General features: G+C 42.7%; 1 protein-coding gene and 2 long non-coding RNA genes across 7 annotated transcripts; 2 read left to right on the top strand and 1 right to left on the bottom strand.

The window, feature by feature from the left end:
* Positions 1-263417: 263417 nt before the first annotated feature.
* On the bottom strand, positions 263418-1119216 carry GRIN2D (glutamate ionotropic receptor NMDA type subunit 2D). Of its 5 annotated transcripts, XM_056544763.1 has the most exons (17): positions 1118708-1119216; positions 1118263-1118627; positions 1017037-1017093; positions 985348-985427; positions 768987-769168; positions 698535-698978; positions 676969-677561; positions 615257-615371; positions 598268-598479; positions 564565-564733; positions 542640-542793; positions 481400-481525; positions 394646-394875; positions 338538-338698; positions 336377-336564; positions 304900-305132; positions 263418-267088 (listed from the first exon to the last, which is right to left on the bottom strand). In XM_056544763.1, exons 6-17 carry the CDS (start codon positions 698955-698957, stop codon positions 265595-265597), a joined length of 4098 nt encoding a protein of 1365 aa, XP_056400738.1. In that variant the 5' UTR covers positions 698958-698978; positions 768987-769168; positions 985348-985427; positions 1017037-1017093; positions 1118263-1118627; positions 1118708-1119216; the 3' UTR covers positions 263418-265594. The 5 variants fall into 5 exon arrangements, with proteins under 5 accessions (XP_056400738.1, XP_056400741.1, XP_056400737.1 ...); XM_056544766.1 differs by lacking the exon at positions 985348-985427; XM_056544762.1 differs by lacking the exon at positions 1017037-1017093.
* LOC130294622 (uncharacterized) lies at positions 697338-698612 on the top strand. The gene is made up of 3 exons (XR_008848556.1): positions 697338-697613; positions 698128-698268; positions 698508-698612. It is a non-coding gene; the product is annotated as an uncharacterized LOC130294622 (long non-coding RNA).
* Positions 1032891-1084216, top strand: LOC130294621 (uncharacterized). Its single transcript, XR_008848555.1, has 4 exons — positions 1032891-1032951; positions 1039596-1039642; positions 1072363-1072488; positions 1084067-1084216. It is a non-coding gene; the product is annotated as an uncharacterized LOC130294621 (long non-coding RNA).
* Positions 1119217-1153433: the final 34217 nt, after the last annotated feature.

The raw sequence follows: 1153433 nt of genomic DNA, 5'->3' as shown, positions 1-1153433 counted from the left end.
TACATATGTGGTATGCACTTATGAGGGCAGAAAAATGCGCTGCAGTACGGCAAAAAAAAAAACAACTTTTGGAGTAAAACACCAGCTGTTTTTTTTTCTTTCTTTCTTTATAAAATTACAATTTCATTTTCTTTGCATACTATCAATGTTACTATGCATTTGTCAAGTCCCCTATACATTTCTCAAGTCCGGTTCCAATGCCCTGTCCGACCCACATCACCCACATACTCTTACCACTAATTATAATAATACTTCTTCTCTCCTCCCCCTTCTGTATCCCATCCCTAAATAAACCACCACATAACTGTACAAAACAGAACACAACAAAATAAAATATTATTAACTCCTGCTCCCTCACCCCTGTCCACCCATCCACTCCCAATTTCAACTTACTGTCTGGGCTCTGCCACATCATTCCTTTTTCTTCCTCTCATTTATTTATTCACCCTCTCTCCTATTCTTTACTATTAGAGATGAGCGAACTTTTCAAAAATTCTATTCGGCCAGTTCGCCGGCTTTTCCGAAAAAGTTTGTTTCGATCCAAATTTTTTCGTGGTGAATCTATATTAAAAAAGGCAATTTCTAGCCTACATACAGCCTCTATAGGGGTATAGAACACTTTGCTGTGTTCTAAAATGCATATGGAGTGTGCTGGGGTAGTGGAATAATACTGTTATTCAGAATAACATGCAGATTGCTTTTAGAAATACTGCTGCACAGCAGCACTATGACAGAGCTTGGTGGTGGCATCAGTGTCAGGAGACCATATAGTGACTGAATGACAGCGTGGAGGTGTTGGCAGCTTGAGGAGACCATTTAGTGGCTGAATGGCACAGCATGGAGGTGTTGGCAACATGAGGACACCATATAGTGGCTGAATGACACAGTGTGGACGTGTTGGCAGCATAAGAAGACCATATAGTGGCTGAATGACACAGCGTGGAGGTGTTGGCAGCGTGAGGAGATCATATAGTGGATGAATGGCACAGCCCAGAGTTGCCAGCAGCATGAGTAGGCACTAGGCCTTCACAATCCCTAAGATTAAAAGATGAATTAAGAAATTTAAACCAAAGATTTTGGATAGCTGGTGCTACATATGAGAAAATTTTAAATTCCCACACCCAAGCCCAACAGCGGCATCAGTAAACCATATATTGCCTGAATGACACAGCCTGGAGTTGGCTGATGCACGAGTACACAGCAGGACTGCACAATTCCCCCCAAAAAACAACACAATTTTAGAAATTTTTGAAAAAGATTTTGAATAGCGGTTGCTACCTATAAGAAGATTTGAAATTCCCAGACCCAGGCCTGGCAGCGCCATCATTTTTTTATTTGAAAATTAAAACATACTTTGAATGTCCCGGACCCCATTGTGTGGGTACAAAGGACCAAATCCAACAAGCCCCCACAGCAACATCAGCAAAGCATATATTGCCTGAATTACACAGCCTGGAGTTGGCTGATTCACGAGTACACAGCAGGGCTTCACAATTCCCCCCAAAAAACACCACAATTTTATACATTTTTGAAAAAGATTTTGGATAGCGGGTGCTACCTATGAGAAAATTTGAAATTCCCAGACACAGGCCCCACAGTGGCATCAGGTAAACCATATATTGTCTGAATGAAACAGCCTGGAGTTGGCTGATGCACGAGTTCACAGCAGGGCTTCACAATCCCCCCCAAAAAACACAATTTTAGAAACTTTTGAAAAAGATTTTGGATAGCGTGTGCTACCTATGAGAGCATTTGAAATTCCCAGACCCAGCAGTGCCATAATTTTTTTATTTGAAAATGTAAACATACTTTGAATGTCCCGGACCCCATCGTGTGGGTACGAAGGACCAAATCCAACAAGCCCCCACAGCAACATCAGTAATGTATATATTGTCTGAATGACACAGCCTGGAGTTGGCTGATGCACGAGTACACAGCAGGGCTTCACAACCCCCCCAAAAAAAACACAATTTTTGAAATTTTTGAAAAAGATTTTGGATAGCGTGTGCTACCTATGAGAAAATTTGAAATTCCCAGACCTAGGCCCAGCAGCGCCATCATTTTTTGATTTGAAATTTAAAACAAACTTTCAGTGTCCCGGACCCCAGCGTGTGGGTACAAAGAACGAAATCCAACAAGCCCCAACAGGGCTCATGTGGCCGTGAGATGTAGGCGTAACGTCTCCATTGCCCTGACCGGTCATTGTTTCTAAGACTTTTCGCCAAGGCAAACCATGTGAAGAACAGCATGACACTGCTGTGACCTGCAGACATGGTATGCTGAAGGGCCACTGAGACTTGTCCGGGCAGTGGAGGCTTAAGACACAGTGGAGGATGTGGAGGCGGAGTAGCACACTGTCACAGGACCAACGGGCTGACAGAGTGTAGCAGGAAGCAGCATTGAGTACACACGAGGGCTTCAGAATCCCAAAGAAAAAACAACCATTTACAAAAAAAAAAAAAAAAATTAAGAATATTTAGGACAGCGGGTGCTACCAATATATTGCCTGGATGACACAGCCTGGAGTTGGCTAATGCATGAGTACACACCAGGGCTTCACAATCCCCCAAAAAACACAACAATTGTAGAAATTTATGAAGAAGACTTTTGGATAGCGGGTGCAAACCCATGAGAAAATTTTAAATTCCCAGACCCAGGCCCAGCAGCGCCATCAGTAAACCATATATTGCCTGAATGACACAGGCTGGAGTTGGCTGATGCATGAGTACGCACCAAAGCTTCACAATCCATAATAAAAAGACAAACATTTTTGACAAAAAATTTTACGAAAATTTAGGAAAGCGGGTGCTCTCTATATATTATCAGAATGACGCAGCCTGGAGTTGGCTGCAGCATGAGGAGACCATTGAAATGTCAGATTTTTTAAATTTGAAATTTAAATAAAAATTTGTGTCCCGGTTCCCGCTGTGTGGGTACAAAGGACCTAATCTCACAAGCACCCAAAGGGCTCATGTGGCTCATGTAGGCGCAACGTCTCCATAGCCCTTTCTGGACATTTTTGTTTTTTTGTACCTATGTTTAAGAACAAGCGCATATCCAAGAGTCCAGAAGACTCTATAATGCAGGACAGTGGACCACAAAAAGACATTCTTCTCTAAAATAATTTGTTTATGAAATTAAGAAGCAGAGTTCATCCCTCTCCGTATTATTTTTGAAAATTTTACTTAGAAAATCACACGCAACAAGCGTACAATGGCATAATAGTTATTATTCTTTAAAATTCAAGTTTATTACCCAAGAGTGTTTAATAACCCCATACATTGCACCATAAATGTTGAAATTTAAATTAAGCATGTATATATGTATTTCAAAAATCCTAAAATTAAAGGCCCAAGCCTAGAAGCATCATGAAGTCAGGTAGTTCCTGAAAGACACAGGAGCAGTCAGGAGTAGGCATCAGAAGTTCCCATAGAGGCTTTAATAACCCTTTACATTGCACGATCAATCATGAGATCGAGCAATAACAGGTGTGATATGCCCTCAGATGTCAGGGGCTGCACGCGCGCTACACTGAACAGACCAGCGTGTGTCTATCTTTCACCGGCAGGTATGGGTAACCCGCTGAACCCCGTTCGCGATAGGATTGGAATTATTTGCCCGGAAAGAAGAATCCCAACTAAGTGCGGGTCATAAGCTCGGGTTCATTTAGTCCCTGCCCTTTGTACACACCGCATGTCTCTACTACCGATTGGATGGTTTAGTGAGGTCCTCGTATCGGCCCCGGCAGGGTAGGAGAAGGCCCTGGCAGAGCGCCAAGAATTTAAAGATCATTGTTGAAATTTGCATTAAACATGTATTAGCTACTGCTAAACTTCCAAAAATGAAAGGCCCAAGGCCAGAAGCGTCAGTAAGGAAAGTAGTTCCTGAAAGACACAGGATGAGTCAGGAGCAGGAATTCACAGTAGCCAAGAGGGTTTCATAACCCTTGACATTTAAAGATCAATGTTGACATTTGCATTAAGCATGTATTTAGCTATTGCTAAACATCCAAAAATTAAAGGCATCAGGGAGGCAGGTAGTTCCTGAAAGACACAGAATGAGTCAGGAACAGTCATTCACAGTACCCAAGAGGGTTTCATAACCCCTTACATTTAAAGATCAATGTTGAAATTTGCATTAAGCATGTATTTAGCTAATGCTAAACATCCAAAAATTAAAGGCCCAAGGCCTGAGGCATCAAGGAGGCAAGTAGTTCCTGAAAGACACATGATGAGTCAGAAGCAGGCATTCGCAGTACCCAAGGGGGTTTCATAACCCCTTACAGTTAAAGATCAATGTTGACATTTGCATTAAGCATGTATTTAGCTACCGCTAAACTTCCAAAAATTAAAGGCCCAAGGCCAGAAGCATCAGTGAGGCAAGTAGTTCCTGAAAGACACAGGATGAGCCAGGAGCAGGCAATCGCAGTACCAAAGAAGGTTTCATAACCCTAATTGATAACCCAAGAGGGTTTCATAACCAACCATAATTCGGAAATGTTGGTGTAGCAGCATGGTCAATCTACTCTGAGGCATCTGGCATTGGTGGCTGGAAATCCTGGCTGATCCATCCCTGATTCATCTTGACAAACGTCAGTCTCTCCACATTTTTAGTGGACAGATGAGTTCGCCTTGGGGTGACTATGGCCCCGGCTGCACTAAACACCCGCTCTGATGGACCACTACTGGCCGGGCAGGACAGCTTTTCCAGGGCAAACTCTGCTAGTTGCGGCCATAAATCAAGTTTGGCTGCCCAGAAGTCCAGCGGATCTTCAATGGTTGTCGGCATGGTCATGTCAAGGTATGCCACCACCTGCTGGTTCAAATCCTTCTCCATGTCTACCTGCTGCTGATGAGTTGCTTCACTATGCGGGTGAAGAAAGGTACTCATCAGCGACTGTAGACTCAGGCTGCTGCTGATTGAGCTGGCACTGCTCCTGCCACCCCTCCCCTCCCCAGCAGCCATGGAAGTGGAAGGTGAGCGCAGAGGACCCCCCGAGTCAGACCTGTGAGTGGATGGACCATGTGGCCGATTCTCTCTGTAGTAGGTCAGCTTGTCCTTCCTCTCAATGGGTGTAAAAAAGGCCCCCATTCTTGGACAGTAGCTAGGATCTAATAAGGTGGAGATCTAGAAGTCATCCCGCTGACGAATTTTGACAATTCGGGGGTCACTACGCAAGCAACTGATCATGCATAATGCCATTTGCGCCAGTGACTAGGAGGGACTACCTGCCTCCATCTCCACTGCATACTGCCACAGTGTGTCTGGGTCCTCTGTCTCGCCTTCCTCATAACCCTCCAGCTCCTCTGGCTGCTCCTGCTCCTCCTCTCCTGTCCGATGACTAGAAACACCGGACATCTCATCCAACCTAAACTGTGCCCCACTCTGCCCCTCATCGTCCTCCTCCTCCAGTTCAGCCCCCACAGGGCTCATGTAGCCTTGAGATGTAGGCGCAACGTCTCCATTGCCGTGACCAGTCATGGTTTCAATCATTTGTTGTGGGAAATGTAGGAGTGGAATTACGTCGTTCATGGCGTAATCCAGGCAACTTACAAATAATGTGGCTTCCTCAAAGGGCCTCAGCAATCGGCAGGTGTCACGTATGAGCTGCCACTGGTTCACGTTGAAGTTACACAGGGGAGTACTCCTATGTACTTGGATCATCAAGAAATCGGTGATGGCTTTTCTTCGTTCGTATAGTCTGTCCAACATATGGAGGGTGGAATTCCAACGTGTGGCAACGTCACAAATAAGACTATGTTGTGGGATACTGTTCTGGCGCTGCAGCTCAAGGAAGGTGTGCTTGGCTGTGTACGAGTGGCTGAAGTGCATGCACAGTTTCCTTGCCATTTTCAGGATGTTTTGCAAATGGGGTGAAGACTTGAGGAAGTGCTTGACAATCAGATTCAACATGTGTGCCATGCAGGGCGCATGTTTCACACTTCCTTGTTGCAGAACGGACACAATGTTCTTCCCATTGTCGGTAACCATGGTTCCCATTTCCAGATTTCGTTGAGTAAGCCATACTCGGATTTCTTTACGAATGAACTTTAGCAGTTCCTCCCCTGTGTGACTCCGTTCGCCAAGGCAAACCATGTGAAGAACAGCTTGACACCGCCGTGCCCTACACATGTGGTACGATGAAGGGCCACCTAGATTTGGACGTGAAGTGGAGGCCGAGGACATGGTGGAGGATGAGAAGGTGGCGTTGCACACTGTAACAGGACCAACTGCCTGAGAGCGAGAGCGTGAAGGAGGAAGCGGTGTGACCTGTCCAAGTTGCTGTTGTGGCTGTGCAGGAACCACATTTACCCAGTGGGCCGTAAAAGACAAGTATTGTCCCTGCCCGTAGTAACAGCTCCACACATCGGCGCTGCCGTGCACTTTTGAACACACCGACAGGCTCAAGGACTGGCCCACCTTCTCTTGTACAAACTTATGCAGGGCTGGTACTGCCTTCTTCGCAAAGAAATTATGGCTTGGGACTCTCCACCTCGGCTCAGCACAAGCCATTAATTCTCTGAAAGGTGCAGAGTCCACCACTTGAAAAGGGAGGGACTGCAACACCAGCAACTTGGACAGGAGCACATTCAACTTCTGTGCCGTTGGATGAGTAGGCGCATACCGTTGTCTCTTGGACATGGCTTCGCCGATGGATTGTTGGCGGAATGGCTGACTAAAAGCGGGAGAAGCAGCAGCATCTGGAGTGACAGAAGGAGGGTTTGACACACAGCTCCCTTCGGCTGAGGTGGTGGAGCCTTGGCTGGATGAAGGAGGGAGCGGATGGCCACTGGGTGATGCAGCAGGCTGGACCCCTACATCGGAGCCACGGTTCTCCCAGGCCGCTTTATGGTGGCGAAGCATGTGTGGTGTGTGTCGACGCAGGGCCGTGGTGCCGACATTGGGACCCTGGCCACGCTTCACCTTCTGCCGACAGATCTTGCATGTGGCTACGTGAACCTCCTGCCTTATGAAAAACTTCCACACGGCCGAGTAGCTGATTTTCCCACCCGTAGTCCGCTCTAATTGACTGCTACTTGCGCGGTCTCCAGGAACCCCTGTTCCACTACCTCCCGGAAAGGTAGGTTGCCGCGAAGCAGGTGGTCTCCCCCGGGCACGTTTGGCTCCTGAATTTCCACTCCTGCCACCACACTGACTGCCAACCGTGCTACCGCCTTGCTGCCTCAAGGGCAACCTGCAACTCTTTTCTCCTGATGATGATGAAGCCCCTTCTGCACCCGGCTCCCATTTGTGATCGGTTTCATCATCATCAACAGGTGTGTGCACGTCACAGATGTCCTCCTCAGGTTCCCCAACAGTGTCTGCTTCAGGACCCTGAACCCTTGCAACACCACCTCCCACGTCACTCTCCGCATCACTACTTGGCCGCCTAGCGTAGCAAGCGGCGCATGTCTCCTCCCCTTCTTGGCTGGTAAGTAGCTGCTGACTGTCCTCTATTAGATCGTCCTCAGTAAATAGGGGAGCTGAAACCACAGCACAAGATACTTCTTTAGGAGAGGGAACAGCATAGGACAAAGGCAATGGGAGGACAGGGAGTGCTCCCGGGCCATGACAACTGAGGGTTGTGTCTGAGGAACCCACCGACTGTTGACTGGGGTGTCAGATGTCACTTGTGATGATGTGGATGAGCGTGTTAACCAATCAACGACGGCAGATGGGTTGCTGGTCGAGATACGACCGCTGGCTGATAACGGGAGCTCAGGCCTCTCGCTGCGACTCCTGCTGCCACTCGCCCCAAGTCTGCTGCCAACTCTGCCCGAAGTATTTAGACCTCTGCCACTCCTCTGTGCACGTCCTGGCACTTCTCTGCCTGACATACTTAGTGCGTTTATGAGGGTATTACAAAACTACAACTCCCAACTGCAACAGCTGATGGTACGCAACTACAACTCCCAGCATGCCGAGACAACTGTTTGGGCATGCTGGGAGTTGTAGTTTTGCAGGATCTGAAGGGCCACAGTTTAGAGACCATTGCACAGTGATCTCCAAACTGTGGCCCTCCAGATGTTTCCAGGTTCGGGGAACTGTACTTTACCCCCCCCCCCCACCCCCAATCTGCTACTGGTCCGTCACTTCTGAGTGACCAATAGCAGGGATAGGAGGGGTGGCACCCCTGCCATCTCACTCCTATCCCTTCAGGGGGATCATGAGTGTCTAGGACAACTTATTTATAATAGAAAAAGACCCTGATTTTGCTTCTACAGCAGTCTCAAAACCTCCAGTAAAAGTCCTTCATACAACTGATTACAAATGTGGTACATGTAACTGGTGTAAATATTTTCATGTAGGCAAGGAGGTATATTCAAATGGAGTTACATACCGTTTGAATATTTTCATTAACTGTAGGACTACTTATGTGATTTCTGTCCACGTGGTCATTTTTACATTGGCAAGACCATTAGATCCCTGTTTATCAGAGTCTGTGAACATTTTCTGTCTGTGTGTACAGGCATTGGAGCTCCTGTCTTGTACAACACATCCGGGGTCTCATAATGGCAATCCTGACATGTTGAAATTTGCAGAGTCAACAGGCTCAGACAGACAGAGGGTGTTGCTATGCTGCAAGTCCCAATGGATCTTAAAAACTAAGGCTACTTTCACACTATGGTTCATAAATCCGTTATAAAACATCCATTATATTCAATTCTATACTGATTTAACAGACGTTATATATCGGATGAATAAAACGATTATAACAGATGAATAGATTTCTAACGTCCATTAATTAAACGGATAAATGTTTATCCGTTATTATCCGTTAATACCGTATTATTAACATCCGTTATATTCACCTTTGTTTGACCTCTCCCTACCTGCACACCTTGCAACAGCTGAAGCTCCTCCTCCTACCTGAAGGGGATGGTATAAAAGGATGCCACAATGATCCTGCTGTAGTCTGCATTTCAGCATTGAGAGGGAGAATACTATCGGTTGCTTTGCTTGCTATCAGACTGTCGGGGGGGGGGGGGGTGCAGGAGGGTGCACAACTCTGCCTACTCTGCCTCCTGGAGTGGGGGGGGGGTGCAGGAGGGTGCACTACTCTGCCTCCTGGAGGGTGGGGTGCAGGAGGGTGCACTACTCTGACTCCTGGAGGGGGGGGGGTGTAGGAGGGTGCACTACTCTGTCTCCTGGAGGGGGGTGCAGGAGGGTGCACTACTCTGCCTCCTGGAGGGGGGGTGTGGGTGCAGGAGGGTCCACTACTCTGCCTCCTGGAGGGGGGGGTGCAAGAGGGTGCACTGCTCTGGTTCTTGGGCTGTTAATAGAGCGTTGTTGAAGTGTTATCAGGGATGCTATCAGGCAGATGGTGGCGGATGAATACGGATACCCAGAACAGACTCCTACTGCTGCCTCCTGCTGTCTGACCAGGAAGTAGAGGGGGTGTGACAGGGGATGTGAGCACTACTCAACTTTCCCATGTGACTTCAGGAGTGTGAAATCTCTACTGAGCATGCTCAGTAGCACAAACGGACGTTAAATTAACGGACAATAACGGGTGTATTTTGTAACGTCCGTTATGCCATAGGCTTCAATGTTAATAATTAACGGACGTTCAATGATCCGTTAATTATAAACGGAAAAAAATACTGCATGTCCGTTCTATTCTGCCGTTATAACTAACGGACGTTAGTTTAACGGATCAAAAAAGGTACAAACGGAAGATTAAAAAATCCCATAGACTTTAATGGGAATTATTAAAGGAAGTTTAAGGATCCATTATAAAAGACTTTATAACGGAATTTCATAACGGATCTTTAAACGGAAGAACTTTATAGTGTGAAAGCAGCCTAACACGCAGGACCGAATAGGTCTGAATGAAAGGATAAATATGAGCATCTTTGTTTAGAAAAATTTAGGTTGTATAGATTTGTTTAGAAAAACATAGGTTGTTTTTAAAATATGATTGTTAGCTTTTATGTGGTTTATTGTAAACCTTATTGATGCACATCATGATGTGGGTGTATTTAACCCCCGATGTGAATGCGTGTCAACAGGTGGAGTCTGATGAAGTGCATTTGCGTGAAACGGCTGTAATTCCAGTTGTTTCCTGAAAGTCTTCACTGTATCGTCCTTGTTTGCAACTACTCTTTATGGATTTTTAAAGAAAGTTTAATAAAGCTACTTGTTTTATCAAGACACGGTAGGTGAGTGCCATAAACTGTTTCTCTCACTATGGATTTTATCAACAACTTGCTTTATTGAATTTGCTCTATCCAGAATTTTAAAGAAGTTTAAAGAAACTTTAAAATACGGTAGTGTCAGCTAAATACTAAGTATGATTTTTTAATACACGTTCTCTATCAGGCTTCAGTAGACATATTCTGGAAGTACATGCCAGCGATACACATCATATTCAAATTATGGGCATAGGACATTTTCCCCCGAGATTGCTCCTGTGCGTTTTTTTAAGAGGGAGGCTTTTTAGATTCTGCTCCTGGATTAACACTATCCAAAATTATTTAATTACTGCAATGAATTGCCATTTATCTCAAAGGGAAATTATATGTGTGCTACACAGACTTGCAATATTGGATTTCATTCACACTAGGATATGCATTTTACTGTTTAGTACTACTATATAGGATTAAGACCTTATGTTAGTGCTATTGATGTTGGTCATATAATGATGCATCTTTCTGGGACTTTTTTTCGCTGTTTTTTTTTACAAAAAATATGGAGAAAAACTGTTCCAGGTTAAACCCCCCCAAAGGACGAGGGGGCACTCCCTCCGTCTGGAGAAGAAAAGGTTTAGTCTAAAGGGGCGGCACGCCTTCTTTACCGTGAGGACTGTGAATTTATGGAACGGTCTACCTCAGGAACTGGTCACAGCAGGAACAATTAACAGCTTTAAAGCAGGGTTAGATACATTCCTGGAACAAAATAACATTAATGCTTATGCAGAATTATAAAACTACATCCCTTTCCCTTATCCCCTTACATCCTTCCCTTCAATCCCCTGGTTGGACTTGATGGACATATGTCTTTTTTCAACCATACTAACTATGTAACTATGTAACTATGTAATGATTTAATGTTTTTGGACAAAGTGATTACATGGGAATGTTCGTAATGGATTAATGCCCAGGATTGCTAAATTGTCATCCCAGGAAATGAGATCATGACTAATAGCCGGATGGGAGGACGAGTTTTTCCGATCTTATGTTTGCATATGCCCAAAAATAAAAATTACTACAAATCCTTTCATTCGATGCCATGACGGTTAAAAACGCCTCAGCATTTCTGTGATTTTACATTCACTATGGGTGTTGTATTTTCAGAATTCTAAGATGGACTATTAAAGCTTGAAGTTTTAACTTTTTTCAATCTTTTTGGGTGCTGGAATTTATCTTTCTGGATTATTGTTAGCACTATCATTTAAGTGCCATTGCTGATTATATTGTTCTGTTTGAATTGTTTCAACTACTGTTTTTTGTGGGGAAAAAATCAATAAAAAAAATCTGTTGAATAAAAAAGACATTTATTGCAAGAAAAATAATAACAGCTATATGTTGCAATATTTTCTTATTTCTGTAATAGCAGTTCTTGATCCCTGCAGGTCCTTGAATTGCTAAGCTGGTTTCTGGTGGTAAGTTATAGCCTGTTATCTTTAAAGTAAACTCCTCTTTAGTTAAATCTCATGGGAGAATTCTTTAGGTTTAAGGACTGTGCAACATTTGTCCTTTTCCTTTCAGTCTTACACACAAAGCTTCTAAAAATCTCTAGAGCTGCAGGGTGGATGAAATTTTCACTTGTGATGGAAACATTTGAGTTGACTTCCAATATATACTGTAAGTCAATCTTTACTCTTTTCTATAGTTTTGTGTTGTGTTTCTTTCCATGAGTAATTATATTAAAAACAATTTATCGGAAATAAAAATATGAAGAGGTCTTTATGCCTCTGAAAGTTGTTTGGAAAGCATTACCATAACCAGAGCTTACTGAAATTTCAAATGTCTGCTTCTGACCCCAAACATGCTGTAAACAAATGCATCATATAGGTAGAGCATTTCCATATTTCCCTATTGACTTCAGCTAACATCTGTTGCCATAAGGATTTTGTAGACTTTTTGGGAAAATACTACGTTTAAATGTACCCTAAGAGAAAAGTGGATCATCAAGGCTCCTGCTTGACATTCAAAAAAGCTTGGTCTTCTCCTTATGGGCAAACTATGCTTCTAATGTAAGCACAACTGACACACTCTCTCGGTCGGTAACAGAATGACTCTTCTTCTCCTATACCTTTATGAACCCTTGTGGTTGGCCTTGGCCCCAGTAGCCCTAAAGACTATGTAGCCAGTGGTGAGAGTTTCCTCATCATGAGAGCTGTAACCTGAATGTGGCAATGTGTGACTGAATTTTAATATTATATCACAAAGCTTATTTGCTCCTGGACTGCAGCCAGCAGCCTTAAATGGGCAGTTTCTCACTCTGTATACCACTGTATACAGTGTGACGCCTGTATACACACTAGCAACAAGGTATAATGGGATACATTTATAGCGCACAGTTTACCATACTTTTGCAGTTCTTTTCAGTCTGACCACAGTGCTCTCTGCTGACGGCCCTGTCTGTATCAGGAAATGCCAGAGCAGGAGCAAATCCCAATAGCAAGCCTCTCCTGCTCTGGACAGTCCCTTACAAGGACTGCGGGGTACCCCTTTCAGTACAGACGCTCCCTGTTTCCTCTGTAGTATCTTTTGCCATCAGTTTTAAAAAAAGCTGGTGCTTGTCATAGTTAAACTAAGGATTCAAATGGTTTCATCTTTAAAAAATAGTAAAGATATTCCTGGTATACATTTTTTTTCTCTAAAGTTGCCCTCCAGATGTACCTGACTTCCTTATTGCTTACATTGTTTAATAGGTCATAATATAGAGTTAAGATAATGTGCCTGCAGCTTTTAATTCTAGTGAACCATTAGCTTTGTCCAGTATCCATTGATATTTTATCTTATTCAGGAATCTGTAATTCAAAAGAGGCTTCTTGACTGCAACAATAAAAATATATTTCCATTACTACTGAGTTACTAGGAAACTCATTCTTAACCTCAAATGCCTAGAACAAAAATAATACATTTCTGGGCAGATTACATTTTGAAAATGTAACAGGGGGATTGTGCAGCTCGACTAGGTCGAAAATTAGATAACCGAGGTTAACTGTATAGCAGCTAATACCCAAGGTGCTTGGCTACAAACATAGTGTAAAAAATAAGGTAACAGTCCTCAAGTGATCTAGTGAGAGGGGGGGAGGGGGGGGGTTGTGCAAAGAGGAGGAGGGAAAGGGGAGGGGAAATGGGAAGAGGTGGGAATCAGATTATAGAGGTGAGCAAAAAAGAGAGATTAGACCATAGAGTAAAAATTATATGAATTTAATGAAAAAATTAGATAAAATACGAAAAGGGTAGATGTGAGCTGGAGGGGGGTAACACAGGGCCCTTGCGATTCCCATTCAAAAATGAAAACATTAGATATTATAAATAGGATAAATTCAATATAAATAAATAAAATGTGCAAAAAATATGCAAAAATAAAACGTAAATTCTGAATCCCCAGAAGGTGCATGTAATGTCCTATAGATCAAAGTTCATGGATATGCATAGACATTCAGGTGCAAAAACTGTCAACACAGATATACGGTGTAATATGAGGCACAGTAATATGTGGCTGGACTGGTCATGTAGAAAATACTGTTCTAATATGTTACATATGCGATAAATAAGTGCAGAAGGTATGTATCCTGTAAAAGAAGGGCACAGCAATATGGTGTATCGATATGTACAGTCCTGTAGGTAAAAATATATTCTGCAGGTTCCTGTTATGCAGTTATGTCCATAGGATCCTGTGAAGAAATAGCGGTGGGACTATGTCCCTCTCACCCTGTCCAGCTGGGCAACAGCCTGGTGCGATGTCTTCTTTGCTCGCACTGCTGCCGAAACTTCCAGCTGTGCGGGGCGGCCGCTTGTCAGGCAGACCGTCTCACCCAGCGAGCGCACAGGAGCAGGGGCGTGTTCACAGTGGTGAGTGGGTTCGGCGTCCTCGTTGGTCCGGCTCCAATCCTGTGTGGTGCTGAGCGCGCTCAGGAGAAAGAAAAAAAGTTCTAAGTTTGAATGCTGACCAACAAAAAGGCCCTACCAAGTGGAATTGAAAAAACTACAAGTTCCCCTCCACCCTTTCTTTTTGCATACAAAGGAAGCTGTAGACAAGGTCACGCAGCAAGTCCTTTGTTTCACCAGATTCCTCATGTTAGCTCCCTCTTCTGGTCAACAGTGGGAAATATGACAAGTTATTTTTAAATATTTCATCATTTGTGACCAATACATTTTTTTAATAAATATTTCCAAAAATATTTTAAAAAAAGTGAAATTTGTATTTAACCTCTAAAAACAAAAATAACATTTGGTGACACAGTCCCTTTAATGCTAGTGCTTAAAAGGAGAAATAAGCTATTTTTTGACATTACAGTCAACACTAATCCACACTTGCAACTCACCGTCTCAAGGTGGGTCGTATTGGTAATGTTTTACTTTACTATTTCCTATCTATTCCTTGTAGAAGAGAAAAATAGAATGGCCCCCTTAGCCAACACCCATTTGTTTGTATGCTAAATTTGAAGATGCTAGGACTGTTAGGGTTGGAGCAGTGAATATGTGGCCATAGCTGCATTGTGTCCACATCTTTTATAGTGCATTTTTCTGCCCTCTTTGTTCCACAACAAATGGTCTGCTGGTAATACTAGTCTGTAGACAGTATAATACACACCTTGCAGTCCATTCCTAATAGCCTGCGAGAGAGTGCAATTTTGGGTTTAGTACACAGCGACTGTGTGGTGCAGGACCGTTGTGTACTGCTGGTGTTGTGCTTAAATATGTTTAAGTGTACTGTAGCGCATCTTTCTGCCCATATAAGTGCATTCAGCATACGTACATCTAAGTAGTGTACTACTTTGTACCTTATAATCTGTCATGGGCCTTGTTAAAGGCCAGGAAAAAGTAATGACCGGCTGGTGTTTTACCTCAATACATTTTTAAGCATACTGTAGCACATTTTTCTGCCCTCTTTGTTCCACAACAAATGGTCTGCTGGTTATATTAGTCTGTTGACGGTATAATACACACCCAGCAGTCCATTCCTAATAGTGTGTGAGAGAGTTCAATTTTTGGTTTAGTACACAGTGACTGTGTGCTTCAGCACTGTTGTGTACTGCTGGTGTCATGCAAAAATATGTTTTTTAAGCGCACTGTAGTGGATTGTTGTGCCCACATAAGTACCTGTACCTGTTAATCTGTCAAGGGCCTAGATACTGTGAAAGGACAGCCAAGAGTACACACGTGCTGATGTTCTAGACAAATTCTGTTTTAAGCGTAGTGAAGCTTATTGCACTCCTTTCATATAGGCACTAAGTATGCCAGGCAGAGAAGTGCCAGGACGTGCACAGAGGAGTGGCAGAGGCCTAAATTCATCAGGCAGAGGGCTCAACAGACTTGGGGCGAGTGGCAGCAGGAGTTGCAGCGAGATGCCTGAGCTCACGGTATCAGCTAGCGGTTATTTCACGACCAACAACCCATCTGCCATCATCAATTGGTTAACACGGTCATCCACTTCATCACAAGTGACATCTGATACCCCCAGTCTACAATTGGTGGATTCCTCAGACACAATCCTCAGTTGGCATGACCCGGGAGCAGTCCCTGTCCTCCCAATGCCTCTGTCTTATGCTGTTCCCACCCCTAAAGAAGTATCTTATGCTGTGGGTTCAGCTCCGCTATTCAGTGAAGAAGATCTAATAGAGGACAGTCAGCAGCTACTGCCCAGCCAAGAAGTGGAGGAGACATCCGCCGCTTCCTCCAATAGGTGGGCAAATAGGGATGAGGGGACGTGGGAGGGTCCTGAAGCAGACAATGTTGAGGAACCTGAGGAGGACATCAGTGACATGCAGACACTTGTTGTTGATGATGAAGCCGATCACAATTGGGAGCCAGGTGCAGAAGGGGCTTCATCATCATCAGGAGAAGAGTGTTGCAGGTTGCCCATGAGGCTGCAGCTGAGTCAGCAAGGTGGTAGTGTGGTCAACAGTCAGCATGGTGGCATAATTGGAAATTCTTGAGCCAAACGTGCCCAGGGAAGACCACCTACCTTCCTGGAAGGTAGTGGAACAGGGGTTCCTGGAGGCAGTAGCAGACAATTAGTGCCGACTGTTGGTATGAAAATCAGCTACTCAGTGGTGTGGCAGTTTTTCATCAAGCATCCGGAGGAGGTTAACACAGCTACATGCAAGATGTGTCGGCAGAAAGTGAAGCATGGTAAGGGTCCCAATGTTGGCACCATGGCCCTGCGTCAACATATGCTTCGCCACCATAAATCGGCTTGGAAGAACTGTGGCTCCGATGTAGTCGTCCAGCCTGCTGCATCAACCAGTGGCATGCCGCTCCCTCTTTCAGCCAGCCAAGGCTCCACCACCTCAGCTGAAGAGAGCTGTGTGTCATACACTCCTGTCATTCCGGTGCTCCTTCTCCTCCTACTTTTAGTCAGCCATTGCGGTAACAATCCATCTGCAAAGCCACGTCCAAGAGACAACAGCATGCGTCCACTATCCAAAGGCGCAGAAGCTGAATGTGCTCCTGTTCAAGTTGTTGGTGCGGAATTCCCTCCCATTTCAAGTCATAGTGTCATGAGCGACTGGGGGACAGGGAGAGTGAGCCCTAACTTACCCTAAAAAGACTCTCCCTGCTTACTTGCCCATCCATCCTAAACGATGAATCGACAACTGGGTGGCGGTCCCTTCCTGCGCTAAAGTGCAGTGGTGTAAAAACACATAACATACATAGTTGGTCACAGGCTAGAAATGGAAAACAACTAGACAACCAGATATACCAGACAGAACCCAAACACCAACAGGCAGAATATAGTGAATTAACAAACAGTTCATAAACTGGATATCAGATAAACGGCAGACATGATAAAATGAACAAGACTAGGCATGATAGGAGTATACAGCAGAATCCAGGAAATGAAGGGGATAAACAGAAGAACTGAGAGCCAAAACACTAAACTGAACAGGTAAGTTACTAAGAACTATCACAAGCAGGTACAAGTACTAAGATCAGATCAACCAAATAGGATATTAATATAGGACACTGTTCACACTGGGACACTAAACATACAAACTGGACATCCCATCCCACTATAGAAGTAGCCTATAATAATAAAACCAAATAGGCTACTGGCCACCGGACACCCTCCACCGTGTGGACAAAAAGCTGACCCAGTAGGAGACGGAAATAAAATACATGAAACACTAGACTAGAACCGGATAAGTCTGAACAGACTCCAGAACATGAATATAACATACAGGGCACAGATAACAAGCAAGACACAGTGTGGACACAGACTAAGCTGAACAGACATAATCCTAAAACCGACTAATGTAACACAGACTAAAATACAAGGAGCATGCTATATAACCCAGATAAAATGACAAGATTAATACAAGGTAAATGCTCAAGCAGACATAGTCAGAATATAGCACAAACAGACATAGTATTATTGCACTCAATAACGAGCCCCAGAATGCAGGAGAACTCTGGCTAAATTACTCCACCCGAGTTCTCATTCGTTCAAAGCATTAACTATTCCCTATCCAGGTAGAGTAGCAAACTGCTCTGAACAAACTAGTGTGTGAATAGCCACCTAAACAGAAAAATACGGAAACAAATAAACAGACATTACAGTACCCTCCCCTTTAAAGAGTGGCCATCAGACCCTCTAAAAAACACTAAACAAGCAGAAAAACATACCAGATTTTTTTTTTTACAACAAATACCTGGGCGCCCAGGTGGCTCCATGATTGCAACCTGGATGTAGATGCTAGGCTCAAAAATGGAGGAACGCCATACTGCAACAGACAGGCCTAAGAGGTCCTTGCATCTGGTGCACTTGAAAACAGAATCAGGAACATGGAAAGTGGCACCAGAGTAAGTGGTTTGGCTGGTTATTCTGTCAGGGACCAACTGGGGGACAGGGAGTGTAGCCTTTAATAATAAAACCAAATAGGCTACTGGCCAGCGGACACACTCTACCGTGTGAACAAAAAGCTGACCCTGTAGGAAACGGAAATATAATACATGAAACCCTAGACTAGAACCGGATGAGTCTTAATAGACTCCAGTACAGGTATATAACTGTCACACACTGTGCTCCAGCCGCAAGCACCGGCCATGAGCGCAGTGTCCCCGTGTCCCTGACAACTGGCGGGGCCGGGTTTCACATCACGGGACGCACCTGCATGCGAATCCCCGCCCCTAACTCACCTCATCCCGCTCCTGCAGCTCTCTCACTCTCTCAGCTGCGGCGCGTGCGTCCCTGACCCTTAGGGCTCATGCACGCCGGAGCTTTGAAATTTAAAGGGCCAGTACGCCCATAATTAGTGAAAGCACTTGACAGCACATTATAAGTTGTTGCACCTCCTACAGCCTCCTGCTGGATCTTCAGTGCCTATTGCCTGAGAGAAAGCATTCCCTATTGCCTGTTTTGCCATACCCGTTTATCCAGACCTTCCTGCTAAGTTTTTTTTACTACGAACCTTTGCCGTCTGCCTTGAGCTTCTGCTATGTTGACTACGCTACAGCCTCCTCCTTCGGTACCTCGCCTTGCCCAGTTGCCTGTGTGGTTGAGCGGTGTCGGGGGTAGTGACCTGGGTGTCACCTGCCGCAACAAGCCCATTCTGCCTAGCGGCAGGCTCTGGTGAAGACCAGTGGCACCTTAGACTCCGCTCCCCGATACGGTTCGAATCATCAGCCACACAGGTAGAGGATCCACATCCAGTTCTGTTACATAAAGATCTGGCCATGGATCCAAAGGGGGTTCCTCTGCCTGACAACACGGATCTTGCATTTATTGTGGCGCTCCAGTCACAGCAGTTGGCCCAGCAAGCACAGCAGCTTAACCAGCTATCCACCATGATGCATCAGTTGCTATCTGCCCAGCAGTACCCGCCACAGCCACAGCCTCGTCCAACTCCACTACAACCTCCCGCTGCTGCAGTCTCCTCCGGAACAAAACTCCATTTGTCACTTCCAGAGAAGTTTGAGGGGGATCCTTAGTCCTGTCGTGGTTTCATGACGCAGTGCTTCATGCACATTGAACTCATGGCGGACCAGTTCTCCACGGAACGAGCAAAGGTAGCCTTCGTCATCAGTCTCCTATCTGGTACGGCCTTGGCCTGGGCAACTCCGCTGTGGGATCGCAGTGATGCTATCACTACCATTCTCCAAGCATTCCTGATGGAATTTCACACAGTTTTTGAAGAACCTGCCCTAGCTTACTCCACTGAGACTGCTTTGCTGAGTCATTCCCAGGGCAACTTCACTCTGGGAGAGTATGCCATTCAGTTCCGGACCCTGGCGTCGGAGTTGTCTTGGAATAATGAAGGTCTCTGCACTACTTTCAAAAGAGGATTATCAAGTCAAATTAAGGATGTCCTCACTGCCCGGGATTTGCCATCTAACCTGAATAGACTTATACAATTGGCTTCCCGGATTGATATCCGTTTCTCTGAGCAACGAGAGGAATTGCGACAAGAAAGGGAATCTGCACGACCTCGGTGCTTTCCTCGTCTGGCACCAGTTTTCCAGCAACCACCACACCCTTCTATGTTGCCTCCCGCAGTGGATGCTATGCAAGTGGATCAGTGTCGCCTGGCTCAGCAGGAAAGAACTCGCGACAAACCAAACATGTATGCCTATACTGCACCAGAGCAGACCACATCCTTAAGGATTGTCCTCTGCGTCAACAGTCACAGGGAAATGCTCGCTCCTAGGGTTCGTGGGAGAGGCCTCCCTATGTTTGAGTTCCACCTCTCCACGCTTAAATCTGACGGTCCAGATTCTTCTACCTTCTAAAGAGATCCTCTCCGTTCTGGCTTTCCTGGACTCTGGCTCAGCAGGAAACTTTATTGATGCCTCCCTAGTCCATAGGTATCATCTGCCGATGTCCCGCCTCTTAAAACCACTGTATATCTCTACGGTCAATGGAGAAAGACTGGACTTTACTGTGCTATATCGCACAGAACCATTATCTATGCAAGTCAGAGTCTCCCATAGGGAGAACTTGTCTTTCTACGTTCTCCCACATTGTGCTTCTCCTCTATTACTTGGCCTGCCATGGTTGCAACTCCATACTCAGCAGCTTGATTGGAAAACTGGAGAAGTTCTTCGCTGGGGCCCGTACTGCAACCACCACTGTATACATATACGTGTGACCAAGTTGAAATCTTCGTCTAGTCCTCTGCCAGGTTTACCTTTGTTCATCCAGGACTTTGCTGATCCCAAATTCTTTTCACATATCCCTCTTTAAACCCGTCATCTATAACTGCTTCTCTAAAAATGACGTTTCTCCTACTCCCATCTTGGGTTCTTCGGATTCTTTTTTGTAGATTGGGAGGGCTTCGGGCCAGAGGAGAGGTATTGGGAACTACAGGATAATATCCTAGATCAGGATCTTCTCAAAAGGTTCTCAAAAGCCGTAAAAGAGGGGGAGACAAAAGGGGGTACTGTTAAACACTGCACTCTGGCCAAAAGCACCGGCCGTGAGCACAGTGTCCCCTACCGCTGGCAGGGTCCGAATTCGCATCGCGGGACGTGCCCGCATGCGAATTCCGGCCGTCACTCACCTCGTCCAGCTCCTGCAGCTCTCTCACTCTCTCAGCTCCGGAGCGTGCGTCCCCGTCCCTTAGGGCGCAAGCCCACCGGAGCTTTGAAATTTAAAGGGAAAGTACGCCCATAATTAGTAAAAGCACCTGACAGCATATTATAAGTTGTTGCCCCTCCCACACACCCCTGCCGGATCTTCAGTGCCTATTGCCTGAGAGAAAGCATTCCCTATTGCCTATTTTGCCATACCTGTGTATCCAGACCTTCCTGCTATGTTTTTTGACTATGAACCTTTGCCACCTGCCTTGACCTTCTGCTAAGTTGACTACGCTACAGCCTCCTCCTTCGATACCTCACCTTGCCCAGTTACCTGTGTGGTCTAGCCGTGTCGGGAATTGCGACCTGGGTGTCGCCTGCCGCAGCAAGCCCATCCTGCCTTGCGGCGGGCTCTGGTGAAGACCAGCGGCACCTTAGAGTCCACTCCCCAAAACGGTCCGAGTCATCAGTCCCACAGGTAGAGGATCCACATCCAGTTCTGTTACAATAACATACAGGGCACAGGTAACAAGCAAGACATAGTGTGAACACAGACAAAGCTGAACAGACATAATCCTAAAACCGACTAATGTACAACAGACTAAAATACAAGGAGCATGCTATATAACCATGGCTAAAAACCTAAATAAAATGACAACATAAATACAAGGTAAATGCTAAAGCAGACATAGTCAGAACATAGCATAAACAGACATAGTAGTATTGCACTCAATATCCAGCCCCAGAATGCAGGAAAACTCTGGCTAAATAACTCCACCCGAGTTCTCAATCATTCAGAGCATTAACAATTCCATATCCAGGTAGAATAGCAAACTGCTCTGAACAAACTAGTGTGTGAATACACACCTAAACAGAAAAATACAAGAACAAATAAACAGCCATTACAGGTAGACTCTGCACCTTTCAGAGAACTGATGGCTTGTGTCGAGCCGAGGAGGAGAGTGCCAAGCCGTCATTTCTTTGCGAAGAAGGCAGTACCAGCACAACATAATTTTGTGGAAGAGAGGGTTGGCCAGTCTTTGAGCCGGTCAGTGTTTACCAAAGTACACAACAGCACCGACATCTGGAGCTGTAACTATGGTCAGGAACAATACATGTCCTTTATGGCCCACTGGGTAAATGGGGTTCCTGCACAGCCCCAACACCAACTTGGACAGGTCACACTGCTTCCTCCTCCACGCTCTCAGGCCATTGGTCCTGTGACAGTGTGTGACTCCACCTCCTCATCCTCTGCAGCGTCAGAACGGTATCCCCCAACATAGTCTTATTTGCGACGTTGCCACACGTTCTAATTCCACCCTCCATATATTGGACCGAATATATGAACAGAGAAAAGCAATCACCGATTTCTTGTTGATCCAAGCGGATAGGGGGACTCCCCTGCTTAACTTCCTTTTCAACTAGTGGCAGCTCATCTGGGACACCTGCTGTTTGCTCAGGCCCTTTGAGGAAGCCACATTATTAGTCAATAAGCAAACGTGCTTTCTGCTCTTTTGTTCTATTGTTTTTAATATGTTCTATTGTCACTTACTTGTCTAGTAGTAGCGACGATGTGTTCACGTGCCAGCAATTGTATACTGATTGCTATGGTGACGAGTCCTGCTGATCTATTTTAGCCGCGTCTACACCACATCACAACCAGTGAGCAGGAAGAAGCGTGTAACGTGATGTTTCTCTGTATGACTGTACCTGCTTGTCACTCCACCGTCCCCATCAATAAAGAAGCCGTGGATCACAGTGAGTTGCAGTCCGTTCCATCTCTACTGTTGGCTTATTGTCTGTGTATAATCATTGGGACTGAGCACCGCTTCACAGGCCGCAGGGGAGTAGCAGTAGCAGCGCATCAACTGGGGATTTAAGACTCAACAGGAAGCCATCACAGGTGGTAGTGCCAGCTATACCCCTTTGTGTGTTTTTTTGGACTTGTTGCTCTTTGCAGCTTCAACACACCACCGGACTGTATAGCTATTGGCTTGCCCACCATGTACATGGAGGAAGAACTCCCACAAGATGCCGAGACCGCGTTGAACATGGGTTGCACAGACACAGGTACAATCCTTATGTCGGTGGACAGTAAAGATGAATTGCACTTATTGGGGGACATGTATCAAAGATTTTACCCCTGTTTTGTGTGTATTTTTCCGCGCAAAATTTTGCTCAAGCCCTTTTTTTGCACATTTTTTGCGCACGTTTTGGTAGAGCATGTCCTCCAGATGTGGCCTAATCAGGGTACCTTGGAGTGACATCTATAGTACACATGGATTTATTAACTGCATACTTTTCCTTTACACCTAAAATTTTGCCGCAAGAGCTGTTTTTTTTTGCGCAAATATAAGCCATCTTGGACTTAACATAGAAAGGTGCTCTAAATCATCGATTCTATTTTCCAAAGAGTGGATTGAGGAGATAACTATATTTACCCGCAATTTATGAAGCTCATTGCGCTTGATTGATAAATTTAGAGCTTCTGCACATAATTTAGAATCCGGGAAAAGGGGTAAAATGCTTCTACCATACACAAATAATGATACATGTCCCCCATTGAGTACCAGAAAACTAGAGGCCCGAGTCATATCTTTAGCAGAGAAAGAGATGAGACTCTTCTGGTCTATCAACTCCCTACGTTCATACAATGAATGTGATGAGTTCCCCGGGGCTTGCGTTCATTTATAGAGCAATTCTGTAGAAATGGAGGGAGGCCCACCAACATAACTCCCTTAACCTGATGAGCATTATTCTAAAACGCAATGAGGCTGAGTATGAGATCACGGCTGCTTAGCAAAGCGAAAACCGAACTGCGCATATGCCTGTCTGATGAGCCGTTAACTAATTTCTATTAAGGATAGAAAAAGGGACAAATTTATCCGTGACAAGACAGATTACAAGACTGGAAAGGTGTTTGATTGGAGAAGCAAGAAACAGCAAAGGAGACGCACACGCTATTCTCATAAGAAGTCACAGGAGTTCAGGACCACTGACTCTGACTCCAGATTCTCCGACAACCAGGGCACAACTTCCACTCCTCAATCCACTAACATCCAGAATCCCCTTTAGGAGGAGGATCAGGCGGGGCCACTGCAAGAAGAACAGGGCCAAATCATGGAGGGTACAAGAGGAAGCAGGTATTCTGGAAGCAGTAGGAGCTGTTGGTAAGAAGTAATGTCATCAATTTGTCTAAGACTGAATTACCACCTAATTGTCTTACTGTGTTGTCCTATGGACTTAATTTCTGCCTTACTGAGACTTTTGATTTTACGGACTTTCCAGTGGACTTCGTTAAGTCTATCCGTAAACGTAATCTGCACAAACACTTCTCTGAACAAGAGACTTATGTTCCAGTTCCAGTTAAAAGGCCTGGAGAGATACCAGCTGAGGTGGCCCCCCTGGGTTTTTGTGTTGTCACAAACCTTACCCAGGACGTAGGTGAGGGCGTTAACATTTTGTGTGGCCTAATTGATGATATCCTCGATAGTATACCTGAAGTTACACCAAAAGTTCAACCCTTTGTAGGGGTAATCCATCTATGTTTTGTCCCCCCCCCATACCCCTCGTGGGTCACTGGAAATAGTTACCAATTTCGTCACCAGTGAAATCAGGTCTCTTATTTACCCAGAAGCTATCAGCAATCTGACACCTAAAGAGCATAAGGCCTTTAAATGGTTAAAACTCAAAAGGATCTTGTGTTCCGTAAAGCGGATAAGGGGGGCAACATCATGATGATGACACAGGAGCAATATATTGAGGAGGCCCATCATCAGCTCCACAATGTTAAAGTGTACACTGTACTAGCTACAGATCCGACTTGGTATTTAGGGCATTTACAGTCATTCCTATGTAAATATGTGGAACGGGGAGTCAACTCAATAAATACAGCAAATAAGCTTTTACCCAAGTTTCCCAAGAGGAGGGGGTCCGGGTGTTGAGGGACTCTCTCGACGACAATGGTAAACCTCAGGAGGTAATTGACTTCATAGGGGAGGCCACACAGTTTATTCTGTCTCACAATGCCTTTAAGTTCCAGGACAAATGGTACTGCAATGGGGACCCCAGTAGCATGTTCGTTTGCAAATTTATTTTTGGCAGCATTTGAAAAAAGGTATATTTTCTCAGCAAATCCATTTGCTGCTTCAGATAGTTAAATTTCTCCGCTATATTGATGACATATTCATTATTTGGTCGGGGTCCCCATTGCAGTTCACACAGTTTGTGGAATATCTAAAGAATGACCTTAAGATGAATATGAGGTTTACATCAGTGTTTGGTGGGCAGGCTCTTGAGTTTCTTGATGTGAGGGTGGAGATAGTGGATTACCACCGGTTTCAGATAGAAAACAGCAACTAATGCATTGCTCCATCATAAAAGTTATCACCCTCCTCAGGTAAAGAAGGCTGTCCCATATGGAAAATGTATCCATCTTAGACAGCTGAACAATGATGACATGAATTTTGAAAGAGAGGTGGAAGAATTAACTATTCAGTTAATCGAGAGGGGTTATCGCCCGGGAGAAGTTAAGTTAGCGTTGGAGAAAGCTAAGGGGAAGCAGCAACACCAGCTCCTTACACATAAGATAAATCCTGTTAACGAGAAGCGGTTCATCTTCTCTTTTCAGCATTCATCCATGAACATGGCTATCCAATCTGCAATACGTCGTCAGTGGCATCTCATAGAGAATGATGTTGACCTCAAAGAGGTGGCACTCAGGCTGCCTTTGTTCTCCTATAAATAAATAGAGGAGTGGCTTCGGCAAGAACGCCGGTTCACATGGCGCGGGACACAGATGCCAAAGGTAAGTAAAAGCAATAATGGTTTATTATCCAAGAATGCAACGCATTTCACTGCTACGGCAGCTTCATTAGGCATGTTCTCCTATAGGCGTACATGCACACTAGGTAACCAGTTGAGCTGTACAAGTTTAGTTGAGGACAATGAGAATTGGTTAGAGAAAATGCCCCCTAGAGGTAATTTAATTGTAGGCATTGTTCGATGTGTAAATTAAATGATGAATTAAAAGGATACTCCGTTGGTAAACGTGTTTTTCCCTTTTTGACTTACCCTATTTGCTTTTTTTCATTTCTATTCTTGTTGTTTAAGCTACTCTATTTTCGTTTTGTTGTCTTTTTATCCCCCACTTTGTTTTCCTATGTTTGCTTCTATTTCCTGTTTCTTGCTGTGCTGAAAACTACAAATCCCAGCATGCCACATGCCTTGCTGGTTTGGGATGGCTCCTTTTTTTTTGTTTGTTCCGCCCTTTACCCACCCTACTATATTCCCGGGTTGGCCCCTTATACACAGCACTCTAACATAAATCTAACATAAATCAGCCCTGTCATACACACACAAAAGGGACTACAACTCCTAGCATGTGTCATTCAGGAGTCTTCAGTATAACAACGGCATGCTGCCTCTGTAGTCTCCTGGGGGTTTTAGTTCACCACACCTCTGTAGGGCATACACCAGTGTTTCCCAACCAGGGTGCCTCCAGGTGTTGCAAAACTATAACTCCGAGCATGCCCTGACAGCCTTTGGGCATGCTAGTAGTTGTAGTTTTGCAGCAGCTGGAGGCACACTGGTTGGGAAACACTGGTGTAACATGATGTGTATGCTGAATAGGCTAGAACAGTGTTTCCCAACTAGTGTGCCTCCAGCTGTTGCAAATCTACAACTCCCAGCATGCCCAAAGTCTGTCAGGGCATGCTAGGAGTTGTAGTTTTACAACAGCTGGAGGCACACTGGTTTGTAAACACTAGCATCCACACAGATAACAGGGACTACAACTCCCAGCATGTGTCATTCAAGAGTCCCCTCCTCCCCCTTCACATATAGAGATCATTCCCAGTATGAGATTTATTCCCCTGCAGTCCATACATCCCCAGCCCATGCACCTTCTCATCCTCCCCTTCAGATAACACTTATCTTCTCTGTGTTCCTTCTCCTGTGCAGACCTACATCTTCAGAAGACAGAGCAGGGGGAGGGGAGGTGAGGAGCTGTGTACTCTGGATTCTCATGCAGACCTCGGGAGGGGGGGAGATGAGGGGGTGGCTTATTTCTCTCATGCAGACAGAGAAAAAAAAAAGCTATGACATCTTGTTCACAGCAGACTCAGAACATGGCTGCTGTGGACAACAGTAAAAGAAAACACTATGAACTACAGAACGTCCTGCCCAACAAACAGGTAAGCAAAACACACACCTGCTGCCAAAACATATAACACATGTATATTGCAAAAAAAAAAAAAAAAATTAAAAAGAAGATGCCATATAGTCAAAACAATTAACCACCGGAGTACCCCTTTACAGTTCTGTAATGTAGGTGGAGTTAATTGGAAGATATCCCACTTTATCACCTGTAGCATTCAGCGGCAAAGGCCATATTCGAATTCTCGATATTTCGCGAATATATGGACGAATATTCATCATACATTCGCAAAATTCGCATATGCGAAAATTTGCTTATGTGAAAATTCACATATGTGAAAATTTGTGAACTTTATAGCAAGTATATCAGTGTAACTTGATAGAAGCAGTAGAAGTACAAGTCATACAAGTATCATCTATGTGCAGTGGTCTCCAAACTGTAGCCGTCCAGCTGTTGCAAAACTGCAATTCCCAGCATGTCCAAACAGCTGTCGGCATGCTGGGAGTTGTAGTTGCGTACCTCCAGCTGTTGCATAACTACATCTCCCAGTACAGCTGGAGGCACACTGGTTGAAAAATACTGAGTCAGGTAACAGAACCTAACTGAAGGTTTTCCAACTCCCAGAATGCACTGACAGACCATACATGCTGGGAGTTGTAGTTTTGCAACAGCTGTAGGCACACTGGTGGGTAACGTCTGAGTTAGCAAACAGACTCTAGCTCATTGATTCCAACCCATGTGCCTCCAGCTGTAGCAAAACTACAACTTTAAGCATGCACTGACTGCCTGGGCATGCTGGGAATTGTACTTGTGCAACATCTGGAGGGCTACAGTTTGGAGACCACTATATAGTCGACCACGGTTTTAGGTCCGGTTGGAAAAGTACATACGTGGGAAAAATGAGCTGACCGGAGCGAACGTTTCACTCCGGTCGGCTCATTAAAAGGAATTACCATACGTCGCATACGGCTGGGATACGGGAGCGCATGGTTTCAGCTCTCCCCAGCCGTATGCGCTCCTGTATGGATAAAAACGTGGTGTGAACCCACCCATAGCGAAGGGATGGGATACTTTCCTATTGGTTGCTGGGTATGTTGCTTATCTCCGACAACTGTATTTGCATCATTCTCATTGGCCCACAAGCTAAAAGAAGGGAGGGATCAATATTCGCGAATAATCGCCCGGCGGTCTCACACAGTAGTATTAGAACCTTCTTTAGACCACACAAGCTGAAAGCAGAAAAGGATGATCACTGTGATGTGTACTGTGGAAAAAAAAAGCGAATATTAGTAATTTCAAATATATAGTGCTATATTAGCAAATATTCGCGAAATCGTGAATATGCAATATTCACGAATAAAATTTGAATTGTGAATATTCGCGAGCAACACTAATCACCTGCAAAATGAAGTTTGTAGTTTATGTTATCCTATGTTCATGTGGGTCTTTCTATATAGGGAAGACAATTCACTGTTTATATGTTAGGATACAGGAACATATACATTCAATCAGAAAAAGCCAGGGCTGCCCTCGTCAGATTGAACATGTTAGCAAGATTCATGCAGGTAATACAGATGTGTTTTCATTCTCAGGATTGGAGATCGTTATAAGATGTTACTTCAAAAAGAATCGGCCTGAATCCTGAGAACCAACACCCTGGGAGTTTCTGGACTCAATGATAAGAATGATATGAGTGTTTTCTTGTGAATTACATTGCATTATGTGCTTTCTGCTCTTTTGTTCTATATTTTTAATATGTTCTATTGTCACTTACTTGTCTAGTAACAGCCTCGATGTGCGCACGTGCTGGAATTTGTATACTGTTTGCTGTGGTGCCGACTCCTGCTAGCTACCATAAATCTTAAAGGGGTATTTCAGGCCAAAACTTTTTTTATATATATATATATCAACTGGCTCCGGAAAGTTAAACAGATTTGTAAATTACTTCTATTAGAAAATCTTAATCCTTCCAATAGTTATTAGCTTCTGAAGTTGAGTTGCTGTTTTCTGTCTAACTGCTTTCTGATGACTCAAGTCCCAGGAGCTGTGCAGCTCCTATGGGAATATTTTCCCATCATGCACAGCTCCCGGGACGTGACATCATCATTGAGCAGTTAGACAGAAAACTTCAGAAGCTAATAACTAATGGAAGATTAAGATTTTTTAATAGAAGTAATTTACAAATCTGTTTAACTTTCCGGAGGCAGTTGATATATATATAAAAAAAATGTGCCTGGAATACCCCTTTAAGTTTAAATTTTAAAATTGCATCTTTAAATCTTAGGGATTGTGAGGCCCTATGGTGTCCTCATGCTGCCTCAAGCTGCAGGCTGTGTCATTCAGCCACTATATGGTTTACTGATGATGCTGGGCCTTGGACATTAGCTAAACATTTTTAATGTAGCACTAGCTACCATAAATCTTCAATTTACATTTTTAAATTCATCTTTTAATCTTAGGGATTGTGAGGCCCTATGGGCTTCTCATGCTGCCGCAAGCTGCAGGCTGTGTCGTTCAGCCACTATATAGTCTCCTCTTGCTGCCACCAATTAATGAATCATAACTAATTAAATGAGACATTCACACTTTCACAGCCAGGGGGGCGCTGAGAGGCAGGGGCTGGAATCTCGCCTGGCGGAGGACCGCCAGCTCGATTTTAAAATACAAGTACAAGCTTTTTCACTGAAGCCACTTCTAGCTTTATGTGTCCACTTATCCAATGGCACAGAAGCTGAATGTGCTCCTGGGGGTGCGTTGAGAAGCAGGGACTGGAAAAGGTGGTGGCTCACCTCGCGGCACACTGCCAGCTTGATGCTCACCAAAATGGGTAATCAAAAATTTTTAATAAATTACAATTAAATTAATTAAAAATTACATAAAAAAATCGGCCACATCCAGACACTCTGTAGCAGTGATTCTAATAGCGATGCTTGTAATCTGCATGTCATACTGAATAACAGTATTATTTTACCAACACAGCATACTCCCTATGCGTGCTAGGACAAAGCAAAGTGTTCTACACCCTTATTGAGCCTCTTACAAAATGAATTACAAAACTTACAAAATGAATTTATAAAAAAAATATAAAAAAATAAAAAAAAATTATATGCATTTCCCTAATTTTTTTTTAATCTAAATTCAATTGGAACTCGAATAGTACATGAGGCCCACTTTGGCAAATGTAAAAAAAATGTATATGTGTGCTTTTAATGCATACTATATGTTATCAATACAACACTTATCCTTATCTGAATTGTATAAAAGGGTTAATGTCATGCCTGATATGTGTAATAGATTGTTCTCTTTATACAATAACAACAACAAAAACAACACAGTCTTGTTCAAATAACCCCTAAGTGGACAGCATCGTACTTCCTAAGTACTTTCTACATCAGGCTGCATTTATCTCTACTTACTCAGCCACTTGTATCTTGAAGCTTGCCATTTGCTTCAGAGATCAATAAAATCTTGTTTATTTCTCACCAAGTCAGGCTCCAGGCTGTTGTATTATTTATCAGTTTATACGTATAAAAAAAAAATGCTGCCAGGGACTTACAGAACTGAAAGCCCCATATTAAACAATCGGTGGTTCTCTTTTCTTCTTCTCTATTATCTCTTCTCAGCTGTCATAGAGCCTGACTATGCTTTGATCATTTTTTTTTATTTTCTTTATAGAAGTCACATAGCAAATAGTAGTTGGAACCAGTGCTTTTTTTTTTTTTTATTAAGTCGTGAACTCGGCAAAACACAATGCAGCTATCACTGATGTGATTAATTCCAGGGTATGGTTACAAATGTCTACACCACTGATGTTATTAATGTTTTTTTCTTTTTATTAAAGTTCTGTATTTTTGTAATAAAGTCCATTCACACCAGACACTAAAACAACTTCTTTATACAATTACAGTATTATCATATACCACCAGGTGATTCACAGTAAAATAGTAAAAACAAGTTAACAAACACATAAATAAATAAAAAATAAAAGCACATAAGCAAATTTTTAATATTATTTGGTCTTTAAAACCAACATTATCAGCAAGACATTACACAAAAAGATTGGTAGTGGCCATAATAGTCTAAGATAAGGTGTTAAGGAGGGATAATGAGGAACAATCATGGGACCAAGTTTCAAACAAGGTAAGACACCTAAGTTGAATAGAAAGAAAACATTTTGGAGATCTGATTTGACTTGACTTGAATATGAAGAACATTTTTCATTAAGACAGATGTTAAATGGGCACTGTCATTTGTAAAAATATTTTATATGATGTAGATAGTATCATCATATGTATATTTTTAATATACACATGCCTTTGTGTATATTTTTGAAGTAAACAAATGTTTCATAATTCTTATTGCTAGAGATCCCTCCACTGTCCAGAACACTATTTTGTCCCTGCAACTTTTGCCTGTGTGTCTCGGCCGGCAGCTGTGCTGGGACAAAATACAGGAAGTATGGGTGGAACAAGCATGACTCTGTGGATGCTGCTGGCTTGTCAATTACCCTGCTTTGTGAGCCAGGGGTGTGTCTCAGAGCCTCAGTTGTCAGTTCTGAGAAGTGAGGGAGAAAGTTCCCACATGAGATACTGTATGAGGGAAAACAAGGGAACGCCTCTCATTCCTCAGTGAAATGCATGCAGTGTGAGCAACATAAGCAAGGGAATTCAAAGCCATAAAAGAATAAAAACCAGGATTTAAGCACACAAAGAGGATCAGCACCCGATAAAGAGTAAGCCTCTTTATTTTATTTTTATTTTTTTTATCTTGTAGGCCAGGCAGCCAGAGGAAACCAGAACATTCTTATTCTCTGCAATTACGATGTAAGGAACTCCTCAGTATTCTATAAGAAGAAAATCTAAAAATCTATGTAACAGTCCTAAAACCTTAAAGGAGTAGTCCAGTGGTGATTCAGTGGTTTACAACTTATCCCCTATCTTAAGGATAGGGGATAAGTTGCAGATCGCGGGGGGTCCGACCCCTGGGGCCCCCCGCGATCTCCTGTACGGAGCCCCGACAGCCCGCGGGAAGGAGGCGTGTCGACCTCCGCACGAGGCGGCGGCCGACACGCCCCCTCAATACAACTCTATGGCAGAGCCGAAGCGCTGCCTTCGGCAATCTCCGGCTCTGCCATTGAGATGTATTGAGGGGGCGTGTCGGCCGCCGCCTCGTGCGGGGGTCGACACCCGCTATCTTGGCGGAGAGCCGGGGCCCCGTACAGAGAGATCGCAGGGGGCCCCAGAGGTCGGACCCCCCGCGATCTCAAACTTATCCCCTATCCTTAGGATAGGGGATAAGTTTTTCACCACTGGACTACCCCTTTAATATTTCACAGTTGTGAGCAGGGAGGGAGTCATGAGCAGGGAGGGATGAATGCTGAGGTACAAGAGTTTTACATTTAAAGGGGTTATCCACCATAAGGGGATTATAGTAGTGATGAGCGGCATTGCCCATATTCGAATTCTCGATATTTCGCGTATATATAGACGAATATTTGTCCTATATTTGTAAATTTTGCGTATTCGTTATATTTGCATATGCGAATATTCACATATTCGGATATTCGAGGAAGAAAACAGTGAGGAGGTGTGCAACTTTACTATTGGTTGCTAGGGATGTTGTTGATAACCTCTGACAAGTGTATTTGCATCATTTTAGTTGGCCCACAAGTGAAAAGAAGGAATATTTGAATATTAAAATATGCGAATATGCGCATATGTGGAAAAAAGTGAATATTTGTAATTTCGAATATATAGCGAATATATTCGCAATAAAAATTTGAAATTCGAATATTTGCACCCAACACTAGATTTTAGTATGACCTGACAGTAATGGACATGCTTACAAAGGATTTTTGCTTGTCTTGGGGCTAAATGGCTGTTTTCTGATATTACCATAATGCTGTGGCTATCCTTTTGTGAACTGGGTATTTCCAGTTGGAGTTTGTTCTCTTATACTACACATCCCATAATACCTTGTTTGTAAGGTCACTTTTCTCCCTCCCACACATCAGCCACCTCACCCATTGAAACACAAATGAGTTACATTCCATTCAACAGCCTACAGCTTCTGTAAAATGACCTCTCTCCCACCCAGCGGTCCCTCCACCCATTGAACTAGACAGGCTCCCTTTGCATTCCTAACTAGTGATGAAATGTCTCGGCCGCACTGCAATCTGGGAAACCCTAGACATGAGTAATTTTGTATGCTGTTAAAAATAAATATTGGGGCAAAAATCACTGAAGAATTGTGAGGCCACCGTCACACACAAGTAGAGACACTATATTATGAACTACACACAACTTTACAGCCCCTGTAGCATAGTCAAAAAGCACATCCTGGAATACCCCTTTAAAGTGTTAACTTTGTAATATCATTAGGTATGCAAGTATATGAAGAATGTAAAGTGGTGTCACTCTAATATCACCTTCAAATTATTTGCTAATCCTAAAAAGTTCACATACTTTTATCACATCACACATATGATATTTGATCATTTTTCTAAATAATTAAATTACCATGTATAATATTTTTGACTCACTTGGATAATTTGGCTCTCTAGTTTTACTTTTAAGACTTGTGTGAAAATCTGATATAATTTTAGGCAAACTTTGCTGAAATACAGAAATTTTTGAGTGGCAAAAAATCTCTGTACACCCTTGAAATTTCATGATAAATTCTTGAGATTTAAAAAATTTACCGTATATACTTGAGTATAAGCTGACCCGAATATAAGCCGAGGCCCCTAATTTCACCCCAAAAACCCAGGAAAAGTTATTGACTCGACTATAAGCCTAGGGTGGGAAATACATCATCCCCCCATGTCATCATCCAGACCCCCGTCATCATCCCCCCCTCTTCATCATCACCACCTGTCAATCCCTTCATCAGTGGTCTTCAACCTGCAGACCTCCAGATGTTGCAAAACTACAACTCCCAGCATGCCCGGACAGCCATCGGCTGTCAAGGCAACGTCACTAGTCCGGGGCAAGCCCGGAGCGCGAAGAAGAGGGCCCCCCGGGTGAAAATGGACAGCCCGGAACGACTAACCCTCCCCCCGGATGGTCCCTGCAGCTTAGATGGCCCGGACCAGCTCACCCTTCCTTCCCATCGAGGGGAGGTAAGTAGAAAACTAAAGGGGGTGTCTGGATGATAACAAAGGCCGCAGTGGTCTTCAACCTGCGGACCTCCAGAAGTTTCAAAACTACAACTCCCAGCATGCCCGGACAGCCATTGGCTGTCCGGGCATGCTGGGAGTTGTAGTTTTGCAATATCTGGAGGTCCGCAGGTTGAAGACCACTGAGAAGGGATTGACAGGCGGAGAGTTCACTCGAGTATAAGCCGAGGGGGGCGTTTTCAGCACGAAAAATTGTGCTGAAAAACTCTGCTTATACTCGAGTACATACGGTACTATAAATGTTTGTGAATCCCAACTTTCAACTCTGTTGTTTGCCCTTCCTTTATGGTCATTTTGTAGTCGAGAAAACTATGTTTCCAGGAGGCAGGCACAATCAGTATTTAACAAAGGCAGTGGTCTCAAACTGGTGGCCCTCCAGATGTTGCAAAACTTCAATTCCCAGCATTTCCTGCAGCAAATGGCTGTCTGGGCATGTCCAGGCATGCTGGGAGGTGAAGTTTTGCAACATCTGGAGGGCCACCAGTTTGAGACCCCTGAACTAAGGTAAGGACTGAGGTTTATGTAAGGATTCCAATCACACTCACTCTAGACCCATATTTTACTTCTCAAATATTTACACATTTAAACAAATGCTTTGAAAATACAAATCTTTGGGGCTGCCTGCTTGCCCCCTGCTCATCCGTCTAGTGTCATGCAGCATATCTTGTGCGGTGCTGATAACCATGTTTGACCTCATTTAAAACAGAAAGTAAATCTGCTTGTCTTTTGGTGACTTTTACACAATACAATACAATACAATATAGATGTGAGAAGCTTAAGGAACCTGGCTCAGAAGACGCTTTAGATACTATTGTGTTTCGGTAAAATACTCACTGTCTCTCAACATCTAATATGGTGACCGTGTCCTTGCTTTTAAGTGATTATTCCATTAAAGTGCTTATTCTATACACTAAAAGTCTGCCGCTGCTATAGAATCATTAGAAACAGAGCTTTCAGCTGCTAGAGCATTGCATTAGATCCAATTATGAGATGCTGGGGAAATCATTATTTCAGGATATGGAGTATTTTTTTTTTTCTAAAAGGCTTACTAAAATTTGAAGCTGGGATGGAAATGGATTATCAGCTTTTAGAAGCATTCTATATATTACTATTAAAATATGGTAACCTTTAAAGACGTCATGCTTCTTTCCAAAATATTTTATTCCTAGCTTAGAAAATTCAGGACTCTATTTTAAACCAACAGCATTTTTCGCACATCAGAAAAATTGACAAATCTAAATTAAGTAATTCTTAGGAAACTATTAAGGAGGGATGTAATAAACATGTCCATCTATATAAATAGCTTAAATTGAACATCATAGACATATGTCCTATTTCCAATTATACTATGTATCAACAGTCAAAGAAGCAAGAAATTAAAAAGATTAAATAAAAAAAAATCATGAAAACTAATGGTTATATGAGCAATAGGGCTTCCCCTATTTCCTAATGAGACAGTGGGGGAGATACTCAAAAACTATTTCTTTCTTTTTTCTCCTCACATTTTCAGAGGTCTCTAGTACTGCTAAATATCAAAATATGTGAGAGTACATTTTTGTGCCACTTTATTTATTTATTTTTTTGCGGAACAAATTGCCAAATATTGTGCCAAATTCTTTTTCCCGTCATATTGGATTTTTTGGCACCAAAATTGCCGAGTTTGGTGCCAAAATTGCTTATTTCCGTGCCAAATTTTACATTCTGGAAAATTCTGCTGGACACATCTCATGTAATATTCCATGATTACTATTGCCCAGACAATCAATAACTGTACAAATAAAACATTTCTAGGGCTTAAACGTGAGTTCAGGTGCAGTGACCATGAAATAAAAAAAAAGGAAATTTTTTTTAATAACATTTTCCAATAATCATTATTTATTTTTCAATAATTGATTTAATAACACAATTTCCCACAAAAATTATGAAAGAAAACAAAAACAAAAGAAAACTACAACCATTTCTGTGATTTCTACACTAGCAATAAGCTGGTGTGAAAATTTTTATGTAAAATGGACTCTCACTCTCATGGACTCTAAATGTGTTATTTAAACAACTATTGAAAAATAAATAATTATTCTTGGAAAATGTTATTAAAAAATACATTTTGCTTTTGTTTTGTTTTCATGGTCGCTGCACCTGAACTCACATCTAAGCCCTAGAAATGTTTTATTTGTACAGTTATCGCTTGTCTGGGCAATAGAAATCATGGCATATTACATGAGATGTGTCCAGCAGAATTTTCCAGAATGTAAGATTTTCAGGGTTTTCAAATTGGATAATAGAAGACCCCCCCCCCCCCCCAGGAAAGGCATGTGTTTTTTTTTAATTCATTTAAACAAATTTAAACACCAAAAATATGTAAATACAGATTGCTTTTCTCCTATTACCCCCATTATGTCATTTAAAATATGCCTATACCAAGCGAAAGTATACAGACACATAAAATGATACATTATTAGTAGGGATGAGCAAATCGAATCTGACAAATCCGAATTAGTTACGAAGCTCATGAAAAATTTGATTAGCAACGAATCCGAATATCACCGCAATTCGATAAAACAAATCGCTTTATTAAACTTGATTTAGTGCGGTCCAGGCTCCAGGGCATATAAAACGGTGTCTCCACATGGGGCAAGGAACTCTGGGAAGGTGGGTAGGCGGGATCACCCTGAATCACATGCAGCATGCAGCCTATCAGCAGCCAGCCAGCCCTGTGATGTCACAGCCCTGTATAATTGGCAGCCATCTTGCAGCCAGCCATTTCAGCATTTTAGTTCAGAGAGAGCAGTGTGTGTGTTAAACAGAAAAACAGCTTTACAGCAGTGATTCACCACAAGCCCAAATCACTGAAGAAAAGGACCAACAGGGGAGAGAGAGAGAACTTATGGGTGTACTACACGGCAACTCTGTACTGCTGAAGTGGGGTGTACAACAACTCTAAAGCTAATAGGGGCCAGTAAGGGCAAGCACTATTAGCCAAAGTCACCTGCTAGTAGTGCATAATAATACTGTACTGGGCTGTACTACACAGTGACTCTGTGGGGCAGCATTAGTGTGTACTACAACTCTAAAGCTAATAGGAGCATGTTAGGGCACTAATAGGAGCCATAGTCACCTGATTTCAATGCCTAATACAGGTTGCGGAGCGTATTGTCCTGTGCGTACATAGGTGGTGTACATTTTTTTTCCCTGTCAAACTAATTTGGCACTAGTTACTGTGAAAGGCCAGTCAAAAACACTTGTTTTTGTAGCCTTATACAGTTTTAAGCGGAGCTTATTGTCCACCTCTCATAAATGTGAACTGTACGTACACCTACATGGTGTACATTTTTTTTCCTATTAACCCATTAACGACCATGGAGTCTATGCTCGTCCATGTGCCATGTCCATGTGCCGTTAACAGGGTGTCACGATTCGGCTGGTTGGAGGTGGATCCTCTGTGCCAGAGAGGGATTGGCGTGGACCGTGTTGGTGGACCGGTTCTAAGTTGCTACTGGTATTCACCAGAGCCCGCCGCAAAGCGGGATGGTCTTGCAGCGGCGGTAGCAACCAGGTCGTATCCACCAGCAACGGCTCAACCTCTCTGACTGCTGAAGATAAGCGCGGTACAAGGGAGTAGACAAGAGCAAGGTCGGACGTAGCAGAAGGTCAGGGCAGGCAGCAAGGATCGTAGTCAGGGGCAACGGCAGGAGGTCTGGAACACAGGCTAGGAACACACAAGGGAACGCTTTCACTGGCACAATGGCAACAAGATCCGGCGAGGGAGTGCAGGGGAAGTGAGGTATAAGTAGAGAGTGCACAGTTGATTACACTGATTAGGCCTGCTGCGCCAATCAGTGGCGCAGTGGCCCTTTAAATTGCAGAGACCCGGCGCGCGCGCGCCCTAAGGAGCGGGGCCGCGCACGCCGGGACAACACAGACGGGGAACGGGTCAGGTACGGGAGCCGGGATGCGCATCGCGAGCGGGCGCCTCCCGCGTCGCGAATCGCATCCCGGCTGGGAGTGATATTGCAGCCCACCCGGTCAGCAGGTCTGACCGGGGCGCTGCGAATGAGAGGACGCTGCGAGCGCTCCGGGGAGGAGCGGGGACCCGGAGTGCTCGGCGTAACACAGGGTATGACGCGGGCCGGCGATAATAGCAGACATGTGGCAATCTCCGTGGCTGGCTATTAACCTGTCTAAAGGGGCCTTTATCCCATCCCTGGTGGCCCAATGGGTTGGAACGCCCACCCGCAGTGCGATCGCGCGCGCGCGCGTGGGGGGGTGTTACCTCTATTCCTGTGCCGGACCAAGACTAGGCTTTATCAATCGAGCGCAGAACACACAGATCAATGTGGTTCTATGGAACCACATTGATCTATATGAGGAATCAAATGATTCCTCCTAAAAGTCCCTTAAGGGGACTAAAAGTACAAAAACAAAAGTTTAAAAAAGTTTAAAGTTTAAAAACACACACATTAACCCCTTCCTTATTAAAGTTTAAATCACCCCCTTTTCCTAAATTCCATATAAAAAATATATAAACATAATAAAAATAAACATATGTGATATCGCCGCGTGTGTAAATGTCCAAACTAGAAAAATATATCATGAAGTAAACCGCGCGGTCAATGGCGTACACGCAAAAGAATTCCAAAATCCAAAATAGCATATTTTGGTCACTTTTTATGCCATAAGAAAAGTAATAAAAAGCAATCAAAAATGGTACCAATTAAAACTTCAGATCACGGTGCAAAAAATGAACCATCATACCACCCTGTACGTGGAAAAATAAAAAAGTTATAGATGTCAAAAGAGGACATTTTAAATGTATTAATTTTCGTCCATGTAGTTTAGTTTTTTTTCCAAAAGTACGACAAATCTTAATCCTTCCAATAGTTATTAGCTTCTGAAGTTTTCTGTCTAACTGCTCAATGATGATGTCACGTCCCGGGAGCTGTGCATGATGGGAGAATATCCCCATAGGAACTGCACAGCTCCCGGGACGTGAGTCATCAGAGAGCAGTTAGACAGAAAACAACAACTCAACTTCAGAAGCTAATAACTATTGGAAGAATTAAGATTTTTTAATAGAAGTAATTTACAAATCTGTTTAACTTTCCAGAGCCAGTTGATATATAAAAAAAGTTTTGACCTGGAATACCCCTTTAACCCCTTAAGGACGCAGGGTTTTTCCATTTTTGCATTTTCATTTTTTCCTCATCACCTTCTAAAAATCATAAAACTTTCAATTTTGCACATAAAATTCCATATGATGGCTTATTTTTGCGCCACCAATTCTACTTTGCCGTGACATTAGTCATTTTACCCAAAAATCCACGGCGAAATGGAAAAAAAAAATCATTGTGCAGCAAAATTTAAGAAAAAATGTCATTTTGTAACTTTTGGGGGCTTCCGTTTCTACGCAGTGCATTTTTCTGTAAAAATAAATTATCTTTATTCTGTAGGTCCATACGGTTAAAATTATACCCTACTTATATAGGTTGGATATTGTCGTACTTCGGAAATAAATCATAACTACATTCAGGAAAATGTATACGTTAAAAATTCTCATTTTCTAACTCACTATAACTTTTTGATTTCTCTGCGTACGGGCCGGTATGAGGACTCATTTTTTGCGCCGTGTTCTAAAGTTTTTATTGGTACCATTTTTGTATTGATCAGACTTTTTGATCGCTTTTTATTAATTTTTTCATGATATAAAAAGTGACCAAAAATTTTTGGGACATTGGAATTTTTTTGCGCGTACGCCATTGACCGTGCGGTTTAATTAACGATATATTTTTATATTTCGCACATTTCCGTACCACATATGTATATTTTTATTTACACAGTTTTTTTTATGGGAAAAGGGGGGTGATTCAAACTTTTATTAGTTAAATTACCTTTTTTAACTTTTTTTTCACTTTTTTTTGCAGTGTTATAGCTCCCATAGGCTATAACACTGCATACACTGATCTCTTACCCTGATCCCTGCAAAGCCATAGCTTTGCATGGATCAGCGAGATAGGGTCTCGATTGCTCAAACCTGTAGCTCAGGCTTGGAGCAATCAAATGCTGATCGGTCGCAAAGGAGTAAGGTAAAGGGGTCTCCGCTCGCGTCCTAGCTGATCGGGACATCGCGATTTTATCGCGATAGTCCCGATCAGCCTGACTGAGCTGCCGGGAAGCGTTTACTTTCATTTTTAGACATTAGACACGGCGATCAACTTTGATCGCCGCGTCTAAAGGCTTAACAGCGCGCGGCACAACGATCGGTGCTGCACGCTATTAAACCAGGGTCCCGGCTATCGTTAGCAGCCGGGACCGACCCGGTGTTTAGACCGAGGGGTGTACAGGGGTGCGAGGGGTGTACAGGTACGCCCTTCGTCCTGAAGGAGTTTAAGGGGTACTCCACCCGTAGACATCTTATCCCCTATCCAAAGGATAGGGGATAAGATGTCTGATCGTGGGGGTCCCACCGCATTCTACCATGCGGCACCCACCTGTAACGGCTTCCGGAACAGCTGGAGGCCTTCAGGCTAATACCATCCTGACCATGGGGATGTAAGATCGTGACGTCACGACTCCCCCCCCATGTGACCTCACACCTGCCCCCGCAATGCAAGTCTAAGGCAGGGGGCGTGAAAGCTGTCATGCCCCCTCCCATAGACTTGCATTAAGGGGGCGGGGTGTGATGTCACACAGGGGCGGAGTCGTGATGTCCCCGTGGTCGGGATGGTATTAGCCTGAAGGCCTCCAGCGGTTCCGGAAGCCGTTACAGGTGGGTGCCGCATGGTAGAATGCGGGGGTCCCCAGCGGTGGGACCCCCGCGATCACACATCTTATCCCCTATCCTTTAGATAGGGGGATAGGGGATAAGATGTCTAGGGGTGGAGTACCCCTTTAAGGGGTTCAACTAATTTGGACCTAATTACTGTCAAAGACCATCCAAAGCTACACACTTATTTTTGTTGCCTGATACAGTTTGTGGCGGAGCGTATTGTCCTCCTCTCATAAGTGTAAACTGTAGGTACACCAATGTGATGTCCTTTATATTTTTCTTGTTAAACTAATTTGGGCCTAGTTACTGTGAAAGGTCAGCCAAAGCTACACATTTGTTTCTGTAGTCTAATACAGTTTTAGCATAGTGGAGCGTATTGCCCTCCCCTTAAGGTAAACTGTCATGAGGGCCTAGTTACTCTGAAAGGACAGCCAAAACTACAAACCTGCTTTTGTAGCCAAATACAGTTTTAAGCTTAGTGGAGCATATTGTTCTCCTCTTGTAAGTGTAACATATACGCACTCGGACGGTGTATAAGTTTGTCAGGCAGAGAAGTGCCAGGACGTGGACAGAGACCTAAATTCATCAGGCACAGGCAAAGGTCGCAGCAGACTAGGGGCGAGTGGCAGCAGGAGTCACAGCAAGAGGTGGTATCAGCTAGCGGTCGTGTCTTGATCAGAAACCCATCTGTCATCATTGATTGGTTAACTCGGTCATCCACTTCATCACAAGTGAAATCTGACACCCCAGTCAACAGTCGGGGGGTTCCTCAGACACAACTTTCAGTGCAATCCCAGTCCTCCAATTGCCTCTATCCTATGCTGTTCCCTCCCCCACAGAAGTATCATATGCGGTGGGTTCAGCTCCACTATTTAGTGAGGACGATCTACTAGAGGACAGTCAGCAGCTACTGCCCAGCCAAGAAGTGGAGGAGACATCTGCCACTTCCTATGCTAGGTGGGCAAGTAGTGATGAGGAGAGTGGCATGGGAGCTGGTGTTGCGAGCGTTCAGGCTCCTGAAGCAGACACTGTTGAGGAACCTGAGGAGGACATCAGTGACGTTCAGACACAACTCGATGATGATGAAGACGATCACACTTGGGAGCTGGGTGCAGAACGGGCTTCATCATCATCAGGAGAAGAGGATTGCAGGTTGCTCGTGAGGCAACAGCTGAGCCAGCAAGGTGGTAGCATGGTTGACAGTTAGCATGGAGGCAAAAGTGGGAAGTCTGGAGCCAAACTTTCCCGGGGTAGACTACCTGCTTTATGGCAGCCTACCTTGCCAGGAGGTAGTGGAACAGGGGTTCCTGGAGTTGGCGGCAGTAGCAGTCAGTCTGTGTGGACTGTTGTGGGGAAAATCAGCTACTTGGCGTTGTGGCACTTTTTCATCAAGCATTCCGAGGATATTAACATGGCCACATGCAAGATGTGTTGGCAGAAGGTGAAGCATGGCCAGGGTCCCATGTTGGCACCACGGCTCTGCAGCATCACCATAAAGCAGCCTGAAAGATCCATGGCTCCGATGCGGTGGTCCAGCCTGCTGCATCACCCAGTGACACGCTGGTCCCTGTTTCAGCCAGCCAAGGCTCCACCACCTCAGCCAAAGGGAGCTGTCAGTCATGCCTCCAGCAATCCATCAGCGAAGCCATGTCCAAGAGACAAAAGTATGCGCCCACTTATCCAACAGCGCAGAAGTTGAATGTGCTCCTGTCCAAGTTGCTGGTGCTGCAGTCCCTCCCTTTTCAAGTGGTGGACTCTGCACCTTTCAGAGAACTAATGGCCTGAGCCGAGGTGGAGAGTCCCAAACCGTCATTTCTTTGCGAAAAAGGCAGTAACAGCCCTTCACAATAATGTGGAACAGAAGGTGGGCCAGTCTTTGAGCCTGTCGGTGGGTACCAAAGTGCACAGTAGTGCCGGCGTGTGGAGCTGTTTCTACAGTCAGGGACAATCCATGTTCTTTATGACTCAGTGAGTGAATGTGGTTCCTGCACAGCCCCAACAGCAGCTTGGACAGGTCACGCCGCCTCCGCCTCCACACTCTTAGGCCGTTGGTCCTGTGATAGAGTGCGACTCCACCTCCTCATCCTCCACTGTGTCCTCAGCCTCCACTTCACAGATAAGTCTCAGTGCCCCTTCAGCATACCATGTGTGCAGGGCACGGCAGTGTCACGCTGTTCTTCACATGGTTTGCCTTGGCGAACGGAGTCACACAGGGGAGGAACTGCTAAAAGTGATTCATCAAGAAATTGAATCATGGCTTGCTCCATGAAAACTGGAAATGGGAACCATGGTGACAGACAACAGGAAGAACATCTTGTCTGTGCTGCATCAAGGAAGCCTAAGTCATGCATCCTGCATGGCACACGTGTTCAATCTGGTTGTCAAGCAGTTCCTGAAGTGTTCTCCCATTTGAAAGACATCCTAAAAATAGGAAGGAAACTTTGCATGCCCTACAGCCACTCATACAAAGCAAAGCACACCCTCTTTGAGCTGCAGCATCAGAACAGTATCCCCAACATAGTCTAATTTGTGATTTTGCCACACGTTGGTATTCCACTCTCCACATGTTGGACTGACTATACGAACAGAAAAAAGTCATTAACGATTTCTTGATGATCCAAGCAGATAGGGGGACTTTACTGTGTAACTTTAATGTCAACCAGTGTCAGCTCATACGTGACACCTGCAGTTTACTCAGGCCCTTTGAGGAAGCCACATTATTAGTCAATAAGCAAATGTGTTTTCTGCTGTTTTGTTCTATCGTTTTTAATATGTTCTATTGTCACTTACTTTTCTAGTAGTGGCTCCGATGTGCGCACGTGCCGGCATTTGTATACTGGTTGCCGTGGTGCCGACTCCTGCTGGCGTATTTGAGCCGCGTCACAACCAATGAGCCGGAATAAGAGTGTAACGCGAAACGTTGCTCTGTTTGACTGTACCTGCTTGTCACACCCGTCCCCATCAATAAAGAAGTCGTGGATTACTGTTTGCTTATTGTCTGTGTATCATCTTTGGGACTGAGCACCACTTCACAGGCCACAGGGGAGTAGCAGTAGCAGTGCATTTAAGGTACAACAGCAAGTGATCACAGGTGGTAGTGCCAGCTTTACCTCTTTTTGTGTTTTTTTGGACTTATGTTCTTTGCAGCTGGAGCACACCACCGGACTATGACTTTAACCCCTTAAGGACCAGGGTTTTTCCCGATTTTGCACTTTCATTTTTTCCTCCTAACCTTTAAAAAAATCATAAATCTTTAAATTTTGCACCTAAAAATCCATATGATGGCTTATGTTTTGCGCCACCAATTCTACTTTGTAATGACATTAGTCCTTTGGCCCAAAAATCTACTGTGAAAGGGAAAAAAAATAATTTTGAGACAAAATTGAAAAAAAAACAACAACGCCATTTTGTAAATTTGGGGGCTTCTGTTTCTACGCAGTACATTTTTCGGTAAAAATGACACATACTCTTTATTCTGTAGGTCTATACGATTAAAATTATACCCTACTTATGTAGGTTTGATTTTGTCGTACTTCTGAAAAAAAATCATAACTACATGCAGGAAAATGTATTCCTTTAAAATTGTCATCTTCTGACCCCTATAACTTTTTTATTTTATCACATATGGGGCAGTATGAGGGCTCATTTTTTGCGTCGTGATCTGAAGTTTTTAGAGGTACCATTGTTGTATTGATCAGACTTGTTGATCGCTTTTTATCCATTTTTTCATGATGTAAAAAGTGACCAAAAACTATTCTGGACTTCTGGATACGCCATTGACTGTGCGGTTTAATTAATTACATATTTTTATAATTCGGACATTTCCGCACACGGCGATACCACATATGTTTATTTTTATTTTTATTTACACTTTTTTTTTGTTTTAAATTGGAAAGGGGGGGGGGGTGATTCAAACTGTTATTAGGGGAGGGGTTAAATGATGTTTTTTAACTTTTTTTTTGCAGCGTTATAGCTCCCATAGGGGGCTATAACATTGCACACACTGATCTTTTACATTGATCGCTGGTTTTTCATAGGAAACCAGTGATCAATGATTCTGCCACTTGACTGCTCATGCCTGGATCTCAGGCACTGAGCAGTCATTCGACGATCAGACACCAGGAGGCAAGGTAGGAGACCCTCCTCGTGTCCCTGAGCTAACCGGCAGTGATTTACTTTCACTTTAGGCCGGGCCCTACCCGCGTTATAGAACGCCCGTGGCCCCGCATTATAGAAAGGGAAAAAACTCAGGACGTACCGGTACATCCTTGGTCCTTAAGAGGTTAATGTCAACCAGTGGCAGCTCATACGTGACACCTGCCGTTTGCTCAGGTTCTTTGAGGAAGCTACATTATTAGTCAGTCTCTAGGATTATGGGATGAACAACATCATTCCACTGCTTCATTTCCTACAACATGTGTTGGAAACAATGGCTGGTCAGGGCTCTGGAGACGTGGCACCTACATCTCACCGCCACATGAGTCCAGTGGGGGCTGAACTGGAAGAGGAGGGGGAGGGGGACAATGGAGCACAGGCAATATTTCACAAACTGGGTGTTTTTTATAGTCATCTGACAGGAGAGAAGGAGCAGGAGCATTCTGTGGAGCTACACAGTGATGAGGAAGACAAGACAGAGGACCCAAACACACTGTAGCCATGTGGTCTCCTCATGCTGCTGGCACATTAAATAAAACTTTTTATGTTAATTTATTTAAAATCTTAATTTTAAATTTAAAAAAATATCTTTAATCTTTTCAATTGTAAGGCCCTATGGTCTCGTCAGGCTGCTGCCACCTCCAGCCTGGGTCATTCTGCCACTATATGGTCTCCCCATGCTGCTGACACCTCCAGGCTGTGTTATTCTACCACCATATGGTCTCCTCATGCTGTTGGCACATTAACCCCTTAAGGACTATGGGTTTTTCCGTTTTTGCACTTTCGTTTTTACCTTTTAAAAATCATAACCCTTTAAATTTTCCACCTTAAAATCCATCTTATGGCTTATTTTTTGCGTCGCCAATTCTACTTTGCAGTGACATTAGTCATTTTACCCAAAAATGCACAGCGAAACGAAAAAAAAATCATTGTGCGACAAAATCGGAAAAAAAACGCCATTTTGTAATTTTGGGGGCTTCCGTTTCTACGCAGTGCATATTTCGGTAAAAATTACACCTTGTCATTATTCTGTAGGTCCATACGGTTAAAATTATACCCTACTTATATAGGTTTGATTTTGTCGCACTTCTGGAAAAAATCATAACTACATGCAGGAAAATGTATACGTTTAAAAATGTCATCTTCTGACCCCTATAACTTTTTTATTTTTCCACGTCCAGGGCGTTATGAGGACTCATTTTTTGCGCCGCGATCTGAAGTTTTTATCGGTATGATTTTTGTTTTGATCGAACTTTTTGATCACTTTTTATTCATTTTTTAATGGTATAAAAAGTGACCAAAATACGCTTTTTTGGACTTTGGAATTTTTTTGCGCGTACGCCATTGACCGTGCGGTTTGATTAATGATATATTTTTATAGTTCAGACATTTACGCACGCGGTGATACCACATATGTTTATTTATTTATTTTTTTACACTGTTTTATTTTTTTTATGGGAAAAGGGGGGTGATTCAAACTTTTATTAGGGAAGGGGTTAAATGACCTTTATTAACACTTTTTTTTTACATTTCTTTTGCAGTGTTATAGGTCCAATAGGGACCTATAACACTGCACACACTGATCTCTCATCCTGATCACAGGCGTGTATTAACACGCCTGTGATCAGTGTTATCGGCGCATGATTGCTCCTGCCTGGATCTCAGGCACGGAGCAGTCATTCGTCGATCGGACACCGAGGAGGCAGGTAAGGGCCCTCCCGGTGTCCGGTCAGCTGTTCCGGACGCCGCGATTTCACCACGATGGTCCCGAACAGCCCGACTGAGCAGCCGGGTCACTTTCAGTTTCGCTTTAGAAGCAGCGGTCAGCTTTGACCGCCGCTTCTAAAGGGTTAATACCACACATCGCCGCGATCGGCGATGTGTGGTATTAGCCGCGACGCTATCCCGCTTCATATCCCGTAAATATACGTCCTGCGTCGTTAAGGGGTTAAATTAAACTTTTAAAATGTTAATCTATTTAAAATCTTCAATTTAATAAAAAAAAATATCTTTAATCTTTTCAATTGTGAGCCGCTATGTTCTCATCGGTCTGCTGCCTCCTCTAGGCTCTGTCATTGTGCCCCAAAGTGATCTCTCTGTTACATTAAGTTTTGTGGTCATACAGTATTAGTTCAAAGTAAACGCTTTGGGCACCCGGGACATTAAACTTGTGAATCTAATCAAAATCTTCAATTTAAATAAAAAAAAAATCAAAAAAATTTCAATTGTGAGGCCCTATGGTTGTCATCATATATTACCTGTTAATTTACCACAAGAATCCAATGAAACAGGTTGGAGTGATAACAATAAAACATAACTGATTAAAGGAAAACTGTCAGCTTGCTCCCGCCGCATTAACCAGCTGTACTGGCTGATCAGTACGGTGCGGGGGACGCTGATCAGTTTGATACTTACTGTGTCCGGATCCGCCTGGCCATTCGGCCGATATCTTTGTTGTTCCCTATATGCTAATTAAGTACCAACTGGCACCGGCGGCATTGACTGGCACTCTGACGTCACTGCCCCGGCCACAGCGCCGCCCAGCTCATCAATATTCCTCCCCTCCCTCCGCCTCTTCCTCTTCATTACAGAGTGGGGAGAAGAGGGAGAAGCGAGAGAGGGGGAGGGGAGGAATATTGATGAGCTAGGAGGTGCTGTGGCCGGCGGTGGTGACGTCAGAGTATTAGTTAACGCCGTCTGTACCGGTTAGCACTAAATTAGCATATAGGGAAAAACCAAGATATCAGCCGAACGGCCGGGCGGATCCGGGCAAAGAAAGCATCAAACTGATCAGCGTCCCCCGCCAGTACCGCTGGTTAGTGCGGGGGGAAGCAAGTTGACAGTTTTCCTTTAAATGAAACATTCGCAGTTTCACAGTTAGGGGGTGGAGGGGCGCTGAGAGGCAGGGGCGGGTACAGGTGGTAGCTCACCTCGTGACGGTCCGCCATCTCGATTTTTAGATACAAGTATGAGCTTCTTCACTGCAGCAACTTATAGCAGTATGTGCACACTTATACAATGGCGCAGACGCTGAATGTGCTCCTGTCCAAGTTGCTGGGGCTTCAGTCCCTCCTTTTTGAAGTGGACACTCAGTCATGAGCATGGGGGGGTGTTGAGAGGCAGGGGCTGGGACAGGCGGTAGCTGGTGGCGGACCACCAGCTCCATTTTAACCACGTACGCTCCAGTTTCCTAGTCCTTAAAGCATACCTATCATAGTTCCAAAGAAAAAAAAAAGCGATATGTTACCCGGTACCTGATCCTGATCGTGTACATATATGTTTTATGTCTCTAGGATCTTTATTTCCAGAGATATAAGCATTTATCTGTTGCTCAGTTACTTTTTCATTGTTCTGGCTGAGGGGAGCGTGTCTGTCTCCCTTACTGTGTCTGCTCTGAGTCTATGGAGCGAGCATGAGCTGTCAGCCAACTCTAATATGTAACCCTTTCCTCTCTGGTTTCATGCTGTACATGTTACACAGAGGAAGATGCTTGGAGCTTGCCTGCAGTATTCCTAAAACATTATGGTGAGTTCATAACAGGATAAAATGCATAAATATAAGAATAGATCTTTATAAAATTAGTGCAAGGAATTTATAGATAAAAGTACAGTGGGGGAGATTTATCAAAACCTGTGCAGAGGAAAACTTGCCCAGTTGCCCATAGCAACCTATCAGCTTGCTTCTTTCATTTTTATGAAGGCCTGTGAAAAATGAAAAAAGCAATCTGATTGGTTGCTATGGGCAACTGGGCAAGTTTTCCTATGCACAGGTTTTGATAAATCTCCCCCAGTATTTTTATGAATAAGTTTTCTATCAGTTTTTTCTTTTCCCAGTAAAGTTGGATGCTAATGAACATGGCAGGATATTGTCATGTATCAAAAGAGGCATGGACTCAAGGGACAGGGACATAATACTCCCCCTTTATAAAGCATTGGTACGGCCTCACCTGGAATATGCTGTTCAGTTTTGGGCACCTGTCCATAAAAGGGACACTGCGGAGTTGGAAAGGGTGCAGAGACGCGCGACTAAACTAATATGGGGCATGGAACATCTTAGCTATGAGGAGCGATTAAAGGAGTTACAATTGTTTAGTCTTGAGAAGAGACGTTTAAGGGGGGATATGATAAACGTATATAAGTATATTAATGGCCCATACAAAAAATATGGAGAAAAACTGTTCCAGGTTAAACCCCCCCAAAGGACGAGGGGGCACTCCCTCCGTCTGGAGAAGAAAAAGTTTAGTCTCAAGGGGCGACACGCCTTCTTTACCGTGAGGACTGTGAATTTATGGAACGGTCTACCTCAGGAACTGGTCACAGCAGGAACAATTAACAGCTTTAAAACAGGATTAGATACATTCATGGAACAAAATAACATTAATGCTTATGAAGAAATATAAAATCCCATCCCTTCCCCAATATCGCGCCACACCCCTACCCCTTAATTCCCTGGTTGAACTTGATGGACATATGTCTTTTTTCGACCGTACTAACTATGTATGTAACTATAGCTGTCACTGGCTAGCACCGGAGTTCCCCCACAATAGGGACAGGCACCCGAGTTCCCCCACAATAGGGACAGGCACCCGAGGTCCCCCACAATAGGGACAGGCATCCAAGTTTCCCCACAAAAGGGACAGGCACCCGAGTTCCCCTACAATAGGCACAGGCACCCAAATTCCCCCACAATAGGGACAGGCACCCGAGTTCCCCCAAAATAGGGACAGGCACCCGAGTTCCCCCAAAATAGGGACAGGCACCCGAGTTCCCCAACAATAGGGACAGGCACCCGAGTTCTGCCACAATAGGGACAGGCATCCGAGTTCCCCCACAGCCGCTACAGGCACCCGAGTTCCCCCACAGCCACTACAGGCACCGGAGTTCCCCCACAGCCACTACAGGCACCGGAGTTCCCCCATAGCCGGTACAGGCACCGGAGTTCCCCCACAGCTGCTACAGGCACCGGAGTTCCCCCACAGCCGCTACAGGCACTCGAGTTCCCCCACAGCCGCTACAGGCACCAGAGTTCCCCCACATACGCTACAGGCATCAGAGTTCCCCCGCAGTAGGTAGAAACATCGGAGTTCCCCCACAGTAGCACAGTTTACCCACATTAGCATAGTTTCCCCCACATTAGGTTGCAGTTCCCCCATATCAGGTTGCAGTTACCCCACATTAGCATAGTTTCCCCCACATTATCATAGTTTCCCCCACATTAGGTTGCAGTTCCCCCACATTAGGTTGCAGTTCCCCCACATCAGGTTGCAGTTCCCCCTCATCAGGTTGCAGTTCCCCCACATTAGGTTGCAGTTCCCCCACATCAGGTTGCAGTTCCCCCACATTAGAATAGTTTCCACCACATTAGGTTGCAGTTCCCCCAACCCCCTAACACACACAGACACACACATACATACAGACAGACACACACATACATACACACACACACACATACACATAAATAGATACATACATACATACATGCATACACACACAGTCACAGTCATACACATACACAAACATACTTACCTGTCCTGCACGGCGCTTCATCTCTCTGGTGGCCTGAGGGGCACACGGGGGTTTGGGGGGGTAAGCAGAAGGGTGACGATGTGACATGGTCGGGTGCAGCAGAAAACTGGGCGGGTGCGTGTTATGGGATCAGGCGCAGCTGAGTACCGAGGGGTGGGGGGGTAATGGGACACAAGATCGGGCGCAGCTGAGAACTGTGGGGGGATGTGATGGGACATAGGGTCTGATCGGGCGCAGCTGAGAACGGAGGGAGGGGGTGGGGTGTTATGGGACACAGGATCGGGCACAGCTGAGTGGGGGTACCTGCCTGTATCCCACACTGCCTGTGTGTGTGCGCGCTCCCTGCTCTCGTTTACAGGCAGTGCGTGCCCGCGCATAAGCTGTATGAAATCTCCTATACTGGATGCCGGCGCGCTTTACGGATAGTATCTGGTATGCTGCAAAATCAACACTAGTCTGTCTGGCTAAAGACAGACGACCCCTAGTGGTGGCTATTTTTAGATTTTATTTCTGGGAAAAATTGTTATTTTTTTAAATACATTTATATTGCAAAAAGCTATCATATGATTAGTTCTGTAACATATAAAAAGTTTTCAACAAATGGCGGTGATTGGCGGTGAACAGAGGTGGCGGTGGGTGGCGATGCGGTTCTCTGGTGCGGCAATCCTACGGAAGCTGGTGAGTTTTTGCCTAGCAATATCTGGAGGGCTACAGTTTGGAGATCACCGCACAGTGATCTCTAAACTGTAGCCCTCCAGATGTTGCAAATCTACAACTCCCAGCATGTCCAGACAGCTGTTTGCTGTTTAGGAATGCTGGGATTTGTAGTTTTGCAACATCTGGAGGGCCACAGTTTGGAGATCACTGTGCGGTAATTTCTAAACCTCTAAATCTTGCAAAACTACAACTCCCAACATGCACAAACAGCAAACGGCTGTCTCTCCATGTTGGCGATCAGTACATGCTGCCCTTCGGCGAACAATACATGCTGGGAGTTGGAGTTTTGCAACAGCTGGAGGCACACTGGTTTGAAAATGCTGAGTTAGGTAACAGAAATTAACTGAAGGTTTTCCAACCAGTGTGCCTTCAGCTGTTGAAAAAGTACAACTCCCAGCATGCACAGTCTGTCAGTGGTAGTTTTGCAACAGCTGGAGGTTTGCCCCCCCCCCCCTTTCGCCATGTGAAATGTACATGTGAAAGTACATTCACACAGGCGGGTTTACAGTGAGTCACCTGCTTAAAGTTTGAGCTGCGGCAAATTCTCCACCGCAGCGCAAACTCCTAGCGGGAAACTCACTGTAAACCCCTGCCTGTGTGAAGGTACCCTAAAAACACTACACTACATTACACTACTCTAACACAAAATAAAGGGTAAAACACTACATATACACCCCCTTACCACTGCCCCCCCCCCAATAAAGATGAAAAAATGTATTGTACGGCAGTGTTTCCAAAACGGAGCCTCCAGTTGTTGCAAAACAACATCTCCCAGCATTTCCGGACAGCAACTGACTGTCCAGTCATGCTGGGAGTTTAGCAACAGCTGGAGGCACCCTGTTTGGGAATCACTGGCATAGAATACCCCTATGTCCACCCCTATGCCATCCCTAATTTAGTCCTCAAATGCACATGGCACTCTATCAATTTAGAGCCCTGTCGTATTTCAAGGAAACAGTTTAGAGCCACATATGGGGTATTTCCATACTCAGGAGCAATTACGTTACAAATTTTGGGGGCTTTTACCCCTTATGAAAAGGAAAAGGTGGGGTCTACACCAGCATGTTAGTGTAAAAAAAAAATTACACTAACATGCTGGTGTTGCCTCATACTTTTTATTTTAACAAAAGGTTAAAGGAAAAAAAGACCCCCAAATTTTTAATTCTCCTTCTCTTCTGAGCATTGTAGTGCGCCAGCAGAGCACTTGACGTCCACATGGGGTATTTTCATACTCAGTAGAAATGGGGTTACAAATTTGTGGGGCATTTTCTCCTATTACCCCTTGTTAAAAAAAATGAAATTGGGAAAAAAAAACTGCAATTTAGTGAAAAAAATAATAAACTTTTTCTTGTACACATCCGACTTTAATGAAAAGTCGTCAAACACCTGTGTGGTATTAAGGCTCACTGTACCCCTTGTTAGTTCCCAAAATAGTATGCCATGTGGGTTTAAAATTTTTTGCTGTTCTGGCACCATACGGGCTTCCTAAATGCGACATGCCCCCCAAAAAAACATTTTAGCAAAATTTGCTTTCCAAAAGCCAAATATGATTCCTTCTCTTCTGAGCATTATAGTGCGCCTGCAGTGCACTTGACGTCCACACATTGGGTATTTCCATACTCAGAAGATATGGGTTTACAAATTTTGGGGGCATTTTCTCCTATTACATCTTGTAAAAATGTAAAATTTGGGTAAAAACCAGCATTTTAGTTAAAAAAAGTTTTAATTTACACATCTGACTTTAAAGAAAAGTCATCAAACACCTGTGGGGTATTAATGCTCACTGTTTCCCCTTTTACGTTCCTTGAGAAGTTTTGTTTCCAAAATAATATGCCATGTGGGGCTTTTTTATTGCTGTTCTGGCACCATAGGGGCTTTCCTAAATGCGACATGCCCCCAAAAACAATTTCATAAAAATTTGCTTACTAATGCCAAAAGTGACTCCTTCTCTTCTGAGCATTGCAGTGCGCCCGCAGTGCACTTGATGTCCACACGTGGGGTATTTCCATATTCAGAAGAGAAGGGGTTACGAATTTTGGGGGACATTTCTCCTATTACCCCTTATAAAAATGTAGAATTTGGGGAAAAAACTGAACTTTAGTGAAAAAATGATTCATTTACACATTTACTCATTTACTCATTAACGAAAAGTCTCACCTGTGGGGTGTTAAGGCTCACTGTACCCCTTGTTACATTCCTTGAGGGGTGTAGTTTCCAAAATAGTATGCCATGTAGTTTTTTAAAGTTTTTTTTTTTTTTTTTTTGCTGTTCTGGCACCATAACCATTTCCATTTCTGGCACCATAACCATTTCAGAAAAACTCACGCATCAAAATCCCATTGTCACGCCTTCCCTTCTGAGCCCTCTAGTGCACCCACAGAGCACTTAACATCCACATATTAGGTATTTCCTTACTCGAGATAAATTGGGTTACAAATATTAGGGTGATTTCTCTCCTTTTACCCCTTGTAAAAATGCAAAAACTGGGTCTACAAGAACATTCGAGTGTAAAAAATGAAGATTTTGAATTTTCTCCTTCACTTTGATGCTATTCCTGTGTAAGCACACGTTCTGAATGTCATTTTGAATACTTTAAGGGGTGCATTTTATATAATGGGGTCATACATGGGGTATTTCAAATATGAAGGCCCTTTAAACCCACTTCAAAACTGAACTGGTCCCTGAAAAATTCCGATTTTGAAAATTTTTAGAAAAATTGGAAAATTGCTACTGAACTTTGAAGCCCTCTGATAAGTAAAACATGTCAACTTTATGATGCAAACATAAAGTAGACATATTGTATATGTGAATCAATATATCAATTATTTGGGATGTCCATTTTCCTTATAAGCAGAGAGTTTCAAAGTAAAAAAAAATGCAAAATGTTCTAATTTTTCATAAAATTTTGGATTATTTTTTTACCAAGAAGTATCAACGAAAATTTACCACTAACATAAAGTACAATATGTCACAAAGAAATATTCTTGGAATCAGAATGAAAAGTAAAAGCATCCCAGAGTTATTAATACTTAAAGTGACAGTGGTCAGATGTGCAAAAAATGCTCGGGTCCTTAAGGTGAAAATGGTCTGAGTTCTTAAGGGGTTAAGATACAAGTACAAGCTTTTCACTGCAGCAATTTATACATCTCAGCAATTATACATTATTGGAGCTTGAATTACCGTGGCTGCTGGCACTAGACTTGTCCTCCAATGGGTCCTCAATAGAGATGAGCGAATCAAATCAGACTAATCAAATTTTTTGAAAATTCACTCCTCTTTAGTCATCATATATTACCTCTGGAATTACCATGAGAATCCAATGAAACAGGTTGGAGTGATAACAATGAACCATAAGTGATTAAATAAAACATTCACAGTTTTACAGTCGGGGGGGGGGGGGGGGGCGATGTGGTGCTGAGAGGCAGGAGCTGGAACAGGTTGTAGCTCGCCTCGTGGCAGACTACCAGCTCGATGCTCACCAGAATGGGTCCTCAAAAAAGGATTTCAAAATATTCAAAAAAATTTAAATTTAATTAAATAAAAATGAAATTAAGAAATCTCGTTAATCACTTCAATTGTGATGCCATATTGTCTTCCAACCCTGCCGCCACATCCAGACGCTCTGCATCAGTGATTCTAATAATGCCTGTTATCTGCATGTCATACTGAATAACAATATTATTTAACTAAAACAGCACACTCCACATTCGTGCTACGACAAGACAAAGTGTTCTAGCCCGGAAATAGACGTTTTTAATAGTGATTCACCACAAATAGATTCGGTCATCTCTAATTATTAGGTTTGGTATGACCTAGTCAACCATGTGGTCAAATGAAGCAATGTTTCCTCACACATAAGAAATAAATATTAGATACTGTAAAATTGTGCCAATACAAACTACAACTTCCTTAACACAAGCAAGCCTTCATACATTTATTGACAAAAAAATATGTTATAGTGCTTGAAATGTAGCAATAAAGAAATTCAAATATTCCTGTAGGCTTGAAAATGTAAAATCAGACAGTCTTTAAGGGCTAAGGTGATTTATTTTGGTACTGAAAAAAAAAACGTAAAAATTGAAATTGAGGGGTAAGTTGGAATTGGCATATAACTGTCTTGAATATGATGATATGCTACTTATATATTTAATAAAATGTGAAACTCTCCTCCGAATAAATGTGGGAAATAAAGAGGACCTGCAGTCAGCCTAAATAATTTTGAGTTCTTTGATATATGCTATAGACTCTGGTGCTCTAATTTCAACAGTTCCCCACCCATCTCTCATTCTAAAGATAACAGGATTTTACTGTTTAGTTGACTATATTTACTTTTCACTGAATTGTCAGATGGTTGGGGAACTTTTTTGCATAATGAAAAGTGAATGCTAGGCACAGGGGATGTGAATATGTTCAAACTATAAGTTCAAGCTATCTAGTTTAGGTCTATATTAACAAATAGTTGGTGTACTTTGGGAAAAAAATATGCACCAAAATGTGGGGCCATTTTTCTGCACATGAATTGCATTTTTTACCATGGTCTATCCCTATCTATGTTACAACACTTTTGCAACAAGCCACACCTTCTTGTCAGAGATGGAGGCACAGATAACTGTTCTTTTTTGGGCAATATATAATTGTGTCTCAGTTGCTATGTGCCAACATTTTTGACTAAAATTTGTGGCTCAACTGTTGTTGTAAGTGTGGGCCAAAGTGTTCATCTGTTCAACAAATAAAGTTAAAAATATGCATATTTGTATGAATTTAATCCCCAAACATAGATTCCCTTAAGCGTATATTTGCTGAAATAATTATCAAGTGTGCTTACGATTAGAAAGTTCATTAGTGTAGCAGATATTGGAAATGCATTAATGTACTGTAATAAAAATTAATTCTCTCATACAAGTGATGACATCACTACAGTCGGTCCTTAGGACTTGGCCTCATTAATTTAATAAAGGAATAATCAATGTCTATTCTGACTCATTTTTTTAATAAAAAGTCATTGCACAAAATTGAATTTTCAGAGATGTCAGAGACTTAAATTATTCTTATCCTTTATTATTCATGCTGAATAGAAAATTAGAGTAATAACATTTACTAATACAGAAGATGAACGGAGATCTAGATTTAACTTTGCTTTTTTTGCCTTTCGAAGTGGCTGATTTATGATATAATATTTCCAGCTGTCAAAAGATAATTGTCAAACAAATTCACCAATAATATAACTTGCTCAGTAAACAATAAATATTTAATTTATGAGAATTTCTTAGGTTTTTTTCTCATTATTATTTCAACCTCTAATTGGATTTTCACCAAATGTCCATGGGAATTATACTTGTAGCAGTCATAAACACTTGTTATTATAACAACTATAATACATACATGATATACATGTGTGTATATATATCTACATACACACACACACATATATATCTGTATATATATAAAACTCAACGTGTGTGTGTATGTATGTATGTGTGTATGTTCCAGCATCACGTCCAAACGGCTAAAGATATTAACATGAAACTTCGCACACATGTTACTTATATGTCACCAACAAACATAGGATAGGTGATTTAACCATTACTCACCCCCATTTGCCAGGGGCGGGGCTTATGTTTAAAGTCCTATACAAGTCAACGGGAAATATATGTTACTGCATAACTTCCAAATGGCTGGAGATATTACCATTATACTTGGTCACATGTTACTTATATGTCAACAACAAACATAGGATAGGTGATTTAACCCTTACTCACCCCCATTTGCCGGGGGCGGGGTTTATGTTTAAAGTCCCATACAAGTCTATGGGAAATATATGTTACTGCATAACTTCCAAATGGCTGGAGATATTTCGATACTACTTGGTCACATGTTACTTATATGTCCACTTAAAATATAGGATAGTTAATTTAACCCTTAACTATCCCCATTTGTGAGGGTCAGGGTTTTTGTGTAAAGTCCCATGCAAATCAATGGGAAATCTATCTTCAACCATAACTTCCGTACGGCTAAAGATATTTCAATACCTGGTATACATTATGGGTCGGAATATGAGGTCAAGATAGGAGGACGGGATATGAGGACGAGATAGGAGGTCGGGATAGGAGGACGGGATATGAGGACGGGACAGGAGGACGGGATAGGAGGACGAGATAGGAGGACGGGATAGGAGGACGGGATAGGAGGACGAGATAGGAGGTCGAGATAGGAGGTCGAGATAGGAGGACAGGATAGGAGGATGGGATAGGAGGATTGGAGGACTGGATAGGAGGACGGGATAGGAGGTCGGAATAGGAGGACGGGATAGGAGGTCAGGATAGGAGGTCGAGACAGGAGGTTGGGATAGATGGACTGGATAGGAGGACGGGATAGGAGGTCGGGATAGGAGGTCAAGATAGGAGGTAGAGATAGGAGCACGGGATATGAGGACGGGATAGGAGGTCAGGATAGGAGGTTCGAGATAGGAGGTTGGGATTAGATGGATTGGATAGGAGGACAGGATAGAAGGTCGGGATAGGAGGTCGGGTTCAGAGGTCGGGATAGGAGGTCGAGATAGGAGGTCGAGATAGGAAGACGGGATAGGATGGGATAGGAGGTCGGGATAGGAGGTCGAGATAGGAGGTGGAGATAGGAGGAAGGGATAGGAGGTCGGGATAGGAGGACAAGATAGGAGGACAGGATAGGAGGACGGGATAGGAGGCTGTTATATGAGGACGGGATGTGAGGACGGGATATAAGGTCGAGATATGATGACAGGATAGGAGGTCGGGATGTGAGGACAAGATATGGGGTTGGGATATGACAACAATATATGAGGACGGGATATGAAGTCAAAAGCTTCCTCCTTTGTTTATTTTCTTGATATGTGAGTCAGACCGCACATCGAGTATCGTGCTCATCTCTGGGCACCTGTATATAAGAACATGGATGAAATGGAGAAGGTGGAGAGGAGGGCGATAAAGATAATTAACAGTATGGGACCTAGACAAGGTTATCAGGCTTTAACACAATTTAGTAAGACACTATACATAAATTCCCTACATTTTTCTTATTTTTTTTTACACATGCTCTGATCTGTCCAGTTTTCCTCAGCTCAAATCCACCACATTTTCTGTGGAAACCTTAGTAAATATGTTGGGTTTTCCCAGTAAAGTGGAGAGTTGAGTTGTTGTTTTTTTTGTTTGTTTCTGGTTCACAACCCGACAAAACATGTCGGGTTTACAATAGTAAATCGGGGCCAATATTTCCAGGTGTATAGTACTTTGTTGAGACAAAACCAGGTTGGTTTATAGATTTCTGACTAAAATGAGAAATATTTCTTAAGGCAAGTAAAGGGTAGCAAGCCATTGATATTGCTGCAGAAGAGCCTATTAGCTGGCCAAAACTGATACAAAACAGAAACAATACATAGCACATAAGTATACATTCTGTACCAGCCACATTCAACGTTTCAATCATATAGTAGTAAAAACTAACCACAAGAACAAGGAGCTATGATCTGAGGTTAGTTTGGAGCAAACGCCTAGAAGATGTGGTGGGAAAATCAACAATAGGTGCCTTTAAGCATGGCTGGGATAAACATATGTTAATGCTGAGATAACAATAAAAAGGAAATAACGTAAAATTGGACTAGATAGATCAGATGACCTTTTTTGCAATCAGTTGTTTATTATTGTGACATAGCACTTGTTTTTTTTTCTATTTCTTATGCAGAATGTTTATTGTTACCAATGCATTCATAAGAACAGATTGGTGGAGTCAGTTCTTTATTAAAGTGTAATTTTTCTGTAATGTAGATAATAACATGCTATGTATATTTGTAATATACATTGCTTAAAAATTTGTCTATTATTGGATATTTTTTTAAATGCTGTCCCTGCAGTTATTGCCTGTGTGTCTCTGTGGGAAGACCAAATACAGGAAGTGTGAGTGGACAAGCAGGGTTGTGTGCAGGCTCCTGGCTTGTCAATCATCCTGCTGTGGGAGTCAGGGGCATGTCATAGAGCCTCACTGCATAGAACCCTGCCCTGCTTCTGCTCAGTGCAGAGTCCTGCTTGTCCTCAGTGTACAGAGCCCTGCTTGTCCTCAATGTACAGAGTCCTGCTTGTCCTCAGTGTACAGAGTCCTGCTTCTGCTCAGTGCAGAGTCCTGCTTGTCCTCAGTGTACAGAGCCCTGCTTGTCCTCAATGTACAGAGTCCTGCTTGTCCTCAGTGTACAGAGTCCTGCTTGTCCTCAATGTACAGAGCGCTGCTTGTCCTCAGTGTACAGAGCGCTGCTTGTCCTCAGTGTATAGAGCCCTGCTTGTCCTCAGTGTACAGAGCCCTGCTTGTCCTCACTGCACAGAACCCTGTTTGTCCACCTACACTTCCTGTATTTTGCCCCTGCACAGAGGCACAGCTGCAGGGAGAAGTTAGGATTTTTCACCCAAACATATACACAAACTTTTTCCAAATACAATAACATACAAAAGTGCTTTTGTATAAACATTTTCTGTAGATATTAAACATCCGCAAATTCAAGGAAAGTGGGACACAGCTTATCAAACAGGAAATAGATCTCCAATGGTACAATAGAGTGTAAGACATAGCATTATTTAATCTCCGTTATGAAACACTGTATAAGGAAATCAGGTGGCTGACTCCCAACATTTTGCCTTGACAAGTCAACACAGAAAATAAGCAAAAGAACCATAAACATACAAAGAAAAATGGGGAAAGAAGAGGGACAAAGGAGTAGAGAAATTAAGAAACAAGAAGGAAAAAGGGAAGGAACCGGACTAAGCTCTGCTATTGGAGCATCTATTTATGCAATGTTGTCTGTAACAAACATAGATTGTACCCAAGGATTCCATAATGCTTCTATAGAAGGTATTTTGTCTGTGTTAAGTGCAACAGCTCGTTTACAATGATAAGAGTGGTTAAGAAGGCTGACTAACTCCATACAGGATGGAACTGTCTGACTCTTCCATTGTCGAGTAATAATCAGTTTTGCAAGAATGAGGATTTTGCATGTGACCAGGAGAGTGGGTGGAGGGAATTGATGTATACCAATAAGAAGCAATGCTGTGGATGGAGTCAATTCTAGTATTAGATACTTTCTGTGCTGTGGATTCTACCTCATTCCAGTAAGCGTGTAAGCTAGGACATGACAATAAAGTGTGTAATAGAGTACCGCTGTGTCCGCAAGAACGCCAACATAATGGTGATGAAGAAGGGAATATAAAATGTAATCTCGATAGAGTAAGGTACCAATGTAATCTCGTTTTAATTGTAGCCTCTAAATGGGAGATGCAAGGTAGAGCTTTCCGTGCCCATCTAAAAGAACGTACCCATTCGCTGTGAGGAATTATAGAGGCCAACTCCGCCTCCCAAGCTTTATATTGAGCGTAGGAAGATAAAGAAGCCTTAGATTCTAAAATATCATACATGGGCCTAAGACCTTTCTTTTGATAGCAAATGAGTTGGAAAGCTTCAGCACTGTAAAACCACTTAATATGAGTTTTAGTCTGAAGTAAGTGTTTGATTTGTAGGAATTTATGGAAGTCTTGTCGAGGAATAGAGAATAATTCCCCGATCCTTTCAAATGCACAAATACATTGTCGCTATATAATTGGTGAATGAATTGTAGGCCGTTAGAGAACCAATGTGAAATGTTTAAATCTGGAATAGCTACGGTTAGTAACTGCAAGGGCGTATCATGCGGGAATGTAGATCTAGAAGAACCTGCTATGTAATGGAGGGCAGACCAACATTTAAGGCCTGTCGAGGTCAAAGGCGTCAATCCAGACGGAAATGTAAGATGCCACGAGTGTAAAAAAGAAAAGAGAATGTAGGGAAACCGGTCTGCAACAGTATTGTTCTAGTTGAATCCAAGGAGTGGTGAGGTCGGGGTTTCTATAGGTCCTGATTTGAGAAGTAAGTGTCGCTATGTAGTATTTGTGAAGATCTAGTACTCCCAACCCCCCCCCCCCCCATCTCTATGTCTCATAAGTAAGTTGAAGGATACCCTACATCTTGTGTTCTTCCAAATAAAGGCAGAGAGTAAGGATTGCGCTCGTTTAACCCCTTAATGACAATGGGCGTAAATGTACATCATGGTGACGTGGTACTTAGCGCACCATGATGTACATTTACGCGCCGCCATGATCGCGAGCACCGGAGCGGTGCTCGCGTCATGCCCGGCAGGTCCCGGCTGCTATCCGCAGCCAGGGACCCGCCGGTAATGGCAGACTTCCGCGATCGCGCGGATGTCCACCATTAACCCCTCAGATGCCGTGATCAATACAGATCACGGCATCTGTGGCAGATATTTGGTATCGCCACATGTATAAAAGTCTGAACTATTAAAATATATTGTTAATCATCCCGTACAGTGTACTGCGTAAACGTAAAAAAAAAATTAAAAGTCCAAAATTGCTGCTTTTTTGTCACATTTTATTCCCCCAAAAATTTATAGAAAATGTATAAAAAGTAAAACCTAAGCAAAAGTGGTACTGATAAAAATTAAAGATCATGGCGCAAAAAATGAGCCCTCATATCGCCCCATATACGTAAAAATGAGAAAGTTATAGGTGGTCAAAATATGGCAATTTCTAACATACTAATTTAGTTAAAATGGTTTGGGATTTTTTTTAAGCGGTACAATTATAGAAAAGCATATAATCATGGGCATCATTTCAATCGTATTGACCCACAGAATCAAGAAAACATGTAATTTTTACCGGAAAGTGTACAGCATGAAAACAAAACCTTCCAAAATTTGCTAATTTGCGGTTTTCTTTTCAATTTTCCCACATAAATAATATTTGTTTGGTTGCGCCGTACATTTTATGGTAAAATAAGTGATGGAATTAAAAAGTACAATTGGTGACGCAAAAAACAAGCCCTCATATGGGTCTGTGGATGTAAATATAAGAGAGTTATGATTTTTAGAAGGCGAGGAGGAAAAAACGAAAATGCAAAAACAAGATTGGTCTGGTCCTTAAGGCCAAAATGGGCCTGGTCCTTAAGGGGTTAAAAAGGGAGAGAGGTTTCTCGATAGGCAAAGTATGGTACAGATATAGTAATTTTGGAAGCACCAACATCTTGAAGGAGGCAATACCTCCCAGTCAGGATATTTTGAATTTTCCCAAGCTTTCTAACTGTCTCTGAAAGTCAGTGAGGAATGAAATGTAGTTTAGTGCATATAACTTGGAGTACGTTGAGGGAATTTTAACACCTAAATAAGTGACATTATTTGACTGCCAATCAAAGGGAAAGCGAGTTTAAAGTTTTTCAATTAGTTGTGTGTCTAGGTGAATAGGTCAAATTTGAGACTTCATTGTATTAAGTTTATAGTATGATACTTCACTAAATCGGTTTCACAGCTTCAAGGCACCCACCAGGGAATGCTCCGGGTCAGTCATTCTTAGAAATACTTCATCAGCGTAAAAGGAAATAAGATGACTTCTAGGACTGACTTGAACACCACGGACCTGCGTGCTAGATCGGAAGGATTCTGCCAAGGGTTCCATGCATAGCACAAAGATGAGGGGAGAGAGAGGGCATCCCTGTTGGGTGCCATTGGGTATGGAAAACCTAGAGGATAATGTGCCATTAGTATACACCCTAGCTCCTGGGGCAGAGTACAACACTTTGATCGCCTCCAAAATGTGTCCCCCAAATCCCATTTTACTTAGCACCGAGAAGGCAAAGGGCCAATATATGCGATCAAATGCCTTCTCGGCATCAAGGGATAAAAGCACAAATGGGGTTCCCTCTGATTCTAGATGATGCAATAAATTCACCACCCTTCTAGTGTTTTCATGAGCCTGACGATTTTTTATGAAACCTACTTGATCGGGAAAAATAAGGTGGGTCATCAAAGGTGTTATTCTATTCGCTATGAGTTTGGCATAAAGTTTAATGTCTAAGTTTAAGAGAGAGATAGGTCTAAAATTGCTCGGTCTATCTGATGGTTTTCCCAGCTTTGGTAGAGTGACAATAAGGGCTTCTTGGTTTTCTCTGGGAAAGGAGCCTAATCTTGCTGCCTCTCTAAAGTATCTGCATAAGTGAGGGGATAAAATGGAGGAAAAGGTTCGAAAGTAGTTAGCTGTCAGGCCATCAGAGCCGGGGGTCTTGCTAAGGGGACTATTTTTTATTGCCATAGACACTTCGTGTACTGTTAAAGGTTAATTAAGTGGAGCCAGTTAAGAGGGTGATAAACTAGAAAGAGAAATTTCATTTAAAAAGGATGTTATGGCACTGTCGGTAGGTTGTATGGTGTCAGAGTCTGTAGAGAGATTATATAATGAACTGTAGTATTCCATGAAACTATCAGCTATTTCCTGAGGGTGATAATGTTTTCGGGATGTGTTTGGGTGCAGTATGAATGGGATTCTAGATTTTGCGTGCTTTGCCTTAAGACGTGAAGCATGAAGCTTGCCCGCCTTGTTGTCAAAGGCATAAAACTGAGATTTCAATTTGTGTAGACGTGTAGCATAATCATCAAAGAAGTATTCGTGTATCCTCTGTCTAATGGTCTTTAACCATGAAGCAAGCTCTAAAGAAGGGTTAGATTTGTTCAGCTCCTCCACCTCTTTTTGTTCAGCTAGTAAGGCACTTAACGTTTTGTTACGCTCTCTTTTAAGCACATGGCCCAGTTTTATGAAGGAGCCATGAATAAAAGCTTTATGAGCATTCCATAGTGTTATGTCGCTAATATCCCCATTGGGGTTGGTTGAAAAATATATGAGGAGGTCTGCTTCAATCTCAGCTTTATATTTTGGATGTCTAAGGAGGAATTCATTGCAACATCAAAGATAGGAACGTGGAGCGGTCAGTCCCTCCTCCAGCTCCAAGGTAGCATTAAAGGGGTTCTCCGGTGCTTACACATCTTATCCCCTATCCAAAGGATAGGGGATAAGATGCCTGATCGCGGGAGTCCCGCTGCTGGGGACCCCCGTGATCTTGCATGCGGCACCCCGTTTGTAATCAGTCCCCGGAGCGTGTTCACTCCGGGTCTGATTACGGGCGACCACAGGGCGGGCGGCGTGTGACGTCATGCCTGTGCCCCCGTGTGACGTCATGCTCCGCCCCTCAATGCAAGCCTATGGGAGGGGGCATGACAGCTATCACACCCCCTCCCGTAGGCTTGCATTGAGGGGCGGAGCATGACGTCACATGGGGGCACAGGCGTGACGTCACACACCGCCCGCCTTGTGGTCACCTGTAATCAGACTCCCGCGATCAGGCATCTTATCGCCTATCCTTTGGATAGGGGATAAGATGTGTAAGCACCGGAGAACCCCTTTAAAGGGTTCGATAGTGGAGGACCAAACAAGATCAAGTAGGAACCTGTTCATCAATGTCAGATCTATTCTAGAGTACCCGTTAGTCACTGCGGAATCAAATGTGAAATATTTCTTATAGGCGTGCATGATACGCTGTGCATCATACATTTCTTCCTGATGAAGAAGATGGTTTAAAGAAATCGGGCGACGTCTAGAGTTATCAGAAACATCTACATTAATATCAGGAACTGTATTGAAGTCACCCATGAGGATGAGAAGTCCTTGTTTACGTTTGTTAATGACCTGAAATACTCTCCTGATGAAACGGAGCTATCTAGTATTTGGGGCATAAAGTGAGACTAGAGTATATGTAGTGTTATTAAGGGAGCAAACTAACAAAACGCATCTACCCAAAGGGTCAATAATGTCTTTGTGTAACTGGAAAGCTACAGAATTTCTGATAGCTATCAGTACACCTCTAGATTTACGAGTAAAGTGAGATTGATATATGTAAGGGAAATCCCTATGCTTAATGCGAAAAGCATCAGTTTGAAGCAAATGGGTTTCCTGTACACACAAAATGTCACGTCTAAACTTTTAACCTCACACCAAATGTAAGAACGTTTTTGTGGTAAGTTTAAGCCATCGGCGTTAAGAGATACTTCCTTCAGTACCATAGTGATGGGAGAACATGTTGATGATGAGACTCATTGTACCATCACTCAGCAAATTAGGAGTGTGTCTTGGGACAGGTCGGCACCTAAGGAAAGGGAGAGAGAAATAGCAGAGAAAGAGAGAGGAGAAAAACATATAAAAACCACAACAAGAACTGGTAGCTCTGAAAAAATACAAGGAGCAATCATGGGACAAGAAATCACTGGCATAACAAGGGGGTAAAGATTTGATTACCTTGAAAAGCAGAGATCCGACAACCATTAAAAAAGCAGGTTCAACGGTGATTCTTGCGCTGTTTCCCAGCTATAGTCCAATCAGAAGACACTTTCGGTGGGGAAGATATGTTAGTGGAGGATCTAGAAATGTCCACTGGGATGCCCCAGGCTTTAAGCGTCTCAACTCCCTTTGTCAGAGAGCGAATCACGTGGACAGCTTCACCTCTTTGAACAATCAAACGAGTAGGGTAGCCCCATTTGTATAGGATCTTTTTATCATGTAGAGCTGATGTAATGGGGACCAGGCTTCTCCTGAGTTGTAGTGTGGCTCCAGATAGATCTGTACAAAAAGAAATCATACAGAATCTCTCGGGGAAAGCTTCTTTGTTGCGAGCTCTGTTACGCCGAGCGCTCCGGGTCCCCGCTCCTCCCCGGAGCGCTCGCTTCACTCCCTCCGCTGCAGCGCTCCGGTCACGTCCTCTGACCCGGGGCGCTGCGATCCTGCTGCCAGCCGGGATGCGATTCGCGATGCGGGTAGCGCCCGCTCGCGATGCGCACCCCGGCTCCCCTACCTGACTCGCTCCCCGTCTGTTCTGTCCCGGCGCGCGCGGCCCCGCTCCCTAGGGCGCGCGCGCGCCGGGTCTCTGCGATTTAAAGGGCCACTGCGCCGCTGATTGGCGCAGTGGTTCCAATTAGGGTTTTCACCTGTGCACCTCCCTATATTACCTCACTTCCCTTGCACTCCCTTGCCGGATCTTGTTGCCTTAGTGCCAGTGAAAGCGTTCCTTGTGTGTTCCTTGCCTGTGTTTCCAGACCTTCTGCCGTTGCCCCTGACTACGATCCTTGCTGCCTGCCCCGACCTTCTGCTACGTCCGACCTTGCTTCTGCCTACTCCCTTGTACCGCGCCTATCTTCAGCAGCCAGAGAGGTGAGCCGTTGCTAGTGGATACGACCTGGTCACTACCGCCGCAGCAAGACCATCCCGCTTTGCGGCGGGCTCTGGTGAAAACCAGTAGTGGCTTAGAACCGGTCCACTAGCACGGTCCACGCCAATCCCTCTCTGGCACAGAGGGTCCACTACCTGCCAGCCGGCATCGTGACAGTAGATCCGGCCATGGATCCCGCTGAAGTTCCTCTGCCAGTTGTCGCTGACCTCACCACGGTGGTCGCCCAGCAGTCACAACAGATAGCGCAACAAGGCCACCAGCTGTCTCAACTGACCGTTATGCTACAACAGTTACTACCACAGCTTCAGCAATCATCTCCTCCGCCAGCTCCTGCACCTCCTCCGCAGCGAGTGGCCGCTCCTGGGATACGCTTATCCTTGCCGGATAAATTTGATGGGGACTCTAAGTTTTGCCGTGGCTTTCTTTCCCAATGTTCCCTGCATCTGGAGATGATGTCGGACCTGTTTCCCACTGAAAGGTCTAAGGTGGCTTTCGTAGTCAGTCTTCTGTCCGGAAAAGCCCTGTCATGGGCCACACCGCTCTGGGACCGCAATGACCCCGTCACTGCCTCTGTACACTCCTTCTTCTCGGAAATCCGAAGTGTCTTTGAGGAACCTGCCCGAGCCTCTTCTGCTGAGACTGCCCTGTTGAACCTGGTCCAGGGTAATTCTTCCGTTGGCGAGTATGCCGTACAATTCCGTACACTTGCTTCAGAATTGTCCTGGAATAATGAGGCCCTCTGCGCGACCTTCAAAAAAGGCCTATCCAGCAACATTAAAGATGTTCTGGCCGCACGAGAAATTCCTGCTAATCTACATGAACTTATTCACCTTGCCACTCGCATTGACATGCGTTTTTCTGAAAGGCGTCAGGAACTCCGCCAAGATATGGACTCTGTTCGCACGAGGCGTTTCGTCTCCTCGGCTCCTCTCTCCTCTGGTCCCCTGCAATCTGTTCCTGTGCCTCCCGCCGTGGAGGCTATGCAGGTCGACCGGTCTCGCCTGACACCTCAAGAGAGGACACGACGCCGTATGGAGAACCTCTGCCTGTACTGTGCTAGTACCGAACACTTCCTGAGGGATTGTCCTATCCGTCCTCCCCGCCTGGAAAGACGTACGCTGACTCCGCACAAAGGTGAGACAGTCCTTGATGTCTACTCTGCTTCTCCACGTCTTACTGTGCCTGTGCGGATGTCTGCCTCTGCCTTCTCCTTCTCTACAGTGGCCTTCTTGGACTCTGGATCTGCAGGAAATTTTATTTTGGCCTCTCTCGTCAACAGGTTCAACATCCCAGTGACCAGTCTCGCCAGACCCCTCTACATCAATTGTGTAAATAATGAAAGATTGGACTGTACCATACGTTTCCGCACGGAGCCCCTTCTTATGAGCATCGGATCTCATCATGAGAGGATTGAACTTTTGGTCCTCCCCAATTGCACCTCGGAGATTCTCCTTGGACTTCCCTGGCTTCAACTTCATTCCCCAACCCTGGATTGGTCCACTGGGGAGATCAAGAGTTGGGGGTCCTCTTGTTCCAAGAACTGTCTAAAACCGGTTCCCAGTAACCCTTGCCGTAACTCTGTGGTTCCTCCAGTAACCGGTCTCCCTAAGGCCTATATGGACTTCGCGGATGTTTTCTGCAAAAAACAAGCTGAGACTCTACCTCCTCACAGGCCTTATGATTGCCCTATCGACCTCCTCCCGGGTACTACTCCACCCCGGGGCAGAATTTATCCTCTCTCTGCCCCAGAGACTCTTGCCATGTCCGAATACGTCCAGGAGAATCTAAAAAAGGGCTTTATCCGTAAATCCTCCTCTCCTGCCGGAGCCGGATTTTTCTTTGTGTCCAAAAAAGATGGCTCCCTACGTCCTTGCATTGACTACCGCGGTCTTAATAAAATCACGGTTAAGAACCGCTACCCCTTACCCCTCATCTCTGAACTCTTTGATCGCCTCCAAGGTGCCCACATCTTCACTAAATTAGACTTAAGAGGTGCCTATAACCTCATCCGCATCAGAGAGGGGGACGAGTGGAAAACGGCATTTAACACCAGAGATGGACACTTTGAGTATCTGGTCATGCCCTTTGGACTGTGCAATGCCCCTGCCGTCTTCCAAGACTTTGTCAATGAAATTTTTCGTGATCTGTTATACTCCTGTGTTGTGGTATATCTGGACGATATCCTAATTTTTTCTGCCAATCTAGAAGAACACCGCCAGCATGTCCGTATGGTTCTTCAGAGACTTCGTGACAACCAACTCTATGCCAAAATTGAGAAATGTCTGTTTGAATGCCAATCTCTTCCTTTTCTAGGATATTTGGTCTCTGGCCAGGGACTACAGATGGATCCAGACAAACTCTCTGCCGTCTTAAATTGGCCACGCCCCTCCGGACTCCGTGCTATCCAACGCTTTTTGGGGTTCGCCAATTATTACAGGCAATTTATTCCACATTTTTCTACCATTGTGGCTCCTATCGTGGCTTTAACCAAAAAAAATGCTGATCCCAAGTCCTGGCCTCCTCAAGCAGAAGACTCCTTTAAACGACTCAAGTCTGCCTTTTCTTCGGCTCCCGTGCTCTCCAGACCTGACCCTTCCAAACCCTTCCTATTGGAGGTTGATGCCTCCTCAGTAGGAGCTGGAGCTGTTCTTCTACAAAAAAATTCTTCCGGGCATGCTGTCACTTGTGGTTTTTTCTCTAGGACCTTCTCTCCAGCGGAGAGGAACTACTCCATCGGGGATCGAGAGCTTCTAGCCATTAAATTAGCACTTGAGGAATGGAGGCATCTGCTGGAGGGATCAAGATTTCCTGTTATTATCTACACCGACCACAAGAACCTCTCCTACCTCCAGTCGGCCCAACGGCTGAATCCTCGCCAGGCCCGGTGGTCTCTGTTCTTTGCCCGATTTAATTTTGAGATTCACTTTCGTCCTGCCGATAAGAACATTAGGGCCGATGCTCTCTCTCGTTCCTCGGATGCCTCAGAAGTTGATCTCCCTCCGCAACACATCATTCCACCTGACTGCCTGATCTCCACTTCTCCTGCCTCCATCAGGCAGACTCCTCCAGGAAAGACCTTTGTTTCTCCACGCCAACGCCTCGGAATCCTCAAATGGGGTCATTCCTCCCATCTCGCAGGTCATGCGGGCATCAAGAAATCTGTGCAACTCATCTCCCGCTTCTATTGGTGGCCGACTCTGGAGACGGATGTTGGGGACTTTGTGCGAGCCTGCACTATCTGTGCCCGGGATAAGACTCCTCGCCAGAAGCCCGCTGGTTTTCTTCACCCTCTGCCTGTCCCCGAACAGCCTTGGTCTCTGATTGGTATGGATTTTATTACTGATTTACCCCCTTCCCGTGGCAACACCGTTATTTGGGTGGTCGTTGATCGATTCTCCAAAATGGCACATTTCATCCCTCTTCCTGGTCTTCCTTCTGCGCCTCAGTTGGCTAAACAATTTTTTGTACACATTTTTCGTCTTCACGGGTTGCCTACGCAGATTGTCTCGGATAGAGGGGTCCAATTCGTGTCTAAATTCTGGAGAGCTCTCTGTAAACAACTCAAGATTAAATTAAATTTTTCCTCTGCATATCATCCCCAGTCCAATGGACAAGTAGAAAGAATTAACCAGATCCTGGGTGATTATTTGCGACATTTTGTTTCCTCCCGCCAGGATGACTGGGCAGATCTCCTTCCATGGGCCGAATTCTCGTATAACTTCAGGGTCTCTGAATCTTCCTCCAAATCCCCATTTTTCGTGGTGTACGGCCGTCACCCTCTTCCCCCCCTCCCTACCCCCTTGCCCTCTGGTCTGCCCGCTGTGGATGAAATTTCTCGTGACCTTTCCATTATATGGAGAGAGACCCAAAATTCTCTCTTACAGGCTTCTTCACGCATGAAGAGGTTCGCGGATAAGAAAAGAAGAGCTCCCCCCGTTTTTTCCCCTGGAGACAAGGTATGGCTCTCCGCTAAATATGTCCGCTTCCGTGTCCCTAGCTACAAGTTGGGACCACGCTATCTTGGTCCTTTCAAAATTTTGTGTCAAATTAATCCTGTCTCTTATAAACTTCTTCTTCCTCCTTCTCTTCGTATCCCTAATGCCTTTCACGTCTCTCTTCTCAAACCACTCATCCTCAACCGTTTTTCTCCCAAATCTGTTCCTCCCACTCCTGTTTCCGGCTCCTCGGACGTCTTCTCGGTCAAGGAAATTTTGGCTGCCAAAAAGGTCAGAGGGAAAAATTTTTTTTTAGTGGACTGGGAGGGTTGTGGTCCTGAAGAGAGATCCTGGGAACCTGAGGACAACATCCTTGACAAAAGTCTGCTCCTCAGGTTCTCAGGCTCCAAGAAGAGGGGGAGACCCAAGGGGGGGGGTACTGTTACGCCGAGCGCTCCGGGTCCCCGCTCCTCCCCGGAGCGCTCGCTTCACTCCCTCCGCTGCAGCGCTCCGGTCACGTCCTCTGACCCGGGGCGCTGCGATCCTGCTGCCAGCCGGGATGCGATTCGCGATGCGGGTAGCGCCCGCTCGCGATGCGCACCCCGGCTCCCCTACCTGACTCGCTCCCCGTCTGTTCTGTCCCGGCGCGCGCGGCCCCGCTCCCTAGGGCGCGCGCGCGCCGGGTCTCTGCGATTTAAAGGGCCACTGCGCCGCTGATTGGCGCAGTGGTTCCAATTAGGGTTTTCACCTGTGCACCTCCCTATATTACCTCACTTCCCTTGCACTCCCTTGCCGGATCTTGTTGCCTTAGTGCCAGTGAAAGCGTTCCTTGTGTGTTCCTTGCCTGTGTTTCCAGACCTTCTGCCGTTGCCCCTGACTACGATCCTTGCTGCCTGCCCCGACCTTCTGCTACGTCCGACCTTGCTTCTGCCTACTCCCTTGTACCGCGCCTATCTTCAGCAGCCAGAGAGGTGAGCCGTTGCTAGTGGATACGACCTGGTCACTACCGCCGCAGCAAGACCATCCCGCTTTGCGGCGGGCTCTGGTGAAAACCAGTAGTGGCTTAGAACCGGTCCACTAGCACGGTCCACGCCAATCCCTCTCTGGCACAGAGGGTCCACTACCTGCCAGCCGGCATCGTGACAAGCTCTCTTCATTAGGGCTTCTTTCACATGGAAAAAGTGAACTCTGGCAAGTACATCTCGAGGAACATTATCATCCAAGTGCTTCGGTAGTGGTACTCTGTGGACCCTATCAAGTAAAAGGTCCTTAGAGGAGCATTGTGGCAGTAAGAAACCCATGAGGTCCCCCACAAAGTAACCGTTTCTGGAATTCCTCTCAGTTTGATGTTATTGCAGCGAGATCTGTCTTCTAGATCTGCTACTTTCTCTCAAAGATTTGCAACATCAGTTTCTAAGTCATAATGTGCATCAATGAGGTTGTTGTGAGAGGATGCAAATTCAGCCATCTTGGATTCGGCATGTTCCACTCTCGTTTCTACCTCAGATAAAGTTTGACAAATAGGTGCGAGATTTTATGTCATTTTGGCAGAAATGGAGGACTCCAACACTAAAAGCATATTTTTGAGGGCAACCTCAGTTACTGGAATATCAGCGACAGGTATATAAGTAATAAGTTCTGCCCTTGGGGGAGAAGACAGAGAATTCGCTGTTGAAAATTCTTCTCCATGATCCCTGTTCCTTCTGGGACGTTGTATTAGAGGAATTCTATGGAAGACCAGATCTGATAGACCCTAACTCCACAAAAATGTCTCTTGGAGACCTGTCAGGCGATGGTGGCAGGTAGGTACCACGCCTCTGGTTGAGTAAAGGAGGTGAAACCCTTGCAATTCCATTCCCATGTGGGTATGACATTAGTTGAGGTTGGGATGAGGAAAACCTGGTGGTATGGCCCCCATAGGGTGCAGAATAAAAACATTTTTGGGGTTTAGATGTATTTTTGTTTTGGCGTCTGGAAGTCATCTTGAGACTGCGAAGTCACCACCAAGACACAGAGAAGCAGTGGTTGGGTAGATTATACAGTGGTAGGAGCGGTCTAGCACCTTTATAGTAGTAAACACAACCTCTGCAGAAAGAGAATGGAGTCCTTTTATTGCAAATGCTAGGTCTTCAATGCAAGTAATTTTGTATGGAAGCAGATATATTTGCTACCACTGAGCCACAGGCAAATAGTTGGAAATATAGCCCAAACTGGTTTTCTTAATAGATAGCAGGAGTGTGAGTCCCAGAAGGATGATCCCTCTATTTATCTGGATAGCAGGGAATTGTATTGCATCAGGTCACAGAGAAGCAGTGGCTGAATAGAGTGTGCAATGGTAGAAGCAGTCCTGCACCACTATAGTAGTAAGCACAACCTCTGCAGAGAGAGAGTGAAGTCCTTTTCTTGCAATGTTAGGTCTTCAATGCAAGTAGCTTTGTAAGGAAGCTAAAATATTTGCTATCACTGAGCCTCAAACAAGTAGTTGGATATATAGCCCAAACTGGTTGTCTTAATAGATAGCAGAGGTGTGAGTCTCAGAATGATGAACCCTCCAATTATCTGGATAGCAAGGGGCTATAATGCACGAGACCCAGTCCTCAAAATGGTGGCTATGACCAGCATATGATATAGGTGCAACTCTTGTAGTTGTATTATAGAGGGACAGAACCTTGACCGAGTGTCCCTCTGCATTGGCAGTTAGCAGAGGGGATACAGGGGATCTGAATAGGAGGTATAGACTTCAGGGGCAATGAGAGCTCACAGCTCCGGTAACTCACTGCACAGTAGGTGGAGAGACATAGGGCCCAACCTCACAGCGAAGTCCCACAGATCCCAGGCAGGTAATAAGCCTGTATGCAGCCGTGAACAAGTGAAGCAAGGTCTCCCCCGGACTCTCGCCGCGGGTCTCCACTGTTAGTCTGTGCTGCAGGCAGGAGAATGGAGCCGACTCAGAGCTCTGGCTGGTGCGATCCTGAGCTCATAAGATGGCGCCCAAAGTTCAGAGCCCCACAGTGAAGTGGCAATGGAGCTCCAAATGCTCAGTAAGAGTCAGTGAAACTTCTCCCAGCAGGTTCTACAGAGGTTCCCCAGTTACAAGGGGCACAAAGAACCCAAAATTAATCAATGGGAATGTTGCTGGATGTCACTAACTGCAGGGTCCCTGAGGAGAGAACTAAGTAGACATCTTCTCTCCTCGGCAGCAGGCCGGCCCCCCCAATATACACATTTTAACCAAAAGTTTTTGCAAATGACAGGTATATTTTAACCCCTTAAGGGCCAGGCCATTTTTCACTGTAGGATCAGAGCGTTTTTTGCACATCTGACCACTTTCACTTTAAGCATTAATAACTCTGGGATGCTTTTACCTTTCATTTTGATTCCGAGATTATTTTTTCGTGACATATACTACTTAATGTTAGTGTTATAACCAAAGTTATGGCACAGTATAATGTATACTATAATTAGGGATCTATGATTCCTATATACCATTATTACATATGGCCCTGCTATACACTCCTTATACTAAGAATATGTACAAAAGAATGGGATGGAGTAATACATTGATAAAAATATTATGACTTTATTAATAATTCAATACAGAAATTTAGGTGCACTACTGTGGTAGATGTATACAATGACATTGGCTAATCCCTCAACACTGATGTTAAAATTGAGACATTCGCCAGTGTATCCTTATATTAAGGACACACCAGAGCCCGCACACCAACGCCAAGGTTTCTCAGATGGCACGGGACCTAACGCTAACCTACCTGTGAGTGAAAAGCAAAAACCAGGGGCCAGTGGGCAATTACAGCAGCACTAGGCCGACATGCAGCCTGCTCCCAGTTCCCTTCAGCGTGACTGAGCACACATACAATGGGAGGAGGGAGAGAGGCTACAAGCCCCACCCAAGTTGGCTGATATAGGTGCATGGCCTCACAGGTGCAACCCTAATGCTGCCTGGAAAATGTTCAAGGCGCATTAACATATGGAGTTTACACACCTCCAAGTATAAACTTTCAAACAACAACAAAAAACGTGGTCTCAAATGGCTGGAGGTGCTCAACCCCAAATGCGTTTGTGCATTTACACTGGGGGAGCAGATCCTGCCCTTGTAGTCCGTTGCTAGGGGCGTTCCCCAGCATAAAAATGCATACAATGGAGGATGCCTGCAGTGGACTACAAGTGCCACAATAGAATCCTACACCAGATACATTATAAAAACAAGAAAAAACATCATAGAAGGGAAAAGCCAACTTGTGGTGGAAAGAGGGTGTCACTCCAGGAGGTCCACAATGTAAACTACAGTATTAGACACATTTCATAAGTGGCACTACTTCTCATTCTATTGCACAATCCCATAGAGGATATACCTCAACAACTATAAAGTGCTTAGAGACAGTATACATACCAATAAATAAAATCAAAGTGCAAATAGGAGAGGGACCGCTGGAGATACGCCACCCCAACGTACGTTTCGGGTTGTCCTTCGTCCTGGGGACGAAGTGGTAACGAAGTGTTAGTGGTAAAATTTTGTCGATACTTGCATCATTTCTTGGTGAAAAATTCCAAAATTTGATATAAAAATTGAAAATGTAGAATTTTTCTAACTTTGAAGCTCTCTGCTTGTAAGGAAAATAGACATTCCAAATAAATTATATATTGATTCACAAATACAATATGTCTACTTTATGTTTGCATCATAAAGTTGACATGTTTTTACTTTTGGAAGACATCAGAGGGTTTCAAAGTTCAGCAGAAATTTTCCAATTTTTCACCAAATTTTCAAAATTAGAATTTTTCATGGACCAGTTCAGGTTTCAAGTGGATTTGAAGGGCTTTCTTATTAGAAATACAACACAAATGACCCCATTATAAAAACTGCACCCCTCAAAGTATTCAAAATGACATTCAGTAAGTGTGTCAAACCTTTAGGTGTTTCACAGGAATAGCAGCAAAGTGAAGGAGAAAATTCAAAATCTTCATTTGTTACACTCGCATGTTCTTGTAGACCCAGTTGTTGAATTTTTACAAGGGGTAAAAGGAGAAAAATCCTCTCAAAATTTGTAAACCAATTTCTCTCGAGTAAGGAAATACCTCATATGTGTATGTCAAGTGTTTGGCGGGCACATTAGAGGGCTCAGAAGGGAAGGAGCGACAGTGGGATTTTGGAGAGTGAGTTTTTCTGAAATGATTTTTGGGGGGCATGTCACATTTAGGAAGCCCCTATGGTGCCAGAACAGCAGAAACCCCCCCACATGGAATACCATTTTGGAAACTACACCCCTCAAGGCACGTAACAAGGGGTCCAATGAGCCTTAATACCCCACAGGTGTTTGACGACTTTTCGTTAAAGTCGGATGTGTAAATGAAAAAATAATTTTTTTCACTAAAGTGCAGTTTTTTTCCCCAAATTTACCATTTTTATAAAGGGTAATGGGAGAAAATGCCCCACAAAATTTGTAACCCCATCTCTTCTGAGTATGGAAATACCCCATGTTAGGACGTAAAATGCTCTGTGGGCGAACTACAATGCTCAAAAGAGGAGTCACATTTGGCTTTTGGAAAGCAAATTTTGCTGAAATGGTTTTGCCCCCCATGTCGCATTTAGGAAGCCCCTATGGTGCCAGAACAGCAAAAAATACCCACATGGCATATTATTTTGGAAACTACACCTCTCAAGGAACATAACAAGGGGTACAGTGAGCCTTAACACCTCACAGGTATTTCCCAACTTTTTGTTAAAGTTGGATGTGTAAATGAAAAAAAAAATGTCACTAAAATGCATTTTTTTCCCCAAATTTTACATTTTTACAAGGGGTAATAGGAGAAAATTACCCCCAAAATTTGTAACCCCATTTCTTCTGAGTATGGAAATACCCAATGTGTGGACGCCAAGTGCTCTGTGGTCGAATTACAATGCTCAGAAGAGGAGGAGCGCCATTGAGCTTTTGAAGAGTGAATTTGTTTGGAATGGAAGTCAGGGGCCATGTGCGTTTACAAAGCCTCCCGTGCTGTCAGAACAGTGGACCCCCCACATGTGACCCCATTTTGGAAACTACACCCCTCACCGAATTTAATAAGGGGTGCAGTGAGCATTTACACCCTACTGGCATTTGACAGATCTTTGGAACAGTGGGCTGAGCAAATGAAAAAAAATGTTTTTCATTTTCACAGACCACTGTTCCAAAAATCTGTCAGACACCTGTGGGGCGTAAATGCTCACTGTACCCCTTATTACATTACGTGAGGGGTGTAGTTTCCAAAATGAGGTCACATGTTGGGGGGTCCATTGTTCTGGCACTATGGGGGCTTTGTAAACACACATGGCCTTCAATTCCGGACACATTTTCTCTTCAAAATCCCAATGGCGCCCCTTCTCTTCTGAGCATTGTGTGCCAGCAGAGCACTTTACATCAACATATGGGGTATGTTCTTAATTTTGGTGGGCATTTTTCCTATTTTTCCTTGTGAAAATGAAAAATTTAGGGTAACACCAGCATTTTAGTGAAAAAAAATATTTTTTTTCACTTTCCCATCCAACTTTAACGAAAATTTATCAAACAACTTTGGGGTATTAGGCTCACTATACCCCTTGTTACATTCCGTGAGGGGTGGAGTTTCCAAAGTGGGGTCACATGTCGGTATTTATTTTTTTGCGTTTATGTCAGAACCGCTGTAAAATTAGCCACCCCTTTGCAAATTACCAATTTAGGCCTCAAATGTACATAGTGCGCTCTCACTCTTGAGCCTTGTTGTGCGTCCGCAGATCATTTTACGCCCACATATGGGGCATTTCTGTACTCAGGAGAAATTGTGTTACAAATTTTGGGGATCTCTTTTTCCTTTTACCTCTTGTGAAAATAAAAAGTAAAGGGCAACACCAGCATGTTAGTGTAAAACATTTTTTTTTTTACACTAACAGGCTGGTGTACACCCCAACTTTTCCTTTTCATAAGGGGTAAAAGGAGAAAAAGCCAACCAAAATGTATAGTGTAATTTCTCCCGAGTACGGAAATACCCCATCTGTGGCACTAAACTGTTTCCTTGAAATACGACAGGGCTCCGAAGTGAGAGAGTGCCATGCACATGTGAGGACTAAATTAGGGATTGCATAGGGGTGGACATATCGGTATTCTACGCCAGTGATTCCCCGACAGGGTGCTTCCAGCTGTTGCTCTACTCCCAGCATGCCTGGACAGTCAGTGGCTGTCCAGAAATGCTGGGAGTTGTTGTTTTGCAACAGCTGGAGGCTCCGTTTTGGAAACACTGGCGTACAAGAGGTTTTTAATTTTTATTGGGGGGACAGTGTAAGGGGTGTATATGTAGTGTTTTACCCTTTATTTTGTGTTAGTGTAGTGTAGTGTAGTGTTTTTAGGGTACATTCGCACTGGCGGAGGTTAACAGTGAGTTCCCTGCTAGGAGTTTGCGCTGCGGCGAAAAATTTGCCGCAGTTCATTCTTGAAGCAGAAAACTTACTGTAAACCTGACTGTGTGAATGTACCCTGTACATTCACATGGGGGGGCAAACCTCCAGCAGTTTCAAAACTACTACTCCCAGCATGTACTGACAGACCGTGCATGCTGGGAGTTGTACTTTTGCAACAGCTGGAGGCACACTGGTTGGAAAACCTTCAGTTAGGTTCTGTTATCTAACTCAATATTTTCCAACCAGTGTGCCTCCAGCTGTTGCAAAACTACAACTCCCAGCATGCACGGTCTGTCAGTACATGATGGGAGTTGTAGTTTTGAAACTGCTGGAGGTTTGCCCCCCCATGTGAATGTACAGGGTACATTCACACAGTCAGGTTTACAGTAAGTGTTCTGCTTCAAGAATGAAATGCGGCAAATTTTTCGCCGAAGGGCATGCTGGGAGATGTAATTATGCAACAGCTGGAGGGATCGCAACTACAACTCCCAGCATGCTGGGATTTGCAGTTTTGCAACATCTGGAGAGCTACAGTATATAGACCACTGCAAACTGTGGACCTCCAGATGTTGCAAAACTACAAATCCCAGCATGCCCAGACAGCAAACAGTTGTGTGGACATGCGAGGAGTTGTAGTTTTGCAAGATCTGGAGGGCTATAGTTCAGAGACTACCATATAGTGGTCTCAAACTGTAGCCCTCCAGCTCTTGCAAAACAACAAATCCCAGCATGCCCAAACAGCTGTCTGGGCATGCTGGGAGTTGTAGTTGTGCAACATCTGGAGTGCTACAGTATAGAGACCACTGTATAGTGGTCTCAGACTGTAGCCCTCCAGATGTTGCTAGGCAACTTACCGGCTTCCGTCGGATCCAGGGAGCCTGCTGCACGACATCGCCGCCCGCCGATCTCCAACACCAATCGTCGCCCGCAGCCTCGCCCGCAGGGTAAGTGGACTCCGGCGCCGGTCCCCTTCGGTTCCCTGTTCTGCCCCGCCTATTGTAGGTGGGCAGGACGGGGAAATCAAAAGTTAACCCCCCCCGCCCCCGATCTGCTATTGGTGGTCACGTCTAGACCACCAATAGCAGGGATAGGAGGGGTGGCACCCTTGCCGCCTCACTCCTATCCCTTCAGGGGGATCGTGGGTGTCTTGGACAACCGCGATCCCCCTTACATTTCGGGTCACCATAAACCCGTATGACCCGGAATCGCACAAATCGCAAGTAGGGGGTCTGATGACCCCCCTGGGCATTTGCGCGGAGTGACTGCTGATCGGTATCAGCAGTCACCCCGGTCCAGTCCCTTCCCGGCGTGCGGCGGGGACCGAAATTCCCATGGGCGTACAGGTACGCCCTTGGTCCTTAAGTACCAGGGAGCAAAGGCGTACCTTGGTCCTTAAGGGGTTAAAGGGAATGTCCGGTGTACCATTGTTATCTTTTCATGCTGTGAGATATATTCCTTGTTATTAGTATGTAAATTGGGTTTACATGCAAGGGGTATTGCCAAGCACAAAAGTAACTTCTTTTATTATTGTGTCCACTTTCAAAAGCACCGGGCACAGAGGCCATGAATAAAAGATATGATGGCTAACTCTTGGCTCTTGCTGTGCTGGAGATTGCTCCCTGGACACTTGAACCTTGAACTCCTATCTTCCCACTGGAAAGAGAAGATTAGAAAAGGTATACTCGGAACCATGATAACTAGGCCTATCTAGCCAAGGCCTTCTTTACACCCATATTTTTATGCTGAAATGTCCACTTTTAACTATAATTGACTGACTAAGGGCATTATTCAAGTGGCAAATAGGTGTATGGAAATAGCCACTGATTTCCATGTGAAAACCATGCAATGTTATTATCTCAAATACTCCATTTTACTTATATGAGAGACGGGGAACAGGTCTACAGATAAGCATACTGAAGTTCAGTGACATGTCTAGAGATGAACAAATCCAAGTTTGTTCAGAACTTTGCCAAAAGTTTGGTCCGGCTAGAACTCAAACATTGAACCTGCTAATATAACATCAGCTACATGTCAGAAAGGAGAAGGAAGAATCCCATCATGCATTTCAAACAAATCTTCCTGTAAAGAAAGAAGTATAGGGGTGATGTCAGAGCCACTATAAAAGCCTATACACATAGCTTTAGAGATAGCAGCTGTTAGGTAAAGAAGATTTCTGTTGGGGAAAGTAACATACAACATAGATTGGAATAGTACCACATAGATATAATTATTGTAGTAAAGCAGCAGATAGATTTCGGCATCTGTTCTGTCAGTGTAAATTGTTTTAACTAAACGTTAAATGTCTTAGTGTTTTGTCTAACTTTTGTTTACTTTTCATGGCACCAATACTGTTGCTGTGTCCCAAAAAAGGAACCATTTTTTACAGTTTGTAAAAAGTCACTGCTTCTTCACTTTCCAGGCACACAACCTGTTTTGCCCTCTCAAAAAGGGAAACTTTTTGGACCACTTAGAAACAGCAATTGCTTCTTTTGATACCTAAGAGTATGTATAAATACTGGCAGCCATCTACTGTATCTCCAAAAAGGGATACTTTTTGTATATTCATTTTAAAAAGCATAAACCACTGTGTACTGTCATAAAATTGCTGAGATCAACATAGATTCCTAGGTGTCCTAACAATGTTATACAGGGCATTTAGGGCTCTTAGACAGTGTTATACACACCAAGCTGGTACAGATTAGGACAAACTTGTTCGGTCAGAAAAGGAGAATCGGCCGAACCAAGCTTTTGAAAAGTTTGCACGTCACTTTTTCCTTAAAAATGTACACTAAACTTCCACACACACGTGGTAAAGCTTCCACATACACACACTGTATATATGATCGGATATAAGTTGTTGCTTTAGGAGCAGTACAGATCGGTGAACCATTTTGTATCATATCTATACAATATGGATAAAGTATGACACCTGTATTCTGGAGAAGATGCTGACAAACACAGGGGCATTCCTTCCTTCCTGTAACACGTTCAGACAAACCATTGCTGCTTTCTCAAAGTGTCTCTGACAGGTTTGCTTATCCTTACGTCTTGTTTTCTGTCTGTGTTTCCTGTAATACTCAGCTTTAATTTCTAGTATTCCATTCCACAAGGCTATTTACACAAGCTTGGACATATTAGCATTTTATACCCTCCATTAGGCTGAAATGCAGGGCTGGAAGGGTCATTATTACCATAAATTGTAAGCATCTATATCACTGATTTCCCTTTGGACTTCCCATTTGATCATTAAGAAATGTTACTACTAAATATAATATCTAGACAGAAGATCAATGAATGAGATGCAATACAAATATGGTATTAAACAGAATGGATGCTACGTGAATCCATTGAGAATATTTCTAACTGACTGTTGTTATTCTCTAGTTCAGCATACTTGGTGTAAAGCATGTCAATCACCATCCTGCTTATTTACCGCCACACAAGTGACTTCTAATCTGAGGTGCAAATGGGTTTTTGTAGCACCTTCAAATGAGTTTCACTGGCTCAGACATTATGTCCTACACATGGAACTTGCAACTTGATATTTAATTTATACCTTTCAAGGAACTGGGATGAATGACTTCATTATTTTACCCCGTACCTTGCTTACATATAGTGTTTCATTGGGGAATCTTTTTTTTATGTTTTCACCTAAACACTTATTTATATTTTTGTCTTTCCTAACACAAAAGAATCAAACATAATATGTAACATAAGCAGAGATATTTAAATATAATGAAAATTCACAACAATACAATATTATTACCCTTACCTTTTAATTACAATGAAGGTAGTAGTGTTATATGAATACAGTCCAGAAGTCACAGTAGTCAGCACTCCAACCCCTTACATGCAGAGCTAACCAGACAATGAGCAATCTCCAACATTCATGCACAAGGAATGATGGTCAGCAAAGCATGCACCTGCCACGGTGCACAAAGCCCAGGAAACAAGTCAGTGCAATCACTTTTTAAAGAAGAATGAATGGACTGCACTCACTGGATTCAGGTACAAAATAGGTGCTGTTCTTTATTTTCAATGGTGCAGTAAAAACATCACTTGCAATGGGACGCACAAGATGTTACGGATGCCATGAGTCAAATTATTCATGGGTGACAGCTGTTGCACGTGCGCATGCACGCTTCATCAGACCCTACCTTCTTCTCTGTACGTCACCATTAAATACTCTCACCTGGTGACGAACTCGGAAGAAGGTTCAAATGTTAACAATAAAACATCTCTTAAAAAAAACATAATACAGAATAAAAAATAACTACATATCCAATACATGCAATGCGCTTATATTATTTACAAGAAGACACTGAAATCCAATCTTTCATTTAAACCTAGCTTCCCCTGTGCATTCGTCCTAATGATCCAGTGGGCTTCTGCTTGGAGAAGGTTCTTCCTGAAATCACACCCCTCTCTCTTAAACACCCTTTGTATACCTTGAAACATGAGGTTACTGCAATCTCCTCATACACATAGGCTAACGGCTAGTCTTACATTATTACCCCACCATCTGCACTGGAACCAGGGGTACTGAAAAAGTAGAGTACTGGCAGGCTGGAATCTTTAAAAATGGGGTGGAGTCTGGTAGCATGGGGCCAATTAGGGCCATAAAAGCGACTACTGCTTGGTTTGTGCCCTACTGGTTATGGAAAAAAGGTGGGGGGATTTTTCCTAAATACATAATAAATTAAAAGTGTAATCCACCCTATTTTACCATAACTAGCCAGGTAGAAAACCAAACAGTAGCACCCTTACTTTACCAGGATAGCAAGGGCCCTTTATTTTGGCTGTTGCCAGTTGAATACCAGCCTATTACCAACCCAGGTGGTACATTTTTGATGGTCTGGGCCTGCTGATACCTGGCTCTTCCTGTGGTAATGAAGTGGTTAATGTTAGCAGCTTACAGGTACATTACAGGTAATGGATGCTGTGTACACTGTCTAGATGGTTTCCACTATTAAGCTAAAAAGTAAATAAAAAAGGTTAGTAATAAATAACTAAATAAATATAAATACAAACATTACTTAACTCTCTAACATTGTCTTTGCTTACTGCCACAGTGTTTCCCATGTAGAAGTTTCTAGTGCATATCCTAAAATTTTCTGCTTCGGCTTGGAAAACACTGTAGTAGTTGGCAACAAGCCAACTTTTATTACATCAGGATTATCTTGCTGTGTAGTGCAGGGTAAGATTCATAGGGTCAGGCACAGTGCACCCCACCCGAGGAATCGATTGCAGTAAGCCGGAGATTCATAAAGCATCCCCAGCTTACTGTATGTAAGCAAGTATGGCCTAAACAAACTACATAAGGCTCATGTTTGTGCCAAACTTAGTTTTCTGCAATGTTCTCACCAAATGTGGGTTTGCTGAGTTCAGTTCATCAACTTTCTTGGGATTGGTGCCATACTTGGTTTTGTTGGCTCAACACTAGAAGAGACCCTAAATTTCTTTCTTAGGAGCTGTTACTTTATTATTTTGACTTTTTACTCTTTACTAATTACTCATTTTCCCATCCAGTGATATAATGGTATCATTGTGATACTATAAAAAAAAATATACATATATATGTATATATATATATATATATAAATATATATATATATATATATATATATATACATATATAGAAAAAGTCCGAGTTGAGCAGCACCTCAGTGTCTAGGGTGTAGTCTAGTGCAGGGCAGCAGATATGGCCCAGGTCTGGGGCCCACGAATATCCACACACAAAAAAAAAAAAAGGGTTCGCTGCAGCACACAAAAGTAAATTTCCAAGTGATTTATTTCATTCCAATGGCTACTATGTTTCAGCCACCCATTTGGCCTTTCTCAAAGGCCACATGGGTGGCTGAAACGTAGTAACCATTGGAATGGAATAAATCACTTGGAAATTTACTTTTGTGTGCTGCAGCAAACCCTTTTTTTTGTGTGTGTATATATATATATATATATATATATATATATATATATGTATATATATATATACATATACATATAGATAGATATGTATATATATATATATATATATATATATATATATATTTATTTATATCGTATATACTCAAGTATTAGCCGACCCAAATATAAGCCGAGGCCCCTACTTTCACCCCCAAAACCTGGGAAAACTTATTGACTTGAGTATAAGCATAGGGGGGGGAAATACATCACCCCCCCTGTCATCATCCAGACCCCCCCTGTCAACCCCCCGTCATCATCCAGACCCCAGTCATCATCACCCCCTGTCAAACCCCTCTTGTCATCATCACCCCCAGTCTATATCCCCCCTGTCATCATCCAGACCGCACCCTCTATCATCATATAGGTCCCCTTGTTGTCTACTCACCTCCCCAGTTCTTTTGATCCTGTTGCTAAGTAGCTGCAGGGACCATCCGCATTCCGGTGGGGAGGGTGAGTTGGTCAGGGCCGTCCATCTTCATTGGGAGGCCTTCTTTTCCGCTCCAGGCCGGCACCAGTCTAGTGACGCTGCATTGACGCCGCCTCGCTGGGACGCCCGTGCGCAGGAATGCACCTGACGTTACAGACATCTTCTCCGCATGGACGTCCCTGTGCTGCAGCGTCAATGCAGCGTCACTAGTCGGATGGTCCCTGCTGCGAAGATGGACGGCCCGGCCAAACCCTACCCCCCCCCCCCCCCCTACGGTATAAAAAAAAAATGTCACTCGAGTATAAGCCGAGGGGGGCATTTTCAGCACGAAAAATTGTGCTGAAAAACTCTGCTTATACTCGAGTATCTACGGTATATATCATAATTATGAGACTGTTATCACTGAGGACCACAGAAGCCCAACCTATGACAATAAAGCTGTTTTAGATTCAAGTTATGGATGTCTTTGTTGCACAACCTCTTTGAGTTATATGTCGAGTTGACCGAATGTTTTAAAAGTTCGGTTTGGTGGGCTTGTGAACTTTCTAAAAAGTAGTAACCAGCAGACAGCAGAAATTGGTGGCCTAGGGATAGTTGTAGTAGCCAGTGGACATCAGGCAGTGGTCTACTGATGGAAGTTGTAGTAACCAGCAGACAGAAGGCAATGATGAACTGGAGGGAGTTGTAATAACCAGGGGACAGAAGGCAGTGGTGTACTGTTGGGAGTTGTAGAAGACAGCAGGCATCAAGCAGTAGCAGACTGGCATAGTAGCCAGCAGACAGCAGGCAGTGCTGGACCGGTTGGAGTTTAGTAGGCAGCAGACAGCAGGCATTGGTGGACAGATGGTAGGTGTAGTAGCCAGCGGACAGCAGGCAGTTGTGGACTGGTTGGAGTTATACTAGCCAGCCGATCGCAGATAGTAGTTGTAATAGCCAGCAAGGGTGGTGGTAGTGCTATTTAATCAATGGGATCTGGCACAGGAGTTTTACATTCCTCACTGATCCGTGCCTGAATAATTATAACAAACAACACCCATGGCAAAATGTGCAAGTTCTGGCCAATGGTCTAATCTGATGACCTAGAAATTCAGACACCAGGCTATTGGTGTCTGTCAGAAAAAGTGCACAACTTATGGTATGTATCAACTTGGTTGTTCAGGCAGTGATGTACAACCTTCTGGTAGTGAATTATGTCAGGATGAATACTGACATCTTCTCCAACATGTCACTGCTGCTACTCCCGATTATTGCAGGGTTAGTGTTGGTTGAATGAGTGGAATGTTGACCAAATGGGGATTATAGAGTAGCTGCCCTTTCAGCAGATATTTGATGCTGGAAGGCTGTGGCAAGCTAGCTGCATAGTTGTCACGATGCCGGCTGGCAGGAGGTGGATCCTCTGTGCCAGAGAGGGATTGGCGTGGACCGTGCTAGTGGACCGGTTCTAAGTCACTACTGGTTTTCACCAGAGCCCGCCGCAAAGCGGGATGGTCTTGCTGCGGCGGTAGTGACCAGGTCGTATCCACTAGCAACGGCTCAACCTCTCTGGCTGCTGAAGATAGGCGCGGTACAAGGGAGTAGACAGAAGCAAGGTCGGACGTAGCAGAAGGTCGGGGGCAGGCGGCAAGATTCGTAGTCAGGGTGGATAGCAGAAGTTCTGGTACACAGGCTATGGACACACAAACGCTTTCACTGGCACAAGGCAACAAGATCCGGCAAGGGAGTGCATGGGAGGAGGTCAGATATAGTCAGGGAGCAGGTGGAAGCCAATTAAGCTAATTGGGCCAGGCACCAGTCATTGGTGCACTGGCCCTTTAAGTCTCAGGGAGCTGGCGCGCGCGCGCCCTAGAGAGCGGAGCCGCGCGCGCCAGCACATGACAGCAGGGGACGGGAACGGGTAAGTGACCTGGGATGCGATTCGCGAGCGGGCGCGTCCCGCTGTGCGAATCGCATCCCCGACGGCCATGACAGTGCAGCGCTCCCGGTCAGCGGGACCGACCGGGGCGCTGCGGAGAGAGAGGCGCCGTACGCGCTCCGGGGAGGAGCGGGGACCCGGAGCGCTAGGCGTAACAGTACCCCCCCCTTAGGTCTCCCCTTCTCTTTGTCCGGTAACTGCCTCCCCTGGGATGAGGACACCGGGAAAGGATGGAGGGATTCCTCAATGGCAGGCAGTACAGCAGGAGTGGGAATGGGGAGGGAGGGCAGAGGGCGAGGCCTGGCACGGGGCAGTGTGACACCAGGACGAGGGCCATGAGGAGGCACCGAGGCTTGCCTGACTGGACTGGGAGGGGGGGAGAGGCACTTCTTAAGGCGGGCAGAGTCCATAACGACCTTAGGGAGACCGGATACAGGAGGAACCACAGGGTCACGGCAGGGAGTACTGGGAACCGGTTTAAGGCAGTCCTTGAAGCAAGAGGTACCCCAGCTCTTGATCTCCCCTGTGGACCAATCCAGGGTTGGGGAATGATGTTGAAGCCAGGGTAGTCCAAGGAGAATTTCAGAAGTGCAATTGGAGAGGACCAAAAACTCAATTTTCTCATGATGAGGTCCGATGCACATTAGGAGGGGCTTCGTGCGGAAACGCACGGTGCAATCCAACCTGGCTCCGTTGACCGCGGAAATGTGGAGTGGCTTGACAAGACGGGTCACCGGGATGCGGAATTTATTCACCAAGGACTCCCGAATAAAATTCCCAGAGGCACCAGAGTCCAGGCAGGCCACGGCTGAGAGGGAAGAGCTGGCTGAAGAAGAAATCCGTACAGGCATCGTGAGACGTGGAGAAGCCGACTTAGCATCAAGAGACGCCACACCCACGAGAGCTGGGTGCGAGCGTGCGTTTCCCAGACGTGGAGGACGGATAGGGCAATCCACCAAAAAATGTTCGGTACTGGCACAGTACAGACAAAGATTCTCTTCCTTACGGCGATTCCTCTCTTCCAGGGTCAGGCGAGACCGATCCACTTGCATGGCCTCCTCGGCGGGAGGCCTAGGCGCAGATTGCAATGGAGACTGTGGGAGAGGTGTCCAGAGATCTAAGTCTTTTTCCTGGCGGAGCTCTTGATGCCTCTCAGAAAAACGCATGTCAATGCGAGTGGCTAGATGAATGAGTTCATGCAGGTTAGCAGGAGTATCTCGTGCGGCCAGAACATCTTTAATGTTGCTGGATAGGCCTTTTTTAAAGGTCGCGCAGAGGGCCTCATTTTTCCAGGAAAGTTCAGAAGCAAGAGTACGGAATTGTATGGCGTACTCGCCAGCGGAAGAATTACCCTGGACCAGGTTCAGCAGGGCAGTCTCAGCAGAAGAGGCTCGGGCAGGTTCCTCAAAGACACTTCGAATTTCCGAGAAGAAGGAGTGTACAGAGGCAGTGACGGGGTCATTGCGGTCCCAGAGCGGTGTGGCCCATGACAGGGCTTTTCCAGACAGAAGGCTGACTACGAAAGCCACCTTAGACCTTTCAGTAGAAAACTGATCCGACATCATCTCCAAGTGCAGGGAACATTGCGAAAGAAAGCCACGGCAAAACTTAGAGTCCCCATTAAATTTGTCCAGCAAGGACAGGCGGAGGCTAGGAGTGGCCACTCGCTGCGGAAGAGGTGCAGGAGCTGGCGGAGGAGATGGTTGCTGCTGCTGTAGCTGAGACTGAATCTGCTGTAGCTGCGACTGGAGTTGCTGTGTCATGGTGGTCAAGTACGACAGCTGGTGATCTTGTTGGGCAATCTGTCGGGCTTGCTGGGCGACCAGTGTGGGGAGGTCGGCGACAACAGGCAGAGGAACTTCAGCGGGATCCATGGCCGGATCTACTGTCACGATGCCGGCTGGCAGGAGGAGTCTCAGGGAGCTGGCGCGCGCGCGCCCTAGAGAGCGGAGCCGCGCGCGCCAGCACATGACAGCAGGGGACGGGAACGGGTAAGTGACCTGGGATGCGATTCGCTAGCGGGCGCGTCCCGCTGTGCGAATCGCATCCCCGACGGCCATGACAGTGCAGCGCTCCCGGTCAGCGGGACCGACCGGGGCGCTGCGGAGAGAGAGGCGCCGTACGCGCTCCGGGGAGGAGCGGGGACCCGGAGCGCTAGGCGTAACAATAGTTTTTCCTTATAAAAAAAAAATCCAATGTATCCTTCTTCCAAAAGGTATAAAAAATCCTTCCTTATTGGCTTTGTACCGAGGGTCTAAGAGTGTAGATATACAATACGCATCTTTTTCCTTTAAGCATTTAATATATCTGCCACTCTGCAAGCAAGAGAGTTTACTGCTCACTATCCTTGCCAGCTTTTCCAAGGTCCTCTGTCCCATACTGCCAAATTTGTCATCATGGTTCTTATAATCATCATCACCATCTCTGTCACCTTTTGTAGGCTCCTTTTCCCCTATCCCTTTGACAGATTCCATCTCCAAATTCTCCTCAGGTCCCACTTTCTCATCCAACTAGTCCTCAAGAAGAACATTCATACGGCCATCCAGATGTAAACCTTCCTCCATACCTTGCTCAATAATCACCACAACCCTTTTCTTTAGAAAGAATATCAGTGACATAACAATCTTGTTGCCTTTTTGAAAAGCCTGAGCACGCAACAGATTTCTATAATTAGCCAATGTCATATAACCTAGTCGCAGGGCAGAAACAACTTTTGTGCTGTTATTGACGACCACGTTTTCCATCCTCAGACTATTAAAGAGTCAGTGTGAAACTTCCTGCTGCAGACAGGGCTCAACTCCTCCACTGTGTGGCTTAGCAGATGTAATAAAGCAGATTTTGACTGGCAAATAATGAGAGCTAGGCTGACCTCATTAGTTACCTAAAAGCCCTTTATTAAATTTCCCCTCATCCAGAAAGAGCCAAGAACGATTTAACCAGTCTACAAGGGTCTTATTGTCCTTTTAAACCATAAATTTTATTGTACATATATTCAATTTACATACATTTAAAACCAGTAAAAATAGGAAGAAAATCTATATATGAATATCCAATCATATACATGGTAAACTTGTTGCATTGATCTATATATGCCTCTTTTTCGTTGTTATTATATTTTCTGCGTATAATCATTTACCATTGGCACTTTTGTGTATAATTGTCCTTTGAAACCACACAACCCCTGAAACACAGTGACACATTTTGCTTGCTGACACCCCTAGGCACCTGGCTTCTTCTTTTACCTGTACTGGTTCTGGTAATGCCACTAACACGCTTACTGACAAAGGACCTTCAGGGGTGCTCTATCCTTTATCTCGCTCCTTGTCCAACAATTGCTTTACTAGACATTTTTTTTAATTGAAAAAATATTTTAGGATTTTATGTTTTTGGGCTGATTTGTGACTCACCTGTTAGTCAAGTGGCAGAGAAAATGCCAGTCAACTTTCACTCTCAATGCTTATAATGTGTATTTAAAGGTAAACTCTGCTAGATTATGGGTTTTATTAAACCCATAAAATACACTACTCATGGTGTACGATTTCTATTTATGTTCACCATGAATTCTTTTAATGCATACACAAAAATATAGAACCCCCACCCCTTCATTCAATCATATCCTTTCCCTTCACCTCCTTGGTTGAACTTGATGGACATGTGTCTGTTTTCAACCGTATTTACTATGTAACTATGCAGTCAAGTGCCAAATGCCATGTGTTCCTCATTTCCTTTACTATAATAGCCAAGTCTGGCAACTCTTGTTTGGCGAGCTGTTTTTATCCTAAAGTTCTAAAAGAGACTGGATTTTATCAAAACTTGGCTTCCTCATTTCTAGTTGTTTGCGTGAAAATAATATTTACCATGTATTCTATTTACTGTGTTGGTTATCTAGATTGCTAAGTCTACTTGCTGACAAATGCCACATGGATCCTTTTTGGTCTTATAGTGATATTGCAATCTGATGCTGCCCTAAGACATCCTGTATCATAGTATACAGATGGTATGTAATGTGTGCTTCATATGGTATGGTATTCATTATCACAGGTAGACGTAACATCATTTTAACAGCTTGTAGTGCCCTGTACCTCATCCCAGTTATTGTGTGGCTGAGGAGTAATCTTTATAAGAGTCTAAGCTCATATTTCAGTATGAGTTAAACTTGTATAACATGCTTTTTTCTTTGTCACATTTCTATCTCTGTAAACATTGTGGTTATTATTATTAATAACATTTTTGCTCTTTACTAGTTGATTATATGAAAGGGTACATGGAACATTGGTCACATTTGTCTCCCAAGGCAAACGCTCTCTTCCCAGGGGACTGTACCCAAATCGGGGACCAAGGACTTCCTATTTTGTGCAAACACTCATTTACTAAAGTTGCAAAGACTCACAGGTTCACAACATCATGGACTTTGCTCTGAACAACTCCACCTGTCCACCTTAGAGGAACCAGAAGCCTTTCACAGTGTCTTAGAAAGCATTTGGAATATTATACTATGTGGTAATGTCTGCGTTGTATATATTCTATATGTGTGTGTGCACATGCACATCTAAGGAACTGCTAGAGTGGCTCACTTTTCTAAATGTAATATTTTCCCACTAGTTTATGAACCTACGTTCCTTCATTTCCCTTCGGCAATGATGCTCGGGTTATGCACTGTAAAAGTAAATAAGAAAATGCACAATAACCAAAGAGCATGTAATTGAAAATACAACTGTTCCTTGAAGATCAAGGCTTTCCTTTTTATGTCTCTAACATCACTTTGCAATGTCATAAAGTCAATTCGGAAACCAAAGGACTGAAGTGATGAGCGCAGATGAAATTATTTATTTCCCCCCCAAGTTCAAAGTTAATTACATTTTTCATCAGACTTACAAATTTTGGAACTAATGTAATGTTTAATTTCTATGTAAATTAACTTTTTGGAAAGTTGAGGCTGATCAGATGTACTGAACTTTCTGTCTTTAAGTGGATAAATACAACATCTAAAAGCCCTCTGTCATCTTTAAAGCATGCCCTTTGGGCTGCACGCACTGCTGTGAAACAAGTAGTGGCTTGATAGATTGTGGTGCTTTATGCTAGCAATTACATTTGTAGCTTGGTTTTTCTGTAACATAAAAGCCTAGCTTCCATATTTTTGTCACAAATGACAGACCCACTTATAAATATATTTGTAAAGGAATTAAGTGTTATTTATTACCTAAAGTTACATGGAAAAATTAAAAGCTTCCGGAGATTACTAAAATGTTATTAATGATGAATGAGAAACTTTATTTGATGGAAAATTAGAACAATGTGACTATAATTATACCCAGAAGACGAAAGCTAATGATTGTTTGTGAAGGAGAAATATTATTCTGATCAATAAACATTTGTTTTACTTTTTGTTTCCATTTCCTTAGTTAAATAGGTGAATGGCATGCTTTAACTACAGCCAAGCTAGCCTGTTTTCCTCTTTCTCATTTGGTATCACAGATTTACATTGAACATGTCAGACTACCTGGTTTTTAGGAAAACATTGCTTAACCAACATTCCTTTGAATAAGGTTGAGAGGCGGCATAACTCTAGAAAACAGAATCCTGAAGGTTACACAGTCATTCCCTCAAAAAGTCACAAAATGCTATTAACCCATTAAGGACTCAGCGTTTTTCCGTTTTTGCATTTTCCTTTTCTCCTTATCATCTTCTAAAAAATCATAACACTTTCAATTTTGCACATTAAATTCTGCGAAACTGAAAAAATTAATTGCACCACAAAATTTAAGAAAAAATGCAATTTTGTAACTTTTGGGGGCTTCCGTTTCTACGCAGTGCATTTTTCGGTAAAAATGGCACCTCATCTTTATTCTGTATGTCCCTTAAAATGATACCCTACTTATTTAGGTTTGATTTTGTCGTACTTCTGGAAAAAAAGATCATAACTACATGCAGGAAAATTTATACGTTAAAATATCTCATCTTCTGACCTCTATAATTTTTTTATTTTTTCACGTACGGGCCGTTATGAGGGCTCGTTTTGTCTTTGTATTGATCATACTTTTTATTCATTTTTTCATTATATAAAAAGTGACCAAAAATATGCTATGGAATTTGGAATTTTTTTTGCGCGTACGCCATTGACCATGCTGTTTAATTAACAATATATTTTTACCACATATGTTTGCGATACCACATATGTTTATTGTTATTTACACAGTTTTTTTATGGGAAAAGGGGAGTGATTCAAACTTTTATTAGGGAAGGGGTTAAATCACCTATTAACTTTTATTTTTTACTTTCTTTTTGCAGTGTTACAGCTCCCATGGGGGGCTATAACACTGCACACACTGATCTTTTAAAATGATCACTGCAAAGCCATAGCTTTGCATTGATCAGTGTTATAGGCGGTCAATTGCTCAAGCCTGAATCTCAGGCTTGGAGCAATCAATCGCCGATTGGACGCAACGGAGACAGGTGAGGGGAACTCCGCTCACGTGCTAGCTGATGGGGATTTTATCGCGATGGTCCCGATCAGACCGACTGAGCTGTCGGGAAGCTTTTACTTTCATTTTAGACACGGCAATCTAAAGGGTTAATAGCGTGCGGCACAACGATCGGTGTCACGCGCTATTAACCCAGGGTCTCGGCTATCATTAGCCACCGGGATGGACCCGGTATGACGTGCCCTGCATCCTTAAGAGGTTAAAGGGGCATTTCAGTTTAAAAAAAAATATAAAAAATTTGGATATGTGCCTCTGATGCAAAGTAAATTTCATGGTGTTACATGTGTTGGGCGGATCAACACCTTTTTTGTCTTTTTATCCCCCTCGGTCCAGCAGTCCTCTGGAGCCCTCTTGCCTCAAGCCTTTCCTGGGATCCTGTTTGGCTCGAGACAACATCTGATCACAGGGTGCTTTGCTCTTTCTCTTCTGGAGACCGGTTCCCGGGAAAGGCTCAAGACAAAAACAGTCATCAAGACAAAACCAGTCATCGAGAGTCCAGAGGAATGCTGACCCCCCCCCATTGATCCACCCCATAACAGTACTGAAAAGTTAAAAAAGCTGGAATACTCCTTTAACTAATATTCTAAATTAATTTGTACTAATTCAACCAAAAACCACTGTGTTAGATTTCCAACTTAAGACCATATTTGTACAATATTTACAAATGGTAATTTTAGCTGCTAAAAAAAGCAGGCTGTGTGTGTGCAACGATTGTTTTACTATTGAGATCAATAGAATTCCAATGAGAAAGGATAGGGCCGAGCTTTGATACATTTTTTAGCAGTAAAAATGCAAGGCCGTCTTACAACCCCATATTTGGAAAAATAAAAAAGTAACAGGGGTCAGAACAGGGCAAATTGCATAATTTTCTTTCTTTATTTCTTTAAGAAAGGTAAAATTTGCAAAATAAGAAAACATTTATATCAGATATCATGTAATCATATTAACCAACAGATAAAAGATAATGTTTCAGTTTTACTGAGAAGTGCACTGTGTAGAAACAATTTGCATAATTGCCTTTCATTTTACCTTACAAATAATTGTTCTTTGTGTTCGCTGTAGATTTTGTGGTACAAATAATATGGCCTTGTTAGGGGAAAATTTTAAGAAATAATAATAAAAAAAAAAAAAGGGAAAATGTAAAAATGTTAAATGGCTGAGTTCTCAAGGGGTTAATGGTTAAAGGTTTGCCTTTCATAAATGCTTCTTATTCATATTTCTCTACAATCAAACACTTTTTAATCTAACACTTTGTAGCAATATATCCTGGGCCAGAACAAACTGTTTCCTTTCAGTAATAAACCTCTGGTCATCCTGAAATTGAGAAATCTTTTTTGCAAACCCCTTGGTGAGTGATTACAATCTTCATTTGACTATAGTAAGTTTACAGTTTAAAACAGTTTCACTTCTCTTTCAGATAATCTTGTCCTCCAAGGCTTTTGTGCCCACCGCCTGTCACTCATCTTTAAGATTGCTCTATGCTAAATATTTCTCAAATTCAGGCCAACCAGAACATGCTGAATAGAAACCAAAGTATATTTGAATTTGTTACATTTTATGGCATTAGTTTTAACTTGAACAGAGAAGATATAATAATCTGTAGGGGATACATTGTGTAAAATTAAAGCAGAACCAAAATTGAGACAAATGGGAGCCTAGGTCCAGACATTCCTTAACAAGATGGACCAAAAGTTATTTCCATTCAAGCATAGATTCAAAAAGGCAAAGGGAATACATTTCTTAAGCATAAGCAAGATTTTGACATTGGATGGATATTTCACCAGGGCAATCATAGCATGAAGAATAGGATGTGAAAGATAACAACTAATTTGGAAATATTTAACTATAGGCTCAGATTCTAGCCATTGTACATGAAAACCTCACTATTTTGATGCAAGATCAGGTCTTAGCTATTTGTCGAAGGAGTTCAAGCGATGTAGAGAAAAAATTATCTGCAAACCTCTTTGTGTCTGACAATAAGAAGTGATCCTCTAGGCTTCTGGTTGCGATGATGGTGTAGACGCAGCCTAGGGAGCTCCGCTACACCGCTCTGAAAACTATCGCTGCCCCGCCGCGATACCTGATTAAAAGGAGAGAAGAGCGAGAAATCCATGCTCTACGGCGGAGCATCACAGCCCTCCTCTCCTTCCCAGAGGGGCCTTATGGAAGGGGCCTTATGGAAGAGTGCACAGTGCTCTCTGCTGACACCTCAGTCCAAGTCAGGAACTGTCCAGAGCAGCATAGGTTTGCTATGGGGATTCCCACCTGCTCTGGACAGTTCCTGATACCGGCATCAGGTGTCAGCAGAGAGCACTGTGGAAAAGACAAAAAAGAAATTCAAAAAGAAAAGAATTTCCTACTGGAAGGACACAAATGTTTTTATAGAAGTAATTTACAAATCTGTTTATCTTTCAGGCACCAGTTGATTAAAAAAAAAAAATGTTTTCCACCAGAGTACCCATGTAAGGGTGGTGGGGCTCCCTGAGACTATCTTGGACACCCAGCTTGCCATGCTGTGTTCAGTGGACATTCCTAAAGCGCTTGGGATGGATGGCGGGTACCTTGTAGAGAGTAGACATGTGCATTTTGTTTCGGAACGAATCGCAAAAATAACAAAAAGTGTGATTTTCGTTACTTTCGGACGATCCCGAAAAACGAAAATGAAATATCGAATATTTCCGAAAACACCTCAATAACAAATGCTAATCTGACGATATTCGTAAGGTGCTGAACATAAAATATCAGGTCTTTCCGAAAACACCGTATTAATGAATGCCAATCTGACAATATTCGTTAAGGTCCGAATGCCGATTAACATATGCATTCGATAATTGCGAATTTTGACTCTTGTTCACCAATAATGCAGTCTGTAAATAACGAACGCATTCGTTACTTACGAACGCATTTGTTACTTACGAACGCATTCGTTACTTTAGAATGTATTCGTTACTTACGTATGCATTCGTTATTTACGGAATGCATTCGTTATTAGTTAACGAAATCGAAACTAAGAAATAATTTTCTCCGTTTATTTGATTGGTCCCTTTACAGAGTTTTTGGTCACATGACACTAGTCAGCCAATCGGGGTGTCCTTCTACATCCTGTGTTTTTCACAGACATTGAGGAACTTTTCTTTATTCCTGTGAAAGTTTTACTGGTGTTAACAGTGACTCACAGTGCTTGTAGAGATGGACAGCTCCCCTGAGGAAGACTTCCCCAGTGACACAGAGACAGCTAGAGGACAAGATGATACCAAGAAGCCAAAGGTAACAGCTGCCATTTTTTACAAGAGGACATCAGCAAGGCCTGCTGCCAAGTCTTCCAGTTGCCATACTTCTAGGCAACCAAACAGGGACATCTGCAATGTGGAGACGGAGACTCTAGCAGAAAATGAGACAGTCATTACTGATGCTGAGGTGGCCCTAAATGTCCATCAAGAAGGCTCTGACACAGAAATAGACAACATCATGCATGTCAGTCCAGCCCTTGCAGATGTGAACATTGGCATTGTAGAAGAGGAGGTACCATGGTCCAGTATTGCACCAGATAAACCTTTTTCGCCACTACTATTCGTACATGACATTGATGATGACTATCAAGAATCTCCATCACCACCATCCTCCTCTGGCTCCATAGTTGTGGATACACCCTCCCATGCAAAGACTGCCACTGTCACCAGTACAAGGACTTTAGCTACTGCTTCCAAGAGCGGTCCCCTTCCAGAAAAACCTTCCCCAGATTAGATTTGCGGTTACCACTGATACTGGGTTGTGCTACCCAGTGTCAGTGGTAACTGCAAATCTAAGGTATGGGAGCATTTTATAACAGTTGGGGATGGTCGCTTGGCCAAATGTAAGCTATGTGATAAGGAAGTAAGTTGTGGCGAAGTCTTGGGGCATCTCACCAATGCAGGAATGAATAACCATCTGAGGACACACCACAAGCCAGTGTTGATGAGAGAAGAATGTGGTTTGGCAGCTCCACCAAGTAAAAAAAAAGGGAAGTAGTAGTGCTAGTTCCAGTGCTACTATGAGTTCAGCCTCAGATAACCTGGAAAAGGGGCAAGGGCTGAAGCGGTTGTTCATCCCAGTAAAGGAAACCAGTCCACCATAGAACAGTTTACTGGTTTTCATCCCAGGGGGATTTCCCGCCAACAGTCCCGCAAGATTACCCGCCTTATAGGTGAGCTCATAGCCATTGGGGGGCTCCATTTAACATGGTGGAAAGGGAACCTTTTAAACGCCTTCTAAAGGCACTTGCACCCCAATATATTGTGCCATCACGTACCACATTCAGCAGAAGTATAGTACCTGCTTTGTATAAATCGTGTGTGGATCTGCTAAAAGAGGAGCTGGGCAAAGCTGCTGGACAGACTGTACATCCAACCCCTGACCTGTGGAGTGCTCCCAGTGGCCAGCATGCTTTCCTACACTGGTGGCAGCCCATTGTCACTGAAATTGCCCAAACCAAATCAGGTCCAAGAAGCACAGGTGCTGGTGCTGAGAATACAAATCAGGGCCACCGCTCATTCCTCCTCCATGCGGAGGTATTGGATGAGCAGCACAGCTCACAAAACATTACCAGAGCACTTTAAAAAAATGGTAGAAGAAGGGCTTGGGCTACATGGAGATACACATCCGAAGATGGGTTTCGGGGTGACTGACGGTGCAGCCAACATGATAAAGGCATTGCGTGATGGCAACTTTGTGGGTGTGCGATGCTCTGCACATGTCCTCCATCTTGTGATGAAGGCCGGTTTGGAAGACACCTCAGAGAGCAACACAAAGCTCACAGGAGTTCTGGGTTCATGCAGAAAAATTGCAGGGAATTTTCACCAGAGTGTTAAAGACAGCCACTTACTCAGACGGGAGCAGAGTAAGGCAGGTGTTCCTCAACACAGACTGAAACAGGATGTTAGCTCCCGGTGGAATTCCACATTAGAAATGCTGGAAAGAATCCTAGAGCAGCAGAAACCCATACATGCAATGTCCCATGAAAATTATATTGGCATCACCAGAGCATTTGGCAGGGAGGAGTGGACCTTAGTTGCTCAGGTGGTGGCTGTACTTAGCCCCTTTCTTGCGGTCACAGAAAACTTAAGCCAGGAGAAGGCAAGTTTGGCGCAAGTCCTCCCTCTCTTTACTCATCTGTTAAACAAAATGGATGCCTTCCTGAATAACAGAGAGAAGTTGACTGGAGGCTATATAGTTGATGATGTTACCACACTGGTAAGGAGACTCCAGGTCCAACCACAGCATAGGATTAAAGAGCTGACAGACACTTGCCCAGAGCTAATGCTAGCCACCACGTGTGACCCCCGGATTAAGGGCAAAATGGCTCTCCAAGCAAATGCCCTAACAAGCTGGAGGGACAAATTAATGACCAAGGTGTGTGACAGACAGAGACTATTAGATGTGGGACAAGAGAGGGGTGATGAGGAGGCAGAAGCAGAGGAAGATGAGCCTGCAGAAATCTCAGCAACCATCAGCAACACTGCTGCAACCTCCTCAAGAACTGCAGACGTTTGGGCAGAGACATTGCAGAGCCTGGTTGGACAAACCAGACAACCCTCTCGGATACCAAGAGACAAGGTGGCAGACATGGTCAAAATTTATGTGTCTGAACCACATATATTACTCACTGCCGATGCCATGAAATATTGGGACAAAAGGAGGGCTATTTGACCTGCTCTAAGCATGGTGGCCCAGGAGCTCCTATCCTGCCCCCCAGCCTCTGTGCAAAGTGAGCGGGTATTTTCTGTCACAGGAACATTCTATGCCCACAGCGTTCTCAACTGGCCCCTCAGCTCATGGAGCAGATGACTCTTTAAAAGTCAATTTGCCAAAGTTAGGTTACCCAGCCCTAAACTTTGAAACAAGTTAAAAAGTTGAAGTTACCTCTTCAGTTAAAGTTGAACACTGCAGTTACCATTGAGTTCAAGTTTCGTTAACAAGTTGGAATGTTTTCCAGTTACTACCAGTTGTTTAAAAGTGAAGCAAGTGACAAGCTTAACAGCCCCTTCAAACAGGTGAGTGGTCTGTCAATCATCCCCTTCCCTCCTAATATCCCATTATTAATTTTAGTTTAATTTATACCTTTCCATCTTTCTTTCAGGATTTAGGAATCCTATTGATGGACCTTAAAGTGGGTGAAAAAAAAAGGAGTTTCTTTCAGCAAATCACTGGTGAGTAGCTTAAAATGTCATCAATTTTCTTTATAACAGTTGTGCTTCACAGTGCCTCTGCCACTAGAGGGACCCCTAGTAAATGAATGGAGCAAATATTCCAGAGGCATAATGGTCTATTCACCCGTACATTATTTTTTGCAGATATTGAAATCTGCAAAATAATATGCAGTACATCAAATCTGCGCAGAATAATGTACGTGCCAATAGAAAATATAAGTCAGTGTATTATTATTTTTTTTTTTTTTTTGTTTCTCTCCAGTCTGACCACAGGGCTCTCTCTGCTGACACCTTTGTACATGTCAGCCAGGAACTGTCCAGATTAGAATAAAATTTTCATAGCAAAGTTCCTGCTGCTCTGGACAGTTCCTAATACAGACAAAGGTGTCAGCAGAGAGCACTGTGGACAAGGGGGCAGATTTATCAAAACCTGCCCAGAGGAAAAGTTGCCCATAGCAACCAGTCAGATCGCTTCTTTCATTTAGCACAGGCCTTGTTAAAAAATGAAAGAAGCAAGCTGATTGGTTGCTATGGGCAACTGGGCAACTTCTCCTCTGGACAGGTTTTGATAAATCTCCCCCAAAATGTGGACAACACAAAAAAAAAAAAAAGGAAATAAAAATAATGTAATATTAGTAATAATTTAGACACCACACAGGATAAAGAAAAAATCTTTTTTTTTTCTTGAATTGCCAAGGCCTTCAATGCTGCTGTAGTAATAATAACATATCTTAAACAGAACAACAACTGAAACATATCAACAAGGCGAACTAATTTAGTCCCGTATATTTCAGTTTTTTTTGAGTATTGCTGGTGCTGCTGCTTATGGGGTCAGGCAACCTCTGAGAGCTGGCAATAGAAGACATAGCGTCCACCCTCAAATCATGCATCGCCTGTATCTATTGGCTATGGTGGGACAACATGGCCTGAAATTCTCCCATTTGTTTGGTCAACAGGGCTTGGAACTCTTGTTTTTGCGACCGGTGGAGTTCAAGCATGGTGCGATTCATCCGGCGCAATTCACGTGACATGTTCCTGTTCTCCTTGGCCAGCCTTTGTATTTCTTTAACAAGCTGCATGTTAGTATCCCTTGGTACAGAGCCAGGAGCTAGGGTTGGGGAGAGTGGTTGGTGTTGTTCACCTGGGGACACCTCCTCCTCCACATCTATCTCAGCCGGTGCTGAGGACAGGACAGGTGATTGGGGCAAGTTTTGATGGCGGACCATCCTCCCTGCAGATGGACCTGGTTGATCTGAAAAAAAAATAATAATAATAATTAATTAGTAATGTTTTGACTGAAGCAGTAAGAAAGTTTACATTACAGTGTGTCTCATTACTTTGATTAGCTGCCATCATAAGTTGTTAAAGCTTAAATAAATAAACTACAATATGGTGAAAAAGTGATGAGTTTATTTCATCATAGGTAAAGAAGAAGATACCGAAATATTATATTATTAACCTCTGAGGAAATAAACTCATCACTATTTCAGCATTTTGGAGTGTTGTGGGTCTGGAGGTGCTGCATTCTCTTGATTGTTTGATATCTATATATCTATTTATGTATGCATATATATGAATTATATATATATATATATATATATATATATATATATATATATAGTAAATTTGAGTAGCCGTTGTCACGATGCCGGCTGGCAGGTAGTGGATCCTCTGTGCCAGAGAGGGATTGGCGTGGACCGTGCTAGTGGATCGGTTCTAAGTCACTACTGGTTTTCACCAGAGCCCGCCGCAAAGCGGGATGGACTTGCTGCGGCGGTAGTGACCAGGTCGTATCCACTAGCAACGGCTCAACCTCTCTGACTGCTGAAGATAAGCGCGGTACAAGGGAGTAGACAGAAGCAAGGTCGGACGTAGCAGAAGGTCGGGGCAGGCAGCAAGGATCGTAGTCAGGGGCAACGGCAGGAGGTCTGGAACACAGGCTAGGAACACACAAGGAAACGCTTTCACTGGCACGATGGCAACAAGATCCGGCAAGGGAGTGCAGGGGAAGTGAGGTGATATAGGGAAGTGCACAGGTGAACACACTGATTGGAATCACTGCGCCAATCAGCGGCGCAGTGGCCCTTTAAATCGCAAAGACCCGGCGCGCGCGCGCCCTAGGGAGCGGGGCCGCGCGCGCCGGGACAGGATCGAGGGAGAGCGAGTCAGGTACGGGAGCCGGGGTGCGCATCGCGAGCGGGCGCTACCCGCATCGCGGATCGCATCCCGGCTGGAAGCGGAATCGCAGCGCCCCGGGTCAGTGGATCTGACCGGAGCGCTGCAGTGGGGAGAGTGTAGCGAGCGCTCCGGGGAGGAGCGGGGACCCGGAGCGCTCGGCGTAACAGTACCCCCCCCCTTGGGTCTCCCCCTCTTCTTAGAGCCTGAGAACCTGAGGAGCAGACTTTTGTCTAGGATGTTGTCCTCAGGTTCCCAGGATCTCTCTTCTGGACCACAACCCTCCCAATCCACTAAAAAAAAGGTTTTCCCTCTGACCTTTTTAGATGCTAGGATCTCTTTGACGGAGAAGATGTCCGAGGAGCCGGAAACAGGAGTGGGAGGAACAGATTTGGGAGACAAACGGTTGATGATGAGTGGTTTAAGAAGAGAAACGTGAAAGGCATTAGGAATACGAAGAGAAGGAGGAAGAAGAAGTTTGTAAGAGACAGGATTAATCTGACACAAAATTTTGAAAGGACCAAGATAGCGTGGTCCCAACTTGTAGCTAGGGACACGGAAGCAGACATATTTAGCGGAGAGCCATACCTTGTCTCCAGGGGAAAAAATGGGAGGAGCTCTTCTTTTCTTATCCGCGAACTTCTTCATGCGTGATGAAGCCTGTAAGAGAGAATTTTGGGTCTCTCTCCATATGATGGAAAGGTCACGAGAAATTTCATCCACAGCGGGCAGACCAGAGGGCAAGGGGGTAGGGAGGGAGGGAAGAGGGTGACGGCCGTACACCACGAAAAATGGGGATTTGGAGGAAGATTCAGAGACTCGGAAGTTATACGAGAATTCGGCCCATGGAAGGAGATCTGCCCAGTCATCCTGGCGGGAGGAAACAAAATGTCGTAAATAATCACCCAAGACCTGGTTAATTCTTTCTACTTGTCCATTGGATTGGGGATGATATGCAGAAGAAAAATTTAATTTAATCTTGAGTTGTTTACAGAGAGCCCTCCAGAATTTAGACACGAATTGGACGCCTCTATCCGAGACTATCTGTGTGGGCAACCCGTGAAGACGAAAAATGTGTACAAAAAATTGTTTAGCCAACTGAGGCGCTGAAGGAAGACCAGGAAGAGGGATGAAATGTGCCATTTTGGAGAATCGATCAACGACCACCCAAATAACAGTGTTGCCACGGGAAGGGGGTAAATCAGTAATAAAATCCATACCAATCAGAGACCAAGGCTGTTCGGGGACAGGCAGGGGATGAAGAAAACCAGCGGGCTTCTGGCGAGGAGTCTTATCCCGGGCACAGACAGTGCAGGCTCGTACAAAGTCCACAACATCCGTCTCCAGAGTCGGCCACCAATAGAAGCGGGAGATGAGTTGCACAGATTTCTTGATGCCCACATGACCTGCGAGATGGGAGGAGTGACCCCATTTGAGGATTCCGAGGCGTTGGCGTGGAGAAACAAAGGTCTTTCCTGGAGGAGTTTGCCTGATGGAGGCTGGAGAAGTGGAAATCAGGCAGTCAGGAGGAATGATGTGTTGCGGAGAGAGTTCAACTTCCGAGGCATCCGAGGAACGAGAGAGAGCATCGGCCCTAATGTTCTTATCGGCAGGCCGAAAGTGAATTTCAAAATTAAATCGGGCAAAGAACAGAGACCACCGGGCCTGGCGAGGATTCAGCCGTTGGGCAGACTGGAGGTAGGAGAGGTTCTTGTGATCGGTGTAAATAATAACTGGAAATCTTGATCCCTCCATTCTTGATGCCTCCATTCCTCAAGTGCTAATTTGATGGCTAGAAGCTCTCGATCCCCGATGGAGTAGTTCCTCTCTGCCGGAGAGAAGGTCCTAGAAAAAAAACCACAAGTGACAGCATGCCCGGAAGAATTTTTTTGTAGAAGAACAGCTCCAGCTCCCACTGAAGAGGCATCAACCTCCAATAGGAAGGGTTTGGAAGGGTCAGGTCTGGAGAGCACGGGAGCCGAAGAAAAGGCAGACTTGAGTCGTTTAAAGGCGTCTTCCGCTTGAGGAGGCCAAGACTTGGGATCGGCATTTTTTTTGGTTAAAGCCACGATAGGAGCCACAACGGTAGAAAAATGTGGAATAAATTGCCTGTAATAATTGGCGAACCCCAAAAAGCGTTGGATAGCACGGAGTCCGGAGGGGCGTGGCCAATCTAAGACGGCAGAGAGTTTGTCTGGATCCATTTGTAGTCCCTGGCCAGAGACCAAGTATCCTAGAAAAGGAAGAGATTGGCATTCAAACAGACATTTCTCAATTTTGGCATAGAGTTGATTGTCACGAAGTCTCTGAAGAACCATACGGACATGCTGGCGGTGTTCTTCTAGATTGGCAGAAAAAATTAGGATATCGTCCAGATATACAACAACACAGGAGTATAAAAGATCACGAAAAATTTCATTAACAAAGTCTTGGAAGACGGCAGGGGCGTTGCACAGGCCAAAGGGCATGACCAGATACTCAAAGTGTCCATCTCTGGTGTTAAATGCCGTTTTCCATTCATCCCCCTCTCTGATGCGGATGAGATTATAAGCACCTCTTAAGTCCAGTTTAGTAAAGATGTGGGCACCTTGGAGGCGATCAAAGAGTTCAGAGATGAGGGGTAGGGGGTAGCGGTTCTTAACCGTGATTTTATTAAGACCGCGGTAGTCAATGCAAGGACGTAGGGAGCCATCTTTTTTGGACACAAAGAAAAATCCGGCTCCGGCAGGAGAGGAGGATTTACGGATAAAGCCCTTTTTTAAATTTTCCTGGACGTATTCAGACATGGCAAGAGTCTCTGGGGCGGACAGAGGATAAATTCTGCCCCGGGGTGGAGTAGTGCCCGGGAGGAGGTCAATAGGACAATCATAAGGCCTGTGAGGAGGTAGAGTCTCAGCTTGTTTTTTGCAGAAAACATCCGCAAAGTCCATATAGGCCTTAGGGAGACCGGTTACTGGAGGAACCACAGAGTCACGGCAAGGGTTACTGGGAACCGGTTTTAGACAGTCCTTGGAACAAGAGGGCCCCCAACTCTTGATCTCCCCAGTGGACCAATCCAGGGTTGGGGAATGAAGTTGAAGCCAGGGAAGTCCAAGGAGAATTTCAGAAGTGCAATTGGGGAGGACCAAAAGTTCAATCCTCTCGTGATGAGATCCGATACACATTAGAAGGGGCTCCGTGCGGAAACGTATGGTACAGTCCAATCTTTCATTGTTTACACAATTGATGTAAAGGGGTCTGGCGAGACTGGTCACTGGGATGTTGAACCTGTTGACGAGAGAGGCCAAAATAAAATTTCCTGCAGATCCAGAGTCCAAGAAGGCCATAGTAGAGAAGGAGAAGGCAGAGGCAGACATCCGCACAGGCACAGTAAGACGTGGAGAAGCAGAGTAGACATCAAGGACTGTCTCACCTTTGTGCGGAGTCATCGTACGTTTTTCCAGGCGGGGAGGACGGATAGGACAATCCCTCAGGAAGTGTTCGGTACTAGCACAGTACAGGCAGAGATTCTCCATGCGGCGTCGTGTCCTCTCTTGAGGTGTCAGGCGAGACCGGTCGACCTGCATAGCCTCCACGGCGGGAGGCACAGGAACGGATTGCAGGGGACCAGAGGAGAGAGGAGCCGAGGAGAAGAAACGCCTCGTGCGAACAGAGTCCATATCTTGGCGGAGCTCCTGACGCCTTTCGGAAAAGCGCATGTCAATGCGAGTGGCTAGGTGAATGAGTTCATGTAGATTAGCAGGGATTTCTCGTGCGGCCAGAACATCTTTAATGTTGCTGGATAGGCCTTTTTTAAAGGTCGCGCAGAGGGCCTCATTATTCCAGGATAATTCTGAAGCAAGAGTACGGAATTGTACGGCATACTCGCCAACGGAAGAATTACCCTGGACCAGGTTCAACAGGGCAGTCTCAGCAGAAGAGGCTCGGGCAGGTTCCTCAAAGACACTTCGGATTTCCGAGAAGAAGGAGTGTACAGAGGCAGTGACGGGGTCATTGCGGTCCCAGAGCGGTGTGGCCCATGACAGAGCTTTTCCAGACAGAAGGCTGACTACGAAAGCCACCTTAGACCTTTCAGTGGGAAACTGGTCCGACATCATCTCCAGGTGCAGGGAACATTGGGAAAGAAAGCCACGGCAAAACTTAGAGTCCCCATCAAATTTATCCGGCAAGGATAGGCGTAGACCAGAGGCGGCCACTCGCTGCGGAGGAGGTGCAGGAGCTGGCGGAGGAGATGATTGCTGAAGCTGTGGTAGTAACTGCTGTAGCATAACGGTCAGTTGAGACAGCTGTTGGCCTTGTTGCGCTATCTGTTGTGACTGCTGGGCGACCACCGTGGTGAGGTCAGCGACAACTGGCAGAGGAACTTCAGCGGGATCCATGGCCGGATCTACTGTCACGATGCCGGCTGGCAGGTAGTGGATCCTCTGTGCCAGAGAGGGATTGGCGTGGACCGTGCTAGTGGATCGGTTCTAAGTCACTACTGGTTTTCACCAGAGCCCGCCGCAAAGCGGGATGGACTTGCTGCGGCGGTAGTGACCAGGTCGTATCCACTAGCAACGGCTCAACCTCTCTGACTGCTGAAGATAGGCGCGGTACAAGGGAGTAGACAGAAGCAAGGTCGGACGTAGCAGAAGGTCGGGGCAGGCAGCAAGGATCGTAGTCAGGGGCAACGGCAGGAGGTCTGGAACACAGGCTAGGAACACACAAGGAAACGCTTTCACTGGCACGATGGCAACAAGATCCGGCAAGGGAGTGCAGGGGAAGTGAGGTGATATAGGGAAGTGCACAGGTGAACACACTGATTGGAATCACTGCGCCAATCAGCGGCGCAGTGGCCCTTTAAATCGCAAAGACCCGGCGCGCGCGCGCCCTAGGGAGCGGGACCGCGCGCGCCGGGACAGGACCGAGGGAGAGCGAGTCAGGTACGGGAGCCGGGGTGCGCATCGCGAGCGGGCGCTACCCGCATCGCGGATCGCATCCCGGCTGGAAGCGGAATCGCAGCGCCCCGGGTCAGTGGATCTGACCGGAGCGCTGCAGTGGGGAGAGTGTAGCGAGCGCTCCGGGGAGGAGCGGGGACCCGGAGCGCTCGGCGTAACAGCCGTATTAGTCCAGTGATGCAGATGCAAATCATAAAATGTTGCAGTATCTTGTAATACCTTTTTTATTGGACTAACAGCATTTTGTAGAGACAAGCTTTCTCCCTTTATCAAGTCCAAAGCAAATCTGAGCTCCCAAGTAGAAGACACAGGTTACATCTCACAAATATGCAGGGGTTAAGACAATAGATGTCGAGAATTCACACTAAGATGGGCCATAAATTGTCCTGCTATAGGAACATAGATTAAGGATGAGAAAAAGGGGGAGGGAGGGGGGAGCAGGGGAGAGACTGGGAATTTAGCAGGACATAGTGAGATGTAAAAGAGAACACAGTGCAGGTTATAAGAGAATCCAGTATATAGTACAGGTTATAAGAAATTTTGAAAATGAGATAAGAAGCTCAAATCAACATGAAGTCCCCTGTTTTTCGAGTCAAAAAACAGTATCATTTTGGCTTCAAATGTCTTTCTCTCTTGTGTGTTTTTGAAGTTCCCTCTCAGTATCTTGATTGTAAGGTCATGTATGGAGTGGCCTGTTTGGGTAAAATGGTGTCCAACTGGGGTGCAGTAGTCATTTTCTTTATGGTGGTTGATGGAATGTCTGTGTAGATTCATCCTTTTGTTGAGTTTCCGGCTGGTTTCACCAATGTAGCATCCCATGTCACACTTGGTGCATTGTATTATGTAGACCACATTTGGGGATGTGCAGGAGTATAGTCCCCTAATGTTATATGTCTTGTTGTTGTGGGTGGCTTCTATCTTGGTGCAGATATGTTGACAGAGTTTACAGCGAGGTTTGTTGCAGGGTTTTGTCGCATTCTCTGTGTCTGTTCTTTCTGTAGGTAAATTTCGACTGACCAGCTTTTGTTTTAAATTGTGTGGTTGTCTGAAGGCAAAGATGGGAGGTTCAGGGAAGATTTCTTTTAGCATCTCATCTTCCGCCAATATCGGCTGTAGGTCCTTGATAATTTTTCGTTTTTCTTCAAGGGCCGGATTGTATATGGCTACCAGTGGTACGCGTGGTGATGGTTGTATCTCTCTGTATTGTAGCAGGTGTTCCCGTGGTGTTTGAAGGGTGGAGTGTATTTTCCTATTGATTGTCCTAGGTTTGTATCCTTTTTGTTTGATTTTCTCAGACAGTGTTTGTAGTTCACAGGAAGTTCACACTTTCTGTAGAGAAGTCCATTTTGAGTTTGATAGATGGATTGAATGTGTTAAAGGCATCATGAAACTTTCTGAGTTTTTCTTTTCCTTCTGTCCAAATGATGAAAAGATCATCAATGTAACGGTAGTGTCTGTAGGGTTTGTGAAGTTGTGTGTCTAGAAATCGTTGTTCAAGGTCAGCCATGAATAGGTTGGCATATTGTGGTGCCATCCTGGTCCCCATTGCAGTGCCCATCATTTGTAGATATATGTCACTGTTGAAGCTGAAGTAGTTGTGTGTTAGGATGAATTCTATTAGTTTAGTGATGACTCCATGGCTGTATTTCCGATTGTGGGTTTGGGATGAGAGGAACAGGGAGCAGGCATCAATTCCATCTCTGTGAGGGATGTTGCTGTATAAGGATTCTACATCCATTGTTACTAATATGGAGTTTGCAGGCAAGTTTGTAATCTGATTGAGTTTGTTAAGAAAGTCAGTGGTGTCCTGTATGAAGCTGCTGGTGTTTTTGACAAAGGGCTTTAATAGGTTTTCTACTAAGCCAGAGATCTGTTCTGTTAATGTGTCCATACCAGTTATTATTGGTCTGCCTGGGTTCCTAGATTTGTGGATTTTTGGAAGCATGTAGAATGTCTCTGTTATGGGATTTGTGGGTATGAGTGTCTCTAATCCTTTCTGTGACTCTTTTGGGAAGGATTCAATCAATTTCTTCAATTCCAGAGTGTATTCTTTGGTGGGGTCTTCTGTCAGTTTCTTGTAGTATGTAGTGTCTGACAATTGTCTGTTTCCCTCTTTTATGTAATCCTCAGTGTTCATTATCACCACTGCTCCTCCCTTGTCTGCTGGTTTGATTGTTATGGTTTGATTATTCTTTAAGTTTTTGATGGCGTCTGTTTCTAGTTTTGAGAGATTGTACTTGGTTTTATAATGGTGTTTTTTGACCAGGGATGCTGTTCTTAATCTGAAACTTGGAATGTAGCTGTCCAGTTTGCTGCTGCATCCTGGTGATGGAGTAAAATCAGAATTATTTTTCTTGATATTGTAATCCAGGGTTGTTGTAGTACTGTCCTCTTTCTTATGGAAGTACTCTTTTAGTCGCAGTCTCCTAAAGAATACTTCCAAGTCTGAGTATAGTTTGATGCCATCCAGTTTAGTGCTTGGACGGAATGAAAGTCCTTTAGAGAGAACAGATCTCTCAGAGTTGGATAGATCATAATCTGAAATATTTATAATCCCTGTGTTGTCTGTATGGTTGTCAGGAGTAGTGGTCATATTGTTGTCAGGAGTAGTGCTCATATTGTTATCAGAAGTACAGCCATGGAGTCATCACTAAACTAATAGAATTCATCCTAACACACAACTACTTCAGCTTCAACAGTGACATATATCTACAAATGATGGGCACTGCAATGGGGACCAGGATGGCACCACAATATGCCAACCTATTCATGGCTGACCTTGAACAACGATTTCTAGACACACAACTTCACAAACCCTACAGATACTACCGTTACATTGATGATATTTTCATCATTTGGACAGAAGGAAAAGAAAAACTCAGAAAGTTTCATGATGCCTTTAACACATTCAATCCATCTATCAAACTCAAAATGGACTTCTCTACAGAAAGTGTGAACTTCCTGGACACTACTGTCACAATAAACAGGAACACACTACAAACATCTGTATACAGAAAACCCACAGACTGTTCCAGCTATCTACATAAATCCAGTTTCCATCCATCACACACAAAGAAAGGCATCATATACAGCCAAGCTACCAGGTATCATCGCATCTGCTCCGACCCTGATGACAGAGACCTGCACCTACAAACACTGTCTGAGAAATTCAAACAAAAAGGATACAAACCTAGGACAATCAATAGGAAAATACACTCCGCCCTTCAAACACCACGGGAACACCTGCTACAATACAGAGAGATACAACCATCACCACGCGTACCACTGGTAGCCACATACAATCTGGCCCTTGAAGAAATACGAAAAATTATCAAGGACCTACAGCCGATATTGGCGGAAGATGAGATGCTAAAAGAAATCTTCCCTGAACCTCCCATCTTGGCGTTCAGACAACCATACAATTTAAAACAAAAGCTGGTCAGCCGAAAATTACCTACAGAAAGAACAGACATAGAGAATGGCACCAAACCCTGCAACAAACCTCGCTGTAAACTCTGCCAACATATCTGCACCAAGATGGAAGCCAGCCACAACAACAAGACATATAACATTAGGGGACTATACTCCTGCACATCCCCAAATGTGGTCTACATGATAAAATGCACATGGGACTCTACATTGGTGAAACCAGCCGGAAACTCAACGAAAGGATGAATCTACACAGACATTCCATCAACCACCATAAAGAAAATGACTACTGCACCCCAGTTGTACATCATTTTACCCAAACAGGCCACTCCATACATGACCTTACAATTAGAGATGAGCGAACTTTTCAAAAATTTGATTCGGCCGATTCGCCGAATTTTACCAAAAAGTTTGTTTCGATCCTAATTTATTTGCAGCAAATCAATGTTAAAAAAGGCTATTTCTAGCCTACATACAGCCTCTATAGGGGTATAGAATACTTTGCTGTGTCCTAAAACGCATATGGAGTGTGCTGGGGTAGGGAAATACCATATATACTCGAGTATAAGCCGACCCGAATATAAGCCGAGGCCCCTAATTTCACCCCAAAATCCCAGGAATTATTGACTCGAGTATAAGCCTAGGGTGGGAAATACATCATCCCCCCCCAGTCATCATCCAGACCCCCGTCATTAACATCCTCATCATTATCACCCTGTCATCATCCAGACCCTCATCATCATCACCCTGTCATCATCCCCTTGTCATCATCCCACACCCCCCCTTCATCATGCCCTTGCCATCATGCCCTTGTCATCATCCCCTTGTCATCATCCCACACCCCCCCTTCATCATGCCCTTGTCATCATTCCCTTGTCATCATCCCCACCCCCTTCATCATCCCCTTGTCATCATCCCACACCCCCCTTCATCATCCCCTTGTCATCATCCTCTTGTCATCATCCCCTTGTCATCATCCCCACCCCCCTTCATCATCCCCTTGTCATCATCCTCTTGTCATCATCCTCTTGTGAACTATCTGTCCTCAGTGGTCTTCAACCTGCGGACCTCCAGAGGTTTCAAAACTACAACTCCCAGCAAGCCCGGGCAGCCATCGGCTGTCCGGGCTTGCTGGGAATTGTAGTTTTGAAACCTCTGGATGTCCGCAGGTTGAAGACCACTGCGGCCTTCGACATCTTCCAGCCCCCTCTCACCCCCTTTAGTTCTGTACAGTACTCGCCTCCACTCGGCGCTGGTCCGGCACTGCAGGACTGTCCGGTGGGGAGGTCGTCCGGTGGGATAGTGGTTCCGGGCTGCTATCTTCACCGGGGGCGCCTCTTCTCCGCGCTTCGGGCCCAGAATAGAGGCGTTGCCTTGACGATGACGCAGAAGGACGTTGGTAATGAACGTACCTCTGCGCCGTCGTCAAGGCAACGTGACTATTCTGGGGCCGGGCCCGAAGCGCTTAGAAGAGGCCTCCTTGGTGAAGATAGCAGCCCGGAACCACTATCCCACCGGACGACCTCCTTACCGGACAGTCCTGCAGCACCGGACCAGCGCCGAGCGGAGGCGAGTACTGTACAGAACTAAAGGGGGTGAGAGGGGGCTGGATGATGTCGAAGGCCGCAGTGGTCTTCAACCTGCGGACCTCCAGAGGTTTCAAAACTACAACTCCCAGCAAGCCCGGACAGCCGATGGCTGCCCGGGCTTGCTGGGAGTTGTAGTTTTGAAACCTCTGGAGGTCCGCAGGTTGAAAACCACTGCGGGTGGAGAGTTCACTCGAGTATAAGCCGAGGGGGGTGTTTTCAGCACGAAAAATTGTGCTTGAAAACTCGGCTTATACTCGAGTATATACGGTAATACTGTTATTCAGAATAGCATGCAGATTACCGGCTTCGCTATTAGAATCACTGCCGCACAGCAGCACAATGACAGAGCCTGGTGGTGGCATCAGTGTCAGGAGACCATATAGTGACTGAATGACATAGCGTGGACATGTTGGCAGCAAGAGGAGACCATTTAGTGGCTGAATGGCACAGCGTGGAATTGGCTGATGCACTAGTACACTACACACCAGGACTTCACAATTCCCCATCCCCCCAAAAAAAAACAAAAAAAAAAAACAACACAATATATGACATTTTTGACAAAGATTTCTCAATGGTGGCACCCGCTATCCAAAAATTTGAAATTTCCAGAACCAGGCCCCACCCCTGTGGCATCAGTAACCCATATATTGCCTGCATGACACAGTCTGGAGTTGGCTGATGCAAGAGCACACACCAGGGCTTCACAATCCCCCCCCCCCCCCAAAAAAAAAAAAAAAAAAACAACACAATATATGACATTTTTGTCAAAGATTTCTCATTGGTAGCACCTGCTATCCAAAAATTTGAAATTTCAAGACCCAGACCCCACCTCTGCGGCATCAGGAATCCATATATTGTCTGAAGGACACAGCCTGGAGTTGGCTGATGCACCAGTACACACCCGGGCTTCACAATCCCCTCCAAAAAACAACAACATTTTTGAATTTTTTTTAAGAAATACCTTTGTGTAAGAACAAGCACAAGCAGTTCACAAGACTCTTTAATGCAGGACGGTGGACCACCCAAAGACATTCTTCTCAAAAATAATAAACCACACAATGTTTGAAATTTTTTTACAAAAACTAATTCAATATATGTGTAAGCGCATCTGTCTCCAAAAGATCAGATCACCAAAGGACTTTTTTCGCTCAAAATGATGAAGCAGAGTTAATCCCTGTCCGTATTTTTTTTTTAAATTTTCATAAAAAAGTCACACGCAACAAGCGTTCCGTTGTGTAACGATTAGCATTCTGGAAAATTCTATTTTATTACTGATAAAATAAAAAAAAAAAACACTACCCAAGAGTGTTTAATTACCCCATACATTGCACCAGGAGCAGTCAAGAGTAGGCCTCAGCAGTACCCAAGAGGCTTTAATAACCCCCTACATTTGCACGATCAATTGCAAGATCGAGCAATACCAGGTGTATTATGCCCTCTGATTTCCGGGGCCGCAGGCGCGCTCCACTGAACGGATTAGCGTGTCTCTATCTTTCATCGACCGGTGCTGGTAACCCGCTAACTCCCGGAAAGGTAAGCTGCCGCAAAGCAGGTGGTCTCCCCCGGGCACGTTTGGCTCCAGAATTTCCACTACTGCCACACCACGCTGACTGCCAACCGTGCTACCGCCTTGCTGACTCAAGGGCAACCTGCAACTCTCTTCTCCCGATGATGAACCCCCTTCTCCTGAGATCGAGCAATAACAGGTGTGTTATGCCCTCAGATGTCCGGGGCCACAGGCACGCTCCACTGAACGGATTAGGGTGTGTCTATCTTTTTTTGTAGCACCCGCAATCCAAAAATGTTTAATTCCCAGACCCAGGCCCCACCTCTGCGGCATCAGGAACCCATTTATTGCCTGAAGGAAAAAGCCTGGAGTTGGCTGATGCACCAGTACACACAGGGCTTCACAATCCGCCCCAAAGTCAACAAAATTGTATAATTTTTTTTTAATTTACAACTTTGTGTAAGCACAAGCGCATATCCAACATTTCAGAAGACTCTATAAGGCAGGACGGTGGACTACCCAAAGACTTTCTTCTCAAAAATAATGAACCACACAATTGTTAAATTTTTTAAAAAAATATTGAAATTCCTATACCCAGGCCCCACCTCAGCTGCATCAGTAACCCATAGATTGCCTGAAAGACACAGCCTGGAGTTGGCTGATGCACGAGTACACACCCGGGCTTCACAATCCACCCCAAAAAAACGCAATTTTTTTTTAAATTGTCTGACAATTTGTAAAACAAGCGCATATACAGCAGTTCAGAAGACTCTATAATGCAGGACGGTGGACCACCCAAAGACATTCTTCTGTAATATAATAAACCACACAATATGTTCAATTTTAAATAATTGAAATTCCAAGACCAAGGCCCCACCTCTGCTGCATCAGTAACCCATATATTGCCTAACGGACACAGACTGGAGTTGACTGATGCACGAGTACACACTACACACCCGTCACCTGGGCTTCACAATCCACCCCAAAAAAACGCAAAATTTTATTGAAATTGTCGGACAAAATACCTTTTTTTTTTTTTAAAACAAGCGCATGTACACTATTTCAGAAGACTCTATAATGCAGGATGGTGGACCACCCAAAGACATTCTTCTCATAAGTAATAAACCACACAATGTTTGAAATTTGGTTAAAAAAATGATTACGTGTGTAAGTGCATCTGTCTCCAAAAAAAATCAGATGGCAAAAGGATTCTATTCGCCAAAAATGATTAAGCAGAGTTAATCCCTCTCAATCTATATATTTTTTTTTTATTAAAAAATCACACGCAACAAGCGTTTCCTTGTGTAACGGTTAGCATTCTGCAAAATTCAATTTTATTACTGATAAAATTACCAGTAAATTTAACAATAACACTACCCAAGAGTGTTTAATTACCCCATACATTGCGCCAGGAGCAGTCAGGAGTAGGCCTCAGCAGTACCCAAGAGGCTTTAATAACCCCTTACCTTGCCTGATCAATTGCAAGATCGAGCAATAACAGGTGTTTTATGGCCTCAGATGTCCTGGGCCGCACTAGCGCACCACTGAACGGATAAGCGTCTGTCTAATTTCAAGGACAGGTGCGTGTTGCACGCTGAAACCAGTTCGTGATAGGGATCTGTGATTGCAATTATTTAATCTTAAAACGAGGAATTACCAGTAAGTGAGGGTCATAAGCTGGCGTTTATTAAGTCCCTGCCCTTTGTACACACCGCCCATCGCTATAAGCGATTGGATTAGTTAATGAGTTGGTTAGTGAGGTCCTCGGATCGGCCCAGGCAGAGCGCCGAGAATTTAACGATCATTGTTGAAATTTGCATTAAGCATGTATTTAGCTACTGCTAAACATCCAAAAATTTAAGGCCCAAGACCAGAGGCACCAGGGAGGCAAGTAGTTCCTGAAAGACACAGAATGAGTCTGGAGCATGCATTTGCAGTACCCAAGAGGTTTTCATAATCCCTTACATTTCAAGATCAATGTTTACATTTGCATTAAGGATGTATTTAGCTACTGCTAAACTTCAAAAAATTATAGGCCTAAGGCCAGAAGCTTCAGTTTTACCCATATTAGGAGCATACTTGTCCCCCAGATTAGGCAGCATAGATGTCACCCAGATTAGGAGCATGGTTATCCCCCAGAGTATGCAGCATAGATGTCACCCAGATTAGGCAGCATAGATGTTCCCCAGATTAGGAGCATACTTGTCCCCCAGATTAGGCAGCATAGATGTCCCCCAGATTAGGCAGCATAGTTGTCCCCCAATCAGCGCGGGCCGGTCAGAGCCAATCAAAGGGCCGTATGTGTCAAGCGGGCCGTACAATCCCCAGGTCTGCCCCAGAGGGTTTCATAACCAACCACAATAGAGAAAATGTTGTTGTAGGAGCATGGTCAATCTACTCAGACCCATCTGTCATTGGTGGCTGGAAATCCTGGCTGATCCATCCCTGATTCATCTTGACAAACGTCAGTCTCTCCACATTTTTAGTGGACAGACGAGTTCGCCTTTGGGTGACTATGGCCCCGGCCGCAGTAAACACCCGCTCTGATGGCACACTACTGGCCGGGCAGAACAGCTTTTCCAGGGCAAACTCCGCTAGTTGCGGCCATAAATAGAGTTTGGCTGCCCAGAAGTCCAGCGGATCTTCAACAGTTGTTGGCAGGGTCATGTCGAGGTAAGCCAACACCTGCTGGTTCAGGTCCTGCTCCATGTCCACCTGCTGCTGATGAGTAGCTTCACTATGCGGCTGAAGGAAGCTACTCATCAGCGACTGTAGACTCAGGCTGCTGCTGATTGAGCCGGTACTGCTCCTGCCACCCCTCCCCAGCAGCCGTGGCATTGGAAGGTGAGCGCAGAGAGCCCCCCGAGTCAGACCTGCGAGTGGATGGACCATGTGGCCATTAGGCATTGGCCAACCGACTATGTAGAAGCTCCCTGAAGTAGGTCAGTTTGTCCTCCCTCTCAGTGGGTGTAAAAAAGGCCCCCATTCTGGGCCGGTAGCGAGGGTCTAATAAGGTGGAGATCCAGAAGTCATTGCGCTGACGAATTTTGACAATTCGGGGGTCACTACGCAAGCAACTCAGCATGCATCGTGCCATTTGTGACAGTGACTCACTGGGACTACCTGCCTCCATCTCCACTGCATACTGCCACGGTGTGTCTGGGTCCTCTGTCTTGCCTCCCTTGTAATAACCCTCCAGCTCCTCTGGCTGCTCCTGCTCCTCCCCTCCTGTCCAATGACCAGAAACACCAGCCATCTCATCCACCGTAAACTGTGCTGCGCTCTGCCCCTCATCATCCTCTTCCAGTTCATCCCCCACAGGACTCATGTAGCCTTCTGATGTAGGCGCAACATCTCCATTGCTGTTACCAGCCATGTTTTCAATCATTTTTTGGAGTAAATGTAGGAGTGGAATTACGTCGTTCACGTATGAGCTGTCACTCGTTCACATTGAAGTTACACAGGGGAGTACTCCTATCTGCTTGTATCATCAAAAAATCTGTGATGGCTTTTCTTTGTTCGTATAGTCTGTCCAACATATGGAGGGTGGAATTCCAACGTGTGGCAATGTCACAAATGAGACTATGTTGTGGGATACCGTTCTGATGCTGCAGCTCAAGAAAAGTGTGCTTGGCGGTGTACGAGTGGCTGAAGTGCATGCACAGTTTCCTTGCCATTGTCAGGACGTCTTGCAAATGGGGTGAAGATTTGATGAACTTCTTGACAACCAGATTCAACACGTGTGCCATGCAGGGCGAATGGCTCACACTTCCTTGTCGCAGTGCGGCCACAATGTTCTTCCCATTGTCGGTCACCATGGTTCCCATTTCCAGATTTCGTGGAGTAAGCCATACTCGGATTTCTTCCCTAATGAACTTCAGCAGTTCCTCCCCTGTGTGACTCCGTTCGCCAAGGCAAACCATGTGAAGGACGGCTTGACACCGCTGTGCCCTACACACGTGGTACAATGAAGGGCCACCGAGATTTGGACGTGCAGTGGAGGCCGAGGACACGGGGGAGGAGGAGGAGGCGCACACTGTAAAAGGACCAACTGCCTGGGAGCGAGAGCGTGGAGGAGGAAGCGGTGTGACCTGTCCAAGTTGCTGTTGTGGCTGTGCAGGAACAACATTTAATCAGTGGGCTGTAAAAGACATGTATTGTCCCTGCCCGTAGTTACAGCTCCACACGTCGGCGCTGCCGTGCACTTTTGAATACACCAACAGGCTCAAGGACTGGCCCACCTTCTCTTGTACAAACTTATGCAGGGCTGGTACTGCCTTCTTTGCAAAGAAATGACGGCTTGGGACTCTCCACCTTGGCTCTGCACAAGCCATCAATTCCCTGAGAGTCCACCAGTTGGAAAGGGAGGGACTGCAACACCAGCAACTTGGACAGGAGCACATTCAACTTCTGCGCCGTTGGATGAGTGGGCGCATACTATTGTCTTTTGGACATGGCTTCGCTGATCGATTGTTGGCGGAATGGCTGACTACGAGCGGAGGAAGCAGGAGCTCAAGAAGGAGGGTTTGACACAATGCTCCCTTCGGCTGAGGTGGTGGAGCCTTGGCTGGATGACGGAGGGAGCGGATGGCCACTGGGTGATGCAGCAGGCTTAACCACTACCTCGGAGCCACGGTTATCCCAGGACGCTTTATGGTGGCGAATCATGTGTTGATGCAGGGCCGTGGTGCCGAGATTGCCGAGTATTTGTACACAGGAAAAACTTATTTTTTTTCTTTAATGCACTGCCAGGTGTATAACGTGTGGTATAACACTTAATTTAGCACAGAGAGAGAAAAAAAGGTGGTATATGGTACGCTATTTGCTTGAATTTAGGCCCTTTGCAATGATAAGGCCACTGTTAAGCGTATTTTTACGCAGGAAAACCTTTTTTTCTTTAATACACTCGCAGGTGTATAACGTGTGGTATAACACTTAATTTAGAGCAGAGACAGAAAAAAAGGTAGTATATGGTACGCTATTTGCTTGTATTTAGGCCCTTTGTAATGATAAGGCCACTGAAAAAGTGTATTTGTACTCAGGAAAAACTTATTTTTTCTTTAATACACCGGCAGGTGTATAACGTGTGGTATAACACTGAATTTAGCACAGAGACAGAAAAAAAGGTGGTATATGGTAAGATATTTACTTGTATGTAGGCCCTTTGCAATTATAAGGCCACTGAAAAAGCGTATTTTTACTTAGGAAAACCTTTTTTTTTCTTTAATACACCAGCAGGTGTATAACGTGTGGTATAACACTGAATTTAGCACAGAGACAGAAAAAAACGGTAGCATATGGTACGCTATTTGCTTGTATTTAGGCCCTTTGCAATGATAAGGCCACTGAAAAAGCGTATTTGTACTTAGGAAAAACTTTTTTTTCTTTAATACACCAGCAGGTGTATAACGTGTGGTATAACACTGAATTTAGCACAGAGACAGAAAAAAACGGTAGTATATGGTACGCTATTTGCTTGTATTTAGGCCCTTTTCAATGATAAGGCCACTGAAAAAGCGTATTTGTTCTCAGGAAAAAAGAATTTTCCTTTAATACACCGGCAGGTGTATAACGTGTGGTATAACATTGAATTTAGCACAGAGACAGAAAAACAGGTGGTATATGGTACTCTATTTGCTTGTATTTAGGCCCTTTGCAATGATAAGGCCACTGTTAAGCGTATTTGTACTCAGGAAAAGTAAATTTTTCTTTAATACACCAGCAGGTGTATAACGTGTGGTATAACACTGAATTTAGCACAGAGACAGAGTAACAGGTGAAAAATGGTAAAAAGGCACTAAAGTCCACACTAATATGACTTATTTCTGAACAGCAGCAGGACCAACAGTGCAGCACCACTAAAAAAAAAAATCCAGGGATTAATCTGTAAATTGCACTCTGTCACACAATTCTGAGCAGCAGAAGATTTGTGAAGCAAAAAAAACTCAATTGGGCTGAAAAATGAGGAGATAAGATGCTTCAGAAAGTTCAGGCAGCTTGGAGATCTGTATGAGGCAGCTGACAGCTATCTGCCCCTCTCTGCTGCAATGCTCAATAATGTGAATAGGAGGTTTAGCTATCAATGATCCTTCTCAATGTAACAGCACAGCACTCTTCACTCCTGCCTTTCCCTAATGCTGATGTGACTAGCAGTTGCAGTGTAACGCTGTGGTATGAGCTATTCACACACACGCAGTCCCGTCCTCTCCATCTGAGTGCATAGATGAAATGAAGAGAGGCAAGATGGCTGCCGATTATATAGGGGCTGTGATATCACAGGGGTCAGTGAACACTGATAGGCTGCATCTCACATGTGGTTCAGGGTCATCCCGCCTACCTTCATTCCCGCCGCTGTTTCCCGCCCTCCCATAATCCCCTGCCCCATGTACTCACATGTGGATCCGCCATCTTAGCTCTACAATAGTTTGGAATGCTGTAAAATGGAGCTTAATGAAGCGATTCGTGTGATAGAATCGCGGCGATATTCGTATTCGTTGCAAATCAAATTTTTTATTAAATTCGTAACGAATTCGGGTTCGTCAATTTTGATTCGCTCATCTTTACTTATAATTAAGTTGCGGTTGCGGACTTCAATACGTTGGCCACACAGTTCAGACTGTGCGGTCACGTATGAATAAACACCACTCAAATATCACCAATGGATTTATGTTACATAGTCTATCCCATCATTTTTTATTCAAACACCAAAAATGTGTTGATGAATTAAAGTTATTTATACTTGAGACAACACCACTTAATTCTCCTAGTCGCATACAGAAGCTAAATAATAGGGAAGCTTTTTGGATATTTACGCTGTCGACTTTGGTTCCGGATGGTTTGAATGAAACCCTTGAAAATTCTCGTTAGGATTTGAAGATATAAATAAATAAATAAATATATATTTTTAACCTTGTACTAATAACTTTTGTTATTAATAAATGTTTTAGTTATAAAAAATTATAGTTTTTTTTTGTATTTTGTCATATAAATATATAATTTTTTTTACATATTTTTTATACAATATCTTTCCTATGAAATTCTTGTGGTCTTGTCTACTGATGTAATAACTTTATATATATATATATATATATATATATATATATATATATATATATATATATGTATATATATATATATATATATATATATATATATATATATATATATATTCGTATGGATTATTATGTGGATTTTATAAGTTAAAATGTATGTGTATGTTCTGGAGATATTGTAAAGGGTTAAAGCTTTTCTCTCAAGGGGTTAAGCATTTTCCTTATAAAATCTACACACCTTGTTGTAACCCTTATGCCTGATGAAGCGGAACCTTCGTGGGAAGCGTTGCATCGTGGGAATTTTACCTGATCTCCAGCTCCTTCTTGATTTCTGCCTGTTTGGAGGGAATTTTATTGTATCTGTGTTTAAAGATGTATGGTAGATTGTGCTACCATAAACATACATAGGTAAAATCCTAGGCCCAGCAGCATCACTAAACCATGTAGTTGCTAAATGACACAGACTGGAGCTGGCTGCAGCATCAGTAAACAATATATTGGATGAATAGCACAGCCTGGAGGTGGCTGAAACATGCGGAGACCATATAGTGGCTGAATGACACAGCCTGGAGGTGGCAGCAGCAGCATCAGTAGTCCTGAAAGTGATCCGGTGACAGAGTAGTCCAGTGGGTGTCAATACCAGTACCCGGTGACGAAGGTGGGTGAAAAAAGGTCTGATGCGGAGGAATGTTTGTAACTGGAGAGCAGTGGCTTAAATCTGTTTGGCACTATCCATGTTTGTGAAGTGTTGGTGTGGCACCATGGTCAATCTACTCTCATGCATCAGGCATTGGTGGTTGGAAATCCTGGCTGATCCATGCCTGATTCATCTTCGCAAAGGTCAGGGGACAGACGAGTTCTCCTTGGCGTGACTATGGCCCCCACCGCACTAAACACCCACTCTGAGGGTACACTACTGGCCGGGCAGGACAGCTTTTCCAGGGCAAACTCTGCTAGCTGAAACAAATCAAGTTTGGCTGCCCAGAAGTCCAGCGGATCTTCAAGGTGTGTTGGCATGGGCATGTCAAGGTATGACAACACCTGCAGGTTCAGGTCCTACTCCAGGTGTACCTGCTGCTGAAGAGTTGCTTCACTATGCGGGTGAAGAAAGCTACTCATCAGCAACTGTAGACGCAGGCTGCTGCCGATGGAGCTGGTACTGCTCCTGCTACCCCACCCCTCCCCAGCAGCCATGGCAGTGAGAGGTGAGTGTAGGGGGCCCCCCTGATTCAGACCTGCGAGAGGATGGGCGATGGCGCTGATAGGCATCGGCCAACTGACTACATAGGATGCCTCTGTAGTAGGTCCCTTTGTCCTCCCTCTTAGTTGGTTTAAAAAAATCCCCTATTTTGTGGCGGTAGAAAAAGTCCAATAAGGTGGGGATCCAGAAGTTATCCTGCTGCCAAATGGTGACAATTCTGCTGTCACTTTGTAAGCAAGTGAGCATGCATCGTGCCATTTGTGCAAGAACTCAGAGGGACTTCCTGCCTCCACCTCCACTGCATACTGCCACGGTGTGTCTGGGTCCTCTGTCTCTCCTTCCTCATCACCCTCCAGCTTCTCGGGCTGTTCCTGCTCCTCCTCTCCTGTCAGATTACTGGAAAAACTGCCCATTTGGCGAAACCTAAACTGTGCTCCGATGGGCCCTCCTCCTCCTCCAGTTCAGCCCCCACAGGGCTCATGTGGCGGTGAGATGAAGGCACCACGTCTCCAGTGCCCTTACCAGCCATCGTTTTCAACACGTGTTGTAAGAAATGAAGCAATGGAAAGACGTCGTTCATCCCGTAATCCTGGTGACTTACTAATAATGTGGCTTCCTCAAAGGGCCTGAACAAACAGCAGGTGTCACGTTTGAGCTGCCACTGGTTCACATTGAGGTTACACAGGGGAGTCCCCCTATCCGCTTGGATCATCAAGAAATCGGTGATGGGTTTTCTCTGTTCATACAGTCGATTCAACATATGGAGGGTGGAATTCCAACGTGTAGCAACGTCAAACTTTGTTGGGACATACCATTCTGACACTGCAGCTCAAGGAGGGTGTGCTTTGCGATTTACGAGTGGCTGCATGCAAAGTTTCCTTCCCATTGTTAGGATGTCTTGCAAATGGTGGAACACTTCAGGAACTGTTTCATAAACCAAATTGAACACATGTGCCATGCAGGGCGCATGACTCAGCCTTCCCAGTCGCAGCACAGACAAGATGTTCTTCCCGTTATCAGTCACCATGGTTCCCATTTCCAGTTTTCGTGGAGTAAGCCATGCTCTGATTTCTTTATGAATGACTTTTAGCAGTTCCTCCCCTATGTGACTCAGTTCGCCAAGCCAAACCATGTGAAGAACAGCATGACACATAGTATGCTAAAGGGCCGCTGAGACTTGTCTGGGCAGTGGAGACTGAGGACACGGTGGAGGATGAGGAGGCGGAGTCGCACATTGTCACAGGGCCAACGGCCTGAGAGCGTGGAGTAGAAAGCAGAGGGACCAGTCCAAGTTGGTGTTGTGGCTGTACTGGAACCACATTTACCCAGTGAGCCGTAAAGGACATGTATTGTCCCTGACCACAGTTACAGCTCCAGACGTCAGCGCTGCCATGCACTTTGGTACACACCGACAGGCTCAAGGACTGGAATACCTTCTCTTCCACAAAATTGTGCAGGGCTGGTACTGCCTTCTTCGCAAAGAAATGACTGCTTGGCACTTTCCACCTCGGCTCGGCACAAGCCATCAGTTCTCTAAAAGGTACAGCTTCTACCACTTGAAAAGGGAGGGACTGCAGCACCTGCAACTTGGGCAGGAGCACATTCAGCTGCTGCTCAATTGGATGAGTGGGCGCATACTGTTGTCTCTTGGACATGACTTTGCCGATGGATTGTTGGCAGCATGGCTGACTAAAAGTAGGAGGAGCAGGAGCATCTGGAGCGACAGAAGGAGGGTATGACACACAGTTCCCTTCGGCTGAGGTGGTGGAGCCTTGGCTGGCTGAAAGAGGGAGGGGAATACCACTGGGTTATGCAGCAGGCTAGATAACTACATCAGAGCCACGGTTCTCCCAGACGCTTTATGGTGGTAAAGCATATGTCGATGCAGGGCTGTTTTGCCAACATTGGGACCCTTGCCACGCTTCACCTTCTGCCGAAATATCTTGCATGTGGCTATCGAACCTCCTCTGGATGCTTGATGAAGAACTGCCACACGGCCAAGTAGCTGATTTTTCCACCAACAGTCCACACTAATTGACTGCTACTGCCACTGTCTCCAGGAACCCCTGTTCCACTACCTCCTGGGAAGGTAGGCTGCCACGAAGCAGGTCTCCCCCAGCATGTTTGGCTCCAGAATTTCCACTTTTGCCACCATGCTGACTGCCAACCACGCTACCACCTTGCTGGCTCAGCTGCTGCCTCACGGGCAACCTGCAACCCTCTTCTCCTGATGATGATGAAGCCCCTTCTGCACCCGGCTCCCAATTGTGACCGGCTTCATCATCAACAAGTGTCTGCAAGTCACTGATGTCCTCCTCAGGTTCCTTACAGTGTCTGCTTCTGGACCCTGAACCCTGGAAACACCACCTCCCACGCCATTCTTCTCATCACTATTTGCTGCCTAGTGGAGGAAGCGGCGGATGTCTCCTCCACTTGTTGGCTGGGTAGTAGCTGCTGACTGTCCTCTATTAGATCATCCTCAGTGAATAGTGGTGCTGAACCCACAGCATAACATACTTCTGTAGGAGATGGAACAGCATAGGACAGAGGCAATGGGAGGACAGGGACTGCTCCCGTACCATGCCAACTGAGGGTTGTGTCTGACGAGCCCATCGACTGTTGACTGGGGGTATCAGATGTCACTTGGGATTAAGTGGATGACCGTATTAACCAATTGATGGCAGATGGGTTGCCGGTCGAGCCACGATCGCTAGCTGATACCGGGAGCTCAGGCCTCTTGCTGCGACTCCTGCTGCCACTCGCCCCTAGTCTGCTGTGACCTCTGCCTGATGAATTTAGGCCTCTGCCACTTCTCTGTGCACGTCCTGGCACTTCTCTGTGTGACATACTTAGTGCATATAAGAGGGGAGTACAATATGCTTCACTTCACTTAAAACAGTATTTGTCTAGAACAGCAGCAGGTGTGTACTTTTGCCTGGACTTTCACAGTATCTAGGCCCTTGACTGATTAACAGGTACAAAATAGTAGGGTACTTAGAAGTACATATGTGGTATGCACTTTTGAGGGCAGAAAAATGCACTACAGTAAACTAAAAAAAAGTATCTGAGTAAAAACACCAGCCAGTGAGAACTTTTGCCTGGACTTTGACAGTATCTAGGCCCTTATCAGATTAACAGATACAAAATAGTACACTACTTAGATGTACAAATGTGGTATGCACTTAAGGGGGCATAAAAATATGCTAAAGTACACTCAAAAAAGTATCTGAGTAAAAACACAAGCCGGTGAGTATTTTTGCCTGGACTTTCACAGTATCTAACCCTTGACAGATTAACAGATACAAAATAGTACACTACTTAGATGTACATTTGTGGTATGCACTTAAGGGGGCAGAAAAATGTGCTATAGTACACTCAAAAAAGTATCTGAGTAAAAACACCAGCCGGTGAGTACTTTTGCCTGGACTTTCACAGTATCTAGGCCCTTGACAGATTAACAAGTAAAAAACAGTACACCACTTAGATGTTGGTATGTAGTCTGCACTCATGAGGGCAGAAAAATGCGCTACAGTGCGCTTTATAAATCGTATTTTAGTGAAACACCAGCTGGTTATTACTTTTGGCTGTCCTTTCACAGTATGCAGGCCCTTGACAGATTAACAGGTACAAAAAAGTACACTACTTAGACGTAGGTATGTGGTATGCACTTATGAGGGCAGAAAAATAAGCTACTGTACAGTTCAAAAATTATTTGAGTAAAACGCCAGCCGGTAATTATTCTGTTATAATAAAGAACAGAGATATTGTTCAGACCGAACCACTGTTGTTAAAGTGTAGCACTTCTAAAACCAATATCTTTTAAGCAATGTAAAAATTTGAGAGATCAAATACAGGAATCTTTTATAGCATAAACCTTTACTTCAAGTTGGTAATTTTATTGCTAAGTGGTAAAATATAGATGTGGTCAGTGCAGATAGCTTTTATTGTTTCATTGCACAACGTACAATGAATATAAATATGAATGGGGGGGATGTGACATCACGAGGATGCCACGGTCGCCCATACCAAGTTTTCTGAACATAATGTTTAGAACGCCAGGTGCCGCACGGAGGTCGCAAGGGGTCCTAGAAGCCGAACCACTGTGATCATACATCTTATCCCCTATCCCTTGGATAGGGCATGAGATGTCGAGAGGCCAAGTACCCCTTTAAATACCTAAAAGGTGTATGAATTTAAGAGTATTGTAAACCTTGATAATGGAAATGCAACTTTATGGAAAACACGTTCACGATGACCTATCCTAAAGGTGAAACAATGCTTTATTTCTAGGCACTTTTTATTGTGATCATATCACTATAGTGTCTTCTATAAATTTGCTACCTGGTGTCACTTTTTTATTTTTTATTTTAAACCTGCCACTGCTGTTTTTGAGCCAAATCCAGAAGTGGATCCAGCAGAGAGGAGTATAAGTCCTATCTTTATATTTCCTATTCCTTTCAATTACACATCAGTCTCTGGCTCAAAATCTTCAGTGGCAGCTTTCCAAGAAAACAGCTGTATGTGACACCTGCCTCAATCCTAGGTAAAATTTTGGGGTAATGTCACAGAAATGCTTGTCTTCTTTCCAGACAGAATTAAAAAAAATAATGTCACAATAGAGTCTGTATTTATTCCTAATCAGAATTCTATTGTGATGAAAATAGAAATGCGTAATTGATGATGTCTAAGTAGTATGTTTTTTTTTTTTTCTTTTTTGATGATTTCGTATTCTCTATCTTTTTCTTGGTAATTGTTCTATTGTACAATAGAAAAAAAAATTGGTTTCTTACTGTGAAGAAATTATCTTCTATAACAAAGGTCTGTAAAAATCTTGCGTTCTCATTTTCTTCCTATCTTATGTTCATTTTTACATCCCTTGTTCATGGTGGTTTTAAGTGAAGGTATAATGTTAAGAACCTTTTGAAATTAAGTTCATATAAGAGGACTTGTGAAATAACGTGAGATAGAAGGTTTATATGTAGATTAGACTTATAATTTTTTTAATAAACCGAACAGTCTTTTAATTACGTAGCCCTTCTGCTAATTTAGCAGGTTGCCTTAAAGGAGATAATGCCCCTCTTCCAGTACGGAGATCAAAGTAAACTAGAACTCTTACTCATCTTTTACTGACTCATGATAGAAGCTGCTCTCTTGGGCACAGTTCCCTTGGCAAATTTCCGTCATTAACCATAAAAAGAAGAAAGGTTAAAATTATATAGGACAAACATTAAACTGCATATTAAATAACTCAAAGTGCATTAATTGTTTGATAATTTGCCTTTGCTTGTTAAAGGGAACACAATTTAATTGAATTTGCATAAAAAATGTATCTAAATATTTTCAGATTTCTTTACTGATTTTATTTACTATTACACAAAGAACATACCGTACTTTTAATGTGGGCCAATGTTATGGATATGAACATGACATACATTTTATTTGCTATATTTGTGTTTTTTTCTGCCCATAACTTCATAAATGTATTACTTAACAGATTAAATGACACTTTTTTTTTTAACACTGGAATAGTTTATTTCAATTGAACTTCCTGGGTTTTGTTAAAGAGTATATATCCTGACATGCTTGACTGCTTCAAGGAGGTGTGTTTTTATGGACAGGAAATGACCTTGAGTGTAGAATCTGGGAGGGGCATCTTTTTTGCTAAAAGAGTGATTAGGAGAGGTAATGTCGGGCACATGCATGACTAGGCACTGTTCACACCATGAACAAGTAGACAGCTGTGTCTTGAACCATGCCTAAAGCAGAAACACTAGTTATGCTCAGCCTGAAATAGGTATGCAATCCAATAAGACAATAAATTAGTTCTTTAGTCAAGTTCTGTGGTGCATAAAGAGAAGGGCAGGCAGAAGCAAGAGGGCAGGGGCGTCTGGACGACCCTGCCCTCTTGCTTCTAGCTGCCCTTGTCTGTATGCACAGTAGAATTTGAATGAAGACCCTTTTGGTGAGTGCTGTCTCTGTCATTTATTGTCTTTTTAGATAAAAGACTTTGCTGATTGTTCTAGATGTAGTCTTCCAGGTTACAGGGCCATTGGACACCAAAGGCCGATATATCAATTAGAACAGTTGAAACTTTCATCTACATTTTTCATTTAAGATCCTGTAATGCTAAGTATAAATCTGTATTATATATGTACATCATTTTTATATTTGTTTAGATGAAAGCACTCATGTGAAATGTACTTAGTACTGCATAGATAATTGTCTAGTTAGTATAATAAGTGTTTAGTTAGAATATTTTTTATTATCTAATTAAACATTATTATCTTTTGCTGCATTCCGATTGTGATTGTCAATATTGTTTGTTAACTGTTAGGATATAACTCTACCAGAATTCCTCATATTAATAGGTTGGTCTTTGGGGGTGCTTATGAATGCATTTGGGCTCTAGTAATTCCATTAGTTGTTGTCTAATGTATCTGTAGTTTTATGAGTATATTGTATTCTCTAAACCACATGGTGAGCAGCCATTTTAATTATTTACTAAGGCCTATGCTTTGGCAGCCATATTAAGTCTACCCTGACCACCTAGTTTGGTTGGTCTGTGAACTGTATGTAACATAATGCAAGCAATCATTTGCTATCCTGGGGTCATATGATCTTGCTGCTAAGTGCCAAGTATGCCTGGCTACTCTGATGTCATAACAGTGTTACTTCCTCATTCTATCATAAATTCAGGTGCCAAAACACCATGTCAGATTTCTTATTTTATTTTTCAGAGGCCTTTTCAAAAAGGAAAGAATCAATCTGATTGGTTGCTATGGGCAATTCAGCAACTTTTCCTCTGGACAGGTTTCTATAAATTTCCCCCAATGTGTTCTTCAGCTCTTCTGCAATAATAGCTCTGTTGCCAGGCTAACACAAACCAAGGCTGGCAAATGTAGGATGAGCCACTGTTTCCTCAAAGTTTGGCGCAAGTTCACTGAGCTCAGCTTGGTCATCTACAGAGAACATGTTGACAAGTTATAATACTGTGAAATATTGTTTTCATGCACAGGACACACACCCAGAAGTATTTTTATTTTACTGTTGTCTCTGACCTTTCTCAGCATTACATGTGGCAAAATGAACTATGTCATAGGTCACATGGTCTCCAGGGGTCTCCAATCTCTTTCACCTTGTTATCCACCCATCCACAGCAGAATAGCTATGCTTGGAACCCCCCAGCAATGACAGACATCAATACTGATGAGTTATGATGGCCAGCGGAGCTCTGCTCACATGCTCCCGGCTGTCCACTGTGCTCTTCTCCTCTATGCATACTACTAATCAGTATTTGCATTCAAAAGATTGCAATACATAGTCCCCTGCACTAGGTATATCCTGCACTAACAAAATGGTAAAAAAAAATAAAAAAAAAAGCCCAGAAGAAAGAAGAGAGCTTTGGGATCCAGGTATCATAAAAAAAATAAAAATAAAAAGCTGGGGATCTGTCACCAGTGTAACCTGTTGGTACGGACAGGTAGTGCAGGTGACACTGATAACAATGATACTTACCTGGTCCTACTGTGGTTCTTCTGCAACTTGAAACATGGGCAGTGCTATGTGACGTCACCACTGCTGTTCTCTGCTGGGTCACTAGCACACAGGAGTGGGGACATCACTAAGCTCCGCCCACGTTCCAAGCCTCGGAACAGTAGATACGGCAGACAATTGTGGAAGAACCACAGTATTGAACAAGACCATTAAGTATCTTTTTCATCAGTGTCACCTGCACTACCTGTCTGTACTGAACGGTTAATGCAGGTGACACGGATGAGAAATTTCCTTTAAACCTCCATTTCACCATGCATTCTGGCAACACTAAAAATGAACTCTGAAATTCCTCACTCAGAAGTTCTCATTATTATTTCCACGCTGTCCCAGGGTCTTTAGTCTCACATCTAGTTAGCCAGCATGTAACACTTGGGAAAGTCACATTAGCTCATTATTCTGTAGCTGTTGTTCTGATTCCAAACCTGTAGTCTCCACCTGTGTTCAAAGTGTGAGTGCCTCTGGAGTGACAAACTTCACAGTTATGCGTTCTTCCTCCACTGCAACAACTCTGGAACTCCATGATCCCAGCACAAACTGTAGGCTGGATAGTTGTGGAATGAAAAGAGGCGCTGCATGATTCCTAATTAACACAATAAAATCCTGCTGACTTATTGTACTTACAAGATAAAAGCCCATAAAAGCACAGATAGAATCTCAGTTGGCACACAGCCGCTTTACTCATTTTGACTTCATCCAGATGACAGATATATGTAAATACATATAAATACACACTTAATGCATTACATTCTCAATTTCACAGTGTATTCATCTATTAGTTTTGCTATTGCTGAAAACATAGGAGCCAACCGTTGCAAATAAAATCACATAGGGGGGTATTTATCAAAGGATTTATGTTTTTTTTTTCATGTAACTTTGGTGCAATACGTTGTTGCAGTGTCTTTTTGCGCCAAAGTTTGGCGCATCTTCTCCACTGTCATTTTTACAACTTTCTCAAAATCACATGGTCCTGTGTGTGAGTTTAACTTTAGTCAGTAATTCATCATTTGCGCCAATCGATCTTTGGCGCAATTTTGGCACAAATCCCGTTTTTTTTGGAGCAAATCCCAGCCAAGAAATTTTGCACATGAAAAACACACTTACCAATGTCAGAAAATGTAAAGGCGTCAAAATACATTAAAAACATTTTTTTGGTGAAAGCAGCGACGCCTCCAGGGCTGCTCAATACTATCCTGCGACATAGTTGTCTCTGAGGGACCTTTACCGTCCATTGAGCCAGCATTGGACATGGCCACACAGGTTCAGGAAAGGTAAGCACTAAAGCAGTGGTCTCCAACCTACGGACCTCCAGATGTTGCAAATCTACAACTCTCAGCATGGCTGGACAACCGACGGCTGTCTGAGCATGCTGGAAATTGTAGTTTTTAAACATCTGGAGGTCCGCAGGTTGAAGACCACTGTACTAAAGTAAAAAGAAAAAACTACCAAAGTTGAAAATAAAATCCATTTCACATGGTGGCTATAAACCCCACAAAAGAAAATAACTCATGTCGCTTGCTGATATACTGCAGGAGGGACTCCGAAATGGCTGCTCTACAGGGTAAAATACGCTTTCCTTTGTGGTGGTAAGTTCTGTGTAAAAGGCGCTGTGAACAGCTGATTTCAACATTTGAGCCAAAATTACTAACAACTTGCACCAAATGATGAATTTGGTGCATGTCCAAAAAAACCAAAGTGAAAAAAAAAGGTAAAAAGAAACTGTCAACGGGCAAAATTGATAAATACCCCCCATAATCTTTACTGACAATGCTCAGGTGACATACAACCTGCAAATCATAGGGAAGCAAAATTGAAAAAAAAAAAAGTATATTGATAGAAGTGTACCAAATTCCCCTTACACCCATGGCAAGAGGCTGTATCAGCACCTCCCCACCTTTCTCCACAAGCAGTGATGCCCTGCCTCTCTCTCTCCTCCCCCCCAAGAAAAAATAACTTATGTCAAGCAGTAAAATGTATACAGATAAATCAAGTGACTCACCATTGACATCATCCCTGATCGCAGTCATCCTCTTTCATTTTCTTCTCCGGCTCAGAACGACATGACGTCTTTTTTCCAGCCAAAACCTCAAGCATCTGCAGGACAAACATTCTACACTCCGTATTTTTCAGTGCCCTCCTTACCTCTATTTAATCTCCTCATCTATAGCCCCCCAAACTGAAATAATGACCCCCTTGGTGTACTGCACAGTTAACATGGGTGCTTCATTAGGTCCCCAGTAAATAGGTATGTCCCCCGCAGTAGGCTCCCCCATAGGTAGGTATGTCGCACAGTGGTTAGATAGTTTCTTTACTGAGAAGTCGCCCCATAGGCATGTCCTCAGGTAGGTAGCACTCGCCAATAGGTAAATATATTCTTAACTAAACCCTAAAGAAATCACAGCAAAGTTAGATGGTCCAGATAGTGAAATGATGCTGAGGATTTATTCCACCATGCTTGAGAAAGGCACTGAATCTGCCAAAACATTGCATTTTATATTGGTGAAATAAATCCTCAGGATCATTTCACTGTTTGGACCATCTAAGGGTAGGTTCACACTACGTTTTATCCCATACGGGAGCGCATACGGCAGGGGGGAGCTAAAACCTCGCGCTCACGTATGCCTTCGTATGCGCTCCCGTATGTAATTCATTTCAATGAGCCGGCCGGAGTGAAACGTTCAGTCCGGTCGGCTCATTTTTGCGCCCTATGCGCTTTTACAACCGGACCAAAAACTGTGGTCAACCACGGTTTGAGGTCCGGTTGTAAAAGCGCATGCGGCGCAAAAATGAGCTGACCGGACCGAACTTTTCACTCCGGCCGGCTCATTGAAATGAATTACATACGGGAGCGCATACGAAGGCATACGGGAGCGCGAGGTTTTAGCTCCCCCCTGCCGTATGCGCTCCCGTATGGTAGAAAACGTAGTGTGAACCCAGCCTAACAGACATTTTTGTCATGTGTGTCGGAAAGTGTCTAGTGCTTGCTCTTTTCACATGCTTACATCCTTAGTAAGGTAAACCAATCCCTCACCAGTAAGTAAATATGTTGAAGGGTAGGTAGCCAGGTAGGTATATAGCTAACTGGGCAGGTACATAGCCAGGAAGGTAGGTAGCCAGGTAGGTAGTTATCTAGGTAAATAAGTAGGTAAATAGACAGGTGAATAAGTAGGTAGCAATGTAGGTAGGGAGGTAGCCAGGTAGCTAGATAGGTAGGTAAGAAGCTATGTAAGGAGCTACATAGGTAGGTATCCAGGTAAGTAAGTAGTTAGGTAGCTAGGTAAGTAGGTAGCTATGTAGGTAGGTAGGTAGGTAACCAGGAAGCTAGGTAGATAACTAATTAGGTAGGCTTGTAGCTATGTAGGTAAATAGCCATGTAGGTAGTCAAACCTCTACCCAACCAACCAACCCCCCCAAAGATGCCAGAATGAAAGTGTATGGGTGGGAGGAGGGACACCCACTCCTCAAGTCCCACACAGCAATCTCCTCTTCAAGCTTACACTTAGAGGAAGCTTTCAACTGTATGTGTATGTGAATTCGGCGCTCGCTCAGCTGGGGATTCTCCATTAATATGTAAGTGTGGGCCTGTCTCCTCTCAGCCTCAGACCGTTCAGCAGTGGGGGACCAATGCTGTGGTGGCCCTCGTCCTCCACCTCGCCCATGGTGTGCTCCTCTGGCGGGTTCTTGGTTCACCAAAGCATAGATGCACCACTCCAGAATTGTTCCGTTAACCCCTTGGGGACCGAGCCCATTTTGACCCTAAGGACCAGAGCATTTTTTTTGCAATTCTGACCACTGTCACTTTAAGCATTAATAAATCTGGGATGGGATGCTTGTACTTATAAATTTGATTCAGAGATTGTTTTTTCATGATATATTCTATTTTATCTTAGCGGTAAATTTTCATCAATACTTGCATCATTTCTTGGTGAAAAATTCCAAAATGTCATGAAAAATTAGAAAATGTAGCATTTTTATAAATTTGAAGCTTTCTGCTTGTAAGGCACATAGACATACCAAATAAATGATATATTGATTCACATATACAATATGTCTACTTTATGTTTGCATCATAAAGTTGACATGTTTTTATTTTTTGAAGACATCAGAGGACTTCAAGATTGAGGGTCATCCTGCCTACCCGCCTTTTCAGAGTTCCTTGCCCCATGTCCTCACATGTGGATCCTCCATTTTAGATGCCCTGGAGCCTGGACCACACTAAATGGAGTTTAATGCCGTTAATCTTGCAATCGAATCGCGGCACTATTTGGATTTGTTGCAAAGCGAGTTTTCCTGAAATTCGTAACAAATTCGGATTTGTCAGATCTGATTCGCTCATCCCTAGTTGTAAGGTGCAAAAATAATTTTTAACTCCAAAAACAATGACTGTGCTGAAACGGGCTGTGGGTCAGGAATCATCCCTTGGTTGAAAGACATAATAGAAGTAAAGAGGTATTTTTGCACTTTTTATTATTGATTTATAAATTATGTGTAAAGGAAAAATGATATACTGAATATAAATGCCTTTTGTTTACATGGCTAGGGGACCAATTAAAGCCAATTCTTCTGGTGGGCCTAGGAACCCCAGTTTAACACTGACAATACCTTAATATATACAGTAGTTATTGTACACAAAATGACAACAGGTTAGATGCTTATCTAAGGACGAACAACATGGGGATTATAAGTAATTTAACAGTAAATGATGTATGGTTGATCTAAGAAACGTTAACTTTGATGGATGTGCCTTTTTTCAATCTATGATACTATACAGCTCATAGACAAAAGCAGTTCTCTCTTTACTTTAGACTGCAACAATCTAAGGGTTGCTCTGTTAGATAGAGATATGTGATATACACCTAATGTATCATATTAAGCACACAAATAGTAGAACATAAATTTTGAGAGAGAGAGAAAAAAAATAGTTAAATTACCAATTTAAGAACATTTTTCAATGAATAAAACAGCATTTTCTGGGAACGCTGCCGGCCTTAAATCTCAACTCATTTAACAGCAGTTGTTATCAACACATTGTGGCAAGACATTTTGCTAACTGTTGCTGGAAGATATTGCCTATTCTGTCAGCCTTTTCACGCAGTATAGTTTTATATTTTGTTCCCCACAAGGGGTAATGGCATGACACAATATTTAATATTATTCAACAGCCTTGTTGCTCTTTTCAATCCAGGCAACTTGCTTAAAAGATATTATGAAATATTTAATCTGAGTTATATTTTGCGTTGCTTATATTTTAGAATCCATCAGTGGCAATGCTAAATCAGAATTGTATGTAGTCCTTATTGTAAAAAAAAATTGCATCCATGGTAGGATACTATGTCTGTTCCTGCAAGAGAATAGGACAAAACTCTAGTACCTTACATCACCACTAAGGCCGTATAGACCCCTCCCATTCTTCTCCAGTTAAAATAAAAATGGACTTTAAAAAAATAAGGGATGCAAACGGACATTATCCATTTGGATCCATTTGGATCCGTTATTGTTCAACTAATGAACCCAAAACATTTTTGGGTTCTGAGCATGCTCAGAAGTAAAAACGGACTTCATAGACTTCAATGTTAAATTTACTGTATCCGATTTTTCTTCAGTTTTTTTGACAGAAGAAAAAATACTGCATTTGCCGTTTTTTCTGCCATCAAAAAATCTGAAATGAGTGAATACGGGTATAAACGGATGTAAACGGATTGTAAAAAAATCCCATTGACATGAATGGAATTTTTTTTTAAACTGTTTTTAATCCATTTACAGCTTGCAAAAATGGAACCGAAATGGGGATAAAAAACCGGAACAGACTGCCGTGTGAACGTACCCTAAAAAGATGGTTATTGTAGGAGGAGCAGCAGTAAACAATGAAGAAGCTGCTGTCCTCCCACAAGTGTTGCAGCCTTTTCTAATGAGCTCATTGATGGTAAGTTCTGGCTGTTGGACCCTCGGAGCCATCTTTTGTGTTTTTGCTGTTCCTGTGCAGAGTCAGTCAGCAGAGAAGTTTGGGCTATGATGAAGAGAAATATATGTTGCAATATTGAAGTAGTGGAGGATATTGTCCCTCCCTCTTTCAGCTTCCTAATGAACAACTGCACTCCAACTATCCCACCCAACCCATTTTGAGCCCGCACTCTCCTCAGAAATTAAAAAATATTAAAAACATACTATGCCGCACCATGAATATCTTACTCTGGAGGCTTTTTTGTTTAATTTTGAGCCCGCATTTTGTGACATTGGTGGGCGGAGTCTTGCATCGCTGCACTGAGGCCAGAGTTTGCATCAGAAAGAAAGACAGCACAGCACGAACAGACACATAAACAATAGTGAAGCCACAAAAAAAATATATATCTCAGTACGTTACCCACCCCAAAACGTGCGTGAAGCTGTATTACTATGGATTTTATAATTTATATTTTTTTTTTAAGGAAAGATCTTAGTGCCACATATGGGTTATTTATGTAATCTGTTAAAATTCTTACACAATTATTTTGTGCCTTATTCTATTTTAACACAACATTCCAGCATGTATGTGTCCTAAAATTAAGAAGGTGTGCAGTGTGTATTTTCAGCCTTAAAATTAATAGTTACAGTATTAGTTATTTAATAAATTTTTTCTATGATTAATATTAACATTAATGTAGTAGCGTCGTTTCATAATGCAGAACAAGAACAGCTTTTAAAGTGGGTGTTAATTTCCTTTTCTGCAGACGTATGCACTTTCTGTAAGCCAGGTTGGACCTGGAATACATATGAAACTTTTAAAGGGGTACTTCGGTGCTTAGACATCTTATCCCCTATCCAAAGGATAGGGGATAAGATGCCTGATCGTGGGAGTCCCGCCGCTGGGGACCCCCGGGATCATGCACGCGGCACGCCGTTTGTAATCAGTCCCCGGAGCGTGTTTGCTCCGGGACTGATTACCGGCGACTACAGGGCGAGCGGCGTGTGACGCCCCGCCCCCGCGCGATGTCACGCTCCGCCCCTCAATGCAAGCCTACGGGAGGGGGTGTGACAGCTATCACGCCCCCTCCCGTAGGCTTGCATTGAGGGGCGGAGTGTGACATCACACGGGGGCGGGGCGTGACGTCACATGCCACCCGCCCTGTAGTCGCTGGTAATCAGTCCTGAAGCGAACACGCTCCGGGGACTGATTAAAAACGGGGTGCTGTGTGCAAGATCCCGGGGGTCCCCAGCGGCAGTCCTTTGGATATGGGATAAGATGTCTAAGCACCGGAGTAAATGGAGATGCAACTTTTTTTCTTCATAAATAGTGACAATCGCATTTGATAAATACATGACCACTGCAAAGTAAAAAAAAATAAAAAATACTACGTGAGCAGATTTCAGAAATGTGCTTTAGAATAAGCAAAAATCAAAAAGTCGCAACATGTATAGAAAAGTTGCACGTGCTTTTTTACGCAAAAAAATTAATCTACTATGGAGCTTGAGAAATCTCCTTCTAAGGCTTTTCTCTGCATTTCAACCTGATCTGGTGACTGTGGGTTAGTATTATTGCAAGATTGAAGGATTGATATCCTGAAATCCCACAGAAAAATGATAAGGTATCATGTATGTAGCTATTTACTGCATATAATGTTGATTCGGTTCTTTGGTGTTCAAGCCATTCTGTATAGTATTTTATCGCATCCAGTAAAAACAGCTTCTGGTCTGGCTTACCAGGATATGTATTCCATATTACCAGTTTTTTTTTTTTTGCCCTAACACTCCTTATATTGGATGACTCTAAAACCAACAAAAGGGTTCTCAGAATGATAAAAGTAACATGTATACAAGTAACTATGTCATCCTTGCACATTAAAAATCATGAAAGAGTAAAAATCTGCCTTTATGGATGATATTAAATCTATGGTTAATGAGATGATACAGTCCACTGTCAGAGTTAAAGGGCTACTCCGGCCGTGAGACATTTTATCCCCTATCCACGCCCCTCCTATAGACTTGCATAGCGGGAGTGACGTCACACGGGGCGGAGTCGTGACATCACGACACTCCGGCCCCGTGGTTGCCACCCGGCTTATTGTGAGCTGGCACCGCAGCGTGCAGCTCAAACAGATGGGTGGTGAATTCAAGATTGCGGGGTCCCCAGATGTCTCAGGGCCGGAGTACCCCTTTAAGTCAAGAATGATTATCTGACCATGGAGAGAGGGAGAAGAAATACTTATTCCTTGAGATGATACTATAGAACTGTTGAATGCCATAAGGCTGGGATTCCACATGTTTCTTCTTTCCTGGGTTTTTTTCACAGAAAAAAAATGCCAGAAAAAGACGCCAATGCAATTCCCTGCGTCTGACGTTTTTTCTGGCATTTTTGCATTTGAGTGGAAATTGCATTTTTGGCCCCTTTGGCATTTTTTTTTTAATTTGTTGGGTGCCAAAAAAAAAAAAAAAAAAAAGGAATGGGGAAAAAAGGGATGCAGTAGGGATGGGAAAAAATGTATTTAAAATTAATTTTTAATAAAGTGCGTGTGTGTGTTTCCCTTTTTTCTCTCTACTTTTAGCATTTTTTAGGTAGTACTACTACTCCCAGCATGGAACAGACTGTTTCATTATGGGAGTAGTAGTAGTACCTGTACTAATAGACATATCACCCAATGCGATCGTCCATAATATAGCAGAGATGTGGAGCGGCTCTATACAGCGCTCACATCTCTGCACTATACTCCGGCCGCCCAGTGCCGCCCAGTGATTCATATTTTCTGCCCAGAGTTGGGTTTAGCTGGATGGTTGCGCACAATCCCCACTCTCAGAGGGAAGTGTGAATGAGTGATGTGAATTCTATTCACATCACTGGCCGGCTGGAGTAGATAGCAGAGATGTGGAGCGCAGGAGAAAGCCGCTACGCATCTCTGCAATAGATAGGACGATTTCATCGAGTGTCAGGAGTGAAACCCACTGTGATCTATCCTTAAAAGGGTACTCCCACCCTAGACATCTTATCCCCTATACAAAGGATAGGGGATAAGATGTCTGATCTCGGGGGTCCAGTCGCTGGGGACCCCAGCAGTATTGCATGCGGCACCCACCTGTTTTTTGTCCGGAAGCGCTGGAGGGTCTGAGTCGCCCCCATGTGACGTCACGCCCGTCCCCTCAATGGAAGTCTATGGGAGGGGGCATGAAAAAAGGTATTTTTTAGGGGGGTTTAACCCCTTCCCGACCTATGACATACCTGTACGTCATGGGTGGCAAGGTGTTCCCGACCCATGACATACAGGTACGTCATGAACATTTTTGCAGCTACTCGCGGCATCCTGCAGCTCCCGGTAAGATGGTGGCTATCACTGATAGCCAGCCATCTTACCATGCGACCACGGGGGGTTTCATCCCCCACCCCCCCCACCCCCCCCAGTGATCGCTGCTATCAGCTGGTCAAATCTGACTAGCTGATAGCAGCGTTTCGCTATGAAAATACTTGGCAGCGCGGTGTGTGAGTCCCGATCACGGGGATCGGGACACACACCGCTCTGCTAAGTGTCCCTGACCCATCCCCCAGCGTCACTTACCGGCCATGCGGTGTCCCGAGCGGTCTCGGCACGAGCGACGTCCTCCATGCGGTCCCGGCGGCGATGCGTCCCGGAGGTGAGTTTCCGGCAGCAGTGCGGCATCTTCATTGGCAGCAGTGAGATCGCCGTAAAGCGATCTCACTGCTGCCTCTGGGAGTTTCAAAACTGCAACTCCCAGCATGCCCAGACAGCCTTTGGCTTTCTGGGCATGCTGGGAGTTGTAGTTTTGCAACATCTGGAGGTCCACAGTTTGGAGACCACTGTATAATGGTCTCCAATCTGTGCTCTTCCAGATGTTGCAAAACTACAAATCTCAGCATGCTCAGTCTGTCCAGGCATGCTGGGAGTTGTAGTTCTCTAACATCTGGAAGAGCACAGATTGGAGACCATTATACAGTGGTCTCCAAACTGTGGACCTCTAGATGTTGCAAAACTACAACTCCCAGCATGCCCAGACTGCCCAAGCATGCTGGAAGTTGTAGTTCGGCAACATCTGATCCTTCAGATATTGCCGAACTACAACTTCCAGCATGCCTGGGCAGTCTGGGCATGCTGGGAGTTGTAGTTTTGCAACAACCTGAGGCACACTAGTTGGGAAACATTGTCCGTTTCCTACCTCAGTGCCTCCAGCTGTTGCAATTGTTGCAAAACTATAACTCCCAGCATGCACTGACAGACCATGCATGCTGGGAGTTGTAGTTTTGCAACAGCTGGAGGCACACTGGTTTGGAAACACTAAGTTTGGTTGCAAAACACTTGAAAGTTTATTACTTAACTTAGTGTTTCAAAACCAGTGTTCCTCCAGCTGTTGCAAAACTACAACTCCCATCATGCACGGACAGCCAAAGGGCATGCTCGGAGTTTGCAACAGCTGGATGTTTGCCCCCTCCCCCCAATGTGAATGTACAGGGTACACTCACATGGGCGGAGGTTTACAGTGAGTGCTGCAAGTTTGAGATGGCGCAAATTTTGCGCTACAGCTCAAACTTCCAGCGGCAAACTTGCTGTGAACCTCTACCCATGTGACTGTACCCTAAAAACACTACACTACACTAACACTAACCTAAAATAAAAAGTTAAAAACACTACATATACACATATCCTTACACAGCCCCCCTCCCCAAAAAAATGAAAAACGTCTGGTACGCTACTGTTTCAAAAACGGAGCCTCCAGCTGTTGCAAAATAATAACTCCCAGTATTGCCAGACAGCCATTGACTGTCCAGGCATGCTGGGAGTTTTGCAACAGCTGGAGGCACCCTGTTTGGGAATCATTGGCATAGAATACCCCTATGTCCACCCCTATGCAAATCCCTAATTCAGGCCTCAAATGCGCATGGCACTCTCTCACTTTGGAGCCCTGTCGTATTTCAGGGCAACAGTTTTGGGACACATATGGGGTATCGCCGTACTCGGGAGAAATTGCCTTACACATTTTGGGGGGCTTTTTCTTCTTTAACCCCTTATGAAAAGGTGAAGTTGGGGTCTACACCAGCATGTTAGCGTAAAAAAATAAATTTTTTACACTGACATGCTGGTGTTGCCCCATACTTTTCATTTTCACAAGAGGTAAAAGGGAAAAAATACCCTCTAAATTTGTAATGCAATTTCTACCGACTACGGAGATACCCCATATGTGGGCGCAAAGTGCTCTGGGGGCGCACAACAAGGCCCAGATGGGAGAGTGCACAATGTACATTTGAGGCGATTTGCACAGGGGTGGCTGATTGTTACAGCAGTTCTGACAAACGCAAAACAATAAATATCCATATGTGACCCCATTTTGGAAACTACACCCCTCACGGAATGTAATAAGGGGTGCAGTGAGCATTTACACCCCACTGGTGTATGACAGATTTTTGGAACAGTGGTCTGTGAAAATGAAAAATAAAATTTTTGATTTGCACAGTCCACTGTTTCAAATATCTGTCAAACGCCAGTGGGGTGTAAATGCTCACTGCACCCCTTATTAAATTCCATGAGGGGTATAGTTTCCAAAATGGGGTCACATGTGGGGGGGTCCACTGTTCTGGCACCATAGGGGCTTCCTAAATGGGACATGCCCCCCAAAAACCCTTTCAGAAAAACTCACTCTCCAAAATCCCATTGTCGCTCCTTCCCTTCTGAGCCCTCTACTGCGCCCGCTGAACACTTTACATACGCATATGAGGTATTTCCTTACTCGAGAGAAATTGGGTTACAAATTTTAGGGTGATTTCTCTCCTTTTACCCCTTGTAAAAATTCAAAAACTGGGTCTACAAGAAAATGCGACTGTAAAAAATGAAGATTTAGAATTTTCTCCTTCACTTTGCTGCTATTCCTGTGAAACACCTTAAGGGTTAAAACACTTACTGAATGTCATTTTGAATACTTTGGGGGGTGCAGTTTTTATAATGGGGTCATTTATGGGGTATTTCTAATATGAAGACCCTTAAAATCCACTTCCAACCTGAACCACCTGGGCCCTGAAAAATTCCGATTTTGAAAATCTTGAGAAAAATTGGAAAATTGCTGCGGAACTTTGAAGCCCTCTGGTGTCTTTCAAAAGTAAAAACTTGTCAATTTTTTTATGCAAACACAAAGTAGACATATTGTATATGTGAATTAATATGTAATTTATTTGGAATATCCATTTTCCTTTCAAGCAGAGACTTTCAAAGTTAGAAAAATGCAAAATTTTCAAAATGTTCATGAAATTTTTTGATTTTTTTACCAAGAAAGGATGCAAATATCAGTGAAATTTTACAAATAACATAAAGTAGAATATGTCACGAAAAAACAATCTCGGAATCAGAATGATAAGTAAAAGCATTCCAGAGTTATTAATGTTTAAAGTGACAGTGGTCAGATTTTCAAAAAAAAGCCCAGGTCATGAAGGTGAAAATGGGCTGGGTCATGAAGGGGTTAAAGCATTATAAATGCAGCGATAGACTTTGTCAGAGTCAGGGTCAGGGATTAGAGAAAGTTTAGATGGTGATAGTCGCTCTTTAACTGCAGGTACTACTACTCCCAAAAAGGAGCACACACCCTATTTAAAAATTATTAAAAATTTCGTTATAAAAAGATACATTTTGTTAAATACAATTTTTTTCATCACTACTGTATTTTTTTGTACCCTACAAAATTTTATTAAAAAAGGTATCTCCATCGCTTTTTTGGATCCAAAAAAGAATAAAAACTGCCTGCAAACATGCCAAAGTTGAAACCCACATGGTGTTTTCCTTGGCATTTTTTTTTACTCCCATAGACTTCTATGGATGAAAAACCCCATGATTTCAGAGAATAAACACCATTATGGACATTTATCAACAGGTTTAGTCAGGTTTTCTTTACTATAATTGTCGCAAAATTGTCGCAACTGCGACTACACGATTTTTCGTGCAACATTTTGACTGGAAAGCGAGAAAAGCAAGTTTTCCTAAAATTTACTATGCAGTAATAATTTTAAAATGGACTACGGGTAGTCACGTATTTATTAACTGCGACAGTCGCAACTGCGCAAAAAAAAGTCGCAACAGCGTTAAAAATTGACTAAATTTACTCCAGCTCAAACATGGAGCAGAAAAAGCTACTACCAAAGTAAAAAAGGAAAAATTGCTTACGTGAAAGAAAATTATCAACAGGCTGAGACCAGTTGATAAATACTTCGCACATAAGCAAAAAAAAAGTAAGGAAAAAATTATTAAAAAAAAGAATACATAAGCAAACATTGATAAATGTCCCTCCATATGCTCAACATGCTGCGATTTTGCAAAATCGCCAAGGGGCTGAAAAAGAGTGAAAAAACGCCAAAAGGATATAAATAACAAACAAACCGAAAAACGCAAAGTGGAAAGAGAATTTTGCATTTTTTCATTGATTTACAGCTAACATCTGGCCACAGCGTTTCTTGGACAAAAAAACACCATGCAGCAGAATTGGCGTTTTTCTTGGCATCCATCCCCCCCCCCCCTCCCCAAAAAAAAAAAAAAGTGGAATTCCAGCCTTAAGCAAATATAATAGGTAAAAAAAAGTCAAGAGCCATTCAAGACTCTATGTTTAAAGGGGTACTCCAGTGGTCAACATGTTTTTCCGTTTTTGACTTACCCTATTTGTTTTGTTTAATTTCTATTCTTGTTGTTTAGCCTACTCTATTTCCGTTCTTTGTTGTCTTTTTATCCCCCACTTTGTTTTCCTATCTTAGCTTCTATTTCCTGTTTCTTGCTGTGCTGAAAACTACAAATCTCAGCATGCCACATGCCTTGCTGGTTTGGGGCAGCTCCTTTTTTTTTTTGTTTGTTTGTTCCGCCCTTTACCCACCCTACAGTTTTCCCGGGTTGGCCCCCTTATACACAGCACACTAGTATAAATCAGCCTTGGATGGGATACACTGTCATACACACACAAAAGGGACTACAACTCCCAGCATATGTCATTCAGGAGTCTTCAGTCTGTGGTATAACACCAGCATGCTGCCTCTGTAGTCTCCTGGGGGTTGTAGTTCACCACACCTCTGTAGGGCATGCACCAGTGTTTACCAACCAGGGTGCCTCCAGGTGTTGCAAAACTACAACTCCCAGCATGCCCTGACAGCTTTTGGCCATGCTAGGAGTTGTAGTTTTGCAACAGCTGGAGGCACACTGGTTGGGAAACACTGGTGTAACATGGTGTGTATGCTGAATAGGCTAGAACAGTTTTTTACAACCAGTGTGCCTCCAGCTGTTGCAAATCTACAACTCCCAGCATGCCCAAAGTCTGTCAGGGCATGCTGGGAGTTGTAGTTTTGCAACAGCTGGAAGCACACTGATTTGTAAACACTAGCATACACACACACACAACAGGGACTACAACTCCCAGCATGTGTCATTCAGGAGTCCCCCCTCCCCCTTCACATATAGAGATCATTCCCAGTATGAGACTTATTCCCCTGCAGTCCATACATCCCCAGCCCGTGCACCCTGTCATCCTCCCCTTCAGATAACACTTATCTTCTCTGTGTTCCTTTTCCTGTGCAGACCTGCGTCCTTAGAATACAGAGCAGGGGGGAGGGGAGGAGCTGTGTACTCAGCTGGATGAGATGAGGGGGCGTGGCTTATTTTTCTCATGCAGACAGAGGGGGAAAAAAAAAGCTGTGACATCTTGTCCACAACAGACTCAGAACTGTGGACAACAGTAAAAGAAAACCCTCCGAACTACAGAACTTCCTGCCCAACAAACAGGTAAGAAAAACACATACATGCTGCCAAAACACATACCACATGTATATTGCAAAAAAAAAAAAAAACTTATAAAGAAGATGCCATATAGTAAAAAAATAAAAATAACCACCGGAGTACCCCTTTAAGTGTGTAGATAAAAAGGCATAGAAGAGTGTGCACAACATATAAAAACATCCTTAAAACAAACAAATATTGGTGGAAAAAACTTTTTTTTTCCTAAAGCTCTGTTGAATAAGAGGCAGAGGTCTGGGACACAGTCCAGGAGGTTGAAAAGTCAGAAGCAAAATTTTCAAGGAAGATATCATTCCTCTTTGAAAGTTTGACACAACTCAGAGATCACAAAGCATAGATCATAGGTTATGAGAAAAAGACTGGAGTGATCTCTGTCTTAGACCCAATGTTTTTTCCAGCTTGTGTGGTAAAAAAATTCTCTTTTATGGCTGAAACATGAAAAAACAAGGAACCAAATCTTAGGAAGTTTACCATTCTTTAAACTTAATTATTTATTTAAGCTATAGGATGTGTGCATACGTCCCAGCACCCGACATGTTCGCACGCTGGGACGTATGCATACGTCCTAGGGATCTCCTGCACTGCCGCGGGCAGCGCAGGAGATTGGCAGCGGGACCCAGCTGTCAATCATAGCCAAGAACCCGCCGCAGCTCCGGTCCCAGCAGCATTAACCCCATAGATGCCGTGATCAATCCTGATAACGGCATCTATGGTGTTGACAGGGGGAGCGTGCTCCCTCTGTTCATCAACAGCGATGCAGTGATACCATCGCTGGTCACCATAGGTTGCTATGGCAGCAGGAGATCAGATGATGACCTCCTGTCTGCCAGCTACGGAAGCCTGTTAGATCCAGCCACAGTCTGTAGTGTCTGCAGCAGATAAGGTTAAAGTGTTCTACAGTACAAATGTTTTGCAGCATAGCGTAACCTGTAAAAAGTGAAAAATGTATGAAGTGTAATTTTTTTTTTAAATAGCCCTTTCCCAATAAAACCCTGTATTGTAATCAAAAAAGATCAAACACACAAATTGTATACATAATAGGTATTGCCGTGTCCATAATGATGTGTACTATAAAACTATTATGTAAATTATCCTGCACGGTGAACGCCATAAAAAACAACAACAAATAAGCGCAAAATTCATAAATGTTGGTACAAATAGCAGAATAAAAATGAACAAAAGTTAGCGCGTATTGCAAAAATGATACCAATAAAAAGTACAGCTCATCCCACAAAAAAAGCCCCCACTCAATGGCGTAGGACAAAAAATTAAAAAGTTACAGCTGTTGGAAGATGAATGGCAGAAAAAGAACTTTGCTCAGAAAAGGAAAAAGAGCATGCAAAGCTATATAAAATGGGTATTGCAATAATGGTACTGACTAGAGATGAGCGAACTTACAGTAAATTTGATTCGTCACAAACTTCTCGGCTCGGCAGTTGATGACTTTTCCTGCATAAATTAGTTCAGCTTTCAGGTGCTCCCGTGGGCTGGAAAAGGTGGATACAGACCTAGGAGACTCTTTCTTAGGACTGTATCCACCTTTTCCAGCCCACCGGAGCACCGGAAAGCTGAACTAATTTATGCAGGAAAAGTCAGCAACCGCCGAGCCGAGAAGTTCGTGACAAATCGAATTTACTGTAAGTTCGCTCATCTCTAGTATCGACCCACAGAATAAATATTAAATCACTTTTACCGCACAGTGTACACTATAAAAAATAAAATGCCAGACATTTTCCAGTTTTTCACAATATTTTGCATGTTTCATCAAAAATGCACCACTTATATAAGGTACAATATGTCATGAAAAAACAGTCTCAGAATTGAATGGCTCAGAAAAAGCATTCTAAAGTTATTTTCATTTAAAGAGACCAAGTCAAATAAAAATAAAAAAGAGCCTGGTCATTCAGGTAAAAAATGGGTCTGTCCTTAAGGGGTTAAATATACAGTATTCTGCTAGCTTAAGCGGGAAAAAAGTGAAGATAGCTGTAGAAACTACTTTCCTCACCAACATTGCAGGTTAGGTTCCATGGCTAGCTCTGTGCCATCAACTTTTTTGGCCAATTGGCTATGCTCATGGAAAGGCAACTAATTAAAAAACAAGACTTTCAGAAGACAAGCTGTAAAAAGGTAGAAAGTGCATTTAAAGGACAAAAGATTAATAATCAGGTGAAAAGAGATAAAGACAAGATCAGACACCAGGCAGCTATAAGAAGGAAGGGAAAGTTAGGACTTTGTTCTTTAACCCCTTAAGGTCCAAGACCATTTTCACCTTAAGGACCAGAGCATTTTTTTTTTTGCAAACCTGACCACTGTCACTTTAAGCATTAAGAACTCTGGAATGCTTTTTCAACTTTAACCTAGTGGTACATTTTTGGTGTTACTTGTATCCTTTCTTGGTGGAAATTTTGAAAATGTTTTTTAAATTTTAAATTCTCTGCTAATAAGGAAATTAGACATATCAAATAAATTATAGATTCATTCACATATACAATATGTTTACTTTATATATGCATAATAAATTTGATATGTTTTTACTTTTGGAAGACATCAGTAAGCTTCAAAGTTCAGCAGCAATTTTCCAATTTTTCACAAGATTTTCAAAATCGTAATTTTTCAGGGACCAGTTCAGTTAAGTAGATTTTAAGGGGGTCTTCATATTAAAAATACCCCATAAATGACCCCATTATAAAAACTACACCCCTCAAAGTATTCAAAATGACATTCAGTAAGTGTGTTAACCCATGAGGTGTTTCACAGGAATAGCAGCAAGGTGAAGGAGAAAATTCAAAATCCTCATTTTCTACACTCGCATGTTCTTGTAGGCCCAGTTTTTGAAATTTTACAAGGGATAAAAGGAGAAAAAAAATTGTAACCCAATTTCTCTTGAGTAAGAAAATACCTCATATGTGGATGAGTGTACAATACAAGGCTCAAAAGGGAAGGAGCGACAATGGGATTTTGGAAAGTGAGTTTTTCTGAAATGGTTTTTGGGGGGGCATGTCACATTTAGGAAGCCCCTATGGTGCCATTACAGCAAAAAGAAACAAACATGGCAACTATTTTGGAAATGACACCCCACAAGGAACGTAACAAGGGGTCCAGTGAGCCTTAACACCCTACAGGTGTTTGACGACTTTTTGTTAAAGTCGGATGTGTAAATGATTTTTTTTTTTTACTAAAATGCTGGTTTTGCCCCAAATTTTACATTTTTACAAGCGGTAATAGGAGAAAATTCCCCCCAAAATTTGTAACCCAATCTCTTCTGAGCATGGAAATACCCCATATGTGGATGTCAAGTGCTCTGCGGGCGCACTACAATGCTCAGAAGAAAAGAAGTCACATTTGGCTTTTGGAAAGAAAATTTTGTTGAGTTGGTTTTTGGGGGGCATTTCGAATTTAGGAAGCCTCTATGGTGCAAGAACAGCAAAAAAAGACACATCACATACTATTTTGGAAACTATACCCCTCATGGAATGTAACAAGGGGTACAGTGAGCCTTAACACCCCACAGGTGTTTGACAAATTTCTGCTAAAGTTGGACATGAAAATGAAAAATTAGATTTTTTTCACTAAAATGCTGGTGTTACCCCAAATTTTTCATTTTCACAAAGGGTAATAGGAGAAAAAGCCTCCCAAAATTTGTAACCCCATTTCTTCTGAGTATGGAAATGCTCCATATGTGGATTTAAAGTGCTCTGCAGGCAAACTACAATGCTCAGAAGAGAAGAAGCACCATTGAGCTTTTGGAAAGAGAATTTGGTTTGTAATAGAAGTCGGGGGCCATGTGAGTTTACAAAGCCCCCTGTGATGTCAGAACAGTGGACCCCCCCAACCTGTGACCCCATTTTGGAAACTACACCCCTCACAGAATTTAATAAGGGGTCAATGAGCATGTACGCCCCACTGGCGTTTGACAGATCTTTGGAACAATGGGCTGTGCAAATGAAAAATTAAATTACGCGAGGGGTGTAGTTTCCAAAATGTGGTCGCATGTGGATATTTATTGTTTTGCATTTATGTCAGAACCGCTGTTAAATCAGCCATCCTTGTGCAAATCACCAATTTAGACCTCAAATTTACATGGTGCGCTCTCACTCCTGAGCCCTGTTGTGCGCCCTCAGAGCATTTCACATCCACATATGGGGAGAAAATTGCGTTACAAATTTTGGGGGGCTTTTTTTTTCCCTTTTACCACATGTGAAAATTAAGTTTGGGGCAAAACCAGCATGTTAGTGTAAAAATGTTTTTCTTTTTTACACTAACATGCTGATGTAGACCCCAACTTTACCTTTTCATAAGGGGTAAAAGGAGAAAAAGCCCCCCAAAATTTGGAACACTATTTCTCCCGAGTATGAAAATACCCCATATGTGGCCCTAAACTGTTGCCTTGAAATACGACAGGGCTCCAAAGCGAGAGAGCGCCATGCGCATTTGAGACCTAAATTGGGGATTTGCATCCGCCACATAAATATCCTACGGCAGTGTTTCCCAAACAGGGTGTTTCTACAACTGTTGCAAAACTCCGAGCATGCCTTGACAGTCAGCGGCTGTCTGGCAATACTGGGCATTGTTGTTTTTTAACAGCTGAAGGCTCCGTTTTGGAAACAGTGCTGTACAAGACGTTTTTTTTTTATTGGGGGGTGGGGGGACTCTGTAAGGGTGTATGTATATGTAGTGTTTTACTTTTTATTTTGTGTAGCGTAGTGTAGTGTTTTTAGGATACATTCACATGGGTGGGGGTTTACAGTGATTTTCTTGCTTGGAGTTTGAGTTGCGGCGGAAAATTTGCCACATCTCAAACTTGCAGCAGAAAACTCGCTGTAAACCAACCTGTGTGAATGTACCCTCTACTTTCACATGTGGGGGGGGGGGGGGGGGGCAAACCTCCAGCTTTTGCAAAACTACAACTCCCAGCATGCACTGACAGACCATACATGCTGGGAGTTGTAGTTATGCAACAGCTGGAGGCACATTGGTTGTGAAACACTGAGAGTTTGTTACTTTACTCAGTGTTTTTCAACCAGTGTGCCTCCAGCTGTTGCAAAACTACAACTGTCAGTCCCAGCGTGTACATTCTCTCAGTGCATGCTGAGAGTTGTATTTTTGAAACAGCTGGACCCACACTAGTTGCGAAACACTGAGTTAGGACACAAACTCTGTTTCACAACCAATGTGTCTCCAGCTGTTTCAAAACTGCAACAATCAGCATGCATTGACAGGCGAAGGGCATGCTGAGAGTTGTAGTTTTGCAACAGCTGGAGGCACACTGCTACAACTCCCAGCATGCCCTTTGATAGTCTGTGCATCTTGGAAGTTGTAGTTATGCAACAGCTGGATGCATACTTTTTCATAGAAAAAATATGCCTCCAGCTGGTGCATAACTACAACCCCCCAGCATGCACAGACTACCAAATGGCATGCTGGGAGTTGCAGTTGGAATTCCAGCTGTTGCAAAACTACAACTCCCAGCATGCCCTTTGGCTGTGCATGCTCTGTGTTGTTGCTAAGCAACAGCAGGAGGTGAACAGGCTTCACCTCCTGCTGTATCCTGCGACTGCGGCTGCTGCTGCCACCGCTCCTGCTGCTCCTTTCGCCACTGCCACACCAGAGGGGACCCCAGACCAGGGAGAGGCAAGAGACCCCCGCTGGCCCGATCACCGCCATGATCGCCACCTCGAACACCGCCCAACAGGGTCGTGATTGGTCAGTCATTCCGACAGATTAATCGTGCGATCATGAGGTGGCACCCGTGCCACCTCACTACTGCTGGGTAAGGGTGAATGGAGCTGTCTCCGACACTGGATCATCAGAGACCCGATTTATCTGAAATCACCGCAAATCGCCGGTCTGAATTGACCAGCGATTTGCGGCGATTGCCGACATGGGGGGGTGTCAGGACCCCCCAGTGGTTTGTACGGGGTGCCTGCTGATAGATATCAGCAGGCATCCCGGTCCGGTCCCCGCTCGGCACACGGCAGGGACCAAAATTCCCACGAGCGTACAGGTACGACCTTTGTCCTTAAGTACCAGGACGTCAGGGCGTACCTGTACACCCTATGTCCTTAAGGGGTTAAAGGGAACCAAGCAGAAGATTTCAACATATATAATACTTGACAATGCGTTATATATTGTCAAATATCCATCCTCACAATCCCTGGGGGACATTTTTGCCCCCCAGGGATGTTGAGGATATAAAGTTATAAAGTCCCTTCTGGCCGCCCCGTAAGTAGTCCACTGGGTGGGAAGTTATACTTACCGGGTCCCGTAGCTCCAACCATGGTTTCACTCCCTCAGCTTGATTGACCTGCGTCATTTCTCTAGTCTCTAAGCAGATGGAGCAGAGTGGTGATGCAAGCCAATCAAGCTAAGGGGGCGGGACCACGGCTGGAGCAATAGGACCCGATAAGCATAACTCCCCGCCCAAGGGACAAATTACGGGGCGGCCGGAGGGGACTTTAAAACTTCATATCCTCACCATCCCTGAAGGCAAAAATGTCCTCCGAGCATGGTGAGGATAAAAAATGTACCATATATAACACGTTGTCAAGTGTTAAATTTGCTAAAAACTGCTGCTTGGTTCCTTTTAACCTCTTAATGACCAGTGACATGTATACACATTAATGTCCTGTTAAAAGTGTATGGTGTGGGCTCCTGACTCAAGCCTGTGCCATAGCAGGTGGCCCCCAGTTTATTCATGTAGCTGTGGGCCGCTGCTAATATCCAAAATGCGGCGACTGCCGTGTCTGTCTATTTACCCCCTTAGATCGCCACTGTCAAAGCTGACAGAGACATCTAAGGAGACATTTAAACCATAAAAAACACACAAAATAGCCAGCAAAACTACCTGATACACGGGTGCACGCTGCTGTGGCAAATACAGAGTATACAAAAAAAGGAAGGTTGCAGAAACACACTTGGTCAAACAATTGAAGCTTTTAGTGCACTTCAAAACGTGCCCCCCCCATCCACCCCGTGGAGGTGGCCTCATAACAGATGGGTCCCTAACATACATTATGAGTCTAAAACTCATAACACTCACCTCTGCTGTGCATATAGCCTCTGACTGGGTGACATGCTGGATCCATTATCAATTAAAATACCTCCTGTGAAATAGGAAAGGAGTGCACAGAGGGTGACATTCCCCCTAAGTTGCACAAAAGAAAAAAAAAAAACACCACGTGGTGGATGGATGAGACACGTTTGATCAAAAAGTGCGCTAAGAGCCTCCATTTTTTGACCATGTGTGCTGCTGCACCCTTCCTTTTCTTTTTTGTATACTCTACATTTAAACCATCCCTGATGGTTTAGTGGAGTGGATCCCCCCCCCCCCCCACAGTGCAATCGCAGAGGACACAATCCATTGCTGAGGTAGCCAGAGGGCCAAATTCTCCCTCCCTGTGGTCCGTGGCTCTGTGATTGATAAACCCTAAAATAAAATGTAATAAAGATTAAACCCACATACACTAACCCCTTCCATATCAAAAGTTTAAAGCACCATCCTTTTCCCATTTTCCTCATAAAAAATACGTAAACATAATAAAAATAAACATATTTGGTATTGCTGCATGTGTAATTGTCTAAACTAGGGATGAGCGAATTTTTTAGAAATTCAATTCGGCCAATTCCCAGGATTTTCCCCCAAAATTTGTTTCGTTCCGAATTTATTTGTGGCGAATTGCTATTAAAGACGGCTATTTCTGGCCTACAAAGAGCCTCAATAGGGGTGTAGAACACTTTGCCTTGTCCTAACAAGCATAGGGAGTATGCTGTGTTAGTGAAATAATACTGTTATTCAGTATGACTTGCAGATTACAGGCATCACTATTAGAATGACTGCCGCAGAGCATTTGGATGTGGCAGCAGGGAGACCATATGGTGTCAAAATTTAAGAGAATAAATAGATTTTTTATGTAATTTTTATTTAATTTAATTTGAATTTATTTACATTTTTTGTGAGGATCGAGCTGGCGGTCTGCCGTGAGGCGACCTACATTCTTGTGGTAATTCCACAGCTAATATATGATGTCGAAGACCATAGGACCTCAGTCTTGAAAAGATTACATCGATTTTTTTTAAATTTAAATTTAAGATTTCGAAATGTAAATTTAATATTACACTCCAATTGTTAATGTCCCGGGCCCAAAGCGTTTACTTTGAATAAATAATGTGGTTACAAAAGACCACATCTAACAAGGAGTTACATGTCACATGGCCGCACAATGGCAGAGCCTGGAGGTGGCAGTATGAGATGATCATATACTGGCTGAATGACACAGCATGGCGGTGGAAGCAGCATGAGGAGACCATGAAGTGGCTTAATGACATAGCGTGGAGCTGGCGGCAGCATGAGGAGAACATATAGTGGCTAAATGACACAGCGTGGAGGAGTTGGCAGCATGAGTAGACCATATAGTGGCTGAATGACACAGCTTAGAGTTGGCGGCAGTATGAGGAGAACATATAGTGGCTGAATGAAACAATGTGGATGTGGCGGCAGCATGAGGAGACCATAATGTGGGTGAATGACACAGCCTGGAGTTTGCGGCAGCATGAGGAGAACATATAGTGACTGAATGACACAGCGTGGAGCTGGCGGCAGCATGAGGAGAACATATAGTGGCTAAATGACACAGCGTGGAGGAGTTGGCAGCATGAGTAGACCATATAGTGGCTGAATGACACAGCTTAGAGTTGGCGGCAGTATGAGGAGAACATAAAGTGGCTAAATTACACAATGTGGAGGTGGCAGCAGCATGAAGAGACCACGTAGTGGCTGAATGACACAGCCTGAAGTTTGCAGCAGCATGAGGAAAACATATAGTGGCTGAATGACACAGCATGGAGTTTGCAGCATCATGAGGAGAACATATAGTGGCTGAATGACACACCCTGGAGGTAGCAGCAGATTGAGGAGAACATATTGTGGCAGTATGAGACAGCTTGGAGCTGGCATCAGCATGAGGAGAACATATGGTGGCAGAATGAGACAGCCTGGAGGTGGCAGCAGCAGCATCAGGAGTCCTGAAAGTGACCCGGTGACAGAGTGGTGTGGTGGTTGGCAATACCAGTACCCAGTGATGAAGGCGGGTGAAAAAAGGAGAACTTGGCATCAGATGTGTGGCAGCAGGTGGATGGCAGTATCAGAATAGTAGCTCTTTAGTAGGTCTTTTTTTTGTAAAAGTGTTACTGTGCACAAGTTATATGCATAACGTAAAACTTAACTTTTAATAATATGCTTAGGATAAAATATATGGCTCCAAATTTTTTCTTTTTTTTTTTTTATCAAACCAAAGGAAAGGTGTGCAAAAAACACCATGTGCCACCTACACCACCAAGTATTGATGTGATGCAAAGATGTCTAAAAGGGGGAAGGGAACAATATATGGTCCATTGTAACAGGTGGAGGTAAACACTTCACCTATAAGGCTCTACTCTCGCATTATTAATACCCTTCTTGTGTTACTTGCCCTAAAAAGGGCTGCCCCACACAGGAACCTCTCCCTAGATGGAAATAGGGATTGGGTTTTTAGGTGGAAATAGGGATTGGTTCCTGTGTGGGGCCGCCCTTTTTAAGACGAGTAACACTTTACTCGAAAAGGTGGAAGGGAACAATGTATTGTCCATTGTAGCAGATGAGTGTAAAAACTTCCCCTGTAACGCCCTACTCTCGCCCAATTAATTCCCTTCTTGCCAAGTGTTACTCACCCTTAAAAGGGTGGCTCTACACAGGCAACTCTCTCTTTTTTCCACCTAAAAACCCTGGGAAATGGCAGTGTTTGTAAGGCGTTTGCAAAGAAGGTAATTATTGATGACAGACTAGGGCCTTACAGGGGAAGATTTTACCCTCACCTGTTACAATGGATCAAACGTTGTCCCCTTCCACCTTTTAGAGGTGTTTGCGTTACATCAATACTTGGTGGTGTAGGTGGCACATGGTGTTTTTTGCACACCTTTCCTTTTGTTTGATTTAAAAAAAATACTTATATTTTATCCTAAGAAAAGTTAAGTATTAGCTAATGCATATCCTCAATATTTACTTGTGGTCTGATGCGGAGGAATGTCTGTAACTAGGGAGCAGCACCTTAAACATATTTTGCACTATCCATATTTGTGAAGTGTTGGTGTGTCACCATGGTCAATCTACTCTGATGCATCAGGCATTGGTGAGTGGAAATCCTGGCTGATCCATGCCTGATTCATCTTCACAAAGGTCAGTCTCTTCACATTTTTTGTGGACAGACAAGTTCTCCTTGGGGTTACTATGGCCCCCACCACACTAAACACCCACTCTGATGGCACACTACTGGCCGGGCAGGACAGCTTTTCCAGGGCTAACTCTGCTAGTTGTGGCCACAAATCAAGTTTGGCTACCCAGAAATCCAGCAGATCTTCAAGGAGTGTTGGCATGGGCATGTATGGCATGGGTATGCCACCACCTGCTGGTTAAGGTCCTGCTACAGGTCTACCTGCTGCTGATGAGTTGCTTCATTAAGTGGGTGAAGAAATATACTCATCAGTGACTGTAGACTCAGGCTGCTGTTGATGGAGCTGGTACTGCTCCTGCCACCCCACCCCTCCACAGCAGCCATGGCAGTGGAAGGTGAGCGCAGAGGGCCACACAAATTAGACCTGCGAGAGAATGGACAATGGCGCTGATACGTATGATGTCTCTGTAGTAGGCCAGTTTTTCCTCCCTCTCAGTGGGTGTAAAAAAGGCCCCTATTTTGTGCCGGTAGCAAGGGTCCAATAAGGGGGAGAGCCAGAATTCATCCCGCAGACGAATTGTGAAAATTCAGCATGAGCATGCATCGTGCCATTTGTGCAAGTGACTCGTAGGGACTCCCTGCCTCCATCTCCCCTGCATACTGCCACGGTGTGGCTGGGTTCTCTGTCTCACCTTCCTCATAACCCTCTAGCTCCTCTAGCTGCTCCGGCTCCTCCTCTCCTGTCAGATGACTAGAAAAACCACCAATCTCGCTAAACCTAAACTGTGCTCCACTTGCCCCTCCCCCTCCTCCTCCAGTTCAGCCCCCACAAGGCCCATGTGGCCGTGAGATGTTTGCACAATGTCTCCATTGCCCTGACCAGCCATTGTTTCCAACACGTGTTGTAGTAGATGAAGCAGTGGAATGACGTTGTTCATACCGTAATCCTGGCGACTGACTAATAATGTGGCTTCCTCAAAGGGCCTGAGCAAACGGAAGGTGTTACACATGAGCTGCCACTGATTGACATTGAAGTTACACAAGGGAGTTCCCCGATTCGTTTGGATCATCAAGAAATCGGTGATGGCTTTTCTCTGTTCGTATAGTCTGTCCAACATATGGAGGGTGGAATTCCAACGTGTGGAAAGTTGAAAATCAGACTATGTTGAGGGATGCCGTTCTCATGCTGCAGCTCAAGGAGGGTGGGCTTTGTGGTGTACGAGTGGCTGAAGTGCATGTAAAGTGTCCTTCCCATTGATAGGATGTCTTGCAGATCGGGGTAACACTTCAGGAACTGCGTGACAACCAGATTGAACACGTGTGCCATGCAGGGCACATGTCTCAGGCTTCCTTTTCGCAGGTCAGACAAGATGTTCTTCCCTTTCATCATGGTTCCCAATTCCAGTTTTCGTGGAGTAAGCCATGATTCAATTTCTTGATGAATGACTTTTAGCAGTTCCTCCCCTGTGTGACTCCATTCGCCAAGGAAAACCATGTGAAGAACAGCATGACACCGCCGTGCCCTGCACACATGTTATGCTGGAGGGGCACTGAGACTTGTCCGTTCAGTGGAGGTTGAGGACACGGTGGAGGATGAGGAGGCGGAGTCGCATACTGTCACAGGACCAAGCGACTGAGAGCGTGGAGGCAGAAGCGGCGTGACCTGTCAAAGTCGCTGTTGTTGTGGTTGGGCAGGAACCGCATTCAGCCAGTGGGCTGTGAAGGACATGTATTGTCCCTGACTGTAGTCACAGCTCCACACATCAGCACTGCCATGCACTTTGGTACACATTGACAATGTCAAGGACTGGCCCACCTTATGTTCCACAAAATTGTGAAGGGCAGCTTGGCACTCTCCACCTCGGCTCAGCACAAGCCATCAGTTCTCTGAAAGGGGCAGAGTACACCACTTGAAAAGGGAGGAACTTCAGCACCAGCAACTTGGACAGAAGCACATTCAGCTTTGCGCCGTTGGATGAGTTGGCTCATACTGTTGTCTTTTGGACATGGCTTTGCCAATGGATTGCTAGCGGAATGACTGACTCGAAATAGGAGGAGCAGCAGAATCTGGATCGACAGAAGATGGGTACGACACACAGCTTCCTTTGGCTGAGGTGATGAAGCCTTGGCTGGCTGAAACAGGGTGCCACTGGGTGATCCAACAGGCTGGACTATCCCATCAGAGCCACGGTTCTCCCAGGCCGCTTTATGGTGACGCTGCATATGTTGACTCAGGGCCATGGTGCCAACATTGGGACCCTGGCCACGCTTCACCTTCTACCGACACATCTTGCATGTGGCCAGGTTAACCTCCTCCGGATGCTTGATGAAAAACTGCCACACCACCTAGTAGCTGATTTTCCCACCAACAGTCCGCACTGATTGACTGCTACTGCCGCCCACTCCAGGAACCCTTGTGTCACTACCTCTCGGGAAGGTAGGCTGCTGCGAAGAATGTGGTCTACCCCGGGCACGATTGGCTCCAGACTTTCCACTTCTGCCACCATGCTGACTGCCAACCATGCTACCACCTTGCTGGCTCAGCTACTGCCTCACGGGCAACCTGCAACCCTCTTCTCCTGATGATGATGAAGCCCCTTCTGCACCTGGCTCCCAAATGCGATCCGCTTCATCATCATTGAGTTGTGTCTGCACGTCACTGATGTCCTCTTCAGGTTCCTCAACAGTGTCTGCTTCAGGAGTCTGAATGCTGGCAACAGCACCTCCCACACCACTCTCCTCATCACTACTTGCCCGCCTAGCATAGAAAGCGGCGGATGTCTCCTCCAATTCTTGGCTGGGCAGTAGCTGCTGACTGTCCTCTAGATCGTCCTCCATAAATAGTGGAGCTGAACCCACAGCATAAGATACTTATGTAAGGGAGGCAACAGCATAGGACAGAGGCAATGGGAGGACAGGGACTGCTCCCGGGCCATGCCAACTGAGGGTTATGTCTGAGGAACCCACCGAGTTGAGTTAGGGGTCAGATGTCACTTGTGATGAAGTGGATGACGGTTAACCAATCGATGATGGTAGATGGGTTGCTGGTCGAGACACGACCGCTAACTGATACCGGGAGCTTAGGCCTCTCGCTGGGACTCCTGCTGCCGCTCACTACTAGTCTGCTGCGACCTCTGCCTTATGAATTTAGGCCTCTGCCACTCCTCTGTGAACCTGAAATTATAGAGAGAGTCACTCCCTGTGGGGTATCACACCTGCAGGATGGAAAAGCCATAGAGAAGGGATGCAGATGGTCCCTTACCGACTCTGGTTGTGTACCGACATGCACAACAATGGAAAGCACGTAGTGAGATATAGTAAAGGCAGCCCGTCTGCAGCCTTCCTAATATTCTTGGATTTGAGAGTAAGGCTTCAATCGTAACAGGAGTTTTGTGGCGCTGAATGGGACCAAGCAGATACCAGGTGCAATGGTGTGGATATAACCTGTTTATTAACCAGAAGGCAATACGTTTCATTGAGTGAAGCGCGTTGCATTCTGGTTAATAAACAGGTTATCTCCACATCCCGTTCAGCGCCACGAAACTCCTATTACGATTAAAGCCTTACTCTCACTCCTCTGTGTACGTCCTGGCACTACTCTGCCTGACATACTTAGTGCGTATATGAGGGGAGTACAATACGCTCCACTACGTTGTGTACAACACCAGCCGGTAAATACTTTTGCATGGCCTTTCACAGTATCTAGGCCCTTGAGACTTTAACAGGAACAAAATAGTACACCACTTAGATGTACGTATGTGGTATGCACTTATGAGTGCAGGACTATGTGCTACAGTGCACTTAAAGCATTTGTGTACAACACCAGCCGGTGAGTACTTTTGCCAGTGTTATTATTGGGCTTCCATTCTGGAACAACTTCAGTATTGGTGGAGTGGCGATGCAACTAAACATTGGGTGGAAATTGAGAGCACCTTTCTTCCCCCTGGAAGTATTCTGAAAGATACTTTATGGAGAGGTTATTTGGAAGGGGGGGGAGCTGTGCTCTCTTGGCCACCCACTGTTGAGGCGGCATTGCGAGTCTGGAGCTTGGAGGAGGCTGCAGGATTTATATTTCCTCTACCCCTCGAGGGGCTGCCACTGAGTGTCATACAGTTTCAAATTAAAGAATCAAATTTCTCCAAATGGTTAGCACATGGAATTTGCACTTATGCAAACATTCAGGACACCCAGGGATCGCTTCCTTTTGCGGATATAGTATCTAAATTTAATTTACCTAATACTGAGTTATATTAATACTTGCAGCTTAGACATTTTGTAGCTTCTATCCCACGGGGCAGTGCCTCAGGGCCATCAGATGTGAGTTTTAAGTTTTTTTCTACAGTTCCCATGAAGAAGGGAGTTGCCAAAATATATAAAGCAATAACCGCAAAGGCAATTAACTTGACCTTGTGCCAGAAGTGGGAGCAGGAATTGGGGAAAAACTTCACCCGAGAACAGTGGGAGGCGGTATATTCATGCGTGCCCAAAGTATCTCATTGCACATCCCACTTTGAGGTACACCAGAAGGTGGTATATCGCTGGTATCTTACTCCATATAGAATGGCGCGACATTTTCCGGGGCACTCTAACCAGTGTTGGCGTTGTGGTAAAGAGGTAGGGAGTTGTGATCAGCTTAGCCCACTATGGCTACATGTTCAAGGATTAATAACGCGAGTACTAGGCTACTCCCCTCACTGGGGCCCAGAGACTGCTTTGTTATTCATGGGGTTAGAGGTTCTGCCAATTCAAGATAGAACAGTTATGATTCATGTATGTACAGTGGTCAACCAGAGTATTGCAGCAAGATGGAGATCCCCGGAGGTCCTGAGTTTGCCGGAGGTGGTAAACTTAGTCCAATTGAATTGTAAGCTAGAATATTCAATAGCTGCCACTACCTTCTCACTAACTCTGTTTCTGCTAAATTGGTCTAATTGGCTGGAGTTCAAGCCACTATAGTGGTGTTTTACTTATATTCATAGGTACGGTTTCGGAGTTAGCCTAGTGTCCTTTGTTTAAAGTTAAAAAAGAAACTGGAATTTCATACCAATCGGTGAAAGATGAGTTATTTTCCTTTTTCCTTTCTTTTTTTGTTTGTCTTTCCTTGTTTCTGTGTGTTAAAAAAAAAAAGATTAAAAAAAAAGACCTGTGGTTTTCAATCAGGGTGCCTACAGCTGTTGCATTAGTTGCAGTTGATCTCTCTCCACCAAGCAATCGCTCCACCCATTGAAGCAGACAGGCTCCCTGTATGCACACGCCTTTGCGTCCTGGTACTTAAGGACGAAGGGCGTATGCATACGCCCGTGGGAATTTCGGTCCCCGTCGCGTGCCGGGCAGGGACCGGACCGGGGTGACTGCTGATATCGATCAGCAGGCACCCGCGCAAATGCCCAGGGAGTCACCAGGCCCCCCCATGTCGACGATCGGCGCAAATCGCAAGGGAATTCACACTTGCGATTTGTGCAGATTCCGGGTCATACGGGTCTATGATGACCCGGTGACCCGGAATATAAGGGGGACCGCGGTTGTCTAAGACACCTACAATCCCCCTGAAGGTATAGGAGTGAGGTGGCAGGGGTGCCACCCCTCCTATCCCTGCTATTGGTCGTCAGAAGCGACGACCAATAGCAGATCGGGAGCAGGGGGTTAACTTTCGTTTTCCCCGTCCTGTCCACCCACAATAGGCGCGGGCAGAAAGGGGAACCGAAGGGGGCCGGGCACGGAAGATCCACTTACCCGTCCGGAGGCAGCGGGTGACGGTGATCGGCAGGCGGCATGTCGTGCGGAGGAAGAGGACAGCTCCCTGGATCCTACGGAAGCGGGTAAGTTGCTAGCAACATCTGCAGGGCTACAGTCTGACACCACTATATAGTAGCCCTCCAGATGTTGCCCTCCAGATGTTGCAAAACTACAACTCCCAGCATGCCCAGACAGCTGTTTGTGCATGCTGGAATATGTAGTTTTGCAACAGCTGGAGGGTTACAGTTTGAAACCACTATACAGTGGTCTCTAAACTGTATCCCTCCAGATCTTGCAAAACTACAACTCCTAGCATGCCCAAACAGCTGTTTGCTGTCTGGGCATGTTGGGATTTGTAGTTTTGCAACATCTGGAGGTCCACAGTTTGGAGCTCACTGTGCAGTGGTCTATAAACTGTAGGCCTCCAGATATTGCAAAACTGCAAATCCCAGCATGCCCAAACAGCTGTCTCAGCATGCTGGGAGTTGTAGTTGCGTATCTCAGGCTGTTGCATAACTACATCTCCCAGCATGCCCTTCGGCGATCAGTACATGCTGGGAGTTGTAGCTTTGCAACAGCTGGAGGCACGCTGGTTAAAAAATACTGCGTTAGGTAACAGAACCTAACTGAAGGTTTTCCAACCAGTGTGCCTCCAGCTGTTGCAAAAGTACAACTCCCAGCATGCACGGTCTGTCAGTACATGCTGGGAGTTGTAGTTTTGCAACAGCTGGAGGCACACTGGTTGGAAAATACTGAGTTAGGTAACATAACCTAACTGAAGGTTTTCCAACCAGTGTGCCTCCAGCTGTTGCAAAAGTACAACTCCCAGCATGAACGGTCTGTCAGTACATGCTGGGAGTTGTAGTTTTGGAACAGCTGGAGGTTTGCCCCCCCATGTGAACGTACAGGGTACATTCACACAGGCAGGTTTACAGTAAGTTTCCTGCTTCAAGTTTGGGCTGTGGCAAATTTTTTGCCGCAGCGCAAACTCCTAGCGGGAAACTCCCCGTAACACGCCAGTGTAAATGTACCCTAAATACACTACACTACACTAACACAAAATAAAGGGTAAAACACTACATATACACCCCCTTACACTGCCCCCCCCCCCCAATAAAAATGAAAAACACATTGTACAGCAGTGTTTCCAAAACAGAGCCTCCAGCTGTTGCAAAACAACAACTCCCAGCATTTCTGGACAGGCACTGACTGTCCAGGCATGCTGGGAGTTTAGCAACAGCTGGAGGCACCCTGTTTGGGAATCACTGGCGTAGAATATCCCTATGTCCACCCCTATGCAATCCCTAATTTAGTCCTCAAATGCGCATGGCACTCTCTCATTTCAGAGCCCTGTCGTATTTCAAGGAAACAGTTTAGGGCCACATATGGGGTATTTCTGTAATCGGGAGAAATTGCACTACAAATTTTGGGGGGCTTTTTCTCCTTTTACCCCTTATGAAAAGGAAAAGTTGGGGGCTACACCAGCCTGTTAGTGTAAAAAAATAAAAATGTTTACACTAACATGCTGGTGTTGCCCCATACTTTTTATTTTCACAAGCAGTAAAAGGAAAAAAAAGACCCCAAAATTTATAACTCAATTTCTCCTGAGTACGGAAATACCCCATATGTGGGCGTAAAATGTTCTGCGGGTGCACAACAAGGCTCAGGAGTGAGAGCGCACCATGTACATTTGAGGCCTAAATTGGTGATTTGCACAGGGGTGGCTGATTTTACAGCGGTTCTGACATAAACGCAAAAACATAAATACCCACATATGACCCCGTTTTGGAAACTACACCCCTCACGGAACGTCACAAGGGGTATAGTGAGCCTTAACACCCCACAGGTGTTTGACGAATTTTCATTAAATTTGGATGGGAAAATGAAAAAAAAAATGTAATTTTTCATTTGCACAGCCCACTGTTCCAAAGATCTGTCAAACGCCAGTGGGGTGTAAATACTCAATGCACCCCTTATTAAATTCTGTGAGGGGTGTAGTTTCCAAAATGGGGTCACATGTGGGGGGGTCCATTGTTTTGGCACCACGGGGGGGGGGGGGGGGTGCTTTGTAAACGCACATGGCCCCTGACTACCATTCCAAACGAATTATCTTTCCAAAAGCTCAATGGTGCTCCTTCTCTTCTGAGCATTGTAGTTCGCCCGCAGAGCATTTTACGTCCTAACATGGGGTATTTCCATACTCAGAAGAGACGGGGTTACAAATTTTGGGGCACATTTTCTCCCATTACCCTTTGTAAAAATGGTAAATTTGGGGAAAAAACTGCACTTCAGTGAAAAAAAAAAATTTCATGTACACATCAGATTTTAATGAAAAGTCGTCAAACACCTGCATGGTGTTAAGGCTCACTGGACCCCTTGTTACGTGCCTTGAGGGGTGGAGTTTCAAAAATGGTATGCCATGTGGGGTTTTCTACTGTTCTGGCACCATAGGGGCTTTCTAAATGTGACATGTCCCCCAAAAACCATTTCAGAAAAATTCACTCTCCAAAATTCCATTGTTGCTCCTTCCCTTCTGAGCCCTCTACTGCACCTGCCGAACACTTGACATATACATATGAGGTATTTCCTTACTCAAGAGAAATTCGGTTACAATTTTTTTTCTCCTATTACCACAAAAACTGGGTCTACAAGAACATGCGAGTGTAAAAAATTAAGATTTTGAATTTTCTCCTTCACTTTGCTGCTATTCCTGTGGAACACCTAAAGGGTTCACAAACTTACTGAATGTCATTTTGGATACTTTAAGGGGTGCAGTTTTTATAATTGGGTCATTTGCGGGGTATTTCTAATTTGAAGGTCCTTCTAATCCACTTCAAAACTGAACTGGTCCCTGAAGAATTCCGATTTTGAAACTTTTGTGAAAAATTGGAAAATTGCTGCTGAACTTTGAAGCCCTCTGATGTTTTCCAAAAGTAAAAACATGTGAATTTTATGATGGAAACATAAAGTAGACATATTGGCCAGCATTTATCATTGTAGTGTAAGTGAAGCATTTTTCTACACCTTTTTTGTGTGTGCCGGTAATGTGTAGGAGCACCAAATGTATTACATGGTCACAGACCATTTGATACATTTTGTGCAGGTCACATTTTCTGAAATTTCTCTCTTCACATACACCAAAAAGCTAAGCTAAGTCTGGGATGGTGTAGTTTTAGAGACTTTTCAGTGTCTTTGCGCCTTTTGTGTGCCATTTTTGCAAAAAGGCGCAGTTCATAAAACCCTTCCATATCATGTGTATTGCCAAAATCAGTGGATTGCAACTCAAAATGAGCAGAAAAGTGTAAACCAAAAGGCTCAAAAAAGGTGGAAATAAACCCTGCTTGTGCCTTTTTTGCACCTTTTGTAGATACAAATAACAGTCTAAAGAAAATTATAAATGTCGGTCATTGTATTTGTGAATCAATATATAATTTATTTGGAATGTCTATTTTCCTCACAAGCAGAGAGCTTCTAAGTGAGAAAAATGCAACATTTTCAAATTTTTCATAACATTTTTGAATTTTTCACCAAGAAATGATGTATAGACGAAAATTTACCACTACCATAAAGTAGAATATGTCACGAAAAAACTATCTCGGTATCAAATTTATGAGTAAAAGCATCCCTGAGTTATTAATGCTTAAAATGACAGTGGTCAGATTTGCAAAAAAGGCTCCCGTCCTTAGGGTCATAATGGGCTCCGTCCCCAATGGGTTAAGGGGTTAGACCTCACTGAAACTTACTTCAAAGGAGTAGGGAAAGTGTCTCTTTTTGTTTCAGAGAAGAGGCAAATGAGATCAAGATCTAGTTTTGTCCCAGGGTCCAGGAAAATGTTAATTGCAGATACATGAAAGCTCTAAAAAAACAACAAGTTACAATTCTTAATGTTTACCACAAAATAAAGATGACGGACCTCACCAGACTAATCCATCATGCTCATGGTCAACCAAATTGCCAAACCAGTGTTCATACACAAAAGAGATCGCAGGCCAAGGCAACAGAAATGGAAAACTTTGTTTTGCACAAAAAGAGCTGCTGTTTATTGGTTCCCCAAATAAAATGTTTCGCTAAATGTTAGCCTTGAACAAGCATACATGTTACATGTATGCATGTATATATACATTTATGTTTGATATAGGCTAACATCTAGCCGAAATGTTGCATTTGGGGAACCAATAAACAACAGCTCTTTTTTACACAGAATTTTCCATTTCTGGTGTTGTGGCCTGGGATCTCCTTAATGTTTAGCATAGTTATATGAACATTTTAGAAAAATGTATTGCACATTGTGGTAAACACCATCTCTGGGCTTAGAGTAGGTAAAAAAAGGAAACAAAATATACAAAGTGTATAACCAATCCTCAAGGATTCTACCCCAAAAGGTACATAATGATGTTTAAATAAAATATAATAGCATAGGATGCTTTAGTTAACAGTTTTATTCAATATATAAAATGGTATAAATAAAATAGTATATTGCACTATATATCCTCTGGCACAAAATATAACAAGTATGAAGAAAACCACTGGGCCCTAGTGGTGACACACCCCCTATATATAAAAATCAAAAATGGTGAAAAAATTATATAAAATAATGTCCAGCACTCTGGTGATCTTATTAAGTATGTGAGGTCTAATTAAGAAATTCCGGTCTGAAAGATTATTGAAAATCTGTGAAAATTATTATACGTCCTTTGCTGAGCAATGTTACAGTCTTTGAATAAGATATTGTAGCAAATAGTGTACCATTACTGTTGTAACTTGTAGCTGGTAAATACAGTTACTTAGTTGAGCTCAAACAGATAGTACTGCTGGTGGTATAGCTCACCCGCTCCTGTGGGACTCTACGTACGATGTCCTCTATGTATACCACGTGCGGAGGCGTTGGTAGAAGGTTTCTCTGCTGGCAGAGCGGATACCTTTGTGGGTGCACTTGGCAGAGCGTCTCCCCTGACCTCCGCGCTGTTGTTACAAAACGGGTACCACTGAATGGTATGGCGTCCCTCGTGGTGTTATGAGTGGAGTCCTGGGCAAGTGAGCTGATGGATCTCTTACAGCAGGTTCTCGGCTCAGATCGTGGCAAGCATAGAGAAAGTCCGGAACGGATTCAAAGCTGAAATTTTGCTGGTCTCAGTCTTTTCCAGGTACTGGTGCCAGATTCACACTTTGTGTATGAGTGCGATAATGTAAAAATGTCCTAGACGCGTTTCAGGGTTCTATTGCAGGAAACGCACGACCCTTTCTTCAGTAGGGATTAAAAGCAAATATATATCACAGCTTTTCCTATGGGTCATTTTTATATGGTGGTGCACATTTGGATATAATTACATATGGGTCAAAACTAATAACTGGCTTGGACTACATACCCCCTATGAGGATAGTATCCTATTTCAAGTTATCTATGGCCCAATTCACATTGGGACATAGCGTTTCTTGTGCCTTAATTCACATTCTAAAATAAGATATTTCATTAAATAATATTAATTGCTAAAATAGGGAGAGAGCAGCTTAGCAACAAAATATACATAGACAGATTATAATGTATATACACGCAACTAAAATAAAAATAATTGTCAGCTGTAGCTAAATTTACATGTATAACGTCAGTACATCGATATAGTTAGATGTAAGTAGTATAAAAGATTATCAAATACATACTAAAATAAAATAAAATACACTTATGAGAGAATATATGAAAATGAAAATGGTAATAGTAATGGTAGTAATAGGAATTGAAGACAAAAATCAAAAAATTATACAATGTAAATAAGAATAAAAAAGAATGAATGAAAATAAAATAAGATGAAAAATAAATAGAAATAGAAATGAAAATAAAAATAAAAATATAATTAAGAATGAAAAAATATAAACATATTAAAATAAAAATAAAAGTAAAATAAAAAAATATATATATATAGATAAAAATAAAAAATAAAAATATAAAAATATAAGACCTCTTTCTATCTTGTGTATTAAATTGGAGACGGAGACCAGGATCTTGTGAGACTGAGGGAGGTTGAATCGTCTCCAGTTGGCGCCTTCGATATAATATACAAAGGCGTGCACTGGCCACAAGGCAAACCCCCTCAAAGGAAACCAAATAATTCTAAGCTTGAGTTCAAACCGTACGGTTCCAGGGTGCCAAACTCAAATTTTTTTTTTTACTTTCAGCTTTAGACATCTGAATCATGTTACTCCCACCTCTCCAATTTGGCTTGACAGTCTTGAAACCTGTATACACTAAACTTGATGGGTCTTTTTTATGAAATTTGGTGAAGTGTACTGATAACGGATGTTTTAGGTCTCCTTTCTTTATATTGTTAATATGTTCGGCAATTCTCATTTTCAATGGTCTTTTTGTTCTGCCCACATATTGCTTGTTACAACTGCATTTTAATATATACAATACGCCTTTTGTGGTGCAAGTGATAAATTCATCTATTTTCCATTTAAAACTAATGCTTGTGGATATGATTTCAGAAGTCCACAAGGGTCCTGTGGTATTTTTACAATTATTGCATTGCCTGCAACGGAAAAAACCCTTTGTGCACAATCATGTTTCGTTTTCCTTTTGTTTTATGGGAGGTTTGATAGATGGTGCTACAAGTAACCCTAGATTGGGTGCCTTTTTGTAGACTATTACTAGATGTTTTGATAGAAGGGTTCCTATTGTTTTGTCCTCTTTAATAATTTCCCAATGTCTAGATATGATTTTTTCTACTTTTTTGTAATGTCCATTTAAGGGTAGAATTATTTTTGTATTTGGAGCAGAGTTACTATCTTTCTGTGATTGTGACTCAAAGAATGTTTTTCTGTCCATTTGTTTGACTTTTTCTAGGGAAGTTTCTAGTGTTTTATCTGAATAACCCTTTCCCTCAACTGTGTTGTCAATTGCTGTGCCTTCTCAAGAAATGTGATGTCTTCTGTGCAATTGCGTTTCAAGCGACGGTATTGCCCCGTTGGTACATTCAGTAACCAGCGAGGCAAATGACAACTTATATAATTGATATAGCTGTCTTTTGCAGTAGGTTTTTTGAAGGTGCTGCAGAGCAAAGACTCCCCTGATGCCCTAATCTCCAGATGTAGAAAATCAATATGGGTACTACTAACAGTGGATGTGAAAGACAAGTTATGATCATTGGTGTTCAAACTGTGAATAAAAGATAACAAATCATCATAAGGTCCATCCCAAATTAAAAAAAAATTTCATCTATATACCTCCTCCAGAGCACTAGGTTATCGTGCCCATAGCGGTACCCGTGATCTGTAAATAAAAATCACCCTCAAAGTAAAAATAATTGTGAGTTAAAATAAATGAGATTGCCCATGTAATGAAGTCCACCTGTTCTGTTTTAATATCACCTTTTTCTAAAAAATCTTCTGACTGAATCTATACATTGATTATGTCTAATTATAGTGTATAGTGAAGACACATCTAGGGTGGCCATGAGATGTTGATTGGTCCAATGGAAGGTTTCCACCATGACCACTACCTGGGTTGTGTCTTTCAAACATGATTTAGTTTTCTGTACAAAGGGTTTTAGAAAATGGTCTACGTACTGGGATAGGCTCGAAGTCAAAGAGCCTATCCCAGACACGATTGGTCTACCTGGTGGGTGTTCTAAGTTTTTATGTGTTTTAGGTAGACATTAGAACACGGGCAATCTACATTGTGTGCCCAAAATAATTGTAAACTCATTAGTGGAAATAACTCCCTTCACCAGTGCTGAATTACATAAATCATGTAGTTGTGCAGAATAAATTTCTGTGGGATCTTTATCTAATTTTTGATATGTGGGATGGTCATTCAGTTGTCTTACACATTCTCTGTTGTAGTCCCACGAGGGACGCAATACCATCCAGCGGTACCCACTTTGTAACAACAGCACGGAGGTCAGGGGAGACGCTCTGCCAAGCGTACCCACAAAGGTATCCGCTCTGCCAGCAGAAATACCTTCTACCAACGCCTCCGCACGTGGTATACATAGAGGACATCGTACGCAGAGTCCCACAGGAGCGGGTGAGCTATACCACCAGCAGTACTATCTGTTTGAGCTCAACTAAGTAACTGTATTTACCAGCTACAAGTTACAACAGTAATGATACATTATTTGCTACAATATCTTTTGCGAAGACTGTAACATTGCTCAGCATAGGACGTATAATAATTTTCACAGATTTTCAATAATCTTTCAGATCGGAATTTCTTAATTAGACCTCACATACTTAATAAGATCACCAGAGTGCTGGACATTATTTAATATTATTTTTTCACCATTTTTGATTTTTATATATAGGGGATGTGTCACCACTAGGGCCCAGTGGTTTTCTTCATCCTTGTTATAGTTTGTGCCAAAGGATATATAGTGCATATATACTATTTTATTTATACCATTTTATATATTGAATACAACTGTTAACTAAAGCATCATATGCTATTATATTTTAGTTAAACATCATTATGTACCTTTTGGGGTAGAATCCATGAGGATTGGTTATACACTTTGTATATTATTTTTCTTAGTTTCGGCCGTTGGGTTTCGGCATATAACCAATTATATCCTCGGATTGTGGTTTGTGAGCTGCACACATTGCTGTATAAAAAAAGGAAACAACCTGAATAAACATTGTAACAAGATGATCTTGCTGATAATATCACATGCTTATGCGGTTCATGGAAGTAGGTAGAGTTGGTTGTGCATGCCTACAGATGAACAGTATGTGATGTGAAGTGGAATTATCTGTCTTAAAATACTACTGTGAGGTTGTAGTACTCTTATGATAAAAAGTTTTAGTGGAGGAATGGAGAAGGAAAGACATATCAACACTCCCATTCTAAAGAAAGTAAGATTAATAAAGTTATAATTTAAAATACACTATGAGGCAGTGCAGTGGCCTGACATCTAGAAAGCCACACTTTCCATGGGTCTTTACTGTAGCTCACAAATAGAGAAACAGAACATGGCCGCACATCAACAACTTGTACTATGATATAGTTAACTCAGCATAATTTCAAAAACTAACAGGTTGTTAGTGTACCTTTTGTTCAAACACCATGCTAATGGCACTGTTGAGAAGCAATTAGGTCATACCAAGTTTTGGATGTGCGGCCATGTTCTGATTCTCTATTTGTGGGTCTGTACTGTAGACATATGAGGAGTTTTAATCTTTGGGGGTCCAGGTGGTGAGATGCTCACTGATCAGTAAAACAAAGGGACAGAAGCACTTAGTTGGTTAGCTCTCCACTTCTCCATAGAGAATCTAGCATGCAGTATTAGTATTCTATAGACTTTCTATGAATCCATATACATCAAGCAGAAGCAATCAGGAATTAAGGGGACACAGCACTCTGGAACTGCGCACGTCAGAGCTTTTGTTGTATCAGCACCCAGACTTACACTAAATAAAACTTTAAGACATTGTCATTTTGACGTGCTTAAAAGTTTTTTTTTTCCCACAGCTCATAAACATGAAGTTTAATAAAACTGCCATAGCTCTCATAAGAGAATCACTCACAATGATCAATATGTGTAAAAGTATGAAGATTAGAAATAGAAAAAAGAAAGCAGGGATGTACTTCATGCGATCCTGTTCAAATGCTCAGGGTCTCACCTAGATCCATATCCCTAGGTATTGGACTTTTGGAGTACCTTCGCCCTCATCATGGCATGTTTGCTCTTCAACAGGCTAACAGACATCTCTGTGTTTTCCAATAAATATAATTAAGTACAGATATATTCCAAAGCACATTTAAATGGAATGCATGTGCAATGATTTATTCTCATTTTTATATATGAACATTTACCGTATATACTCGAGTATAAGCCGACCCGAATATAAGCCGAGGCCCCTAATTTCACCCCAGAAACCCAGGAAAAGTTATTGACTCAACTATAAGCCTAGGGTGGGAAATACATCAACCCCCTGTTATCATCCAGACCCCCGTCATTAACACCCTCATCATCATCACCCTGTCATTATCCCCCTTCATCATCATCGCCTGTCATCATCCCCCCTTCATCATTACCCTGTCGTCATCCCCCCTTCATCATCATCCCCCCGTCATCATCCCCCTGTCATCATCCCACACCCCCCTTCATCATCACCGCTTGTCATCATCCCCCTGTCATCATCCCACACCACCCCTTCATCATCACCGCCTGTCATCATCCCCCTGTCATCATCCCACACACCCCCCTTTATCATCACCACTTGTTGATGTCTGATTTAACAGTGGTCTTCAACCTGTGGACCTCCAGATGTTCCAAAACTACAACTCCCAGCATGCCCTGACAGCCATCGGCTGTCCGGGCATGCTGGGAGTTGTAGTTTTGAAACATCTGGAGGTCCGCAGTTTGAAGACCACTGCCCGGGCCTTCGTCATTATCCAGACCCCCCCCCCCCGTTAGGTTTGTACTCACCTCCGCTCGGCGGGATGTTAGCGTGACCTGGTCCGGGCCATCTGTGCTGCAGGGACCGTCCGGTGGGGAGGGATAGTCGTTCCGGGTTGTCCATCTTCACCGGGGGGGGTCTCTTCTCCGCGCTTCGCGCCCGGCCCCGGAATAGTGACGTTGCCTTGACAACGACGCACAGGGACGTTCATGAGCAACGTCCCTGTGCGTTGTCGTCAAAGCAACGTCATTATTCCAGGGCCGGGCCCGAAGCTTGGAGAAGAGGCTCCCCCGGTGAAGATGGACAGCCCGGAACGACTATCCCTCCCCACCGGACGATCCCTGCAGCACAGATGGCCCGGACCAGCTCACCGTAACGTCCCGCCAAGCGGAGGTGAGTACTGAACTAAAGGGGGAGGGGGTCTGGATGATGACGAAGGCCTGGGCAGTGGTCTTCAACCTGCAGACCTCCAGATGTTTCCAAACTACAACTCCCTGGATCCCTGGACAGCCGATGGCTTTGTAGTTGTAGTTTTGAAACATCTGGAGGTCCGCAGGTTGAAGACCACTGCCCGGGCCTTCGTCATTATCCAGACCCCCCCCCCGTTAGGTTTGTACTCACCTCCGCTCGGCGGGATGTTAGCGTGACCTGGTCCGGGCCATCTGTGCTGCAGGGACCGTCCGGTGGGGAGGGATAGTTGTTCCGGGTTGTCCATCTTCACCGGGGGGGGTCTCTTCACCGGGGGGGGTCTCTCGGATAGTTCACTCGAGTAGAAGCTGAGGGGGGTGTTTTCAGCACGAAAAATTGTGCTGAAAAACTCGGCTTATAATCAAGTTTATACGGTACTCTGCCCAACTTGTAGACATGACATTTGTATGCAATTTTATTTAATAAACAAATATTTAACTTGGGAAACTCAATGTCAGTCTCGTTCTCTGAAGCTTTTTTTCTATCCTTATGCTTCATATCTCTGATGTGTGATGTGTTGTGTAATAGTATATCAAAATATAATATAGTATGTGAAAGATGTCAAACTAAATCTGATAGCAGGGGATAACATACAGATTAGCAGATTTTTGCAATCATAGTACCTTCATATTCTCATAGCATTAGATGATATACCTGCTCTTTGGTCCATAACCTCAATAGAAAATGCAAGTAGAAAACAATATGCCAAGAGATAGTGTTTCCTATCCTTTGCTTTTTTTCCTGCCTTACCATTGCCATGGGTGGCTTGGACACAACAAAGACTAATGGTACATTCTCATATTGCGCTTGTAAAAGATTATTCTGCACTGTGTCATGACTATAGTAGAATTTAAATTATACATAAACAAGTTCATTCCAAAATGTTTGGACATTCGTTTTAACATTTAAGAATATCTAACATTGGTCCAGTCAGTACTACAGTGCAGACTACAATTGATCATGGTCAATCCCCTATTTTAAAGTTATTGCAGATATACTAAAACAACATACTGATGCATTTATTGATAGCAAACAGGTGCATATGCTGGCATGCATATAGGCTAGATGAGAATCCAACATGCCTGGGATTATTTGATGTATTAACCCCTTAAGGACCAAGGACGTACCGGTACGTCCTTGGTCCTGCTCTTCTGATATAACGCGGGGTTACACAGTGAAGCCGGGACCCGCCTCTAATAGCGCGCAGCGCCGATCGCGGTGCCGCGTGCTATTAACCCTTTAGCCGCGCGCTCAGAGCTGAGCCGCGCGGCTAAAAGCGAAAGTGAAAGTTCCCGGCTAGCTCAGTCGGGCTGTTCGGGATAGTCGCGGCTAATCGCGGCATCCCGAACAGCTGACAGGACAGCGGGAGGGCCCCTTCGTGCCTCCTCGCTGTCCGATCGCTGAATGACTGCTCACTGCCTGAGATCCAGGCATGAGCAGTCATGCGGCAGAATCGTTGATCACTGGTTTCTTATGAGAAACCAGTGATCAGCATAGGAGATCAGTGTGTGCAGTGTTATAGGTCCCTATGGGACCTATAACACTGCAAAAAAAAAGTGAAAAAAAAAAGTGAATAAAGATCATTTAACTCCTCCCCTATTAAAAGTTTGAATCACCCCCCTTTTCCAATAAAAAAAAAAAAACACAGTGTAAATAAAAATAAAAATAAACATATATGGTATCACCGCGTGCGGAAATGTCCGAATTATAAAAATATATCATTAATTAAACCGCTCAGTCAATGGCGTGCGCGCAAAAAAATTCCAAAGTCCAAAATAGTGCATTTTTGGTCACTTTTTATATAATTTAAAAATGAATAAAAAGCGATCAATAAGTCCTATCAATGCAAAAATGGTACTGTTAAAAACTTCAGATCACGGCGCAAAAAATGAGCCCTCATACCGCCCCATACACGGAAAAATAAAAAAGTTATAGGGGTCAGAAGATGACAATTTTAAACGTATTAATTTCCCTGCATGTAGTTATGATTTTTTCCAGAAGTCCGACAAAATCAAACCTATATAAGTAGGGTATCATTTTAATCGTATGGACCTACAGAATAAATATCAGGTGTCATTTTTACCGAAAAATGTACTACGTAGAAACGGAAGCCCCCAAAAGTTACAAAACAGCGGGGTTTTTTTTTTTCAATTTTGTCGCACAATGATTTTTTTTCCCGTTTCATTGTAGATTTTTGGGCAAAATGACTGATGTCATTACAAAGTAGAATTGGTGACGGAAAAAATAAGCCATCATATGGATTTTTAGGTGCAAAATTGAAAGAGTTATGATTTTTTAAAGGCAAGGAGCAAAAAACGAAAATGCAAAAACGGAAAAAAACCCCGGTCCTTAAGGGGTTAATAATACCCCAATGGATGGTTGGGAAAAACATTATACACATGTCCTAATAAAAAGGGTAATTATAGAGATACTTTACATATGAGGATGTATGCATGTAACTACTTCAATCGGAAATGGTCATGAATAAAGTTCATGGAGAACGGACACGCACATGAAGACCATGCACATGGAAAGGCAATTTTATTTTTCCCTGGAATATCTTTAAAAGAAGGATCCATCAACAAATATTAAATTCAGACCAAAAGTAGAGGATATAATGGAGAGGTTATAAAGTCCAAAGTTGGTGGCCAATTTGGTAGCCAAAAACAGGCAGCAGAATACACGAGCCATTTGTTCCCATGAGTACCTGTCAGGATAATGTACTTAGAAATACTTTACTTTGATGTTGTTTGTTTTGTTGCTTTTTTGCATTAGAATTTTCTACTAATCTCCTTGTATTTAATGGCTCCACTTCATTCAATATTCAGTCCCTTAGTAGCTATTACCTTGACATGACAAGACAGATTATAGGTAAAACAAACATAAGGATACCTGGTATTTTTGGATTAGAATGAACAATTGAAATGCTAAGATTCTGCACCTGCTATATTGTCTGAAATACTTTGATGATGGCTGGCATGACTATAGAAACAACATCATACATGGAGCTTGCTCTAGGCAAATATTCCTCCCTTCCTCGATTATCTCCATATTCTGAAGCAGGGCTTTGAAGCATTGTATGGCTGTTTTCTCAGAAAAAGGACACATTTGTGGGTTTTCATTTAACAGAGTAATATGAAGTGCACTGGAGTTTTTTCTTCTTCCCAAATAGCAGCATACTCTGAGTATGGCATTTTGCTAGTGTTTTAACTATATACTTTTCAAAAGATGTTCAATGTGACATTAAACAAAAAATGCCACTAAAATGCCCAAAGATAAACATGTCACATTTAGAAAGGAAAGGTTGGCATTTTAAAAATATGGTTTTAAGGCATGTTTAATATCAGAAAAGAACACTCTATCCCTATCAGTGGGGTAAAAATAAATTTGGGGGCCCCTCTGCGAGACCTTCTGAGGAGGTCCCTAAGTTCCTCCCCCACAAGGTATGCCACACCCATGCCAATGTACCCCACTCATACTGATATGCACCAACCATAGGCATTTTCTATTGACGTAGATCATTTATAAGTAATACTTACATTTGTTTTTTAAATGACATTGTAGTGTACAACATATAGCGTAGATAAAATAATACAATTATCTATGTTTTACAACCTAAGTAAATAGACAAGTGAGGACTGCCACACACTGCACCCTCTGAATATAAAACGGCCACACACTGCAACCTCTGAATATAATACAGCCACACACTGCACCCTCTGAATGTACTACCACACACTGCAACCTCTGAATATAATACAGCCACACACTGCACCCTCTGAATGTACTACCACACACTGCACCCTCTGAATATAATACTGCCAGAACACTGCACCCTCTGAATATAATACGGCCACACACTGCACAATCTGAATATAATACTGCCACACACTGCACCCTCTGAATATAATATGGCCACACACTGCACCCTCTAAATATAATACTGCCGTACACTGCACCCTCTAAATATAATACTGCCAGAACACTGCACCCTCTGAATATAATACAGCCACACACTACACCCTCTGAATATAATACTGTCAGACACTGCACCCTCTGAATATATTACAGCCAAAAACTGCACCCTCTGAATATAATACTATCACCTACTGCTAACTTTGGAGATAAAACTTACACACATTGGAACTCTATCTTCCATCGTGACACGAATCTCAGTGCACCAGCATCATTTAATGTGGCCTCAGAATATAATACTACTATATATAATATTATATATTATATAATACAGTGGTCCCTCAACATACGATGGTAATTCGTTCCAAACGACCCATCGTTTGTCGAATCCATCGTATGTTGAGGGATCCGTGCAATGTAAAGTATAGGCATCTGTACTCACCTGTCCCCGTCGCTCCGGACCAGGTCCTCACCGCTCCCGCTGCTGTCCCAGGGGCTCCCGATGCTGTCCCGCTGCTCCGGTGTCTTCTTCGCGATCCTCCGGCTTCTTCCGCATCTTCGGCAGGGTCCAGGCCTCGCTTTCCGGTGACGTTATTACGCTGCTGCGCCGGCGCGGCGTGCGTAGTGACGTAATAACGACGCCAGAAAGCAAGGCCCGGACCCTGGAGAAGATGCGCAAGACACCGGAGGATCGCGAAGTGGACCCGGAGCAGCGGGGATAGGTAAGTGAACCTGCTTGGGCACATTACACTGCTATACGACAGCAGCTTAAGCATTTTGCGCTGTCGGATAGCAGTTAATGCGATGGCCCCGACATATAAAAGCATCGTATGTCGATGCTGACATCGACATACGATGGCCTCTGAGAGGCCATCGTATGTCGATTTTATCATATGTCGGGGCCATCGTAGGTCGGGGGGTTACTGTACTACCACACACTGCTATCTCTGCATTTAGAACTAACACACACTGGCACTCTGTTTTCATGTCTCGGGGGTTCGGTAAGCTCCTCTGAGCTACCGCAGATTTTTACTTTCACTTTAGATGCCGTGATCGGTATTGATCACGGCTTCTAAAGGGTCAAATGAGGGGCAGTGGTAGGATCGCTGCTGCATGCCATAAGTAGTGAATGTCTGGCTACTGATGGCAGCTGACACTTACTGCCCTGCGCGGGCATCGGGGAGTACAGGTATGCCCTGCGTCCTCAAGTTCCAGGGAACGAGGGTGTACCTGTACTCCTGCGTCCTTAAGAGGTTAAAGGGGTATTCCAGGCCAAAACTTTTTATATATATATATATATATATATATATATATATATATATATATATATATATATCAACTGGCTCTGGAAAGTTAAACAGATTTGTAAATTACTTCTATTAAAAAATCTTAATCCTTCCAATAGTTATTAGCTTCTGAAGTTGAGCTGCTCAATGATGATGTCACATCTCGGAAGCTGTGCAGTTCCTGTGGGGATATTCTCCCATCATGCACAGCTCCCGGGACGTGACATCATCATTGAGCAGTTATACAGAAAACTTCAGAAGCTAATAACTATTGGAAGGATTAAGATTTTTTAATAGAAGTAATTTACAAATCTGTTTAACTTTCCGGAGCCAGTTGATATATATAAAACTGTTTTGCCTGGAATACCTCTTTAACACACATACATTAACCCCTTCCATATTAAAAGTTTAAATCAACACCCTTTTTCCACAGCGAACGGCATAAAAGTTAAAAAATTCAAATCCCCAGAATTGTTTTTTTTTATCACTTAATACACCATATTTTTTTTTTTAAAGCAATCAAAATATCCAATCAATACTACAATGATACAGATAAAAATAAAAACAGATCACGGCACAAAAAATTAGCCCTCATAGAGTCCAGTAACCAAAAAATAAAAAATTTATAGTGGTCAGAAATTAAAATTAGTAAAACAGGAGGCAAACTATAGAAATTGGTTATTGTTTTAAAAAAACTACCGTATTTATCGGGGTATACCACGCACCGGCCTATAACACGCACCCTCATTTTACCAAGGATATTTGGGTAAAAAAAGTTTTTTACCCAAATATCCATGGTAAAATGAGGGTGCGTGTGTGCGCGTGTATACCCCGATATACCCCCAGGAAAGGCAGGGGGAGAGAGGCCGTCGCTGCCCGCTTCTCTCCCCCTGCCTTTCCTGGGGTCTAGAGCGCTGCTGTCGGCCCTTCTCACCCACTGGCTATCGGCGCCGCTGCCCGTTCTGTCCCCCTGACTATCGGTGCCGACGCCCCATTGCCAGCGCCAATAGCCAGGGGGAGAGAAGCAGCGCCGACAGCCAGGGGGAGAGAAGGGGCAGCGGCACCCATTGCCTGCGCCGCTGCCCCGTTGCCTCTCCCCATCCCCGATGGCATAATTACCTGAGTCGGGTCCGCGCTGCTGCAGGCCTCCGGCGTGCGTCCCCTGCGTCGTTGCTATGCACGGCGCGGCGCACTGACGTCATGCGCCGTGCCGTTCAGTGCATAGCAACGACGCCGGGGACGCACGCCGGAGGCCTGCAGCAGCGCGGACCCGACTCAGGTAATTATGCCACCGGGGATGGGGGGAGGCAACGGAGCAGCAGCGCCGGCAATGGGTGCCGCTGCCCCTTCTCTCCCCCTGGCTGTCGGCGCCGCTTCTCTCCCCTGGCTATCGGCGCCGGCAATGGGGCGCCGGCACCGATAGTCAGGGGGACAGAACGGGCAGTGGCGCCGATAGCCAGGGGGTGAGAAGGGCCGACAGCAGCGCTCTAGACCCCAGGAAAGGCAGGGGGAGAGAAGCGGGCAGCGACGGCCTCTCTCCCCCTGCCTTTCCTGGGGGTGTATCAGCGTATAACACGCACACAGACTTTAGGCTAAAAATTTTTGCCTAAAAAGTGCGTGTTACAAGCCGATAAATACGGTCATTAACAAAATAGCTTTTTTTTTCCAAGTTTACCTCACAAATATGTTTCTTTCCGTTTTGGAGCGTATGTTATGGAAAAATGAAAGAAGATGTTGGTTTTGCAAAAAATAAGCCATTATATGTGTGTGTAGATAAAAAAATAAGAGTTATGGCTATTAAAGGGCGAGGAGGATAAAACAAAAGTACAACAATGAAAATTGGCCTGGTCCTTAAAGGGGTACTCTGGCGCTAAGACATCTTATCCCCTATCCAAAGAATAAGGGGATAAGATGCCTGATCGCGGGGGTCCCGCTGCTGGGGACCCCCGTGATCTTCCACGCTGCACCCCGTTAGAATCAGCCCCTGGAAATCATGTGACTATATGACTGACAATTCTCATTAAGAAAAAATTAATAAAAAAAACAACACTCTTCAGTCAGGGCCAATGAATGCCTATTTTTTTAGTCAGCTGACTGGTAGCAAGTCATTAATAAAGTTGGGTTTGAAAAACAGTGGTTTGGCTTCTTCTCAAGGACTAGATATACTAGAAATAGATGTATGTGTAGTTATAGTGTGAACAGCAGAGATAAGAATGAATGTGCAGGGAGTTTATTTTAGTATTGTGTGTGTGGTTAGTTATGTGGTGTGGGTCTAATTGGGATCAGAGTGTAACTCAGTAACACAGAACTGGATACACTGTATAGATGTGTGGGAATATGTGATATGTGTGCTGTTATAACTGTAATGGGTTCAGAATGTAATTAAGTATACAGAAACTGGATACACTGTATAGACTAATGGTGTGATGGATGTGTCTGTTAGCAAAAGGAATCAATGTCTATGTCCAAGGTATAACAAAATGTATTGATAAAATATAAAGTAACAATTTAATGGAAATCCAGGATCCTTGCACTTCCCGTATATAAATAGTTATAAAACAAATTTAAAACATAGTATCACACAGACAGCTCTTTGACACCCTTAGTAATAGAAATGAGATATAGGGCAGTGGAAGTTGGTATGAGCGCCTACAGTGCACTTGCAGGCGCTGGAGTACCCAAATTTACAGCCCACTGTTGGGGTGGAAAAACTGCCCTACAGATGGAAAAGCTCTTAAGTCTCTTCGACAAGTTGAGTTTAGTCCCTCCGGGTGAAATTAAATGACCACAGCAGGGGGTCTGATGGTTAACTACAGAGAGGTGACCGTGGAACAATGTAGCGCGACGGCTTTGACAAGTGTGGTAGGATCGGCATGGTGGCCGTAGGAAGCGGGTACAGGAGCGGCACTGTGGCCGACAGATGGAAGCACGGCACTGCGGCCGACAGATGGAGACACGGCACGGCGGCCGATAGATGAAAGCATGGCACGGCGGCCTTCAGACAGAAATACGGCACGGCAGCCGTTCGGTACACTGTACCGTTTACCCTCGGATGTGGCAGTCCTTGTGCCTCCTGGCTGTGACTGCGATCTCCTTCTGAGCTGCCGGCGGGTCACGGAGTCTGCAGGAGTTGGGTAAGCGGTGTTGAGGTGATGTGTCCTGATGTGGAAGTCCTGATGTTGAAGTCCTGGGTGCTTCCTAAGTGTACGCTTATGTTTCCACAGTTCTCTCAGTGTGCTGTGTGCTGTGGTACAGCTGAGGTGATTGTCCTTGTGGTGTAGCACAGAGGGGTTGGTGACAAAGTGCTGCTGGTAATGTAGATTAATGGTGATGGAGACCAGATGCGTTTCGGTCCGTCTAGGACCTTCCTCAGTGATCTATCTGGATACAATGGGTGTGGGTGCTATATATGTGCAAAATTGGTGGGAAAATAAAGTTTCAAACAAGACCCGGTTCGGACTGATTGGACATAGACAGATGTGTGGTGGGAAGAACCGAAGTGGAATTGGAATGGGCTAATTATGTGGATCTAAAATCTAGTGTGGTAATCATTGCCATTAGAGTTTTATAGTAATAGATGTGTGGATGTATATATGTGTATACATAGTGTTGAATGTGGTAATCAGTGACGTTGGGATTGTCACGATGCCGGCTGGCAGGAGGTGGATCCTCTGTGCCAGAGAGGGATGGCGAGGACCGTGCTAGTGGACCGGTTCTAAGACACTACTGGTTTTCACCAGAGCCCGCCGCAAAGCGGGATGGTCTTGCTGCGGCGGTAGTGACCAGGTCGTATCCACTAGCAACGGCACCTCTCTGGCTGCTGAAGATAGGCGAGGTACAAGGGAGTAGGCAGAAGCAAAGTCGGACGTAGCAGAAGGTCGGGGGCAGGCGGCAAGGTTCGTAGTCAGGGGAGATAGCAATAGTTCTGGTACACAGGGTATAAACACACAAAGAACGCTTTCACTGGCACTAAGGCAACAAGATCCGGCAAGGGAGTGCATGGGAGGAGACTAGATATAAGCAGGGAACAGGTGGGAACCAATTAAGCTAATTGGGCCAGGCACCAATCATTGGTGCACTGGCCCTTTAAGTCTCAGGGAGCTGGCGCGCGCGCGCCCTAGAGAGCGGAGCCGCGCGCGCCAGCACATGACCGCAGGAGACGGGAACGGGTAAGTGACCTGGGATGCGACTCGCAAGCGGGCGCGTCCCGCTGTGCGAATCGCATCCCCAACGGCCATGGCAGAGCAGCGCTCCCGGTCAGCGCTGACCGGGGAGCTGCAGGAAGAAGGGCGCCGTGAGCGCTCCGGGGAGGAGCGGGGACCCGGAGCGCTAGGCGTAACAGTACCCCCCCCCTTAGGTCTCCCCTTCTCTTTATCGGGAAACTGCCTCCCCTGGGATGAGGACACCGGGAAAGGATGGGGGGATTCCTCAACGGCAGGCAGAACCGCAGGAGTAGGAATGGGGAGAGAGGGCAGAGGGCGGGACCTGGCACGGGGCAGTGTGACACCAGGACGAGGGCCATGAGGGGACACAGAAGCTTGCCTGATGGAACTGGGAGGGGGGGAGGGGCATTTCCTGTGGCAGGCAGAGTCCTTAATGACCTTAGGGGGACCAGATACAGGAGGAACCACAGAGTTACGGCAAGGGTTACTGGGAACCGGTTTTAGACAGTTCTTGGAACAAGAGGACCCCCAACTCTTGATCTCCCCAGTGGACCAATCCAGGGTTGGGGAATGAAGTTGAAGCCAGGGAAGTCCAAGGAGAATTTCCGAGGTGCAATTGGGGAGGACCAAAAGTTCAATCCTCTCGTGGTGAGATCCGATGCTCATAAGAAGGGGCTCCGTGCGGAAACGTATGGTACAGTCCACCCTGGCTCCGTTGACCGCGGAAATGTGGAGTGGCTTGACAAGACGGGTCACCGGAATCCGGAATTTATTCACAAAGGAGTCCCGAATAAAGTTCCCAGAAGCTCCAGAGTCCAGGCAGGCCACGGCTGAGAGGGGAGAGCTGGCTGAAGTGGAAATCCGAACAGGTACCGTGAGACGTGGAGAAGCCGACTTGGCATCAAGAGACGCCACACCCACGAGAGCTGAGTGCGAGCGTGCGTTTCCCAGACGTGGAGGACGGATTGGGCAATCCACCAGAAAATGTTCAGTACTGGCACAGTACAAACAAAGATTCTCTTCCTTACGGCGATTCCTCTCTTCCAGGGTCAGGCGAGACCGATCCACTTGCATGGCCTCCTCGGCGGGAGGCCTAGGCGCAGATTGCAGTGGAGACTGTGGGAGAGGTGTCCAGAGATCTAAGTCCTTTTCCTGGCGGAGCTCTTGATGCCTCTCAGAAAAACGCATGTCAATGCGAGTGGCTAGATGAATGAGTTCATGCAGGTTAGCAGGAGTCTCTCGTGCGGCCAGAACATCCTTAATGTTGCTGGATAGGCCTTTTTTAAAGGTCGCGCAGAGAGCCTCATTATTCCAGGATAGTTCAGAAGCAAGAGTACGGAATTGTATGGCGTACTCGCCAACGGAGGAATTACCCTGGACCAGGTTCAGCAGGGCAGTCTCAGCAGAAGAGGCTCGGGCAGGTTCCTCAAAGACACTTCGAATTTCCGAGAAGAAGGAGTGTACAGAGGCAGTGACAGGGTCATCGCGGTCCCAGAGCGGTGTGGCCCATGACAGGGCTTTTCCAGACAGAAGGCTGACTACGAAAGCCACCTTAGACCTTTCAGTAGGAAACTGATCCGACATCATCTCCAGATGCAGGGAACATTGGGAAAGGAAGCCACGGCAAAACTTAGAGTCCCCATTAAATTTGTCCGGCAAAGACAGGCGGAGGCTAGGAGTGGCCACTCGCTGCGGAAGAGGTGCAGGAGCTGGCGGAGGAGATGGTTGCTGCTGCTGTAGCTGAGACTGAATCTGCTGTAGCTGCGACTGGAGTTGCTGAGTCATGGTGGTCAAGTACGACAGCTGGTGATCTTGTTGGGCAATCTGTCGGGCTTGCTGGGCGACCAGTGTGGGGAGGTCGGCGACAACAGGCAGAGGAACTTCAGCGGGATCCATGGCCGGATCTACTGTCACGATGCCGGCTGGCAGGAGGTGGATCCTCTGTGCCAGAGAGGGATGGCGAGGACCGTGCTAGTGGACCGGTTCTAAGACACTACTGGTTTTCACCAGAGCCCGCCGCAAAGCGGGATGGTCTTGCTGCGGCGGTAGTGACCAGGTCGTATCCACTAGCAACGGCACCTCTCTGGCTGCTGAAGATAGGCGAGGTACAAGGGAGTAGGCAGAAGCAAAGTCGGACGTAGCAGAAGGTCGGGGGCAGGCGGCAAGGTTCGTAGTCAGGGGAGATAGCAATAGTTCTGGTACACAGGGTATAAACACACAAAGAACGCTTTCACTGGCACTAAGGCAACAAGATCCGGCAAGGGAGTGCATGGGAGGAGACTAGATATAAGCAGGGAACAGGTGGGAACCAATTAAGCTAATTGGGCCAGGCACCAATCATTGGTGCACTGGCCCTTTAAGTCTCAGGGAGCTGGCGCGCGCGCGCCCTAGAGAGCGGAGCCGCGCGCGCCAGCACATGACCGCAGGAGACGGGAACGGGTAAGTGACCTGGGATGCGACTCGCAAGCGGGCGCGTCCCGCTGTGCGAATCGCATCCCCAACGGCCATGGCAGAGCAGCGCTCCCGGTCAGCGCTGACCGGGGAGCTGCAGGAAGAAGGGCGCCGTGAGCGCTCCGGGGAGGAGCGGGGACCCGGAGCGCTAGGCGTAACAGGGATATTGTGGGGGTAAATTTGGATGTATGTATATAAGATATAAGGGGCAGTAGAGATATGTAGGGACAAGATGGGAAATGGTGCAATATTGCATTTCCATTTGATGGGAGTAGAATCTACAGTTGACAGGAACGGGATAAAGATTGAATAAAAAATTGGATAAAAAATTGGTGCAATATTGACATGGGTAAGTATGTATAAAAATAAAAAATATAAAATATGATAATGATTTGATACTATGATTATTTGGTCATAATTGTAGTACTCGCTGTATGACAAGAGTAAGGATATGAGTAAAGGCATGAATAAAAGTAGTAGATAAAAAATAATAAAAAATAATGGTGAATAGTAAATAATCAATAGTAAAAAATAAAATATAAAATAAAATAGAATGGAATAAAATTACATAAAAATAAATAGGTGGGGGGGGGCGTGGCTTGGCACGCTGGAGGACAGCAGGGATCCCTGAGCGCTCCTGCCTGGGCTGACGACTTCTGGGCTAATTAACAGTGTTATGGGCGGCAGACACCGTAATAAAAAGAAGAACAGACCTGCTAAAGCATCAGGGGACCTCCCGCAACCGATCTCCTCCTTCTTCCCCGCGCAGAAACAGAGTGCCAGGACCTTCGCTGCTCCGAGATCCACCGGAGAACTAATGGCCGCAACCCGAAGTGCGCAGCGTTCTCCTGCCGGAGAACGCCGCGCACATAACACAAGCTCCGGTCCTCCTGACATCCTCGTCGGAGGGAGTGACTGCAGGAAGGAGTGGACGGGGAAAGGCTGCTGACCACCAGGGACCACAGGTACCGAGGGGGACTGAAATCCCCAGCAAGCCCCCTAACCGTATGGCGGTTGTAATGGCGCCGCGGTCACATGGCCCTCCTGCTCCCCCTGAACAAGCGCCTGCATCACAGTCTCGCCAGCTAGGGATCCCCGGACAGCCTACTGTTCCCCAGACAGCTTTAGGGCCCAGCGGTCGAACCTTCTCCCACCTTGCTGATGAGAGGATTGCCTCCTCTTCTCTTTCAAGCCCCAGAAGCTCCATTACAACTACTGTAGACCCCCACTCGAATCCTGCTGAGTCAGGGGCCATCAGCACCACTGTACACCCCAATACCATCCCTGGGAAAAGGGACTATGCAAAGGCAGCTTCATTGCAAAGTATTAATTCACCACCTGGGACCCAGGGAGACATTATCCAGTTAGCCATTCATCCAGAGCCGGGGAATTCTCCTAGCTCGCATACCCACCTTCATAATACCTCACCTGTGCCAGGTCCACCGGCTAGGAATGTGCTAGATTGGGCATCAGAAATGGACTGTACTGACGCCAGATCAGACAGGGGCTCCTGTGATTCTTCAGATGACACGGACACTCCGGATTACTGGGGTGCAAGCCCACCTGCAAAAAAAAATTGTTCAAAACCCCGCGAAAATTGCCCACTCATTGATCCAGTAGATCCAGTAGATCCTCTTCAGACGACTCCCAAACCAATGTACAATGCACTCCTAAAGTTAAGGTCTCCCACCGATCAGATCCTGCAGATGGCTAACGCCTCTCCTCTGCACAAGTCCATATGGCGCAGTCGTTGCCTACCCCAGAGATGGCAGTTAACGCTTTGATAGACCACCCGGAATTACAGGCCCTGCTTGCATTGTTGCCGACTAAAGCCAATATGCATTCATTAGCCTCTGATTTGAGATCCGCATGGCGAAAGGACTTACAACCTGTCAAAGCTGACATTTCTCTACTTCAAAACCAGGTCCATAAACTAGAGGACTTTCAGGCTAATATCTCCACGACAATTAAAGCACTGCAATACTCTACTAAGCAGCTATCCTTACAACAGGCCGCTACAATTGACCATCTGGATGATATTGACAATCGGAACCGCAGAAACAACATAAGAATTAAGGGATTACCGGAATCTGTTTCACCGCAAGACCTCTCAGGTACTCTTCAAAGACTATTTAATGAGATGCTTCAAAAGCCGCCTGATAACCCCATCGAACTGGAAAGGGCGCATCGCGCTCTTAAGGCTAAAGACCCTGACCCCAGCAGACCTCGAGACGTCATATGTCGGGCCCATCACTACGTGCAGAAAGACAAAATAATGAGGAGAGCCCGTACCAGGAGGAGAGCCCGTTAAAAATCTCACTTACAACGGATCGAATGTTCAGCTGTATCCAGATCTCTCCATCCGTACATTGCGCCTCCGGGCGGCTCTGAGACCCTTGCTTAAAATACTGCAAAATGCGAAGATCCTATGTCGCTGGGGATACCCATTTGCTTTAATCGCTAGACATGGCTCTACCACCGCGACCCCACGAGTGCCGGATGACCTGCGCAACTTCCTCCATACCTTCAAACTTCCACCGGTGGCTCTCCCGGACTGGGATGCCCTCTTTCACCCTCCTGCTCCATTGGCCCCCTCACGTGGGTCTCCTACCCAGCGGGGGACAGCGACTCCGACTTCACTGATGCCACAGAGACAGAAACGGCAGACTTGATCCAGAGTCCTGTCTAATATGGACCTTACCTTCTTTAGGTCCTAAGGGGTGGCCCGGTCAGTGTGCCTAGTGCAGCCGGGCCTTCCCCTAGACTTTCTTGGTCTCCACAATGCTAATGTATTTCTGATAATGTTTTTGTTTGCTTGAATTGTTGTTTCTATACACACTAAGAGACAGTATTAGTAGCTTGTGGATACGTTTCTTACAAGACTCCTGTTTATTCACTGTTTTTGCTCCTTCCCTACACACTCACATACTTCTGCCCCCCATGTACAACTACTTATAGGGTCTCACACCCACCACGCAATTAATAGCCCACCCAATCACAGCACTCGCTCTGATCCTTTTTCATTCGTTTTCATTAGATCTCAACGAGTCCTGGCCATGGGCTAACTTAGAGTTGCTATGCTACCCCTAGCCTCCCGTGCCTTCTACGTAGCCTCACTTAGGTTAGTAGTCAGGCTGGTTCTGACTTCACTTCTGGCCCTTATGGCCACCACCTTTAGTACCCTTGCTGGCGTGTCTGTGCGTCAGCTGTTTCTGTCTACTCCGACTCTCACATATCCCTCTCTCTCTTTTATCCTATTTAGGTCTACAGCCTCTCTGATCATGCACCATGGCGGAACGGACTTCTGGAGGAACCGTGAGCATCTGAGTGAGTTTATCATTCCCCCCACCTTCCATAATGGCAGCTGATCTTAAAGTAGCTTCACTGAACATACAGGGTTTCAATACCCCTGAAAAAAGGGCACAAACATTATATTCCTTCCACAAACAGAGGGTGAGGATCCTAGCCCTGCAGGAGACCCATTTTAAGAAGGGGCACGTCCCTGCCCTAAATACGTGTTACTTTTCACAATGGTACCACAGCGTTAATTCTGAGTCCAGAACCAAGGGGGTGTCGATTGCGTTCCACAGGTCTCTCCCTGCCACTGTTACCTCTACGCTTATAAACCCTAATGCAAGATACCTCTTTGTAAACTGCACAATAGCTAACCAAACTCTCACCATAGCCTCAATCTATGCATCCAATCATTCACAAATTCCCTTCCTGATAAACACGCTTACTAAATTGTCTAAATTTGCGACGGGACACATACTCCTGTGCGGTGACCTGAACGTCCCACTTTTACCCTCTAATGACACCTCCACAGGCCGCTCGACTATCTCCCACAGTAAACTGAGAGCACTTCGCCAGAAACTGCATGCCCTTCAGTTGAGCGATGTGTGGAGATCTCTCCATCCTCAGGACCGGGACTTCACATTCTACTCCCACCCCCGCCAGTCTTATAGTAGAATTGACTACATATTTTATCCCCATCACCTTCTGCCTACAGTCTCCTACGCATCCATAGGGATAGTAACCATGTCCGACCATGCCCCGATTTTTTGTACCCTCTCACTCCCCTCACTACGCAAGCCCCATGCTTCATGGAAACTAAACGAATCGTTATTATTAGACGGACTATGTATGCAAGACCTCCGTGACTCAAGTGCTCATTTTGAGCGGGATCACGAGTCGGACACCACGGCTCCCACTATGAAATGGGACGCGTTAAAATGTATTCTGCGAGAGGTTTTAGTGAAGCATGGGTTTCATCTAAAAAAAAGAGGCGGCAGACAAATTTCATTCGCTTACACAATCTCTCCACAGATTAGAGACTCAACACAAACGATCACAAGAACTCATAAAAGTTAGACACGAGCTGTTAGGAGTGATGAATGTGCAATATCGGTATTATAGACAGTTGACCGGCAAGGTTTTCTATGAGTGGAGCAACAAATCTGGACGCCTACTTGCAACTGCTCTCAAAGCCAAGCGCTCCTCTACGTATATACAAGCCATACTCACAGAAGCAGCCTCCACTTCCTTCCTCACTCCTTACATCTTGGCCACATTCCACAGATATAACTCTGACCTTTATAACCTACCCAAGCCCTCAGCACTTACGGCGGCACCGCTCGGTTCCATGCCCCCCCTTGAGACATACATAGAATCCAATGCACTGCCCAGACTATCACAATACACCATTCAGTCCCTGGAAGCCCCATTTACGTCAGGAGAATTGGAAGCGGCGATTTCCGCATTGCCGTCTGGAAAGAGCCCTGGCCCAGATGGCTACACGGGGAAATTTTATAAAATACTAAAGAAGGAGCTATTGTCCCCTCTCTTGCTGGCCTTTAATGCAATAGCCCCGAGTTCTCCCCTGCCCCCCTCTTTTATGAGAGCCTACGTGACGGTAATACCCAAGGAGGGAAAAGACCCCCTCCTCTGCCCAAACTATAGACCAATTTCCCTGATAAATGTGGATGCTAAATTATTTGCCAAATTGATAGCTAATAGACTTGCCTTACATATGGATTCCCTTGTTCACCCTGATCAGGTTGGTTTCATCCGCGGACGGGAAGCATGTGACAATACGCTCAGGGCTTTCTCATCCATACATTATGCACGTAGCCGCAATATTCCGATGCTCTTACTCTCACTGGACGCTGAAAAAGCGTTTGATTGGGTGGACTGGGAATTCTTATTGGCCACTCTGTCTCAGATTGGCGTGGGCGGGGTGATGCTGGAACATATTCTGGCACTATACACTAATCCGACAGCTCAGCTTCGCATAAACGGCCAACTCTCAGCCCCCTTTGGAATTTGTAATGGCACAAGGCAGGGATGCCCACTCTCCCCACTGCTATATGTACTGTGCATGGAGCACCTCCTTAATGATATCCGGTCGAATCCAGACATACGGGGCCTGCAGACACCACTGTGCCATTACAAATGCTCGGCCTTCGCTGATGACTTACTGTTGTTCATTTCTACCCCTCATATGTCACTCCCCTCGCTCATGTCCACCCTGTGTAAGTTTTCCTCTTATTGTAACTATAAGCTCAACCCCACTAAATGTGAGGCTCTGAACATCAACATCCCTCACCAAGTGATAGAAGCGCTGAAATCGGCTTATCCCTTTAAGTGGCAGTCGCACTCCATTACCTACCTGGGGGTTCAGGTCCCCGCGAACTTAGTAGATGCGTACTGTCTAAACTTCCCTCCGCTGCTATAGGCGCTGCGCGCGGACTTGGCCAGGTGGGAGCGTAGGGACTTCTCGTGGCTTGGCAGGATAAATGTGTTCAAATTGAACGTGCTCCCACGCTTGTTATATCTATTTTCGGGCATACCCATTTTCCTGCTGCGCTCCTTTTTCAGGGAGGTCGCTGGGCTCCAGACTGGCTTTGTCTGGGCGGGACGTCATCCTCGCTTAGCTGGACATGTGCTGCATAGACGTAAAAAAGAGGGGGGACTTGCCCTTCCAGATTTCTTGTCGTACTACTTAGCCACCGTGCTGTCGAGAGTCCTCGATGGCATACACCATAGATCAAGGAAACAATAGGTTGCCCTTGAACAACTGTCCTCAGACTGGGACGTTAGGACATGTGTGTGGTTACCTAGACGGTTAATTCCTAGAAAGGTACCTGCTAATACGCCCCCAATTACAGCGTTGGTGATTAGAGCACTCAAGGCATACCAATCTCACTCTACACTTGCAGCTCCCTCAGATCCCCTGACCCCACTCTTTAACAACCCGGCCTTCCCCCCAGCAGTTAAATCATCCACCTTCCACCATATCTTTTCATAAAGATGAAGCGCCCAGGTTCCGAGACCTCTTAGACACATCAGGCCTAAAACCCCTTCCGGACCTACTGAGAGGCGATACCTTGTCGTTCATGCAGAGCTTCCACTACGCACAACTTAAACACTTCTACAAGACATACCATGACCAGCTTCATCTACACAGGAACTTGTCGCACTTTGAACGAGTATGCACTTCCTCCTCACCAGTTGGAAGACCTGTAAGCACCCTATATGCTCTCCTCTTAGATGCCTCTACAGCGGACACACCGGCCTTTTGCTCGGCCTGGGAACGTGAACTCCAATGTACTATTTCAGAGGGGGAGTGGAAGAGGGCTTTCTCATGGTGCCACGGGACTTCCACATCGTGCAAAGCACACAAAACAAACTAGAAAATACTGACACAATGGTATTGGGTGCCCTCCCTGATTGCTCAAATGTACCCCAACGTGTCGGACGTGTGCTGGCGGTGAGGGGCACCTGGAGGCACCATGTCTCATATCTGGCTAACCTGCCCGACCATCTGTCCTTTTTGGACACAGATCTTAGGCATAATATCCAAACTGACCTCCACCACACTTTCCCTCTCCCCTAAAATGGCCCTTTTGTCTATATTACCGGACTCTGTCCCAAAAACCTCAGCCCGACTGTTGCATTACCTGCTATTAGCAGCTAGGACTGTGATTCCTAGACTGTGGAGGTCAGCGACACCCCCTTCGGTATCATCCTGGCTCCGTGAAGTGTCCCATATACACAAAATGGAGGAGCTAATAGCGGACTCTAGGAATCAATCTGTTAAATTTCTATCAGTATGGGGACCCTGGATAGACTTTATGTCCTCTAATGCCTTTGAAACCTTTTACCTAAATGAATAGTCAGCCCTGTCTGCTTTCCTCGCCCGGCCTCCCCCCCCCCCCCCCCCGACTATGCTGCCATGCTCAGAATGCCCGGGGAAACCAGAGCCCATTCTGCATCATGAGGTAGTTATGTCTTTGTTATACAGACCTTATCCTTGTTACCCTTTATTTCCCTCTCCTATTCTCTCAGCTTCCCCCCTTTCCGTCCTGTTAACCTACATACTTATCGGTTTATTCATATGGGTGTCAGTTATGATATGCCGCTGTTACCCCGGCTGATGGATACAGATGCCACTCTCATTGGCTCTCCTATTTTCCCTACCTGCTATCTCCAGAAGCCATGGTCTTAAGATATTTCTTTGCATTGACCCCAGACATTTGCCTTCAGACATTTCTGTGTGGGTAATGAGATGTCACGTACGGGTGTCATTTGGAGACTCACACAGGTAAGATCAGCCTGTCTTGCACAGTGGACATATGCTCTGTTTGACATAGTGTTATGGTTCTATACACCCTGTTTGCATTGTACCACGTTACCCTATAGAGTGTTGTTATGTATTTCTTTACTTGAAAACTCCAATAAACATATACTTTGGAAAAAAAATAGATAGGTGAGGAATGGTGTATTACACCCTGTGTGATGAATTGACTATAATAGGTGCATATATATGGACAACAGAATGGGACAAAGAAAAAGAAAATAGAATGGGTGGGAAGAATAGGATGAAGTAAATGAGAGACGTAAAATGAAGAAAGAATCTGATATAAGGGTAAGGATAAAAATAGAGGGTAAGGATAGAAATAAATAAAAATGAATTAAAAATTTGAAATAAAAATATAAAATAGATAAAAATGATAAAAATGAAATAAAAATATAAATATATAAGTGATTATAAAAAATAAGAAATAAGTTAATAAAAGCACGTGGACATGATGTGTGTGGATAAAAACTAGTAAAGAGGATAATGAATAGTAATTAAAGGAAGCCAAAGATCTCCATCTCTGAGTTTAAATCGTAGGGTGCTATTGATTGAAATTCGTAAATGTTGCGGCTTACTATGTGGGACATCTTTGTAATATGGTTCCCGCCTCTCCAGTCTTTTGTTACAGTGTGGATAGCTGAGAAAGTTATGCCCGATGAGTCTTGGTTGTGGTGTTCTTTGAAATGTGAGGATAACGAATGGTTCATGAACCCTGTTTTGATGTTGTATATGTGTTCCTTAATTCTTGTTTTTAGACTTCTTTTGGTTCGTCCTATGTATTGTTTGTTACATGGACACGTAATGATATAAATAACGGAGGTGCTGTCACATGTTAATAATTAGTCTATTTTATGTTGGTAGGAATTGACTGTAGAGGTAACTATTTCGGTTCTCTTCTGAAATTTGGTTTGCTTGCAGTTCGTGCATCTTCCACATCTGAAGAAGCCTTGGAGTGACAACCAGGTCTGGGACATCTCTTTTTTCTTGTCTAAAATAGGTTGTTTTGTGGTTGATGCAATTTTTAGACCTAAGTTTGGTGCCTTGGTGTAAATTATCTTTGCTTTTTCTGTCAAAACACGGGAAAACATCTTCCACTATTTTACTGCATACCCAAGGTACATAAAAATCCTCTAGAACCACCTGGAAGACCTATTGTATCCAACATCCAATCCCTCACTTCAAACTTATCACAGTATGTGGACCAATTTCTTCAGCCTTATGTTAGAAATATAGCTTCATATTTAAAAGACACAACCGACACGATAAAACTGGTGGAGAATTTACAAGGGGAAGAAGGATGGACCCAGGTGACCTTGGATGTGAGTTCATTATATACATGTATAAACCATGAACAAGGCACAAAGGCTGCTTTTAACAGTTTATCCGGGAAAGAAGATATGTCACCACTACAAATCAACTTTTTAACGGAGAGTATTATGTTTATTTTAACCCACAACTATTTTTACTTTAATAATCAATTTAATCGCCAGAAGGTCGGGACCGCGATGGGGACCAGATTTGCTCCAAGTTATGCAAACCTATTTATGGGAGAATGGGAGTCCACATTCCTTTCCCCATTCCTGGGTGCAGATCTGGTCCTCTGGAAGAGATATATAGATGGCATTTTAATTGTGTGGAGAGGCTCCAGTGAAGACCTTCAAACCTTTTTAACACACATCAATTTTAATGATTCTAACCTCATTTTTACCCCTGTTATTAGTACATCTTGCGTGGAATTTTTAGATTAAAAAATATCCGTCAACAGAAACAAATTGGAATGCAGAACCTATAAGAAACCGACTGCAAAAAATTCATACATCCTGTTTGAGAGCTGTCACTTACCAAGATGGTTGATTAATGTACCCCAAGGTCAATTCAGAAGACTGAAACGTAACTGTACCAATGAAGAAACATTCAAAGAAGAAGCCATGGCCTTGACAAAAGATTTCAAACAGAAGAACTATCCAGTAAAACCGATCTCAGCAGCCCTAGAAAAAATTCGGAAACAAGACAAAATAAATCATAATTAAGGAGGAAGAAACACAACCAAGGAAAATTATTCTACCTTATAATAATCAATACAAAAAGATTGAACACATTATAAATAAATACTGGCCACTGCTGAGACAAGACAAAATACTAGTTACTATCTTGACAGAAAAAGCAAAGATAATTTACACCAAGGCACCAAACTTAGGTCTAAAAATTGCACCAACCACAAAACAACCTATTTTAGACAAGAAAAAAGAGATGTCCCAGACCTGGTTGTCACTCCAAGGCTTCTTCAGATGTGGAAGATGCACGAACTGCAAGCAAACCAAATTTCAGAAGAGAACCGAAACAGTTACCTCTACAGTCAATTCCTACCAACATAAAATAGACTAGTTATTAACATGTGACAGCACCTCCGTTATTTATATCATTACGTGTCCATGTAACAAACAATACATAGGACAAACCAAAAGAAGTCTAAAAACAAGAATTAGGGAACACATATACAACATCAAAACAGGGTTCATGAACAATTCGTTATCCTCACATTTCAAAGAACACCACAACCAAGACCCATCGGGCATAACTTTCTCAGCTATCCAAACTGTAACAAAAGACTGGAGAGGCGGGAACCATATTACAAAGATGTCCCGCATAGAAAGCCGCAACATTTACGAATTTCAATCAATAGCACCCTATGGTTTAAACTCAGAGATGGAGATTTTTGGCTTCCTTTAATTACTATTCATTATCCTCTTTACTAGTTTTTTATCCACACACATCATATCCACGTGCTTTTATTAACTTATTTCTTATTTTTTATAATCACTTATATATTTATATTTTTATTAAATTTTTATCTATTTTATATTTTCACTTCATATTTTTATTTCATTTTTATCTATTTTTATCCTTTACCCTCTATTTTTATCCTTACCCTTATATCAGATTCTTTCCTCATTTTACATCTCTCATTTACTTCATCCTATTCTTCCCACCCATTCCATTTTGTTTTGCTTTGTCCCATTCTGTTGTCCATATATATGCACCTATTATAGTCAATCCATCACACAGGGTGTAATATACCATTCCTCTCCTATCTATTTTTATGTAATTTTATTTTATTCCATTCTATTTTATTTTATATTTTATTTTTTACTATTTTTTACTATTATTTACTATTCACCATTATTTTTTATTTTTTATTATTTTTTATCTACTACTTTTATTCATGCCTTTACCCATATCCTTACTCTTGTCATACAGCGAGTACTACAATTATGACCAAATAATCATAGTAGCAAATCATTATCATATTTTATATTTTTTATTTTTATCCATTTTTATCCATACTTACCCATGTCAATATTGCACCAATTTTTTATCCAATTTTTTATCCAATCTTTATCCCGTTCCTGTCAACTGTAGATTCTACTCCCATCAAATGGAAATGCAATATTGCACCATTTCCCACCCTGTCCCTACATATCTCTACTGACCCTTATATCTTATATACATACATCCAAATTTACCCCCACAATATCCCAACGTCACTGATTACCATATCCAACACTATATATACACATATATACATCCACACATCTATTACCATAAAACTCTAATGCAATGATTACCACACTACATTTTAGATCCACATAATTAGCCCATTCCAATTCCATTTTGGTTCTTCCCACCACACATCTGTCTATGTCCAAGCAGTCCAAAGCAGGTCTTGTTTGAAACTTTATTTTCACGCCAATTTTGCACATATACAGCACCCACACCCATTGTATCCAGATAGATCACTGAGGAAGGTCCTAGACGGACCGAAACGCGTTTATTTATCTACATCCCATTTATCTACATTACCAGCAGCACTTTGTCACCAACCCCTCTCTGCTACACCACAAGGACAATCACCTCCACTGTACCACAGCACACAGCACACTGAGAGAACCGTGAAAACAAGAGCGCACACTTAGGAAGCACCCAGGACTTCAACATCAGGACTTCCACATCAGGACACATCACCTCAACACCGCTTACCCGACTCCTGCAGACTCCGTGACCCGCCGGCAGCTCAGAAGGAGATCCCGGTCATCGCAGTCACAGCCAGGAGGCACAAGGACTGCCACATCCGAGGGTAAGCAGTACAGTGTACCGAACAGCCGCCGTGCCGTATTTCTATCCATAGGCCGCTGTGCCTTATTTCTGTCTGAAGGCCGCCGTGCTTCCATCTGTCGGCCGCCGTGCCGTGTTTTCATCTGTCGGCCGCAGTGCCGTGCTTCCATCTGTCGGCCACAGTGCCGCTCCTGTACCCGCTTCCTACGGCCGCCATGCCGATCCTACCACACTTGTCAAAGCTGTCGCGCTACATTGTTCCACGGTCACCTCTCTGTAGTTAACCATCGGACCCCCTGCTGTGGTCATTTAATTTCACCCGGAGGACTAAACCCAACTTGTCTAAGAGACTTAAGAGCTTTTCCATCTGTAGGGCAGTTTTTCCACCCCAACAGTGGGCTGTAAATTTGGGTACTCCAGCGCCTGCAAGTGCATTGTAGGCGCTCATACCAACTCCCACTGCCCTATATCTCATTTCTATTACTAAGGGTGTCAAAGAGCTGTCTGTGTGATACTATGTTTTAAATTTGTTTTATAACTATTTATATACGAGAAGTGCAAGGATCCTGGATTTCCATTAAATTGTTACTTTATATTTTATGAATAAATTTTGTTATACCTTGGACATAGACATTGATTCCTTTTGCTAACAGACACATCCATCACACCATTTGTCTATACAGTGTATCCAGTTTCTGTATACTTAGTTACATTCTGACCCCATTACAGTTATAACAGCACACATATCACATATTCCCACACATCTATTCTATACAGTGTATCCAGTTCTGTGTTACTGAGTTACACTCTGATCCCAATTAGACCCACACCACATAACTAAGCACACACACAATACTAAAATAAACTCCCTACACATTCATTCTTATCTCTGCTGTTCACACTATAACTACACATACATCTATTTCTAGTATATCTAGTCCTTGAGAAGAAGCCAAACCACTGTTTTTGATACCCAAAGATTATCCTGAGTGTTAAGAGGATACCACTCCTTGGCTAAATTCTCGGTCAGATTTGTTGTGGTAGATAGAGTACCTCCATATTGTAATTGTCTTTTTTCTTACCTCATTAATAAAGTTAATGAATACTGTGAAGTCTTTGACAAGCAGGGTTTATTTCCTTTTAATGCCTGAAGTTAAAGGTTGTATTTGGTTTTGTGTTGAATAATAAAGACAAGAAAAGCCCTGTTTTAACTATGCTTCTGTGTCACTGTCCCTGACTACTGCTTTGCCGTTATTTCCCTGGCTCTACAGTGCTAATCTCCCATAATACTGAAACATAATATAATCACATTACAGTACCTCTGTGGGCTATTGCAGAGAACTAAAATGGCTTACTACAATGACAATGATAAATATGCATAGACATTAACACATGCACACACCAGACAGACTTGCACAAATCACAGTTACCCTCAGCATGCACTGTCGGGTGCCATTGAGGCAGAAGCCATTTAAACCCATCCAACCAGGAAAATAACCCACTGTGTAGATAATAAATACAGACATAATCATTGTGGCCTGCGGTCAACATGAGCACTGCAGGATCAAGGATCAGTACCGGCTGCTGCACTGCCAACCTGTCTGCGTATAAAGGAAGATGTATTCCTCCTTCTGTTGCAGGTTTTACTGAGATGAGTTTTCTTTGTAAAGTATTTTGTCCTAATCCTGTTTTGGAGGACACATAGCAATATGTTAATGCAAGTGCCACTTCAAACAGAGCCGGAACACAGACAACTGGTGGGAAAAACAGCAAATTATATATTCATTCAGATCTTCAATATTCACCACAGAGGGCTTGTGGCCATTCTGTCCTATTATCTGTGAGCACATTTTATTTTTTGCTTGTTTAATTCCACACCTGCAGAGTGCTGCCAGCATTGGGTTAACACGTGATTCACAGTTTGTTAATACAAATAGCACATTACCCCAATGAAATGCTTATGTTTGAACATTCTAAAGGTTTGAAGTTATTATAAAAGTTGACACTCGCATAATGAGACTTCAAGAGGTTGAAGACTCCAACCATCTTTATGTTAAGTTGAAAAAGTACCTCTTATGTGATTCATCTATATTAAAGATGCTTGGCTTTGTCTGTGGGGTAGAAAAGTAAAAGTACAAAAAAATTAAAATAAAACCTTTTTAATATTCACAACATAGAATCTCATATATTGAAGCTGAGTACTTCATTCCCTCCTATCTTCCAATTCATGCTCAAACTTCAAGACAATGCAAATGCCAATGTTCACATTGTCTACTTCAGTTTTGGCTATTAGCACTCACTTAATATTGACAAAAATACTATGGAGGAGATTTATCAAAGTTGTCTTTGTCCCACATCAATATAGACCAAACTACAGAGGGTTAGGCTTGTCCATTGTGCGCCTAGTTTATCAAAAGGCGCATGGCTCTTGATAAATTCTGTGCACGGACTTTGGGATCTATGCTTTAGACTGTATTTAAACCTGCTTCAGCATGGTCTTAAATTTCGGCGTACTTTCAGCCAATGCGACTTGTTGCCCAAAAGTCGCTTTTGATAAATTCAACACTAATGCATTTTTCTGTCTAAAATAGACTAGAATGCATCATGTTCCAAAAATCCTCTAAAGCAAAAGTCGCAAAAAAGTTGCACATATTTAGACTGCGACTTTCTGTGTAACAAAATTAAACAGGAAAAACCAGTCTGAATCCTTTGATAAATCTCCCCCTTTGGGTTTACCCAGCCTAACTTTTTGCACGCATTTGTATTTAGTTTAACGTGAATTTGTCACCCAAAAATGCGTTATTAAACCTATGGACTGTTACATAGAATGCAATAAAATGATTCAGATGAGACCTCTGAAAGATGTGTCTATGTCTTTAATTTGCTGACATTTGCAGTTTAATAGGCATTCAAGAGTCAAAGATGTGTGGCCTAGTACCTGCTGTGAACCAATATCGTTGTAATTAACTTGGCTCGAGATTGGACTTGTCTTGACTATATGCAGGACTTGACTAGTTTCAGTGACAGCAGACATAGACTTGAAACTTACTGGAATGACTGTATCTTTTCGGTTCTTCCAGATGCTGATCACTTGCACTGAGACATCTGTACTGGCTAGTTTTCAGTAAAGGAAGAGAGAGAATTGTAATGGCCACCCCTTTATATAGTGGGGGGCTGGACTAAAGCCCATTGGTGAAGCTGCGGTCATAAGTTAATATGGTGCTCTCTGGGAGAACATGTGACAACAAATCATGTGACTGCATAACATAACATGTGACAGACTTACACAGGTCCTTGAATCCTCCCACAGGTCCTTTGTACTACCTATACATAAGGATGCTGTCTAGGCATTAAAGTGATATGCACAACATTCTGGAAACAACAAGGAGAGACCCTGTAGGGGAGCCCCAAGGTCACTGAGGGTCTCAACCTGAAAGTGCCTAAAGGTAGTACACGACCATGTACTGTACTGGGACATCACAAACCCCCCTACTAAACATAAGTTATCCTCGACATAGGTGCTGTCAGAGTTGAGGGCCGAAGTGGCCATGGGGCCAGATGCAGTTCTGAGACATTTAGTACAAATGTCCATATCAGGCTGGTGAAATAATGAATAACATTAGTGTCTTTGTATAAATTGTCCATACACGCTCTGATTTGTGGTTGAACGGGATTAGAGATGACATTCAATTTGTGCATATAAGTTTACTTTACTTGTAAGGACCTTTGACTAATATAACAACTGGGCTATGCATTTTACAGGTAATTATACACAACATGACATTTTGACTATGTATATGATATTCTGTACATGACTAGACTATATACTAGACATTGTATACATGACTAGACTTATGACTATTAATTACACATTGGTGGATTGGGTTGTCTGAGCCTCTCTGCCCAATGCCTTGGCTACTGGGTCCCTTGGCATTTAAAACACATCTCCCCAGAACACTATATTTAAGTTTATTCTAGACATATTTATGCTAGACAATGAATACAGATAACACTTTGACATTCATGTTACCTTGTATTGACTATGTGCATTTAGGTGAGTATCAGGAGTACTTTCTGGCCAGGAAAGTATCCTGCACACGAACGTAATGATACATTACATTATAAACATTTGACATATGACTGTTAATAGACAGTGTAATGTGAGTGATACAGTACTACTGTACATGACTGAGGTAAACTTGACTTGTGTGTACATAACTATGTGTACATTTATTGTGTCTTAGTCTTTGTATCTAGCGGGTATTTGCCCTTTCGTGGACCGTTGGGACCTACACAGCACCATTTCTTGAGATTCAGGAAAAGCAAACTCTTCAGGAGCTCTTTCAGGAGCTGGATTTGTGACTGGTTCCCCCTTTCAGCAGCCGAAATAGGTTGTGATTCTTGACTGACAGGACTGGAGCTTGGAATTGGGAGTTGTGTCATACTCCCTCTCAGGTTTGACTTTGACTGGTGGTGAGGGAGGTATCAGGAGCACAGGCCGATCCTCCTTGTGACACAACTTGATGCAATTGCGATGAACTACTTGCGGTTCGTACCCTGACTTCTGGATTGCATACACATCTGAGTCAGGATAGGGTACTGCGGTCACCGTATAGGGCTCCGTTTCCCAGATGGAGTCCAGTTTGTGGGTTCTTGGAAATTTCCGCAGCCAGACCTTGTCACCTATCTGGAGAGGTTTGGCGGAGACATGACGGTTGTAATCTTGCCTCTGTTGACCCTCACCCATCTTTCTGTTGACAATTTCTTTTGCTTCCTTGATCCTTTTCTGATGGTTGGAGACCCATTCCATGGAAGCTTGTGGAGAATTATTGAGGGGAGCTTGGAGTCCAAACACCCTATCTTTTGGTACCTCGCCCTGTCGTCCCATCATCAAATAGAATGGAGTGTATCCCATGTAACAGTGTATGGTATTGTTAAAAATCTCCAATAGTTCTGGAAACAATCGGGGCCACTCTTCTTGCCTGGACACAGACACTGCTCGCAGCATGTGGATGAAGACTTGGTTGATTCTCTCACCGAGCCCGTTCCCTTAAGGGTAATAAGCAGTCGTCTTGAGTTTCTTGCAGGCAAGAAACTGACATAACTCTTGGAAGAGTTGGGCTTCAAAGGCCGTTCCTCGGTGCGTGAGGACAGACTCTGGACATCAGATGATCCACCTTTTTCAGAGCATAGGAATACCTGGACCGGGTAGGAGACAACTTGACATGGTCTAGCGCGACCAACTGGTTAGGCCTTTCACTCGATGGAATGGAGGGGTGCTCTGGCGTCCTTGCGGCCATTCTGGGTGACGTTGCAGACTGCACACTCACTGCACCATTTCTCAATGTTGCTTTGCATTCCAAGTAGAAACATCGTTGGACAGTAGCTTCGGTCTTGTGGACCCCAAAGTGTCCCGACTGATCATGGTAGGCATTGAGGACCATCGCCGCATCTCTTCGGGGGACTAGGATCTGATGAAGTAGTCTACCTGACACTGGATCCAAAGAGTTCTGGTACAACAGTCCCTTGTGCACGAACAGTCGCTTCCTTTGTCGCCACAGATGCTTCAGTTCGTAGTCGCTCTGAACCCGGCATAGACAGTTGGCACCTTTTTCATTAGAAGGTAGTCCAACGGATCCCCCATGACTTGACTTTCGTCTTGCAGAGTCTTCCAGGTGTACAAATCTTTCTGAAAAGTGGTGGATAAAATCCAGGAAAACAGGAATTACCATACGGCGCTTTTACTCCTTGGACAGATGCAGGCAACAGTCCATATGACAGGTTAGTTCTTTATTGTGCAATAAAGCACAATAAAGAACTAACCTGTCATATGGACTGTTGCCTGCATCTGTCCAAGGAGTAAAAGCGCCGTATGGTAATTCCTGTTTTCCTGGATTTTATCCACCACTTTTCATTGCCCATCCAGCGACCGAGAGGAACCTGGAAAGGAAACCGTGGCTGCTGACCTCCATTTCTTCCTGCAAGTCTATATGCCTGCTGAGGTGTTGTGCTCTTAGCACAACACGATGTGGTAAGCCTTCAATTTTTGTGCACATTGAAGCCACTCTGCTATACCGCCCACACTAGGAGCGCACCTTGTTGTTTTTTGTCTCTTTTCACATACAAGTCTTTCTGGACCTTCTTGGACCTAGATTCGCCTTCTTCGAGGGTGGTCGCAACATTCTCGCTCACGAATCTCTGGTAGAATGGAGGAATATCCACGTCTTCCCACTCATCTTCGACAGGTGGTTCTTCACCAGGGGTCATTCGAGACAGTACATTGGCATTGACATTCGACTTTCCACTTCTGTAGTTGATGGTAAAGTCATAATTGGCCAACCTTGAAGCCCAACGCTGTTCAATGGCACCCAGTTTTGTGGTGTTCAGGTGGGCCAGTGGATCCATATACACAGTGAATGGTGTGGCAGCCAAGTAATCTTTAAATTTCTCAGTCACAGCTCACATGAGAGCCAGGAGTTCCAGCTTGAATGAGCTATAATTGGCATTGTTCTTCTCTGCTCCTTGCAGATTACAACTAGCATCACTCGCTCTTGTCCTTATTGGACTTGGAATAGGACCGCCCCTAATCCTTCGAAGCTGGCATCCATGTATAGCCGTAACTGCCGGCTGAGTGTAGTCTGGATATACCAGGATGGGTGGTTCTGTCAACAGGTGTTTCAGGGCTTGGAATGCTGTATCTTGCTCCTTGGTCCAGTCCACAGGTAGCTTCCCACTGTAGTTCTCCTTTGCTGTACCCCACAGGAGGGCTTGCAAAACCCCATGGATATCGCATGAGAGGTCAGTGGTAACATTATAATAAGAAATATACCAAGTAACCGTAAATATCAATAAAAATATTGAAAAGTTGAAAAAAATGGCAATGCTAATATTAAATGTTGTATTTGAAGAAAGATAAATTATTGAGATTGTAATAACAAGGTAGTAGTTAATTCAATATATATACCGAATGGGAAGCGGGTTTCCATGCATAGTATGCAAAAAGCTTCCCATCTTAATATTGCCTTGCTCCAATCACCTCCTCTCAGGGGAGGAAAAACTTTTTCGATCTCTATTACTTTAATTCGGGGAATATTGCATGAATGTTTGTCCACCATATGTTTTGTAAATCCTGACATGGACCGTGAATTAATTCTGAAATTGGGTATGTGTAAGTGTTCTTGTATGCAAGTTTTTAATATTCTGGTAGTACACCTGATATATTGTATGTTGCATTCCTCACAAATAATGGTATATATTACATGGTGTGTTTGGCAATTTATGAAATTTTTTATATAATATTTTTGACCTGTTTTGCAAGGTATGAATGTAGAGGTATTGGACATATATTTGCATGTACGGCATCTTGTATGGCTGCATTTAGCTCCCTCTACTAGAGAGCCATGTATCCCCATAGTGTGAGGTAGCAAAGTCACTAGGGGATAATTGACTTTGCAAAGATCGTCCTTTCCGAGGGACTATTCCAATTCCTTTTTCAATAATGTGTGTCCTTCCATACTAGGAGGAGGTCGTCCAGATGTCTCCCGTACCAACCCACCAGATGGCAAAATGGGTTGATCAGGGAGAACAGGACCACCTCCTCCCAGTGTGCCATGTACAAATTTGCTAAAGATGGAGAAAATTTTGAGCCCATAGGGCACCCAGTAATCTGTAAGTAATAGGTATTATTGAAACTGAAAAAATTGTGTTGTAGTAAAAACCGTAACACCTGTATCATATATTCCTGTAAATCAAAACTGTATAAGCTATACTTCTTTAAATGATAGGATACAGCTACTATTGCATTGTCATGAGGAATGCATGTATAAAGTGCCACAATATCACAGGCCATGCAACTTTGATCTTCCGACCACGTCATAGATTCCACAGCTTGTAATAACGATTTAGTGTCCTGAATATAACCTGACGTTCAGGATACCAATGGTTGCAAAAGTCCATCGGGCCAGGCACTAAGTCTCTCCAAAAGCGAATCAATACCAGCTACAATTGGCCTCAAAGGGGGAGGAAATATGTTCTTATGTAGCTTTGGTAGAGCATGAAAAATGGGACATTTAGGATAATCAGGTAAAAGATATTGTTACACCGAGCGCTCCGGGTCCCCGCTCCTCCCCGAAGCGCTCGCAGCGTTCTTTTATTCGCAGTGCTCCGGTCAGACCTGCTGACCGGGTGCGCTGCGATATTGCTCCCAGCCGGGATGCGATTCGCGATGTGGGACGCGCCCGCTCGCGATGCGCATCTCGGTCCCCGTACCTGACCCGTTCCCCATCTGTGTTGTCCCTGTGCGCGCGGCCCCGCTCCTTAGGGCGCGCACGCGCCGGGTCTCTGCAATTTAAAGGGCCAGTGCACCAATGATGGTGCCTGGCCCAATCTCCCTGATTAGTTTCCACCTGTGCACTCCCTACTTATACCTCACTTCCCCTGCACTCCCTTGCCGGATCTTGTTGCCCTTGTGCCAGAGAAAGCCTTTCCTTGAGTGTTCCTAGCCTGTGTTCCAGACCTCCTGCCGTTGCCCCTGACTACGATCCTTGCTGCCTGCCCTGACCTTCTGCTACGTCCGACCTTGCTCTTGCCTTATCCCTTGTACCATGCCTATCTCAGCAGTCAGAGAGGTTGAGCTGTTGCCGGTGGATACGACCTGGTTGCTACCGTCGCTGCAAGACCATCCCGCTTTGCGGCGGGCTCTGGTGAAAACCAGTAGCAACTTAGAACCGGTCCACCGACACGGTCCACGCCAATCCCTCTCTGACACAGAGGATCCACCTCCAGCCTGCCGAATCGTGACAGATATTCTGACTGTTTGATTGTAATAATGGATACCAACTCCTTCTCCTAAAATATTCTTTAATTTATTTTTCACAATTTCAGTAGGATTCTCCTTAAGTATTCTTTACGTTGTCTTATCATTCAACATTTTGATGACGAGATTCTCATATAGAGTAGCATCCATCATGGCTTCTGAGCCACCTTTGTCTGATTGTTGTATCACAAGTGACTTGTTATGTGTTAATTCATAAATAGCCTGTTTTTGTTGTCAAGTTAAATTATGTTTATGTCCATGTCTTTGTGTTTCCAGTTTTTTAAGATCTTCATCTAAACTAGTCTGGAATAAATCCATTCCTTCGGATCGTGGGTAGAAGTCTGGGTTTCTAGTAGCAAATGTATTATAAGTATTATCAATTTTTTTCATTCTGAGTTACATTTTCCTGAAGATCTGTGAGAATTTGAATTGCCAAATGTTCATGAAATTTCCACTAAAAGAAACCTCAAAAAACGCATCCAAGAACACATCAGAGGTGCAAACAATTCACTCAATGTGAATGCATCCAACATGTCTCTCCATTTTCGTGATGTTCATGATGGTAAAGTTTCTTGAATACTTATTTTTGCCATCAAAAAGGTCCGCAAACAAGTCAGAGAAGGGAATTGGCTGAGGGCACTCAGGGATGGGGAGACATTGTGGATATACCAATTTGATTGCTTTCAGCCAAAAGGAATGAATAATTGTGCTGATTTATTTTTTCACTATAAAAATACTGCTATTTTTCTTTATCTTTGTCTCCTTTGTGTTTTTCCCAATATTTTTATTATTGAGTTTGTTTCATATTTTAGTGTTAGTTTCGATGATGCGTTTTTTTTCAGTGGACATTTTAATCTCTATGTAAGAGGTGTGTAAGTGCTCAGTTAAGGACCACAAGGGGTTAACACCCCAACAGGTGTTGGCCATCAATATGCACTCCTGCCCTCTGACCATAAATATGTCGCAATTATGTGCATGCTACAGGTTTCTTTAAAGAGTCATAGACTCGAAACGTGTCAACCGTTCATGTTGACTGTCTGTTCACCTTGTTCCTGTTGGTTTAAAGCTGCAATAAACCTGGAGTTTTAAAGTGTGCTTGACGCCCCATTTCCTTTTTCAGATTTGTAAATTACTTCTATTAAATAATCTTAATCATTTCAGGACTTATGAGCTGTTATATACTAAAGAGGAAGTTTAGTTGTTCTTCTCTGTCTGACCACAGTCCTCTCTGCTGACACCTCTGTTTGGTTGTTGCGGTGTGATCATTTTCCTCAGTTGCTCACAGACCGGAAGAGCCCCTGTTGTTTATTCACTCTTTTTTTTTTTTTTTTTTTGTCCCTTTCGATGTGGACAAAATTCAACTCTTGTGCATAAAAAAAAAAAAAAACAACATTAGACAAAATAGCAAATAGCTGACGGAAAACAGAAGAGGACAAAAAAAATAAAAAAACAAAAAAGTAAAAAACCTACACTCTTAGTAAATGAGGCCCATTGTATTCATATTTTAAACATAAATGTGCCCTATGTAAGCCTTTGGGAAAGTGGCTGTATGTGCACAGTATATGTAAAAATATGTAAAAAAAAAATGGTCATCTTCAGGTCAAAAATGTCATGTTTCACACCAAAATTTTGGCACAAAAAAATTTACCATCAGATTTCAGTGTTTTACATGAGAATGATCCAAGGTTTACACTAGTTATGCTAGTTTTACAAATGCTGGCGTGGTTATGTAAATTTCATGTTTCACATGATATTTTCAAAGGGGTAAAAATCCATTTTCAAATATTTCACACCAGCTCTTTGCTAGTGTTGAAATCACAGAAATGGTTGTTGTTTTTATTTATGTATTTTTTTTAAATTATTATTATAATGTTTTTGTTGTTGGGGGGGGGGGGTGTGAGAGTGTTATTGAAATAAATTATTGAAAAATAAATATTAATTAAAATTTTTTTATTAAATATATATTTTTGCATGGGCACTGCACCTGCACTGGCATTTAACCCATATTCTATCCACAGAGTTATTGCTTGTCTAGGTACTAGAATACTAGTAATGGAATCTTACATGAGATACTTCTGCCCGAATTTACAGGATTTACAATTTGGTGACAAAATTGCAGATTTCGATTCCATAGAAAAAATTAAAAAAAATGACACCAAACTCTGCAATTTTGGCTGCACAAAAGACAAAAAAAATAACAGTAGTTTTTTAATATCACTCCCACTGTCACCTAAAATGTTGCCATTTTTAACATATTGTGTAGACAAACAAATACTTTCCCATAGACTTACATAAAGCACATTAATGTAAAAAAAAAGAAAGGGCACAACATTTCTGTGCTTTACTGTGGGATTTTTTTTTTTTTTTTTACAATCAAATACACCTGAAAATACACAGTGTAAATCTAGCCTAAGGGCAAACCCATTTTTTTTTGGCTTTCTGTCTTGCTTGACTTGCTCACTGGATCCCTGATCAGGGCATTTGTGGGAAGGGGTAAAATGATTTCTGAGTTAAAGGTTCTTGCATTCAATGATTGACTATGGAAACAAAATATAGAGAAAAATGTAATGTTTTTTCCAGCAAACATTTCAATGCAAAAATAATGCTCTGCAAAGTATATTGAATATAACATTGAACAGTTCAAATGAACAAAAGCAATACCAGAAAAAGAGATTGTTACTAAGGTTAATCCTTGACAGCACAGTAATATTCATTTTCGCTTACATTGATAAAGGGTGGGAACATCTATGTATTTGTGTAAGAGTGGATTGTTTTATATACTGGAGTTTCTTTTAAGGACTGAGGACAGCGTATTAATAAACCAATTTCCAGGGCTTGACATTTGCTTTACAAAATACAAGAATGTTCATGCATTAATAGCATTTCTATGTACCAACTAGCATTTTCATGAATAAGAATAAAGAATAGTTAAAGAAAGGCTATAAATTATTTAAACATATCAATACTAAATAACGTACCACTGACAAAGAGAATTGAAAACCCACGCTAGGGAAATCAGCAATCCTGTAATGAGGCCACATAGCATGTTCATGTGTTATGTATGGCATAAGTGTATTGCTAACATTGTGTAATGATTTAAAATATTCCCTTCCCCAAGAAATAGTCAATCTACAGAGAAATAAGCTCACGCAGAGAATGCAGGAAGTTATTGCTCTTCATAATAACAATTAAATATGTTGTATTTAGTCACAATTATTTTTAATATTTAGGAACTACCGTATTTTTTCGCCGTATAAGACGCACTTTTTCTTCCCAAAAACTGGGGGGAAAAGTTGGTGTGTTTTACACTGCAAATACACATTAAAACCTGTCCTATTGCTGCGGTCCCAGCGGCTAATACAGGACATCACCGATCGCGGTGATGCCCTGTATTGACCCTTCAGATGCGGCGATCAAAGCTGACAGCCGCTTCTGAAGCGAAAGTGACAATAACCCAGCTGCTCAGGCGGTCTGTTCGGGACCGCCGCGGTGAAATATCCAGGGCAGCGGTGACGGTGTCCGGAGCGGCGGGGACACGTGAGTATTACCTCCTCCAGTGGTCTTCAACCTGCGGACCTCCTGATGTTGCAAAACTACAACTCCTGGCTGTTGGCTGTCCAGGCATGCTGGGAGTTGTAGTTTTGCAACAACTGGAGGTCCGCAGGTTGAAGGTTCAGAATCTTTTTTTTCTAGATTTTCACCCTTTAAAATTGGGTGCATTTTATATGCCAGAGCGTCTTATATGGTGAAAAATATGGTAGCTGAACTCTTGAGCCAGTGTGGTCATGTTCTACAAAGTGAATTGGAGCTTGTGTCCTCCGACAGTGTGGTAACCTTTAGCCTAGTGCTTCTTGGAGGAAAAGTCACAACAGGCAACTTGGGACAGTCACCAATATCTGTAATACTTGTTGATATTTATTGCTACTTTTTACATATGCCATCTTAAGGGGTACGCCGGTGAAAACCTTTTTTCTTTTAAATCAACTGGCTCCGGAAAGTTAAACAGATTTTTACATTACTTCTATTAAAAAATCTTAATCCTTCCTGTACTTATAGCTGCTGAATACTACAGAGACATTTTTTTTCTTTTTGGAATGCTCTCTGATGACATCACGAGCACAGTGCTCTCTGCTGACGTTATAATAATAATAATAACAATAATAATAACTCTTTATTTATTTATTGTTGTCCTTAGTGGGATTTGAACCCAAGGCCCCAGCACTGCAAGAATGCAGTGCTAATCTGCTATGCACGGTTGCTAAAGTGGACAGAGATGTCAGCAGAGAGCACTGTGCTCTTGATGTCATCAGTGTTCCAAAAAGAAAGGAACTTCCTCTGTAGCATTCAGCAGCTAATAAGTACTGGAAGGATGAAGATTTTTTAATAGAAGCAATTTTCAAATATGTTTAACTTTCTGGCACCAGTTGATTTAAAAGAAAAAAGGTTTTCACCGGAGTACCCCTTTAAAGAGGAACTCTAGTACACAACACCTATCTGATTGTAGGAATGAGATGGGGTGTTGGGGTGCTACCTGCCAAGCACCCCAGTGTTCTAAACATATGTGTTTAGAACACCGGCTCTTCTCTTCCTTGCAGCAGCTGTGGTCAACTCGCCCCCTCCATGCATCTCTATGGGAGAGCCAGAAATGCGCTAAATGCGTATGCCTATTCTTAACATACCTATATATGGACAATATTTTACTATAGCAACGCTGAATGCATATGCAGACATACACTACATAGGTGTTCATTATAATAACTTTAACCTGGAGATGAACGTATGCGTTCCACTGAAGGAGGAAAAAAGTAACATTAATGTATAACATAACGCTAAATGCATATACAAAAGTAGTATTACAATCTTACTAAGAAGCACCCAAATGTCTTACATCCAGAGGTATAAGGATACATACTTATACTAGTAGAAACCAATTGCATTATACATAACATGAGAGTAATATTGGTATACACTCAAAAATATTGCGTATAGGGATCTAACAGTAAATATAGAGACTAGTGGAAAGTTCTAATGTAGATTGCATCACATACTTCATCAGGAAATCACACTTGACCAGAACTTACTCCATAATAGACAACCCATGGGGCGAAGAGGTTAGTCGCTATAATAATGATGTATTATTAGCAAAAATTAGATACAGTGACATAGTTAACATCTAAAGGAATTGAGCAAACAAAGTACTGCAAAGCACCGCTAAATATAATAAACAGAAAACATGTCATTAAATGTATTGATAAAGAAGAGCAACAGTGATATTATTAGGATACAGGAGAACAGATGCGAACAATAACTTTGGATATTTCATTAATACCATTGGGAACCAGGGTGTTGAGTTTAAAAATCCAGAAAATTTCACAGCACTTGAGTTGTTCAAATCTATTGTAAACATTATTTGAGATAAAATCAAATGGCATAATCCAAACATGTTCCGTGGCATCAGGATGGATCATAGCATAATGCTGTAAGAGCCATGGAGCATGAATTTCTTCATATTAACCCTATGCTGATTAACATAGTAATGTAGGGGCTGGGTGGTGCATCCCACATATTGGAATGGACAATACAGACATTGAATCAGATATATAACACAACTAATTTGACAAATCAGTCCCCTGTTTTGAGGGGACATCCAAATGGGTCTCTGTGGATTATCCTTAATCCTCTGCCTCTTAATCTTTTTTAGAGCTAGCAAGCTTTTTATGTAGCAGCTCTCCTATAAGTAAATTTAGGTTGAGGTGGAAGGATTTGTTTTAAAAAAGCATCTTCTCGTAGAATATACCAATTAGGGATGAGCAAATCGAATCTGAAAAATCCAAATCCCTTACTAATTTCATGAAACATTTTATTTGCAATGAATGCGGATATCGCAATTATTTGATCACGCAAATCACTTCAATGAACTCAATTTAGTACAGTCCAGGCTCCAGGGCATCTAAAATGGAGGATCCACATGTGAAGACATGGGGCAAGGAATCCTGGGAAAGCGGGAAAAAGGGTCAGCGGGATGACCCTGAATCACATGCAGTATGCAGCTTATCAGCAGCCAGCCACCCCTGTGATGTCACAGCCCTATATAATCGGCAGCCATCTTGCAGCCAGTGACTTCAGCCTTTTATTGCAGAGATAGGGACAAAGAGCAGTGTGTGTTGCACATAAAAACATTTTTACAGCAGCAATTCACCTCCCAGTCACATCAGCGTTCTATTGCAGAGAGAGAGAGAGGGGGGGACAGAGAGCAATGTGTGTTGCACAGAAAATCATTTTTACAACAGCGAATCACCTCCCAGTCACATCAGCGTTCTATTGCAGAGAGCGACAGAGAGCAGTGTGTTGCACAGAAAAGTTTTTTTTACAGAAGCAATTCACCTCAAACCCAAATCCAGCCTAGAAGCGCTGATAGGGAAAGGAGTGAGACTGAGAGAGAAAGTGCAATTTTGTGTACAACAACATAGGTGTGTACAACAACTAAAAAGCTAATAGTAGCCAGCCAGTTAGGGTGAGCAGAGCACTAAAAGCATATTGTCCTCTATTAAGTGTAACCTGTGCATACATGATAAATGGTGTACCATTTTGTTCCTGTTGAAGTCTTAAGGGCGTAGATACTGTGAAAGGCAAGCCAAAAGTACACACCTGCTGGTGTTATAGACAAATAATGTTTTAAGCGTACTGGAGGGTATTGTACTCCCCTCATATACGCACTAATTATGTCAGGCAGAGAAGTGCCAGGACATGCACAGAGGAGTGCCAGAGGCCTAAATTCATCTGGCAGAGGTCGCAGCAGACTAGGGGTGAGTGGCAGCAGGAGTCGCAGTGAGAGGCCTGAGCTCCGAGTATCAGCTAGCGGTCGTGTCTCGACCAGCAACCCATCTGCTGTCATGGATTGGTTAACACAGTCATCCCCTTCATCACAAGTGACATTTGACAGCCCCAGTCAACAGTCGGTAGGTTCCTCAGACACAACCTTCAGTTGGCATGGCCCGGGAGCAGTCCCTGTCCTCCCATTGCCTCTGTCCTATGCTGTTCCCTCCCCCACAGAAGTATCTTATGCTGATGGTTCAGCTCCACTATTTACTGAGGATGACATACTAGAGGACAGTCAGCAACTACTGCCCAGCCAAGAATGGAAGAGACATCCGCCAATTTCTCCACTATGTGGGCAATTAGTGATGAGGAGAGTGGCATGGGAGGTGGTGTTGCAAGCGTTCAGGCTCCTGAAGCAGACACTGTTGAGGAACCTGAGGAGGACATCAGTGACGTGCAGACACAACTCGATGATGATGAAGCCGATCACACTTGGGAGCTGGGTGCAGAAAAGGCTTCATCATCATCAGGAGAAGAGGGTTGCAGGTTACCCGTGAGGCAGTAGCTGAGACAGCAAGGTTGTAGCATGGGTAGCAGTCGCATGGTTGCAGAAGTGGAAAGTCTGGAGAAATGTGCCCGAGGTAGAAATGTGCTTCCCGGCAGCCTACCTTCTCGGGAGGTAGTGGAGCAGGGGTTCCTGGAGTTGGCAGCAGTAGCAGTAAATCATTGCAGACTGTTGGTGGGAAAATCAGCTACTCGGCGGTGTGGCAATCTTTAATCAAGCATCTGGAGGATGTTAACCTGGCCACATGCAAGATGTGTCGGCAGAATGTGAAGCGAGGCCCAGGTCCCAATGTTTGCACCACAGCCCTGCATCTACATATGCAGCATCACCATGAAGCAGCCTGGGAGTACTGTGGCTCCGATGTGGTGGTCCAGCCTGCTGCATTACCCAGTGGCACGCCGCTCCCCATTTCAGCCAGCCAAGGCTCCACCACCTTAGCCGAAGGGCGCTGTGTATCATACCCATCTTCTGTCGCTTCCGATGCTCCTCCTACTTTGAGTCAGTCATTCCGCCAGCGATCCATCAGAGAAGCCATGTCCAAGAGACAACAGTATGCACCCACTCATTCAACGGAAGAGTGGGTGCAGAAGCTGAATGTCCTCTTGTCCAAGTTGCTGGTGCTACAGTCCCTCTCTTTTCAAGTGGTGCACTCTGCACCTTTCAGAGAACTGATGGCTTGTGCCGAGCCAAGGTGGAGAGTCCAAAGCTGTCGTTCCTTTGCAAAGAAGGCAGTACCAGACCTGCACAATTTTGTGAAACAGAAGGTGGGCCAGTCCGCCTGTCGGTGTGTACCCAAGTGCACGGCAGCTCCGACATCTGGAGCTGTAACTATGGCCAGGGACAATACATGCCCTTTACGGCCCTGTGGGTAAATGTGGTTCCTGCACAGCCACAACAGCAACTTGGACAGGTCACGCAGCTTCCGCCTCTACGCTTTCAGACCGTTGGTCCTGTGACAGTGTGCGACTCCGCCTCCTCATCCTCCACCGTGTCCTCAGCCTCCACTGCACGGACAAGTCTCCTTCAGCATACCATGTGTGCAGGGCAAGGCTGTGTCACATGGTTTGCTTTGGCGGATGAAGTCACACAGGGGAGGAACTGCTAAAAGTCATTCATGAAGAAATCGAATCATGGCTTACGCCATGAAAACTGGAAATGGTTACCATGGTGACCGACAGTGGGAAGAACATCTTGTCTGCGCTGCGACAAGGAAGCCTGAGACATGCGCCCTGCATGGCACACATATTCAATCTGGTTGTCAAGCGGTTCCTGAAGTGTTGCCCCCATCTGCAAGACATCCTAGCAATGGGAAGTAAACTTTGCATGCACTTCAGCCACTCGTACACCGCAAAGCACACCCTCCTGGAGCTGCAGCGTTAGAACGGTATCCCCCCAACATAGTCTGATTTGCGACGTTTCCACACGTTGGAATTCCTCCCTCCATATGTCAGACCAACTATACAAACAGAAAAAAGCCATCACTGATTCCTTGATAATCCAAGTGGATAGGGGGACAATTAAACCAGTGGCAGCTCATACGTGACACCTGCCGTCTGCTCAGGCCCTTTGAGTAAGCCACATTATTAGTCATTTGCCAGGATTATGGGATGAATGACGTCATTCCACTGCTTCATCTACTACAATGCGTGTTGGAAATAATGGCTGGTCAGGGCACTGGAAACATGGCGCCTACATCTCATGACCACATGAGCCCTGTGGGGGCTGAACTGTAGGAGGAGGAGGGGCAGAGGCATAGTGGAGCACAGTTTACATTTTGTGAGATGGGCAGTTTTTCTAGTCATCTGACAGGAGAGGAGGAGCTGGAGCAGCTAGAGGAGCTAGAGGGTTATGAGGGAGGCGAGACAGAGGACCCAGACACGCCATGGCAGTATGCAGTGGAGATGGAGGCAGGGAGTCCCTCTGAGTCCCTTGCACAAATGGCACGATGCATGCTCAGTTGCTTGCTTAGTGACCGCCGAATTGTCACCATTCGGCAGCGGGAAGACTTCTGGCTCTCCATCTCATTGGACCCTCACTACTGGCACAAAATGGGGGCCTTTTTTACACCCATTGAGAGGGAGGACAAACTGACCTACTACTGAGACATTTTATGCAGTCAGTTGGCCGATGCCTTTTTGTGCCATCGTCCATCCGCTTGCAGTTCTGACTCGGGGGCCCTCTGCGCTCACCTTCCACTGCCATGGCTGCTGGGAGAGGGATGGGGTGGCAGGAGCAGTACAAGCTCCATCAGCAGCCTGAGTCTACAGTCGCTGATGAGTAGCTTTCTTCACCCGCATAGTGAAGCATCAGGTACACCTAGAGCAGGACCTGAACCAGCAGGTGGTGAATACATTGACATGACCCTGCCAACACACCTTGAAGATCCACTGGACTTCTGGGCAGCAAAACTTGATTCGTGGCCGCAACTAGCAGAGTTTGCCCTGGAAAAGCTGTCCTGCCCGGCCAGTAGTGTGCCATCAGAGCGGTGATTTATAGTAACCCCAAGGAGAACTCATCTATCCATGAAAAATGTGAAGAGCCTGACCTTTGTGAAGAGGAATCAGGCATGGATCAGCCAGGATTTCCACCCACCAATGCCTGATGCATCAGAGTAGATTGAACATGGTGCCACTTCAACATTTCACAAATATCGATAGTGCTAAACATATTTATAGGGGTTATCCTGGAAAAATATTATATATATATATATATATATATATATATATATATATATATACAGCAACAGAAGAATGTAGCAGCACACTGCCAGCACAAGGAAATAGGTGAAACATGAATATGCAGTTAAAACATGGAGAGCTATACAGCTATGGTGTAATAGATGCAAATGTGAAACTATGAAATAGTGAGGCACTTAGCTTGCAAATTTGTCTCCGCCGGTGGTCAAATAGCTTGGACCGTCCCACCGCGATAAGGTAGCCTCATTGGGACGGACCCTACACTATGAATATGCCTCTGTGTGAACAGTTCAGTAAGCATGGCAGGGTCTGGAACATCCAAGACACCTTATATACACACCTGATAGAGGTGGGTGGGGTGCAAGGCCAACATGGAGGTGGCCACTCCCCCGTATGTGCAATTCAGACAAAGAATAAGTCAGCCAGCACTTTAGTTGATACCAAACTATTATATGGACCTGGCCTACAGGTGCACGCTACTAGGCTAGATATACAGCAACAGAAGAATGCAGCAGCACACTGCCAGCACAAAGATATAGATGAAACATGAATATGCAGTTAAAACATATATATACTGGCTCCAGAAAATTAAACAGATTTGTAAATTACTTCTATTAAAAAGTCTTATTCCTTTCAGTACTTATGACCTGCTGAAGTTGAGTTGTTCTTTTCTAAGTGCTCTCTGATGACACGTGTCCCGGGAACTTCCAGCACCAGAATCCGTCTTTCTCTTCTGGACAAGTTTGACGGGGACTCTAAGTTGTGCCGTGGCTTCCTGACCCAGTGTTCTCTGCACTTGGAGCTGTTGGCTGACCAATTTCCTACTGAACGGTCAAAGGTGGCATTTGTGGTCAGCTTACTCTCTGTAAAGGCATTGTCTTGGGCCACTCCGCTTTGGGACCGCAACGATCCTGCCACCGCTTCAGACCAGACCTTCTTTTCAAAAGTACGCTCTGTCTTTGAGGAACCAGCCCGGGTTTCTTCAGCCGAGACGGCTTTGTTGAACCTAGTCCAAGGAAACTCTACTGTGGGTGATTACGCCATTCAGTTTCGGACTCTTACCTCAGAATTAGCCTGGAATAATGAGGCTCTCTGCGCGACCTTCAAGAAAGGTTTATCCAGCCACATCAAAGATGTTCTGGTCGCACGAGAGATACCCTCAACCCTGTCTGAACTAATTCCTTTGGCCATCCGCATTGACATGCGTTTTTCAGAAAGGCGACAGGAGCTATGCCAAGAAAAGGATCTTGTTCACACCAGGCGGTGTCCCCGCCTAACTCCTCTCTTGAGGACCTTTGCCTTTACTGTGCGAGCTCTGAGCATTTCCTTAAGGACTGTCCTTTTCGTCCTCCGCGTCTGGGAAGATGCACGCACCTAGTAAACGTAGGAGAGGCGTTACTAGGTGTGGATTCAACCTCTCCACGCCTGACTATTCCAGTACAGATTTCTTTGCCTGCTAAAACTGCCTTTTCTGCCGTGGCCTTTCTGGACTCTGGTTCAACAGGAAATTTCATTGAGGCCTCATTAGTCAACAGATTCAACATCCCTGTGACCCGTTTCGACAAGCCTCTCTTCATTTCCTCTGTGAGCGGACAGAATCTGGACTGTACCGTGCGCTATCGCACAGAACCCTTGCGCATGAACGTTGGTGTCCTCCATCATGAGGAAATTTAATTTTTTGTGCTTTCCAACTGTACTTCTGAAGTTCTACCTTGCTTGCCTTGGCTCCAGCGCCACTCACCTACGCTCGACTGGTCTTCTGGGGACATTAGAAGTTGGGGTCCTACTTGTTACAAGCGATGCCTTAAGACTTTACCCATCAGTCAAGTAACCATCGCTTTGCCTCTGCCAGGCCTGCCTAAGGCCTACCAGGACTTTTCCAATGTTTTTTGTAAAAAGCAAGCCGAGGTCTTACCACCACACAGACCCTTTGACTGCCCTATTGACATGCTTCCTGGTACTTCTCCGCCTCGTGGCAGGATTTATCCTCTCTCTGCCCCAGAGACCCAAGCCATGTCCAAGTATGTTCAAGAAAATCTAAAAAAAGGATTTATCAGAAAATCTTCTTCTCCTGCTGGAGCAGGGTTCTTTTTCGTTGCTAAGAAAGATGGATCCCTATGTCCATGCATCAATTACCGCGGTCTAAATAAAATTACAGTTAAGAACCGTTATCCACTCCCCCTTATCTCTGAATTGTTTGACCGTCTGTGGGGAGCAAAAATTTTCACCAAACTTCATCTAAGAGGGGCTTATAATCTCATCCGTATACGTGAAGGAAACGAGTGGAAGACTGCATTCAACACCCGTGACGGACATTTGGAATATCTTGTCATGCCTTTTTGCCTTTGTAATGCCCCTGCAGTCTTCCAAGACTTTGTCAATGAGATTTTTCGTGATATGCTGTCAGGAATAGCTCTGCTATGCCTGTTTAGTCTGGACTGGTTTTCCCTTAAGTTTTCCTTCAGTTAAGATGGTGGATTGTGTCTCAGCTGGGTGCCATCTTACTTCCTGTCTGATATATAAACCCCTCAGGCCTGTTGCTCAGTGCTTGAGTATTGTGTCTGTGTTCCTGCCTGTACAGTCCTATAGCCTGGAACTTGCTCTCTGGTCTGTTCCTCCACTTGCGGTTTACCCTGCTAACCTTGTGTACCTGCTGACGGATTATCAAGTCTCCTCCTGATACCTCGCCTGGATCTCTGCTTATCTTCCTGCTACTCCTGTGCAAGTCTCCTGCATTTTGGCCTAGACTCTGCCATTGGTCTCCAGCAGTATCCACCAGTACCGTGACAGGATACTCAAGCCTAAAATGGAGTCCGCTGGGACTGGGAGTTCGGAGGTTCGCATTAAGTAGCTGTAGACTACTCTGGCTAATATGCACATCGAGATGCAGGTGTTAAAAAAACAAATATGATGCCTTTGAAGGACAGACTTCTCACAACGTCCACATTTATGGACAGACAATTCAAGAGCTACATGGGACGGTGCAGACATTATCTGACCGGATAGCCCACTTGGAGGCTCAAGCTTCTGTACCATCTATTTCCGTGCCTGTTATGAGTCCTAAGTTGCCGCCATTCAGATTTGGCGGAGACCGCAACAAATTCCGGGGATTCCTCAATCAATGTAATGTAGGCTATACTTTGATGCAAATTCAACCCAGTTTCCTACTGACCGGTCTAAAGTCCTGTGTATCATTATGCTGCTGACACATAAAGCCATTGCCTGGGCTAGTCCACTGATTGAGACCCAAGACCCCCGGCTGAACAACCTTGAAGATTTCATCGACGCCATGAGTCAAAAGTTTGATGACCCTGATCGAGGTGCTACGGCTGAAGCAGCACTACTAGCATTGTACCAAGGCAGACGCCCTGTCACTGAGTATGCGATGGAATTCAAGAGGTGGGCTATCAACACTGATTGGAATGACGCAGCGAAAATGTCTTTTTTTAGGACTCTCCAGCACATTAAAAGATGAACTTGCCCGTGCAGAGGCCCCTTTAGGCTTAGACGCCTTTATTAACCATTGTATTAGGATTGACACCTGTCTGAATGACGACAAGAGAAATGGGCTACCTTGAATTTTGATACTAAGCCGTACCCTTCTTTCCCCGACACTATCTCTAAGGAACCGCAAGGAAAGATTCAAAGGGAATCGGGAAGTGAGCCGATGCAAGTAGATTCCATACTAAGGCGTGAAAGCGTTGACAGAAGAGAGCATAGACTCCGGGAAAGTTTATGCTTCTACTGCGGAAAATCTGATCACTTTCTTATCAACGGCCCTAGCCGTGCTCGGAGATTGGTGGCAGCCATTACGGATCCTGACTTTGTGGACGGGGAATCAATTGTTTCTGAAACAGAATTATCAGAGAAAACAGCTATCCATTCCATCTCATCGGTGGCCCCTCATATTAAGAAAGAAAATAAAGATTCCTACTGCCTTCTTCCTATTAAGTTTCTGACTAATTCTCAGTGGATTTCTACCTCTGCTATGGTGGACTCTCGGTCTAGTGGCAATTTCATGGACCTTTCTTTTGCCCAAAATCATGGGGTCAGATTTAACAAAAAGCTCTCACCCATGGTAATGGACAACGTAGATGGATCTACACTGAGCTCTGGGCCTGTGGATCAAGAGACGGAACCACTTGAGATCATTATAACACCCCAGCACCGTGAAGTCCTCTCATTCCTGTTGATCGCGTCTCCACATTTCCCTGTTATTTTAGGCCTACCATGGTTGCAAGCACAGAATCCTGTCATAAACTGGGAAACTAAAGAAATAAGTTTCGTTGGGGAGAAGGGTCTTTCGACAGAGCACTCTGAACAAGATTCTAAAGAACCAGTTGAAGATAATAAAATGGTAGAATTACCCTCTGTATATAAGGATTATGCAGACGTGTGCGAGAAACAAAATGCAGACAAGCTTCCTCCACATCGATCTTATGACTGCCCCATAGAATTGCTTCCTGGTTCCCCTATACCCTTTGGACACATTTACCCTTTGGCAGGCCCACAAGGACTACATAGAAGAAAATCTGGCTAAGGGGTTCATCCGCCCATCCTCCTCACCTGCAGGGGCTCCCATATTCTTTGTCAAAAAGGACGGTTCTCTAAGACCTTGCATTGATAACAGGGAACTTAACAAAGTTACAATCAAGAACCGCTACCCTCTACCATTGATTCTGGAGCTCTTGGAGAGAGTACGACATGCAAAAGTGTTCACAAAGTTAGACCTGCATGGCGCTTATAACTTGGTCCGCATAAGATCCGGAGATGAATGGAAAACAGCATTTAGGTCACGTTATGGACATTTTGAATATCTTGTTATGCCATTTGGTCTTTGCAACGCCCCTGCTACCTTCCAACATCTCATCAATGATATCTTCAGAGACCTTTTGGATCAGTTTGTAGTTATCTATTTGGATGATATCTTAATTTTCTCCAACTCTATGGAAGAACATCAGAGACATGTGAAACTGATTCTGGACCGTTTAAGGGAGAAACAACTCTACATTAAAATTGAAAAATGTGAATTTCATCAGAATGAAATCCAATTTCTGGGTTATATAATTTCACCCTGTGGTCTACACATGGACTCTAGCAAGATTAAAGCAATAGTAGACTGGCCTACCCCCAAAAACATAAAAGATGTTCAACGTTTCATAGGTTTTGCCAATTTCTATAGACGTTTTATTAGGAATTTCTCGGAGATCATTGCTCCAATTACGCAGTTGACTAAGAAAAGAAATGCCTTTGACTGGTCTTCTCAAGCTCAAGAATCCTTTTGTCTCCTAAAGTCTAAGTCCACTACAGCCCCAGTGTTAATTCATCCCGACCCAGAATGTGCCTTCATTGTGGAAGTAGAAGCTTCAGACTGGGCTATAGGGGCTATTCTGTCACAGGGAACAGGAGACAAGGGTTTATTGCATCCCTGTGCCTTTTTCTCCCGACGTTTATCACCCGCTGAGAAGAACTATGATGTGGGGAATAAAGAACTGTTGGCCATTATTGCAGCCATCAAGGAATGGAGGCATCATCTCCAAGGAACCTCACAGCAAATAATTGTTCTAACTGATCACCGTAACATGGGATTTGTTAGATCTGCCAAGTGTCTATCTCCTTGCCAAGTTCGTTGGAGTCTCTTTCTCAACCAATTCAACTTTGTAATCTCATACTGGCCTGGTTCCCGAAATGGCAAAGCGGATGCTCTATCTAGAATTTTTTCCAATGATTTTACTTCTATTATTCCACCCAAAACTATTGTTTCTGAGTCCAACTTTGTGGGAGTAATCCATAATAAGGACTTGCTGGAAGAGAGGCCTTGCTGGAAGAGAGGCCTATAACACAGATTCCTTGCTGTCTCAACCACCTGATGAGGTGCATTTAACGCTTAAGAACAAGACGTGGATCCACGGGCAGCAGCTATATATACCTGAAACAGTAAGATTGAAAATTCTTGATAGTGAGGTTAACTTATCAACCGCCTTTCACCCACAATCTAATGGACAAACTGAGTGCACAAATCAGACCCTGGAACAGTACTTGAGATGCTATATCTGTCATTTACAAGATGATTGGGTCGATCTGCTCCCAGTAGCTGAGTTTTCCTATAATAACTCCCAAAAGGCCTCCACTAAGCAAACTCCTTTTTTTGCGAATTTGGGATATCACCCAAATATTCTACCCAAATTCCCTGCTGTTTCACCTATGCCTGCAGTTGCGGAAAGGATCTCTAAGTTACAGCAAAATTTGGAACTAATCAAAACAACATTAGAGAAGGCTCAAGAAAATTACAAGAAGGCGGCAGATGAATTTCGCAGGCCAGCACCAATGTTTAAGGTAGGAGATAAAGTATGTCTCTCCACCAGAAATTTGAAACTTAAGGTGCCTTCTCCAAAACTGGGACAGAAGTTTATTGGGCTCTATAAGATTATCCGAATTATTAGTCCAGTAGCTGTTCGGCTCCAACTCCCACGATCCATGAAGATGCATCCTGTTTTTCATATGCTTCTGTTAAAACCTGTTGTGCTCAACCTTTTTCCGGAATGTATTCCTTCTCCTCCTGATGCAGTGGAGGTAGATGGGAAAGAACAGTTTATTGTAGAAGAAATCTTGGACTCTAGAATTTTCAGGAACCAACTACAGTACCTCGTTAAGTGGCAAGGTTATGGGCCTGAAGAAAATTATTGGGAACCTGTGAGTAATATTAATGCTTCCCGACTGATCAAACAGTTTCATCAAAGACATCCTGGGAGGCCGTTGCAGGTCACGTCCAGAGGCTGCTGTTGAGGTGGGAGTAATGTCAGGAATAGCTCTGCTATGCCTGTTTAGTCTGGACTAGTTTTCCCTTAAGTTTTCCCTCAGTCAAGATGGTGGATTGTGTCTCAGCTGGGTGCCATCTTACTTCCTGTCTGATATATAAACCCCTCAGGCCTGTTGCTCAGTGCTTGAGTATTGTGTCTGTGTTCCTGCCTGTACAGTCCTCTAGCCTGGAACTTGCTCTCTGGTCTGTTCCTCCACTTGCGGTTTACTCTGCTAACCTTGTGTACCTGCTGACGGATTATCAAGTCTCCTCCTGATACCTCACCTGGATCTCTGCTTATCTTCCTGCTACTCCTGTGCAAGTCTCCTGCACTTTGGCCTAGTCTCTGCCATTGGTCTCCAGCAGTATCCACCAGTACCGTGACACATGCTCTCTGGATGATATTCTTATTTTTTCTTCCAACTCAGAGGAACATCGCCTCCATGTCCGTCAGGTGTTACAGCGCCTACGCAAATCTCCTCTCTATGCTAAGATTGAAAAATGTCTCTTTGAACATAGCAGTCTACCTTTCCTGGGTTACATAGTGTCCAGCCAAGGCCTTCAAATGGACCCTGACAAGCTTACTGCGGTCCTGGATTGGCCACGCCCCTCTGGTCTGCGAGCTATCCAACGCTTCCTCGGATTAGCTAACTACTATCGTCAATTTATTCCCCACTTCTCCAACATCGTTGCACCTATTGTAACATTGACCAAGAAAGACGCGGACCCGAGGTCCTGGCCACCATTGGCTGAGGAGGCCTTTAACCTTCTCAAGGCTGCCTTCGCTTCTGCACCTGTTCTGTCCTGGCCTGATCCCTCGAAGCCTTTTATCCTCGAAGTGGACGCTTCTTCTGTCGGCGCCGGTGACGTTTTAACAAAAAAAAAACGCTACTGGAAAAAATCACACTTGCGGTTTTTTCTCCAAGACTTTCTCTCCTGCAGAAAAAAATTATTCGATTGGAGATCGTGAACTTTTAGCCATTAAATTGGCACTTGAGGAGTGGAGACATCTTTTGGAGGGCTCCCTGCATCCCATCATCATTTTCACGGATCATAAAAATTTATCGTATCTCCAGACTGCCCAGCGATTAAATCCTCGCCAAGCTAGATGGACATTGTTTTTTGCTAGCTTTAATTTTGAAATTTATTTTCGTCCAGTCGACAAGAACATCAGGGCTGACGCACTATCACGTTCCACCAATGTCTCCGAATCTGAAGCCCCTCCACAGCACATCATACCTCCTGAGTGTCTCATCTCCTCCGCTCCAACTACTCTTGCGCAAGTTCCTCCAGGGAAGACCTTTGTACCTCCACGCCTTCGCCTCAAAATTCTTAAATGGGGTCACTCTTCTCTTCTGGCCAGTCATGCTGGTGTCAAGAAGTCGGTGCAGTTGATTTCTAGACACTATTGGTGACCTTCCTTGGAGAGGGATGTGACTGATTTCGTTCGGGCTTGTACAACCTGTACCCGTGACAAGACTCCATGCCAGAAGCCGGCAGGTCTCCTCCTTCCTTTACCTATTCCTGACCAGCCATGGTCCCATATTGCTATGGACTTCATCACCGATCTGCCACCATCCCACAATAATACAGTCATCTGGGTGGTCGTTGATCGTTTTTCTAAAATGGCTCATTTTGTTCCTCTGTCGGGTCTTCCTTCTGCGCCACAATTGGCGAAACATTTTTTCTTCATATTTTTCGCTTCCACAGGCTTCCCACGCACATTGTCTCAGACAGAGGCGTCCAATTTGTTTCAAAGTTTTGGAGGGCACTCTGCAGTCAATTAAAAATCAAACAAAATTTTTCTTCTGCTTACCACTCTCAATCCAACGGTCAAGTGGAGAGAGTAAATCAGATACTTGGTGTCTACCTGCGACATTTTGTCTCCTCTCGTCAAGATGATTGGGTGGACCTCCTGCCCTGGGCTGAATTTTCGTACAATTTTAAAAACTCTGAGTCTTCTTCCAAGTCCCCATTTTTGTGGTGTACGGCCGTCACCCGCTTCCCCCCTCCCCATCCCCACTTCCTCTGGGGTTCCTGTCGTGGATGAATTGACACAAGATTTTTTCTTCCATCTGGCGTGAGACTCAAAAGTCACTTCTACTGGCCTCATCTCAAATTTATTTATTTATATAGTGCCTACAGATTCCGCAGCGCTTACAATTATGGGGTACAAACAAAGACAAGTATCAGACATAATATTACACAATAACTATTCAAACAAGAGATGTGGGGATATATTGAGGATATGTTGAGGCCAATTAGAGAATGTTATAGGCCTGTCTTAAGAGATGGGTTTTTGGGCCACGTTTGAAACTATGGATGTTGTTGTTAAGTCTGAGGGACTGAGGAATAGCATTCCAGAGAACCGGTGCAGCACGAGTGAAGTCTTGGAGACGGGAGTGAGAAGTTCGGATTATAAAAGATGTTAGTGTGAGATCATTAGCAGATCGGAGAGAATGTGTAGGATGGTAGACAGAGATGAGAGAGGAGCTGTAGGGAGGTGCAGCATTGTGGAGAGCTTCGTGTGTGAGACTGAGGATTTTTTACTATATTCTGGACTGAATTGGTAACCAGTGTAGTGACTGGCACAGGGAGGAGGCATTGGTGTAGCGGCTGGAGAGGAAGATGAGTCTGGCTGCCGCATTAAGGATGGACTGGAGAGGAAAGAGTTTGGAGAAAGGAAGGCCTATTAGTAAACAGTTACAGTAGTCGAGGCGGGAGTGAATCAAAGCAATAATGAGAGTTTTAGCAGTTTCAGTAGTGAGAAACAGGCAGATTCTGGAAATGTTTTTGAGATGCAGGTGACAAGAACGTGAAAGAGACTGAATATGGGGAGTGAAAGACAGATCAGAGTCAAGTATAACTCCAAGACAGCGAGCCTGCTGCCCGGGAGTTATGGTAGTACCACATACCGAGATGGAAATGTCAGGGTAAGGTACAGTACCAGTTGATGGAGAAAAAACAAGAAGTTCTGTTTTAGAAAGATTTAGTTTCAGATATAAAGAGGACATGATGTCTGAGACAGCAGAGAGACAGTCACTGGTATTCTGTAGGAGTGCAGGGGTGATGTTGGAGGAAGAGGTATAGAGTATTGTGTCATCAGCATAGAGGTGGTACTGGAAACCAAATCTACTGATTGTTTTTCCAATGGGGGATGTGTAGAGTGAAAGAGTAGAGGACCCAGGACTGATCCCTGGGGAACCCCGACAGCAAGGGGAAGAGGAGAATAAGTAGAGCCAGAAAACGACACGCTAAAGGAGCGTTATTAAAGTCGCCCATTCAAAGGGCCTGCGCCCCAGGGAACGAGGCAGCATATACAGCAGCCTGGTGGATTACAGATAGATCTCCAGGGGGGGGGGGGGGGACATGAACGCCAAGAATGACATGAGGGACACAATCTATATGACAGGATAGGAAAATAAACCTGCCCTCCGGGTCCACCTGTGAGTGTCGGACCTCCCACCACAGGGACTTATGCACAAGGATCGACACTCCCCTAAAATGTGATGTGTGGCATGAATGTATAGACCATTGCACCCAAGGGCGAGACAGCCAACGGGTAGAGTCTGGCACTAGGTGCGTCTCCTGCAGGCAAACAAGTAAAGGGCTGTACTTTTGTGGCATATACCAGGGAGCGTTTACAGGGACAATCAAGACCATGACAGGCACTTCATGGTGGCCATAAGGGCAATAGGAGGGAGGAACTGAAAGGAGAGTAAGAAGCATTAGTACGGTCTACGAGAAAGAAAAGGCAGAGAGACGAGGAAGGACAGAAAGAGGTAGAGGGAGGGCAGATGAAAAGAAAAGAGCAGAGCCGAGAACACCAACGTACTGACAAGACAAACATGGAGACCAGACACAGACGAGAGGACAAAACAAGAAACAACCAAAACAGTGTGGCTATAACCATCAACCTATGGTCAATGGAGATATAGTATACGGGAGGGGAGTCCGTATGATAACCCAATAGGAGAAACATGACTCCCACAGGAGCTAACCCCAGGCGGCAAACTAGGCCCAGCAGTAGGAAACCACCAGGTTGTATGGACTGCACAAAGGAGGGCATGGGATACCTTAAGAACTAAAGGGGTACGAAAAACCAGCAACGGTGCATATAACACGTGCAACATAGGTGACCCGGCTGTAAGGCACACAGTGGTGGACATCAGCTAGCAAATCCTAGCAAACCAAACATGCAGAGGGGAGGGGGGAGGGAAGGGAGGGAGGGAAGGAGGGAAAGGGAGGGGAGGGACAGGGGAAAAATCAGCATAAGAACGGAGCAACCACATATAGATGCCAACATTGAAGTTCAATAGCAGGTCTTGTAACATAAGTCCGGTACCCTAAAGCTGTCCATAGCAGAGGGTGCATACAAGAGCCGGGGAGTGCAAGAGGGAAGGGAGGGGAGAGGGAGGAGAGGAGGTAGGATGGGCACTCGCTGGTAAGTATCCAGGGGGGGGGGGGAGAGGGGGAAAGGGGAAGAAAGGGACAGGGAGAGAAATCAGCGTAATAATGGAGAAATCACATATAGATGTCAATAGTGAAGTACAATAGCAGTTCTTGAAGCATAAGTCTAGTACCCTAAAGCTGACCATAACAGGGGGCGCATACAGAATCCAGGGAGGGCAAGAGGGAAGGGGGAAGAGGGAGGGGGAGGTAGGATGGGTACTCGCAGGTAAGCATCCAGCCCGACAGCGACCATCAAAGCCCCAGAGATGTAGACCTGGAATGAGGACAAGCTGGGTGAGGCCACATACAGTCACAGAGTCCGGCATGCTGCAACAGTGGCTAGTTCACAGCTGGAGGTGAGTATACGGGTGAGGGGGAAGTGAGGGGCAACGGAGAAGTCCAGGCATGGATGGGACCGGAACACAGCACAGTTCACCATGCAGAGGTGGCATAGATCACACTGTAGACAAGCTGGGACGAGGCAAACATGCAGGTGCAAGTCTTGTATGCAGCAACAGAGGTCCATGCACAGCTAGAGGTGCCTAGTGAGGTGTGCCAGGACGGGGGGGGGGGGACAGGGAAGGTCACAGGGGGGCATCCAGAGTGACACAGGGACAGGTCCATGGGGGGGGGGGGGGGAGAGGGAAGCCAGGGGGAGGTAGGGAGATGCCGGACATCACCTGGTACAGGTACGGGCGATCAACAGTCTGGTGGCAGAGGTGTCTCCACCAGGGATCGGCAGGGGGAGATGATAAAGGGAAAGCCATGGGTGATGGCGGCAACCAGTGGGGAGTGGGGCAGTGCAAAGTACTCAAGACACCTTAGGGAGACGGCAGTCCCCAGCACAGCCATCACAGAACGTCCACCGGACAACAATGGAAGAAGTGCGGTGCAGCACCCTCAGCATCTGGCGTTGCGCCTCCGCGAGGCCCACTCATCAGCCTCCTGAGGCGAGAGCACGGTCGCCGTTCACAACACGTAGTCGGGCCGGATAAACCATCAAGTACGGCACCTCCATGTCACAAAGCTTGCGTTTCACCGCCTGGAAAGTGGCTCTCTTCTTTTGCAGATCTGGAGAAAAGTCCGGGAAGATAGAGACAGGGGAGCCGTTGTAGGTAATCTCAGGCAGTCTCCGCAAAAGCCGCAGGGCCAGGTCCCGATCACTGCAGTTGGGTGCGGCGAGGCCCCCGGGGGAGAGGACGAGTTGGCACACGATGGGCCCTCTACACTGCATAAGCCGCCGAGAAAGGAGCGTCCGGCAGGAGCTCCCGCAACCAGTTCTCCACAAAGAGCCCCGGATCCTGACCTTCCGCACGTTCAGGTAAGCCCACGATCTGGAGGTTGTTCCTCCTCAGCCTGTTTTCTAAATCGTCGGCTTTTTCTTTCCACTGCGAGGCAGTGCGCTCCAAGGCCTCCACGGAGGCAGGCAGCGGCGCCACAGTGTCTTCCACCGAAGAGACTCGATCCTCCACGTGTCGCACTCTGTCCCGGAGATTGTGGAGGTCCTGGCGTAAGAGTCAAATGTCTACTTTAACCTCCTCCAGCATATTAGTTAGCGACGTTTTGCAGGCAGTAATGGCGGTCAGAAGCTGGGCTGACACATCTCCAAGAGTCAGCTCCTGCGCGGCAGCAGTGGCAGTCGACTCAGGCGAGCTTCGTGCGCCAGCTTGTGAGGGACGAGAGGGGCCAGCACCATCTTGGAACACAGCGCAGGCATAGCTTTGGAGTTTAACAGCCGCCGCCTCACCACTTTTATTCGCCGGCATTATGGATCCCAGTGATCCAGTGCGGTTCCGGAGCCTCTGGGGTAAGATAAGGGAGTCCAGGATTAGTACAGAATACAGTTAGTCACGGACTCTCAGAGGAGCTACAGCAGCATGCGTCTGCTCAGCTCGGCGCCCAGGCCACACCCCCCCTAGTTCTTTTTAACCCCTTAAGGACCACAGGTTTTTCCACTTTTGCACTTTCTTTTTTTCCTCCTCACCTTTAAAAAAATAAAATAAAATAACCCTTCCAATGTTGCACCTAAAAATCCATATGATGGCTTATTTTTTGTGCCACCAATTCTACTTTGCAGTGACATCAGTCATTATACCCAAATATCTACGGCGAAACGGGGAAAAAAAACATTTTGCGATGAAATTGAAGAAAAAACACCATTTTGTAACTTTTGGGGGCTTCCGTTTCTACGCAGTACATTTTTCATTAGGAATGACACCTTATCTTTATTCTGTAGGTCCATACGATTAAAATGATACCCTATTTATATATAGGTTTGATTTTGTCATACTTCTTGAAAAAATCATGACTACATGCAAGAAAATTTATACGTTTAAAATTGTTATCTTCAGACCTCATTACTTTTTTATTTTACTGCTTACGGGGCGGTATGAGGGCTTATTTTTTGCGCCGTGATCGGTTCAACGGTTCAATTTTTGTATTGATGAGACTTTTTGATTGCTTTTTATTAATTATATCATGATGTAAAAAGTGACCAAAAATGTGTTATTTTGGACTTTGGAATTTTTTTGATTGTACGCTAGAGATGAGTGAACTTTTCAAGAATTCGTTTCGGCCGATTTGCCGAATTTTCTGATAAAGTATGTTTCGTTCCGATTTTTTTCGGTGCAAATCTATATTTAAAAAGGCTATTTCTATCCTACATACAGCCTCTATAGGGGTATAGAACACTTTGCTGTGTTTTAAAACGCATATGGAGTGTGCTGGGTTAGTGAAATAATACTGTTATTCAGAATAACATGCAGATTACCGGCATCGCTTTTAGAATCACTGCCACACAGCAGCACAATGACAGAGCCTGGTGGTGGCATCAGTGTCAGGAGACCATATAGTGGCTGAATGGCACAGCGTGGAGGTGTTGGCAGCATGAGGAGACCATATAGTGGCTGAATGGCACAGCGTGGAGGTGTTGGCAGCATGAGGACACCATATAGTGGCTGAATGACACAGCATGGACATGTTTTCAGCATGAGGAGACCATATAGTGGCTGAATGACACAGCATGGAGGTGTTGGCAGCATGAGGAGACCATATAGTGGATGAATGGCACAGCCCAGAGTTGCCAGCAGCATGAGTAGGCACTAGGCCTTCACAATCCCTAAGATTAAAAGATGAATTAAGAAATTTAAACCGAAGATTTTGAATAGCGGGTGCTACCTATGAGAAAATTTGAAATTCCCAGACCTAGGCCCAACAGCAGCATCAGTAACCCATATATTGCCTGAATGACACAGCCTAGAGTTGGCTGGTGCACAAATACACAGCAGGGCTTCACAATCCCCCCCAAAAAACACCACAATTTTAGAAATTTTTGAAAAAGATTTTGGATAGCGGGTGCTACCTATGAGAAAATTAGAAATTCCCAGACCCAGGCCCCACACCGGCATCAGTAACCCATATATTGCCTGAATAACACAGCCTGGAGTTGACTGATGCACGAGTACACACCAGGGCTTCACAATCCCCCCAAAAAACACCGCAATTTTAGAAATTTTTGAAAAAGATTTTGGATAGCGGGTGCTACCTATGAGAAAATGTGAAATTTCCAGACCCAGGCCCCAAAGCGGCATCAGTAACCCATATATTGCCTGAATGACACAGACTGGAGTTGGCTGATGCACAAGTTCACACCAGGACTTCACAATCCCCCCCAAAAAACACCACAATTTTAGAAATTTTTGAAAAAGATTTTGGATAGCGGGTGCTACCTATGAGAAAATTTTAAATTACCAGACCCAGGCCCCACAGCAGCATCAGTAACCCATATATTGCCTGAATGACACAACCTGGAGTTGGCTGATGCACGAGTACACACCACGCTTCACAAACCCCCCCAAAAAAACACTACAATTTTCAAAATTTTTGAAAAAGATTTTGGGTAGCGGGTGCTAACTATGAGAAAATTTGATATTACCAGACCCAGGCCCTACAGCGGCATCAGTAACCCATATATTGCCTGAATGACACAGCCTGGAGTTGGCTGATGCACGAGTACACACCACGCTTCACAATCCCCCCCAAAAAACACCACAATTTTAGAAATTTTTGGAAACGATTTTGGATAGCGGGTGCTACCTATGACAAAATTTGAATTTACCAGACCCAGGCCCAACGCCATCATTTTTTTATTTTAAAATGTAAACAAACTTTGAGTGTCCTGGACCCCATTGTGTGGGTACGAAGGACCAAATCCAACAAGCCCCCACAGGGCTCATGTGGCCGTGAGATTAAGGTGCAACGTCTCCATTGCCCAGACCGGCCATTGTTTCCAAGACTTCTCGCCAAGGCAAACCATGTGAAGAACAACGTGACACCGCCGTGACCTGCACACATGGTATGCTGAAGGGCCACTGAGACTTGTCCGGGCAGTGGAGGCTTAAGACACAGTGGAGGATGTGGAGGCGGAGTAGCACACTGTCGCAGGACCAACAGGCTGACAGACGGTAGCAGGAAGCAGCATTGAGTACACACCAGGGCTACAGAATTCCAAAGAAAAAACTAATATTTTAAAAATAATTTTAAGAATATTTAGGACAGTGTGTGCTACCTATATATTGCCTGAATGACACAGCCCGGAGTTGGCTGAGTACACACTAGGGCTTCGCAATCCCTCCAAAAAAATACAACAATTGTGCTACCTATGAGAAAATTTTAAATTCCCAGACCCAGGCCCAACATCACCATCACCACCATCAGTAAACCATATATTGCCTGAATGACACAGGCTGGAGTTGGCTGATGCATGAGTACGCACCAAAGTTTCACAATCCCTAATAAAAAAGACAAAATTTTTGACGAAAAATTTTAGCGAAAATTTAGGACAGCGAGTGCTCTCTATATATTACCAGAATGACGCAGCCTGGAGTTGGCTGCAGCATGAGGAGACCATTGAAATGTATGATTTTTTTATTTTAAATTTAAATCGAAATTTGTGTCCCGGACCCACCCGTCTGTGTACAAAGTACCTAATCTCACAAGCACCCACAGGGCTCATGTGGCTGTAAGATGTAGGCGCAACATCTCCATAGCCCTGACTGGCCATTTTAGTTTTTTGTACCTTTGTTTAAGAACAAACACATATCCAAGGTCCAGAAGACTCTATAATGCAGGATGGTGGACCACCAAAAGACATTCTTCTATAAAAAAAAAAAAAAATTATGAAATAAAGAAGCAGAGTTCATCCCTCTGCGTATTTTTTTGTGTGAAAATTTTACTTAAAAAATCACACGCAACAATCGTTCAATGGTGTAATAGTTATTATTGTGGAAAATTCAAGTTTATTACTGTGATAATTATCAGAAAATTTGAAGAAAAAAAAAAACACTACCCAAGAATGTTTAAAAACCCCATACATTGCACCATAAATGTTGAAATTTAAATTAAGCATGTGTGTATGTATTTCAAAAATCCTAAAATTAAAGGCCCAAGCCCAGAAGCATCATGAAGTCAAGTAGTTCTTGAAAGACACAGAAGCAGTCAGGAGTAGACATCAGCAGTACCCAAGAGGCTTTAATAATCCCTTACATTGCACGATCACTCGCGAGATCGAGCAATAACAGGTGTGTTATGCCCTCAGATGTCCGGGGCTGCACGCGCGCTACACTGAACGGACCAGCGTGTGTCTATCTTTCACCGACAGGTGCGGGTAACCCGCTGAACCCCGTTCGCGATAGGGATCAGGGATTGCAATTATTTGCCAGAAAAGAAGAATCACAACTAAGCGCGGGTCATAAGCTCGGGTTCATTAAGTCCCTGCCCTTTGTATACACCTCTACTCTCTACTACCGATTGGATGGTTTAGTGAGGTCCTCAGATCGGCCCCGGCGGGGTAGGAGAAGGCCCTAGCAGAGCGCTGAGAATTTAAAGATCATAGTTGAAATTTGCATTAAGCATGTATTAGCTACTGCTAAACTTCCAAAAATTGAAGGCCCAAGGCCTGAGGCATCAGGGAGGCAATTATTTCCTGAAAGACACAGAATGAGTCAGGAGCAGTCATTTGCAGTACCCAAGAGGGTTTCATAACCAACCCCTTACATTTAAAGATCAATGTTGAAATTTGCATTAAGCATGTATTTAGCTACTGCAAAACATCCAAAAATTGAAGGCCCAAGGCCTGAGGCATCGGGGAGGCAAGTAGTTCCTGAAAGACACAGAATGAGTCAGGAGCAGTCATTCGCAGTACCCAAGAGGGTTTCATAACCATCCCCTTACATTTAAAGATCAATGTTGACATTTGCATTAAGCATATATTTAGCTACTGCTAAACATCCAAAAATTAAAGGCCCAAGGTCAAAAGCATCAGTGAGGCAAGTAGTTCCTGAAAGTCACAGGATGAGCCAGGAGCAGGCAATCACAGTAACCAAGAGGGTTTCATAACCAACCCCTTACATTTAAAGATGAATGTTGAAATTTGCATTAAGCATGAATTTAGCTACTGCTAAACATCCAAAAATTAAAGGCCCAAGGCCTGAGGGCAGGGAGGCAAGTATTTCCTGAAAGACACAGAATGAGAATGGAGCAGGCATTCGCAGTACCCAAGAGGGTTTCATAACACTAATTGATAACCCAAGAGGGTTTCATAACAAACCATAATTGGGAAATGTTGGTGTAGCAGCATGGTCAATCTACTCTGAGGCATCTGGCATTTTTGGCTGGAAATCCTGGATGATCCATCCCTGATTCATCTTGACAAACGTCAGTCTCTCCACATTTTTAGTGGACAGACAAGTTCCCCTTGGGGTGACTATGGCCCGGCCGCACTAAACACCCGCTCTGATGGCACACTACTGGCCGGGCAGGACAGCTTTTCCAGGGCAAACTCTGCTAGTTGTGGCTATAAATCAAGTTTGGCTGCCCAGAAGTCCAGAGGATCTTCAATGGTTGTATGAATGGCCATGTCAAGATATGCCACCACCTGCTGGTTCAGGTCCTGCTCCTTGTCTACCTGCTGCTGATGAGTTGCTTCACTATGCGGGTGAAGAAAGCTACTCATCAGCGACTGTAGAATCAGGCTGCTGCTGATTGAGCTGTACTGCTCCTGCCACCCCTCCCCTCCCCAGCAGCCATGGCAGTGGAAGGTGAACGCAGAGGGCCCCCCAAGTCAGACCTGTGAGTGGATGGACCATGTGGCCAATAGGCATCAGCCAACTGACTACGTAGAATCTCTCTGTAGTAGGTCAATTCGTCCTCCCTCTCAGTGGGTGTAAAAAAGGCCCACATTTTGGGACGGTAGCAAGGGTCTAATAAGGTGGAGATCCAGAAGTCATCCCGCTGACGAATTATGACAATTCGGGGGTCACTACACAAGCAACTGAGCATGCATCGTGCCATTTGTGCCAGTGACTCGGAGGGACTACCTGCCTCCATCTCCACTGCATACTGCCACTGTGTCTGGGTCCTCTGTCTCAACTTCCTCATAACCCTCCAACTCCTCTGGCTGCTCCTGCTCCTCCTTTCCTGTCCGAAGACTAGTAACACCGGCCATCTCATCCAACCTAAACTGTGCTCCGCTCTGCCCCTCATCATCCGCCTCCTCCAGTTTAGCCCCCACAGGGCTCATGTAGCCTTGAGATGTATTCGCAACGTCTTCATTGCCGTTACCAGCCATGGTTTCAATCATTTGTTGTAGGAAATGTAGGAGTGGAATTACGTAGTTCATGGCGTAATCCAGGTGACTCACAAATAATGTGGCTTCCTCAAAGGGCCTCAGCAAACGGCAGGTGTCACGCATGAGCTGCCACTGGTTCACATTGAAGTTACACAGGGGAGTACTCCTATCTGCTTGGATCATCAAGAAATCGGTGATGGCTTTTCTTTGTTCGTATAGTCTGTCCAACATATGGAGGGTGGAATTGCAACGTGTGGCAACGTCACAAATAAGACTATGTTGTGGGATACCGTTCTGACGCTGCAGCTCAAGGAAGGTGTGCTTGGCGGTGTACGAGTGGCTGAAGTGCATGCTCAGTTTCCTTGCCATTTTCAGGTTGTTTTGCAAATGGGGTGAAGACTTGAGGAAGTGCTTGACAACCAGATTCAACACGTGTGCCATGCAGGGCGCATGTTTCACACTTTCTTGTCGCAGCGTGGACAAGATGTTCTTCCCATTGTCAGTTACCATAGTTCCCATTTTCAGATTTCGTGGAGTAAGCCATACTCGGATTTTTTTACGAATGAACTTTAGCAGTTCCTCCCCTGTGTGACTCCGTTCGCCAAGGCAAACCATGTGAAGAACAGCTTGACACCGCCATGCCCTACAGACATGGTACGATGAAGGGCCACCGAGATTTGGACGTGCAGTGGAGGCCAAGGACATGGTGGAGGATGAGGAGGCGGCGTCGCTTGCTGTAACGGGACCAACTGCCTGGGAGTGAGAGGGTGGAGGAGGAAGCAGTGTGACCTGTCAAAGTTGCTGTTGTGGCTGTGCAGGAACCACATTTACCCAGTGGGCCGTAAAAGACAAGTATTGTCCCTGCCCGTAGTTACAGCTCCACATGTCGGCGCTGCCGTGCACTTTTGAACACACCGACAGGCTCATGGACTGGCCCACCTTCTCTTGTACAAACTTATGCAGGGCTGGTACTGCCTTCTTCGCAAAGAAATTACCGCTTGGGACTCTCCACCTTGGCTCAGCACAAGCCATCAATTCTCTGATAGGTGCAGAGTTCACCGTTTGAAAAGGGAGGGACTGCAACACCAGCAACTTGGACAGGAGCACATTCAACTTCTGCTCCGTTGGATGAGTGGGCGCATACTGTTGTCTCTTGGACATGGCTTCGCCGATGGATTGTTGGCGGAATGGCTGACTAAAAGCGGGAGAAGCAGGAGTGACAGAAGGAGGGTTTGACACACAGCTCCCTTCAGCTGAGGTGGTGGAGCCTTGGCTGGATGAAGGAGGGAGCGGATGGCCACTGGGTGATGCAGCAGGCTGGACCACTACATCGGAGCCACGGTTCTCCCAGGCCGCTTTATGGTGGCGAAGCATGTGTTGACGCAGGGCCGTGGTGCCGACATTGGGACCCTGGCCACGCTTCACCTTCTGCAGACAGATCTTGCATATGGCTACGTGAACCTCCTCCGGATGCCTTATGAAAAACTTCCACACCGCCGAGTAGCTGATTTTCCCACCCGCAGTCCGCACTAATTGACTGCTACTGGCGCCGTCTCCAGGAACCCCTGTTCCACTACCCACCCGGAAAGGTAGGCTGCCGCGAAGCAGGTGGTCTCCCCCGGGCACATTTGACTCCTGAATTTCCACTACTGCCACCACGCTGACTGCCAACCGTGCTACTGCCTTGCTGCCTCAAGGACAACCTGCAACTCTCTTCTCCTGATGATGATGAAGCCCCTTCTGCATTCGGCTCCCAATTGCGATCGGCTTCATCATCATCAACAGTTGTGTGCACGTCACTGATGTCCTCCTCAGGTTCCCTAACAGTGTCTGCTTCAGGACCCTGAACAATTGCAACACCGCCTCCCACATCACTCTCTCCGCATCACTACTTGGCCGCCTAGCGGAGCAAGCGGCGCATGTCTCCTCACCTTCTTGGCTGTCCAGTAGCTGCTGACTGTCCTCTATTAGATCGTCCTCAGTACAAGATACTTCTCTAGGAGAGGGAACAGCATAGGACAAAGGCAATGGGAGGACACGGACTGCTCCCGGGCCATGCCAACTGAGGGTTGGGTCTGAGGAACCCATCGACTGTTGACTGGAGGTATCAGATGTCACTTGTGATGATGTGGATGAGCGTGTTAACCAATCGACGACGGCAGATGGGTTGCTGGTGGAGACACGACCGCTGGCTGATAACGGGAGCTCAGGCCTCTCGCTGCGACTCCTGCTGCCACTCGCCCCAAGTCTGCTGCCAACTCTGCCTGAAGTATTTAGGCCTCTGCCACTCCTCTGTGCACGTCCTGGCATTCCTCTGCCTGACATACTTAGTGCATTTATGAGGGTATTACAATACGTTACACTACTCTTTAAACAGTATTTGTCTAGAACAGCAGCAGGTGATTACTTACGGCTGTCCTTTCAGGCCCTTGACAGATTAACAGGTACTAGATGGTACAATACTTGGATGTACCTATGCGGTCTGCACTGATGAGGGCAGTAATATGCCTAACTATACGCAGAAAAAACTCTGTATTTTTGTAAAACACCAGCCGGTGGATACTATTGTTTGGACTTTGATGGTAAGGAGCACCTTGACAGATTAACAGGTAGTAAATGGTACAATACTTGGATGTACATATGCGGTATGCACTGATGAAGGCAGTAATATGCCTAACTGTACGCAGAAAAAACTCTGTATTTTTGTAAAACACCAGGAATTGTATGGAGCACCTTGACAGATTAACAGGTAGTAAATGGTACAATACTTGGATGTACCTATGCAGTATGCACTGATGAGGGCAGTAATATGCCTAACTATACGCAGAAAAAAATCTGTATTTTTGTAAAACACCAGCCGGTGGATACTATTGTTTGGACTTTGATGGTTTGGAGCACCTTGACAGATTTACAGGTACTAAATGGTACAATACTTGGATGTACGTATGCGGTACGCACTGATGAGGGTAATAATATGCCTAACTATTTGCAGAAAAAATCTGTATTTGTGTAAAACACCAGCCGGTGGATACTATTGTTTGGACTTTGACGGTATGGAGCATCTTGACAGCTTAACAGGTACTAAATGGTACAATACTTGGATGTACCTATGCGGTATGCACTGATGAGGGCAGTTATATATGCGTAACTAAACGCAGAAAAAAACTATAAAAAAAAAACAGCTGGTGAATAGTATTTTTTGGACTTGCACAGTATGTAGCCAGCCCCTTGACAGATTTACAGGTACAAAATGGTACAAATGCACTACAGTCCACTGAAAAATCACGTATTGCTTAACAGCAGCAGGACCCAACAGTGCAGCACCACAAAAAAAAACAAAAAAAAACTGGGATTAAACCCTAAATTGTCACACAATTCTGAGCAGCAGAAGATTTGTGGAGCAAAAAAAAATAAACTCAATTGGGCTGAAAAATTAGGAGATAAGATGCTTCAGAAAGTTCAGGCAGCTTGGAGATCTGTATGAGGCAGCTGACAGCTATCTGCCCCTCTCTGCTGCAATGCTCAATAACGTGAATAGGAGGTTTAGCTATCAATGATCCTTCTCAGTGTAACAGCAAAGCACTCTGCACTCCTGCCTTTCCCTAATGCTGATGTGACTAGCAGTTGCAGTGTAACGCTGTGGTATGAGCTATTCACGCACACGCAGTCCCGTCCTCTCCATCTGAGTGCATAGATGTCATGAAGAGAGGCAAGATGGCCGCCGATTATATAGGGGCTGTGACATTACAGGGGTCAGTGAACATTGATAGGCTGCATCTCACATGTGATTCAGGGTCAGCCCGCCTACCTTCATTCTCGCCGCTGTTTTCCGCCCTCCCATAATCCCCTGCCCCATGTCCTCACATGTGGATCCGCCATCTTAGGTCTCCAATAGCCTGGAACGCTGTAAAATGGAGTTTAATGAAGCAATTTGTGCAATCGAATCGCGGCGATATTCACATTCGTTGCAAATCAAATTTTTCATGATATTTGGAACTAATTTGAGTTTGTCAACTTAGATTCGCTCATCTCTAGTGTACACCATTGACATTTGCGGTTTAATTAATGATATATTTTTATAGTTCGGACATTTAGACACACGGCGATACCACATATTTTTATATTTATTTTTATTTACATGTTTTTTTTTATGGGAAAAGGGGGGTGATTTAGACTTTTATTAGGGAAAGGGTTAAATGGCATTTATTAACTTTTTTTTACACTTTTTTTGCAATGTTATAGCTCCCATAGGTTGCTATAACACTGCACACACTGGGGGGGATTCATCATTATGTGTCTATTGTAGACACAGTTCTATCCATTTACACTTCTTGTCTATTATATACTCTTGCTCAGAATTTACTAAGGCTGTACACGTCCTTTGATAAATCTTGTGCAAATATAGAAACTTCCCCCCTCGCTCTACCATACACTCCTTCTCTACCTCACAGGAAAAGTGGACGTAGGGATTTTGTTCTATTGCTTTGAGGTTAGATTCCATTGAGGTTTTTTATGCATCATAAAAAACGCCAGAAAAACTGTCCCAACTTTTTCCTGCGTTTTGTCAGTTTTTCTTGTGTTTTTTTTTCTTGCATTTTTGCGTGTGTGGAAACCAAAAAATGTACTAAACTTTTTTTTTCTTTTAAATTTAGATACGTTTATGCGGAGAACTATGTCAGATTTTGTGGATTGCGATGATGAACACCTTTTTTTTTAAATGTCAATAAAAGGGTTAACGAGGGCTGTGGGGGGAGTGTTTTTTTAAATAAAATGTTTTTTTCATTGTGTTGTGTTTTTTGTAATAGAATTTTCAGGCTTAGTAGTTCTTTTAGACAGAATCCATCCCTAAGTCGGGGCTTAGCATTAGCCCCAAAACAGCTAGTGCTAACCTCCAATTATTACCCCGGTATTATCCACCATAGGGTTTCCAGGAAGAGCCAGTACCAACAGGCCCGGAGCATCAAAAATGGCGCTCCTGGGCCTAGGCAGTAACAGGCTGGCGTTATTTAGGCTGGGGAGGGCCAGTAACAATGGTCATTGTCCACCCTGGTAATGTCAAGCTGTTGCTGCTTGGTTGGTTGGTCTGGCTAATACTGAAAAAATTAGGGAACCACACTTTTTTTATTTATAAAAAAAAAAAAAAAAAAAAAACGCATATGGTTCCCCCTATTTTCAGTATCAGCCAGATACCAACCAAGCAGCAACAGCCTGACGTTACCAGGGTGGCGAGGACCATTGTTACTGGCCCTCCCCAGCCTAAATAACACCAGCCTGTTACCGCCTATGCCCAGGAGCGCCATTTTTGACGCTCCGGGCCTGTTGGTATCGGCTCTTCCCGGCACCCCTGTGGCGGTGAGTACCGGGGTAATAATTGGGGGTTAGCGCTAGCTGTTTTTTGTACTAAGCCCTTAGTAATGGATTCTGCCTATAAGACAGCTTCCACTACTAAGCCTGAAAATTCAATTATAAAAAAACATAGCACATTGAGATAAAAAATGTTTATTTAAAAAAAACACTCCCCCACAGCCCTCGTTAAACATTTTATTGAAATAAAAATAAAAACGCTGGTCATCGTCGCAGTCCACCGAATCTGACGTAGTCCTCCTCATTCACGTATCTGAAATGAAAAGAAAAGAAAAACAAGAAATATGGGTTAGTAAATTTTTTGTGCTCTCCCCTGGGAAGAGCGCACATAATGCAGAGTGTTCCTAAACAGGGAGCCTCCAATTGTTGCTAAACTACAACTCCCATCATGGGGGGCTGAAGTTAAGCAACAGCTGGAGGCACACTGGTTGCAAAACACTGATAGTTTGTTACTTAACTCATTGTTTACCAACCCGTGCGACTCCAGCTGTTGCAAACCTACAACTCCCAGCATGTACGGTTTGTCAGTGCATGCTGGGAGTTATAGTTTTGCAACAGCTGGAGGCACACAGGTAGGGAAACACTGAGTTAGAAAACAGACAATGTTTCCCAACTAGTGTTCGTCAAGTTGTTGCAAAACTACAACTCCCGGCATGCCCAGGGAGTTTTGCAACAACTGGAGGAGAACAGTTTAGGGAGACCACTGTGTAGTGGTCTCCAAACTGTAGCCCTCCAGATGTTGCAAAACTACAACTCTCAGCATGCCCAGACTGCGAAGGCATGCTGGGAATTGTTGTTTGGCAACATCTGAAGGGCCAGATGTTACAGAACTAAAACTCCCAGCATGCCTGGACTGTCTGGGCATGCTGGGAGTTGTAGTTTTGCAACATTTGGAAGAGCACAGAATACAGTGGTCTCCAAACTGCGGCCCTCCAGATGTTGCAAAACTACAACTCCCAGCATGCCCATTTCCTTCCCCCTCTCCTCTCCACCCCCCCCCCCCCCCTTAGCTCTCCTGGCAGGGTGCACCACTCACCCCTGCTGTTCCTGACCTTCCTGCTCGCTCGTTCCTCATGCTTCACTGAACTGGTATGCTTGGGACCAGTCCTGACACCTGACATAATAGATGTCAGCGCAGCTCCGCTGTCCGACAAATTCCACCCACGCCATTACCCCCCCCCCTCCCGCACGGGCGTCACGTCACGTATCAGAGACAAATTGTCTCCAGGAACAAGTTAACCCCTTCGGAGTCCAGCAGGTCAGTGGGGACACGATTGGGTGTGTATACAATTATTATTGCACATTGTTTCTGTGAGCTCCATCTGCAGACCGAGCTCACAGAAGCAGTGAGTGACACCGACTGTCGGACGCACGGCAGGGTGTCCTGGCAGAATGTCCTCCCTCATGCCACCCCCCTTAGTGCGCTACAGATGCAATGTGAATAACAGCAGATCTCCAGAATGATCTGCTGCGATCCGCATTAAAATTAAAAAGCCGGTGGTACATGCGGCTACATCGCGCTGCCACCAGCTTCTATATACACATAATTCATAATCCCCGCCGGGAGAGGGGAGCTATTGGCCAATCAGAGCTCCCCTCTCCTGGCGGCGGGGATTATGAATTATGACAGTGTATATAGATGCCGGTGACAGCGCGATGTAGCCGCATGTACCGCCGACTTTTACATTTAATAAATGCGGATTGCAGCGGGTCACTGCAGAATGACCTGCTGCGATCTGCACCTCAGCCCCTGGACTACAACTCCCATCATGGGCAGAGTCTGCCCATGATGGGAGTTGCAGTCCTTACTGTGTGAAAATACACACTTTGGTACGTGTCCTCCAAGGTGGTGTATATTTGCGCAAAAAAATTAGACTTGCATTCTTTTTGTGCGTCCAAAAAAAAACGCAGTTAGTAAATCGATGTCTACAGGAAAAATAGCTCTACGGTACACCCGAAGGGGGAAATCTTTAGAAAAAGTTCCACCAAAAAAGAACGCAGAAGATATCATTGCGCAAGATTTTGCGCAAGAAAATACACTTAAAATTACTCTATATAGGTTGATGAATCCCCCCCACTGACCTTATACACTGTTCACTGCAAAGCCATAGCTTTGCATTGGTCAGTGTTATTGGCGGTCGATTGCTCAAGCCTGCATCTCAGGCTTGGAGCAATCACACGCCGAAGGAAGGTAAGAGGACCTCCACTCGTGTCCCAGCTGATCGGGACACTGCATTTTCACTGCAGTGGTCCTGATAAGCCCCACTGAGCAGCCGGGAAGGTTTCACTTTCGTTTTAGACGCAGCGTTCAACTTTGAACGCCGCGTCTAAAGGGTTAATAGTGCGCGGCACCACAATCGCTGCTGCGCGCTATTAGCCCCTGGTCCCGGCTTCAGCTACATGCCGGGACCGACCCGTGACCCTGCATTATATTTTGGGAGCCGGCCAAGGACATAAATATATATCCTTGGTTGTTAAGGGGTTAAAGAGCGCTTAAGTTTCCAACAGTACGTACATGTTTTGGCATGTTTTGGTATGAAAGTATATAAATTGTGCAAAAATAAAACGGCGTACACGCACAGTTTCCAGGTATATGAGGGGAAAAATAGCAAGCTTGACCCCCCTGAATGTCCCGCCTCACTTAATGTACCTGTGAAAATAGTCTGGCACCTAATACATACACTTTTGGACAAGGGGTATCACTTGTATATTGACAACTTCTATACAAGTATGCCCCTTCTCCTTACTTTTGCATGCAGACGAACAGTCGCCTGTGGCACCATAAAGAGGAACCAAAAAGAGCTCCCCAAACCCTCAATCCAACAGAAACTGAGGCGTGGGGAAACAAGGGGCCTCTGCAGTTAGGGATTACTGTTCATAAAATTTTGGGACGAGAGGGATGTTTGCCTTTTGCAAACAGACAAAACAGACATGGTCGCACGTCTACATTTTGTATATTGATCTAATTGCTAGTGATGTCACGAACACAACATTTTCGGTTCGCGAACGGCGAGCGCAAACTTTCACGTACCGGGCGAACCGCCATTGACTTCAATGGGCAGGCGAATTTTAAAACCCACAGGGACTCTTTCTGGCCACAATAGTGATTTAAAAGTTGTTTCAAGGGGACTAACATCTGGACTGTGGCGTGCCGGAGGGGGATCCATGGCAAAACTCCCATGGAAAATTACATAGTTGATGCAGAGTCTGGTTTTAATCCATAAAGGGCATACATCACCTATTATTCCTAAATGGTTTGGAATAACGTGCTTTAGCCCCATTAGGCAGCACATAGAGCCCCCTTTAAGGCATCACATAGTTAGATCCCCTTTTAGGCAGCACATAGATTCCCCCATATTAGGCAGCACATAGTTAGATCCCCCCTTTAGGCAGCACATAGGTAGAGCCTCCCTTTAGGCAGCACATAGAGCCTCCCTTTAGGCAGCACATAGAGCCCCCTTTAGGCAGCACATAGTTAGATCCCCCCTTTAGGCATCACATAGTTAGATCCCCCCTTTAGGCAGCACATAGATTCCCCCATGTTAGGCAGCACATAGTTAGAGCCCCCCTTTAGGCAGCACATAGAGCCCCCCTTTAGGCAGCACATAGATTCCCCCATATTAGGCAGCACATAGTTAGAGCCTCCCTTTAGGCAGCACATATTTAGATCCCCCTTTAGGCTGCACATAGATTCCCCCATATTAGGCAACACATAGTTAGAGCCCCCCTTTAGGCAGCTCTGGTTTTATTTCACAGCCAAAAATTTTTTTTTTTTTTTTGAACAACTGTCACACCAAATGTGATTTGCACTAGTGTGACAATGAGCAAAAAAAGTGCTTTAGGAGTAAACTGGACCCTGAATACACCACCTTGCAGCAACCTAGCTATCGCTTTCCCTATACAGCAGGAGCAGCTTCTCTGTCCCTCCACTTTCTAAGCCTGCAGCATGCCGAATGAAGGTAAAATGGCGTCCATGCAGGAGGTAGGAGGGTCTGGAAGGGAGGGACTGCTGCTGATTGGCTGTAATGTGTCTGCTGACTCTGACTCACAGGGTCAAAGTTTACCGCAATGTTAAAGCATAGGGGGTGAATCAAACTTCACATATGTCCGCCTGGCGATGTGAACGCGAACATGCTAAGTTCGCCGGGAACTGTTCGCCGGCGAACAATTTGCGACATCTCTACTAATTGCTTCTCAGCATAAATTCAAAAACTAACAGGTTGTTAGTATACATTTTGATCAAAAGGTACAAGCCCACTTGCCACATCAAGGCCACCTATTTCGAGTGGGTCCTTAACGTCCCTAGCATAAAATGGCGTAACACTGGGCGGCGACCAACCACCCTGCCACAACACCAGTGCCCACAGGGGGGAGGACCCACTGGCAGAGCAGCCCCAATGTCACTCAACCCAGTCCCTGGGCTGCACCTCCCCACAGACACCACACAGCACCACACCAGTGTGAACAAGGTGTAAATGCTCACTTACCATGTGCTCCCTGGGAGGCTGCTAGACTGAGACTGGTAGGCTGCCAGAAATGAAAGGGCCCTGTGTAGCTATCTGCTACTTATATAGGGTTTGGCTCAGGGAGTGGGGCAGAGTGCAGACCAAGTGAAAGTAACAAAATAAGGAGGGGATAGAAAACAAAATATGAATTCAAGTAGAGAAAACAGACATGGTCGCACATCTACATTTTGTGTAAAGTAGACATCTGAAAATATACATTTTATAAACTATTTGCAAAGTAAGTATAAATATATGCAACCTCTTAGTGTTAAAATAGCAGAACATTTTTTTTATTTCATGTATTTTTGCATTATTAAAAAAAACTACAAATGATATGGCTTACTTTTATTATGTACATGTAGTACAATTTGTGACAAAAAACAATGTCAGAATTGTCATGATTTTCAAAACATTACAAGAGTTGTTCTCTAATATAGTCATACATCCCTGATTTGTAAAATCAGGCTGGGTTTACTTGTATTGGTCCTTAAGGTGTTAAAGAAGAAGTTACAGGTCGGTGAGAGACAGAAATCTTGCTTGTTTGTAGGTGACCAAATACTTAATTTCCAACATAATTTGCATATAAATTCTTTAAAAATAAGACAATGTGATTTTATGGATTTTTTTTCTCATTATGTCTCTCATAGTTGAGGTATACCTATGATGAAAATTACAGGAATCTCTCATCTTTTTAAGTGGGGTAAATTGCACAATTGGTGGCTGACTAAATACTTTTTTCCCCACAGTACATACTGATATTGTTATTTATTATAAAAATCCTATAGATGTTAAGCTTACCTTTCCAGGATTGCTGCTTTATTAAAAAAAAGTATTCTGTGCAAACGAAAAGTCGTAGAGTGGACTTGAGGTACTCCAAAATAAAAAGAAAGCATACTCACTTGCCAATCTGCTGCTGTTCCTATAGCTTCTAGTTTCCACTGCTCCCTTCTTCTTGTGGCGCTCTTGTGGTGCGATTGCCAGTCAACCAATCACTGATCATGGGCATTTCTTTCAGGAACCAGTTGGCATAAGAAGTGTGGGGGGGGCGGGTGGCACAGGGGTCAGACTTGAGCAGCTAGGACCAGGAGCCATCGGAAAGGCAGCTGCAGGAAATGGGTGTGTCAAGTTGATTAAAATGATTCTGACTGCCGATCAATGTATATATATATTAAAGGGGTATTCCAGGCAAAAACGTTTTTATATATATCAACTGGCTCCAGAAAGTTAAACAGATTTGTAAATTACTTCTATTAAAAAATCTTAATCCTTTCAGTACTTATGAGCTTCTGAAGTTAAGGTTGTTCTTTTCTGTCTAAATCCTCTCTGATGACACCTGTCTCGGGAAACGCCCAGTTTAGAAGAGGTTTGCTATGGGATATTTGCTTCTAAACTGGGCGTTTCCCGAGACAGGTGTCATCAGAGAGGATTTAGACAGAAAAGAACAACCTTAACTTCAGAAGCTCATAGGTACTGAAAGGATTAAGATTTTTTAATAGAAGTAATTTACAAATCTGTTTAACTTTCTGGAGCCAGTTGATACATAAAAAAAAAAGTTTTTGCCTGGAATACCCCTTTAATACTTATATATTTAAATGTCATTTCTAATGCAGAAAAAATATATCGGTTACCTACTTTTAAACTATGCACCATGTTCCTGAGCTTGCAATCTGCTCGTGACTAAGAAACCTTGGAATGATGCCAGAAGGCCCAAGATGAGACATTGGAAGTCAAAACATTTGGGGAAGATGCAGATTGTATAAGAAGAAGATTGTATAAGAAGAACTGTAATTTTCCAGTATTAGAGCGAGAGGGCTGAATAAATAAACTTTAGCCAAGAAAGAAATAACATACAAAATATGCTAATATATAAAGAGATAAAGCTCAAATAACCAATCAAAATGTAACATGCAGATTTTTTATGTCATAACTAACCCTCCTCTTTTTCGAATGTAAAAACCAAATGTACTTCCTGAATTAAATAGAGCTCCTTGGGCAGCTCTTTTGTGAGTATGCTGAGTAAGGAGATATTATACCAACATCCTGTCTGGTGTGAATATCTTGCGCCGGCCCTCAGCATATGCAGCAGCGGTCACTCATATTTTAATGCCTCACCTCAAGCAATCCCTTACAGGGGCAAGTAAATATGCTTTCTTTTTTAATTTAAAAAAGCACATGAAGTCCCAGAAAACCCCATAGTTTGTGAAGTTCTGCTAGTAGTTCCTACTATGTGCACTCTTCAAAGAGCACTACCAGAACTTTGGCTGCCTTAAAGAACACATATCATGCAGGAAAACATATCCCCATACATAGATTAGAGGATACATTTTAGATTGCAGGGTTTACTTTTGACCACTGGAATTTTTTTAAAATGTGTGAACATAACCTTGTGCTTACTGACAGTAATATATATATATATATATATATATATATATATATATATATATATATATATATATACATATATATATATTTTTTTTAAGCATCCTTTTAGTGTACATATAGGGGGAGCTTTATCAAAACCTGTGTAGAGGAAGAGTGGGGCAGTTGCCCATTGCAACCAATTAGATTGCTTCTTTCATTTTTCAGAGGCCTCTTTAAAAAGGAAAGTGATCTGATTGTTTGCTATGGACAACTGTACCACTTTTTCTCTGCACAGATTCAGTATAAACCGCATTCAATTTATTCCATATTTTTTAATCTATAGAGTCTTTCCTGTGTAAGCATACATACAGAGATAACTGTCAGTTGATGAATAGGACCGCTCACTAGACTCCCAAACCCAGAATCAGCAGGATTTTACAATTTCTACTTCTTTTTTCTGAAATCTATCTATCTATCTATCTATCTATATATATATATATATATATATATATATATATATATCTGCTTAGCTCCTCCTGCCCTACAACATGATGCCTTCAGACCAGACAGTATGTTTAAGGCAATAGCTTCTTTTCAACATAACCTAGTAGAGTTACCTACAGTCCCATACAAACCTACAAATGCCTTATAGAAAAACAAAAGGAATAAAGGGGTTTTTATGTCCATCATACCAGATATCAAAAACACTCTTAAAGGGGTACTCCATTGGAAAACATTTTCTTTTAAATCAACTGGTGCCAAAAAGTTAAACAGATTTGTAAATTCTTTCTATTAAAAAATCCCAATCCTTCAAGTACTTATCAGCTGCTGTATAGTACACAGGAAGTTCTTTTCTTTTTGAAGTTCTTTTCTGTCAGACCAATGTGCTCTCTGCTGACACCTCTGTCAATTTTAGGAACTGTCCAGAGTAGGAGCAAATCCTTAAAGCAAACCTCTCTTGCTCGTGACAATTCCTAACATAGACAGAGGTGTCAGCAGAGAGCACTCTGGTCAGACAGAAAATAACTATACCACTTCCTCTTGACCATACAGCAGCTCATAAGTACTGGAAGGATTAAAGGGGTACTCTGGTGCTTAAACATCTTATCCCCTATCCAAAGGATGGGGGATAAGATGCCTGATTGCGGGAGTCCCGCCGCTGGGGCCCCCTGGGATCATGCACGCGGCACCCTGTTTGTAATCAGACCCCGGAGCGTGTTCGCTCCGGGTCTGATTACCGGCGACCGCAGGGCAGGCGGCATTTGACTTCACGACTACGCCCCGTGTGCGTCACACTCCGCTCCTCAATAGCTATCACGCCCCCTCCCGTAGGCTTGCAATGAGGGGCGGAGCATGACGTCACACGGGGGCGGAGGCGTGACGTCACACGCCGCCCGCCCTGCGGTCGACCATAATGAGACCCAGAGTGAACACGCTCCGGGTCTGATTACAAACGAGGTGCCGCGTGCATGATCCAGGGGGTCCCCAGCGGCGGGACTCCCGCGATCAGGCATCTTATCCCCTATCCTTTGGATAGGGGATAAGAAGTTTAAGCACCGGAGTATCCCTTTAAGATTTTTAAATAGAAGTAAATTACAAATCTGTTTAACTTTCCGCCACCAGGTGATTATAAAAAAATAGTTTTCCACTGGAGTACCCCTTTATTAAGCCCCAGCCACATAGTCAGGGAAGTTGATCTGCAATCTATTGCAATACCAGCACTTGTGGTCAGGCAGAAAGGAAATTCAAAAAGAAAATAACTTCCCGTGGAGCATACAGCAGCTGATAAGTACTGGAAGGATTGGGATTTTGTAATAGAGGTAATTTACAAATCTGTTTAACTTTCTTGCACCAGTTGATTTAAAAGATAATGTTTTCCAGTGGAGTACCCCTTTCTTCAAATGATGAGGTTAGTATTGTATCACATATTCTATATTCTGCCTTGGGGTCTTTAATGCATCTTGGGTGTAAAAACCGAAGGGCAGAATATTGAATATTTGATACCGCAGTATTTGAAGGGATTCAGTGGTAATTGTTTCAGAAGTTTAAAGGTAGGCAGATAATGTAACAGAGCAGCAGGAAATGCTAGTAGAATGTTTGGGTGTATAGGGAGAGGTATTAGCATTGCATCCCTGTTCTGCCTCTGGTCGGCACTCAGCTTCCAATCAGCAGCTTCAGCGGCCACAAGCACATTTTTCTGGCTTCATGGCTCCCATTACTGAGCGTTGAGTGTGACCACCTAGTTTGTTATTAGGCTGTGGTGGTCATGTGAACAGTTACACGTCACTGCTGGAATAACACCTAAGTGCCGGCCGCATGCAGAAGGGGAATCAACATGAAAAGAGAGGAGGATAACCCCTTTAACCCCTTAAGGACCGAGACCATTTTTAACCTTAAGGACCAGGCCAATTTTATTTTTGCGTTTTGGTTTTTTCTCCTCGCCTTCTAAAATCCATAACTCTTGTATATTTCCATCTACAGACCCATATAAGGGCTTTTTTTTTTTTGCGTGACCAATTGTACTTTGTAATGAAACCTCTCATTTTACCATAAAATGTATGGCGAACCCAAAAAAACTTTTTTTTTAGGGAGGAAATTTAAAAGAAAACCACAATTTTGCACATTTTGGAGGGTTTTGTTTTCACACTGTACATTTTATGGTAACAATGACGTGTTCTTTATTCTGTGGGTCAATATGATTAAATTGAGACCCATGGCTAGATACTTTCATATTTTTGTACCGCTTAAAAAAAAATCTCAAACTTTTTGTACAAAATCAGTAATCTAAAATCGCCCTATTTTGACCACTTATAACTTTTTCATTTTTCCGTATATAGGGTGGTATGAGGGCTCATATTTTGCGCCATCATATGTAATTTTTATTGATACCACATTTGCATATATAGAAAACTTTTAGATCATTTTTTATAAAAAAATGTTTTATAAAATGTGACAAAAAAGCTGCATTTTTGGACTTTTTTTTTTTTACACCATTCACCATATGTGATCATTAACATTATATTTTGATAGTTCGGACACTTACGCACACGGCGATACCAAATATGTTTATGAAAAAAATTACGCTTTTTGGGTACAAAATGGGAAAAACTAACAATTTTTATTGGGGGAGGGGATTCTTCACTTTTTTTTAACTTTTTATCTTTACAACTTTTTTTTTTTTAACACTTTTTATGTCTCCATAGGGTACTATCTAAAGCGATCATTTGATTGCTAATACTGTTCAGTGCTATGCATAGGACATAGCACTGATCAGTATTATTGGTGAGGGAGACGGCCGGAGCCAGGTGAGGGGATCTCCGGCCTGTCGGATCATCCATTTAAAGTACCGCACTGCCGCAGATGCCATGATCTGTATTGATCACGACATCTGAGGGGTTAATGGCGGACATCCGTGCAATTGTGGATGTCGCCCATTACGGGCGTGAACCTGCCGTGTATGACGCGAGCACCGTTCCGATGCTCGTGGTCATACACAGGACGTAAATGTTCATCCTGGTGCACGAAGTACCGCCAAACCAGGACGTACATTTACGTCCGTGGTCGTTAAGGGGTTAAAGGATGAAATTCTGATCATACTAGTTTTAGCATTGCTCATTTTTTGTATAGACCTAAATAGTGCAATATTGTAGACAGACACATAACTGCACAATACCAGCAAATAGCAGCAAACACATTTGATTTCCAGACTGCAAATGATCGGAACATCCAAGTGTGTGATTAAGAGAATTCTCCTGTGTTAATGTAGGTAAAGAATCATCTTCTATTAACAGGAAGGTGATGATGAAATGTATAATGGAAAATTTTATAGCATAATGGAATCTGTATTTTATATTACTGATGCTTTCATTGTGACATATTGCATGTAGTGGATGATTTACAGAGGATCTAAATGGACATTGCCAAATCCTTGCATGACCTTCAAAGCCGAGCATGCTGCTTGTTTTCATTGGGAAGTGATGCTGTTAGGAATTAACTGCTCAAATGACAGATTAGGAAAGAATAGAAGCATTTGGGTACATAGAGGTACACCTGACAGACAAGAAGTCTGTCGCCACATCTGATTTGATTTAACTTCACGGTGGTGCACTTAGGCAGACAACACACTGGACTGTGATGAACCTTCCCAAAATAAATGATGCAACTCTAAAAATAAAAAGCCGGATAACACACTCATTTATTTTATAGTGCTTTTATTGATCCATTTATTGTCTAAGATTTTTCTTAAAAAGTGACCCCGCTCCTCCATTTATTATATAAATAAATTAAAATGCCACAGCAATCAGTTCCATGGTATTGCTAATAGTTGGACACTTAAATGACCTGAAAATTCCCACCCAATATATTGCAGTACCATATGACTACTATTCATAGGGTTTACTTGTCAAATTATACTTGGTGGATGTAGTAAAAGTTCCATTGGCTGGATAAGAGAGATATAATCTACAGATTTTGTGTATATGTTATACTTTGAAATGTATTATGCCCTATCCTTAGGATAGGGAATACGTTTTCATATCCCGGTGTACTCCTTTAAATTACAATATATAGTACTGTCCCTTAAAATGGAACCAGTCAAGCTTATGAATATAGCTAATGTGAATTTGTGATTAAAACTGTGACTAATTTAATGTTTTGCACATGAAATGGAGACTTTAGATGGTCACTAACCTGTCAACAAACCTTACATAACCAATAGTACAAGTGGACATGAGAAACTTTGTATATCTTATTAGATAAAATGTCTTACCATTTACCAGGGTCCCCCCTCCCTTTCAATTATTGAATCTGAAAAACACTGCTTAAAGTCCATCTTAGACTGCAAGCTCACTGAGGGATCAGTTACATGCAGCCCCTAAAAAGGTATAAAGAGGGGATAGGAAGGAGAAGGGAGTTGCAGAGTGAGAAAGAAAGAAACAGAAAGAGAGACAGACAGAGAGAGAGACCTAGAGCAAAGCCCTAGTTAGTCTATTATCTTGTTCATCTGCTTAATTCTCGGATTATTGTACTGCTATATAATGTCTTTCATACCGGCTGCTGTGAGCAATGTATGCAAGATAGCATAGGAGCTAGTCTCTACCCACTAGCTAAGGAGCACCGAAAATTATATATGTAGCCTGAAATTAAAAAGCTGGTAAAAATGCCATACATAGGTTATATAATGGCCTTAAATATTGTGCTATACTTTATATACACACATATTTCAGTTTAACCTGAAAAGTTTGCTGAAAAGTTAGTGACCATATAGGTGAGGCTGATAATAAATAAAAAGAACATATAGCTTTCCACTAAAAGAAAGAAAACTATGTTTATGCATGTCACTGTGTCATTTTAGTGAGTAAAAAAGAAATGTTTTTCATAGATTTTTACTGTACTTCTAAGGGCTAAGCAAGATCTTCTTCTGTGCTGACCAGGCCAAAAAGACCAAAACAAAATTGGTCTACTAACGATGTTTTCCTAGTCAGAAATTAACATATTCTGTATCCATGTAAATGGAATGGCACTTTTGGATAAGGGCTCTATGGTCACAAGGATTTAACATACATCAGGATCACAGACACTGTTCAAACCACCAACTGCTCTTGCTGAAGAAAATACTACATTTTGCAATTGTTCTTTCCAGCAAAGCAGAGAAACAAGCAATTTGGGCTCGCTCTTGACTTTGCCTTATAGTGGCCAGTCATAATATATTTCTATATATCATATAAAAATAAGATTTAAGGATAAAAGATGGCTATTATGATATACTTTGCAGACTTGTTTTGCCTATAGCAACCAATTTCTGCTGACATTTTTTTCATTTCAGATACTGTTCATACTGTGCATCCTGCCCCACTAATCCTCTAGTGTTCGTACATGCTTTATCTTTAGGTAGTTTCTTTTGAAAGCTTATGTATGGTAGAGAAAATATATTAATTGTATAGATGGGCCTAACTTGATTTTCTTTTATTTAATACCCATCCATAATGTTTAAGCCTGATCTAGAACATAATGGCAATACCATGTTACAATTCACACTTTTGGTTTGGCTGAATCATTCTCTTCATTCCCAATCCAAACATGAACAACATACATAAACAATTAACATTAATAAGCACATAGTGTTAATACATCTACATAAACATGATTTCATACACAGACACTGAACAGTCAGTCCTACAACTTAAAGTGAAGAGTGGGAAAGAGGAATAGAATGACAAGCCATCCATATGCTTCTCTTCGGTGTTATTGAGGCACATTTGAAAAGCAGATTCGTTTTGCCCTTAATATTGTATAAACTCTGTGACACCTCCTGGTGCTCATTGTGGCAACGCGCTTCAGTACTGAGTTCATTAGAAAGAAAAGAACATGAAAAACCAAAAACAGTTTCAAGAAGTTCCTGAGCATTTTCATGGCAATGTGAGGAAAACGTCCACAGATGTGTACAGAGTTGGCACCTTGGGGGGACAATTGATGTGACGTTCTCCATTCACAGCAATGTATCTCTTATTAAAATGCACTGAATTATTATACACAGCATTAGAAACGCAGCTTGGCTTCAGTAGATAAAAAATACTATTTAAAAAGGAACTTAGAGGACACCTTGTACATTTAAACCCACATTGTAGCCAACACTACATCTTTCTAGCATGAATTTTTTCAACTCTTCTTCGAACATCTACAGAAGGCCAGTGGATTTGACAGATAGAGAATATAAATGTTACAATAAAAGTACATTGACGGAAACAGCACATAACAGGGGCAACAAGCACTTGGGAATAAAAATGAGGCTGAGATATCCACAGAGATATATCTGTACAGAATATACATGGCAGATGACTCTGATGGAGAAACTTTAATATATATTTTCCTTTATCAAGTGGGAATTCTTCCTAAAAGTGGAAATAGAACTTTTTTTTCTTTTTTTTTTTATACATGAAAAAGAGAAAGTGTCAAACTCAACTTGATACGTTCTAAAACTACATTCACATCAAAAGGGATTCATTTGTTCCCAGTGTTAGGTATCTCTTTAAAGACATCAGTCAAGTAATATGCAAAGCTATCCTGTATTCTGCATTGATGGGTTTATGTCAAAGCATCCACTAGGATAAATACCTGCATAAAACTGCTATAGGCTTAAAGCAAATTCAAACAAAATGGACCCACCCAAAGCAAATGAATTCCTGTATTCATTAAAAGACAGATGCTAGAAAAAATGTGCAGTTTAGAGTGTTCATAAGAAGCAGTTTTCACCTGATTCGCAAGACTTTCAGCACCCTCTGCAACACATTAACTAATTAAGACCATTGCCTACAGATGGAGGTGAGCTGTGTTTAACTGTTTCTTGTGCACTGTGTTAACTCACTGAGTAAGAATAACTATGTAGGCTCACCGGCAGTCCTGCGAAGACATACAGATAAGTATTCATTATTATATCGCAATGAGTTGACAAACCCAGCTTTACTACATCTGTCTCTTACTAATGTTCATTTATGGATCTGAAACCAACATCACACACACACACACACTTAACCAAATCTTATTTAATTTTATGTAGGAATTTACAAATACAAAAAAATGGATAGGCTTACTATTTATAACTTTTTTTTTTTTTTTTTTTTTTAAAGAACTGTCCTAATTGCACAAAATGCCTTAAAATGACAAACTGTGATATATGTGTATTTCTGTAGAGGGTAATAAAAAAAAAAAAGAAAAAGAATGGTGCAAAAGTAAAGGAAAAACAGAGCTAATATTTTAATAAATAGTACCATACTTGTCTTTGGATTGAGTGTGGTATTGCAGCTCAGTTCCATTGAAGTGAATGGAGGCCAGTTTTAATACTACACACAACCTGAGTACAGGTATAGTTTTGTTTTTGAAAGAAATTAGTTCTGTTTGTCAGTTTCTGGCTAACCCCTATAAAGTAACATGAGTGGTAAGTGGCCAGTGATGGAAAATCAAAGCAAAACTGGCTTAGCTGCCCAAAGCAACCAATAACAGCACACCCTGCAACTTCTTTCTACAGGACTACATCAAGGACTCAGTTTGTACAAAGCCACATGATCTGAATGACCTGAGACAAAGCATCACTGAAACAGTGGAATCCATATCCGAAGATATGCTTGCACACATCTTGGCCAAACTGGACTACCATGTAGACATCTGCCATTTCTCTTCATGTTAATAGCTTTGTTTTACATTCTCTCAGTTATTATTACCGAGACTATAATTTTACCCTATATTTTTTCCTTATATTTTTGCATATGTAGACTCTATCAGCCTCAGATAGGCTTTTCCCAGTGAATAGAGGCAGTCTGTGACCCTAGCCCTCTGCATATCTTGCATATCCTAGGCATATCAGAATATGACTTCTTAGTTATCTTTCTTGGCACTTTGCACCCGAGCTTTTGCCCTAACAACCACCCCACAACTATATCTAGCGTATTGGTATATACTGTAGAAGCATCACTGAGATTAAGCTGGCATTAGATTTTTTACTCCAAAATGTTATGATTTCATATATAAAGATTTTTTTTAGCAACATCACTTGCCATACTCATCCTTTACACATCTAAACTTTTGGTCCATCCATTGTTAGAAGTCAGGAAGTTAAAAATCAGACATCTGGTTCTTCTAGTGAACAGTAGAGTGAAATGTTTCAGCTACTTTTATTAGGATCACAACAGCCATAGAATAGTATTTGAAATTCAGTCATCTAGTAAAGGTGTTACAAAGGACTACAGATATTTTTGGAGTTCTGATAGCTCCCAATATGGTGGGTGTAAGATGGCAAGTTTTATGCCAAGCCTGTAGGAGCAATATCTGAAAGTGAAAGAGATAAGGAGAATATATCTGACGTTTGAAAAATCTTCCAGTAGAACTATTAACTTCGTTGTAAGTCTATTATTTCTAATGAAGTGAACTACTTTTAAGAAGGGACATTTCAGCTACATTTCATTTTGAATAGGTATCTCTCTGCCTCATATTTCTGTTTCTTCTACTTGAGATGATACATTTTATCATGTAACTAGAGAGGAAAGAAAATTTTCACATTTCATGTTCAGAAAGTTTTTGAGCTGTTAGTGAAGTGGAAATGTCTCTGTCTGACTCCTTGTTCAATCTCGATGCACTAAACCAAAAGACCTATGGGATTTAGATATTAATAATTCAAGCCAATAAGCTTATTATCTCATTCTTATCTCTTATTTTTTATCGTATTGCACATAATTCAAAAAGAATCTTATGGGGACATCAATGATCCTTTTCTTAGAAATGAATACAGTCATTACAGTTGGTAAGTTGTGGGTGGCTGCAGACATCCTGCATTACAGCCACTGTTGAAGAAATGTAACATGACATGGTTCAAAGGAATTGGAAACAGTGAAATAAAAGGCTGTGCTAAGTCTACCAGAACCACTTTTTGCAACAGGTCACAGCGTTTGGCTAATGAAGTTCTGATTGGGAAGATTTCCCTTTGTGACTTCTGCATGAGCTAATAGAATATGTGGTTACACAACAAAATGTTGTATGCTAAAATGAGGGCTACATCATTACAACATTGTACATGCTTTTCAAAAGGTCCTAGGGGTAAATGCAAAAAAGTTGTGTTTACTGCACTTTCACCTCAGTTTTCATCCTCACATCTTTTCATTCTTAGAAATGATCAAGTAACCAAACAATTGGATCAATTATCCTACCTGCAACAATGATCTCTGACCTATAATGCTTGCAAAATCAATAAAAGGACTTCAATTTCAGCCCATTACTTAGTTTTTATTATGCTACCCTAAAACTATTTCTAGGCATAAGAACCTCATTAAATTGATATGAGCCAAAACAAAGTTACAAAGCTAGAAAAACAATTATCTATGCCTTAAGATGTGATCAGTGTAGAAATAGAGTTAAAGGGGTACTCTGTTGCCCGTTCCTTTGGAACATTTGTTTCCGAACGCTTGGAGCAGGTAGCGGGGGTCGTGACATCACACCGCGCCCCCTCAATGCAAGTCTATGGGAGGGGTGTGGTGACCACCACGCCCCCTCCCATAGATTTGCATTAAGGAGGCATGGTGAGACATCATGAGGGGCGTGGTCGTGACATCACAATCCCCGACGCCGGCACCCAGCATTTTAAACGATCAGACATCTTATCTTATAAGATGTCTAGGGGCAGAGTACCCTTTTTATGAAGCAATTTGTTGGGGAAACATATATAATCTTTTAGTTATTCTCTCTAGTTAATTACTCTTTTCTTCCTTCTCCTAGGTGCCCATACATATTGGGTCAAAGTTGTTTAAAATGGTAATTTTTGCAAGTTGTTGTTGTCGGTTGTGTTTAGAATTTTGAAATATATTTTATCCACAATTTTTAGAAAAGAATATTCTCATAAAAAAACAACATAAAATATGAATAGCTGTGTACTGTATATGAAACGATCATTCACCAGACAATTGTTTGTCCAAAAATTGTTCAACCTACTTCTAATGTGTATGGCCACCTTTATTTGGAAGTCTTTCTTCTGAATAACTGAAAATAGCCAACATTACACCTATTACAGCTTCACTAGAGTTTGCCTATTATATGTTTTACTCTACAGAGGCAACTCTATTAGACAATGTAGCAAAACAGGGACAAGCAAAGCATTGAAAACCACTCAATGCCTGAAGGCTCAAGGGCTCACGTGAGCCCCAACCATGGCATTTACCGATTTATGAATGTTATCAGTTCCTCTGAACAGAAAGTGTTTTATTTTGGCCGGTTTAGCCTGATCCTGTATTGTTTTAATTAGATTCCTCTTCTTCCAGTCTGCCACTTACTGTGGTGCACAATGAGAGGCAGAATTAATGTCAGGCATTAAATTCATTATCACACCTGAGAATCAGAAGACATTCATTACTGTAGACATACTTATGTACTGGTGCATGAGCCCTGAATTTAACATACATTTTACATAAAAGTAGCACAGAAAAGGCTCTCAATCCTATTTCATTCAATTATAGCCTGTGTGGACTCTTTCATATAGCAGGCATCTAAGAAAAATTTCTATTGTGGCAGCTGGGCCACTGAATAATATTGACTCATAAAAGAACAGATATCTGTGTTTGTTGATTCCAACTACACTACTCAAAAAAAAAATAAAGGGAACACTAAGAAAACACATCCTAGATCTGAATGAATGAACTAATCGTATGACATACTTTCGTCTTTACATAGTTGAATGTGCTGACAACAAAATTACACAAAAATTATCAATGGACATCAAATTTATCAACCCATGGAGATCTGGATACGGAGTCACACTGAAAATCAAAGTGGAAAACCACACTACAGGCTGATCCAACTTTGATGTAATGTCCTTAAAACAAGTCAAAATGAGGCTCAGTAGTGTGTGTGTGGCCTCCACGTGCCCGTATGACCTCCCTACAATGCCTGGGCATGCTCCTGATGAGGTAGCGGATGGTATCTAAGGGATCTCCTCCCAGACCTGGACTAAAGCATTCGCCAACTTCTGGACAGACTGTGGTGCATTGGTGGATGGAGTGAGACATGATGTCCCAAATGTGCTCAATCGGATTCAGATCTGGGGAATAGGCGGGCCAGTCCATAGCATCAATGCCTTCATCTTGTAGGAACTGCTGACACACTCCAGCCACATGAGGTTTAGCATTGTCTTGCACTAGGAACCCAGGCCCAACCGCACCAGCATATGGTCTCACAAGGTGTCTGAGGATCTCATCTCTGTACCTAATGGCAGTCGGGTTACCTCTGGCAAGCACATGGAGGGCTGTGTCGCCCCCCAAAGAAATGCAACTCCACACCATTTCTGACCCACTGCCAAACCGGTCATGCTGGAGGATGTTGCAGGCAGCAGAATGTTCTCCACTGTGTCTCCGGTCACATCTGTCAAATGTGCTCAGTGTGAACCTGCTTTCATTTGTGAAGAACACAGGGCACCAGTGGCAAATTTGCCAATCTTTGTGTTCTCTGGCAAGTGCCCAACGTCCTGCATGGTGTTGAGCTGTAAGCACAACCCCCACCTGTGGACATCGGGCCCTCATACCAACCTTATGGAGTCTGTTTCTGACCGGTTGAGTGGACACATGCACATTTGTGGCCTGCTGGAGGTCATTTTGCAGGGCTCTGGTAGTGCTTCTCCTTGCACAAAGGCAGAGGTAGCGGTCCTGCTGCTGGGTTGTTGCCCTCAGACGGCCTCTTCCACATCTTCTGATGCACTGGCCTGTCTCCTGGTTGGGCCTTCATGCTATGGACGCTATGCTAACAAAGGAACACTTCCAAATGGGATCTCTGGATCAAGCAAGGTGCATAGGACTTTTCACCTTGCTTGATCCTGAGATCCCATTTGGAGGTGTTCCTTTGTCTGCTGTGCATTACCTAAGGAGCGGCTGCTGGGTCTCGTCTGTCTTGACTTATACACACTGTCACCATTGTTGTACTTGGTATAGTACAACCACCGTTGGTGAGCACCAGTCACTCTGGTTTATTAATATCTTGCATTTACATTATTACACTACAGAGCGCTTTTCTTTTGTTTTAGTTGGATACTACACTGATAGACACAGCAAACCTTCTTGCCACAGCTCGCATTGATGTGCCATCCTGGATGAGCTGCACTACCTGAGTCACTTGTGTGGGTTGTAGACTCCGTCTCATGCTACCACTAGAGTGAAAGCACCGCCAGCATTCAAAAGTGACTAAAACATCAGCCAGGAAGCATAGGAACTGAGAAGTAGTTTGTGGTCACCACCTGCAGAGCCACTCCATTATTGGGTGTGTCTTACTAATTGCTAATCATTTTCACCTGTTGTCTGTTCCATTTGCACAACAGCATGTGAAATTGATTGTCAAACAGTGTTGCTTCCTGAGTGAACAGTGTGATTTCACACAAGTGTGATTGACTTGGAGTTACATTGTGTTGTTTAAAGGGGTACTCAGGTGAAAAACTTTTTTTTTTTTTTAAATCAACTGGTGCCAGAAAGTTAAACAGATTTGTAAATTACTTCTATTAAAAAATCTTAATCCTTCCTGTACTTATTAGCTGCTGAATACTATAGAGGAAATTATTTTCTTTTTGAAACACAGAGCTGTCTGCTGACATCATGAGAACAGTGCTCTCTGCTGACATCTCTGTCCATTTTAGGAACTGCCCAGAACAGCATATGTTTGCTATGGGAATTTCCTTTTACTCTGGCAGTTCCTAAAATGGACAGATATGTCAGCAGAGAGCACTGTGCTCGTGATGTCAGCAGACAGCTCTGTGTTTCAAACGAAAAAGAATTTCCACTGTAGTAGTCAGCAGCTAATAAGTACAGGAAGGATTAATATTTTTTGATAGAAGTAATTTACAAATCTAGATAGGACAAAGAAAGAACGGAGCACTGACCGGATTAGCAGGTGTCTTTTATTCCATCCTCCACGAATACATGGCGTGCGGGGGAGCAGAGGTGGGCTGAGTCTCCAGCACACCTCTGCTCCCCCGCACGCCATGTATTCGTGGAAGATGGAATAAAAGACACCTGCTAATCCGGTCAGTGCTCCGTTCCTTCTTTGTCCTATCTAAGTTTGTGTACTGCTAAGTACTTTTTACGTTGAGCACTACTTCACCGGGACAGTGTCACAATATAGCTGTGGGGTGAACGCTGTGATAATGCTGCATCAGCCAGGTTCTGCGCAGAAAGGTGCAGGGTTCACTCCTTCTCTTTTGAATTGAAATAATTTACAAATCTGTTTAACTTTCTGCCACCAGTTGCTTTAAAAAAAAAAAAAAAGTTTTTCACCGAAGTACCCCTTTAAGTGTTTCCTTAATTTTTTTTGAGCAGTGTACTATTATTCTTGGCAATACGGTTTATTTTAACTTATTTCATAGTTTTCTGTCTTAAGTTAATCAGTCACATATCAATTACTTTCTGTATTGGTGACCACTTAACTTATAAAAGAACTAGGCACAAACTGTTACTGTGTGGTCACCTGCAGTTTGTAGCTAGACTGGTATCTCAGTTATGCTGCTATGACCAATACAAGCTTTGGTTCTGACCTAGGGCACCAGAAGATCTCCAGATGACATTATTTAAGTAAGTAAAATGTTTGGGGAAGATATGCATGTAGAACTATCTATCTATGTACAATATGTATCCAAAAAGATATGGCAAGTAAATATAGCTCTGTTTTCAATGCAATTATTAATGGGTATTCTGGCTTTATACATCCTATCCCCTATCCAAAGGATAGGGAATAAGATGTATGATCGCAGGGGTCCCACCACTTGGGACCCCCGCGATCTTGGGGTAGCCCCCGGCATTCTGTGCCGGGCGCTGCCTCTGAGAAGGGGGGATGTGATGTCACAGCAATGCCCCCTAGTGCTGCCACACCACACCCCTCCATTCATGTCTATGGGAGGGGGCGTGATGGCCATCACGCCCCCTCCCATAGACATGAAAGGAGGGTATGGCATGAAATCACTAGGGGGCGTGGCACCCATCTTGGAGGCAGTGCCCGGCACAGAATGCCAGGGCCTGCACCTATCCAGAGGATAGGGGATAACATTTCTAAAACAGGAATACCTCTTTAATCTATTATATGTTTAGATTTAACAAAATCTTTAGACAGTTGAAGCACTTTCCCTTCCACAGGACTGAATGGTCCATTATATTACTCATGGTTAAAATTCTGAAAAACTACTGTCTTGCTGGACTATTTATCCTGTCATAGATTCTTTCAGGCACTCTGGTTTCCTCAGCGGATAACTATACTTATAAGAGCATCTGTGTAGGAAAAAATATAACATAGTGTTGCTATACTGTATAAATAATAATTAGCTAAATGAAAATATCAATCATTTATTCTCTCTTCATTTAACAAAAGTTAGTCCAGAGTTGTCCAAAAAACTTAGATCTTTAAGTGTGCTAAGATTTGGGACATTTGTTATTTTACGCCAAGAAAGTAAATAGGCACAAAAATGGGCTGTGGTCAAGCTTAAGAATGTGGATTAAACCATGCCCATATGTGTTAGTCAAGGGCTGCACAATCTTGCCGATAATACAGCAGATTTCCTATCATACAGTCTTTGGCCACAACATAGACATGGAAACTCACCCTTAAAAGCGATACTTCGTGGAATGATATTTTTTTTATTTTTAAATCAAGTGGTGCCAGAAAGATAAACAGATTTGTAAATTACTTCTATTTAAAAATCTTAATCCTTCCAGTACTTCTGTATACAACAGAGGGAGTTCTTTTCTTTTTGAATTTCTTTTCTATCTGACAACTTTATTCTCTGCTGACACCTCTGCCCATGTCAGCAACTTTCCAGAGCAAAATAGGTTTGCTATGGGGATTTGCTCCTACTCTGGACAGTTCCTGACATGGACAGAGGTGTCAGTAGAGAGAACTGTGGACAGACAGAAAAGAAATTCAAAAAGAAAAGAACTTTCTCTGGAATTACTGAAAGGATTAAGATTTTTAAATAGAAATAATTTACAAATCTGTTTAACTTTCTGGCACCAGTTGATTTAAAGGGAAAAAAAATCACTGGAGTACCCCTTTAAAATGAGCTACAAATTAGATGCCACCTACCCACATAAATTGCATTGTTGCTAAATACTTTATTATTAATGATTGTTTGTAAATGCAGCTACTTCCCTTTGATTTCAAACTCAATGGCCCAGATTTACTAAAAATGTTAACTTTTTAGACAAAATACTGACTTAAACAGTCTTTAAATGTGCCAGATGTATGAAAATGTATCAGGCTATGTGACATATCTGAAGACTGTTTCCAAGTTTAGACCAACTATGACTTACTTTAACCCCTTAACGACCACGGATGTATATTTACGTCCGTGGCCGGCTCCCACAATATAACGCGGGGTCACGCATGGAACTGAAGCCGGAACCCGGGGCTAATAGCATGCGGTAGCAATCGCGGTGCCGTGCGCTATTAACGATTTAGACGAATGTAAAAGCTTGTGCTTCACATCCTCATAAGATCTCGGGTGTCAGTGAATAAAAAATATTGTTCACATCCAGAGAAATGTAATCCATACAGAACTAATGTTTCCAACCTGTAGTACATTATTTGTTGCCTAACTCTTCAGCATACAATGATTTTGCTTTATTTTTATTAAACCAGAAACTCTTGAAATGTTAAAATAGGATGGCTACTGTTCGAACCATGATAAGCAGCTTTTACACGCTTTTACACTAGCAAAATGAACTTTACAGACACGTGGCACAGAGCTGAGAGGCAGGACCTCTACCCACAAACCAGTATTGACTCTGGTAAATATGACCCTTTATGTAGTACAGAGAAATAATTAAAGGGGTACTCCGCCCACAGGCATCTTATCCCCCGAGATCAGACATATTATCCTCTATCCTTTAGTCTGTGGGCTTAGTACCCCTTTAATTCCGTTATAGGCTTGCTCCATGAAATCAATGCTGCATAATATGAAATGTGTTACTGTATAACTGAAATAAAATTAAGGTAATGAAAATGATGATGATACTGTCCTTTTAAATTTCTGCAGTAGCAGGACAATGTAAAGAGTTTTCCATCCCTGAATGAATGAAATATTGATACACTATAAATAAAGAAAATATTATTGGTATAACCTGTAATGTGCAATACCCTACTCAGCCATACTGAATATTTAATAGACCAATGTGAGAGGAATAGATTTGGCCTTTTTGGTTGCCCCTTAACTGTCCTAGATAAACAAAAAAAACAAAAAAGATATACCGGTAACAGTTTTTTTTTTTTTTTCCCCAAGGAAGAAAGTTCTCTCCTGTAAAAGCTAGAATCAGATCCATATGTGAAGATAGAACATGTTTGATATGTCTCTATCCGATTGGACCTATTCCCAGTATCACAAACAGTTAAAGTATGTCTCAGCAGGAGCTCTTAATTTGTGGTGAGACATAATAAAGCACCCATATATGTCTATCGGGCCATATCAAAGTTCTAAATCTGGATGTAGACAGATGTTTCCTCTGATGGATTTTTATGGAGAAAAATAATTGCTTCTAATGGAAAATAACTCCTGTAGCACTTCTATTTTCCTTCAAATCAATGTGTAATCCCTAAGGAGCCTTAACCCCTTAACGACGCAGGACGTATATTTACGTCCTGCGCCGGCTCCCGCGATATGAAGCGGGATCGCGCCGCGATCCTGCATCATATCGCTTCGGTCCCGGCGCTCATCAACGGCCGGGACCCGCGGCTAATACCACACATCGCCGATCGCGGCGATGTGCGGTATTAACCCTTTAGAAGCGGCGGTCAAAGCTGACCGCCGCTTCTAAAGTGAAAGTGAAAGTATCCCGGCTGCTCTGTCGGGCTGTTCGGGACCGCCGCAGTGAAATCGCGGCGTCCCGAACAGCTGATCGGACACCGGGAGGGCCCTTACCTGCCTCCTCGGTGTCCGATCGACGAATGACTGCTCCGTTCCTGAGATCCAGACAGGAGCAGTCAAGCCCCGATAATGCTGATCACAGGCGTGTTAATACACGCCAGTGATCAGCATAGGAGATCAGTGTGTGCAGTGTTATAGGTCCCTATGGGACCTATAACACTGCAAAAAAAAAGTTAAAAAAAAGTGTTAATAAAGGTCATTTAACCCCTTCCCTAATAAAAGTTTGAATCACCCCCCTTTTCCCATAATAAAAATAAAACAGTGTAAAAAAAATGAAAAATAAACATATGTGGTATCGCCGCGTGCGTAAATGTCCGAACTATAAAAATATATAATTAATTAAACCGCACGGTCAATGGCGTATGCGCAAAAAAATTCCAAAGTCCAAAAAAGCGTATTTTGGTCACTTTTTATACCATTAAAAAAATGAATAAAAAGTGATCAAAAAGTCCGATCAAAACAAAAATCATACCGATAAAAACTTCAAATCACGGCGCAAAAAATGAGTCCTCATAACGCCCTGTACGTGGGAAAATAAAAAAGTTATAGGGGTCAGAAGATGACATTTTTAAACGTATAAATTTTCATGCATGTAGTTATGATTTTTTCCAGAGGTGTGACAAAATCAAACCTATATAAGTAGGGTATCATTTTAACCGCATGGACCTACAGAATAATGATAAGGTGTAATTTTTACCGAAATATGCACTGCGTAGAAACGGAAGCCCCCAAAAGTTACAAAATGGCGTTTTTTTTTCAATTTTGTCGCACAATGAATTTTTTTTCCGTTTCGCCATGCGTTTTTGGGTAAAATGACTAATTTCACTGCAAAGTAGAATTGGCGACACAAAAAATAAGCCATAATATGGATTTTTAGGTGGAAAATTGAAAGGGTTATGATTTTTAAAAGGTAAGGAGGAAAAAACGAAAGTGCAAAAATGGAAAAACCCTGAGTCCTTAAGGGGTTAAAGGGGTACTCCAGTGGAAAACATTTTTTATTTTTTTTTTTATCAACTGGTGCCAGAAAGTTAAACAGATTTGTAAATTACTTCTATTAAAAATTCTTAATCCTTCCAGTACTTATGGAACTTATGGACAGAGGTGTCAGCAGAGAGCACTGTGGTCATACTGAAAAGAACTCCAGAAAGAAATATAACTTCTTGTACAGCAGCTGATAAGTACTGCAAGGATTAAGATTTTTAAATAGAAGTAATTTACAAATCTCAGATCTTGAAATAAAAAGGAGTAGTAGAAAAGGTCGGCAGACTCACCAAAGACTTCTTTTCCAGGGTAATTTCTTTATTTCATACTCACATATAAAAGATAGATACAAATGGTGGGAGAGGGATCACAGTGGGGGGTATTCACTGTCTGGCGACAGACTCTGTTTCGCTCGGTATTCGAGCTTCTTCTGGCCTGAAGAAGGCCAGAAGAAGCTCGAATACCGAGCGAAACAGAGTCTGTCGCCAGACAGTGAATACCCCCCACTGTGATCCCTCTCCCACCATTTGTATCTATCTTTTATATGTGAGTATGAAATAAAGAAATTACCCTGGAAAAGAAGTCTTTGGTGAGTCTGCCGACCTTTTCTACTACTCCTTTTTATTTCAAGATCTGTGATTTACTACTGATAGTCAGAGCACCACCAACACTTCGGGGAACACTCCAACACGTCCCCTAGTCCAAATACGTGAGAATATCAGCAGCAGTGCCGGACATTACACTCTCTGTTTGAACATAATTTACAAATCTGTTTAACTTTCTGGCACCAGTTGATAAAATAGTTTTCCCCTTCTTGTGGAGATTCTAGCTTGGTATATAATATACTTCTACAAGAAGGGAAAGTCACCCATCGTCATATAATGCCCATTCATGTTTAAGGCTCTTTAATGCTGCATTCACATTACGTTTGCTTCCTACAGCTGGGAAATGTGAAAACCAGGCACTCCCACATCCCAGCCGGACCTGTGCAGCTTCTCATTCACTTTAATGAGCCGACCGGAATCAGATCACTCTGAGCTGCTCATTTTTGGCCCGCATCCGGTTTTGTGACCGGACCGTGGTATACTGCGGTTTTAAGTCCGGTCACAAAACCAGATACGGACCAAAAATTAGCCAGATCTGGCAGATCGAAGCAAACGTAATGTGAATACAGCCTGAGGGTCGAACATTGATTTGAATAAAAGCTACCTCAAGAAGGTGTCAATGTAGAGTCCCTTTCCTTCTGTGTACTTTAACATGGAGCATTGTAGGGCTTATAAGACTCCATATGCCAGATGGAGACAAACTACCTCCCTTGTCCTAAAATAGTGTTGAAAATAGAACCCATAAGGCTTTACAGATTTCCTATTTATTGTAATTTGTTCTGTTCTAAGCCTATTTTGTATATCTATTTTGTGAGTCTTAAGAAACTCATTACTGGTGCATGAACCTAAAGGTTAAAGGGGTACTCCACTGGAAAAAAATTTTTTTAAATAAACTGGTGCCAGAATTTGTAAATTACTTCGATTAAAAAATCTTAACCCTTCCAGTACTTATCAGCTGCTGTATGATCCACAGGAAGATCTTTTCTTTTTGAATTTCCTTTCTGTCTGACCACAGTGCTCTCTGCTGACACCTCTGTCCATATCAGGAACTGTCCAGAGCAGGAGCAAATCCCCATAGCATACCTATCCTGCTCTGGACAGTTCCTAAAATGGACAGAGAAGTCAGCAGAGAGCACTGTGGTCAGATAGAAAGGAAGTTCAAAAAGAAAAGAATCATACAGCAGCTGATAAGTACTGGAAGAATTAAGATTTTTTTTAAATAGAAGTTATTTCCAAATCTGTTTAACTTACTGGCACCAGTAGATTTAATTTTTTTTTTTCAGTGGAGTACCCCTTTAAGGTTAAATTCAAAATTTCAACTAGTCTATTACTTCCCTAGACTTACCAGACTTTAAATACAGCAAGACCCAAATGGGGTTATCTAAATTTTCAAAAGATTACTTTCTTACGAAAACAGTGCCACACCTGTACGGTAGTTTGGGGTGTTACAACTCAGCTCCATTCCCCTCAATAGAGCTGGGCTGCAACACTACACATAAGCTGAGGACAAGAATTGTGCTGTTTCTGGTAGAGAGAAACTAAGATCCTGGATAATCCCTTTACATATAAAGGGCCTTCGTATATTCAGTCACTAATCCTAAAACATTCTACTTTACTAGATAATCCCTTTATTTAGCCTTAAATGATCCAAAACCTTTCATATTCACACACTCAGACATAAACTGTATATGATTGGTAATGTTACATTGCATGCTGTGCACCGTATAAGATAGATGTGAATGGTTTAGAGACTTCATTACATTATTGTTTTCCAATATTCCCATAAGACTTCCCTAGACCTCACATCTGTTGAGCATATTGTGGCACATCCATAGATTTGTTTCAGAACTGACATCTGATTAGCAATTTGTGGCACTTAGGGGTCACAGTGCTAAAAAGGGTAGTTAGAGCGTATATACATACATATATATATATAGCCATACAGCAGCATATTGTTTAGGATATCATTTTGCAATTTGATTGGTGCAAAATGACCAGTAGTATCCATTCACTAGCTATGGAAATCATACATATAGTGAACTGGAACATTTACACTGTATGTTTATATAGCCCATGCTGTATATCATGTAGAAGAGTGAAACATGCAAACAGTGTAAATGTATGGTTTCTCTTTTACAAAATATGTGCAAGAGCTATGCATTGTGCAGGCTCAGCGTTTTAACTTTAGTGCATGGGTGGGCAAATTCAATACCCCAGAAATTGTACCCAGCTTGGGTAATATAATAGATCAGCAAGAGAACTGGAATAAGCACTACAATCAAAAGACAGAATGTAGAATTTACCTGAAAAGGCCAATGACTCATCGCTACAAGAGTAGGCCACTTTGTTTTTTTTTTCTTGTATTAAAAATGGACCGTGGCAGAAAAAATATGAATTAGGAACTGGGACTTACTTCTTAAATACTAGACATCTATCTCATGACCATTGCCAGTTTATATGAAAACAAACCTTTCACAAAATATCAAAATAAATGGTATGTATTGTAAATCGTACTTCAACAACAAGAAACTTAGGGGTACTAAATTTTTTTGCCATTTTTTTATATATGTATATATCACAGTTTTGTCTCCAAAATTAAAAAAAAAAGTTTAAAAAATTCTTACAACTAATATGTATTATTTGATACAGCTGACAATTTACATTAAAAATTCAGTTTTGAAGCTAAGAAGCACATTGCAGCCAAAGGCTTTCATTGTTTTGGCTGGGGGGGGGGGGGGTATCTAGGAATACTATAGCTAAATAATTATATAAGTATACTAATTTTTACCTAGTCACAATTATTTATATATCTATTGCAGTGTGCTTGAAAGTGTTACAAATGTCTAAATAAGCCCTTAACTTTTCTTCAAACAGAAAAGCAGAAGAGGACAGTCTAATAAAGTTGTGTCCATTAATCGATTCCTTGATTTGTCTCCATCTCTGACACGTCTACATACCAAATCATCTATACCATTGTCCCTGTTTTGTTAAGTAACTAAATTGCTGATGTTAGACTTTGTGACCTCCAATTTAATCTCCTTAAAATATTGGTTGAATCTCCCATCCTTTATTATTCTCAACAACAATGCCTTCCATGATTGATTGCAAATCGGTCATTCTGCTGGTCCAGCCAGTAGGTAATAGGTGTAAGCTCTTCTCAAAACATTAACCAGTTAATGCAAAGCTGCAACAGTATGACTGCATAACAGAAAACAAAATCCTTGGTATAGGTAAAAATCTGGATATTAAGATTTATAGTCTAATAATATGTCCCATGTAAGACAAAAGTTTTTTCACGACTACAGCTGAGTTTATATTAAGTTTTGGTTTCAACTCATGTGGAACAAAAGTTTCCCATTACTAAACATTGGTGGCCTTGAAATAAGTTTGTGTTCTACTGGTCATACCTCAGATTCCAAACTAGAGAAATGTGCAGATCCCCTTCTTTTATAAAGGGTTCCGCTTTGACTTGATCTAGGTTGACATTCTGGGGAGAAGATGTGTCTATGACACCGCAAATGGCATCTGCTTAGGTCCTCCAAACTACGGGAGGTGGGATGTATAGGGGTTAAGTCACAAGAGTGATGATGATGGTGGAGAAAAGAGCAATGGCCTCCACGTAAGTGATCCCAGTCCAATCTTCTTTCGAGCTTTTCATCAGAACAGCTGAAATATCTTGGCTCCTTATGGCAGTGAGGCTGTAGCATTTCTAAGCTATTACAATAACAAGAACCATGGCAAGTATTTGGAAGGTACTCCTTGCTTAACTGTCGATATTTGCCTAATTTATCCACAGACCAATATCTCATGGGTTTACGAGGTGCAGATGTTGTTTGTCTGTCTCTAGATGGGTATGTGCAGAAATAATTTGGTGAGTACCAACAGTTATGTCCCATTTCAGATTTTACACATGGGGGCTCTCTCTCGCACACATCCGAATCAGAATCTGAAAGGTCAGCAAATTTACTTTGATTGGCATTCATAACCAGAGGGTGAGAATGGCTCCTGCACATATGAGAACGTTTAGACTGTTTATGGAGCAAGGGCTGGGACTCCACGTCCATCTCTTCTCGTCTATGGTGGCAATCTCTTCCGCAACTTCGTTCATCTTCATATGTAAACCTTGTATGGCCTGTATAATGTGAACCATCACATACCTCCACACTGGCTTTATTTGGGCGATTTGTGCTCGCATTTGGGCCACCACCACTATAAACTTCACATTCCATCTCACATGTTCTCTTTCCTTGATAACTACTTCCCATGTGATCAAATTTTTTAACTGCTGTTTCAGGTGTACGACTCCCCCTTGCTCCACCACCTGATTTTGGAGTCCGTTCCTTTCCTCCTTGGTAATTTTCATAAAGTCCTCTTGAAATTTTTGACTGCCACCCAGGTGGCTCAGGAGCATCTTTTTCACGCACAATTGCAAAATAAGATGGTGGATTTTCTAGGAAGTGTTCCCTTTGAGTTGGTGGTGACATTTGACATGGAGATAATTTTTTGTCTTTACTGTATGCCTGCCCTGATTCTACTAAATGATCTGAAAGACCTTCAGGCTCAATAGGTCCATAATATCTGTGAAAGCCATCTGAAAATGTGTTCTTATGGGAATGACGAGGAGCAGCCACTTTGCTATTAGGATCATGGACAGTGCGGGTAGGAGTATACATATCTTTATAACAGTTGGGACTTCTGGCATGGCGCCATCTTTCTACTATGCGCCTTTCTCGTGGCAAAAAGTTGGAACATGGTAAAGGAGCAGATGGCGGTGGAGGTGGTGGCACAGAATTTGAAAGAGCTGGTATTCTTTGTGGTGGATAACAATGATTTAAGGTAGGAAGTTGTTGGTCTATGGCCTTTGGAACTTCTCCACTGCAACAGCTGTACATGCCCTAAAGGTAAAATAAAAATGCATAGTCATTTATAAGCTTATGAAAATGGCATATTGAAAACAAACCGGCGAGGAAGTATACCTCAGTAAAAATAGCTTTAACATATTTTTTTATTATTAATTTTATGATTTTTAGCTTCTCTTCATTGTACTATCTATCTACCGTATGTTTTAGAGGGCTACTGCTTAATTTAAAATACACCCTGAATACAATCTATACAACAATGCATTTCTCTTGCTACTTTGTATTCTTCTGCTAATTCATCTTAAACCATTTAGTGACATAAGCAGAATAAAAATAGCATGAAAGCAGCTTGTGTTATTGACATGATATTGATGTGCTGTATAGATGGATGTGCTTTTCTTGCTTAAAATTCAATGCTGCATGCCTTTTTCAAATTTTGTTCCAATACCTTGAATATTTATACAGAGAAATAGCTGCCATACCATGAAAAAATATATCCCCCTATTACGAGGTCTTCATTGTTGTTTATTTAATGTATTTATTATTTTTTCACATTAAAATGCAGCATTACATAAAGGGAACCTGATCAAGCACATACGTAATATTCCATCCAAGAAACAATCAGTGTCAGACTAAATTTTCTTACGCTCACTATTAAGACCATTATGACCTTAATCAAAATCATGGTTGCTTACTTAATAAGACTTACTCTGGGGGGCCTAACTTAGGGGTCTGATCCTAGGGAAGGGGGGGGGGGGTCAGAGTCCAATCACTAGGACCCCTTGTGATCTCCTTTGATTAGCTGAGCAGGCCATTACACAAGCATGTCTCCAAAGGTGAGGGCAAAAGCGCTCCAGGAACTTTTAAGCAGACAGGCCCTGTACAGGAGACCACGAGAGGTCTCAGACACTTATTCCCTATCCTGTGCATAGGGGATGCGATAAGACCATAATGCCCCTTTAATGAATGATTATCAAGATCATGCTCCTTTATATACGTCACATCTCTTTTTATATGTCACACCTCCTTTCTTTCACTCTGTGCATCATATTTTGGTTTCAGTTATTTACTGATTAATTGCCTAGCTCTAATAGCAAGATATATATATATATATATATATATATATATATATATATATATATATACATATATATATATATATATAAAAAGCAAAATCATCGGTAGTTGCAGTATCTTGTAATACCTGCAACTACCGATGATTTTGCTTTTTGCATCACTGGGCTAATACGGCTACTCCTAACTAATATATATATATATATATATATATATATATATATATATATATATATATATATATATATATATACGGCCTTCATTCCTTGTGGTATACTTTCTACAAGTGCTGGTAACATTTCTCAAAAATGTTGGTCCTTTTGGAAATGATATCATCACACACATTGCAGATTTGTCAGCTGCACATCCTTCTCCTGTGGAGGCCATTGGAAATCAGTTTGAGGTAATGGGAGCTTGAGATGTAGTGGTTGACACATTAAACCATTCTGATTTGAGATGTAGTCGGTGCCAGCAGACAACCCTCTTAACTTTAAATTTCAAGATACGTTTAAAACTTCTTAATGGAGGAGTAATACAGATCACTGAGGTTAATGTTTTGCTCAAATTGCTTTGTATTGTGAAAGCTTTCTGGGATCAGTAGTTCCACAGTGAGTTGTTCTATGTACTGCTCAGCTTTCTTTCCAAGAAAATGTCTACAATGCAGTGTATAGGTTTATCAGTCACTTAGACCCACCTCTATGCTGCTGTCTCCTGATTGGTCTGAGATCTGTATGCAAGCCATGATTGGCTAACCTGTGGCCATGTGACCTTGCTGAGAGCTGCAATCCATTCTTTTTCAAAATTCAAAAGCATACAATCGCATCATCCACTGTCCCCAAAACAGTAATAATGCCCCACTTATTGTCCTGCAGAGTTAAAGTGGGTAGGAATGTAGGTCCCCATTAGGTAAATATGTTCTAAATATAAATATAAATCTAAGTATGTCTCACCACAGCTAGGTAATTCTCCAATTATGTAGGCATATCTGTAGGCAGGTAGTTCCCCACTATGCAGCTACCCCCCCCCCCCCCCATTAAGCAGATATTTCTCCATTAGGCAGTTAGCCTCCAGTAGGCAGGTAGTTCCTCCCAGTAGACATCTCGGAAGGCAGGTAGCCCTCAATAGGCAGGTAGCCCCAAGTAGACAGGTTGTCCCCCATTAGCTCAGCCCCCAAGTAGACATGCATCAACCACATTAGACAGGCAGGTCTCCTCATTACCTTTACATGCTAAAATAATAACAACAAAAATCTCCTCTCCTGCACAGAGCAACAGTCTTCCTCCTCCGCTCTGGTGTAGGCCTAAGGAATATGTATGCCATCTTCAATTTTAAAAGGGTTTTAATATTCTTCTTACTTTTTAACCCCCTTTTTTTAAATATATCACTCAGTATCTAATCTTGACCATGTAAATCCAGTTTTTATGTGTCTAACTCCTTAATTTTTTTGTTACACTTTTAATTTAGTAAAAACAAAAGGAAAAATAGCCAGCACAACAACCTAATACACAGGTGCCCGTTGCTGTGGCAAATACAAAATGTACAAAAAAGAAAGTTGCAACAGCACTCTAGGTCAAAAAATGGAGGCTCTTAGTGCACTTTTTGATCAAAATGTGTCCCCCCATCCACCACGCGGAGGTGGTCTCATATCGGATGGGACCCTAACATGATAACTCACCTCTGCTGTGCATATAGCCTCTGACTGCTTTTACTTTGTAAATTGGGGGATGTGGCACCCTCTTTAGCCGTGCACCCCACCCCTCTCAGACTGGAGGTGGTTTAGTCAATGGCTGATCCAACATGTCACACAGTCAGAGGCTATATGCACAGCAGAGGTGAGTTATCAAGTTAGGGTCCCATCCGATATGAGGCCACCTCCGCGTGGTGGATGGGGGGACACATTTTGATCAAAAAGTGCACTAAGAGCCTCCATTTTTTGACCTAGAGTGCTGTTGCAACTTTCTTTTTTGTGCACTTTTAATTTAGCTCACTAGTCTGAATTCCTCTCAAAGTGGCCCTGCGTGGCCTAACTGTGCAGGTCTCCGCCCCCTCCCTCAATTTGCTGTCTGCTTACATCTCCCATAGCATTGGCAAAACTACAACTCCCAGCTTGTCCTCACTGACAGTAGTGGGACACAAGCTGACAGTGGGATGATTTTTCCTCCAGCTGTGAGCCCTGAGCTCACACCTGTCAATCAAGGAAGTGTGTCCATGACATAGGTGATGATGCATGGAAACAGCAGGACTAGTATGCTTCCAAGCAGGCAGGGGGGGGGGAGTTGTTTGACTGGCTTTTTCAGTTTGACAATTTAGGGGGGGTTGGTTTATGGACAGTGCATGTTATGGTAAAAATGATACATTCTCTTTATTCTGTAGGTCATTGCAATTAAAATGATACCAAATTTATCTATTTTTTATATTATTGTACTACTTTAAAAAAATGCTAACTTTTAAAAATGTGATTTTTTTAAACAAAATTGGTATGCATAAAATTTTCCTTTTCTTACCCATATAACTTTTTTTTATTTTTCCATATACAGGAATGTATGTGAGCCAACTTTTTGGCACCGTGATCTTCAGTTTTTTTTGGCACCATTTTTGTTTTGATAGGAGATTTTGATTGCTTTTTATTAATTTTTTTCTGATATACAATATGATTAAAAATCTATATTTTTGGTGTTTGTTATTTTTTATGTTTATGCCATTTACTGTACGGGATCATAAATATTATATTTTAATGGAATGGATATTTACACACTCGTCAACACTTTGTTTATATAGCGCCCTTGGTTCCGGTGCACTTTACATATGATAAAAGTAACAGTACATAAGACTAACATGGAACCGTTGAGCATTGCAGAGTTACTTGCCAACTGACACAGAGAGGGAGAGGACCCTGCCCGCAAAGGCTAACAATCTACAAGGAAAAACTACGCCATTCACACCTACTATCTCTGTCCATGATTCTACTTGCTGCTGGCAAAATCTCCCCTAACCCTGGGCCCCCTCACCAAATCCCACCCTCCTGACTCTGAACAACAACCACGATATGGCACAACCCCTCTAAACTAATACGCATCCGCCCTCGCTCTGTTCACAACAAGCTCACATTCCTCCATGACCTCTTTATTACCCACAAACTAGCCTTTCTAGGCGTCACAGAAACCTGGCTTATGTCCTCCCCTGCTGCACTTTCCTATGGTGGCCTTCAATTCAATACACCCCCCCCCCCCCCCCCCCGCCCTGGTAAGAAATGTGTTGGTGGTGTTGGCCTGTTGCTATCAGAGAACTGCTCTTTCACCCAAACTCCATTTCTCCCTTCTCTTGCTTTCCCTTCTTTTAAAGAATACTCTGTGTGCATCTAGTCCCCCTCAAATCTCCAGGTGGCTGTCATCTACAGACCCCCAGGCCCTGCAGCATCCTTCATTGACCACTTCACCACCTGCCTCTTACAGATCCTCTCCTTAGATATCCCCATTATTATCATAAGCGACATCAACATCCTCATCAACACATCCCAGTCTACTACCTATAAATTTCTATCACTGACCTCCTCTTTTGGCTTCTCACAGTGATCCTCCAGTACCACTCACAAAAAGGGTCACCAGCTTGATCTAATCTTCAGCCGCCTCTGCTCCATATCGAAAATCTCAAACACACCACTCCCCGTATCAGACCATAACCTTTTGACATTCTCTTTTCTCTTCTCTCCTTCTATCTCCCCAGTCCATAACCCTTCCCACCCTCATAGAAACCTCAAACATCTCAACATTAACACACTGACTCTCTTCTACGACTCCCCACAATATCTTCTCTCTACGCCGCTGACACAGCCACCAAATGCTATAAAACTACAGTCAATTCAGCCCTCGACCTAGTGGCCCCATCACACAAAACAGAACTCAACATATCAATAGGCAGCCCTGGCACACAGATGTGAATAAACACTTTAGGCAAGCCTCCAGGGCTGCAGAGCGTCATTGGAAGAAAACCCACTGCACAGAAGACTTTACAGCATACAAACAAGTACTCCTCTCCTTCAAGTCTGCACTCAATTCTGCTAAGCAGAACTACTTCTCTACCATCATATCCTCTCTTTCCCACAACCCCAGCAACTCTTTAACACCTTTAACTAACTCCTCCGTCCACCACTACCCCACCCATGTCTCTTGTCTCAGCAGACGACTTTGCTACATACTTCATCATCAGGGAAAGCTTTACTTTACAGCCCCCACAACCAATCCACACTCCAGCCCAGTGCTCCTCCACAATGATTCACTTCTTTTGACCCATCTTCTCTGTTCAGCTACCACCAGCTACCATCTCGCTTCTTCCCTTTGCTTTAAACTCCTTGAACAACATGTTTATCTTCAACTGTCTTCCCACCTCTCATCCAACTCACTCTTTGACTACATGCAATCTGACTTCCAACCCCACCATTCTACTGAAACCACCCTAACCAAAGTGGCCAATGATCTGTTGACCATAAAAGCCAACCGCCAATACTCTTTTCTCCTTCTCCTTGACCTCTTCTCTGCCTTTGACACAGTAGACCACTCTCTCTTGTTACAGTCTCTCTCCTTCCTAGGCATCACAAACTTGGTCCTCTCCTGGATCTCCTCATACCTCACTAACTGCACATTCAGCATTTCCCACTCTCATGCTTCCTCCTCACCTCGCCCACTCTCTGTAGGAGTCCCCCAAGGCTCTCTCCTGGGGCCCCTACTGTTCTCTATCTACACCCTCAGCCTTGGACAGATTATAGAAGCCCATGGCTTCAAATGCCACCTCTATGCTAATGACACTCAAATCCATCTCTCTGGCCCTGATGTCTCCTCTCTACTATCTAGAATAACAGCTCTTTCAGCTCTGTCAGCTCTTTCTTTATTTTTTCCTCCCACTTTATCAAACTCAACATGGAGAAAACTGAATTAATGATTTTTCCCCCACCCTGCTCCAACCCCCCACCCGGTCTATCAATCACAGTCAATGGTTCTACCCTATCTCCAGCTACCCAAGTCCGCTGCCTTGTAGTCACTTTTGACTCAGCACTGTCTTTCAAACCCCACATTCAAACCCTTAGCACTGTCTGTTGCCTTCAGCTCAAAAACGTCTCTCAAATCCGCCCATTCCTCAATTTTGACTCAACTAAACAAATGGTACATGACCTCACCATCTCCCGCTTGGACTTCTGCTGCCTTCCATCTAAAACACTTGCTCCCCTCCAATCTATCCTAAACTCTACTACTTGAATGTACCACCTCTTACCTCGCTTCTCCTCTACTTCTCCCCTGTCCCAATCCCTTTACTGGCTACCTGTCGCCCAACATATTCAATTTAAACTCTTCACCAATTTAAACTCTTGACATATAAGGCCATCCACAACCTGTCCCCTCAATACATCTCTGACCTGACCTCCCTATACCACCCTGCATGCAATCTCCGACATCCGCCTATGCTCCTTCCTGGTTCGCACTTCACATTACTGTCTCCAAGACTTTTCCTGAGCTTCCCCCGTATACTGGAACTCACCCTCCATCAAGACCTTTAAAAGCAACCTGAAGACCCATCTATTCAAGCAAGCCTACAGCCTTCAATGATCCTGCTGCCACTGCACCAATAATGGCTACTTTATCATAGCTGACAGATGACTTGCTGCAATATGTTCATTTTTTTATGTTTTTTTTTTGTAAAATGGAAAATAAAGGGTGATTTTGTATTTTATTATGGGAGGGGAGGGGTTTTTATAAATTTTTTGAGAATTTTTTTATATGCAATCACTATATTGCGTTCACTGTATAATGCTATGCCCATGGCAAATTAGTACACAGTGTGATTGACAATCCACTGATATAGCCTAGCAAAGCCAGACTGCATCAGTGAGTCTGCAATCAATGGCAGGAGGTAAGTAAGGGGACCCCCCCTATGCCATTTTCGCTTATTGTACCCCAGCGATCACGTAGGGTACAATAAGCCCCACTAAGCTGACCGGGATTGTTTACTTTGACTTTAGACACCGTGATCAGCATTGATCACAGCATCTTAAGGGTTAATGACAGGTGCAGCGGCTCTAAGTACCTGGCTACTGACGGTAACCGACACTGCTCTGAAGCGAGTGCAGCTCCTGCAGGTATTGATATGCCTAGGTGCGTTAAGGCCCAGGGGACAAGGGTGTACCTGTAAGTGGCAAACCAGGAAGTCAGATGGGCATTCTTTACTTCGGCCATCCACTGGTGTTATAGAGTAATGCTCTCATGTATTCCAGTATTCAAAATAATTTTGAAAAGTGTAAAATTGCCAGCTGGTAACACTATCATCATACTGTTTATTTATCAAAATCCCTTTACTTTGCTTTAACAAATTAAAATTCCTTTGATGAGGTTTAAAGGAAAGAACTTCAAGAAACCTTATAATGAATGAATCAGCTCTGAGACCGAAGAAGGGGCTTTGACTGTCACAAAACTCATAACCTGTGCATGATTCAGTATAAACTTCATGCATTCTGTAGCGATCACAAAATTTATGAGGGATAGTTAGCATTGTTGTCTTAAGAAAGTGTGTTTTGAAGTAATTTATCTTTGCTTTGGGTTTGCTTAAATGCTACCAACATATTTATCATACTGACGGCACCAGACACTTGTGTGTCAGTGAGGCCAGGTTGGCCCAGAGGGGATGTGTGTGTGTGTGTGGGGGGGGGGGGGGGGGGGGGAGTGTTTTGATGCACATTTCATGTGCGGAATATAAGCAAGAACAAAGCTCTAAAGGCAATGATAAATGTCCCCCATGGTCATTTATGTCTCACAGATAAAGAGGAAATCTGAGTGCATTTCTGAGTTTGAAACCACACAACCAAGTTGCATTGGGGTTGCGCTGCAGTAAGGGTAACAACACGGTTGTATTGTGGTTGTATTGTGGTTGTATTGTGGTTGGCTGTATGCCGGAAAGTACTTCTCAAATGCTGCTGTAAACATAAATTTTTTCAGTACTTGCATGATTTAGCAATTCCACTCTAATAGGTTGTGTTCACCTGTTGCTGTTAATTTGATAATTATAATTAATAACTAAATGACTAAAATCACAGTAAAAATGGCATGTTTTACTGCAAGTATTCTAAGTAGGCAAATCGTTGTAAAATGCACCAATCTGCAGCAATTGTGGTCATTGCAGCAAAAACGCATGTGGTACTTAGCTGAGGTACCTCTAAGTATCCGCAACATATAAACAAAGCCTAATATGGAATTTACTCATTAGTTTAATATGCTAAAATATTGCCTCAACCACACAGTTAGGCCAAAATAATAAAATTGTGGTCAAGATCTATAACCTGTTAAGGACCAAGAGGGGAATTTATCATTGTATATAGAGTTTTTTTGGTGTATTTTTTAACACAAAAATTTGCAAAGGAGTTTTTTTGTGAATTTGTTTGCGCAAAATCTGATTGAATTTTTTATAGCCACATCTACGGTTAAGTTTACCATAGAGCACTTTCTACTGTAGAATCGAATTTATTAACTGCGTTTTTTTTACGCAAAAAAAATGGCGCAAAAGCACTTTTCCTGCACAAATATACACCACCTCGGAGGACACGTACCAAAGTGTCTATTTTGGGACAGTAAGGACTGCTACTCCTATCATGGACAGACTCTGCCCATGATGTGAGTTATAGTTCAGGGGCTGAGGTGCAGATCTCACCGGGTCATTATCCAGAGACCCGCTGCTTTACACGTTTAAGTTAACAAGCCGGTGGTACATGCGGCTACATCACGCTGCTGCTGGCTCCTGTATACACTGTCATAATTCATAATCCCCACCGCTGGGAGATGGTCAATAGCTATTCACCAATCAGAGCTCCTGTGTTCCGGCAGCGGGGATTATGAATCATGGCAGTGTATATAGAAGCCGGCGGGCAGCGCAATGTAGCCGCATGTTCTGCCAATTTGCATAGTTAATAAATGTGGATCACAGCGGATCTCCAGAGAATGATCTTCTGTTATCCGCATTTAAGTTAACAAGCCGGCGGTACATGAGCCTACATCGCTCTGCCGCCGGCTCCTGTATACACTGTCATAGTTCATAATCCTGCCGCTGGAACACGGGAGCTCTGATTGGTGAATAGCTCAGAGCTCCCCTCGCCTGCGTACGGCAGGGTGCGCAGTGTAGCTGCATGTACCGCCGGCTTGTTAACTTAAATGCGGATCACAGCGTGTCTCTGCAGAATGACCCAGTGCGAATTGCGCTTCAGCCCCTGGACTACAACTCCCATCATGGACAGAGTATGTCCATGATGGGAGTAGTAGTCCTAAAAGTCCCACAGCCGGGGATGTGCAAGTGCCATCCCTCAGCAGCGTTGTGGTACTACAACTACTCCCATCATGGGACAGACTCTATCCCATGATAGGAGTAGTAGTCCAAGGGCAGAGGAACAGATCTCTATTCACATTATGCGTTCTGCATAATGGGAACAGAGCCGTGTGTTCCCAAACAGGGAGACCCCAGCTGTTGCTTAACTACAGCCCCCCATGGTGGGAGTTGTAGTTTAGCAACAATTGGAGGCTCCCTGTTTAGGAACATGCTGCATTATGTGCGCTCTTCCCAGGGGAGAGCGCAAAAAATGTACTAACCCATATTTCTTGTTTTTTTTCTTTTCTTCTCATTTCAGATACGTGAATGTGGAGGACTACGTTAGATTCTGGGGACTGCGATGATGACCAGCGTTTTTTTTTACTTCAATAAAATGGTTAATGAGGGCGGTGGGGGAGCATTTTTTTAATTAAAATTTAGTGTCATGTTTTTTATTATTGAATTTTCAGGGTTAGTAGTGGAAGCTGTCTTATACACGGAATCCATTACCAACCTGGGGCTTACCGTTAGCCCCAAAATCAGCTAGCGGCATAGCATTATGCAGTGAATGTGATCTAATGATTGCATATAAAAGTCCCCTATGGGGGCTTTAAAAACATACAATAAAAAATAAAAAAAAGTTTCTAAACATACAGACTCACTGTGCTAGTTAATGGGGTCTTGTTAAATATGGAAATAATTCTGAAAGTAATGCTCCATTCTGCAACATCTGATAAAAAAATGAAATATATATATATATATATATATATATATATATATATATATTGTTGTTGTTGGAATCAGAGCTATACAGGTGTACAGTAGGGTAAGGGTTCTATTACAGACCTTATTATGGCCAAATGCATGCAGCCTGATACTATGGGAAGATGGACATAAACAATATGCAGTACAAATTCAGTTTCCACAGTAATTTCCCAACAGGAAAGTAAGGAGAAAACAAAAGGTCTACAAATAAATAAATCCTAGATAGGGCTGTACTATTTTGTGTGGTATTTTTAGAATTACTTGTACAATTGCCTTATCCTGTACACAACGTATATGGAGACATGTAGAATTCAGCTTCCCCCCCCTGGATCTATTAGATTGGTTGCAATATTTGTGGTGCACTTAAATGCATATTTCAGTGTCCCTAAAAATGTTAAATAATGCTAGGTCCGTAAGGGAAAGAAGAGAAAACAATATATTTGCTCATTTCTGGTCCCACACAGGTCTTGCTACAGTTTCCATTTGGCTCCTTCTGTACTCCCAATGCTCTTGTCTTCTTTCTGCTACTGAGCCAAGAGGTTAAAGCAGGACTGAGCGTTCAGCCAATCAATGATTGGGACTGGACATCGCTGCAGTCAGTGATTGGTTGACAGACATGTCTCACTCCGATTTCTTTTATTGGAAGCAAGAAGAAGATCCATATATTACAGAACGAAAAGGCTTCAAACGGACGCTATGGGGGAGTGGAGGTATTTTTCCTTTATATATATATTTTTTGTGACATTGGAATATCTCTTTATATTATGGCTTTGTCAAAGCTGAAGCACAGGCATGGGCAAAGTCCTTTAAGTGAGGGTGGGCTAGCACTCCTCTGTGTTCTCTCAAGTCTGATAGCTCTGATAGAGCACAGAGGATGACTATCAGACAGGAGATAGCACAAAAGTGTACTATCAGACAGGAGAGAGCACAGAGGAGTGCTATCAGACAGGAGAGAGCACAGAGGAGAACTATCAGACAGGAGAGAGCACAGAGGAGAACTATCAGACAGGAGAGAGCACAGAGGAGTGCTATCAGACAGGAGAGAGCACAGAGGAGAACTATCAGACAGGAGAGAGCACAGAGGAGAACTATAAGACAGGAGAGAGCACGGAGGAGTAGTATCAGACAGTATAGAGCACAGAGGAGTGCTATTAGACAGGAGAGAGCACAGAGGAGTACTATCAGACAGGAGAGAGCACAGAGGAGTACTATCAGACAGGAGAGAGCACAGAGGAGAACTATTAGACAGTATAGAGCACAGAGGAGTGTTAAGCCACCCTCACTTACTGGACTTTGTCCATGCCTGTGCTTCAGCTTGGACAAAGCCATGATTTTATAAATCAAGATTCCTATAAAAGGAAATAACATTTTCTTATAAATCATATTAGAAAGGTTAATGTTTTGCCAAGATGTACAACATTTTTGTATCTGACAGTGCCCATTTAAGCTCACTGTTGCTGAACAGTACTGGTTATACACAACTTTTTTTCAAGTTAAATCTAAAAGCATGATATTTACTTAACAAAAAAATCAATGGATCAATCAGATTTTTTTTTTTTTTTTACTTTTCAGAGACCTTTAAAAAAAAAAAATAGGAGCAATCTGATTGGTTGCTATGTGTAGCTGGTCGACTTTTACTCTGCCAGGTTTTGATAAATCTCTTGATAAATCTCCCCAAATTAGTATAAAAGCAAAAGAGCCATGGAGGAACCAAACAAAACCAAAATGATTGCTCTATTTTACCTATTAGGGTTGACAAGGCAAGTTTTAGAGACAATGTAAAGTTCATTGCTTTATTATGTGCCCCACTTGGTTTAGACCTGTACCACTGCTTACATGTTCATTGTACCTGATGACATTATGGATGGATTGCCTCTATATCATGTTACGGCAGTTTAGTTTTGCCTTGCAGCACCGGGGTCATGGGTTCAAATCCAGCATCAAACCAGACCCCCCCTCCCCCCACACATACTCCCAAAAAAGGTTATTTTGCCACTTAGATTGCTAGCCTGATTGGGGGAAAGGGATCAATGTAGGACTTGACCATATGTAAAGTTCTGTAGAATATGTTGGTGCTATGTAAATATATAAAAAATATATCTTTTTGTTGTTTTGTTTTTAAAGTTGTGCAATCTGGGGTCATATGGGTTGACCTTTAAGTAAGTATTGTTTAGCAATACTTTTTCTTTTACCTATCGAGTTATATTCTATGCATTACCATTTTTAACATTTATGCTCATCAACATATCTATAGTACTTTTTGGCCTAAAAATACCACTAATAGAGAAGTGGGTTGGCGGGTACAGTGACAGCCATTATGGTGTATCTATTTTAATGTTCTGTCTTTATGAGCCTTTAAATCAATACCTAACACCATTGACCCAGGGACAAGACCCTGGGTTACTAATACCCTTCTTACTCCCACCCCCTAAAACTTAACTTTTAACTTTTATTCAAGTAACAGTAATAATAGTGATATGGTGATCAACTGAATTAAAATAGACCTCCTTGTGTGTATATAACTATATAATTGGTGAACTATGAGCTGGTTGCTTCCTAGTAGTTAGTCACAGCCAGTGATCTGCAGTATCACTGGTTAATGAGACACAAGGGAGGTTTTGATAAAAACTGAATGTGCCCCCTCTACTATTTATGGACTGGGGAGTTGACAACACAGGTTGATGCCCATTTCCCTCCTGAAGACGTTGCTACTGCAACGAAACATGTAGAGGGGGCACATTCAGTTTTTATCAAAACCTCCCTTGTGTCTCATTAACCAGTGATACTGCAGATCACTGGCTGTGACTAACTACTAGGAGGCAACCAGCTCATAGTTCACCAATTATATAGTTATATACACACAAGGAGGTCTATTTTAATTCAGTTGATCACCATATCACTATTATTACTGTTACTTGAATAAAAGTTAAGTTTTAGGGGGTGGGATTAAGAAGGGTATTAGTGACCCAGGGTCTTGTCCCTGGGTCAATGGTGTTATGTTTAATTGACCCTAACCCATTCCGGGGTAAATAATTGTTGTTTAAATCAATACATTGTACATGTTCTATAATCACATTGCAATTCTTCAGCTGGCCATTTTAATTCTATTTCATAAATAGCATTACATTTTCTCTACATTTCTCAAATTTTTGTGAAAACAAAGTCTGCTAAGGGTTAAAGCTGTTAGATCACTGCCAGGCTTCTACATAATGATTATACAGTATTTCCTGGATGTATTTGAATCCTTTCTCTGTCTCCTTTATCTGATCTGTTTTATTCTCTTTCTAGAATGATATGTTATGTCTTTCGGTTTGTCCTTGTTTTAGGTCATTAATTTTTGACAAAACAGTAACAAGGCGAGGCAAACTGGAAGGAGGGGGATTCGATTAAGAGAGATTGAGGTAGTACATAATGCCAGGAATCACCTAAGAAACCATGGTGCGGTAAAAAGACACGTTTTTCAGGCAGCTGTTAATGCGGCTGGCATGTTAATTACATACAAGATCTGATGTCAATGGAGACTATGGAGTGAATGTGTAGAAGAGGAGGATAGATTTGTGATAAGTAAATGCAGGGTTATATGTATATAGGTAAAACAAAAACAGAAGAAAGCAAGTAAATTATAACCAAAAATAACTAAATTGTAGTTATTATGAACAACCCTTGGAAGCTTTTGGTTGAAACCTTAAGATTCTGTCAAGATTTCAAATATTGTGAGCAGGCTTTAAAATATTTACATAATTGAAAAAGTAATACACTGTTCAACAGAAAATATATCAAAAGAAAATGTTGTTGCCATCCATGTGCATGCAACATAATGTCAAATCATGATGTAAACCACAAATAGCAGTCAACATCTGCTGGGTATGGTGCAGACCCGGCTCCTATAATGATTTTGGGGAGTAACAACAGGCAGGGCCGGCCATGCCATGGGACCCAGTAGGACCATTGGTCCCAGCCAGCACTTTTCAGGGATGGCGCTTTGCTGCCTGAGATTTTTTTCCCCATATTATCACATCATGGTCTAGGACCATGATGTGGTAATAATAAGACACCAAAAAAATGGGTTCTACGACTTCCACTGGTTTTCATGGTCTGGCCAGTCCTGCATCATGCCGGTTCCCCCGCAGCTCACCATTCTAAATGCCCAGGCTGCAGCGGCTGCTGAAAACGCAGCGCGGTGGCCTCTTTAAATCAATGAGTGCTTGTGATAGGCCGGCTCTGGATGATGAGTGACGCCCCTGACGTTGCGCGGGGGGCCTGCCCCAGCCTTATAATCTGTAGTCCGAGCCAGGGGTTAATGAATTGGAAAAGGGGGGGGGGTTAATGAAATGGCACCGTGGGGGGTTAATGAATTGGCAAAGGGAGGGGGGTTAATGAAATGGCTAAGGTGATTGGGGGTTAATTAAATGGCACAGGGGGATTGGGGAGTAATTAAAATGGCACAGCACAGAGGGATTTGAGGGGGATAATTGAAATGGCACAGGGGTGGGGGAATTGTAAATGAAATGGCATAGGGGGGTAATTAACATTTCACAGGGGGATAAGTGGGACCACCAATTCCCAATCCCCCCTCTGATTCCCCCTGTTCAATTTCTCCCCCCTCCTTTATAATACTTTACTACTCATATTATATATGTTTCTACTACTCCTGTCTGTGTTGTTCACTGATCACTGTCCCTCACAGAGGTCTTCTGCTAACACCTGCTATTTCTAAAATGACTGCTGAAGCTTTTGCATAGGATTATATAGTGGCTCTGACATCAGTCCTTTACTGCCTCCTGATTGGCTGGGGGAGCTGGTACCTCAGGTAATGTAACCCTTCCTCTCCTTTTAGCAAAGTTCAAAAATATCCTGAGTTTCTCAGCACCTATCAGCAGGAGGCAGCTGGCAAGACATTTGTCATTATTGTCATAGGATATGGCATATATTCTAGACCATGTTGCTTTATTTCCTGTCACAAAACAAGTTATGATTTATTCTACAATCTAAGAATACTGCAGATCTATGAATTGTTCCTGTGACTATAATAACATAGAAAAAGAATTGTGCTGCACACTAAAGATTCACATAACGAAATAAATCACCTCAAAAAGTCTCTATATGGTCAGTGGGAACTGAATACTTGTGTTTCTCCAGTAAAACTTATGGCTACACATACCTCATTGAAAATTTATTAAACAAGGGGATAGTCATAAATATGAGTTTGTAAGGGAAAGTAAATTTAAAACCATGTATGAAAAATCATACTACTACTGTTTAAATATATTCACAAGGCGGAACAGAATATAACAGTATACAAATCAGGACAACGCAGAAAGTCAAGAAGCATGCAAGCTTAAGTGACTATAACTTGCAATGGTGCATTACGCGTATGTCCTAGCTATATGGTAGTTATGGACATATGCGTACGTCCGTGGGAATTTCGGTCCCTGCTGGGCAGGGACAAGATGGGGGTGACTGCCTATATCTATCAGCAGGCACCCCGTGCAAATGCCCAGGGGAGTCATCAGACCCCCACATGTCGCCGATCACCGCAAATCGCCGGTGAATTCGCACCGGCGATTTGCGCGATTCCGGGTCATACGGGTCTCTGGTGACCCAGAAAATAAGGGGGATTGGGGTTGTCCAAGACACCCACGATCCCCCTGGAGGGATAGGAGTGAGGAGGCAGGGCTGCCACCCCTCCTATCCCTGCTAATGGTCATGAAGAAGTGCCGACCAATTGCAGATCGGGGGCGGGAGGGTTAACTTTCGGTTTCCCCATTCTGCCCACCCACCTGGGCAGTGCAGAACGGGGAAATCGAAGGGGACCGGCGCCAGAGTCCACTTACCCATCGACAACAGCAGCGGGTGGCGATCGTCGGCAGAAGAGGACGGCGATGCGGCTCCCTGGATCCTACGGAAGCCGGTGATTTGCCTAGCAAAATCTGGAGTGCTACAGTTTAAGACCACTATACAGTGGTCTCTAAACTGTAGCCTCCAGATGTTGCAAAACTACAACTCCCAGAATGCCCAGACAACTGTTTGCTGTTTGGGCATGCTGGGATTTGTAGTTTTGCAACAGCTGAAGGGCTACATTTTAGAGATCACTGTGCAGTGGTCTCTAAACTGTAACTCTCCAAATGTTGCAAAACTGCGAATCGTAGCGCGCCCAAACAGCAAACAGCTGTCTCGGCATGCTGGGAGTTGCAGTAGCGTACCTCCAGCTGTTGCATAACTGCATTTCCCAGCATGTCCTTTGGCGATCAGTACATGCTGGGAGTTGTAGTTTTGCAACAGCTGGAGGCACGCTAGTTGGAAAATACTGAGTTAGGTATCAGAACCTAACTAAAGGTTTTCCAACCAGTGTGCCTCCAGCTATTGCAAAAGTACAACTCCCAGCATGCACGGTCTGTCAGTACATGCTGGAAGTTGTAGTTTTGAAACAGTGTTCTGTGTTCTGCGGGTACACTACAATGCTCAGAAGAGGAGCACCATTGGGCTTTTGGAGAGAAAATGTGTCTGGAATTGAAGGCCACGTGTGTTTACAAAGCCCCCATAGTGCAAGAACAATGGACCCCCCACACATGTGACCCCATTTTGGAAACGACACCCCTCATGTAATTTAATAAGGGGTACAGTGAGCATTTATGGCAAACAGGTGTCTGACAGAATTTTGGAAGAGTGGTCCATAAAAATGAAAAATTAAATTTTTCATTTGCACGGACCACTGTTCCAAAGATCTGTCAAATGCCAGTGGGGTGTAAATACTCACTGCACCCCTTTTTAAATTCTGTGAGGGGTGTAGTTTCCAAAATCGGGTCACATGTTGGGGGGGTCTAATGTTCTGGCACCACGGGGGGCTTTGTAAATGCACATGGCCCCCCGACTTCCAATCCAAACAAATTATCTTTCCAAAGGCACTCCTCCTCTTCTAAGCATTGTAGTGCGCCATCAGAGCACTTGACGTCCACACATGGGGTATTTCCACACTCAGAAGAGATGGGGTTACAAATTTTGCAGGGCATTTTCTCCCATTACCCTTTGTAAAAATTGTAAATTTGGGAAAAAAACTGCACTTTAGTGGAAAAAATTTTTTTTTTCATTTACACATCCGACTTTAACGAAAAGTCGTTAAACACATGTGGGGTGTTAAGGGTCACTGGACCCCTTGTTATGTGCCTTAAGGGGTGTAGTTTCCAAAATAGTTTGCCATGTGGGGGGGGGGGTTCTGCTGTTCTGGCACCATAGGGGCTTCCTCAATGTGACATGCCCCCCAAAAACCATTTCAGATAAACTCACTCTCCAAAATCCCATAGTCGCTCCTTCCCTTCTGAGCCCTCTACTGCGCCCGCAGAGCACTTTACATCCACATATGAGGTATTTCCTTGCTCGAGAGAAATTGGTTTACAATTTTGAGAGGATTTTTTTTTTCTCCTTGTAAAAATTCAAAAACTGGGTCTACAAGAACTTGCGAGTGTAAACAATGAAGATTTTGAATTTTCTCCTTCACTTTGCTGCTATTCCTGTAAAACACCTAAAGGGTTAACACACTTACTGAATGTCGTTTTGAATACTGTGAGGGGTTAAGTTTTTATAATGGGGTCATTTATATGGTATTTCTAATAAGAGAGCCCTTCAAATCCACTTCAAACTTGAACAGGTCCAAGAAAAATTTTGTAAAAAATTTGAAAATTGCTGCTGAACTTTGAAGCCCTCTGATGTCTTCCAAAAGTAAAAACATGGCAACTTTATGATGCAAACATAAAGTAGACATATTTATGGACATTTATCAACGGGTTTAGTCAGGTTTTTTTACTATAATTGTCGCAAAATTGTCGCAACTGCGACTACGCGATTTTTCGTGCAACATTTTGACTGGAAAGCGAGAAAAGCAAGTTTTCCAAAAATTAACTACGTAGTAATAATTTAAAAATGGTCTACGGGTAGTCAGGTATTTATTAACTGCAACAGTCGCAACTGCGCAAAAAAAATTCGCAACAGGGTTAAAAATTGACTAAATGTACTCCAGCTCAAACATGGAGCAGAAAAAGCTACTACCAAAGTAAAAAAGGAAATATTGCTTACGTGAAAGAAAATTATCAACAGGCTGAAAGCAATTGATAAATAAGTCACACATTAGCAAAAAAAAAGCAAGGAAAAAATTACTAAAAAAAAAGAATACATAAGCAAACATTGATAAATGTCCCTCATTGTATTTGTGAATCAAACTATAATTTATTTGGAATGTCTATTTTCCTTACAAGTAGTGATGAACGGCATAGGCCATATTTGAATTTGCGATATTTCGCAAATATATGGACGAATATTCGTCATATATTCACGAAATTCGCATATTCATTATATTCTTTTTTTTGCGCACATGCGAAAATATATGCACATATTCGAGAATATTGAGCCCTCCCTTCTTTAATGGTATAGGGAACTGTGACTAGTGCATTCACTCTGTGATTTTTTTTGCCCAAAGAAACCAATAGGCCCATTGTGGTCTATGGGGATCTCATGGCATGCAAAACAGTAAGCTAAGCAAGACCGTCTCAGCAGCACAGTGGATGGGAGACCACCACGGGTTCGAGTCCTGGGGTGGGACAGAGTTTTACAGTGTTGTGGCTTAACTTTACTTTCCTGGAAACGCTGCTTAGTTGCCCATAGCAACCAATCAGATTGCTTCTTTCATTTTTCACAAGGCCTCTGCAAAATGAAAGAAGCGATCTGATTGGTTGCTATGGGCAACTCAGAAACTTTTCCTGGAAAAGTTTCTGAGTTGCCCATAGCAACCAGACTACTTCCTTCATATTTCAGAGGCCTTTTCAAAAATAACGGAAGCAATATGGTTGATTGCTATGGGCAACTGCACAACTCTTCCTCTACACTGATTTTGCTGAATCTCCCCCATAGAGGGAGATTTATCAAAACCTGTCCAGAGGAAAAGTTTCTGAGTTGCCCATAGCAACCAATCAGATCGCTTCTTTCATTTTTCAGAGGCCTTTTAAAAAATGAAGGAAGCAATCTGATTAGTTGCTATGGGCAACTGCACAACTCTTCCTCTACACTGGTTTTCCGCATATGCGCATATTCGCGAATATTGAGTCCTCCCTTCTTTAACCCCTTAACGACAAAGGACGTAAATGTACGTCCTGGTGATGCGGTACTTAACGCACCAGGACATACATTTACGCCCTAAGCATAACCGCGGGCATCGGAACGATGCCCGGATCATGCGCGGCAGGTCCCGGCTGTTGATCGCAGCCAGGGACCCGCCGGTAATGGCGGACAACCGCGATCCCGCGGATGTCCGCCATTAACCCCTCAGATGCCGTGATCAATACAGATTACGGCATCTGCAGCATCGCGGTCACTTAATTGGATGATCGGATCGCCCGCAGCACTGCCGCAGCGATCCGATCATCCTACACGGCAGCCGGAGGTCCCCTCACCTGCCTCCGCTGTCTTCCGGGAGTCTTCTGCTCTGATCTGCCTTCCCACAGAGCAGAGCAGAAGATGACCGATAACCCTGATCAGTGCTATGTCCTATACATAGCACTGAACAGGATTAGCAATCGAATGATTGCTTTAAATAGTCCCCTATGGGGACTATTAAAGTTTAAAAATAAAAGTAAAAAAAAGTAAAAAAAATTGAGTAAAAAAAAAGTGAAAAACCCCCTCCCCCAATAAAAACGTAAATTGCCCCATTTTCCCTATTTTACCCCCAGAAAGTGTTAAAAACATTTTTAGATACATATTTGGTATCACCCCAAGCATAAATATCTGAGCTATTAAAATAAAATGTTAATGATACCGTACGGCGAACGGCGTGAACTTTTGGTTGCGCCATACATTTTATGGTAAAGTGAGTGATGGCATTACAACGGACAAATGGTTGCGCAAAAAACAAGCCCTCATACTAGTCTGTGAAAATATAAAAGAGTTCTGATTTTTTCAAGGCGAGGAGGAAAAAATAAAAACGGAGCCTCCAGCTGTTGCAAAACCACAACTCCAAGTATTGCCGGACAGCCATAGACTGTCCTGGCAGGCTGGGAGTCTTGCAACAGCTGGAGGCACCCTGTTTGGGAAACACTGCTGTAGAGTTTTGGTGAGACAAGCCCCATGCTTGAAACCGGGTCCGCTCCTATTGCAAATTCCTTATTCAGGCCTCAAATGGTGCTCTCTCACTTCAGAGCCCTGTCATATTTCAAGGCAACAGTTTTGGGCCACATATGGGGTATTTCCGTACTCTGGAGAAATTGCGTTACAAATTTTGGGGGTATTTTTCTCCTTTTACCCCTTATGAAAAGGTAAAGTTGGGGGCTACACCAGCATGTTAGTGTAAAAAAATCAAAAAATTTTACACTAACCTCTTAAGGACCCAGGATGTATTGGTACATCTTGGGTCCCGGTCCTGCGATATAACGTGGGGTCACACGGTGACCCCGCATCATATCGCAGCGGGCCCGGCAGCATAGTGAAGCCGGGACCTGCCTCTAATAGCGCGCGGCACTGATCGCTGTGCAGCGCGCTATTAACAGTATAGCCGCGGCTAAAAACGAAAGTTAAAGTTGCCGGTTAGCTCAGGGAGCTCTTCGGGATTGCCGCGGTATAATTGTGGCATCCTGAACAGCTGTAGCACAGGAGGAGGTCTTCTTACCTTCTCCTGTGCTGTCCGATCACCGAATGAATGCTTCAAGCCTGAGATCCAGGCTTGAGCATTCAATCGCCGAAAACACTGATTGATCCATTCCTATGGAGATGCATCAATCAGTGTTAAAGATCAGTAGATGCAATGTTATAGCCCCCTATAGGAGCTATAATATTGCATAAGAAAAGTGTAAAAAAATCATTAACCCTTTCAATTATCCCTTCCCCTAATAAAAGTTTGAATCACCCGGCATTTCCAAGAATAAAAAAAACACAGTGTAAATAATAATAAAAATAAACATATGTGGTATCACCACGTGCGGAAATGTCCGAATTATAACAATATACCACTTTTTAAATCACTCGTTCAATGGCGTACACGCTAAAAAATTCCAAAGTCCAAAATAGCGCATTTTTGATCACTTTTTATACCACAAAGAAGTGAATAAAAAGTGATCAAAAAGTCTGATCTGAACAAAAATGGTACTGCAAAAAATGTCAGATGACGGCGCAAAAAAGTAGCCCTCATAGCGCCCTGAACACAGAAAAATAAAAAGTTATAGGGGTCAGAAGATGCCCATTTTAAACGCATACATTTTCCTGCATGTATTCATGATTTTTTTTCTGAAGTGATACAAAATCAAACCTATACAAGTAGGGTATCATTTTAACCGTATGGACCTACAGAATAAAGATAAGGTATCATTTTTGCCGAAAAATGTACTGCGTAAAAATGGAAGCCCCCAAAACTTACAAAATTGTGTTTTTTCATCAATTTTGTCGCACATTGATTTTTTTTTCCCGTTTCACTGTAGATTTTTGGGTAAAATGACTAATGTCATTACAAAGTAGAATTAGTGATGCAAAAAAATAAGCCAACATATAGAATTTTAGGTGAAAATTTTTAAGAGTTATGATTTTTTAAAGTTAAGGAGGAAAAATTGAAAATGAAAAACAGAAAAAGCCCGGGTCCTTAGGGGGCTAACATGCTGGTGTTGCCCCATAATTTTCATTTTCACAATTGGTAAATGGAGAAAAAGGCCCCCAAAATTTCTAACGCAATTTCTACAGAAATACCCCATATGTGGATGTAAAATATTCTGCGGAAGAACTACATGGCTCAGGAGTGAGAGCGTGCCATGTACAATTGAGGCCTACCCATACAAAAATACATGGTAAATAAATCACAGAATAAACTATGTAAATTGCATCTACAATAATGAGAATATTAACTGTGTAACAGCACAGTACCCCTTTAACAACCCAGAGGTCTTTGACAAATTTTCAATAAAGTTGGACATGATAATTAAAAAAATTTTTCCTGAAATGCTGGTGTTACCCCAAATTTTTCATTTTCTCAAGCGGTAATATTAGAATAGCCCCCCAAAATTTGTAACCCCATTTTTTCTGAGTATGTAAATACCCCATATGTGGATGTAAAGTGCTCTGCGGGAGAACTACAATGCTCAGAGGAGAAGGGGCGCCATTGGGCTTTTTGATAGAGAATTAGGCTGGAATTGAAGGCTATGTGTATTTACAAAGCCCCTATGGTGCCAGAACAGTGGACTCCCTCCACATGTGACAACATTTTGGAAACTACACCCCTCCCGGAATATAACAAGGGGTGCAGTGAGCATTTACGCCCCACAGGTGTCTGACAGATTTTTTGAACAGTCGTCCGTAAAAACGAAAAATGGAATTTTTCATTTGCACAGCCCACTGTTCCAAAGCTCTGTCAAATGCCAGTGGGGTGTAAATGCTCATTGCACCCCTTATTAAATTCTGTGAGGGGTGTAGTTTCCAAAATAGTATGCCATGTGTGTGTTTTTTTTTTTTTTTTTTTTTACTGTTCTGGCATCATGGGGGCTTCCTAAATGCGATATGCCCCCAAAAACTGCACCTTAGTGATTTTTTTTTCCATTTACACATCCGACTTTAACGAAATGTCGTCAAACACCTGTGGGGTGTTAAGGCTCAATAAACCCCTTGTTACTTGCCTTGAGGGGTGTAGTTTCCATAATAGTATGCCATGTGTTTATTTATTTATTTATTTTTGCTGTTTTGGCACCATAGGGGCTTCCTAAATGTGACGATTTGAGGGCAAAAACCATTTCAGAAAAATTCACTCTCCAAAATCCCATTGTTGCTCCTTCCCTTCTGAGCCCTCTACTGCACCCGCCAAACACTTGACATACACATATGAGGTATTTTCTTGCTCGAGAGAAATTGGGTTACGAATTTTGGGGGGCTTTTTCTCCTATTACCCCTTGTAAAAATTCAAAAACTGGGTCTACAAGAACTTACGAGTGTAAAAAATGAAGATTTTGAATTTTCTCCTTCACATTGCTGCTATTCCTGTGAAACACCTAAAGGGTTAACAAACTTTCTGAATGTCATTTTGAATACTTTGAGGGTTGCTGTTACGCCGAGCGCTCCGGGTCCCCGCTCCTCCCCGGAGCGCTCGCAGCGTTCTCTCATTCGCAGCGCCCCGGTCAGACCTGCTGACCGGGTGCGCTGCGATATTACTCCCAGCCGGGATGCGATTCGCGATGCGGGACGCGCCCGCTCGTGATGCGCATCTCGGCTCCCGTACCTGACCCGTTCCCCGTCTGTGTTGTCCCGGCGTGCGCGGCCCCGCTCCTTAGGGCGCGCGCGCGCCGGGTCTCTGCCATTTAAAGGGCCGCTGCGCCACTGATTGGCGCAGCAGACCTAATCAGTATTCTCACCTGTGCACTCCCTACTTATACCTCACTTCCCCTGCACTCCCTCGCCGGATCTTGTTGCCATTGTGCCAGTGAAAGCGTTCCCTTGTGTGTTCCTAGCCTGTGTTCCAGACCTCCTGCCGTTGCTCCTGACTACGATCCTTGCTGCCTGCCCTGACCTTCTGCTACGTCCGACCTTGCTCTTGTCTACTCCCTTGTACCGCGCCTATCTTCAGCAGTCAGAGAGGTTGAGCCGTTGCTGGTGGATACGACCTGGTTGCTACCGCCGCTGCAAGACCATCCCGCTTTGCGGCGGGCTCTGGTGAATACCAGTAGCAACTTAGAACCGGTCCACCAGCACGGTCCACGCCAATCCCTCTCTGGCACAGAGGATCCACATCCTGCCAGCCGAATCGTGACAGTAGATCTGGCCATGGATCCCGCTGAAGTCCCACTGCCAGTTGTCGCCGACCTCACCACGGTGGTCGCCCAGCAGTCGCAACAGATAGCGCAACAAGGTCACCAGCTGTCTCAACTGACCGTAATGCTACAACAGCTATTACCACAGCTCCAGCAACAATCTCCTCCGCCAGCTCCTGCACCTCCTCCGCAGCGAGTGGCCGCTTCCGGCTTACGATTATCCTTGCCGGATAAATTTGATGGGGACTCTAAGTTTTGCCGTGGCTTCCTTTCGCAATGTTCCCTGCACTTGGAGATGATGTCGGACCAATTTCCAACTGAAAGGTCTAAGGTGTCTTTCGTAGTCAGCCTTCTGTCTGGGAAAGCTCTGTCATGGGCCACACCACTCTGGGACCGCAATGACCCTGTCACTGCCTCTGTACACTCCTTCTTCACGGAGATCCGAAGTGTCTTTGAGGAACCTGCCCGAGCCTCTTCTGCTGAGACTGCCCTGCTGAACCTGGTCCAGGGTAATTCTTCTGTTGGCGAGTACGCCATCCAATTCCGTACTCTTGCCTCCGAATTATCCTGGAATAATGAGGCCCTCTGCGCGACCTTTAAAAAAGGCCTATCCAGCAACATTAAAGATGTGCTGGCCGCACGAGAAATTCCTGCTAACCTGCATGAACTTATTCATCTTGCCACCCGCATTGACATGCGTTTTTTCGAAAGGCGTCAGGAGCTCCGCCAGGATATGGACTTTGTTCGCACGAGGCGGTTTCTCTCCCCGGCTCCTCTCTCCTCTGGTCCTCTGCAATCCGTTCCTGTGCCTCCCGCCGTGGAGGCTATGCAAGTTGACCGGTCTCGCTTGACACCTCAAGAGAGGACACGACGCTGCATGGAGAACCTATGCCTGTACTGTGCCGGTACCGAACACTTCTTGAAAGATTGTCCTATCCGTCCTCCCCGCCTGGAAAGACGTATGCTGACTCCGCACAAAGATGAGACAGTTCTTGATGTCTACTCTGCTTCTCCACGCCTTACTGTGCCTGTGCGGATATCTTCCTCTACCTTCTCCTTCTCTGCTACGGCCTTCTTGGATTCCGGATCTGCAGGAAATTTTATTTTGGCCTCTCTCATCAACAGGTTCAACATCCCGGTGACCAGTCTCGCCAGACCCCTCTACATCAATTCTGTTAACAATGAAAGATTGGACTGTACCGTGCGTTACCGCACGGAACCTCTCCTAATGTGCATCGGACCTCATCACGAAAAAATTGAATTTTTGGTCCTCTCCAACTGCACTTCTGAAATTCTTCTTGGATTACCGTGGCTTCAACGCCATTCCCCAACCCTTGATTGGTCCACAGGAGAAATCAAGAACTGGGGTACTTCTTGTCACAAGGACTGTCTTACATCAGTTCCCAGTACTCCTTACCGTGACCCTGTGGTTCCCCCTGTATCCGGTCTTCCTAAGGCTTATATGGACTATTCTGACGTTTTTTGCAAAAAGCAAACTGAGGCTTTGCTGTCCTCACAGGCCTTATGACTGTCCTATTGACCTCCTCCCGGGTACTACCCCACCCCGGGGCAGAATCTATCCTCTGTCTGCTCCAGAGACTCTTGCCATGTCGGATTACATCCAGGAGAATTTAAAAAAGGGGTTTATCCGCAAGTCCTCCTCTCCTGCCGGAGCTGGATTTTTTTTGTGTCCAAAAAAGATGGCTCCCTACGTCCTTGTATTGATTACCGCGGACTTAATAAAATCACGGTAAAAAACCGCTACCCCTTACCTTTTATCTCGGAACTCTTTGATCGCTTACAAGGTGCCCACATCTTTACCAAACTGGACTTAAGAGGTGCTTATAATCTCATCCGCATCAGGGAGGGGGACGAATGGAAGACTGCATTTAACACCAGAGATGGACACTTTGAGTATCTGGTCATGCCCTTTGGCCTGTGCAACGCCCCTGCCGTCTTCCAAGACTTTGTTAATGAAATTTTTTGTGATCTCTTATATTCCTGTGTTGTGGTTTATCTGGACGATATTCTGATTTTTTCTGCCAACTTAGAAGAACACCGCCAGCATGTCCGCATGGTTCTTCAGAGACTTCGGGACAATCAACTTTATGCCAAAATGGAGAAATGTCTCTTTGAATGTCAATCTCTTCCTTTCCTAGGATACTTGGTCTCTGGCCAGGGACTACAAATGGACCCAGATAAACTCTCTGCCGTCCTAGATTGGCAACGCCCCTCCGGACTCCGTGCTATCCAACGTTTTTTGGGGTTTGCCAATTATTACAGACAATTTATTCCACACTTTTCCACTATTGTGGCTCCTATCGTGGCTTTAACCAAGAAAAATGCCAATCCCAAGTCCTGGTCTCCACAAGCGGAAGACGCATTTAAACATCTCAAGTCTGCCTTTTCTTCTGCTCCCGTGCTCTCCAGACCTGACCCATCTAAACCCTTCCTATTGGAGGTAGATGCCTCCTCAGTGGGAGCTGGAGCTGTCCTTCTACAAAAAAATTCTTCCGGGCATGCTGTTACTTGTGGGTTTTTTTCTAGGACCTTCTCTCCAGCGGAGAGAAATTACTCCATCGGGGATCGAGAACTACTGGCCATTAAATTGGCGCTTGAGGAATGGAGGCATCTGCTGGAGGGATCAAAATTTCCAGTTATCATATACACTGATCACAAGAATCTCTCCTATCTCCAGTCTGCCCAACGACTGAACCCTCGCCAGGCCAGGTGGTCGTTGTTCTTTGCCCGTTTTAACTTTGAAATTCATTTTCGTCCTGCTGACAAGAACATTAGGGCCGATGCCCTCTCTCGTTCTTCTGATGCCTCTGAAGTAGAGGTCTCTCCGCAACACATCATTCCTCCGGACTGTCTGATCTCCACTTCTCCAGCCTCCATCAGGCAAACTCCTCCAGGGAAGACCTTCGTTTCTCCACGCCAGCGTCTCGGGATTCTCAAATGGGGACACTCCTCCCACCTCGCAGGCCATGCGGGCATCAAACAATCCTTGCAACTCATCTCTCGTTTTTATTGGTGGCCGACTCTGGAGACGGATGTTGTTGATTTTGTGCGGGCCTGTACTGTCTGTGCCCGGGATAAGACTCCTCGCCAGAAGCCTGCTGGCCTCCTTCATCCTCTGCCCGTTCCCGAACAACCTTGGTCACAGATTGGTATGGACTTTATTACAGACTTGCCCTTATCCCGTGGCAACACAGTTGTTTGGGTGGTCGTTGATTGATTTTCCAAGATGGCACATTTTATTCCTCTTCCTGGTCTTCCTTCAGCGCCTCAGTTGGCAAAGCAATTTTTTGTACACATTTTTCGCCTTCACGGTTTGCCCACGCATATCGTCTCAGATAGAGGCGTCCAATTCGTGTCTAAATTCTGAAGGGCCCTCTGTAAACAGCTCAAGATCAAATTAAACTTCTCTTCTTCTTATCATCCCCAATCCAATGGGCAAGTAGAAAGAGTTAATCAGGTCCTGGGTGACTATTTACGGCATTTTGTTTCCTCCCGCCAGGATGACTGGGCAGATCTTCTACCATGGGCCGAATTCTCATACAACTTCAGAGTCTCCGAATCTTCTGCTAAATCCCCATTTTTCGTGGTGTACGGCCGTCACCCTCTTCCTCCCCTCCCTACTCCCTTGCCCTCTGGTTTGCCCGCTGTGGATGAAGTGACTCGTGATCTTTCCACCATATGGAAAGAGACCCAAAATTCTCTTTTACAGGCTTCATCCCAGATGAAAAGATTTGCTGATAAAAAAAAGAAGAACTCCCCCCATTTTTGCTCCCGGAGACAAGGTATAGCTCTCCGCTAAATATGTCCGCTTTCGTGTCCCCAGTTATAAACTGGGACCACGCTATCTTGGTCCTTTCAAAATCAAGTGCCAGATCAACCCTGTCTCTTACAAACTCCTTCTTCCTCCTTCTCTCCGTATTCCCAATGCCTTCCATGTCTCTCTCCTTAAACCACTCATCCTTAACCGCTTCTCTCCCAAAGTTGTTTCTCCCACTCCAGTTTCCGGATCTTCTGACGTCTTTTCTGTGAAGGAGATTCTAGGATCCAAGACGGTCAGAGGTAAAAGATTCTTCTTGGTCGACTGGGAGAATTGCGGCCCTGAGGAGGGATCCTGGGAACCTGAGGACAACATCCTGGACAAAAGTCTTATCCTCAGGTTCTCAGGCTCCAAAAAGAGGGGGAGACCCAAGGGGGGGGTACTGTTACGCCGAGCGCTCCGGGTCCCAGCTCCTCCCCGGAGCGCTCGCAGCGTTCTCTCATTCGCAGCGCCCCGGTCAGACCTGCTGACCGGGTGCGCTGCGATATTACTCCCAGCCGGGATGCCATTCGCGATGCGGGACGCGTCCGCTCGCGATGCGCATCTCGGCTCCCGTACCTGACCCGTTCCCCGTCTGTGTTGTCCCGGCGCGCGCGGCCCCGCTCCTTAGGGAGTGCGCGCGCCGGGTCTCTGCCATTTAAAGGGCCGCTGCGCCACTGATTGGCGCAGCAGGCCTAATCAGTATTCTCACCTGTGCACTCCCTACTTATACCTCACTTCCCCTGCACTCCCTCGCCGGATCTTGTTGCCATTGTGCCAGTGAAAGCGTTCCCTTGTGTGTTCCTAGCCTGTGTTCCAGACCTCCTGCCGTTGCCCCTGACTACGATCCTTGCTGCCTGCCCTGACCTTCTGCTACCTGCCTGCCCTGACCTTCTGCTACGTCCGACCTTGCTCTTGTCTACTCCCTTGTACCGCGCCTATCTTCAGCAGTCAGAGAGGTTGAGCCGTTGCTGGTGGATACGACCTGGTTGCTACCGCCGCTGCAAGACCATCCCGCTTTGCGGCGGGCTCTGGTGAATACCAGTAGCAACTTAGAACCGGTCCACCAGCACGGTCCACCCCAATCCCTTTCTGGCACAGAGGATCCACATCCTGCCAGACGAATCGTGACAGTTGCAGTTTTTATAATGGGGTCATTTATGGGGTATTTCTAATATGAAGGCCCTTCAAATCCACTTCAAAACTGAACTGGTCCCTGAAAAATTCAGACTTTGTGAAAATATAAAGTAGACATATTATATTTGTGAATCAATGTATAATTTATTTGGGATGTCCATTTTTCTTATAAGCAGAGAGCTTCAAAGTTAGAAAAATGCTTAATTTTCAATTTTGTCATCACATTTTGGAATTTTTCACCAAGAAATCATGCAAGTATCGACAAAAAATTACCACTAACATAAGGTAGAATATGTCACGAAAAAACAATCTCGGAATCAGAAAAAAAAGTAAAAGGATCTCAGAGTTATTAATGCTTAGTGGTCACTTTACCATGTACTTACCATGTTTTTATTGAACACACCATGTAAACATTAACCTGTAGACTAATGACTAGAGATGAACGAATCGAAGCTGCCGAACCAGAATTTGTTACAAATTTCAGGAAATATTCAATTCACAACGAATATGAATAGCGCCGCGATTCTATCGCGCAAATCGCTTCATTAAACTTCATTTTACAGCGTTCCAGGCTCCAGGGCATCTAAAATGCAGATCCACATGTCAGTACATGGGGCAAGTGACGCTGGGAAGGCGGGAAGGGAAGTAGGCAGTATGACCCTGAATCACATGCAGGATGCAGCCTATCAGCAGCCAGTCACCCCTGTGATGTCACAGCCCTTTATAATTGGCAGCCATATTGCAGCCAGCCACTTCATTCATCACACTGCAGAGAGATAGGACGCAGAGCCTGTGTGTGTGTTACAGCAGAGAAAAGCACATTCCAGAAGCGTTTAACATCCTCCAAGTCACATCAGCGTTCTCATGGATGGAGAGCATTGTTTTTTTTCACTGAAAAGGATTTTTACTGCAGATGCAGGCATTAACCTCCCGGTCACTTTCTTCAGCATTGTATTACAGAGAGGGGCAGATAGCTGGGTGTTGCCTCATACATTTCAACAAGCTGCCTCAACTTCATAAACCTTAGCAGAGGAGGTAGGAATAATTTTTTCAGTAATTCATCAATTCAGGGTCTTTGTTCAACAAATAATCATCTACTGGTTATAATAGTCTGTAGATGGTATAATAACCAGTATTCCATTCCTAATAGTCTGTGACAGAGTGCAATTTTGTGTATAGTACACAGCTTTTTTTGGCTGCAGCACTGCTGTGTACTGCTGGTGTTTTACAAAAATATATATTTTTAAGGGTACTGTAGCGCATTTTTCTTCCCTCATAATTGCATACCACAAACCTACATCTAAGTAGTGTACAATTTTGTACCTGTTAATCTATCAAGGGCCTACATACTTTGAAAGTACAGGCAAAAGTACTCATTGGCTGGTTTTGTTCTCGGATACTTTTTTAAGTGTACTGTAGAGCATTTTTCTGCTCTCATAAGTGCATACCGCATACCTACATCTAAGTAGTGTATTATTTTGTTCCTGTTAATCTGTCAAGGGCCTGGGTACTGTGAAAGGCCAGCCAAAAGTGCACACCTGCTGCTGTTCTAGACAAATACTGTTTTAAGCATAGTGAAGCGTATTGTACTCCCCTCATATATGCACTAAGCATGTCAGGCAGAGAAGTACCAGGACATGCATGAAGGAGTGGCAGAGGCCTAAATCCTTGCAGCAGACTAGGGGTGAGTGTTAGCAGGAGTCACAGTGAGAGGCCTGAGCTCCCGTTATCAGCTAGTGGTGTGTCTCGACCAGCAACCTATCTGCCATCGTCAATTGGTTAACACGGTCATCCACTTCATCACAAGTGACATCTGACACCCCCAGTCAATAGTCGGTGGGTTCCTCAGACACAACCCTCAGTTGGCATGGCCCGGGAGCAGTCCCTGTCCTCCCATTTCCTCTGCCCTATGCTGTTCCCTCTCCTACAGAAGTATATTATGCTGTGGGTTCAGCTCCACTATTCACTGAGGACGATCTAATAGAGGACAGTCAGCAGCTACTGCCCAGCCAAGAAGTGGAGGAGACATCCGCCGCTTCCTCCACTAGACGGGCAAGTAGTGATGAGGAGAGTGACGTGGGAGGTAGTGGAACAGGGGTTCCTGGAGAAGGCGGCAGTAGCAGTCAATTAGTGTGGACTGCGGGTGCGAAAATCAGCTACTCGGCGTTGTAGAAGTTTTTCATAAGGCATCCAGAGGAGGTTCACGTAGCCACATCCAAGATATGTCTGCAGAAGGGGAAGCGTGGCCAGGGTCCCAATGTTGGCACCACGGCCCTGTGTCAACATATGCTTCACCACCATAAAGCGGCCTGGGAGAACCGTGGCTCCGAAGAAGTGGTCCAGCCTGCTGCATCACCCAGTGGTACGCCGCTCCCTCTTTCAGCCAGCCAGGCTCCACCACCTCAGCCGATGGGAGCTGTGTGTCATACCCTCTTTCTATCGCTCCAGATGCTCCTGCTCCTCTCACTTTTAGTCAGTCATTCCGCCAACAATCCATCTGCGAAGCCATGTCCAAGAGACAACAGTATGCGCCCACTCATCCAACAGCGCAGAAGCTGAATGTGCTCCTGTTCAAGTTGCTGGTGCTGCAGTCCCTCCCTTTTCAAGTGGTGGACTCTGCACCTTTCAGAGAACTGATGGTTTGTGCCGAGCCGAGGTGGAAAGTGCCAAGCCGTCATTTCTTTGCGAAGAAGGCAGTACCAGCCCATTTTGTGGAAGAGAAGGTGGTCCAGTCCTTGAGCCTGTCTGTATGTATAAAAGTGCACAGCAGCATCGACGTCTAGAGCTGTATCTACGGTCAGGGACACTACATGTCCTTTATGGCTCACTGGGTGAATGTGGTTCCTGCACAGCCACAACCCCAACTTGGACAGGTCACGCCGCTTCCTCCTCCACGCTGTCAGTCTGTTGGTCCTGTGATGAATCAGGCATGGATCAGCCAGGATTTCCCTCACCAATGCCAGAGGCATCAGAGTAGATTGACCATGGTGCTACACCAACACTTCACAAATATGGACATTGCCAAACAGATTTAAGGCACTGTTCCCCATTTACGAACATTCCAGCCACCTTCATCACCGGTTATGGCAATTGCCATCCACCGCACCACTCTGTCACCGGGTCACTTTCAGGACTCCTGATGCTGCTGCTGCTGCTGCCACCTCAAGGCTGTTTCATTCAGCCACTATTTTGTCTCCTTATGCTTCTGCAAATTCCAGGCTGTGCCACTCATCCACTATATGGTCTCCTCATGCTTCGGCCACCTCCTGGCTGTACATTAACACACTAAATGGGCTCCTTATGCTTTCCTCACCTCCAGGCTGTGTCATTCAGCCAATATATTGTTTTCTGATGCTGCTGGGACTGTCTTGGATATTACCTACAATTTTATTTATGGTAGCACTAGCAAACATACATGCTTAATAGAGATTTCAACATTGATCTTTTAATGTTAGGTGTTGTGAAGCCCTCTTATGTACACATCCTGCTGCCTGATCCACGCTGTGTGTTTCTGAAACTACTTGGCTTACTGATGCTGTTGGGCCTGTGCCTACATTTTTTTTTCACTAGCTAACATACATATTCTATACAGATTTCAATATTCACCTTTTACTGTTAGGGGTTGTGAAGCCAATATTTTAAACTCATGCTGATGCCTGCTTCAGGCTGTGTGTTTCAGGAACTACTGTGCTTAGTGATGCTGCTGAGCTTTGTCTTTAAATTCTTTGATGATAGCACAAGGTAACATACCTGTTCAATAGAGATTTCAACATTGATCTTTCAATCTAAGGGGTTATGAAACCCTCTTGAGTACTGCTGCTGTCTGCTCCTGACTGTGTGCCTCAGGAAGTACTTGGCTCACTGATGCTCCTGGGCTTGGGCCTTACATTTTTGGATGTTAGCACTAGCTTACATACATGCTTAATAGAGATTTCAACATTGATCTTTCAATCTTAGAGGTTATGAAACCCTCTTGGGTAGTCCTGCTGCTGACTTCTCCTGTTTGTGTCATTCAGCAACTACATGGTTTAGTGATGGGGCTTAAATTTTTGGATGGTAGCACTAGCTAACATGCATCTTCAAGAGAGATTTCAACATTCACCTTTTAATATTAGGGGTTGTGAACCCCTCTTGTGTACTCATGCTGCTGCCTGCTCCTGTCTGTAGTTGAAAGTACATAAAAAAAATAAAAATAAAAATTTAGGGGGAGCGGTCAAAGTAAACTTCACCAATTCAGCAATTTTATCTTCCAAAAAAAAGAACACTTACACTTGGCGAGGGTTTTTTGACAAACCACTCAAACACAGAAGACACCTATATTGCAGTTTTCCAAAATCTTATGATGGTCCTTATCCGCTACAATCTATTTTGGTCAGTGTCCAGCCACTCTGAATGGGACAAAATAAAAAAAAAAATGCAAAAATTGGAGAGCGGACAGGATCGATATTAAAGTGCAAGACGTGCAGTAATTTTCCTTTCCACTTACTTCACTGAGAGGGGTTTCTCCATCCTTAACCCCGCTCAGTCCTGAAAGCCTTCAAGCAAACACCTTAGTATCGACATGCCAGGTCGAGCTTCGGGAGTAGCCAGAATTTCTCCAGAGAAAACCGCAAACCACCGGTTCTTTTAAATCAAGGAAACGATTTATTCCAATGAAACATACATTTTAAAATGGTGTACTAGTACATATTAATTCGACGCATTGCAGGGATTATTCCCTGCTGCCTCAGAAAGCACCCGCTTATGCATATGCATAAGTGGGGATGATCCGATGGAGACTAGGGAGAGGCATGGAAAGAGTGCAAAGACCGCTGGGAAGACAACATCTCCGTCCCCAAGATCGCAGCTGTAATGAAGTGAATAGGGGACGGCCGTCAGGACTACTGGACTTCCGGTAAGTGTAATATCTACGAAACGGCTGCAGATAGGTACATATAAGTAATTGACTGAAATGTATAACTTTTGTATGGGGGATATCTGGGCAGGAATTTTTATGCACTACAGATGTCCTTTAAGGCTATCTGTCCACCAGCTGAAGCTCAACAGAAGATGGATGTTGCAATAGGACAACGACCCAAAGCATAGAAGTAAATCAACAACAGAATGGCTTAAACAGAAGAAAATACGCCTTCTGGATTGACCCAGTCATAGTCCTAACCTCAACCCGATTGAGATGCTGTGGCATGACCTCAAGAAAGCAATTCACACCAGACATCCCAAGAATATTGCTGAACTGAAACTGTTCTGTAAAGAGGAATGGTCAAGAATTATTCTTACAACTGACTGTTGTGCACATATGATCTGCAACTACAGGAAACGTTTGGTTGAAGTTATAGCTGCCATAGGAGGTTCAACCAGTTATTAAATTCAAGGGTTCAGATACTTTTTCCACCTGCACTGTGAATGTTTACATGGTGTGTTCAATAAAAACATGGTAACATGTCCCAAAACATGTCCCAAAAGGCGACTTCCTCAGGGGGAAGTCTCTGTGGCCCTGTCCTTACCCTGATCATTACATCTGGTCTAGTCCTCCATCTTTTGCACGTTTGTTTCATACATAGTGTTATCTGCAAGTATCACAGGCTTTGTTAGTGGTTATCATAGTTGCCTATTGCTGTTTACACATTATTGATTATGCTGCTATATAGCTTGTACTTCTATTACTCATAACGGTGTTATATGTATGGTGTGACTAATTATTCAACATAGTAGGACGGGTGCCTGTTACTAGGAGAGGGGGTTCATGGCCCCTCCCTAGATGAGTGCTTGGGCTTACATTTAGCTCATTATTTTAAATGGTTTTAACACTGTTTTCTTCTTCCCTTTGTTTTGTATGAATATATATTTGGTATTATAATAATAAAATTGGTATATATTTTCTTTATTTTGTGTGTTGGTGTGCTGATGCTATTTCAGTGTGTTCCCCTTTTTCTAATTCCATCCTCATATCTTGTCCTCAGGTGGGACTGATTTGTGATGAAGATATTGTAAGCTGAAAATAGAAGGGGACATGGCTTTGTTGGACTGGGCGTGATTTGCAAGCCAGAGTGATACACAAAAAGGGTAGATAATAAAAGGGGTGGGGCTTAAAATGTGGGCATGGCTTTGTGAGATGGGGTGTGGCTCGCAAGCCGGACTGCCACATTCACCAGAAGATGTAGAGCGGAGCTTGTGGAGTAAGGTACTGGAAGTCCCATGAAACAAAAACCCATGTTAATTCAAATCTCATATATTTTTTATTTGACATATAAATAATATGTGTACCAGGTATTATTGAAATATCTCCAGCCGTACAGAAGTTATGTGGGAACATATATTTCCCATAGACTTGCATGGGACTTTAAACAAAAAGCCCGACTCTGGCAAATGGGGGTGAGTAAGGGTTAAGTTACCTATCCTATGTTTGTTGTTGACATATAACAAGTTTCATGTTAATATCTTTAGCCGTTTGGCCATGATACTGGAACATACACAAACACGCATACATACACACATACATTAAGTTATATATATATATATATATATATATATATATATATATATATATATATAGATAGATTGTTTCATATCCATTCAGGCCAATGTCCGTCATTAAACCTTGATTTTCCATCTAAAATGCAGAAAATCAAGTGCTGGTAGCACAGTGGTGCTTATTGAGACAACCATCAGCTTAAAGGATGTTGGGAGGGCCCTTACCTGCCTCCTTGCTGTCTGATCGGCGCTTCAAAGCTCAAAAGGAAGCTATGGCAGGCTGGAGCAATGGAGTGCCGAGAATACTGATCAATGCTGTTCTATGAAAGAGCATTGTTCAGTGTTTGCAATCTAAAGACTGCACATAATAGTCCACTATGCGGTTAAAAACATGTGAACAAATATGTTAATAAATGTGAATTAACCCCTTTCCTAATAAAAGTTTGAATTACCCCCCTTTTACCACACGATCAATGGTGTGTATACGTAAAAAAATACCAAAGTCCAGAATTGCGTGTTTTTGGTCACTTCATATACCATAAAAAAATCATAGAAAGCAAACAAAAGGTCCCATCAAAACATAAATGGTAACAATAAAAAAAAAGCACGGCGCAAAACATGAGCCATCATATATCCTTATTTATGGAAAAATAAAATTGCAGTCAGAAAAGGACAATTTCAAGTATACTAATTTAGAAAATTAAAGAAAAATTAAAAAAAACCTATATGACTTGGTATCATTGTAATCATATGGATCTAGAGAATAAAGATAACATGTCATATTTACCAAAAAGTACACTGCGTAGAAACGGAAGCCCCTGAAATTTACTTTTTTTTTTTCCTACACACAAATATATATATTTTTTTCATTTCACCATTCATTTTATGGTAAAAAGAGTGATATTATTACATAGTACAATTGGCGGGGCACAACATAAGTCCTCATATGGGTCATATGCACATGAAGTACATAGTACATATGTATTTCATATGCACCCGTACATTGCTTAATGGGGTTCTGGATATTCCTTTATAGAGCCCATAGGTTTTAATGCAGATACTATCATCATTTTAGTTAGTACATTAATGTGATTACTGTTTAATGCATATACTATCATCACTTTAGTTAGTACATTAATGTGATTCTAATATAATTGCTTGTATCCTATTGACTTGAACAACAACTGTTGTTAAAATGACATGTCCCCTAAATTCTTCTGGGCATTAAAAGCTAGATCACTGACAGCTTGGCCCACCCTTATCAACACTACTACGGCGATAAAGTGCTCCTCCAGTCTTACCTTTTAACACATTGAAAGCCTAGCTATGGATGCTGAGAAAGTGAAAGTAGATCCCCTCCTACTCATCACAACTAGCAACATCGTCTATCCATCACAACTAGTAACATGCATCAGAATGAGCGCTAAGGAATAGGACCGCCCCTTTTCAACTCCGCTACAGCACTACAGTGCTTGTATTCACTCATTCATTAGAAGTGCTCCACCGAGTCCACTCTGAAGCGTGATCTGATATAACTCTGCTTGCGCTACAAACTGATAGGGTAACTTAGGCATAAAGAAAAGTGAATATCTGTAAATGTTTTTGGTAATATATGTTATTAATGTTCTGTCCTTATACTATTACCTGTAACTTTGATTTTAAGAATCAGTTTTTATGTGTTAATCTTTTTAAATGTGCTACTCCTGTCATTGTGAATACCCTGATGCACGTAACCTTTGTAAGTTCGTTATGGACTGGAAATGCATTGATTTGTGCTAATAAACCTATCCTCATGAATAAGACTCGATGTATTAGCTCCTGTTTTGTATGAAAGGACCAGCACTGTGGAAAGTTCCTTTTTGCTACATTTCAAGTTTCAAAGGATGATTCAAGACATGGTTTAATTGCTGTGGATTTGCAGTACCCAGGGCCCATGGTTCTATTAATCCCTATCAACCTATGTCACTCCGTTCATTCACTGTTAATTTCTATAATTTTATGTTTTTAAGCAATTTTTAATTTAACAGAAAGGGCTGCTGGTCATGTCTGAATCACACAGGTCTATGCAAGCAAAAATATTTGATTTTGTACAATACAAAGGATGTTCTTTAAACTTGTATAGCTTAGCATGTTTAATATTTGTTATCTTATTGTTGTTTTATCTAGTTTTTGTTCATTGTATCAACTACTATAAATAATTTAAAAAAACAATTCCCTTCCCAGCAGTCTCTGCTACTAGCAATTATGTATTATCACTAAAATATCATATCAGGCAACATCAAAACTTGAGGGTGTTCCCATCGAACCATTTTTCCCATTCCAAGAACAACAAGAAAGGTTTATTAGCTGGAATACACAATATTACTGTTCTTATCTGTCAAGGAATAATAATCCTTGAACCAGAGGTTAGGAAACTGACACAATAAGTTTGGTTTCAATCTACAAATTGTCAATTAAGACAGAAAGATAATTGATGAAATACGCACCCTGCTAAATGCCATTAAAAAGTCAAGCCTCCCGGAATGCCTCATGCAGTGCCGTAGCTTCCAGTAAATGAGATGTTCCCATGCAAACACCAGAAGACTCAGTCCCATCGCAACTAGAAGCATGTAGAAGACCCCAGCCATGTTATCAATGTCCAGTTTGCTGCTCATAACTTCAATCTTGTCATTGTGACAAATCCCCGATAGCCACAGTCTTTCCAGCATCTCAATCTCATCTGTAGTGAGAAATTCACAAGATACAAAAAACATGAATCATATTTGAAAAATATATGCAAATCTGTATTAGTTAAAAGCAGTATAACCCATTTGAGAGATAAAAAAAATGCCCCTAAAAACTGGATAGGCATTGACACGATAATGTCAAGTATTTGTATAAATACAGATACTGCATGAAGTGAACTAATGTGCAAGAACAGTAGAGAATACTATTTAAATAAGTGAACAGATTCAGAAGAACAGTACAAGAGGATTTGCTATTAATAATATGGTATGCCTTCCTAAAGAATACATTTTTAAAACATTCCTAAAGCTTTAGACATCTTTAAAATCTGAAGGGTAACAAATCCCCGAGAACTAGTGGAACATGAAAAGTCTTGGAGAGTGGAGTAGAAGCTTTACAAGGATGTAAGTCTAAAATTGTTGGAACAAAAGAATAGGACCTCCAACGTGTCGACGGGATTCAAACCTGCGCTTTGAATCCCATCGACACGTAGGAGGTACTATTCTTTTGTTACATTGATTTGGACGTGGAGCAGCTGCAGATGCCTTGCTATCATTGCCTTTTCCCATTGTTGCACTTGGTTGAGTGTAACCTGTTGCGGTAAACGCTATCTATGCTCAGGCTAACTGTGTGCAATAATGGTATCACACTACGGAGCGCTGTCTGTCCTTTGTTTCAGTTAAAACTGTTGGAGGAATTCAGAGCATAGGATGTTAGACAGGGACCAGAAATGAGGGAGGATATGTAGGGAGATGTAGAGAGAGTTTGGAGAGGAGAGAGTTTGAATGGGAAGGAGAGATCAGTAAAGAGTAAAGTAAAGGGAGGTATCTAAAAATGTTTTTGAGGTGCAAGTTTCATAAAGGGTTAAGCCCCCACACAGTGCTCACCTAAATAAATGTAGTCAACATGATCTATAGTCAGACAAGATACTAGCTACGTAAGAATATGAGGAGAGAGTGGCAGGTTTGAGACTTGGTTCTGAGCATGCGTCAAAAAGTAGGAGGTCCAGAGTAGACAGGCTTCTAGGGAAAAGCTCCACCGCTCCCATGCCAAGAGAAAGAGCCCAAAATTCCAGTATAGTTGAACTGCATGTGATATTAATATTGCCAAATTGAGCTACAAGCACTAGAGCAGTGCAAGGTGTGCTGCGAGCTGGCGGTTCTCACACCTAGCCTGGTAAAGGTTAGACGAGCTGCAATGCATACTGTATGCATCACCACTGACCTCACATGGCAAGGTACAAAAGTATGTGTACCCTGATCAAGGAATATGAGTTAAGCAGTGATGCAAATAGTTTCCATCTCACATGGTGTAGTTTGAGAGCAAAAAGAATGCAGCTCATCTTACAAGCAGAATGGACCTGTTGGGAAAATGCAATGTTGCCTGTAAATGACTGATTAAATATTTTTTTTTACAGCTTACAGAGTGTAGCCTATATCAAATGGCCACAAAACAACTGTTTATAGTGTCTTTAATATGACCAGAACAACTGGCCATGTTACAAGTCAAACCACATAACCTTGTACATGGTCTGAGTAGTGATGAGCGGCAGGAGCCATATTTTAATTTCTGATATTTCACGAATATATGGACGAATATTCGTCCTATGATTGCGACCTTCGCATATTCGCTATGTTCTTTCCCTTTTTTTTCATGCGAAAATTCGTAATGAAATTAGCACAGTGCGCATTATATCTTTCACCTAAAAGAAGGAAGGGATCAGTGTCCTCTGGAAGTGCGGATATTCGTGAATATTTGCATATTCACATATACGAAACATTCTTGCTCCACACCGACTCACAAAGTAAATAATATTGGAGCCTTCTTTGGACCACAAGCTGAAAGCAGGGAAGGATGATATATATATATATTTTTTTACACAGTACACATCATTGTTGCCATGTGCACTGTGAAGAAAAAAAAAAACAATATTCGTCATTACGAATATATTGGGCTATATTCTAAATATTCGTAAAATCGCGAAGTGCTGATATTTGCGATAAAAATTAGCATTTTGATTATTTGCGCTCAACACTAGGTCTGAGTAATGGGGCTGTAAATGGACTTTAAAGTTTTCACTTAAAATTAACATGAACAAAGGAATACAGGAGCCAATATTCACTGAGCAGATGACATATGTCCATGAGATCCATTATTATATAAGTAAACAAGGTACAAGGTACCAAATAAATCACATTCTCCTAGAAGGGGACTATTTTGGGACATGACCAAAATAAATGGAGTAAGGAACCTTGTTTGTGCACAAAGTCTCCAACAAAGTGAAGAACAATCAGGAAACATCTTACTTTACACCTCAGCAGTATGGTACAGTTCATAATCTGTTTTTTATAAATGCTTCCATATGTTGGGAGCAAGGAAGCCCTTTATGTGCCCATTTAAAGGAGATTTCCCAGTTGTAGGTCGTAAATGTAATTACTAGGTCTTTAAAACAGATTCAATAGGGACTTGTTTCCAGGAATATCACTGTGTTATCCATCTTATTTTTTTTATTTGCCTTTACAAAATACAGAAAAGAAGGCTATTGAAAGTATGAATAACTGTTTGGATAGAGTTTAAGTAGTGCATTATCTGTAAATATTTATAGATGTCCTGTATAGCTATTGAGAAGATAAACTGAACTACTTGGAATGAGCTAAGTTATCTCCTCTTCCATACTTGAGGTATAGGAAGAAAACAGGGATTTTCAATGAACTTTTCAATGTGTACACCAGTACAAAGATACAAAGATAATAAAAATAATAGTAATGTTATTGTTAAGGAAATTTATTGTTATATGGAATTTTTCCGTTGCTTCATTTTGGCCTCCCTCAATATATATACACTGGGGAAATTTTTGTCTTAGAAAGTCTGTGTGTAGCAGGAGCCTCCATTATCGATCGGAGCTAGGACCACCTAGAAGAATGAATGTGTTTATTCTTTTGACAGGTCCAGAATTTCCCCAGCAGAAATTCCAGTGAGCACAGTGCAGCAGAATCCCATAAAAAAATTGTGGGAATCTGCTGCAAGCATAAATGCCAACTGACTCATGCTGCTTTTATGTGCACTTATCTATACAAGATGTCTGGACCTTTGTACAAATCAAGCATTTTTTTATCTTTCATTTCATTCCTAATTCTTAATAGATTGCAAGCTCTTGTGAGCAAGGCCCTCACTCCTCTTGTTTAATCTTTCATAAAGTCGTTTACTCTGTAATGTCTCATTTTGTCTGTACATGTAATCTCTGAAATGTAAAGTGCTGCGTAGTATATTGACACTATACCAGCAAAGATTATTATTATTATTATTATTATTATTATTTCACATTATTGTGTAATATTGTTTGATATGGAAATTGTTTTATTTTTTACTTGAACACCACATCCCTTCCAGCCAATAATACTATGCATAATATTACAATATAACAGATGTAATTTATGCATGCATATTAGCTGACTTTCAGTTACATTAATAGAAAATGATTATAATATTTTTTAATTAACATAAAAAGCCTTAATATATATTAGACACATGAAACATTTTCAAATGCTTGTGATGAAAATTATTGGACGTAGCGCCAAGACAAGATTTTTTTTAACTCAGTTACAATACCCAAGCCTATTTATTATGAAATAATATAACCTGAAAAAAGGAATAATGTATTTTCCCAGATGAGGGGTTTATTTCCCAACCACTAACTTGTCAATTCTGTTTACGGGGGAATCTGCAATGTGGAGATGCAGTCTACTTGTTTGTCTTTGTATGGTTGCAGGATTCACAGCCCCATTAGAGGCTACAATGAGTTGGTGTCATGACCTTCACTCGACTGGAAATCAATTCATAAACCCATCAGAAGCTACAATGTAAATTGCTGTCATAACAGGAAATTATCTTTTCATGTAATGAACAGGACGTCCACCATCATGCCAGTTCATGAAACTGCTTGTGGTCTCAGGAGCGATGTTCGGTATCAACAAGTCAGAATGTCAATGCATTAATATTGTAAGGAGGAATTGTTAAGTAATAAATATTGTCAGAATACTGACTTACTCTTAAAATCAAGGTATCAATGTAAAACTGCAAATGTTGTAAGGTTGTAGAACAAGGATCTGTTGTGGATCAGGATGCCTAAAGATGAAAGGGGTTAGCGTCCTTATTCATCCTAATCCTTCTTCTCAGCTACTCACTACATTGATAGGCACGGTTGACAAGTGGTAATGGTATATCTGTGTTTCTTCATGTTAATTCATTGTTAATTCTTTAGGAACTAGAAGATCTAATACAGTATTATGTTTGCTACTTGGATGTACTGTATTATAACTACCTGGCTCTTACTCTTTCCTTCAAATGCCATCCCCTCTATCATCATAGATGACATTAACATACCCTTTGAGACATGCCATTCAGTTGTCTCTAAACTTTACTTATTTCCTCTTCAGACCCTCATAATGGTTCTCCACTGCCATTCAACAGATGGCCATACTCTATACCTCACTATTAGTGATGTCGCAAACATAACATTTTCGGTTCACGAACCGTGAACGTCCGCAAGAGTTCGCGAACCGGGTGAACCGCCATTGACTTCAATGGGCAGGTGAATTTTAAAACCCACAGGGACTCTTTCTGGCCACAATAGTGATTTAAAAGTTGTTTCAAGGGGACTAACACCTGGACTGTGGTGTGCCGTAGTGGGATCCATAGCAAAAATCCCATGGAATATTACATAGTTGATGCAGATTCTGGTTTTAATCCATAAAGGGCATAAATCACCTATTATTCCTAAATGGTTTGGAATAACGTGCTTTAGCCCCCTTTAGGCAGCACATGGAGCCCCCCTTTAGGCATCACATAGTTAGATTCCCCCCTTTAGACAGCACTTAGACTCCCCCATATTAGGCAGCACATAGTTAGAGCCTCCCTTTAGGCAGCACATAGTTAGATCCCCCCCTTTAGGCATCACGTAGATTCACCCATGTTAGGCAGCACATAATTAGAGCTCCCCTTTAGGCAACACATAAGATTCCCCCATATTAGGCAGCACATAGTTAGAGCCACCCTTGAGGCAGCACATAGTGGGATTTGAACAAGGCCCCAGCGCTGCAAGGCAGCAGTGCTAACCTCTGAGCCACCATGCTACCCTTAGCATACATCTAATATCCACGGTTGCAAAAATGGACAGAGATGTCAGCAGAGAGTACCTGAAAAATTAGGCATGTACACATGCCTGAAAAATTTGGTATTGTTGCAGCCGCTTCTGTAGCAGTGGCCATAAAAATTGCAGCACCATAACAATTGCAGCAGCAGAGGCCAGAATAATTAGGCATGTACACATGGATGAAAAATTAGGTATTGACGCAGCCACATCTGTAGTAGCAGCTAGAAAAATTGCAGTACCAGAAAAAGTGCAGTAGCAGAGGCCAGAAAAATTAGGCATGTACACCTGGCTGGAAAATTTGGTATTGTCGCAGCTGTAGCAGCGGCCATAAAAATTGCAGCACCACAACAAGTGCAGCAGCAGAGGCCAGAAAAATTAGGCATGTACACCTGGCTGGAAAATTTGGTATTGTTTGTTTTGCCAGGCAGAAAGTGCCCTAAAACATTGGGCTTGAACCCTAGTTGGTGGCGGATAAGTCACGCAAGTCATCCGGCATTCAGAGTTCAAATACAGGACCATTTTTAGCCCAAGGCAGCTCATCTGATCAGGCCTTGTTCAGTTAAATGTATCGCCCAGTGTCAGTCCCTTCGGGATCCATCCCTCATTCATCTTAAGAAAGGTGAGGTAATCCAGACTTTTTTGACCAAGGCGACTCCTCTTCTCAGTGACAATACCTCCTGCTGTACTGAAGGTCATTTCTGACAAGACACTTGAAGCGGGACAGGCCAGAAGTTCGAGCGCAAATTGGGATAGCTCAGGCCACAAGTCAAGCCAGCACACCCAGTAGTGAAGGGGTTCATCGCTCCTCAGAGTGTCGATATCTGCGGTTAAGGCCAAGTAGTCTGCTACCTGTCGGTCAAGTCGTTCTCTGATGGTGGACCCCGAAGGGCTGTGGCGATGCGTAGGACTTAAAAAGCTCTGCATGTCCTCCATCAACAGCATGTCTGTACAGCATCCTGTCCTTGCCGGCATGTTCGTGGGAGGAGGAGGAGGAGGATTACTTTCACCTCTTGCCCTGTTAGATCCCTGTTGTGCTGTGACATGACCCTTATACACTGTGTACAGCATACTTCTTAATTTATTTTGGACCTGCTGAAACCTTTCCGCCTTGCTGTAATGCGGTAACATGTCAGGCACTTTATGTTTATATCGGGGGTCTAGTAGCGTGGACACCCAGTACAGGTCGTTCTCCTTCATCCTTTTTATACGAGAGTCCTTCAACAGGCACGACAGCATGAAAGACCCCATTTGCACAAGGACGGATGCCGAGCTACTCATGTCCCGTTCCTCATCCTCAGTGATGTCAGGGAAGGTATAATCTTCTTTCCCCCAGCCATGTACAACACCACGGAAACCAGATAGGTGACAAGGAGCACCCTGGGATGCCTGCTGTGGTTGGTCTTCCTCCTCCTCTTCAAAGCCACATTCCTCCTCTGACTCCTCTTCCTCACAATCCTCTTCCAGCGTTGCCGCAGGTCCAGCAAGCGATGCTGATAAGGCTGTTTCTGGTGGTGATGGTGTTCACAACTCTTCCTCTTCACGCTCACCTACTGCCTGATCCAGCACTCTTCGCAGGGCACGCTCCAGGAAGAAAACAAATGGTATGATGTCGCTGATGGTGCCTTCTGTGCGACTGACCAGGTTTGTCACCTCCTCAAAAGGACGCATGAGCTTACAGGCATTGCGCATGAGCCTCCAGTAACGTGGCAAAAAAATTCCCAGCTCCGCAGATGATGTCCTAGCACCCCGGTCATACAAATATTCGTTGACGGCTTTTTCTTGTTGGAGCAGGCGGTCGAACATTAGGAGTCTTGAATTCCAACGTGTCGGGCTGTCGCAAATCAAGCGCCTCACTGGCATATTGTTTCGCCGCTGGATATCTGACAAGTGCGCCATGGCCGTTTAGGAACGCCTGAAATGGCCACACACCTTCCTGGACTGCTTCAGGACATCCTGTAAGCTTGGATACTTGAGCACAAAGCGTTGTACAATCAGATTAAACACATGTGACATGCACGGCACATGTGTCAACTTGCCCAACCTCAATGCCGCCAAAAAATGTGTTCCGTTGTCACAAACCACCTTGCCGATTTCCAGTTGGTGCGGAGTCAGCCACTGGTCCACCTGTGCGTTCAGGGCCGACAGGAGCGCTGGTGCGGTGTGACTCTCCGCTTTGAAGCAAGTCAACCCCAAGATGGCATGACACTGCCGCATCCGGGATGTGGAATAGCACCTGGGGAGATGGGGGGGGGGTGCCGGTGATGTGGAGCAAGACGCAGCAGTGGAAGAGGATTCGGCCGAGGATTTTATGGAAGAGGATGGAGTAGGAGGAGTAGAGGAGGTGGCAGCAGGCCTGCCTGCATGTCGTGGCGGTGTCACCCACTCCCCTGCAGAGCCACGCATTTCATGCTTGGCAGCCGTCACCAGGTTTACCCAATGAGCAGTGTAGGTGATATACCTGCCCTGACCATGCTTTGCAGACCAGGTATCAGTGGTCAGATGGACCCTTGCCTCTACACTGTGTGCCAGACATGCAATAATTTCCTTTTGCACAATGGAGTAAAGGTTGGTGATTGCCTTTTGTGCCAAAAAATTTTGCCCGGGTACCTTCCACTGCGGTGTCCCAATGGCTACAAATTTTTTAAAGGCCTCAGACTCCACCAGCTTGTATGGTAAAAGCTGGCGGGCTAGCAATTCCAACAAGCCAGTTGTCAGACGCCGGGCTAGGGGGTGACTTTAGACATTGTCTTCTTGCGCTCAAACATCTCCATGACAGACACCTGACTGTGGGCAGATGAGCAGGAACTGCTCAAGGCGAGAGACAGAGAGGTGGATGGTTGAGAGGAGGCAAGGAGGGCAGCAGTGGTTGACCTGGCTGAAGATGCTGGACCAGGAGGAGGATGGCGGCTTTGACTTTGTGTGCTGCTCGTACTGATGTGTTGATCCCATAGGCGTTTGTGATGTGACATCATGTGCCTTCGCAAAGCAGTTGTGCCTAGGTGGGTGTTGGACTTCCCGTGACTCAGTTTCTTCTTGCACAGGTTGCAAATGGCCTCGCTGTTGTCAGAGGCAGACACACAAAAAAAATGCCACACTGCTGAGCTCTGCGATAACGGCATTCTGATGGTGACAACAGCATGCGTTGATTGGCGTCCCGTCTGGCTGACCCCGGGTGCCGATGCATGCTGTCTGACTGTGCCACTAGCTGCTTGCGATGACCTCCCCCTGCTTCCAACTTGTCTCCTCCTCCTCTCTGTCTCCCCATCTGAACTTTCCCCCTCTTCTTCTCTTCTAGCAGGCATCCACGTGGCATCCATGGACACATTGTCATCATCAACACCTTCACCGCTATCTGACACCTCAAGAAAGGAAGCAGCAACGGGTACAACATCATCATCACACCGTACGTCCATGTGTGTAATGCTGCCTGACTGAGACATACCCCTGTTAACTACATCCTCTGGCAATATTGGTTGTGCATCACTCATGTCTTAAAACTGATGTGTAAATAACTCCTCTGACGTGAAGTAAGAGTAAAGCTGCTGTGGTGCTAGTGTTGGTGATGGCGGCATGCGGGCAAGTGGTAGCATGAGAGGTGCCCGAAGCTAAGCTAGAGGAGGAGAAGGACGGTGCGTCAAGGTTCCGAGCGAAAGCTTTAGTAGTAGATTGGGTGTCTTGTGATAGCCAGTCAACTAAGTCCTCAGAACTTTGGGGGTTCAGGGTACGTGGACTCTGAACACTGGCCATTCTAGGGCCAAAGGGAATCCCAGCACCACGACGGCCCCTGCGGGGTGGCCTTCCTCTGCCTGGTATTTTTTGGTTAAATTTACACAAGTGTCACACCTAATGTGATTTGCACTAGGGTGACACAATTTGCCCTGCAGGCAAGAAAAATGGCAACTGTGACGTGAACTAACAGTGACGGCTGATTTTATTTAACAGCCAAAAAAGGTTTTTTTTTTTTATTTGCGCAACTGTCGCACCTAATGTGATTTGCACTAGGGTGACACAATTTGCCCTGAAGGCAGGAAAAATGGCAACTGTGACGTGAACTAACAATGACGGCTGATTTTATTTAACAGCCAAATAAGGTATATTTTTTTAATTTGCGCAACTGTTGCACCTAATGTGATTTGCACTAGGGTGACACAATTTGCCCTGAAGGCAGGAAAAATGGCAACTGTGACGTGAACTAACAGTGACAGCTGATTTTATTTAACAGCCAAATTTTATTTTTTTTTTAATATGCGCAACTGTCGCACCTAATGGGATTTGCACTAGGGGGACACAATTTTCCCTACAGGCAGGAAAAATGGCAACTGTGACGTGAACTAACAGTGACAGCTGATTTTATGTAACAGCCAAAAAAAGGTATTTTTTTTAATTTGCGCAACTGTCACACCTAATGTGATTTGCACTAGGGTGACACAGTTTGCCCTGCAGGCAGGAAAAATGTCAACTGTGACGTGAACTAACAGTGATGGCTGATTTTCTTTAACAGCCAAAAAAGTTTTTTTTTTTTTTAATTTGCACAACTGTCACACCTAATGGGATTTGCACTAGTGTGACAATGAGCAAAAAAACTTGCCAGCGGGGTTCCCCTTTTATGCAGTGGTCCCCAACCAGGGAACCTACAGCTTTTGCAAAACACACGGACTGATATCTTTCAGCCCTTTGAAAACTGTAGCAGTTAGTTGCTTGAAGGAACTTAAGTTTTATACTGGAGTACCCCTTTTAACCAGCGGTTCCCTCCCAACCAGGGTGCCTCCAGCTGTTGCAAGACTAATGGACTGATATCTTTCAGCCCTTTTAATACTGTAGTAGATAGTTGCTTGAAGGAACTTAAGTTTGATTCTGGAGTACCCCTTTTAACCAGCGGTTCCCTCCCAACCAGGACTGATATCTTTCAGCCCTAAAAAGGGCTTTTTTGGGTGCTGTCCTTAAAGCAGATGTTACACTAGTGCTTTAGGAGTAAACTGGACCCTGAATACACCCCCTAGCAGCAACCTAGCTATCGCTTTCCATATACAGCAGGAGCAGCTTCTCTCTCCACTTCCTAAGCCTGCAGCATGCTGAATGATGCTAAAATGGTGTCCGTGCAAGAGGTAGGAGGGTCTGGAAGGGAGGGACTGATGCTGATTGGCTGTAATGGGTCTGCTGACTCTGACTCATAGAGTCAAAGTTTACTGCAATGTTAAAGTATAGGGGACGGATCGAACTTCACATATGTTCACACGGCGATGCGAACGCGAACATGCAAAATTTGCTGGGAACTGTTCGCCGGCGAACAATTCGCGACATCTCTACTCCCTATTACTCACCTATGAACCACATCTAACTTCTCAAACTCACCTCTCTGACATAACCTGCTTATTATGTATTTGCTACTCTCTACTCAGTCCAGACTGTACCACATCCCAATGAAAAGAGACTTTTTACTCTTTTCTACCAATCTTTAGATCATCACCTCTTCTACCAATCTCTATATCTTCACTTCATGACGCAGCCATAGACATGGACTTCTATAACACTGCAGTTACTTAGTCAGGTTGTCCTGCACTTAAGACTTTTTCTTAGACAATAGTAAGCAATGATGTGCTTCTTCCAAACAGGAGTGCTTCTTCCACCTCAAGACTGTGTGGATCTCAGCAGGCAATCCATAGACAATAGACATATCCCCTATCCTATGGACAATGGTGGGACAATCCCTTAAAGCCTTTAACTCAGATGGCATTCTCATACACAGTAGCACTTGGTAAATTAATAGACAGCCTTGGCACATCAATCTTACTAAGGCAAGTGACAGTCTGAAAGAACAGTAGTTCTCATTTTGAAATCTACACTCCTCTCATTTTTGAAAGGGCCTCTGATAAATGAAAGAAGCGATCTGATTGGTTGATATAGGCAATTCAGCATTTTTTCCTCTGGACAGGTTTTGATGAATACCCCGCCCCCCCGGTTCTTTTCCCATAAATTGCTTCTCCACCAATACTGATTAAAAACTCCTCCCTACCAGTCCCAATCCCATCCCTTCTCTGTTTATCCTGGCCCTATCCCATTTCTTCAACCTTCCACTAGCCACTGGTATCACCCCTTCTTCTTTTAAACATGCTACCATTACACAAATCCTTAAGAATCCCTTCTGTGATCCATCCTGTTTGTTTAGCTGCTGTCCCACTTTTCAAACCCCATTTGAATTAAACCTCCTTGAACAGCATGTCTTCTAAGACTATGCTGACATCTCTCATCCAACTCTCTTTTCTGTTGTCTTCTATCTGGTTCCACCTCCACCTCTCTACTAAAACTGCCATAATTAAAGTTACTAATGACCTGCTATCTGTCAAAGCCTCACAACATTACTCTGGCCTCCTTTTCAGGGGTCAAGTCCTGGAAAAAGTGTGGGAACTCCACATAAGGGATGGTCCTCCTAATGGGAACAGTGTCCCTGCTGTAGAAAAAGTACAGGAACTCAGTTCCCATGAATTCCTGCAGGACTTGAGCCCTGCTCCTCTTCATGACCTTTCCTTTGCCTTTCACACATTTGACCTTCTCATCCTTTGAGATAATAGACTAAGCCCTCTTCTGGATATCCTCACTCCTCACCAACCTGTTGGAGTCCTTCAAGGCCCTGTTCCTGGATCCCTACTCTTCTCCATCTATACTTTGAGCCAGAAAGTCTCCTTTTGTTTTCTACACTTGTTTGTTGATTACAAAACCCCCTCCAAGATTTCTCCTGTGCATCCCCCATAATCTGTAACCCACTACCACAACACATGAGAACTTAACCCACAAAAACTTCAAAAGCAATGTGAAAACCCATTTCTCCAGAAAAGACTACAACCTAAAATAACCCAGTTTACATTGTGCTTCTATTTAAACATCTTCTTTGTTCACCTACTGTCTTCCTTCCCCCTAACTTGTAGACTTGTTGAAGTCCTTCCATACAGGGTTCTTTCTCCCTTTAATCCAGTCTGTCATTTATTTTGTTGTTATTTACTGTACTTTGTCACATGTTATGTATTTAACCACTTAAGGACACAGCCCATTTTGACCTTAAGGATGCAGTCAATTTTATTTTTGCACTTTCGTTTTTTCCTCCTCGCCTTCTAAAATCCATAACTCTTTCATATTTTTCATTCACAGACCCATATGAGGGCTTGTTTTTGCATTACCAGTTGTAATTTGTAAAGACATCACTCATTTTACCCTAACATGTATGGTATCATTTTAACTCTGTACACTTTATGGTAAAAATGTCATGTTTTCTTTATTTTCTGGGTCAATAAAATATGCAACACAAATAGAGAAACACAGCCGCACATCCACCATTTGTAATTTGATCTACTTGCTTCTCAGCATAATTTAAAAAACGAACAGGTTGTTAGTATACATTTTGATCAAAAAGTACAAGCCCACTCGCTACATCAATGCAATGGTAAGGAAGAAAAAAACCCTTTTCAAAGGGCGCTGCTGTTGTCCTTGTACTTGGGGAACAAGATCATCAGACAAGAATAATCCCCGCATTCCTTGGTGGTGGAACCACTTGGTGTTGGCATTGGATATTGCCTCCAGAGACAGGGAAACTGTATTCCTAGTGTAAGTTACACACAGCGAATGTCATGAGGATGCTTTCCAAGGTCATGCAGATGCTTTACATGTCTTTTTTTTATTTTATTTGTCTAGCATCTGTATTTGGCTCCAAATACAGATGCTAGACAAATAAAAAAAAAGACATGTAAAGCATCTGCATGACCTTGGAAAGCATCCTCGTGACATTCGCTGTGTGTAACTTACACTAGGAATACAGTTTCCCTGTCTCTGGAGGCAATATCCAATGCCAACACCAAGTGGTTCCACCACCAAGGAATGCGGGATTATTCTTGTCTGATGATCTTGTTCCCCAAGTCCAAGGACAACAGCAGCGCCCTTTGAAAAGGGTTTTTTTCTTCCTTACCATTGCATATCTATCCAGGACTGGCTAGTCCTGTCCTGTACCCTGGGCTTAGCAGCTGTATCCGGTGGACTATTATCCATACCACTAACCCCACTGTGGGTCTACATGCAAGTTTTTTGCTCGCTCAAGGTGAGCACCCATCATCTACTCTTCGGCTAACCCCTCCCACCTGTCATCAACGGTATCACACTAGGCGCCTTTCCGTCGGACTTTCCTTCTTTTGCTCTTTTCAGACTCGCTACATCAAGGCCACCTAATCAGAGTGGGTCCCTAACCTAACACTGGCATAGCACCAGGCAGCGCTACCTTCGAGACACCATGCCCACAGTGGGGATGGCCCAGTGGCAAGGCAGCCCCACTGCTGTCCGACCAAGCCCCTGGCTTTGGGCCACCCCACAGACAAAACATCACAGAAACAATGGTCGCCACAGAGAACCACACCAGTGTGAAACCTGCCATGTCATCCCTGCCAAAGGGTTGGGAGAATGTTAGGAGGAAACCCTTATGCAGTCTCCTGCTAATTAAAATGCCTGGGCTGAATGGGTGGAGTGGAGTGCTGGCCATGGAAGAAAGGTGAGACTACAAACATACAACACAAATAGAGAAACATAGCCACACATCCACCATTTGTATTTTGATCTACTTGCTTCTCAGCATAATTTAAAAAACTGGTTGTTAGTATACATTTTGATCAAAAATAAATACACATTAGTTCTAACTGGGTATGGGTTTGTTCTTATCATAACTATGTTTCTATTATGGCGCTATCCCCAGGTGATCCTATTGCGGTGTATGTGTCGCTCCATGCTACACTGTACACTTCAAGAAAAGAGAGCTTCACCAATATTCAAGGTCAATAAAACCATAAACTTTATTTAAGTTACATTTAAAATGTCTCTGACGCATGATTAAGTCTTTTATATTAAAACTTCCCATACTCAAGAGTGCATGGAGGGGAAGGTATACCGGTTGCTGAACTATATATTATGTACTCTATTAATACATTGCAAGCATGTGACAGATTAACCGTAAAACTCCATATAATAATATATCTCAGGGATGGGAAACTAATCACTCCTTATAGAGACCCAAACACCTATACTGTATATCCCTCTATCACAATTGCATATGCACAAGTACAGCATTATGCTTACCCATTGTGTTGTAGTCCTGTTTCGGCACCTCCCCTGACCTCAACGCACGTTTTGCCGTATTTTTCACGAAAGTGATCAAAAAGTACAAGCCCACTCACCACATCAAGGCCACCTAGTCAGAGTGGGTCCCATATCTAAAACTGGCCTAGCACCGGGCGGCGGCCACTGGGTCATTCCCCCGGTGGGCTTGGTGTCTCGGAGGCAGTGGTCACTGTACGGCCCTACGACAGTAATAGGTTAGGGACCTACTCTGACTAGGTGGCCTTGACGTGGTGAGTGGGCTTGTACTTTGTGATCAAAATGTATACTAACAACCTGTTAGTTTTTTTTTATTATGCGGAGAAGCAAGTAGATCAAATTACAAATGGTGGATGTGCTGCTATGTTTCTCTATTTTTGTAATACTATTAAAATGATAACCATGGTTACATACTTTTCTATTATTGTACTGCTTTAAAAAAAATCTCAAAATTTTTTTTACAAAATCCGTACGTTTAAAATTGACCTTTTTTGACCACCTCTAACTTTCTTACTTTTCTGTATTGAGGGATGTCTGAGGGCTCATTTTTTGCGCCATGATCTGTATTTAGTTTTAGTACCATGTTTGCGTATATTTGACTTTTTGATCGCTTTTTATTAAATTTTTTTGCAGTTTGATGTGACAAAAAAGCTCAAATATTGGCCTTTTTTTTTTACGTTTACGCAGTTCTCTGTTGGGGATCATAAAACATATATTTTTAAAGTTCGGACATTTACGCATGTGACAATACCAAACATGTTTATTTATTTATTTTTTTACGCTTTTTGCATTAATATGGGGAAACGGGGTGATTTAAAACATTTATGGGGAGGGTCTTTTTAAAAAAAAAAAAAATTTAATTTACACTTTTTTAGTCCCCATAGGGGACTATTTATAGCAATCATTATATTGCTAATACTGTTCTATATTGCTAATACTGCTAGAAGGCAGATCAGTGCAGAAGACCCCGAGAGATGGATGGAGGCAAGAGAGGGGACCTCCATCCGCCATCTTGGCTGATCTGATCCCCGCTGGAATGCCGCGGGCGATCAGATCAGCCATTTTAAGTGCCACACTGCCGTATCTGTAAGATCTGATGGCCGTCACACCCTCTCCAGTAGGCTTGCATTGAGGGGGCGGAGTTAGACATCACAATACTCTGGCCCCTTGATCGCGAGGCTTCATTGAGCAATCATCACTTTGTGCAGCTGACACAGGTGGGTGCTGCATGAGAGATTGCAGGGGTCCCCAGCCGCGGGACCCCTGCAATCAGACATCTTATCCCCTATCCTTTGGATAAGGGATAAGATGTCTTAGGACCAGAGTACCCCTTTAAAGGGGTACTCCGGTGAAAAACTTTTTTTTTTTTTAATCAACTGGTGCCAGAAAGTTAAACAGATTTGTAAATTACTTCTATTAAAAAAATCGTAATCCTTCCTGTACTTATTAGCTGCTGAATACTACAGTGGAAATTATTTTCCGTTTGAAACACAGAGCTGTCTGCTGACATCATGAGCACAGTGCTCTCTGCTGACATCTCTGTCCATTTTAGGAACTGTCCAGGGTAAAAGGAAATCCCCATAGCAAACATATGCTGTTCTGGACAGTTCATAAAATGGACAGAGATGTCAGCAGAGAGCACTGTGCTCATGCTGTCAGCAGACAGTTCTGTGTTTCAAAAAGAAAATAATTTCCGCTGTAGAATTCAGTATGTAGTAAGTACAGGAAGGATTAAGATTTTTTTAATAGAAGTAATTTACAAATCTGTTTAACTTTCTGGCACCAGTTGATTAAAAAAAAAAGTTTTTCACCGGAGTACCCCTTTAAACATCTGTCATAGAAGGTTTCAATAACACATCTGAGCTGATTCTATTAATTTTCCTTTTCTTACCAACCATACTGTTAATCTTCATCATTCACCCTAATTCATGCAGCAGGATGTCATTTTAAATGTGTTAAAAACTCCAATGTAATGTCATTTATGACATCTTTAGGGAGACAAGGTCCCATCCTTAGGATCGATCATTGCATGAAAAACATGAGAAAGCTCTCAGACTACATCAAAACAGAAGATGCGTTAGGAACATTCTAGCATTTTGTCTCTCTAGAAAAATGTTACTACTGCTAGTTTGCCACATACAATTATTGGTGAAAAAAAAAAAAAGATAGATAGATAGATATGAGATGAGATGGATAGATATATAGATAGAGATAGATACTGTACATATAAGAGAGAGATAGCTATGAGATAGATAGAGATAGATACTGTACATATGAGAGAGAGAGAGATATGAGATAGATGATAGATAGATAGATAGATAGATAGATACAATGTGCATAAAAACGGCACAACCAAAATCCAGAAGAAAAGTGAGATGAGGGGTGCCCGCATAGCTGGAACCTGGGTCCACCGGTTCCTTAATCCAGACAATAGCAAATATGATGCAGCACTCCACAGGTTGCGAAAAAAAGGTGGTTTTATTCCATCATGTGCATAGACAACGTTTCACCAGCCTCACGCTGGAAAAAGCCAGCGTGAGGCTGGTGAAACGTTGTCTATGCACATGATGGAATAAAACCACCTTTTTTTCGCAACCTGTGGAGTGCTGCATCATATTTGCTATTGTCTAGATAGATAGATAGATAGATAGATAAATAGATAAATATTAGAGATAGACAGATAAATATGAGAGATGGATAGATAGAAAGATAAATATGAGAGATAGATAAATAGATAATTTACAAAATTGAAGCAGTTTGCAAAAATAAAACCTAATAACAATGTAAATAGCTCAGCACAGCTAATGTTGCAAGTGGCTTCTCCAAATTCAACTGAAAAGCAAATTTTTATTATCTCTGTGGTCTCAGAATTGTTCAACATGTCTTAGTAGGACTCCATTACTATGACCTGCTGCTAATGTGGTGCATAACTAGACCACACTAGCTTCTGACAACATTTCTGAGGAATGCAAACATTTTTAACCAGCTGCCTCCTCAGGAATCTGGTGGTAGCCAGTGACAGCTTCCACTTTCTGCCACGTCCTGGTAGTAAAGACAGTGTAACTTCAACTTTGAACTTGAAAATTGTGCTTCAAACTGTATCCCTAGGAACATTCCATGTGTCTTTTGTATATTTTGTTCATGCAAGGCATTGATCTTATCTATTAAAAGGGCACTGTCACTTAAAAAAAAAAAACATTTGACATGTTATAAAGACAGAAGTTTTGATCGGTTGGGGTCTGAGTGCCTAAACCCCAACTGATCACAAAAAACAAGCCTGGAGAAGAGTGTGCTAAGCGAGACAAATTTATAATGTACGTCTTTAGGATTGTCTTGGTCAGCCATGATTTTCTCTCAACTTTATAGAGCAATTGGTCAAGGTCTAACCACCCAGATCCTGATCGATCAAGACTTTTGACATGTCTTCAGGACATGTGAAATGTTTTTTGAAGTGACAGGTACATTGTAACTTTTTGAACTGTTCTATTGACTAAGTTATACATACATGTATAAAGTGAATGAATCTAGTTAATGGGTTAGTGAATCTAGTTAACACACTATGTGGGGGGGGGTGATTTTATCAATCTCTGTCTAAATCAAGTTATTTTTCCTCCCATTTGCCTTTGCATACCTCATGTTCCCTTATATTTATCTTAAAGGTGAACATTTTTCATAAATTGGTAAATAGCGTAGATATTAGAAAGTTTATTCGCAAGTCATTATGGTCAAAGCCATAGGAAGGGATTTAATCAGCTTTTTTTGTGTACATTTTGTGACTTTTTAGCTTCATATAGAGCACATTTGGCAAAAGGCTGAAGTTAAAAAGGTCACAAAATGTACACAAAAAAGCTGATTAATTCCCTTCCTATGGCTCTGACCATATTAGTTTTATTGAGCTCTTTTATTTATTTATTAATTGTTTTTGCAAACAACTAAAGGTAAGTAAATTTTGAATGCAAACCTAACTTGCAATGGGGATAGAATAATTTTGATTGCAACTGTAGCTAGATATAATGGAATTTGGATAAATAAATAAATAAATAAATACCGTATTTATCGGGGTATACCACGCACCGGCCTATAACACGCACCCTCATTTTACCAAGGATATTTGGGTAAAAAAAGTTTTTTACCCAAATATCCATGGTAAAATGAGGGTGCGTGTGTGCGCGTGTATACCCCGATACACCCCCAGGAAAGGCAGGGGGAGAGAGGCCGTCGCTGCCCGCTTCTCTCCCCCTGCCTTTCCTGGGGTCTAGAGCCCTGCCGCCGGCCCTTCTCTCCCCCTGGCTATCGGCGCCGCTGCCCGTTCTGTCCCCCTGACTATCGGTGCCGGCGCCCCATTGCCGGCACGATAGCCAGAGGGAGAGAAGCGGCGCCGACAGCCAGGGGGAGAGAAGGGGCAGCGGCACCCATTGCCGGCACCGCTGCCCCGTTGCCTCCCCCCATCCCCGGTGGCATAATTACCTGGGTCCGCGCTGCTGCAGGCCTCCGGCGCGCGTCCCCTGCGTCGTTGCTAAGCGCTGCACGGCGCGGCGCATCACGTCAGTGCGCCGCGCCGTGCATAGCAACGATGCAGGGGACGCACGCCGGAGGCCTGCAGCAGCGCGGACCCAACCCAGGTAATTATGCCACCGGGGATGGGGGGAGGCAACGGGGCAGCGGCGCCGGCAATGGGTGCCACTGCCCCTTCTCTCCCCCTGGCTGTCGACGCCGCTTCTCTCCCCCTGGCTATTTGCGCCAGCAGTGGGGCGCCGGCACCGATAGTCAGGGGGACAGAACGGGCAGCGGCGCCGATAGCCAGGGGGAGAGAAGAGCCGGCAGCAGGGCTCTAGACCCCAGGGAAGGCAGGGGGAGAGAAGCGGGCAGCGACGGCCTCTCTCCCCCTGCCTTTCCTAGGGGTGTATCGGCGTATAACACGCACATAGACTTTAGGCTAAAAATTTTAGCCTAAAAAGTGTGTGTTATACGCTGATAAATACGGTAGCTAGATAGATAGATGCTAGAGAGCAGAAATACATAAAATACATATAACTAAGTCCGAAAATCAGCCATAGGAACATCTTATTCCTAATGTCTAGGAAAAGAAATGACAAAGATGCAAATTTAGCCTCACATAGGGAAGAAGTAATAAAAAAAATATGACAACTTCTATGAAAATTATTATGACATTCACAAATGTTTATGTATTGCATCCAAGATCCTATTAGAACTGAATTGTGTCTGTAGGGAGAAATATTTTACCATGTAGTACAGCTACAATATTTCTTTTAGTCAGATTTGCTCCAGATTGTATAACCATTGATTTTATTTTTATACTAAGAAAAAAAAATCTCCTTTTTAAATCTTAACAACAAATGTTCATTGTCGAGTATACTAATATTTTAATTGTCACATATCTTTATTTTACTCATGGATTCTCTCTCTCTCAATAGAGCTACAATAAGTTTGTCACATTTTGTTATGTTGCAACCTTGTGCTAAAAAGAAAAAAATCTATTTTTCACATCATTCTGAACTCAATACCCCATAATGAGTATGTGAAAATAACATTTTAGAAATTTTTGCTAATTTATTAAACAGGATAAACCAAAAATTATATTTAGACCTTTTAAAATTTAGCTTTGGCTTCTCTTATTTCTCTTCATTATCTTTTAAATATTTGTAGTCACCTGTGGTAAATTAATTTGGTAAGACAAAAGACAAAGCCCTTTCTATAGAAGATCACACAGCTGACACAGCTGACATAGAGCAAAAACTAAACCATGAGGTTGAAAGAACTGCCTGCAGGGCTCAGGACTGTGTGGAGGTACAGATAGAGATACTTTCTACTGTCCCTAAAGTTCCCAAGAGCAAGAAGTTTGGAACAACTAGGACCCTTCCTGGAGCTGGCCACCACAGCAAACTAGGTATTCAGGGGAAAAGGGCTTTGGCAAGAAAGGTGACCAAGAATCCAATCATATGAAAGAAATGTTATCCCAGTGTAGTGGAATAATCAGGTGCTGCTCACGTCAGGTAGGTTGACAAAAGAATTTATTACCCACAATGCTTAGCGACGAGTTTTCCGGTCATATGACTGCTTCCTCAGGATGAGGAAGGGGTCATATCACCGGGAAACGCATTGCTAAGCATTGTAGGTAATACATCCTTTTATCCACCTACCTGAGGTGTGCAGCGCCTGATTATCCCACTACACTGGGAGGAAATTTTGGACATATTGATATGTTCCAGTGGGAAGGCTGCAGCCATTTACTTCATACTCTGCACAAAGTTGTGTTTGTTTTGCACAACCATCTACGGTAAGCAGGACCACATTTGTGCCCACTGGTTTTATCCCTCCATATACATGACATTGGTAACTAAAATGATGATACTCATTAAAGGAAATCTGTCACCAGTGTCACTTGCACTAACCTGTCTGTCCCAACAGGTAGTGCAGGTGGCATTGATGACAACGGTACTTACCTTGTCCCATTCCGTGCAGTCGTTCTTTGGTAATCTTTTCTGGTAACTTCAGCTCCGGGCCCGGCTTGGGGCATGGGCGGAGCTTAGTGACATCACGGCTGCTGTTCTCTAGGAGCGGGACCCAGCAGAGAGCAGCAGTGGTGTTGTCACTAAGCTCCGCCCATGCCCCAAGCCGGGCCCGAAGCTAAGGATTACCATAGAACGCCTGCACGGAACGGGACAAAGTAAGTACCATTGTCATCAGTGTCACCTGCACTACCTGTCTGTATCAACAGGTTAATGCAGGTGACACTGATGGCAGATTTCCTTTAACCTATATGTCCTTCCGCAGTCTCATTTTGGATTGCATAAGCAGGAATGTATTTTTTTCAGTAGTACATGTAGCTCTGCTTTCTTCCAAGCACATAGAATATGTTTTAATTCAATGTATGAATGTTTCTAGTGATATATTGGTGTACTGGGCTGTTGTGATAAGTGGTGTGTCGGTGGAGTTACCTAGGCCACAGATCACAAGCTACAATGATCAAGAGCCTTTTACATGCAAGCTTGTGATCATGCCAGTGTAACTTTGAAATAAAGAAACCACTATTCTCTTCATTGAAAGCTGGATTCTTCTTTTCTTGATTATTTCAATCTATGTTATTATGAAGATGTCTCAACTGGAAAGAAAGATGGCCCAGGTTTCTTGATTTGTTCACTCAACAGGAAAACATTCACCACTAAAAGGGTTCTCTGGTGGAAAACTGTTTTTTCCATATCAACGGGCTCCAGAAAATTAAACAGATTTGTGAATTGCTTTTATGTAAAAAATCCTAATCCTTCCTGTAGTTATCACCTGCTGTATGTTCCACAGGAAGTTGAGCTGTTCTTTTCTGTTTGACTACAGTACTCTCTGCTGACACTTCTGTCTGTGTCAGGAATTGTCCAGAGCAGGAGCAAATCCCCATAGCAAACTTCACCTGCTCTGGACAGTTCCTGACATGGACAGAGGTGTCAGCAGAGAGCACTGTGGACATACAGAAAAGAACAGCTCAACTTCCTCTGTAGTACACAACAGTAGATAAGTACTGGAAAGATTAAGATTTTTTACTAGCAGTAATTTGCAAATCTGTTTGAATTTCTGGAGCCAGTTGATTTCCACCAAAGTACTCCTTTAACCCCTTCCCACTACAGAACGTATGCATACGTCCCGGCACCCGACATATTCACGCGCTGGGATGTACGCATATGTCTTGCTGATCTCCTGCTCTGCTGTGTGCAGCTCAGGAGATCGGCGGTGGGACCCGGCTGTCAATCACAGCCTGGGTCCTGCCGCAGCTGCTGGAGCCGCGATCGCACCAGTCCCGGCAACATTAACCCCATAGATGCCATGATAAATCCTGTTTACGGCATATATGATGTTGACAGGGCAAGGGGGCTCCCCCTGTTCACTAACAGTGGTGCCGCGATACTATTGCGGTTCGCCATTGGTTGCTATGGCAGCAGGAGTCCAGCTGATGGCCTCCTGTATGCCAGCTACGGAAGCCTGTGAGATCCCACCACAGGCTGGATAGCACTGGCTGTAGTGTCTGCAGCTCATCAGGTTATACTGTGCTGCGGTACAAATGTATTGCTGCTTAGTATAACCTGTAAAAGTGAGAAATAAAATTATAAAAAGTTCTTCAATAAAAGTATGAAGTGTAAAAAAATAAAAATAAATGCCCCTTTCCCAATAAAATCCCTGTATGATCATAAAAAACAAAAAAAAACAAAGCACAATTCATATACATACTAGATATTACTACATAATACGTAATGACATGTACTATAAAGCTATAATGTAAATTATCCCGCATGATAAACACCATAAAAAAACAACAAAAATGCGCAAAATTCACAAATTTTTGTACAAATAGCGGAATAAAAAACATCAAAAAATTTAAAAGAAGATAACAAGCTATATAATAAAATCTCCATAATAGTACCGACCCACAGAATAAATATTACATCATTTTTACGACACAGTGTACACCATAAGAAAAAAATTTAAAACAAAAAACGCCAGAAATTTTTCATTTTTTCACAATATTTTGTAGTTTTTCACACAACAAAAATGAACCACTTATATAAAGTACAATATTTCACAAAAAGCTATCTCAGAACTGGTCTGCTCAGAAAAAGCATTTAAAGAGACACATGTCAAATAAAAAAAATAAGAAAAAGAGCCTGGTCATTAAGGTAAAAAATGGGACCGTCCTTAAGGGCTTAAGTTGTGAGATTAAAGCCCTAGCAACATCATCAAGTAAGCAGAAATATTGCCAGATCTAGTTGGAAAACTCAACAAGATTGTCAGCTCCATAAGGAAATAAATTCCCCTGACAGATTGTCTAACAGTCTAGTTGGAAAACAAGAATATGTCACCTTAGTGTAAGTATTATTTTAGATTATTATTTCAACAGACTGTCTACTGTCATATGGTTATATGGACAAAGGATCCACTTAATGGCTGACAGTCTTTTGTTTTGGCTGACAATTAACGTCAATGATAAAATGGTTAATTTTCCAAACAAAATCTACATCTGTTCATCCTTCCTATGTCAGATGAATTAATGTAATCACTGGGAAGGGACTTGTCACAACAAGGAGAAAAATTACTACATTGCAAACTAGCTTTTAAGTGTCAATCCCTGTTAAATAAAGGTTTGATCAAGTGGCGTAACATATACTTATGACCGTGTAAAGTTGTTCAAAGTAACACCACGTTCTTTATTTCTCACATACACACAGGAAAATCAATAACCTCATCTGCTGGAAAAAAGGCTCATTTTCCTCCTTGTTTCACTGCTGCTGGAAACACCCGACCAGGGAACATCGCCACCGGATGCTCTCAGTGGATTGGCTAGTTATTATTTTACCTATTAGGCCACCGGCAGTGAACAAGACATTAAACAACTGATGATTCATTTCTACTTTTCTAATTTCCAGTGTGTATGGGGTAAGCAGTTCTATTCAGGAAGAGTGTATAGGACAAATTGAAAACACAGCAAAGACAAACCTAAAGTAACAGTGACAGCAAGTTAAGAAATAGACAATATTAGAACAGATGTTACAAATTGCCATTTTCTTTTTTTGAAGATTGGGTACAGTCAAAAATAACATGTAGATTAATGTATTTAACTAAAGTTTTAAACATTAATGCAGGTATTAAACACACAGAACAATAACATGCACTCACCGCGACAATGGTGTCTATGCGTCCGGAGATCCGGGATACCGGGAGGACATCGGGCTGGAAGCCCGATGTCCTCCCGGTATCCCGGATCTCCGGACGCATAGACACCATTGTCGCGGTGAGTTCATGTTATTGTTCTTAGTGTTTATTACGGTGTTACTACAGCTCTATTACATGCACCCCACAGGTGTCAAGTGTCTCACAGGATTCCTAGCCACCACCGCTTACATATCCTCCCACCGTTAGTGGTGATAGGGATGACCCTTATGTTTCTAATGACTGATTAATATATATTAATATTTAAATGCCATTGCTGTTGGAAAAATATCTGTTCCCTTAACCTTTAACCCAGATACATCAGAATGCTAAATGCAAAATATTTCATCTTATCGCTTTGCCTGTAACTATGACTAGAGCCTTGAGATGGAGACTATGGATACAAGACATCTAAACGTTGGACTTTGTGGAAAGATGCTGAAATATTAAGCTAAGAAGACTTGCAAGATAATGACTTATGCTACGCCACGCTCAAATGACCAATAAGAATGTAATATGCTAATTGTGATGTCATAATTCACCCTCCTTCTTTGTACAATGTAAAAAACAAATTTACTCCCTGTAATAAACAGAACTCCCCGGGGTACAGAGGAGGGAACCCATACCAACCTGGCCTAGTGTGAATTCTCTTACGTCGGAAATTAGTATAACGGTAGTCACTCACAGATTAAGGCCGCACATGAACTAATCCTTAACAGTGGCACATAGTGTAGTGCTCTCCTTTTAATTTCTCCGCTCCGATATATATATATATATATATATATATATATATATATATATATATATATAAAAGCCAAAAAAGTATTGCAGCACTACTCAGCCTCAATGTGTGGGTGCCAGCGTCCAAAAAACTTCTTGACCAAAAGTCCTCAGTTTAAATAGGATCCAACAATAACGCAGCACTCCAAAGAACGGTGAAAAAAGTGTTGATTTATTCCTGTCACATCAGTACAAGCAACGTTTCTGCTCCTATGGAGCCATTTTCAAGCTTAGTGTCACACATCAGTAGGGGGTTTAAATACCCATGTGCATTAAACATCATACAAATTTCAATTAAGTGCTCATTGCATAAAAACATTAAAATTTTATAAACAGTGTGTACATACATCTTCCATTGTGTATATATCATAGATCTTCAGTGCATATTTCATATATTAAAGTGCAAATTAGTGCATATTAGTGCATATAAGTGTTTTAAAACATAGCAGCGCTCGAAATTGAATGCTCCACTAACATTATGTTGATACATAGCAGCTGTATGATATAATTATACATATATAATATAATGAAATGGGGAGTTTGACTCTTACCCGCTCTGTACTTGTTTAATGGCGTCCAGTGGCGTGGGTAAAAACACCACTGCGCCTGTGCAGGAAGCGGTCCCAGTCTAGAGCTGTCGCGCGAACAAGTCACGTGACTAACCCTGGGTCATGTGATCACTTCCGCATACTACTGCACTGAAAGCGTCACCCGTTGTCCTGGTTACCACCTGTGCTGATCAGCCCTGGTGTAAAGCAGAAAACAGGCGCGGCGGATATTATAAAGATATATGCCAGACCTGAATACAAGTTATTCCATAAAGACTTGTGATGTATACTTATTATTAACCGAATCTATATAAATAGTGCATGAAGGTCAGTTCGTTAACCAACAAGGGTATTGGATAAAGAAAATAAAGAATATATATATAAAAAAAATAATAAATAAAAAAAATACAAAAAAATAAAAATAAATAAATAAATAAATAAAAAATAAATAAAAATTTAAAAATTAAATTTTTATAATAAAAAAATACATAAAGCAAGATAAATAAATAAAAAAATGAAAAATTTTTTTTTAAAATAAATATCACTCCTTATTTATAAGGATCCCTTCTTTTTTAGGACAATTTTATACCCAGACACACCTTACATTTACATCTCAGAACCGCTCCTCTTTAGGACTTTCATCCCTCAGAGTCATCTCTGATCTCCAAAGGGATGTCTGTCACCGGGGGACAGTGACATTGGGATTGTAGGGTCCCAACATGTCTCCGTCTACCCACCTACATCTTGATTGGAGCTTCTCTGTTATCATAGCAGCATCAATCACACTCAATGTGGTCTGGGTTGTCCATTGATGGTATATAAATAAAAAAGAAATAATAAAAAGACAAAGTATAAAAAAAGGAAATAAAAAAGGAAAGAGATTTGGAAAAAATAAAGAAATAAAGAAAATAAATGTGTATTGAGACAGAGTCACCCACCAACTGTATAGGGGGACTCTCTCTCCATTACACATCAAACTGTTGGAGAGGGGAACCGACATGCATGCACACTGAACCAATTCAAATTCTATAATACCATATTATATTCAAGAAAGGCACATATTCTAAGCATAACTCTTGAAGTTTATTGATCTCTAGAATAACGCCATACAGATGATCTACACAGAGCAGGTAATGTCTTCTCCTTGATGTTTCATCTTGAATTAAATCTATAAGAATAGACAAACAGAAAAAATTGTAAAAATAATATCCACATTATACATAGTACCCTATCCAAAACTGTGTGTAACCGCCTTAGGATTCAGAGTCAAAACTCTATGTGGCACCTCTGGTTATGCACTCTCTGCCATATTTTAAATAATGTTAAAATCTACATTTAAGCCCTTTGGTCTTAGTGAATCCAACTTATGAATCCACCACATTTCTCTCCTTTTCAATAATGCCAGTCTATCACCCCCTCTTGTTGGTGCTGGTACAAAGTCAATCGCCATAAATTTCAAGTCCTTCTCGGAATGTTTACACTCAATAAAATGTTTAGAAACTGGTAAATCAACTTTACCTTTCCTTATGCTATACCTGTGATTGTTAATTCTAACCTTTAAGCTCCATGTGGTCTGTCCCACGTATAACTTCTTGCATGGGCACATAAGAATATATATGACCCATGTAGAGTCACACATGAGGAAATACCTACATGTATGTACTTGTTGGGTTACTGGATGTATAAATGTAGATCCTTTCATCATCTGATTACAATTTATACAGGACAGGCAAGGGTATGATCCCATCCTCCTAGGGGTCAAAAATGTCTGCCCTGTTTTTTTCTCCGGTATGACTTCTGTTTTAACCAATTTGTCCTTGATGTTCTGACCTCTCCTATAGGACATGAGTGGACCAACTGAAAATTCATCAATCTTCTTGAAGCTGTTTCTCAATATAAACCAATGTTTATTCAATATTTTTGCAATCTGTCCACTCATGTCATGATAGGTAGAGGTAAAGGGAATACGTTTGTTCTCAATTCTTGAGAACAAACGTATTCCCTTTACCTCTACCTATCATGACATGAGTGGACAGATTGCAAAAATATTGAATAAACATTGGTTTATATTGAGAAACAGCTTCAAGGAGATTGATGAATTTTCAGTTGGTCCACTCATGTCCTATAGGAGAGGTCAGAACATCAAGGACAAATTGGTTAAAACAGAAGTCATACCGGAGAAAAAAACAGGGCAGACATTTTTGACCCCTAGGAGGATGGGATCATACCCTTGCCTGTCCTGTATAAATTGTAATCAGATGATGAAAGGATCTACATTTATACATCCAGTAACCCAACAAGTACATACATGTAGGTATTTCCTCACGTGTGACTCTACATGGGTCATATATATTCTTATGTGCCCATGCAAGAAGTTATACGTGGGACAGACCACATGGAGCTTAAAAGTTAGAATTAACAATCACAGGTATAGCATAAGGAAAGGTAAAGTTGATTTACCAGTTTCTAAACATTTTATTGAGTGTAAACATTCCGAGAAGGACTTGAAATTTATGGCGATTGACTTTGTACCAGCACCAACAAGAGGGGGTGATAGACTGGCATTATTGAAAAGGAGAGAAATGTGGTGGATTCATAAGTTGGATTCACTAAGACCAAAGGGCTTAAATGTAGATTTTAACATTATTTAAAATATGGCAGAGAGTGCATAACCAGAGGTGCCACATAGAGTTTTGACTCTGAATCCTAAGGCGGTTACACACAGTTTTGGATAGGGTACTATGTATAATGTGGATATTATTTTTACAATTTTTTCTGTTTGTCTATTCTTATAGATTTAATTCAAGATGAAACATCAAGGAGAAGACATTACCTGCTCTGTGTAGATCATCTGTATGGCGTTATTCTAGAGATCAATAAACTTCAAGAGTTATGCTTAGAATATGTGCCTTTCTTGAATATAATATGGTATTATAGAATTTGAATTGGTTCAGTGTGCATGCATGTCGGTTCCCCTCTCCAACAGTTTGATGTGTAATGGAGAGAGAGTCCCCCTATACAGTTGGTGGGTGACTCTGTCTCAATACACATTTATTTTCTTTATTTCTTTATTTTTTCCAAATCTCTTTCCTTTTTTATTTCCTTTTTTTATACTTTGTCTTTTTATTATTTCTTTTTTATTTATATACCATCAATGGACAACCCAGACCACATTGAGTGTGATTGATGCTGCTATGATAACAGAGAAGCTCCAATCAAGATGTAGGTGGATAGACGGAGACATGTTGGGACCCTACAATCCCAATGTCACTGTCCCCCGGTGACAGACATCCCTTTGGAGATCAGAGATGACTCTGAGGGATGAAAGTCCTACATAAGAGGAGCGGTTCTGAGATGTAAATGTAAGGTGTGTCTGGGTATAAAATTGTCCTAAAAAAGAAGGGATCCTTATAAATAAGGAGTGATATTTATTTAAAAAAAAATTTTTTCATTTTTTTATTTATTTATCTTGCTTTATGTATTTTTTTATTATAAAAATTTAATTTTTAAATTTTTATTTATTTTTTTATTTATTTATTTATTTATTTTTATTTTTTTGTATTTTTTTATTTATTATTTTTTTTATATATATATTCTTTATTTTCTTTATCCAATACCCTTGTTGGTTAACGAACTGACCTTCATGCACTATTTATATAGATTCGGTTAATAATAAGTATACATCACAAGTCTTTATGGAATAACTTGTATTCAGGTCTGGCATATATCTTTATAATATCCGCCGCGCCTGTTTTCTGCTTTACACCAGGGCTGATCAGCACAGGTGGTAACCAGGACAACGGGTGACGCTTTCAGTGCAGTAGTATGCGGAAGTGATCACATGACCCAGGGTTAGTCACGTGACTTGTTCGCGCGACAGCTCTAGACTGGGACCGCTTCCTGCACAGGCGCATCGGTGTTTTTACCCACGCCACTGGACGCCATTAAACAAGTACAGAGCGGGTAAGAGTCAAACTCCCCATTTCATTATATTATATATGTATAATTATATCATACAGCTGCTATGTATCAACATAATGTTAGTGGAGCATTCAATTTCGAGCGCTGCTATGTTTTAAAACACTTATATGCACTAATATGCACTAATTTGCACTTTAATATATGAAATATGCACTGAAGATCTATGATATATACACAATGGAAGATGTATGTACACACTGTTTATAAAATTTTAATGTTTTTATGTAATGAGCACTTAATTGAAATTTGTATGATGTTTAATGCACATGGGTATTTAAACTCCCTACTGATGTGTGACACTAAGCTTGAAAATGGCTCCATAGGAGCAGAAACGTTGCTTGTACTGATGTGACAGGAATAAATCAACACTTTTTTCACCGTTCTTTGGAGTGCTGCGTTATTGTTGGATCATATATATATATATATATATATATATATATATATATATTAATGCAGGTATACTGTACATACCATAGAGACAGACCATACAGCTCTTGGAGACAGATGGCATGGCCCTGCTTGATCTAATTCTCTTTGCTAATAGGTGACAAGAACCTATACTGACCACAGTGCTCTCTGCTGACACCTCTTTCTATGTCAGGAACTGTCCAGAGAAGGTGGGTTTGCCATGGGGATTTGCTCCTGTTCTGGACAGTTCCTAAAATGGACAGAGGTGTCAGCAGAAAGCACTGTGGTCAGACTGTAAAGAAATTCAAAAAGAAAAGAACTTCCTATGGAGCATACAGCAGCTTATAAGTACTGGAAGGATTAAGATTTTTTAATAGAAGTAATTTACAAATCGGTTAAACTTTCTGGCACCAGTTAATAAAAAAAAAAAAAAATTCCACCGTAGTACCCTTTTAAGGTGACCATACACTCTAGGATAAAGTTGGCTAAACACAGGCTCTACCGACTGTCTAAGGTGTTGGTGGAGAAAAGGATTAGCTATATTGGATTTTTACTACCTGACCCTTTTTTTTCTAAGAGTTAAAGCTGGCGCCAGAGCTGCAGCTTACCCCTCCCCGTAGGCCACCCTGAATATTCATGTGTATGGGGAGTTTGGGAGAAATTTATTAAAAATGCATGGACACCTATAGTGGCTAAGGAATTGGACCAAGGGTCCTGGAAAAGAGTGAAGAACTCATCAATGAATACCTTTATCTATTGTAATAAAATCTGGTGCCATAATGTGAGGTAGTGTTGGGCGCGAATATTCGCATTTCTAATTTTTATTGCGAATATCGCAAATTTGCGAATTCGTGAATATTGCGAATATATTTACTATATTTTCAAAATTGCTAATATTTGCTTTTTTGCATATGCGCATATGTGAATATTCACATATGTGTATATTCGCATATCTGTATATTCTAATTTGCGCATATTCGCATATGTGAATATTTGCATATTCCTTCTTTTCACTTGTGGGCCAATTAGAATGATGCAAATACACTTGTCAGAGGTTATCAACAACATCCCTGGCAACCAATAGTAAAGTTGCCCACCGCCTCACTGTTTTCTTCCCCGAATATGCGAATATGCGAATATTCACATATGCGAATATTCACATATTTGAATGTGCGAATATAACGAATATGTGAAATTCGCGAATATAGGATGAATATTTGTCTACATATTCGCAAAATATTGCGAATTTGAATATGGCCAATCCCGCTCATCACTAATGTGGGGATTATTTTAATATGTACCGTGCTGCTCCTCAGAAAAAAATATATATCACATGTGTAAACCAGCTGAAATAAGCCAGTTGTCATTCGTTTTATTGTAATGGTGCAATAGCACATTACGCTCAAAAAAGAACTTTGTCCCACTGTTTCTATTATAAAATTACATTTTGTAATCATTCTCTGTGTTTCATAATAAATACATCAAATCACAGAAAGCTGAGAAGAATTATTATTTGGATCAAAAGGTACATACCATCTCCTAAAAATTGCAGTAAGGCTAGATCGATGGGCCGCTTCCACTTGGAACCTTTTTGGAGAGCAATGCCATAACCCGTGGTAGCAAAGACTTTCCCACTACCAATAGTCACTAGCTTACACCCTTCATCTTTCCGAGCCATGTAGTTCAGCACAGCTGCATCATAAATGAAAGCATCAAGTTTCCTTTAAAAAAATAAGCAAAGGAGAACATGAAAGACCGTCAACAAGTATTGTGTTATTTAAAAGGGTCCCTGCCATCAAACTAAACTTAATATATTGGGGGAGATTTATCAAACCTGTCCAGAGGAAAAGTTGCTGAGTTGCCCATAGCAACCAATGAGATCACTTCTTTCATTTTTGAAAAGGCCTCTGAGAAATGAAAAAAGTGTTCTGATTGGTTGCTATGGGCAACTTTTCCGGTGGACAGGTTTTGATAAATCTCCCCCATTGTTCCTTAATTGTAAGACACTTGCTATTTACTTGCTATTAAAGGGGTACTCCACTGGAAAAAAAAATTTTTAATCAACTGGTGCCAGAAAGTTGAACAGGTTTGTAAATGACAAAATCTTAATCCTTCCCGTACTTTTCAGCTGCTGTATGATCCACAGGAAGTTATTTTCTTTTTTAATTTCCTTTCTGTCTGACCACAGTGCTCTCTGCTGACACCTCTGTCCATGTCAGGAACTGTCATGAGCAAGATAGGTTTGTTATGGGTATTTGCTCCTACTCTGGACAGTTCTTAAAATGGACAGAGGTGTCAGCAGAGAGCATGGTGGTCAGACAGATAGGAAATAAAAAAATAAAATAACTTCCTGTGGATCATACAGCAGCTGATAAGTATGGGAAGGATTAAGCTTTTTTTAATAGAAGTCATTTATAAATCTGTTTAACTTTCTGGCACCAGTTGACTTAAAAACATGTTTTCCAGTGGAGTACCCCTTTAAAATTCTCAACCTTTATATGTTTTTATAGAGACTGAAAAAAACAGCCCTTAGGTGGCTCTGTTCTGTTCCCTGCCACAAGCCAAACAGTTAGTTTGGTCTCCTCCCGGCATGGCAGAAGCCCAAATGCGTGCAGGGCATGACGAGGCACAACTCTCGCAGGCTTCAATGATGTCGCGCCTGCTGCGCCACTTTTTCCTGCTGGAAGCTCACACAATGTGAGCAAAGGGAAAGGTAGGAGCTTTTTAAAGCTCGAAAAAAAAGAATTTTAAGGACCGGAGGGGTATTATGAGTAGTTAGAGAATATAATCTGAGTTATTTTAGAAAATATGGTTTAAAGACGGGTACTCTTTAATATGGTGTTTCTTTCCATAAAGAAACATTTCTGACATTAAAGAACTTGATTTCTGCTCATATCATGTATTTAAAGTATATTTAAAGTATAAAGTACAGCTGTAGGGATGTAGTACTAGAGTTACCACAATGTAGTTTAGGATTATTATATCCTTTAGCTCTTTACCACTCCAGGATTCAGTAAGGCAGTCCCACAATGAATGCCATCAACTACTAATATAACATTTCTGTGAACCTCTTGACTTGGTGTCTTCAAAAACAACTACAGAGATTGATACAGGAATGGATGACATAAATCATAGGGCAACTGTGGCTTCCATGTTGGTATGCCCACCAGGTAACATAATGTACAGGAGCAGGGATCAAATATATTTTAAACAATTCAGTTTGGTTTCTAACAAAGTCATCTTTTTTTGTGAGATTTAGACCGACTCTGAATTAATCTCTACTAATGACCATTCTGTGGACAGCACTATGTGTTTGGAGCAATTTTATGGACACCACTAAGGAGCTTGCACAATATTATGGATAATTTTGTGTGGTGGGCATCAGGGAATAGACAATTCTGTGATGATTTCATAAATGTACTGACTAGGAGAAGATAAAAAGTACATAATTTGATGCTTTGTACTATCATTTTGCATCTACTCCCTACCATTTTCCCATTCAGGATCAGGTAATATACTATACAATGATGCTTTCTATTACTACATGAAATGGGAACATTGTGGTGCTAGCAAATTACCTGGACAATGTAGTTTTCTTTTCTTTCTTACAGTCTACAAGATCTTACAGTGTAGAGGTACATTTAAGTTAGGATACAATAAAAGAAACTGAACTGCAAACCATCCTGTCACTCACCCAGTCTTAAGATTTTGCAGGGCATCTTCCACATGTCGTTGGTTATATTTGATCATGTAAGCATGCATATCTGGGTAGTTACTTCTAATGTTCTTCTCCGTGCTCCCATTGGGTACTGTACCAAACTTCAATGGAGGGTACTGCTCATGAGGTCTCTGAAACTAGGATAGTAAAAATGCAAAATATTATAAAGTCATAGTTAGTGTGTATACCACAGGACCTTATATACCTAGTATAAGTAACTTGAGTACATCCCCTCTCTTTTGTGTGTCATAGTGATAAAATAAAACATTCTTTCATAGTTGTTTAACCTTTATTGCTAATGCTGAAAACTGTTTATTGCCAATCACACTCCTCTATGAAAGTAATTGTAAATGTAATATTGCCCAAAATAAAATCACTTCATGACTTTGCATGACACACCATAACCACCTCAGTGATCTAACTACCATTAAAGATCATAAAGCCAGATCTGGAGTCCTTTACCAGCCACATTGTAGGCAATGAGTGATCGTAGCAGAACAATAACAAAAGTAATTATAGAAATTCACATCTCATTTGCAGTACATGAAACAATTTAGCCTTGTGAGATATTACCCTTTCCCTCCCTGTACTGTAGTAATATTACTTTAGAAGTTACATTTTTGACTTTTTCCTAAAGCACTTCTTCCTGTCAATAGCAGCTCTAGGCTGAGATCTTAAATTCTAATACATTTAAACATCTTACTTATATAATGCAAAACTTATTTTGTATTTATTATAAAAAAAAAAAGGAGAAGAATAGTTTTTCGGCATACTATGTTGAAAGGGACAGACAGAGATTGCTGTGAGCTGGAGAGCGAAGAGCCTTACTACCCTTTTCTTCTAGCTCATTTTAATTATTGGTGGGGGTCTCTGCACTGACAAGTGACTTGTTTATTTTAATAAAAAGGGATGCTTTAAGTTAGCACTGGATATGGAGACTATTCTGAGCCAACATTTATAAGTAACGATGAGCGAAGTTTTGAAAAATTTGATTCACTCGATTCGTCGAATTTTCTGAAAATATTAGGTTTGGTCTGGTGAATCTGTATTAAAGATGGCTATTTCTGGCCTACTGAGAGCCTCAATAGGTGTAGAACAGTTTGCTTTGTTCTAACACGCATAGGGAGTGTGTTGTATTAGTGAAATAATACTGTTATTCAGTATGGCATGCAGATTACAGGTGTCACTATTTGAATCACTGCAGCAGAGCATCTGAATGTGGCAGCAGGGAGACCATATAGCGTCAAAATTGAAGAGAGTAAATAGATTTTTTAATGTAATTTTAATTTAATTTTATTTGAATTTATTTAAATTTTTTGAGTACCCATTCTGGTGAGCATCAAGCTGGCGGTTCGCCGCAAGGCAAGCTATAACCTATTCCAGCCCACGCCTCTCACAGCCCCGCCTCCCCCCTCCCACTCTCTTACTCTTTTGTGGAACTGCAAATGTTTAATTTAATCAGCAATGGTTCATTGTGATCGCTCCAACCTGTTTCATTGGATTCTTGTGATAATTCCACAGCTACTAAATGATGTCAATGACCATAGGGCCTCAGTCTTGAAAAGATTACATAGATTTTTGGAAATTGAAATTTAAGATTTTGAAATTGAAATTTAAGAATACACTCCCAACTTTCAATGTCCCGGGCCCCACTGTGTTGTTACAAAGGACCAAATTTCACAATGAGTCACATGTCACATGATGGCACAATGACTGAGCCAGGAGGTGGCATCAGTATGAGGAGACCATACAGTGACTAAATAGCACAGTCTGGAGGTGGATTAAGCATGAGAAGATCCTATAGTGGCTGAATGGCACAGCCTGGAGTTGGCTGAAGCAGGAGGAGACCATATAGTGGGTGAAATACAAAGCCTGGAGTTGGCAGCAGCATGAGTAGAACATATATTGGCTGAATGGCACAGCCTGGAGTTTTTGGCAGCATGAGGAGACCATATAGTGTCTGAATGGCACAGCCTGGAGGTGGCGGCAGCATGAGCAGAACATATAGTGGCTGAATAGCACAGCTTGGAGTTTGTGGCAGCATGAGTAGAACATATAGTGGCTGAATGGAACAGCTTGGATGTGGTGAAGTATGAGGAGACCGTATAGTGGTTGAATGGCACAGCCTGAAGGTGGCTGAAGCATGTTGAGACCATATAGTGGCTGAATGGCACAGCCTGGGGGTTACTGAAGCATGAGGAGAGCATATAGTGGTTGAATGGCACAGCCTGGAGGTGGCTGAAGCATGAGGAGACCACATAGTGGTTGAATGACACAGCCTCGAGGTGGCAACAGCATGACTAGAACATATAGTGGCTGAATGGCACCGCCTGGAGTAGGCTGAAGCATGAGGAGACCATATAGTGGCTTAATGGCACAGCCTGGAGGTGGTGAAGCATGAGGAGACCATATAGTGGCTGAATGGCACAGCCTGGAGGTGGCAGCAGCAGCATCAGGAGTCCTGAAAGTGACCCGGTGATAGAGTGGTGCAGAGGATGGCAGTACCAGTACTGATGAAGGTGGGTGAAAATAGGTCTCACGCGGAGGAATGTTTGAAACTGAGCAGCACCTTAAATCTGTTTGGCACTATCCATATTTGTGAAGTGTTGATGTGGCACCATGGTCAATCTACTCTGATGCATCAGGCATTCATGGGTGGAAATCCTGGTTGATCCATGCCTGATTCATCTTCACAAAGGTCAGTCTCTCCACATTTTTTGTGGACAGACGAGTTCTCCTTGGGATGACTATGACCCCCGCCGCACTTAACACCCGCTCTGATGGCACACTACTGGACGAGTAGGACAGCTTTTCCAGATCAAACTCTGCTAGTTGTGGCCACAAATCAAGTTTGGCTGCCCAGAAGTCCAGCGGATCTTCAAGTTGTGTTGGCATGGGCATGTCAAGGTGTGCCACCACCTGCTGTTTCAGGTCCTGATCCAGGTCTACCTGCTGCTGATGAGTTGCTTCACTATGCGAGTGAAGAAAGCTACCCATCAGTGACTGTAGATTTAGGCTGCTGCTGATGAAGCAAGTACTGCTCCTGCCACCCCACCCCTCCAGAGCAGCCATGGCAGTGGAAGGTGGGTGCAGAGAGCCCCCCAATTCAGACCTGCGAGAGGATGGACGATGGCGCCAATAGGCATCGGCAAACTGACTATATAGGATGTCTCTGTAGTAGATCAGTTTGCCCTCCCTCTCAGTGGGTGTAAAAAAGGCCATTATTTTGTGGCGGTAGCTAGGGTCCAAAAAGGTGGAGAGTCAAAAGTGATCCCGCTGTGTGACCTGTCCAAGTTGGTGTTGTGGCTGTGCAGGAACGACATTCACCCAGTGAGCTGTAAAAGACATGTAATTTCCCTGACCATAGTTACAGCTCCAGACATCTGTGCTGCCGTGCACTTTGGTACACACCGACAGGCTCAAGGACTGGACCACCTTCTATCCACAAAATTGTGCAGGGCTGGTACTGCCTTCTTCGCAAAGAAATAGCGGCTTGGCACTCTCCACCTCGGCTCGGCACAAGCCATCAGTTCTCTGAAAGGTGCAGAGTCCACCACTTGAAAAGGGAAGGACTGCAGCACCAGTCTCTTGGACAGGAGCACATTCAGCTTCTGCGCCATTGGATGAGTGGGCGCATACTGTTGTCTCTTGGACATGGCTTTGCCGATGGATTGTTGGCAGAATGACTGACAAAAAGTAGGAGGAGCAGGAGCATCTGGAGCGACAAAAGAAGGGTATGACACACAGCTCCCTTGGGCTGAGGTGGTGGAACCTTGGCTGGCTGAAAGAGGGAGCAGCGTACCACTGGGGGATGCAGCAAGCTGGACCACTAAATCAGAGCCATGGTTCTCCCAGGTCACTTTATGGTGGCGCAGCATATGTTGACGTAGGGCCGTGGTGGCAACATTGGGACCCTGGACAATCTTCACCTTCTGCCAACATATCTTGCATGTGGCTATGTTAACCTCATCCGGATGCTTGATGAAAAACTGCCACACCGCCGAGTTGCCGATTTTCTCACCAACAGTACGCACTAATGAACTGCTACTGCCTCCGTCTCCAGGAACCCCTGTTCCATTACCTCCCGGGAAGGTAGGCTGCCGCGAAGCAGGTGGTCTCCCCCGGGCACGTTTGGCTCCAGAATTTCCACTTCTGCCACCATGCTGACTGCCAACCATGCTACCAGCTTGCTGGCTCAGCTGCTGCCTCAGGAGCAAACTGCAACCCTCTTCTCATGATGATGATGAAGCCCCTTCTGCATCCAGCTTCCAATTGCGATCAGATTCATCTTCATCAACAAGTGCTTGCCTGTCACCGATGTCCTCAACAGTGTCTGCTTGGACCCTGAATGCTGGCAACACCACCTCCCATGTCACTCTCCTCATCACTACTTGCCCGCCTAGCGGAGGAAGCGGCGGATGTCTCCTCCACTTCTTGGCTGGGCAGTAGCTGCTGACTGTCCTCTATTAGATCGTCCTCACTGAATAGTTGAGCTGAACCCACAGCATAAGATACTTCTTTAGGGGAGGGAACAGCATAGGACAGAGGCAATGGGAGGACAGGGACTGCTCCCGGGCCATGCCAACTGAGGGTTGTGTCTGAGGAACCCACCAACTGTTGACTGGGGTATTAGATGGCACTTGTGATGAAGTGGATGACCGTGTTAACCAATTGATGGCGGCAGATGGGTTGCTGGTTGAGACACGACCGCTAGCTGATACCGGGAGCTCAGGCCTCTCGCTGCGACTCCTGCTGCCACTCGCCCCTAGTCTGTTACGACCTCTGTCTGTGCCTGATGAATTTAGGCCTCTGCCACTCCTCTGTGCACGTCCTGGAACTTCTCTGCCTGTACAATACGCTTCCCTACGCTTAAAACAGTATTTATCTAGAACAGCAGCAGGTCTGTCCTTTCATACTAGGCCCTTGTGAGTTTAACAGGTACAAAATAGTACACTACTTACATGTTTGTATGTGGTATGCACTTATGAGGGCAGAAAAATGTGCTACAGTACGCTTAAAAAACATATTTTAGTAAAACACCAGCCGGTGATTACTTTTCCCTGGCCTTTCACAGTATCTAGGCCCTTGAGAGGTTAATAGGTACAACATAGTACACTACTTAGATGTACATATGGGGTATGCACTTATGAGGGCAGAAAAATGTGCTACAGTACACTTAAAACAGTACAGTACAACACCAGCTGCTGAGTACTTTTGGAAAAAATATAGAAACAAAGAGGTCAGTCCTCAGTGTCTCACCCACATCTGTGAGCATGTGATGGATATCTGGTGTAAATAATGAAGCCAGTTATAATAAATACACTATTTAATATACAGTAATAAAATGTTAATAAAAAATTTCTCTAAAAGTTACGCCTGCGCAGGGCCCTTGCAGTAAATAGGCTCACTTAAGAGAATATATTAGTACAATTCTTTATAGAAATGGTGATCTGATATATTACTGCGGTTCGCCCTTATGTAAATTGTTACATGTAAAAATCATGCAAAGAAAATACATAAAAATAGACTTGTAAAAAATAATAATATTGTCAAAAAAAAAATAAAGTCTTGTAGTGGAATAGCCTGTAAAAATAAAGTCCTGTGGTGGAATGACCTGAAAAAATAAAGTCCTGAAAAAAATATAATAAAATGCAGAATCCAATTAATTCCTAATGTTTCCAATCCTTTGGATAAATGATATGTCCAAATTTGATACAACAATATTATTCCCAGCAGACACTGGATCTTTAAAATGAAAGTGTCTGAATGTATATCCTGTTTGAAGGAAAACTGGGCACACTGTGCCACTCACCACCCTTTGCTCAGATGTTCACAGGGTCGCTACTGTACGCTTAAAAACATTTTTTTTTGCACAACACCAGCAGTACACAACAGTGCTGCAGCACAAATAAGCTGTGTACTAAACCCAAAATTGCACTCTGTTAAAGACTATTAGGAAAGGACTGCTGGGTATGTATTATACAGACTAGTATAACCAGCAGATGATTTGTTGGGGAACAAACACACAGAATTGAAAAATTATTCCTGCCTCCTCTGCTAAGGTTTATGAAGTTGAGGCAGCTTGTTGAAATGTATGATTCAAAACATAGCTCTCTGCCCCTCTCTGTAATACAATGCTGTAGGAAGTGACTGCGAGGTTAATGGCTGCAGTAAAAATCCTTTTCAGTGAAAAAAAAAGCACTGCTCTCTGTCCACCAGAACACTGATGTGACTAGGATGTGAAACGCTGCTGGAATAAGCTTTTCTGTGTAACACACACAGGCTGTTCATCCTATCTCTCTGCAGTGTAATGAATAAAGTGAATATGGCTGCTGATTATATAGGGCTGTGACATCACAGGGGTGTCTGGCTCCTGCATGTGATTCAGGGGTTCCTTGCCCCATGTCCTAACATGTGGATCCGCCATTTTAGATGCCCTGGAGCATGGACCACACTAAATGGAGTTTAATGAAGCGATTATCGCAACAGAATCGCAACGATATTCACATTCGTTGCAAAACAAATTTTTTCCTGAAATTTGTAACGAATTTGGATTGGTCAGCTTCGATTCGCTCATCTCTATTTATATATATGAACAATGCATTCAGAAGTTTTCATACACTTTCACTTCTTGTAATGTTGAGGCCTTGTGCTAAAATAAAAAAAATCTTGTTTTTCCCCCATCATTCTGCACTCAATAACCCAAAGTAAGAACAGAGCTTTAGATTTTTTTTCATAAATTACTAAAAATAAATCACTAAACTTTTGCATGGACATAAGTATTTGCTAAGGTGTATGAAATTTAGCTCTGGAGAGGCCTCCCTTTCTTTTGATCACCTCTGAGATGTTTTTTCACCTTAATTGCAGTCACCTGTGATAAATTCTGATGACAGGATTTTGATAGACACAGCCCTGTCTATATAAGGTCTTATAGCTGACAATTAATATCAGAGCAAAAACAAAGCCATGTGCTGGAAAGAACTGCCCGTAGAGCTCAGATACAGGATTGGGTGGAAGCACAGATCTGGAGAAGGGTACACAGCAAGTTGTGCTGTTTCCATGTTTCAGTATCTGGCTCAATTTATTGAAAAAAATAACCATTCATAATTATCTTTGCATTATTTCCAAATACACACATTGGCCAATATTTACTATAGCTAATCCGCCATATCCGGCAATCTCAGCCAAACTCTCGACAAAAACCCGTCTTAAAGGACTTCTGTCACCTATTACGTATTTGAGACACTTTTTGATTACTTTTCTGCCTCTCCCACTAAAGGGACTTTGCCTCATGGGAAAGGGTCATGGCTTAAATGGGTACTACACCCCTAGACATCTTATCCCCTATCCTAAACGAGAGGGGATAGGATGTCTGATCGCGTGGGGTCCTGCCACTGGGGACACCGCCATCTCGACTGCGGCACCCCGCTGTCATCACTGCACAGAGCAAACTCGCTCTGTGCATAATGACGGGCGATGGTGATGTAACGGCCCCGCCCCCTCAATACAAGTCAACGGGAGGGGGCATTGTGGCCGTCACAACCCCTCCTATAGGCTTACATTAAGGGGGCTAACCATGATGTCACGATGGGGTGGAACCGTGATGCTCTGGCCCCTGTATCGCCCGTCATTACGCACAGAGCAAGTTTGCTCTGTGCAGTGATGACAGCGGGGTGCCGAAGCCGAGATCAGACATCTTATCCCCTATCCTTTGGACAGGGGATAAGTTGTCTAGAGGCGGAGTACCCCTTTAAGGAATGCCAAGTCTGGCACATGTTAAATTTTAAAAAAATAAAAATATGGTGTAAACTTATACTTGCAGCCTTCAGATTCACCACATTCATCAGTCAGTCTGAGACACCTTGATGAATCTGGGGGATTTAAAGTGTGTGTTTCTAAGTTTGCATTGTCTGTTGTGGCGGACAGATTGGTAAATCTGGGTCATTGAGTTTCACTGGGTACAATTCCTGAGTTTTGAAGCATGCTTTGTATGGCTCAATTCTCATTGTGGCTATTGAAATAAATGAGTGTCTAAAATGTAATTGCAAAAATAACTATATATGGAAACAGCAAAACAATTTTCTAATCTATCATTCGTTTGGGAAAATATAATGTTGGACTGAGGTTACTCAAATATATATCCGAGCAATACTAAGGATAATTATCTGACTATCTTAGCCAGATGCTGCATGTCTCACTGGTCCAGAAGTGGAAGGTGTAGCTACAACATAAGTACTTTGTTTGGGCTGCCTGAATTATATGCAGCTTTAGGTTTCATCATGCCATTGTGCACTCTGGTTTCTTGCAAGTTAATGCATATTGCACATAAGGGTTATTTTCCTATAATGAAATAGAGATAAACACCCTCTAAAAAACATTCCTAGAAGAGGAAGAGATTCCTAGGAGAGGAAAGCAATTCAAGTGTTAACCATTTCCAGGTTTTTCAATAATGGATATGGAAGACAAATTTGTATCCAGCTCAGAAAATAGAATAAATAAGATTTATCAAAAATTACATCTGAATCTTCTTTTTCATGAGAATCAGAAAATATTTTATTCCATACATAGATTATAGTATAAAAAAGTTTTTTTAGAACAGATACATGTATGGACTTCCGGTTCTGGAGCGGGCATGTGAGGCACACGGAGTCGGAGCTCCTGCACCCCGTACCTCATACCCGCACCGTACCGGCCTCCACGTGAACTGTTCACACTCCAGCTGACAGTGAGAGGTCCTGGAACGCAGAGGGAAAATGAAACCTGTCATCTCTGGTCAGCAGGCGCAGGATCCCCCGGGAATTCGGCAGCCTCCTTCTCCCTCTTCCCTGCAGCGGCCATCTTATACAGTACATGCAGTGCGTAAGCGCAGACCTCCTTGAGCGCTCCCGGCATTCAGAATGCAGAGCAGATGGAAGTGCATCCAGGTACCGGGGTATCCCTATTTCAATACTGCCCACTCAGATACCAGTTTCGGGGTTGCTGCTTGGGGACCACTCCGACCACGCTACAGTCACATACAGTCTCACAGGGACATAACCTGTGCATGGCCCCATAATTACAGATGCCAGCCGCAGGAAGATAGGTGCCATTATACAGCCGTAGTGTGTGTGGAAGGCCCCTGTCTCTGGCCGCAAGAGCTATTGCTGGCCACCCAGTGACTGCTTCCTACTGTTGCCTCTGGTGACTGCTTCTCCCCCTACTTCCTAAGCTTGCTCAGGGGGACAATATTAGTAGGGGAACCCCATCCCGCCTTTCTGGGACTTTGCAGCGGTGCCCTCTGAATAGGGATCCATACTCCTCAGTGGTCTCTGCACCTTCTGATCCCAGTGACTATGGACCATTATATACAGAAGGGATCCTGCAAAGTGGGTTTGTCGAACCACTATGCCTACCACAGTTGCTGCTACCACCACAAATCTAACTACCAATTCCGTGCATCCCCAAGCAGACAGTCGCCAGTCGGTGGCTATTGATGTATCTGGCAGCCAGACTCTGTTCACCACCGAAGACTATGCCTCAACTCAGCCTGTTCTTCCTCTGAACCCCCCATTGGCAGGGGTCACAGAGATTTCCTTATCCCAGCTTATGTATCTTCAAACACTGGCAGCTGCTCTGGTGAAATTGATCACACCTACTATTCAGCTCACCACGGAGAACACCATGTGCACTACCCTTACACAAATTCAATCAGACCTTTGCACTCAGGGGGGCCGTTTAACTGAAGCATAACAAAGGATTATTGCTCTCGAAGGAGAAAACAACGGCCTTGGTACCCGACTCCACCAAACTGAAACAGACCTCTTTTATGTCAGCGAGAAGCTGGAGGATTTGGAAAATCGTTCCCGCTGGAACAATCTTTGGCTGGTTGGGGTCAGTGAATCTCTCCTTCCATCTGGTCCATCTGGTCCTTCCAGTAACCTGCCCAAAGCTCTGGGCCTCCAGTACAAATGCAGAGTGGAGAGAGCGCACCGCTTGTGCCTCTCACTCTACTCCAGCTGATGCCTCTCGCCCAAGGCAAGTTATCTTCAAATTACTGGACTATAATTAGAAAGTGTAGATCCTGAGGACTTACCGCAAACGCACATCTCCACTAACTTTTCGTAACAGGAAGTTGCTGTTATTTGAAGACTTCTCTGCTGATGTGGCCAACGCAGGAGAGCATAAAAGCAAAAAAGAGCATAAGAGCAAAAAAGCGTTTTCAGCTTCAGTATTCAGCCACGTTGAAGGTGTTTCGTCCAGATGGCTCATTTTCTTTTTACCAAACCCTGGCTGCTGTAGAGGTGGCCATGTCGGACATTCTGCGGGAACAGCTCACCACCCCCGATCTCCATCTCATCAATCTCAATCTCCACGGGGCCTAGGTACTCCCTCATCGCACTCCTCACGACGCAGAGGCATTTGCACGAGATCCCAGAGTGACACACGGAAATGTCAAAAATGCACTGGGAGGTAAAGCAGGAGTAGGAGCAGCAGATCGTCTTCTCTGGATTAAGTATCTTCTTGTATGTTTGACTGTCCTGTCTTTGTTCGTAGGGATGTATGCATCTTCGGGGGGTTATCTCTCACATTTGACCGGTAGGGTCACAGTTATGTTCGCTACTGGAAGGTAGCTCGATGACTGCCCCATAGAGTTTGTACCTCTCAGCCTCACTTACGGAGTGTTCTGTTCTTATTCTATGTGCCATGGTTATCTGTCCTTTTACTTACTGTGTTCTTCCTTTTCAGTGTTTGGGGTTGGGGACAGATAGACTTGTTATATTATTGCACAGATGCTAGGCCCCTATGTTCTGGATACTGAGCCTCTCCTCTGGATTCCTGGGTTAGTGGGAATAAGGTTAGGACCTTCTCTGACATATATTCCCTATGCACACTACTAAGCTCTTGTCTATGGCCCTTGTACTAGCTACCTGGTCACGCTGAGGTCTAGTGTTGAGGCTTTGGTTGTAATGTCAGTTTATTTGTTTTTGTATTTTTCTGCTTAGGTGTGTATTCATACACTAGTTTGTTCAGAGCAGTTTGCTATTCTTCCTGGATAGGGAATAATTAATGCTCTGAATGAATGAGATCTTGGGTGGAGTTATTTAGCCAGAGTTTTCCTGCATTATGGTGCTGGTTATTTAGTTTAATGCCACTATGTCTGTTTGTGCAATATTCTGACTATGTCTGCCAGAGCATTTACCTTATATTTATCTTGTCATTTTATCTGGGTTTTTAGCCATGGTTATATAGCAGGCTCCTTGTATTTTAGTCTGTGTTACATTAGTCGGTTTTAGGATTAAGTTTGTTTGTTCTGCTCTGTCTGTGTTCACACTGTGTCTGAGTCTAGCTTGTACCCTGTGCTCTGTATGTTATATTCTTGTTCGGTATTCTGGAATCTATTCAGACTCATCCAGTTCTAGTCAAGTGTTTCATGTATTATATTTCCGTTTCTTACTGGGTCAGCATTTTGTCCACACGGTGAAGTATGTCTGCTGGCCAGTAGCCTATTTGGCTTTATTATTAATGGCTACTCCTATAGTGGAGTAGGGAGTGCAGTTTGTATGTTCTGTGTCCCAGTGTGAACCAGTGTCCTATATTTATATCCTGTTTGGTTGATCTGATTTTTGTCCTTTGTACTTGTACCTGTTTGTGAACCGTGTTCTACGTTACCTGTTCAGTTTAGCGTTTTGGCTCTCAGTTCTTCTGTTTATCTCCTTCATCTCCTGGATTCTGTTGTATACTCACATCATACCTAGTCTTGTTCATTTTATCATGTCTGCCGTTTATCTGATATCCAGTTCATGAACTGTTTGTTAATTCACTATATTCTGCCCTCTTAGTATTTGTATTCTGTCTGGTATATCTGGTTGTCTAGTAGTTTTCTGTTTCTGTTCTGGTCTGTGACCCATTATGTATATTATAGGTTTTTACGCCACTGCACTTTAGCGCAGGAAGGAACTGACGGCCTGTTGTCGATCCGTCGTTTAGGATGGATGGGCAAGTAGGCAGGGAGAGTCTTTTTAGGGTCAGTTAGGGCTCACTCTCCCTGTCCCCCCAGTCGGTCATGACACTGGTCTCCCACATGCCATAAAAAAGTGAAGTCCATCACCCACATTGCAGCTACCCTGATTACACCTTGGGTATTGGTCTGTCCTTAGTCTTCCATTTTTCTTTTCATGTTTTTTGTTTTTTTGTGGTGATCTCTCCCCTCTTTTCTTGGTCCATGTTTGTTTCTGTTTACTTGATGTAAACAGTAAACAGATCCTTCTCTCCTCTCTACTGGGGGTCGGTCTGTCCTGGGCTTTTTCTGTCGCGGTTCTTGTTCTGTCTATGGGATATTTTATATTGATCCATGTGCTGGTTAGCCTTCCCCCTCCCTGGGTATTCTACACAAGATGTGGTCCACTTGTCTTTCAGTCTCCTAGGTCATGGTGGTTTCCTCTGTTCGGCTCCCCCTCTCCTTCTCTGGCATCTTTTCTGTGTGTCTCCCCAGTTCATTTCTCAATACAGTCTTCTGTCCGCAATCTTTCCGGTCTTGTCTCTTTCTCCTCCTCCCTGCCCCAAGGAGGCTATTCAGCAAATATGTGTAAGATTGTGACATGGAATGTTAAGGGACTGTGCTCCTCTCAGATGCGCATAAAAGTTCTGCATTTTCGGAAGTGCCGGCATCCAGACGTAGTCTTGCTCCAGGAGACCCACCTAATGGAGCGGGATTTTCAGAAGTTGTGGGTGGGTAAGGTGGTGGACAGCCCTGGAGTAGTGACTTTAATTAATAAATCTTTCTCCCATCGCATTCTCTCACATGACCGGGATGAAGAGGGGCGCTTTTCACACTTACAGCTGCTCCATAATGGCAATACTTATCATATTTACAATGTCTATGCTCCCAATGGTGATAACTCTCCCCTTTTCCAATCTCCATCAGGTATAATTAATGGTGTTAACGGTCCGCTTACCATCCTGGGCAGGGACTTGAACTCTGTGGTAGACCCGCTAGTGGATCGTAGACGCTCGACACCTCCGACTACCTCTTTACGTCAGAGTGACAAAGTCCTCCCCCCTTTTTGGCGCAAATGGGGCTACTAGATTCTTGGCGGCACCTACACCCAGAAGGGCGTGAGTACACACACTTCTCACATGTCCACGATTCTTGGTCTCGCATTGACTATCTCCTGATTAGTCCCCTGCTATGGACATACAGGATTTTGGACCATGCTCCGGTAGTTCTGGAGCTTCTGCCATCGTGCCCCAAGAGTTCTGATTTCTTATGGCGGTTTCCGTATTATCTAACGAAAGAGGAATCCTTTCAGAGTCTTCTCAGGGGTTGGTGGCTGGAATTCCAGACTGACAATGCATCTCATGTAGACAATCCTTCCCTCTACTGGGAAACCGTGAAGGTGGTCCTTAGGGGTTAGATTATGTCTTATAGTAACATGATTAAATGCAAAACTCTGGAAGGTCATGCAACGACAAGCGCAGCCCTGTCGGAGGTGTACTCCCGTTTTCTAGACTCCCCCACTGCAGCCCACAAACTTCTATGGCAGGAAGCTAAGTCCTCACATGAACTCTGGTTAGACAGAAAAGGGAGGGTCTATAGGTATCATTTTGAGGCAGACTTGTTTTGGCATGGCAATAAGGCGGGCCGACTTCTTGCACGAATAGCGAAAGGGTTGTTCTAGCTTTGTGTGATTCGACGGGGCACATAATGCATGAACTGCATTCGATCAACTCTGTCTTGTAATCTTATTACACTGCTCATTATTCCTCCCCCCCCCTGCTCCTACTGACGAGGGGGCACAATTTTTGGAGGGAATGTCTTTACTATCCTCAAACGATGAGCAGCATCAGGAGCTCAATGCAGATGTGACAGCGGAGGAGGTCAGCATCCGTTCCCTAGCTAACGGGAAGGCACCGGGACCAGATGGTTACCCCGGCGAATTCAACAAATCTCTTGTGGATCAGGTGGTACCCTCCCTGACAGCATACTTTAATGAGATATTGCGTATGGGAGTGTTATCCCCAGCAGTGAAACTAGCTTACTGTTACAACCTGCGCTCTGGCCGCGAGCACAATGTCCCTGCTCCCGGCGGGGCCGGGATTCGCATCACGGGACGCGCCCGCATGCGAATTCCGGCCCGTCACTTACCTCGTTCCTCTGCTGCCTCCTCCACTGTGTCTCAGCTCCAGTGCACGTGTCCCCGTCTCCTAGGGCGCACGCTGGTGCACTGAGATTTAAAGGGCCAGTACGCCCATAATTAGTAATGTACCCGAACAGCACATTATAAAGTTGTTGCACCCCCCTGCTGGATCTTCAGTGCTCATTCCCTAAGAGAAAGCATTCCCATAGCCTGTTTTGCCTACCTGTTTTTCCAGACCCTCCTGCTATGTTTATTGACTCCAAACCTTTGCCGCCTGCCTTGACCTTCTGCTACGTTGACTACGCCTCTGTCTCATCCTCCTGTACTTCGCCTTGCCCAGTTACCTGTGTGGTCGAGCCGCATCGGGGGTAGCGACCTGGGTGTCACCTGCCGCAGCAAATCCATCCTGCTTTGCGGCGGGCTCTGGTGAAGACCAGCGGCACCATAGACTCCGCTCCCCGATACGGTCCGAGTCATCAGCCACACAGGTAGAGGATCCACTACCAACTCCGTGACAGCCCATTATCATGTGCGTGACACTTACATTAAGGTACTCCCCAAACCTTGTAAAGACCCCTTAGATCCTGGTTCCTATTGCCCCATCTCTGAAGCTGTTATCTAAGATCCTAGCTGATCGACCGGCCAGATTTCTGCCCACACTTATAGGTGAGCACCAGGTAGGGTTCGTGAAAACCCGCTCAGTGGTCACGAACATTAGAAAAGTACTAGCGGCTATGGATAGTCTTCGGATCAGTCCCGGACAGCCACCCAGCCTGCTTTACTAGTCTTTGATGCTGAGAAAGCTTTTGGTAACATTCGTTGGGACTGGCTGGGACTGGTCGTGTCAAAATTTGGGATAGCAGGAAGATTCAGCTCCTTCATTGAGGGCTTGTATGATGGTCTTAAAGCTAGGGTGCATACACCAGGTATACTATCCACTCCCCTCACACTGGCGAAAGGTACATGCCAAGGTTGCCCCTTGTTGCATTTGTTGTTTGACCTAGCGATTTCTGGTCTCTACTGATCTCTACAGAGGCATAAGTGTGGGCTCCCAGGAGCTCAAATTGTCTGTTTGCGAATGACGTACTTCTTCGATACTGCGATTTTTGGCCAAACTGAAGTACTGGGAGAACTAGCCATTATCTTTCCTGGGAAGGTGCCAACTCCTCTGCAACCTCTCCCTCCTGCTTCGGCATGCAGATAATAAGCGCCTCAGGGAAAGCGGAGGGGGGGTACAATTTCCCAATATCAGAGGCTATAACTTTGTAAGCTTGTTTCGCCATACGCTTGACTGGCTGCATGGCTCCACTAATTTCTTTATCGTAGCAGTGGAAGAGGCCCCAGCTGCCCCTTAATTGCTGTTGGCGCTGCGACATACCTCTTATGTCAGGCTCCCCACCAGGATCAAGGGCTTAGTGCTACTGCATGATACTATAGTAACCTGGAAGGAGGTACGGAAGGCCTTTGGACTACCGCTCCTTATGTCCAAACGGATTCCCTTGCATGACTATCCAGAATTCCCACAGGGTGGGTTCTCTTCATGGCTAAATGGACTTCTTAAGGGCTTACGACAGTTGGGTGACTTATTCACAGTATTGATCATAAATGGCTCACACCGGGGGAGATGATGCAGACATTTGACCTTCCCCCTTCCTATGCTTTCTATGCCAACCAGGTTCATGCCTTCTGTCCCTCTAGATTATGGGACCTGTCAAAGGAGGCCCCATTACACACCCTGGATGAGATTATAGGCAGCCGGCCCCGGAGATTATCGATCTCTGATTTGTATGTAGCCTTTAGAGGCCGCTTTCTCAAATAGGACTCCAAGCGTGTGTTCCGTCCATGTGAATGGTGCAATAGGAACACCGACAATGCTGACATTATTCTACATGGCTGAGAGGTGGAGAGGAAAAACTTTAGACTTATTTCAAGGTTGCTCACGCCACATTGTATGGCTTTAATATATTGCCCTCTTCTTCTTTCCCGGATAGGATCACTCACTGTCCTAAATGCAAAACCCTGCTCACTAACATGTATCATGGGGTCTGGGAGTGTTCCCACTCAGCGGATTACTGGCATCTAATACAGTCTTACATATGGGACCATTGGAGGGTGTAGATACCGTTCACACCACAGTCACTACTCTTTCACCAGCTACGCCCACTGGAGGGAGGAGGGGAGGAGGGAGAGAGGTTTCCATGGTTTGGTGTCTTTTCGCTAAATGGTTGACCCCACTACTCCAGATGTGCCTATGCTGATAGCCCAACTGAAGTCATTTCTGACTGTAGACCGGTTAGATGCCGAGGGGCACTCCGGCACTGTCAGAAATTTTTTTTCCCAAAATTGGGTCTTTCATTGTCACTCGCTTTGACTCTCCGGGGATCACCGAAATTGTCCGGCATTTTAGGTACACAGCCTGGTATTGTATGGAATCTCTAAGAGGCTCTCTAGGTGCATTACATTTACCTGACACCTGATGCTCTATGATTGCGTCTTTTTTTATTTTGTTTGGATCCCCTGGGAGTCAGAGGAGCTGTTGCTGGGCTCCAATTCGTTTCTTGGCAAGGGACCCGCACTCAACGCCCTTTGGGCATGTATGGGGGTTGTGTGGCTGTGTTACAGATCCCGTTTACCATTTGACCATACCGTGAGCCACCTTTTTGCTGATGGACACCAACATTGTTTCCTGGGATTGCATATCCCTCTCTGAGGACATTTGATGTTTGCTATTATATCTAGGGTGGGGGGGGGGGGGATTGAGATACTGGGTGGGCTATTTGTTCCTGTTTGTTCCTGGTTGGGATCTATATTGCTCCCTTGGGGATCCCGAGGTTTATACTTTCTTATTTTCTCTTTATCTACAGTTGTTATGTTTAGTTTTTTATATTCTGAAAATGTGTTTAATAAAAATATATGAAAAAAAACAAACATGTATTTCATAAAATCTACAAATATTTACAGTCATTTTTATTCAGCATTTCAGTTATTAAGCACCATGGTATTCCCTCCCAAAAACATTAAAATAAATTATATAACACAATTGCTTAAAACAGTGCATTCACGGACATACAGTACATTGCCGAGGAGGGTTGCCCACAAGAAGTCAACCCTCCTCTGCTGTTGATCCCTACAACTTTTTTATGTTTGAAAAGTGTACCGGACATTATACTTTAAATTCCTGAGTCTTGTAGAAATGTATGGAAGAGCCCAAAACAGAATACCATGTTCTTGTTTACAGAGAACACATCCAGGTAGTGTTGTAGCTTTGAAGCTATTTGAAGCTATATATATACATATATATTGTGATAAAGTGGCAAGGATAGTGTGCATTTCCTTGACTCACTCTGGAGAATCCTTCACCTGGGACCTAAGTAATCAGGCAGCAGAGAGGGAAGGTCTTCAAAATGAAGAGACTCAGTATGATCTGGGCTCTAACTAGGAAACAGCAAGCCGCTGTAAGGGGGAGACACAGGCCCTGTTGGGGGAAGCACACAGCCGGAGCTGTGAGTGGCAAAAGTGATGTTGTAAACTGTGAGTAAACAGGTTGCAGGTGTCATATGTTTTACTGGGTGAGGGTAGCTCTCCAGTTAGTAGACAGGGCATGCTGAGAGTTGTAGTAAGTGACCAGACGGCCTAGGATTTTATTTTGTTCCTGTGTTATGTTTGTTTTTGCCTGAAACCTATATAAATAAAGCTGGCAAAGTGCCAGACTTGAATCCTGAACTGTTGTCAGCCGAGTTATTGAAAGGAAACGTGTCCCGTGGCAGTGACCAAGGCGATCCCAGAGCTATCCCCGAGGACGGTTCCTTACAATATATATATATATATATATATATATATATATATATATATATATACATACTGTGATAAGGTGAAAGGCATCGTGGTGGATGGGCGATATGTGTCACCAAGGATCCTGGCTTTGGTAAAGTAAGAGCCAGTATTATTCAGTGTCTGTGCTGCGATGCAGTCTGACACTGTGGCCATAGTATGGCTGAAAGGCCAATCTGGGACAGATCTTACTGGGAATGACAAAGTGCAGGGTGGGGGGGTCATTCCCCACAATCCATGCCGCCTTTTGTGGGGTCATTCCCCACAATCCACCTTAAAGGCAGCCTGTTTCATCAGCTGAGGGGGATTTGCTAGTTGCAGCTCACACTGCCAGAGAAAGCTGAATGTGGAGTTCTTCCCTGTGTGTGCTCCAAGGTTGGAAGCTGGTGAACAGTCTGCCTGGAGGCCTGTAAAAGACTTGCTTGATGCCGCATGGCATGGACTCAGGTGTGAACAAACACCTTTTGTTCTGCATTTAAATACTGTTTGCTGTGTGACAAGTGTGAATAAAACACTGAACATTGATTTGGAAAATACTGCTTCCTTGCCTCTATACTGCAACTGCCCCTATTTGCAAGGGCGAGTCATCACAATACACACACATATATATATATATATATATATATATATATATATATATATATATATATATATATATATATTATCCAAATTAGGCAATTAGAATATTTGGATATGGTTGTTATGATTCCAGATTGATGTGATAAGCCATGCATGTCTCATTGGTGTGGGTCCAAACCAAAGTGTGTAGTAGTGTATCCATCCTAATGTGTGAGAATTTGTTCAGTATTCAGTGCAAGGTCAGAGGAGGCAATGTATAGGAGAAAAAACTAAAGGGTACAAGACTATACAGAATGTATTTATTCTTAGCAACTGTGATAGCATAGGTGTATGTAGAAAGCTTGCTTCAAGGAGATGGATCAACATGGCGCTGGACACAATTAGGAGGTGGGTTTTTGGAAGACTTTATTTACCCAGAATGAAAAGGCCTGATGAAGCAGCCAGCTGTGCTGTGAATCATGTTGCATTGTGTAAAGTCTTCTAAGAACCCACCTCCTGATTGTGTCCAGCGTTGTGTTGATCCATCTCCTTGAAGCAAGCTTTCTACGTATATCATTGGTTACTCTGGTGGAAAGGCTGCAGGACACCTATTTATTTAAGCTCTTTCCATGGTTTTGTATGGGGTACAGAACCTTGTGGGGTAAGTGCAATTGTTTGTATCCCCGCAATTCATTATATTGAATTTACTATGCTATGAAGCGCCCTATTTTTTATGTTTTAGTGATAGCACATGGGTAGAGATGAGCAAGTCAAGCCCTTCAAACCCGGTCTTGCTCAAAACTTTTGGAGTAAAAGTAGTTTACTGAGCTTTCAATCAATGCTATTATAGCACAAGGGATGGGGATCTCATGGGGTTTTGGTGCCTTAATGTATGATGACATAAAGAAGTAACACTTGACATCAGGGTAGCCCAGCATATCTTCAGATTACATAACCCTAGGTTAGCCAGTCATTGCTTGCATGTGACACACCGCTCCCAGGCCAATCAGGAGACAGCATATGGGTGGGTTCAAGGGGGTTATAAAACCCTATGAAGTGCACTGATGTCGCCATCTTGAAGAAAAAATCTGAGCAGAGAGCAGTGAACAGAGGAACTCACTGTGAAGCTACTGATCCCAGAAAGCATTCACAAATACAATAGAAAGCAAGTTAGGCAAAACATTGAGCAGTGGGCTGACTTCAGACAGTGGCCTATCATCTGCATTTCTGTGTGTCAAGTTGGTGCGCTACAAATCCCAGCTGGGTCACTGCAGAATGAGCCCATAAAATTTATCACATTAGAACACAAAGCAAGCTGAGAAAAGTAGTAGGCTGACCTGTATTTTTAACATAAATAGGATTTAGGGGGCCTACCCTGAATCTTCTACCTTTCTGGACCCTCAGCCATCCTGAAGACAGGGCACCATCTTCGTCCTTCATGGACGGGGCCTTCTTTCCTGGTGGCCATAGCAGTTCCCGCTGCTGGAAAATGCAGCTGCTGACATCACGCTGGGAGACCAAGCTGGAGCCTGATACCCTTCTCTGCTCCTTGCTGCTATCTGTTGCTATGTGTGTACATCTGAGGCCTGTCTGAGTGCTTGCTGTGACTTGTGGTGCCTGCACTGGCCTTTGGGGTCTGGCTACTCCCTACAATACCCCTCATTGCCTGCCATATCGCCTAGTGACTTTCTACCTGATCTCTGTGGGCCCTGGTTTGCTGGGACTTGTGGTGCTTTCTGCTTTATGTGGACTACCTGGCCCTCTGTTGAGCCCCTACTGTTTGCTATATGCACCTAGAGCCTCTCTGCCTGCTCTCTATGAGGCCCTGGCCTGCTGGCACTTGCGGTGCTTCTGCGATCTCCTGTGGACTGCCTCTTCTGCTGGAGTGCCAGCTCCTGCCTGCAATATCAACCTAGTGCCTCTCTACCTGCTCTCTGTGTGGCCCTGGTTTGCTGGGACTTGTGGTGCTTCCGCTGCCTTCTATGGATTCCTTATCCGCTGGGGTTCCCCTCTGGCCTGATATATCTACCTAGTGCCTTCCTACCTGCTCTCTGTGTGGCCCTGGACTGCTGGGAGTTTTGGTGCTTCCGGCCTGATATCTTTATAGAAGTGACCTGCACTCATTGGACTGTTTCTGGTGCCTGTCTGCCTGCTCTGTGTGTGGCCCTGCCAATCATGGTAGTCACAGGAGTAAGAAATCCAAACAATATGCAGAAGCCTTGCGGCCGAACTCTGATAAGGAAGCCATTCATGTGACCCTTCTCATCGAGATCCTGGTGCTCAGACGCCGTTTGCTAACAAAGTATCTGTGCAGGCAGCGAAGGGTCTGAGACAGTTCTCCAGACCTCAGGACCATCCTGGGGGTGATTCTCCTGATCCACCTCTGTCACTGTTTAAAGGGTCTCTTACTCTACAGCAGCAACAGTCCCCTGAAAGGCCTTCTATGACGCTACAGCTATGGACCATCAGTTCTCGGAGCTCTTGGCTTCCTTTATCTCCTGTTAATCTGTTATGGTGACTAAAGTTGATGAATTATGGCAGAAATTTATTATTTTGCAACATGAGACCCAAAAGATATGTGAGCGCACTGAGGAAGTGGAGCGTAGGGTCTCTGCAGTGGAAGATACTTTATACCCTCTGCCAGAGCGGGTTGATTCCTTGCAACGTCAGGTTACGGGAGTTCTGAGTCACATGGATGATATGGAGAACCGCCTGAGGCACAACAACCTATGCTTAATGGGCCTCCCTGAGAAGGTGACGGGAATGACCCTGTGCTGTTCCTGGATACATGGCTGAAGGAGATTCTTCCTGCGGACACATTCTCTCCATATTTCTCCATAGAGAGGGCCCACCGAGTTCCGGCTCGGCCTCCTCCTCCTGGTGGCCTTCCACGTCCCTTCCTGGCCAAACTTCTCCACTTCAGGGACAAAGATGCTACTCTACTGCCGTGTGGATGAAGGGCGAGGTCGTTTGTGATTGAAGCAGAGTGTCCTTTTATCCTCATTTTTCTGTGGAGCTACCCAAGCAGCGGGTGCTTCTCCCCTCATAAGTGCATAGCACATACGTACATCTAAGTGGTGAACTATTTTGTTCCTGTCTCAAGAGCCTAGATACTGTGAAAGTCCAGGCAAAAAGTAAACACCTGCTGCTGTTCAAGATAAATACTGTTATGCGTAGTGGAGCGCATTCTATTGCCCTCCTAAGTGCATACCACATACGTACACCTAAGTTTTGTACCATTTTGTTCCTGAAAAAGTCTTAAGGGCCTAGTTACGGTAAAAGGCTAGCCAAAAGTACACACCTGCTGCTGTTCTAGACATATACTGTTTTAAGCATAGTGAAGCGTATCGTTCTCCCCTCATCTAAGCACTAGTGCCAGGACGTGCACAGAGGAGTGACAGAGGCCTAAATTCATCAGGCGAAGGCAGAGGTCGCAGCAGCCTAGGGGCGAGTTGCAGCAGGAGTCGCAGCGAGAGGCTGATCTCCCGGTATCAGATAGCGGTCGTGTCTCGAGCAGCAACCCATCTGCTGTCATCGATCGGATAGCACGGTCATCCACTTCATCACAAGTGACATCTGATAAGCCCAGTCAACAGTCGGTGGGTTCCTCAGGCACAACCCTCAGTTGACATGGCCCGGGAGCAGTCCCTGTCCTCCCATTGCCTCTGTCCTATGTTTTTCCCTCCCCTACAGAAGTATCTTATGCTGTGGGTTCAGCTCCACTATTCAGTGAGGACGATCAAATAGAGGACAGTCAGCAGCTACTGCACAGCCAATAAGTGGAGAAGACATCCACCGCTTCCTCCGCTAGGCGGGCAAGTAGTGATGAGGAGAGTGACATGGGAGGTGGGGTTGCCTGCTTTCAGGGTCTTGAAGCAGACACTGTTGAGGAACCAGAGGAGGACATCCGTGACGTGCAGACACTTGTTGATGATGATGATGAAGCCGATCACAATTGGGAGCCAAGTGCAGAAGGGGCTTCATCATCATCAGAAGAGGGTTGCCTGTGAGGCAGCAGTTGAGCCAGCAAGGTGGTAGCATGGTTGGCAGTCAGCATGGTGGCAGAAGTGGAAATTCTGGAGCCAAAACGTGCCCGGGGGAGACTACCAGGTTTGTGGCAGCCTACCTTCCCGGGAGGTAGTGGAACAGGGGTTCCTGGAGACGGCAGCAGTAGCAGTCAATTAGTGCGGACTGTTGGTGGGAAAATCAGCTATTCGGTGGTGTGACAGTTTTTCATCAAGCATCCGGAGGAGGTTAACATGGCCACATGCAAGATGTGTCGGCAGAAGCGTGGACGGGGTCCCAATTTTGCCACCACGGTACTAGAATACCCCATGTCCACCCCTATGCAATCTCTAATTTAGTTCTCAAGTGCGCATGGTGCTCTCTCAGTTCGGAGCCCTTTCGAATTTCAAGAGTTAAGGGCCACATATGGGGCAGTTCCGTATTCGGGAGCAATTGCATTGCAAATTTTGGGAGGCTTTTTCTCCTTTTACCCCTTATGGAAAGGAGAAGTTGGGGTCTACACCAGCCTGTTAGTGTAAAAAAATATATTTTTTTACACTAACATGCTGGTGTTGCCCCATACTTTTCATTTTCACAAGAGGTAAAAGGAAAAAAAAGACACAATTTTACCTTAGTACAGAAATATCCCATATGTGGGGCGTAAAATGCTCTGCAGACGCACAACAAGGCTCAGGAGTGAGAGTGCACCATGTACATTTGAGGCCTATATATCTATAGACACACATATGTTATAATTTTATTTGTTTTATACTGTTTTCTTTTTGGTCTTGTTTATTGTATTGTAAAAATTCTTGAAAAATTCAATAAAAACCATTTGAACCTAAATTGGTGATTTGCACAGGGGTGGCTGATTTTACAGTGGTTCTGACATAAACGCAAAAAAAATAAATACACACGTGTGATACCATTTTGGAACCTACACTCCACAGGGAACGTAACAAGGAGTATAGTGAGCCTTAACACCCCACAGGTGTTTGACGAATTTTCGTTAAAGTTGGATGGGAAAATGAAAAAAAAAATGTTTAACTAAAATGCTGGTGTTACCCTAAATTTTTCATTTTCACAAGGGAAATTTGAAAAAAAAAATTGTAACCCCATGTGTGGATGTTAAGTGCCATGCAGGTGAACTACAATGCTCATAAGAGAAGGAGCGCCATTGGGCTTTTGGAGAGAACATGTGTCCAGAATTGAAGGCCACGTGTGTTTACAAAGCCCCCATGGTGCCAGAACAATGAACCCGCCCACATGTGACCCCATTTTGGAAACTACACCCCTCACATTTTTCATTTCCACGGACCACTATTCCAAAAATCTGTCAGCCACCAGTGGGGTGTAAATGCTCACTGCGCCCCTTATTAAATTCTTTGAGGGGTGTAGTTTCCAAAATGGGGTCACATGTGGCGGAGTCCACTGTTCTGGCACCACGGGGGGCTTTGTAAACACACATGGCCCTCGATTTCCATTCCAAACAAATTATCTCTCCAAAAGCTCAATGGCGCTCCTTCTCTCCTGAGTATTGTAGTGTGCCAGCAGAGCACTTGACGTCCACACATGGGGTATTTCCATACTCAGAAGAAATGGAGTTACAAATTTTGAGTGCCATTTTCCCCTATTACCCCTTGTAAAAATGTAAAATATGGGGAAAATATACATTTTAGTAAAAAAAAATGTCATTTACACATCTGACTTTACCGAAAAGTCGTCAAACACCTGTGGGGTGTTAAGGCTTACAGTACCCCTTGTTACCTGCCTTGAGGGGTGTAGTTTCCAAAATAGTATGCCATATGGAGTGTTTTTTTGTTGTTATGGCACCTTAGGGGCTTCCTAAATGTGACATACCCCCCAAAAACCATTTCAGCAAAATTCTCTCTCCAAAAACCAAATGTGACTCCTTCTCTTCTGAGCATTGTAGTGCGCCAGCATAGCTGATGACATCCACATATGGGGTATTTCCATAAAAATGGGGTTACACATTTTGGGGGGCTTTTTCTCCTATTACCTCTTGTAAAAATGGTAAATTTGGGGTGAAATAAACTGTATTTTAGCGGAAAAAAAAATGTAATTTCCACATCCGACTTTACCGAAAAGTCGTCAAACACCTGTGGGGTATTAAGGCTGACTGGAACCCTTGTTATGTTCCCTGAGGGGTGTAGTTTCCAAAATAGTATGCCATGTGTGTATTTTTTTGCTGTTATGGCACCATAGGGGCTTCTTTCATGTGACATGCCCCCAAAAAAACATTTCAGAAAAATTCACTCTCCAAAATCCCATTGTCGCTCCTTCCCTTCTGAGCTCTCTAATGCACCCACAGAACACTTAACATTCACATATGAGATATTTCCTTACTCAAGAGAAATGGGGTTACGAGTTTTGGGGTGCTTTTTCTCCCTTAGCCCTAAATTTAAAAACTGGGTCTACAAAAACATGCGAGTGCAAAAAATGAAGATTCTGAATTTTCTCCTTCACTTTGCTGCTATTCCTGTGAAACACCTAAAAGGGTTAACAAACTTTCATGTCATTTTGAATACTTTGAGCGGTGCAGTTTTTATAATGGGGTAATTTATGGGGTATTTTTAATATGAAGGCTCCTCAAATCCCCTTCAAATCTGAACTGGTCCCTGAAAATTCTGATTTTGAAAATGTTGTGAAAAATTTGAAAATTGCTGCTGAACTTTGAAGTCCTCTGATGTCTTCCAAAAGTAATAACATGTCAACTTTATGATGCCACCATAAAGTAGACATATTATATATGTGAATCAATATATAATAATTCATATGGTATGTCTAGTTTGCTTCGAAGCAGAGCACTTTAACCCCTTAAGGACTCAGGGTTTTTCAGTTTTTGCACTTTCGTTTTTTCCTCCTTACCTTTTAAAAATCATAACCCTTTCAATTTTCCACTTAAAAATCCATATTATGGCTTATTTTTTGCGTCGCCAATTCTGCTTTGCAGTGACATTAGTCATTTTACCCAAAAATGCACGGCGAAACGGGAAAAAAAATGAATTGTGCGACAAAATCGAAGAAAAAACACCATTTTGTAACTTTTGGGGGCTTCCGTTTCTACGCAGTGCATATTTCGGTAAAAATTACACCTTATCATTATTCTGTAGGTCCATACGGTTAAAATTATACCCTAATTATATAGGTTTGATTTTGTCACACTTCTGGAAAAAATCATAACTACATGCAGGAAAATTTATACGTTTAAAAATGTCATCTTCTGACCCCTATAACTTTTTTATTTTTCCATGTACAGGGCGGTATGAAGACTCATTTTTTGCGCCGTGATCTGAAGTTTTTATCGGTATGATTTTTGTTTTGATCAGACTTTTTGATCACTTTTTATTTATTTTTTAATGGTATAAAAAGTGACCAAAAATTTTTGACTTTGGAATTTTTTTGCGCGTAAGCCATTGACCGTGCTGTTTAATTAATGATATATTTTTATAGTTCGGACATTTACGCACGCGGCGATACTACATATGTTTATTTTTATTTATTTTTATACTGTTTTATTTTTTTTATGGGAAAAGGGGGGTGATTCAAACTTTTATTAGGGAAGGGGTTAAATGACCTTTATTAACACTTTTTTTTTAACTTTTTTTTTGCAGTGTTATAGGTCCCATAGGGACCTATACCACTGCACACACTGATCTCTTGCACAGATCACTGGCTTGTATTAACACGCCTGTGATCAGTGTTATCGGCGCTTGACTGCTCCTGCCTGGATCTCAGGCATGGAGCAGTCATTCGCCGATCGGACACCGGGGAGGCAGGTAAGGGCCCTCCCAGTGTCCTGTATGCTGTTTGGGACACCGCGGCGGTCGACGATCGGCGATGTGTGGTATTAGCCGCGGGTCCCGGCCGTTGATGAGTGCCGGGACCGACGCGATATGATGCGGGATCGCTGCGCGATCCCGCTTCATATCACGGGAGCCGGAGCAGGACGTAAATATACGTCCTGCGTCGTTAAGGGGTTAAAGCTTTTCATGAAATTTGGGAATTTCTTACCAAGAAATGATGCAAATATTGAGGGAAAATTTACCTACATGTTAAAGCAGAATATGTCACGAAAAGACAATCTCAGAATCAAATTTGTAAGTAAAAGCATCCCAGAGTTATTAATGTTTAAAGTGACAGTGGTCAGATGTGCAAAAAATGCTCAGGTCCTTTAGGTGAAAATAGGCGCGGTCCTTAAGGTGTTAATAGCGATTCGCCGTGAATAAAGGGCTTGGATAGTGAAGGGCTGCCATGCATCATTCTCCAATTATGCTAGGGGTGTTTCTGTGTTAATCACCAAGTCCCTGCCGTTAGTGGTTTCGCAGGCAGCCTGTGATCCCTTTGGGAGATTTGTAATTTTACATTGTTCTCTTGGTTCTTTTACTTTGTTTTTGTCTCTGTTTATGTGCCTCCTCCTTTTCAGGTCTCTGTGCTGGAGCTCATTACTAACAAACTGTTGTCTTTTCTCTCTGATCCTGTCCTCTTCATAGGTTATTTCAATGCAATGTGGCTCCTGATCCACTGCTCGATTGCACCACTGCGGTTGAGCCCGGATCCTCCTGATTAATACCTGGCGCTTGGCGTTGGGCCTGACCTACCTCTGGAGGTGGAAATACCCAACTGCTTCTTCCTTTTCCTTTTACTCTGTGGCCCATAGGTCATTCTCTCTAATTGACAACCTTTGAGGGGTTACCCCCTCGCGGGGATTAAACCCTTCACTAGAACCCCGCTTAAAAACAAATCTTTATTCTTATCTTGTTAACATGTTACCCCTTTGCACAAATGTTAAAATTATCAGTGGAAGGTATTGTATTTAGGGAACTAAGAATTGCTCCTCTCTATATTTATAGAGCTTTTAGTATATAACTTTTCCATGCCAATCTTCTATTACTTTAACGCAGAGTACTCTGTATGCTCTAGGCTCTTGCTTATCCCTCCACTGTTTAAAACTTAACTACCAGCCCACCCGACGTTTCAGTGATAAATCACCTTTGTCAAGGGTTAGAGGCTAACACTAGACACTTACTTATATAACCTGCTGTTGACATCACTTCCTAACTTAATTATCCAATCCGGTGGCGCTACATCATATTCCCATACATCGCGATCACAGCTACTCCACTGATAGTTTAGGAAATCCATGACGTACTGATCACATGGACTCGTCATGTGATCAGGTTCTTGTCATCCGTGTCCTAGGTTGTCAGCGTTACATATCCTTTCCCGTGTCATGTGACTTCTGTTTTACCTACGTCACTCCTGCGCTCCAATTATTTCAGCGCATGCGCCAGAACTTAGATTATTTTTTAGTGTTTAGATCCGTAGTGCGCATTCTCCGGGACTTAGAAAAAATCCAAGTCACCTCCTTCTGATGCGCATGTCTTCTGGCTCCATATGCTTTAATCGGATCTATGCTCAACATTAATTCTCATCAGGTAAGTATTATAGATAACTACATCATGTTCTTAAGTGGATTAGGTTTCATTTTATAACCGATTAGAGGATAATTGGTATTTGTGGTTATATTATTTCAGGGGAAACATTGAGTTTATACATGAGAGAACTTTCAGACACCTCTAGGTTATATGCATAGAGTCAGTGTCATTAAATGTACAAACTATCATATATCTATGTAGTTGTAGGCTCACATATATATCAATGAGCATCCTCATTAGAGAAAGGGGCATATCTGCCTCCAATTTCTTATCTGTGATGGTAATATACATCCATATTTATCTCGCTCAATGGTTCTTCATATATAGTGAAGGTATGTTATCTTCTTTATTATGTATGCATACATCTACAGCCATAATTTTCATAATCAGACAATGATTATCAACAGTGTGCTCTTTTAAATCTCTCTCTATACTGTTCGTACGTTTGTTAACCACTATTCATTATATTTAAATATTTATCTCTCTCATAGAGAGGGTGTGATATTATTCTACATATTCTTCCTTTTTACATTCTTCTTATCCTATTAGTCTTGTTCTTAATTTCTATTTTTATTTTATGTCATTTATTTCTTCCTAGATGATGTTTCCATGGCTGAGGATCAAAGTCTCTCTATCAAAGGTACATACTGTCTATAGGTTATTAAGTTTATCATCCTGTTTATATATAATCCACAACACCACTCACCAATTTCACTAAATAATGTCCAGTTCCTCCGTCATTAGAATCTTCTAGTAGTGTTACATGCTATGGGGTTAATTTATAATAAATTAGGTCAATATTACTGACAAATCAAGAGCATCTTATTTTTTATATTTTACTCTAAGAATGCTGTAAAGGTGAATTCCTCGTTCAGTCCATAAGGACTTCTACTGTTTAAACGGTAGATCCATTTTGTCTCTTCTTTCAATAATGCTCTATCAATGTAACCTTTTCTGGGTCCAATTTTGAATTGTTGAAGACCCCAGAATTTCAGTACGTCGGCTTTATTTTCATGTCTCATTCTGATATGTCGGGCTAAGGGGGAGTATCCGCCCCTGTCCATATTGTACTTAGGTGTTTTCCCACTCTTCTCCTTAATTCCTGCGTAGTTTTCCCCACATATAGTTTAGGGCATGTGCATGTAGCAATGTAAATGACATTTTGGCTACTACAATTGATAAAATCCCTAATGGTGTATTCTCTACCATCAGGCGGATTTCTAAATCTCTTAATTTTCTCCATGTGCTTGCAAGTACTGCAATGTCCACATGGGAATGATCCATTTGGCGGATTTGGGATCCATGTGGATTGACTTTCTTTTCTTTGCTGGAAATGACTGTGGACCAGAATATCCTTAATATTAGCTCCCCTCTTATATGTGATGCTTGGTCTGCCTCCAATAACATCTTGTAAATCAGGGTCTATTCTTAGAACATGCCAATGTTGATTTAATATCCTTGTAATCTGAGATGCATATCCATCAAAGGTTCCAATACATCTAATTGTCTTTTGAGAAGTATCCACTGTGTTTCTTGAACCCAGTAGTTCAGTTCTGTTGAGTGTCCTCACCTTATTATAGGCTCTTCTCATATGTTGTTTGGGATATCCCTGTTCTACAAACCTTCTCATTAAGTTATCACTCTCTTTTTGAAAGCTTGTCTCTTGAGAACAATTTCTCTTGGCATCCAGGTCCACTAAGACGAAGTATACCGTATGGACAGTACCTTCGGGCTAAGAGAAATTCAAAATTGGACCCAGAAAAGGGAACATTGATAGAGCATTATTGAAAGAAGAGACAAAATGGATCTACCGTTTAAACAGTAGAAATCCTTATGGACTGAACGAGGAATTTACCTTTACAGCATTCTTAGAGTAAAATATAAAAAATAAGATGCTCTTGATTTGTCAGTAATATTGACCTAATTTATTATAGATTAACCCCATAGCATGTAACACTACTAGAAGATTCTAATGACGGAGGAACTGGACATTATTTAGTGAAATTGGTGAGTGGTGTTGTGGATTATATATAAACAGGGTGATACACTTAATAACCTATAGATACCTTTGATAGAGAGACTTTGATCCTCAGCCATGGAAACATCATCTAGAAAGAAATAAATGACATAAAATAAAAATAGAAATTAAGAACAAGACTAATAGGATAAGAAGAATGTAAAAAGGAAGAATATGTAGAATAATATCACACCCTCTCTATGAGAGAGATAAATATTTAAATATAATGAATAGTGGTTAACAAACGTACGAACAGTATAGAGAGAGATTTAAAAGAGCACACTGTTGATAATCCTTGTCTGAATATGAAAATTATGGCTGTAGATGTATGCATACATAATAAAGAAGATAACATACCTTCACTATATATGAAGAACCATTGAGCGAGATAAATATGGATGTATATTAACATCACATATAAGAAATTGGAGGCAGATATGCCCCTTTCTCTAATGAGGATGCTCATTGATATATATGTGAGCCTACAACTACATAGATATATGATAGTTTGTACATTTAATGACACTGACTCTATGCATATAACCTAGAGTTATCTGAAAGTTCTCTCATGTATAAACTCAATGTTTCCCTGGAAATAATATAACCACAAATACCAATTATCCTCTAATCGGTTATAAAATGAAACCTAATCCACTTAAGAACATGATGTAGTTATCTATAATACTTACCTGATGAGAATTAATATTGAGCATAGATCCGATTAAAGCATATGGAGCCAGAAGACATGCGCATCAGAAGGAGGTGACTTGGATTTTTTCTAAGTCCCCGAGAATGCGCACTACGGATGTAAACACTAAAAAATAATCTAAGTTCTGGCGCATGCGCTGAAATAATCGGAGCGCAGGAGTGACGTAGGTAAAACAGAAGTCACATGACACGGGAAAGTATGTATAACGCTGACAACCTAGGACACGGATGACAAGAACCTGATCACATGACGAGTCCATGTGATCAGTACGTCATGAATTTCCTTCATCAGTGGAGGAGCTGTGATCGCGATGTATGGGAATATGATGTAGCGCCACCGGATTGGATAATTAAGTTAGGAAGTGATGTCAACAGCAGGTTATATAAGTAAGTGTCTAGCGTTCCTCGCAGCATTAGCCTCTAACCCTTGACAAAGGTGATTTATCACCGAAACGTCAGGTGGGCTGGTAGTTAAGTTTTAAACAGTGGAGGGATAAACAAGAGCCTAGAGCATACAGAGTACTCTGCGCCAAAGTAATAGAAGATTGGCACAGAGAAGTTATATACTAAAAGCTCTATACATATAGAGAGGAGCAATTCTTAGCTCCCTAAATATAATACCTTCCACTGATAATTTTAACATTTGTGCAAAGGGGTAACATTTTAACAAGATAAGAATAAAGATTTGTTTTTAAGCGTGGCTCTAGTGAAGGGTTTAATCCCCGCTAGGGGGTAACCCCTGAAAGGTTGTTGAATTTATGATTTACCCTGTAACCTCCATGGACATTTTTTGTCGATAAAATTCTCTCTAATTAAGCTTGCTCTGGTGTCTGAGGACCTGCTGTACTGGTAGTCCTACACTTAGGCCCTAGTACCCCTTCTTGTATCTGGCGCAGGCACCCTGGTTGGCTGCAGGTTGAGGCAGTTGAAGAGGCCCTGGGGCTTGCCCATGCGGATTATTGACCCCTTAGTTCAATGGGATGCATACAAAGTCACGGTTAGAGGTGCCTTTATAGCTGGTGTTGCGGGCCAGAGGAAATTTAGGTCAGCTATGGAGGGCAGGCTGTCGCAGGAGGTGAGTGTTCTGGAGGCAGAGTATATTAGGAACCCATACCCTGAGAATGAGAGGGCAAGGGCTAAAGCTCAGATATCTCTGTTGGCCATTCAGAAAGATAGGGTCCAGTTGCGGTTAGCCGATAGGGAGGCTGCCTTGTTTGAATTCGGAGATAAGAATGGTAAACTGTTGGGGTATTTACCGAGGGCTTGTCGCCCTGCTGTCTCTATCCCTTGTATTAAGGGCAGCAATGGTGCTGCGATGGTTGACCCCCAGTTGATTAACTCTGGCTTTAGGGATTTTTACTCCTCTTTGTATGCTGCCCCTTCTGTGCCCTGTCAAGGGGAGATTTTGTTCTTTTTACATGACTTATCTCTTCCCACGCTTAGTAGAGCTCAGGTGGAGGCGTTAGATGCCCCCTTTACAGTTGAAGAGGTGGAACAGGCCATACATGATCTTCCTCATGGAAAGACGGTTTAAATGAATGATTTGTATGGGATGAATGAGGAACGACTGGCCCCTATACTCCTTAAACTGTTTCACTCGATAACGGCTGCTGATGCTCTTCCGGACTCTGAGGGAGGTCTTGACTGTAGTGCTCCCTAAGCCTGGAAAGGATCCGCTGCTGCCTGATTCTTATAGACCTATTTCCCTTTTGAATGCTGATATAAAGATCTTGGCTAGATTGCTGGCTACTCGCCTCTATGGGGTCATTAACGCTATCATTCATCTTGACCGAACTGGGTTTATGCCAGGTAGGGCCAATGATGTAAACGTGAAGCATCTGCAACTTAATGTAGCAGCGGTAGGAGAGGGCTTTCCCACTGGTGTGGTGGTTAGTCTGGATATTCACAAAGCCTTTGACTCAGTGTCTTGGCCTTATCTGTGGGAGGTGCTAGTCGCGTTTGGGTTTGGTCCCCGATTCTGTGCTTGGATTGGCTTGCTATATGATAGTCCTAGGGCCCGTATTCAAACTAACTTGGATGTATCTGTTCCTTTTCTCCTGGGTCGTGGGATGAGGAAGGGGTGCCCGCTATCTACCTTCCTATTTGCGCTGGGGATGGAGCTGTTGGTGGCAGCCATGCACAGGGACCCTACTTTCTAATAATAATTAATAATAATAATTTTATTTATATAGCGCCTACAGATTCCGCAGCGCTTACTATCTGTGGTATTCCCAGGGGGTCGATTGTTGAGAAGGTTTTCCTTTATGCAGATGACACTCTGGTATATTTAGTGGATGCTGGGGGTTCTCTCCTGCCCCTTATTGATCTATTTGACTGGTTTAGTTAGATTTTGGGCTTGCGGGTCAGCTGGGCTAAGTCCTCCCTAATGGCACTTGCGTCTGGAGTTGGTTTCCCATTTTAGATATTTAGGGGTGGAGATGACTGCGTCCCTGACTGACTCGCTCTCCCTGAACTTGGAGCCGCTTTTATGCTCCACTATGGAGCAGCTGTCTGCCTGGTCCTCACTCCCTCTTTCTTTAGCTGGCAGGATAAATATTTTTTAAATGATTTATCTCCCTAAATGTCTTTATCTTTTCCATTTAGCTCCTATGATCCCTCCCTAGAAAATATTTTACTACACTATGTGGTGCTCTGTGATCCTTCTACTGGCAGGGAAAACCTCCTAGACTTGGTCGGGCTCTCCTCCAGGCTCCTAAGCGGCATGGCAGCTTAGCTGCCCCTGATGTCTTTTCTTGCCTCCCAACTGGTCTATGCAGCATGGTGGATCTATCTGTATCTGTCCAATTCGGCGACGGCCTTGGCAGGAGCAATTATGGGTTCCTATGAAGCTCTTACTAACACACTCTACAGGTATCACTCTCACTCTTCCTTTCCTAATTCCAATTCATATGATCGGTAGTGTTGAGGGAATTTCCATAGCCTCTAGTATCTCCTGGGACACCCTTGTGGGGGAATGTACATTTACCTCACCTACATGGTTACAGGAGGCCAGTTTCTGGGGTTTTCATGGTGTCAAATTTGTGATCCCCTTGCTTGGGGAGGATAAGGTTTTCTTATCCTTCTCGGACATGAAGGAACATTATAGCATCCCTGGAAATTCCTTTTATATGTATCTTCAGCTTAGGCATGCGGTTCAGGTGCAGATTGGCTCCCTGACATTTACTCCTGTGTTTTCTGAGGTAGAGCTTCTCCTGGGCACTTCGGATCTTTCTAAATCACTAACTCAGGCTTATGCTCTCCTCCAGACACTGGGGCCTAGCCCTTTCTCACTAGAGTTTCATAAATGGGTGTCTGATATCCCGGATTTGTCTGAAAGTCAGTGGAAGGAGGTTGAAGGCTCTTACTATTCCACAGTAGTCAGTAGTAGAGATCTGCTGATCCAATCTAGAAATGTTTTGAGATTGTATTATACCCCTGCTAAGTTGAAATGCATTGGTTTCTTCGTCTGATCTGTGTTTCCGATGCTCTTCCAAAATCGGTACCTTTTTGCATGCTGTGTGGGAGCATCCCGTCATTGCTCTCTTCTGGAAGGAGGTGATGGGGTTTTTGCCTGACAATCTAGACTTCCCTTTCTTACTCATCCCTGTGGTATGCCTACTGGGAGTCATCAATGAGGTAGTTTCTAGTTTGCATAGATGCCTACTGATTCGCTTCCTGCTGTTCTGTGCCCGTAAAGTGGTAGTAATGACCTGGAAGAACACTTCCCCTCCCCCGCTGTCTCGTTGGTTGACTTTGGTTAACAAATATGTCCCGTTACACAAGGCTCTATATGTGATTCGTAAGTGCCTTACAAATTTGACAAGGTATGGACCCCCTGGCTTCTGCTGGATGTGTCGGCAGACCCCCGGCTAGACTATCCCAATAGGTTTTCTAAGTGTGCTGCTGTTCTTCATTACCGGGATGTGTGCTTGAGTGTGTGTCTGTATGTGTTGGACTTCCTCTGGTTTTACTGGCACATTGTTATGCATACTCTATTTCTGTCACTGTGCTGGAGCCGGTCTCTGAGACCTACAGAGTCTGTTGTATATGTTCTATCTTGTTCCACCGTGGGCCAGCAGGGAGGGGTGCAGGCCCTGTGGACCACTGTGTCTTCCTACACAGAGGTCCCAGCACTGAAAGACAGGATAGGTGTGGCGGCGGTAGGGCTTTGCGAAACCCAAGCCACTCATATCCGACTGTGCCTGACACCTGTATTAAAGTATTTCATAAGTCAGAAAAGAGGAAAGAGCGGCCATAAAAGGTATGATTAGACTCACTATATGGTAGTCTGTAAAAACACTGTGGTAGTCTGGGGGGCAATAAATGATGACAGTTGCGCTATAAAACACAATTCCTATTGCAATTCCCAAAAGTGATCAATTTTGCAATGCTTGGAAAAATCCATGGTGTCTTCACTTGTCAGACTCAAAACCTGTTGCTATTCCCAAAAAGGGATACTTTTTGGAATGCTTGGAAAAAGCCATTGCATCTTCATACCTCTGTGTGCATTTTAATGGGGTACTCTGACAGAAAACATCTTATCCCCTATCCAAAGGATAGGAGATAGGATATCTAATCATGGGGTTCCCCAGTGGCGGGCCCCCGCAATTAGACATCTTATCCCCTATCTTATATTTATGTCTATGGGAGGAGGCATGGCGGCTACGTACTAGACGTCACGCCCCCTTCCATAGACATGAATGGAGGGGGCCTGGCGTGACATCACAAACACGGAAGCTCCAAGTTTCTGTGTTCTGGACAACGCCGCTGCCGGCCCAGACATCGCTGGGTCCCCAGCGGCATGACCCCCCTAATTAGACATTTTATCCCCTATCCTTTGGATAGGGGATACAACTTTTTTTCAACGTAGTACCCCTTTATGATCTTCCAGCAAGAAGGTATAGTTTATTTTTATGGTAAAATGCATACAAAATCCACTAGTGCAGTGTATTTTTTAAACAAGCTGTTAGTTGCCATGGGTTACCGCATGTGGCCATAACTCTGACATTAACGTAACCTTAAAACATTTTAAAACTACTTGAATGCATAAAGGTGACCCTAGCACTGATTTGCAGGGCTTTAGAGCTCTCAGGCTCTAAAGAATTACTGTATTGTTGGTTCGCATAGATCCTGTTCCCCATGAACCAAACTTTTTTGAAAACTTTTGAAAAGCTTACTCGACAGGGGTATGTCCTCTACCATTCAGGTATTCATGGTATATTTTATCAATATATACCACTAATATGCTTCCAATGCCATATATATTAGCATATTATGTCTCATAGAAGGGGAGGATCCTGAGCAGGGTGGCATTCTCTATAAGGGCAGGGTCACATGGGGCGCATCCACAATGTATTTTCCACTGCGGATGCGCCAACGGCAGTCACAGAGGGACTGCAGAGTGAGCTTGTTCGCAGCAGTGTATCTGCTTGTAGTGGCAAATTTTCTGCTATAGCTACCCAGCCGCAGCCAGAAGCTTGCTGTTCATTCCCTCTGTGACTGCAGTTGGGTGTGTGACCCTGCTCTTAAAGTGCTTTCCAAACATGCCTGGAGTTGTAATTTTGAAACAGCTGGAGGCACACTGTTTGGAAAACACTGATCTATAAAGTCTGTATGCCCTAATAGGCTATTGTTAAAAGCTTGTTGTTGATAAAACAAAACATTTAGTGAATGCACTAAAGACTCTGAAAATAGCTACAACATATACCAAATATAATCCAGCTGAGTGACATTAACTAGACAAATGGCACAATACACATATTTAAATAGATCACAGGACCAACATAATAAAGCAAAGATCCACATGATGTTTTACTGAAGAGATGTTTGATCTACACAACCTGAGATTAACATTTTAAAAGCATTGATTTCCCATATATTCAGGGAATACTATTTATGATGAGCTCTTTATAAGAGCATGAAGAAGTGTCAGCTATAGTTTTAGCCTATACACTGTCAGATTAACCTTAGGGCTGTTCTGACATTAAAGTCAATAACATTACTTTAAAGAAAACATGACTTTAAAAAAAAAGCTCAGATTCCTTTTATTGTCTTTTAAAAGATGGAATCGTAATCTTTTTCAACCTGCTGGATAGTATTATTATTACTATTATTATTATTATTATGTTACCAATTCTGGCTCTCACTGAAAACAGGGGCAAAACAGGGAGTTAAAGACAGGGCTGAGTAAAGCTGAGTTCACACATGTCCGGCATAGGTGAGCTCAGCCTAAATGTTGACGCAACTGATGCCATAATTGATGACAACTGGCATCAGTTGTCATCAGTTGTATGGCATCCAGCGTCCATTGTTTCTGGATGGCGGACAGGGGAACGCACAAGCTGCGTTTCCCTGTCCAGTGCCCTCCGATGTGTCCAACCATCGGCATCAAAATTGGGATGATGGATGATTGTGAACTGTCCAATTCAAATGAATGAGATATGTTCTAGCATTAGTTTCCTTCCAGTTCATGCTGGAGGGAAACTATGCCGGACAACTGATATATGTGAACCCAGTCTAACAAATGACGGAAAGACAGCAGCTCACATGTGTGTTTTTTTTTTTTTGCCCTGTTTCGCTGCTAACAGGTTTGCTTTAAACTATAAAATTGTGCCAAAATAAACAGTCTATTTAAGTGCCTTTAGAACCTACCACTTAAAGGAAACCTGTCATGAGATTTTACCATATATAACACTTCTTCCTCACCATCCCTGGGGGAAATTTCTGCTGCAGGGATGGTGAGGATATGAAGTTAAAGTCTCCTCGGCCGGCCCCGTAAGAAGTCCCTTTGGTGGGGAGCTATGCTCACCTAGTCATGCTGCTCCAGCTGTAATCATACCCCCTCAGCATGATTGACAGTTCCAGTCACCGCTCTTATCACTAAGTAGATGGAGTAGAAGGATGACACGGGCCGTCGGGGCTGTCAATCACGCAGAGAGGGCACGATTACAGCTGATGCAGTGGGACTAAGTGAGTATAGCTCCCTGGCCAGGGGATTACTTATGAGGCCGGTGGGGGAGACTTTGACATCATATCCTCACCATATCTGCAGGCAGTAACATCCCCTGGGGGTGATAAGAAAGAAGATTTAATATATAACTCATGACAGGTTCCCTTTTATTCAATTCATAGAATAAATCAAAACATTTTTATACAGATATTGACTAGTACCAAAGTGCAAATAGCAATTCACAGGGGGGTACACATGTTAAAAAATTACTTTTAATCAGATCATTGTGCAGTGTTACTATCTTGGTAATAATATATGGTGGTTACATAAAAAACATTCCTACTGTTTATACGTGTTGTATCTTTAGAAAAACTTTGCACTGAATTTGTAAAATGGCAATGTAAGTCCTTCAGTGTCCCCTTATTGATTATTGCAATTGTTTTTAATGGATTTTGTGTCCTAATATCTGCTTTACAAACAAGGCAGTACACTTGTACCCTTGTAAATCTCCACACTTTCGCCTCTACTAGCTGAGAACACTTGACAAATACTTCACTGAACATGCTTTGAAGGCAGCGGATAACCTATTATTTTCCTGTAGTCATTAAATCTTGTCAGTTTTATTTTTACTCTATTAAGTGAGGTCGAATTAAGGCTATAATATCTAAAGGCTAAGAATACCTTTGCATCTTGTTAACTGCATATTTTTCCTACAACTTGTATGTACAGAATTACAGTAATCTGCAAGCTCATGGTGGCATGGGCCAACACTAGGATGAGACATGGTGGCATGAACAAGTTCCAAGATGGGGTTTCCTTTTATAAATGTATTGTTTTTTCTCTCCTCTTCTGCATACACTATTGGGGGAATTTATTATTAAGTTTGCATGTTTTTGTAAGTTTAAACTGGTTAGTTTACTGTTGTGAAGGGATGTGAGCAAGAGCAAAATTTATCATGTTGTTTCTGCACATTTTTTGCTAACTTCCTCTGTTTGATGGATAGACAATTTTAATTTTAATTCTCAGAGTTGTTTTATTGTAAAGTGGAAGTTAAAACTAAGCAGAGCAACCATCAAAAGTTACAGTGTGAGGGTCACCGAGTGCTGAGGTGCAGGGTGCATAAGTCACCAACACTCTGAATTAGCAGGGCTCCAAACCTTACCTGGCATTAAATATGCCCTAGGAGCCTCATGGCATAGATTTCAAATGCTGGGCAGCTACCCTGTAGCAATGTGAAGTGTTAGACGGAATGGTGTAAAGCACAGCACCGCTGGACAATGGAAACATGTTCTAGTAAAGGTAAATCTTCTGAACGCTATGGCATTCCAAGACCATACCAAGACATTTTGGACAATTGTATGCTTTCAACTTTGTTAGAACTGTTTGGGGAAGGCCCCTATTTGTTTCATCATAACAGTGCCCCAGTGCACAAAGTACAGTGAATAAAGGCATGGTTGGGTGAGTTTGGCGTAAAATAACTTGACTGGCCCAGGCGAAGCCCTGACCAAAAACCCCACTTTAAATAATACTTAAATTATCTAGAACTGAGATTACAAGCCAGGCCCTCTCCTTTCACATCAGTGTTTGACCTCACAAATAGTGATGAGAGGCATAGGCCATATTCGAATTCGTGAATATATGGACGAATATTCGTCATATATTCGCGAAATTTGCATATTTGTTATATTTTTTTTCCGCATATGCAAAACTATATTCGCATATTCGCGAATATTGAGCCCTCCCTTCTTTAATGGTATAGGGAACTTTGACTAGTGCATTAACTCGGTGATTTATCGCCCATTGAATCCAATAGGCCCCTTGTGGTCTATGGGGATCTCACGGCATGTAAAACAGTAAACTAAACAGGGCCATCTTGGCAGCACAGTGGATGGGAGACCACCACGGGTTTGAGTCCAGTGGTGGGACAGAGTTTACAGTGTTGAGGTTTAACTTTACTTTCCTTGAAAAGTTGCCCATAGCAACCAATCAGATCGCTTCTTTAATTTTTCAGAAGGCCTCTGCAAAATGAAGGAAGCGATCTGATTGGTTGCTATGGGCAACTCAGAAACGTTTCCTCTGGACCGGTTTTGATTAATCTCCCTCTATGGGGGAGATTCATCAAAACCAGTGTAGAGGAAGAGCTGTGCAGTTGCCCATAGCAACCAATCAGATTGCTTCTTTCATGCAGGAAGCAATCTGGCTGCTATGGGCAACTCAGAAACTTCCAGGAAAAGCTGCTGAGTTGCCCATAGCAACCAATCAGATCACTTCTTTCATTTTACAAAGGCCTTGTGAAAAATGAAAGAAGCGATCTGATTGGTTGCTATGGGCAACTCAGAAACTTTTCCTCTGGACAGGTTTTGATCAATCTCCCTCTATGGGGGAGATTCATCAAAACCAGTGTAGAGGAAGAGTTGTGCAGTTGCCCATAGCAACCAATCAGATTGCTTCCTTCATGTTTGAAAGGCCTCTGAAAAATCGAGGAAGCAATCTGGTTGCTATGGGCAACTCAGCAGCTTTTCCAGGAAAGGAAAGTTAAAACACAACACTGTAAAACTCTGTCCCACCCAGAGACGGTCTCCCATCCACTGTGCTGCCAAGATGGTCATGCTTAGCTTACTGTTTTACATGCCTTGAGATCCCCAGAGACCACATTGGGCCTATTGGTTTCAATAGGCAAAAAATCACAGAGTTAATGCACTAGTCACAGTTCCCTATACCATTAAATAAGGGAGGACTCAATATTCGCGAATATATCCGCATATATTTTCACATATGCGAAAAAACGAATATTCATAATTACGAATATATAGTGCTATATTCGCAATATTTACGAAATCGCGAATATGCGATATTTGCTAATAAAATTTGAATTGCGAATATTCGCGAGCAACACTACTCACAAATGCTTTTATGGATGAATAAGAAAAATTCCCACAGACACATTCCGAAATTTTGTAGAAAGTCTTCCTAGAAGATAGGAATCTGTTGTAACTGCAAAGGTGGGACCAACTCTATATTAATGCTTATATATTATTTAGAATGGGATGTCCTCAAAGCTCCTGTAGGTTTAATGTGTAAGTTTCCTAATTTGTTTTTGTCTATATATAGTGTATATATAATCTACCTGTGAATTGTATCTCCCAATCAATACCTAGCTGACTCTAACTACAAAACTACATTCATGTATGCCAATTCATCTGGCTACATAAACTGGAAATGATTATCAATACATCAAAATGTCATTTATAAAGTATCTTGGCAACAAAAAGGTGCTTACATGCATTTTTTGTGTATATCTTGATTGCATCAATCTTGTGCAAAACTTTAAGAACTTTTAATGACATACTGTGAAAAGATTTTGAGGTCTTTGCACTAAGATGTACATGTTCGCAGCACTACAGGATTATAAACACTGCCATTTTTGATCCTGATGTCTTAACAGATATGAACCAGCAATGTTGATTGAAGAGGATGATTATAATCTTACAGAAAAAAAGAGTCTATCCTGTCGATATATATATATATATATATATATATATATATATATATATATATATATATATGTAATGATCTGTCTCTGGCCTTAAGTATTTTGTTTGAAATGTAAAAAGTATGGATTAAAAGAAGCATTCGAAAGTCATTAGAGGTTTTATATATATATATATATATATATATATATATATATATATATATATATATATACATATATATACAGTGGTCCCTCAACATACAATGGTAATTCGTTCCAAACGACCCATCGTTTGTCGAATCCATCGTATGTTGAGGGATCCGTGCAATGTAAAGTATAGGAAGCTGTACTCACCTGTCCCCGTCGCTCCGGACCAGGTCCTCACCACTCCCGATTCTGTCCAAGGGGCTCCCAATGCTGTCCCGCTGCTCCGGTGTCTTCTTTGCGATCCTCCGGTGTCTTGCGCATCTTCTGCAGGGTCCGGGCCTCGCTTTCTGGTGATGTTATTACGCTGCTGCGCCGGCCCGGCGTGCGTAGTGACGTAATAACGACGCCGGAAAGCGAGGCCCGGACCCTGGAGAAGATGCGCAAGACACCGGAGGATCGCGAAGTGGACCTGGAGCAGCGGGAATAGGTAAGTGAACCTGCTGGGGCACATTGCACTGCTATCCGACAGCAGCTTAAGCATTTTGCGCTGTCGGATAGCAGTTAATGCGATGGCCCCGACATATAAAAGCATCGTATGTCGATGCTGACATCGACATGCGATGGCCTCTGAGAGGCCATCGTATGTCGATTTTATCATATGTCGGGGCCATCGTAGGTCGGGGGGTTACTGTATATATATATATATATATATATATATATATATATATATATATATATTCGGTAGTGTTTTTTTGTTTTGTTTAGTTTATTTTAAACACTGGTGATTCAGGCTTTCTTTTCAATGATCAATTGATAGTAAAGTGTATTTTTAATTTCAAGTGAATAACTGCTTAATTCAAATGCTGCTATCATGTGGTTTCATTAAGGGAAATGTCTGTAACATCAGCATGCACCTGTTTGATGACGCAGAGGTCACAATCCTTCTTTTAGGTTGTATTGCTATAGTTGATCATGGAGGCCATGTTTAATGATACGCTTTCTTCCTCAGCCCACAATATCATCAGCCAGATGTTTGGTTAATGGGTGACGGCAGATCCAAGTTGGCTTAGTCAAACAAACCAGAGACCGATCCTGCCCAGCTAGTAACAACAGTATGTTAATGATGTCCTGATTGTCAAGCGGCTCCTAATTCTTTTACAGCTCACCAGCTATCTGCTGTTCTCTGCTGAGAATAAGCCGGATTCAACTGGGATAATGACAACCACTTTTCTATTTTTCAGTTCCCATAATGTCAGAAACAACACATGAAAATAGCCCTGGTCCTTATATTATGAGCTAATCTACTTATAAACACAGCACAGAATCCCAGCACAAAGTGATTGAGATACAGGTAAGTATTAGGTCGGCACTGGTGTGGAGTTGGTGCAGGTGGATGAAGAAATCCAATAGTAGTAAGAAACGAATCCCGGCATACAGAAAGTCTTGATGCAATAATTCTTTGTTTTATTCAGGCATTATCTCATGCAACAACGAACGCTGCTTTCGTTGTTGCATGAGATAATGCCTGAATAAAACAAAGAATTATTACATCAAGATTTTCTGTATGCCGGGATACGTTTCTTATTCGAAAGCGATTGAGATGTCTTCCTCTTATCTCTCCATTTTTTTTTCATTTTTTTTTACTTTTACAATAAAGGAAAAAAATATATTCCGTATCCCGAAGTTGTTTACAAGCAAATTATAATTTTCAAGTTTCTACATTCAGATAGCTGATGATTAAAACAATAAACCATTACTGTCAATTAAATAACTTTGGACATTTAACAAAGACTTGTCTTAAAGGGGTACACTGCTGCCCCAGTGTTCGGAACATTTTGTGACATCACACCATATCCCTCGATGCAAGTATATGGGAGGGGGCATGTGTAATGTCACAAGGGGTGTGGCAGTGACATCATGACCCTGACGCCCACACCCAGCATTCAAAATGCACAGGGATTGCCTGCATCCCATCAACGGGACCCCCGCGATCAGACATCTTATCCCCTATCCTTTGGAAAGGGGATAAGATGCCTAGAGTACCCCTTAAGTTTTCATCCATAAGAGTATTGGTGCTGAGATCCCCACTGATCAGTAGAAATAGCCAGGAGAAGCAGAAGGCTTCCCGCTTCACTCCCCGGCCAGATCAGCTCCATATATTTACAATAGAGCCCTCCTGCTATGTACTGCTATAATTTGGATGGAATGGTCAGCTGGAGAGTTAAACACAAAGCCCTGCACTTCTACTGGCTATATCTAGTGATATGCTTTCCGATCAAAGCTTTTCACATCTCTGTGTAAAGTTTTTTTTAAAGTAGAAGTAAAGCTTTAAAACATAAAGCGTCTTAGTGTAGATATTTTGTAATTACAGGGGCTCCCATGCCTTTTACTTTGGGGGAACCACTTGAAAAATGTTCACAGTATCAGGAATCTCTACAGTTGTGCACATATCAAATCTTATTCATTAGACAACAAACACTTTGCAATCACCATCCTATGGAACCTAACACTGGCCCAAACAAATCACAGTACATTAACCTTATTTCATCACAATCAAAGTTTTTTGGCTATGTGGCCACATTTGTGATGAAATACACAAGAGAGAGAATTGATTTAGGTGTAGTACTATTATTTTACTTATTAACCTCTTGGGGACGCAGGGCGTACGCATACGCCCTGCCTCCCCGATCCTTAAAGGGATTCCAGGATTTTTTTTTAATTTGACTATGCTACAGGGGCTGTAAAGTTGGTGTAGTTCATAATATAGTGTCTGTACCTGTGTGTGATTTTCACCCCAAGATTTATTTTTAACAGCATACAAAATTACTGTTGTCTCTATCTGCTTCAATGGGTAGAGGGATCGCTTGGTGGGAGAGAGATCAATCTGCAACTAATGCAACAGCTGTAGGCACCCTAATTAAAAACCACAGGTCTTTTGAATGGATGCAGCTCATTTTGTTTCAATGGATGGGGTGGCTGGTGTGTGGGACGGAGGAAAATGGAATTATGGGATTTGTAGTCAAAAAAAGAAAACAGAAACAGGAAATACCAGTTCACAAAAAGCTAAACACAGTATTATGGTAATCTCATTTAGCCCCAAGACAAGCACAGATCCTTCCTAAGCATGTCCATTACTGTCTGCCAGGTACGTACTAAAATCACCTTATGGTGGATAACCCCTTTAAGGACTGAGGGCGTAGCTGTACACCCTGGTCCAGTTTAACGTGTTTAAACTGTTCTCACCGGCGGAGAAGGGGTTAAACCAAGTGGGTCCTGGATGCTACGGGCAGCAAGGACCCACGGCTATTGGCGGGCATAGCCGATCAGGCCGCTGCCCGGCATTAACCTTTTAAATGGCGTGATCAAATTTGATTGCGGTGTGTAAGGCGTGAGTAAAAGAATATCGACAGCTCAGTGGAGCTGATCGGGACTATCGCGACAAAATCGTGATGTCCCGTTCATCTTACTGAACGACAGGAGAGTCCTCAACTGCTTTTCCGTTGTCCGATCTGCGATCTACTGCTCCAGTTACGCTAGAGCAGCAGATTGTCGGTCACACTGATCAGTGCTTTGCAATGTCATAACACTGATCAGTGTATGCAATTACAAGATTGCATGTTTTAGCCCCCTATGGGGTTTAAATCATCCCCCTTTTCCAATTTTTAAAAATAAAATGTTGAAATAAAGAATAAAAATAATCATTTGTGGTACCACCGTGTGTGTAAATGTCTGAACTATTAAAATATAAGGTTAGCTAAACCCTATGGTCGATGGCGTACATGTAAAACAATACAAAAGTCAAAAATTGTGCATTTTTGGTAAATTCATATACCATAAAAATATTAATAAAAATACCACCCCATACACGGAAAAACAAAGTTATAGGGGTCATAAGATGCCAATTTTAAACATACAAATTTTGGTGCATATAGTTTATAATTTAAGCATTAAAATAAAACAAAACCTATTTAAATTGTGTATCCTTGTGACCGTATGGACCTACAGAATAAACATAAGGTGTCATTTTTACCAAAAAGTGCACTGCGTAGAAACGGGAGCCCCCAAAAGTTACAAAATGGCATTTCCTTTTTTAAGCTGTTGGGTCTGTAGGTGCAAAATTGAAAGCGCTATGATTTTTAGGAGGATAGGAGGAAAAAACGAAAATGCAAAAACGAAAATTTGCTGAGTCCTTAAGGTGAAAATAGGCTGAGTCCCTAAGGGATTAACCACTTAGGGACCACGGGCGTACAGGTACGCCCTGACGCCCTGTTACTGCATCCCGTGCAAATGCCCCGGTGAATTCACATGTGACCGAATGACGTGTGACCCGATGACCCTGAGATACATGGTGGTGATCGGGGGTGTAGAATACACCCCCAATCACCTCCCGTATCTATGGGGAGGTGGAGATTCCGACCAACCAATAGCAGCCGGCAGAAGAAGGGTTAAAGTCCCCTTCTCACAGCTCTGCTAGCCCACCGAGTTCAGTCAGCAGGCAGAGCTGTGAGAAGGAGCCAGGGACCCCTCGGCCAAGATCTGTGCCCCTCAGGGCTGAAGAACAGTCCTCCTGTGTCCATTAGTGCAGGGTGAGTTTTATCTGCAGTGACAGGTAGGAATAATACAAAAAAAAAAAAGTACAAACAAGTTAGAAAAAAATCCCCCCCGACTCCCTAATAGGTCCTCAAGGGTCTGCCGCAGATTTTTCAGCATGACCTGGGCCCTACTAAGGGTTCAGGGCGCTGCATCTGGCCACCCCCCCATATTTTTTTTTGCCCGCAGCATTCTTTTTTCCCCATATAACAGTGTGTGATGTATAATCACACACTGTTATATATAAAGTATACACCAAGCACACACAGACTACATACTTCCTTGCCCCATCTCCACACACACACACATCCCCCCCCCACATACGTTTTACTTGCCTCCGACTCCGAATCTGCCAGCGAGGATGAGGAAGATCGTACTTTTCTGTGTTCTTCCTCGTCCTTCTTATCATCTAGCACTCATGGGTCATGAGTCACTATCATCGGGGACTTTTTATGTTGCCTCAAATCTCAACACTCTCTCTCCACCTAAGCGGTGTGCGCATTTGAGGCAACAGGTTAGGGATGGCCACACACATCACATTCCCAGAATGATGATTCAGAGCATAGAATTTGGGATGGGCATATTTTTTTTTTTAGTTTTGGCTATGCTATGTCATCATTCTGGCAACATAACCTGTTTTTCACGATTTTACGTCCCACTGTACCCAATTTTAGTAATTTACCCCATGTAACGCTCCTTAAGGGGGGTCCCGTTGTTCTGGCTCCATAGGCAGCTATGTAGAAGCTCAAGGCCCCTGACTGCTCTCCTACTCTTCCGAGACCAGTGTGCACCTGCAGAGCTGTTTACGTCCACATATGAGGTATGTCCTTACTCCAAAGAAATGTATTTACACATTTACATTGACATTTTCTCCTTTTACCACTTGTGAAAATGAAAAATTTGGGGTAACCCCAGCATTTTAGTGTAATAAATAAATGTTTTCCTTTTCACATCACACTTTAATGAACATTTCTCAAACACCTGTGGGGTGTTAAGGCTCACTGTACTGCTTGTTACGTTCCTTGAGGGGTGCAGTTTCCAAAATAGTTTCCATGAGGTTTTTTTTGCTGTTGTGGCACCATATGGGCTTCCTAAATGCAACATGCCCCCCCCCCCACCCCCCCCATTTCAGCAAAATTTTCAATTGTGACTCCTCTTCTGAGGATTGTAGTGTGCCCGCAGTGCACCTGACGTCCACACATGGGGTACTTCCATACTCAGAAGAGATGGGGTTACGGGGTTACAACATTTTTTTTTTTTTTTTGGGGGGGGGGGGCATTTTCTCCTATTATCCCTTGTAAAAATAAAAAATTTGGGGGGAAAAACTGCATTTTAGCTAAAAAAAATCAGATTTTTGACAATTTTGTGAAAAATTTGAAAATTGCTGCTGAACTTTGAAGCCCTCTGATGTCTACCAAAAGTATAAACATGTCAACTTTATAATGTAAACATAAAGTAGACATATTGTATATGTTAATCAATATATAATTTAGTTGGGATGTCCATTTTCCTTTAAAGCAGAGAGTTTCAAAGTAAAAAAAAATGCAACATTTTCAAATGTTTCATAACATTTTGGAAATGATGAAAGTATCGCCAAAAATTTACCACTAACATAAAGTAGAATATATCACGAAAAAAAAATCAGAATGAAAAGTAAAAGCATCGCAGAGTTATTAATGCTTAAATTGACAGTGGTCAGATGTGCAAAAAACGCTCTGGTCCTTAAGGTGAAAATGGGCTTGGTTCTTTTATTTTTTGCACTTTAGATTTTTCCTCTTCATCTTCTAAAATCCATAACGCTTTCAATTTTCCACTTCTACTTTCTACGCAGTGCATTTTTCTGTAAAAATGAGATGTTATATCTATTCTCTGGGTCGATATGATTCAATGATACCCAACTTATAGGTTTTGTTTTCCTATTTTAAAAAAATATATACATTTTTGTATGAAAATTTTAGTACTTACCTGCCAGAACTGGGTATTTCCTGGTGGATTTTGTTATCTTAACTACACTTCCCACAGTTCTATGCTTGAAAGTTTCCTCCCACACATCAGCCCCCCACACCCATTGAAACACAGTGTTTTCTAACCAAGGGGCCTACAGCTGTTCCCTCTGATCACCTGAATAGTGATGTCAGGTCTCGACGCACTGCAACCTGGGAAATCCCAAGACATGAGTCATATTGTATGCTGTTAAAAATAAATATTGGGTGGCGATGATCACAGAAGAACAGACAGGTACAGACACTATATTATGAACTATACTAACTTAGTATAAAAAAATTCCTGGTACTATTTTTGTTTTGATGGGACTTTTTGATTGCTTTTCATTCTTTTTTTTCTGGTATAAGAATTGAGCAAAAAAAAATTCTGTTTACGCCATTGACTGTGCGGTTAAATTAACATTATATTTTAATAGTGTTATCAGCTATTACTGTGATATCGGCGCTCAATTGCTCCAGCCTGCAATAGCTGGCTGAAGCATAGGAGTGCCTATTGTACGATAGTGAAGGAGGTAAAAGACTTCCCTCCATCCGTACATCTGATCGGGACATCGCGTTTTCCCCACAATGATCCGGATCAGCACCGTTGAGCTGACAGGAATAGATTTCTGGACTTTTAGATGCTGTAATCAACTTTCATTGTGGCGTCTAAAGAGTTCATTCCGGACATCGGCCGGATGACCAGCATTAGCCACGGGTCCTGGCTGCTGATAGCAGCCGGGACCGTGAGGGTATGATGAGAGCTCCGCTCCGAAGCTCGCTTCATAACTCTACCGTGCCGCAGCGCCGCTTATAAACGCTGTTCTGCGGCAAGGGGTTAAAGATACAGGCTCATACAAATACATTTAGGAAGTATACGAAGCAGTAATAATAAATAAGAAGGAAAAATTGGTGGGGACAATGAAGAAGAAAATTTAGGGGATTAGGATCCCATAGTACTGAAGCTCTGAAGTTGTGTCAAAGGACTTCTTTCTGTGCTGGTCAATGGAGGAATACGGGGGAACTGAGCTCTGGTAACTAGGAAGTTACCAAGGGCCAAGATATAATATACTCTTGGGAAATATTGTATAGCTAGTGGGAAACTGGCACTGTGTTCAGGACTCCTGGTCCAAGTGGGTGCTCAGCGACTGAAGGCAGAACTCAATACCCCATATTCAACATATCCACTCCTGGGAAATATAGTTGCTTGATGACCAAATGGTTTACACTGGTGCCCACAGAGAGTTAAGATATCAGAGTTGCAGAGGGGTAAGAAAAGAGGCTAATAATGGTAAACATTCTCCCAGAAAGCACCATTTATTGCATGAATAGTGTTAGCATTTTTTATTCACATCCCATTCACCCTAGTTGTTTACTTTTAATAATAATCTTATGATTAGCTTTATCATGTCATTTATATACGTTTCTCTCGATTTTTTATTATTTATTAACCCCTTAATGACCAAGCCCATTTTCACCTTAAGGACCAGGCCAATTTTATTTTTGCGTTTTCGTTTTTCCTCCTCGTCTCCTAAAATCCATAACTCTTTTATATTTCATCTACAGACCCATATAAGGGCTTGTTTTTTGCGTGATCAATTGTACTTTGCAATGAAACCTCTCATTTTACCATAAAATGTACGGTGAAACAAAAAAAAAATTTAGGGAGGAAATTTTAATGAAAACCAAAATTTTGCACATTTTGGAGGGGTTTGTTATCACACTGTACAATTTACGTTAAAAATGATATGTGTTCTTTATTCTGTGGGTCAATACGATTAAAATGATACCCATGGCTAGATACTTTTATATTTTTGTACCGCTTTAAAAAAATCAAAAACTTTTTGTACAAAATCAGTAATCTAAAATCAAATTATTTTGACCACCTATAACTTTTTCATTATTACGTATATAGGGCAGTATGAGGGCTCATTTTTTGCACCGTCATCTGTACTTTTTTTAGATACCAAATTAGCATATATAAAACTTTTCGATCATTTTTTATCAAAAATGTTTTTGAATAAAATGTGACAAAAAAGCAGCATTTTTGGATTTTTTTTATTTATTACGTTTACGCCATTCACCGTACGGGATCATTAACATTATATTTTGATAGTTCAGACATTTACACATGCGACAATACCAAATATGTTTATTAACCTGTTGGGGACGAAGGGCGTATCCATATATCTATCAGCAGGCACCCCGTGCAAATGCCCAGGGGGGTCATTAGACCCCCCCATGTCGGCGATCGGCGCAAATCGCAAGTGAATTCACACTTGCGATTTGCGCCAATTCCGGGTCATTACGGGTCTATGGTGACCCGGTGACCCGGAATAGAAGGGGGATCGCGGGTGTCTAAGACACCCACGATCCCCCTGTAGCGATAGGAGTGAGGTGGCAGAGGTGCCACCCCTCCTATCCCTGCTATTGGTGGTCTAGACGCGACCACCAATAGCAGATCAGGGGCGGAGGGGTTTACTTTCGTTTTCCCCGTCCTGCCCACCCACAATAGGCGGGGCAGAATGGGAAAAATGAAGAGGAGCGGCGCCGGAGTCCACTTACCCCTGCGGAGCGACGGCGATTGGCGGGCGGCAACGGAGATCTGCGGTGGCGTGCGGCAGAAGAGGACGGTTCCCAGATGTGACGGAAGCCGGTGAGTAGTTGCATAGCAACATCTAGAGGGCTACAGTCTGAGACCACTATAGTGGTCTCTAGACTGTAGCCCTCCAGATGTTTCAAAACTACAACTCCCAGCATGCCCAGACAGCTGTTTGCTGTGTGGGCATGCTGGAATTTGTAGTTTTGCAACAGCTGGAGGTCTGCAGTTTAGAGACCACTGCACAGTGATCTCTATACTGCCCTCTAGATCTTGCAAAACTACAACTCCTAGCTTGCCCACACAGCTGTTTGCTGTCTGGGCATGCTGGGAGTTTAGTTTTGCAACATCTGGAGGTCCACAGTTTGGAGATCACTATTCAGTGGTCTCTAAATTGTAGCACTCCAGATGTTGCAAAACTACAAATTCCAGCATGCCCACACAGAAAACAGCTGTCTCGGCATGCTGGGAGTTGTAGTTGCGTACCTCCAGCTGTTGCATAACTACATCTCCCAGCATGCCCTTCTGTGATCAGTCATGCTGGGAATTGTAGTTTTGCAACAGCTGGAGGCTCACTGGTTGGAAAATACTGAGTTAGGTAACAGAACCTAACTGAAGGTTTTCCAACCAGTGTGCCTCCAGCTGTTGCAAAACTACAACTCCCAGCATGTACTGACAGACCGTGCATGCTGGGAGTTGAAGTTTTGAAACAGCTGGAGGTTCCCCCCCATGAGAACGTACAGGGTACATTCACACGGGCGGGTTTACAGCAAGTTTCCTGCTTCAAGTATGAGCTGCGGCAAAAATCCAGCTGTTGCAAAACAACAACTCCCAGCATTTCCGGACAGCCACTGACTGTCCAGGCATGCTGGGAGTTTAGCAACAGCTGGAGGCACCCTGTTTGGGAATCACTGGCGTAGAATACCCCTATGTCCACCCCTGTGCAATCCCTAATTTAGTTCACAAATGCGCATGGCGCTCTCACTTTGGAGCCCTGTCGTATTTCAAGGCAACAGTTTAAGGACACATATGGGGTATCGCTGTACTCGGGAGAAATTGCACTACAAATTTTGGGGGGCTTTTTCTACTTTTACCCCTTATGAAAAGGAAAAGTTGGGTCTACACCAGCCTGTCAGTGTAAAAAAAAAAAAATTACACTAACATGTTGGTGTTGCCCTTTACTTTTTATTTTCACAAGAGGTAAAAGGTAAAAAGGACCCCCAAAATTTGTAACGCAATTTCTCCTGAGTACGGAAATACCCCATATGTGGCCGTAAAATACTCTGCGGGTGCACAGCAAGGCTCAGGAGTGAGAGCGCACTATGTACATTTGAGGCCGAAATTGGTGATTTGCACAGGGGTGGCTGATTTTACAGCGGTTTTGACATAAACCCCAAAAAATAAATACCCACATGTGACCCCATTTTGGAAACTACACCCCTCATGTAATGTAATAAGGGGTACAGTGAGCATTTACGCCCCACAGGTGTCTAACAGATTTTTGGAACAGTGATCCGTGAAAATGAAAAATGTAATTTTTTTGTTTGCACAGCCCACTGTTCCAAAGATCTGTCAAACGCCAGTAGGGTGTAAATGCTCACTGTACCCCTTATTACATTCCATGAGGGGTGTAGTTTCCAAAATGGGGTCACATGTGGGGGGTCCACTGTTCTGGCACCACGGGGGGCTTTGTAAATGCACATCGCCCCCGACTTCCATTCCAAACAAATTATCTCTCTAAAAGCTCAATGGCGCTCCTTCTCTTCTGAGCATTGTAGTTCGCTCGCAGTGCACTTGACGTCCAAACATGGGGTATTTCCATACTCAGAAGAAATGGGGTTACAAATTTTGGGGGGCATTTTCTCCTATTACCCTTTGTAAAAAAGTAAAATTTGGGGAAAAACCAGCATTTTAGTGGAAAAATATTTTTTTTCATTTACACATCCGACTTTAACAAAAAGTTGTCAAACACCTGTGGGGTGTTAAGGCTCACCGTACCCCTTGTTACGTTCCTTGAGGGGTGTCGTTTCCATAATAGTGTGCGATGTGTTTTTTTTTGCTGTCCTGGCACCATAGGGGCTTCCTAAATGTGACATGCCCCCCAAAAACCATTTCAGAAAAACTCACTCTCCTAAATCCCATTGTTGCTCCTTCGCTTCTGAGCCCTCTAGTGCACCCGCCGAACACTTGAGGTACCACACATATGAGGTATTTTCTTACTCGAGAGAAATTGGGTTACAAATTTTGAGAGGATTTTTTTCCTTTTACCCCTTGTAAGAATTCAAAAACTGGGTCTACAAGAACATGCGAGTGTAAAAAAATGAAGATTTAGAAATTTCTCCTTCACTTTGCTGCTATTCCTGTGAAACACCTAAAGGGTTAACACACTGACTGAATGTCATTTTGAATACTTTGAAGGGTGCAGTTTTTATAATGGGGTCATTTATGGGGTATTTCTAACCAGAAGACCCTTCAAATCCACTTCAAACCTGAACTGGTCCCTGAAAAATTCCGATTTTGAAAATTTTGCGAAAAATTGGAAAATTGCTGCTGAACTTTGAAGCCCTCTGCTGTCTTCCAAAAGTAAAAACTCATCAATTTTCTGATGCAAACATAAATTAGACAAATTGTATATGTGAATCAATGTATAATTTATTTGGAATATCCATATTCCTTATAAGCAGAGAGCTTCAAAGTTAGAAAAATGCAAAATTTTAAAATTTTTCATGAAATTTTTGAATTTTTCACCAAGAAAGGATTTAAGTATCGTCGAAAATTTACCACTAACATAAAGTAGAATATGTCACGAAAAAACTATCTTGGAATCAAATTTATAAGTAAAAGCATCCCAGAGTTATTAATGCTTAAAGTGACAGGGGTCAGATTTGCAAAAAATGCTCCCGTCCTTAGGGTCATAATGGGCTCCGTCCCCAAGGGGTTAAAAAAAGTTAACGCTTTTTGAGGGTAAAATGGGAAAAATGGACAATTTTCATTTTTATTGGGGGAGGGGATTTTTCACTTTTTTTTACTTTTTATTTTTACATTTTTCAACTTAGCGGACTACATATAGCAATCCTTTGATTGCTAATACTGTGCAGTGCTATGTATAGGACACAGCACTGCTCAGTATTATCAGTGATCTTCTGCTCTGGTCTGCTCGATCTCAGACCAGAGCAGAAGACCCCGGGAGACAGCCGGAGCCAGGTGAGGGGACCTCCGGCCACCATGCTGGATGATCGGATCGCCGCGGCAGTACATCCAATCAAAGTACCTCAATTGTCGTGATCTGTATTGATCACGGCATCTGAGGGGTTAATGGCCGACATCCGTGCGATCGCGGATGTCGGCCATTTCGGGCGGGTCCCCGGCTGCTGCTAGCAGCCGGAACCTTCCGTGTATAACGCGAGCACCCTTCCGATGCTCGCGGTCATACACAGGACGTAAATGTACGTCCTGGTCCGGGAAGTCCCACCAAACCAGGAAGTACATTTACATTTGCGGTCGTTAAGGGGTTAAGTACCATTTGGGTTTATCAAACAATAGCAGAGGTTTTTTTTTGTCCCCTAACGGCCACCATTCCTCCTAGCTGAGGACCATATGACGGCTCTCCGGTCAGCTGACTATGCGCACACCGTGGAGTGTCAGCACGCCATCAATATGCCTGTGCGTGGCATCATGGACCTCTCAAGGTGACCCCTGCAGCCGGTCATGAGACCTTCACTTGGTCAGCTGACTGCACGTACAGGAAGGCGCATCATCGCGCCAGAGACCAGGTACTGATAAGCACACATAGAGTTCACAGTAATTCATTCATGACGCAAGAAGAAGGTGCCTTTGCTTTATGGGCGCCGATATAGGATGCCATCATATGTGTTTATGGTCCGCTACCAGCTGACGCAGGGGGCAAAATGTGATTGGCTCCATTGCTGGTTAAATAGGAGGCAGCTTTGTTTATTTGCCATACCCCAGTTGAAGCAATAAGCAAAACAAGCAAAACATTGGGTCTGGCAGTTGACCAGGGTGCTGTACACCAGGTTGTATTATGCATTTGCTACCTTGCTTATATATGTTTTTTCCTATACGCAGTTATTTATATGCAGTATAGGTTCTGCTATTTATTGCTATGCACTTTTTTGCTATGCTCTTCATTTACTTACCTTTGGTAACTCAGAGGGAAAGTGATGTTATTTAATGTATATAATTATTGCACTTTATTATACTATGCTCATGTGTTCCTAATACATGAGTTTATCTATGCACTTTGGGGGAGATTTATCAAAACCTGTGTAGATGAAGAGTGGTGCAGTTGCCCATAACAACCAATCAGATCACTTCTTTCATTTTTCACAGGCCTCTTTAAAAATTAAAGAAGCAATCTGATTGGTTGCTATGGGCAACTGCACCACTCTTCCTCTACACAGGTTTTGATAAATCTCCCCCTTTATCTGTACCTACCTCCCTGGTGTCTCATCATTATGATCAGTATTTGATCCAACTACTGTAATACTTATTTGTGATCCTAGTCCCCGTCTGTTGGTTGTTGTCCATTGGACTACCACTTCTGGATTGCCTTTAACTTGTTTTTAATTGTTCTTATGATCTTTTTTGTATTGTCTGTGATTTTGTGATAATAAAATTTTATCCCAATAAACGCAATTGTTCTTTTGGTTTTTGCTATGCTTAGCATCTGAATGCTTAGCATTTCACAGGATAACCATTTAAATTGGCACTATTTTTGCTATTGCACTCCTTATGGTAAATAAAAAAATCTTTCTAATGTACTTTGCTCAAAAGAAGCTGCCCCTAGGTGTCTCCCTACTTGTGCAGAGCACATTTTCCCCCATCTTTTCCACAGACTTTGGACTCCTGCTGGCCTGACAGAAGTCCAAAATCAGGAAATGCTGAGGGATGGGGGGGGGGTGCAGCCTTATCCAATCAGAGCTCATCTGACACACTGAACTGCTCTGGGCTGTGTGTAGCAGAGTGAGGGAGGAAGTTCTCCCCTGTATGGCTTCAGATAATGTCACATCTGCTGGGGACGCCCCTTCTCAGTCTGTGAATCTGACTGAGACAGAGCAGAAAATACAGAGTAATATCAAGGTAAAATACTAAAAAATAATAAAATGAAGGCAGGCAGTGGTTTATTTTGATGGTGGCAGGGAACTGGGAGGATTATAACATTTAACAAGATCATGAGAGGTATTCTTTAAAGGGCTCTGCAACATTAAAAAAAAGGGGCCACGAAGAATCAGGTTACACCTCTGCATACATATGTATGTCTGCTTAGGCGTCTGTGATCTGAGTGTCCTAAATAAGGCTGTTGAACTATACAACATAAATATGTAAAATACATTTCTTAAAGCATATGAAATTGCTTTATATTAGGCTCTTGTCACACTTAAATGTTATTTTTCTCTAAGAATGGTGGATATTTGTGTAATGCAGAAAGACGTTTTATGTTGGAGAAAGTGCTATGATTTCTGTAGCCATTGTCTTATCAGCAATCACTGTCTGTAAGCATACCCTGTGATAACTGCGGCTTTAAACTAGTTCTCTGCCTGCATGATAAGTCTAGGCTACGGAGATATACAGTTCTTGGTAGTTCCGTGAATTTAATGAAGATCAACAACACACATTCTTAATCCCTTACTTTTTTATCGCTGAGCCCAGACACAGTATCCACGTACTCCTCCTGGATCATGAAGGCAGCCAGATTGGCAGTGTAGCTGGCTAGAAATATTACTGCAAAGAATGCCCAGATGAGAACCATGATTTTACTTGTGGTGCCTTTTGGGTTTTCGACTGGAACTGAGTTATTAAATACAAGAGCCCACAGCAACCAGATGGACTTGCCAATTGTAAACTTGGATCCTCCTGGACCTGAAAATATAAAATAATTTTTTGTGTGAACATATACAGTTGTAGTGATAAGACATAACAAATACTGGTATATTTTCTGAAATAATTTTGGGGAAGAAAACAGTTTTGGGGAAGAAAAGTGCGTCTTATACGGCAAAAAATACGGTATATTTGAAGGAATCAGCGTCAGCTGTTATGTAGCCTACACAGTCATAGGTAAGAAGAGATCCATAAAAAGTAATTTATGAGTTATTATTATTATTATTATTATTATCGTGGTCATGTAGGCATATATATGGAAAAAATACTGTATATCAAGAAAAATGTTGATTGTATCCTAAAGTTCCATGGACTAAATTCATGGAGTGAAGTATCATTTTCTTTGTAGGTTTTTGTTACAGACAAGTTTTTCTCAATGGTATTTACTATTGTATGTTGCATTTGGCAATTTTCCCAACATTTGTTTTTTTTTCTATACATGCTCTGAACTGTTGGGGTTTCCAGAACTCAAATCCACCACATATTATGTGGAAACATTAGTAAATTTGTAGGTTTCTTTTAAAAATTTAGTTTTTTTTTTGAGACAAGCCCCTTTTCTATGATGGCCACACCTCTTTGTAGGGTTTTCCGTGTAAAGTGGGGAGTTAGCATGGTCTTTTTTTTTCTCTGAAATTCCAGCTCACCACACAAGCGACACAAAAAACCCTAAAAGTATGTACTCAAAAAATCCTCAGTAAATGAGGCCCAATCTGTATGAAAATGAGGATATATAGATAAAACATGGTTTGTATAAACCTGATTTCACTAAATTAAAATGAAAAGAGAATATTGTATAGTTATACTGTAACTAAGGTTAGGGCTACGTGATTACTTTTCTCACACGAGAGCAAATTGCATCTAAACCTTCATATAGTGTAAAATGTGGCACGCATATTTAAAAATATGCACAAATTATCCTAGAAAATGTAAGCACAATTAGTGTAAATGTGACATTACAATAAAATGTGGCCTTACATTCCCAGAAAATCAGTGCATGAACCTAAATACGCACTGAATATTGTACACTGTGTGAGCCCAGCCTAAGTCGTGCTACCAGATAATTAAAGCAACTTTATTAGACTGTTTTTCCACTTGATTTTATATATATATATTTTTTAAAAGCCAAAAGTGTATTCAAAAGGAATGGAAAATATAAAGGCTTAAATGTCTCCTTCCTACGGGATCCACTTCTTGCTTTGGCTCAAAATCTACAGTGGTAGTTTAAAAAAAAAAAAATACAAATGTCAAGTGGAAACGCAACCTTACAGTTTTGGCAGAAAAAATTAAAATTAAAAAATTAAAAATTTCAGAGAAGTATGAAGCAGATCACAGTTGGATGTGAATTGCATTGAGGTCAATGTGACTTGAGTGTGACCTGTGTCCAAAAATGAATCAGATTTGAATTTTGGGTGACTGTTGTAACACGACAACAATGTCAATGATTACATGCAATAATGCAACATTGCGATTTTCATCTAATACGACAAAGGTCGCTGGGTAGATAAAAGTATAAGATAAAAGTATTCAATAGTCATTTCTCAATGCACATACTATTGCACCACTAGGACTCTAAGCCAAGGAAAGAAAATATTCCTTTCTGTTAAAGCCTTTCTCAATGTTTTGTGTGTCAGTTTAAGAGAACAGTGAAAACATTTACAGCAGTCTGGCTTTGTGTAAAAGCAAGTCACTAGAAAGGGGTACTTTCTTTTAAATCAACTGGTGGCAGAAAGTTAAACATATTTGTAAATTATTTCTATTAAAAAAAAAATCTTAATCCTTCCTGTACTTATTAGCTGCTGAATACTACAGAGGAAATTATTTTCTTTTTGGAATGCTCTCTGATGACATCACAAGCACAGTTCTCTCTGCTGACGTTATTATAATAATAACGCTTTATTTATTGTTGTCCTTAGTGGGATTGGAACCCAAGTCCCCAGCACTGCAAGGCTGCAGTGCTAACCACTGAGCCACCATGCTGCCCTTAGCATATGTCTGCTATGCACGGTTGCTAAAATGGGCAGAGATGTCAGCAGAGAGCACTGAGTTCGTGATGTCATCAGTGTTCCAAAAAGAAAGGAATTTCCTCTGTAGCATTCAGCAGCTAATAAGTACTGGAAAGATTAAGATTTTTTAATAGAAGTAATTTACAAATATGTTTAACTTTCTGCCACTAGTTGATTTAAAAGAAAAAAGGTTTTCACTGGAGTACCCCTTTAAGTACAAAAATTACTTTTATCCATCAACATTACATAGTAGCAGTCTGCAAAATAAAATTGGTAGACACATGCTGCTTGCTTGTTTTTCTATTCCCACAGTGTGAAAATTTTACAGAAGACAAATTATGGTTTGGTAATCTTGAAATCTGCAGATAAGAGTTCATTACCATGTGCGGCTCAGAGTGGAGGCCGCTGCCCAATCTTCAGAGAATCTAATAATTAATCAGACTCTGAAAAACACTTCAATTGTTTAAATTAATCTTCAATGGGCTGTGATGAAAGGAATGGCTTTGTTGCACAGGGAAAGGGAGATCTTTAGAAAAAAAACATTGTTCAAGGGTTTTCATTTAGTCTTGCTTGTTTACTAAAAAAAAAAATGTTTATGCGTACAACAAAAGCCTTTATTGTTTTAGTCGCTGTCTATATGTATGCAGTGTCCCACTTCATGTGTTTCCAGCTATGCTATGGTTGTCATACAAGCCACCCCTTTATTTGAACTTTTTTTTGCACTGCTTATGTATAATTTATGCACTGTGAATGTTGCTGCCACCTAGTGGCCATCTTCTATCAAGTTCAGAGCAACTGATTATATGCATACACCAACTAGACACCCACGCTGGAATGGAAAGCCCTAGATAGTGGGAGGTCCCTGCTCAGTCTCAAATTGACTCTGAGCCCTGAGGGAGGTTAAAAGGGTGATCTGGTCCTAGACAGCTTATCCCCTATCCAAAGGATAGGGAATAAGATGTCTGATCACGGGGGCCCCGCCGCTGCGGACCCCCACAATCTCTCCTGAGGCACCTACTTGTCATTAGCCTCACAGATCGAAGATCGCTCCATGTCAAAAGACTCATGATACAGAGGCCGGAGTATCGTGACGTCACGGCCCCGTCCCCTCGTGATGTCATGCCCCGTTTCGCCCCCTCAATGCAAGCCTATGGAAAAGGGGCGTCTAGGGCCAGAGTACCCCTTTATCCTTTCCCAGAGGGGAGGGAGGGAGAGGGCAACTAAGTCTAAGTGTAGAGAAATAAGAGAAGTTCTGGAGCGGCTTAGCTCTTCCTCTTAAAATTAGTCCTCTGAGACCACCCTGAGTCACATGGGATCACAGCAGAGAGTACAGTTGGATCAGGAACACCCATCCTAAATCAATGGATGTTTCTTTCTTTGTTTTTGGAACATGCTATGATATTGTTTAGAATGTGTGTCGTGAGAAATTTTTATATTTTACTAAATTAAAATGGGCACTTTCATTAAAATTATTTTTTCCCATATGATATAGCAGGTAAAATAAATAAGATTTGTAATTTACTCCCTGTAAAATTTTTTTATTTTTATGTTACTTTGATGGCCTTATAAATCTGTCCACTAGGGCTCTCCCTTCTGGTCCAGACTGCATTCCATCTGCTAAAAAACACAGACTTTGGACTCCTGGGAGGAGACCAAACACTTTGAGAATGTGGCCTGGCCATAGCAGTGAATAGCACTAATTTCCCGGTTTCATACACAGGCAGAGAGTGAGTGCTATTCACTGCTTATGGCAAGACAATAGTTCCTGAGTCTGTGTTTTGAGCAGACGGAATGCAGTCTGGACAAGAAGGGAGACCCCTAGTGGCCAGATTTATAAGGCCATGAAAGTGATTTTTTTTTCTTTTTACAGGGAGTATATTACACATCTTATTTATTTATTTATTTTACCTGCTGTACCATGTATAAAAACTCATATTAATGACAGTGGCCATTTAAGGAAAGGTAGAAGTGGACTAGTCTAGTATGCATAATTGACATAAAATATTAATATCTCCTAATAAACCTCCTAATGAAAAGACCTTCAGTTAGAAAATAAAAATAGACCAACAGTTTGATAATTATTAAATGGGTACTCTGGAGATAAGATGTCTGATTGCTGGGGGTCCCGCTGCTGGGAACCCCCGCAATCTCTGCTGCTGCACCCCTGTCATCTGGTGCACGGAGCGAACTTCACTCGGTGTCAGATGACTGGGGATGCAGGGGCTGGAGGTTCGTAACGTCATGGCCCCAGCCCCTCATGATGCCACGCCTTGCCACCTCAATGCAAGTCTAAACTCAGCAGCTGGACCCCCGCGATCAGATAACTTATCCCCTATCCAAAGATGTCTAGGAATGGAGTACCCCATTAAGGTATAATACAAAACATACAACCACCAGCAAGTATAAAATGTATCATTTAGAATACTCACTTCATATCATATATCTAAAAAACCCAAGAACCTTGATTACACAGTGATTACGGCACATGTGCAGTTCTCAAAACAGCTCCTGGCTGGAAGGCAAGCCATTTGAGTCAATTAAAGAAGGAGTAGGCATGACGTCAAGAGGAGAGGCAATGCAGCCTGGGCACCAAGTGGACCCCCCGTCCATGCCTCTCTGATGCTCTGGGCCCCATAAACGTGGGAGTTTCAGCTAAATAAATGCAAGAATAGCATCTACAAAAAGTTATGTAGTGTCTCCATATGTTATCATTTCTGGCTGCAATGCTGTGCTCTATGTAAGAGATTAGGCATGTAACATCTGGTCACCTTAGGTGAAAGGCTGGGGATAATTTGTATGTCAATGAGGCTACAAAACTATCCCTTTGCCGTGCATTCTTGGGAGTCATAATAGTTTTGCATTAAACTGACTGAAAACCTTTGCAAATCAATAAAGTAATGTAATTGTAATGCTTGCACCTGGCCAGGCTTCACATCGCTGTGCTCTGTACTCTCAGGATGTATAGGCACCGGTCCAATCGGCAGTGGCAGGCAGGATATTTAAATCATTGAACTATGATTGCAACTCATACCTGACTCATCAGCTTTCAGCCTGTTATTGTCTCATACATTTCTCTGACCTCCTGTCTGTTAAATTCAACTTAAAATAAGATAATTTGATGAATTTCTTATAGTGGGCTTAAATGGTTACTCCGCTACCCAGCGTCCAGAACATTGAGTTCCGAATGCTGTGTGCGGACTTCTGTCTTCATGCTGGCCCCCTCAAGACGTCATGCCCCGTCATGTGACGTCACGTCCCACCCCCTCAATGAAAGTCTATGGGAGGCGGCGTGAAGGCCGTCGCGTCCCCTTCCCATAGACTTTAGTTGAGGGTGATGTAGTGCAGTGATGTAACGAGGGGGCGGGCATGAACACGGAAGCCCACACACAGCGTTTCGAACTCAATGTTCCGGACGCTGGGGAGTGGAGTTACCCTTTAATCCATCTTTTGCATTTACCTAAAAAGCTTTTATTAGGTGGTTAGATTTCCATAAGAGAACTGAAAAAACCTCCACCAGCAACACACATACACATATCAATAGAGAACTACTAACATGCAATAGCTACTCACTGATTTATATTACTTGTTCCTGCAATAAAAACTATACTGGATGCGCAAATAGAACATGAAAGAAGCGAATAGTAGGACACATTTATAATATGAGAATAGGTTTGACAAACATTGTTTATCTATGCACTTTAAAGAGGTTCACAATATGGATCAATTAGGTAATTACTTTGCAGCTCCATTTTTAGTAAGAAGGGATTAGAGAAAGGAAACCACATGATTAAAGGGTACCTCTCATCAAATAAACTTTTGATATATTTTAGATTAATGAATGTTGAATAACTTTCCAATAGCATGTTAATGAAAAATATGCTTCTTTCTATTGTATTTTTCCCGATCAGTCCTGTCAGCAAGCATTTCTGACTCATGCTGGAGTCCTAAACACTCAGAGCTGCCAGCCTGCTTTGTTCACAGCCAAACAGGCTGTGAACAAAGCATGTTGGCAGCTCTGAGTGTTCTCCTTTGTGAACAAAGCAGACTGGCAGCTTGTAGTGTTTAGGACTCCAGCATGAGTCTGAAATGCTTGCTGCCAGGACTGGTAGGGAGACCCCTAGTGGTCATTTCTTCAAAGTGGGTGAGTGAGAGATTAGGTGCATTAACTTTTTTTATGTATTACATTTACTTCATTTATTGCATAGTATCTAAGTGATAGTAGTAATTCATTAATTCTAAATACATCCCTTTATTGTTTAAATTCTTGGTTTTGAAGTATTTGAAAGCAGTGATGACAGTTCTTCAAACTTTATTTAAATATTATTTTATTTTTATTTTCATCTCAAATCTATTTTTACTTTATTTCATATTCCATTCTCATTTCATCTGTGGCATCATATTTGGCTTCTATGCAATTGAAGTTTGTTAAGGGGATAACTATTCCCAGTTGATCTATTTATCTGCTTATGTTTCATTTATTCATATATCTAATCTGATCACTATTATTATCATTTTTATTTCTATTTTACTCTTCTTTATATTTCAAGGCAATAGATCCAGTTGACAGCCAGTTAATTCATTCCTAATTTTCCAGTTGCCTGCGAACTGTTTATCTGACCCATTCTGGATTTAATAAAATTCTTGTTACTTTGTATAAAGGCAGAAGGCTACTCATCGAAGTAAATGGGCTTCTGATGAAGGAGTTAGAATCTACAAAATATGTCTAGTAGAAATAGAGTAGGACTTACAAACTTTATATCCATGAACATCTACTACTAAAAATGGTGCAGGAGCAACTATCATTACAGATTAGCCTGCTAGACCATACATATGACAGCTGCACTGGAGGTGGGAGCATTGTTTGTTTGTAGTGCTTCCAACAACCTGTGACTAAGCAAAGAATGTCAGTAAAATCTAAGTTATCAATCCACAATTAACTCTGTGCACCATACACCACTAAGACTGTACAGCAGCATCACTTATTCAACTTTCTGGAGATCATTAAAAGACAATAAATAAACGTATGTCACCTGTTCACACGTGGGTGGGTGTAATGCATTTTGTAAGTGAGGGCTCGCAACTCACTGAAAGTCCATACATAATTAGTAATAAATGCCACCAACAACTTTTTTCAAAATGTCGATGAAAGCTCCAGTCTGCTCTCCTTCGTGAGAGGAAGGTCGTCCAGATAAAGGAAGCCCGAAATTGGGTAAAATGTTCTGCAGCTTCAAGAGTGTCTAGAGCATCCGTAGAAGGTGCACTTTGGGTGAATCAAAAAATTTTTTGATATTTTTTGTATCTTTCAACTTTTTGGAAATGGTGCTAAAGATATTGGGAATTGAGACAAAGTATTCACCAAAGCATTTTGAAAAAAGAAAAAAGTATTTGTTGGCATTTATTACTATTTATGTATGATCATTAAAAGACAACACAACCATACAAAATTTTTTCAGCCAAGGCCACATTGTAGTTTTACACCATAAAAAGGTTCTATTTTAATTTGTTCCTACTTTTAGACATAGTTTTTTTATTTATTCATCTTGTTTATTTGACAAATAGATATTTTTACTAAATGACAGAAACCTGTCATCAACAAAAACTTTTTATATAATGTAGGTTATATCATTATACATATATTTGTAATATACATTGGTTAAAAATTGTGTATATTTTTGTCCCTGCAGATATTTCCTGAATGCCTCTGTGAGGAGTCCAAATACAGGAAGAGAGGGTGCACAAGCAGGGCTCTGTACACTAAGGACAAGCAGGGCTCTGTGTAGTGAGGACAAGCAGGACTCTGTATACTGAGGACAAGCAGGGGTGTGTACACTGAAGACAAGCAGGGCTCTGTGCACTGAGGACAAGCAGGGCTCTCTGCACTGAGGACAAGCAGGGGTGTGTACACTGAGGACAAGCAGGGCTCTGTACACTGAGGACAAGCAGGGCTCTGTACACTGAGGACAAGCAGGGCTCTGTATACTGAGGAAAAGCAGGGCTCTGTACACTGAGGACAAGCAGAGGTGTGTACACTGAGGACAAGCAGGGCTCTGTGCACTGAGGACAAGCAGGACTCTGTACACTGAGGACAAGCAAGGCTCTGTGCACTGAGTATAAGCAGGGCTATGTACACTGAGGACAAGCAGGGCTCTGTACACTGAGGACAAGCAGGGCTCTGTACAATGAGGATAAGCAGGGCTCTGTACACTGAGGACAAGCAGGGCTCTGTACACTGAGGACAAGCAGGGCTCTGTGCACTGAGGCTCTGTGACAGGCTTCCAGCTCACACATCAGGATGATTGACAAACAAGGAGCCTGCACAGATCCCTGCTTATCCTGCCCACACTTCCTGTATTTGGACTCCACATAGAGACACACAGGCAATGGCTGCAGGGGCAGCATTTTTTCCACCCAAAAATATACACATTTTTTAAAGTATATTACAAATATTCATATAATGGTATTATCTACATTATATTAAAAGTTTTTATTAATACATTATACATAAAGTTTTTGTTAATGAGTACACTTCAACTATAACTTTTGCATGGGCAGATCCAAGCCTAGCCAATTCTCTGCATAACAGGAGTGCTGGCAGAGACAACCTTACTTTTTCTCTTACCAAAACCAGACTCCAATAAGTTGATACCTGCCCTGTGGGGTGAAGGGGCACATGTTTTTAGCAACTTCTAAAAGAAGTCTGTGTGGAAAAGAGATTAAGGACCTACCTCTTACAGTATATGCAGAGGTGGCAGCAGAGAGAATGTAAATCATTGCACACAAGTTTCCCCACAGTGTATGCACATGACAGGTGATACAATACATGTTCCGTAATGTATAAGACACACTGTAATGCATCTACTGCCACACAACTGTTTTCTTCAGCACCAGAAGAATGGGTACAAGGATATTACACAGTCACCATGATATACCATTTTGGCATGAGGAGTTAACAACACCAATTTATGTATTATAATGATAATATTAGCACCCACCTATGTTTTATATTACAATTTTGTTTGTAGATCTAGACATATGAAGTAATGGTGAAGATATAAAGATTAAAAGTTGTCCCAAATCAGCCCATACGTAGTCTCATGGGCAGAAGCCATTCTTTTCTAGTCCAATCTGCTTGGGCTGTAATCACACCCCCTCAGCGTGATTGACAGCCTGCATCACCGCTCTGTGTGATTTCATCCTTAGCAGACAGGACTGGCAGAGGATGGCTTCCACCCCGGAGTATACTTACGTGACACTGAGGAACGCCTTTGAAATTGAATATCTTCACCATCGCTGTTGGCAGGAGCATCTCCCGAGCATAGTAAGGCCACATGTTATATATGGTAAAATCTGATGACAGATTTTCTTTTAAGCAAAGCTGACTTAATGTGGATAATTGGAATGTTTAATGTCCTAGGAATTAGAACAGGTAGAATTGAAAGTAATAAAAAGGTATGAGTGTACTGGTGGAAATGACGGAATATAATACCAATCAGCTACTACAGCTGCAATCCAGATGGAAATACATTAAAACATGGATGGTTGGACCAGACCTAGAGGTGCTTAGAGGGTCACATTCATGAGACAGTAGCATTTTAAAAACAGTCATGTATAAGATGCCAAAGAAGGGTTAGAATTGCGGATGCTATGATAAGGATGTGCGTCTGGTGTTCCTGTATCAACCACCCCCTTCTTGTTTTACAGAATGTCAAATTAAAAGGATGAGAAGCATCAAAGGAACATCTTTTCTAGGAAGTTCTCTTTATGAGAAAAAGTAGGCTAGAGCAGATGAATCTAGTGTAATGTATAATTTCCCTGGAGTGCTCAGTGTGGACACAAATATAAATGATGCTGTCAAAGGTTTTGTCAAAATCCATCTAAGTGACGGGCTGTGTTTTATGCTCGCCCATACCAGAATTTTAATTACACGGTTCTTTTTTTCTTAATAAGTTTACACAATTATCCATCATGAACGATAATCAATTAGACATATCTCCATTATGCGTCTGCCCGAATGCCCCAAAAAAGGAGGAAAGGCTCTGTAACAAGCTTTCTACTTAAATGGAAGTTAAATTAGGTTGACTTAAAATAATTTTATGTAGTTTTTTCTCTGCCTCGTGTATTATAGTAAATATATCAATATGAGAAGAACTGAAGTAAAGTCACTTTACATGAAAACCATTGGATCAACCTCCTCAATTTGCAGCATGCATTTTATAACCCATGAGCAAGTTATAGGGCACAGGTTAGTTCTCATTCTATCCATTTTCACAGGTTTCACAAATCTTTTGTTAAAAATCTGCAGTAGCAATGATGAAAAGAAAACATCTGACACAATGACAGCTATATCCTGAGGACATCAAGGAGCTGCTGTTATTAAAGTGAATGTATCAAATTAAAACCTGCTTCACCATTTCCATTTAGTCATTGATTACCGTATATACTCGAGTATAAGCCGACCCAAATATAAGCCGATTTATCATCCATCGGCTGTCCGGGCATGTTGGGAGTTGTAGTTTTGAAACTCCTGGAGGTCCGCAGGTTGAAGACCACTTTGGCCTTCGTCATCATCCAGACCACCCCCCCCCCTAAGTTTTCTACTCACCTCCCCTCGGTGGGAAGGAAGGGTGAGCTGGTCTGGGCCATCTATGCTGCAGGGACCGTCCGGTGGGGAGGGTTAGTCGTTACGGGCATCCTTTTTCACCGGGGGGCCCTCTGCTCTGCTCCAGGCCCGGCCCCAGACTAGTGACGTTGCCTTGACGACGACGCACAGGGATGTTCATTCCCACCGAGGGGAGGTGAGCACAAAACTAAAGGGGGGGGTCTGGATGATGACGAAGGCTGCAGTGGTCTTCAACCTGCGGACCTCCAGAGGTTTCAAAACTACAACTCCCAGCATCCCAGTTGACTCGAGTATAAGCCGAGGGGGAAGTTTTCAGCATGAAAATTCGGCTTATACTCGAGTATATATACGGTATGTGGCAATAAGGTAGAAATAAGAGGGATTCATTGTTGGGGAGCTGTCAGGTGTCAAAACTTTCCATGTACCAGCAAAATACTATAAACATCGTTCATCTTAACTATATAGGTTCCCTATTATTTCCATTTACTCCCTACTCAGATACATTGATTATTTTACAGTAGATCCTTTATGCATTGGATGAGTTAAAGGGGTACTCCATTGCCCAGCATTTGGAACATATTGTTCTAAACGCTGAGTGCGAGCTGTGGGGATTGTGATGTCACGGCCCCCACAGCCTACACCCAGCATTTGAAACAAAATGTTACGAATGCTGGGCAGTGAAGTACCCCTTTAACATATATGATGCGTATACCAGAAAATATTACTTACTGTGAGTCTATGAGATTTTCTGCAACCTCTGAAAAGTGTACTTGTCACAAAATAAAATAAAACAAAGAACAAAAAAAAACACCCAGACTCACCCTGCCTTACTACTCATTGCAATTCATTTCACTATAGAGGAAAGGGGCATTCCTATTGGCAGGAATGATGTTTGCCATCACATGCTGTGCATTGACTTCTGCCCAGTGTCTCTCCTCTCACAGGACAAGTTTGCAGTAAAGTTGCAGACATTCTTCTCTAGTTGACCTTCTGTGCACATTCCTGCATATGAACTTTGTGATCTGTGTCCTGGCTCACTGTATGGCCAAAACACAGACTGCTGTGATACACAGGGACATGTCAGCAACTGGTACATACGGGGACCTCTAGTGGCTAATAATATAAGATATCTTATGTATTATTTATTACCCTATAGGTTAAATGGCAATCTGAGATTAAATGTCACATGGTCACCAAAATGATCCACACCAAAAATGTGACCATATTGAACAAGAAAAAATAATTTTGTGCAAAAAATATACATTTTATTGAATTACAACCATAATAAAAACATATGTGGTAGCCCTTGGGGGGGTGTATGGTAGTTGGTGTGTTGTTTCGGTAGATGAGGGGTTAAGGTTAACCCTATAGTTCGTGATGCCAGGCTGAGGGCTAGTATGCTGACGTAATTCTCCAGCCTATCGCCGCCCTTCCCAGTAACGATAGGTGCATGCATAAAATGACTGAAGGTCCACAAGGTAGTTGAACTTAAACTGGGATAACTTTACTTAAATGCTTGCGGTACATCCGATGAACAGTAACAGTCTCAGGAATACAGTCTCTATATAGTTCAACGACTGAAAGTTGTTGCGAACCTTGACTTCTGATATAGTCTGAGGATTTAGGGTAATTTGCGAAGATCCGGATTTAGGGGATAGATAAGGTCCGGTGATCTTGCAGAGTGCTTAGGGATTGATACACTCACGATTCTGAATAGATCACCCGTTGCCGCAAGGCTCGGGCCTAACTCACTGTGGAAGACAGCTGCCCAAATCCTGCTCGTTTGACAGCCTGGGAACAAGAGCTGTTGCTTGCTTGGCTGCACAGGAACAAGAGAGAGATTAATGGCCGCCGCTCCCTTATATGGGCAGGGGCAGGGCTACCTTTTACTGATCCAAGCAACTCACAGGGAGTGATGGGTGAAATACGTCACAGGGACCTCTAAAGGTCCTTAAGCATAAAAACCATAGAGTTTACCTGATCATGTGATCCGCAGGTCCTGCTACACTCCGTATATATATATATATATATATAAATCCTAAATAATTACTAGATAACTAGTACCTAGATGAGACGTGACTAGTGGTGGACTAGACAATAAGGACCCCCACGTCCTAGGGACTCTGGCTATGGGGACCTATACACACAGGTACCGGATAGGATGCAGTACCGGGACACCACACACATATATATATATATATATATATATATATATATATATAAACACATATAAAAATGGTACAACAGAATACTCAGGCAGAAGAGTGGAGGATGGGGGGCATACATGTATGTTATACACTCATATGGAGTGAGAAAGTAAGGGGCCATATGTTGAGTCATTACATAGGCATAAAATCCCACAAAAGCCTAGGTGTATAAAAAAGTAATATATTATACATGAACTAGTAGTGGGTTTCCACGGGTATGTACACAGATACTGCCACACAAGAATAATAGGGTAAATGGCCACACAAATCCTGGGCAGTACTGAAAAGACCTCAGAGGGGAAAATCATGCACCCTAGAGAACAATGCCTCTTACCTCCTAGCCTAAACGCATTTTCGCAATGTGGCTTCGTCGGGGGGTGTCAACCATATCTAGGTCTCAGTACATATAGGGGTTCTGAACCAATCGCCAAACGCAGCACTCCATGTCAATCACACACACACATGTAGTACTCACACTGACTTATGAGAAGTATTCTCCATTCAACTGGGACCGCAGCTACATAGCAGCGCATAATGCATTCGTCGGGCGCAGCTGAAAGAGCTATGCGCATAATACCGGAAGTGGAGCTCACTTCAGCCTGAAGTGGAGGTGACATGTTCACTGTGGCTCGGCTGCATCCAATATAGCAGCCGCAGTGACTCAGTGCGCATGTGTGGAGCAGAATGTAATGAAGTAGTGATCGAGTATATTCACATATCAACCGACAAATGAACTGTTGATATCAAGAAACCTTATATAACATAAGAGAGGAGCATTAAGTGAGTAATGCTCACTTAATGCTCCTCTCTTATGTTATATAAGGTTTCTTGATATCAACAGTTCATTTGTCGGTTGTTGTGTGAATATACGATCCCTACCTAATTACATTCCACTCAACATATGGCCCCTTGTTTTCTCACTCCATATGAGTGTATAACATACATTTATGCCCCCATCCTCCACTATTCTGCCTGAGTATTCTGTTGTACCATTTTTATATGTGTTTTATATATATGTTTTTATTATGGTTGTAATTCAATAAAATTTATATTTTTTGCACAAAATTATTTTTTCTTGTTCAATATGGTCTAATTTTTGGTGTTGATTATGTATTATTTGTAAACATATTCGATTAATAAAGTATGTAGTATGCACAATTTTTGGTCCACTACCACATTCTCAAATCTGACTGTGCCCATTTAAGCAAATATCTGTTAATATCAGGACCAGCAAATTAGAGGTTATCCCTATTTTAATATTAGGGTAGGACGCTTCATTTACAAGGTATGCTTTTTATTCAATATTGTCTTTCAATTAAACCTCTTTTTCTAGGAAATGCCATCACTATCTTTTCATTAGGGGTATGACTGCCTATGCTTTGTACTATAACAAAAGACAGTAGGTCAGAAACATGTCGGCCATATCTGTAACTATCCCCTTGTACACTTTACTTGGATCATGTTTTTGAGGAAAACATGTGATCAGTTAAAAAATGTATATATGTATATATATATATATATATATATATATATATATATATATATATAATATATATATATATATATAGCCTCCGCTGGCCCAATTCCAACAGTATTATTTCTTTCTTGGTATACTTCCTCTTAGGAGCTTGATTGACCATCTGATCTTTATAGTGAATAACCAGATGGGTGGAAAGTTAAAGGGGTACTCTGGTGGAATTTTTTTTTTTTTTTTTTTTTTTTAATAAACTGATTTGTAAATTACTTCTATTTAAAAATCGCAATCCTTTCAGTACTTTTAGCAACTGTATGCTATAGGAGGAAATGTTTTATTTTATTTATTTTTTGTCTCGTCCACAGTGCTCTCTGCTGACACTCTTTTTATTATAAATATATAAAACTTAACAAAACAGAAAAACAGGCTTAACTAGCAATAACAAAACACAACACAACAAAACCTGCCTAACCGGCCAGCCCAGCTTAGCTAATCTAACAAAACACATAACATTATACCTACATATAAATTATGAAAAATACTATCGCACACACACACACATACCCACGCATTCTTTGCATAAACATAAAAATAGCTTTACTTAGCTTTAAACTAAAAACAACCAGACTTGGTAAAAACTCAACCGCACATTACATTCACAACTAACACCCCCTCTTTTTTTTTTTTTTTTTTATAAACTGATTTGTAAATCACTTCTATTTAAAAATTGCAATCCTTTCAGTACTTTTAGCAGCTGTATGCTACAGGAGGAAATGTTTTATTTTATTTATTTTTTGTCTCGTCCACAGTGCTCTCTGCTGACATTGTTAGGAACTGTCCAGAGCAGCATAGGTTTGCTATGGGGATTTTCTCCTGCTCTGGACAGTTTCTGATATGGGCATCAGGTGTCAGCAGAGAGCACTGTGGACAAGACAAAAGAAATTCAAACATAAATGAATTTTCTCTGTAGCATACAGCTGCTAATAAGTACTGGAAGGGTAAAGATTTTTTTTAATACAAGTAATTTACAAACCTGTTTAACTTTCTGGCACCATTTGATAAAAAAAATAATAATTTGACCGGAGTACTCCTTTAAATGGTAGCTCCCACCATCCTCTTTTTTTTTTCTGTCCCTGCCTATTGCCCATCTATCCCTAACCCCCTCCCTGCCTTTATTTTTATTTTTTTTATTATCTTAAAAATGGCATTTTGTCTGCCTGGTAGTGTGCTCACTACCAGGCAGACTTCCCCAGCAGGCACCACGTCACTGATGCCTGCTGGGGGCCGAGTTCCGCCCATAGTTCTCCTGACAGGGGGCCTCCAGCTGTTTCACCACTACAACTCCCAGCATGCCCTGACATCTATTTGCTGTCAGGGCATGCTGGGAGTTGTAGTGGGGAAACAACTGTAGGCACCCTGTGTTGGAAGACACCCAGCCCCCGACCAATATCGCCTCCCCCTCACCTGTGCCGGACCATGAGCGGGGGTCCGTAGCAAGCAACAAGTGTATGCCCGGCTTCCTGTCATGCCCGTACACTCTGGAAACTGTCTCTATGTTTCTGGAGGATTGAAAGTCCTCCAGAACCATAGAGAGAGTTACCAGAGTGTAGGAGCATGACAGGAAGCCGGGCATACACTTGTTGCTCCATATAACGCGCGCTCCCCCCGGTAATGACAGGACACAGCTGCGAGGAGCAGAGAGGAGGCGGCGTATCCCCACTGGAGCCGGGGCTGTAAGCAGAGGTAAGAGCCATGTTCCTCCCTGCTGCAGGGAGAATATGCAGCAGGGAGGCGGCCAGTGTGTGAGTCCAGGGAGCCAATGCGCAGCCCTGGATTTCCCTGTGCTCGCTCTCGCCTGTTTGATTGACAGGCGGGAGCGAGCACCGCAGTGACTGGAATTTCGACTCATTTGCCAGGCTCAAATGAGACGAAATTCTGTAGTGACGTCACTGCCGAATGCATTCGGCCACTAGGAGGGCGACCCCTAGTGGCCGAATTTAAAAGTGATTTTAAACTGGTTTAAAATCACTTTTTTTAATTAAACTATATTAGAGATATGTTGTAGTACTTAAGTACTACAACATATCAATTTTTTTATTTCATGACAGTGCCCATTTAAATGCAAAATGCTTTGTAAGTGCCTGGCTAAGGGGGTAGGAATATGAGGATGAGTGGGCATCTATGATGTTCAGGGGGTGTGGTTATAAAATCTCCTCATCACACCCCTCTATGTTTAATATTCACATCCCTTTTTGCAATAAAGTTTCCACCCATATGACTATACAATGAAAAGTGAAGCTAGTCAACCAGATTGTAAACCCTCTATATCTCAGCAATGGAGGGGTGCAGCAAAATTGTTAAACACAGTTGTAATCAGGGCATCTGAGACAAAAAAAAATGATATTACACTTAGACTGAGAAAGCTAGGCCTGGCACTATTGCTCAGGCAAGGGCTAAAGAAAGGGTTAAATGAGTTTCAGGTTGTAATCCGTGGATGGACACATGATGCAAACAAAATTACCTCAGGGGGTGCAAACCAAAATGCAAGAGAAGGCACGATCATTATATTGGATGTAGAGATGTAAGGATGCACTCACCTGGTAGCAGGTCAAAGGTTCTTTATTGGCTGTGGTATCCATTCATACTCAGTGCAGTGGTAGGGAGGGGCGGTCAGAAGAATGCCGACTGAGCAGCAGAGGTGAGGCGGCGCTCCTTTTGCCATCTTGCCTGCTTTCTCGAGCCTCTGCAAGACCGTGAAAGGAGCACCGCCTTGCCTCTGCAGCTCAGTCAGCGTTCTGTCAACCGCACCTCCCTACCACTGCACTGAGTACCACAGCAAATAAATAACCTTTGACCTACTACTAGGTGAGTGCATCCTTACATCTCTACATCCAATAAAATTATATTAAATGAAATTTTTTTGACTGGCCATAGACCCTCTTTAAATGTTCTAATGAAGGACAGTATTATTTTACTTGTATCCTGTGTGCTTGTCAAATATTTGTTTTGCTGATATAGACCGGGCACCAAGAGGGCTGAACTGACTATATTTAATGACTTACTGTTTATATGACTGAGAAGGGCCGACAATACTCAGCATGTAAGGAACACAGTGGTAGTCAATTGCTGCAGTTTCTCCACAGCTTGTCCTGACTGTAATGTTCCATGATCACCTACACTGCTTCATTCCCTTAAATATAGCAGAGTTGCAGTTCCCTACACAGTAAGTGACCTGGAGCACTAATATGCAGTTAAGATGCCAAAGGGATCCTAGAATTAAACGAGTTTAGATGGAAATGCTACCTTAACTGTTAATATATGTCTAAAAGGGTACTCCGCCCCCTATACATCTTTTCCCCTATCCAAAGGATAAGGGATCAGATGTCTCACCGCGGGGGTCCCGCCGCTTGGGACACCCATAATCTCGGCTGTGGCACCCCAGACATCCAATGCACGGAGCAAACTTCCTTCTGTGCAGGAAGACTGGTGATGTGGGGCGGAGGCTCTTGTGATGTCATGGCCATGCCCCGCTCGTGATGTCACAACCCCATGCCTTCAGTGCAAGTCTATGGGAGGGGGCGTGATGGCCACCACGCCCCCTCCCATAGACTTGCATTGAGGGTGCGTGGCCATGACATCACGAGTATCTGGCGCTGCACCCGACACCCAACGAACGCCGGGTGTAGCAGGAAGATTGCGGGGGTGCCCAGTGGTGGGACCATCCTTTGAATAGGAGATAAGATGTCTAGGGGTAGAGTACCCTTTAAGGTTTTAGTATAAAAAAAATCTTAAATTTGTTTTTTATTTTGTTTTAGTTTTATCTCATAGCGTAAATACATAGCAGTCCCTTTTCATATTTTGATGGCAAACATAATAAGCACCAAAAATCTGAAATCCATGATAAAAACTGACTATTAAAGTTCCCCAGAAAGGTTACGCTCAAGTAAAGAGACAAAGCTAATTCATAAACGTGAGTGACAGTAAGTAAAATCTTGCATCTCAACAGAACATAGAGAATTGTTTCTACCAATAGTAGATAAACCTATAGGGAAATAGAGGTTGTGAGAAAACACAGGGATATTAAATCCATCTTTCAACTCTGATGCTCAAAGACAAGCTCTGACAAACTGCATTACATCTGTGACAGCAAAGACTGACAACAATTCTAGGCTACTTTAAATTGTTTGCTTTAGTCAGCTGCTGCTAGACTTTAGTCTGTCTGCTGAGTGGTTCTACATCTAGTTAGCAAGTGACAGATAAGACACCTCTCTGCTCGCAGTTCTATTAGTTTGCATCATATGACAATTCCAGGAAACTATTAAAAGTTCATTTAGGTAATTTGGGCACAGCAGTACAGGCTTAATGTACAGGATATCACCCCTTACTACAAATAAACACCAGTGTTTGTCTGTCAGTCATCTCTAGTATGTTCTCTCTCTATCTGAACCAGCATTTTCATCATCACCTAAGCTTCTTATGTTTACACCATCTACTAACCTTCATAGTATATATAGTTTCATAGTTATTACAATTGAAAAGTAGAGATGTCGCGAATTGTTCGCCGGCGAACAGTTCCCGGCGAACTTAGCATGTTCGCGTTCGCATCGCCGGGCGAACATATGTGAAGTTCGATTCGCCCCCTATACTTTAACTCCTTGGGGACGAAGGGCGATCCCTTTGTCCCCTATCGTCGATCGCAGGAAATTGCAGGTCAATTCAGACCTGCGATTTGCCGCGATCCGGGCAAATCGTGTCACTGGTGACCCGATCTCCCGGAAAATAAGATTGATCAGAGCTATCAGAGTCAGCTCCGACCAGCCTAAAGGATAGGAGTGAGGTGGCAGTGTTGCCACCCCCTCCTATCCCCTGCCATTGGTCGGTCAGGCTGACCACCAATGGCAGGAGGGGGGCGGGGGGTTAGAGTTCATTTCCCCCCGCTCTGCGCACCGATCGAAGTCGGTACAGAGCGGGGGGAACACGGGGGGAACACGGGTGGCGGGACATGGCCCGGCTTATCTGGACTTGCGGCGGCGGAGGCGGTGGCAGCATCCCGGGCAGCGGCGTCATCATCTGAGCGGCGGACGGAAAGTGCGTCGGGGAAGGCTGCAGTGAAGATCGCGATAAGTGATCTTCCCTGTAGCCTTCTAAAAGCTGCAAAACTACAACTCCCAGCATGCACACATAGCCAAAGGCTGTCTGGGCATGCTGGGAGTTGAAGTTTTGCAACATCTGGAGGGTCACAGTTTGGAGACCACTGTGTAGTGGTCTCTAAACTGTGGTCCTCCAGATGTTGCAAAACTACAACTCCCAGCATGCACTGACTGTCTGGGCATGCTGGGAGTTGTAGTTTTGCAACATCTGAAGTGGCACAGTTTGGAGACCACTATATGGTGGTCTCCAAACTGTAGCCCTCCAGATGTTGCAAACCTACAACTCCCAGCATGCCCAGACAGTCAGGGATGCTGGGCGTGTAGTTTTGCAATATCTGGCCCTTCAGATGTTGCAGAACTACAACTCCCAGCATGCCTGGACAGTCTGGGCATGCTTGGAGTTGTAGTTTTGCAACATCTGGAGGGCTACAGTTTGGAGGCCACTGTTTTTCCCCAGTTGTTGGATAACTACAACTCCTAGCATGCCCAGACTGTCCAGGCATGCTGGGAGTTGTAGTTCTGCAACATCTGAAGGGCCAGATATTGCAGAACTACACGCCCAGCATCCCTGACTGTATGGGCATGCTGGGAATTGTAGTTTTGCAACAGATGTAGGCACACTGGTTGGGAAACACTGAGCTAGAGTCTGTTTCCTAACTCAGTGATTCCAACCCGTGTGCCTCCAGCTGTTGCAAAACTACAACTCCCAGAGTGCACTGACAGACCGTACATGCTGGGAGTTGTAGTCTTGCAACAGCTGGAGGCACATGGAGACACTGCTGTAGGGTTTTGGTGGAGACAAGCCCCATCCTTGTAACTGGGTCCACCCCTACTGCAAATTCCTTATTCAGGCCTCAAATGCGCATGGCGCTCTCTCACTTCAGAGCCCTGTCGTATTTCAAGGCAACAGTTTAGGGCCACATATGGGATATCTCCGTACTCGGGAGAAATTGCGTTACAAATTTTGGGGGGATTTTCTCCCATTACCCTTTGTAGAAATGGTAAATTTTGGGGAAAAACCTGCACTTGTGAATTTTCTTTTTTAAATTTACACATTCGAATTTAACGAAAAGTCGTCAAACACCTGTGGGGTGTTAAGGCTCACCGGACCCCTTCTTACGTGCCTTGAGGGGTGTATTTTCCAAAATGGTATGCCATGTGTTTTTTTTTTTTTGCTGTTCTGGCACCATAGGGGCTTCCTAAATGTGACATGCCCCCAAAAACCATTTCAGCAAAACTCACTCTCCAAAATCCCATTGTCGCTCCTTTCTTTCTGAGCCCTCTACAGCGCCCGCCGGACATTTGACATACACACATGAGGTATTTCCATACTCAAGAGAAATTGGGTTACAAATTTTGGGGGGCTTTTTTTCCTTTACCCCTTGAAAAATTTCAGAAACTGGGTCTACAAGAACATGCTGCTATTCCTGTGAAACACCTAAAGGGTTAACAAACTTACTGAATGTCATTTTGAATACTGTGAGGGGTGCAGTTTTTATAATGGGGTCATTTATGGGGTATTTCTAATCCACTTCAAAACTAAACTGGCCCCTAAAAAATTCCGATTTTGAATATTTTGTGAAAAATTGGAAAATTGCTTCTGAACTTTGAAGCCCTCTGATGTGTTCCAAAAGTAAAAACATGTCAAATTTATGATGCAAACATAAAAGTAGACATATTGCATATGTGAATCAAAATATTATTTATTTAGAATGTTTATTTTCCTTACAAGCAGAGAGCTCCAAAGTTAGAAAAATGCTAAATTTTCAATTTTTTCATAAAATTTTGGAATTTTTCACCAAGAAATGATGCAAGTATCGACAAAAATTTACCACTAATATAAAGTAGAATATGTCACGAAAAAACAGTCTCGGAATCAGAATGAAAAGTAAAAGCATCCCACAGTTATTAATGCTTGAAGTGACAGTGGTCAGAATTGCAAAAAATGCTCCCGTCCTTAGGGTTATAATGGGCTCTGTCCCCAAGGAGTTAACATTGCGGTAAACTTTAACCCTCTAAGTCAGAGCCAGCAGACACATTACAACCAATCAGCAGCAGTCCCTCCCTTCCAGACCCTCCTACCTCCTGCGCGGACGCCATTTTACCTTCATTCAGCATGATGCAGGCTTAGAAAGTGGAGGGACAGAGAAGCTGCTCCTGCTGTAATAGGGAAAGCGATAGATAGGTTGCTGCTAGGTGGTGTATTCAGGGTCCACTTTACTCCTAAAGCACTAGTGTGACATCTGCTTTAAGGACAGCACCCAAAAAAGCCCTTTTAAGTGCTGAAAGATATCAGTCCTGGTTGGGAGGGAACCGCTGGTTAAAAGGGGTACTCCAGTGTAAAACGTAAGTTCCTTCAAGCAACTAACTATAGTATTAAAAGGGCTATAAGTTCAGTCCGTGTGTCTTGCAACAGCTAGAGGCACCCTGGTTGGGAGGGGACCGCTGGTTAAAAGGGGTACTCCAGTGTAAAACGTAAGTTCCTTCAAGCAACTAACTACAGTATTAAAAGGGCTATAAGTTCAGTCCGTGTGTCTTGCAACAGCTGGAGGCACCCTGGTTGGGAGGGAACCGCTGGTTAAAAGGGGTACTCTGGTGTAAAACTTAAGTTCCTTCAAGCAACTAACTACAGTATTAAAAGGGCTATAAGTTCAGTCCGTGTGTCTTGCAACTGCTGGAGGCACCCTGGTTGGGGACCTCTGCTTAAAAGGGGAACTCCGCTGGCAACCTTTTTTGCTCATTGTCACACTAGTGCAAATCACATTTGGTGTGACAGTTGTTCAAATAATAAATAAATAAAATACCTTTTTTGGCTGTGAAATAAAACCAGTGCTGCCTAAAGGGGGGCTCTAACTATGTGCTGCCTAACATGGGGGAATATATGTGCTGCCTAAAGGGGGGTCTAATTATGTGATGCCTAAAGGGGGGCTCTAACTATGTGCTGCCTAATATGGGGGAATCTATGTCCTGCCTTAAGTGGGGCTCTATGTGCTGCCTAAAGGGGGGCTCTAACTATGTGCTGCCTAACATGGGGGAATCTATGCGCTGCCTAAAGGGGGCTCTATGTGCTGCCTAAAGGGAGGCTCTAACTATGTGCTTTTTAATATGGGGGAATCTGTGTGCTGCCTAAAGGGGGGATCTAAATATGTGATGCCTAAAGGGGATCTAACTATGTGCTGTCTAAAGGGAGGCTCTAACTATGTGCTGCCTAATATGGGGGAATCTATGTGCTGCCTAAAGGGGGATCTAACTATGTGATGCCTAAAGGGGGGCTCTAACTATGTGCTGCCTAATATGGGGGAATCTATGTGCTGCCTAAAGGGGGATCTAACTATGTGATGCCTAAAGGGGGCACTACCTATGTGCTGCCTAAAGGGGGGGCTCTAACTATGTGATGCCTAAAGGGGGGCTCTATGTGCTGCCTAAAGGGGGCTAAAGCACGTTATTCCAAAGAATTTAGGAATAATAGGTGATTTTTGCCCTTTATGGATTAAAACCAGACTCTGCATCAACTACGTAATTTTCCATGGGAGTTTTGCCATGGATCCCCCTCCGGCACGCCACAGTCCAGGTATTAGTCCCCTTGAAACAACTTTTGAATCACTATTGTGGCCAGAAAGAGTCCCTGTGGGTTTTAAAATTCGCCTGGCCATTGAAGTCAATGGTGGTTCACCCGGTTCGCGAACATCTGCGGAAATTTTATGTTCGCCACATCACTATTGAAAAGGTGTACATATCCATCCAGTTCAACCAAGGAGGGAAGAAAGGAAAGGTTGTGAGTGGATGAGAGGGAGGGGATGTGGGCAACCATAGACAAGAATTCTATACTTCTACAAATGCATTGATGTTATTTTGATCTAAGCTTATTTTGAAGTAGACTTTTCCACAAATTCACAACTTTTTTTGTAACAATGCTTTATTGACAATTTAAAAAAAATTTCAACAGAAAATCATGTACATGATAATGCAAGTCTCCATAATATATAAATCTACTTTTGCAAGGTGGATTTTTAGGAACCATTTAAGGTAATGAGCAGGTGTATTTGAGACTGAAAGCATAAGTGGCCTTGTGCATAACTCAGAGATGCCTCTCTTGCCAGTTTTATCATGGAGAGAGTGCTTTTTCCCTTACATTGCTCATTAAGTTCAAAAAAATAAATGGAAAAACAATTCTCTGTTGATAAAGATGATGTGAGAGGAAGGAGACCTAAGATGAAATGAAGATACTGGACTTATTTATAGAGAGGAATCCTGTACTAATCAACCCCTTTTTGCCATGGTAACATATCCCCAGAGTCAAGTAGATGATTTAAATGGACAATCTCCCTCTGACGCCATGTTCTTTTGTTTTCTATACCCTGACAACAACAACTTCCCAAAACCGAACATCTTTAGGTGATGGATTCCTCACACCAAGGCAAAGATTGCTACCTTATAAGTTCTTGTTCGATTTTGCTAAAAAGGGGAACGTAGTTCAACTTGTAGCGCATGGACAGAGATTCTCCTACCTTTATGCCCAAGTAGGTAAGGTAAAAACAAGCTACCTCTACTTTTAGCTCAGAGTTAGTTTTGTGTGAGCCCAAATTGACATTTAGCAATGTTGACTCTGTAGTTCGATTGGACTGATGGCCAATCGCAGGGCAGGGGCGGGAGGTGAACGTTAATTTCCCCTGCTCTGCCCACACCTGCATGTCTGGATGTCGGTTACCTGGGTTCCGGCGGACCGAGGACCGGGGACCGGCGGCTCAGGAGGCGGCAGGCAAGTGGAGGCAGCGGTGGCGGTTACTGGAGCGAAGGCAGCGGTCCTAGATACTGCAGTGAAGATTGCCGTAAAGTGATCTTCACTGCTGTATCTAGGAGTTTCAAAACTACAACTCCAAGCATGCCCAGACAGCCTTTGACTGTCTGGGCATGCTGGGAGTTGTTGTTTTGCAACATCTGGAGGGCCACACTTTGGAGACAACTGTCCTTCCAGATGTTGCAAAACTACAACTCTCAGCATGCCCAGACTGAGCAGGCATGCTGGGAGTTGTAGTCCTGTAACATCTGGCCCTTCAGATGTTGCAGAACTACAACTCCCAGAATGCCTGGATAGTCTCAGCATGCTGGGAGTTGCAGCTTTGCAACATCTGGAATGGCACAGTTTGGAGATCACTATACAGTGGTGTCCAAACTGTAGCGTTCCAGATGTCAATTCAAAGCATGCCGAGACTGTCCAGGCATGCTGGGAGTTGTAGTTCAGCAACATCTGGCCCTTCAGATGTTGCCGAACTACAACTCCCAGCATGCCTGGGCAGTCTGGGCATGCTTAGAGTTGAAGTCTTGCAACATCTGGAGGGCTACAGTTTGGAGACCACTACAGAGTGGTCTCCAAACTGTTCTCCTCCAGTTGTTGCATAACTATAACTCCCAACATGCCCTTCGGCTGTCTGGGCATGCTGGGAGTTGTAGTATTGCAACAACTGGAGGTGCACTGGTTGGGAAACATTGTCTTTTTCCTAACTCAGTGTTTCCCAACCTGTGTGCCTCCTGCTGTTGCAAAACTATAACTCCCAGCATGCACTGACAGACCACACATGCTGGGAGTTGTAGTTTTGCAACAGCTGGAGGCACATAGGTTGGGAAACTGAGTTAGGAAACAGACAGTGGTGCGGAAACACTTCGGTAGTCTGTTACCTAACTCAATGTTTCCCAATCCCAACCAGTGTGCCTCCAGCTGTTGCATAACTACAACTCCCAGCATGCATGGTCTGTCAGTGCATGCTGGGAGTTGTAGTTTTGCCCCACCCCCACATGAATGTACAGTGTACATTCACATGGGCTGGGGTTTACAGCAGGTTTCAAGTACGAGATGCGGCAAATTTTCAGCTGCTGCGGGAAACTCACTTTAAACCTACGCCCGTGTGAATGTACCCTACAAACACTACACTACACTAACCCTAAATAAAGAGTAAAACACTACATATACACTACACCCTTACACTGTCGCCGACCCCCCCACCCCCCCAATAAAAATGTAAAACGTCTTGCACGTCAGTTTTTCCCAAAACAGAGCCTCCAGCTGTTGCAAAATAACAACTCCCAGTATTGCCGGACATTCATTGACTGTCCAGGCATGTTGGGAGTTTTGCAACAGCTGGAGGCACCCTGTTTGGGAAAAAAACTGACGTACAATATTTTTGGTGGAGGAGGCAAGTGTAACGCTTGCATCCGGGTACACCCCTATAAAAATCCCTAATTTAGGCCTCAAATGCGCATGGCGCTCTCTCACTTTGGAGCCCTGTCGTATTTCAAGGCAACAGTTTAGGGCCCCATATGGGGTATCTCCGTACTCTGGAGAAATTGCTCTACAAATTTTGGGGGACTTTTTCTCCTTTTTCTCCTAATTTGTAACAATTTCTCCCAAGTAGGGAAATACCCCATATGTGGAAGTAAAATGCTCTGCGGGTGCTCAACAAGGCTCAGGAGTGAGAGCACACCATCTACATTTGAGGCCTAAGCTGGTGATTTGCACAGGGGTGGATGCTGGTTACAGAGGTTCTGACAAACGCCAAATAAATAAATTCCCACATGGGACCCCATTTTGGAAACTACACCCCTCACGGAACGTAACAAGGCATATAGTGAGCATTTACACCCCACAGGTGACTGACAGATTTTTGAAACAGTGGTCCGTGAAAAGGAAGAATGTCATTTTTCATTTGCACAGCCCACTGTTACAAATATCTGTAAAACGCATGTGAGATGTAAATGCTCACTGCACCCCTTGTTACGTTCCTTGAGGGGTTTGGTTTCCCAAATAGTATGCCATGTGGGGTGTTTTTCACTGTTCTGACACCAAGGGGGCTTCCTAAATTTGACATGCCCCCCAAAAACCATTTAACAAAAATTTGCTTTCCAAAAGCCCAATGTCGCTCCTTCCCTTTTGAGCCCTCTAGTGCACCCGCAGATCACTTTACATCCATATTAGAGATGTCGCAAATTGTTCGCCGGCGAACTTAGCATGTTCGCATCACCGGGCGAACATACGTGAAGTTCGATTCGCCAGGGCCGGTCCTACCAACAGGCGAAGTAGGCGATCGCCTATAGCACACTTTTGTGAGGGCGCACCTCCGCCGTTGTCAGTAAACTAAAGCTCCAGTCACTCACTGAGCGATTGGCATCACCAAGCGATTCTGGTGGAGCGGCAGGCAGCACTCCACCAACGGTAACCTCCGCCCCCCCCAGCCAGTCCCCCCCCTCACTTTGGAGGAGTGCTGCCTGCACGGATGTGAGATGTCCCTGCTACAACTTCAACAAGTGGCCATACCTCGCTGTAAGTACTTCATCCCCTCTGCCAGTAGCGGCTACTGTGAGTGTGTGGCAGCAGGCACAGCTTGTAAGTCCCTGCCAGGCCCCTGGAGCGCAGGGGAGAAAGGAGTCTCTGATCTTTCCTGCCTTTTGGATAAGGGTTAAACTTGCAGGAATAAACAAACCTTACTGATAAGCAAGGAGCAGCCTGAGAGGGGATACATGTCCTGGGCCCTGATGATTTGGCCTCACAGCCCGGTCAGGATGACAGATGACTATCTATGAAGACAGGTAAGGTGATAGAACTTACAGCCTCCTCAGCGGCGGGCGGCTCCGTGCTCACAGGGTGGAGATTAGACTTTCTCCCTCACACTGCTCTCTGCTCCTCAGCCTTTACAGCTGCTCAGTACACAGGGGCAGGCAGGGGATGGAGCAGCCTAGAGACAGCCGGGCACATAGGGGAAGTAGTGGATACTATGCAATGTAGCAGAGCAGAGCCAGGGCAAGGTCTGTGACAACAGTTGTGCGTTTTATAACAGTCGGCCATGTTCTGCTGTACAATATTGGAGCAAAGGTACAGGAGGTGTGCCTGTTATCTGAACACTGTGTGGGGGATTTGTTTAAGAGCGCAGGGACATTTACAGATGGGTATACATTACATATATAATCAATAGACCACAATATTATATTGTTGAACACTATATAACAATGTCAGTCCTAACATTGCACTGCAATACAACTTAATCATTTGAAACCACCTTTAATGTTTAACCTTTTCTTCATTCCATTTTATCAGTCCAGGTTTTAATGAGCATCACTATTGATGCCATGGATCATGGCCATTCTTACATTGACCAGTAATCCATATAACTACTAACATCAGGTGCCGAAACGCCAAATGATTCCAATCGTCTCCAGATTGATCCAGAGGTGAAAAATAAGATGAACTTAACAACTTTATCCAGAATATTGTGTTTATCTGGTAATGAGGTGGAAAAGGCACACAGTGTTACTGCTATTAAAGGCATGCACAAGTAAACCGATTACTCCCAAAGGAAGGTTGTGATGATTGTATCCTATTGTATAATTACTACAGACATGTGAAATAGTACCGTGGGGACTCATACAAGGAAAGCAAAGGATTCATCTGAAAACTGGGGAACGACAAAGAATGTTCACTTAGAAGAGGGATGGAGGGCAGGAGGATATAAATAACAATGATTTGCATACAAACATGATCCTAATGGCTATGGCATTCAGAAAACAGTAGGGAGCCATGGAAGAAGCAAATACATAACACTTACATTATTATGATGTGAATAACAGTTATGCATTATTTATCTACGCATGTTAGTGCATGTAAATTCAAGTCATGTGCAGACTAGATATTATGCTTTTTCTGACATTACAAACTGTGCATTTTGACTGCCGATTACATTTTAAAGGTAAAACATACACAGTCTTCAGAAAATCAACAACTAGTATCATCTTACATTAAAGTAAACATATCTTATGCAAAAAAAGAAAGAAAATTCTTGTCAGTATTATCAAAGAAAAGCATGCTACCATAAATCACAGCCAGATATCAGATAAACTGTCTCAGAGAAGAGACATATTTCTAATTTAACTCTTTCACAGTGCACTATTCTTAGCGCGCAAGCTTAAGACAAGGACCTCCAAGGTAATATTTCCTGAAATATTACTTGTACCACGAGCCACACCAGAGAGGCAGCAACAGATTAGGGATAGTGTTGAGCGGCATAGGCCATATTCGAATTCACGAATATTCGCGAATATATGGACGAATATTCGTCATATATTCGCGAATATTCGCATATTCGTTATATCCCCATTTTATTTTCGCATACGTGAAAATTCGCGTATGCGAAAATTAACATATGCGAAAATTCGCATATACAAAATTAGCATACGCGAAAATTCGCATATGCGAATATTAGCATATGCTAATTTTCGCATATGCGATTTTTCGCACGCCAGTCTCACACAGTAGTACTAGAGCCTTCTTTACACCACACAAGCTGGAAGCAGAGAGGGGTGATCACTGTGATGTGTACTGTGAAGAAAAAAAAAAAATGAATATTCGTAATTACGAATATATAGCGCTATGTTCGCGAAATTCGCGAATTCGCGAATATGCGATATTCGCGAATAATATTCGAATTGCGAATATTCGCGAGCAACACTAATTAGGGAGGTAAACAAGTGGCTCAGAAGCTGGTGTAGGAAGGAGGGGTTTGGGTTCATGGAGAACTGGGCCGACTTTGCTGACGGTTACCGGCTCTACCGTAGGGACTGGCTGCACCTCAATGGGGAGGGTACAGCTGTGCTTGGGGAGAAGATGGCTAGAAGGGTGGAGGAGTGTTTAAACTAGGGACTGGGGGGAGGGAACCTACAACATAGAGGGGGAAGATAGTGTAGATAGAGAGGGGGACTTAATAATGTACCTGGGGTTGGAGCAGAAGGAGAGGTTATAATAGTTAATAGAGATAGGCTTAGTAGAAAAAACATGCACCATTGAATTCCATGATGACTAATGCTAGAAGTCTGTCCAATAAAACTGACGAACTGGAGTTTATAATGTCTGAGGAGGATTATGACATAGGGGGAGATTTATTAAAACCTGTGCAGAGGAAAAATTGCCCAGTTGCCCATAGCAACCAATCAGATCGCTCCTTTCATTTTTCATAGACCTTGTTAAAAATGAAAGAAGCGATCTGATTGGTTGCTATGGGCAACTGGACAACTTTTCCTCTGCACAGGTTTTGATAAATCTCCCCTATAGTCGGTATAACAGAGAATTGGTTGGACGATAGCTGTGACTAGACAGTCAACATAGAGGGTTATAGTCTATTCAGGAAGGATCAGACAAAACAGAAAGGGGGAGGAGTTTGTCTTTATGTAGAGTCCAGTCTGAAGGCTGCACTGCGGGAGGATACATGGGAGGGAAACGATAATGTGGAGTCATTATGGGTAGAAATATATGGAGCTTAAAAAAAAAAAAAAATCCTAGGGGTAGGGGTTTGCTATAAGCCACCAAACAAAATGGAAGAGGCAGAAGATCAATTACTGAGGCAAATAAACAAGGCAGCAAATCAGAAGGATGTCATAATAATTGGGGAATTTAACTGAGACCTGTGAATCTCATAAAAGGAAACAGGTTTCTGACTATAGCTAAAGACAATTATCTGTCCCAAATGGTGCAGGGCCCGACCAGAGGGGGCACCCTACTAGACTTAAAGGGGTACTCCGGTGAAAAACTTTTTTTTTTTAATCAACTGGTGCCAGAAAGTTAAACAGATTTGTAAATTACTTCTATTAAAAAATCTTAATCCTTCCTGTACTTATTAGCTGCTGAATACTACAGTGGAAATTCTTTTCCATTTGAAACACAGAGATGTCTGCTGACATCACAAGCACAGTGCTCTCTGCTGACATCTCTGTCCATTTTAAGAACTGTCCAGAGTAAAAGGAAATCCCCATAGCAAACATATGCTGTTCTGGACAGTTCCTAAAATGGACAGAGGCGTCAGCAGAGAGCACTGTGCTCATGATGTCAGCAGACATCTCTGTGTTTCAAAAAGAAAATAATTTCCGCTGTAGTATTCAGCAGCTAATAAGTACAGGAAGGATTAAGATTTTTTAATAGAAGTAATTTACTAATCTGTTTAACTTTCTGGCACCAGTTGATTTAAGATAAAAAAAAAAAAAAAAAAAGTTTTTCCCCGGAGTACCCCTTTAATGACGCAGGACGTATATTTACGTCCTGCGCCGGCTCCCGCTATATGAAGCGGGATCGCGCCGCAATCCTGCATCATATCGCGTCGGTCCCGGCGCTCATCAACGGCCAGGACCCGCGGCTAATACCACATATCGCCAAACGCGGCGATGTGTGGTATTAACCCTTTAGAAGCAGCTGTCAAAGCTGACCGCCGCTTCTAAAGTGAAACTGAAAGTGACCCGGCTGCTCAGTCGGGCTGTTCGGGACCGCCGCGGTGAAATCGCGGCATCCCGAACAGCTGACCGGACACCTGGAGGGCCCTTACCTGCCTCCTCGGTGTCCGATCAACGAATGACTGCTCCGTGCCTGAGATCCAGGCAGGAGCAGTCAAGTGCCAATAACACTGATCACAGGCGTGTTAATACACGCCAGTGATCAGCATAGGAGATCAGTGTGTGCAGTGTTATAGGTCCCTATGGGACCTATAACACTGCAAAAAAAAAATCAAAAAAAAAGTGTTAATAAAGGTCATTTAACCCCTTCCCTAATAAAAGTTTGAATCACCCCCCTTTTCCCCAAAAAAAATTAAACAGTGTAAAAAAATAAATAAATAAACATATGTGGTATCGCCGCATGCGTAAATGTCCGAACTATAAAAATATATCATTAATTAAACCGCACGGTCAATGGCGTACGCGCAAAAAAATTCCAAAGTCCAAAAAAGCGTATTTTGGTCACTTTTTATACCATTAAAAAAATTAATAAAAAGTGATCAAAAAGTCCGATCAAAACAAAAATCATACCGTTAAAAACTTCAGATCACGGCGCAAAAAATGAGTCCTCATACCGCCCTGTACGTGGAAAATAAAAAAGTTATAGGGGTCAGAAGATGACATTTTTAAACGTATAAATTTTCCTGCATGTAGTTATGATTTTTTCCAGAAGTGCGACAAAATCAAACCTATATAAGTAGGGTATCATTTTAACTGTATGGACCTACAGAATAATGACAAGGTGTAATTTTTACCGAAATATGCACTGCGTAGAAACGGAAGCCCCAAAAGTTACAAAATGGCGTATTTTTTTCGATTTTGTCGCACAATGATTTTTTTTTCCGTTTCGCCGTGCATTTTTGGGTAAAATGACTAATGTCACTGCAAAGTAGAATTGGCGACGCAAAAAATAAGCCATAATATGGATTTTTAGGTGGGAAATTGAAAGGGTTATGATTTTTAAAAGGTAAGGAGGAAAAAACTAAAGTGCAAAAACGGAAAAACCCTGAGTCCTTAAGGGGTTAATATTAACCAACAGACCTGACAGAGTAACTAATGTGCAAGTAGAAGGACACCTAGGAAATAGTGATCATAATATATTGTTACTTGTTCTTCAATAAAGGAATCTTGCGAGGGGTCACGAAAACAATGAACTTTAGGAAGGCAAAGTTTGATCAACTCAGAGAAGCCCTTAACAATATAAAATGGGATAATGTCCTCAAAAACTAGAATACTGACACCAAATGAGAGACTTTTCAAAATCTCTTAAATTCTCACTGTAAAATATATATACCTTATGGAAATAAAATGGTCAGAAATAAAAGAAAACCAATATGGATGAATTAAAATGTTAAGGGGGCAATAAATGACAAAAATAAAGCATTTAACCCCTTAAGGACTCAGTGTTTTTCCGTTTTTGATTTTTGTTTTTTCCTCCTTACCTTTGAAAAATCATAACTCTTTCAATTTTGCACCTAAAAATCCTTATGCTGGCTTATTTTTTGTGCCACCAATTCTACTTTGTAATTACATCAGTAATTTTACCCAAAAATCTATGGCGAAACGGAAAAAAAAAATCATTGTGAGACAAAATTGAAAAAAAAAACCGCCATTTTGTAACTTTTGGGGGCTTCTGTTTCTACACAGTACATTTTTCGGTAAAAATGACACCTTATCTTTATTTTGTAGGTCCATACGATTAAAATGATACCCTACTTATATAGGTTTGATTTTGTCGTACTTCTGGAAAAAATCATAACTACATGCAGGAAAATTTATCCGTTTAAAATTGTCCTCTTCTGACCCCTATAACTTTTTTATTTTTTTGCGTATTGGGCGGTATGAGGGCTAATTTTTTGCGCCGTGATCTGAAGTTTTTAACGGTACGATTTTTGCATTGATGGGACTTATTGATCGCTTTTTATTCATTTTTTCTTGATATAAAAAGCGACCAAAAATGCACTATTTTGGAATTTTTTTGCGTGCACACCATTAACCGTGCGGTTTAATTAACAATATATTTTTATAATTTGGACATTTCCGCACGCGGGGATACCATATATGTTTATTTTTATTTACACAGTTTTTTTTTTTTTTATGGGAAAAGGGGGGTGATTCAAACTTTTAATAGGGAAGGGGTTAAATGATCTTTATTCACTTTTTGTTTCATTTTTTTTTTTTTTGCAGTGTTATAGCTCCCATACGGACCTATAACACTGCACACACTGATCTTTCACATTGATCACTGGTTTCTCATAAGAAACCAGTGATTGATGATTCTGCCGCTTGACTGCTCGTGCCTGGATCTCAGGCACTGAGCAGTCATTCGGCGATCGGACAGCGAGGAGGCAGGTAGGGACCCTCCGGCTGTCCTGTAAGCTGTTCGGGATGCCACGATTTCACCGCGGCAATCCCGATCATAATAACTCTACAATCTGTTTCCTAGATTTGGTTTTACAGAGTAGTGGTAGAAACTGAAGCATGTTCTCTTTCTCTAATCTGTTTCTATTTTTTGGTTTATCAATTAAATTTTTTGATCTCCACATTTTATTTTTGTGCACCAGTGGCAGCCATTTTGTCTGCCAAAACATAAAAATATATGCTTAACAGCAGCTATATGCACATGTCACATTAAAATTAACTGTAGCTGACCCATTGACTTCTATGGGAGAGTTTTGTAAGCATGCTGTACAACCTGTGAAGAGGCCACTGTTCAGGGAGGGGGATAGTTGCTGAGACTATAGCCTATTGTAAATGGCTTGATCCTGTATGCTATGTTTCATGAAAAATGACCCAAATTGGCCCATTGTAAAGTAAATCAAACGTAACTTTTATCAACAGAGAATAACATTTAAAAACTCATCTTTATGCATGTGTCTCTATAATAACATGCATTATAATAATAACATTTATGCATTAATTATGAATGTAAGAGACTAGCACTATCTATACTTCCAGCATTTGATTTTCTATTCCTGGAAACAAGAGATTCATATATAAAAGAGCCCTAAGTAGAAAACTACTGGAAGAAGGTGCTGTACCTTCCGAACATTTTATGCCAAAATATGTTGTAACCGATACAGTTTAACTTTTACTTTTTTCACTAGGAAAAGATTTTTGATAAATTAGAATAAAATTTCTATCCAAACCTAAGGACTAGATATCTCATTTATCCGCATAGCTATAGAACTGAGTTATGAGTTCATTTTTTAGTAAGATAATTAAACATGTATTAGGAGTGGAAACTTACAAAAGAGTAAGAAGGTAAGAAATGAAAAGGTAAGAAACCTAAAATGGTGTTCCAAAATGCACACAAGCTTTTACAATTTTGATAATGTTAGTAGTGTTACGGTACGAGCTATGCCAATGCACAGCATTGATCAGTGTTATCGGTGCTCCAGTTCTTCAGCCTTTCATGGCTTACTTTAGCATTGGAGCACCGATTGGATGGAGGAGACAGGTAAGGAGTTGCCCGTCGTCCACTCAGCTGATCGGGAACCCATGATTTTACCGTGGGTGTCTCGATTAACTAGATTGAGCAGCCAGGATTGAATGTTTTACATTTTGGAATCAAAGTTGATTGATGTCCAGCATAAGCCATGGGTCCCAGTGACTGATAGCTGCTGGGACCATCCCGCTACAACGTGCACTCAGCTCCCGAGCACACGTCATAGAAAAGGAGCGGGCTCAGTGTGTAAATGTATGTCATGCATCCTTAAGGTGTTAAATATAATTTTATAGCCTTGGATGCTCTGATTTCAACAGTGCTTTTACTTTCTTGCTATGCCCATAAGATATAGATCTTTTACAGTTTTGTTGACTGTATTTTTTTTACTAAATTGTTAGATGGGCAGGAACATTATTGCAACTTTATAGGCTCTGAAAGGGTGATTAAAAACTTCATAATCATCCCCCCTTTCCTGAACATAATTTATGCCCCTCAAACTCCAAATCATACCCCCTGAGTTTAGCAATCAAACTATTTTTTACAAAAGAAAGTTCCCTTCCATGTGACTATTCAGTAAAAGGACAGATAGTCATTAAAATAGTGAAACCAGTATATCTCAGGAATGGGGTGTAGAATAAAAGTTAAAACTCAGGGCACCAACGGCTATAAAATTATATATATATATATGTATATATATATATATATATATATATATATAAAAATGACCACAGATCCACTTAATTCTGTAGCTCTGCACATCATTCTTTCTGCACCATTTATCGAATATTCAGATTGGTAGGAACTTTATTACAAATAGGGTTGCTCGGGGGGGGGGGTGTAACTTGTAGGCTGAAGGTGTGTGAATCCTGTTTAGTGGATGTGTTTATGAAACTTATAGTCACTCCCCCTGAGCCTATAAAGTTGCAACAAAGTTTCCACCCTTTCATACAAATAGTCAAAAGAATAGTAAAACTCCTATATATCCTAGGAATGTTGGAATAAGGGCACCCAAGGCCACTAAAAAGATCATGGGTCCTCTTTAAGCCTATTTAAGCAGCATATGGGCCTTTACTGTCCCTCTGTATTGTGAAGATCAAGCTCTACAAGTTCCCTGATGATCTTTGTTTTCAAGCTGCCACAGATGTTAGATATAGTACCGGTATGTGACGACTGCTGCGGCAAATTAGTGGCCTTTGTGGTCACATGCTGTGTACATGCCATTACTGGCATCACAGCTCTGTGATGTTTAAAAATGGAAAATCTAAATACAAATAAGGATGTCTGTATCCCTGGCAAGCCCATTTAAAGTTAACTATTAGACATAAGTACCCTATGGAGAAAAATTTGGCTGTGAAGTTGTAGGTGAAACAGACTGCTGTTGCCTTTTCAGTGATAACTCCAGCATACGACAGTAATGAGAATTTGTTTCTAAGATTAGCCACCAAATATTTTAATATATATAATTATAAATATCAGATACATGTAATTAGTCCTGCTAGATGCTCTATTACAATGCACCACTGATTTGTGCTGGATTGCAATTAATTCTTTGCATAGTTTGGTGTAAAAAAATAATTTATGTTTTTTTCTTTCTTCCATTCTCCAAAGCTCTGCTCCATATATCTAGTTTATGTTTCATACGCTACGGTATATTTTTTATGATTTTCTCTTTTTTTTTCTCCATCTTTAGATTTCATCTTTGTGTGCTGTATATAATTATTATTATACATAGTGAAATGACAAGGTGCAGCATGAAATCCTTCCTTACCTCATTTCTCTTGTTTTTTTAATTTGATAAAATTTTCACCTTAGCAGTTTACTGAGCAAGTTGGCAGATATATGGAAATCTGCTCTGCAGTCTGACAAACAAAAGATGTAGGCAAAGACTATAGAATTAAGCTTTACCCTTCTCTTATTTGCACAGTAGTGAAAATAGTCCAGATATGATTTTTTTATTATCTATATTATTATTATAGATGAGCAAACTTTTGAAAAATTAGATTCAGCCGATTTGCAGAATTTTCCGGAAAAAACAGCTTTATTAAAAACACCTTTATTAAAAATAGCTATTTCTGGCCTGCAGAGAGCCTCAATAGGGGTGTAGAACAGTTATCTTTGTTCTAAAACACATAGGGAGTGTGCTGTGTAAGTGAAATGATATTGTTATTCAGTATGACATGCAGATTACAGGCATCGCTATTAGAATCACTGCGGCAGAGCGTCAAAGTGGCAACAGGGAGACCATATGGTGTCAAAATTGAAGAGGATAAAGATATTTTTTCATGTCATTCTTATTTTATTTAATTAGAATTTATTAAAAAATTTTGAGTACCCATTCTGATGAGCATCGAACTGGCAGTCCTCCGTCAGGCGAGATACCACCTGTTCCAGCCCCTGCCTCTCAGCGCCAGGCCTGATTATGAAAGTGGGAATGTTTCATTTAATAAGTTATGGTTCATTGTTATTGCTCCAAGCTGTTTCATTGTGTTCTTATGATAATTCCACATGTATTATGACATCAACGACCATAGGGCCTCAGTCTTGACAAGATTACATATATTTTTTTTTAATTTAAATTTAAGATTTATATTAGATCCTAAAGTTTAATGTCCCGGCGTTTACTTTGAGCTAATACTGTATGACTTCAAAACCCAATCTAGCAAGTAGTCACATGGCGGCACAATGACAAAGCCTAAAAGGTGGCAGCAACATAAGGAGACCATAATCTAACCGAATGAAACAGCCTGGAATTTAAGGTAATGTCCCAGGACAAGCAGCATCACTAAACCATATAGTTGCTGAAAGACAGCCTGGAGCAGGCAGCAGCATGAGTAGACACTGGGGCTTCACAATCCCTAAGATTAAAAGATGAATTTTAAAATTGAAATAAAAAAATTATGGTAGCTAGTGCTACCATAACATATTTTTTAGGTAATGTCCATGGGCCAGCAGCATCAGTAAACCATATATTGGCTGATTGACACAGCCTGGAGGTGGCGAAAGCATGAGGAGACCATATAGTATCTGAATGGCACAGCCTGGAGGTGGCTGAAGCATAAGGATACCATATAGTGTCTGAATGGCACAGCCTGGAGTTGGTTGAAACATGAGGAGACCATATAGTGGCTGAATGGCACAGCCTGGAGGTGGCTGAAGCATGAGAAGACCATATAATGTCTGAATGGCACAGCCTGGAGTTGGCTAAAGCATGAGGAGACCATATAGTGTCTGAATGGCACAGCCTGGAGTTGGCAGAGGCATGAGTAGACCATTAAAATTAAAGAATTTAACATTTTGAAATTGAAATTTAGGATTTTGAAATTGAAATGTTAGCTAACACTCCCAAGTTTTAGTGCCCCGGGCCCTGGCGTGTGGGTATAAAGTACCAAGGTACAAAGTCACATGGTGGCACAATGACAGAGCCTGGAGGTGGCATCAGTATGAAGAGACCATATATTGGCTGAATGGCACAGGCTGGAGTTGGCAGAAGCATAAGGAGACCATTGAAATTTAAGATTTTGAAATAGAAATTTTAGCTAACACTCCCAAGTTTTAGTTCCTGGGCCCCGGCATGTGGGTTCAAATGCCCAAGGAATCTAACAAGGAGTCACATGTCACATGACGGCACTTTGACAGAGTCTGGGACATGGCATCAGTATAAGGAGACCATATAGTGGCTGAATGACACAGCCTGGAGGTGGCTGAAGCACGAGAAGATCATAGAGTGTCTGAATGGCATGGTCTGGAGGTGGCTGAAGCATGAAGAAACCATATAGTGGCTTAATTGCACAGCCTGGAGGTTGCTGAAGCATGAAAAGATCATATAGTGACTGAATTGCTCAGCCTGGAGTTTGTGGCAGCATGAGGAGACCAGAAAGTGTCTGAATGGCACAGCCTGTAGATGGCTGAAGGATTAGGAGACCATATAGTGGCTAAATGGTACAGCCTGGAGGTGGCAACAGCATGAGGAGACCATATATTGGCTGACTGACACAGCCTGAAGGTGGCAGCAGCAGCATCAGGAGTCCTGAAAGTGACCTGGTGATAGAGTGGTGTGGTGGGTGGCAAGACCTGTATCCAGTGATGATGGTGGGTGAAAAAAGGTCTGATGCGGAGGAAAGTTTGAAACTGGGGAGCAGCGCCATACATCTGTTTGGCACTATCCATATTTGTGAAGTGTTGGTGTGAAACCATGGTCAATCTACTCTGATGCATCAGGCATTGGTGGGTGGAAATCCTGGCTGATCCATGCCTGATTCATCTTCACAAAGATCAGTCTCGCCACATTTTTCATTGACAGACGAGTTCTCCTTGGGGTAACTATGACCCCGCCGCACTTAACACCCACTCTAATGGCACAATACTGGCCAGACAGGACAGCTTTTCCAGGGAAAACTCTGATAGTTGTGGCCACAAATCAAGTTTGGATGCCCAGAAGTCCAGCAAATCTTCAAGGTGTGTTGGCATGGGCATGTCAAGGTATGCCACCACCTGCTGGTTCAGGTCCTGCTCCAGGTTTACCTGCTGATGATGAGTTGCTTGACTATGCGGGTGAAGAAAGGTACTCATCAGCGACTGTAGACTCAGGCTGCTGCAGATGGAGCTGGTACTGCTCCTGCCATCCCACCCCTCCCCAGCAGCCATGGCAGCGGAAGGTGAGTGCAGGGGTCCCCCCCCCCGATTCAGACCTGCAAGAGGTTGGACGATGGCGCCGATAGGCATCGGCCAACTTGACTACATAGGATGCCTCTGTGGTAGGTCTGTTTTTCCTCCCTCTCAGTGGCTGTAAAAAAGGCCCCTATTTTGTGTTGGTAGCGAGAGTCCAATAAAGGGGAGAGCCAAAAGTCAGCCGCTGCTGAATTGTGACAATTCGGCTGTCACTACGTAAGCAAGTGAGCATGCATTGTGCCATTTGTGCAAGTGACTTGGAGAGACTCCCTGCCTTCACCTCCACTGCATACTGCCACGGTGTGTCTAGGGTCCTCTGTCTTGCCTTCCTCATAGCCCTCTAGCTCCTCTGGCTGCTCCTGCTCCTCCTCTCCTGTCAGATTACTAGAAAAACCGCCCATTTGGCGATACCTAAACTGTAATCCACTTGCCCCTCCTACTCCAGGTCAGCCCCCCAGGGCTCATGTGGCCATGAGATGTAGGCTCCACCTCTCCAATGCCATTGTTTCCAACAAATGTTGTATGAAATGAAGCAGTGGAATGACGTAGTTCATCCTGTAATCCTGGCGACTTACTAATAATGTGGCTTCCTCAAGGCGGCCGAGCAAACGGCAGGTGTCACGTATGAGCTGCCACTGGTCCACATTGAAGTTACAAAGGGGAGTACCCCTATCCGCTTGGATCATCAAGAAATCAGTGAGGGTTTTTCTCTGTTCGTACAGTCGGTCAAACATATGAGCAGGGTGGAATTCCAACGTGTGGCAACGTCATAAATCAGACTATGTTGGGGGATACCATTCTGACGCTGCAGCTCAAGGAGGATGTGCTTTGCAGCTGAAGTGCATGTAAAGTTTCCTTCCCATTGTTAGGATGTCTTGCAAATAGGGGGAACACTTCAGGAACGCTTCACAATCAGATTGAACACGTGTGCCAAGCAGAGTGCATGGCTCAGCCTTCCCAGTCGCAGCGCATGCAAGATGTTCTTCCCGTTGTCAGTCACCATGGTTACCATTTCCAGTTTTTGTGGAGTAAGCCATCCTCCAATTTCTTTACGAATGAGTTTTGTCAGTTCCTCACCTGTGTAACTTTGTTCGCCAAGGCAAACCATGTGAAGAACAGAGTGACACTGCCATGCCCTGCACACATGGTATGCTGAAGGGCCACTGAGACTTCTCTGTGCATTGGAGGCTGAAAACACAGTGGAGGATGAGGAGGTGGAGTCGAACACTGTCACAGGACCAACAGCCTGAGAGTGTGGATTAGGAAGCGGTGTGACCTGTCCAAGTTGGTGTTGTGGCTGTGCAGGAACCACATTCACCCAGTGAGCCAAAAAAAGGACATGTATTGTCCCTGACCATAGTTACAGCTACAGACGTTGGCACTGCCATGCACTTTGGTGCACACCGACAGGCTCAAGGACTGTCCCACCTTCTCTTTCATAAAATTGTGCAGGACTGGTACTGCCTTCTTCGCAAAGAAATGATGGCTTGGCACTCTCCACCTTGGCTCGGCACCATCAGTTCTCTGAAAGGTGCAGAGTCCACCACTTGAAAAGGGAGGGACTGCAGCACCAACAACTTGGACAGTAGCACATTCAGCTTCTGCGCCGTTGGATGAGTGGGTGCATACTGTTGTCTCTTGGACCTGGCTTCACCGATGGATTGTAGGCGGAATGACTGACTAAAAGTAGGAGGAGCAGGGCCATCTGGAGCGATAGAAGGACGGTATGACACACAGCTCCATTCGGTTGAGGTGGTGGAGCCTTGGCTGGCTGAAAAAGGGAGCGGCGTGCCACTGGGGGATGCAGCAGGCTGGACCACTACTTTGGAGCCACGGTTCTCCCAGGCCGCTTTATGGTGGCGCAGCATATGTTGACGCAGGGCTGTGGTGCCAACATTGGGACCCTGGCCACGCTTCACCTTCTGCAGACATATCTTGCATGTGGCTATGTTAATTTCCTCCGAATGCTTGATGAAAAACTGCCACACCGCCGAGTGGCTGATTTTCCCACCAACAGTCCACACTAATTGACTGCTACTGCCGCCGTCTCCAGGAACCCCTGTTCCACTACCTCCCGGGAAGGTTGGCTGCAAAGCAGGTGGTCTACCCCGCGAACGTTTGGCTCCAAAATTTCCACTTCTGCCACTATGCTGACTGCTAACCATGCTACCACCTTACTGGCTCAGCTGCTGCCTCACGGGCAACCAGCAACTCTCTTCTCCTGATGATGATTAAGCCCCTTCTGCACCCGGCTCCCATTTGCAATTGGCTTCATCATCATCAACAAGTGTCTGCATGTCACTGATGTCCTCCTCAGGTTCCTCAACAGTGTCTGCTTCAGGACCCTGACAGCTGGCAACACCTCCTCCCACGTCACTCTCCTCATCACTACTTGCCCGCCTAACGGAGGAAGTGCCAGTTGTCTCCTCCACTTCTTTGCTGGGCAGCACCTGCTGTCTGTCCTCTATTAGATCATTCTCACTGGATAGTGGAGCTGAACCCACAGCATAAGATATTTCTTTAGGGGAGGGAACAGCATAGGGCAGAGGCAATGGAAGGACAGGGACTGATCCCGGGCCATGCCAAATGAGGGTTGTGTCTGAGGAACCCACCTACTGTTGACTGGGGGTATCAGATGTCACTTGTGATAAGGTGGATGACCGCATTAACCAATCAATGACGCCAGATGGGTTGCTGGTCGAGACATGACCACTAGCTGATACCGGGAGCTCAGGCCTCTCGCTGTGACTCTTGCTGCCACTCGCCCCTAGTCTGTTGCTACCTCTGCCTGAGGAATTTAGGCCTCTGCCACTCCTCTGAGGACATCCTGGCACTTCTCTGTCTGACATACTTAGTACGTATATGAGGGGAGTACAATACATTTCACTACGCTTAAAACAATATTTGTCTTGACAGATTAACAGCTACAAAATAGTATTCTACTTAGATATAGGTATGTGCTATGCACTTATGAGGGCAGAAAAATGCTCTACAGTACGCTAAAAAAGCACTGGGGTAAAACACCAGCCGGTGAGTAGTTTTGCCTGTACTTTTACAGTATCTAGGCCCTTGACAGATTAACAGGTAAAAAATAGCACACTACTTAGATTTACGTATGTGGTATGTACATATGAGGTCAGAATAATGTGCTACAGTATGCTTAAAAATACGTATATTTGCACAACACCAGCAGTACACAGTCACTGTGTTCTAAACCCAAAATTGCACTCTCTCTCAGACTATTAGGAAAGGACTGCTGGGTATTATACCATCTACAGGCTAGTATAACCAGCAGATTTGTTGTGGAACAAAGACACAGAATTGCACTGAAAAATTATTCCTGCCTCTTCTGTAAAGGTATATGAAGTTGAGGCAGCTTGTTGAAATGTATGAGGCAACTGAGGCTATCTGCCTCCCTGTAATACAATGCTGTAGAAAGTGACTGGGAGGTTAATGGCTGCAGTAAAAATCCTTTTCAGTGAAAAAAAAGCACTGCTCTCTGTCCACCAGAACGCTGATGGGGCTAGGAGGTGAAACGCTGCTGTAATAAGCTTTTCTGTGTAACACACACACAGGCTGTCCTTCCTATCTCTCTAAAGTGTAATGAATGAAGTGACAAGCCACAATTTGGCTGACGATTATATAGGGCTGTGACATCACAGGGGTGACTGGCTGCTGTTAGGCTGCATCTTGCATGTGATTCAGGGTCATCCCGCCTACCTGCCTTCCTACCCTGCTCTCCCACCTTCCCAGCGTTCCTTTCCCCATGTACTGACATGTGGATCTGCCATTTTAGAAGCCCTGGAGCCTGGACAGCCCTAAATGGAGTTTAATGAAGCAATTTGCGCGATGGAATCGCGGCGATATTCGCATTCGTTGCAAATCAAATTTTTCATGAAATTTGTAATGAATTTGGGTTTGTCAGCTTTGATTCCCTCATCTCTAATTATTATATAATAGGTTCACTACACACCCTTTTTTTTGGTCTGATTGGGAACCCACATACATATTTTCAGTCATTTTTTGCTCTTGAACTTTTTTTCACTATTTTTGTGACCTTTTTTCAGCCATGCTTTGGCTGTAGCAAAAGATATACAGTACCCCCCAAAAATTATAAATTGTCTGAAAAACAGACAACTTAAGAGTAATGGGGTTTTCTTAGAGACTTCTCAGGCTGAAAAAAAAAGCACAGAAGAAAACCTAGGCCGTCTGATCACTAACAATACACCAAGCAGCTAAGTAAAGCAAAGCCTTGTAAACAGCAACCAAACAAAATGCAGCAGTTGCTTTACTAACAGCATAGTTTCCCCAAGAGCAGAAAGCCCTCATCTTGTGAGCAGTCTCCTCTTTTATAGCACAACCTAGCACTGCAGGTGATCAGCCACAATCATTCCAAATACTTGGAGTGGCAAAGTGGAGTAAGGACTCCACCTAGCTTTCCCTACTCCAGGCAACCAGGCAATTTTTACTAAATTTTAGACCTAGCCCCAAAGATGGAAAATGTATTTTCCTTGCTGCAGAAACTTCTTGGCACCTCTTTTCAGAGTGTAAAGGCCCTTCCACTCGGTGGACTTTCATGGGCAGAAGGCGTCAGGGCTAGGACCATTTGGAAATGCATCTCCATAGACAGCAATGCATTTCATAGCAGATTCCGCAGAAAGAATTAACATGTTCATTCTTTCTACTGAGTCCTGAATTTGAATTTCCATGAGTTTTCATCACAATATACACTGCTCAGAAAAATAAAGGGAACACTAAGACAACACATCCTAGATCTGAATGAATGAATGAACTAATCAAATGAAATTCTTTTGTCTTTACATAGTTGAATGTGCTGACAACAAAATCACACAAAAATGATAAATGGAAATCAAATGGATCAACCCATGGAGGTCTGGATATGGAGTCACACTCATAATCTACCTGTAAGTGGAAAACCACACTACAGGCTGATCCATCTTTGATGTAATGTCCTTAAAACAAGTCAAAATGTGGTTCAATAGTGTGTGTGGCCTCCATGTGCTCATATGACCTCCCTACAATGCCTGGGCATGCTCCTGATGAGTTGGCGGATGGTCTCCTGAGGGATGTCCTCCCAGACTAACGCCTCCGCCAACTCTTGGCCAGTCTATGGTACAATGTATCATTGGTGGATGGAGCGAGACATGATGTCCCATATGTGCTCAATCGGATTCGGGTCTGGGGAACGGGCCGGCCAGTCTATAGCATCAATGCCTTCTTCTTGCAGGAACTGCTGACACACTCCAGCCATATGAGGTCTATCATTGTCTTGCATTAGGAGGAACCCAGGGCCAACCGCACCAGCATGTGGTCTCACAAGGGGTCTGAGGATCTCATCTCTGTACCTACTGGCAGTCAGGCTACCTCTGGCAAGCAAATGGAGAGCTGTGCGGCCCCCCCGAAGAAATGCCACCCCACACCATTACTGACCCACCGTCAAACCAGTCATGCTGGAGGATGTTGCAGGCAGCAGAACATTCTCAACGGCATCTCCAGACTCTGTCACGTCTATCACAAGTGCTCAGTGTTAACTTGCTTTCATCTGTGAAAAGCACAGGGTGCCAGTGGAAAATTTGCCAATCTTGATGTTCTCTGGCAAATGCCAAACGTCCTGCACAGTGTTGAACTGTAAGCACAACCCCCACATTTGGATATCCTGCCCCCAAACCACCCTCATGAGGTCTCTTTCTGAGTGGACACATGCACATTTTTGGCCTGCTGGAGGTCATTTTGCAGGGCTCTGGCAGTGCTCATCCTCGCACAAAGGCGGAGGCGTAGGTAGGTAGGTCCTGCTAATGGGTTGTTGCCCTCCTATGTTCTCCTCCACATCTCCTGATGTACTGGCCTGTTTCCTGGTAGTGCCTCCATGTGTCATCCTGGATGAGCTGCACTACCTGAGCCACTTGTTTTGGTTGTAGACTCCGTCTCATGCTACCACTAGCGTGAAAGCACCACCAGCATTTAAAAGTGACCAAAACATCAGCCAGGAAGCATATGAACTGAGAAGTGGTCTGTGGTCAACACTTGCAGAACCACTCCTTTATTGGGAGTGTCTTGCTAATTGCCTATAATTTCCACCTGTTGTATGTTCCATTTGCACAACAGCATGCTAAATTGATTGTCAATCAGTGTCGCTTCGTCACTGCATAGTGTGATTTCACAGAAGTGTGATTGGAGTTACAGTGTGTTGTTTAACCCCTTCATGACCAAGCTAGTTTTGGCCTTCATGACCCAATCCATTTTTTTAAATCTGACATGTGTCTCTTTAAGTGATAATAACTTTGAACAGCTTTTACCTGGCAAAGTGATTCAGAGATAGTTTTTTCGAGACATATTGTACTTTATATTAGTGGAATTTTTTTTTTTTTTTGATACCTGAAGCGATTTTTGTGAAAAACTCTAAAATGTTGTGAAAAATTTGAAAAATTTTCATTTTTCTACGTTTGAAACTCTTTACTTGTAAGATAAATAGTCATGCCAAACAATAAACAATACAATTGTGAACAATAACATTTTGAATATATATATATATATATTTTTATATATATATGTCACATTGTAATTATACATACACACACACACACACACATATATATATATATATATATATATATATATATATATATATATACATATACACATTATATTTATACATATATATATATATATATATAATTTATTTTTATTTTTCTACTTCTGTACAACAGCTCCCCCCTGTTGCACAACTAAACAGCTCCTTTACAAAAAAAAAGGGAAAGTGAAACTAAAGCATGACGGCAGGCACAGTGTTGGGAGCTCGGGATGGGTAAGGGACACCGGGGGAAGGGGGGCAGGTAAGGGACACTGGGGTCTCCTAGCAGAGCAGTGTGTGTTTCCCGATCACCGTGATCGGGACACACACACTGCGCTGCTCAGGATTTTCCTGTGCAAAATGTTGCCATCAGCTAGTCAGATTTGACTACCTGACAGGAGGAGGGGGGGGGGGGGACGAAACAACCCTAGGTACCAAGGCCAGATGGCTGGCTATCAGTGATAGCCACCATTTTACTGGGAGCGGCGGGATGCCGCGAGTAGCGTCCAGTATCTGCATGACGTACATGTATGTCATAGGTCGGGAAAACCTTCCTGGTCATGACGTACATTTATGTCATGGGTCGGGAAGGGGTTAAAGGTGTACTCCGGTGGAAAACATTTTTTTTTTTTAAATCAACTGGTGCCAGAAAGTTAAACAGATTTGTAAAGGACTTCTATTAAAAAAATATTTACCCTTCTAGTACTTATTGGCAGCTGTATGCTAAATTTTGAATTTTTTTTGTCTTGTCCACAGGTGTCTCTGCTGACACCTGATTGCCGTATCAGGAACTGTCCAGAGTAGGAGAAAATCCCGATTGCAAACCTATGCTGCTCTGGACAGTTCCTGACACGGACAGAAGTGTCAGCAGAGAGCACTGTGGACAAGACAAAAAAGAAATTCAAAAAGAATTCCTCTGTAACATACAGCTGCTAATAAGTACTAGAAGGGTAAATATTTTTTTAGGTAGGTGGAGTGTCCTTAAAAAGTATTTCAGGGACTTAGGCCGCAAGCTTAAGGCAAGGACCTCCAAGGTAATATTTTCTGAAATATTACCTGTACCACGAGCCACACCAGAGAGGCAGCGGCAGATAAGGGAGGCAAACGCATGGCTCAGAAGCTGGTGTAGAAAGGAGGGGTTTGGGTTTATGGTGAACTGGGCTGACTTCGCTGTCAGATACCGGCTCTACCATAGAGACGGGCTGCAACTCAATGGGGAGGGTGCAGCAGTTGTTGGGGAGAAGATGGCTAGAAGGGTGGAGGGAACTAGGGACTGGGGGGAGGGAACCTACGACATAGAGGGGGAAGATAGTGTAGATAGAGAGGGGGGACTTATTAATGTACCTGGGGGTGGAGTGGAGGGAGGGGTTACAATAATTAATAGGGATAGGCATCATAGGAAAAAAAAACATACACCATTGAATAGTATGTTGACTAATGCCAGAAGTCTGACCAATAAAACTGACGAACTGGAGTTGATCTCTGGGGAGAATTATGCATTGTTGGTATAACAGAGACTTGGTTGGACGATAGCTATGACTGGGCGGTCAACATAAAGGGTTATAGTCTGTTCAGGAAGGATCAGACAAAACGGAAAGGGGGAGGAGTTTGCCTTCATGTAAAGTCCAGTCTGAAGGCCGGACTGCGGGAGGAAATACGGGAGGGAAATGATAATGTGGAATCATTGACAGACATTTATCAAGCGATTTAGTTAATTTTTTTTTTTACTAAAAATGTTGCACCTGCGATTACACATTTTTCGTGTGACATTTTGACTGGAAAGCGAGAAAAGCAAGTTTTCCAAAACTTAACTACGTAGTAATAATTTTAAAATGGACTACGGGTAGTCTGGAATTTATTAACTGCGACAGCCGCAATTGCGCAAAAAAAAAGTCGCAACAAGGTTCAAAATTTACTAAATTTACTCCAGCTCAAACATGGAGCAGAAAAAGCTACTACCAAAGTAAAAAAGAAAAAATTGCTTACGTGAAAGAAATTTAGCAACAGGCTGAAACGAGTTGATAAATAAGTGACACAAAAGCAAAAAAAAAGTAAAGAAAAAATTACTAAAAAAGGAATACATTAGCAAAGATTGATAAATGTCCCCCATTGTGGGTAGAAATACATGGAGATAAAAATAAATAAAAAATCTGATAAGGGTTAACTATAAGCCACCAAACTTAATGGAAGTTGCAGGAGATATATTACTGAGGCAAATAAACAAGGCAGCAAATCAAAAGGATGTCCTAATAATAGGGGCCTTTAACTATCCTGATATAAACTAGGAGACTGAGACCTGTGACTCTCATAAAGGAAACAGATTTCTGACTATAGCTAAAGACAATTACAGTATCTGTCCCAAATGGTGCAGGGCCTGACCAGAGGGGGCATCCTACTAGACTTAATATTAACCAACAGACCTGACAGAGTAACTAATGTGCAGGTAAAAGAACACCTAGGAAATAGTGATCATAATACAATACAATATAACTTGTTCTGCAATAAGAGAACCTTGCAAGGGGCCACAAAAACAATGAACTTTAGGAAGGCGAAGTTTGACCAACTCAGAGAAGCAAATATGACACATAAGTCTCAACATCAATGTAACGGTCTACGCCCAGACCACTACCAACAGAAATCTGACAAAATAAGGCGCATAGCGCCCAAGTAGTAATGCAAAAAGTCAATTTTATTGAACACATATGCACAGCAATACAAACATTTAAAAACACCTAAAAAAGGACAAGAGGGTGACTGGTAGCAAAGTGCGGGAGGACCGACAAGGAGGAGGCTACACACTAAACAGGATACAGCTAAATAGCTGGGGTAAGTTAAATTCTGAGTATATCATAAAACACAAAATAGATGTGGCAATAAAGTGCAAATAGTACAATACTCATAAGAGGTCAATGGTTGCCATCCAAGGTGCATAAGTCAAGTGCAAAAAATGCAAAACATAGATACAGGAGATACTCTAAATACATAGAAAATAAATTACCACAGTGGGACTAGATCCAAGCGTGTGCCTCCACCACCCGACGTTTCGCTGAGGAGCTTCTTCCGGGGTGTCAGAAAACTCAGAGAAGCCCTTAACCTTTTTAGCGGTTATCCCGAGCGTGACTCGGGATTACTTTTCCCTGCCAGGAGCGGTAACCCCGAGTCACGCTCGGGGTAGCATTGCAGAGTTGCAAGCATAGCCCACTTACCTTCCACTGGCGAACCAGCGATGTTCTCCGCTGTGATCGCCAGCCTCCGTCTGACTTTCTGGTTCTGTTCTCTGCGAGCAGCAGCGGTGCTTGGGACTGGAACTGGGCGGTAAATTCAAAAATGTAAATATAACACACACATATATAAAAAGAGGTCATACATTGTAATCTGAGGGGATTACACTGTATTACTTCAGATCTGACACTTGATCACTGTACAGTGCCCCTTGCCTGACATATTACTGTCATTTGTGCCCCCAAAATATTTATAAAATGGCATCAAAAAACGCCACTTTACTGCAAAATCACTTTTGGACCATTTGAGTGACAGTGGCAGCGACATGGAGGTGCTCGCAGAACTGAGCGATAGTGAGTCGTGGGGAGATTTGTCGTCTGACACCGACACTGATCTGGCAAGTGACAACGGCGATGACCCTGCACCTGACCTCAGCGATGTGCGCACTTGGTACTCTATCGACTGCAATATGGACCAGGTAGCGCCCCCCAAGATTCCCACTCACTGGATCACCTGGGATGAAGGTAGATGACAACCCTCTGGCATACCTGCAATTATTCCTCACTGAGGAGGTAATTGAAATAATTGTTACAGAGACAAATCGCTACCAAGAGCAGCAATCCGCTACGCTGCATGCCAGGTTTTCCAGAAGCAGAAAGTGGGAACCGGTGACCAAAGAGGACATCTGGCAGTTTCTGGGACTCATCATTCTTCAGGGGCTGGTGGGGAAAACATTCCAGAAATGGTACTGGACCACCAACAAGCTACTGGCCACTCCGTTTTTTGGCACTGTGATATCGGAATACCGGTTTTCCCTCATCATGAAGTATTTCCACTTTACAAACAATGAAGAGTTTGATGAGGCCATGCATCCTGCGCCCAATCTAAAAAAAAATCTGTGAGGTATGGCAAAATAAAAAATAAAAAAAACAGAATAAAAATAAACAAACATGTTATCGCCACATGCAGAAATGTCCAGATTATTAAAAATATATAATTAATTAAACTGCATGGTCAATGGCGTACAAGCAAAAAAAATTCCAAAGTTCAAAATAGCGTATTTTTGGTCACTTTTTATATCATGAAAAAATGAATAAAAAGCGAGCAAAAAGTCTGATCAATACAAAAATGGTACCGCTAAAAGCTTCAGACCACAGCGCAAACAAATGAGCCCTCATACTGCCCTGTACATTGAGAAAAAAAAGAGTTGTAGGGGTCAGACCATTTTAAACAGATAGATTTTCCAGCATGTATTTATGATTTTTTCTAGAAGCACTACAAAATCAAATCTATATAAATAGGATATAATTTAATTGTATGGACCTACAAAATAAAGAGAATGTGTCATTTTTACCGAAAAAATGTACTGCATAGAAACGGAAGCCCCCAAAAATGACTAAACAGCGTTTTTTATTCAATTTTGTCACACAATAATTTTTTTTCCATTTCACTGTAGATTTTTGGGTAAAATGACTGATGTCATTACAAATTAGAATTGGTGGCACAAAAAATAAGCCATCATATGGATTTTTAGGTGCAAAATTGAAAGAATTATGATTTTTAAAGGTAAGGAGAAAAAAACAAAAGCTGAAAAACTCCGGGTCCTTAAGGGGTTAAGGATGTTGTCTTATCCCCTGCATCTTGGTTGCTCTTACAATGCAGGATATAGATTCACGCATTGTATGTACACGTCACTTATTTACTTATGAGGGGCACGTTATTATGCAGGGCAATGTCATTTCTTTGCTCACCTTGGCTGCTGCGCAACCTCTTTTGTTACTAGGGTGGAACCGCTTTTCTGTCAATGAGACACTTTTGTAGCATATCTTTCGCACTCTCACATTCATATCTAGTATTTTATCCTTGCATACATTTTATACTTTTATAGCGTAAATACTGTTCATACGCTCAAAGTATTTATACTGTTCACACGCTCCTGGCATTTATATGGTTCATACACTTGTGGCATTTATACTGTTTCATACGCTTATAGCATTTATACTGTTCATACACTCATAGCATTTATACTGTTCATACACTCAGCATTTATACTGTTCATATGTTCATAGCATTTATACTGTTCATATGCTCATAGCATATATTCTGTTCGTACGCATGACATTTATACTGTTCATATGCTCATGGCATGTATATTATTTATATGCCCATGGCATTTATACTGTTCCCGCTCATGGCATTTATACTGGTCATATGCTCATGGCATTTATACCGTTCATACTCTCATGGATATTATACTGTTTATACACTCATGGTATTTATACTGTTCATATGCTCATGGCATTCATACAGTTCATATGCTCATGGCTTTCATACGGTTCATACGCTCATGGAATTTATACTGTTTATACGCTCATGACATTTATACTGTTCACATGTTCATGGCATTTATACTGTTCACATGCTCGTGGCAATTATACAGTTTATACGCTCATGGTATTTACACTGTTCATACGCTAATGGCATTCATATGCTCATAGCATTCATACGCTCATGGCATTCATACTGTTCATATGCTCATGGCATTTATATTGTTCATACGCTCATGACATTCATACTGTTCATATGCTCATGACATTTATTTTGTTCATACGCTCATAGAATTTATATTGTTTTTACGCTCATAGAATTTATTCGGTTCATACGCTCACGGCATTTATACTGTTCATACAATCATGGCATTCATACACTCATGGCATCTATACTGGTATTTATATTGTTAATACGCCCATGGCATTTATACTGTTTATACACTCATGGCATCTATACTGCTCATATGCTCATGGTATTTATGCTTTTTATACACCCATGGCATGTATACTGTTCATGTGCTCATGGCATTTATTATGCTCATGGCATTTATACAGTTGATACGCTTATGGTATTTATACTGTTCATACATTTATGGCTTTACTGTCCATATGCTCATGGCATCTATAATGTTCATACGCTTATGGCATTCACACGCTTATGGCATTCAAAATGCTCATACACTTATGGCATTTATACTGTTCATACACACATGGCATTCATACTGTGCACAGGCTCATGGTATTTATACTGTGCACACGCTCAGAGCTTTTATATTGTTCACACGTTCATGGCTATATCTTGCTCATACGCTCATGACATTCATACTGTTCAGACGTTCATGACATTTTACTGCTCATAAGCTCATACCATTTATATGGTTCATATGCTCACAGTATTATACTATTCATATGTATATGGATTGCTGTGCATATGTGCATGGCATGTATACTGTCATAAGTTCATGGTTCATACTGTCATACTCTCATGGTATTTATACTGTTCATATGTTCTTGACATTATACAATTCTTACTAGTGTTGCACGCGAATATTCGCAATACGAATTGTATTCGCGAATATCGCATATTCGCGAATATTCGCGAATATTCGCGAATATAGCACTATATATTCGTAATTACGAATATTCTTTTTTTGCTTGTTTGTTTTTTCACAGTACACATCACAGTGATCACCCCTCTCTGCTTCCAGCTTGTGTGGTGTAAAGAAGGCTTTAATACTACTGTGTGAGACTGGCGTGCGAATTTCCGCATATGCAAATTTTTGCATATGCTAATGTTCGCATATGCTAATTTTCAAATATGCAAAAATAAAACGCGAATATTACGAATATGCGAATTTAGCGAATATATGACGAATATATAGTATTCATGAAATATTGCAAATTCGAATATGGCCTATGCCGCTCAACACTACCGCTCAACACTATTATTGGTACGTCTTTCAGAGCAATAACATTACAATATATAGGTGGTTGTTTGTGTGTTATGCTTGCCACATCTGCAGGGGGAGGCACCACACAAGTGTCACGCCGAGTGCTCCGGGTCCCTGCTCCCTCCCGGAGCACTCGCGGTGCTTGTCTGCTCGCAGCGCCCCGGTCAGACCCGCTGACCGGGAGCGCTGCTCTACGATCACCGGTGGGGATGCGATCCGCGTGGCGGGACGCGCCCGCCCGCGGGTTGCATCCCAGTCCTCTCACCTGCCCCGTTCCCCTGCTGTCATGTCCCGGCGTGCGCCGGCTCTCTGAAATGTAAAGGGCCAGTGCACCACTAATTGGTGCCTGGCCCAATCAGTGCTAATCACTCCCAAACATATAAAAACCCACTTCCCCTTCCTGTCCTTGCCGGATCTTGTAGCCTTGTGCCAGTGAAAGCGTTCCCGTGTGTCCATTGCCTGTGTATCCAGACCCTTGCCATTGCCCTTGACTACAAACCGTTGCCACCTGCCCTGACCTTCTGCTACGTCTGACCTTGCCTTTTGTCTAGTCTTTGCTTACCGCGCCTGACTCAGCAGTCAGTGAGGTTGAGTGGCTATTTGGTGGAACGACCTGGGGGTTACCTGCCGCAGCAAGTCCATCCCACCTTGCGGTGGGCTCTGGTGAAAACCAGTAACCCCTTAGATTCCGTTCCCCTGGTAAGGCCCATGCCATCACCTCACTGACATAGAGGATCTACTACCTGTGTCTACCCTGCATACCACTCCGGATCCTGACAGGAGATCCGGCCATGGATCTCGCTGAGGTCCCGCTGCCCAGTGTCGCTGACCTAACCTCCGTGGTCGCCCAGCAATCTCAGCAGATCGCGCTACAAGGACAACAGCTGACTCAGTTGACTGCTATGCTACAACAGCTTCTGCCTCAACAACAGCAACCATCTCCTCTGCCAGCTCCTGCATCACCTCCGCAGCGAGTGGCCGCTCCCAGACTCCGCCTGTCCCTACGTGACAAGTTTGATGGGGACTCTAAACTGTGCCGTGGTTTCCTGTCCCAGTGTTCCCTACACCTGGAGATGATGTCAGACCAATTTCCTACAGAATGGACTAAGGTGGCGTTCGTGGCCAGCCTGCTGTCTGGAAAGGCTTTGTCCTGGGCCACACCGATTTGGGACCGCAACGATCCTGCCACTGCTACTATCCAGTCCTTCTTCTCAGAAGTACGCAGTGTCTTTGAGGAGCCAGCCCGGGCTTCCTCAGCCGAGACTGCCTTATTGAATGTTGTCCAAGGGAGTTCTTCAGTGGGCGAATACGCCATTCAGTTCCGCACCCTCACCTCTGAGCTATTCTGGAATAATGAGACTCTCTGCGCGACCTTCAAGAAAGGCTTATCCAGTCACATCAAAGATGTTCTGGCCACACGAGAAATTCCTGCTACCCTGTCTGAACTCATCCATTTGGCCACCCGCATCGACATGCGTTTCACTGAAAGACGCCAGGAGCTTCGTCAGGAAAAGGATCTTGTACACACCAGGTGGTTTCCTCCCCTGGCACCTCTCTTCCAGTGTCCTTTGCAATCTGTTCCTGTGCTTTCCGCCGAGGAGGCTATGCAAGTGGATCGGTCTCGCCTGACCCAACAAGAGAGGACTCGCCGTAGGAACGAAAACCTGTGCCTGTACTGTGCTAGTACCGAACATTTCCTAAAGGACTGTCCTATTCGTCCTTCGCGTCAGGGAAACGCTCGCACCTAGTTAACATAGGAGAGGCGTTGCTAGATGTGAATTCTTCCTCTCCACGACTGACTATACCTGTGCGGATTGCTATACCCGCTAATACTAATACTTCTTTCTCCGCTGTGGCCTTCTTGGACTCTGGTTCAGCAGGAAGTTTCATTGAAGCCTCCCTAATCAACAGATTCAAAATTCCTGTTACCCGTCTTGTTAAACCTCTCTTCATTTCATCCATCAATTGAGAGAGGCTGGTCGGCACCGTGCGTTACCGCACTCAACCGCTGCTCATGAGTGTTGGAGTTCACCATCATAATGTCAAAAGGATAAATTTATTAAATCCACACGAACAGTAGTATCAACATGAAGTCACATAAATTTGTCTGTACAGAGTATTACATATCAGACATGTACTGTAAACCGACTCGAATACATGAGCAAGTTATGACACTTCAGATGAATCAAAAGAGAAAAATGACATAAAAGGCATAAATGAGAACTATAGTCAAGAAGTCATTCCCCACTCCTTGGTCCTCTGAAGAAGTACCTTAGAAGGTATTAAAAGCCGGGGGAGACACATGAGGAAAGACGGGGTAGGGAAGGTGGTAAGGAGGGGTAAGCATAGAAAATAGAGGGGAAGAGATGGTAGGAGAAAACACAAGGATTTGGGAACAAATTGAAGGCTCAAACTGTCCAGATGAATAGACTATATCATTAAATTAGGGTACAATCGTGTAGTAGAGAAATTACAGGGAAAAACAATATGACATGTCAGGAGCATAAGTAGAGGAGATCCACCCCTCCCATACCTCTTCGAACTTGGACATGGCATCCTCTCGAATCGCGTTTATTCTTTCCATAACCATGATGGTATTCACTCGATTGATCAACATTGGTAACGATAAGTCAGGAGACTTCCATTTAGAGGCTATATGAATACGTGCTGCTAGCAATATATATTGTGTGAGGCGAGATAATGCATTAGACAATCCATTGGGTTTATGACCTAGCAGACACACAGCAGGGTCACAGGGAATCGTCCGGTTGGTTACAGAGGAGATCAGGCTCATTACCTGCTTCCAAAAATCAGAGACATGTGGACATTTCCACCAAGTATGGAGCATGTCACCCATAGCAGCACAACCCCTGAAACAGTGGGGCGACACTGAGGGGAATATAGCATGGAGCCTGGCGGGAACATAGTATGAGCGGTGGAGGATTTTGAGTGCAGTTTCAGTGAGAGATACCTGCCTACTACCTCTGCTGAGGCGAGCACAACAGTCCTGCCAGGAGGAGAGAGAGATATCAATCCCGAAATCTGCCTCCCATTGCTGCATAAACGGGAGTTTCGCCCCAGAAGGGGGCCGGTTGAAGGTTGAATACAATAAAGAAAGAGTACCAGAGCGTAGAGGTGAGTACAGGGCCATGGCTTCATAGGAGGTAGGGGTCAAGGACATGTCAGGGGAGACCTGAGAGCGGAGATAAGAAAGAATTTGAGACATTCGGAAAGATTCAGTAGAGGGGGGATGGAATCTGGAAACCAAGGCAGATGGAGATATGAGTTGTTTACCCACTAGAAAATGGTGTAGAAGATAGAGTTTTTGTGAGATCCACCATGTGAAATCCGAAGTTCGTAGACCCGGGGGAAAGAGAGGGTTCTGAAAAATGGATAAAACAGGTGAAACAGGAGATTGTAACTCGAGCTTGAAGCGCACAGAACGCCAGAGTAGTAAGGAATAGAGAGACAGTGTAGCCACATAGGGAACAAAGGAGGAGATAGGTGGAGTGATCCACATAAGAGAAGATAGAGAATGAGGAGCTAGTAGCGAGTTTTCTAGGGTTACCCACCTAGGGGATGCTGATTGGGCATTACATATCATGAGCTCGGCTAACCTGGCCGCTTTATAATACTTTGCAAAATTGGGTACAGATAATCCACCCAGCCTTTTATGGTAGTATACAATGGACTTAGGTATACGAGAAGGATGGCCCCGCCAGATAAAACGGAACACTTATTTCTGCAATTTATGAATATCCGACATTCTAATTGGAATGGGGAGTGTGCGGAACAAATATAAAAGCCGGGGAAGGACTACCATTTTAATAGTATGGACTCGTCCCAGCCATGAAATATGTGGTAGGTGCCACCTAGCGAGATCCTCTCTAATAGATTTATAGAGAGGTATGTAATTTAACCTATAGAGCTCCGAAAGAGTGGGTGAGAGAGAAACCCCTAGATAGGGAAGAAAAGAGGAAGAAGGGCGGAGAGAGAAATTATGAGAGATCAGATCCTGCAGTCGCCGAGGAGTATTGCAATACAGAACCGCCGATTTAGTCTTATTGACTACTAAGCCCGAGACCTCCGAGAAGCGGTTTATGACCGCAAATAGGTTGGGGATAGAGACCAGTGGATTGGTGATTGTGAGAAGCAGATCATCAGCAAAAAGATTCACCAAATATTCATCACCCCCAACCCTGACTCCGGAAATATCTGGGCTGGCCCTGAGGGCACACGCCAGGGGCTCCATAGCCAATGCAAATAATGCCGGTGATAGCGGGCATCCCTGGCGAGTCCCCCTACCAATGGAGATCGGAGAGGGTTGAGCAGACGGTAGTTTGAGGTATGCCACCGGGTTATAGTACAGGGAATGCAAAGCTTGAACAAAGGGTCCCGAGAAACCCATGGTTCGGAGGACTCCAAATAAGTATTGCCAGAGTACTGTATCAAAGGCTTTTTCTATGTCCAACCCTAGAAGTGTCAGTGGGGTATTAGTAGCTGCAGGCCCAGTGAATAGTATTAAGTACCTTGCGGATATTATCGGGTGATTGTCTGCCGGGGATGAATCCCACCTGATCTTTGTGGACAAGTCCCGGTAATATGGCATTGAGACGCTTGGCCAGAATAGAAGTAAAAATTTTAGAGTCTAAATTGATAGGGGAGATGGTCGGTAATTTGATGGCAGTAGGGGGTCCTTATGGGGCTTTGGGATCACCACTATGGATGCCTGTAGAAACTCCGGTGGCATACGGGAACCTGAAAGAAGCTCATTACAGTAAGATATTATGTGCGGGGTGAGGAGAGAGGTAAATTTTTTATAATACAAGGCCGATAGTCCATCAGGACCTGGGGCTTTTCCTAGCTTTAAGCGGGCAATGGAATCTGCAACCTCCTCGGCTGATACAGGAGCATTGAGTAGGTCTCTTTCGGCAGAGGAGAGAGTAGGAAGCGATAAAGAGTTCAGATAGGTCGAAATAGAAGAGGGTGTAGGGGGATTAGTGGGAGATTTGTACAGGGAAGAGTAGAAGGAGTGAAATACGCCATAGACTCTGGATGGATCCGAAGTATGCACTCCCTGATGCAATTGTATCTTGTGTACCTTGTTGAGTTTTTGTTTTTGTTTAAGCATATTAGCGAGTAGGCGGTCAGGCTTATTAGCCCATTTGTAATAGGTGGCCTTCGTCCAACGCAACGCCTTCTCAGTGCGATCAGAAAGCACCGAGTCTAGTTGTAGTTTGGTGTTCCTGAGCGCCTGAGAGATATACGGCGAGGGATCATGTTGATGCGCTATGGTCAATCTAGCCAATTTATTCTCTAAAGTGGCCTGTGCTCTCGTTTTATCGCGCTTCAATTTTGATGCCAGAGCTATTATTTTCCCCCTGATGAATGCCTTATGTGCCATCCAGATCCATCCAGAGTCCGGGTGCGAGGAAGAATTTGTAGTAAAGTAGTCAGAAAGTGAGGATTCTATTTGCGAACTGAAATGAGGGCGGGATAATAGGGACTCATTGAGTGGCCACGTATATGGGGTGGGACATGGCTCCCCAAACCTGAAGTGGGCAAAGACCATATCGTGGTCAGACCATGCACAGGGAATATGTCTAGCATACAATAAGGAGGGCAGCGTGGACGCATTGGTGAGTATCCAATCTATCCGTGTGTATAAACTATGGGAAGGGGAATAGTAGGAATAACCTCGCTGAGTTAAGTTATGCTCCCGCCAGACATCCACAATCTCAAGGTCAGTAAATTGTTGCATTAGAAAGCGTTGTTGTGTTCCGGACCTCCTGAACCCAGCGGCGTGTGATCTATCAAGCATACCATTAACTACCATGTTGAAATCTCCCAACCACACTAATACTTCGTAATCGAGGGAGGCCAACCTAGTTACCATATGAGCAAAAAATGAGAGGGGATCATCGTTAGGTGCATACGAGTTCACTATGCAAACTTTCCGCCCCTGAAGAACTCCCTCTAAAATGAGGAACCGTCCCTCAGGATCCGAACTGGTCGCATGGAGAGTGAATGGGAAGTCATCATGCAACAAGGTCAGGACACCTCTAGATTTAGTAGTGTATGAGGCCATATAACTGCGTGAATATGTTTGATGAAAATGTTTAGGAAACGACTTTGTTGTGTAGTGGGTTTCCTGAAGGCTGATTATGTCAGGCTTATGTTTCAAATAGTCAATGAACGCCTTCTTCCTTTTGATCGGGGAATTCAAGCCCCGAACATTATGTGATAATATACGACACATGTCCAATCAAATAAACAAATCTGAGAAAAAAAATAAATAAATTGGATAGAGGTAAATGAGACGGGGGGTGGACTGGTAAAGTACCAATGAGCAAGGACAGTAGACACCTAACATAACGACTGGGATGTAGAGAAGGAGCACCAAGACAAGACAGAGAGGGTAGTAGGGACAAAGACAGGGGAGATAGTAACTAACAACCAGTGAGACAGAAGAACTAGTGGGAGGAGAGACCATACTATAAAACTTGCCACAAGGCAATTTGTAGTCCCGTACATCCCACCAAAGAGGGGCAGCATGAGATTCCAACTAGCCCGGAGAGTGGTGAAATAAAAAAGGGCCAAACCAAATCCCCAGGTGACAACACTAAGTAAAATCAAAATTGCCGTATGTGGGGCCATCAGTCGGCGGGGGATGCATAACATGAATACATAAACAATCTCTATAAGGCTCATATGGAAACAGTCCCGTTTAGCCTAGAGACATAACATTGTCCCGGACATGTAAAGGAAAAAAAAAATTATTCCAACGGCATGGGAAAACTAGTAAAAAGGTAAAATAAAATATAAACAAAAAATAGGTAAAGAGGCATACGACCCGAACTGGTGATATTTCAGCAGCACCTCAACGAAGCAGTCCCGGAACATCTGCGATCGAAGAGTCCAGCTGAACATCTCGAAGACCCGATCTACATCCTAGATCCGGTGAATAGTGATAAGGGGAGTCATCCCACTTTCTGGGTGTGAGTACGATATCGCTTATGGGGGACTTCTGTCCTCTGCCACATTCTTTTGAGGGCTGGCGCTTTGGAAGGCGTAGTGGTGTTGTCATCGTAGGGGATGTTCTCTTTGCGTAAAACTTCCATCGCCTCAGAAGGGGAGCGTACCACATAAGTGTGAGAGCGGAGTTGAAATTGTAAGTTAAAGGGGAATCCCCACTTGTAGCGTATCTGGGCTTTCTGCAGGGCCAAAGTTACCAGTCTCATATTGCGCCTTCTCTCCAAGGTGGACGGAGCCAGGTCAGCATAAAGATGCACTGCGGGTGGGAGCCCCGGGAGAGGAGGGACGTTTCTGGCAGCTTGTAGGATTTTGTCCCGCATTTCAGGGTAGTGTAATCGGAGCACCACATCCCTGGGTACATCTGGGGCTTTAGGGCGTCCCAGACCTCTATGTATGCGGTCTAATCTCAGCATATTCACGTCTATTTGAGGCAGGAGGGCGGCAAAAAGGTCCAATGCAGCAGCGGAGAGATCCGTAACTGTTTCAGGCAGCCCACGGATCCGTATGTTTGCTCTGCGGGACCTGTTCTCCAGGTCCTCTAATTTAAGGTCAATTAAGTCCAGACGTTCAGTATGATCCGACATGAGAGCGCGGTCACTCTCATTGGCGTCTGTTAATTCATCTGCCCTGATCTCCAGGTCGGACACCCTCTGACCCAGGTGTGAAGTCGGCCACAGATTTGCCCAGTTCAGTTTTGAACATCTGCTGGATGGAGCGGTACAGGTCGGCAGGATTCAGAGGCTCCGCCGGTAAGGGTAGCGGTGGAGTAGAATCCGAAATGTCCTCCTCTTCCTCCTCATGAGGTGGACTCGAGGTGCGTGAAGGAGTCGGCGCCATGTTTGTTTTAGGCCCCGTTCTGAAGATCTCCGGTTTTGTCTGTGAAAGCGATCTTTGAGAGCCACCGGATTTATTCTTGTCCATCTCTGGCAGTTCCGCGGGATTGTGGGGTAGGATTTGGGTCACTGGAGCTGATAAATCAGCGCTGAAGAGGCTTTTCTTTGGCCGTTGGTACGGAGCTCACAGGAGATGCGTCTTTCCTAGTGAGCTGCGCGCATGCGCCCCTCTGAACATATTGAATTTTTTGTGCTGCCCAACTGTACTTCAGAAATTCTTCTGGCTTGCCCTGGCTCCAACGTCACTCGCCTAGCCTCGACTGGGCCACCAGGGACATTAAGAGTTCGGGATCTTCTTGCCACAAGCCATGTCTCCACCCAGTTCCTTTCTGCCAAGTCTCCATTGCTACTCCTGTGACAGGTCTTCCTAAGGCCTATCAGGACTTTTCTGACATCTTTTGTAAAAAGCAAGCAGAGGTCTTACCTCCACATAGACCCTATGACTGCCCTATCGACTTGCTCCCTGGTACCACACCGCCACGTGGTAGGATTTAACCATTTTCTGCCCCGGAAACACAAGCCATGACAGAGTACATTCAGAAAAACTTCAAAAGAGTGTTTATCCGGAAATCTTCTTCTCCAGCCGGAGCTGGATTCTTCTTCGTGGCCAAGAAGGACGGCTCTCTACGCTCTTGTATCGACTACCGAGGTCTTAATAAGATCACAGTGAAAAATCACTATCCTCTACCACTCATCTCTGAACTATTTGATCGATTGCGTGGAGCTAAGATCTTCACCAAACTTGATCTATGGGGCGCCTATAATCTCATCCGTATTCGTGAAAGCGATGAATGGAAAACCGCCTTCAATACCAGAGATGGTCACTTTGAATATCTTGTCATGCCCTTTGGTCTATGCAACGCCCCAGCAGTCTTTCAGGACTTTTTCAAGGAGATTTTCCGGGACTTGCTGTATTCCTGTGCGGTGGTCTATCTTGATGACATTCTCCTTTTTTCTTCCAACCTAGAGGAACATTGCCTCCATGTCTGTCAAGTGCTTCAGTGCCTACGCAAAAATCATCTTTATGCCAAGATCGAGAAATGTCTTTTTGAACGCAGCAGTCTCCCCTTCTTGGGATACATAGTCTCCGGTCAAGGTCTTCAAATGGACCCTGATAAACTATCTGCAGTAATAGATTGGCCACGTCCCACTGGTCTGCGAGCCATCCAAAGATTTCTTGGATTTGCAAATTATTATCGTCAATTCATTCCCCATTTCTCCACCATTGTTGCACCTATTGTGGCCTTGACCAAGAAAAATGCTAATCCGAAATCCTGGCCACCGCAGGCGAAGGAGGCCTTTAAACACCTCAAAGCCGCCTTCACTTCTGCTCCAATTCTGTCCAGGCCAGATCCTCTGAAGCCCTTCTTCATTGAGGTTGACGCCTCCTCAGTTGGTACCGGAGCTGTCCTTCTTCAAAAAAACGCTAAAGGAAAAAATATCACTTGCGGATTTTTCTCCAAGACTTTCTCTCCTCCTGAAAAGAACTATTCCATTGGAGACCGGGAACTATTGGCCATTAAGTTGGCACTTGAGGAGTGGAGGCATCTTCTTGCATCCCATCACCATCTACACTGACCACAAAAATTTGTCCTACCTTCAATCCGCCCAGCGGTTAACCCCTTAAGGACGCAGGACGTAAATGTACGTCCTGGTGCGGTGATACTTAACGCACCAGGACGTACATTTACGTCCTGTGCATAACCGTGGGCATCGGAGCGATGTCCGCGTCATGCGCGGCTGATCCCGGCTGCTGATCGCAGCCAGGGACCCGCCGGCAATGGCCGACGCCCGCGATATCGCGGGCGTCCGCCATTAACCCCTCAGGTGCCGGGATCAATACAGATCCCGGCATCTGCGGCAGTGCCCGATTTGAATGAATGATCGGATCCGATCATTCAGAACGCCGCACGGAGGTCCCCTCACCTTCCTCCGTCCGGCTCCTGGCGTCTCCTGCTCTGGTCTGAGATCGAGCAGACCAGAGCAGAAGATGACCGATAACAGAAGATGACCGATATACATAGAACAGATCAGTATTAGCAATCATGGTATTGCTATGAATAGTCCCCTATGGGGACTATTCAAGTGTAAAAAAAAAATAAAAAAAAATGTAAAAGTAAAAGTTAAAAAAAGTGAAAAATCCCCTCCCCCAATAAAACAGTAAAACGTCCGTTTTTTCCTATTTTACCCCCAAAAAGCATAAAAAATAAATTTTATAGACATATTTGGTATCGCCGCATGTGTAAATGTCCGAAATATTAAAATAAAATGTTAATGATCCCATACGGTGAACGGCGTGAACGGAAAAAAAAAAAAGTCAAAAATTGCTACTTTTTTAATACATTTTATTATAAAAAAATTATAAAAAATGTATTAAAAGTTTTTTATATGCAAATGTGGTATCAAAAAAAAGTACAGATCATGGCACAAAACATGAGCCCCCTTACTGCCGCTTATACTGAAAAATAAAAAAGTTAGAGGTCATCAAATAAAGGGATTATAAACGTACTAATTTGGTTAAAAAGTTTGTGATTTTTTTTAAGCACAACAATAATATAAAAGTATGTAATAATGGGTATCATTTTAATCTTATTGACCCTCAGAATAAAGAACACACATCATTTTTACCATAAATTGGACGGCGTGAAAACGAAACCTTCCAAAATTAGCAAAATTGCGTTTTTCGTTTTAATTTCCCCACAAAAATAGTGTTTTTTGGTTGCGCCATACATTTTATGATATAATGAGTTATGTCATTACAAAGGACAACTGGTCGCGCAAAAAACAAGCCCTCATACTAGACTGTGGATGAAAATATAAAAGAGTTATGATTTTTAGAAGGCGAGGAGGAAAAAATGAAAACGTAAAAATTAAATTGTCTGAGTCCTTAAGGCCAAAATGGGCTGAGTCCTTAAGGGGTTAAATCCTTGCCAGGCTAGATGGTCATTGTTCTTTGCCCGTTTCAATTTTCAAATTCATTTTCGTCCTGCGTACAAGAATGTCAGGGCTGATGCTCTATTACTTACCACCGATGCCTCGGAATCAGAAGTTCTTCCTCAACACATCATACCTCCTGAGTGTCTGGTCGTCTCCGCCCCAGCTTCTTTGGTGCCAATTCCTCCCCGAAAAACATATGTTCCTCCACGTCTTCGCCTCCAGACTCTCAAATGGGGTCATTCCTCCCACCTGGCGGGTCATGCTGGAATCAAAAAGTCCATACAGTTAATTGCCAGACACTATTGGTGGTCTTCCTTGGAGAAAGATGTGACGATTTCGTATGGGCCTGTACAGTGTGTGCACGTGACAAGACTCCACGCCAGAAGCCGGCTGGTCTTCTCCTTCCTCTGCCTGTGCCTGAACAGCCATGGTCTTATATAGAAATAGACTTTATAACTGACCTACCTTCATCTCATGGCAACACTGTCATTTGGGTGGTCGTTGATCGCTTTTCCAAAATGGCTCATTTTGTCCTGCTTCCGGGTCTACCTTCTGCGCCACAATTGTCGAAACATTTTTTTCAACAAATTTTTCATCTCCACGGGCTTCCCACGCATATTGTCTCTGATCGAGGTGTTCAATTTGTTTCAAAATTTTGGAGAGCACTCTGCAGCCAATTTAAGATCAAATTAAATTTCGCTTCCTCCTATCACCCCCAATTCAATGAACAAGTGGAAAGAGTAAACCAGATTCTTGGCGACTACTTGCGGCATTTTGTCTCCTCCCGTCAAGATGATTGGGTCGACCTTCTACCCTGGGCTGAATTCTCGTACAACTTCAAGAATTCTGAGTCTTCCTCCAAATCTCCATTCTTTGTGGTGTACGGCCGTCACCCGCTTCCCCCCCCCCTCCCCATTCCCACTTCATCTGGAGTTCCTGCTGTGGATGAATTGACACAAGGGACACTTGCCCCCAGTGACAAAGTATGGCTCTCCGCCAAATACATCCGTTTCCGTGTCCCTAGCTACAAGCTTTTAAAATCAAGAATCAAATCAATTCTGTCTCCTACAAGCTTCATCTTCCCCCTTCTCTTCGTATTCCTAACTCTTTCCATGGGTCTCTTCTCAAACCTCTCGTACGTATCCGCTTTTCTCCCAAGGTCACTGTTCCTGCTCCTATCTCTGGCTCCTCTGATGTCTTCTCCGTCAAGGAAATCCTCGCCTCCAAGGTCGTCCGAGGTAAAAAAAAACAATTTGGGTGGATTGGGAGAATTGTGACCCTGAAGAAAGATCATGGGAACCCGAGGCCAATATTTTAGACAAGGAACTCACCTACAGATTCCTCGGTTCCAAAAAGAGGGGGAGACCCAAGGGGGGGGGGCACTGTCACACCGAGCGCTCCAGGTCCCTGCTCCCTCCTGGAGCACTCGCGACGCTTGTCTGCTCGCAGCGCCCTGGTCAGACCCGCTGACCGGGAGCGCTGCTCTACGATCACCGGTGGGTATGCGATCCACGTGGCGGGACGCGCCTGCCCGCAGGTCGCCTCCCAGTCCTCTCACTGCCCCGTTCCCCTGCTGTCATGTCCCGGCACGCGCGGCCCCGCTCTCTAGGGTGCGCGCGCGCCGACTCTCTGAAATTTAAAGGGCCAGTGCACCACTAATTGGTGCCTGGCCCAATCAGTGCTAATCACTCCCAAACATATAAAAAAACACTTCCCCTTCCTGTCCTTGCCGGATCTTGTTGCCTTGTGCCAGTGAAAGCGTTCCCGTGTTTCCATTGCCTGTGTATCCAGACCCTTGCCGTTGCCCTTGACTACGAACCGTAGTCTACAGATATGATGGTTACGTAAAGACCTCTCATGTCTACAGGCATGATGACGATTAAGGGATCTGTCACTCGCAGTGGGATGTCACTCCTGAGACCAGTTTTGAGTTGGTAGCTGGGCTGTTTGAGGTATGGCTAGTCTTCAGGTAAGGCGCTTATTCGAGTGTAGTTTGATTTACAGGCGATATGGCGCCACAAGGTTATTATCATCAAAAGGTCTGTCATGTAGTGGTTGTTGTATGTCATTTTGTTAACAGTTTATTTTTTGCCACTTAATAGGACTTGGATAGCTTCATATTATGCCTGACAGGTATCTCTAGGTTTCACTTTTGTCATGATGTCATAGGCAAAGAGGCATATCAGCTAGTATGTGAGCCTGATCCCGTTTCAGTGCCAGCTCCTTTATTACAAAGTGGGCATGGCATAACGCAGTTCCACAGTTCTTCGGCATACCACAGTTCTTCGATACTCGGGATCAATTACTAGGACAGCTAGTTCACAGATTCTATATTTTCTGTCTTAAGTTAGAGTCAAACTTGGGTTTTGTGTTAGGGTTGTGGTATTGGTTCATGATTATAAATTCTGTTATTTTTCATACCATATTGACTTTTTGCCCACTAAAGGTGTGCCCTCCGCGTGGTTATGGGCACAAATCTGACCGCTTTGTTAAGTTTAAATGTCTTTCATACAGGTATGTATGTATCGTTGTAATTACAAGCACGAGTGTGAAGCCCCAAGCACAAATGCATTTTATTAATATGCTGTTCACCTCTTCTTTTTGCAATTTTTTATCCTATCCAAACTCAAGGCAAAATTAATCAAATCTTGGCGGCTGATCTAGGGAATCATAAAGAATAATAAAATAGATCAGATATTTTCCTTCCTTGTTTGTTCTCACATATTCCGCACACAGACTTTGTCATTTACAGCAATAATAATTGGCATTTGTATGGCACATTTCACCCACAGAGAATACTCATTCATTTTAGATTTGTAGCAATTCTCAAAGACACTGGGCACAAGGCCATCTACGAAATGAAAAGAAAAAAGAATATAGATGTGAGAAATAAAGGGAAATACTTACCAAGCTATTTTTCAGATGTGTAATAATTGTGCCATGGTTTTACCTTTGATCAAAGCTAACAAAAAGGTGGAGACATAGAGCAGAAACATAGTGCAGTAGATATAGAAAATCCACAAGATTTATATTTTGAAAAATACTAGATGTTGCATTAGGAATCATCATCACAAAGATGATCCCAATTGCTTTGGTAACAACAATTCATATATGGTAAATACAATACTAAAGCAACTGAGCTGACCCATAGTATGTATGATCTTCTGATCCAGACTTAATTTTGGTTTATTAGGCATATTATCCATCTATGGGTTTTTTTTTTGTAGACCATTACGAGTGCAGCTTAACCACTGCCCAGGAATCTCTGGTAATCTGGTAATGTTAATGTGGACATGCATGGCAGGATAGTTTGCACCCTCCATATAGATGTCACTGTAGATTGGCTGGCTCTAACCTATATGGAAATGTAGGGCTGAGAAGACCTATATATCTGGGTTCTTCATAGTGATAATAATCTTGCCTGCATATAGAGATAATAGGTGGGACCCCATAATCACACCATCAATATAAGGGTGGGCTTGAAATGGTTGGGGCATATGTTCCATGCAGAGCACGGAAATTAAAGATGAGTGAGGGCAGCCCTGGCGGGTCCTGTTTGCTAATTCCTGAGAAAGTGTCCCAATTGTAATTACTTACATTAGGTGAGGAGTACAGCGCCATAATAGTGCATAAGATAACACCATGTATACCCAGTTTACATAATAACAAGATGGCAATCAACCAATTAATGTGGTCGAATGCTGCATCCATAGAAACAAACAAGGCAGCTGTCGTTCAGCCTCTGATTTTTTACTTAGTTTTTGAGCCAATGTCAGAAGTGGATCCATAAGGGAGGAGAAGTATAAGTCCTTCCTTTATATGTCCTATTCCTTTTGAGTACACTTCTGGCTTTGGCTCAAAAACTGCCAGAAGAAAAAACGAGTTTAAACTTAGCCTTAGGGTTGTAAAACAGAGACTAAGGTGTAATGCACACTGTCAATATCACACGCAGGCAGCACATATCTCCCTTGGGGATCTAGAGTGATCGAAATGGGCTAAAATGTCACAGAGTTTCTTATGGGAATCATTATACCTCTTGACTTATTAACATGATATTCCTGGTAGGGAAACTGAGAATTATCGATTTGGAAAGCATCTCTTTCCAATAGATGTGTTTCCTAACCACAGACATCAAAAAGCAACTTTTAATTTCAAGCCGAAGTAAAAGTTTTCTTTTGGGGGACATTCATGTTATGAGACAAGATTTTCAGGACCATCAGGGAGAAAAAAAATGCCAATACAAAAAGCTACATCACAAGTAGAAGAATTCAGTAAGAGAGTATGTATATGTAATATAAGGCAAACATTATCAAACTCCAAACATGGAAACAGAACAGAAGCTTCAATGGACAGAGAGGAGAAGCAGCAATTCGAAAATAGAATGATGTAGGATGGGTATCAGAGAGAGGGGGAGGGGGAAAGACAGAAAGTATTTTGAGAACCATTAAATGATTACATCTAGGGGTAGAAGACTACAATAGTGCAGAGCAATGTCAGTGATGACCATGCCATAGGAAACTAACAACCTGCCAAGGCGCGAATATCTGTGCAGAAACTCCAGTCCTTCTTCCAGGGTGCAAACAACATGTACTTTGTCATCGCAATGTACCAGTAAGCGGGTAGGATATCTCCATCTCCACAGAATCTTCTGAGAGTGCATCGGCATGGTGATCGGATTGAGGTTGTAGTGGTACTGCAGAATTAATGCAGAAAAATCTGTATAAAAGAAACACATGGGGATATTTATCAATCAGTCTGAAACCCTAATTATCTGTTTTTTCTCACAGCAACCAATCACAGCTCAACATTCATATGTTAACGAGCTCTGGTAAAGTAAAAGTTGAGCTGTGGTTGGTTGCTGTGAGAAAAAACAGACAATAAGGGTTTCAGGCCGATTGATAAACCTGGGTCACAATGTAATATTTTACAGGAGTCCTGATCTGTCTTTTGCGATCAAAACCTGTTTGACATGGAAATAATGGATTCTAGTGAGGGAGTCTCTGGGGATCACCTCATGCAAATGTCTAGGTTTAGATTATCTGTGCGTCCTATCCATAATTAGGTCACATAGGAAGCAGTCAGGCAACAAAGTTTTCATAAATTCCTGTAGATAGCAGGTCAGATTGCTAACAGAGATCAATTAAAAGATCCCTTTAAATTTAACATTATTGTGGTAGGATCTGTCCTCAATATCTGCCACTTTAGATCGCAGTTCGTGGATATCTGCCTCTATTTGATCATGTGCATCTCTTAGTTCATTATGCGATATTGTAAATTCCGCAATTGGTGCACTCAACTCTATCCTCTACCAGTTTAATAGCAGCTCTAAGAGGCTGGAGAGAGTGTGCCATACTGGCATGTGTACAGCGTTGCAGGGTCAAAAGCATGTTTTTCAAAGTGACTTCAGTCACCGGGATGCCAGAGGTCGGCATAGCAGCAATGAGTTCCTCACCTGCAGGCTCACCCATAGAGTACATGAAGTGAGAATGGCTCATAGTTGCAGAGTCAGCCATGCATGTACTCTGTTCAAAGAGGGCTGCCGGAGAGCAGTGATGCTGGCACATATACTGCTTGCTGTTTCAGCTGGATCCAGAGGAGAAAAGTTGCCAGCCATGCAGCGTGGAGAGGTAGGTGCCGATGAGCTTATTTAATCTGGTGGAGGGTGCTAGGAATATGGAGGAGAGCACTGCTGTTCAGAGACAAGAGAGGCTGAGAAGAAAGGGCTAGTGCCATTAGAAATTCAAAATGTTTTTAGGTTTAGCAATATTTTTGCCTCAACATTTAGCAGCCATGGTAGACAGGAAGATCCCAAGGTGTAGGGAATCCTTCTGAGTGGATAAAGAGGTCTTAAGTCGCTTCAAAGGTCGCTATGCTCAGGAGCTATAGAGCTATGCAACCATCTAGTTTGGCTGCCAAGCCACTCCCCTAAATTATATTAGTCTTTTTTAATCTGATCTGCTCATAGAATCATTTCATAGCTGTCTGGGATTACTTGCAATTTGCAGGTGGACTACTGTAGAAATAACAGTTAAATTAAAAAAGACTTGCACTACAGCACTTACAGTTGTGAGACCCGTGCATTAGAAAAAAAAAAGGAAACAAAGCAATAAACAGAGTAATTAGAAGCATAATACACAGTAATATACCTTGGCATCATGGGTTAAATGCTAAGAAAAAATAAATCTTGTAATGCACTCTAGTAAAGGGGCAAACCACCATTGGGCCCCTTCTCTTTCTAAGGGCTTCATAGCAGCCTGTCTGTCTCTATGGCACATACACCTACTATACTATAACTACCTGGCATGTTGGGCAATGTATTTTAGTGGTGATATAATATAAAATAGGCAATCAAACTTAAATTACTAGGGGTCTGACTATGCACTTCCACCAAATAGCTATGTGAAGGGGCCATGATGCACTGGCGAGTGACACTTTTTCTTTACTGCTTACCAGGCACAACTCTATATTTAAGCAGTAGCTGAATAGCACTGGGTTGTAATTCCAGACACAAACACTACTAAAAGTAGAGGCAAACAATAAAGGGAAAGCTCTGTCATCTCTTTATTCTGGAGGTGACAAAATGTCCAATCCCCTACATTGTAATATGTATTGGTCTATCATAAGGATAGGCTATAAACTTAAGAGTTCGAAGTGATTCTTAATGGGAAAAAAATTAGTGCACATAGGGATTGTTGACTCAGTCTCCATGAAGCAGCTTATATCAATCTTGGGGGTACTGCCTATCGTAACAGAACATTGATAAAGGCATTAAGAACCATGATGGACATTTATCAACGGGTTTAGTCAGGTTTTCTTTACTATAATTGTCGCAAAATTGACGCAACTGCGACTACGTGTGTTTTCGTGCGACAATTTGCATGAAGAACAAGAAAAGCAGAAAAATTCAAACTTGCTTACGTAGTAAATTTTTCAAAATGGATTTTCTTTAGTCGGGTATTTATCAACTGCGACAGTCGCAACTGCGCAAAAAAAATCGCAACAAGGTTAAAAATTGACTAAATTTACTCCAGCTCAAACATGGAGCAGAAAAAGCTACTACCAAAGTAAAAAAGGAAAAATTGCTTACGTGAAAGAAAATTATCAACAGGCTGAAAGCTGTTGATAAATAAGTCACACATAAGCAAAAAAAAAGTAAGGAAAAAATTACTAAAAAAAAGAATACATAAGCAAACATTGATAAATGTCCCTCCATGTTGATATACTGTTTGGTGCAGTTTTCTAATAGACTGTTGGCCATACAGAATGACTGTTCTTTTACCTGGACAATTGTGCAGCCATTAAGTAATACACCCTTTGCACTCATGATTTAGCAGCTTGCAAAGCAGTATGGTTATTAACAATCAATAGAAAACCTTAGTTAAGATAATGGCTGGATCTAACACAGTTTCCACTACATAATACTGTACCTTAAAGGGGAACTGACAGAAGGTTAGGACATCCTAACGTGCTGGTAGGCGCTAATAGGGGCCGTGATCATTATAGTTCCTTTAATATGGTGCTCAGTTTATCTGTATTTATTAGGACCTGCGCTAGAATGCGTGACCTAGCATGGAATGATGAGGCCATGTGTGCTACATTAAAAAAAGGACTGTCAAGCAGGATTAAAGATGCCCTCGGAGCACATGATCCTCCGTCTTCTTTGACTGAACTTAACCACTTGGCCACACGTATTGATGTGCATTTTGCGGAGAGGCAGGAGGGAACCTGTCCGAACATTAAAATATCCTTGCCTGGCACCCGTGTTTCAATGTCCACCTCTAAAGTTTTCTGTGCCTCTTGCCGAAGAGGCTATGCAAGTGGATCACAACAGGAGAGGTCACAACAACGCAGTGAGAATTTGTGCTTGTATTGTGCTAGCCCGGAGCACTTCCTCAAGGACAGTTCAGTTCAGCCACAGCGTCCAAGAAACGCTTGCACCTAGAGTACGTGGGAGAGGCATACCTGGTAGAGATGAGCGAAGTTACAGTAAATCGGTTGGTCATAAACTTCTCGGCTCGGCAGATGCTGACTTTAGCCTGCCTAAATTAGTTCAGCTTTCAGGTGCTCTGGTGGGCTGGAAAAGGTGGATACAGTCCTAGGAGAGAGTCGTATCCACCTTTTCTAGCCCACCGGAGCACCTGAAAGTTGAACTAATTTATGCAGGCTAAAGTCAGCAAACACAGAGCCGAGAAGTTAGTGACTAATCGAATTACTGTAATTTCGCTCATCTCTAGTCCCTGGGTTTTAATACTACCTCTCCTCACTTAATTGTTTCTGTACAAGTCTTCACTTCAGCCAAGTCTTCCTTCAGCGCAACAGCATTTCTGGATTCTGGATCCGCAGGTGACTTTATTGATGCTTCTTTGGTCCACAAGTATCATCTTCCTGTCACTCGGCTTGCCAAGCCTTTGTTCATCTCCTCTGTTAAATGGACAAAATCTGGACTGTTTGGTTCACTTCCGTACCGAATCTCTCGTCATGCAAGTGGGAGTATTACATAAATAAAATATTGAATTCTATGTACTCCCACACTGTACTTCTGAGATTCTTCTTGGCCTTACTCTTACTCAGAATAATGCCAAGGGTAAAACCGTAACTTGTGGGTTCTTTTCCAAGACCTTCGCTCCTGCTGAGAGGAATTACTCCATTGGAGATTGTGAACTCGCTATTAAGCTTGCTTTGGAGGAATGGCGACATTTATTGGAGGAATCATCTCATGCGGTCAGCATCTACTCCGACCAAAAGAATCTTCTATACCTTCAGTCTGCTCAGCATTGCAACCCGTCAGGCAGGGTGGTCTCTGTTCTTTTCTAGGTTCAACTTCTTTATTCACTTCTGTCCAGCAGACAAAAACATAAGGGCTTATGCTCTCTTCAGGTCCTCTGATGTCATAGATTTGGACCCCACACCTAGGCATATTATTCCTCCTGATCGATTGATTTCTGCAACTCCTGCTGAAATTCAGCAAGTTCCTCCTAGAAAATATTTTGTGCCCGCCAGATTGAGACGCAAGGTACTGAAGTGGGGTCATTCTTCCTTAACAGCAGGTCATCCTGGAATACGTAAGACACTACTTCTAATCTCTCGGCACTACTAGTGGCCCCATCTTGAATGTGATGTTTCTGATTTTGTCCGTTCTTGTGTTATTTGTGCCCGTGACAAAACTCGGCAGAGACACGCTGGACTCTTACAGCCTTTACCCATTCCGGAGACTTCATGGTCCCATATCCCTATGGATTTTATCACTGATCTGCCACCATCTCACAATAACACTGTCATTTGGGTCATTGTAGATCGGTATTCCCAGATGGCACATTTAATTCCACTACCTGGTCTTTCTTCTGCCCCACAGCTGGCGAAGTACTTCTTACTGCATATATTTCGTCTACATGGTCTTCCTCAGCATATTGTCTCGGATCGTGGAGTGCAGTTTGTCTCTAAGTTCTGGCGAGCTCTTTGTAACCATCTGGACATCAATCTGGACTTCTCCTCAACCTTCCACCCTCAGTCCAATAGTCAGGTGGAGAGGGTTAATCAAATTCTTGAGACTTATCTTCATCATTTTATTTAAGCTCACCAAGACGACTGGGTCGACCTTCTTCCCTGGGTGAATTCTCATATAATCATAAGGATTCCGAGTCCACGAGGTAGTTTCCTTTCTTTGTTCTCTACGGACTCCATCTCTGTTCTCCTCTTCCTCTCCCAGTTCCTTCCGGTGTGCCTGCTAAAAATTAGTTGGTCTGTGACTTCTCCACCATCTGTCATTATCTCAGGCTTCCACATGCATGAAGGTGCAGGCTGATAAGAGTAGGAGACTTCCTCTGTCCTTCTCTCCTGGTGACATGGTATGGCTTTCCTCTAAATACAATTGCTAAAAGCATGGTCCTCGCTACCTTTTCTGCAAAAAAATTAATCCTGTCTCCTACAAACTCTGTCTGCCTTCCACGTCTCTCTCCTCAAGTCTCTTGCCATAAACTGGTTTTCTCAAAAGATCTTGTTCCCACCCCAGTCTCTGGTTCTTCTGATATCTTCAGGGTTAAAGAGATCCTTGCCACAAAAACCGTGGGAGGTAAAAAAAAATTCTGGTTGACTGGGAGGGTTACGGTCCTGAGGAGAGATATTAGGAGCCTGAGGAGAATATTCTGGACCGTGACCTGCTCAGAAGTTTCCTGAACCATAAAAGGAGGGGGATACCAAAGGGGGGTACTGTTAGGACCTGTGCTCCAGCCGCACACGTGGGCCGTGAGTGCATGGCCCCGTCTCCTTCTGCTGCCGGCGGGGCTGGGATTCGCATGGCGGGATGCACCCGCATGCGAATCCCAGCCCGTCACTCACCTCCTGTTTCTTCTGCCTCCTCTCCGGCCTCTTTGCACCGGCACATGTTTCCCCGTCCCCTAGGGCGCTCGCTCATGCGCCAGAGCTCTGTAATTTAAAGGGCCAGTACGCCCATTAATTAAGTAAATACCTGTGGCTCACTTAATAGATTTCTCCACCTCCCACTCTTCCCTGCTGGACCTTTGTTGCTCTAGTGCCTGAAAGAAAGCATTCCTGTGTATTGCCTTTCCGTGTATCATACCATTTACTCGGTGACCTGACCTGGCTCCTTTGCCGCCTGCCTACTGACCACTTGCTACGTTCTTGACTACGCTACTGTGCTGCCAGCCCTGACCTTCTGCCATCCTGACCACGAGTTGCCGTATCCTACCTGTGCCTCGAATTCCTCAGCTGCCTGTGTTGTCCAGCCATGCCAGGGGTAGCGACCTGGGTGCCGCCTGCCACATCAAGTCCATCCCGCTTTGCGGCGGGCTCTGGTGAAAATCAGTGGCACCTTAAAATCCACTTCCTGGTATGGTCCGTGTTATCTGCCACACAGGTCCAGCATATCCACATCCACCGGTGTCCCAGTGTGCTGAAACTTGAGTGTTACAGCATTATCAGACTTTTTGAAAATGTAATAAAGCCTCCTACTGAATACTAAGTTGCCTCTTTAGAGTAGCCTTGAGTTATGTCAGTATTCATGAGGGGGGTAATGTTAGAGGAGCAGATGGGCAGCCGTATTGGTGTTCCAAGGGGTAAAGTCATTTGCATATCAATAAAACTGATATTTCAGATTAATGGTACATCAGAGGTGCTATAATACTCATGATAAAGGTCGGTATTTGCGTCTATCATCAGGTGAGAATGCCCTAATCTGCCATCAGATTCCCTCTAGTGTTTTAGAACTTATTAATAAGGGTAATACAGTCAATTTTTAAGAGTCATCTATAGCAATTTCATTGTAGACCCCGTGACACATGCTGTAACAAAATCCATTTTTCCCATTTATTGCAGTCCCTTTGTCTCAAGCTCTGCCTCATCTTGGAGACACTTGAAGATTATGAACATGCCACTAATGGCGGCTGAATTAGAGAAAGTACTTATCTGGTGTTCTAATTAGCTAATCACATTTTCTCTTGATCAGTAAGAGATACTAATCATCCCCTGAGCCTTTCTTTGTGATTGGAGAATACTATGTACATCAGAACAATTATCTCAAGCAGATACATAGAAAAGAAGAAAAAAAAATTCAGACGTCCCTTCTATTTATTTTAGTGTTCTGAATCATGTTAGATTCCAGCTCAGATCTCATGCTCATCGCTTCATAAAATCCTGATGGCTGGTTGGTGAAGAAAATAATATTACACTCTCTGCTTCACACTTCTGTCTGATAAGCCTACGTGTACCTAGCACAGCCAGATAAAATAATATAAATCTTGTTGACTGTGAAACACTTTTTATGAATATTTAATAGTTTTTTTTGTGTGTTTCTTTTGTACATTATTTAAAAAGAACAGGTATTTAATTTGCTTTTACATAGTTTTTTTTTGTAATTAGAAAATACATATAGTAAATGCCTTTTGTTTCTCTAAAAATAAAAGAATATCCTAAGAAGTAAATCAGAAAACCCTTATAAACCATGTCCCATAGAAAGAGCCCTCTCTAGTGGTAATATGTCGCTATATCAGACATTAGACTATGCAAGCTTCTTTTGCTAATGACTTTGTGTCCCACCTCCACCAAAAAAAAACAAAAAACAAAAAAAACTTTCCAAATAATTTGATTCTTTAATGCATAAGGTTTAATATCTTACGTAAAGGTCACCTAGCTGAAAAAAGTTAAGATCGTTCCATTTTTTTTTTTTTTCATTATAGAGATTAGTATTTAGAGTTAATGGCCTCGCTTCATCAATCTGTCTGGTTTTCCATAACAACCAATCACAGCTTAGCTTTAATTTCTTTTTTCAAATTGTTATTGTAAAATGAAATTTCAGCTGTGATTGGTTGCTCTATGAAAACCAGTTTTTTTCATTAGACGGATTGATAAATCTGAGCCAATACAACATTTACGTCATTTTGTGTTACAGGTTTATAAAGGCTTACCCCGCCCCTAGACATGTTATACCCTATCCAAAAGGATAGGGAACATGATGTCTGATCATTGGGTGGTCTAGTCGCTGGGACCCCATGATTTCTGGGCCGGCGTTGCGGGGTTCATGAACATGGAAGCCTGGAGCTTCCGTTTTCGTGTTGTGACAGCTAGTACACAGTCTGATCAATGCCTGTGTTGACTAAAACATTGTGAAAAAATAATTTTTTAAATGTTATGAATATGAATAAACCCCTTCCCTAATAGTTTTAATCACTCCCTTTTTCTATTTTTCAAATAAAATTATGTAAATAAAAAATACACATTAACATAATTGGTATCACTGCATGCAGAAATGTCCTTACTCTTAAAATATATTGATAATGAAACTGCATTATAAATGATGCAAAAAATGCAAAAGTACCAAAGTTCAGAATTGCAAATTTTTGGTCATACCAGAAAAAAATTTATTAAAACAATCAAAGCGAAAATGTTACTGATAAAAACAACAGATCATAGTGCAAGAAAAAAGATCCCTATGCAGCCCCATATATAATAAAAATAAAAGTGTGATAGAGATCAGAAGAGGACATTATTTAAGCATACAAATTTTCTTACAAAAATAATCATTATTTAAAAGTAGTAAAAAAAAAAAAAAAACTACTAAAACCATGTATCAGTGTAATATTATTGACTTATAGAATAAAGACAACTTGTCATTTTAACCATAAGGTTTAAAGAGGCACTGTCATTTTGAAAACTTTCAATATTTTACAGAACTAATCCTGAGATGCCTATTTTCAATATATATGTATTAAAAAAATGTAAATTTTCCCCAAAAATTACAACTAAAAATAGCCGCCACTAGGGGTCATCTGTCTTTGTACAGACTAGTCTGGATTTTGCAACAAACTGGATACCAGCTGTAAAGTGTGCTGGTATCCAGTATAGGAGATGGCCACTGCACTGGGTGCTGTGTAGGCAGGGACACATACTGCCTGTGTGAGCACAGCAAGCCTGCACACAAAAAGTCAATGCAGCTGTCATCTGAATCGGCGGAGTAAGCAGAACGTCCCAGTCCCATGGACTGTAGGGGAGCAGCGGAGCAATGCTCGACAGTGGACAGGTGTCGGAATGCGGGGGGGGGGGTGTCTGCGGAAGACCATTTGTATGTGGTTGGAGCAGGGGCACTGAGCATCAGCCTAACCTGGAGCCACAATAGCAGGGGAGGAAGCGTGGGCCGTATAGAGCATTGTTTCCCAACTGGGTGCATCCCGCTGTTGTAAAACTACAACTCCCAACATGCTCTTGGCTGTCTGGGCATGATGGGAGTTGTAGTCTCTGGCCATATTACATGCTGGTCTGATGTGTATAGTCATGGCAGTGGTCTCCAAATTCTGTATCTGCTGCTGTTCCAAAACTACAACTTCCAGCATGCCCTGACAGTGTGGACATGCTGGGAATTGTAGTTTTGCTAATGCTAAGGGAGACGTCACTATTTGCCTGCTCACATCTTCCCTAACATTGGCAAAGCTATAACTCCCAGCATGCCCTGACATTGAGGACATGCTGGGAGTTGTAGTTTTGCTAATGCTAGGGGAGATGTGAGCAGACAGCATACTGAGGGAGGGGGCTGAGGCCTGCACAGTGAGGCCACGCCTCTCCCTTGGAGGAGAGGAATTCAAGCAAGTGAGCAACAATAAAAGTGTAATAAAAAAAAAAAAGGTGCTAGACACATAAAAAATGTACAGGAGTAGGTACTAAGTAACATATCATTTTTCTTTTCTTTGCTCTATGACAGGTACGCTTTAACCCAAAAGTTGCAAAATAGTTTTGTTTTTATTAACATTTTGCCCTTGTCGTAAATTTTGGGATAAAATGAGTGGTGTCATTAAAAAGTAACATTGGTCAACATAAAACAAGCCCTCATATTGCCCTGTAGGTGGAAAAATAAAAGAATCATGAAAGGGTTCATTTACAATTCAGCCAGCATAAAAGGGATGACAAGCTCCTTTTTAATTCCTTCTGGTTCTACTACTTAAACAATCAGGACAAAATAAGTGCAAACATTATGTGTTTCACTAGTTCAGATTTAGCAGAAAATGACCACATGTTAAAATGCTGGCTAATGTGTTGTAGTATTAAAGGGAATGTGTCACCAAATGTGATTTTCTTTTTTTTTTTTTTTGTAGATTAAATAATTTTTTTAATTGTTTAAATATTTTTGAAAATATTAAAAAATGTTTATACTTGTCACAAAATCTGATCGGCAGGGGGAGCTAACACGAGGAATCTGGTGAAAGCAAGCAACATGTCTGGCTGCTGCAAACTAGACCTCGCCCGTCTACCTCCTTCCTTTGTCTATGTGCAAAAGGAAAGGGAGGAGGGGGTTTTGTAGTTTTTTGTTTTTTTTTTCATTTCCACTGTAACCATTTTGTTGGTGTATGAAGAGTGGTAAAGAACAGACTAGATGTCTCTTAATAGGTCACTGCTCTTTAGGGACTTCAAGAAAATGGTGCTGGCTCCCCCTTTTACCTAGCCTGTGCTATAAGTAAGCAGCTCATGCTTTTCTATGAGACACTCTTAGTCTTAACTTTCTTATGCCCTGTGCTTGCCATAAAGCAACTGTGTAGGTGTTGTGAAGTAACACACCACAAAGAGGCTACAGTAATGGCAGCCCCCAGTACACACTATTAATAAATTACATTAAAACTACATTGTCCTAAAACTAAATACATAAGCAAAATGCTTTATCTTGATAGAATCATTTTATTTATTAAAAAAATAAAATGGTGACACATTCCCTTTAAAGGGAATACAGTAGAATATCCAAATAGTGGACACTCACAGGGAATAAAAAAGTGTACGCTATTGAGAGATGTCATCTTTTGGGAAAAAAAACTCAAAAATGACCAAATACTGTACTGTACTCATAATAAGAGTATAAATACCTATAAACTGAGTGCTGTTTAATCACCCTTTATCCCCCATACCATTTCATCCCCTCGTTATACCCTGTGCCACCATATTCCCCCTTTGCTTTGTGCCAAATTATCCCCCCTTACCCCATGCCACATCATTTACCCTTGATCCCCTCCTGTGCCATTTCAGGGGAAGAAATGATACAGATTGACTTTACAATTGCATCTCTGGACTAATACGGCTGTTCAAATTTAATTTTATATACACACACACACACATTATATATATATATATATATATATATATATATATATACACCCACATATATATATATATATATATATATATATATATATATTGTAGGGAACAGCTCACACGGTGGGGTTGGCAATGACAGTATTCACACAGGCAGTAGGTTTCAAACGTCCAAGACGATGTTTATTTAAATGAATTTTGGGCACAGAGCACAGTGCAAACAAAACAACAAAACCTAAGCCTGTCCGGCTCAAACTAAACATCAGGATACCTCTGTATCCTACACACAAATGTCCATAGAGGAAGGTTCAGACCTGGTAGGTTTGAGCTGCAGCCCTGGCTGTGGCTGTTTTCCTCTGTCTATCCAGCAATCAGCAGTCACCCAACCTCACCTGAGGACACCTTGAAATAGGGAAACCCTTAGTGGACTAGGGGTGTGGACTGGAGCACTCCCACATCCAACCTGTCCTCCAGTCCAGGAAAACCAGCCCATGAAACTTAGCAAGAATGTGCTCTGCTAAAGCAGCATATCCTTCTGGATTTCATTTATAGTGCCCCGCTGAGAAAAGCAAGCGAAATATACACCCCATCCACCACTTTCCCGTATACTTTACCACAACATATATATATATATATATATATATATATATATGTTAAAATTTAAAAAGTTATTTTGTTTTCCCTTAGTCTGTCAGCAGCACAATGATGGGGTGAATCTCCACCCTTGTGAGCTGCAGGACCTAGGCATTTTTAATAGTAAACTCAAAACACCTACCCAGCAGGGATAAAACACACCTCAGAGAGAGGCACTGTGAGTTATATATATATATAACAAGAAAAAAAATAATTACATACATAATATAAGGGTGGGAACCTTGTGCTGCTGACAGACTAAGGGAAAACAAATTAACTTCTTAATTTTTAACTTCCCTGTTGTCTGCTCAGCAGCACAATGATGGGGATTTACATCGCATAATCAAGGGTGGGATTACACAATAACAGATCTGACAAAAGAAAAGTTCTCCAAAGATACATTATCTAATTTAAAATGTTTGAAGAAGGTTAAAGGAGTGCTCCAAGAGGCACTCTGGCAAATATGCTCTAAAGGTACTGAGCCTTGCTCAGCTCTGGAAATAGATAACGCTCTAGTGTGCAGTAAACTCAGGAGGCTCCAAATTGGCCATCTGATAAGTACCTTGATGCAATCACAAATCCAACGTGCTTTAGTAGGCTCGGAGGATCTCTAACCTCTATTTGAGCCATGATACAGGATGAACAGATTTTAATCCATCCTAAAAGCACTTGTTCTGTCAATGTAGATCTGGATAGCTCTCACAAGATCCAGATTATTCAAATGGTTCTCTTCTCCAGCAGAAGTATCTGGAACATACCTAGGTAAGCAGATTAACTGATTACGGTTAGTGAAGGAAGGGACCTTAGGAGAGAAGTTAGGTAAGTATCTTAGTAATACTCTGTCCGACAAAAACACAGTATAAGGCTCAGATGAAGCAAAGGCCTGAGCTCTCCAACTCTTTTTGCTGTTGTAATTGCTAAAAGAAAACAAACTTTCATAGAAAGATATTTTAGGTCCACTTCCTGTAGAGGCTGAAAGGGAGAAAAACCAAGATGTTTGAGGACTAAGCTTAGATCCCATGTAGAGACGGGTTTAACAGCCCTAGGACGAAGTCTTTTATCTTAATGGGTAGCATTGGGGCACCTGTGAGGCCTGCTATATATAAACCAGCAAGGGTGGGGCTTGTAACCTGTCTCCCCCCTCCCATTGTATGTGTGCTGAGTTCACACTGGAGGCGACTGGGGAGCAGTCTGCAAGTTGGACCTTAGGCTGCTGTATATCTGGTTCCTGGTTCTATGCATCTGGCCAGGCAAAAAAGGTTAGTGGTTAGGTCCCGCATCACATGAGAAACCTTGGCGTGGTATGCGGGCTCAGGTATGTCCTTCATATAAGGATATAATGGCTAATGTCTCATTTTTACATCAGTTTTGAGGATTAGCTAATATCATTGTATATGCTTACCACAGGATTGAAACCCCACTTTTGTCCATAGGTGCGGGTCCTCTACCCCATTGTATGAGTGCACAATTGCACATGGGGTTGAGCACCTGTTATCACCTTCAGACTACGTTGTTTTGTTTTTCTGTTTAAAGTCAGTCATGTTGTTTGCATCCATATACACGTTTATCAGGTGTCAGGATGTGATTGTGGTACTTGTGACCGTCTGCAGGCATTCTCCATTGTATGCAATTTTTGCTGGGGACATCGCCCTTAGCAACGGTTGACAAGTGCAGGGCCTCCACCCCAGCGAAGGTGCACAATTGCACTTGGGGTTGAGTTTCCTGCTATAGCCATGTCCATGCAAATATAAGCCGGCAAGCGTCTTTTAAGGCTTATACCAATGCACCCTTTTATCTTAATGGGTAGCGTTGGGGGTTTCACCTGTGAGGCCTGCTATATATAAACCAGCAAGGGTGGGGCTTGTAACCTGTCTCCCCCCTCCCATTGTATGTGTGCTGAGTTCACACTGGAGGCGACTGGGGAGCAGTCTGCAAGTTGGACCTTAGGCTGCTGTATATCTGGTTCCTGGTTCTATGCATCTGGCCAGGCAAAAAAGGTTAGTGGTTAGGTCCCGCATCACATGAGAAACCTTGGCGTGGTATGTGGGCTCAGGTATGTCCTTCATATAAGGATATACTGGCTAATGTCTCATTTTTACATCAGTTTTGAGGATTAGCCAATATCATTGTATATGCTTACCACAGGATTGAAACCCCACTTTTGTCCATAGGTGCGGGTCCTCTACCCCATTGTATGAGTGCACAATTGCACATGGGGTTGAGCACCTGTTATCACCTTCAGACTACGTTGTTTTGTTTTTCTGGTGATGGCTCTTGACTTCAAGAATCTGAAATAATCTCTGTCCTAGAAAGGCAGACATCGCAGAAATCCGTAATTTAAGAGAATTAGGAGATAGTCCTTTGTCAAAGCCATCCTGCAAGAATTCTAGAATTTGAGCAGTTGTAGGAGTAGTAGCGTCAACTTGCTTGGCCGCACACCAACTAAGGAAGATATTTCTGACTCTGTCATATGTTTTATTGGTAGCTTCACTCCTAGAGTGAGATAGCGATTGCAATATGTGGTCCGAGAAGCCCCTGGCTTTCAGTATGGACCTATCAATCTCCAAGCCGTCAGGTAGAGAGATGCCAGGTTGTGGCAGAGCTGAGTTCCCTGGGATACCAGGTTCTGCCTCAGAGGAAGCTTCCAGAACAAACCCTTGCTCATCATGAGCTGGGAGAACCAGGATCTCTTGGGCCAAAACGGGATTATCGCTATCACAGAGGCCTGATCCTGTTTGATCTTTATTAATACCCTCGGTATCATTGCAGTCGGTGGAAAGAGGTAAGCCAGACTGAAGTTCCAGGGGATTGACATTGCATCCATTACCCACGGCTGATCCTCAGAGTAAAGGGAGCAAAAGTAAGTAAGTAAGTTTGGTGTTGTATCTGGTCGCCATCAGGTCGATCTCTTGAGCAGACAGATCACAGTTCCGGGGGAATGGTCTCTATGTCCAGAGATTTTCCAACAACTCTGTCACCAGTGGGGACCACTGGTGACAGAGTTGTTGGAAAATCTCTGGACATAGAGACCATTCCCCCGGAACTGTGATCTGTCTGCTCAGGCGATCTGCCAAAGTGTTCTGGACTCCTCTGATGTGGACAGCGGATAACCTCGTTATCCTGGATTCCGCCCAGTTGAAGATCTTTCCCACTTCCTGAAGAAGTGAACTGGATCTGGTACCTCCCTGTTTTTTTATATAGAACACCGAGGCCACGTTGTCCGACTTGATACGGATGGCCTTCCCCAGAAGGAGGTTCGAAATGCTTCAGAGCATAAAATATGGCTCTCAACTCTTTGGTGTTGGAAGACAGAGCTAGTTCCTCCAGATTCCAGTCCCCTGAAATCGTGACATCCAACATGTGGGCACCCCAACCGGTCGATTTTAGGCATCCCATCTCTTATTCCCATCTCTTATTGGAGTCCAATTCCATAAGAGACCGGTTCCAGAGGCGCAGGATTTCTGACTGAAGTAGCCTCAAATGCCATAGGGCCCAAGGTACTGCCTCTGCTATGGAGGACAGAAGACCAAGGAAACTCATCATGGTCCTGAGAGTGACTTTGCGAGGTGTTCTGAGGAAGCGGTATCCTCTTAGGATATGATCCTTCCTGGCCGCAGAGAGGTACAGCTTCATCTCTGTTGAATTAATGATGAAGCCTAGCAATTGCTTGGTTGTTGTCAAGGTCAAGTCTAATTTATCTCAGTTGATCAACCAACCCACACTCTGGAGTAATTCTAGAGTTATCTTGGCAGGATCCAGAAGTATCGACTCTGAGCTGGCTATTAACAGCCAGTCGTCCAGATATGGGATAACTCTTATCCCCGACAATCTGAGAACCACCATCATAGAGGACACCACCTTGGTGAATACAAAGGGGGGCTGAAGTGATCCCGAAGGGGAGGACCTTGAACTGAAGATGAAAAAGAATCCCTCGGATTCTGACAGCAATTCTCAGAAAACTTCTGTGTTCTGGATAAATAGGGATGTGAAAGAAGGAATCATTCAGATGAAGAGATGACATAAACTCTCCCTTGGAATTTAGAGGCTTGATGGATCTTATAGTTTCCATCTTGAAACTTCTTTTTAGGAAGTGGCGGTTCAAATACCTTAAGTCTATTATAAGGCGATGTTTCCCTGAAGGCTTTGGTACAAGGAAAATCGTTGAGTATACGCCTTTGCCTTCTTCTGAAGGGGGAACAGGCTCCAGCACTGCCAAAGAAATTATCTCTAGAATCAAGCTTTCTAACAAAACCTGCTTTGGTCCCTGCAAGATGGCGGACACAAGAAATTTTTCTTGAGGAACAACATAAAGGGCAAGAGAATAACCTTTCTCTACTATTTGGAGAACCCAGGAATGCTTTATCTTCTGTGTCCAGGCAGGAAAAAACAAAGATAGGCGGCCGCCCATTGGAGTATCGACCCTGTCAAAAACTCTGCTTCTTTGTTCAGATGCCGTCTTATACTGATTCCCTCTTCTGGAGGTCCTAGACCCCTACCGCAAGTAGAAAGCGACTGTCTGTTCCTCCTATTTGGAGGAGGGCTTCTCCGAACATATCTCTTAGAGGAGGAAGGAGTTAAGGGTAAGGATGTATCCTTCCTGTCAGAAAGCTCTTCCATAATAGAGTCCAGTTCTGGCCCAAAAAGCTTTCCAGGTAAGTATTTAATATTACATAGTTGAAACTTAGAAGAACTGTCACCCGGCCAGGGTCGCAGCCAAATGGCTCTTCTGCCCGCTGTAGATAGGCCTATGGTCTTTGCAACAAACTTCAACTGTAACGCAGAGGTGTCGACTAAAAAATCTACGCCCAGATTTATTTTTCCAAAATTAGACAAAAGATCTTCTCTCGCAACTCCGGAACTGATGTCTTCTACCAAGTTATTTAACCACTACCTCAGGCATAAAGCCACATTATTGGAGGCAATGGCTACAGAGCTCTGACCAGAACCAGCAATATAGGTTCACTTAAAAGCCACCTCCTGCCGACGATCTATTGGATCACGGAGATTAGAACCAACTTCGGAAAGACATTTTTGCAATGGCCATATCCACCCTAGGTGGATTAACCCAAGGTTTGGCCTGAGACTCTTCAATGGGATACATCATTTTGTATCTTTTAGAAATAACAGGAGTTTTCTCCGGTCTCTCCCACTTCGCTGACATCAATGCGGAGAGTAGATCATCCATCTGAAAGCCTCTAAGCACTTTAGATGTGGAGGGAGTATCAGGCTTAGGACTTGGCTGGCTCTCAACCTGCAAATTAATTTCTGAGATTTTTCCGGAGGAAAATAGTATCTGGAGAAATCCACCACCTCATCTTGAGAAGAACGGGAACCGGAATCTTTCTTCTCAAAACTATCCACCTCTAGAGCGGGGGAGGGATGACTGTAGCGTGAATGCTTTCTAGGAGTACTAAGAGAATCTTTAAGATACTTAATTGATCCCGTGATGAAGTCCTTAACCCGGACATACATGTCCCTGATATTGGGTTCACCCGAGGATGGCAGAGGAGGTGGTGGGCGACAAGCTCCACATGTAGTGAAATCACTATCATCAGGAAGGGGAATATTACACCTCCTACAAGAGAGATGCCGATTCTTTTCCAGAGATTTACGTGGAGCTCTGCTGGATTCTCTGGAAGACATTCAGGAGAAAAAAACATTTTGTAAAAAAATCTCTCGGGGGGGGGGGGGGGGGGGGGCATAACACACCATGAAGCAAAAAAAGCAGAGGCTAAATAGCAAGGCACAGAAAGGTACAGCAAGGCAAACCCTGTAGCTGCAGGCTCAAAGAGACAGACCTAAGGAAAAGCCTGCCTTATATAGGGGGTAAATCCCGCCCCCAGGAAGTCAGAATGGATTTCCAAGAAAATACAAAAAAACAATTAAAACAGTATGGATAACATATTAATTGAATAAGAATCCTACTAGTAAGGATTCAAAACCAAAAATATATCTCCATAAAGAGATAAGAATAGTGCAATCACATGTTCACAAGCTCCGCCCCCCGCCCCCCCCCCCCCCAAGCAGGGAAGACAGAGCAAGACACGCGCGCTATACACGGCACACTGCCAAACTGAAAGTAAAACTTTGCACGGACTTGTACAGCAGAGCGCCATGCGAACTCTGACCCATGCGAACGCTGACCCATGCGAACGCTGACACCATGCGCTGACACCATGCGCTGACACCATATGCACGGATGAAGCAACCTCCTGACATCAGGGTGCAGAGTAGGTACATGCCGCAGGTAACAAAATACAGTAATAGCAGAGGGGGGGGGGGGGGGGGGAAGGCGAACCCTCCAGTAACCCAGATCCTGCTCACAGGACAGAAAAAACTCAGTGTCTCTCCCTGAGCGGTGTTTTATCCCTATTGGCAGGTGTTTTGAGTTTTATATTAAAAATTTCTAGGTCCTGCAGCTCACAGGGGCGCATATTCACCCCATTATTGTGTTGCTGAGCAGATGAAAGGGAAATATATATATATATATATATATATATATATATATATATATATATGTGTGTGTGTGTGTGTTACATTCTCTTTTATTAATAGAAAAGGGCATCAATATGGATTAAGCAGCAATGGCAAGTTTAGCTCAATTCAAATATCAGTTCAAGAGTGACACTTTGAATCTATAAAGCCCAAAATACAGAACACCATGAGCTAAGGCTGGAAGGATCACACAATGTTTCAGGTCCACATCTCCAACAGAAGTAGCCTGTAGCAAAATAACTATGAACATGGAATGCTTAAAATAAAACAATGACATCATCAACTATCCATTGCTAAAAAAAAGTTATCTTAAAGGAGATCTCTGTGAGAAATTAAAGAAAAAAGTAAGATGCAGGACACAAGGAAGTATTGAACTTGTACCATGAAAATTAAAAGCGACTAAACAGCAAAGTGCAAGATGATCTGAAGAGTCTAAATGGGAAGTATTGTAGTTCAGGTACTTACGCTTTCCTGTGGAGAGACTTCGGTTATATCCAACAGGGCTGAAATACTCAAAGATGAAAACAGTCACAGCGACCACAGTAAGACACATGACAAACATCATGACCCAGACGGCAGGGCTGTACGGCTCTGGAAAAGAGGATGAGACTCTTGAGTATAGCAATAATAAAATATAAATGTACTGTAGAAGATACACCAGAATCTCAAGAACTGTTCTTCACCATCTTTACAACTGTAATGTGATACTCTATTCACTTTATTAGGAAAAAAAATAAAAATACTGTTTGTACAAAGTTACATGTAGTGTTGTGCGCGAATATTTCGAACTTTTATTGCGAATATCGCAAATTCACAAATTTGTGAATAATGCGAATATATTCGCTATATTTTCGAAATTGCGAATTTGAGCTTTTTTTCGCATTTGCGCATGTGTGCATATTTGTATATTCCTTCTTTTCACTTGTGGGCCAATTAGAATTATGCAAATACACTTGTCATAGATTATCAACAACATCCCTAGCAACCAATAGTAAAGTTGCCCACCCCCTCACAGTTTTCTTCCTCAAATACCCAAATATGCGAATATTCCCAGATGTGAATATAACAAATATGCGAAATTCGTGAAATAGGACGATTATTCGACTGTATATTTGCGAAATATCGCAAATTCGAAAATGGGCAACGCCGCTCACTAGTTACATGTTGAAGTTACTCGAAACTTGGCTGATATCAAATAAGGATCAGACATACTAAAATTCTGCAACAGGACCAGTAGTCATGAGGCTTTACAGGAAAACGAGAAATGGGGGGTCACTCTGTCAGGACCACCAGCAGCTACTGTGGAAAAGGTTACATGTCTTAGCACACCTTTTGACCCTCACCTTATCTCAATACAATTAATCATGTTTTCAATGTGAGAGCCTAGGGTAGCACAAGCTGAAAATAAGGCACAGCATGCTGTATGAGCTCTATTCTCTCTTTATACTTGTACACTGCCTTTATGATTCTCTTAGACAGACTGCCTTATATTTGCTCTCCTCTACTTCTACAGCCTGTGTGAGATTTCCTCCAGGGTTCCTTGTCTACTATCTAAGCAACCCAACCTCTGCTCTGTAATTTATAATACTAAGGGAGTAGAAACTCTACTAGACTTATCTTTGTCTTGTTACCAGAAAAATTGTAGATTTCTAATGAAGACAATTTGGAAAGTTGCATTACTTTGCATTCAGTGACATTGCAGTGACATTGCCGGTAAGTTGCAGTGACATTGCACCTGCTGGGAAACGCCCACTTTCTCCTGTCAGGAGCGCACACCATGTGAGCAAGGGCAAAGGTAGGATACAAAAAAATTAAGTGCAGGAGGGGTATTAAGAGTTGTTAGTGCATATAATCTGAGTTAGTTTAGAAAATATGGTTTGATGACAGATACTCTTTAAAGGGGTATTCCAGGATTTTTTTTTATATATGACTATGCCACAGGGGCTGTTAGTGTAGTTCATAATATAATATAGTGTCTGTACCTGTATGTGACGGATTTCTCACAATTCTACTGTGATTTTCACCCCAATTTTACATTTTAACAGCATACAAAATGACTGTTGTCTTAGATTTTTCCCAGCTTGCAATGCAGCCGAGACCTGACATCATTAGTCTTAGCTGATGACAGGGAGCCTGTCTGCTTCAATGGGTGGAGTGATCGCTTGGTGGGAGAGGGATCAATCTGCAACTAATGCAACAGCTGTAGGCACCCTGATTGAAAACCGCAGGTCTTTTGATGTATACAGCTCATTTATGTTTCAATGGGTGGGGTGGCTGATGTATGGGAGGGAGGAAATTGGAATTTTGGGATTTGTAGTCAAAAAAAGAAAAGTCAAACAGGAAATACATGTTCACAAAAAGCTAGCCACAGTATTATGGTAATCTCACAACATAGCCATTTAGCCCCAAGACAAGCGCAGATCCTTCTTAGCATGTCCATTACTACCTGCCAGGTACGTACTAAAATCACCTTATGGTGGAGAACCCCTTTAATGTACATGGTCCATCCACAAAAGACAAGAAAATGTCTCCACTCTAGTACTAATGTGCAATGCTCCCTCTAAGCTTTGTTAGCTGTTGAACAGAATGTTTAGTTATCTGGACAATGTTCCATCAAGGGTGAACGTGACTTTTTAGTGGACTTTGCGTTACTGTAAATGGTTTACTCTTTTTTTTTTTTTTTTTACAAGTTGAACACTTGAAATAGATGTGTTTCAGCTGTAAAAACGATATGGCCAATAATTGTGCTGCAAAACTATAGGCATTCATATAATGTGGGAGATATTTCACAACTATTGTAATTTCTGTTCCAGCGATATTAATCACATCTTTTTTTTTGCTCCTCATATCTTAACCCCTTAAGGAACGTCATGACACCCTGGTACTTAAGGACCCATGACGTACGCGTACATCATGGAGAATTCCACCCCCCGCCGTGCACCGGGTGGGGATCGGACCGGGATTCCTGCTGAAATCATTCAGCAGGCATCCCCTGCAAAGGCCCAGGGGGGTCATCAGACCCCCCCATGTCAGTGATTGCGGCAAATCGCAAGTGAATTCCCACTTGTGATTCGCGCAATTCCGGGTCATTAGGGGTCTATGGTGACCCGATGACCCGGAATAGAAGGGGGATCGCGGGTGTCCATGACACCCACAATCCCCCTGAAGGTATAGGAGTGAGGTGGCAGGATTGCCACCCCTCCTATCCCTGCTATTGGTGGTCTAGACGCGACCACCAATATCAGATCGGGGGCAGGGGTTAACTTTCGTTTTCCCCGTCCTGCCCACCCACAATAGGCAGGGCAGTACAGGGAAACCCAACAGGGACCAGCGCCGAAGATCCACTTACCGATCCGGAGGCTGCGGGTGACGGAGATCGGCGGGCAGCGATGGAGATTGGCGGGCGGCGACGTTGTGCGGCTGGATCCTACGGAAGCCGGTAAGTTGCCTAGCGACATTTGGAGGGTACAGTCTGAGACCACTAGATAGTGGTCTCTAACTGTAGCCCTCCAGATGTTGCAAAACTACAACTCCCAGCATGCCCAAACAGCTGATTGGGCATGCTGGAATATGAAGTTTTGCAACAGCTGGAGGGCTACAGTTTGAGACCACTATCTAGTGGTCTCTAAACTGTATCCCTCCAGATCTTGCAAAACTACAACTCCTAGCATGCCCAAACAGCTGTTTGCTGTCCGGGCATGCTGGGATTTTTAGTTTTGCAACATCTGGAGGGTCACAGTTTGAAGATCACTTTGCAGTGTTCTCTAAAACTGTAGCCCTCCAGATGTTGCAAAACTGCAAATCCCAGCATGCCCAAACAGCTGTCTCGGCATGCTGGGAGTTGTAGTTACGTACCTCCAGCTGTTGCATAGCTACATCTCCCAGCTTGCCCTTTGGTGATCAGTACATGCTGGGAGTTGTAGTTTTGCAACAGCTGGAGGGCTACAGTTTGAGACCACTATCTAGTGGTCTCTAAACTGTATCCCTCCAGATCTTGCAAAACTACAACTCCTAGCAGGCCCAAACAGCTGTTTGCTGTCCGGGCATGCTGGAATTCGTAGTTTTGCAACATCTGGAGGGTCACAGTTTGGAGATCACTTTGCAGTGTTCTCTAAAACTGTAGCCCTCCAGATGTTGCAAAACTGCAAATCCCAGCATGCCCAAACAGCTGTCTCGGCATGCTGGGAGTTGTAGTTACGTACCTCCAGCTGTTACATAACTACATCTCCCAGCATGCCCTATGGTGATCAGTACATGCTGGGAGTTGTAGTTTTGCAACAGCTGGAGGCACACTGGTTGAAAAATACTGAGTTAGATAACAAAACCTAACTGAAGGTTTTCCAACCAGTGTGCCTCCAGCTGTTGCAAAACTACAACTCCCAGCATGCACGGTCTGTCAGTACATGCTGGGACTTGTAGTTTTGAAACAGCTGGAGGTTTGCCCCCCCCCCCCCCCCCCATGTGAACGTACAGGGTAAATCCACACGGGCAGGTTTTAAGTAAGTTTCTTGCTTCAGGTTTGGGCTGTGGCAAATTTTTCGCCGCAGCGCAAACACCTAGCGGGAAACTCACCGTAACACACCAGTGCGAACATACCCTAAAAACACTACACTAACACAAAATAAAGGGTAAAACACTACATATACACCCGCCTACACTGCCCCCCCCCCAATAAAAATTAAAAACGTATTGTATGGCAGTGTTTCCAAAAAAGAGCCTCCAGCTGTTGCAAAACAACAACTCCTAGCATTTCTGGACAGCCACTGACTGTCCAGGCATGCTGGGAGTTTAGCAACAGCTGGAGGCACCCTGTTTGGGAATCACGGGTGTAGAATACCCCTATGTCCACCCCTATGCAATCCCTAATTTAGTCCTCAAATGCGCATGGCGCTCTCTCACTTCAGAGCCCTGTCGTATTTCAAGGAAACAGTTTAGGGCCACATATGAGGTATCTCCGTACTCAGGAGAAATTGCACTACAAATTTTGTGGGGCTTTTTCTCCTTTAACCTCTTATGTTAAGGAAAAGTTGGGGGCTACACCAGCTTGTTAGTGTAAAAAAAATTAACAATTTACACTAACATGCTGGTGTTGCCCCATACTTTTTATTTTCACAAGCGTTAAAAGGAAAAAAAAGACCCCCAAAAGTTGTAACACAATTTCTCCTGAGTACAGAAATACCCCATATGTGGGCGTAAAATGCTCTGCAGGCGCACAACAAGGCTCAGGAGTGAGAGCGCACCATGTTCATTTGAGGCCTAAATTGGTGATTTGCACATGGGTGGCTGATTTTACAGTGGTTCTGACATAAACGCAAAAAAATAAATACAAACATGTGACCCCATTTTGGAAACTTCACCCCTCACTTAATGTAATAAGGGGTACAGTGAGTATTTACGCCCCACATGTGTCTGACAGATTTAATTTAATTTTTCATTTGCACAGCCCACTGTTCCAAAGATCTGTCAAATGCCAGTGGGGTGTAAATACTCACTGCACCCCGTATTAAATTCTGTGAGGGGTGTAGTTTTCCAAATAGGGTCACATGTGGGGGGGGGGGTCCACTCTTCTGGCACCACGGGGGGCTTTGTGAATGCACATGGCCCCTGACTTTCATTCCAAACAATTTTTTCCAATTTTCCCAAAAGCTCAATGGCGCTCCTTCTCTTCTGAGCATTGTAGTGCTCCAGCAGAGCACTTGACGTCCACAAATGGGGTATTTCCATACTCAGAAGAGATGGTGTTTCAAATTTTGGGGGGCATTTTGTCCTATTACCCCTTGTAAAAATTTTAAATTTGAGGGAAAACTAGCATTTACACATCCAACTTTCAAGAAAAGTCATCAAACACCTGTGGGGTGTTAAGGCTCACTGGACCCCTTGTTACGTGCCTTGAGGGGTGTAGTTTCCAAAATAGTATGCCATGTGTTTGTTTGTTTTTTTGCTATTCTGGCACCATAGGGGCTTCCTAAATGCGACATGCCCCCCAAAAAACCATTTCAGAAAAACTCACTCTCCAAAATCCCACTGTCGCACCTTCCCTTTTGAGCCCTCTACTGCGCCCGCCGAACACTTGACATACACATATGAGGTATTTTCTTACTCGAGAGAAATTGAGTTACAATTTTAGGAAGATTTCTCTCCTTTTACCCCTTGTAAAAATTCAATAACTAGGTCTACAAGAACATGAGAGTGTAAAAAATGAAGATTTTGAATTTTCTCCTTCAATTTGCTGCTATTCCTGTGAAACACCTAAAGGGTTAACAAACCTTTTGAATGTCATTTTGAATACTTTGAGGGGTGCAGTTTTTATAATGGGGTCATTTGTGGGGTATTTCTAATAAGAAGAACTGGTCCCTGAAAATTTTCTATTTAGAAAATGTTTTGAAAAATTGGAAAATTGCTGCTATACTTTGAAGCCCTCTGATGTCTTCCAAAAGTAAAAACATGTCAACTTTATGATGGAAACATAAAGTAGACATATTGTATATGTGAATCAATATATTATTTATTTTAATATTCATTTTCCTTATAAGCAGAGAGCTTCAAAGTTAAAAAAAATTCTACATTTTAAATTTTTTCATCAAATTTTGGAATTTTTCACCAAGAAATGATGCAAGTATCGACAAAATTTTACCACTAACATAAAGTAGAACATGTCACAAAAAACTATCTCGGAATCAGAATGAAAGGTAAAAGCATCCCAGAGGTATTAATGTTTAAAGTGACAGTGGTCAGATGTGCAAAAAATGGCCGTGTCCTACAGTGAAAATTGGCTGGGTCCTTAAGGGGTTAAAGGTCTCTTTTGCTGGTTTGAAAATATGAAAATATGTGAGAGTTCATTTTCGTGGCATCTTTGTTTTGTTTTTTAACACCCAAAAAATTTTGGTGCCCAAAAAAATTTCTTTTTTTCCCACCATTAGAGATGAGCGAACTTTTGAAAAATTACATTTCGCCTATTCACCAAATGTTCCGAAAAATATGTTTTTCGGGTCAAATTGGAAAATTGCTGCTATACTTTGAAGCCCTCTGATGTCTTCCAAAAGTAAATTTTCCGAAAAATATGTTTTTCGGGTCAAATTGGAAAATTGCTGCTATACTTGACCCTGAAGCATGAGGAGACCATATAGTGGATAAATGAGACAGCCTGGAGGTGGCTGAAGTATGAGGAGACCATATAGAGGTTGAATGAGACAGCCTGGAGGTGGCAGCAGCAGCATCATGAGTCCTAAAAGTGACCCTAATGCATGGAATTTCTGAAACTAGGGACCAGTACATTAATTATGTTTTCCAGTATCCATGGCAGCACAATGAGAGAGCCTGGATGTGGTAGCATCAGCATGAAGAGACCATAGAGCAGCACAATTAGGGAGCCTGGAGGTGGCAGCATCAGCATGATGAGACCACAGAGCAGCACAATTAGAGAGCCTGGAGGTGGCAGCATCAGCATGAGGAGACCATAGAGCAGCACAGTTAGAGAGCCTGGAGTTGGCAGCATCAGCATGAGGAGACCATATGACGGCACAATGACAGAGCCTGGAGGTGGTAGCATCAGCATGAGGAGACCATATGGTGGCACAATGACAGAGCCTGGAGGTGGTAGCATCAGCATGAAGAGACCATAGAGCAGCACAATTAGAGAGCCTGGAGGTGGCTGCATCAGCATGATGAGACCATAGAGCAGCACAGTTAGAGAGCCTGGAGTTGGCAGCATCAGCATGAGGAGACCATATGACGGCACAATGACAGAGCCTGGAGGTGGTAGCATCAGCATGAGGAGACCATATGGTGGCACAATGACAGAGCCTGGAGGTGGTAGCATCAGCATGAAGAGACCATAGAGCAGCACAATTAGAGAGCCTGGAGGTGGCTGCATCAGCATGATGAGACCATAGAGCAGCACAGTTAGAGAGCCTGGAGTTGGCAGCATCAGCATGAGGAGACCATATGACGGCACAATGACAGAGCCTGGAGGTGGTAGCATCAGCATGAGGAGACCATATGGTGGCACAATGACAGACCGTGGAGGTGGTAGCATTAGCATGAGGAGACCTTGGAGCAGCACAATGACAGAGCCTGGAGGTGGCAGCAGCTGCATGAGGGCCATGCCAACTGAGGGATGAGTCTGAGGAACCCACTGACTGTTGACTGGGGGGTGCCGGATGTCACTTGGGATGAAGTGGACGACCAAGTGAACCGATCAATCACAGCTGCTGGGTTGCTGGTCGCGACACGACTGCTAGCTGATATTGGGAGCTCAGATCTCTCGCTGCCACATCCGGTTGCCACACACCCCTACTCTGCTGTGACCTCTGCCTGCGCCTGATGAAATTAGGCCCTTGACAGATTAACATGTACAAAATAATATGCTACTGTAAGTATGTGGTATGCACTTATGAGGCAGAAAAAAATGCACTACAGTGCCATTAAAAATAGGTATTTTAGTAAAACACCAGCCAGTGATTACTTCTGCCTGGACTTTCACAGTATCTAGGCCCTTGACAGATTAACAGGTACAAAATAGTACACTACTTAGATTTAGGTATGTGGTATGCACTTCTGAGGGCAGAAAAATGTGTTACGGTACGCTTCAAAAATTAGATTAAAACAACAGCCGGTGATTACTTTTGGCTGTCCTTTCACAGTATGTAGGCCCTTGACATATTAACAGCTGCAAAATAGTACACTACTTAGATGTAGGTATGTACTTATGAGGACAGAAAAATGCACTACAGTACACTTAAAAATACGTATTTTTGCACAACACCAACAGCACACAGTCGCTGTGTACTAAATCCAAAATTGAACTCTATCACAGACTATTAGGAATGGACTAGTATAACCAGCAGATTCGTTGTGGAACAAAGACACAGAATTGCGCTGAAAAATTATTCCTGCCTCCTCTGCTAAGGTTTATGAAGTTGATGCAGCTTGTTGAAATGTATGAGGCAACACACAGCTCTCTGCCCCTCTCTGTAATACAATGCTGTAGAAAGTGACTGGGAGGTTAATAGCTGCAGTAAAAATCCTATTCAGTGAAAAAAAAAACACTGCTCTCTGTCCACTAGAATGATGATGTGACTAGGAAGTTAAACACTGCTGTAATAAGCTTTTCTGTGGAACACACACACAGGCTGTCCGTCCTATCTCTCTGCGGTGTAATGAATGAAGTTATGAGCCGCAATATGGCTGCCGATTATATAGGGTTGTGACATCACAGGGTGACTGGCTGCTGATAGACTGCATCCTGCATGTGATTAAGGGTCATCACGCCTACCTGCCTTCCCTTCCTGCCTTCCCAGCATCCCTTGCCCCATGTACTGACATGTGGATCCGCCATTTTAGATGCCCTGGAGCCTGTACCGCACTAAATGGAGTTTAATTAAGTGATTCAGGAAATTTTTCAGGAAATTTGTAACAAATTCAGGTTCATCAGCTTCGATTCGCTTGTCTCTAGCCGCCATCTTCAATTTAGCAGATTTTGGCCCCGAATTTGGAGTCACGGAAAATTCTGATAGAAGCATCTCACATAATATTCCATGACTACTAGTGCTCATAGAAGTGGTAACTGTATAAATAAAGCATGTCCAGGGGTTAAATGTGAGTGCAGGTGCAGTGACCATGACCAAATGCTAAAAAAAAATTATTAACATTTTCCAATAATAATTATTTTTTTTTCAATAATTTATTAAATAAAACCTTTTTCCCCAAAAAATAGAAAAACAGAAACAAAAAGACTAATAACATTTCTGTGATTTCTACACTAGCAAAGGGCTGGTGTGAAATTTTTATTATTAAATGACCCCTAAACATATCATGTAAAACATGAAATGTACATAACCATGCCTGCTTTTGCAAAACTGGTGTGACTAGTGTAAAGCTAAGTTTCCACTTGTTTTGTTTTTTTTGGCAGTTTTTGAGCCAAATTCAGAAGTGGATCCATAAGGTAGGAGAAGTATAAGTCCTTCCTTTATATGTCCAATTCATTTTGAATACACTTCTGGCTTTGGCGGGACATGCAACCCGAGGACAGGGAGGGAATCGGGCAGCGACAGGGACAGTGACATGTAACTATAAAACGGGGGATATGGGACATAATCGGGTGGCGGCGGCAGGACTCTGGCCCCACAGTTCAATGATTTAAAGCGCTCGCTTTAAAGGGGTACGCCGGTGAAAATATTTTTTCTTTTAAATCACCTGGTGGCAGAAAGTTAAACATATTTGTAAATCATATAGAAGAGTTGGAGAGGCTCTTGTCCGACTACCCACCAAATAAACCCGGGCTACCTAATTAGACACTTATACCCAAGGTGTCAGATTGTAGTTTGTCTGTGGAAATATATATATTAGGGCTCAGGGTTTGAGACAACTGGACAGGTTGTGTTTAAAGTAATATTTCAATTTATTGATTGTATATAATGTGACAATTGAATATTAGATAAAATGTAAATAGCAGCAACTGCGTCTCACAGGGCCCTTGTGTAGGCGCAGCACCAACTATTAAGAACTATAGCATATGTATAGTACAGTATATAAAATATAGAATTTATTCTTTGCTGCTGAAGAAAGGACTAAGACAGTCCTGAAACGCGTCCAGCGTCCCCTCAATACCTATTGAGACCACCAGTATATTTGCCCTGCTTAAGTCAATAGCAGTCCGATACCGGACAATAAACTGTCAATCACCCGACACCCGGTGAAGGAGACATCCGCGCCTCGCTGCCACGAGGACGCCACCGGCACATGTACGTGCGCATCCGCAGAACCGCTGCGACAACACCACCCGCAACCCACCATCTACCAACATCACCACTGTGGGAGACGGCCGAGTCTCCGGTGATGCTGCCGCTTACCAAGACAGCTACTCAGTGCTAATACACTGCAGGATTACACAGCGCATCAGGAGGAGATCGCAGCATCCCCGTGAAGTTCAGCGCATCAGTGTTCGGGAGCGGTGAGATACAAAGTATCATACAAATATGCATGCATATTAACAGTGACTGCACACTAGCTGTTCATGTTGAATATTGTCTACAAATATCAAGTTTATCTTCTACTTAAACGTTGAAGTGCTTAAATAGCCGGACTCATCAGAACGGTTGCTACGGGTTACTAACCTTATGGTTGCCATTGGTTACTACAATACCAGAATCGGTCTATATGAGCAGGACTTTTTTATGAGAGGAGATTATTTACCATAGAGGATGGTCTAAGACTCTCCCACCCAGATCCCTCTCTATATATATTTTTTTATGGTGGTCTCTATATTCTTATTTTATATCTTTTACAATTTTTTACAAGTATATTTTTATATTTTATATACTGTACTATACATATGCTATAGTTCTTAATAGTTGGTGCTGCGCCTACACAAGGGCCCTGTGAGACGCAGTTGCTGCTATTTACATTTTATCTAATATTCAATTGTCACATTATATACAATCAATAAATTGAAATATTACTTTAAACACAACCTGTCCAGTTGTCTCAAACCCTGAGCCCTAATATATATATTTCCATATTTGTAAATCACTTCTATTAAAAAATCTTAATCCTTCCAGTACTTATTAGCTGCTGAATGCTACAGAGGAAATTCCTTTCTTTTTGGAACACTGATGACATCACGAGCACAGTGCTCTCTGCTGACATCTCTGTCCATTTTAGCAACCATGCATATGCAGATGTATGCTAAGGGCAGCATGGTGGCTCAGTGGTTAGCACTGCTGCCTTTCAGTGCTGGGGACTTGGGTTCAAATCCCACTAAGGACAACAATAAATAGAGCATTATTATTATTATAATAACGTCAGCAGAGAGAACTGTGCTCGTGATGTCATCAGAGAGCATTCCAAAACGAAAATAATTTCCTCTGTAGTATTCAGCAGCTAATAAGTACAGGAAGGATTAAGATTTTTTAATAGAAGTAACTTACAAATATGTTTCACTTTCTGCCACCAGTTGATTTAAAAGAAAAAAGGTTTTCACCAGAGTACCCCTTTAAATCATTGAACTAAAGTGGCTTCTGAAGGGCCAGAAACAGTCTATCGGCGTATAACACACAGATAGACTTTAAGCTAAAAATGTTATTCTAAAATATGTGTGTTATACGCCGATAAATACGGTACATATTTTTAGATGTAGTCATGGCGCCCATTAGTTACATTCAATGAAGCTGATTTATACCAAAGAAAATATGTACCATTATTCATGCAGTATATATTTTAACTGAAAACAATTGGCATTGCATTGTACATGTACTTTGTGACAAAATAAGTAACAAAGAACTCCATGTAAACACTGCCGTACTGAAGAGTGTGCTGGACTATCTTATAATGTAGGGCCCATTCTGTAAGCTGGAGTAAGTGGGAAGAAATGTCACACACTGCTCAGCTTTCATATCTCTCTTATTCCTAATCATTAAATTAAACCTGAGCCACAACATTTACAACAAAAGAAAATTTATTTGTGGGGAGAAATTGAGAATTTGTTTTTTATGCAATACACTTACGATAAAATTATATGTTATCTTAATTTTGTAGGTCAATATGACTACAATGACATCTAATTTGTAAAGGTTTTGTTTTATTTTACTAATTTTAAAAATATTTTTTTTTCTTTAAGAGAATATGTATGATCGTATTCTGACCCCTATAACTTTTTTATTTCTCCATTTAAGGGCAACATGAGGGTTCAATGTTTGGGCCATGATCTGCAGTTTTTATCTGAACAATTTTTTTTTATTTTTTTTTTTAAGATGGAACTTCTTGATCCCTTTCAATTAATTTGTTTTTTGTACATGAATTGACCAGAAATCAGCAATTCTGGCATTTGATAATTTTTTTCACATTTACGCCATTCATCATTTGGCATCTTGAACATAAAATCCCACATGTAGGTATAACAAATGTGTTTATTTTTTCTATTTATTTATTTATTTTTTATTAGAGAAAAAACTTTTAAATACCTATAGGGTAAGATACAAACAATTAAAGGGGTACTCCGGCGCTAAGACATCTTATCCCCTATCAAAAGGATAGGGGATAAGATGCTTGATCACGGGGGTCCTACCGCTGGGAATCCCGTGATCTTCCACGCAGCGTGCTCGCTCTGGGTCTGATTACTGGCAATCACGGGGACGGAGCACAGTGACATCAAGGCTCTGCCCCCGTAATGCAAGCCTATGAGAGGGGGCGTGACAGCTGTCCCTGTGATCACCAGTAATCAGACCCGGAGCGAGCACACTCCGGGGGTTGATTCTAACGGGGTGCGGCGTGAAAGATCACGGGGATGCCCAGCGGTGGGACCCCGCTATCAGGCATCTTATCCCCTATCCTTTGGAAAGGGGATAAGATGTCTTAGTGCCGGAGTACCCCTTTAATGGCAAAGCACTGATCAGTGCTATTGGTCCTTTGTTCATAAAGTAGGCTTAAAGGGGTACTCCACCCCTAGACTTCTTATCACAGCTGTGGTCGCTCGTTGCTCGTCCCATTGACATGAATGGAGGATGCGTGGTGTGATATCATGACCTCGGCTGCCCGAATCCGATGTTCTGAACATAAATGCTTTAAAGACTTCAGGAAGCAGTGACTTATTTGCTAATAGCAAACATCAGTGATCATGTTATGATGGATGCTGATTGTGACATCTAAAACAGGGAAATACAGTAACAGGGCTTTGGGGACACTTATGGGACAATGGGCTGTGTGATAGGGGGTACGATGAGTGAAGATGGAAGATGGATGTGTCTTACACTCATCAGTGCCATGCTCTCCAGGAATCCTCTTGTATAGTTTGCCATGAGGCAGGCTGTACAAGAAGATAGTATCATTGTTCAGTGCGTTGCCATAAAAAAGTTACATATGTGCAAAAGTGGTACCAATAAATACTACAGAGCTCTCATACATCCTGTATACAGAAAAATAAAATAAAAAAAGTTATAGGGATCAGAATACTATGCAATTTTAACCATACTTGTTTTGATAAAAAGTTAACTTTTTTGTACAATAATAGAAAAGCATGTAAAGACTATATCAGTTTACTTGTATTGACTCATACAATAGTAATAACATGTACATTTTATCATAAAGTGCACTACATAAAAGACAAACCCCTCAAAAGTTGCAAAAATGTAAATTTGCTTCAACAAAAAATAACAAGCCTCATATGATTCTGTGGAAAAAAAATGTCCAAGGCCAAAATTGGATGTGTCCTTAAGGGGTTAGGGTCAGGACAGGGAAATGCAGCCCTAAACACACCTGCTAACCTGTCCATACGTACTCAGTGTGTCCACTCTAGCCCTTACTTATCTAAGTGCACAGAGAAGGGTAGAATAGACAGCAAATTGACAACCAAATAGGCATATCAGTGACACAATCAGAACTAAAATCCTAGTCAATACCCAAACACATGAACAGAGTCTGGATGTATCATCAGGGACCAGTCATAAACTATATCAGTGTCAAATTCAGGACCAGGAGGGAATGTCAGAACCAGAAGTATGGAATCAGAAAACAAGCCAGGGGTCAGAACACAATAGACATAAATAGTAGCAACAATGCATGGAAGCACTCAGAATTAACACTCATAGGTGTCTATGGTCTGCAGACACTTGTTTAAAGAGGTACTCGACCCCTAGACATCTTATCTCTATCCAAAGGATAGGGGATAAGATGTCTGATTGCAAGGGGTCCGGTGATCTCCCTGCTGCAACCGGCTTTTGTTTAGAGTGTCGGGCACAGCTCAGGAGGCTTGTGACATCATGGCCATGCCCCCTTAATGCAAGTCTATGGGAGGGGGCATGATGGCCATCACACCCCCTCCTATAGACTTCCATTGAGGGGGCATAGCATCATGAGCCTCCGCCCCGTATCGTCAGTCAACCGGCATGGAGCGAAGTTTGCTTCGTGCACTGGATGTCTGGGGTGCCGCAGCCGAGATCGGGACTCCCCCAGCGTCAGGACCCCCACGATCAAACATCTTATCCCCCTATCCTTTGGATAGAGGATAAGATGTCTAGATTACCCCTTTAAATCTAGTGTACCCCTTTAACCCCTTAACAATGCAGGCTGTCAATGTATGTTCTGGTGCTGTGGTACCTAATGCACCAGGATGTACATTTACGTCCTATACATGACAGTGAGCATTGAAGCGATGCTCGGCTTATGCGTGGCAGGTCCCGGCTGCTGATAGCAGCCAGGGAGCCGCCATGAATGGTCGACATACGCGATCGCGCGGATGTCTGCCATGAACCCCTCAGATGCCATGATCAATACAGATCACGGCATCTGCAGTGCGGCGTCACAAAAATGGATGATGGGATCACCCGCAGCGCTGCCACGGAGATGCGATCATTCAGAATGGCAGAAGGAGGCCCCCTCACCTGTCTCCACTGCCTTCCACGGGTCTTCTGCTCTGGTGTAAGATCGAGCAGACCAGAGCAGAAGATGACCGATAAAATTGATCAGTACTATGCCCTATGCATAGCACTGAACAATATTAGCAATTGAAGTGTAATTCGAAGTGCAATTAAAGTGTAAAAATAAAAGTAAAAAAAGTAAAAATTAAGTTAAAAAAATGTGTAAAATCTACTCCCCCAATAAAAATGTAAATTGTCAATTTTTCCCCATTTTACCCCCAAAAAGTGTATTTATTTTTTTTACAAACATATTTGGTATCGCCGCGTGCATAAATATACAAACTATTAAGAAATAATGTTAATTATCCCATACGGTGAATGGTGTGAACGTAAAAAAAAAAAAAAAAAAATCCAAAATTCCTGCTTTTTTATAACATTTTATTCCAAATAAAATTTATATATGCAAATGTGGTATCAAAAAAAAAAAAAAAAAAAAAAATATATATATATATATATATATATATATAAAAAATGAGCCCTCATACCACCGCTTATACGGAAGAAGAAAAAAACATTCATAGGTCAGCAAAATAGAGGGATTTTAAACGCACTAATTTGGTTAAAAAGTTTGAGATTTCTTTTAGACGGCATAGTAATAGAAAAGTATGAAATCATGAGTATCATTTTAATCATATTGACCCACAAAATAAAGAAAACAGGTTTATTTTGTAAAGTGTACAGCATGAAAGCAAAACCTTCCAAAATTTGCTAAATTGCAGTTTTCTTATCAATTTCTCCACACAAATAGTATTTTTTTGGTTGTGTCATACATTTTATGGTAAAATGAGTGTTGTCATTACAAAGGGCAACTGGTTGCGCAAAAAACAAGCCCTCATACTAGTCTGTGGATGAAAATATAAAAGAGTTTAGATTTTTAGAAAGCAAGGAGGAAAAACAAAAACGTAGAAATAAACTTGTCTGAGTCCTTAAAGGGGTACTCCGCCCCTAGACATCTTATCCCCTATCCAAAGGGATAAGATGTCAGATCGCCGGGGTCCCGCTGCTGGGGACCCCGGGGATCGCTGCTGAAGCACCCCGCTATCAATACTGCGCAGAGCGAGATTGCTCTGCACGTAATGACGGGCAATACAGGGGCCGGAGCTACGTTACGTCACGGCTCCACCCCTCGTGACTTCACGGCCCCCCCCCGTCAATACAAGTCTATGGGAGGGGGCGTGGCGGTCGTCACGCCCCCTGCCATAGACTTGCATTAAGGAGACGGGCCGTGATGTCATGAGGGGTGGAGCCATGACATCACGCTGCTCCGGCCCCTGTATCGCCCATCATTATGCACAGAGCGAACTTGCTTTGTGCAGTAATGATGGCAGGGTGCCGCAGCGGTGATCCCCGGGGTCCCCAGAAGCGGGACTGCGGCGATCTAACATCTTATCCCCTATCCTTTGAGATAAGATGCCAGGGGCGGAGTACCCCTTTAAGAGCCAAATGGGCTGAGTCCTTGAGGGGTTAAATCTAATGCTTCTCAAGAAGTGTGGAATGCTGACACTGAACGGCCAGGAGCTCCAGCTTCCTACAGTAGAAGGAGAGATCATGGCTGGAGCATGTAAGTATATTACAGTTTTGACACAAGGTGCGACATCCAAGCCGTTTACAGAAAAGAAAACTGCCTGGTACTTAAGCATATAGCAGAGAAAAAAAGGCAAAAAGGCGATATGTGCCCCTGGTGAAGTACATCACGGTGGTATAATAGTATAATAGAGGTAGATGGAAAACCACTTACTGAGTAGGGTTGCGCTCAGAGGGCAACACCTAAGAAGACATCTATGGTATAGCTGGGAACCTGCAGCCTCGGCTTGTCCGGTATTAGCTTCACTAGCCCGGTAAACAGACAATTCAGGAAAAATGAACTTGAGCTTTGGCTGAGCGCTGGTTCACCAAGGTAGAAACATGGACACAGTTACAAGTCCAAAAGGTTTTTTATTGCACTAAAACAACGCGTTTCTGGTCCGTACAGGACCCTTCCTCAGGAAGGGTCCTGTGTGGACCAGAAACGTGTTGTTTTAGTGCAATAAAAAAACCTTTTGGACTTGTAACTGTGTCCAAATTTCGACCTTGGTGAACCAGCGCCCAGCAAAAGCTCAAGTTTGTTTTTCCTGAATGGTACGGAACAGTAATCCTTATTAAAGGCTATAATTCCCTCAAAACAGATCCGAGATCTCAATGCTTTTTTTTCCCAATATTATCGGCTTCCAAATACCCAAGGTTGTTCTTTAGCTTTAGTGGTTATTATAATAGTTATCCCATTTTGGAGATACAATTAGTAGAAACATTTGTTAAAATAAAATGTCAATAGTGTGCATAGATTTGCCTTCTTTCCCCATGGAACATTTTAAAAGCAAAGTTTCTTTTCTATTGAGGATCTTGATACTCTGACTAGACTTGAGTTGAAGATTCTTTTTTAATGATTTCTCCTCCAAATAATCTTCAATCCACTAGAGAAAATGCTTCCTGATAGTTTGTGATGAAAACACCAGGAAATCTAATAAGTTTTGCTGTTCTGCAGAGCAGGATATGCTTTTCTATTACTGCTCCTCTTCTCAGGTGTACTACTGCCACAAAGGCAAGCCAAGACACAAGCGTAAGTGGCACTTAGAATACCCTGGAATGGTCCTACACTAAGATGTGAGCTATCACAATGAACACTGAGCAGGACACCGTACAATTTCAGTGTGACAGAACATGTCACTAGTTACCATCTCTCAGCTTCATTCTCTCCCAAGCATAAAAAGCAGAAAGTACATTACAAGTATATACTGAATAGTAATTGCACAAATTGTCATTTAGCTGAACTGACACAAAGCCCTATCTGTAATTTACTGTATTTTCCAGTCTTCACTTATCTTCAGGTTAGACATTGTAGTATTTAAAATTATGCAGAGTTTAGTGTGACATTTTCACAAAAAATGTAGTTCTTTTAGCAAAAATATAATATTTGACACATGTATGTATTTTAATGGAGAACTGTGCTTTTCTATGCTAAGTCTGTGAATTATACTTTATCAAATACAAATTAAATAAATGAACAAATAAAAATCTATATATTTTGCCTCTCCATAGCATACTGACGTCTGACAGCTATTTCATCCGCACTAAACCCAATATACTGAGTTAAAGTGCAGGTGAATAGCTGTAAATTTGTTACTCACATATTTACATTAGGTATCTCCAGAGTTATGTCCATTAGTAGGTCTGGCGCGCAATGAAGGCAGGAAGCTGGCCTGCCTTCCTCATCAATATTCTTTTCCCAGCCTGCTCTCTTCCATCACATAAGAGCCTTGGCAGGGCGCTTTGCTTCTTGCTACACTAGACTGTAGCTAGGCAGCGGCACATTCACCCATTCCCCCCCAACCCTCAGGTCTCACATCACAAAATGGGCCAGGCTGGGGGGGCAGAATATTGATGAGGAAGGGGAGCTGGGCAATGTACCTAATGGGCATAACTCTGGACAAACCTAACGTAAATATGTTAGTAACATGTCTTTTTACAGCTATTCACCCGCACTATAACGCAGTATGTTGGGTTTAGTGTGGGTTAAATAGAAGTCAATTTCAAGGGTGTGTCTGAAGCAAGAGATTCCCTATATTGGTTATAAAAAAAAAAAAAAAGATGTTTATATAGTCAGGAACTGCTTCTGTGCTGTGTGTTAGGGTTATTCTTGCCTGCTATCAAAGAAGTATATACTTAGAGCTGGTCTTGCTCATTTTTAAAGGGACATATACCTAAGGCTTGTACTAATTTCTATGATTTCAGAGAAATGCAGCGGCTGCAGTGAGTGACCTGCATATCCCCGCTCCCACGATCCCACATCCCTGCTGCTGTCAACTCATCCATCTAGGGCTGGACGCAGATCCTATCCACCTGTCACCATAGACCTACGTGCCAGGATATCCACAACAAACACCTAAGAAGACTGCAGGCATTTCTACCTGGCCAGGTGCTCTGTGAGCACCAGCACCCGTGCCATCTACACAATGCTATATTTCTTCAGATTTATTCCTTACATATTAGACTGCTACAAACCACAATTGTATTTACAGCGCTGCTACTATTTTTATTCTATTTTTATTATACATAATTTTACAAATTATTCTAACTTTTTCCTTGTCAAAGCCTGGTACCATCATTTTAAAACAATTTTTTATGTTGCAATATGCTTTTAATGTATGTATATCATCATCTCTGTATCAAGGGCCCTGCTCAGATAATACATTTTATTACCGACTATGTTGGCAATATATTTGAATAAAGCATATTATATTTAGATACCAGCCACATCGACCATCTCATTTTTTCCCACACACACTAGCAAAAAATACTAACTGTGCCTAGAGGTCTGAATTTCTCCGTTTTATTAAAAGTAATCACCGGCTGATGTTTTACTCCAATTCTTTTCTAAGCATACTGTAGCGCATTATTTTGCCCTCTTCGTTCCACAACAAATGGTCTGCTGGTTATACTAGTCTGTAGACGGTATAATACACACCCAGCAGTCCATTCCTAATAGTCTGTGAGAGAGTGCAATTATGGGTTTAGTACACAGCGACTGTGTGCTGCAGCACTGTTGTGTACTGCTGGTGCTGGGCAAAAATATGGTTTTGAAGTGTACTGTAGCGCACTTTTGTGCCAAGATAAGTGCATATCGGCTGGTGTCGTACTCAAATACTTTTTTAAGCGTCCTGTAGCGCAATTTTTTGCCCTCAAAAGTGCATACCTCATATCTACACCTAAATAGTGTACTATTTTGTAACTGTTCATCTGTCAAGGACCTTGATACTGTGAAAGGCCATGCAAAAGTAATCACCAGCTGGTGTTTTACTCCAATACATTTTTAAAGCGTACTGCAGCACATTTTTCTCCCCTCATAAGTGCTTACCACATACTTACATATAAATAGTGTACTATTTTTTACCTGATAATATGTCAAGGGCCTAGATACTGTGAACGTCCAGGCAAAAGTAATCACCGGCTGGTGTTTTACTCCACTACTTCTTTAAGTGTACTGTAGCACATTTTTCTGCCCCCATAAGTGCTTACCACATACCTACATCTAAATAGTGTACTATTTTGTACCTGTTAATCTGTCAAGGGCCTATATACTGTGAAAGGCCAGGCAAAAGTACTCACCAGCTGGTGTTATACTCAAATACATTTTTAAGCATACTGAAGCACACTTTTCTGCCTTCATAATTGCATAGCACATACCTACATCTAAATAGTGTACTATTTAGTACCTGTTAATCTGTCAAGAGCCTAGATACTGTGAAAGGACAGCCAAAAGTACACACCTGCTGCTGTTCTAGACAAATACTGTTTTAAGCGTAGTGAAGCGTATTGTACTCCCCACATATACACACTAAGTATGTCAAGCAGAAAAGTGTCAGGATATGCACAGAGGAGTGGCAGAGACCTCAATTCATCAGGAAGAGGTGACAGCAGACTAGGAGTCACAGTGAGAGGACTGAGCTCCCGGTATCAGCTAGCGGTCATATCTCGACCAGTAACCCATCTGCTGTCATCGATTGGTTAACACAGTCATCCACTTAATCACAAGTGACATCTGATATCCCCAGTCAACAGTCGGTGTGTTCTTTAAACATAACTCTCAGTTGGCATGGCCTGGAAGGAGTCAGTGTCCTCTAATTGCCTCTGTCCTGTGCTGTTCCCTCCACTTAAGAAGTATCTTATGCTGTGGGTTCCGCTGCACTATTCAGTGAGGACGATCTAATAGAGGACAGTCAGCAGCTGCTGCGCAGCAAGAGATGGAGGAGACATCCGCCACTTCCTTCACTAGGCGGATAAGTAGTGATGAGGAGAGTGACGTGGGAGGCGGTTTTGCTAGCGATCAGGGTCCTGAAGCAGACACTGTTGAGGAACCTGAGGAGGACATCAGTGACATGCAGACACATGTTGATGATGATGATGATCGCAATTGGAAGCCGGGTGCAGAAGGGGCAGAAGGGGCATCATCTGAAGAAGAGGGTTGCAGGTTGCCCATGAGGCAGCAGCTAAGCCAGCAAGGTGGTAGCGTGGTTGGCAGTCAGCATGGTGGCAGAAGTGGAAATTCTGGAGCCAAACGTGCCCAGGGTAGACCACCCGCTTTGCAGCAGCCTACCTTCCCGGGAGGTAGTGGAACAGGGGTTCCTGTAGACGGCTGCAGTAGCAGTCAATTAGTGTGGACTGTTGGAGGGAAAATCATCTACTCGGCGGTGTGGCAGATTTTCATCAAGCATCCGGAGGAGGTTAATATAGCCACATGCAAGATGTGTCAGCAGAAGGTGAAGCGTCCCAATTTTGGCATCACGGCCCTTGGTCAACATATGCTGCGCCACCATAAAGCGGCCTGGGAGAACCGTGGCTCCGATGTAGTGGTCCAGCCTGCTGCATCACCCAGTGGCACTCTGCTCCCTCTTTCAGCCAACCAAGGCTCCACCACCTCAGCCGAAGGGAGCTGTGTGTCATACCCTCCTTCTGACGTTCTAGATGCTCTTGCTCCTCCTATTTTTAGTAAGTCATTCTACAAACAATTCATCGGTGAAGTCATGTCCAAGAGACAACAGTATGCGCCCACTCATGCAACGGTGCAGAAGCTGAATTGTGGAGGAGCAGGTGGGCCAGTCCTTGAGCCTGTTGGTGTGTACCAAAGTGCACGGCAGCATTAACGTCTGGAGCTGTAACCATGGTCAGGGAAAATACATGTCCTTTATGGCTCACTGGGTGAATGTGGTTCCTGCACAGCCACAACACCAAATTGGACAGGTCATGCCCCTTCCTCCTTCACGCTCTCAGGCTGTTGGTCCTATGACAGTGTGCGACTCCACCTCCTCATCCTCCACTGCCCAGACAAGTCTCAGTGCCCCTTCAGCATACCATGTGTGCAGGGCACAGCGGTGTCAAGCTGTTCTTCACATGGTTTGCCTTGGTGAATGGAGTGACACACGGTAGGAACTGAACTAAAAGCCATTCATAAAGAAATCGGAGCATGGCTTACTGCATGAAAACTTGAAATGGGAACCATGGTGACTGACAAAGGGAAAGAGCATCTTGTCTGCGCAGCGACAGGGAAGGCTGAGCCATGCGCCCTGCATGGCAAACATGTTCAATCTGGATTCCTGATGCTGCTGTTGCCACCTCCAGGCTGTCTCAATCAGCCATTATATTGTCTCCCCATGCTTCGGCCAACTCCAGGCTGTGCCATTCAGCCACTATATGGTCTCCTCATGCTTCAGCAACCTCCAGGCTGTGTCATTAAGCCACTATATGGTCTCCTCATGCTTCTGCAAACTCTAGGCTGTGCCATTAAGCCACTATACGTTCTACTCCTGCTGCCACCCACTCCAGGCTGTGCTATTCAGACACTATATCGTCTCCTCATCTGCCGCCAACTCCAGGCTGTGCTATTCAGCCACTATATGTTCTCCTCATGCTGCTGCCACCTCAAGGCTCTGTCATTGTGCCGCCATGTGACTCCTTGTTAGATTGGGTTTTATGGTCATACAGTATTAGTTCAAAGTAAACACTGGGACATTAAACTTGGGAATCTAATATAAATCTTAAATCTTAAATTTAGTTTTTTCCTCCTTATCTTTAAAAAATCATAATTCTTAAAATTTTGCACCTAAAAATCTATATCATGGCTTATTTTTTGCGCCACCAATTCTACTTTGTAATAACATCAGTCATTTTACCCAAAAATCTACAGCGAAACGGAAAGAAAAATCATTGTGTGACAAAATGAAAGAAAAAAAAACACCATTTTGTAACTTTTGAGGGCTTCCGTTTCTACGCAGTAAATTTTTGGTAAAAATTACACCTTCTCTTCACTCTGTAGATCCATATGATTAAAATGATACCCTACTTATATAGGTTTGATTTTGTCGTACTTCTGGAAAAAATCATAACTGCTTGCACAAAAATGTATACGTTTAAAATTGTCATATTCTGACCCCTATAATTTTTTTATTTTTCTGCGAACGGGGCAGTATTAGGGCTAATTTTTTGCACCGTAATCTGAAGTTTTTATTGGTACCACTTTTGTATTGATCAGACTTTTTGATCGCTTTTCATAAATTTTTTCATGATATACAAAGTGACAAAAATACGATATTTTGGACCTTGGAATTTTTTTGAGCATATGCCATTGACCATGCGGTTTAATTAACAATATATTTTTATAATTAGGAAATTTTTGCACGTGGCGATACCACATATGTTTATTTTTATTTACACAGTTTTTTTTTTTAACTTGGAAAAGGGGGTTGATTCAAACTTTAATTAGGGAAGGGGTTAAATGATCTTTATTAACTTTTTTTTTGCAGTGTTATAGCCCCCATAGGGGGCTATAACATTCCACAGACTGATATGTTACATTGATCTTTGTTATCTCATAGGATTACATTGATCGATGATTCTGCCGCTTGACTGCTCATGCCTGGATCTCAGGCACTGAGCAATCATTCAGCGATCGGCGACGCAGGAGACAGGTGAGGAACCTCCATGTGTCTGCCAGCTGTTCGGGATGCAGCGATTTTGCTGCGGAGGTCCCAAACAGCCCACTGAGCTAAACGGCAGTACTTTACTCTCACTGTAGATGCAGTGATCAACTTTGAACGCCGCGCCTAAGGGTTAATAGCATGCGGCACCGCATTATAGAAAGGGAGCGGACTCAGGGCGTTCAGGTACACACTGCATCCTTAAGGGGTTACATTTAAAAAAATTGATGTAATCTTTTCAAGACTGAGGCCCTATGGTCGTCGCTTTCATATCACTTGTGGAATTATCACAAGAATCCAATGAAACAGCTTGGAGAAATAACAATGAACCATAACTGATTAAATGAAACATTCGCACTTTCACAGTCAGGGGGGTGCTGAGAGGCAGGGGCTGGAACAGATGGTATCTCGCCTTGCAAAGGACCTCCAGCTCGATTTTAAGATACAAGTACAAGCTTTTTCACTGCAGCCACTTCTAGATTATGCACCCACTTATCCAGTGGCACAGAAGCTGAATGTGCTCCAGTCCAAGTTGCTGGTATTGCAGTCCCTCCCTTATGTATGGGGGTGCGCTGAGAGGCAGGGGCTGGAACAGGTGGTAGCTTGCCTTGGGCCGGACCGCTAGCTCGGTGCTCACCAGAATGGGTTATCAAAAAATTAAAATAAATTCAAATTAAATAAAATAAAAATTACATAAAAAATCTGCCACATCCAGATGCTCTGCGGCAGTGATTCTAATAGTGATGCCTGTAATCTGCAAGTCATACTTAATAACAGTATTATTTCACTAACACAGCACACTCCCTATGTGTGTTAGAACAAAGCAAAGTGTTCTACACCCCAATTGAGGCTCTCTGTAGGCCAGAAATAGCCATTTTTAATACAGATTCACTGCAAATAAATTCGGACCAGGAATTCGGGAATCGTCCGAATAGAATTTTTCAAAAGTTCGGTCATCTCTAGACTGTACCATTAATTTTGTGAAAAATTACATTTCAGAAAGTAGCATGGGCACTGACCGTGATATCCCATACCTATTTAGGAGATGTGGAAAACAAAATAATTATCCTAGGCAGAAACATACAGGCAGTATGAAATAGATATAAAGACTGTATGTACAGCTTCCTGAAATGGAAAATTATATTTAAGACCGATAAGGTGTAAAAAAGAGAATATCCCGTATGCCCACATGTGCCATCCAACTTTAGTATGTCATTATAAGTTTGTCTTGATGTTTTGAAGCATTTTTCCTTTCTGCATTTTTCCCAGTGAATAAGAAAGTCACTGCAGTCAAATGTTATTTATCTAAACTTAACTCCTTAAGGACCAAACCCATTTTGGCCTTAAGGGCCAGGACAGTTTTTGTCTTTGCACTTATATTTTTTCCTTCTCCCCTTCTAAAAACCATAATGCAATTTTGCACTATACAGACCCATATAAGTCCTTGTCTTTTGCATCACCAATTGTACTTTGTAATGACATCACTTATTTTATAACATGAACATGGATGTTCATTAACGTCCATCTGCGGCTCCCTCGGTATGACGCACGCTCAGCAGGTGTGCGCGCATCAAACTCAATGGGTCCCGGTTGCTATTGGCAACTAGGACACACGGATAATGCCGGACATCGCTGATCGTGCTGATGTCCAGAATTAACTCTTTAGACGTGGCAATTAAACTTGATTGCCACATCTAAAACTAAAGTAAACATTGCCAGTTAACTCAGTGGTGCTGTTCGGGACCGCCACGGCATCCCGAACAGCTTGCAGAACACGAGAAGGATTCCTACCTGCATCCTCGCTGTCCGGTTGCCGAATGACTGCTCCGTGCCTGAGTGCTAAGCAGGAACAGTCGAGCGGTGATAACACTGATCAATGCCATGCTATTGCATGGCAGTGATCAGTGTAGGAAATCAGTGTGTGCAAGGTTATAGTCCCCTATGGGGGCTCCAAAATTGCAATAAAAAGTGAAAATAAAGTGTTAAAAAATGTGATTTAACCCCTTCCCTAATAAAAGTTTGAATCACCCCCTTTTCCCATTTAAAAAAACTGTGTAAATAAAAATAAACATATGCAGTATCGCCATGTGCGTAAATGTCTGAACAATAAAAATATATAATTAATTAAACCGCACTGTCAATGGCATATTTTTGGTAACTTTTTATACCATAAAAAAATTATAAAAACTGATCAAAAAGTGAGATTAAAACAAAAATGGTACCAATGAAAACTTCAGATCACAGAGTAAAAAAATTAGTCATCATACCGCCCCTTATACAAAAAAATAAAAGAGTTATAGGGGTCAGAAGAGGACATTTTTCAATGTATTAATTTTGGTGCATGTAGTTATAATTTTTTTTTGTAGTAAAATCAAACTTATATAAATTGGGTATCCTTGCGACCGTTTGGACCTACAGAATAAATATAAGGTGCAATTTTATATATTTTTTTTATATTAACGTTTTATTAAAAGTACAAAGTTCAAGTAAAGTACAAAAACACCATCAATAAACAGGCATCGTAAGAAACGCGGTTGTCGATAGGGTACACACATATGATGCGTACCATCACTATATAAAGTCAGGTATTCAGTAACAAGACAGGATGTTGAATACACTAACCCCTGAAGGACTCAGGGTTTTTCCATTTTTGCACTTTCGTTTTTTCCTCCTTACCTTTTAAAAATCATAACCCTTTCAATTTTCCACCTAAAAATCCATATTATGGCTTATTTTTTACGTCGCCAATTCTACTTTGCAGTGACATTAGTCATTTTACCCAAAAATGCACGGCGAAACGGAAAAAAAAATCATTGTGCGACAAAATCGAAAAAAAAAAACGCCATTTTGTAACTTTTGGGGGCTTCCGTTTCTACGCAGTGCATATTTCGGTAAAAATTACACCTTATCATTATTCTGTAGGTCCATACGGTTAAAATGATACCCTACTTATATAGGTTTGATTTTGTCGCACTTCTGGAAAAAATCATAACTACATGCAGGAAAATTTATATGTTTAAAAATGTCATCTTCTGACCCCTATAACTTTTTTATTTTTCCACGTACAGGGCGGTATGAGGACTCATTTTTTGCGCCATGATCTGAAGTTTTTATCGGTATGATTTTTGTTTCGATCGGACTTTTTGATCACTTTTTATTCATTTTTTTAATGGTATAAAAAGTGACCAAAATACGCTTTTTTGGACTTTGGAATTTTTTTGCGCGTACGCCATTGACCGTGCGGTTTAATTATTGATATATTTTTATAGTTCGGACATTTACGCACGCGGCGATACCACATATGTTTATTTATTTATTTTTTTACACAGTTTTATTTTTTTTATGGGAAAAGGGGGGTGATTCAAACTTTTATTAGGGAAGGGGTTAAATGACCTTTATTAACACTTTTTTTTAACATTTTTTTTTGCAGTGTTATAGGTCCCATAGGGACCTATAACACTGCACACACTGATCTTCTATGCTGATCACTGGCGTGTATTAACATGCCTGTGATCAGCATTATCGGCGCTTGACTGCTCCTGCCTGGATCTCAGGCACGGAGCAGTCATTCGTCGATCGGACACCGAGGAGGCAGGTAAGGGCCCTACCGGTGTCCGATCAGCTGTTCGGGACACCGCGATTTCACCGCGGCGGTCCCGAACAGCCCGACTGAGCAGCCGGGATACTTTCAGTTTCACTTTAGAAGCGGTGATCAGTTTTGACCGCCGTTTCTAAATGGTTAATACCGCACATCGCCGCGATCGGCGATGTGTGGTATTAGCCGCGGGTCCCGGCCGTTGATGAGCGCCGGGACCGAAGCGATATGATGCAGGATCGCGGCGCGATCCCGCTTCATATTGCGGGAGCCGGCGCAGGACGTAAATATACGTCCTGCGTCGTTAAGGGGTTAAAGTGAATAGTTAAAGACATGACAATTCAAACATCAACTAGTCAACTCAAGGTACATGGTCCGAGCTTCTATGTGATCAGGGTAGGTACAATCAACAACAATGTAGTTGGTGTAAGCAACATATGGGAAGAAGAGGAGATGAGGACAGAAAGAAGGAGGAAGAAGAGACAGGAAAGGGTTCCAAAGGGACAGAAGGGAATGGGAACGAGGAAGACTACTAGGTTCGTAAGAAAGAGGTTGTTAGACTTACCCAGCGGGTCAGGAGGGCTTCAGAACAACATGGCAAAGCAATGAGGCATGGTGGCTATTTGTGAAAAATGGGCTGTTTAGGTAGAGGGGGCACCGGAAATCGGGCGTGCTGTACTGCTTGGGGGACATATGTTTCCGAGTGAAAGATGCATGGACGTATAGTCCCTAGAGGATGTAAAATGTGTCCAAGGGTGCCATACGGTGTTGTATTTGTCTATCTGATTTTTGCAGTCGGCTAGCAATTCTTCCATCCTGTGTAGATGGGAGGATTCTTGGAGCCAAGAGGTAATGGATGGGGGAAGTTGCGATTTCCAAAGTCTTGGAATTACCGTTCTGGCCGCAAGCAACAGAAACGATATTAGTTTGGCCGTATGCTTGGGTATGTGAGCAGGAAGGATGGTGAGTAGGATGACTTCTGGCGTGGGGGGGGGAGCTGGGTCAATGTGATACGATGTATTATATCTATAACTTGAGTCCAGTATGTAGATAAGTGGGGGCAGGTCAGCCAAACATGAAGCATAGTGTCACCTACACCTCCACATCTCCAGCACGTATCTGAAAAATCGGGATAGAATTTGGCGAGTAAGGATGGCACTCTGTACCATCTCGTTAGAACTTTATAGTTGATTTCTTGTGCTTTACAAGAGATGGAGGTGTGGTGGCATTGATTCAGAGCCCTGGTCCAGTCTTCCTACGTGAATTGATGTCCTATTTCTTTTTCCCAGCCTAACCGGAATGGGAGCGGATCGGTTGTAAATTCATGTATGAGGAGAGAGTAAAGGACACTGATTTTATGGTTGATTTTATGCGAGGAAACACAGAGGTTTTCAAAGTTGGTGAATGGACGATAAAGTGATAGCTTCCTTTTGTTAGACAGGTAAAAGTGACTGAGTTGTGCGTGTTGAAAGAGTAAGTGGGTAGTCACCTCGGTCTCCTGTAAGAGATCAGGTAGGCTTTTCAACGATGTCTGAGATATTAATTTGGAAAAACAAGTGCCATATCCCCTTTGGAAGGTGAGGAAGGGGCTCGTGGATAAGGCCGGGGGAAAAGCTGGGTTGTCAAATAATGGGGTAAGGGGGCCGTCTGGGGAGAAGAGCAAAAGATTACTAAGATATGTATTGCGAGTGCGAATGATTGAGTTAAGGACAGCCTGGAGACTGACCACATCTTTAGTGGAAGAGATGTATTGCGGGAGCCAAAGTAAGAATATAGGGGTTTTGATTCAATATAGTACCCTCAAATTGTACCCATTGTTTGTCTGTATAATGGTGAAAGCAATCTAGTACGCGGGAGAGGACTGCAGCCAGGTAATATGAGAGAAGGTCAGGCATCGCCAAACCCCCCTCTCTTTTCCTTCTAATCAATATGGTGCGGGCCAGTCTTGACGGTTTGCGCATCCATACAAATCCAGAGCTGAGAGCAGAGAGTTCCCTGAAATAGGATCTGGGTATTAGGCAGGGAATACAGGAGAAAAGATATAAGAGACGAGGTAGCATATTCATTTTCAGGATATTTACCCTCCCCAGCCAAGAAAAGTCTCTCCGCTCCCATCTGGACAAGTCGGATTTGAGAGAGTGTAAGAGTGGTGGGAAGTTGATGCAAAAGGTTTCAGACGGGTCAGCGGGCACATGGACACCTAAGTATTTAATTGATTTAGCCTGCCATCGGAAGGGATAACATTCCTGTAACTGTTGTAGGGTGTGAGCAGGGAGTGTGATGTTTAAAGCTTATAAGGTGCAATTTTTACTGAAATCTGCACTGCGTAGAAACGAAAGCCACTAAAAATTACAAAATGGCTTTTTTATTCTATTTCGCCCCACAGATAAAAAAATTTCTGGTTTCGCTGTAGATTTCTTAGTGAAATTATTACAATTGTGGAATTACAAAGTAAAATTGTTGGTGCAAAAAACAAGCCCTCATATGGATTTTTAGGTGGAAAATTGAAAGTGTTCTGATTTTTAGATGGTGAGGAGAAAAAAACAAAAGTGCAAAAATGAAAAATCGCCAAAGAGGGAAGGGGTTAATAATTATTTAAACTATTTGTGGGGTGAAATTAAAAAAGCCATTTTGTAAGTTTGGGGGCTTACATTTCTACGCAGTGCACTTTTACAAGGATACCTAATTTATATAGGTTTTGTTTTATTTTACCTTTAACTTTAAATCCAAAATTTGTATGCTAAAAATTGTCCTCTTCTGACCCATATAACTTTTTTATTTTTCTGCATACGGTGATGTATGAGGGCCCATTTTTGTTTTGATGGGGCTTTTTGATGGGCATTATTTAAGTGACCAAAAATGTGCAGTTTGGGACTTTGGTATTTGTTGACATGTATACTATTGACCATGCAATTTAATTAACATCATATTTTAATAGTTTGGACGTTTAAGAAAGCGGCGGCGGAGACTATAATATGCAAAGTTCAGAGGATTGATCGGACAGCGAGGAGGCAGGTAAGGGCGAGAATGTCCCGATCAGCTACGCTGAGCTTCTGGCACCGTTGACTCCTGCATTTAGACACCACAATCAACTCTGTTTGTGACGTCTAAAGGGTTCATGCCGAGCAGCAGTCCGACCAGTGATGCCTGGCATTAATTGTGGGCCCTGGCTGCTGATAGCAGTTGGGACTCACCAGTTATGAAGCGTGCTCAGCTCGTGAGCACGCTTTAAACTCCGCGACAAGGGCATAAATACCAGGACACAAGGAACACCCTTTGTCCTTAAAGGGGTATTCCAGGCAAAACCTTTTTGTATATATATCAACTGGCTCCGGAAAGTTAAACAGATTTGTAAATTACTTCTATTAAAAAATCTTAATCCTTCCAATAGTTATTAGCTTCTGAAGTTTTCTGTCTAACTGCTCAATGATGATGTCACGTCCCGGGAGCTGTGCATGATGGGAGAATATCCCCATAGGAACTGCACAGCTCCCGGGACATGAGTCATCAGAGAGCAGTTAGACAGTAAACAACAACTCAACTTCAGAAGCTAATAACTATTGGAAGGATTAATATTTTTTTAATAGAAGTAATTTACAAATCTGTTTAACTTTCTGGAGCCAGTTGATATATATAAAAAGTTTTGGCCTGGAATACCCCTTTAACAGGTTAAGGGGGGAGATTTATCAAAACCTGTATAGAAGAAGACTGGTGCAGTTGCCCATAGCAACCAATCAAATGTAGTCATTTTTTTTCAGAGGGATTTTTAAAATTAAAGAAACAATCATTCTCATCCATCAGGAATACCCTGAATAACATAACCTTTGACTCCACGGAACAAATGTACTTTAGGCTGCTCTGTTGTTTTTTATTCCATGATGCACCTTTCCTGACAAAGGGCCTATTCAAGGCCAAGAAGGTGAAGAGGCATTGCCTTTGTGTTTAATAAACGTATTAATTTTATCTGATCAGGACTTTTTACTTCTTGACCACAGCCCTGATCCAGCCATAATAATATAAAAGTGTTTCAGGAGTCTCTGAGACCAGAAAAGCAACCCCTATATGGAACTTTTACATTAGCAGAGATTATTCTGATAAGCTAGAAATTGTACAAGAGATCAACTATAGTAATAATGATTCTTTATCTACTTAAGGACGCAGGGCGTACCCGTACAACCCTGTTCCCGAGTCCTTACAGGGAATGGCGGGGACCGGACTGGTATTCCTGCTGAAATCATTCAACAGGCATACCGGCACATCGCCGAGGGGGGCCCTGAGACCCACCCATGTTGGCGATCGCCGCAAATCACCAGTCAGTTCAGATCGGCGATCTGCGGCGACTCCGGGTCATAAGGGTCTCCGGTGACCCGGAAAATAAGGGAGATCGGGGGTGTCCAAGACACCCCCAATACCCCTGATGGGATAGGAATGAGGTGGGAGGGTGCCACCCCTCCTATCCCTGCTATTGGTCGAAGTGACCGACCAATAGCAAATCGGGGGCGGGGGGGGTAAAGTTTGGTTCCCAATGTTCTGCCCACCCACGGTAGTCAGGGTAGAATGGGGAAACTGTGGTGTGACCTGCGGCGGCAGTGGAGGTCCCTTACCGGTGGCAATTGGCGGCGGCTGGCTGCGATCCTCTCCCTGGTGCGGCATGCGGTGATCCTACTGATTGCAGAAGCCAGTGAGTTGTTGCCTAGCAATATCTGGAGGGCTACAGTTGGAAGACCACTATACAGTGGTCTCTAAACTGTAGCCCTCCAGATGTTGCTGTTTGCTGTTTGGGCATGCTGGGATTTGTAGTTTTGCAACAGCTGGAGGGCTGAAGTTTGGAGATCATTGTGTAGTGGTCTCTAAACTGTGGCCCTCTAGATCTTGCAAAACTACAACTCCCAGCATGCCCAAACAGCTGTCTCGCCATGCTGGGAGTTTTAGTTGTGTGTCTAGCTGTTGTATAACTACATCTCCCAGCATGCCCTTCGGTGATCAGTACATGCTGGGAGTAGTAGTTTTGCAAAAGCTGGAGGCACACTGGTTGGAAAATACTGAGTTAGGTAACAGAACGTAACTGAAGGTTGTCCAACCAGTCTGCCTCCAGCTGTTGCAAAAGTACAACTCCCAGCATGCACGGTCTGTCAGACGAGCAGGTATATAGTGAATTTCCTGCTTCAAGTTTGAGCTGCGGTAAATTTTCCGCCGCAGTCAAAACTCCAAGCAGGAAACTCACCGTAAACCCGTCCGTGTGAATGTACCCTAAAAACACTACACTACTAACACAAAATAAAGGGTAAAACACTACATATACACCCCTTTACACTATCCCCCCAATAAAAATGAAAAACATATCATACGGCAGTGTTTCCAAAACGGAGCCTCCAGCTGTTGCAAAACAACAACTCCCAGCATTTCTGGACAGTCACTGACTGTCCAGGCATACTGGGAGTTTAGTAACAGCTGGATGCACCCTGTTTGGGAATCACTGGCGTAGAATACCCCTATTTTCACCCCTATGCAATCCCTAAATAAGTCCTTAAATGCGTATGGCGATCTCTCACTTCGAAGTCATGTCATATTTCAAGGAAACAGTTTAGGGCCACTTATGGGGTATTTCCATACTCAGGAGCCACTGCGTTACAAATTGTTGGGGGCTTTTTCCCCTTTTACACCTTATGAAATGTTGGGGCCTACGCCAGCTTGTTAGTGTAAAAAATTTAAAAGTTTTACACTAACATGCTGGTGTTGCTCCATACTTTTTATTTTCACAAGAGGTAAAAGGAAAAAAGGACACCCTAAGTTTGTAACGCAATACTCCATACTCCATATGTGGACGTAAAATGCTCTGTGGATGCACAACAAGGCTCAGGAGTGAGAGCGCACCATCTATATTTGAGGCCTAAGTTGGTGATTTGCACAGGGGTGGCTGATATTACAGCGGTTCTGACATAAACACAAAAAAATAAATACCCACGTGTAACCCCATTTTGGAAACTTCACCCCTCACAGAACGTAACAAGGGGTATAGTGAGCCTTAACACGCCACAGGTGTTTGACAAATTTTCTTTAAAGGAGTACTCCGGTGCACACTTTTTTCATGTTATCCCGTCCGGGCTGCAAAATAAAAGAAAATGCACTTTATCTTACCTGCCAACGAGCCCCCGGAGCTTCGGTACAGGTGTTCGGTCCCCGGGCTGTATTCTTCTTACTTCCGGTTAGCCCGGCACGTCACACAGAGCTTCAGCCTATCATTGGCCGAGGCGGGACATCGCTGCGGCCAGTGATAGGCTGAAGCTCCGTGTGACGTGCCGGGCTAACCGGAAGTAAGAAGAGTACAGCCTGGGGACCGAACACCTGTACCGGAGCTCTGGGGGCTCGTTGGCAGGTAAGATAAAGTGCATTTTATTTTATTTTGCAGCCCGGACGGGATAACATGAAAAAAGTGTGCACCGGAGTACTCCTTTAAAGTTGCATGGGAACATGAAAAAAAAATGTAACTAAAATGCTGGTGTTACCCTAAATTTTTCATTTTCACAAGGAAAAATGGGAAAAAAGCCCCACAAAATTGATAACCCCATTTCTTCTGAGTAAAAACATAGCCCATATGTAGATCTAAAGTGCTCTGCGGGCAAACTACAATGCTCAGAAGAGAAGGAGCGCCATTGAGCTTTTGGAGATAAAATTTGTCCGGAATTGAAGGCCATGTGTGTTTACAAAGCCCCCATGGTGCCAGAACAATGGACCCCCCCTCCATATAAGACAACATTTTGGAAACTACACCCTTCAAGTAATGTAATAAGGGGTGCAGTGAGCATTTTTACCCCACAGAAATTTTTGGAACAGTGGTCCGTGAAAATGAAAAATTTATTTTTTCATTTGCACAGCCCACTGTTCCAAAGATTTGTCAAACGCCAGTGAGGTGTAAATGCCCACTGCTCCCCTTATTACATTCTGAGAGGGGTCACAATTGGGGGGAAACTACGGTCACAATTGGGGGGTTTCACTGTTCTGGCACCACGTGGGGCTTTGTAAACACACAAGGCTCCCGACTTCTATTCCAACCAAATTCTCTCTCCAAAAGCTCAATGGTGCTTCTTCTCTCCTGAGCATTTTAGTGGGCCATCAGAGCACTTGACATCAAAACATGGGGTATTTTCATACTCAGAAAAAATGGGGTTAAACATTTTTGGGGGCATTTTCTCCTATTAGCCCTTTAAAAAAAATTAAAAACACGCATTTTAGTGACATTTTTTTTTTCATTTACACATCTGAATTTAATGAAAAGTTGTCAAACACCTTTGGGGTGTTAATGCTCACTGTACCCCATGTTACGTTCATTGAGGGGTTAGTTTCCAAAATACTATGCCATGTGTTATTTTTATGCTGTTCTGGCACCATATGGGCTTCCTAAATGTGACATGCCCCCCAAAAACTATTTCAGTAGAATTTGCTTTTCAAAAGCCAAATGTGACTCCTTCTCTTCTGAGCATTGTAGTGCGCCCGCAGTGCACTTGACGTCCACACATGGGGTATTTCCACACTCACAAGAGATAGGGTTACAAATTTTGGGGGACATTTTCTAATATTACACCTTGTAAAAATCTAAAATTTGGGGAGAAACCAGCATTTTAGTGAAAAAAAAATAATTTACACATCCAACTTTAACGAAAAGTTGTCAAACACCCCTTGTTACATTCCTTGATGGGTATAGTTCTCAAAATAGTATGCCATGTGGTTTTTTTTTGCGGTTCTGGAACCATAGGCGCTTCCTAAATGTGACATGCCCCCCAAAAAACCATTTCAGAAAAACTCACTCTCCAAAATCCCATTGTAACTCCTTCCATTCTGAGCCCTTTAATTCGACCACAGAGCACTTGACATACACATACAGTGGGGATCAAAAGTTTGGGCACCCCAGGTAAAAATGTGTATTAATGTGCATAGAGAAGCCAAGGAAAGATGGAAAAATCTCCAAAAGGCATCAAATTACAGATTAGACATTCTTATAATATGTCAACAAAAGTTAGATTTTATTTACATCATTTACACTTTCAAAATAACAGAAAACGAAGAAATGGCGTCTGCAAAAGTGTGGGCACCTTGCAGAGTTAATATCTTGTACTGCCCCCTTTGGCAAGTATCATAGCTTGGAAATGTTTTTTGTAGCCAGCCAAGAGTCTTTCAATTCTTGTTTGAGGTATCTTTGCCCTTTCTTCCTTACAAAAGTCTTCCAGTTCTTTGAGATTTCTGGGCTGTCTGTCACGCACTGCTCGTTTAAGGCCTATATTTTCAATTATGTTGAGGTAAGGAGATTGTAAAGACCATGGCAAAACCTTCCGTTTATGTCTCTTGAGGTGTGTTTTGGATCATTATCCATTTGTAGAAGTCATCCTCTCTTTTACTTCAGCTTTTTCACAGATGGCATCAAGTTAGCATCCAAAATTTGCTGAAATTTTATTGAATCAATTTTTGCTTCTACTCGCGAGATGTTCCCTGTGCCACTGGCTGTAATATTACCCCAAAGCATTATTGATCTATGCTTAATAGTTGGACAGAGGTTCTTTTCATTAAGTTCTATTCCCTTCTTCTCCAAACGTACCTTTGCTCATTCCGGCCAAAAAATTCAATTTTAACCTCATCGGTCCACAGAACTTGTTTCCAAAATGCATCAGGCTTGTCTATATGTTCATTTGCAAAGTTCAAACGCTTATTTTTGTGGTGAGGACGTAGAAGAGGTTTTCTTCTGATGACTCTTCTATGAAGACCATATTTGTACAAGTATCTCTTTATAGTGGAATAGTGTACCCCAACTCCAGTGTCGGCCAGATCTTTCTGGAGAGATTGTGCAGTCAAACATGGGTTTTGAATAGTTTTTCCCACAATCCTGCGAGCTGTTCTGTCTGATATTTTTCTTTGTCTTCCAGATCTTGCTTTAACTTCCACTGTTCCTGATGACTGCCATTTCTTAATTGCATTCCAAACAGAGGATATTAGATAAAAGGAGATCCAAGAAAAGGGAGATGAATCGCGCTGCCACAAGAAGTATATATGGGTAAATTTATTGCACACAAAGGATCCACGCAATGCGACTGACAAAAAAGCCAGAACGGCTTTGAAACGCGTTTCAAAGCCGTTCTGGCTTTTTTGTCAGTCGCGTTGCGTGGATCCTTTGTGTGCACTAAATTTACCCATATATACTTCTTGTGGCAGCGCGATTCATCTCCCTTTTCTTGGGTCTCCTTTTATCTACATTTGCGCCTGGACGCTGGGAGCAGCAGCAGCCACGATTACAGGATTCCTGATCAAGCGCATTGAGTGTTGTTCCTCCATTTGCACAACTTGCATAGGTGAGTGCGTTTTGATTGGGCTCTTCACTATCTCATCCATCAGGTTCCATCCAGGGGTGCGCACCCTGTTCTCTTTTGTATAAACAGAGGATATTGACATCTAAGTCCCTGTGGACCTAAGTCCCTGTGGAGTCTGGAGGTTTTGTTGCAAACAGAGGATATTGACATCTGAAAACATTTTGCTATCTTCTTATAGCCTTCTCCAGCTTTGTGAGTGTCAACTATTTTCAGTTTCAGATTTCTAGGCAACTGCTTGGAAGAACCCATGGTTCTGATTGTTGGTGCAAGGTCAGATGAATCTGGGCATTTAAAACCTTTGAGATTAACATCACCTGGTCTTCCCAGATGATGATTGAGAACAATCCATGACACTGGCAGATCTCAGCTTTGCAAAGGGGGCAGTGCATGCTATCAATTCTGCAGGGTGCCCAAACTTTTGCAGATGCCATTTTTTTGTTTTCTGTTATTTTGAAAGTGTAAATGATGGAAATAAAATCTAACTTTTGTTGACATATTATAAGAATGTCTAATCTGTAATTTGATGCCTTTTGGAGATTTTTCCATCTTTCCTTGGCTTCTTTATGCACATTAATACAAATTTTTACATGGGGTGCCCAAACTTTTGATCCCCACTGTATAAGATATTTCCTTACTCGAGAGAAATTGGGTTACAAATTTTAGGGTGATTTCTCTCCTTTTACCCCTTGTAAGAATTTAAAAACTGGGTCTACAAGAACAAGCGAGTGCAAAAAATGAAGATTAAGAATTTTCTCCTTCACTTTGCTGCTATTCCTGTGAAACACCTAAAGGGTTAACACACTTACTGAATGTCATTTTGAATACTTTGAGGGGTGCAGTTTTTATAATGGTCATTTATGGGGTATTTCTAATATGAAGGCCCCACGAATCCACTTCAAACTGAACTGGCCCCTGAAAAATTCAGATTTAAAAAAATAAAAAAAAAATTGGAAAATTGATGCTGAACTTTGAATCCCTCTGATGTCTTCCAAAAGTAAAAACATGTCAACTTTATGATCCAAAAATAAATAAATAAAAAAGTAGACATATTGTATATGTGAATCAATATATAATTTATTTGGTATGTTCATTTTCCTTATAAGCAGAGAGTTTCAAAGTTCATCAAATTTTGGAATATTTCACCAAGAAATGTTGCAAGTATCGACGGAAATTTACCACTAACATAAAGTAGAATATGTCACGAAAAAACCATCTCGGAATCAGAATGAAATGTAAAAGAATCCCAGAGTTTTTAATGCTTAAAGTGACAGTGGTCAGACGTGCAAAAAATGGTGTCCTTAAGGTGAAAAAAGGACTGAGTCCTTAAGGGGTTAAAGCTAGGACCCCAGCACAGCAATGCAACAGTACTAATCACTGAGCCACAGAGCCACTATGTAACCATAAATTAGAAGCAATCCTATTTGTTTTTGAAAAATGTCACATTTCAGACACACTGCTATAATCATTTTCAGTAAAAGTTACATTTCATTAATGCTCATAAAAACATACTTCACCCTTCTTTTTGCCTGTCTCGTTGTTTTTCTTGTCAAATGAATTACACCCTTCACGAGTGCCAGACTCTGGATTCAATTTTAACCTCACTATTTAACTCAGATGGGCAAACAAAGATATTACTTATATGTCTTAATGAAATACCTGAGGCACAAGCTGTAGATAAGGTGCTAGGAGAGTGTATATCATTTCTTTATCCCTACTGAAGTGAAGCTATTGCGACTATAGTAGCTTAGCCAACAACATTGTTATCTACTACTGCACTTACATTACAAATCAAAATAAGCATACCTTATTACCCTCATGTAAATGCATATTGTGAGTTGTTTGGTGTTAAGATCTTCTGTGGTAGGAGATAATGTTATTTGAAAAAAGAATCCAGTTAAAGAGGTATTCCAGGATTTTTTTATTTATTTGACAATGCTTAAGGGGCTGTAAAGTTAGTGTAGTTCATAATATAATGTCTGTACCTGTGTTTGATGGTGGTCTCACAATTCTTATTTGATCTTTGCCCTGACATTTATTTTTAACAACATGCAAAATGAGTGTTTATTTTCCAGGTTGCAGTGTGGCCCGAGAGATTCTGGAGCATCACTAACCGGCCAGTCAGATCCCGCCGCAGCCTGCAGGATCCACCACCGCCACCGGGTAAGAAGGACTTATTCCCTCTGTGCCCCGCTCTCCCCGGACTAACACATGTGGGCGGAGGTCTGGCAGCGGTGATGGCGGGTGCGTGGCGATGGCGGGGGCCGGACACCCGGATTGCCTCAAACGCCCACCCCACGCCGCCCCTACACACCAGATCGCTGATCGGGTAAATCAAATGGGGTCCCGGGGTGTCGGGCAGAAGTGGTCTCCTGCCGGACACCCCGGGACTTTAGCTAATTAACCCGATCAGTGCCGCGGGAGTGCGCACAATGAGTACCGCCTTTATACGACAGAATGCGCAAAGGTATCGCGTTATCCGCCGTATAAATGTGGCGTCCAGCACGACGGCGGTTAAGCTGAACTTCTCACCTGTCGGAGACAACCGGAGGTGAAAAGTTCAGCCCCCGGGATGCAGCAGCAGCTGCAATTATGTGAATGACGGGTATACCCGTCACTCTGCGCGAACGCACTTCAGCAGCTGACGGGTATACCCGTCATTCTGCGTTAAGGGGTTAAAGATGTTTCATAATTTATGAAAAGTAAATTTAATCAATAATCATAATTTATTGTGAGTTGTGGGAAGGCTGGTGGCATTGGGTTTGGAGAACGCTGGAGTAATTTGTGGAGAAAAGGGGAGGATAATGCTGGAAAAATGCAGACCCTAATACTAATATGTTTCTGTTGCAGGTTTCATGATGTCCTGTGCCAGATGGAGCAAAAAGAGCTAGTTACAGTTCTGTCTGTCTGTCTGCATGTATCAATGTTTAGCACTTATCTGATCGCTGTTATAAGGCTAAGTGTCCACTTGTTTTTTTTTTGTTTTTTTTCTGGCAGTTTTTGGAAAACTGCGACTGCAGTTTTTGAGCCAAAGCCAGAAGTGTAATCAAAAGGAATAGGACATTACACTTCTTTTCCCTTATGGCTCCACATCTGACTTTGGCTCAAAAACTGCAGTGGCAGTTTTCCAAAAACTTCCAGAAAAAAAACAAGTCGAAACTTAGCCTAAGAGCCTTGTAGTTTGCAGACTTTGTTTAAAGACTTTTTATAATTTACTAGCTGAGTACCTGGTGTTGCCCGGTTTTTCCTTCCTAATCCTTGTTGTGGAGGAAAATCAACAGAGGAAGCTTTTGACTTCTTGACCTCCTATCCTGACCTCCTATCCCCATAGACTTGTATGGGACTTTAAACATAAACCCCGCCCCTGGCAAATGGGGGTGAGTAAGGGTTAAATCACCTATCCTATGTTTGTTGTTAACATATAAGTAACATGTGTGCCAAGTGTCATGTTAATATCTTTAGCCGTTTGGACGTGATGCTGGAACATACACACACACACACACACACACACATACACACACATTGAGTTTTATATATATAGATAAAAAGTGTAAATTGTAAATTTTGAAATAAAATGTAATAAAATTTAAATAAATAATTTTGATCCATAAAAGCCAGGTAAGAAGTCCAGAATGGATGGTACCTCTTGTCACTATATTCTTATGACATGAAGGACATTTCCAAAAGAATTTGCATGTCATACTGAACAACAGTATTATTTCACTAACCCTACACACACCCTATGCTTTTTACAGCAAGGCAAAGTGTTCTACACCCCCTATTGAGGCTCTCTGTAGGCCATAAATAGCCATTTTTTATAGCAATTTGCCTGGAATAAATTCAGAACAAAACTAATTTTTTTGAAAAATTCAGCAAATTGGCCGAATCAAATTTTTCAAAAAATTTGCTCATCTCTAATGGCATTGTATGGAGTGCCTATGGCTCCATGCAACCTCATAAGTTAGGTCTCTGTACTGCTTCTATGCATATGGCTCTGCCTTGTGCTTGAGGCCTTATTGTTTGCAATTAATGCGGAAACACATGAATAGAACATTCTATCCCATTCACCCTCTAAATATTTTCTGCATTATTTTAATAACTTTTCAATCATCACTTTTTTTGCATGAGTAAAGTGTTCAGGTACTTGTTTCTCAGCAACAAAAATATGAAGTTGTTGTGGATGTATAGCTGCTGTTTTGTATATTGCACTGCCTTGACAGTATACACTGAGGTATAATGAATATGTAAGAGTTAACATTCACATTGCATCTGTACAAGATGAGTGGATAATTGGTCACATGACACACTCGACTGCTAGTTTCTGGAAAGCTGAGCTAGAAGTTGCATAGTCCAACCCACTCATCTAAGGGTTGGACCCAAAACTAGTCTAGTCTGGCTCTAGCCTGAATAGTGTGCACACTTCTTCTTGCTCTACTTATGCTAGGTGTTTGGTTACCCCAGTTAAGTCAGAATCTTGCTCTTGCCAGAGAAATATATAAACCTAGACAAAGTGTACCTCCTTGGTTTTGTAAGTAAAGTTTAGGCCTATCCTGTGACCTGTTCAAGCCAAAGCCTACTAAAAGGAAGAACCAACTACTGTGTCAGTAGAAAAAAAAAAGAAGGCCCAGGAAAGGCGCCTTGTGTGTTACCCTTGGATAAATCAGCAGGTGGGAAGGGGAGTCGGAGACTCTATAGGATGGCTGCTCACCTTGAGTGTATAATAGATATGCATGTAGCCTCAATTAGAGGTGTAAATGATCCTGTGCAGGCAGAAAATCTGGAAGAGAACTCAATTTACAATTAGTCTCAGAAGTCAATGTATTAAGGCCAATATGCTTTAATGCAGGTCTGCACATATAGATGGATCTATATAAAAAAAATATGTATATTTAGATAGCTATATTAATAGTATAAGGGGGAATATCCCTCATAAGAACCACAAGGCAACAGAAAGGATAATGCAAATATCACTAGATGGAATGAAATAATACTAGTGCATAATTATATATCTGATAGATAAAAGATAATAACTACAATTAACAGTAAAATTATAAATATAATAAATTTAAATAATAGATTTAAATAGATTACTATTGCACATTCGATGTAATAAACCACTAGATGAAATTAGATAATAAGATATATTAGATTACTATTGCACATTTTATATAATAAATATTAAAGTGTAGGAATTAATAAATAAATAAATGATTGTACCTATTCCAACAGTATATATGAATAAAAATGAAAAGGTTCATATATAGAAAATGTGCAATACCAAAGTATGAATATAGGGTGTGTGAAAACGTATATGCACACACATGCACAGGTGGCAAGAATGGGCGTGCATATACGGTTGCTATACATAAAAGGATTATATATGAAATGGGGGAAAATACGCAGAAGTGGGAAGACATTTATAAATCGCTCTTGGATATAACCACAGCTATAGATTGCTTTTGTTGTACTTGTTCAAACCTAGTGGGTGTAGAGTACACAATTTGTAGATCCAATAATTCTCACGTTGTCTTAAGGTATTATATCTTTGTGGAATGTCTTTACTGATATGTTCGATAGCTGTAATTTTAAAGGCAGAGAAATCTCCATTATGATAGATGGGAGCATGCCGTGAGACACTGTGAAGTTGATATTTCAGGGTGACATTACTACAATGTTTATTCACACGATTCCTCAGACATTGCATTGTTCGACCCACATGTTGTATGTTACATGTGCAATAAATAGATCATATATTTAGAGTCACATGTCATGGGAGTTTTAACAGGGGAGATTTCTACTGAAATCTGCAAGCAAAAATCTGTTGCAGCGTGTGTCATATTCAAATAGCATTTACAACAGTTATGATTGCATTTGAAGCATCCATTTTTATGGAGAAAGGTTGGAGGATTTTTGTCACTGTGGTTCTTTAGGTTACTTGGAGCGAGTATATTCTTCAAGGATCGTGCTCTGTGATATGTTATTTGTGGTTTCAAGGGAAGATTAGATTTGAGGAATGGATCATTCAATAGAATGTCCCAATGTCTGGCTAGGATTCGTCTAATTTGATTGCTGTTGTTGGAGAATGTGGTAATAAAGGTAAAACATCTTTTTCTTGGGTTCATCAGTGTCGTCTTTGGTGGTTTAGGTTAAGCATTCAACTTGCGTGAGTTTGCTGGCTCTATTGTTAGTGGATTCATTGAGTTTCTTTGGATATTTTTTCACTTGAAATCTATTTTTAAAGGATTTGGCTCTGTGTTTAGTGTTGAGCGGCATAGGCCATATTGGAATTCGCGAATATTCGCGAATATATGGACGAATATTCGTCATATATTCGCGAATATTTGCGGAAATTAACATATGTGAAAATTAGCATATACAAAATTTGCATACGTGAAAATTTGCATATACGAAAATTAGCATATGCTAATTTTCACATGTGCGAATTTTCGCACGCCAGTCTCACACAGTAGTATTAGAGCCTTCTTTACACCACACAAGCTGGAAGCAGAGAGGGGTGATCACTGTGATGTGTACTGTGAAGAAAAAAAAAATTCGAATTGCGAATATTCGCGAGCAACACTATCTGTGTTACATAGTCGGATTGTAAGGTACAGTTTCGCCGGATTCTTTTGAACTGTCTGTATGGGACATTTAGAAGCGACTTCTTATAATGGGAACTGGTAAAATCTAGGTAGCTATTGCAAACTACCTTTTTGCATTAATCTTGTAATCATCAGTGTGAAAAACAACCACATCTTCGGAGTTCTTCGGGGGTGCCGTCCCATATGATAAAAATGTCATCAATACAAGACATTTGACAACATTTTTATCATATGGGATGGCACCCCCAAAGAACTCACTTCCTTTTAACAACAAATCAACAATAATAACTGGAGCCTAAGGTTTACACAGAACGTTTACAAAAATAATGCAGAATTTCTAGATGTGGTTGTTTTTCACACTGATGATTACAAGATTAATACACAAACATTCTTTAAGAAGGTAGATAGCAATAGCTACCTAGATTTTACCAGTTACCATTACAAGAAGTGAATACTAAATGTCCCATACGGACAGTTCAAAAGAATCCGGCGAAACTATACCTTACAATCCAACTATGTAACACAGAGCCAAATCCTTAAAAATAGATTTAAAGCGAAAAAATATCCAAAGAAACTCATTGAATCCGCTAACAATAGAGCCAGCAAACTCACCCAAGTTTAATGCTTAAAGGGGTACTCCGCCCCTAGACATCTTATCCCCTATCCAAAAATTAGGGGATAAGATGTCAGATCGCCGGGGTCCCGCTGCTGGGGACCCCGGGGATCGCTGCTGCAGCACCCCGCTATCATTACTGCGCAGAGCGAGATCGCTCTGCACGTAATGACGGGCAATACAGGGGCTGGAGCATCGTTACGTCACGGCTCCGCCCCTCGTGACGTCACGGCCCGCCCCCGTCAATACAAGTCTATTGGAAGGGGGCGTGGTGGTCGTAACTTCCCCTTCCATAGACTTGCATTAAGGGGACAGGCCGTGATGTCATTATTGGCGGAGCCATGACGTCATGCTGCTCCGGCCCCTGTATCACCCGTCATTACGCACAGAGCGAACTCGCTCTGTGCTGTAATGATAGCGGGGTGCCGCAGCGGCGATCCCCGGGGTCCCCAGCAGCGGGATCGCGACGATCTAACATCTTATCCCCTATCCTTTGGATAGGGGATAAGATGCCAGGGGCCGATTACCCCTTTAAGCAAAACCACCAAAGATGACACTGATGTATCCCAAGAAAAAAGATGTTTTAACTTTATTACCACGTTCTCCAACAACAGCAATCAAATTAGATGAATCCTAGCCAGACATTGGGACATTTCTCAAATCTAATCTTCCCTTGAAACCACAAATAACATATCGCAGAGCACGATCCTTGAAGAATATACTCGCTCCAAGTGACCTAAAGAACCACAGTGACAAAAATCCTCCAACCTTTCTCCATAAAAATGGATGCTTCAAATGCAATCATAACCGTTGTAAATGCTGTTCGAATATGACACATGCGGCAACAAATTTTTGCTCGCAGATTTAAGGAGAAATCTTCCCCATAAAAACTCACATGGCATGTGACTCTAAATATATAATCTATTACATTGCACATGTAACATACAATATGTGGGTCGAACAATGCAATGTCTGAGGAATTGTGTGAATAAACATCATAGTAATGTCACCCTGAAATATCAACTTCAAAGTGTCTCACGGCATGCTTCCATCTATCATAATGGAGTGTTTTCCACCTTTAAAATTACATATCAGTAAAGACATTCCACAAAGATATAATACCTTAACCCCTTAAGGACTGAGCGATTTCACATTTTTGCATTTTCGTTTTTTCCTCCTTGCATTTAAAAAATCATAACCCTTTCAATTTTGCACCTAAAAATCTGTATTATGGCTTATTTTATGCGCCACCAATTCTACTTTACAGTGACATTAGTCATTTTACCGAAAAATCCACGGCGAAACGGCAAAAAATTTATTGTGCGACAAACTTGAAGAAAAAATTCAATTTTGTAAATTTTGGGGGCTTCCGTTTCCACGTAGTACATTTTTCTGTAAAAATGACATCTTATCTTTATTCTGTAGGTCCTTACGGTTAAAATGATACCCTACTTGTATAGGTTTGATTTTGTATTACTTCAGAAAAAAATCATAAATTCATGCAGGAAAATGTATACATTTAAAATTGTCATTTTCTGAGCCCTATAACTTTTTTATTTTTCTGTTTTCAGGGCGCTATGAGGGCTCATTTTTTGCGCCATGATCTGAAGTTTTTAGCGGTACCATTTTTGTTCTGATCAGACTTTTTGATCACTTTTTATTCACTTTTTTGTGGTACAACAAGTGATCAAAAATGCGCTACGCCATTGAACGTGTGGTTTCAAAAGCGGTATATTTTTATAATTCAGACATTTCCGCACGCGGTGATACCACATATGTGTATTTTAATTTTTATTTACACTGTTTTATTTTGTTACTAGGAAATGCCGCGTGATTTAAACTTTTAATTCAGAAGGGAATACCTGAAAGGATTAACTTTTTTTTTTACACTTTTTTTTTTGCGAGCTCATAGCTCCTAAAGGGACCTATGAGCTTGCAATGGCTGATTGCATACACAGATTGTTGCCTTGCCTTTGCATGGCAACAAGCTGTGTAATCGGCGGTTGATTGCTCCAGCCTGTAACTCAGGCATGGAGCAATCAATCAGAGCCGGGACACCGACGGAAGAAGGTAGGGACCTTCTTCTCTCTGGGTAGCTGATCGGGGCATCGTGTTTTTATTGCGATGACCACGATCAGCCTGACTGAGCAGCCGGGAAGCATTTACTTTCACTTTTGATGCGGTGCTCAGCTTTGAGCGCCGCATCGGAAGGGTTAATAGCGTGTGGCCGAACAATCACGGCCGTGCGCTATTAGCCGCGGGCCCCGGCTGTGAATAGGCACTGGGACCATCCCACCGGGACCCCGCGTTATAGACAGGGACTGGACTTAGGAGGTATTTTGGTCAGTATTTTTAGCCAAAAGCAAGAATAGGTCCAAATCATATATAATATAAAGCTTTCAAAACATATGTGACTGTCACTGTGTGAAACTTTGTGGCTTGCAATTTTTGTGAGTTTCCTTATAAGAAAACTATGTACGGGTGACAAGACAATGCTCCTGTGGCATTCACAGGGGCTAGCATATACATAAGTGTTTGGTCATGGGGGGTCTGACAGCTGGGACCCCCCTCGATCTCCTGCAAAGGGCCATGGCTCTGCCGCGGATCTCCTGTGCAGGAGGTGTGTGGGCCGCAGTGTTACATCACGTCCAACACGCCTCCTCCATGTAGTTCTATGGGAGAGGCGGGGAGGCTCTGGGCATTTAACCTCTTCAGGATGCCGGGCGTATGCATACGCCCTGCATCCCGAGTCCTTAAGGACGTGGGGCGTATGCATACGCCCGAGGGAATTCCAGTCCCCGCCGCTAGCCGGTTGGGGACCGGACAAGGATGCCTGCTAAAATCATTCAGCAGGCATCCCGGCACATCGCCCAGGGGGGTCCTGAGAATCACCCCCCCATGTCGGCGATTGCAGAAAATCGCATGTCAACTCAGACATGCGATTTTCTGCTATTCCGGGCTGATCGGGTCTCCGATCAACCGGAAAATAGGGATGATCGGAGCTGTCAAGGAAAGCGAAAGTAAAGTGATCTTTACTGTGGCAACCACTAGGAAGGCCAAACTGCAACTCCTAGCATGCCCAGACAGCCAACGCTGTCTGGGTATGCTGGGAGTTGTAGTTTTGCAACATCTGGAGGGTCACAGTTTGGAGACCACTGTTACAGTGGTGGCCAAACGGTAGCCCTCCAGATGTTGTTAAACTACAAATCTCAGCATGCCTAGACTGCCTAGGCATGCTGGGAGTTGAAGTTCTGTAACATCTGTCCCTTTAGATTTAGCAATTTTCACTACATTTTTGAAAATTGCTGCTCTACTTTGAAGCCCTCTAGTTTTTTCAAAAAGCAAAAATGTGTCCATTTTATGATGCCAACATAAAGTGGACATATTGTATTTGTGAATAAAAATAAAATTTATTGGGAATATCCATTTTCCTTACAAGTAGAGAGCTTCAAAGTTAGAAAAATGCAAAATTTTCAAAATTTTCATGAAATTTTGGGATTTTTCACCAAAAAAGGATGCAAGTAACGCCGAAAATATACCACCAAAATAAAGTAGAATATGTCACAAAAAAACAGAATTGCAAAAAAGGGCTCAGTCCTTAAGGTGAAAAAGGGCTGCGTCCTTAAGGGGTTAAAACCTTTGAGATTGACATCACCTGGTATTCCCAGATGATGATTGAGAACAATCCATGACACTGGCAGGTCTCAGCTTTGCAAAGGGGGCAGTGCCTGCTATAAATTCTGCAGGGTGCCCAAACTTTTGCAGACCCCATTTTTTTGTTTTCTGTTATTTTGAAAGTGTAAATGCAACTTTTGTTGACATATTATAAGAATGTCTAATCTGAAATTTGATGCCTTTTGGAGATTTTTCCATCTTTCCTTTGCTTCTTTATGCTCATTAATACAAATTTTTACCTGGGGTGCCCAAACTTTTGATCCCCACTGTTTGAGCTGTTGCATGCTCCAGGGGAAGTGGTATAGTTCTTTTCTGTCTTACCAGAGTGCTCTCTGCTGACACCTTTGTCCATGTCGGGAACTTTCCAGAGCAGTAGAGGTTTGCTATGGGGATTTGCTCCTACTCTGGACAGTTCCTGACATGGACAGAGGTGTCAGCAGAGAGCACTCTGGTCAGACATAAAATAACTACACAACTTCCTCTGGAGCATATAGCAGCTGATAAGAACTAGAAGGAATAACATTTTTAAATTGAAGTAATTTACAAATCTATTCATGTAGAAGGAGAAGCAGTCGGAAACTCACCAATCCTCGGTTCAGCAAAGTTCTTTATTGCACATACTCACAGACAGAGTTGCCCAGGGAGAAGACAAGAATGATGGAAAATGCGGGGGGGATACCACAGAGAGATGACAACGTTGTTTCACACTACATAGGCCAGTTGAAGCACTATGTCTTCAACTGACAGGGTCTTCTCCCTGGGCAACCCTGTCTGTGAGTATGTGCAATAAAGAACTTTGCTGAACCGAGGATTGGTGAGTTGCCGACTGCTTCATTCTCCTTCTACATGAATTGTTTGGATATATCTATTCATCAGTCTGAGCACCACACACACCTCACTGCCATATCCGCTATTGAGCTATATAGTCCTGAGGATCAGAAGTAAGCTGTGCCGAATTGCTCTGTCTTTCTTTCATAATTTACAAATCTGTTTAACTTTCTGGCACCAGTTGATCAAAGAACATTTTTCCCACTGGAGTACAAATTTAATTTTGTCAAATCATACGAGAAGATGGTATACCTGCACCGTCATTGCCCACAAAAATTCTCAAAGATCTGGGATGTCTGGATTGATTCTATGAACACGGTTGGAGCATAGTTTACTTTAGTTGTTAACGTTTACCTTTCACCTATCGAACCCGATGGGACCTGTTGTGTATTGACGTAAATATGGCTGTGGTGGGGTGTCATGTGGGAGCATTTGTCTAACAGGGTTTTTTGTTTTATTTATATATTTTATAGAGCTGTACTTGTTTTTTCTATTGACACTGCATCGACTCACGACCAACATTTTGTACATGTACTTTATTCTAATGCTCCGACTTCCCCATATGTGCCTGTCTGGAGTGACAAGATGTCCTTCTTCCTTTTCACTCTCCTGATGTACTGTAAATGATCTATACATTTCAGTGTCAATAAGACAAGTTAAAATTAATAGAACTCCATAGTAAAAAAAAAAAAATAAATAGGGAAAATTTTTATGCAACATTTTTTGGCAAATATTATTATTATTATAATTTTTTTTTTGTAGGGGGGGGGGGCTGGTAAAAATACATTGTGCAAACTTGGACTAAGATTGTGTTCCCACATTGCAGCTGAAGTTGTTGTATATATTGACCAGCATTGGTGGTAATACCTTAAATATATACAGTATGGTATATAATATATAATTCAAAGTTAGAAGCCTGTTCATAGTTTAGGCAATGGAAAACACATGAGTTTTCTCAATATATAGTACCTGATGAAGTCAGAAAATACAATTCAATATCAACGCGAGAACAAAAGCCTAATATGGATTTTTGACTTTATTAAATATAAAGAATAATATTAATATGGGATGTATACAGCACTATCCACACACAGAGCAATGCTAACAAGCTTTGAATTTGCATTTTATTCTGCAATAAGATTATACAAACCCAAAAGCAAACAGCTTATTCAGAGTGACGTTATTTTCCATCATACCAGCGCTTATTGCCTAATTTTATATTCCTATAGCTTGTATTAAACTCCCGGACTAAGCCACAAGCTGTTTAGATATTTATGTATAATAGAGTATTTATTGTGTGCTGCAGGGTGATATTAAGCCTTTTACCAAATAGATTTGATTAAAAATAAAGGTCAGTATTGCATAAGTAATGGAAAGACATCTCGCAAAGTGGTATATTATATGACTAAATATAAGAGCATGCTCCGCCATGCCATTTAGTACAAAAATAGATCAGGATGTATGGTTTCAGAATATGTTTATGAGAGTCTACATATGGTTTGCTAAGACAACCATTGTTTAATAAGGATTATAAATGGAGTCATCTCTATATTTATATTGTTCCTTACAAACAGGCTATAGATTACTCGGTACATAGGGTGTGACGGTGGATAGTGGCATCATAAATGCATTTCTATCCCTACATGCTGTCCAATTTTACAGTTCTCCAAATTTTGGCAAAATGTTTGGTTAGGACAGAATTAGTTCAAGGCGAAACCGATTCTCACCAATAACTCTAAAAGTCATGAATAACACTGTCCAAGAGCCCTAATATCCCTGTATAAAACTGTAAGGTCACCTAGTAAAGTATGAATGTTCCTTGGAAGTACCGTATTTTTCACCGTATAAGACGCACTTTTTCTTCCCCAAAACTGGGGGGGGGAAAGTTGGTGCATCTTATACGGCAAATACCTGTCCTATGGCGGCGGTCCCTGCGGCCATCAACGGCCGGGACCCGCAGCTAATACAGGACTTCACCGATCGTGGGGATGCCCTGTATTAACCCTTCAGACGCGGTGATCAAAGTCGACTACCGCGTCTGAAGGGTTATTACAGTGCATCCCCACGATCAGTGATGTCCTGTATTAGCTGCGGGTCCCGGCCGTTGATGGCCACAGGGACCGCTGCGATAGGACAGGTATTTGTCGGGAAAATAACACTAACCCGGCTGTTCAGTCGGGCTGTTCGGACCACCGCGGTGAAATCACCCGAATCACCCGAACAGCTTACAGGACACCGGGAGGGACCTTGCCTGCCTCCTCGGTGTCTGCTCCGTCCCGGGATCCCCTGCATGGCCGGCGCTCTCCGTCGTCATCACGTCGTCGCGCACGCCGTCCCGTTATCCAATAGGAGTGGCGTGCGTAACGACGTGATGGCGGCAACGGATAACGAGGATACCCGGCAGCAGAGAAGTTCCGGAGCGACAGGGACACCCCAGGGACGCGGCGACAGCGATGGAGGGTGACATCCAGGGCAGCGGTGACGGGTCCGGAGAGGCGGGGACACGTGAGTACTATGTCCTATACCAGTGGTCTTCAACCTGCGGACCTCCAGATGTTGCAAAACTACAACTCCCAGCATGCTGGGAATTGTAGTTTTGCAACATCTGAAGGTCCGCAGGTTGAAGATCACTGTCCTATACTTTACAATGTATTTGGTTCAGAATCTATATTTTCTAGATTTTTATCCTATAAAATTAGGTGAATCTTATACGCCGGAGCGTCTTATATGGCAAAAAATATGGTATATTTAAGGCTAAGATAATGTCAAAGTTACCTCAACATATACAGATGTAGCAGAGTTGGACTTGGTGGGTTAATGCATCTAGCTTATGAGCTATGAATTGGGATTTTTCCATGCTTGTAATAAAAATAAGAAAAGGTCCAAAAATGATTCCTTTTTGCTTGATAATGAACATACGAAAGTATCAGAAAAAAAACTATGGCTTTTTTTCCAACAGGTAAAAAAAATAGCACTTTTTAGGAGTAGCAACAGGTTTTGTGCATGGCAAGTGAAGAAGTTTGACTTTTTACAAGTCATCCAAAAATTATTGGGCTTTGGGGATAGCTACAGGATCATAGTCCTAGAAATTGAAGAAATAGCTGTTTTACAAATGAAAAAAAGAATAATCTGGTTGGGTAGAATTGATAGTAGTAGCAGCAGGGGTGGTGGTAGACTAAATGTAGCTGTATCACTAGCAGTACATTGTAAAACAAAGGAAAGGAGAGGGAATCGGTGCTTGCAAAGGCACGGTGGTATAAGGCTGCCGCAGGGGTTGTGGACTGGTGGTAGTAGCAGCGTAGTTGCGTAGCAAGTTTTCCTTTTCAATACATTTTCAGTTTTCAATAAATGCATAGTGCATTGAAAAAAGTATTAACCCCTTAAGGACTCAACCTTTTTGGCCTTAAGGACAGGCCAATTTTCGTTTTTGCACTTTTGTTTTTTCCTCCACCCATTCTAAAAATCATAATGCTTTCAGTTTTGCACCTACAGACCCATATAAGGGCTTGTTTTTTGTGTCACCAATTGTACTTTGTAACAACATCACTTATTTTATGACATAGTCTGTGGCAAAACATCTGCAGCCTGGAGGTGTGGTGGGTAACTGGGGCTGGGGGAATACCACTTTTGGTTGCAATATACTCTGCATGCTCTTCTCCTCATTTAACCCCTTAAGGACGCAGCCCATTTGGGCCTTAAGGACGCAGACAATTACAGTTTTACGTTTTCGCTTTTTCCTCCTCGCCTTCAAAAAACCATAACTCTTTTATATTTTCCTCCACAGACTAGTATGAGGGCTTGTTTTTTGTGTGACCAGTTGTCCGTTGTAATGCCATCACTCAGTTTAAATGTATGGCGCAACCCAAAAAAATACTATTTGTGTGGTGAAATTAAAAAGAAAACCGCAATTTTGCTAATTGGAAGGTTTTGTTTTCACGCCGTACAATTTACGGTAAAGATGACATGTGTTCTTTATTCTTTGGGTCAAAACGATTAAAATGATACCCATGATAACATACTTTTCTAGTACTGTTGCGCTTAAAAAAAATCGCAAACTTTTTAACCAAATTAGTACGTTTAAAATCCCCCTATTTTGAAGACCTATAACTTTTTCACTTTTCCGTATAAGCGGCGGTATGAGGGCAAATTTTTTGCGCCGTGATCTGTACTTTTTATTGATACCATATTTGCTTATATAGAACTTTTAATCAATTTTTTGAAAATTTTTGGGGGAATAAAGTGTTATAAAAAAGCATCTATTTTGGACTTTTTTTTATATTTACGTTCACGCCGTTCACTGTATGGTATCATTACCATTTTATTTTAATAGTTCAGATATTTACACACGCGGCGACACCAAATATGTATATACATTTTTTTTTAACACTTTTTGGGGGTGAAATAGGGAAAATGGGACAATTTACGTTTTTATTGGGGGAAGGGGTTATTCACATTTTTTTTTTACTTTATTATTTTACTTTTTTTACTTTTATTTTTATACTTTAATAGTCCCCATAGGGGACTATTTATAGCAATCACTCGATTGCTAATACTGTTCAGTGCTATGTATAGGACACAGCACTGATCAGCATTATCGGTCATCTTCTGCTCTGGTCGCGGATGTCTGCCATTACGGGCAGGTCCCTGGCTGCGATCAGCAGCCGGGACATGCCGTGCATGATCCGGGCATCGCTCCGATGCTCGAGGGTATGCTTAGGACGTAAATGTAGGTCCTGGTGCGTTAAGTACCACCTCACTAGGACGTACATTTACGTCCTTCGTTGTTAAGGGCTTAAGGGGGGCTTTTTGTACTTGTACTTACTTACATGTATCTGTATATGGTCTTATGGGATTGTGCAATACAACGAAGTATATGAGTGTTTCTCATGCTTTATGTTTATATGTTCATCCTTGATTCCAGCCACTATTTTACTATGCACTTTTATACCTTTTTGCACTTTTGAACTGTCATTCAGTACATGCATGCTATACAGTGCCCTTCATCTGTGTGCCCGTAGAGTATTAACCCCCTCCCCAGTACCCATATTTTCTCTCTATGCCCATTGCTGTATGTGTCATTTTATGTACTATTATTGAATTAATAAAATGCAACATACCACCCAAAAACCATTTCAGCAAAATTGTCTTTCAAAAAGCCTAATTTTGCGCCTTCATTGCTGAGCATCATAGTGTGCCAACAGAGCACTTAACATTCCATGCTCAGTAGAAATAGGATATTAAATTTTGGGGGCATTTTCTCCTATTACTCCTTGTGAAAAAAGAAAACTTTGGGGTAACACCATAATTTTAGTATTAAAAATATAATTCCTGGACGTCCTACGGCAGCACAGTATGGGTTAAACTTGTTTCCCCAAACTTGTCAGAAGAGATAAACAGAATCTAATTAAAGCATTAGCATAATTAATCAGCCCCTCCTTCCCCTACAAATACCCTCACAGAACAACACACCACAGAGTTTTTTTTCTTCTGATCTGCAGGAGGAGGTAAACCTGTGCTGAGGGCCATATATACGGAGTTTACTAAAACATGTTATTTTGCTTTTTCAGATATATTCTAAAAGACATATGGGAGACTGTGAAGTCCTGTATGATGAAAGAGATTTGTACTGTGAAGTACGTATTGTACATATCAACAATAGTCCAGCCATAAGGTGGTACCAGAGCCAGTGGGCTGTGAAGCTAAGGCGGCATTCAGGTATAACGGAGCAGTTAACTCTACTAACCTGCGGAGGCCCGCAGAAAGCCGCAAATGTAGCGCATCTCGGAGAGCGGGTAAGTACTGTGAAGTACTAAGATGCCGCACGAGTGCTGTGAGGACGCGAGCGTTCGGGGGAGCCGCGCGTAGTAATGGCAAACCGGAAGTACGTCACAGAGGCGGAGCTCGGGCCGTGCGAGGCCCGACGTGCATAAAACAGTGGCAGTCCTGAGTTCTGCTGCCGATACACTGTTCCCAAGGCAGGAGGACTAACAGGCGTAACAAGTAAGTGGAGGAGCTGCTGAAAGATTATACATGGGTACTGTGAAGTCCCTTCTTGAGAGTATATATTGGTGAGACTTTTGGATAACAGATGGCCTACTGTGAAGTGGCATTCTGTGGGCCTGGGAGGATAGGAGGGACTGTGAAGTCTTACCAGTTCCCAAATTATTGTATATATTAATATATAATAGATGTCGTATCTATGTATGTGGCCCTTCTGATGCAAAGCCTGTTATATAAGTTAGAGCTGCATTGCAAGTGTGGTTGCCCGGTTCTATCAGAAGAAATGTTTTCTTTTGTATTATAGATGGCTGAACCGTCTAGGAAGAAAAGAACCAGGAAATCAAAGCACAGGCAATGTAGGTCATGTTTGCAACCTATACCAGAGAACCTGGAAGTGGACCTTTGTGATGAATGTTCGGAACATGCGCATCCACCTGAGGAGGAGCAGAGATTTGGGGATGAGGCTACTTCTTTTTTTGACTGGTTTAAAAAGAGGATAACGGGTTTTCTGCCTGAAAATTCCACACCGGCAAAAAAACTGAAGATTCACCACCGGGCTGTCTCCCCAACGGATTCAGAGAATTCTAACTCTTGCTCTTCAGTACATTCTCAGGATTCTCCTGAAGATTATTACATATTACATAAGGACGATATGCACAATTTAGTTAAAGCAGTAAAACATGTGCTGGACACTGATCGGGACACTGAAGGAAAATTGCCCAGGGAAAGCCTGTATTATTTCCCAGTCTCAAGTGAGAAAACCTTGCCATCTCACCCTTATCTTAACAAATGGTTTAAGTCTAATTGGGAAAGACCGGAGAAACGGGTAGATGTAGGTTCCCGGTTCAAATCGGTATACAGGCTGTCTTCTCAGGCTACTACGTCTTGGTATAATGCACCAAAGGTGGATTTGCCAGTGGCAAAGTTAGTGAAAAAGTCATACTTTCCTTCAGAGGAGACATCCATGTTATCCAATCCTATGGATAAGAAGGAAGACTCGCTAGCTAAGAAGGCTTATGCTACTTCAGCGGCAGTTGCAAAAATTGCCATGGCATCTGACCCAGTGGCTAGGTCGTTGCGAGTTTGGTTGAGCCAGATGACAAAGGATCTTCATGAAGGGGTATCCCATGAGGATATTGTAAAGAAGATCCCAGTCATGAAGTCAGCCGCTGAGTTTTGGTGTGACGCACCTTTGGATACTCTCAGGCTGACGTCCCAAAACTTGGCAGAGACAACTTCCATAAGAAGATCTTTATGGATCAAACAGTGGACGACAGGGGATATAGCGGAAAAGAATCATCTAGTTTCTTTGCCATTCTCTCCCGAATCTATGTTTGGACCCAGTCTGAAAGAAATATTAAAAGATATGAATGATGAAAATGACGCTTTCCTGGGAGCGTCCAAGAAAGAATAATTCAGAGGAAAGCCAAAATGGAGAAGTTCCCCAAAGTTTCACAGAAGAAACTTTCAGCAGGGTAGCTATCCCAGAGCCAGATACAACAGGCAAAGGAAAAATACAGGCTTCAGTCAAGCCAGCAAGGTCAAACCTCCAACAAAAAAGGAGTTATGATGCCATCTTACGACTCCCCAAAGTTGGAGGAAGATTAAAAGCCTTTTTTCCGATGTGGGAACATACGACGGGGGACAGATGGGTACTTTAAGTAATAAAAGAGGGCTACAGATGGGAGTTTCTCAGCACTCCGGCAAAAATTTTTTTTCTCAACAACGAACGAGACCCCAACGTTTTTCCACTGGTACTGGAGTTCTATGCAAAGGATGCCATAGAATGGGTGCCAGACCAAGACCGGGGCAAGGGAATTTATACCAGAATATTTGCAGTCCCAAAGGCCAATGGGAAATGGAGATTAGTCATAGATTTGACTTACCTCAACAAGTTTCTGGAGAAGAAACACTTCAAGATGGAGAACATAAGATCACTAATCCCGATCTTGAATCACGAGGAATTTATGTCCATCCATGGTTCAGGAAGTATCTGAGATTCGCTATCAAGGTAGCGGGCTCAGTATGGCACTTCCAATTCACCAGTCTACCTTTCGGCCTGAGTGCATCTCCGAGAGTGTTCACGAAGGTAGTAGTAGTATTGGCGGCGTCTCTTCGTCTCCAGGGGGTCAGTATAGTCCCATACTTGGACGACTGGTGGATAAAAGCGGAGTCAAAAGAACACCTCACAAGGGATGTACTAAACACGAGAAAGTTCCTGGAGAATCACGGGTTCATAGTAAATGAAAAGAAGTCACACCTGTGCCCCTCTCAGAAGGTAGTCTTTCTAGGATTCATAGTGGACTCTGTATCCATGAAGATCTCAATTTCCCAAGAGAGGGAGAAGAAGTTGAGGAATCAAATCAGTTGTCTGTTAAAGAACAGAACGGTGACCATTCAGCAGGCCATGAGAATCCTGGGCAGTTTGACCTCTACTATAGATGCGGTCCAGTGGGCGAAGGCACATATGCGCAATCTACAAACAAAGATCTTGGCCTCATGGAATAGATCACAAACGGCGTTGGAAAAAGTCATCTGGATTCCACCGGATCTTTGCAAAGACCTGCAATGGTGGCTGGCTCCGAGCAGGTTCAGGAAGGGAATGTCGCTCCTTCCAGCTTGACAAACGGCGATGGTAACAACGGATGCCTCGGTGCTTGGTTGGGGAGCGTACACTGGTCAACATTGGACGCAGGGAAGATGGTCCCAAGCGGAAAGGAAGTTTTCTTCAAACATGAAGGAGTTAAGGGCAGTATATCTGGCCCTATGTCACTTCTCCCGTATCTTATACAACAAGGAGGTTTTGGTAAGGTCAGACAACCTACCCACGTTTTTTACTTGAACAAGCAAGGGGGCACAAGATGCCCCAGTCTCATGATGCAGTGTTCAAATATTTTTCTATGGGCAGAAAACAACATCAAGAATCTGATGTCAGAGTCAGCTGTCCATCTGAAAGGAGACTTGAATGTGAGGGAAGATTTGCTGAGCAGGAGGACCTTGCATCTGGGAGAATGGGAACTGAATCAAGTGGTATTTTGGGAAATAACAAGAAGATTTGGAGTACCAGATCTGGATGTATTCGCCACAAGGCAAAATACCAAGGTTCAGAAGTTTTGTTCTCTGTCCCCTCGGGACAAGCTGCTGCACATAGACGGCCTCTCAATATCATGGGAGAGGATGTTCATTTATGCGTTTCCACCACCAGCGCTAATTCAGAAAACCCTATGGAAGGTCAAGAAGCAAAAGCCTCAAGTGATACTGATTCTACCCTTCTGGCTTAGGAGGGCCTGGTTTTCCATAATCAGAGATGTGTCACGGGATCAGTTTTGGCATCTACCAGAAAGAGTGGATTTACTCAGTCAAAGGGGAATTTATCATCAGGATCTGAAATTCCTCAAGCTTACAGCATGGAAAGTGAATTGGAGTCATTAAAGAAGAAGGGGCTTACTAAGGAGATTATTACAACATTGGTAAACTCCAGTAAGCCGGGCACGAAGAAGTGTTATACAAGAGTCTGGAGGTTGTTCAGCTCTATGTACCCAGAACAAGAAATAATGGTGCCAATGATGCTCTGTTTTCTGCAACAAGGAATGCACAAGGGCCTAAAGCAATCAACTTTAAAGGTACAATTTGCGGCCATTAACTTTTTTTCTTCAGGTAAATTTTCTAATGAACCATTATTCAAGAGGTTCTTTAAAGGGGTCAAGAACCTATGCCCAAAAATAAATAAACCAATACCATTTTGGGATCTCTCCAAAGTATTGAAATGCTTGACATTGGAGCCGTTTGAGCCCCTAGAATCCATTGAGTTAAAATTTCTTACATGTAAGACATGTTTTTTGGTGGCCATTGCATCAGCTCGACGCATAAGCGAGATTCAAGCACTGTCATGTCGAGAACCGTATCTCAGAGACTTGGGGAACACGTTGGTGTTACGTACATTACCAGGTTTTATCCCTAAAGTGAATTCGGTGAATAACCTGCAACAAGAGGTCATCCTTCCGGCTCTCTCGGAGAATTAGGTAATATCTAAAGTGGACATGAGGAGAGCGGTCTTGGAGTACATCGCTAGAACGCAATCATTCAGATCATCTGTACAATTTGGAAAAAATCTCGGGGTGCTAAAGTGGCGAAGTCCACAATTACCAACTGGATAAAGAAAACAATCTGTTTCTGCTTCCAGATAGAGGGATTGGAGCCTCCAAAGGACTTAAAGGCGCTTTCTACAAGAGCAACAGCGACTTCCTGGCCAGAGGTATCCTATGTGTCCCTACAAGAAATATGTAGAGCAGCAACCTGGGCGACTCCGACTACTTTTGTGCAACATTATCGTCTGGATTTCTCCAGTTGTCCAGCCTTGGGTAAAACAGTGTTAGAACAAGCGTTCAAGAAGTAATGCCCTCCCTTAATTATTCTCTGCCACTCAGGTCCCATACTGTGCTGCCGTAGGACGTCCAGGAATGCCTTAAATTTTGCTTACCTGAAAATTTCAATTCCTGGAGTCCGTAGGCAGCACAGGCTTCCCACCCTAATAAATCATGCTATAAAACTACTCTGTGGTGTGTGGTTCTGTGAGGGTATTTGTAGGGGAAGGAGGGGCTGATTAATTATGCTAATGCTTTAATTAGATGCTGTTTATCTCTTCTGACAAGTTCGGGGGAAACAAGTTTAACCCATACTGTGCTGCCTACGGACTCCAGGAATTGAAATTTTCAGGTAAGCAAAATTTAAGGCATTTTCCATTTTCATTTCCAACTTTAATGCAAAGTCGTCAAACACCTGTGAGGTGGTAAAGCTCACTATACCCCTTGTTACGTTCCTTGAGTGGTGTAGTTTCTCAAATAGTGTGCCATGTGGGGGGGTTTTCATGAAATTTGGGGATTTTTCACCAAGAAAGGATGCAAGTATGACGAAAATTCTCAGAATTAGAATGAAACGTAAAAGCATCCCAGGGTTATTAATGAAATAAAGTGAGAGTGGTCAGATTTGCAAAAAAGGGCTGAATCCTTAAGGTGAAAAAGGGCTGAGTCCTTAAGGGGTTAAAAATATTATAACTTCATGCACCAAAATTAGTATGCATAAAATTGTAATTTTTTTGACCCCTATAACTTTTTTATTTTTGCGCATTTGGGTTTTTTATTGGTACCATTTTTGTTTTGATTGGACTTTTATTCGAGTCAGACTTGCGATTACATGACCCTGTTACATTAATAAAATGCATGGATACAGCTGTGGAATGCAACAGATGACACTGTAGCACTAATAATGAGTATGCATCATACGGGGGAAAAAACTGGAGTGCTTCTTTAGGAACATTTCTCTGGCCTCATGGGTTGGTGAGACATCTCACTATGGCTGGCTTTCTTTCACACACAATGAATTGCTTGATAGCAGTTTAAATTGCTTGATAGCAGTTACACGATAAAACTACAACAGCACACGATGTACACAGGATGACTGCCGACTGGGCTAGTTTTGTCCTTATTCCACCTTTCAATTTGCAGCTCAATGCTTGAATAAAATGAAACATACTAAGGCTATGTTTACATCATATTTCGAGCCTCCTATGTTGGTGATAGAAGGCTGAGAGACAAATCCCACTGTTTGGGAGTACAGTGGCATATAGGGCTAAATGTAAATCTCTGTTGGGCTAAGTAGTCATGTGGGTGGTCCTTCTCAGTGATTGTCAGACATCTGTGTATAATTTTGCATTTAGAGATAGCTGTCAATCACTGAGCACCAGCCACTTGACTAATCAAATAATGAGATGAGATTTACATTATTAAAGGGGTATTCTGGGCAAAAACATTTTATCCCCTATCAAAAGGATAGGGGATAAGATGTCTGATTGTGGGGGGTCCACTGCTGAGACCCTCTGCGATCTCCCTGCAGCACCCGCATTCTATACGTGTGCTGAATCTCAAGTTACGGAAACCTCCGGGTTTCCGGGACTGGGGATGTGACGTGTCGTCACCCCCCCCCTCCCATAGACATGAATGGAGGGGGCGTGGTGTGACGTCCCGTCCCCAGTCCCAGAAACCCGGAGGTTTCCGAAACTTGAGATTCAGCACCCGCATAGAATGCGGGTGCTGCAGGGGGATCGCGGGGGGTCTAAGCAGCGGGCCCTCCGCGATCAGACATCTTATTCCCTATCTTTTGGATAGGGGATAAAATGTTTTTGCCCGGAATACCCCTTTGATGAGTAGAATTCTGTAACTTTTCCCTCCTAACTATATATCATTTTATATGTGATCATATCCTCCTGCTCTATAACATGACACCTGCAGAATGGACTGTGTTTGCAACATGACAAGTTTTATTAAATGTTCATTAGGGAGAGATTATACATATATATATATATATATATATATATATATATATATATATATATATATATATATATCACCGCTAGCACGCCCTTCTCATCACCTGTGCCGTAGACCGGCTGGCACCGCCTCCAGCTTTTCTAATGCATAAGAACAAAGACGAGGTCCAGCACCAGGATGGTTGCAGATAAAAGCTTGCGTTACTTTATTGAAGAAATCGGTGTACAAGGTAGGACATCTGACGTGTTTCGCACATAAATGTGCTTAATCGTAGACTGTTTATGATTGAGCACATTTATGTGCGAAACGTGTCAGATGTCCTACTTTGTACAGCGATTTCTTCAATAAAGTAACGCAAGCTTTTATCTGCAACCATCCTGGTGCCGGACCTTGTTATTGTTCATATATATATATATATACATATATATATATATATATTCTAATGTCAGACAGCTCCTTTATGGTGACTCCAATTTGGATTTTCTCTATAAACTTTAAACTAACAATAAAAAGATGTGAGCCTCTGAAATGTCCTTACTATGTGCTGGCACTGAATTCGAATTTTAGTACCTATCAAGTACATTTCTAAGCCCGATATGAACTTTTCAACTGAGTATGTGATCAGCAGATTTCGATATTTTTGATGAACCTTGTCAGTCCATAACTATGACATAAAACTAAAATGAAAGGACCTACACGGGAAATAAAAGAATGTAAACCTGAATGTAGTTTATTTTGTTTGAAAACCAGTAATCCTCTCACCGGGAATAGAATAAATGATGTGTTTTGTTATTACCTAGGAATGCTGAAGGGGAGACTGTTCCATTGCTCCTGGACACCATCACACTGATTCCTGTTTCCACAAAGGGAACCGAGAAGTCAATAATTTCAGATCGTTCCTCGTTTATAGTGAGAGAGCCGATGGCCATATCGGCACGCTGGTAAAACACCTGTCAGAATAAAAGAGGAGAAATATAGATGCTGCAACAGAGACTGAAGAAAAGTGCTCAACAACAATATGTCCATTAATATTATATCTTAAATGTTTACTACAAGACATACATTTATCATTCTGGGACTCTGAGAACATAAAATCATTGTTCTTTTCTATGTCCTCTTAAATGAGTAATCATATATGGGTTATATCTTCATAGAGGATGGGGGTCCTCTATTTAAACTAAAAGCATAGCTTTTTTTCCCCATTATTAATTAAAGGGCTTTTCTAGGACCTTGATGCTGATGGTCTATTCTTAAGATAGGCTGTCAATATCAGATTGGCAGATGTCTGGCTCCCAGCAACGCCTGCATATCAGATAATTGAAAGGGATGCAGGAAGAGGTAAAATGACCACTACTATATGTATGGCCCTGTGCCTACTTATCTGATATTGTGATAATGAAAGCCTGTCCAGGGATAGGCCACAAATTTTTATGTTTTGGGGAAAAAAACGTTAATAAGCCTAATTCCCCTTATTCACTTCTGAGCAGAAATTCCAACCATATTGTAGATGAGAGACTTTTCTGGAAAAATGTGCCAGTTTTACAGACGATTTAGACAATTTAACCAGTTTTACACGTTTTAACCAAAAAAGCCCCAGAAATCATACTCTCCAGCCTAAAAGATCAACAAAAAAAGTTCTAGGTTTGGAAATAATGTAAACACACCACCCATACTGTAAAATATTTCATTTATTTAGCACTTTTTTTTTTTTTAGCATTTATTTAAATTATTAAGTATTAAAAAAAAAGGTGTATGGGATCAAGGGTGCTCATCTTGGTGACTTTTGCTTCAATACAGGTACAACTAGATGTAAACTCAAAGGAAGGGATAAATAAAAACTGTAGCATTAAACTCCAGAATCCCTCTTACTCTCCATATTACCTGCAAATATATTCACGGAAACTGCTCAGTTGATATCTTTCCTGCTACTGGCAGCCATGACAGTGATTCCAAATCCATGAAAATCCTCCTTCCAGCCAACCATTTCGTCCTGGCTTCAGGAGATCTTTCATTTACACAGAATGGAAGAACTACTGGCAGACTCCAGATAACAGATTGATAAGAACCATGCTATCTGGAACCCCTGGATGGATTTTCTGTCCTCGACCTTGCCCATTAAAACCCTGCTCATCTGGGACCCCTCTCTTTAGCTACTGACTGCCTGTATAACAGGTTCTGCACATGCTAATTTAGAAATTGGTGCTTGCCCAACCCGCGATGTGTACTTGTATGCCTGTATGTCCTGGATCCTCTTACCTTCTCTGTCTCCTCCCTTTCCTTTCTTTATCATCCACCTAAATCTCTGCCATCATGGTAGCAACCCTTTAGATTCCATGTGCTGATTTTCTTACCTTGTGATAATGCATCCTACCAGTACTAAGATGTTGGTTCTTTTGTCATGACTTATTTATTTCTTATGTGTTCCATTGACCCACTGTGCCCTCTAAAGCCTATAGGATGAATCCCCCTCCTGCAAGGAGCTACCGCCGTGACATTCTATACTTTACATTGAATTGTTTGCCTATAATAAACATTTACTATTGAAGAAGAACTTTAGCATTGTGAGCATTGTGGCCCAGTTGCTTCAGTTACTGAATGTTAGTCAAGTGTGTGACCTTACATCACAGACAAAATCTTAACCTAGAGCAATACTAAAATATCCTTGATCCATTATCTGTCTATCCAAGTTGTGATAGAAGGCCTTTGATTGACAGGTGTGTTTTGTATATTTTTTTTTTTTTTTTTTTTTAGGCATCAAAACCGGCAAGGGCTTATTAAAACCAAATATTTTAATCATAGATCATATGCAAATCCGCTGCAAAAAATTTTCCTCCAGAGGTGCACCAGTTCAAGTAGAGATTTATAAACCTTGAATTCAAGCGTCTATTTTAGGCAGGTAAATGAACCATTGCATTTGCAAACTAATTAAATAATGTCAGACCAAAACTAATTACAGAAGAGCATTATTCCTACCACAGAGGTTATCTAATGATATGGTTTATGTAGGCTCAAGAGTGCCACGCCGTATTATCTGTACAGACTTTCAGAGGCATTTTTTTGTCATATTTAACAACCTGTTCAAAGCAAATAAGACTTTTGCTGTAGCTTTATTAGAAATATAATCTAATAATAAACACAAGAAGTTAGAAGTTAAATTAAAATGCTGCAATTTTTTGTTTAAACAAATGAGAAACGATCAAACATTTTTATTAAAGTTTACCTTAAGCCGAGATATTAGGGGATAAGATACATGCTTCTGTCATTGAATGTAAGATTGTGGAACTTTGAAAAAGGAATGGAAAACTTTAGAAATACATACATATATATATATATATATATACATATATATATATATATATATATATATAACTCAATGACCCTCATTCACTAAGAGTGTTGTAGGTTTCTTTGTGGGTTTGTTTCCCTACAATTTATTTTCCACGGTATTTACTAAGGTTTCCCTACATTTTCCACTTTCCCTACACTTTGCTTTTTTTTACACCTGCTCTGATCTGTCTGGTTTTCCTCAGCTCAAATCCACCCCATTTTATGTGGAAACCTTAGAAAATATGTTGGGTTTTCTTAGCAAAATTGAGAGATAGTCGGGTTTTTTCAATTCTAGTGCAAATTCTGGCACAAAATCTGGCACAGACAGAATTTCTGGCACAATGAGACAGAATCTGGCGCACAACACGACGGGTTTGCAATAGTAAATGAGGGCCAATGTGTGTATGTGTCTATGTGTGTGTGTATGTGTGTATGTTCCAGCATGAAAACTGAAACTTCGCACACATGTTACTTATATGTCAACAACAAACATAGGATAGATAATTTAACCCTTACCCACCCCCAATTGCCAGGGTCAGGGTTTTTGTTTAAAGACAATACAAGTCTATGGGAAATATATGTTACTACATAACTTCCAAACGGCTGGAGATATTTCGATAATACTTGGTCACATGTTACTTATATGTCCACTTAAAATATAGGATAGTTAATTTAACCCTTAACTACCCCCATTTATGAGGGTTGGGTATTTGTTTAACCCCTTAAGGACTCAGGGTTATTCCGTTTTTGCACTTTCGTTTTTTCCTCCTTACCTTTTAAAAATCATAACCCTTTCAATTTTCCACCTACAAATCCATATTATGGCTTATTTTTTGCATCGCCAATTCTACTTTGCAGTGACATTAGTCATTTTACCCAAAAATGCACGGCGAAACGGAAAAAAAAATCATTGTGCGACAAAATCGAAAAAAAAACGCCATTTTGTAACTTTTGGGGGCTTCCGTTTCTACGCATTGCATATTTCGGTAAAAATTACACCTTATCATTATTCTGTAGGTCCATACGGTTAAAATTATACCCTACTTATATACGTTTGATTTTGTCGCACTTCTGGAAAAAATCATAACTACATGCAGGAAAATTTATACGTTTAAAAATGACCCCTATAACTTTTTTATTTTTCCATGTACGGGGCGGTATGAGGACTCATTTTTTGCGCCGTGATCTGAAGTTTTTATCGGTAGGATTTTTGTTTTGATCGGACTTTTTGATCACTTTTTATTCATTTTTTAATGTTATAAAAAGTGACCAAAATACGCTTTTTTGGACTTTGGAATTTTTTTGCGCGTACGCCATTGACCGTACGGCTTAATTAATTATATATTTTTATAGTTCGGACATTTACGCATGCGGCGATACCACATATGTTTATTTATTTTTTTTACACTGTTTTATTTTTTTTTATGGGAAAAGGGGGGTGATTCAAACTTTTATTAGGGAAGGGGTTAAATGACCTTTATTAACACTTTTTTTTTACTTTTTTTTTGCAGTGTTATAGGTTCCATAGGGACCTATAACACTGCACACACTGATCTCTCATCCTGATCACAGGCGTGTATTAACACGCCTGTGATCAGCATTATCGGCGCTTGACTGCTCCTGCCTGGATCTCAGGCACGGAGCAGTCATTCGTCGATCGGACACCGAGGAGGCAGGTAAGAGCCCTCCCGGTGTCCGATCAGCTGTTCGAGACGCCGCGATTTTACCGCGGCGGTCCCGAACAGCCCGACTGAGCAGCCGGGATACTTTCAGTTTCACTTTAGAAGCGGCGGTCAGCTTTGACCGCCGCTTCTAAAGGGTTAATACCGCACATCGCCGCGATCGGCGATGTGTGGTATTAGCCGCGGGTCTCGGCCGTTGATTAGCGCCGGGACCGACGCGATATGATGCGGGATCGCGGCGCGATCCCGCTTCATATCGCGGGAGCCTGCGCAGGACGTAAATATATACGTCCTGCGTCGTTAAGGGGTTAAAGTCCCATGCAAATCAATGGGAAATATATTTTCCCACATAACTTCCGTACGGCTGGAGATATTTCAATACCTGGTACACATATTACTGGTCAGGATATGAGGACAGGATGTGAGGTCAGGATATGAGGACGGGATATGAGGACGGGATATGAGGTCGGGATAGGAGGTCGGGATAGGAGGTCAAGATAAGAGTTCGGTGTATGAGGACGGGATAGGAGGATGGGATAGGAGATCGGGATCGGAGGTCGGGATAGGAGGTTGGGATTGGAGGTCAGGATAGGAGGTCGAGATAGGAGGTAGAGATAGGAGGATGGGATAAGAGGACGTCGGGATAGGAGGACGGGATAGGAGGTCGGGATAGGAGGTCGAGATTGGTGTTGAGCGGCATAGGCCATATTCAAATTTGCAAATATTCGCGAATATATGGACGAATATTCGTCATATATTCGCTAAATTCGCATATTCGTAATATTCTCGTTTTATTTTCGCATATGCGAAAATTAACATATGCGAAAATTAGCATATACAAAAGTTAGCATAAGCGAAAATTCGCATATGCGAAAATAAGCATATGCACATTTTCGCATATGTGATAATTTGCACGCCAGTCTCACACAGTAGTATTAGAGCCTTCCTTACACCACACAAGCTGGAAGCAGAGAGGGGTGATCACTGTGATGTGTACTGTGAAAAAAAACGAATATTCGTAATTACGAATATATAGTGCTATATTCGCGAATATTCGCAAATTTGCGAATATGAGATATTCGCGAATAATACTCGCATTGCGAATATTTGCGAGCAACACTAGTCGAGATATGAGGTCGGGATAGGAGGTCGAGATAGGAGGTCGAGATAGGAGGTCGAGATAGGGGGACGGGATAGGAGGTCGGGATAGAAGGTCGATATAGGAGGACAGGATATGAGGTCGGGATAGGAGGTCGGGATAGAAGGACGGGATAGAAGGACGGGATAGGAGGATGGGATAGGAGGTCGGGATAGGAGGTTGGGATGGGAGGTCAAGATAGGAGGACGAGATAGGAGGTAGAGATAGGAGGACGGGATAAGAGGACGTCGGGATAGGAGGACGGGATATGAGGACGGGATAGGAGGTCAAGATATGAGGTCGGGATAGGAGTTCGAGATAGGAGGTCGGGATAGGAGGTCGGGATAGGAGGTCGGGACAGGAGGTCGAGATAGCAGGTCGAGATAGGAGGACGGGATAGGAGGTCGGGATAGGAGGTCGATATAGGAGGACGAAATAGGAGGTCGGTATAGGAGGTCGGGATAGAAGGACGGGATAGGAGGACAGGATAGGAGCACGGGATAGGAGGTTGGGATAGGAGGTTGAGTGGGAGGTCGAGATAGGAGGTTGAGATAGGAGGTCGAGATAGGAGGACGGGATAGGAGGTCGGGATAGGAGATCGAGATAGGAAGTCGAGATAGGAGGTCGAGATAGGAGGCCGAGATAGGAGGACAGGATAGGAGGACAGGATAGGAGGACAGGATAGGAGGTCGAAATAGGAGGTCAGGATAGGAGGTCGATATAGGAGGTCAATATAGGAGGTCGATATATGAGGTCCAGATAGGAGGACGGGATAGGAGGTCAAGATAGGAAGTCTAGATAGGAGGACGGGATATGAGGTCGGGATGGGAGGTCGGAATAGGAGGTCAGAATAGGAAGATGGGACATGGGGTTGGGATATGACAACAACATGTGAGGACTGGATATGAAGTCAAAAGCTTCCTCCTTTGTTTATTTTCCTCCCCAACAAGGATTAGGAAGGAAAAACCGAGCAATGCCAGGTACTCAGCTAGTGAGTTATAAACAGGGGGTACCCCTAAAACATTTGTGGGAGCATAAGAAGTTATCTTATTATAAATGGCATGTGATATGTAGGGAGCATTGTCTTAGGGCCAGCAGGAATGGCTGGCACTTTAAAATTACAACACCATCCATTTAACGTTTGGGTCTTTCCATATTTAGTAAATCCATGCAAAATCTACTTTTTGAGGGCATTGTAATATTTTGTTGAATACTCTGTCCACATAATACCATGACCAATATACCAATACCAAGAATTGGTATATACTGGAAGCAGATGATGACCTCAGAGATGTCGTAAAAAACCCTCCTTTAATCACCTACAGAAGGAATATAACTAGGGATGTCCCGATACCAATACTAGTATCGGTATCGGGGCCGATACTCGGCATTTGCATGGTATCGGTGACTCGTTTAATGTCTCCGATACCATGTCCAATTCTTGCTGCTGTGCAGCCCTACTCCGCTGTCCCGTTTTCCCGATCGCATCATGGTGTCCTATGGAGGAGCATGTGACACACACGTCACGCCTCCTCCCCTGCGCTTAGCGTAACGCTACGGAGGAAGCAAAATGATGTGTATGTCACATGCTCCTCCATAGGATGCCATGATGTGATCGGGAGAACGGGACAGTGGAGCGGCAACACCCAAGGACAGCTGCAGGTGAGCACTGTCTACAAGAGTAGGGGGGTCTGCTGTCTACAAGGGGGGGCCTGCTGTCTATAAGGGGGGCTGCTGTCTATAAAGGGGGGGGGGCTGCTGTCTATAAGAGGGGGGCCTGCTGTCTATAAGGGGGACCTGCTGTCTATAAGGGGGGACCTGCTGTCTATAAGGGGGGGCCTGCTGTCTATAAGGGGGGGCTGCTGTCTATAAAGGATGCCTGCTGTCTAAGGGGGGGGCTGCTGTCTACAAGGGGGGGGCTGCTGTCTATAAGGGGGGCTGCTGTCTACAAGGGGATGAGGCCTTCTGTCTACAAGGGGATGGGGACTGATGTCTACAAGGGGGGACCTTGCTGTCTACAAGGGGGACAAGAGGGAGCGCTGTCTACAATGGGGGCCTGCCATCTTCAAAGTGGGGGGCCTGCTGTTTACAAGGGGGACAAGGGGGGGCACTGTCTACAAGGGGGGTGCTATCTACAAAGGTGGGTCCCTGTCTACAAGGAGGGGGCCCACTGTCTACAGAGGGGCTTGCTGTCTGTAAAGGGGAAAAGAGGGGGCACTGTCTACAGGGGGGGGGCTGTTGTCTACAAAGGGGACAATAGGGGGTGCTGTCTACAAAAGAGGGGGCGCTGTCTACAAGGGGGGGCTGCAGTCTACAGGGGTGGGGCTGCAGTCTACAGGGGGGCTGCTACTAGTGTCTGCAACTATCTATACTACCTACAAGGGGATACTACCTACTATTAAAGGCAATCTTACAACAGAGTCACCTGCACTAACTTGAGTTTATATTTAGACAGTGCAGGTGATCTGGTTTCTATCGCTCCTCACCATGTGAACATCAGTGCAATCGTTCCAGAGACATCGGTCTCGCCGCCAATGCCATTTCCCTGTTCTGTCCAATGGAGAAGAGAAAGATCTTGGCTCATACTACAGAAGCCACCTGCACTGCACACAACACACAATAAGAACCCACATATCAGCACGGTAAGCAGCTCCAGAGACCGGGTCACCCTGGGGTCAGATTCCCATTAAAATAAAAGTACTCATACTTGGTATCGGCGAGTACTAGAATTAAAGTATCGGTACTCGTACTCAGTCTTAAAAGAATGGTAGCGGGACATCCCTAAATATAACCCTGGGCGACAAACTAAAAATTCCACTGCTAATGCTAATAAGTTCCGTAAATCAAACTGACTTACCAAAGATACTCCCAAAGGCAATCATCCTTGTAGGACTTGTTTGTTTCGTAATAGCTGTAGAGAGAAAACACTCCTGCGGCACTGCGGGCACTCCACAATGGGAGATACCTGGATATGGGCTTCTTTAGTTTGGTACTTGCTTAAGAATGACTGGTGGGGCTCAGGCCAGAGCAATGTCCAGCAATATCTCACACACACAATGGAGGAAAAAGAAAAAGCTGGCCACTCACCAGTAGGTTTCTTTCTTCAGACTTTATTCATGCCGAAAATACTCACATATAAGGGGGAGACAATGCAGGGAAGAGCAGGGGGGTACAGTGGCAACAAGCTCCGTTTCGCACACTTAAGTGCTTCGTCCGGCCATATGACCGGACGAAGCACTTAAGTGTGCGAAACGGAGCTTGTTGCCACTGTACCCCCCTGCTCTTCCCCGCATTGTCTCCCACTTATATGTGAGTATTTTCGGCATGAATAAAGCCTGAAGAAAGAAACCTACTGGTGAGTGGCCGGCTTTTTCTTTTTCCTCCATTGTGCTTGTTTGTTTTGTGCCCATATTCTTCCTGGCAGGAATATCAGATTAGCCAGTTTCACTCACTATGTAAATGAACTCATAACATGTTGCACTACCTTTGTAGTATATGCCCTCATTTGTCCTCATTTTTATGTGGGCAAGACCATTAGGCAACTCCATGTCCGAGTCTTGGAGCATATAATCTACATACACACTGGAAAGGGAGCTCCCCATCTTATTGCCCACATTAAGGAGGTCCATGGAGGAACCAACTTGACATTTGTTGGTCTATAAAGGGTCCCCCTGCCTCTGCATGGTGGTGATGAGAATCTTTTGTTGTTACAAAAATGTTTAACTTTCTGGCAACAGTTGATTTAAAAAAATAATAATTCTGCCGGAGTACCCCTTTAATTACCACCTGCATACTTATAATAGTTGAGTTTTTTTTTCATCACTGAGCCAGTTACTAACCATTTACATATATCCTCCCCTAGTTCCAGCAACCTTTTATGTGGCACAGTACCAAATGCCTTTGAAAAGTCCAGAAACTCACAAATATGGTTTGCCCTGGTCCAATCTATAACTGGCCTCCATAAAGAAGCTGATCAGATTAGACTGACAGAACCAATCCCACAGAAACCCATGTTGATGATGTGTTATAGGATTATTTACATTAAGATACTCCAAGGACTACAGATTTTATTATTTTTTTATCATTTTTTAACCTCTTTTTGAATATTGGCAATATATTTGCTATGTGCCAGTCCTGAGGAACATTCCTGTTGTTACAGAATCTTAAAATATTAGGAAATGTGTCTGTTTATCACTGTATTTAATTCCTGCAGATATCGATGGTGAATTTGTGTATTCAGCATTTTTTTACACTTCGTTATCATCCCCTCCACCCTCTTAGGGGGCCTAAATCTGTGATTGTCTGATCACTGGTATAGTAGACAGCAGTACATTTGTACTGCTGTATACTATACTGGTCAGTATTACAATGACAGTCTGTGGGACCAAGACTGAAGCTGGGCCTCAAAGGCTTCCCTACCAGGCAAAGCCAGAGACCTAGTGACCATCCTGTCCTCTGGCTGCCATGGTAACCATTGATGGAGTAACCATGCAACAGGGGAAAGTCACTCCCCATGTCAATCCTATAAGTACAGACCGTGCCATCAACAAGGACATAAAATCAAAACAAAATCATCCCAGAATGGCTCCTGGGAGAAATAAAAATTATACAAAAATTACCTTCAGGGCTGACGATACTGATACTCCTCTAACTGCTACTGAATCTCCTCAAAACCTCCTTAACGCTTTACAGGTCACAACCAGCAACCGGGTAGAGGCTCTAATGTGAAGAATCAGTGTCATAGCTAGGGATATAACAATAGCTGGAAGCCATCATATAACAAATTCTCAAAACTACAAATTACATATTGCCATATAGTGCGATACCTTTCTCCATATGCTTGTGGTTTTAATTCACCATTTTTGAAGAAATAAAAGTGATAGATTTTATTTTGGGGGAATCCCCAGCTAGAGGGAATTAGTCCCTGAGGGGCATCAGCCCTAAAGGGAATTTTTGTTTCAATAAGGATAACCCACCAAGACAGGTACGATCTTTGGTCTTGACTGTTTTGTCGGGAGTACGACAGCCAATCTTGTGGACTCTTGCTGCGTAAATGTACTGCTCCTGTGCACTGTAATGACAGGTTCCTGTTAATAAGATTTACCTGTATTGTAGCCAGGGCCGGCCTTAGGTGTTCAGGCGCCCTGTGCGAGCTAACCTTGTGGTACCCCCCCCCCCCTCCCCCCATTACCCCATATACACTGGGAGTTGTAGTTCATACACCAGTGTTTCCCTGGCATAAACACACATAACAAGGACTACAACTCCCAGCATGTGTCATTCAGGAGTCCCCCCCTCACACATAGAAATCATCCCCAGTATGATATTTATTCCCCTGCAGTCTATACATCCCCAGCCTGTGCAATATGTCTCCTTCACACCCAGAAATCATCCCAGCTTTCATGCTGTGATGTCCCCCCCTTATCCCCAGCCTGTGCAGTGCAGTATGTCCTCCTTCACACATACAAGTCATTAGGGAGGTGAGGAGCTAAGCACGCACGTCCTCTCTCCCCTCCCCCTGCTCTGTATTTTCCCCGTGCAAACTTGCAACCTCCCCGTGGTAAGTTAGGTCCTCTGGAGACAGAGCAGGGGGAGGGGGAGGTGAGGGAGCTGTGTGCATCCTCTCTCTCCCCCTGCTCTGTCTTCTTGTCTAATGCAGATCTGCATACTCCATCCTCCGGGAGGGGGAGATAAGGGTGTGTGGCTTAATTATCTCATCCAGACGTGCGACCTCGGGCTTAATTATCTCATGCAGATGTGCGACCTGCGACCTCCCGCTCTAGCTTCGGAAAACTTCGGGGAGCGGAGGGGAGGAGCCGTCTGACTTTTGCATGAGTTTGAAAATCTCACCTCACACCGGCCTGTTACACTGCAAGCTGTGTCGGCCACCCGGTGCGCCTGTTGATATGGCGCCCTGTGCGGCCACGCAGTTCGCACACCCCAAAGGCCGGCCCTGATTGTAGCTCAGCTGTTTTAAGTCTATGTTGCTGGTTTACAATATTAGACGCATGTAATAAACTACAATTGCACTTAGTTTTAGGATAGAGCAAGTCCTTTTCTATAATTTCATATACAGCATTAATATTGGCCTTTGCCATGTAGCATTTCTATCCAGATAATTAATATAGTTCATTTCCCAACATGTCATAGGAACTAAATGCTAAATTCTTATGTCTCCCTGATTTCTTAGAATTTACCATTTAAGACTTGGTAAGGCCAGGTCTATAAATATTGCAAATTCAGACCCTAACATTAAAACTTCTTTAACCTTATTGGCATGCACTCTCTAAATAAATAGTTGGCATTGTAGCTTGAAAAAACACATGCCAAATATTCAGTAGAGAGATAATATTCACTTGCACTATATGTCATTGTTTCTCTTTTGCATGATTCCTTTGCATTATGAATTATGTTTCATGTATTAATATTTTATCATTTACATAATGAATGAATTTTATCCATGGGTTTGATGACACCTACATTTTTGTTATACAGAGGGAATACAGTGTATGCTTGGACCCATGGTGAGCTACAACATGAGAAGTAGCACTCGAAAATTAGTAGAGGCTTAGGACAAAAAGTAAAGTACCGTAAATCAAACCCATCCTTAATGAAATCAGTTATGCATGAAAGTCCCGGAAAATGAGTGCTCAGTAAATTTCATTATCTGCTATATTACAGCTACTCGAGAATACAAAAAGCGGATATTTCTGTCCATTTTATAACTGGAATAATGTAATAACCAGGCTGCATATTGCCACACTAAAAATATTCAGTACAATATAGAAAGACTTTATTTTTCATTATAGCAAAAGGAGGAATTGTGGGGTAAACGGGTTAATCCATCCATTTGTGCAGTAAGAAGGTCAGTAATCCTACAAACACCACATGTTTACCGTATATACTTGAGTATAAGCCGAGTTTTTCAGCACGATTTTTCGTGCTGAAAACACCCCCCTCGGCTTATACTCGAGTGAACTCTCCCCCCTCAGTGGTCTTCAACCTGCGGACCTGCAGATGTTTCAAAACTACAACTCCCAGCAAGGGCCTGCTGGGAATTGTAGTTTTGAAACATCTGGAGGTCCGCAGGTTGAAGACCACTGCGGCCTTCATCATCATCCAGACCCCCCCCCCCCTTTAGTTTTGTACTCACCTCCCTTGGCGGGACGTTAGGGTGAGCTGGTCCGGGCCATCTGTGCTGCAGGACCGTCCGTTGGGGAGGGATGTCCATCTTCACCGGGGGGGCCACTTCTCCGCGCTTCGGGCCCGGCCCCGGAATAGTGACGTTGCCTTGACGACGACGCACAGGGACGTTCATGAGCAACGTCCCTGTGCGTCATCGTCAAGGCATCGTCTATTCCGGGCCCGAAGCGCGGAGAAGAGGCCCCCGGTGAAGATGGACAGCCCGGAACGACTATCCCTCCCCACCGGACGGTCCCTGCAGCACAGATGGCCTGGACCTCGTGAGTACAAAACTAAAGGGGGTGGGGGGTCTGGATGATGTCGAAGGCCGCAGTGGTCTTCAACCTGCAGACCTCCAGATGCTGGGAGTTGTAGTTTTGGAACATCTGGAGGTCTGCAGGTTGAAGACCACTGTTAAATCAGACATAGACAAGCGGTGATGATGAAGGGGGGGCTGATGACAGTCGGTGATGATGAAGGGGGGATGATGAAGGGGGGGATGATGACAGGGTAATGATGACAGGCGGTGATGAAGGGGGTTGTGTGGGATGATGGCAGGGTAATGATGACAGGCGGTGATGATGAAGGGGGGTGTGGGATGATGACAGGGGGATGATGACAGGCGGTGATGATGAAGGGGGGATGATGACAGGCGGTGATGATGAAGGGGTGTGTGGGATGATGACAGGGTAATGATGAAGGGGGGGTGTTGGATGATGACAGGGGGAAGATTACAGGGTAATGATGAAGAGGGGGATGATGACAGGCCGTGATGATGAAGGGGGGATGATGATGAGGGTGTTAATGGCGGGGGTCTGGATGATGACGGGGGGGGGTGATGTATTTTCACACCCTAGGGTTATAGTCGAGTCAATAACTTTTCCTGGGTTTTTGGGGTGAAATTAGGGGCCTCGGCTTATATTCGGGTCGGCTTATACTCGAGTATATACAGTAATTGTCCAAGGCTGAGGTATCTCTAAACATTTAAAGACATATACTTAATGTGAATAAACATGTAAAGTATGGTGCATTCAGAATTTATAATCATCTTACAGCTATCCATTTGAGATCAGCATGCAAAACCCTTTCATTTGCATTCTAACTGGTTGTCCCTCCAATGCTCCAGTATACAAAGCTTTATGGAAATGTTACTATCAGTGTTCTGGAGGATAAATCTTATATGCGTATATGTGTATGTAAAAATAATGAGCTAGTCTGGAGCTTCCTACCTCTACTCAGTCAGTACAGTACAACTGTGCCTTTTATTTCCTGCAGGGAATTCTAATGCTAATATTTTTTGAAACAATTTTGCAGCCATCCAGCTGCTGACCTGTATGAATAACGTCATAAGAGATGTCAATCAAATCCATTGAATGGAGGTTTCATTACATCTCATACACCACATTATCTTTATATTGAAGCTGAGCACAGTAATTCTATGAAATCTATTAATAGTGAATAAAAGTTCCCTGCAACATGGATGGATTATTAAGTATATTATAAGGGCTTGATAGCCTAGACATACGATTTCTGCAAACTCTACAATAATCAAATGTGTTATTATTTGACTCTCATGGCAGAAATGCGTCAAATTTTTAGAGAAGATAGTTAAAGGGGTACTCCGATGAAAAATGTTTTTTCATATCAACTGGCTCCAACAAGTTAAACAGATTTGTATATTACTTCTATTAAAAAATCTTAATCCTTCTAGTACTTATCAGCTGCTGTATACTACAGAGGAAGTTGAGTTGCTCTTTTCTGTCTGACCACAGTGCTCTTTGCTGACACCTCTGTCAAAGTCAGGAACTTTCCAGAGTAGGAGCAAATGCCCATAGCAAACCTATACTGTTCTGGACAGTTCCTGAGATGGACAGAGTTTTCAGCAGAGAGCACTGTAGTCAGACAGAAAAGAACGCTACAACTTCCTCTGAAGCATGCAGCAGCTAATTAGTACTAGAAGGATTAAGATTTTTTACTAGAAGTAATTTACAAATCTGTAAAACTTTCTGGCACCAGGTCATTAAAAAAAAATGTTGTCCACCCTCTATCCCTTTAACATCTTAACCCCTTAAGGACCAGGTGTTTTTCGTTTTTTGCACTTTCGTTTTTTCCTCCTTACCTTTAAAAGATCAAAACTCTTTCAATTTTGCACCTAAAAATCTGTATTATGGCGTATTTTTTGCATCACCAATTCTACTTTGTAATGACACGGAAAAAAAATCCTTGTGCGACAAAACTGAAAAAAAAATGACATTTTGTAACTTTTGTGGGCTTCCGTTTCATCGTAGTACATTTTAAGTTAAAAATAACACCTTTTCTTTATTCTCTAGGTCCATTCGGTTAAAATGATACCCTGCTTGTATAGGTTTGATTTTGTATTACTACTGAAAAAAAATCATGAATACATGCAGGAAAATGTATACGTTTAAAATTGTCATTTTCTGAGCCCTATAACTTTTTTTTTTTCCATGTTCAGGGGGTTATGAGGGCTCATTTTTTGCGCCGTGATCTGAAGTTTTTGTCGGTATCATTTTTGCATGGATCGGAATTTTTGATCACTTTTTATTCATCTTTTCATGAAAGAAAAAGTGACCAAAAAGATGCTATTTTGGACTTTGGAATTTTTTTTGCGCATACGCCATTGAACGTGCGGTTTAAAAAGCGGTATATTTTTATAATTCGGACATTTCCGCATGCGGCGATACCACATATGTTTATTTTTATTTTTAAAAATGATTCAAACTTTTATTAGGGGAAGGGATCATTGAAAGGCTTAATGATTTTTTTTACACTTTTCTTATGCCATAATATAGCCCCCAGGGGGGGCTATAACATTGCATGTACTGATCTTTACCACTGATTGATGCATCTCCATAGGAATGCATCAATCAGTGTTTTCGGCAATTGAATGCTCAAGCCTGGATCTCAGGCTTGAAGCATTCATTCGGCGATTGGACTGCAGGAAGGAAGGTAAGAGACCCTCCTCCTGAAGTACAGCTGTTCGGGATGCCGCGATTATACCGCGGCGATCCCGAACAGCTCCCTGAGCTAACCGGCACATTTTACTTTACTTTTAGCCGTGCGGCTCAGCTTTGAGCACGCGGCTAAAGGGGTAATAGGGCGAAGCACTGCGATCAGTGCCGCGCGCTATTAGCGGCGGGTCCCGGCTTCACTATGACGCCGGGCCCGCCGTGATATAGTGCGGGGTTACTGTGTAACCCCGCGTTATATCACAGGAGCAGGACTAGGGGCGTAAGTTTACGCCCTTGGTCCTTAACAGGTTAAGGACCAGGCCCATTTTGGCCTTAAGGACCAGACCAATTTTATTTTTGCATTTTCGTTTTTTCCTCCTCACCTTCTAAAAATCATAACTCTCTTATATTTCCATCCACAGACCCATATGAGGGCTTGTTTTATGCGTCACCAATTGTACTTTGTAATTAAATCACTTATTTTACCATAAAATGTAAGGCGCAACCAAACAAATATTATCCATGTGGGAAAATTGAAAAGAAAACCGCAATTTAGCAAATATTGGAAGGTTTGTTTGTACACTTTCTGGTAAAAATGACATGTTTTCTTTATTCTGTGGATCAATACAATTAAAATGGTACCCATGATTATATGCTTTTCTATAATTGTACTGCTTAAAAAAAATCTCAAACCATTTTAACAAAATTAGTATGTTTGAAATTGCCCTATTTTGACCACCTATAACTTTCTCATTTTTCCGTATATGAGGCGATATGAGGGCTAATTTTTTGTGCCATGATCTTTAGTTTTCAGTACCACTTTTGCTTAGGTTTTACTTTTTATTAATTTTTTATAACATTTTTTTGGAATAAAATGTGACAAAAAAGCTGCAATTTTGGACTTTTTAAAAAAATGTTTACGTTTACGCCAATCACCATACGGGATAATTAACAATATATGTTAATAGTTCAGACTTTTTTGCATGCGGCAATACCAAATATGTGTATTAATTTTTGTAATGCTTTTTTGGGGGTAAAATGGGAAAAACGGAAGTTTTACTTTTTCACTGGGGGAGGGGATTTTTCAAATGTTTTAACTTTTTTATTATACATTTTTTCAATTTTTTTTTACACTTTTTATGTCCCCATAGGGGACTATTCATAGCAATCAGTTGATTGCTAATACTGTTCAGTGCTATGTATAGGACATAGCACTGCTCAGTATTATCGGTGATCTTCTGGTCTGCTCAATCTCAGACCAGAGCAGAAGACCCCGGGAGATGGCCAGAGCAAGGTGAGGGGACCTCCGGCCGCCATGCTTGATGATCGGATTGCCGCGGCAGCGCTGCGGGCGATCCGATCATCCATTCAAAGAACCGCACTGCTGCAGACCGTGATCTGTATTGATCACGGCATCTGAGGGGTTAATGGCGGACATCTGTGTGATAGCATCTGGGACCTGCCGGGCATGACACGAGAACCGCTCCGGTGCTCGCGATCATGGCGGTGTGTAAATGTACGTCATGGTGTGCTAAGTACCATGTCACCATGACATACATTTACGTCCATTGTCGTTAAGGGGTTAAAGTACAAGTCCAAAGTTTCAAGTCTAGGTAATCTTCAGCTCCAGCCTGGGGAGACTCTGCGCAGTAAAGTTGTTGAGTAAGCCATACTGAGCTCAGCAAACTTCAGTGCATAAGTCCTGTTCATCAGAAGAGGGCTAGTGCACGAAACTGGACCACTCAGCATGGCCTACATCTCCTCACAGTGGAGCTGAAGACCATGCAGGCCTGATATTTTGGACTTGCAACAGAATGCTAAAATGGTCTCTCAATATGATTTTAAAGCTTGTCACCTACTACAGGAGGGTTGTTGTGTTAAGTCATTATATACCCCTTTTCAAAGATTCTTGGCCCAGTTTATCACCCTCTTACTTGCTAGGAATTTTGGTATTTTAGGATCATAACAGCAACAAGGATTGACACTTAGGCCCACATTTATCATTGTCTTTAGACAGTTTTTTGTGTCTAAAAAAGGGGCAAAAAAGGCACAAGCAGGGTTTTTTGCGCCTTTTTTTGCCCATTTTTGTTTACACATTTCAGCTGATTTTGAGTTGCAATCCACTGATTTTGAGTTGCAATCCACTGATTTTGGCAATAGACATGATATGGAAGGGATTTATCATTGCCCCTTTTTGTAAAAAGAAGCAAAAAAAGGCGCAAAGCCACTGAAAAGTCTCTAAAACTACACCAGCCCAGACATGGTGTAGCTTTTTTGTGTAGGTGTAGACAGAAATTTCAGAAAATGTGGACCTGCCCAAAATTTATCAAAGCTCTTTTACCTTTTAATAAATTTGGTGCTCCTACACATTATAAGCACACAGAAAAAAAGGTGTAAAAAAATGCTTCACTTGCACTGCAATGATAAATGTGGGCCTTTGTCTTTGTCAGCATATGTGTGAATGGAATATTCCATTGCAACATCTAAGAAGGGGATGCACCACAATGATAAATGGCTGTATACACTTGAGTATGTGTTTTACAATATTTCCTTTGCTTTGTTTTATGCGGATTATTCATCCCCAGTGACCTTTTCAGTCTTTTCAATTGACTCTTATTCTGACTTCAGGGCTGGGGAGTTTTAAAAACAGAGACAACTTTATGCATTTGGCTCTCTGCTGTCACTTTCTATCACATCAGCCTGAACTTTAACGCCATCATATTTAGAACTTTCGCTGCCATGAGAGCAGACAAGCTTTGATTTTATGTTTGTTTCTATTTTAAGTAAGTGGACATCGCCTTCATCTGTAAGAACATTTCCTGAGGTCATCTAAATTCCCTCCCTTCCCTCATTCGGTGTCGAAAGATGTAGAAAAGCTTGTCTACTTTCACTCCTTAGTCAGACATACCTATTAAGTCTGTTGATTTGTTTCAATGCCTTTAGCTCCTTAAGGACCAGACCATTTTATTTTTGCATTTTCGTTTTTTCCTCCTCGCCTTCTAAAAATCATAACTCTTTTATATTTCCATCCACAGACCCAAATGAGGGCTTGTTTTTGTGTCACCAATCTTACTTTGTAAGTTACATCACTTATTTTACCATAAAATGTACGGCGCAACCGTATGTGGGAAAATTTAAAAGAGAACCGCAATTTAGCAAATTTTGGAAGGTTTTGTTTTTGCGGTATACACTTTTTGGTAAAAATTACATGTTTTCTTTATCCTGTGGGTTAATATGATTAAAATGATACCCATGTTATATGCTTTTCTATAATTGTACCGCTTAAAAAAAATCTCAAACAATTTTAACAAAATTTGTATGTTTGAAATTGCTCTAATTTGACCACCTATAACTTTCTAATTTTTCCGTATATGGGGCAGTATGAGGGCTCATTGTTTGCACCATGATCTGTAGTTTTTATCACTACCACTTTTACTTAGGTTTTAATTATTTTTAATTTTTTGGGAAATAAAATGTAACAAAAATGGAGCAATTTTGGTATTTTTTAAAAATGTTTTAGTTCAGACTTTTATGCACGCTGTGATGCCAAATATGTTTTACGCTTTTTTGGGGTAAAATGGGAAAAACAGATAATTTACGTTTTTATTGGGGGAGGGAATTTTTCTAATTTTTGTATTTTTTTACACTTTAATAGTCCCCAGGGACTATTTATAGCAATAATTTGATTGCTAATACTGTTCAGTGCTATGCATAGGGCATAGCACTGATCAGTGTTATCAGTGATCTCCTGCTCTGGTCTGCTCGATCTCAGACCAGAGCAGAAGACCCCTGGAGACGGACGGAGGCAGGTGAGGGGACAGCACTGCGGGCAATCCGATCATCCATTTTAAAGTACCGCACTGCCGCAGATGTGGTGATCTGTTTTGATCACGGCATCTGAAGGGTTAATGGCAGACATCCACGCGATTGCGGATGTCCGTCATTAACGGCGGCTCCCTGACTGCTGATAGCAGCCAGGACCTGCCACACATGATGCGAGCAATGGTCTGGTGCTCGCAGTCATAGTGGAGCGTAAATGTATGTCATGGTGCATTAAGTAATACGGCATCATGACATATATTTACATTAATTGTCTTTAAGGGGTTAAATCTGTTTTGTGATTGGTCTTATACAGAAATGTCACTTCTGCTTTAGCCCATGAAAGTAAAGTGAAGGCCATTCTGTGTCATAAGCGGACTATTCTGTGACATCTATTAGAAAGTGTAAATCTGTGACGTAAGCTTAAATCATGTACAGATGAATCCATAAAATATTGTGTAAACTGCAGACTTTATATATCCTCACAGCAAAATATCCTTATATCCAGTGATCTCTCTAGGGGGTCACCAAACTACATTACAGCTTCTACTACAACCGTAGAGACACACGCTGTAGACAATGGTAGATGTTGATCCAACAGATGTATAAACAGTATGTAATATTGTACGTTGATGGTTGTGTCATGAATGGTTGTCTCTAGTGATTTCAGTAACTTCAGGATATGCTAATGTGATATCTTGTTGTACAGCAGAATTTAGATTCATTCTGTGGCCGACATTTATCATTTTCTTTAGACTGTTTTTTGTTTCTACAAGAGGAGCAAAAAGGCGCAAGAAGGGTTTATTTGCACCTTTTTTGCACCTTTTTGTTTACACATTTCTGCTGATTTTGAGTTGCAATCCACTGATTTTGGCAATACACATGATATAGAAGGGATTTATGAACTGCACCTTTTGTAAAAAGACGCAAAACAGGCGCAAAGCCACTGAAAAGTGTCTAAAACTACACCATCCCAGACCTGGCATAGCTTTTTAGTGTATGTGAAGAGAGAAATTTTAGAAAATGTGACCTGCACAAAATGTATGAAATGCTTGGTGAACATTTAATAAATTTGGTGATCCTACACATTATCAGCACACAAAAAAAGGTGTAAAAATATGCTTCACTTACACCTACAATGATAAATGTGGGCCTGTATGTTCTGTCAGTACCTAGATATACAGTATTTCCTATGGGATAAAATACAGGGTTGCAAGAGATCTTTAAATTTCAGCTTACACCACATCTATAAATTACTAAATGATAGATGTATAGATGCGCTCTATGTGTGAATACTGTAGGGCAGTAATATACTGACAGAATTCTTCCTATCTGCTCACCTTTTTGGCTTGTGCTTTAAGGGACAGCAACCACTGAAAGCCACTGAGTATCTCAGAACGTGTTGCTCACATGCTCAAGATAGCTGTATAGTAAGCCAGTATGCCAAGATGCCCTTATCAATAGAGGATCTCATTGGCACTGACCCAAAAAGTATCCAGTGATTTCCCACATGGGTAGAGTTTGTGGGTGGTGTTGTATGCTAATACCACACTTATGGAGATCGTAAAAAAGAGAATGGGTTGAATTTACTATTGTTTTCTGCACGTCGGACATGTCAACTGCATTGTGTGGGGTGAGTTTTTTGGGGGTATTTTCTATTTTAGTGCACATTGTTAGTAAATCCCTGTCCAGATGCAATATGCACAATAATTATTTTTTTGTGTAGCTACTGTATCCAGCTCCTGTCTGCCACTGGGATCGTCTTCTTGCTTCTTTTGGTCAACTTGCCACACTTCAGCTCAGTTAATCACCAGTTCAGTGATGTCCCACCTAGGCCAGTGATAGGCTATGTAGCAGTGTGATATATTGAGCCCCGGTCTCCTTCCTGGTCCTGCCGGGGTAGGACATCACTGCAGCTGAGCCACAGTCTGACGAGTCAACCACAAGAAGCAGATCTCTGCCGAGGCCAGGAGTTGGATACCAAAGGCACAAGGGGCGTGGTGAGAAGTAAGTCCAGTTTTTTTTTTTTTAAATGCGGCATTCTGGGCTAGTTGGAGAAAAAATGTTGCATCCCAGAATACTCCTTTAATAAATCAATTGGAAAAATACATATTTCTTTAGTCATGTCTTATTTTTAGGGACTAAACCTTTAGATAAGAACATGTAAAAAAAAATTGTCACCTAACAGTGTATATTAATAGTAAATGTTGTGCACCTGCTGTGCCCCAAACCTAAATTTTGGTGCTTAAGAGGACAAAGATATGGTACATGAGAAATAGTAAATTCCGTCAATGTGCACAACACCTTCTTCATCAGGTCTATACATAGTTGCATTACATCAAATTTATAATAATTAGGACATTAGTAGTGGCGCCATATAGATACTACCATTCATAAGGATGTGTTGGCATGCATCCGATCCATATAGATGTTTAGTTAAGCATATACCTGTACTTTTACCTTGTGCGTTCAGCAGTTCATAATGTAATAATTTTACTTAAAGAAAGGAGAAATCATGTCTACAGCATGTCGAATAAATATAATTCAAAATTAAATACAAAAACAGCATGGTAAAATAGGGTAGCCATCATTTTATCTCACCTCTCCAATCATTCCATTCCATACTCCCTCTATCTTCTTCCCATGTTTTCCATTGGTCACCAAGTAAAGATCATAAGTAAATCCAATGGTTTTGGAAAGGCGTTTAAGAATGTCAATGCAGAATCCTTTACAGCATTGCTTGACAAATATGATGGGGTCTGTGATGTGGCTGTAGGGACAAACAAGTAACATGTCATGGTCATATTAAATAGCAATAAACATTAAACAATAACTAATATCTTAAACTGCCAATCAACCTTCTTTCTTGGGGGAGATCTTGTCTTTTCTTAGATCGAATTTGAATGGTAGTCATTACTTTGCCAAATTGAAAACTTCACCAGGTTTACATACATGATACATAATTAATATGGAGAATCACAAAATGCTTAAAAGGAACCTGTTGGGACTTTCAAGTAACCTTAACCACAAGTCATTGGGTGGCCTCTGGTGGCTTTTCCCCACCAGCCTTGATTGAGCTCTCTCTGTTTGAGTACAGGGGAAGTTCTATAAATCAAGGCTGGAGGGGGATGATGAAGCCCCCAGAGACCGCCCTGGTGACTTATGGTCCAGGTTCTATGTCCATGTCATGACAGGTTTCCACCTATTCCCACCCCCACTTCAACCTGATCAGATTGTTCGGGTGCATGCAGAATCTGACATTACTTCTTAGTACTGATGCCATAAAACAATGCACAATACTATACAAAATTACATTATAGACTTGATCTTAATTATGGAAGTGCAATGAGATGTCTGGTGGATTTTTAGGGTCTAAAACAGACAAGCATATTCATGAGCTTTTCATGAAAGCCCATATGTTAGCTTTTTTCTTCCTGGATACACGCTATGAAATGTCATGTTAGTCAATAGAGTGAGGTGGAATTGCTTGAGAATTTTTTTTTATAATAATAACAAAGGTATTGTTGAGTGGGATCAATAAAGAGGACTGACTTGTATTCATGTGGCTGTGGAGTTGGTAAAGTATAGGTGACCTGATCAATGGTGGCAGAGCATGTGAGCTTTATTAAATCGCTAATAAACAGAGCTGAATTGTCTTCTGCAGTCTCAAAGTGAGTGACAGTAGCGGCAGTGTGCATGCTCAGACACCTCTGATCAGATACCTTTCACCTATCCTGTACCACCTACACTGCCATGTATATGCCAGGAATACAAGTGTCTGATCATCAGTGTCCAAGCATGCATTCTGCTGCTTCACTCTCTCACTTTTGGACAAAAAGATAACTGATGAGTGCTGTTCATCAGCGAGTACATAAAGTTGGAGTGCATATGCTCTACCACAGCTAAACTCACTTGGGGAGGGGGGGTCAGCAAAGGTCCCCCATTATTGAGATAAGTGGGAATCCCAGTAGTCTGACTCCCACTGATCAGACACTTAACACCTATCCTGTGGGGATAACCCTTTTAATATGGGAACTAAGACATATTTACTTTACTTTAGTGGAGTAGTAGAGTTGGATTAGAAGAGGGAAACCACTATATGCACTTTTTATGTTCAGTTTTAGAGAACATAATTCTACTTCCACTTTATCCAAACTTTTGATTGTGGATCTAAACACATGTATTTTGGCATCTATAACATCTACAGTATACACCATTTCTGACACTACTGATGACATGCACAATGCAATACCATATACACTCTTCTACTAGAAGTAGACTTTGCTGTGGAGAGGGCAAATTTGAAAAATAAATGTATTTTCTGGTTGTTTTAGTACAGTACTCCTTGCCTGATAACCAGCAATAAACATTACAAATGAACAGGATGAAGAAGAAGACTAGGAGCTTTAAGAAATAGACATGAGGAGAAAGAGAAAGTGGCACATTACATCTAGAAGAAGAAACAAGCCTCTTATCTGCCGGCAGAATGGATCTTTTTTCCTGTTATGACACCACAACTCTTCATTAAGCTGCTCGTCTTTTACCCACTTTGTCACTTTGATGCCTGGGAAAGGGATCTGTGACCTTTTCTCACTCTAGCTGCGATGTGAGTTAAATTGTCTGCGTCGTAAGATGAAGAATTGGGAGGGAGATTTGAAACATTTGTGACTGCTGGGTTAAAAAAATACTGTACGACTTAAAACAAAGATGAGGTCATGGCTCAATGGGCAAGATATGAAAAAAAAGATTTGATGACTTCTGGTTACGCCATTTCCTAAAATTATAGGGAAACTGAGCACAGATGCTGTAAAACATAAAGAACTCACATATTTTTAAGTCTGCAAAGAGAGCAATAATAAAGGAACTGTACTTCTTATTCAGGCTTATGTCATGTAATGTCACAATATAAAAGGGATCTGGCACATGGGGCCAACTTCACTCTGAGCCCAATGACTGGTGATGCAAGCCGCCACACCCCCTCCATTCACATTTATGGGAGAAGGCGTGATGGCTATGTACTAGCCATCACGCCCCCTCCCATAGACACTAATGGAGGAGGCGTGGCGTGACGTCATGAATCCGAAAGCTGGAAGCTTCCGTGTCCCGGCCGCCGCTGCTGCCAGCTGTGGGACCCCCGAGATCTAAAATCTTACCCCCTATCCTTTGGATAGTGGATAAGATGTTTCTAATGGAGTACCCCTTTAAGGGTTCATCTAACCATATTTTTTTTAAAGGCAACAGCCTGTAGTGCTATTCTGTATTGAAAAACAAATGATTGGATTATGTATTTAAGCACCATTTATGTCACAAATGTTGCCCCGATGTTAGCAGATTGCAAAATGAGTGTTGTCTGCTTGCAGTGCGTCCCAAGACATTATATCACTAGTCAGGTGTTGAAAGGGAGCCTGTCTGGGTGGAGCAACCGCTGGGTGGGAGGGTGATCTCTCTCCAAAGGACTGTAGGGAATTTTAGTTTTTCAATCACAGCATATAAGGTAGCTCAGCTATGCTGCAATGGGCAGGGTGGCTGATGTGTGGGAGGGAGAAAAGTGGCCTCACACCTACAAAAAAAGGAATATTGTGACTTGTAGTTGATGGAGGGAACTCCAACAGGAAATAGAAAAAGAAAAGAAAGCAGCAGCATTATGGTGGACTCACAACTCAAGCCATTTAGCCCCAAGATAAGCACAGATCCTTCCCAAGCATGTCCATTATTGTCTGGCAGGTTAGTACTAAAGTCACCTTGTGTTGGATAACCCCCCTAAGTCATTGAAAGCTGATCCATTGTTCTTCAGTACCCCTGCATTGGTTATAATATATTTTTTTTTTTATTAATGTACACTTCATGTATTCCACAGACATGTAGGGTTCATCAGAATTAAATATGTATGCTTTGTTGCAGGTCCCTGCTTTTATTATATGTATTGCTGGGCTTCGGCTAAAAGAAATCCCCAGTATTTACCACTGGCCATTACAGCTCCTTCCAGCACTCTACTGTTATTTTTATCTTCCTGTTTTTATGATAAGTTGTTAGTACAAGATCTCATCCATACAATGCTGCAACCAGGTAGACAGGTCCTGCTCTTAAAGGGGTATTCCGGGCAAAAACATCTTATCCCCTATCGAAAGGATTGGGGATAAGATGTCTGATCGCGAGGGGCCCGCCGCTGGGACCCCCCCATGATCTCCCTGCTGCAGCCACATTCTATGCATAGCTGCGTCTGCAGTTTCGGAAACCGCCAGGCTTCCGAGACGGGGACGTGACGTTACACCACGCCCCCTCCATTCATCCCTATGGGAGGCGGCGTAACGGTCGCAACGCCCCCTCCCATAGACATGAATGGAGGGGGCGTCGCATGATGTCACGTCCCCGTCTCGGAAGCCTTTCTGAAACTGCAGACGCAGCTACGCATAGAATGTGGCTGCTGCAGGGAGATCGCGGGGGGTCCCAGTGGCGGGCCCCCCGCGATCAGACATCTTATCCCCTATCCTTTCGATAGGGGATAAGATGTTTTTGCCCAGAATCCCACTTTAAGTCCTGTATTACAAGCAGGAAAAGGGGGTGCTGTATTTTCATCTTTTTATCCTAGGCAAGAAATATCTATTACAAATATTTAAACACTGAAATACCCCTAATAACAGATGAATATTCTAAACAGGAGCCTTCATTCTATGAACTTAAAATTCCATAAAAGTTTTAGTTTAAAAAAAAAATGGTCAGACTGGGTTTACAAAGCAACAAAATCAAGTGATTTTCAGCTGCGGCCATTCCTACAGTGCCCGAATGCTATCTAAACTCCATTTCCTGGCCTTGACTCAGGATGCAGGAAATGCTCATGCCCCAGCCAGCAGTGACCGTCTCCTTGTGTCAGGCCAAGGATCAGAAATGTGTGTACTCACCTTCTTCTGTTGCATGCACAATATGAAAAGTTACTGGCCCAAGGACTTATCTGACCCACATTTCCATTCTAAATACTTGTTAAAGAACTACAGCAGTGCCCATAATTAAGCCTTATCAGGGAGGGCAGGATTTCATATGTTCATTAAAAAGATAGAACTATAGCCAGAGACCAGGAAAGACACACAGTAATGTTAACCTTGCTGCCACCCTTAGTCTTGTGCAAGTGCCACGATGAATGCTGAGTTAATTGGTACGCTTCTGATTATCTGAATAAATTACTACTGAAGAAAAACATATTTAACCTTAGAGATTAGGAAATAGATAAGACATTTTGAGGTCACATGGTTTATCGGCCCTACATGTTTTAAACATTTGATACAGCAGAAAATGGACACAATCTTTTAAAATAATATGCAAATCTGCGTGGAGAAAAAAGGTTTAGTCTCCAGAAGCGACAAGTCTTCTTTACTGTAAGAACTGTGAATTTATAAAACAGTCTACCCAAAAACAGGTGAGGGCTTCAAAACAGGCTCAGATACATTCTTAAAACTAAAAAAAAATAATGCATATTCAGAAATATAGAATCACATCCCCTTCCCTTTATTCACAAATACCCCTTATACATTCCCCTCTGTGATTGAACTTGATGGACAAGTGTCTTTTTTAACTGTGATAACTATGTAACTATGTGACGTGACATGCAATGCTAAATGAAGGTTAGCCTTTTGGGGTGTCTTTATTAGAGATTTAGATTATGAGTAATACACAGTGACCCCTCGACCTACGATGGCCCCGACATACGATAATTTCAACATGCGATGGCCTCTCAGAGGCCATCGCATGTTGAAGGCAGCATCAATATACGATGCTTTTTTATGTCGGGGCCATCGCATAAACGGCTATCCGGCAGGGCTGACTGCTTCAGCTGCCACCGGATAGCCGTTTACGGTGCCCCATGAGCTCCGGTGATGTATCTTACCTGTCCTTGGGGCTCCGGCGCGTCCTCTTCGGGATCCCCTGCATCGTCGGCGCTCTCCATCGACGTCATCACGTCGCTGCGCACGCTGTCCCGTCATCCAATAGGAGCGGCATGCGTAACAACGTGATGGCGGCGACGGAGCGCGCGGATGCCGGGGAAGCAGAGGCCTTGCCAGAGCGTCGGGGACACCTCGGGGTCGCGGCGACAGCGATGGACGGCAACATCCAGGGCAGCGGTGACAAGCGGTGATGGTCCGGAGCGGCGGGGACAGGTGAGTACAACTTCCTCTAACAGTGGTCTTCAACCTGCGGACCTCCAGATGTTGCAAAACTACAACACCCAGCATGCCCGGACAGCCGTTGGCTGTCCGGGCATGCTGGGTGTTGTAGTTTTGCCATATCTGATGGTCCATAGGTTGTAGACCACTGTCCTATACTTTACATTGCACGGATCCCTCAACATACGATGGTGTCAACAAACGATGGTCCGTTTGGAACGGATTACCATCGTATGTTGAGGGACCACTGTACTGATTGTCTATAACCCAAATGACTTCTTTTTTAAGCAGGAGTGGTTAAAAAAATACATTAGAGCAATAGCAAGGGGTTGAAGTTGAGCTGTATAATGCAGGCACATTAAGAGGGGGTCTTGTGTGCATTGTAACTCCTCTGTAAGGTCAGCTATAAGGCATTTTATACTGTAGTCCCTTCAATTGTCTCCAATTAATGGAGAGTAATTCAGGTAATATCTTTCCCTAAATAATTTCCCATTGATAGGAAACTACTTGAAAACTGCAACATCTTCTCCTCTGACCACCCATCTAGCAATCTTTTAACTCTTCAATCCACCCTTAATTCTGCAGTCCGTCAATCTACCCATCCCCTCAGTCCTTTGCTGTCTCTTCATATTTCCAATCCCCTTCACTGGCTTCTCAGTGAATATAATTCAAATTACTTATCAAAACATACAAGGCTGTCCATATCCTGATACCTCTACTCTCCAAGATTTTTCCTGTGCCTCTCCATACTCTGGAACTCACTACCCTGACAAAGCAGAATCATACCCACCATCAAAGCCTTTAAAGGGGTACTCCGCTCGAAAACAATTTTTTTATTAACTGGTGCCAGACAAATTAAATAGATTTGTAAGTTACTTCTATTTAAAAATCTTAATCCTTCCTGTACTTATCAGCGTCTGTATGTTCCACAGGAAGTTCTTTTCCGTTTGAATTTATTTTCTGTCTGACCACAGTGCTCTCTGCTGTCACCTCTGTCCATGTCAGGATCTGTCCAGATCAGGAGCAAATCCCCACAGCAATCCTATCCAGCTCTGGACAGTTCCTGACACGGACAGAGGTGTCAGCAGAGAGCACTGAGGTCAGACAGAAAATAAATGAAAAAAGAAAAGAACTTCCTCTGGAACATACAGCAGCTGATAAGTACTGGAAGGATTGAGATTGTTATATAGAAGTGATTTACAAATCTGTTTAACTTTCTGGCACCAGTTGATTAAACAAAACAAAATAAAAAATGTTTCCACTGGAGTACCCCTTTAAATCCATGTCTACAGAAAATTCTACAAAAATTCTGCTGCCCCTACAGAGTCCCATATACAGCTGTTTTCTTTGCCTACTGCCTCCTTCTCCTTCTCTTGTATATTGTAAGCCCCCACAGGCAGGATCCTCTCTCCTTTTAGACCAGGCTGTTATTTATTTAGTTCATGTCTCTTGTATTTGTTGTCCAATTTTATTTAGCTAAATTCTTTGTATGTTTAGTGCTCAGGAATTAATGGGACGTTAAAATAAATTAAAATTTATTTAAATCACATTATGTCTTCTTCCCATTACTAAGCAATATTTGCTGCATAACCCCTTAAGGACTCAGGGTTTTTCCATTTTTGCCCTTTCGTTTTTTCCTCCTTACTTTTTAAAAATCATAACCCTTTCTATTTTCCACCTAAAAATCCATATTGTGGCTTATTTTTTGCGTCGCCAATTCTACTTTGCAGTGAAATTAGTCATTTTACCCAAAAATGCACGGCGAAACGGAAAAAAAAAATCATTGTGCGACAAAATCGAAAAAAAAAACGCCATTTTGTAATTTTTGGGGGCTTCCGTTTCTACGCAGTGCATATTTCGGTAAAAATTGCACCTTATCATTATTCTGTAGGTCCATACGGTTAAAATGATACCCTACTTATATAGGTTTAATTTTGTCGCACTTCTGGAAAAAATCATAACTACATGCAGGAAAATTTATACGTTTAAAAATGTAATCTTCTGACCCCTATAACTTTTTTATTTTTCCACATACAGGGCGGTATGAGGACTTATTTTTTGCGCCGTGATCTGAAGTTTTTATCGGTATGATTTTTGTTTTGATCGGACTTTTTGATCATTTTTTTTTTCATTTTTTTAATGGTATAAAAAGTGACCAAAATACGCTTTTTTGGACTTTGGAATTTTTTGCGCGTACGCCATTGACCGTGCGGTTTAATTAATGATATATTTAAATAGTTCAGACATTTACGCACGCGGCGATACCACATATGTTTATTTTTTTTTTTTACACTGTTTTATTTTTTTTATGGGAAAAGGGGGGTGATTCAAACTTTTATTAGGGAAGGGGTTAAATGACCTTTATTAACACTTTTTTTTTTATATTTTTATTGCAGTGTTATAGGTCCCATAGGGACCTATAACACTGCACACACTGATCTCCTATGCTGATCACTGGCGTGTATTAACACGCCTGCGATCAGCATTATCGGCGTTTGACTGCTACTGCCTGGATCTCAGGCACGGAGCAGTCATTCGTCGATCGGACACCGAGGAGGCAGGTAGGGGCCCTCCCGGTGTCCGATCAGCTGTTCGGGACGCCGCGATTTCACCGTGGAGGTCCCGAACAGCCCGACTGAGCAGCCGGGTCACTTTCAGTTTCACTTTAGAAGCGGCGGTTTTGACCGCTGCTTCTAAAGGGTTAATACCGCACATCGCCGCGATCGGCGATGTGTGCTATTAGCCGCGGGTCCCGGCCGTTGATGAGCGCCGGGACGGAAGCGATATGATGCAGGATCGCGGCGCGATCCCGCTTCATATCGCGGGAGCCGGCGCAGGACGTAAATATACGTCCTGCGTCGTTAAGGGGTTAAAGGGGTACTCTGGTGAAAAACTTTCTCTGTTTAAATCAACTGGTGCCTGAAAGTTAAACAGATTTGTAAATTACTTCTATTTAAAAATCGTAATCCTTCCTGTACTTATCAGCTTGTGTATGTTCCACAGGAAGTTCTTTTCTGTTTGAATTTCTTTTCTGTCTGACCACAGTGCTCTCTGCTGACACCTCTGTCCATGTCAGGATCTGTCCAGATCAGGAGCAAATCCCCACAGCAATCCTATCCAGCTCTGGACAGTTCCTGACACGGACAAAGTGTCAGCAGAGAGCACTGAGGTCAGACAGAAAAGAAATGAAAAAAGAAAAGAACTTCCTCTGGAACATACAGCAGCTGATAAGTACTGGAAGGATTGAGATTGTTATATAGAAGTGATTTACAAATCTGTTTAACTTTCTGGCACCAGTTGATTAAACAAAAAAAAATAAAAAATGTTTTCCACTGGAGTACCCCTTTAACCCCTTCACGACGAGCGACGTACATGTACGGCGCAGCCAAGTGTCACTTGGTGCGCGGCGACGTACATGTACGTCACGGGGTTTCCGGGAGCGCCGCGTCACCGGTAGCGGTGATCGGACCGGGATGACTGCTGTTATCTAACAGCAGGCATCCCGGCACATCGCCGAGGGGGGTCCTGAGACCCCCCCATGACCGCGATGCGCGCAAATTGCAGGTCAATTCAGACCTGCGATCTGCGCGATTCCGGATCATACGGGTCACTGGTGACCCGGTGACCCGGAAAATAAGAGGGATCGGGCGTGTTCGAGACACCCTCGATCCCCCTAAAGGTATAGGAGTTTGGTGGCAGGGGTGCCACACCTCCTATCCCTGCTATTGGTCGGCCGAGCGACCGACCGATAGCAGACCGGGGGAGGGGGGGTTAAAGTTCGGTCCCCCGCTTTGCCCACCTGTCGGTGTCCGGGCAAAACGGGGAAACCGTCCAGGGAAGGTCGGCGCCGAAAGTCCCTACCTGGATCCCGGATCCCCGTTCGCGATCCTCCCCCGCGTGCGGCGGCGGCAGCAATACTTCCGGGTCCTGCTAGGTGAGTTGTTGCCTAGCAACATCCGGAGGGCCACAGTTTACAGTGGTCTCTAAACCGTGGCCCTCCAGATGTTGCAAAACTACAACTCCCAGCACGCCCAGACAGCTGTTTGCTGTGTGGGCATGCTGGGACTTGTAGTTTTGCAATATTTAGAGGGGTTCAGGTTGTAGATCACTAAGTGGTCTCAAACTGTAGCCCTCCAGATGTTGCAAAACTACAACTCTCAGCATGCCCAGACAGCAGTTTGCTGTCTGGGCATGCTGCGAGTTGTAGTTTTGCAACATCTGGAGGGCCACAGTTTTGAGACCACTGGACAGGGATTTACAACCTGAACCCCTCTAAATCTTGATAAACTACAACTCCCAGCATTCAGGAACAGCATAAGGCTGTCTTGGCATGCTGGGAGTTGTACTTGCGTGCCTCCAGCCATTGCATAACTACGTCTCCCAGCATGCCCTTCCGCAATCAGTACATGCTGGGAGTTGTAGTTTTGCAACAGCTGGAGGCACACTGGTCGGAAAATACTGAGTTAGGTCATAGAACCTAACTCAAGGTTTTCCAGCCAGTGTGCCTCCAGCTGTTGCAAAACTACAACTCCCAGCATGCATGGTCTGTCTGTGCATGCTGGGAGTTGTAATTTTGACCCCCCTCCCGTGTGAATGTACAGGCAACATTCACACTGGCGGCAGATTACAGTGAGTTCCCCGCTACAAATTTGAGCTGCAAGAAATTTTTCGCCGCAGCTCAAACTCCTAGCGGGAGACTCAGTGTAATCCGCCGCCAGTGTGAATGTAACCTAAAAACACTACACTACACTAACATAAAATAAAGAGTAAAACACTACATATGCACACGTACACTGACCCCCCCACCCCCCCCCCCCATCCCCAATAAAAATGAAAAACGTATTGTATGGCAGTGTTTCTAAGATGGAGCCTCCAGCTGTTGCAAAACAAAAACTCCCAGCATTTCTGGACAGCAATTGATTGTCCAAGCATGCTGGGAGTTTTGCAACAGCTGGAGGCACCCTGTTTGGGAATCACTGGCATAGAATACCCCTATGTCCACCCCTATGCAAGTCCCTAATTCAGGCCTCAAATACAAATGGCGCTCTCACTTTGGAGCCCTGTCGTATTTCAAGGCAACAGTTTAGGGCCACATATGGGGTATCGCCGTACTCGGGAGAAATTGCCTAACAAATTTTGGGGGGCTTTTTCTCCTTTTACCCCTTATGAAAAGGAACAGTTGGGGTCTACACCAGCATGTTAGTGTAAAAAAAAAATTTTTACACTAACATGCTGGTGTTGCCCTATACTTTTCATTTTCACAAGAGGTAAAAGGGAAAAACGTCCCCCAAAATTTGTAATGCAATTTCTCCTGAGTACGGAGATACCCCATATGTGGGCGCAAAGTGCTCTGGGGGCGCACAACAAGGCCCAGAAGGGAGAGTGCGCCATGTACATTTGAGGTGATTTGCACAGGGGTGGCTGATTGTTACAGCGGTTCTGACAAACGCAAAAAAAAAAAAACACCCACATGTGACCCCATTTTGGAAACTACACCCCTCACGGAATGTAATAAGGGGTGCAGCGAGAATTTACACCCCACAGGTGTCTGACGAATCTTTGGAACAGTGGTCCGTGAAAATGAAAAATTTTGCACAGCCCACTGTTCCAAAGATCTGTCAGACACCAGTGGGGGGGTAAATGCTCACTGTACCCCTCATTACATTCTGTGAGGGGTCTAGTTTCCAAAATGGTATGCCATGTGGGGTTATTTTGCTGTTCTGACACCATAGGGGCTTCCTAAATGCGACATGCCCCCCGAGCAAAATTTGCTCTCAAAAAGCCAAATATGATGCCTTCTCTTCTGAGCATTGTAGTTCGCCCGCAGTGCACTTCAGGTCCACTTATGGGGTACCTCCATACTCAGAAGAGATGGGGTTACAAATTTTGCGGGGTCTTTTCTGCTATTAACCCTTTAAAAAATGTGAAATTGGGGGGAAAACCAACATTTTAGTGAAATTTTTTTTTTTTTTTTTACCTATGCAAAAGTCTTGAAACACCTGTGGGGTATTAAGGCTCACTTTATTCCTTGTTATATTCCTCAAGGGGTTTGGCTCCAAAATGGTATGCCATGTGTTTTTTTTTTTTTTGCTGTTCTGGCACCATAGGGGCTTCCTAAATGCGACATGCCCCCCAAAAACCATTTCAGAAAAACGTACTCGCTAAAATCCCCTTGTCGCTCCTTCACTTCTGAGCCCTCTACTGCGCCCACCGAACACTTTACATAGACATATGAGGTGTGTCCTTACTCAAGAGAAATTGGGCTACAAATATAAGTATACATTTTCTCCTTTTACCCCTTGTAAAAATTTAAAAATTGGGTCTACAAGAACATGCGAGTGTAAAAAATGAAGATTTTGAATTTTCTCCTTCACTTTGCTGCTTTTCCTGTGAAACACCTAAAGGGTTAAAACATTTACTGAATGTCATTTTAAATAATTTTGGGGGTGCAGTTTTTATAATGGGGTCATTTATGGGGTATTTCTAATATGAAGACCCTTCAAATCCACTTCAAACCTGAACTGGTCCCTGAAAAATTGCGAGTTTGAAAATTTTGTGAAAAATTGGAAAATTGCTGCTGAACTTTGAAGCCCTCTGGTGTCTTCCAAAAGTAAAAACTCGTCAATTTTATGATGCAATCATAAAGTAGACATATTATATATGTGAATGCAAAAAAAATGATTTGGAATATCCATTTACCTTACAAGCAGAGTGCTTCAAAGTTAGAAAAATGCTAAATTTTACATTTTTTCATCAAATTTGGGGATTTTTCACCAAGAAAGGATGCAAGTTTCCACAAAAAATTACCACTATGTTAAAGTAGAATATGTCTCGAAAAAACAATCTCAGAATCAGAATGATAACTAAAAGCATTCCAGAGTTATTAATGTTTAAAGTGACAGTGGTCAGATTTGCAAAAAAGGGCTTCCTCCTAGAGGTGAAAATTGTCTCCGTCCTTAAGGGGTTAAATCCATTTCTACAGAAAAGCCTACAAAAATCCTGCTGCCCCTACAGAGTCCCATATACAGCTGTTTTCTTTGCCTACTGCCTCCTTCTCCTTCTCTTGTACATTGTAAGCCCCCACAGGCAGGATCCTCTCTCCTTTTAGACCAGGCCGTTATTTATTTAGTTCATGTCTCTTGTATTTGTTGTCCAATTTTATTTAGCTAAATTCTTTGTATGTTTAGTGCTCAGGAATTAATGGGACTTTAAAATAAATTATAATTTATTTAAATCACATTATGTCTTCTTCCCATTACTAAGCAATATTCACTGCTTAAAGGGGTACTCTGGTGAAAAATTTTCTCTGTTTAAATCAACTGGTGCCAGAAAGTTAAACAGATTTGTAAATTACTTCTATTAAAAAATCTTAATCGTTCCTGTACTTATTAGCTGCTGAATACTACAAGGGAAATTAATTTCAGTTTGAAACACAGAGCTTTCTGCTGACATCATGAGCACAGTGCTCTCTGCTGACATCTCTGTCCATTTTAAGAACTGTCCAGAATAGGAGAAAATCCCCATAGCAAACATATGCTGCTCTGGACAGTTCCTAGAATGGACAGAGATGTCAGCAGAGGGCACTGTATTCATGATGTCAGCAGACAGCCCTGTGTTCCAAAAAGAAAAGAATTTCCACTGTAGCATTCAGCAGCTAATAAGTACAGGAAAGATTAAGATTTGTTAATATAAGTAATTTACAAATCTGTTTAACTTTCTGGCACCAGTTGATTTAAAAAAAAAAAAAACTTTTTCACCTGAGTACCCCTTTAAGGGAGGCAAAAATATGGATATGGATTTATGTTCCAGCACTTGTAGTCTTTGTTATAGTGCTTTAGGCATGGGCTTTGGTGTTAATTCAGTGTGTCCTTTTTTATAGTGGATACAAGATTTTCCCGATCACCCAAACACCCGGAGCAGAAAGGAGAAAAAGGGTCTTATTGGGGCGCACAACCATACTGGTGGCTCGCAGTAGAACGGGTTTGGGTCATTTTGGTACATTTTGAAAGTGCTCATATGTGTAGAGCTTTAGTTCCACACCATCAGTTGAGCAGGTTTCACTTACTCCCATTCTTTCCACCTATTTGTTACCCTGTTTGCTTTTTGTTTTCACATACCTTCACAGATAGGTTGGGAACATCATTGTAAATGTATTTTTTTTAAATGTAAGTAGCAACAGGACACCAATTCCTGTTGCTTCTTTCAAAAAATAGATAATTTTTAGACCACTTGAAAAAGGCCATTGTGTCTTCCAATACTTTTGTGTGTATAGTAATATTGGCAGGCAACTGCCATCAAAAAGGAATCCTATTCGGACCTTTTTATTAATTTTTATAAAGCATACAAAATCTACTAGTGCAGTCTGTTTTTAAAGGAAAATGGTCACCCATTCACCTGCACTATAATCTGATAACCAGCGCTTATGAATATTTAAATCCATCCGGCAGGCCCGCCTCAAAATAGCGCCGCAAGTCAGCGCTGGAAGAGGGGGACCTTCGGAGGAGCGGGGCTCCGGACTGCAGGTAGGCAAAGCAGATGTCTTAGTGCTGAAGTACCCCTTTAAGGCTCTTAACCAGTGTGATACACGAGTTTTACAAGTTTTAAGGTTCTTGCTCTAGGTTTGTCTCAAACTTATTTGATCTCAACCAAATCTTTTGCTAAAATTCTGTGAAACTGCTGGAAAAAGCTTTTGAAAAGTTTGCTCATCTCTAGTTATGATCACCATACCTGAAAATAACTAGAAATAATATATTTTTTTTTTTTTAAATGTTCTCTGGCCCCCTTAATAATAACTTTCACCAACCTATTATACTTTTTAGGGTAAAATAGAGTTTCTTACTTAGGCCCCGATGTCCTTCTTGGAGTGAAAATAAAGTTTGTTTTTCTTGCTTATTTTCAAGAAATGTAGGCAAATACTACAACCACGAAAACAAATGCACTATTTACATTTATGAATGTGCTTTCTTTACCAGCACGCAAATTATATTGGCACTTAAATCATTTCTCTGCCTTAGCCAGTGAAGTCTGTGTACATGTAAGACTCCTTCTATAAATTGCAAGTGCTGCATTTTTAATGTCTTCAGTGTTTAATGATCCTGTCGTGGAACAGACCCCTCAAGCACAAAACAAAACAAAGGAGCCTACACAAATAACAAAGAAGATGGGGAGATGGAGGTTATAATGAAAGCAATTGATATTTGTGCTCAGGATCACAGTCTAATATGTAGGGTGATCAATATCGGGATATGTCAGCACTTCCGTGGAATCACAAGGTAGGGTAAAGCCACAGGTAGAAGAAAGATGATACCCAGCACTCACCAGTAATGTGCAGTGGAGATTTATTATGCCATAGTGTAGTACAAGGACGCATTTCGGTGTGGGAGCCTTCCTCAGCTGTCTGGCATAGCCAGACAGCTGAGGAAGGCTCCCACGCTGAATTTGTGGTCTCATCTGAGAGTACCTAAACTATACAGTCATGGCCGTAAATATTGGCACCCCTGAATTTTTTCAAGAAAATGAAGTATTTCTCACAGAAAAGGATTGCAGTAACACATGTTTTGCTATTCACATGTGTATTCCCTTTGTGTGTATTAGAACTAAACCAAAAAAGGGAGGAAAAAAGCGAATTGGACATAATGACACATCAAACCGCAAAAAGGGTCTGGACAAAATTATTGGCACCCTTTCAAAATTGTGGATAAATAAGAGTGTTTCAAGCATGTGATGCTCCTTTAAACTCACCTGGGACAAGTAACAGGTGTGGGCAATATAACAATCAAACCTATACGGCTGTATAGAAACAAGCCAACCGGCACCAGAAAGCCTTCAAAATAATTAGAAAGCCCGTGCTGCGGGGGACCAAGTGTGTCTGCAAGAGTGGAGGAGCTAATGAGGTGAAAAGCTATATGTAGTATACAGGTAATAGAAAAAATAATGTTGCACTCACCACAAGACACAGCATGGAGATTTTCAAATGCGAGTTTATTCGTGAGTACACAGAGCGTGATCAAGCAGTTTCACTGCGAAACGATTTGTTGCACTCAGCCAGCTCCATGGAGATGATGTCTGCTCACCCCCCTTCCCTCCAAGCTGTTTTGATTGTATAGCACTTAGTATTCACGAACAAACCTGGATTTGAAAACCTCCATGCTGTGTCTTGTGGTTAGTGCAACGTTATTTTTTCTATTACCTGTATAAAAATCACACCTGAAAGCAGATAAAAATTAGAGAAGTTCTCTTAGTCTTTGCATTGTTTGTCTGTGAGTGCCACACTAAGCATGGACAACAGAAAGAAGAGAACTGTCTGAGGACTTGAGAACCAAAATTGTGGGAAAATATCAGCAATCTCAAGGTTACAAGTCCATCTCCAGAAATCTAGCTTTGCATTTGTACACAGTGTGCAACATAATAAAGAAGTTTGCAACCCATGGCACTGTAGCTAATCTCCATGGGCGTGGACAGAAGAGAAAAATTTATGAAAGGTGTCAATGCAGGATAGTCCGGATGGTGAATAAGCAGCCCCAAACAAGTTCCAAAGATATTCAAGCTGTCCTGCAGGCTCAGAGAGAATCAGTGTCAGCACAAACTATCCGTTGACATTTAAATAAAAAATGAAATGTTATGGCAGGAGACCCAGGAGGACCCCACTGCTGACACAGAGGCATAAAAAAGCAAGATTACATTTTGCCAAAATGAACTTGAGTAAGCCAAAATCCTTCTGGGAAAACATCTTGTGGACAGATGAGATCAAGACATAAAAGTACTGTTTACCAAAAACGGAATGAGGCCTACAAAGAGAAGAACACAGTACCTACAGTGAAATATGGTGGAGGTTCAATTATGTTTTGGGGTTGTTTTGCTACCTTTGGCACTGGGTGACTTGAATGTGTGCAAAGCATCATGAAATCTGAGGATTACCAACGGATTTTGGGTCGCACTGTACACTCCAGTGTCAGAAAGCTGGGTTTGCGTCCGAGATCTTGGGTCTTCCAGCAGGACAGTGAGCCCAAACATAAGTCAAAGAGCACCCAGAAATGGATGGCAACAAAGTACTGGAGAGTTCTGAAGTGGCCAACAATGAGTCCACATGTAAATACCATTGAACACCTGTGGAGAGATCTTAAAATTGCTGTTGGGAAAAGCCCTTCCAGTAAGAGAGACCTGAAGCAATTTGCAAAGGAAGGGTGGTCCAACATTCCAGCAGAGAGGTGTAAGAAGCTTATTGATGGTTATAGGAAGCTACTGATTTCAGTTATTTTTTCTAATGGGTTTGCAACCAAATATTAAGTTATTAAGTTAAGGGGGCCAATAATTTTGTCCACTATATTTTTGGAGTCTGATGTGACATTATGTCCAATTTGCTTTTTTCATCCCCTTTTTTGGGGTAAGTTCCAATACACACAAAAGGAATAAACATGTGTAGAGCAAAACATGTGTTACTGCAATCCTTTTCTGTGAGAAATACTTAATTTTCTTGAAAAATTTCAGGGGTGCCAACATTTATGGCCATGACTGTATATACTGTACTAACTTTGGGTAAGAGGCTTCCAGTAACTTCTTCAAATTCTAAACCAATCCTCCAGCCTCACAGTAATAAAATGTTTAAAGGGGTTAAAATACGATTGATGTTCCTCGAGCAGATGGCTCCATTCACTGTGTAGTGGCCTGGTTACTACTGCTTAGCTCTGTTTACTGCAGTGTTGTGGCGCCACCACTACACAGTGAACAGAGCCATCTACTAATGTATAATGTGGGTAACAAACACCTGATTTATTCTCTGGGTCAGTATTATTACAGATATACCAGATTTATATAATACAAGTTTTATTGACTGTCCCTAAAAAATAAATAAAAAGCACCTTTTGGGTATAGTTGGGGTATATAACATTTTATTAATTTTTTTAGGTCTTTATTATTTATTATCCCATGTAATAGGGAAGCTGTCAAAATGCAAATGCAGCTCAGCCTACCGAAGTCATGTGATAAGTTCAATCAGTGATTGACAGTAGAAACTAGCAACTTTTTTTTAAAACTCGATTCCGCTGAGTCACAGACTTTTTATAAAAATTAAATTTTGTCCGAATGTATTTGCGGCGAATCGCTATTTAAAACCATCTATTTCTAGGCAACAGAGAGCCTCAATAGGGGTGTAGAACACTTTGCCTTGTTGTAACACACATAGGGAGTGTGCTGTGTTAGTGAAATAATACTGTTATTCAGTATGACATGCCGATTACAGGCATCGATATTAAAATCACTGCCGCAGAGGGGCTGGGTGTGGCAACAGAGTCAGGAGACCATATGGCATCAAAACCCAATATAACAAGGAGTCACATGGCGGCACAATGACAGAGCCTATAGGTGGCAGCTGCCCGACGAGACCATATGGCCTCACAATTGAAAAGATTTAAGATATTTTGGAAAATGTAAATTGAAAATTTTATGAAGATCAAAAATTTTTCAGTTAAATTTAATGTGCCAACAGCATGAAGTGACCATATGGTGGCACAATGACACAGCCTGAAGGTGGCAGCAGCATGAGACCTTAAACTGGCATAATAACACAGCCTGGAATTGGCAGCAGCAAGAGGAGACCACTTAGTGGCAGAATGACCCAGCAGGAGGTGGCAACAGCCTGACGAGACAAGGCCTCACAATTGAAAAGATTAAAGATATTTTTTTAAATTTAAATTGAAGATTTAAAATAGATTAAGATAAAGTTTAATTTAATGTGCCAGCAGCGTGAGTAGACCACATGGTCACGGAGTGTCTGGGTCCTCTGTCTTGTCTTCCTCATCACCCTGTAGTTCTACAGCCTGTTCCTGCTCCCAAAACCTTGCCTGTGCTCCACTGCCCCCCACCCTCTCCTCCAGTTCAACTCTATAGTGCCCTGACCAGCCATTATTTCCAACACATTTTGTAGGATATGAAGCAGCGGACTTACTTTGTTCATCCTGGCGACTGACTAATAATGTGGCTTCCTCAAAGGGCCTGAGCAAACAGCAGGTGTCACGCATGAGCTGCCACTGGTTGACATTGAAGTTACAAAGGGGAGTACCTCTATCCACTTGGATCATCAATAAATCATGATGGATTTTCTCTGTTCATATAGTCGGTCCAAGATATGGAGGGTGGAATTCCAACGTGTGGAAATGCCGTAATTCAGACTATGTTGGGGGATGCTGTTCTGACGCTGCAGCTCAAGGAGGGAGTACGAGTGGCTGAAGTGCATAAAAAGTTTTCTTCCCATTGTTAGGATGTCTTGCAGATAGGGGGAACACTTTAGGAATCGCTTGAAAACCATACTGAACACGTGTGCAATGCAGGACGCATGGCTCAGGCTTCCTTGATGCAGCACAGACAAGATGTTCTTCCTGTTGTCGGTCACCATGGTTCCCATTTCCAGTTTTCATGGAGTAAGCCATGACTCGACTTCTTGATGAATCACTTTTAGCAGTTCCTCCCCTGTGTGACTCCGTTCGCCAAGGCAAACCATGTGAAGAACAGCGTGACTCCGCCGTGCCCTGCACACATGGTATGCTGAAGGGGTACTGAGACTTGTCCATGCAGTGGAGGCTGAGGACACGGTGGAGGATGAGGAGGCAGAGTCGCACACTGTCGCAGGAAAAAACGGTCTGAGAGCATGGAGGCAGAAGTGGCGTGACCTGCCCAAGTTTGCTGTTGTGGCAGTGCATGAACCATTCACCCTGTGGGCCATAAAGGACATGTATTGTCCCTGACCGTAGTTACAGCTCCACACGTCGGCGCTGCCGTGCGATTTGGTACACTTTGGTAGTGGAGTGGGGTGGTGGGTGTTAATATCAGTACCCAGTGACGAAGGTGGGTGAAAGAAGGAGAACTTGAGTTGAAAGAGTTGAAAGAAGGAGAATAGTAGTTGAGGCTGGTAGGCAGAAGAAAATGGTCTCTTTTTTGACAGAGTGTTGGTGTGCACAAGTAGGTATTGAGGATATGCATTAGCTAAAACTTAACTTTTCTTAGGATAAAATATATGGACCCAAATTTTTTTTTAAATGTAACTAAAGAAAAGGTGTGCAAAAAACATCCTGTGCCATCTACACCACCAAGTATTGATATGGAAAGGAACAACGTATGGTCCATTGTAACAGGTGGGGGTAAAAACTTCCCCTGTAAGGCCCTACTATCGCACTAGCATTAGCTCCCTTCTTGGCAAGTGTTACTCGCCCTAAAAAGGCTGACCCCACACAGGAACCTTTCCCTATTTCCACCTAAAAACACTGCCATTTCCCAGGGTTTTTAGTTGGAAATAGGGAGAGGTTCCTGTGTGGGGCCGCCCTTTTTTAGATGAGAAACACTTGCCTCCAAAAGGAGGACGGGAACAACGTATTGTCCATTGTAGCAGGTGGGGGTAAAATCTTCCCCTGCAAGGCCCTACTCTCACCCAATTAATTCCCAATTTGGCAATTGTTACTCGCCCTAAAAAGGGCAGCCCCACACAGGAACCTCTCCCTATTTCCAACTTAAAACCCTGGGAAATGGCAGTGTTTTAAGGTGGAAATAGGGAGAGGTTCCTGTGTGGGACTGGCCTTTTTAGGGCAAGTAGCACTTGCCAAGAATGGAATTAATAGTGTGAGAATAGGGCCTTACAGGGGAAGTTTTTAACCCCCCCCCCCCCCGTTACAATGGACCATACGTTGTTCCCTTCCACCTTTTAGAGGTCTTTGCATTGCATAATTACTTGGGGGTATAGGTGGCACATGATGTTTTTTGCACACCTTAACTGGAGCCTGGAGGTGGAAGTATCAGCATGAGGAGACCATATGGCAGCACAATGAGAGAGCCTGGAGGTGGCAACATCAGCATGAGGAGACCAGACGGCAGCAAAATGACAGAGCCTGGAGGTGATAGCATCAGCATGAGTGCCATGCCAACTGAGGGTTGAGTCTGAGGAACCCACCGACTGTTGTCTGGGGGTGTCAGATGTCACTTGGGATGAATTGGATGACCGAGTGAACCAATCAATCATGGCTGCTGGGTTGCTGGTCGAGACACGATTGCTAGCTGACACCGGGAGCTCATACCTCTCGCTGCGACTCCTGCTGCCACACGCCCCTACTCTGCTGTGACCTCTGCCTGTGCCTGATGAATTTAGGCCTTTGCCACTCCTCTGTGCTCTGCCTAACTGGCCCCTTTAAAGGAGATGTCCGGTGCTCACTTTTCTTATTTTATCCGTTCCGGGCTGAAAAATAAAAGAAATACATTTTCTCTTACCTGCCTAGGCTCCCCCGATGCTTCAGTACAGGTGTTCGGTCCCCGGGCTGTATTCTTCTTATTTCCTGTTAGCCCGACACATCACACGGAGCTTCAACCTATCACCGGCCGCAGCGATGTCCCGCCTCGGCCAGTGATAGGCTGAAGCTCCGTGTGACGTGCCGGGCTAACAGGAAGTAAGAAGAATACAACCCGGGGATCGAACACCTCTACCGGAGCACCGGGGGAGCGTAGGCAAGCAAGAGAAAGCTTATTTTCTTTTGCAGCCCGGTATGGATACAATAAGAAAAGTGAGCACCGGACATGTCCTTTAAGCTTTAGAGTTGATGTACACCCCAATGCAGCAGTGAAGTCGCTGGGTATTACACCCAAAAGTGTACTTTCTCTCTCTCTCTCAGTGCTTTTATGCACTGATTTGGGCTTGTGGTTAATCGCTGCTGTCAAGCTGTTTCTCTGTGCAACGTACACAATGCTCTATCTCTCCCTGCAGTGAAACGCTCTCTCTGAAATAAAACACTGAAGTGACTAGCCATAAGATGGCTGCCGATTATATAGGGCTGTGACATCACAGGGGTGGCTGGCTGCGGATAGGCTGCATGCTGCATGTGATTCAGGGTCATCCCATTTACCTGCCTTGCTGCCTTCCCAGAGTTCCCTGCCCCATGTCCTCACTTGTGGATCCGCCATTTTAGATGCCCTTGAGCCTGGACCGCACTAAATGGAGTTTAATTTGTGTGAACGAATCACGGCAATATTCTGATTAATTGCAAATAGAATTTTTCCTGAAATTCGTAATGAATTTGGATTTGTCAGATTCAATTCGCTCAACCCTAATTAACAGCTTTCCCTCTGTGCAAAGATAGCTGTCACTCACTGGTTAGGACCACCCACTGGACTCCTAAGCCCACATGAACGGAAATGCAGATGACTACTTTGCAAGTTATACTGTATGTACAAGATATATATCAATCTACTTAGCTCCTACTTTATTACATGTTAGTTGCAGCTCAGACTGGTTTCCTTTGAAGGCTATGTAGACCTTAAAGAAGATGCCCACCCATAAGAAATGTATCCGCATTCGGCTCTGCTAGAGCAAGTTTTGCCTCCAGGATGGGTAGCTCAACCAAAATGATAGAGATAGATGCGTGATTTTGCCAGACGAGTACTAATGTAGAAAAGTGGTGTGTCTCATACAACTTAAAAATACATATAAATACAGAAAGGCACTTCCCTCAAGACTGGTCTAAAATGTGTAACCTGAGATTTGTGGTTTGTTGCGTATACAGTGGTCCCTCAACATACGATGGTAATCCATTCCAAATGAACCATCGTTTGTTGAAACCATCGTATGTTGAGGGATCCGTGCAATATAAAGTATAGTACAGTGGTCTACAACCTGCGGACCTCCAGCCGTTGGCTGTCCGGGCATGCTGGGAGTTGTAGTTTTTCAACATCTGGAAGTCCGCAGGTTGAAGACCACTGGTATTGGAGGTTATATTCACGTGTCCCCTCCGCTCCGGACCATCACCGATCATCACCGCTGCCCTGGATGTCGCCTTCCATCGCTGTCGCTGCGTCCCCGGGGTGTCCGCGACGCTCTGGCAAGGCCTCTGCTTCCCTGGCATCCTCGCTCTCACGTCGTCGCCGCCACCACATCGCTACGCGCGCCGCTCCTATTGGATGACGGGACAGCGTGTGCAGCAACGTGATGACGATGATGGAGAGCGCAGATGATGCAGGGGATCCCGAAGAGGACGCGCCGGAGCCCAGAGGACAGGTAAGTGATCGTCAGCGGACCACACGGAGCACTGTAAACGGCTATCCGGTGGCAGCTGAAGCAGTCTGCGCTGCAGGATAGCCGTTTATGCGATGGCCCCGACATACAAAAGCATTGTTTGTTGATGCTGCCTTCAATATGCGATGGCCTTTGAGAGGCCATCGTATGTTGAAATAATCGTATATCGGGGCCATCATAGGTCGGGTCACTGTATTGGTTCTATATCAGTAAAATACAGTCATATATATATATATATATATATATATATATATATATATATATATATATATATATATATAACAGTTGCTTTATTTATAGCTCATAAAATACAATAATTATATTTATAGTGAGTATCAGCTGCAGGGCCCTTGCAGATGATCTAAACATATGATAAAAAATATGGTTAATAAAAATATCAATCAAAGCATATATCATGTAAAAAGTACTTCAATTGTATGTAGATGTAGCCATAATAGCACCAGGTGTAATTAGTCTTATGAACGGCAACCTAGAAATAGTGCATTTCAAATAATGCAGTTCAGGTAGACAATGCCCGCCTTCTGTGAAGACTTCCTTAGTAGATACTGTGAATCTGTATAAAGTATATTGCAGAGAACTGGACACACTTATATTAAAGTGCGATCTCACCAGTTCCATGTCCCGCGGTGCTCTCACACAGCTCAGACTGGTTTCCTTTGAAGGCTATGTCGACCTTTCAGTTATGAAGTTAAAGAAGATGTCCAGCGGTAAGAAATGTATCCGCATTCTCCCATACGGGGCTTGGATCTGCTCTGCTAGTGAAACTTTCATATCCAGCATGTCAGCTGGTAAAAACACACCCCCTCCATTCATCTCTATGGGAGAGGTGGTAACACACAAACTCTGTGTCTCTACCATAGAGATGAATAGTGTTTCCACCAGCTGACATGTTGGATGTGAAACGTCACTTTCTTTAGCTGAGCCGGAGCCCTGAACGGGAGATCATGGGGTGTCCCAGCAGTTGGACCCCCCCATGATCAGACTTTTATCACCTATCTGCTGGCTAACAAGGTACTACAATTTTTTATTTTTTTTTGCTTTCATCAGGAAAGAAGTGAAGGCCTAGAGTGATTCAAGTCTTTTCCCTTTCTACAGTATATAAAAATGAGTTGTATATGCAGTCTATGTCAGGAAATGATCAGGAGCAAATCCCCATAGCAATCCTATCCTGCTCTGGACAGTTCCTGACATGGAAAGAGGTGTCAGCAGAGAAAAGTGAAGTCAGACAGAAAAGAAATTCAAAATGAAAAAAACTTCCTCTGGAGCATACAGCAGCTGATAAGTACTGGAAGGATTACAATTTTTATATACAAGTAATTTACAAATCTGTTTAACTTTCTGCACCAGTTGATTTTAAAAAATCTGTTTTCCACTGGAGTATCCCTTTAAATCCATGTCTACAGAAAAGCCTACAAAAATCCTGCTGCCCCTACAGAGTCCCATATACAGCTGTTTTCTTTGCCTACTGTCTCCTTCCCCTTCTCTTGTACATTGTAAGCCCCCACAGACAGGATCCTCTCTCCTTTTAGACCAGGCTGTTATTTATTTAGTTCATGTCTCTTGTATTTGTTGTCCAATTTTATTTAGCTAAACCTCTTTATGTTTAGTGCTCAGGAATTAATGGGACTTTAAAATAAAACATAATTTATTTCAATCACATTATGTCTTCTTAGGCGGTTCCAATTCATCTATAAATCAAAGTACAGTGTCACCACTGGGACCATTACTAAGCCATATTTGCTGCTTAAGAAAGGCAAAAATATGGATATGGATTTCTGTTCCAGCACTTGTAGTCCTTGTCATTGTGCTTTAGGCATAGGCCCTTCAGTAATGAAGTTAAAGAAGATGCCCAGTGGTAAGAAATGTATCCACATTCTCCCATACAGGGCTTGGATCTGCTCTGCTGGAGCAAGTTTCATGTCCAGCATGTCAACTGGTGGAAAAGCGCCCCATCCATTCATCTCTATGGGAAAGGTGGTGACACACAAAAGCTTAGATAGAGATAAAGAGAGGGGAGCGTTTCTACCAGCTGATAAGCTGGGTGTGAAACGTCACTTCCTTCAGCTGAACCGGAGCCCCGTACAGGAGATCACGGGGAGTCCCAGCAGTTGAACCCCCATGATTAGACTTTTATAACCTATGCGCAGGATTAATTTCTTACCTCTGAACATCCTCTTTAATAAAGGAGCCTTTTTACTCCTAAAGCTTGCAAACATATTTTTGGTTAGTTAAAGGGGTTCTCCACCATAAGGTGATTTTAGTACGTACCTGGCAGACAGTAATGGACATGCTTAGGAAGGATCTGCGCTTGTCTTGGGGCTAAATGGCTATGTTGTGAGATTACCATAACACTGTGGCTAGCTTTTTGTGAACTGGTGTGTCCTGTTTCAGTTTTCTTTTTTTTGTCTACAAATCCCATTTTCCTCCCTCCCATACATCAACCACCCCACCCATTGAAACATAAATGAGCTGCATCCATTCAAAAGACCTGTGGTTTTCAATCAGGGTGCCTACAGCTGTTGCATTAGTTACAGATTGATCACTCTCCCACCAATCGATCGCTTCACCCATTGAAGCAGACAGGATCCCTGTCATCAGCTGACTAGTGAGTCAGGTCTCAGCCACATTGCAATCTGGGAAAAATCTGAGACAACAGTCATTTTGTAATAATGGAAATGTCCAGCGCTTTAGGATGCAAAAATTCTTCGGCTTCATTAAGTCATAAAAACATGCAGCATAGGGACAAGAACTCCGACGTGTTTCGGATCTGTGCGATCCTTAGTCATGGCATTAACACTATGTCAGGATCACATATATATAGTAGTATTTTACATCACATGACCACATGACATCATGCATAAAAACAGGCAATCTTAAAAACCTGGAGATACCGCTGGAAGTGGGTAACAAAAGGAAAGCTCCGGAAACTGGACAGTATGTTACAAGACAAGTTTTTTTAAAGCAAGAAAAGACATATACACAGTGCAAGTAATTAGAGAGATGCGGTTGCAGCAATGCAGAACAAAAAATGCAGATACATTTACATATATATATATATATATATATATATATATATATGTAAATGTATCTGCAATTAAATTTAATATGTGCAGATAAGATCATGTCTTTGATTGATCCCATTCGGTTCTCTCGTATTCAGCACAAAAATCCAATAGGATTCTCTATTGAATAGCAACCTCTTCATATCTCCTCCTCTAACATTTTTAACCACTCTCTCTATGGCATTAACGCATAGTGTAGATGTGTTCCTATTATGAATGGATCTAAAATGCCTGGATAAAGCTGATACGTTGACATTATCATTATTTAAATCAGAAACATGTCTGCGAATACGTGTTTTAAGTGTATTTGTACATATTGTGTATGGCAGTGGGTACATGAGGCTAAATATACAACATAGGATGTATATAGACCATCTTGCCATGGTATGGAGGGGCTCTGAGGAGGAGTTTTGGAACTTCGTTACATACATCAATGACAACCCTCTTAATTTGAAATTTACTGCTAGTTTTTCCAAGGATAAGCTTCCCTTTCTGGACATAGAATTATGTGCGAGTAGAGATTCTAATAGATCTAATATAGTGATCCAGCCATATAGAAAGGGCACGGCGGGGAACACCATTCTCAAAGCGGACTCATGCCATCCCCATCACGTAGTTATGGGGAATGGGTACGTTTAAAACGGAATTGTTCAGAGGAGTCCACATTTGAGCAGGAGTCCCATCTTTTATATGGAAGGTTAAAACAGAGGGGCTATAGAGATAGTGTACTAGAAAATGCTTATGATAAAAGTAAAAAATTAGAACGTAATACACTATTGAAAAATAGCAATAGAAGCAGAAATAATTCCCAGCATCGGAATAATAACTTGCCCATATTTGTTACGGGGTTTAGCAAACAATTTAATCCAATAAGAAATATTATAATACGTTTCTACCAGTGCTGGAAAATGATCCTGCCCTCTCCGAGATTAATAAAACAAAGGTGGTAACAGTATCCAGACGTGGTCCATCGTTGGGATCTATGCTATCTCCCAGTTTATTTTTGGAAAAAGAAAAGAATTCTAGAACGTGGTTAAACCATCCAGGAACGTGGAGATGCGGACATGCACAATGCATAACATGTAAATTTATTGATAGATCCAATTCTTTTCAATCATACAACACCGGAAAAACATATTATAACAAAACTTATGTTAACTGTAATACATCCTATGCTGTATATTTAGCCTCATGTACCCACTGCCATACACAATATGTAGGCTGCACAACAAATACACTTAAAACACGTATTCGCAGACATGTTTCTGATATAAATAATGATAATGTCAACGTATCAGCTTTATCCAGGCATTTTAGATCCATTCATAATAGGAACACATCTACACTACGCGTTAATGCCATAGAGAGAGTGGTTAAAAATGTTAGAGGAGGAGATATGAAGAGGTTGCTATTCAATAGAGAATCCTATTGGATTTTTGTGCTGAATACGAGAGAACCGAATGGGATCAAAGACATGATCTTATCTGTACATATTAAATTTAATTGCAGATACATAGACATATATATATATATATATATATATATATATATATAAAATTTTATCTGCATTTTTTGTTCTGCATTGCTGCAACCGCATCTCTCTAATTACTTGCACTGTGTATATGTCTTTTCTTGTTTTTAAAAAACTTGTCTTGTAACATACTGTCCAGTTTCCGGAGCTTTCCTTTTGTTGCCCACTTCCAGCGGTATCTCCAGGTTTTTAAGATTGCCTGTTTTTATGCATGATGTCATGTGGTCATGTGATGTAAAATACTACTATATATATATATGTGATCCTGACATAGTGTTGATGCCATGACTAAGGATCGCACAGATCCGAAAAGCGTCAGCGTTCTTGCCCCTATGCTGCATGTTTTTATGACTTAATAAAGTCGAAGAATTTGTGCATCCTAAAGCGCTGGACATTTCCATTATTACCTGTCGTTTCCATTCGGCCAGGTGCGCTGCTGGCCTGTCCGAGTGCAGGTGCGGGAGAGTGGAGCTGTCGAGTTACTACACGTTCATAACAGTCATTTTGTATGCTGGTAAAAATAAATATTGGGGTGAAAATCACAGAAGAATTGTGAGAAAACCGTCATACACAGGTACAGTAATTATATTATGAACTACACTAACTTTACAGCCCCTGTAGCATAGTCAAATAAAAACATTCCTGGAATACCCCTTTAATAAATACCTTTATCACTCCAGTGATACATCACATAGTTTTTTTTCCTGGCTAACAAGGTACCATGCTATATATATATATTTTTTTTTTTTGCTTTCATCAGGAAAGAAGTGAAGGTCTAGAGTGATTCAAGTCTTCTCCCTTTCTGCAGTATATAAAAATGAGCGGCGTATGCAGCCTATGTGATGTTAATAATAGCAGAGGACTCATTTTATATTCTAGTTTAAAAGCTTGAATTTATACATTATTATTATTTTTATTTATTTTTTTGCCGTAGGTACACTTTATTTATAGCCTTTCCATTTGATACTACAGGGACAGAAAACACAATAAATGTTTTGTATTGAGAAGTAAAGCCAATACTGATCAATGGTCATTAGTATATTGTATGCTTTATGCTATGAAAAAACAATACACATTCTAAAATGTAGTCCAGGCCAGGCCGCTAATACAATAAACAATCACTTTAATGCCTTTTAATTACAGTAACCCTTTCATCAAGCTACTGGAATCTATAACTACATTTACCTTCTAATGTCAAAATAATGAAATGAGTATAACCAGAGGTAATGCTAACCAAAGTGAACAGCATGTAAACCTAATGGCTGAATACAGAGGTAATTTACAGAAAGCACGACCTAAAATGTAATTATCCAATAACCTTTGCCTCTCTACTTTCTGTAAGTGGTTGCATTTTAACTGCGGGGTAAATTTAACCTTTTCTTAACTGTGAGTGTTTTGTACCATAATCCCTTTTAAGGCTATGGACACTTTTGAAAAGCAAGTTTCTTTATACTTTTTATGTTGCAAAATAAAACTATTTCCCTAAAGGTTTTTAATAAAAAAAAAAAAAAATGTTTCCTTTTGTTTTCACGGCATGTTCAGCTTGCTGTGTGCTTTTTAATTTCTCTCCATACTTACTTCCTTTTCTCTTAAAAAGTACCCCTCCAGTGGTATTTTTTTTTAATCAACCGATGCCAGAAAGTTAAACAGATGTGTAAATTACTTCTATTCAACCCATCTAGGACACAGGGCGTACAGGTACGTCCTGGTGCCCTAGGACTTAAGAACCAAGGGTGTACCTGTACGCCCATGGGAATTCCGATCCCTGATGCTCACCGGGCGGGGACCAAACCGGGATGCCTGCTGAAATCACTAAGCAGGCATTCTGTGGCAATGCCTGTGGGGGGGGGGGGGGGGTCCTGAGACAAGCGATCTGCAGCGATACATGCCTGCAATAAGGCGGATCGGGGCTGTCCAAGGGGCTCTCCTGAAGGGATAGGAGTCAGATGTCAGGAGTGCCACCCCTTCTATCCCTGCTATTGGTCGGTCAGAAGCGACCGACCAATAGCAGATCGGTGGCAGGGGGGGTTAAAGTTCATTTTCCCGCTCTGCCCACCCACGATAGTCCGGGCAGAGTGGGGGAACTGTGCTGGGACCGGAGCCGGAGGTCACTTACTGGCAGCGATCGGCAGCGGGTGGCGATCCTGCTGACTACGGAAGCCAGTGAGTTGTTGCCTAGCAACATATGGAGGGCTACAGTTTGAAGACCACTATACAGTGGTCTCTAAACTGTAGCCCTCCAGATGTTGCAAAACTACAACTCTGAGCATGCCCAGACAGCTGTTTTTTGTTTGGAAATGCTGAGATTTGTAGTTTTCCAATATTTGGAGGCCTACCATTTGGAGATCACTGTGCAGTGGTCTCTAAACTGTGGCAGTTTGCTGTCTGGACATGCTGAAATTAGTAGTTTTGCAACATCTGCAGGACCACAGTTTGGAGATCACTGTGCGGTGGTTTCTAAACCGTGGCCCTCTAAATCTTGCAAAACTACAACTCCCAGCATGCAAGAACAGCAAACAGATGCCTCAGCATTCTGGGAGTTGTAGTTGCATGCCTCCAGCTGATGCATAACTACAGCTCCCAGCATGCCCTTCAGCAATCAGTATACGCTGGGAGGTGTAGTTTTGCAACAGTTGGAGGCACACTGGTTGGAAAATACTGAGTAAGGTAACAGAACCTAACTCAAGGTATTCCAACCAGTGTGCCTCCAGCTGTTGCAAAAGTACAACTCCCAGCATGCACGGTCTGTCACGGTACAATCACACGGGCAGGGGTTTACAGTGAGTTTCCTGCTTCAAGTTTGAGCTGAGGCAAATTTTTCACTGCAGCTCAAGCTCCTAGCAGGAAACTCACCATAAACCCCCGCCAGTGCAAATGTACCCTAAAAACACTACACTTCACTACCAAAAAAAATTTGTAAAGCACTACATACACACACACGTACTCTATCCTCCCTTCTCCCCCAATAACAATGAAAAACATCTCATACGGCAGTGTTTCCAAAACGGAGCCTCCAACTTTTTCAAAACAACAACTCCCAGCATTTCCGGACAGCCACTGACTGTCCAGGCATGCTGGGAGTTTAGCAACAGCTGGAGGCACCCTGTTTTGGAATCACTGGCATATAATATTTTTGGTAGCAGAGGCAATTGTAACGCTTGCATCTGGGTCTGCCCCTATGCAAAAGTAAAAACATGTCAACTTTATGATGCAAACATAAAGAAGACATATTGTATATCAATATATAATTTATTTGGAATATCTATTTTCCTTACAAGCAGAGAGCTTCAACATTAGAAAAATGCAAAATTTTCAACAGACAGAGGTGTCTGCAGATAGCACTATGGTCAGACAGAAAAGAATGTCAAAAAGAAAATAACTTCCTCTGGAGCATACAACAGTTGATAAGTACTGGAAGGATTAAGATTTTTAAATACAAATAATGTACAAATCTGTTTAACTTTCTGGGACTAGTTGATAAAAAAAATATATGTTTTCCACTGGAGTACCCCTTTAAAGTAAATCTGTCATCAGTGTCACCTGCACTAACCTGTCGGTACAGACAATGCAGCTGACACTGAAGACAACGATACTTCCCTGAATCCGTTCTGTTCTCTGGTTCTCCCACTATCTTATTCGGTATCCTCCATTCCGGGCCGACTTGGTGCATAGGTGGAGCTTCGTGATGTCACCTCTGCTGTTTGTTAGCAGCGGGACCCAGCAGAAAAGCAGAAGGGGTGACGTCACGAAGTTCCACCCATGCTTCAAGTCAGCCCTAGAACAGAAGATACTGAAGAAGATAGCGGGAGAACTGGAGCACGAAACGCGATCAGGTAAGTATCCTTGCCATCTGTGTTACTTGCACTACCTGTCTGTACCGACAGATTGGTGCAGGTGAAACTGATGACAGATCTCCTTTAAATGGGCACTATCAGATCCAAAATCTTTTTATATGTTGTTATTCATGAAAATGAAAGACCTTTTGTAATATGGTTGTTAAAAATAAAAAATGCTTCTGAAAATCCCACCTATAGGGGTTCGTGTACCTACTGGGACACAAACAAGTTCTGCAGCATCATCAATCTTGTCCATGAGTCATGGACAAGGAATGACTCATGGACAAGTTTGCATGAGCGGACGCACCAATCATATGGCCACCACCACAAGGGAGGGAAACGCCCCCTTCCCCTGAGAGGATTTCTAACAATGTGAGCAAATGAAAAGAGGTATTTTTTTTATAATAAATATAGGTGATAGAGGCATCAAAATGCGATGTCCTGAGTAACATATCATTTATTTATTTTTTCTTGTGGGATCTGACAGGCACTATTTGAGCTGGTGTGCATCTCCCTTTCCTCCCTGCTGCTATCTGTTATACTGAGATAGCAATAGTGTCCATAAATGTACACAGAGTTTTAAAGGCAGACTTGTAATATTTGACATTGGTTATTTAAAAGGTCTTGTTACATACTGCGCTCCGGCCACAGACATCGGCCCAGCGGGGCCGGGATTCGCATCGCGTGAAGCGCCCGCATGTGAATCCCGGCCCGTCTCTTACCTCACTCCACTCCTGCAGCTGCTTCCTCTCAGCCATGGCGCATGGGTCCCCGTCCCTTACGGCGCACGCACCGGAGCTTTGAAATTTAAAAAGCCAGTGTGTCCATAATTAGTGAATTCACCTGACACCATGTTATAAGTTATTTGCATCTCCCACACCCTTCTGCCGGATCTTCAGTGCGTTCCCATTGCCTGTTCTGCCTACCAGTGTTTCCTGACCTTCCTGCTACATTTTTTTACTTCGAACTTTGCTGCCTGCCTAGACCTTTTGCTGCGTTGACTACACCTCTGCCTCATCCTCCTGTACCCTGGGTGTCGCCAGCAAATCCATCCTGCTTTGCAGCGGGCTCTGGTGAAGACCAGCGACACCTTAGACTCCGCTCCCCGATACGGTCCGAGTCATCAGCCACACAGGTAGACTATCCATATCCAGTTTCGTGAAAACCCGCATTCAGGTGCGTGACACAAGCCAGTCAAACAACTACAGTATATATATATATGTTTGTAAGTTACATCAATAAAACTGATCCTACTGAAAATGGACACTCTGTGTGATGTGATTGTGTTGTGGGGAGCCTTTCAAATATAGGCATGTATCCTATGGTGTGGGGTCCCAATTACATTTTTCTGCTCAGTGCACACTACAGAAGCTCTGCAGCGGAAATTCAGTCACAGATCCAGATTCAGTCCAGATGGGCCCTTAGTCTGTCATGTTTTGCTGATGAGTGAATTTTCTATTAAGTAGCAATATTTCCCATATAAATGGCAATAGATGCTCACATGTAAATCAACCTCTATTGCTTTGCATTGTGGATAAGACTACATTATAAGGGTATGTTCACACAAGCGGACCCACAGCGTATTTTATGCTGCAGATCCGCCACTGAAGGTCCACTGCATGGTGGCTTTACATGTGCCTGCTCGGAGCAGCAATACGCCGCTCCGAGCAGACACACTGCTATGTGCGAGTTACCACACATGCGCGGTGGAATCGCATACATCGCGACCGCTCCCCCTGCTCCATGAGCTAGGCCGAGAGCTGCCGCGATGTGCGAGTATACTGCACTCTGTGTGTTTACTCTTAGTGGCGTATTGCCGCTCCGAGCAGGCACATGTAAAGCCACCATGCAGGGGTCCTTCAGCGGAAGATCTGGAGCGTAAAATGCGCTGTGGGTCCGCTAGTGTGAACGTACCCTAAAAGGGTATTGGTATGTTTAGCTTTGACCAGATCAAGCGGTCTCCTGTACTGCCCCTGAGCTACTTAGGATAAGTAAGCAATGATGCGGAAAGGTAACTGCCAGCTCAGCCAAACACTGATTGAGAAAGGGACCTGTAGGATTATTGTAAGTAGCTCTGGTCCTTTCAGTAGATTACAGGATATGGGATAAGTTTTCACTTCACGAATAGTGTTGAGCGGCATAGGTCATATTCGAATTTGCGAATATTCGCGAATATAGGGTCGATTATTCGTCATATATTCGCTACATTCGCAGATGCGAAAATTAGCATATGCAAATTTTCGCATATGCGAAAATTCGCACGCCAGTCTCACACAGTAGTATTAGAGCCTTCTTTACACCACACAAGCTGGAAGCAGAGAGGGGTGATCACTGTGATGTGTACTGTGAAAAAAAAAAGAATATTCGTAATTACGAATACATAGTGCTATATTCGCGAATATTTGCAAATTTGCGAATATGCGATATACGTGAATGAAATTCGCATTGCGAATATTCGCGAGCAACACTTCTCAGGAATACGGCTTTAAATTAATTCATAAACTTAATATACACATTTCCTGAATTTCATCATCTTTTTTTTTTTTTAATTAAAGCACTCTGGTCATGAACAAGAGCTCTGATTTACCATTTAACACCATCTATCTTTCGAATAGACTATTTGTAGACAAGAGAGATGTAAAGATATACTGTACTTGTCAGTTTTGTTGAGCTGTTTGCGGCAGGGCACAGAGTCTCTAATGCAGGTTCCTGTTGCTGGATCAACACCTTCCACAATTACAAATGGTCGCTCTTCCAATGTTGCCACAGTCAAATGCTGGTCATCATCCACGGGCTGCAGAAACTTCCCATAACGTGACCACACAGGGTACTTCATGCGCAGGTCGCCATGCTCCCAGATTCCAACCTAGGCCCATGAAAATATATAGACATAATATCAGTAATATATCAGTAGTCTCAGCAATACCTGCCAAATATTTTTTATAAGAACACTTTTTAGAATGTTTTTAGCTGTTGCCTACATATATGCATTAAACTGCATTAATTGGATTTAACATGCCAATCTAAAATGTTACTTCAATGGGCACTGTCAGATACAAAAACTTTTTATATGTTGTACATCTTGGCAAAACAGTAACCTTTCTAATATAACTTTATTTCCTTTTAATAGAAATCATGACTAATGAAATCATGGCTTTTTTCAGAGTGCACAGAGGAGTCCTATCAGACAGGAGAGAGCACAGAGGAGTGCTATCAGACAGGAGAGAGCACAGAGGAGTCCTATCAGACAGGAGAGAGCACAGAAAAGTACTATCAGACAGGAGAGAGCACAGAGGAGTACTATCAAACAGGAGAGAGCACAGAGGAGTGCTATCAGTCAAGAGTGAGCACATAGGTGTACTATCAGACATGAGAGAGCACATAGGAGTGCTATCAGACAGGAGAAAGCACCAACGAGTCTTATAAGACAGGAGAGGGCACAGAGGAGTCCTATTAAACAAGAGAGAGCACAGAGGAGTATTATCATACAGGAGAGAGCACAGAGGAGTACTTTAGGACAGGAGAGAGCACAGAGGAGTACTATCAGACAGAAGAGAGCACAGAGGAGTCCTATCAGACAGGAGAGAGCACAGAGGAGTACTATAAGACTGGAGACAGCACAGAGGAATACTATCAGACAGGAGATAGCATGGAAGAGTACTATCAGACAGGAGAGACCACATAGGAGTACTATCAGACAGAAGAGAGCAAAGAGGAGTGCTATCAGACAGTAGAGCGCACTGAGGAGTCCTATCAGGCAGGAGAGAGCACAGAGGAGTGCTATCAGACTGGAGAGACCACATAGAAGTACTATCAGACAGGAGAGAGCACAGAGAAGTACAATCAGACAGGAGACAGCACAGAGGAATGCTATCGGACAGAAGAGAGCACGGAAGAGTACTATCAGATAGGAGAGAGCACAGAGGAGTACTATCAGACAGAAGAGAGCACAGAGGAGTGCTATCAGACAGGAGAGAACACAGAGGAGTACTATCAGACAGGAGAGAGCACAGAGGAGTATTATCAGACAGGGGAGAGCACAGATGAGTGCTATCAGACAGGAGAGAGCACAGAGAAGTCCTATCAGACAGAAGAGAGCACAGAGGAGTATTATCAGACAGGGGAGAGCACAGAGGAGTCCTATCAGACAAGAGAGAGCACAGAGAAGTCCTATCAGACAGAAGAGAGCACAGAGGAGTATTATCAGACAGGGGAGAGCATAGAGGAGTGCTATCAGACAGGAGAGAGAACAGAGGAGTACTATCAGACAGGAGAAAGCACAGAGGAGTATTATCAGACAGGGTAGAGCCCAGAAGAGTGCTATCACACAGCAGAGAGCACAGAGCAGTGCTATCAGACAGGAGAGAGCACAAAGGAGTGCTATCAGACAGGAGAGAGCATAGAGGAGTGCTATCAGACAGTAAAGAGCACAGAGGAGTACTATCAGACAGGAGAGAGCACAGAGAAGTATTATCAGACAGGGGAGAGCACAGATGAGTTTTATCAGACAGGGGAGAGCAAAGAGGAGTCCTATCAGACAGGAGAGAGCACAGAGGAGTGCTATCAGACAGAAGAGAGCACAGAGGAGTACTATCAGACAGGAGAGAGCACAGAGGAGTTCTTTCAGACAGGAGAGAGCACAGAGGAGTACTATCAGACAGGAGAGAGCACATAGGAGTATTATCAGACGGGAGAGCACAGAGGAGTGCTATCAGACAGGGGAGAGCACAGAAGAGTACTATCAGACATGAGAGAGCACAGAGGAGCGCTATCAGACAGGAGAGAGCACAGAGGAGTACTATCAGACAGGAGAGAGCACATAGGAGTATTATCAAACGGGAGAGCACAGAGGAGTGCTATCAGACAGGGGAGAGCACAGAGGAGCGCTAGCCCACCGTCACTTATTGGACTTTGTTCATGCCTGTGCTTCAGCTTGGACAAAGCCATGATTTCTATATAAAGGAAATAAAATTTTCTTATGAAGTATATTAGAAAAGTTAATGTTTTGCCAACATGTACAACAGTACAACGTGTTTTACCAGATGTACAATATAAAATGCTTTTGAATCTGACTGTGCACTTTAGTTTTTCCTTGACTTTGTTTGATTTTTGGCCTTTTACACCAGCTCTTCAAATTATTCATTAAATATGATGTCCATCTGTTTGATATAATGAATCCAATCACAACCTCAGAACAAGGTCTGGACAAAAAACAAAAAAAAAAACAAACTGAGAATATTATCTAAACATTATGGTACTGAATTCTGGAAATAGAACCTGACAGGAAGCCAGTAAGGCAAAACTGGTTGGGACATCACAGAAATGCAATTGCTGTCTTTTAAATGCAGAAATGCATTTGATGCCTTAAATTGGGTTTTTTCGGATAGGGGATAAGATGTCTTAGGGCAGGAGTACCCCTTTAAGGTCTTTGCCCCCAGCACAGCTCCTTATATTTTTACCACTGTCCACCTCTGTCTCTCTTCCTAAATGTTATGCTCAAGCCCCAAAGTCCATTTGCTCTTATAAGCTGTCACTTTATCTCAGTGCTTACTCACTCCAGCAGCACAGGCATCATTCGCCGTTTTTGCAGCTAGAGATTAATCTGTTTAAACTTATCTCTAAACTGACCATATCCTGAGATCAATGAAATGAGATTGCAAACTTTTCACATCATGATTTGGTGACACTCTTGTAGTGTCACAAGATGTATATACTGTGCTTGTCGACATGTGAACAGTCCATGTTTTTTATGTAAATAAAGCTATGTGTCCTTAAATAGATACAGTTGCTTCAACGTTACATAAATCAGTACTACAAATAAGTAAATAAAAAAAAGTTATAACATATATTAATAGCACAGAATCCTGCTTCTCTACTTACAATGCTTCTATCTAATCCTCCTGAACTCATTATTTACAGTAAAAAATAGTTTAGGTCCCTCTTGCACCGAAGGGAAACTGATGCTAGAACTGATCCCATGCAATCGAATGGAACAGTTCACAATCATCCAGCATTTCAATTTTGATGCCAAATAGTTGGACATCCTGGAGAGCACCAGGCAGTGGAATGCAGCCTGCTGCGTTCTCCTGTCTGGCGCCCAGAGACAATTGATGCCGGATGTCATATAACAATGACAACTTGTCAGCAGTTGTGGCATCAGTTGCGTCCAGATCTAGGCTAAGTTCACCTTTGCCGGACATATGTGAACCCAGCCTTACTGATGGATCAGTTAAATTCTGGCAATAAAATTCTATGGAGAGGGGTGGGTAATGTGTCCCTGGAGAGAGCAAGCAGCAGATAGAGACAACAGGAGTTTATAACAGTACTACATATTTCCCCAGTGTTGGGTTTAAAGCTTGCTTAAACTGCTTAGCACTGCCCTATAATGTATCTACGTTGCTGCTTCTTAGGGTGTACTATCATAGTATAGGGCTACATGATCTCCTCTTTTGTGTGTGGGCAGTATATGGTAGACATAATGGCAGCTAATCCGTTCACTAAGACAACTGAGTATTAGAGAGAAACGATACATTATATAGTACCAGAAATAGTGCTGTACCTTATGCTACTTATATTTAAATGCATGATAGTTTATCCTCAAATAACAGGTATGCTTTAAGCAAATGACAGCAAAGGCAAGTGTAAACACATATTCACACAGTCTTTGACACCTCTCATACCTATAGTAGAAGCCCCATCACATGACAACCACTAACTTTTAACACCCATGAGCTTTACCCCCTGATAGTTAAGATGGTGAAAAAACAATCCATTTACCACATGTGAATGTACTCTTAATGCCCATGATTTTGGAATGAGGAAAGGAACATATGGACGTGATGTTTAAGTCTGCGAATACTTTTGGCTTTATTTCTCTACATAACCAGATTATACGGCTTAGATTTACTATTCTAAACATTTCTATTTTCGGCTCTTTGTCCGCATGAAGAAAAGGCCACAAATTGTATACATGGTAAAAAATAAATCCCAGCAGGGTAAAGGACTGTGTTTCCTCGGCTTATATGCAATTAATTACACTTTCAATGACGCAAAATCTCTTGTCCTGCAGTTCACAATGTTCGTGGGTGAATGTCAGCTCTGATCAGCCGGGTGTTATATCTGTTTGTGTCCTAACCGGGAAGGGCAAGAGGTGTGAGCACAGGGGGCAAGTTCAAGAAATTGCATAGCACCATAGTGTGTGTAAATGTTCATATGGAAAATAGTTTTCTATTTACAAAGGGAAAACAATCATTCGGTGATGGTGAAAGGTGATTTGGATCGGCTAAACATCAAGTTAGACATCATTTTAATTTAAAAATAGCTTGAACTGCTTTGTAAAGTTCAGAATCAACATCAGTATCTCATGTGTTAATGTACAATAGGATTGTGGTAAAAGGGAGAAACAATAAAGGAGAGAAAAAATAGTAGGACTTTTCTACTGCCACTATTCCATTATTGCTTTTTTTCCCCATCACTAAGGCTATGGTCGCACTGTATATTTTTAGGGGTACAGTAGTCCCTCAAGTTACAATATTAATTGGTTCCATTGTATGTTGAAACCATTGTATGTTGAGACATAACCCTATGGAAACCTGGTAACTGGTTCTGAAGCAACCAAAATGTCATCCAAAAATAGGAAAAAGTGAGGATTAAATAAAAAAAAAGTAGATAACTAATACAGATAAAGCAAATCCTTACATATAAAAGTAAGAAAGAGCTGCTGGGAACTGTAAATCAAAGTCTATGTCAGTGTTTCCCAACCAGGGTGCCTCCAGCTGTTGCAAAACTACAACTCCCAGAATGCCCGGACTTGGTGTCTAAAGGAGCAGATAACCCTGGCACAGGTAAGTAGTACAGAACTTGTAGTTCCTCCCTGTACTGTAGGGGGCGCTACTAGACAGCCAGTCAGTGAATGCCCATTCTGATTGGTCAGTTCCTCCAGCGGTGACATGTTTTGCAGATCTGGACTGTCTGTACATTGTATGTTGAGTCTGGTTTCAAGTTACAATGGTCCAGAAAAGACCATTGTATGTTGAAACTATTGTATATTGAGGTCAGTGTAAGTTGAGGGATCAATGTATTTAATAAAAATAAAAAAAATGCATCTGTAAAATCACAGATATTTTACATCCGCATTTTTAATATTAATGTGCAATATATAAGTCTTTGGGAAAGTGGGGGTCTGTGCACACAGCATTTAAAAAAGATGGTATTTTTCCCACCCACGTAAGTGACAGGTCACTTATTCATGTGACTGGAGAAAATACAACCTATTTTTACATATTGAGGGAGATTTATCAAAGGATTTAAGCAGCTTTTTTTTTGCTTACAAAAGTCGCACAAAAAGTCGCACGTGCGCCTAAGCAATTTTTTGTGCAACCTTTGAGGGTAAGCAAAAAAATACCGATCTGCCCAACCTAAGCAATTTTCAGTTTTTACTTCACAGTGGTCCAGGATTTATCACTGCGCAAGTCACATGTAAGCAAATAAAAGTCACAAACGCCCTTCAAAAAGTCACATGTGTAAGCAAGGTCAGACCTGGCTTACAAATGTGCCTATGACAGCATTGTCATCCGCCCGCTACTGTAAGTGCATGCTGGGAGTTATAGTCATGCAGTGGGGGCAGGTGACAAGCTTGTCACCCACTTGCCCATCTCCCCCCAGCCCTGTTGCATGACTACAACTCCCATTATGTCCTTACTGTAAGGGCATGCTGTTCGTTGTAGTCATGCAGTGGGGTGCGTGCGGGAAATGTGCGGGTGGGTTACAATAAATGTAGTAACCTATTTTCCTTGTTTTTTTTCCTTCTCATTTCAGATCCGTGTATCCTGTGGACAACAGCGATGACCAGTGTTTTTTTTGGTTTTTTTTGTTTAATGTTAATAAAATGGTTAACTAGGGCTTGTGAGGGAGTGTTTTTTGGAATAAAAGTTTTACAGGCTTAGGCTGCTTTCACACTGTGTAATTGCTCTGTTACAAACAGACATTAATGGCTCTTTTTTCCCCTCTCTGGCTCTTTTCTCTAATGTCCATTATAACTCCCATTATTGCGGACGATGATAGCAGAAGAAAAGGACGGCGCAAGCACTAATTTTTCTCCCGCTATCTTATAGCCGTCACACTACCAGACTAAACAGTAGTGTGAAAGGAGCCTTAGTAGTGGAAGCCGTCTTATAGACAGAATCCATTACTAAGCCAGGGCACCAAAACAGCTGGCGCTAACCCCCGATTATTACCCTGGTACCCACCACCACCGGAGTTCCGGGAAGAGCCAGTGCCAACAGGCACGGGGCGTCAAATATGGTGCTCCTGGGCCTAGGCAGTAACAGGCTGGCGTTATTTAGGCTGGGGAGGTCCAGTAACAATGGTGCTCGCCTTCCCTGGTAACGTCAGGCTGTTGCTGCTTGGTTGGCAGTTGGCTGAGAATGAAAATATGGAGAATCCTATGCATTTTTTTCCCATAAATAATTAAATAATAAAAGAAAAATGCATAGGGTTCCCTATATTTTTATTCTCAGCCAGAAACCAACCAAACAGCAAAAGCCTAACATTACCAGGGTGGCCGAGGACCATTGTTACTGGCTCTCCCGAGCCTAAATAAAACCAACCTGTTACCACCTAGGCCCAGGAGCACCTTTTTTGATGCTCCGGGCCTGTTGGCACCGGCTCTTCCCGACGCTCCTGTGGCGGTGGGTACCGGGGTAATAATTGGGGGTTAGCGCTAGCTGTTTTTGGGGCTCACGCTAAGCCCCAGCTTAGTAATGGACTCCATCTATAAGACACCTTCCACTACTAAACCTGTAAAGTAAATTTAAAAAAAAAGAACACATTTAAAAAACTTTTATTCCAAAAAACACTCCCCCACAAGCTCTCGTTACAAAATGCTGTTAATATTGAACAACCAAAAAAAAAAAAACGCTGGTCATTATAGTCCACAGGATACACGGATCTGAAATGAAAAAAAAAAAAGGTAAGAACATTTAGGGTGAAAAAAGTTGTAAACAAAAAAAATAATAATAATAAACACACATACATTTTTTGTTTTGCTTATGTGTGCTAAGAAAATGGTATTCCAAAGTCATTTCATTGGTTTTTTGCTTATGTACACCAAATTTATCAACCCTCTGTGATAGTATGATAAATATGTCACACATAAGCAAATACCAAAGCAAGAAAAAAATGGCTACAGAACTTGTTTACCAAAGCAACGATGATAAATGTCCCCCATTGTGCAAACAGACAACCACTTTTCCATAGGCATACATAGAGCACATTAATATAAAAAATTCTGATGTAAAATTTCTGCGATTTTATGGACGTATTTTTTTCTGATAAGTACCCCTGGAAAATGCACCGTCTGACCACATCCTTCGGGTTATTTGACACACACTGGAGCAGCTTTGGATTTGGAAATGTAAAAATATGCAGTTGCAGATTTGTAACTGCAGATTTTACATGGCAATTCTTATGTATTTTGAGCAGCATGTCAATAAAATGCCTGACTTGTAAAATCTGCAACTGTTTATTCTACAACAGCATACCCGCAATTGTGCAATTGTAGATCCGCAACTTCATATCTGTAGCAGATCCAGCATGTGTGTGAAAGCACCCCAAGGGAACGCACAGGATCTGCAGCATATTTTTGCTGCATTTGTTATGCAGCTGATTTTGCTACCCATTAACTTCAATGAGTAGCAAAATCAGCTGTAGAAAATATGCAGCAAAAAATATGCAGCAGATCCTGTACATGCGAATGTACTCCCACGTACAGCTTACACAGCTTATTTCATGCTACGCAAATTCATCTGCAGCAACAGGAAATACGCTGCATATTCTCAGATAAAAAAAGTATATCTTTGAAAACGTAGAGATGCTGCCTGTGTGCAGATGATTTTGCGCAGATGATAGCCTGCGTAAGCGGTATACGGGATCGTTCTCTTAAGCTGGATTCACCGTGTTTTTTTTTTTTTGCATACTCCGCTGTGTTTTAGCTAAAGAATGCTACAGCCACAAAGGTATATTAACCTCTGAGGACGTCAGGTGTTGAAACATGTTGGGGGGGGGGGGGGGGTTGTAAAGTGTTATTACCAAGGCACAATACAATTAATATCCCAGGACACACAGTGCAGGTATATCTGGGTTACTGTATATAAATTGTATATATATTGAACAATTGTGTATAAATTGTACCCTAGCAACAATGAACACATGAATGGACCCTTTTTTTCTTCGCTCATATTAATTCTGATTGAATAAAAGTTATGTTTAGTTATAGTTACAAGTTATAGTGTGGGAAATAAGTGGATGTGTATACTCTGTCTCTGACATAGCTGCTATGATGTCTCCCATACATAAACCCTAATTATTCTCTTGTCCACTCAACAGCAGCAGCATGGCAGACCTTATAAAGCAGTGCCTAACAATAAAAGCCATGTGTCTATCTGCCTTTCTCTTACCCTTGCAAAAGTTACCCTTAAAGTCAACAATAAACCAGTATACGGAAACTCCTAATAGCCCTTTAATGCTGACTGCAGACAACTAATATATTGTGTTAAATGGGATTTGATGCTCTATAATAGAATTATTAGGCTCCAATGACTTTAAAGATATGACATGAAATTAAGGATATCTTAAATTATCATCTCCTTTTAAGTTATTATTATTCTAGTAGTTGTGTTTTAACCACTTGTTGACTTGTTCATCCATGTTAGCTCCTAGCCATACGATTTGCAGCTAAAATCTAGGAAATACATTTTAATGTGTTGTATAAGAGATCTAGTCACTATGTGTAAAATATCACAAAAAGCTGAAAAAATATATTGCAGATGCCAGGACACTACTGGTACCTGCATAATTTTTTCTTGGAACAGTATCAAGAGTAATACCCTTCTGCAACAAAATATTCACATCACAGTGTGTTCTGGCAAAGCCAAGAACACTCCTGGCATTGCACTGTTGTCACTGATAGTAGAACAATTAACACAAATAAAAAGGTTTTTCTATCAGCCACCATACAGAGGATAACCAGGGACTAGAAATATTTCATAGTCCCTGCTATTACTGAGGTCCTGCCCCAAGGGACATATGCGTTTGGCTGGCTTTAGAGATATTTCCTTCATCTCTAAATTTATAGCTATTGTTTATTTTATGGAGTGATTTTTTTCTAATATTTCCTATTTAAAATAGCTTAATTTGTCACTATAGTGTCTCTAAGGGGATACAGTGGGAATATTCCAAAGGACACTTTACCATCATCCTTTTCTCTCTTCAATTCCTTTTATTATTGATATTTTTTCCATTAGGCCCTATTTCCTGCAATACTTCTTATTGCTTTGGTATATTTTTCCTTTTCATAATACTAGTTTCCACCCTTTAATAGCAAAAGTTAACACAATAACAGATTCTCGGTAGACTACTATGACTTGCTGTCATTCACATTCTAGACCTTAACCACTTAAGGACTGGGCCATTTTTCATTTTTGCACTTTCGTTTTCTCCTCCTCACCTTCAAAAAATCATAATGCTTTCTATTTTCCACCTACAGACCCATATGAGGGCTTTTTTTGGGTCCACCAATTTTACTTTGTAATGAGAGCAATCCTTTCACCACAAAATCTACACCAAAACCAGCAAAAAAATATTTATGGGGCAAAATAAAAAAAATAAAAAAAACATGCCATTTTGCAACTTTTGGGGGCTTCTGAATCTGTGCAGTGCACTTTTTGGTAACTTTTGCACTTATTTTTATTCTGTAGGTCCATACGGTCACAAGGATACCTAATTTATATATGTTTTATTTTATTTTACTACTTTAAAAAAATAATAACTACATGCACCAAAATTAGTATTTTAATTTATATATTTTACATTTTCCTTTTCTGACACCTATAACTTTTTTATGAGGGCTGATTTTTTGTGCCGTGATCTGTAGTTTTTATCGGTACCATTTTTGATGGGACTTTTTGTATATTTTTTAGGGTATACAAGTTAACCAAAAATACGCAATTTTGGACAATGGAATTTTTTTTAAGCGTAGGCCATTGACCGTGCAATTTAATTAACATTATATTTTTATAGTTAGGACATTTACACATGCGGAGATGCCACATATGTTTATATTTATTTTTGTTTACATTTTTTTTTTATGGGAAAAGGGTGATGATTTAAACTTTTATTAGGGAAGGGGTTAAATCCCATTAATTAACAATTTTTTTTTTACTTCTTTGACACCATTTTTTTTGTCCCCATAAGGGACAATTACATGCAATCTTCTGATTGCATTCACTGTTCACTGCTATGCCATAGCATAGCATTGATCAGTGTTATCGGCGCTCTGCTGAGCTGGCATGGAGCAGCAGATAGCTGATCAAATGGAGATATAGGCAGGTAGAGACTCTACCCCCATCCTCTCAGCTGTTCAGGATGCCGTGGCGGTCCCGAACAGCCTGTCTGAGCTGCCGGGAATGGTTTACTTTAGTTTTAGATGCAACGATCAAAGTCTAAGGGGTAAATGCCAGGCATCACCGAGATCGGTGATGTCCAGCATTAGACATGGGTCCTGGCCAGGACCACCTCGGGTATGATGTGGGTATCATAGCAAGGGAGCGGGACCAGGGCGTAGAGGTACGCCCTTGGTCCTTAAGGTGTTAAACTGGTGCTGACTACTTGTTAAAAGAATGTCTTTGGGATTCATCCTAAACACTCATAAAGAGGAAACAACTTTGCAGCAGGGGCAAACCCAGATAATAATTCTACTTGTATTTTCAAATAGGCTTTACATGAAGGCCAAGATAACTGTTACATTATGCGCTCCAGCCGCACATGCTGCCCGTGAGCGCATGGTCCCGTTACCTGCTGCTGCCAGCGGGGCTGGGACTCGCATCGCGGGACACGCCCGCATGCGAGCCCCAGTCTGTCACTCACCTTTTGCCTCTCCTGCCCCAGCCTCTGCCTCTCTGCTCTGGTGCGTGTGTCTTCGTCCCCTAGGGTGCGCGAGCAGGAGCTTTAAGATTTAAAGGGCCAGTGCGCTCATTGCAATTCACCTCCTCCTCACTTCCCTGCCGGATCTTTTTTGCCTTGTGCCTGAGAGAAAGTATTCCTGAGAGTTGCCTTACCGTGATCCTTTTCTCTGTGACTTGAACTTGCTCCTCTGCCACCTGCCTACTGACCTCCTGCTACTTCCTGATTACGCTACTGTGCCGCCTGCCTTGGCCTTCTGCCATCCTCACTACGAGCTGCCTTATCCCTCCTGTGTCTCGCATCTCCTCAGCCGCATGTGTGGTCCAGCCGTACCAGGGGTAGCGACCTGGGTGCCGCCTGCCGCAGCAAGTCCATCCCGCTTTCCGGCGGGCTCTGGTGAAAACCAGCGGCACCTTAGACTCTGCTCCCTGGTATAGTCCGAGTCATTTGCCACACAGGTCCAGCGGATCCACATCCACCGGAGTTCCTGTCTTCTGAAACGTATGTGTTACAGTAAGATCCTGCCATCCGATCCTGTTGAGGTACGCCTGCCTGAAGTTGCGGATCTTCCCTCCGTTGTGGTATTATATTAACAGCAGTTGGCCTGACAGGCGCAGCAACCTTCTCAACTTTCAGCTATGATGCAACAGCTTTTGGCCGCAACCTGGTCCACTCCCACCACCAGCTCCTGCAGTGTCTTCTGGCTCCCAGCTACGTTTGCCTTTACCTTCCAAGTATGATGGGGATTCCAAGTCATGCAGAAGCTTCGTTACATCGTGCTCCATGCACTTGGAGCTCATGTCTGAACTGTTTCCGATGGAACATGCTAAGGTGGCCTTTGTTATTAGCCTACTGTCCAGAAAAGCCCTGGCCTGGGCTACACCCCTTTGGGACTGTGGGGATCCATTAGCTTGCAAGTTGACGGCTTTTCTGGCAGAATTTTGCTGTGTCCTGCACGTGCCTCTTCTATTGACGGCTTTGCTGAACCTATGTCAAGGGAATTCTTCCATTGGTGACTATGCGGTTCAATTCCTCAGAACTAGCATGGAATGATGAGGCCTTGTGTTTCACATTAAAAAAGGACTGTCTAGCAGGAATAAAGATGCCCTTGCTGCACGTGATCCTCCATCTTCTTTGACTGAACTTATCTACTTGGCCAAACGTATTGATGTGCGTTTTGCTGAAAGGCAGGAAGAACTGCGCTTAGAGAGGGAACCTTCTCGAACACTGAGATATCCTCGCCTGGCAACCGTGTTTCAACGCCCACCTCTACAGTTTCCTGTGCCTCTTGCCTAAGAGCCTATGCAAGTGGAACGTTTCCATCTTACGCAACAGGAGGGATCACAACGACGCAGTGAGAATTTATGTTTGTATTGTGCTAGCTCTTCCTCAAAGACTGTTCTGTTCGTCCATAGTATCCGGGAAAAAGCTTGCACCTAGGGCACGTAGGAGAGTCTTCCTTCAATGCTACAGAATATTTGGATTTTGGATCAGCAGGTGACTTTATTGATGCGGCTTTAGTCCACAAGTATCATCTTCCCCTTACTCGGTTTGCCAAGCCCTTGTTCATCTCCTCTCTTAATGGACAAAATCTGGACTGTTTGGTTCACTTCTGTACTGAACCTCTTGTCATGCAAGTGGGTGTATTGCATAAATAAAAGATTGAATTTTATGTACTGCCACACTGTACTTCTGAGATTCTTCTTGGCCTTCTTTGGTTGCAACGCCTTTCTCTGCACCTGGATTGGAGAACTGGAGAAATTATTTGCTGGGGACAATACAGTCAAAATCTTTGCCTCCAATCAATTCAGTCTAAAATTGTTTTTCGCCCTCCTCCTTTATCTGGTCTGCCACCACCTTACCAAGATTTCTCTGACGTTTTCTGCAAGAAACAGGATGAGTCTCTGCCTCCACATCATCCTTACAATTGCCCTATTGATCTTCTGCCTGGTACCACTCCTCCTCGTGGAAGTATATACCATCTATCGGTTCCTGAGACCAAAGCCAATGCTGAGTATATCCAGGAGAATCTCAAAAAGGGATTTATCCGTAAGTCCTCTTCTCCTGCTGGAGCTGGTTTCTTCATTGTTAGAAAGAAGGATGGCTCACTTTGTCCATGCATTGACTACAGGGAACTTAACAAAATCACGGTCAAGAACCGTTACCCTCTACCTCTTATCTCAGAACGTTGTGATAGTCTTGATAGTTGAACCGTTACCCTCTACCTCTTATCTCAGAAAGTTTTGATAGTCTACCTGGTGCCAAGGTCTTCTCCAAATTGGACTTACATGGAGCGTATAACCTCATTCGTATCCGCAGGGGACATGAATGGAATACGGCCTTCAATACTCATGAATTACATTTTGAGAATCTCGTAATGCCATTTGGTCTCTACAATGCTCCAGCAGTTTTTCGAGAGTTTGTCAATGATATATTCTGTGATCTTCTTTACATCTTTGTTGTCGTATACCTAGATGAGATCCTGATCTTCTCTTCCAACTTAGAGGAGCACCGTACTCATGAATCGTCTGGTTCTTCAGCAATTACGGAAGAATCATCTCTACGACAAACTGGAGAAATGCCTGTTCGAGAAATCTAGTCTTCCATTTCTTGGCTACATTGTCTCTCACCAGGGCCTGCAGATAGATACAGATAAATTGTCTGCAATATTGGATTGGCCTCGTCCTTCGGGCCAACACTTTCTGGGATTCGCAAACTATTATCGTCAATTTATACCACATTTTTCATCCTTGGTTGCTCCAATTGTGGCTCTCACTAAGAAGGCATCTAATTCTAAGTCTTGGCCTTAAGAGGCTGAAGAGGCCTTCTCCCGTTTAAAGCCTGCGCTTGCCTCTGCTCCCATGCTTACAAGACATGATCCGGAGAGGCCCTCTGCTTTGGAGGTTGATGCCTCATCAATTGGAGCGGTGCAGTTCTTACTCAGAAAAATGCCAAGGGCAAGACTGTTACTTGTGGGTTCTTCTCCAAGACCTTCTCTCCTGCTGAGAGGAATTACTCCATTGGAGATCGTGACCTCCTCGCTATCAAGCTAGCTTTGGAGGAATGGTGACATTTATTGGAAGGTTCTTCTCATCCAGTCAGCATCTACTCGACCATAAGAATCTTCTATACCTTCAGTCTGCTCAGCGTTTGAACCCCCGCCAGGCAAGGTGGTCACTGTTGTTTCCCAGGTTCTTCATTCACTTCCGTCCAGCAGACAAGAACATCAGGGCTGATGCTCTCTCCAGGTCCTCTGACATCATTGGTATGGACTCCACGGCTAGGCATATTATTCCTCCTGACCATTTGATTCCTGCTGCTCCTGCCGAGATTAAGCAAGTTCCTCCCAGATTGAGACGCAAGGTCCTGACATGGGGTAATTCTTCCTTGACAGCAGGACATCCTGGAATACACAAGACTCTACTTATCTCCCAACACTACTGGTGGCCCCATCTTGAATGTCATGTTTCTGATTTTGTTCGTTCCTGTGAAACTTGTGCCCATGTCAAAACCCCTCGACAGAAACCTACAGGGCTCTTACAGCCTTTACCCATTTCAGAGATTTCCTGGTCCCATATCGCCATGGATTTCATCACTGATTTGCCACCATCTCATAATAACACTGTCATCTGAGTCGTTGTAGATCAGTTTTCCAAGATGGCTCTGGCTCATTCCATTCCTCTACCAGGTCTTCCTTCTGCCCCACAGCTGGCGAAGTACTTCTTCTTGCATGTCTTTCGTTTACATGGTCTTCCTCAGCATATAGTTTCGGATCGAGTTGTGCAATTTGTCTCTAAGTTCTGGCAGGCCCTTTGTAACCGTCTGGATATCAATCTGGACTTCTCCTCAGCCTACCACCCTCAGTTCAACGGTCAGGTAGAGAGGGTTAATCAAATCCTAGAGACTTATCTTCTGCATTTTGTTTCAGCTCACCAAGATGATTGGGTCAACCTTCTTCCCTGGGCTGAACTCTCATATAATAATAAGGATTCCGAGTACACAAGGTCGTCTCCCTTTTTTGATGTCTACGGACTCCATCTCCATCCTCCTCTTCCTCTCCCAGTCTCCTCCGGTGTGCCTGCTGTTGATGAGCTTGTTCTCTACCATCTGGCAACAGAACCGACATTCGTTATCCCAGGCTTCCTCACGCATGAAGGCGCAAGCTGAGAAAAGTAGAAGACCTCCTCCGTCCTTCTCTCCTGGTGACATGGTGTGGCTTTCATCCACATCTGCTTCAAGATCCCCTGTTACAAGCTCTGTCCTCGCTACCTTGGTCCCTTCCAGATTCTACAAAAAATTATCACAGTCTCCTACAAACTCTGTCTACCTGCTGTGTTACGTATTCCCAATTCCTTCCATATCTCTCTCCTCAAGCCTCTTGTTATGAATCGGTTTTCTCTGAAGAATCTTGTCCCCACACTTGTGTCTGGCTCTTCTGACATCTTCAAGGTTAAAGAGATTCTTGATACAAAAACTTTGAGAGGTAAAAAAAAATTTGGTCGACTGGGAGGGTTACCATCCTGAGGAGAGATCTTGGGAGCCTAAGGAGAATATACTGGACCGTGATCTTCTCAGGAGTTTTCTGACTCTTAAAAGGAGGGGGAAACCAAAGGGGGTACTGTTACGTTATGCGCTCTGACCGCGAGCGCATTGTCCTGTTACCTGCTGCTGCCGGCAGGGCTGTGATTCACATCGCAGGACGTGCCTGCATGCGAGCCACAGTCATTCGCCAAGAGTATAACAGGCTCAGGTCCCAAAATGAAAGACTCAGGGTCCACGACTTCCTATGTACAAAGATGTCCTTTACACTAAAGAAAAAAAACAGTGCCTATATAAATAGATGGCAGAAGTGGGAGGATACAAGGAACACAGGGCAAAATCAAGCAGCAGCCAAAAACCATGGGGCCAGCTAAGATACTTGTTGAAAAATAGGGAGAAGGAGCATGGTAAGCAGCAGAAATATCCCCTAACCTGTACTATATAAAAGGCATTTTGTCTTTTCTCAGATTAGAGAGAAACATGGCCTCTAGTCTGAATCCACTCTCAATCTCAGCCCACCATGCATTATTAAACATGGCAGAGGATTTCCTGCTCTCTGTAAAATGTGTGCATTAAGAGCGCAAATAGATGTTTATAAAATACAACTTGTTTTATGCACAAAAGCATAAAATTGGCCATGAATAATAATAATAACACTTGGCAGTCCAGTACTTAATGTCTGAAAAATGTGAAGGAGCGCATCTGAAAGACTACATATCAATTTTATGAGTCAATTACAACCATTCTCATTTAACATAGCTGCTATTGATAGGCTGTCCTTGAGAACATTGAAACTGGTATAATTTACTTGAGTCAGGGGCTTTGTAGACAACAGTAAATGCCCTGCAGATACTTACACGGATCAAAGGGGAGGGAATACAACTTTATCAAGTCAAACAGAAGTAGTAATAATTGTGAAATCATCCCTAGTCTTGCAAAAACTTACATCAATAGCCAGCTTGGCTTAGTCTAGGTACTATGCAGACCCCCATGTATTTTTATTACTATAAAACATCTTAACAGTTACAAGAAAGCATGTAGTAAAAAAAAATATTTAAAAAAATTATTACGTTTTAAAAATAAATGCAGAGCAGCCATTTACTTCAAGCTTAAGGTCAGAGCATCTTAAAGCCACAGGCACTTACCACCTCCCAGTTCCTCTCTTTGTTAAGAGCGATCACCACCAGCGCTGGATTGATGAGGTACCCATCTTCATTAAATGAGAAGTCCTTTCCTCCCCAGGAGATGTTCATGAAATACCTGTTAAGAGAGCACGCCAGTCTCCGTAAATGAAAGCGGTAAGGTTCTGCATGCGGTATCCTACTCTAGGGCCCTTATGGTTGATTGACTAATCTGCCAAAATTATACAAATTTAGCAATCTGCATATCCAACTGAAAAAGGTCATTATTCTGACTACATTGCGTACATGATATATAACAAATCTGTTATGTAATATTAGTTTCTAAAATACGTTGCTTCAGTCTGTTTTCTCTCAGTCTGTTTTCTCTCAGTATTTGGACAATTTCTTATGTACATTTATAGATCAGCCAACTCCATGTAGTGTGCCTATTAAAGGGAATCTGTCAGTTGTATTTGCTGCTAAGACCTGCAGACACTATTGGATATCTGAAGCAAACTGAACCTTTCCTAAAACTGATGATGGTTGCCAAACTTAAAATATTGACTTTTTATTCCTCTACCAAGTGTCAAAAAGGCAGAACCGAGCTGCTAAAGTGCCACAGCCTGACATACTTCACTCTTTCTCTCACTTCTTAGCTTTTTCTCGAATGATATACAGAGCCCTGCATGTCAGACAAGGGGGCCAGGAGGAGAGAACAAACAAGAAGGTGTGCCAAGCTGTGGCATTTTAGCAGCTTGATTTCATTTCCTTGATATCTATATGAGAAATAAAAAGGGATTTTATAGGTTTGGCAATCACCATCAGCTCCAGGAAAGGTACAGTTTGCTTCCATTCCCTAAGGCTATGTTCACATGGCAGAATTTCTGCACGGAATTCTGCATGAAAGTTCTGCAGTAAATTCCATAAATATTAACTGCCCATTCACTTTAATGGAATTCCTGCAGTGGAAATTCTGCAGTTGAAATTCTGCTGTTTGACAGCGGAATCCCATTGAAGAGTATTGGCTATAAATGTATGCAGAATTTTTATGCGGAATTCCATGCAAATATTTTGGCATGTAAACATAGCCTAACAGTTATTCAACAGTGTCTGCTGCTCTTAGTGGCAAAAGAAGCTGTAAAATTAATTTTGCATCTTCTACCGCAGCTAGTCAAGGGGCACAGAGCAAATTTCATATGAAAAGGGAAAAGTGGGTAGCAATGACAAAGGTAACAATAAAAAATGGGTCCTGGTATCTGAGCAAGGCCACCAGTATGCGGTTTTCCACCGGACCTAAAACCGTGGTCGACCACGGTTTTAAATCCGGTAGGAAAACCGCATATGGGGCAAAAATTAGCCAACCGGAGTCAGCGTTTCACTCCGGTCGGCTCATTGAAAGAAATTAAATTCAGGCAGCATACAGCAGAGATACGGGAGTGCCCGGTTTAAGCCCCCCAGCCGTACACGGTCCTGTATAGCTGAAAACATAATGTGAGCCCAGCCTTACTCTTAAAGGGGTACTCCGCCCCTAGACATCTTATCCCCTATCGAAAGGATAGGGGATAAGATGTCAGATCGCCGCGGTCCCGCTGCTGGGGAGCCCCGGGATCCCCGCTGCGGCACTGCGCTATCATTACAGCACAGAGCGAGTTCGCTCTGTACGTAATGACGGGCAATACAGGGGCCGGAGCATGGTTTTGTCATGGTTCCGCCCCTCGTGATGTCACGACCCGCCACCTTTCAATACAAGTCTATGGGAGGGGGCGGGGCGGTCGCCACGCCCCCTGCCATAGACTTGCATTAAGGGGATGGGCCGTGATGTCACAAGGGGCGGAGCCATGGCGTCACGCTGCTCCGTCCCTTGTATCGCCCGTCATTACGCACAGAGCGAACTCGCTCTGTACTGTATGATAGCCCTTTAAATGCTTAAACCTATAAAAAGAGGAGCACAAGTTCAGGCTACAGTCCTTAGTTTACTTATGAAGTGCTTTAATGTTGACCCTTTTTTGGAGCACCATAATAGCATAACATCTATAGAAGGTGCTGCACAGGCTACCAGCCACCTAAGACTATAGCCCTGGATACTGGTAGCAAGGACCTATTGCAGAATTTGCATTGGAGCTCTGGAGTTTAAAGTTATAAATACATAGAAAATACAGCTGCCTTAACCTGACACCTAAACCCTTAAAGTTAAAATATAAAACAAAACAATAGACAACATATGCAAGAAGATGCAGTGTAGCCTATATTTGCCACTTATACTGCAGACTGGAAAAGTAAGATAAGCATAATTATAGTGGTGTAAATAAGACAATACAATCTGCATTACAGATACACTAATCTCCCTTGAGTCTGTCCCAGATAATTGTTTGCACACTGCCCATACATCTTTCTTTCTGCCACCACATTTACTATCATCATTACCATCAATTTCCCTATCTGTCTGTCTGGTCTAAAGCCATCTTGTTAACTCACTAGACTTCATAGAAATTGAAACAGACACTTTCACTGGCGTTGCGATTTAATGCATTCAGCTTCCTTTATTGGAACTTTTGCTGGAATGTATCATTTACTTGCAAAGAATATGTTAAAATAAAATGGAAATAGGCATTTTGACTCTTAATGGAACCATTTACATTTTTAATACAAGTGTTATGCTTGTTTTAACTCCTTAACGACCATGGACGTAAATGTACGTCCTGGTTTGTCGGGACTTCCCGCACGAGGACATACATTTACGTCCTGTGTATGACCCTTCCGATGCTAGCGTCATACACGGCTAGCAGCCGGGGACCCGCCCGTAATGGCCGACATCCGCGATCGCGCGGATGTCAGCCATTAACCCCTCCGATGCCGTGATCAATACAGATCACGGCATCTGCGGCATTGCGGCACTTTGATTGGATGATCGGATCGCCCGCAGCGCTGCAGCGGGGATCCGATCATCCAGCATGACAGCCGGAGGTCCCCTTACCTAGCTCCGGCCGTCTCCCGGGGTCTTCTGCTCTGGTCTGCGATCGAGCAGACCAGAGCAGAAGATCAATGATAATACTTAGCAGCAGTGGCGTAGCGTGGGTTGTCAGCATCCGGGGCAAGGCAAGTAATTTGTGCCCCCAACCCGTGGATTTTAGCACTTGAGTCTCTTCCACTAGATTAGTTAAAGAAACCCTTACCCCCTAAGCACATGTATTGTTTGTTATGAAAATACTGATGTAATTAAAGTAAAATGCATCTAAATACAAGTTTATTTTCAAATACTTTATTGAGTGCGAACATGCATGACACATTCTCCACATTTTCAGCAGGTCTATGAATACAAATCTACAAATGTAGTAACCTAGCATGGGCCATGCTATTATATGTCGTCTCACAACCATCGTAAACGACAAAAAATATCAAGAACAAAAACTAAACATCAAAATGGAACCATACCCTGGAGATGATCCAAGGCACATGACTTTGGGTATTAAGTAAGAGGCAAATGTCAGGGGGGCATTATATGTGCATTATATGGGCACATGACAGGGGGCCCCTATCATGTGCCCCCACATATATTGCCCCCTGACATGTGCCCCTCACATATAATATCCCCGTCATGTGCCCCCACATATAATGCCCCCCTGACATGTGACCCTGACTTATAATGTCCCCTGTCCTGTGCCCCTCACATATAATGCCCCATGTCCAGTGCCCCTCACATATAATGCCCCCCTGACATGTGCCCCTCACATATAATGCCCCCTGAGGGGGCAGGACAGGGGGCATTATATGTGAAGGGCACATGTCAGGGGGGCATTATATGTGAGGGGCACAGTACATGGGCTATTATATATGAGGGGCAAATGACAGGGGGGTCCTGTCATGTGCCCCCACATATAATGCCCCCCTGACATGTGCCCATTACTCCTTATTTGCCCCTCTCACTTATAATTTGCTCCCCCTCCCCTTTCTCACGCTCATCACCTTTCTCCCACACTGCGGCTGCTCCATTCCTGCAGTCAGTGAGAGCCGCGGGGACGTGATCTCCGGGCGCCGACGCGATGGTGTGAATTCATCGCGCCGGCCTGCCGTGATTGGCTCTCACTGACTGCAGGAATGGAGTAGCCGCGGCGTGTGATAGCAAGGTGACGGGCGTGAGAAAGGGGTGGTGGAGCGGGACAGCCGACAGTTCCCGCACCACCATGCGATAGTTAAGGAAGAGGGGCAACAATCTCAGGGGGGGCAATTGCCCCGTTGCTCCCCCCCCCCTGGATCCGCCACTGCCTACACAGTGGGCGGCGACCCGGCAGCTCGGATCGGATTCGCACAGCCAGCACTGCGGAGAGAGTGAGTGAGCCAGGCAGGGGCAGAGAGCTGCGAGTGCGCCCCCCCAGATGTTGTGCCCGGTGCAGCCGCCCCCCCTGCACCCCCCACGCTACGCCTTTGCTGAGCAGTGCTGTGTCCTATGCATAGCACTGCAGAGTATTAGCAATCAAACGAATGGTATAGATAGTCCCCTTTGGAGACATAAAAAGTGTAAAAAAAAGTTTAAAAATGTAAAAATAAAAAGTAAAAAAAAGTTAAGACAGTTGTCTTAAGGATCTATTTACATCTGCGACAGAAGCCTCCCTTATTATCCATTCAGTTATTTGTGATGACAAGAATAGTACAACCTGCAGCACTTTTTTGCCATCAAAAATACCCAAACTGTATCTGTTCACTACAAAGGGTAATACACACAGCAGAGTGAAGATGGACTTCTAGCCTCACTAAGGAATCAGATTGCTCTGTCAACACTGCCCACAGAAGTTGATGTAGACAGTTTTGGACTAGGGTGTTAAGGTCCCACCAATGGAATATACTCCAGGCCCACTTCAAAGTTATGTGCAATTATTCTCTGTTTAACCCTTTTAGGACTTTTAGGATGCAGCAAAAACATCAGGAATTTACCACGATTTGCATAAAACCATACACATGACAGCACAATGTGATTTCATACACATGGCAGCGAAAGACATGTTTCTGCACTATTCGGGGGCCCTCCAGGAGATCTACCTATTCTGATTTGGGCCAGTCCGAGCCAACACATAGAGATGGAGCCTGCAGAGAGGTAAACAGGGGGGGGGGGGGGGGGATGCCATATGCAGACTTCCAGATGTCCAGAAATAGTGCTACTCCCTATATACACAGGACAGCTTATCCTGAAAATGACAATTTTATAACAAGACCGGAGACTTCACATTATGCAATAATCTCTCTACTGACTCAGCAGCAAACAAATGTTATAAAGAATACAGAGAAAAAACGTTGGCGTAACCAAACATGACATATGGGATTCAGTATCCAATCAGAATGCAGCACATGACATATATTCTGCAGTAACAGTAACTCCGCCTCTTTCTATGCTGCTCAGCAGAAGATAAGTACTCTTTTTTCCGTGTTCCTACTATCCATATGCAATTTATCTGTTTTCCATTTATTCTTAAAAATATATTTGACCTATTTTCCTTTTATGTTTTTTCCTAATATTTCATACAGTCCTTATTATTTTATTGTCATCATTTTATTAGTTATTGTTATTTATATATTTACATACAATTTTCTTTATTTTTTTCCCCTTGTATTCTCATATTCATTGCGATCTTTTCATTTCTACAACCCTTCCATATTATATCTATCATTGCTTTCTACATTACTCTTATATCTCCTACACTGTCCTTATATTCTCCTGCTCATATTCATTACCTGCGCTGCTGTGCATGTTCATTATCTTTCTGTTACCTGTCTTCGGCTCGCGCTGTGTCCCTCTGCAGCGCGCGCCTCTGACTCTCCATCTGTGTGACGCAGTAACTTTTACTGCGTCTCGCAATACTTCCCTCCAGTTGTTCCTCAACTGAACTATATTCCCGTCTCCTGTGACGAGTGCTCATTCTCCTCAGCGCTGTCCCAGCGTCCACACGTACATACTTGTTCTATTTTCTTCTCCTTGGGTCTTAGTGGTATTATATTCACTATTACCATTTCTCCAATTCTTCTAGGGTATTGCTTCCCTTTTTAATTATAAATAGCTGATATGTGAAATATATATATATATATATATATATACACACACAGAGTTAACCCATGAGGTACACAATAGTAATACAATACAGACAATATATGTAAATATTTACATATATTGTCTGTATTGTATTACTATTGTGTACCTCATGGGTTAACTCCGTGTGGGTATATAACCCCTGAACAACTGATGTTTGTTAAGCCTGATGAAGCCGCACAAGCGCGGTGAAACGCGTTGCTATTAAATCTTATTCCTTTACCTGGGCTCCGATTATTCCTCCGTGGTCAGCGACGAAAATCCTGGTTCTTCTGAAGTCCTTCTCTACTCTACAATTCTTCAGGAAGGCTGCAGACTATAGGATTGTGATCCTTAAATCACATGCGTTCAGCATTGGTGTGTATGCCACTACACAACTTAGCAGGGTGAGCATGGAAATGTCATCTTTCCCTTCCCCCACCCTCTTGCTGGCTATACTCCACAGGGAGCGCCTTTCTTTTTTCAACTTTATAAACATGACACTTAGAATGGCCCATTGAGTGAACCAGAAATTCCATACCTGTGGCTCTCCAGCCTTTTTGAAACTATAACTCCCAGTATGTCTTGACAGCTAAAAGTTGTAGCGAAGCAAAGGTCTGATAAGCATCAAGTAGCACGGCTATAGAAATAGAAAATGTATCCGTCATGTTTTTTTGTTTTCTTCATCAGTGTGACAATCAGCATATATATATATATATATATATATATATATATATATATATATAGAGAGAGAGAGAGAGAGAGAGAGAGAGAGAGAGAGAGAGAGAGAGAGAGAGAGAGAGAGAGAGAGAGAGAGAGAGAGAGAGAGAGAGAGAGAGAGAGACAGAGAGAGAGACAGAGAGAGATTCTGTATACTGCAACAAAACCTTCAATGTAACCATAAGGTTGAATAGACTGAATATATTCTATTAAGGACTATAGTCTTTATATTCCATTAAAAAAAAAGTATGCCAGTGTAAAACAGACCAAGTCTGGCCTCAAATAGACTATGTTCAGTGTATTCAATCCTATGGCTATACTGCAGGATTCTCTGGCGCTTAGACCTAAACCCACAAGTAGACACATTGGGGGAGATTTATCAAAATCCTCTGCAGAGGAAAAGTTGACCAGTTGCCCATAGCAACCAATCAGGTTGCTTCTTTTATTCTGTTGAGGCCTTTTTAAAAATGAAAGAAGTGATCTGATTGGTTGCTATGAGCAACTGGTCAAATTGCCCTCTGCCCAGGTTTGATAAATCAAAAAAAAAAAAAAAAAAAAAAAGATAAAAAATATATTTTAACTTTATTAAAGTTTTACTTTATATTTTAATTTTTACTATTTATTCAGAAAAGGTGCATGTGCCAGTAATGAATCGGTTTGAATTTTTACAATAATGAGTATAACCGCTATCATATATAAGCTTTTATATAGTATAAGCTACTTACGGTAAGTATGTAAGCTTTTTAGTATTCAAGAATTTTATCTAAAGAATTTTATATGTTTAAACTACATATTTGTGACCCAGTTGAACCGGAAGTTAATCAAAATTGTGTTTTAGGCTAAGTTTCCACTTGGTTTTTTTTCTGGCAGTTTTTGGATATCTGCCACTGCAGTTTTTGAGCCAAAGCCAGAAGTGTATTCAAAAGGAATAGGACATATAAAGGAAGGACTTACACTTCTCCTCCCTTATGGATCCACTTCTGACTTTGGCTCGAAAACTGCAGTGGCAGATATCCAAAAACTGCCAGAAAAAAACCAAATGGAAACTTAGCCTTAAAGTTTTTGCACTTAGTATTGTATTCATTTGCTTAACAAAGAACCCAGGTCGCGTTCAAAACTTATGTTGTACCGACTAATAAACTTGTGAGTACCTTTTCTACAAGTTCTCATTTGCTGCTTCTTCCTTGAGGATGGCACTTAACACCCACGGTTTTTGGGATCCAACTTTCTATGATCCCTCCACCCTTTAGAAGATTACTTACCGCTGCCTTTACAAGCATCAGATCCATGTGGAAGCTGCCAGTCTAAAGGATCTTCGGCGACCGAGCGAGTCTATAGGCAAGCAAAGGTGTTGTGCTCTCAGCTCAAGACCATCTGCTAAGCCGGACTGATACATAGGGGATCCTTGGACAATCAGCTATATTGTACTAGGAGCACCCATTTTTCCTATTTATTTCCTTTGTTTCTTGTGTGGCCAATATATATTTTTAATGTTGTCTTACGTTACATTCTAAATAAAAATTTACATATTTTTGATCAAACTGTTGATTCCAGAAGTCTTTTTCTTGTGCCTTGTGCGCCTATAGTTGTGTAAATAAATATAGTAAAACCTTCACTTATTTTGTAGCACCAATGTATTCTGCAGCACAGTACAACCAGGGAAAGCTTTACATACAAAATAAACACAAATAACCATAAAAAAAAAAAAAAAAAAGAAGGATGTTTATATAGTTAAAACTCATCACTTTACTTCTTATAAAAAAGATTTGTTTTATGTAAGCAAATCTTTTTGCTGCAACTATGGTATAAAGGTTAATAACTGTGCAAATGGTTTCTATAAAAAAAAAACTCCTACTATTTTGTGGATATAGCCCCAGTACACCTGGCTGTTGAAGATGCAGCTCTCTGTTTATGACTAAAAGCAACCATTGCATTTAGTCTGTCCTGCATTCATTATTACTTCAGAATATGTTAATGCTATTCAGGCACAGCAGGTTTCTGAGATGCAATTTCTTGCAGAAAACATACTAAGCAGGAAAATGTGAAAATACTCAATCACGTAAGAAACAGCTTTAAGGTAATATATGGGAGGGGCATGTTTGACAAGAAAAGCCCATTGAGTTCTGTAAAGAGTGCATGGGTAATATAATTATTTGGGTTCTGTCTCTTTAAAGGTGTACTCCGGTGGTCAATGTGTTTTTTCAGTTTCTACTTACCCTTGCAGGTGAGTTTTCTTGTTATTTCTGGTCTCGTTCTTGCTCTTTGTTTGTCTTTCTTTTCCTTTCTTTGCACAAGTGTGCCCATGTAGTGTAGCATCTATTTCCATTTTGCCTTTGTTTTAGAAACTACAGCTCCCAGCATGCCTTGTAGCCTGTCTCCTCTTTCAGTGCCCTGCCCAACTTGTTTTGCGTTGCCACCTGTTTGTGGGCGGCTTTTTTTTTCTTTCCCCTTTAGCACTCCCTTTCCCCGCCCTGCTTATTAGTATACTCACCCCACCCTCACTGTCAGCTTCTCACCTCACAGTCCCCACATCAGGGAAAAAGTGAATTGTCAGCGGAGGGGAACAGATCATATGTGACCCACGGGTGCTGCTTTCCTTCTCCCCCTCCCCCCCAATGAATTGTCATTGGCGCTGCAGCTAACATGAAACCCCCTTCCCCGCCATGGGGACCGTGCGCCGCTGGGGGAATCGGCTATCATGATTGTCTCCCCCCCGCCCCCCCCGCGGGCACACTGCGGGGAAATTAGTAACATGTCAGCTGAAGCGCTATAATGATTCCCCCCCCCACATCATATGTGACCTGCGGGCTCTGCTCTCCTTCTCCCCCCCCTCCCCAATGAATTGTCATCCGCAGCGCGCTGTCCCCACATTAGGGAACTAATCATATGTGACCCACAGGCGCTGCTCTGCTTCCTGCCCTCCCCCCCCCCCCCAAAGCAATGTCCCCACAAGGGTTAAAGGACATCTGTACTGATGAATTTTACATATTCCTGTGCCCGGGTTACAAAAGTAAACAAAAAAAATTTTGACTCACCTTCCTGCGTTCCCCCGTAATGGCCTCACGGTCCTCTGCTGCGATCATCATGCGGCTTCCTGGGGACGGGAACGTCACAGAGCCTTCAGCCTCGGTAGGTGATAGGCTGAGCGCACTGTCATGTAAGGAGCAGGCCATTTATTTTGTTTATTTTTGCAGCAGTGCGCCCGCGGAGGGGGGGGGGGAATCATTATAGCGCTTCAGCTGACATGTTACTAATTCCCCCGCCGTGCGCCTGAGGGGGGGGGGGGGGGGAATCATGATAGCCAATTCCCCCAGCGGTACACGGTCTCCATGGCGGGGAAGTGGGTTTCATGTTAGTTGCAGCGCTAATACAGGGTATCCAGTACATTGTGAGCCAGGCGCAGGGCAGGCTGACAGCAGGAGGAGACATCCATCCTCCCGCAACAATTCAATGAATATTCATTACAGGGGTGTGGAAAAGGGGTGTAACCATTGCAGGAGAAGAAAAAACAGCAACGCCTGCAGCAAAGACGTCTTGTCCACAACAGTGAACAAACATTGCCGTGATTGTGGACGACAGTCAAAAGCAACCAGAAAAACTACTGAACTTCCCTCACAGAAAAGAGGTCAGTAAAAATCATAAATGCTGTAGACAGATGTGAATTACAAAAGTGCTAAACTTGCTACAAACACGCTTGATAACCATAAAATTGTAGTACAGGAGTACCCCTTTAAAGGCATACTCCAGTGGAAACCTTTTTTTTTTTTTTAACCCCTTAACGACAACGTAAATGTACGTCATGGTGACGTGGTACTTAGCACACCATGATGTACATTTATATCAGATATATATCAGCAGCCAGGGACCCGCCGGTAATGGCGGACATCCGCGATTGCGCGGATGTCCGCCATTAACCCCTCTGATGCCGTGATCAATACAGATCACGGCATCTGCGGCATTGCGGTAGTTTGAATGGACGATTGGATCGCCCGCAGCGCTGCCACGGGGATCCGATCATCCAGCATGGCGGCCAGTGGTCCCCTCACCTTGCTCCGGCTGTCTCCTGGGGTCTTCTGCTCTGGTCTGAGATCGAGCAGACCAGAGCAGAAGATCACCGATAATACTGAGCAGTGCTGTGTCCTATACATAGCACTGCACAGTATTAGCAATCAACTGATTGCAATGAATAGTCCCCTATGGGGACATAAAAAGTGTAAAAAAAAAAATGTTAAAAAATGTAAAATAAAAAAGTAAAAAGAAGTGAAAAATCCCCTCCCACAATAAAAAGTAAAATGTCAGTTTTCCCCATTTTACCCCCAAAAAAGCGTAAAAATTTTTTATTAATACACATATTTGGTATCGCCGCATGCGTAAAAGTATGAACTATTAAAATATATTGTTAATTATCCTGTACGGTGAACGGCGTAAACGTAAAAAACAATTAAAAAAAGTCCACAATTGCTGCTTGTTTGTCACATTTTGCTGTTATACATTTTAAACTTATACAGGTCATGAGGAACTATAATTATTGTGTAATTCTGTCTTTGCATGTACTTTTGAATGTTTTTAAATAATGCTTTTTTGTCTTATAAATACACACTGTATCCAATAAAGACTACATACAGCATATTTAGATTTTTGCTGATTTTTATTTTTTATTTTTTTATTTTTTTTTACCATACATAATACTACCAGCCTTCCTTTCTTGAGATGGGAATGAAAAAGTTTTATAAGAAGGCCTGTAAAGAGGGCATGTGGCCTCTATAACAAAAAAAAAAGCTATTGGTGCCCATAGTTTCAGCGCTTATATGCTACTGGGCACAGTCAGAGGCGGCTCTAGCATTAGGCCAGTTAGGCTGCACTGACCGCCGCAAATTAAGTTTGAAAATGAACAGCGCCTGTGGGCTGCGGTGCTGCGCCCAAACAGCCCCTTCTGCCCCTCTGCCACTTTAAGAGAAGGGGCTGCTGGGGCTGGTCGCATGCCGCACAAAGAAACTCCTGATTGGTCCATTGCCCGCCCAGACCTGCCCTCTTCTGACAGTCACCGGCTCGCTGCCTCACAACCTTACAGTCTTGGTGGCCGAGCAGGTCAGGTGCTGCAGACAGTGAGTCCTTCATTCCCACCCAGTGAGCTGCAGCATAAGGGCCTGGCCGGGCCCAGCTGTATATTGTCAGTCACTACCTGTATACCAATGACTGTGCTGTGCTTTGCCCTCTGATCTGTCTGGCCCATACAGCCGGGTCTGAGGATACAGCACTGCACAGTTGATGTATATATGCTCTTCAGTATTATGTGTCACTGTGACTGTGCTGTGTCCTCTGACCTGGCTGTCCCATATTGTAGTATAATAGGAAGTACACAGATTTAATAAAACAGTTTTTATTTGAGGATACAGTAAAATGAATATAAACAATTGTGATGATAAGGATACAGTGAAGGCCTCGGTAAAGCCTACTTTATATGCCTAGGCTGACCCTGCTGGTCAACACCAGGGAGGCCTTCCTATAGAGAACCAGCCTGCATCCGGATCCTCCTATCTCACCCTAGGGCTTAAGAATGGGATGGAGGTAGGTATGAGGAAGTGTATATGGCAGATATCTGTAAACCTCCAGATATCACCGCGTGAGTAAGGTGTATACCGTACAGTTAATATACAAACAACAACCAATAGATATAGATATATAATCCATAAACATTTAGTTGATATACACAAGTATTTTTCTATTGTCCAACACGATTCCTTGTGCCTGTCACTCTGTGGCACAATTCATCAGGGAAATTCAAGTTAGAGATACACTTTAGATCAGTGCTTATCTCTCTTCTCCCACGTTAGTATTAAGCTATATATGTAGCATGGAGGTAGAAGGTGTGTATCAAATTTCTTATATATATGTTCATCACTTGAGGCAGACAGTCCGTCAGGGTATAGATATTTTCTTAATTATGATGAGCTTGTACTCAGGTGATGAATGCTTGGTGTTACATATAGTAGGTGCCAGTAGTGATGATGACAGTCCCCATATATATGCCCTGTGGAGGAAGGTAGGGACCTCCGGGCTTGCAACGGTGTGGCAGCCAAAGGTTAGGTCACTGTAGCTCCTGCAGGTCTTGATTAGTGTTGCTCGCGAATATTCGCAATACAAATTTTATTCGCGAATATAGCGCTATATATTCGTAATTACGAATATTCTTTTTTTTTTCACAGTGCACATCACAGTGATCATCCCTCTCTGCTTCCAGCTTGTGTGGTGTAAAGAAGGCTCTAATACTACTGTGTGAGACTGGTGTGCGAATTTTCGCATATACGAAAATTAGCATATGCAAATTTATTTCTAATGTTAATTTTAGATATGCAAATTTTCACATATGTTATTTTCGCATACGCGAATATTCGCGTATGCGAAAATAAAACGAGAATATTATGAATATACGAATATTTGCGAATATATGACATATATTCGCGAATATTTGCGAATTCGAATATGGCCTATGCCGCTCAACACTAGTCTTGATATCCAGGACGCGCCGGCACCATGGATGTGCCAGACATTTTCAAGCCCAATTCATCAGTTTTATTGGTCAGACTTCCGGCATTAGTCAACATGCAATTCAATGGTGTACGTTTTTATTTTTCCTATGACGCCTATTCTAACCCTTCCGCTCCACCCCAGGTATATTATTAAGTCCCCCCTCTCTATCTACACTATCTTCCCGCTGCAAGGTCCTCTCCAGCCCCACCCAGCAACCTGATCCGCAATATGCTGAACTCAAGCGCCAGGAAGACAACACACTGTTCGGCGATCCTGGTCTTTGTGACAGATCACACTGTCTGTCCCCCTAATAATTGAGTCCCCCACTACCAGTACCTGTACCTGGCCTGCCCTGCACTTCTCCCTCCCTCCTTACTGGAGCAGACCCCCCCACCCCCAGCGGTCAGAGGCAGAGTCCTGCTGCAGTACTGCTAGCTCTGAAATGGCATCCCCCTCATCTGTCAACCGGGCAAACTTGTTGGGGTGTGCCAGTTCAGGACTAGCCTCCCTGACACTTTTCCCTCTACCCCGTTTTCTAACTGTAACCCAGCTAACTGCCTGACTGTTCTGCCCCTTCGTCCCACTATTCTCCCCCACCTCTACCCCAGAGAGTACCTGCTCAGTGAGCAAGAGACTCCTCTCCAGGTTGTCAATGCATCTCGGTGTTGCCAGTTGCTCCTCTAGATCCTGAATCTGGGCTTCCAAATGAACAACTCGCACACAACTCGCACAACAATATGCACCCTCAAACTGCTGTTCAAGGATTGTATACATTGTGAAAGATGTACACTGGACTGCCTTTTCCAACACAGTACAGGGATAATACACACAGTGATGTCACAGTACAGGGATAATACACACAGTGATGTCACAGTACAGGGATAATTCACACAGTGATGTCACAGTATTAAGGATACTGTTTGTTTATCATTTATATTTATTATCACTTGCATATATTGTGTTTGTGGGGGCCTCATATTCAAGTTTTGCCTAAGGCCTCAGAAAGCTCAGAGCCGCCTCTGGGTGCATTCATTAGTTCTTAGGGAGACTGTTTGTGACCGCCCCTTGGATATGTAGACTCACATTAGCATATTTTTCTAGAATGACAAATACATTTGCACTACTTGATAATACCTTGAGTTAAGCAATTTTTTTTTGGTTGCAATTTAAGTTTTAATAATGATTGTTTATCATTCCCACGTTCTGTATTTGCATTATAATACAGATTCCATTAGGGGGAAAATATTTTGTACCTTAATACTGTAATCATGTGGCAAGTACATTACTATAGGAATGTAATTGTCTCACATTTCTGAAAACTAAAAAGTCTTGGAAAGCCTTTGAAGGTTGAAAAGAAAATGGTTTGGTATGTATGAAAAAATAATGGCGAACAGAGAAACTGTGTACTTGTCTGTCAGAAATTGAACTTGCAGCATTGCCACTTAACAATAGCATTTTCATTACTACAAGGTGTCAGACCAAGAAAGCTTTGTTTAGTAAGTAGTTTTGCTGCAAAAATTCAGTGCAGTTCATGTTTTCTTGAAACAAAATGTTTTATTTTCACACCCCACACATATTGTATTCTGTACAGTGCTGTGACCTCCCTGACCTATACTGCTAAGGTTTATACAGGATCGGTAACAGATTGCTTTGCCTTTTCAGCTGCTTTAACCAATTAAAGAGGTTGTGCAGCATTAAGAATGGCTGCTGCAATGTTGTGGTATGACAGTCCAGCTAGGTTATAAAAAATTATGTTGAGCTACAATTTTGTGCATAGCCCCTGGACAGCTGCAGTACTGTTCTTAGAAAGGAGTAGAATTGTTTTTCTAATCCCATGCATCCTTTTTAACCCCTTTAAACTCCCCTTTCATTTTTACGTTTTTATTAATTTTTTCCTGCTCGCCTTGTAATAGCCATATTAAATAGCCTTTCAATAATCTTTTAGTTTTCCACCAACATGGCCATATGAAGATTTCTTTTATGCAGGACCAATTATAAATTTTAGCACAAAATCTACGTCAAATGCAAAAACAGATTTTTTTTCATGGGGCAAAATGTAAAAAAAAAAAATGCAATTTAGCAATTTTGGGGAGTTAAAATGTCATACATTGGGAATCAAAAGTTTGGGCACCCCAGGTAAAAATTTGTATCAATGTGCATAAAGAAGCCAAGGAAAGATGGAGAAATCTCCAAAAGGCAACAAATTACATTCTTATAATATGTCAACAAAAGTTAGATTTTATTTCCATTCTTTACACTTTCAAAATAACAGAAAAAAATGGTGTTTGCAAAAGTTTGGGCACCCTGCAGAGTTAATATCTTGTACTGCCCGCTTTAGCAATTATCACAGCTTGTAAACGCGTTTTGTAGCCAGCCAAGAGTCTTTCAATTCTTGTTTGAGGTATCTTTGCCCATTCTTCCTTACAAAAGTCTTCCAGTTCTTTGAGATTTCTGGGCTGTCTGTCACGCACTGCGCTTTTAAGGTCTATCCATAGATTTTCAATTATGTTGAGGTCAGGAGATTGTGAAGGCCATGGCAAAACCTTCAGTTTACGCCTCTTGATGTAATCCCCCATGGATTTCGAGGTGTGTTTAGGATCATTCTCCTTTTAAGAAGCCATCCTCTCTTTAACTTCAGCTTTTTCATAGATGGCATCAAGTTAGCATCCAAAATTTGCTGAAATTTTATTAAATCAATTTTTCGTTCTACTCGTGAAATGTTCCCTGTGCCACTGGCTGCAATACAACCCCAAAGCATGATTGATCCATGCTTAACAGTTGGACAAAGGTTCTTTTCATTAAATTCTGTTCCCCTTCTTCTCCAAACGTACCTTTGCTCATTGCGGCCAAAAAGTTAAATTTTTACCTTATCGGTCCACAGAACTTGTTTCCAAAATGCATAAGGCTTGTCTATATGTTCATTTGCAAAGTTCAAACACAGATTTTTGTGGTGAGGACGTGGAAGAGGTTTTCTTCTGTACCACAACTCCAGTGTCTGCCAGATCTTTCTGGAGGGATTGTGCAGTCAAATGTGGGTTTTGAATAGTTTTTCTCACAATCCTGCAAGCTGTTCCGAACAGAGGATATTGACATCTGAAAACATTTTGCTATCTTCTTATAGCCTTCTCCAGCTTTGTGAGCGTCAACTATTTTCAGTTTCAGATTTCTAGACAACTGCTTAGAAGAACCCATGGTGCTTATTGTTGGGGCAAAGTCAGATGAGTCTGGGCATTTAAAATCTTTGAGATTGACATCACCTGGTCTTCCCAGATGATGATTGAGAACAATCCATGTTACTGGCAGGTCTCAGCTTTGCAAAGAGGGCAGTGCATGCTATAAATTCTGCAGGGTGCCCAAACTTTTGCAGACGCCATTTTTTGTTTTCTGTTATTTTGAAAGTGTAAATAATGGAAATAAAATCTATCTTTTGCTGACTTATTATAATAATGTCTAATCTGTAATTTGATGCCTTTTGTAGATTTTTCCATCTTTCCTTGGCTTTTTTATGCACATTAATACAAATTTTTACCTGGGGTGCCCAAACTTTTGATCCCCACTGTATGACATTGACATTATCTACTTTCTGTAGGTCAATATGATTACACCAATACCCAATTCATATAGGTTTTGTTTTATTTTTCTACTTTTAAAAACTTTCTGTAAGAAAATGAGTATGCTTAACCCCTCAAATGGGTACCCTGCCCCTAAATATCTGACCCCCTATTCAAAGGATAGGGGATAAGATGTCTGATCGCGGGGGTCCTGCCACTGGGGACCCCGACGATCTCGGCTGTGGCAGCTCAGACATCCAGTGCATGGAGCGAGCTTCGACAATGCAGGGCTGAGGTTTGTGACTTCAATACAATCTATAGGAGGGGTTGTGATGGCGCGGTACCCAACACTCTAAACGAAAGCCGGGTACAGCAGGGAGATTGCAGGGGTCCCCAGCAGTGGAACCCCACGATCAGACATCTTAGGGGATAAGATGTCTAGGGCAGAGTACCCCGTTAAGGATGCAGGGCTCCCTTGGATGATGTGCGCTTAGAACCTGAGCGCTCGTCATCCAAGGGAGCCGTGCATCCTTAACCCCTTAAGGACATGGCCCATTTTGGCCTTAAGGACCAGACCAATTTTATTTTAGCATTTTCGTTTTTTCCTCCTCGCCTTCTAAAAATCATAACTCTCTTATATTTCCATCCCCAGACCCATATGAGGGCTTGTATTTTGCGTCACCAATTGTAGTTTGTAATTACATTACTTATTTTACCATAAAATGTACTGCGCAACCAAACAAATATTATTTATGTGGTAAAATTGAAAAGAAAAACGCAATTTAGCAAATATTGGAAGGTTTTGTTTTCACGCTGTACACTTTCCGGTAAAAGTGACATGTTTTCTTTATTTTGTGGGTCAATATGATTAAAATGATACCCATCATTATATGCTTTTCTCTAATTGTACCGCTTAAAAAAAATCTCAAACCATTTTAACAAAATTAATATGTTTGAAATTGCCCTATTTTGACCACCTATAACTTTCTCATTTTTCTATATATGAGGCAATATGAGGGCTAATTTTTTGCGCCATGATCTGTAGTTTTATCAGTACCCCTTTTGCTTAGGTTTTACTTTTTATAAATTTAGTATAAATTTATTTTGGAATAAAATGTGACAAAAAAGCGGAAATTTGTGACTTTTTAAAAAATTTTTACGTTTACACCATTCACTGTACGGGATAATTAACAATATATTTTAATTGTTCCGACTTTTACGCACGTGGGAATACCAAATATGTGTATTCATTATTTTTTTTTAACGGTTTTTGGGGGGTAAAAGCGGAAAAACGGACGTTTTACTTTTTTATTGCGGGAGAGGATTTTTCAAATTTTTTTACATTTTTATTTTACATTTTTTTACTTCTTTTTTTAAACTTTTTACATCCCAATAGGGGACTATTCATAGCAATCAGTTGATTGCTAATACTGTTCAGTGCTATGTATAGGACACAGCACTGCTCAGAATTATCGGTCATCTTCTGCTCTGGTCTGCTCAATCTCAGACCAGAGCAGAAGACCCCATACTGGATGATCGGATCGCCGCGGCAGCGCTCCGGTGCTCGCGATCATGGCGGCGCGTAAATGTACGTCATGGTGAGCTAAGTGCCCCTAGACATCTTATCCCCTATCCAAACGATAGGGCATAAGATGTCTGATAGCGGGGTTCCATTGAAATGAATTATTTACTGGCGGCATACGGCAGGGATACAGGAGCACCCAGTTTTAGCTCCCCCCAGCTGTATGCGGTCCCGTATGGCTGAAAACGTGATGTGAACCCAGTCTAACCGGCTCCAGAAAGTTAAAGGAGTATTCCGGGTTTATACATCTTATCCCCTATCCAAAGGTCACGTGATAAGATATATGATCGCAGGGGTCCCGCCGCTGGACGCCCGCAATCTCTGTGCAGCCCCCGACATTCTGTTCTGGTCGCTGCTTCCGAGACGGGGGTGTGATATCACAGCCACACCCCCTCACGTCCCACCCCCTCCATTCCTGTCTATGGGAGGGGGCGTGACGGCCATCACGCCCCCTCCCAAAGACATAAATAGCCGGCCCCCTGTGATCATACATCTTATCCCCTATCATTTGTATAGAGGATATGATGTATAAACCCGGAATACCCCTTTAAACAGATTTTTTAATTACTTCTATTTAAAAATCTTAATCCTTCCAGGACTTATCAGTGGTTGTATACTGAGGAAGTTTAGTAGTTCTTTTCAGTCTGACCACAGTGCTCTCTGTTGCCACCTCTGTCTGTGTCAGGAACTGTCCAGAGTAGGAGCAAATCACAATAGCAAACCTCTTCTCCGGACAGTTGCTGACATGAACAGAGGTGTCAGCAGAAAGCACTTTGGTCAGACTGAAAAGAACTACTCCTCTGGAGCATACAGCAGCTGATAAGTACTAGTACTGGAAGGGTTACGTTTTTTTTTTTATAGAAGTAATTTACAAATTTGTTTAACTTTCTGGCACCAGTTGATTTGAAAAATAAATAAATAAATGTTTTCCACTCGAGTAACCCTTTAAGTCTTTCTAAATTGTCTCACCGTGGGAAGCCATCCCGTAAATGTCCCTTTTAAAATGACTGTGTTCTTAATTTGAAGAACTCTTCAAGTGATAATGGAATTGATTCAGCAATACTACCCCTAGAGACTTTCAACCTCTGTTCACCTACAAAGTGCCTGGGGCTTAGCCATTGCCCTTCAGTTGCTGTGACAGTCATATCTCTGCCCGGTCAGTGAACGTCAACTATCAGCATACTAAAAGGATGGCCTATCAATATGAGATCCATAGAGGTTTATATCCCGTCACCCTGTGGGTTAAAGATCTACTGCCCTCTGAAAACAGCTGCATCCCCTTTTCCGGCAGCGATCCATAGTGGCTGTTCCTGGTACTGCAGGGAGCTGCAGCTCAGTACTATTGAAATCATTGCAATTCAGTGCTACAGTATATTGGGCACAGGCACTACAATATGTATGGATCAGTGTCTGGTAAACAATTTATGGAAATATTTCTTGTATTGTTTTTTTTTCCTTTGAAAATAAACAATTGTATAAAAAAAAGACTATGCCCATACCAGCACCTTACAGACACTTCGATCAGCTTAAATGTGATGGTGCCTGGATCCAACAATATAATAAGTCTTGGAAAATAACTTTGAAAGGGGATCATTTGGGCACTTCTGCTGCACCCAGTATATCTGTTGTATAGGCCCCAGCAGTGGAACCCCACGATCAGACATCTTAGGGGATAAGATGTCTAGGGCAGAGTACCCCGTTAAGGATGCAGGGCTCCCTTGGATGATGTGCGCTTAGAACCTGAGCGCTCGTCATCCAAGGGAGCCGTGCATCCTTAACCCCTTAAGGACATGGCCCATTTTGGCCTTAAGGACCAGACCAATTTTATTTTAGCATTTTCGTTTTTTCCTCCTCGCCTTCTAAAAATCATAACTCTCTTATATTTCCATCCCCAGACCCATATGAGGGCTTGTATTTTGCGTCACCAATTGTAGTTTGTAATTACATTACTTATTTTACCATAAAATGTACTGCGCAACCAAACAAATATTATTTATGTGGTAAAATTGAAAAGAAAAACGCAATTTAGCAAATATTGGAAGGTTTTGTTTTCACGCTGTACACTTTCCGGTAAAAGTGACATGTTTTCTTTATTTTGTGGGTCAATATGATTAAAATGATACCCATCATTATATGCTTTTCTCTAATTGTACCGCTTAAAAAAAATCTCAAACCATTTTAACAAAATTAATATGTTTGAAATTGCCCTATTTTGACCACCTATAACTTTCTCATTTTTCTATATATGAGGCAATATGAGGGCTAATTTTTTGCGCCATGATCTGTAGTTTTATCAGTACCCCTTTTGCTTAGGTTTTACTTTTTATAAATTTAGTATAAATTTATTTTGGAATAAAATGTGACAAAAAAGCGGAAATTTGTGACTTTTTAAAAATTTTTTACGTTTACACCATTCACTGTACGGGATAATTAACAATATATTTTAATTGTTCCGACTTTTACGCACGTGGGAATACCAAATATGTGTATTCATTATTTTTTTTTAACGGTTTTTGGGGGGTAAAAGCGGAAAAACGGACGTTTTACTTTTTTATTGCGGGAGAGGATTTTTCAAATTTTTTTACATTTTTATTTTACATTTTTTTACTTCTTTTTTTAAACTTTTTACATCCCAATAGGGGACTATTCATAGCAATCAGTTGATTGCTAATACTGTTCAGTGCTATGTATAGGACACAGCACTGCTCAGAATTATCGGTCATCTTCTGCTCTGGTCTGCTCGATCTCAGACCAGAGCAGAAGACCCCATACTGGATGATCGGATCGCCGCGGCAGCGCTCCGGTGCTCGCGATCATGGCGGCGCGTAAATGTACGTCATGGTGAGCTAAGTGCCCCTAGACATCTTATCCCCTATCCAAACGATAGGGCATAAGATGTCTGATAGCGGGGTTCCATTGAAATGAATTATTTACTGGCGGCATACGGCAGGGATACAGGAGCACCCAGTTTTAGCTCCCCCCAGCTGTATGCGGTCCCGTATGGCTGAAAACGTGATGTGAACCCAGTCTAACCGGCTCCAGAAAGTTAAAGGAGTATTCCGGGTTTATACATCTTATCCCCTATCCAAAGGTCACGTGATAAGATATATGATCGCAGGGGTCCCGCCGCTGGACGCCCGCAATCTCTGTGCAGCCCCCGACATTCTGTTCTGGTCGCTGCTTCCGAGACGGGGGTGTGATATCACAGCCACACCCCCTCACGTCCCACCCCCTCCATTCCTGTCTATGGGAGGGGGCGTGACGGCCATCACGCCCCCTCCCAAAGACATAAATAGCCGGCCCCCTGTGATCATACATCTTATCCCCTATCATTTGTATAGAGGATATGATGTATAAACCCGGAATACCCCTTTAAACAGATTTTTTAATTACTTCTATTTAAAAATCTTAATCCTTCCAGGACTTATCAGTGGTTGTATACTGAGGAAGTTTAGTAGTTCTTTTCAGTCTGACCACAGTGCTCTCTGTTGCCACCTCTGTCTGTGTCAGGAACTGTCCAGAGTAGGAGCAAATCACAATAGCAAACCTCTTCTCCGGACAGTTGCTGACATGAACAGAGGTGTCAGCAGAAAGCACTTTGGTCAGACTGAAAAGAACTACTCCTCTGGAGCATACAGCAGCTGATAAGTACTAGTACTGGAAGGGTTACGTTTTTTTTTTTATAGAAGTAATTTACAAATTTGTTTAACTTTCTGGCACCAGTTGATTTGAAAAATAAATAAATAAATGTTTTCCACTCGAGTAACCCTTTAAGTCTTTCTAAATTGTCTCACCGTGGGAAGCCATCCCGTAAATGTCCCTTTTAAAATGACTGTGTTCTTAATTTGAAGAACTCTTCAAGTGATAATGGAATTGATTCAGCAATACTACCCCTAGAGACTTTCAACCTCTGTTCACCTACAAAGTGCCTGGGGCTTAGCCATTGCCCTTCAGTTGCTGTGACAGTCATATCTCTGCCCGGTCAGTGAACGTCAACTATCAGCATACTAAAAGGATGGCCTATCAATATGAGATCCATAGAGGTTTATATCCCGTCACCCTGTGGGTTAAAGATCTACTGCCCTCTGAAAACAGCTGCATCCCCTTTTCCGGCAGCGATCCATAGTGGCTGTTCCTGGTACTGCAGGGAGCTGCAGCTCAGTACTATTGAAATCATTGCAATTCAGTGCTACAGTATATTGGGCACAGGCACTACAATATGTATGGATCAGTGTCTGGTAAACAATTTATGGAAATATTTCTTGTATTGTTTTTTTTTCCTTTGAAAATAAACAATTGTATAAAAAAAAGACTATGCCCATACCAGCACCTTACAGACACTTCGATCAGCTTAAATGTGATGGTGCCTGGATCCAACAATATAATAAGTCTTGGAAAATAACTTTGAAAGGGGATCATTTGGGCACTTCTGCTGCACCCAGTATATCTGTTGTATAGGCCACACGCAGTTTGTTTTCGTTTTGTTTTTTTGCACAGAAGCCCTTTGCTTTCTCCAGCTCGTTTCAGGCATACTGTACATTATTCATAGAAAGTCAAATTTAATTTTTCAACAGACAAGTATTCTTGTAACTGGTTTGTATGTATTAGGGGAATACTGTATATTAAAAACACCCTTCATGCCATCTGCAGAATAAAAGGCTTTACGGTGAAAGTTGCTGTAAAGAATATTTTTACTATCCTGGTTTGCGAGGGAAGCAATAACTCATTCAGATAGAATAACCTTTGATAAAATGTTGGGGAAGAATTTTAATACTCTGCATTCTATTTCATTTCCTGTCATCCTCTGCTGCCTTAATATGTGCTCAAAGAGTCTCTCTCCTTTTTAATTTTTGTCTTAAACTATATTCTTCACCTGCACAACGCAGCATTAAGAACATCAAATCTATAAATATTTGACTCCCATAAAACTCCTTAACCCCTTTTCACCCTGGCCATTGTATTTATTTTAATGCATGTCTAATGGGATGGTACCTCCCAAAAAATAATAATAATAATAATAATAATAATATATATATATATATATATATATATATATATATATACACACACACACACACACACACACACACACACACACACACCGTATATACTCGAGTATAAGCCGAGTTTTTCAGCACGATTTTTCGTGCTGAAAATGCCCCCCTCGGCTTATACTCGAGTGAACTCTCCGCCTGTCAATCCCTTCATCAGTGGTCTTCAACCTGCGGACCTCCAGATGTTGCAAAACTACAACTCCCAGCAAGCCCGGACATGGCATGCTGGGTGTTGTAGTTTTGAAACCTCTGGAGGTCCGCAGGTTGAAGACCACTGCGGCTTTCGTCATCATCCAGCCCCCCCCCTTTTGTATTGTACTCACCTCCCCTTGGTGAGAAGTTAGGGTGAGCCGGTACAGGCCATCTATGCTGCAGGGACCGTCCCGTGGGGATGGTTAGTTTTCTTATTTTTCCCTGCTCAAGGACAATGAATAAATATCTGTTTCCAATTTAAATAAATGTTCCACCTGGCAAGCATGTTATGAAAAAAGTGAAATAAAATTTTTTCAAAAAACAATAAAAAAAAGAAGAAAGAAACGTAAGGGCCCTATATGTATATAGGCCGATGGGGCATGTTTAAAAGCCTCAGTCTTGGTGGTCAGTGTTTGTTTATTAAGGTCGGACCACAGGAACAATCCTTGATCATTAAGGGGGCTCTTTAACCCCTTAAGGACTGAGCGATTTCACGTTTTTGCATTTTCATTTTTTCCTCCTTGCCTTTAAAAAATCATAACCCTTTCAATTTTGCACCTAGAAATCTGTATTATGGCTTATTTTTTGCGCCACCAATTCTACTTTACAGTGAAATTAGTCATTTTACCGTAAAATCCTCGGAGAAACGGAAAAAAATTAATTGTGCGACAAACTTGAAGAAAAAATTAAATTTTGTAAATTTTGTGGGCTTCCGTTTGTACGCAGTACATTTTTCTGTAAAAATGACACCTTATCTTTATTTTGTAGGTCCATACGGTTAAAATTATACCCTAATTGTATAGGTTTGATTTTGTATTACTTCAGAAAAAAATCATAATTACATGCAGGAAAATGTATATGTTTAAAACTGTCATTTTCTGAGCCCTATAACTTTTTTATTTTTCTGTGTTCAGGGCGCTATGAGGGCTCATTGTCTGCACTGTGAGTTTTTAGCGGTACCATTTTTGTACTGATCAGACTTTTTGAACACATTTATTCACTTTTTGTGGTATAAATAGTGATCAAAAATGCGCTATTTTGGATTTTGGAATTTTTTTGCGCGTACGCCATTGAACGTGCGTTTTTAAAAGCGGTATATTTTTATAATTTGGTCATTTCCACACGCGGTGATACCACATATGTTTATTTTTATTTACACCGTTTTATTTTGTTACTAGGAAATGCCAGGTGATTTAAACTTTTAATTCAGAAGGGAATACCTGAAAGGGTTAACTTTTTTTTTTACACTTTTTTTTGCGAGCTCATAGCTCCTATAGGGACCTATGAGCTTGCAATGGCTGATTGCATACACAGATTGTTGCCTTGTCGTTGCATGGCAACAAGCTGTGTAATCGGCGGTTGATTGCTCCAGCCTGTAACTCAGGCATGGAGCAATCAATCAGAGCCGGGACACCGACGGAAGAAGGTAGGGACCTTCTTCTCTCCAGGTAGCTGATCGGGGCATCGCGATTTTATCGCGATGACCCCGATCAACCTGACTGAGCAGCCGGGAATAATTTACTTTCACTTTTGATGCGGCGCTCAGCTTTGAGCGCCGCATCAGAAGGGTTAATAGCGCGTGGCCGAACAATCGCGGCCGCGCGCTATTAGCTGCGGGTCCTGGCTGTGAATAAGCATCGGGACCATCCCGCAATGACGCGGGGTCCCGCTGGGACCCCGCATTATAGACAGGGATCGGACTTAGGACATACTCATACGTCCTAAGTCCTTAAGGAGTTAACTTCATCGTTGTTGGCTGCGCATCAACCATTTACACAGAACAAGTGTTTTCTCATATGTTTGCTGAATTCTGGTCCATTAAATGGACCAATAATTGGAAATGTGTTTTTGACTACAAATCCCATAATTCCATTTTCCTCCCTCACACACATCAGCCACCTCACCCATTGAAACATAAATGAGCTACATCCATTCAAAAGACATGTAGTTTTCAATCATTGTGCCTACAGCTGTTGCATTAGTTGCAGATTGATCCCTCTCCCACCAAGCGATCCCTCCACCCATTGAAGCAGACAGGCACCCTGTCATGAGCTGACTAGTGAGTCAGGTCTTGGCCGCATTGCAAGTTGGGAAAAATTTGACACAACAGTCATTTTGTATGCTGTTAAAAATAAATATTGGAGTGAAAATCCCAGAATAATTGTGAGAAAACTGTCACACACAGGTACAGACACTATATTATGAACTACACTAACTTTACAGCCCCTTTAGCATAGTCAAATAAAAAAAATTCCTGTAATACCCATTTAAGGTTCAGGGTTTTTCAGGGTGCCACAGAAAGTATGTAGAAATAGCAGGAGACCCTGCTGATGTACACTAAATTCGGAGGCTTACAGGAGTCCTTTCTCCTGTACACTGAGCCTCTAGGAATACAAAAGCTCCTGCTTCTGTACACTCAGCCCCAAGGCCTACAGGAGTCTCTGTTCCCATACACTGAGTCTTGAGGCATACAGGAGACTCTGTTTCTAATCTCTGACACTGAGACACACAGGAGTCCCGGCTCCTGTAAATGACCCCTGAGGAATACAAGAGTCCCTGCTCCCGCTCACTGAATCCTGAGACACATGGGACAGAGTCCCTGCTTACATACAATGAGCCCCGAGGCATACAGGAGTACCTGCTCTTGTAGTGTTAAATCTAAACAGGCCATTAATTCATCTAAAGTCTTCTAATAATAGTATTGCCTATTTGAAAAATGGTTCATGTTAATTGTAGAATGTACATTTATAATGGCAATCAGTCCTGCTAGAAATAGTAAAAAGATAGCTAATTTTAACATACATTCAATTGTATACATGTAGATCAAATACAGCAGACCATAGGGAAAAGGTGAACCTAAAGTACCATTATTCCTATTAGCATTCTTAATCTGAAATGCATCACATTGGATCAGTGGCTAAAAGTGCTTCCAGTCGTGTGATTCTTGGTTCTAGTCTGTCTCTAATCTCTTCAATGGTCTAAAAGCAATGAAATGTTTAAAAACATTAAAGGTGTATTCCAGGCAAAAACTTTTTTTATATATATCAACTGGCTCCGGAAAGTTAAACAGATTTGTAAATGACTTCTATTAAAAAATCTTAATCCTTCCAATAGTTATTAGCGTCTGAAGTTTTCTGTCTAACTGCTCAATGATGTTGTCACGTCACGGGAGCTGTGCATGATGGGAGAATATCCCTTGCATGATGGGAGACTATCCCCATAGGAGCTGGACAGCTCCCGGGACGTGGGTCATCAGAAAGCAGTTAGGCAGAAAACAGAAACTCAACTTCAGAAGCTAATAACTATTGGAAGGATTAAGATTTTTTAATAGAAGTAATTTACAAATCTGTTTAAATTTCCGGAGCCAGTTGATATATAAAAAAAGTTTTTGCCTGGAATACCCCTTTAAATAAATATATCAATAAAACATAAAGAAAATGATGTGTTTGTGCAAGGTAACTCTTCCGTTATTTTCTACAACTTAGAGCCTCAATTCCCTTCTATGCTGTATTTCTAATTTTAGATTCTAGAAGCACTCATTTCATTCACAATGTATAAAAACATTTACTTTTTCTCTGTAAGACTGTAAAATTGCCCACAAAATAATGATTAGCAATGTACTTTTCGGCTGTCTATTTTCTTTTAGAATATACTGCTGGTCGCATTATTTTCTAGAATTTCTAGTCAATAAATTAAATTCTTCAGCCCACTGAGTCGCTTCATCTGTGTTCACTGTGCAGAACTGGATTGTCTCAAACTGTTAACAGAAATGTCATTCTTCTTTCTAAACCTGAATCAAACTTCAGGAGATCCAGTGTTCTGGCTAAATGATAATGTTTTCACAATCCTCCTGCAGCGCATCTATGGTCAGCGTGTGGCCTCCACATGTTCTGGGAGCAGTAACAAAGAATAAAAATCTGGCTTAAAATTCTTGGTTTCATATAGGTTTCTTCATGGCACTTATTGACTTTCACAATAAGCAAAACTGTTTGCTGTTATAGATTTTTTTTAAGAAAAAATGCGGTCATCTCTAAAACCTACCCATGAGCCTGCATTGTAGCTAGAATTAAAGTGTACCTGTCATTTGCACAAACATTTTATATAACATAGATAATAACAATCGGGGACATTTATCATCGTTGCTTTGGTAAGCGAGTTCTGTAGGCATTTTTTCCTTGCTTTTGGTTTTGCTTATGTGTGACACATTTATCATACTATCACAGGGGGTTGATAAATTTGGCTTACATAAGCAAAAACCAATAAATGACTTCAGAACACCAATTTGCAGCTTTGAAAAAAATGTGATATATATATATATATATATATATATATATATATATATATATATATATATGTTTCCTGTGGATTACTTTAGATTCGGAGGAGTAAAGTGACCATCATTTTTTTTGTTTAATGTTAATAAAATGGTTAACGAGGGCTTGTGGGGGAGTGTTTTTTTGGAATAAATTTTGTTTAAACATGTTGTTTTTTTATTTTTATTTACTTGACAGGCTTTGTAGTGGAAGCTGTCTTATAGACAGAGTCCATTACTAAGCCGGGCTTAGTGTTAGCCACAAAAACAGCTAGCGCTAACCCCCAATTATTACCCTGGTACCCACCGCCACAGAGGTGCTGGGAGGAGCTTCACAAATGGCACTCCTGTGCCTAGGCGGTAACAGGCTGGCGTTATTTAGGCTGGGGAGGGCCATTGGCCACAATGGTCCTCGCCCACCCTGGTAACGTCAGGCTGTTGCTGCTTGGTTGTTATTGGGCTGAGAATAAAAATAGGGGGAACCTTATGCTTTTTTTGTATAAATAATTAAATATTATATAAATAAATAAAAAACTCGTAGGGTTTCCCCTATTTTTACATTTCAGCCAAATACCAACCAAGCAGTAACAGCCTGATGTTGCCAGGGTGGGCGAGGACCATTGTGGGCAATGGCCCTTCCAAGCCTAAATAATGCCAGCCTGTTACAGCCTAGGCCCAGGAGCACCATTTTTGACGCTCCCGACCTGTTCGTACTGGCTCTTCTGAGCACACCTTTGGGGTTAGCGCTAGCTGTTTTTGGGGCTAACACTAAATCCGGCATAGTAATGGACTCCGTCTTTTAGACAGCTTCCAATACTAAGCCTGTCAAGTAAATAAAAAAAAAACACAACACATTTTAAAAATTATTACTCCAAAAAAACACTCCCCCACAAGCCCTTGTTAACCATTTTATTAACATTAAACAGAAAAAAAAAACGCTGGTTATCGACGCAGTTCACCGAATCCAAAGTAGTCCACAGGATACACGGATCTGAAAAAAAAGAAAGAAAAATAGGTTAATATATTTTTCACCCACCCGCGCATCTCCCGTGCCATACAACTACATCTCCCAGCATGCCCTTACCATCTTGTGGTGCGGGAGAGTGACAAGCTTGTCACCTATCCCCCGCTGCACGACTACAACTCTCCGCATGCCCTTACAGTAAGGACATGCTGGGATTTGTAGTTGTGTGGCAGGGGGTGGGTGAAAAGCTTGTTGCCTGCCCCCCCTACAACTCCCAGCATGCCCTTACAGTAAGGTCCTGCTGGGAGTTATAGTGGTGCAGCAGGTGGCAGGTAACAAAGCTTGTCACCCTCCCCCACTGCACAACTACAACTCCCAGCATGCCCTTACAGCAAGTGAATGCTGGGAGTTGTAGTTGAGCAGCAGAGGGAAGGTGACAAGCTTGTCACCCGTCCAACAACTACAACTCCCAGCATGCCCTAACTGTAAAAGCATGCTGGGAGTTGTAGTCATGCAAGCCAGGGAAGCAAGCGGTTATGCGCTCAGCTCACTGGCCGGGGGTGATAAGAAAATCACTGTATTTTCATATATCCTGCCGGATCCCATTACATGGAACTTGGCGGGAAATTTTAAATTACAGTAAAGTCTGCGGCGCCATGGTAAGGAGCCTGAGCTGACATAACTCTGCAGCCGCCCCGGACTCCCGCAGTCGGGCTGGGAGATGTGCAGGAACCATCCCTGCCATCTCTCAGCGTGTACCGCAGTGCTGAGGGATGGCAGAGATGGCTCCTATACATATCCACACCCGGCTGCGGGAGTCCCGGGCAGCTGCTGAGTGATGCCAGCCCAGGCTCCTTTTAACATATAACAGAGCCGCAGAGTTTTTAGTCCCTACTGTCAGATCAAATTTCCCGCTGGGTCCTGTGATTGGTTGCTCGGTCCCAGACAATCACGGGACCCAGCGGGAAATATGAAAACCCAGCAGGGCATATAGAAACTGTGCTGCACCAAGGTATGTTAAAAGGAGCCCGGGCTGGCATCATTCTGCAGCCACCCGGGCTCTGTCTGATTCTAACCCTGCTACCCTAACTCAATGATGGGGACACTGCTTTAGATCACCTCTTGTCTCCCACCTGCCCGCGCTGCACATCTCCCACCCGCTACCTGCTACAAGACTACAACTCCCAGCATGCCCCCACTGTATGTATGTGCAGCGTGGGCAGGTGGGAGACAAGAGGGGATGTAAAGCAGTGTCCCCGTCCCCGTCATTATGTTAGGGTAGCGGGGTTAGAATCAGACAGAGCCCAGGCGGCTGCAGAGTGATGTTAACCTGTACAGTTGTAATATCATATGTCCCGCTGGAGCTGTGATCACAGCTGCCAGCAGGAAATAAAAATTTGCTCTCCAGAGCTGTTTTGTAAGCTAAGTCCAGGCTGGCTTACATTTACACTGTTTTGGAGGGCTTGCGACTTTTTGTGCAACTTTCGCACTTGATAAATCCCTGACCACTGCAAAGTGAAAAAAAATCACTTTCGTAACCTCTTTTGTAGCTTTTTGCTTACAGCCAAAAGTTGCACAAAAATTTGCTTAGGTGCTAATGCGACTTTTTGTGCGACTTTTGTAAGCATAAAAAAGAGCTCTAAATCCCTTAGATATTTGTAATATACATTGGTTAACAAATGTGTATATTTTTGGGTGAAAAAAATCCTGGCAACTATTGTCTTTGTGTCACTGGGCAGAGACAAAATATAAGAAGTGTGGGGGGACAAGCAGAACACTCTGTGCACTGAAGCTCTATGACATGCTTCAGGCTCACAAAGCAGGCTGATTGACAAGCCAGGAGCCTGCACAGAGCCCTGCTCACCCTACCATCACTTCGTGTTTTTGTCTCCACACAGTTCAAGGGTTTGACTAAATACAGCTCTTTATTAGGCAGCACTAGCTATAGTTTTATCATAGATACGTATATAAAAAAAAAAAAGTTTTTCTTTTCAGTAATTTTTTTTTTGTTAAGGTAATTTTTTATGACCACCATTTTTCAGGTACATTTCTTGGCTTCTACTTCACATTTTAGTGTTCCACTTATGTATGTCCATTTGACTATGAAGCACAGCATGCATGCTTTTGATAACACAATGGGATAGCTCCTGGTGATTTGGGGGCTTTTACTGCTGTTCTTGAGCTCCTGAAAGTCTCTTTCCTGGTACATAACTGATTATGATAATCTCAATTTCAGGGGGGTGGGCCAAACCTGGATTGTTTGCCAACAGTGTACACACAAGGCTTCCTTTCCCTTACGTCTCTGGCCAATCACAGGACCACATCTACTCAAAAGCTTTGCTCCACCCTGCATACAGTGACATAGTGCTTAAGGAAGTGCACTGGACTGAACAGGCTGGAACTATGCTGGGGATGATTTAAAGTACACCACATTTACCTTCTGCATAACAACTCAAAGCAGTTGGGGACATTACTACTAATGTTCTTAATAGGAGTTATCTTAAAGTCAAAGAATCTACATCCATGTTTTAGTTTGAATTGACTCGATAAGCTGTGTAGGTTGACTCTTTAGGTAACAGTAGAGTGATACCTATTTACTTGAAAGCATAAGTTTTACTTAGCCCATCCTTGACATAGCAATGCTGAACTTACTTCAAAACAGTTATAATTGTTCACCACACTAATATAATACAGTGTCATTTGCAGTTTTTACTACATGTGTACCATATTTATATGTTTCAATGGCTGTGTCTAGTATGTTAACTTCAACCTACACCACTAAAATCCTTCTCTCATACTTTCTAGCCAGCTAAGACGCACCTCATCTAGCAGTGACATCAATGAAGTAATGCCTATAAGACAGATGGTGTTTGGTGATCTTGCTAAGAATAATGATAGACTATTGATTTCTTCCAAGAACATTAATATCACAACTATATGTCACTTTCCAAAACACAGTCAGCCAAAAGAATTCTTACATTTCTAATAACTGACTTAAAGGGAAAATGAGATAAGAAGAGAATATTTGTTAGCCAAGTAAAGCCATCAGTACATATAAAACACTTGCTTCCACTATTTTCAACAAGTTATTGACTTTTATCTGGAAAATACATGGGTATTATCATATAGCACAGAGAACTGAGATGAAGATCGTATGAAAACAAATCGTGGGATTTAACTATACTTTACTAACATTTCCTTGTTGACCTTTCTTCTTTATTACTATGTTAGGAATTATACTTGGACAGTGGTCTCCAGGGGAATGAATGATGCATAAGTATGTCTGTGAACATGCCTCCTGCTGGCCAATAAAATATTTCTCTCTGTTCACAGATTCAGCATTCCCAAGTAACTTATACACCATTGCCATTCTCACTCCATTTGCCTAAACCTGAACAGACAGCATGTGAGGTTTATATAGCATGCAGCCGCCTAATGCCAGGAAAGACAGAGCTGCAACCAAAGTATATTTTTGTTGTCTTCATATGATTTGGTGATCTTAAAAGGCAATGATGGTGTTTATTTTTAACATTTCCTTTTTTGGACTTTAAACATAAATGTGCATTCCCTCAAAACTCTGTGATTCTGAATACTATAATATTTTGTATTTAAACGCAAATAGTGTAAGATGTTAACTGGACACCTTCAGATCATTGTGTATAAGTTGATCATTGAGGCTTTACCTTATCCTATTTATTTATTTTGTTCAAAATAAATAGAAGTATTTATTGCCAGAGACTTTTCATGATGGAAAAAACACTTAATCTCACCATATAGTGTTAGAAGTGTGGTTGCTTTGTGCACTAGACTAAGTACAATTTTGAACTCAGTCCATGGCAGGTAAATGATGTCCTAGGAAATAAAGGACACCAGAAAAAGCTAACCATGTATATGAGCCAACAGCTACATTTCTCCCAGATCCCCATACACGTGTTTTAACCCCTTAAGGACCGAGGGTTTTTGCGTTTTTGCATTTTTGTTTTTTTCCTCCTTGCTTTTAAAAAATCATAACTCTTTCAATTTTGCACCAAAAAATCCATATGATGGCTAATTTTTTGTGCCACCAATTCTACTTTGTAATGACGTCAGTCATTTTACCCAAAAATCTATGGCGAAACGGAAAAAAAATAATTGTGAGACAAAATTGAAAAAAATAAAGCTGTTTTGTAACTTTTGTGGGCTTCCGTTTCTACGTAGTACATTTTTCGGTAAAAATGACACGTTATCTTTATTCCGTAGGTCCATATAATTAAAATGATATCCTACTCATATAGGTTTGATTTTGTCGTACTTCTGGAAAAAATCACAACTACATGCAAGAAAATGAATACGTTTAAAATTGTCATCTTCTGACCCCTATAACTTTTTTACTTTTGCACGTATGGGGCTGTGGTGCTGTATGATATAAAAATTGACCAAAAATGCACTATTTTGGACTTTGGAATTTTTTTGCGTGTACGCCATTGATCGTGCAGTTTAATTAACAATATATTTTTATAATTCGGACATTTCTGCACGCGGCGATACCATATATGTTTATTTTTATTTACACTGTGTTTTTTTTTTTTTATGGGAAAAGGGGGGTGATTCAAACTTTTAATAGGGAAGGAGTTAAATGATCTTTATTTAATTTTTTTTCACTTTTTTTTGCAGTGTTATAGCTCCCAAAGGGACCTATAACACTGCACACACTGATCTATTACATTGATCACCAGTGATCGATGATTTTGCCGCTTGACTGCTCATGCCTGGATCTCAGGCACTGAGCAGTCATTCGGCGATCGGACAGCGAAGAGGCAGGTAGGGACCCTCCTGCTGTCCTGTAAGCTGTTCGAGATGCCGCAATTTCACGCGGCTATCCCAAACAGCCCACTGAGCTAACCGGCATGCTTTCACTTTCACTTTAGATGCGGCGTTCAACTTTGAACACCCCGTCTAAAGGGTTAATAGCGTGCGGCACCGCGATCAATGCTGCGCTCTATTAGCCACGGGTCCAGGCCGTTGTTAGAGGCTGGGCCCGACCTGTCACGGCGCGGCCCCGCATTATAGATCGGGAGCGGACACATGACGTACCGTTACGTCATGTGTCCCTAAGGGGTTAATGGATGACCCACTGCCAGGTATTGCTTTCTTATAATAATCTGTTCTATTGTTGTCAATGGAAAACTGGATGTTAGTGCACATGTAAGGTAAGATAACTTCTGTAATTCCAACGGTCAATAAATTAATCTGCGTGTTCTTTATTTTCAACCTCAAAATGTTAAATAAAATTAAATAATATAGATTTTTACAAAAACGCATTATGTAAACACAACCTCAAGAAGTTTAAACCACAAGTACTTATTAGATACCTGGTCACACTTTTTTAGTCAAACATGCAATTGGTATTGTTGAATCAAAACCAAAGGGAGCTCTAAAGGGTGCCAGAATAGCATAGAACAGTTATAGAAAAAAAAATCTCTATAATAGGCTAATAATAGAAGTAATTGAACCATGCTGTAGTACCTGGGGCTCTTTTATTGTCATTGTACTCGAGAAATGGGAACATGAGATTTTGTTTTGATTTTAGAAATATGTATAAGATTGATGATACAATCAATAGGTTGGGTGACGCTCAATATATCTCACATTTCATTTGACAAAGGGCCCTTGGCATATAGCACTTGAGAGGGACTTTCTTGGCTCTATGAGGCTGATTTCAATTCAAATGTCTGAGCTTTGTCCTACGCATTTCAAAGGTTTACATTTAAAGTAATAAATGATGTCATTATCTTTGCTCTTGAATGGAAGTCTCATCTTTTGCATGTAGACAGTGTAGGTACCAGGTAATTTGTCTCCTTAGATAATAAATGACACATTGTACTGTAAATACAAATAAGAGACACAAACCACTCTTCTCTCAAAAGATAATGTTGTGCAAGATTCTTTTTGCACAATAATTTGTTCTTTTCTCTTCCTTTGCATCATCTAGGGCATGTTTTTAAAAAGCGACTAGGCTTTAAGGGGTATTCCCATCTCAAAGATCCTATTTAAGCTTTTATTGCATCTCAAAATACACATCTTTGCACAAAGTTATTATCTTTCTTGCATCTTTTCAAAATATAGGCTGTTTTAATGTTCTCTTGTCAGCTCATTGTCTAGGTTACAGACCACCTCTATGCTCTTAAAGGAGCGAGAGATAGGGCTGGTGACATCGCTCTTTCTGTACATAGTAGGAAACAGTCAGCAGGTTGGGAGATAGCAGGAGCCCTGGTCAGTCATCTTATCTGTGTGTTTACTAGTGACAGCTGTCTCCTAGACAGGAAAGTCCTGCATATATCTAAGCCTCTGTCCTCAAAGTGAGAGCCGGAGCAGGACCTTTGTGACAAATTTATAAAGATGACTGCACATCTTAATAAATTCGGGAGAATCTTGCTTACACCGTTGAGTCTTAACATAACTGACTCTATAAAACCAGCTTTAAAGGGAACCAATCATCAGATTTTACCCTATATAACGCTTGGCAAGGCAAGGCAATACTGTGAAAGGCCATGCAAAAGTACTCACCAGCTGGTGTTGCACACAAATACTTTTTTAAGCATACTGTAGCGCATTTTTCTCCCCTCATAAGTGCATACCACATACGTACATTCAAGTGGTGTACTATTTTATTCCTGTTAAAGTCTCAAGGGCCTAGATACTGTGAAAGGTCAGGAAAAAATACTTACAGGCTGGTGTTGTACACATACTTTTTTAAGCCTACTGTAGTGCATTTTTCTCCCCTCATAAGTGCATACCGCATAAGTCCATCTAAGGGGTGTACTATTTTGTACTTGTTAAGGTCTCAAGGGCCTAGATACTGTGATAGGCCAAGCAAGAACTTACTGGCTTATGTTGCACACAAATGCTTTTTTAAGCGTACTGCAGCACATTTTTCTCCCCTCATAAGTGCATACTAGGGGCAGACTAGGGGCAGCGAGTGACATTAGGAATCGCATTGAGAGGCCTGAGCTCCCGGTATCAGCTAGAGGTCATGTGTCGACCAGCAACCCATCTGCCGTCATCATTTGGTTAACATGGTCATCCACTTCATCACAAGTGACATCTGACACCCCCAGTCAACAGTCGGTGGGTTCCTCAGACACAACCCTTAATTGGCATGGTCCACGAGTCCATGCCCTCCCGTTGCCTCTGTCCTACGCTGCTCCCACCCCCACAGAAATATCTTATGCTGTGGGTTCAGCTCCACTATTTAGTGAGGACGATCTAGAGAAGTGCTACTACCCATCCAAGAATTGAAGGAGACATCTTCCGCTTTCTATGCTAGGCGGGCAAGTAGTGATGAGGAGAGTGGCGTGGGAGGTGGTGTTGCGAACACTGACACTGTTGAGGAACCTAAGGAGGACATCAGTGTCGTGCAGACAAAACTCGATTATAATGAAGCCAATCGCACTTGGGAGCTGGGTGCAGAAGGGGCTTAATCATCATCAGGAGAAGAAGGCTGCAGGTTGCCTGTGAGGCAGCAGCTGAGCAGGCAAGGTGGTAGCATGGTTGGCAGTTAGCATAGTTGCTAAGTGGAAAGTCTGGAGTCAAACGGGGTAGACCACCTTCTTCGCGGCAGCCTATCTTCCTGGGAGGTAGTGAAACAGGGGTTCCTGGAGTCAGCTGCAGTAGCAGTCAATCAGTGCGGACTATTGGTGGGAAAATCAGCTACTTGGCGGTGTGGCAGTTTTTCATTAGAAATCCGGAGGAGGTTAACCTGGCCACATACAAGATGTGTTGGCAGAAGGTGAAGAGTGGCTAGGGTCCCAATGTTGGCACCACGGCCCTGCAACATATACAGTGTCGCCATAAAGCGGCCTGGGAGAACTGTGGCTCCCTGTTTCAGCGAGCCAAGGCTCCACCACCTTAGCCAAAGGGAGCTGTGTGTCATACCCAAGAGAGAACAGTATGCGCCCCCTCATCCAACAGCACAGAAGCTGCTTTTCAAGTGGTGGACTCAGCACTTTTCAGAGAAGTGATGGCTTGTGCCGAGCCGAGGTTGAGAGTCCAAAGCTGTAATTTCTTTGCGAAGAAGGCAGTAGCAGCCCTGCAGAATTTTGTGGAACAGAATGTGGGTCAGTCCTTGAGCCTGTCATTGTGTACCAAAGGGCACAACAGCGCCAACATGTGGAGCTGTTACTACGGTCAGGGACAATACATGTACTTGGGGGAATGTGGTTCCTGCACAGCCCCAACAACAGCAACTTGGTCAGTTCACACCGCTTCTGCCTCCACGCTCTCAAGTCCAGTGGGTGTTTAGTGCGGCGTGGGCCATAGTAACCACAAGGAGAACTCGTCTGTCCACAAAAAATGTGGAGAGGCTGACCTTTGTGAAGATGAATCATGCATAGACCAGCCAGGATTTCCACCCACCAATGCCTGATGCATCAGAGTATATTGACCATGGTGCCACACCAACACTTCACAAATATGGATAGTGCAAAACATGTTTAAGGTGCTGCTCCCCAGTTACAGACATTTCTCACCTTCAGATCACAAGTAAGTATTGAGGATATGCATTAGCTAAAACTTAACATTTCTTAGGATAAAATATACCTACTCAATTTTTTTTTTAATCAAACATAAAGAAAGGTGTGCAAAATAACACCATGTGCCACCTACACCACCAAGTACTGATGTGATGCAAAGACCTTTAAAAGGTGGAAAGGAACAACGTATGGTCCATTATAACCGTTGGGGGTAAAAACTTTCCCTGTAAGGCCCTACTCTCGCATTATTAATTCCCTTCTTTGCAAGTGTTACTCTCCCTAAAAAGGGCTGCCCCACACAGGAACCTCTCCCTATTTCCCCCTACAAACGCCATTTCCCAGGGTTTTTAGGTGGAAATAGAGAGTTTCTTGTTTTAGGTAACACTTGCCAAGAAGGGAATTAATATGGCGAGAGTAGGGCCTTACAGGGGAAGTTTTTACCCCCACCTGCTACAATATACAATGCGTTGTTCCCTTCCAACTTTTCGAGCAAAGTGTTACTCATCTTTAAAAGGGCTTCCCCACACAGGAACGAATCCCTATTTCCACCTAAAAAATCTCTGTAATCTCTTCAATTTTGACACCATATGGTCTCCCTGCTGCCACATCCAGATGCTCTGCGGCAGTGATTTTAATAACGATGCCTGAAAGCTGCATGTCATACTGAATAACAGTATTATTTCACTAACACAGCACAATCCCTATGAGTGATAGGACAAGGTTAAGTGTTCTACACCCCTATTGAGGCTCTCTGTAGGCCAGAAAAATATATTTTTAATAGCAAATAAATTCATAACAAAACAAATTTTGGGGGGAAATTTGGCGATTCGGCCAAATCAAATTTTTCTAAAAATTTGATCATCTCTAGTCCAGGGTTTAATTAGTTACTCTGAAAGGAACATTTATTTTGATCTTGTATTGTACCGAGTGGTAAAGAATTATTGCCATTTCATGAATAACTATTCCCATACTGATCTAAAAACATTCTTTAGTCTTTTATTTTCAGTAATTTGGATTATAATTATAATGTAATATGTTATTAATAGTCAGTAAATAACCAAATAGCACTAATGCTTTTTTTAATCTATAAGTACCATCAGTTATTGCTGACTGTGTTTTTGGCTCATCGTCTTTACAAGCAAACTTCTAGATTTGTGCTTTTACCCGAGTACCTTGATAAATGAGCCGAATGATCGGCTCCTACTAAATAGCAATATATTTTAATTTTACAAAAGTGTTTTAATTAGTTTTAGAAGGAAATCAGCTTGCTGTGACAAAAGGTTTATCATGGACCCAAATGAGTAATTGTTGAGAAATAATTGCATTGTTGAAGTGTTCTGAGTGAAGAAGTTTAACAAAAATGCATTAGTTTTAGTTAGTAATGCAATATGAATTCATTTGATTATTTAATTTATATGAAACACAAACACAACTTCCCTTTTAAAAGAAATGGTTGGGGCAGGCATGTAATATTTAGGAGAACTATATTAGCTAAAAGGCTAGGCAGGAAGAACATTTGTCAAATTATATTTTTTATATACACATTGGATGAGAATAGGGGGTACAAACAGCAGCTAAATGCAGTCAACTCTGCAATCTAAGTCTAACCAAAGTGATTATTTTATAAAGAGAAGAATTTTGTAACTTGTGGTCCTTGGTGGGAGTGACACATACAGAGATCATTATTGGGTCCTCAGTGGACTGAAGGGATTTGGCTTCTCCTTAAGACAGTGCCAAAATGAGTGTGGAGACTTATAGGTCATCTATTCCATCATGCTCCACTTTTATATGAAAAATATCTCCCAGCCAGAAAGAAAAGAGCTTGCTCTCTAGTGCCATCTATTGGAGATAGATTAAATTCTCAATATTACACTGGAAACATATTACTGTGACCAGATGTTTTCCACCTCCACGCTCAAAAAGCACTTAAATGACATTCATTTTCTACATTATTTTTAGTATCTGCCATTAAAGCCATAGATGTAGCATTAAGGGGGCAGATGTAGTAGTTGCACCTGGGTCCCGGTGCCACATAAATAACATGAATTTTCTACATTATTTTTAGTATTTGCGATTAAAGCCATAGGCATAGCATTAAGGGGGCAGATGTAGTAGCTGCACCTGGGCCCCGGTGCCTCTGTTATAATAAATGACACACAATAGGCAGGAGCCAGTTACAGATTTTGCCTTGCTGGGCTTGTTTGCTTAACATACACTAAGCCAAACACTTTGTGATCAAGGGTCAATCTGTGTTAATTTATGTTTGTACTATATGGTGCTCTATTGTGCCTGGGCTCTGAGTTCTAGAGTGTAATGAGTTAGAATGTCCAATATTTTGCAAAGTGTGTAAAAAAAAGAGGTTAATTTCTAATATTCAGGTGAACATTTTTCCCCAACATTTTGTCCCAGTTGATTTACAGGCCATCCGCTCCTTGGTACAGAATAGCATTCACTAAGGCATTACTAAAAGCCTTTGATAAACCTTATAGAGGGCCTGTGGTCAGTCCAAAAGCTGTTTTTTTTAGATATATAACTAGCTGAGTACCCGGTGTTGCCGGTTTTTCCTACCTCATCCTTGTTGGGAAGGAACATCAACAAAGGAGGAAGCTTTTGACTTCGTATCCCATCCCCATATATTGTTGTCATATGCCAACACCATATCCCATCTCCATATCCCGTCCTCATATCTCAACCTCATATCCTGACCTCATATCCCATCCTTATATCCTGTCCTCATATCCCGTCCTCATATCCCGACCTCATACCCAGTCCTCATATCCCGTCCTCATATCTCAACCTCATATCCCGACCTCCTATCCTGTCCTCATATCACGTCCTCATATCTCGACCTCATATCCCGATCTCCTATCCCGACCTCCTATCCCGACCTCATATCCTGACCTACTATCCCGTCCTCATATCCTGACCTCATATCCCATCCTTATATCCTGTCCTCATATCCCGTCCTCATATCCCGACCTCATACCCAGTCCTCATATCCCGTCCTCATATCTCAACCTCATATCCCGACCTCCTATATTGTCCTCATATCACGTCCTCATATCTAGACCTCATATCCCGATCTCCTATCCCGACCTCCTTTCCCGACCTCATATCTCGACCTCCTATCCCGTCCTTATATCTCAACTTCATATCTTAACCTCCTATCCAGTCCTCATATCCCTTCCTCATATGCCGTCCTCATATCTCGACCTCCTATGCCGTCCTCCTATCCCATCCTCATAGCTCAACCTCATATCCTGTCCTTATATCCCGTCCTCATATCCCGTCCTCCTATCTTGACCTCATATCCCATCCTCATATCCCGTCCTCATATTCTGACCTCATACCCCGTCCTCATATCCCGTCCTCACATCTCAACCTCATATCCCGACCTCCTATCCTGTCCTCATATCACATCCTCATATCTTGACCTCATATCCCGTCCTCATATCCTGACCTCCTATCCTGGCCTCCTATCTTGACCTCATATCCCGTCCTCCTATCCTGACCTCATATCCCGTCCTCATATCCCGACCTCATATTTCAACCTCCTATCCTGTCCTCATATCCTGTCCTCATACCACATCCTCATATCTTAACCTCATATCCCAATCTCCTATCCCGACCTCATATCCTGACCTTCTATTCCGTCCTCATATCTTTACCTCATATCCCGTCCTTATATCCTGACCTCATATCCCGATCTCATATCTCAACCTCATATCTCGACCTCATATCCTGACCTCCTATCCCGTTTTCATATCTTAACTTCATATCTTGACCTCCTATCCAGTCCTCATATCCCTTCCTCATATGCCATCCTCATATCTCAACCTCCTATCCCGTCCTCCTATCCCGTCCTCATAGCTCAACCTCATATCCTGTCCTTATATCTCGACCTCATATCCCGTACCCACATCTCGTCCTCATATCCCGTCCTCATATCCTGACCTCCTCTCCTGACCTCCTATCCTGTCCTCCTATCTTGACCTCATATCCTGTCCTCATATCCTGACCTCATATTCTGACCTCCTATCTTGTCCTCCTATCTTGACCTCATATCCCGTCCTCCTATCCTGACCTCATATCCCATTCTCATATCTCAACGTCCTATCCTGACCTCCTCTCTTTGTGAGATGGGGTGTGGCTTTCAAGCCAGATTGAAACATTCACCAGGAGATGTAGAGCGGAGCTTGTGGAGTAAGGTGCTGGAAGTCCCATATACTCGCATGGGACTTGAAACAAAAACCCATCTTTTATGTAAGGGTGTAGGTAAGGGTTAATTTAACTATCATATCTTTTTATTTGACATATAAGTAATATGTGTACCAGGTATTATTGAAATATCTCCAGCTGTATGGAAGTTATGTGGGAACATATATTTCCCATAGATTTACATGGGACTTTAAACAAAAACCATGACCCTCACAAATAGGGGTAGTTAAGGGTTTAATTAACTATCATATATTTTAGGTGGACATATAAGTAACATATGACCAAGTATTATGAAACTATCTCCAGCTGTTTGGAAGTTATGTAGTAACATATATTTCCCATTGACTTGTATGGGACTTTAATAAAAAATACCCGACCCTGGCAAATAGGGGTGATTAAGGGTTAAATCACCAATCCTATGTTTGTTGTTGACATATAAGTAACATGTGTACCAAGTTTATATCTTTAGCCATTTGGATGTGATGCTGGAACATACACACACACACGTACGTACGTACGTACACACACACACACATTGGGGGAGATTTATCAAAGTTGTCTATGTCCTGCATCAATATAGACCAAGCTACAGAGGATTTGGCTGGTCTATGGTGCGGCTAATTTATCAAAAGGTGCACGGCTCTTGATAAATTCTGTGCAATGGACTTCGGGATCTATGCTTTAGACTGTATTTAAACTTACTCCAGCATAGTCTGACATTTTAGCGTACTTTCAGCCGATGCGACTTGTCTCTGAAAAGTCACTTTTGATGAATTCACCACCAATGCATTTTTTTGTCTAAAATAGACTAGAATGCATCATGTTCTAAAAATCCTCTAAAGCAAAAGTCTTAGAAAAGTCGCATATTTAGACTGCGACTTTCTGTGCGACAAATTTAGAAAAAACTGTCTAAATCCTTTGATAAATCTCCCCCATTGAGTTATATTTATAGATTTTGTAGCCTCTGATTTTTGATGCCCTGATTCCAACCATGTTTTTACTTTTTTACAATGCCAACCGCATCCTTACTATTATGTTATGATCATTGTGATCTAATGGTGCAGAATACAATCCCTGACAACATATTTTCATAATGTTTAATCCTGTGGATCCACTGCAATATCGGACAATCAATGTTAACCCAGTGGAAAATGTCCTGTTATTTTAAAAGATAATCGGTCAGATCAGTTTCGGGTATGGAGCTTCAAAGCCCACCAAACAGGGCTTGTGCCCCACAGAGTTGAGCTGATCGCTGTTTATAATGTTATAAAAGCTGAAAAGTAAAACCAGCGGTGATAAGCTACATCAGTGCCTTCTTCCTTCCCCTCCCACCCAGCTCAGCACCACCAGATGACTCAAAGGGCACTTTTATAACTTTATAAACAGCATTCAATAAAACTTAAAATATGCTTATTTTTTTTTATATCTTTACTGGGATCTGCAGCACAGTATCTAGTACAGAGCTGACAGTTTCCAGCAACACAGTATTGAGGCAAATCTTGTTGAATAGGAATACTTACAGTATGCGAATTAAGATGATTTGTTACCAAAAACACATTTGTTTTTGCTTATAACAGAAATATAAAAGATCACATTAGATTATGGCTTGATATGAGCTTATTCAAACCCTTTAGAAATATTGCTAGAAAACACATCAAAAAGACATTTCTTAGACAATAGAAATAGGTGAGAATATAGCCACATACGGTAAATTGCTAGTATAATCGATGACTATTTTTAATACCTTTTTATATGAATTGCCAGGGATACGGTCACTTTCAATATGGAACATCAATGATCAGGTTTAATGGTTTGCAAATCATGTTGTTACGCCGAGCGCTCCGGGTTCCCGCTCCTCCCCGGAGCGCTCGCTTCACCTCCTCCGCTGCAGCGCCCCGGTCACGTCCTCTGACCCGGGGCGCTGCGATCCTGCTGCTAGCCGGGATGCGATTCGCGATGCGGGTAGCGCCCGCTCGCGATGCGCACCCCGGCTCTCCTACCTGACTCGCTCCCCGTCTGTTCTGTCCCGGCGCGCGCGGCCCCGCTCCCTAGGGCGCGCGCGCGCCGGGTCTCTGCGATTTAAAGGGCCACTGCGCCGCTGATTGGCGCAGTGGTTCCAATTAGAGTTATCACCTGTGCACTCCCTATATTACCTCACTTCCCTTGCACTCCCTTGCCGGATCTTGTTGCCTTAGTGCCAGTGAAAGCGTTCCCTGTGTGTCCCTTGCCAGTGTTTCCAGACCTTCTGCCGTTGCCCCTGACTACGATCCTTGCTGCCTGCCCCGACCTTCTGCTACGTCCGACCTTGCTTCTGCCTACTCCCTTGTACCGCGCCTATCTTCAGCAGCCAGAGAGGTGAGCCGTTGCTAGTGGATACGACCTGGTCACTACCGCCGCAGCAAGACCATCCCGCTTTGCGGCGGGCTCTGGTGAAAACCAGTAGTGGCTTAGAACCGGTCCACTAGCACGGTCCACGCCAATCCCTCTCTGGCACAGAGGGTCCACTACCTGCCAGCCGGCATCGTGACAGTAGATCCGGCCATGGATCCCGCTGAAGTTCCTCTGCCAGTTGTCGCTGACCTCACCACGGTGGTCGCCCAGCAGTCACAACAGATTGCGCAACAAGGCCAACAGCTGTCTCAACTGACCGTTATGCTACAACAGTTGCTACCACAGCTTCAGCAGTCATCTCCTCCGCCAGCTCCTGCACCTCCTCCGCAGCGAGTGGCCGCTCCTGGGATACGCTTATCCTTGCCGGATAAGTTTGATGGGGACTCTAAGTTTTGCCGTGGCTTCCTTTCCCAATGTTCCCTGCATCTGGAGATGATGTCGGACCTGTTTCCCACTGAAAGGTCTAAGGTGGCTTTCGTAGTCAGTCTTCTGTCCGGAAAAGCCCTGTCATGGGCCACACCGCTCTGGGACCGCAATGACCCCGTCACTGCCTCAGTACACTCCTTCTTCTCGGAAATCCGAAGTGTCTTTGAGGAACCTGCCCGAGCCTCTTCTGCTGAGACTGCCCTGTTGAACCTGGTCCAGGGTAATTCTTCCGTTGGCGAGTATGCCGTACAATTCCGTACACTTGCTTCAGAATTGTCCTGGAATAATGAGGCCCTCTGCGCGACCTTCAAAAAAGGCCTATCCAGCAACATTAAAGATGTTCTGGCCGCACGAGAAATTCCTGCTAATCTACATGAACTTATTCACCTAGCCACTCGCATTGACATGCGTTTTTCTGAAAGGCGTCAGGAACTCCGCCAAGATATGGACTCTGTTCGCACGAGGCGTTTCGTCTCCTCGGCTCCTCTCTCCTCTGGTCCCCTGCAATCTGTTCCTGTGCCTCCCGCCGTGGAGGCTATGCAGGTCGACCGGTCTCGCCTGACACCTCAAGAGAGGACACGACGCCGTATGGAGAACCTCTGCCTGTACTGTGCTAGTACCGAACACTTCCTGAGAGATTGTCCTATCCGTCCTCCCCGCCTGGAAAGACGTACGCTGACTCCGCACAAAGGTGTGACAGTCCTTGATGTCTACTCTGCTTCTCCACGTCTTACTGTGCCTGTGCGGATGTCTGCTTCTGCCTTCTCCTTCTCTACAGTGGCCTTCTTGGACTCTGGTTCTGCAGGAAATTTTATTTTGGCCTCTCTCGTCAACAGGTTCAACATCCCAGTGACCAGTCTCGCCAGACCCCTCTACATCAATTGTGTAAATAATGAAAGATTGGACTGTACCATACGTTTCCGCACGGAGCCCCTTCTTATGAGCATCGGATCTCATCATGAGAGGATTGAACTTTTGGTCCTCCCCAATTGCACCTCGGAGATTCTCCTTGGACTTCCCTGGCTTCAACTTCATTCCCCAACCCTGGATTGGTCCACTGGGGAGATCAAGAGTTGGGGGTCCTCTTGTTCCAAGAACTGTCTAAAACCGCTTCCCAGTAACCCTTGCCGTAACTCTGTGGTTCCTCCAGTAACCGGTCTCCCCAAGGCCTATATGGACTTCGCGGATGTTTTCTGCAAAAAACAAGCTGAGACTCTACCTCCTCACAGGCCTTATGATTGCCCTATCGACCTCCTCCCGGGTACTACTCCACCCCGGGGCAGAATTTATCCTCTCTCTGCCCCAGAGACTCTTGCCATGTCCGAATACGTCCAGGAGAATCTAAAAAGGGGCTTTATCCGTAAATCCTCCTCTCCTGCCGGAGCCGGATTTTTCTTTGTCTCCAAAAAAGATGGCTCCCTACGTCCTTGCATTGACTACCGCGGTCTTAATAAAATCACGGTTAAGAACCGCTACCCCTTACCCCTCATCTCTGAACTCTTTGATCGCCTCCAAGGTGCCCACATCTTCACTAAATTGGACTTAAGAGGCGCCTATAACCTCATCCGCATCAGAGAGGGGGACGAGTGGAAAACGGCATTTAACACCAGAGATGGACACTTTGAGTATCTGGTCATGCCCTTTGGACTGTGCAATGCCCCTGCCGTCTTCCAAGACTTTGTCAATGAAATTTTTCGTGATCTATTATACTCCTGTGTTGTGGTATATCTGGACGATATCCTAATTTTTTCTGCCAATCTAGAGGAACACCGCCGGCATGTCCGTATGGTTCTTCAGAGACTTCGTGACAACCAACTCTATGCCAAAATTGAGAAATGTCTGTTTGAATGCCAATCTCTTCCTTTTCTAGGATATTTGGTCTCTGGCCAGGGACTACAGATGGATCCAGACAAACTCTCTGCCGTCTTAAATTGGCCACGCCCCTCCGGACTCCGTGCTATCCAACGCTTTTTGGGGTTCGCCAATTATTACAGGCAATTTATTCCACATTTTTCTACCATTGTGGCTCCTATCGTGGCTTTAACCAAGAAAAATGCTGATCCCAAGTCCTGGCCTCCTCAAGCAGAAGACTCCTTTAAACAACTCAAGTCTGCCTTTTCTTCGGCTCCCGTGCTCTCCAGACCTGACCCTTCCAAACCCTTCCTATTGGAGGTTGATGCCTCCTCAGTAGGAGCTGGAGCTGTTCTTCTACAAAAAAATCCTTCCGGGCATGCTGTCACTTGTGGTTTTTTCTCTAGGACCTTCTCTCCAGCGGAGAGGAACTACTCCATCGGGGATCGAGAACTTCTAGCCATTAAATTAGCACTTGAGGAATGGAGGCATCTGCTGGAGGGATCAAGATTTCCTGTTATTATCTACACCGACCACAAGAACCTCTCCTACCTCCAGTCGGCCCAACGGCTGAATCCTCGCCAGGCCCGGTGGTCTCTGTTCTTTGCCCGATTTAATTTTGAGATTCACTTTCGTCCTGCCGATAAGAACATTAGAGCCGATGCTCTCTCTCGTTCCTCGGATGCCTCAGAAGTTGATCTCCCTCCGCAACACATCATTCCACCTGACTGCCTGATCTCCACTTCTCCTGCCTCCATCAGACAGACTCCTCCAGGAAAGACCTTTGTTTCTCCACGCCAACGCCTCGGAATCCTCAAATGGGGTCACTCCTCCCATCTCGCAGGTCATGCGGGCATCAAGAAATCTGTGCAACTCATCTCCCGCTTCTATTGGTGGCCAACTCTGGAGACGGATGTTGGGGACTTTGTGCGAGCCTGCACTATCTGTGCCCGGGATAAGACTCCTCGCCAGAAGCCCGCTGGTTTTCTTCATCCTCTGCCTGTCCCCGAACAGCCTTGGTCTCTGATTGGTATGGATTTTATTACTGATTTACCCCCTTCCCGTGGCAACACCGTTATTTGGGTGGTCGTTGATCGATTCTCCAAAATGGCACATTTCATTCCTCTTCCTGGTCTTCCTTCTGCGCCTCAGTTGGCTAAACAATTTTTTGTACACATTTTTCGTCTTCACGGGTTGCCTACGCAGATTGTCTCGGATAGAGGGGTCCAATTCGTGTCTAAATTCTGGAGAGCTCTCTGTAAACAACTCAAGATTAAATTAAATTTTTCCTCTGCATATCATCCCCAGTCCAATGGACAAGTAGAAAGAATTAACCAGATCCTGGGTGATTATTTGCGACATTTTGTTTCCTCCCGCCAGGATGACTGGGCAGATCTCCTTCCATGGGCCGAATTCTCGTATAACTTCAGGGTCTCTGAATCTTCCTCCAAATCCCCATTTTTCGTGGTGTACGGCCGTCACCCTCTTCCCCCCCTCCCTACCCCCTTGCCCTCTGGTCTGCCCGCTGTGGATGAAATTTCTCGTGACCTTTCCATTATATGGAGAGAGACCCAAAATTCTCTCTTACAGGCTTCTTCACGCATGAAGAGGTTCGCGGATAAGAAAAGAAGAGCTCCCCCCGTTTTTTCCCCTGGAGACAAGGTATGGCTCTCCGCTAAATATGTCCGCTTCCGTGTCCCTAGCTACAAGTTGGGACCACGCTATCTTGGTCCTTTCAAAATTCTGTGTCAAATTAATCCTGTCTCTTATAAACTTCTTCTTCCTCCTTCTCTTCGTATCCCTAATGCCTTTCACGTCTCTCTTCTCAAACCACTCATCCTCAACCGTTTTTCTCCCAAATCTGTTCCTCCCACTCCTGTTTCCGGCTCCTCGGACGTCTTCTCGGTCAAGGAGATTTTGGCTGCCAAAAAGGTCAGAGGAAAAAATTTTTTTTTAGTAGACTGGGAGGGTTGTGGTCCTGAAGAGAGATCCTGGGAACCTGAGGACAACATCCTTGACAAAAGTCTGCTCCTCAGGTTCTCAGGCTCCAAGAAGAGGGGGAGACCCAAGGGGGGGGGTACTGTTACGCCGAGCGCTCCGGGTTCCCGCTCCTCCCCGGAGCGCTCGCTTCACCTCCTCCGCTGCAGCGCCCCGGTCACGTCCTCTGACCCGGGGCGCTGCGATCCTGCTGCTAGCCGGGATGCGATTCGCGATGCGGGTAGCGCCCGCTCGCGATGCGCACCCCGGCTCTCCTACCTGACTCGCTCCCCGTCTGTTCTGTCCCGGCGCGCGCGGCCCCGCTCCCTAGGGCGCGCGCGCGCCGGGTCTCTGCGATTTAAAGGGCCACTGCGCCGCTGATTGGCGCAGTGGTTCCAATTAGAGTTATCACCTGTGCACTCCCTATATTACCTCACTTCCCTTGCACTCCCTTGCCGGATCTTGTTGCCTTAGTGCCAGTGAAAGCGTTCCCTGTGTGTCCCTTGCCAGTGTTTCCAGACCTTCTGCCGTTGCCCCTGACTACGATCCTTGCTGCCTGCCCCGACCTTCTGCTACGTCCGACCTTGCTTCTGCCTACTCCCTTGTACCGCGCCTATCTTCAGCAGCCAGAGAGGTGAGCCGTTGCTAGTGGATACGACCTGGTCACTACCGCCGCAGCAAGACCATCCCGCTTTGCGGCGGGCTCTGGTGAAAACCAGTAGTGGCTTAGAACCGGTCCACTAGCACGGTCCACGCCAATCCCTCTCTGGCACAGAGGGTCCACTACTTGCCAGCCGGCATCGTGACACATGTCTTCAGCAATTGGTGAATTATAATAATAACCACAATTAAAGCTGCCGCTCCTGACTCCCAAGCCTGAAATGAATCCATGCAATCCAGTATTACGTAACATTTAGCAATTGTTCTAAGTATTATAGCTGTAACTCAATGCTCTTTATCTGCATAGGATGACAATGTCTCATTGCTCTTAAGACCTTATCCACAGATGATCATCATTGACTTCATTTTTAATCATCTTAAAATGTTAGTTCTACTTTGGTAGCGTTATAATTCAGTTCAGCCGAGTTAAGCAGCATACTGCAGAACTTTTAGAACTACAGCCTTGTAGTGCCTTGTTAGATATAAGTTAGTTGACTTTGGTAAAGGCAATGGGTTGTAAGTTATAACTACACACTAGAGGCCTGCATTGGGATTGGGATCCCACGGGACCCAACCCAAAACATGTGGGTACAGGGGGTCAGAAGGCTGCTTCGGTCAGGCCCTATACCTGTGGGTCCTGCAAATCCCACAAAGTCCCGCACCAGCATCAATATAACTCGAAATGAGACTGTGACTGACTGTCTCACATTCATAGTGACCCTCCCAGTACTGTCTGCTACCGCCGCTGCCAAATCCCCTCCATTTTGTAGAGCCCGCTGAGCTCAGCCTGCCCTGGAGGATCGTGTACCCTCTCCATGTTCTACTGCCAGCCCGGTAGGTCAGAGAGTTGCCACCAATGTTCACACACAGAGACACAAAGGGGGAGATTTATCAAAACCTGTGCAAAGGAAAAGTTGCCCAGTTGCCCATAGCAACCAATCAGATCGCTTCTTTCATTTTGCAGAGGCCTTGTTAAATATGAAGGAAGTGAGCTGATTGTTGTCTATCGGCAACTGGGCAACTTTTCCTCTGGACATGTTTTGATAAATCTCCGCCAAAGTGTGTTATGCTCGTGCTGCGGCCCCCTGCCGGGTATGTAAGTGATCCTCCCAGCCAGGGCCTCTGCACTGCTATGCACATGGGGGTGAGTGCACTGCAGAGCATTGCACCCTAGTGTATTCTACAGACCCTAAGGTGCAATACTTTACAGTCTGCACATACTCGGACCTGTATAGGAATGTACATACACACACTGATATACACATGAGGGGTATGTGCAGACTGCAGAGTATTGCACCCTAGGGTCTTCTACAGACACTAGAGTGCAATTCTCTGCAGTCTGTACCTACCCTATAGGAGCTCCCTATGGGAGCTATAACAAAAAGTAAAACGTGTAAAAAAAAATTAACCTCTTCCCGTTAACCCCTTCCCTAATAAAAGCCTGAATTCCCATCCTTTCCCATTTTTTAAATAAAATAATGTAAAAATGATAAATAAATAAATAAACATGTGTGGTATCGCCACGTGCGTACATGTCTGAACTATTAAAAAATTATGTTAATTAAATTTCACGGTCGATTGGAGTACATGTATAAAAATATTAAAGTCCAAAATTGATGATCTTTTATGCCCTTTTTATATGCCATAAAAAAAGAAAAGAAAAGTCCCATCAAATCAAAAATGGTACCAATAAAAACTACAGACCATGGCACAAAAAATGAGCACTCACACTCCCCATATACGGAAAAATAAAAATAAAATAAAACCTATATAAATTGGGTACACACTGCTATACATGGGGAATATGTACAGAGCATTGCACCCTAGTGTCTGTACATTCCTATGTTAGCAGGAGCAGGCGGGATTGGACAAACATTTTAGCAGGAGCGGAATTGGACAAACATTTTAGCGGGAGCGGACAGGTGTGGACACAAATGTTGCGGGAGCGGGCGGGAGTGGAGCAAACACGTAATGGGAGCGGGTGGGATTGGTCAAAAAAATCATAGGGAGCGGGCGGTTGCTGGATTGAAAAAACAGTCCCGCGCAGGGCTCTACTACACACCTTTTTACCTGTACAAATATGTCTGTCTCCAAAATGGGTCAGTTTGAAAACAAAGACTGAGAGTGTTGTCTCACATTATATACCCTTGTACAGATGTAATATCAATGCCCAAATGGTGGTGGTTCAATGAACAAATTATTTTTTTCTTTCCTGATATCACATGGCTCTTTCTACACCTCATGATTGGCTCATAATAGTCAAATAGTAAGAAAAGAAAGATAGACTCCTATAATTGTATAAAGTCAAAGTTGTTAATTCTATTAGCTGCTCTTGGCGTTTCCCAGTTACATCCAACCAAAATCTCCAATAGCTGAATATTAATAGCATATCCTAGAGATATGTCGTTATTGTTTTTGCTCTGCTAAGGCAAACCCTTTATTTAGTCTTGATAAGGTGAATCACTTCTTTTTAATGGTCTGTTCTTCTTCAAGTTGTATTATATTAAATACTTTAATGTTAGCTATGTATGCCTTTATTCCCTGAGCTGCCCTTTAACTCTCAGTGACAGATTTGACATTTCATGTTAGGCTTTTAAGCTAGATTCAGTGTACATCGAATTTTATTAAACATCTATGGTCTCTGAAGACTGAATTCTCTGGGTTACTGGAGTAGAGAGAAAAGCATTGGAAATCAAAATAAGGTTTTCTTTCCAAAACCAACAGCTGTCCATTATTTTATCACAGGTCTGTTCTTTAACTTTGTTATTTGTTACATGGTCTTGGCACAACATTTTTGATATTTGGGAAAATAGAATTAATGAGTAATCGTTATTGCACCAATGTTCTGCCAGTATTCTTGTTCAGTTGATTGTTGACTCCAGTCAACCAAAAAACTTTTGTTTAATTTTGACGCTTGTTATCTTGTTTGGGGCCATACCAAGAATCATGACTGACGTAAGTAGGCTGAATGGATATAGGCAGAATTTTCCAGAAATGATTGATGTAGATGCTATCTGCATTTTGTATCACAATGTGCTAACCTTTTCTTTTAAAATTTTAAACTGACATTGTGCAGAAAAGTACTCTGTCTATATTAACAGGTGAACCTAGATCTGTAGTGTCGTGTTGTAAATACTGTATATTATATATTTAACCTTTTCTTAATTCTATTCACGCTTTCAGCCTGTAAAAGTCTAGTGTAACATTTTATAGTTTAAACAATTTAAGTATATATATTTTTTTAATTGCCTGGGGATGATTTTCTTTTTTGTTAAGGACTTAAGGTGCTGCAAAAATAATAAGAAAAGCATGCTCGATGGGAGCGTGGTCTGGCTGTGAGGCGCACCGTCTCACTTCAGCAGAGCTCCATGCACCTGACTTAGCCTTCTGCAACGCTTATACTACCGCACTATTTCTAGTCTGCTTACTGAGGGAACATACCCTGTCATGCCTGGGAAGAGTGGGAAGCCCGTCCGATAGGGAACACTATCCAAATTTTACTTTTCTAAGCACAGAGCTCACAGGGATCATAATCTCTGCCCAATCATCCTGTGCCTGAGATGAGCACTCCAGCTAAAATATTCCTGAGGCACTTCACTTCGACCAAGATTTTTACTGCTTGTCTCCCTCAATGGGTCCAGACAGCTCCTTACCGAGAGCAGCAGCATTATCCTCTTACAGCGTGAAGGATCTTCAGGATACAGAAGCCTTAGCTGGACCTCAAACGCCATCTCTCATTTCCTGGCTGACACTCCAACCTAGTGAAGCAGATGGGGTTGACGCTTTGGAGGACTATCTCTCACAGACACCACTGTAAAAGATAATGTTTCTATGCATGAAAATACTGTATACCTAAATTTAATAGTCAAACAGTTACCAATAATAATACATACTAGCTAAGTACCCGGCGTTGCCTGTTTTTTCCTTCCCAATCCTTGTTGGGGAGGAAAATTAACAAAGGAGGAAGTGTTTGACTTCATATCCCGTCCTCATATATTGTTCTCATATCCCAACCCCATACCTCAACTCCATATCTCGTCTAGTGTTGCTCGCGAATATTCACAATGCGAATTTTATTCGCGAATATCGCATATTCGCGAATTCGCGAATATTCCCGAATATAGCACTATATATTCGTAATTACGAATATTCTTTTTTTTTTTTCACAGTAGACATCACAGTGATCATCCCTCTCTGCTTTCAGCTTGTGTGGTGTGAAGAAGGCTCTAATACTACTGTGTGAGACTGGTGTGCGAATTTTTGCATATGCGAAAATTTGCATATGCTAATTTTCTCATATGCAAATTTTTGTTTATGCTAATTTTGTATATGCTCATTTTCGCATATGCGAAAATAAAATGAGAATATTACGAAAATGTGAATATTCGCGAATATATGACGAATATTCGTCCATATATTCGCAAATTCGAATATGGCCTATGCCGCTCAACACTAATCTCGTCCCCATATCCTGTCCTCATATCCCATCATCATATCTCGACCTCATATTCTGTCCTCATATCCTGACCTCCTATCTCGACCTTATATTCCGTCCTCATATCCTGAACTCCTATCCCATCCTCCTATCTCATCCTCATATCCTGTCCTCATATCCTGTCCTCATATCCTGACCTCCTATCCCGACCTCCTATCCTGACCTCCTATCCCGTCCTCATATTTCGACCGCTTATCCCATCCTCGTATCTCGACCTCCTATCGTGACCTCCTATCCTGTCCTCATTTTCCGTCCTCATATTCCATCCTCATTTCTTAACCTCTTATCCCGTCCTCATATCCCAACTTCCTATCTTGACCTAATTTCCCATCCTCCTATCTTGACCTCAAATCCCGTCCTCATATCCCGACCTCATATCCCGTCCTCATATCCCGACCTCATGTCCCATCCTCAAATCCTGTCCTCAGATATCCTGTCCTATCCAAGATATTTTAAGCTGAAAAAAGATGGGGACATGGCTTTGTGGGACTGGGCTTGATTTGCAAGCCAGACCGATGCACAAAAAGGGTAGATAATAAAAGGGGTGGGACTTAAAATGTTTCTGTGTCTTTGTGAGATGGGATGTGGCTTGCAAGCCGGATTGACACATTCACCAGGAGATGCTGAGCGGAGCTTGTGGATTAAGGTACTGGAAGTCCCATATACTTGCATGGGACTTGAAACAAAAACCTATATTTTATTTAACGGTGTAGGTAAGGGTTAATTTAATTATCATATCTTTTTATTTGACATATAAGTAATATGTGTACCAGGTATTCTTGAAATATCTCCAGCCGTACAGAAGGTATGTGGGAACATACATTTCACATTGATTTGCATAAGACTTTAAACAAAAACCCTGACCCTCACAAATGGGGGTAGTTAAGGGTTAAATTAACTATGCTGTATTTTAAGTGGACATATAAGTAACATGTGACCAAGTATTATCGAAATATCTCCAGCCGTTTGGAAGTTATGCAGTAACGTATATATTTCCCATAGACTTGTATGGGACTTTAAACAAAAAACCCAATCCTGGCAAATGGGGGTGAGTAAGGGTTAAATTATCTATCCTTTGTGTGTTGTTGAGATATAAGTAATATGTGTACCAAGTTTCATGTTAATATCTTTAGTCGTTTGGACACACACACAAACACACAAACACATTGAGTTTTATATACATAGATATCCATTATACTGTAACTGACCAGTATTACCAATATACAAGGGACACATAATTACATAATGATATAATTTTTTCCCTTATACTTTAACTGTCCTGGCCCAACTGTTACAGGTGGCGCTGCAGCTGGCCACGAGTGTACTCCTGTTCTGTCCTCCCGTACTGGCGGGGCCGCGGTTCACATCGCGGGACGTGTCCGCATGCGATCGCTGGCCTGTCTCTCACCTCCCTGCGTCTCTGTCCCCTTCGCTGCCCCTGGCTGCCGGCGTGTGCGTACATGAATTGGTGCTTGTCTGGTCCCGACCTGATTTAACTCCTCACTTCCTCCTGACCTTTGCCGGATCTTTGTGTCTCTGAGCCTTTGAGAAAGCATCATTATATTGTGTTCTGCCTTTCAGTGTATCAGTTCTGCCTGCTATGTTTTCTGACCATGTTACTGTGCAGCCTGCCCTCTAAACTCCTTGCTATGTGTTTCTGACTTCGCTATTGTGCCGCCAGCCCTGACCTCCTGTCTGTCCTGACTACGAATTTGCTCTATTCCTTCTGTGCCTTGCATTATCTTGGCTGCCTTACTGGACGAGTCATACGAGGGATAGCGACCTGGGAGCCGCCTGCCGCAGCAAGTCCATCCTGCTTTGCAGCAGGTTCTAGTGAAAACCAGTGGCTCCTTAGACTCCACTTCCTGGTGCAGCTCACACCATCGTCCACGCAGGTACAGCGCATCCACTCCGCTGCCGTAACATCAATCATCAGTTTTATAACTCAAAATCACAGCATCATATAGATCTATATGGTGCCGTCAACTGAGTCATTAATTAAACTAACAGTTGGGCTTGGATGACAGAAAGGTGGAGGGTGTCAGGAAGGCAGGAGGAAGACTGCTGGAACAGAGCAAGGAACTCATGAGCCATGCTATCAGTGACATGTGCGGCACAACATATACTGCCTTCACCCCCTGCATACGCAGCAAGGAGAGACCACAATGTGCAGCAGGACAAAGGGGAGAGTTACAGGGCCCACCCTGCAGCAACACCTCACACATTCATTACCAGACACTGTAAAATAACTCTAAAGTCATCACCAGTCATTGTAATGGGAAAAGCCTCCTCAGCTGCACTAACCAGCATACCATTATGTGCACTTTAGTGGTGTTTCTAGTCACTGCACCAACACCAATTCCATCTCCCTACAGAAAAGAGGGAGGAGCATTGCTTGGCACCCTTCCTCTACCTGAGTCTGCCATGCTGCCTATGTGTGCACCTCCCCAACCCCCCCCCCCCCCCCACACACACACACACACACACACACCACCACCACCAAGAAACTTGCCGGTTTCAACAGTAAGTATTTTAAAAGAGAAAACTTACAAAAAATGTTATGTTACCAGCAGTGTAGTGCTCCCTTCTTTGCTTTTCAAGCACCTTAGTTAGGCCAGCACAGGACAATGTACAATTTATTATTTACAGTAGGGATGACGTGTTTCGGCACCGATTAGTGCCTTCCGCAGGTCCACCAAATTTTCCTCAGAGAGTTCTTAGGCTGTGTTGGGGTACTGGTCCGGAGATCCTGTGAGTTAGCTGTGCTGCTATGGTCTCTGAGACCACGGCAGCACAGCTAAGTCACAGGATCTCCGGATCAGTACCCCAACACAGCCTAAGAACTCTCTGGGGAAATCTTGGTGGACCTGAGGAAGACACTAGTTGGTGCAAAAACACGTCGTCCCTACAGTAAACAATAAATTTTATGTTGTTCTGTGCCGGCCTGAGTCCTTCATTTGCGCCCAAGTTTTGAGCAGCGCCTCCAAGACCGTTCTTTGCATGTATGTTCACTTATCTGCATATAAGAAGTCCTAATATAAACTTCAAGCTATCTACTAAAATGATAAAGCAGGTAAAGTATTAGCAAATCACCTGAAAGCTAGAGAATTAAAATGCTGTATACTGTACCTGCTCCATCCAGTTCCTGCAGATATTTTCAATAGCTTCAATCCTTTTATTTCAATTTATATAACTTAAATACTACTATCCTACTCTGACATGTCTCTTACAAGATATTCAATCTTAACTCACCAGTCTCCCCTTACACAAACTATTGACCCCCAAAATCCACCGACCATCCTCACAATTTTCACCCTATGTCTGTCCTTAAAGGGGTACTCCGGTGCTAACACATCTTATCCCCTATCCAAAGGATAGGGGATAAGATGCCTGATCGCGGGAGTCCCGCAGCTGGGGAAGCCCGCGTTCATGCACACGGCACCCCGTTAGTAATCAGTCCCCGGAGCGTGTTCGCTCCGGGTCTGATTAAGGTCGACCAGAGAGTCGGCAGGGTGTGACGTCACGCCCCGCCGCCATGTGACGTCACGCTCCGCCCCTCAATGCAAGCCTACGGGAGGGGGCGTGATAGTATGATTACTAACGGGGTTGCCACGTGCATGCGTGCATGATCGCGGGTGTCCCCAGCTGCGGGACTCCCGCGATCAGGCATCTTATCCCCTATCCTTTGGAAAGGGGATAAGATGTGTTAGCACCGGAGTACCCCTTTAACCTGGACTTAAAAATATTTGCCAATTTGTTAGCATCTAGAATTGCAGTAGTACTTCCTTAATTCAACCAATCTGGCTTTGTTTCTAGAAAAAGGACTCAGACAACACTGCAATACTTAATGTCTTAACCTATCCACATTAAGAAGTTATGCAAGAGAAAGTGAAGAAAATTGAACTGTTCTAAGCGCCAGACCCCGTCACATAGTCAATCCAACAGGATGTAGATCAGATACATAAAAATAGCGTTTACAAAGAGCACATATCAATGCGTTTCTGGCCCAGAGTGGACTCTTCGTCAGGACAAGGTGCTAATACAGAGGTTGAGTAGTACAGACAATATATACCCACAGGGATTCTTTGCAAACAGGAGTTACATTAGTTTGGATTAGGATATTCACAAAACACTGTTAGGTAAGTGACGTAACCACTCCAAATTAAAAGCAGCTGATTGACAGAACAATAGTTTAAAAAACACACAATTGAGTGACAGACATCGTACAATGAAGGCAGGAGGAGTTAGTAGTTTTAATGTGAAAGTGCTGATTTGGCCGTTCGTGCACTCTTATAATACACTGAGCCCTCATACCAATGAAAAACTGGGGCCATATGTATTACTATCAGCGCTCCGGTTAAGAGTGCTACATGGCTATAGTGGAGGGCAAAGGGGGCGGAGCTAGATTACTGCTCCGTGGTGATGTGATGCTGATAGCTATCGCAGAGCGCTATAGAAGGGTAGCGGTGGTCCAAAAGGGCGGAGCAAGTTATTGCTCCATGCTATTGTGACGCTGTGCTGTTAGCTGCCACTCTAAGCGCTCTTAGTACGGAGCGCTATAGAGCAGGAGCGGAGGTCCAAAGGGGTGGAACTGGGTTACTGCCTGGGCTGCTGCGACTCTAATACTGCACTGGGGGCCATCGCTGCGAGTGCTCAGTTGAGGAGCTACAACTCCAGACACCTGTGGTATAAGAATTATTGTAAGTCAAAGGGGAATGTAGGAACTAGAAATAGGGGTTATTAGAAAAGAGTGGTGACATGTACAGTATAATGGGAATAAGCAAGGAATTGATGAGAGAAAAATAATTGGTACTAATGGTAAGGGTAGAACTGGTCAATGAGTACCATGGGAATAAACAGTATGACCAGGACTACGGTTTATGAAAAGGGATACTAATGGGATATAGAGGGCCAGGGAGTTAATCTTCGGTATAGGTAAAGGAATTAAGGAGTGGGGCTTATACATTTAAAAAACAGTGGACTACTAGTTGCATGTAGTGAATGAAATGGTATGGTGAAAAAAGAAGAGATAATGGTGCCTACTATATATATATATAGAAAAAAATCACTAAAAAAGGCATTCTATCTATACATTTCACTCAAGTATTTGTGTAAAAGGAAAGTATATAAAATAATTATAACAACAACCGCACAAGTTGCTAGCATGTTCTGAGAAGTAAAAGGTATTTTAACACTTATGAAAAACCTATTGGAGATCTTGTAGATGCCAGAGTATACATTAGATTATAATGGTTTCAGAGATTTTGTTAAGCCCAAGTAGTTGTAATGTACTGACCTTATATATCTAATAGACCTCTAGTTGCTCAAACCTTTTGGACCTATTGGCGGTAACAAAATCAATTGGCACAACAGAAAATTGGTTAGAGGTTGCCTCAGGATGAGCTACAGTGACATGTCTGGACAGGCCATGTAACATATATTTGGTTTTTATGTTGAATCTATGTTTGTTAACCCAATTCCTCAGTTTTTGCATCGTCCGGCCTACATATTGGAGCCCGCACTGGCACTGAATTAAATATATAATGTATTCGGACACACAACTGAGATGAGACTTAATTGAAAAGGTTTCCCCAGTAACCGTGGAGCTGAAGGATTTGCAGATGGGTCTAATCTCATTGCAACAGAGACATCGATTTTTATTACAACCGAAGCTGCCAGTTCTTTTGTCGCCTACGGTTGATGATCCATGTTGTTTCCCTTGGCTAGGGGCTAGTATTTTTTTTAAGGATAAAGCCCTATGGAACGTCAAGAAAGGGTTAGTTGGTAATGTTTCTTTGAGAAAGTTATAAATGGTCAGTATGTGCCAGTCATATTTTTAATATCTTTTTGATCTCAGAGACAGAGGAACTGTAAGTGGTTATGAAATTGGTATCCCACTGTCTTTGGTTTTCAAGTTTTTGTTTGGGTTTGATGCATTTCAGTTGGGTAATTTTTCTAGTTTTTTGATAAGCATCAGTAAGTAGTTTTTCCTGGTATTTTTTTTTTTGCAATAAATAGTTTTTTGAGGATCTCTGCTTGGGTATTAAAATTGTGATCAATCGTGCAATTCCTTCTTATTCTTTTCTATTGAGAGTACGGCACATTTTCCAACCATTTTACATAGTTGCTACTAGAGAAATCGATGTAACTATTGGTATCAACGCTTTTGAAAAAGGTAGATGTGACGGATGCTTTATCCATGTGCGAAATTATGAGATCTAAGAGCTCATTACTTTCAGAGCTGCTATTCATGGTGAATGTTATGTTCCACTCAATATTATTAAGGGAGGTGAGAAGTAGACTGACTGAGGATGGTGGACCATGCCATATAAAGAATAAATCGTCGATAAATGGACGATAACATTTTATGTATTTTATAAGAATGGTATTTTCCCATATATGATGTTTTTCAAACCCTCCCCCCCCCCAATAAATAAATTTGCGTATGATGGCGCCCCCTTGGCCTCCATGACGGTTCCTTTCTTCTGATGGTAAGTCTTTCCATGTTAAGTAAAACAATAATTTTTAAGAATGAACCTGAGGCCTTGGAGAACCCCTATTTCTAGTTTTCTAATAACCCCTATTTCTAGTTCCTACATTCCCCTTTGACTTATAATAATTCTTATACCACAGGTGTCCAGATCGATACTTTAGATCCTCCCCTTTTGTCCCCTGCCTTTGATTTGTAGTGCCCCTTACCTGAGCGCTCGCAGCAACAGCCCCAGCGCAGTATTAGAGTTGCAGCAGCGCAGGCTTTAACCCAGTTAAGCCCCTTTGGACCTCTGCTACTGCTCTATAGTGCTCCGCACTAAACTAGAGCTGCAGCTAACAGTGCAGCATCACAATAGCACAAAGGAGTAACTTAGCTCCACCCTTTTGGACCTCCGCCACCTCTCTATAGCACTCTATAGTAGGAGCGATTGGAGCGATAGCTATCAGCATCCCAACAGCACGGAGCAGTAATCCAGTTCCGCCCCCTTTGCCCTTCGCTATAGCCATGTAGTGCTCTTAACCTAAGCGCTGATAGTAATACAGATGGCCCCAGTTTTTCATCGGTATGATGGCTCAGTGCATTTCACGTTAAAACTACCAACTCCTCCTGCCTTCATTGTACAATGTCTCTCACACATGAGATCTATTTACACCTGAACTTCCCAGCACTTGCACTTTTTTACCAAGTGCATGAGGAGTTACGTTCTCCTCTATGTACTTTTTTCTGTACTCATTACATTTTTTACGTTTATTTTTAAGTAATCTTAACTTTTATATATGGATTCTATCAAGATGAATAATTGTGTGTTTTTTAAACTATTGTTCTGTCAATCAGTTGCTTTTTCAGCTGGAGTGGTTATGTCATTTTCCTATCAGCATTTTGTGAATATCTTAATCCAAACTGATGTAACTCCTGTTTGCAAAGAATCTGTGTGGGCATATATTGTCTGTATCTCACCACCTCTGTATTAGCACTGTATTAGCAAATAGATGTTGTGCTCTCAGAGCAATGTCACAGGGTGAGTGTTCCTATCCTGTAATACCACACCTGTGCCTGGCATACTTCACCAGGGGCGCTTTTGTGTCTCTCTTTTTTTTCTCTTTTCTCTGTACATTAAGAAGTTAAAACACCCTTGCCATAATCCTGGTGTTGGATGACGAGAAGGCATTTGACTGGCTTTGCTGTTATCTGTCATTTGGGCTTTATGGGGAATATTCTTTCTGCTATCTCCTCCCTATATTCCAGACCATCGGAAACGGTCTTAGCTAATTACACCCTATCTGACAGATTTTCCAATACGAATGGATCAAGGCAGGGAAACCCATAAATACATCTGAAAATACATTGTGCGAATATAGCCTTAGTGACTTGTTTAGATATTATATTTTCAGTATTATTTTAAACCCAAAAAATTGTCATTATTTGGCCATTAGAGATTGGCAAAAAGTGGCCTTTGAGCAGCATTACCATGGACAAATTTGTTCATATTTGATTATTCATTTAAGCATTAATAAACTTATTAATGTTTAGTAACAGAAAGGAAAGAAGGGAAGGAAAACAAGCAGCAAGACAGATGGATACAATCACAAAATCCCTGAGTATGCCAATGTAAGACCTAAAGTGCCAAATTCCAGTTACTATGGAGAATAGAACTCACAGATTATAATGAAAAATAAAGAGAATTTGGTTGTAACATTTTATCAATACTTTTACCAGACTGTCGGCAGAATAATAAGGTCAATATTAAACATTACCTGTGCAGATTTTCACCTGCGTGAGTGAGGTTTGGTGCTCTGCAGTCATTGTTAAATTCTGGTATAAAACCAAAGTCTTTATACAAAGCCTCAGCCCCTCTAGCGATTATAGCAACTCCATTTTGAACTCTACGGTGGAGGTCATCTTTCCATCCAGCAGACAAAACTGTAAATAGACCAACTGGCAAATGCTCCGGCATGTAATCTGTGCCTCCCAAGTTGGTTCCCACCATAAACCAAATGTACCCAGGTCCAGTTAACCCAGCTTCTCTTGCAGCCTTGAATACTCCATCAGCCTCATCCTTGGAACAGTAGAGCAGTCGCACCTGTACAGTTATTTCTCTTAGTTGTCTTTTAAGCTTTGACCCACTTGGGTCATCAGTAAGATTGAGTGTTAAGACACCTCGATTTTCCCATCCAATAAAACTACTATCAGTTAGTAACTCAATATAATCCACAAAATCTTCATAGCCAGGGAATAAAGTGGTAATAACTGCAAAAGCCGTCCAATCGTATTCCTCTAAAACCTCAAAAATAACTTGCAGTTGCTGCTCTGTAGAAGACCCCAACTGTAAGAAGGTGGACCCCTTTTCCTGAAACACAAAAAATTTATATAAGCAAAAGCAGTCATAGTACATACATTATAGCTGTCAATTGAATACTACATTTTAAAAATTGTACAAATCACAAAAATAAGCTGTAAAAATGAAAGAAACTACCTTAAACATGTTCAAGGTAAAAAGGGACAATATTAAAATGTGGAAATATAAACGGGAAATTGAAGAACTCAGGAAATGTAATAATCACAGCTGGAACCACCCTAGTAAAAATAATTCCCCTTTTCACTAGACAGTCACACTAGCATTGGCAAATAATCTATATGATCACGATATTTAGATTTAGGGAAATAAATAAACACTGATTTAAAGTATTCCACAGATCTTATGAAAACCTATGTGTCTCCATGGTTACAGATTAGAAATAAATCTGTTGTAACCTGATCCTGCAGTCACGTGTTTCTTCCTTTCATATGCTCACTCTTCTTGCCAAAGCTACAGACAACTAAAAGGGCGACTGGGGATAATGGAGGAACATATGACTGCAGGATCGGGCTACACACAGAGTTTAAGTTCTTCCCATTCTAAAATCAAATATTAGATCAGATAGAACCCATGATATCCTAGCTTTTGTAAACTCTTCTAGTATTTAACATTGGAATTACTGCTGTATATTTATAAACATGTGTGTTCACTGACAGACACTTTATCACAGACTTAAATAGAACACAATATTAGATTTAAAAAATAATAATAATAAAAAACTGCTTCTTTTTATACCTATTTTGCTGCATTTTTTTTTCTTTTCATTTTACAATGTGTGATACTGGCCTAAAGAAAATAATGTAAGCTAAACCAAACTCCTAACACTTTTCTATTTCCCCTGGTCTATCAAGGAGCTTGCTTTAACCCCTTAAGGACACAGATAATTTTGACCTTAAGGTCGCATCCAATTTTATTTTTGTATTTTTGTTTTTACCTCCTCGCCTTCTATAAATCATAACTCTTTTATATTTTCATCCACAGACTAGGGCTTGTTTTTTGCGTGACCAGTTGTCCTTTGTAATGACATCACTCACTTTACCATAAAAATGCATGGCGAAATAAAATAATATATATACTATTCCTGTGGTGAAATTGAAAAGAAATTGCAAATTTTTTAAGGTTTCATTTTTACGCTGTACAATTCACGGTTGGAATTATTTATTCTGTGGGTCAATACAATTAAAATTATACCCGTGATTGCATACTTTTCTATTATTGTACCACTTGTATTATTGTACCACAAAAAATCTCAAACCTTTTAATCAAATTAGTGCGTTTTGATGACCTATAACTTTTGATGACTTATAACTTTTCTATTTTTCTGTATAAGCAGCGGTATGAGGTCTAATTTTTGTGCCATGATCTGTACTTTTTTTTATATCCCATTTGCATATCTGAAACTTTAAATATTTTATATTTTATGTGATAAACAAGTAGCAATTTTGGACTTTTTTTTTTACGTTTACGCCATTCACCAAAGGGGATCATTAACATTATATTTTGATAGTTTGGACATTTACGCACGTGGCGATATCAAATATGTTTATTAATTTGCATTTTTTACACTTTATGGGGGTAAAATGGGAAAAAGTGATCATTTAAATTTTTATTGAGGGAGGGGATTTTCCAAATTTTTTAACTTTTTTTTTTTTTTTTACACTTTAAAAATCCCCATAGGGGACTATCTATAGCAATTACTTGGTTGCTAATACTGTTTAGTGCTATGCATAGGTCATAGCACTGATCAGTGTTATCGGCTATCTTCTGCTCTGGTCTGCTCCATCTCCGATCAGAGCAGAAGACCCCTGAAGGTGATCCGGTAATCCATTTTAGTGATTGCACTGCCGCAGATGCCGTGATCTGTATTGATCACAGCATCTGAGGGGTTAATGGCACATATCAGTGCGATTGCTGATGTTCGCCATTACTGGTGGGTCCCTGGCTGCTGATAGCAGGGCACCAGGACGCCAGAACGTACATTAACGTCCTATGTCGTTAAGGTGTTAATGCCCCCTAATATGTAATGCCCACTTTATGCCATCTCTGGATACTTCCGACAACAATAAAAAAGTATTTTGCAAAAAACTCCTAGAGATGAATTACAATTGTGACTGCTGGTGTCTTCTGTAAAACTCCTTTGGTGTTAGTCCTTTGGCAGCTGACATGCAAGTAAAACGTAATGCCAAGCATGAAGAGCGATCCCAGAATTAACAGTTCCTGGAGTTCGTATAGAACCAGCAACCCATGAAATTAGATTCACTGATCTTTACTTACATGGCATCGCCTAGCTTTTAAATATTCATAAGCTAATATCTCTCATCCAAAATCTTACACTGCCAAAAGCAATGTAAGCCTGGCCTGGCCATTGCCGACTTTTCTTGAAGAAATGTGTCCTCAATTTCTTTTATTTACAGTAAGTATAGGAGGCCCTGACTGGCTATCCTTGACAAAGATATTCATAAGGACCTTCCCTGGTGGTTTGATTGAATGTTAATAACTATATTAGCCTTGCAGATAACTCACACTGGCAGCAGGATGAATGAAGTGAGTGCACAAAGTGTGTATATAAACTGTCAGAAGAGAACCATTTGCCCCAAGACCATTTGTGAAATATTAATGGAGGAAAATTGTCTACTAGTCAGCACAGGAAAGGAAGGCAGAGAAAGGGAAGCTAGATCGGAGGAGAATGTGCTGCGAGGACTAAAATATGAAGAGGAGACAGACAGCGGAATGAAATAACCCATATGTAAATGAAAGACAAAGACTGATTGAAGTTGTGAAACAGATGAATCATTTTACAGAAAGGCAAAATGTTACTGAAATAATACAGACATCAGAGGAAAGCAAATTATTCTGAGGAGAGGACAGAATAATAAGAAAATGAAGGTGTTAGTGAGATGTGATATAAGGGGAGATAAAAAGGAATTAAAAAGGCCAAAATCATAGACGTGGCTCTTGGTATATATGAAGGCTTCACCACCAGAGGGCGTAGTGTGAGAAGACCGAGCAGGAAGACAAAGTTACATACAGACAAGGATCACAAATATGTCTTAACAATTGTTGGACCTTCAAAGAATCCTCTGTCACAGCTGTCAAGGACACCAGCATCCACACAGACTGATACTACTATTAGGAAGGCTTTTTATGAGCCACTTAATGTAATGGAGTGTTAAATCCATTTAAAGGTTATAGTATTGGAGAAACCCTGCCCCCATTACTTGAATGCAGATTTTATACTTTGAGAGGCTATAATAGAAAGCTGATTTATATTAAAAGTTCTTTGTGGCATTCATATTAGAGCAGATGTTGAGATGAGGCAGATTTCATAGTAGTTACAGTATTTTTCGCCATATAAGAGGCTCCGGCAGATAAGACGCACCCAATTTTAAAGGAGGAAAATCTAGAGAGAAAAAAAGATTCTGAACCAAATACAAAGTAAAGTATAGGACAGTGATCTTCAACCTGCGGACCTCCAAATGTTGCAAAACTACAACTCCCAGCAGGCCCGGACAGCCGTTGGCTGTCCGGGCATGCCGGGAGTTGTAGTTTTGCAACATCTGGAGGTCCACAGGTTGCAGACCACTGGTATAGGAGGAAATACTCACGTGTCCCCGCCACTCTGGACCCGTCACTGCTGCCCTGGATGTCGCCCTCCATCACTGTCGCCGCGTCCCCGGGGTTTCCCTGTCGCCTGGGATCCTCGATCTCCGTCGCCGCCATCACGTCGCTACGCACGCCGCTCCTATTGGATGATGGGACGGCGTGTGCGACGACGTGATGACGATGAAGGAGAGCGCCGGCCATGCAGGGGATCCCAGCATGGAGCAGTCAGTCGCCGATCGGACACCGAGGAGGCAGGTAAGGTCCCTCTCGGTGTCCTGTAAGCTGTTCGGGATGCCGCAATTTCACCACGGTGGTCCCGAACAGCCCGACTGAGCAGCTGGGTTAGTTTCACTTTCGCTGCAGACGGGGCGGTCAGCTTTCATCGCCGCGTCTGAAGGGTTAATACAGGGCATCACCGCGATCGGTGATGTCCTGTATTAGCCGCGGGTCCCGGCCGTTGATGGCCGCAGGGACCACCGCGATAGGACAGGGTTTTAATGTGTATTTTCCGTATAAGACGCACCAACTTTTCCCCCCCAGTTTTGGGGAAGAAAAAGTGCGCCTTATACATCGAAAAATACGGTATATCTGGTACAGCTAAATGGAAGGAGGGGTCATAACTTGTTTTTGTTCTATAACTTTTAACAATATAAGTTTATATTTTGTGGACGGAAAAATAATTTATATAGAAAGATAGATATAAAAACATAGAATGCGTCGGCGGATAGAAATCATTCGGCCCGTTTATTCTATGAATAGTCCCTGACCCTTTCTTATATGAAGGATAGCCATATGCCTATCTCTATCTTATATGAAGGATAGCCTTATGCTTATCCCATGCATGTTTAAACTCCTTTATTGTATTTGCAGCGACCACTTCGGCAGGAAGGCTATTCCATGCATCCACTACTCTCTCAGGAAAGTAATACTTCCTGATATTACTGCATAAACCTTTGCCTCTCTAATTTAAAACTATGCTTTCCTCCTTTACCGTGTTGATTCCCTTTATGTATTTAAAAGTCTCTATCATGTCCCCTCTGTCTCTTTCTTCCAAGCTATATGTGTTGTGGTCCCTTAATCTTTCCTGGTAAGTTTTATCCTGCAACCTATGCACTAGCTTTGTAGCTCTTCCCTGAACTCTCTCCAGTGTATCCATATCCTTTTGGTAATACGGTCCCTAGTACAGCGCACAATACTTCAAGTGAGGTACCACCAGTGCCCCTCACCAGTGCCCTGCACAGTGGAATAAACACCAAACCTATTGGAACATACACCAATTCCCAACACACAATAACAATCGCTGATGTAATTGCTAAAGAATAAGACCAAGAACAGAAAGTCCCAGTACCCCTCTATCTCACCCCTCAACGTGTTTCATAGTGAAGTGGTTTCACTTTGAAAATGGCCTTCAATCCATTCTAAGCTGTTATCACTGGGTGAAGCTTCACCTGGCCTAACAGTTTAAATGAATGGAGCAATAATGTAGAGCATGAATGCCAATGTGAGAGCCCCACTTTGTTAGCTGTTTTTAGTCACAGTGGGTCCAGATGATAGTACAAACTTCTACGACGGTCATTTGCTTTAGACAGTGTTCACACATTTCAGTTTTGCAGCATTTTGATGCATTTTTGTTGTGATTTTGGTGAAATCTCAGATAAAGTGCATTATCTTTGCAGCAAAACTGCAACAAAATTCACAAAGAGTGACTTAATTGAGCATTTAAAAAGGGGCTGTCTTCATACAGTGTTATGTATCTACATTGACCTTAAATTGGGCCCTTAACCAGTCAGACTGGGTACTGACAGGTAGACATGTAAAAAGCAAACACCTAACCAATAACCTTTGCTGAAATGGCAAAAAATTTATGCCTTATTAAAAGTAAAAAATTCAGGTTCTACCTTAGATATGCACACTTTCCTACTTCTCTGTATAATATCAGTCTAGGAAACTATGACATAGCATGTAGATAAGTCTAGTAAGATGCCCATCTTAAAGGTTCTGGGTGTGCATGAAAAATGTTTTCTTAAACAAATGAGTAAATTATTATTTCCCCCCCATGTATTCAGATTTGTCGGGCAATTTGTTTTGGGCATTTCATGTGCAGGAGTAAGGACTCTTGTTAAGGATACGTTCACACGTACAGGATCCGGCACAGATTTGATGCGCAGGATCTGTAACTGCCGATTAGAAGCTGTGCTCAGTCATTTTGTTTACATTGAAATCTGCAGCAGAAAATCTTGCACATCAAATATCTCCGCATCAAATCTGCGTACGTGTGAACCTGCACTAAAGGTTTGAGTCTCTACTTCTTTATATTGAGTGGCTAGGCATACTCGACTTGCCTAGGACTCGCCAGTACATCAGTCAAGGGTCAAGGATGGTCTGGGAGGTAAGGGCAAGTGAGAAGGTATGAGAGGCTATAGAAACTCGGCACTGTTTTCTTGACACTTGCTTTTACACCCTAACAGCTAGTCAATAGTGTCTTCCCCTCTTAGCAGAAAATCCCGCTGGCAAATTCCCTTCAAAGAAGTATGCCCATCTCAGCATATTATCCTTTTAACACAGGATTGGGGGTAGCATGCTGATTGACGGGACCCTCACTGATCTTGAGAATGAAAAGAAAAGTGTCCCAGGAATGAATGGAGCACTCTGTGCTTGTGTGGTACGTTCTTCATTCATTCTCTATGAGGCTTTAAAGCAATGCTGAACTTATTTCTCAGCAATGTTCGGAAGCCCTAGAGACAATGAATGGAACACTGCACTCCGTTCATTCTAGGGAACATTTAACATCCATTTTATGGATCAATGGGGGGTCCCAGTGGTCAAACCCAATCCAAACTATGGCCAGATTTACTAAAACTTTCTAATTCTTAGACAGTGGAAACTGTAGCGGAAGTCACATAAGATTTTTTATTTTTTTTAAACGAAATTGTGCACAAAAGTGCATCAAAAGATGGATACAATAGTAAATCTGGGCCACTATGTTATACGCATGTTATTTCTTACAAAACAATAAAATGATATGCACAGAATTATAGACGAAACTTTGATTCTAAGTATACATCAGTTCATTTTTCTGCAAACTGGCACCAACATGAAATGATATTACAGGAAGGTCAATCAGATTAGAACATTTTTAATTATTTTAATACGTTTTTTATCAGACCAAACTATCATTGTTAAAATGTAATTGATAAACCAAAATTCTTCTTACTGATGTGGAGTTGTGTATGCCTGCTTGTGATATTGATTCAGCTCCTAGGGAATACTATACATTTCCACATTATTTTTCTACAGATGAAATAAAAATCTAATTAATGTGAAGCCTACATGCAATCCAACCTGTTTGAGCACAGTTAATCCCAATCACTGCCCAAGTCAGACTCACAGTATATATTTTCCTATTTTTAATAAAGAATATTCTTTCCACCAGTGAATATGGCTCATTGTCAAACAAAAGTAAATATGGAAAATATAATTTTTTATAATATTTAATATTCTGAGCTTGTATTTATTATGCCTTATGTATTCGATAGTGGAGGAAGGGAGTTTTTTTTTTTTTTTAAATGCGCCCTGTAAGCTATGATGTGATACTGAATAAAATTGGACTTTTTGTATACTATTGGTGTGAGCTGAGATCTTCTTATTATTAATTTACAGATTTACTCCTCTCTACATGCACCACCACTCACGCAAGTGCCAATAGCTACAGACTGAGAGGAGTGGCGGGCATGATAAGGAGGACTATGATGATGTAGCTTTGGACAGGAGTAGGACCTAGGTGATGAAGAGGTGACTTTGTCAGAGAAGGAGGTAGTGGTGGCACTGGCAGTAATAAAGAGCCAATGTAAGGGCAGAACATCTTCATCCCAGATGTAGGCCTATTGATATGGTCAGCTCAGGATCAGTAAACAGCGACACTGCTGCTACGTTTCTAGGCACCAGAAAAAAGCTTTTCAGTGCAGAGGCACAGTCAAATGGTGGTGTAAATATTACCGTATATGCCGGCGTATAAGACGACTTGGCATATAAGACGACCCCCAACTTTTACAGTTAAAATATAGAGTTTGGGATATACTCGCCATATAAGACTACCCCTCCTACCACGATGTATGGTACCTTGTAGTTCCTCCCACATTAGGTAGGCATCATGTTCCCCCACATTAGGTAGGCAGTATAGTTCCCCCCACATTAGGTAGGCAGTATAGTTCCCCACACATTAGGTCGGCAGTTCCCCCACATTAGGTCGGCAGTTCCCCCCACATTAGGTCGGCAGCTCCCCCCACATTAGGTCGGCAGCTCCCCCCACATTAGGTCGGCAGCTCCCCCCACCAGACATACAGCTTCCAGCCATATAGTGTGTATGGCTGCAGGCTGTATGTCTGTACTGGTCTGCCCCCACAGTGTTCCGATCACCGCTCCTCCGGCCCGGGTCACCATCTACTGCTATAGCCTATGGACCATAGCAGTAGGTGCCGGGACCGGGGAGCATTGACCGGATCACTTAAGATAGCACGGCCGGTCACTCACCAGGCCCCAGTCGGCACGCGTCCTCCTGCGGTCCTCTTGGTCCTGCGCTCCTCTGCCTCTATGGTTGTACGCACAGGAAGTCACTGACGTCCCGTGCGTACAACCATAGAGACGGAGGACCGGACCGCAGGAGGACCGAAGGAGGATTGCAGGAGGACGCCGGGGAATGGTAAGTGACCGGCGGACATCCTTATGGGATGTCCGGGATAGGAATACCTATGATTATCTGCCCGGGCCGGCTCCCATGTGTGGCTGCAGGCGGGGGCCAGCCAGAGCAGCCAAAAACTAATACTGTATATTAAAACCAGGGGGCCTCCAGCTGTTGTAAAACTACAACTCTAAGCATGCCCGGACAGCCTTTGCCGTGCTGGAAGTTGTAGTTTCACAACAGCTGGAGGCACCCTGGTTTTTAGTATACAGTATTAGTTTTTACTTGCTCTGGCCGGCCCCCGCCTGCAGCCACACACGGGAGGCGGCCTGGGCAGAAAATCAGAAGTTTTCCTATCCCGGACCTCAATACCCGGCGTATAAGACGACCCCCGACTTTTCAGAAGAAAATTCTGGGTTAAAAAGTCGTCTTATACGCCGGGATATACGGTAGCTCTTTACAGTACTCAGTTGTGTGACAATTCCTTCCTTTAGTCCAAGATCTTTGGGCAAAAAATGACGTTTGACCAGCCCAGGTGGCACATACCCATTCACCATTCCTTCTCTAAAAAAGGCCAACTCAACAATTGTGTGGAAGAGAGAATGGGCCCCTCCATGCATGTGTCAGTGTGAAGCACAGTGTATGTGTAGCTATGGTTGGAGCCAATGTGTTTATTTCACTGCCTACTAGATTACTATCTTGTAGTACCATGGGGCCGATCCATTTTAACTTTTGACATTTTCAACCTATACTACTCCTCATACACACCCTTTGTAACTATATTTTACAGTCCCTCGCATGGTGTAGCGTACACTATTCCCTCTCTCTTCTTTAAAAGGGTTCTCCGCTGGAATATATTTTTCTAAATCAACTGGTGCCAGAAATTTCAACAGATTTGTAAATTACTTCTATTTAAAAATCTTAATCATTCCAGTACTTATCAGCTGCTGTATGCTACAGAGGAAGTTCTTACATATAAAATAAACAGATACAAAGGATTATCATCACATGCTGGTATTCATTATTATAGATAAGCGAACTTCCAGTAATTCGATTCGTCACAAACTTCTCGGCTCGGCAGTGGCTGACTTTAGCCTGCAAAAATTAGTTCAGCTTTCAGGTGCTCCGGTGGGCTGGAAGAGGTGGATACAGTCCTGGGAGAGAGTCTCCAGCCCACCGGAGCACCTGAAAGCTGAACTAATTTATGCAGGCTAATGTGATCAACTGCCGAGCCGAGAAGTTTGTGACAAATCGAATTACTGTAAGTTCGCTCATCTCTATTCATAATGCTTGACAAGATTTTAGGTATGATGTTACCTACCCCCCCCCTTCACAATTGTCTATATATGAGCCATCAATCTGGAGGTAAAAAATAGCATATTGGGTAAAAATACTGTAATAAATAATTAACAATTGACATGGCCTAAAATGAAATACCTTAAACCCTGATAATTATATTTTTCACCATATGACTGTATTGATGTCATTTTGTGTATACTATCATTAGATCTGTTAAAGTTTTCCTTTTGTTAGTTTTGGGTGACACCATTATAGGATTGGGATGTTCTAGCCCAAGTGATACTGATTGGTATGATCTTTTACTTTTTGCACAAAGTACCGTATTTTTCACCGTATAAGACGCACTTTTTCTTCCCCAAAACTGGGGGAAAAAAGTCGGTGCGTCTTATACGGTGAATACACACCTATCGCGACGGTCCCTGCGGCCATCAACGGCCAGGACCCGCGGCTAATACAGGACATCACCGATTGCGGTGATGCCCTGTATTAACCCTTCAGACGCGGCGATCAAAGCTGACCACCGCGTCTGAAGGGAAAGTGACACTAACCCGGCTGTTCAGTCGGGCTGTTCGGGACCGCCGCGATTTCACAGCCTGACTGAATAGCTGGGTTAGTGCTTACAGGACACCGGGGGGGGACCTTACCTGCCTCCTCGGTGTCTTCTCCGTTCAGGGATCCCCTGTATGCCGGCGCTCTCCTTTCTCGTCATCACGTCATCGCGTACGTGCGTCGGCGTGCGTAACAACGTGATGGCGGCGACGGAGAGCGAGGATACCCGGCCGGCAGCAGAGACGTTCCAGAGCGACGGGCACACAGCGACAGCGATGGAGCGACATCAAGGGCAGCGGTGACGGGTCCGGAGCGGCGGGGACACGTGAGTATTACCTCCTATGCAGTGGTCTTCAATCTGCGGACCTCCAGATGTTTCAAAACTACAAATCCCAGCATGCCCGGACAGCCAACGGCTGTCCGGACATGCTGGGAGTTGTAGTTTTGCAACATCTGGAGGTCCGCAGGTTGAAGACCACTATTGGGTTCAAAATCTTTCTTTTTTTAGATTTTGCCCCTAAAAATTGGGTGCGTCTTATACGCCGGTGCGTCCTATAGGACGAAAAATACGGTAAACAAAACGTCAGTAAATAGACTCAGCATTAGTGGAGCAGCACGTGTGGACATTGAATCTCACAAATCTCACCTGTTTTCCCCCAAGTGTACTATAGAGAACCCTGTTTTTTTTACTGTTTTACAAATATCTTGGAATTACTGATTGTTCGTAGCAGACTATATTATATTTTAGTGGCAACATGCTTTATACACTCAAGAACATACAGGTTGTCAATACTTAAAAGAACATTTTATTGTTGTATGAGAATCTAATATCACAATTTTATGTCATATTGTTTGTACACATTATTTTTAATAAGCAAACATTTTAACATTGTATGAAAATCTAAAATCACTCTTGGTTATAGATTTATTTGACTTTATGGGGGAGATTTATCAAAGGATTTAGACAGTTTTTTCCTTTCTAAATTTGTCGCACAGAAAGTCGCAGCCTAAATATGTGCGACTTTTCTGCGACTTTTGCTTTAGAGGATTTTTAGAACATGATGCATGCTAGTATATTTGAGATGGAAATGCATTGGTGCTGAATTTATCAAAAGTGACTTTTCAGCAACAAGTCGCATCGGCTGAAAGTACGCCGAAATGTCAGACCGTGCTGGAGCAGGTTTAAATACAGTCTAAAGCATAGATCCTGAAGTCCGTGCACAGAATTTATCAAGAGCCGTGCGACTTTTGATAAATTAGGCGCACAATAGACTAGCCAAACCCTCTGTAGTTTTTTCTATATTGATGCGGGACATAGACAACTTTGATAAATATCCCCCTATGTCTTTGTGAATGTTAGTTTATAGGCAGATTTGCTTTCCTTATATAATGCAAGGGCAAAGGTTTTGTGTCTTGCTCTAGCATAACGTTTTATGTAAGATGGTGGACCTTTCATGATTTTAGGTTTCTATGCATGGTTTGTTATACCGAAGATTCACCTTTGCATGTTGTATTATTACCGTATTTTTCGGCGTATAACACGCACTTTTAAAACTTAAATTCAAGGCAAAAAGTCTGCCTGCATGTTATATGCCGATAAATCTTTTTGTCACTGATTTAAATCAGTGACCAGCGCGCGGCTCCCACTTTGTTTTTAGTTTTTTTGTTTTTTTTTCCTCCCCTTCCCCCCTGCTTTTTATTGTATTGTTCTTTTTTTATCTTCCTTACCTAGCCGCGCTCGGCAGGCCAGGTCCGGTGTCGGGTCTTGCGGGCTGCGGTCAGTGAAGCAGGATGAGTGACGCTGCAAAGCGTCTGGGACGTCACTCATCATTCGTTGCAGTCGCCGCTGGTCAGTGTGGTCGCAGCAACCGCAGCCATTAGAATAGAATAGAATAGCCATTAGAATAGCCATTAGAACCGCAGCCAATAGAATAGAATGGTGCTGCCGCTGTGACTATTCTAATGGCTGAGGTTGCTGCGGCCACACTGACCAGCAGCGGCTGCAGCGAATGATGAGTGATGTCCCAGATGCTGTGCAGCATCACTCATCCTGCTTCACTGACTGCAGCCCGCAAGACCCGACACCGGACCTAGCGTGCCGAGCACGGCTAGGTAAGGAAGATGGGGAAAAAATATATGTATATCAAAAACAGGGGGGTAAAGGGCATGAGGAGCAAGGGGGCATGATGAGAGCAGGGCATGATGAGCAGGGGGGCATGATGAGAGCGGGGCATGATGAGCAGGGGGGCATGATGAGAGCGGGGCATGATGAGAGCGGGGCATGATGAGCAGGGGGCATGATGAGAGCGGGGCATGATGAGCAGGGGGCATGATGAGCAGGGGGGGAATGATGAGCAGGGGGGAATGATGAGACAGTGGGGGAATAAATGAGACAGTGGGGGAATGATGAGACAGTGGGGGAATGATGAGACAGTGGGGGAATGATGAGAGGGTAAGGGGGGGATGGGTGTAAATGTGGCACAGGGGCTGATAAAAGGGGAGGAATGATGTGGCACTGGAAGGGGGGGACCAAACTGAAGTTTAGGCAAAATCAAAGTTAGAGGGATGATATGGCATTTAGTCTGTCATTTATCTTATATGTATTTTTTTTAACTTAAATTTCTCTATTAAAATGGGGGTGCGTGTTATACGCCGATAAATATGTATGTACTACATAAATTATTATTTACAACATATCTCAGCAACCTTTTGTAACTTAGAAGTACCTTTAACATTTATATTATAGTCGTTTTGGGTCACCTGGAGTTTAGGTAACCTCCCTGTTGAACTTGTCACCTTCACAGACTAAACTGAAGTGTCCATTATAATCTTTTTGGTAAGATGACTATCCTTTGTGTTTTTACTTCTTAGTTGATAAAACTCTGAGGACATTGTATTATGGGATGATTATTTTTTGTTTTTTATATAATTTTTTAACTGTTTCCTTTTTCCTTTTTTTGGAAGACTGATAAACATAAACACCAAGATTAACCCCTTAAGGATGCAGGGTTTTTCCGTTTTTGCATTTTCATTTTTTCCTCATCACCTTCTAAAAATCATAACGCTTTCAATTTTGCACATAAAATTCCATATGATGGCTTATTTTTTGTGCCACAAATTCTACTTTGCAGTGACATTAGTCATTTTACCCAAAAATCCACGGCAAAACGGAAAAAAAATTCATTGTGCGACAAAATTGAAGAAAAAATTTCATTTTGTAAATTTTGGGGGCTTCCATTTCTACGCGGTGCATTTTTTGGTAAAAATGACACCTTATCTTTATTCTGTAGGTCCATACGGTTAAAATGATACCTTACTTATATAGGTTGGATATTATCGTACTTTGGAAAAAAATCATAACTACATGCCAGAAAATGTATATGTTAAAAATTCTCATCTTCTAACCCGTGTTCTGAAGTTTTTATCGGTACAATTTTTGTATTGATCGGACTTTTTGATCGCTTTTTATTCATTTTTTCATAATCAAAAAAATGACCAAAAACATACTATTTTGGACTCTGGAATTTTTTTGCACGCACACCATTGACCGTGCAATTTAATTAACGATATCTTTTTATAGTTCGGACATTTCCACACGCGGCGATAACACATATGTTTATTTTTTTTTACACCGTTTTTTTTTTTTTTTATGGGAAAAGGGGGGTGATTCAAACTTTTATTAGGGAAGGGGTTAAATGACCTTTGTTAACTTTTTTTTTTCACTTTTTTTTTGCAGTGCTATAGCTCCCATAGGGACCTATAACACTGCACATACTGATCTCCTATGCTGATCCCTGCAAAGCCATAGCTTTTCATGGATCAGTGAGATAGGGGCTCGATTGCTCAGGCCTGTAGCTCAGGCTTGGAGCAATCAATCGACGATCGGACGCCGCAGAGACAGGTAAGGAGACCTCTGCTTGCGTCCCAGCTGATCGGGACATCGCGATTTTATCACGATGTCCGGATCAGCCCGACTGAGCTCACGGGAAGCGTTTCAGACGTGGCGCTTTCAGACGTGGCGGTCAACTTTGATCGCCGCATCTGAAGGGTTAACAGTGCGCGGCACAATGATCGATGGCGCGCGCTGTTAGCCCAGGGTCCCGGCTATGATTAGCAGCTGGGACCGACCCGGTGTGATGTGGGGTCACGGCGTGACCCCGTTTTAAACACCAGGACCTGGTATGGGGTGTACAGGTACGCCCTACGTCCTTAAGAGGTTAAAATAGCCAGAAGTGTATTAGGCCTGTCAGATAAAAATAACAGGTATCCTATTTGGCCCTTCCTCTGGGTGACAGAGTGAGTCCCTCCCTTTTACCCCTTTTTATGCCACATTCACAATTAACTGGAGAAACTAGAGGGTTAAGCTAGAAATTGGAATTTTCCCGATCTCAACTATTACCAGAAGCCTGGCTGTCATTAGACCCCTGTCACAGACTATTCCTGCTGAGCTGTTAAAAGCCTCTTAGAGAATACCATAAAAACATGTGATGATCGGTAGGAAATTGAAAGAATTTGAGAGTATGTATTACACAGACTTATAAGGTCTCCTTCTAAAAATCAGAATGCTTTACATTTTCCACCTGCAGACCAATATAAGGGCTTGTTTTTTTGAGTCACCAATTGTACTTCATAATGACATCAACCAATACATAACAAATTCTATGGCAAAACAAAAAAAAATTGTGATGTGATATTGAAAAAGAAAACAAATGCCATTTTATAACTTTTGGGGGCTTCCGTTTTTGCACAGTGCACTTTCCAATAAAAATGACACGTTAACTTTATTCTGTAGCTCTTTTGATTACAAGGATACCCAATTTATGCAGGTTTTATTTTATTTTATTCCCCCCCAAAAAATGCCCTCGCCAAAAAACGCCCTCGCATCCTGGTACTTAAGGACGGAGGGTTTACCTTTACGCCCTCCGTATTTCCGATCACCACTGCTCGCCAGGCGATAATCGGACCGGGATGACTGCGGATATCTATCCGCAGGCATCCTGTAGCAATGCCTAGGGGGACCCCCATGTCGCCGATCGCCGTAAATCGCCTGTCAATTCAGACAGGCGATTTGCGGCGATTCCGGGCCAATCGCCCGGAAAATAAGAGTGGCAATGTTTGTGCATCGCCATTTTCTGAGAGACGTAGTTTAATTTTTTATTTTTATAATGACAATGTTGTGGAGGGATAGGTTTGAGGGGAAAAAATTCCAGGTTCTTGGCGCAAACCACCAGCGATGGATAACAGTTTCTTCAAAATTCAAAAAAGAATTTTTATTGCCAAAGAAAACAACGCGTTTCAGAGCTTTGGAGCTCCTTCATCAGGTAAGTATGGCATCAGGTAAGGATGCTGCCATACTTACCTGATGAAGGAGCTCCAAAGCTCTGAAACGCGTTGTTTTCTTTGGCAATAAAAATTCTTTTTTGAAGAAATTGTTATCCATCGCTGGTGGTTTGCGCCAAGAACCAGGAATTTTTTTCCCTCAAACCTATCATTCCATTGACCGGCCTGGAGCATTCCAAGACCCGGAACCAGGAGGCTGCATCACCTATCTGATTGTCTAAAGCGCTATTGCAGTTGTGTCATTATACACAACTAAGCAAGGTGAGTGGTACAACTACACTCACCATACACTATCTGCTTGACACACATATTATGTATCAGACGATACTCGTCCCATGAGGAAGCTCTGCCTTTTTTGTCCCTTCAGATCTACGCTAATGTTGTGGAGGGGCATATTATTTTCTGGATGAGTTAACATTTTTAGTGGTACCATTTGGGGTAAATTTGGTACTTTGATCACTTTTTATTTTAGATTTACAGAGGTTGCATGAACATAAAGCAGTACATTTGTCGAGTTTTTAATAACATTTTTTACGGCATTCATCGTATGGATTAAATAATGTGATTATTTATTATTACTTGGGTTTTTACAATGATATCAAATATGTAATATTCAAATCTTGTATAGAGAAAATTCAGTTCAACCCCTTGCCCACTCTGTGTCCCGTACTCCGTTGCCCCAATCCCAGATAATATGAGAAAACAGCGCTTGTCCAGTGCAGATACTGTGTTATATCTTCTTTATTCACAGGATACAAACATGTACAAAAAGTGAAGTGTTTCGACCACTGTATGTGGCCTTAGTCATACAAGCACATAGTGTGAACAGATCCTTTTTATATGCTGGTGGAAGGAGGAGACTCAAGCCGGAAACCTCTGCCAGGTGTGTGCTCCTAACTTGGTAATGACATAACTCTCTCTCTTCCTAACCAAACAATACAATGTAGTTATATTAAAAACTCCTGCATAGCAAACTATATAAAATACATACCAAGGGATATAAACGTGCTGTATATTATATCTATTTTATATATATATTGATTCAATGCATTATTAATTCAATTTCTGCTAACTCCATACTCCAGGCGTGTTCATGTCACCCGCCTCATGTGATCAAAAATCTCCCAGTGGGGGAAATGATCAGAGACAGACAAAATTGCTCTACTGTTGATGGGCTGGATAAAAAGGCGGATGACGTGTCTGCTCGATTGAAGTGTAGAGGCTGTCCTGACTGGTCCCTGACCATAGCGAGAAATATTGCATCGGGAAAAAACAGAATCTTTGGTTCGAAACGGTAAGCTTTTTTTTTTCCAAAAATCAGGCAACCAACAGAGACTGATCATATTTTCAACAACAAATGGTCAGGATGTCAGGGCTGTGTGTAACATTGTACAAACCTACATTGTACAAACCTACATTGTACGGCTTTAAAGGGGCACTCCGGTAGAAAACTTTTTTTTTATAATCAACTGGTGCCAGAAAGTCAAACAGATTTGTAAATTACTTCTATTAAAATCTTAATCCTTCCAGTACTTATTAGCTGCTGAATACTATAGAGGAAGTTCTTTTCTTTTTGGAACACAGTGCTGTAGGAACTGACCAGAACAGCATATGTTTGCTATGGGGATTTTCTTCTACTCTGGACAGTTCTTAAAATGGACAGAGATGTCAACAGAGAGCACTGTGCTTGTGATGTCAGCAGATAGTTCTGTGTTCCAAAAAGAAAATAATTTCCTCTGTAGTATTCAGCAGATAATAAGTACTGGAAGGATTAAGATTTTTTAATAGAAGTAATTTACAAATCTGTTTAACTTTCTGGCACCAGTTGATAAAAATAAAAAAATAAAAATAAAAAAAGTTTTCCACCGCAGTACCCCTTTAAATGTGTGTCTAAAAAAGTATGCACGATAGGACAATTAGTATCACTGAGTTTATTTTGTGACAACAACAAAAAGAAATCTACCTGGCTCAGTGTAGTTGGAAGTTACAAATGTGGTCATAACAGATGTATCTGTTGCAAGATCATGAAAAACAACAAAACCTTCTGTTCAACAGTTACCCACAAATATTTTACCATTAAAGATTATATAAACTGTAACACGTTGAATGTAATATATTTACTTACGTGTGATAAATGTTCATTACAGTACGTGGGCCATACTACCAATGCGCTGAAGGTGAGGATAAGAAAGCACCTCTCGGATATCCCACATTTCACTCAAGGTATGTCTCTATGGCAGCCAAACATTGCGTGGAGGTTCACGAGGGTGACTTTTCTGTCCTCACACTACATGGCATTGAAAAGCTGTCCATCCCTTTGAGAGGAGGTAGTGTGAAACAAAAATTAATGGACAGAGTAATCTTCTGGATTATGAAGTTGCAATCACATTTTCTTTACATTATTGGTTTATATATTTTCTATAGTGTGCATGGTGCAGCCACTCATAATTAAACATACAACATAACGCTGAACATAGATGTTGCAATAGTCTACATAAAAACTTCTTTTGTAGTGTTTTGTTCAGACATATACCCCGAGTATAATAATTCCACCCACTGTACCCCCTGAATATAATACTGCCATACACTGTATCCCTGAATATAATACTGCAACACACTGAACCCTCTCAATGTGTGACACACTGAACCCTCTCAATACAATACTGCCACACACTTTACCCCCTGAATATAGCCCTGCCAACCACTGTACCCCAAAATATAATACTGCTACACACTGTACCCCTGAACATAATACTGCCACACACTGTACCCTCTAAATATATTATTGACACACACTGTACCCCCTTTAATATAATACTGGTACACACTATACCACCTGAGTAAAATACTGCCACACACTGTACCCCCTGAATATATTCCTGCCAACCACTGTACCCCCTAAATATAATACTGCTACACACTGTACCCCTGAAAATAATACTGCCACACACTGTACCCTCTAAATATATTATTGCCACACACTGTACCCGTTTAATATAATACTGGTACACACTTTACCACCTGAGTAAAATACTGCCACACACTGCATTCTCTAAATATAACCCTGCTATATGCTGTACCCTGAATATAATATAAATCTTCCTCCTGATTCCTTTGTTCCACCCTCATTCCCCCTAGTCTTGCAAGTCCTCTTCATGCTCCCCTGCACCCCCCCACACCTCTAAGTAATTTCCCATATAAACAACATCACTCCCCTACCACCAACATACAGTCACGTGTAAATAACATCACTCCCCTACTACCAACATACAGTCCCATGTAAATAACATCACTCCTCTACCAATAACATACAGTCCCATGTAAATAACATCACTCCCCTACCACCAACATACAGTCCTATGTAAATAACATCCCTCTCCTACCCCCAACATACAGTCCCATGTAAATAACATCACTTCCCTACCACCAACATACAGTCCCGTGTAAATAACATCACTCCCCTACCACTAACATACAGTCCCATGTAAATAACATCACCCCCTACCACCAACATACAGTCCTATGTAAATAACATCACTCCTATACCACCAATATACAGTCCCATGTAAATAACATCATGCTTGTCTCCATTCCTACAGGAGGTTGCCTGCACTGCTCCAATCAGCCCCAGGCAATGGGGCCCAGTCGCGACTGTGACCCTTGCGACCTCTATACCTACGCCACTGAACTACATTGTATTGTTGGGTTATTAAGGGAGAGCGTTAAGTCATTTAAGTAATTGAATAAAGAAGTTATTGCACCGTATCTGCATTGAAACATTTTTCAGTTTTCTCAAATATGTAATATAAATAATTTGGGGTCGGAGGCTAAAAACATAATCACTTTTTCACTTTATTTTGACTTTTTTCTGTCCTGCTGAGCCTGATCGACTTCCGTAGCCAGGTCGGAGGGGGCCATTCGGAGATCTCTGATTGCAATGGATAAATGTATGTCTATTTGCAGGAAGTGACCGGAATATGGACGTACATTTATGCCCATTTGCGGCAAGGGGTCAAAAAGGTTCTAGTAAGAAGATAAATCAGTCAAAAAATGACACATTCTATGAAGTTAAACATATTTCCAGTGTACAAGCTTCATTTAAAACAACAAGGTTAGGGCATCCATCGAGACGGTCAGGCATGCTCAGTTCAGATGCATATTGCTCATTAGTCTCTACTGTGTATGCAACCAAAGGGGGGGGGGGGGGGGGGGATTGTGGGAAAGTGTGTGCTCTGTTGCCTGGTAACAGTGTCACAGTTCAGGGAGAAAATCAGAAAGTGATCAGATTATCAGGAAAGAAGAACAACACAGTGATTTAGGCCAGTTTGCCTAGAATAATGCATTACACACTTTGCTACCAACCATGTTTAAACCCCTTATAGGTTTTTTTTCTACATATGTTATCCTTTCTTTTTAATAATTTATTTTCAGATTAAAGCTCTGAAACCTGTAAATGAGAAATCCTAATGAATTGATAATGGCAGCCTTATTGGTTGTCACCCAGTTTCTGCACAAACAGAATTGACAAATGGTTGCGTTTGTATGTTTTCTCCATATTTGTAACAAACATATAGGTAAGAGGTAGTTGGCTAGTGGCTTCTTAAAGTCTGTGATAGAGAGATCAGATTTTGTGCCCTATTGGGAACAAGCACTGAAAAGAGGGGGGTAACAATCCTTATTTGGACTATATTAATACAGCCTCTGAATTACAGATTGAATTTACAGTTTAACTGCCAATACAGCATGGACTGGCCGATCGCCATTTTCACAAGAATTTAGATCCTTGTATGAGTGGTCCACATGAAAGTGATAGTGTACCTTATTTTTCCTATATATTTATATTCTGTAAACAATATTTGTATACAAAACATACTTCAAAAATAAATAAATAAATAAATAGAAAAAAAAGGACCATCCCTAGTAACAGATTTCACAAAAGACTATGACGGAGCACCTGACCTATACTATTTTCAGTATGACAGACAAACAGAACCTTACCCTTCCTCCTCTTGCTTTATACTTTATAATGTTACAAGTAGTTGGAATAAGATTAACATGAATTGTTTCTTTCCTGTAAATCATCCCTAGCAAATCACTTTGATAGAACAACGAAGGTCACTTATTGGACATGATGGAAAGCCTGTCATATTACTATTCAAGACAAGGGAAAGAATTTCATATGTAGATACTGTAGATGTGCTTTGGCCTCATACATCTTTCAACAAACTGGTGAGAACATTCTCTAGGAATTCTAATGCTACGTGGGCAGAATGTAAATGCTCCTTATCCCAATCATAATTTCTGAAAAAAAAATGCTATTGAGCTTTTCTAGAGTGTTTCTGAAGTGCATTCTCCCATCTCATTTTAATGTTGCAAATATCTAAATGTATGGTTTTCGTAACTTCTTGGTACAAGAGAAAGATTATATGTTCATTGACTGTAACAGTTTCAGTTTTTACATTTTCTAGAAAAGAAAAAAAATAATTTGTACATACCTTGGGCGTCAGCACAATGGCAGATCCTCCATTAATGCCAATGATGGGCATAGATGTTTGTGCAGAGATAAAGTCAAGGATCTGAGCAACAGATTCTGTCCTTGTGTCATCTTCAAAGACAACCCCATGAATTCTCAGGCTGGAGAGAACATCACATATCTGCAGGATAAGGCTGCGTGGATTAGTGTCATTAAGTATTACAGAAACGGGATTCACTTCCATAGAAAAATTGTTGAAAGCTGAGGGTGAAAACCGGGCACTCTCTGGTGGGTAAGAAGTACCACTGAATATTATAGCCACATTGAGGGTTCTTGGAGTTTCTTTGAACTCTAGAAAAGGACTGGCACATGTCAGGGCTATTAAAAATAGCATCCTAGAAGAAGCGGGCACAAAGGCAGTGTTCGAAACTGGTGGAAAACACATCTCGAAGGGTTTTGGCTGCCACTGTAGACATGAAAAAAAAAATGTGTTACAAAGACTCAAGTGTGAGATACTTAAAAGCAACATCATAAACTTTCAGAATTGTTAACACAAATAAATCGTGTTACTGTTTACTTCTACTAAAGTCTGTTTTGTGTTTGGATACAATAATTTTGTATTGGATACAATAATTTTAGAATATACATTAACACTTACTCAACTGTATTGAATCTCTTGCACATAGTCCTGTTGAACTTCCTAGGAATGAAAATTCATCAGCTCACCCTTTGTGAAGTGCTAGGTCCTGACATTCCACCGCACAAGACTAGGACAATGGTAAATGCACCAGAACTTTTCTGCTGTGTTATACCGATAGTCCTATATTGAGTTCCAGTAAAATCAAGTACATCCTTTACTGTTGTGGCAAAGTAAACAAAGTCAGAATGGATATAACCAAAGCACTTCCTCTGGTAACAAGCCTTGGAGATGGTTAGATGGTTGTAGCCATGCATAAGGCCAGTTATCAACTTCATGCCTTTTACATTGCCTCAACTGTAATGGCCGCACTTTATGTTATTGGAACTCAAGAAAGGATTATTGGTTTTAACACTACAGTAGAGGCCTGGTCTGTGTACATGTCTACAATTACCGTTGTACTTTTCAACATGTTATTGCGTGTGGGCACAGATGCAATCCGCAATGTTGCTACTTTAGCTTCAAGTCATGTAACCATCTACTTACTGATTTGAGATTTCTCAGCTGAGATATTGGTACCACACTGCTATAAACTGTAGTCTTCCTATGGTATAACATAATAACATACTTTCACAACTTTATTGCTAAGTGGTAAGTATCCATACTATTAAAAAAGACAGAACAACAACTCCAAGGAATTTGTCATATTGAAAATGCAGTCCAATCTGCAGGCACCATGTAAGGCTGGGTTCACACTACGTTTTCTCCCATACGGGAGCGCATACGGCAGGGGTGAGCTAAAACCTCGCGCTCCCGTATGCCTTCGTATGCGCTCCCGTATGTCATTCATTTCAATGAGCCGGCCGGAGTGAAACGTTCGGTCCGGTCGGCTCATTATTGCGCCGTATGCGCTTTTACAACCGGACCTAAAACTGTGGTCAACCACGGTTTGAGGTCCGGTTGTAAAAGCGCATACGGTGATCTACTTCTAGAAACGGTTTTAATTGGACAATCAGCATAGGCAAATCTAGAGTGGTAGTATCCAAACATTTAGCAAATAGACTATGCATGGCAACTAAAAGGACTATATGGACAAATCTAGGAAACCTCTCCTCCCTTTCCCCTTCTCACTCTGGTGGGCATAATTGTTGAAATAGGAGTGATTGCAGTGTAAATGGGACCCACACCTTCCAATGATCACATATGTACGATTGTAGGAGACGCCAGTAGAACGCTTAGTGTGAGTACCCCAAGGCCCCATGATACATGTTTGTAAGTGGGGACCTAAATTTAGGACAATGAGTGATCCTATCTGGGAAGTTATGAGAGGGCAAAATGTTGAAGCCATTTAGGGCTGCGTGAGCGACCTTGAAATCTGTCTCCCTCCATCTCTCATTGATAAAATTTTTCCCTACAGCTGCCCACCCACTCAACACTATGTCAGTAATGTCCCCTGTCCATCTTTCCCACGTCCGGAATACTTGTTTGGGATCTAGTTTTTGGAAGCTGCTGCGTACAAATCAGAGATTGACCTTCTCTGGGATTGCCTATAATGTTATCTAAAATGTGGGTCGGGGCTTCCTTCGACAGATTCCATAATCTAGACAAACAAAAGGTATGTGCCTGATTGGCATAGAGAGTGTGGGACAGGGGGAGGTCAAACATGCGGAGCATTTCTCCCTGAGTGAGCCATCTACGGTCATCAATATGAATCAGTCGCCCCACCGTCTTAACCCCTTGTAAGGGATTAGGTAACGGGGATAACGTCTCCTGGGTAGACAGGCACAGTTTTGCAGGAACACTGTAGAAATTGCAGTCCAAACAACAGGGAATTCGTTTAACTGACCTCAGCCAGTTTTATTGACAGGTTGAGGTACAGAACATAAAATATATAAACAAAATCCTAAGCCTGTCCGGCTCTAACCAACAACAGGAAACCTCACTAACCAAGTGCTGGGCACCAAACAATATAGCAAAGTCCATACCACTTGTAGTGCTCTCACAGGCTCCATGCAGATAACCTATTCCCAGGCTAAGAGAGAGATGTGTCTGCATTCTCAGCCTTATATCAGGCCAGCACACCTGAGGAGTGTTTACCTGACAGCCCAAAACCCGGACTGTCCAGATGGAGTGGGGGCCCACCCTTCTCTCCCCACTCCAGCAACACAGGCCCTAAAAACACACAGGTTTTATACAAACCCAATTGCAGAGACGTCTGCATAGACCTCTGCTGAACATTTCCCTGGTTGCTTTAAATTACATAAGTGAGGAACCTCGGGCACACATAGACCCCGTCCACTACTTCTCCAGACACTCTGTCACACCCGCTAGAAAGCCATAATTTCAACCATGGAGAAGATTTACCCTGCGGGAATTCTGGATGGTCAAGCAGGGTATCCTTTTGGATAACAGAAAGGAAATGCCAAAAAACTTTATGCACTTCCTTCTCTAGGTCACTATGGTGTCTTGCAGTAGCACTGAGCCCCTGATCACTACCGGAAGTTTAGCATATGAAGTGTGAAGCAGTGCTGGTAGAGACCAAGGGGCGGCCATCGCTGCTTCCACCGCTAGATTGGAGATATAGTCAGAGGAGTGCAGCCTATCAAGCACGTGGCAGAAGAAAAAAGCCAAATTATAGCCCATGATGTTCGGGAAATTAATTCCTCCCTCAACCTTGCTAAGCATGAGCTTCTGTAAAGCTATGCGCGGGTGCTTGCCTTGCCATAGGAAGCATTGAAAGGCTGTGTTGAGGCATCTAATGTCATCATGGCGAAGTACAAGTGAGAGCGTTTGCAAGGGGTAAAACAAGCGGGGGAAACTAATCATTTTAACGAGATGGCATCTACCCAGGAAAGATAAGGTTAAGGGCTAGAGATGAGCACATTTTTGAAAAATTTGATTCGGACATTTTGACAAATTTTCCGAAAAAATTTGGTTCGGTCTGAATTTATTTGCCGATTTATCGAATCTGTATTAACCCCTTAAGGACTCAGGGTTTTTCAGTTTTTGCACTTTCGTTTTTTCCTCCTTACCTTTTAAAAATCATAACCCTTTCAATTTTCAGCCTAAAAATCCATATTAAATCTTATTTTTTGCGTCGCCAATTCTACTTTGCAGTGAAATTAGTCATTTTACCCAAAAATGTACGGCGAAGCGGAAAAAAAATCAGTGTGCGACAAAATCGAAGAAAAAATGCCATTTTGTAACTTTTAGGGGCTTACGTTTCTACGCAGTGCATATTTCGGTAAAAATTACACCTTATCATTATTCTGTAGGTCCATACGGTTAAAATTATACCCTACTTATATAGGTTTGATTTTGTCACACTTCTGGAAAAAATCATAACTACATGCAGGAAAATTTATACGTTTAAAAATGTCATCTTCTGACCCCTATAACTTTTTTATTTTTCCACGTACGTGTCGGTATGATGACTCATTTTTTGCGCCGTGATCTAAAGTTTTTATCGGTATGATTTTTGTTTTGATCAGACTTTTTGATCACTTTTTATTCATTTTTTAATGGTAGAACACGTGACCAAAAATGCGCTTTTTTTGACTTTGGAATTTTTTTCCGCGTACGCCATTGACCGTGCGGTTTAATTAATAATATATTTTTATATTTCGGACATTTACGCACACGGCGATACCACATATGTTTATTTATTTATTTTTTTACACTGTTTTATTTTTTTTATGGGAAAAGGGGGGTGATTCAAACTTTTATTAGGGAAGGGGTTAAATGACCTTTATTAACACATTTTTTTTGCTTTTTTTTTGCAGTGTTATAGGTCCCATAGGGACCTATAACACTGCACACACTGACCTTTTACACAGATCACAGGCGTGTATTAACACGCCTGCGATCAGTGTTATCGGCGCTTGACTGCTCCTGCCTGGATCTCAGGCACGGAGCAGTCATTCGCCGATCGAACACCGAGGAGGCAGGTAAGGGCCCTCCCGGTGTCCTGCAAGCTGTTCGGGATGCCGCGATTTCACTGCTGTGGTCCCGAACAGCCCGACTGAGCAGCCGGGTCACTTTCACTTTCACTTTAGAAGGGTTAATACCGCACATCGCCGCGATCGGCGATGTGTGGTATTAGCCGCGGGTCCCGGCCATTGATGAGCGCCTGGACCGACGCGATATGATGCGGGATCGTGGCGCGATCCCGCTTCATATTGTGGGAGCCGGCGCAGGACGTAAATATACGTCCTGCGTCCTTAAGGGGTTAAAATGGCTGTTTCTGGCCTACAGGAAGCCTCAATAGGGGTGTAGAACAATTCGCCTTGCTGTAACACGTGCTGTGCTGGGTTAGTGAAATAACACTGTTATTCAGTATGACATGCAGATTAGAGGTGTCGCTATTAGAATCAATGTCGAAAAGTGGCACAATGACAGAGCCTGGAGGTGGCATCAGTATGAGGAGACCATATAGTGGCTGAATGACACAGCGTGGAGGTGGCAGCAGCATGAGTAGACCATGTAGTACCTGAATGACATAGCGTGGAGGTGGCAGCAGCATGAGAAGACCATATAGTGGCTGAATTACACAGCATGGAGTTGGTGGCAGAAGAAAACTGTCTCTTTCGTAAAAGTGTTAGTGTGCACAAGTAAGTATTGAAGAAACACATTACGTAAAACTTAACTTTTAATAATATTCTTAGGATAAAATATATGTACCCAATTTTTTTTTAATCAAACAAAAGGAAAGGTGTGCAAAAAACACCATGTGTGTTACGCCGAGCGCTCCGGGTCCCTGCTCCTCCCCGGAGCGCTCGCGGCGTTCTCCTCTCTGCAGCGCCCCGGTCAGACCCGCTGACCAGGAGCGCTGCACTGAAATTCACGATGGGGATGCGATTCGCATAGCGGGACGCACCCGCTCGCGTATAGCATCCCAAGCCACTTACCCGTCCCGGTCCCCGACTGTCACGTTCTGGCGCGCGCGGCTCTGCTCTCTAGGGCGCGCACGCGCCAGCTCTCTAAGATTTGAAGGGCCAGTGCACCAATGAGTGGTGCCTGGCCCAATCAGTCTAATAAGCTTCCACCTGCTCCCTGTCCATATAACCTCACTTCCCCTTCACTTCCTGGCCGGATCTTGTTGCCTTGTGCCAGAGAAAGCGTTTAGTGTATGTCCAAAGCATGTGTTCCAGACCTTCTGCTGTTGCCCCTGACTACGACCCTTGTTGCCTGCCCTGACCTTCTGCTACGTCCGACCTTGCTCTTGCCTTGTCCTTTTGTACCGCGCCTATCTCAGCAGTCAGAGAGGTTGAGCCATTGCCGGTGGATACGACCTGGTTGCTACCGCCGCTGCAAGACCATCCTGCTTTGCGGCGGGCTCTGGTGAATACCAGTAGCAACTTAGAACCGGTCCGTCGGCACGGTCCACGCCAATCCCTCTCTGACACAGAGGATCCACCTCCAGCCTGCCGAATCCTAACAACAGTTAGTTCAATAGTGTAGTATCACATCTTGTCTCATATCTGGACCAGCTGGAAAACAAGTATCTAACTCTAGAATCCAATCTAGAATCTTATCTCTGTAGTATGATTAAGGCCGGTAAACCCGGTTGTAACGTGTCACTTTATCCTGTTGTTCCTTTGGTGTTCTAATTAAAGAAGGTTTTATTCCTGCGACACCTATTGGTGTATCAGAGATACCTTTGCTGCAGCCATATTGCTATATGCTTACAAGTCCCATATAAAGAGTAATGCTATTATGTATTCTAATCTGAATATTAGTAAAATAATCATTGTAATAGTAAAATCTAATTTTGTATGCAAAGTGTAACATAATAATCTATGATCATGTAAGTGGCACATTTAGGTCACCATAGGAGAAGAGTGCCTTTAGCTGCAGTAGGTTATCTAATGATGCATCCCTTTGATAGTCCAACATTTTTCTTCTGCTATTGCTAAATGCTTAGGAATTTCAGTTACAGGAGGAAAAAAAACTAAAAGTAGCAAACCTGCAGATTCCAGGGGGACATAAATACGTGCCTATCATAGGAACAAATTGATTGGACGTCTGAGACTCTTAACCCCCTGTGCCATTTCTGCAATAGAATTTGTCTATAGCCTTTGCAGTGGTGAATTTCTTAAGCTTGAATATTGACACTGCCATAAGCATGACCTTCTAACATCCCCTGAGAACCACATTTTATTCCTTGACTCATCTACTTAGTCTTCTTTCCCAGCTCTCAAAATTCTGCTAACCATTTCCGCAAGCATTTCTTTTAAGACAGCTATTTGTATGAACATGCACTTCAAGTCATGTTTCTCTTCCATTAATGTCTTTAAGATAAGGCCAGATGGATTTGTAGAACAGACAGGAATTGCTGAATGTACAGACATTTATAATTATTGGGTAGTGATCCGCAGAGTGTTACAAAAGACGGAATGGTTTTTTTTTCTCCCCACTGTGAAACAAGCACATCTAATATAGCTCATGATTCTTTTGTCTTCTAGTAAATCATCACAAACAAATCACTTGCAAACCTAGCATCATTCCTATAGAAAATAAGAAAAGAAAGCTTTTAGCAAATTGTTTGCAATAGCAGCAAAATCATTATGATATGCTGAAAGGAAGAGAGAGCCTTTGATCTTATTAACCCCAAGTATGCTTAGCCAAGTATCTAGGTAGAATATTCTGCTGCACTGTAAGAACTGTTTGTTTGCTGGTATATTAGAGTTGGATCATAACCTTCATAAATGTAGCTTCATTTTCTGGCAAGAGCAGGTTTACATAAGAACAGCACAACAGCGCAACTTAGCAAGAACCTTCCAATAATACAGTACAATACTGTTAAGAATATGAAGATATTACCATATATACTCGAGTATAAGCCACGTTTTCAGAATTATTTTTCGGGCTGCAAACACCCCCCTCGCCTTATACTCGAGTGAACTCTCCGCCTGTCAAACCCTTCATCAGTGGTCTTCAACCTGCGGACCTCCAGATGTTTCAAAACTACAACTCCCAGCATGCCCGGACCACTGCGGCCTTCGTCATCATCCAGTCCCCCCTCCCCTTTTGTTTTGTACTCACCTCCCCTTGGCAGGAAGTTAGGGTGAGCTGGTCTGGGCCATCTATCAAGCAGTGACCGTCCGGTGGGGAGGATTAGTCGTTGCAGGCTGTCCATTTTCACCGGGGGGGCCTCTTCTCCGCGCTTCGGGCCCGGCCCTGGACTAGTGATGTTGCCTTGACGACGACGCACAGGGACGTTCATGCGCCGGGCCCGAAGCATGGAGAAGAGCCCCCCCCGGGTAAAAATGGACAGCCCGCAATGACTTATCCTCCCCACCTGCAGCATAGATGGCCCGGACCAGCTCACCCTAACTTCCCGCCGAGGGGTGGTGAGTACAAAACAAAAGGGATGATGACGAAGGACGCAGTGGTCTTCAACCTGCGGACCTACAGAGGTTTCCAAACTACAACACCCAGCATGTCCGGACAGCCAATGGCTGTCCGGGCATGCTGGGAGTTGTAGTTTTGCAACATCTGGAGGTCCGCAGGTTGAAGACCATTGATGAAGGGATTGACAGGTGGTGATGATGAAGGGGGGGGGGTGATGACGGGGGTCTGGATGATGACGGGGGTCTGGATGAATACATGGGGGGATGATGTATTTCCCACCCTAGGCTTATAGCCGAGTCAATAACTTTTCCTGGGTTTTTGGGGTAAAATTAGAGGCCTCAGCTTATATTCGGGTCGGCTTATACTCGAGTATATACGGTAATAAGATAAATGATAATGATTCTGTTGGGAAAACATAATATTAGAAATTGCTTTCCAAAAGTCCTAAATCTATTGAGGCCATCCCGGACTTCAGGTGTCTGGGTATCTTCTAGTATTTTCCACTGGCCTAACTTTTTTCACAGCACTCACTGGCTGTGGTTGTGTCGCCCTTTGTAGGGATAAAGAGTCCTATAGTAAAGACATAGGGGGGATTTTATCATCGGTTTTACCCTGGTTTTGTGGTGTACATTTGTCTCACAGTTTGTCTCAGGTGCTGTTTTGAGACTTTTCATTGCGAATTTTGCTTTAGAAGGTTTTCCAAAAGGAACACACCAAGTCCTTATTTCAGTTGATATCATGCAGTGGTAAGGAATTCATAATTTGCTGCTTTTCAGTTTGTTGCATCTTTTGTCGCAACTGCGCTAACTTAGGGGCAAATCTACACCAGCCCTGACTTACAGAACTGGCTTACAGAACTGATTGTGGACAGCATTTTTAAAAAAAAAGCTGCACATTTTGTGGCACAGAATAAGCAATAAGTAGCACAAAAAGTCACAAAGGTATCACCATACAAAGTTGTGTACTGAAGTAACCAATGTGATCAGCACCAGATTTATCACTTGCTCTGCCCCATGTAAGGAATCTGGTGCAGGTTCACAGTTTCCACCACATGAATTAATGGGTAAAAAGACGTTCACCTACACCACTCTTGATGAATTTCCCCCATTAAGAGCAGGAGAACAGAGCTGGTATATGACACCTGATGTACTGCCTGTTCCATGTCCTGGATGTGCAAACCTTCTTAGTTCTTCCTTAGGACAGACTTGCTTCACTTATTTTTTCATTAGCTGGCCAGGAGCCCCTGGATGCCATTTCTTGTCATATTATACTGTGTTCGGCTGTCTGATTCAGGCCACCAGCAGCCTGAGACCCAAGAGTCCCAGCAGTGTAACTATGGAGGTTGCAATGGTTACACTTGTAACCAAGCCCCTATGTCAATGGTCCAACAATTCCCCACATCACACTAAGGTTTACTGTTGCCTTATAGAGTATGGAGATGTGACAGCCCTCTTCCTTCCTATGTGAAGGATGCAAGAGACAGGACATATAAACTGCTGCATGATATGGGTGTGAAGAGCTATATTGAGGCTGCACATGGCTCTGCGTTCTGTGCTACACACACAGCTCTGCAAGGTATATTTAGCACACTCACGGCTCTGCACTGTCTACTACGCACAACTCTTCATTGTATACTACACACACAGAACACACATCCTACCAACCAACACCTTACTCCTGCATTGCATGCATTACACTCACACATCTTCACTGTATCCGTTAGCATCAATTTCAGGGCTCCATAGTCTGTATATGTCAAGATACCATCAAATTTTCTTATGACCCTGTTTCTATTGACCTTAAAGGTATGTGTACACAGCTAAATTTCCCAAAAGTGGAAAAATACACAGTGAAATTCATGGCAGAAGTTCAAAGGGTAGCCTAGAAATTATGTCCCGTAGTTGCGCCTTTTGACCAGGATTTAATCACAGTCATAGACATAGTTAAGCCAAAGGGTTTCTTGTTGTTTTTTTTTTTTTTTTTATGTGTATAGTACCATAAAAGTTACGCAGACATGAGAAAACTCATTGTACATGCAGCCCTTCTCTTCAGTTAGCTGAGTTATTTGTATTATTTCGTTTATCATGTACTATCTTTGCATTAAACTTTGGGTTTGCATACTAAGTTTTGTGTGTATTGTTATGTCTTATGCTGAGATAAGAAATTAAAAGAAAGAAGTTAAAAGAATGTAAAAATATCAACCTTTCTCTGACCACCTTTGGCTGCTGCAACCAAGCCAGATGTGGCTAACAATTTAATGACCAATCTACAAAACTGTCCTCTCACTTTTCGGCAGGTGTCTGTGCCGTTTGGAATGTTTTTTGACTATTAACTTTCATTGACATGGCTCAAATAGGGGCATTTGTCCTAGAGGAGAGTTCCAATTTCTGACATCAACACACTGCTGTCTATGAAACACATGAATAAAGTTGTCCTTTTTTCACTAAATATATCTGTGACAGCTATCAGTTCTGACAACAAATCGCTTGGCATATATTTCCTAATTATTTATTACTTCCTGCCCTCCTTTGTAGGATGATGTATGGATGCACAGATTTGACAGACTCCAGGTTGGACGTGGTGGTTATAGATAAATGCAGTCTGAAAGCTTTGCATGGTTAGTGGCAAAGATTCTAGAATGAATACTGACAGATACAACACAAACCATTATCATATAAAACATACAAAATGAGAAACCTGGTTAGCGCATTTGGTTGTTGTATTTCGTGCCAGTAGCATATACAGATGGTTTGTCTGTTGTCTGATGCTCTGGACCATGCCTTATTAACTCAGTCCTCTCACAAAGTGTAAGCACCAGTGACTTAGTTTATTTCGGCTGTAGAAAGAGAACAGACTATGGAAAAAAAGGACAGTGCCATCTGGGTGTACAGAAACTTGTCCCATCTGGATAAGACTTTTGTAAGACATACTATATATGCCAGCTATAACTGTGTAGACAACTCTTCGGTTACAGTAGCATCAATTTTCATCATAACATTGTAGATTCTTTAAAGGGAAAGGTATTGTTATGAAGACTTGATTTAAAGATAGTTTCCAAGATTAAAAAATAAATAAAAAATGACAACCTGATATGGATATAAAATAACAAACAACACTATACTTACCTATATTCTGCTACTTTTACCTTCCTTATTGTTTCTGCTTACATCCCTGGATGACAAACCCTCTCTGCTCTCCTGATGAAGTCTCACCAGAAGTCTGCAATGCGTATAGAACTTTAATGAAGGCTCTTTATATCTTCTATTGGACCTGCTATGTGCACCAATATTGGTATGTCCGTTATTGGGATTTATGGACCGCACTGGACATCACTCATTGCCATACGAGAGTGTATGGAATGTCATCAGGAGAGCAGGCAGTGTGTTTTAGTGATGGAAGTGCTGGACTCAGAAAGTAGAAGACTGGTGAGTATAGTGTTTTTCGTAAAGGGCCAAATTTGCCACTAGGACATTTGCCTGGAACAGCAGTGTTGGGGGGGGGGGGGGTTATTGGGGGCAGCACTTTGTGATTCACTTAGCCAAGTTCTGTGTGTAAGGGTGAGATATACAATGAACGTGCAACAAAACCTGCATTTAAGGCATGTGAAGTCACCCTAATGGGGCATATTCAGTCCTTATTATTCCCTTGTGTGCCTAGGAAACCACAAGCTAGAGGTATGGCCCTAAATTAATATTTTTATAAACCTAGTAGGCCGTATTTAATATTTACAAAAAGCACTTTAATTATGTAAAATAAACTGTACCTGAATACATCTGGATATCTCTAACAATGTGCCCAATTGGGATATACAGTATGAACGTCACATGGGGCTAGGGGGGAAGCAAAATGAATGACTGTGGATTTATTGTGACTGTGTTATACAACCTTTCCCTTGCACAAACTATTTCATACTGTAGAATAGTGTATACTAACATGGATTTTTTATGTGTTAATTTAGCAAAGAAATACACTTTTCATGAGGGTCTCTCTAGAATGGCTATTCTAGCTATTAAAACAAAAATAATTTTTATACAGCAACAAATAGTCAGCTCACCAAGATCCATCCCTATCACATACCGTATTTATCGGGGTATACCACGCACCGGCCTATAACACGCACCCTCATTTTACCAAGGATATTTGGGTAAAAAAAGTTTTTTACCCAAATATCCATGATAAAATGAGGGTGCGTGTGTGCGCGAGTATACCCCGATATACCCCCAGGAAAGGCAGGGGGAGAGAGGCCGTCGCTGCCCGCTTCTCTCCCCCTGCCTTTCCTGGGGTCTAGAGCGCTGCTGCCGGCCCTTTTCACCCCCTGGTTATCGGGGTCATTGCTATGCGCTGAACGGCGCGGCGCTCTGACGTCATGCGCCGCGCCGTTCAGCGCATAGCAATGATGCCGGGGACGCACGACGGAGGCCTGGAGCAGCGCGGACCCGACTCAGGTAATTATGCCACCGGGGATGGGGGGAGGCAACGGGGCAGCGCCGCCGGCAATGGGTGCCGCTGCCCCTTCTCTCCCCCTGGCTGTCGGCGCCGCTTCTCTCTCCCTGGCTATCGGCGCCGGCACCGATAGTCAGGGGGACAGAACGGGCAGCGGCGCCGATAACCAGGGGGTGAAAAGGGCCGGCAGCAGCGCTCTAGACCCCAGGAAAGGCAGGGGGAGAGAAGCGGGCAGCGACGGCCTCTCTCCCCCTGCCTTTCCTGGGGGTGTATCGGGGTATAACACGCACACAGACTTTAGGCTAAAAATTTTAGGCCTATTTTGGGAATAACATACAGTTTTTTGGAATTTCAATTTTCCATGCAGATCGATCTGTTAGCTTAAATAAGAGAATCTTAAAATTAAGAACATTATTTCAACAATGTGTTAACAGCATAAAATAGTATTTGCCCTTCAGCTTAATGTCTATTTTATGTCCAAGATTTTGTAGTAGTTGATAGTAACATCATAAGGTTGAAAAAAGATAAGCATCAGTCAAGTTCAATCTATAAGCCTACTTTGCTCCTACTGTGTTGACCCAGAGGACGGCAAAACGGTCTTATGAGACAAATGCCAACTGCCCCATTCCGAGGGAAAAATTCCTTCCCGACTCCAATTATGGCAATCAGAACAAATCCCTGGATAAATCCCTTCTGTCCCTATAAATCTAGTATCCATACCCTGTAATGTTTTGAAGTATTTTATCGAGTTCACCATGACCACTTCCTCTGGGAGAGAGTTTCATAGTCTCACTGCTCTTACAGTAAAGAACCCCCGTCTGTGCTGGTGAAGAAACCTTCTTTACTCTAGACATAGAGAATGCCCCTTGTTATAGATACAGTCCTGGGTATAAATAGATAATGGGAGAGTTCTCTGTGCTGTCCCCTGATATATTTATACATAGTTATTTGGTCGCCCCTTAGCTGTCCTTTTTCTAAACTACATAACCCTAATTCTGAGAATTGTATACCATATATAGTCTTCCCATTCCCCATATTACTCTGGATCCTTTATCAAATCTTTTGTTTTCTAATGAAGAGATACAAGGCCCTCTACAGAGGGCTAAATGCTAAAATGATGTAACCAATTAGGGGAGGTTAGACGCTAACTGCAAGCTGAGGTCCAGATTTATCAAACTGTGTGAGAGACAAATTGGTGAAAGCTGAGCTGTGATTGGTGCTGTGGGAAAGTCACTTCACTTTTTCTCTAACACAGTTTCATAAATCTAGGCCTTAGTGTTTATTGAGTTTATTATTGAGTTTATTAAGAATGTTATCATTTAACTCAATGCATGATCTTTTAAGTGTACTCTGAAACTCTGTATCAGAGAAACAAACCTATAAATAGCTTTAGTAGATAATGAGTAAGCGCATTATTTTGGACTATTTTAGACTGTATCTATAAGACATCCTTTACTTTAGTGATCTGCAAACTGTGTCCCTTCAGATGTTACAAAACTACAACTCCCAGCACATCCGGACAACCGTTGGCTGTAAGAATTAGTTTTTATTTGCCTTCCCCGGTGACTTTGAAAGGGTGTTCCAGAGTAAAAAAAAAGAAAAAATCAAATATACTGATTTGTAAATTACTTCTTTGTAAAAAATAAATAAAATCAAGCCTCCAAGTACTTATCATCTTCTGTACTGTTACGCCGAGCGCTCCGGGTCCCCGCTCCTCCCCGGAGCGCTCGCTACACTCTCCTCACTGCAGCGCTCCGGTCAGATCCACTGACCCGGGGCGCTGCGATACCGCCTCCAGCCGGGATGCGATTCGCGATGCGGGTAGCGCCCGCTCGCGACGCGCACCCCGGCTCCCGTACCTGACTCGCTCTCCGTCGGTCCTGTCCCGGCGCGCGCGGCCCCGCTCCCTAGGGCGCGCGCGCGCCGGGTCTTTGCGATTTAAAGGGCCACTGCGCCGCTGATTGGCGCAGTGGTTCCAATTAGTGTGTTCACCTGTGCACTTCCCTATATCACCTCACTTCCCCTGCACTTCCTTGCCGGATCTTGTTGCCATCGTGCCAGTGAAAGCGTTTCCTTGTGTGTTCCTAGCCTGTGTTCCAGACCTCCTGCCGTTGCCCCTGACTACGATCCTTGCTGCCTGCCCCGACCTTCTGCTACGTCCGACCTTGCTTCTGTCTACTCCCTTGTACCGCGCCTATCTTCAGCAGCCAGAGAGGTTGAGCCGTTGCTAGTGGATACGACCTGGTCACTACCGCCGCAGCAAGACCATCCCGCTTTGCGGCGGGCTCTGGTGAAAACCAGTAGTGACTTAGAACCGATCCACTAGCACGGTCCACGCCAATCCCTCTCTGGCACAGAGGATCCACTACCTGCCAGCCGGCATCGTGACAGTAGATCCGGCCATGGATCCCGCTGAAGTTCCTCTGCCAGTTGTCGCTGACCTCACCACGGTGGTCGCCCAGCAGTCACAACAGATAGCGCAACAAGGCCAACAGCTGTCTCAACTGACCGTGATGCTACAGCAGCTACTACCACAGCTTCAGCAATCATCTCCTCCGCCAGCTCCTGCACCTCCTCCGCAGCGAGTGGCCGCTTCTGGTCTACGACTATCCTTGCCGGATAAATTTGATGGGGACTCTAAGTTTTGCCGTGGCTTTCTTTCCCAATGTTCCCTGCACTTGGAGATGATGTCAGACCAGTTTCCCACTGAAAGGTCTAAGGTGGCTTTCGTAGTCAGCCTTCTGTCTGGAAAAGCCCTGTCTTGGGCCACACCGCTCTGGGACCGCAATGACCCCGTCACTGCCTCTGTACACTCCTTCTTCTCGGAAATTCGAAGTGTCTTTGAGGAACCTGCCCGAGCCTCTTCTGCTGAGACTGCCCTGTTGAACCTGGTCCAGGGTAATTCTTCCGTTGGCGAGTATGCCGTACAATTCCGTACTCTTGCTTCAGAATTATCCTGGAATAATGAGGCCCTCTGCGCGACCTTTAAAAAAGGCCTATCCAGCAACATTAAAGATGTTCTGGCCGCACGAGAAATCCCTGCTAACCTACATGAACTCATTCACCTAGCCACTCGCATTGACATGCGTTTTTCCGAAAGGCGTCAGGAGCTCCGCCAGGATATGGACTCTGTTCGCACGAGGCGTTTCTTCTCCCTGGCTCCTCTCTCCTCTGGTCCCCTGCAATCTGTTCCTGTGCCTCCCGCCGTGGAGGCTATGCAGGTCGACCGGTCTCGCCTGACACCTCAAGAGAGGACACGACGCCGCATGGAGAATCTCTGCCTGTACTGTGCTAGTACCGAACACTTCCTGAAGGATTGTCCTATCCGTCCTCCCCGCCTGGAAAGACGTACGCTGACTCCGCACAAAGGTGAGACAGTCCTTGATGTCTACTCTGCTTCTCCACGTCTTACTGTGCCTGTGCGGATATCTGCCTCTGCCTTCTCCTTCTCTACTATGGCCTTCTTGGACTCCGGATCTGCAGGAAATTTTATTTTGGCCTCTCTCGTCAACAGGTTCAACATCCCGGTGACCAGTCTCGCCAGACCCCTCTACATCAATTGTGTAAACAATGAAAGATTGGACTGTACCATACGTTTCCGCACGGAGCCCCTTCTAATGTGCATCGGATCTCATCACGAGAAGATTGAACTTTTGGTCCTCCCCAATTGCACTTCTGAAATTCTCCTTGGACTTCCCTGGCTTCAACTTCATTCCCCAACCCTGGATTGGTCCACTGGGGAGATCAAGAGTTGGGGGCCCTCTTGTTCCAAGGACTGCCTAAAACCGGTTCCCAGTAACCCTTGCCGTGACTCTGTGGTTCCTCCTGTAACCGGTCTCCCTAAGGCCTATATGGACTTTGCGGATGTTTTTTGCAAAAAACAAGCTGAGACTCTACCTCCTCACAGGCCTTATGATTGTCCTATCGACCTCCTCCCGGGCACTACTCCCCGGGGCAGAATTTATCCTCTGTCCGCCCCAGAGACTCTTGCCATGTCTGAATACGTCCAGGAAAATTTAAAAAAGGGTTTTATCCGTAAATCCTCCTCTCCTGCCGGAGCCGGATTTTTCTTTGTGTCCAAAAAAGATGGCTCTCTACGTCCTTGCATTGACTACCGCGGTCTTAATAAAATCACGGTTAAGAACCGCTACCCCCTACCCCTCATCTCTGAACTCTTTGATCGCCTCCAACGTGCCCACATCTTTACCAAACTGGACTTAAGAGGTGCTTATAATCTCATCCGCATCAGAGAGGGGGATGAATGGAAAACGGCATTTAACACCAGAGATGGACACTTTGAGTATCTGGTCATGCCCTTTGGCCTGTGCAACGCCCCTGCCGTCTTCCAAGACTTTGTTAATGAAATTTTTCGTGATCTCTTATACTCCTGTGTTGTTGTATATCTGGACGATATCCTGATTTTTTCTGCCAATCTAGAAGAACACCGCCAGCATGTCCGTATGGTTCTTCAGAGACTTCGTGACAATCAACTCTATGCCAAAATAGAGAAATGTCTGTTTGAATGCCAATCTCTTCCTTTCCTAGGATACTTGGTCTCAGGCCAGGGACTACAAATGGATCCAGACAAACTCTCTGCCGTCTTAGATTGGCCACGCCCCTCCGGACTCCGTGCTATCCAACGTTTTTTGGGGTTCGCCAATTATTATAGGCAATTTATTCCTCATTTTTCTACCGTTGTGGCTCCTATCGTGGCTTTAACCAAAAAAAATGCCGATCCCAAGTCTTGGCCTTCTCAAGCGGAAGACGCCTTTAAACGGCTCAAGTCTGCCTTTTCTTCGGCTCCTGTGCTCTCCAGACCTGACCCATCTAAACCCTTCCTATTGGAGGTTGATGCCTCCTCAGTGGGAGCTGGAGCTGTCCTTCTACAAAAAAATTATTCCGGGCATGCTGTTACTTGTGGTTTTTTTTCCAGGACCTTCTCTCCGGCGGAGAGGAACTACTCCATCGGGGATCGAGAGCTTCTAGCCATTAAATTAGCACTTGAAGAATGGAGGCATCTGCTGGAGGGATCAAGATTTCCAGTTATTATTTACACCGATCACAAGAACCTCTCCTACCTCCAGTCTGCCCAACGGCTGAATCCTCGCCAGGCCAGGTGGTCTCTGTTCTTTGCCCGATTTAATTTTGAAATTCACTTTCGGCCTGCCGATAAGAACATTAGGGCCGATGCTCTCTCTCGTTCCTCGGATGCTTCTGAAGTTGAACTCTCTCCGCAACACATCATTCCTCCTGACTGCCTGATTTCCACTTCTCCAGCCTCCATCAGGCAAACTCCTCCAGGAAAGACCTTCGTTTCTCCACGCCAACGCCTCGGAATCCTCAAATGGGGTCACTCCTCCCATCTCGCAGGTCATGCGGGCATCAAGAAATCTGTGCAACTCATCTCTCGCTTCTATTGGTGGCCGACTCTGGAGACGGATGTTGTGGACTTTGTGCGAGCCTGCACTATCTGTGCCCGGGATAAGACTCCTCGCCAGAAGCCCGCTGGTTTTCTTCATCCTCTGCCTGTCCCCGAACAGCCTTGGTCTCTGATTGGTATGGATTTTATTACTGACTTACCCCCTTCCCGTGGCAACACTGTTATTTGGGTGGTCGTTGATCGATTCTCCAAAATGGCACATTTCATCCCTCTTCCTGGTCTTCCTTCAGCGCCTCAGTTGGCTAAACAATTTTTTGTACACATTTTTCGTCTTCACGGGTTGCCTACGCAGATCGTCTCGGATAGAGGCGTCCAATTCGTGTCTAAATTCTGGAGGGCTCTCTGTAAACAACTCAAGATTAAATTAAATTTTTCTTCTGCATATCATCCTCAATCCAATGGACAAGTAGAAAGAATTAACCAGGTCTTGGGTGATTATTTACGACATTTTGTTTCCTCCCGCCAGGATGACTGGGCAGATCTTCTACCATGGGCCGAATTCTCGTATAACTTCAGAGTCTCTGAATCTTCCTCCAAATCCCCATTTTTCGTGGTGTACGGCCGTCACCCTCTTCCCCCCCTCCCTACCCCCTTGCCCTCTGGTCTGCCCGCTGTGGATGAAATTTCTCGTGATCTTTCCATCATATGGAGAGAGACCCAAAATTCTCTCTTACAGGCTTCATCACGCATGAAGAAATTCGCGGATAAGAAAAGAAGAGCTCCTCCCATTTTTTCCCCTGGAGACAAGGTATGGCTCTCCGCTAAATATGTCCGCTTCCGTGTCCCTAGCTACAAGTTGGGACCACGATATCTTGGTCCTTTCAAAATTTTGTGCCAGATTAATCCTGTCTCTTACAAACTTCTTCTTCCTCCTTCTCTTCGTATTCCTAATGCCTTTCACGTTTCTCTTCTTAAACCACTTATCATCAACCGTTTCTCTCCCAAATCTGTTCCCCCCACTCCTGTTTCCGGCTCCTCGGACATCTTCTCCGTCAAAGAGATTTTGGCATCTAAAAAGGTCAGAGGGAAAACCTTTTTTTTAGTGGATTGGGAGGGTTGTGGTCCAGAAGAGAGATCCTGGGAACCTGAGGACAATATCCTAGACAAAAGTCTGCTCCTCAGGTTCCCAGGCTCTAAAAAGGGGGAGACCCAAGGGGGGGGGGTACTGTTACGCCGAGCGCTCCGGGTCCCCGCTCCTCCCCGGAGCGCTCGCTACACTCTCCTCACTGCAGCGCTCCGGTCAGATCCACTGACCCGGGGCGCTGCGATACCGCCTCCAGCCGGGATGCGATTCGCGATGCGGGTAGCGCCCGCTCGCGACGCGCACCCCGGCTCCCGTACCTGACTCGCTCTCCGTCGGTCCTGTCCCGGCGCGCGCGGCCCCGCTCCCTAGGGCGCGCGCGCGCCGGGTCTTTGCGATTTAAAGGGCCACTGCGCCGCTGATTGGCGCAGTGGTTCCAATTAGTGTGTTCACCTGTGCACTTCCCTATATCACCTCACTTCCCCTGCACTTCCTTGCCGGATCTTGTTGCCATCGTGCCAGTGAAAGCGTTTCCTTGTGTGTTCCTAGCCTGTGTTCCAGACCTCCTGCCGTTGCCCCTGACTACGATCCTTGCTGCCTGCCCCGACCTTCTGCTACGTCCGACCTTGCTTCTGTCTACTCCCTTGTACCGCGCCTATCTTCAGCAGCCAGAGAGGTTGAGCCGTTGCTAGTGGATACGACCTGGTCACTACCGCCGCAGCAAGACCATCCCGCTTTGCGGCGGGCTCTGGTGAAAACCAGTAGTGACTTAGAACCGATCCACTAGCACGGTCCACGCCAATCCCTCTCTGGCACAGAGGATCCACTACCTGCCAGCCGGCATCGTGACATGTACTCCCTGGAGGAAGTCATGTAGTCTTACCAGTTAGATGTGTTGTTCTCTGCTGATACCTCTGTCCATGTCAGGAACTGTCCAGAGCAGGAACATGAGCATATCCCAATAGCAAACCTCTCCTGCTCTGAACAGTTCATGACATAGAGAGAGGTGGCAGCAGAGAGCGCTGTGTCTGACTGGTAAGACTACATGACTTCCTCCAGGCATACAGCAGCTGATAAGTACTGGAAGGTTTGAATTATTTTAAATAGAGGTAATTTACAAATCTGTATCACTTTCTGGTGCAAATTGATGTGAAAACATCACCCCCCCCCCCTCCAGAGTACCCTTTTAAATGATCAAATCAGTATAACATTTTCTGATTGAATCCTCAAATACCTGAAAAAAATCCCATATATTGGGATAAGTGGAGACAATATAATAACTTTGAATCAGAAAAGTTACTTTATGAAAAAGCTGGACGATCTGCTAAAGTTGATATTCCCATTCTATAGTATATAAGGAGAATGCAGATAAGCCATATATTTACTACATAAGACCTGCTTATTTATACATGTCTCTTAGTAGAGACAGAGTACAACGAAGCAAAGTTTACAAAACCACATTATCATTACTTTTTTTTTCTTTGATAAATGACCCCACTAGGATGTAACAATGGCCCCATGGGATTCTGGATGATTCCCAAGAGATTCTGGGAGAAGATCCAACTCCAAGCTGTTCTATAAATACTTAACATCACATCATTTGAATAAGTGCAGAGGCATTTTCTTGTTCTGTTAAGCCAACATAACTACTTACTCGGTGTACATTATTTTGTAATTTACTGTGACTGTCATCCAGAAATGGCTTGCCGGTACAGAAAAAGATGAATTAAAATTTTTCGAAAAAGATGAATATAGAACAATTACAATTGTCATTATGTTTTCTTCTTGTGGACTTCAATCAAGAGCATTGGATTATTCTCTACAGAAGAACAACACAAAGCTTCATTACTTTGAACTACACAGTGATAATATGTCCTATAGGAGTTCTAAGAAGGGATTTTGCTGCTTTATATTGATGATGGTAATATCGGATATATGAATCAAGTGGTAAATCTAGTATTGGCTTTACTGTTGCACATTAAATGTAATGGTGATGTAATAAAATGTTGCTCTTTTTTAAAAGCTTTTTTTGCAGGCCCAAAAGTGGTTAATATATAGACTTGGGACTGCAAGAAGTTAAAGGGGTTCTCCGGCGCTAAGACATCTTATCCCCTATCCAAAGCATAGGGGATAAGATGCCTGACCGCGGGGGTCCCGCTGCTGGGGACCCCCGTGATCTTCCATTCCGCACCCTGTTAGCATCAGCCCCCTTGCTCCGGGTCTGATTACTAGCGATCACAGGGACGGAGCATAGTGACATCACTGCTCCGCCCCCGTGTGACATCACGGCTCCACCCCTCAATGCAAGCCTATGGAGGGGGCGTGACAGCTGGCTTGCATTGAGGGGGCGGAGCCGTGACATCACTATGCTCCGTCCCTGTGATCGCTAGTAATCAGACCCGGAGCGAGCACGCTCCGGGGGCTGATGCTAACGGGGTGCGGTGCGGAAGATCACGGGGGTCCCCAGCGGCGGGACCCCCGCGGTCAGGCATCTTATCCCCTATACTTTGGATAGGGGATAAGATGTCAGCGCCGGAGTACCCCTTTAACACCCTGAATTAGGGATAGGACATGGTCTCCTGGAGCCAAAAACAACAATGGCCTAAAGAACCAAAAAGTATAGAGAAGCAGACGATAAACCACACCTCAAGAGTCAATAAAGTACACAAACAAAAAGTGTGACTAAATGATGGATATGAGATAGATAATAGATAGATATGAGAGAGAGAGAGAGAAAGAAAGATAGATAGATACATATATATATATATATATATATATATATATATATATATATATATATATATATAGGAGATAGATCAGGGATTTTACTCAATAAGTTACTAGTTATTCTCAATATTTTCCATCAAAGTGTAACGCTCATGGTAGTAGTTGTAGCGCTGCTGGATGTGGATCCCCTAACCTGTGTGGCAGATGACACAGGCCATCAAGGAGCGGAGTCTAAGGTGCCATTGGTCTACACCAGAACCTGCCGCAAGGCAGGACGGGCTTGCTGCGGCAGGCGACACCCAGGTCACTACCCCCATTCGACTCGAACACACAGGTAACTTGGCAAGATGAGGTACAGAAGAATGAGGCACATGCGTAGTCAGACTTAGCAGAAGGTTAGGGCAGGCGGCAAAGGTGCATAGTCAAATAACGTAGCTGAAGGGTCAAATTACACGGGCAAGGTAAACAGACAATTAATCTCAGGCTAGGGGCACTGAAAATCCGGCAGGGAAGTGTGCGCGTCCCGTGATGCGAATCCCTGCCCCGCCAGCTGCAGCAGGAGACGGGGCCATAGTGGAGGCAGGCGAGAAGCTGGGAGGTGAGCGCTCACGGTCGGAGCGCCAGACTGGAGCGCTCACCATAACACAAAGATATATATCAATCTACTGGGATTGACATGGGAAGCTAATGAGTCTATATATCAATATGAACTGTATTTCCTCAAATCTTTAGGAGGAAGGGGGGAGATATCTAGGGCATATAAGGCCCTACAATCTGCAGTGAAAGCATCAAAGATGATCTTCAAAGAAAAATGAAGAAAATACTTCATCATTATCATGGGATAAAGTATATGCCCTTCCCACAAAGGTATCAAATTGTGTGTCTCATTTGGAGTCTTCTGTACCACTGATATTTTACACCCAAAAAATTTGCCAAGATGTACCCTAACACCTCCCACCTGTGTGGACAGGAGGTGGGCACGTTGCTGCATATCTGGTGGCAATGTCAAGTGGTCAAGCAACCATGGAAAGAGATTAACTGGGTATTGGTGGAATTACAAGTAGCCATCCTGTCCATAGGAATGGAGACATTGCCAAATACAAGTCTCATGGTATCTCACACATAATTTACCACTGTATAGCCATAGCAAGATGCTGGAAAACTACAGTTTTACCAACCATACCTGAAATAATCACTACCCTTAAAAATGCATGCGTTATTGAAGGACTGAGGTTGGATAAAATGAGAAATACTAAAAAATCTGTAAAACAGTGGCCCTCATTTCCTATTCTAAACCCGACCTCTTTTGTCGGGTTTTTTTGTCGCATCTTTGTCTGCGCCATGTCGCAGACATCCTGCGCCAGTCTGCGACACGATGCGACATTTTTTCCCGACGGACCCAATGTGGATTCTCCCAAACCCGAAAAAGGGGCGTTACCCGACATTTCTGAGCTTTCCCACGTATTTATTAAGGTTTCCAACCCGAATTTGTTGAATTATTGTGGATTTTTTCCCGACAGCTCAGAGGAGTTTGAAACCAAAACCAACAAAACCCACGTGCGACAAACAGGATGCGACATAATAATAAATACCAGGGGAAAAAAGCAGTCGGGTAAGAAAGCAACATAGACTTACAACCCGATTTTCTTAGTAAATGAGAGCCAGTGTTGTTTGGGAACAAATTCAGTAAAATATTTCAGCTAGTTGACAATAGGAGAAGAAATTTAAAAGAAAAAGGAAAGGGGATTATCAGTTTAGGATAATAAATGGGTGAGAAATAAATTCTAAAAACAACATATATGGTGCGTGGCTGGGTGAAGTGGGGGAAATAGGCAAATTGGGAGTATTCTGCATAAGGAATAACATTGTGATGAAATGTACACATTGAAAACAATTGGGATGTTTGACTGTTGTATGAATAGAGATTTATGTTAGATTTTGTACAATTGTGTTATGTCTTTTTAAAAAATCTAATAAAAGTAAAGATGAATAAAAAAAAAAAAATAATATATATATATATATATATATATATATATATATATATATCTCAATCTGCTCAGCTCTGTTAGCTCTATAGCCTGATGCTGATAGATTAGAGAGCATTTTCATGGTAACAGTTTCCTTATAGAATGTGCTGAAGAGACAGTACAGGGAGAAGACTCTGCTGCACTTAGTGTTATCTCTGCACTCACAGTGCTGGCTTTACCTCTGGTCTTTGCCAGGTGCTGTTGAAGCAGCTGCCTTTCTCACAGCTCCAGGTTCTGACTACAAAACAGGCACTGTGCTACAACCACAGAGTGCATCCCTGCAAGTTAAGCGTTCCTTAGAGATTTTACGGTGTTTACAAATGTGACCAGCCTCTAAGACGCAGTTCATATCTACCCAAAAAATACAAACTACAGATATCCCAGTAGAAAGTAAGTTCCCATGCACCTGCACAGATGGAAAAATATAAAAGTTATAAGGTGAAAAAAGGGGGGGAAAATACAAACACAGAATGTCACAGAATGAAGTTAACTTGCCATATTTATCACAAAAAAGGAGACCATATGGTGGCACAATGACACAGCCTGGAGCTGGCGGCAGCATGAGTGGACAATAGGGCTTCACAATCCCTAAGATTAAAAGATGAATTTTAAAATTGAAATGGAAGATTTTGGAATTAAAATTTAAGATTACACTCCCAAGTTTTAATGTCCCGGGCCCCGGCGTGTGGTTACAAAGGACCAAATCTAACAAGGAGTCACATGTCACATGGCGGAACAATGACAGAGCCTGGAGGTAGCATCAGTATGAGGAAACTATATAGTGGCTGAATGACCGCCTGGAGTTTGCGGCAGCATGAAGAGACCATATTGTGTCTGAATGGCACAGCCTTAGGGTGGCTGAAGCATGAGGAGACAAAATAGTGTCTGAATGGCACAGCCTGGAGTTGGCTGAAGCATGAGGAGACCATATAGTGTCTGTATGACACAGCCTGGAGTTGGCTGAAGTATAAGGAGACCATATAGTGTCTGAATGGCACAGCCTGGAGGTGGCTGAAGCATGAGGAGACCATAGAGTGTCTGAATGGCACAGCCTGGAGTTGACTAAAGCATGAGTAGACCCTATAGAGGCTGAATGGCACAGCCTGGAGTTGGCTGAAGCATGCGGAGACTAGTGTTGCTCGCGAATATTCGCAATGCAAATTTTATTCGTGAATATCGCATATTTGCAAATTTGCGAATATTCGCGAATATAGCACTATATATTCGTAATTACGAATATCATTTTTTTATCACAGTACACATCACAGTGATCATCCCTCTCTGCTTCCAGCTTGTGTGGTATATAGAAGGCTCTAATACTACTGTGTGAGTCTGGCGTGCGAATTTACACATACGCGAACATTTGCATATGCTAATTTTCGCATATGCTAATTTTTGCATACGCAAATTTTCGCAAATGCGAAAATAAAACGCGAATATTACGAATGTGCGAATTTAGCGAATATATGACGAATATTTGTCCTTATATTCGTGAATATTCGCGAATTCGAATATGGCCTATGCCACTCAACACTAGAGGAGACCATAAAGTGTCTGAATGGCACAGCCTGGAGTTGGCTGAAGCATGAGGAGACCATATAGTTTCTGAATGACACAGCCTGGAGTTGGCTGAAATATGAGGAGACCATTTAGTGGCTGAATGGCACAACCTGGAGGTGGTGAAGCATGAGGAGACCATATAGTGGCTGAATGGCACAGCCTGGAGTTGGCTGAAACATGAGGAGACCATACAGTGGCTGAATGGCACAGCCTGGAGGTGGCTGAAGCATGAGGAGACCATATAGTGGCTGAATTGCACAGCCTGGAGGTGGTGAAGCATGAGGAGACCATATATAGGCTGAATGGCACAGCCTGGAGGTGTTGAAGCATGTAGAGATCATATAGTGTCTGAATGGCACAGCCTGGAGGTGGCTGAAGCATGAGGAGACCATATAGCCTGGGTTCTCAACCTGGGGTACGCCAGGGGTTGTTTGGGGGTACGCAAAGCGCTGACAAATGCCTGCCATGCATTGGCCAGTATTTTGTCAGCACATAGCCACAGCAGCTCACTGTACAGTAGCTGCAGCCGCAGCTACTGTAAGCGAGCTGCGGGGTTGCCGGGGAGACGTGCGACCTCCCCTGGCATTGCGCGGAGTTGCCGCAATGCGCAGGAGGATGTCACATGTCAGTGCAGCCCCGCCGAACGGGGCGCACTGCATGAAGGAGTAGGCAACGGGACCGCAGGACGCCAGGTAAAACAAAAAAAAGTTAAAAACAACTGTATGGGCCAGAGGGGTGTGTGTATGGGACGGAGGGGGGATGTATGGGATGGAGCACAAGGCATTAAGATGGAGGGGGAGAGGGATAATGGCGGAGGGGGGGATGTGGAGTAATAAAGCACCAGGCATTAAAATGTAATGCCTTGTGCTTTATTACTCCCCATCCCCCCCCTGCATCCCCCTCTCCGCCATTATCCCTCTCCCCTTCCATCTTAATCTCTTGTGCCATTTCCCCCCTCCATCTTAATCCCCTTGTGCTATTATTCCCCACTCCCTCTGATCCCCTTTTGCCATATTGGAGAATAATGGCACAAGGGGATTAAGAGTGGGGCGATAGTGGCACAAGAGAATTAAGATGGAGAGGGGGGAAATAGTGGCACAAGGGGATTAAGATGGAGGGGGAATAATAGCACAAGGGGTTTATGAAGGAGGGGGAATAATAGCACAAGGGGATTAAGAGGGTGGGGGAATAATAGCACAAGGGGATTAAGATGGGGGTATGCATTAGTTTAAAGGTAAGAACAAGCCTTTTGTCCGTGGGTACCCCTCGCGAGCAAGTTCCACGTGAGGAGGTACCCGCGGACATACTTTCAGCCTTTGTGGGTACAGTCGCCAAAAAGGTTGAGAACAACTGGCATATAGTGTCTGAATGGCACAGCCTGGAGTTGGCTGAAGCATGAGGAGACCATATGGTGTCTGAATGGCACAGCCTGGAGATGGCTGAAGCATGAGGAGACCATATAGTGGTTGAATGGCATAGCCTGGAGGTGGTGAAGCATAAGGAGACCATATAGTGGCTGTATGGCACAGCCTGGAGGAGGTGAAGCACGAGGAAAACATATGGTGGCTGCATGGCACAGCCTGGAGTTGGCAGAAGCATGAGAAGACAATATAGTGGCTGAATGAGACAGCCTGGAGGTGGCAGCAGCAGTATCAGGAGTCCTGAAATTGACCCGGTGACAGAGTGTTGCAGTGGGTGGCAATACCAGTACCTGGTGACGAAGGTGGGTGAAAAAAGGTCTGATGCAGAGGAATATTTGTAACTGGGAGCAGCGCCTAAAATCTGTTTGGCACTATCCATATTTGTGAAGTGTTGGTGTGGCACCATGGTAAATCTACTCTGATGCATCAGGCATTGGTGGGTGGAAATCCTGGCTGATCCATGCCTGATTCATCTTCACAAAGGTCAGTCTCTCCACATTTTCCGTGGACAGACGAGTTCTCTTTGGGGTGACTATGGCCCATGAAGCACTAAACACCCGCTCTGATGGCACACTACTGGCCGGACAGGACAGCTTTTCAGGGACAAACTCTGCTAGTTGCGGCCATAAATCAAGTTTGGCTGCCAAGAAGTCCAGCGGATCTTCAGGGTGTGTTAACATGGGCATGGCAAGGTATGCCACCACCTGCTGGTTCAGGTCCTGCTCCACGTCTACCTGCTGATGAGTTGCTTCACTATTCGGGTGAAGAAAGGTACTCATCAGCAACTGTAGACTCAGGCTGCTGCTGATGGAGCTGATACTGCTCCTGCCACCCCAGCCCTCACCTTCTTCTGGAAGGAGAGCGCAGAGGGCCCCCCAAGTCAGACCTGCGAGAGGATGGACTATGGCACCTATAGGCATCAGCCAACTGACTAAGTAGGATGTCTCTGTAGTAGGTCAGTTTGTCCTCCCTCTTAGTGGGTGTGAAAAAGGCCCCCATTTTGTGGCAGTAGTGAGGGTCCAATAAGGTGGAGAGCCAGAAGTCATCCCGCTGCCGAATGGTAACAATTCGGCTGTCACTGTGCAAACAAGTGAGAATGCATTGTGCCATTTGTGCAAGTGACTCAGAGGGACTCCCTGCCTCCATCTCCTCTGCATACTGCCACGGTGTGTCTGGGTCCTCTGTCTCAACTTCTTTTATAACCCTCTAGCTCCTATGGCTGCTCCTGCTCCTCCTCTCCTGTCAGATTGCTAGAAAAACCACCCATGTGGGAAAACCTAAACTGTGCTCAGCTGTGCCCGTCCCCCTCCTCCTCCAGTTCAGCCCCCACAGGGCTCATGTGGCCGTGGGATGTAGGCACCACGTCTCCATTGCCCTAACCAGCCATAGTTTCCAACATATGATGTAAGAAATTAAGCAGTGGAATGACGTTGTTTATCCTGTAATCCTGGCGACTTACTAATAATGTGGCTTCCTCAAAGGGCCTGAGCAAACGGCAGGTGTTACGTATGAGCTGCCACTGGTTGACATTGAAACAGAGGAGTACCACTATCTGCTTGGATCATCAAGAAATTGGTGATGGCTTTTCTCTGTTTGTATAGTCGGTCTAACATATGAAGGGTGGAATTCCAACATGTGGCAAAGTAAATCAGACTATGTTAGGGATACCAATCTGACTCTGCAGCTCATGGAGGGTGTGGTTTGTGGCGTACGAGTGGCTGAAGTGCATGCAAAGTTTCCTTCCCATTGACAAGATGTTCTTTTCGTTGTCAATCACCATGGTTCCCATTTCCAGTTTTCGTGGAGTAAGCCATGCTCCAATTTCTTTACGAATTACTTTTAGCAGTTCCTCCCCTGTGTGACTCCGTTCGCAAAGGCAAAGCATGAGAAGAACAGAGTGACACTTCCATGTCCTGCACACATGGTATGCTGAAGGGGCACTGAGACTTGTCTGGGCAGTGGAGGCTGAGGACAAGGTGGAAGATGAGAAGGTGGTGTCGCACACTGTCACAGGACCAACGGCCTGAGAGCATGGAGGAGGAAGGGGCATGACCTGTTCAAGTTGGTGTTGTGGCTGTGCAGGAACCACATTCACCCAGTGAGCCATAAAGGACATGTATTGTCCCAGACCATAGTTACAGCTGCAGTGCACTTTGGTACACACTGACAGGCTCATGGACTGGCCCTCCTTGTCTTCCACAAAATTGTGCAGGGCTGGCATTGCCTTCTTCGTAAAGAAATGACGGCTTGGCACTCTCCACCTCTGCTTGGCATGAGCCATCAGTTCTCTGAAAGGTGCAGAGTCCACCACTTGAAAAGGGAGGGACTGCAGCACCAGCAATTCAAACAGGAGCACATTCAGCTTCTGCGCCGTTGGATGAGTGGGCGCATACTGCTGTCTCTTGGACATGGCTTCGCCGATGGATTGTTGGCAGACTGACTGACTAAAAGTAGGAGGAGCAGGAGCATCTGGAGCGACAGAAGGAGGGTATGACACATGGTGGTGGATCCTTGTCTGGCTGAAAGAGGGAGCGGCGTTCCACTGGGTGATGCAGCAGGCTGGACCACTACTTTGGAGCCACAGTTCTCCCATTCCGCTTTATGGTGGTACAGCATATGTTGACGCAGGACCGTGGTGCCAACCCTGGGACCCCGGCTATACTTCACTTTCTGCCAACACATCTTGCATGTGGCTATGTTAACAACTGAGGATTGTGTCTGAGGAACCCACCAATTGTTTACTGGGGGTATCAGATGTCACTTGTGATGAAGTGAATGACCGTATAAACCAATTGATGACGGCAGATGGGTTGCTGGTTGAGACACGACCGCTAGCTGATACCGGGAGCTCAGGCCTCTCGCTGCGACTCCTGCTGCCACTCGCCCCTAGTCTGCTGCGACCTCTCCCTGATGATTTTAGGCCTCTGCCACTCCTAGCACTTCTCTGCCTGACATACTTAGTGCATATATGAGGGGAGTACAATACGCTTCACTACGCTTAAAAATTTATTTGTCTAGAACAGCAGCAGGTGTGTTCTTTGGCTGTTCTTTCACAGTATCTAGGCCCTTAACAGATTAACAGCTACAAAATAGTACACTACTTAGATGTAGGTATGTGGTTTGCACTTATGAGGGCAGAAAAATGCGTTACAGGGTGCTTAAAAAAAATTATTGGAGTAAAATACCAGCCGGTGATTACTTTTGCCTGGACTTTCACAGTATGTAGGCCCTTGAAAAACTAACAGGTACAGAATAGTACACTACTTAGATGTAGGTAAGTTGTATGCACTTATGATGTCAGAAAAATGCGCTACAGTACGCTAAAAAAAATATTTTAGTAAAGCACCAGCCGGTAATTACTTTTCCCTGGCCTTTCACAGTATCTAGGCCCTTGAGAGTCTAACAGGTACAAAATAGTACACTATTTAGATGTACATATGTGGTATGCACTTATGAGGGCAGAAAAATGCACTACAGCATGCTTAAAAAAACATATTGGAGTTAAACACCAGCTGGTGATTACTTTTGCCTGTACTTTCACAGTATCTAGGCCCTTGACAGATTAACAGCTACAAAATAGTACACTACTTAGATGTAGGTATGTGGTATGCACTTATGAGGGCAGAAAAATGAGCAACAGAACACTTAAATTTTTTTAATTTTTGCACAACACCAGCAGTACACAACAGTGCTGGAACACACAAAAGCTGTGTACTAAACCCAAAAAATTGCACTCTGTCAAAGACTATTAGGAATGGACTGCTGGGTATTATATTGTCTACAGACTAGTCTAACCAGCAGATGATTCGTTGTGGAACAAAGACACAGAATTGTGCTGAAAAATTATTCCTGCCGCCTCTGCTTAGGTTTATGAAGTTGAGGCAACTTAAGGCAACACACAACTTTCTGCCCCTCTCTGTAATACAATGCTGCAGAAAGTGACTGTGAGGTTAATGGCTGCAGTAAAAATCCTTTTCAGTGAAAAAAGCACTGCTCTCTGAGTCTCTGTCCACCAGAATGCTGATGTGACTAGGAGGTGAAATGCTGCTGGAAAAAGCTTTTTGTGTAACACACACAGGCCTTCCTATCTCTCTGCACTGTAATGAATGAAGTGACTGGCCGCAATATGGCTGCCGATTATATATATAGCTGTGACATCACAGGGGTGACTGGCTGCTGATAGGCTGCATCCTGCATGTGATTCAGGGTCATCCCGCCATCCCGCCTTGCCTTCCCACTTTCCCAGAATTCCTTGCCCCATGGCCTGACATGTGGATCCGCCAATTTAGATGCCCTGGAGCCTGGACCACACTAAATGGAGTTTAAGATTTGTGTGATATTCGCATTCGTTGGAAATCTAATTTTTCATGAAATTCGTAACTAAGTCGAATTTTTCAGCTTTGATTCGCTCATCTCTAGTGGTGGGAGGTAATTGGTGTGTCTGCTCATGCAGCCTTGTCCATGAATCATCTCTTGTCCATGACTTATGGACAAGCCCGATGCTGCTGCCGGACTGGTTAGTGTCCCAGTAAGTATGGGGACCCCTAGTGGTGGGATTTTCAGGGGCTGTTTTCTTAATTAAACATTCATTTTTTTAAACAACCCTATTACAAAAGGTCTTACATTTTCTTCAGTGAAATATAAACAATTTTTTGATATGACAGTGCCCATTTAAAATTGTACAAACAACTCTCAACTCAGAGACAGGTATAATCTATGTTAAAGGGGTTATCCACCATAAGGTGATTGTAGTACTTACCAGCCAGAACTGGATATTTCCTGATGGATTTTGTTCTCTAAACTACCGATCCCACAGTCCCATGCTTGAAAGCTTGAGATCTCTTTTCTTCCTCCCACACATCAGCCACCCTACCCATTGAAACACAGTGTTTTCTAACCAGGGGGGCTATATCTGTTGCTAAATTGAAGCAGGATAGACTCCCTCTGATCACCTGACTGGTGATGTCAGGTCTCGACACATTGCAACCTGAGAAATCCTGAGACATAAGTAATTTTGTATGCTGTTAAAAATAAATATTGGGGCGATAATCACAGAAGAATTGTGAGAAAACCATCACACACAGGTACAGACACTGAGTTATGTACTACACTAACTTTACAGCCCCTGTAGCATAGTCAAATAAAAAAAAATCCTGGAATGCCCCTTTAACTCCATATCAGATAGCCCATGTCTGCAGCTCTGAGCATGATATAAAGCTGACAGATTTCCTTTAACTTTAGGCCTGAGACTAAAATTCACCATACCCCCTCTACTGTTCATGACTTCAAACCATTTATCAATTACAGTTTTCCAACAATGGCATGACAAGGGGTCATGTTTCAGAAAGAATACAATGTGGCCATACTGCTTATTTATCTTTAGCATAATAGAAACTGACCTAAAAATTATAAAAATATATTATTTAAAGTGGTACTCAGCCCCTTAACATCTTATCTCCTATCCAAAGGATAGGGGATAAGATGTCTGATCATGGTGGTCCTGCTGCTGGGACCCCCCACAATCTCTGCTGCAGAACCTGGTGTTCATTTAGAATGCTGGCTGCGGCCCCAGAGGCTTGTGACATCACAGCCACACACCCTCAATGCAAGTCTATGGGAGGGGGCATGGTCATAACATTACGCTGCATTACTAGTCCTCAGGCATGGAGCGAAGTTTGCTCTGTGCATCGGATGACTGCGGTGCCACAGCAGGGATTGCAAGGGGTCCCTTTTGATAGGAGATAAAATGTCTAGGAGCAGTGTACCCCTTTAACTTTGAATAAAGCTCTAAATAAAATGTACAGCTTTGTTTACTGGTGTAACTGTAAGGCAAACAATAGTTTCTTACTGTATTGGTTACAGAAAGCTTATTATAGACTAGTACAAAACAAAATTAGGACTAAAGTAATGAGAAGCAGCATACAATGAGTAATGAACAGCTAAGTGCAATCCATTTGTCTAAATGAGAGGCTATGCGGTATCTTCACTATACACAATGTAATATGCATTTATCATGGTCCAGTGAAGTTACAGTTTCTGCAGATGAGAAAAGCAATAGAGGACTAAGAAATAGTGAAAATGCTGTGGAGATGCCCCCAGCCTTCTATAAATAAGTTCAACTTTATATAAGTAACTAAATTAGTTTAAAAAAAAAAGAAACAAGATATATATATATATATATATATATATATATATATATATATACAGTATATTACAAAAGCCTATTTTAAAGCAGGAAACAGACTAAAATTAACCCTTGAAATTTCTAACTTTCATTATTGGTGACTAATACAGCCATCATTGACAAGGTATGTTTGGGAATTTGTGCCACTCAGGCAGGGTTGCAAGTAATGAAAGGATGTTTTTCCCAGTCCCTTATGCTAGGTGAGCTAGCAGAGCCAACTCCTGCTAACTTATTAATTAGAGGAAAGATATTTAAGAGACCAGGAAGTGTAGTATGGACTCTCCCCAGAAGACAGCAGGGTGGCTGTGAGGGAGAGGCAAGGGTCCTTGCAAGGAGCACACAGCCAGGCGCTGTGAGTGACCCACAACAGCGAAGTCGACTGTGACAAGTTGTGGTAACACAGGTGAAGTGTTAGTTTGTCTCTATGAGAAAGACAAGGGGTCTAAGAAGAAAGACTGAGGCTGAGAAAGGACACGGCTGTGGTCAGTGATTGGCTGAGCGGGGAAGTTCCTGTGGAGATGATGTGTCACCCGGAAACAGGAATTAGCAGACATGAGCAGACATTTGAAGCATTGGCACAGCAGCTAGAAGGGTAGATGAAAACACAGCAAATACTGGGTAGATGAAAATGAGAATTTTTAAATATATTTTTTATTGTCCACACAACCCCTTGACCAGTTACTTTGTGTGTGTGTGTGTGTGTGTGTGTGTGTGTGTGTGTGTGTGTGTGTGTGTGGCACAAATATAAAAAAAAAAAGATATTCTGCACTTTTCATATAGTGTTCAAGTTCGGAAGTTAAAAATACAAAAATACTTATTTTTTTAAACATATTTTAATGTCCGCTCTGCTAGGTGATATGTGTGAATGTGTGTATTTCTTTATATACTGTATTTTATCATATCATACCAGATTAAAACTAAGTTTGGTTTGAAAGCTTGCCATGTAACATAATTTGCTTTACCAAGAAACTAAAAAAATTCAAGTTCAGTTCAATACTCAGTTCGAGTTCAATAGCTACCGTTTACTAAAAACATCTATCTTTATTGAAAATCACAATAAAACATATGTATCTTCAAAGCAGTGCCAAGGGGACATGATCTATAACTAAAGTGATATTTTTTTCTAAGTAACTAAAGTGAATGATAATCACTTGTGTCACTGGTTATCAGTATTGTCCAATAATGGAACACAAGCTGCCATTCTTCCGGCGTGTCCACACTACTCCGCATCTCTGGGACTGACTTCCAGAACATGCACACTGTACTTCCAGTCTCTGGGCAGTACCAGTACTCGGCTCAGCTCAGGTGCTCTATAGAGAAACATGGCATAGCAGGATTTACAAGGCTGGCTGAATAAAAAATGGTTATACCTATCTTAAGGGAAAGTGCAATGTGCTTATTACAATAACCAGTATGACTAATAAAAGTGCATGAGTGTGTGTGTACATCTATGAGGAAAAGTGCATATAAAGTATACCTATAACATAGCATGTGCAATGCTTGATAGACAGCAAAAGAAAATGTAACTATAAATTATGATGTATCTAACATGATACAAATGACACATGGTTATAAACCCACCCCTGTGGTCTGTGCAAAGAACCGCAAAAGAAAAATAAATGTTTTACATCAGAGGTACATCAAACTAAAAGCTCCTGTCCCAGATGTACAAATTCAATGTCCCCAGAAATTCAGCCAGTCCCTGAAAATGAGAGATTCTTCATCAAATTTCACAAGTAAGCATTATATTTCACATTACAATGCTTTCCTGTGAAATTTGAAATGTTTCCGTGTCCCCCTTTTTTCACTCCTTGTCCTCTGCTATCTCCCTGCAACTCTTTAATTTTCATCCTCACAGGCAATTTAGTGACCACCACACTGGGCTTATACAGTGACCCCCCCCCCCCGACCTACGATGGCCCCGACATACAATAATTTCAACATGCGATGGCCTGAGGATGAGGATGCCGGGGAAGCAGAGGCCTTTTCGGAGCGTCGGGGACACCTCAGGGACGCGGCAACAGCGATGGAAGGCGACATCCAGGGCAGAGGTGACGGTCCGGAGCGGCGGGGACAGGTGAGTACAACTTCCTATACCAGTGGTCATCAACCTGCGGACCTTCAGATGTTGCAAAACTACAACTCCCAGCATGCCTGGACAGCCAACAGCTGTCCGGGCATGCTGGATGTTGTAGTTTTGCCACATCTGGAGGTCCGCAGGTTGTTGACCACTGTCCTATACTTTACATTGCACGGATCCCTCAACATACCATGGTTTCAACAAACGATGGTTCGTTTGGAACGGATTACCATCGTATGTTGAGGGACCACTGTACAGTGTTATGCATTTCAGGGCACAAACTTGCCATGGATAGCATCCTCTTGCTTAGATACTTACCTGAAACGTCAGTTTATCACTGCCATGGCACCCGCAGTTATTTAATCAGGGGCCGTGCGCAAAACTTGTGGGTGTGACCAAGCAAGCACCTGCAAAACAGGCTCATCACCCACCAGCTCTCTGGAGCTCTCCATTCTTCCTTCCAGCCCCTGCCATGTGCGGACCCCGTGGAATATGGAATAAAAGTGCCGTTGTGTTCACCAGCATTCGGGGGAGCCCTTTACTGAACTCTTCTATTGTGTAGCATTTTTTCACTATTGCTCTCGTCAGAGCACCCCCGAGCCATGTCCATATCCACACAGACCCAACAGGTTCATCATCAGAAAGGTAGCCGGACGTTTCTTACAGCGTATAGTACAGTGCCAAGACTGCATCTTCTTTTCTCTGCGTCATAATATGCACACTAAAAAACAGATGTGCCAAAAGCAGAAATTTTTTTTTTCTACTCTGCAAAATAAGTAAAAGTTTATAAAAGTTGAAAATATAGTTGATTTTATATTTTTTGGCTATACAGTCAATGTCAGCCAAATGAGAAGCTGTTACGCCGAGCGCTCCGGGTCCCCGCTCCTCCCCGGAGCGCTCGCTTCACTCTCCCCGCGGCAGCGCTCCGGTCACGTCCTCTGACCCGGGGCGCTGCGATTCCGCTGCCAGCCGGGATGCGATTCGCGATGCGGGTAGCGCCCGCTCGCGATGCGCACCCCGGCTCCCCTACCTGACTCGCTCTCCCTCTGTTCTGTCCCGGCGCGCGCGGCCCCGCTCCCTAGGGCGCGCGCGCGCCGGGTCTCTGCGATTTAAAGGGCCACTGCGCCGCTGATTGGCGCAGTGGTTCCAATTAGTGTGTTCACCTGTGCACTTCCCTATATCACCTCACTTCCCCTGCACTCCCTTGCCGGATCTTGTTGCCTTAGTGCCAGTGAAAGCGTTCCTTGTGTGTTCCCTGCCTGTGTTTCCAGACCTTCTGCCGTTGCCCCTGACTACGATCCTTGCTGCCTGCCCCGACCTTCTGCTACGTCCGACCTTGCTTTTGCCTACTCCCTTGTACCGCGCCTATCTTCAGCAGCCAGAGAGGTGAGCCGTTGCTAGTGGATACGACCTGGTCACTACCGCCGCAGCAAGACCATCCCGCTTTGCGGCGGGCTCTGGTGAAAACCAGTAGTGGCTTAGAACCGGTCCACTAGCACGGTCCACGCCAATCCCTCTCTGGCACAGAGGATCCACTACCTGCCAGCCGGCATCGTGACAGTAGATCCGGCCATGGATCCCGCTGAAGTTCCTCTGCCAGTTGTCGCTGACCTCACCACGGTGGTCGCCCAGCAGTCACAACAGATAGCGCAACAAGGCCAACAGCTGTCTCAACTGACCGTTATGCTACAACAGTTACTACCACAGCTTCAGCAGTCATCTCCTCCGCCAGCTCCTGCACCTCCTCCGCAGCGAGTGGCCGCTCCTGGGATACGCTTATCCTTGCCGGATAAATTTGATGGGGACTCTAAGTTTTGCCGTGGCTTTCTTTCCCAATGTTCCCTGCATCTGGAGATGATGTCAGACCTGTTTCCCACTGAAAGGTCTAAGGTGGCTTTCGTAGTCAGCCTTCTGTCCGGAAAAGCCCTGTCATGGGCCACACCGCTCTGGGACCGCAATGACCCCGTCACTGCCTCTGTACACTCCTTCTTCTCGGAAATCCGAAGTGTCTTTGAGGAACCTGCCCGAGCCTCTTCTGCTGAGACTGCCCTGTTGAACCTGGTCCAGGGTAATTCTTCCGTTGGCGAGTATGCCGTACAATTCCGTACTCTTGCTTCAGAATTGTCCTGGAATAATGAGGCCCTCTGCGCGACCTTCAAAAAAGGCCTATCCAGCAACATTAAAGATGTTCTGGCCGCACGAGAAATTCCTGCTAATCTACATGAACTTATTCACCTAGCCACTCGCATTGACATGCGTTTTTCCGAAAGGCGTCAGGAACTCCGCCAAGATATGGACTTTGTTCGCACGAGGCGTTTCTCCTCCTCGGCTCCTCTCTCCTCTGGTCCCCTGCAATCTGTTCCTGTGCCTCCCGCCGTGGAGGCTATGCAGGTCGACCGGTCTCGCCTGACACCTCAAGAGAGGACACGACGCCGTATGGAGAACCTCTGCCTGTACTGTGCTAGTACCGAACACTTCCTGAGAGATTGTCCTATCCGTCCTCCCCGCCTGGAAAGACGTACGCTGACTCCGCACAAATGTGAGACAGTCCTTGATGTCTACTCTGCTTCTCCACGTCTTACTGTGCCTGTGCGGATGTCTGCCTCTGCCTTCTCCTTCTCTACAGTGGCCTTCTTGGACTCTGGATCTGCAGGAAATTTTATTTTGGCCTCTCTCGTCAACAGGTTCAACATCCCGGTGACCAGTCTCGCCAGACCCCTCTACATCAATTGTGTAAATAATGAAAGATTGGACTGTACCATACGTTTCCGCACGGAGCCCCTTCTTATGAGCATCGGATCTCATCATGAGAGGATTGAACTTTTGGTCCTCCCCAATTGCACCTCGGAAATTCTCCTTGGACTTCCCTGGCTTCAACTTCATTCCCCTACCCTGGATTGGTCCACTGGGGAGATCAAGAGTTGGGGGTCCTCTTGTTCCAAGAACTGTCTAAAACCGGTTCCCAGTAACCCTTGCCGTAACTCTGTGGTTCCTCCAGTAACCGGTCTCCCTAAGGCCTATATGGACTTCGCGGATGTTTTCTGCAAAAAACAAGCTGAGACTCTACCTCCTCACAGGCCTTATGATTGCCCTATCGACCTCCTCCCGGGCACTACTCCACCCCGGGGCAGAATTTATCCTCTCTCTGCCCCAGAGACTCTTGCCATGTCCGAATACGTCCAGGAGAATCTAAAAAAGGGCTTTATCCGTAAATCCTCCTCTCCTGCCGGAGCCGGATTTTTCTTTGTGTCCAAAAAAGATGGCTCCCTACGTCCTTGCATTGACTACCGCGGTCTTAATAAAATCACGGTTAAGAACCGCTACCCCTTACCCCTCATCTCTGAACTCTTTGATCGCCTCCAAGGTGCCCACATCTTCACTAAATTGGACTTAAGAGGCGCCTATAACCTCATCCGCATCAGAGAGGGGGACGAGTGGAAAACGGCATTTAACACCAGAGATGGACACTTTGAGTATCTGGTCATGCCCTTTGGACTGTGCAACGCCCCTGCCGTCTTCCAAGACTTTGTCAATGAAATTTTTCGTGATCTGTTATACTCCTGTGTTGTTGTATATCTGGACGATATCCTAATTTTTTCTGCCAATCTAGAAGAACACCGCCAGCATGTCCGTATGGTTCTTCAGAGACTTCGTGACAACCAACTCTATGCCAAAATTGAGAAATGTCTGTTTGAATGCCAATCTCTTCCTTTTCTAGGATATTTGGTCTCTGGCCAGGGACTACAGATGGATCCAGACAAACTCTCTGCCGTCTTAGATTGGCCACGCCCCTCCGGACTCCGTGCTATCCAACGCTTTTTGGGGTTCGCCAATTATTACAGGCAATTTATTCCACATTTTTCTACCATTGTGGCTCCTATCGTGGCTTTAACCAAAAAAAATGCTGATCCCAAGTCCTGGCCTCCTCAAGCAGAAGACGCCTTTAAACGACTCAAGTCTGCCTTTTCTTCGGCTCCCGTCCTCTCCAGACCTGACCCTTCCAAACCCTTCCTATTGGAGGTTGATGCCTCCTCTGTGGGAGCTGGAGCTGTTCTTCTACAAAAAAATTCTTCCGGGCATGCTGTCACTTGTGGTTTTTTCTCTAGGACCTTCTCTCCAGCGGAGAGGAACTACTCCATCGGGGATCGAGAGCTTCTAGCCATTAAATTAGCTCTTGAGGAATGGAGGCATCTGCTGGAGGGATCAAGTTCTCCTGTTATTATCTACACCGACCACAAGAACCTCTCCTACCTCCAGTCTGCCCAACGGCTGAATCCTCGCCAGGCCCGGTGGTCTCTGTTCTTTGCCCGATTTAATTTTGAGATTCACTTTCGTCCTGCCGATAAGAACATTAGGGCCGATGCTCTCTCTCGTTCCTCGGATGCCTCAGAAGTTGAATTCTCTCCGCAACACATCATTCCACCTGACTGCCTGATCTCCACTTCTCCTGCCTCCATCAGGCAGACTCCTCCAGGAAAGACCTTTGTTTCTCCTCGCCAACGCCTCGGAATCCTCAAATGGGGTCACTCCTCCCATCTCGCAGGTCATGCGGGTATCAAGAAATCTATGCAACTCATCTCCCGCTTCTATTGGTGGCCGACTCTGGAGACGGATGTTGTGGACTTTGTGCGAGCCTGCACTATCTGTGCCCGGGATAAGACTCCTCGCCAGAAGCCCGCTGGTTTTCTTCATCCTCTGCCTGTCCCCGAACAGCCTTGGTCTCTGATTGGTATGGATTTTATTACTGATTTACCCCCTTCCCGTGGCAACACTGTTATTTGGGTGGTCGTTGATCGATTCTCCAAAATGGCACATTTCATCCCTCTTCCTGGTCTTCCTTCTGCGCCTCAGTTGGCTAAACAATTTTTTGTACACATTTTTCGTCTTCACGGGTTGCCTACGCAGATTGTCTCGGATAGAGGCGTCCAATTCGTGTCTAAATTCTGGAGGGCTCTCTGTAAACAACTCAAGATTAAATTAAATTTTTCTTCTGCATATCATCCCCAGTCCAATGGACAAGTAGAAAGGATTAACCAGATCTTGGGTGATTATTTGCGACATTTTGTTTCCTCCCGCCAGGATGACTGGGCAGATCTCCTCCCATGGGCCGAATTCTCGTATAACTTCAGGGTCTCTGAGTCTTCCTCCAAATCCCCATTTTTCGTGGTGTACGGCCGTCACCCTCTTCCCCCCCTCCCTACTCCCTTGCCCTCTGGTCTGCCCGCTGTGGATGAAATTTCTCGTGACCTTTCCATCATATGGAGAGAGACCCAAAATTCTCTCTTACAGGCTTCATCACGCATGAAGAAGTTCGCGGATAAGAAAAGAAGAGCTCCCCCCGTTTTTTCCCCTGGAGACAAGGTATGGCTCTCCGCTAAATATGTCCGCTTCCGTGTCCCTAGCTACAAGTTGGGACCACGCTATCTTGGTCCTTTCAAAATTTTGTGTCAAATTAATCCTGTCTCTTATAAACTTCTTCTTCCTCCCTCTCTTCGTATCCCTAATGCCTTTCACGTCTCTCTTCTCAAACCACTCATCCTCAACCGTTTTTCTCCCAAATCTGTTCCTCCCACTCCTGTTTCCGGCTCCTCGGACATCTTCTCGGTCAAGGAAATTTTAGCTGCCAAAAAGGTCAGAGGGAAAAATTTTTTTTTAGTGGACTGGGAGGGTTGTGGTCCTGAAGAGAGATCCTGGGAACCTGAGGACAACATCCTAGACAAAAGTCTGCTCCTCAGGTTCTCAGGCTCTAAGAAGAGGGGGAGACCCAAGGGGGGGGGTACTGTTACGCCGAGCGCTCCGGGTCCCCGCTCCTCCCCGGAGCGCTCGCTTCACTCTCCCCGCGGCAGCGCTCCGGTCACGTCCTCTGACCCGGGGCGCTGCGATTCCGCTGCCAGCCGGGATGCGATTCGCGATGCGGGTAGCGCCCGCTCGCGATGCGCACCCCGGCTCCCCTACCTGACTCGCTCTCCCTCTGTTCTGTCCCGGCGCGCGCGGCCCCGCTCCCTAGGGCGCGCGCGCGCCGGGTCTCTGCGATTTAAAGGGCCACTGCGCCGCTGATTGGCGCAGTGGTTCCAATTAGTGTGTTCACCTGTGCACTTCCCTATATCACCTCACTTCCCCTGCACTCCCTTGCCGGATCTTGTTGCCTTAGTGCCAGTGAAAGCGTTCCTTGTGTGTTCCCTGCCTGTGTTTCCAGACCTTCTGCCGTTGCCCCTGACTACGATCCTTGCTGCCTGCCCCGACCTTCTGCTACGTCCGACCTTGCTTTTGCCTACTCCCTTGTACCGCGCCTATCTTCAGCAGCCAGAGAGGTGAGCCGTTGCTAGTGGATACGACCTGGTCACTACCGCCGCAGCAAGACCATCCCGCTTTGCGGCGGGCTCTGGTGAAAACCAGTAGTGGCTTAGAACCGGTCCACTAGCACGGTCCACGCCAATCCCTCTCTGGCACAGAGGATCCACTACCTGCCAGCCGGCATCGTGACAGAAGCTCTACTTGTAAGACTGCATTCCCAGGGAACAGAATCCTCTGGATCATGTCACCCATCCCATTTAATAATTCTTGTTTAAAGAGGGCTCAGTAAAGAACTATTGAATATTTGGGAAATACAATAGATGTTTGGGGAAAGGCATTAATCCAAGGAAAAGATTTAAACTAAAACTGAAAAAGTGCTATTGATTTTCCATAACTACATTATGATTGAGTCCTTTGTTTTCCAAAGTCCTTTCTTGTACAGTTATTGCGAAGATCTAGGATGTAAAGTTTCAACCAGGGACATAAAGGTTAAACTAAGGCATTGAGCAAAGATGCTGAGAAGAAAATAGTTAGAAAAAAGTGACCTTTATAAAAAGTAGGACGGCATGCTACAAGTCCAGAAAAAGCACCAGTAAGCAACAAAAAGCAAATCCTTAATATAAAGCTTCTCCAGAATACATTATTTTATCATTCCAGGTTTAGATGCATTGGGATCCAAAAAGTTTGGATTATATCATCCTAATGCCCAGTGCAGTTTTCATACAAACCAGATTCCATACATATTCTTATATAATATATAAATAAGAAATACACTCGCTTATGGTGGTTGTGCAAAGCCCAGGAACAATGCTTGCAAAAGACATTTAAGATCCATTTGTACACTGTCCTCTATAGTGTTACGTTTTGTTAACCACTTTATAGAGCTTAACCCCTTAAGGACTCAGGGTTTTTCAGTTTTTGCACTTTCGTTTTTTCCTCCTTACCTTTTAAAAATCATAACCCTTTCAATTTTCCACCTAAAAATCCATATTATGGCTTATTTTTTGCTTCGCCAATTCTACTTTGCAGTGACATTAGTCATGTTACCCAAAAATGCACGGCGAAACGGAAAAAAAATCATTGTGCGACAAAATCGAAGAAAAAACTCCATTTTGTAAATTTTTGGGGCTTCCATTTCTACACAGTGCATATTTCAGTAAAAATTACACCTTATCATTATTCTGTAGGTCCATAGGGTTAAAATGATACCCTACTTATATAGGTTTGATTTTGTCGCACTTCTGGAAAAAATCATAACTACAAGCAGGAAAATGTGTACGTTTAAAAATGTCATCTTATGACCCCTATAACTTTTTTATTTTTCCACGTACAGGGCGGTATGAGGAATCATTTTTTGCACCGTGATCTGAAGTTTTTATCGGTATGATTTGTTTTGATCGGACTTTTTGATCACTTTTTATTCATTTTTTAATGGTATAAAAAGTGACCAAAATACGCTTTTTTTTGACTTTGGAATTTTTTTGCGCGTACGCCATTGACCGTGCGGTTTCATTAATTATATATTTTTATAGTTCGGACATTTACGCACGCGGCGATACCACATATGTTTATTTATTTATTTTTTTACACTGTTTTATTTTTTTTATGGGAAAAGGGGGGTGATTCAAACTTTTATTAGGGAAGGGGTTAAATGACCTTTATTAACACTTTTTTTTAACTTTTTTTTTTTGCAGTGTTATAGGTCCCATAGGGATTCAGTTCGGTGACGTACGAGTCGGACCGGATGTGGCGCTGGAGGAAGTGACGTCACCCGCCGAGACAGCGGGCACCAGCGCCACACGCGGCATCTGTCCTATCACTTAGGCTGTCAGAATCGATGCGCATTTACAAGTAGGTGATATTGTATAACACCCATGACCATTGGCTGCAATAGCTGCCCCTCAACCTAACCCTAACCAATTGTGTTAGGAGGACCACTATAAATAGGAACGCCCTTTAGTACTAGACACGCCCCCTAACGAAGCCCATACGCGAAACACGCGTTGGGGTACAGGTAGTGATCTCCCCTATTGGTGTATGGCAGGTATTTGTTACTTTATGCTGTCTTTCATGCTCTCTCTTTTTTTTTTTCCACTATGTAATGCTGCTGACTGACCTCTGAGCAGGGCAAGGTGCAATACAATTAGTCATTTGCACTTTACTTATAGCCCTATCGAGGACATATACCAGCCTTATACATTCACTATATGTATGTTTCATTATTTATTTTCATTATTTATGGCCATGTTGCAATTTGATATCTGTGGACTGTATCCCTGCCGTCCTTATTGTCTACCATTGTGGATTCAGTATCACTACCTTTTTTCTGTAGCTTTCATCTGTATAGTACCCTGTATTTTATGTATGATTTTATAATGCACTTGAATAAAGTTTACTCCCTAAAAAAACTATGTTTACCTAGAAGGAGTTCTGATCTTATATGACCAGAGTTTACAAGGGGTTTGCTTTATTAGGGTGCGTTCAGACGCGCATATTCATATTTTGCTGTCCATTGACTTCAATGGGCAGCAAAATCTGCTGAAGCAAATCTGCAGCAGAAAATATGCACATCTGAACGCACCCTTCAGAAGTTTTTTTTTTAACATTGGGAAATGTTTTAAACAAAAATGATAAAATAATTAAATGAAGTGACTTATCTTTCCAGCATTGGGGTCACAGTTTAAATTGCTTCGAAATCCACAAAGCATAAATGGATTCTTCTGAATAGACTTGATAAAATGAACAGACACAAAAGAAAATCTGTTATTGATTTTTTGTGCAGCAGATGGCCTCATTCTCCATTTATTATACAAGGCAGAAGAACTCCGTTTTCTATTTTCACTGAATACATATATATATATAAACCAAATTAACTTTGCCGATGGATTGGATTGGCGCCAAAATTTTGTGTGCACTTTAAAGACTCTAGATAACATAATACCCACTGTTTACCATTCCATGTTGATAACTTATGTTGAGGACCATCTCTAGGACGCTTGACAGTTATCCAAATGATGGAGCAGTGTCACCTGCAGGACTGTGTCAGGGCAGCCTTTCCAAGTGAATGTATACTTGCAAGAGAAAAAAATGGAGCAAGCTTACATATTCACTTCCAGTGTTTGGATCCACTGCTTCCACCATGGTACACAAAGAGAAAACATCTGCTGAACACAATCTTCTGTACCAAGTAAAATGAGTATCTTCAGTGTTCGACTTCCAGAAGAAGGCATCCTAGGCACCCTCAATAGAGCCTACATCTTTCAGACCACTACATTATGGTGCTTAGTCATTACTAAGGACCACAATGTAACAGTCCAAAATGCCTAAGCTTTTGGGGGACACGTAGACCATCTTGATTTTATGATTTTGCAATAGTTTTAACAGATGCAATAAAGTTCTTGTTTTAATGGAAGATACTCATTCATTTTCCTATTTAAGTAAATGGGCTGAGCTGAGCTAAGATGCAATATCAGACCTATGTTGGACATTAATGGATCAGATTCTGAAGTGAAAAAGCAAAAGCACTCCAGTCTGCTGTTCCACTGTTTTGTAAATTGGTGGTGGTCTTAGTGGTGGGCTTACCATGATAAGAAGGTCTATTTGTGTGTAGAGAAAGGATACATAAATTATAGTGAGGTAGGTAGGGAGAAGCTGTAAGGGAGAATCATAGCATTTAAATCTTCCAGAACATGGTACATAACACTGAGCTACCCTGTGTAAAAGCGATGTTTTCTTTGTTTTTGCCAGCATCTTGGAGATAAACATAGATAATTAGGAATGTCGGACCATGGCTAGAGCAGCATGATCTTGGTGGCATGTTCCCTTTACACAAACTACAAAAAGTAGGTAATTCTTAATTTTGTAAAGATGACAACATTTGGGCCCAAATGGATGATATTGTATGGCCATTCCGTCATACGGAGTGGTACTCCCTTGCCTCTCTCAGCGACTCTCTGGGTCCCCTGCGCCTCTCGGCTCATTTAGCTTGACTTTCTGGGAGACTGATATTATCGTGGGAGCGTCTCTCTTCTTCTCTCTGGCTATCCTCTCCTGAATTTCCTTCACGTTTCAATCCTTCCCCCCCCCCCTTTTATTTTTTATTTTTAGTGTGTGTGTGTCTGCGGATGCGTGAAATATGTGGTGTTCAAGTGGTTGCTTGTCAAAACTGGTGGCTAGGACGTTGGGTAGGATACATGTCTGGTGAACTTATTATTCATACAAACATTCTGCTTGACTGAGGTTGTATGGGCCATAGACCCTGGCGAATATACTGGCTTGATAGCTGTTCATTACTGATAGGCGGGTTGCATCCCGTCCACCTTCCACTGTACCGTTGTTATAAGTACTCTTCATTGTGTTTCGTTTGTATAAAATTCTGAAAAACCCTTTAATAAACAAAGTTTAAAAAAAAAAAAAAAAGATGACAACATTTCAGGAAATCTCCCTCAGAGATGGGAATGGGAACATTTTGTTCTTCATGTTGCATGTTAATTGTATTGACTCACCGGTAACATCTAGACACATAATGTCCTGACTATACTAAGTGACTCTACATGGTTCTCTTATGAAATAAGAACCCTGGAGGTAGTTTGTTTTTTGGACCACAGTACTTTGCTGTGCCATCATAAATGGGAAAAAAACTGAGAATGACAAACATCCTCTTGTATGTGTGAAATGAGCGGGGAGAAATGGAACCTCACACAAGATGGCTTCAAACTGAGCGAATGATATACTGGCAGGTGTACGTCTTCCTGGGAATCTACAAAAACAAGTCTAACCCTGTACTAAAGACGATGGGTTCAATCTTAAGTGTGAGATGAAGTCATTTTAAAAATTATGAGCTCTCTGCAATCTCTCATAACACAGCTTGGCATCTTTCTCAAATCAGAAATTGCATTACCACCTTTCTCCTCCTCGTGTAATATAAAGCATGATTATGTCTGAAAAAAGTTTACAATTGTAGGAAACTATTGTCACATTTAGAATGAGTCAAAAGATCAGAAATGATTTGATGGTTGTTTACTTGATTACACAGTATACGACATAAATGAGTATTGTCTAACACTGCAATAAGGCATTGGTCCCTCAACATATGAGGGTAATTGGCCTCTGAGAGGACATCATATGTTGAATTGATTATATGTCGGGGCCATCATATGTCGGGGGACCACTGTACATCAATTACTTATTTTCCATAGTCTTGCATTGAGTTTAGTACATATAGATTACTTGATTTTGGTGCAAATATGGGTAGAGATGAATGAAGTAGTGTGGGTGTATCAGGTTTCTACTGGCCTTTACTTGTGGCTTAGGCATGAAACTAATACTTTAGACATAAGAAGAACTCTCATGCAAACCCAGTCCATTTGACTTTGCCAAAAGAGACATGTTTCTTAACAACAGGTATTTTAGAGTCAAGATTAAGGCTATTAAAATAAATTTACTTGCTAGTGTCTTTTAAAGTCGAGAAGTGGAAGTTGTAAATTGCATTCTTTGTAGACATCCTTGGCTTTTTCATGGTTCTGTAAGTGGTGTAGATGACAATAATCCGATAATCATTTCAATAAGCAAATGTTTAAAAATGAAAACAAAAGCAATCTTTCTGACTTTATTCTGAACAAGAATCAAACGGTCTAATGCATGTAACAAATAGTCTTGGTTAAACAAAATATCAGAGCATGTGGGAGTGAAGAGAGTATCCAAGCAAATCAACAGGCAATCTTTGAGTTTAATGCAATCCAGGAGTTCTATCTCTCCCTACTTAATTGCACGAGATTCAGGCAACCAGGTAGACCTAGTGTCTCTTGTTCCAGAATGACTTGCATGGCACTGGTCAGTGCATGGCCTATTTTACTTTGTCTAGGCATCTCTAGGAAGTGGGGCATACTCAGGGCCTGACTCCAGCTTGCAGCCTACTATAGCACTACTTTGGAGAATGTGACTCTCTCAAGAAGGGATGAGCGAATCGAATATGATGAATCCGAATTCATTATGAATTTCAGGAAAAATTTGATTCACAATGAATCTGAATATCGTCGCAATTCGATGAAACAAATTGCTTCATTAAACTCCATTTAGTGCAGTCTAGGCTTTAGGGAATCTAAAATGGCATATCCACATGTGAGGACATGGAGAGAGAGAAACTCTCTTGGGTGTACTACACAGCGACTCTGTACTGCTACAATGTGATGTACAGAAACTCTAAAGCTTATGGGGGCCAGTTAGGCTGAGCTTTAAAAGCTTTAATTGTCACCTGCTATTAGTGCATAATAATACTGTACTAGGATGTACTACACAGCGACTCTGTGCTTCAACACTAGTGTGTGCTAAAACTCGAAAGCTAACAGGGGCCAGTTAGGATGAGCATGAAAAGCCATAGTCACCTGATTACAGTGCCTAATACAGGTTGTGTAGCGGAGCATGTTGTCCTCTCATAAGTATAACCTGTGCATACATAGGGGGTGCACGTTTTTTTTTCCTGTCAAACTAATTTGGGCCTACTTACTGTGAAAGGCCAGCCAAAGCTGCACACTTGTTTTTGTAGCCCATTATAGTTTTAAGCAGAGCGTATTGTCCACCTCTCATAAGTGTAAACTGTACATACACCTATGTGGTGTAGGTCTTTTTTTTCCTATTAAAGTAATTTGGTCCTAGTTACTGTGAAAGGCCAGCCAAAGCTACACCCTTCCCCGGCGAAGGAGACCATTGCATAGTCTCCGAAACGTGTTGGAAGGCTTTTTGGTCCTCACTAGACCCCATAGTGACGTCACTGCACAGCCAGAACCATCGGGCAGACTCCAAAGTCAGAGACACTGCGGTTGAGACGCCACCGGCCGGAGCATACTCCCGGTAATCTGCCAAAATATCACTCTCCTTCACAGTGCCTGCCAACACTAAGAAGATTACCGTATCGCAGGACCTCTGCATACACAATGGATTTCAGGTACCATTTGGACTTATGGTGCGCATATTATTTGCTATCCACATAGAAAGCATCTAAGCGCATACTGATGTGCATACTACCTGTCTCTTACCTAAACTGAGGATTGTTTCTCTATACTACAGGACTGTATTGCATCAAATCATAATATACTGTATGCTCCATAGTGAGATATATATCCCCCACTTATAGAATAAACTAGGTACATGAAGGGAAAAATCTGTTCACAGTGAGTGCAATATAACATGTCTTTTTTTAGCTATTTATTTTCCACTTAGGCTCCTCCTATAAGATTATTCTATGCACTTTCCAGAAGTCCTATGCTATACTTATGCACCTTATGCACCAGGTATCCACCTCCTTTTAATATCTAATTTATAATTTTATAGTTCTACTCTATTTCTCGATATATTTATTAGTGTTGCTCGCGAATATTCTCAATTCTAATATTATTCGCGAATATCGCATATTCGCGAATTCGCAAATTTCGCGAACATAGCGCTATATATTCGTAATTACGAATATTCGTTTTTTTTTTCCCAGTACACATCACAGTGATCACCCCTCTCTGCTTCCAGCTTGTGTGGTGCAAATGTTTTGCATATGCGAACATTTGCGTATGCTAATTTTCGCATATGCAAATTTTCTTTTATGCTAACTTTTTGTCTATGCAAATTTTTCGTATATGTTAATTTTCGCATACGCGAATTTTAGCATTTGCGAAAATAAAGCGAGAATATTACGAATATGCGAATATTCGCGAATATATGACGAATATTCGTCCATATATTCGCGAATATTCGCGAATTCGAATATGGCCTATGCCGCTCAACACTAATATTTATATATACACTTTCTAGAGTTACAGAGAAAAAACTGAAAAAAGCACCTTGTCACGTATGCCCTTTTCTACCAACTGTTTACTCCACCACTATCTACAGGTAAGCTACAATTATATATGAAGTCCCATTCAGTGCTTCTTGTCTTTTTTACAAACATAGTACACCTCTTTTGTATGAGATACAGGGACTCATATGCACAATATAGCAGCAGTTTGGGCACACAATCTCTGTCCATCAACCGCGCTAGTGTTATATACTATTTTTTTAAAGCTACACACTTGTTTCTGTAGTCTAATACAGTTTTAAGCGTAGTGGAGCGCATAGTCCTCCTCTTATAAGTGTAAACTGTTCGCACACCTACGTGGTGTCCTTTATATTTTTCCTGTTAAAATAATTTGGGCCTAGTTACTGTGAAAGGCCAGCCAAAGATACACACTTGTTTCTGTAGTCTAAAACAGTTTTAAGCGTAGTGGAGCGCATAGTTCTCCTCTCATAAGTGTATACTGTATGTACACCTACATGGTGTAAGATTTTGTTCCTGTAAAGTCATAAGGGCCTAGTTACCGTGAAAGGCCAGCCAAAACTACACACCTGCTTTTGTAGCCAAATACATGTCAGGCAGAAAAGTTCCAGGACAGGCACATAGGAGTGGCAGAGGCAGGTGTTACTCGCCCTAAAAAGGGTGGCCCCACAGATGAACCTCTCCCTATTTCCACCTAAAAACACTGCCATTTCCCAGGGTTTTTAGGTGGAAATAGGGAGAGGTTCCTGTGTGGGGCCGCCCTTTTTAGGGCGAGTAACACTTGCCAAAAAGGGAATTAATAGAGCGAGAGTAGGGCCTTACAGGGGGAAGTTTTTACCCCCACCTGCTGCAATGAACAAAACATTGTTACCGTCGACCTAAAACGGGCGGCCCCACACAGGAATATCTCTCTATTTCCAACTTAAAACCCTGGGAAATGGCAGTGTTTTTAGGTGGAAATAGGGAGAGGTTCCTGTGTGGGGACGCCCTTTTTAGGGCGAGTAACACTTAAAAAGAAGGGAATTAATAATAATAAGTAGGGCCTTGCAGGGGAAGTTTTTACCCCCACCTGTTACAATGGACCATACGTTGTTCCCTTCCACCTTTTAGAGGTCTTTGCATCACATCAGTACTTGGTGGTGTAGGTGGCACATGATGTTTTTTGCACACATTTCCTTTTGTTAGATTAAAAAATAAATTTTAAGTCCATATATTTTATCCTAAGAATAATATTAAAAGTTAAAGGGGTATTCCAGGAAAAAACTTTTTTTATATATCAACTGGCTCCAGAAAGGATTAAAAAATCTTAATCCTTTCAGTATTTATAAGCTTCTGAGGGTAAGGTTGTTCTTTTCTGTCTAAATCCTCTCTGATGACAACTGTCTCGGGAAACGCCCAGTTTAGAAGCAAATCCCCATAGCAAACCTCTTCTAAACTTGGTGTTTCGCGAGACAGGTGCCATCGGAGAGGATTTAGACAGAAAAGAACAACCTTAACTTCAGAAGCTCATAAGTACTGAAAGGATTAAGATTTTTTAATAGAAGTAATTTACAAATCTGTTTAACTTTCTGGAGCCAGTTGATATATATATATAAAAAAAAGTTTTTTCCTGGAATACCCTTTTAAGTTTTACGTAATGCATATCCTCAATACTTACTTCTGCACACCATTACTTTGACAAAAGAGACCGCTTTCTTCTGCCTACCTGCCTCATCTACTATTCTGATCCTGCCACCCACCTGATGCCTCACATCTGATACCAAGTTCTCCTTCTTTCACCCACCTTCATCACCGGGTACTGGTATTTACACCCACCACCCCACTCTGTCACCAGGTAACTTTCAGGACTCCTGATGCTGCTTATGCCACCTCCAGGCTGCGTCATTCTGCCAGTATATGTTCTCCTCATGCTGATGCCACCTCGAGGCTGTGTCATTGTGCCGCCATATGATCTCCTCATACTGTTGCCACATCTATGCTCTATCATAGTGCCGCCCTATGGTCTCGTCATGCTGCTGCCACCTCTAGGCTCTGTCATTGTGCCGCCATGTGATATCCTTGTTATATTTATCTTGTAGTTAGACAGTATTTTTTCTAAGTAAATGCCTCGAGAATCCGGGACACTCAGTCATAAGCATGGGGGGGGGGGGGGGGGTTAAAGGCAGGGGCTGGGACAGGCAATATCTGGCCACTCCACAGACCACCAGCTCTATTTTAGGATACAAGTACAAGCGTTTTCATTGCTGCAACTTATAGCAGTATGTGCCCACTCATCCAACGGTGCAGAAGCTGAATATGCTCCTCTCCAAGTTGCTGGTGCTGCAGTCCCTCCCTTTTCAGGTGGTGGACTTGGCACCTCTCAGAGAATTGATGGCTTGTCCTGAGCCGAAGTGGAGAGTCCCAAGCCATCATTTATTTTCGAAAAAGGCAGTACCAGCCCTGCACAATTTTGTGGAACAGAAGGTGGGCCAGTCCTTAAGCCTGTCGTTGTGAACAGCAGCACCGACATGTGGAGCTTTAACTACTGTCAGGGACAATACATGTCCTTTACAGCCCACTGGGTGAATGTGGTTCCTGCACAGCCGCAACACCAACTTGAACAGGTCACGCCGCTTCCTCCTCCATGCTCTCAGGCCGTTGGTCCTGCGACAGTGTACGACTCCGCCTCCTCATCCTCCACCTTGTCCTCAGCCTCCACTGCATGGACACGTCTCACTGCCCCTCCAGCAAACCAACTGTACAGGGCACGGCGGTGTCACGCTGTTCTTCACATGGTTTGCCTTGGCGAACGGAGTCACACAGGGGAGAAACTGCTAAAAGTCATTCAACAAAAAATCAAATCATGGCTTACTCCACAAAAACTGGAAATGGGAACCATGATGACTGACAACGGGAAGAACATGTTGTCTGTGCTACGTCAGGGAAGCCTGAGGCATGCGCCCTGCATGGAACATATGTTCAATCTGGTAGACAAGCAGTTCCTGAAGTGCTCACCCCATCTTCAAGACATACTAACAAGGTGAAGGAAACTTTTCATGCACTTCATCCACTTGTATACCACAAAGCACACGCTCCTTGAGCTGCAGCGTCAGAACGGCATCCCCCAACATGGTCTGATTTGCAACATTTCATGTAATTCCACCCTCCATATGTTGGACCAACGATACAAACAGAGAAAAGCCAACTCCAATTTCTTGATGATCCACGCGGATAGGGAGACTCCCCTGTGTAATTTCAATGTCAACCAGTGGCATATACGTGACACCTGTCGTTTTCTCAGGCCCTTTGAGGAAGCCACATTATGTGGATTATGGAATGAATGATGTCATTCCACTGCTTCATTTTCTCCAACACGTGTTGGAAACAATGGCTGGTCAGGGCACTGGAGACATGGCGCCTACATCTCGAGGCCACATGAGCCCTGTGGGGGCTGAACTGGAAGAGGAGGAGGGGGACAGTGGAGCACAGGCAATGTTTTGCAAAATGGATCGTCTTTACAGTCATCTGACAGGAGAGGAGGAGCAGTAATAGGCTGTGGAGCTACAGGGTGATGAGGAAGACGAGACAGAGGACCCATACATACCGTGGCCATGTGTTCTCCTCATGTTACTGGCACATTAAAATTTTAATTTTAGGTTCATCTATTTGAAAACTTCAATTCAAATGTTAAAAAATATCTTTAATCTTTTCAATTGTGAGGCCGTATGGTCTCGTCAGGCTGTTGCCACCTCCAGGCTGGGTCATTCTGCCACTATATGGTCTCCTCTTGCTGCTGCCACATCCAAGCTGTGTCATTGTGCCACCATATGGTTTCCTTATGCTGTTTAATCTATTTAAAATCTTCAATTTGAATTAAAAAAAATAGTTTTAATCTTTTTAATTGTGAGGCCCTATGGTCTCGTCAGGCTGCTGCCACCTCTAGGCTCTGTCATTGTGCCACCATATGACTCCTTATATTGGGTTTTGTGGTCATACAGTATTAGTTCAAAGTAAACACTTCAGGCACCCGGGACATTAAACTTGTGAATCTAATCAAAATTTTAAAAAATCTCTTCAATCTTTTCAATTGTGGGGCCCTATGGTCGTCGTCATATATTACCTGTGGAATTACCACAAGAATCCAATAAAACAGGTTCGAGCCATAACAATGAACCATAACTGATTAAAACATGAAACATTTTCAGTTTCACAGTCGAGGGGACGGGGGGGGGGGGGGGGGGTTGTACGCTGAGAGGCAATGGCTTAAACATGTGGTAGCTCACCTTGTGGAGGAGTGCCAGCTCGATTTTAAGATACAAGTATGAGCTTTTTCACTGCAGCAACTTCTAACAGTATGCACCCACTTATCCGATGCCGCAGAAGCTGAATGCGCTCCTGTCCCTTTTCAAGTCGACATTAAGAGCATGCGGATGCGCTGAGAGGCAGGAGCTGAGACAGGCGGTAGTTCACCTTGTGGCGAACTGCCAGCTCGATGCTCACCAGAATGGGTCCTCAAAAAAGGATTTAAATTTTTTTTAAATAAATTAAAATTAAATTAAATTAAAATTAAATAAAAATCTCTGTAATCTCTTCAATTGTGACGCCATATGGTCTCCAGACCCTGCTGCCACATACAGACGCTCTGTGGCAGTGATTCTGCTAGAGATGTCTGTAATCTGCATGTCATACTGAATAACAGCAATATTTCACTAACACAGAACACTCCCTATGCATGTTACGACAAAGCAAAGCGTTCTACACCCCTATTGAAGCTCTCTTTAGCCCATAAATAGACATTTTTAATAGTGATTCACCACAAATAAATTTGTACCGAACCAAATTTTTTCAGCAAATCGCCCAAATCGAATTTTCCAAAAATTCCCTCATCTCCACTCCAACTGTTCCTATTAACATTCTGTCTGATTTGACTGCACTCTGGCTCTCTCACTCAGCAAGGCACCTTTGGAGTTCCTTTCTAGCTTCCAACCAACTCTAGACTTTCTCTTAATTGGTTGAAACTCAGAATTCCTTCTTGCTACATTTGGTCTCAGCTCCTTCCCTCTTGTCCCTTAAAGTAACCAATGCCTGATCCAACTGAGAATTGTTGAAACCTTTTCCCAGGAAAGTTCTGAGTAGGGGCTACATGCACAGGGCTAGCAGGTTGGATCTTCCAGTCTATCACATGTTTCGCAATTTCTCGGATATTGAATGTTGAATGTGTCTCCAAATTCCACCCTTTATTCAAATCAAAGAGCCATAAATCATATTCAGCTACAGCAGTGCCAAGTGGTAACACACACTGTACATATGACTTTTTACACAGTGTATTTGTGACTGGTACTTTCTACATATATTTATCTAGCTAAAAACTCAGCTCTGTTCATGTTACAAATGAAGGTAACATAGATCACAGAAATATACAAAAGCTAACATAGATGACACAATGTCTGGAGACAGGTAAAGTACCCCAGTGTATTTATTACAGAGGAGAACAATAAGAGAAACTTTTCAGAAATGTATGGTTTGGCAGAGAACTTGGCATACAGGAGCATTCATTTGTGATCATTGCCGTTGTGAAGGCAGCTCTACCACATTAGTCAGATGTTCCATCAAGAGCCACAAGTTAAGTACATGTGGGCCTTGCAAACCTTTTCTAAATAATTATTCTCTGTAACACTTACTTTAAGTTAAAATAATAATTTATACAATATTAACTAATTTTGAAATTAAAAAAAGCATATTTTTTTAACGGATTCTTAAAGGGAAAATCCAAATCAATAATCCTAAACACAAAGGCTGCCCTATTTTTTCAAGGAACAAGATATGATCCTACCCACTTATGTGTTCATAGTTAAAAGGAGATCCAAAAAAGGGAGATGAATCGTGATGCCACAAGAAGTATATATAAGTAAATTTATTGCACACAAAGGATCCACGCGTGGATTCTTTGTGTGCAATAAATTTACCTATATATACTTCTTGTGGTAGCGCGATTCATCTCCCTTTCTTGGATCACCTTTTATCTATATTTGCGCCCGGACGCTGGGAGCCGCAGCAGCCACTGAGTGTTGTGCCTCCATTCGCACAACTCGAATAGGAGAGTGCGTTTTGATTGGGCTCTTCACTATCTCATCCATCATGTTCCATCCAGGGGTGCGCACCCTCTTTTGTACCTATGTGTTCATGAACGGCATACAACAGGCTTTTACAAATTGAATAGTCTTTTGGCAAGGAAGGACCAAGAGTAAGTTCAGACCGCAGGCATAAATGTCCCCCAACCAACTTTTAGAGCTGTAAAGTAGTCGGTTTCGGTAAAAATTGCATTTGCAGGACATTTATCAATACTTAGCAGAGAATAATAACATGTTCTATTTGTTGTTCTGTTTCATGGAGTTATGTATTGTCAAACTTGTATAAGATTAAACATAAAAAATATAAGTAAATTATAATTGGGAGCTTCAGGAGGTTCTAGTACAGCTCTGAATGACACTTTGGATGTTGCACTTCACACATGTAAAATCATTCCCAGCAGTCTATAGATGATACATCCCAGGAGCTGTTATCATAGACTCCCGTGACAAGCAAAAGAAATTCTAAACATTTTTATTTAGTATTTTTAGTATTTTAAAGACTTAAAAAGAAAAAGAAAAAGTAGTGTTTATTGGCAACAAGAAGTTTGCAATAGGACAATGTCTTGTCTGTTTTTCGAAGCAATTGACTCCCTGTTGATTATTGTAATACTATACACGGGTAGGGGTACCTGCAGATGATCTGCTCTTCATGCTGTGACCACTAACTGTTTAGTACAACTACCCACTCATCGTAATATTCAGAAAGATGCATTATTATTATTTTTTCTTATCGTATTCTATGGTAGAAAAGGATACCTTTTAATGTTCTTCACAATAAAAATATGTAAGTAATCAGCAGCCCTGTTGCCACCACAACAAGGAAAAAGAAAACGGGATCTCTGAGACCACCAGAGTGGCTAGGATCACCGCCAATTTGGGCTTAAAGGGGTACTCCGGTGCTTACACATCTTATCCCCTATCCAAAGGATAGGGGATAAGATGCCTGATCGCGGGAGTCCCGCAGCTGGGGACACCCGCGATCATGCACGTGGCAACCCGTTTGTAATCAGTCCCCGGAGCGTGTTCGCTCCGGGTCTGATTAAGGTCGACCTGTGGGCCGGCGGCGTGTGACGTCATGCCCCAGCCCCCCGTGTTACGTCACGCTCCGCCCCTCAATGCAAGTCTACGGGAGGGGGCGTGATAGCTATTTTTTAATAGAAGTAATTTACAAATCTGTTTATCTTTCTGGCACCAGTTGATTTAAAAAAAAAAATGGTTTCCACTGGAGCACCCCTTTAAGTTTGTATGCATAGATAAACCTTTGCCTCAACTGCATTTCAATAGAAATGTATACATAAAAAATAAAATATATTGCAGATTTTATGTTTTTTAAAGAAGCTGCTAATTAACCCCCAGTACTTCTGCATTGTCATCTGTTTCATCTCAGCTCAGCTACATTTATAGATGTCATTACTGCAGCTGGGTCATGTGACCACCAATCTGACAACCAAAAAGTCTTATGCTTTATTGTGTTGACAGGTTGTTAGTCTCTCCTATATGGCTGACTTCCCATTAACTACAGAATTACATGAGCATCTCTTAGATCCCTTAACCCCTTAAGGACTCAGGGTTTTTCCGTTTTTGCACTTTCGTTTCTTCCTCCTTACCTTTTAAAAATCATAGCCCTTTCAATTTTCCACCTAAAAATCCATATTATGGCTTATTTTTTGCGTTGCCAATTCAACTTTGCAGTGACATTAGTCATTTTACCCAAAAATGCACAGCAAAATGGAAAAAAATATAATTGTGCGACAAAATCGAAGAAAAAACGCCATTTTGTAACTTTTGGGGGCTTCCGTTTCTACGCAGTGCATATTTCCGTAAAAATTACACCTTATCATTATTCTGTATGTCCATACGGTTAAAATGATACCCTACTTATGTAGGTTTGATTTTGTCACACTTCTGGAAAAAATCATAACTACATGCAGGAAAATTTATACGTTTAAAACATTTATACGTTCTGACCCCTATAACTTTTTTATTTTTCCACGTACAGGGCGGTATGAGGAGTCATTTTTTTGCGCTGTGATCTGAAGTTTTTATCGGTATGATATTTGTTTTGATCGGACTTTTTGATCACTTTTAATTCATTTTTTAATGGTATAAAAAGTGACCAAAAATGCGCTTTTTTTGACTTTGGAATTTTTTTTGCGCGCACGCCATTGACCGTACGGTTTAATTAATGATATATTTTTATATTTTGGACATTTACGCATGCGGCGATACCACATATGTTTATTTATTAATTTTTTTACACTGTTTTATTTTTTTTATGGGAAAAGGGGGGTGATTCAAACTTTTATTAGGGAAGGGGTTAAATGACCTTTATTAACACTTTAAAAAAAAAATTTGGGCAGGGACCTATAACACTGCACACACTGATCTTTTACACAGATCACAGGCGTGTATTAACACGCCTGTGATCAGTGTTATCGGCGCTTGACTGCTCCTGCCTGGATCTCAGGCACGGAGCAGTCATTCGCCGATCGGACACCGAGGAGGCAGGTAAGGGCCCTCCCGGTGTCCTGTCAGCTGTTCGGGACACCACGATTTCACCACGGCGGTCCCGAACAGCCCGACTGAGCAGCCGGGTCACTTTCACTTTAGAAGCGGCGGTCAGCTTTGACCGCTGCTTCTAAAGGGTTAATACCGCATATCGCCGCGATCAGCGATGTGTGGTATTAGCCGCGGGTCCCGGCCGTTGATGAGCGCCGGGACCGACGCGATATGATGCGGGATCGCGGCGCAATCCCGCTTCATATCGCGGGAGCCGGCGCAGGACATAAATATACGTCCTGCGTCGTTAAGGGGTTAAAGGGGTTTTGCGCTGCCCTGCCTTTCGGAGCTCCACTCACAGCGTCCGGAAGTTCATTACTCTGAACGCTGTGTGCGGGCTTCCGTGTTTGCGACCGCCAGGCGTGACGTCTCGCCCGCCCCCTCGTGACGCCACGCCCGCCCCCTCTACCAAAGTCTATGGGAAGGGGGCATCACAGCGGTCGCGCCCCCTTCCCATAGACTTTCATGAAGGGGCGGGCGAGATGTCACGAGGGGGGCGGGCGAGACGTCACGAGGGGCGGCTGCAAACATGGAAGCCCGCACACAATGTTCGGAGTAATGAACTTCCGGATGCTGTGAGCGGAGCTCCGAAAGGCAGGGCAGCGCACAACCCCTTTAACTCTCCATCCAAACCTCTGTGCCTCACAGTGTACATATTGCTGAGATCATTGCTGCCCTACCAGAAGAGCAGAAAAATATAGTACCAGGTGAGTATATATAGTGATTAGATGCAGAGTTATTAACCTCCCCTGACTCTGCCTGTCTCTTCTGTGAACAGTAACTTCCTATGGACAGTTATTAACATTCCCACTGAACATTATGCTCAAATGTAGTAAAAACCTAGCCATACATGTCTAAATACCAGAAAGAAAGATTGTCTCCAGCTTCAAAACAATGGTCAGAAGTGCATTCAGTGATGATGATTTGGAGATATAATACTGCACGCAATATACACTATACAGAAAGAAACAACAGATGGGAGCTCCTGGTGTATTATTTCACAACAAAGCACAATTCAGCCAACCTGGTTTAGCATCTCTATTCACCTAGGAAATAACACTGTCAACAGCCCGGATATTCTAGAAATATTTTCATTCAGATGACTGAATTTATGGGAGATGGAGGATATACCAGAAGAGAAGAGGGTATGTAGATAATATCAATATTGATGGGTAGTACATTTCAGTATCCAATACAATTAATGTATGGTCCATTTGTCCAGAAGTGGTGCCAAAGGAGTATGACAGTTGTCTATTTTTTTGTGCTGGTTTGGTTTGTACTATTGAAACAAAGTATGTTCTACTGTTAGGTGTGATAAACGTAAAAGTTACATTCAGCTAACATATAATGTCTATTAGTGATGAGCGGTAGGCCATATTTGAATTCGCAATGTTTCACGAATATATTGACGATTATTTTCCTATGTTTGTGAAATTCGCATATTCGCTATATTGGTTCACATTTTTTTCCATGCGAAAATTCGCCCAAAAAATTTGCGTAAAAATTTGCATGTGAAAAAAACAAAAACGAATATTCGTCATTACGAATATATAGCACTATATTCTAAATATTCACAAAATCGCAAAGTGCCAATATTCATGATAAAAATTTGCATTACGAATATTCGTGCTCAACACTAACATGTATTTGTTAGTTTCATCTGAACATACTGTATAATGCCTAACATTTCAGCATTTTTCCTGTTTTTTTTTCCATGGTTTACTCATTTTAACCTTGTACACTACATTATCTTGCCTTTGCCATTTGTCTCCAACTTTTTAGCAGGAGACAAAATTGTTAACCTGCTCCTTGTGAGCAATTACTGCTGAAATGGCCCATTAAACCTCTGGGTAGTTAGCACACCTGCAAGGAATGGTGAAATGAAGATTTCCGCTGCTATTCTTTCTTCAGCATCATAACTTAAGCAACAGGACATTTTCGGAAGCCGGAGTCTTTACATACACCATTGTTTTTATATCTTCTGGTTAGATAGATGCAATTAATCTTAACTAAGTGCCTTACTAGGGCACTAACATATTATTACAAGTAAAACAACTGTTTATACAGAGAACATTAATGCTTTCCCATTTACACCTGTTTGTTGTATAGAAAAAGATTTAAGCTTGTTTTTTTTATAAATATTAGCAAAAAAAATGTATAAAAAAAAATAAGAAGAGGAGGCTCTGTGGAAACAATACTGCTGCTTACAATATTTTAGGCCAACATTAAGAAACTTTAATATTATAAAGTTATTTATACAAAATATTAGAATTTAAAAAGCTGCCTCTGGGGTATTGTTTGGCTACTGCCAGTCTGTACATTGGCATGGAATGAGAGTACTACAGTATCTTGATTTTTTATTTAAATGAAGGTCCGATCACATGGTCGGGGAAGACTGCAGCCGGGACTCCCATTCTCACTCACGCTGACCATTGTTGTATGTGAGTCCACACAACCACCTGTGGTAAGAGCTTAACACCTACTGTGTGGGTTAACTGTTGGTGGTTTTATGCTATAGAGCGCTCTCTTGTTTTGTTTCAATTCTGTATAGAGGATGGAAGCCCATTTATTTTGATGGAAAAGTTGGTATGAATGACTGAATGACTGGTGATTCTTACAGCTCTATGACAAGTCTTGTGTAATAGAAATAATGCAGGCGGACAGAGAGTCACTGGCTTTAGGGAACAGTGGAGAGAGGAGGTTACTTCTCTGCTCATTCGAGAGACATGTTTATCAATATGTCTGTAATCGATATGTCTGTAATCGATATGTGTGTAATCGATATGTGTGTAATCGATATGTGTGTAATCGATATGTGTGTAATCGATATGTGTGCAGTCATTGGATGAGTTGCGCTGTATTAGATGATCCTTCAGATCCCATCCCCCTAAAAGAGATGATGTAACAATTGGATAGGAGTGTAAATATTTCCTACCTTGATTTTATGAAGATATATATAATCTATATATATAAAACTCAACGTGTGTGTGTATGTATGTATGTATGTGTGTTTGTATGTATGTGTGTATGTTCCAGCATCACGTCCAAACGGCTAAAGATATTAACATGAAACTTGGCACACATGTTACTTATATGTCAACAACAAACATAGGATAGGTGATTTAACCCTTACTCACCCCCATTTGCCAGGGGCAGGGTTTATGTTGAAAGTCCCATACAAGTCAACGGGAAATATATGTTACTGCATAACCTCCAAACGGCTGGAGATATTTCGATAATACTTGTCACATGTTACTTATTTGTCCACTTAAAATATAGGATAGTTAATTTAACCCTTAACTACCCCCATTTGTGAGGGTCAGGGTTTTTGTTTAAAGTCCCATGCAAATCAATGGGAAATGTATGTCCCCACATAACTTTCGTACGGCTGGAGATATTTCAATACCTGGTACACATATTACGGGTCGGGATGGGAGGTCGGGATAGGAGGTCGGGATATGAGGACGGGATAGGAGGACAGGATAGGAGGTCGGGATAGGAGGTCCTGATAGGAGGACGGGATAGGAGGAGGGGATAGGAGGAGGGCGATAGGAGGTCGAGATAGGAGGTCAGGATAGGAGGATGGGATAGGAGGTCAGGATAAGAGGATGGGATAGGAGGACTGGATAGGAGGTCGAGATAGGATGACGGGATAGGAGGTCAGGATAGGAGGTCGTGATAGGAGGTCGTGATAGGAGGTTGGGATAGGAGGTCGGGATAGGAGGACGAGATATGAGGACGGGATAGGAGGTCGGGATAGGAGGTCGGGATAGGAGGTCGAGATAGGAGGTTGAGATAGGAGGACCGGATAGGAGGTCAGGATAGGAGGTCGGGATAGGAGGTTGGGATAGGAGGTCATGATAGGAGGTCGAGATAGGAGGACGGGATAGGATGTCGAGATAGGAGGACGGGATAGGAGGACGGGATATGAGGTCGGGATATAAGGACGGGATAGGAGGACGGGATAGGAGGACGGAATAGGAGGACGGGATAGGAGGTCGGGATAGGAGGTCGAGATAGGAGGATGGGATAGGAGGTCGAGATAGGAGGACTGGATAGGAGGTCGGGATAGGAGGACGGGATATGAGGAGGGGATATGAGAGCGGGATAGAATTTCGGGATAGGAGGTCGGGATAGGAGGTCAGGATAGGAGGACGGGATAGGAGGATGGGATAGGAGGTCAGGATATGAGGTCGGGATATGAGGTTGGGATATGAGGACGGGATATGGGGTTGGGATATGACAACAATATATGAGGACGGGATATGAAGTCAAAAGCTTCCTCCTTTGTTTATTTTCCTCCCCAACAAGGATTAGGAAGGAAAAACCGGGCAACGCCGGGTACACAGCTAGTCTATACATATAAAACTCAACGTGTGTGTGTATGTATGTATGTATGTATGTGTGTATGCTCCACAAAAACTTTCAAACGGCTAAAGATATTAACATGAAACTTGGCACACATCTTACTTATATGTCAACAACAAACAAAGGATAGGTAATTTAACCCTACTCACCCCCATTTGCCAGGGGCGGGGCTTATGTTTAAATTTCCATGCAAGTCAGGGGGAAACATATGTTACTGCATAACTTGGCTTGAGATATTTCGATAATACTTGGTCACATGTTACTTATATGTCCACTTAAAATATAGGATAGTTAATTTAACCCTTAACTACCCCCATTTGTGAGGGTCAGGGTTTTTTTTTTTTTTTTAAAGTCCCATTCAAATCAATGGGAAATGTATGTTCCCATATAATTTCCGTACGGCTGGAGCTATTTCATTACCTGGTACACATATTACGAGTCGGGATATGAGGACAAGATGGGAGGTTGGGATAGGAGGTCGAGATAGGAGGTCGGGATAGGTGGACGAGATATGAGGTTGGGATAGGAGGTCTGGTAGGAGGTTGGGATAGGAGGTTGGGATAGGAGGTCGAGATAGGAGGACGGGATATGAGGATGGGATAGGAGGTCTGGATAGGAGGTCGAGATAGGAGGATGGGATAGGAGGTCAAGATAGGAGGTCGAGATATGAGGACGGGAAAGGAGGTCGGGATAGGAGGACAGGATAGGAGGATGGGATAGGAGGTCTGGATAGGAGGTCAGGATAGGAGGTCAAGATAGGAGGATGGGATAGGCGGTCAAGATAGGAGGTCGAGATATGAGGACGGGAAAGGAGGTCGGGATAGAAGGTTGGGATAGGAGGTCGGGATAGGAGGACAGGATAGGAAGTTGAGATAGGAGGTCGGGATAGTAGGTCAGGATAGGAGGTCGGGATAGGAGCTCGAGATTGGAGGACGGATAGGAGGTTGAGATAGGAGGACTGGATAGGAGGACAGGATAGGAGGATGGGATAGGAGGTCGAGATAGGAGGACGGGATAGGAGGACGGGATAGGAGGACGGGATAGGAGGACAGGATAGGAGGTCGAGATAGGAAGTCAGGATAGGAGGACGGGATAGGAGGACGGGATAGGAGGGCGGGATAGAAGGACGGTATAGGAGGTCGGGACAGGAGGTTGAGATAGGAGGACAGGATAGGAGGTCGGGATGTGGGGTTGGGATATGACAACAATATATGAGGACTGCATATGAACTCAAAAGCTTCCTCCTTTGTTTATTTTCCTCCCCAGAAAAGGATTAGGAAGGAAAAACTGAGCCGGGTATTCAGCTAGTTGACAATAAAAGATGAAAAGAAAATAAGAAAAGGACAAAACTTAGTTTGGTGATCCTTGAATATGAAAACACATAATTGGTATCAAAAGTTATTATGAAAAATTATTTTACCTTTTGTCCAAGATTCTATTCACATGACAGGTTGTAAGAAACAATTATGTAGATTAATGGCTTGTTAATAAGGTCACTGTTTATCTGCCGGGATGCAGTGAAAGGTCAGTTTACTATGCGGAAGATTTTTTCACTTTTACCACAGACATTGAAATTGTTTTGTATGATAGGTGTTGAGTGCTGTAAGATTCTGCCATCCCCTCTAGTCTTTGCTATGACCTTGTAAAAGTCAGCCAACCTAAAGTATGATGACTCAGGATCTGACACCATCTAACAATTCATCCGATCTAGGAGGTCATATGCACTTGTGAGTGAGTGTCACTGTGAATCAATGAAAGCTTATCTTCATGATCTCTAGCACAGCAATATATGGCCTGCATGTGTTTCTCATATCACACATATACATCAAATACATCACCTCTATGTTTATAGTGTCTGAAGATCTTTGTAACACCATGATCAGCATCTTTTCAGATACATAACACATGCATCAAGATGACTTTCCTGCATAAAATAATTTAATATTTGTATGTACTTTATTCTACTCTTGAATGCATGTAATCAGCATTATTATAATTTTTATTATTACTATTACGAATTTCAGGAAACATTCGATTCGCAACGAATGCGAATATCGCCGCGATTCTATCGCACAAATTGCTTCATTAAACTCTATTTACTGCGGTGCAGGCTCCAGGGCATCTAAAATGGTGGATCCACATGTTAGTCCATGGGGCAAGGAATGCTGGGAAGGTGGGAGGGCAAGGCGGGAAGGGAAGTAGGCAGGATGACCCTGAATCACATGCAGCCAGTCACCCCTGTGATGTCACAGCCCTATATATTCGGCAGCCATTTTGCAACTCGTCATCATTCATTACACTGCATAGAGATAGGACGGACATCGCTGTGTGTGTGTTACACAGAAAAGCTCATTCCAGCAGCGTTTCACATCCTAGTCACATCAGCGTTCTGGTGGACAGAGAGCAGTGTTTTTTCACTGAAAAGGATTTTTACTGCAGCTATAAACCTCCCAGTAACTTTCTTCAGCATTGTATTAAAGAGAGGGGCAGAGAGCTGTGTGTTGCCTCATACATTCAACTAGCTGCTTCAACTTCATAAACCTTAGCAGAGGAGACTGTAATAATTTTTCAGCGCAATTCTGTGTCTTTGTTAAACAAAAAATCCCCTGCTGGTTACTCTAGTCTGTAGACGGTATAATACACAGCAGTTCATTCCTAATAGTCTTTGACAGAGTGCAATTTTGTGTTTAGTACACAGCTTTTTTTTGGGCTGCAGCACTGTTGTGTACTGCTGGTGTTTTACAAAAATACTGGGTACTGTAGCGCATTTTTCTGCCCTCATAAGTGCATACCGCATACGTATATCTAAGTAGTGTCCTATTTTGTACCTGTTAATCTGTCAAGGGCCTACATACTGTGAAAGGACAGACAAAAGTAATCACCGGCTGGTGTTTTACAAAAATACAGAGTTTATAGGCATACTGTAGAGCATTTTTCTGCCCTCATCAGTGCATACCGCATATGTACATCTAAGTAGTGTACTATTTTGTACCTGTTAATTTGTCAAGAGCCTACATACTGTGAAAGGACAGACAAAAGTAATCACTGGCTGGTGTTTTACAAAAAGGCAGAGTTTTTAGGCATACTGTAGTGCATTTTTCTGCCCTCATAAGTGCATACTGCATACGTACATCTAAGTAGTGTACTATTTTGTACCTGTCAATCGGTCATCCACTTCATCCCAAGTGAGGTTCACTCGGTCATCGACTTCATACCAAGTGACATCCAACACCCCCAGTCAATAGTTGGTGGGTTCCTCAGACTCGACCCTCAGTTGGCATGGCCCTCATGCTTCTGCTGCCACCTCCAGGCTCTGTCATTGTGCTGCTCTATGGTCTCTTCATGCTAATGCTAACACCTCCACGCTCTGTCATTGTGCCACCATATGGTCTCCTCATGTTGATGCTGCCACCTCCAGGCTCTCTAATTATGCTGCTCTATGGTCTCCTCATGCTGATGATGCCACCTCCAGGCTCTCTTATTGTGCTGCTCTATGGTCTCCTCATGCAGATGCTACCACCTCCAGGCTCTTTCATTGTGCTGCCATGGACACTTCAAAACATAATTAATGTGCTGGTCCCCAGTTACCGAAATTCCTTGCATTAGGGTCACTTTCAGGACTCCTGATGCCACCTCAAGGCTGTGCCATTCAGCCACTATATGCTATCCTCATGCTTCAGCCAGCTCCAGGCTGTGCCATTCAGACACTATGTGGTCTCCTCATGCTTCAGCCACCTCCAGGCTGTTCCATTCAGACACTATATGGTCTCCCTATGCTGCCACAAACTCTAGTCAGTCATTCAGCCACTATATGGTCTCCTCATACTGATGCCACCCCCAGGCTCTGTCATTGTGCTGCCATGTGACATGTGACTCATTGTTAGATTTGGTCCTTTGTACCCACATGCCAGGGCCTGGTATACCAAAACTTGGGAGTTAAAAGTTCAATTTCAAAATCCTTAATTTTAATTTCAAAATCTTTCATTTCCATTTAAAATTCTTACATTTTAATGGTCTCATCATGCTTTTGCCAACTCCACGCTGTGCCATTCACACACGTGGTCTCCTCATGCTTCAGCCACCTCCAGGCTGTGTCATTCAGCCACTATATGGTCTCCATATATTGACTGTGTATTGTAGGAAACATTTGGGTATCCTTGAGTTACTCTCCAAGCATTATTTCCATGTTGATACCAGACCAGTAATAAAATGAATATTGCCAGAAACAGGGAACTGTGGATAGTGACCACAAGTTGTGGGAATTGACTGACTATCACAGGTGGTAGAGTTACCATTTTGAAGTACCTCAGTTCCAGTAGGCTTTAAGTCATTCATTGTTTGTTGTGGTTCTTCAGTTGCAGAATTAAGTTGTATCATGTTTTCCTGTTCCTCCAATGAGCTAATGTCACTGGAACACACAATACTCATATTGTCATCTAATGAAGGATCCTTTTCATTTCAAACATTTTAATGGTTTCGTCAAGCTGCTGCCAACTCCCGGATGTGCCATTTAGACACTATATGGTCTCCTCATGCTCCAACTCCAGGCTGTGTCATTCAGGCAATATTTGGTTTACTGATGCTGCTGGGCCTGGGTCTGGTAATAAAAATGTTGCTATGGTAGCACTAGCTACCCAAAATCTGCAGTTTAAATTTCAGAATTCATCTTTTAATCTTAGTGATTGTGAAGCCCTAGTGTCTACTCATGCTGCTGACAACTCCTGGCTTTGCCATTCAGACACTATATGGTCTCCTCATGCTTCACCCAACTCCAGGTTGTGTCATTCAGCCAATATATGGTTTACTGATGCTGCTGGGCCTGGACTTTATTTTATTTTATTCATGTTTTATGACCCTTTTCTTTTTTCTTTTCCCCCATTGATAATGTATAATTTTATAGTGTATAAAATGTTTAGAAATATTATCAATAATTGTTATAATTACAATAATGGTCAGATGAATTCATTTGTGTGGGCTGGTATGCATATGTGTGTAAAATAAAAAACATGAAGTATCAATAATTTATCATATAAACAAAAATATAAACTAAAACATTTAGTAATAATAAGACATAAGGACAACTGAATATAATTATAAGCTATTTATAATTATAAACTAAAGACTTAAAATTACTTTTATTTGAGATATATTGAGGATTGTTCACATTTGATCATGACATCTATTGTGACAATATATAGCCGTTCTCTTTAATGAGTCCGGTATAAAAGTGGACACACCCCTGGAAATCAGAGCGTGTTCACACACCAAAAGACAAAAAAGATATACCGCTGGAAATCAGAGCGTGTTCAGACACCAAAAGACAGAATACATACACCCCTGGAAATCAGAGTGTGTTCACACCAAAAAACACCAAAAAACACATTTGATCTTGACATCTATTATGATATACACGTTCTCTTTAATGAGTCTGCTATATAAAAAATAGGCACACCCTTGGAAATCAGAGCATGTTCACACACCAAAAGATAGAATAGATACACCCCTGGAAATCAAAGAGTGTTCACACACAAAAAAACACATTTGATCCTGACATCTATTATGATATAGTCGTTCTCTTTAATGAGTCTGGTATATAAAAAATATAGCTATTTTTGAGAGTGAAACGTTGAGGGGGGCATTGTTCACTGGTTTTAAATTGCTGTGTGCTTTAACCTATGACAGTGGATCCGGAGCATAGTCACTTAAATGCTCCCCGCTATCTGACCATGTTTAATGGAGCCATCAGAGCCCTTATCATTTTGAAATCAGATGGTTAATTGCACACAGTGCTTTTAAATGTGTGTGTTTTTTATCTTATTTTTGGACACCAACTACTAGTTACTATTATTATTTCAAGTGGACCTGATCAATAAAGACCTTTTAATTGATGGTTGGGACCTGAGGGTATTTTGGACCACCTTTGGTGGTTTATTGGTTTTTGGTATACAAAAAATAGACACACCTATGATATCAGAGCGTGTTCATATACCAGGAGACAGAATGGATGCACCCTTTAAAGTCGGAGCGTGTTCACACACCAAGAAACACACTTGATACTGACATCTATTATGACAATATATAGCCGTTCTCTTTAAAGAGTCCGGTATAAAAATACATACACTCCTGGAAATCAGAGTGTATTCACACACTAAAAGACAGAATAGATACACCCCTGAAATTAAAGCGTGCTCACACACCAAAAAACACAATACAAAATAAAACAAATATTATGCACAGATTTGCTTACCTCCCACAGTGAGTTTGCATGCTATGCTGAAAGTTGTTATTATGTGTATCTTGTATTTTCTGTAACTTTATAATCTTTCATTCCTGATACAAAAGTTGTTAAAGAGTTAACTTTTTTTCTTTATATAAGTGATTACCATGTCTGATGAAGCCGCGCATGTGCGGTGAAACGCGTTGCATTTTAATAAACCTTTTATACTCACCTGATGTGCCTGTTCCGAGTCAGCGCCGCAAAAGACCCACCGCACCTTTGAAGTACATTTGTCTCTAACTCCAGGCTGTGTCATTCAGGCAATATATGGTTTCCTGACGCTGCTGGGCCTGTGTTTGGACCTAAACATTTTTATGGTAGCACTAGCTACCCTAAATCTTCAATTTAAATTTCAAAATTCATCTTTTTTTCTTAGGGATTGTGAAGCCCTGGTGTCTACTCATGCTGCTGCCAACTCCTGGCTGTGCCATTCAGACACTATATGGTTTACTGATGCTGCTGGGCCTGGGTCTTGGAATAAAAATTTTGTTATGGTAGCACTAGCTACCCAAAATCTTCAGTTTAAATTTCAGAATTCATCTTTTAATCTTAGTGATTGTGAAGCCCTAGTGTCTACTCCTGCTGCTGCCAACTCCAGGCTGCGCCATTCAGACACTATATGGTCTCCTCGTGCTTCAGCCAACTCTAGGCTGTGTCATTCAGGCAATATATGGTTTACTGATGCTGCTGGGCCTGGACCTAAAAAAATTATGGTAGCATTAGCTACCATAAATCTTCAATTTAAATTTCAAAATTCATCTTTTAATCTTAGGGATTGTGAAGCCCTAGTGTCTACTCATGCTGCTGCCAACTCCTGGCTGTGCCATTAAGACACTATATTGTCTCCTCATGCTTTAGCCAACTCCAGGCTGTGTTATTCTGGCAATATATGGCTTACTGATGCTGCTGGGCCTGGGTCTGGTAATCATTTTTTTTATGGTAGCACTAGCCACCCAAAATCTTCAGTTTAAATTTCAGAATTCATCTTTTAATCTTAGTGATTGTGAAGCCCTAGTGTTTTCTCATGCCGCTGACAACTCCTGTCTTGCCATTCAGAAACTATATGGTCTCTTCATGTTTCAGCCAACTCCAGGCTGTATCATTCAGGCAATATATGGTTTACTGATGCAGCTGTGCATGGACCTAAAAAAAAATTACGGTAGCACTGGCTACCATAAATCTTCAATTTCAATTTCAAAATTCATCTTTTAATCTTAGGGATTGTGAAGCCCTAGTGTCTACTCATGCTGCTGCCAGCTCCAGGCTGTATCATTCAGCCACTACATGGTCTCCTCATGCTGCCAACACTTCCGCGCTGTGTCATTCAGCCACTGTATGGTCTCCTCATGCTGCCAAAACCTCCATGCTGTCATTCAGCCACTATATGGTCTCCTCATACTGATGCCACCTCCAGGCTCTGTCATTGTGCTGCTCTGTGGCAGTGATTCTAAAAGTGATGCCTGTAATCTGCATGTCATTCTGAATAACAGTATTATTTCACTAACCCAGCACACTCCATGTGCGTGTTTGAACACAGCAAATCGTTCTACACCCCTATTGAGGCTCTCTGTAGGCCAGAAATAGCCATTTTTAATATAGATTCACTGTGAATCGGCCAAATCGAATTTTTCAAAAGTTTGCTCATCTATAATTATTATTATCATTGTCAAGAAATTACCCTAACAAGTTTAAAATTGCAAGGAGTTCAAATTCTACATATTTTAAAGATAATGTATCGCCCAGAGTTATTGATTTGAGTCATACAGTATATCAATTTTTTTTTCACTATTTAATTTTTTTATTTTACTTAGGGTAAAGTCATATTGCCTGAACTTTTTTGCACAACATTTAGAGATTTAGGGGGAGATTTATCAAAACCTGTGCATGGGAAAAGTTGCCTTGTTGCCCATAGCAACCAATCTGATCCTCTGCAAAACGAATGAAGAAATCTGATTGGTTGCTATGGGCAATAAGGCCACTTTTCCTCTGTACAGGTTTTGATAAATCTTCCCCATGCTTCACAGCAAGCCCAACAAAACTATTCCACTGACTTCTTTGAGAGACTTTTCTAGGCCTGCTCTTTAACTTATGCAGCAAGACAATGGATCCTTAGGTTAATAATAATTTTTCTTAATGTTTTATGTATAATAAAATCTTAGTAACACTTGCCTTTAGCTCAGATTTTCTTTCTTTAGGTACCAGGCATATGCAATCTTCTGGCTATCTCCAATCTCCTTTACTCAGTAGCAAATCCAAAAGCATCTTGTTGAACTGAGTGTAGCAAATATTTAGCATGTAACTCAGTTAAAAACTTGAATGGTGAGTAAATGACTTGTCATATAGCTGGTTACCTGAAAATGAAGAATCGGCATTATAAAAAGAGGCTACATATGATTCTGGGATTGAAACTGGTAAATAATTAAACATATACAGTAAGACAGTCACAAAATATACCTTTGGGACCTAACCTTTTATTATTGTTATTGTTGTATGGAACCTTGTACCATAAATATAATCTCATACAAGGATATTATTAGATTTTTTTTCTGTGCTCTCACCCTTCATGTGTGCCATAATATGAAGAACCACAGTAGATGATTGTGTTCTATAAACTAATAACAATCATAACTGGATACAAAGGAAACACAACAATAGAATGCATTTGAAAAAAATGTGAAGAGATTTAAGGAATATCATGGACAGATATAAAAACAATTACATTAACCCCTTAAGGATGCAGGGCATACAGGTACACCCCAGTTCCTGAGTCCTTAAGGACTGAGCGCGTACCTGTGAGCCTTGATCCCGATAATGGGGTTTCAAGCATTCTCACAAGCAGAGAATGGGTTAAATCCCGTGGGTCCCAGTTGCTATGGGCAGCCAGGGCCCACGGTTAGACCACGGGAGGGTCCTCACCTGCCTCCTCGTTGTCAGATTGGCGATCTACGGATCCATGCCTGTGCAGCAGGCTAGAGCAGCAGATCACCGGTTACACTGATCAGTGCTTTGCTATGGCATAGCACTAATCAGTATCTGCAATCAGAAGACTGCATTTTGTAGCCCCCTATGGGGGCAAAAAAAAGGATTAAAAAAATGTAATAAAAGTTCATTAACCCCCTATTAAAAGTTTTAATCACCCCCCTTTTTCCATTGTTTTAATAAAATGATGTAATAAAGAATAAAAATAATCATATGTGGTCCCGCTTGCGTAAATGTCCAAACTATTAAAATATAAGGTTAGCTAAACCACATGGTGATGGCGTACACATAAAAAAATACCAAATTCTAAAATTGTGCATTTTTTGGTCACTTCAAAACATCAAAACAAAAATGGTACCGATAAAACGACTAAAATAAAAAAGTCATAGGGGTCAGAAGATGCCAATTTTAAACATACTAATTTTGGTGCATGTAGTTTATATATTTTTTTAAGTATTAAAATAAAATAAAATCTATATAAATTGGGTATCCTTGTAACCATATGGACCTACAGAATAAAAATAAGGTGTCATTTATACTGAAAAATGCACTGCATTGAAACGGGAGCACCCACAATTTACAAAATGGAGTTTCTTTTTTCATTTCACCCCACAAATAATATTTGTTTGGTTTCGCCGCAGGTTATATTATAAAATAAGTGATGTCCTTACAATGTTCAGTTGGTGACGCAAATAATAAGCCATTACATGGGTCTCTAGGTGCAAAATTGAAAGCGTTATGATTTTTAGAAGGGAAGGAGGAAAAAACGAAAATGCAAAAACGAAAACTTGCTGTGCTTAATGTCTCTTAAATAAAGCTTGAACGATTCAATGGTGCATTACTTTTGTGGTGGCCTGCTGCAGGCTTTATCAGCCGCTACACTAGGTAGACTTGTATGGATGAGGTCCTGGAAGGTCTGCTGTAGTGCCAAGGGCCTGCACTTCCATGTTTCCATATTGCCTGTGTTGCACTGTTTCTGTATGTGTATACCGAGATACTTGCAGAGAACAAGGGGTAAATTGGATGAAATCTATTTTTATTGTTTTAAATCAAAACAGTTAAACACCATCAATATAAACCCAATCAACACAAACATCATTGGGCTGCTTACTTCTCCAAGAAGGCCTTAAAGGGCAGAACCTCATCCCTTCACATCCCCCTTGGATCTGTACCCTTCTAACTTAAACTTATCCTTTATTATGTGAAGCTTTGCCCTAGCTCCTATAACGCACCACCCCTTCTTGCCCTTCTACCAACCACTTAGACTATGATCTGCTGCCTAATCCGATGATTGCACTCCACATGACATAGAAAGGAAAGGAAAAAGAGAAGGAAAAAAAACACAAAAATCCACCCCCAGGGGCTCCCCTCCAGCCCTCCCTTCCTACCATCCTCCTATCCCAACAATTGACAGAACATAAGTCCTGTAAAGGCTTTCCAGGTACTCCAGAGCCGCTCATAATTTGCTAATCGACCATGCGCCTCGGCCATGCACTCCTCAGCCCTATTTTTAGTGGATAACTCTACAGACCAGTCCAAAAGCGAGGGAGTTGTTTCCTTCCTCCAGTATCTTGATATCACTAATCTGGCTGCCGCCCCAAAAAATCTCAAGATCCTGGCCTTATGTGGTCGAGCTAACGCTTTACTAGATGATAGCAAAGCTATCTGGGGTGTGTTTTCCACTTCTTTCCCGTCAAATATTGAAAATATATGAAGAACCTTATCCCTAATCCTCTAGCAACTCCACCAGATATGTAGGAGAGTTCCTTCCTCAGCTTTGCATCTCCAATATCTTTCAGGTTGCTCTGGGTACATTATATGTAGTAATCTTGGGCACCTGTACCACCTTGACACAATTTTATAGTTTTTCTCTTTCACCCTGGCTGATATAGACATTTCAGCAGACCTTAAACAGATTCTGTTAATTCTCAACCTCGCTGAACACTACCCCCAATTACAGAAGAAATCTGCCCTGCCTCCATTGCTCGCCTTTAGCAACACCTGATATACTTTTTACAACTTCCTCGTACATTCTTCTGGATTTAAGAACAACATGTCTATATCTTTGGGTTTCCAGTTTTCAATAGCTCTTCGATTTGTCAACAAGAATTACTTAATCTAGGAATAGATATCTACAATAGATATAGAATAGAATCTAGCCAAGATGTCCTAGCATCAACAAAAAATTCTGTCCACTTCTCTAATGGTATTACTTGGTTAATAACCCATACATCCTTTATTCTACTTTTCTCAACGTCCAGCCACCAACAATATTTCAAATATATTTCTATAATAACTGGTAACACTGATGACAGCTGTGGTCAGCTAAGGGAATTATAGGTGCACCTCAAATGACAAATAATTTAGTGAAGATACTATAAGAACAAGAGGTACTGGATGTCATGGTATGGTAGGTGTGCAATGTGTTCTCTTCATCTTATTACTTTCATACAATCTCAGTAATTAATTTAGCTTTTCATACAAAAATAGTTTTTTTTTTTCTAAAGCCCTTACCCATTGAGCATACCTTTTACTGAATTGTGACTCATTCAGTGACTAATAGAGAGGAGAGACCTAAAACAAAGACCAAAACAGTCTACTCATTATGATGCCATTTCCATGATCCCTGAGATGATTCCTTACCCACAAACAAGCATGGGGAGAAAATTGTCCCTGAAATAAATAAATACCTGCACAGCTAGTGCTCCATTAATTACTATTGGGCTTTCAAACATTGCAGAGCTCAGTGCTTGGCAATGCTCAGAACCCTATAGAAGTGAATATACATGTAGGTTACATGGGCTGTCTTTTTGGTCATTTCAATTGTAGTCGATTTGAAAAATAGGTTTATTTACTTTAATTCCTATGTTAAACTACAGTTAATACCCTGTGATATCACAATGAGCCTTGTTACATCTGGCTGTCAAACCGTACTACGTAACATTTGTAAAAATCTACTTTATGTAACATTTTACAGCTGCTATGCTTTACAGTATTGACAATATTGACATTTCATTTGCAATGCTTCCTAACTTTTCGGTTGTATGCTACTGTACATGGTTTTCTGGTATTTTCCCCAGTGTCTGGTGTATTACTAATGACTATTTCTCTCAGAGCCATGTTTCCAGTGAAATCCTCATGTCTGAACTGTACCGGCCGCAGCATTTATTAAGTAATCCCTCACCCCCCTATTAGATTGTAGCTGATCACATTAAATGATTGTAAGGACCTTTAAACCATCATTTGTTTTATGTTCGCCATGTTCCCTGCTTGTTGCTTAGATAAAATAAGGTTATTCATCACTCAATAAAGGAGAGGACCTCAGGGCTGATGTACCTGACAAAGAGCTAAATCTGTTTAGCTAAAGTATCTAGCTGAGCGTAATGAGAACCACAGCTTAGAAAGCAGGGGCTGTGATGTTTCTTGTTCCTGATGTGTGACCACTTTATTATGGAGTACAACCAAGGTGATACTCGTGGGTCCAGGCCCCTATATGATAAAGGAGCACAACCACAACAATGGCCATCATAAAATAGAGTAATGTTGTATCTGTTTGAGCTTATCATATTTCTTCTTGGAAGATATGACCTAAGTCAGTTCTAAATTGTCTCAATTCTGCAATGAATAAACCTGACATTTGCTGTCTGACACTATAGCTCAGTGGGAACTGACCACTAGGACCCCTGTTGATCACAAGAATAGAGGTGAAATATCCCCCTGCAATCAAGGGCGTGTCCTGTGTACATGTGACCAGCGCTTCATTCATTGCCTATGGAGCCGCTCTCAGCAATGCATTTATGCTAGACAAGTTGAAGTATTTAAATAAGTGTGCAAGTTCACCAGATGAACCTAGAAAATATAATATGGAGTGGTTAAAATGCAAACCTTTACTATAATTCTATTAGCACAATTCTTTAGTAGCAGAAGATCTACAGATTATGTACTTTCTAAAGATCTGTCAGTTCTCCAGACAATTTTTTTTTAGCAAATACAGTGGTCCCTCAACATACGATGGTAATCCGTTCCAAATGGACCATCGTTTGTTGAAACCATCGTATGTTGAGGGATCCGTGCAATGTAAAGTATAGGACAGTGGTCTACAACCTGCTGACCTCCAGATGTTGCAAAACTACAACACCCAGCATGCCCGGACAGCCAACGGCAGACCATTGATATTGGAGGTTATACTCACGTGTCCCCGCCACTCTGGACCATCACCGCTCATCACCGCTGCCCTAGATGTCGCCCCCCATCGCTGTCGCCGCGAACCCATGGTGTCCGCGACACTCCGGCAAGGCCTCTGCTTCCCTGGCATCCTCGCTCTCCGTCGCCGCCATCACGTCGTTACCCACACCGATCCTATTGGATGACGGGACGGCGTGCGCAGCAACGTGATGAAGACGGTGGAGAGCGCTGACGATGCAGGGGTTACCGAAGAGGACGCGCCGGAGCCCTGAGGACAGGTAAGTGATCGTCAGCGGACCACAAGGGGCACCATAAACGGCTTGTCACGATGCCGGCTGGCAGGTAGTGGATCCTCTGTGCCAGAGAGGGATTGGCGTGGACCGTGCTAGTGGATCGGTTCTAAGTCACTACTGGTTTTCACCAGAGCCCGCCGCAAAGCGGGATGGTCTTGCTGCGGCGGTAGTGACCAGGTCGTATCCACTAGCAACGGCTCAACCTCTCTGGCTGCTGAAGATAGGCGCGGTACAAGGGAGTAGACAGAAGCAAGGTCGGACGTAGCAGAAGGTCGGGGCAGGCAGCAAGGATCGTAGTCAGGGGCAACGGCAGGAGGTCTGGAACACAGGCTAGGAACACACAAGGAAACGCTTTCACTGGCACGATGGCAACAAGATCCGGCGAGGGAGTGAAGGGGAAGTGAGGTGATATAGGGAAGTGCACAGGTGATAACACTAATTGGAACCACTGCGCCAATCAGCGGCGCAGTGGCCCTTTAAATCGCAAAGACCCGGCGCGCGCGCGCCCTAGGGAGCGGGGCCGCGCGCGCCGGGACAGGACAGACGGAGAGCGAGTCAGGTACGGGAGCCGGGGTGCGCATCGCGAGCGGGCGCTACGCGCATCGCGAACCGCATCCCGGCTGGAGGCGGTATCGCAGCGCCCCGGGTCAGTGGAACTGACCGGAGCGCTGCAGTGAGAAGAGTGTAGCGAGCGCTCCGGGGAGGAGCGGGGACCCGGAGCGCTCGGCGTAACAGTACCCCCCCCCTTGGGTCTCCCCCTCTTCTTGGGGCCTGAGAACCTGAGGACCAGACTTTTGTCCAGGATATTGTCCTCAGGTTCCCAGGACCTCTCTTCTGGACCACAACCCTCCCAATCCACTAAAAAGAAGGTTTTCCCTCTGACCTTTTTAGATGCTAAAATCTCTTTGACGGAGAAGATGTCCGAGGAGCCGGAGACAGGAGTGGGAGGAACAGATTTGGGAGAGAAACGGTTAATGATAAGTGGTTTAAGAAGAGAAACGTGAAAGGCATTAGGAATACGAAGAGAAGGGGGAAGAAGAAGTTTGTAAGAGACAGGATTAATCTGGCGCAAAATTTTGAAAGGACCAAGATAGCGTGGTCCCAACTTATAGCTAGGGACACGGAAGCGGACATATTTAGCGGAGAGCCATACCTTGTCTCCAGGGGAAAAAATGGGAGGAGCTCTTCTTTTCTTATCCGCGAATTTCTTCATGCGTGAAGAAGCCTGTAAGAGAGAATTTTGGGTCTCTCTCCATATGATGGAAAGATCACGAGAAATTTCATCCACAGCGGGCAGACCAGAGGGCAAGGGGGTAGGGAGGGGAGGAAGAGGGTGACGGCCGTACACCACGAAAAATGGGGATTTGGAGGAAGATTCAGAGACTCTGAAATTATACGAGAATTCGGCCCAAGGTAGAAGATCTGCCCAGTCATCCTGGCGGGAGGAAACAAAATGTCGTAAATAATCACCCAAGACCTGGTTAATTCTTTCTACTTGTCCATTGGATTGAGGATGATATGCAGAAGAAAAATTTAATTTACTCTTGAGTTGTTTACAGAGAGCCCTCCAGAATTTAGACACGAATTGGACGCCTCTATCCGAGACGATCTGCGTAGGCAGCCCGTGAAGACGAAAAATGTGTACAAAAAATTGTTTAGCCAACTGAGGCGCTGAAGGAAGACCAGGAAGAGGGATGAAATGTGCCATTTTGGAGAATCGATCAACGACCACCCAAATAACAGTGTTGCCATGGGATGGGGGTAAGTCAGTAATAAAATCCATACCAATCAGAGACCAAGGCTGTTCGGGGACAGGCAGAGGATGAAGAAAACCAGCGGGCTTCTGGCGAGGAGTCTTATCCCGGGCACAGATAGTGCAGGCTCGCACAAAGTCCACCACATCAGTCTCTAGAGTCGGCCACCAATAGAAGCGAGAGATGAGTTGCACAGATTTCTTGATGCCCGCATGACCTGCGAGATGGGAGGAGTGACCCCATTTGAGGATTCCGAGGCGTTGGCGTGGAGAAACAAAGGTCTTTCCTGGAGGAGTTTGCCTGATGGAGGCTGGAGAAGTGGAAATCAGGCAGTCAGGAGGAATGATGTGTTGAGGAGAGAGTTCAACTTCAGAAGCATCTGAGGAACGAGAGAGAGCATCGGCCCTAATGTTCTTATCGGCAGGCCGAAAGTGAATTTCAAAATTAAATCGGGCAAAGAACAGAGACCACCTGGCCTGACGAGGATTCAGCCGTTGGGCAGACTGGAGGTAGGAGAGGTTCTTGTGATCGGTGTAAATAATAACTGGAAATCTTGATCCCTCCAGCAGATGCCTCCATTCCTCAAGTGCTAATTTAATGGCTAGAAGCTCTCGATCCCCGATGGAGTAGTTCCTCTCCGCCGGAGAGAAGGTCCTAGAAAAAAAACCACAAGTAACAGCATGCCCGGAAGAGTTTTTTTTGTAGAAGGACAGCTCCAGCTCCCACTGAGGAGGCATCAACCTCCAATAGGAAGGGTTTAGATGGGTCAGGTCTGGAGAGCACGGGAGCCGAAGAAAAGGCAGACTTGAGCCGTTTAAAGGCGTCTTCCGCTTGAGGAGGCCAAGACTTGGGATCGGCATTTTTTTTGGTTAAAGCCACAATAGGAGCCACAACGGTAGAAAAATGTGGAATAAATTGCCTGTAATAATTGGCGAACCCCAAAAAACGTTGGATGGCACGGAGTCCGGAGGGGCGTGGCCAATCTAAGACGGCAGAGAGTTTGTCTGGATCCATTTGTAGTCCCTGGGCAGAGACCAAGTATCCTAGGAAAGGAAGAGATTGGCATTCAAACAGACATTTCTCTATTTTGGCATAGAGTTGATTGTCACGAAGTCTCTGAAGAACCATACGGACATGCTGGCGGTGTTCTTCTAGATTGGCAGAAAAAATCAGGATATCGTCCAGATATACAACAACACAGGAGTATAGGAGATCACGAAAAATTTCATTAACAAAGTCTTGGAAGACGGCAGGGGCGTTGCACAGGCCAAAGGGCATGACCAGATACTCAAAGTGTCCATCTCTGGTGTTAAATGCCGTTTTCCATTCATCCCCCTCTCTGATGCGGATGAGATTATAAGCACCTCTTAAGTCCAGTTTGGTAAAAATGTGGGCACCTTGGAGGCGATCAAAGAGTTCAGAGATGAGGGGTAGGGGGTAGCGGTTCTTAACCGTGATTTTATTAAGACCGCGGTAGTCAATGCAAGGACGTAGAGAGCCATCTTTTTTGGACACAAAGAAAAATCCGGCTCCGGCAGGAGAGGAGGATTTACGGATAAAGCCCTTTTTTAAATTTTCCTGGACGTATTCAGACATGGCAAGAGTCTCTGGGACGGACAGAGGATAGATTCTGCCCCGGGGTGGAGTAGTGCCCGGGAGGAGGTCAATAGGACAATCATAAGGCCTGTGAGGAGGTAGAGTCTCAGCTTGTTTTTTGCAAAAAACGTCCGCAAAGTCCATATAGGCCTTAGGGAGACCGGTTACAGGAGGAACCACAGAGTCACGGCAAGGGTTACTGGGAACCGGTTTTAGGCAGTCCTTGGAACAAGAGGGCCCCCAACTCCTGATCTCCCCAGTGGACCAATCCAGGGTTGGGGAATGGAGTTGAAGCCAGGGAAGTCCAAGGAGAATTTCAGAAGTGCAATTGGGGAGGACCAAAAGTTCAATCCTCTCGTGATGAGATCCGATGCACATTAGAAGGGGCTCCGTGCGGAAACGTATGGTACAGTCCAATCTTTCATTGTTTACACAATTGATGTAGAGGGGTCTGGCGAGACTGGTCACCGGGATGTTGAACTTGTTGACGAGAGAGGCCAAAATAAAATTTCCTGCAGATCCGGAGTCCAAGAAGGCCACAGCAGAGAAGGAGAAGGCAGAGGCAGACATCCGCACAGGCACAGTAAGACGTGGAGAAGCAGAGTAGACATCAAGGACTGTCTCACCTTTGTGCGGAGTCAGCGTACGTCTTTCCAGGCGGGGAGGACGGATAGGACAATCCTTCAGGAAGTGTTCGGTACTAGCACAGTACAGGCAGAGATTCTCCATGCGGCGTCGTGTCCTCTCTTGAGGTGTCAGGCGAGACCGGTCGACCTGCATAGCCTCCACGGCGGGAGGCACAGGAACAGATTGCAGGGGACCAGAGGAGAGAGGAGCCGGGGAGAAGAAACGCCTCGTGCGAACAGAGTCCATATCCTGGCGGAGCTCCTGACGCCTTTCGGAAAAACGCATGTCAATGCGAGTGGCTAGGTGAATGAGTTCATGTAGATTAGCAGGGATTTCTCGTGCGGCCAGAACATCATTAATGTTGCTGGATAGGCCTTTTTTAAAGGTCGCGCAGAGTGCCTCATTATTCCAGGATAATTCTGAAGCAAGAGTACGGAATTGTACGGCATACTCGCCAACGGAAGAATTACCCTGGACCAGGTTCAACAGGGCAGTCTCAGCAGAAGAGGCTCGGGCAGGTTCCTCAAAGACACTTCGAATTTCCGAGAAGAAGGAGTGTACAGAGGCAGTGACGGGGTCATTGCGGTCCCAGAGCGGTGTGGCCCAAGACAGGGCTTTTCCAGACAGAAGGCTGACTACGAAAGCCACCTTAGACCTTTCAGTGGGGAACTGGTCCGACATCATCTCCAAGTGCAATGAACATTGGGAAAGAAAGCCACGGCAAAACTTAGAGTCCCCATCAAATTTATCCGGCAAGGATAGTCGTAGTCCAGAAGCGGCCACTCGCTGCGGAGGAGGTGCAGGAGCTGGCGGAGGAGATGATTGCTGGAGCTGTGGTAGTAACTGTTGTAGCATAACAGTCAGTTGAGACAGCTGTTGGCCTTGTTGCGCTATCTGTTGTGACTGCTGGGCGACCACCGTGGTGAGGTCAGCGACAACTGGCAGAGGAACTTCAGCGGGATCCATGGCCGGATCTACTGTCACGATGCCGGCTGGCAGGTAGTGGATCCTCTGTGCCAGAGAGGGATTGGCGTGGACCGTGCTAGTGGATCGGTTCTAAGTCACTACTGGTTTTCACCAGAGCCCGCCGCAAAGCGGGATGGTCTTGCTGCGGCGGTAGTGACCAGGTCGTATCCACTAGCAACGGCTCAACCTCTCTGGCTGCTGAAGATAGGCGCGGTACAAGGGAGTAGACAGAAGCAAGGTCGGACGTAGCAGAAGGTCGGGGCAGGCAGCAAGGATCGTAGTCAGGGGCAACGGCAGGAGGTCTGGAACACAGGCTAGGAACACACAAGGAAACGCTTTCACTGGCACGATGGCAACAAGATCCGGCGAGGGAGTGAAGGGGAAGTGAGGTGATATAGGGAAGTGCACAGGTGATAACACTAATTGGAACCACTGCGCCAATCAGCGGCGCAGTGGCCCTTTAAATCGCAAAGACCCGGCGCGCGCGCGCCCTAGGGAGCGGGGCCGCGCGCGCCGGGACAGGACAGACGGAGAGCGAGTCAGGTACGGGAGCCGGGGTGCGCATCGCGAGCGGGCGCTACGCGCATCGCGAACCGCATCCCGGCTGGAGGCGGTATCGCAGCGCCCCGGGTCAGTGGAACTGACCGGAGCGCTGCAGTGAGAAGAGTGTAGCGAGCGCTCCGGGGAGGAGCGGGGACCTGGAGCGCTCGGCGTAACACGGCTATCCGGTGGCAGCTGAAGCAGTCAGCACTGCCGGATAGCCGTTTATGCGATGGCCCCGACATACAAAAGCATCGTATGTTGATGCTGCCTTCAACATGCGATGGCCTCTGAGAGGCCATTGTATGTTGAATTGATCGTATGTCGGGGCCATCGTAGGTCACTGTAACTGGCTTTCCCAATAAAATAGCAATTCTAATGCATCTTTTCTTTTATTGTATAGTTAATGTATTAATTTTCTCTGGAAATATATTGGTTAAGTGATCCCTTCTTTATTCAGAAACTGACACCAGGAAGCATTGACAGAAAGATAGACATAGTTGTCAGTATGACTTCTGCAAGGGATTGGGTAAGGTTAGTATAGCTTTTTTTTATATTTTCATATATGCTTCCTTACAATTTTTTATTTATTTATTTATTTTTACCCAGACAGGTTTGCAAATGTAGAAGACAAAAAAGTGCACAGGAGCGCTTCCTTGTTACATAGTTACATAGTTAGTACGGTCGAAAAAAGACATATGTCCATCAAGTTCAACCAGGGAATTAAGGGGTAGGGGTGTGGCGCGATATTGGGGAAGGGATGAGATTTTATATTTCTTCATAAGCATTAATCTTATTTTGTTCCAGGAATGTATCTAATCCTGTTTTAAAGCTGTTAATTGTTCCTGCTGTGACCAGTTCCTGAGGTAGACCGTTCCATAAATTCACAGTCCTCACGGTAAAGAAGGCGTGTCGCCCCTTGAGACTAAACTTTTTTTTCTCCAGACGGAGGGAGTGCCCCCTCGTCCTTTGGGGGGGTTTAACCTGGAACAGTTTTTCTCCATATTTTTTGTATGGGCCATTAATATACTTATATACGTTTATCATATCCCCCCTTAAACGTCTCTTCTCAAGACTAAACAATTGTAACTCCTTTAATCGCTCCTCATAGCTAAGATGTTCCATGCCCCATATTAGTTTAGTCGCGCGTCTCTGCACCCTTTCCAACTCCGCAGTGTCCCTTTTATGGACAGGTGACCAAAACTGAACAGCATATTCCAGGTGAGGCCGTACCAATGCTTTATAAAGGGGGAGTATTATGTCCCTGTCCCTTGAGTCCATGCCTCTTTTGATACATGACAATATCCTGCCGGCTTTGGAAGCAGCAGCCTGACATTGCATGCTATTCTGTAGTCTGTGATCTACAAGTACACCCAGATCCTTCTCTACCAGTGACTCTGCCAGTTTAATCCCCCCTAAGACATACGATGCATGCAGGTTATTAGTACCCAGATGCATAACTTTACATTTATCCACATTGAACCTCATTTGCCAAGTGGATGCCCAGACACTTAGTCTATCCAAGTCATCTTGTAACTTATGCACATCCTCTATAGACTGTACCGTGCTACAAAGCTTGGTGTCATCTGCAAAGATAGAAACAGAGCTGTTAATACCATCCTCTATATCATTGATAAATAAATTAAACAACAGCGGTCCCAGTACTGAACCTTGGGGTACACCACTAATAACCGGGGACCAATCAGAGTACGAATCATTGACCACCACTCTCTGGGTACGATCCATGAGCCAGTGTTCAATCCAGTTACAAACTAAAATTTCCAAACCCAAAGACCTTAACTTACCTGTCAGACGTCTATGAGGGACAGTATCAAATGCTTTAGCAAAATCCAGAAACACTATATCCACAGCCATTCCTCTGTCAAGGCTTCTACTCACCTCTTCATAAAAGCAAATTAGATTGGTTTGACAACTTCTATCCTTAGTAAACCCATGCTGGCTATCACTTATAATACAATTATCCCCTATGTATTCCTGTATGTAATCCCTTATAAGTCCTTCAAACAATTTACCCACAATGCACGTTAAACTTACCGGTCTATAGTTTCCTGGGGAAGACCTAGAGCCCTTTTTGAAGATTGGCACCACATTCGCCTTGCGCCAGTCCCTTGGCACAATACCAGACACCAGAGAATCTCTAAATATCATGAACAGGGGTACAGATATTACTGAACTTACCTCTCTAAGAACTCTTGGGTGTAGTCCATCCGGTCCTGGGGATTTGCTTACATTTATATCACTTAACTTACCTTGTACCAACTCTACATTAAGCCAGTTCAGTACATTACATGATGTGTTACCAGCACTGACCTGGCCAATGTCAGCTCCTTCTTCCATAGTGTATACAGAACTAAAGAACCCATTCAGTAGCTCCGCCTTCTCTTGATCGCCTGTGACAACCTCCCCATTATCATTATTAAGGGGTCCTACATGCTCTGTCCTTGGTTTTTTTGCATTTATATATCTAAAAAAATATTTAGGATTAGTTTTGCTTTCTTTGGCCACCTGTCTCTCATTTTGAATTTTTGCTGTTTTTATTACATTTTTACAGATTTTATTAAGCTCCTTGTACTGTTTAAATGTTATCGCTGACCCATCAGATTTGTATTTTTTGAAGGCTATTTGAAGAATCCTTAATGCAAATGGCAGTTATTAAAGTGAATATGAAACACATTCACCTGGCGTGGTTGTGCAAAATCCAGGCACAACACTTACCAACATTTAGCATGGATCAGCTGCTGTGGCTTCCTACGCTGGATCATCAGGCGTGCATCAGACCAGGAAACAGAGGAACAGAAGTTGGAAGCTTGCGGACCCGCTGCTAATGTGAGATACTGGAGCAGTCAAGGTAAGTTTCTTTTATGTTTTTTGTTCATTATACACACACAACGTGTTTCAGGGTATTAATGACCATTTCATCAGGCGTGATACTAATACAAAGACTCTGAGAATTTATACACATAAATGGTATACGTCACAGGGGAAGTGATGTCTTGGGTAACAGAGGTCAAAGGACAAACTGACATATCACTGGATAAAGTGCAATTACGGACAGAGTAACGTATCATTGACTAAAATGCAACATATTTTGCCGGGGTCGGGTCCGCGCTGCTTCTGGCTCCAGTGTGGCATCTCCTGCTTCATTGCTGTGCGCTGCGCAATGACGAGTGACCTCGCGTTGAAGATGTCACTCATCATAGCGCCTCGCAGCGCATAACAACGACACAGAAGACACCATACCGGAGCCAGAAGCAGAGCGGACCTGACCCCGGCAACAGGTAATTATAAAATCAGGGATGGGGGAGGCAATGGGGCAGCGGCGCTGGCAATGGGGCAGCGACGCCGACAGCCAGGAGGAGAAAGGCGGCGGCAGCAGGACTCTAGACCCCAGGAAAGGCAGGGGGAGAGAAGCGGGCAGCGACGGCCTCTCTCCCCCTGCCTTTCCTGGGGGCTTCTGCGGGGTCAGAAACAGTGTATCGGGGTATACACATGCACACACACACACCCTCATTGTACCAAGGATATTTGGGTAAAAAACTTTTTGTGTGTGGGTGTGTGTTATAGGCCGGTGCATGGTATACCCCGATAAATAAGGCACATATAAAACTCGATGTGTGTGTGTGTATGTGTGTAGGTTCCAACATCACGTCCAAACAGCTAAAGCTAGTAACATGAAACTTGGCACACATGTTACTTATATGTCATCAACAAACATAAGTTAGGTAATTTAACCCTTACTCACCCCCATTTGCAATAGTCAGGGTTTTTGTTTAAAGTCCAATAAAGGTCTATGGGAAATATATGTTACCACATAACTTCTGGACAGCTGGAGATATTTCAATAATACCTGGTCACATGTTACTTATATGTCAAATAAAAAGATATGATAGTTAAATTAACACTTACATACACCCTTAACCCCTTAAGGACCCAGCCATTTTACACCTTAGGACCCGGCCATTTTTTGAACATCTGACCACTGTCACTTTAAACATTAATAACTCTGGAATGCTTTTAGTTATCATTCTGATTCTGAGATTGTTTTTTTCGTGACATATTCTATTTTAACATAGTGGTAACATTTTGTGGTAACTTGCATCCTTTCTTGGTGAAAAATCCCCAAATTTGATGAAAAAATTAGAAAATTTAGCATTTTTCTAACTTTGAAGCTCTCTGCTTGTAAGGAAAATGGATATTCCAAATATTTTTTTTATTTTATTCACATATACAATATGTCTACTTTATGTTTGCATCATAAAATTGACGTGTTTTTACTTTTGGAAGACATCAGAGGGCTTCAAAGTTCAGCAGCAATTTTCCAATTTTTCACAAAATTTTCAAACTCACTATTTTTCAGGGACCAGTTCAGGTTTGAAGTGGATTTGAAGGGTCTTCATATTAGAAATACCCCACAAAAGACCCCATTATAAAAACTGCACCCCCCCAAAGTATTCAAAATTACATTCAGTCAGCATTTTAACCCTTTAGATGTTTCACAGGAATAGCAGCAAAGTGAAGGAGAAAATTCACAATCTTCATTTTTTACACTCGCATTTTCTTGTAGACCCAATTTTTGAATTTTTACAAGGGGTAAAATGAGAAAATGTATACTTGTATTTGTAGCCCAATTTCTCTCAAGTAAGCACATACCTCATATGTCTATGTAAAGTGTTAGGTGGGCACAGTAGAGGGCTCAGAAGCGAAGGAGCGACAAGGGGATTTTGGAGAGTACGTTTTTCAGAAATGGTTTTAGGGGGGCATGTTGCATTTAGGAAGCCCCTATGGTGCCAGAACAGCAAAAAAAAAAAAAAAAACACATGGAATACCATTTTGAAAACTAGACCCCTTGAGGAACGCAGCAAGGAATTAAGTGAGCCTTAATACCCCACAGGTGTTTCACCACTTTTGCATATGTAAAAAATAAAAATAAAATTTCACTAAAATGTGTGTTTCCCCCCAAATTTCACATTTTTGCAAGTGTTAATAGCAGAAAATACCCCCCAAAATTTGTAACCCCATCTCTTCTGAGTATGGAGGTACCCCATAAGTTGACCTGAAGTGCACTTCGGGCGAACTTCAATGCTCAGAAGAGAAGAAGTCATATTTGGCTTTTTGAGAGCAAATTTTGCTCGGGGGCATGTCGCATTTAGGAAGCCCCTATGGTGCCAGGACAGCAAAAAAAAAAAAAACACATGGCATACCATTTTGGAAACTAGACGCCTTGTAAATTTTTTTTTTTACACTAACAGGCTGGTGTAGACCCCAACTTCCCCTTTTCATAAGGGGTGAAAGGAGAAAAAGACCCCCAAAATTTGTTAGGCAATTTCTCCCAAGTACGACAATACCCAATATGTGGCCCTAAACTGTTGCCTTGAAATACGACAGGGCTCCGAAGTGAGAGCGCCATGTGCATTTGAGGCATGAATTAGGGATTTGCATAGGGGTGAACATAGAGGTATTCTACGCCAGCGATTCCCAAACAGGGTGCCTTCAGCTGTTGCAAAACTCCCAGCATGCTTGGACAGTCAACGGTTGTCCGGCAATACTGGGAGTTGTTGTTTTGCAACAGCTGGAGGCTCCATTTTGGAAACAGTGGCGTACCAGACGTTTTTCATTTTTATTGGGGAGGGGGGCTGTGTAGGGGTATGTGTATATCTAGTGTTTTTTTACTTTTAATTTTATTTTGTGTTAGTTTAGTGTAGTGTTTTTAGGGTACAGTCACATGGGCGGGGGATTACAGCGAGTTTCCCGCTGCGAGTTTGAGCCACTGCGCAAAATTTGCTGCATCGCAAACTTGCAGCCTGATACTCACTGTAAGCCCCCTGCCCATGTGAATGTACCCTGTACATTCACAGGGGGGGGGGGGAACCTCCAGCTGTTGCAAAACTACAACTCCCAGCATGCACGGTCTATCAGTGCATGCTGATAGTTATAGTTTTGCAGCAGCTGGAGGCACACGGGTTGGGAAACACTGAGTTAGGAAACAGACAATGTTTCAAGACCAGTGTGCCTCCAGTTGTTGCAAAACCACAACTCCCAGCATGCCCTGGCAGCCGGAGGGCATATTGGGAGTAGTGGTTACGCAACAGCTGGAGGAGAACAGTTTGGGGACCACTGTGTAGTGGTGTCCAAGCTGTAGCCCTCCAGATGTTGCAAAACTACAACTCCCAGTATGCCAAAACTGTCCAGGTATGCTGGGAGTTATAGTTCTGCAACATCTGAAGGGCCAGATGTTACAGAACTACAACTCCCAGCATGCCTGGACAGTAAAGGCATGCTGAGGATGTGTAGTTTTGCAACATCTGGAAGGGAACAGTGGTCTCCAAACTGTGGACCTCCAGATGTTGCAAAACTGCAACTCCCAGCATGCCCAGATGCCAAGGGCTGTCTGGGCATGCTGGGAGTTGTAGTTTACAGGGTCCCATTACAGCAATGCATGTCGCTTTGCGGCGACGTGAATTGCTGTAAAGGGCCCGACCGCGGCTGAAGATCCACTCACCTGTCGCCGCCGCCGCCATCTTCATCGCCGGGATCCCGGTCTTCAGGGACGAGGTAAGTACCTGGGCCGGTCCCCAGCACTCCCCCACGTCCTCCGGTCTTCCTCCCGTCCTCTCCAGACATCCAGGGGCCGGGCAGGACGGGAGGAAGTAACCGCCCCCCCCTGTGATTGGTCGGTTAACTAACCGACGGATAGCAGGGTATAGGAGGAGGTGGCCGGCTTGCCACCTCGCTCCTGTACTTTAGCATGGTCCTGGCTGTCTGTGACAGCCGGGATCATGCAAAATTACCGAGCGGTCGGGTCCCAGAGACCCGATCAGCCCGGTATCGCCGCAGATCGCAGGGGCGATTTCCCTTGCGATTTGCGGCGATCGCCGACATGGGGGGCCTACATGGCCCCCCTCGGCGTTTGCCCTGGATGCCTGCTGAAGCATTTCAGCAGGCATCCGCTTCCGATCTCTGCCCGGGGCACGGCAGAGATCGGAGAAACACCAGGACGTACTACTACGTCCTGGGTCCTTAAAGCCCAGGGTGCCAGGACATTCTAGTACGTCCTGGGTCCTTAAGAGGTTAAATAAAAGATGGTTTTTCGTTTCAAGTACCTTACTCCACAAGCTCCGCTCTGCATCTCCTGGTGAATGTGCCAATCCGGCTTGCAAGCCTTTTTGTGCATCGGTCTGGCTTGCAAATCACACCCAGTCCCACAAAGCCACGTCCCCTTCTATTTACAGCTTACAATATCTTCATCACAAATCAGTCCCACCTGAGGACAGGATATGAGTATGGGACATAACAACGGGATATGAGGTTTTAATATGAGGTCAGGAAATGAGGACAGGATATGAGGATGGGATATGAGGTTGAGATATGAGTACGGGATAGGAGGTTGGGATATGAAGATGGGATATGAGGTCAGGATATGAGGACGGGATATGAGGTCGGGATAGGAGGTCGGGATAGGAGGTTGGGATAGGAGGTCAGGATAGGAGGTCGAGATATGAGGTCTGGATATGAGGACGGAATATGAGGAAAGGATATGAGGTTGAGATAGGAGGATGGGATAGGAGGTCAGATATGAGGACGGGATATGAGGTAGAGATAGGAGGTTGGGATATGATGATGGGATAGGACGATGGGATAGGAGGTCGAGATATGAGGATGGGATAGGAGGTCAGGATATGAGGTTGAGATATGATGACAGGATATGAGGACGGGATATGAGGTTGAGATATGAGGACGGGATATGGAATTGGGATATGACAACAATAAATGAGGACGGGATATGAAGTCAAAAGATTCCTCCTTTGTTGATTTTCCTCCCCAACAAGGACTAGGAAAGAAAAAACGGGCAACACCGGGTACTCAGCAAGTATATATATATATATATATATATATATATATATATATATATATATACATATATGTGTATATATATATATATATATATATATTGTTAGGGACATTATCATTAATTGATTCTGCAATGCAAACAGAAAGGCAACCAGTTTTTCCAGGGTGGGGAAGAGTGACATGACGAGAAACACTTTGTTGCATACATTTTTTCCCAATATTGGAACGATGCTTGTTCATTCTTGCACGTAAACTTTGTATAGTACATCCATTATACTGTACCCCGCATTTACAAGATAGCAAATAAATAACATAAGAAGAGGCACAGTTATTAATCTCCTTAGGATAAAGAATTTCATTAGTGGAACGAAAATGGATGGAGTGGACACCTGAGATGGGGATCCAATTACAACAAAGACACCTCAATACTCCACATCTAAAGGTGCCCAATGTTTTATTCTTTATAGTATTCCTGGGTTTGGTCTTTTTTATCATTTATCATTTTTAACCTACTGGGTGCCAAATGGTTATAAAGGGTTTTAGCTCTGCGGAATGTAATGGAAGATTTTTTTGGAGAACTTGCTTCAGAATAGGATCTGCCAGGAGAATGGACCAGTGTTTGGTCAAAATTCCTCATACTTGTTTAGAGATATTATTATAAGTGGTTATAAAATTATATTTCCATTTATTGTCTATCGCTTGACTATTAGAAGTTTATTGGTACTTTTCTCACTGAATTTTGGTTTCTTAACCAGATCATTTTGTGTTAAAGTATTCACTTTCTTAAAAGCATTGGTTAAATTTCTTTTAGGATACCCTTTTTTCTAAAAACCTTGTTTGGAGGATCCTAGACTGTATCCGATAATTTGATTCACTGCTACAATTTTTCCCGATACGTTGGTATTGACCATATGGAACAGCCATAATCCACATAGGAAAGTGACAGCTGTTAAAATTCAAAAAAATATTTACATCATCTTTCTTAAAGTGTGTGCGTGTTTGTAGGTCATCAGTAGTGATGAGCGGTAGGGGCTATATTCGAAATTGCAATATTTCACGAATATATGGAGGAATATTCGTCCTATGTTAGCGAAATTTGTATATTCGCTATTTTCCCTTTTTTTCCATTTGAAAATTCGTAATGAAATTTGCATAGTGCCCATGCGCGTGTATATCTTTCACCTAAAAGAAGGGAGGGATCAGTGTCCTCTGGAAGTGGCGGTATTTGCAAATATTTGCATATTTGCATATACAAAATATTTGCGCTCCACATCGACTCACACAGAAAATAAATATTGGAGCCTTATTTGGACCAAAAGCTGGAAGCCGGGAGGGATGATCACTTTTTTTAAACAGTACACATCATTGTTGTGATGTGTATTGTGAGGGAAAAAAAATGAATATTCATCATTACGAATATACATGGCTATATTCTAAATATTTGCAAAATCGCAAAGTGCTGATATTCCCGGTAAAAATTCACATTTCGAATATTCTCGCTCAACACTAATCATCACTGTCATTTTTTAAAATCTCAAGAAATTAGAGTTAGATCTTGAGATTTTTTTAAATGACACTGAAGACCTACAAACACGCACACACTTTAAGAAAGTTTACGTAAATAGTTTTTTTTTATTTTAACAGCTAATTCCTAAGTGGATTATGAATGTTCCATATGGTCAATACCAACATATCATCAAAAATTATAGCAGTGAATCGGATTATCGGATACAGTCTAGGATTCTCCAAACAAGGTTTTTAGAAAAAGGGTATCCTAAAAGAGTTTTAACCACGGATTTTAAGAAAGTGAGTGCTTTAACACAAAAGGATCTAGTTGAGAAACCAAAAATCTGTGAGAAAAGTACCAATAAAACTACTAATAGTCAAGCAATAGACAATAAAAGGAAATATAATTTTATAACCACTTATAATAATACCCCTAAACAAGTACAAGGAATTTTGACCAAACACTGGTCCATTCTCTGGGCAGATCCTATTCTGAAGCAAGTTCTCCCCAAAAAAACTTTCATTACATTCCGCAGAGCTAAAACCCTATGTAACCATTTGACACCCAGTAGGTTAAAAATGATAGATAAAAATTAAAACAAAGACCGAACCCAGAAATACTATAAAGAATAAAACATTGGACACCTTTAGATGTGGAGTATCGAGGTGTCTTTGTTGTAATTGGATCCCCATCTCAGGTGTCCACTCCATCCATTCTCGTTGCACTAATGAAATTCTTTATCCTAAGGAGATTAATAACTGTGCCTCTTCTTATGATATTTATTTGCTATCTTGTATATGCAGGGTACAGTATAATGGATGTACTGTACAATGTTTACGTGCAAGAATCAACAAGCATTGTTCCAATATTGGGGAAAAAATGTATGCAACAAAGTGTTTCTCGTCATGTCACTCTTCCCCACCCTGGAGAAACTGATTGCCTTTCTGTTTGCGTTATAGAATCAATGAATGATAATGTCCCTAACAGATACCAGCAACTTATTAATAGAAAATCCTATTGGATTTTTTGCCTTAACATGATGTGGCCTGGGGGATTAAATGAATGTAAAGAGAAAACTGATTATTAGACTATATATATTTATATGGCTATTAAAACATATTTATATTTATCGGAAGGTTTTAATAGTCATATATATATATATATATATATATATATATATATATATATACATATATATATACACACACATATATATCTTGCATTTTAGTCAATGATACATTACTTTGTCCATGATTGCACTTTATCCAATGATATATCAGTTTGTCCTTTGACCTCTGTTCCGGAGACGTCACTTCCCCTGTGACGTATACCATTTATGTGTATAAATTCTCTGAGTCTTTGTATTAGTATTAGGCCTGATGAGAGGGTCATACATATCCTGAAACGTGTTGTGTTTGTATGATAAACAAAAACATTTTAATTAAAAAAAAAGAAACTTACCTTCACTGCTCCAGTATCTCACATCAGCAGCATGTCCTCAAGCTTCCACCTTCTTTTCCTTTGTTTCCAGGTTTGTAAATGTAGTATACTGTACATTGAAAGATTAGTTCATGTTAGTGTAATATGTATGTAACTTGCTTTGGCCAAACCTGCTAACAGTGCCAAAATAGGAGAAGGGATGAAGAGCACATGGCATTGGCACCTCTTCAGCATAGGATGAGTAAGTAGGAATACATACATGACATCAGGGTATCCCAGAATACCTTGCAGCTAGCTAGTCTTAGGTAAAAAAAAAAAATTGTGCTCACTACAAAGCCCATCCAGAAAACCACTTCAATTCCTGTGCAATCCAACAGAAATCAAAGCATTGTGATGAATTGTGGCCTGCATTTGCCTTCCTAGTTTAGAGTCAGAATTCAGACAAAGATCTGAGAGCATCAGTCAGTGTGTGTGGGTACTACAAAGACCAGCTCCATAGCACTAGTACCTGCGTAATACAACAGAAAGTGCTTGAGTGGGCTACCCAGTTTTGAGTTAGAAGAATACATTTGTTGTGGTCAGGATCATAAACAGAGCATTTCTTGCTGTCTGACTGAATCTTGACTGCCCCTATTAAGTACCTGGATAGTTGGTCATAAAGCATTAAAAAAAAAATCCCAAGGCTGCATCAGACAGTGTGGTTTTAAATAAGCTGTTAATTACTGTGGGTTTCCGAATGTTGTTGTAACTTTGACATTTCCTTTAAACCCCTTTTTTAAACTACTTGAATACATTCCTAGCAGTGTTATACAGGGCTTTAGAGCTCTTAGGCAGTGATATACCTGAGTTTTAAGGGTTATTAAATCCTGGGTTTGGTTACAACTTTTTCTCCCCAAACCAAATTTTTAAGAAAAGTTTGCTCCTCTCTAATCCTGATTATAACTTAGTTTAGGCAATGCTCTATGAGCCATATCAACAGCAGCTTCATTAGCATAGCTCTACTACCGGTAGTTTACTACAATGCATTTTTTGTATTGGTTCGGAGTCTATACATTTATATCCAATTCTTAGCTTAGAGTCCAGCTAGGTATGTAAAGGATTGCAGTCTGTGAATATAAGCAAGAGTGTTCTTATTCTCTGACAGCAAACTAAAATCTAGATATAAAAATTGAGATGTTTAACCCCTTAATGACCAAGCCCATTTTCACCTTAAGGACAAGGCCAATTTTATTTTTGCGTTTTCGTTTCGTTTCGTTTTCGTTCGCCTTTTAAAATCCATAACTCTTTTATATTTCCATCTAAAGACCCATATAAGGGCTTGTTTTTTGTGTGACCAATTGTACTTTGTAATGAAACCTCTCATTTTACCATAAAGTGTACGGCAAACCCAAAAAAATAAAGAGGAAATTTAAATGAAAACCGAAATTTTGCACATTTTGGAGGAGTTTCGTTTTCACACTGTACACTTTATGGTAAAAATGACATGTGTTCTTTATTCTGTGGGTCAATACGATTAAAATGATACCCATGGCTAGATACTTTTATATTTTTGTACCGCTTAAAAAAAATCTAAAACTTTTTGTACAAAATCAGTAATCTAAAATCGCCCTATTTTGACCACCTATAACTTTTTCAATTTTCCGTATACAGGGTGATATGAGGGCTCATTTTTTGCCCCGTCATCTGTACTTTTTTTTAGATACCACATTTGCATATATCAAACTTTTATATAAATTTTTATAATTTTTTTTTTAATAAAATGTGACAAAAAAGCAGCATTTTGGGACTTTCTAAATTTGTTACGTTTACGTCATTCACCGTACGGGATCATTAACATTATATTTTGATATTTTGGACATTTACGCACGCGGTGATACCAAATATGTTTATTTATTTATTTTTTTAAATACGCTTTTTGGAGGTAAAATGGGAAAAATGGACAATTTTCATTTTTATTGGGGGAGGGAATTTTTCACTTTTTTTTTACTTTTTATTTTTACATTTTTCAACTTTTAGGGGACTATCTATAGCAATCGTTTGATTGCTAATACTGTGCAGTGCTATGCATAGGACACAGCACTGCTCAGTATTATCGGTGATCTTCTGCTCTGGTCTGCTCGATCGCAGACCAGAGCAGAAGACTGCGGGAGACAGCCGGAGCTAGGTAAGGGGACCTCCGGCTGTCATGCTGGAGGATCGGATCGCCGCGGCAGCGATGCGGGAGATCCGATCATCCAATCAAAGTGCCGCACTGCCGCAGATGCCGTGATCTGTATTGATCACAGCATCGGAGGGGTTAATGGCGGACATCCGCGCTATCGCGGATGTCGGCCATTACGGACGGGTCCCCGGCTGCTGCTAGCAGCCGGAACCTGCCGTTTATGACGCGAGCACCCTTCCGAAGCTCGCGGTCATACACAGGACGTAAATGTACGTCCTGGTGCGGGAAGTCCCGCCAAACCAGGACGTACATTTACGTCCGTGGTCGTTAAGGGGTTAACCATTAGGTATATAAAAGCAGAAAAACAGTTTAATGCACAATATAGACATTTTGGAGAATCTATGACATTGCATAAAGACTGATCAACTGTAAATCCTCTGTATTAAATCAATTTAAGTAGGTCTCGGCTTAGGAAAGCAAAAGTACAAGATCAGCAAATGCTACACGTACATAAAAAGTATTAAATCAACAGGACAAAGCCCCCATCATGGATCATTATAAATAGTGATAGTGAGTGAAGTCCAAAACAGCCTATACGATTCCAAAAGAGTCATGTAGAATGGTGCTTACCCAAATGCTCCTCTGTAATACCACAAATAACCTTTCTTCCAAATAATCTTTTACTGCATGCAAATCCCAGGAATAAATCATCTGAAGCCAAGGTTCTGTGAAACACCTTTACTTAACTTCTGATGTTACCAAGTACAATACATATTCTTGAATGTAGTTTAAAACAGTAGAGCTTTGTGTTACAATGTGGGTTCAGGAGAAGAAGGATTTCATTTACTGCCCCTTAAACAATGCTGCTTTTGCAGATACTTTTAGGAAATAAATCATCAGTGCTTTAGTACATGTTTGCAAATATGTTCTCTTCTAATATGTATAGATGCAATTACTCACTGATACTCTAGCTCACAGTCCAAATTACAGAAACTATTGGACAACATTCTCATGGGAGGTGAACATGGGGAAATGCAATTAAGGACTCCACTTAACTCAATTTTGTTGCAATCTGTGATATGACACTGTGACAGAGTTCTCCCTGACTGGGCACACAAACTGGCATGGGTCCAAACAGAGGCCAATAAAAGATACAGTGAAACACAGCGAGGTCCTTATTCAGCTTTATCCTTGCTTAATAAATCCTTTTTGAAACAGAAATGTAGACTGCATCCTTGGGACTAGGCCTGCATTTAGGAATGACTTTGTTGCAGATAGGACTAGTGACTGGTTTGTGGTATGGAGGTATGCCTGACATTACCAGTACCTAGACTCACTACTTTGGTTTTCTCAGGAAATAACAGGGCAGAGGGACAATACATGTGCACTTGGCAATGGCCTAGCCTCCATGAACAAGGACAAGGTTAGGTCTACCTTTTATCCTCAGGAGAGGAGGGCTGACTTGGGACTGGCTCCTGCATTCATTGGAAAGGAGTCTTACATGTGACTAAATTCCTGTTCAGCTGTACAAAATGATGCAATGCATGTGCAAAACAATAAACACTCTGCAGGCTTTAGACCTCAGTGTATGCTTTAGACTTGTGGTACAAGACAGAAAATAAATTTAATGCAGAAAGTACACTTTGCATGACCATGCAATACTAGAAAGACATACTATCCATCCAGAAAACCATATTATTCATCAACCACCTGATTACTGTCAGATGGGCAGCAGTGGAAGATGCTGTACTGGGTCACCACAAATGCCCATTAGATATAGGTACACTATATGGGTCTAAAGTGTTGCCATAATGTTAAGTCGATAATACACTAAATGCATATCATTACAGCACCAGAAGTAAAATAATTTTTAGATATTATCAGAAAATAACAATTCCCTAAGCTGCACTCTCCAACTAGATTCATTTAATAGCCATCATTTTGCAATTTATTTAATGCTAATCATTACATTACTTCACCATTAGACTTGCATGTGCAGAGGGAGTACCAGATTAAATCATTTAATATATGTCTTGTGGTGTAGGAGCTGCCAACATCTCTTTGCACCTGCTTACATTTCAGCACTAAAATGGGCACTCAAACAGATCATAGCAGCCCCCCTGCAAGCAACAAGCTCACGGCACCATACCGGCTTCCTACATCTCGTGTCAGAGCCAGATCGCTCCATCGAGCTGTACAGTATATCAAGCTACTGGTCTTTGGATAGAAATATTAATGCAACTAAAGGGAGTTAAAACTGGTGAGGTATAGAAGGTCATAGAAGTACATAGAATAAAAAAAGGATGTTAAAGAAAAAAAACTGGTAGCTGAAGTGTTCATAGCGTAAGTGACTTGCTGTTAGTTACGCTCGGGTCTGAAGAGTTTTGTGAGTGCTATGGTAACACATTGTACAGCAATGCACCACAGGCCATTTTGGCACTGTCTGCAGCAGAAGATTCATCAATAGAAACATTAAGAAGCGATGTGGAATAAACTGTGAAGGATTTCTACCTACAGAAGAGCTCAATGTTTTAGGCATTTTTTCTTATAGGAAATGTTATTATATTTATAAGTATACAGTTTTTAATACAATTTAAGTACAATTGCACTTTAAACATATGTTTACATTTTTAGTGTCCACTCTTTAATACCAATGTTTTGAGCTAAATAAGTACACACTTATATGCTTATTAATTTCTTAAAATATTGTTAAATAGGTTTTCCTGGAAGAGGAAAAGTAATACTTTCCCTTACTCCAGGCACTCTACTCTCTCCTCCATTTTGTCTCAAACCCAATATAATGTCAACATCGTATTGCCATACATATTATAGCTGTTTGCTTATTTTAGCTTTATCAACCTCATCATACTCATGAATGCTTGACTCAAATGAACATTCACATGCTCTGAATGAATGGGAGGTGGAAGGAGAAAGCTAATGCCAGACTATTCTGGGACAGTGGCTTACCTGTCCAAGAACAAAAAGATCAGGCCCCAATGCTCATTGGATGGAAAACTGGCCCCACCAGAATCCTGTCTAATGTGGGTGGTCAGCTGAAAGTCGCTTTGGTCATACATTGTTTGCATTCACTTTATTTGTGTGAACACAATGAAGTAAATAAATAAAGTTTATAGTGTCTATGAACTAGACAGTTTTTATTAATCCACCAATGTGTTTTAAGGCTGTACTGACTTCTGTGGGTATACAACAGGAATATGTAGAAAATTTGGGGTCCAGTATCTGAAAAAGCAGAGTTTGCATGTATATGAAGATATAAAATATACAGTAACCCCCCGACATGCAATGGCCCCGACATATGATCAAATCGCCATATGATGGCCTCTCAGAGGCCATCGCATGTCGATGTTAGCATTGACATACAATGCTTTTATATGTCGGGGCCATCGCATTAGCTGCTATCCGACAGCACAAAATGCTTAAGCTGCTGCCGGATAGCAATTTAAGCATCCCAGACAGGTTCACTTACCTATCCCCGCTGCTCCGGGTCCACTTCGCGATCCTCTGCATCTTCTCCGGGATCCGGGCCTCGCTTTCCGGCATCGCTATTACGTCGCTGCGCGCGCCGTCTCGGCGCAGCAACGTAATAACGTCACCAGAAAGCGAGGCCCGGACACCAGGGAAGATGCGGAAGAAGCCGGAGGATCCCGAAGAAGACGCCGGAGCAGTGGGACAGCATCGGAGCCCCTGGGACAGCATCAGGAGCGGTGAAGACGCGGTCCAGAGTGGCAGGGACAGGTGAGTATTAAATGCACTTTTTACATTGCACGAATCCCTCAACATACGATGGATTAGACAAACGATGGGTCATTTGGAATGAATTACCATCGTATGTTGAGAGACCACTGTAATGTAGATCAGAGGGCACAGTCATAGATTAGCACACACCTGCCAAGAATAATAAAGCACAGTCTATATGCATTCAGTGGCCGAAGCTGAAAAATGAGGATACTGCCGGGGTGTTAAGTTACGTAAAAAATAGAAGGCAGAACCAATACTTCGAAAAAGAGGAACTTGCACTCACCGTCCATGTATTAAATTTTCTTACGGGATCTCCGTGCGACAGGGAGACACGAGATGAGAGCACTTAGAGGCTAACAGCTGTTTTCGCACACAGCTGTGTGCTTCTTCCGGCCTCCGTTTTCGCACACAGCTGTGTGCGAAATTCCGGCCTCCTTGGAGGCTGGAAGAAGCACACAGCTGTGTACGAAAACAGCTGTTAGCCTCTAAGCGCTCCCTGCCGCACGGAGATCCCATAGGAAAATGAACTACATGGACGGTGAGTGCAAGTTCAGCTTTTTCTAAGTATTGGTATAAGAAGATATATTGAGAATTTAAAGTAATACTTGTTGGTTAGGGTCTCAGTGCTGAGAATGGTAGTTATAGTTATACGCTTTACTCTCAACTAGGTGCTCAATGCAGAAGACCAGTTCCATAGACTATAACGATGCTCAGACAGTGATCTGAGCTGGGACTGCTGCTCGCTGAAAATCTGCAACAAAAAAACATCATTGCAGATTTGTTGCAGATTTGTGAATTTAAAATCTTATTCACACACTGCAGAAAAGATCAGCAGCCTATGTATGAAAATACTTGCTCTCTAACTGTTTCCTGCTGTAGTGTTATCCATATAATGACTTGCTAACTGCTGCGTCTATTCAAAAATTTTAAAGTGTAACTGACTAATTTTCAGTTAATGTGGTTGCCCTTTAGAATTACAGCTATTCTATGCTATTGTCTGCGAGTACAATTCAATACATAAGCTGTCACATTGTAGCCAACTAATAGGAAGTCACAGGGAATCTGAATTCCTTGCAACCCTGCATATTATTATCTGTATCAAGCAGCAGCTACAGGGAATTTTTCCAATGGAAATATAGAAGGAAGATGTTATTCAAGAAGGTTCAAAAAAATTTTTGAATGGCACGTAACAGCTTAAACATTAAATTGGATGTTTTTCTTGTATTGGTTGAGGCTGGAAAAAAGTAAAAGTGCAGAGAAGGAAAGAGGAGAAGGGTAATCGCTGTAAATATGTAGTTTCAGATCAAAGCGATGTATTGGGGCACTGAGGATCTCATATTAAAGAGGATGAGTGAGATAGAGGCCCCGCTAACACATCTGGAGGAGAGGAGACAGAAAGGACAGGGCTCAAGAGGACCAAGGAACAAGGGGGTGTGAAAGAAAGGAAAACAGCGAGGGTCTTGGAAAAATAGTGGGGGCAGGAATGGAGCATGGTTTTGTTACCTGGTGTGAAAATACCAGAGGAGAGAAAAAGGAAATCTTAAAAAAAGCAAAAAAATAAAGATGTAAAGGACAAAGGAATCAGTATACAGAATATTGACAGCATATAAACTGACAATGCAACAAATTCACATCATGTACAGTCATTCAGGAGAAAGCTACTAGCAATTTTACTCCCCCAGTCACTCCCCCAGTCCCGGAAACCCGGAGGTTTCTGAAACTAGAGACGCAGTCCCTGCATAGAATGCGGGTGCTGCAGGGAGATCGCAAAGGGTCTCAGCAGCAGTCCCCCCCCCCCGCGATCAGACATCTTATCCCCTTTCCTTTGGATAGGGGATAAAATATTTTTGCACGGAATACCCCTATAGATCCATAAAAAGCCTTAAAAATAACTTGGGATTTTATGCCAAGCCAGAACAAGATGGGTAACTCTCCCTCTTCGAGGGGAGTCTGGCTTGGCTCATTATCCCCAGTCATGTTTCAAGACTCTTTATAGTTTGAAAGGTTGGCAGTGTGGAGCATTTTTTTTTTTCCTTTTAGAGGAGATCTACCTTGCAGACATATCTAATTTATAAAACACCTTTAGGGTATGTTCACACATACTATGTATGCTGCAGATTTATGCTGTGTAAATCAATATATATAAATAATCACAGCATCAAATCCAAAGTGTATATGCTACATGCGAACATACTGGAAAGACACATGCAGTTTTTCATGCTGTTTGTGAAATACTTTTTTGAGAAAAAGCTAGAAGCGGGTCCAGCATGAAGAAGTACACACTCTTCCTCTATTTCTCATTCTTTATAATATTTTTTTTTTTTTTGTAAGAAATTGCCCTTATAAATGTAAAGTATGCAAAAATCATGTAGATATAAAAAAAAAGTAAAGAAACTAATATAAAAATAGATACATCCCATCCCTTTTACCTAACAGTGGATAAATATGTCACTTGCACACATCAGGCCAGTTTTACACACCATTTTTCAGTGTTCCTATCTGCCCCCAATAACAAAACTACTTCAGACATCAAATCCAATTGTCTGAAGCTCATGGAGTTTTGAGCGTCTGTCTGTGTCATCCCTTCTGCCAAAAGCTACAGGAGCAGTAATGCTTGATTTGGACCACACTAAATTGCTCCGGTATTTCTGAAATCAGTGCAATTCTGAGGGAAATGCAGTTTCAACATCTGAGTAGAATCAATACAAAAGGAAAGCTAAGAGCATGTCTTGGAAACAATGTATGCTCTAAAACCGAACTCTGAATCTACATCTAAATGGGAACTTATACATAAATTTGCATTCACTCACACACAATAAAGTGAACAAAAGAAAAAGAAAATCATACCAAAAAATACAAAGTCCAAGAACAGTGGGTCTAAGTCAACACAACTAAATCACAATGCAATTGGATTGTAATATAATTTAAATATTCTAACAAATAGATGCAAATAAAATGAAAACTATACCCAATGGCCCTCAGTTACTATTGCAAACCCGACATATTTTGTCGGGTTGTGCGCCAGATTCCGCATTGCACCCGAAATTCTGTCTGAGCCAGAATTTGCGCCAGAATTGAAAATAAACCTGACTAACTCTCCATTTTGCTAAGAAAACCCGTAAAAGGGGTGTGGTTGTCTGGAAAAGGGGGTGTTGTCACCGAAAAGGGGCGTGTTCCCGACATTTTCACAAAAACACAACCTATTTACTAAGGTTTCCACATCTACTAAGGTTTCCACAAAATGTGGTGGATTTGAGAAAAACCCTACAGATCAGGACATGTGTAAAAAAAAAAAGCAAAATGTAGGGAAAGTGGAAAATATAGGAAAACCTTAGTAAATACTGTGGAAAATGAATTGTAGGGAATTAAAACCCACAAAGAAACCTACACAACACTCTTAGTAATTAAGGGCTAATATGTCAAAGTATACATGTATGATTTCCTGATGACTTTATTACTTATGTATAAGGGTATGTTCACACATGCTCAGGTATTCCGTTGTGTGAAACTTAACATTGGTGTGGATAGGCCTTCCATGGACCCATTCACACTACAGAATTTCAGTGGCAGAGAATTTCATAGTTGAAACTGATTCGCCAAAGGAATGAACATATTAATTCTTTCAGCAGAATAACATGCAGACTGCAGTCCACGCGTCCAATGCAGTCCAAGCGTTATTCCACAAAAAAATGGAATCTCCAGGTGAAATTCTGAATTCTATGAGCGGAGATTCCATAGTGTGAACATACCCCAAAGGGTAGAGTTATGCTGTGGATTTATTTATCTAAAATCTATCATCTCATCAGTAGTGTTGCTCACGAATATTCGCAATGCGAATATTCGTCGCGAATATAGCATATTCGAGAATTCGCAAATATTTAGAATATCGTGAATAATATTCGTTTTTTCCCCAAACTTGTTTAAACACAGATCACATTATAGTGATCTCCATCGACGGATAAATGCATTGCTGGTATGATTAGAGACCCTGGGGCGAGAATCTGAGGCGATTCGTTTTTGCATGCGAATATTCGGGAATATTTTCCACGTCCTTCTTATGTCTCTGAGCCAATGAGAGTTCTGCAACCACAGTTGTCAGAGGTTAGCAACCTCCCTAGCAACCAATAGAAACTTGCTGGCACGACCAGTATATAAGATCACTCCCAGCAGTATTTCCTTGCAGATTCACATGGTGGTTTTGAGAGTGGAGCGGCTTCTGTCATTTTTCCAGCATCCTTTGAGCTTTGTGCTTCATAGTACGACCTTAGACCCAACTGCTTTTTTCAAAGCAAAGATCTGAGTACTAGTGTTGCTCGCGAATATTCGCAATTCAAATATTATTCGCGAATATCGCATATTCGCGAATTCGCGAATTTCGCGAATATAGCGCTATATATTCGTAATTACGAATATTCGTTTTTTTTTTTGTTTTTGTTTTTTTTCTTCACAGTACACATCACAGTGATCACCCCTCTCTGCTTCCAGCTTGTGTGGTGTAAAGAAGGCTGTAATACTACTGTGTGAGACTGGCGTGCGTAAATTCGCATATGCGAAAATTAGCGTATGCTAATTTTCGCATATGCGAATTTACGCGCGTGTTAATTTTGTATATGCCAATATTCACTTATGTTAATTTTCGCATACGCGACTATTCGCATATGCGAAAATAAAACGAGATAACGAATATGCGAATATTCGCGAATATATGACGAATATTCGTCCATATATTGGCGAATATTCGCGAATTCGAATATGGCCTATGCCGCTCAACACTACTGAGTACAGATATTGTAGTTGTTGTGAACTGCAGTCCTATGTAACACCACAGATAACACAGTGATAATTCTCTGAGTAGAGATATTGTAGTTGATGTGAACTGCAGTCCTATGTAACACCACAGATAACACAGTGATAACTCTCTGAGTACAATGTTAATTATGCTAAATAGCATGGAAAGTGGCAATGCTACCTAAACACACGTTTCCCAACCAGGGTGCCTCCAGCTGTCCAGGCATGCTGGGAGTTGTAGTTTTGCAAAAGCTGGAGACACACTATTTGGGAAACACTGCTATCTGATCTTACATCATAACTTTTAAACTAATCTAAAATGCAGTTAAATATAATGAAATAACAGTGGTGACATTACTTACACAAATCAGCAGTTTACCTCACTTGATGTAAAGTTACTCCCCACCATCTTCGCTTCGCAGGGCAGCAGAAAATCGCGATGCGAAAAGCAACTGGCAAAGAACCAGGAAATGATCTCCGTTCTCGCATGATGTCATAGCGCGCATGCGCAGACGAGCAAAATATCGCAATAGCAAAATTTCGCAATAAAAAAAAAACATCACGAATATCACGAATATTCGAATTTCACGAATATGGGACGAATATTCGTCCTCATATTCAAGAAATATTGCGAATTCGAATGTGGCATATGCCGCTCATCACTACTCATCAGGAGCTTACCCACATGTTGTTAACACATTATATTAGGATTAATCTTGAGCCTTAAAAAAGTATTATGTTACAGATATTATGAGTCTCAAACTTAAAAAAAAAATTTCTTCTGGCATCTAGAATGTTTTTTTTCTGTTGTTTTTTAATCCATTCTTTGGGCTACAGCTAAATGTCATACGTTACTAGCAATCCAGCCCTTTTTTGGCCTTAAAGTACCAAAAAAATTACAAACACATTGATGTTTTTGGAAGAAGTTGTACCACAACAAGTCCCGCGCAAAACGTCTTTTTTTTTACAATTTTTACGTACCCACAGGGGACTGTGGGCTGAAAACTTTTGATTGCAAAAACTGATCAGTGCTATGCATATGCATAGCAATGATAGTGTTACCTGCAATCTGCTTCTTTTCTCTGCCAGAAGGAGCCCAGGAGACAGCCGGGAACAGGTGAGCAGAGCTCTGGTGGCCATCTTAATTCATCGGACCCCCATGATTGCACGGGTGAGCCGATGAGTGTCTGTGCGCCACTGCATACTTCAGATGCCATAATAAGTATTTATCAGGGCATCTGAAGGGTTAATGGTAGGCATTAGTGGTTGCTGATGTCCTCCATTACCAGCAGATCTGTAGATATGGACAGTAGCCACGACTCGCGGCCTATGAAGTGAGCACAGATCCTGTGTTTGCTTCATAGCCAAGATGGGACTCAGGATATGCATGTACACATTGGGGCGCCAAGTACCAAGCGTACACGTACATCCTGTGTCCCCAAGAGTTTAACCAAAGACCCCACTTTACTGTCAAAGAACATTGGTCTGTTCTGACGCAACCTTTCTTATGTTTTTCTCCCTCATTCTGTCCCCCTTCAGACACTTTTACTACACAATCCCAAATGTGTCAGTGACTAATTAATACACCTGTTCCGCTAATCAAAGATCTCAGCATGCCTGAAAACAAGGTTAAGGACTAATAGCTTTGAGCGCAGAGATTCTGAAAAACTCATTGAAATTGTAGCAGCAGTGGCATTTCAACACAGCAACAATTACTTCCATAAAACAGTCCACTATCTAAATTAACATGGCTGCTAATCCGCTGTCATGCAAGTGACATAAGTAAACTTCAAAGAACCTTATCTAGTAAAGATTAAGAAGATATATTTTTTGCGATTGAAGCCTTTGATGTATGCATGGAAATGAGCTGTGTGTTGCCTGGCAAACACTGAGAAAATGTGAACAATCAGCAGGAGTTGGCATGTAAGTCCTCTGCTGCAGGCTGCAGACCTTTGTGGTCACAATGAGTATAAAATCAAAGCTCAGGAGCAGAAAAATAGCTTAAAGAGTAGAAGTCACCAAACTATATATCATATTCAAACTCACACTATGTTCTCTAACTACTCCTAACACCCCTCCTGCCCTTAAAAACTTTTTTAGAGCTTTAAAAAGCTCTGTATCATACCTGTATTATTGCTCACATAGTGTGAGCTGCCGGCAGGAGGATGTGGGCATGCCCCAGCAGGCGCAACATCACTGAAGCCTGCTGGGGGATCCCTTCCGCTCTCACATCTCTGCTGCAGTCCATGGCGGGGATAGCCTTACATATGATGTAATGAAGACCTCGATAAGACTGTAACAGGTGGTCATGCAGGCTCAGTGCAGGCTTCCTCCTCACTCTGTCTCCAGCGCTGCACTGAGTTATGGCCGAAACGCGCGGCAGTCACAGCGCTCGCTCCTGCCTGTCTGATTGACAGGCAGAGAGTGAGAGCTGTGCCTCGCTACGTGCCAAAGTACTTCCTGAGTTTGGTCTCCTGCCAGGCTGGGGGGGAGACCAAATTCACGGTATTAGTAGCGGCAGGGAACAGAACAGTGCCACCCTGTGGCTGCTATTTCTAATGAATATAAAACATTCACAACACGTTTTTGCAATACAGTTCCCGTATCAGGTTTTTTGATGAAAAATGGATTCTTCAAAACCGGACTAAACTGTATCAAAATGTGTGTACAAATTTTAACCTGTCTACGGTTTGAAAAAATTATGTCAGTTTTTATGAAAAAAAACATATATGTTTTTAACTTTTCACTCCATTATGAATAAAGTTTAAATTGTTTGATTGAAAATCAAAGAAAAAAAAACTTTCGGTGTCAAAAACCGTATGGTGCAAATCGGATGAAACCGTACGCACATACAGTTCTGTACGGTTCCCATTGACTCCCATGTTAAAAAAAATGTTTACGGTTACCATATGGTTTTTCACCCAGACCAAAAACCATGGTAGGCTATTGTTTTGCGTACCAGAAAAAAAAGGACACCACCGTACAAGATGCAAAACGGACACAACAGGATGCATCGTTTGGCATACGGTTTTCAATGGAGAGTCAATGCATAAGGTTTTCAATACAGTTCCATATGGTTTTCACATTGAAAATGTATATGGGTACTGTATTGAAAAAATTTGGTGTGAACCCAGCCTAAGGCAGTGTTCTCCAACCAGTGGCTCAGGAGCAACATGGGAGTCTTGGGTCCTATGCATTTAACTTTTCAATTGTTAGTAGCTCTATGAACTTTTAGCACCAGGTTTGCCATAACTTGGTACTAGGGTGAAACACATCACGCGTAGTTAGCATGGTTATATCATTAGACCATGCATTAAATAGGATTTTTCACTTATATTATTCAGTATGGCTCAACATCATTTGTCATATTAGAAAGTGGCTTGTGACCTGTAAAAGGTTGAGGACCACTTCACAAGTTGACTTGTGCTCCAGCACCAGTAGGAAAAGAATTCTATAAAGCTAGTTGACTACAACGCACTTTACAATGTGAGGACAGCCAATGAATCTATAGGCTTTTTACTTTGTACTCTCTACCTTTCCAACAATGTGAATTAAACATTTCTAATTGTTTTGTTACAGCTATAATAATACCATCATGTATTGCCAATTGTAAAAGCAGCTAAATTGGAGATATAGATTTTGTGTACGGAAACCTAACATTTGCCTTTTTTTTTTTTTTTTTAGCAATGTCAGGTTCGATTCCTTTATACTCCATGGAATATTGTGGTGCTGATCACATATTGATGTATGGCGCTAGAAACAGTATAGATCCTATTAGGCTAACCAACGATGACATTAGCATTCTGGCCTGGTAATTACTATCTAATTTAAGTTATAAAGGAAGGAAAAAGATAGTCTAGGGGTCAGATGTTTATTAAGTAAGAGTCATAGGTCACAGCTTTCCCTGTTTTGTATTCAGTATTCGCAAATTACACTTTCTAATAAGAGAAGGGGCTTCTGCACTTAGAGTCAATTCTGTACCCACATTGTGATAATAAGCATCTGATGCCATGCAGTTACCTATCTTGGCATATCAGTATATTTTGTACAGTATGTTAAAGCCAAGATCAAATTTTAGGACTGTTTTAAGGAAATGTTTCTTTAGTTTCAAGTCTAATTTTGTAGTAAATGTACTGCAATTTCTACAGGACATTTAAAGGGGAACTCCACCCCTAGACATCTTATCCCCTATCCAAAGGATAGATAAGGGGATAAGATGTCTGATCGCGGGGGTCCCGCCACTGGAGACCCCTGAGATCTGCCTGCTGCACTCGGCGTTCGTTTAGAGTCGGGTGCAGCACTGGAGGCTCGTGACGTCACGGTCACGCCGACTCGTGATGTCACAGCCATGCCCCCTCAATGCAAGTCTATGGGAGGGGGCTTGATGACTGTCACGCCCCCTCTCATAGACTTGCATTGAGGGGGGGTGACCACGATGTGTCGAGCGGGGTGTGACCATGATGCAACGAGCTTCCGCCCTGCATCGCCAGTCATCCGGCATGGAGTGAAAAGACCATTGGGGTCCCCAGCGATGGGGCCCCCGCAATCAGAAATCTTATCCCCTATGTTTAGGAAAGGGGATAAAATGTCTAGGGCCGGAGTACCCCTTTAAGTATATTACACAGAACAGATCCTGGGAGAATTTAATAGCCCCATAGGTACACATAAAACCTTCAAATGACACTGGGGTAAATTGATCAATAATGTGGCTTTGCATTGTTCATGTTGCTTTGTCCCCTACTGATCTTTTAATGTGACTCATGTTAGCAAGAATGTTGATGCATCACAAATTTCTCACATACATCCCTTGATGCATCCTTAGCTCATAATTTAATGTAAACTCTGGGACAGAGGGAAGATGGAGGTCCATTTTTCCACAGGAGGTTGAACCTAGATGCTAGTTTCTCTAGCAACCAAATTGTGACCATCTTTACCTCCAAGCGCAGTCACAGCCATAACAAAAAGGCAACCATGGAGGCTGAGGTGAATCCTCAAAATTCACCTTGTGTTAAAGGGTACTCCAGTGGAAAACACATGTATTCTAATATACTGGTGCCAGAAAGTAAAACATATTTGGAGATTATTTCTGTTTAAAAATCAGTACTTATCAGTTGCTGTATGCTCCAGAGGAAGTTGTGTAGTTATTTCCAGTCTGACCACAGTGCTCTCTTGTGACACCTCTGTCTGTGTCAGGAACTGTCCAGAGCCGGAGAGATTTGTTACGGGGATTTGCTTCTACTCTGGACAGTTCCTGAAACAGATGTCAGCATAAAGCACTGTGGTCAGACTGGAAAGAAGTACACAAGATTTTTAAATAGAAGTAATTTGCAAATCTGTTTAACTTTTTGGCACCAGCAGATTTGAAAATATTGAATATGAACTTTAATATGAAAGATGGATTGCTGTCCATTTATATTCTACTTGAGAAAGCCACATTTAGTGGCAAAACATGTAGGAGGCAGGCAAGAAATCTCATTTCCATATCTGCCATTATTCATTGTATTGAGACAAAGGAGACTGTGCTTTCGATCACCTTTGTAATACTCACTTATTAACAGTATTTGACAAAAGTTAAGTTTTAATTTGTGGCACATGATATAGACGGTATTATTACCTTTCTGGGTTTTTTATTGTATGTAATGTGAAAGATGGAGGAATGTCTGCTTGTGGTTGATTAACCCTTTAAATGCTGGGGTAAAATTGTAACTGCTGCTTATGAAGAATTTGTGAATATCATTCAACACAGCAATCCAGAAGGCCAAAAGACTATTGGTGACTGAGTACCAGTAGCCAGGCCAGGTATATAACTTGCCAGTGTTAGGGTAAATTAACACGATGGAACAAGAGACAAATGCCCTGGGCTTTATGGGTGGTCGGAGATGGCAGAGAAGCCTTGATTTTATTTTTTGAGTAACAGTGTGGATTATGTTCAGCAGTCACAAGCCAAAGCTTTCTCAGGACCTTTCTCCTGCGCCACCCCTTCCCCACTTTGTAACTTTTGTCCTGATCTAGCTGTTGTTAGAGACAGATTTCTCCTGACAATAAAGCAGTGGACAGCAGATTGAAGGGAAGGAAGACACCTAGTTGTCAAGACTTTAGAACTGTTTTCCTAGAGTAATTTTTTATTAGTGAATGAATTGCAAACATGTTAGAAATAACCTAGGCTTAAACAATGGAGGGAAGTTGTTTGAAAAGACAGTGACCATTTAGGTCTGTGGTCAATGTATCTTGTGTTTTTTCTGTTTTTATGTCCAGTGGGAAAATAAAATGTAGCCCCCACCCGCAGGATAGAGGAAAAGTGTCTGATCACAATGGGTCCAACCCCTGGGACCCCTCGCGAACTGTACGGGGCCTTAGCTCGGCCTTTGCTCTGCTGATGTGATGACTTTTCGCACCCAGCATATAAGATGGTCGAAACACTCCCTCTCCATTAATTTCTATGGGAGAGGCGGAGACATGCGAATGGCCATCTTCTTTAACTATAAATATGCAATGTTATAGAATACCAATAAAACATTCCTCTGTCCTGACCATAATTGTTGGCACCCCTGACATTTTTTTGAAGAAAATTAAGTATTTTTCACTGAAAAGGATTGCAGTAACACATGTTTTGCTATACACATGTTTATTCCCTTTGTGTGTATTGGAACTAAACCAAAAAAAATTGGGAAAAAAGCAAATTGGACATTATGTCACACCAAACTCCAAAAATGGTCTGGACAAAATTAAAGGCACCCTTACCTTAATATTTGGTTACACACCCTTTGGAAAAAATAATTGAAATCAGTCACTTCCTATAACTATCAATAAGCTTCTTAAACCTCTCAGCCGGTCTCTCTTATTGGAAGGGCACCTTTTCCCAACAGCAATTTTAAGATCTCTCCATAGGTGTTCAATGGAATTTAGATCTGGACTCATTGCTGACCACTTCAGAACTCTCAGTGCTTTGTTGCCATCCATTTCAGGGTGCTTTTTGATGTATGTTTGGGGTTTATTCTCCTGCTGGAAGACCAGAGATCTCGGATGCAAACCCCGCTTTCTGACACTGGGCTGTACAGTGCGACCAAAAATCCGTTGGTAATCCTCAGATTTCATGATGCCTTGCACACATTCAAGACACCCAGTGCCAGAGGCAGCAAAACAACCCCAAAACATCACCTCCACCATATTACTGTGTTCTTTTCTTTGTAAGCCTCATTCCATTTTCGGTAAACATTAGAATGATGTGCTTTACCAAAAAGCTCTATTTTGGTCTCATCTGTCCGCAAGACGTTTTCCCAGAAGGATTTTGCCTTACTCAAGTTCATTTTGGCAAAAATGTAGTCTTGCTTTTTTATGTCTCTGTGTCAGCAGTGGGGTCCTCCTGGGTCTCTTGCCATAGCATTTCATTTGATTTAAATGTTGAAAGATAGTTTAAGCTGACACTGATGCTCCCTGAGCCTGTAGAACAGCTTGAATATCTTTGGAACTTGTTTGGGGCTGCTTATCCACCATCCGGACTATCCTGCATTGACATCTTTCATCAATTTTTCTCTTCTGTCCACTCCCAGGGAGATTAGCTACAGTTCCAAGGGTTGAAAACTTCTTGATAATGTTGGGTACTGTGCACAAAGGCAATTCTGGATTTCTGGAGATGGACTTGTAACCCTGAGATTGTTGCTATTTTTCCACAATTTTGGTTCTCAAGTCCTCAAACAGTTCTCTTCTCCTCTTTTTGTTTTACCATGCTTAGTGTGGCACACACAGACACACAATGCAAAGAATAACTGAACTTCTCTCCTTTTTATCTGCTTTAAGGTGTGATTTTTATATTGCCCACACCTGTTACTTGCTCCCAGGTGAGTTTAAAGGAGCATTACATGCTTGAAACAATCTTATTTATCCACAATTTTGAAAGGGTGCCAATAATTTTGTCCAGCCAATTTTTGGAGTTTGGTGTGACATTATGTCCATTTGCTTTTTTACCTCCCTTTTTTGGTTTAGTTCCAATACACACAAAGGGAATAAATATGTGTATAGCAAAACGTGTTACTGCAATTCTTTTCTGTGAGAAATACTTACTTTTCTTGAAAAATTTCAGGGGTGCCAGAATTTATAGCCATACTCTTTGTTAAATATGTGTAAAAGGCATATAAATAACAATACTACATAGAAGTTGATTTCTTTCACTTTTAGCTCAATAATATGTTTCATTTCAATACTTTTTTCACATTTTTGGATCAATTATTTTGTGGATTAAAATGATTGGTCAACTCACTGAAAAGCCTACAGTACATTCCCCTCCATGATTCCCGAAGATACAAACCCCTTATTTAGACTAGAAACCTTTTGCAGCCTAATAATGATTGGTGACAGCAATAAGAATACACAGATCCATTTTTAAGAAAAAGAAAAAGCTACTCCTATACTACTCCTCTACTCCTATTTTCTTATATGTTTCACAGTTATTTTTAATACTTTATATAGTGATGTTGTTGTGCAATTATTTATTCTGTGCAATAAAGGACAACACGGGACTTGTCTGTTAAAATTGATTTTTTTTATGTCTATTGTAACATTTTTGAATATCCAAAATTGTACAATTTTACAATAGGGGGGCGCAAGTACTTTTTCACAACTCACTAACTAACAAGCTGATGTATCTACTCCAAGGGTGGAATCCTCATGTCAGCCTTGTTTTCCATCTGATGTGGTCAATTCTAATCATAGGTTGTGGAGAAATAGGAAATTTATTAAATCTTTTTTAATATTTCCAATTCACAGAATCCCAAAACACTAATGAGAAGATACAGATTGGAATGACTTTATGCATTGATATGTGGAACAAGCAAAAACGTCTTACAAGCTAAAAGAACTTTCTGTGTTTTTCAAAGTTTCATGTTCAAAATTTTATTCTCAAATGGATTTCCAATGTGTTGGCAGGTGAAATGTCACAAATCCTTATTATCAACTCATTTTCTATGCTCCCGTCCTAAACATAATTCTTGCATCTCGTGGTATTAAAAATCAGACCTTTCTACATTATGCATACTTAGCACTACACGATACGCTGGCAGGGAGGATGCTATTTTAATAAGAAATCCATTTGAGAATGTGTAAAGATTAATCTTTATGGGGATTCTTTCACAGCCTTAGGGGCATAGCTAGAAGATAGAATCGTGGAACAGTAGCAATGCCACGGCTCTGGACTGCTGTCTATGTCATTAAATCAAACTAATTCTCATATCTGAGGTATAATGTTATGGAAAAGTATTTCCCCCTTCAATATGTCCCATATAACACTAATACTAATTTCTTATCTTTAAAGCCTATGGGCTTTTTTATTCCTCATGTTTTACTAATTGTAGTGCCAAAAACATTTTCTCTGTAGATCTTCATTAAACTTTGTGCTTATTTTTACTTGTACAGACACTGCAATGTGCTGTATGAGCTCTATTTTTTTCTCTACATACTGCGTACAGAGTCTTTACGATTGTCTCCAGCAAACTGCTCTCCTCTCTCTTCCCAGCCTTTTCTGCCTTGCTTGTTTTCCCCCTGTCTTCTATTAGAGGCCAAAATCTCTAACAATGAGAGAGCAGACTCTGACTGACTTATCTAAATATTCTCAGAGTAGCAGCTAGATGGTAGCAGATTTCTAATGAAGACTATTTAGAAAATGGCTTCATTTTGAATTTATGAATCAAATCAGCATAAAAATCTGTGCAAAAAGTGTCCAATTGTCCATAGGCTTTAAATAAAATTATTTTTTCAAAGGAAAAGAAATGGGCATATCAATTTGTTACTGATTAAAGAATAACTGTCATTAGAAACAAGTTTTTTTTCCCTAATATACTTTCTTAAAAATTGATTGCTAAAGATGTGAAAGAAATGTAAAAAAAAATGGCCAATAGGGGTCTCTGTCTCTTTAATTTTGCAAACAAACCCTGGTATCCAAACTTTTTTGGTCCTAGCAACAAGAAATTCGGACCTATTTTCCAAGGTTAGGGGGACGGGGTGTGGTTTTCTCCCTGCTCTGCTCCCTCCAATGCAATGTATAATCCAGCTTTCACCAGTGTGAGCTGAACCCTTTGAGATTTAGACAGGACCGGACAACTTGCAGTCTATTCAGAAGAGGAGCATTTCCATGCACACTGAAAATGATAAAAGGTGGTAAATTATTATTTATATTCAAAATTATTTCTCTCAATTTTATGAACATATTTCTTGGTATTTGCATTAAAATAGGTATCACATGGCTGTTTTAGTGTCATAAAAAGCATGAATTTTGGGCACAAAGCTTTACGAATGTAAAAATGATAAATTTTTGCCATAAAATTTAGGTTTTTCTTGTTTATGTGCACCATATAGATTCCACATGGCTAGGATTCCACTGATGTTTTTGCATTATGTTTTTTTAGGCTTAAAAACGCCAGAAAAAAAGCCAGAAAAACTGCCACTGTTTTTCTCTGCGTTTTGGCATTTTTTCTGGCGTTTTTACCTTTGTGTGGAATTTGCCTTTTTTGGCCACTTCTGCATTTTTTATTTTTTATTTGTTGGTTATCAAAAAAAAAAAAAATGCAGTAGGGATGGAGAAAAAAAATTATTTAACAAAATGTATTTATTTAACTATGTTCATTTTTAATAAAGTGTGTGTGTGTTTCACTTTTTTTCTCTATTTGTTAAATTTTTTAGGTAGTACTACTAATCCCAGCATGGAATTGACTGTTCCATGATGGGAGTAGTAGTACCTATACTAATAGACAGATCACCCCCTGGTGTCACTCTTTACACCCGATGCGATTATCCATAATAAAGCAGAGATACGGAGTGGCTCTATACAGCGCTCGCATCTCTTCTCTGTACTCCGGCTGGCCAATGATGTGAATAGAACATCACTCATTCATATTTTCTGCCCAGAGTGGGGATTGGCCAGATGGTTGCAGCCAATCCTCGCTCTCAGAGGGAAATATGAATGAGTCATGTTTTATTTATTTCACTGGCCGGAGTATAGTGCAGAGATGTGGAGCGCAGGAGAAAGCTGCTCCACATCTCTGCAATAGATAGGATGATCGCATCAGGTGTCAGACATGACACCTGCTGTGATATTGTTACGCCGAGCGCTCCGAGTCCCTGCTCCTCCCCGGAGCGCTCGCAGCGTTCCTCTCTCTGCAGCGCCCCGGTCAGACCCGCTGACCGGGAGCGCTGCATTGACACTGCCGGCAGGGATGCGATTCGCATAGCGGGACGCGCCCGCTCGCGAATCGCATCCCAAGTCACTTACCTGTCCCGGTCCCCGGCTGTCACGTCCTGGGACGTGCGGCTCCGCTCCTTATGGCGCGCGAGCGCCAGCTCTCTAAGATTTAAAGGGCCAGTGCACCAATGATTGGTGCCTGGCCCAATCTGTCTAATTAGCCTCCACCTGCTCCCTGTCTATTTAACCTCACTTCCCCTTCACTTCCTTGCCGGATCTTGTTGCCATTGTGCCTGGAGAAAGCGTTTATTGTGTTTGCCATAACTGTGTTCCTGACCTCTTGCTATATCCATTGACTACGAACCTTGCCGCCTGCCCCGACCTTCTGCTACGTCTGACCTTGCCTCTGTCTAGTCCTACTGTCCCATGCCTTCTCAGCAGTCAGCGAGGTTGAGCCGTTGCCGGTGGATACGACCTGGTTGCTACCGCCGCAGCAAGACCATCCCGCTTTGCGGCGGGCTCTGGTGAATACCAGTAGCAACCTAGAACCGGTCCACCGACACGGTCCACGCCAATCCCTCGCTGACACAGAGGATCCACACCCAGCCTGCCGAATCGTAACAGTAGATCCGGAAATGGATCCCGCTGAGGTCCCGCTGCCAGTTGTCGCTGACCTTACCACGGTGGTCGCTCAGCAGTCTCAACAGATAGAGCAACTTGGACAACAGTTCGCCCGACAAGGACAGCAGCTGTCGCAGTTGACCGCCATGCTACAGCAACTTCTGCCACAGCTACAGCAGCAACCATCTCCTCCGCCAGCTCCTGCACCTCTTCCGCAGCGAGTGCCCGCTCCTGGCCTTCGCTTGTCCCTGCCAGACAAATTTGATGGGGACTCTAGACTTTGTCGTGGTTTCCTGTCACAATGTTCCCTACATCTGGAGATGTTGTCGGACCAATTTCCTACAGAACGGTCGAAGGTGGCTTTCGTGGTCAGTCTCCTGTCTGGGAAGGCCCTGTCATGGGCCACACCGCTCTGGGACCGCAATGATCCTGTCACTGCCACTGTACAGTCCTTCTTCGCTGAGGTTCGTAGTGTCTTCGAGGAACCAGCCCGAGCCTCTTCTGCCGAAACTGCCTTGCTGAACCTGGTCCAGGGAGATTCTTCTGTAGGCGAATACGCCATCCAATTTCGTACCCTCGCCTCAGAACTATCTTGGAACAACGAGGCCCTCTGCGCGACCTTTAAAAAAGGCCTATCCAGTAACATCAAAGATGTGCTGGCCGCACGAGAAATTCCTGCCAACCTGCACGAACTTATCCATTTGGCCACCCGCATTGACATGCGTTTTTCTGAAAGACACCAGGAGCTCCGCCAGGAAAAAGACCTTGATCTCTGGGCACCTCTCTCACAGTATCCTTTGCCATCTACCCCTGTGCCTCCCGCCGAGGAGGCTATGCAAGTGGATCGGTCTCGTCTGACCCATGAAGAGAGGACTTGCCGCAGAGATAAAAATTTATGTCTGTACTGCGCTAGTACCAAACATTTCTTGGTGGATTGCCCTATTTGTCCTCCACGTCTGGGAAACGCACGCACGCACGCACCCAGCTCATGTGGGAGTGGCGTCTCTTGGTCTGAAGTCTGCTTCTCCACGTCTCACTGTGCCCGTATGGATTTCTCCTTCTGCCAACTCCTCCTTCTCAGCTGTGGCCTTCTTGGACTCTGGTTCTGCGGGAAATTTCATTTTGCCCTCTTTTGTTAATACATTCAACATCCCTGTGACCCGTCTCGCCAAGCCGCTCTACATTTCCTCGGTCAACGGAGTGAAATTGGACTGCACTGTGCGTTACCGCACAGAACCCCTGCTCATGAGCATTGGACTGCATCACGAAAAATTAGAACTTTTTGTTTTGCCCAACTGCACCTCTGAAGTCCTCCTCGGTCTGCCATGGCTCCAACGCCACTCTTCTACCCTTGACTGGACCACCTGGGAGATCAAGAGCTGGGGTGCTTCTTGCCACAAAAGATGCCTCACATCTGCCTCCAGTCCCGTTTGTCAAACCTCAGTGTCTCCCCCTATAACTGGTCTCCCCAAGGCCTATGAGGGCTATGCCGTGCCTCCTCATAGCCCCCGTCCTGGTAACACTCTGCTCCGTGCCAAGCTTCACCCTCTGCCTCCCCTCCCCATTCCCATTCCTTCTGAACTACCTGCCGTTGATGAGCATACCCAGGACTTCTCTGTCCTCCAGAAGGAGACTCTACAATCGCTCCCAATGTCCTCGTCCCATGTGGAGCGACATCCGGACAAAAAGAGGGGGAGACCTAAGGGGGGGGTACTGTTACGCCGAGCGCTCCGGGTCCCTGCTCCTCCCCGGAGCGCTCGCAGCGTTCCTCTCTCTGCAGCGCCCCGGTCAGACCCGCTGACCGGGAGCGCTGCACTAACACTGCCGGCGGGGATGCGATTCGCATAGCGGGACGCGCCCGCTCGCGAATCGCATCCCAAGTCACTTACCTGTCCCGGTCCCCGGCTGTCACGTCCTGGCGTGCGTGGCTCCGCTCCTTAGGGCGCGCGCGCGCCAGCTCTCTAAGATTTAAAGAGCCAGTGCACCAATGATTGGTGCCTGGCCCAATCTGTCTAATTAGCCTCCTCCTGCTCCCTGTCTATTTAACCTCACTTCCCCTTCACTTCCTTGCCGGATCTTGTTGCCATTGTGCCTGGAGAAAGCGTTTATTGTGTTTGCCATAACTGTGTTCCTGACCTCTTGCTATATCCATTGACTACGAACCTTGCCGCCTGCCCCGACCTTCTGCTACGTCTGACCTTGCCTCTGTCTAGTCCTACTGTCCCACTCCTTCTCAGCAGTCAGCGAGGTTGAGCCGTTGCCGGTGGATACGACCTGGTTGCTACCGCTGCAGCAAGACCATCCCGCTTTGCGGCAGGCTCTGGTGAATATCAGTAGCAACCTAGAACCGGTCCACCGACACGGTCCACGCCAATCCCTCGCTGACACAGAGGATCCACACCCAGCCTGACGAATCGTAACAGATATGTCCATAACTGCAGGTACTACTGCTCCCAACATGGAGTACACTCTGCTACATGTTGGGAGCTGTATTACCTGCATTAATAAACAGATCGCAATGAGTGTCACTCCTGAAACCTGCTGTCATCTTCCCGTATAATGACAAAACGGAGGCCGCTGTTTTTTTTAAAGAGAACCTTACAAACAGAACATGTTGCTGCTTCTGAGGGCAGCACAATATAAATAGGCATGACATTTAAAGCGGTCTGTTGCTTCTGCAAGTATGAACAGTAGTTTAGTGAAACTTGCATATGGCACTGTGAGAGAGGAGTCCAGCATATTTATTAGGCACCGCTGCCCTGCCCATCTGCCATGACTGACAGGCTTCCCTCTATGCACAGTGAGAGGGAGAATCCGGATGAATATGTCAGATTCATCACTTGCCGCACTGGGCTCATACTGCAGACTTCGACATGTACTATGTATCTGCATATGAGGCTTCACAAACCCTACGATTAAAAGATGAATTTTCAAATTTAAATTGAAGATTTATGGTAGCTAATGCTACCATAAAACATTTTAGGTAATGTCTCAGGCCCAGCAGCATTTGTAAAACATATAGTGGCTGAATGGCACAGTCTGGAGTTGACGGCAGCATGAGTAGAACAAATAGTGGCTGAATGGCACAGACTGGAGTTGGCAGCAGCATGAGTAGAACATAGAGAGGCTGAATGGCATAGCCTGGAGTTGACGGCAGCATGAGTAAAACATATAGTGGCTGAATGGCACAGCCTGGAGTTGGCGGCAGTATGATTAGAACATATAGTGGCTGAATGGCACAGCCTGGAGTTGGCGGCAGCATGAGTAGAACATATAGTGGCTGAATGGCACAGCCTGGAGTTGACGGCAGCATGAGTAGAACATATAGTGGCTGAATGGCACAGCCTGGAGTTGGCGGCAGCATGAGCAGAACATATAGTGGCTAAATGGTACAACCCGGAGTTGGCGGCAGCATGAGTAGAACATATAGTGGCTGAAAGGCAAAGCCTGGAGTTGTCGGCATATGAGAAGACCATATAGTGGCTGAATGGCACAGCCTGGAGTTGGCGGAAGCATGTGTAGACCATATGGTTGCAGAATGTGACAGCCTGAAGATGGCAGCAGCAGCATCAGGAGTCCTGAAAGTGACCTGGTGACAGAGCGGTGCAGTTGATGGGTGTCAATACCAGTACCCAATGACGAAGGTGGGTGAAAAAGGTCTGATGCAAAGGAATGTGTGTAATTGGGGAGCAGTGCCTTAAATTTGTTTGGCACTATCCATATTTGTGAAGTGTTGGTGTGGCACCATGGTCAATCTACTTGGAGTGACTATGGCCCCCGCCACACTAAACACCCGCTCTGATGGCACACTACTGGCCGGGCAGGACAGCTTTTCCATGGCAAACTTTGCTAGTTGCGACCATAAATCAAGTTTGGCTGCCCAGAAGTCCAGCAGATGTTCGAGGTGTGTTGGCATGGGCATGTCAAGGTATGCCACCACCAGCTGGTTCAGGTCCTACTCCATGTCTACCTGCTGGTGATGAGTTGCTTCACTATGCGGGTGAAGAAAGGTACTCATCAGTGACTGTAGACTCAGGCTGCTGCTGATGGAGCTAGTACTGTTCCTGCCACCCCAGCCCTCCCCTGCAGCCATGGCAGTGGAAGGTGAGTGCAGAGGGCCCACCTAGTCAGACCTGCGAGAGGATGGACAATGGCGCCGATAGGCATCGGCCAACTGACTATGTAGGATGTCTTTGTAGTAGATCAGTTTGTCCTCCCTCTCAGTGGGTGTAAAAAAGGCCCCATTTTTGTGCCGGTAGCGAGGGTCCATTGAGGTGGAGAGCCAGAAGTCATCCTGCTGCCGAATGGTGACAATTCGGCAGTCACTACGCAAGCAAGTGAGCATGCATCGTGCCATATGTGCATGTGACTCGGAGGGACTCTCTGCCTCCATCTCCACTGCATACTGCCACGGTGTGTCAAGGTCCTCTGTCTTTCCTTCCACATAACCCTCTAGCTCCTCTGGCTGCTCCTGCTCCTCCTCTCCTGTCAGAAAACTAGAAAATCTGCCCATTTCCCGAAAGGTAAACTGTGCTCCACTGTGCCCCTCCCCCTCCTCCTCAAGTTCAGCCCCCACATGGCTCATGAGATGTGAGATGTAGGCGCCATGTCTCCATGCCCTGACCAGCCATCGTTTCCTACGTGTTGTAGGAAATGAAGCAGTGTAATGACGTCGTTCATCCCGTAATCAAGGCGCCTAACTAATAATGTGGCTTCCTCAAAGGACCTGAGCAAACGGCAGGTGTCACGTATGAGCTGCCACTAGTTGACATTGAAGTTACACAGGGGAGTCCCCCTATCCGCTTGGATCATCAAGAAATCGGTGATAGCTTTTCTCTGTTACATATGGAGGGTGGAATTCCAACATGTGGCAACGTTGCAAATAAGATTATGTTGAGGGATACCTTTCTGACGCTGCAGCTCAAGAAGGTATGCTTTGCGATGTACGAGTTGATGAAGTGCATGCAAAGTTTCCTTCCCATTGTTAGGATGTCTTGCAAATGGTGGGAACACTTCATGAACCGCTTGACAACCAGATTGAACACGTGTGCCATACAGGGCATATAACTAACGGAAATACCCCCTGGAGGATCTATGGGCTACTAGAGCAATATAGACAACCTTGGGGATGTGAGTCCCCTCAGGGAAACCCTGAATAAAGACCCTTGTCACGATTCGGCTTACGGGTTGTGGATCCGCTGTGTCAGCGAGGGATTGGCGTGGACCGTGCTAGTGGACCGGTTCTAAGAGGCTACTGGTTTTCACCAGAGCCCGCCGCAAAGCGGGAAGGTCTTGCTGCGGCAGTAGCAACCAGGTCGTATCCACTAGCAACGGCTCAACCTCGCTGACTGCTGAGAAGGCGTGGGACAGAAGGACTAGGCAGAGGCAAGGTCAGACGTAGCAGAAGGTCGGGGGCAGGCGGCAAGGTTCGTAGTCAGGATGGATAGCAGAAGTTCAGGTACACAGGCTTTGGACACACTAAACGCTTTCACTGGCACAAGGCAACAAGATCCGGCAAGGGAGTGCAAGGGAGGAGATCAGATATAGCCAAGGAGCAGATGGAAGCCAATTAAGCTAATTGGGCCAGGCACCAATCATTGGTGCACTGGCCCTTTAAGTCTCAGAGAGCTGGCGCGCGCGCGCCCTAGAGAGCGGAGCCGCGCGCGCCAGCACAAGACAGCAGGGGACCGGGACGGGTAAGTGACCTGGGATGCGATTCGCGAGCGGGCGCGTCCCGCTGTGCGAATCGCATCCCCGACGGCCATGACAGTGCAGCGCTCCCGGTCAGCGGGACTGACCGGGGCGCTGCAGGGAGAAAGACGCCGTGAGCGCTCCGGGGAGGAGTGGGGACCCGGAGTGCTAGGCGTAACAGTACCCCCCCCCCCTTAGGTCTCCCCTTTTTTTTGTCCGGTAACTGCCCCCCCTGGGATGAGGACACCGGGAAAGAATGGAGGGTTTCCTCAACGGCAGGCAGTGCAGCAGGAGTTGGAATGGGGAGGGAGGGCAGAGGGTGAAGCTTGGCACGGGGCAGGGTGACACAAGGACGGGAGCCATGAGGAGGCACAGAGGCTTGCCTGACGGGACTGGGAGGGGGGGAGAGGCACTTCCTAAGGCAGGCAGAGTCCCAGTTCTTGATCTCCCCGGTGGTCCAATCAAGGGTGGGAGAATGAAGGCGGAGCCATGGCAGACCGAGGAGGACCTCAGAGGTACAGTTGGGGAGAACGAAGAGCTCAATCCTTTCGTGGTGGGGTCCAATACACATCAGGAGGGGTTCTGTGCGGTAACGCACGGTGCAATCCAGTCTGACTCCATTGACCGCGGAAATGTAGAGCGGCTTGACGAGACGGGTTACCGGGATGCGGAATTTATTCACAAACGACTCCAAAATAAAATTACCAGAGGCACCAGAGTCCAAGCAGGCCACGGCTGAGAGGGAGGAGTTGGCTGAAGGAGAAATCCGCACGGGCACCGTGAGACGTGGAGAAGCAGACTTGGAACCAAGAGACGCCACACCCACGTGAGCTGGGTGCGTGCGTGCGTTTCCCAGACGTGGAGGACGGATAGGGCAATCCACCAAGAAATGCTCGGTACTGGCACAGTAAAGACAGAGATTTTCTTCCCTACGGCGATTCCTCTCTTCCTGGGTCAGGCGAGACCGATCCACTTGCATGGCCTCCTCGGCGGGAGGCCCAGGCGTAGACTGCAAAGGATGCTGTGGGAGAGGTGCCCAGAGATCTAAGTCTTTTTCCTGGCGGAGCTCTTGGTGTCGCTCAGAAAAACGCATGTCAATGCGGGTAGCCAAATGGATGAGTTCTTGGAGGTTGGCAGGAATCTCTCGTGCGGCCAGCACATCCTTGATGCGACTGGATAGGCCTTTTTTAAAGGTCGCGCAGAGAGCCTCGTTATTCCATGATAACTCGGAAGCAAGAGTACGAAATTGGATGGCGTACTCGCCCACTGAAGAATTACCCTGGACCAGGTTCAACAGGGCAGTCTCGGCAGAAGAAGCTCGGGCTGGCTCCTCGAAGACACTCCGGACTTCAGCGAAGAAGTACTGGACTGTGGCTGTGGCAGGATCATTGCGGTCCCAGAGCGGTGTGGCCCAAGACAAGGCCTTTCCTGAAAGAAGGCTTACTACAAACGCCACCTTAGACCGTTCTGTAGGAAACAAGTCCGACAACATCTCCATATGCAGGGAACACTGAGACAAAAATCCACGGCAGAGTTTAGAGTCCCCATCAAATTTGTCCGGCAGGGACAAGTGGAGGCTAGGAGCGGCCACTCGCTGCGGAGGAGGTGCAGGAGCTGGCGGAGGAGATGGTTGCTGCTGTAGCAGAGGCAGAAGTTGCTGTAACATGGCGGTCAACTGCGACAGCTGCTGTCCTTGTTGGGCAATCTGCTGCGATTGCTGAGCGACCACCGTGGCAAGATCAGCGAGTCTTGGCAGCGGCACCTCAGCGGGATCCATGGCCGGATCTACTGTCACGATTCGGCTTACGGGTTGTGGATCCGCTGTGTCAGCGAGGGATTGGCGTGGACCGTGCTAGTGGACCGGTTCTAAGAGGCTACTGGTTTTCACCAGAGCCCGCCGCAAAGCGGGAAGGTCTTGCTGCGGCAGTAGCAACCAGGTCGTATCCACTAGCAACGGCTCAACCTCGCTGACTGCTGAGAAGGCGTGGGACAGAAGGACTAGGCAGAGGCAAGGTCAGACGTAGCAGAAGGTCGGGGGCAGGCGGCAAGGTTCGTAGTCAGGATGGATAGCAGAAGTTCAGGTACACAGGCTTTGGACACACTAAACGCTTTCACTGGCACAAGGCAACAAGATCCGGCAAGGGAGTGCAAGGGAGGAGATCAGATATAGCCAAGGAGCAGATGGAAGCCAATTAAGCTAATTGGGCCCGGCACCAATCATTGGTGCACTGGCCCTTTAAGTCTCAGAGAGCTGGCGCGCGCGCGCGCCCTAGAGAGCGGAGCCGCGCGCGCCAGCACAAGACAGCAGGGGACCGGGACGGGTAAGTGACCTGGGATGCGATTCGCGAGCGGGCGCGTCCCGCTGTGCGAATCGCATCCCCGACGGCCATGACAGTGCAGCGCTCCCGGTCAGCGGGACTGACCGGGGCGCTGCAGGGAGAAAGACGCCGTGAGCGCTCCGGGGAGGAGCGGGGACCCGGAGCGCTAGGCGTAACAACCCTCACACTCTTGAAAAAGCCAGTTCCTACTGGTGAAACGTTCAGAGGATAATAGATTTTAGCTCAATCCCTGTTTCTGAATATGGATGGACCACGGAGATGCGTGATGCTAAGTCTGTAGACGGCATCAGAGCAGAGTACTGCAAACACATCTCCGCGGTCATTACATCAATGCATAGGATGCTATAGAACTGAAATATAACAAATAAGGGATTGTAATTTTAATCACACACTGCCACCTGGTGGCAATTGAGCACCCTTAATTATTAGTTGCAAAAAGAATAAAAGTTAAGTTTTAGACCAGAGGGTCTTTATTCAGGGTTTCCCTGAGGGGACTCACATCCCCAAGGTTGTCTATACAGGGCACATGGCTCAGCCATCCTTGTCGCAGCGCAGACAAGATGTTCTTCCTGTTGTCAGTCACCATGGTTCCCATTTCCAGTTTTCGTGGAGTAAGCCATGCTCCAATTGCTTTATGAATTAATTTTTGCAGTTCCTCCCCTGTGTGACTCCGTTCACCAAGGCAAACCATGTGAAGAACAGTGTGACACCACCGTGACCTGCACACATGGTGTGCTGAAAGGGCACTGAGACTTGTCTGTGTAGTGGAGTCTGAGGACATGGTGGAGGATGAGGAGGTGGAGTCGCACACTGTCACAGGACCAATGGCCTGAGAGCGTGGAGGAGGAACGACGTGACCCGTCCAAGTTGGTGTTGTGGCTGTGCAGGAACCACATTCACCCAGTGGGCCGTAAAGGACATGTATTGTCCCTGACCATAGTTACAGCTCCAGATGTTGCCACTGCCATGTACTTTGGTACACACCGACAGGCCCAAGGACTGGCCCACCTTCTCTTCCACAAAATTTTGCAGGGCTGGTACTGCCTTCTTTGCAAAGAAATGACGGCTTGGCACTCTCCACCTCTTCTCGGCACAAGCCATCAGTTCTCTGAAAGGTGCAGATTCCACCACTTGAAAAGGGAGGGACTGCAGCACCAGCAACTTGGACAGGAACACATTCAGCTTCTGTGACGTTGGATGAGTGGGCGCATACTGTTGTCTCTTGGACATGGCTTATCGATGTATTGTTGGCGGAATGACTGACTAAAAGTAGGAGGAGCAGGAGCATCTGGATTGATAGAAGGAGGGTATGACACACAGCTCCCTTCGGCTGAGGTGGGGGAGCCTTGACTGTCTGAAAGAGGGAGCGGCGTGCCACTGGGTGATGCAGCAGGCTGGACCACTACATCGGAGCCACGGTTCTCCCAGGCTGCTTTAAGGGTGGCGCAGCATATATTGACGCATGGCCGTGGTGCTAACATTGGAACCCTGGCCATGCTTCACCTTCTGCCAACACATCTTGCATGTCACTATGTTAACCTCCTCCGGATGCTTGATGAAAAATTGCAAGACCGCCGAATAGCTGATTTTCCCACCAACAGTCCGCACTTATTGACTGCTACTCCCAAAGACTCCAGGAACCCCAGTTCCACTACCTCCTGGGAAGGTAGGCTGCCGCAAAGCAGGTGGTCTCACCCGGGCACGTTTGGCTCCAGAATTTCCACTTCTGCCATTATGCTGACTGCCTCACAGGCAACCTGCAACCCTCTTTTCTGATGATGATGAAGCCCCTTCTGCACCCGACTCCCAATTGCGATCAGCTTCATCATCATCAACAATTGACTGCACATCAGTGATGTCCTCCTCAGGTTCCTCAACAGTATCTGCTTCAGGAACCTGAACACTGGCAACACCGCCTTCCACGTCACTGTCCTCATCACTAGTTGCCCGCCTAGTAGGGGAAGCAGCGGATGTCTCCTCCACTTCTTGGCTGGGCAGTAGCTGCTGACTGTCCTCTATTAGACCGTCCTCACTGAATAGTAAAGCTGAACCCACAGCATAATATACTTCTCTAGGAGAGGGAACAGCATAGGACAAAGAAAATAATTATTTGAATACAAAGTATTTGAATACAACACCAGCTGGTGAATACTTTTGAATGTTCTTTCACAGTATCTAGGCCCCTGACAGATTAACAGGTACAAAATAGTACACTATTTAGATGTAGGTATGTGGTATGCACTTATAAGGGCAGAAAAATGCACTGCAGTATGCTTAAAAAATGGAGTAAAATACCAGCCGGTGATAACTTTTGCCTGGCCTTTCACAGTATCTAGGCCCTAGACAGATCAACAGGTACAAAATAGTACACTACTTAGATGAGGGAAGAAAAATGCGCTACAGTACGCTTAAAAAACATATTTTTTGCACAACACCAGCAGTACATAACAGTGCTGCAGCACACTGTCGCTGTGTACTAAACCCAAAATGTCACTCTCTCAAAGACTATTAGGAATGGAATGATGTTTATTATACTGTGTACTGACTAGTATAACCAGCAGACCATTTTTTGTGGAACAAAATCATAGAGTTGCCCTGAAAAATTATTCCTCCATCCTCTGCTGTTTCTCAAGCTGAGCCAGCTTGTTCAAATGTATGAGGCAACACACAGCTCACTACCCCTCACTGTAATACCCTGCTGTAGAAAGTGATTGGGAGGTTAATGGCTGCAGTAAAAAATGTTTTCTGTGAAAAATGCAGTGCTCTCTGTCCACCAGAATGCTGACGTGACTGTGAGGTTAAACACTGCTGTTAAAAGCTTGTCTGTTTAACACATAGCACTGTCCTATCTCTCTGCAGTGAAAGGATGAAGTGACGTTCTGGAATATGGCTGCCAATTATATAGGGCTGTGACATCATAGGGGGTACTGGCTGCTGATAGGCTGCATCCTGCATGTGATCCACGGTCTTCCTGCCTTCCCGCCTTGCCTTCCCACCTTCCCAGAATTCCTTGCACTGGAGCCTGGACCACACTAAATGGAGTTTAATGAAGCAATTTGCACAATAGAATTGTGGCGATATTCGCATTTGTTGTGACTCAAATTTTTCCTGAAATTCGTAACAAATTTGGAATCGTCAGATTGGATTTGCTCATCTCTACCTATGTCATCTGTGTAATAAAGCAAATTTCCAATAAACTGAACATAAGTTCTAGTCAATACCAATACAACATTATAACATATCATTTCTATTCCATAGAACTGTATGTATTCAATATTCTGTTTAGCAAACTTTACAAAGATATACTAACATCCACATATTTGCGGCTGTGAGGCATTCTACAGTAGCAGTAGCCTCAAGAAAAATTTCAGTAGTCCTTTCCAGAGGTACAACTAGTTTGTCTCCAGACCATATTGTTCCTCTTATTGCCAAATTGTAACATTTAAGAAAAGTGGGAAATTTATGGGGAATTTTATGTGAAAAGATTTGAAAACAACTTTAGTGGTTAAATTAATAAATCATAGACAGACAAAGAAGAGTTTTTGAAAAAGCAGTTCACTTATCTTTACAGAGACATTTGTGATGTTGCTTGACAGTGCCAGTTGGATATATTTTTACTACTTTGTGCCAGCTGTATGTTTTAAGAAAAGTCAATGGATTTAATGATGCCCGCTGGCACCGACTGGATGATTAAGAAGATAATTTTTCTGTTTTTTATAATTATTTATTGGCCCCATTTACCCAAATATATTAGTCATTTCTTTTAAAAATATATATTTTACCATGAACTGTTTTGAAATATCAGAACATGGTGTTTTCTTTGAAGCCAATTAATACGATATTGTCTCTTTATTATTATTACAATATTCTGAGAAAGTACATTTACCATATCCAGGTATCTGAGTCACAAAACATTTATGTGATTAATAAATATATGTGATAAAATAAATCAAACAAATATCTAAAAAGGGTTCTACAGAAATTTACTGATGCACAGAATATGCCAAACATTAATAGACGGGTACAAGCTAGTTCAGGGACAGTGTTTTTCCAGTTGCTGAACCTCTTTTCATTGTGCATAAACAGGAACGTGCAGACATTTTGAAAAAATTTTTGTAAAAAACTTACATATGTTAACACAACACATTTCTGATGTAAGGGATCTCTGGCCATCATGTCAACCAAATAGGACCCCGCATCACCACACGGAGGTCCCAATCCCCCCCCCAGAAGCCACCAGCACCAGGAACAAGATCAATGTAGGGGCTCAGTATGTCACACTGCTGCTCAGTGAATCACTGGCCGAGGTGACACACTGACTGCGGCTGGGCATTAGCTTAGCTGCATTCTGACATTTTGACCTCCAGCACCAGGGAAAGGATCACAGCAGAGGCTCTGGCAGCGATACTGGAACCTCCGAGGGAGAGGTGGAAGGTAAGTACAGTGGGATTTTTTTGTTAATGCTGGCAGCCTCAGGAATACCCCTTTAATAGCCTTAAAGGGGAACTCCCGTGGAAAACTAATTTTTTTTTTTTAAATCAACTGGTGCCAGAAAGTTACACAGATTTGTAAATTACTTCTATTAAAAAAATCTTAATCCTTCTGGTACTTATTAGCTGCTGAATACTACAGAGGAAATGGTTTTCTTTTTGGAACACAGAGCTGTCTGCTGACATCATGACCACAGTGCTCTCTGCTGACATCGCTGTCCATTTTAGAATCTGTGCAGAGCAGCATATGTTTGCTATGGGGATTTTCTCCTACTCTGTACAGTTTTTAAAATAGACAGAGATGTCAGCAGAGAACACTGTGGTCATGATGTCAGCAGAGAGCTCTGTGTTCCAAAAAGAAAACCATGTCCTCTGTAGTATTCAGCAGCTACTAAGTACTGGAAGGATTAAGATTTTTTAATAGAAGTAATTTACAAATCTGTTTAACTTTCTGGCACCAGTTGATTTAAAAAAAAGTTTTCCATGGGAGTACCCCTTTTAGTCTTAAAATTTACCACTTACAGACCGATAGAAGGGCTTGTTTTGTTATGCCACCAATTGTACTTTGTAATGACATTACTCATGTTACCACAAATGCAAAAACAAATTTATTCATGGGGTAAAATAAAAAATAAAAATATTTTTTTTTAAAACAAAATTTTTTAAGTGTTGTAGGGCTTCTAATTCTATGCAGTGTGTTTTACAGTTAAAATGACACCTTATCTCTATTCTGTAGGTTCATACGATTACAACAACACCCAACTTATATTATGGGGGACACATATGTCCTCTGCGACCTTTCTGCAATTTTTACCCTGTTGTGCAATAAGTGTGCATTTTTTGGGGGGGGGGGGGGGGGGGGTTTATGCTCTTCAAAGGCAGTTTTGTAAACCAGGTCTGGGCTGGTGTAGATTTACAATTTTTTTTATATGAAAGTTGCATTAGATAAATTTGTATCTACACACATCTATGCCTTCGGCAATCAATGTCCCCAAGCTAAGCAAAAAAAAATCTCTACCTCTAATGACAAATCTCCCTCTATAACTTTTGGTAAGAAAGTAATAATTGTTTAAAATTGTCCTCTTATTTTTCTTTGTATTTGTAGTTTTTATCTGTACCATCTTTTGTTAAGATGGGACTTTTTAATAATTTTCTATCATTTGTTTTTTTCTCATATATGAAGTGAACAAACATCAGCAATTCTGGACTTTGGAATTTTTCTTACATTTACACCATTCACTGAACGGTTGAATTAAAGGGGTTTTGCGCTGCCCTGCAGTTCAGAGCTCCGCTCAGAGTTTCAGGAAGTTCATTACTCCGAACGCTGTGTGCGAGCTTCCATGTTCGCAGCCACCGGGCGTGACATCACGCCCGGCCCCTTCGTGAGGTCTCGCCCGCCCCCTCGTGACGTCACGCCCGCACCCTCTACCAAAGTCTATGGGAAGGGGGCGCGCCCCTTTCCCATAGACTTTTGTTGAGGGGGCGGGCGAGTCGTCATGATGTCACGCCCGGTGGCTGAAAACACGGAAGCCCGCACACAGCGTTCGGAGTAATGAACTTCAGGACACTGTGAGCAGAGCTCACAACCCCTTTAACTTTATATTTTAATAGTTTGGACATTTCCACACACAGCAATACCACATTTTTTTTATTTTGATTACATAATTTTATTTTAAAAAAGGGAAAATGGGGTGATTGCAACTTTTATTGGGGAAAGGACTTATTCACATTTATTAACCTTTTTTAACCTCTTAAGGATGCAGGGCGTACCTGTTCGCCCTACGCCCGGTCCCGGTGTTTAAAACGGGGTCACGCTGTGACCCGGAACACACCGGGTCGGTCCCGGCTGCTAATGATAGCTGGGACCCTGGGCTAATAGCGCGCAGCACAGATCGTTGTGCCGCGTGCTATTAACCCTTCGGACACAGCGATCAAAGTTGATCGCCGCGTCCAAAACGAAAGTAAAAGCTTCCCGGCAGCTCGGTCGGGCTGATCGGGACTCTCGCGATAAAATCGTGATGTCCTGAACAGCTAGGACACAAGCGGAGGTACCCTCACCTGTCTCCGTCACGTCCGATCGACTTTTGATTGCTCCAAGCCTGAGCTACAGGCTTGAGCAATCTAGCCCCTAGAACACTGATGCCTGCAAAGCTATGGCTTTGCAGGGATCAGGGTAAAAGATCAGTGTGTGCAGTGTTATAGCCCCCTATGGGAGCTATAATACTGCAAAAAAAGAGTGAAAAAAAGTTAATAAAGGTCATTTAACCCCTTCCCTATAAAATAAACATATGTGGTATTTAACTCCTTCCCTATAAAAATAAACATGTGTGGTATAACCGCGTGCGTAAATGTCCGAACTATAAAAATATATTGTTAATTAAACCGCACAGTCAATGGCGTACGCGCTATAAAATTCCAAAGTCAAAAATAGCGTATTTTGGTCCCTTTTTATATCATAAAAAATGTATAAAAAGCTATCAAAAAGTCAGATCAATGCAAAAATGGAACCGATAAAAACCTCAGAACACGGCGCAAACAAATGAGCCCTCATACCGGCCCGTACATGGAAAAATAAAAAACTTATAGGGGTCAGAAGATGACAATTTTAAACGTATAAATTTTCCTGCATGTAGTTATGATTTTTTTCAAAAGTACGACAAAATCAAACCTATATAAGTAGGGTATCATATTAACCGTATGGACCTACAGAATAAAGATAAAGTTTCATTTTTACCGAAAAATTCACTGCGTAGCAGCCCCCAAAAGTTACAAAATGAAATTTTTTCTTCAATTTTGTCGCACAATGAATTATTTTTCCGTTTCGCTGTGGATTTTTTTTTGTAAAATGACTAATGTCACTGCAAAGTAGAATTAGTGGTGTAAAAAATAAGCAATAATATGGGATTTTATGTGCAAAATTGAAAGTGTTATGATTTTTAGAAGGTGATGAGGAAAAAATTTAAAATGCAAAAACGGAAAAACGCTGAGTCCTTAAAGGGGCACTCCGCCCCTATACATCTTATCCCCTATCCAAAGGATAGGGGATAAGATGTCAGATCGCTGGGGTCCCGCTGCTGGGGACCCCTGGGATCTCGGCTGTGGCACCCCGCTATAATTACTGCACAGAGCAGACTCGCTCCGGGCGTAATGACGGGCAATACAGGGGCCGAAGCATTGTTATGTCATGGCTCCGCCCCCTCGTGACATAACGGCCCGCCCCTCAATACAAGTCTATGGGAGGGGGCATGTCGGCCCCCTCCCATAGACTTGCATTAAGGGGGTGGGCTGTGACATCACAAGGGGCGGAGCCATGACTTAACAGTAGGGAATAAGATGTCTAGGGGTGGAGTACCCCTTTAAGGTGTTAAAATATTTGATTCACTATTTTGTACTACAACCTCCAGTATGCAAGGCAACAATGTACTACAACCTTTAGTATGCAAAGAGACATAGCGTATGTAGTGCCTTCTTGCCTTTCCTGTTGGAGGTTGATATAGGGGGAGATTTATCAAAACCTGTCCAGAGAAATAGTAGCCCAAGTTCCCATAGCAACCAATCAGCTCGCATCTGCAACATGAATGAAGCGATCTGATTGGTTGCTATGGGCAACTGGGAAACTTTTTGCACAGGTTTTGATAAATCTCCCCCATAGTGCTTTGTCCCCTTGCATATTAGAGTCTGTAGTACTGTTGAAAAAAAGCTACAACAATGGAGAGTCTTTGGAGACATATATACTCATATTGGTTTAGTAGGTTGGCAGTACTTGAAGTGGACATATTGCCTAGGATATTATACTTTCTACAAACATTACCCATAACTATCCCTTGCACCTTTTTCTTTAAGTTACATTCTCTCATGGCCCGAATCATATGGACCCCTGGTTCTCCCAGGTTGAGCTTTTCACTCTTGTCCATGCGAAATGACAGAGGGATGGGGGGGGGGGGATATATATTTTTGCTCTATTCTGATGATATGCCATGTTTATGTCATCTGACATAATTTGCCTGTTCAGTGTGAATGTTTTTCTGTTTATGCATTTATCATGCATTGATCACATGGATGATTACAATTACTGTACTGTTATGAGAGATCACCACATGACAAGGAATGGTTTGTATCTCCTTGGGATTCTTGTGAATAGGTTATATTTGAAATATATTACTTTTAAGTATAGAGCTTCTAAACATCTATGCAAAACTGTGCCAGAAGCTTAGATATATAAGATATAAAATTAAGAGCTATCTCCTATGCATAGAATAGAGGATAGCAAGCTGATTGATGGTGGTCCTTCCTTCCTGAAAAATGTCAACTGTCTCCTGAATAAATGAAGGGCCAGAAGTCAATGCTCCTTACATTCTCTATGGGGCTTCCACACATTGCCAAGTACAGTGCTCAGCAATTTTCAGAAGCACCATAGAGAAGGAATGGAACAGTGGCTGTACATGCACATTGCCTCTCCATGAGTCCTATCAGACAGGAGAGAGCTCAGAGGAGTGCTATCAGACAGGAAAGAGCACAGAGGAGTGCTATCAGACAGGAGAGAGCACAGAGGAGTCCTATCAGACAGGAGAGAGCACAGAGGAGTACTATCAGATAGGAGAGAGCACATAGGAGTGCTATCAGACAGAATAGAGCACAGAGGAGTACTATCAGACAGGAGAGAGCACAGAGGAGTACTATCATACAGGACAGAGCACAGAGGAGTACTATCAGACAGTATAGAGCACAGAGGAGTACTATCAGACAGGAGAGAGCACAGAGGAGTCCTATCAGACAGGAGAGAGCACAGAGGAGTACTATCAGATAGGAGAGAGCACATAGGAGTGCTATCAGACGGAATAGAGCACAGAGGAGTACTATCAGACAGGAGAGAGCGCAAAGGAGTGCTATCAGACAGGAAAGAGCACAGAGGAGTGCTATCAGACAGGAGAGAGCACAGAGGAGTCCTATCAGACAGGAGAGAGCACAGAGGAGTACTATCAGATAGGAGAGAGCACATAGGAGTGCTATCAGACAGAATAGAGCACAGAGGAGTACTATCAGACAGGAGAGAGCGCATAGGAGTGCTATCAGACAGAATAGAGCACAGAGGAGTACTATCAGACAGGAGAGAGCGCAGAGGAGTGCTATCAGACAGGAGAGAGCACAGAGGAGTGCTATCAGACAGGAAAGAGCACAGAGGAGTGCTATCAGACAGGAGAGAGCACAGAGGAGTCCTATCAGACAGGAGAGAGCACAGAGGAGTGCTATCAGACAGGAAAGAGCACAGAGGAGTGCTATCAGACAGGAGAGAGCACAGAGGAGTCCTATCAGACAGGAGAGAGCACAGAGGAGTACTATCAGATAGGAGAGAGCACATAGGAGTGCTATCAGACAGAATAGAGCACAGAGGAGTACTATCAGACAGGAGAGAGCGCAGAGGAGTGCTATCAGACAGGAGAGAGCACAGAGGAGTGCTATCAGACAGGAAAGAGCACAGAGGAGTGCTATCAGACAGGAGAGAGCACAGAGGAGTACTATCAGACAGGAAAGAGCACAGAGGAGTGCTATCAGACAGGAGAGAGCACAGAGGAGTTGTAATGTCCATTTATTTGTTTTTGTATTTTTTGTTTAGGTGTGTATTCACACACTAGTTTGTTCAGAGCAGTTTGCTATTCTACCTGGATAGGGAATAGTCAATGCTCTGAACGAATGAGAACTTGGGTGGAGTTATTTAACCAGAGTTCTCCTACTATGATGTCTGTTAGTTTAATGCCACTATGTCTGTTTGTGCAATATTTTGACTATGTCTGCTTGAGCATTTACCTTGTATCTTTCTGGGTTTTTAGCCATGGTTATATAGCATGCTCCTTGTATTTTAGTCTGTGTTACATTAGGCAGTTTTAGGATTATGTTTGTTCGTTTTGCTCTGTCTGTGTTCACACTGTGTCTGAGTCTTGCTTGTACCCTGTTCTCTGTATGTTATATTCCTGTTTGGTATTCTAGAGTCCATTCAGACTCATTCGGTTCTAGTCTAGTGTTTCATGTATTATATGTCCGTTTCCTACTGGGTCAGCATTTTGTCCACAAAGTGGAGTGTGTCCGCTGATCAGAAGCCTATTTGGCTTTATTATTAATGGCTACTTCTTTTGTGGAGTGGGGTGTCCAGTTTGTTTGTTCTGTGTCCCAGTGTGAACAGTGTCTTTATGTTTCCTTATCAGTTTGCCTGTTTATATTCTGCCCTGTTAGTATTTGTATCTGTTTGATATATCTGGTTGTCTAGTAGTTTTCCATTTTTGGCCTGTGACCGGCTATGTATATTAATTGTTTTTACGCCACTGCACTTTAGCGCAGGAAGGGACCTGCACCCAGTTGTGGATCCATTGTTTAGAATGGATGGGCAAGTAGGCAGGGAGAGAAGTTTTAGGGTCCGTTTAGGGCTCACTCTCCCTGTCCCCCCAGTCTGTAATGACAGGAGAACTATCAGACAGGAGAGAGCACAGAGGAATACTAGCTCCCCCCTCTAACTTACTAGACTTTGTCCATGTCTGTGCTTCAGCTTGGACAAAGTCATGATTTTATAAGCCATGATTTCTATAAAAAGGAAATAAAATTTTCTCATGAATTATATTGGAAAGGTTAATGTTTTGCCAAGATGTACAACATATAAAAAGTTGTTGTATCTGACAGTGCCCATTTAAATATTTGAAAATATTAAGTTGACTTCATCTAAAAAGTCACACCGTAACTTCTTAGCATTTTCCTACTTATGGATCTTTAAATGGTTCTGTCAATCACTAAAGTAAGGTAGATGCTTAGTTCCAACAGAGTCACCACTGCTCATATACTGCTGGTTTAGTATTGACAAGCCTTCTCAGCCAGAGAGATAGTAATTCCTTCATTGTGGCTGAAATCAATAGATGAACATTTCTCTGTCAATCTCGTTCCTCTCCTTAGAGCTTACTTTTTGCAACTGTATTATTTCTGCTGCAAAAACACACACTCTCTCTCACACACACACACACACAAATATATATATATATATATATATATATATATATATATATATATATATATATATATATTAGGCAGAAACATTGACAAGGACCAGATGTGATAGACGACTCGGTCAGAGCATATAAACAGCAGGTCTTGTGGGCTATTCCTGGTATGCAGCACCTACCAGATGTTGTTAGGTGATAGGTGAACTGGCAACAGGGTGAGTTGTACCCATGCCTCAATTTTCATGAGACTAGAATTTAATCTGTCTGATCCTACAGAAGAACTACTGTCACACAAATTGCTGAAAAATGTTATGCTGGCTAACATAGGAAGGTGTCAGGTCAAACAGTGAATCACAGCTTTCTGAACATGGGGATGCATTGCCACACACCAGAATGTTCAAACTGACCCCTGTCCATTGCTAAAAGTGCCTAAAATATCCCAATTAAGCCTGAAAACATATTGCATTAGCAGATAAATAGGGGCGGTAGACCAAGGCGAAACCCATATAAATATTCATCTCTTTAAACACTGCAAAGTGATGATGAGGCATAAGACATTTTCATGTGTATTAGAGGGAAACTCAAGAATCAGCAGGAATTATTAATCAGTCGAGTGTTAGTAATTAAAATATACTAACATTAGTGGGCACATGTATGGATACAATATGAATCTACTGTACGGTGCTATTGGTAACAGTGCCATGTGTTTAGATATAACCGGTAACAGCTACATGGAGTTCTCCCTACCCCATGCTTCTCTTGAGTTCTTTAGTTTCTTTCAATAATACAAGAAATATTTAATGTGGTTCCTATGAAAATGGCACAAGGGCCAAAATACAAGTGTCGAAGAGTGTGCACTCTTCAACACTTGTATTGCCTGGAAGGTTACCATGCCCCCTATAAAAAGGAGCAATGCTATTAAGGATGCATCCTATACCCCTCTTCTTTATCCATATCTTCCATCCTCTGGATAAACTTCGCTCGGTGCCAGATGACTAACGATGTGTGGCCATGATGTCATAAACAAACACCGGGTGCTGCAGGGAGATTGCAGGGGTCCCAGCGGCAGGACTTCCACGATCAGACATCTTATCCCCCTATCCTTTGGATGTCGTTCTGTGATAGACCTGAAACATTACCCATTCACATGAGTGAATAAAGACACATTTTTCACTTTTGTAACCCTTTAAAGTGCTATGATATTTTTCCTTTTAGTACGTGTACATCTTTTGAACCTGTCCAATTTTTATTCATTCCACTCTCCAAATAGATTCTTATTCAGCGTCCTGTAATATTAATTTTTTCTCTCAGTAAATTAAAAAAAAAAAATCTATGAAATGGCTGATCCTTTTGGGGTGTGAAAGTGTTTTTTTTTTTCAATAAAAAAAAACATCTCTTGTGTTTTTTTTTACATACACTTTTAGGCTTAGTAAAAGAGTCTTCTGATAGACAGTGTCCATTACTAAGCTGGGGATTACTGTAAGCCCCTCATAATGCCCATTAACTGTTTCCTTCTTGTGCCATATCTTGTTTTTTGAGAAGCAAGTCATAGTTGATGGCACTATTTTGGGATACATACAACTTTTTGATCACGTTGAACGGCCACACCAATTTTTACCTGGCAAGAAGCCTTAGAAACAAGACCATTGTCACGATTCGGCTTCCAGGTAGTGGATCCTCTGTGCCAGAGAGGGATTGGCGTGGACCGTGCTAGTGGACCGGTTCTAAGCCACTACTGGTTTTCACCAGAGCCCGCCGCAAAGCGGGATGGTCTTGCTGCGGCGGTAGTGACCAGGTCGTATCCACTAGCAACGGCTCACCTCTCTGGCTGCTGAAGATAGGCGCGGTACAAGGGAGTAGGCAGAAGCAAGGTCAGACGTAGCAGAAGGTCGGGGGCAGGCGGCAAGGTTCGTAGTCAGGATGGGTAGCAGAAGTTCAGGTACACAGGCTTTGGACACACTAAACGCTTTCACTGGCACAAGGCAACAAGATCCGGCAAGGGAGTGCAAGGGAGGAGACTAGATAAAGGCAGGGAGCAGGTGGGAGCCAATTAAGCTAATTGGGCCAGGCACCAATCATTGGTGCACTGGCCCTTTAAGTCTCAGAGAGCTGGCGCGCGCGCGCCCTAGAGAGCGGAGCCGCGCGCGCCAGCACATGACAGCAGGGGACCGGGACGGGTAAGTGACCTGGGATGCGATTCGCGAGCGGGCGCGTCCCGCTGTGCGAATCGCATCCCCAACGGCCAAAACAGTGCAGCGCTCCCGGTCAGCGGGACTGACCGGGGCGCTGCAGGGAGAAAGACGCCGTGAGCGCTCCGGGGAGGAGCGGGGACCCGGAGCGCTAGGCGTAACAGTACCCCCCCCCTTAGGTCTCCCCTTCTCTTTGTCCGGTAACTGCCTCCCCTGGGATGAGGACACCGGGAAAGAATGGAGGGTTTCCTCAACGGCAGGCAGTACAGCAGGAGTGGGAATGGGGAGGGAGGGCAGAGGGCGAGGCCTGGCACGGGGCAGTGTGACACCAGGACGGGGGCCATGGGGAGGCACAGAGGCTTGCCTGATGGGACTGGGAGGGGGGGAGAGGCACTTCCTGTGGCAGGCAGAGTCCCAGTTCCTGATCTCCCCGGTGGTCCAATCAATGGTGGGGGAATGAAGCCGGAGCCAAGGCAGACCGAGGAGGACCTCAGAGGTACAGTTGGGGAGAATGAAGAACTCAATCCTTTCGTGGTGGGGTCCGATAGACATCAGGAGGGGTTCTGTGCGGTAACGCACGGTGCAGTCCAATCTGGCTCCGTTGACCGCGGAAATGTAGAGCGGTTTGACGAGACGGGTCACCGGGATGCTGAATCTATTAACAAAGGACTCCAACATAAAATTCCCGGAGGCACCAGAGTCCAAGCAGGCCACGGCTGAGATGGAGGAGTTGGCTGTAGGGGAAATCCGCACGGGCACCGTGAGACGTGGAGAAGAAGACTTAGAAGCAAAAGATGCCACACCCACGTGAGCTGGGTGCGTGCGTGCGTTTCCCAGGCGTGGAGGACGGATAGGGCAATCCACCAAGAAATGCTCAGTACTGGCACAGTACAGACAGAGATTTTCTTCTCTACGGCGATTCCTCTCTTCCTGGGTCAGGCGAGACCGATCCACTTGCATGGCCTCCTCGGCGGGAGGCCCAGGCGAAGACTGCAAAGGATGCTGTGGGAGAGGTGCCCAGAGATCTAAGTCTTTTTCCTGGCGGAGCTCTTGGTGTCGCTCAGAAAAACGCATGTCAATGCGGGTAGCCAAATGGATGAGTTCTTGGAGGTTGGCAGGAATCTCTCGTGCGGCCAGCACATCCTTGATGCGACTGGATAGGCCTTTTTTAAAGGTCGCGCAGAGAGCCTCATTATTCCAGGATAGTTCAGAAGCAAAAGTACGGAATTGTATGGCGTACTCGCCAACGGAAGAATTACCCTGGACCAGGTTCAGCAAGGCAGTCTCAGCAGAAGAGGCTCGGGCAGGTTCCTCAAAGACACTTCGGACTTCAGCAAAGAAGGACTGGACTGTGGCTGTGGCAGGATCATTGCGGTCCCAGAGCGGTGTGGCCCAAGACAAGGCCTTTCCTGAAAGAAGACTTACTACGAACGCCACCTTAGACCGTTCTGTAGGAAACAAGTCTGACAACATCTCCATATGCAGGGAACACTGAGACAAAAATCCACGGCAGAGTCTGGAGTCCCCATCAAATTTGTCCGGCAGGGACAAGCGGAGGTTAGGAGCGGCCACTCGCTGCGGAGGAGGTGCAGGAGCTGGCGGAGGAGATGGTTGCTGCTGTAGCAGAGGCAGAATTTGCTGTAACATGGCGGTCAACTGCGACAGCTGCTGTCCTTGTTGGGCAATCTGCTGCGATTGCTGAGCGACCACCGTGGGAAGATCAGCGAGACTTGGCAGCGGCACCTCAGCGGGATCCATGGCCGGATCTACTGTCACGATTCGGCTTCCAGGTAGTGGATCCTCTGTGCCAGAGAGGGATTGGCGTGGACCGTGCTATTGGACCGGTTCTAAGCCACTACTGGTTTTCACCAGAGCCCGCCGCAAAGCGGGATGGTCTTGCTGCGGCGGTAGTGACCAGGTCGTATCCACTAGCAACGGCTCACCTCTCTGGCTGCTGAAGATAGGCGCGGTACAAGGGAGTAGGCAGAAGCAAGGTCAGACGTAGCAGAAGGTCGGGGGCAGGCGGCAAGGTTCGTAGTCAGGATGGGTAGCAGAAGTTCAGGTACACAGGCTTTGGACACACTAAACGCTTTCACTGGCACAAGGCAACAAGATCCGGCAAGGGAGTGCAAGGGAGGAGACTAGATAAAGGCAGGGAGCAGGTGGGAGCCAATTAAGCTAATTGGGCCAGGCACCAATCATTGGTGCACTGGCCCTTTAAGTCTCAGAGAGCTGGCGCGCGCGCGCCCTAGAGAGCGGAGCCGCGCGCGCCAGCACATGACAGCAGGGGACCGGGACGGGTAAGTGACCTGGGATGCGATTCGCGAGCGGGCGCGTCCCGCTGTGCGAATCGCATCCCCAACGGCCAAAACAGTGCAGCGCTCCCGGTCAGCGGGACTGACCGGGGCGCTGCAGGGAGAAAGACGCCGTGAGCGCTCCGGGGAGGAGCGGGGACCCGGAGCGCTAGGCGTAACAACCATCCACACTATCTACCTGTATATTCAGGTAAGTGCAGGTGATCCTGCTGCCCGTTTCCTATTAAAATGTTTTATGTCCAGATTAAGGGTCAACTTTGATGTAGTCATAAATCAGCTTTTAGGTTCCTTTTGTAGAGGAATTAGGGTCAGACAACAAGTCCATAGCTTCTTTGATGGACTTTGCTGATAACAAAACATTATTGGGAAGGCATTTTTTTGCTATAATAAATACAAAGTATGGATTATTTTTAATTTAAATATGTTCATTAACATGATTCAGTGTCTTGCCTCAAATGCTTTTTGCTTCTTTCGCGTAATTTAGTCTGGGGCTAGAACAGGGATATTAGACAGGCAGGCAGCTTAGTTTTCATATCAGTTTAGTTTAGTCTATGTTCAAAATTACACTTTATCCATGGAATACATTTGCATATTGGCAAGATTACATACACAGCAGCATACCTGATTTGGCTCTATTGAGTTTAAAAGACCAAACATAGCCCAATCGTGACAACATTTGGTCCATTTATAAGCAAATACTGTTTTTCTGAGGGGCCCGTTTACATTTTGAATCACTGAAAAATAACAGGATCTGCTGTATATGAAATGAATTGAATAGTAAAACCAGGTAAACATGGATTAAAGGACTTGCAGCAAATCAGAGCAATTTACTTTTTTTTTGCAAAAAAAAAAAAGTTTCCATCCCAATGTTAAATTGTTGGAACTGAGAAATGAATTTAGCGCAATGCAATCTACATAGCCTATTTTACATTTACTATATTTGTTTATATTTATTTGTACAAAATGCACACATATATTAAATTTGTGTTGAATAATATTCATTTACATGAGTTTATAGCAGAATCTCAAGTAAAGCACAATTTGTTTTTAGTTCAAGCATATAAAATGATGTGAGCACATTTAAACTGTGATCTATGGCTAAAACCATCAATTATTTAACCCATCCATTAGCAAGCAATGAATACTATGAAGGTCAGAATAAAAATGCATCTTTTAAAACATTCATAATGCAGATTTGCCATGTGAGTCACTCTATTCCTAATAAAATGGCTACACAACATTTTATAAAGCTGAAGTCATCAAATAGAAGAAGTCATTCACATAATTCGCTTTAAGTTTTACACCTATACAAAAACGTGTGCACTGCTGAGTTAGACTCATTGCACATCTTTTTTTTTTTCAGTTATATAGTTATATACATGAAAGAGGTGCCAACCGGATGTGGTGTTATGACTCTGTATTTTTGATGTCTGGGATTTTAACGACTATGAGAATTAGGTAGAAAGTGAAGACTCTACTGGTGACTGCATCGCAGGGAGTAGATACCACAGCATGAAATGTGCATACAGTCCATTGCAGTGGACTAGGTATTACAGCAGATTGCAGTGACAGTCCCCAAAATGTGACCCAAGTTTTAGTTACAACAGCAATAGGATGGCAGCTTTAACCCTTTAAGGACATGGCCCATTTTAACCTTTAAGACACAGCAATTTTTTGCAAATCTGACCACCTTCACTTTATGCATTAATAACTCTGGGATGCTTTTACTTATGAATTTGATTCAGAGAACGTTTTTTCGTGTTCAACTTTAATATAGTGCTAAATTTTTGTCGATACTTGCATCATTCCTTGATGAAAAAAAAAACTCCAGGATTTCATGAAAATTTAGAAAATTTAGCATTTTTCTAAATTTGAAACTCTTTGCTTGTAAGGAAAATGGACATGTCAAATAAATTATATATTAATTCACATGTACAATATGCCTTCTTTATGTTGGCATCATAAAGTTGACATGTTGTTACTTTTTGAAGACATTAGAGGGCTTCAAAGTTTAGCAGCAATTTTCAACATTTTCTCGAAAAATTCTAAATCTTAATTTTTTAGGGGCCAGTTCAGTTTGAAGTGGATTTGAGGGATTTCTGGATTTCTGTGAGAAATCCCCCATAAATTACCCCATTATAGAAACTGCACCCCTCAAAGTATTCAAAATGACATTCAGAAAGTTTGTTAACATTCAGAAAGGTGTTTCACAAGAATAGCAGCAAATTGGAAGAGAAAACTCAAAATCTAATTTTTTTGCAGTAACATGTTCTTGTAGACCCATTATTTATTTATTTTTTTCATTTTTACAAGGGGTATAAGGAGAAAAAAAATTGTAACCCAATTTGTCTCGAGTATGGAAATACCTCATATGTGGATGTAAAGTGCTCTGCGGGTGCACTGTAGGGCTCAGAAGGGAAGTAGCAACTTTGGGATTTTCGAGAGAGAATTTTGCTGAAATGGTTTTTGGGAACGTTTTGCATTTAAGAAGCCCCCCATGGTGACAGAACAGCAAAAAAATAAAAATAAAATAAAAATAACACATGACATGCATGGGATAAGCATAAGGCTATCCTCCATATAAGATAGGGCCGGGGACTATTGATAGGATTCAGATTATTGGGCAGACTAGATGGGCCAAATGGTTCTTATCTGCTGACACATTCTATGTTTCTGTGGTACAGGTATTATTTCAGAAAATATTACCTTAGAGGTCCTTGCCTTAAGCTTGAGCCCAAGTCCCTGAAATCATTTTTAAGGACACTTCACCTAGCTCTAACTTTGTCATTGGTGCCAATATGTACCATGACTGCTGGGTCTTTTCCAGCCCCACCCAGCAAACTGTCGACCTGGTCCTCGAACTTGAGCGTCCGGAAGAAAACACACTGTTCAGTGATCCTGGTCTTTATGACAGATCGGCCTGTCTGTCCCCCTAATAATTGAGTCACCCACTATCAGTATCTGTCTGGCCTGCCCTGCACTTCTCCTTCCCTCCTTACTGGAGCTGACACCCCCCCTGGCGGTCAGAGGCAGAGTTCTGCTGCAGTACTGCTAGCTCTGAAATGGCATCCCCCTCATCTGCCACCCGGGCAAACTTGTTGGGGTGTGCCAGTTCAGAACTAGCCTCCCTGACACTTTTCCATCTACCTCGTTTTCTAACTGTAACCCAGCTAGCTGCCTGACTGTCCTGTACCTCCTTCCCACTATCCTCCCCACCTCTCCCCCAGAGAGTGCTTGCTCAGTGAGAAGCAGGCTCCTCTCCAAGTTGTCAATGTGCCTCAGTGTTGCCAGTTGCTCCTCTAGATCTGGGATTTGGACTTTCAAATGAACAACTCGCACACATCTCGCACAACAATATGCACCCTCAAACTGCTGTTCAAGGATTGCATACATCATGCAAGATGTACACTGGACTGCATTTTCCAACATGGAGGCCATCTTGGTTTTGGGGATTGTAAAAATAAACAGTAAAAAACTGAAGCAAATATTTCAATTAAACTCCCTGAATTTAAAGTCCCTTAATTTTAAGTCCCCCTCACTTTTATACTTACACCCACTTGTATACTTCACAATATCGCAATCGCTTATTGTACTTGCTTTTATAGTCACCAGATACCACCTCTCTCTTGCACTGGCTGAAAGTGAATGCAAAGGGCTAGCTGACTGCAACAGTTGCAATTTATCAGCTGTAAATAACTTCTCTACCCACTCTCCACCTGTATTCCTCCAAGCAGAAAAAGAGAGAGGAAAAAACAACAACACAGAAATGCACTCAACAATGCTCACAATACTTCTTACATTATTCCCTTAAGTCTCCCTCACTTTTATACTTACACCCTCTTGTATGCTTCACTCACTTGTACACTTCATACAATCACAATCGCTAGCTCAACCTGTATGGGCGCCTATGGTATATAAAAAGCCAGACCAATATTTCTAACCAGCAACACAATAGAGCAAAGTATACAACTACATATTAAATGTAGTATCCTGACAAACTTTCAGTAGGATACAGACTGCTTTCTAATAGGCTGTAATGTATATCATTGTCTATAGCTTACTAACAGATATAGCAAAATAGGACCTAGAATTGTCTTGACAGTCCTATATAATTTTCAAGCTATTCCAACAACTTTTTTAATTTCGTGTGGCTTAGAGCTTTACAGACATTGTCACCATCTACATCAATCCGCAGGTAATTCCCTTTGTCAATAACGTTAGAGCCTATTCCATAGGAAATCAATTAGTCTATCAGTATGTCTTTTGGAGTGTGGTTTACTATTGATTCCCTGTGATCATTCAATCCGAAGTAGAATATCGCTTACAGTATATGTTTGAGTGAGTTTTTAGAATGAGAATAAAAAGTCATTTGAAATATTTCCCTCCTGATTCTTACTGTTAAGGAAAAATTATTTGATTTTATACATTTATCCACTGACAAAGAAATGGTATACTTTTAATGGTCGGTTTATTTGAACAGTGAGAGACAAAATAACAACCAGAAAATATCCAGAAAACCACATTTCAAATAAGTTATGAACTGATTTGCATTTTACCCAGGCATACATCTGAATGATTCAGAGGTTCATTAGCAATTTCAGTCGGGCCTCTACACATGCTTTCTTGAGCAGGGGGACCTTGCGGGTACTGCACGATGTAAGTTCTTCATGGTGTTGTGTGTTACCAATAGTTTTCTTGGTTACTATGGTCCCAACTGCCTTGAGATCATTGACAAGATCCTCCTGTGTAGTTTTGGGCTAATTCTTCATCATTCATTGAAGATCCACAAAGTGAAGTCTTTCACGGAGCCCCTGACCAAGGGAGATTGTCATAATCGCATCACCTGATGTGAGAAGTAAACTTCTCACCAAGCTGCTGGGCAATGGTCTTGTAGCCCGTTCCACCCTTGTGTAGGTCTACAATCTTGTCCCTGACATCCTTGGACAGCTCTTTAGTCTTGGCCATGGTGAAAAGTTTAGAATCTGATTAATTGATTACTTCTGTGGACAGTTGTCTTTAATACAGGTTACAAGCTGAGATTAGGAGCACTCCCTTTAAGAGAGTGCTTCTAATCTCAGCTTGTTGCCTGTATGTAAGACACCTGGGAGCCAGAAATCTTGCTAATTGAAAGATGATCAAATACTTATTACAAATACAAATCAATTCATAGCTTATTTAAAATGTATTTTTATGGATTTTTTTTTTGTTAATATATTGTCTCTCATTGTTCAAATAAACATACCATTAAATTTACAAACTCATCATTTCTTTGTCAGTGGGCAAATGGGCAAAATCATCAGAGGATCAAATAATTGTTCCTTTCATAGTATGAACTGAACAGCGGAGGAGGGCTCCTGCTGCAGCCAGTTGCCTTACAGCTAGAGAGGTGTTAAATCTGAGATTGTAGAGAGCAGGAGGCGATTGACACACGTAAATACGAAATACTTGCATTTTTCTCAGTCTCAATAGCAATATAACATGCAAATTATAATTAAAGTAATTGTCCAGTGAAAAATAGCTTATTCCCTATACGCCCGTTGGGACCCCCCGTAAGAGAGAGAGAGAGAGCATGCTGTAGATAACACACACTCCATTCATTTATATGGGAGCATGGAGATGTCTGAGTGCTGTACTCAGGTATCTTTGATGCTGCCATAGAAGTCAGGGGCCCCCTACTAGAGACAGCAGTGGGTCCCAGGAGTCAGACACCCCTCAGACAGATACTTATCCCCTATCCTTTGGCTAAGGGATAAGTTATTTTTAACTGGACAACCTTTTTTTTTTTTTTTAAAGATGCCTTATTGGAGCATTTACTAAAACTGTTATGGCTTTTTTGCATTTTCTGCGTAAGAATCCCCTCATCTGACAATAAGTTTTTTTTTTTTTACCCTATTGCAATACATGTTTTCATCTTCTTAATTGTCAGATAATACTGTATACAGACTGCATTCAGTTAGCATTTCCTAATGTACCTTTTATCCCAAGAGATCCTAGAGCTGTGATAATAAACATGGCCATTGTAATAAGAATTTCTGAAGACTGCATTAAATTCTACAATTTCCTCAAACAAATTGAAGACAATCTGAAAACCTTTTACTTAAAACAATTTGGTCACATCTACAATTGAATGGAATTTGATTTCCGTAAGTAGGTCTGCAAGGATTAGAAATGTGAAAGTATATTAGAAAAGAAAGGAAATACAATAAGCTAAGTGCATATCCAAAGGACATATCTAAGTGAATGCAAGAAGGAAAAAGCCACCTGGACCACTTCAGAAGCTGTGAGGGACGCAGCCATTATGCGCAGATTGCATGGTAATCTGTGTGAGTTTCCAGCTGTTGTAAACTACGGGTCACATGAGAAATGATTTGTTCATCTATTTAATGATTACTTCTTACCTCCCCATCCTTCTTCTCCTCCAAAAAGAGCCATATTGATCTGCCCAGATCAAGGGTAGTGTACAAGGCGTGCCAATGTGACAGCTTTCTCCTCATTAGAAAAAAAGGTCACCTCTGCATAAATCACCATGGTGTTACCAAGTGTCCTTCATTGTATTTTTATCTGATGTGGACTGGCAGTGGAGGGCAGAAAGTATCCATCATATGATAGCATTACAATGTATTTGAAATACAGATACCACATAGCAACAAGATTTAAAAATATACAGTATGACCACTTGTTTGTTTATAGAATCTGTCAGGCTTAAAAAGGGGTGGTGAAGCATTGTGTGCACTACTTGCACCCCTCACATGGATTGAGTCCTCCAAATTTATCTCACAGTATATCAGAAATTATTTGAGTCCTGCAGGAAGTGGACCAAATGTAATCACAATGTGATGTGTTCAAACCAATGAAGTCTTCAATGGGCCCATTGGCCTATCTCTAATAAAAAGTGAATAGAGCCTAAACTCAAAGTCACCCTATCATTACCCCTGCTACACAGTTATCTACTACAGCAACATCCAGCTCCTGTTGCTATCTCCATTATGTTAGTGTGGGACCTATAGCCCTTGTGCAGTTGCACTGGCTGCACAGGTGGTACGACCACCCAAGCTTTACATTAGCCACATACCTGAGGTACAGCCACAATGTAGATGAAACCTCACAAGCCAGTCAGCTTATTTTTCAAAATAATTCTGCTGTTTTGGCAGTGCTGTGGCCGCTATGTGAGTTAAAAGTGAGTTACAAACAATGAGTAATGATGCTGTTGACTGAGGTTTTATTTAGAAGAGTCTTTTTCCATCCTATGTAGAACAATTCAATAATGACCAGGCAGTGTCTGATATAATTGTACAAATGTCTTTAATGTGCCTGTCCGATAGTCTTCAGTAAGAGGTCTAGGAAACAATGCGCACGCTAAAAGGGTGTAAGCGCACACATTAATTCATGTCATACACAAGTGTAAGTGCTGCATACAGAAGATTTCCTCTAATTAATTTTCTAGACACATACACTTGATGCAGCTGGAACATTTTGGTGATTCTGTCTGTGTGACCTTGAATCTGTTGTTCACTCAGGGTAAGAATCGCAAAAAGCTCTCAATGAGAGAGTCATTTTGCAGAATGTCCGGCTTTTGTATACTGACATAACAATTTCAATTACTGTTGTATGATTCTATAAAGCCAGTGATTCTCGTCCATTGCTTCTCTCGGAAGGACTGACACTCGTAGCACCCTCTTAAAAGGCTTTAATTAAAGGCCAATTTGTGTCTAATAGTTAACTATAGCTGAAGTCTAGAAGAAAAGACACAGGAAATAAGCAGACAGCATTGCTGGTCATTTATTTACTTGGAGTACTCTCACACAGGATATGTCAGCTGCAGAATTTCTGCAAAAAGTCCATACCAAATCTGATTTGTTGCAGATTTGCCACTGCAGATATATGTAAAATTAGAAAAAAAATATTCATGCATTAAAAAATCTGCAAGTGCAAATTTAGTAAGTATTTAACTTCCCTATTGAAGTCCATGGGAAAAATCCACAAATTAAATTACAGCAGGTGTACATAAATTGGCATGCGGCAGACTTTAATTTGCACCAAATGGCTAATATCCATGCAGATTATTTGGCTAATATCCATGCAGAGAAGTCCCATTCACAATATTGGTGCTGTAATTGCAAAACTACACAAGACCCATCCACTGTTAAATCATTTATACCACTTTTGGCTGTGAGAAAGGAATTAACCAATACATTACACATACTTCCATACACTTATATTAGGAACATTAGTGTTATATCTCCCACTTTCAAAAGTTAGGCCTAAAACCCAGTATTGCTTGGAGCTGAACAGCTTCTGTGGAAGATTTGTTGTATCCTGGTGATTTATCCTAATCCCCTTTTGAGAAGGCAACAAAGAAAAGATAAGAGGGTCGATTTAACAGATATACTGTAGGGAGAGGTTGGATACATGACCCATAGCTGCCCTAAAACCCTTCAGGGATTCAGGCTGGGCATATAAACTATGTGGCTGCCCTAGATAAACTTTTTTAGAGGACCTGCACCCTATAGTAGGAATTGCAGCTCAGGACTTTGTAAAGACTTTGGCCCAGATTTATCAAACTATGTGAGAGAAAAAATAGAGTGATTTTCCCACAGCAACCAATCACAGCTCAGCTAACAAGCTCTGGTAAAGTGAAAGCAGAGCTGTGAGAAAATCACTAAATTTTTTTCTCTCACACAGTTTGATAAATCTGGGCATTTGTTGTCAAATCATTTGACCCTAAATAGTTATATAGGTCGCCTCTGGGAGGAGAACATAGGATTAGTGCTACAGTGTAGGCTAAAGAAAAATCAAGAAGTTCCTCGAACCACAATATTCCATCTCACATCTAGAAACCTAACCCCAGCCATACCCGTCAATTGTTATTTAAAGAGACTGCATCTTCAAGAGACTGTGCAGCTGCCCTTTTGTTCCTCCAATCTAAAAAACCCATTAGGGCAGGCTACCCTGTGTAAACTCTCCTGCTAGTGTGACCACAGGTCCTTGCAGTGTTCTCCCATTTCAGCATGTCATCCTTATGTTTTATTGTAATCCTGTCCTCTAATGACAGTGAGGTGTTTGCTGTGCTGAAATTATGAGCCTAATTTGAGAGTTTTGTATGAACAAAAGGTGAGAGACTATCCGATGGGTGCCTTCCTGAATAACTGTGGAATATTATTATCAGACAGGACCCATCTGATAATAATACTCCACAGTTATTCAGGAAGGCGCCATCGGATAGTCTCTCACCTTTTGTTCATACAATACTTTAAACACCGGACTGAGAAGTTACGGGAATCGGACACCGAGGCTGCCACCTGTCATCGACTTTAGCGAGTCTACATGCCATCTCAGGTGTTGTACTCTTAGTACAACACCACACGGTAAGGTGCAATTTATCCATACACCTTTCTTGTTCATCCCGCAGTATTACACCAGGAGCGCACCTCTTTTCTTTTTATAATTGTTCTAATTTGAGAGTTTAGCAGTGTGGGGGCTGCTGCAATATTTTCATTTTTGAATATAGATAGCAATATGTAAATAAAAAAAATAAGAAATACAATGATACAATGCAATTACACATTTTTCATTGAAGTCAGCCCTTTTATTTCTACTCTTACCCAGATGTACAATCCATTTATTTCACAAGCTATTCTCGTCATCCAACTCATAATCAAAAATCAAACTTTTTCTCTTTTTAACAACAAAGAAAGTGCAGGCAAGTATTTTTGTTCAATGAATTACAATGCCAACATGGTACCATGAAATTAAATGTTGAACTGCTGTGTGTTCTATATTCCATGCAATGGAAAACAATGGGACTAGAGTAGTGCAAGATGCTTATCTAAATGTGTAGAGCTTAAACAGCCTGTGATCTGAAGATATGCATAAAGATGAAAAGAGTAGCAATGCCTTTCTTCTGCAACCTCTTTTCTACAGAGACACCTCCGATCAACCACAGCTGTATGAAATAAATAAATAAAGGCAGTGAACGGGCCTGATTGAGACAGTAAGCTGCGCCCTACTGATTACAGCGCCAAGAATAGAAGCACTTTCACTGATTGCTTGTTACGTAAATTATAACCCACCAAATTATTAAAACATATATACCATAATGTGGGTACGCATAGCTATAGGGAGAGAGAGCGAGTAAGAGCATATTTAGTCCTGCATAATGCCATCGTAGGGTATTTAGGGTCATTATTCAGTTCACAACTTTTTAACATTCACATACAAATATAATTTACATTAAAAAAGCTGTCTGACTTTATTGATCACACACTAGCTGTGAGTTACTATCTATATCTATATAGTCTAGAGCTGTAGTTTATAGTTCTGCTAGTTGTTATTGGAAACAGTCTGCAATCTTATCAGCTTACCTCAGCTGTATAACGCAAACTACACAATTCCTAGACATTAAATCACCAGAAGACTATAATTTATCAATTTGCTGTTTTTATTGTTTTATTTATGTACTGTATTGACCTATTTCACTCTTACCACTTTGTGATATCATGTTTGTTACCTGTAATTTTTACCATTTTTCCTTGATATAAACAAGCTATAGCTCGTATCTGGTTTTAGTCTTTTATCTAATCTCTGACCACCCATAAAGTACTGGACAGTTGTCTCTTATGTAAATACGGTATCAGTGTTAATACCACTTTATAAATACAGTGCTGCATCCTGAATGTAATGTCCTTTTCCATCTCCTTTTAGTTTGTCAACATCCCCAGCAGCAGGTTAGTGCTAAGTGTAACCCCCTTCTTAACTGTGCTGTTGTTTTTCTGCTCACATAGTACCTAGCAAAGCCAGTGCATCAGTCAATAACCCCTTCTCCATCCACATGTAATAATAGTGTAAAAAGGGGAGGCAGTCCTGCTGTGTTAGGTCAGAGTAAAATATATAAGGTCAAAAATTAGAAGAAAGAGAGAGAGAAAAAAGAAAACGTGTCTAAAATAGCATAAAAAGATAACATTTATTTGGAAAAATGATGTGAGGTCTGCGGCAGGGCCCTTGTCGCAGACTGGTCACTAGATAAAATGGTTACAATGGTATAAAATGCTAAAAATATAAAATATACACAGTGGTATTGCACTTCACTAATTGGACAATGAGACAATGAAAGTGGGGCAATGGGACAGTGCAAACAGTATCTGTTTAGTTATACTGTAAAGTCATATTATAAGAGCCAGGATTAATCCAGATGAAAGTACATAGCAAAAAAGTTGATAATCCAATAAGGCAAATTTCCGGTAGCTCTGGAGCCTCCCAGATTGGGGCCCACTATAAACGTTTTTAGGTGCAGAGATACAGGCAATGCCCCCTCTACCCCGACGGCACGGGGACTGAATGCAAGAGGGCAATCGTTATACAGTTCAGGCACTTAGTGCCTCTTACCGGCTACAGTGTGCACAGTCAGGTGAGTGTAGCTGTACTTGCGATCCGGATACACGTCCCTCTGTCCCGGCGGAAATGTAGGAGGGGTGATATGATCCGGTGCTGGGGTTCGGAGATGATGGCTGGGAAGCAGCGTGTGGCAGCGCTGTGAAGCCTAGCGGTCGTAGCAGCGTATGGCAACGCTGGAGGTATCCTCTCTACCCCAACGGCACGGGGAGCAGGTGAGAGAGTAGGTGAGGATCGGCAATGCGGTAACGATTGTCTCAGATGATGTGCAGGGTTGCCTTAACACCAGACGCGTTTTGGGGAAATGCGTCCCCTTTTTCAATGGTGGAGGTTCAGGAAGACTGTATGGGTCATGGCTGAAAATTTCAGTCTTGAAGGTTCAGTCTTCACAGCGCTGCCACACGCTGCTTCCCAGCCATCATCTCCGACCCCCAGCACTGGATCATATTACCCCTCCTACATTTCTCCCGTGCCGCCAGGACAGAGGGACGTGTATACGGATCGCAAGTACAGCTGCACTCACCCACTGTGCACACTGTAGCCGGTAAGAGGCCCTAAGTGCCTGAACTGTATAGCGATTGCCCTCTTGCATTCAGTCCCCGTGCCATCGGGGTAGAGGGGGCATCGCCTGTATCTCTGCACCTAAAAACGTTTATAGTGGGCCCCAATCAGGGAGGCTCCAGAGCTACCGAAAATTTGCCTTATTGGATTGTCAACTTTTTTGCTATGTACTTTCATCTGGATTAATCCTGGCTCTTATAATATGACTTTACAGTATAACTAAACAGATACTGTTTGCACTGTCCCATTGCCCCACTTTCATTGTCTCATTGTCCAATTAGTGAAGTGCAATACCACTGTGTATATTTTATATTTTTAGCATTTTATACCATTGTAACCATTTTATCTAGTTACCAGTCTGCGACAAGGGCCTTGCCGCAGACCTCACATAATTTTTCCAAATAAATGTTATCATTTTATGCTATTTTAGACACGTTTTCTTTTTTCTCTCTCTCTTTCTTCTAATTTTTGACCTTATATCTTTTACTCTGACCTAGCCTAGCAGGACTGCCTCCCCTTTTTACACTATTAGTACTCTTTCTTGGCACATGGGCATGTGCAACGCAGTATCCTCGGTATAGGTTTTCTCTTTTTACGTTGAGCTCCCACATTTTTAAAAATATCTTTTCACATATAGTAATATACTGTAAACCGTTCTCTAGCACAAAGCAGTCCATTCAGTTCAGGGAACTTTCTCCAGCGCTATGACATAAGGAGTGTAGTGGCTGCTGTGCTGTGATTGGTCAGACAACTAAGGAAATGGAAATCCTTGTACCCCACCCCCCCCGCCAATTAAATATATCTTCCCTTGCCCTTCCACCCTAGTTTTCAACATTATTTGTGCCCTAGAGATGCATAGATGAATGTAGTGCCAGAGGTTCCTGCTACTACCAGTGGATTAAGTGCATTAGCACACTTCAACCCAATGTTAAAGCTGTCCTGCATGCCAGGTGTAGGGGTCGTACGGATATTTTAGTTGAATGCGTAATGTAGCTTTTCTGGTACATACACCAAATGTAGTTTACAAATATGAAAACTGCCTTAGAAAAAGAGTATTTTCAGTATCTGGTTTCAATTATCAAAGAAAAATAAGTGTGTATGCTCCCTATTATATCTGATGAATAAAAAGAACTATAGTGATGCACTTGAACTGAGAATAACATTATTACTTGGTTAAAATGGGCAAATTATTCAATATGCATGGCAGATTCAATTTCAGATGATGAATACTGTGAAGATGAATTCCGCTGACATCACAAATAGATGCATTAGGAATTGTTATTAAGACTTAACTCTGGATAATTTAACAATAAAATATTTAGGATTTGCTGTGAATTAGGAAACAATTGCAAAAAAAGCTAAATTACATTTCTAGTAGAATCTGTATAATTGTTACATATTAATCTGGTAAGAATATTTAAACTTATTAAAATGATTTCATTTCCCATTGAAATTCATTACTATGGGCCAAGGCTTGTGCGGGTCTCTAGTACATCTCTGAATCTCCCTAAACTATATTAATGCTGGAAGCTTTTTAAACTAATGTTACAGTAGATATAACATTATCTACTGTAACTTTATTATATTTCTGTCCAAACACCTGTTATTTTCTATCTTTTAATTACATTTCACAAACAAAAATCTTAATTTTACAAAAATAAAAACGTATTTAATTTTCTTGAATAATTTTTATATGTATATAGTTACTCATCCTGGACCTAGCAAAGGTTAGAGGCAAACCTAATTGTTTGCTAGGCACAGATAAACAAAGAGATTTTACAAACTATGGTTCCCAAGCTGTTCTAAAACTACAACTCCCACCATTTCCTGAACTGACAAAGGTCCCAGTTCAATACAAAAACACATTGCACTGTACTATTTGTTTCAATATAAAAATAGTTACAGCATATCATGTTTGTTACTATATGGAAGGAGCATATGTCTTCCATGAGAAATTAATATCCAGCTATGACAGAATGAATACACAGCGCTGTACCATCAGAGCAAGTTATATCCACCCTGGGTCTTTCACAATATTGAATTTCTAGTTCTAGAGGAGGATGCAAGAAGTCGCCCTGAGAAGGTTCTGCAGTAGACCTAAATAACACTGCACATATAAAGCACTTACATAGTTACATAATGCAATAAAACAACTGGTGCCAGATAAACAGATTTGTAAATTGCTTATATTTAAAAATCTTGATCCTTCCAGTACTTATCAGCTGCTGTTTGCGCCAAAAGGAAGTTCTTTTCATTTTTTATTTCTTCATTGTCAGACCACAGTGCTCTCTGCTGATACCTCTGTCCATGTCAGGAACTGCCCAGAGCAGGAGAAAATCCCCATAGCAAACCTATTTTTTCAAACCTCCGGACAGTTCCTGACATGGACAGAGGTGTCAGCAGAGAGCACTGTGGTCAGACAGAAAATACATTTAAAAAAAAAGAACTTTCTCTGTAGTATACAGCAGCTGATAAGTACTGAAAGGATTACGATTTTTAAATAGAAGTAATTTACAAACCTGTTTAACTTTCTGGCACCAGTTGATTTGAAAAAAAAAAACTATGTTTTTCACTGGAGTACCCATTTAAGGCAGAAAAAAAGACCAGTCTATCAAGTTCAACCTATAATCTTATTTTGTCACTCCTGTGTTGATCCAGAAGAAGGCAAAAAAAAAAAAAAGAAACCCTTATGAGGCTGATGCTAATTGCACCATACTGGGAGGAAAAGTCCTTACCGACTCCAAATATGGCAAAAAGAATACATTTGTGGATCAACTATTTCCCATATAAATTAATTATCCACAACCTGTAATATTATTACTCTCCAGAAACACATCCAGGCCCCTTTTGAACTATTTTATTGAGTTTACCATGACCACTTCCTCTGGCAGAGAGTTCCATAGTATCACTGCTCTTACAGTAAAGAACCCCCCCATCTGTGCTGGTATAGAAACCTTCTTTCATCTAGACATAAAGGATGCTCGCTTGTTATAGATACAGTTCTGGGTATAAATAGGTCATTGGAGAGATCTCTGTAGTGCCCATTGATGTACCTATACATAGTTATTAGGTTGCCCCTGAGCCTTCTTTTTTCTAAATGAAATAACTTTAATTCTGATAATCTTTCTGTAGTCCTCCCATTCCCCTTATTACTCTGGTTGCCCATCTTTGAACCCTCTCCAGCTCCACTATATCTTGGTGCCCAATATTGTACACAGTACTCTATGTGTGGTCTGACTAGTGATTTGTACAGTGGTAGAATTATTTCCTGGTCGTGGGCATCTATGCTCCTTTTGATGCACCCTATGATTTCATTTGCCCTTGCAGCAGATGCCTGACACTGGTCCCTACAGGTAAATTTAGTGTTAACTAAAACCCCAAAGTCCTTTTCCATGTCAGTTGTTCCCAGTGCTTTACTATTTAAAGGAGTAGTGTAGTGAAAGATAACTTATCCCCTATACAAAGGATGGGGATAAGTTATAGATTGCGGGGGTCCGACCACTGGGACCCCTCGCAATCTCCTGAATGGGGCCCTGGCAGTCTGTTGGAAGGGGTGTGCCAACCCCTGCATGGAACAGTGGCCAACATACCCCATCCATGTATTCCTTAGAGATACATGGAGGGGGCGTGTCGGCCACGGCTTCCTGCAAGGTTCGAAACGGCCACTTCCGGCAGATTGCCGGGGCCCTATTCAGGAGATTGTAGGGGTCCCAGTGGTCGGTCCCCTCACGATCTATAACTTATCCCCTATCCTTTGGATAGGGGATAAGTTATTTTTCACTGCACTACTCCTTTCATTCATAATCTCAGCCTTGATTTTTCCTCTCCATGTGCATTACCTTACATTTATCAATGTTGAACCTCATCTGCCACTTCCCAGCCCAAACCTCCAACCTATCCAGATCCATCTGTAACAGTGTACTGTCCTCTATTATGTTAACCAGTTTACAGAACTTAGTATCATCTGTGAAGATTCATACTTTACTATACAACCCCTCTACAATATAATAGTATACTAATAGGACCCATAACTAACACCTGTGGTCCACAGTAGTAACAGTAACAGTCACCCAATAAAAGTATGCACCATTAATAACCACCCTCTGTTGCCTATCATCGAGCCAGATACTTAACAACTTACACACATTTTCCCACAGCCCAATCCTTCTCATTTACAATCCTTTTATGTGGCATTGTATAAAAATAAACGATATCCAGCAATTCACCCTGGTCCAGTCTTGATCTCACCTTCTCATAAAAGCTGATCAGATTAGTTTGACAGGACTGATCCCTCTTAAACCCATGCTTATATGGAGTCATACATTAATTTTCATTCAGATACTCCAAAATAGCATCTAAAAAAAAAAAAATTTATTTACATACAACGGAGGGTAAACTAACAGGTCTATAATTCACAGGGTCCCTTCTTGTCCCCTTTTTGAATATTGGCACCAAATTTGCTATGTGCCAGTCCTGGGGAACAGTTGCTGTCACTACAGAGTCCTGGAATATTAGATATAGAGATCTGTCTATTATATTACTTAACTCCCTTAGAACACGGGGGTGAATGCCATCTGGACATGGTGATTTGTCTATTTTGATTTTTTGAAGGAGGCACTGTACTTCTTCCTGGGTTAGACAGGTGGCATATACTGGGGAGTTAATTTACTCTGTGAACACAGTGGAGAAGAATGTATTTAATATGCTCTATTTTTACTTATCCCCATCTATAACTTCTCCCTTATCACTTTTTAAAGGGCCAATGCTTTCATTTTTAACCTTTTTACTATTTATATAGTCAAAGAACATTTTGGAGTTAGTTTAACTCTCTTTGGCAATGAGTCTTTCTGTCTCCACTTTTGCTGCTTTTATCTGATTTTTACATATTTAATTTTTTTCTCGATAGCCTTTTAGTGTTCATTCACTACCTTTCTGTTTTAGTAGCTTAAATGCTTTTTTTGTCATTTATTGCCCCTTTTACATTTTCATTAATCCACGTTAGTTTTCTCATGTTTCTGACTCTTTTATTCCTATACGGCATATACTATTTTAGTGAGAATTTCAGATATTTTTTAAAAGTCTCCCATTAAGTGTCTGTACTCTTGTTTTTGAGGATATTTTCCCAATTTACAGCATTAAGGGCTTCTCTGTGTTGATCAAACTTTGCCCTCCTAAAGTTCTTTGTTTTTGTGGCTCCTCTCAGAGTTCTCTTGTTGAAGGACAAGTTTTAATGTATAATGTATGAGTAAGGCCAGCACCTGGCCGAAACGCATCACATCCTGTTTCTACCTGTGATTCGTGTAGCTTCATGTGAATAAAGACGGCTTATCGATCTGTACCGAGCTGGAGTTCTCTCATTCTTTGCCTATTTCTACTGGGTGCAGTTCGCAACTTTCTCCGTGCTTGGCTTTGCGGGCCTTGGGGTGAGCTGATGTACATCTCTACTTGTTGACAAGTTATAATGTATTATATTGCGATCACTATTTCCTTGGTACCCCCTGACCTGCACATTACTTACTCTGTCAGATCTGTTGGTTAATATCAAGTCCAGTAGGGTGCCCCCTCTGGTTGGGTCCTGCACCATTTGGGACAGATAATTATCTTTAGCTATAGTCAGAAACTTGTTTCCTTTCTGAGATTCACAGGTCTCAGTCTCCAAGTTTATGTCGGGATAGTTAAATTTACATAAAGTCCCAGCTCTCTATCTATAATATCTTCCCCCATATGTAGATTCTCCCCCCCCCCCCACATTCCCTAGTTTAAACACTGCTCCACCCTTCTGGCCATCTTCTCCCGAGCACAGCTGCACCCCTTCCCATTGAGATGCAGCCCGTCCCTACGGTGGAGCCGGTATCCGAAAGAAGTTGGCCCAGTTCTCCATGAACCCAAACCTCTCCCTCCTACACCAGCTTCTGAGTCACTTGTTTACCTCCCTTATCTACCACTGCCTCTCTGGTGTGTCCCATGGTACCTGGTAATATTTCAGAAAATATTACCTTGGAGGTTCTTGCCTTGAGCTTGTTGCCTAAGTCCCTGAAATCATTTTTAAGAACGCTCCAGCTACCTCTAACTTTATCATTGGTGCCAATGTGCATCATGACCGCAGAGTATTCTCCAGCCCCTCCCAGTAATCTGTCAACCCGATCAGTGATGTGCCGAACTCGACTGCCAGGAAGACAACATACTGTTCAGTGATCTCGGTCTTTGTGACATATCCCCCTCTCTGTCCCCTAATAATGAAGTCCCCCACTACCAGCACCTGTCTGGCCTGCCCTGTGCTCCTCCTTCCCTCCTTACTGGAGCAGACACCCCTACAGTCAGAGACAGTGACTTGCTGCAGTACTACTAGCTCTGAAATGGCATCCCCCTTATCTGCCAACCCGGCAATCTTGTTAGGGTGTGCCAGTTCAGGTCTAGCCTCCCTGACACTTTTTCCCCTGCACCTTTTTCTAACAAACCCAGCCAGTTTTCCTTTAACCCCTTAAGGACACATGACGTTCTCATATGTCTCCATTTCCGAGTCCTTAAGGACACATGACGTATGAGAACGTCATGTGTTTTACCGGCCCCCCGCAACCATCTGGAGCGGAGCCGGTCCCCGATACCTGCTGAAATCGTTCAGCAGGCATCGGGGCATATCGCCCAGGGGGGTCATTATGACCCCCCATGTCGGCGATGGCCGCAGATCGCTGGACAATTCAGTCCAGCGATCTGCGGCGGATTCCGGGTCAATCGGGTCTCCAGTGACCCGGTGACCCGGAATTATTGGCTGATCGGGGCCGTCAGAGACGGCCCCGATCAGCCAGAGCCAGCAGGGGTGAGGTGGCACTGGTGCCACCTCACGATCGCCCTGATTCGTCGGCCGGATTACCGGCCGACCAATCAGGGCGCCTGCTGCGGGTGTCACTCCCGCAACCCGCTCCGCCCCTCTTCCGGAGGACGTGAGCGGGTGCGGGAAGACGACCCCCGGTGCTGGGGACCCCGATCCCCGGCGTCCCTGTTGGGATCGGGGCCCCAGGAGCAGCGGCGGCGGCGGAGACGACGAGGGACTGACCTGTGCGGCGAGGATCGTTGGAGGTGAGTGACAGCCTCCTGCTGTTGCTTAGCAACAGCTCCCAGCATGCAAAAAGGGCATGCTGGGAGCTGTAGTTATGCAACAGCAGGAGGCAGACCACCACAACTCCCAGCATGCCCTTATGGGCATGCTGGGACTTGTAGTTTTGCAACAGCTGGAGGCACATTCTTTCTATGGAAAAGTGTACCTTCAGCTGTTGTGTAACTACAACTCCCAGCTTGCACAATCAGCTAAAGTGCATGCTGGGAGTTGTAGTGGTGCATCTGGTGGTTGCATAACTACAACTCCCAGCATGCCCGTTGGCTGTCGGTGACTGCTGAGAGTTGTAGTTTTGCAACAGGTGAAGGCACACTGAGTTAAGTAGTAAACCAGTGTGTCTCCAGCTGTTGCATAACTACAATCCCCAGCATCCCCAGCCAAAGTAGTATGCCTCCAGCTGTTGCATAACTACAACACCCAGCATGCCCTTCCGCTGTCCGTACATGCTGGGGGTTGTAGCTTTTGCAACAGCTGAAGGCACACTGGTTGCAAAACACTGAGTTTGTTACCAAACTCGGTGTTTCACAACCAGTGTGCCTCCAGCTGTTGCAAAACTACAACTCCCAGCATGCACTGATAGACCGTACATGCTGGGAGTTGTAGTTTTGCAACAGCTGGATGTTCCCCCCCCAATGTGAACGTACAGGGTACACTCACATGGGCGGAGGATTACAGTTAGTATCCGGCTGCAAGTTTGAGGTACGGCAAAATTTCTGCCGCAGCTCAAACTGCCAGCGAGAAACTACTGTGAACCCCCCGCCCGTGCGACTGTACCCTAAAAACACTACACTACACTAACAAAAAATTAAATAAAAAGTAAAAAACACTACATATACACACACCCCTACACAGCCCCCCTCCCCTCCCCAATAAAAATGAAAAACGTCTGGTACGCCACTGTTTCCAGAACGGAGCCTCCAGCGGTTGCAAAACTACAACTCCCAGCATGCACTGAAAGACCGTACATGCTGGGAGTTGTAGTTTTGCAACAGCTGGATGTTCCCCCCCCCCCCCCCAATGTGAACGTACAGGGTACACTCACATGGGCGGAGGATTACAGTAAGTATCCGGCTGCAAGTTTGAGCTGCGTCAAATTTTCTGCCGTAGCTCAAACTGCCAGCGAGAAACTACTATGAACCCCCGCCCGTGCGACTGTACCCTAAAAACACTACACTACACTACCACAAAATAAAATAAAAAGTAAAAAACACTACATATACACATACCCCTATACAACCCCCCTCCCCAATAAAAATGAAAAACGTCTGGTACGCCACTGTTTCCAAAACGGAGCCTCCAGCTGTTGCAAAACAACTACTCCCAGTATTGCCAGATAGCCGTTGACTGTCCAGGCATGCTGGGAGTTTTACAACAGCTGGAGGCACCCTGTTTGGGAATCACTGGCGTAGAATACCCCTATGTCCACCCCTATGCAAGTCCCTAATTTAGGCCTCAAATGCGCATGGCGCTCTCACTTTGGAGCCCTGTCGTATTTCAAGGCAACAGTTTAGGGCCACATATGGGGTATCGCCGTACTCGGGAGAAATTGGGCTTCAAATTTTGGGGGGTATTTTCTGCTATTACCCTTTTAAAAAATGTAAAATTTTTGGGAAAACAAGCATTTTAGGTAAAAAAAATATATATTTTTTTACATATGCAAAAGTCGTGAAACACCTGTAGGGTATTAAGGTTCAAATTACCCCTTGTTACGTTCCCCGAGGGGTCTAGTTTCCAAAATAGTATGCCATGTGTTTTTTTTTTTTGCTGTCCTGGCACCATAGGGGCTTCCTAAATGCGGCATGCCCCCAGAGCAAAATTCGCTTTCAAAAAGCCAAATGTGACTCCTTCTCTTCTGAGACCTGTAGTGCGCCAGCAGAGCACTTTTTACACCCATATGGGGTGTTTTCTGAATCGGGAGAAATTGGGCTTCAAATTTTGGGGGGTATTTTCTGCTATTACCCTTTTTAAAATTGTAAAAATTTTGGGAAACCAAGCATTTTAGGTAAAAAAAAATATATTTTTTTACATATGCAAAAGTCGTGAAACACCTGTAGGGTATTAAGGTTCACATTACCCCTTGTTACGTTCCCCGAGGGGTCTAGTTTCCAAAATGGTATGCCATGTGTTTTTTTTTTTGCTGTCCTGGCACCATAGGGGCTTCCTAAATGCGGCATGCCCCCAGAGCAAAATTCGCTTTCAAAAAGCCAAATGTGACTCCTTCTCTTCTGAGACCTGTAGTGCGCCAGCAGAGCACTTTTCACACCCATATGGGGTGTTTTCTGAATCGGGAGAAATTGGGCTTCAAATTTTGGGGGGTATTTTCTGCTATTACCCTTTTTAAAATTGTAAAAATTTTGGGAAACCAAGCATTTTAGGTAAAAAAAATATATATTTTTTTACATATGCAAAAGTCGTGAAACACCTGTAGGGTATTAAGGTTCACATTACCCCTTGTTACGTTCCCCGAGGGGTCTAGTTTCCAAAATGGTATGCCATGTGTTTTTTTTTTGCTGTCCTGGCACCATAGGGGCTTCCTAAATGCGGCATGCCCCCAGAGCAAAATTCACTTTCAAAAAGCCAAATGTGACTCCTTCTCTTCTGAGACCTGTAGTGCGCCAGCAGAGCACTTTTCACACCCATATGGGGTGTTTTCTGAATCGGGAGAAATTGGGCTTCAAATTTTGGGGGGTATTTTCTGCTATTACCCTTTTTAAAATTGTAAAAATTTTGGGAAACCAAGCATTTTAGGTTAAAAAAAAATATATTTTTTTACATATGCAAAAGTCGTGAAACACCTGTAGGGTATTAAGGTTCACATTACCCCTTGTTACGTTCCCCGAGGGGTCTAGTTTCCAAAATGGTATGCCATGTGGTTTTTTTTTTGCTGTTCTGGCACCATAGGGGCTTCCTAAATGCGGCATGCCCCCAGAGCAAAATTTGCTTTCAAAAAGCCAAATGTGACTCCTTCTCTTCTGAGACCTGTAGTGCACCAGCAGAGCACTTTTCACCCCCATGCGAGGTGTTTTCTGTATCGGGAGAAATTGGGCTTCAAATTTTGGGGGGTATTTTCTGCTATTACCCTTTTTAAAAATGTAAAATTTTTGGGAAACCAAGCATTTTAGGTAAAAAAAATATATATTTTTTTTACATATGCAAAAGTCGTGAAATACCTGTAGGGTATTAAGGTTCACTTTACCCCTTGTTACGTTCCCTGAGGGGTCTAGTTTCCAAAATGGTATGCCATGTGTTTTTTTTTTGCTGTCCTGGCACCAAAGGGGCTTCCTAAATGCGGCATGCCCCCCAAAAACCATTTGTCGCTCCTTCCCTTCTGAGCCCTCTACTGCGCCCGCCGAACAATTAACATAGACATATGAGGTATGTGCTTACTCGAGAGAAATTGGGTTTCAAATACAAGTAAAATTTTTTTCCTTTTTATCCCTTGCAAAAATTCAAAAATTGGGTCTACAAGAACATGCGAGTGTAAAAAATGAAGATTTTGAATTTTCTCCTTCACTTTGCTGCTATTCCTGTGAAACACCTAAAGGGTTAATACACTTACTGAATGTTTTTTTGAATACTTTAGGGGGTGTAGTTTTTATAATGGGGTCTTTTATGGGGTATTTCTAATATGAAGACCCTTCAAATCCACTTCAAAACTGAACTGGTCCCTGAAAAATAGTGAGTTTGAAAATTTTGTGAAAAATTTCAAAATTGCTACTGAACTTTGAAGCCCTATGGTGTCTTCCAAAAGTAAAAACTCATAAATTTTATGATGCAAACATAAAGTAGACATATTGTATATGTGAACCCCAAAAAAATATATTTTGAATATCCATTTTCCTTACAAGCAGAGAGCTTCAAAGTTAGAAAAATGCAAAATTTTCATTTTTTTCATCAAATTTTGGGATTTTTCACCAAGAAAGGATGCAAGTTACCATAAAATTTTACCACTAAGTTAAAGTAGAATATGTCACGAAAAAACAATCTCGGAATCAGAATGATAACTAAAAGCATTCCAGAGTTATTAATGTTTAAAGTGACAGTGGTCAGAATTGCAAAAAACGCTCCGGTCCTTAAGGTATAAAATGGCCTGGTCCTTAAGGGGTTAAGGAACACTTAAAGTACACTTGTCCCGGATCCCCAGCAGATAGCGCTACCTTCTCCTGTATGTGCGGTACACGCACATACAGGAGAAGGCGTCCCCCTCTGTGTGAGCCGCATCTGCGCCTACACAGAGGAGACGTGACCTCCACCCAGGCTGCTCAGTGCAGGTGCCAATGATGTCACTCATCGGCGCCTGCACTGTGGAGGTAGGAAGACGCGGACCCCTGCTGTGTGGGGCATCAAGTGAGCATAATTTTTTTTTTAAACCTGGGTTTGGGGGGGGGAGGGGGAAAACCTCTGCTGCCTACACCTACTGTGGGGGGATCCCGTTGCCTACACCTACTGTGGGGGGACCCCGTTGCCTACACCTACTCTGGGGGGATCCTGCTGCCTACACCTACTGTGGGGGGACCCTGCTGCCTACACCCACTGTGGGGGAACTCTGCTGCCTACACTTACTGTGGGAGAACTCTGCTGCCGACACCTAATGTGAGGGACTACCGTCTTTATGGGCATATAAAACGCATTATTTAAGCTAAAATTTTTGCATGTTATACACTGACAAACTCATACTGGCCCCGCAGAAGCCGCTGCTGTTCAATGATTTAAAGCGGCTGCTTTAAATCATGTAACTGCAGCGGCTTCTATGGGGCAAGAGTCCCGCCACTGCTGCCTGATTCATCCCCATCCCCAGCTTTCATATTTGCCTTTGCTGGGGCACGCTCCTGCAAGCTCCGGTACTGGCGGCATCCTCCGCTGTCGCTGTGCGCTGACAAGTGACATCTTCAATGCGATGTCATTCGTCATTGCGCAGCACACAGCGACAGCAGAGGTACCTGCCCCAGGACAGGTACATTTTTATAGAAAGCCAGGGATGGGAAGGGAATCGGGTCATGGGACTCTGGCCCCCCAGAAACCGCTGCAGTTACCGCAGCGGCTTTTGCAGGGCCAGAGTTTATCGGGGTATACACACACCTACACACACCCTCATTTTAACAAGGATATTTGGGTAAAATAACTTTTTTTAATTAGGTTACATGTTATAGGCTGGTGGATGGTATACCCGATAAATACAGTATCTACTATGTTCCTGCCTAGCCAATATGGGGATAAACTGCTGTGGTAGCTTGGGGGGGGGTGTAGGGTTAACAGGGGTGATGCTGAGTAGTGTTGCAGGGTCTAGCATTAACCCTTGAATGTCGTGACGCCAGGGTGCGGGTTCCTCTGTATATATTTATATATATATACATATATATATATATATATATATATATATATATATATATATATCCTACCACCACCCATCCCAGGAATGATAGGGAGGAATAAAGGATTGTCCACAGCCGGAATTGTAATAAACTTGAAATAATTTTACTGCAGATTTTATGCAGGATGCAATTAACAACAGTCTTTACAAGAGGACCAGGATTTTGGCTCCTCACAGGTTGGCTAGGACTTTGTAGGAAATAAGCTTTGATTCCTTTCTATATGCAGTTCTACTGGATTTAGGGGTATGTTTAGGTCCAGCAGTCATGTAGGATTAGCAGGATGGAGCTGGATTAAACTCATGTTTAGGAAGGTGTGGAATTGGTAGGCTTCAGGCCTAGATTGTCTTGCAGAATTGTACGGAGCTGTTACTGCTTTTTCAGCGGAGGAACAAGAGAGAGATTATTGGCTAACAGCACCCTTATATCTCAAGGGGCAGGATCAAAGCTTATTGGTTCCCCAAACCTGTCAGTCCTAGTACAAAGGATTCTGGTTACATCACATGACCTCATGACATGACCCAAAAGGTCCTTAACCGTAGCATAACTGAATTATTAAATATTACATGACCTAAGGTCCTGTACATTACTTATACCATTAGAAAATATATTAATTATATACATTTTTAAACATTATGAGGCGATTAGGGGTTAACCCACCAAGAGAGCCCTATCAGCATGGAGGAACTCTGACCTATGACTAAGGTACGGGACCAAGACCAATACCGGGACACCACACTACCAAACTAATAGGAGGGTATGATCTACTAGGGGCCACTACCTCCTGGGGACATTACCTACTTGTAACTTCCGTAAGCAACACCTTCTTTTCTGTCCGCTAACACAAAATACTCTGATGTGCTCCTCCCGAGACTAGACTCTGAATCTGCCACTGGGTGGAGGGGGTGCTGGCTACTTACTTGACTAACTACCTGTCTACCTAACTTTATATCTGGATGCTTAACTACTTACCTACATACCTAGCTATCTAACTACCTACATACCTGGCTGCCTTCCTACTACCTTCCTACATATCTTGCTACCTACCTACATACCTGGCTACCTAACTATGTACATACCTGGCCTTCATACATGGCCACCTAGGTATCTAGCTAGTCACCTACCTACATATGTGGCTTTCTGATCTACCTACCTAGTTACCTATTTACCTGGCTACCTACCTGCCCGTTTACTGTGCAGTACACCAGTACTGTGGGCCTATAAATGAGAAGATTGTGTAGAGGAGGGGAGGGCCCTGGAAAAATTTAGAGTCTAACATGTTTGTCCTGCAGATGAGATCTGCAAAATGAAAGAGGCGAGCTGATTGGTTGCAATGGGCAACAGGGCAAATCTCCTCCATCCTGTGTACAGCTGATATCTACCGCCATATGGTCCTGTATACATTATATATATATATATATATATATATATATATATATATATATATATATATATATAAAACTCAATGTGGGAAGATTTATCATTAGGTGTCTATGGCAGACACAGATCTATCCCTTTCCACTGATTGTCTAAATTACACTCTTGCTCAACATTTACAAAAGTTGTGCAAACCTTTGATAAATTTTGTGCAAATATAGAAACTCTACCGTGCACCCCTTCTCTACCTCACACTTCACAGAACTGTGACATTTTCCTACGGTACACTGTTCACATAGCTAGAAGTGCCGGAGCAGCAGTGTGTGCCGAACAAAACTCTGCACAATAGTAAAATCATAAATCTTTATAAAGTACACAGAGGGGGAGATTCTAAAAGAATTTTGCGCCAAAAAACCAATACATTTTGGCACGAAAAGTATCGACCATGTTGACGAAGAGCTTTGTGCCGCGGTCTACACTGTGCACGTCAGTTTTGTAAAAGTGTACGTGTCCACGTATATTGTCTGCCTTACATTATATTTTCAAAGGGGTGAGAGTCCAGTTTACATCAAAAATTTCACACCAGCATTTTGATAGTGTACAAATCACAGAAATTGTTGTAGTTTTATTGCTTTTGTTTTCTTCTCATTTTAGATACTTGAATGCGGAGGACTACGTCAGATTCTACAGATTGTGATGATGAACAGCATTTTTTAAAATGTCAATAAAAGAGTGTTTATTTTAAATAAATCATTTTTTTCAATGTGTTGTGTTTTTTATAATTGAATTTTCAGGCTTAGTAGTGGAAGTCGTCTTGTAGACAGAATACATTACTAGGCTGGGTCTTAGCGTTAGCCCCAAAATTAGTTGGCACTAACCCCCAATTATTGCTCCCGGTACCCACCGCCACAAAAATGGAGCTCCTGAGCCTAGGCGGTAACAGGCTGCCGTTGTTTAGGCTGGGGAGGTCCAGTTACATTGGTCCTTGCCCACCCAGGTAACGTCAGGCTGTTGCTGCTTGGTTAATATCTGACTGATAATGAAAAAATGGGGAGCCACACACGATTTTTTTTATTTATTAAAAGAAAAAAATGCATGTGGTTCCCCCTATGGGGTTCCCCTCAGTATCAGCCAGATACCAACCAAGCAGCAACAGCCTGACGTTACCAGGGAGGGTGAGGAAAGTTGTTACTTGCCCTCCCCAGCCTAAATAACGCCAGCCTGTTTCCGACTAGGCCCAGAAGCACCATTTTTGGGTGGCGGGTACCGGGGTAATAATTGTAGGTTAGCATTAGCTGATTTTGCAACTAATGCTAAGCCCCGGCAAAGTAATGGATGCCGTCTATAAGACAGCTTCCACTACTAAGCCTGAAAATTCAATTATAAAAAACACAACACATTGAAAAAAATATTTTATTTAAAAAAACACTCCCCCACACCCCTCGTTAACCATTTTATTGTCATTGTTGCAGTCCACCGAATCTGACGTAGTCCTCTGCATTCAGGTATCTTAAATGAGAAGAAAAGAAAAACAAGAAATATGGGTTAGTTCATGTTTTGCGCTCTGCCCTGGGGAGAGCGCACATAATGCAGCGTGTTGATAAACAGGGAGCCTCCAATTGTTGCTAAACTACAACTCCCATCATGGGGCTGTAGTTAAGCAACAGCTGGAGTCTCCCTGTTTGGGAACACACTGCCAGAAAGGCTCTGTTCCCATTATGCAAAACGCATAATGATAACAGAGCCAGGCCTGTTTAACTTGATCTGTCCTTCTGCCCTTGGACTACTACTCCCATCATGGGACAGAGTATGACCCATGATGAGAGTAGTTGTGGTACCGCAGCGCTGAGGGATGGCACTTGCACATTCCCAGCTGCGGGACTTTTAGGACTACTACTTCCATCATGGACAGACTCAGTCCATGATGGGAGTTATAGTCCAGGGGCTGAGGTGCAGATTGCAGCAGGTCATTCTGCTGAGACCCATAGCAATCCGCATTTATTTAGTTGACAAGCCGGCTCCTGTTTACACTGTCATAATTCATAATCACCACCACAAGACAGGAGCTCTGATTGGTGAATAGCTATTCACCAATCAGAGCTCCCATCTCTCGGGTGGGGATTATGAAATGTGACAGCTGTATGAAGGCACGGACGGGGAGCGCAGTGGAGCCGCAAGTGCTGCCGGCTTTTACAGTTAATAAATGCAGATTGCAGCAAGTCTCTGGAGAATGACCTTGTGCGATCTGCCCCTCAGCCCCTGGATTATAACTCCCATCATGGGCAGAGTCTGTCCGTGATGGAAGTAGTAGTCCTAACTGACCCAAAATAGTCCCGCAGCCGGGGGGGATGTGTAAGTGCCGTTTCAGCGCTGCGGTACTACAACTACTCCCATCATGGGACAGACTATGTCCCATGCTGGGAGTAGTTGTAGTTTAGCAGTGTTGAGGGACGGCTCCTGCATCTCTCGGCTGTCTTGGTAGAAAACTTTCCTACTTGTCCATTTTGGTGGTGTATTTTTGCGTAAAAATACATCTAAACAAAAATAAAACGCACATGATAAATTAGTAGAATGTAGTCCACTGTAGAATGCATTCCACAATACACCAAAAAATAGAGTACTTGCTTTTTGATCTATCAAAAAGACACACAAAAAAGACGCAATGAAAGTCACTGCGCAAATTTTTGCGCAAAAAAATACACAAGAAAAAGGGATAAACTCAATGATAAATCTCCCCCAATGTGTGTATGTGTGTTTGAAGGGCTGCTATTAGAAATTTTGGGGCCCCTTACACAGCTCAAGGCCTGGGCCCCCCTGTCACCCCCCCCCCCCAGGCATTTTATAATAAGCAGCCCATTTTTTTGGTGGGGGTCCGACTGCTGTCCCCCTGCACCTCTCCTCATCACTACTATACCCCCCCTGCACCTCTCCTCGTCACTACTATACCCCCCTCCTGCACCTCTCCACATGACTACTATACCCCCCTCCCGCACCGCTCCTCATCACTACTATACCCCCCCGCACATCTCCTCATCACTACTATACCCCCTCCTGCACCCCTCCTCATCACTACAATACCCCCCTCCTGCACCTCCCCTCATCACTACTATACCCCCCTCCTGCTCCTCTCCTCCTCACTACTATACCCCCCTCCTGCTCCTCTCCTCCTCACTACTATACCCCCCTCCTGCACCCCTACTCATCACTACTATACCCCCCTCCTGCACCTCTCCTCATCACTACTATAACCCCTCTGCACCTCTTATCACCCCCATAACCACCCTGCACCTCTTGTCACCCCCATTCCACCCCCCTTGCATCTCTTATCACCCCCATAACCCCCCCCTACACCTCATATTTTTTATATACATGTGGTTGTGGTGCCGGCGCCACTCTAGTGCTGAATGCCTCCGAGCCCTCATCAAATCTTTTTCACAGGCAGCAGGCCCCAGCTCAGCTGCCTGCCACCTGCGCTATAGTAACTTCTGCAACTGCTCTCCTCCGCACCCCCCCCCCAGCCCCAATTGATCATTATATATATATTTATTGGCGCCGGTGCTCTGCTAAATTCACCACTCACCTCAGCCAGCGGAGCGTGGAACTGCAGCGCACCTGACCTCCTCATTCAGCAGGCAGGCAGCAGAGAGACTCTCCTCTGCTCAGCCTCTGCCACAGCGCTACTGTGAGGTGGCGCGGCGGCTGTATCAATGCGCAGTGGGCGTGCAGGGGGAAGTAGTACCTCCCGCTGGCCACTGCACATTTAAAGAGACAGGCCGGCCCCGGAGGTATCCCTGCATGTAAGCACAGCATTGTCCCATGATCCCTGTAAGTTATCAGTTAGGGGTGGTGGCGGCCCACTCACTGACTCACTGACTTGACACTGACAATCAAAAAAAAATAAAAAAGGGCCAGGGACGGCCGGGCCTCCCTGAAGCTCCGGGCCCCATACAAGTGTATTGGTTGTACCCCCCCCCCCCCCCCCCCTGATGGCGGCCCTGTGTGTGTGTGTATGTTCCAGCATCACTTCCAAACAGCTAAAGATATTAACATGAAACTTGGTACACATGTTACTTATATGTCAACAACAAACATAGGATAGGTAATTTAACCCTTTCCCACCCCCATTTGCGAGGGTCTGGGTTTTATTTCAAGACCCATACAAGTCTATGGGAAATATATGTTACTGCATAACTTCCAAACGGCTGGAGATATTTCGATAATCCCTCCTACATTGCTTCCCAGAATTCCTTGCCCCATGTCCTCACACTTGTAGCCACCATTTTAGATCCCCTGGACCGCACTAAATGGAGTTTGATGAAGCGATTAGTGTTATTGAATGGCGGCTATATTCTGATTCATTATGAATCAAATTTTTCAGGAAATTCATAATAAATTCAGATTAGTCAGATTTGATTTGCTCATCTCTATTAAATACTGTAAGTAAGACCATTAAAGAGTACCTGTCACCAAACTAAACTTTTAATATATTGTTCCTTATGTAATTATTAGCCACTTTGCTATTTACTTGCTGCTAAAATTCTCAACCTTTATATGTTTTTAATGTTATTGAAAAAAAATGCCCACTAGGTGGCTCTGTTCTGTTAGTTTGGTCTCCCCCCCGGCCTGGCAGGAGACCAAACTCAGGAAGTGCATGCGAGGCATGGTGAGTCACAGCTCTCACAGGCTTTAGTGATGTCTCGTCTGCTGGAAAATGCCCACTTTCTCCTGCAGGGAGCTCACACAAAGTTTTCTGTGTGGGTTTTAATTCCCTACAATTATTTTTCCACTGTATTTACTAAGGTTACCCTACATTTTGCTTTTTCTTACACATGCTCTGATCTGTCAGGTTTTCCTCAGCTTAAATCCACTACAGTTTCTGTGGAAACCTTAGTAAATATGTAGGGTTTTTGTGAAAATGTTGGGGACACGCCACATTTTTGACAATCACACCCACTTTTCCTGATGGTCATGCCCCCTTTTGGGGTTTTCTCAGTAAAATGGAAAGTTAGGTGGGTTTTTTCAATTCTGGTGCAGACAGAATTTCTGGTGCAATGGCCAGAATTCGGTGCACAACCCGACAAAACATTTCAGGGCCAACGTGAGCAAGTGGAATTTTTAAAGCTCGGAAACATTTTTAAGGGCAGGAGGGGTGTTAGGAGTAGTTGGGGAATATAATCTGACATAGTTTAGAAAATATGGTTTGATGATAGGTACTCTTCAAAGTTTTCATAAAAACAAGATCTTTGCAATTTCCTTTTTAAAATATGCTCTGTTGGAGAGTTGTACAATGGAAAAGAAAAGGGAGAACATAGTACCTAAGTTTAATAGCATTTGGACATGAAGGAACATGTTTTCAGAGAACACAGAAATTCTACCTCAATTCCGCCAGAATGCAGGCGGAATTTCGCAATTCTATTCAGTGAGCTTTGCTGTGTAAACATAGCCTGTCTTTCTCTACTTGCTACATCTGAAAAAAGGATAATATAGAAGAAATTGCAGAAATAATGCACTGCTCAAAAAAATAAAGGAAACAGTTAAACAACACAATGTAACTAAGACAATCACACTTCTGTGAAATCACACTGTCCACTCAGGAAGCAACACTGATTGACAATCAATTTCACATGCTGTTGTGCAAATGGAACAGACAACAGATAGAAATTATAGGCAATTAGCAAGACACACCCAATAAAGGAGTGGTTCTGCAGGTGGTGACCACAGACTACTTCTCAGTTCCTTTGCTTCCTGGCTGATGTTTTGGTCACTTTTGAATGCTGGTGGTGCTTTCATTCTAGTGGTAGCATGAGACAGAGTCTACAACCTACACAAGTGGCTCAGGTAGTGCAGCTCATCCAGGATGGCACATCATTGCGAGCTGTGGAAAGAAGGTTTGCTGTGTATGTCAGCGTAGTGTCCAGAGCATGGAGGCGCTACCAGGAGACAGGCCAGTATATCAGGAGACGTGGAGAAGACCATAGGAGGGGGCAACAACCCAGCAGCAGGACCGCCACCTCCGCCTTTGTGCAAGGAGAAGCAGGAGGAGCACTGCCAGTGCCCTGCAAAATGACCTCCAGCAGGTCACAAAAGTGCATGTGTATATACAGTGATGTCACAGTGATGTCACAGTACAGAGATAATACACACAGTGATGTCACAGTACTGGGATAATACACAGTGATGTTACAGTACAGGGATAATACACACAGTGATGTCACAGTATAGGGATAATACGCAGTGATGTCACAGTACAGGGATATTATACACAGTGATGTCACAGTACAGGGATAATACACAGTGATGTCACAGTACAGGTATAATATACACAATGATGTCACATTACAGGGATAATACGCACAATGATGTGACAGTACAGGGATAATACACAGTGATGTCACAGTACAGGGATAATATACACAGTGATTTCACAGTACAGGGATTATGTACACAATGATGTCACAGTACAGGGATTATATACACAGTGATGTCACAGTACAGGGATTATATACACAGTGATGTCACAGTACAGGGATTATATACACAGTGATGTCACAGTACAGCATGTACTAGTACTGCCTTTTCACTGTGCACAGGGGGAAAATAAGGGATAAGATTTGCCAGTTTGATATTTACATTTTTAATTTTACAACCTTATAGTCATCGGCTGCTATAGAAAACAGGAGACACTAGAGACTGCGTAGGCAGAGCCAAGCACGGTGCTAGACTCACCCGAAACAGGCAGCCACCACAGACGGTCGGGTCACATCACCGCAGGAGTGGTGAAGATGAGGCGCCTCCCTCTTTATTCTTTGTCCACTGAGCAGCCCGCAGCCTGGCGAGGAAAAATTAGATGTGCCTCCACGCAGCATGCTACCACCGCCAGCAGACACTTCTCTTGAATATGCAGAGGGGCTGATGCAGGGTTTGTGCAAGGATTTTTTTTATTTATTTTTACACAGGTGTAGGGTAATTTTGATCCAAATCAGAGGTTGTTCGAACATGGGGCCCTCGCTGATTAGCTGTCACCGTTGGCAACACCCAGTCCCCCCCTCCTCCCCTCAGCAGGTGAGTGTAATATAATGGTGATGCGTACAGTGTATGCATCGCCTCTCACCAGGTATGATGCGAGGGGATTTTCTTAAGGATTGGACTTTACTAGCACAGATTAATTAATATCTTCATAACAGGACGACATATTATTTAATGCAGTGACTAAATAAAAACAACCACTATACATAGACCAAGATCAGCAATATCACCACTATTCAATTGAGCCACCATATGACCACCACAATTGCCACCATATAGTGACAGGATAATACTGACATACTGATACTGAATAAAACCACTATATACAGACCAATATCCCACAGGTAGATCCCATATTAGTGTTTCCCAAGCAGGATGCCTCCATCTGTTACAAAACTACAACTCCCAGCATGCCCAAACAGTGAGTTGTAGTTTAGTAACAGCTTGAGGCTCAATGGATGCAAAGCACTGGCCCATATAAGGCTGGGATTCCACTTGTTTTTTTGTGCTGCGTTTTTTGGGTAGAAAAAAATGCATGAAAAAACGCCTGAAAAAGCCAGTGCAATTTCCTGCGTCTGGCGTTTTTCTGTCGTCTTTTCTTGCGTTTTTTCATTTGTGTGGAAATTGCACCTTGGCAGTTTTTTTGGGTACCGAAAATTTGTTGGGTATCAAAAAAAAAAAAAAAAGGATGCAGCAGTGATGGAAAAAATGTAATTAAACGAAATGTATATATTTTATAACAACATTTTTATTATTTTTTAATAAAGTGTGTGTTTCACTTTTTTTCTCTATTTTTTTAAATTTTTTACGATCTGAAAAACGATCTGAAAAACGCCAAAAAAAGAGTGAAAAAACGCCAAAAAGATTTAAAAAAAAGCCAAAGAGAAAAACGCCAAGTGGAATAAGAATTTTGTGATTTCTCATTGATTTACAGCTAACATCTGGACGCAGCGTTTTTTTGGCCGAAAAAACGCCATGCGGCAGAATTGGCATTTTTCTTGGCGTTTTTCCGCAAAAAAAAAAACAAGTGGAATTCCAGCCTAATGGTGACCCCAGTTATATACAGGCTCTGCAGATTTCTGGCAAGTTGTCAGCATTTTACTAGATAAAATAGCACAGTATACTGCACCATTTTATCTAGCATCTTTGATGGAACCAGTAATGAAGGAACTCCATGACTCCAGCCTTGCAATTATAGAACAGTACCATAAATGCTCAAAAACAAATACATACATTATCAAAGACACACACACACATCCACGTGTATGTACAGCTAGAGATATAGTAGATAATCAATATGGCATAGCTCACTTGTTCGCCCCTCCCGCGTTTCGGACCGAACCGGACCTTGGTTCAGATAAAACTGATAACAGCAAAGAATGTCCAGCGCTGATGTCAAGCAATACAAAAATTTATTCAGCCATAACACCAAACGATGACAGGTGACGCGGCCGAATTACGGCAGAAACGCGTCACCTGTCATTGTTTGGTGTTATGGCTGAATAAATTTTCGCTCGTGATGTCAGCAGAGAGCACTGTGTTCCAAAAAGAAAAGAATTTCCTCTGTAGTATTCAGCAGCTAATAAGAACTGGAAGGATTAAGATTTTTTAATAGAAGTAATTTGAAAATCTGTTACAAGTCTCTTTCTTGCACCAATTGATTTAAAAAAAAAAAAAAGTTTTCCACCGGAGTACCCCTTTAACTCCTTCTCTAATAAAAGTTTGAATCACCCCCCTTTTCCAATTTAACCCCTTAAGGACTGAGCCCTTTTTCACCTTAAGAATGCAGCCCTCTTTTTGCAATTCTGACCACTTTAAGCATTAATTACTCTGGGATGCTTTTACCGATTATTCTGATTCAGACATAGTTTTTTCGTGACATATTCTACTTTAACACAGTGGTAGATTTTAGTCATTACTTGCATCCTTTCTTGGTGAAAAATCCTAAAATGTTATGAAAATTTTGAAAGTTTAGCATTTTTCTAACTTTGAAGCTCTCTGCTTATAAGAAAAATGGATATTCCAAATAAATTATATATTGATTTACATATACAATACCTCTACTTTATATTTGCATCATAAAGTTGACATGTTTTTACTTTTGGAAGACATGAGAGGGTTTCAAAGTTCAGAAGCAATTATTACAAAATTTTCTAAATCGGAATTTTTCAGGGATCAGTTCAGTTTTGAAGTGGATTTGAGGGGTCATACACCTAGTGGCTGGTTTTCAACATTAAAATAAACTATTTTAATGACATTTTTTTATAGATTTATATTAGAGATATGTTGTAGTACATAAGTACTACAACATATAAAAAAAAAAAGTTTGGTGACAGTGCCCATTTAAAGGGAACCAATCATCAGATTTTACCCTATATAACGTCCCCGGGGGACGCTCCTGCCCCCGTAAGTAGTCACCTGGGCAGGGAGCTCTTCTCACCAACTTCCGTTCTTCGGCCAGGAGCGACACCCCTCCGCTTGATTGACGTGCAGCGTCGTTGTTCCGCTCACTGAACAGACGGAGCAGAGTGATGACGCGGAGGGGGCGTCGCTCCCGACCGAAGAACGGGAGTTGGTGAGAAGAGCTCCCCGCCCAGGTGACTACTTATGGCGGCGGCGGTGACTAGTTTATAACTTCATATCTTCACCATCCCTGGGGGCAGTAGCGTCCCCCGGGGATGGTGAAAATAAAGATTTTACCCTATATAACGCTTTGCCAAGTGTTATATAGGGTAAAATCTGATGATTGGTTCCCTTTAACTCAGTGTTTCGTAATCAGTGTGCCTCCAGCTGTTGCAAAACTACAACTCCCAGCATGTACAGTCTCTCAATGCATGCTGGGAGTTGTATTTTTGCAACAGCTGGAGGCACACTGGTTGCAAAACACTGAGTTAGGTAACAAAATAGGTTTCACAACCAATGTGTTTCCAGCTGTTGCAAAACTGTAACAATCAGCATGCATTGACAGTCGAAGGGCATGCTGAGAGTTGTAGTTTTGCAACAGCTGGAGGCACACTGCTACAACTCCCAGCATGTCCTTTGGTAGTCTATGCATGCTGGGAGTTGTAGTTATGCAACAGGTGAATGCATACGTTTTCATAGAAAAAATGTGCCTCCAGCTGTTGCATAACTACAACCCCCAGCATGCACTTTGGCTTTGCATGCTGCGAGTTGTTGCTAAGCAACAGTAGGAGGTGAACAGGCCTCACCTCCTGCTGTATCCTGCCGCCGGGTACGATCCTGCTGCTCTTGTTGCTGCCACCGCACACGAAGGGACCCCCGCCGGACTAGGGCAAGGAAGGAGACCCCTGCCGTCACCGATCTCCGCTCCGATCGCCATCCCCAGCAGGTCCATGATTGGTCGGTTGTTCCGACCGATCAATCATGTGATCGTGAGGCGGCACCGGCGCCACCTCACTTCTGCTGTCCCGAACAGCTGACCGGACACCGGGAGGGCCCTTACCTGCCTCCTCGGTGTCCGATCGACGAATGACTGCTCCGTGCCTGAGATCCAGGCAGGAGCAGTCAAGCGCCGATAATGCTGATCACAGGCGTGTTAATACATGCCAGTGATCAGCATAGGAGATCAGTGTGTGCAGTGTTATAGGTCCCTATGGGACCTATAACATTGCAAAAAATTTTTTTTTAAAGTGTTAATAAAGGTCATTTAACCCCTTCCCTAATAAAAGTTTGAATCACCCCCCTTTTCCCATAAAAAAATAAAACAGTGTAAAAAATTAAAAAAAATAAACATATGTGGTATCGCCGCGTGCGTAAATGTCCGAACTATAAAAATTTAACAAGGTCAATGGCGTACGCGCAAAAAAATTCAAAAGTCCAAAAAAGCGTATTTTGGTCACTTTTTATACCATTAAAAAAATGAATAAAAAGTGATCAAAAAGTCCGATCAAAACAAAAATGAAACCAATAAAAACTTCAGATCACGGCGCACAAAATGAGTCCTCATACCGCCCTGTAAATGGAAAAATAAAAAAGTTATAGGGGTCAGAAGATGACATTTTTAAACGTATAAATTTTCCTGCATGTAGTTATGATTTTTTCCAGAAGTGTGACAAAATCAAACCTATATAAGTAGGGTATAATTTTAACCGTATGGACCTACAGAATAATTATAAGGTGTAATTTTTACCGAAATATGCACTGCGTAGAAACGGAAGCCCCCAAAAGTTACAAAATGGCGTTTTTTTTTCGATTTTGTCGCACAATGATTTTTTTTTCCGTTTCGCCGTGCATTTTTGGGTAAAATGACTAATGTCACTGCAAAGTAGAATTGGCGACGCAAAAAATAAGCCATAATATGGATTTTTAGGTGGAAAATTGAAAGGGTTATGATTTTTAAAAGGTAAGGAGGAAAAAACGAAAGTGTAAAAACGGAAAAACCCTGAGTCCTTAAGGGGTTAAGCATACTAAAATTACCATTACCATACCAAAAGTTACAAAATTGTGTTTTTCCTTCAATTTTGTCGCACAATGATTTTTTTCGCCCCCTGTGATCTCCTGTATGGAGCCCCGCCTCTCCCCTGGAGCAGCGCGTCATGACCCCTGCCTGTAGCGGGGGCCACCACACCCTCTCCATATATCTCTATTGGAGAGCTGTTCCGCTATCTTCGGGTTGACTCATGATGTGCCGCTCCAAGGGAGAGCTGGGGCTTCATACAGGAGATCCCAGCATTTGGACCCCATGCAATCTAAAACTAAAAACGTACTCCTGCGGATAGGGGATACATTTTTATCCATGAGACTACCCTTTTAATGTCTCTATTTACCTCTGAAATACCTTTCTTCTCAATTTATGTTGCTTTCTTCTTTGCATACTGTTGCAGTGTGTGTTTATGCTATAGGCACAATAAATAAACAAAAAATAATCTACGAATTAGATTGAGCATATTATCCGTAGACAAGAACAGTGATATTCTCCCTAATTCATTGGGACAGTTTTCATAAAGAATCACATTAGTATAAAAACTGTAAATAACACAGAGCAATTACATGTTATACAGAGCTAGTTAGAAAGTTTTACTCTGTGGTAAACACTTCAAGAAGAAGAAATACTCAGCAAACGGCGCGAGCACTCAACCTAATTAGCCAGAAAGATCAAAGTGCCCCTCGGTATTTATTAGCTTGACTACTTCTGAATATCTCTGAAAAGATAAAAAATGCAAGTGAAGGTATTGAACTCGGTAAAAGCTCCATCAATGAGCTTAAAAAAAAAAAAAAAAAACAATACTATTTGATATAGAAAATATAAATGGCCTACAGCCCAACATCTAGAACTCTTTTCTACTCATTCGTTTAAGATGTTTAGTACATAAGTGTCTCAGAGTTGGCTTTGAGATACTTTTATCAATAATAGACCTGTTGTATCTAGACCACTAGTTCAGACATTGATAGATATGTTATATGACTAAAGATGCCCCTCTACCTGTTGGCTTTGCTGAACGTCTATGTGTTCTGAATGGGAAGAGATTAAAAAAAAGCTGCTTTCAGACAGCTCTGGAGGAAGCTTTTTGCCTGAACCTTCTTTTCTCTATTTTCTCAGTACACATTAGATGGTTGACTTTTTACTAAGGTGCATGGGCGGTTTGTAATTTTTTTTATTAATACATATTTCTGTTAGATGAACAGTTATATATTTTTTAAATGTAACACACATTCACACAAAACTGACCCCTGTGGTACTGGACTAATAACAGTAACTGAATCTGAGTATGAATCATTAATCACCTTACCCACGTACATGCATTTTCTCCGATCCAAAACATTCTCATTTTATGAGGAACAGTATTAAAATGCTTTGGAAAAACCTAGATGGACAACATCCAGAGATTTTCCCCCTGCCCAGTCTTGTGCTCACTTCTTTATAAAAACTGTTTGCTCATAAACCTATGCTGATATTGAGTGTCATGATACATTTGTTTCCATTGAGATACGCCAATATAGATTTACTTTCAGTTTTTACCGTTTTACTATTTATATAATCAAATTAATTTCACAGTTCCAACTGTTATTATTGATTAATTGTTAGAATTTAACAACATAATGTACAAATGATACACATGGCATAAAAAAAATTCTAAATAAACTTGTATCAATAGCTGACCATTTATCTTTTATCAATATACATACATTTTAAGAACGAGTAAATAATTCAGGACAGGGAAAGAAAGAAAGAGAAAGATTGAGGGAGTAAGGGGATGAGGCTTTAGTCATTGTTAATATATCTATATATGGAATCACTATATTGAGGTGATTCCTAGGCTGAGCCAGATTCCCGGGAATTAAAGTGTCTTAGGAACATAAGTTTCAAAAAGGTGCAGCTCACAACAAAAAGTGTGAGGTAATTAAAGCTATAACTGGTCCCCACCGGCGTCAAAGGAAAAATAAAAGTCAAATTTATAGCTTTTACCTCAAGGACCTCACCATCCAAGGTGCATAATGTGCCACATATATCATTATGCACCTTGGATGGTGAGGCCCTTGAGGTAAAAGCTATAAATTTGACTTTTGTCTTAGGAACATGTCAAAAGTTTTGATCGGGCAGGGTCTAAGTGTTCAGTAGCTGACCAATCACAAGAACAAACATCAAGAAGTGTATTACCCCCATTTATTCGCAAGGATTATGTATCGCTCACCGATAAAACATATGATGTTTTTTAAAAATATCTCATTTAGCACCTGAGCTTTGATTTTTTTATGACATTATCCCAGTAGTTTTAGTGTATCTCTAAGCTGATTGAGTTTAGCCTATTTGAAGATGATGGGCCTCATTTACTAAGAGTTTCGGGTTTTTACTAGTGGGAAAAGTTGTTTCAGACATGCAGGATTCCTCTCTATTCACTATTGGGAAAAGTCGGGAAAATTTTCTGACCAGCTTTTTCTAGGTCAATATTTCCAGTCATTTACCCACAGGATTTTCTTTGCATTCTATAGTAAATCGGTCGGGTTGTGAAACCACACCCCTTTTTGGGCGACCATGCCCCCTTTTGCGACAGACCACTTTCCAACGGGTTTGTCGGATTTTTCAGGCACACACTGTCGCACACTGGCGCAGACATGTCTCAGACAAAGTAACCAGACAAAAACTGGTCTGTTTCAGCTTAGTAAATGAAGCCCGATGTTTTTTGTGACTCCACGACACCTTATTGAAAGGCAAGTTAAAATGTAGTATATTGTGGTGATATGTGGTCATACTATTTCCCAGGTGCACCTCAACCTGCACTGTAGTTATTTTGCCAGGTCTGTTGGTTCATTTAAAATCCATTAGGAGCCCCCCCCCCCCAACCTACCCTAGTCAGGTCCTGCTACAGTTGGGAAAGATCATTCTCTAGTTTTTAGTTATAGATTAAACCTTTCCCTTAACTAGCAACCATGACTGTTAGGATTCGGCTAGCTGGATGCGGATCCTCTGTGTCAGCGAGGGATTGGCGTGGACCGTGTCGGTGGACCGGTTCTAGGGTTGCTACTGGTTTTCACCAGAGCCCGCCGCAAAGCGGGATGGTCTTGCTGCGGCGGTAGCAACCAGGTCGTATCCACCGGCAACGGCTCAACCTCGCTGACTGCTGAGAAGGCGTGGGACAGAAGGACTAGGCAGAGGCAAGGTCAGATGTAGCAGAAGGTCGGGGCAGGCGGCAAGGTTCGTAGTCAATGAGGATAGCAGGAGATCTGGAACACAGGCTTTGGACAACACTAAACGTTTTCACTGGCACAAGGCAACAAGATCCGGCAAGGAAGTGCAGGGGAAGTCAGGTAATATACACGGGGAGCAGGTGGAAGCTAATTAGGCTGATTGGGCCAGGCACCGGGAGTGCTGCACTGACATTGCCGGCGGGGATGCGATTCGCATAGCGGGATGCGCCCGCTCGCGAATCGCATCCCAAGTCACTTACCCGTCCCGGTCCCCGGCTGTCATGTTCTGGCGCGCCCTAGAGAGCGGAGCCGCGCGCGCCAGAACATGACAGCCGGGGACCGGGACGGGTAAGTGACTTGGGATGCGATTCGCGAGCGGGCGCATCCCGCTATGCGAATCGCATCCCCGCCGGCAATGTCAGTGCAGCACTTCCGGTCAGCGGGTCTGACAGGGGCGCTGCAGAGAGATAGAGACGCCGCGAGCGCTCCAGGGAGGAGCAGGGACCCGGAGCGCTCGGCGTAACAATGACCTGAGAAGCTTAAAGGGGTACACTTTCCCTGGACATCTTATCCCCTAACCAAAGTATACCGCGATCTACAGGTCAGCACCCCGGGATTCCAAACTTTTATTTTCAGAACGCTGGGTTTGAGCGCCCGTGGTTGTGACGTCACGCCACTCCACCTCCATACATGTCAATGGGAGGTTGTGTGTTTGCTGTGGTTGTCACGCCCCGTTCCATAGACATAAATGGAGAGTGTGTGGCATGAGGTCATGACCATAGCCCCTGAAATTAACGTTCTGAACATAAATGTTCAGAACGTCGGAGTGCTGACATCTTATCCTCTATCTTTTGGCTAGGGGATAAGATGTCCAGGGGTGGAGTACCCCTTTAAAAATGTTTGATAGTACCTGTGCACCCAGAGAAAATGATTCCTCCCCATCTTCTCAGACACTCTCGCAACTAGTACTGTTTAGCTCCACATCAATATCCCCTTCCCTTTGTGTGTTATCATGTGTTGTCCTCATTGCCTTGTCTCTTTGTCATGATGTTTGACCTTTTCATAGTTACATTCATGAGATTATTTGCTCTGTTGTCTTGCATTGAAAACTTTGAATATAAAAATATAAGATCCACAGGTTTCAGTTACCCAATTTTATATTGGGGAAGTTGAAGTTAATATCCACCTCATTGAGTTTTTTTGCCTCAACTATTTGTCTTAGTAATAGATTCTCTGTCATAACATACCTGGAACCACCCCAAATCAGAAAAGACAGTTCTGTAATTCTGTAGATATTGTTGCTTAGTTTTTACATTTTAAGTAATTCTCTACAATTTGGGCAGAGATGTATGGTAAAGCCTCTTTAACAATCTTTTACTTATTATGTTTCCACGTTATGCTATTTAATAACATTTTCTTTAAATTACAATCATCTCTAGGGCTAAATGAAAACATCTAGTAATATTCACATAGCACAAATTCAACTTTTACAGACAGCTCAAACTTGGCTTTGTAATTATACTTAGTTAAAAAAAAATAGAAAAAATGTGTGTGGTAAGGATTGTATCTTACCTTTAATATGACTTCCCTAATCGACAACACAGAGCAAGAATCACAAAAAGACAGGTAAAAAATACACAAACAATCTTTCTTGGTAATAATTGATTAAATCACCAAGCTGGGGTCTTTGTGCTATAAAGAACTCAATGGTACAGAATGAGCAGTGGAAAATTAGATGTCATTGATTCAGTCATTGCAAAGATAAAGTAGCTACTTAACCCAATTCTTCCTAATACTACCTGGCAGGCAGTGTATTTAATGGCATTGCTATGCCAGTGCAAAGGGTTAAAATAATGAATTAGTCAATAGGAAATAAGGCCATTTGTGAGAACTTCATTTCTTACACCTTTCGGTTGCCGGCCAGGTTTACTAGACCATCGATCTTTGTAATAGTCAGTTTATTGGCACCTTAATTAACTAATTAATTATTATTTCATGACTTCTGGACGTGATAACGATACAAATTTACTTCTGGAGTAAGTGTATACTAACTCATAGGACCTAAAGACCATAGCTGATGAGCACAGGAGAGACTGCACTGATTGTTTAAGAACTGGAATACATTGACTACAACGTATTACTGTACCTCCAGAGATCATCCATCACTGCAGTTCCATGGAACCCAAAAGATCTTTCATGGGTAAAGCACGTTGTTTCTGCATTTTTGAGTGATCATTTGTACATAATACAGAACAGATAAAAGCATTGCTTATAAAGGATGTCAGTTCAGGTCCTGAAACACACAGTTGGGCCAGAAATTACAGCAGGAATAAGGATACAGAAGTCTAGTAGTATTTTTACTTTTTCCTAATCAATGTCAATATCTTTCCTAATTTTAAAATAGATATGGAAATAATAGGTAATGGCAATCCAGTTCAGCCTATTGGCCTGCAGTGTTTATCCAGAGAAAAGCACAAATTCTCCATGAGGTAAATTAAATCATTCTCAAAGGCAATTGGACTGTCAAACACTTTTGATTAGTCAGACACTGATCAATCACAAGAACCAGAGAGGATATAAGAGCAATGCTGCTTCAATAAGTCAAATGACAAATGACATAGAGCCATGAAAACAATGTGTGGAGTGGACTTCTCCAGGCTCATTCTAGTAATCAGTCTGAACACTAAGACCTAGACTGATCAGAACATTTGACATGTGCCTAGAACATGTCTAAAGTTTAAAAATAAAAACTCAGGGTCCTGAAAACTAAAAATACTGCAGAATAAATCCCTGGATCAACAACTCTTCTATGAAAAACTATTAAGCATAACTTTAGGTAAGTTCACTATGACCATTACCTCCAGCAGTGAGATGTATAGTCTCACTACTCTTACAGTACATATTCCCCTTCTATGTAGCAACTTTGTTTTCTCTAGATGTGGAATATGGCCCCTTGTTGTAAATAAGGTCCTGGGCATAAATACATCTTTGTATTGGCCTTTCCTATATTTATGCATAGTCACTTCCTAACCCTCTTTCTTCTAAACCAAATAACCTGTTGGACCATAGAGGGTATGTTAATGAAAAACCTTTTTGATTATAGCTCTAAATCTGAGTTATTTTTTTTTGATTTTTGCTTCATGGTGCCCATCTTACTGTAACTGGACGAATAGTCTATCTTGAAAATATGACATTGGTAGGTTTCAGTGATGTATTTTATTTGTTGATGTTGACTTGGAAAACTATTTTTAAGACAGAATGAATACATTTTTCTTATTATATTGAACTATGATTTGGCCTGTAGTGAACTGTGAGTTAAAATGTCCACGTTTTGGCATCAGTTGTGAATTGCTGTAAGTTTGACCCCTGTGGTCCCCACTGGTAACAGTGACCAAATCAGAGTATGCACCTTTAATATCCACCCTCTGTTTCCTATCACTGAGCCAGTTACTTACCTACTTAGACACATTTCCCTCGCAATCCAAGCATTGAAAGATTCTTATATTATGCCAACCTTTTGTGTGGCACATTATCAAATACCTTGAAAAAAATCTAGATATATGACATTCAATTACTGATTTAGAGTAATGTATTAATGTTCATTGAGATACTCCCGCATACCATCTCACAGAAAATATTAAAACAGTTTACCAACAGTTGAGTGTTTGACCCCTTGAATATTGGCACAAATTTTACTGCCAATTCTGGGGAACAGACTCATTATTATTATTTATACTTATATATATATATATATATATATATATATATATATATATATATAGTGCTAACATATTATACAGCACTGTACAGATATTGCCATCACTCACATTGGTCCCTGTTCTCACTGGGGCTTACACTTTAAATTCCCAATTAAACTATCAGTAAGTTTCTCTTTACAGAATCCCTATATTGTAAATAACGGTCTGTCACCTATTTTCTTACAAATTGAAGGGTGTGTACCATCAGGACCTGGTGATTATCCTTTTTTACTCTTTTTAAGGCGTTGCTGCACTTCTTCCTGAGTGAGACAGGTGCCATTTAATTGATATTTTACCTTATCCCTTTGAATACAGTAGAGGAAAATGTGTTTTGTGCATTCACTTTCTCCTCATCATCTTCTATCATTCCTCCCCATTACTTTTTAGTTTTCAGTTTTTACCTTTTTACTATTTATCTAATAGAATGAAATATTAGGCTAGTTTAACTCCTTTGACAATGAGCAGTAAAGTTGTCCCAGTCAATGAAGTTAAGAGGATTTATAATTAAACTTTGCTTTTCATGAAGATCAGTGTTCTTTAGACTCCTCAACAAAACTAACCTGTTTAAAAACAAATTTAATGTATTGTTCTATGGTCATTATTTCCTAGGTGTCTCTAAACCTGCACATTACTTATTCTGTCAGGTCTCTTAGTTAATATTGAGGCCAAAAAACTCCATCTAGTTGGGTTTGGTATCAGTTGGGAAAGGAAATAATCTTAATTCTTTGAGACTTTGACAGAAACCCATAAACATTGTTTTCTTTACAAAATCCACAGGCGTTTGTATTCCAATTTAAATGTAATTTGTTGAAATCGCTCATAATAATAAATCCGTTGTGAGATAATGACTCCTTTATTTGCCTAAATTATATATTTCTTGCATTTTGTTATATTTAGTGGCCAACAGCAAACCTCTATCAGTGCTTTATTATTATATTGTATATACAGTGGTCCCTCAAGTAGCAATATTAATTGGTTCTAGGACGACCATTGTATGTTGAAACCATTTTATGTTGAGACCATAACTCTATGGAAACCTGGTAATTGGTTCTGAAGCCACCAAAATGCCATCTAAAAATAGAAACATTTGAGGATTATAGAAAAATAAGTAGATATCTTACACAGGTAAAGCAAGTCCTTACATATAAAAGTAGAAAAACATTCCAATTAAATCATTGTCTATGAAAAGGACAAGAACTTCTAGAGACATGTCAAAAGTTTTAATTGGAATGTTTAGACACATCACTTTAACCAGCTAGGAGAAGTGCGAAGCTGAGTATGCTTTCTCCATGTCTTCTCATCTCACCGCAGGAGGTGGTTCCATAAACTTCTATAGAATTCCATCTGCTACCACAAGTACAAAACGTGGAGATGACAGGCATAGAGATCCCTTCCCAATGGGGCTATATACCACCAGACCCTGACACCTAGACCCTGAATGATCATAACTTCTTTTGACATGTATCTAGGACATGTTAAAGTGACAGTGCCCACTTAAGCTGCATCTGGCACAAAAGGGTGAAAGTAATATTTGATGGTTTCAGTCGGTAGTGTTCAATTCTTTGTAACAAAATATTTAGCATTAGGATTTTGTTATGGTTTTATAGCATTTTATCAGATACATTGTAGGAGATAGTATATGGTTCTAGGCTGTACAAGATATTTATTCATTTAGTATTAAGCTTTGGAAAAAAACATAACATCTATTCTTGTTTAGTGTAACTGAATCTTGTAAGTACTGATATAAAATAAGACTGTACAATTCTATTTTAATTTGTTATTAAGAAGCTTACATCTGCGTCTCTGAGAAAACCATGGCAGGATCTTTATGTAACAATACCCAAGTGGACCTACAGAGGCTATGATACTGTGGCCATGAATTCCAATCACTAGAATAAATGGTTTATTCCTGCGAGGCCCTAAACATATATGAAGTAGGAGGTTGACAGATATTAATGGCCTGATATCTGAGTCAGGAAGATTAATTTCACCTTTGGCCAAAAGGCTGCTGATCTAGCCCTGGACAGCATTAGAAAATAGATCGGTAAATTTTCTAAAATTGTTAAATACCCTGCTGTCAATATCGGTGACTAATGCCCTTTAATGATATATACAAGCTGGGAGAATGATAAAAGTTACCATACATAAGTGCTTTCATTAATGAAATGAATAATAAATACAAATAAAATCCTACAGTTCTCACAAAATGAGAAATGTTGTCACAGAAAAATATTGTCACCCATATTTTCTTTGAATAAAGGTCCTGGCTAATTGAAAAATACCCCAACCTCTTCAATAAAGGCTGGAACCTACAGTGATGTTAAAATGTATTTGTCCCCCCCCCCCCCCACCTTTTTTTTTTTAGCAAATTTGTCACACTTAAATGTTTCACATCATCAAACAAATTTTAAATAGGCAATGTCATTAGAATAATCTTTGCATAGATAAATAGTACAAGCGAACATAAGAAATGTTGTAATATATCTTATTAGACAAAAATGCTTCTCTTTTCTGTTAATAAGCCTCTTCCCCCTCCTCCCCCCCCTCTCCTGTGAGACTGTATTCCACTCTGTAAATCAGCTCAGCTTTGTTCTGTGCCTGCAAGACAAGCAATACAAGTTTATAGAGCAGGAAGCTCCACCTATCAACTCTAGGAGAATTGCAAACTAGAGATGAAGCCTACAGAGCGGAAATCTGCTAAAGACACCATATACATACATAAGTTATACAATGGCCAGAAATAGTGCTGCTCCTCATGTACACAAACAGGGCAGCATCTCCTGAATAGTCCCCTAAAATGACACATGCACTTTAATATTATACAAAGATCACCCAAGTAAACACAAAATGTAGTTTTTAAGCGATAAGGATAGGGGATAAGATGTCTGATTGTGGAGGTCTCGCCTCTGGGGACCCCAGCGATCTCCGGGCCGGCAGCGGCGGTGTCCGGAACATGGAAGCATGGAGCCGTCATGCCTCCTCCCATAGACATGAATGAAGGGGGCATGGCGGCTGTAGTTGGAAGTCATCTGGCACAGAGTGGAGTTTGCTCCGTGCATGAATGACTGGAGTGCCGCGCCAGAGATCGCGGATAGGGAATAAGATGTTTTTGGGTGGAGTACCCCTTTAACTTTGAGAAGTATCTTCTCTGCATTCGTGGGGTCATTTTATTAGGGTGGTCACTCCTGGAAAGGTTCATCACAGTTCAAAATGTTCTCCATTTTTGGTTTATGACTTTTTAACTTTTTTCCATACTGATTCATGTCAAATACTTTTTCATCTGAATTTCTTCGGATCCCAGAATGAAAACTTGCTGTTTTGAGATCTTTTGGCCTACTTCATTTTGTCAGACATGTTCTATTTAAGTATTTATCAATCAGGCCTGGGTGGAGTGGCTTGTGCTTTCCAAAAAAATGTGATTAACAACAGTAAATTCACGATTTACCAAGGAGGGGATAACATTTTACATAAGGCCATAACAATTTTAGATAGCTTTTTTACCATAATAAATTGTATGATCACTTGGAAATACATTTTGTGTATACTTGGGTTAGCTTTGTGTGTTATTCCTAAAGAAATCAGGAAATGGACAAATTCTTTTTTACAGCACTGAACGTAACTCTATCACAACATCTCTTTGGAAGCTCTACTACAGCAAATTTTATTACACATGTCCAACATGGAAAAGTCAAACCTAAAAAATCTTTAACCAAGAGGTACAATTGGTTTCTAAGGCAGACCATTTTTATCATCCTATTGGTCTCAATGTGTAAAGAAATTATCCTCTAACCAATTTGCTTCTGTGAAGAAATACATCTCCATAGCTTTGATTCTCTGCTCTTCTGAATATGTTATAAACATAAGAGTGAGTGGAAAGGAACTGTAAGAATTTCTTAAATGACCTTAATTTTGTTTTTTAATAATTCTTTTATTCATATCAAAATATACGGTTATCATGTGTACAACTGTGTTACCTCTTAAATTGCTAAATGGGAGTATTCAGAATTTTCCGTAGGAATCCCTATCATAAATGTGCACCAATGTGTCCTTTGCTTTCAAAGTTGAGTCTCAGCTATAGATGGCCAAATAAAATTATATAGAACTAACATTTACTTTCCTTCTTCACTCCAACATTTACTCTGTTTTCCTATTGTTAATATGGAACCAATATATTCTGAACTGCTGTACAGAGATGCTTATGGTACACACAAGTCCCTGTCTCTTGTGCGGCTAATAATCCGAATTCCCTATTTAAGATAGATAAAAAGGGCCAATTAGAATATAAAAAAAGATAGTTCCTTGGTTGGGTTTAAACTTAGGACCCCAGTGCTTCAAGGAAACCAGTAGTGAAAAAAGATACCGGTACTCGATTGTTTCTTTGAAGAAATGTTTTTACTTGTTCTTAATGCATATATTACAGCATATTATTGATGCAGCACGTGTTCCGGCTGTGAAGCCTTTCTAAACTGCATGTGCTAGTGTTTTACAATGATGCAATTTAAAGGCGTCAGAGGCTCACAATGATGACATCATTGGTTGCCCTGACAACATAACAACAAAACAGACAAAAAAGAATATACACACTTGGATTTCTTGAATCACTTGAATGAACATAGCAGATCACTGCTAAAAGATCCCATCCATTCAGGTATTATCTCTGTGGATAGAAATCACAGTAAATTTAATATTTGAACATGAATCAACTCATAAAAAATGTACTAGTTCATAATCCCTGTTCATTCCCGGGTGTTCTAGTATACCTAATCCGTGTATCCAAAATGCCTTTTTCTTAAGTAGCAATTTTTTTTATGTCTCCCCCCTCTTCTTGGGGGAAGTACCTTGTCCATGACCTGGAATTTAAGTGGTGCTATATTGTGCCCCTCTCCTTAAAGTGGAAGGGAATGGGGTACATCAGATTACCAAACCGGATGGAAGATTTATGCCTATTGATGTGGTCCCCTGCACGCTGGGATGTTTCCCCAACATTTAGGAGACTGCATGGGCACTTGATGAGGTAGATGACATGTCAAAAGACCTTTTATGGGGAACTTCTTTCCAGAGTGTGGATGTTCAATTTTGTCACCTTTGATAATATTACTGCATTGAGCACAATTAAGACATGGGAATGTACCACATTTCCTTGCACTCAAGAAGGTTTGTTTAGATGTCTTAATTGTTCCTACATCCACCTGTATGAGTTTGGCCCTTAAATTCGGTGAACGTTTATTGCATATAAATGGGGAATGTTAAAACTCACTTGACTGCAGGATATGCCTTACTTAGAGAAAACCAATGGGTGCGTATCACATTGTCAATTTTGTAGGTTAATGGATGGTAAGTTCTTTCAAATTGAATACTTTTCTTACTCCGTTTCTCCCTCTTTTCTCTGTCCTCAGGGATAGCCCCTTACTCAAAAAAAAAAAATTTTATTCATCCAATCTCTCCTGTTTCTTCTCTGGATCTGTGACTTTTCTCTTAATCCTTTGTTTTTGTGCGAAGGGGGTGAATTTCCTAATGCTAGGAGGGTGGGCACTAGTATAGTGTAAAATGCTGTTTCTGTCTGTTGTTTTCCTATATAAATCTGTGCAGAGTCTTCCCTTACCATCCTTCAATACCATGGTATATAAGAAATTGATCTGTCATCAACCGTCATTGTCCCATATACCATTGATGTCCACAGAGACATGATCCGCTACGTTCATTCAAGTTATTCAAGCAATCCAAGTGTGTATTTTCTTTTTGTCTATTTTGTTATGTTGTCAGGGCAACCAATGATGAGGTGTGTGACGAGTGCTGGGATCTTTTTTCACTACTGGACTTTTTTCACTATTTATTTTCACTACCTGCAGTGCCGACCAACTCTCTCATTTTGGTCTTCAGGGAAACCAGACTTTGCACCTCATAATCTGACTCCATAATGTTCTCTTATACAGTACACAGTTTCCAGAAAAAAGAAATGAGCACTCCATAGAGCAGGACACTATACATATAGTGGTATAGAGCACTTAAGCAAATGGGGCATAACTGGGCAGGAAAAAGCTTTCCTGTCACACAAATCCCCCCACCGGCCACATCAAATAATGTATACCTTCATGATATTGTGTAGGGTCTTTGTGCAGGGAGATTTATCAAAACCGGTGTAGAGCAAAAGTTTACCAGTTGCCCATAGCAACAAATTAGATTGCTTCTCTAATTTTTTCCGAGGTCTTTTAAAAATGAAATAAGTAATCTAATTGGTTGCCATGGGCAACTGGTTAACTTTTCCTCAGAACACCTTTTGATACATCTCTCACATAGTGTATCCCCTCTTTTTGTATCCATCCCTTTGTGTTAGTATTTGGCTTTGTAGCCAGTAAGTTGTGAGCACCACCCATGATAGCTGTGATTTTAATCTTTTTGTGGCCATATTTTATTGTTTTGCAATAAAAGTTACATTTTAAGAGGTGAGTGAATAATAATGGTTTGAGTGCCTTTTGGGCACACTTGTATGGTATATATGGGTCAGTCATCAGTACAGCCAAGTAAACATAGAGCCCTAGAGCAGAAGGGGAGTAGGGGATCTGTTAGGTAAGTAATGAATGTTTGGTGTATTTTTTTCAAACACTGTTTTTAAGACAAAGCTAAAAGTGGGTTTAACAGTAATGGGAAATATAAAGAAAGGACATATACTTCCCCTTCCTCAAGGATCCACTTCTGGCTTTGGCTTAACTGCAATGTGTGACACCAGCCTTTAGTATACCTATCATTAAAAAAGCTTTTAACATGTTATTCAGGCATATTGCCAGGGCATGTTTCACAATGAATTAGTGTTCTTTACTGATGACCTTAATTGAGCCCATCTGCTTCAATGAGAGCTGAACCAGGGGGTGAAGCATGCTGCCACATGCTTTACCTGGCTATATCTAGTGATTTGAGTGCTCAGTGCCTCCAGCATCTAAATTTAAGGAGTATAATAAAGGGTTAAATTAACAAAACTTCTCTGATTGTTAACATTTTCTTCCACTGCCTCTTCTGCAGCCATTTCCACCCTCTACAAAAGCCTAACCTCCATCCTATAGTATTCATAATGCTGTGCTTATTGCTGCCCAATGTACCCTTATCACTAAATATATATATATATATATATATATATATATATATATATATATATATATATATATATACAGTGCTGCCCAATACCCCAAAATATCATGTTCCATAACAGAACAGAGATCACAATGGTCAAAAGTAAAAAATTATTGGCCCTGGCCGAAGTACAAAATTCAGACACCTAAATCAGACTAAGGGTATCTTCACTGGAATTGGTGAGGAATTCTCACTTAAAAAAATATTTTTGTGTGGAATTATGCAGAAATATAGGAGGAAACAGTTTTTTTTTTTTTTTTTGCTGCATGACAACCACCAAATAGAATATTTTTTTTTATTTTTTTTTTTGGGGGGGGGGTTTCCATGCAAATTCCGCACAAATTCTGCACAAGTTCCAAGCGGAACGGCATAGGGCTTAAAAAATGTCATTGATTTCTATGGGACAAAGACACGGATTCCGTTATTATCAGAATGAATTCTTCACGTTCGTTTACGGATAACGAATGCATTCGTTATTTACAGCATAAGGTCGGGAAATAACGAATGTATTCATTACTTTGCTATTCGTATTATCGTGGCTATTCGGGAATGTTCAAAATATGTTTTCGTGCATTCGGATCGGTCCGAATGCACGAAAACGGTAAAATTCGGTAATTTAGACATTCGTGCCGAACCGAATTGCACATGTCTAATAAAAATATCTTAATGATGATCAAGCTAATACACTCTTATCAATATGAATGTATAAGCTTGTTATTTTACATGGTTTATGGTATTACAGTATTTATGGTATAATTTTTATCTGAGGAAGGACTATGTCCAACTCCAAAATGCATCACACATGCATGCACATTGAAAAACAATAAAAAGTAAATAATTATTGATTGTACAAGTTAATTCCTGGACAAGCTGCGCCAACGAAAGTCTCCATTTTTCTTTGTAAATACCAGCAGACAGATAATGTATCATGTTGCACTTGCTCCTTTGATTTCCTGGTCACTGTCTAGAATTCTATCACTACTAACCAGTGAACTATGGCTAACTGCTGTTAATATTTTGGCACTTTCTTGTATAATGAAGATATACAAGTTGCCTGTATACAGCCGTCATAATGGTCACTTACATAGGACCTAGTTAACATTTAGCACTGCATTGTCTCTTGGTGGTTTTCTTATAGCATGTATTTGAGCATGTCATTATTGTGTCCCTAAGGGACAGGCGAGAACAGTCCGCTGTTGAGAATGTCACAATATTTCTTCTGTCTAGCATTTATTTCTAGCCTTAAGTGATTGCTCTCTCTTGTATTCTCACAGAGTACAGACACAGGTTCCACTGGTTATGTGACACTGTATCATGTGAGATCCTTTACCATGGAGGAGCTCTCCTACAGGCAGTGTTTCACATTAGGTGCCTTTTACTTTACTCCTCCACTTAGGGCGATGGTGTTCTCTGGTTCTCTTTTTTTTCAATCTATCACTGATCGCATGACAGATGCTCTGCTCGAGATGTTCAGCTGCATTTCCCTCCAGCTCACTGCAGGGGCAATCTTGGGTATTGTGTTTTAGACATTAATCATGTCTATCCAGTCTGTCGGCAAAACCTTACTTCTGGTTGCACTTATTCATTCTTAATGCAGTAAGTTGTCTTATATCCCTGTCCTGATCTTAGAGTGAATATCTGATATTATTGATATACTGTTCATTTGATCCCTGTAGAGTTTATTCTTTTTTATCTTGTCTAAGTGGTTTAAGTCTAGATGTGGCAAAGGGAGCAAGTAGACTGGAAGTACAAAATGATGGGTTGGAAAGCAGTAAGGCAGCACGTTGTATTCTAGAGCGATACTAAATATTGTGTAGTATAGGGTGATAGGACATAGATCACAAAGGCTGATGGAGTTTCAATAACATTTTTCCATAGATAGTTTTCCACTGAAGGTTGCACATAAATCAAGAAAACAACAATATTTTCTCATGATGATCTACAACATGCATCACTGTAATATAATGTTCCCTTTGATCAAAATGGTAAAGCAAAACCTTCTGAATAATTCATATGTGTAGGTAAATATTAGGGAACTTTGAGAAAACTTGAGTTTACTTTCATTTATCAAAACTGAATAGAAAACTCTTTGCTCCAAAGAAACCAATTAGAGCTCAGCTATTATTTCATAAAGGGGTATTCCAAACATAAAAACTTACCCCCTCCACAGGATGGAGGTTAAATGTCTGATCTGGAAGGGGGCAACCTCTGGGATTCTCCCATGATTGCGAGAACAGGGACTCAACTCTCTCTGCAGAATGGAATTGTAACTATTAACAGAGTGGAATAGAGTGGATGGTGCGCGTGCTGACCCATCAGTCCTATTGTCAAGATCACAGGAGGTCCCAGGTGTCGGACCTCCAGCAATCAGACACTTTTTCTCTTATCTGTGAATAGGGGATAGGTTTCTGTCACTAGAATGCACCTTTAAACTATGATCAGAAAATAAAAGCTGTACAATCATTGGATGGTAAAAGCAATCAGGTCTGGGGAAACCATCACCTAGAAAAAGAGTGACAAACACTGGAGCATCTAACATTTAGGAACTTAGTACTACAGTCAAGAATTAAAACAGTTCTATAAATAGTTCCACTCTTATAATGGGCTATGTTTGGTATTACAGCATAGCAAAAATAAAGGAGGTGAGCTGGAAAACTACTCAAATCTCATGAATGGGAATGATTCGGTTTGTGGTAGAAAATAGTGATATCTTTCTTGTTTAATTTAAAGTGCACCTGTCATTAACAAAAACTTTTGATATAATATAGATAATACTATTATATTTATATCTGTAATATACATTGAGTAATGTATAGTGTATATTTTTGTGTGCAAAAATGCTGTCATGGCAATTATTACCTGTGTGTCTCTGTGAGGGCACGAGAGCCCTGCTTGTCCTCACTGCACAGAGCTCTGCTTGTTCTCAGCGCACAGAGCCCTGCCTGTCCATCCACACTTATTGTATTCAGTCTCCTCACAGAGACACACAGGCAATAGCTATAGGGACAAAAACATACACATTTTGGGAGATGTAGTTATAATTTTTCTAAGTAGTATAATAAGATACAACATATATAAATTGGATATCCTTGAAATCGTATGGACCTACAGAAAAAATATAAAGTGTCAATTTTACCGAAAATATCACTGTGTAAAAACAGAAGCTGCTAAAAATAGCAAAATGTTTTTTTCTTCAATTTTGGCCCACAATTGTTTTCGGTTTTGCAATAGATTTTGTGGCGAAATGACTGATTTCATTACAAATTAAAATTGGTAGCACATGAAAAACTGAAAGCGTTATGATTTTGTGATTAGTGCAAAAACAGAAAAACCCTGAGTCCTTAAGGGGTTAATCTTTCTTGCTTAAAGGGATTGTACACATTGTACACTCACTCTTGTAATTCAAGTTTAATAGATGGTAATGATCAACACAAGACACAATTATGCACAATTCACATCAGACCTACCTTATTAGAGCCAAGCAAACATCCTTTATGTTTGTAAGGTACTCACGGTAAATCATTTTAACATCCATTCTATTGTTGTTTGCGTATCTTATGTTAATATATATATATATATATATATATATATATATATATATATATATATTTCAAAGAACTTTGTCCGGCACTCAAGGTAGGAGATAAAACAGGCTTGTCTTTATTATAAAGCAGTTCACATACAGAAAAATGGACTGACGCGTTTCACCCACTGCGGGGCTTAATCGTAGATTAAGCCCCGCAGTGGGTGAAACACGTCAGACCATTTTTCTGTATGGGAACTGCTTTATAATAAAGACAAGCCTGTTTTATCTCCTACCTTGAGTGCCGGACAAAGTTCTTTGAAGTTTGTGAGATTGCCGTGGGTGAATCCGCAGCAATGGTGGGAGTAATCATCAGCGCCGGTGTGAGCGGTATCCACGCTTTCTGTATATATATATATATATATATATATATATATATATATATATATTTATATGCTTAACTAAAGTAAAATGTGGCTTCTGACTATAAAGTGGGTGAAGAGCCCAGGCCTATGGGAAAGTTAATCCCCACTTTTTCTAACACATGACTATGTAGTAGACCTCAGCCAGTCACACTGCAGCAGTCCCATTCACATATAATTTATTACATTGTAAATTCAACTATTATAGTCAAGAATCATGCACAGTTCCTCATTTTATTTGCAGTAGGAAGTCAGGTTCTGGCAGTTAGGATCTTCTTGAATGTCTGTAAGTTCAATACATTCAGCAGATTCGTAGAAGCTGCTAAAGCAGAATAATTCTAAAGAACAGGCTTATGAAAAGCAGAGAAGCCTTTAAAGGGTATGTGTCATTTTGTCAAACCCCTTCAAGATAGAAAAAAACTGTTAGATGTTCTAAGTTAAAGATGCTTTCTTATAGTTAAAAAGAAATATCCTAAAGGGTGGAACCTTGATAAAAAATATCAGTCTCTTCCTGCATGAAGAGCACCTGACTGCTTTGGCCAGTGACTGACTGCAAATCACCTGCACAATGTAAAGAGGGAGAAGCAAAAAGGAAGAGGACAGCACCTTGTTTAATTCCGTGGGTGTTTGGATGTTGAGAGCCCCCAAACAGTTGTGGACTCTCACCTGAATTGCACCTTGGGTGCATGCTTATCTCCCCTAACCTTGGGGTTTGGATGGGATCTTAGAATGAAGGCCAACAGTGACTTGACTGAGATCAACACTATTAGGTGAACACTGCCAGATTATTGCACATATTTGCAACACTATTTGCTGCACATAGGAGTTTAAGCATGATATAGTGAACCAGAGTGACAATATTGCTATCACACATCTGAGGAAGAGGCTGCGACAAGCCTAGAAATGGGTTAAATAAAGGATCTTTGCAAAATCTATTTTGAGAATGCAGTGTTTTTGTCAATCATCAAGATTTTTCCTCCCGTTGGGAACCAATGCATTGAAACACAGAGACTCATAGAGAAGCGAGGAAAAATGGCACTGGAGTGGCACTACCCAGCAATGATCCAGTGTAAACTCTGAATGGATAATGTATCAATACATATATTTTCTGACACATATGATAAAAAACTATAAAAAGTGACTCATTAATATGGCAAGATGCAGATCAATTGCAAATCAATCACATACACAAGGGTTTTTAAAAACACAGAGTTGGTGCCAAATGTCTCCGGAATAGACGGGAAAAACTTATAAAAATTGATCAAAAATTCCCATCAAAAGAAATATATTATAAGCCATGGAAACAAGTAGTATGTCACTTGTAAATGAAAAATGCAGAAGACCATCCCCATCGCGTTAGTCTGATAAGAGTCTTCTGCGCACCCACAGTACTTCATGACAAGTGTAAAAATACTGTAAAACATAAAACTTTTAAATATTTTCATCTTCTCTAGTTGAGCTATCCAAACTAGAGTCATAAAATCGAAAAGGACAAAGTACTGACAGCTGCATCAAACTGACCTAAAATTCCCTGGTGGAGAATGTGGATTATTCATAACCTTTCTCATTCTAAACAATTTACTTTTTATGTTTGATGAGGGATATTTTTTTATTTTATTTTTGTACTGTCTTTTCTGGATAATGTAACTTGGGCATTGTCTTTTGTTGGTTACATAAGGGGTTTGGAGATCACTCAGCTCTGTGGCTGTAAAGTCCTCCCCATGCTTCTAAGTCTTTATGGAAATAGAATCCATTCACATTCTGTATCTTACATGAACTACTTTACTATCTCTAATGGTAAAATTGTCTCCCTCCAATTCGAAATTCATGTTGCTTTCATTTTCCATTTTTGGTACATCTGGCAGCATATTACAGCTATTTTAGATCTAGAGTGAATGACTAACATAAGAAATGCTACAGCCATTTTTGGAAATGTATTTTGATCAAAATCCATTGTGTTGTGAATAATAGATCAATATATATCCAAAGTTCTATTGTGCTTTCATTTTCACATGTAAGAAGCAGTTTTATTGCGCAAAGGAATTGAAGCTCAGTGGAATTCAACTTTCTAAAGAAACTAATACAGTTTTGGGGCTAATGCATATAGAAAATTATGTACATCCTACTGAAAGGCTAGGACAACTTTTATATTTCCACCCTTACAATCTATTACCTAGACATAATAGAAAAGGGCTTTGTGGGATTTTAAGTGGCCATCTATTACATGTTTACCCTTTCATCTTCATACTAACCTACTGAAAGAAGTAGGGAGGCAGATGGAAGGGCGTATGACCACAAGACCTCAAGATTAGTCTACACAGGAGACAAATAGGTCTTCATAATGGTTTTAGAAAGACATTTTTATTGATTAATTTGTATTTTAGATTGGAATACATGGTATACATGTGTGTTAAGTAATTATTTCAAAATATAGGATGTTTTATTTAAGAATTGCATTTGTGGCTAACCTATTATATGGCGGCATCAATGACAATGCAGCCCACAACACAACTGCTTCCACCACTCTCCCAGCATCTTTTTCTCTGGTCTGCCTTCCAGTAGACCAGAGAAGATCGCCAATAATACTGATTAGTGCTATGCATATGCATAGCACTGAACAGTATTAGCAATCTATATATATATATATATATATATATATATATATATATATATATATATATATATATGCTATAAATAGTCCCTTACTATGACAATTAAAATGTAAAAAAATTAAAACATTTAAAAAAGTAAAAAAAAAGGGGAAAAGCCCCTCTCCAAAAAAAATTTGAATTGCCCCTTTTCACCATTTTACCCCAAAAAGCATAAAAAATTTTATAAACATAATGTCCGAACACTCAAAATATAATGTTAAAGGGATACTCCGGCCGTAAGACATCTTATCCCCTATCCATTAGATAGGGGATAAGATGTCTGATCGCAGGGGTCACACCGCTGGGGACCCCTGCTATCTCGCATGCAGCACCCACCTCTGGGAGCTGCACCCTCAGAGATAGGTGCTGCATGCAAGATAGCGGTGGGACTCTCGTGATCAGACATCTTATCCCCTATCCTTTGGATAGGGGATAAGATGTCTTAGGGCCGGGGTACCCCTTTAACGATTCCACACTGTGAATGTAAAAAATAATTGTTGCTTTTTTGTCACATCACATTTCAATTTTTTTTAATAAAAAGCCACATATACATAAATGTGGTAACGATAAAAACTACAGATCACGGTGCAAAAAATGATCCCTCATACATCCATGTATGGGGAAAAATTTTAAAGTTATAGGTTTTGAAAATAGGGCAATTTTAAACCATACTTTAAACATACAATTTTAAACATACTTTTTTTAAGTTCGTTTTTTTAAAAGCAGTACAATAATGAAAAAGTATCTAAACATGAGTACCATTTTAATTGCACTTACCCACAGAATAAAGATGTACAGTGTGCAAAGAAGCCCTCCAAAATGTTAAAATTTTTTTGTTTAAATTTTCCTATACAAATAATGTTTTTGTTTTTCTATATATTTTATGGTAAAATAAGTGATGTCATTACAAAGTACAATTGGTCGCACAAAAAAAAAAAAAAAAGCCCTTATATGGGTCTGTGGATGGAAATATAAAAGAGCTATGGCTCTTAGAAAGCGAGGAGGAAAAAGGATAAGGCAAAATAAATTGTCTGCGTCCTTAAGGCCGAAATGGGCTGCATCCTTAAAAGGGTACTCCGGAGGAAAACAATTTTTTTTTTTTTTTTTAGATCAACTGATGCCAGAATGTTAAACCGATTTGTAAATTACTTCTATTTAAAAATCTTAATCCTTCCAGTACTTATCAGCTGCTGTATGCTCATCAGAAAGTTCTTTTCTTTTTTAATTTATTTTATGTCTGACCACAGTGCTCTCTGCGGACACCATTGTCCATGTCAGGAACTGTTCAGAGCAGGATAGGTTTGCTATGGGGATTTGCTCATGCTCTGGAAAGTTCCTGACATGGACATAGGTGTCAGCAGAGAGCACTGTGGTCAGACATAAAAGAAATTAAAGACTAAAAGAACTTCCTCTGCTGTATACAGCAGCTGATAAGTACTGGAAGGATTAACATTTTTAAACAGAAATAATTTACAAATATGTATAACTTTCTGGCACCAGTTGATAAAAATAAAAAATTCCAGCAGAGTAGCCCTTTAAGCGGATAATGAACAATTGTTTTAATTATTTTATGTTTTGTCAAACTTGTTTTAACACAAAAAAATATGCCTAAAGTCGCCCTTATCTGATACCTATTTTTGTGTCTATGGAGATGTTTGATGTCACGAATGGGCAGGGAAGAGTGCAGCCCTAAACTCACCAGCTCCCACTTGCCCTGCCTACTTACGTACCCGCCTTAGGTGACGGGTCCATAACCTGAATACGCGCAGGGAGTCAAACGTCAACAAAATAAACTATAATACAGAGGGAGGTCAGGACACTGTAAGGAAACACGCACTAACAGAAATAATAAGTAAACATACACACACAATAAGTCACAGTCCACAAGCCAAGTCACCAGCATGTCTTTTAAGGTGTTTGCTAATCCCATTCTAAACTGAAAAACTAAAGCTGAAGTGTTCCACCGAGAAGCCACGCACCACTTTCTAACGTCTGCACAATATTCCTCAACAGGTCTGTGACCCTGCTTCAATGTACCCAGCTGGGATTCAGTATATGCAGCATGGTCTGGTTCAGCGTAAAAGTGCCCCAATCCCGCAAATAGTGAATCCACGGAGTTCAACTCAGGGGCATCGGCACCAAGGTAAAATACCCATTCCTGGAGACCTCCTTGCAGAAAAGACATAATAATTCCCACTCTCTGGGCCTCAGAAGAGTAAGGTCTAAGATGGAAGTACAACTTATAACGTTCACAGAAGGTCTTAAACATTTTTCTGTTACCCGAAAAACCATCTGGGAGACTAACTTGTGGCTCCATAGGACAGAAATGGATGGCAACTGGGTACGGGCAGACTCCAACCCCTGAATTAACTGTTCCTGATCTTGCAGTCTCTGAGTCATGGTCTGAACTGAAGCTGACTGAGACAGAGAAGACTCACACTGCTGAAGTCTTTCAGCTAAATCCTAGACCAGCTGAGTCAAGCCCTGCATTTGCTCTACCAAAGCAGACATAGCTTCCATAGCAGGAGCACACAAATGCAAGTATGTAGGCCTTCGAAAATGTAATGTACGGGCAGGGAAGAGTGAAGCCCTAAACTCACCTGCTCCCACTTGCCCTGCCTACTTGCATACCAGCCCTAGGCCACAGTCCCTGTCTGAATATGTACAAACTGTATGGAAACACACACACTAACAGAAATAATAAGTAAGTCCCTATAGAGGACTATTGTAAGCAATCATTCAATTGCTAATACTGAACAATGCTTTACAATTGCAAGGCACTATTCAGTGTGATCAGTGTTCTGCTATTAGAGACAAACTCTATTAGAACTTTGGTATTGATCGGCACGATCGCCAATGTCCACCATTGACTGTGAGTGCAAGCCTGCTGATAGCAGCCGTCACTCACAGTATATGAAGCGAGTGCAATTTGTAATTGTTACCAGTTATAAAGTTATTTCATAACCTTGAGATATGCCATTATTTTAGGATAAAAAAAAAAAAAAAAACTTCTATAAGGTATATAATGCAAAACCACCCAAAATTTGCATACAAAATAGACCCCTGGAATCCCACACTAAATCTAAGAAGAGGTAAGTGTGGACATGTCTGTGTATTGACTTCTTTACATTACGACTACTAGGTGGCCACACATATGACATATACATCTGTCTAAGTATTGCAATATGATGGGATTTTTCTTTTAGGCTTGTAATCTTGTCACACACAACTTGAGATATATTGAGTCATGAGAAAAGATAAGGAAAGAAACATTTAAGGGAATAAAAAAAAATTTGGGGTTAGATCAGGGGTCTATACCTGAACACCACACACGACCAACCCTCTCTGTCCCTGAAAACCTCCATAAAGAGAATCATATTTTGCAAAACGGACTATAACACAAACAACAAAGGGACTTTAGGACCCAAAGACAGAAACCAAGCCTGAGCCATGCTACAGAGCAAATAAAACAAGATCAAACTGTGATAAGCAACAGCCACAGAAACAATAGGTACACAAAAATGAACCAAACACAGATTAAATGACTAGGAAAAAAAAGTAGGCTTGAACAAGGTATTAGAGAAATATACAGAGAGGAATACAGGGTATATATGAAGAAAGTATATGCTGTGATATGCATTATTAGTAATATTTACTGTAAAGGGATTGTGCCACCCTTAACACTGATCTTTTGTCCATAGGATAAGTATGATAAGTATGATCATGGGGTGTCTGACCACCATTACTTTCAAGATCTCAAGAATGGTATTCCTGTCCTGTAGATAAGGAATAAGTATTCATAGTGGCACAACCCCTTTAAAGAGTGTCTAACCAATCAGAAACTCCTACTCCAAATGAGCCTATGTGACACTGCTGTTTGATAACCACTGTGTCCTGGTTCCTTCCAGTGTCAGGCAACATCCTCAGCAATGGTTGAATCTTATAGAGACAAGGTGTACTCACTAAGGGATCCCCCTCCAATCCTTGCCAGGCACTCCATATATAAACCTGCTTCACCTGTTGCGTGATGTCTCACCTGTTGTCTGATGCTAAGGTCTCTGTAGTTTGTCTGTTGATCTTGTGTTCCTGAGTGCTGCCTGTTAACCGAATTTCACTTTTGTCTCATGCCTAGCTACTACTGGGGACTGCAGGGGGTCAGTTTTGAGTCCTATTTTTTTTTATATATATATTTAATAATGACCTTGTAGAAGGATTGTATTGTAAAGTGTCAACCTTTGCAGATGATACTAAGCTCTGTAAAGTGGTTGACACAATAGAGGATAGTGCACTGTGTATAGTAAATAACATAATAGAGAACAGTGCACGGTTACAAATGGATCTGGATAGGTTGGAGTTTTAGGCTGAGAGGTGGCAGATGAGGTTCAACACAGATAAATGTAAGGTAATGGACATGGGGAGGAAAAATCCAGGTATTAAATGGGAGAACCCTGGTGAGGACTGACATGGGAGTTTTAGTTTACAGTAAATAATTAATTGTAGCAACCAGTGTCGGGCAGCTGCTGCCAATGCAAATAAAATCATGGGGTGCATCAATAGGGGCATAGATGCCCACGACAAAGAGTCTATTCTACCACTGTACAAATCACCAGTCAGACCACAAATAGAATGCTGTGTATAGTACTAGGCACTAGAGTACAAGAAAGATATAGTGGAGCTTCTCTTTTTCCTGACGTACCTTTGAGGACTGATCATTATGTAATTCATTATATAATCAATTCTCTCTACTAATTAGGCCTATTTGGGGTTTAGGTAACACCAGCATCCTTGGACCCATTTTCTGCTACAGTGAGCTACACTATTCTCTTTTGTTTTTTACTGTTACGCCGAGCGCTCCGGTTCCCCGCTCCTCCCCGGAGCGCTCGCTTCACTCTCCCCGCGGCAGCGCTCCGGTCACGTCCTCTGACCCGGGGCGCTGCGATTCCGCTGCCAGCCGGGATGCGATTCGCGATGCGGGTAGCGCCCGCTCGCGATGCGCACCCCGGCTCCCCTACCTGACTCGCTCTCCGTCTGTTCTGTCCCGGCGCGCGCGGCCCCGCTCCCTAGGGCGCGCGCGCGCCGGGTCTCTGCGATTTAAAGGGCCACTGCGCCGCTGATTGGCGCAGTGGTCCCTATTAGTGTGTTCACCTGTGCACTTCCCTATATCACCTCACTTCCCCTGCACTCCCTTGCCGGATCTTGTTGCCTTAGTGCCAGTGAAAGCGTTCCTTGTGTGTTCCTTGCCTGTGTTTCCAGACCTTCTGCCGTTGCCCCTGACTACGATCCTTGCTGCCTGCCCCGACCTTCTGCTACGTCCGACCTTGCTTTTGCCTACTCCCTTGTACCGCGCCTATCTTCAGCAGCCAGAGAGGTGAGCCGTTGCTAGTGGATACGACCTGGTCACTACCGCCGCAGCAAGACCATCCCGCTTTGCGGCGGGCTCTGGTGAAAACCAGTAGTGGCTTAGAACCGGTCCACTAGCACGGTCCACGCCAATCCCTCTCTGGCACAGAGGATCCACTACCTGCCAGCCGGCATCGTGACAGTAGATCCGGCCATGGATCCCGCTGAAGTTCCTCTGCCAGTTGTCGCTGACCTCACCACGGTGGTCGCCCAGCAGTCACAACAGATAGCGCAACAAGGCCAACAGCTGTCTCAACTGACCGTTATGCTACAACAGTTACTACCACAGCTTCAGCAGTCATCTCCTCCGCCAGCTCCTGCACCTCCTCCGCAGCGAGTGGCCGCTCCTGGGATACGCTTATCCTTGCCGGATAAATTTGATGGGGACTCTAAGTTTTGCCGTGGCTTTCTTTCCCAATGTTCCCTGCATCTGGAGATGATGTCGGACCTGTTTCCCACTGAAAGGTCTAAGGTGGCTTTCGTAGTCAGCCTTCTGTCCGGAAAAGCCCTGTCATGGGCCACACCACTCTGGGACCGCAATGACCCCGTCACTGCCTCTGTACACTCCTTCTTCTCGGAAATCCGAAGTGTCTTTGAGGAACCTGCCCGAGCCTCTTCTGCTGAGACTGCCCTGTCGAACCTGGTCCAGGGTAATTCTTCCGTTGGCGAGTATGCCGTACAATTCCGTACTCTTGCTTCAGAATTGTCCTGGAATAATGAGGCCCTCTGCGCGACCTTCAAAAAAGGCCTATCCAGCAACATTAAAGATGTTCTGGCCGCACGAGAAATTCCTGCTAATCTACATGAACTTATTCACCTAGCCACTCGCATTGACATGCGTTTTTCCGAAAGGCGTCAGGAACTCCGCCAAGATATGGACTCTGTTCGCACTAGGCGTTTCTCCTCCTCGGCTCCTCTCTCCTCTGGTCCCCTGCAATCTGTTCCTGTGCCTCCCGCCGTGGAGGCTATGCAGGTCGACCGGTCTCGCCTGACACCTCAAGAGAGGACACGACGCCGTATGGAGAACCTCTGCCTGTACTGTGCTAGTACCGAACACTTCCTAAGAGATTGTCCTATCCGTCCTCCCCGCCTGGAAAGACGTACGCTGACTCCGCACAATAATGAGACAGTCCTTGATGTCTACTCTGCTTCTCCACGTCTTACTGTGCCTGTGCGGATGTCTGCCTCTGCCTTCTCCTTCTCTACAGTGGCCTTCTTGGACTCAGGATCTGCAGGAAATTTTATTTTGGCCTCTCTCGTCAACAGGTTCAACATCCCGGTGACCAGTCTCGCCAGACCCCTCTACATCAATTGTGTAAATAATGAAAGATTGGACTGTACCATACGTTTCCGCACGGAGCCCCTTCTTATGAGCATCGGATCTCATCATGAGAGGATTGAACTTTTGGTCCTCCCCAATTGCACCTCGGAAATTCTCCTTGGACTTCCCTGGCTTCAACTTCATTCCCCTACCCTGGATTGGTCCACTGGGGAGATCAAGAGTTGGGGGTCCTCTTGTTCCAAGAACTGTCTAAAACCGGTTCCCAGTAACCCTTGCCGTAACTCTGTGGTTCCTCCAGTAACCGGTCTCCCTAAGGCCTATATGGACTTCGCGGATGTTTTCTGCAAAAAACAAGCTGAGACTCTACCTCCTCACAGGCCTTATGATTGCCCTATCGACCTCCTCCCGGGCACTACTCCACCCCGGGGCAGAATTTATCCTCTCTCTGCCCCAGAGACTCTTGCCATGTCCGAATACGTCCAGGAGAATCTAAAAAAGGGCTTTATCCGTAAATCCTCCTCTCCTGCCGGAGCCGGATTTTTCTTTGTGTCTAAAAAAGATGGCTCCCTACGTCCTTGCATTGACTACCGCGGTCTTAATAAAATCACGGTTAAGAACCGCTACCCCTTACCCCTCATCTCTGAACTCTTTGATCGCCTCCAAGGTGCCCACATCTTCACTAAATTGGACTTAAGAGGCGCCTATAACCTCATCCGCATCAGAGAGGGGGACGAGTGGAAAACGGCATTTAACACCAGAGATGGACACTTTGAGTATCTGGTCATGCCCTTTGGACTGTGCAACGCCCCTGCCGTCTTCCAAGACTTTGTCAATGAAATTTTTCGTGATCTGTTATACTCCTGTGTTGTTGTATATCTGGACGATATCCTAATTTTTTCTGCCAATCTAGAAGAACACCGCCAGCATGTCCGTATGGTTCTTCAGAGACTTCGTGACAACCAACTCTATGCCAAAATTGAGAAATGTCTGTTTGAATGCCAATCTCTTCCTTTTCTAGGATATTTGGTCTCTGGCCAGGGACTACAGATGGATCCAGACAAACTCTCTGCCGTCTTAGATTGGCCACGCCCCTCCGGACTCCGTGCTATCCAACGCTTTTTGGGGTTCGCCAATTATTACAGGCAATTTATTCCACATTTTTCTACCATTGTGGCTCCTATCGTGGCTTTAACCAAAAAAAATGCTGATCCCAAGTCCTGGCCTCCTCAAGCAGAAGACGCCTTTAAACGACTCAAGTCTGCCTTTTCTTCGGCTCCCGTCCTCTCCAGACCTGACCCTTCCAAACCCTTCCTATTGGAGGTTGATGCCTCCTCAGTGGGAGCTGGAGCTGTTCTTCTACAAAAAAATTCTTCCGGGCATGCTGTCACTTGTGGTTTTTTTCTCTAGGACCTTCTCTCCAGCGGAGAGGAACTACTCCATCGGGGATCGAGAGCTTCTAGCCATTAAATTAGCACTTGAGGAATGGAGGCATCTGCTGGAGGGATCAAGTTCTCCTGTTATTATCTACACCGACCACAAGAACCTCTCCTACCTCCAGTCTGCCCAACGGCTGAATCCTCGCCAGGCCCGGTGGTCTCTGTTCTTTGCCCGATTTAATTTTGAGATTCACTTTCGTCCTGCCGATAAGAACATTAGGGCCGATGCTCTCTCTCGTTCCTCGGATGCCTCAGAAGTTGAACTCTCTCCGCAACACATCATTCCACCTGACTGCCTGATCTCCACTTCTCCTGCCTCCATCAGGCAGACTCCTCCAGGAAAGACCTTTGTTTCTCCTCGCCAACGCCTCGGAATCCTCAAATGGGGTCACTCCTCCCATCTCGCAGGTCATGCGGGTATCAAGAAATCTGTGCAACTCATCTCCCGCTTCTATTGGTGGCCGACTCTGGAGACGGATGTTGTGGACTTTGTGCGAGCCTGCACTATCTGTGCCCGGGATAAGACTCCTCGCCAGAAGCCCGCTGGTTTTCTTCATCCTCTGCCTGTCCCCGAACAGCCTTGGTCTCTGATTGGTATGGATTTTATTACTGATTTACCCCCTTCCCGTGGCAACACTGTTATTTGGGTGGTCGTTGATCGATTCTCCAAAATGGCACATTTCATCCCTCTTCCTGGTCTTCCTTCTGCGCCTCAGTTGGCTAAACAATTTTTTGTACACATTTTTCGTCTTCACGGGTTGCCTACGCAGATTGTCTCGGATAGAGGCGTCCAATTCGTGTCTAAATTCTGGAGGGCTCTCTGTAAACAACTCAAGATTAAATTAAATTTTTCTTCTGCATATCATCCCCAGTCCAATGGACAAGTAGAAAGGATTAACCAGATCTTGGGTGATTATTTGCGACATTTTGTTTCCTCCCGCCAGGATGACTGGGCAGATCTCCTCCCATGGGCCGAATTCTCGTATAACTTCAGGGTCTCTGAGTCTTCCTCCAAATCCCCATTTTTCGTGGTGTACGGCCGTCACCCTCTTCCCCCCCTCCCTACTCCCTTGCCCTCTGGTCTGCCCGCTGTGGATGAAATTTCTCGTGACCTTTCCATCATATGGAGAGAGACCCAAAATTCTCTCTTACAGGCTTCATCACGCATGAAGAAGTTCGCGGATAAGAAAAGAAGAGTTCACCCCGTTTTTTCCCCTGGAGACAAGGTATGGCTCTCCGCTAAATATGTCCGCTTCCGTGTCCCTAGCTACAAGTTGGGACCACGCTATCTTGGTCCTTTCAAAATTTTGTCTCAAATTAATCCTGTCTCTTATAAACTTCTTCTTCCTCCCTCTCTTCGTATCCCTAATGCCTTTCACGTCTCTCTTCTCAAACCACTCATCCTCAACCGTTTTTCTCCCAAATCTGTTCCTCCCACTCCTGTTTCTGGCTCCTCGGACATCTTCTCGGTCAAAGAAATTTTAGCTGCCAAAAAGGTCAGAGGGAAAAAATTTTTTTTAGTGGACTGGGAGGGTTGTGGTCCTGAAGAGAGATCCTGGGAACCTGAGGACAACATCCTAGACAAAAGTCTGCTCCTCAGGTTCTCAGGCTCTAAGAAGAGGGGGAGACCCAAGGGGGGGGGTACTGTTACGCCGAGCGCTCCGGTTCCCCGCTCCTCCCCGGAGCGCTCGCTTCACTCTCCCCGCGGCAGCGCTCCGGTCACGTCCTCTGACCCGGGGCGCTGCGATTCCGCTGCCAGCCGGGATGCGATTCGCGATGCGGGTAGCGCCCGCTCGCGATGCGCACCCCGGCTCCCCTACCTGACTCGCTCTCCGTCTGTTCTGTCCCGGCGCGCGCGGCCCCGCTCCCTAGGGCGCGCGCGCGCCGGGTCTCTGCGATTTAAAGGGCCACTGCGCCGCTGATTGGCGCAGTGGTCCCTATTAGTGTGTTCACCTGTGCACTTCCCTATATCACCTCACTTCCCCTGCACTCCCTTGCCGGATCTTGTTGCCTTAGTGCCAGTGAAAGCGTTCCTTGTGTGTTCCTTGCCTGTGTTTCCAGACCTTCTGCCGTTGCCCCTGACTACGATCCTTGCTGCCTGCCCCGACCTTCTGCTACGTCCGACCTTGCTTTTGCCTACTCCCTTGTACCGCGCCTATCTTCAGCAGCCAGAGAGGTGAGCCGTTGCTAGTGGATACGACCTGGTCACTACCGCCGCAGCAAGACCATCCCGCTTTGCGGCGGGCTCTGGTGAAAACCAGTAGTGGCTTAGAACCGGTCCACTAGCAGGTCCACGCCAATCCCTCTCTGGCACAGAGGATCCACTACCTGCCAGCCGGCATCGTGACATTTACCTTCCTCTTGATCAACTCAGTAGGGACACAGTAGAGATATAGGTTAGACTTGATAGACTCTTTATTCAACATTATGAACTATGTTACTATGTGACTATACTTAATTAGTAATTTCCAATGGTCAAATGGGCAGATCATTGTCTAATGGAAATGAACCTATGATCAGTCGATAAATGAGCAATGACTCATTTATTGTCTGATCTCTGGTATTGCACAATCCTAACAATCATCGTGACCGACTGCACATTACCTTATGTAAAAATGGGAAGTGCGGATGACAATTATGTAAGGGCCATTCAAAAAATCCATCAACCGTTCCTGTGGCCCTGGCTGAACAATTATTGAACTGTATAAAAGGCTCATTATATAAGCACTGGTCTGCTGCTAGACTGGAGATCCTATGGGGGCATAAGTTTAAAGGAACCTAAACTCTGGTAAAGACAACAATCAGGTTGAGGCCCCTTTACCCCTTTAAGGACTCAGCCCATTTTGGCATTAAGGATGTTTTTTCCTCCTCACCTCCTAAAAATCTTGAATTTTTTCATCCACAGACTAGTATGAGGGCTTGTTTTTTGCGCAACCAGTTGTACTTTGTAATGACATTACTCATTTTACCATAAAATGTATGGCGCAACCCAAAAAATACTATTTGTGTGGAGAAATTGAAAAGAAAACCTGCAATTTTGCTAATTTTGGAAAGTTTCGTTTTCACGCTGTACAATATATGTTAAAAATGATGTATTTTCTTTATTCTGTAGGTCAATCCGATTAAAATTATACCCATGATTACATACTTTTCTATTAGTGTACCGCTTTAAAAAAATCACAAACTAATTAACCAAATTAGTACATTTAAAATCCCTCTATTTTGCTGGCCTATAACCTTTTCATTTTTCTGTGTAAGCGGTGGTATGAGGGCACATTTTTTGTGCCGTGAGCATTACTTTTTATTGATACCACATTTGAATATATAAAACCTTTAATAACATTTTTTATAAATTTTTTGGGGAATGAAATGCTACAAACAAGCAGCAATTTTGAACTTTTTTCTTTTTGTTAAGTCCACGCCTTTCATTGTACAGGATCATTAACATTATATTTTAATAGTTTGGATACTTACGCATGCGGCGAAACAAAATATGTTTATACATTTTTTTTACACTTTTTGGGGGTAAAACGGGAATATCTATAGCAATCATTTGATTGCTAATACTGTTGAGTGCTATGTGGCATAGCACTGATCAGTATTATCGGTTATTTTCTGCTCTGGTCTGCTCGATCGAAGGCCAGAGCAGAAGACCTCTGAAGATGGCTGGAGGCAGGTGAGGGGACCTCGGGCCGCTATGCTGGATGATCGAATCCCCGCGGCAGCGCTGCAGGTGATCTGATCATCCATTTTAGTGACCGCACTGCTTCAGATGTCCTGGTGTGTTTAAGTGTACCCATCAGATACAACAACAAAAAATTGTTTTTTAAATATATCACTCAGTACCTAATCCTGACCATATTTGTCTAGCACCTTTATTTTGTTTTTTATTACACTTTTAATTTAGTTCCCTAGTCTGAATTCCTCTCAAAGGGAGGGGGCGTGGTCTCACTGTGCAGGTCTCCGCCCCCTCCCTCAGTATGCTGTCTGCTCACATCTCCCCTAGCATTAGCAAAACTACAACTCCCAGCTTGTCCTCACTGACAGTAGCGGGGCACAAGCTGACAGTGGGAAGATTTTTCCTCCAGCTGTGAGCCCTAAGTTCACAGCTGTCAATCAAGGAAGTGGGTCCATGACACATGGACACAGCAGGACTAGTATGTGTCCAAGCAGACCGGGGGGGGGGATGGTTGTTTGACTGGCTTTTTCAGTATGAAATATTGAAAATTTTCTAATGAAATCAATTGCAAAGCCTATTGATTTTGCATGCTTTACAACATATCAAAAGTTTTTGTATCTGACAGTGCCCATTTATTTCCTTAAGTCCTTAATGACGAATGACGTATATTTACGTCCTCTGACGGCTCCCACGATATGCCACGGGGTCACGCGGTGACCCCGCATCATATCGGGTCGGTCCCGGCGGCCATCAACGGCCGGGACCCTCGGCTAATACAGGACATCACCGATCATGGTGATGCCCTGTATTAACCCTTCAGACGCGGCGATCAAAGCTGATCGCCGCGTCTGCAGCAAAAGGGAAACTATCCCGGCTGCTCAGTTGGGCTCTCCGGGACCGCCGTGGTGAAATTGCGGCATCCCGAACAGCTTACAGGACACCGGGAGGGACCTTACCTGCCTCCTCGATGTCTGATCGGCGAATGACTGCTCCATGCCTGAGATCCAGGTAGTAGCAGTCAAGCCCCGATAACACTGATCACAGGCGTGTTAATACACGCCAGAGAGCTGTGTAAAAGATCAGTGTGTGCAGTGTTATAGGCCCCTATGTGGGCTATAACATTGCAAAAAATAAGTAAAAAAAAGTGTTAATAAAGATCACTTAACCCCTTCTCTAATAAAAGTTCGAATCACCCCCCTTTTCCCATAAAAAAAATAAAACAGAGTAAATAAAAATAAAAATAAACATATGTGGTATCTTCGCGTGTGGAAATGTCCAAACTATAAAAATATATTGTTAATTAAACCGCACGGTCAATGGCGTACACGTAAAAAGTCTAAAAAGCGTATTTGTGGTCACTTTTTATACCATTAAAAAATTTATAAAAAGTGATCAAACAGTCAGATCAAAACAAAAATGGTACCAATAAAAACTTCAGATCACAGCGCAAAAAATGAGCCCTCGTACCGCCCTGTACACTGAAAAATAAAAAAAGTTATAGGGGTCAGAAGATGACATTTTTAAACGTATACATTTTCCTGCATGTAGTTATGATTTTTTCCAGAAGTACGACAAAATAAAACCTATATAAGTAGGGTACCATTTTAACCATATGGACCTACAGAATAATGATAAGGTGTCATTTTTACCGAAATATGCACTGCGTAGAAATGGAAGCCCTCAAAATTTACAAAATGGCGTTTTTTCTTCGATTTTGTCGCACAATGATATTTTTTTCCATTTCGCTGTGGATTTTTGGGTAAAATGACTAATGTCACTGCAAAGAAGAATTGGTGATGAAAAAAATAAGCCAAGTTGCATCATCGTCCTCTTACGCCCGCCGACGATCGCCAATGGTAAGTGACCTCCGGCGCCGGTCATCATAGGCTCCCCCGTTCTGCCCGGACTATTGTGGGTGGGCAGAAGGGAGGAATCGAACTTTAACTCCCCGCCCCCGATCTGGTATTGGTCGGTCGCTTCTGACCGACCAATAGCAGGAATAGGAGGGGTGGCACCCCTGCCACCTCACTCCAATCCCTTCAGGAGGATCATGGGTGTCTTGGACAACCCTGATCCCCCTTATTTTCCAGGTCACCAGGTTATTTTTGCTTTTTAGTTTTTTCCTCCTCGCCTTCTAAAAATCATAACTCTTTTATATTTCCATCCACAGACCCATATGAAGGCTTATATCCTATAGAATAAGTCAAAATGATTTACAACACAATTTATTATGAAAAATTAATTTTTATTTAAACATATAGTTTAGCCCAATGTTTCCCCAGAAAAACACATACACATAAGACCATTAAAACATTTTCTATAGGATGGAGGGGTACAGTCCAGGACAATTTATCAAAATAATTCATATAAATAAACAGTTGAAAAAATATTGAATGTATATATATACAAAAATGAAGGAGCTACATAATTAATTATTTATACATGGCATAAAGACAAATATGATATAGCACTATACATAAAGTGCATATCTGGGGCAGCTATATGTATTGCACTATCCCAAAAAAATGTATAGGCAGAGCAGCAAAGTATATAATTATATTGCACAACCAATTGTATTGCATTGAAGGTAGAATACTATTGCACTGTAAAAAAGTGCAACAGAAAAATAAATCAGCAGCTCTGTCAAGTTAACATAAATAAAGTGCCATGCAACCACATATGCCTGTATTGGTACCTACATATAAACAGCTCCAAACAAATAATGAAAATATACAAGATACTGCACCAGACCCCCCCCCCCCCCCCCCCACCTCACCCTCCGGGGCAGTATCTTGTATATTTTCATTATTTGTTTGGAGCTGTTTACATGTAGGTACCAATACAGGCATATGTGGTTGCAAAGCAATAGAGCAGAAAAAGACGGCAGCTCACTATGGGATTCAATGCAAGCTTCTTTATTAACCAGCGTGTGCAGGTTACAAAACTTGAAGTGCAGGTGCTCTACCCCAAAACCGCACGAACAACGTCCGTTTCGCACTAACTGTGCTTCTTCCGGAAGAAGCACAGTTAGTGCGAAACGGACGTTGTTCGTGCGGTCTTGGGGTAGAGCACCTGCACTTCAAGTTTTGTAACCTGCACACGCTGGTCAATAAAGAAGCTTGCGTTGAATTCCGCGGTGAGCTGCTGTCTTTTCTGCTCTATTGCTTTGCTTCATATGGACAATTGAACTCTGTGTAGTCTGTGCACCACCAGTTTCAGAAGCGCCAGCAGGTGACTGTGCCTCTACGACTATGTTGGGCAGAGGAAGATTGAGGTGAGGGTTGTACCCGGGAAGGAAGCAGTGCCAGCTGACATTTCTGCATTGGACATATGTGGTTGCATTGCACTTTATTTATGTTAACTTGACAGAGCTGCTGATTTATTTATCTGTTGCACTTTTTTACAGTGCAATAGTATTCTACCTTCAATGCAATACATTTGGTTGTGCAATATAATGATATACTTTGCTGCTCTGCCTATAAGGTTTTTTGGGATAGTGCAATACATATAGCTGCCACAGATTTGCACTTTATGTATAGTGCAATATCATATTTGTCTTTATGCCATGTATAAATAATTGATTATGTAGCTCCTTCATTTTTGTATATATATATACATTCAATATTTTTTCAACTGTTTATTTATATGAATTATTTTGATAATTTGTCCTGCACTGTACCCCTCCATCCTATAGAATTTTTTTTAATGGTCTTATGTGTATGTGTTTTTATGGGAAAACATTGGGTTAAATTTTATGTTTAAATAAAAATGTATTTTTCATAATAAATTGTGTTGTAAATCGTTTTGACTTATTCTATAGGATATATGTTTGACATATAAGTCTTGTTCTACTTTGAGGTGTATTAACCTACCTTTTTTTGGGCATCCATATGAAGGCTTGTTTTTTGCATCACCAATTTTACTGATGACATCACTTATTTTACCATAAAATGTACGGGGCAACCCAAAAAATATTATTTATGTGGGAAAAGAAAACCGCAATTTAGCAAATTTTGGAAGGTTTTGTTTTAACGGTGTACACTTTATGGTAAAAATTACATGTTTTCTTTATTCTGTGGATTAATACGATTGAAATCTTACCCATGATATATGTTTTTTCTTTAATTGTACCGCTTAAAAAAAATCTCAAACAATTTTAACAATATTAGTATGTTTGAACACCTACAGTATGTTGACCAACCATAACTTTCTAATTTTTCCGTATACGGGACAGTATGAGGGCTAATTTTTTGCGCCGTGATGCGCCTGTTGTTTTTATCATTTCCACTTTTGCTTAGTTTTTACTTTTTATACATTTTTTATACATTTTTTTGGGAATAAAATGTGATAAAAATGCAGCAATTTTTGACTTTAAAAAAAAAAAAAATTACGTTTATGCTGTTCACCGCACGGGATACTTAACAATATATTTTGATAGTTCAGACTTTTACACACGTGGCAATACCAAATATGTTTATGAATTTTTTTTTACTCTTTATGGCAGGTAATATGGGAAAAACAGATGATTTACGTTTTTATTGGGGGAGGAGACTATTTATAGCAATCATTTGATTGCTAATGCTATTCAGTGCTATGCATAGGGCATAGCACTGATCAGTGTTATACATGATCTTCTGCTCTAGTCTGCTTGATCTCAGACCAGAGCAGTAGACCCCTGGAGAAAGACTGCGGGTGATCTGATCATCCATTTAAAGTACTGCACTGCAGCAGATGCCGTGATCTGTATTGATCACGGCATCTGAGGGGTTAATGGCGGACATCCACGCGATTGCGGATGTCCGCATTACCGGCGGGTCCCTGGCTGCTGATAGCAGCTAGGACCTGCTTCGCATGACACAATCACCAGTCTGGTGCTCGCGGTCATGGCGGAGCGTAAATGTACGTCATGGTGTGTTAAGTACCACGGCACCATGACGTACATTTACGTCCATTGTTGTAAAGGTGTTAAGTACCACAACGCACCAGAACGTACATTTACATCCTGCGTAGTTAAGGGGTTAACACAATGTGATAGGAGTTATGAAAGTTTAATGAAAATTTACAAACCTGTATGAACACAAATATCTATTATATAACAGAACATCTGTGATCTGTGGGAGTAAATCTACAAGTGACAAATGGTGGAAGACTTATCAGTAGTTACAAAATTGTCTATATAAGATGATTTAAGTCAGGAATCCCACGTTAAACCAATTTACATCTTAGAATTGACACATTTAAGATGCACTGAAATCACACTACTTTCCACAACTTCTCACAATGTAGTGTAACTTGGATTTCAGGCTAGAAACATACAATTATACAATCCTTACTGCAAACATTCAAGACTTTATTTATCATCCTGTCTAAAATTTTAATTTTTTTTATATTTGCATCTCATTTTAAAATAGAAAATACTGGCCTTGCAAGAATAAGAAACAGTTGGCCACTAAACCTATTAAATTTTATAGCCCAGAGCTTCATTTGTAATTCGGAAGGCATCAAAGCTGAAATCTTCCCACATTGCTTGCTAGCATGTTGTGTGTGAAGAGCTTGCTCTGGTGATTTACATTCTAAAAAGTATAAACATAATGTACTAGACTGTAACCTGTAGTAAAACCAACTCCTTGCTTCTTTATGGGAGGTCAACCAAGCTGTCAGGAGTAATGGCTGGGACTCAGGACCAGTAAAAATTGAATGTCAGTTTAGAGGAGAGGAAAGACATTATTAAAATGTGGCCTGCCTATACTAGTGTACAACATAGGAACCATGTGCTGGTTTATACAGGTTCATATTTGAAGAAGCAAAGCTGAGTCATCTTTGTTCAGTCAGATGCTGGTGCAATATGTGTGCTACTAATACTATGTTATGTTACACTGTGTACTCTCCCAAGGAAAACTAACATTATTGACCATACAGTTAATAGATGCATTACTTTAGTATCACAATGAATTTGCAGAAAGCATCATTGGTACTGTGAAAATGGGAAACAAATCTGACAAATCTGAATACGTTACGAATTTCAGGAAAAATTTGCCTCGTAACGAATCTAAATATTGCTGTGATTCGATCGCACAAATCGATTCATTAAACTCCATTTAGTGCAGTCCAGGCTCCAGGGTATCTAAAATTGAATCCATATGTGAGGGCATGGGGCAAGGAATCCTGGGATGGCGGGAAGGCAGTAGGCAGGATGACCCTGAATCACATGCAGGATGCAGCCTATCAGCAGCCAGTCACCCCTGTGATGTCACAGCCTTTTATAACCGGCAGCCATCTTGCGGCCAGTCACTTCAGCGTTTTATTTCAGAGATATTGTTTCACTGCAGGGAGAGATAGAGCATTGTGTACGTTGAACAGAAAAACAGCTTTACAGCAGTGATTCACCACAAGCCCAAATCACTGCATAAAAGCATTGACAGATAAATAGAGAAAATACACTTTTGGGTGTAATGCACAGCGACTCCACTGCTGCATTGGGGTGTACAGCAACTCTAAAGCTTAAAGGGGCCAGTTAGGCAGAGCAGTAAAAGCCACTGTCACCTGCCATTAGTGACTAATACTGTACTCGGCTCTACTACACAGCGATTCTGTACTGCTGCAGTTGGTTGTAAAACAGCTGTAAAGCTATCAGGGAACAGTTAGGGTTGGCACAAAAAGCCATAGTCACCTGATTACAGTGCCTAATACAGGTTGTGTAGCGGAGCTTATTGTCCTCTCATAAGTGTAATCTGTGCATACATAGGTGGTGTACTTTTTTTTTTCCCTGAAAAAGTAATTTTGGTCTAGTTACTGTTAAAGGCCAGCCAAAGCTACACCCTTGTTTCTGCAGCCTTATACAGTTTTAAGCTGAGCGTATTGTCCAGTTCTCATAGTTGTAAACTGTACATACACTTGTGTGGTGTGGCTTTTTTTTACTTCCTGAAAAAAAAATTTGGCCTAGTTACTGTGAAAGGGCAGCCAAAGCTACTCACGTGTTTCTGTAGCCTTATACAGTTTGTAGTGGATATTCCTCCTCTCATAAGTTTAAACTTTATGTATACCTACTTGGTGTAGGTTTTTTTTCCTGAAAAACAAATTTGGGCCTAGTTACTGTGAAAGGCCAGCCAAAGCTATACCCTTGTTTCTGTAGTCTTATACAGTTTTAAGTGGAGTGTATTGTCCAGCTCTCATAAGTGTAAACTGTTCGTACACCTACGAGGCATAGTTTTTTTTCTTTCTCAAAATTTTTTTTGGCCTAGTTACTGTGAAAGGCCAGCCAAAGCTAACCACTTGTTTCTGGAGCCTTATACAGTTTGTAGTGGAGCACATAGTCCTCCTCTTATAAGTTTAAACTGAACATACACCTACTTGGTGTCCTTTATATATTTTCCTGTTAAACTAATTTGTGCCTAGTTACTGTTAGAGATGAGTGATCTTTTGAAAAATTTGATTCGGCCGAATTTTCCGAAACAATTTGGTTTGATCTGAATTTATTAGCGGCAAATCTATATTAAAAATGGTTATTTCTGGACTACAGAGTGCCTCAATAGGGGTGTAGAACACTTTGCTTTGTTCTAACACTCATATGGAGTGTGCAGGGGTAGTGAAATAATACTGTTATTCAGTATGACATGCAGATTACAGGCATCGCTTTTAGAATCACTGCCGCAGAGCGACACAATGACAGGGCCTGGAGGTGGCATCAATATGAGGAGACCACATAGTGGCTGAATGACACAGCGTGGAGGTGTTGGCAGCATAAGGAGACAATATAGTGACCAAATGGCACAGCCTGGAGTTGGCTGAAGCATGGGGAGACCATATAGTGGCTGAATGGCACAGTCTGGAGTTGGCAGCAGCATGAGTAGACACAAGGGATTCACAATACCTAAGATTAAAAGACGGATTTTGAAATTTACTAGAAAATATATTCACAGTCCTCAGTGTTCTACCCACTGGGGGTATATGATGGAAATCAATGCAAGGATGGTATGTGTAAAAAGGAAATATTTATTTCTCTCCTCTCTTCTGACATAAATAGACATATAATGTAAAATATTTAATGCAGGGCCCTTGCGTGATAAAACAATATAGACAAAAACATAAACATAAATCATAAAAATGTGGCCATATATACTCAAGTTGTCCACAAAGAGATATGTGGATATAATGTGTCCACCTGATAAAATGAACGCATCCACCTAAAGGATCCACCTATAGAAAAACAACTGGAGTAGTCCACCTAAGGAAAAGCAGCTCAAGTCTATAGGAAAAAGTTTGATTGCTCAATATCACGTTGTATCAATGGCAGGTTATCAGGATGTACAGTCCCGTATAGATAACAGCAAAATGGGAGCTGGTGAGCTTCCGGTGACTGCGGTCAGCTGATTGCAGGTCAGCTGACCGGGACGTGCCTTCAGACGGAAAATGATCATTCCGTCAGGTGAAAGTGGCTTGTGGTTAGCGGTGGTGGTCTCCAATGGCAACAGACCTCAGTAGTGGAAAGATATAACTGGTGGGAGAATGTAGCTTTCCTTTTGACCAGAGCTCTGATAGAACCGACAAACTCTTGGTGTCCCAGTTAGGCATACAGAGTAATAACCCACAATGTGAACAGCATTCATATGCCAAAACAGTAGCTGCAGGAAACTTGTTTCATCAAATGCGTTTCGGGGTATTGGAAATAAAGTCAGAACCCCTTGCTCAGTGGTGCAATGTTGTACCACCAATACCCCAAAACGCATTTGGTGAAACAAGTTTGCTGCAGCTACTGTTTTGGCATATGAATGCTGTTCACATTGTGCGTTATTACTCTGGATGCCTAACTGGGATGCCAAGGGTTTATTGGTTCTATCAGAGCTCTGGTCAAAAGGAAAGCTACATTCTCCCACCAGTTATATCTTTCCACTACTGAGGTCTGTTGCCATTGGAGACCACCACCGCTAACCACAAGCCACTTTCACCTGATGGAATGATCATTTTCCATCCCAAGTTGTTGAAATGTATGAGGCAACACACAGCTACCTGCCCCTCTCTGTAATACAATGCTGAAGCGGATATGGGGACTCCCCTGTGTAACTTCAATATCAACCAGTGGCAGCTCATACGTGACACCTGCCATTTGCTCAGGCCCTTTGAGGAAGCCACATTATTAGTAAATCGCCAGGATTACGGGATGAACAACGTCATTCCACTGCTTCAATTACTACAACATGCGGTTCGAAACGATGGCTTGTCAGGGCACAGGATGCGTGGCGCCTACATCTCATGGCCACATGAACCCTTTGGGGGCTGAAATGCGAAGTTTTACCGCAAATATCGTCACTTCGCGTCATGACGAATATTCTTATTTTTCCCCCTTTTCTTCACAGTACACATCACAACAATGATGTGTACTGTGTAAAAAAAAAAAGTGATCATTCCTCCCTGCTTCCAGCTTGTGGTCCAAAAGAACGCTCCAATATTATTTACTGTTTGAGTCGGTGTGGAGCGCAAATATTTTGTATATGCGAATATGCAGATGTTTGCAAATATCGAAACTTCCAGAGGACACTGATCCCTCCCTTCTTTTAGGTGAAAGATTTAATCACGCATGCACAATATGAGAATTTCCTCATGAATTTTCACATGAAAAAAAAAGGGAAAGAACATAGCGAATATGCGAATTTCACGAACATAGGATGAATAATCATCCATATATTCGCAAAATATTGCGAATTCGAATATGGCCCCTGCTGCTCATCCCTATAAACACAAGATATTAGTTCAGTGCGGGAGAACAGCTTTAAAAAGAGGGGATACTTACATTTATTGGCAAAGTTCTTGTTGAGTTATTGCCGTTTACATTTTTTTTTTTTAAACGGCCACTAGGGGTATCTGTTTCTTTACTTTTGCAAACAAACTCTGGTATCCAAGTTGTTTGTTCCTATTAACTAGATATTTTGGACCTGCTTGCTGAGAGCAGGTGTGGTTATCTCCCTCCCAGTGCAGTTTATAAACCAGCTTTTACCAGTGGGGGCTGAACCCCTGTAAGATCCAGTCAACCTTTTTAAGAAGAGAAACATTTCCATACATGCTGACAAGTAATGCAGAATGTTAAATTATTATTTATATACAAAATTATTTATTTTTGGTAATTTTATGAACTTATTTATTGTGTATTTTCATTATAAAGGTTCCATATGGCTGTTTCAGTGTTATATAGAGCATGCACTTTCGGCATAAAGCTTTGCAAATGTAAAAATGTGTGTGCAGACCTCATGATAAGATAGGGAGAAAAGATGGAAGTTCACAATTCTCCAAAAGCAACACCCCCAGACTTCAGGAGGAGTGCAAGAGGAGTGAGCACAATAAGATATAGATCCAAAGGTATTTTACATATGAAAACATGCATATTATTATGCATACAGGTCTTAGAGCACATAACTACACTGAATGGAACATATTTTGAAATTTACCTACTAATGACAGTAACACTTTAAACTTTGTGTTCCACTGTGCACAACCATAAAGCATATACTACACTGTGTACCAAACACAAGGGCGCAAGGGATTTCCTAGAAAGACCAATTTAGGGATTACTTGTTTATTTGATACAAGAATACAAGAAATACAACTGTAAGAACCCGAAGGGTTAGTCTGCACTGAGGTCTTTTGTTATTCTGGTTACTGTGGAAACGCCCTGTTCTCTGGATTGTCATCTGACCTTGTTAGCTTTTCACCTGCTTAGCTCCCTAATTAAACCTGCAGTATTCATCCAGCTCTTGCCTGAAAAAGAGTTCATACTCCTAGCTAGTGCTTGTACTGTATCTTGTATTTCTGGCATATTTGATCCATTAGCTCCACTCTCTGGCTCCTCTCCTGTGTTTGCAATTTTGCTTTTCTGTTATCTCTTGGTACTGACTCGGCTTGTGGACTGTGACATGTTGTGTGTGTATGTTTAGTTTATATTTCTGTTATTGTGTGTGATTCCATACAGTGTCCTGACCTCCGTTTGTATTGTAAGTTTATTTTGTTGACGTTTTACTCCTTGCACTTAAACAGGCAGGGAATGTCCCCATGGTTGTGGACCCATCGACTAGGGCGGGTACGCAATTAGGCAGGGCAAGTGGGAGCAGGTAAGTTCAGGGATTTACTCTTCCCTGCCCATACGTGACAATAACACAAGGAAATTATAACAATCATAGTAGCTTTCATATACTGAGTGGAAAGAATTAGTGGTGACACTAGACAGTTTTATACACATTTTAAATGCTTTCTCCAGGAACAGATGTTGCACTAATAAAATGTAGAAGCATAAACTCCTGCTTTAATTTTGAAAAAGGCTTAGAATTCATTTTTTCCCAAAACACCCATAGGGCTTGTTCATACAGATGATAGAATATGCTGTGCCTATAATTGTGTGTGCTAACAATTTCCTCTATGTAGAGCCTGTTCACCAAGTGAGAAGAACACCTGAAACAAATTTCCTTTTGGTGCATGATATTCCCCATGTGTATGACCCGTTATATGCCTGCATAGGGTGTGTTGCCATGCTTTATGGAGATATTATTATAAGTGGTTCTCATTATTTTAGTTCATTTGGGTTTAATTTCTCAATTCTAAATGGAAATACCTATTTAACAACTAATGGATGGCTTCATGCTAGATCATTTATTCTGCCATGGGAACCACTCTTAATGTCAAAGGCCATGTTGGAGAAAGTGGTGCATTCTATGAAAACAGACAATATAGACCAAGAAGAGTGCACAAATATTTGGTAAACCCAAAGACTCCCAAGGTGCACTGGTGCAGACAAGAACCTTAGTTGTTGAAGTGACAATGTAGTTCTTGTTTGCACTAATTTTATACAGTAGGAACATAATATCTAGTGATTACCATTGTTACGCCGAGCGCTCCGGGTCCCTGCTCCTCCCCGGAGCGCTCACGGCGTCTCTCTCCCTGCAGCGCCCCGGTCACACCCGCTGATCGGGAGCGCTGCACTGACATTGCCGGCAGGGATGCGATTCACATAGCGGGACGCGCCCGCTCGCGAATCGCATCCCAAGTCACTTACCCGTCCCGGTCCCCGGCTGTCATGTGCTGGCGCGCGCGGCTCTGCTCTCTAGGGCGCGCGCGCGCCAGCTCTCTGAGACTTAAAGGGCCAGTGCATCAATGATTGGTGCCTGGCCCAATTAGCCTAATTAGCTTCCACCTGCTCCCTGGCTATATCACCTCACTTCCCCTGCACTTCCTTGCCGGATCTTGTTGCCTTGTGCCAGTGAAAGCGTTTAGTGTTGTCCAAAGCCTGTGTTACCTGATCTCCTGCTATCCATATTGACTACGAACCTTGCCGCCTGCCCCGACCTTCTGCTACGTCTGACCTTGCCTCTGCCTAGTCCTTCTGTCCCACGCCTTCTCAGCAGTCAGCGAGGTAGAGCCGTTGCTAGTGGATACGACCTGGTTGCTACCGCCGCAGCAAGACCATCCCGCTTTGCGGCGGGCTCTGGTGAACACCAGTAGCCTCTTAGAACCGGTCCACCGGCACGGTCCACGCCAATCCCTCGCTGACACAGTGGATCCACAACCTGTAAGCCGAATCGTGACAACCATACTTATCCTGCTTATCTCCCCCCCCCCCCCCCCCAAAAAAAAATAAATAAATAAAATTGGGCAATTGAAACATGCCTGTTTATTATTTCCAATGGCAACTTCTTTTAGAGGAAGATTCTGGAGGCCCCAGTACTCATTGGATGAACATGTATAGGGTATATGGCCTGATTTACAATCTGTCCAGGTAAACTTAAGTGTCCTTCTCTGTGGAAAAAACTAAACATTCTAAAAGGTTATCTGAAATCTTATAAATTGGTTTCAAATTCAGATATTAACTTTTGATTCACCTGGGAATATGAGTATTCTATGTACTGCACTGTAGAATTCACAGAGATATATATGTAAGATTCTGTTGACTTCTACCTTGTGACTTTCATTTAACAGAAGCCATCACACTGTGCCAGATCCAAGTGGCAACCTACAATACTCATTAAGAGTATTGGAGTTCATAGAGATTCATTTAAGGTTTATGTAATTTTGACAGTGAGAATAACACTGCTTGCTACAATATTCTTGTCTAGGGATGAACAACTCAAACCTTATGATTTTTGCAGCTCGGCAAACACTCAAGCTATTACCAGTACGGCTCACGCAAGCCAGTACGGCTCATGTGACCCCTATGACTTAATTATTTTCCGCGTTCGGGGCGGTATGAGGGCTCAGTTTTTGCCCTGTGATCAGAAGTTTTTAGCGGTACCACTTTTGTATTGATTGGACTTTTTGATCGCTTTTTATTCATTTTTCATTATATAAAAAGTGACCAAAAATACGCTATTTTGGACTTTGGAATTGTTTGCGCGTACACCATTGACCGTGCGGTTTAATTAAGGATATGTTTTTATAATTCAGACATTTACGCACGCAGCAATGCCACATATGTTTATTTTTATTTACACAGTTTTTTTTTAAATGGGAAAAGGGGGGTGATTCTAACTTTTATTAGGGAAGGGGTTAAATGATCTTTATTCACTTTTTTTTTCCACTTTTTTTGCAATGTTATAGTCCCCATAGGGGACTATAACATGCAGTACATTGATCTATTGATCTCTCATACTGTTCAATGCTATGCCATAGCATTGCATTGGTCAGTGTTTCTGCCTCTTGACTACTCATGCCTGGATCTCAGGCACTGAGCAGTGATTTGGCGATCGAACACGGAGAAGGAAGGTAAGGCACCTCCTTGTGTCCTCCAGCTGTTCGGCAAGCAGTGATTTTGCCGTGTCAGTCCTGAACAGCCCACAGAACTAACCGGCACTTATTAGCTTTCACTTTAGATGCGGCGATCAACTTTGAACGCCGCATCTAAAGGGTTAAAAGCATGTGGCACCACGTTCAGTGGTGCACGCTATCAGCCACGGGTCTTGGCAGTTGCTAGGTGCCGGGCCTTGCCCCGCTATGACGCCCAGCGTTATAGAAAGGGAAAGGACCCAGGACGTACCGGTACATCCTGGACCCAGGACGTACCGGTACATCCTGGGTTGGGAAGATCATTGTGCTGTCATGCCTGGGAGGCAAAAAGCATGTTGATTTTACACGTGTCTAGTTTGCAGTGTGAATACAATTCTGGTGCATTTCATGTTGTTCCGCAAACACGTTCAGTACTTATTGTGCTGTCATCCCTGTCAAGTGTTAAAAGCATTGGAACTTTGACAAGTAGGTTTTTGAAAATTCACCAAAAAAGGATAAAAGTAACAACAATAAAAACATGTCTGGAATCAGTGGTTGAGCCCAGCACAAGTGGGACTGGTGGTGGTAGATGTGGTTGGGATATTGTAGGGCATCAAGGTGGCTATGCTGAGGGGGAGCAAGGAGCCCAAGAAGTTCGATGCAAATTGGAGTGCCGTGGACGATGAGAAGTTTGATGTTGACAACGATGTGGTGTTGGACAGGACATGAGAACCACCTGAGCATGAGCTGACATGTTCAGAGCAGGAGGGTAGTGGCAATGTCAGTGAAGAGGAGCATATTCAAGGCGGGGGAAGAAAACCTGTGAAACGTAACAGACGTAGGGCTGCTGGTCTGATGAGCTCAGGTGACGGCAATGCTGCTGCATGTTCAGGTTCTATTTTAAAAAGCATCCAGAGGAGGGGCACAGTCAGGTAGTGCAGTCATAATCTGATGCGTGGAACATCTTGGGTCACCTGGCTGGCCAAATTTTAATTAATTTAAAGGTGTCTCAACCTACTGCTTTAAGCAGACTACTACAACTCCCTCCAGTAAACCACTATGACTTGTACTGCTGGTAGTTTCAGCCAGGTTTAAGCATTCACATCTCATGCATGTCAGCATCACCAGTCCAGGAACCATACACTTGAATTTTTATTTTTATTTCAAAATGAGAAAACTTCATTGAAACTTTTTCCAATTACATTTTTTTAACAACACTATTTTCCTGCTACTACCAGTCCACCACCTCCTATTGACATAACTCTGCCATCTCATGCTGTGTGCTAGTAACATCAGTCAGCCACTGCCTGCTGTACGCTATTTACTACAATAACACCAATCCACCATCACCCTACTTCCAGCCATGCTTACACGTACACAACTCATAAGCCACAAAAAAGAGATAATTTTTGGCACACTTGGAAAGAGCCAATGCGTCTTCCCATGCCTCCGTGTGCATATTAACATCGGCAGGCATCTACCGACAACCAGATATACTTAATGCCCTATTTTGGTGTGAATAAGCCTAAAAAATGGGTGAGCTGTAACAGTAACAATGTCTTACCACATGTCGCCATAACTAAGCCTTAACCCCTTAAGGACGCAGGACGTAAATGTACGTCCTGGTGAGGTGGTACTTAACGCACCAGGACGTACATTTACGTCCTAAGCATAACCGCGGGCATCGGAGCATCATAACCGCTGATCGCAGCCAGGGACCCGCCGGCAATGGCCGACGCCCGCGATCTCGCGGGCGTCCGCCATTAACCCCTCAGGTGCCGGGATAAATACAGATCCCGGCATCTGCGGCAGTTCGCGATTTAAATGAACGATCGGATCGCCCGCAGCGCTGCTGCGGGGATCCGATCATTCATAACGCCGCACGGAGGTCCCCTCTCCTTCCTCCGTGCGGCTCCCGGCGTCTCCTGCTCTGGTCTGTGATCGAGCAGACCAGAAGAGAAGATAGCCGATAACACTGATCTGTTCTATGACCTATACATAGAACAGATCAGTATTAGCAATCATGGTATTGCTATGAATAGTCCCCTATGGGGACTATTCAAGTGTAAAAAAAAATGTAAAAAAATGTAAAAGTAAAAGTAAAAAAAAAGTGAAAAATCCCCTCCCCCAATAAAAAAGTAAAACGTCCGTTTTTTCCTATTTTACCCCCAAAAAGCGTAACAAACATTTTTTATAGACATATTTGGTATCACCGCGTGCGTAAATGTCCGAACTATTAAAATAAAATGTTAATGATCCCGTACGGTGAACGGCGTGAACGAAAAAAAAATAAAAAAGTCCAAAATTCCTACTTTTTTAATACATTTTATTAAAAAAAAATTATAAAAAATGTATTAAAAGTTTTTTATATGCAAATGTGGTATCAAAAAAAGTACAGATCATGGCGCAAAAAATGAGCCCCCATACCGCCACTTATAAGGAAAAATAAAAAAGTTAGAGGTCATCAAAATAAAGGGATTATAAACGTACTAATTTGGTTAAAAAGTTTGTGATTTTTTTTAAGCGCAACAATAATATAAAAGTATATAATAATGGGTATCATTTTAATCGTATTGACCCTCAGAATAAAGAACACATGTAATTTTTTCCATAAATTGTACGGCGTGAAAACAAAACCTTCCAAAATTAGCAAAATTGCGTTTTTCGTTTTAATTTCCCCACAAAAATAGTGTTTTTTGGTTGCGCCATACATTTTATGATATAATGAGTTATGTCATTACAAAGGACAACTGGTCGCGCAAAAAAAAAGCCCTCATACTAGTCTGTGGATGAAAATATAAAAGAGTTATGATTTTTAGAAGGCGAGGAGGAAAAAATGAAAACGTAAAAATTTAATTGTCTGAGTCCTTAAGGCCAAAATGGGCTGAGTCCTTAAGGGGTTAAAACACTTTAAAACTACCTAACAGTGTTAGACAGGGGTTTAGAGCTGTTAGGCAGTGTTTTAAATGTGTTTAGGGGCTTATTTCATTGCCGGTTCAATTCGAACAGAGCCAAACAAAACTCGCAATTTCCAAAAAGCTTGGCGAGTCCAGCGGACCAAACATTTCAAAAGTTAGCTCAACTCTATTCTTGTCACAAAAAGTAATATGGAGAACATAGCTTCGTATACGACAAATACTAATGAGGTATACAGATTGCAGGATTAGATAGTAGAAAAACAGTTTTATGGTAGTAAAAGAATGATGTAAGGACAATAGAAATCCTAATAAAAAAAAAATATTTATACATTTTTTGCAATTTTGTTCTAGCTATGGAGAAAGCCACTTGACTGTATGTCTAAGCTGCAAATAGAAAAGGTAAAAGAATTGTATTCTTCCACAGAGCTAAAATGAAAAGAATGATTGAAAAAAGAATAAAACATTGACAAAGCTTGACATTGAAAATTAGTAATGCATCTCTGCAAAGTAATGTTTGTAATTTCATGTTACCATGACATTATTAAAAGTCAGAGCAGAGTTTACCAAATAGGCTGGAACAAGTCAAAAAAACAATACAAAATTTATAATAATTAATAGGTATTGAATAGCAGACTGAATGGGCATATTTCAGTTTCCCTAAATAAGGACTATTGAAAAGGTATGCAGTTTTCTAGTATACTTTATAAAATAGAGTCTCATGTTTTTTAACATCTTTGTTTAATGGTCTACTCCACTGCCCCAGTTTTCCGAAAATTTTGTTCTGAACACTTGGAGTGGGCGTCGAGGGTCATGAAGTCACGGCCACGCCCCCTCGTGATGTCCTGGTCACAACCCTCAATGCAAGTCTATGGGAGGGGGCATGGTGGCCGCCACGCCCCTCCCATAGACTTGCATTGAGGGGGCGTGGTGTGGAGTCACAAGGGGAGTGGCTGTGACATCACAACCCCTGCCGCCCAAACCCAGCATTCTAAAGGAACCTTCCTTTGGATAGGGGATAAGATGTCTAGGGGCAGAGTACCCCTTTAAAGTAATCAAATGGAATCTACATTATTTACCTTCTGAGGATCAGAATCTCTCCTGGTTAGCTGCTCACGTGCAGTATCTAACATAAGTGAGCCCACCCCTCACATTTTTGTAAATACTTAATAATATATTTTTCATGTGACAACACTGAAGAAATGACCCTCTGCTACAATGTAAAGTAGCGAGTGCACAGCCTGTGTAACAGTGTTTAATGTTGTGATCCTTCAAAATAACTCAACACACAATCAATAATGTCTAAACCTTGGCAACAAAAATGAGTACACCCAATGTCCAAAATGGGCCAAGCTAACCATTTTCCCTCCCAGTGTCATGTGACTGGTTAGTGTTACAAGCTCTTAGGTGTAAATGGGGAGCAGTTATCTTAAATTTTATGTTATCGCTCTTGCACTCTCCCGTACTGATCAATGGAAGTTCAATTTGGCACCTTGTGGCAAAAAACTCTCTGAGGATCTGAAAAAAAGAATTGCTACTCTACATAAAGATGGCCTAGGCTTTATGAATATTGCCAAGACCCTGAAACTCAGCTACAGCATGGTGGGCAAAACCAGACAGAACAGGTTCCACTCAGAACAGGCCTCACCATGGTCAACCAAACAAGTTGAATGCACATGCTCAGAGTCATATCCAGAGGTTCCCTTTGGTAATTAGACAAATGAATTCTGCAAGCATTTTTGACGATGTTCAAAGGGTGGGGGTAAGCCTGTCAGTGCTTATACCATATGCTGCACAGTGCATTAAATTTGTCTGCATGGCTGTCATTTTAGAAACACAAGAAAGCCTGCAAACAGTTTTCTGAAGACAAGCAGACTAAGCACATGAATTACTGGAAACAGGTCTTGTGGTCCAATGAGACCACAGGACATGTTTCTAGTAATTCATGTGCTTAGTCTGCTTGGGCCTGCATGAGTATTGCTGGCAATAGGAAGTTACAGTTTATTGAGGGAACCCTGAATACCAGCATGTACTGTGACATACAGAAGCAGAGGATGATCCCCTCTCTTCAATTTTTTTATGGTCCCTAGGCTGCCTACAAAAATAATAAACACTTAAACTCATCTTCAGGAAGAGGTGACGTCACATCCCTGATCTGCCAATCAATGGCTGCAGAGGTGTCCCGCCTTAGGCTTGTTTCACACTAGCAAATTACCCAGTTTAGCAAGTTCCATTGCTAGTTCCATCCTAAAATCAGCTGTCACCGGCAGTAACCAAATCCTATACGTCCGTTAGAAAATCCCATTATAGTCTATGGGATTTTTCTAATATCCGTTTTAATCCATTATAGTCTGTTATTGATAACGGACGCTATTTTGTGATGGAAGATAGTACGGAAGTAAATAGTTCATGAACTATTTTCTTCCGTACTATCTTTTATCACAAGATAACGTCCGTTATCAATAACGGACTATAATGGATTAAAACGGATATTAGAAAAATCCCATAGACTATAATGGGATTTTCTAACGGATGTATAGGATTTGGTTACTGCCGGTGACAGATGATTTTAGGATGGAACTAGCAACAGAACTTGCTAAATGGAGTAATTTGCTAGTGTGAATGAAGCCTTAAAGAGTACCTATCATGAACTCATCTGTCCCTTCCTCCCCCCCCCCAATCTCTCCCTGACTCTTTCTGACTTTAATCCAAATTTTTTTTCAAAAACCCCTTTTATACCTTTATCAATCCCTTCTTTGTTGCTCAGTTTGCTGCCCTCTTCTGCCACAGGTTATGGGGCGGAAACCTATACTATACATGGGGATGGAGTTCAATTTACCTGGGCAAGACACTGTAAGTGTATACATCCATATGCCATTCACTATCTTGCTTGTAATCGGTGCCGGGTGGGTCGGGCTGTCATGTGCTGCGATCCTGCTGTGGACTCAGGTGCCGCAGTCCTGCTTGTACTCAAAGGGGGATGGTGGGGTATTGGTGGGGTGCTATCACGGTCATGCTTGTACTCACGGGGGGGAGATGCACTGCATTCCGTGGTCCTGCTCATACTCACGGGGGGTGTTGTTTGTTATCACTCACAGTGCTGCTCCCGCCTGTCTGATTGACAGGTAGGAGCTGTGCTGTGCTTTTCAGTGTCCCAGCAGCACTGAGATTTCGGACTCATGCTGCCAGGCCGGCATGAGTCTGAAATCAATGAGCCGGGACATGTAGGGAGACCCCTAGTGGTCAGTTTTTAAAAGTAAAAAAATATATATAAAGATGCATTTTTGTTAATCACATGTTATTAGAAAGTTGTTTCTAATGCATTGATTAACAAAATATAATGTTTTTTTTGGTGACAGGTACTCTTTAATGACTGATTGGCGATTGACACTGTCAGTTTCCTTGGCCATAGAAGCTATGCTCTGTAGCTCAGGGAAAGAAGAGGCACTGACCGTGGAAGAGATGTCCTGATACTGGAGCTACAAGAGAGTGTTATGTTTGTATGTAGCCGGGGGACAACAAAAAATTAACTAATTCCACTAGATAACCCCTTTAAGATAGTGCTGTAAAATAATGTTGGCCACACAAAATATTGACACTTTGGGTCAAATATGGACATTTCCACTTAGGGGTGTACTCACTTTTGTTGCAAAGGTTTAGAAATTAATGACTGTGTGCTTAGTTATTTGAGGGGGACAGCAACAGGCTATCATTTACAGGCTATGCACTTTACATTGAGAGAGACAGAAACCACACTAACATTTCTAGTAAATCATTTATCTTTTCCCAGTGCTTGATTTTCAACTTACACAGCTCAGTACTGCTCTTTAATGTCCTCCATGCTGTTGCTGGTTCTAAAGCTCTTTGTGTGTGTGTGTGTGTGTGTGTGTGTATGTGTGTGTGTGTGTGTGTGTGTGTGTGTTAAGTGTATGGCAGACATTATAGCAGCAGACCAATTGCTCAGAAAAAAACAAAAATTTTAAATAGCTGCTTCAGATAAGTGGTAAGATGTATCACATACAAGGAAGGCTGATTTTGCGCTGCGAGGGAAAACTTCCAACATGTACATTTGATATATACTTATGACAAATACCCAATGAAAACCGTATAGAGCATACAATTGCATAGATTTTTGTCAGTTTTTGAGGGATAAGTTTTCCAAAACAAAAACTGAGTCAAAACAGTATGTCAAAATCGTAATGTGAATGTAACTTTACATTAAGCAGAGCCTGCTGTACACTGCTTTAATGCTGTGTGAAAGCAGCCTTACTTAAAAATACAGGTTCACTTTATATCTTTTAAGCTAAAACCTCAATACACCTCTTAAGTGGTGGTCCCATCACGACAACCTCTGTACATCTGCCCTATAAGGGTCTGTAGGCATCACAGTAGTATAATACAATACAAATTTAGTTATAATAGTCATTCTCTGAACATTAAAATATTGAAAAACAGGGCCAATAGAATATGTGATCAAAAGTTTAGATTGCAAATATGTGAATGCAGACACAGTGCTGTTAAATGCCAAGAGTCACACAGCTGGAACACTGAGCATGCTATGTGCCAGGTTCTTTCATGCATGGCATTACGCATACACTAGCTTTAGCATACTGCAGATCTGCATACTTTCCACACTGTGCACATTGCCTCCATGCTGTTATAGACCTGAATGAACACTTGTTTTCCATTTACAGTGTTGTATCTGTAATTAAATATACAGTAAATATATGGAGCATGAAACTCCTCTAGATTGCCAGAGCTTCAAAGGCAATACAAACTTTAATACAAGGTCTTAAAATATCCAGGCTTCTAAGGAAGACTATCTGAGGCAAAGCCCAACATGTGGTCATATGTAGGTTGGGTTAGAATACATTTTTATAAAATGTATAATTGTATATAAAAATTATACACAACTACTTAATACAGGGGTGCACGCTGCTGTGGAGGCTCTTAGCGCACTTTGTGATGAAAACGTGACCCCATCCACCACGCAGAGGTGGCCTCACTTCGGATAGGACCCTAGCACGCTCATTCCACTCACCTCTGCAGGACATATGGCCTCTGACTGGGTGACATGCAGGATCCAATATCAATTTAAAAAAACTGTTAAAGACCTAAATTGCACAGCAAAAAAAAAAAAAAGGAAAAATAGCCAGCACGACAGGAGGTTTTTTAAATTGATAGTGGATCCTGCATGTCACCCAGTCAGAGACTATATGCCCAGCAGAGGTGAGTGAAATCAGATCAGCGTGTTAGGGTCCTATCTGAGGTGAGGCCACCTCCGCGTGGTGGATGGGGGACACATTTTAATGACAACGTGCACTAAGAGCCTCCATTTTTTGACCAAGAGTGCTATTGCGACCTTCTTTTTTGGAAAAATTGTATTACGTTAAACTGAGCATTATGAAAGAATGAACGATTTTAAAAACAGAAGCGAACCACGGGTGCTGGCGGCTGAGAAACAAAGCATCTAAGAATTTCTCTCAAGCACTTAGATAGTCTTTTGGTTGTTTTTCTAGAATGTCATTTTACTGACTTTCTATAGAAGCAGATGGCAATAAGAGACGCATGAGCATACAGAAAAATAACAACAAGTGAAGCTAGGAGCACAAAGACAATTTAAAAGAGCGATGAAGACTGATATTAGGGGGGTACAGAGACTAATTCAAATGCTACTGAACTTTGTGGTTGTGATTTTGCATCTAATGTGCTATGTGCCAGATTTGGTCCATTTTTTGTCGTAAAAAAACTGCTATTTTTTATGGAAAATTTTTAATTGCCATTTGGTCAATTTTTAACAGTTTTTTTTATTATTATTTTATTTTTCATGTTATTCATACTGTTTTATTATATCAAATACTATTATGTAATTTCTCTCAGCTTATGAGTCTAGTAGGAGGTCCTTTTTATAGTGATTAACAGCTAACTGGGCATACATGCTCAAACAGAGAAGACTAGCAAACATTAAAGGGGTATTTCGGCTTTATACATCTTATTCCCTATCAAAAGCATAGGGCATAAGATGTATGATCGCAGGGGACCCATAGACATGAAAGGGGGGTGTGGTGTGACATCACTAGGGGGCATGGCCGTGACATCACATCCCCGTCTTGGAGACAGTGCCCGGAAAGAATGCCAGTGGCTGCACCGAGATTGCGGGGGTGCCCAAAGGCGGGACCCCTGGGTTCATATGTCTTATCCCCTATCCTTTGGATAGGGAATAAGGTGTATAAAGCCATAATACCCCTTTAAGCCATTCCCTCACCAAACTCATGAGCCCAATGAGAGCAGAAATTCAATTCCATTTCCTATACTAAAAATTTTATATGCACTGTCAGTAATGGGGCCATGACAGCTATGATCCACTTGTTTTCAAATGGATCTCAATAAATCCAGACATTATATTGATTCAAAATGGAGTCCATCAGCTTACAGACTATGTTAGCATGTCATAAACAATGCCCAGGGGAACAGGAAAGAAAATGCTTCTCTAACATACTGTTTCACAACTAGGGCTTTGGAAGCCGCACTTGGCTCTAAGGCCCCTATATGTGGCTCTGAACTGCTAACAGTTCTAAGGACCAAAGAACTAAGAGCATTACTGATATTGTCTCTAGAAAACCATTCCAATTTTTGTTTACACTTTGGTAGAAAATTACTTTTTTTTTATGTCTACTATTACATGTGAGGCAACTTTAAGAACCTTTAGTTTCTTGCTACATTTTTAGCCCCCTAGAAGATTGCATGACCACTCATAGAATATATCACAGTGTACTGTCATTTTTGTCCAAAACAACAGAAGAAAAGGAAACGTGTCACTCATCCTTTCACTATAACGTATTTCATTTCTTTATTGAAGTAGAACAGTATGACAGATGATTGAAAAACATCAAAGTCTCAAAGTGCAGATTTTTGGCCACTTCTTATAGCAAAAAAATAAAATAAAAGAATAAAAAGTGATCAAAAAGTCCAATAAAAAAAATGGTACTACAGAGTGCAGCGCAAAAAGTGAGCCATTATACATTCTCGTATATGGAAAAATAAAAGAGTTATAGGGGTCAGAAGAGGACAATTTTAGGCATACTGATTATCATACAAAAAGTTATAATTTTTTTTCCCAAGAATGCCCTGCGTAGAAATTGAAGCCACTAAAAACAAGCCTTCACATGGGTTTGTGTTACGCCTAGCGCTCCGGGTCCCCGCTCCTCCCCGGAGCGCGTACGGCGTCTCTCTCTCCGCAGCGCCCCGGTCGGTCCCGCTGACCGGGAGCGCTGCCCTGTCATGGCCGTTGGGGATGCGATTCGCACAGCGGGACGCGCCCGCTCGCGAATCGCATCCCAGGTCACTTACCCGTTCCCGTCTCCTAATGTCATGTGCTGGCGCGCGCGGCTCCGCTCTCTAGGGCGCGCGCGCGCCAGCTCCCTGAGATTTAAAGGGCCAGTGCACCAATGATTGGTGCCTGGCCCAATTAGCTTAATTGGCTCCCACCTGTTCCCTGGCTATATCTAGTCTCCTCCCTTGCACTCCCTTGCCGGATCTTGTTGCCCTTGTGCCTAGTGAAAGCGTTTTGTGTGTTTAAAGCCAGTGTACCAGAACTCCTGCTATCTCCCCTGACTACGAATCTTGCCGCCTGCCCCCGACCTTCTGCTACGTCCGACCTTGCTTCTGCCTACTCCCTTGTACCTCGCCTATCTTCAGCAGCCAGAGAGGTGAGCCGTTGCTAGTGGATACGACCTGGTCACTACCGCCGCAGCAAGACCATCCCGCTTTGCGGCGGGCTCTGGTGAAAACCTGTAGTGGCTTAGAACCGGTCCACTAGCGCGGTCCTCGCCATCCCTCTCTGGCACAGAGGATCCACTACCTGCCAGCCGGCATCGTGACAGTAGATCCGGCCATGGATCCCGCTGAGGTTCCCCTGCCAGTTGCCTCTGATATCACCACGGTGGTCGCCCAGCAAGCCCGACAGATCGCCCATCTAACCCACCAGCTGTCGGAAGTGTCCACCATTGTGCACCAACTTCAGTCGCAACTTCATCAGCAATCATCTCCTCCGCCAGCTCCTGCATCTCCTCCGCAGCGAGTGGCCACTCCTAGCCTCCGCCTGTCCTTGCCGGACAAATTTAATGGGGACTCTAAGTTTTGCCGTGGCTTTCTTTCGCAATGTTCATTGCACTTGGAGATGATGTCGGACCAGTTTCCCACTGAAAGGTCTAAGGTGGCTTTCGTAGTCAGCCTTCTGTCTGGAAAAGCCCTGTCATGGGCCACACCGCTCTGGGACCGCAATGACCCCGTCACCGCCTCTGTACACTCCTTCTTCTCGGAAATTCGAAGTGTCTTTGAGGAACCTGCCCGAGCCTCTTCTGCTGAGACTGCCCTGCTGAACCTCGTCCAGGGTAATTCTTCCGTTGGCGAGTACGCCATACAATTCCGTACCCTTGCTTCTGAACTTTCCTGGAATAATGAGGCTCTCTGCGCGACCTTTAAAAAAGGCCTATCCAGCAACATTAAAGATGTTCTGGCCGCACGAGAGACTCCTGCTAACCTGCATGAACTCATTCATCTGGCCACTCGCATTGACATGCGTTTTTCTGAGAGGCATCAAGAGCTCCGCCAGGAAAAAGACTTAGATCTCTGGACACCTCTCCCACAGTCTCCACTGCAATCTGCGCCTAGGCCTCCCGCCGAGGAGGCCATGCAAGTGGATCGGTCTCGCCTGACCCTGGAAGAGAGGAATCGCCGTAAGGAAGAGAATCTTTGTCTGTACTGTGCCAGTACTGAACATTTTTTGGTGGAGTGCCCAATCCGTCCTCCACGTCTGGGAAACGCACGCTCGCACCCAGCTCACGTGGGTGTGGCGTCTCTTGATGCTAAGTCGACTTCTCCACGTCTCACGGTGCCTGTTCGGATTTCTACGTCAGCCAGCTCTCCCCTCTCAGCCGTGGCCTGCCTGGACTCTGGAGCTTCTGGGAATTTTATTCGGGAGTCCTTAGTGAATAAATTCCGCATTCCGGTGACCCGTCTTGTCAAGCCACTCCACATTTCCGCGGTCAACGGAGCCAGATTGGACTGCACCGTGCGTTATCGCACGGAGCCCCTCCTAATGTGCATCGGACCTCATCACGAGGAAATTGTATTTTTTGTCCTTCCTAATTGCACTTCTGAAGTTCTCCTTGGACTACCCTGGCTTCAACACCATTCCCCAACCCTGGATTGGTCCACTGGGGAGATCAAGAGTTGGGGTCCCTCTTGTTCCAAGGACTGCCTTCAACCGGTCCCCAGTACTCCCTGCCGGGACCCTGTGGTTCCTCCTGTATCCGGTCCCCCTAAGGTCATTAAGGACTCTGCCTGCCACAAGAAATACCTCTCCCCCCCTCCCAGTCCCATCAGGCAAACCTCTGTGTCCCCGCATGGCCCTCGTCCTGGTGTCACACTGCCCCGTGCCAAGTCTCGCCCTCTGCCCTCCCTCCCCATCCCTACTCCTGCTGTTCCGCCTGCTGTTGAGGAATCCCTCCATCCTTTCCCGGTGTCCTCATCCCAGGGGAGGCAGTTACCAGACAAAGAGAAGGGGAGACCTAAGGGGGGGGGTACTGTTACGCCTAGCGCTCCGGGTCCCCGCTCCTCCCCGGAGCGCGTACGGCGTCTCTCTCTCCGCAGCGCCCCGGTCGGTCCCGCTGACCGGGAGCGCTGCCCTGTCATGGCCGTTGGGGATGCGATTCGCACAGCGGGACGCGCCCGCTCGCGAATCGCATCCCAGGTCACTTACCCGTTCCCGTCTCCTAATGTCATGTGCTGGCGCGCGCGGCTCCGCTCTCTAGGGCGCGCGCGCGCCAGCTCCCTGAGATTTAAAGGGCCAGTGCACCAATGATTGGTGCCTGGCCCAATTAGCTTAATTGGCTCCCACCTGTTCCCTGGCTATATCTAGTCTCCTCCCTTGCACTCCCTTGCCGGATCTTGTTGCCCTTGTGCCTAGTGAAAGCGTTTTGTGTGTTTAAAGCCAGTGTACCAGAACTCCTGCTATCTCCCCTGACTACGAATCTTGCCGCCTGCCCCCGACCTTCTGCTACGTCCGACCTTGCTTCTGCCTACTCCCTTGTACCTCGCCTATCTTCAGCAGCCAGAGAGGTGAGCCGTTGCTAGTGGATACGACCTGGTCACTACCGCCGCAGCAAGACCATCCCGCTTTGCGGCGGGCTCTGGTGAAAACCTGTAGTGGCTTAGAACCGGTCCACTAGCGCGGTCCTCGCCATCCCTCTCTGGCACAGAGGATCCACTACCTGCCAGCCGGCATCGTGACAGTTTGTAGGTGGACAATTAAAAGTGTAATGGCTATTATACCCAGGACTGTATCTATAACAAGGGGGCATCCTCTACGTCTTGAGGAAAGAAGGTTTCTACACCAGCACAGAAGGGGGTTCTTTACTGTAAGAGCAGTGAGACTGTGGAATTCTCTGCCTGAGGAGGTGGTCATGGTTATTCTGACTGCCATATTTGGAGTCGGGAAGGAAATTTTACCTCTAGTATGAGGGTTTTTTGCCTTCCTCTGGATCAACTCAGTAGGGACTCATTAGGGTTATAGGTTGAACTTGATGGACTCTGGTCTTTTTTCAACCTTATTAACTATGTCACTATGTATTATAAATCGAGGAGGAAAAAAAAGTGAAAATGAAAAATACTGATGTCCATAAAAGAGTGAAGAGGGGGTTAAAGCATTTCTCCACTTTAAGCAATCCTTACTTGTTATATAGGTCATTTGACCATTAACTGGCCTGTCTCAAAGAGTCCCTCATGCTGAGAGCCCAGAATCGATTGTAATCACAAAACTACAACCCTTCAAATTATAGTACAGTGAATGCAAGTTTAAGGCACTCTGCAGTAGTTTTAGAGACATAGTTTTGTGATCTTTGGCTACAATTTGACAAATTGCTCTTCTGTCTCTTGTTTTAATCTTTGACCACAGCTACTTCTGTCTATAGATGTATTGCCAGTCTTCACATACTGAGATGTGATAAAGGAAACTGTAGACCTCAACACACCCATCAACTCAGCAAGTTGGGTCACAGACACGCCTTCCATGTGGGCACAAACAATCATTCCCCTTCAGAAGTCTGTCAGGTCTGACATGTCACATACTGTTAACAAATAAACAGGTTTAAAAGGAGAAATGCAGTGCAAAACTTTTAACTCCCCCGGTGTTCGGGCTGGAAAAACTAAAAAATTCAAACTTTAACTCACCATCCTACGGTCCTCCGTTGTGCCAATATTGACGTCCAGTTTCTCCGGCACTGCTCGGCTCCCTGCTTCGTAGGCTCGGAATGTCACACTGTGGTCAGCGTACAGTCGGCTGCAGCAATGTCCCACCTCGGCTGGTGATAGGCTAAGCGCACTGTTAGGAGCCTGGGCAGCAGGGAGAAGGTGGGGCCCAAGCTCCTTACATGACAGTGCGCCTCAGCCTATCACCGGCCGAGGTGGGATAGGTGAGTTTTTTTTGTTTTTTTTTACAGTCCGGGCACAGGGGGAGTTAAGAGTTTTGCTGCACATTTCTCCTTTAATCCATTTTTGCACTTTCATATTTTCCTCCTCACCTTTTAAAAATCATAACCCCTTCAATTTTTTTCACATACAGACTCATATGGTGTTTTTTTTTTTTTTTTTTTGCACCACCAATTCTACTTTGTAATGACATCAGTCATTTTGACCAAAAATCTACGGCAAAACCCCCAAAAAATAATTGTGTGACAAAATTGAAGAAAAAAACGCCATTTTGTAAATTTTGCGGGCTTCCGTTTCTACGCAGTGCATTTTTCAGTAAAGAATACACCTTCCATTTATTCTATAGGTCCATACAATTAAAATTATATCCTACTTATTTAGGTTTGACTTTGTTTTACTTCTGGAAAAAATCATAACTACATGCATGAAAATTATTAAGTTTAAAAATGTCCTCTTCTGACCCCTATAACTTTTTTTTATTTTTCAGCATACGGGGATGTTTGGGGGCTAATTTTTTGTGCCATGATCTGAAGTTTTTATTGGTATCATTTTTGTTTTGATCGGACTTTTTGATCACTTTTTATACATTTTTTATGCTATAAAAAGTGACCAAGAGCACGCTATTTTGTAATTTGGAATTTTTTTTAATGTCTACGCCATTGACCGTGTGGTTTAATTAACAATATTTTATAATACATCTCTATTGTTCGGACATTTATTCACGCGGTGATACCACATACGTTTGTATTTATTTTTATTTACAGTTTTGTTTTTTTGTTTTTATGGGAAAAGGGGGGTGATTAAAACTTTTATTAGGGAAGGGGTTAATTCATCTTTCTTAAATTTTTTTTTATTTTTTTTAATTTTTTTTGCAGTGTTACAGCCCCCATAGGGGACTATAACATGCATTACACTGATTGCCAGCACTGATCAATGCTATGCAGCGCTCAACTGCTCCTGCCTGGATCTCAGGCACAGAGCAGTCATTCAGCGATTGGACAACGAGGAGGCAGGTCGGGCCCCTCCCCGTGTCTGTACAGCTGATCGGGACACCGCGGTTTCACCGCGGTGGTCCCGATCAGCCCGACTGAGTTGCCAGGAACACTTTTACTTTCACTTTAGACGCGGCGATCAACTTTGATCGTCGCATCTGAAGGGTTAATACCGGGCATCACCGCGATCGGTGATGTCCAGTATTAGCCGCAGGTCCCAGCCGTTGATAGCCGCCGAGACCGACCTGATATGACACGGGGTCCCCGCGTGATCCTGCGTTATATTGCGGGAGCCGGCGTAGGGCGTAAATATACGTCCTGCGTCGTTAAGGGGTTAATAACTAATGGTGGCTGATTTGTCAGGAAGAGTTTAATTGATTGTATATAACTAGGGATATTTTGGTTATTTTGTCCTTAATAAGAAAAATAACTTTATAAGAAAAAGAACTATTATGAATTATTCTTGTTAAATGAGGCATATGGTAATTGCATACATTTATATACACTAGTATTTGATGAACAGACCTCCTGAACCTTCACTGAAACCTTGAGGTAATTCTAATAGGTTAAAAGGAAGATGACAAGAAGTTCTTTTCAATGGTTGTTAGTAATTAGTCTTCCGTACTAAATGAAATGATATTATAATCATACTGTAGGGCCATACGGGAGTCTTGCCTAAATATGTTCTTCTTATTATGTGTGTTAAGCAAATCACATTCGTTCCTGACATTTTAATAAGCAGCTAGATTGCTAATGTTTGCGAGTTTTTTTCAAACCCCTTTACACCAAACGGAGCCTCAAAAATTGTTGTGACTCTTTTAAAATGTCATTTTTAATCAGCATCCTCTCCTGTAATTGTGTGATTGCAAAAAAATATGGAAATTAATTTTAGTTTTCCACTTTGTAGAAAGAAGCTAAGTGTGCTGTCCTGGTGCTAATACTAGTCATAGGGATAGAAGACTGATAGTACCGTTAACCAGGTTTTATTGTCTTAATTTAAAAAAATCAGCTATTGCTATGTTTTGCCTAGTTTTTATATTGCACATATTTATATATTGGGGTGAAAATATTTTGTCCAAATGTTCTCACTATAGTGCTCAGCAGTATGAGTTCTCCGAAGTGGAAAAGGACTTCTGAAAGGGGTACTCCAGTGGAAAACAATTTTTTTTTTTTAAACCAACTAGTGCCAGAAAGTTAAACAGATTTGTAAATTACTTCTATTTAAAAATCTTAATCCTTCCAGTACTTATCAGCAGCTATATGCTCCACAGGAAGTTCTTTTCTTGTTAAATTTATTTTCTGACTGACCACAGTGCTCTCTGCTGACACCCCTGTCCATGTTAGGAACTGTCCAGAGAAGGAGCAAATCCTCATAGCAAAGCTATCCTGCTCTGGACAGTTCCTGATATGGACAGAGGTGTCAGCAGAGAGCACTGTGGTCAGACAGAAAAGAAATTCAAAAAGAAAAGAACTTCCTGTGGAGCATATAGCAGCTGATAAGTACTGGAAGGAATACGATTTTTAAATCAAAGTAGTTTACAAATCTGTTTGACTTTCTGGCACCAGATAATAAAAAAAAAAAATGTTTTCCACTGGAGTACCCCTTTCAGAATTCCTTTCCCACTTCGGAGAACTCTTACTGCTGAGCTGATGATATATAGTGAGAACATTTGGACAAAATATTTTGTGGGTAGATAGAAAAGAAATTCAAAAAGAAAATAACTTCCTATGGAGCATACAGCAGCTGATAGGTACTGGAAGGATTAGGATTTTTTTTTTTTAACAGGAGTCATTTACAAATCTGTTTTGGCACCAGTTGATTTAAAAAAAAAATGTGTTTTCCACCGGAGTACCCCTTTAAGTATAAAAGGAACACCTGATGATTCATTCATGCATGCATGACACTTATATATAAAAATGCATAGCTCAGATAGCCACACTTTGCTGCCTCCTTTTATTTAAAAGGTTGTAAATATGAAAGCCCAGCTCCTTAAGGAAAACTGTTTTAAATGTTTTTTTTTTGCACTTTCGTTTTTTCCTCCTCACCTACTGAGCCATAACACTTTGAATTTCCCACCCACAGACCCATATGAGGACTTGTTTTCTGTTCCATCAAATTCCAACAATTGTATTTTGCAATGGCATCACTCATGTTATCATAAAATTCACAGTGAAACCCCCCAAAAACATACGGTAATCGTGGGGCAAAATTGAAAATAAAAAACTCAATTTTGCTACTTTGGGGGTCTTGTTTCCACATAGTGCCCTTTTCATAAAAAAATGACACAATATCTTTATTCTGTAGGTCTATACAATTAAATTGGTAAAGATATAGGTTTTGTTTTATTTTACGATTTTAACCATTTGTCCAAAAATTATAATTCCTAAAATTGTTTTCTTCTGACTCCTATAAAACTAAATTTTTTCCTTATACAGGGGTGTATGAGGGCTCATTATTTGTGCTCTGATTTGTACTTTTTATTTGTACCATTTTTGCTTTCTTGGGACTTTTTGTTCGCTTTTTATGTACCGTATATATTCGAGTATAAGTCGATCCCAATATAAGCCGAGGCCCCTAATTTCACCCCAAAAACCCAGGAAAAGTTATTGTTGATTCGACTATAAGCCTAGGGTGGGAAATACATCATCCCCCATGTCATCATCAAGACCCCCGTCATCATCCAGACCGCCGTCATTAACACCCTCGTCATCATCACCCTGTCATCATCCCCCCTTCATCATCCCCCCCTTCATCATCACTGCCTGTCATCATCCCCCCTTCATCATTACCCTGCTATCATCCCCCCCTTCATCATCCCCCCTTCATCATCACCGCCTGTCATCATCCCCCTTCATCATCACCCTGTCATCATCCCCCTCCTTCATCATCACCGCCTGTCATCATCACTGCGTGTCATCATCCCCCTGTCATCATCCCCCCTTCATCATCACCACCTGTCATCATCCCCTGTCATCATCTCCCCTCCCCTTCATCATCACCACCTGTCAATCCCTTCTCATTGGTCTTCAACCTGCGGACCTCCATATTTTCCAGGGACCATCTGGTGGGGAGGGTTAGTCGTTCTGGGCTGTCCATCTTCACCGGGAGGCCCTCTTCTCTGCTCTGGGCCCAGCCCTGGACTAGTGACGTTGCCTTGATGACGACGCACAGGGACGTTCGTCTCTGCGCATGAACGTCCCTGTGCATGGTCGTCAAGGCAATGTCACTAGTCCGGGGCTGGGCCCAGAGCAGAGAAGAGGGCCTCCCGGTGAAGATGGACAGCCCGGAACGACTAACCCTCCCCACCGGACAGTCCCTGAAGCATAGATGGCCCAGAACAGCTCACCCTTCCTTCCCACCGAGGGGAGGTGAGTAGAAAACTAAAGAGGGGGGGGGGTCTGGATGATGACGAAGGCCACAATGGTCTTCAACCTGCGGATGTCCAGATGTTTCAAAACTACAACTCCCAGCATGCCCAGACAGCTGATGGCTGTCCAGGCATGCTGGGAGTTGTAGTTTTGCAACATCTGGAGGTCCGCAGGTTGAAGACCACTGAGAAGGGATTGACAGGCGGAGAGTTCACTCGAGTATAAGCCGAGGGGGCGTTTTCAGCACGAAAAATCGTGCTGAAAAACTCGGCTTATACTCGAGTATATACGGTATATTTTCTGCTATATGAAATGACCAAAATCTGCAATTCTGGACATTTACACATGCTACGATGTTTATTTATTTTTTTATATTATATTCTTAAAAAGATGGGAAAAGAGGGAGGGGATTCAAACTTTTATTAGGAAATGGACTTCTGCAACTCTGTTCTAGAGTAACCAGCCTTTTCCAAATCACCAGTGGGGACATACAGAGCTCTGCAAATGCTTTCTAGTCCGGTAACCAGTTATTATTGTAAAGAGCAGTTCCACATAATGCACTTTTACAGAGCAAACAAGAATTCCCTTCAACCCGCACACAGCTATATATATTTTTAGGACTACAATTAGAGTATGTTTTATATTTGTGTGCAGGTTGGAAACTAAGAAAATTGTCCCCTTGAACCAACTTGTAAGTAAAATCAATAGAAATAGTCTGGTCTTTAACAGGTTACAATATGTTGTAAATTTCTAGAACTTAACATCATATATTGAGAATTGCTACTATCTAGCTTGGACTGTATTACAGCATTTGCATGCAAGTTAGTGATTAGAAATTAGCGAACTTACAGTAAATTCGATTCGTCACGAACTTCTCGGCTCGGCATAAGTGTTTATAATGAGCCCATACATTACTAATAGAGATGAGCGAACTTACAGTAAATTCGATTTGTCACGAACTTCTCGGCTCGGCAGTTGTCCTGCGTAAATTAGTTCAGCCTTCAGGTGCTCCGGTGGGCTGGAAAAGGTGGATACATTCCTAGGAAAGAGTCTCCTAGGACTGTATCCACCTTTTCCAGCCCACCGGAGCACCTGAAAGCTGAACTAATTTATGCAGGAAAAGTTATCAACTGCCGAGCCGAGAAGTTCGTGACAAATCGAATTTACTGTAAGTTCGCTCATCTCTATTAGTAATGTATGGGCTCATTATAAACACTTATGAAGGCATTGTTGTTCTTTGTATGTTTTTTATCTCGGTCTTCTTTACTGAGCTGCCCCTACAGTGGCTATAACTAATGTCATGTCATCTTGTATAAAATACAATCAGCTGTTATGTATCTATAATATGGGTGGTATTTATCAATTTTGCCTGTTGACAGTTTCTTTTTAACCTTTTTTTTCACTTTTGTTTTCGTGGACAAGCACCATATTTATCATTTGGTGCAAGTTGTTAGTAATTTTGGCTCAAATGTTGAAATCAGCTGTTCACAGCGCCTTTTACACAGAACTTACCACCACAGAGGATGGCGTATTTTACCCTGTAGAGCAGCCATTTCGGAGTCCCTCCTGCAGTATATCAGCAGGACTGCCATCAGGAATTTCAGGGCCCCATACAGCCATAGTGTCTGCCCCCCCTTACCAAAAGCAATAATACAAAAAAACTTTGAATTTGGGCCATATCTTTGGCCGTTTACAGCACAAGGGGGGGGGGGGGGGGAGATTCATCAAGACCTGTGCTGAGGAAAAGTAGAGCAGTTGCCCATAGCAACCAATCAGATCGCTTCTTTTATCTTTCAGATGCCTTTTCAAAAATGATAGTGATCTGATTGGTTGCTATGGGCAACTGGTCAACTTTTCCTCTGTACAAGTCTTGATCAATCTCTCCCAAAATATGTGCAGCATTACAAGTCAAAATATGACTCCTATAGTTCATTGATATCTGGTACATCTATTTACAGTACAGTGGACCTGGAATTATTCATATATGAGGCAATTTTGAGACATTTTGAGACCAAATGGTATCATTCCGAAGTGGGTTTATCATTACCCACAGGGAAAATGTCTTTTATTGGATTGACTTTTTAATTATATTCTAATTTTTGCTCCACCTGGAGCGGCCAAGAGCTGCAGTGTTGTGCTTAATATTTTTGGTCAATTAAGGCTGTGACCATTCATATTACTCTCTATATATGGATAATTAACCCTTTGTGTGTCTAATTAACCCTTTGTGTGCTGTGTGACCCCTGAGGAAGCCTGGTTATATATGTGATGATGATTAAACCTAACCAGGCAGAAACGCATCGGGTGTATTTAGGGTTATCTTTATGCATACTTAATGCAATCAGATATGTATTGTGAATGGTTCACTTAAACATACCAGGCGATCATCATAAGTAGGATACATATAGTATATTTTCTTTAATTATGATTTGGTGATAGTATCATTATATTGCACTAATATTGTGGTGAATTTTATCTAGCTATATAAATAAATGCTAAGTTTTACGGCACCTTTATAAATATTTTTCTCAAGTCAAAATATGGCCAGATTTTAGCATGTAAATGGACATGTATATTTCTGGTGAAGCAGCCATATTGGGAACATGAAGTACCAGATGTCATACTAGTATTCTGCCATTCAGGAGTCTTATAAAACTGGGAAAGTACTAGTGGGACATTGTTACTTCACTCCATGTCTCCTCTCCAATGTGGTTGCTTCACCAGGATTCCCTTTAGGAGACTAGGAAAGCTGGGTGACAAACAGTACATAAAGCTGAGGAAGTAGTGTGAGCCCTGCACTGTGCACTACCTGTCACCCAGCTTTCCCAGTCTCCTGAAGAGAGCCCCCAAATACCCATATAGTGCCCCACACTATGGATACACACACATTGCACAGATACAAAACACCTGCACATTGCATATATACATTCATAATATTAATAGACATATACACAATCAGGCACAGGATGTATACACAATCAGACACAGGACATAAACACAATCAGATACAGGACATATACACAATCAGACACAGGACATATACACAATCAGATACAGGACATATACAGAATCAGACACAGGACATATACCCAATCAGACACAGGACATAAACACAATGAGACACAGGACATATACACAATCAGACACAGGATGTATACACAATCAGACACAGGACGTATGCACAATCAGACACAGGACATATACCCAATCAGACACAGGACATAAACACAATGAGACACAGGACATATACACAATCAGACACAGCACATATACACAATCAGGCACAGGATGTATACACAATCAGACACAGGACGTATGCACAATCAGACACAGGACATATACCCAATGAGACACAGGGCATATACACAATGAGACACAGGACATAAACACAATCAGACACAGGACATATACACAATCAGACACAGGACGTATGCACAATCAGACACAGGACATATACACAAACAGACACAGGACATATACACAATCAAACACAGGACATATTCACAATGAGACACAGCACATATGCACAATCAGACACAGGACATATACACAATCAGACACAGAACATATGCACAAACAAACACAGGACATATACACAATCAGACACAGGACATATACACAATGAGACACAGGACATATACACAATTAGACACAGAACATATACACAATCAGACACAGGACATATACACAATCAGACACAGGACATATTCACAATCCGACACAGCACATATACACAATCAGACACGACATATACACAATCAGACACAGGACATATTCACAATCAGAGACAGGACATATACACAATCAGACACAGGACATATACACAATCAGACACAGGACATATACCCAATCAGACACAGGACATAAACATAATGAGACACAGGACATATACCCAATCAGACACAGGACATAAACACAATCAGACACAGGACATATACACAATCAGACACAGGACGTATGCACAATCAGACACAGGACGTATACACAATCAGACACAGGACATATACACAATCAGACACAGGACATATACCCAATCAGACACAGGACATATACCCAATCAGACACAGGACATAAACACAATGAGACACAGGACATATACACAATGAGACACAGCACATATACACAATCAGGCACAGGATGTATACACAATCACACACAGGACATATACCCAATCAGACACAGGGCAAATACACAATGAGACACGGGACATATACCCAATCAGACACAGGGCATATACACAATCAGACACAGGACGTATGCACAATCAGACACAGGACATATACCCAATCAGACACAGGGCATATACACAATGAGACACAGGACATAAACACAATCAGACACAGGACATATACACAATCAGACACAGGACGTATGCACAATCAGACACAGGACATATACCCAATCAGACACAGGGCATATACACAATGAGACACAGGACATAAACACAATCAGACACAGGACATATACACAATCAGACACAGGACGTATGCACAATCAGACACAGGACATATACACAAACAGACACAGGACATATACACAATCAGACACAGGACATATACACAATGAGACACAGGACATATACACAATCAGACACAGAACATATACACAATCAGACACAGGACATATACACAATCAGACACAGGACATATTCACAATCAGACACAGCACATATACACAATCAGACACAGGACATATACACAATCAGACACAGGACATATACACAATCAGACACAGGACATATACACAATCAGACACAGGACATATACACAATCAGACACAGGACATATTCACAATCAGACACAGGACATATACCCAATCAGACACAGGACATAAACACAATGAGACACAGGACATATACCCAATCAGACACAGGACATAAACACAATCAGACACAGGACATATACACAATCAGACACAGGACGTATGCACAATCAGACACAGGACATATACACAATCAGACACAGGACATATACCCAATCAGACACAGGACATATACCCAATCAGACACAGGACATAAACACAATGAGACACAGGACATATACACAATGAGACACAGCACATATACACAATCAGGCACAGGATGTATACACAATCAGACACAGGACATATACCCAATCAGACACAGGGCATATACACAATGAGACACGGGACATATACCCAATCAGACACAGGGCATATACACAATGAGACACAGGACATATGCACAATCAGACACAGAACATATACACAATCAGACACAGGACATATACACAATCAGACACAGGACATATTCACAATGAGACACAGCACATATACCCAATCAGACACAGGGCACATACCCAATCAGACACAGGACATATACACAATGAGACACAGGACATATACACAATTAGACACAGAACATATACACAATCAGACACAGGACATATACACAATCAGACACAGGGCATATACACAATGAGACACAGGACATAAACACAATCAGACACAGGACATATACACAATCAGACACAGGACGTATGCACAATCAGACACAGGACATATACACAAACAGACACAGGACATATACACAATCAAACACAGGACATATTCACAATGAGACACAGCACATATGCACAATCAGACACAGGACATATACACAATCAGACACAGAACATATGCACAAACAAACACAGGACATATACACAATCAGACACAGGACATATACACAATGAGACACAGGACATATACACAATTAGACACAGAACATATACACAATCAGACACAGGACATATACACAATCAGACACAGGACATATTCACAATCCGACACAGCACATATACACAATCAGACACGACATATACACAATCAGACACAGGACATATTCACAATCAGAGACAGGACATATACACAATCAGACACAGGACATATACACAATCAGACACAGGACATATACACAATCAGACACAGGACATATACCCAATCAGACACAGGACATAAACATAATGAGACACAGGACATATACCCAATCAGACACAGGACATAAACACAATCAGACACAGGACATATACACAATCAGACACAGGACGTATGCACAATCAGACACAGGACGTATACACAATCAGACACAGGACATATACACAATCAGACACAGGACATATACCCAATCAGACACAGGACATATACCCAATCAGACACAGGACATAAACACAATGAGACACAGGACATATACACAATGAGACACAGCACATATACACAATCAGGCACAGGATGTATACACAATCACACACAGGACATATACCCAATCAGACACAGGGCAAATACACAATGAGACACGGGACATATACCCAATCAGACACAGGGCATATACACAATCAGACACAGGACGTATGCACAATCAGACACAGGACATATACCCAATCAGACACAGGGCATATACACAATGAGACACAGGACATAAACACAATCAGACACAGGACATATACACAATCAGACACAGGACGTATGCACAATCAGACACAGGACATATACCCAATCAGACACAGGGCATATACACAATGAGACACAGGACATAAACACAATCAGACACAGGACATATACACAATCAGACACAGGACGTATGCACAATCAGACACAGGACATATACACAAACAGACACAGGACATATACACAATCAGACACAGGACATATACACAATGAGACACAGGACATATACACAATCAGACACAGAACATATACACAATCAGACACAGGACATATACACAATCAGACACAGGACATATTCACAATCAGGCACAGCACATATACACAATCAGACACAGGACATATACACAATCAGACACAGGACATATACACAATCAGACACAGGACATATACACAATCAGACACAGGACATATACACAATCAGACACAGGACATATTCACAATCAGACACAGGACATATACCCAATCAGACACAGGACATAAACACAATGAGACACAGGACATATACCCAATCAGACACAGGACATAAACACAATCAGACACAGGACATATACACAATCAGACACAGGACGTATGCACAATCAGACACAGGACATATACACAATCAGACACAGGACATATACCCAATCAGACACAGGACATATACCCAATCAGACACAGGACATAAACACAATGAGACACAGGACATATACACAATGAGACACAGCACATATACACAATCAGGCACAGGATGTATACACAATCAGACACAGGACATATACCCAATCAGACACAGGGCATATACACAATGAGACACGGGACATATACCCAATCAGACACAGGGCATATACACAATGAGACACAGGACATATGCACAATCAGACACAGAACATATACACAATCAGACACAGGACATATACACAATCAGACACAGGACATATTCACAATGAGACACAGCACATATACCCAATCAGACACAGGGCACATACCCAATCAGACACAGGACATATACACAATGAGACACAGGACATATACACAATTAGACACAGAACATATACACAATCAGACACAGGACATATACACAATCAGACACAGGACATATTCACAATCAGACACAGGACATATTCACAATCAGACACAGGACATATACACAATCAGGCACAGGACATATACACAATCAGACACAGGACATATACACAATCAGACACAGGACATATACACAAACAGACACAGGACATATACCCAATCAGACACAGGGCATATACACAATGAGACGCAGGAAATATTTACAATCAGACACAGAACATATACACAATCAGACACAGGACATATACACAATCAGACACAGGACATATTCACAATGAGGCACAGCACATATACACAATCAGACACAGGACACATACCCAATCAGACACAGGACATATACACAATGAGACACCGGACATATACACAATTAGACACAGAACATATACACAATCAGACACAGGACATATACACAATCAGACACAGGACATATTCACAATCAGACACAGGCCATATACACAATTAGACACAGAACATATACACAATCAGACACAGGACATATACACAATCAGACACAGGACATATTCACAATCAGACACAGCACATATACACAATCAGACACAGGACATATTCACAATTAGACACAGGACGTATTCACAATCAGACACAGGCCATATACAGAATCAGACACAGGACATCTACACAATCAATCAGACACAGGACATTTACACAATCAGACACAGGACATATACACAATCAGGCACAGGACATATACACAATCAGACACAGGACATATACACAATCAGGCACAGGACATATACACAATCAGACACAGGACATTTACACAATCAGACACAGGACATATACACAATCAGGCACAGGACATATACACAATCAGACACAGGACATATACACAATCAGGCACAGGACTTATACACAATCAATCAGACACAGGACATTTACACAATCAGGCACAGGACATATACATACACATACACAAAAGCACACTTACTTTTTAGGCAGGATTGAACAGCTCCAGGGGGTCCACATTTTGTGTAGCCCCCAGCCTGACTTCTGCTCCCAGCTTTAGCACTGTGCAGCCTGCAGCCTGGGGAACCGGCCGGGGAACTTACTGAGCAGTGGGGGAGGGGCCCAGGAGAGAGGCCCATACATCTTTTTGCACATATGTGGGGTACTGGCGAGCCTAGGAGCCCTGCAAAGTCCAGTCAGGAGGTGGGGATGGGCCTCCATGATTTTAGCTCCGTAAAAAGAACAAGCCCTACTGCTTTGCAAGGGGCTTTTTCTTTTTACTAACATGCAGTGTGGGAGGAGAGTGACAGAGTCAGCAGCAGCCGGACCCCCAGTACACAGTGCACCTGGTCCGGGCCCCTGATGGCAGTACTGCCTGTACTGCCCTCATGGCGGCCCTGTATATCAGCAAGCGACATGAGTTATTTTCTTTTGTGGGGTTTGTAGCCACCATGTGTCAACTTGACCAGTTTTTTTTTTTTTTTTTTTGTTACTTTAGTGCAGTGGTCTTCAACCTGCGGACCTCCAGATGTGGCAAAACTACAATTCCGGGCATGCTGGGAGTTGTAGTTTTGCAACATCTGGAGGTCCGCAGGTTGGAAAACACTGCATTAGTACTCACCTTTCCTGAACCTGTGTGGCCATGTCCAATGCTGGCTCAATGGAGGGTGATGGTCCCTCAGAGACAACTATGTCGCAGGATAGTATTGAGCAGCCCTGGAGGCGTCGCTGCTTTCACAAAAAAGAAAATTAATGTATTTTGATGCCTTTACATTTTCTGACATTGCTAAATGTGTTTTCCATGTGCAAAATTTCTTTGCGCAAACAAATTTATTGGTGCAAAATTGTGCCAAAGATCGATTGGCGCAAATGATGAATTACTGACTAAAGTTAAAATCACACACAGGACAGTGTGATTTTGATAAAGTTGTAAAAATGACAGTGGAGAAAATGTGCCAAACTTTGGCGCAAAAAGACACTGCGCCAAAGCATTGCGCCAAAGTTACGTAAAAAAAAACCCACATAAATCCTTTGATAAATACCCCCCAATGTGTGCATGTAATTTATTATTCTTTGCTGTTTTATACAAATTTTGTAAATCATACCTGGAATAAAATGTACTACCAGTGTACTTTTCAAGATTGGACATAAAATGGAGCCTAGTTGTTAGATAAATAAACACTAGGTTATTAAAAAATGTCTTTACCCAGTTATATTACAAGCATACCCTCACTGGCCACCTTACAAGTACCTAGTTGGACCTCCTTTTGCCTTCATTCTTCCTGGTAAACCTTTTACAAGGTGCTGGAAGCATTCCTTAGAGATATTGGTCTATGTGTCATTGTGGCATCACACAGTTGCAAAAAATGTGTCAGCTGCATGTCCATGGTGAGAATTTCCCACCCCATCACATCCCAAAGGTGCTCTATTGCAGAGGCCCCCAACCCAGTCCTCAAGGCCTGTCAACAGCTTAGGATCAGGATTTTTCCCCTCTTCTATTTTAATGGAATAATTAAAAAAAAATTGGTGTAACTGGAAAGTGTTACGCCGAGCGCCTCGGGTCCCCGCTCCTCCCCGGAGCACTCACAGCGTTCTCTTATTCACAGCGCCCCGGTCAGACCTGCCGACCGGGTACGCTGCGATAATGTTCCCAGCCGGGATGCAATTCGCGATGCGGGACGCGCCCGCTCGCGATGCGCATCCCGATTCCCTTACCAGACCTGTTCCCCGTCTGTGCTGTCCCGGCACGCGCGGCCCCGCTCCTTAGGGTGCGCGCGCGCCCGGTCTTTGCGATTTAAAGGGCCGGTGCGCCACTGATTGGCGCATCAGGTTTTAATCAGTACCTTCACCTGTGCACTTCCCTACTTATACCTCACTTCCCCTGCACTCCCTCACCGGATCTTGTTGCCATTGTGCCAGTGAAAGCGTTTCCTTGTGTGTTCCTAGCCTGTTTTCCAGACCTCCTGCCGTTGCCCCTGACTACGATCCTTGCTGCCTGCCCTGACCTTCTGCTACCTCTGACCTTGCTCTTGTCTACTCCCTTGTACCGCGCTTATCTCAGCAGTCAGAGAGGTTGAGCCGTTGCCGGTGGATACGACCTGGTTGCTACCGCCGCTGCAAGACCATCCCGCTTTGCGGCGGGCTCTGGTGAATACCAGTAGCAACTTAGAACCGGTCCACCGACACGGTCCACGCCAATCCCTCTCTGGCACAGAGGATCCACCTCCAGCCAGCCGAATCGTGACAGAAAGTTGGTGGGCCTTGAGAAGAAGTAACTGGAAAGTTGGTGGGCCTTGAGAAGAAGTAACTAGAAAGTTGGTGGGCCTTGAGAAGAAGTGACTGGAAAGTTGGTGGGCCTTGAGAAGAAGTAACTGGAAAGTTGGTGGTCCTTGAGAAGAAGTAACTGTAAAGTTGGTGGTCCTTGAGAAGAAGTAACTGTAAAGTTGGTGGGCCTTGAGAAGAAGTAACTGTAAAGTTGGTGGGCCTTGAGAAGAAGTAACTGTAAAGTTGGTGGGCCTTGAGAAGAAGTAACTGTAAAGTTGGTGGGCCTTGAGAAGAAGTAACTGTAAAGTTGGTGGTCCTTGAGAAGAAGTGACTGTAAAGTTGGTGGGCCTTGAGGAGAAGTAACTGTAAAGTTGGTGGGCCTTGAGAAGAAGTAACTGTAAAGTTGGTGGGCCTTGAGAAGAAGTGACTGTAAAGTTGGTGGGCCTTGAGAAGAAGTAACTGGAAAATTGGTGGGCCTTGAGAAGAAGTAACTGGAAAGTTGGTGGGCCTTGAGAAGAAGTAACTGGAAAGTTGGTGGGCCTTGAGAAGAAGTAACTGGAAAGTTGGTGGGCCTTGAGAAGAAGTAACTGGAAAGTTGGTGGGCCTTGAAGACTAGGTTGGAGACTATTATTGGATTGAGATCTGATGAATATGGAGGCCATTGTAGTACAGTGAATATGAGTTAACTGCCTTGTTCAAAAAAAATAGTTTGAGACAATTGGAGCTCTGTGAGATGGTTCATTATCCTGCTGGAAGTAGCCATCAAAAAATGGGTGCACTGTGGTCAAAATGGGATGGATATGGTCAGTAACAATACTTAAGTGGGTAGTCACATTTAAACAATGCAATGCAGAAAACGAAGAAAGAAAGGCGCACTGTCGCACTCACCGGTCCAGTTGAAACTTTTTTTATTGAGGACGTTCAGTGGGTAAACATGTCATATATGCTGGGGCACCTCCATGGGACGGATGGTATCAGTTCCGTGTGCTGTGCGTGGAGGCGGGTTATATATCCACATCTACACAGGTGATGCTCGCAACAACATAAATCAAAAGTAAGTATGACAAAACTTCAGAATTCGGAATTACAAAAATGAACTCAAATCATTCCTATCGTTCAAACCAATAGGACCTAAAGCGTATAATCTAATTATCCAGCGTGCCTCACATTGTAAGAGATGTATCCCATGATCTCCTCCATTCTGAGGAGGGTTACCTATCTGTAGCCCGGCAAATTTTAAAGAACTACAATCCCCATTGTGATGTTTCTTTATGTGAGCAATGAGGCGCGGAGCACCATGTCCTTTGTGGACTGAATAAAAATGTTCGCGAACACGAGTGAAAAGGTGTCTCGTTGTCTTGCCAACATAAAAGAATCCACAGGGGTAAAGAATAGCATAAACCAGATAAGTAGGGTGACACGTCATAAACTGATTAATAACATGGGTATATCCTCCCAATTTTACAGACCGTGATTTTATGTTATGTGAACAAATATTACAATGTCCGCAAAATTGCCCTTGGGGGTGCTCCTATCTAACCATGTGCTTTCTTTTAAGTAGCACTAAACAGTGGTACTCTTGCGGTGTGTAACTAGAGGTTTTTTAATGGTCACGTCTCTAATTTCCGGATCTGCCTCCAATATGTACCAAAGTCTATGGATTGCTGAAGATATCCTAGAGTTAAGATTGGAGTTAGCAAATGAAAAGGAAAATCTTTGTAGAGTTTGACTATTCGCAAACAGACTGGTAAAAATACATTATTGGAATACACTAGTACACACCCATCCCATATGAAAAATAAAAAATCATACCATATTCACAATTCCTCAGGCTGAAAAGGATAAATAGCAGTAGAGATTTATACTTGCAGCAGAGTTCGGAGCTAAAAACAGATTGATAGCCCGGAATTACCCAGAGCAAGTTATAAATGATGCTTTTGCACGGGCTGAACTAGTCTCTCATAAAAACTCATGTATTTTTAATGTATTTTGAACTTATGTATTTGTAATGTATTTTTAACAGTCTGTTTGCGAACAGTCAAATATGCAAAGATTTTCATTTTCTAACTCCAATCTTAAAGGAGTATTTCAGGGAAAAAAAATCTTTTTATATATCAACTGGCTCCAGAAAGTTAAACAGATTTGAAAATTATTTCTATAAAAAAAAACTTAATCCTTCTAATAATTATCAGCTGCTGAAGTTGAGTTGTTCTTTTCTGTCTGACAACAGTGCTCTCTGCTGACACCTCTGCTTGTCTAGGAAACTGCACAGAGTAGAAGAGGTTTGCTATGGGAATTTGCTTCTACTCTGGACAGTTCCCGAGACAGGTGTCATCAGTGAGCACTTAGACAGAAAAGAACAACTCAACTTCAGCAGCTCATAAGTACTGAAAGGATTAAGATTTTTAAATAGAAGTCATTTACATATCTGTTTAACTTTCTGGAGCCAGTTGATATATAAAAAAAAGTTTTTTTTCCTGGATAACCCCTTTAACTCTAGGATATCTTCAGCAATCCATAGATTTTGGTACATATTGGAGGCAGATCCTTAAATTAGAGACGTGACCATTAAAAAACCTCTAGTTACACACCGCAAGAGTACCACTTTGGGTGATTCCCTTTCCTCACCAGTGTTAAGTGCTACTAAAAAAAAGAGCACATGGTTAGATAGGAGCACCCCCAAGGGCAATTTTGCGGACATTGTCATATTTGTTCACATAGCATAAAATCACAGTCTGTAAAATTGAGAATATATACTCATGTTATTAATCAGTTTATTACGTGTCGCTTTACTTATCTGGTTTATGCTATTCTTTGCCCCTGTGGATTCTTTTATGTTGACAAGACAACGAGACACCTTTCCATTCGCCTCATTGCTCACATAAAGGGACATCACAATGGGGATTGCAGTTCTTTAAAATTTGCCAGGCTACAGAGAGATAACCCTCCCCGGAATGCATCTCTTGCAATGTGAGGCCCGCTGGATAATTAGATTATATGCTTTAGGTCCTATCGATTTGAATGATAGGAACGATTTGAGTTCATTTTTGTAATGTTTTGTTTTACAGTGGTCCTTCAACATACGATGGTAATCCCTTCCAAACGGACCATCATTTGTTGAAACCATCATATGTTGAGGGATCTGTGCAATGTAAAGTATAGGACAGTGGTCTACAACCTGCGGACCTCCAGATGTTGCAAAACTACAACACTCAGCATGCCCGGACAGCCAACGGCTGTCCGGGCATGCTGGGTGTTGTAGTTTTGCAACATCTGGAGTCCGCAGGTTGTAGACCACTGTTAAAGAAAGTTGTACTCACCTGTCCCCGCCGCTACGGACCGTCACCGCTCATCACCGCTGCCCAGGATGTCGCCGTCCTTCGCTGTCGCCGCGTCCGCGAGGTGTCCCTGACGCTCCAGCAAGGCTCTGCTTCCCCGCCATCCGCGCTCTCCGTCGCCGCCATCGCGTCGCTATGCACGCAGCTCCTATTGGATGATGGGACGGCGTACGCAGCGACGTGATGACGTCGATGGAGAGCGCCGACGATGCAGAGGATCCCGAAGAGGACGCGCCGCCGGAGCCCTGAGGACAGGTAAGAGACATCACCGGAGCTCACGGGGCACCGTAAATGGCTATCCGGTGGCAGCTGAAGCAGTCTGCGCTGCCGGATAGCCGTTTATGCGATGGCCCCGACATACAAAAGCATCGTATGTTGATGCTGCCTTCAACATGCGATGGACTCTGAGAGGCCATCGCATGTTGAAATTATCGTATGTCGGGGCCATCGTAGGTCGGGGGTCACTGTATTTACTTTTGTTTTATGTTGTGGTGAGCAACACCTGTGTAGATGTGGATATACACCCCGCCTCCACGCTTAATCTTTGAGCGTTGACAAAGTGTGCACGGCACATGAAACGGATACCATCTGTCCCATGGAGGCGCCCCCGCATATATGACATGTGTACCCGCTGAATTTCAACTGGACCGATGAGTGCGACAGTGCGCCTTTCTTTCTTCGTGTTCTGCTTTGCATTGTTCCACTTCCCACGGATGTCAGCACGGCAGAGGGCCCACACAGGTGTTCCACAGAGACATCCTTGCTGGATCTACAGCAATCTCTTTTCTACATTGTGTACATTCAAACAATGCATTTGGTACTTAGGGGTCCGAAGTGTTCCAAGAAAATGTCCCCCACACCATTACAACCTTACCATCAGCCTGAACCATGTTGTTTACACAAAATTGTAGCCAAACAATATGAATGTCGCAGCTGGAATCAAGACTCATCAGATAGGGAAATGTTCTTCTAGTCTTCTATTGTCCACATTTGTTGAGCCTGTGTGAATTGTAGCTTCCATTTTCTGTTCTTAGCTGACAGCATTGGCACCCAATGTGGCCTTCTGCTGCTGTAGCCCATCTACTTCAAGGTTGTGTTGTGTGTTCAGAGTTGTTATTCTGCACATCATGGTTGTAACAAGTGGTTATTTGAGTTACTGTTGCCTTTCTGTCATCTTGATCAAAGTGATCAAAGTATAGAAACATCTTAAAGGGGTGCTCTGGCCCTAAGACATCTTATCCCCTATCCAAAGGATAGGGGATAAGATGTCTGATCGCTGAGGTCCTGCTGCAGGGGACCCCCGCAATCTCTTATGCAGACACCCAGCTGTGGCAGCTGCACAGAGCGATGCTCGCTTCGTGTCTGAAGGGTCATGACAACGGGGCCGGAGTTTTGTGACACTACGTCCCTCCCTCTCAATGCAAGTCTGAGGGAGGGGGGGTGACTTGCATTGCGGGGGTCCCCAGCAGCGGGACACCCGCAATTAGACATCTTATCCCCTATCGTTTGGATGGGGATAAGATGTCTTAGGGCCAGAGTACCCCTGTAAAGGGGATCAAGAGAAATGGGAGGCCGCAGAGCTACGTTTCAAGAGTCATAGCAGAGGGTCTGAATACACTTTAAATAAATTAGCAAAAAACTTTTACAATTCTATTTTCCCATTCTTATTATTGGGTATTATCCTTTCGTTCAGGCAGCAGGCTTGGCGAAGGGCAGAGCTCTAGGAGCACTAGGACATCACCGCTGCTGCAACTTCAAGCCTGCTCGTAATCAGGCTGAGAGAGGAAGCCTGACGCCCAAACTAAAGGATGATGGGCAAACGGAACCTATCTGGGATAGGTAAGTATCGTTATCATCAGTCTCACCCACTTTACCTGACTATAATATCGGGTTAGTGTTGGTGACACTGATGACAGATTCCCTTTGAGTGCAGAATGATGGGGTAAAAATAGATGTCATTTTTTTTTTCCAGACATGTCAAAAGTTGCTAATCAAACCTAGTCTCACTCGTTTCAATCCTGAGTTAATAGCCAGGGAAGCAGGAGGCATTGTGTTCCGTTCCCCGGCCAAGAGATCTGTCCAGTTCTCAGCATAGAAGAATGCCGCTTGCTTTCCTGGCTAATAACTCTCAATCGCAGCGGGTCTTAGGAGTGATGTTTTAAGCACAAGGCCACAACATAACAAAATGTAAAAAAGTGAAAGGGGCTGAAAACTTTACATATCATCCAAAAAATGGAGCCCTGCAGAAATCTCCTAAAAAAGACTGCCCAATATACAGTATAGGTTCAATACCTTTCAACTGCAAATGGACCTACATTTACATAGGTTTTAGGAACCGGAGACTTAAAGGGGTGTTCAACTGGCTCCAGAAAGTTAAACCATAATTAACAGCTGCTGAAGTTGAGTTGTTGTTTTCTGTCTGGCAACAGTGCTCCTTGCTGACATATCTGCCTGTCCCGGGAACTGCACTGAGTAGAAAATGTTTGCTATAGGGATTTGCATCTACTCTGGACAGTTCCCAAGACAGGTGTCATCAGAGAGGACTTAGACAGAAAAGAACAAAACAAAAAAAAGAACTCAACTTCAGCAGCCCATAAGTACTGAAAGGATTAATATTTTTTAATAGAAGTAATTTACAAATCTGATGAACTTTCTGGCGCCAGTTGATATCCACAAAAAGCAGATGTGAACCTAACCTTAGCGGGTCCAGGAATCACCCAGGCTTTTACATAGCACCGTGTCAAATCATGGGTGATCATGTAATACAGGCACATTGAGTTCTGGATAATAAAGTGGGGTTCCTGAGTAGTGGACCCTTCTATGATGTACATATTTCCTAAATGGACAACCCTTCTAACTCAGATCTATGAAACTCCATAAAGATCTTCACAACAGCCACCACCATTACTATCATACGTACCAGACATCGGCCGACATTTATCATTGTCTTTTGATTATTTTTTGTGTCTAAAAAAGGGGCAAAAAAGGAGCAAGCAGGGTTTTTTGCGCCTTTTTTTGGCCCCTTTTTGTTTACACATTTCTGGTGATTTTGAGTTGTGATCCACTGATTTTGGCAATACACATGATATGGAAGGGTTTTATCAACTTCGCCTTTTTGTGAAAAGGAGCAAAAAAGGCGAAAAGCCACTGAAAAGTCTCTAAAACTACACCAGCCCAGACATGGTGTAGCTTTTTGGTGTATGTGAAGAGAGAAATTTCAGAAAATGTGACCTGCACAAAATGTATCAAATGCCCTTTGACCATATAATTAATTTGGTTCTCCTACACATTACCAGCAAACAAAAAAAAGTGTAAAATTATGCTTCACTTACACTACAATGATAAATGTGGGCCATCATGCTTTAAAGTCTCCTCACATCCTTTCTTTAGAATGACATAAAAGGTAAATGATGATGAATTGAAGCAGTTTATACAGGTGCATATATCACATTTTCATATTAATCACATGATCACATGAGAGTACAGGGCAGTAAAATGTCACATTGATAGAGAAGATCTTCAAAGAGATGTAGGAATCATGTTTATCCCTTAAACTACTATATTGCTGTCTTCATGAGTAATCATTTCTCTAGTGGATAGAACAACTGTCAACAATGAACATTTAGTTTTCCAGCACTTTATGCATGAGGAATTTTCCAGCAGTGGATCTGTATAATAAACTGTGATTGTATAAATAATATATTGGATGATGCATTGCAAAAGGCAAATTAGAAAGAATTTAATAATCATTGATGTAGAAAAATGTGAAAATCTAGACTTAAAGATAGTAAAAGACCCACGCAAACCAACCTACCCCCTTATTCCATTGACCTACCTACACTTCTGTATAGTTTTTCACATTGTGCCAAGGTTGGGGGGATGTGTGTGTGTGTGGGGGGGGGGGGGGGAGGTGGGTAATACCCTCATACTGGTTTAAGAATTCTTCCTTAAAGATGTTTCAGCTATGATTTTTTTGGGTAATGAATCAATGTATTTTTTGGAGCTAAATATACATAAATGGATAAATAAATAACAACTGGTTGAATATCCCAGCATATTTCAAATAGTGTCATGGCATAGGCATTAAGGCCCATCTGTAACATGCTAATAAGTCTACATGGCAATAAGAAGGTGTATGAAACCCTGCCTGTTTTTTTTAATCAAAGTATCATATCAAATACCAATCACATAACCTGCCATGGAAACAGAGGAGCATGCCGCCAATCATGTTAATGACAGCTACACCTTTATTAATTACAGGGGGTTATCCAAGTTTAATTAAGAACGTTTCAGCCTGCTAGGATAATAATATGACAAAATACAGGATGCTAACCTGTTTATGCTGAGTCCAGTCCCACCCGCCACCTTTACTACCCTGTCGTATGCATTCTTAATACTATCCTGATCCTTGCAAAAAAATTGCTTGCTTTATACCCACTTGGTCCCGGCTGCTATCAGCGTGGCTAATGCTGGACATCACTGATCAGGCCGATGTCTGGCATTAACCCTTTATATGCTGTGGTCAAAGTTGATTGCAGCGTCTAAAAGTGCCAAAGTCTGTTGTCAGTAGCTCGGGGTAGCTGATCGGGACATCCGTGGCAAAATCACGATGTCCCAATCAGCTGTAAGGACGGAGGGAAGTCTCTTACCGCTCCCTTTTCGTCCAGTCGGCACTCCTATGCTGCAGCCTGCCATTGCAGGCTGAAGCAATGGAGAAGCATAGATTAGTGTATGCAATCTCAAGATTGGAGGTAATAGTCTTCTATGGGGACTAAAAAATGGTGAATAAAGTGTAAAAAAAAAAGTTTATATAAATGAATTAACCCCTAATAATAGTTTGAATTACCCCCCCCCCCCTTTCCCATTTTAAAATAAAATGATGTAAACACAAATAAATATAAACATATATGGTATAACCACATGCATAGATTTTTCAATTTCTTCCCACCAATATATTTTTCTTAATTTCACTGTAAATTTGGTGGTAAAATTAGTGATGTCATTACAAAGAACAGTTTTTGGCACAAAAAACAAACCCGTATATGGGTCTGTCAGTGGGAAATTGAAAGCGTTATGGCTTTTAGAATACAAGAGGAAAAAACAAAGGGGGGAAAAAAAACCACAACGTGTCCTTAAGAAGTTAAAAAGTGACGAAATTAGGTTGCCGGTACCTCATGCTTGCTGATTGGGACTTCTTTGGCAAAATCACAGGGTTCTGATCAGCTCAGAGGAGGGGCGAAGGGTCCCTGCTTTTCCATGTGATTAACACATTAGTGCAGGCAGCCTCAGCAGCCTGTAGTAATGGAGTGCCAATAACACTGATCAACGTTGTGCTACTGAATGCATTTGAAAGATTACATGTAAAAGTTACCTATGGGGACTAAAAACATGTTAATACATTTAAATTAAGCCCCTTCAGTTTCCTCACTGAATTTCTTCTACTTATTCATGCAAAAAACATGGCACACAAGTAATCTGGATCAGATTCTTAGTAAAATTTCCATGTGGACATTCTGCCTGGAATCAAAGCTCCATTGATGTCAATGAAAGGTCCTGACAATGAATATTTTGTGCTTCAATAATTGACAAGAATTGAGCTCTCTCTGTCAGACTCTTTACATTTCATGGTCACTATCAACTGCAGATGTAAGGGTTAAACTACCGGGAATTCAGCTTACTACTTAGTCCCGGCAGCGCAGCAGGGGCCTGGCTGTGTGTGACAGCTGACCTCTGGGCAGTATGCACAAGATCACCATGACATTCATACCCTTCATGAGGTATGGCACTGTGCATTCACTCATGACGTGTATACATTTCATGGGTCATAAAGGGGTTAATTATCAGTAATCAGTATTATTATTAATTATTATTAATTATTATTTTATTTTTTTTCTGTGTTTGGGCATTATTGTCATGAAAAAGAGAGATGTCAGATCTTTCGTAGCTTACCTTGAGCCTACAATAAAATCTATTATTTTTATTCAGAGGGATGGTATATGAAATTATCATTATGCAAATTTAGACCCGTATGTTTGTAGTCCTGATTAACAGTCATATCATAGCCTGGAATCAGTTCAGATATAAGGGGGAGAAAATTGCTAGTAAAGACTAATTGAATGTTAGGATATGCATTATACATGTGGTCTCCGCTACAAATCAAATAAAAGGGTTAGGCGACCCTAAGGAAAGTGTGCATGTATTTCAGCAGATGAATTCAGTCACAAGTACTTTTGACATTCAGCCAGGGCCAGGAAGATCACTATAAATAATCCAGACCACAAGTGAACTATGAAATATAAATAGCACCCACTGCAAGCTGGTAATATAAACTGTACAAAAAAAGTCAGAAGAAAAATGCACATACAATTAAATGTAAACAGTAAAAAAATGTAAGAAAAACAGGAGCACTCCCCCATTAAAATGTAGCTTTTATTCATATATATTAAATATTGCTTGTGGACAGGGAAACAGAAAACGTCCCTACATTTTATTGGTGAGTGCCCATGTTTTTGCTAAATTTTTTACTGTTTATTGCGATTTATTATTGAACTTTGTTCACATGTGAGCACCATCAGTTGTGTTTTTAGTTGGACTGCCTGTACTTGACCAAAAAATGTTTCAAGGGTATTAGTCTATCGATTTTCGTTATTCAGTAGTGCCACTCCCAGTTTCTCCTGTGGGTAGTGTTTTAAGAATAAAATGGGCACTCATTAAAAAAAATTTTGCTATTGGAGTTTTTATGGTAAATAAAAAAAATCTTTCTAATGTACTTTGTTTAAAAAAAAAAAAAGAGGTGTTCTATGTTTTATTTATTTTTAAAACAGCTGCCACTAGGTGTCTCCCTACTTGTCCAGAGCACATGCCATCCTATCTCTTGCACAGACTTTGGACTCCTGCTGGCCTGGAAGAAGTCCAAAATCAGGAAATGCTGAGGGGGGTGTGCACAGCCTTAGCCAATTATATCTCATCTCACACACTGAACTGCTCTGGGCTGTGTGTAGCAGAGTGAGGGAGGAAGTTCTCCCCTATATGACTTCAGATGATGTCACGCCTGCTGGGTAACACCCTTTCCCTGTCTGTGAATCTGACTGAGAGTGAGCATAAAATACAGAGCAATATCAAGGTAGAAAACTAAAAAAATAATAAAAATAAAGGCAGGGGGTGGTTTATCATGATGGGGGCAGTGAACTGGGAGGATTATAACATTTAACAAGATCATGAGAGGTAACTCTTTAAATGTAGGATGTCTACATAACACAAGAGCCAGGTAAGAGCTCTAAGTGCTGAAAGATGCTTCATGAAGGAGTTGCACTTCCATAACATATTGTCAGGGTTCGGCAGGCTGGAGGTGGATCCTCTGTGTCAGCGAGGGATTGGCGTGGACCGTGTCGGCGGACCGGTTCTAAGTTTCTACTGGTATTCACCAGAGCCCGCCGCAAAGCGGGATGGTCTTGCAGCGGCGGTAGCAACCAGGTCGTATCCACCGGCAACGGCTTAACCTCTCTGACTGCTGAGATAGGCGCGGTACAAGGGATTAGGCAAGAGCAAGGTCGGACGTAGCAGAAGGTCTGGGCAGGCAGCAAGGATCGTAGTCAGGGGCAAAGGCAAGAGGTCTGGAACACTGGCTTGGGATACACAAGGAACGCTTTCACTGGCACAATGGCAACAAGATCCGGCAAGGAAGGAAAGGGGAAGTGAGGTTATATAGGGAAGTGCACAGGTGAACACACTAATTAGAACCAGGCGCCAATCAGTGGCGCACTGGTCCTTTAAATAGCAGAGAGCCGGCACGCGCGCGCCCTAGGGAGCGGGGCCGCACGCGCCGGGACAGAACAGACGGGGAGCGAGTCTGGTAAGCGGGCCGGGATGCGAACCGCGTGCGGGCGCGTTCCGCATCGCGAATCGCATCCTGGCTAGGGACATTATCGCAGCGCTCCCGGTCAGTGGGTCTGACCGGGGCGCTGCGAACAGGAGAACGCTGCGAGCGCTCCGGGGAGGAGTGAGAACCTGGAGCGCTCGGCGTAACACATATCTCCTGTAAAATCTATATTTTATATACACATAGAATAAGTTTAAATGAATGATAATCTGGGCAAGTGCCTCCGGTTTCACAAACAAGACAGTTCCAACGAAGAAAGAAGCGTCCGGCATCCAGGTGAAATCCAACAGGGTATATCTTTATTGAGGATCTTGCATATATACGTTAAAACACTCTGACGCGTTTCACGCTTTCACGCTTAGTCGTAGAAGCGCGTCAGAGTGTTTTAACATGTATATGCAAGATCCTCAATAAAGACAACCCCCTTTACTACCCTATACTAACAGGTACAATAACAGATAAGACTATAAGTACATGATCCAATTCACTATTCTAACCAGTCAGTTATATCAACAACAAGCACTTCACCTGTGCCACCCAGAGACCTTTAACAGTTTTAAATCAAAATACCATGCAGTGTATGGTGGTATTACTATGGAAGCGAATTGTAGGATTATGAGGCAACATGCAGCTTGCACGACCAAGATAAAAATTGGTGAAGCTCCTCGTTGCCATCACAGGGTGCGGGCTCTCTACTCAGCAGTTTCCTGATTGCTTTGTAGCCACTAGCAGCCTTGCCCTGTAATCTTGGCTATATGGATAGGGAGTTACTAGAAGGCTGTGAGTTTCATATACTCGGTGGGTTAGTCACATAACAGCTGAGCTATAATCGGGGAGGAAGAGACGCCAAACTCATTCAAAAATAAGAACTTTGGCACTGTGTCAAAACATGTTCTATATCCAAGGCTGGGATTATCATGGGCCAGTTTTGCATGTATTGTCAAATTTGCATGTAATGCTATTTATCTTTGGCATGTTGGGCTAAATCCTACCTAATCTCTGTTAGCTAACGCAGGGGAGTATCTGTTCATACATAAAAAAGAAAGATGTGATGATCAAGGTTAAGAAGGGAGATTGGGTTATAGTTCTCAGTAGCCTCTATTTATTTTTGATATGGTAATGTTAATGTGTGCCCTATAAATTCAGGTTACATTTGCATGTCTTCCAATAGCGAGCTACAGAATATTTTAATGTAGGGTAATAAGATGTGGATGAAGTTTAGCATAATATACAGATGTAAGGCCCTCTGGGCCTGGGATACTGCTCTAAAGTTGCTTGATCGCCATTTCAATGTCTTAGAACTAACCTATTCCTGCTGAGGCTTAACTTGTTGCTTCTGGGCCCCAATGCAAAATTTGCAACAGGGCTCTATGTGCCAGTTAAAATACTGGATTTTTATCAGGCAGATGCGCTTTGGGGCCTCCTTAGGCACCAGGGCTCCAATGAAATTGAAAATGTTGCACCCCCTATAGCTGACTTCCCGTAAAGCATCTGTCGCCTCCGCTTTTAATCTTGGTGGGTAGGTAAAGAGAATCACAAAATATATTTATAGCTATAGGGCTCTCTTTTCTTTAAAACAAATCCTGATTTACTTAAAACCATATAGCAGATGTTTTCATTTTATCATGTGGCTATTTGGTTGAGTTCTAGAAACATGTATACGAGAAAAATGCTGGAGTTGTTCTTCCAGCCACCCAATGCTGAACTGTAATTCCTAGATATTTTACATCGACATTTTTCATGTCAGTGGAGATTTCTATTTTTCACAGAAGCATGTTCATGATGCAGATATATAAAGACATATCATCCCATGCCTCCATGCATTTCTGAAATATTGCCCATATATGCACAGATATATTTCAATTCATGAATGATCATATATCATGGCTTAGACAATTTTCCATTCCATTCACTAACATGATTTTTGCCGCTGACACATTTTTAGCCCTTTTGTTGCACTTTCTGTGTGCTGTGGACAGATATATTACACTGGCGTATTTTATGGCTTTTTAGGATGTTGTTATCAGCATTGTCACGTCAGAATACTAAGCTGCTCTCATAACAGATGTCTTAGAGAAAAAGACTGCCTATAGTATTCAAGACTATCTTAAAACAAGAGGCAAATTGGAGACACTTTCGGCGATAACATCTCCTTTAAGTGATGAGAAGGGAGCGATACTATATGTGCGATTATGCATGAAAACAGCAAATTTCAAAATGAACGCTGTCATAACAACCAATATAATATCTGACAGGCCGTACGACATCTGGCTAAGCTACCTCAAAGCTCATTTCTGCTGCTCATACCCTACACCGATCAGGTTTCTCAGCAACAAATGTATAATAACATATATCTCAGGAATTTCAATTGGCAAAATGTGATTCATACATTTTCATCTTCCTGACAATGACATAACCCAGTTTAATACAAAGTAAAAAAAATATCGTACAAGGGGAACAAATTGCTGTGAAAGCACTAGAAGATTTATTTAAGGTATATGGTGGCTGTCAAAGCAAAGGTATCATAAAAATAATTTCACAGTCTTCACCTTTGTTTTATGCCGTGAGTACAACTCTCAGCGTGCTTGAAGAAAATTAAAGGAAGAACTGCGGCTCATCTGACAGTCATGTGCAAAACCCAGATACATCATTGATAATTAACACAGAGGGACAGAATGTTCTAAAGATGAGAAAGGGCTCAAGAGACTTGAGCAAAAAGAACAAAGGGAAACCCTTTGAATGAATTACAATGGAATACATAAAACCACACAAGAAGATACCAAGATCTCAATGTGTTTTCAAGCTGTTTACTCTAAGATGCCACTCAGCACATGGATGGTTTACGTGTTGGAGGGCTACTGTATGCATTGGGTAAGTGTTCCATGAATTAAAGGGGTACTCTGGCCCTAAGACATCTTATCCTCCATCCAAAGGATAGGGGATAAGATGTCTGATCGTGGGGGTCCTGCCAATGCGGACCCTCGCTATCTCGCATGCAGCACCCACCTCTGGGAGCTGCACGAAGCTGCAGCCTCAGAGTCTGCTGGGTTACGACTACGGGGCCGAAGTATTGTGACGTCATGACGCAGTCCCCGTGTGATGTCACGTCCCGCCCCTGCAATGCAAGTCCATGGGAGGGGGCATGACATCACATGGGGGCGGAGTCGTGACAACACAATACTCTGACCCCATAGTCGTGACCCGACAGACTCCGAGGCTGCAGTGCTGCGTGCAGCTCCCAGAGGTGGGTGTTGCATATGAGATAGTGGGGGTCCCCAGCAGCGGGACCCTGCGATCAGACATCTTATCCCCTATCCTTTGGATAAGGGATAAGATGTCTTAGGGCCAGAGTACCCCTTTAAGTGATATAGCTTAGTCTCCTTCACAAGCATAAAAAGCATGTACAAGAAAGCATGTATGAGTGCCTGCAGAGAGATAGAGAATACTGCACCAGAGCTATGTACACTTATGAAACCATCTACACAAAGTTAAACCTATTAGTATTACAGAAATCACCCAGAAATAGCTTTCTTGCCATCTGAACCTGTTATTAGTAAAGATCAAGATTTTTTTTTGTATATATTAGTGATAGCATCACGCATTGCAAACAGAATGTTCATCTTATAGGAGCTCATCTCATGCACATCCAGGACTTATAGGAAAGCCTTCTCCAACAGGTATCAAGCATAGAGAGATTACATGATCTCAATTCCCCAGCATTATTCTTATCTGTATCATTATGTGTTGCATTGCTAAACACTACACATACATCGTACCAGCTTCAACAGCAGAGTTACATAGAAATGAAGTGTCAATTGTCAACTTACTTAAAGGGAACCTGATGCATTGAAAATCCAGTGCAATCTGTAGACATGTTATAGAGTAGGATGTGGAGATCAATTCAGTATTATTTGTATTTTATTCATGTAAATGTCTGTTCATTCTAAATTGAGTAGTCAAGCAGGTGGGGACAGCTCAGTGACACCTCAGTGGCAGCTCTCTACATACAGTTGGGCTGTCTGGGATTTGTGCAATTGTGTTTGATTTTCAAAAGATTTGCCATACAAACCACACTCACTTTGCCCAACAAACATTTTTTTGGCCCAGGCAGCGCAAATGGCATGTGCACCTGTCAAAATTTGTATACTTTATGTGGAGCAGATCATCTGTCTTCATTGGCCATTTGCACTGTTTACAGGTACCACTGCTTTAGTAAACATTACCCATTGGCCCTCATTTACTATTCTAAACCCGACCTCTTTTGTCGGGTTTTTTTGTCGCATCTTTGTCTGCGCCATGTCGCAGACATTGTGCGCCAGTCTGCGACATGATGTGACATTTTTTCCCGACAGACCCGATGTGGATTCTCCCAAACCAGAAAAAGGGGCGTTACCCGACATTTCTGAGCTTTCCCACATATTTATTAAGGTTTCCAACCCGAATTTGTTGTATTGGTGTGGATTTTTTCCCGACAGCTCAGAGGAGTTGGAAACCAAAACCAACAAAACCCAGGTGCGACAAACAGGATGCGACATAATAATAAATACCAGGGGAAAAAAGCAGTCGGGTAAGAAAGCAACATAGACTTACAACCCGATTTTCTTAGTAAATGAGGGCCATTGTCTTCCTTTCTCATTTAATAGTAATGGTCTGTCAAGCTGAAGACATTCACAGTGTAGCTCGGTTGTAATGGAGTGACCTAAGACATGGGAGTGAACAAGCTGATCGATGGAGTCCTTTAACTATAATTGGAGCTGAAGTTATCATTTGGATGTTATGTTGGGATGATATAGGATGATAGGAGTAACCAGTGTCACCAGAAGTGATAGGAGGATTATCTGAAGCACGCTGATGATTCTATATTGTAGAGACAATATATACCTCCACTGGGGCATAAGCACATGTCTCTGCCTCATTTTCTTCCTGGTGATGTTGATTAGTTAGTGAAACATGCAGAGGAGGCATATGAATAATTTTTTTAATATCAGTATTGTGTGACGCTTAGTGTTGATGTTCTGCAAATCCCAACCAATACTATATATACTATATATCCACACTGGAGAGGACCACAACCTGGGGCGGTGTGGGGAGAAAAGGACACTTCTCTGGCGCTTGCTGGATGTGGTTCCGTAGTAAAGATTTCAGACTTCAGAGTAGTGGAGATAAAATAGCGTTTTTTATTTATACAAATTGGGGTGATAACGCATTTCGAGGGGACAGCACCCCTCTTCCTCAGGTTCCTGAGGAAGAGAGGTGCTGTCCCCTTGAAATGTGTTGTCACCCTGCAACACTCACGTTTCAGAAGACAGGAACCCCGGTGGATGTGGATCCGCTGGACCTGTGTGGCAGATGAATCGGACCATACCAGGGAGCGGAGTCTAAGGTTCTCACCAGAGCTGGCTGCAAAGCGGGATGGACTTGCTGCGGCAGGCGGCACCAGCCCTGCCACCACTCGACCACACAGGTGGCTGAGGAGATGCAAGGCACAAGAGGGATAAGACAACTCATAGTTAGGATAGCAGAAAGTTAGTGCAGGCGGCACAGTAGCGTAGCCAGGAACGTAGCAAATGTTCAGTAGGCAGACGGCAAGGAGCAAGGTAAGCATAATAGAAAAAAGAAGAAAATCGGCACTACCTTAGTCCCCCGGATCAAAGCGTGCAATCCTGGCAACAGCTGCAGGTCTCCTGGTGGTGCTCAGCTTGTAAGTGGAAAGAATCCGTAGAACAAGTGGAAAAGACAGAATCAAGCGGCAACTCTCTGGTTGAAGCACACGAGTTGCGTGAAACTACATTACCTGTATTCACTGCTTGGAGTTTTTGAGCCTCTGCCTCCTCCTGATTTTAGACATGTTTGTCTGATGAACTGAGAATAAAGAATTTCCATTTACATCAACCGGTGAGTTGCTGCTTGATTCTGTCTTTTCCACTTGTTCTAAGGAGCAAGGTAAGGTCACGGAGCAAAGGATCGGATACACAGCAAGGCAATAAGGCTAGGTTCAGACTACGGAATCTCCGGGCAGAAAATTTCCGCCCGGAGATTCCGAGTTCTGCCTGCGCCGACTGAATTAGTCGGCGCCAGGACCGCGCGGACACTGCAGTCTCCTATAGACTGCTATGTGTTCCACTAGGATTTTCGCCTGAAGAAAGAGCAACCCCTTTCTTCAGGCGGAAATTTTCTAGCAAATTTTTCATCCGGATTTTCTGCTTCACAAATTCCGAAGTGTGAATTTGTGAACAGATAACCATTCTCTACACTATGCATTATAGTAAACAGAATTTCTGCCGTAAATTTCAAAGCGAAAATTTCGGCGGAAATTTCGTAGTCTGAACCTAGCCTAACAGGAATGCTTTCTCTCAGGCTCAAAGCAACAAAGATCCGGCAGGGAAGTGAGGAGGGTGGAGGAATTTATCAATGAGCCACTGGTGAATTACACTAATGAGCACAATGGCCCTTTAAATCTCTGAAAGCAGAGAGGTAGAGGCGGGGGCAAGAGAAGCACCAGGTGAGTGACGGACTGGGGCTCGCATGCGGGCTCGTCCCGTTATACGAGTCCCTGCCCCACCAGCAGCAGCAGGTAACGGGACCATGCGCTCACGGCCAGCGTGTGTTGTCAGACCACATAATGTAACACACCCCAATTTGTATAAATAAAAAACGCTATTTTATCTCCACTACTCTGAAGTCTGAAATATTTACTATGGAACCACATCCTGCAAGCGCCAAAGAAGTGTCCTTTTCTCCCCCCACCGCCGCAGGTTGTGATCCTCTCCAGTTCTACGACCGTCCCAGGATTCCAGGGTACGGACGGACACGGGCTGCTGCTGCTGCTATCCACACCCGCCTCGCCAGACCATTTAGGTGTGGTGCTCGGAGGGCAAGACAACAAGGTGAGTAGTTTCTTTGCACACTTACATACTCTTGTAAACACAAGATAAAGGCACAGGGTGCACCGGTATATGTCCCTTTTTTGTTCCTATATAAAGCTGTCATATTGTGGTTAGATATTCATTATACTACAAGAGGAGCAACACTGATTTTAACCTTGTTCACAGTCACTGTTTTTTATTCATGAAAATAAAGGTTATGTTATAGGGGTAGTTTTTTTTTTTTTTTTCTAAAGGGGTTTTGAGCCCTGGATTTTATCAGGCTGAGGTTCTAACATTTATAAACTCTATAAAAGAGTGATTTAGATCTTTATGTATATTACCATACAAATGTGGACATGTGGATCACATTATCTTCTCTATTCTCATCCTCATAGAGGAGAAAGGGCCACTCAATCTTGGGCTTCCTAGAACACACTTCTTTTTTTTTGAGACAATGGAAACCTTTTATTCCATATGTTATATCTCATAAGTAGTCATTTTGGTGGTATGGGTAAAACATTTGCTAACACATCCCATCCCAGCACTGTAAATCTTGCATCTATTTAAACTGCCAGTTTAATTGTATCTTAAACATGCTGAGGATTTTAAAGCATTTTCAGGTTTGCTTTTTAGAACATCTCCCATGTGTTGTGGATTGTGTGTGTTCTACTTTTATATAGTCACTGGCTCTACTTCTCCAAAGCACACAGTCATAATATTCATTTATGGTTCCAGAGGGAGTAGGCATAAAACAAGACGATACTCTCCTTTCAGCAGCATGATTTTGTAATGCCGCTGCCAGAGTCATTTTGTATGCATAGAGAAGCACATCAAATAAACTGCTAAACTATGTTCTTGACATATCTGCGGCCAAACAATGCTATAAATTAAATATATATATATATATATATATATATATATATATATATATATATATATATAATTAAAGCAAGTACTGGTAAACTCTACATTATGCTACCTTCAATTTTAATCTCCAGTGATTACTCTATGTGCCTGAAAACATCAGATGCCTTGATAGTGAATAATGCAGGATACTAACGCTGATATGTTAATTCTTTAAGAATCTTAGAATCGGTCATCCAAAAAGTTTAAGATTGGATGGAGTGCCTATCATGGGTGGCCAGTGAATGGCAGGTGCTCTGCCCAAAACCCTTCGATTTCAAAGACTGCAAGGAGGCAGCTGCCCTGCCTACCCAGCTGCAAAGCAGCATAAATGAAATGAATACTAGTTGTGAATGTATTGAGTGGTTCTAGTTTTTGTTATTTTCATCAACCCTTGGAAAACACCTATGCTGCCGATTATTGATGTGCTCTTGGTACACGTATTGCTTAAAGGTGCACTTTCAATAACCACCAGCTGTCATGTGGTAGACATGTATCTCCCGTGACCTTCCCATGTACATGAACTTTACCAAATATTCATAAGTTCTCTTTGGGGTAGGAGGGTTAGGCTGTAGCCAGACAGCTCTTTCGCTGGCTTATCTCTCGGAGGACAATATAAATGAGAAGTAAAAATCCACCATTTCCAACCCTTTTCTCCACCAACATCATTTATCAGAAAAGATTCAGGAGGCCACCATTTTTATGCTTTTTGCTTAGTGACTTGGGGTTAACAGCCACCATGAAAGCACATCTGCAAGAAGTAATCCTAAAAGGATTTTGGGGTTGTGAATCACATAGTGTGGGGTACCATGGGCACACCAGAGGAACATGTGTTTATTTTATGTTATCTTTTTAAGCATATATCACATCACCAATAAGATCATAATGGTTATTTGTCAATTAACCCATAAAACATAAACCATAGCCGGAAAGGTATTTAGTTCTTCACTGTAGCAGAGCCTGAGTCTGTCAGAAAATCCTCCATCTGAACATAGGATTAAAAACAGAAGCAGAAGTATGAATGTTGGCATCTTTGTGTTGGTTTGTGAGTGATCTGATTAAAAAGACTTTCCAGGGCACAAGTATTGTGGCTGACTGTCACAGGAAAAGCAGGCAATGAGTTGGATTTTTTTTAATGCTAGAAAATATGCAAAGCAATGATGTGAAGCGTATGTCCAGAAGGAATACCGCTATCTCAGCTAGCCCTGTCACATGGAGCACTTTAACTGCTCTTTTTTTGACTGAACTTAAATGAACTGTTGGAGCTAAAAAAGATTTATCGCTCTGTCATATAGTAAAGTTCTATTTATTGCCCATAGAAACCAATCAGAACTCAGCTTTCATTTTAATAGAGCAATCTGAGTTGCGAAAGCTGAGCGATGGTTGCTATGGGCAACAAAGAGAATCTTACTAGAAGACAGTTGGATAAATCTCCACCAATATATTTTAATGATGCTTGAGATTGTACGGTGGCACTGCTACTATTATACCCAACCTTGCGCTGTGGATCATATACACAGGTATCCTAATGTTCAGACTCCTTTCACTCCCAGCGTGTAGTGGTGCACAGCCTAATGAGTAATCCAATAGTCCATAATCATAGAGGGAATGAATGGGTGGCACTTGCTTGTAAAATGTAACACGCTTTTGTGGTGTCCCGGTACAGGACCTTGTCCTGTCCCTTGTCTAAAGTCCCCTCATCTAGAGTCCCTTCATGTCTATAGGGCTCTCCTGCAGGGTTTACCCCTAGTCGCCTCATATAATTGTGTTATTTAATGTACATATTAATTTAATGCATAGGAAATATATGGATAGGACCTTAGTGGTCACGTGATACACCGTTGTAATGTATAAAATGCTTAAGGACCTTTGGAGGTCTTGTGATGTACCCAGAGTTCACTGGGTTCATAACTTACAGGATTGCTGACCAATGAGCTTAGTCCAGCCCCTTATTATATAAAGGGCTGTAGCCACTAAATTCTCTCTCTTAGTCCCGGATTATCAAGCCAAGCACATCTAATCATCTCATCAGCATCATCAATTCAAGCTAGGCCCACAGCCTAAGAACCTGCAGCCACAAAACGGGAGTTACTCAAAGCTCAAACTACTAAATCCTGTGTGACTACTATCAGCTCAAATATTCCAAAATAGTAGCAAAGTGGCTAGCATCAAAAGCTCATTGCTTTCAAGTTTCAGCAAACCTGTGAGGAACCTGTATCCCGGTTCACTCTTGAAAAGACTGTTATGTTCAATACCGTTGCATAAAATCTGCAAGTAAAGTTTCTTCAGTTTACTTCATAAAATCTGCTGTGGACATTCCGTTATTTCTCTCTGCCGTTTGTGGGACGGTTGGCGGTAGGAACATTACTATTGAGGAAACTTCACCCTGGCGTCACGACATTCAAGGGTTAATACCACCAGACCCTACACTATTACCGCAGCACCCTAGACACCATCACTATCCCGCCACCACACTTTTATTTCTTGTGGAGCAGTGGATAACCCGCTGCTCCACAAGATATAAAAGCATGTTGGATTTTACAAGTGAGTGCCGCCCATTCATTCCCTCTATGAATATAGGCAATATATTTTAATGGTGCTTGTACTCGATTACTGTTAGACACAACTGTCCCAATTACCTGAATGGTGAGTGCACAAAAGTGACCACATTCAAGCAAATGGCACTGACTTACCATCTAAAATGTTTCAGTAAACAAATCTGATGTGCATGAATCTGCAGTAGCCCAGGGGGAGTGTGTCAGATAAAGGTGTGTAGACTTTTGGTCCTCACGTGTCACAATCTAGTCACAATGGGTGGGATCTTTCCACCAAACTTCCCACACTCCTCAGGCCTGCACATAGATTAGAGAATTGCACTTAAGAATTATGTTAGTTGCAACTCGCCAGGGCACACCTTATGTAGTGTCTCTGGTCTGGTATAATGGATACTTTTGATGTATTGAAGAAAATAATTGACATAAGAGATTTAGGTGAATGCCCTATTACACAGGCTGATTATCAACTGAATGGGCATTTGTGCTCTTTCTTAATCATTGGCAGATGCAAAAGGATCAGCAATTGGCCAGAGAAGGAGAAAATGCTTGTTCAATGGCTGATTCCATCTTTTGATTTCAATGAGAGAAAACCATGCTACTTAAAGGCCAAAAAAACAAAAAATTTACATACCACTTCTTTTTCAAGCGGCCAAAAAAAAAGCAAGAAAAAAACACAAGGTTCCCATTAAAATACATGGTAGGTGGTTTTCAAGCAGAGAGTGTTTTTTTTTAGGCAAAAACACATGCCCTTAGGCTGTAATAATCACATTCCTCAAGTATAGGCAGGCCAGTTCCTGCAGGTACAAGGAGTCACCACCAACCAGGAAGAAGCAATTAGTGATGAGCGGCATTGCCCATATTAGAATTTGCGATATTTCACGAATATATAGACGAATATTCATCCTATATTCGCGAATTTCGCATAGTCGTTATATTCGCATATTCGCGTATTCGAGGAAGAAAACAGTGAGGGGGTGGGCAACTTTACTATTGGTTACATAGTTAGTATGGTTGAAAAAAGACATACGTCCATCAAGTCCAACCAGGGACTAGGCATGTTGTTGATAACCTCTGACAAGTGTATTTGCATCATTCTAATTGGCCCACAAGTGAAAAGAAGGAATATGCGAATATGCGCATTTGCGAAAATGCTCATTTGCGGAATTAAGGGAAAATTTTTAATTTCGAATATACATCGAATATATTCGCAATATTTGCAAATTTGTGATATTCGCGATAAAAATTTGAAATGCGAATATTCGCGCCCAACACTAGTAGCAATGACAAGGGACTGAAAGCATCGGTGCAGCAACTTTAGGGAATCAGGATAGTCATAACTTTTTTTTTTTTAACCATTCCTAAGGGAATATATAAAAATAAATACCCCCAGATAAAATAAAAAAAATTGCTTGCAAGCACTCCTGCTATTAGGTTAACACAGTTTATGTAAAAAGATATGGTCAGTTTAAGACTATTTTGCACCAAAATGTTACATCAACTTTTTTTCATAACTTAGCATCACGTGCAATGAGTCAGGGTGAGTAGGGCAGGAGACATGAGATAGAGGGTGCTAGGGAAAAGGGCTCCTGGGCTTCCCAGCTGTGGTAGAAGACTTAGAAATAGAAATCAGTGGGTGGAACTCCAATTCTAAGCACACAACTTACACCACTTCTGTCTTGTAATCTAATTAGAAAAAGACATACGTCCATCAAGTCCAACCAGGGACTAGGCATGTTGTTGATAACCTCTGACAAGTGTATGTGTTTCTTTAATATTCAAAAGCATATTGATTTAAAATTTGGACTGATTTTATCTTATAATCTGAAACTCCCCATCTGACAATAGACTTCGACTTCAGGCACTACAGCTTCAGTAATTCTCATGCAGCGCTCACATTTTTATAAATGATAGAATGCAGCCATAGAAACTCTTTATTAGGTAAGCTAAGTATCTATTCTGCTGGTTTGTTTCCACTTAATGCTATGTTTCAGTTACAGTTGGAGATCCTGCAGAGAATTGCGTAGCCTATGAGGTACATAAGACATCAACATAACTAATATCCTATATTTAACCTACTAAATGTGCCATTATTGTGAGTCTACCTTCGTCTCAAGAGGCCCTGCCTTCTCATTTTCCTGCAGTATATACATTAATCTTAAGGTTATTCTTCCCATGAATAATTGCAGCTCCAGACAAAGATATTCATTTATCACTTGCTGTTTCTTTCCGGAGTCCTGCATTATTCCGTTGTGAACTTATCACAGGCAGGTGAGAAAAGCCCGATGACAGGTTAACATTTTTCTAATTAGATTACAAGACAGAAGTGGTGTAAGTTGTGTGCTTAGAATTGGAGTTCCACCCACTGATTTCTATTTCTAAGTCTTCTACCACAGCTGGGAAGCCCAGGAGCCCTTTTCCCTAGCACCCTCTATCTCATGTCTCCTGCCCTACTCACCCTGACTCATTGCACGTGATGCTAAGTTATGAAAAAAAGTAAAAACCATGGACAATGTTGCAGAAATTCTTTAAGTTGGATTTACAGCAGGCTCCCTGCAGAATCACTCACAGGATGTAAAGTCAAGGAAGTCAAGGCAACCTGCTGTAACCTCACAAGCTGGCATGTCGTTCAAGCGAGGTGGCAAAGTTGATTTCACAGCATAACACTTCATACTTAGCATTTACTTTGGATATTTCCTCCCTTTTACTTCTTTTGCAAAATGGAATTTCCTAATAGTTAATAGACTTTATAAAAAAAAAAAATCACTTATTAATTAAAGAAAACAAAAATATTTCCACGAGACTATCTAGAGAAAAAATAAATTTACATCCCGCAATTTAAAATGTCCATTCAGCTATAACTATTTTTAATCATTTCTGGGGTCATAAAACAAGTTCCAAGTTGTACAATAATCTATTATTTAACCAGATGTTTTATATGAACTCCACCAAATGTCCCATCCAATGCCAAATTAGGGACAATCTCTCCTAAATTCCCTGGTTTTCAAGGAGAATATGGTGCTTGAAAGAGTACAGGACAATATATAAGATATATCTGAACATTGTTTAGCATCCTGTAAAATATCTATTTTCTAGGTGGAAAAACCTACACAATAATTATTTTGGAGACTGTTGAACACTGTTTACATGTTAAACACTGTTCACTTATGACTAAGGATGACTCCTCAGAAATGTGTCAAGCTGCTATATTTTTGATTGAGTGTATGTACAACCCTGCTTTTAATGGACAATAGAATCATTTTTATAGATTTCTGGAGCATCTTTTTTTATATAACTCTTCATTGGCATCTGCACCCTTTCCTAGCGCTTCTAGCTAAGCATTTTAGTGGGAAGTTGACTGAAACCAGTTTATATGTAAAGATTCAAGGTAAAGTACAGTATATATCAGGTAAAATACTCTACTATTTAACTGCTGTACACTGTTTGCAAAGAGGCAGAGCTCTTCATCAATATTAATCAAGAGCCATTTTGCTAAGATATATAGATGATATTCAAGGTAGCTGTAGTTGCTGGAAAAAAAAACTTTAGTCACATAGTGGGGAACATATCTAACATAAAACTCTCTAACAATCACACCAAAGAAATAGAAATACAGGATTTTTGTGATAATGTCTCTTTAGCCCATTTACAGTACACACCTATCTCTACTATAGGGTCTGTGGTACAATATATCCTTTTATGATAAAATGATGGTTACACGCAGGTGACACCAGGGGGAACTTACTGCATATAGATTTATACAGCTCTTTATGAGTTCAAAAAACTGTAGAAAACATATGCAGTGGACTCCCACTAGTGGTGACCAAATTATATCATTCAACTCTATGACTGGGAATGGAATCCAAATTTCTTTGCTTAGCACATTTTTCTTCTTTAACTTCTTCTTCCCTCCCCCATTTTCAAGTGTTGCGACCAATCTGAGTTTTTCTGTGGGGCCCCGTGAATTCTGAGCACAGACCTAGATGCTTCAGGGGTACTCCAGCCTTAGACATCTTATCCCTCTTCCAAAGGATAGGGGATAAATGTCTGATTGCGGGGGTCCCGCTGCTGGGGACCCCCGAGATCTCCCTGCAGAACCCACTTGTCATCAACCTCACAGAGCGAAAATTGCTCACAATACAGGGGCCGGAATATCATGATGTCATGGCTCTGCCCCCTCATGACGTCACACCCCACCGTCTCAATGCTAGTATATGGGAGGGGGCATGGTGTCCATCACGCCCCCTCCCATAGGCTTGCATTGAGGGGGTGGGGCGTGACATCACAAGGGGGCAGAGCCTGACGTCACGATAGGGAACCATTAAAAAGCATTGTGCACTGCACTGAAATGCATGATTATACTGTAATTCTCCATTATTTTGTATATTCTCTAAAAGTTCTGGAAGTCCCAGCTCTAAACACCATAGACAGATTTCCAAGAAATAATCTCAAAAAAAAAATCAGTGTAAATATATACTTGTATAGTACACATTAGTAGCAATTATTTAACAATAATCCTTTAAAAGAAAACAAAACGTAAGGTTTGCCTTTGTCTAAGAAGGAATAGAAGCTAAAACAAAGTTGATATATTTGATAACCCTATCTCAAATGAGTCAGGTTCTCTTAAAGGATGGCAGTTCTGCAAGGCGGAGGTTGTGTCTCCATGTGTTAAGCAGTTCACAGTTTCCTTCTGTACAAGAACATACTAAATTAAATTCTGATTCCCAGAATGATTTTCAATTCTCAAATTCTTAGCATCCGGTCACTGCTCTACTCCGGCTGAAATCTAATGACTTATCCTTCAGCTGAGCTTTAAACTTAATCTTCACATTAAACTGCACAACTACAGAAATTTATTACGTTTTGCTAAAGTTAAATATCATAAATTGCTGGGAACCAGGGTGAGACACAAAGTTAACATTATATTATCGGACTGACTATGTTAAAGGACTTTTTCTGGACCTTGATATAGAAGGCCTATCTGTTTGGTAGCACTGCACAGATTAAAACCATATTTTAGACTTTGCATTTGACAGTTTTAAAACCCCTGGTTAAAAAAAAAAATACAGAATCGCTTAACTTGGAGGATGGTCACACCAATTTCTTACTTTGAACTAGATATATAAATCACAGATATGACAAAAACAATAAAGGAAATTTACCATTGGTCTTCAGGCAAATATTTGGTGGTAACTGCACATTTTGTTATGACAGACATATTTATTATTGTTATGTGCTTAACTGATTCATATTTTTTGGGCCACATCTCAAAAAAGTGGGTGTTCCCACCTATTTTTAGTTTTGGATATATGAATCATATATGAATGAATATACATATTTATTGTGTGGACAAAACATTTATGATATTTTATGGCACACCATATACTAAAAGAAAATTTATATTTAAAGGCGTTTTGGATAAAGTTTGGTGAACAAATTTTGGCACACAGACTAAGGAAAAAATAAAAAAATATCTCAGTTAGTCATTTGTTGGTGCTTTTTGGGCTTTCATGAAGGCCATACTTTTTGTCAGGCATGTACTTGCTAAAGATAAATTAATAATATTCAATATCAAGCTGGTTCCAGCATTTTCAAGAAGTGCTAACAGATAGGCTTTGCGGTATGAAGCCAGTCATGGATAAACTTTTAACATTGACATAATAACTTTTCTATTTGATTGATATCCCGACTATTTGCTGCCATTCTATTTAGCTTATATGTCTTGAAGGAAAGCATTGATATTGCTTGTTCTGTGACAAGAGGCATTATTATTCCGAACTAAACACTTTTATTATCACTAAACCTACAGCCGAAAAAACATTTTCAATAGTTAAATCTAATTTTAAAAAATGAGGAAAAAAATGGGTGAAAAAAGAGAAAGGACTGCACCGTGTGATAGAGGATAACCCAGGAAGCACCCTGAGATGGTAGGACTCTCACCTATTAATCCTCTTGGACTGTTTGAATATCAAACAATCCTGGGGTTGGCAAGCATGGCAGAGCTGCAAGCTGCCAATACCTGGACTGGTATGATCTGCAGGAACCCATATTGGGCAATGGAGAAGGTGAGAAAAAGGTACTGGAAATGGTGCTGCTCCATTTCCAGTGCTTTTTTCTCACTTTCTCCAATTAAAAAAATGGCTGGTAATTCTGATAAATTTTTGGGGGGTTAAAAAAATTACTTAGATGCCAAGGTCAACACCAACGTGATCAAGGGGTGCCAAAGCTGTTGGCAAGGCAGTAAGGGTCCTAAAAAAGGCCCATGTAATGGCCAAATGTATCTGCCTATTAGGTCCTGCCTATGGCAGGCAATAATACACTGCACTGCAAGAATACTGCAGGGTATTATATGTTTGATCAAAAGATCGAAAGATCTCATAGAGAGGCTAAAGTAAACATATAAATAAAAGTAATTGAATAAAGTATTTGACAAAAAGATTTAATGTAAAAATCTATTAAATAATTTTACCCCTTAATAATCCTCATATAGTATATAAATACTGAAACAAAGACAAACATTGCTTTATTTCTAACCAACTTCACAGTAACATAAAATGTATACTATCCCCTCATTTTTCTCCCCCATGAAGCAGTTTTTGTGGAGTTAAAAAATAAATAAATGTGTGTGTATAGGCCTTTTTCATTTGCTTCACTGCATTTTTTTTAAGTTACTCAAGGATTTCTATTGAAAAATAGAGGGAAAATCTGCAAGGAAAAAGTTCATGTACAGGCACATATGTTTTTTTCTGGCATGTTTCTCTTACCTAAAAAAAGTAATGATTTCTTGAAAGAAAATCACCCACCAAACCCAGAGCATGCTACTTTAAAAAACTGCTACGGAGTCTAAAAGCTGCACTAAAGGGTTGAAAGATGGGTCCCCCAAGGGAATTATCAGACCATGGCAGTGAAACCTGAACACATTGCTAATGTACAAAGCCAAACAATTTTGTTTCTAATCTCTTACTAACTCTATAGCACTGAAGCATTAAAAAATTAACATTTTGCATAAAGAATTCTAACATTTCTAACATACAGAATCACCAATATATTTTTTTAATTAAGTCTATCGATCAGTGCTCAATATTGTATATCAAAAAATGGTAAATTTTTTTCAGTAGTATTCCTTTATTTCCATGTGGATTACAACTTATAAAAATTTAAACAAGAATGGGAAGAAAAGCTTCACTTGGAGCTATTGATTGGAGACAATTGATAGAGGATGAAGAAATGAACATCTATAAGGGGCAGCTGTTTAATATGGAGAGAGTGTAGAAAGCTCAGCGCGTCTAAGCAAGGAATTACTTTTTCATGTGCTCAATCACCACTAGCACTGTAAAACAAGCAAGTGACGGGCCAGCTCACCTAAATTACTACTGTATGGCCTTGGTTTTTACATTCACAGCTGCATTTAGCCTGGGCATGATATATAGTGCAATAGCTGTGAACAAGATACAAGTGGATGCAACATTTTGCGGTTCCCTTAGACACTGTAAAAGTCTTGGAAACTGGAATTGTTAAAAAAGAGATTCGAGAAAAACATTTCTGAATAGCAAAATACTCAGTACTAACATTTTTGCTGCAGCATTTATGGCTATATGAAGTGTGGTGAGGATGCATGAGTCCTCCACATCAATGTAAAGCAGCCTCCCAGTTCATGGATGGAAAATTTCCTTTTCCAGCAATAGCCCCTCTGATTCACCAGGTCTCACTGAGCACCACATCAACAGGTTTAAAGGAGTACTCCACTGGCCAGCATTTGGAACTAAATTTTCCGAACGCTGTTTTCACACTGCGAAAGTTGCCACGCCCCGTGCAACATCATGGCCACGCCCCTCAATGCAACTCTATGGGAGGGGGCATGATGGCCCTCCCATAGACTTACATTGAGGGGCATGTTCATGACATCCCGAGGGGCGTGGCTGACCCCCGAAGCACACATAAAATGGCCAGTGGAGTACTTCTTTAACTGTAAGGATCAAAGCCTGGCCCCTGAGAGTTGCAGCAGTTGCTCCCACTTCTCAGCATGTTAATGCTCTGTGACAGTTATACCCATGACGGAGTGTTAACTAACTTCTCGCTATGACGTGTCTACATGTTATGACGTGTTTACAAAGGATTAATGGACGTAATAGAGAATGCTCTCTCACTTAGAACTTAGAATCTCTCTTAATGAGCAAGAATAGATATCTGCTTACAAAAAGTGTCCATTGCTTTGGCAGACTGGGCCCATCAATTTGCATTGCTAATAAGTTATATTACTTTTCACCCGATATCTGAGAGTTTCTGAATAAACAACTTATAGTGGCCAGCTTCAATCTGAAAATAGATTATTGTCATGAGATAATCCCTTTAGCCTAAATGTACATAATATAATATATCATATATTCTAAAAATAATTACTAAAAATATATTAAATGGGCACTCAAAATATCCACCCACTTCTGAGAAACGATAAGGCTAACCAGGACCCACAAAGTTAATCTACCCTTGGTGAGGATATATATATATAAAAAAAAAAATACCAACTAGAATACACCAATGAGGCTAAGATAAAACTTAACTTTTACTTAAATCATTAAATAACAACGGGTGTGGTACACAAAGTTAACAAAAAAAGTAAGGAAAGGGATAAGGGGTACAGGTGAAACCCTAACCTAAAGTCCCTAATACAAAGATTCTCCTATTTTCTAGGTGTGGACTGGGGAAAGGGATGAATAACACAAATACAGTACAATTCAATGCAACATAAGTGTATAACCTCTCTTGCCAACGCGTTTCACCCCTAGCATCACAAAGGCTCATCAGGGATAAGAGGAAATCACTGTGTAATAGATAAAAATAGATATAGTGTACAGTAAAAATAATACTGTTTCAAATATTATGTTGCATCATGGTAGAAAAATACACAAATAGAACAAGTAGATAGGTGTCTCAAAACAAGAGATGAAAAGGAGTCTGTGTCAGTCAAGGTCAGATGTATGTCACATGCATAAGAAAGAAAGTGAAGCACTATTTTTAAGCAGTACAATGTTATCCAATTATAACATTCTCTACATAGTTAAAGTATATGGATAAGTATTTGACCATTAAATCAGGCTTATAGTTGTAGATGAGCTTCACTAATACATAATAGAGTACAGTCACACTGTAGAGAAAAAAAGGGTATATATATATATATATATATATATATATATATATATATATATATATATATATAATTTAAAGTTGGAAAAGTCACATTAATCCAACATAAAAAGTATAGAAAGTTACTGCTCACCCTTATTTTGGTTGGATAAGGGATAGAGGCGTGGCATCGAACAGAAATTGGGACCTGAGCAGTGATAGTGCCTCCTGGATTTGGAGGGTCCCAAAATCCTGCAAGGATAAGTACCAAAATAATAATTGAATCAGTACTGATGTGGGCGATAAGCAGAGGCCCAGAATCAAGAAATACTGCCGCTCACCTAATTATATTGTAAGTAGAAGGCCAAGTGTTAGATGGCATAGACCAGGACCGTCCCATTGCCAGACCCTATACAGGGAGTCAATGTCCCATCAGGGCATGCTGTAAATATAAAAACTAAGTAAGGACTGCCCTAATGTAAGGGAGATAACTAAATAAATGCAGTTATAAGTGCCATATTAATGCAGAAGATACAGACCTGATGTTCTGTGTAAGCCACGAGGACGCAGTCTAGTAAATAGAATCGTCCCTCGGCTTATTTTATTTCATTTTTCATCAATGGGCAATTATGAGTTCAATTCACTGTGGAATGTGTTCCATTTATATTTAGATCAACCATTGTTGCACTTCTTCTTATCATGTGACTTTACATCACATGATTTGTCAGCAATCCACGTCACATCCCTCTGTACTGAGGCCGCTGCGCCTTTGCTGTGCGGCGATCCGAGACAGGACGTGACATTACTGGGGAACGCAGGTTGTGTTCCATAGTACCGGAAGTGACGCGTCTTAACGCCGTCCCTGCACATATAAGTCACGGGACACTTCTATTTATTAGACTGTGTCCTCATGGCTTACACGGAACATCAGGTCTGTAACTTCTGCATTATTATGGCACTTAAAACTGCATTTATTTAGTTATCTCCATTACCTTAGGGCAGTCCTTACTTAGTTTTTATATTTACAGCATGCCCTGATGGGACATTGACTCCCTGTATAGGGTCTGGCATTGGGACGGTCCTGGTCTATGCCATCTACCACTTGGCCTTCTACTTACAATATAATTAGGTGAGCGGCGGTATTTCTTGATTCTGGGCCTCTTCCTATTGCCCACATGAGTACTGATTCTATTATTATTTTGATACTTATTCCTGCAGGATTTTGGGACCGTCCAAATCCAGGAGGCCCTATCACTGCTCAGGTCCCGATTCTTTGAAGGATCTGTTCGATGCCACTCGCCGCTTAGCTATCTTTGTGCATTATCACTAGGTAAGCTATCTCAGTTACTAGCAAGGGGTCTCTTGATTGGTGTATTCTAGCTGGTATTTTTTAAATATATATATTTTTTTATTAAATTGGCACAGTCAGAAGCAAAAACTTTTTACATGTTTTACATTTTGGCAGAACTTTAACCTTTCTAATATACTTCATAAAAATGCATTTCTTTTTTAAAGAAATCATGGCTTAAAAAAAGACCACTAGGGATCTCTATACCATCTAGAACATAACCCTGTCTAGCTGCAGCATCATCTTTGTCCCAGATGAAGCACAGGCAGGTACAAAGTCCAGTAAGTGAGGGTGGGACTAGCACTCCTCTGTGTTCACTCCTGTCCTATCACACTCCTGTCTGAAAACAGAGAGGAGGAGGTTACAGAGCAGCCTGCAGTGATTGGAATGAAGAGCCTCAGCACGGCAGACTCAGTGAGATGGACATTCCCCTTCCGGAGCAGTGGGTGTCAGAATAAGTGAGCAGCAGAACAGAGAAATAGACATATAAAAAGACAAGTAAAGAATGTGTATGAGCTAGTGAATAACATGTATAAGTATAATTTTTAACCCCTTAAGGACTATGGGCGTACTGGTACTCCCTGATGCCCTGATACTTAAGGACCAAGGGCGTACCTGTACCGGGATGCCTGCAGAAATCATTCAGATCGTCGATTTGCAGCGATTCCAGGTCAATTGGGTCACCAGTGACTCAGTAATCCGGAGAAAAGGGTGATTGGTGCAGTCCGAGTCAGCACCAATCCTTGCCCAGCAGGAGTGAGGTGGCATCGATGCTACCTCACAATCAATCTGATTAGTCGTCCGGACCGGCCGACCTATCCCCTGTCCTGCTGGGCAGCATCGGTGGGGCATCGGCGGTGGAGGGAGGGGTGATCGCCAGTGGGGGGGGAGTGGTGAGGCTTACCCGGGGTCCAGTGTAGCAGCAGTCCCAAGCGGCGGTGGCGTGGTCCCCAGCGGTGGCGGTCCCGTCAGTCTTCGGCAGAGGGATCTAACAGCAGGAGGTAAGCGCTGTTTGCCTCCTGCTGTTGCCTAGCAACAACTCCCAGCATGCACAGCCAAATGGCATGCTGGGAGTTGTAGTTTTGCAACAGCTGGAGGCATAATTTCAACTCCCAGCATGCCATTTGGCTGTCTGGGCATGCTGGGAGTTGTAGTTATGAAAAATTACAAACTACAACTCCCACCATGCATGCACAGCCAAAGGCATGCTGGGAGCTGCAGTAGTGTGCATCAAGCTGTTGCAAAACTACAATGCTCAGCATGCCCTTTGGCTGTCAGTAGATGCTGAGTGTTGTAGTTTTGCAACAGCTGAAAGCACACTGGTTGCGAAACAGTGAGTTAAGTAACAAACTCTCAGTGTTTTGGAACCAGTGTGCCTCCAGCTGTTGCATAACTACAACCCCCAGCATTCACGGAAAGCCAAAGGGCATGCTGGGAGTTGTAGTTTTTGAAGCTGGAGGTTTGCCCCTCCCCCAAGTGACTGTACAGGGAGCATTCAAACGGGCAAGGGTTTACAGTGAGTTTTTCACTACAAGTTTGAGATGCAGCAAATTTTCCACTGCAGCTCAAACTCCCAGCGGAAAACTTTCTGTGAACCCCCGCCTGTGTGAATGTACCCTAAAAACACTAAGCTACATTACACTAGCACATAATAAAAAGTAAAAAACACTACATATACACATACCCACCTCCCTAATAAAAATGAAAATGGGTCTACTAGAACATGCAAGTGTAAAAAATGAAGATTTAGAATTTTCTTTCATTTTACTGCTATTCCTGTGAAACATCTAAAGGGTTAACACACTTACTGAATGTAATTTTAAATACTTTGAATACTTTGAGGGGTGCAGTTTTTATAATGGGGTCATTTATATATTTATAATATGAAGGCCCTTCAAATCCACTTCAAAACTGAACTGGTCCCTGAAAAATTCCGACTTTGAAAATTTTGTGAAAAATTTCAACATTCCTGCTGAACTTCGAAGCCCTCTGATGTCTTCCAAAAGTAAAAACATATTAACTTTATTATGTAAACATAAAGTAGACATATTGTATATGTGAATCAATATATAATTTATTTGGAATGTCTATTTTCCTTACAAGCAGAGAGCTTCAAAGTTAGAAAAATGCAAAATTTTCAAATTTTTCATGAAATTTTCAAATTTTTCATGAAATTTTCAAATTTTTCACCAAAAAATTATGCAAGTATCGGCAAAAATTTTCCACTATGTTAAAGTAGAATATGTCATGAAAAAATAATCTCGGAATCAAATTCATAAGTAAAAGCATCCCAAAGTTATTAATGCTTAAAGTGACAGTGGTCAGATTTGCAAAAAACGCTCTGGTCCTGAAGGTGAAAATGAGCTGGGTCCTTGAGGGGTTAAATATAAAAAAAATTACTGAACATCTAGCCAGACAGTGAAATATGACCTTTATATAGTTTATCTAGAAAACTACTCAAATAATGCATTCTAGGGATTTTTATGATAATTATCCCTAGATAGATGATTCAGTATGAAATTTAGTAATGCAAGAAGCCATCTTGAAAATATTATTTTAAGCCTTTGTATTATAATTCTATTTTATGTCCCTCCTGCTGTAGTCATTCTGTTTAATTAGATGTTAATTAAATTTCATTAATGGCATTAAATATCCATATAACGGCACATGGTAACACTATTGTGTAATGATTGTTTTCACAAAAGACCACAAATGTCGCCCTTTCTAAACTGATGAGATTGTGTGACTTGAATATCATCTCCTTTCTTTGTCATGCTAGGTGAAAACGTACATGAGTCACACAGAGGGAAATGGAGTCTATAATATCCGAAGATTAGATTTTGCTATTATACTAATCATAGGGATTCATTAATAACATAACAATTGTTTTAACATTGACATCTAAATCTTACGATGTTATTGGAGAATAATGGCTAATGTATAAGAGTCTTTACATACTTTACTCTGTGCACGTCCAACAGAGGTCAAACTGCTAACAACAAATTGCATAATGATATTCAGGAAGATCTCAGCAAACATTTCAATTTGTAGGGTTTTTATCCATTTAAGCATAGATGTTTCTCTAGACAATTCTCTTGCTGATTTTTTCAGCTTGTACGGCAAATCCATGGATAAGAACAAAATAGAAAATAAATAAGACTTTACCATGCATAATGCCTGTCCAGGTTTTTCTTTGCTTTACATTATTTATTAAATTATATACTGTATATATGAACTTGTAAAATATTCCCTACTTACCCCTTTCCTTTCCCTTCCTCTCCAAATAGTTTTGTGTGATTTATTTGTGGAAAGTTATGTCTGTGTTTAAATATTCTGTACTGCAAAGAGACAATAAAATATGCAGATAAGAAAACAGAATTGTAACTTGTAAATTAGTTATTGTCTAGAAGTTTCCAAACAGAATCCATTAAATCTAATCTTTACCACTGACAACTCAGTTTTACCCAGGGATTTAACCATCCTGAATTACACATTTAGCCTAAAACAAAAGCAAAATCATGTATCGGTAGGAAGTCTATATGAACATATTTCTATTTTATAGTTACAAAGAAAGATTTACTTGGATTCTACAGTAAATTAAAAAGATCTTAACATTCAATCTTAATACCAATCAAAGCATTTATCACATCACTGCCCAAAAAAAGTAACTATTCAATGTGGTCAACCTGACATCTTGATTTTATCAAATTGCCTCATGTTGCAACCAGGGCCTGGTCTAGAAATAGCACACACACACACACACACACACACACACACACATTCCCATAGTCATATTCTGGTGTGCTTTAAAAAAAAAAAAAATTTGTATATATATATATATATATATATATATATATATATATATATATATATATACACATATATTCAAAATAAGCACATAAAAAAGTCAAGGCCTATAAAACAGCCTCTACATAGGTCAAAAGACCAGAAAATTGGTTTACTAGAGTACCAGAGATTCTTTCAATAGGCCCATCTGTGACACAATAATGGATTACAAAGATCCAGTAGAATACAACCACATCTGAAGCTAACTTTTGAACCAATCAATGGCCATGAAGGCATATTTCTTAGGGATTCATAAAAAAAAATAATCATGTCAATCTTGACATGTCCCATTGTACAATGTTAAAGTTAACAATAAAGTTGGAATTGTGCATGTTCTATATTTGTGAGAATGGGTTTATTTCCTCAGAAGGCTTAGTCAGACACATGTACAGTACATAAACATACTTGCAAGGCACTTTTCAGAGAGGAAACAAGTATCCGGACTTAGGAGTCCAACTACGTTTAGTTTAGAAAAAAGACGGCTAAGGGGGTGACCAAATAACTTTGTGTAAATATATTATGTCTACACCAGCGATGGGGGTTCTTTATTTTAAGAGCAGTGTGAACATGGAACTTTTTTCCGGAGGAGGTGGTCATGGTGAACTCAATAAAATAGTTCAAAAGGGGCCTGGACACATTTCTATAGAGTAATAACATTACAGGTTATGAATATTTGATTTATAGAGTTAGATTATTTCTCATTGCCATATTTGAAGCAACAAAGGAATTCCCCACCCTACCTCCCTGGTATGGGGCAATTGGCATCAGCCTCATAAGGGTTTTTTCACATTATGGACAGATGGACTCTTTCAACCTTATAAACTATGTTCCTATCACCGGGCCCCCTTAAAAGCAAAAATAAAATATACATTTTGTTCTTTATGAGTAGTCAGAACAGTCAGGGTATGGACAGATAATGAAAATTACAGATCACATTATTAAAAATCTGATCTGTAACCCAATTTACATCATTTTGGTTTGCATCACTTTGGGAATTAGTAGACTATTTTAAAGAAGATGATGACCCCTGGATCATTCTTATTATTTTCAACAATGTTAAAAGATAACCGCAGGTCATTGTTATATATAGAACTATAAGGGATTTCTGCTCAAAGAAAGAAAGAACTGGGGTAACCCTTGACTATTTAACACTCTGATCCAAAGACAATTTGGGAATGTCTCAATCTACAGTCAACCTCTGGTGAATCTAAAATTGTTTGCACTTCACATTTTGCTGCAGATGACCTTATTTACTACCAGCCTTGGACAAAGAAAATCATTTACCTAATCTCTCTCTAATGAAAATCTGTGCAGTAAAAAAGGAGACATTATATCCATAGAAACTTTTAAGAGTTTTGTTATTATTTTGTTAAAGTGTATCTCCAATTGGAAAAAAAAATATTGTAGTGCAGGAGTGTGCACTATAATAATTTTTCAAAATCACTTTACCTTTAATTTTCCAGTTAAATCACTGCACAAAATCAGCTGTGACCAATGCTGTTGGGTGCTCATATCTATCAGGAGCACCTTGGAGTGTATTCATAGCACCCATCTCCAGTAGGGGATCGAGCAGTGTAGCATCACATTACTCTGCACTGTGTTAATTCTTGCACTATAGTCACTTACATTCTGCTAACCATATCGGTGCTTGATTTTGTTTGTCTATTTTGAGTCCCTTTAACCACCATTCATCCTTAGACTCTAGTAGTCAGAACAGATGTTTTTGTCCATAATGTTGTAATATCACAGTTTGCCTAAAATGCAGCGCCACTTCATTTTTGCAAACACAACAACTTTCACAGCAGTGAATAATGTAGTCATATTACATCAATAAGAATTAAACATTCATGTGGCCTAGTCACCGGAAACCGGATCAAGAGAAAACAGTGGTCAGTAAGTCAGTCAGTAAGCATACTAGAAATATTTTTTCCTATTTTCTATAAAAACTGAAATTATACAAAAATGCATTAATATGTTTAAAGGGTTACTCCACCCATAGACACGTATCCCCTATCCAAAGGATAGGGGATAAGATGTCTGATTGTGGGGTTCCCGCTGCTGGGCAGACATCTTCTGCCTCTACAGTAAAGGATAGGGGTTAAGATATCTAGGGGTGGAATACCACTTTAAGTTATTACATATTACATTTAAATTACATATATATTACAACTAAAACTATTTAAATTAAATGCAAGACATGATTATAGTTTGTAACAGGAATTATAATTTCCAATTTCAGGAGTCAGCCTTGTAATTTTGAGACATACACAATAAAGCACCTAATAATAAGACTGACGGCTCCGGACACAGCATTGTAATTACCTGTGAAATGTTCCATTTTATCAGTAAAAACATAGCAATTATCAGATTCTAGTTTACCACTTTGAGGTCACTGTGTAGATATTACAAAATGGAGTCTACACTATTAGCTATCACAATATTCAGTTCTTTATCAGAATAAACTACTTTTCAAAGTATGGCACTGCCACTTCCCAAATATGAATCGTAGTCCAATATATCTAAGGTCCCACAAGGGCTCTGGCAGAGTTGGCAACAAAGCCAGTCACACATAATATAACACAGTCATATAAATCCCTCGACAAACACCAAATGAGCAAGAAGTGACACAGGTCACAGTCACAAAATGAAGAACGGCTCTTGCTTCAATACAAAACATTACAATTTAAAATGTAACTTCAATCAACTTTGCATAAATAAACAAGTGAGTAAGAAAAACTTAATTTAGCATTTTTAAGGATCCCATGTGCTCACACAGGACAGCTAATCCTGAAAAGTTACCTGAAATGTTAGTTACACTTTATATGGTACAAACAATCAAAAAGGTAAAGCCGTGTTATAGGGGATAAGATGTTAGATCGCAGGGATCCCGCCTCTGGGGACCCCCACGATTGCCGGCGCTGCACCCCGATCATCCGTGCATGGAGTGAACTCCACTCCATGCTGGATTACTGGCGACCACAGCCACCATGCCCCTTCCATTCAGGTCTATGGGAGGAGGCGTGAGGGCTATGTACTAGCTGTCACGCTCCGTCCCATCGACATGAATGGGGAGGGCGTGATGTCACGAACACAGTAGCTCCATGCTTCCGTGTTCTGGACGCTGCTGCTGCAGGCCCGGAGATCGCGGGGGTCCCTAGTGGCAGGACCCCTGTGATCTAACATCTCATTCCCTATCCTTTTGATAGGGGATAAGATGTTTTGCGCTGGAGTACCCCTTTAAGTCTTATGTATTGCCTAGATTTTTTGTTTTACTGATCAGAGCCAGATGAGCATGAAACATGTCCTTTTTCATCGGTCCCTATTGCAGCAGAGCGCTGATCTGAACTCTATCTGTATGTTCTTTTTCTAATCTATTTAATTTTTTGTGTGGTGTCCCGGTACCGTATTTCATACCATACTTTGTGGTGAGGTCCCCAAAGTCAGAGTTCCTAGGAACAGTGGGGGTCCTCTTCTTTAATTAACCCCTCGTCACCCCTCAGTTAGCTAAAATTCGTGTAATTAAAAGTGTAAATATGTATATTCAGGATGCCTACCTTGTTAGTGTCGCGGGACCTGCAGGCCATGTGACTTGGTTCACAGAACTCTATGGTTTGCTAAAGGACCTTTGGTGGTTCTAGTCAGGTGATCACCCATAATCCTATGTAACAGTGAGTGACAGCTGACGTGGACCAATCTAAAACGGTTCAGTCCCTTCCCATATAAGGGAGCTGCAGCCATTAATCTCTCTCTTGGGTTGTTGACTCTGGATGAGGTAGGACCTCCGCAACTTCCAAAGACAATTACTAGGCCTAAGCCTTGCGGCCTCAGCCTACGCTAAAGACTGTGAGTTCTTATCATTCCCCACTATCTCCGCAAGACCACTGGACCTAAACCTACCCCTAAATCCAGTGGATCTATGCTACAAAATCCTCCGAAACTAAAGAGAACTTACCGGTCCCAGCCAACTGTCAGTCATTCCCGTGCTGTTTATAGACTCTGTCATCTGGACTGTTACTGTTACTGCATGTACAGGAAATCTTCAGTAAAGTTTCTACAAGTTTTTCAGTTCAGCACCGGTTGTGGACAATCCATTATTCTACACTCACCTATCGCTCTTGAGAAGGGTGGCGATAGGCCCAGCATTACCTCAGAGTTTTAACCCTCACCCTAGTGTCACGAGTGACAAGGGTTAAAATAACCCCTCATATACTACAGCAACACTCCAGCTACCCTACACCCCCCCAAGGCATACCACATTTGTACATGTATTATGGAGGAAGCCAATTTACCTGAGCCGTTTTTTACTGCACTCAGTGATATTGTATACAGCATCCCCCATGGACATGGGCAACAATAGACTGAAGCTGTCCCATTCACATCATTGGGGACGGTGTCTAGGTATGCTCATGCTTTGTAGATGTTACTGTAGAGGCAAGAGGAGACTGATCTGTGAGCAACAGCTATTGTGTGGACCCCTGATTTCCATACACTTGTGTCACATTTCATTATAATCTTGTCTGGATTCATAATGAGGGCCTTTCTGGAAAATGATCTGTACAGAACAGGAAGTCTCAGCATAGTTTTAGGCCTACAGGGCAGAATGGAAACTGCAAGATTTCAGTATTATTTTAATATACAGGTAGGAAAAACTACATTTAGAAAAAACATCACCAAAAATCCTTTAAAAATATGCTTAACATAAAAATTTGATTTGATCAATAGGTAATTTTTCTGACAACCCATTTCCTTCAACAATGCTTCTTTCTGGAGTCATAGATTTTGTCTATCACCCATTGAATAAAACTTATTCTAGCACATCATGTTTGCAGATACCATATCTCTTGGGTTGTTATTTTTATAGCCATGCATATGTTATACTACCATATTAAAAGGAACATGCTTACCAAATCTCCTATATATCAGGTGAATTGTCTTCCTGGTGTAATAGAGATCACAAGTACAGGTAACATAGTACTAATGCTTTATTTACTTCAATCTCACAGTCAGCAGAGTTAAGGCGCCTTGTGTGATTCAAATAACTGCTGAATCTGCAATGACTACATCTATAGACACAAGATTATCTTGTCACATTTATTATCTAGTCACAAGGCACCTGTCAAGGGGTGGGATATATTGGGCAGCAAATGAAAAGTCTGTTATTAAAGTTGATGATAAAGGAAGAAAAATAGGCAAGCATAAGGATCCGAGCAAGGAATTTGATTTGGCAAGGAATAAATTGTACAGTTTTGCTTGATAAATAGTGAACCCTTCAGATTCTGATATACTTTTCGATAAACCTGACTGAAAACGACATCAGATTTTCACACAGGCCTGAAAAGTAGATAGATCAAACTAATGAATCAAAACTTTAGAATGAGCAGATCATTGGAAGGTGAAAATAGTTAAAGGGGATTCCAGGATTTTTTTTTTATTTGACTATGCTACAGGGGCTGTAAAGTTAGTGTAGTTCATAATATAGTGTCTGTACTTATGTGTGATGGTTTTCTCACAATTCTTCAGTGATTTTCACCCCAGTATTTATTTTTAATTGCTTACAAAATGACTGTTGTCTCAGATTTTTCCCAAGTTGCAATGCGGCCGAGACCTGACTCACTAGTCAGCTGATGACAGGGTCTGCTTCAATGGGTGGAGGGATCGCTTGGTGGGAGAGAGATCAACATGCAACTAATGCAACAGCTGTAGGCACCCTGATTGAAAACCACAGGTCTTTTGAATGGATGGAGCTCATTTATGTTTCAATGGGTGGGGTGGCTCATGTGTGGGAGGGAGAAAAATGAAATTGTGGGATTTGTAGTCAAAAAAAGAAAAGTCAAACAGGAAATACCAGCTCAAAAAAATTTAGCCACAGTGTTATGGTAATCTCACAACATAGCCATTTAGCTCCAAGACAAGCCCAGATCCTTCCTAAGCATGTCCATTACTGTCTGCCAGGTACATACTAAAATCACCTTATGGTGGATAACCCCTTTAAGTGTCTAGTCAGGTATCTTAAATTAATTGGAAGACAATCAGGTGTGAGAGTATGACTGGTTTCATTTAAAGAAAGGGATCTATCAGACTCTGATCATGTTTGTAGAATTGTAATATGTCATAAATAAAGGAGGTTTCTCAGGACACCAGAAGAAGAATAGTTGACATTCATCAGGATAGAAAATAATACAAAATCATCTTTAAGGACTGTGAAGAAGTGAAAAAATACAAGACCATTATTATTCCCAGGAGTGGTCGACAAAAATCATGTCAAGTATCCACAAGATCACAAAGGAATCCATAATAACCTCTAAACATCAAGAAGAACACTGGACAATAGCGTGCATGGCAGGATTGCAAAGAGAAACCCACTGTTCTCCAAAAAGAACATAGCTGCCTGTCAGATCACCTGTCAAAATACTTGTGGAGAAATGTTTTGTGGATGGATTTTACCCAAATAGAACCTACTGATTTATATAAAAAGTTTAATTTTTGGACAAAGAAAAATACGGCATTCCAGCGTAAAACCTCATATCATCTGCGAAATATGGTGGTGGTAGTATCATGGTTTGGACATGTTTTTCTACATCATTGATAAAACAATGAATTTTGAATCATTAGAGAAAATTCTAAAGAAAAAAAATATCTTGACATCTCTCAATAAGCTGAACATCAAGAGACAACGAACCTGTGCACCACTACCAAAGAATGGTTAAAATGGCCTTAAGGGTTCACAAACTTTCAAGCACCACCTAAAAGGCTAGACAAATGGGTCAGAGCATCTCCAAAACAGTTGTAGGCTATTCCCAGTATGCCATTGAATCCACAACAGGGTCATGGGCACAAATGTGTTGGTGCCAGATACAAAAGCACACTTTCAGGGGTCTTGTGAAGCCCATGCTTCAATGGGTCAGAGTTGTTTTGGCAGCACAAGAGGACCTACACAATATGAGACTGGTAGTTTTAATATTATAGCTTATTGGTGTATATTGCAGTATTAAATTTTACAAGCACTAGTCAGGTCTCTTAGCATATAAATGCACAGGCAACTATTACAGAATACCAGCATATTAGATTGTGTCGGGCCATATAAAGCCCCATACTCAGAATAAAACCATCAGCCCATGGAATTGCTATACTGGGGCTTGCAGCGGGATGACAAAGCCTGTCTATGAAAGTTGTCAATCCAGGAGATAGGTTAACAAAATAATAGTGGTTTCTACTGTCTATAAGGGCTTTGCTCCTTTCTATTAATCTCACAGTTACTGGTAAATTGATTCAGCAGTGAGGGGTTTTCTGGAGAGCCATGAATATGGTGGTCTATAGCTCCCCACTGTCATCACATTAGCTGCTGGAATTCAAGGAACTCATCTACTTTTTTGCACTGGGTTCCTCTGTAATAGGTATGTGCGGCTGTGTAAACTACTGTCATATATAGTTTCAATCGGATAACAGCTGAGATATTTAAAAAAAATGTTTCATTCAAGTAAGCTAATGTGACATGAAAATGAGTTATAGGAAAGTAAACCTCTATGACATCACAAGTGAGTACCAGGTGAGCTGATCTGTTTCAGTGAAAACATTGCTGTGACATCACAACTGTTCGGGGAGTCAGGTTAGTTATTGTCACATCACAAGAGACCTGCTGTGATCACAATAGTGTTTCTTTTTTCCAGGTAAGTGCTACAACACCACAAACGGGTTTCAAGCAGATAACATGCTCTGACATCACAACTGTGTATCACTCAGTTAAAGGGGATTTTAGTACAGACCTGCCAGACAGTAATGGACATTCTTAGGAAGGATCAGCACTTGTCTTGGGGCTAAATGGCCTCAATGTTGTGAGATTACCATAATGCCTTGGCTATCTTTTTGTGAACTGGGAATTTTCTGTTAGAGTTCAATCTCTCAAACTACAAATCCCATAGTTCCTTGTTTGTAAGTGTGAGGTCACACTCCTACTCAGCGGTCCCTTTGCACACCTAACTAGTGATATCATGTCTCAGCCGCACTGCAACCTGGGAAAACCTGAAACCTTAGTAATTTTGTATGCTGTTAAAAGTAAATATTGGAGCGAAAATCACAGAATTGTGAGACCATCGTCACACACAGGTACAGACACTATATTATGAACTACACTAACTTTTCAGCCCTTGTAGTATAGTCAAATAAAAAAAATTCCTGGAATGTGTGTGCTCCGTGCACTGGATGTCTATGTGCCGCAGCCGAGATCACAGAGGTCCCCAGCGGCTGGACCCCCCCACGATCAGACATCTTATCCCCTATGCTTTGGATAGGGGATAAGATGTCTAGGGGCGGAGTGCCCCTTTAAATATGCCACATTTTTTATTTTTAAAGCCACTGACAAGAAAGAAGAAAAAATGAAGAAAAATGCCACATAAAAAGCATTGTAGCATTTTTCATATTTCTCCACTGACTTCCAACAAAAATCTTTTTTATTTTTTGGGCAAAAATGCAGGTACTAATAAAATGGCACAAAAATTGTAATCAGTTTCAATAAAACATGACAGTTTTAAAATTTCTTTACTATACCAGCAATAAACAATAGGGCTCATACATATACATGTTAATGCACGCAGTATGGATTTGACTACAGAACTTGAACAGAATATATGAAGGAAGTTCTGCACCCTAGTATAGAGACACATGGCCTTTGTGTGCTGCCTATAGGGTCTGTGAGGGGCTATGTATGTGGAGCTATGCTCACCTAGAAGCAATATTTCTATGCAAACATACTGCCATTAGATAGATCATAGCACAATTTTTTCTTGTCAGATTCCTACATAATCCAACAAAAGACATCTCACTGCCTCTGTATGAAATTAGAAGTACATGCAATGCACGTCTATGGCTCTGTTAGGCTGGGTTCACATATATCAGGCGTCCGGAACAGTTTCTCTCCGGCGTGCACCGGAGGAAAACTGATGCTAGAACTGATCCTATTAATTTCAGTGAGACAGTTCACAATCATTCAGCATCTCAGTTTTGATGCCAGATGTTTGGACATGCCGGAGGGCACCGGACAGGGGAACACAGCTTAAAAATTTATACTTGGAGGTGTGTAAACTCCATATGTTAATGCGCCTTGAACATTTTCCAGGCAGCATTAGGGTTGCACCTGTGAGGCCATGCACCTATATCAGCCAACTTGGGTGGGGCTTGTAGCCTCTCTCCCCCCTTCCATTGTATGTGTGCTCAGTCACGCTGGAGGGAACTGGGAGCAGGCTACATGTCGACCTAGTGCTGCTGTAATTGCCCACTAGCCCCTGGTTTTTGCTTATTATGCACAGGTAGGTTAGCATTAGGTCCGGTGCCATCTTAGAAACCTTGGTGTTGGTGTGCGGGCTCTGGTGTGTCCTTAATATAAGGATACACTGGCGAATGTCTCAATTTTAACATCAGTGTTGAGGGATTAGCCAATGTCACTGTATACATCTACCACAGTAGTGCACCTAAATTTCTGTATTGTATTATTCTAATTGTTACACATCCACACTGTTTATCTGGTGTAGGATTCTATTGTGGCACTTGTAGTCCGCTGCAGGCATCCTCCATTGTATGCATTTTTATGCTGGGGATCGCCCCTAGCAATGGACTACAAGGGCAGGATCTGCTCCCCCAATATATATGCACAACGGCATTTGGGGTTGAGCACCTCCAGCCATTTGAGACCACGTTTTTTGTTGTTGTTTAAAAATTTATACTTGGAGGTGTGTAAACTCCATATGTTAATGCGCCTTGAACATTTTCCAGGCAGCATTAGGGTTGCACCTGTGAGGCCATGCACCTATATCAGCCAACTTAGGTGGGGCTTGTAGCCTCTCTCTTCCCTTCCATTGTATGTGTGCTCAGTCACGCTGGAGGGAACTGGGAGCAGGCTGCATGTCGGCCTAGTGCTGCTGTAATTGCCCACTGGCCCCTGTTTTTTGCTTTTTACGCACAGGTAGGTTAGCGTTAGGTCCCGTGCCATCTGAGAAACCTTGGCGTTGGTGTGCGGGCTCTGGTGTGTCCTTAATATAAGGATACACTGGCGAATGTCTCAATTTTAACATCAGTGTTGAGGGATTAGCCAATGTCACTGTATACATCTACCACAGTAATGCACCTACATTTCTGTATTGGAACACAGCTTGAACCCAGCCTTACTTTGTATTTCAACTGTTTATGTTTACACAAGCCCATAGACAAGGTTCTCTCCGAGTTATTTATGAACTTTAGATAGCATTGGAAAATGCTTGTAGCTAAATTTTCCATGAAAATCTATATTCTGAGAGATGGCATTTACAAAAAGAGTAAAAAACCAATGGGGAAGATCCATCAAACACTAAAGCAGTTGCCTATAACAACCAATCAGATTCTAGCTTTCGCTTTCATTTTTCATTGGCATTTTTAAAAATGATAGCTGGAATCTGATTGGTTGCCATGGGCAACTGCTGAGCTGTTCCTCTGCAAAAGATTTGATAATACTCCCACTATATGTGTAAGGATATTCCCAAATTACAGATATAAGATGTATACAGTACTAGGTTTATGAGTGTGCAATATGGTACAAAATGGAGGGGGTGGGGGGGGGGGCGGCAATAGGTGCTGCACATTTCAGCTAGGGCTAGGTTTGCAAAAACAGTATTTTGGGCTTAAAAGATGAAAAGGTGTCTGAAAATAGACTAAATGAAAAATAAGTAAAGGTTAAAAAAAAGCTCAAATAACTTTTTTGGCCATTTTTGGTCTATTTTTTTAATAATTTTTTTTCGAGGGGGGGATTGTTTGGAGACTCAAAAAAAAACAGCTGAAAACTATGTGGGAATATAGTCTTACTCTGTGTACGAGCTTTAATTCTGAAGGAAAAGAAAAGTATAAAAGAATTACTGATACTTCTTCTGCCTTTGCATATATTCTGATGTATTAATAAAACAACACTGCATGAAAAATGGCACGTGTGAATGCAGCCCTAATTGATTGACCATGAATATATATGTTGTATGAGGTGTCTGTATTTATTGGCAATATGAACACTAAAAATAGTCATACTGTAGACAATATGACTGGAAATCAATATATGGAATAAAGTGTAAACAAAACAAAATATAATACAACAAACAATGCTCGGTTTATTGGTTACTGAACATGTTAATTATATTTTCGATACTGTTTCCAGTCAACTAAGATTATGAAAATGTGTTCCTTCAAAAGTAATATGTCAGCCTAGCTCAGGGACTTACCGTCACCTTCACTACATAATTCATTCTCTGCTGTTTAAAAAGGCAATGTAAATTAAAAAATGACAATGAAGCTCTGCAGAACACTCAGCCGCATAACTACGGCTCACACCAGCAGACAGGTGAGATTAAAGAAGTAAGTGGTGAATAGTGGTAACTACTGCATTACAATGTATTCTTGTATTCTGTTGTTGTATTAGGACAGCTCACTTCTGCCGTATTTACATTCAGAAACATTTAAATATATGAACGTTAATGGAAAATAAACTTATCATTTGACTCATGAAATCCAATATTTTTTTATTAATATGATTTTGTACCTTTGCGCCATAAGAGACCTTTTTAAATTTAGGGCATCTAACAGATATCCTAGCAAGAATAAAAATGGCACTCAAAGCAACACTCTGGTACCACAAGAAAGCATGCCCTCCATTCAGTGGAATGATCACATGGCTGCATGCACTATATTTTAGAATGTAATGTGTTGTGTATACATCCATGCGTGCCCACATTCTGAAGGTTAATTTTTAATGAGGATACACTTAAGGCCCTATTACACAGGGGGAATTTCAGCCAAACAAGACAGTATTGCCCTGTATAACAGGCCCTGTGATTAGCAAATGTTCATTTATCGACATATCTCACCTAAAATTCATTAGCCACACAACTGCCCATGTAATAGGGAATGTATGGTTGACAATGACGGAAGTAAAGGCAATACAAAAGACCCAGTAATTGTTTGTGTGGCTCAGTCCGCACAATAGTCACGCCATGTAAGATATTCCTTAAACAAGCACGGATCTACTTGGTAAGGGCTTGCATCAGGCAGAAGTCTTCCTGTGTTATACCACCGTCACTTGTGGTTCTTCTACTCAGCACTCCTTAAGCTGTGGTAGGTATTATCTTGTGTTACCTTAAAGAAGACATATATTTTTAATAACTGTAGTCTGTATGTTCATTTGGCAAACAGTAATACCTAACGACCTTTCTATACACATGAGCATTCGCGTTCATGCTTCGTCTATAAGGAGGGGTAAGCTGCGGCTCTGGTGCCGGCTTACTCCTGCCAGAACAAAAGGGTCAGACAGTGAAAATCCAACATGTCTGACCTTTATCTCCACCAAGATCATTTCTCAGTGGAAAGTTTGGAGGCCGCCATACACCGAAGGCTTCTTTCACACTGCCGTTAGAGAAAAATGACTGCACTGCTCTTTTTCTACCGCTATTCATAACGGCGCCTGGGGGCCCCATAATAGTAAATGGTAGCCGCCGGGACCCATTGTTGCCCCTTGCTCCCCATGGCTGTTAAAGTCAGAAAAAAGAGACTTTGATGGCTGTTCTCGATGGGGAGGAACAGCAGTGTGAAAGGAGCCTAAGACAGTGTTCCCTTCCCACCAAAGTCTTCGGGTTTAGTCAACTTTAGTCTAAGGTGTATGGGCAGTGGCACCTTAAAAGGGTACTCCAGTTGAAAACATTGTTTTTTTTTAAATCATCTGGTGCCAGAAAGTTATACAGTTTACATTTGTAAATTGCTTCTATTTACAAATCTTAGTCCTTCCAGTACTTGTCAGCTGCTGTATGCTCCACAGGAAGTTGTATTTCTTTTTGGAGTTATTTTCAGTCTGACCACAGTGCTCTCTGCTGACACCTCTTTTCATATAAGGAATTGTCCAGAGTACAAGCAAATCCCAATAGCAAACCTCTCCTGCTTTGCACAGTTCTTGATATGAATAGAGGTGTCAGCAGAGAGCACTGTGGTCAGACTGAAAAGAACTCCTAAAAGAAATACAACTTCCTCTGTAGTATACAGCAGCTGATAAGTACTGAAAGAATTAAGATTTTTAAATAGAAGTAATTTACAAATCTGTTTAACTTTCTGGCACCAGTTGGTTTAACAAAAATGTTTTCCACTGGAGAACCCCTTTAGGATATTTGTTTACAATGTAGCTTGATTTCTCTCACCCTAAGGCACATCTTCCCCACTTTGTCACCTATTCCTTATCATATGTTTTCCTGTGTTATTAAAGCTTTAAAAAAAAAAAACTCATTGTATACACATCATTTTCTGTATTTGCATGTTTTCTTTTTCTTTCAATAAAAATATAATAGAGAAAAATAGTACCACTGGATTTTTTTTTCTTTGGACCTCTACAGTATGTCCATAAAGGCTCCTATCCTATTGACAGAAGTTCCTTAAAGCCTACATCTGCTACAGATTCTATCTCCAGGGCACTATGTCAGTATATACACTGCTCAAAAAATAAAGGAGAAAGAAAAGAAAAAAAGAGGAACGCACCCCTAGTTAGACAGTATTTTAAGAAGGAAGGTTAAATCTCACTCACCATATAGTGTTGTGCTAAGAGCACAACACCTCAATTTGCATGTGAGTCTTTTTGGTCCTGCAGCTTACAATCCTTCCGAACACTCCCTGGAGTCATTTGTGGTAACAGATGCCTCCCCTCCCCTCTGCAGTCTACTTTGATGACAACTGAAGCTCTGTGCAGGGACTTTCTCACCCGGACACCCCCAGACCGAATCCTCCCCATGTGCACAGGATCAGTGTGAGCTGCTGGGAGCCCTGTGCCCAGGATAGAGCACCTTGTCCTGATGAAGGGCCCACTCTGGGCCAGAAACGCGTTGATTTGCTTTAAATAAATGCTATCCGATATACTTTTTAAGAGCTTGGTCTCTTTTAATCTACTTGGTCCAGCGCTGCACAAAAAAATAAAGGGAACACTAACATAACACATCCTAGATCTGAATGAATGAAATTATGAACTAATGGTATGAAATACTTTCGTCTTTACATAGTTGAATGTGCTGACAACAAATTCACACAAAAATTATGAATGGAAATCAAATTTATCAACCCATGGAGGTCTGGAAATTGAGTCACACTCAAAATAAAACTACAGGCTGATCCAACGTTGATGTAATGTCCTTAAAACAACTCAAAATGAGGCTCAGTAGTGTGTGTGGCCTCCACGTGCCCGTATGACCTCCCTACAACGCCTGGGCATGTTCCTGATGAGGTGGCGGTTGGACTCCTAAAGCATCTGACAACTTCTGGACAGTCTGTGGTGCAACGTGGTGTTGGTGGATGGAGCGAGACATGATGTCCCAGATGTGCTCAATCGAATTCAAGTTTGGGGAACAGGCGGGCCAGTCCATAGCATCAATGCCTTCTTTTTGCAGGAACTGCTGACACACTCCAGTCACATGAGGTCTAGCATTGTCTTGCATTAGGAGCAGGGCCAGATTAAGGCAGCCTGGAAGACGGAGCACTTCATTATGATGCCCCCCCCCCCCCGACAGTTCCCCCACATTAGGTACAGTATAGTTCCCCCGCATTAGGTTGTAGTTCCCCCACATTAGGTGCAGTACAGTTCCCCCACATTAGGGGTGCAGTACAGTTCCCCCACATTAGGGGTGCATTACAGTTCCCCCACATTAGGGGTGCAGTTCAGTTCCCCCACATTAGGTGCAGTACAGTTCCCCCACATTAGGTGCAGTATAGTTCTCCACATTAGGTGCAGTATAGTTCCCCCACATTAGGTGCAGTACAGTTCCCCCACATTAGGTGCAGTATAGTTCTCCCCACATTAGGTGCAGTATAGTTCCCCACATTAGGTGCAGTATAGTTCCCCCACATTAGGTGCAGTACAGTTCCCCCACAAACATACATCCTTCAGCCATATACAGTGTATGGCTGGAGGCTGTATGCCTGTTTACTGTGCCACTTCAGTATTCTGACTACCACTCCTCCAGTCCGGGGTCACGATCTACTGCTATGGCCTATGGGCCATAGCAGTAGGTCCCGGGACCGGAGAGGAGCGGTGGTCGGAACACTGAAGATGACACTGGTGCATGGTGACTTACCCTGTGTGCGTCCTCCTCGATGCTCCGCTCAGCTCTTCTATGGGCGCACGCACGGGACATCAGTGACGTCCCTGCATGTGCTACCTCCCGGCGGCCCCTGCATTTTTAAAGTTAATGCGGGGCCGCAGAGAGGTGACCGGGGCATCCTTGTCTCCCAAAAAGATTTTTTGGGACACAGGGATGTCCTGAATGTGACGGGGGCTCCAGGTGCGCCAATGATGATCCGGCCCTGATTAGGAGGAACCCAGTGCCAACCGCACCAGCATATGGTCTCACAAGGGGTCTGTGGATCTCATCTCGGTACCTAATGTCTGTCAGGCTACCTCTGGCAAGCACATGGAGGGCTGTGCGGCCCCCCAAAGAAATGTCATGCCATACCATCACCGACCTGCCGCCAAACCGATCATGCTGGAGGATGTTGCAGGCAGCAGAACATTCTCCACAGCATCTCCAGACCCTGTCACGTCTATCACATGTGCTCAGTGTGAACCTGCTTTCATCTGTGAAGAGCACAGGGCACCAGTGGCAAATTTGCCAATCTTAGTGTTCTCTGGCAAATGCCAAATGTCCTGCACGGTTTTGAGCTGTAAGCACAACCCCCCACCTTTGAATGTTGGGCCCTCATACCACCCTCATGAAGTCTGTTTCTGATTGTTTGAGTGGACACATGCACATTTGTGGCTTGCTGGAGGTCATTTTTCAGGGCTTTGGCAGTGCTCCTCCAGCTCCTCCTTGCACAAAGTAGGAAGTAGCGGTCTCCTGATGTATTGGCCTGTCTCCTGGTAGCGCCTCCATGTTCTGGACACTACGCTGCCAGACACAGCAAAACTTCTTTCCACAGCTGGCATTGATGTGCCATCTGGGAGGGCTGCACTACCTGAGCCACCTGTGTGGGTTGTAGACTCTGTCTCATGCTACCACTAGACTGAAAGCAGCACCAGTATTCAAATGTGACCAAAATATCAGCCAGAAAGCATAGGAACTGAGAAGTGGTCTGTGGTCACCACCTGCAGAACCACTCCTTTATTGGGGTGTCTTGCTAATTGCCTACAATTTCCACCTGCTGTCCCTTTTGTCCCTGTTCCTTTTGCTCAACAGCAAGTGAAATTGATTGTCAATTGTTACGCCGAGCGCTCCGGGTCCCTGCTCCTCCCCGGAGCGCTCGCGGCGTTCTCCTCTCTGCAGCGCCCCGGTCAGACCCGCTGACCGGGAGCGCTGCACTGACATTCACGATGGCATAGCGGGACGCGCCCGCTCGTGAATCGCATCCCAAGCCACTTACCTGTCCCGGACCCCGGCTGTCATGTTCTGGCGCGCGCGGCTCCGCTCTCTAAGATTTAAAGGGCCAGTGCACCAATGATTGGTGCCTGGCCCAATCAGTCTAATTAGCCTCCACCTGCTCCCTGTCTATTTAACCTCACTTCCCCTGCACTTCTTTGCCGGATCTTGTTGCCTTGTGCCAGAGAAAGCGTTTAGTATTGTCCAAAGCCTGTGTTCCAGATCTTCTGCTATTGCCATTGACTACGAACCTTGCCGCCTGCCCCGACCTTCTGCTACATCTGACCTTGCCTATGTCTAGTCTTTCTGTCCCACGCCTTCTCAGCAGTCAGCGAGGTTGAGCCGTTGCCGGTGGATACAACCTGGTTGCTACCGCCGCAGCAAGACCATCCCGCTTTGCGGTGGGCTCTGGTGAATACCAGTAGCAACCCTAGAACCGGTCCACCGACAAGGTCCACGCCAATCCCTCGCTGACACAGAGGATCCACATCCAGCTAGCCGAATCATAACATCAATCAGTGTTGCTTCCTGAGTGGACAGTGTGATTTCACAGAAATGTGATTGACTTGGAGTTACATTGTGTTGTTTCAGTGTTCCCTTTATTTTTTGAAGCAGTTCAGATGACCACCTTACCACAAATCCTATTATTTGTTTAGTTTTCTTTTTACAATACAATATACGTAATAAATTATTTTAGTTAACTTTTTTGTCTGGAAGTCAGAAACTCCTGTTGCTGTTTGTGCATGTAGTTGTATTGAGAGTTATCTGGTTGCAAAGCAACTGGATCTCAGTTAAATGTGGCCATTGGGGCCCCTTAATGCTCATTAGAGTGAAATGTTTCTGTTTGTCCCATTGTTGTTAATGATAAGTGAAAATCTCACTTATATGTTAACTAATGTTTTATGATTAGAGATGAGTGAATCGAATCTGACGAAGTCGGATTCGTTCCAAATTTCATGAAACATTCAATTCGGAGTGAATCCGAACTTCGACTCGATTCTAAATAACAAATTTCTTCATTAGCGACACCTGCGGTGATCGTTCTGTATAATGCATAGATGCGAGTGGCTTTCTCCTGCACTCACATCTCTGCAATAAATAGGACGATTGCATCGGGTGTCAGGAGTAATACCTGCTGTGATCTGTCCTCAACTGCAAGTACTACTACTCCCAACATGGAGCACCTTCTGTTCCATGCAGGGAGCTGTAGTACCTGCATTAATAGACAGATCGCAGCGAGTGTCACTTCTGACACCTGATGCGATCGTCCTGTGTAATGTATAGATGTGGGCGGTCGGCTGCTCTTCTCTGGTCCCACTGTAGTATGAGTATATGCCGTATGTTTACCTATTATTCATATTTCCCAGAGAGTTGTGATTGGCTGGAACCATCTGGCCAATCACAGCTCTATGCAGGAAATATGAATAGGTGTATATATACGGCAGTGCAGGGGACTAGAGATGAGCGAACTTAAAGTAAGTTCGATTCGTCACGAACTTCTTTGCTTGGCAGTTGATGACTTATCCTGCATAAATTAGTTCAGCTTTCAGGTGCTCGGGTGGGCTGGAAAAGGTGGATACAATCCTAGGAAAGAGTCTCCTAGGACGGTATCCACCTTTTCCAGCCCACGGGAGCACCTGAAAGCTGAACTAATATATGCAGGATAAGGCATCAACTGCTCAGCCGAGAAGTTGGTGACGAATCGAATTCACTGTAAGTTCGCTCCTCTCTACAGGGGACCAGAGAAGAACGTCCGGCCGTATCTATACATTATACAGGAGGATCACAACGGGTGTCAGAAGTGACATCGGCGATCTGTCAATTAGTACAGATACTACTACTTCCATCATGGAACAGTGTGTTCCATGCTGGGAGTAGTAGTACTACCTAAAAAATTTAAAGAAATAGAGAAAAAAATTGAAACATGCACACACTTTATTAAACACATTATTAAAATACATTACTGATAAAAATTTGCTGAGAATTTATTCGGATCAATTCGATTTCTTTATTTTTTATTCAGCAAATCGGCCAAATCAAATTTTTCAAAAATTCGTTCACCTCTGATTATGATATTGAATTGATCATTAAAAAGTACAGTTTTTCATTTGAGAAGACAATAAATGATTTATTCAGTCCAGTAAATACGATGAAATTAAATCTTGTGTTATAAAAAAAAATACTGCCCCCCCATCTAAAAAAAATGAAAATAAATACATTGGCACTGTCAACCCATTTTTATGCATGTTAAATAGAAGGCATACTAAGCTAGAAAATCTCCTGTTATAGAACTTGTGAATTAATCGGGGACTTTTGAGATTGCACATTTATTTAGAGTCAATATTTGATTCACCTCTAGAAACCTTCTGTTGTCAGGGTGTAAATAAACCATAAAATAACATTTCCAATATTAGCTGGATTTTGCCAAGGTAGCTCAAAAAGTTAATTTAATTTAGAAGCTCGGCAAGAAGCAGCAGAATATTTTCTATGTTTAGAAGAAACATGTTCCTCAATGATTTAGCTCTGGGTATGTAACAAAAAGGTTTAGCTGAAGAACTGGCAAAGACTGAAAACTAGAAGATAAAATTTATAAAACCTATACTATAACATAAAAAAAATTGTATGGTACAGTTGCATCTTGAATCTAGCACTGTTTCAGCAATAATTCAATTGTTAAAGGGGTACTTCACCCCTAGACATCTTATCCCCTATCCAAAGTATAGGGTATGGTCTGATCGCGGGTGTCCCGCCGCTGGAGACCCCCACAATATAACATGTGGCACCCACCTGTTTCTGCTCTGGAAGCGCTGGAGGGTCTGGGTCCCAACCACAGAAGTCCTTGTTATATTGCGGGGGTCCCCAGCGGCGGGACCCCCATGATCAGACATCTTATCCCCTATCCTTTGGATAGGGGATAAGACGTCTTGGGGTGGAGTATCCCTTTAAGTATGTATTAGAAAAAATCAGCCAGTATAGCACAGATCTAGACTAGTAAGGCTGGTTTTACATATAACAGTTGTCCGGGACAGTTTCCCTCCAGCATGCACCAGAATAAAACTAATGCTAGAACTGATCTCATTTATTTGAATGGGACAGTTCACAATCATCCAGCCTCCCAATTTTGACACAGGATGGTTGGACACACAGACAGCACCGGACAGGCGTGCACCGGAGGGAAACTGATGCTAGAACTGATCTCATTTATTTGAATGGGACAGTTCACAATCATCCAGCCTCCCAATTTTGACACCGGATGGTTGGACACAGCAGACAGCACCGGACAGACACTGGAGGGAAACTGATGCTAGAAGTGATCCTATTTATTTGAATGGGACAGTTCACAATCATCCAGCGTCTTAATTTTGACGCCGGATGAATGGACATGCCAGAGAGCAGATTTAGGCTGAGTTCACCTATGCCAGATGCCGGACATATGTAAACCCAGCCTAAAATGCCTAGCAATTATGCAATACTGAGTAGCTACTGTATACTGCACACAAGTTGAATGGATCATATGTATCCTGATATACTCACCTGGATAAATGTGCTACATGATGTAATAAAAAGTTCAAATATAATGTGAGATTTAGACAGATGTAGCACTTTAAGGGGTATTCTGGGAATTTTATTTTATTTCACTATGCTACCTGTAGAGTGCCTGTACCTGTGTTTGATATGAAATGTTTATTTTGAACAGAATACAAAATGGGTGTTGTCTTAATTTTTCCCAGGCTGCAGTGCAGCCTGAGACATTACTTCACTATTCAGGTGTTCAAAGCCGCTTGTCTGCTTTAATGGATGGAGAGACCGCTGGGTGTGAAGGAAATCATTCAACAGGGAGTTGTAGTTTGGAAACAGCTGGAGATACCCTGGTTAGAAAACACTGGTCTGTCGTTTACAGCACAGCATGGAAGCTCAAGTATGCTTCATTGGGGGGGGGGCTGATGTTTTGGGAGGGAGAAAAGTGACCTCACACTTTCAAACAAGGGATTATGGGACTTGTAGTTGGAGGGAGGAAACGCCAGCAGGAAATAGCCATTTTACAAAAAGATCACAGCCATTTAGCTCCAAAACAAGTACTGATCCTTCCCAAGCATGTCCATTACTGTCTTGCGGATAAGTAAAATCTATGGTGGATAATCTCTTTAAGGAGGAACTGTAAGCTCTTCTAACCTGTCTCTTAGTAAACCATTACATTTCCTTAGAAATAATTTGTGCGCTATCTTTTCTAAGAACTATGCATTATCTCATTGCTTTGTTATTACATGCATTAATAAGCAAAAGAGTGGGCATTACCATCCCTCTTGTTGAATGGAAACGAAGTGAGGCGGGAGAAATGGAAGCTGGAATTGCGCTGTTGAGGAAGGAGGTAAGATGGATCCAAAGCAATTATAGCAAACTGTTAATTCTTGTACAAAGTTCACGCAACGTGTTTCAAAATCCGTGTTTTGAAATGTGTTGCATGCACTTTGTACAATAATAAACAGCTGCTGTCATTACTTTGGATCCATCTTACCTCCTTCCTCAACAGCATGATTCCAGCTTCCATTTCTCCCGCCTCACTTCGTTTCCATTGCCTTCATGCTCGTTGCTCAGCGTGCGATGCCGCTGCAGTCCCTTCTGAGCCCTTCTGAGCGTTGTGCCTCTTTAGCACAACAAAACCAGGTGAGCGAGCTTCTTACAAGATCTCCATCACTGTGATTCCACCATTGATTCCACACAGGGAACGCTCTGTGTTCTTTGATTTTTGTTTCTCTTGTTGGATGGGCATGGTTCTACACACCTGGCATCATCAGCACTGATTGGACAGTCTCAATAAATGCATAGACATGCCACACTGACAACGAGTATGGTAACAAGTATAGTATTTATTCACATATTTTCAGGAGGAATTACACAGCAAACGACAATGTCATAGTGTGCATTTGCAGCACAGACAATGACCCTTATTTACTAAGAGTGTCGTGTAGGTTTCTTTGTGGGTTTTAATTCCCTACAATTTATGTATTTACTAAGGTTTCCCCACATTTTCCACCTTCCCTACACTTTCCTTTTTTTACACATACTCTGATCTGTCGGGTTTTATCAGCTCAAATCCACCACATTTTATGTGGAAATCTTAGTAAATATGTTGTTTTTTTGTGAAAATGTCGGGAACACGCCCTTTTTTTGGATTTTCTTAGCAAAATGGAGAGTTAGTCGGGTTTTTTCAATTCTTGCGCAAAATCTGGCACAAAATCTGGCACAGACAGAATTTCTTGCGCAATGCAACAGAATCTGGTGCACAGCCCGACAAAACATGTCGGGTTTGCAATAGTAAATGAGGGCCATTGTCTGTACCATAGTGTGTCGCAACACCAGGAGTTACATCAGCAGTGTCGTCAGACTCCGAGCACCTATACAGGTGCCATGGCAATCCCAGTGGTGAGTAGACAGCAAATGTAGGCACCAAACCAGGATAAGGAAGGCCCACCAGAGCCAGAACCAAGTATAATATTGCCTTACGTGGACAGAGTGAACCATGTACAAATTATTTTGGCAATTCTAGCCTAACTGGTCCCACCAAGCCACAAGCTACAAGCTGTTGTTAATCTGTACTCTACTAACCTTTCTAGTAGAAATAACAGAATAATTGCACACATTTTTATGAAAAAATACTGCAGAAATATTATTTCACAGGAAATACAAGTACAAGTAAGTTCATTAGCGTCCATAAGCCATTGGTATCTGGAGCAAGAGAAGAGGTAGCGACACAGAGAAAGCACTTTCCTTATGAATATACAGTATGCACAGAAGCTATAAATCCATTGTATTTTTCATTTTGAATGGCTATCTGAAATATTTTTAGGACGGTTTGGTATAACATTTAATCAGACTTGTCATCGGCCTATACTGCTATTAAATAAAGTGGCATATTTTAATGACAGATCTGCTTTAAAGTAAGGGCACTGTAGAGAGTTGAAAAAAATGAAGCAGCTATTTCCCTTTCTTTTTCAAGCAGCATAAACACTAGAGTTGCCTCTGGGCATGAGCTTCTTATAGAAGCCTGTGCAAAGAAGAAATTTTGGGAGGAAATTTGGTTGAATCTCAACATTCTGAGCGCTGTGATCTCGGAATATCAGCTGGAGCCGATTCAGGGCCCACACACTGTTCTTGCACAGAAGCCATATAGTGTCAATGTCAATCTCCCAGTGCATCACATTTAAACGTGATAGATTCTACGGGGCGTTAATACATGAGCAATTACATAGTGACTTTTAAAAGGAGCCACAAGTACCATGGTGGTCACACATAGTGTCCACTATAAGGGCAGGGTGACAAGCCTTGTATTTGCTGCTGCAATTAATGCTGTATATTCTACATACATATTGCTGCTTATTTGCTGCTGCATATTTACCTACTCATTCAAGTCAATGGATAGCAAAATCAGCTGCAGAAAATATGCAGCAACATTTGGCACGTGTGACCCAATTTTGGTTATGCGTTAGGCATATATCCAGGATACAGGCTGGTTCTTCCAAAACCGCTGTCACCTACAAACTTCACTCCATCTCCTATGCTCTGCCCTGCTGGGAAGCTGAGACGGCCAGTGCCACAAGACAATCACATGGGTAGTAGCTTAAAAGAAACATATCCTGATCTGACCTACAGACATGGTCTGTTTACAGGTTTGGCACTGTTGCCTTGTTTTCTGATCCTGTAGCCTTTGTCTTCACTGTCAAATTCTGCCAATCCTGAATATTCCAGACACCGTTAATTTAGGGATTACATGTTGTTAAATCCACAAATCCACACATCCCTGCATAATCCCTTGGACCCTGTGTCCACCTTAGCTTGTACCAATTGATTTGCAGGTAAAATCAGAATTTACCACTGCTACAGGTAACATAGATCCCTTAGCAATATTATCATTATTACACGGTGTCCCTGTGGAGCCCCCTAGCGATCAGTTGTAATCTGTGGTAAACCAGGAAGCAAGCAGTGGTCCCTCAACATACGTATGTTGAGGGATCCGTGCAATGTAAAGTATAGGACAGTGGTCTACTCGACAACCTGCGGACCTCCAGATGCTGCAAAACTACAACACCCAGCATGCCCGGACAGCCGTTGGCTGTCCGGGCATGCTGGGAGTTGTAGTTTTGCAACATCTGGAGGTCTGCAGTTTTAAGACCACTGGTATTGGAGGTTATACTCATGTGTCCCCGCCGCACCGGACCGTCACCACTCGTCACCACTGCCCTGGATGTCGCCCTCCACCGCTGTCACCGCGTCCCGGGGTGTCCCCGACGCTCCGGCAAGGCCTCTGCTTCCCCGGCATCCTCGCTCTCACGTCGCCGCATCACGTCGTTACGCGCACCGCTCCTATTGGATGACGGGACGTCGTGCGCTGCGACGTGATGACAACAATGGAGAGCGCCAACGATGCAGGGGATCCCGAAGAGGACGCGCCAGAGCCCCGAGGACAGGTAAGTGATCATCAGCGGACCACACAGGGCACCGTAAACGTTAATCCGGTGCCAGCTGAAGCAGTCTGCACTGCTGGATAGCCGTTTATGTGATGGCCCCGACATACAAAAGCATCGTATGTTGATGCTGCCTTCAACATGCGATGGCCTCTGAGAGGCCATCATATGTTGAAATGAACGTATGTCGGGGCCATCGTAGGTCGGGGGGGGGGGTCACTGTATTCAGTATTCTTGTAATATTCTGAAAAAGGCTATGGCCGAATTGAAGCCACCAGAGATGGTTTAATGGGAGTAACATAAAGATTATTTTTAAATACTCGAATTGGCTCCAATGAAAGAAATGTTATTTGCTTGTGTGCTCAGGGCATGTTCACACATTCAGGATTTCATAATATTTGACACCTCGCGTCTGGGTGTCAGCCTCGGATTTCTGTTGTAGATACTTTGAAAAATGAATGTTTGTTGAATGGTAAATCTGACAGGTGTAAACCCTATACCTGGCTCAAGAATAAGGACTTCCAACTTCCTTTGGCCAGAAGTGGTTGGGAAGCTGGAACTAGCTAACCAGGCCGTTTAACATTATGTATCAATTTAAAACCTCTAAAATATGACAATCAGTCCCATTAAACTTCCCTTATTTATAGGGGGATAACAATAATAGCACACCTCCTAATTGGAATTCTGCACTTTCTGAAACTGAACATAAGTTTGATATTAAATTCATGTTTGACTTTGTAATGTGTGTTGAAATAATGTTTTTGCCTTTTAAACAAAGTTTTAGTCCTGTTAATGATATAATAAGAGGAAAGATGAAAAGTATACAGAGAGAAATTGATCCTTGGATGTGCTTTTGATCTTAGCACCGGTTTATGGTTAAAAGATCAGACTCTCAAGTGCTTTGCAGAAGCCCTTTAGGAAGCGTGCATGACTGATGTGAGTATGGCAGATGTCTTCATAAACTGAACTCTAGTCCCGAAATTATATATGGGTGTATAGTCACTGGGTTGGAACTCTTGGCATTACAAGTGCCCCTTAAATTAGGAGGGGGTTTGTGTCAAGAGTCTAAACTCACCTAAAGTTCACACTGAGTATGGAGGCCTTATGTCAGTCAATGTCATATATGAAAGAATCAATATAGAGTTGTACTGTATATAGAACTAACAAGTCTGGTCTTTTTATAAGAATTGTGTAACGCTCACGGTAGTAGTTGTAGCGCTGCTGGATGTAGATCCTCCAACCTGTGTGGCAGATGACACGGGCCGTATTGGGGAGCAGAGTATAAAGTGCCGCTGGTATTCACCAGAGCCCGCCACAAGGCAAGATGGGCTTGCTGCGGCAGGCGACACTCAGGTCGCTATCCCAGATATGACTCAATCACACAGATAACTGGGCAACATGAGGTACAGAAGGATGAGGCACAGGCGTAGTCAGACTTAGCAGAAGGTCAGGGTGGGCGGCAAAGGTGTGTAGTCAAGTAATGTAGCTGAAGGGTCAAAATACACGGGCAAGGCAGAAAGACAATAGGACCGCTTAATCTCAGGCTAGGGGCACAGAAGATCCGGCAGTGAAGTGTGGGAGGTGGAGGAACTTATAACTGAGGCACAGGGGATTACTTAATTATTGGGCATACTGGCCCTTTAAATTTCCGAGCTCCGGGGACGGGGACATGTGTGCCGGAGCAGAGAAGCAGAGGAGGAGACAGAAGGAGCATATGGTGAGTGACGGGCTTGGATTCACATGCAGGCACGTCCCGCGATGTGACTCCCAGCCCTGCCAGCTGCAGCAGGAGACAGGGCCATAGCGGAGGCAGGCGAAAAGCGGGGAGGTGAGCGCACACAGTTGGAGCGCCGGATCGCTCACCATAACAAATTGTTTTGGGTATCATAGGGCAGCAACTAGTGTATAGGGCAAGTGGACAGAAATTTAAGGGTGAAATGATGGAGTGAATTATGTGATGGTGGCCAATTTTGGGGTTTCCCCTTCAGGAAGTCTCCAAATAAAAATGTTGTAATTCGCATACAGGGTTAATTAAGCGATTGCTTCCAAATACATTACATATTATGAAAAATGTTGGTTGACATATTTTCAGATTTTATAATACTTTGCGGTAAAAAAAAAAAATGCAATCAATACTCACATCATGAAACTACAAAAAAATCTCAGTAATAAAGATGAACAGAGGTTTTGCTGTACTTTTATTTGACTTCCAGGACTCAAGCACAAGGTTTGAACTCAGCCCTATGTGGTTGTTAATTGGATGTATGTGTAAATATTTTAATTACTCAGTAAAGGGAGATGTTTCATAACTTTTTTTTATTAAATTCCCTAATTGATACTTTCTTATTTTCCGGGCTTTTTTGAAATCGGTTAAATATCTATGAAATCGCACTTTGTGTTTTTGTTAGGAGTCTGCTGAGCCTTTAGAGCCTCAACAGCTTCATGCAGCATTGCAGTAACATGATTAAGGAAAGAAAGTGAACCGGCGGAGTCGCAAGACACTGAAGAAAAATAAGATGAGAGGGAAAAAGAAAGGTAAAATAAGAAAACTAGACACCAAAAACCATATGTCAGAGAAAATACTTAATTAAATCTAGCCGGGAATGTACAGCCTTTATATATCACACATTGTTACACAGAGAAATATCTGGTGGGGCGGCATTGTGACAGTCTATTATGCTGTAGAGAAGGATACACTGTTGCCTCGTGGTAAGAAATCCATTGGGCTTATCACAGTGATGCATTAAACCCTTTGTCCTAAGTCAGTGACAGCAACGAAGATAGAGCAAAAAGTTCATTTATATCTTTGTATTTCTGTATTTCTTTTTTTTTTTTGTACATTTTCCACATCGTGCAAAATGATATTAACATCAAAAATGTCAGTTTGCGTGAAGAAAACTGTAATATGTTTAGTAATATTAGCCATAAGTTGATGAGGCATGGATGTGAAATTACCTTTTATTATGCCATAAGTCAAAGATTTCTCTCCCTTTTGATCTTCGTTGTTGGACCAGTTAATTATCTTATGCTCCACGTCCTCATAAATAATACAAGAAGTGCAATAATAGCTGACTTTGCTGGGAGTTCTTACCTTTCACTTCCTTGTTAATAAACATATTGACAAAGACTTTTAATGTAAAGTGTTAACAAGCCGTTTAAAGGAGACCTGAGATCAGTCCCTATAGGACGCACCGGCATATAAGACGCACCCAATTTTAAAGGTGCAAAATCTAGAAAAAAAAGATTCTGCACCCAACAGTGATCTTCAACCTGCGGACCTCCAGATGTTGCAAAACTACAACTCCTAGCATGCCTGGACAGCCGTTGACTGTCCGGGCATGCTGGGAGTTGTAGTTTTGCAACATCTGGAGGTCCGCAGGTTGAAGACCACTGGATAGGAGGTAATACTCACGTGTCCCCGCCACTCCGGACCCGTCACCGCTGACCTGAATGTCGCTCCATCACTGTCGCTGCGTCCCCGTAGTGTCCCCGATGCTTCTTCCCCGGGATCCACGTTCTCCATCGCCGTCATCACGTCGCTACGCACGCCGCTCCTATTGGATGACGGGACGGCGTGCGCGACGTCGAAGCAGGGGATCCCGGCACGGAGCAGACACTGAGGAGGGAGGTAAGGTCCTGTAAGCTGTTTGGGACGCCGCGATTTCACCGCGGCGGTCCCGAACAGCCCGACTTTCGCTTTAGACGCGGCGGTAAGCTTTGATCGCCGCGTCTGAAGGGTTAATACAGGGCATCACCGCAATCGGTGATGCCCTGTATTAACTGCGGGTCCCGGCCGCAGGGACCGACCCGATAGGTGTGTATTCGCTGTATAAGACGCACCAACTTTCCCCCCCCCCCCAGTTTTGGGGAAGAAAAAGTGCGTCTTATACGGCGAAAAATACGGTTTTTCTTTACATCATTTAATATCATAGTTAGATGGGCAAGGGCTTAGGAGTTTCATAATCACATCCCCCTGAACATGATTGACAGCCCCTCAGCCTCTAAGTAGACCCATTTAGCCTAACATTCACATCTTATTTTGTAATAAAGTTCCCACTAATCTGACTATTCATTAACCCCTTAAGGGCCCAGCCCATTTCATCCTTGAGGACACAGACAATTTTCATTATTGTGTTTTTGTTTTTTCCTTCTCGCCTTAAAGGAAATCTGTCATCAGTGCCACCTGCACTAACCTACAGACAGTGCACTCGCTTCATAGTCACTTAATGGTCCAGGAAGAATATGAACGCCCTTGGTCATTAAGTCCCAGATGGGGTGTACAGTTACACCTGATGTTGTCTTAGGGGTTAAAAAGTACAAATAGTCAACCGACAAGTAAAATCCCTATATCTCAGAAAACAGGGAGGCATAGCAAAAAAAAGTAAAAACACTGTTAGAATTAGGGCACACAAGGTTATAATATATAGAATTATTACAGTCCTCTTTAACCAGTTTTACTAGGAGTTAATGAAATATGGCTTTTTTACCATCTTATATACACAGGATAAAGCTATGTTTCTTTACAGTAGCACTGTAGGCTTTCCATGCAGGGCCGGCTCCACCTATAGGCATAATAGGTAACCGCCTAGAGCGCTCTCTTGATGGGAGTGCGAACTTCCTGCTGCAATAATGTTATTGCACATTGTCTTCAGGTTCTGAAAGCAACCACTCACTACCAAGCCTGGTAGAGGAGTGCAGTGCTGCCACTGCATGCAGCGTTCCTCCAAAGGCAGACAGATACAGGCAGTATCACTCAGGTCCTGCTAGCGCGCACCCCACATCAGCCGCCGAACGCTCCCCCCACTCACTGCTACAGTCAGTGAGGGAACGCCTGGTACACAAGTGCACAGCGCCGCCGCTGAAAACTGAAGGACCTGTATGATGCTGTGAAGGGGGTGGGGATGAGCTGGAGTGGAGGTCAAATATCACCCCAGTAGTTAGGTAATTAAATATGGAGAAGGTATGTAACAGTGTGTCACGACAATAGTAAGGTAATTACATGAGGAGAAGGTTTGTTACTGTGTGTTACCCCGGTAGTAAGGTGGAGGAGGTTTGTTACAGTGTGTCACCCCAGTAGTAAGGTAATTACATGTGGAGGAGATTTGTTACAGTGTGTCACGACAATAGTAAGGTAATTGCATAAGGAGAAGGTTTGTTACAGTGTGTCACCCCAGTAGTAAGGAGATTGCACAAGGAGAAGGTATCTTACAGTGTGTCACCCCAGTAGTAAGGAGATTACATGAGGAGGAGGTTTGTTACAGTGTGTCACCCCAGTAGTAAGGAGATTGCATGAGGAGAAGGTATCTTACAGTGTGTCACCCCAGTAGTAAGGAGATTACATGAGGAGGAGGTTTGTTACAGTGTGTCACCCGAGTAGTAAGGAGATTGCATGAGGAGAAGGTATCTTACAGTGTGTCACCCCAGTAGTAAGGTAATTACATGTGGAGGAGGTTTGTTACAGTGTGTCACCCCAGTAGTAAGGAGATTGCATTAGGAGAAGGTATCTTACAGTGTGTCACCCCAGTAGTAAGGAGATTGCACGAGGAGAAGGTATCTTACAGTGTGTCACCCCAGTAGTAAGGAGATTACATGAGGAGGAGGTTTGTTACAGTGTGTCACCCCAGTAGTAAGGATATTGCATGAGGAGAAGGTATCTTACAGTGTGTCACCCCAGTAGTAAGGAGATTGCATGAGGAGAAGGTATCTTACAGTGTGTCACCCCAGTAGTAAGGAGATTGCATGAGGAGATGGTATCTTACAGTGTGTCACCCCAGTAGTAAGGTAATTACATGAGGAGGAGGTTTGTTACAGTGTGCTACCACAGTAGTAAGGAGATTACATGAGGAGAAGGTATCTTACAGTGTGTCACCCAGTAGTAATGAGATTACATGAGGAGGAGGTTTGTTACAGTGTGTCTCCCCAGTAGTAAGGAGATTACATGAGGAGAAGGTATTTTACAGTGTGTCACCCGAGTAGTAAGGAGATTACATGAGTAGAAGGTTTGTTACAATGTGTCACCCCAGTAGTAAGGAGATACATGAGGAGGAGGTTTGTTACAGTGTGTCACCCCAGTAGTAAGGAGATTACATGAGGAGGAGGTTTGTTACAGTGTGTCACCCCAGTAGTAAGGAGATTACATGAGGAGAAGGTATCTTACAGTGTGTCACCCCAGTAGTAAGGAGATTACATGAGGAGAAGGTTTGTTACAGTGTCACCCCAGTAGTAAGGAGATTACATGAGGAGAAGGTATCTTACAGTGTGTCACCCAGTAGTAAGGAGATTACATGAGGAGAAGGTTTGTTACAGTGTGTCACCCAGTAGTAAGGAGATTACATGAGGAGAAGGTTTGTTACAGTGTGTCACCCCAGTAGTAAGGTAATTCTTTTGGAGAAGCATCGCAAAGCTATGTTAACATTTGCATTGAACTCTCAGGTGCAAATTCCCTTAGATTACTTGCAGCACTATTATTTCTGTCAAAACCACAGGCACCATAACAGAAGCTAAATGTAACCAATTATAAGTCAGTTGTGTCAATTGGATGCTTGGTGTATCCATTAAATAATGGATCTGGCAGTTACTATGTTACAATGATATTACAATAGAGCCATGAGTCTTAACGGGAGTTGAGTTGGGTTTTAATGCAGCAAAGCTGCCCTTGGTCACATTATTGCTTGAATATACATATTGTTTTCCTAGTACGGTACTAATTCTCCCATCACTAACTTCCTATTTATGACAGAATGACTAAACCTGTATCAAACTGTTCTTGCTTTAAAAAATAAAAAAAAGAACACGCTAAAAGCCTCAATTAGGGATGAGCGAATTGAATCTGATGAATCCAAATTCATTACAAATTTCAGGAAAAACTTGATTCGCAAGTAATGCGAATATCGCCACGATTCTATCGCACAAATCGCTTCATTAAATTCATTTTACTGCAGCATCTATAATGGCCGATCCACATGTTAGGACATGGAGCCCTGACTCATGGGAAGGCGGGAACAAGGGTCGGCAGGCTGACCCTGAAACACATGCAGCATGCAGCCTATCAGCAGCCAGCCACCCTCTTTGATGTCACAGCCCTATATAATCAGCAGCCATATTCCGGCCAGTGACTCCAGCATTCTATTGCAGAGAGACAGGGACAGAGAGAGACACAGAAAATCATTTTTACACCAGCAATTCACCTTAAGCCAAATTCCAGCCTACAAGCACTGATAGGGAAGGGAGAGAGATTGAAAGAGAACATTCACCTGTGGGTTTATTACAGCAGGCTGTCAGCAGCGATTCTCCTCAAGCCCAAGTCCAGCCTACAAGCACTGATGTAGAAAAGAGAGAGAGTGAGAGAGAAAGTACATTTTGGGGTGTATTACAGCAGTGATTCATCTCAGGCCCAAATCCAGCCTAGATTAACTTAAAGGGAAGGGAGTGAGAAACTGTAAAAGGCCTGCCAAAAGTACACACCTGCTGGTGTTGTAGACAAATGCTGTTTTAAGCTTAGTAGAGCGTATTGTACTCCCCTCATAAGTGCATACCACATACGTAAATCTAAGTGGTGTACCATTTTGTTCCTGTTAACGTCTCAAGGAGTTAGGTACTGTAAAAGGCCAGGAAAAGGTACACACCTGCCCAAAAGTACAGCACCTGCTGGTGTTGCAGACAAATACTGTTTAAAGAGTACTGGAGTGCATTGAACTCCCCTCTTAAGTGCATACCACATACGTACATCTAAGTATTGTACCATTTTGTTCCCGTTAAAGTCTTAAGGGCCTATTTACTGTGAAAGGCCAGCCAAAAGTACACACCTGCTGCTGTTCTAGACAAATGCTGTTTTAAGCATAGTGAAGTGTATTGTACTCCCCTCATATACACACTAAGTATGTAAGGCAGAGAAGTGCCAGGACGTGCACAGAGGAGTGGCAGAGGCCTAAATTTTCAGGCACAGGCAGACTAGGGGCGAGTGGCAGCAGGAGTTGCAGCAAGAGACCTGAGCTCCTGGTATCAGCTAGCGGTTGTGTCTCGACCAGCAACCCATCTGTTGCCATTGACTGGTTAACTCTGTCATTCACTTCATCACAAGTGACCTCTGACACCCCCAGTCAACATTTGCACTTTCACAGTCAGGGGGCGCTGAGAGGTAGGGGCTGGAGCAGGTGGTAGCTCCCCTCGCACGGACCACCAGCTCGATGCTCACCAGAATGGATGTTAGGATTCGGCTAGCTGGATGTGGATCCTCTTTGTCAGCGAGGGATTGGCGTGGACCGTGTCGGTGGACCGGTTCTAGGGTTGCTACTGGTTTTCACCAGAGCCCGCCGTAAAGCGGGATGGTCTTGCTGCAGCGGTAGCAACCAGGTTGTATCCACCGGCAATGGCTCAACCTCGCTGACTGCTGAGAAGGCGTGGGACAGAAGGACTAGGCAGAGGCAAGGTCAGACGTAGCAGAAGGTCGGGGCAGGCGGCAAGGTTCGTAGTCAATGAGGATAGCAGGAGATCTGGAACACAGGCTTTGGACAACACTAAACGCTTTCACTGGCACAAGGCAACAAGATCCGGCAAGGAAGTGCAGGGGAAGTGAGGTAATATGGACAGGGAGCAGGTGGAAGCTAATTAGGCTGATTGGGCCAGGCACCAATCATTGGTGCACTGGCCCTTTAAATCCTAGAGAGCTGGCGCGCGCGCGCCCTAAGGAGCGGAGCCGCGCGCGCCAGGACGTGACAGCCGGGGATCGGGACAGGTGAGTGACTTGGGATGCGATTCGCGAGCGGGCGCGTCCTGCTATGCGAATCGCATCCCCGCCGGCAATGTCAGTGCAGCGCTCCCGGTCAGCGGGTCTGACCGGGGCGCTGCAGAGAGAGGAACGCCGCGAGCGCTCCGGGGAGGAGCAGGGATCCGGAGCGCTCGGCGTAACAATGGATACTGAAAAAATGTTAATAAATTCAAATTAAATCAAAATTACATAAAAAATCGTTTTATTCTCTTCAATTTTGGCACCATATGGTCTCCCTTCTGCCACATCCAGATGTTCTGTGGCAGTGATAGTGAAGCCTGTGATCTGCATGTCATACTGAATAACAGTAGTGTTTCACTAACACAGCACACTCCCTATGCATGTTAGGACAAGGCAAAGTGTTCTACACCCAAACTGAGGCTCTCTTTAGGCCAGAAATAGCCATTTTTAATAGAGATTTGCCGCAAAAAAATTTGGACCGAAGCCAATTTTGGGGGAAAATTCAGAGAATTGGCTAAATCGAATGAAAAAAAAAGGTTCATCTCTAGCTACAATGAGAAATATGTGACATTTTAAAATTAATGATGATTATTTTTACAAGAGCTAAACATTAGGGAATGTGAGTGTATTCTAAGATAAAGCCATTATACAAGATGGTTAACATATGTGGGTCACAAATAAGCCCTCCAAAAAATGTTTAAAGATTTAAAATTGTTCAGGTGACAACAGGAGCACAGCTTAAAGGGGTTATCCAGGCATAACACTTTTTTTGATATATCAACTGGCTCCAGAAAGTTAAATAGATTTGTAAATTACTTCAATTAAAAAAATCGTAATCCTTTCAGTACTTATGAGCTGCTGAAGTTGAGTTGCTCTTTTCTGTCTAAGTGCTCTCTGATGACACCTGTCTCGGGAACTCTGCATAGTAGAAGCAAAACCCCATAGCAAACCTTTTCTACTCTGTGCAGTTCCCGAAACAAGCAGAGATGTCAGCAGAGAGCACTGTTGCCAGACAGAAAAGAACAACTCAACTTCAGCAGCTGATAATTATTGGAAGGATTAAGATTTTTTAATAGAAGTAAGTTACACATTTGTTTAACTTTCTGGTGCCAGTTGACATTTTTTTTTTTTCCTGGAATACCCCTTTAAGTTTCATGAGCCCCTATCCCACAAACACAAATATTCAATTATGCATTTTATTACTTAAATCAGTCCATCCACACCACATCCCCCAAGCATCTAACATGCTTCACAGGGCTCAGGACCTTACCCTCTGCCCCCTATTTTTGCAGCACAGGCCATGCAGCACTACATCGATAAGACTGTGTGACCCAGCAATGCAGCTACAGACAGCGAGGAGAAGGCCTGGTCGCAATTACAACCATTGGACCTCAAAAGCAATGCCATTGGAGAACAGTTGGGGACAGTTGGGTCAATGATTTTTCATACTTTATAGATTATCATGACTATAAACTAGTGATGAGCGGCAGGGGCCATATTAAAATTTGCGATATTTCGTGAATATATGGACAAATATTCGTCCTATGTTCGCAAAATTTGCATGTTCGCTATGTTCTTTCACTTTTTTTCCCCATGCAAAAATTGGAATGAAATTCGTATAGTGCCCATGCGCAATTATATATTTCAACTAACTAACACTATACCCTACACTAGAACCTATCTGCTAACCTATCTGCTAACCTACCCTATCTAACTCTATCAATTCAGTATATAATTAGATTTGCTTTAAAAAAAATAAAAAAAATAAATAATAAAAAAGCACAGCTCGGACAGTGTTCAATCTCCTCTCACAAACTCTCTCCTCTCCTCTCTCAAACTGCAAAAAAACGCTGCTGGGAAGAATCTTATAAAGTGAAGGGTTGGGCAACTTTCCTATGGGTTGCTATGGATGTTGCCAACCTCTGACAACTGTATTTGCATCCTTCTCATTGGCCCACAAGCTAAAAGAAGGGAGGGTTCTGTGTCCTCTGGAAGTGCCGATATTTGCGAATATTTGCATCTTCGCATATACAAAATATTCACGCTCCACACCGACTCACACAGTAAATAATATTGGAGCCTTCTTTGGACCGCAAGATGGAAGCAGGGAGGGATGATCACTTTATTTTTTTTTAAACAGTACATGTCATTGTTGTGATGTGTACTGTGAAAAAAAAAATATTTGTAATTACGAATATACATCGCTAAATTCTAAATATTTGTGAAATCGCAAAGTTCCGATATTCGTGGTCAAAATTTTTATTTTGAATATTTGCGCTCAACACTACTATAAATCTGACTGAATTGTCTGAAATATAAAAATTTAAGGGGATAATGAAAGGCGTAAACTGGCTTTTCAGCAGTGTCATGGAAGAGTTAATTTTAAAAACTTCCACAGTTCTAACTGGCACTATCAGAAAACCGATGCCTTTGCCATCTGCAAGCTGGACTGCCCAATATCTGTTTACATTGCTACTGGCAGCAAATTGACAAATCATCTTCACCTTCAGACGCATGAATCTTGAACTAGCTCCAGACAAACATTGTGTGCAAACATATTGGCTGCTTCACACTTTTCACAAAACAATGTAATAATTGCTGAAGAAATTATCTACAGTTTGGAATTTTGGCAAAGTCTTCATAATGTTTCCTGTGGCCTTCTTAAAGCGATACATGAATCCTCAATTAGGAGAAATCAAAAAAGCGTCTCAGCAGCACTAGAAACATAAAACACTAGTAAATATGATTAAAGGGAGAGGGTATGTCTGTCAGTTTACACAAAACCATTGGAAAGGCTTAGTAAGTTTGCAATAAACATACCGTATATACTCGAGTATAAGCCGTGTTTTTCAGCACGATTTTTCTGTCAATCCCTTTTCAGTGGTCTTCAACCTGCGGACCTCCAGATGTTGCAAAACTACAACTCCCCGCATGTCTGTCCGGGCATGCTGGGAGTTGTAGTTTTGAAACCTCTGGAGGTCCGCAGGTTGAAGACCACTGCAGCCTTCGTCATCATCCAGACCCCCCCCCCCCTTTAGTTTTCTACTCATCTCCCCTCGGTGGGAAGGAAGGGTGAGCTGGTCCGGGCCATCTATGCTGCAGGGACTGTTCGGTGGGGAAGGTTAGTTGTTCGGGCTGTCCTTTTTCACCAGGGGGGCCCTCCTCTCCGGGCCTGCCCCGGACATGTGACGTTGCCTTGATGACCTCGCACAGGGAAATTCATGTGCATCGTCATTATGGCAACTTCAGTAGTTCGGGCAGGCCCGGAGCGGAGAAGAGGGCCCCCCGGTGAAAAAGGACAGCCCAGAACAACTAACCCTCCCCAACTAACCCTCCCCACCTGCAGCATAGATGGCCCGGACCAGCTCACCCTTCCTTCCCACCGAGGGGAGGTGAGTAGAAAACTAAAGGGGGGCTTATGTTCGGGTTGGCTTATACTCGAGTATATACGGTAGATAGATGTTGCCACATCTCAATGCTGACTGCCATAGCTCCAGTTCCTAGACAGTGAAATCTGTAATATTGCGTGAACATTCTCTATGAAGCAAACATCTTGTAATGTTTGTGGGAATATACAAATGAGGCTACAGATTTAATTTAGCCTTTACCTTCTTTTTGTTGTGAGCTATAATCGTCTCTGATTATTTGTGGAAGGCAACAACCATTGGTATTCTTTATAATCCTTTCCTGGCTCTTGCTTACATCAAGGTTTTCCACCTAGGGTTATGCCTCGGAAAAATATTTTACCTCAGGGCACCACTACCTAATAATTTTCTACAAAAAGCAAAATGGTTGAAAAGAATCAATGCACAATACCTAAAGATCTTTGCTAGCCAAGTATATTACAGCGTTGTTTAATCAGTGAATCAGAGGTGACATATTCTCTATTTATATTTATTTATCCTATGGCCCAGACCACCATGACAACTCATCTCTGCAGAACCTGTCAGACAAATATTTTAGGCTCTGCCCCTTTCAGCACTTTCTTCCCTTTTCCTCTCCCAAATGGTCCCAAGCAGTAACAATTATGCCATTTGGTTTTACGCACAGTAAACTGGGTAGGTAAGTGGGTTGATGGTGAGGGGTATTGGGGAGGAGTAGGTAGGTCCCCCTATGAGGTAGATGTGTGGGAGGGAGAAAAGTGATCTCACACGTAAAAACAAGGGATCCTTGGACTTGTAGTTGGAGGGAAGGAACTCCAACAGGAAATAGCTATTTAAATCAGCAGCATTATGGTGGACTCACATCACAGCCATTTAGCACCAAGACAAGCATGGATCCTTCCTAAGCACGTCTATTACTGTCTTACAAGTAAGTACTAAAATCGCCTCATGGAGGATAACCCCTTTAACAATCACAGTAAAAAGGTGTAAAGGTGGTCATTATGAGCTTAAAAATAATAACCTAGTGGGAGTCATGCTGCAAAGTAAAATATATCCTGGAAATATCACTTTAATATTACACTGAACAACTCAAAACAGTAAAATATTATGACATTTCATTCCAAATGTGGTTTAGCCCACACTCTACCAACTGACAAAACAATTTCAATGGGAATAAAAATAATAACTAATTTAAAGAGATTTCTACAAGCTGAACAAAAATAACACAGAAACTAAATATAACACAGTGACAGAAAATTGTTCTTACTATAAAAAAAAAAGCATTTCGGAGCATACAATGAACAAGAAAGGAGCATGCTGGTACTTAATTCATATGTGAACACAAAGCTGTGAAGCAATCTGGTCAAGGAAGCATTCAATCTAGCCTCCAAATCTGCCTTTTTAATTCAAAGAGCAATCAAGCTCTTGAAAAAGCTTCCAGCTGAAGTAGTAATTGTAAAATCACATTCTCAGGAAGGTAGGATGAAATTGTCGAGGTTATGTTCTTCGGCAAAATAAAAATATGTAATTTCAAAAACAAATAGTGGATCAGAGGCCGGTCCATAGATAGATCACCCTTAAGCACGAATAAAGTAATCACTATAACGTATTATTTAGTAAATTGGCGACGGGATACTTGTGTCCTTACTTATCACGCTTAAACGTTATTTAATTACATAAATCCTACAAAATAATGAATATGACCAAACAATGCACAAAAACTGTTTAAGATGCTTTTACAATTTTTATTGTCATGAAATCCTCCTAAAGTATTCCTCAGTTGGAGTCTGCTGTATAGGAAAAGGAACACACTGACCACAGGTTCCCATGTTAACAATAATGTATTAAGACAGAAGGTAAGGGATATCCAGCTCCTCGGAAGTGACATTAAAACTTCAAATTTTAATATGCATCATTAAATGGATAAATCCTAATTACAGGGACCATAAAACAATGCAACAGAATCCAACGCGTTTCGAACCGAGCGGTTCTTAATCATGGCAAATCATGGCATAACAATAATGTATACCATGCAGATGTTTTTTTGGGGCTGGATTACGATAAATTAAATAGTACAGCAGATGATGCTATTCCATATTGCAGAAAACAGTCATCTAATATACATCAGCCTGATAAAGAAGAAACAAACTCTCTTTTGGTCGGTGTCGAATGAATGGAAGCCTATGGATGTGTTTGACATGGAGTTTTCTTAGTGCATTTGGAAAGTGGACATTTTAAAGCATAGTGTAAAAGCAGTCATGTTCCTGGCTACTTCTAGCAACATTCTATACAATATTAAAACCCATAAAAACCCATAAAAAACCCATAAAAAAAATTTGATCTCAATATTAAAAGGATAATTTGATAATTTTTTTTTTACCAAATACATATATTACATGGTAGAAATGGATGAATATTCGAGCTTCGTAAAAAATCCCTGATATAGCGTATGTTTTTCAGAAACATAGCAGAAGAAAAAAATGGAATAATCAACAAAAAAATTCAAATTATTAAGCCTGAGTTCTTTAAGGCACTAACTTCAATAATGATCCACAATATTCTACTGTACATCAAGCAGGTACCAATTTTCTTGATGATCAATTGACAGATCGGCTGTAGTATTGTCATAGACCCTTTTTTTTTTTCATTTCCACATACATTTTTAATCAGATTAAGATCCAGACTGTTTGTTCTGGTCGTGACTCCTAAAAAAAAGAAAATGAAAAAACTCTGTTCCCCCTGGAGGGGGCACTAAGAGGCTCACTAACAGTAATGAGTGCCCAAAATCACCTTGTTACCTTGTCTAAATTTTTTTTCAGATATCACCACTATATTCCACAGCATTTTACAATTTTAGAGGTACAAATAAAGACAAGTATCAGACATTAGAATATTACACACTAAATATTTAAACAGGAGTGAGGGATCTGCTCGCAAGAGCTTAGAGACTATGAGGAATGGGGTTGAGACAAAAGGTAGAAAGTGCTTTATTTATACAATAGACCAGCCATGTTTTATAAATAGGGTAGAGCACAAAAAGGGGGGGTGAACCAGTTGCTAACAAATGTCAGAATGTTATAGTGTACATAACAAAGGGTGAGACTGACGAATGATGTCTCCAAGACCCAGAGCTCTCAAAAGGGGGCAAAGTAGGAGAGACCAATTAGGCCTGCTTAAAAAGGATACAGTATAAAGCATAACAATAGAGGATTAATTTGGGACAAAAAGGTGAATCATCATTGTATGGGGCAGCTATTACTTTGGGGGCACAAAATAATAACAGGAGGGAACTATAACTGCAGGGCACAAAACAGAAAGGATTACAGTGCGGGGACACTATTACTTTGCGGCTCCCAGAAGAGGACAGCAGTACTGTGCCGGGCACATAGAAGGCATATTAATGTTTAGAAGGCATATTAATGTTTGAGGGCAATGAGAAAGGTATTGGGTTAGCAGCAGGATGTGGAGTTTATGTGCTAAAACAAGTTGTGGCTCGAAGTTGTCATAGCCGATAGGATATACAAGAAAAGAAATAATGAATGAATCCAATCATACAAGATGTCACCTGCTAGTCACTGGATGTAACTGTACTGTATTTCATTCTCACTGTTCAGAACGGATATGTGACCATCATATTGTGATGATATACTACTATACATGGAGCTGAGCTGCTGTATAAAAGCCTGTTGTGTTAGACAATTGGTGTTAGATATACTGACTCTGATATTTTCTTTTGTTTTGGGAGATGAGGGGGGTAAATATAAATATATTGGGTTTGTGACTGATTTATGAAGACTCCAGTAATGCTTAACCACATTTTATCTTTTTGTAGTAGATGGTTTTGAAGGGTATATATTTTTATTTTTATTTTTTATCAATTGGTTAGTCAAACAATTATTGAGCCTTCTTTGGTGATATTAGGGAAAAAAAAATTATGAAATCCAAATAATTATCTTTATTTCAGATTTGGCTCATTTTTAGTAGCAGAAAGAACCACTAAAAATGTTTTGAATTATGTCACCCTTTTGATTGTGGTCATATTTCTATAGTAAATGTGTAGCTTTACATATTTGGGGGCGAAGCTACAGATGTGATTTGAGTTTGTGGTGTCTGTTTTTTAAAATGTTTTTCTTTGGTTTTGCACTTATTTATTTATGAACAGAAGCAGTAAATGACATTGCAATCAGGAAGGCAGGTAAGATACAGAGAGTCCAGCTGTCTCTGACACCTGGAGCACCATCTTTGCAGCTGCATGGTTTATGTGTAGTTGCTGACTCTAGAAATGTGTAAAAAGGTTTCTGCAAAATTACATGGGGACCGACATAGTCTGTAAAGGCATCAGAAGATCCACAAGCAGATAAAAATACAACCACAGAAAATCTGCAACAACTAGTTGCAAATGGCAACATGGCTGTAAATTCATCTCATCATTGCAAGTTCTAGGGAATTTGTGAACATTTTGGCTGCTTATGCTGTTTCACAGTGAGAAACTGCAGCTAGATCTCCCCACTCCCTCCCTCTGGGGGAGATTTATCAAAACCTGTCCAGAGAAAAAGTTGTCCAGTTGCCCATAGCAACCAATCAGCTCGCTTCTTTCATTTTTAAGGAGGCCTCTGCAAAATGAAAGAAGCAATCTGATTGGTTGCTTTGGGCAACTGGGCAACTTTTCCTCTGGACAGGTTTTGATAAATCTCCCCCTCTGTGCTTTAGTTGACTGATGTTTCAGTGACAAAAGTTAAACTCATGGAATTTAAATGGGCACTGTCAGATTCAAAAACTTTTTATATGTTGTACATATTGGCAAAATATTAACCTTTCTAATATACCTCAAAAGAACATTTTACTTCCTTTTTATAGAAATCATGGCTTATAAAATCATGGCTTTGTCCAAGCTGAAGCACAGGCATAGACAAAGTCCAGTAAGTGAGGGCGGGCTAGCACTCCTCTGTGCTCTCTCCTGTCTGATAGGACAGGAGAGAGTAGAGAGGAGTACTATCAGAGAGGGGAGAGTACAGAGGAGTCCTATCAGACAGGAGAGAAAACAAAGGAGTGCTATCAGACAGGAGAGAGCACAGAGGAGTGCTATCAGACAGGAGAGAGCACAGAGGAGTACTATCAGACAGGAGAGAGCACAGAGGAGTACTATCAGACAGGAGAGAAAACAAAGGAGTGCTATCAGACAGGAGATAGCACAGAGGATTACTATCAGTCAGGAGAGAGCACAGAGGAGAGCTCTCAGACAGAAGAGAGCACAAGGGAGTACTATCAGACAGGAGAGAGTACAGAGGAGTGCTATCAGACAGGAGAGAGCACAGAGGAGTACTATCAGACAGGAGAGAGCACAGAGGAGTACTATCAGACAGGAGAGAAAACAAAGGAGTGCTATCAGACAGGAGATAGCACAGAGGATTACTATCAGTCAGGAGAGAGCACAGAGGAGAGCTCTCAGACAGAAGAGAGCACAAGGGAGTACTATCAGACAGGAGAGAGCACAGAGGAGTGCTATCAGACAGGAGAGAGCACAGAGGAGTGCTATCAGACAGGAGAGAGCACAGAGGAGTGCTATCAGACAGGAGAGAGCACAGAGGAGTGCTATCAGACAGGAGAGAGCACAGAGGAGTCCTATCAGACAGGAGAGAGCACAGAGGAGTGCTATCAGACAGGAGAGGGCACAGAGGAGTGTTATCAGACAGGAGAGAGCAGAGAGCACAGAAGAGTACTATCAGTCAGGGGAGAGCACAGAGGAGTATTATCAGTAAGGAGAGAGCACCAAGGAGTACTATCAGACCGGAGAGAGTACAGATTAGTGCTATCAGACAGGAGAGAGCACAGAGGAGTATTATCAGACAGGAGAGAGCACAGAGGAGTACTATCAGTAAGAAGAGAGCACAGAGGAGTACTATCAGTAAGGAGAGAACACAGAGGAGTCCTATCAGACCAGAGAGAGTACAGATGAGTGCTATCAGACAGGAGAGAGCATAAAGGAGTTCTATCAGACAGGAGAGAGCACAGAGGAGTACTATCAGACAGGAGAGAGCACAGAGGAGTGATATCATTCAGGAGAGAGCACAGAGGAGTACTTTCAGACAGGAGAGAGCACAGAGGATTCCTATCAGACAGGAGAGAAAACAAAGGAGTGCTATCAGACAGGAGAGAAAACAAAGGAGTGCTATCAGACAGGAGAAAGCACAGAGGAGTGCTATTAGACAGGAGAGAGCACAGAGGAGTCCTATCAGACAGGAGAGAGCACAGAGGAGTGCTATCAGACAGGAGAGAGCACAGAGGAGTGCTAACAGACAGGAAGAGCACAGAGGAGTACTATCAGACAGGAGAGAGCAAAGAGGAGTGCTATAACACAGGAGAGACCACAGAGGAGTGCTATCAGTCAGGAGAGAGCACAGAGGAGTACTATCAGACAGGAGAGAGCACAGAGGAGTGCTATTAGACAGGGGAGAGCGCATAGAAGTACTATCACACAGGGGAGCACACAGAGGAGTACTATCAGACAGGAGAGAGCACAGAGGAGTACTATCAGACAGGAGAGAGCACAGAGGAGTACTATCAGACAGGAGAGAGCACAGAGGAGTACTATCAGATAGGAGAGAGCACAGAGGAGTACTATCAGACAGGAGAGAGCACAGAGGAGTACTATCAGACAGGAGAGAGCACAGAGGAGTACTATCATACAGGACAGAGCACAGAGGAGTACTATCAGACAGTATAGAGCACAGAGGAGTACTATCAGACAGGAGAGAGCACAGAGGAGTGGTAGCCCACCCTCACTTACTGGATTTTGTCCATGCCTGTGCTTAAGTTTGGACAAAGCCATGATTTTATAAGCCATTATTTCTTTAAAATGGAAACAATATTTTCTTATGAAGTATATTACAAAGGTTAATGGGGGAGATTCATCAAAACCTGTCCAGATGAAAAGTTGCCCAGTTGCCCATAGCAACCAATAAGCTTGCTTCTTTCATTTTTGACAAGGACTCTGCAAAATGAAAGAAGCAATCTGATTGGTTGCTATGGGCAACTGGGCAACTTTTCCTTTGCATAGGTTTTGATAAAACTCCCCCAATGTTTTGTCAAAACATACAACATATAATAAGTTTTTGTATCTGACAGTGCCCATTTAAAGTGGACCTGTGAACAATTCAAAAACATTAGATGTTACTATCATTAAACAGCCTAAGGTGTTCTGATTTCTTAATATGCCATTCCATTCCCAAGATACTGTCTCTGGGTGTATATTTTGTGGAACAATTATAAAAAGAAAAGAGGTGCGCTCCTGGTGTAATACTGCGGGATGAACAAGAAAGGTGTATGGATAAATTGCACCTTACCGTGTGGTGTTGTACTAAGAGTACAACACCTGAGATGGCATATAGACTCGCTCAAGTCAATGACAGGTGGCAGCCTCGGTGTCCGATTCCCGTAACTTCTCAGTCCGGTGTTGAAAGTATTGTATGAACAAAAGGTGAGAGACTATCCGATGGCGCCTTCCTGAATAACTCAAAATTGCCGTGAGCTTAAACAAGGCAATTTTATTGGAAATAGTGCAACATAAAAGTTTTGAATCCGGACCGGATTCTTCGTCAGGCAGAATGATTCACAAAGAAAATGCGCCAAGTTTTAAATGTACAAGTCCCACAACTGCCGCCGGGTCATAGGGCAAAAATGGGAGGGGAAACATTAATCACTCTATACAATCTATGTACAAAACTCCATATACATCTAAAACATTAATAATAATAAGATTAAATGTCAGAGACATTCAATTAATAGACTTGTGAAACAGAAAACAATTTAAGTGGACAAATTTCGCCCCTATACTTTCACTCTGACGTCACGGCACTAGCCGCTAATTACGGGATCTGCTACATGTTGTTAACCAGTTAATCTCTAGAGCGGACCGATTAAGATGGTGCACAGATTATATACTCCACCGCTTATTGCAGCGCTGGAGCCGCCGGAAAAGTAGCCCACTCTGACTCGGAACTCATGAAGAACCACTTCAAATACGGTGCTGCTATAAAAGAAAGAAGCGCAAGCCAGCTCTTAAAGAGGTACGATAACTGACACATAAGTGTTCCAATCAGGAAAGCCCCATTCCAGAGTCAATACCAAAATGTATAGTGACTGCCGGTAATAAAAAATATATATATAAAAAATAAAAAATATAAGGGGGTATATTATAAACTGCCTCTACACAAATAGAGGGGTATATTAATAACTGCCTCTCCAAAGTAATTAAATATATCAAAATGACATATACAAAATCCATAATGAACCCTCATTGCATTTGTATGGGAATCACCCCTTAAAAAGAATAAAAAGCAAGGTCACATCTCAACTCAAGATTCAATGTGTTTCCACAAAGAACTCCAGAGGATAATGTTAATCGATGATCCATATAAATATAGGGGTAGAATAAATACTGGATAAAAACTAGATAAAAAACCCGTTATCATACAAAAAACTATATTGAATTAATTAATAACTTCAACATAGAAACAGTAATACCATGTATCTAGAAACATAAAATATCTGCCTGATGTGAATAATAATGCTAGTTAAAAAACTCATATATCTACCTGATACGAATAATACAAGTATAAGAAGCTAGGGATATATCCCTAGCTTCTTATACTTGTATTATTCGTATCAGGTAGATGTATGAGTTTTTTTTAACTAGCATTATTATTCACATCAGGCAGATATTTTATGTTTCTAGATACATGGTATTACTGTTTCTATGTTGAAGTTATTAATTAATTCAATATAGTTTTTTGTATGATAACGGGTTTTTTATCTAGTTTTTATCCAGTATTTATTCTACCCCTATATTTATATGGATCATCGATTAACATTATCCTCTGGAATCATTCTGCCTGACGAAGAATCCGGTCCGGATTCGAAACTTTTATGTTGCACTATTTCCAATAAAATTGCCTTGTTTAAGCTCACGGCAATTTTGAGTTATTCAGGAAGGCGCCATCGGATAGTCTCTCACCTTTTGTTCATACAATACTGGGTGTATAATTTGACTGACAGTTCAGGGAATCATCAGATGAGCATAACATTTATTTTTATAATGGAAGTGATGGGAAAGATTATACAGTAAGGGGAGGTGTATAAGACAGACATGCCCCACAATGTAAACAATTTACCCCCTTCTTGTATAATTCTGCCCATCACTTGAAATTCACTCCCATTACTTAATTTCCTGAATTGTCAAACAAACTATAAATCCGGAAGGTGTATCATGAAACTGTAGAAAGATATATATTTTGGGCACTATAAGCTATTTAAAGGGGTTATCCACTATAATGTGATTTTATGGTATGTATTTAGGGCACTATAAGCTATTTAAAGGGGTTATCCACCATAAGGTGATTATATGGTATGAAATTAGGATACTATAAGCTATTTAAAGGGATTATCCACCATAAAGTGATTTTATGGTATGTATTTAGGGCACTATAAGCTATTTAAAGGGGTTATCCACCATAAGGTGATTATATGGTAGGTATTTAGGGTACTATTCGCTATTTAAAGGGATTATCCACCATAAGGTGATTTTTTTGGTATGTATTTAGGGCACTATAAGCTATTTAAAGGGATTATCCACCATAAAGTGATTTTATGGTATGTATTTAGGGCACTATAAGCTATTTAAAGGGGTTATCCACCATAAGGTGATTATATGGTAGGTATTTAGGGTACTATTCGCTATTTAAAGGGATTATCCACCATAAGGTGATTTTTTTGGTATGTATTTAGGGCACTATAAGCTATTTAAAGGGGTTATCCACCATAAGGGGATTTTATGGTATGTATTTAGGGTACTATACGCTATTTAAAGGGATTATCCACCATAAGGTGATTTTAGTATGTACTTACCAGACCATAATGGACATGCTTAGGAAGGATCTGTGCTTATACAGACACTATATTATGAACTACACTAACTTTACAGCCCCTGTAGCATAGCCAAATAAGAAAAAATCATGAAATCATGAAATACCTCTTGATAGGTGTTTTTAGGTGGTTGGCCACAGGTCCTTATAAAAGGCTACAGATAACTTTAAAATGCATTTTCCTTTGTACATATTATGATGCTAAACATTTTCTTATTTGGTCTTCATTAAAAATGTTGCTTACTTTGAATTCTACTTCCTCTACAATGTGTTGTATGAGTTCTATTTTCTCTGAATATCTGTACACAGCCTATATGATTCTCCCCTGCAGACTTCTTATACCTGCCCCCCCTCTATCCTTAGCCTGTGTGAGCTGTCCTTTATAGTTTGTTTCTTCTGTGTCTATTATCTGAGCTCATCTGAACCCCCCGCCCCCCCCCCCCCATTTCTTTCCTGCTCCATTCTTCTAACACTGCAAGAGAGCAAAAAGTTCTGATGAATTATTCTTTCTCTAAGTAGCAGCTCAATGGTAGAAAATTTCTAATGAGGATTATTTAGAATGTTACTTCATTTTGCATTCAGGAAATACATCATCAATAAACAAAATCAGTTCAAGGATATGCATAGTCTTTAATAGAGCTGAGCAACCTTTTCATAAGTACAGTTTGCTGAGCTGGCAGAACTTTTTGAAAAAATTAGGTAACTTGGCCTAAAATGCCTATGCCACATTCACTCTCAACGCTTTTAAAGTGGATTTATGTGAAAAGACAGGTCAGCCCACTACACAATACTTGACTCAGCTTGCTTTGATTTATAGTGTGATGGCTGATTCTGCAGTCACACTGCTTGGATTTGTAGTGCATGAACTGAACAAGGTAATACAGGTCACTGTTTGAGATCAGCCCACTGTACATTGCTTTGCTCCCCTCACTTTGATTTATAGTGATAGCTTTCTGGGATCAGTAATTCCACAAACAGTTCATCTGTACACTGCTCACTGCTCAGGTGCTTTAACTTGCATTGAGGGGGCAGGGCGTGATGTCACAAGGGGGCGAAGTCGTGACATCACGATACTCCGGACCCATGGTCATGAAACTTCAGACATGGAGCATCCAGCTCTGTGTGCAGATGAGACAGGTGAGTGCTGCATGAGAGATTGCAGGGGGTCACCAGTGGTGGGACCCCCGCGATCAGACATCTTATCCCCTATTCTTTGGATAGGGGATAAGATGTCTTAGGGCCAGAGTACCCCTTTAAGTTTGACAACCACCATCAGCTCCAGGAAACATGCAGTTTACTTTATATCCTAACAGCTATTCAACAGTATATGCAGCATTAAGCAGAACATACAGCTGACACATTCCCTTTAAGAAAAACAGTAGGCTTCAAACTGGAAAACAGGGACCTAAAAATTTTGAAAAAATGCCTCTTTTCCTAATCAGATCAGTATTACCAAGTACAATACATATACAGTATTTACATGGTTCATACAAAAGGCTGTAATGTAATGTAAGCTTAGCACTACATCACAGTTACAGACCATATTGTTTTGTGTATTATGACAATAAGTACTGTACAAAAAAAAAAAAAAAAAAGGTCTTCTAACATTTCTCAGTGCAACCAATATGGGAGTTTTTATTGTCACTCGGAAGCCATGAAAAGTATACAAGACAATTAAATGGTATCTTGAAAAGAAGATAATTGGTGATAGAATAGACCTGAAAGCTGACAATGATAGACGCTGTGTTAGTGTACGGTAATTGTAAGGTACTGGCATTTTCTATTTTGTTTTTGAGACTTCCTCACATCCTACTGCAGCACAACCATACATTATGTTTTTGCTACTGGGCATTTCCCTGCTGGAAGACATAAATAAATAGAAAAACTGTGTTGTGTACAATGTTGTTTGCAATGACAGCTACGTCCAGACAGCCTTCTGGCATTTAAGAGATAATGCTCCATTATTTACCCTGCATTCCATATGTGCAATGAAATGTGGTACGATAGAAAGACTGCAATACTGACTGCAGCATGATCGACACAAGGTAGGTTTTTTTTTTTTCTACTGTGTTTCTACTGTGACTGAAACAAGATTACTAAGTATTATAAACTAGGCACACCAAAGTAGCGATGCAATCAAAATAGTTTTATTTGGCAATCCACATGTATTTAGTTATGTTTCAGTCATAAAGCAGACCTTCATCAGACCAGACTGCTGCGGGGCTGGAGAGAAACAGGTGAACGGCTAGCACAGCCGTGCTCAATGGAATAGTGAAATGCGACCTATAGTCGCTAAGGTATCCGTGCCGTGCAACAGAATTTAGGCGCAAAACACGACAAAAAGAGTTGGAATCATGTTAGTAAATGAGGGCCATAATGGTCTTTTCTGGACCATTTTAACTTGAGACCAGACTCAACATACAATGCTACAGGCAGTCCAGATCTGAGAAACGTGTCAATGGCTGGAAGAACTGACCAATCGGAATGGGCATTTCACTGGTAAAACATCTGTATTACTGAAGTGCATGCACTGACTGGCTGTCTGGTAGCACCTCCCTTCAGCACAGGGAAGTACTACATGTTCTGTACTACTCTTTACTGGTGCCAGGGTCAACTTCTCCTTTGTGCACCAGATGAGAGTGTCTCTCTTTTACTTTTTGGGACACGGGGAGATTTAGCAAAACCTGTGTAGAGGAAGAGTGGTGCAGTTGCCCATGACAACTGATCAAATTGCTTCTTTCATTTTTAAAGAGGCCTGTGAAGAATAAAAGAGGCAATCTGATTGGTTGCTATGGGTAACTGCACCACTCTTCCTCTACACAAGTTTTGATAAATCTCCCCATTGTGTGTACTGTACAGGACCTTGAAGAAGCTCCTGCCCTCTATATAGACAGTGATTACAGCTCCCAGCAGATCTTTCTTACTTTTATATGTAAGGACGTGCTTTGTTTGTATTGGCTATCTACTTATTTTTCTTTTATCATGACTTTATTCTATTTTGAATTACATTTTGGGGCATCAGAACCAACTACCATGTTTCCATAGAGTAATGGTCTCAATATATAATGGTTTCAATATACAATGGCCATCCTGAAACCAATTAATATGGTAACTTGAGGATCCACTGTACCATTAAATGGGCACGGTCATCAACTTTATTTTTTTGATATGTTGTAGTACTTATGTACTACAACATATCTCCAATATACTTTTTTTTTACATTAAAATGGTTTAATTTACATTTAAAAACCGGCCACTAGGGGGTCACCCTCCTAGTGGCCGGCTGCAGAGTGGCGTGACGTCACGCCTGAAAAAGGACTGATTTTGGCCTGGAAATCAGTCCTTTTTCAGTTAGGCTGCACTCGCTCCCTGCCTGTCAATCAGACAGGCGGGAGCGAGCGCATTGGCTCCCCGGCCACTGGCTGGGAGGCCACTCCTCCCGCAAATCGCCGCCGCCTCGTCGCCGCTGCTGTCCCTGCACGCCCGCTGCCGGACTCTGCAGTAACTGTAAGTGTAATGAGGGAACGGGTATGCGGGAGGGGGGTTTGTGATGGAGGGAACGGGGTATGCGGGGGGGGTTGTGATGGAGGGGACAGGGTATGGCGTGGGGTGATTTGACGGAGGGAACGGGCTAGCGCCGTAGCAATTATTTGTTTCTGTTAAGTCTATGGGTGCCCTATTACAAATTCATACAACTCAAAGGTTATACTGAACCTTACCTTAACATGGCAATATGCATGAGCTCTAAGCATGAAATGACAAGCCGAACATCAATTGTAGATATATTCACTGCCATGCTGCCATCAAAATACTTCAAAGGCATTCAATTATTTTTTCTTTCATTGCTCATTTTCCCCTACATTCACAGTCCCTTTTTCAGCTATAGAACACTTTCCAGAAAAGGTCTTTATATAGCTTATTTCCTGACCTACATGAAGAGATAATAACCAAGTATATACATGGCAGCTGCTTTTACATTCATGTTTCTGTATATGTGTCAATATATATATATATATATATATATATATATATATACATACATATTCATTTCCATGGTCCCAGAATCATTCCCTGGCTTGCCAAATTCCACAAATTGTTAATAAAAGATTAAATGTATCAGCACTCACTAAAGCAACAGTTCAAAGACACAATTTCCATTTCCTAAACTTATATAGCAAATGTGAACGCAGGGTCAGCATGTCCAACTAAAAAGTTGCAAAGTAACAGAATGTACCCCATGCCATACTCAACTAGAACAAATCAGAAAGGTTGGTATTTTCCAGATGTTTGATTTGCTCTACATGTTTTGCATGCAAAGGTCCTTTAACTGCAGTCAGTTATCAGCCAATTGAACTTTCATGGGAACGTTCCTTCTCAATAGTTGACCCATGTAAAACAGACAGCATGCATGCAACACGATATTGCTCATTTATCAGCTTATACTGTGTTTCCCAGCCAGTGCTCCTTCAAAGTACAGATGTAGCCAGTATCCTCTTGATCCCTAATGCACTTCTAAAATTGTGATAAATTATATTAACATGTTACACAACCCTTATTTTAACATTACTTTTCAATTACTACTACATTACCTTTAAAGTGTAACTCCATTTCCAACTACAATTTAATGTTGGACTTTCCTTCTATCTGCTTTGGAGGCCCCATTCTCAATCAATGCTTCTTTTCCTGTCAAAATTACAGCAGTGGGGTCCATTGGTTGCCAAGCAGTATATGTCATAAGACCATTGTTCACCATTAGTATATGTTATGAAATCATTGGTTGCCAAGCAGTATATGTCATGAGACCATCGATTGCCAGAAGTGTATGCCATGAGACAATTGGTCACCAGTAGTGTATGTCTGGAGACCATTGACTACTAGAAGTATATGTCATGAGACCATTGATTACCAGGAGTATATGTCATGAGACCATTGATTGCCAGAAGTGTATGTCATGAGACCATTGGTCGCAAGTAGTATATGTCATGAGACCATTGGTTGCCAGTAGTGTATGTCATGAGACCATTATTCACCAGTAGTATATGTCATGAGACCATTGGTCTCCAGTAGTGTATGTCATATGATCATTGGCTGACAGTATTATATGTCACGAGACTATTGGTCGCAGATAGTATATGTCACAAGACCATTATTCACCAGTAGTATATGTCATGAGACCATTATTCACCAATAGTATATGCCATGAAACCATTAGTCTCCAGCAGTATATGTCATGAGACCATTTGTCGCCAGTAGCATATGTCATGAGACCATTGGTCAACCAGTAGTGTATGCCGTGAGACAATTGGTCCCCAGTAATGTATACCATAAGACCATTGGTCGCCAGTAGTATATGTCATGAGACCATTGTTCATCAGTAGTGGATGTCATGAAAACCATTGGTTGGCAGTAGTGTATGTCATGAGACCATTGGTTGGCAGTAGTATATGTCATGAGACCATTGGTGGCCAGTAGTGTATGTCATGCGGCAGATCAGGCAGAATGCTGTGGCTTTCATTATAAATGGAAGCCTCAATAAAAATTTTAACATAGCCTTTTGACACCTACTGATATAGGGCTCCCTGGAAGCTAACAGGAATCATCAGTATAGAAGTTAGTGCTGGTATCCAAGAGGAACTTTATAGGAACTTAATTAACTTCCATAATACAATTTAGATTGGAGGCATGCAGTAAGTATTATCACTTTTTTAGGTTCCTTTAAAAAAAAATATTTTCATTTCTCTTCTTTTTCAGCTCTAATTTATAGCACCGGGTATTTTTAGTGTTTTAAGTATGTACTGAGAGAATTTGCTTAAACCTTTAATAACATATAACTGCTTACATCCTTTTCTGTATTTTTACATTGATCATACAGGGTGACTATACATCAATCTAGCCTATTATTTCTCCATAATAAGAAGAAAATTATAACATTGCTGTAAGCAGTAGGAACATCATCACCAGTAGTACCCTACTCTTCAGGAGAAAGTTGAGCCAGGTTTTTGCTAGTTATGCTTTTCATAATGACCAATGGACATGTCATATTATCTCTAGTATTTTTAAATGAAATAGTGGACATCTGTTAAATAGGAAGACAGAGTATCTAACTATAGCCACCATATGTCACCCACCCTGGCATATATTTTAAGAGAAGAGAAAAATAATAGATAGCCATACTCCCACAAGTCATTGTGCTCTATTGATTTTGCCATACTCAAAGAAAAGAGTAAATTAGTGAGGATTTACTGTATAAATACAATGTGTTTGCCAGATACAATACATAATCATTTCAATGTTTCTGTGTCTTGCAAATATTTGAAAGCAATATGTTCCAGTCTATTCCATGTGCCAAATCGTGATCCAATTGTTGGACCCAGCACTGAAGAGAGAGCATTATAATGCTATTAGCCTTCTGCTTGCCAGCTCTCACAGCTCCAGACTATTAGGAGCATAAAGATTACAGTAATATTACTGGTTAATACTCTTATATTATTTCCAAGAAGATGGACAATTTCTAAAATTAAATTGTAGCTTTGAATATCTACGTATGGCCTTGTACAGTTATCTATAAAGATCTTTTGATGAAGTTCAACAAATCAAATTAGATAGTGTTGACATAAATCTGTGGTCTGAGCATAAATAATACAAATAAAGTGCTTTACATTTACATAAATATAGCTCTGAAAGCCCATTGATGCGGCGCATAAATAAAGATAGATGTCAAGATACAATGGGTCAGATTGATATTTAGAAATTGAAAGCAGTAATATTTATGGACAAATACACTAAACAGAAAGAAAAAAAAATGTACCCAGAATTGTTGTTATGGAAATAACTGGCTTTATGTATACAGTTGGGAGACAACTAAAATGCACACCATTATCACACCCATTTAGATTTTTCCACATTCCGCATTCCCAGACAACAGAAGTAACAACATGCCATGTTAAAGGGATACTCTGCCCATAGACATCTTATTCCCTATCAAAGGGTAGGGGATAAGATGTCTGATCGCGGGGATCTCGCCCCCCCCCCCCCATTTCTGTGCAGCACCCGGCGTTCGTTTAGAGCACTGGGTGCTGGCTGCGGAGGTCGTGACGTCATGGCCACGCCCCTCGTGACGTTATGCCACGCTCCCTCAATGCAAGTCTATGGGAGGGACCTGGTGGCCCTCCTATAGACTTGCATTGAGGGGGCGTGGTGTGTCCTTTCAAGGGCGTGGCCATAATGTCACGACCCCCCCGTCGCCCTCTCCAAGCAGTCAGAACAACATTTTCCAAACGCTGGGGCAGCGGAGTACCCCTTTAAGGTACGTTCACACGTACATAATCTGCTGCAGGTGGATTTCTGCCTGGAAATTCCTCAAGGTGATTGTGTTGCTACCTACTGACTTTAATGGGTCAACAGCAAATTCACTTGCACATTTGTACATGTAAATGTTTTCTTATACAGTGAAGTATTCTTTGATTTGGTATGCCTCATAACTAGACATATATATCATACAACTGGTGATAAAAGCTAGGAAGTAACCCCTGTGTGGGATTGGTAGTTACAAAGCTTTTTTTCAGCTTTGAAAGCTCCTGACCACTATACTCTATTTTATTTATTTTATTATTTTTGCTTATCATGCAGTAAAAATAACAAATTTAAAGGAGTTGTCAGTTAATTTGCTGCTAAGAGCTGCAGACACCATTGTATAGTTGATAGAGAACAAAAGCAAACTGTACCTTTCCGTAAGCGGATGGTGGTCACCAAACTTATAAAATTGCCTTTTTGTTTTTCAGCAAAATATCACGGAGGAAAAGCTGATCTGCTCAAGTGCCACAGCCTGGTAAGCCTCTTCATATATCCTCACCTTTTAGCCCATCTTTGATTAGAGTTATTAATACATAGCATTGTAATATAATAATATACACATTAATTTCATAAATAAACAATTTAGTTTGGTTTTCTTTCTATCCGCTTAGCATGTTTGAATAAATAGTGTTAACATACCTGTCCTTCTTCCAAAGTAGCATCTGGATGCACAGGCTGCAGGGCTCTTCCGGCCTGTGGCTTGCGCCGTCTGTGTACTAAGAAGAAGCCCGCAAACAGACGCACGCGCAGGCCGCAGGCCAAAAGAGACTTGAGGCTTGCGGCCTGCGCGATTATGGTTGGACAAGGAGCCAAGTGTGGATTTTTTATTCCATATAATGTTGTCATTGATTGACTAGGCGTTTGATCCTCATCCGTTTTTACAATCTGGTTGCAATTTTAACAACTTGGTAGGAAGAATCTAGGTGAATCTAAATGAATGGCCAAATATCTCCCCTGTCATGTACAAAGCTATGAGAGCCAAATTCTGGGTGTGGGCCTACGTGGATGCACAGCAGCAAATCTAAACTGGCAGAGATGTACAGTAAAGCAAGGAGGAGGAATAGAGTAGGGGCTGTTTATAGGTCTGCACCAATGGACAAGAGGTAAACAATACGAAATACATCAATTGCAGATCATTTAAGGTTTTCAGTTATGATTTTAAGAAACAAGTGCACACTTCCATTAGGTAACATTTCTATATTTGGGCATGTCCATAAATTTAAATCATTTTATTTATTTTGTTGTTAATAAGGTTTATAGTTCACATTTATAATGCATTTGTATATTAAATAACATTTCATTATTGACATTGTAATGAAATAATAATAATACATGATGGTTGATACATTTTGTCTGCCTTGTACAGATTAGAGTGCCTTTTTAAATGGTCCTGTAGATAATTTTATGCTCGTCTGTTTAATTGAATCCATGTCAGGGACCATTCAGAAACAGCAGGGGACAATGTATCAAATGACAGTGATTGTGATACAGAAATAGATCTAACCAGTATTAAAGGTATGAAGGTAAAAACTAGCAAAAAGTAAACAAATCAATTACTTATTTCTATCATTATAAATAAACACTCATTTAGTCATTCATTTCTGTTAAACCATAACTCTACAGAAATCTGGTAATTGGTTCTAAAGTCTCTGAGATGTTAAATTGAATTAGATACATGGAGATAGATAGATAAAGACTAGAAAAGCCAGTTTTCCCAATGAGTACATGTAAATAAAGTGTTTATTGCACCATATACAGTAACAAAAAAAGCATAACCTTTCTGCTGCCTCAAACAGCCTTATTTAATGGGGTACATCTAGCATCAAAACACGTACTAGCCATCACGCCCACTCCCATAGACATGAATGGAGGGGGCGTGGTGTGACGTCCCGAACACGGGAGCTCCACGCTCCCGTGTTCCAGAAGCCGCTGTTGCCTGCCCGGAGATCGCAGAGGTCCCCAACAGCGATCTAACATTTTACCCCCTATCCTTTTGATAGAAGATAAGATGTTTTGCACCGGAGTACCCCTTTAAAGCTTAGAAAATGTTGTGTGAGTAGAAATGAGCGTGCCAAATACGGCAAACCCATATTCAACCCAAACTTTTGGATTTTTCAATCTCGGCAAACACTCAAGCTTTTACCGGTAAAAAACAGACAGCATGGTTTTTAGGCGGGCGGAACAAACAGGGCGGGCAGGGGTGGGGAGATGACGTAGGGAAAGCAGTAGATCCCATGATAACCCAGGTCTCTTATGTGATTTGCTGCTTACTGTGTCATCAAGCACAAAGGCCAATAGGACACAGCCAGTTACACAGATAAAAAAGCACTGATGTCACCCACAGCGTTCACAGCTCTCAGAACTTCTGCAGACAGGAGACAGAGAGAGGGAGAGAGACAGACATAGGGACAGTTAGTGGTTAGAAGCAAAGAGATGCAGATTGGAAAGAAAGAGAAAGATCAATAGATACAGATTAGAAAGAGATACGTTGTGTGTGAGTGTGTGTCTGTGTGTGTGTGAACAGGAGTCAATCCCAATACAAGAAACCTATAGGGCTCCTAAACAGCAGACTCATGTTTTGCTACCACAAATCCAAAGCCTTTTTCAAGGCTCATACCTGTAAATACCTGAATTGAATAGTGTTCCTCAACCAGCTATAGTAGCAAATGTCGTGATCTGCATCTAGCCTGTAGTTCTTGTGCCTTTCATATATTTCTGCAAACACCATCAATACACATTGTGCAGTAATCTCTGCCAGTCAAAAAGCATGTTCAAGTTATACATATCTAGCCTGTAGTTTTCATAGAGGTCTGTTGCATATCATATAGTTCCACAAACACTGTCAGTATACATTGTGCGGTCATCTCTGCCAGTCAAAAAGCGTGTTGAAGTTATATGTATCTAGCCTGTAGAGTTAATACAGGTCTGGTTTATTTCACATAGTTCTGCAAACACTGTTAGTATGCATTATGCAGTCATCTCTGCCAGTCAAAAAGCTTGTTGAAGTTATACATATCTAGCCTGTAGTATAGGGTTAATTTGGCTTAGCTCTGTTGTTAATGTTGGTTACTGGGACAATGCCCTGAGCTGCTTGGGTGTGGTTGGAATTTCTTCCCAGCCTATCTGTACTCTGGTTTCTTCTATCAATCAGGATTCCCCTTTCACCTACACTCTCACATATAAGGAAGTCCCTTTCACTTGTGCTTTGCTTGTGAAAGTTACCTGTTTACTGAAGCAAGCACTTCCTGTATTTCTATTGTCTATTCTGGTACTCTGAACTTTTGGCTTTGTTCTTGACTTCTCTTCTGGTATTTGCATTGTTACTACGCTTTCTCCTGGTACTGACCTTGGCGGGTTTTGACTACGATTTGTCTGTGTGTGTGTGTGTCTTAGTGCATCTCTGTTAGTTTGTGTGCCTTCAGCTGTTCCCCGACTCTGACTGTTTTGTAGTTTATTATTTTGACAATGCTGCCACAGCACTTAGCAGGGAGTGTTTGTCATCGTGGTTGTTGATCTGTCACTTAGGGCAGATAGGCAACAGGTAGGGAAAGTGGCTGTGGGTGAGTTAAGCCTTCGAATAGTACGCTCAATTAAAACTTAACATTTATTTGGTATGCAATAAAATAAATGTCCTCCAGATTATCAAAGAAGCATGCAACGCAAACATAAGCCTCCAAAACAGGCCAGGTAGAGGGCTGAATCAAACCCCTATATCAATAACAATACAGCCTGCAATAGATACTCAATTGATTTCCTGCAATGAGTATAATAATCATTGCATAGTACAACAATACACAATGTGCAACAAATCCCATAATGTACAACAAATCCTGACGTGTTCCCCCCCTAATTGGATAGATCAAAAGATGAGAGGGGTTCATCAGGGGACAACAAGAAAGGAACCAATACAGGCTAGGAAAAGGATAAGGCATTAAACAGATATAAGCAATTGCCAAAACTGAAATAGATCGGTCTGATTAGGGACCCCTCACTCAGATGCCATTGATACACTATTGCACCAATGGAAGGATCTATGATAGTGATCTCTCCTCCTTCCGAGCGGTGGCCCCCGAGGAGGAACTATTGCCATCATAGATTTTTTTTATGGTATATAAAGTGAGCAAAAATGCACAATTTTTGATTTGTTATGTAGATTTTCTTATGGTATATAAAGTGAGAAAAAATGCAAAATTTTGGACTTTTTATGTATTTTTTTATGTGTACACCATCGACCGTGTGGTTTACGTTACCTTATAGTTTAATAGTTCGGACATTTACGCATGTAGCGGTGCCACATGTAATTATTTTTATTTTTTGATTATTTTATTAAAAAAATGGGAAAAGGGGGTTGATTCAAACTTTTATTAGGGGATGGGCAATTTCACATTTATTAACTTTAAAAAAAAAATTTTTTAGGCCTCATAGGGGGCTATACCATGCAATCTTTTGATTACATACACTGATCAATGCTATGCCATAACATAGCATTGATAAGTGTTATCGGGGCTCTGTTGCTCCAGCTTGCATGGCTGGTATGGAGCAGCAGAGCACTGATCGGACAGCGAGGAGACAGGTAAGGGCCCTCCGTCTTCTCAGCTGATTGGGACATCGTGATTACATTGCATTGGTCCCAATCACCTCCGCTGAGATGCCGAGATGTTTTCACTTTCATTTTAGAAGCTTCAATCAACTTTAATTGCGGTGTCTAAATGGTTACTGCCGGGCATCGGCCCGAACGGTTGTGCCTGGCATTAACCCTGGGTCCTGGCTGCTGATAGCAGTTGGGACCCACCGCATTTAAGGCACGCACAGCCCATGAGCATGTTTTAAATGCCAGTAATATGACCAGGGTGTACCTGTATGCCCTGCGTCCTTAAGGACTCGGGCACAAAGGCGTACTTGTACGCCCTGCATTCATGATGGGTAAACAACCAGGTTGAGGCCTACCTCAGCAGTGCCCTTTCTCTGACAGACACCATGAGCCCAGACCCCATGGACTGCTGACTCACCAGATTAGACCATTGGCCAGAACTTGCACAGTTTGCCATGAGTGTTCTGGCTTGTCCACCCTCTAGTGTGGCTTCAGAGAGAGTGTTCAGCACAGCAGATGGCGTGGTCACCCCGAAGCAAACAAGACTGTCAGCCTGCAGTGTGGAAAAACTGACTTTTACTAAAATGAATCAGGCACGGAGCAGTGAGGCATTTTAACTTCCTGTGCCAGATACCAGGCAGTACAACCACCACCCCTCCTGGATGCTAGTGACATCTGTCCACGATCTCATGCTGTACGCTAGTGACATCTGTCCGCCCGCCTCAAAACGCAAGTAAGCTGGAAGAAGGGAGATCTTTGGAGTAACATCCCTCCTGGCAGATCCTAGACATCTTTCCTCCCCACCAAGCTTTTTATTTTGTATGAACCCCATGTACAGATTGCTGCTGATCCAATGGAGAAGGAGAGAAAATCAACAACCAATACGTGTTGATGGGGGGGGGGGGGGGGAATACCCATAAAAAGTAACTTTTAATAGATATAATTTAAAATTCACCTAAGTGGCATAATAGTGCTCAAATCAACCAGCACCAAATCATATAAACCAAGTTGCAGTTACCACATATGAGTGTGGATTTACAGAGAATCTAAGATTATTACTAATTCATACGAGAAAGTTTCCTAAAGCGTTTCTGCAGTATCGTGGCGTCATCAGGGGAATTAGTATGTACCGTATTTATCGGGGTATACCACGCACCGTCCAATAATATGCACCCTCATTTTTCCAAGGATATTTGGGTAAAAAAAAGTTTTTTACTCAAATATTCTTGGTAAAATGAGGGTGCGTGTGTGTGCATGTGTCTACCCTGATAGACTGTTTCTGACCCCGCAGAAGTGTGGCTTTTGCGGGGTCAGAGACCGCCGTCGCTGCCCGCTTCTCTCCCCCTTCCTTTCCTGGGGTCTAGAGTCCTGCTGCTGCCGCTTCTCTCCCCCTGGCTATCCAGAGACTGCCGCTGCCACTGCCCCATTACCTCCCCCATCCCCGGTCTTATAATTACCTGTTCCCGGGGTCCACGCTGCTTCTGGCTCCAGAGGCGTCCTTAGCTGTCACTGTGCGCCGGGCCACTGATGGTGACGTCGCTTTGAAGACGTCACTCGTCATTGCGCAGCGCATAGCAACGAGGCAGGATACCGCCGGAGCCGGAAGCAGCGCGGACCCCAGGGAACAGGTAATTATAAAACCAGGGATGGGGGAGGCAATGGGGCAGTGGCGACGGTGGTCTCTGGACCCCAGGATAGGCAGGGGCAGAGAAGCGGGCAGCGAGGGCAGGTCTCTGGACCTGCAAAAGCCGCTGCAGTTCATTGATTTAAAGCGCCAGCTTTAAATCAATGAACTGCAGGTGTTTATTGGCGTATAACACGCAGATAGACTTTATGCAAAAAATTTTAGCCTAAAAAATGCGTGTTATACGCCGATAAATACGGTAATATGTTGAACTAATATACTAGGCCCATACATAGCGGTAAACTGCACAATAATAAAAAATAATCATATAGATAGAGACCAAAGGTATACTATTATAATAGGGGGGACACCCGATACATAGTGTCCATCCCCTTAAATGACAGGCAGCAGTGTTACTGGGGATGAGTGCAGTCCTCAAAGTAACATGCCCCAATATTGTTCCTCGGTACTCTACTGCCACCTTGTTTCCGGTACAGTAGGTGAGTTCCAGCATAAATGGTACATAATGTAAAACAGGTACAAAGACAAAGTCTACATTTTTAACCCCTTAAGGACGCAGGACGTAAATGTACGTCCTGGTGAGGTGGTACTTAACGCACCAGGACGTACATTTACGTCCTGTGCATAACCGCGGGCATCGGAGCGATGCCCGTGTCATGCGCGGCTGATCCCGGCTGCTGATCGCAGCCAGGGACCCGCCGGCAATGGCCGACGCCCGCGATCTCGCGGGCGTCCGCCATTAACCCCTCAGGTGCCGGGATCAATACAGATCCCGGCATCTGCGGCAGTTCGCCATTTAAATGAACGATCGGATCGCCCGCAGCGCTGCTGCGGGGATCCGATCATTCATAACGCCGCACGGAGGTCCCCTCTCCTTCTTCCGTGCGGCTCCCGGCGTCTCCTGCTCTGGTCTGTGATCGAGCAGACCAGAGCAGGAGATGACCGATAATACTGATCTGTTCTATGTCCTATACATAGAACAGATCAGTATTAGCAATCATGGTATTGCTATGAATAGTCCCCTATGGGGACTATTCAAGTGTAAAAAAAAAAGTAAAAAAATGTAAAAGTAAAAAAAAAGTGAAAAATCCCCTCCCCCAATAAAAAAGTAAAACGTCCGTTTTTTCCTATTTTACCCCCAAAAAGCGTAAAAAACATTTTTTATAGACATATTTGGTATCGCCGCGTGCGTAAATGTTCGAACTATTAAAATAAAATGTTAATGCTCCCGTACGGTGAACGGCGTGAACGAAAAAAAATAAAAAAAGTCAAAAATTCCTACTTTTTTAATACATTTTATAAAAAAAAATTATAAAACATTTATTAAAAGTTTTTTATATGCAAATGTGGTATCAAAAAAAGTACAGATCATGGCGCAAAAAATGAGCCCCCATACCGCCACTTATACGGAAAAATTAAAAAGTTAGAGGCCATCAAAATAAAGGGATTATAAACGTACTAATTTGGTTAAAAAGTTTGTGATTTTTTTTAAGCGCAACAATAATATAAAAGTATATAATAATGGGTATCATTTTAATCATATTGACCCTCAGAATAAAGAACACATGTCATTTTTACCATAAATTGTACGGCGTGAAAACAAAACCTTCCAAAATTAGCAAAATTGCGTTTTTCGTTTTAATTTCCCCACAAAAATAGTGTTTTTTGGTTGCGCCATACATTTTATGATATAATGAGTGATGTCATTACAAAGGACAACTGGTCGCGCAAAAAACAAGCCCTCATACTAGTCTGTGGATGAAAATATAAAAGAGTTATGATTTTTAGAAGGCGAGGAGGAAAAAATGAAAACGTAAAAATTAAATTGTCTGAGTCCTTAAGGCCAAAATGGGCTGAGTCCTTAAGGGGTTAATGAATAATAGCCTATACTGCAGATAGGCAAAATAGTGCATCTTTATGCTTCAGCATTCTTCCACAAAGTTTGTTTTAGAAGATAACATAATTTTTTGCAGATTAATGAGCTTCATCCTTTTGGACCACAATACAAAGAATGAGAGGTGTACAATACAGACTTTAAAAACTAGGTCTGGTAATTCCTACTGCAAGACATAGGTTCATAGGTCTTTAAAGCAGACCATGAGGGAAAGCTGCTTTCTTGGCATTGCAGCATTGTTCATTTGCAGACCTATGCATATGATGTGTACAGTACATGTTGAGGCTAATCTTGTATGCCTAGTTTGCATTGGAGTTGATCTGTACTTATCTGCCAATTTAGGTTTATCTAGCAGAAGCCTCTAATTCCCTTTTATGTTTATTGCCATCCATAACTGTATTGTGACAATTGATCTGCTTCTCATCAGATGGGCTATTTTGAAGTTAGGTATAGTCTGTGAGACTATTCCAAAATAGCATTAAGTGCAGTGCAATAACTTGTGTTTCCTAAAGTCAGAAAGACATCAGTCTGACCAGGCACTCTCTGCGTACAGTACAGTATGCCAATGTATATAGCCACATAGACCCCTATCTAAGGAATGGCTTTTTATCTTAAGGAGTTAAATTTTTATATATTGAGGTGTTTATTTACTAGTTTAAGCAATATTAACTTCTGCTATATGGAATGATGTGATACCGAAATATATCCAAGCAAACTAATATCCAAGTTCTCAGCTGTGTCCTGTTATCAATTTGAAAATGACTTTCATTTAAGCCAGGTTAATATTGCTCTTTGAAAGCCTACTATATTTAATAGCACTACTGTGGGCTCTTTATACTGTAGGGACAGCTATATATGAATATCCAAGCATCACAGTCCTAATGGAAAAGTGGTTTGAAATTAGAAATTTACATTATAGTAACAGAAAAAAAAGATATTTCATATACACATTGTGAGAACGTGCAAGTAATAGTTATTGGGGTTCACTATATTTTCCCAAGGTACCACTTGTATTTGAACACCAGTTTTCAGGAAGAGCATATTCCACTCAAGGAAAGGTAAGTTAAAGGGGTACTCCACTGGAAAACATTTTTTTAAATAAATCAACTGGTGCCAGAAAGTTAAACAGATTTGTAAATTATTTCTATAAAAAAATCTTAATCCTTCCAGTACTTATCAGCTGCTGTATGTTCTAGAGGAAGTTCTTTTGAATTTCCTTTCTGTCTGACCACAGTGCTCTTTGCTGACACCTCTGTCCATTTTCGGAACTGTCCAGAGCAGGATAGGTTTCCTATGGGGATTTGCTTCTACTCTGGACAGTTACTAAAATGGACAGAGGTGTCAGCAGAGAGCACTGGCACTGTGGTAAGAGAGAAAGGGAATTCAAAAAGAAAAGAACTTCCTCTGGAACATACGGCAGCTTATAAGTACTAGAAGGATTAAGATTTTAAAATTTACAAATCTGTTTAACTTTCTGGTACCAGTTGATTTATAAAAATGTTTTTCCACTGCAGTACCCCTTTAAAGGTGTACTCCGGGGGGCTGAACCTATCCGCTATGTGGGAGAGCCACAGATCAATACATTTATTAAGCTCCAACACTACAGCTAGATAGCCTAGATAGCCTGAGCCTGGATCAAACAAGTACTCTTTCCAGATTCACTCCACCATTTCCACCCTCATAAGTCTAAATTAACCTCACACCCTTTATCCTCAACAGCCTTCATTTACTCCTCAAAAATGTGTCTACCCCCCAGTTTGAACCTCATTATCATGAAGGACAATGTCAGTCTAGGGCCACACGATTGACGTCATAGCTTTTCATGTCCAAGCCTCTTTGAGCCTATGTCACCCCAGAGTTTGTAGACTGACTTAAGCAGCTACTTTGCATACATGTTGAGGGCTTAGCACTGAAAATGTTCCGTACCAACAAATGGTCTATAAAAAATTGAGACAAACCATGTAACTGCTATGGGGCTCTTGTGGACAGGGGGCCCGGCCAGAAGTAGCACTTGTATTTTGAACAACCGATTCCCTTTCTTTTGACAGGGGCCTGTGTCCACAATAGTAAATATAAGTAGGATGAGGAAGTGCGGTGACATTACTATGCTGTCTTCTTCCATCATTGAATTAGCTTTGAAATACCAGACAGAAAGTGGAAATGGGTAGGGAAACAATGGTTAAGGATCACTTCTTCTCCCTTACTCAGCAAACCGTCTGTGACTTTTACAACTGGTTCATATGAACTGGGGAGACCGGCTGAACCCCACCCCTCACCCCAAACATAGCTCATATTATTTTTGCTGCGTGTCAAACACAGAGCAGGTCTCCTCTCCCCAGAGAACTGCATTGCCAGCCACAAGGCTGAAAAGCAAGGGAGATAAGCACCAGAATTCTATCCTGGGCGGCAAAATCCAGTGCCGTAAGAGACTCATTTTGATCTTTAGGGTGCGTTCACACGGAGTAATTCAAGAGGAATTTACTCGAGTAATTCATCTTGAATTGTCAGCTACAAACTAATGCACATCTCCTCTGCCCATTGACTTTAATGTTATTTCTACTGGCCTGTTCACACCTGCGGAAATTCTGCTAGCAGGATTCCGACGCTAAATTCCGTTCCGCTTGAAGAAAAAACGTGCATTCTTCATGCGGAATCCGCTAGCAGAAATCAATAGAAGTCAATGGTAAAAAAAAATTCCGCCTGACATAGTTTTCAATTTGCGTGGAATTCTTGCGCAATTTGCACGGAAATGGCTGAAAAACCCTTCACTTCTTTCTCCCCCATGTCCGGGCGCAATTCCGTCCGCAATTTGCGTGGGATATTATTTTTTCCGCCCGTAAATTTTTCAGCATGAATTACTCTTCATTTACTCCGTGTAAACGCACCCTTACTATGAGCCCTGTACCAATGGTTTCTCATCTTTTTTGTGAGCAGAAACTTATACTGCAAGATATATTTATACGCTTTAAAAGCATTTGTTCCTTATATCACTGAAAAAGCTTTACTTAGATTTGCAGCTCCATTATCCATACCTGTCAGGGGTAATAATCTGTACTAATGTACATCCCGCTTGAAATGGGTGACCTCAACGCCTTCAGAATAAGGGACATCCAAATAAATGGAAGATCCAAATCCATGCAATAAATGTCCTATCTGCACAAATTGAGCTGCATTAAAGCATGGGACATATTCTAATCTATATTTCAATAGATGTCTCTGAGAAAGCAGAATCCAGATAAAAAAGCTGTTTTTCTGACCAGAGATTATTACTATATGTGGATACTGTATTTACACTGTAAGGGGATGTTCTGTTCTGATTGTTCGAGAATAACTGATCTAAAAAGTTATTTTGTAGGTTTCTGACCTGCAGCAGCATTGGCTCTTACAAAAAAATATTGACCACCAATATCTAATAACTTTTAATTTTACTAAACTATTAAACACAAAGGTGTTGAATTAAATTTAAGTAAGAAACAAAGAAGGAAATGGACAGCGCGGTGGATCCGTTCCACTCACACTGTAAGAACATTCTGGAAGGTGAATTAAGATTGCAAACCCCAATAGAGATAGGGACCAATTGGTGTGATCAGCACTGTGGAATCTGTGTGCGCTTTACAAAAAATTATTATACTGATGGATTTGTGGTGACATTAAAAATGTAAACAAACTTCTACTTTTTTTAATAAACAAACAAAATTTCATCTAGAATATCAGGAGCCAAATAAGTAATAAATTAGAACACATTTTTTAGACTATATTATCGCATTAATGAATGACCTATATCAATGTATTTAAAATATGATTTCAGAGGTTATATTAAAATGACAGGGTTTGACTATATTTTCCTTTTCCATTTTTCTGTATCACAATTTCTGTCTTTCAAAGGCAAAAACTGAGCAAAAAGCTATCTGATCTGTTACTTTCCATTGTTTTTATAGGAGCACAGAGGCTTGGAAATATAATATTTAAAGGAAAAAGGTCATCAGTGTTAGCCACACTAATCTGTTGGTACAGGTGAATAGTGCAGGTGACACTGATCACAATCATACTCACTCGATCCTGTTCCATGGTCTAATTGTCCAATATCTTTCTCTGTATCTTCCATTTTGGAGCCAGCTTGGGGGCACGGGTGGAACTTCCTGACATCACGGTTGCAGGTTACCGTTTCCAGCAGGCCTAGGAAGCTCTGCTCATGCACCAAGCCGGTTCCGAAAGGGAAGATAGAGAGGAAGAAAGCAGGACAACAGGATCATGGAACTGGATCAGGTAAGTATTGTTGTTATCAGTGTCACCCGTACTACACACCTGTACCAACAGATTAGTGCAGGTAACACTGATGACAGTTTTCCTTTAGGGTAGGGTCACATATAACGGATCCGCAGTGTATTTTAAACTGCGGATCCGCCTGTGACCCGACCCATTTTGTGCCTCCAGATGTTGCCACCCCCTTCCCCTGCCTCGACTGGTCCCTGTCCTGCTCGCAGCAGCAATCCGCCGCTACGAACAGCCACACAGGGGGCCTGCGAGTCGCCGAGTGCACTCTGACATTGTGCGCAGTGCACTCAGACATCGTGGCTACACCGCGATGTCAGAGTGGACTCGGCAACTAGCAGAGCCCCTGTGTGGCTGCACGTAGCGGCGGATTGCCGCTGCGAGCAGGCCAGGGGCGAGACGAGGCGGGGAAATGGGGGGGTTAACAGCTGGAGGCACCACAAAATGGGTCTGGTCACCGGCTGACCTGTAGCGAAAAATACGCTGCAGATCCGTTATGTGTGACCCTACCCTTACAGGGAACCTGTCACCAGTTCCACGCTGCCCAAAACATAAGCAGCATGAAACAATGAAAGGGACTGTTAACATAGTAATCTGTGATGCCCTCTGAATGGTTGTGTAATTTTAGAGTAAAAATTGAGTACTTGGTCCAGAAACAGGGCTCCTAGGCATCCCTATGGTCCCTGTCCCTGATTGACAGGTCTCTCTATATAAGCAAAAAGAGTTCTCAACATTGAAATTGCAATCCTAAGAAGGAAAATTCATGAATTTATTGAAATCACATGATCAACAGGCGTGTTTAAAAAATGACCCCTGACACTCTATACAACTATACAACTGGTTTTATGACCAAATCAATGTAACGCCAAGCTATTAATGCTTCTGGAATGAAGACCGTAGGAGTCCAGCTACATTATGTCACCCCACACCGTAGAGTAGATTATGCATAACTATCCGGCTTGTAGCATTAGATCATATGACCACACAGATCATATTGGTATTTCCTTATCAGTAGAACATCTGACCACATGTATAGTATTAGCCTCTCCGTATCAGACCATTTGACCACAAATATATCAATAGCCTCCCCTTATCCGAAAAATATCCATGCACATGTACAGTAATAGTCTCACCTTATCAGATATCCACTTGATCACGAGCATAGCAATAGCCCCATCTTATCAGAAGTATAACTGGCCACACATATGGCACTTGACTTTCCTTATCAGAAGCCTATCCAACTGCATGTATAGCATTAGCCTCTCCTTATCAAAAGTCAATTTAATTACATATATATATATATATATATATATATATATATATATATATATATAGCATTAACTTCTCCTCATCAGAAGTCAATTTAACCACACATATAGCAATAGCTTCTACTTATCAGAAGTCCATCTGACCACATATATAGCATTAACCTTTCCTTATTAAAAGTTCATCCTCAAAAGTCCATCTGACCACACTGGGCATTGGTGTAACATTGGGGTTTTCCTTATTTGAAAATGGCATCTTACTGTGTAACAGAATCTAAGCTGATTATAAGCAAAATAAATGTCAATACAGGATAAGAATCCAACAAAAGAATAACTAAAAACATTCCTTGGTATGTAATGTTTTCACGTAACTTCAGTAGTGAAGATAAACAAGAACAAATTCCAGTAGCCGTATGTCAATGTCACAGCACTTTTATTGCCCAAAAAATAAAATGCACTTCTCTTGCTTCCAGACTGCAGATAATTTAACAAGTTTTGCAAGCAGAACAAATACCCTTACTTAAGGTCACATAGCAAATGGGTTTCTTTCTGTAGCTTAAAGGGGTACTCCAGGAAAAAACTTTTTTATATATATCAACTGGCTCCAGAAAGTTAAACAGATTTGTAAATTACTTCTATTATAAAATATTAATCATTTCAGTACTCTTGAGCTTCTGAAGTTAAGGTTGTTCTTTTCTGTCTAAATCCTCTCTGATGACACCTGTCTCGGGAAACGCCCAGTTTAGAAGCAAATCCCCATAGCAAACCTCTTCTAGAGTGGGCATCTCCCATCAGAGAGGATTTAGACAGAAAAGAACAACCTTAACTTCAGAAGCTCATAAGTACTGAAAGGATTAAGATTTTTTAATAGAAGTAATTTACAAATCTGTTTAACTTTCTGGAGCCAGTTGAGATAGATATATATATATATATATATATATATATAAACATTTTCCTGGAATACCCCTTTAACTTTGTTTTATCCTGGCAACTTAGTAATATGGTAAAAAGATTATCCCAATGCTAGACAAGAGGCAAACACTCAGTTGAGTTGTTTGTTCAGAGATTTCTTAGCAATCTTTATAAGAATTCCTGTATTTATATATTTGGTTAAGATGGATGTGTTTGGTATCTAGGATAAAACCTTTTGAAATCCACATAGTCCTAGCAATGATTGTAGATACAGGGATTGGGGTGAGTTAGTAAGTAGGACCACCCACTGGACTCCTAAGATGAGAATAAATATAACTAAAGAAAGGACACCTTCTACTGATTATTTTCCCAAAAACTATTTATCAGTCTGCACATCTCATGTTCTATAATATGATGCTGGCATATCAGACACTATGGGGGAACAATACTAAGACGTGTTTCACACACCAGTCTTAAGCAAATCCCTGGTAGTTTACTTTTGCACTGGATTTATGAAGAGACGCACATCTCTTTATAAATCCAAGAGGATCTGAGGCTGCCCCATGTGGCAACCTCGAAAATCTATGCTAGCTTAAAGGGGTACTCTGCACCCCTAGACATCTTATTCCCTATCCAAAGGATAGGGGATAAGATGTCAGATTGCTGGGGTCCCGCTGTTGGGGACCCCCAGGATCTCGGCTGCAGCACCCACCTGTATGGCTTTCATCTCACACGCTGGAGGCTTCGGATCCTAACCACAATGGTGGACGAGCATGACGTCACGACTCTGCCCCGTGTGACGGACCTCCCATAGACTTGCATTGAGGGGGCGGAGCGTGACGTCACACGGGGCGGAGTCGTGACGTCACGCTCGTCTGCCATTGTGGTCGGGATCCGAAGCCTCCAGCGTTGCCGGTGTGAAGTGGAAGCCGTACAGGTGGGTACTGCTGCCAAGATCCCGGGGGTCCCCAGCAGCGGGACCCCGGTGATCTCACATCTTATACCCTATCCTTTGGATAGGGGATAAGATGTCTAGAGGTGCGGAGTACCCCTTTAAAGCTGGCATAGATTTCCACTACAATGGCCCTCATTTACTTAGAAAATCGGGTTGTAAGTCTATCTTGCTTTCTTACCCGACTGCTTTTTTCCCCTGGTATTTATTATTATGTCGCATCCTGTTTGTCGCACGTGCGTTTTGTTGGTTTTGGTCTCCAACTCCTCTGAGCTGTCGGGAAAAAATCCACAACAATTCAACAAATTCGGGTTGGAAACCTTTATAAATACGTGGGAAAGCTCAGAAATGTCGGGTTACGCCCCTTTTTCGGGTTTGGGAGAATCCACATCGGGTCCGTCGGGAAAAAATGTTGCATCGTGTCGCAGCCTGGCGCACCATCTCTGCGACATGGCGCAGACAAAGATGCGACAAAAAAACCCGACAAAAGAAGTCGGGTTTAGAATAGTAAATGAGGGCCAATGTATAACTGCTAGTACGCATCGATTGTAGTCAATTTGGGCAAGGATTGGCCGTGCCCCCTTTGCACAAAATAGAGCACTCTCAGCATCAAGCCCCACCAGCCTGGCAAGCGCTGCGCACATCGTTTAGAAATGGTGTGCAAACCCCCTGGGGATTTTTGGCCGATTTGAGCCAATTACACAGCTTAATAAATGTTCCCCTAAGTTCAGTGAGACAGGTTTCCATCAAACATTAAATATGTTTTTTTTTTATTTTACATTGCTATACTCAGTATTTTAAAACTGCATCATAAAGCATTTTGTGGGCTATGTTTACACAATCTGGTGGGCACTAGGGCCACTTAGAAATGTGCCGTTTTATAGATGGCAATGCATGTTCTTTTGGACTCCGCAGAAAGAATAGACTTAATTTCGATCAGAATTTCCACAGCAGAAATAGCTGGCGTGGAAATTCTGCCATGTGGACAGTGCAGCAGAATCCCATTGAAATCATATATTCCGTGCGGACATTCCACACAAGTTTCGCTTGTGTGAACCCGGCTTTATGCACAGAGAAAATGTCATTAACCCCTTGTCTTATATTATTTGGAAGGTATGACTACATAAAACTGCCTGTCCTATGGATATATCATTAACAAAAATTATAATATGATGCTGGCAAATTAGACACTATGGGGGAACTATACTAAGACCTGTATTTCACACACAAGTCTTAAAGGGGTACTCCGCTGCTCAGCTTTTGAAACAAAATGTTACAAACGATTAGAGCTGGCGCCGGGAGCTCGTGAGATCATAGCCCCACCCCATCATGATGTCACGCCCCACCCCCTCAATGCAAGTCTATGGGAGGGGGTGTGGCAGCCATCACGCCCCCTCCCATAGACTTGCATTGAGGGGGCGGTGCATGAGGTCATAAGGGGCAGGGCTATGGCATCACAAGCTCCCGGCGCCGTCTCTAATCTTTTAGAACATTTTGTTACAAACCTGAGCAGCGGAGTACCCCTTTAAGGAAATCCCTGGTAGTTTATAAAGGCCAATGCAGGTTCAGAACTTAGAAGCGGCATTCACAGTCTCTTTTGTTATCTCAGGGCTCACAGACATGTCTGCCCACTGTGCTGCAAGGTCTTTCTTGTGTCCTAAATGAGAGTAATAGCAGTTCTGATTTAAGATACACATTTTTGGAGCACTTGAGTACTAGGTCTGCTCTTTGCAACTTTTGGGCGCTCTCCAGCAATTGTCGGGATCTCAGTGGTAGAAATGGGATCTAACAAACACATGTCAGGGTATGTTTACACACACAGAAAAACATAATCAGCTTAAAATATGGCCGTAAATTAAATATGTTCTTTTTTTCGTGTGTGAACATACCTTATAACATGTTCGGTAAGTCCACATTAAACAATACAGGCAATGTACTCCATCTCTTTGCAAATAGAACAAATACAACATTTTTTTCTTCAGGTCATACTGGAAATCTACAGCGAAGAACAAGGTTTCTTTTTCTCATTTCATCCATACTTACCAATAGTGCTCCTATTGGCTTTCGACTTTGTGTTTTCAGCATCAGATTCTCTACTGACAAATCCTCCTGACAGTTGTCTGTCCACTCTTCTCTCCCAGCACATCTAAGGAGTCTTGCCTCTAAGGCTAAGTTCACAGCGGGTAAGAACGTATACTTGACAGTATGCACTTACTTTTAGCTAAACACATACATTGTCAAATGTTACATGTGCCTACCACCAAAAAATGGCAGTCATATGCAATTATAACGAAAAAAATATGTCTTTGCGCAATAATCAAATAATAACTTATGAGAATTACAGTGGACACAGATTAATTCTCATCTAGTATAATAGAAAATAATTTCTATCTTAGATATACAGGAAAAGTAAACTAAGACTAATATTTTTTTTAAAATACCCTTAAAATAAATGTCATTTAATTAAGAGTTTTAGTCTCATAAAAATGAAGTACGACCTCTCGTAAACAGCTAAAAATAATAAAGGTCTGACGGATGCTCAGAAGGAAGGAAGCATGTGGCAGGCATTTTAAATTCCCTAGAGTAATGCTGCTCTTTAACCCAACACTCATTCCGTATTCAGGTGTATATGTCACATTTACTAAACGTGTGATGTGTGCTGTTTGTCAGAAAACATAGTCATGCAAGATTAATGCTGACACAGAGCCTTGATTTTAATGTGTAATCATCCTTCATGGCAGCAGGAATGCACACACCATCACTGGGTTAAACACGCAAGACTGCTTAATAGGAGACACCAGCAGCCGCAATCTATGCATAAGCTTCAATGATTTGCAGCAAAACAAGCAAGACATGTCTCATATGATGCTTCCTAAGGAATAAGAATGCATAGCAAAACAGGAAATGTATGATGGGGTGGAGCTGTGGAAAAAAATAGGAAGCTTAAAGAAGTATTCCAGGATTTTTTATTTTTATTTGACTGTGCTACAGGGGCTGTAAAGTGTGTGTACTTCATAATATAGTGTTTGTACCTGTGTTTGATGGCTGGTCTTGCAATTCTTAAGTGATATTTGCACCAATGTTTATTTTAAACAGCGTATAAAATGAGTGTTGTCTTAGCTTTTACCAGGTTGCAGTACAGCCTGAGACATTACATCACTAATCAGGTGTTGAAAGGGATCAAGTCTGGGTAGAGCAACCGCTGGGTGGGAGGGAGATCATTCTCCACTGGGCTGCAGGGAATTGTGTTTTAATTACAGCACAGCATGAAAGGCAGCTCAGGTGTGCTGCAATGGGTGGGGTGGCTGATGTGTGGGAGGGAGAAAAGTGACCTCACACTTACCAACAAGGGATCCTAGGACTCGTAGTTAGAAGGAGGGAACTCCAACAGGAAATAGCCATTTCACAAAAAGATAGCAGCAGAGTTATGGTGGACTCACAACACAACCATTTAGCTCCAAGAAAAACACGGATCATGTCCATTACTCTCTGGTAAGTACTAAAGTCACATTATGGTGGATAACCCCTTTACATTACATAGTCACCTACTATTTTATTTTTTTACATTATTTCATACGGGCCGGTATGAGGGCTCATTTTTTGAACCCTTGTTCTGAAGTTTTTATCGGTACCATTTTTGTATTGATTGGACTTTTTGATCACTTTTTATTCATTTTTTTCATGATATAAAAAGTGACCAAAAATGCACTATTTTGGACTTTGGAATTTTTTGGGCGCTCACGCCATTGACCGTGCAATTTAATTAATTATATATTTTTATAGTTCCGAGATTTCCGCACGCGGCGATACCATATATGTTTATTTTTATTTACACAGTTTTTTTTTTATGGGAAAAGGGGGGTGATTCAAACTTTTATTAGGGAAGGGGTTAAATGACCTTTGTTAACTTTGTTTTCACTTTTTTTTGCAGTGCTATAGCTCCCATAGGGACCTAAAACACTGCACACACTGATCTCCTATGCTGATCCCTGCAAAGCCATAGCTTTGCACGGATCAGTGAGATAGGGGCTTGATTGCTCAAGCCTGTAGCTCAGGCATGAAGCAATCAATCGACGATCGGATGCCGCAGAGACAGGTAAGGAGACCTCCGCTTGCGTCCTTGCTGATCGGAACATCGCGATTTTATCGCGATGTCCCGATCAGCGGGACTGAGATGCCAGGAAGCGTTTACTTTTGTTTTCAGACGCAGCGATCAATGCCGCGCGCTGTTAGCCCAGGGTCCCGGCTATGATTAGCAGCCGGGACCGACCCGGTGTGATGTGGGGTCACGGCGTGACCCCATTTTAAACACCGGGACCGGGCGTAGGGCATACAGGTACGTCCTTAAGGAGTTAAAATTGCGTGCGTCTTATATGCCGGAGCGTCTTATATGGTGAAAAATACAGTAGATGTTTCCCTGATCATAGTTAAACATTACATCAAAATATTCTCAAACTAACACACATTGCTGCCCATCTGACAAATACAGTGTAGCATTCAAAGGTTAAAAATTCTAAGACAGTCCCATACAGTAGATTTTTGAGGAAATATTGTGCTGCGTATACAGGAAGAAAATTATCAACATTTATTTCAAATGTCACAAGGAAGATGGGAATGAAATGAAATGACTACACTTTGTGAGAATAAATTGATCTAATGCAAATGGAACTGAGTTGGAAAAAAAGATATATTGATGTTTAGCAGCTCTCACAGTTCTGCTCGACAATCTTCATTTATTACTAGAATTTATAAGAACGGGTTTGTTTGTCTTTAATGTTTAGTATGATAAACAAATGGAAGCAATAGCTCCAGTGTGTAGTCAGCATTTGTAAGCAAGAATAATTTATTCACCTATATATCGCTACTGTTCCTTGCAGAGACCAACATGGCAGAATAATACATGCACAATAAGAGCATACCCTGAAAACTATGATATATGACGGTGACAGTAAATCACGTTTCCTTCCACCGTGCCAGTGAGTTTTGCAATGCGCTTACATTAATGTGCTGCTGATCTTGCACCAGTTAAATTAGATTACACTTTATATGTTAATAAGCAGAGACTGAAGAGAAACATTCACTCATACAGGAGGTCACTATGGTTTCCTGCTTATTATAACCGCAGCAGAAAGAACATAATACATACATCTCTATGCGTATAATTTGTCATGTCACAAGGTGTGAAAATCATTGCTTTCCCTATTTTGATAGATTTTCAGCATTGTGTATTGTAGAAGTCAATATTATGATGTGTTTTGTTTCTTATAATTGTTCATTTTGTACCCCTTGTTGCGGAATCCACAGCAATTTAGAATATAGGATTTAAAGGGAAAAAAAACTATTGTTTTAATACTGGCCACTAAGCCTAGTAAGAAACTGGTTTCATGTACTGTACAGATCACTTTCTAGCAGTGTCCTCCTTTTCATCACAAATAGGAATACAGTGAAAGATGACACCAGAGTATAGATAAGACACTATTCACAATAGCTGAAGCTCAGAGCTCATCCTCCCCTCCCTGTAGAATGACCTCTGCACAGGTCCCACAGCATGCCTAGAAAACTCTACAATTTTTAGTAAATGGATCATCTCCAGATCTTTGTGTCTATGCCCATTGAGCTTGCCTTAACCCCTTAAGGACGCAGACAATTACATTTTTACGTTTTTGTTTTTTCCTCCTCGCCTTCAAAAAATCATAGCTCTTTTATATTTTCATCCACAGACTAATATGAAGGCTTGTTTTCTGCGCGACCAGTTGTCCGTTGTAATGCCATCACTCACTTTACCATAAAATGTATGGCGCAACCAAAAAAATACTATTTGTGTGGTGAAATAAAAAAAATAACGCAATTTTGCTAATTTTGGAAGGTTTTGTTTTCATGCCGTACAGTTTACGGTAAAAATGACATGTGTTCTTTATTCTTTGGGTCAATACAATTAAAATGTTACCCATGATAACATACTTTTCTATTACTGTTGCGCTTAAAAAAAAACTTTTTAACCAAATAAGTACATTTAAAATCTCCCTATTTTGAAGACCTATAACTTTTTCATTTTTCCGTATAAGCGGCGGTATGCGGGCTCTTTTTTTGCGCCATGATCTGTACTTTTTCTTGATACCATATTTGCTTATATAAAACTTTAAATCCATTTTTTATTAATTTTTTTTAGAATAAAATTTAATAAAAAAGCAGCTATTTTGGACTTTTTTACGTTCAAGCCGTTCACCGTACCGGTCATCTTCTGCTCTGGTCTGCGAGAAGGCAGATCAGGGCAGAAGATGCCGTGGAGGCAGCGGAGGCAGGTGAGGAGACCTCCGTCTGCCGTGCTGGATGATCGGATCGCTGCGGCAGCGCTGCGGGCGATCCGATCATCCATTTTAATGACCACGATGCTGCTGATGCCGTGATCTGTATTGATCACGGCATCTGAGGGGTTAATGGTGGACATGCGCGGGATCGCGGATGTCCGCCATTACGGGCGGGTCCCTGGCTGCGATCAGCAGCCGGGACCTGCCGCGCATGATCCTGGCATCGCTCCGAGGCTCGCGGTTATGCTTAGGATGTAAATGAATGTCTTGTTGCGTTAAGGACCACCTCACCAGGACGTACATTTACATCCTGCGTTGTTAAGGGGTTAAAGCATATCTTTAAATGCTATTAAAACAGCTCAGGCAAGATGGCTGCTACCATAATAATGTACAACAAAATGAAAAAAAATAAAAAAAATGCAATCATAAAATAGCAAAACAGAATATGTTTAGGTATCTGGCTCTAATCGGTAAAGAAAGATTCTAGGTAATACATGTGAACATTATGCTTTCCATAGTAATATTGGGAATAGTGTTTTGGTGATGCCATTCTTCATTTCTACAACTAAATAATGAAAGCTTTGCTCTACGGTGTTACCCAACAGATTCTCATTTTAAGATGACACGAAAAACGAATTTATAGTTTAAAGCAGTAATGCTATCCCCAAGGTATTACTGGAATTATTCAAAAATCTAAAAAAAAGGAAAGATATGTCACTTGTGGCTTGAATTTTTTTTTTTATTAAGATACCAATGGACCAGTGAAAGCTGCTAAAGGAGTTATCCACGGACACAATTTTTTTTTTTAAATGCTCAGGTGCTGCTAAAATAAAATAAAAAAATAGGGCATATTCACCTGCCCTGCTCCCCAAATATGCTGGTCCTCTCAGCTTTTTTTTGTGACTAGACAACCATGAGCAGGTAACTGCTGTGGACATTCACTGGCAGAGCAGGAAATACATCACAGGAAGGAGGAAGAGGCTGAGAGGATCAGGAAGGGCAGGAATGCAGTGGTGGGCATGTGGGGCAGGTACATATGTTTTATTTATGCATTATTATGCAGCACCTGTTATTCTTTCTTAAAATTTTTTTCTAAATGTTAATATATATATAATAATATGTTCTTTCTGGGGAAGGAAAATTGAAAATTAGGCCCAATTTTGACATATACTCACTTTTGTTGCCAGGATTTAGACATTAATGGCTGTGTGTTGTTATTTTGAGGGAACACAAATGTTCTGTCCGCTTTTGTGCTTTTCTATTTTTCTGTTTTGGTGGCTGGGCAGTTTTCTTTGCTATTCTCCCTGGCTAGGGAATATTTATAGAACCATAGAATGTGTTGGCAGATAAGAACCATTTGGCCCATCTAATCTCCCCAATAATCTGAATACTATGAATAGTCCCTGGGCCTATCTTATATGAAGGATAGGCTTATGCTTATCCCATGCATGTTTAAAACCCTTCGCTGTATTTGCAGCTACCACTTTTGCAGGAAGGCTATTCCATGCATCCACTACTCTCTCAGTAAAGTAATACTTCCTGATATTACTTTTAAACCTTTGTCCCTCTAATTTAAAACTATGTCCTCTTGTGGTAGTTTTTCTTCTTTCAAATATGCTCTCCTCCTTTACCGTGTTGATTCCCTTTATTCCCTCTGTCTCTTCTGTCTTCCAAGCTATGCATGTTAATGTCCTTTAACCTTTCCTGGTAAGTTTTGTCCTGCAATCCATGTACTAGTTTAGAAGCTCTTCTTTGAACTTTCTCTAGAGTATATATCCTTTTGGAGATACGGCCTCCAGTACTGTGCACAATACTCCAAGTGAGGCCTCACCAGTGTTCTGTACTGCGGCATGAGCACTTCTCTCTTTCTACTGCTTATACCTCTCCCTATACATCCAAGCATTCTTCTAGCATTTCCTGCTGCTCTATTACATTGTCTTCCTACATTTAAGTCTTCTGAAATAATTACTCCTAAATCCCTTTCCTCAGATACTGAGGTCAGGACTGTGTCAAATAATCTATATTCTGCCCTTGGGTTTTTACGCTCCAGGCGCATTATCTTGCACTTATCCACATAAAATTTCAGTTGCCAGAGTTCTGACCATTCTTCTAATTTTCCTAAATCCTTTTCCATTTGGTGTATCTCTCCAGGAACTTCAACCCTGCTACATCTTTGTGTCATCAGCAAAAAGACATACCTTACCATCGAGACCTTTTGCGATATCACTAATGAAGATATTAAACTAAATTATAAAAAAATCCATAAGATTTGTTTGACATGATCTCCCTGAAGTAAACCCATGTTGTTTTTCATCTTGCAATCAATGGGATTTTAGATGTTCCACAATCCTATCCTTTAGTAGGGTTTCCATTAATTTCCCCACTATTGATGTCAGACTTACTGGCCTATAGTTTCTTGATTCCTCCCTACTACCTTTCTTGTGAATGGGCATGACATTTGCTAATTTCCAATCTTCCGGGACAACTCCTGTTACCATTGATTGGTTAAATAAATTTGTTAACGGTTTTGCTAGCTCACCACTAAGCTCTTTTAATAATTTTGGGTGTATCCCATCAGGCCCCTGTGATTTATTTGTCTTCACTTTAGACAGCAAACGTAGAACCTCTTCCTCTGTAAAGACACATGCATCAAACGATTCCTTAGTTTTCCTCTCTTTTTCTTCTGTAAAAACTGAACAGAAGTATTCATTAAGGCAGTTGGCTAGCCCCTTATTCTCTTGTATATACCTTCCTTCCTTTGTTTTTCATTTAGTTATTCCTTGTTTTAATTTCCTTTTTTTCATTTATATATCTGAAGAATGTCTTATCCCCTTTTTTCACAGACTGAGCTAGTTTTTTTTCTGCCTGCGCTTTAGAAGTTCTTATAACTTGCTTGGCCTCTTTCTGCCTAGTCTTGTAGATTTCCCTATCTTCATTGCTCTGGGTTGTTTTATAATTACTAAATGCTAGTATTTAAAAAAAAATGTTTTTATTATGATTAAAGCTCTCAGCCAATGACAGCTTGGGTGTGGCTATTTAAACCCGAGCACTCCTGAACTCTGTGCTGGTTATTGGTTTTACTCTGACTATGTTATCAGTTTGACCTTTGCTATGTTTCTTTGTCTTTGTTTTAACCATGGTTATTATATTCCTGTTTATCATAGATTTTAGTATGCTTGGTTTTTAGAACATCTGTGGTGTTTAGGATTATGTATGTCTGTTCTGCTTAACCTTGTTATCCTAGTCTGTGTTCACACTGTGTGTCTTGCTTGTACTCATATTCCTCCATGTTTGGAGTTTGGTTTTGTATATTCCTGTTTGGTATTCTTACCGGTATTCCCCCATGTGTTGGAGTTTGGTTTTGTGGAGTCTGTTCAGACTCCTCCGTTTCTCAGTCTAGTGTTCCGTGTATTATATTTCTGTTTAGTATTTTTGTCCCTCCATGTTTGGAGTGGTGAGTCTAGTTTGTTCTTTGTCTCCAGTGTGAACAGTGTTCTATGTTTCCTGATCTGTTTAGTGTTTTTCATTCAGTTCATCTGTTCATCCCCTGCATCTCCTGGTTTCTGCTGTATATTTGTTCCATATCTAGTCTTGTTCATTTATTCATGTCTGCCGTTAATTTTTATTCCAGTTTCTGAACTGTATGTTAGTACACTATATCCTGCCCTGTTCGTATATTTATATCTTGTCTGGTTTATCTGATTGTTTGGTTGTTTTCCCGTTATGTTTCTGACCTGTTTCTGACAATGTACAGTATTATTTGTGTACCTTTATGCCTTGCACTTTAGCCCAGGTAGGGACCGGCACTGTGGATGGGCAAGTAGGCAGGGAGAGTATTTCTAGGGACAGCTTAAGGCTCACTCTCCATGTCCATTCCGTCGGTCATGACAACATTACACACTGTTTTATAGGCTGTGCACTCACTATTTTACATTGTAGTAGAGTGTCATTTCTTTAGTGTTGTCACATAAAAAGGTATAAGAAAATATTTACAAAAATGTGAGGGGTATACATACTTATGTAAAATACTGTAAAACTCATTATAACAACAAGTAATATTTGCACATTTGAGGGAACAAGTCACATAAAATAATTACAAATATCTTTCTCCTCAATGTTACATTATGCTCCAAACCACTGAATCATTTTGCAGCTGTAGTAGGAAAGGATTCATGGCTTATATTTCACTCTCTCTCACCATTAAATAATTGTTAAAATTATAGTGTCTAAAAGTAATGTAGGGAATAATGCAGATAATGCATCTTTTGCAACTTTTAATCCTGACCATGTCTTATGAAATTATGTCAACATCATACCTTGGGCCTAAATAGCAAGGTATTATCCATTGAAATTACCTTAAGGTGGAAATACAAACTTCTGCCAGCACTATCAATCACCTAGATATTGAGAAAGGCATCCACAGCTCAAGTAGTATTCACCTGGTATTTCAGAGCAGACCTATTATAAATTAATTTTGCGTTCGTTGAGTAAATCTCATATTTGGTTGTATAACATATATTGATTTACAGCATAATTTAATCAATGTTTACTGTATGTTTTTAAAAATTCGATCTACACACAGTGACACCCACTGATACTGTGCCCAGTGCATTGCATTACAACAATCTGTCCCATTCCATGTTCAGTGTTCCATAGCTGAAAACAGACAACGTTTGTCACCTAAAGGATCAATAAGCTATGGGGTGTTCTGTTTATTTCTTTTCTGATATTTTCCTCTGTGTGAGTCCCAAACTATGGGTATATAATCATTCAGCTACTAGAAGAAGAGATGATTACTCAAGCTTCTTTGAATAATATGCTGCACAACTAGTCGTGGAAGTAATGGTCTTTTTATTGAAGTTATATACAACTAACCACCAACATTTTTGGTTCAATCAAAATGGTCTTTTATTGGTGATAAATTTCACCTAAAATGTATTTTGTTGGAACCCAAACTTTTTGAAGACTAATTTCAGATTCCTTCAACCCCTGATGCTTTACACTGAGCATCCAAGAGCTAAGCAGCAATGCCCCTGATCCTGTACACTGAGCATCCAAGAGCTAAGCAGCAATGCTGTATGTGTCATGTCTGGGTAGGGAGCAGTGCAAATTTGAGCTTGCTCCATACCTATTTGGATAATCCACCCTAAATGGTGACTTCCAGCTGGGAGACAGTCCCTACAATAGACCAAGTAAATTGGGCATCAGGAAAAGTCAGACAGGCCAAGTCAGCAACACACAGGCAAATCGGTACAAAATCAGTAGACAATTAATTAGTCAGGGACAAGACATAGGGTCAAAACCTAAAGGGAAGCGTAGTCCCAATTCAGAATCAGAAGCCGAGTCAGGACAAGCAATGGTCAAATCTAGAGGGCAGCGAAATACAAAGTAAGTAGGCAAAGGAAAGGTCAGGTCACAAGCAGAGGTCAGGTAACAGGAAATAACACCTAGCAACAGAATTGTGAATGAAGGGAAGAATCCACAATAACGTAAATTCAGCTAGTGAGCTGCCTATATAAATCTCCTGCCACTGGGAGGTGTAAGCGCTGATGCCACAGCTGATTGCCCCTGGTGCTCCCACCTCCTGATAGGCCAGACAGGCCGCAACACACAGTGAAGAACAGGCCTGCAACATGCAGACATCACTAGCTGGGTGAGTGAGGAGCAGAGGCAATGCTGACACCTGGCCAGGCATGTATGTTCCACTATGCATCACAGCTGCCACTCACTACATTCACTGGGCTGGGAACTCTACATCTGGCCCATCTGTAAGTGTACTGTACAGGAGCAGAGGCTCTTGCCTTTGATAGGAGTCCCTGATCATGTACATACTTGCATGGGCATTGCAGGACATTTGGGGGAATGCCAAATTGTTATCAGTTGACCTAGTGCAGTATTTCCTAACTAGTGTGTCTCCAGCTGCTGGAAATTGTAGTTTTGCACACTGGTTAGGAAACACTGATCTACTGGGTAAAGTAGCACCACTCTGCCACCAGTAATATCCTGACCAAATGTTTGAAAAGCTGTGTGCATTTTACAGTCATCCCTCAAGTTACAATATTAATTAGTTGAGACCATTACTCTATGGAAACCTGGTAAGTGGTTCTGAAGCCTCCAAAATGTCATCCAAAAATAGGAAAAAGTGAGGATTATAGAAAAATAATTAGATAACTAATAGAGATAAAGCAAGTCCATACATATAAAAGTAAGAAAGAGCTGCTGGGAGCTGTAAATCACTGTCTATGTAGAGGAGAGGAGCTTCTTCAGGGTCCTGTACAGTACACAGTGTCCTAAAAAAGTAAAATGGAGCCGCCTTTACCTGGTGTCCAAAGGAGCAACTAACCACAGGTAAAGAGTAGTACAGAACATGTAGTACTTCCCTGTACTGTAGGAGGCGCTACCAGACAGCTGCCCTTCAGTGCATACGCTTCAGTAATACAGGAGTTTTACCAGTGAATGTCCATCCTGATTGGTCGGTTCTTCCAGCCATTGACACGTTTCACAGATCTGGACTGTCTGTAGTATTGTATGTGTAGTCTGGTATCAAGGTACAATGGTCCAAAAAAGACTATTATATGTTGAAACTATTGTATGTTGAGGCCATTGTAAGTTGAGGGATCACTGTATAAGATATTTGCCATGCAGACTGTCACATGTAAAAAAGCCAAATGGGAACAAACAGATTCTTTTACTCTGGTACTGTTAGATATAACCATTCATATACTTATTACTGATGATAAGATGTACTTTTCAGTAAATTATAGCGTTCCAACACACACGCACTAAGCATGAGCAGCAATCCTGTACTCTCATGAGGTGTGATCATATGACTCTGTTTATAACAGCAAACAGAGAGTATTTTAATGACTCCTTTTTTACTGTTTTTCTTGTTATTCTAATATAACATTTAATAAACTTAGTATTGTATACATATAATAGCAAGTTTTGTGTCACTTTGTTCCTCTCTTCACACTTACCCTTTCACCTGGAAGACAAAATTTACACATTTCCAACATAAAGTATAAATGTAGGTGTTGTAAATGTAATTGACCTTAAGGAAGAGAGCATGCCTCTCTTATAACATGTTGTCCATAACCTATTGTTTTATATATTTCTAATAAATAAGTGCTGCATAAAGTCACATATGGCCTATTGTAAATGAGAAGTGTCTCTACACAGTGCGGTACTGTCCGTGATGACTGGGCCCGACCAGGTGGTAGTAGAACAATTGTCTTTGATCACGGAAGAGCTACCACCATGTTGTCAATGTATGCATACAATTTCAGGAGGAATTACAGAGGAAACGGATAATACAAAGGAAGAATGCTCCAGAATTGTTATTTCATGAGAAATGGAAATATTTCAAAAAACAAGTCCCCTGTAATAGTTATGTAATCTGCCTTTGACTGTATCTGATCAGTACTGTATACTCCTGTGTAGTCTGCAGTGTAATGATACAAGAAGAATGACCAAAAAATGTAAAATGCACAATTGTTTAATCCTGGATTGGCTCCTGGTTTTAATCCTGGATTGGCCCCTGATTTCAACTACTATGGTATTTTTATTAGGATGTCTTATAGATGTTCTAACTGAAAAGGAACCTGTCCCCACAAAGATGATATCCAAAATATTGGCATGCTATAGAGCAGGAGAATATGAGCAGATTCATATATATACATCTTTGTGGGAAAAGATTCAGTATAACCTTTCATCTCTTAAAGGGGTACTCTGCCCCTAGACATCTAATTCCCTATTCAAAAGATAGGGGATAAGATGTCTGATTGTGGGGGTCCCGCCACTGGGGACCCCTGCGATCTCTCCTGCTGCACCCCCATACATCAGCAGTCTGGAGATATGTTTGCTCCGTGGCTGATGATGGGCGATACAGGGGACAGGGTATCGGGACGTCATGGCCCCGCCCCTCGTGACATCATGCCCCCTCAATGCAAGTCTATGGGAGGGGGCGTGGTGGCCATCAATCCCCCCTCTCATAGGCTTGCATTGAGAGGGCGGGGCCATGACATCACGATACCCCATACCCTGTATTGCCCGTCATCAGCCACGGAGCAAACATATCTCCAGGCTTCTGATGTACAGGGGGTGCTGCAGGAGATATCACTGGGGTCCCCGTGATCAGACATCTTATCCCCTATCCTTTATCGCTGATCTTACTTGGAGGTGGTCCTATCATTGAGTGACTCTTTTCACTGGACTCCTAAAAAGAGCAGGAATTTCAATCAATAAGTTGTAAGAAGCATGTTATTCTTAATCTTGTCTCACAAAGATATATATATATATATATATATATATATATATACATTGACCCCCCGACCTACGATGGCCCCGACATACGATCATTTCAACATATGATGGCCTCTCAGAGGCCATTGCATGTTGAAGGCAGCATCAATATACAATGCTTTTGTATGTCGGGGCCATCGCATAAACGGCTGTCCGGCAGCGCAGACTGCTTCAGCTGCCACCGGATAGCCGTTTACGGTGCCCTGTGTGGTCCTCGGGGCTCCGGCACGTTCTCTTCGGGATCCCCTGCATGGTTGTCATCACGTCGCTGCGCATGCCGTCCCGTCATCCAACAGGAGCGCCGTGCGTAGCGACGTGATGGCGGCAACGTGAGAGCGAGGATGCCGGGGAAGCAGAGGCCTTGCCGGAGCGTCGGGGACACCCCGGGGACACGGCTACAGCGATGGAGGGCGACATCCAGGGCAGTGGTGATGAGCCGTGACAGTCCGGAGCGGCGGGGACACGTGGGTATAACCTCCAATACCAGTGGTCTTCAACCTGCGAACCTCCAGATGTTGCAAAACTACAACTCCCAGCATGCCTGGACAGCCAACGGCTGTCCGGGCATGCTGGGTGTTGTAGTTTTGCAACATCTGGAGGTCCGCAGGTTGTAGACCACTGTCCTATACTTTACATTGCACGGATCCCTCAACATACGATGGTTTCAACAAACGATGGTTCATTTGGAACGGATTACCATCGTATACTGAGGGACCACTGTATATATATATATATATATATATATATATATATATATATATAATTTTTTATTTATTTATATAAGTCTACTCAGCTCTTCTTGTTCTGTAACATGATGCTCAGAGATTGGTAAGCATTTTCATGGTGACAGGTCCCTTTTAGAGAGTTCCATCTAGCAAACAAATAGGAATGGGCTGGACCGCTAGGCTACCAGAGGATTCTCCAGTGGTCCCAGCTGTAACACAAAATATTGGCCCCTAAAACAACAAAGCAACAACGTTTCAGTAGAAGACAATTCCATTGGAAGCCAGCAGGATCATTACCTCAGGAGATGCTTCGCGAATAATCTCCTAGATTACACCGATGATATGTTGTTTATATGTAATGATAGTAAAAAATCGATATGAACATGTCCTGTAGTGATGGATTGTAGGATCTCTCAAACATTTCCTCTAGTGTGACCCAACACTGAAAATGGATCTGGTTTACAACCATTGCTCGTCTTTTGAGCATAAACGTGCAGAAGCCATTCTTTCTTTGGAAAATACATTTACTGGCACGCTGCCAAATACTAAAATGTCCAAATGTTTAATACAATGATCCCTCAACTTACAATGGCCTCAACATACAATAGTTTCAACATACACTGGTCTTTTCTGGACCATTGTAAGTTGAAACCAGACTCAACATACAATGCTACGGACAGTCCAGATCTGTGAAACTTGTCAATAGCTGGAAGATTTGACCAATCAAATGGGCAATTTACCGGTAAAACCCCTGTATTCCTGAAGTTTATGCACTGACTGGTGTCTGGTAGCGCCCCCTACAGTACAGGGTGGTATTACATGTTCTGTACTCTTTACCTGTGCCAGGGTTAGCTGCTCCTTTGGACACCATGTGAGGGCGATCCCATGTTACTTTTTTAGGACACTGCGTGCACTCTACTGTCTATGTCAGTGTTTCCCAAGCAGGGTGCCCCCAGCTGTTGCAAAACTACAACTCCCAGCATGCCCAGACAGCCTTTGGCTGTCCGGGCATGCTGGGAGTTGTAGTTTTGCAACAGCTGGAGGCTCCATGCTTGGGAAACACTGACATAGAATGTGATTTAAAGCTCCCAGCAGATCTTTATTACTTTTATATATAAGAACTTGCTTTATCTGTATTAGTTATCTACTTATTTTTCTTTTATTTTCACTTTTTCCTATTTTTGGATGACATTTTGGTGCCTTTAGAATCAATTACCAGGTTTCCATAGAGTTCTGGTCTCAACATACAATGGTTTCAACATACAATGGTCGTCCCAGAAGCTGGGTTCACATCACGCTTTTGCCATACTGTTTTCAATCCGTTTTTCTAAAGAAAACCGTATGGCAAAAAAAACTGATGGAACAGTATGGAAAAAAGTAAACCGTATGCGTTTTTAAACAGTATACTGTTTTTAAAAGTGCATACAGTTCCGTCCGTTTTATAGAAAAAAAATTCATCCGTTTTTGAAAATGTTGTCCATTTTTAATGGGAGGGGTCTTGGGTGGGGACTTTAGGATTCAAATGCGCATGTGCAAAGTAAAAAAGGTATACGTTTTTCCCGTATGGAACCGTATACATGTGCGTTTCCCATTGACATCCATGTTAAAAAAAAAAACATATGTGGTTGCAGTACGGTTGTTAAACCGGAGTCAAAACCGTGGTTGACCACGATTTTGTCTCCGGTTTAAAAACCGTACTGCAACCGCATACGTTTTTTTTATGGAGGTCAATGGGAAACGCACATGTATACGGTTCCATACGGGAAAAATGTATAAGTTTTTACTTTGCACATGCGCATTTGAATCCTAAAGTCCCCACCCAAGACCTCTCCCATTAAAAATGTACAAAATTTTCAAAAACGTATGTTTTTTTTTTCTATAAAAACTGACGGAACTGTATGCACTTTTAAAAACAGTATACTGTTTAAAAACGCATACGGTTTACTTTTTTCCATACTGTTCCATCCGTTTTTTTGCCATATGGTTTTCTTTAGAAAAAATGGATTGAAAACAGTATGGCAAAAACGTGATGTGAACCCAGCCTTAAATATTGTAACTTGAGGACCACTGTTTTCCTATTTTGCATGTATATTTCTGCACCTGCTCTGACACTGGAAAGTACAGACACAACCTGGAGAATTCTGCAGCTGAAATGAATAACAAAAAAAAAATAATAATAATTGCAGATAAAAAAAAAAAAAAAAAAAAGAAAGAATTGTTTATATTTTCAAAGGACGACGCAGAGAACATAAGATTCTTTTAATGATATTCCTGAAGTGTGTTCTGCTTTTCATATGAAATAATGCACTCTTGTTTCTTATGCGTTGCAGGATCCAAGGTTTCCGTGACCCCAAAGCTGCTGTCATTATTCCTGCAGGAGAAATATCTCTGCTCATGCTGGCTTCCTATCTATAATTCTATAAGTCGCTGCTAGATGGCTAACACAAGCGTCTGCTGTAAGTAAGAAGTGATTGAATGCTGCACTGCAGCACGGGTCCCTCTAGTGCTGTAGAACAGAAATATAATTACACAACTTGGTTCCTCCGCTTGAATTGGAGTCTCTGCCAGTTTGGGTTTCATACTGTAGGAAGTAATGTTTTATTTTGTAAAATGTGCCGACCATTCAGCAGGGGTCAGTAAGTAAGCTTGGGATTTGGCTTCTATTGAAAATAACAGAATCCTTTGTAAAGGCAAAATATGATCTTTAGGGAACACACTATTAGAGATATTTACTACCTACATATAGAGTATTTGATTTCTTTTACTGCACTGGCAGATACCAAATAGGGATACAAGTGAGGCTTGTACTTGTTGGTTTACACACATACATAGGTCTAATATTTAAAAGGATGTCACGGGTATTACCGTATACACTCGAGTATAAGCCGACCCGAATATAAGCCAAGGCCCCTAATTTCACCCCAAAAACCCAGAAAAAAAAAAAAAAAAAAAAAAAAGTTATTGACTCGACTATAAGCCTAGGGTGGGAAATACATCATTCCCCCATGTCATCATCCAGACCCCCATCATCATCCCCCCCCTTCATCATCACCACCTGTCAATCCCTTCATCAGTGGTCTTTAACCTGCGGACCTCCAGATGTTGCAAAACTACAACTCCCAGCATGCCCGGAGTTGTAGTTTTGAAACCTCTGGAGATCCAAAGGTTGAAGACCACTGCAGCCTTTGTCATCATCCAGACCCCCCCCCCCTTCCCCTTTAGTTTTCTGCTCACCTCCCCTCGGGATCGTCCGGTGGGGAGGGTTAGTCGTTTCGGGCTGTCCATTTTCACCGGGGGGCCTCTCTTCTCCGCACTCTGGGCCCGGCCCCGGACTAGCAACGTTGCCTTGACAACGACGCACAGGGATGTTAAGCCGCGCATGAACGCACCTGTGCATTGTCATCAAGGCAACGTCACTAGTCCGGGGCAGGGCCCGGAGCGTGGAGAAGAAGCCCCCCGGTGAAAATGGACAGCCCGGAACGACTAACCCTCCCCACCGGACGGTCCCTGCAGCATAGATGGCCCGAACCGGCTCACCCTAACTTCCCACCGAGGGGAGGTGAGTAGAAAACTAAAGGGGGGGGGGGGGTCTGGATGATAACGAAGGCTGCAGTGGTATTCAACCTGCGGACCTCCAGAGGTTTCAAAACTACAACTCCCAGCATGCCCGGACAGCCGATGGCTGTCTGGGCATGCTGAGAGTTGTAGTTTTGCAACATCTGGAGGTCCGCAGGTTGAAGACCACTGATGAATGGATTGACATGCGGAGAGTTCACTCGAGTAAAAGCCGAGTGGGGCGTTTTCAGCACGAAAAATCGTGCTGAAAAACTTGGCTTATACTCGAGTATATACGGTACTTTATAGGTTTATTATGGACGTGGGCGTATTACAGCTCCATTCCATTTCCAAATTGTACAGGAAGGTGTATAATGTTACATAGAAGTGGGTGTGAGCTGAGCCTTTTGCACTTTTTGATGATTTTGGAAAATTCTAGATGATGTATTATAGTAGTTTTTTTTCCCCCTAGAAGCATCACATTTCTCTGTATGTAGAATGTATAAAGTTATAATGTAAAGGCCCATGGGCTGTAGGAGATGTAGGGACCATGGGGGGTATTTATGAAGCATTTTACCCTAGTTTTCTTGGGTAAATTTGTCGCAATATTTTAGCGCAGTGTGTTTTTTGTGACTTTTCCTGCAACTTTTCATTTACCTGTGTTTTGGATTGTTGCTGTGGCAGATGTGTTTTTGGTAGATTTTTTGCAGTGGTCAGGGATTTATGAAAAAATGTAAAAAAAAAGTTGCATACTTTGGTGCAACCCACCAAAACAAGTGCTAATCACCACCAAAAAAAAAGCTTACAGACTAACCGTGGACAATGTTATTAAAAGGTTGCATAATTGACGCATGGATTAAAAAGTCTCAGAAAAACATCATACAAAGGGGAGAACTGATGCAAGAAATGTGATCAGCAACACATTAATCACATGCCCTGCACCATGTAATACATTTGGTGCAGATACACAGTAAAAAGATGTTCACCTACTCCACTTTTCTTGAATACCCCCCAGTGTGTTTAGAGGCGTTAAAGGGGCACCCCGGTGGAATTTTTTTTTTTTAATAAACTGGTTTTTAGAAAGTTAAACAGATTTGTAAATTACTTCTATTAAAAACTTATCAGCTGCTGGATGCTCTATAGGAATTGACACTTCTCTCCATGTCAGGAACTGTCCAGAGTAGGAGCAAATCCCCATAACAAACCTATCCTGCTCTGGACAGTTCCTGACATGGACAGAGGTGTCAGCAGAGAGTACTGTGGTCAGACAGAAAGGAAATTCAAAAAGAAAAGAACTTCCTGTGCATACAGCAGCTGATAAGTACTGGAAGGATTCATATTTTTTTAATAGAAGTAATTTAAAAATATGTTTAACTTTCTGGCACAAGTTGATAAAAAAAAATTGTTTTCCGCCGGAGTACCCCCTTAACCACTTAACCTCTTAAGGACACCGTGACCCCGCATCACACCGGGTCGGTCCTGGCTGCTATTCATAGCCGGGACCCTGGGCTAACAGCGTGCGGCACAGATCGTTGTGCCGCACGCTATTAACTCTTCAGACGCGGCGATTAAAGTTGACCGCGTCTGAAAGTAAAAGTAAACGCTTCCCGGCAGCTCAGTTGGCTGAACAGGACATTGCGATAAAATCGCAATGTCCCGATCAGCTAGGACGCGAGCGGAGGACCCCTTACCTGTCTCCGCCGTGACCGATTGGGGTTTGATTGCTCCAAGCCTGAGCTACAGGCTTGAGCAATAGAGCCCCTATCTCGCTGATCCATGCAAAGCTATTTTCAGGGATCAGCATAAGAGATCAATGTGTGCAGTGTTATAGGTCCCTATGGGAGTTATAGTACTGCAAAAAAAAAGTGAAAAAAAAAAAAAAAGATAACAAAGGTCATTTAACCCCTTCCCTAATAAAAGTTTGAATCACCCCCCTTTTCCCATAAAAAAAAAAACTGTGCAAATAAAAATAAACATATGAGGTATCGCCGCGTGCAGAAATGTCCGAACAATAAAAATATATAGTTAATTAAATCGCATGGTCAATGGCGTACGCGCAAATAAATTCCAAAGTCTGAAATAGCGTATTTTTGGTCACTTTTTATATCATGAAAAAATTTATAAAAAGCAATCAAAAAGTCCGATCAATACAAAAATGGTACCGATAAAAACTTCTGAACACGGCGCAAAAAATAAGTCCTCATACCGGCTCGTAGGCGGAAAAATAAAAAAGTTATAGGGGTTAGAAGATGACATTTTTAACATATACATTTTTCTGCATGTAGTTATGATTTTTTTCCGAAGTGCGACAATATCCAACCTATATAAGTAGGGTATCATTTTAACCTTATGGACCTACAGAATAAAGATGCATTGCGTAGAAACGGAAGCCCCCAAAAGTTACAAAATGACATTTTTTCTTCAATTTTGTCGCACAATAAAAAATGTTTCCGTTTCGCCGTGGATTATTGGGTAAAATTACAAATGTCACTGCAAAGTAGAATTGGTGGCGCAAACAATAAGCCATCATATGGAATTTTATGTGCAAAATTGAAAGTGGTATGATTTTTAGAAGGTGATGAGGAAAAAATGAAAATGCAAAACGGAAAAACCCTGCGTCCTTAAAGGGGTTGTGCGCTGCCCTGCAGTTCGGAGCTCCGCTCACAGCGTCCGGAAGTTCATTACTCCGAATGCTGTGTGCGGGCTTCCGTGTTCTCAGCCGCCGGGCGTGACGTCACGCCCCCTTCCCATAGACTTTGGTAGAGGGGGCAGGCGTGACGTCACGAAGGGGCCGGGCGTGACGTCACGCCCGGAGGCTGCGAACACGGAAGCCCGTACACAGCGTTCAGAGTAATAAACTTCCGGAAGCTGTGAGCGGAGCTCCGAACTGCAGGGCAGCGCACAACCCCTTTAAGGACCTAGGGCGTACGGGTACGCCGTGGCTCCTTGGTACTTAAGGACCCAGGGAGTACCTTTACACTTGTGGATATTCCGGTCCCTGCTGCGCACTGGGCGGGGACCGGAATGGCGTGCCTGCTTAAATCATTCAGCAGGCATCCCGTGCAAATGCCTTGGGGGGTCGCTGATGATTTCAGATCGGCAATTTGCTGTGATTATGGGTAGTACACCCCTTAGGGAATGTAACAAGGGGTGCAGAGAGCATTTATGCCCCACTGGTGTCTGACAAACTTTTGGAACAGTGGTCCATGAAAATTAAAAATTGTATTTTTCATTTGCACAGCCCACTGTTCCAAAAGTCTGTCAAACGTCAGTGGGGTATAAATGCTCACTGCACCCATTGTTACATTCTGTGAGGGGTGTAGTTTCTGAAATAGGGTCACATGTGGGGGGGGGGGGGGGGGGGGGAGTCCCCTGTTCTGGCACAATGGGGGCTTTGTAAACGCACATGGCCCCCGACTTGAAAACTGGCCAAATTCTCTCTCCAAAAGCCCAATGGTGCCCCTTCTCTTCTGAGCCCTGTAGTGTGCCAGCAGAGAAATTTACATCCACATATGGGGTATTTACATAAACGGGGTTACATATTTTGGGGGTTATTTTCTCCTATTACCTCTTGTAAAAATATTTTCATTTACACATTCGACTTTAACAAAAAGTTGTCAAACACCTGTGGGGTGTTAAGGCTCACTGTACCCCTTGTTACATTCCCTGAGGGGTGTAGCTTCCAAAATAGTATGCCATGTGTTTTTTTTTCTGTTCTGGCACCATAGGGGCTTCCTAAATGTGACATGCCCCTCAAAAACCATTTCAGCAAAATTTGCTTTCAAAAAGCCAAATTGGACTCATCTTCTGAGCATTGTAGTGCACTCACAGTGCACTTGACATCCACACATGGGGTATTTCTATACTCTGGTGCATTTTCATGGGGCATTTCATGGGGGCATTTCATGGGGCATTTTCTGGGGAAAAAACAGCATTTTAGTGAAAAAAAAATTATAATTCATTTACACATCCAACTTTAACGAAAAGTCATCAAACACCTGTGGGGTGTTAAGGCTCACTGTACCCCTCACTGTTCCTTGAGGGGTGTAGTTTCAAAAATAGTATGCCATGTTGGGGGGGTGCTGTTCCGGCACCATATGGGCTTCCTAAACGTGACATGCCCCCCAAAAATCATTTAAAAAAAACTCACTCTCCAAAATTGCTCCTTCCCTTCTGAGCCCTCTAGTGCACCAAAAGAGCACTTTGCGCTAACATATGAGGTATTTCCTTACTCGAGAGAAATTGGGTTAAAACTTATTAGGGAGATTTCTCTCCTATTACCCCTTGTAAAAATTAAAAAACTGGGTCTACAAGAACATGCGAGTGTTAAAAAAATTAAGATTTTGAATCTTCTCCTTCACTTTGCTGCTATTCCTGTGAAACCCTAAAGGGTTAAAACACTTTCTGAATGTCATTTTGAATACTTTGAGGGGTGCAGTTTTTATAATGGGGCCATTTATAGGGTATTTCTAATATGAAGGCCCTTCAAATCCACTTCAAAACTAAACTGGTCCTTGAAAAATTTCAATTTGAAAAATTTTGTGAAGTATTGGAAAATTGCTGATGAACTTTGAAGCCGTCTGATCTCTTCCACAAGTAAAAACATGTCAACTTTATGATGGAAACATAAAGTAGACATATTGCATATGTGAATCAATATATAATTTATTTGGAATATCCATTTTCCTTATAAGCAGAAAGTTTCAAAGTTAAAAAAAAAGCAACATTTTCTAATTTTTCATCAAATCAAGAAATGATACAAGTATCGAAGAACATTTACCAGTAACATAAAGTAGTATATATCACGAAAAACAATCTCTGAATCAGAATGAAAAGTAAAATCATCCCAGAGTTATTAATGCTTAAAGTGACAGTGGTCAGATGTGCAAAAAATGCCCGAGTCCTTAACCCCTTAACGACGCAGGATGTAAATGTACGTCCTGGTGATGTGGTACTTAACGCACCAGGACGTACATTTACGTCCTGAGCATATCCGCGGGCATCGGAGTGCTGCCTTCGGCAATCTCCGGCCCTGCCATAGAGGTGAATGGAGGGGGCGTGTCAGCCGCAGCTTCGGCTGTGGTCAAAAACTCTCGGCTCCTGCATTGAGCAGGAGTGAGCCGGGTCCCTGTACAGGAGTTCGCAGGGGGCCCCAGCTGTTGGACCCCCCGCGATCTAACACTTATCCCCTATGCTTAGAATAGGGGATAAGTTGTTTTTTCCCACCCATACTGGAGTTCTCCTTTAAGGTGAAAATGGGCTGGGTCCTTAAGTGGTTGAAGGGGTTGTCCAGGAATCGGAAAACAGAGCTAATTTCTTTCAAAAATCGCCCCCCATCTGTCTCTAGGTTGGGTATGGTTCAGCAGCTCAGTTCCTTTGAAGTGAATAGAGCCAAATTGTAATGCCACACACAACCTGTGGACAAACATGGAGCTGTTTTTTAAAGAAATGAGCTCTGTTTTCCTATTCCTGGATAAACGCTTTAATTCTGAATTCTGATTCTTCACTTTTCTTCTGGAAAAGTGTAGTGCTTTTTGGAAGATTCAAGAAGTATAAAAGCAAGAGCTCTGTAGCTGTCCAAATCTACCTAAAACTACTCTCCCCTGTAATGTTATGATGATAAATATCCAACAGAGGGTCTGCATAGATTGCTGCAAGATTTATGAAGTATAGGTATAGGTTTATCTTGTTGTTTTATTTCTGTTTACTTCTTTGTACCTTGTTGCTTTGTATTTGTTTTTGTCACTAGGCTTCCACACAGGGTTTTGTTTGGTGTTTCCTTTTTTTTTTTTTTTTTTTTTTTTTTAAACTGCCACTTCAGTTTTGAGCCAAAGCCAGAAGTGTTTTCAAAAGGAATGGGAAATATTAAAGAAAGACTTCTACTTCTTCTTCCTGCGGGATCCACTCCTGACTTTTGCAATATAACTGCAGTGGTAGTTTTCCAATCAATCCCAGACAAAAAAAAACCTGCGGGGAAATCTAGCCCAATAAATGTCATGAATTTGCAGATATTATGAGTGAACCTATTAATGCACACAATCTTTGAATCCACCTTAAAATACCCCATGTGTCACATTACAGGCTCTATGTACAAGTCTTCAGGGAGGGCAGATCACACAAGCTGTACAGTACCCATAAAGCAGACACTGCAGGGAGAAATTTAAGCCACTATAAAGCTACTTAGGAGTCATATGCAAAGACTGCTGTACTTGCTGAGGGAACAGCAGAGTGTTCACAAGGATTCCCCAGGACACTGCACAATTGTTGGGCAATACAGCTTATACTACTGAAAAATGCCAGATGAAAGCACATCTTCTGACAAGACACTACATTTAACATAATACAATGTTAATTATATTTCATGCTCTGTATATTTAGTAACTAGCTAAATATCAGTATGTCAAATTAATAGATCACACATTAAAGGTGTTGTCCAGGAATCGAAAAAACAGACCTATGTTCTTTTAACAACCGCTCCCTGTTTATCTCCACTTTGGATGCAGTATTACAACTTGGCTCCATTCACTTCAATGGAACTGAGCTGCAGAACCACATCCAACCTAAAGAAAATAGGTCTGTTTTTCAATTCCTGGACAACCCCTTTAATGAGATTTAAAAAAACTAAGCTAAATGTATTTGTAAACTTCTGCATTATGGATGTGGCTAGTTTCAGTCAAGCATAATATGGCCACATTTTACAATTACATTCATATTACAATTATAAGTCCCACCAGGACCAAAATTACAAGTCCCAGCTCTATGATGCTGTCAGTTCGGGGGATGAAAGCCACGGTCGGGAAGGGAGTTTTGTCTATAATATGGATGCAAACATGCTGCACCCATTTGAAACCAGCTGATTGCACAAAGAATTGCACCAGTATGATATGAAGAATTACCCTTTTGCACATAATGGAAAAATGAAAAAATACTCAAAATAGGAGAGCGGACATGATCGACTATAAGGTGTATTTATAAAGTACAGTATTTAAAGTGCACCTACTTCACTTAGGAGGGTTCTTTCGTCCTAAAACCCTCCTCAATCCTGCACGCCTTCCAACATCCACTTTGGACACCGCTCATGGAACCAGGCGTTCACCTCTTGTCTTTTCTTTCAATTCCTGATCAAAAATTTCCGGAAGAGAAGTACCCACTCTCTGCGTTTCGGAACTTCTCCGCCGGAAATTTTTTATCCGGAGTTGAAAGAAAAGACAAGAGGTGAACACCCGGTTCCATGAGCGGTGTCCAAAGTGGATGTTGGAAGGCGTGCAGGATTGAGGAGGGTTTTAGGACGAAAGAACCCTCCTAAGTGAAGTAGGTGCACTTTAAATACAGTACTTTATAACTGCACGTTATAGTCGATCATGTCCGCTCTTCTATTTTGAGTATTTTTTTCATTTTTCCATTGTTTTATTCAGAAGGGTCCCTGTACCGACCGAAGTGGATTGTAACGGACCAGGATCTACAGGGGATAGTGCAATAAAGGTGTTTCAAGTTTGTGAGTGGTTTGTAAAAGAACCACTCAACAAGTGTAAGTTTGATTTACACTTTTTGTAGTCCAGAGCCTGTATTTGGTGAAAAACTCTTGGGACTGCTCCCAAAAGAATTTTTTCTGTGTTTTTCAATATACCTTTTGTACATAAGGCCATTTCTGTATAGTGTGTGTGGAGGGGGGTGTATTTTATTTTATTGTTTCTACAACTGTATTCTTTTAAATTAGCAATTTGTGTTTTTTCCCATTGCCCTTATTCTCATCGAGGCAAGCCAGAGCATGCTTTAGTTTTGTAAACAGCCTCTGGCCTTCAAAACTGCAGCATTCACTAAAGCTAAATGTGTACAGCAGTTAGTAAATTCTTATTAAAGGAGTACTCCACTACTTTAAAATTATCCCCTAGGGGGCAGGATTTTTTATACTTTTTTATACTTTATAAAACATTATTTTTATTATTTTATTCATACTTTTTGAGTCCCCATAGGGGACTTTTTTAAGCAATCATTCCATTGCTAATACTGAAATGCTATGTTATAGATGTGTGATTTAAGCCTAAGGTAGACCCTATAAGAATATTGCACAGAAGCCAGCAGGGACCTGGTGAGGAGACCAGGTGCAAGGAAAACCAATTGGACCACCACAGATTTTGGGAGGTTTTGGGAGTGCCGATCGGGTAGGTGGACTGACTGTTAGGCTCTTAAGTGCTGTGATCAACACTGATCATGGCACTTAAGAGGTTAATGTCTGACATTATTAACCGTGAGTGTAGCTTCTGCACTTCATAGACAGAATGCCATTCAGGACATGCGTTAAGTACCAGGGCACCAGAACATGCATTTAAGCCTAATGTCCTTAAAGGGGTTTTCCACCATAAGGTGATTTTAATACGTACCTGGCAGACAGTAATGGACATGCTTAGGAAGGATCTGCGCTTGTCTTGGGGCTAAATAGCTATGTTGTGAGATTACCTTAACAATGTGTCTACCTGTTTGTGTACTGGTATTTCCTGTTTGACTTTTCTTATTTTGACAACAAATCCCACAATTCCATCTTCCTCCCTCCCACACATCAGCCACCCCACCCATTGAAACATAAATGAGCTGCATCCATCAAAAGACCTGTGGTTTTCAATCAGGGTGCCTACAGCTGTTGCACCCAATACTGATCTCTCTCCCACCAAGCGATCCCTCCACCCATTGAAGCAGACAGGCTCCCTGTCATCAGCTGACTAGTGAGTCAGGTCTCAGCCACATTGCAACCTGGGAAAAATCTGAGACAACAGTGATTTTGTATGCTGTTAAAAATAAATATTGGAGTGAAAATCACAAAAGAATTGTGAGAAAACCGTCACACATAAGTACAGACACTATATTATGAACTGCACTAACTTTACAGCCCCTGTAGCATAGTCAAATAAACACAATTCCTGGAATATCCCTTTAAGGGGTTAGTACTGAACATCTATGGATGATAAACAATAGTGGCAAGTGATAGCTTCAGGCAGCTTCATTAGCTCCATTGATATGTTGCAATCTGGGTCCTCCAGAGGTTTTCTTGGGCCTCTGGTGCCCTGTCCAACTTTTTTCTTAATATACAGAACTGTATGTTTGAGGTAGAGCATTAGAAATGTAAATGCCTTGTTTCTCTGTATTTTTAGATTAATTCCATTTCATATACTGTTCTTACCATAGGTAAATCTCTTTTAGAATGGACATATTTTTCCCTTCAAAGTGCATGTTTGATGTTCTAGGAGTAAATGTACATTAAACCCAACAATGCATAGTTATAAAATAATCAATGTGTTGTCAGACTTCGAAGAGAAAAAAATAGTGCCTCAGCAGGTAAATGTGTCTTGATATCGATCCACATGTTCTGTGAAAGTGATATAATACTTGATCTGTGGCACGCTCTTACAGAACATACCATACATAAGGAGAACCAAGGCCATGTATTTCATGAAAAGCAAAGAACAAACATCAAAAATTTCATATAATTCCATTTCATATACTGTTCTTACCATAGGTAAATCTCTTTTAGAATGGACATATTTTTCCCTTCAAAGTGCATGTTTGATGTTCTAGGAGTAACTGTACATTAAACCCAACAATGCATAGTTATAAAATAATCAATGTGTTGTCAGACTTCGAAGAGAAAAAAATAGTGCCTCAGCAGGTAAATGTGTCTTGATATCGATCCACATGTTCTGTGAAAGTGATATAATACTTGATCTGTGGCACGCTCTTACAGAACATACCATACATAAGGAGAACCAAGGCCATGTATTTCATGAAAAGCAAAGAACAAACATCAAAAATTTTTACTGACTCACTAAATCATCAAAAAATAGGCAGCATTGTAAAGTGCAAAAACACAAACATCCCTGGAGTAACTGTAGGGGGGCCCAAATCTTAAGGGCTAGCACGGGAAACCACCCTGATGACTTTTTGTTCAAGCAGCATGAAAGAAATGAAAGGTTCCCTCTAGTGATTTTTTGCATACTGCAATGGGGCAAGTGATGAAGGCTCCTGCCCAGCCAATTGAAGGTCATACTACTTGTTTCTATGCAAAAGCATCTGGGAAGGATGAGGGAGAAGTTCTCTAGTCCAACCCTGCTCTCCCTAAAGGGCTGGACCCAAAACCAGTTTAGTCTGGCTTCAGCCAGAGAAGTCTGCACTCCTACCCTAGCCCTAGGCAAATACATTTAGTCAGAGTCTAGCTTAAGCCAGAGAAGTTTATACACCTAATCAGAGTGTACCTCCTAGATCTAATAGGTAAAGTTCAGGTTTATTGACCTTTTTCAACATACAGTTTGCTCCAAGCAAGATAACCAACTTCTATTCCAGTTGCAAGAAACATCTAACCAGAGACAGATCTTGGTCACATGCGCAGTGATAACACAACTGTGCCGCGTTTCAGAGGATTTCAAAATCCAACAGATGGTCTGCTGTCTATGTTGTGAGGGCATCAGTCTTTATGTTTTCTGTTTCCAGATTCAAGAAGGAGACTCTACCAGCCAGAATTGGAGAACAAGCTAAGCAAGGACCCTTCTGAGAACACCCGTCGGATTTAGTGCTGCCTAGCTGCCACATTACAAATTAGTTCTTGAGCAGATGAACTGCATGTAGATTGTGCCGCAAAGTTTCAAGAATGTGCAATAGTCTGAACTAACTATACTGTATCTGCATATATTTATTTGCATGTGTAATTGTTCCTGTGCTAACAACCTTACTAGCAACACAGCTAAAAAGTGCATCAGAAAATCACAGACCTAGGACAATCAATATATAAAAAGTCCACCTTCATGCAAGGAGAAATCCAGAGGTAAGTAAAGCATGAGGAAATCATCAAAGAATAATCCTCTGATCATGTACAATGTATAAAACATAACCTGTATTAGACCATATATAAAAATACTCTAATAAACAAACTAATGGAAAAGGGAAAAACTCCCAAGTGCACCATGTGTGGCAAAAAAATCCCTACACTACAATCAGCAAAGTGACAAAAGTTCTGCAGTATCCTGATGAAAATGTAGGAAGATAGCATGTAATAGAGGGAATGAGACTGATGTTACAGGGGTACTCCGGTGGAAAACTTTTTTTTTTTTAAATGAACTGGTGCCAGAAAGTTAAACAGATTTGTAAATTACTTCTATTAAAACATCTTAATCCTTTTAGCAGCTGTTTGCTATAGAGGAAAATCTTTTTTTATTTTATTTCTTTTTTGTGTTGTCCACAGTGCTCTCTGCTGACACCTGATGCCCATATCAGGAACTGTCCAGAGCATGAGAAAACCCCCATAGCAAACCTATGCTGCTCTGGACAGTTCCTGACAAGGAGACAACAGAAAAAAGAAATTTAAAAATTAAAGAATTTCCTCTGTAGCATACAGCTGCTAAAAAGTACTAAAAGGATTAAGATTTTTTAATAGAAGTAATTTACAAGTCTGTTAAACTTTCTGGCACCAGTCCATTTAAAAAAAAGTTTTCCAACGGAGTACCCCTTTAACCCAATATAACTGATAAAGTTGTTATGAAAGGAAAGGTAATGTGCCATCTAAACCTACAGATGCCCGTCCCTCTGTCCCTGCCTTTTGAGGGACCCACCTCCTTAACAGGGTGGCCTCAACCACGATGACGGGCCCCCACCTCCGCTAAATGAGGGATAAAATAGCAAACAAAGAACAAACAGAAACTCCAGAGCACTGTGATCACCCCCAGTAACAACAAAATAAACACTAGGTGAACTTTAAAACAGAATCGGTCCCACAGTAACATTTCTTTACAACGCATTTTGCCTGTCAGATAATCACAGGTTCATCAGGGAACCAAACACAGAAACTGACACATGCAGAACAAAAGGTGTATATACATATATATAATGTTGAAAATTACTAAAACAATAAGGAAGGGGCAAAACACCCTAAAACAATATATGTCGAAGACCAGGTGGCAAGATTAAATACACCACAGATGACAACCGTGTCCAAAGCACAAAGAATGGTGAGAGATCTTGCTAATCCCCTAGCAGGATGCACCATTGATAGCCAACATGTAATAGGTATATATATATATATATATATATATATATATATATATATATATATATATATATAAATAAACATAAATTAGATACATAGTACAGTGGTTTATAGTGCTTTTACACAATAATATATTTATATACAGCACAAATTAGCTTATTAGCACTGACTCTTATATTGGCTGAATATAGGGCTAATAGATACAATAAAACCACAATGGGAAATAAAGCCTCTACAAGATTAATACACATAGCTAGGTAAATAGTGACAAGCTAGATGTTTTCTTCCGACATTTAGATATTTCATCAGGATGCTTGGTACTTTGCTGGATTGTAGTGTGGGGATTTTTGGCCACATTATGTTTTTTGTGCATTTGGAAGTTTTTTGATTTTTCTATTGGATTGTTTATTAGAGTATTTTTTATACATGATATAATAAAGGTTATGTTTTATCCTTTCTACAAGGTTCCATCAGGTTAGCAAGACAACCCTGTCAAATGATATCACCCTCTCTTGAACCCAAGTGACTACTAGTCCCAGCTAGTCTGAACTACTATGCCCATACTCTTCACAGGCACCACATAAACTTAATTTCTGTAGTGTATCAGCCAGTAAAATGTAGATTATAATGTGAACATAGCCATAGGCTAAAAGGCCAGGGAATCACATATATTTACAATCTACAAATAAAATGAATAAAAATTGTAAATACTTCATATTATTTAAATCTAAATAGAAGTAACAGAGGGCAACGTTCGGCACTGCAAGAGTGTAGCCGGTGTTAACACGTGTGAAGCCTGGTGTACAGGTGCACACTGGTGAACCCTTTGTATTGCTGGTGAACCCTTTGTACTGCTGAACTAAGGTGGTGCTAGGCTGGAGGGCACGTAGTGCTGTATACAAATAGTAATGAAGAGAAATCAGCTGCACTCACCATACCGTCCAAGCAGATTTTAATTTATTCCATGTGTCACAGGACTTGCCTGCTTCATCAGACCAGTGGTCATCTGAATTTGCTCCCGGCGTCCTAGCTGCCCGCCATCCATGCCCGTGTTCTACCGCATTTGATACCACATGGAATAAATTAAAATCTGCACTGACTTTATGGTGAGTGCGGCTGATTAATTTAAACTGTGTATGACAGTAGTATTTCTGGAATATATTTTATCCAGCTGATTATGGCAATGCTATTTATGAACCTTCATAGAGTCTTCATTATATTTAACTGGTAAACCCTTGTAATATGGGCTTTCCATTGTGATATTATTTGGACACTGTATAGCTTTATTATCAAAGTAACACATGACAGAATAATTTCAACATATTTAGACATTTCCCCTTGTTAATAAAATAAATATGTAGTAATGAGTGATGCGATACATTCACAGATGCATAGCTTTTATACAACACAGTAAAGAACACTGCTTCTGGACCAGGTATAGCTTCAAAACCACCTCCAGCCGTATCCCTTATGGACCCGTGCCTTCCCTTTTTATTTTTCTAAGCTAAACGGAATCAGCTGTTGACTTTGGTTTGCTCATTTTCCGACCATATCCGTTTTAGGTTTTTTAGCCAGATAGAGTTGGAGAATGAGCCGACTAAAATAACAAGCCGACTCATTCAAATGAATGAGGTACGGCACTTGTACAGCAGGGATAAAGCAGGAGGCGGTTTTGAAGTTCTCCCGCCAGCAGCCAGACGCACAAAACTAGATTTGAATGCAAAAAAAAAAAAAGAAAAAATAAGATACTATGTTATCTTACACACATGCCATGCATCATATTGCACTCTGCAACATGAAGACTCAGTATTGAGACCTATTAAGTAGTGGTGTCACTAGTGTTGGTGTCACATGGTGTGGTAGAAAATCATGTAACCTCCCTCTGGAAGTAACTGCGGGGCATTGACTGTGGTAGGCCAGTAAAAGTCTGAGGGAGTTGTGGCAAAGGAGTTGCACATTGGATTGATGATTCAATATATTTTTATTAATATCTTAGTTAACACCTTAAAGGGGTAGTCCAGTGTTGAAAAACGTATCCCCTATCCTAAGGATAGGGGATAAGTTTGAGATCGCGGGGGGTCCGACCGCTGGGGCCCCCTGCGATCTCTCTTTACGGGGGCCAGGCTCTCCGCCGAGATAGCGGGTGTCGACCCCCGCACGAGGCGGCGGCCGACACGCCCCCTCAATACATCTCAATGGCAGAGCCGGAGATTGCCGAAGGCAGCGCTTCGGCTCTGCCATAGAGTTGTATTGAGGGGGCGTGTCGGCCGCCGCTTCGCGTGGAGGTCGACATGCCCCCTTCCCGCGGGCTGTCGGGGCTCCGTACAGGAGATCGCGGGGGGCCCCAGGGGTCGGACCCCCCGCGATCTGCAACTTATCCCCTATCCTTAAGATAGGGGATAAGTTGTAAACCACTGAGTCACCACTGGACTACTCCTTTAAGGACTTAGGGTTTTTCCGATTATGCACTTTCGTTTTTTTCCTCCTCACCTTCTAAAAATCATAACACTTTCAGTTTTCCACTTATAGACCCATATAAGGGCTTGTTTTCTGCGCTACATATTTTACTATGTAATGATATCAGTCATTTTACCACAAAATATATGGCAAAGCCAAAAAAAAAAAATGACACCTTATATTTATTCTGTAGGTCCATACAGTTACAAGGATACCCAATTAATGTATGTTTTATTTTACGACTTTAAAAAAATTGTAATTACATCCACCAAAATTACGCAATTTTGGGCTTTGGAACATTTTGCCATTGACCATGAGGTTTAATTAGCGCCATATGTTTATAGTTCGAACAGTTATGCACATGGCGATACCACATATGTTTATTTTTATTCTGTTTACATATTTTTTTAAATGGAATTTGGGAAAAGGGGAGGGTGATTTAAACTTTTAGTATGGAAGGGGTTAAATAAAAGGGAACAAAATGCCCCCTCCCATAGACTTGCATTGAGGGGATGGGGCATGATGGGTGGGACTATGAAGTCACGAGCTCCCGGCGCCGGCTCTAAGCGTTCGGAACATTTTGTTCTAAACGCTGAGCAGCGGAGTACCCCTTTAACTAACAATGATATTTAGTTGTTTTTTACATATGTGGTCTAAGTCGGTATGAAACAAGAACACACTATTATCCTCTATTTCAAACATATACTATATATAAACATCTTTGTTTTCATGTCTTGTTTGGTTGTTACACAATAATGTTCAAGTTATATTTAAAGCATATGTTACCAATAAAGAGAATATCATAATAAAAAGAGAATATCAATAAGCATATTAAACCTACTAGGTGATAGCAAACCTATTTTAGGATAACACACAAGGGAGGGAGCTACCCAGCCGGTACTTACGCAATCTTCCAATGCATGTTATGTAAGAGGATTGTGTTTCTCACTCTCCGCTGCCAGTTTTCACTTATGGCTGTCCAGCAACATGTTGAATGGGGTGTCACCATCGTGGTATGATTACTTTCCATTTTGTGGTGTCACTCAGTGTGGTCCACACCTCCATAGCAAGGCACTGCCACTAAGCAATTAAAGGATAATGGAAAAGATGTCTTATCGTGGGGGTCCCATCGCTGGGAACCCCCATGATCTCTCCTGCAGCACCCCTATCATCTGGTGTACGGAGCGAGCTTCGCTCTGTGCCTGATGACTGGTGATGCAGGGGCCGGAGGATTTTAACATCAGGGCCCCGCACCGTCGTGACGTCAAGCCTTGTCCCCTTAATGCAAGTCTATGGGAGGGGGCGTGGCAGCCATCACGCCCCCTCCCATAAACTTTCATTGAGGGGGCGGGGTCATGACATCATCAGGCACGGAGCGAGATTCAGATGATAGGGGTGCTGCAGGAGAGGTTATGGGGGTTCCCAGGGGCGGGACCCCCGTGATCAGACATCTAATCCCCTATACTTTGGATAGGGGATAAAATGTCTAGGGGCAGAGTACCTCTTTAAATGAGCAATGCTACAAAGCAGTTCATAAACAAAATCAAACTACACCATTGTATGCCAGATTGTTTGAGCTGCGTCTCCTTAGTTTCGAATCCTAGCATTGGCTTCCAGGGAAGAGAGCTACTTTGCATACTTTTTCTCAGGAAGTAGCCAGTTTTGCAGCTTCTCTAAAAAAGAACCATAACCTCCTCAGATTTATCCGTTCAAAACATGCAAAACCTTATATGGCACCCTATGGAAAACGTGCATCTGCCATTACAACATGCAGAATTATTAAAACATTATCGCCACTAATCTTGCTCCCACAGAGTTATGTTTGCTCCTCTATATTTCCATGTACTAATAATTATAAACTTACATAATATGCTCCCATATTCCAAATATAAACCGCTTACAACCATCCTGTGTCCACAGCAAGCCATCTCACAGACTTATTGTGCTGCTGTATACCTATAACGTGCCACATTGCATTGTCATAAAGCTTAGACTACAGTACCTTTAAATAGAGATTCATGTAAATTTATAAAAATGTCATTATGTTACCCATAATGCCCTTAACCCCTTAAGGACTCAGCCCATTTTGGCCTTAACCCCTTAAGGACCGGAGGTTTTTCCGTTTTTGCATTTTCGTTTTTTGCTCCTTGCCTTTAAAAAATCAGAACTCTTTCAAATTTACACATAAAAATCCATATGATGGCTTATTTTTTGCGCCACCAATTCTACTTTGTAATGACGTCAGTCATTTTGCCCAAAAATCTATGGTGAAGCGGGAAAAAAAATCATTGTGCGACAAAATTGAAAAAAAAACGCTGTTTTGTAAATTTTGGGGGCTTCCGTTTCTACGTAGTACATTTTTCGGTAAAAATGACACCTGATATGTACTCTGTAGGTCAATACGATTAAAATGATACCCTACTTATATAGGTTTGATTTTGTCGGACTTCTGGAAAAAATCATAACTACATGCAGGAAAATTAATACGTTTAAAATTGTCATCTTCTGACCCCTATAACTTTTTTATTTTTCCGTGTATGGGGCGGTATGAGGGCTCATTTTTTGCGCCGTGATCTGAAGATTTTAACGGTACCATTTTTGCATTGATAGGACTTATTGATCGCTTTTTATTCATTTTTAAATGATATAAAAAGTGACCAAAAATGCACTATTTTGGACTTTGGAATTTTTTTGCGCGCACGCCATTGACCGAGCGGTTTAATTAATGATATATTTTTATAATTCGGACATTTCCGCACGCGGTGATACCACATATGTTTATTTTTATTTTTATTTACACTGTGTTTTTTTTTTTATTGGAAAAGGGGGGTGATTCAAACTTTTAATAGGGGAGGAGTTAAATGATCTTTATTCACTTTTTTTTTTCACTTTTTTTTTGCAGTGTTATAGGTCCCATAGGGACCTATAACACTGCACACACTGATCTTCTATGCTGATCACTGGTTTCTCATAAGAAACCAGTGATCAACGATTCTGCCGGATGACTGCTCATGCCTGGATCTCAGGCACTGAGCAGTCATTCGGCGATCGGACAGCGAGGAGGCAGGAAGGGGCCCTCCCGCTGTCCTGTCAGCTGTTCGGGATGCCGCGATTAGCCGCGGCTATCCCGAACAGCCCGACTGAGCTAGCCGGCAACTTTCGGTTTCACTTTTAGCCGATCGGCGCTGCGCGCTATTATAGGCGGGTCCCGGCTTCACTATGACGCCGGGCCCGCCATGATATGACGCGGGGTTACTGTGTAACCCCGCGTTATATCAGAAGAGCAGGACCAAGGACGTACCGGTACGTCCTTGGTCCTTAAGGGGTTAAGGACTCAGACAATTAAATTTTTACGTTTTCATTTTTTCCTCCTCGCCTTCTAAAAATCATAACTCTTTTATATTTTCATCCACAGACTAGTATGAGGGCTTGTTTTTTGCGTGACCAGTTGTCCTTTGTAATGACATAATTCATTATATCATAAAATGTATGGTGCAACCAAAAAAGACTATTTTTGTGGGGAAATTAAAACGAAAAATGCAATTTTACTAATTTTGGAAGGTTTCATTTCCACGCCGTACAATTTATGGCAAAAATTACGTGTTCTTTATTCTGAGGGTCAATACGATTAAAATGATACCCATTATTACGTACTTTTATATTATTGTTGCGCTTAAAAAAAATCACAAACTTTTTAACCAAATTAGTACGTTTATAATACCTTTATTTTGATGACCTCTAACTTTTTTATTTTTCCGTATTAACGGCGGTATGAGGACTCATTTTTTGCGCCATGATCTGTAATTTTTTTTTATACCACATTTGCATATAAAAAACTTTTAATACATTTTTTATAATTTTTTTTAAATAAAATGTATTAAAAAAGTAGGAATTTTGGACTTTTTTTTTCGTTCACGCCGTTCACCGTACGGGATCATTAACATTTTATTTTAATAGTTTGGACATTTACGCACGCGGCGATACTAAATATGTCTATAAAACATTTTTTTTACGCTTTTTGGGGGTAAAATAGGAAAAAACGGACGTTTTACTTTTTTATTGGGGGAGGGGATTTTTCACTTTTTTTTCACTTTTACTTTTACATTTTTTTTTACACTTGAATAGTTCCCATAGGGGACTATTCATAGCAATACTCTGATTGCTAATACTGATCTGTTCTATGTATAGGACATAGAACAGATCAGTGTTTTTGGTGATCTTCTGCTCTGGTCTGCTCGATCACAGACCAGAGCAGGAGACGCCGGGAGCCGGACGGAGGCAGGTGAGGGGACCTCCGTGCGGCGTTATGAATGATCGGATCCCCGCAGCAGCGCTGCGGGCGATCCGATCATTCATTCAAATCGCGCACTGCCGCAGATGCCGGGATCTGTATTGATCCCGGCACCTGAGGGGTTAATGGCGGACGCTCGCGAGATCACGGGCGTCGGCCATTGCCGGCGGGTCCCTGGCTGTGGTCAGCAGCCGGGATCAGCCGCGCATGACACGGGCCTCGCTCCGATGCCCGCGGTTATGCACAGGACGTAAATGTACGTCCTGGTGCGTTAAGTACCACCTCACCAGGACGTACATTTACGTCCTGCGTCCTTAAGGGGTTAAAGGGGTTATCCACCATAAGGTGATTTTATTACGTACCTGGCAGACAGTAATGGACATGCTTAGGAAGGAAGGATCTGCGCTCGTCTTGGGGCTAAATGGCCATGTTGTGAGATTACCATAATACTGTGGCTAGCTTTTTGTGAACTGGTATTTCCTGTTTCAGTTTTCTTTTTTTGACTACAAATTCCATAATTCCATTTTCATCCCTCCCACACATCAGCCATGCCACCCATTGAAACATAAATGAGCTGCATCCATTCAAAAGACCTGTGGTTTTCAATCAGGGTGCCTACAGCTGTTGCATTAGTTGCAGATTGATCTCTCTCCCACCAAATGATCGCTCCACCCATTGAAGCAGACAGGCTCCCTGTCATCAGCTGACTAGTGAGTCCGGTCTCGGCCACACTGCAAGCTGGGAAAAATCTGAGACAACAGTAATTTTGCATGCTGGTAAAAATCTGAGAAAACCGTCACACACAGGTACAGACACTATATTATGAACTACACTAACTTTACAGCCTCTGTAGCATAGTCAAATAAAGAAAGATTCCTGGAATACACCTTTAAGCAGTCTTAGCATTCAGTTTGCCTCTTTATACCTAAATATCCCTTATTGAAGGAAAGGTCCACCTTTAACTAATCTGTTTTATTGCTCCAATGCATCAAAATCATAAAATAAAAAATAAAACAAGTTGATAAATACTCTTAATTCTTAGGTGAAACATACTGTAGCATACATGTACTCCCTGGTTGCGGTTGAGGTTTATGAAGGGCACTTTAGGCCTGATATTGGCAGCCAGGGATAACCGTAATGTTGGACATCGATAAACTCATCATTGTCTGGCATTAACCCTTCAAATACCTTTCAGATGCAGCACAATTTTAATCACTTTAGGTGCCACAATCAACTTTGATCACGACACCTAAAGTGGTTAAAATTGTGTTGAAGGCACTTAAGTAATGCTGATCAGGACCTCTGCAGTGCATTTGAGCCTGCATGATGGTCGAAGGGCCCCTATCTGCCATGTCTGATCTATTAAAATATAACATTAACCCGTCCCGGACACAGGGTGTACATGTATGCCCTGGTGTCCTGGGACTTAAGGACCAAGGGCTTACCTGTACGCCCTGGACGTTTCCATTCACCACCGGCAACTTGGCGGTGAATGGAACGGGATGCATGCTGAAATTGTTCAGCAGGCATCCCTTGCAAACCCCTGGGGGGGGGGGGGGGTACTGAGAAGCCCCCCATGGTCAATTCAGACCGGCAATCTGCGGCGATTCCGGGTCAATCGGGTCTCTGGTGACGACCCAAAAAAAGTGAAAGAGCACCTATACGACGATCATATGATCAGTCGGTCGAGACGTCCGACCAATCACTATCCTGCTGGGCAGTGATCGGGGCGGTGATCCCCGGTGATCAGGGCGTCAATCACCGGTGATCGGGGCCTTTCCTGTCCAGAGATCGGGCGGGGGTCCCTTCAGACAGCAGCGGAGATGGCAGGTGCAGCGGGGGTAGCAGCAACGGCGGTGGCGACAGGATACAGCAGGAGGTGAGGCATGTTTGCCTCCTGCTGTTGCTTAACAACCACTCCCAGCATGCACAGACAAAGGGCATGCTGGGAGTTGTATTATGCAACAGCTGGAGGCACAACTACAACTCCCAGCATGCCCTTTGGCTGTCTGTGCATGTTTTTTTCTATGAAAAAGAGTGCCTCCAGCTGTTGCATAAATACAACTCCCAGCATGCACGAACAACCAAAGGGCATACTGGGAGTTGTAGTAGTGTGCCTCCAGCTGTTGCATAACTACAACTCCCAGCTTGCCCTTCGGCTGTCAGTGCATGATGAGAGTTGTAGTTTTGCAACAGCTGAAGGCACACTGGTTGAGGATCACAGCGTTTGTTACCTAACTCAGTGTTTGGCAACCAGTGTGCATCCAGCTGATGCATAACTACAACTCCCAGCATGCATGGATAGCTAAAGGCATGCTGGGAGTTGTAGTTTTCCAACAGCCGGTTGAGGTTTGACCCCTCATGTGAATGTACAGCGTACATTTAGACAGGCAGGGGTTTATAGTGAGTTTCCCGCTGCAAGTTTGAGATGCAGCAAATTTTCCACTGCAGTTCAAACTCCCAGCAGGAAACTTGCTTTGAACCCCCGCCCATGTGAATGCACCCTAAAAACACTACACTACACAAAATAAAAAGTAAAACACTACATGTACACCCCCTTACACATTTACTCCTTCTCTTCTGAGCCCTGTATTGTGCCCGCAGAGCACTTTACATCCACATCCATTTCCATACTCAGAAGAAAAGGTGTTACAAATTTTGTGGGGCTTTTTCTCCTATTACCCCTTGTGAAAATAAAAAAATGCGGGTAACATCAGCATTTTTGTGAAAAAAATCTAATTTTTCATTTTCACGTCCAACTTTAGCAATAATTTGTCAAACACCTGCGAGGTTTAAAGGCTCACTGTACCCATTGTTACGTTCTTTGAGGGGTGTTTCCCAAATAGTGTGCCATGTTTTTTTTTTTTTTTGCTGTTCTGGCACCAAAGGGGCTTCCTAAATGCAACATGTCCCCCAAAATCCATTTCAGCAAAGTTCACTTTCAAAAAGCTAAATGTGACTCCTTTTCTTGAGCATTGTAGTGCATCTACAGAGCACTTTACATCCACACATGGGGTATTTCCATACTCAGAAGAGATGGGGTTACAATTTTTGGGGGGCATTTTCTCTTATTACCTCTTGTAAATTTGGGGAAAAAATGCATTTTTGTGGAAAAAAAAATGTCACTTACACAACCGACTTTAACGAAAAGTCGTCAAACACCTGTGGGGTGTTAAGGCTCACTGTACCCCTTGAGGGGTGTAGTTTCCAAAATATTATGTCATGTGTTTTTTTTTTGTTTTTTTAGGGGCTTCCTAAATGTGACATGCGTCCAAAAAAACATTTCAGCAAAATTCACTCTCCAAAATTCCATTGTCACTCCTTCCCTTCTAAGCCCTCACTTTACTTCCAAATATGATGTATTTCCTTATGCAAGAGAAATTGGGTTACACATTTTGGGGGTCTCTTTCTCCTTTTGCCCCTTGTAACATTTCAATAAAAAAAGATTTTGCTTTTTCTCTGTCACTTGCTGGGTTAACAAACATTCTGAATGTCATTTTGAATACATTGAGGGGTGCAGTTTTTATAATGCGGTCATTTATGAGGTATTTCTAATATGTAGGCCCCGAAATCCACTGAAAGCTGAACTGGTCCCTGAAAAATTCAGCCCTCTGATGTCTTCAGAAAGTAAAAACATGTCAACTTTATGATGCAAATATAAATCAGATATATTGTATATGTGAATCAATATATCATTTTTGATATATCAGTTGTTTTTTTTACCAAGAAATGATGCAAGTATCCCTCATACAGCCTGGTAGATGGAAAAATAAAAGTGTTATAGGGGGCTACTTTAAGCATACTCATTTTCTTACAAAAAGTTATACTTTATTTTTCATTTTGTTGTAATCAGATTGACCTAGAGAATAAACATAACATGATTTTAACCATAAAATGCACTGGGTAGAAATCTAAGCCCCCAAAAATTGTTTTGGTTTGCTGTAGATTTTGTGGTGAAATGAATGATGTCATTACGCAGTACAATTAGTCCCGCGTAAAACAAACCCTCATATGGCCCTGTAGCTGAAAAATGTAAAGACTTATGATTTTTAAAAGGCAAGGAGGAAAAAACTAAAATGTTAAACTTAAATATAACTGTGTCCTCTAAGGGTTTAAAAATCTGCTACAGTTTTGATTCTACAGCCCCTGTGTAGTATATGTCTCCATTGTAACAGACTACAAAGAAACCATGCAAAGTTTCTTCTTGTTTCATTTCAGATGGATTAAAGCAAATGAATATTTGTGAAGAAGGACATAGCGTTTAATGGTCCTAAATTCCGAATGAAACCACATGTTCAGCACAACTGCATGCAGAAGTATTAGGCTGGGTTCACATCACGTTTTTGCCATACTGTTTTCAATCCGTTTTTCTAAAGAAAACCGTATGGCGAAAAAAACTGGATGGAACAGTATGGAAAAAGTAAACCGTATGCGTTTTTAAACAGTATACTGTTTTTAAAAGTGCTTACAGTTCCGTCAGTTTTTATAGAAAAAAAAACATAAGTTTTTGAAAATTTTGTCCATTTTTAATGGGAGGTGTCTTGGGTGGGGACTTTAGGATTCAAATGCGCATGTGCAAAGTAAAAACGTATACGTTTTTCCCGTAGGGAACCGTATACATGTGCGTTTCCCATTGACATCCATGTTAAAAAAAAACGTATGCGGTTGCAGTACGGTTTTTAAACCGGAGACAAAATCGTGGTCAACAACGGTTTTGAATCCGGTTTGAAAACCGTACTGCAACCGCATATGTTTTTTTAACATTGACATCAATGGGAAATGCACATGTATACGGTTCCATACGGGAAAAACGTATACGTTTTTACTTTGCAGATGTGCATTTGAATCCTAAAGTCCCCACCCAAGTCCCCTCCCATTAAAAATGGACAACATTTTCAAAAACGTATGGGTTTATTTTCTATAAAAACTGACGGAACTGTATGCACTTTTCAAAACAGTATACTGTTTAAAAATGCATACGGTTTACTTTTTTCCATACTGTTCCATCCGTTTTTTTGCCATACGGTTTTCTTTAACCCCTTAAGGATGCAGGACGTAAATGTACGTCCTGGTGAGGTGGTACTTAACGCACCAGGACGTACATTTACGTCCTGTGCATAACCGCGGGCATCGGAGCGATGCCCGTGTCATGCGCGGCTGATCCCGGCTGCTGATCGCAGCCAGGGACCCGCCGCCATTAACCCCTCAGGTGCCGGGATCAATACAGATCCCGGCATCTGCGGCAGTGCGCGATTTGAATGAATGATCGGATCGCCCGCAGCGCTGCTGCGGGGATCCGGTCATTCATAGCGCCGCACGGAGGTCCCCTCTCCTTCCTCCGTCCGGCTCCCGGCGTCTCCTGCTCTGGTCTGTGATCAAGCAGACCAGAGCAGAAGATCACCGAAAACACTGATCTGTTCTATGTCCGATACATAGAACAGATCAGTGTTAGCAATCATGGTATTAGGGACTATTCAAGTGTAAAAAAAAATGTTAAAAAATGTAAAAGTTAAAGTTAAAAAAAAGTGAAAAATCCCCTCCCCCAATAAAAAAGTAAAACGTCCGCTTTTTCCTATTTTACCCCCAAAAAGCGTAAAAAATTTTTTTTATAGACATATTTGGTATCGCCGCGTGCGTAAATGTCCGAACTATTAAAATAAAATGTTAATGATCCCGTACAGTGAAAGGCGTGAACGAAAAAAAAAAAGTCCAAAATTCCTACTTTTTTAATACATATAAAAAAAAATTATAAAAAATGTATTAAAAGTTTTTTATATGCAAATGTGGTATCAAAAAAAAGTACAGATCATGGCGCAAAAAATGAGCCCCCATACCGCCGCTTATACGGAAAAATAAAAAAAAGTTAGAGGTCATCAAAATAAAGGGATTATAAACGTACTAATTTGGTTAAAAAGTTTGTGATTTTTTTTAAGCGCAACAATAATATAAAAGTATGTAATAATGGGTATCATTTTAATTGTATTGACCCTCAGAATAAAGAACACACGTCATTTTTACCATAAATTGTACGGCGTGAAAACGAAACCTTCCAAAATTAGCAAAATTGCGTTTTTTGTTTTAATTTCCCCACAAAAATAGTGTTTTTGGGTTGCGCCATACATTTTATGATATAATGAGTGATGTCATTACAAAGGATAACTGGTCGCGCAAAAAACAAGCCCCCATACTAGTCTGTGGATGAAAATATAAAAGAGTTATGATTTTTAAAAGGTGAGGAGGAAAAAATGAAAACGTAAAAGTCCTTAAGGGGTTAAAAAAACGGATTGAAAACAGTATGGAACAAACGTGATATGAACCCAGTCACACAAGACCTGAATGCTAATTTGCAGTACCATTTAACTAGCAATATATGCTGAATCTATGGTAAACATGACAGCATGCAGACTAACCGCACATCATTATTTTACATCATCATGCCAGGATACAGTACAATTATTGAACCTCTGCATGCACCACATATTAGCATTTATGATATCTTTTTACTATGCCAGTTTGTGGCATCTGTATATCAACATACAGACCTAACATGCTGTCACATTCTAAAAATAAGCCACATATCTGTCATGCCATCTTGTAGAGTACTGGAGTTTATTGTGATACATGTAAATCATTTGTGCAGTGCTGCATCATCATGCTAACATATGGGTTATAATATCTCATGCCCAAATTATGTCACAGTGCAGCCACATCATACCAACATGAAGTGTTATTGTACCCTATATATATAAAACATGCCACAAGGACCAAAACCATAACAAGTGTAATCCATTGGGAATACTGTTGTGGTATTACCCTGCAATTACATGAAGTGTCCAGTAGATGGTGGACTGCACAGAGAAATAAACTGAACCAAGATTTAAGCTGGGGAAGGAGGAGTCTGAGACAGTGGTCTAAAAATGTGGCCCTCCAGATGTACTAAACTTTACCTGCCAGCATGCCCGGACAGCCATTTACTGCAGCCAACAGCTGCCCGGGTATGCTAAGAGTTGAAGTTGTGCAACATCTGGAGGGTCTGGAACTTGCTTGTTGCCATCTTGGAACTGCAGTTCAGCAGAGAAAGAGGACACAGAGAAAACAGCCTGTCAGGATCTGTTCCCCAGGAGTGCTATAGCAGCTGAGGAAAAACCTGCTAGCAAGTTGAACAAGATCCAATGCTGGTTGCAGAAAAGCCCTCTGTAAGCAGTGAAAGTGGGTAAGCATGAAACTCTTCTTTCCCTGTTCCACAGCAGGGCATCCTGAGCTCACATACAGATAAAACCTTCATCTCCATTATACTAAATTTTGAGAGTTTTGGCCTACTTCATGTAACACTGTGGAGAAGATCTTTGTTCGGGCCTCATCTATGCAATATGCACCAACTGAAGGTACCTAATAGCTGCTATAATGAAGATTAGAGAGGGCCAGAGTGTGTTATTGTGGATGGGTGAGACCTAGATACACATTGCATATGCCATATGATCCATTGGTTGAAGGCACTGCTGCAGCTATGTAGCCCAGCTCCTAGGTAGCAAATAGTGTTGAGCGGCATAGGCCATATTCGAATTCGCGAATATTCGTGAATATATGGACGAATATTCGTCATATATTCGCGAATATTCGCATGTTCGTTATATTCTCGTTTTATTTTCGCATATGCGAATATTCGCGTATGCGAAAATTAACATATGTGAATATTAGCATATACAAAATTAGCATATGCGAAAATTCGCATATGCGAATTTTCGCACGCCAATCTCACACAGTAGTATTACAGCCTTTTTTACACCACACAAGCTGGAAGCAAAGAGGGGTGATCACTGTGATGTGTACTGTGAAGAAAAAAAATAATTAAAAAAATAAAAACGAATATTCGTAATTACGAATATATAGCGCTGAATTCGCGAATATGCGATATTCGCGAATAATATTCGAATTGCGAATATTCGCGAGCAACACTAGTAGCAAAGGCTTGTGATTGGCCTATGAAGTGCAGAGACATAACAAGGGTAAGGGTTCACAGGGAAATAGGTGCAACCCCCAAAACCCCATCAAACAATATGCACACGTAATATCCTATTTGTAAAACATCACACAATACAGCAGCATCCTACCAATATACAGACAGTGCATCTTTAAAAACTCTATAAAGAATAATAATATCAAATATATATATATATATATATATATATATATATATATCTACACCATAATGCAACACAGTCATGGCAACATACAATACTAAATTACATACGCTATACTCAAATTTGCCACACTGCAGTGTAGTTCCATCAGACTAGCAAACAGCATCATTAGTGAAGCCTATGCAAATCATGCCATATTGCAGCAGTATCGCGACAACATACAGACTCATGGCAAGTCATTGTGTAATTCATGCCGCCACAGATATATTATTGCAATGAACCTCTGTTCTATGCATTACCAATTACCCCATATTCCTAAAATATACAATACCAGCATACAGATGTATTATGTTGTGAAATTTCCAAATTAAGCCTAATATGACAGTAATATACAATGCTTAACATTTAAACAACACAATGAACCTCCAAGTCAATGACACTTCTGTGAAATCACACTGTCCACTCAGGAAGCAACACTGATTGACAATCAATTTCACATGCTGTTGTGCAAATGGAACAGAAAACAGGTGGAAATTATAGGCAATTAGCAAGACACCCCCAATAAAGGAGTGGTTCTGTAGGTGGTGACCACACACCACTTCTCAGTTCCTATGCTTCCTGGCTGATGTTTTGGTCACTTTTGAATGCTGGTGGTGATTTCACTCTAGTGGTAGCATGAGATGGAGTCTACAACCCACACAAGTGGCTCAGGTAGTGCAGATCATCCAGGATGGCACATCAATGCAAGCTGTGACAAGAAGGTTTGCTGTGTCTGTCAGCGTAGTGTCCAGAGCATGGAGGCACTACCAGGAGACAGGCCAGTACATCAGGAGACGTGGAGGAGGCCGTAGGAGGGCAGCAACCCAGCAGCAGGACCACTACCTCCGCCTTTGTGCAAGAAGGAGCACTGTCAGAGTCCTGCAAAATGACCTCCAGCAGGCCACAAATGTGCATGTGTCCACTCAACCGGTCAGAAACAGACTTCATGAAGGCGGTATGAGGGCCCAGCGTCCATAGGTGGGGGGTTGTGCTTACAGCCCAACACCATGCAGGACGTTTGGCATTTGCCAGAGAACACCAAGAATGGCAAATTCGCCACTGGCGCCTTGTGATCTTCACAGATGAAAGCGGATTCATACTGAGCACATGTGACAGACGTGACTGGAGTCTGGAGATGCCGTGGAGAATATTCTGCTGCCTGCAACATCCTCCAGTATGACCGGTTTGGCGGTGGGTCAGTAATGGTGTTGGGTGGCATTTCTTTGGTGGGTTGCACAGCCCTCCATGTGCTTGCCAGAGGTAGCCTGACTGCCATTAGGTACCAACATGAGATCCTCAGACCCCTTGTGAGACCATATGCTGGTGCGGTTGGCCCTGGCTTCCTTATGCAAGACAATGTTAGACCTCATGTGGCTGGAGTGTGTCAGCAGTACCTGCAAGAGGAAGGCATTGATGCTATGGACTTGCCTGCCCGTTCCCCAGACCTGAATCCGATTGAGCACATCTCGGACATCATGTCTCGCTCCATCCACCAATGCCACGTTGCACCAAAGACTGTCCAGGAGTTGGCGGATGCTTTATTCCAGGTCTGGGAGGATATCTCTCAGGAGACGCCACCTCATCAGGAGCATGCCCAGACGTTGTAGGGAGGTCATATGGGCACATGGGGGCCACACACACTACTGAACCTTGTTTTTACTTGTTTTAAGGACATTACATCAAAGTTGGATCAGCCTGTAGTGTGGTTTTCCACTTTGATTTTGTGTGTGACTCCATATCCAGACCTCCATGGGTTGATAAATTTGATTTCCACTGATAATTTTTGTGTGATTTTGTTGTCAGCACATTCAACTTTGTAAAGACGAAAGTATTTCATATGTTTAACTTAGTGTTCCCTTTATTTTTTTTTTTGAGCAGTGCATTACAGGTGCCTAAAACATGCCATGCTGCAATGCAATCACAACACACAGAAAATTATTATGCTGCTATATACCAAAAATATGCTACATTTCAGTCATTACAACATGCAGAATTATTATATTGCTCTATACCCAAAATATGCTACACTTTACTCCTTAAAGCATGCAGAATTATTATACTGCTATATACCCAAAACATACTACACTTCAATCATAAGCGTTAATTCACACGGCAAAATTTACACACATCCACACATATTCCACTTCCACATTCATTTAAGTGGTTTCTGGCTGGTACACATTTTGTGCAGATCCCCATGCGGAAATTCAGAAGTGTGAATGGGAGTGCGGGATCCCATAGAAGTCTATTGGGCTTTCATTTGAGGCGGAAATTCTGCCTTGTAAATAGACCCTCACAATATGCAGAATCATTATACTGCTATATACCCAAAACATGCTACACTTCAATCATGACAACATGCAGAATTATTATACTGCTATATAGCCAAAACATGCTACACTTCAATCATGACAACATGCAGAATTATTATACCGCTATATAGCCAAAACATGCTACACTTCAATCATAAAAACATGCAGAATTATTATACTGCTATATACCCAAAACATACTACACTTCAGTCATAAAACATGCAGAATTATTATACTGCTATATACCCAAAACATACTACACTTCAATCATAAAACATGCAGAATTATTATACTGCTATATACCCAAAACATGCTACACTTCAATCATAACAACATGCAGAATTATTATACTGGTATATACCCAAAACATACTACACTTCAATCATAACAACATGCAAAATGATCATACTGCTATATACCCAAAACATGCTACACTTCAATCATAAAACATGCAGAATTATTATACTGCTATATACCCAAAACATGCTACACTTCAATCATAACAACATGCAGAATTATTATACTGCTATATAGCAAAAACATGCTACACTTCAATCATAACAACATGCTGAATTATTATACTGCTATATACCCAAAACATACTACACTTCAATTATAAAAACATGCAGAATTATTATACTGCTATATACCCAAAACATACTACACTTCAATCATAACAACATGCAGAATTATTATACCGCTATATACCCAAAACATGCTACACTTCAATCATAACAACATGCAGAATTATTATACTGCTATATACCCAAAACATACTACACTTCAATCATAACTACATGCAGAATTATTATACTGCCATATATCCAAAACATGCTACACTTCAATCATAACAACATGCAGAATTATTATACTGCTATATACCCAAAACATACTACACTTCAATCATAAAAACATGCAGAATTATTATACTGCTATATACCCAAAACATACTACACTTCAATCATAACAACATGCAGAATTATCATACTGCTATATACCCAAAACATACTACACTTCAATCATAACAACATGCAGAATTATTATACTGCTATATAGCAAAAACATGCTACACTTCAATCATAACAACATGCAGAATTATTATACTGCTATATACCCCAAACATGCTACACTTCAATCATAAAAACATGCAGAATTATTATACTGCTATATAGCCAAAGCATGCTACACTTCAATCATAACAACATGCAGAATTATTATACTGCTATATACCAAAAACATGTTACACTTAAATCATAACAACATGCAGAATTATTATACCGCTATATACCCAAAACATACTACACTTCAATCATAACAGCATGCAGAATTATTATACTGCTATATAGCCAAAACATACTACACTTCAATCATAACAACATGCTGAATTATTATACCACTATATACCCAAAACATGCTACACTTCAATCATAACAACATGCAGAATTATTATACTGCTATATACCCAAAACATGTTACACTTAAATCATAACAACATGCAGAATTATTATACCGCTATATACCCAAAACATACTACACTTCAATCATAACAGCATGCAGAATTATTATACTGCTATATAGCCAAAACATACTACACTTCAATCATAACAACATGCAGAATTATTATACCGCTATATACCCAAAACATGCTACACTTCAATCATAACAACATGCAGAATTATTATACTGCTATATACCCAAAACATACTACACTTCAATCATAACAACATGCAGAATTATTATACCGCTATATACCCAAAACATACTACACTTCAATTATAACAACATGCAGAATTATTATACTGCTATATACCCAAAACATACTACACTTCAATCATAACAACATGCTGAATTATTATACTGCTATATAGCCAAAACATGCTACACTTCAATCATAACAACATGCAGAATTATTATACTGCTATATACCCAAAACATGCTACACTTCAATCATAAAAAACATGCAGAATTATTATACTGCTATATACCCAAAACATGCTACACTTCAATCATAACAACATGAAGAATTATTATACTGCTTTATAGCCAAAACATACTACACTTCAATCATAACAACATGCAGAATTATTATACTGTAATCAAAACAGGCAAAACAGGCAAAACTGTTATGTTGCTATATTCGTAAAGCATGCTACACCGCAACACCGCCATTGTAAAGCATAAGCATCCTATACACAAAACATGCTGCATTGCAAACTACCTGGCTAACTCATTATGTTAAATATGCCAACAAACGACACAAACACACACATATTAAGCCCAAAACATGTTAAACATGCAAACTTATGATGTAATTGATACCTATCATGCCGCCATACATTTATATAACTGCACCAACGCATGTGTCCTATGCTGTCGGTCCCATTTGTCTTAGCATCATGCCATCTGTCCTATACAGAAAAGCCATATTGTGAAGTTTGAGTGAACGCAAGGAAACCCCCAACCTATAAGCCTATAAGGCGAAATTATTAGTAGGCCACAGAGGAAAGGAGCTGCAAAGAAGTGACTCAGGGACCCAGCATAGTTTTTTGATTTCAAACGACACACTGTAATGCCACAATGTCACCAGTGGTGGCACTGCAGGGATACTGAACACTTGGTAAAAGGTTCTTCCACAGATCACAGATGATCACAGGATTTCCCAGAAGTTGGACAACCTAAGAACGGTTTATCATGGAGGGAATGTTCTTTCACAGGAAGTGAATACATCACAAATGTCTCCTCTACAGTTGTTGCCAATTTCCTTTGGTAATAAATTACTATAGAAGAGTAGGAAATTACAAATGTCAAAGCATGATATAAGCGGGGAGATCTATTCCGTGCAGCAAGCTCTTAAAAGTCTGTAGTGTCATCCGTTCATTGTTAGTATCATGTATGGAATAGATGGGAATTACTGTCACTGGCATCTCATTGGTTTGTGCTGACATAGAACCACATGCTGCCAATAAACTGCACTCGTCCTGTGTCTTTAAATGATTCCAGATAGTTTTCACTCCTAATAACACATGTTCTATTAATACACTAATATACTATTCCATTTAATAGGACAGTCACATTTCGTTCTGCCATTGACCCTGCTGGAGCTTTACCTCAGAAGTGTTATTGATCAGTGGTATGATAAGTAGTGGCTGGTAATGGGAATGTGACCTGGAGGCCATGATTTATCAAAGGGGCAAAGTTTTAGAGCAGCAGGAAAATAAAGAAAGAAATAAAAGTTCATTTCTAGGAGATTAGGCCCATTACCACAAATGTATATAGAGTCACGTGTCATTAGTTCAGGCCATATCATATGTGTTCTAAGCCTGGTCACATCATTATAACCTGGGCTAGAAATCCTCTCATAAACATGTCTATTTACTCCCTGTTTTGTGACATATTATTTCCAATATAATGCCAGTGCTGCTTTCATGTAAAAATGAGAATATATCAATGATGGGAAATTATTACTGTATGTATATCATAGAAATATAGAAAACATTTACAAGCCTGAGTAATAATACTGTTGTATTTTGTGAATAAAGGGCTTTAAAGGGGTAGTCCATTGGCCAACATTCGGAAGTAAATGTTCCAAATGCTGTTTTTGCCCTGCGGGGGTCGGCCATGCCCCTCGTGACAAAACAGCCACGTCCCCTCAATGCAAGTCTATGGAAGGGAGCATGGCCGTGACATCACATCAGCTATATGTATTCACAGACTGGCTAGCAAGCTTAACCCCTTAAGGACTCAGCCCATTTGGGCCTTAAGGACTCCTCGCCTTCAAAGTATCATAACTCTTTTATATTTTCATCCACAGACTAGTATGATGGCTTGTTTTTTGTGCGACCAGTTGTCCGTTGTAATGCCATCACTCACTTTACCATAAAATGTATGGCGCAACAACAAAAAATACTATTACTGTGGGGAAATTTAAAAGAAAACCACAATTTAGCAAATTTTGGAAGGTTTTGTTTTCACGCCGTACAATTTACGGTAAAAATGACATTTGTTATTTATTCTTTGGGTGAATATGATTAAAATGATACCCATGCTAACATACTTTTCTATTACTGTTGCGCTTAAAAAAAATCACAAACTGTTTATCCAAATTAGTATGTTAAAAATCCCCCTATTTTGAGGACCTATAAATTTTTCATTTTTCCGTATAAGCGGCAGTATGAGGGCTCATATTTTGCGCTGTGATCTGTACTTTTTGTTGATACCTTATATGCTTATATAAACCTTTTAATACTTTTTTAATAAATTTTTTGGTGAATAAAATGTTGTAAAAAAGCAGCTATTTTGGACTTTTTTTTATGTTCACACCGTTCACCGTACGGTATTATTAACATTTTACTTTAATAGATCGGATATTTACACATGCGGTGATACCAAATATGTATATAAAATATTTTTTTTTTTACACTTTTTGGGGGTGAAATAGGGAAAATGGGACAATTTACGTTTCTATTGGGGGAGGTTTTTTAAAAAAAAATGTTTACTTTTATTTTTTACTTTTTTTACTTTTATTTTTCCACTTTAATAGTCCCCATAGAGGACTATTTATAGCAATCATTCGATTGCTAATACTGTTCAGTGCTATGCATAGGATCAGTGTTATCGGTCATCTTCTGCTCTGGTCTGCTCGATCGCAGCCAGAGCAGAAGACCCATGGAAGGCAGTGGAGGCAGGTGAGGGGGCCTCCAGCTGCCATGCTGGATGATCGGATCCGATCATCCATTCAAAGTACCGAGATGCTGCTGATGCAGGGATCTGTATTGATCATGGCATCTGAGGGGTTAATGGCGGACATCCGCGTGATCGCGGATGTCCGTCATTACGGGTGGGTCCCTGGCCGCTATCAGCAGCCGGGACCTGCCGCGCATGACACGAGCATTGCTCCGATGCTCGCGGTTATGCATAGGATGTAAATGTACGTCCTGGTGCGTTCAGTACCAGCTCACCAGGACGTACATTTACGTCTTGCATCGTTAAGGAGTTAAAAGGGTACTCCGGTGAAAAACATATATTTTTTTTTAAATCAACTGGTACCACAAAGTTAAACAGATTTGTAAAATGACTTCTATTTAAAAATCTTAATCCTTCCAGTACTTATGAGCTGCTGTATGCTCCACAGGAAGTTGTATTTATTTGTGTAAACAACAGAAAGGTAAACAAATAAGTTACTTTTATTTAAAAATCTTAATCCTTCCAGTACTTATCAGCTGCTGTATGCTCCACAGGAAGTTGTATTTATTTCTGGAATTATTTTCTGTCCAACCATAGTGCTCTCTCCTGACACATCTCTCTGTGTCAGGAACTGTCCAGAGCCAAATAGGTTTGCTATGGGGATTTGCTCCTGCACCGGACAGTTCCTGACATGGACAGAGGTGTCAGCAGAGAGCACTGTGTGTCAGACTGAAAAGAATTCCAGAAAGAAATACAACTTCCTGTGAAGCATACTGCAGCTGATAAGTACTGGAAGGATTAAGATTTTTAAATAAAAGTTATTTATTTGTTTACCTTTCTGTTGTTTACCAAATATGTTTACCTTTCTGGCACCAGTTGATTTAAAAAAAAAAATAAAATTCCCCTTTAACTTTTGTCATTTAAAAAATAAATGTTGTGGATAAAAACATATTATTCATAAAAACTGTCAGCAACTACATTATCATTATCAATCCCCCTTTTACATGTGACCTAATGCAAAAATAATAATAATAATAATAAATATGCTGTAGACACAGCAATGTTCCAGCTTGATTTACTTAATGTTCTATCAGGACATGAATTATAAGATCACAAGGTCAAGCCTCAATACCAGTTCATCCTGGAAAGAAAAGAACACGTTTTTTTGTTTTGTTTTTAGACAATATTTAGCAGAATTCAGTAGTTCCAATAATGCTTGTTCTATCCTCACAAAATCAATATTACAAATAATGAGATAGTTATTGAAGCATATCCAAGTTAATGTCAATGTTATTTATGTTGATATTTAATATCAAAACATTCTTTCAGAACAGAATAAGAATGTTTCTTCATAGAATTAAAGGAATATAACCCATTTCTTAAAACTCTGCCTCAAAGTGGTCAGTAGGGAGAGTCAGTAGGGAGAGGTCAGTAGGGAGAGATAGGAAAACATGTCCCACCCCCCACCTCTAAACCTTCCCATGAATGTCAAGATTTTCTTAAAAATTGGAGTTTAACAAAATAAAATAATACCTCCACGCTAGGATGGCATATTACTATTACAGGGACTAATACCAGAATGCGGTTGTAAAATAAAAACCATTACATAGAGAAGAGACCAATATCACTAATAACACCACTATACAAGGAACAAATAATTGCCCCCTTCCCCAAGACCACTATCATTATCACCACAGGCAATGCATTTATACCCTTTCACTTTTCCCACAATTCGTTTGTGCTAATATCAAAAGAGTTCAAGTTTCCCCACCCTCCCATAATTTTTTGCAAATTCATTAAAAAGAAAAATGTATACATCACATGGACAAAAGTATTCAGACCCTTTGCTATAACATTTCTCTTGATAATCGTTGAGATGTTTCTATACCTTGATTGGAATCACCTGTGATAAATTCAGATGATTGGACAGGATTTGGAAAGACACAGCCCTGTCTATATAAGGTCTCACAGCTGACAATGTATATCAGAGCAAAAACCAAGCCATGAGGTTTAAAGGACTGCCTGTAGAGCTCAGAGACAATACTGTAAGGAGAAACAGATCTAAAGAAGGATACAATAAATGTCTGCTGGAAGAAGTTTGGAACAACCAGACTTTTCATTGAGCTGACTGTCCCAGCAAACTAACTAATTGGAAAGAAAGGCATTGGAAAGAGAGGTGGCAAAAAATCCAATGGTCACTCTAGCTGAGCTCCATAGATCCTGTGTTCAGATGGGATAAACTTCCAGAAGGTCAGCCATTACTTCAGCACTTCACCAATCTGGGCTGTATGGCAAAGTGACCAGAAAGAAGCCACTCCTCAGTAAGCAACAGTACATTTTCCAGCACATTTCTCACCTCTTCCCCGAGTGTCCAAAATAATGTCTCTTTGTGTGCCCGGTATAGTATGAGTGAATAGGTACTGTAAGTTGGTTGGTAGGGAGAGGTATGAAAATTGGATGGGGGAGGTAGGTATGTAAGTAGGTAATTTCTCCTCATTAGGTAGATTCCCCAGTAGGTAGATAATTCCCCCCCCCCCCCCCCCATTAGGTAGGTAGAAGCCCCCAGTAGATAGAGTATCCTCTCCATAAGGTAGATTCCCCAGTAGGTAGATAATACACCCACCCCAAATTAAGCCCCAATAGGTAGATAATACCCCCATAAGAAGGTAGATGCCCCCAGTAGGTAGATAACCAATCTCATATGCCTACAGTAGGCATAGGCAGTATCCCCAACCCTGGAATGCCCTAGAAGAAAAGTGATTTCCTCCAATATGTCCCCACCAAAAAATAATAAAAATCCTACTCACCTTTCTTCTTCTCATACCCTAAAACTGGGTCCTTTTCTTCCTCCTTTGCTCTGTGAATGGTGCTGGACTTCATCTGCAGGCTGCACCTGATGATGTGATCACACGCAGCCCACATCAGAAGATCTGCATTGCTGTGTGGTACAGAGGCAGGGAGTCTGGACAGAAGAGGAGTCCCTGATTCTATATGTACATTATTTAATGGGGGTAAACTATTGGCATAGCATACCATGAAATGTATGTATAGGAGCAAGGACTACCTGCTTTTGTACAATACTGAGCGATGATGCATACAATGTACATGTCTTACCACACTTAAAATTCTTAGAGGCAAAAACATTTGCCCCCCCTAAGAATTTTGCCTCTAGGAAAAACTCTACCCTAGCCACCCCGCAATGCTAAGCCTCTGACTCTGTACAATATCAGATATGGTGGGGAGGATATGTTCAGCACATTAAAATGAGTCTTTAAGGTTTTATTGACCTCTAAATATTAACATGACCTCTAAATATTAACAGAGTTACTTAATGGGATCTACAATCCCTTGTCTGTCTATGTACTAAGCTTTATTACCAACATTAACCATTTTCTTTGTATTGACGTAATAGAGATTTTATGACATTGTAAAAATATAAAAAGCCTATACACAGTACATGATACCAATTATAATGCCTAGGATGTACAGTGGTTCCAAATACAATAATGTATTATATTAATATATGTATCTTCTTATGACATAGACATCGCGCTATATACGGTACATGCAGAGCACAGACAAGTTATTGACCTCTGAGGTTGTTCTCATTGTGGTTTTCAAAAGTTAACACAGCAGACAAAAAGCTGGAAGGATTGCATTGCAAAATAGACCAAACAAAACTATAAACTCAGTATAAATATCCATTTCAATGCCTGTCATACAAAGGTCATTCAGAGTTGTAAGAATGATCTGACTATATACCTTCCTGAAACTGCAGTGGTCAAAGCCTAGTAAGCCACCGACATTCAATTAGATCTTCATGACTTATAGGATATATTAGGAAGGATATATAAGTTATAGTATGCTATATATATATCTATATATATATATACAGTGACCCCCCGACCTACGATGGCCCCGACATACCATAATTTCAACATACGATGGCCTCTCAGAGGCCATCGCATGTTGACATCAACATACAATGCTTTTGTATGTAGGGGCCATCGCATAAATGGCTATCCGGCAGCAAAGACTGCTTCAGCTGCCACCGGATAGCCGTTCACAGTGCCCCGTGTGCTCCGCTGATGATCACTGACCTGTCCTCGGGGCTCCGGCATGTCCTCTTCGGGATTCCCTGCATGGCCGGCGCTCTCCATCGTCGCTGCGCACGCCGTCCCGTCATCCAATAGGAGCGAAGTACGCAGCGACGTGATGGCGGCGCCGTGAGAGTGAGAATGCCGGGGAAGCAGAGGCCTTGCCGGAGCTTCGGGGACACCCCGGGGATGCGGCAACAGCGATGGAAGGCGACATCTAGGGCAGCGGTGACGGTCTGGAGCGGCGGGGACACGTGAGTATAACCTCCAATACCAGTGGTCTTCAACCTGCGGACCTCCAGATTTTGCAAAACTACAGATCCCAGCATGCCCGGACAGCCATTGGCTGTCCGGGCATGCTGGGTGTTGCAGTTTTGCAACATCTGGAGGTCCGCAGGTTGTAGACCACTGTTCTATACTTTACATTGCACGGATCCCTCAACATACAATGGTTTCAACAAACGATGGTTCATTTGGAACGGATTACCATCGTATGTTGAGGGACCACTGTATATATATTTATAGAGAGAGAGAGAGAGAGAGAGAGAGAGAGAGAGAGAGAGAGAGAGAGAGAGAGAGAGAGAGAGAGAGATAGAGAGAGATAGAGAGATTGAGAGAGAGATAGATAGATAGATAGAGAGAGAGAGATAGATAGATAGATAGAGAGAGATAGAGAGAGAGATATATAGAGAGAAAGAGAGATAGAGAGATAGAGAGAGATAGAGAGAGAGAGAGAGAGAGAGAGAGATAGAGAGAGATAGAGATAGAGGGAGCAATAGAGATAGAGAGATAGAGAGAGAGAGAGATAGAGAGATAGAGAGAGAGATAGAGAGAGAGATATAGAGAGAGAGAGAGAGAGAGAGAGAGATAGAGATAGAGATAGAGAGAGAGAGATAGAGAGATAGAGAGATAGAGAGATGTAGAGATAGAGATAGAGATAGAGAGAGAGAGAGAGAGAGAGAGAGAGAGAATTTATATTGTAACAGTATGGAATCAGGGATTTTAGCCCTTACTGGGATACTCCTCCTTCCTATATTCCTATATGCTGTTGTAGAACAGTAATCAATGTGATAAGAATAATACTCTCTCGCCTTGAACATAGTAGATGTAGTAGGATGTAGGATGGATGTAGTAGATGTCCTTAGACAAATACATGTTAGTATGCTATTTAATGCATTAGTAAAAGAAAGACTTCTCTGAAGGCCGTAGAAAGTTTTCTCTTAGCAATGAAGTGATCTGAAAAGCTACAACAATCTATACCCTGACGGATATTATAATACAGTACTCCCATGTCAGTTCTAAAGTAGGGTAGAGTAGGATAATCCCTTGAAATTTATTCATTACCCTCCGTGGATACCTGGCAACACTCTGTGTTATAAGGGTGTGAGTCTGCAGAAAATTAGTTAAAATAATAATTTGGTTTCCTAAAGAGGCAGCTTGCCAGCGCAATACCTTACACAACCTGGGGGATCAAAGCCTGTCAGATGATAAATTGAGGCCAATGTTCCCATTAAAAACGTTTATCCTCCTTAACACTTTGTTCTCCAAACTGTATTGCAGCAAAAACTCTCATTCCAGGCATCTACATGTAGGAGTATCCTCTGAGTCCACTTTGTATAATGACATTATCATTTCCACACGTGACAGTCCCTTTTATAATCCTAGATATAAAATACCTTATTCTAGGTGATCAATTGCGTAAATATTTCAGTTAACATTACATACGTCACTGCATGGTATTTAGGAAACCAAGCTGAATGATGTACAAAGCCACATACTTATATTACTGCCTTTTAAAATGGAAGCTATAAGTGTTGGATCAGTGGGGTCCCCCTTGCCCCCTTGTTACAACTGTGGGAGGACACACATGCTGTCTCTCCCTCTCTGTTTTTCTGAATGGAAAATACAGAAAGAATAGAGTACGCTTTTTCAGCTTCCATTTACTGCAAGGAACTGGAGACCTGGCACCCCTATTATATAAATTAAAGGAGATATCCAGTAGTTAAAAACTTATCCCCTATCCTAAGGATAGGGGATACGTTTCAGATTGCGGGGGGTCCGACCGCTGGGGCCCATTGTGATCTCCTGTACGGGCCCCGGCAGCCGGTGGGAACTCTATGGCAGAGCCGAAGCGCTGACTTCGGCAATGTCCGGCTCTGCCATAGCGCAGTATTGAGGGGGCATGTCGGCCTCCGGTTCGTGCGGTGGTTGACACCCGCTATCTGGTCCAGCGAGCTGGGGCCCCGTACAGGAGATCGCAGGGGCCCCAGCAGTCAGACCCCCCGCAATCTGAAACTTATCCAATATCCTTAGGATAGGGGATGAGTTTTTCAGCACTGGACTACCCCTTTAAGCCAAGTTTACTTATCATTGCATGGATATGTCAGCATCCTGTCAGCATGCACAGACAAGTGTGGGCCCCATTTACTTCAATGGCCCAAACTTAGTCAACTGGTGACTACATTAGGGTCATTTTACGATTGTAAATGCATTTGGACCCTAAAGCATGGTTTACTGCACTTTATAAACGAGTCTTAATACATATATGTTCAGAAAATGACTCAAATGTAGTCCCTTGCTGACTACATTCTGGCTATTAACGTCTGTGGAGCCCTCGGGTACAATGGCATCCTATTTTGACATCCTATTTTGATACTGATGTATCTGTGCAATGTAAGGGCAAATCGTGAAGTGAGCACACCTAAACGGAGGATTCCAGTGGTTGGATCTCCACCAACTATTTTGGCATATCCTATCAATTTTGCCATGAATATTTATAGCAAGCATTCTCCTATTATTCCCATGACTGATTCAATATAAAAGATCCTTGTCGGTGTCATTAGCAGAATACATAGCCACTCTTCATAGCAGCCTGTATTCTGCAACCATTCTATTGTTTTTGACCCATGAGGCTTATGTCTGCTGATGGGTTTATGGAGCCAATTTCTTCCCTACTCTGCCTGCTAAGATTTCTTTTGTACAGTGAATAATTCCAATACACATGGTATATTGGGGAATTGCTGTCTGAAGCAGAAGTTCAGGTTTGGTTCACTAAAGGTGAACTTTTGCTTGAATTTCTTTAATCTCAAGCAATAAGAAGTAATTTTCACAGCTGACAAATAATGTTAGATAAATCGGTAAAGTGAATAGCATGGCACATCACGCTGAACTGTCTACTGATACATCTAGCAGGCTAATTGATCTTTAACAAATAAGTGCATTAAATGTGGCAGATGGGATTTAGCTATTATAAAAAAGCTAAAATAGTTCCTGTGCGTAAAGTTTAGAAGGCTGCGTTCTTCTTTTTGGGTTCTCTATTGCACTGGCGTGTCCCCTAGATGTGTCCCCTTGGTGTCTCACACACACACACTACTTCTGATGAGCTCATATTCCCTGCAGACTCATGAGTCCTATCTATAGTGAGGAGGAGATAGATTTTAGTATGCACTCAATTAACCTGTTGTGTGCTCAGGAGAATAGAAGCTATTGCACAGTGATGGTTTATGGGCCTCTTGGGGGTGTAATGGGTTGATCAAATCTATTTGTTAAATCTCAGAAGAAGAGGAACATTTGAAAGAGCATGTTAAAATATACATAATATAACTGTGTCTAGACAGATACAAATAGTATTGACTGGGGACACTCAGAGTCTGTGGTGAACCAAGTTTGTTTCTTCCTTTTGCTGCCCTCGAATGCCTTAATACAAAGAGCAAAACTTATTGAAGAGTTAGGTTTTAAGAAATAAAAAGTCATTCTGTACATTACAATTCTACTAATAAAAATTGACTGGCAAATACTTGTATGTAAGCCAAATAGATCAGCCGGCGGTCGCTGTGCTAGATGGGAGGGCATTTGGATTCCTTTCAATGAGAACTAATAAGTCTGCAACAGATGGATGGAAGCTGGAATACATGTAGGTTCTGAGGGTACAGCTGGTCATGGGGGTATTTGAGAACACGTTACATGTCTCTGCCAACTAAACTTAAATAACCATTAATTCTGTGGGAAATTCAACAACATTGGCGCAAAATAAAGTGAAACAGGTGTACAGTGTATTGCATCCAATAAGATACCAGCTCTTATACTTCACAGGTGAACCCACTTTTCCTTTGTATCAGTTTTGTCAAATCTCCCCTACTATTTTTGGATAAATGATGTGGCATTGTGCACTGACTGTGATTGAGGTTTCCTTGGATTTTGCATTTAAAGGGGTTCTCCACCATAAGGTGATTTTAGTATGTACCTGGCAGACAGTAATGCTCATGCAAGGATCTGCGTTGTCTTGGGGCTAAATGGCTATGTTGTGAGATTACCATAACAATGTGGCTATCATTTTGTGAACTGATATTTCCTGTTTGACTTTTCTATTTTGCCTACAAATCCCATAATTCCATTTTGCTCCGTCCCACACATCAGCCACCCCACCCATTGAAACATAAATGAGCTAGATCCATTCAAAAGACCTGTGGTTTTCAATCGGGGTGCCTACAGCTGTTGCATTAATTGCAGATTCATCTTCCTCCCACCAAGTGATCCCTCCACCCATTGACCTCGACCGCATTGCAACCTGTGAAAAATCTGAGACAGCAGTCATTTTGTATGCTGTTAAAAATAAATATTGGGGTGAAAATCACGTAAGAATTATGAGAAAACCATCCACACAGGTGCAGACACTATATTATGAACTACACTATCTTTACAGCCCCTGTAGCATAGTCAAATAAAAAAAAAATCCTGGAATACCCCTTTAATAAGTCAATGGGGCAGTTACCAGTGGCTTTTTCCTTCCCTACCAACCTTGATTTATGGATCTCTTCCCGTTCGCATATAGGAAAAGATCTATCAAGCAAGGCAGAATAGATGACTTGTGGTTCAGTTAGCATAAAGGTGATATGAATTGCACATTGAAATCCATGAGAATCTATATTACATTTCATCTTCACATCTTTACAATAGTTTTTTTATTTGTAGCTGTAGTTCTGTTTCTAACCAATAGGTGGTGCTGATTAGTGCGAGCAGAAAGTCTAAAGGTCTAGCCCCTTAAAAGCCTTAAAGGCTAGCCCCTTAAAGGAGCAGAACTGTAATTGTTGGAGTATAATGGTCCCATCATAATTTGAATGATAAATTAATCTGAATGGTAGAGGAAATGGAAAGATACAAAGATACAAGTAGGAAAATATTAGTATTCATCACTATGTGTTCAAAGTCAATACACCAACCAGGCTATGCAGCAGAGCATAATATCTTTGTGGCCCACACTAGATTGCCTAGTTAAAAATGGATGAAATATTATCACATTTTACAATAGTACAGGAAACATAATGAATAAGAACAAAGTCGATTTTCAGCCAATTTGAGAACTTTTACTTTTAGATTTTTGGATCCCTTTAGTCTCATAGGATATTCTGCAAAGTGCTGGAGGAGTCGTGTAAATTAAAGACATAGTCACATAGTCCTCCAGATTGTAGAACTGCAACTGAGTATACAGGACATAGTACAGCACATTTGATCCATAGCTGTAACCCAGTCAATCAATTGGAGAAACAGAGATTTCATATCTGTGCATTTAACTATTAAGCTGCTAGGGGGCCATGCGTACAGCTTGCTATATGACCCTGACGGTCAGCATTGGGGGAAACGCAGGAGCCTGCATGATTAAATAAGATTAAATGTGTGCTCAGACCAGCTCTTGTGCCAGATATTATAAAAAAAACAATAGCAATTTGTCCTTTTCTCATGAAGGATTACTGTATATCATTTTGGTATACATCCTAGGGCATATTAATGTGCGGACATTTGTGTTTTAGATTCCAAAGATATATATATTATTTAACATTCTGAGCTGTGTAACACCCCCCCCCCCTCCACCTCCCCCCCTTTACATGCCCACCAGCAAAACCAGCCAAGAAGCAAGGGCAATTAAATAAAGAAGAAACAGCTTTTCAAATGGAAATTGATAAGCCTTCCAAAGCCAATAGCCCATGAAACATGAAGAGAAAAAAAGGATGTAATGCAGAGGAACTGGAGATACAAACAGGCACACTGTGTGGCATACACAAACAGACACAGGGATACACATATACACTCAGCCAGCCAAACATTTAACATTAGAACTTGTGGCTCTGTAAACATTTGTGCAAAGACTGAAACATCTGACATCAGCCTGGTTAGCGCACATATAGCAGCAGCCGTGACATACTGCAAATCACATCCCATGATCCAAATTTTAACAAGATATGATGGGATTTATCCTTTTCCCTATGGGCAAAAAAGTCAAAAAAGATTTCCATTGAATACATCTGGTATTTATTTCTTGCAGTGGAAATAGAGAAGATACAGCATAGAATGTTCCCTTTTTATGAGAATGCCCTTGATATTTTCTTGAAAGAGAATCAGACCAAGAAACACACTTTTTGTTTAAAGTGAAGCCTTTACACCAAGACAAACCTGCCCAGAGTTTCTATTTCATAAAAAGAACTTTTACCATATATGTCTGTGTTCAAATAGGGTGAAATGCTATGTGACCTTCTAGATAGAGAATTGATTACAGATCGGGACTTCTGCGTTACCTCTCTATTCAGGCCCTGAGAAGATAGAATATAAAAGTAGGAAATCCTTCCAACTTACCTTATCATTGCACCGCTCCCCAAAACCGGTAGGGACAGAGGCAGCTGGTGGTAAGCTAGGACCTGCCAGAACAGCCTAAGCTTCTCTTAATACATCCCTGTGTCAGTTCCATTGATGTCATGCCGTGACAGGCAGAAACACAACATGAACACAAGACCAGAACACGTTTATGCACCAGGCATATTATCTGGCCCCTGGTTCTCCAAAATCGAGGAGGTGTGTGGAGGTTGGGGGGGTAGTCCTTTATTCCTGGCAGGAGGCTTGAGGTTAGATTTTCACATTGCCCCTTCTTATTTCCATCTGCTTTGCTTAGAGTTTGCTTGCAATCTTCTTCTTCTCTGCCCCCCGACAAGGTTGTTTGGAATCTATCAAGGTAAAAGGAGCACATTACACATGTTGCATTCAAAGTTAAACAGCGTTGAATGCGAGAGAAAATTAAAATCACCTTTCCTCTGGCTGTTTCTCTTTTCTTCTGGGTAAAAAGAATTGACTTGGAAAATGGAGAAAATAAATGAGAGAAGAAAAAAAAAAAAAAAAGAATGAAAAACAATTCCCAGTAGAAGTATTCTGTTTATGTCATGGACTCTTGTCGAGAATTGAACCTGGCTGCATGTTGCATCTGCACAGGTCTATATCCTCCCCGACTTCGTCTCTCTAGATTCTCTGCTTGTGGACGGAATATATGAGCAGTTTAAATGTCCCTTGTCATTCTGCTGTTTTCTCTCTCCCTTTCTACTCACTCTCTCCTCCTCTTCTCCTTGTTAGAGAGGCATGTCCGTGCTAAACTGATGTATTTTTCTCCCTCTTTCACACAGATGCATGCACTCAGATACAGACAGGGAGATGGGCTGGAGAGGCAGTGAGGTGCGCACACACACGCTCGCACAGGGAAAGCGAGAGAGACAGAAGCACACACAGGGACATTAACATTCACAACCGATAGCACCTCATACCACGGCATAGGGAACAATTTAAAGAGATAAGTCGGACACTGCTGGCAACCTGCCCTTTTTCTTCTACACAAGCTCAAGGCAACACCGCATGATGAAGCTTAGGGCAAGTAAGGGGACTGGTGACATTTCTGACAATGTTTTAATTCTGACACGGATGAAATTAGAACTGCATGCAGCTAATAAGACAAGGAGACGGAGGAATATTGGCGCTAACCGTACATTACACCTCAGGAGTGATGCACAGTCATTGACCTTTAAACTGCAAGAGCAAAGAAATGTTGGAGCATCAGCTGAATGCGACGCATCTTCATGGAAAATCTACCATTACAGAATGTTTACCGGAGTCTATCAATGAGATCCATTTCCATCTAGAAAACTGAGGTTCAGGTCCAGATATTTCAGGACACAGATGGCTTAAAGAAGGTACCGGAGCAGCAAGTGACATCAGGGCCCCTTTAAAAAAAAACCTTTACATCTCACAACACATAGTACGCCAGAGAAAAGGCACAATGTAATGGTGTAAGGCAGTGGAGTGAAATCCATCCCTCTGCACTACAAGTCCAAGTAAACTATTATAGATGCCAGTTGTCATGGCCAGGGCTGTACAGTGGTCCCTCAACATATGATGGTAATCCGTTCCAAACGGACCATCATATGTTGAAACCATCGCATGTTGAGGAAAAGTATAGGACAGTGGTCTACAACCTGCGGACCTCCAGATGTTGCAAAACTACAACACCCAGCATGCCCGGACAGCCGTTGGCTGTCCGGGCATGCTGGGTGTTGTAGTTTTGCAACATCTGGAGGTCCGCAGGTTGTAGACCACTGTTAGAGAAAGTTGTACTCACCTGTCCCCGCCGCTCCAGACCGTCACCGCTCATCACCGCTGCCCTGGAGGTCACCGTCTATCGCTGTCGCCGCGTCCCCGAGGTGTCCTCGATGCTCCAGCAAGGCCTCTGCTTCCCCGGCATCCGCGCTCTCCGTCGCTGCCATCACATCGCTACGCACGCCGCTCCTATTGGATGACAGGACGGCGCGCGCAGCGACGTGATGACGAAAATGGAGAGCGCCAACGATGCAGAGGATCCTGAAGAGGACGCGCCGGACCCCCGAGGACAGGTAGGTGATCGTCAGCACAGGGCACGGGGCACCGTAAACGGCTATCCGGCGGCAGCTGAAGCAGTCAGCACTGCCGGATAGCCGTTTATGTGATAGCCCCGACATACAAAAGCATCGCATGTTGATGCTGCCTTCAACATGTGATGGCTTCTGAGAGGCCATCGCATGTTGAAATTATCGTATGTCGGGGCCATCAAGGAGACGGAGGAATACTGGCGCTAACCGTACATTACACCTCAGGAGTGATGCACAGTCATTGACCTTTAAACTGAAAGAGCAAAGAAATGTTGGAGCATCAGCTGAATGCGACGCATCTTCATGGAAAATCTACCATTACAGAATGCTTACCGGAGTCTATCAATGAGATCCATTTCCATCTAGAAAACTGAGGTTCAGGTCCAGATATTTCAGGACACAGATAGCTTAAAGAAGGTACCGGAGCAGCAAGTGACATCAGGGCCCCTTTAAAAAACCTTTACATCTCACAACACATAGTACGCCAGAGAAAAGGCCCAATGTAATGGTGTAAGGCAGTGGAGTGAAATCCATCCCTCTGCACTACAAGTCCAAGTAAACTATTATAGATGCCAGTTGTCATGGCCAGGGCTGTACAGTGGTCCCTCAACATATGATGGTAATCCGTTCCAAACGGACCATCGTATGTTGAAACCATCGCATGTTGAGGAAAAGTATAGGACAGTGGTCTACAACCTGCGGACCTCCATATGTTGCAAAACTACAACACCCGGCATGCCCGGACAGCCGTTGGCTGTCCGGGCATGCTGGGTGTTGTAGTTTTGCAACATCTGGAGGTCCGCAGGTTGTAGACCACTGTTAGAGAAAGTTGTACTCACCTGTCCCCGCCGCTCCAGACCGTCACCGCTCATCACCGCTGCCCTGGAGGTCACCGTCTATCGCTGTCGCCGCGTCCCCGAGGTGTCCTCGACGCTCCAGCAAGGCCTCTGCTTCCCCGGCATCCGCGCTCTCCGTCGCTGCCATCACATCGCTACGCACGCCGCTCCTATTGGATGACAGGACGGCGCGCGCAGCGACGTGATGACGAAAATGGAGAGCGCCAACGATGCAGAGGATCCTGAAGAGGACGCGCCGGACCCCTGAGGACAGGTAGGTGATCGTCAGCACAGGGCACCGTAAACGGCTATCCGGCGGCAGCTGAAGCAGTCTGCGGTGCCGGATAGCCGTTTATGTGATAGCCCCGACATACAAAAGCATCGCATGTTGATACTGCCTTCAACATGTGATGGCTTCTGAGAGGCCATCGCATGTTGAAATTATCGTATGTCGGCGCCATCAAGGAGAGGGAGGAATACTGGCGCTAACCATACATTACACCTCAGGAGTGATGCACAGTCATTGACCTTTAAACTGCAAGAGCAGAGAAATGTTGGAGCATCAGCTGAATGCGACGCATCTTCATGGAAAATCTACCATTACAGAATGTTTACCGGAGTCTATCAATGAGATCCATTTCCATCTAGAAAACTGAGGTTCAGGTCCAGATATTTCAGGACACAGATGGCTTAAAGAAGGTACCGGAGCAGCAAGTGACATCAGGGCCCCTTTAAAAAAACCTTTACATCTCACAACACATAGTACGCCAGAGAAAAGGCCCAATGTAATGGTGTAAGGCAGTGGAGTGAAATCCATCCCTCTGCACTACAAGTCCAAGTAAACTATTATAGATGCCAGTTGTCATGGCCAGGGCTGTACAGTGGTCCCTCAACATATGATGGTAATCCGTTCCAAACGGACCATCGTATGTTGAAACCATCGCATGTTGAGGAAAAGTATAGGACAGTGGTCTACAACCTGCGGACCTCCATATGTTGCAAAACTACAACACCCGGCATGCCCGGACAGCCGTTGGCTGTCCGGGCATGCTGGGTGTTGTAGTTTTGCAACATCTGGAGGTCCGCAGGTTGTAGACCACTGTTAGAGAAAGTTGTACTCACCTGTCCCCGCCGCTCCAGACCGTCACCGCTCATCACCGCTGCCCTGGAGGTCACCGTCTATCGCTGTCGCCGCGTCCCCGAGGTGTCCTCGACGCTCCAGCAAGGCCTCTGCTTCCCCGGCATCCGCGCTCTCCGTCGCTGCCATCACATCGCTACGCACGCCGCTCCTATTGGATGACAGGACGGCGCGCGCAGCGACATGATGACGAAAATGGAGAGCGCCAACGATGCAGAGGATCCTGAAGAGGACGCGCCGGACCCCCGAGGACAGGTAGGTGATCGTCAGCACAGGGCACGGGACACCGTAAACGGCTATCCGGCGGCAGCTGAAGCAGTCAGCACTGCCGGATAGCCGTTTATGTGATAGCCCCGACATACAAAAGCATCGCATGTTGATGCTGCCTTCAACATGTGATGGCTTCTGAGAGGCCATCGCATGTTGAAATTATCGTATGTCGGGGCCATCAAGGAGACAGAGGAATACTGGCGCTAACCATACATTACACCTCAGGAGTGATGCACAGTCATTGACCTTTAAACTGCAAGAGCAAAGAAATGTTGGAGCATCAGCTGAATCCGACGCATCTTCATGGAAAATCTACCATTACAGAATGTTTACCGGAGTCTATCAATGAGATCCATTTCCATCTAGAAAACTGAGGTTCAGGTCCAGATATTTCAGGACACAGATGGCTTAAAGAAGGTACCGGAGCAGCAAGTGACATCAGGGCCCCTTTAAAAAACCTTTACATCTCACAACACATAGTACGCCAGAGAAAAGGCCCAATGTAATGGTGTAAGGCAGTGGAGTGAAATCCATCCCTCTGCACTACAAGTCCAAGTAAACTATTATAGATGCCAGTTGTCATGGCCAGGGCTGTACAGTGGTCCCTCAACATAACATGGTAATCCATTCCAAATGGACCATCGTTTGTTGAAACCATTGCATGTTGAGGGATCCGTGCAATGTAAAGTATAGGACAGTGGTCTACAACCTGCGGACCTCCAGATGTTGCAAAACTACAACACCCAGCATGCCCGGACAGCCGTTGGCTGTCCGGGCATGCTGGGTGTTGTAGTTTTTCAACATCTGGAGGTCCGCAAGTTGTAGACCACTGTTAGAGAAAGTTGTACTCATCTGTCCCCGCCACTCCGGACCATCACCGCTCGTCACAGCTGCCCTGGATGTCGCCGTCCCCGAGGTGTCCCCGACGCTCCGGCAAGGCCTCTGCTTCCCCGGCATCCGCTCTCTCCGTCACCGCCATCACGTCGCTACGCACGCCACTCCTATTGGATGACGGGACGGCGTGAGCAGCAACGTGATGACGACGATGGAGAGCGCCGGCGATGCAGAGGATCCCGAAGAGGACGTGCCGGAGCCCCGAGGACAGGTAAGTGATCGTCAGCACAGGGCACGGGGCCCCGTAAACTGCTATCCGGCGGCAGCTGAAGCAGTCAGCGCTGCAGGATAGCCGTTTATGCGATGGCCCCGACTTACAAAAGCATCGTATGTTGATGCTGCCTTCAACATGCGATGGCCTCTGAGAGGCCATCGCATGTTGAAATTATCGTATGTCAGGGCCATCGTAGGACGAGGGGTCACTGTATTTAGCATTAGGGTCTAGTGCCTAGGGCAGCAGTGTTGAGAGGGGCAGCACTCCAGTGAGTAAAAAAGTGATTAAACTCTTTATGTAGCTGCTGCCACACTGTGTCCTGGCGATAACATTTTTTCCCCTCTTGGGTTTAATCCACATGGGTCAGAACTGCTGCAATTTTTACCTGCAGATTTGCAGACGCTCATTTTTTGTGTGGATTTGTGATTCATTTTCTCATGTTCTGTGTATAGGGGTGAGGTCCGCAATGAATCTGCAACAAGAGCTTTATGTCACATATGTGTTTTTTACTGCGTATTTGTGACAAATCTGCACAAAAAAATTCTGACGCTTGTAGAGTCTGCAACTTCTGCATCCCACTATGGAGAACTCTTCATCCTTGCAGTAACAATCCTTACAATATTTCAGCTGAAAAATCTAATATCCCTGCCAGTATCCTGCAAAGGCCATTAGAAAACAATAGGTGGCATTTCCAGTAGCTTGCACTCTATGAATGGACCACTTGCTTTGGTTGAGGTATTGAGCCGATGGTCATCCCAGCAGCCCATGTAATGCCCATTCATAAACAGTGCTAGCTGTATGAAGACTGTGCCAGCAGGGAAGTGGCAAGGAATGTTATTTTACACTGTCTAAGGCTTATTGTCAGAACGTCTATCACTTGAAAGGCGACAATTTTGATAATTACATAACAATGTAATTTCACGATAGAGAAAATAGTTTTGCATAAATATTGACTCTATATGTTAACATTTCAGGAAGCAAAGAAGTATCAACTTATTGTCTGCATTCCTTCATATATTATTAGTGCACCCTGAAAACCGGAGCTTGTAGTTTAGAAATGTGTCATTTGTGCTCTGAGCTGTAGGTTACAGATATCACTACCCAGATAGCCCCCTCCCCATTCCATTTGTTTTGCTTTAGTGCCTCCATTGTAAGAAAGGTAACTGGCTTATTCATTTTCTGGATTCATTCAATCCATAACCTTTGCACTGTCAATTTTCAGTGTAACTACTGTACTGTCATATTACAGTTAGTAAAATCAATAAGATTATGGAGGGAAGAAAGCTGCAGTGAAAAACAATCTACAGAGGATAGAATATTCAAAGAGGAAAATAATGTATTGTTTACGGGGCACTGCAATAGATTATAATACAATAGATTACAGTGTGGTTACCAAACCAGACTCACATTCACTGCATCTAAAATATTTTTTTTAAATACAGTATGTCACCAATGTGCATAGCTGAAAAGGACATTATTAAAAGGGTAATCCAATTTAAAGGGGTAGTCCAGTGGTGAAAAACTTATCCCCTATCCTTAGGATAGGGGATAAGTTTGAGATCACGGGGGGTCCAACCACTGGGGCCCCCTGCGATCTCTCTGTACGGAGGCCAGACTCGAAGTGGCGGCCGACACGCCCCTCAATACATCTCTATGGCAGAGCCGGAGATTGCCGAAGGCAGCGCTTCGGCTCTGCCATAGAGTTGTATTGAGGGGGCGTGTCGTCCGCCGCTTCGTGCGGAGGTCGACACGCCCCCTTCCCGCGGGCTGTCGGGGCTCCGTACAGGAGATTGCAGGGGGCCCCAGCGGTCGGACCCCCGGTGATCTCAAACTTATCCCCTATCCTTAGGATAGGGGATAAGTTGTTCACCACCCGGTCACCACTGGACTACTCCTTTAATTAAAAACACACTACAGGCTGTGCCATACTTACCCTGCTTCCTTCATTGCTGGCATTATTGTCTGTCATTGTTCCTGTGTTACTTCTCCTGATGGCGAGCTCTCCTGACTCTGCTGACGATGTTCAGTATGCTTGAAACCTCATCAGCAGAGCTGGGAGAGCGCCACATCTGGGGAGGTAAACACAGGCACCACAGACATCCAGTTCAGCAATGTCTCATACAATCTTTTTTCTTTATTGTGCAGGCATTAAAAAAAAAAAAAAAACGGACAAGACAACAGAAGTCTGAACTCCTTAGTCCTAAGTCCTTATTCATTGTACTTTATCAGTAAGGGGCACAGTAAGAGGATCTGTAAGTGTTGTTTGTAGACGCAGGCACAAGGGTGGACCAAAGCGCTGGCGTTGGTTTCAGGCAGGTATGGTTTCATTTGATACTTTGACCTAGCAGGCTATAAAATGAAACAACTTTTTAAGTAGAATTCCATAAACATTTCCTACTATTTAGCAGCTATTTAGGAAAATCTAGAATAAATCTGTCCGATGGACTTTCTGCTATATCAGTGTTAGGGATTGTTAGAAATAAAAGCAGGGAGGGGGAGTAAGCTACACAAGAGCTCAAAGATTGTATGGAGAGAGAGAAACCTTGGAGGGCAACTCCCATAGGCAGAAGAAAGAGAGGAGAGAACACAAAAGGGAGTTTGCAGGGGAAAGTATATAAGCTGGGTACAAATTTAGACGGAAAGTACACAAGAACCTTCCAAGGTTGTGCAAGCAAAGGTAAGCAAAAATTTTGACCTATGGAAAAAATTGTTGCACAATAATAAGTATACAGAACAAACATGCTATTTAAAGGTGTCTATTGCCTTTAAGACTTAATCCTAGCTGGTGGACTGACAGGTCATAGGGATAAAGGTTGTTACACTTGAATGCTACCATACTACAATGTAAAAAAGAAAATACTCATGATTGTCTTGTAGCGTGATCAAACTGGAGTAGTCGATGAACCCTTGGCAAGGCAAGGGGGTCTTAAGGTGATGACACCATAGATGAAATGGTGCAGCAGTAATAAATTACAGACAGATAACTTGATCCCATCATTGCTAATTGAATGGCAACAGGCTTGGAAGTCCCAATATTTACCAAGTTCACAAGCTTACATTACAGTTCTTACATTCAGCAACAGTTCAAGCTAGATGCTTGTTGGTTAGCTGCCATCTTCCATTATTTTCACCTATGGCCTGGTAGTTGCCTATTCTCCTCACTGACTGTCCAATGCACTACTCAGTATCTCACATTTTCTCTCTTTAGTTTTAACACTCTCCACCACCCTGGTTTTAGGTACAGCCCAGCGCTGCTCCCACCCACAACACCAGCCGCTTCTCCAGTGCCAATTGTCTCTCTCAAGGGGTAAAAAAAACAAAAATAAAAACAAAAAAACAAGTTGAGCACTTTGTGAAGAATGTTATGGTAAATACAAAAAAGTGAAAGATGGAAAGATGGCCAAAGGGTGTTATGTTCAGAGCACAACACCTATGAACGCATCAAATAACATCCAGCAGTCAGCAGTCCAGGTCCCTTCGGTGATCTAGCTAGTCTACTGTTGCATCATCAGGAATAAAACATCATGTGTGGAGGCACGGAAAAAAGATGGGATATCCAGGGAGGCACTTCTAAGGGTATTATATGTTAAAATGTATTGGATCCAGGTTACTGAAACCTTTTTAGCAACCCAGAACTATTACACTGCTTAAAAAAAGGAAGGGGTACTCCAGTGGAAAGCATATATATATATATATATATATATATATATATTTTTTTTTTTTTTTTTTTTTAAATCAACTGGTGCTAGAAAGTTAAACAGATTTGTAAATTACTTCTATTAAAAAATAGTTGCAGCTGTATGCTACAGAGGAAATTCTTTTCTTTTTAAATTTCTTTTTGTCTTGTCCACAGTGCTCTCTGCTGACACCTGATGCCCGTATCAGGAACTGTCCAGAGCAGGAGAAAATCCCCATAGCAAACCTATGCTGCTCTGGAGAGTTCCTGACATGGACAGAGGTGTCAGCAGTGAGCACTTCCTGTGGAACACAGCAGCTGTTGGGTGTGTCTGATTTCCAGGGCTTTCCAGAGAGAGGGGATTGAAGCAGATTTTCCTACAGCCTTTTTCCCAGGAGGGTGGCAGCCTCCTTGGGAGAACCTCCTGCTATGGAGCCCCAGACTTCCACCCCTCGAACTAGGCCGGAGGGGGGTGGGAGTGAGAGAGCTACGGCCGATTCTCAGGACGGGGTGAGAAGATCCAGCAGGCTCCGCAGTAATGTGGAGCCCACTCCCCCGTCCGTCGCTGGAAACCGCAAGGCGTCCGGTAAGAAAATTACAGTTATGTCTTCAGGGACTGTTGTTATGGAACCCCAGCAATGGGGGGTGAAGGGACCCAGGGAGTCGCTTGCCACCTTTGGATCCCGCATGCAGGCAAAGCTGGTGGAATATGAGCAGCTGGGAAAGAAGCTGAAGGTGTTAAGGGAAGATCTGAAGTTTGCTCGCTACCAGACAGATAACTCTGCCAAGGCCATGAGGGCTAAGTTTGCTGCCAGGGTGTGTGAACTGAAGGCAGAGGAGCAGGAGGTGGTGAGAGCCCGAATGCAGATCGTAGAGGGAGCGGGTATATTTAAGGAAAAGTTAAAAAATAACGACCGCTATAAAATCATGAAGACCCCTGTGAAGGAGGAAGAGGATAGTCAGGGGGAGGAAGAATGCCTGTTTGATACAGAGGAGAAGATGGAGGAAGGTGGTGAGGGAGATGGCGGCAGTGAGGGTGATGAGAGTGAGGGGGATGTGTGTGATACCCCGTGTACCCCTAAGACCTCTGTCACCCCAAGTGCAGAATATATTAACCCTGCCCAAGTCGCCTTACCAACCACCTCAGAGGAAAGTGACAGCAGTGATGGCGGTGACAGCAGCCCGGTCGGTGGGGGGCTCCTGCGGGCCATAGTGATGCAGGAGTCACCCACCCGTCTGGAAAATTTCAGTTTTGGCCAGGACCTGGGCCCTGAGGAGAATAAAAGGAAGAAAAAGAAGAAGAAAAAGGCTGGGAAGCAAGTGAAGTTTGTTTTCTCTCCTATCCAGCAGTCTGGGCCACCTGAAAAGTTGGTTCAGGCTGCTGGTCCCCCCACCCTGCCAGATCCCGCTTCTGCTGTGGAACGGGACCAGCACGGGGGGTACAGTGCTGCATCCAACATGGCCGCGGGTGCTACAGTCATGCGTCCTGCTGGTAGGGAAGAGCAGGACGGGCTAATGGTGGGCAGTAGTTATGCGGCAGTGTGCAAGGGGAGCGGTTCCCCGAGTATTGTGGGCAATGTCACCAGCTCTGCAGGGCACTCCACTGAGAGGGGGGGGAGTGTCCAGGCACCGGGACCTACTGCTGAGCCTGTGCGGTCGGGCGCAGTGTGTAGCGCGGATGCTGCAGGGATCTCCCCTGATAGGGAGGGGAGTCCCTGCACATCAGTGGCAGAAGGAGGGGTGGAGGTGCGCCCGGAGGGGCAGCCTCGGGATTTGACGTCTACGGTGGCGTCTCGTATAGAGGAGGAGTCAGTGTCGGCAGCCGCCGGTGACCTAAGAAGGAGCAAGAAGCCCAAGCTAAAACACATCCAGGCCAGCCCAGAGGTAGTGGGTGAAGCAGCTGCTGATCCCATATATACTGTAAATGAAAGCAATGTAAATACAAAGAGTGTGAATGATGAGAGTGGTAGTGCTGTGGATGAGAGGGGTGTATGTGGGAGTGGTAGTGGTGTAGATGGGAAGAGTGGTAGTGGTGCAGATGGGAGGAGTGGTAGTGGTGCAGATGGGAGGAGTGGTAGTGGTGCAGATGGGAGGAGTGGTAGTGGTGCAGATGGGAGGAGTGGTAGTGGTGCAGATGGGAGGAGTGGTAGTGGTGCAGATGGGAGGAGCGGTAGTGGTGTAGATGGGAGGAGTGGTAGTGGTGCAGATGGGAGGAGTGGTAGTGGTGTAGATGGGAGGAGTGGTAGCGGTGTGAATGGGTGGAGTGGTAGTGGAGTGAATGGGAGGAGTGGTAGTGGAGTGAATGGAAGGAGTGGTAGTGGTGTGAATGAGAGGAGTGGTAGTGGTGCAGATGGGAGGAGTGGTAGTGGCTTTTGTGGCAGTACAGGTGGCCTAGGCAGGGACATAGGGACGGTGTCTGGTCCGGCTGCCCCCCCGGTCGCCAGGAGTTATGCGAGTGTGGCGGCTGGGGGTTCAGTGGGATCTTTACCTCCTGCATCTGGTGACGGTCAGTTGCAACGGCGCCTCCTGGAGGCACTGAAGAGAGGAGAAAGGACGCTCCAGGTAGAGGGAAAGGAGATGGACCTGTCTTTTTGGGTGGAGAGACATGGTCTGGGAGCGTTCCGAGAGAGGAATGGGGAGACCGTATGGTCCCTCCAGACACCCGGGCAGGAGATAGGTCGCAGGAATGTGGCCCGTCTGGTCTGGAAAGGCGAAGATGCGTGCCCCCAAAGGGGCAAGGTGGTGGAGCTTCTTTTCCAGATGGGTTTCAGGGCTAGGGACATCTTTGCCCTGATTCACCCCTTCGGCTCCTCCGAGTTTGACGTCAGCTTTGTTAGGCCGGAGGGACTAGATCTCTTTTGGTCTAATTATGAGCTGATGAAAAACGAGCCCGGATGGCGAGATTTCGCTGTAAAAGCGGTATCTCGCCAGAGTATGGTAAAGAAAGTGACCGTTTTGACACGTAACGAGTCACTTTCTTGTTATGACATTATGACCTGGTTGGGCAGGTACGGGGAGGTGACGGACATCCCCCGGAAGAACTTTGATGAGCACAATATATGGTCAGGGGCCTGGACGTTTTCCGTCCGTCTCAGGCGTTCAGGGAACACGGTCACCCACATCCCTTCGGCCGCCTTCCTGGGACGCGACAGGATTCAGATCTTCTACCAGGGGCAGCCGAAGCTGTGCCACAGGTGTGGTGACCCAAACCACTTTAGTGCCAACTGCACTCAGCAGATATGCGCCCTCTGCTGTGGGGTGGGTCACCTGGCGGCCACCTGTGGACAGATTCGGTGTAACTTGTGTGGTGACTTAGGTCACCCGTTCAGCCGGTGTCCGCGCTCGTTCTCTAATGCTGTGACCGCCCCGGCTGGGGAAAGCCTAACGGTTGCCCCGGCGGGGGAAGGGACCAGTGGAGGAGAGGGGGCACCAAAGCCAGTGAAGGAAAAACATAAGACCCCCTCTATGCGGAGGCGAGAGGAGAAGCGCAGGTTGGAGAGGGCCCTTGAGAATGCCCAGGTGCCAGGGGTAGCTCGGGGTCCCACTCCAGACACTGGCTCAGAAGGAGGTCAGAATAACTCTGAGGCTTTGGGTGAGGCCAAACTGGACGAGGAGATGGGGAGACTGCGTAGGGAAGAAGGTCAAGATGCTCCTTCCTCCAGTCATGCCTCTGAATCCGAAACTGTGGATGAGGAGGAGGAGGAGGGGCAGACAGTAAATGGTGGCCAGAAAAAGAAGAGGAGGAAAAAGGGTAAGAGTAAGGTGGCGCCATCCTCCTCTTCAGTTGTAGCCTCAGACCATAGAAGGAACAATTCAGTCTCCGACCCTCTGATCGTCCATTCAAATCGGTATGAGGCCCTCGGGGATACTACCTTCCCTCCTCCTCTTGAGGTTCAGGAGGCAGTGCGGCCTCCAGGAGGTGCCGAGCCTCCTTCCTCTGGGACAGTTTCCTCAGGGGTGGAGGTAACACCAGATGCCAGAGGTAAAGATCCTGGGATGGATATGTCTCTGAGCCTAAAAAGGGGTAAAGGGTCTTCCTCTGATTCAGATGGGGATAGAGGGAAGGAGAGGAAGAAGGTATAAGGGGTGAGGCCATCTAACTCAATCACCCAGGATGGCGGCACTCACCCCACTGACGCTGGCATCTATTAACTGCGCCAGCATTAAGTCGGATACGGCTAGATTCGCAGCCTTTGATTTTCTCGGCCGTGTTGAAGCCGACATTTTCTTTTTACAAGAGACCAGGTTGTCAGATCTAGCCTCTCTGGTAAAAGCCAGAAGAGAGTGGAGGCGCGGTCCCTCCCACTGGTCTCTTGCGGCTGAGCCGTATAGTGGGGTGGCGGTCCTTTTTACCGCTCCAGTTGAATGCAGACGGGTTATTGAGTTAGAAATGGGGAGGTGCCTGATCTTAGATGTCCTCATGAAGGGACAAGAGCTCCGGCTCATTAACATCTACGCCCCACAAACCAAGTGGGGCCGCAAAGATCTCTTTATGAGGATTAAGCCCTTTCTTTTTACGAGTCGGCAAGTGATCTTTGGAGGGGACTTCAATAATGTCACGAGGTCCCAAGATAGGAGAGGCTCCAATGGTCCGCTGACTTGCGATAGTGTGGCACTGATTAGCATAGCTAGAGAAGCTCGCCTAGAGGACGCCCACATCCGGAGCCCCTCGGGCCACGCGGGTTTCACCTATCATCAAGGTAGTCGCAGGTCTAGGATAGATAGGTTTTATTTAAAGGAGGAAGCCGTCTCTTCCGCAGTGTCCGTGGTTGAGGTGGAGTTCTCCGATCACTGTATGATTTTGTTTTCCCTGAATGTTTCAGAGACCCCCCGGATGGGTAAAGGTTATTGGAAGCTGAATTCGTCCCTCCTGGAGGAAGCAGAGGTGAGACAGTCCTTTGAGGATTTTCTTCAGAGTCAGGTACCTTTACTGGGCCTCTGTAGTAATAAGCTGGAGTGGTGGGAGATATTCAAGAAGCGGGTTGCGGGGTTCTTCCGCCAGCTCTCGAGCCTCAGGTCCCTGAACAGGTATCGCCTGTATCAGGGTCTGAGGAGGAAACTCGAGCTCCTTGTCTCGACTGGAGGTAGCCGAGAGGATATCTCCAGAGTGAAATCCTTGCTGATGAGGTGTCAGTACGATAGGCACGCATCTTTGGTTTTTGAGAGGGATTTCGGGAAGTACCGCTCGCCCGACCCTTACAGAAACTGTAAGATGTCAGTGAGTAGTAAAGTCATTTCAGGACTGATTGATAGTACAGGATCTCTGAATCGGTCCAGATCAGGGATCTTGGAGGTTGTCAGATCCTTCTACTCGCACCTCTTGGGGAGGAAGGATCTGGATCGAGACAAGATGTCGGTTTTCCTGGCTGAAACCATTCCTGAGCCAGGGGTAGACCCTTCTCTTGATGTTTTGGCAGTAGAAATCAGGGAAGAGGAAGTGAGACTGGCGATCGAGGGGCTCGCCCCTAAGAAGTCGCCAGGTCCGGATGGCTTAACATCCGAGTGGTACAGGACCTTTAAGGAGTCTTTAGCTCCCCTCTTGACTGAGGTATTCAATGAGTGTCTCTCCTCGGGCACTCTGCCGAAGTCAATGAGGAGGTCAGCCCTGATTCTTCTCTCAAAGGGTAAAGATCCCAGCCGTATTGAGAATTGGAGGCCCATAGCTCTTCTCAATACGGACAGGAAACTTCTGGCCAAGATACTGTTTAATCGGCTGGTGAAGTTTGCACCCCGGCTCCTTTCGGGGGCCCAGCACTGCTCTGTTCCAGGCCGAAGCACCTTAAGTGCGGTCCTTAGTGTCAGGGAGGCAGTGGAGCGGAGTAGTGCGGGTCTCTGGAAGGGGTACTTGCTGTCCTTGGATCAGGCCAAAGCATTTGATCGGGTGAACCATGAGTACCTCTGGTCTGTCCTCCTGAGATATGGCTTACCGAGTACTTTTGTTAATTGGCTTAAGATCTTGTATGCAGGGGCAGAGAGTTTCCCGCTAGTGAACGGGTGGTCTGGCCGCTCTTTTGAGGTGGGGTCCGGAGTCCGTCAGGGTTGTCCTTTGAGCCCGCTTTTATACGTGTTCGCAATCGATCCCTTCGTCAGGAGGGTAGATTGTGGGCCGTTGGCGGGAGTCGGGATGAGTCTGGTGGAGCTGGATGTCCCCCAGAGAGTAGTGGCGTACGCTGATGATGTCACCATTTTCGTGTCCTTGAGAGAGGAGGTCGATGTGGTGATGTCAGAAGTGGACCGCTACTCGGAGGCATCCGGGTCTAAGATCAACCGGGATAAGTGTGAGAGTCTCTGGCTGGGAGGGGGAGATCCCACGTTTGATCTCCCGGACACCCTTCCAGGGCCCCAAGAGTCAGCAAAAGTTTTGGGCATCACATTCGGTCAGGATGATTATTCCACCAAAAACTGGGATGGTAAGCTCCAGGATGCCACTCAGAAGGTGAACCAGTGGAAGGGTTGGTCTATGACACTCAGGGAAAGGGTACACCTGATCAAATCGTACCTGCTCCCCTTGTTTATCTATCTGGGCAGCGTATGTATCTTGCCAGAGGCTTACTACACTAAGATCTACAGCCTGTTTTTCCAACTGTTATGGGGAAACAGGATGAACCTAGTCAAGAGGGAGGTTACGTACCGCACGAGGAGACTAGGGGGTTTATCTATGGTAAACCCTGTGGTGTTCTTAACAAACACCTTCTTGAAAGCTAACATCTCAAACCTCTGGTCAGAGAGGGCTCCTCCGTGGGTACTCTCCTGCAGGGAATGGTTTCGGCCTTTCTTCCAGGAATGGGAGAGAGGAGGGCGAGTGAAGGACCTCCGTACGCCACACGGATATCTTCCGGCTTATGCTACCCCGACTCTGAAGGCGATACGTCGGTGGGGTCTGGGAGTGTGGGAGATCAGGACCCAGTCAAGGCAGTTCCTTGACAAACGGGTTCTGTTGACCCACTTCCAGAAGCCTCTGGCGCTCAGGGACTGCCCAGGTCGGGATCTGAGGGTGGGGTTGTACCTTTTAAACATGAAAAGGATCCCCCAGAAGTTTTGGGACTTGGCCTGGCGCTGCTTTCAGGGGAAGCTATATGTAAAGGACAATTTGAAGTGTAGGAGCTCTGATGACCGGGGATGTCCCCGAGAAGAGTGCGGGGACACGCTGGAAAGCATGGACCATTTCCTGCTTCATTGTCCTTTTAATGTAGGGGTCTACAACCGGGTGGGCGCTTCCATTGGCTGGAGTCACCTTGCTGGCCTTACCTATCCGGAGTGGGCTTATGGGGCATTCAGGAACCTGGGTGGCCGAGACCGGGGCACTTTATTTGTAGTCAGTTTAGTGGTTAGGTACTACACGTGGAATGCACGGTGTCTAGTATCTACACAGCGGAAAGTCCTCTCCGAGGTGGAGGTCTGTAGGAACATCACCGGTGACCTCGGGAAGATCAGGTCTTTGGAGTATGGCAGTCTTGGTAACAGTAGGGCTTCTCTCCTGTGGAGAGGTTTTTCATTTGATGTGCCCTAGGTACTAGACCTCTTGGGTAGAGTACCCCTGTTTCTGGTTAGGGATAGCAATATAGGGACAGAGAGAGGGTGAGTGCAGGGTCAGTTTGTTGAAGGGATAACGGTAGGGTGAGTCGAAGGGAAACGTTAGTGGAGAGAGTTTAAAAAAGTAATATCAGGATTGCCATCCTTCTTCCTGGTGGTGGGCTATGCATGTACACCCTAGTCTTTTTGTTTTGTTTTCAGAATATGTATTGCCTAAAGGGCTTACAGGCGACCGAACTTGGGCCTAAGGTGGGTTGTATTGTTTTGTATTTGTATATGATGTTATGTTGTGTTTTGAAGTTGTATTTGTATAGTTGGTTTGGGTATAGATTAGGTTGGGTGGGGGAATTGGTGGGTTGGAGGATGTTTGGAGGGGCTTGCATGGGTCAGTTATGGACTGGACTGGATATCCATGGACTATGGACTCTGACCCATGTCAAGGTGGGTGGTTGTGTGGGTGATGGGTTAGACTAGTGTAGGATGTCATGTGTTTTGTAGATGTATAGTTTGGTTTTTGGTGTATATGGTTTATGTATATATTTGCATTTAGGTTATGTATTTGTATTTTTATATTTGTATTGTATATATTATTATATAGTATGGATTGATTATTTTATTTTATGAGGGGATGGGGATAGGCAGTCGGATCAGATTTAGTTAGCATTTTTATATTACTTTAAATATTGGTTATATTATGGTAGTGTAGATAAAAAAAAAAAAGTATATGTATGTATATGTATGTGTAGATGTGTGTATGTGTATATATATATATATATATATATATATATATATATATATGTGTATGAATAAAATAAAAAAGTAAAAAAAAAAAAATTATATAAAAAAAAAAAAAAAAAAAAAGGGTGGATGTTAGTTGTGAATGTAATGTGCAGTTGAGTTTTTACCAAGTTTGGTTGTTTAGTTTAAAGCTAAGTAAAGCTATTTTTATGTTTATGTAAAGAATGCGTGGGTATGTGTGTGTGTGTGTGTGATAGTATTTTTCATAATTTATATGTAGGTAATTTATATGTAGGTATAATGTTATGTGTTTTGTTAGATTAGCTAAGCTGGGCTGGCCGGTTAGGCAGGTTTTGTTGTGTTGTGCTTTGTTATTGCTAGTTAAGCCTGTTTTTCGGTTTTGTTAAGTTTTATATATTTATAATAAAAAGAGTGTCAGCAGAGAGCACTGTGGATAAGACAAAAAAAAATTTAAAAAGAAAATAATTTCTTCTGTAGCATACAGCTGCTAATAAGTACTGGAAGGATTAAGATTTTTAAATAGAAGTAATCTAATCTGTTTAACTTTCTGGCATCATATCATAAAAAAAAATAAAAAAAAAAGGTTTGCACCGGAGTACTCCTTTAAACAACACAATGTAACTCCAAGTCAAATCACACTGTCCACTCAGGAAGGAACACTGATTGACAATCAATTTCACATGCTGTTGTGCAAATGAAACAGACAATAGGTGGAAATTATATGCAATTAGCAAGACAACCCCAATAAAGGAGTGGTTCTGCAGGTGGTGGCCACAGACCACTTCTCAGTTTCTATGCATCCTGGCTGATATTTTGGTCACTTTTGAATGCTGGCGGTGCTTTCACTCTAGTGGTAGCATGAGACAGAGTCTACAACCCACACAAGTGGCTCAGGTAGTGCAGCTCATCCAGGATGGCACATCAATGCGAGCTGGGGAAAGAAGGTTTGCTGTGTCTGTCAGCGTAGTGTCCAGAGTATGGAGGCACTACCAGGAGAAAGGCCAGTAAATCAGGAGACTTGCCAGAGAACACCAAGATTGGCAAATTCGCCACTGGTGCCCTGTGCTCTTTTCAGATGAAAGCAGGTTCACACTGAGCACATGTGACAGATGTGACAGAGTCTGGAGATGCCATGGAGAGCCTTCTGCTTTCTGCAACATCCTCCAGCATGACCGGTTTGGTGGTGGGTCAGTAAGCGTGTGGGGTGGCATTTCTTTGGGAGGCCACACAGCCCTCCATGTGCTTGCCAGAGGTAGCCTGACTGCCATTAGGTACTGAGATGAGATCCTCAGATCCCTGGCCCTGGGTTCCTCCTAATGCAAGACAATGCTAGACCTCATGTGGCTGGAGTGTGTCAGCAGTTCCTGCAAGAGGAAGGCATTGATGTTATGGACTGGACGCCCGTTCCCCAGACCTAAATCCTATTGAGCACACCTGGGACATCATGTCTCGCTCCATCCACCAATACCACAGACTGTCCAGGAGTTGGCGGATGCTTCAGTCCAGGTCTGGGAGGACATCCCTCAGGAGACCATCTGCCACCTCATCAGGAGCATGCCCAGTTGTTATAGGGGGGTCATACGGGCACGTGGAGGCCACACACACTACTGAGCCTCATTTTGACTTGTTTTAAGGACATTACATCAAAGTTGGATCAGCCTGTAGCGTGGTTTTCCACTTTGATTTTGAGTGTGACTCCATATCCAGACCTCCCTGGGTTGACAAATTTGATTTCCATTGATAATTTTTGTGTGATTTTGTTGTCAGCACATTCAACTATGTAAAGACAAAAGTATTTCATACCATTAGTTCATTCATTCAGATCTAGGATGTGTTATCTTAGTGTTCTCTTTATTTTTTTGAGCATTGTACATTGTAACGCATATTACCCTTAGAAGCCCTTCCCTGGATGTCCCATCTTTTTTCCATCCCTCCACACGTGATGTTTTTTTCCTAATTGTCTCTCTCAGGCATTTGTCAATGTCATAGCTCTCTCTCTCTCTCTCTCTCTCTCTCTCTCTCTCTCTCTCTCCATAGGGCACACACCTCTTGCTAATTTCCAGCACCATCATCAGCAAAACAGTGTCAATTAAATGGCTGTGACTGAAAGGTCTGTCTTAGGTGCAGGCCTCACAACAGACTTTGAGGTCATGCCTCTCTGCAGACAGTTAGACCCCAGCTCTTGTTCCATGCAGCATCCCCTACAGGGTTGTGGACCATGCAGCAGAGGTCTCCTAAATCGGCCTATATTCAAGTGTCTGTGAGCAAACAAAACATTGACTAATTCTCAACCGCCCTCCAGTAGACTGTGACCCACCTGAACATTCTTGCATATGCCCACAGCCCAGGGTTTGCATTAACAGGTTTCCCAAGTGTTCCATGCGGTTCTTACCACACAGTGACTCCACTACTGCCAACATAGTTTATAGATTTTTACCACATCAGGGACATATAGTGCATCTACAGTAAAACACTGTAGTATAACATAGTATAACAAGTGAATTGTAGAATAACCCACAGAGTCTGTGCTAACAGTGCTGAAAACAAAGTCACTAGCATAATTTTTACAGTACCTGCAAATGAAAACAAGATAACATCACAATAATTGTGCTATACAACATATTTACATGGGTGGTTTATAAGCACATTCTAGTGTTCAGAATAAGTGTCTGGTTTCTTTCTTTCTTTATGTATTTGTTTTTATTCATTTCAGGCATACACATGTAGTTGTAAATCGTTTTACATCACACAATGTATATATAGGAGCAGGGACTCCTGTAAAAGGCCTAACTCTCTACCCATGTACTGTACACTAAGCAGAAAAGCATATAATACAGTACTGTATGCCTTGCCACTAACCTAATACTTACAATACAGAGAGTGAATGGATACAGCATTGATGCTCACCTACGGGCTTCAGTACATATTCACTGTAGATTAGTGAGTGCGCACCTTATTGTGTACATCCATCGGGTAGAGGGAGAGCTCCCTGTCTTGCTGATGTCATGAGCAGTAATGCACGCAGAATAATGAATATATCGGCAATCACATAAACTTGCCTATGTCTTGATGTCATGCCACCTATTTGGTGATGGCCAGTACTGTGTCCCCACCAGGGCTCACAATCTATATTTTAAATTATCAGATGTCATGTGGTATCTTGCACCTTGACATCTGCAGCAGATCCTTTAGATCCTGTAAATTGCCCGGTGAGACCCCTATGGATTGAACTTGCTTTTCCAGCAAATCTCACTGATGCTCGATTGGACTGACATCTGGGGAAGCTGGAGGCCAGGTCAACACTTTGAATTCTTTGTCATGTTTCTCAAATCATTTCTGAACAACTTTTACATTGTATCAAGATGTATTGAATTATCTTGATATAAGAGACCACTACCATTGAGCTTTATAACATGGATTTATGTAGATTTTGACACAGAGTTTGTGTTGACATCCTCATGGAATCCACATGACATTGATTTCTGTGGAAAATTTTAAATCTGCCTCAAGAATTGACAAATCAGTTCTTGATGTGTTTTTCCCATTGAAGTCCCACTGTTTTTTACTGGCTTGCTGTCGTCCCATAGTGTATGTGGGTGCTTCCTCTTGCCCAGATCCAGCCATCCAAATTATGTTAAAGAAAATGTGATTCCTTAGACCAGGCCACTTCAATTGCTCCATGGGTCAGTTCTGAAGCTCATGTGTCCTTTGTATATGCTTTCAGTGGCACAGAGAGGTACAGTAAGCATGGGAACTCTAAATTGTCTGCAACAACACAGCCCCATATGCAGTAAGCCACCAAGCATTGTTTCTTCACACAACTTTTTATTATGGCTAGCATTAATATTTCATGATTTCATGTTACAGTAGTTCTTCTGTGGGAGTGGACCAGAAACACTGGCCTTCACTCTCTATGCACATTAGTGAGCCTTGGGCACCCATGAGCTTATTCCCCTGTTGTCCTAGCCACTGCATATCAGGAACACCAGAAAATATGCTCTGATACAGTCATCTGGTCAACACAATTTAGTCTTGCCAAAGTGGCTGAGATTCTTACAGGAGTATTCCCATCTGAAACATTTATTGTCAAGCACAGGAAAACAAGGGTCTGCTGACATTGTCTGACCTTGTTGACATATTTTATGTAACTCCCATATAGATAATGGTAAATATGTAACCAGTATAATGTGCAGCACCTTAACTGTGTGTAATAATAAGGTGAAACTCTGTGTCTAGGGCTCCAAGTGATACATTATTTACTGTGTTGGGACCAGAATTACTGTGTGGTGACACAAAAGGAAGCACTGTTGCTCTGTAGAGGCACTATTACTTTGCAGGACACAAGGGGAGGCAAAATAGCCTGGGCACTATCTGGTAGTCAGTGTTTTATTGGAGTAACTATATTTATTGGGACATCATGAACAACAAAAATCACACAATGGTACAGTGTAAAGGGGCAGCAGAATGGCAACAGAATGTGTAGAAGGTAGTGGAGAATAAATGGGGAGAGTGCTGGAAAGACAAAGACATCTAGGCAACATACTCTGTAGAAACAATGTGTGGCTGGATGGAGGAAACATGAATTACTACAATCAGAAAAGACACGACCTTTGAGTCAGTGGAATTACTGGCCTGTAATCACATACATTGAACATCAATTACTAAATAGTCACTGTATGGTGGTATGGTGTTATAGGAGTTTCTATTTAGGAACAGTCTAGTAGCATTATACAGCTACTATGTGATGGTCAAATGTAGCCATGGGGTGAAGATATTATTTAGTAACCGTATGATGGTTTTATTTAGCCATCTTGTACACATCATTAGAGGTAAGTGTGGGAATCTGTGATCCACGAAAAGCACGGTGCTCCAAAAGCGCTCCTTTCCAAGGTGAAGGATGTAATTAATAGCCGTGGGTCTGGTATTCAGTGAAGCAAGAAAGGGATGTACAGGGATAACGCATTTCAAGGAGTGGAGACCCCCTCTTCTTCAGATCCCTGTACATCCCTGCATGAATAAAGAATGTCTTGCTTCACTGAATACCAGACCCACAGCTATGAATTACATTCTTCACCTTGGAAAGGAGCACTTTTGGAGCACCGTGCTTTACGTGAATCACAGATTCCCACACTTACCTCTATCGACCAGACGTCCAGGACCAGTTCCCGCAACGGTGAGGTGCCAGCAGCCCTTCCTAGACTATGCGTCCCCCAAAGATCGGGGATCAAACCAGATAATGGTGTTGTGCCTTGGACACAGCACGCTCAGGTGAGCGCAACACCCTTCACATACCTTTACACATTTGATTAACAGAATCATGGCACATTAGTGCGCTTCCTTTTTTGTTTCTTTTTTATATATTTGAGTCTGTACACATCATTAAACACACATGTGTGATCTTAAAAGGGTAGTCCCAATTCACAAAGCTATTCCCTATCCATCAAGAATGGGGTCATTCATCAGAATAGAGCAGTGCGATGTGCATTCATTCTCTATATGAGCTGCTAGAGATAGCATTGAGCTATTTTTGCAGCTCTCGCAGATAATGAATGTAGTGCCAACCCGAGTTCACATTCTTGAGATTGCAGGAGGTCCCAGCAGTTGGACCCTCCCATGATCAAATTGTTATACCCTATCCTGTGCATAGGATAAAACTTTGTGAGTTGGGTCATCAGTATGACACAGCAGCTTGCTTAAATGTTGCCGACAATCTATTGGAATTAGATATAAAAACAAGACACATGACTTAAAATCAAATTACATATTGTCTGGGGTCTGACATGCAAATAGATTCTTATGCTTATCACCCCAATAGGAGAATCACTACTATGCTAATTTACAGATTTGTTTGATTAAAAGCCATGGTGAATTTAATAAAGAAAATACAAGTATGGTAATGTATTTCTCTCCTCAAACATTATGCTAAATAGATGCTCAGCAGTTCCCTCAACTTAATAATCATTCCTAAACAGCAATTAAAACTGTTGTGTTTTTGATGTCCAATATGTACTTAAAGTCGGTGCAAGAAATAAATTGGGTGCAGAAATCAACCTAGTTAGAAGGACATTTGGATCACAGCTATAGCAACAGAGATTCCAGCACTTCAAGCATGTATTTATCTGGAGATATATTTAACTTATCTCCTGCACACATCCACAAAATCAATGGGGGGATGAACGTGTCTTAAATATTAAAAAGCATTAAGGCCTCAGGTAACAAAGCTACTGATGCTGATCATTTAAAACTTGTCCATCGAGGCCCCCTGTTGCTTTTTTTGTTATTTTAAAGGTCATTCTTAGTCGAAAAGGAGAAGAAAAAAAGAATCAAACATAAATCCTCAAAATAATAAATCTATGGAAAGATGACTTGTGTATTCCCAATAAGGATTACCTAAAAATATAAGGAGTAAATATGCATTAAATTCAACTCCAATAAGATCAGGCCTCATATGGAAGACTATAAGTACGGTAAGTCACACACAATTTGTGTTATACTAAAGTAACAAAGCACACAAACAACAAAACATTGCTGCTTCACAAAAGAATTATAACCCTACCATTTAGAACATAACTACTGGAAAAGCTCTAAAAAGTGTAAAAAAAAATCAAAATAAAAAATCTATGCAATAATATGTAATTCCAAAACACCAAAACGAAAAATAGAGTGAAAATAAAATGTCATTGTAGCTGTGTACCTAATTTAGCTAAAGAGTAAAGCACTCAACAGAATAGGGGTAGGCACACATTTATTTTAATGTGAACAGTCATTTCAAAAGTACAAAAGTACAGTTTTGCCCATGTTTCTGTGGTCCCCGTATCTAATCTATATCTTCTACCTAAGTAAATGGATATCCCCCCATCCAGAACAGCCTCAGTCCTTTGATAAGCAATACAAATTCTTATTAATTTCTTATATGTTCTATTGTATGCACCCTATTAGGTCCCTTGCTCAGTACTCCTATGAGCAAGAAGGGAGAGCAGCTAAAAGCGGCATCTAATCTGATAAACCAAGCTCATCTATATATTACATTTCAGTGGTTGACATGCAATAATACCTGCTCACTCTGCCATCAGAGGCTCCTTTTAAAGCCTCTTTTGAAAGTTCTGGCAGATTTGATGGGAAAAACAGTGATGTATGCAGTGATATTTTTCCTGTCAAAATGACAGACCCCCGCAGTCAATCAAAACTCTTGTGGTTTCTAATATAAATGTGAAGTCTAGTATTAGTGGGAATAGAATCTAGACCAGTGTTTCCCAACCTTTTTCGGGTCGAGGCACACCTCGAGGTTGACGAGCAAAGCAAAAAAAAGGGGGGAAGAACGGTAAAAAATGCAATGCACTATATCTATTTATCAGTGGGTATGTAGTTAAAGTGCTGCTTTATACAGGAACTCACCAATGATGTTTTCTCTTATTTGCATCGTTGGCTTCTCTTCTCCATCTAGTCCGTGCCATCATCACAATTTCTTCCACACACAATTCTTCATTGTTAAACCTGCAAAATAAACCTATTAGGCTCCGCATGAGTTACAGAGGGGTGTAGAGGAGTGTACATGAATGAAAAAGGGGTGTAGAGGAGTGTACATTGGTGACAGAGGGGTGTGGAGGGGTGTGCATGAATGAAAGAGGGGTGTAGAGGAGTGTACATGGGTGACAGAGGGGTATAGAGGAGTGTACATGGGAGATAGATGGGTGTAGAGGAGTGTACATGGGTGACAGAGGGGTATAGAGGAGTGTACATGGGTGACAGAGGGGTGTAGAGGAGTGTACATGGGTGACAGAGGGGTGTAGAGGGCTGTACATGGGTGACAGAGGGGTGTAGAGGAGACTACATGGGTGACAGAGGGGTGTAGAGGAGTGTACATGGGTGTAGAGGAGTTTACATGAGTGACAGAGGGTTGTAGAGGAGTGTACATGGGTGACAGAGGGGTGTAGAGGGCTGTACATGGGTGACAGAGGGGTGTAGAGGAGAGTACATGGGTGACAGAGGGGTGTAGAGGAGTGTACATGGGTGACAGAGAGGTGTAGAGGAGTGTACATGGGTGTAGAGGAGTGTACATGGGTGACAGAGTGGTGTACATGGGTGACAGAAGGGTATAGAGGAGTGTACATGGGTGACAGAGGGGTGTAGAGGAGTGTACATGGGTGACAGAGAGGTGTACATGGGTGACAAAGGGGTAAAGAGGGGTGTACATGGGTGACAGATGGGTGTACATGGGTGACAGAGGGGTATAGAGGAGTGTACATGGGTGATAGATGGGTGTTTATGGAGTGCACAGGTAGGGAGGTTTACAAGGGTCAAAGATGGGTTTAGAAAAGTGAACACGGGTGACGGGGCATAGGGGGTGACAGAGGGTTGGACAGGGGTGACAGAGGGGTGAATAGGGGGTGGACATGGGTGACAGGGGTGACAGAGGGTTGAATGGGGGGGTGGACATGGATGACAGGAGGGTGGAAATGGGAGACAGGGGGTCACAGGGGTGGACAAGGGTAACAAGGGGGTAAAAGAGGGACAGGAGTGACAGAGGGAGGTGGACTGGGGTGACAAAGGGACAGATGGGAGAACAGGAGGGTGGACATGGGTGACAGGGTAGACTACAGGGGTAGACGGGGGGTAAACCTGAGTGACAGGGATGGACAGGGTAGTGGACAAGGCGGACATGGATGACGGGGGGGTGGACATGTGTGACGGGGGGGTGGACATGGGTGACGGGGGGAACATGGGTGACAGGAGCGTGAACATGGGAGACAGGAGGGTGAGCATGGGTGTGGACAGGGGTGACAGGTGGGGTGGACAGGGGTAACAGGGGGGTGGACAGGGGTGACACGGAGGTGGACATGGGTGACAGGGAGGTGGACATGGGTGACAGGGAGGTGGACAAGGCGGACATGGATGACAGGGGGGGTGGACATGGGTGACGGGGGGTGGACAGGGGTGACACGGAGGTGGACATGGGTGACAGGGTGGTGGACATGGGTGACAGGGAGGTGGACAAGGTGGACATGGATGACGGGGGGTGGACATGGGTGACGGGGGGTGGACATGGGTGACAGGGGGGGTGGACATGGGTGACAGGGGGGGTTGACATGGATGACAGGAGGGTGGACATGAGTGACGGGGGGGTGGACATGAGTGACGGGGGGATAGATGGTGGACCTGAGTGACGGTGGTGGTGTTGGGGGGTTTGGACAGGGTTGAGAAGGGGTAACAGAGGGGTGGAAAGTGTACGGTACCTTAAGCAAGCCGGCCTGCGCAGCTTGCAGTTCCACGGCAGGCACGGGAGTCCGGCGCAGACGCAGCTTGTTCCGTCTCAGGGCACCATTTTCAGCTCACTGCACTGCAAGGGAGACGGGGGACACAGGGAGGAGGGGGACGCAGGGGACACAGGGGGACGCAGGGGACGCAGAGGGATGCAGAGGGACGCAGAGGGACGAGGTGTGTGCAGTGCGCACGCAGACTTCCCTTCCCCCCTGCACTGCCAGTCATAAGCGCGCAGGCCGGGCGAGATATTTAAAAAAATAAAAATCACGGCAAAATACAGCGGCGCCACAGCCAGTGCACCGCGGTTGGGAATCACTGATCTAGACTTTATAAAGGGCTTGTTTTTTGCAGGATCTATTGTACACTCATTGAAAAAAAAATAACGCACCAAGAAGGAGTTGTTGAAATCAAATTAATTAATGTGTGTGCATGTGATGACTATATAAAGTGCGTTCAGAAAGTCTTCAGACCCTGTCACTTTTTTTACATTTTGTTTTATTTCCACCTTGTTCTGAAATCAGCAAAATTAATGTTTTCCCCAATAAATTGGCACTGAATACCTAACAATGTTAAAACAAAATTTTAGAAATGTTAGCAAATGTATTCAAAAGTAAAAAATCAAATTTTGCATTCACATAAGTGTTCACACCCTTTACTCAGTAGCTATTTTAAGCACCTTTGCCAGCGATTACAGCCTCCAGTCTTCCTGGGTATGATGTCACAGGGTTTGAACTACTGGGTTTGGGGATTTTCTCTGCAGATTCTCTCAAGCTCTGTCAGGTTGGATATGGACTGTCAATGGAAGGTCCATGGCACTCTTGATAAAGAATATGTCTCTACTTTGCTCCATTAAGCTTTACCGCAACCCTGAGAAATCTTTCTGTCCCACCCGCTGAAAAAGATCCCCACACCATGATTCTGCCACCACCATGCTTCTCTATAGGGATGGTACTGGACAGGTGATAAGCAGTACCTGGTTTCCTCCAGACATGATGCTTAAAAATTAGGCCAAAAAGTTACATTTTGGTTTATCATACCAGAGAATCTTGTTTTTCTTAGTCCTTTAGGTGTTTTTGCAGTTTCAGATGGGGTTTCATGTATCATTTACTGAGGAGAGGCTTTTTTTGGCCACTTTGGCATAAAGCCCACATTGGTGGAGTTCTTCACTGATGGTTAGCTTTCTGGAAGATTTCTCCCATCTGCACACAAGATCTTTTGAGCTTAAGCAAAGTAACTATTAGTTCTTGGTCACCTTTCTTAACAAGGCCCTTTCACCCCAATTACTTTGTTTGTTGGGGCAACCAACTGAAGGAAGAGTCCTGATTGTTCCAATTTTCTTTCATTTAAGAATTATGAAACCACATCTGTAATAATGTACATACCTGCTGGGACATAACTGGATGCTAAATTTTTCAGCAATCAAACATTTGTATCTGGTTGCATTCTATTGTTTTGTCAATAACAAATAACAAGAAAGAGAAAACGGAGTCACTTATAAAGCATACATAATTTTCTTAATTCCGTAGAATGTAAATACATAAAAAACTATTAATTAAAAGTGCTATTTTTCAAAGAGGAATGAGGCTAAAAGGTGGTGTCACCAGCTCTGCAATAAAGGCTGGGGTATATATAGTGTATATATTACTGGATCCACCACAATGAAATTAAAATAGTACAATAGTCTTGCACACAAAATTGCACAATCAAAGTGTTTAGCAGCATGTAAAAAATACAAATCTCACAGTGAGAACAGAAGTATTGCATGCCAAATAAAGTGCAGTGTGCATGTAAACAAACATAACATTGCAGGGATACAGATCAATATAAGAGTATACCAGAATACAGCAGCAAATGGCAGAGACCGGGACAGCACCACTCCAACGTAAGTTTCGGTACGCAACCTTCGTCTGGGAGAGGCTCTATCCCAGTCCGACTGTCTATTTAATATAGACAGTCGGACTGGGATAGAGCCACTCCCAGTCGAAGGTTGTGTACTGAAACGTACGTTGGAGTGGTGCTGTCCCGGTCTCTGCCATTTGCTGCTGTATTCTGGTATACTCTTATATTGATCTGTATCCCTGCAATGTTATGTTTGTTTACATGCACACTGCACTTTATTTGGTATGCAATACTTCTGTTCTCACTGTGAGATTTGTATTTTTTACATGCTGCTAAACACTTTGATTGTGCAATTTTGTGTGCAAGACTATTGTACTATTTCTATTTCATTGTGGTGGATCCAGTAATATATACACTATATATACCCCAGCCTTTATTGCAGAGCTGGTGACACCACCTTTTAGCCTCATTCCTCTTTGAAAAATAGCACTTTTAATTCATAGTTTTTTATGTATTTACATTCTACGGAATTAATAAAATTATGTATGCTTTATAAGTGACTCCGTTTTCTCTTTCTTGTTATTTGCTATTTATGTTTGGAGTTCACACACTTGCAGCCATTACTAGTACCTGGGTCAAGTGCTTGGTCACTTATGTACTGAATAAACACAATTTTTTCCCAGGTCATATTTGTCCACTTGTGTACAATTGTTTTGTCACTAAGTGTACTCTTTAACCACCTACTTAATGGAGTTATCCAGGATTAGAAAAACTGAGTTTTTCTTCCACAAATAAAACCACTTTTGTCCTCGGGTTGTGTGTTGTGCTTCAGCTCAGTTCCATTGAAGTGAATGAATCCAAGTTGCAATACCATTCACAACCCAAGGACAGGTGTGGTGCTGTTTTAGAAGAACATATCCTACATAATCTTGCCAGAAAGTATAAACACCACCATACTTGTAAATGACTTAAAGGGAAACAATCTTCAGATTTTACCGTATATAACGCTTGGCAAAGAGTTATATAGAGTAAAATATGTATCCTCATTATCCCTGGGGGATGATCCTTCCCCCAGGGATGGTGAAGATAACTTATGAACTAGTCACCGCTCTTGGCTGCAGTATCGGGACCTGGTAAGAGGAGCTCCCCACCCAGGGGACTACTTAGAGTCAAGGCGGTGACTAGTTTATAAGTTCATATCTTCATCATCCCTGGGGGCAGGAGTGTCCCCCGGGGATGGTAGGGATACAGATTTTACCCTATCTAACACTTTTTCAAGCATTATATAGGGTAAAATCTGATGATTGGTTCCCTTTAAATTGTATTAATCAGTCAGAAAATAAATGTGTTTTTCTTTTTTGAACAAAAGCCACCCCACCCCCTAAAAACATAGACACACAGGAGAAGTTAAAAACATATGGTGGGGGAACACTATCCACATTATACAATAAAGAATCACCCTAATATAGAAAATATACTGAGATAGGCTGCTAAACTAACCCACCCTGTGAAAAGAATCAATGGCAAGTAAATTCCATAAGGTACTGTAGATGTAAAATATATAAAGAGTTCAAAAATGATAGGCAGCTATAAATATACCAATAAATGCAAATGTGTGTATATAGATATATATATATATATATATATATATATATATATACACTCCTCATACATTCTTAAGGAGGCATACCAACCAAAGTGCAAAATGCAGTGCAGTGGTCCATCGAGGTGTTCCCCCACCTCACACTCCGACACCTTTTGTTCCCCCCATCATATGATTTTTAATTTGTTCTGTGTGTATATGGGTGGCCTTTAGTTGTGATAAATATGTATATTTTTTTTTACTTTCTGATTGATTAACCCCTTAAGGACCCAGCCATTTTACACCTCAGGACCGGCCATTTTTTGCAATTCTGACCACTGTCACTTTAAACATTAATAACTCTGGAATGCTTTTAGTTATCATTCTGATTCCGAGATTGTTTTTTCGTGACATATTCTACTTTAACATAGTGGTAAAATTTTGTGGTATCTTGCATCCTTTCTTGGTGAAAAATCCCAAAATTTTATGAAAAATTTGAAAATTTTGCATTTTTTTTAACTTTGAAGCTCTCTGCTTGTAAGGAAAATGGATATTCCAAATAATTTTTTTTTTATTCACATATACAATATGTCTATTTTATGTTTGCATCATAAAATTTATGTGTTTTTACTTTTGGAAGACATCAGAGGGCTTCAAAGTTCAGCAGCAATTTTCCAATTTTTCACAAAATTTCCAAACTCACAATTTTTCATGGACCAGTTCAGGTTTGAAGTGGATTTGAAGGGTCTTCATATTAGAAATACCCCACAAATGACCCCATTATAAAAACTGCACCCCCCAAAGTATTCAAAATGACACTCAGTCAGCGTTTTAATCCTTTAGGTGTTTCACAGGAATAACAGCAAAGTGAAGGAGAAAATTCACAATCTCCATTTTTTACACTCGCATGTTCTTGTAGACCCAATTTTTGAATTTTTACAAGGGGAAAAAGGAGAAAATGTATACTTATATTTGTAGCCCAATTTCTCTCGAGTAAGCACATACCTCATATGTCTATGTAAAGTGTTCGGCGGGCGCAGTAGAGGGCTCAGAAGCGAAGGAGCGACAAGGGGATTTTGGAGAGTACATTTTTTTGAAATGGTTTTTGGGAGGCATGTTGCATTTAGGAAGCCCCTATGGTGCCAGAACAGCAAAAATCCCCCACATGGCATACCATTTTGGAAACTAGACCCCTTGAGGTATGTAACAAGGAATAAAGTGAGCCTTAATACCCCACAGGGGTTTCACGACTTTTGCATATGTAAAAAAATAAAAATAAAATTTCACTAAAATGTGTGTTTCCCCCCAAATTTCACATTTTTGCAAGGGTTAATAGCAGAAAATACCCCCCAAACGTTGTAACCCCATCTCTTCTGAGTATGAAGGTACCCCATAAGTTGACCTGAGGTGTACTATGAGTGAACTACAATGCTCAGAAGAGAAGGAGTCATATTTGGCTTTTTGAGAGCAAATTTTGCTCGGGGGCATGTCACATTTAGGAAGCCCCTATGGTGCCAGGACAGCAAAAAAAAAAAAAACACATGGCATACCATTTTGGAAACTAGACCCCTTGTGGAACGTAACAAGAAATAAAGTGAGCCTTAATACCCCACAGGGGTTTCACGATTTTTGCATACATAAAAAAAAAAAAAAAAAACACAAAAATGTGTGTTTCCCCCCAAATTTCACATTTTTGCAAGGGTTAATAGCAGAAAATACCCCCCAAAATTTGTAACCACATCTCTTCTGAGTATGGAAGTACCCCATAAGTTCACCTGAAGTGCACTACGGGCGAACTACAATGCTCAGAAGAGAAGGAGTCATATTTGGCTTTTTGAGAGCAAATTTTGCTCGGGGGGCATCTCGCATTTAGGAAGCCCCTATGGTGCCAGGACAGCAAAATAACCCCCACATGGCATACCATTTTGGAAACTAGACCCCTTGAGGAACGTAACAAGGCATAAAATGAGCATTTACCCCCCACTGGTGTCTGTCATATCTTTGGAACAGTGGGCTGTACAACATTTTTAATTTGCACAGCCAACTCTTCCAAAGATCTATCAGACACCTGTGGGGTGTAAATTCTCACTGCACCCCTCATTACATTCCGTGAGGGGTGTAGTTTCCGAAATGGGGCCACATGTGGGGTTTTGTTTTTTTTGCATTTGTCAAAACCGCTGTAACAATCAGCCACCCCTGTGCAAATCACCTCAAATTTACATGGCGCACTCTCCCTTCTGGGCCTTGTTGTGCGCCCCCAGAGCACTTTACGCCTACATATGGGGTATCTCCGTACTCGGGAGAAATTGCGTTACAAATTTTGGGGGGCTTTTTTCCCCTTTACCTCTTGTCAAAATGAAAAGTATAGGGCAACACCAGCATGTTAGTGTAAAAAGTTTATTTTTTTACACTAACATGCTGGTGTAGACCCCAACTTCACCTTTTCATAAGGGGAGAAAGGAGAAAAAGACCCCCAAGATTTGTTAGTCAATTTCTCCCGAGTACGGCGATACCCCATATGTGGCCCTAAACTGTTGCCTTGAAATACGACAGGGCTCCGAAGTGAGAGCGCCATGCGCATTTGAGGCCTGAATTAGGTATTTGCATAGGGGTGGACATAGGGGTATTCTACGCCAGTGATTCCCAAACAGGGTGCCTCCAGCTGTTGCAAAACTCCCAGCATGCCTGGACAGTCAACGGCTGTCTGGCAATACTGGGAGTTGTTGTTTTGCAACAGCTGGAGGCTCCATTTTGGAAAGAGTGGCGTACCAGGCGTTTTTCATTTTTATTGGGGAGGGAGGGGGGCTGTGTAGGGGTATGTGTATATGTAGTGTTTTTTACTTTTTATTTTATTTTGTTAGTGTAGTGTAGTGTTTTTAGGGTACAGTCACACGGGCGGGGGGTTACAGCGAGTTTGAGCTGCCGCGCAAAATTTGCTGCATCGCAAACTTGCAGCCCGATACTCACTGTAAGCCCCCTGTCCATGTGAATGTACCCTGTACATTCACAGGGGGGGGACCTCCAGCTGTTGCAAAACTACTACTCCCAGCATGCCTGAGAATGTTTGGGAGTTGTGGTTTTGCAAGAGCTGGAGGCACACGGGTTGGGAAACACTGAGTTAGGAAACAATGTTTCCCAAGCAGTGTGCCTCCAGCTGTTGCAAAACCACAACTCCCAAACATTCTCAGGCATGCTGGGAGTAGTAGTTCGGCAACATCTTTAGAGCCAGATGTTGCCGAACTACAACTCCCAGCATGCTTGGAGTTGTAGTTTTGCAACATCTGGAGGACTACAGTTTGCAGACCACTAATACAGTGGTTCCCAATCTGTTTCCTTCCAGATGTTGCAAAACTACAACTCCCAGTATGCCAAAACTGTCCAGGCATGCTGGGAGTTGTAGTTCTGCAACATCTGAAGGGCCAGATGTTACAGAACTACAACTCCCAGCATACCTGGACAGTAAGGGCATGCTGAGAATGTGTAGTTTTGCAACATCTGGAAGGGCACAGTGGTCTCCAAACTGTGGACCTCCAGATGTTGCAAAACTGCAACTCCCAGCATGCCCAGACGCCAAGGGCTGTCTGGGCATGCTGGGAGTTGTAGTTTACAGGGTCCTATTACAGCAATGCACGTCGCTTTACGGCGACGTGCATTGCTGTAAAGGGCCCGACCGCGGCTGAAGATCTACTCACCTGTCGCCGCCGCCGCCGCCATCTTCCTCGCCGGGATCCGGGTCTTCAGGGACGAGGTAAGTACCGGGGCCGGTCCCCAGCACTCCCCCGTCCCCCGCCGCGTCCTCCGGTCTTCCTCCCGTCCTCTCCGGACTTCCAGGGGCCGGGCAGGACGGGAGGAAGTAACCGCCCCCCCCCCTGCGATTGGTCGGTTAACTAACCGACAGATCGCAGGGAATAGGAGGAGGTGGCAGGCTTGCCACCTCGCTCCTATACTCCAGCATGGTCCTGGCTGTCTGTGACAGCCGGGATCATGCAAAATTACCGGGCGGTCGGGTCCCAGAGACCCGATCAGCCCGGTATCGCCGCAGATCGCAAGGGCGATTTCCCTTGCGATTTGCGGCGATCGCCGACATGGGGGGCCTACATGGCCCCCCTCGGCGTTTGCCCTGGATGCCTGCTGAAGGATTTCAGCAGGCATCCGGTTCCGATCTCTGCCCGGCGAGCGGCAGAGACCGGAAAACGCCATGACGTATGCATACGTCATGGGTCCTTAAGACCCAGGGTGTGATGACGTATGCATACGTCATGGGTCCTGAAGAGGTTAATAAAATGTAAGAGATTGTGTTTGTGTGGGTGGTGTTTATACTTTCTTGCAAGATTATGTAGGATATGTTTTTTACTTGTTTACTTTTTGTTTGTATGCATGATTTGTGGTTCTACTTACAGTGGGGGAAAAAGTATTTAGTCAGCCACCAATTGTGCAAGTTCTCCCACTTTAAAATATGAGAGAGGCCTGTAATTTCCATCATAGGTATACCTCAACTATGAGAGACATAATGAGAAAAAAATCCATAAAATCACATTAACTGATTTTTTAGGAATTTATTTGCAAATTATGGTGGAAAATAAGTATTTGGTCACCTACAAACAAGCAAGATTTGTGGCTCTCACAGAACTGTAATTTCTTCTTTAATAGTCTTCTCTGTCCTCCACTCGTTACCTGTACTAATGGCACTTGTTATCAGTATAAAAGACACCTCTCCACAACCTCAAACAGTCACACTCCAAACTCCACTATGGCCAAGACCAAAGAGCTGTCGAAGGACACTAGAAACAAGATTGTAGATCTGCACCAGGCTGGGAAGACTGCAATAGGCAAGCAGCTTGGTGTGGAAAAATCAACTGTGGGAGCAATTATTAGAAAATGGAAGACATAAAAGACCACTGATAATCTCCCTCAATCTTGGGCACCACGCAAGATCTCACCCTGTGGTGTCAAAATGATCACAAGAATGGAGAGCAAAAATCCCAGAACAACACAGGGGGACCTAATGAATGACTGGCAGAGAGCTGGGACTAAAGTAACAAAGGCTACCATGAGTAACACCCTACGCCACCAGGGACTCAA

The sequence above is a fragment of the Hyla sarda genome, chromosome 10, assembly GCF_029499605.1.
Source record: "Hyla sarda isolate aHylSar1 chromosome 10, aHylSar1.hap1, whole genome shotgun sequence".
NCBI classification, from domain to species: Eukaryota; Metazoa; Chordata; class Amphibia; order Anura; family Hylidae; genus Hyla; species Hyla sarda.
Note: the sequence above shows the minus strand (reverse complement) of the source record. Positions and strands in the feature narration are given on the sequence as shown.

Coding starts and splice junctions, on each gene's coding strand:
- GRIN2D (XM_056544763.1), bottom strand. CDS start 698,957: ATGTGTTTTCCACCAGTTTCGAACACTGCCTTTGTGCCCGCTTCTTCT. Junction 677,562..698,534: donor CCATTGTGCTGACGCCCAAG/GTATGTACAAAT, acceptor TTTGTGTTTCAG/GAAAAGGGGTCCACCTTCTT. Junction 394,876..481,399: donor AAGTCTCTCCACAGGAAAGC/GTAAGTACCTGA, acceptor TTATATTTTCAG/GTCCAGGAGGATCCAAGTTT.